General features: G+C 42.1%; 29 protein-coding genes across 42 annotated transcripts; 14 read left to right on the top strand and 15 right to left on the bottom strand.

The window, feature by feature from the left end:
- Nucleotides 1-70,119: 70,119 nt before the first annotated feature.
- On the bottom strand, nt 70,120-77,392 carry LOC136945748 (desmoglein-2-like protein). Its single transcript, XM_067239762.1, is given in 16 exon segments — nt 70,120-70,603; nt 70,605-70,986; nt 70,988-71,316; nt 71,739-72,077; nt 72,200-72,327; nt 72,559-72,792; nt 73,005-73,263; nt 73,266-73,464; nt 73,666-73,940; nt 74,173-74,358; nt 74,480-74,614; nt 74,840-75,003; nt 75,126-75,267; nt 75,462-75,617; nt 76,093-76,215; nt 77,252-77,392. Coding segments are annotated over 16 exon segments (3,516 nt in total). The 5' UTR covers nt 77,306-77,392; the 3' UTR covers nt 70,120-70,192.
- Nucleotides 77,393-108,705: 31,313 nt separating this feature from the next.
- bin2b (bridging integrator 2b) lies at nt 108,706-153,632 on the top strand. Of its 3 annotated transcripts, XM_067236875.1 has the most exons (12): nt 108,706-108,847; nt 109,910-109,990; nt 117,253-117,307; nt 121,367-121,461; nt 126,113-126,208; nt 126,485-126,592; nt 126,720-126,805; nt 127,023-127,098; nt 127,339-127,421; nt 136,026-136,737; nt 152,724-152,810; nt 153,245-153,632. In XM_067236875.1, the coding sequence occupies exons 1-12, from the start codon at nt 108,755-108,757 to the stop codon at nt 153,347-153,349; spliced, it is 1,677 nt and encodes a 558-aa protein (XP_067092976.1). In that variant the 5' UTR covers nt 108,706-108,754; the 3' UTR covers nt 153,350-153,632. The 3 variants fall into 3 exon arrangements, with proteins under 3 accessions (XP_067092976.1, XP_067092984.1, XP_067092991.1); XM_067236883.1 differs by lacking the exon at nt 152,724-152,810; XM_067236890.1 differs by lacking the exons at nt 108,706-108,847; nt 109,910-109,990; nt 117,253-117,307 and adding an exon at nt 118,380-118,486.
- On the top strand, nt 131,554-134,281 carry LOC136949857 (E3 SUMO-protein ligase ZBED1-like). Its single transcript, XM_067244046.1, has 2 exons — nt 131,554-131,958; nt 132,620-134,281. The coding sequence occupies exons 1-2, from the start codon at nt 131,626-131,628 to the stop codon at nt 133,379-133,381; spliced, it is 1,095 nt and encodes a 364-aa protein (XP_067100147.1). The 5' UTR covers nt 131,554-131,625; the 3' UTR covers nt 133,382-134,281.
- Nucleotides 153,633-187,985: 34,353 nt separating the features above from the next.
- LOC136950382 (carbohydrate sulfotransferase 11-like) lies at nt 187,986-214,176 on the top strand. The gene is made up of 4 exons (XM_067244698.1): nt 187,986-188,079; nt 195,472-195,554; nt 197,529-197,546; nt 213,352-214,176. Exons 1-4 carry the CDS (start codon nt 187,986-187,988, stop codon nt 214,174-214,176), a joined length of 1,020 nt encoding a protein of 339 aa, XP_067100799.1.
- A 14,593-nt stretch (nt 214,177-228,769) lies between these two features.
- LOC136945424 (uncharacterized) lies at nt 228,770-234,456 on the top strand. Its single transcript, XM_067239231.1, has 11 exons — nt 228,770-228,944; nt 229,791-229,892; nt 230,902-231,026; nt 231,310-231,711; nt 231,794-231,879; nt 232,236-232,360; nt 232,494-232,553; nt 232,757-232,992; nt 233,110-233,257; nt 233,449-233,558; nt 233,874-234,456. The coding sequence occupies exons 2-11, from the start codon at nt 229,853-229,855 to the stop codon at nt 234,183-234,185; spliced, it is 1,644 nt and encodes a 547-aa protein (XP_067095332.1). The 5' UTR covers nt 228,770-228,944; nt 229,791-229,852; the 3' UTR covers nt 234,186-234,456.
- Nucleotides 234,457-255,613: 21,157 nt separating this feature from the next.
- On the bottom strand, nt 255,614-306,398 carry aldh1l1 (aldehyde dehydrogenase 1 family, member L1). Of its 2 annotated transcripts, none has more exons than XM_067228538.1 (23): nt 306,296-306,398; nt 305,419-305,564; nt 302,597-302,831; nt 302,346-302,511; nt 301,944-302,045; nt 301,767-301,856; nt 301,528-301,665; nt 271,660-271,785; nt 271,341-271,432; nt 270,710-270,857; nt 270,277-270,396; nt 270,049-270,176; nt 269,807-269,957; nt 269,569-269,639; nt 266,691-266,796; nt 266,359-266,446; nt 266,165-266,258; nt 265,811-265,910; nt 264,760-264,858; nt 262,668-262,833; nt 257,286-257,391; nt 256,996-257,195; nt 255,614-255,805 (listed from the first exon to the last, which is right to left on the bottom strand). In XM_067228538.1, the coding sequence occupies exons 2-23, from the start codon at nt 305,552-305,554 to the stop codon at nt 255,750-255,752; spliced, it is 2,718 nt and encodes a 905-aa protein (XP_067084639.1). In that variant the 5' UTR covers nt 305,555-305,564; nt 306,296-306,398; the 3' UTR covers nt 255,614-255,749. The 2 variants fall into 2 exon arrangements, with proteins under 2 accessions (XP_067084639.1, XP_067084696.1); XM_067228595.1 differs by lacking the exon at nt 306,296-306,398 and adding an exon at nt 306,089-306,237.
- Nucleotides 306,399-447,998: 141,600 nt separating this feature from the next.
- Nucleotides 447,999-454,192, bottom strand: LOC136945431 (Krueppel-like factor 15). The gene is made up of 2 exons (XM_067239244.1): nt 452,943-454,192; nt 447,999-449,719 (listed from the first exon to the last, which is right to left on the bottom strand). Exons 1-2 carry the CDS (start codon nt 454,190-454,192, stop codon nt 449,551-449,553), a joined length of 1,419 nt encoding a protein of 472 aa, XP_067095345.1. The 3' UTR covers nt 447,999-449,550.
- Nucleotides 454,193-472,731: 18,539 nt separating this feature from the next.
- Nucleotides 472,732-506,901, top strand: cfap100 (cilia and flagella associated protein 100). Its single transcript, XM_067237969.1, has 14 exons — nt 472,732-472,870; nt 473,374-473,471; nt 473,601-473,802; nt 474,128-474,195; nt 482,928-483,091; nt 483,279-483,359; nt 483,537-483,727; nt 483,896-484,001; nt 490,880-490,922; nt 495,458-495,612; nt 501,691-501,826; nt 505,026-505,228; nt 506,470-506,563; nt 506,740-506,901. The coding sequence occupies exons 2-14, from the start codon at nt 473,469-473,471 to the stop codon at nt 506,851-506,853; spliced, it is 1,560 nt and encodes a 519-aa protein (XP_067094070.1). The 5' UTR covers nt 472,732-472,870; nt 473,374-473,468; the 3' UTR covers nt 506,854-506,901.
- A 393-nt stretch (nt 506,902-507,294) lies between these two features.
- Nucleotides 507,295-535,446, bottom strand: si:dkey-156n14.3 (zinc finger protein ZXDC). The gene is made up of 10 exons (XM_067237929.1): nt 533,472-535,446; nt 533,108-533,260; nt 532,812-532,890; nt 532,517-532,647; nt 532,131-532,301; nt 531,159-531,952; nt 530,910-530,994; nt 529,431-529,603; nt 514,168-514,269; nt 507,295-508,406 (listed from the first exon to the last, which is right to left on the bottom strand). The coding sequence occupies exons 1-10, from the start codon at nt 535,444-535,446 to the stop codon at nt 508,320-508,322; spliced, it is 3,750 nt and encodes a 1,249-aa protein (XP_067094030.1). The 3' UTR covers nt 507,295-508,319.
- Nucleotides 535,447-543,519: 8,073 nt separating this feature from the next.
- Nucleotides 543,520-791,674, bottom strand: LOC136948744 (copine-9-like). Its single transcript, XM_067242751.1, has 21 exons — nt 791,598-791,674; nt 777,902-777,942; nt 752,259-752,305; nt 747,867-747,970; nt 704,759-704,798; nt 704,544-704,546; nt 704,273-704,349; nt 659,572-659,635; nt 630,787-630,890; nt 629,145-629,249; nt 628,173-628,214; nt 624,806-624,881; nt 618,963-619,016; nt 610,759-610,820; nt 610,505-610,551; nt 609,706-609,887; nt 600,440-600,567; nt 582,872-582,974; nt 582,597-582,654; nt 545,165-545,238; nt 543,520-543,690 (listed from the first exon to the last, which is right to left on the bottom strand). Exons 1-21 carry the CDS (start codon nt 791,672-791,674, stop codon nt 543,520-543,522), a joined length of 1,659 nt encoding a protein of 552 aa, XP_067098852.1.
- A 953-nt stretch (nt 791,675-792,627) lies between these two features.
- mtmr14 (myotubularin related protein 14) lies at nt 792,628-828,739 on the bottom strand. Of its 3 annotated transcripts, none has more exons than XM_067237940.1 (19): nt 827,918-828,739; nt 827,395-827,543; nt 826,117-826,225; nt 811,112-811,187; nt 810,869-810,929; nt 809,565-809,687; nt 809,239-809,312; nt 806,882-806,952; nt 806,726-806,800; nt 806,423-806,489; nt 805,361-805,446; nt 805,055-805,131; nt 804,186-804,222; nt 803,845-803,915; nt 803,485-803,543; nt 802,724-802,859; nt 802,305-802,481; nt 799,979-800,155; nt 792,628-795,109 (listed from the first exon to the last, which is right to left on the bottom strand). In XM_067237940.1, the coding sequence occupies exons 1-19, from the start codon at nt 828,050-828,052 to the stop codon at nt 794,929-794,931; spliced, it is 1,941 nt and encodes a 646-aa protein (XP_067094041.1). In that variant the 5' UTR covers nt 828,053-828,739; the 3' UTR covers nt 792,628-794,928. The 3 variants fall into 3 exon arrangements, with proteins under 3 accessions (XP_067094041.1, XP_067094049.1, XP_067094058.1); XM_067237948.1 differs by having other exon boundaries at nt 805,361-805,443; XM_067237957.1 differs by lacking the exon at nt 799,979-800,155.
- Nucleotides 828,740-830,090: 1,351 nt separating this feature from the next.
- On the top strand, nt 830,091-891,574 carry lhfpl4a (LHFPL tetraspan subfamily member 4a). The gene is made up of 3 exons (XM_067237982.1): nt 830,091-830,625; nt 872,504-872,740; nt 891,485-891,574. Exons 1-3 carry the CDS (start codon nt 830,220-830,222, stop codon nt 891,487-891,489), a joined length of 648 nt encoding a protein of 215 aa, XP_067094083.1. The 5' UTR covers nt 830,091-830,219; the 3' UTR covers nt 891,490-891,574.
- Nucleotides 891,575-901,781: 10,207 nt separating this feature from the next.
- On the bottom strand, nt 901,782-930,939 carry setd5 (SET domain containing 5). Of its 8 annotated transcripts, none has more exons than XM_067237305.1 (25): nt 930,528-930,939; nt 917,741-918,011; nt 916,642-916,744; nt 916,017-916,282; nt 915,752-915,816; nt 915,425-915,612; nt 914,739-914,777; nt 914,327-914,629; nt 913,947-914,095; nt 912,416-912,533; nt 911,976-912,085; nt 911,538-911,802; nt 911,322-911,405; nt 910,869-911,093; nt 910,420-910,779; nt 910,014-910,274; nt 909,681-909,798; nt 909,259-909,539; nt 909,061-909,117; nt 908,476-908,959; nt 907,280-907,368; nt 905,486-905,838; nt 904,987-905,114; nt 904,713-904,801; nt 901,782-904,546 (listed from the first exon to the last, which is right to left on the bottom strand). In XM_067237305.1, exons 2-25 carry the CDS (start codon nt 917,809-917,811, stop codon nt 903,923-903,925), a joined length of 4,830 nt encoding a protein of 1,609 aa, XP_067093406.1. In that variant the 5' UTR covers nt 917,812-918,011; nt 930,528-930,939; the 3' UTR covers nt 901,782-903,922. The 8 variants fall into 8 exon arrangements, with proteins under 8 accessions (XP_067093406.1, XP_067093438.1, XP_067093424.1 ...); XM_067237337.1 differs by having other exon boundaries at nt 908,476-908,920; XM_067237323.1 differs by having other exon boundaries at nt 913,947-914,089.
- A 2,645-nt stretch (nt 930,940-933,584) lies between these two features.
- Nucleotides 933,585-938,518, bottom strand: si:dkey-19e4.5 (UBA_like_SF and PTH2 domain-containing protein). Its single transcript, XM_067237291.1, has 7 exons — nt 938,302-938,518; nt 937,199-937,312; nt 936,898-936,969; nt 936,708-936,782; nt 936,470-936,567; nt 935,399-935,513; nt 933,585-935,161 (listed from the first exon to the last, which is right to left on the bottom strand). Exons 2-7 carry the CDS (start codon nt 937,304-937,306, stop codon nt 935,075-935,077), a joined length of 555 nt encoding a protein of 184 aa, XP_067093392.1. The 5' UTR covers nt 937,307-937,312; nt 938,302-938,518; the 3' UTR covers nt 933,585-935,074.
- A 1,797-nt stretch (nt 938,519-940,315) lies between these two features.
- Nucleotides 940,316-1,012,271, bottom strand: plxnb1b (plexin b1b). Its single transcript, XM_067237280.1, has 38 exons — nt 1,012,163-1,012,271; nt 971,144-971,231; nt 969,600-970,767; nt 965,751-965,933; nt 962,309-962,437; nt 962,023-962,123; nt 961,403-961,535; nt 960,363-960,519; nt 958,490-958,598; nt 957,400-957,508; nt 955,786-956,775; nt 955,146-955,280; nt 954,832-954,954; nt 954,469-954,562; nt 953,817-953,983; nt 953,555-953,706; nt 952,939-953,044; nt 952,614-952,750; nt 951,728-951,901; nt 951,398-951,599; nt 950,795-951,037; nt 950,358-950,537; nt 949,580-949,728; nt 949,134-949,234; nt 948,208-948,425; nt 947,768-947,946; nt 947,491-947,557; nt 947,153-947,299; nt 946,847-947,012; nt 946,535-946,638; nt 946,247-946,331; nt 945,916-946,082; nt 944,216-944,376; nt 943,799-943,946; nt 943,610-943,674; nt 943,378-943,453; nt 941,164-941,238; nt 940,316-941,000 (listed from the first exon to the last, which is right to left on the bottom strand). The coding sequence occupies exons 3-38, from the start codon at nt 970,755-970,757 to the stop codon at nt 940,896-940,898; spliced, it is 6,795 nt and encodes a 2,264-aa protein (XP_067093381.1). The 5' UTR covers nt 970,758-970,767; nt 971,144-971,231; nt 1,012,163-1,012,271; the 3' UTR covers nt 940,316-940,895.
- Nucleotides 1,012,272-1,039,979: 27,708 nt separating this feature from the next.
- ube2v1 (ubiquitin-conjugating enzyme E2 variant 1) lies at nt 1,039,980-1,043,016 on the top strand. The gene is made up of 4 exons (XM_067240965.1): nt 1,039,980-1,040,014; nt 1,041,316-1,041,464; nt 1,041,790-1,041,915; nt 1,042,304-1,043,016. Exons 1-4 carry the CDS (start codon nt 1,039,993-1,039,995, stop codon nt 1,042,448-1,042,450), a joined length of 444 nt encoding a protein of 147 aa, XP_067097066.1. The 5' UTR covers nt 1,039,980-1,039,992; the 3' UTR covers nt 1,042,451-1,043,016.
- An 8,676-nt stretch (nt 1,043,017-1,051,692) lies between these two features.
- Nucleotides 1,051,693-1,054,700, top strand: LOC136949704 (transcriptional repressor scratch 2-like). Its single transcript, XM_067244035.1, has 2 exons — nt 1,051,693-1,051,849; nt 1,053,628-1,054,700. The coding sequence occupies exons 1-2, from the start codon at nt 1,051,693-1,051,695 to the stop codon at nt 1,054,467-1,054,469; spliced, it is 999 nt and encodes a 332-aa protein (XP_067100136.1). The 3' UTR covers nt 1,054,470-1,054,700.
- A 4,467-nt stretch (nt 1,054,701-1,059,167) lies between these two features.
- LOC136948370 (transcription factor 15-like) lies at nt 1,059,168-1,060,662 on the top strand. Its single transcript, XM_067242500.1, has 2 exons — nt 1,059,168-1,059,757; nt 1,060,334-1,060,662. Exons 1-2 carry the CDS (start codon nt 1,059,266-1,059,268, stop codon nt 1,060,415-1,060,417), a joined length of 576 nt encoding a protein of 191 aa, XP_067098601.1. The 5' UTR covers nt 1,059,168-1,059,265; the 3' UTR covers nt 1,060,418-1,060,662.
- Nucleotides 1,060,663-1,065,516: 4,854 nt separating this feature from the next.
- csnk2a4 (casein kinase 2, alpha 4 polypeptide) lies at nt 1,065,517-1,076,065 on the top strand. The gene is made up of 13 exons (XM_067233127.1): nt 1,065,517-1,065,619; nt 1,067,066-1,067,366; nt 1,067,526-1,067,637; nt 1,067,759-1,067,860; nt 1,067,962-1,068,012; nt 1,068,324-1,068,383; nt 1,068,612-1,068,695; nt 1,069,009-1,069,119; nt 1,069,818-1,069,919; nt 1,070,095-1,070,195; nt 1,072,220-1,072,368; nt 1,072,533-1,072,622; nt 1,074,622-1,076,065. The coding sequence occupies exons 2-13, from the start codon at nt 1,067,266-1,067,268 to the stop codon at nt 1,074,738-1,074,740; spliced, it is 1,182 nt and encodes a 393-aa protein (XP_067089228.1). The 5' UTR covers nt 1,065,517-1,065,619; nt 1,067,066-1,067,265; the 3' UTR covers nt 1,074,741-1,076,065.
- Nucleotides 1,076,066-1,076,216: 151 nt separating this feature from the next.
- Nucleotides 1,076,217-1,080,910, bottom strand: slc2a10 (solute carrier family 2 member 10). The gene is made up of 6 exons (XM_067233118.1): nt 1,080,844-1,080,910; nt 1,079,870-1,079,928; nt 1,077,841-1,079,094; nt 1,077,404-1,077,526; nt 1,076,620-1,076,755; nt 1,076,217-1,076,507 (listed from the first exon to the last, which is right to left on the bottom strand). Exons 2-6 carry the CDS (start codon nt 1,079,871-1,079,873, stop codon nt 1,076,414-1,076,416), a joined length of 1,611 nt encoding a protein of 536 aa, XP_067089219.1. The 5' UTR covers nt 1,079,874-1,079,928; nt 1,080,844-1,080,910; the 3' UTR covers nt 1,076,217-1,076,413.
- A 1,495-nt stretch (nt 1,080,911-1,082,405) lies between these two features.
- On the top strand, nt 1,082,406-1,083,467 carry tp53rk (TP53 regulating kinase). The gene is made up of 2 exons (XM_067240624.1): nt 1,082,406-1,082,688; nt 1,082,856-1,083,467. Exons 1-2 carry the CDS (start codon nt 1,082,406-1,082,408, stop codon nt 1,083,341-1,083,343), a joined length of 771 nt encoding a protein of 256 aa, XP_067096725.1. The 3' UTR covers nt 1,083,344-1,083,467.
- Nucleotides 1,083,468-1,084,199: 732 nt separating this feature from the next.
- Nucleotides 1,084,200-1,092,240, bottom strand: si:ch73-267c23.10 (serine incorporator 3). The gene is made up of 10 exons (XM_067240612.1): nt 1,091,977-1,092,240; nt 1,090,411-1,090,572; nt 1,088,713-1,088,906; nt 1,088,159-1,088,238; nt 1,087,765-1,087,902; nt 1,087,393-1,087,562; nt 1,087,100-1,087,190; nt 1,086,705-1,086,906; nt 1,085,753-1,085,989; nt 1,084,200-1,085,532 (listed from the first exon to the last, which is right to left on the bottom strand). The coding sequence occupies exons 1-10, from the start codon at nt 1,092,013-1,092,015 to the stop codon at nt 1,085,394-1,085,396; spliced, it is 1,452 nt and encodes a 483-aa protein (XP_067096713.1). The 5' UTR covers nt 1,092,016-1,092,240; the 3' UTR covers nt 1,084,200-1,085,393.
- A 5,287-nt stretch (nt 1,092,241-1,097,527) lies between these two features.
- On the top strand, nt 1,097,528-1,101,144 carry LOC136948893 (CCN family member 2-like). The gene is made up of 5 exons (XM_067243019.1): nt 1,097,528-1,097,584; nt 1,098,788-1,099,004; nt 1,099,374-1,099,622; nt 1,100,074-1,100,351; nt 1,100,695-1,101,144. Exons 1-5 carry the CDS (start codon nt 1,097,528-1,097,530, stop codon nt 1,100,983-1,100,985), a joined length of 1,092 nt encoding a protein of 363 aa, XP_067099120.1. The 3' UTR covers nt 1,100,986-1,101,144.
- A 1,447-nt stretch (nt 1,101,145-1,102,591) lies between these two features.
- On the top strand, nt 1,102,592-1,103,929 carry LOC136947425 (P2Y purinoceptor 1-like). The gene has a single exon (XM_067241506.1). It carries the CDS (start codon nt 1,102,633-1,102,635, stop codon nt 1,103,671-1,103,673), a length of 1,041 nt encoding a protein of 346 aa, XP_067097607.1. The 5' UTR covers nt 1,102,592-1,102,632; the 3' UTR covers nt 1,103,674-1,103,929.
- A 2,125-nt stretch (nt 1,103,930-1,106,054) lies between these two features.
- On the bottom strand, nt 1,106,055-1,107,062 carry LOC136961919 (fibronectin type III domain-containing protein 11-like). Its single transcript, XM_067255459.1, has one exon. The coding sequence runs from the start codon at nt 1,107,060-1,107,062 to the stop codon at nt 1,106,055-1,106,057; it is 1,008 nt and encodes a 335-aa protein (XP_067111560.1).
- Nucleotides 1,107,063-1,109,499: 2,437 nt separating this feature from the next.
- Nucleotides 1,109,500-1,110,507, bottom strand: LOC136946023 (fibronectin type III domain-containing protein 11-like). The gene has a single exon (XM_067240235.1). It carries the CDS (start codon nt 1,110,505-1,110,507, stop codon nt 1,109,500-1,109,502), a length of 1,008 nt encoding a protein of 335 aa, XP_067096336.1.
- A 17,364-nt stretch (nt 1,110,508-1,127,871) lies between these two features.
- LOC136945639 (serine/threonine-protein kinase 35-like) lies at nt 1,127,872-1,136,239 on the bottom strand. Its single transcript, XM_067239592.1, has 3 exons — nt 1,135,619-1,136,239; nt 1,133,685-1,134,440; nt 1,127,872-1,130,393 (listed from the first exon to the last, which is right to left on the bottom strand). The coding sequence occupies exons 1-2, from the start codon at nt 1,136,130-1,136,132 to the stop codon at nt 1,133,716-1,133,718; spliced, it is 1,239 nt and encodes a 412-aa protein (XP_067095693.1). The 5' UTR covers nt 1,136,133-1,136,239; the 3' UTR covers nt 1,127,872-1,130,393; nt 1,133,685-1,133,715.
- Nucleotides 1,136,240-1,138,865: 2,626 nt separating this feature from the next.
- Nucleotides 1,138,866-1,140,049, top strand: LOC136948675 (proenkephalin-B-like). The gene is made up of 2 exons (XM_067242624.1): nt 1,138,866-1,139,000; nt 1,139,209-1,140,049. Exons 1-2 carry the CDS (start codon nt 1,138,866-1,138,868, stop codon nt 1,139,827-1,139,829), a joined length of 756 nt encoding a protein of 251 aa, XP_067098725.1. The 3' UTR covers nt 1,139,830-1,140,049.
- A 105-nt stretch (nt 1,140,050-1,140,154) lies between these two features.
- Nucleotides 1,140,155-1,153,195, bottom strand: helz2a (helicase with zinc finger 2a). 2 transcript variants are annotated; one of them, XM_067239561.1, is made up of 19 exons: nt 1,151,626-1,152,637; nt 1,151,141-1,151,324; nt 1,150,915-1,151,022; nt 1,150,087-1,150,604; nt 1,149,350-1,149,994; nt 1,148,242-1,149,034; nt 1,148,029-1,148,104; nt 1,144,370-1,147,862; nt 1,144,186-1,144,268; nt 1,143,841-1,143,984; nt 1,143,571-1,143,732; nt 1,143,218-1,143,362; nt 1,142,927-1,143,043; nt 1,142,623-1,142,812; nt 1,141,837-1,141,971; nt 1,141,417-1,141,629; nt 1,141,174-1,141,330; nt 1,140,710-1,140,877; nt 1,140,155-1,140,473 (listed from the first exon to the last, which is right to left on the bottom strand). In XM_067239561.1, exons 1-19 carry the CDS (start codon nt 1,152,621-1,152,623, stop codon nt 1,140,328-1,140,330), a joined length of 8,475 nt encoding a protein of 2,824 aa, XP_067095662.1. In that variant the 5' UTR covers nt 1,152,624-1,152,637; the 3' UTR covers nt 1,140,155-1,140,327. The 2 variants fall into 2 exon arrangements, 1 of the variants encoding a protein (XP_067095662.1); XR_010876849.1 differs by lacking the exon at nt 1,141,174-1,141,330 and having other exon boundaries at nt 1,151,626-1,153,195.
- Nucleotides 1,153,196-1,153,433: the final 238 nt, after the last annotated feature.

Here is a 1,153,433-nt window from a genome sequence, read left to right as displayed (position 1 = left end):
GAATACACCACTGAATAGAATATTGATCACACACTATACAAGTAAAGTTACATATACCTAATCTTCATCCTCATCTTTTTCATCAGATTTTACATTTACATTTAGTCATTTAACAGACGCTCTTATCCAGAGCGACTTACAGTAAGTACAGGGACATTCTCCCGAGGCAAGTAGGGCGATGTGCCTTGCCCAAGGACACAACGTCATTTGACACAGCCGGGAATCGAACTGGCAACCTTCAGATTACTAGCCCAATTACCTAACCGCTCAGCCACCTGACTCCCATTTTCTTGAATGACTTAACTTTGGGCTCTGTCAAAGCAACTTTAGTCAGGCCAAGTATAGTCATGTTGGGACCGAGAATCACATACATATGCTACATTTATCCATTATTTAGCAACAGGGTGATTTTAGTTTCATTTAAAGCTTGTAACTAGAAAACCCTCAGACCAGTGAGCAATAAGTCTTATTGCAAGTCACGTATTCTTTAAATACATTATTGGAAAGAATAATTAAGTGCTCTGGGGGTAAAATATTGACTTGACATCTATGAGGTGTTGACATTATACGGTGGGCCGCTAAGGTATTGACTTCTTTCCTCTGGCCATGACCTAGAGATATAAATGCTCCAATTGCCCTTTGGCTGGTTTACGGCTACAGCTTGACACCCATCGATTTGAACTTAGTCAATTCCAACATTGCAGCTTCATTAATTTAGTCCCATATTCACTGGTTAATAATGTTTTTGGGTTGTTGTTGTTGTTTTAGTCATTCCCCACAGCTTTTGTTTTATCAAATGGGCAATGTAAGGAATTGTTTGTTTTATGTTTACAACTTCACATTGTAATGTTTTAAAAGCGCCTAATTGGACTACTTACTCATTTGGCCCTTCTAATCCCCTAGCACAGTAACGCTCTATCACCGCACACAAGGCCTTATGGGATACAATGCCGAGCTAGAGAACCAGCTGTTTGAAATTTGCCCGAGTGTGGTGTATGCTACTTGTTGATGCAGTATAAATAAATATGTTATTCCCAAAAGGAAAGCAGTTCTGTACACACAAGACCGTTAGACTAATTAACTATTTATAGTGGTTTATTTATTTTTAGTTTAATTGAGAAAGACACTCTCAGGCTCACTTGAAGGGTGATTTAGATGGAAAATATTGCTTACACCTTAAAGTAGGACATTATTTTATTACTTAGCTCTAACTCTTAAGGTTAACTAAATGCCCACTGTTGCGATCTAAGGAATGTCTTGGAATAATTAGCAGCCATGGACTTTGAATATAATCTACATGAACACAAACTCCATACAGTGTGATTTGCTTATCATCCATATTTAGTTCATTCATTTTAACAACAGCTGGTTATGCAGGCATGCTACAGTATGTACAACACCATACATTAAGTGGTTTTTCAGACAAGGGCCCAAAACATAATTGACACTTTAACAAAGCTTCAAAGCACTGCACTCCTTTTATCTTTTGTTAAATCTAGCATTTCTAAAGACTTTTATAATAGTCAATATTTTATACTGCATCAATACTAATATCTGCATCACATTATTTGAACATGTACATTCATTCAGTCATGTTACATTTAATTTCAGTTCAGTAACATTTTCAAAATCCCACATCTGATAGTCATCCTTTTGTCCGTTTCAAGAATGACACCTTTTTTATTTTGATCAACAAGACAGACAGTCCAAAGTCTAAGTAACGTGTTCCATGTAATTCCTCAAGAGTGGTGCAATTGCAGCCTCTTGTGGCAGCAGATTAGAATGAATGTAGTCCTCACTAACAAATTTGGTACTATCAGGGCTGGTCTTTCCTACAGGCAGTATAGGGGGTCGCCTAGGGCGGCACTCAGAAGGGGGCGCAAAAAATATGTATTTAGTTTTTTGCTTGGCAGTTTTTTTTTCCGCCCGCTTCTATATCTCCAACCAGGGCCGGGGTGGGGAATCGGAAGAGTTCCCGGTGGGCCGCTTCACTTTTGGGCCGGTGGGCCGCTTCACTTTTGGGCCGGTCGAGGATTTTTTTGTTGTTGACATTTGTCACGTTAGTTTATCTTCTCTTAAAGTAGGCTACACACGTTCTGCATTCTGACACCTCAGCCTCTGCATGGGTTGTACCCGTGCAGAGGCTGCTCGGGAAAATAAAAATAAACCTGCTCGGGAGCAGGTTTATTTTATGTAAACAAGATTTGATTGCGACTATATAAGCAGAGGTGATACAGGAAGTCTGTCACAGACGTCTTGTCCGTTTTTACAACAACAATCTGTTGCGGAAGGTGCAAGAATAATTAGCAGAATTTAACATGAAACCGAATTAATAGTTCATTGCGTGATAGATAGATCCAAGCACAGTGCGATTTGCTAATAGCCTATACTTTTTGAGAGATATAGCCTATGTTTTTTTTGTGAGGGTGTCATTTACATCAGATCAATTTGTTGAAACCACATTATGACATTAAAGATGATAAACAATGTATGAAAATAAAAAAACATAGCCTAACATGGCCTAGCTTACTGTAATAAGCGATAAAACATCTACACTCTACTCTACTCTGCAACAGAGCCAACAGAGCAAGCTGTTGCTCTGTTGGCTCTGTTGCAGAAAAAACGTGGTGCTCTTTTTGGCCATGGTGAGCAGCCATAGACTTATGTGAGCAGCCAATAGCAGCGTTGCTGATCAAGGTTTCTACTATCGATACATACCCCCTTTTAGACCAACGTATAACTCAATCCAGCTACACTAATCATAAACAACAAGTGTGTTCGAAGAACCGAATTAGCCAGATCATGATAAGCAAGATGATGTCATCTTGGATGTGTCATTTGATCTCGGATGTAATAAGCGACGTACGGAGAACGGGCCCCATGTCTTTGTCGTCAAGTGTGTGTGATTGTGCTGTGACCAAATAAGTAGCCGCCACCGCCGGAGAGGGACGGACTCGAGCCAGCCTCCGGCCGCGCAGAGTCAGCCCTGGTCTGCTGCTGTCGGGGTCAAGAAGAACGGCTACAGCGGTCCCCGGGAGAGGAGACAGCCCTCTGTGTTTTTAATAACTTTTGTGGTGGGAATCAACTTCATGTCGGGGTCGGGACGCAGGAATTGTACCTTATATTTATTATCCCTTGTCCTCGCTCGTTGATTCGGTCCTCCTAATAGGCAGCCGCCCCCCCTGCCATTTTATCGTATAGCGGAGCTGTGTTGGGGGTAGGTCGCCCTCCAACGTAGTCTTGATTTGAATGGTTCCCCCTTCTACTCACCAGCGTGCTGTTATAGTTAATGCTCCCTGTTTGATTGTTGTAGTGCCACCTCTTGAACACTAAGAGTGCAGAGTAATATTATATTTCACTAGTTTGTAGTGCGGTTCTGTGGGTGGACCAAACAAGCATGCTGTCAGTGAGGAGGGCCTTCTATGCTAGACTCCAGTTATTAGTACTGTGGGCAATTGGGGAGTACTGCCCTATTGAGAGGGCTGGAGATACTTGTGAAATTTTAATAATAATAAAGTATATTTTTTAGGCCTGTCAAGCAATTAAAATATTTAATCGCATTATTTCATATAGTTAATCGCAAATGCATTCAATTGATTTAATCTGTTAAAAAATTTACCCCAATAAAATATTTCTTTGTGAAATAACATTAAAATGGTGTAGCCTACTTAACTTCAAATAACTGGAGGATAACAAGAGGAAATTGTGAGGGAGTTTTATTCACTCACACATAGGCTGTACAATATTGAACATGCACATTGTTATATATTTAGGAAAAGTAATCTCAAATTTAACATTGTCGAGAGTTGTCTGCCGTATATTACCGGAGCGAACACTGCTGCGGCTGTTGCTGCTAGCTGTGTGCTTTGCTTGCATGTGATATTTTAGGCTGGAAGTACTCCAGTGATAACTAAACTCAGCCTGACAATCAGTACACACAGCCTTGGTTTTGTCAACCGAGCCGTCTGGCAACTTTTTTAAATGGAACTTCCCATTTAAAAGCCCCCTCTCCATCATTCAGCTACTGTCGGCAGTCGAAGTCATGTGACGACAGGTGATTCCCAGGGTCAAAAAGAAACCTGCGTTAACGGCACTATTTTTAAAAATCGCGGTAAAGTGAGATTACGTTAACGTGTTATTATCGCGTTGACTTCGACAGCCCTAATATTTTTGTACATCGGCCTCTACGGGTTTTCTGTGTTGCCTTGTGCCACGATCCAAACCCTGCACGGGTGGTGCCGGGTTCACTGTAACTGTGACATTCTTTTGGGGTAGTCGGCAGGATCAGTTGGCACAGGGTTAACACAGGAGGCTATGGAGGGGTCTAGGGGAGGAGCGTGAGGGACAGGTAGTTCAAGGGGTGCTTTCTGTTCGTCAGGCGTTAGCACTAGTTCCATCACCCCTACCATGGCACCTCAAGCCACCCCAATGACAAGGCCCTGGTTTATGTGCTCTCTGTGGGTCCCCAAGTTTACCGCTGAGGGCAGTGGAATTAACTTTGGGGGGTGGCGGGCACACATGGAGTCCATGATAAGAGCACAAGAATTAATCGAGCAGCAGCAGGTTGACTTTATCATGGGCGCACTAGATGTGAGGGCCAAACGGCAAGCCATGCTTTTTGAAGGGGAGCTAAGGAGTCAACCTCTTTTGCTATAGGCGGCACTACAAGAGAAGCTCGGCAGTTTCACCCCCACAGCTGACATCCGGGCCCGTTTGTTTTACTGTGATCAGCAGCAGGACGAAGGTGTGAAGGACTACCTTCTGCTCAGCCAATAACTTTTTGCTAGGTGGTCCAGGGCTGAACCAGATGGATCTGCAAAATATGAGTCGACACTGCAGGACCAGTTTGTGAAAGGGCTCAGAGAAGGACCATTGAGGGAGGAGCTGCAACGCCATGTGAGACGACAGCCTGCAATGACGTTCTACCAGGTCAGTAGGGACGCTGAGGCTCTGGTGATGGAAATGGGGGAAAATGACTGTCGTGTGCCATACTTGTCCCTCGTGCAGGTGTTGCCTTGACGAGTGTAGACAAAGCTGACCTGGACCGGTGGAAACAAGAGGAGCGAGAAGAACTTCGACAAGAGATGAAAGAACAACTCACCACCTTGGCAGAGACTCTGGTAAAGAAAGTGACGCAGCAGTATATGCAGGCCAATATTAGCCTATGCAGACTTTAACAAGCCCTTTGTTCTGTTCACAGATGCCAGTTTAGCAGGCCTGGGGGCGGTGCTCTCCCAAAAACAAGAGGGTAAAGAAAGGGTTATCGCTTATGCAAGCCGAAGCTTGGCCCCGGCGGAAAGGAATGACCAGAATGACTCTTCTTTCAAACTATAGCTGCTTGCTCTTAAGTGGGCAGTGACTGATAAGTTCAAGGACTACTTGTAGGAGGCAGAGTTTGTGGTATTTACAGACAATAATCCTCTGGTCCACCTTGATACGGCTACATTGGGGGCTGTTGAACAACGGTGGGTGGCTCAGCTGTCACATTTCCACTTTCAAGTGAAGTATCGCCTGGGGCGTTCTAACCAAAATGCTGATCTTCTATCCAGGTTGGACAGAACTGAAGGCCTGGTGTGTGTGAGTCAGGGAAAGATAGCCGCAGCAGCATAGCAGAGCCAGAAGGGGGTACTGGGGTACCAGACTGGAAAAGCCTGCAAAAGGAGGACCCACACTTGCAGGCGCTCGCTAAAGGAGTCCGCCAAGCTAGGATGCCTGATGCCTGTGACCGAAGAGAGGCCCTCTGGAAGAGAGGCGGTGGTGGACAGAGTGGGAGCAACTAGCAATGTGGAGTGGGGTCCTCAGTCGTCGGGTCAGAGACCGGTTTGAAGACGCATGGAGATGGCAGACTCTGGTGCCGCACGGTACTACAAAGAAACTGTGGGAAATCTACCATGTCTCCCTGGGCCATATGGGAGCAAATCGGATCGAGGCAGCACTTCGTCAGGGGTTCTTCTGGCCAGGGTTGGGTAATGATGTGTGCCATTGAGAATCAGAATCAGAATGGGATTTATTCGCCATGAAAGTTTGCAAAGACAAGGAATTTGCTTTGGCAGGAAGGTGCATACAATAAACATATAGGATATAGGACCTAAAATTTAAATATGTGGACTATCTATACTAAGGGTACATAAACTAGCAGTACTAAGTGGAATTAGAATTTAAATAAAATATACAATAAGATAAAATATAAGTTGGCGTAATTTACAATATAAAAATACAAAAGTACAAATATTACAAAAAATACAAATGTACAAGATACAATTTTTTTAATGCAGTGCAAAATGCAGTGTGTTTTAAGCAGGAAGTCATTAGAATCAGAATCAGAATCAGAATCAGAAAGGGATTTATTCGCCATGAAAGTTTGCACAGACAAGGAATTTGCTTTGGCAGGAAGGTGCATACAATAAACATATACCTAAAATTTAAATATGTGGACTAACTATACTAAGGGTACATAAACTAGCAGTACTAAGTGGGATAAATATAAGTTGCCGTAAATTACAATATAAAAATACAAAAATACAAATATTACAAAAAATACAAATGTACAAGATACCATGTTGTGGTGCAGTGCAAAAGCAGTGTGTTTTAAGCAATAAGTCAGTGTGGACCCTTGGCCTTGTTGAAGAGGCCAACAGCGGAAGGGAAGAAACAGTTTTTGTGGCGTGAGGTATTGGTCCTGATGGACCACAGCCTTCTGCCGGAGGGGAGTGACTGAAACAGGGAGTGTCCAGGGTGGGAGGAGTCGGCCACCATCTTCCTCGCTCGCCTCAGGGTCCTCGAGGTGTGCAGGTCCTCGAGGGTAGGCAGATTGCAGCCAATCACCTTCTCAGCAGTGCGGATGATACGCTGCAGCCTGCTCTTGTCCTTGGCAGTGGCAGCAGCGTACCAGATGAGGATGGACTCAATGATGGCTTTGTAGAAGTGCACCATCATTGTCTTTGGCAGGTTGAATTTCTTCAGCTGCCGAAGGAAGTACATCCTTGAGTAGCTGAGTGTCCCAACTGCATACGGAAGAAGCCTGGACCAGCGCTAAGGGCCCCTTTGAATCCAATTGTCTCTAGCTATCCTTTGGAAACCTTGGCAATCGATTACCTGTCCTTGGGTCGACCTGATGATACCTACCCATATTTGCTTGTTATGACTCAAGGGCGTAGGTTTGGTCTCAGCTTTGGTAGGGACACTTTTTTTTATTCAACATCACATAATTCACAATCCAAAAGTGCTGACATAAGGTCAGATTCCCCCAACGTCCTTCAATTTCATTGCTAATGCATGGAAATTCTTAACGAAATGCCATGAGTGAGACCTCACCTGAAGCCCTGATGGTCCAGCTGCTGCTTCCTCAGCCTGCACTATATCTGCACTGGATTTCTGAGTTTCCTGAATGCATTTTAAAATACTGCCTTAATTAACTAAATGACTTAATGACAAGTACATGCAATGCATTTGTTTGTTCAGAAAAAAAAAATATATATATGTATATATATATGTAGTAAAGAATATATTGTGCTTATTAAAGTTCTGTCTTATGATCTGAGAAGTGTGCTCAGGCTTAAACTTGGTGTCTCACACAGGGTGTGGGAAGCAGGCTGTTCTTTGTGTCTCTATCTCTTAATTTTCAGAAATAACCTTGAAACCGGGTGGAGATGGCACCCGAGCAGGTGGGACGCGTAGGCAAGAACAACTCCCTGATGCACGAAAGAACAAGCTCAACCCTCTTTTCATCTTTCTGTTTTTAATTGCACTGTATAAATATATGCTGGGGAGGGACAGATAGCCAGTTGGACTTTGTGAACCAGCCCAAACTCTGTTGCGGGTAGGGAAACTTAGACAACCCCAGAGCTCTGTATTTGTTGATTTCCAACTGCTGCATTAAAGCTGATATTATGGGACCTCTGCGACTCCAGACCACTCTTTCTAGAACACAGATTTGTGTCATTGAATACCATCATTACATATTGGAATAGACACAACAATTAAAGTCCTTCAGTAGGTAATTGGTTCCGGTTTTATGGAGCTGTACTAGGCCTACATCATCTGTACTGGACTTCTGAGCAATGAAATAATGTATTAATGAATTATATTATTATATGATGCATACATTTGGGCATCCCAATTTATAGCACCTTTTTACTACCTACAAGTATAAGTGTGAATGATAACATTCATGGTTAACATTGTCTAAGCATCCCTTAAAAAACAGCAATTTAATGCAATCTTTACAAAAATAGAACCCCTCACCTGAACCCCTGATGCTGATTCATCACCAACCTGCTCTACAACCACTGAAAGACTACAGCTCATTCAAAATTCTGCAGCTAGATTATTAACCAAAACTAAAAGGAGAGAACACATTAGTCCTGTCCTAGCTACTTTACACTGGCTCCCTGTTACCTTCACCTTTTCCTCACATACAAAGCTCTACACGGACAAGGACCTAGCTACATTGCTAACTCCTTTATAAACTACACACCAGCTAGAACACTGCGATCATCAAATGCAGGCCTATTAGAGGTTACCAGAAGCAGTCATAAGAAGATTGGTGATTCGGCCTTTGTCAATTACGCCCCAAAAATATGGAACAAATTACCCATAAATATTAGGGAAGCAAACACTCTAGACATTTTTAAAAGACAGCTTAAAACCTACCTTTTTACCGAAGCATTTAAGTAATTTTATCTCAAAGGGGTTTTCCTACTTTTAAAGTTGTTTTCTCTCTTGAACAGAGATCTTATTGGGATTTTATTTTTGTTTGAATTGTTTATCACTTGTTTTATTGTTTTTATTGATTTTATGTAAAGCACCTTGAGCTACAATTCTTGTATGAAATGTGCTATATAAATAAAGTCTTACTTACTTACTTACATCTGTACTACAGACTGTAGCTTCAGGGTGCTGTTTTTCCTGCACAGTAATTCATCAATTTAATAGACACGAACCATGCTTAGTTGACTGCTGACATTGGTTGAGATTACAGGGATAGACATATTACTATCCAAGGGATCATATAGGCCTATTTATTACCAGTTAATATCACTTTTGAGTTGCTAGCCTGCTGGTACTAGGCTGAACTAGCAAGCTTTATCCTTCTGGCTTCAACAAGACCAGCTGCTGCTAACACACTGGTCGAAAGATTGCAGACGCTAGGGATAGATTTAATACAAGCAAAAGTTACATGCTCTACTACACTAACAACTTTCAAAACATGTTTCCATTGTAGAATGGGTGGCGATGTAAGGCTAGCAGGTGTGCACTGTGTGGGTAGTTTTCCTACTAGCGTTAGCTAACTAACAACGACCTTCTTGATAGCTACTTACTCTCTGGGTGGTGAAAAAAACTTCTGATATCTCTTTTCTTTTTGGGTGACATCTACAAACCACAAAAGGGTCAAAAATATCAATGCTGAGACCAAACGAAATACTAATATGAGGCTTTATTATTTCCTGGCGTATTTAGTATATTACCGTGTGAGACTACTGCCAGCTCTCTTTCTGAAAGTCACGATTCACAAAGTGTTTCTGACTGCCACTTCAGCCAATTAAATGACATCATCTTGTCTCGCAGGCTCGAGGGCGCATTGGTTAACTTGGAAATTTATTTTTCACTTTTCTGGGCGATGAACATAGTATAGATAATAATACGAATGAGTGCTTTCCATTGACATATAATGCACAATATTATTTACACACTTTTATTTATTGTTTGAGAAATGCATAAAGCACATTTTGATAAATCCACCAAAAACTGCAGTTTGGGAACAATTAACCAAATATAGCTGCAAGCAGCGATGCGGGTTCCTCCGCAAGATGGGAAAATATTATAAAAATGTACATTATAGAAGATCAAGAGTTGGAAAACAAGAGAGCAAAACTACTTCCTGTTTGGCCAACAACAATAGGCTGAATGGGGATTTGAACTCATGAGCATAAAGTCAGTCTCTTTATCCTCTCTGCTACACACCAACTGTTGAGATTTTATGAATAGAAAGGGCAGAGTATTAGCTTTGGTCAGCTTTGGGACAAAGGTTAAGAAACGGTTGACATTTCAAGGTAAAATGGCATGAAATTGCGCATGGTACATCAGAATGATTTCCCCTTGAAGCCAATAAGGTTTGAAAAACCATCAGTCAAAATTATATTTGATTTATTGACAAAAAGATATTGAGGCAATGTGGACATTTACATAAATACACCCCTTTCAGACATTTTGTATTGAGTTTCTCATTCCATTTTACCCTATATAAAGACACATATGCCCGTACACAACTTCCATCCATGTTGTTTCCCTCTCTCCCAGCGCAAGTCACACCAAAAAAGAAACGCTGCAGCAGCCGCATGAGGATCAGATGTCGTCGATAAATTGCCTCCCACAATCAAACATATTAACCACAACACTATTTAAAAAATCTCTAGGATAAGACGTAAAGTTAAGAGATTTAAAACCGCAGCCATTGACTTGTTGAGTAGATTTCTTTCCAGAATCTCTCAATCCACAATCAAGAATTGCCTTGTAGGAAACTGGGCTGGATCACAGCCCTCATTAAACTCCTCTTAAATTAATCCTTAGAAAGTAATACGGCCGACTCTGTTCCTATTAAACTACACAACATGCACACTCAGGGTGACCAACAAGATTTTATTAACTAACAAACAATAACATTACAAACATCTAACTGAACAAACACAACAACTGAAATCCCTCGCATGGCTGTTGTAACCTAACTTTTTCCACAAGTCTGGGTTTTTTTACATGCTGCACTGCATGCTGGGTACCCAAGAGCGCTGACGCTGATTATCTAGCTGTGCTCCGACTGCGTGATATGACGAGATGCTAGTGACGCGTTAAGGTCTCGAAGTCTCCTGCATTAACAAGTTCTGCTCGATTAGCAAGCTATTTTTACAAATGTTAGCGATTGAATGGTAATGCAAGCTAGCTAAAAAAAAAAATAGTTAGCTTGGATAAACTGGTTTTCATAGCAACATAAATCAACAAATCAGATCAGTCGAACTTTATTCAGAAAGGGTGGGGATGGGGGGAACATTAAAAGTGTAGGGTACAGTAAAAGTGAAATGGAACGCGTCTTTCTGCCTTGAAGCTGCGTGCGCATCATCATCAAGACCCCATCTGTATGTAAAGATAACATCCAAGCTAACAATTTCGACAAATCTGACAGCAGCTTTGTATACCATATGTACTGTGTTATGGTTGTTTGAGTTAAACAACTTGCTACATGAATTAAATGTCTGTTAAATCGGGCTAGTAATCAGAAGGTCGCTGGTTCGATTCCCGGCCGTGCGAAATGATGTTGTGTCCTTGGGCAAGGCACTTCACCCTACTTGCCTCGGGGGGAATGTCCCTGTACTTACTGTAAGTCGCTCTGGATAAGGGCGTCTGCTAAATGGCTAAATGTAAATGTCAAATCCAACTATAAATGTATAAAAGAGAGAGCTCCAATCAAATCAGATATTTTTTAAACCTAGAGGTTTAAAAGGCTACCTTTGCCTAAACTGACATGCACCAAATCAGAGCACTGAGTTTCAACATCCATTTACACATTTAGTCTCTATTTGTTACTCTACTCTTAAGGCATGTTTAACTTAATGTCTGCACCTCTCTGTCGCCAACTGTCTCTGGAGTGGGGGGTGGGTGCTTCACAGGGTGTCTACAGGTATAAACAAGTTAAATGTAAGACTTTTTAATACCACTTCCAATTGAAATTAAAGACCAAACTTACGATGGAAATACAAATCAAAAGTGGAAATATACAGTAATCTTTCCAAGTAAACACTGATGTCTGTTCAATATGAAAAGAAAATTTTGGCGCGCGCCAAAGCCGTTTTCCCGAGCGCCAATGACAAATCCAGAGCGCCAAAGGCCAAAAAAAGTCTGCCATGAAAGAAAATAAAAGCTGTGTTCATCACGCGGTTCATCAAATGTTCTCAATAGTATGTTTCAAGTAGGCTATAGCCAAACCCTCGTTCTGTTTTGATCAATAGTAATCGAGTTGATAAGCGCGTCTCCTTGTCTGATCAATACGTAACTTAGAGGTGCGCGAATGGACAGAGCGGCCAGTAAACTGTCGCTCCGCTGCTAGGGCCAGCCCGACGTGCACGAATACATTACATTTGCATTTATTCATTTAGCAGATGCTTTTATCCAAAGCGACTTCCAAGAGAGAGCTTTACAAAGTGCATAGGTCACTGATAATAACAGCAAGATAGCCCCAAAAACATTACGGGTAGCCAAAACATGAAGCACATATTGTGAACAACCAAAATAAGTGCCAAAGGGAAGAACCAGAAGAGCATGTAGTTAAACAAGTTACAATTAAACAACATGAATCGCTATAAGTGCAAGTGTACCTGTAGAAAAGCAAGCAACAGTAAATATTTCACAGCGAGTACAACAATATAAATCAATTACCACTAACCAACAAGAGCAACAAGACTCTAAGCAAGAGTCATTGTGTTCCTTGAGGAAACTAACATTGGGTCCAGCAAACCATTCCTAAGTACCGTTGTACTCTCGGTACAAGTGCATCTTGAGCCTTTACTTGAAGGTGGGGAGACAGTCAGTGTCTCTGATGGAGGTGGGGAGTTGGTTCCACCACTGGGGGGCCAGACAGGAGAAGAGCTTGTGTTGGGACCGAGCGCTCTTGAGTGGTGGGACCACCAGGCGGTTGTCTGAAGAAGACTGTAGGTGGCGGGTGGGGGTGTAAGGCTGCAGGAGAGACTTGATGTAGTCGGGTGCAGTCCCGTTCAATGCTTGGAAGGTCAGTACCAGGGTCTTGAATCTGATGCGGGCTGTGATGGGTAGCCAGTGGAGGGAAATGAGGAGCGGGGTAACATGGGAGCGTCTGGGTAGATTGTAGACCAGGCGGGCCGCTGCGTTCTGAATCCTCTGAAGAGGGCGGGTTGCGCATGCTGGGAGACCGGCGAGCAGCGAGTTGCAGTAGTCCAACTTGGAGGACAAGTGCTTGGACTAGCAGCTGGGTGGAGTGCTCAGACAGGTATCTCCTGATCTTCCTGATACACCCGTACACATGCAAATGAAATTTCCACTCAAAATGCTGACAAAAGTTTGATTTACGATTTCCAACGCAGCCTCCATTGGTATTCTTAACCTGGAATGATAATATATAGTGCAGTGTTTCCTCTGGCTACATTTCTGCCGCCACGGTATCAGAAATCATGCGTGTGCGTCCTTGAGAACTGTAAGTTGTATAACTTATGTTGTCAGTTCATTTAAGCCTGTTATTGTATAAGTCTATAGTTCTTGCAAATTTAAATCAAGTTAAGTGGTGATTTTCGTTGTTTGTATTCTTCCCCTGCTAGCTAAATTGTCTGTTGATTCGATAGCGATTGCTGCCCTTGCTCAGGTTTGTATTTTAGGTGCATTATTATGCTGAAGTAGTTTTAATTAATAAAAAGTGGGTTTATTGTTATTATTTGCTACAGAATGCTTAGCCTATCAAGATCAAACGAAGCAGTAATTCTCTTGAGTGTTTTTTTATTCAGATGAATAATCATTGGATTCAGGTCAAACGTCAATCACTTGAACTGGTTTAATCCCTTAAGACACTCAAAATCAGCAGCTTGCAATGCTGGGACATGGAAAGGATTAAACATTTAGACTTTCATCAAGGTAAAACATTTTGGTTTGTCCTTTTTCATCGATGTCCTCAAAAAAGCAGTCTGCAGAGCCAGTAGACACAGTAGTCTGTGGGGTGACTGTCTGTCTCTGGAGGGCCTGCAGGCAGGGCAGGCAGGCAGGGCAGGCCAGCTGGATGAAGCTGTCTTGGGGTCAGGGCTGAAGAGAAGCAGTCCAGCTAGAGAGGAGTAGTCCAGCAAGGGGTCTGTGTTGCTCTCACCATACTCTGTTGCATCCTCTGTTACACTCAGCATCCTCTGTTGTTGCTCTCAGCAGCTCTGTTGCACTCTGTTGAGCAGGCCTCTGCATGACCCTCCAGACCTGTCAAAGTGAAGAAAGGGTTCATGTCAGTAGTAAAAAATGAAGCTTTTTCCATCTACAATTGATATAAACTACAGTTTTGACGGTGAAATGCAGTAGCACTAGTTCAAACTTGAATCCAAATGTGTTGACCTGATGGAGATCCATGCAAAGTCACTCAAAACATGGGTTCGATTCCAGGCTCTGGCAAGAGTATTTTGCTCTAAACTGGTCAATATATACACATCTGACCAAAGACCAGCTCGACCTTTGCCTGTAAACAGTGATTCTGACTGTCAGAGACCTTTAAATAGCCTGACTTACTGAAATTGGCAAAACAAGCCTGGCTAACGTAGGTCGCTTTCTCAGGGCATATGATGAATGAAACAGGCTTGCCTTGAAAAATCAGATATACTGGCTATCTTTAGCAGGCTCTTGTCTACAAAAAGCTGTCCTCCCTGACGTTTTTGGAGTAGAATTGAGTGAAATACAAAATTGTTTACACACTGCCAGTGGGCGAGCCGAGTCTGACTCTGAGGCTAACGTCAAAACAATGTACCCCCGGGACGCAGTCTCACTCCAATTGCAAGTCCACAAATCACAAAAATAATAGGAGCATCTGGCTAAAAACACAACTCCCACATCTCTTGAAGGCTGCCCTACTCAACTTTTTTGGTGTAGACAGAACTGTAAAATGGTGAACTTATGAACATGACACGACCAAAACATGACTGCCGCCTAAGCCTATGGGGTCTCCCTGGCGTCCAAACTCACTCCAATTACAAAGACTTTCACGACCCAAATCAAAATTCTGAGCCGATCAGGTCTGTGCAGAATCGCTTTTTCTCCTAAAGGCTGCCCTCCACTAGCCTAGTCCTAACCAGACCCTCGTACATTTCATTTGTACAGAGGGTCTGGGATCGCTCCATTGACAAGTGTTAACTTTCTTGAAGGCGGGTACTCTGTTGAAGTTAAAAACTATTGGATCTGCCCAGAGCCACTCTGATCTGCCATAACCAATCGCTAGCGTTCGCCTTAGCCAACTCCTTCACCACGGAGCTAGCTGCCGTAGCTGGAAAATCAAACTTTTCCCGAACCCCGTGGGGAGGAGGGCCACAACATCATGACCACCAACAAAACTCAGCAAGGATTGTTCTTGCTCCGGCTTTAATTTCTGGATATTCAGCAGTGTTGCCACAACCGCAGAATAGCTTCGCTCGCATCTTTCTCTGCCGCTATTACTGAACTACAACTCAAACTAGTGCACAACATCAACGTCATGGTTCTCAGCCATTCCTTCTGTTCCCTGATTGGACCAACAAAATAATTGTTTCTGAAAACCGACTGATGCACTGAAATCCCAGACCTAGTACAGAAGCAAAATCCAAATTGAGCGGAAGTACGTAGGAGGGCAGAGCCAGGCTAGCCCTCCACAACCTTTTTGAACAATTTGTCGAGATGCAAAATGATTCACTAAATATAGCTGCAAGCAGCAATGGCGGATTCCTCCTTCAAAATTGCTAAATGTTGTAAAAGTGACATAATAGATAGTTACACTGGGATTAATCAGAAGACTTGAAACTGTAATTTCTGTCAGAATAAAAAAAATAAAAAGTTTACATTTTAGCCTGGATTGGAACCCACCACCCTTCACACATCAGCACTGCATCTCATCCTACTAAGCCATTCGCAGACTTAGACATTTGACTGTTTCTTGTTTTAATTTTTTTCAGGAAATAAGACATTTCTCCAATGGCAAGCATTGTCAGATTTGGTTAAAGTTCAAACAGCTGTAATTTAGTCCTATTTGAATATGGGACAACGGGATGACTGGGTTGCTGCTGTAAAGAATAGCTACCTCGTAGTGCTTTAAAAAGGTTGTTTGGGGTGCCATAACTTGTCATGGAAGGGAATTTCAAATCATGCCTAGCATCAGTGGCGATTTGCCTCTTCAACAAGACCAAGGGACCACACTGACTCTAATGACTTCCTGCTTAAAACACACTGCTTTTTTTACTGCATTACAAAATTGTATCTTGTACATTTGTATTTTTTGTAATATTTGTATTTTTGTATTTTTATATTGTAATTTACGGCAACTTATATTTTATTTTATTGTATATTTAATTCAATTCTAATCCCACTTAGTACTGCTAGTTTATGTACCCTTAGTATAGATAGTCCACATATTTAAATTTTAGGTCCCTATATGTTTATTGTATGCACCTTCCTGCCAAAGCAAATTCCTTGTCTGTGCAAACTTTCATGGCGAATAATTCCCATTATGATTCATATCTGTACAAAATTCCAAGTCAATTTGAACTTTGGTTCAAGAGAAGAGGAATTTTGAAGGTTTTCCCAAATTATCACTGTACAGGAAAATCCATCATGGTGGACCTTATGGGTCCTTGAGGCTTTTTTGTTCCTCATTAAAAATGAGGCACGCACACCAAGTTTCATAAGAATTGGAGCAATGGGGTGGAAATGCCATCACTCTGAAAAGTGGACATTTGGGCGTGGCCTGTTGCACCCCCTATGGTCTGATGTGGGCAAGTCTGTGTTTGGGCTGTATTTCCCAGATAACACACATACGTCTTGCCGACGTCGGCTTAAGATCGAAACGTTGTGTTCTATTCATAACGTCGTATAAGCATCGGCAAATGTTCGGATTTCTTCTCATATCTGTGCTCCATCTCAAACGTCGCAGATACATCGGCTCATCGTCGGCTCATCACTGTCTGTTTCAGGAAGAATGTTCCATGCTCATTCCGTGTTGTATTTCAAGCATATCTAGAGCCAGAGTCAGAGACTCGTGAGTCAGAGGCGTTCACTTTTTAACCCTTGTGTTATCTTCGGGTCATTCTGACCCAGCAGTCATTGTGACCCACCGTTGTATTGCGACAACTTTACCGCATACAAAAACAAAGTGAGGAATTTTCTTTTAATCGTCGGGCTGTCTCAGACCCCCCACATTGCGAAGGTTAAAAGAAAATGCTATTTATTTGTTTTTGTATTGGGTAAAATTGGGTAAACACAACATTGGTTCGTTGTGAACCTTTGGGTCATGTGACCCGAAGGCAGCACAAGGGTTAAACTGTCATTTATCTTCACAAAGAAGGAGCAGTCGTTGTTAGGTAAGTAAATGAAAGTAGAAAAATATCAAAAGGTTTTGCGATAAGTAGCCTATACCTACAACAATGTGTAAAGTTACTGTAATGGGCTAGGTTTGAGTGAACTCTATGCTACAGAGCTAGCGCAAAGGGACCCCAACCGCAGTGGCGAAAATCTGGTATCAACTTTGGGGGGGACAATTATATGACACTTTCTCAAGAGCAATTTCTGAGGGGGACACCAAAATGACTGCTGTAACACAGCCTACATTGTAATATGTTAAATGTATATTGAGGAACCATAATTAATACTCCTGGATCATTTATAGTTAGTAACTGAAGGGTTGTCTCAACTTGTTCAAATGTAGTTATAGTAGTGTTTCTTATCAGTCAAGTATGAATGCAGGTGTACAGTATTTACAACCAGCAATACCAAGAAAGGCCAGTATGTACTGTACACTGTATGGGTGCAGTTTATGTAATTACAATGGGCATGGTGCAGTCTCATCTAAAATAATCTCAATTGAACCATCATAAAGTCGGGGGAAATCACAAAACCATTTCTCTTGAAATGTCAACACTTTGTTGGCAAGAGTCTGTGGTTCTATAAATTGTGGGTGTGGCTAATATGGTTCTGTGCCACCACTGAGGTGACTTGACAGTGCTGTGCCACTGTCTCCTATACTGGTGCTGCTGGCAAAAAGGTTGACCCCCGGTCCTGCCATGGCTGTGACACTATCATCTGAAGTCTCTCCCTGGCTCTTTCCCTTTCACCACCCTCACTGACTCACAGTCTGTCTCCTAGAAAAGAAATAAGATGTTTGCCATCCTCCTAACTACCAGTACCCAATACTACACAATTAATCACAACAACAATACCATTGCCTCAAATTAATCTTGGTTCAGTCACCAGTTTAAGTAGAGAGTGGGGGTATCCATGGCATTGTCCAATTATGTCCCTATTTTACAAGTCTAAAGAAGAGAACCCGTCATATTGCCAAACAAGAGACTCAACAAAATTATTTTAGCACATTTCACATCATTTTTATGAACATTTCATCAACTAGTCTTTGAAATTAGGCCACTAGGGTTCTTTCTTTGCGTTTTGGTGTCCTGAAATGCTCTGATGTCCGTCTTTATTTTTTCTGCAATTTTTCTACCATGCTGGCCGCACACACAATGTACAGGTTATTTACAGTAGGAGATGGGCTTTTATCATTTATTACCATTCTTCTATAATAGGCTTCGATCTACCAGGTAGTAAAGAATATATTGTGCTTATTAAAGTTATGCATTGTGCTTATTAAAGTTATGAACTTAGAAGTGTGCCCAGGCTTAAACATTGGGTCTCACACTGAGTGTGGGAAGCAGGCTGTTCTTTGTGTCTCTATCTCTTCATTTTCAGAAACAACCTTGAAACCGGGTGGAGACGGCACCCGAGCAGGTGGGACGCGTAGGCAAGAACAACTCCCTGATGCACGAGAGAACAAGCTCAACCTTTTTTTGATACTTGTGTTTCAATTGCACTGTATAAATATATGCTGGGGAGGGACAGATAGCCAGTTGGACTTCGTGAACCAGCCCAAACTCTGTTGCGGGTAGGGAAACGTAGACAACCCCAGAGCTCTGTACTTGTTGATTTCCAACTGCTGCATTAAAGCTGATATTATGGGACCTCTGCGACTCCAGACCACTCTTTCTAGAACACAGATTTGTGTCATTGAATACTATCATTACATATTGGAATAGACACATAGATATATGAATCCTTCAAATGGTGACCCCGATGCTGAAAAGAGGGAGTCCAGAGGGTTCCGGCCCGACCGACAGATCGGGAGAAAGACCCATAAACCGGTACGAGGAGGCAGACGTAATCGTCAGAGGCGCCTCAACATAAAAAAAAGGTAAGCAGACACCTGTTAATTCAAAGTACTGCTATTCGGAACTGAGAACCCAATTTAGACGATTACTATGTTTCATCGTACCTAGTCAAACGAACAGTGGTGGGAAATCAACCGTTTTTAAGTTTTGTCTTCGTCAAGGGGAGGTTAGAGTCCTCTCCAAAAGGGTGGTAGTCCCTACACGTTTGTCTTCGTCAAGGGGAGGTTAGAGTCCTCTCCAAAAGGGTGGAAGTCCCTACACGTGTTTTGTCTTGTCAAGGAGAGGTTAGAGTCCTCTTCAAATGGGTGAGAGTCCCTATATGTGTTTTGTCTTGTCAAGGAGAGGTTAGAGTCCTCTTCAAAAGGGTGAGAGTCCTAACACGTGGTTTGTCTTTGTCAAGGAGAGGTTAGAGTCGTCTTCAAAAGGGTGAGAGTCCTAACACGTGGTTTGTCTTTGTCAAGGAGAGGTTAGAGTCCTCTTCAAAAGGGTGAGAGTCCTAACACGTGGTTTGTCTTTGTCAAGGAGAGGTTAGAGTCCTCTTCAAAAAGGGTGAGAGTCCCTGTAGGCCTAGGTGTTTTATGTTTAAAAAAGGAGAGGTTAAAATACACTCCAAGGGTTAGAGTCCCTGAACTTGTTTTGTGTTTAAAAAAGGAGCACTCCAAGGGTTAGAGTCCCTGAATTTGTTGTGTGTGTGTTTATTTTTTCTTTCCTTTGTCCTCTCCGGTACAAAAGGGTCACAGTCCCTGAAAAAGTAATATTTGTGTGGAATCGGGTTGAGTTGAATGGTATTTTAAACAGATCTGTCGTTCTTTATAAATAAATAAATCCACTAGGTGCCCTCCAAGGACCATAATTGCCTTCACTGCAAAGTCTAACAAGTTTTCAAATTGTGAAATCACTCACTTATCAATCTCGTGCTTTTTTCTTGTGCAATCACTCACTTTTATCAATCTCGTGCTTTTTCTTGTGCAATCACTCACTTTTACTAATCTCGTGCTTTTTTCTTTGACCAAGAAGTTACAGAAATCCCGAGGAGAGTTGGAGAAAGGTGAGGGCTAAAAGAGTCCAGTTACGTTGAGATCTTACAAAGGTGATCCCAGAGGGTATACCCCTGGTTTATAAATTGGTTCGAATACAATTGGAAGAGTTATACTAGAGCAAAATTAAGTGAATAGACGGTAAACGCTAAACAGCTGTGTTGGTCAAAGAATGGTTTGAGGAAATGTATGTGAAAAATTATGAGGAAGCAATTGGAAAGTTACATAAAGGATTGGTTTAGAGAGGATCATGGAAGGTTATGAAATAAAACAAGAACGTTTTGTGGATGTGAAGAGATGATTGGTTTAAACACTGATGTTTTGAAGAGGAAACTATGAATATACTTTGAAGGTATATGGGATAACATTTTAAGTAAAAATAGTAAAATCTAGGGTTTTTAAAGAGTTTTGATAAAGGTATTAGATGTAATTTGGTTAAAAATGAGAAAGAGAAAATAACTAAATGTACTTTTATTTGGAGTTTAATTGTAATTTGGTTTTAAGTTTTATTTGAGAGTTTTATCAGAGCCTGGTTTTTCTATTTGTTTCAAATTTATTTTATTTTATTACAATTCTAAAAGCTTGGCTAAAGTTGTATGTATGTGGTGAAGGGGGCCTGTGAGTATGTCCAGGTCTGCCGTGGATACATGGATGTCGAATGTCCACTCTGTGGCGTGATGGTGGGTTTTCCCCTATAACATCATTAGGGTTTTCCCACTGTGTCCAGTGTGTCCTCACCACTTGGCCATAACGCTGCATAGTTTCATCGTTATTGTTGATTTGTATGCCAACATTGTGTAATCAGTAATGGGATATTTTTTAATTTGTGTTTGTTGTCACACCCTAAAAGGGTGTGAAAGGAGGGATTTATTTGAACTTTAAAAATATCCACTTTAAATCCTCGAATGGGTTCTTGATTTCAATATCTGTGTTTAATCATTGGTGTTCGACTATTCGCATCTTATTTGACTCAGTTACTGCTTGATCATGGATCATGGGAGATAAGGTGATGCTGGGACTGTAACTCTTTTCTGCTTCAGGACGAGTCAGACCGGCGGGTCTGACTACCTAACCCCTGTTCTAAGGCCCCATTCCCCTGGAGACCCTGTCCCCCCCCCCTTCTCACTGGATGATCTACCTCTTCCCCTTGGAGACCCTGCCCCATCTGCCCCTATGCCCCATCAGACCTAGGAGTGGTCTGCCCCCCCCCCCCTTCCCCTTGAAGACCCTGCCCCACCTGCCCCAATACATCATCCGATGTTCGGAGAAGCCTGTTGTACATTTATGGACAGGACCATTCAAGGTCATCGAGAGAACCTTGCACGCCCTAAGGGTGCTGGGGAAAGGAAGTACGTGGTACCACTGGAGCATGTGTTGTGCTGCTCCAGAATCCAGTCGTACGTTGCAGGAGTTGGTGGAGAAGGGCCAGGAGGGCCAGTGAACCTTTTGCTATTGCTACGAATGTGAGAGTCTGGAAAAGAGGGTTACGACTAGGTCAAGAGTGATACTGCTTGACCACACTAGAATTGTACTGGACTAAGAAGGTTTCCGCTATTTTACTTAAGATTGTGCTATATCAATATCAACATGATTGTTGCTGTATCCCGTGTATCAGGTCCCTGTGAAACCGAATCATTGTCTCGGCTGTGGAGAACCCAAAGACGGGGTTCCAAATGCCGTTGCTGGGGCTGGCTGACCATGACGAGGAGACGGTAGTTGGTCCGGGCTATGTTGATTGATCTCTGGTGTTTTCAGAGATCAAAAGAGGGATTAAAGAATATATTGTGCTTATTAAAGTTATGAACTTAGAAGTGTGCCCAGGCTTAAACATTGGGTCTCACACTGAGTGTGGGAAGCAGGCTGTTCTTTGTGTCTCTATCTCTTCATTTTCAGAAACAACCTTGAAACCGGGTGGAGACGGCACCCGAGCAGGTGGGACGGGTAGGCAAGAACAACTCCCTGATGCACGAGAGAACAAGCTCAACCCTTTTTTGATACTTGTGTTTCAATTGCACTGTATAAATATATGCTGGGGAGGGACAGATAGCCAGTTGGACTTCGTGAACCAGCCCAAACTCTGTTGCGGGTAGGGAAACGTAGACAACCCCAGAGCTCTGTACTTGTTGATTTCCAACTGCTGCATTAAAGCTGATATTATGGGACCTCTGCGACTCCAGACCACTCTTTCTAGAACACAGATTTGTGTCATTGAATACTATCATTACATATTGGAATAGACACATAGATATATGAATCCTTCAGTAGCTAGACAGTCAGTTAGGAAAGGTGAAACGGATTGCATTGACAGCTGGATTGACAGCTGTATGAGTTCACCCTTAACACAACGCAAACTGCAAGCTTTTGTCATTTTAATATAATTCATGTTTTGGTTTTATATTTGGCTGGCTTCCCAGAATAGCTGAATATGCAGCTAGCGAGCCCCAATTCCGTTTGTGTGGTATTTGCCATCATCTTTGTTATAGCCAGTTTACTCCAGATCGGCACACAGGTGCTTCAAAGTCCCTAGAGACGATTTAGCTTTTGCAACGAGACCATTTAAGATAATTATGAAAATGGTAGAATATAGTATAGTTCTGTTCAGTATCGCTAAGCATGGCAAATGGATTTAGAAGAACTACAATATCCGTGCTGATCTTGGATTAAATTGACGATAGCAAAGTTTCCATCTTTTGACGACGCCAAATGGAATAGTGCTAGCTAATGTTTTCTCTATTGGTTTGTTTGCTAGCTATGCAAATGCAGCTACCTTAGTGTGTGTGAACCCTGCCAACATAGTGAAATCTCTATGGTGCGATTAACTGGATTAATTTCATGTTAGCCACGTGCATTTCAAATGGTAGACACTCAAGTCACCTTGTCAGATATTACAACTACTTACTGGACATCAGCCACCAACGACACAAACAGATACTGTCCGATTTTCACACACGCACCTGCATCACTGCCGAGGGCTGGGGCTGTGGATCAAACCATTGTGGGACCAAGGGCGGGGTTCGAAATATTTTTAAACTTCAAAAAGCGCCATTGTGTCCATAATCAGCAAAGCGCTTTCATTGCATATTATCAATGTTGTCGAAATTACATAGTTATGTTTACAGTGATTTATTGGGGGGGACAAATCATATTTTTCCCAGGATTGGGGGGGTCGTGTCCCCCCTGTCCCACCCGGGATTTCCGCCCATGCCCAACCGGCTAGGCTAGTTCGACACACTGGTCAGACATTTTACAAAAATGTAGCTAATAGAGCAAAATAAACATAGACTACATGTTATGTCAAAGTGTTGTAGTATTGTAATAAGTAACCTAGGCCTACATACACATAGGCTAATACATTCTGGTTTAACAGTGATATGTCAGATTTTCTTTCTTCTAATTTCGGCAGTTAGCTACTGTAACCATGGCAGTCAAGACATTCAGACTGGGCGGCGGAGACCAACGGAAGACGCAGAACTGTAGGCAAAGCTGTATATCTATGTTTCTCTGTTCCGTTGATCTCTCTTTTCTGTGTTGGAGTTCTTTTAAGAGCTTGATGGCATCAACATCCAGTCTGATAATAAAAGATCATTATCTTGAATTGTGTCTCTTCATTATAATACCAACACACAGAAAATCCAGGTTGAATCAAGTAGCTAGCTACTGCTAATAGCCCATTGTATGTTCATTTGCTACGTGACATTTCAGATAGATAGTGAAATATTTGCTGTCAGAGAGATCCGAACTAAATAAATAAATGTAGAGTTAAGAGGAAATAGAACGGCCGGTTGGTACAGTTTTGATTGTCCAGACATCGTCTGGAGATCGGTTTCGATCAATTGCCGACGTCTCGGCGACGTCTTGCCAATGTGCAAACGATGTCCATAGGACGTCGGCCCGACGTATATTGTATACAGGGTTGCCAGGTCTGTGAGACAAAACCAGCCCAATGGCCAATAAAACCAGGCCAAAAACCAGCCCAATATCAGAACTCAAAATATGCCCCTGCCAAACCATATACACTGCTTTTTAAGTCCAACAGCATTGCTATCATTGCCAAATGTATTGTAATATCTACAAAGTAACACCAAATGTTTAGTATGCCAGCATTAAGTTTTCAGGAGATTTTCTCAGGAGACAGAGCATTAGGCACGTGTGCACACGCACAGTGCGTGTGTGTATGTGTGCGTGCCCCATGTCCATGTGTGTATGTGCTGATATGCCAAATATGCCCTCAGCAAAGCCATCCAGCATGCTAAAGGGGTGTACAAGGCTAGAATTGAACAACAGGTCGGGGATAAGAACATCAGTGCTGTCTGGAAGGGCCTACAATCTGCCACGGGCTACAAGAAGAAGCCCACCCCCCCACCTCTAACGACCCAAATCTACCAGACCAGTTCAATGTGTTCTGCACACGAAAAAGCCCAAGATCACCTGCTTGAATGACTACAGACCGGTCGCCCTCACCTCTGTAGTCATGAAGGTATTTGAACGCTTGGGCCTCTCCTATCTCAGAGCATCCACTGACCACCTCATGGACCCCCTCCAATTTGCATACAGACCTAACCGCTCAGTAGACGATGCAATCAACATAGCCCTTCACTACATTCTACAACACCTGGACAATCGGAACACCTTTGCAAGGGTCCTGTTTGTGGATTATAGCTCTGCCTTTAACACCATCATTCCTGACCTCCTCCATAGCAAACTGATCCATCTGAACATCCACCCCCTCACCTGCTTATGGATTACAGATTTTCTCACCGACAGGAGACAGTATGTCAGGCTGGGCCCGCATTTGTCGCAGCCCCGCACAGTTAACACCGGTGCCCCCCAGGGTTGTGTGCTGTCCCCCATGCTGTTCTCCCTGTACACCAACGGCTGCTCCTCTGGTGACCCGTCTGTCAAGACCATCAAGTATGCAGACGACACCACCATGATAGGTCTCATCAGTAACAACAATGAGTCTGCCTACCAGAGGGAGGTCGGCCGTCTAGAGTCCTGGGCCCCGTTCGTCGTAAGGGTTGAAGCTAAATTAATCAATTGTCCCTTTAGCCCGTTAACATTAGCGAGATGAGTGAGAACAGCAAATATCGGTTCGTCAACGGCTGATCCGCATCCAAATCATGTGGTTTCAATCAGGCTAAACTTATCAGGGAAATTGCACGTGCACGTCCTACTTCAAAAGGCAGGAAAGGTCGATCACCAAAACCGTGATTTTCTAACGGTATGATGGCGGAAAAGAAGAAAGAGAGAGTGATAGGCTATTCTCGCCATCCGAGCAAACTATTATAATGAGTCTCTACGAAGACAATAAGCATATTATCATGGCTAAGTCAAACACCGCTGCCAGAGCAAGACAAGCAGCTTGGCAAAAAATTGCCGATAAGCTAAATGCGAAGGTTTTGGGGAAATGTATACCCTCATTAAGTGCCTCATTACCTCAATCAATCAGATCACATTTCTTTAAATGTGCCTGCTGTCAGTAGGCTTAATGGAAATTAATAATCGAATGAGATCTTGCTAGCGAAAATAATGATCTCAACTCTTTCAGAATAAGTAGGCTAGATAAAAACAAGGCCAAATAGTATCTAATTGATACGAATTCTAGACACTTATGAGGATAGATGTAGGCTACTGCGCTTATATCATGTACTACAGGGCTCTTCAATAGGCGGCCCGCAAGCCGAATCCGGCCCCCGAGCAGCTTTGGACTGGCCCCCGGAGTGTGGTCCGGTAACTTCATTCTGTTTGTGACTATGAAAAAATAAAAATTCACTCGTGACCAGGGCCGGACTTACCATTGGGCTTGACCGGGGTCCAGCCCATGGGCCCCGTCCTGTAGGGGGCCCCGCCCGTTTACGTGCAGCGGAGGACTGAGCTAATAGCCAGAAAGCTAAGTTATGCTAGCAAGATTCATAGACAAGAACATTGTGTACGGTTGACAAACCGTAAATATAATTTGGCAATATGTTTGACAAGAAGACTAGCTAGCTAACAAGCCATGTCATTGTCCCCAAATCAATATCAAGGTTTTCACGAACAAGGTATCGGCCATATACTAGTACTAGGCAACAGTACGGCCGCAGCATGTGTAGCGGGTTGAATAGCAAATGGATGTGAGATGATCGCATCAAAGTTGACATATTCTCCAAACAGTAATTATAATTTGACAGTATGTTTAACAACAAGACTAGCCAGCAATCTAGCCATGTAATTGTCCCCAAATCTAATCAAGATTTGTATGTGTTGGCAGCAGCATGTCTGAAGTAGAGCTAGGTTGACTAGCGAGGTGAATCGAATGGGATGTGAGATGAGCGGTTACGTGACACTGACTGACACAGTAAATTCAGAAAAGTAACATTTTCCAAATAGGTTAAAAGAAATATTGAAGTCACTCATTGTTGTAATTACATGTTTGCTTGGTAAAGTTTCTTAAAATTGTAAACGGAGGTTTTGACTGCGTGACTGCGTCCCTGATGTTATTGTTACTTATTTCAGACACTTTGTACAGGCTCATACCAAGGAAAGATGTTCTTTGCTCATACAACGTAGCCCGCTCAATAATTTAGAACGGTGAACAGTTTTGCTGGAACTACTTGGCTGATTGGCTGCAGCCAATCAGAATCGAGTATTCACCCAGACCATGGTATTTTAGATTCGACTTCATGCAGCGCCGGCGTCGTCTGCTTTTTTTTTTATAATTCAGATTAATTAAACATTTTAAATAGACTTCAGCAATTCACATAAATAATGTTATTTTGTTTAGTTGTTTGTTCAGAATCGTGATCTCTAAATACATATAGTAGCTTGTGTATGTATCATTTTGTTCTATTTAAAGTCATGTATAGTTGGTAGGGCCCGAAAATGACCCAAGCCCAGGGGCCCCCACCGCCCTCTTCAATTTTTGTTAGTTAATTGCATTTTCTCCAATTGTCTGTTAATATGGCTTGGTTATTGCTCACCTGGTTTGATTTTTGAATCCTTGGGCCTATGCGGCCTCTTGGGCATATGTTGTTATATGCACTTACAAAATATAATATATTGACTCCTTCAGTATGTTGTTGTAATTTCTTTATTTGTTACCGTGATTACTCATATCCTCCGGCCCCTGACTTTGCCTCAGTTTCAAGAACCGGCCCCAGCTCCAAACTAATTGAAGAGCCCTGATGTACTATATATGTGTATGCATGTAGGCCTATGTGTAAATCCCTCTTTGATTTCATTGACTGGGACATGGCCAGGGAATATGATGAGTTGATTCATCAGCTGGTTAAGCGCCAAGTACACTTTTCTTACAGCAACGCATGCTGCGGCTTTGCCAATGTTTTCTGCATCGCTTATACTGTATAAAAATGTAGCCTATACCTGACGCAAAAAACCTCAAGGCTATGCAGAGTCTGAAGCACAGTTAAAGTTTATTGTCAATTTCTTCACATGTCAAGACATTAAAAAAGGAATCGATATGACGTTTCCCACTCTCCCACAGTGAAACATATAAAAAGCACAGGCACAACAGATAAGACAAGACATTTCCTAAAACATAGCGTTACATATTCACATACAGCAGCATAAGCTCATAATAAAGCTTGCTGCGGCGTGTGATATTTGCAATGTACGGCCCGAGAAGGTCTTGCAAATAAATGAGTCCTTGTCGGCTGAATCGATATCGCTCAAACAAGAACTCATCCGTGTGAAATAAAGGATCTTGGCAATCGCGAAGAACTCTATTGGTATGGAAAGCTAATCAAACTAAAATATAGCTCCTTGGTCAACTGGGTCTCTCAAAAAGGGAGCTGCCATGTTATTTTCCGGGGGTGTGGCAAGCTTATCCAGCTACACTTACGTTAGCCTGCTCTGGAGCAGGTTAGTGCTAATTGATATGTTACTATGGTGATTTATCAAAAGTTGCTTCCACGAACCAAAAAGAGGGGTGTTTTTTATGTTAGCCTGAAAATTAGCTCGCTAAACCGCTTAGCAAGCTACGACGAATACCCCCCTGGTGTGCAGTCAACAACCTAGAGCTCAATGTCAACAAGACAGTGGAGGTGATTGTGGACTTCCGTAAAAAGGTTCCGACACATCCTCCACTTGTCATCAACAACTCATCTGTCACCGTAGTAGGGCATTTCAAGTTCCTAGGCACAACCGTCACAAACACACAAAAATGGGACAATAACATCACTCAATTAGTGAAGAAAGGTCAGCAGCGCCTGTTCTTCCTCCGGCAGCTGAGAGGACTACAGGTCAGCCCCCCCATCATGGTGCAGTTCTACAGGGCTACCATTGAGATTGTGCTTACATCCTCTCACTCGGTCTGGTATGACTCTGCCTCTGCCCTCTCTAAGGCCAGGCTCCAAAGAGTCGTACGGGCAGCAGAGCGCATCATCGGCTGCCCCCTTCCCTCCATCATTTACATTTATTCATTTAGCAGACACTTTTATCCAAAGCGACTTCCAAGAGAGAGCTTTACAAAGTGCATAGGTCACTGATCATAACAACAAGATAGCCACAAAAACATTGCGAGTAGCCAAAACATGAAGCACACATTGTGAACAACCAAAGTAAGTGCCAAAGGGAAGAACCATAAGACCATGTAGTTAAACAAGTTACAATTAAACAACATGAACCGCTATAAGTGCAAGTGTACCTGTGGAAAAAGCAACAATAATAGAAACAATATATCACAGCGAGTACAAAAATTTAAATCAGTTACCACTAACCAAAAGAGCAACAAGTCTCTAAGCAAGAGTCATTGTGATCCTTGAGGAAACTAACATCGGGTCAAGCGAACCATTCCTAAGTACCGTTGTACTCCCGGAACAAGTGCGTCTTGAGCCTTTTCTTGAAGGCCATCAAGAAGGTCCATCAAGGACCTTCACAGCTCCAGATCCCTCAGGAAAGCAATAAAGATCACGGCAGACCCATTACATTACATTTACATTTAGTCATTTAGCAGACGCTCTTATCCAGAGCGACTTACAGTAAGTACAGGGACATTCCCCCGAGGCAAGTAGGGTGAAGTGCCTTGCCCAAGGACACAACGTCAGTTGGGATGACCGGTAATCGAACTGGCAACCTTCGGAATTTCTAGCCCGACTCCCTCACCGCTCAGCCACCTGACCCCTCACATCCTGCCAACTGTCTCTTTAACCGTCTCCCCTCTGGATGGCGATACAGGGCCATCATGACCAAAACATCACGTAACCTCAACAGTTTTCCCCCCAAGCAATAGCCCTCCTAAATAGCTCTGACACATGAACTTTATGGCACTTTATTTAACGTTATTTAACATTACTATTGTTGCACTACCTCCACTCTTTATTTATTTTTGCTCATACTGGTACTATCTGTCCTTGTATTGTTTTTCTGTTTTGTCTTGTTGTTCTATTTGTGATGTTATAGCCTGCATGGAGAATACCAAATTGTATACATGGCGAAATAAAGTTAAATTGAATTGATCTGGAGTCAGTTTGGTAGGATTTGGGAATAAATAAATTATTTCATTTAAAATATAGATTTTTATTTAAAGATATTCATGGAATTTGCATGCAAAATAGGTCTACCCGAACCAGCGGACAAAAAATTCAACCCGCGGCAACACTTCAAATGTAGCCCAATTGCGCGGGAAAACCGCGGACCTGGCAACACTGATTGTAGGCTCTGTGTGCTATCTGGGTTGTGGCATGTTGTAATATTCCAAATTTCAAAACTTTTTACCAATGTGTTCATGAGATAAATTACAATAATAATAATAATACCAACAATTACAATAGGGTTCCTCCTGACAGAGGAATCCTAATTATAAACACAGAGGAAAAAAGCTAGCTACTTTTTGAGTTTGGTTTTCCGTCACTTCAGACTCACGATCTAAAGGTCTAAAAGTGCTCAAACCTTCACCATAATTCAAGAGTAGTGTACTTTCACGAAGCCAATCATTGATTCTAGCTTAAAATGTGTAAAAATAGGTGACATGACTTACCGAACGTGGCTGCCTCCAACTCCGCTATCATGCGATTCCAGTTCAAAACAACAATGGCCGCTGAAAAAGAATTTATATTCGTAACGGCGAGCTGCGATTGGAAGCGAAATGAAACAGGAGATAAAAACCGAGGGTGAGGGCTTGGTCAGGCCACAATTTCCAGAAAGGATGTGTGTGCGTCTAGCCAAGCTTGCGCGGGTGTCAAGTAGGGTAACTATGGGGGGTGATTAGTATGGGGTGCGGAAAGGGACATTCCTAGGCTTACCAGTATGGCGTGCGGAAAGGGACAGTCCTAGGCTTACCAGGAGATATGGGGCGTGATTAGTGCCCTCACACTCCAGAACAACATACAACCGTCGCTACGCCTGACAATCACGGACGCCGCTACGCCAAATGTCTGACAATCACGGACGCCGCTACGCCAAGCGTCTGACAATCACGGACGCCGCTACGCCAAGCGTCTGACAATCACGGACGCCGCTACGCCAAGAGTCTGCAATCACGGACGCCGCTACGCCAAGCGTCTGACATTATGTGGATAGCTAGGAAGATAAGCATCTAGCTAACCATTATGCCATATCGTTATTATCATCTCGTGAGACCGGAAGTGACCATGTGAGGCGATCCTTCGATTCAAGTCCAGTTTTTTTAACATCTGTTGTCAATTTTGTCAATTAAAAGTTGTAACTAACAAAGAAGTTTCACCCATTCGTTTTTACTTTGTAACTATAGTTTTAAGAGCCTTCAGCAAACTGTGCAACTGGCTGGCTAGGCAGGCTAGCTGTCATTGGTTTTTGCCTTTCCTCACATCCCAGTCCCCAATCGAAGTTGTCAGTTTGCCTGTGTTATCGAATATGATAGTTTCGAGAAAAGTACAAATGTGTATCGATATATTCTTCTCAATTACACTAAATTGTTAGTTTACTTGCTGTGCCAACTAGCACTAAACCCCATATTTGTATGTCACTTTGTATAAAAGTGTCTGCTAATATCAATGAATACATTTAGTCATTTAGCAGACGCTCTTATCCAGAGCGACTTACAGTAAGTACAGGGACATTCCCCCGAGGTAAGTAGGGTGAAGTGCCTTGCCCAAGGACACAACGTCAGTTGGCATGACCAGGAATCGAACTGGCAACCTTCGGATTACTAGCCCGATTCCCTCACCGCTCAGCCACCTGACTCCCTACAATGAATACAATGTCTAAGAGTCTTATGACTCATGAATTTTCCATTAAAATAAGACCATCCTATGAATGTACATCTATACCTCCTGGGGACCCAGACCAGATCAAGACCCATCTAACACGGCACACAATACCCAAACCCAAATATTCTAATTCATGTAATTCTTCAATATTGAATCAAACCACTATAACCACTCCTGACTTGTTTCAGTTTTTTGTATTCAAATAATGATGCCTACACATTTAAGTAATTGTAGGCCTATAAATGCTATTATTGTATGTTCTAAAAGTAACAACAAATACATCAACAATAACAATTGTTAATAACAATAATAGTCTGATTTTAACCTTTTTATATTTAGCTGAGACGTCTTTAACCTCTCCCTCAGCCTGTCTGTACTCCCCTCTTGCTTCAAGAGGACCACCATCGTCCCTGTGCCCAAAAACACCAAGGTCACCTGCATGAACGACTATCGCCCGATATCACTGACCTCTGTCATCATGAAGTGCTTCAAGCGGCTAGTCAAAACATTAATTTGCTCATCGCTGTTTCCCACCCTGGACCCTATGCAGTTTGTATACCGGTCCAACAGGTCTACAGACGATGCCATCACCCTGACTATGCACACCGCTCTCTCCCACCTGGACAAAGGAATATGTATGTGAGGATGCTGTTCATTGACTACAGCTCAGCATTCACCATCATCCCCTCCAGACTCGTCTCCAAGCTTGTGGACCTGGGACTAAGCACCACAAGTGGATCTTGCCCTTGCTGACGGGGAGGCCACAGGTGGTGAGAATCGGTGACCGCACCTCATCCACACTGATCACCAACATAGGCACCCCCCAGGGCTGTGTTCTCAGCCCTCTCCTACAACTCACAGTTCCAACCTCCTTGTTAAGTGTGCTGACGACACAACCATTGTGGGCCTCATCTCTGACAGTGACGAGTCAGCCTACAGAGAGGTTGATACCCTGACATCATGGTGCCAGGACAATTACCTCTCTCTCAATGTCAGCAAGATAAGGAGATTATTGTGGACTATAGGAGGCGGCAGGAGGAGGAGCAGTCATCCTCACTAACTTCTATAGATGCACAATAGAGAGCATACTGACTGGTTGCATCACAGTGTGGTATGGGATCTGCACAGACAGGGACCGCAAGGCCCTACATAGTGTGGTCAGGTCTGCTGAGTTCATCATCGGCAGGAAGCTCCCAGCCCTACAGGACACCTACCACACGATGCTTCAGGAAAGCTGGCAGGATTCAAAGAGACTGTTACCACCCATCCTTCAGTCTTTTTACCCTGTTGCCTTCAGGCGGGCATTACTGAAGCATTCGGTCTCGCACACGCAAACTGGAGAATAGTTTATTTTCCCAAGGGCCATCAGGCTTCTGAATGGACACATTCTCACCACTTTCTCACTAACCACTTTACACACTGTCACTTTCAGCTACTGGTTGTACTATCAGCAATATTGCACTAATTGTTACCCCACTTGTCTTTAGGTTAGTATAGGTTTATACGGTTAGTGTAGGTTAATATGTGTATTATTACAGGTTTAGTATACTGTATTGTATATTATTTTGTATATTTAGGAGTTGTTATTGTCTTATCATAGATAAGAAATGAAAGATGTTCAGGGTACTTATATGTTATGTTATGCCAGGTTGCTTTACGTTGTCGTGTCCTAAGAATTTCAGTGCCCAGTCTGACCTTGTGTTGTTCTGTGCATCTGACAATAAATGACTTGAACTGGAACTCAGCTAACAATCAGACTAAAGGGTAGAACAATCCTCCTGTGGACACATAACAACTTAAAATACATGAAATGGTATTACATTTTAAAACCAGCACATACAACTCATATTCACCTCTTCTTTGTCAGGGACACATAAAAAGGCTCTCTCTTGATAGTGACTTAGGACTCCAGCAAATAATATTGTCCAAACATTGAAAGCAGGCACAAGGACAAGTAACTTTAAATGCAAAAACATAGTTTATTATCAAAATAGTAAGATAATCAATACATTACGACAATGTAACAAAATCAATACAGAAACAAACGCTACCTTCAGAGCAAACAATAACAAAGGTATTTTAAATGCAAATAAACATAGCGCACCTAACCTGAGCAATTATAGGAGGCTAATCAAACACAGTGATTGGTTTAGCTTCTCCTTTTGTAAACCCATCCTGCATACTAAAATACCGACGCCGGCTATATGAAGAAACAATTGCCTGACACATACAAATTCAAATGGCCCATCACCCGTACTTGGCTGCAGTAAGCCAAATATGCCTTTGCAAGACAAGAGAATATGTAAACACATTTTGGGCCTCTGCACGACAAAACTCTAGGCTATCAAACCAGCAAATATACATTTTACAACACTGAAAACATTACTAGACACTAAAGATTAAGAATCCTTCAAACGTGATGCATAAAATACGAAATTAATACCAAACATGACATGAAAACTTGCTTCAAACTATATTTACACACAACACAATTTTCTATGGTAATTTCGGAGTCTAATTCAGGTCTGCCAATACAGCCCAACACTAGCTAGCTAAAATAGCCACACTTGATCATGTACTTTCATGTTTTTCTCCCATTGATAGCTAGCTAGCCACATAATAGCATAGCTAACTTACCACATAATGTCAGACGCTTGGCGTAGCGGCGTCCGTCATTGCAGACGCTTGGCGTAGCGGCGTCCATGATTGTCAGACGCTTGGCGTAGCGGCGTCCATCATTGCTGACGCTTGGCGTAGCGGCCTCCATGATTGCAGACGCTTGGCGTAGCGGCCTCCATGATTGTCAGACGGGCTACACGTCACACGCACTAATGTAACGTTTACAAAGATAACGTCGCCATATACGTCGCCGCTATCAAAACCAATGATAAAAAGGCTGAGACGACACGCACATTGTGGGCAAAGCTAGTACGCAGTGTATGTTGTCCGAGTGTGTGAGGGCAACAATAACGCCCCATAAGGAGAAGGATAAGGAGCAGCCTAACGCTGCGTTCACACTGCAGCGTTTTTTAACGCTCTGCATCGCTCGCCTTCCCACAGTACACCACGCTCGGGGGCGTGTTAGACAAGTTAATACAGAGTTGTAGTTCTCTAAGGTCACTGTTGTAGTCATGGCCAAGCGTGCAGATTTGGGTTCATGTATTCACAATATCGATCAAAATACCACTTTTACACAACATTTATGTAAGTGCAAGATTTTACTAGTGCAAGATTACAGTAGAATACATGTTACGCCACCGGTCACTCAACCAGTTGTTTGTAGGCTGGGCTAGCGAGCTAGCAGTGGCACAGAACAGTCACGTAATGTGACGAGACTGAATTTAAAAGTAGGCTATAAAAACACACTAGGAACAATGACGACATCGGCAACCATGCACCATGCATTATTAGTTTAATGTATTCTTTAAATTCAGGCTCGTCACATTAGTAACTTTGTTCTGAACAGAACTGGGTGTGCAGACACATACGAAAAGTTTCTCCTCCATCTTGAAATTGTCAAACCTAGAAATGTTTACCATGACGAACAGTTGCTACGTTACAAGAAACAAGAAACCAATCCGATTGGCCAACGCTAGCGTTTTCACGCTCCTCATTTACATAAAGTTGAGAAAATCCAACTTGCAACGCTCCGCTCGCCTTCCCACAATGCCCTACGCGAGCGTCAATGCCTGGTTTCATTGAAAACTAGAGAGGATACAATTTCTGGGGAAATTGTAGGGTGTGCTTGCTTGCGTCGGTTGCACAGGGGTCTGTATATTTTATATACATGATATACATATATATGACAGGCTGAATCAAAACGAATACATTTGGCAGACCAGTGTTAAAATGGACCTAATCTCTATGACTTAAACGTCCTTTTAAGTTGTCCCTTCTCGTGATATTTTCAGGCATTTAGCCTACTCATATTGCATTCATTCATTAATAAAGAACCCCCTTTGAAGATTATTCTATGACTTTACCGGCAGAAGATAGAATCGCGATTCAAACAGTACCATCTGCTAACTGAAAATATGCCCCCAAAAACGTAAATAAGCTTGACATTTATTTAGTGGAAAATCGCTCATTCATCAGAATCAGAATCAGAATCAGAATCAGAAAGGGATTTATTCGCCATGAAAGTTTGCACAGACAAGGAATTTGCTTTGGCAGGAAGGTGCATACAATAAACATATACCTAAAATTTAAATATGTGGACTAACTATACTAAGGGTACACAAACTAGCAGTACTAAGTGGGATAAATATAAGTTGCCGTAAATTACAATATAAAAATACAAAAATACAAATATTACAAAAAATACAAATGTACAAGATACCATGTTGTGGTGCAGTGCAAAAGCAGTGTGTTTTAAGCAATAAGTCATTTGAGTCAGTGTGGTCCCTTGGCCTTGTTGAAGAGGCCAACAGCGGAAGGGAAGAAACTGTTTTTGTGGCGTGAGGTATTGGTCCTGATAGACCGCAGCCTTCTGCCGGAGGGGAGTGACTGAAACAGGGAGTGTCCAGGGTGGGAGGAGTCGGCCACAATCTTCCTCGCTCGCCTCAGGGTCCTCGAGGTGTGCAGGTCCTCGAGGGTAGGCAGATTGCAGCCAATCACCTTCTCAGCAGTACGGATGATACGCTGCAGTCTGCTCTTGTCCTTGGCAGTGGCAGCAGCGTACCAGACGGTGATGGAGGAGGTGAGGATGGACTCAATGATGGCTGAGTAGAAGTGCACCATCATTGTCTTTGGCAGGTTGAACTTCTTCAGCTGCCGAAGGAAGTACATCCTCTGTTGTGCTTTCTTGATGAGGGAGCTGATGTTCAGTTCCCACTTGAGGTCCTGGGAGAGGATAGTGCCCAGGAAGCGGAAGGACTCCACAGTGTTGACTGGGGAGTCACACAGGGTGATGGGGGTGAGTGGGGCTGTGTTCCTCCTGAAGTCCACAACCATCTCCACTGTCTTAAGAGCATTGAGCTCTAAGTTGTTCTGGCTGCACCAGGTCACCAGGTTGGCCGCTTCCCACCTATAATCAGACTCGTCTCCACCAGAGATGAGCCCAATAAGGGTGGTGTCGTCCGCAAACTTCAGGAGTTTGACGGACGGATGACTGGAGGTGCAACTGTTGGTGTACAGGGAGAAGAGCAGAGGAGAAAGGACGCAGCCCTGAGGTGATCCGGTGCTGATGGACCGGGAGTCAGAGACTTGTGTTCCCAGCTTAACGCACTGCTTCCTGTCAGACAGGAAGTCTGTGATCCACCTGCAGGTGGAATCAGGCACGTTCAGCTGGGAGAGCTTGTCCTGAAGCAGGGCGGGGATGATGGTGTTGAAGGCAGAGCTGAAGTCCACAAACAGGATCCTGGCATAGGATGCTGGGGAGTCCAGGTGCTGTAGGGTGAAGTGGAGGGCCATGTTAACTGCATCGTCCACAGACCTGTTGGCTCTGTAGGCAAACTGCAGGGGGTCCAGTAGAGGGTCAGTGATGGATTTAAGGTGTGCCAGCACCAGGCGCTCGAAAGACTTCATTACCACAGAGGTCAGGGCGACGGGTCTGTAGTCATTATGTCCTGTTGGCCTTGGCTTTTTGGGCACAGGGATGATGGTGGAGGACTTGAGACAGGCTGGCACATGGCATGTCTCAAGGGAGGTGTTAAAGATGTGGGTAAACACCGGAGACAGCTGGTCAGCGCAGTGCTTGAGGGTGGCTGGAGAGACAGAGTCCGGCCCAGCTGCTTTGCGGGGGTTCTGCCTCTTGAAAAGTCTGTTAACTTCACCCTCCTGAATGGAGAGAGTTGTCACTGTAGAGGGGGGGAGGTGGGAGGCCTCCTGGGTGGGAAGGGGTAGTTCAAGACTGTCCAATTGTCTTTCAAATCTGCAGTAGAACTCATTCAGGTCGTTGGCCAGGCGGGAGTCGTTAGTGGAGTGGGGGGCTCTGGGCTTGTAGTTGGTAATTTGCCTGAGCCCTCTCCAGACAGAAGCAGAGTCGTTCATAAAAAGCTCACTGGTAGCGATCATTGTCAGTAACAACGCAAAATGCGATACAGCCCTGTGTGGAGAAGCTGCCCAGGTAAATTCTACTACTACTGTACAGTACCATACTAGACTACTGCTGTGTTCGTCTTGGTAGCGATTGCGTTGGTTGAATTCGATTTAACGTTCCGTTGTACGGTTTAGGCTGAAATTAATTATTTTCATGAACAGATTGGCAACGTTTAGGCTGTGGCAATGAAGTTCAGGTTAGTAGTTAGATAGACTTTTGATTAAGTAAGGGGAGTGCCGAACATGTTCTGTCGCCGTTTGACTTCCTACAGCTGTGTAGATGTTTTTGTAGTGTCTCGCGTAGGCTACAGAATTGCAGTGAGCAACACTGGTTTGAAACCACAGGTAATGATAATTTCACCCACAAATCGTTTACTTGTAATGTAATGTCATAATAAATCCTACAACGAAAATGTATTTGTGAGGAATGTTTATTTTAAAGATTGAAAACAGATGCATCATAGACCACTGTAGTATGTGTTGCCCGGGCAACAGAGGCTAATGTCATGATGCTAATGCTTCAGTGAAATAGTAGACTACCGTTTCCAAAAGTAGATGTGGGCCTACTTCCTTAATAATATCAGCTAATATTGTACATTACATTTCATAATTGTGTTTCACATCACAAAGTAAAATGAGTAAATAGTTATCACCCTGGCCTCTTTGCTTGTGGCGTTCCTGCAGCTGCCTTGCAGTAAAGCTATAGTTAGCCTAGCTATCCCCCAAGTAAAGAGATGTGAAACGAATGTTCTGCTACAGGTAGTCACGCGTGTTTTCGTGACGTTAGTGACGTAGTGACGTCAGTAACGTCAGTGACTGTGGCTAGCAAATTAGCCACCATTAGCTTCACTTTTCACCACAAAAACGCAATTTCTACTTAAACCATGCAACGGAACGTAAATAAAAATACAACCAACGCAATCGCTACCAAGACGAACCTTTTGACACCGCCGTTGTGTATGTAGTCCAAATATTGACTGATCCTTAGGGGGGCGAAAATAAATAATAAATAAATAAATATATATGTGAGAGAACAAAGGTTGCGATCTCGCCGAAGGCTTGAGCACACCCAATGAATTGGAACCGACGCCCCGCGCCGCCCGCTCCGCTGCTGTGTGAACGCAGCTTTACGCCTACTAAGTACGTCTGAGATAAGTACGTCTCCACTAAGCCGTGTGAGACAGACGTCATCGCCAAACGACACACCTATTAAGTAGCTACGTCGCCGAAGTCACTAACTTGTTTTGTCAAACCTTATTGAGTGAAATCAAGTCGTGCATAAGGCTACATGTTTCATATGTTAAAATGTCTTTATTGAGAACTTCACTGACTTGTTTTTTCAAACCTTATTGAGTGAAATCAAGTCATGCATAAGCCTACATGTTTCATATGTTAAAATGTCTTTATTGAGAACTATAGTAGCCAACTGTGCACAGCCTGTAGCATAGAGGATTTTACCTCAGGTGCAGGGAGTGCTTTTGCACCCCCTACTGTTGGGATGAAAACATTACATTTTCAAATTAATGTAAAAAAACGAAGAAATGTTTTTAGAACACGTTAAAGTGATGTCAGAGTTGTATGTTCTATCATGGTTTGTTGTACTCTAATGATTAATTATACATTTTAAGATCTAGTATTAATTTTGAGCATGTTTTTGCACCCAGTTTTAAAACCTAGAATCGCCTGGTTTGCTTGACCCGATGTTAGTTTCCTCAAGGATCACAATGACTCTAGCTTGTTGCTCTTGTGGTTAGTGGTAACTGATTTAAATTGTTGTACTCGCTGTGAAATATTTTGTTTTTATTGTTGCTTGCTTTTCTACAGGCACACTTGCACTTATAGCGGTTCATGTTGTTTAATTGTAACTTGCTTAACTACATGCTCTTATGGTTCTTCCCTTTGGCACTTATTTTGGTTGTTCACAATATGTGCTTCATGTTTTTGCTACTCGCAATGTTTTTGGGGCTATGTGCGATACCTAGTAAGTATCGCACAGCATTTTCAATATGCGACGTGCGGGACAAGGGGTGAAAATGCTGTGCGACACAACGCAAAGCAGGACAGGTGGTCACCTTAAGGCCGCAATATGCTTCTGCGTCTCCGTTTACGGATGGGCGGGCGCACGGATACGCACGGATACGGACGGATAGACTGCGTTTATGGTTCTCCGAAGGCTGTGGGTGCTGAAAACAATTCACCGCCAGAAGAGTAGGTGGCGCAACGTTTTTTTGTAAATCGTCGTGGAGTGTTTATTTACCTAGGTTATCGAGAAGTCGGAGCAAATTTACAAATTAGCCGTTTCATCAATAAAATATGCGAATTATTTGCAACTACACTGCCCATTTCTCGTCACATTTTAATTCAGATGCTGATTTACATGTACTGTTTAGCTGAAATATGAATTGTGAAAACTTACAGCAATGGCGGTCAAAGGATTCTGTTCGTCCTGTTTATCCCGGCAACCCCGCCCCTGACGCAAGCGATTCTTAATACTGACCAATCACAGCCAAGGGGGTCTCCGTAGCTCTCCGTCGCTCGCTCAATTCAGGAGGTGCACGTCGAGCTCTCCGGGGCTCTCCGAGGGCTGACGGAGAGCTCGTAGAGGGCGTTCCTCGGAGAAGAGGGCGTTCCCATGTGTCCGTTTTTCGAAAAACGCAGGAGCATATATAAGCCTTTAGTGTCAAGGGGCAGGATGAGTCTGAGAATTTGGAGGCGCGTGTTGTGGAGCAATTCAATTGAATTCAATCATATATTGACATACCAAGGTGAAATTGTTTATGGTACTTTAGAGTGATGTCATCTTGAACCCTATTAGGTTTTAAAAACCATCAGTCAAAATTATATTTGATTTATTGACAAAAAGATATTGAGACAATGTGAACATTTACATAAATACACCCCTTTCAGCCATTTTGTATTGCATTTCTTATTCCATGTCACCCTATATAAAGACATGTATTCTACAAGTCGATTGGATCTATGGTTCATGAGGAGAAGGGTTTTGAAGGTTGTACCAAATTTGGACAGTACAGCAAACTCTATCATGGCGGACCTTATGGGTTCTTGAGGCTTTTTTGTTCCCCATGAGAAATAATAGCCTGGCTCTGCCCTCCTACGTACTTCCGTTCAATTTGGATTTTGCTTCTGTACTAGGTCTGGGATTTCAATGCATCAGTCGGTTTTCAGAAACACATTTTTTGTAAGTCCAATCAGCAAACAGAGGGAGTGGCTGAGAACGATGACGTTGATGTCGTGCATTAGTTTGAGTTGTAGTTCAGTAATGGCGGCGGAGAAAGATGCGAGTGAAGCTATTCTGCGGTTATGGCAACGCAGCCGAATATCCATAAGTTAAAGCCGGAGCAAGAACAATCCTTGCTGAGTTTTGTTGGTGGTCATATGTTGTGGCCCTCCTCCCCACGGGGTTCAGGAAAAGTGTGATTTTCCAGCTACGGCACCTAGCTCCGTGGTGAAGGAGTTGGCTAAGGCGAACGCTAGCGATTGGTTATGGCAGATCAGAGTGGCTCTGGGCAGATCCAATAGTTTTAAACTTCAACAGAGTACCAGCCTTCAAGGAAGTTAACGCTTGTCAATGGAGCGATCCCAGACCCTCTGTACAAATGAAATGTACAAGGGTATGGTTAGGACCAGGCTAGAGAAATAAGGCATGTATACAAATTTTCAGGCATTTTGGAATAATGGGGCGCTGGGGAAATCACATAGACTTTGGGCGTGGCTTATAGCGCCACCTATGGGCGTACATGGGCCATTAGCGGTTTGGGAGTAGTGAGTAACCTGTTGTATCATTGGGCCAAATTTGAAAAAATCGGGTCGAGGACTTTTTGAGCCATTTAGCGGAGAAGAGGAAAAATAATAAAAGAATACTAACAAAAATAATAGGGAGGAACCTAGTACCCTAATTATGTTATTCACTTATTGTGGCCACTGGCCACTAAATGGCAGAGATATAATCTCAAACAATTTACATAGCTTTTTATTAAAGGAACACTAAAAACACTTCAGCGCGTTCCAAAATGTTGGGGTGACGTCACTGTAAGAATTTCTGGTCACTTACGGAGACTGAGTTAGGAATAACCGAATGCGCTGAGGTGGTTTTAGACATCGGTAAAGTTAGAAAGATATTCACAGATTTGAACTTCCTGGATCAATTACTCTAGTAGGGGGTCAGATGGCTGAGTGGTTAGGGAAGCAGGCTATTAATCAGAAGGTTGCTGGTTTGATTCCCGGTCATGCAAACTGATGTTGTGTCCTTGGGCAAGGCACTTCACCCTACTTGCCTCGGGGGAATGTCCCTGTACTTTCTGTAAATAGCTCTGGATAAGAGCGTCTGCTAAATGACTAAATGTAAATGTCTATAGCGAAATGTTATTAAATCACAAATAGCGCATCTTTCCTACTAGACTGTGGGCCTAGTCCGTTTTTCTCCTTTAGTTTTCGATTTGATAGATCTCCTTCAGGGAACTGGTTAATTTTTTATAACTGTCTAAATATATTGTTGTTGAGCACATAACCGCTTGTTTCCAACGTCAATTGTTGCACATTAAAAAGATAACGTAGATATAATATCGCAAGTTAACAACAAAATGTTAGCCGGAGTAAGAACCAATCAAAGCTCGTGTTGTTACCTTGTCAACCTGAGTTGACCAATCACGTCATTGTTTGAATCGGTGCCCGAAGACCCGGATGTGGCTAGGAGTCGGAAATCGCTTTGGCTCTAAACTCAGCTCTTCTGCCAGACTTTTCCGTCTCCGAAAGGATGTAACTTCTCCGTTGTTCTGGCTACAGTGTATGGCTGCACCACACACATACCTGTCTGAGCACTCCACCCAGCTGCTAGTCCAAGCACTTGTCCTCTCCAAGTTGGACTATTGCAACTCGCTGCTCGCTGGTCTCCCAGCATGTGCAACCCACCCTCTTCAGAGGATTCAGAACGCAGCAGCCCGCCTGGTCTACAATCTACCCAGACGCTCCCATGTTACCCCGCTCCTCATCTCTCTCCACTGGCTACCTATCATGGCCCGTATCAGATTCAAGACCCTGGTATTGACCTTCCGAGCAGTGAACGGGAATGCACCCGTCTACATCAAGTCTCTCCTGCAGCCTTACACCCCCACCCGTCACCTACGGTCTTCTTCAGACAACCGCCTGGTGGTCCCACCGCTCAAGACCGCCCGGTCCCAACACAAGCTCTTCTCCTGTCTGGCCCCCCAGTGGTGGAATCAACTCCCCACCTCCATCAGAGACACTGACTGTCTCTCCACCTTCAAGAAAAGGCTCAAGACGCACTTGTTCCGGGAGTACAACGGTACTTAGGAATGGTTCGCTTGACCCGATGTTAGTTTCCTCAAGGATCACAATGACTCTTGCTTAGAGACTTGTTGTTCTTGTGGTTAGTGGTAACTGATTTAAATTTTTGTACTCGCTGTGATATATTGTTTTTATTATTGTTGCTTGCTTTTTCCACAGGTACACTTGCACTTATAGCGGTTCATGTTGTTTAATTGTAACTTGTTTAACTACATGCTCTTATGGTTCTTCCCTTTGGCACTTACTTTGGTTGTTCACAATGTGTGCTTCATGTTTTGGCTACTCGCGATGTTTTGTGGCTATCTTGTTGTTATGATCAGCGACCTATGCACTGTAAAGCTCTCTCTTGGAAGTCGCTTTGGATAAAAGCGTCTGCTAAATGAATAAATGTAAATGTAACACTATATCATTTTGTAGCTTTACTGTATATGGTTACCTAGCTTGCTACCCTTAGAATGTGGCTGTAACATTAGCTCTGCAGCTAACAGCTGAGTTACTGTCGCTAATGGAAAGGCAGATAGCATCAAGTATGTATGTGAATACACATGCTGTAACGTGGGTGTTGTACACTTCTTTGTTATTTGGATAACCGTTCTGCTGTTGGTGTTATGGCGCGCGCGATATCCGCCTTTCCCTTCATTGAAATGACTGAGTGTGTACCTCTGCAAATCAGGGTTATCAGATTCGAAGGGGCAAATTCGAGGCATCTTACAGCAACGGGGCTACAGCCATTGCGATACATCCATTGTAAACATTAGCGCATGGTGCCGCCCCTCCGCTCCTCATTAGCATTTAAAGCTACAGACACCAAAACAGCGCGTTCTGAGGAAAGCTCCTTGTGGGACTGCTAGTAGTGGTTGTAATTCTGCACCAAGGCTGAATTTCGGGAAAGAGTCTTCTGATACAGTATTAGGGGACCACTAAGGCCTATATAAAAGCATCCAAAAACAGCATGTCATGTCACCTTTAAGTCTCACCCAAACATCAGCAGGTTTTGGCAGGTCCTTATTCCCACAGAAGGAACAGAAGTCATCCTTTGAAACTGATAAAGAATAATAATAATAAAGGTATATAAAGTGTATTACTGTTAAATTTGTAGGAAGTGTTTAACATATTAAATATTCTGAAAGATACCTGATGCTCTGAGAATTTCTTCTGCAATGAGTATTCTTTGATTTTTAAGAGACTGTTTTGATGAGTCAATCTGAAACGACTGTGGCATCTTTGGAAACTCCATCACTGTCATCTTGGCTATCTGTACGGGTGGCAAAACAACACATGCGTTTTGTATGATTTTACATACTAAAACAAAGTGTTAGATCTATCATAAAGACAGAATGTTGTACAGAATCACCTGCATGACAAAGACCCCCCCCCCAACTGGTGACATATTTCTGAAAGGTATGGGTTATCTTGCCAGGCTTCCACTTGATGTTAACCCAGTCCTCCTTTCCAGGATGAAAGGAAATCTATTTTGGTTAACCTTTGCGTCTACTCTATGGCTTTAGCAAATGTGTGTGTTACCTATCTATTTCCATTAATCTATTTGATAGTACCCAAATCTGTGGCCAGCCTTTCTGGAGTCCTCAACTTCATTTGTCCCTTGCAGAGGATCAACCACAAAAATGTGGCTTGAGAGGGCATGAACATACTGTTTGAAAAAGTAACATATCATTAAACCGTTCAATTTTCAAGAAGCCTATGTCTGTCTGCAACAACAGAAAAAATAATTACATAATCAGCTTTATTTAGGTAAAACATCAAAGCCACAATTGCAGGGCACTACACTGAGACGAAAATGGTCGTATTTGTGACCTTTTGACATGCCATTGCGACCGTAATTTTTAATGGGTTGCAAATGTATCACTGATTATTTTTGTGCTTACCTTAGGTTTTAGGCAATATTCTATGATGTATTATGAGCATTAAAAAAAAAAGTAATGTGTATTTTAAGAACACATTTTAAAACGTGCTCTGAGCATTCAACAGATCAAGTTGGCTTCAGCCCCGCGACACCCCCCCCCCCCCCCCCCCCCGCCCCGCAAGGGTGTAGGCTAACGTTGATAAAAATATCAAAATAAATCAACCTCTCGTCAAGACGCACGCAGCAATCGCATATATAAGCTACTCAAATCTGACGTGTTAAAATGAAGCGGACAATTCGCCATGTCAAACGGAGCATATGAGTGAGAATGATACAAACATATGAATTTCACCTGGCACCACTGGTCATGGGTGCCATCACCAGCGTATTAGTATTGCCAAACTTTTTCGCCAGCGCAAATCACAACGTGTAGTCTATTGAAAAGGCAAATGTTTTCGTATCGCTTCAGATTCCTCACTACATAAAATGTGGTTTTCATTTCAGGTTACTTAAAGATCCTGTAAAGTAAATTCCATGTTTTGCTTCTAAGTACATTATATACGTGTGAAATTAGTTCCTGAAAGCATGTGCAAAGCGCTAAGACTTTGTCACACTGAAATGTGGAGTTAAACCGAAAAACAGTTTCTCTTCCGTTTTCAGATCAGGTTTTAATGGGCGGAGCCAAAAAATGCCCTATCTACGTCATTTCGCCCTATCTACGCCAGATCACTGAATGGCTCCTCCTGCTGTACTGTTATTGTAGCTTACATCAGCTAGCTAGCTAGCTTCAGGATGTCTCCCACCACCCGCAACTGCATCTTCCCTAGATGCAAGAACTCCAGCTGCGCTGCAACGCCATTTAAGTTCCCTATTGATAATGAAAGGAAAAATAGGTGGATAGATTTTGTGAAGAGCCACGCTCATGGAAAGCTTTGGATAAACTCCAACAGCCGCCTCTGCACTGACCATTTCACGGCGGACAGTTTTAACATGGACCAGAGACAGACGGGGTTCACCAACACACGGCTTCTCTTGCAGAGCGGAGCCGTACCGAGCATCGCCCCTCCGGCCGTTCATCCTCCGGTCGCACCTGGACCATCCACCGCCGCCAGCAGTTCATCACTCAGTTCTGTGTGCTTGTTATAATTATACTAGATAACTTTTCCAGAGGTATCTCTGCTATGAGTTAGTGCAAACTGCTAAATTGATATTAGGCTACTCGGTGTAGAATGATGGTATTTTGGTGATATGGTAGCTAATGTGTTAGAAGTAGCCTAGTTGGAGAGCTCACTGTCTGCTGTTTCTGGTGTCCATTTTTACTGTTACAGCTCAGGGGAACATTTCATTTATATGCATCTGTATGTTTCACTCATTGAACAAATAAATTCTAATTCTATACTATCTGACATAGCCTCCATTATCTGGGACGGAGGTAGGCAATAGGCAGCGAGGGGCGGAGCTTCAGCTGCGTCAGGCAACACGCCCCCCCAGTCTCAAGCAGAGAAGACTGCTGATTTTTTCACGATTTCAAAGCCTAATTTAACATACTTGTCGGTGTTATTTTTTCATTAGAATTTGGATGGGTAGTTAATAACACATTATTCTGTGGTGTGGCGAACTTAAAACCTGTTTCCAGGTCCACTTTACAGGATCTTTTAGTCTTCTAAATTAAATAAACCTCATAAGGTCTGCGAAAAAGTAGTATTGCCATGGTAATACTGGCAATACTGACTGCGGCGGCAATGGTTAAGGTACCAAGGCGGAGCAATGCCCACTGTGTGTACTGTAAATTCTGTGGGCAGGACTGTCCAAATTTGTAACAGCGTCAAAACAATTCAAACACGAAACATTGAAGCTTCACAATGACAGTATGAAGCACACGTGAAGTGTAGAGACAGGTAGGGCCTACATATCCCGTAACACAGCAGCACTCCCGACTGCATTTCGGCGTTATTTTTCCTTATGAGTTCAGGAGTCTGCCCATCTGTGCCCCAACCATAGCATGTTGAAATCTAAAATAAATTCATTTTTCACTTTATAATGTAGGCCCACTGTATTTTCTAGTACAGTAAATATATCCCAAACAATGTTAAAGAAAACAAGAAGACATGTGGTTTAAAAGATGGCAAGTAATTAAAGGTCCCATTGCATGCTGTTTTTGGATGCTTTTATATAGGACTTAGTGGTCCCCTAATACTGTATCTGAAGTCTCTGAAGTCTCTTTCCCACAATGAGCTTTCCTTAGGACGTGCCATTTCTCTGTAGCTTTAAATGCTATGAGGATGAGAGAGGTGGGGCTAACTGCCATTGCAAGCCATGATGTCTCTTGAGGAAAAAAACAATATCGCGCTCGCACGGTCGTAGCTCATTTTCTCATTGGTGGGCCAAATTCTCTGTGTGGGCAAAGCAGAGAAAGGGGAGGTAACCTTTCCCCTTATGACGACATAAGGGAAGATTTTTAGATTAGAGCATTTGAGCTTTAATTTTCTCAAAGGCAGAGAAAAGTACATTTACGCATTTAGCAGATGCTTTTATCCAAAGCGACTTCCAAGAGAGAGCTTTACAAAAGAGCATAGGTCACTGATCATAACAACGAGATAGCCCCAAACATTGCGAGCAGCCAAAACATGAAGCATACATTGTGAAAAACCAAATAAGTGCCAAAGGGAAGAACCATAAGAGCATGCAGTTAAACAAGTTACAATTAAACAACATGAAACTCAAAAAATACCCATGGCTTGGTTTACATCTATCGAAATTTCTGCCACTGGGGGACCAAAGGCAGGCTAGGGGAACTCATGTTAATGTTAACCCGTTAATAGAGTGACCAGAAGCATGACCCTGAAAAGGAGGACACTTGGGTCCAAAAAGGAGGACTTGTCTTTGGTGAGACAAGTTTAGTCAAAAGATAAATAAGAAAATAAGATGGTACCATTCCCCAAACTATTTCAATTGTAATAGAAATTTAAATATATAATTTGGTCAGCTCAGCAGCGGTTGTTTTATCATCCGCTGTTGTTGTGTTCGGAGCAAAAAATTGTGCCGTTGCGTAGCGCAAGCATGCCACTCTAAAGCATAGATATATATAAAGGCTAGCTGTCTCGTCCGCGTTGCCGGACAACGGAGTCGAACGTCCGCACATGGCGGCCATCTTGCTACAGTCAACTCGCTCACCCATAACATTGTGTTGGTGCTACATGTACTTTTTAAATGACCATAACTTGCTCAATTATCAACAGATTTTTAAACTGTTTGGTTTGTTATCAACGTCAGAGATGTTGTTATGCCACTGCATACTTATGAATAATTATGTTATTTAATTCTATTAAATTAATTAAATAGAAGTATGCAGTATGCGTACTCCTATAGACAAGTTTATGAGCCGTTTCCGCTCTACTTCCTAAACTCCTCCCTTCGATGCAATTCTCTTCCGTTCTGGCGGGCTGGGTTTGTTTTGCTAGCTAGCTCCGTTGTGCCGACAAAGCACTGATATCGCAGTGACAAAGAGGATATACAATTTACAACATGAAGAAAAGTGGTTCGGGAACGACGTGTGCGGTAGTTGGTTGCAAACACTCGAGAAAGCACCTGAACGAGTGGTTAGATAGAGTGCTACGACCACCAGTTTTAAAACCTAGAATCGCCTCTAGCCTGTTACAGTACAGTTATACTACAGTAGTATGCTTATTGTTTGTAGGCTATTCACATTTTGTTGGTGTTCCTTTGTCCTATTGTTGCAGTGGATTTAATAATTATACATTGATATGTGGATATAATAATTCAAACCTTTCAAAGTGCCAATACACACATCTGTAAAAGCCCGGCATGAGGTGTGTAGCCAACCGGTGCTTGTTTAAAGCAGTCATAACCGGGTTCATAGGAAGAATAGATAGATAAGTAGGCACTTCAGGCAGTGACAAGCCACTTAAATAAGGATAACAGTGTACTGCCTGTCTTGTCCTTCTGAAGTTGTTAAATTGAATAGGCTGAACATCACATTTACATTTAGTCATTTAGCAGACGCTCTTATCCAGAGCAATTTACAGTAAGTACAGGGACATTCCCCCGAGGCAAGTAGGGTGAAGTGCCTTGCCCAAGGACACAACATCAGTTGGCATGACCGGGAATCGAACTGGCAACCTTCGGATTACTAGCCCGATTCCCTCACCGCTCAGCCACCTGACTCCCTACATCAACATGTAACATCAATAGCCTAGAAATTCCAAACGAATTAGCTTTCAATGTTATGTATACCTAGGCTACCTGGGGGGTATTCGTCGTAGCTCGCTAAGCAGTTTAGCGAGCTAATTTTCAGGCTAAGATAAAAAACGCCCCTCTTTTTGGTTCGTGGAAGCAACTTTCGATAAATCACCATAGTAACATATCAATTAGCACTAACCTGCTCCAGAGCAGGCTAACGTAAGTGTAGCTGGATAAGCTTGCCACACCCCCGGAAAATAACATGGCAGCTCCCTTTTTGAGAGACCCAGTTGACCAAGGAGCTATATTTTAGTTCGATTAGCTTTCCATACCAATAGAGTTCTTCGCGATTGCCAAGATCCTTTATTTCACACGGATGAGTTCTTGTTTGAGCGATATCGATTCAGCCGACAAGGACTCATTTATTTGCAAGACCTTCTCGGGCCGTACATTGCAAATATCACACGCCGCAGCAAGCTTTATGCTTTATTATGAGGTTATGCTGCTGTATGTGAATATGTAATGCTATGTTTTACGAAATGTCTTGTCTTATCTGTTGTGCCTGTGCTTTTTATATGTTTCACTGTGGGAGAGTGGGAAACGTCAAATCGATTCCTTTATATGTCTTGACGTGAAGAAATTGACAATAAAGCTACTTGAAACTTTAACTGTTCTTCAGACTGCATAGCCTTGAGGTTTTTTGCGTCAGGTAGGCTATAGGCTACATTTTTATACAGTATAGGCGATGCAGAAAACATTGGCAAAGCCGCAGCATGCGTTGCTGTAAGAAAAGTGTACTTGGCGCTTAACCAGCTGATGAATCAATTCATCATATTCCCTGGCCATGTCCAAGTCAATTAAATCAAAGAGGGATTTACACATAGGCCTACATGCACATATATAGTAGGCCTACATGATATAAGCGCAGTATATCCTCATAATTGTCTATGAATTCGTATCAATTAGATACTCTTTGGCCTTGTTTTTATCTAGCCTACTTATTCTGAGAAGAGTTGAGATCATTATTTTCGCTAGCAAGATCTCATTCGATTATTAATTTCCATTAAGCCTATACCAGCAGGCATATTTAAAGAAATGTGATCTGATTGATTGGGGTAATGAGGCACTTAAAATGAGCCTATACATTTCCCCAAAACCTTCGCATTTAGCTTATTGGCAATTTTTTGCCAAGCTGCTTGTCTTGCTCTGGCAGCGGTGGCGGTGTTTGACTTAGCCATGATATTATACGCTTATTGTCTTATAGAGACTCATTATAATAGTTTGCTCGGATGGCGAGAATAGCCTATCACCGCTCTCTCTTTCGTATTTTCCGCCATCATACCGTTAGAAAATCACGGTTTTGGTGATCGACCTTTCCTGCCTTTTGAAGTAGGACGTGCACGTGCAATTTCCCTGATAAGTTTAGCCTGATTGAAATTAACCACATGATTTAGATGCGGATCAGCCGTTGACGAACCGATATTTGCTATTCTCACTCATCTCGCTAATGTTAACGGGCTAAAGGGACAATTGATTAACTTAGCTTCAACCCTTACGACGAACGGGGCCCTGGACCGTGTCCTGGCAATAAATAAAGAACATTATGCTACATGTTTTGCCAGGATAACTGGCAAGACCATTGAATGTTCATGATGTTCCTGTGTGTTTATTCCTTTGACTGGGTACAACAACGCGATCAGTCAACCAACTATGAATTTTTTAATGTCGGGCTACGAATTTATAGAACAACTTCTGTCTGATACGTGTGGCATCCTTTAGCCAAATAATTAGCCTACATTTTGCTGAGAGATTGAAGAGCTAGACAACAAATGTTCTAATGAATCACCGACTAAAGTCATCTTCTGACATTGCCTTTGCTCCATGTTAAAAGCTACAAAATGATGGACTGATGGATTATAGTCAAAGCCACCCTCGGCTTTGTCCTAGCAGCGAAGCGCCGTAGGAGAGGCAAACGAGCCGGTGCTCTGGTGCGACTCCGTCGGCGTGGGGCACGCACAGCGTTACCGGGGATATTTCTCTCCAATGTGCGTTCACTGAGCAACAAACTGGATGAACTTCAGCTACTGGTGTGGAAAAACAGAGACTTTCATTCATCTTCCGTTTTGTGCTTTACGGAGACATGGCTGAGTGAACTGATCCCAGACTCTGCGCTACAGCTAGCAGGTTTCAAACTGCTGAGAGCGGATCGTAACCCTGTGCTCTCTGGCAAAACGAAAGGCGGTGGTATTTGTTTTTACATTAACAGTGGCTGGTGTGAAGATGTGACAGTGATTCTGCAGCACTGTTCTCCTGATCTGGAATCATTTTTTATTAACTGTAGATCTTTTTACTCGCCACGAGAGTTTGCATCATTCATTCTGGTTGGCGTCTACATGCCTCCGCAGGCTAGCGTCAACGAGGCTCAACGTGTGCTCGCCAGCCAGATACTGAGTGTGGAGCATGAAAATCCGGATTCCTTGGTTATTGTGCTAGGCGACTTTAACAAAGGCAATCTCACTCAAGAACTCCCAAAATATAGACAATTCATCAAATGCCCTACCAGAGAAGGAAACACCCTGGATCACTGCTACTCTACAATCAGCAAAGCATACCATGCGGTCCCCCGAGCAGCACTGGGTCACTCTGACCACGCCATGGTCCACCTGATTCCTGCATACAGGCAGAAGCTAAAGCGCTGTAAGCCTGCTGTGAGGACATCAAAACAGTGGACCAGTGAAGCTATGGAGGATCTGCGGGCGTGCTTGGACTGCACTGACTGGGACATGTTCACGACTGCTACCAATAGTCTGGATGAGCTCACAGAGGCTGTGACATCATACATCAGCTTCTGTGAGGACTGCTGTATACCAACACGCACCAGGGTAAGCTACAACAACGACAAACCTTGGTTTACAGCTAAACTCAGAAGGTTGAGGTCAGAGAAAGAGGCCGCGTTCAAGAGTGGGGACAAAGACAGTTTCAAGGAGTCGAAGAACAGGTTTAGCAAGGCGGTGAGGGAGGCTAAACGACTGTACTCAGAGAGGCTAAAACACCAATTCTCTGCAAACGACTCTGCTTCTGTCTGGAGAGGGCTCAGGCAAATTATCGACTACAAGCCCAGAGCCCCCCACTCCACTAACGACTCCCGCCTGGCCAACGACCTGAATGAGTTCTACTGCAGATTTGAAAGACAATTGGACAGTCTTGAACTACCCCTTCCCACCCAGGAGGCCTCCCACCTCCCCCCCTCTACAGTGACGACTCTCTCCATTCAGGAGGGTGAAGTTAACAGACTTTTCAAGAGGCAGAACCCCCGCAAAGCAGCTGGGCCGGACTCTGTCTCTCCAGCCACCCTCAAGCACTGCGCTGACCAGCTGTTTCCGGTGTTTACCCACATCTTTAACACCTCCCTTGAGACATGCCATGTGCCAGCCTGTCTCAAGTCCTCCACCATCATCCCTGTGCCCAAAAAGCCAAGGCCAACAGGACATAATGACTACAGACCCGTCGCCCTGACCTCTGTGGTAATGAAGTCTTTCGAGCGCCTGGTGCTGGCACACCTTAAATCCATCACTGACCCTCTACTGGACCCCCTGCAGTTTGCCTACAGAGCCAACAGGTCTGTGGACGATGCAGTTAACATGGCCCTCCACTTCACCCTACAGCACCTGGACTCCCCAGCATCCTATGCCAGGATCCTGTTTGTGGACTTCAGCTCTGCCTTCAACACCATCATCCCTGCCCTGCTTCAGGACAAGCTCTCCCAGCTGAACGTGCCTGATTCCACCTGCAGGTGGATCACAGACTTCCTGTCTGACAGGAAGCAGTGCGTTAAGCTGGGAACACAAGTCTCTGACTCCCGGTCCATCAGCACCGGATCACCTCAGGGCTGCGTCCTTTCTCCTCTGCTCTTCTCCCTGTACACCAACAGTTGCACCTCCAGTCATCCGTCCGTCAAACTCCTGAAGTTTGCGGACGACACCACCCTTATTGGGCTCATCTCTGGTGGAGACGAGTCTGATTATAGGTGGGAAGCGGCCAACCTGGTGACCTGGTGCAGCCAGAACAACTTAGAGCTCAATGCTCTTAAGACAGTGGAGATGGTTGTGGACTTCAGGAGGAACACAGCCCCACTCACTCCCATCCCCCTGTGTGACTCCCCAGTCAACACTGTGGAGTCCTTCCGCTTCCTGGGCACTATCCTCTCCCAGGACCTCAAGTGGGAACTGAACATCAGCTCCCTCATCAAGAAAGCACAACAGAGGATGTACTTCCTTCGGCAGCTGAAGAAGTTCAACCTGCCAAAGACAATGATGGTGCACTTCTACTCAGCCATCATTGAGTCCATCCTCACCTCCTCCATCACCGTCTGGTACGCTGCTGCCACTGCCAAGGACAAGAGCAGACTGCAGCGTATCATCCGTACTGCTGAGAAGGTGATTGGCTGCAATCTGCCTACCCTCGAGGACCTGCACACCTCGAGGACCCTGAGGCGAGCGAGGAAGATTGTGGCCGACTCCTCCCACCCTGGACACTCCCTGTTTCAGTCACTCCCCTCCGGCAGAAGGCTGCGGTCTATCAGGACCAATACCTCACGCCACAAAAACAGTTTCTTTCCTTCCGCTGTTGGCCTCTTCAACAAGGCCAAGGGACCACACTGACTCAAATGACTTATTGCCTAAAACACTCTGCTTTTGCACTGCACCATAACATGGTATCTTGTACATTTGTATTTTTTGTAATATTTGTATTTTTGTATTTTTATATTGTAATTTACGGCAACTTATATTTATCCCACTTAGTACTGCTAGTTTATGTACCCTTAGTATAGTTAGTCCACATATTTAAATTTTAGGTATATGTTTATTGTATGCACCTTCCTGCCAAGGCAAATTCCTTGTCTGTGCAAACTTTCATGGCGAATAAATCCCTTTCTGATTCTGATTCTGATTCTTGGGGCATTTTCCCTTCAGTTTTGTCTTTAGCAAGTGAAATGCATGCTCAATTGGATTTAGGTCAGGTGATTGACTTGGCCATTGCAGAACATTCCACTTCTTTGCCTTAAAAAACTCTTTGGTTGCTTTCGCAGTATGCTTCGGGTCATTGTCCATCTGCACTGTGAAGCGCCGTCCTATGAGTTCTGAAGCATTTGGCTGAATCTGAGCAGATAATATTGCCCGAAACACTTCAGAATTCATCCTACTGCTTTTGTCAGCAGTCACATCATCGATAAATACAAGGGAACCAGTTCCATTGGCAGCCATACATGCCCACGCCATAACACTACCTCCACCATGCTTCACTGATGAGGTGGTATGCTTTGGATCATGAGCAATTCCTTCCCTTCTCCATAATCTTCTCTTCCCATCATTCTGGTACAAGTTGATCTTGGTCTCATCTGTCCATAGGATGTTGTTCCAGAACTGTACAGGCTCTTTTAGATGTTTTTTGGCAAAGTCTAATCTGGTCTTCCTGTTTTTGAGACTCACCAATGGTTTACATCTTGTGGTGAACCCTCTGTATTTACTCTGGTGAAGTCTTCTCTTAATTGTTGACTTTGACACAGATACGCCTACCTCCTGGCGAGTGTTCTTGATCTGGCCAACTGATGTGAAGGGGTTTTTCTTCACCAGGGAAAGAATTCTTCTGTCATCCACCACAGTTGTTTTCCGTGGTCTTCCGGGTCTTTTGGTGTTGCTGAGCTCACCAGTGCGTTCTTTCTTTTTAAGAATGTATCAAACAGTTGATTTGGCCACACCTAATGTTTTTGCTATCTCTCTGATAGGTTTGTTTTGATTTTTCAGCCTAACAATGGCTTGCTTCACTGATGGTGACAGCTCTTTGGACTTCATATTGAGAGTTGACAGCAACAGATTCCAAACACAAATACCATCCTTGAAATGAACTCTAGACCTTTTATCTGCTCCTTGTCAATGAAATAACGAACTCCCATGAGGGAATAACATACACCTGGCCATGGAACAGCTGAGCAGCCAATTGTCCAATTACTTTTGGTCCCTTAAAAAAGGGGGGGGCACATATCAAATGTGTTGTAATTCCTACACCGTTCACCTGATTTGGATGTAAATACCCTGAAATTAAAGCTGAAAGTCTGCACTTAAAGCACATCTTGATTGTTTCATTTCAAATCCATTGTGGTGGTATACAGAGCCAAAATGATGAAAATTGTGTCAATGTCCAAATATTTATGGACCTAACTGTATATATCTATGCTGTAAAGCCCCTTTCCCCCTACTACTCACGTCTATATCAATGCTTTTTTTGCATCTGAAAGCCTACGCGAGAGGTAAATTGCGATGGTGGGCAGGAAGGGTCAAAAGGAGGACAACAGGGCGAAAAGGAGGACACGCAACAGCGGTCCGGACAAAGGGCTGGAAAACCGGACTGTCCGGACATCTGGTCACCCTACCCGTTAAGGAGTAGCGTTGCACATATGTCATCGTTAGAATGCGGGTCTCACAGCGTAACGTTGCACATGTGCGATTCTGAACATTCCAACCGACTATTTTCCGATAGACAAAAACTATATGACAAACGCTATAGTATGTCTTCAAAATGTACAATTAGGAACCTAACAAGTAACACCAGCAGGTAGTAGCATTGCTACGAGTATTATGCTAGGTTGCTAGGTAACGGAAGCTAACTAAAGCTAGCTAGCTTCCGGTTTGGAAAAATAACTCACTCTGGTGGAAGCGTCGGAAATATTTTTAACTCACGCATCTAACAGTGCGTGTCCACTGCAACCTTGCGCCATGCATCGTTTTTTTTTGTATTAACATCTCTGTACGAATACAGCTATGTATCGTACAGGACTGGGTAAGCAGCCACACAAACAATTAGTTTCTCCTCCACCTTGAAACCTAGAAAGCTAGAAATGTTTACCATGGTTGCTACATTACGAGAAACAGGAAAACACTCCGATTGGCCATCGCTAGCAAAAATCGCTCCTCATTTGCATACAGTTGAGAAAATCTCAACTCGGTCGCGTCGCTACCCACAATGCACCGCGCAAGCGATTCGCCTGGCTCCATTGAAAATAAATGGAAAACATGTTGTCGCTCGCATCGCGTCGCTGCAGTGTGAACGCACTGTAAGGGTTAAATAACCTCCTAAAAGTGACATTTTCATGCCATGGGGCGGCTTACCATAATTAATTTGTGCGACCAAATAATGTTTTGCGCCAGTAACTGAAAAAGTTAGTAGCGCAAGTGCCACCAGTGGAAAAGGTTAGTGTACAGGCAGCCCTGAATTTACAAATGACTTTTGTCAATTACACGGCACTTTTATCAACATTAGACTTAAAACAGGGAGTCAGGTGGCTGAGTGGTTAGGGAATCAGTCTAGTAATCAGAAGGTTGCCGTTTCGATTCCCCACCAGGCCAATGACGTTGTGTCATTTCACTCACTTCACCCTACTTGCCTCGGGGGGAATGTCCCTGTACTTACTGTAAGTCGCTCTGGATAAGAGCGTCTGCTAAATGTAAAACTGTATCGAGAATTGACAGCTTTGATGTCAGTTTGAAGTTCAACAATCTTGGTTATTAAAGAATGAAAAAAACCAAAAATCTTGAAAGAGGATAATTAGGTGCCACAAATGAAATACTGTTGGATGATCACAGTGCTTTGTTTGGACAATACTTGGAAATGATTTCATGAAGATAGGGATGAAGATATTTAAAACTAAAAGAACAATCTTAAAACCAATCCTGAGGTATACTAATAGCATGCTACAGTATTGACAAAGTTTGGCTAAATAAGACACGTCATAATCTTAAATCTGGTACTTTCTGTGAGTTTATTACTAAATGTTACTAAAATGTTTAAAGTACATCACCTTTCATGAAAACATATTAACATACATATATGTATTTACTTGATAAGGTTAATGGCATACTACTTAATGAAGGCAGACAACCCTTTAAATTCACAAACCATGAGCCATACAGTTCATACTGTAAAGGCACATAGCACTACATAAGTTACTGTACTCACCACAAACTTCCAGTGCATATTTCATAATTAACAATCCAATGGCTCCATCATAGTCATCAAATGTGACCTAACAAAATAAAATTGTCATAAAATTGGGACTGGAAGTACTGTATTATTTCTGTACAGAAGCAAAACAAAAGATACAAATAATAAATAATGAAAATGTTAATTACATTTGTCAACCCTTGCCTGGCCATCTGCTCTCTTGTGCCATGTAAAATTAGTCCCATTACATAGTGATTTATGTTGTGTAGTCGGCCAGCAGACTCCTTTGAATTGAGGATCACTTGAATGTAGCACCCAATCACCTTTTGGAGAAATTGTAGGGGAAATTAATCATAACAAAATCTGTAAATGAGGGGCTGATGTTAAGCTATTTTTAATCATGCCCCTGTCAAAATGTCTGAGAATGGATCAATATTGCAAAACCTTTGCTCAAACTTTTTCTGAAGTCACACTCCAGACCTTTTGGCCTGACATTCTTGTTTGATATAATTTTATGCAAAACAAGTTATTTCATTTTCAGATCAACTTTGTAAACAGATACATTAATTTTACATAAACAATGTGGGACAACAACAGTTTGAATGACTGCCTTGCCTATGAGCAGTTCATCAGGCCTTAAACTGAGAAATTCTCTGTGCCGCAGGGTGAAATCAAGCTTCTGTTTAGCATATCTCACAACAGCAACAACAACTTCAGTTAGTTTGCACGTCCAAAGGGCATCAACCTACAAGCATATGAACAAAAAAATTTGATCACATCATACATCATTTGCAAACTCATTAAAATGTAAGTTTTGCAAACTCTAGCTGCACAGTCCTGGTACAGAAAGCTGCCATTGAACAAGCCCACCTCATTTTGTATTCATTCATATTTTTTACCTTATTAAAGTGTATGGATTTTTTATATTTATGTTAATTTACATTTACATTTAGTCATTTTAGCAGACGCTCTTATCCAGAGCGACTTACAGTAAGTACAGGGACATTCCCCCGAGGCAAGTAGGGTGAAGTGCCTTGCCCAAGGACAGAACGTCAGTTGGCATGACCGGGAATCGAACTGGAAACCTTCGGATTACTAGCCCGATTCCCTTACCGCTCAGCCACCTGACTCCCTATTAATAATGTAACTATATGTTTATAACTGAAGGACTCAAACTGGGTCATTGGGTGAATACAGCTGTCTCACTGATTCTTTAACTTATTTAATGTTTCCTTAACAATGTCTTTATTGCATGTAAAGGGGGGGTCAGATGGCTGAGCGGTTAGGGAGTCAGGCTATTAATCCGAAGGTTGTTGGTTCGATTCCCGGCCGTGCAAAATGATGTTACATTTACATTTACATTTACATTTAGTCATTTAGCAGACGCTCTTATCCAGAGCGACTTACAGTAAGTACAGGGACATTCCCCCGAGGCAAGTAGGGTGAAGTGCCTTGCCCAAGGACACAACGTCAGTTGGCATGACCGGGAATCGAACTGGCAACCTTCGGATTACTAGCCCGACTCCCTCACCGCTCAGCCAACTGACTCCCATGTTGTGTCCTTTGGCAAGGCACTTCACCCTACTTGCCTCAGGGAGAATGTCCCTGTACTTACTGTATCGCTCTGGATAAGAGCGTCTGCTAAATGTAAATGTAGAGCGTACATTTTATTTTTGTGATCAGCAAACTATTACCGCTGTTGCAGGCCAGGATCGTTGACTTGTAAGGTCATTGCTGCTGTTCTTCTCATCCGTGCTCCTCTGTAGAGGAGTCAGAGATTGTTTGCGGGTTGACTTAGCTCTCTTTGGAACTGAAACAGATGTAGGAGCAGTGTAAAATTTGGAGCTGGCAGTGTTTGGCTTTGTTCCATCTCTCTTTGCCCAACTCTCATGAGATTGGTTGATGTTTGGTAACATTGGTTTAAAGAGTAACTGGTCGGAGAAGTTATGACACATGATGTGTTCTCTGTATCTCCCCTGTAGAGCCAAACATCTTACTGACAAAGGTCCCTGGCCTCAGTCGTCTCTGCTTTTTCAGAATATAATGTTTGACTATTCAAACCCATCTCTCCACATGGCAGTTTGTGTCCCTTGTTTTACTTATGTCAAAGTTGTCATCTTCTTTGTCAGACTCATACCTTTTCAAATTCCCTAATAGAAGACCCTTTCAAAGGGGGAAAATGCCAAGGTAATTGTCAAAGACATCAACAATGCCTGGGCAGTAGTATGGATTCTCCTTTTCAACTGCACTCAGAGCATCCTTTTTTTCCAGCTCTCCCTTCACCTCCTCCAAGACTTTCTTGAACTCATATGTGAAGGGAGATCTGACAACAATTGTTCTTGTCGTCATCATCTTCCTCCTGAGCTAAGGCGCTGTCTTGTACTTTTTCTATGCCTTCCATGTCGGGAATCTTGCATGTTTTTATTAAGCCTTGCATGGCCTTCAAATTACTCAAGTGTAGCTACACTGGTTCAATTAATTAAGTCCACGCATCATACAGATGTTCCTTGAAGTTTATTTTTATGTTTCTCTCTCTATTCTTCAACTAACACTGTGAAAACTATAAGAAAATAAAAAAGACAAAGTTTGAATTAGTGTAGAAGCTGTTTTACGAAGTTGCAGCTGCGTTCATTAACGTTTGCATCCTCAAAGCGAAGATATCAAGAACCGACACTCCCGTCTTCACCCATGGCTTGACAAACCTCTTCTCCCACGTCTTTTGCTGCTCCAACGGTCGTGCTTCGATCCTCTTTGTCCCGTGCTCGATGTTACTCTGGACTCTCGTCGACGCTAGCAGTAGGCTACGTTTTCACTATAGCTACACCGGTTCAATTAATAAAGTCCACGCATCGTACAGATGTTCCTTTAACATTCCTTGTTTCCCTCTCTCTCCATTCTTCAAATAACACCGTGAAAACTATAAGAAAATAAAAAAGACAACGTTTGAATTATTGATCTACCTGTGTGGGTTTTGGTTTTCAATGTCTAGTTTTTCGGTTCTATGTTCTGTGTTTTGGGCTGTCATTTGATTCTATTGATTTCACCTGTGAATCTTTATCTTGCCTACTAAAGTCGGGCCCTTTGTTTGTTTCATTTGTGAAGTATTGTTTGTGTTAACGACGTACTAAGCCTACAGATAAATAATACCAAGATTGTGTATAGACCTTAGCCTTGTATTTTTGACTCCGACTTTTGCCTAACACTTTGGATACTTTTGCCTTGTGGATTACCGACCTGTTTCCGTCTGACTAAGATTTTTGCCTTGTCCTTGTTGAGAGAAAAGAAAAGAACCATCACCGTGTACCCTGCGTCTGGGTCCTCTTCCCTTTCTGGGATCTCTCTGGGATCGTGACACTACCATTTTAGCTGGGCTAAATGGCGCAGCATAAACATGCACAAACTTAATCACTTTACCAACATTACATCATGGCTCCAATCAAATATAAAACAAATTGATAGCAAATAAAATACTGTGTATGCCTTTCTTGAACCATGTGCAGATTTTAGTTGCGACCTGTGAGTTTCTTCTGCAGCCATTATCTCTTCTCTGACCCACAATGCCCCATTTATGGGAGTCAGGTGGCTGAGCGGTTAGGGAATCAAGCTAGTAATCTGAAGGTTGCCAGTTCGATTCCCGGCCGTGCAAAGTGACGTTGTGTCCTTGGGCAAGGCACTTCACCCTACTTGCCTCGGGGGGAATGTCCCTGTACTTACTGTAAGTCGCTCTGCATAAGAGCGTCTGCTAAATGACAACAACAAAAAACACAAAATGTAACCTTTTGTAGCTTTAATCACATGACTCAACCATAAAAACACACTTTCCAAATAAAGCAGTAACCAAAACATATTTCTAATTTTGTATACCTTAGTATTACAATCCTTTTTTAACTTAAAACAGATGACTTTACATGAAATAATATTCTTAAAATATAGCTGCATGGTTGGGTTCCTCCGCAAAATGGCAAAATATTGATGTACACTGTAGAAGATCGAGAGTTGGACAACAAGAGAGCAAAACTACTTCATGTTTGGCCAACAACAGCCTGAATGGGGATTTGAACTCATGAGCATAAGGTTACAAGATAGTCTCTCTATTCTCTCTGCTACACACCAAGTGTTGAGATTGTATGAATAGAAAGGGCAAAGTATTAGCTTTGGTCAGCTTTGGGACAAAGGTTAAGAAACGGTTGACATTTGAAGGTCAAATTGCATGAAATTGTGCATGGTATTTCAGAATTATGTCATCCTGTTGAACTAAACAGATAATCAAAATTATGCCAGGCCAAAAGACTATGGCTGGATTCCAACATACGACCTTATACTTTACAGATCACCATCCCAGCCCATTGAGCTATTCTCAGTGTTGAATATTGTCATGTTCAGTTACTGTATAAAAAAGTAAGCTGTTTCTCCTGTGGTAAGCGTTGTTAGATTCAGCCAAAGTTGAAACTGCTTGTACATTTACTATAAAAACGGGACAACGGGATGACTGGGTTGCTGCTGTAAAGAATAACTTACTCATAGTTTAAAAAAAAAGTTGTTTGGAGTGCCATAACTTGTCATAGAAGGGAATTTCAAATCATGCCTAACATCAATGGGGATGTGTCCTGGCTTAGGTTACTGAAATGAATTTGTGCAACAGGCAAGGGATCCACCTGAGCAATCAATTTACTTCATTAGAGATAACCATTAGAGTTATCTCTACCATGCGTAGACTACAAGTAGCTAGCTACTGTGGTGAACCTGGCTTGTTTTGCAGTGGTTTACACATTCTCGCTAAACAGATGATCAGAGTGTTGTGATGGGCTCAAATAAACACGCATTGCGATGTTTTACAACCGAAGGATTGATCGGAAGACTAGAAACCGTTTTGTCAGAATAAAAAATAAAAACTATGCCCCTGACTGGTTTGAGGCACCCTAATAACCGGAGGAACCCTAATAAGAATACTAACAAAAACAATAGGTTCCCTCCTACCGGAGGAACCTTAATAACTGAAACCTGTCTCTCCAAGACAGTTACACTCAGGACAGTTTCTGTGTTATGTTTTCCAGTTAAAACCGTGCACAGTGAACGAAAGATTTTGAGTGCTGTTTTAATGTAGTGTAGATGTAGTGTTTTGCAACTTAGCAAATGCAAATGTTGCAAAATCTTTTAAACCTTTGTCTGCTGTTTTTCTCCCAATTGACTGGGTGACAGCTTTGATCATGGGCAGAGCATATGTGTTGCACTGTAAACATTTTGATCTCCTTCCATGTCTTCAGTTTTGAACAAACTGCAAATGCACTGTCCAAGTAGCTCACAATGCTCTCCCTGTTAAAAGACAAAATAACTCTTTGGAGTAGTGCCCAGCTGTAATCAGTTTCAACCTGGTTTACTCTCGGTATAGTGTAGTAGTGTGACAGTTTTTGGAGGAACTGCATGAGCCAGAATGTGATTAGTGGTATGGAGTGGTCATTTGTCAGCATTTCACAGACTGGAAGGGGAGGTGCATTTTGACCACCTCCAGGAAGAGTGAGTGCATAGCAGAGTAGCCTTTTGGTCTGACCTGGAACTTTGGATGCAACATTACCTGTAGCATCTAGGTATAAGGTCAGTGTGGTTCTTTTTCTCAGGTGTTACACAACTAAGCTTATTCCTGTTTCTGTATACATATGAACACCAAAGGGGTCAACTTGAAAGTGCTGTATGTACCCAGGCATCTTGTGAAATTTGGAGTCACATTCCTTCATGATGTTCTGTGTGAGGCACATCTCCATCAAAACATCATAATGGATCCTTTTACTTTTTCTAATCTCTGAACAATAACCTTAAGAACATTTTTTGTTCAGACTGCGTGTTATGTTATCAGAAATCAGTTCAACAACGGGTGTTTTTTAAAGTTTATTATAGAAGAGTGTGCTGACTCCTTTACGTAGAGCTTGTGCAATTCTTCCTCTTCTCGTATTTGATGTTTGTCAGAATTTCTTTTCTGCTTTGTGTGTAATTTTTCCTCTTTGTAGCACAGATATCTTAACCAGGGTTTCTCCCAATGGTTCCCTTTTCCTTTTAAAGAGGTATTTTGCACTGCAGGAAGGGAATGTACAAACTGCACTTATGTTTAAGTAAGGACAATTAGTTTTTCGACTGTGAGGAGTTTTAATGTGCTGGCTCTTGAAAGCAAGGGAACAACAAGGATTTTTTTCCTGAAACTGTTGTACAACACATTGGTCCAAGGTTGCCTTAGTTTAGTTGAACCATGCAGTGGAACAATTTTTTTCCATTTCTTTTGATTCACTGTAATTGTGAACTTCTTAGAAATCACTGGCAACTTTCTTTTTTTTTTTTCCATGTCTTTCCATGTCCAGGTTGTGTTCAACAACGTCTTATGTTGCTTGTCTTCTGCATCATTGTTACATGAGTCTTCATCTGTGACTTCTTCCTTAACTTGGAACTCCACTCTGCAACGTCTTCTGTTGCTTGTCTTCAGCATCATTGTTACATGAGTCTTCATCTGTGACTTCTTCCTTAAATTGAACTCCACTCTGCAACGTATTCTGTTGCTTGTCTTCTGCATCATATAAGTCTTCATCTGTACCTGCTTCCTCTACTTGAATGTTTTGCTTTTCTTCTGCCTTATTCTCTAATGCCGTTTCATTATCTGATTTTTGTTCGATATTGGGAATCGAGATCTAAATCAGCTGGTCTTCTGACCCACTGTCTTCAGAACGTGCCTCTCTAACTTGGCTTTGTTGTTTTGGTTCCTTACTTTCACAATATTATTTATTTATTTTTATTACCAGAGCTTTATTTATCTCTGATGAATTTTCCTGTTTAATGATTAAATCTCTCACTCCATTTCGATTTCTTGTCCATGTGACCCACAGCCAATGATGGTTTTTCTTATCATCTTGTCCAAATATGTTAATAGAATTCAGACCAGATTTCCCAGGAATACCCTGTATCTCGGGTTGTAATGTTAGCACTCTTCATAGTTTTTACCAAAGCTTCAATTCCACCAGCCATTGCCCATAAGCATTTTCTCTGAGCTTTCTTTCCTTTTTTAATTCTCCCCATTGTCTTCACATTGCCTCTAACCTAGGGAAAAGGGGACAGCCCAAGCTAGAACCTTTTGTCCAGATAAAGTGAGTTTTAGTAATAAACTTGGGGAAGTAAAATAAGGTTTCCCAATATGTAGAGATACAAACAGTACTTAAACATCACATTTAACACAACTGAACAACTGAAGATCCGTAAAGACAGCAGTTTATGCCACACACACAGTATATATATCCCATGTTAAATTATGTTTGTTGGCGCAATTTCTGGTTTGATACTAGGGGTGGAAACATTTTTTGATTCGCATTTGAATCGCGATTCAGTCTATTTTTATATATATAACAATGAGTTTACTAAACTGCAAGAAAAACAATGAATTTCAAGGTTTTGATGCATTGAGATTTTTTTCTTCAACACTTAACTGCCTATCACAGTCAAATAGAAACAAGCAACACTAAACAGCAAACTGGAATCAAATGTAAGAATATATTGAATCGAAATGTGATTAAAAATCGTGAATCGAAAAAAAATAGTGAATAGATTTTTAATAGAATTGTGACCTCAAGAATCAATTATAAATCAATAAATAAAAAATGACTAAATGTAATCGAATCGTGAGGTACCAAAAGATTCCCACCCCTATTTGATACTATACTCTACTATACTGAAAATTAAATTCTACCACTACAGAACTGCTAAAAAGGTCGAAAGTTCATGATGTAATTTTGTATTAAATACTTTTTGTATTTTAAGAATTATATTTTGGGCATTTTAGCCCCTTATTTGACAGTTGAATACATGAAAGGGGAGAGAGAGGGGAATGACATCCAGCAAAGCGCTGCAGGTCTGAATTGAACCTGCAGCTGCTGCTTCTGCAGCAAGGACTGAGCCTCTGTACATGGGGGCACAGGCTCAACTGGTTGAGCTACAGGCTCTAGCTCAACCGTTTGAGAGCTACATAGACCCCCCTGTATCAAATACTTTTGACAGAACCCCCCAACACTTATTCTCAATGTAGAAAAGCAATACACTCTCTGAATGCTATATGTCTGTAGTTTGTGCTTATAAAGTTTAATGAGGCTGTGGTTATCCTCAAGGTCACAATAGTTCAATATATACGCGGTAACACTTTAGAATAATGGTCCGTTGTTAACAAGTAGATATGCACGAAGTAATAGGTAGTACTACGTTAACACCGAATTTAATACTATTAACTAATATGGAACCAAGATTAACTAACCAGTAAGTGATAGCTAATTTACTACAAAGGTAGTTCCTTGGTAGGTATTTGATTATTGCTAAATAAATATATCCTCATTGAGAACTACTTGTGAACTATGACCAATTAAGAAAGAATAACCAATTAATTACTAATCACAAAAGTAACATGTCTAAAAAGTGAACAAGGTTTTTTACTCTTAACATGGTCATAACATTTCAGAAGCTTGTGCCTCAAATGGGTTCTTTGTGGAAACCAGTTTATGAATATTATATCCCCTCAGATACGTTAGCTACAGGTTGAGATTGTGACCACTCTTACCAAAGGATGGACGTATGTTCTCTGTTTATTTCAAACTTAAACATGGAATAATACAAATAATGATCATTTGTTCAACATTTTTAATAATTAGGAAGTGATGCTGACACGCTCATGATTGGATTAGTTCACTATTATGAGCTCTTGAGTGTCAGTTCAATATGTCTCAGACTCCAAAGACCTACCTTTATGTTACAGTAGCCACCTGAGGAGGACTTCATTTTAGGATATTAATATAAACATTGTTTTCTTGTCAAAAACAATTTGCATCCTTATTGAAGACATTGGCTGCATTTATGTTGCAATAAGCGCAAAACCACATCTTCCAGATTACAATGTTTGTTAGAATATCACTAGTGCCTCACAGAAATGTATGCCTGTACTGTATGTGTCAAATATAAACTTAAGACTTATTATATTACTTGTGAAAACCAGTATAACTCCTCACTAATTACTCAAGCGTTACCTTGTCATCCTGCAGGAACTACTAGTGATGTGGACCATTATTTTAAAGTGACAAACATGTTAATTCCTCACTAATTACTCAAGCGTAACCTTGTCATCCCGCAGTAACTGTATCTGGACCATTATTTCAAAGTGAAAAACATGTTAACACCTCACTAATAGTCACCCCGCAAGATCTACAACATACAGTGCCGCCGTTCCCATAACGCGCACTACGCGCTGTGCGTAGGGCACCAAGTCCTGAGGGGGCACCAAAAAATTGCCAACTCTAAAATCATCATAGTACTAATAATTATAATGCCGATATTATATCAGTATATAAATATTAGGCACCTTTTAGGCATGTATATCACAAAACAGGCAGAACAAGAGATATATTTAATTGCTCAAAAAAAGTTACGATGGTGCACGCTCGCATTACGTTGGGAACTCCGTAACTAGCATCACATCAAACACAGAATGTGGATTCATTGGCAGGGCAGCTGTGGTGGTGTATACGGGGCCCAGTGGCGGTTCTACGCCCTTCGGCCCCCCCCCCCCCCCCCAGCTAAAACAGCCTGGGGTCAAATTGACACCAAACATAATAGGAGGGTTACATAAACATGCCCTTACACGCTAAATGTCTGTTATTACATGCTATATTAATATAACTTTTAGGGAGGAACACTTTTAGTTATGACGTTAAACTATACTTTGTCACGAAATATAGTTCTAGCAAATAGCAAATGTTCGTCTTTGAAACTACCTACAGATTTGAAAATTCCGTTGGCTAATTACAGGGCCTAACCTAAATAATGAAAATAAATAATAACTTAACTTGTAACAGTTTTGTTGCAAAGCACACTATTATGGTGAAATGTTATCTCGTGTTTGTCGAGTTAAAACCGAAATATTGTTGTTGCATAGCAAGCATCATAGCAAAAAGGCTAACAAACGTAAGAGTTAGCCTATACCCACCAATTAACATGAGCCCTTCATTCATGACATGGATACCGTAATAATCATACAGAGACACATTTGCATACCTTTATCTTTTTCTCGTTTCTCCTCTTCTTCTTTTCTTTTTTTTCGAAATTGGGCACCTGATGGCTTACTTGACCTTTTCCTGTCCATCTTCTTTGGCACTCAACAGTCAACAGATTTCCCATCCCCCCAACACTGTCACTCACGACCAGAAGTCAAGACTAAACCAATTCACCTTGGTGACCACAATCGTTTTGTGTTACATATTTTTATTAGCCATTTCACACAATAAAAAAATAAAAAAATGTGCAGGAACTTTAGGCCTATATTTATAATATTATGAATGAAATGTGCGTTATTTGGTCGAGGTGCAACTGACTTTAGCCCACTAATTTAGAGTATTGCACTATACAGTGGACCCCCCCAGTGGACCCAGTCAGGTGAGCTGTCTGTCCCCCTCCCCTTTTTTCACACAGCTTCTGTGCACGGCACCTTCTCAGCAAGCAGGGGTGCCTGCAGCTGCCTGAAGGGGGCGCCAATTTGCCAATTCCCCACACAGTGAAATGATAGAAAAGAGAAAACCGCTTCGCGGCGCAGAGATTTTTATTTATTTATTTTATGCTCGTGCGCCCCCCACGTGACATGAAAAAATGCCGCCCCGGGCGGCTGTCCGGTCCGCCCGTGCCTAAAACCGCCCCTGCGGGCCCGGTTCTGGTGGGCCGGTCTGGATCAAAGTCCAGGGCCTATTTTTACTCCCAGTCCATCCCTGCCAAGCCCTGATCAACCACCCTCAACCAGCTGTTTAGGGACAGATACACAGCAGAGAACCACCACCTCTGAATAGGTGTTACATTGTGATGCTGCTGTTGTGTTAGGCTATTGGTATTGAGTTATATGTTTGGTAATAAAAAGTTAAACTGGCTCAGGTTTCTTTAGGGGGGGCATCATAAAGGAATTATGCTTAGGGCACCAAAATGGCTAGCAGCGGCACTGACAACATAAAACAACTGCAGTGATTGGGTAACATTTTATATAAATATAATCATTTTATTATATGCACTGGAAGATTTCCATAAAATCGTAAAAGAAAATCCTACATAATGCAAAAATGCACATGGGCATGCAAGAATAAAGCACTTTGTAAAATATGTCTTAATGAAACATTCTTTGTTTGGCACAATGAAAAAATCCCAGGGTATTTACTTTTTTATATTTGCGAACTCAAGTAAAGTAAAAAAGACATTTACCTTTAGTCTTCTGCTGTCGTGTCAGTGTCAACCCCGTGGTTACCAGTGCGTCTTTCAATAATGAATTTTCTTTTTGGGCGCGCAAAGTTGTTGAAGTATGTATTTCCAAGCTACAGGCATTGAAGTATTTTCCGAGAGATGCTTTATTTGCTAGTGGTTGTCATGTTGACTGTAAGCTGTTTAAGGAAAAGTGATAGTACTAGCTAGTACATGTATGTTTGTAACTAGACAGCCTTTTTTTTTACTTTGTAATAACTATGTATTTCCAAATTACAAGTGTTGAAGTATTTTCCTAGCAATGCTTTATTTGCTAGTGGTTTTCATGTTATGTTGAAGTCATGTTGACTAAGTTTTTGAGTAAAAGTACTACCATATATTTGTAACCAGACAGCCTCTTTTTTGAGATTTTCTATGTTATGTTTCAGTCATATCGACTGTAAGTTTTTGAGGAAAAGTACTAGTACTATATTTGTAACCAGACAGCCTCTTTTTTACATTGTGATAATGATTATGTATTTCCAAATGACAAGTGTTGAGGTATATTCCTAGCAATGCTTTGTCTGCTAGTGGTTTTCATGTTATGTTGAAGTCATGTTGACTAAGTTTTTGAGTAAAAGTACTACCATATATTTGTAACCAGACAGCCTCTTTTTTGAGATTTTCTATGTTATGTTTCAGTCATATCGACTGTAAGTTTTTGAGGAAAAGTACTTGTACTATATTTGTAACCAAACAGCCTCTTTTTTTTTTTTCTAACAATGATTATGTATTTCCAAACTACAAGTGTTTAACTTTTTTCCTAGTAATGGTATATTTGCTGTCCATTTCTATTCCTGATTGCAAGTGACAGTAAAAGATGCGCACTTACACTGGTAGGAACACATTTTGAGTAAATGCCTCTCTTGTCTAACGCCGTTAATCTCATTATAGCACACAAGGAGACATTTTCTCAAAGATGAAACATTGCAAATTTATTTGGACCTATTATAGGCTTGCTAATGTGATCCAATTTGAGGCCACGCCCATCAAAACACACAAAGTGAGCACACGCCTTGCTTTTGGATTAAAAAAAGTACATACATCGAAAATACATTAGACATAAAATCTTGAAAGTGAGCATTTGCTTAACAATTGTAGCAATGTTAACAATATTCATGTATATCAGTGCATAGCAGTAGCCCATCCTAAATAGATTCCCCACATAATCTTACTTTTACTCATCCAAAGTAAATATGTATACAAATGTATTCCCCAATTATATTTTTTCATTGTTAAAAAAGCATAAATCATTGACTTTACAAAATAGATCATAGACATATTTACAAAAACTATTGCTCGGTTTTTGACAGTTTAGCTCCAGTTGAATTCCATTCCATGTACAAAATGGGCTACCATTTAAATCATTTTAAGTTGGCATTAATGACATCAGTTACATGAAAATGTGTCACAGTTGAACAACATTAATCTTATGACTTTGCTTTATTAGTGCGTAAACCCAATAACACCCTAACACCTTATATATTTTTCATGTTTGGTGATTAGTGCAAACTGAAATACTGTTGCTTTCCCATGGATAAGGTTCTAATTCAAATCTATATCTATGAAAGGGGTAAACACAAGCTGGGTGAAGCAAGAGAGCTCGGGTAAATAATTCCTTTCAACTTTAGTTTTCAAAAAACATTCAGGACAGGAGTTTTATCTGGGCACTAAAGGTACCACACACACTGACTAACTAACTATGCCATTTTTGTGCAGTACAATAACATCACCTCAACAGTAGTGTTTAACAATTGTTTTACATATTACACATTTATGCTTTAGTGTGTGCATTGCAGAAGACTAAGAGAGCACAATTCTCTCTCTCTCTCTCTCTCTCTCTCTCTCTCTCTCTCTCTCTCTCTCTCTCTCTCTCTCTCTCTCTCTCTCTCTCTCCTCTCTCTCTCTCTCTCTCTCTCTCTCTCTCTCTCTCTCTCTCTCTCTCTCTCTCTCCTCTCTCTCCTCTCTCTCTCTCTCTCTCTCTCTCTCTCTCTCTCTCTCTCTCTCTCTCTCTCTCTCTCTCTCTCTCTCTCTCTCTCTCTCTCTCTCTCTCTCTCTCCTCTCTCTCTCTCTCTCTCTCTCTCTCTCTCTCTCTCTCTCTCTCTCTCTCTCCTCTCTCTCTCTCTCTCTCTCTCTCTCTCTCTCTCTCTCTCTCTCCTCTCTCTCTCTCTCTCTCTCTCTCTCTCTCTCTCTCTCTCTCTCTCTCTCTCTCTCTCTCTCTCTCTGCTCCTGCTCTCTTTTCCTTTATCTTCCTCATCATTGACAATACAGCCAAAACAGACGCCACAAAAAAACAACAACCAGGCGGGTGGATTAGGCAGTGGAGGTGGTTTCCACATTCCGCTCTGTGACTAACACTTCCTTGTGTTGAACCAGCACTGTGTGGCTGCCCAGGGAGCCTGCAGCAGCCATGAGAGCAGAGTCCTCGTCTGACCCCACAGATCCAGCCTGGGAGCTGGAGCCCAGTGAGGAGCCAGTCTGAGCCCTCATCTCAACATGGGGAACTCTGACCTCCAGGCTGTGCTCTTCAGCAGAACCCCCCAGGGCCACGCCCGAGGTGAGGCCGGCAGAACTGGCCCCGCCCTCAGCCACTGCTGAGCTGCTCTCAACCACATGGACATGTTTGGATCTACTCACGCTGCCCTGTGACATGCCTGAACCCGTGGCAAAATGCCCTGGCCTTACCACGGTCTGCCCCACCCTGTGTGAGACCTGACTCCCCCCCTGACAGGGTGTGGCTTCCCCCGGCCACAACACGGCCTCCTCCTATCACAGCCTGGCCTGTGCTGGTGAGCACTTGAGCCCCTCCACTCCCCCCCACCTGCCTCTCCACCAGCACCATGCCCTGCTGGGAGCCGTACGGCCCTGCTACCTGGACTAGTCCCTGTCCCACCCCCACCTGGCCCCCGACCCCTGCTCCCCTCGCATCCACCAGAAGCACCTGAGGCTGGGGCTCGACCACGTACAGGGCCGGGGTGGAGGTGTAGTACATGGTGGGCTGTTGGATGAGGAGGGTCTGGCTGGGGACCAGCATGCTCTCCTGGACGTGGACCCTGGGGAGGCTGGCGGACCCCTGCTCTCTGAGCACCGTCTCCTTGATGAGCGTGGGAGGAGGAGGAGGCCAGTCCGGAGCTGGTGAGGGTGTTGAGGTTGGCAGACGTGTCCAGGGAGGTCTCAATGTGGGCGCCTGAGGAAGGGGTGGGTCTGGGGGGGCAAACGGACACCCCCACAGACTGTTCCGCCTCCAGGCTGGACCCTCGGCAGATCTCGGCCAGGGACCTGAACTTGTAGCCCAGGTCGTTGAGGAAGTCTAGGTCGTTGTCGTGCTCCAGGAGGCTGCAGCAGCCCACCGAGCCCGCCAGTGACCCCTGACCTTCGTAGTCGTAGGTCATCGGGGCGTCTTGCTGTTGTGAATGTTGTGCTGCATGGTTGGCTTTCTGCAAGCAGCAAACAACCCATGAATAAAACGGCTTCAAAAAAGTAACATACTGTAATACTACAATACAGTATTGCAAATCTAGGATTGATAATGTTTCCTGTTCACATACATAGGCCCGAACAAAAGATTGTCTTAACTGCAAGCTTGATTTTGTTTGTTTGACTTAACTTAGAGTTTGTCTTGTTAAGTCAGGGACAATTCATGTCTCTGAGACTATGACTTCCACACCCTATATGTATATTTATTGTGAACCATGGGACCATGTACAGTTTAAAACAAAAATGTCACCATTTGATGCACTTTACCAGATTATAACTTTAAATTAACTCACATCTGTAGTCCCTTGGCAGGTCAAAACTAAAAAACAGCACAATAACACATTTTTATATTTATATATACAGGCTGAGTGTTGATACTCACACTTGAGTAGTACTCCTCCAGGAAGCTGTCAGACAGGGCGATCCCACCATATAACCCTGCATCGTACCACGAGGAGAACTGCTCCCCTCCTGCTATGGTGGCTCCGCCCACACCCATACCCTTGCCGTCCACATGGTTGTGCCCGCTGACCATGTGCTGGTGGAAATCACTCTCACCGTACATGTCTGTCGTGGACATGGAGGTGAAGCCGCCTCCAGCTCCTCCACTCCCCACACCCCCCCCTAGCTCAAGCCTCTGATTATCTCCGTACTTCTTCACGTCCCCGGCATTGATGGAACCATGGTCCACCTCCAGAGGAACCCTGAGCAAGGGGACTTCCTGGGAAGGAAACGCGTGCGTGGGCCAATGAGAGCACGGCGATATGCGGTATCAGCCTATGTGTTGCGTGTTGGTGAAAGTGACACTGTGTTGAGCCAATGGGAACGGAGGGCTCTCTGTACCTTGTCCTCTCCTTGTCCTTCCGTGTGGTATGCGATCAGGTGCTCTTTGGTGTCAAACGGGATGGCCTTGAAGTCTCCCAGGGCCGCCACCCCTCCACACAGGCAAAACAACAAGAAGAGGGGCAGCACTGGAAACACACGCACACATTTACTTTCATATCACTGTCTACATTTTAAACACTTCACCCACAAGCTAACCTTAAAGACAATAAAGTAGCAAAACATGGCTCAAACGAGGGCTATTGTTAATGCGCGTTATCAATAACACTAGAAGAGACTGCATTACGAGACAGAGACTCTCCTTCCGCCCTAGACGTGACTGTTATCAACCTGGAAGAGAGTGCGCAGGCAGGACTCACACAGGAGAAGCAGCAGTCCCAGGAGTAGCATGAGGACACCCAGTGTTCCAAACGTGGTTCTTCTGTCCGTGTACCGCCCCAAACAGGCCGTGTTGGCGGCATCGCAAGTGCACACCACCACGTCGAGCCACTGGACGTCCCCACAGACCTTGCCCTGTTGGTCCGGGATCTCCAGGGCAACCCTGTAGTCCCCAGGCCACAGGGAGGCGTGGTCTCGCAGGATCGCAGTGGTGTCTGAGAAGTCGCGAGGGCAAAACAAATAGATGGACCATAAGATAGTAAGCCAAGACAGTTTGGAAAGTTGAAAATGTTGACTACTTTATTGAGCTACTTTATCGTTATTATTATTATTATAGATCTTTTTTAAATGTTTTTGTATTCTATATATTTTCCATTTTCACAAAAACATTTAGTCAAATATATACTTGATGCAGACTACGACCAACCATTAAGACGCTCCATGGTCCACTTCTCCTTGTTGCCTGCCTGAATCACCCGGAAGTTAAAGGGTGCTCCGTTGGGGAAGGCGTCCCCATCCTCGGCTGTGACGTAAACCATGTTGGTCCCCTGGCACATGGTCTGAGATGTGCTGGTCAGGGTAGGACAGTGGTCGTTGAAGTCCTTCACCTGGATGGCAATTGTCCCTGTGGCCGTTTTTTCGTGTACTTCTGTAAACCGACAAGAATTCATTTGGTTTAGATGTGAAAGTGACAAAGCAGATGAATGATGATGATGAGGGCCTCCATGGGCCTGTCACACTTGCCGTTAGTGATGCAGACTATCTTGGCTGTGTAAGTTCCGTTAACCACAAACTTTGACTCTCGGTCGGGCCATTTGTTTAATCTGATATCTGCTGTCTTCTCATCAATGATCAGCCAGTTGTCTATGTCGTATAGTTTGGCATATCTGACCGAAAGAAAAATCAGAAAATATATCAGTATCTTAGTGTCCTTTCACACACAGCACTACAGTATACAGTTCATATTTAATGTAATCAAATACAGTCTACAGTCACTTTCTGCCATTGTGACATACAGTATATTGACGCCTGCTTGAGATGTACCTGCGGTGCAGTAAATGACATAGGATGTGAGCTTGACGTCTTACCTCACGTTGGTGGCAGTGAGCAGGGTGTCACTGTCAATGGCAGCGTAGGTGGTGATGATCTTGTTGAGGGAGACCGTGGTCTTGTCCTCGGAGATGGTTACCACCTTGATGGCAGGCTGGAAGCGCGGTCCCTCCAGCTGGTTGACCACGTTGATCTTGATGGAGTAGATCTTAGGTCGGGGGTGGGTGCTGATGACAGAGCCAAAGTTGTACTCTGCCTTGTTGGAGACACTCACCCCCAGGTTCAACACCTTCAGCTCCTCATAGTCCAAAGCCTTCATTTTTAAAAGGCACAGAGAAAGATAACGGTCAATTGAAGGTATTTAGTTAAATACATTAAGAATATTAAGCTAAATCTTGCTCTAGATTTGATTGCACGTGTGATTGACGGGACTGATGTAACTTTATTCCATCCAACTTTAACTTTAATTTCTTGCAATTTCTTGTTTTAGACTACATTGTTGCACAGTGTATAATTTACTTAGACAAGCTAAAGCCCAACCGTACCTTAACGATAGTGATAATGCCCTCATTAGTCTTGGAATCAGTGGTGATGTGGAAGTAGCCTGCTTCATTGCCAGACACAATGGTGAATACAGCCAGCCAGTTGTCGGAGTACATCAAGTCCAGATCCACAGCTTTGATCCTCAGCACCTCCATGCTGATGGTGTTTTCCATCACGCTCCCCTCGTACTGCAACACAAACCACGTCACACAAGGTCCAACCCACAGCACATACCGGTTCACTCAGGGTTCATATAAGTAGGTCTGGGCTGAAAGAAGACAGTATTTGTGTTTGTTAGCTGCTCCTTACTCTTTCTTTCTCCAGCGTGGGTATGTTATCATTGATGTCCAGCAACTTAATCACCACTTGTCCTGTTCCAGACAGCCCTCCTGCGGCTCCATTCAAGTCAGTACCCTTCACCGTCAAGGTAAATGTGTCTTGTGTCTGGACAATGAAAACAATATCAACTAAGCCTTCACCCACTGGATTCCATTCAAGTATCAACACTGCTCTAGGTAGAGCACTCAAGTGTCTGAGAGGGAATTTAAATTCAGCTTCATATGACTTAAGATCATCATTTAACCCATGTGGATTGATCTGCATAGCCTCGGTCTCATTGTAATCCCAGTTTGCGTACTGTGATGATTAGTGCTGATCATGACCTCTCACCTCTCTGTCCAGACTGGTCTGGAGGACCAGGATCTCTCCAGTCTTGTGGTTCATGGAGAACATCCTGTCTGAGGAGGACTGCTCCACGATGCTGAAGCTAATCTGAGTGTGCTCAGTGCCAGGTTCATCGCCATCCGTCACGTTCACTTTCATGACAACTTGGCCTGGAATAGACCGGGTAAAGAGATAAGCACCACTACAGGGGTCGTAGTTCAAAAGCACATGGCAGGAAACGTTCACTAATGAGGAGTCTGGAGCACGGGGAAATAAAGTGTGAACCACACACCTACTGCGCTGTGTTCATACACTTCTCCAATCTGCTGCATTGAAAACACAGGTGGGCAGTCGTTCCTGTCCAGGACAACAATATGCAGGTCAATGTCCGTCTCAGCACGTTTTCCATTGCTGTACTTAGCCATTCCAATGAACTGCAAAAGTCAGAACACGCCCGTGTCAGTTTCATCCCCACATACACAGAGACCTTGCGTCTTCACACAGGCCTATCTCGAATATTTAGAGTTTAGAGTGTTCTCTGTGAGAGAAAGAAAAGGGAAATAGAAAGCTGATTTGATCTTGTATGCGTTCGTTTTTAGAAGATACGGGTTGTGTGGGTGAGGATTACATGGTACGAGTCCTTCTTCTCTCTGTCCAGTTTGTCGTGGATTCGGACCGTGCCATTGTTTTGGTCGATGGAGAACAAGCCCACCGGATCCTGATCTACCCCAGGACCCGTCAGGGAGTAGAACACCGGTAACTCATACTGCTTATCTGATTGAATCTAGAACAGAGACACCTATCAGTAATCATATGCAAGTTTGTATACGTCATAGGAACAATAAATGAATAAACATATGGATACATATCAGGGATTCCTGCAGCACTTTGCAGCTAAGGCGGCCGCCTAAGCAACAAACGCTTGCCGCCTTAACTACGTCGTCGTCATCAAAAAAAAAAAAAGAACGCATTAGTCTACATTTGTCTATTGCACTGGTCTGATAGATTTATGCAAGAAAACACTCATCTTCAAAACACTATCAATGAAAGGAGGAATTAGGAAGACAAGGAAGATCTACTATATGGATTTTACTGGATCGGGCTCAACCATCTACTGAAGCAACCAAAGGTTGGTACAAATGTATTCAAACTAAATATAAGCCTATTATTCAGTGTGTCAACATGGGTACAATATGAGCTGCAACAGTGACAATCCCACACCCACCCACAATGATGTTGTTTCATTGTTAAAATCATACCTTAGCAATGAACTTTAGGCCTCGGTAATCCTCATTCTCATATAGTTTACGAGGAGCAATAATCCACTCTCTCTTTTGTCTTCTCAGTTTCTGACTGTCACCATCTGCCACCACCTGTAAAAACTATCAAGAAACTAGTCATTCAGCAGGCTGGGATGCATCATCATCAAAGTGTTTTATTTAAAATGTATATACAAATCTATCTATTTGGAAAAAAGAATCGGTGAATGACGACTCATGCTGCATGTAAAAGACTCCATTAGACTCCTTAGGATGACATAGGTTACACAAAATCTTGATTTGGTGGATGTTTCTTGGATAGTTGGATAATGGTATATAAAAACGTTTGGGATATTTGTAGATACAAACATTATCACCACTATAGTGTACTTTCCATGCCGTATTGCAGTTGTTGTCATTGCATGATAACATTAATTACTCTAGCACTGCCTTAAATTAAGCTATTTACATTTAGTCATTTAGCAGACGCTCTTATCCAGAGCGATTTACAGTAAGTACAGGGACATTCCCCCGAGGCAAGTAAGGTGAAGTGCCTTGCCCTAGGACACAACGTCATTTTGCACGGCCGGGAATCGAAAAGGGCGAATCGAACCAGCAGATTCCCTCACCGCTTAGCCATCTGACCCCATCTGTATACACTCAGAACCTAAGATCTCCGATTAATCTTTTAGGTCCGTCATTTGCTTTGCCATTACAAAGTTCCATATGATTTTAAGGAAATAGACCTAGCCTTGAACCGTTTGTCAGAGGATTACTTTGTTGTTACAAAAGTTCCTACCAGTAGCCTACAGTTTTCAACCGAGTTTCTCAAACACTGAAAAAACGTTTTATTCAACAACTGTGTCATACAACTATCTTTGTATGACTAGTTTAGCTTTTTGGCCATATTGGTAAGGGGTACGCCTTTAGGCAACAAGACATTGGAATGCAGTCAATAAACCCAAACCCAAAGGTCTAATTAAAATCTGCAAACATAGTCTGTGAGTCTTTCATACCGACTAATCCGTTATAATTAGATCCATCAGTGACACCACCCATATAGCGTTCATTAGAAAGGACATTACACCATTGTCCCGTTACACGATAATTAACACCTGCACTTTTCCCGATTCGGACAGAAACCCTTATTCGTACTTACAGTTAGCATGAATGGTAACCATAAAATAACGCTGGATTTTGAAAGTCGGACCATTGTAGCTGGACAAATGTGTAATGTTTCCCTTCCCGAGGTAAATTCCGTATCGTGAGCCTAACTGTTTCTATTCAACTCGGTTATTTCAGACTTTGGCCTCTTCTACCGTGTCGAAACTTTCTCAAATACTAATGAGCCAGAGAATAGGCGGTGCCTTCCTTATACTTCTCACAGCTAGGATGATATCGGGAATGCGAAGCTCTTCATCTCAACATTGGTGCAAATTGAATAGTTTGTGCATGTTCTTTTGACAAATTTGATAACTATTCTTGTGAATTTACAATAGTCTACAATACTCAATAGTCTACTCAACGCAAATGCTCGCAATTTACTTTATGGTAGTATTACCTAAGTTTGCCTGTTTGGTTCAATGTTCTAGGACTTTTTCTTGAGTATCCCTTCTCAATAACTGCATGTTATTGCCTAACTGTCATATAGGCCTACCTTAAAATGTTTACACACACACATGCACACACAATAAACAACGACAAGCTAAATTGTCAAAATTGAAAACTATATTTCGGTTGGCTTTCGTCTTGAGACAAGCAGGTCTGTGATCTGGCACTTATCTGCAAAACTTCACTTAGGGCAGTGAAATTCTTACTGTGTCTCTCCCGAGATGGACATCATTAGCCTAAAATATCTAACTAATGGTGGGGATGCTTTCTTTTCTTTTTTTATTGGGTGCAGGAAAATTTGTTGTAGCTAAAACTGAAATAATTGTGTGTGTGTGTGTGTGTAAGCCCACTCATGTGTGTGTGTGTGTGTGTGTGTGTCTGTTAGAAATACAAAGTAAGACAAACAGAAACATAAGAATTGAAGGGGGAGTGTGTGAGAGAGACGACTGTAAATGATTCACAACTGTTGCCAAGTTACCAGTAACTGTACATTCAAATAAATGGGAGAGTCGTGTGCTTTGATCTAGGCTGATAAGACCATGCTACTTCCACCCCCAATTTAATTATATATATTTTAAATTTCTTCATCGGATGTGTCGTAAATGTAAGTAAGAGAGGTGAGGCTTCATTGGAACTTGTCAGCTGGTGAGAACCAAGAGGAGATTGTCAGGAGAAAATATATTCATTGGTAATACATTACAATGGGCTTAGCAGGACTGCCTTGTCAAAACCCCAAACAAAGTCCATGTTCAAATACATTTGAGTTTCAGTTATGGAGTGCTAAACTCTATGTGACAAAGGAGGGACCATGTGATAGAAGCAACTTCCATTACAATATCCAGATGGTGTCTAATCATTAACTAGGGCTGTATCAAAAGATATGAGCTGTACTGGGTGTGGTCGAAAACACATTCAGCACCTTTAATATAGCCTTCTGTATATTTGTGAAGCTTAAACATATTAGTATGTATTTGAACACACTATTTGAGATCTCAGATGACTGAAATGCATTGGAAATCACCCAAGTTCACCTGGGGAGTTAGGTGTTAGTGTGGGTCCACTAATAGGTCTCTCTTTAGCCAACTGACTTCCTGATACGAACACACCTAGAAGAGGTCACTGCAAATATAGACAGACCTTCTTTAAGAGGGAATAATAAAAAACAGGTAATATCTGACACTGTATGGCAACGTAAATAAGTGGGAATTGATTTATGTCAGCCAATCAAATCAAAAACATCTTTTGACTTTTGACGTCTTTGCATCCTCAAAATTAGAAGCATGTTCTGTAGTCTGAGACACCTTCTCCTAGTATGCTCCTATGAGAGCATACTCGAAACAGTATGTTGTTTTATCAACTCTTACGAAGACATTGATTAAACACTGATGATGTGTGTCCCACTCTCTCGCTATCTGACAGGAAACCACAGCAGTGGGAGCAGGATGAGTGAGTTGTGTGTGTGGGGTGGGCGGGCAGGCGGGTTCAGAGAAGTAGGGTGGGGCATGAGCAGATTTCTTCAGTGCAGATTCTGTCCATGTTGCTCAACCTAAATCACTCACTGGAAGACGTTTTTCATGTTTCAGAAACATGTTTAATCAGTAAGATTTCTTGTGAATGTTGGTGAATTAGCATAAACGAACACTGCCTCAAGGAAAGTGAAAAAGTGTTTTTTCTGTGAAGCCTGAGAGGGGCGGGGTTTATCTGACTGTGTCTCTGCAGGGGTGTTCGCAGACTGTTTTGAATGGCAGTGTTACATTCCTCTAGCTGGAGAAGGTATGTGGCCCATGGATAGGTGTGGTCATAGTAGAACGTGTTGCTCATCTCTCAGTCAAATTCTCAGTATTTTCTCCACTATAGAATTCAACTAATAAGACTTAATAGGGGCACTATTGTAGAATTACAAATTCCCCCTGGACCCAGTCTCACTTAGTAAAGCTTTTACTTCTAGCTCTCATTGTTTATAATGTGAGAATCATGATAATCAGACATGTTATCTGCTTGTAGCTGTATAACTCCCTCAGTGCTGTTGTGGTGTCTATGGAGGCTGTGTAACTCACCAGTCTTATCAGCAGTTCGTGATGATATTGTGAGCTCAGCCTCCCCCACGTCAGCCCTCATCCAACACACATTCCTGTGGGGTTAGTTAAGAGCCCTTTTCAGCTTCACTTACCACAAGCCTTCAACTTCATACCGCATAAGATGGCCAGAGAGGTCAAACCATGACACACCATAACAACAGACCAAAAACTGTTCACATACAGACTGTAAGAAGACCTAAATTACATCAAATACTATTAGTAGGCTACTCTAGATTAAATCTCTCTTGCGTCGTACGCAATCAAGGTGTGGAAGTGAACTAAAAACAATATTGTTGGTGTAAATGCCTTTGAAAGAGAATATATCATTTAAAACTTATAATTTCAATAAACGGGATCCCTCAGATAGGCTACAGAAAATGAATGGTGCACTAGGTAAACTGGAGGGACGAATATGACCGAATCCAGAGATACAATGTTTCCCCCTGGCGGTAAAAGAAGTCCGTTTACACCACAGTCACACGCAAAATCAGTAGCGGTTTTTGGCACGGGCGAAGCAGGCAGCCGCCCGGGGCGGCATGAAGAGAGGGGCGGCAATTTCCCAACCGCGGCACGTCATATGTCCGTGCTGTGGTTGGCGCCCTCTGCTGGCATAAAAAAGGTAGTGCGTTCGTGTCCATTGTCGTGCAGTTTACCTGGTGGTGGTGGGGGGGAGGGGGCGGGGGTAGCCAAATGTGCTAGGACCGTCACTGCACGCAATCCGAAACTGCCGTCCACTTTCTCACCTGTTCTTCGAAACCCACACCCAAGAAGGGTAGAGTTGATCCAGGGACCGGGTGGGGCATTTTAGAGGTGAGTCATCCAGCGCACGTCTGTAGGACTTCATAGCCAATTGAATGCTTAGGTTGTTGCGAGGTGAGGCAAAGCGTTAAAACGTAGAAAGATATTCAGTATCTTGTACTCAAGACTCATACTACAATAATTATTATCATAATTATTATTATTGTAATTATTATATATATACATATATTATAATATATTGTAATTATATATATATTATAATTATAGAGTATGCCTAAGAAACATTGAAAGGACATTTTGACAAACATAAGACAGTCAACTCAGGATGGCAAAATTAGCATGTGTGAAGTATACAGTACAGCCAATTACCAATTACAATTGAAATGTATTGCTATGTTGAGTCCTGCTCCTTCCAACGATCCCTTCAAGTATCAGTACCCCATACTATAGCTGCTGGATATGTCCTTTCTAAAGGTACTACTGTTCCTATACATGTATCCTTCTGATTTACCACGTTTCTGTGCTCGCAACCCATCATCAGTGATAATTACAGAAATGCATCGCAGTTAACAGATTCAATGTCATAGTCTATGATCCACTTATGTCTGTCTTTATTTGACAGTCACCACAATTGTTGTTGTTTCCTTTTGGTTTATTAGTTGACATGGACCGCTGCAAATGATTTCGCGCTCCAAACTCACCCATTGACGTTGCACCAGAGTATAGGTTTAGGGAAAACATGACATGGATTTCAGGACAAGTAGGTTTCAGTATTGGACTGATTTGGAAAATGGACCGGCCGGGATTTGATATTTTCGGAGCTGCAGAAAGACGTAATAGCGGTCACATCGAAATTGCCCGCATAATCATACAGTATGATAAAATATTGGGGAGGACGTGTCCCATAATCATACAGTATGCTAAAATATTGGGGAGGATGTGTCCCATAATCATACAGTATGATAAAATATTAAGGGGGACATGTCCCATAATCATACAGTATGATAAAATATTAGGGGGAACATACGTGTGATAATCAATTCGTGTAAATATATCTTCAACTTAAGTTTTAGTGTTGATAGTATAGTTCTTTGTTATTGTGTTTTTAATAGTGTTTTTTGTGTAGTTGGCTAGTTTAGAGTAATTTAGCGCACTCCTGTGAAGGTGGGCCACCCGAAGGACAGAATTTGAGGTAAATATGTTTTAATACAAACTTTAGCTCTGCTATCTATGTATTTGTATGTTTATCCAACGTGAAATAGCCATATCGAACATACAGTTAGGTCCATAAGTATTTGGACATTGACACAATTTTCATCGTTTTGGCTCTGTATACCACCACAATGGATTTGAAATGAAACAATCAAGATGTGCTTTAAGTGCAGACTTTCAGCTTTAATTTCAGGGTATTTACATCCAAATCAGGTGAACGGTGTAGGAATTATAATACATTTTATATGTGCCCCCCCCCTTTTTAAGGGACCAAAAGTAATTGGACAATTGGCTGCTCAGCTGTTCCATGGCCAGGTGTATGTTATTCCCTCATAAAGGGAGTTCGTTATTTCATTGACAAGGAGCAGATAAAAGGTCTAGAGTTCATTTCAAGTATGGTATTTGTGTTTGGAATCTGTTGCTGTCAACTCTCAATATGAAGTCCAAAGAGCTGTCACCATCAATGAAGCAAGCCATCGTTAGGCTGAAAAATCAAAACAAACCTATCAGAGAGATAGCAAAAACATTAGGTGTGGCCAAATCAACTGTTTGGTACATTCTTAAAAAGAAAGAACGCACTGGTGAGCTCAGCAACACCAAAAGACCCGGAAGACCACGGAAAACAACTGTGGTGGATGACAGAAGAATTCTTTCCCTGGTGAAGAAAAACCCCTTCACAACAGTTGGCCAGATCAAGAACACTCGCCAGGAGGTAGGCGTATCTGTGTCAAAGTCAACAATTAAGAGAAGACTTCACCAGAGTAAATACAGAGGGTTCACCACAAGATGTAAACCATTGGTGAGTCTCAAAAACAGGAAGACCAGATTAGAGTTTGCCAAAAAACATCTAAAAGAGCCTGTACAGTTCTGGAACAACATCCTATGGACAGATGAGACCAAGATCAACTTGTACCAGAATGATGGAAAGAGAAGAGTATGGAGAAGGGAAGGAACTGCTCATGATCCAAAGCATACCACCTCATCAGTGAAGCATGGTGGAGGTAGTGTTATGGCGTGGGCATGTATGGCTGCCAATGGAACTGGTTCCCTTGTATTTATCGATGATGTGACTGCTGACAAAAGCAGTAGGATGAATTCTGAAGTGTTTCGGGCAATATTATCTGCTCAGATTTAGCCAAATGCTTCAGAACTCATAGGACGGCGCTTCACAGTGCAGATGGACAATGACCCGAAGCATACTGCGAAAGCAACCAAAGAGTTTTTTAAGGCAAAGAAGTGGAACGTTCTGCAATGGCCAAGTCAATCACCTGACCTAAATCCAATTGAGCATGCATTTCACTTGCTAAAGACAAAACTGAAGGGAAAATGCCCCAAGAACAAGCAGGAACTGAAGACAGTTGCAGTAGAGGCCTGGCAGAGCATCACCAGGGACGAAACCCAGAGTCTGGTGATGTCTATGGGTTCCAGACTTCAGGCTGTCATTGACTGCAAAGGATTTGCAACCAAGTATTAAAAGTGACAATTAGATTTATGATTATGTTAGTTTGTCCAATTATTTTTGGTCCCTTAAAAAGGGGGGGGGCCACATATAAAATGTGTTGTAATTCCTACACCGTTCACCTGATTTGGATGTAAATACCCTGAAATTGAAGCTGAAAGTCTGCACTTAAAGCACATCTTGATTGTTTCATTTCAAATCCATTGTGGTGGTATACAGAGCCAAAATGATGAAAATTGTGTCAATGTCCAAATACTTATGGACCTAACTGTAAATGTATATTAATTTCTAGCCAATTTGAGTTGGCACTGGTTTTCTAATTCGGCTAAATTGAGACGTCGTACAGTACTGTATCGTCTTAATTTGTACAGTACTGTACTGTAGCTAACAATCTTATCGATAGCACTAGCTAGCTCTAAATCGGATGCCTACACACTAGTGGTGTCGTCTCTTTAAGGATACAGAAAATACAAAACAGCTGAAGCTACTTTTGGACAGGTGAAGGCTACAGCTCTAGCTAGTCAAGTAGCTCTAGAGTAGCAAGCTACTTTTGGACAGTTAGACTAGAGCTACTGTACAATGAACCAAGACGTTTTAAAAGAAAAGTAGCTATCATAATGATAGTTGGCTGTCATTGCCACTTAGCGTCATTGTTGTCCTGGTTACGGACTCAGACGCGCATGATCTCTACTTACTCTTGCTACGTCGGACAAGCTCTAAATCGGATGCCTACACACTAGTGGTGTCGTCTCTTTAAGGATACAGAAAATACAAAACAGCTGAAGCTACTTTTGGACAGGTGAAGGCCACAGCTCTAGCTAGTCAAGTAGCGTTAGCTCTACTGTAGAATAGCAAGCTACTTTTGGACAGTTTGCTCTAGACTATAGCTACAATAAACCAGGGAAGCTTTCCGTTTCACTTTTTACGGTCCTAAAAATAACTCCAGGAGCATATGGATACAATACACTTCCACTTAATGTTCTTTGCATTTGATCTGCTGTCTAACTGTAGCTAATTCATGTTGCAGGTGTTGATTCCGGACGTACTGTACTGGTGGAGGAAGAGGAGGGAGAGGATGAGGAGGGGTTGACACAATTAAATATAAGAAAATTAATTCAGGCTTTTAAAATGCATTTGAATAAAGTGTTTGTTTATACTGTAAATCGTGTTTTTTCTTCTATAAGCATACACATAATAAGTTACAATACAGCCTGTTGTACAAGTTGATTAAAAAAAAATAAAGAAGTTAAATTACATTGTTGAGTTTAAGTGAACACATTCAGTTTAGTTTTGCACTATAGGCTAATATGCATTGTATACTTTGTATACAATACATATCCATTATATGCATAAATGAGACTATAAATTAAGGTTCAGAAATTGATTCTGCATTTGGTATGCGAAAGTTATCAGGACGTCGCAAGGGAACGTCCCCATGACGTCGCAGACAAACGTCCCCTGAACGTCCCCTAAATGTTATGAGGACGTTACATGGACGTCCCGGGGACGTTTGTCTGCGACGTCCCCGGGACCTTCAGGGGACCCTACAAAAAGACGTCATGGGGACGTTCCCCTGCAACGTCCTGATAACATTCGGGGACGTTCAGGGGACGTCCTGGGGACGTCATTTTGTTAGCTGGGATGTCCCATAATCATACAGTAGGCCTATGATCAAATATTGGGGGGGACGTGTTAATATTCATAAACTGGTTTTCACAAAGAACTCATTTGAGGCACAAGCTTCTGAAATGTTATGACCATAAGAGTAAAAAAAAACAATTGTTCACTTTTTAGACATTACTTTTGTGATTAGTAATTCATTGGTTATTCTTTCTTAATTGGTCATAGTTCACAAGTAGTTCTCAATGAGGATATATTTATTTAGTAATAATCAAATACCTACCAAGGAACTACCTTTGTAGTAAATTAGCTATTACTTACTGCTTAGTTAATCTTGGTTCCATATTAGTTAATAGTATTAAATTCGTTGTTAATGTAGTACTACCTATTACTTCCTGCATAGCTACTCGTTAACAACGGACCATTATTTTAAAGTGTTACCATATACACTAAGGCCAAGTAAAAAAAAAATGACTCACTACAATGAAATGGCTACTTTTGAGACAAGGATTATAAGGAATGGTTACAATTTGGCTTAGCAGTCATATCCAGTTTATGCAATTCCACGAGTGTTTAAGGACCTCAGTATAAAGAAATATAAAAAAAAACAATTTCTTGAACAGGTAAATTTTTTTACAAAATAACACACAACTTTTTATATACACAGAGGCTCAGTCCTTGTTGCAAACTTGTCTGACCGAAGGCCATTTGCTGCATGTCATTCCCTCTCTATCTCCCACTTTAATCCATCCTATCAATAAAGGCAATAAAAGCAAGAAGTATGATCAAATATTGGGGAGGATGTGTCCCATAATCATACAGTATGATAAAATATTAAGGGGGACATGTCCCATAATCATACAGTATGATAAAATATTAGGGGGAACATGTCCCATAATCATACAGTAGGCCTATGATCAAATGTTGGGGGGGGACGTGTTAATATTCATAAACTGGTTTTCACAAAGAACTCATTTGAGGCACAAGCTTCTGAAATGTTATGACCATAAGAGTAAAAAAAAACAATTGTTCACTTTTTAGACATTACTTTTGTGATTAGTAATTCATTGGTTATTCTTTCTTAATTGGTCATAGTTCACAAGTAGTTCTCAATGAGGATATATTTATTTAGTAATAATCAAATACCTACCAAGGAACTACCTTTGTAGTAAATTAGCTATTACTTACTGCTTAGTTAATCTTGGTTCCATATTAGTTAATAGTATTAAATTCGATGTTAATGTAGTACTACCTATTACTTCCTGCATAGCTACTCGTTAACAACGGACCATTATTTTAAAGTGTTGCCATATACACTAAGGCCAAGTTAAAAAAAAGTGACTCACTACAATGAAATGGCTACTTTCGAGACAAGGATTATAAGGAGATCAGATGGCTGAGCGGTTAGGGAGTCGGGCTAGTAATCTGAAGGTTGCCAGTTCGATTCCCGGCCGTGTCAAATGACGTTGTGTCCTTGGGCAAGGCACTTCACCCTACTTGCCTCGGGGGAATGTCCCTGTACTTACTGTAAGTCGCTCTGGATAAGAGCGTCTGCTAAATGACTAAATGTAAATGTAAATGTAAGGAATGGTTACAATTTGGCTTAGCAGTCATATCCAGTTTATGCAATTCCACGAGTGTTTAACCCTTGTGTTATCTTCGGGTCATTCTGACCCATCAGTCATTGTGACCCACCGTCATATTGCGACAAATTTACCTCATACAAAAACAAAGTGAAGCATTTTCTTTTAACTGTCGGGCTGTCTCAGACCCCCCACATTGGAATGGTTAAAAGAAAATTATTTTTATTTGTTTTTGTATTGGGTAAAATTGGGTAAACACAACGGTGGTTCGTTATGAACCATTGGGTCATGTGACCCGAAGGCAGCACGAGGGTTAAGGACCTCAGTATACAGAAATATAAAAAAAAAACAATTTCTAGAACAGGTAATTTTTTTTACAAAATAACACACAACTTTTTATATACACAGAGGCTCAGTCCTTGTTGCAAACTTGTCAGACCGAAGGCCATTTGCTGCATGTCATTCCCTCTCTATCTCCCACTTTAATCCATCCTATCAATAAAGGCAATAAAAGCAAAAAAAAATTCTATTTAGAAGGAAAAACCCCACAACGTTCTTAGGGTTAATAACTACAATGAAAAGACAATAAAAAAAGATTACTTACATATAACCATGGAACGGGAGTGGTGGCCAATCGTCAAGTAAATTCAAAGGCAGATGAACGAATATTTAACCCGAAGACTCGGTTGGCAGAGGAACAAATCTTTAACCCGAAGACAAATGAGGTCGGTGGGAGTCCTGGCTTATAGATCTTAAGAACCTTGCTCATGTCAAGATTGATCGCTGATATCTTCCAGCAGATTTTCAAGAAGTTCAGAGATATGAACTCCACCATTTTTCTGACGCAAGTGTTGTAGGATATTGTGTCTGTACCTATCTAAGAGCAATCAGTAAATCAGGACAAATCCACTGCTCACTTGTCATTGCCAAGTAGCACCCACCAAGGTAACTACTGTGCCAAGACTGGAGTTGTCCGCAGCAGTAGTAGCAGTGCGCACAAGTGACATGCTCAAAGGAGAACTAGAGCTGGAAAATTTTCAAGAATTCTTCTGGACAGATTTGCAAGTCGTCTTAGGATACATAAGCAACGAAGCGAGGCGTTTTCATGTCTTCGTAGCAAACCGTATTCAGCGCATCAAGGACAGTACTAAACCAACAGAAGGGATTGCTTCAGAAGACAACCCCGCCGACCACGCATCTTGAGGACTCAAAGCTAAAGAGCTCATTGCCTCCATCATTGTATCATCGTTTATCTACAACTGTGTCAAATGCAGGAAATTCAGACGTCGAACAGAAGAACAAAAAATGGCAAACCTTCCTAGCGAAAGAATGGAGACAACTCCTCTCTTTACATACTGTGGGATGGATTGTTTCGGCCCGTTCTATATTAAGGAAGGAAGAAAAGAACTAAAACGGTATGGACTGCTGTTCACATGCTTGTGCTCTTGTGCAGTACATATAGAGTTACTTGATGATTTATCAACTGATGCATTCCTCAACTCACTTTGTGCTTTCATTGCTCTACGTGGAAACTTCCGTCAACTGCGATCAGACCAAGGCACCAATTTTGTTGGAGCAAGACGTCTTGGAAGCAGTAAAACAAATGGACCAAGAATGCCTGAAACAACTAGGCTGTGAGTTTGTCATGAACCCTCCCTCTGCCAGCCATATGGGTGGAGCCTGGGAAAGGCAAATCCGAACAATCAGAAAAGTGTTAACATCCATCCTGGATCAGTCATCACGAACACTTCACGGTTCATCCTTAAGAACCTACCTATATGAAGTGATGGCAATCGTAAACAGCCGACCTTTGACAGCACACCTAGTAAATGATCCTGCTGGACCTCAGCCACTTACGCCCAACCTTCTCTTGACAATGAAGTAAAGCAGGACCTTTACCTTTGTAGAAGATGACGTAGAGTGCAGTATCTAGCCAACAAATGTTGGCAAAGATGGAAGAAAGAATATTTGTTGAGCCTACAACAAAGACAAAAGTGGCACAAGACAAAAATAAATGCGAAGTCAATGACAGTGATCATACAAGACGATACAACACCCAGAAACGATTGGAAGCTGGCTAAAGTCACTGCCATGTACCCAAGTCAAGATGGATGCATACGAAAAGTGCAGCTGATAATCAGAGACTCAACATTAGATGACCATGGGAAGAGACTGAGTAAACCAGTTCATCTTGTAAAACCAATCCACAAGACTGTCACATTGCTGGAAGCAGATTAGTACAGTTCATAAGTTCATATTGAAAATCACAAGTGATTTGGTGGGAGTTTAGCTGCCGTCAGAGGCAACTCTCATATTTAGATTTATTTATTAGAGAATATTTCAGTTCATAAAATCCATTTAGGTTAAAAAGTCAATAAATAGTTAAATGTTCAGCATAATCTTTTGAATAAATAAGTAATATATTTTCTGTTAATACATGTCAATTCATTTCCTGTTATTTAGCTAAAACCATAGAAAAAGAGGGAACCTATTTTTCTTTCAGCTTGGGAATTACTTAATTGTTGCTGTCAGGATAGTTTTTACTAGTGCACTACAATAAAAAGAGCCACACGAGGTGCTGTGCTAGTAGCATGTCTGTGGGAGTTATAAGCATATACGCATATAAGAAGTGCAAATAAGTTGTCTTTTATTTTAAGAAGAAGAAGAAGAAGTTGTAACCAGAGAATGTCTAATATAGGGAGAACTGCCACTCTCGGGAAACTTCCGGGTTCTGAACTGGTTGCAGTTCCATGTGAGGGCGCTAACGAGCGAGTGCATAGTGAATGGAGGTCTATGGAGCTATACCCCTCAAAATCCACTTTTCTCAGGATATAAGTTTTTGTCTAGTAATTTGAATTCTGAATTCGAAAGGGGAGGCAAAAAAAATACACACTGCTGGTTGTTAGATTTTCTTAAAGTCGCCTTTCTGTTCTAAAAAACCTTTGAAAATGTCATTGACGTCATACACATCATACGACCAGAGCTACTGCTTTACGGCAAGCTCTGGTCACTTCCTTTTTTCTCTCAAGGCATCGACCATAGATATATATGAAGACTAGATGTCTTACGGCGGAGTCTAGAATGTCCGCACATGGCTGCCATCTTGCTACAGTCAACTCGCTCACCCATAACATTGTGTTGGTGCTACATGTACTTTTTAAATGACCATAACTTGCTAAATTTTCAACCGATTTTTTAACGGTTTGGTTTTGGTTTCAACGTCAGAGATGTCGTTATGCCACTGCATACTTATGAATAATTATGTTTTTTTTAAATAGAAGTATGCAGTGGCATAACGACATCTCTGACGTTGATAACAAACCAAACCGTTTCAAAATCGGTTGAAAATTGAGCAAGTTATGGCGGACGTTCGACTCTGTTGTCCGGCAACGCGGACGAGACATCTACCCTTTATATATATCTATGGCATCGACAACACAGCTGACAGGTTAGGCTCTCCCTGTCAACACACATGCTAGAAAGAGTTTTGGCTTGCTAATGTTGTTGCTAATATTGCTAATGCTCTGACATTCTGATTCCGCTTCGGATGCCATCAAGCGGGAGCTCTGGTCGTATCCTTCACTAACCAATCAGCATTCATTAGCAGAATGCTAGCTGTTATGGGCAACAACGACTCACCCTGTAAGAAATCAAAAGGACATAAGTACTCGTTCATTCAAATTTCGACCTATAATCCATGTTGAACATGCAAAAATTACAATCAAATCGGAGATTTCTCAACGACAATCAGGCGAAAGAGACAAAATTAGCCGTTTAACTCCATAGACTCCCATTCATTTTGCACTCGCTCGCGATCACCCCCAGTGGAACTCTGGTGTAACTGCAGCCAAATTCGGTACAATGGGGCTCAATAGGGAGTGGCAAGGCTCTGTCTGTACTCCGACTGCGTGATATGACGAGATGCTGGTGACGCGCCAAGGTCTCGGAGTCTCCTGCATTAACAAATTCTGCCGGATTAGCAAGCTATTTTTACTAATGTTTTGTTAGCGATTGAATGGTAATGCAAGCTAGCTAAAAACAATGTTAGTTTACATTTACATTTACATTTATTCATTTAGCAGACGCTTTTATCCAAAGCGACTTCCAAGAGAGAGCTTTACAAAGTGCATAGGTCACTGATCATAACAACAAGATAGCCAAAAAACATCGCGAGTAGCCAAAATATGAAGCACACATTGTGAACAACCAAAGTAAGTGCCAAAGGGAAGAACCATAAGAGCATGTAGTTAAACAAGTTACAATTAAACAACATGAACAGCTATAAGTGCAAGTGTACCTGTGGAAAAAAAGCAAGCAACAGTAATAAAACAATATATCACAGCGAGAACAAAAATTTAAATCAGTTACCACTAACCACAAGAGCAACAAGTCTCTAAGCAAGAGTCATTGTGATCCTTGAGGAAACTAACATCGGGTCAAGCGAACCGTTCCTAAGTACCGTTGTACTCCCGGAACAAGTGCGTCTTGAGCCTTTTCTTGAAGGTGGAGAGACAGTCAGTGTCTCTGATGGAGGTGGGGAGTTGATTCCACCACTGGGGGGCCAGACAGGAGAAGAGCTTGTGTTGGGACCGGGCGGTCTTGAGCGGTGGGACCACCAGGCGGTTGTCTGAAGAAGACCGTAGGTGACGGGTGGGGGTGTAAGGCTGCAGGAGAGACTTGATGTAGACGGGTGCAGTCCCGTTCACTGCTCGGAAGGTCAGTACCAGGGTCTTGAATCTGATACGGGCCATGATAGGTAGCCAGTGGAGAGAGATGAGGAGCGGGGTAACATGGGAGCGTCTGGGTAGATTGTAGACCAGGCGGGCTGCTGCGTTCTGAATCCTCTGAAGAGGGCGGGTTGCAAATGCTGGGAGACCAGCGAGCAGCGAGTTGCAATAGTCCAACTTGGAGAGGACAAGTGCTTGGACTAGCAGCTGGGTGGAGTGCTCAGACAGGTATCTCCTGATCTTCCGGATGTTGTAGAGGGTGAATCTACACGACCCTGAGACTGCAGCAATTTGGGCCGTGAGGGAGAGCTCGTCGTCCATGGTAACCCCAAGGTTCCTGGCAGAGGATGAAGGGGTCACCGTCGCAGATCCCAGGGTGATTGAGAGATTGTGGGAGATGGAGGGTTTAGCCGGGATGATGAGAAGTTCTGTTTTGGCGAGGTTCTGCTAGAGGTGGTGCTCGGTCATCCAGGCGGAGATGTCTGTGAGGCAGGCCTCAATCCTAGCTGAGATCCCCGGATCGGTCGGGGGGAACGACAGGTACAGCTGCGTGTCGTCAGCGTAGCAGTGGTAGGAGAAGCCATGGGAGGTGATGATTGGTCCAAGTGAGGTGGTGTACAGAGAGAAGAGGAGGGGTCCAAGGACGGAGCCCTGTGGGACACCAGTGGAGAGCTGGCGAGGGCCTGACAGTTTGCCTCCCCAGGAGACCTGGTCAGTGGCGCCTTAATGCACGGGCTTACCTGGGCTTAAGCCCGGGGCCTCGACCAATCAGGGGCCTCTTAATAATAATACAAAATAATAATGATGATAAACGTCCGTATTCGCGGTGTCATTACTCTGCTCTACAGTGGCATCTGGTGGTGTATGTGGAGGGAGGGGAGGCCCCCCCCTCCCCCTTATCTAAACAAAATGTAACAAAATGTAACAAAAACTAGAGAGGGTACAATTTGTAGGGTGTGCTTGCTTGCGTCGGTTGCAGATGGGTCCATTTAATATGAAACAAGCTGAACCCCCTTTGAGACAAGCTATTATAACAACGTTGTCACCGGCAGTATTTTTCAGATGGAATCGCGATTCAAACGGTACCATCTGTTAACTGAAAATATGCCCTCAAACGCGACTTTTTGGTCTCAGTCTAGAGCCCTGCGTGGAGAAGCTGAATTATGCTACGAGCAAGCTAGCATAGCTGCTGTTGCGGGAACGTTAAAAGTGTATTGTACAGTAAAAGTGAAATGGAACGCGTCTTTCTGCCTTGAAGCTGCGTGTGCATCATCATCAAGACCCCATCTATATGTAAGGATAACATCCAAGCTAACAATTTCGCCAAATCTGACTGCAGCTTTGTATGCCATATGTACGGTGTTATGGTTGTGTAACCAGGTTCTAATCAGCCTCCATAAATTACTTGCAAAAATATCTCAAGGTCTGGGATCACTACTTAAATACCTTTAGTAATGTCCTGGTTCGAGGGATAAAGAAAAATAATAAGAATACTAACAAAAACAATAGGTTCCCTCCTACCAGAGGAACCCTAAATACTAACAAAAACAATAGGTTTCCTCCTACCGGAGGAACCCTAATAATAAGAATACTAACAAAAACAATAGGTTTCTTCCTACCGGAGGAACCCTAATCATAAGAATAATAACAAAAACAATAGGTTTCCTCCTACCAGAGGAACCCTAAATATGAGAACATTATTGAGACGTTTTTATACAACGAATACCATAATATGTAGCATGTTAAAAGTGTTTATGTAGTCTTGGCTCTTCCTCTTGTTGTGTTGGTCTGCTCTAAAAGTTATTTCCCAACCTTTAACCTTCGTCATTGTCCTTCTTGCTCTGTCCTTAAACATCTAAAGATTATGTTTTTTCATCTCTTCACTCTATAGCCTTTATTGTACAAACTCTACAAAGGCATTGTCTACTCTCTCTTCAGCCTGTAAAAGGTCACTGACAACAGCATCTGAAGCTAGTTTTCATGATGTTATGTGACTTTCTCCCTCCAATGTCTGGTCAAATGGGTTGATCATACATTTGATTGTTGACATGATGTTTTGAATATCCTTTTATGATTCATGCAGTTCACTGTGTTGGAGTGATGTGGTGCATCTATGCACCGCATCTTTGTTTAGGGAGAATCCTAAATCTCGGTTGGCTGTTTGCTCTATGACTTGATCACAGGCAGTGTTTGCAAAACCATACTCCTGTTGTCTCTGAGCAACAAAATACCCAGATTGTACCTGTAGGTATATGCTAAATGTGTGTCCTCTAGACTGTTCATCTCCAGCCAGTAAGAAGAAAGGCATCTTGCATAGTTTACCTTATCATATGAAAAAAAAAACATCAGACACTCGGACGACTAGAGGGGCATGGTATTCCACATCAGATTATAGGTCTTCTTTGTCCTGCCCGTCCTCTCCTCTGCCCTGCCCGTCCTGTCTGTGCTTTCAATAAGCATGCAATGTATGTAAACTCATTTTCAAATAAAATGTGGTGCACTTAGATTGTAAAAGCAAAATTGATTTTGCAGTAGGTTATTCGTATACACTGACCCCACTGTACATCTTTCCATACAAAATACAGAATTTCATACACACCTGTTTGGAAAACCTTCTCCAGAGCTGCATTTTCACTCCTCTTACGTGCTGTAGCTATATTTGTTGTGTTGGTGAAGTTACTGTAACACCCTTGTGAAATCCAGCATTACCTAGCATATGGTTCTGAGGTGCTGAATTTAAGTTGAATCTTTCCACTGCTTTTTCTGCAAGAATGCTTTGCTTGCTTTCACAATTTTGCAATTGCAATGGACTCTGAACAAACTTGGACCAACTAGCTTCAGTAAATGGGTATATTAAATGTTTTGGTTTGCTACCTACATGCATACAGCATGATTGCAACTACTTGTGGCCTTGAATACACTGCTAGCAATACAATTAATTGTGCACATGCGTGTATTATGCTAATGAGGTTCCAACTTGCTAAGTGTGCAGAAATGTCAATATGTATTGATGAGTGTTACTGATGTGGTATACCTACCTACTAATTATAATTGGGTGTGCTTTGCCTTCGGCAAGGGCACAACCTTTGTTCTCTCACATATATATTATTATTCTTTTTATTCTTTTTGCCCCCCTAAAACTAATTGGCCTACATAGACAACGTAGGTGTCAAAAGTTTCGTCTTGGTAGCGATTGAGTTGCTTCTATTGGAATTTACGTTCCGTTGCATGGTTTGGGCTTCAGTTAAGTTTTTGTGGCGAAAACTGAAGCTAACGGTGGCTAATTTGCTAGCCACAGTCACTGACGTTACTAACGTCACTACGTCACTAACGTCACGAAAACACGCGTGACTACCTTTGGCAGAACATTCGTTTCGCATCTGTTAACTTGGGGGATAGCTAGGCTAACTATAGCTTTACTGCAAGGCAGCTGCAGAAACGCCACAAGCAAAGAGGCCAGGGTGATAAATATTTACTCATTTTACTTTGTGATATGACACACAATTGTGATGTGTAATGTACAATATAAGCTGATATTATTAAGGAAGTACATCTACTTTCGGAAACAGTAGTCTACTATTTCACTGAAATATTAGCATCATGACATTAGCCTGTGTTGCCCGGGCAACACATACTACAGTGGTCTATGATGTATCTGTTTTCAATCGTTAAAATAAACATTCCTCACATATACATTTTCGTTGTAGGATTTATTCTGACATTAGTAAACGATTTGTTGGTGAAATTACCATTACCTGTCGTTTCAAACCAGTGTAGCTCACTGCAACGCTGTAGCTTACGCGAGACACACTACAAAAACATCTAGCTACAGTACACAGCTGTTTAGGAAGTCAAACGGCGACAGAAAATGTTCGGCACTCCCCTTAATTAAATCAAAAGTCTATCTAACTACTAACCTGAACTTCATTGCCACAGCCTAAACGTTGTCAGTCTGTTCATGAAAATAATTAATTTCAGCCTAAACCGTACAACGGAACGTTAAATCCAATTCAACCAACGCAATCGCTACCAAGACGAACACAGCAGTAGTCTACTACTGTACCGTAGTAGTACAATTTACCGGGGCAGCTTCTCCACACAGGGCTATATCGCATTTTGCGTTGTTACTGACAATGATCGCTACCAGTGAGCTTTTTATGAATGAGCGATTTTCCACTAAATAAATGTCAAGTTTATTTACGTTTTGGGGGGCATATTTTCAGTTAGCAGATGGTACTGTTTGAATCGCGATTCCATCTTCTACTGCCGGGTAACGTCGTAGAATAATCTTCAAAGGGGTTGTTTATTCATGAATGAATGCAATATGAGTAGGCTAAATGCCTGAAAATATCATGAGAAGGGAAAAACTTAAAATGACGTTTATGTCATAGAGATTAGGTCAATTTTTACACCGGTCTGCCAAATGTATTCGTTTTGATTCAACGATGAGGCTGCCTCTTGCAGGGGAAATGAGAAGACATTACTAACGTCACTACGTCACTAACGTCACGAAAACACGCGTGACTACCTTTGGCAGAACATTCGTTTCGCATCTGTTAACTTGGGGGATAGCTAGGCTAACTATAGCTTTACTGCAAGGCAGCTGCAGAAACGCCACAAGCAAAGAGGCCAGGGTGATAAATATTTACTCATTTTACTGTGTGATATGACACACAATTGTGATGTGTAATGTACAATATAAGCTGATATTATTAAGGAAGTACATCTACTTTCGGAAACAATACTCTACTATTTCACTGAAATATTAGCATCATGACATTAGCCTGTGTTGCCCGGGCAACACATACTACAGTGGTCTATGATGTATCTGTTTTCAATCGTTAAAATAAACATTCCTCACATATACATTTTCGTTGTAGGATTTATTCTGACATTAGTAAACGATTTGTTGGTGAAATTACCATTACCTGTCGTTTCAAACCAGTGTAGCTCACTGCAACGCTGTAGCTTACGCGAGACACACTACAAAAACATCTAGCTACAGTACTAGTACACAGCTGTTTAGGAAGTCAAACGGCGACAGAAAATGTTCGGCACTCCCCTTACTTAAATCAAAAGTCTATCTAACTACTAACCTGAACTTCATTGCCACAGCCTAAACGTTGTCAATCTGTTCATGAAAATAATTAATTTCAGCCTAAACCGTACAACGGAACGTTAAATCCAATTCAACCAACGCAATCGCTACCAAGACGAACAAAGCAGTAGTCTAGTACTGTACCGTAGTAGTAGTAGTACAATTTACCGGGGCAGCTTCTCCACACACGGCTATATCGCATTTTGCGTTGTTACTGACAATGATCGCTACCAGTGAGCTTTTTATGAATGAGCGATTTTCCACTAAATAAATGTCAAGCTTATTTACGTTTTGGGGGGCATATTTCCAGTTAGCAGATGGTACTTTTTGAATCGCGATTCCATCTTCTACTGCCGGGTAACGTCATAGAATAATCTTCAAAGGGGTTGTTTATTCATGAATGAATGCATTATGAGTAGGCTAAATGCCTGAAAATATCATGAGAAGGGAAAAACTTAAAATGACGTTTAAGTCATAGAGATTAGGTAAATTTTTACACCGGTCTGCCAAATGTATTCGTTTTGATTCAACGATGAGGCTGCCTCTTGCAGGGGAAATGAGAAGACATCTATTTCATTCTACACTTCACTCTATTTTCAGTTGTAAATGAGCAGCAAAAAAATCTATGTAATCTTTATAAATAATAAGTATGCATTTTTATATAAAATATACAGAAATATCAGTTGTAAAAATGTCATTCAAAAACGGACCCCTGTGCAACCGACGCAAGCAAGCACACCCTACAATTTCCCCAGAAATTGTACCCTCTCTAGTTACGTATGTCATTGATTCATGTCATTATTATATGTTTAGGCGACACACACTTAAAACAATACTGTACATTTATTTGAACTATGTTCTGCACATTTCATTATCACTTAACTGTTCATTTGCTATAATGACTTATAGCAGCGCAATAATATAACAAATATGCTTTTTTAAGTGAAATGTTTCTTTAGAGAATACCTGAATTAGCCATTTGTTTGACTTTTTACATTTAGTCATTTAGCAGACGCTCTTATCCAGAGCGACTTACAGTAAGTACAGGGACATTCCCCCAAGGCAAGTAGGGTGAAGTGCCTTGCCCAAGGACACAACGTCATCTGGGAATCGAACTGGCAACCTTCTGATTACAAGCCCGCTTCCCTAACCGCTCTGCCACCTGACTCCCTCTTTTTCCATACATTTGAAGCCCAGTCACCCACTGACAATATACTGTCTCACCAAAATGCACATGTGAATGATTACTTCCTACTTTACTCGCCTTGAATATCGGAGTATACGATTGGTGGATTTTAGGAAGGTGTCATGTATATGAGCTCTTATTGGATGCGGACCATAGTTGTCCGGAAAACATGCTTGTGTCGATAAAGAAACAAAATGTTTGTTCCTTGAAAAATGTGCAAGAACTGGACATGCCAACAATTCTTTTAAGGGTTGTAGAAAAGTTTTAAAGCGATAGAAAAAAATCCAGCTCCTCCATCGCCAGGGATCGTTCAAATGCACGATTTTGAGCTTCGGCCCACCACCCCCAGGCTTAGAAAGGAACGACACCAGCCCTGCGCAGCTGCCACCTAGTGGTCATTACCGCAAAGTGTTTGCCACTGCTGAAAAGTGTTGAAAATTAAAATGACTCAATTAAAGATCCTTTTAAGCAGGGGTTCTTAACCTTTTTGGCCTCGAGGCCCAATTTTTATAGTACAAAGTGGCCCGGGCCCATTAAATATTAACTATGTATAGGTTTAATTGACTTCACTCTTGGTTTGATTTGTATTCAATAATAAACCAAATCCACTTATTGTTTAACAAGCAAAAACCTTGTCAAATAAAATTACATGATAAAATGGGATCATCACAAAGACATTTATTAAACGTTTATGTAAACCTGCTGTATCCATACTGTATCAAGACACCAAACAGGCTGATAATTCATTGACCAAATCAAGCTGTGACAAGAAAAAATGTCAAGGATCAAGTCATGCTTTTTAATAATAATAAAAAGACCAATAGTAGGATTTTACTTTTAATTAATAAAAAAATTAATAATTTATATATAAATCATTCAATCAATAAAAATGGGTTGATAAAATAAATGCATTCAAATAATATAAATCTATACATATAAATAAACTGTAAATGAAATAAAATGCAAATGAAACTATAGCCTTATAATCTGCAAAGCCATTTGAAAATTGCTTCAGCAGTCTCCATTTTTGCATGGCAGAACCAGAAGAATCTTTATATCTGTGACAAATGAACAATGACACAAATAATAACAACAATTATACAACTCCCTTTTTATCTTCACCTCTTAATGAGACACTTGGGCCTGCCTCTGAGACATAATCAGATCCAGTCTGGGTGGAATGGGAGAAAGGCTCACTCTCAGAGTAGCCTCCAGTGTTGCTCTGAGTCTGTTTCGGGCTTTGGTCTTAGCTGTGGCCACAATGGAGAATCCTGATTCACACAGGTATGTAGTTGTGAATGGGATACAGAGTTTCACAGCTCTCAGTGCAAGACATGGGTACTCCTTTGAGACATCAATCCAGAAGGAGCCCAGGTCCAGTTTGCCTCACTGCAGCTTTAAAGTGCTGTCAAGGCCGCAATATGCTTCTGCGTCTCCGTTTACGGATGGGCGGGCGCACGGATACGCACGGATATGGACGGATAGACTGCGTTTATGGTTCTCCGTAGGCTGTGGGTGCTGAAAACAATTCACCGCCAGAAGAGTAGGTGGCGCAACGTTTTTTTTGTAAATCGTCGTGGACTGTTTATTTACCTAGGTTATCGAGAAGTCGGAGCAAATTTACAAATTAGCCGTTTCATCAATAAAATACTTACATTTTCAGCAACTACACTGCCCATTTCTCGTCACATTTTAATTCAGATGCTGATTTACATGTACTGTTTAGCTGAAACATGAATTGTGAAAACTTACAGCAATGGCGGTCAAAGGATTCTGTTCGTCCTGTTTATCCCGGCAACCCCGCCCCTGACGCAAGCAATTCTTAATACTGACCAATCACAGCCAAGGGGGTCTCCGTAGCTCTCCGTCGCTCACGACGGATAGTTAGAAAATTCAGGAGGTGCACGTCGAGCTCTCCGGGGCTCTCCGAGGGCTGACGGAGAGCTCGTAGAGGGCGTTCCTCGGAGAAGAGGGCGTTCCCATGTGTCCGTTTTTCGAAAAACGCAGAAGCATATATCGGCCTTCAGTGGAAACTTCCAGAAGCTGTGTTTCCAGGTGTGAGGGCAGAGCAACATCATTTGTAGTGGAATCCACTGAAAATGGGTCCAAAATCCACATGTTTCCCTCTCTGGGATCCTCAGGAAAGTAGTCACAAAAATTCTCTGCCAGTTGTGAGAGGTGCTGGGAGACTGAGTCACTGATCAGAGTTTTCCAAAATGTCAGACAAAAGTGGAAACATGTCCATCCTCTTTTCCTGGGCCCTCTTGGTCCACAAAGCAAGTTTCCTCTTGAAAGCTTCAACTTTGTCTGCAACACAAAATATGTTGCTGTTTCTTCCTTGAAGTGAGGTGTTCAGTTGGTTCAGTAAGGAAAAAATGTCACAGAGGTAGGCAAGTTTTGTTGTGAACATTGTGTCAGCATAGTAATGTGCAAGATGAGATTTTTTCTCAGTGAGAAAAGAGAACACCTCATTCCTCAGTTCAAACAAACGATTGAGGACCAGTCCTCTTGAGAGCCATCTCACTTCACTGTGATAAAGCAGCTGGACATGATCTGCTTCTATGTCCTCACAAAGCTTAGCAAAACATCTGGAGTTCACAGCATTGTTTTTAATAAAGTTTATGGTTTTTACACTTACATCCATCACCTGGTGGAGATCTGGTGACATCTTTTTTGCTGCAAGGCTTTCACGGTGGAGAAAACAGTGTGTCCATTTAGCTTCTGGTGCACGATCAAGTATCTGTCTAATGACACCATGATGCTTGCCAGTCATTGATGCTGCACCATCACTGCACACCCCGACACAGTTCTGCCAATCCAGGCCGTTCTCAGTGAAGTAGTTATCCATGCAGCGGAAACATTCCTGAGCCGTAGTTCGTGTTGGTAGCTCTCCACAAAACAGTATGTCTTCGTGCAAACTACTGTCCCAGCGATAGCGAACAAAAACTAGCAGCAGTGCCGCATTTGTGACATCTGTGGACTCGTCTAATTGCAAAGAAAAAAAAGGGCTACTTTTTATTCTTTTTGTAAGTTGATGCTGTATGTCTGAGGCCATCTCCGCGATACGGTGACACACAGTGTCGTTTGAGAGTGGGATGGTCAGCAGCTTTTTTGCAGCGGCCTCTCCGATTAGCTCACGGCACATATCAACAGCGGCAGGCAGAACCAACTCCTCCGCTATGGTGAATGCTTTCTTACTCTGTGCCACACGTCTGGCTACGAGGTAGCTGGCTTTCAATGCACATTTAGAGTTGCTTGTCAGTGACACGACAGACCTTTTCTGCATCTGCAGCCCACTTTCCTTCCTCTTAAAATATTCCACAGGCTTTCCCACGAGCATCGGGTGATTGGTCTCTAGATGCCGCTGTAGTTTTGAGGGCTTGAGGGCTTCGTTGGACAACATTAGCCCACACTCCACACACTGGGCTTTTGGCACTGCCTCTGTTCCTCCATTTACGTAACCGTATTTAATGAAGTCGAGATTGTATTTCCGCAAAAACCTTTTTATTTTGGGTGGGGGTGTCGGCAGGACGTTCGTCTTCATTTTTTCTTTTTTAAAACTTCTCCATTTCTTCTCTGTGTATTGGCGCTTATTAAACAACTGATTGCTTTACCGCCTCCACATGGTCGAAAGCTGCACGCAGTCTCGCAGACTCGCGGCCCTTGCGGCCCACAGGTGCAAAACTGAAAGTCTTTTGCGGCCCTCTAGGGGGCACTGGCGGCCCAAGTTATGGTTAAGAATCACTGCTGTAAAGTACATTATATACGTGTGAAATGAGTTCCTGGAAGCATGTGCAAAGCGCGGAAACTTTGTCGCACTGAAATGTGGAGTTAGACCGTAGAACAGTTTCTCTTCCGTTTTCAGATCAAGTTTTAATGGGCGGAGCCAAGAAATTACCTATCTACGTCATTTTGACCCATCTACGTCAGATCACTGAGTGGCTCCTCCTGCTGTACTGTTATTGTAGCCTACATCAGCTAGCTAGCCAGCTTCAGGATGTCTCCCTCCACCCGCAACTAAATCTTTCCTGGATGCAAGAATTTCAGCTGCGCTGCAGCGCTATTTAATTTCCTTATTGATGAGGAAAGGAAAAATAGGTGGATTGATTTTGTGAAGAGCCACGCTAATGGAAAGCTTCAGATAAATTCCAACAGCCGCCTCTGCAGTGACCATTTCACGGCGAATAATTTTAACATAGACCAGAGACAGACAGGGTTCAGGGACACACAGCTTCTCTTGCAGCGTTGAGCCGTACTACCGAGCATCGCCCTCCCGGCCGTTCCTCCTCCGGTCGCACCTGGACCATCCACCGCCGCCAGCAGTTCATCACTCAGTTCTGTGTGCATGGGCGGCGCTAGGGAGGGACTAGCAGGTGATTCAGCACCCCCAAGAAAGACCAAAGCACCCCGATAGCACCCCCAAAAATATTGCTAATTTATTAATAGTATTCAGGCCCGGAGTGGCCATCGGGAGAAAAGGGGAGAATTCCCGGTGGGCCGCTCTGCCCGCTCATAAATTGGGCCAGCAGATCGCCTGCTTTCTCTTTGTTTTTTCACACACCGAATTAAACGAGTTTGTTAAGTTACTGTGTGACTGATAAGTAAGCTAATAGGCTACACTAGGTTTTAATCTAAATAAGCGCATGATCAGACCGTGCATTAAAAAGTGCAATTTTCAGTTGTCGCGCATGCAGCCTTTCTTATTGTTGTGGAGGGAATTAGCCAGATTAAGCTGATGCGAAAAGAATAAAATGGATGGGGAAAAGATGCCAGGAGGAACTGAAAAAGCCAGGTAAAAATGAAAGATCTGTCACTTCATAAAACTATGTTCCTGCAAGGGTGGGAAAAAATATGTTTTCTCAAAAGCACAGAATCTTTCAGGTAAAAATTTGGGTTGTAATTTCCTGAAAATATAGCTCTGACAATCTGAGTCCAACGTAATGTTTATATTACATAAATCTCAAGAAACCATTTTGCACTGAAATTAATGCAAAAAATCTCGTTCCGATTTCACCTCACATCAAAACCTGTAGGTCCTAGGTTCGGGTTAAAACCGAATGTTCAACGTATGGCTTGGCCCCTGGTGGGGATGGGCTGGTTTTGACCATTACATTCCCGGGCTGAAAATGGGTCCCACTCCAGCCCTGATAGTATTTATATATAATATATAGCCTATATATATAATTGCACAGCTCCCCCTGTCAATGATCTAGCACCCCCTCAGCACCTGCATAAACAATTCTCTGGCGCCACCCCTGTCTGTGTGCTTGTTATAATTATACTAGATAACTTTTCCAGAGGTATCTCTGCTATGAGTTAGTGCAAACCGCTAACTTGATATTAAGCTACTCGGTGTAGAATGATGGTATTTTGGTGAAAGGGTAGCTAATGTGCTAGAAGTAGTTGGAGAGCTCACTGTCTGCTGTCTCTGGTGTCCATTTTTACTCCTGTGTTACAGCTCAGGGGAACATTTCATTTATATGATCACCTCCTGTCCCCTTGATCCTATCCCCTCCCCTCTCTTTCAAACCATCTCCCCCTCCATCATAACTTTTCTTCTCCATGTCCTAAACTCCTCTCTTACCTCCGGCACCTTCCCCTCTGCCTTCAAACAGGCTAGAGTTACCCCTCTACTCAAAAAACCCTCCCTTAACCCTGCCGTCCTCCAGAACTACAGACCGGTATCACTGTTACCCTTCTTTTCAAAAACAATTGAACGTGCTGTATCTAACCAACTGTCATCCTTTCTCTCTCAGAACAACCTGCTTGACCCCAACCAATCGAGCTTCAAGACTGGCCACTCCACAGAGACTGCCCTCCTTTCAGTTACCACTGTCCTCCAGTCTGCCAGAGCGGCTTCCAGGTCATCCGTCATCATTCTGCTGGACCTTTCTGCAGCGTTTGATACGGTTAACCACCAGATCCTGCTCTCCAGACTTTCTGAGATGGGCATCACTGGCACTGCACTCCAGTGGATCTCATCCTACCTGTCGGGAAGATCCTACCAGGTCCAGGGGCGTCTTAATAGCACTTGGGGCCCCTGGGCTATGGACTTTTTTTTTCATTTTGAGGCCCCACACACGCTAATCGCTCAATCGCACGAGTTGCTTGTATTGTTATTTACATTCCGTTGCATGGTTTAGGCTGAAATCTTTGTGGCAAAAAGTGCCTTGTGTCAACGAAGGGAACTCAGTGCTAGCCTACGTCACAACGTCAGCACACGTTAGCAACGACGCATGGATACAACGTGCATTGCTGTTGCACAGCAAGTACATTTAAGCAATTCAAGACTTGCATGTACAGTAAGTAATGTCACAATAAACTCAAGCTTGTGTGGTGTGTCCCTGTATTCAATGCCACAGCCTAAACTTTATGTCAAAAGAAACGTTTTTAATTTCTGGCGCATTCAAACAATCCCCTCAGTGAAGTTTGGCTAGCAACAGCAGCTAGGCTAGCTTGCTCGTAGCATAATTCAGCTTCTCCACGCAGGGCTCTAGACTGAGACCAAAAAGTCGCGTTTGAGGGCATATTTTCAGTTAACAGATGGTACCGTTTGAATTGCGATTCCATCTGAAAAATACTGCCGGTGACAACGTTGTTATAATAGCTTGTCTCAAAGGGGGTTCAGCTTGTTTCATATTAAATGGACCCATCTGCAACCGACGCAAGCAAGCACACCCTACAAATTGTACCCTCTCTAGTTTTTGTTACATTTTGTTACGTTTTGTTTAGATAAGGGGGAGGGGGGGGCCTCCCCTCCCTCCACATACACCACCAGATGCCACTGTAGAGCAGAGTAATGACACGGCGAATACGGACGTTTATCATCATTATTATTTTGTATTATTATTAAGAGGCCCCTGATTGGTCGAGGCCCCGGGCTTAAGCCCAGGTAAGCCCGTGCATTAAGGCGCCACTGACCAGGTCTCCTGGGGAGGCAAACTGTCAGGCCCTCGCCAGCTCTCCACTGGTGTCCCACAGGGCTCCGTCCTTGGACCCCTCCTCTTCTCTCTGTACACCACCTCACTTGGACCAATCATCACCTCCCATGGCTTCTCCTACCACTGCTACGCTGACGACACGCAGCTGTACCTGTCGTTCCCCCCGACCGATCCGGGGATCTCAGCTAGGATTGAGGCCTGCCTCACAGACATCTCCGCCTGGATGACCGAGCACCACCTCCAGCAGAACCTCGCCAAAACAGAACTTCTCATCATCCCGGCTAAACCCTCCATCTCCCACGATCTCTCAATCACCCTGGGATCTGCGACGGTGACCCCTTCATCCTCTGCCAGGAACCTTGGGGTTACCATGGACGACGAGCTCTCCCTCACGGCCCAAATTGCTGCAGTCTCACGGTCGTGTAGATTCACCCTCTACAACATCCGGAAGATCAGGAGATACCTGTCTGAGCACTCCACCCAGCTGCTAGTCCAAGCACTTGTCCTCTCCAAGTTGGACTATTGCAACTCGCTGCTCGCTGGTCTCCCAGCATGTGCAACCCGCCCGCCTGGTCTACAATCTACCCAGACGCTCCCATGTTACCCCGCTCCTCATCTCTCTCCACTGGCTACCTATCATGGCCCGTATCAGATTCAAGACCCTGGTACTGACCTTCCGAGCAGTGAACGGGACTGCACCCGTCTACATCAAGTCTCTCCTGCAGCCTTACACCCCCACCCGTCACCTACGGTCTTCTTCAGACAACCGCCTGGTGGTCCCACCGCTCAAGACCGCCCGGTCCCAACACAAGCTCTTCTCCTGTCTGGCCCCCCAGTGGTGGAATCAACTCCCCACCTCCATCAGAGACACTGACTGTCTCTCCACCTTCAAGAAAAGGCTCAAGACGCACTTGTTCCGGGAGTACAACGGTACTTAGGAATGGTTCGCTTGACCCGATGTTAGTTTCCTCAAGGATCACAATGACTCTTGCTTAGAGACTTGTTGCTCTTGTGGTTAGTGGTAACTGATTAAAAAATTTTGTACTCACTGTGATATATTGTTTTTATTATTGTTGCTTGTTTTTTCCACAGGTACACTTGCATTTACAGCGGTTCATGTTGTTTAATTGTAACTTGTTTAACTACATGCTCTTATGGTTCTTCCCTTTGGCACTTACGTACTTTGGTTGTTCACAATGTGTGTTTCATGTTTTGGCTACTCGCAATGTTTTTGTGGCTATCTTGTTGTTATGATCAGTGACCTATGCACTTTGTAAAGCTCCCTCTTGGAAGTCGCTTTGGATAAAAGCGTCTGCTAAATGAATAAATGTAAATGTAAATATGCATCTGTATGTTTCACTCATTGAACAAATAAATTCCAATTCTATACTGTTTTGTTCGGCTTGACGTAGCGTCCATTATCTGGGTCGTAGGTAGGTTGCGAGGGGCGGAGCTTCAGCTCCTTCAGACGACACGCACCCCCCAGTCTCAAGCAGAGAAAAGTGCTGATTTTGTCACGATTTCAAAGCCTAATTTAAAATACTTGTCGGTGTTTTTTTTCATTTGAATTTGGATGGGTAGTTAATAACACATTCTTCTGTGGTGTGGTGAATTTAAAACTCGTTTTCAATTCCACTTTACAGGATGTTTAAGACAAAGTGACATAACCTGAGCTATTTGTGTCTGAATAGGTGCGTTCGACTTTATGCAGCGCCGGCGTCGCCTGCAGCCGCCTGCAGCCCGGCTGACTTGAAGCCAAGCCCCCACCCCTCGCCCCTCGGCTTGAAGCAACGGCCCCGGTGGATGTAGGTGGTATTGCATTTCGTGTTTGACTTCCGACTCTTCCGGTCGTTTTTATTCTATTAACTCCAGTCAACATTTACAAAACTATGTCCCCCAATAATTTTAGTTCGATTCTCGAACCTGGCTCATACTACTAGCTTTTTCATAGAATAATTTTTCCTGATTTTTGCTAAGTTTGAAACCAATCCAAAATGGGTAAACTAGCACCCCATTTATTTGCTTACGTCAATAAAAGTTGCCTGCAAATGTGCTCGCGGATACTAACAGGGCACGAGCACAAAAGTTCACATTGGCCGATAGCCGATTTACCTGGAGCTGAAAGAAATGGCTTGAGTTGCCTGCTCTGTTGTAGCAAGTTTAGCAAATGGTTGTCACACATACATGAAATGTTCTTAATGTAGCTTATTCCCGTTATTTTAAAATCGATTTGATTTTTCGTAAAAACTTTCATGACATGATGACAAATATTATATTATGTTAAGCGTGAGCATAGATTGTTGACATGTCTATCTGGAGCAAAGACGAAGATTAATAGTACTTTAACTGATAACCACAATAGGAAATGATATATATATTTAAATAATATCAGTCTTGCCTTCAGAAGCTTTTGTTAAACACACTCATTATTCTTTTTTTGATCGTGTCAAAGCCAAACTGCTTTTGTGGGACAATGAAGGTCCTCAGTGACTATGTTTCACCCCCACTTTTATCTGATGGAAACATCTTGTATATAGTTCTGTTAATATGCCCCTTTCAAAGGCACGTTCAATAAAGTAGATTATATTTTAGACACACTTCTCAATTTATTACATTATTACCAAGTCTTGTTAGATCACGTTATATCCATTAATAGGCGTTTGGGTTAGGGTTAACCCAAACCAATTGGTTTTGTAGGTTGAACATATAAAACACAAGCCACATTTCTACACTGATGTTAAAGTGAAGGCAGTGTGATTTTCGTGGCATTTCGTTTGAATATAAAGTTGACAGTAAGCTATGGTAAGTCTGCATTATGGAAGATTTCTGTTACAAAAATAACTATTAAGCTTTCTTTGTCTGGCGAGAACAACGACGGAGCTAAGTGTTCATGTTAACAGTTTATTTAATCCGATATAATGCGTTGGAAATCATACTCAAATCACGAAGAAAAACAACATATGTGATGAGTTCCATCTAGAATAGCCCTATATTTAGCCCTATAGCCTATTTCTAAAAAACAAGTGAAAGGAATACTATACAGTGACAGCATACATTTGCGTAAAGTTTGCATCATGTCTCTGATTCTTATTGGACTTGTACCCCATTCTGCCACTGCAATGCCTTAGCTCACACGCTCGCAACCATATAAATCTATGCTCGCGACTGGTTGTCGCAAAGTATGACGTGTACAGCTAGTTGCAAGCGTGCACGAGGTCTCGGAGCTAGGAAAAAAAGAGCCACTGTTTAAAGCTAGACCGGAAGAATCGGAAGTGGAAAGATGGCGCGGTCCAGTTTCGTACTCTCGCTTGCCTCACTGCGCCACTGAGCACTTTTAATAGAAATGAATGGGGACGCCATCTTGGAAGACAAAAGTTACTTCCTCTAGTTATATTAACTCTATGCTTGAAGCAGCCAATGGCATTCTCAGCTTCAATGCATCCATGCTCATGCGGCGCCGGCGGCGAACGCACATACCTAAAATGTGCACATACCTAAAATGGCCATTGGTTTTTCTATTTTGCAACCTACAAAACCAATTGGTTGACAAACGCAAAATAGGGCCGTAATATCGTTTTGTCATTTTAGTAACTCAAACACACATTTAAGTATTACGGCTTGTTTTTGGTTGTTTCAGGGGTTTTTTAAATAATGAAATAACCATATAACACAAATGGTATAACGAGCCATTAATCGATGTTTTGATTATTCCATATCCTTTATGCTGATATCTGCAAAAGATGAAAAATGGGCTCGTAATATCGATTTGTCCATTTCGGATGTCAGAACCAGATGATGGGGAAATGCGTGGTTTCCGTTGTTTTGTTTTGGAATAACGAAATAACCATATAACACAAATGGTATTACGAGCCATTTACTCGTTTGTTTAATTATTCCATATCCTTTATGCTGGTATCTGCATAATATCGGCAAAATAAAGTATTGATTGACAGTTACCCCACCCTCTCAAAGTCTCGTAGCCTTCTAGTGCACCTGGATGTCTCTGCAAAATAACTCCCAGAAGAACCCATTCGTTTTCTAAACATTTATCGGTGACAAAAACGTAACTTTTTGTACTTATTTGTTGTTGTTGTTGCGCAAAGTAAAAGCATGGGATGACGATACAGGTTAGGGCTATGCCTTAAAAAGTAGCCTGTCTACGCTCTTACAAGTTTCAGCAAGTTAGAAATGCGAACGTTTGCTGCTGATCCGATTTCAACTTTCAGTAAGCCTAATGTGTGCATGTGCGCTTGGGCGCGTTGTCCTGCCTGCTTAATGTGTTCTTCTCCGCCCCTAAGCGTTTCAAGGAACATTGTAACATCCGAGCAGTGGTTGTTCTAAGAGGAAGCGCCTGTGAACTAGACAGTCAGAGCCGGAAAGAAGCCACAATGGCAGAGAACAAGATTGGGCCGAATATTGGTGCTGGGGCTGGAATTTTTGCTAAACGGGTACAAAAGTCATTGAATCGAGCTCAGGAAAAGGTAAGCAACTTAAGTGTTACTTATACAGTAATGTATAAACGGTTCATTCTAAACATCTTTCACTTTTGGCTTTGTGTTGAAACAACAAACAAATCTTCCATCCGTTTGCATTTTGAGCTTTAATAAATGTGAGGTTCAGTTTTATAGGAACTTTTCTTTTGACAGACTGCTGAAACATTATTTTAACAACATTTAAGTAATCAATCCCTGTCAAATACAACTGGATAACTAGCCTATATGAACAAGCACATGAAGAGCTGTAGCTACTATTGGGGAAAGTGGGGTGTGAAGGTTGAAGCAGTACTATTTTGGAAGTCCTGTATGTATTGGCCTACTACAGATATCCAAGTTGTCAACAAACTAGTTTAAAAAAAATTACTAGGCCACCTGATAATTCAAACAATATTTTCTTATAAACCACAACCCAGATGTAATGGGCAATTCAAGACTGTCAAAATCAGTTATGTATTTTTCTCTAGCCAGTTATGTCATAGATTTTCTTTCTACCATTCTTGAAATGTTACGAACTTGATTGTGCAGCTGTGTGTGGACACAAAGGCTGCCACTTCCTGCCCCTGTACTGGCTTCCTCACTTTTCTTGTTTGCACACTGTTTCATCTCTGTTGGTTTGTGGTTCTCTGTCATGGGCTGGGTCCTCTTGCCTGTTCTGTATTGCTTGTTTTCCATCACAAATTAGTTGCAGTTTAGTGTGATGGATCAAAAAGATGACAGCAGTTGCACCGTATATGTTAACTGCATTTTGGTGCATTTCCCAAAAATACACTGTGTCAACATTTCACCGTCGGAGATGTGACTGGGTGAAATGTGAAATGAATAACCATGGCCAGACCAGTGATGATTCTGTCTGTTTGGCATAACCATAGAGAGTGGTAGGCAATTTGACAAAACCAAAAAAAGTATGTTTAGAGTACACTAACAGTACTAGTGGTTGTTTGCCCCATTATAAATCTCAGTAGGACACTATAGTCGTTTGTTTTTTGTTTACCTCTCTAGGAGTAGCATTTAATTGGATGCATCCCATTTGTTGTCATCCTGTCACAGGTACTACAAAAACTGGGTAAAACCATGGAGACCAGAGATGAGCAGTTTGAGCAGTGCTCCCTTAATCTTATCAAGCAACAGGTATAGTAGGTCTTGATTAGCTTTGGTAATGTTCTGTTTTCACTATATTCAGTCCTTGAATTGAGGTAAGGCAAAATAGTGATAGAAAAAGCAGCTTTGACGAAAATAAATATCTGATTGGGGGTGTTGAGGTTGAATATTGTTTGATGTATTGCACAGGATCTAAGGATGTGCAGTTCCACAAGTGATGCTGTTTGTGTTGGCAAAAATAAATAGACTTATAAATATGACCGCGTTGCACCAAGGGACACAGCCATGGATCTTGTGAACCACTCAGGTTGCGTATAGTTATTATATGCATTTAGTGCATATAATAATATACGCAAACCGGTCATCCAAACATTCATGCTTGAATGTAGAAATGTGGTAGGTGTATTGCTCGGATGAGCAGTTTGCATTCACAATTTTTTTTTAGTCATTTAGCAGACACTCTTATCCAGAGCGACTTGCAGCAAGTACAGGGACATTCCCCCCGAGGCAAGTAGGGTGAAGTGCCTTGCCCAAGGACACAGTCATTTGGTACCTTCCGGCAACCTTCTGATTAATAGCCCGATTCCCTAACTGGAATGATAAATTCCAAATATGCTTTCATCAGATTTGATTCAACAACATTTCAATTTTCCCGATAATGCAGCAAAGTGCTTTCCTATTCCAATTTATATCATGTTGAGCCCTTGTAGCCTCTTGCACTCAATAAATTACTAGGGGACTTCAAGTAAGTCTGTGAGGGTTCAGGGCTTAGGGTTTGGGGGGGACATTGGGATTCTTATGGGGCATTAGTATCATAATTCTCTGCACAAATGTGTATAAAACTGATACATTCAAGTTAAATATAATCATATTCATAGTTAAATACATTTGACAAATATAACAATATGAGTCCAACGTAATGTTTATATTAGGCTACATAAAGCTCAAACTATTTTACGCTCAAATTAATGCAAATTATTTTTGCTTGCGTGCTCTGCCAGCTTGCATTACTTGTTGAAGTCCCTATCTACACTCACATCAAACCGACACTAGGACCTAGGTTTGGGCGAAGCCACTAATGTTTACAATGTCTGCCTCTGCCCCTGCCTACAAACACAAATAGAATCTCATTCTGTGGGAAACACTGAAGATGCTGATTGGTTCAGGCACAAACAAGTTACTTGGAGCTTGACAAGGAATCTCGTATGGTCATGATCGAAAGGTCTCCACACCCCCGGAATTAAATTAGCAAAAGTAAGTTTGCATAAGGTATTCGGTAATGTTACAGTTGTTGCTGTGTAGAGTACACATTACATTTACATGTAGTCATTTAGCAGACGCTCTTATCCAGACCGACTTGTCCAGAGCGAATCGAACCGGCAACCTTCTGATTAATAGCCCGATTCCTTAACCGCTCAGCCATCTGACCCCATCTGTTGTTTGTACACAAACAACTCACTACAGTTTATCCCTAAAAAACTACGGGGATTGGCTTTCCATAGCTTTGCTAGGCATCATCAATGCGACTTACTTGCTGGACATCAATTCAGTTGCTAGTTAGGGTTCCACCGGTAGGAGGGAACCTATTGTTTTTGTTAGTATTCTTATTGGGTGTGCTTTCGAAGGCTTGAGCACACCCAATCTCTCACCTATTTGTTCTCTCACATATGTATTTTTCTTATTATTATTTTTATTTCTTGTGGCAAAAAGTGCCTTGTGTCAACAAAGGGAACTCAGTGCCAACATAGATATATATAAAGGGTAGATGTCTCGTCCGCGTTGCCGGACAACGGAGTCGAACGTCCGCACATGGACGTCCGTACATGTACTTTTTAAAATGACCATAACTCGAAACGGTTTGGTTTGATATCAACGTCAGAGATGTCGTTATGCCACTGCATACTTCTATTCTATATATTTTTTTTTACATAATTATTCATAAGTATGCAGTGGCATAACGACATCTCTGACGTTGATATCAAACCAAACCGTTTCAAAATCGGTTGAAAATTTAGCAAGTTATGGTCATTTTATAAAGTACATGTAGCATCAACACAATGTTATGGGTGAGCGAGTTGACTGTAGCAAGATGGCCGCCATGTGCGGACGTTCTAGACTCCGCCGTAAGACATCTAGGGTTTCAAAGTCAGCACACGTTAGCAACGACGCATGGATACAACGTGTACAGATGTGCTGTTGCACAGCGAGTATCGTATCGTGCCGTGGTTTACTAGCAGCATCATACATGTACATTTAAGCAAATCAAGACTTGCATGTACAGTAAGTAATGTCACATTAAAGAATGTATTTAAACTCAAGCTTGTGTGGTGCGTCGCTAGCAAACGTCTTTTGAATTCTCCATTATAGATGTCAAGCTTATTTACGTTTTTGGGGGAATATTTTCAGTTAACAGATACAGGTACTGTTTTGAATCGCTATTCCATCTGAAATACTGCCGGTGACAACGTTGTTACAGTAGCTTGTTTCAAAGGGGGTTCTTAATTGGGTGTGCTTTGCCTTCGGCAAGGGCACAACCTTTGTTCTCTCACATATATATTATTGGGTGTGCTCAAGCCTTCGGCGAGAGCACAACCTTTGTTCTCTCACATATATATTATTATTATAATTATTATTATTTTTTTTTCTTTTTGCCCCCCTAAAACTCAGTAAATACTTGGCCTACATAGACAACGTAGGTGTCAAAAGTTTCGTCTTGGTAGCGATTGAGTTGCTTCTATTGGAATTTACGTTCCGTTGCACGGTTTAAGCGTAAGTTAAGTTTTTGTGGCGAAAAGTGAAGCTAACGGTGGCTAATTTGCTAGCCACAGTCACTGACGTTACTAACGTCACTGCGTCACTAACGTCACGAAAACACGCGTGACTACCTTTGCCAGAACATTCGTTTCACATCTGTTAACTTGGGGGATAGCTAGGCTAACTATAGCTTTACTGCAAGGCAGCTGCAGAAACGCCACAAGAAAAGAGGCCAGGGTGATAACTATTTACTCATTTTACTTTGTGATATGACACACAATTGTGATGTGTAATGTACAATATAAGCTGATATTATTAAGGAAGTACATCTACTTTCGGAAACAGTAGTCTACTATTTCACTGAAGTATTAGCATCATGACATTAGCCTGTGTTTCCCGGGCAACACATACTACAGTGGTCTATGATGTAGCGTTATCTGTTTTCAATCGTTAAAATAAACATTCCTCACATATACATTTTCGTTGTAGGATTTATTCTGACATTAGAAAACGATTTGTTGGTGAAATTACCATTACCTGTGGTTTCAAACCAGTGTAGCTCACTGCAACGCTGTAGCCTACTGTACCCGAGACACTAGTGTGAGTAGCTAACAAAAACTCCTCAGCTGTTTAAGTCAAACGGCAACAGAACATGTTCGGCACTCCCCTTACTCAAAAGTCTTTCAGTAGGGAAACTATCTGACTACTAACCTGAACTTCATTGCCACAGCCTAAACTTTGTCAATCTGTTCATGAAAATAATAAATTTCAGCCTAAACCGTACAACGGAACGTTTAATCGAATTCAACCAACGCAATCGCTATCAAGACGAACACAGCAGTAGTCTAGTACTGTACTGTAGTAGTAGAATTTACCGGGGCAGCTTCTCCACACAGGGCTATATCGCATTTTGCGTTGTTACTGACAATGATCGCTACCAGTGAGCTTTTTATGAATGAGCGATTTTCCACTAAATAAATGTCAAGCTTATTTACGTTTTTGGGGGCATATTTTCAGTTAGCAGATGGTACTGTTTGAATCGCGATTCTATCTTCTGCCGGTAAAGTCGTAGAATAATCTTCAAAGGGGGTTCTTTATTAATGAATGAATGCAATATGAGTAGGCTAAATGCCTGAAAATATCACGAGAAGGGACAACTTAAAAGGACGTTTAAGTCATAGAGATTAGGTCCATTTTAACACCGGTCTGCCAAATGTATTCGTTTTGATTCAGCCTGTCAGCTGCCTCTTGCAGGGGAAATGAGAAGACATCATATTTCATTCTACACTTCACTCGTATTTTGAGTTGTAAATGAGCAGCAAAAAAAAGATGCTTTTAAATCTATGTAATCTTTATAAATAATAAGTAGGCCCGATGCATTTTTATATAAAATATACAGACCCCTGTGCAACCGACGCAAGCAAGCACACCCTACAATTTCCCCAGAAATTGTATCCTCTCTAGTTAATTATCCAATATGAGTAGGATATGGTCTGTGTACTTTGCGGCCAATGGATTTTCGTTTTAAAATAAGAAAACCAAAATCGGGAAACGAGCTGTTTCCCGACTACCATTTAGAAATAGGAAAACAACAAAAGGAAAACAACCAATTTTCTGTTTTGATAATAGAAAACGGAAAATGAATAAACGACCCGTTATCTGATTGTCTTTGATGTGCTTAAACATGGGAATTAAAATAGTGTGTGGAAATCTTCTTTCTCAATTTTGCATAGATTTTTGTGTTGTGACCCGGAATTTGCTCCTACGAGCTTGACAGTCACATTCAGGATGTCAGCAGAGGGCACGCTGCCATTTGTATGGAAGCAAATCACAATGTTTTGAATTTTAAAAGGCATTGAATACTTAAAGATCTCGAAAGTAAATTCCGTGTTTTGCTTACATATATAAGTATATTATATACGTGTGAAATGAGTTCCTGAAAGCATGTGCAAAGCGCGAAAACCTTGCTTCAGCTCCTTCAGGCGACATGCCCCCCCAGTCTCGAACAGTAGGTCTTTGAGAACGGGTTTCTCAAGCCAGGTGGCGCATTAGACCAGGAGCTCATCTCCTGTTTCCAAAATGCATCACAAACTGCTTGAGAAAGCTGTTCTACTATGATAATTGTTGATGAAAATAAATTATGTTCAATAAGATGTACTTGTGTTTATTAGATTAGTTAGCTTGGCTGATAGAGCTGTGCTGACGGGCTTGCCTCGGTTGCACTCAAACATCGTAGTTTGACGACGACTCTTCCCCTGCACTACATCAGTGCTTGGCCCGGCATCTTCCGCATTAGCTAAGGGATGCTTTGCGTTTAGGTGGTATTTGAGACTGGAAGAACTCCTACAGTAAACTAATTACGCATAGCACAAGCAAACCAGGCGGCTTCATAGCTGCATCCATGTTAGCACGTCACGTTTGATGTGATAATTTCATACACAAGGCATACACACAGGTTCGAAGACTCATTCTCGCCCCCTACAGTGCAATTCGGCTAGATATACATCCGCGCTAAAATATCAAGGTGAAAGTCATCATTAGCTTGCGTAGTATAGACCCAGCTCCCAACCCAACTTTGAGAATAGATTAACGGCGATATTTTTTTTTATCGCCTATAAGAGTCTCAGCGCGTTAACGCCGATAACGGCCCACCACTATTAATAACACATTATTCTGTGGTGTGGTGAACTTGAAACTCGTTTTTAATTCCACTTTACAGGATCTTTAATATTGAAATTTAAACAACACCGAATTCACAGATGAATATACATTTACATTTATTCATTTAGGAGACGCTTTTATCCAAAGCGACTTCCAAGAGAGAGCTTTACAAAGTGCATAGGTCACTGATAATAACAACAAGATAGCCACAAAAACATTGCGAGTAGTCAAAACATGAAGCACACATTGTGAACAACCAAAGTAAGTGCCAAAGGGAAGAACCATAAGAGCATGTAGTTAAACAAGTTACAATTAAACAACATGAACTGCTGTAAGTGCAAGTGTACCTGTGGAAAAAAAACAAGCAACAATAATAAAACCAATATATCACAGCGAGTACAAAAATTTCAATCAGTTACCACTAACCACAAGAGCAACAAGTCTCTAAGCAAGAGTCATTGTGATCCTTGAGGAAACTAACATCGGGTCAAGCGAACCATTCCTAAGTACCGTTGTCCACCACTGGGGGGCCAGACAGGAGAAGAGCTTGTGTTGGGACCGGGCGGTCTTGAGCGGTGGGACCACCAGGCGGTTGTCTGAAGAAGACCGTAGGTGACGGGTGGGGGTGTAAGGCTGCAGGAGAGACTTGATGTAGACGGGTGCAGTCCCGTTCACTGCTCGGAAGGTCAGTACCAGGGTCTTGAATCTGATACGGGTCATGATAGGTAGCCAGTGGAGAGAGATGAGGAGCGGGGTAACATGGGAGCGTCTGGGTAGATTGTAGACCATGTGGGCCGCTGCGTTCTGAATCCTCTGAAGAGGGCGGGTTGCACATGCTGGGAGACCAGCGAGCAGCGAGTTGCAGTAGTCCAACTTGGAGAGGACAAGTGCTTGGAATAGCAGCTGGATGGAGTGCTCAGACAGGTATCTCCTGATCTTCTGGATGTTGTAGAGGGTGAATCTACACGTCCGGGAATATACATTTCAATGAAAAATAATAATAATCTGACCCAAAAATTCAAGACTCGGAAATTCAGGTTGCTCAAATTCGAGCCCCCCCCAAAAAATTCGAGCTTAAAAATTTAGAGCCTAAAAATGTCTATCTTAACAAATTTGAGCCTTATGGAACAATAGGGTCATTGTAATCAATAGGAAATCATTGTTTAAATATGATTGGTATGAAAAGGACATTGTGTTTGTGAATGATGTTATAGATGTCTGGTAACCTTTTGGAATATAAAGCTTTCTTCGACAAATATAATTTAAACTGTATTTAACAGTGTCAAGTGCGCCATAATTCCAGTGCGGTTAATACTCTTTGTGATTTACAAACACAAAGATCCCATTCTGGTGGGGTGCGGTTTATAGAAAATGCTGCTTATTTTCTGAAAATTACGGTACCCATCTATAATTCCATGAATTTGTGTGTGTGTGTGTCTCCAAATCAACTAACCCACATCTTAATCACCGGCTGCATCATGGAATGCAAATTGTATGCAAATTGCAAATTGTATCTTGTACATTTATATTTTTTGTAATATTTGTATTTTTGTATTTTTATATTGTAATTTACGGCAAGTTATATTTTATTTTATATTTAATTCTATTCTAATCCCACTTAGTACTGCTAGTTTATGTACCCTTAGTATAGATAGTCCACATATTTAAATTTTAGGTCCCTATATGTTTATTGTATGCACCTTCCTGCCAAAGCAAATTCCTTGTCTGTGCAAACTTTCATGGTGAATAAATCCCATTCTGATTCTGATGGGCATTGCGCTAGTCTTTTTAATTGGAAGACTGTAATAAATCTTCGATTTATACCAAAATTTAAACAACTATATATAAACAACTTTGTCTTTCTTTCCTACCAACAGACTGATGGGGGCAGGCTGCTAAAAGATGTACGGGCATATTTCACAGCTGTGAAAGGTAGGACCTGACCTTTATCACTCCAAAGCAGTGGTGGCTACTGACACCAAAAATTGGGGAAGGAAGAAGGAAAACCAACCCACTGCATCATGTTATTTTACAATAACTGGCTACCTATCTCTACTTTCTCATATTCATTCATTCTTTATCATATTACAACACAAATGATGAATATAAAAAAGGGCCAGATGAATGATAAGGAAAGACATATCTAATCACTGCAGGCTCTGGATGGAAATAAATGTATGTGTGTAATGTGTCACTAGAAACCAGTCAGTCCAACAATGGGTGACGTAGCACCCAGTATGTGACAGTGGGAAATTTGAAACGCTAACAACCTCCAATGGAAAAATACAGAAAATATGGAACTACTATAAACAAAGAAAGTGTGTTATGCCTGTAGGAGAGTTCCACTCACTTTACATGTTGGGAGATAAGAATTTTTATCATCCATTACATTTACTTAAAATGGACACACCTAATTACACCTAAAATACATAAAATCAATTTCTGGCAGCGGTGTTCATGGGCTGCGGGGTTATTTTATTGTATCCTTGTTCAGATTGGCCACCCATTATTTTGCTAGAGACCTTGAGTCTCCTGCTAGATGGCAACATCTAAAATTATGAGTTAAGGGGGTGGGTGGGATGTTTGTAGACCTGGGTTGCCTTCTTGGTAATGGACCAAGTATGAGGTTCTGGAGTTGCAGTTGCTTGTCTTGCTGCCCTGGATGACCACCTCAGTCAGCTTGTTTCTGTGACTAACTTGGAGGTTCCCATACCAAAAGAAAGTGTTAAAAGGTGAGAACACTCTCAGTGAGTGACTTGTAGACCATGGTCAGGGTATGTTTGCTGGCATTGCAGCTCCTCAGTTTCCTAGGGAGAGAGAGACGCTGCCTTGCCTTTTTTATGTGGTCTGAAAGGTGAGATTGTCAATGATTGTTCCTAAATATGTAAAGTGACTGACTCACTTTCTGCCCCATCATGGTAACTGGCTTGAAGACAGGCCCTATGCTGCCTGCTCCTATCCTACCTCCCAGACACAGCTGCCTGGTCATAATGACATAAAGGTCAAGAAGTTGCCGTCTAACTAGGGTTGCAAAATTCCGGGAATATTCAAAGTTGGAAACTTTCCACGGGAATTAACGGGAATTAACAGGAATAAACTGGAAGTTTTGGGGTAATTTAACTGCATTTACCTTGTCATAAGCAGACATGCATGCAAACATTTATATACAACTTTTGTGTGGACATACATACATCCTACTCTCACTGCTGTAAAAAGTTAGTCTACTGTATACAAATAAACTTGGTATTAAAATGAACATGGCTTCAGTTTACCAAGTAATCAATATTCTAGGTAATGACAGTGTTGGGAAAGCTCACTTTCTACATGAACTAGTTCAGTTCATAGTTATTTATTTTTTAACTAAGTTCACAGCTCCAAAAATGTCTATGTTGCGAGCTATACTTGAAATCTCTGTCTGCAATACCGCTCTTGGCCTCTACGCAATTCGGCGCTCTCACACTTGCCAGGCATAGGGCTGAAACGTTCAGACACAACACTGATGATAAAGACGTTCAAAAACAATAAAACGTTTTACGTTTAGGTTTATGTTTCTGGCAGACAATGTTCCCAACCAGCTGCATTGAAGGTCCAGCTGAGCTAGGCGTGCATAGTCTTGTTCTCAACTACATTGAAGTTCCCTGTTATGCGTTTGCAAAAAAACTTTGGCACGTTTTTTTTGTGTTCAGAAACAATTGATATTTCGCTAGGAACAGAAACAAAGCCAGCTGTTACTGACAATCGATACTTAGCTTTCTTTACTTGTGCCTATTTTAATTGGATAGCAGGTGTACAGCAATGTTTGTATAGGGTTACAATGATTGGTTGTAACATTCATGAACGTTTTTGCCTCTCCTGCGATGTTTTACTTGTGGCTCTGTAATACTATTTTACTTGATTGACTTGATCAGTCAAAACAGGCCAGTACCTGGAGGACAAGAATATGTGGGAAGAAAATTGAATTGGCTGGTAAAGACATTTAGAGGTATTAATTTGTATAAAATGCAAATTCTAATCGTATTAGTGATTTGTTACACTAGTACATAGTGCCTGTGATAAAATTGGTGGCACAGGCACACAGATTCCTGGAATTATAGATAGATAGTGCAGTTCAAGTCATGCAGCTGGTGATGACATTTCTTGTCAGTGATTTTGGTACCTATATTTCTCAGATCACAATTGAAATTCTTTGTCATGACTGAAGTACTTATTCAACCTCCACATTCTAGTCAAAATTGCCAATGCTGTGGTATCCTACATTCATGCAAATTATTATGTAGCCTTCATTTGTCTGCCTTGTCCTACGTTATAAATTGCTTATGTTATGTTGATCAAAATGTACTATATTGGTTCTCTGTTAAATTGTCTTACCAGTACAAACATTTAGTTAATAAGTCATTACATGCACAATGGTTGTCATAATTGTAGACCTAAATCACCATACAGCGCTTGTACATTTGCAATGTGCTGGCAGTTTTGACATCAGTAAATTTATTTAACAATTCACTGATCTATATATCTGAAAGTATATCCACTTTACAGTGTTTACCACAGAATAAAGTTCTATGTGTGGTGGTAGGCAGGGGCGGAGCCAGATGTTAGTAAACATTAGTGGCTTAGCCCAAACCTAGGTCCTAGTGTCGGTTTGATGTGAGTGTAGTTAGGGACTTCAACAAGTAATGCGAGCTGGCAGAGCGCGCAAGCAAAACATTTTAGCATTAATTTGAGCGCAAAATATTTTTTGAGCTTTATGTAGTCTAATATAAACATTACGTTAGACTCATATTGTTATATTTAACTATATTTACATCAGGGTTGGTTGCTCCTTCCATGCTTGTTTGTTTACCGTTCTTCGTTCTTGTCTTATGATAGTGAGGTTTCAGATGCTGATTCACCTAATGCCAGATTAGTACCTTAACCACCAGTATTTCCTCTGTGCGAGCTAAATGTGCACCTGTATTACAGTGCATCCGGAAAATAGGCCAAAGAGTTACATCTTTGTTTCATCAGACCAGAGATTGTTGTTTCTCATTGTCTGAGAGTCCTTCAGGTGCCTTTTGGCAAACTCCTGGCAGGCTGTCATGTGCCTTTAACTGAGGAGTGGCTTCCTTCTGGCCACTCTATCATACAGGCCTAATTGGTGGAGTGCTGTAGAGATGGTTTTCCTTCTGGAAGGTTCTCCTCTCTTCACAGAGCAATGCTGGGGCTCTGTTAGTGACCATTGGGTTCTTGATCACCTTCCTGACTAAGGCCCTTTTCCTCTGATCACTCAGTTTGGCTGGGCGGCCAACTTTAGGAAGAATCCTGGTGGTTCAAAACATCTTCCATTTATGGATGATGGAGGCCACTGTGCCCATTGGGACCCTTCCATGCTGCATACATTTTTCTGTACCCTTCCCCAGATCTGTGCCTCGATACAATCCTGTCTTGGAGGTCTACAGAAAATTCGTTGGACTTAATGGCTTGGTTTATGCTCTGACATGCACTGTCAACTGTAAGACCGTATATAGACAGGTGTGTGCCATTCCAAATGATGTCCACTTCACTGAATTTACCACAGGTGGACTCCAATTAAGTTGTAGAAATATCAAGGATGATCAGTGGAAACAGGAAGCACCAGAGCTCAATTTTGAGTGTCATGTCAAAGGCTGTGAATACTTACATATACATACATGTTACATGTACATGTGATTTTCTTTTTTTTATATATATAGATTTGCAGAAATTCGCCCAAAATATTTTTTCACCTTATCATTATGGGGTATTTTGTGTAGAATTTTGAGGGAAAAAATGCATTTAATCCATTTGGGAATATGGCTGTAACATAACTTGGAAAAAGTGAAGTGCTGTGAATACTTTCCGGATGCACTGTATACTTGTAGCAAACATTTTCTTGTAGCAACAGTCATCATGTGCCATTCTAAAGCAAAAATAATTCCTTGAAAGACTTTTAAGTCTTTGATTAGCCATTTTCTCCTAATTTCTTTTCCACAGCAATGCACGAATCATCCAAGCGTCTGTCCCAGACGTTAAAGGATGTGTACGAACCAGAGTGGCAAGGAGGAGAAGACCTACCCATCATTATGGATGTAAGCTGTGGATCTCTTCTCCCTTGTTTTCTACTTCACTTGAATGTCTTTCATTCTTATACAGTTTGAAAAGCCAAATGCAAACCAAGACACAGGCATTTGGGGAGAAAGGCATAAATGTAGGGGGAACCTGAAACTTGAATTGTTGTCTTTGAAGTTTTTACAGCCTTATGGTTCATGTCAGTCTCACACAGTAACGTTTGTTTATTTTTTATGTAAAATGTGTTAAACATATTTGTGTGGTGTACTTTTCAACAAACAAATTACTAGGGCTGCAACTAACGATTATTTTAATAATCGATTAATCTGTTGATTCTTTTTTTGATTAACCCTTGTGTTATCTTCGGGTCATTCTGACCCATCAGTCATTGTAACCAGGGTTCTAAATGAACTTTTTTGATCACCAGCCAATTTCTGATTCTGATTTCTGATTGGCTGGTAACTTTAGAAAGTTACCAGCCAATCAGAATTTCCACTAGCCAACTAATTCTTTCTGGTGAAAATAAGAACAATTATGAGTTTCCCTGAATGCATTTGATCATTTTATTAACATTGTTGGCATGAAAAACACAGAAAATGAAGAAAAATGAAGCACAGAAGTATGATGCAAGGGTATGTGAAATCACCAATACGTAAGGACACGATTTATTGTAAATGGCTAAAACGTCCATTCGCGTCATGAGATTGACTCCTGCCCATGCATTTACAGAAACGTCTTGTCCTAAGCAGGCATTAATTAAACTGACCTAATATACTCTTTATTAAGAACAGTGTATTACACTAGACTGTGTCAGTAAGCAACATAATTTTTCTTATGCGTAGACTACATGCGGCAATCCTTACAAAACATGACAACATTTTCATTGTCAAACACAAGCCATTCCCGACCCGTCGGCCATTTGGCATTACATTTTCTTTTCTTCGTTTCTCTAGTGCTATCAATTCCTCATCCCCTGCCTCGTTCCTCTTCTCGCCCCCAGAAGTTTGTCCTAACCACCGCCGCATTAAGTTACCTCCTATGATCCGCTATGCTTCGTTTGACTTCTTCCTTGTGTTTTCTGGTGGACGCTCCGTTCGTTTCCACGGTTTATCGCGCCGGTTTCACTTCAACTGCGCGCAGCCAATGGGCGTATAAAACGTTATCACGTAGCATTACGGCACAGTGTTCATGGGAAACTTAGGAAGTACTGCCAGGGAGATAATGACCGAGAACCATGCCGAGAACAGAGCCTTATGTATCATTCATCTAGTGCCTCATGTATCACTGGCCAAACTGGCTAGTGAGTTTTTATTAACACCCGCCAAAATGAATTTTAACCCGCATTTGGCGGGTGTTAATTTAGAACCCTGATTGTAACCCACCGTCGTATTGCAACAACTTTACCGCATACAAAAACAAAGTGAAGCATTTTCTTTTAACCGTTGGGCTGTCTCAGACCCCCCACATCGCGAAGGTTAAAAGAAAATACTTTTTATTTGTTTTTGTATTGGGTAAAATTGGGTAAACACAACGATGGTTCGTTGTGAACCTTTGGGTCATTTGACCTGAAGGCAGCACAAGGGTTAATCAATGATTCAAATAAAAATTGGGCTCAAGCCTTCGGCGAGCACAACCATTGTTCTCTCCCATATATATTTATTATTATTTTCCCACTGTAGGGGGTTAAATATTGGCCAAACAACCAAAACGAATTCCCCTATGGTTTAAAGGAAGATGGAAAACTGAACGGAGTATTAGCATGAACCAAATAATGCCAATACCAATGTAATTACAGTTACTCGACTCTATGGGTTAAATCAGAGCAAGAATGGTCAAAGTAAGGTCAAAATTACATATGCATTTAATAACATTGCAAATGAATGAAATCAATTACACGGCAAACATGTTACAAAATGAAAGCTTTAAATCTTAACTACATTTACATTTATGCATTTAGCAGACGTTTTATCCAAAGCGACTTCCAAGAGAGAGCTTTACAAAAGTGCATGGGTCACTGATCATAACAACGAGATAGCCCCAAACATTGCGGGCAGCCAAAACATGAAGCATAAATTGTGAAAAAAAAATAAGTGCCAAAGGGAAAAACCATAAGAGCATGCAGTCAAACAAGTTACAAATAAACAACATGAACCTCAAAAAGTGCAAGAGTGAACCTGTAGAAAAGCAATCAACAGTAAAATATTTCACAGCGAGTACAGGAATTTAAATTCGTTACAACTAACCAACAATAGCAACAAGTCTCTCAATACGAGTCATTGTGATCCTGGAAGAAACTAACATCAGGTCCAGCCAAGCATTCCTAAGTACCGTTGTACTACCTACTCTACCATGATCATTGTAAATCAGAGAGAAAGCAAGAGGTGAGCAAGGAGTAGGACAGTAGGACAAGGGAGAGCTGAGGAGAAAGTTTCAGGAGATGAAGAAACAACAGAACAATGCAGTACAATTCCCTTTATACACAAGGACAACCCTTAATACACAAGGACAACTTTCCATCCATCCATCATCTTCCGCTTGTCTGGGGGTCGGGTCGCGGGGGCAGCAACCTAAGCAGGGAGGCCCAGACTTTCCTCTCCCCGGCCACTTCCACCAGCTCTTCCTGGGGGACCCCGAGGCGTTCCCAGGCCAGCCGAGAGACATAGTCCCTCCAGCGTGTCCTGGGTCTTCCCCGGGGCCTCTTCCCAGTGGGACGTGCCCAGAACACCTCACCAGGGAGGCGTCCAGGAGGCATCCTTATCAGATGCCCGAGCCACCTCAACTGGCCCCTCTCGACGCGGAGGAGCAGCGGTTCTACTCTGAGCCCCTCCCGGATGACCGAGCTTCTCACCCTATCTCTAAGGGAGAGCCCGGACACCCTGCGGAGAAAACTCATTTCGGCCGCTTGTATCCGCGATCTCGTTCTTTCGGTCACTACCCACAGTTCGTGACCATAGGTGAGGGTAGGAACGTAGATCGACTGGTAAATAGAGAGCTTCGCCTTTCGACTCAGCTCCTTCTTCACCACAACGGACCGATGCAGAGCCCGCATCACTGCGGACGCCGCACCGATCCGCCTGTCGATCTCGCGCTCCATCCTTCCCTCACTCGTGAACAAGACCCCGAGATACTTGAACTCCTCCGCTTGGGACAAGATCTCCTCCCCGACCCGGAGATTGCACTCCACCTTTTTCCGGTCGATAACCATGGCCTCAGATTTGGAGGTGCTGATTCCCATCCCAGCCGCTTCGCATTCGGTTGCGAACAGCTCCAGTGAGAGCTGGAGGTCACGGCCCGATGAAGCCAACAGGACCACATCATCCGCAAAAAGCAGCGACCCGATCCTGAGGTCCCCAAACCGGACCCCCTCAACGCCCTGGCTGCGCCTAGAAATTCTGTCCATATAAGTTATGAACAGAATCGGTGACAAAGGGCAGCCCTGGCGGAGTCCAACCCTCACCGGGAACAAGTTCGACTTACTACCGGCAATGCGGACCAAACTCTGGCACCGGTCGTACAGGGACCGAACAGCCCCGATCAGGGAGTCCGGTACCCCGTACTCCCGGAGCACCCCCCACATGAGCTCCCGAGGGACACGGTCGAACGCCTTTTCCAAATCCACAAAACATGTGTAGGCTGGTTGGGCGAACTCCCATGCACCCTCCAGAACCCTGCCGAGGGTATAGAGCTGGTCCACAGTTCCACGGCCAGGACGAAAACCACATTGCTCCTCCTGAATCCAAGGTTCGACAATCCGACGGACCCTCCTCTCCAGCACCCCTGAATAGACTTTCCCAGGGAGGCTGAGGAGTGTGATCCCCCTAAAGTTGGAGCACACCCTCCGGTCCCCCTTTTTAAAGAGGGGAACCACCACCCCGGTCTGCCAGTCCAGAGGCACTGTCCCTGATGTCCACGCGATGTTGCAGAGTCGTGCCAACCAAGACAGCCCTACAACATCCAGAGCCTTAAGGAACTCCGGGCGGACCTCATCCACCCCAGGGGCCTTGCCACCGCGGAGCTTTTCAACCACCTCGGCGACCTCAGCCCCAGAGATAGAAGGGCCCCCCCCAATGTCCCCAGACTCTGCCTCCACGTCGGAACGCGTGTTGGTGGGATTAAGGAGGTCTTCAAAGTAGGACAACCAATCAGTCCAAATCCTGAATGGGGTGTGAGAGCCATCAAGTTGAGACCATCCAGAAACTCCCGACTTTAGCATATGAGAGGTGGGGGCAAGTTTGACACCCAGCCTTACACCACCCCTAAGGATCCCTAAATATTTGGACTACGTAGACGACGCAAGTGTCAAAATGTTCGTCTTGGTCCCAATTGCGTTGCTTGTATAGGGATTTACATTCCGTTGCACGGTTTAGGCTGAACCAAGCCCTCAGCATTAGTACCGTAGCTAAAAGTCTAGGAGTTTTTTTTGTTGCTCTGCGCTCAACTCTAAAAAAAGAAATAATACTCACATCTCCGCGACCTATTTAGTGGCTTAATAGTCGCGCAACACAACAAATCGATAATGAAATTCGTTGCCAACTCTTTTAATAAACGAATGTTATCGATTTTATCGATTCGTTGTTGCAGCCCTACAAATTACGTTTGCATCCTAAAAAGTGTCTCTGGTGATATCATGACTAATGCATTCTGGTGATACCTGACCATCATTTTGTTAAGAGTGAAGATCTTCTTTGGAACGACTATGAAGAGAAACTAGCTGACCAGATCGTGCACACCATGGAGAATTATAACAGCCAGTTTCCTGAGGTCAAGGTACATTTACATTTAGTCATTTTAGCAGATGCTCTTATCCAGAGCAACTTACAGTAAGTACAGGGACATTCCCCCTGAGGCAAGTAGGGTGAAGTGCCTTGCCCAAGGACACAGTCATTTGTGCACGGCTGGGTATCGAACCGGCAACCTTCTGATTACTCAATATTATTACATCTGTTGATTACTGTATGTCCCCTGATTGACCACTAAGATAACAATACTTTTCTATAGGAATTATAATTGTTTGCATAGACTTTTTATACCTTTGTCTCTCAGGAGCGCATGGCCAAACGGGGTCGCAAGCTGGTGGATTACGACTCCTCGCGCCACCACTTGGAAGCGCTCCAAAGTGCCAAAAAAAAAGACGATGGGAAAATAGCCAAGGTATTGTAACTCCAGGGTTTTCAGTACTTGCATACATGAATAGGAATTCCTTCTGCTATTTTTTGGTGAAGCTATTTGAAAGTGTCAGTAAATAAAGTTATTTTATATTGCTTTTCTGTGTGATCAGGCAGAGGAGGAGTTCAACAAAGTACAGAGAGTCTTTGAGGAAATCAACAAAGAACTAAGAGAGGAGCTTCCGGTTCTCTATCAGAGGTAAAAGTATGCTGGTTTACAGCTAACGATCATAAAGGCTACTTTCCATCAAGATCCAGGTAACCTTATGTAACATGATGTAGCCCATCATCCCTATCCCATCATCACCTAGAATAAAAAGATGTTATAAAACACACCTGTGCATGGTTTGTATCCATCGAAATAGCAGTGCTATGAATGTAAGTTTATCTAAATATATTTTTGTGTGAAACATTAGCCGGATTGGATGCTACGTGACCGTATTTCAAAACATCTCCAACCTGAGGGACGTCTTCTACAAGGAGATGAGCGTGGTAAGAAAACCACCTTTACAATTTTATGAACATGGATCATCTCAAGAAAAGCAAAATCAAGATATTTGCAGTGCAATGCATATTATTTATGCATTGCATAATCTTTTCATTTACAGATATACATTTGAGTATGTACTGTATTCATATTTAGTTTATAGTGTCTTCTTTTTCAAATCACAAATCACTGCATGAAAACAGCCTATAAGCATAAAAGGTGATGCAGCATGCTTCTCTTTTCAGCTGAACCATGAGCTATACAATGTGATAAAGAAACTTGATTCTCAGCATTCAGGGAAAGCCTTTATCATCAAAGGCCTCAACAGGTAGGTCTGCCAAGTTCACACACCACCTTGTGGGTACTTCATAAACGGTTAGCTGTTAGGGCCGAAGGTTTCTTCTGGTTAACCATCTAAAATCTGCATAAAAGTTTAGAATCTAAATATGAAGTTTAATTGGGTGTGCTTTGCCTTTGGCAAGGGCACAACATTTGTTCTCTCACATATATCTTATTGGGTGTGCTTTGCCTTCAGCAAGGGCACAACCTTTGTTCTCTCACATATATATTATTGGGTGTGCTCAAGCCTTCGGCGAGAGCACAACCTTTGTTCTCTCACATATATATTATATGTTTTTTTTTTTTTTTTGTTTTGCCCCCCTAAAACATAGACAACGTAGGTGTGAAAAGTTTTGTCTTGATAGCGATTGAGTTGCTTCTATTAGAATTTACGTTCCGTTGCATGGTTTAAGCTTAAGTTAAGTTTTTGTGGCGAAAAGTGAAGCTAACGGTGGCTAATTTGCTAGCCATAGTCACTGACGTTACTAACGTCACTGCGTCACTAACGTCACTGCGTCACTAACGTCACGAAAACACGCGTGACTACCTTTGCCAGAACATTCGTTTAGCATCTGTTAACTTGGGGGATAGCTAGGCTAACTATAGCTTTACTGCAAGGCAGCTGCAGAAACGCCACAAGAAAAGAGGCCAGGGTGATAACTATTTACTCATTTTACTTTGTGATATGACACACAATTGTGATGTGTAATGTACAATATAAGCTGATATTATTAAGGAAGTACATCTACTTTCGGAAACAGTAGTCTACTATTTCACTGAAGTATTAGCATCATGACATTAGCCTGTGTTGCCCGGGCAACACATACTACAGTGGTCTATGATGTAGCGTTATCTGTTTTCAATCGTTAAAATAAACATTCCTCACATATACATTTTCGTTGTAGGATTTATTCTGACATTAGAAAACGATTTGTTGGTGAAATTACCATTACCTGTGGTTTCAAACCAGTGTAGCTCACTGCAACGCTGTAGCTTACGCGAGACACACTACTGTACAAAAACATCTACACTAAACAGCTGTTTAGGAAGTCAAACGGCGACAGAACATGTTCGGTACTCCCCTTACTTAAATCAAAAGTCTATCTAACTACTAACCTGAACTTCATTGCCACAGCCTAAACGTTGTCAATCTGTTCATGAAAATAATTAATTTCAGCTTAAACCGTACAACGGAACGTTAAATCCAATTCAACCAACGCAATCGCTACCAAGACGAACACAGCAGTAGTCTAGTACTGTACCGTAGTACTAGTAGTACAATTTACCGGGGCAGCTTCTCCACACAGGGCTATATCGCATTTTGCGTTGTTACTGACAATGATCGCTACCAGTGAGCTTTTTATGAATGAGCGATTTTCCACTGAATAAATGTCAAGCTTATTTACGTTTTGGGGGCATATTTTCAGTTAGCAGATGGTACTGTTTGAATCGCGATTCCATCTTCTACTGCCGGGTAACGTCGTAGAATAATCTCCAAAGGGGGTTCTTTATTAATGAATGAATGCAATGAGTAGGCTAAATGCCTGAAAATATCATGAGAAGGGAAAAACTTAAAATGACGTTTAAATCATAGAGATTAGGTCAATTTTTACACCGGTCTGCCAAATTTATTCGTTTTGTTTCAACGATGAGGCTGCCTCTTGCAGGGGAAATGAGAAGACATCTATTTCATTCTACACTTCACTCGTATTTTCAGTTGTAAATGAGCAGCAAAAAAAATGCTTTTAAATCTATGTCATCTTTATAAATAATAAGTATGCATTTTTATATAAAATATACAGAAATATCAGTTGTAAAAATGTCATTCAAAAACGGACCCCTGTGCAACCGACGCAAGCAAGCACACCCTACAATTTCCCCAGACATTGTACCCTCTCTAGTTATTATTATTTTCCCACCCCTAAGGATCAGTCAATATTTGGACTACATAGACAACAACGGTGTCAAAATGTTCGTCTTGGTCACGATTGCGTTGCTTCTATTGGGATTTACGTTCCGTTGCACGGTTTAGGTTTTAGTTTTTGTGGCGAAAGTGAAGCTAACGGTGGCTAACTTGCTAGCCACAGTCACTAGAGTCACGAAAACACGCGTGACCACCTAAACACGTGTGACTACCTGTAGCGGAACATTAGTTTAGCAGCTCCAGAGAATGTCTAATATATTAAACAGGCTCTGAGCAGCTCGTTAACTTCTGGGAGATATGGCTAGGCTTTACCTAAAACGGCAGACAGCTGCAGAAACACCACAAGCAAAAAAGCTAGGCTGATAACTATTTACTATTTTAATTTGTGATGTGAAATGTAATGTACAATATGAGCGGATATAATTAAGAAGTACATCTACTTTCGGAAACAGTAGTCTACTATTTTACTGATGCGTTAGCTAGCTATCATGACATTAGCCTCTGTTGCCCGGGCGACACATACGACAGCGGTCTGTGATGCAGGGCCGGCCCAAGGCATAAGCGAACTAAGCGGCTGCTTAGGGCCCCCGTGGCCACCAGAGGGCCCCCAAGAGCACATGAAATTACAGTTTGATGTACCGTGTTTCTTCGCTGCACCAAAAATGTACATTGTGTAATAAACGCCGCCCCAGAAATACGGTAGGAGTAGCATGTCCTGAAATACCTAGTAGCAGAATGTGATTTTAATGAACATTCTCTTGTGTTGCACTAGGAGTACACTGTTAGCTAAATACGTTTCAAATATCACATCAACATACCTTACCTGGCAAATTAGTATAGCTAGCTAGAGACTAGCTGTTAAGCTGCATAGAAGGGAAGCTTATGAAAAAATTGCCAGAAAACGGAATAGCAGTCTAGCCTATTTATTGAAAGAACTGGAGAAGCACCTGTGCTCTTTTGTTAGCAAGCTTGTTTACAGGCTACAGTAGGTAGTCTAGGTGTTTTCGCTATCTAGCTGTTCTTGTAGCTAACTTCCTTGCAAATCAGCGTTAATAAAAAGCAGATGAGATAGAGCTAGCTAGTCTAACTAACATTGACATTTGCTCGTTGCTTAATCGGTGATCTAGAAGACCGTACTTTTCAAATATTTAAGAACATTTAATGTAGCGAACTAACACGTTAGCATGCTAGCGCAGCTATCCTAGAATACCGTATTTCTTCGATTAAACGCTGCCCTCAAATAAACGCCGCCCACGAATAAACGGCACAACAAAAATGATGGAAAAAATTATGTGTAATAAATTTAATAGAAGAAATACGGTAATTAAGAAAAAATATATATAATTGGCGATGCCGAGGGGCCCCCAAATAATTTCTGCTTAAGGCCCCATAAAGGCCTGGGCCGGCCCTGCTGTGATGCATCCGTTTTCAATCGTTAAAATAAACATTCCTCACAAATACATTTTTGTTGTAGGATTTATTATGACATTAGATTAAAAGTAAATGATTTTTTGGTGAAATTATCATTACCTGTGGTTTCAAACCAATGTAGCTCACTGCAATGCTGTATGCCAGACAGTCAAGTAAAAAAAGCATCTCGGAAGCCAAACGGCGACAGAACATGTTCGGAACTCCCCTTAGTTTCCATCAGAGCCATGTTCTGTAATAAATGTCAAGCTTATTTACGTTATTTACCAGAGCCATAGGTTTCCACTAATGAAAAACTTGATTTAACTATCTGACTACCAACCTGAACTTCATTGCCACAGCCTAAACTTTGTCAATCTGTTCATAAAAAAACGTAATTTCTGCCTAAACCGTACAACGAAACGTTGAATCGAATTCAAGCAACGCAATCGCTACCAAGACGAACACAACAGTAGTCATTAGTAGTAGCCAAGTACAATTTACCTGTGTCAGCTTCTCTACACAAGGCTATATCGCATTTTGCGTTGTTACTGACAATGATCGCAACCAGTGAGCTTTTTATGAATGAGCAATTTTCCCCTAAATAAATGTCAAGCTTTTTTACGTTTTTGGGGGCATATTTTCAGTTAGCAGATGGTACTGTTTGAATCGCGATTCCATCTGAGATAGCTACTGCCTGTCACAACGTTGTTGTTAGAATAAGCTTCAAAGGGGGTTCTTTATTAATGAATGAATGCAATATGAGTAGGGATGTCACGAGAACCGATACTTACAACACCTTTCGATGCTAAAATAACAAAACACAGACGATGCCCATTTTTTTGAAGCACCGTGAGCGCCGATGCCAGATGTTAGCATCGGTGCTGCGCCTCTTCTGGAACTGATGGGGGCAGTATTCTGGACTGTTCCAGCCGACGTTTACATTCAGAAAACCAAGATGGCAACTGCAGCAGCTGCAGAGATCGCCCCACCTCGACTCGTTGAAAAGAAAGGCACAAAAAGTTGTGTTTGGAAGTATTTTGCGTTTGAGGCAGATGACAGTGGGGTTATAATTAATCCGCAGAAGCCACTTTGTAAAACATGCTACTGTGGTCTTCAGACCAAGGGAGGTAATACTTCCAATTTAGCCAAACACCTGAAAGACCGTCATCCGGATTTGTTCAAAGAATTCAAGGTGAGTTCTGATTCATATTAACAACATCCAAAGAATGTACTTTTAATGTTTTTTTAATCTGTCATACTGAAATACAAGTTACATGATGTTTGAGATGGTGGGCACGTGTGTTATTTAAGCAATAAGGTACGAGAGGCAGTACTTTATAATGGCTTATGTTATGTAGCCTACGTAGTTTAGGTTAGCTATTCTGTTTTAACGTTAGCATAGCCTACAATTGGTTAGATGGAGAGAAATGTATGCAGCCCTGTATCTTGCAAGAATCATGTCAAAACTAGCAAAATTCACTGAATGTCCTAGTTTAATATAGTTACAAATGAATATGCAATTGGTTTAACAAAACACGATGAGCCATTTTTTTTTTACAATGCCATAGACTCATGTATAGCCTAAAAGACGATTTGCGAGTGACAGAATTTCGCCGCGACCACAACGAACATTGATTTATTTTGTATTTAATACGTCCTTTAAGAAGCTTTAGTCTTTAGTGGTAAAGATTTTCAAATGGCTGCATCTACTAATAGGTGTGTGCGTGCGTGGGCTGGAGCCAATGTGCAGGGCAGGCAGGTGCTTGTGCATTATAGGTGCCTGTGCTCTTTCTATTGAATGAATTAATAGTGAATTAACTATATTAACTGAAATGTCAATTTTCCTTTTCCAGTTTCAACCAGAGGATGACGTCCAGGAGACAACTCAGCCAACTCGAAGTCAGCAATCACAGCCAACCATAACCGAGGCTCTAGGGAAGCACAAAAAATATGAGAGAAATTCAAATGAGGCCAGGAGATTGGATAGAAGTGTAGCAGAGTTCATATGTATCGACCAACTCCCTGTCTACATTGTTGAAAAAAACGGATTTCAGCAAATGCTCCATAAATTCAATCCCAGATATCAACTTCCAAGTAGAAATTATTTCATGTACACAGAAATACCAAAAATCTACAGTGAAACAAGGGACCTGATCACACAATATCTCAAAGAAAAGCCATTCTATGCATGCACAACTGACCTGTGGACAAGCAGAGCTGCAGACACGTTCATGTCCATTACCATGCAATACATAACACAGTCATGGGAGTTGCACTCCTGGTGTTTAGTCTGTAGTGGCCTGAACTCAGACCACACAAGTGACAGTTTGAGGGAGGCATTTGACGAAGTAGTTACTGAGGAGTGGAAGTTGGACATTGCAAAACTAGCAGGCATCACAACAGACAATGCATCCAACAACCAAAAGGCTTTTAAAGATGACTACACATGGATCCCTTGTTTTGGCCACAACTTGCACCTGGCCGTTAACAAAGCCATCAACATCGACAGGGTATCTACAGCCCTGTCAAGGCTGCGCAGAACCATATCTGCCTTCACCAGGTCATCAAAGCTGTCGCGACAACTCAAAACAAAACAAAAACAGAACACAATTTGATACACGATGCACCCACCCGTTGGAATTCCTCTTATGATATGGTGGAGAGATTTGTGGAGCAGCAGCAAGCTCTGTGTGCAGTCCTGGCAGAGGACAGAAAAAAATGGCACCTGATGCCAAAAGACAATGACATCACAATCCTAGAAACACTGAAAGAAGTCCTTGAGCCACTGAGTCCTTTTCCAGATGCACTCAGTGGTGAGAAGCACACTACTCTCTCCTCTGTCTTACTGCTGTTATGGAAGATGCTCTCTTGTCTCAGGGATAAGGAGGATGACACTCTACTTACTAGAGAGATGAAGAGCTTAGTAAGGGAAAGCCTCAACCAACGTTATGAGAATAGGGAGGTGCAGCTCCTGCTAAACACTGCCACCTACCTAGATCCAAGATTTAAGGCCAGTTTTGTTGCTCTGGAGGATGACGTGAAGCAAAGTCTCCTGGAGCAAGTGGGGAATACCGATGATGGAGCTGGTACATCTGAAACCACCATGGCAACAGGAGCAGAGGCCTTGAGCCAAAGCAGGCCATCTAAAAAGTCAAAGACTGATTTGAAGCATCTGCTTTCAGCAATTCAAGGAGAGAAGAAGGGCAGTGATGTCACATCATCTCAAGCAGGGCTCTCCACACAAGTTAAATGGTGAGTTCCTGGTATATAGCAAAATGCCAGAACTGAGCGCAGACGAAGATCACCTCATCTGGTGGAAAATGAATGGAGGCCCAATACCTCAACTTGCAGAATTTGCAAGGAGGTATCTCTGCATTGCAGCTTCAAGCTGTGCTTCCGAAAGGGTCTTCAGTGTCTCAGGAATCATTGTCAGTCCAAGACGTTCCCGACTTACCCAAGACAATGTTAACATGTTAGTTTTCCTCAGTAAAAACCTTGAACTAGCCAAGAAAAGTTGTGAAATGCTGTGAAAAATTATGCAATTTTGCCAAAACTCATTTTGTTAGGGAGTCAGGTGGCTGAGCGGTGAGGGAATCGGGCTAGTAATCCGAAGGTTGCCAGTTCGATTCCCGGTCATGCCAACTGATGTTGTGTCCTTGCGCAAGGCACTTCACCCTACTTGCCTCGGGGGAATGTCCCTGTACTTACTGTAAGTCGCTCTGGATAAGAGCGTCTGCTAAATGACTAAATGTAAATGTAAATGTTCATCTTGTTAGCTGAATGGCTTAATTGCACTTTATTATGTTGTGCTATGCTCTATTGCACTTGTTTTGTATGTCTTATGACATTTTGCTATTTTTCAAATATTTTAATAAAGTTCATGTTTCAAGTTCATGGAATCCTTTTTTTTTTACCGTGGTATCGAAATTGGCATCGAGAATCGTGTTATTTTACTGGTATTGGCACCGACTACTGAATTTTTGGTATCGTGTCTGAAGGAAAAACTTAAAAGGACGTTTAAGTCAGAGATTAGGACAATTTTTACACCGGTCTGCCAAATGTATTCGTTTTGATTCAAGTATGAGGCTGATGAAGCCGATCACCATTCCCTCTTGCAGGGGAAATGAGAAGACAACTATTTCATTCTACACTTCACTCTTAATATTTTGCGTTGTAAATCAGCAAACAAATTATGCTTTTAAATCTATGTAATCTTTATAAATAATAAGTATGCATTTTTATATAAAATATAGCCTACAGAAATATCAGTTGTAAAAATGTCATTAAAAAACGGATCCCTCTGCAACAGACGCAAGCAAGCACACCCTACAATTTCCCCAGAAATTGTACCTTCTCTAGTTGGTTATGTAATGTTGGATAGAACGGTGGAACAGTCACTGTATCAACTCACATACTACTGTGCAATTAGCGTCAGTTGCTTAAAAAAAAAAAAAAAGAAAACATGTCGCGCCACAAGTTATTTGCACTCGCACAAATGCTTCTGTAAGGAGTTGGAAAAGATGGGAGGTCGGCAAACTTTTCAATTTTCGCACACAACTTTGTGCGTCGTTTATCAAGTAGGCCTACAAAAACAAAATATTTTGAACAGAAAACGTGGCTGGCTACTACCCACAACGTAGCCCATATGTCACTGCGCCCTTAAAGGTGCAGTGTCCACTTGAACGTGTCCAGTGAATTATGTACATGTTTGCTACACTCCCAAATATATTTTGAGGTTGCACAGATTACATTTCAGGAGCATATGCGACCAAAAGGGACACAATTTTAAGCCTTAAAAAATTGGAAATCAAATATGAGTAAGCCTCTCCATATGGTCATTTTATATAAACTATATATTCATTGAATTTAAAGAAAATGTGCCATATTGTGATATGAATTATTATTGGGATATGAAAGGATCTATATGAAGATATGAGATGTTGGTCATATAGCACCACCCTACTGTGAACTCAAAGCAGCACTTTATCAGTAATACATTTAAAATGGGGAAAATATGAACAATTGCGTGGCAATTCGTTTTAACGTGTGCTCCACTAAATATTCTGCCTGTGCCCTTAGAATCTTCAGTTAGGGGCTACAATGCTCTTAGTAAAAAAGGTTAGTCTGGAGCCCTGTAAGCAGTTTCAAAATGAGTACATGTACAAGCCGTTTAAAATGATGTGGAATGCTTTATGTGAAAAGTGTGTCCCTCAGTCTTTCACTCAGATGTAAATGTGTCTTTGTCTTTTTACTTTTAAGTGGGACTAAATCAAGCAAGAAGATGAAGTCCCTGGTTATCTCTGCCCCCATTCCTTGCAACACAGCCTTCCCAACAGACCACACCTCTCTCCATACCTCCTTGGCTCCCAGTGGCAAAGATTCTGACCCCTTTGCCCATCCACAAAGTATCTTGGAGGAGTTCTCTCAGGAAGTCAATGGCAGCAGCCGGGGAAGGTCTCCTCAACTCACCACAGGCATTTCTGAAATGTCAGACTTGGAGGAGCTGAGCTACATGGGTCCTGGGATGCCCAAACGCCAGTCCATGTGCGACAGTGAGAATTCCACCCCAAGCGATGGCACCAGTGAAGGTCCCAGCCACCCAGAGAGTATGGCACAGGAGGAAGACCAGGTTAATAGCCAATCTGAGGGCTTGGAGCAGGTGTATAGCCAATCTGAGGAGACGTCAGATCCAAAGTTGACTCCATCTAAGTTTATGGAGAGTGATATGCCAGCTTCACAGCCCAAACCAGAGAACGCAAATGTGGCTGAACCTAGGCAGATTGCCAAACTGCCACCCATACCTGCTCCTCCCCTTTACTCAAACATACACTCCCTCCCTCCTGTGGAGGACAGCCAAGTGGGGGAACAGAAGAAGGATGATAAGGGCGATGGGGTTTCTCAGCAACTCCCCTCAGACACCAAAAGCACTGGTCATGACATTTACCTAAATCCACCTGGCTTCATTTACAAGGTAAGGCATCTTTTTTACACAAACATTTAAGGGAATGTTGAAGAGTATAAAAGAATGAGCAATGCATTGATGAGTTATAATTTGTGTCAGCATTGTTTGGTGTGAAAATGGTCTGATAGCCAAAGCAGTGTTATGAGTTGGAAGTAACAGAAGGCAGCTGTCCCTTAATTAACAAAACATAGACTACTATTCAAATTGACCATCAATAGTGCATCATTTTTTAAGGAAGACACTACACGGTGAAAAACATATACAAAATATAAGTCAAGTGATACAGCCTAGTGGGCTAGTTCAAATTAGTATCCTTTACTAAAAAAAACATTTTAGCATGGACGCTGCCCGCATTGTGCCAGCCAATGAAAGTCAACAAACAAGCTAGTGCAACTCCAGAGGAAGCAAACAATCATTGGAGTAAACTGCTTTTGTTGGCAAGTGTAAGCAAGTGTTGGATGTCTGAAAATAACACCAGTGGGGTCGATTTGCCGGACGAAGAAGAATTGGTTAAAAAAGTCTTCCAAACTCTTCTGTCGTTTGGAAATGGTTTGGTTTCAAGTTATCCGACATCGACCAACATACAGTACTCTGTAAGTTGTGTCATTGAATTGTGCAAGCCAAAGGTGGAAACACTAGCAATCTTTTTCAACACCTGAAAGCCATGCATGTGCGCGAATATGAACAATCTACTAGAATGCGTTTAACAAATCCCCTGGGCAGCAGAGCAATTCCCAAAAGGTCCACAAGCCAGAGTCCCACACTCGGCTATCAATCAAAGCATCATTTGTTATTGGTATTCCCTATGACAAGAAGAGCAAGAGGTGGAATGAAATAACGAGTGCAACTAGAGAGGGTACAATTTCTGTGGAAATTGTAGGGTGTGCTTGCTTGCGTCTGTTGCAGGTGGGTCCGTTTATTAACTGTTATTTTTACAACTGATATTTCTGTATATAAAGAAAATTTATATAAAAATGGCTACTTATTATTTATGAAGATTGCATAGATTTAAAAGCATACATTTGTTGCTGCTCATTTACAATTCAAAATACAAAAAGTAAAGTGTACAATGAAACGGTTGTCTTCTCATTTCCCCTGCAAGAGGGAATAGTGATGAGCTTTAGCAGCCTCAGTTGAAAAGTTGGATCAAACGAAGATATTGGACAATCCAGTGTAAAAACGTTCCTAACCTCTATGACTTCAACGTCACCTTACGTGTTTCCCTTGTAGTGATATTTTCAAGCATTTAGCCTACTTATATTGCATTCATTCATTAAGAACCCCTTTTGAAACAAGCTGAACCCCCTTTGAAACAAGCTATTCTAACAACATTGTCTCCGGCAGTATTTCAGATGGAATTGCAATTCAAACAGTACCATGTGCTAACTGAAATGATATGCCCCCAAAAACGTAAATAAGCTTGACATTTATTTAGGGGGAAATGGCTAAAGCGCCGAAAATGAGAACTTTTCTTTTGACAAAGTTTAGGCTGTGGCATTGAAGACAGTGACGCACCACACAAGCTTGAGTTTAAATACATAATGTAATGTGACATTACTTACTGTACATGCAAGTCTTGATTTGCTTAAATCTACATGTGTTGCTAGTACACCACGACACGATACATTTACATTTATTCATTTAGCAGACGCTTTTATCCAAAGCGACTTCCAAGAGAGAGCTTTACAAAGTGCATAGGTCACTGATCATAACAACAAGATAGCCACAAAAACATTGCGAGTAGCCAAAACATGAAGCACACATTGTGAACAACCAAAGTAAGTGCCAAAGGGAAGAACCATAAGAGCATGTAGTTAAACAAGTTACAATTAAACAACATGAACTGCTGTAGGTGCAAGTGTACCTGTGGAAAAAACAAGCAACAATAATAAAAACTATCACAGCGAGTAATTAAAAAAAAAATCAGTTACCACTAACCACAAGAGCAACAAGTCTCTAAGCAAGAGTCATTGTGATCCTTGAGGAAACTAACATCGGGACAAGCGAACCATTCCTAAGTACCGTTGTACTCCCGGAACAAGTGCGTCTTGAGCCTTTTCTTGAAGGTGGAGAGACAGTCAGTGTCTCTGATGGAGGTGGGGAGTTGATTCCACCACTGGGGGGCCAGACAGGAGAAGAGCTTGTGTTGGGACCGGGCGGTCTTGAGCGGTGGGACCACCAGGCGGTTGTCTGAAGAAGACCGTAGGTGACGGGTGGGGGTGTAAGGCTGCAGGGGAGACTTGATGTAGACGGGTGCAGTCCCGTTCACTGCTCGGAAGGTCAGTACCAGGGTCTTGAATCTGATACGGGCCATGATAGGTAGCCAGTGGAGAGAGATGAGGAGCGGGGTAACATGGGAGCGTCTGGGTAGATTGTAGACCAGGCGGGCGGGTTGCACATGCTGGGAGACCAGCGAGCAGCGAGTTGCAATAGTCCAACTTGGAGAGGACAAGTGCTTGGACTAGCAGCTGGGTGGAGTGCTCAGACAGGTATCTCCTGATCTTCCGGATGTTATAGAGGGTGAATCTACACGACCGTGAGACTGCAGCAATGTGGGCCGTGAGGGAGAGCTTGTCGTCCATGGTAACCCCAAGGTTCCTGGCAGAGGATGAAGGGGTCACCGTCGCAGATCCCAGGGTGATTGAGAGATTGTGGGAGATGGAGGGTTTAGCCGGGATGATGAGAAGTTCTGTTTTAGCGAGGTTCAGCTGGAGGTGGTGCTCGGTCATCCAGGCGGAGATGTCTGTGAGGCAGGCCTCAATCCTAGCTGAGATCCCCGGATCGGTCGGGGGGAACGACAGGTACAGCTGCGTGTCGTCAGCGTAGCAGTGGTAGGAGAAGCTATGGGAGGTGATGATTGGTCCAAGTGAGGTGGTGTACAGAGAGAAGAGGAGGGGTCCAAGGACGGAGCCCTGTGGGACACCAGTGGAGAGCTGGCGAGGGCCTGACAGTTTGCCTCCCCAGGAGACCTGGTCAGTGGCGCCTTACAGTTTTTCCCCATTGCTTTGGCTCATTTCACGAAACAGAAATGACATTCTCAAAACAACACGTGCAAACCTCCAAACCACTGGGCACTTGTTCACAACCGATTGGAATTTTTCATTCCTTTAATCAAATTGCAATTGTATTAGCACATCCTTGTAAATGACAAGTGCAATTGCCTACAGTTTGCACAAATTTCAAATGATTTAGCACATCTTTGAAACGGTTAAGTACAATTGCCTTCAGTTAGGCCAATTACCAATTGAATATATCTTGCTGGTATAAACTGACTGTTGCTTCTCAGTCAAGTGGTTATTCTCTGCAAAACATGTTGGCATAATTTCCTTGTGTACATCATCACCTGCACAATAGTTCACTCCACTGTCAAAATCTTTCAGGCACATAATACCATGAAAAACATCATGGTATATACTGTAATATGGATCTCTTGGATCTGCTTACAGTCTTTGTCAGGTGCAACTAGAACTTTACTAAACAAGGAGACACATCCGATCACCAATCACACAGTAAGTTTAGTTAGCTGACAGGAGCTATCCAGGAGTATAAATGCAGCCATCAAATATATAGAGCTTGTCCCAGGCCAGCTCAGGGGCAACATCACCATGTGTGCTGCCATGCTTTCAGAGAAAGGTGTAGTCACCCACATTCCCAGTCTTGGCCCATACAATACCCAGAAGCACCTGGTGTTCTTGGACCGCCTGCACTCCGATCTTATCCCTCTACATAAGAGGGGTTTGGTAGGGCCTCACTTGCATACATTTGTCATTGTGTGGGACAATGTAAGCTTCCACCGTGGCCCACTCATCAGGGTTCACTGCCCATCCAAGAATGCTGATGGTGCTCTTATCACCTTACTCCCCATTCCTCAATCCTATCGAGAAGTTTTTTTTTGCATGGAGGTGGAGGGTCTATGAGCATCGGGCTCAAAACCAGAGGTCCCTGCTCCAGGCAATGGATGCTGCTTGTGATGATGTCACAGCAGATCAGTGTAGGGGATGGTTGCAGCATGCACAACGATTCTTCCCCTGTTGCAGGAGTGAGGACGACAACTAGTGAAACTCCAGCTTTGCTTTACTTTCTTACTGTATGTGTTGTTAGTGTAGGTTATACATAATGTTAGTTTTGATGTTCTTATTGTATGACAGTATATTGTGCTGTACAAGTTTCCTGTTACAGTAACCACGATGTATGGCAATTACAGTAATAATTTCCATAGCAGTGTGAGTGCAATATGTGATGTGAAACCTTGTAGGCTACTCTTGAATTACTGTAATCTTTTTTCTGTTTGATACACATTTACATTTTATATGTATTCATTTAGCAGACGCTTTTATCCAAAGTGACTTCCAAGAGAGAGCTTTACAAAAGTGCATAGGTCAATGATCATAAACAACGAGTTAGCCCAAAAAACATTGTGGGTAGCCAAAACATGAAGCATACATTGTGAAAAGCAAATAAGTGCCAATGGGAAGAAACATAAGAGCATGTAGTTACTAAACAAGTTACAATTACATGTAAGCAACATGAACCTCACAAGTGCAAGAGTGTACCTGTAGGAAAGCAAGCAACAATACGTAATATAATTCACAGCGAGTACAACAAGTTACAGTAAATCAGTTAGAACTAACCAACAAGAGCAACAAGTCCCTCAATAAGTGTCATTGTGTTCCTGGAGGAAACTAACATCAGGTCCAGCAAATCAATCCTAAGTACCTTTGTACTCCCTGTAAGGATGACATATCTCAGCAGGCAGGCCGGAAAGAGTCACGACAATTATAAAAAGGGTTGACTCGGTTTTATTAGCTCGACGTCGGCTCATGCCACCAATCCACAACAGAGTGGCTAGCATGAGTGAAGACTCTCTCTTACAAGAGTGCTTAAATACAGTATCTGGACATGTTCAAACATAGAATGCACAGAATCGGGTGGGGGTGTAAGGCTAGAGGAGGGTGCAGTCCCGTTCACCGCTCGGAAGGTCAGTACCAGGGTCTTGAATCTGATACGGGCCGTGATGGGAAGCCAGTGGAGAGAGATGAGGAGCGGGGTAACATGGGAGCGTCTGGGTAGATTGAAGACACATAGTATTCTGGAAAGAAAACATCTACTACAGTAACTGTAGCACAGTGCACAAGGGATATTTCTAAGGTCCACTGCCATACTGACAAAACATCTAAACATTTTGACCTGCAGTGTTTACACAATGCCAAAGGGACTTTTCATTTTGGGGGCACTGACTATTTGTATGAGAAAAGGATTTAGTTTTGACTGATGAGTGGTCTGTTTTAGGAGAGAGATGACCCTTTGTAGGTGTGCCATGGTGTTTTGCTGAACCATCTAGGTTATTTTGGCAAATGTATTTAAAGCTTTGAGAATGTCCTCTTTTTTCTTGAGAGATGGGCCAAAGCAATCGAGAAGGAACTTTTCATTTTGGGGGCACTGACTATTTATATGAGAAAATGATTTGGTTTTGAAGCATGAGTTAACTGTTTTGGATGAGATATGACCTTTTGAAGGTGATCTATGTAGTTGTGCTGAACCATATAGGCTATATTGCCCAATGCACTTAGAGCTGAGAGAATGTAATTTCTGTTTCAAGAATTGAGCCAAAGCAATGGAGAAAAACTGTAATGCACGGGCTTACCTGGGCTTAAGCCCGGGGCCTCGACCAATCAGGGGCCTCTTAATAATAATACAAAATAATAATGATGATAAACGTCCGTATTCGCGGTGTCATTACTCTGCTCTACAGTGGCATCTGGTGGTGTATGTGGAGGGAAGGGAGGCCCCCCCCTCCCCCTTATCTAAACAAAACGTAACAAAATGTAACAAAAACTAGAGAGGGTACAATTTGTAGGGTGTGCTTGCTTGCGTCGGTTGCAGATGGGTCCATTTAATATGAAACAAGCTGAACCCCCTTTGAGACAAGCTATTATAACAACGTTGTCACCGGCAGTATTTTTCAGATGGAATCGCAATTCAAACGGTACCATCTGTTAACTGAAAATATGCCCTCAAACGCGACTTTTTGGTCTCAGTCTAGAGCCCTGCGTGGAGAAGCTGAATTATGCTACGAGCAAGCTAGCCTAGCTGCTGTTGCTAGCCAAACTTCACTGAGGGGATTGTTTGAATGCGCCAGAAATTAAAAACGTTTCTTTTGACATAAAGTTTAGGCTGTGGCATTGAATACAGGGACACACCACACAAGCTTGAGTTTATTGTGACATTACTTACTGTACATGCAAGTCTTGAATTGCTTAAATGTATAATGCTAGTACACCACGGCACGATACGATACTTGCTGTGCAACAGCAATGCACGTTGTATCCATGCGTCGTTGCTAACGTGTGCTGACGTTGTGACGTAGGCTAGCACTGAGTTCCCTTCGTTGACACAAGGCACTTTTTGCCACAAAGATTTCAGCCTAAACCATGCAACGGAATGTAAATAACAATACAAGCAACTCGTGCGATTGAGCGATTAGCGTGTGGGGGGCCTCAAAATGAAAAAAAAAAGTCCATAGCCCAGGGGCCCCAAGTGCTATTAAGACGCCCCTGGACCTGGTAGGATCTTCCCGACAGGTAGGATGAGATCCACTGGAGTGCAGTGCCAGTGATGCCCATCTCAGAAAGTCTGGAGAGCAGGATCTGGTGGTTAACCGTATCAAACGCTGCAGAAAGGTCCAGCAGAATGATGACGGATGACCTGGAAGCCGCTCTGGCAGACTGGAGGACAGTGGTGACTGAAAGGAGGGCAGTCTCTGTGGAGTGGCCAGTCTTGAAGCTCGATTGGTTGGGGTCAAGCAGGTTGTTCTGAGAGAGAAAGGTTGACAGTTGGTTAGATACAGCACGTTCAATTGTTTTTGAAAAGAAGGGTAACAGTGATACCGGTCTGTAGTTCTGGAGGACGGCAGGGTTAAGGGAGGGTTTTTTGAGTAGAGGGGTAACTCTAGCCTGTTTGAAGGCAGAGGGGAAGGTGCCGGAGGTAAGAGAGGAGTTTAGGACATGGAGAAGAAAAGTTATGATGGAGGGGGAGATGGTTTGAAAGAGAGGGGAGGGGATAGGATCAAGGGGACAGGAGGTGGGGCGATGAGAGAGAATGAGGTCAGAGATCTCTGCCTCAGACAGGGGAGAAAAAGAGTTTAGACATTTAGTTGGGTCAGTCATGGAGGGTGAGAGGGTAGGAAAGGTGGGTTTAGGGAACCGACTGCTAATGTCGGTGACTTTTTTCTCAAAGAAGGAGGAGAAGTCGTCTGCTGTCAGGGTGGAAGGAGGGGGTGGGGGAGGTGGGTTAAGAAGGGTGGAGAAGGTAGAAAAAAGTTTGTGGGGGTTTGAAGCTGAGTTAATTTTGTTCAGAAAGTAGAGGGTTTTAGCACCAGTTATGTGAGAAGAGAAGGATTTGAGGAGGGAGTGATACTTATCAAGGTCCAGACCGCCTTTGGACTTGCGCCATCTCCTCTCAGCTGCCTGAAGGGTGGACCGTTCTTCACGAATAACATCCGTAAGCCACGGGCAGGAGGGAGAAGATCGCGCAGGCCTGGTTGACAGGGGATAGAGAGAGTCAAGTGATGCAGTTAAAGTGGTTAACAAGGTGTCGGTGGCAGTGTTAGTGGGGTGGGACGAGAACTCATCAATGGGGGGGAGGGAGGATGTTACAATAGAGGAGAAATGGGAGGGGGATAGGGAGCGGAGGTTGCGCCGGAAAGTTACAAGGGGAGGGGAGGTAGGAGGAGTTGGAGGGAGAGAGACAGAGAATTGGATAAAGTAGTGATCAGAAATATACAGTTACGTGTCAGGATGAGGTCTAGCTGTTTGCCTGCCTTGTGGGTCGCCGGTGTGCTCAGCAGCGTCAGGTCGAAGGAGGTCAGGAGAGACAAGAAATCGACGGCCTGCGTTCCTTGGAGGTGGATTTTGAAGTCCCCAAGGACTATCAGGGGGGTTCCATCATCCGGGAGGACGCTGATGAGCATGTCCAGCTCCTCCACAAAGTCGGCTAGCGGGCCTGGTGGGCGATAAAGAACAATTAAGCATGCTTTGATAGGATCAGTTAGCATCACATAATGGTGTTCAAATGATTTGGCGGTAACGGAGTGGTGTGGATGTGTATTTAATATGTGGGGATAGAAGCAACCCTGTCCCACCACCCCGCCTGGTTGAGTGGGGTGAGTGAGTGAAGGAGTGGTTGACGGAGAGAGCAGCTGGAGTTGCAGTGTTCTCAGGGCGGATCCATGTCTCTGTCAGCGCAAGGGCAAGAAGAGAAGCATGAGATGCAAACGCTGGGATGAAGTCTGCCTTGTTCACAGCAGACTGGCAGTTCCAGAGCCCTATAGAAAGAGAGAGGGCAGGTGGAGAAGATCTGGATAGGTAGTGAAGGTTAGAAGTTGACCGTATATACTTTGTGATATATCTACGTCTACGAGTAGTGTAATGAACGGGAATGCTGAAGAAACACATGCTAGCTATGAATATGTTCTAGGTGGATTAGAATACAAATAGGGTGATGCTTATCAGAAGAGGTGATCCGCCTCGTCGTCCATCCTCAGTGGACTCCCTGTTTTTGTTCGACGAGTCTTCGTGCACCGAGGCTGCCAGACGAGGCTGCCTCTGCAGTGCTAATCGCCTAAATATGCTAAAGGCGCAGCTGACAATGGCCCTAATTATGTAAACAAAGCCTGGGTCTCACTCGGCGGCAAGTACCCTGAAACTCGATCTCTAGCTAGCTACCTATTGACCAATTTAGCTGCTATACCCTTACCCTCTGTCCTTGAGACAAAGGTTTAGCTAAACACAAATGAATGAAACAAACTCTGGTTACTTACAGTCAGATGGCAGTCACGAAGTACACTCAGTAAGACACTATTCGCTCTGAATCTGATTACAGAAGTCAGGGCTGATTTAACCAAATTCTACAATGGCCCTAATTATGTAAACAAAGCCAGGGTCTCACTCGGCGGCAAGTACCGGCAAGTACGATACAATACTCGCTGTGCAACCGCACATCTATGCACGTTGTATCCATGCATCTTTGCTAACGTGTTCTGATGTTGTGACGTAGGCTAGCACTGAATTCCCTTTGTTGACACAAGGCACTTTTTGCCACCAAAAAAATTATTTTCAAGACTAAACTTTTGACACCGACGTTGTCCATGTAGTCCAAATATTGATGGATCCTTAGGGGGCAAAAATAAGGAAATAAAAATATGTGAGAGAACAATGGTTGTGCTCGCAGAAGAAGTGAGCACACCCAATAATAATAAGAAAAGGTACAAACACTTAAGGTGGCTTCGCATCTTCGCTGCTTGGCCACCAAATATAACATATACATAAGTATTCACAGCCTTTACTCAATACTTTGTTGAAGCACTTTTGGCAGCAATTACAGCCTCAAGTCTTTTTGAGTATGATGCAACAAGTTTGGCACAACGTGGAATACGTCTGTAACATAACAACGTGGAAAAAGTGAAGCATTGTGAATACTTTCCAGACGCACTGTATGTTGGGGAAGATGCAAAAAATATTGTTTTGTTTACCAAACCACAGTGCACTCAGTTTTCTCAGTGCTGTTCCCATTCGCTTGTGAGAATGATTGATGCACTTCAATTTAACAAATTCATGTCAGGGTATGGGTTCAATGCAACCACCTCCCTAAATGCTGCACTATCTCTGCCCTGTCTCTCTCCAGCTGTCAAACTCAAAAAAAATCTCACTTGGCATTTTCATTCAGGGCAGAAGCATGACAGTATGAGGATAGGACCCCATAGTCTATCACTAGTCCCGAAAAGAGAAACTTATTCCATCCTATTATTCTGTACCACAATGCTACTGAGGCTACTGAATAACAAAGTACCATTTTATTCAGTATTTTGTGTTAGTGTCCTGTCCTCTTCACACGCCTTGTATGAACTAGAGAGGGTACAATTTCTGGGGAAATTGTGGGGTGTGCTTGCATTGGTTGCTGTAGGTATGCAGGTAGCAACGCTAGTGCAAAATAACTATTTAGCTGGTCGGCTCCATGACGCCAGGTAAGTAGGGCTTGTGAGACTGTTCACCAAAAGAACGAAGGGGAACTCACTTGTCTAGCAGATTAAGACATGTCTTAAAAGGCAAAAAGTAGCCTCAACTTTCGCTACATACTTTACTTTTAGCTACGGTACTAATGCTGAGGGCTTGCTGATATTGTCTTACAATAACGTCGTATCAGAGACCGTTCTCTGGTCGTATCTATGCATCGTTGCTAACGCGTGCTGATGTTGTGACGTTAGGCTAGCACCGAGTTCCCTTTGGCCACACAAGGCACTTTTTGCCACAAAATGTGAGTAAATGCTGAAGAATATCACTAGAAGGGAAAAACTTAAGGGACGTTTAAGTCATATAGGTTAGGATTTTTTTTTACACAGGATTGCCCAATTTCTTCGTTTAAATGCAACTTTTCAACTATGTGAGGCTGCCATATAGCCTCTATCACATAGACTTATATATTAATAGACACAGCTCGATTTTTCTTCCAAGATGGCGTCCCCATTCATTTCTATAAAAAGTGCTCAGTGGCGCAGTGAGGCAAGTGAGAGTGCGAAATGGACCGCGCCATCTTTCCAGACCGACTCGTCCGGTCCTGCGCAGAAGCTTGTTCCTAGCTCCGAAACTCGTGCATGCTTGCAACTAGCTGTACACGTCATACTTTGTGACAACCAGTCCCGATCTTGTGAGCTGGAGCTAAGGTATTGCAAAAACTGTCAATGTGGTAGGCCTACAAGTCCGATCAAGAAGCAGATACATGTGAACTTTACGAAAATCTGTACTATTAGTATTATACGTGCAGGGCCTATACGTTGTTCTTTTCAAATCAAATTTATTTGTATATCCCTTTTTACACGCAAGCATGTCACAGAGGGCTTCACATACGCCCATAGAACTGCCCCTCAACCAACCTAAACCCTCAAGGAAGACAAGGAAAAACTCCCAGAAAAACTTCTTGTTCAACTTTATAGATGTAGGACAGGACCGGGAGACTCGCAACCAGGTCCAGCGTTGGCTGACCGACGACCAGGCAGGTGCTGACAGCTCAAACCCCCCACACCACAAGGGATGTGTGAGGGGGGGACAGAGAGAGGAGAGCAGGGATTAGAGAATGCCAGGAGCAGCTAACAGTTACAGTTATAATAGAATGAGATCCCCACCGGTCAAGTGTGGACTGGTGCAGCCCCACACATGAAGACAGTGATAGTCCCCCTCGGTTGGAACATGAAATCTGTTCCAGGGGAAAGAACTCTAAAATAAGTTATACTTATAGAATAAAGATGAAAACAACCCGTCCCCCGTTGCCTCCAACTAGTAACAGAAACAATAACAGTAACAATATACAGCAACGGAAACTATAACAGTAACAATATACAGTAACAGATTGACTTTATTTGTAACATCTAGATGTAACATCCAGATGGGGCAATGTGAACATATAAGCTATAATTACAATTTAAAAGTTACATGTGATACACACATAGGAAAACACACACCCCAGATTTACATAGAAGTAAATACACACATACTTACCTTTAACAATCGTAGAATTGACTAAACAATAACATTTTTAACCTAATTCTAAATGTCGAAACAGTATCAGCCTCCTTAATTGAGACAGGTCATTTGTTCCAGAGAAGAGGTGCTCTATATGAGAACGCCCTACCTCCAGCTGTTTTTTTCTTAATTTTGGGAACCACCGGATAGCCGGCATCTTGAGATCTAAGTGTCCTTGCGGAGCAATAGGGTGCAAAGAGACCGGATAGGTACAGTGGTGCCAATCCATGCAGAGATTTGTAGGTTAGTAGTAGAACTTTGAAGTCAGCTCTGGCTTGGATAGGGAGCCAGTGTAAAGAGACAAGAGTATATGTTATGTGATCAAACTTTCTTGTTCTAGTCAATAGTCTAGCAGCAGCATTTTGCACCCGCTGTAAATTTTTTAGGTAGGTAATTGGGAGGCCAGAGAACAACACATTGCAGTAGTCCAATCGGGACGTAAAAAATGCATGTATTTGTTTTTCCGCATCATCCTTTGAGAGGAATTTTGGCAATATTACGTAGATGGAAAAATGCAGTTCTGGTAATTTGCTTAATATGGTACTCAAACGAAAGGTCTGGGTCCATTGTGACTCCTAAATGTTTTACCAGCTGGCTTTGAGAGACTTTGACGCCGTCTAGGTCTAAGGTCAGATTGGATAAATTATTTCTGTATTTGTAGGTACACTTTTTGTTGGTATACTTTTTGCTTCGTGTTTTTAGTTTGACTGCTTAAGTATTGTGTCGGATTAAAGAAACTGTAAACTTAAATATCTGGCACCGTCGTTGTTGATGAGTGTTGCTTACTATTACTATCTTATTGTTAATGCCATCGTTGTGATGTTAAGTGACTTAAAGTTCTAAGAATATAACGACCATAACAATATTGTGGTTATCAGACATGATTTATTCATCTTCGTCTTTGCTACAGATAACATATCAATGTTAACCGATACAAATGCTGCTAATGCTTGCTGGGTACACCTATAATGACGCCGTAACATGCCACGATATTATAACTAATTATATTAGGCTATAATTACGTTTGTCATGCCATAAGCATAATAGCGTTCATTACAAAATGGTTCAATCTGCTTTAAAATAACGGAAATAAACTCTTCAAACAACCATCATGTATTTGTGCAACCATTTGTAAAACTTGTTACAATAAAGGCAGGCAACTGTAGATTATCAAGTACTTTCTCCTTGTTCTCATTCAGCTCAGGTAAATCATCGATTTGCTGATGTTCCCTTTTGTGCTCGTCCCCTGTTCGTATCCGCGAGCACGTTTCCAGACAACTTTTCTTGACGTAAGCAAATAAATGGGGTGCTAGTTTACCCATTTTGGATTGGTTTCAAATTTAGCAAAAATCAGGAAAAATTATTCCATGAAAAAACTAGTAGTATGAGCCAGGTTCGAGAATCGAACAAAAATTATTGGGGGAGATAGTTTTAGATATGTTGACTGGAGTTAATAGAATAAAAACGACCGGACGAGTCTGGTAGCAAATCGGAAATGCAATACCACCTACATCCACCGGGGCCGTTGCCTCAAGCCGAGGGGTGGGTACGTACGTTCGTTTTAGCCTACATCCACAGACTAAATAGAATTAATAGGCTAATGTCGGGCATTGCATTGTACACAGGATATATTTTTCTTTGACCTGGTAAACCATGAATAGGCTACATCTTTCAGGCAGTTTTCGGAAGAAGCAATTTGCACCAACAAGTTAACACATAACTTGAACTATAATCGGGCCAGGTACAGTGCAATGTAGTCAGTACAAAAATACTGGGTGTCAAAACACATCTAGGATAAGTCAAGAAAGCAGGATTCTGGAATTTGATCGAGTGCGAATATTGTTTTCTTATATTTTTCTTCACTGTGGTGAAATAACCGGCACTCAACGCTTCTAATGATTAACACAAAACAATCACACCTCTCTTAAAGCGTGAAAAGGTCTAAAATCTTTGAAGCCGGATATCTGGGCTAGAGCTTTCCAAGTTGATCAACATTCAGATACGCGTATCTTCAACTATTTTCAGTTTTCAATGTATGACACATCATTTGAAATCTTACAATCTGCACTTTAACAGTCTGTAAAAAACGATGAAATTAGTTGGCCGACAACCGCCCTTTTCACCAGAGCGTGTCACATCACCGCAGCAGTCTGGGTTCAAAACTAGCCCAGGCACTTTACTGCATGTCATCCCACCCCTCTCTCTCCTCCTGAGTTTCCTGTCTCCTCTACACTGTCCCTATACAAACTAAAGGCAGAAATGCCTCTAAAAATTGATTTAAAAAAATTATAGCCTACACTCCGATGTTATCCAGTGCCACAAAAGCCAGAGAGTGAGAGGGATGCATTTATTTCCCCCCGACAGCTTCACATTTTCTTGATCTCAAACTTGTCACTCTCTTGTCATGTCTCTGATATGTTTTTAGATAAAGCGCAGGCATCTCCAACACTGCCTTTCTTCTTGAGAGAAGCATATGCCAACCTTAACTCGTGTGGGCTAAGAGCACCATTCACATAAAATGAGACGTTCCTGGTTCTGTGTTGAAGATGTGTAGATGCAGTGTTTCCCATACATTGACTTATTTGTGGCGGGCCGCCACAATAAAAATGTTGACTGCCACAAATTTGGCCGTTGGCCCACTGACAAAGAAATGATCAGTCTATAATTTTAATGGTAGGTTTATTTATAACAGTGAGAGACAGAATAACAACAACAAAATCGAGAAAATGCATGTAAAAATTGTTATAAATTGATTTGCATTTTAATGTGAAATAAGTATTTGACCCCTCTGCACAACATGACTTGGTACTTTGTGGCAAAGCCCTTGTTGGCAGTCACAGAGGTCAGACGTTTCTCTTAGTTGGCGTCCAGGTTTGCACACACCTAGGAGGGATTTAGTCCCACTCCTCTTTGCAGATCTTCTCCAAATCATTAAGGTTTCGAGACTGACTTGAGCCTTCAGCTCCTTCCACAGATTTTCTATGGGATTAAGGTTTGTAGACTGGCTAGGCCACTGCAGGACCTTAATGTGCTTTTTCTTGAGCCACTCCTTTGTTGCCTTGGCCGTGTGTTCATTGTCATGCTGGAATACCCATCCACGCCCCATTTTCCATGCCCTGGCTCAGAGAAGGAGGTTCTCAGCAAAGATTTGACAGTACATGGCCCTTTGCATTGTAGCTTTGATGCGGTGAAGTTGTCCTGTCCCGTTATCAGAAAAACAAACCCAAAGCATAATGTTTCCACCTCCGTGTTTGTCAGTGGGGATGGTGTTCTTGGGGTCATAGGCAGCATTCCTCCTCCTCCAAACACGGCGAGTTGAGTTGATGCCAAATAACTCGATTTTGGTCTCATCTGACCACAACACTTTCTCCTCTGAATCATTCCGATGTTATTGGCTAACTTCACATGTGCTTTCTTGAGCAGGGGGACCTTGCGGGCGCTGCAGGATTTCAATCCTTCACGGTGTAGTGCGTTACCAATTGTTTTCTTGGTGACCATGGTCCCAGCTGCCTTGAGATCATTGACAAGATTGTCTTGTGTAGTTCTGGGCTGATCCCTCACCATTTTCATGATCATTGCAACTCCACGACGGGAGATCTTGCATGGAGCCCCAGATTTAGGGAGATTGACAGTTCTTTTGTTTCTTCCATTTGCAAATATTTGCACCAACTGTTGTAACCTTCTCACCGAGCTGCTTGGCGATGGTCTTGTAGCCCATTCCAGCCTTGTGTAGGTCTACATCCTTGGACAGCTCTTGGTCATGGTGGAGAGTTTGGAATCTGATTGATTGCTTCTGTGGACAGTTGTCTTTTATATAGGTAACAAACTGAGATTAGGAGCACTCCCTTTGAGTGTGCTCCTAATCTCAGCTCGTTACCTGTATAAAAGACACCTGGGAGCCAGAAATCCTTCTGATTGAGAGGGGGTCAAATACTTATTTCATTCATTAAAATGCTAATCAATTCATAATCTTTTTTTAAATTTTCTGGATTTTTTTTGTTGATATTCTGTCTCTCACTTTTCAAATAAACCATTAACATCATAGAATGATAATTTCCTTGTCAGTGGGCAAACGTACAAAATCAGCAGAGAATAAAAACTCACTCACTGTATCTTATGTTAGAATGCCAATTTGTGTGGAATTTGGGAGAAATCTACAGGCTGGAATAGACAAAGTATAGTAAAAACATAATAATAAATGTTTTCTAATAAACACATTATGGAAGCAAAATAGCAGAAAATCTTAAAATTGACCAGTACTGTACATGAAAAAACACTATTTTTGCCTGCCGTGTCTGGCCTAACATCATTATTTACTTTGATTTGATTAATGAAAAGCACTTTGTAAAATGCTATACAAATAAAGTGTACTTAAAGTGAAAAGCAACAAGTTCTATGTAATGTGTGTCTAATTGACAACAGGTATTGGCATTAGAGGATTCTGGAGAAGGACAGTTGCAGTTCAGTAAGGGAGACATCATTCTGGTCCTGGCTGATACAGAGGAAAAGGTTTGCATGCTCAATTGTGTTTACAGACCCTCTGCCTACAGTGTGCCATAGAATACTGCTCATGTCCATTCAAGTTTCTAAACCCTGTGTACACAGTCATCTGGTAAAATGTGTTTTTCAGCTGGTTCATCTGAGAGTTGTTGTAATATAATACCCTATTAAAAGTGACAGTTAAAAACAGACTGACACAGAATAAGTAATTTAGCTAAATATGATACTAAAATGTTTTAAATAAAAATATTGACACTTGCTTGGAGGGAGCAAGCTATGGTGACCCCAATGGAGTTGCAAATATGGAAAACTTTGGATTGATTTCATGTTTATTTATAAAGAATTTAAAAACCTTTTCCCGTTTAGCATAAAAATTTAGCAGATGTCTCGTTGAATGTGACAACTTAACTTTTGCTGTCTTGTTTATCCCTTTACTTCTACAGCAGAAGGGAATGGTGAGGGGAGTGAGAGAGGAGAGCTGGATGCAATACAGGGATCTAGCAGACCACTCGGGTGCCGTCTCCAACAATCTAATCCAACCAATCTAGTCTTGAGTGAATCAACAGAAGCTTCTTGGGGCAATGACTTTGTGTGACACAAACGTTGGCAGTCAACCTTGATGTCAAGGGCTGAGAAGAGAGAAATACCCCTCCAGTGGTATTGGAGTGTGTGGGGGGGGGAGAAAGATGTTACATAGTTTTTTTAAGTTTGAACAAATCTCTGAGACCTTGTGACTTGCAGTATTTGTAAAGGTAAATAAATAAATAAAAAATGCTATACATTGACTCGATTTGAAAACTGAAAAGATTTGATTAATAAAGTTATCCAAATGGAAGAAGCTGGATATTATCACTGGATTATTACCGTATTTTACGGAAAATAAGCCGCGGCTTGTACTTCAATTAAATAGTTTTTTTGTGCTTGTGCGGCTTATATTTCGAAGCGGCTTATAGTCAGTTTTTAGAAGAAAAAAGTGGCTTCTCTCAAGATCTCTACTGACCGTGCAGCTAATTTTATGCTCAACACTTGAATAGGGGCTTATTACTTGAAAGAGGAATTATTTACTATTTTCTCAGTTACACTATAAGGGCTTGGAAATACAGTGACTTGCTAAAGTAGGCAAATGGCTAGTAGAACATAACATTTCATAATAATTTCAGTTAACCAAACAGCTGCAAACCCAGTGAAATGTTATAGGCTAGGCTAGCTAGCAAAATAACGCTAGCATCGCTAACAACATTACTAATTCAACTTTGGTAGTCTAACCGAGCTCTTTATAAGTTTGTTTTAGATATAATTGTATATGATAGTGTGGACAATAAGACACGGACGCGGTCTCTTTTCATAACTTGTATTTTACCACTGCTCTTCTCAGTAGCGGAGATAGCGTGGGTGCATGGGTGCGGCTAGGGATGGGACATATGGCACTGACGCATCGATGCTTGTGTCGCAAAACCAATACGCACAGTTTCGAAAAAGTGGTTTGGAGCTTGTGTCAAATGACGATGCCACGTGATTGATGACGTTCAATGCTTCAGACGTCACAAACTGGTTCAAAGTTGTGGCGCACTTCTAAACCTTAAAAGAGGGAAAGAAACCAGTGCTTGTCGTCTTAATAGGAGGCGAACACTACATTGGCAGAAGCGCAAACAGTCATTAGTAGAGTACATAGTTATTATTAGAAGACGATTAGAGAATTATCATTAGCAGACGAGAAGTAGGTTACATTAGCAGAATAGTATAGTTCATCAGCAGAAGAGAAGTAGGTTATATTAGCAGAAGAGCAGAAAGTAGAAGACGATATGGATGCTACCGGAGGAAGAAAGCGATCAAGAGTATGGGAACATTTTGATATGTTATCCCCCAAATGTGGCTAGGACGGAGGACCCTCTGGACTACTGGGTCACACGCAAGGCCCTTTACCCTCAGTTATTTAAAGTGGCCATGCAGTTTCTGTGCACACCAGCATCCTCAGTGCCTTGTGAGAGGATCTTCTCCAAGGCTGGAGAAATTGTGAGCCAGAGGAGAAGCCGCCTGAAACCCAGTACAGTCGAACAAATCCTGTTCCTGAATAAGAACTTATAAATGTTCTCAAATCAGACTGTTGCACAAACACATTCCCCCGAACCCCGTTATGGTACACTGCCTTTTCATATTGCACAAGCACATCCCCACTGTCCCCACAAGTATTCCCCTGATTCACAATACATATCACAAATGTAAGGAAAGAGACAGCTATATAAGCAGAGTGGTCGTGTAGGCTACTACTCTGTATCAGCGGTCATTTAATACTTCCATACACTTAAGCATTCTACCGCCTTACTGTTTGCTGAACATTACAAAGTGTGGTGTAGACTAGTTGAACATCACAGTAAAACATATTTATTGTATGAAAATTACACAGTTCTCAAATACACATGTATGGTTTTAATGAATGAACACGAATATTAGACCACCACGTAGCCTTACAAAAATGAAGACATTGAATAATTAACAGGCGAAGTACCGTCAGAAACTACTGGTACATCTCATTCAGTTGAGATGGCTGCTATGATTTTAGCTGACCACTAGATGTCACTGTGCTCTCCAATTTCAATGCGCCAATAGTTCGGCTCTTTGGTTCGGCACAATCCGGAAGAAACCACCAAAGCTTCACAAGGCATCGTTTTCCCATCCCTAGGTGCGGCTGCCCCAGGGCCCCGTGCCTGTCAGGGGGCCCCCAAATGCCACTGAGCTTGCGTCACTTGACGAGAAAGGAGCCCTCACTAAGTGACATGACTTATGTGGTTGCTGAATATGGCTACTGACGGCTAAATAATTTGTGAATCCAGCTCTTCTTATCAAACCTAACCGTCACTTAACTCATGGTTACAATGGTAAACCAGCACAATAATAACAATTACCAGGCAACAAAACACTACATTCTAAGCAGACTCATAAAAAAAACTAAATTCATGTAGTTACATTTGTATTTCGAACAAAGGCAAATTTATCAGCAAATTTTAACACAACTCTATCTACCGCCTTGCATCATGGGAATTAACCAGCTAACGACCCACGCTATTGGCTGGTCAATATAGCTTGGCTCATTGGCTGGTCAATTTCCGTTCTATAGAAAAGAACAGAGTATACGAAAATGGAGAGAAAATATAAATCGGGCGCATTAAAAAGAAAAGAACGAGATAGTAAGAAAAGTGTGGTAACGTTGTGTGCTCCTCTCACATCATACTTCTCATCATCATCCAAGTGTCAAAATGAGGGCCTAATACTAATAGGCCTACCGTTAACGTTCCTCAGTCATCGATGGTTACCAACGTTACTGCTAGTGCTGCTAGCCCTACTAGCCTGAAATCGGCTAACAATGAGGCTAACAGCGATCAAGCCCAGAAAAGCTCACCAGAGGGGGACGATTGTCTCCGGCAATTCAAAGTGGAGGACACCTCGTCGGTCGCGGATGCCTCCGCTTCCAGCAGCAGCAGCGCCAGCGCTGAAGGATTCATACATCTATTTGTCTATTCCAATATGTAATGATAGTATTCAATGACACAAATCTGTGGTCTGGAGTCGCAGAGGTCCGATAATATCAGCTTTAATGCAGCAGTTGGAAATCAAGAAGTACAGAGCTCTGGGGTTGTCTACGTTTCCCTACCCGCTGATGAAGAAAATAAAAGTAGTAAGTCCTTGGGTTAATTTTAAGTTAATTGTTAAGTTTGAAAACAGCACAAAAACTTCCAGTGTTTGATGCAAAGTGTTTAATCAGAATCCATTACAAACAGGGTGATTCCTTTCAAACGTGAGCCAAATTCTGCAGAATCAGACTGAGAAATATTCTCCGGCTTGTCCCTATGTGGATTAGGCCGCGAAGTGCATTTATTGGGTGTGCTCAAGCCTTCGGCGAGAGCACAACCTTTGTTCTCTCACATATATAATTATTATTTCTTTTTGCCCCCCTAAAACTCAGTCAATATTTGGCCTACATAGACAACGTAGGTGTCAAAAGTTTCGTCTTGGTAGCGATTGAGTTGCTTCTATTGGAATTTACGTTCCGTTGCATTGTTTAAGCTTAAGTTAAGTTTTTGTGGCGAAAAGTGAAGCTAACGGTGGCTAATTTGCTAGCCACAGTCACTGACGTTACTAACGTCACTGCGTCACTAACGTCACGAAAACAGGCGTGACTACCTTTGCCAGAACATTCGTTTAGCATCTGTTAACTTGGGGGATAGCTAGGCTAACTATAGCTTTACTGCAAGGCAGCTGCAGAAACGCCACAAGAAAAGAGGCCAGGGTGATAACTATTTACTAATTTTACTTTGTGATATGACACACAATTGTGATGTGTAATGTACAATATAAGCTGATATTATTAAGGAAGTACATCTACTTTCGGAAACAGTAGTCTACTATTTCACTGAAGTATTAGCCTGTGTTGCCCGGGCAACACATACTACAGTGGTCTATGATGTAGCGTTATCTGTTTTCAATCGGGAGTACCGAACATGTTCGGTACTCCCCTTACTTAAATCAAAAGTCTATCTAACTACTAACCTTAACTTCATTGCCACAGCCTAAACGTTGTCAATCTGTTCATGAAAATAATTAATTTCAGCTTAAACCGTACAACGGAACGTTAAATCCAATTCAACCAACGCAATCGCTACCAAGACGAACACAGCAGTAGTCTAGTACTGTACCGTAGTACTAGTAGTACAATTTACCGGGGCAGCTTCTCCACACAGGGCTATATCGCATTTTGCGTTGTTACTGACAATGATCGCTACCAGTGAGCTTTTTATGAATGAGCGATTTTCCACTGAATAAATGTCAAGCTTATTTACGTTTTGGGGGCATATTTTCAGTTAGCAGATGGTACTGTTTGAATCGCGATTCCATCTTCTACTGCCGGGTAACGTCGTAGAATAATCTCCAAAGGGGGTTCTTTATTAATGAATGAATGCAATGAGTAGGCTAAATGCCTGAAAATATCATGAGAAGGGAAAAACTTAAAATGACGTTTAAATCATAGAGATTAGGTCAATTTTTACACCGGTCTGCCAAATTTATTCGTTTTGTTTCAACGATGAGGCTGCCTCTTGCAGGGGAAATGAGAAGACATCTATTTCATTCTACACTTCACTCGTATTTTCAGTTGTAAATGAGCAGCAAAAAAAATGCTTTTAAATCTATGTCATCTTTATAAATAATAAGTATGCATTTTTATATAAAATATACAGAAATATCAGTTGTAAAAATTTCATTCAAAAACGGACCCCTGTGCAACCGACGCAAGCAAGCACACCCTACAATTTCCCCAGAAATTGTACCCTCTAGTTCAACTTTGTTTTGACAGTGTGGAAGAGTCATTAACGTGTGTTATGTTAATATAGGTTAAAGGCCATTTCACACGACTCGCATAGGCCTATGTGCTGCAGATAAAATGCATGGGAATTAATGAACGAATACAGACCCAACGGCGTCATTGCACTTACAATTAGAAACCAAGTCTTTTCTCGCGTCTAAGCGCGCAACGCTGTTCAAATGAGCCGATACATAACAGAAAATACTCAGTGTGCCCTACGAAGGAAAGAAATAGCATGTCATGCATTTTCTTCAAGACTTGACGGATTATTTACTTTCAGTTGCATGTCATAGTTAGTCAATTTGAGCTATTTTGTGTATATGTGTGTCAGTGATTTTGAATTATATTATTGTCTCATCTACCAGGCATTCAAAGGGAACAGAGCAGCACTGAAGGCATCATTTCAAGTCAGCCTCCACATTGCCAAGGCAAAGAAGCCCCATTCCATTGGGGAGCAGCTGATAAAACCATGTTTAAAAGATGTGTGTCTCTCTCTCTTGGGTGAGGAAGCAGCGAACAAAGTTGAGTCTGTCCCACTCTCAAATAACACAGTTGCAACTAGAATCAAAGACATGGCAGTGGACATCCAAAAGTCAGTTACAGGGGAAATAATGGAACACAAAATATTTTCACTGCAGCTAGATGAGTCTGTTGATGTTGCTGGGATTCCCCAATTAATGGTCTTTTCCAGATACATCAGTGGTAAGGATATGAAGGAGGAGTTCCTGTTCTGTGACCGGCTGCATACAACAACAAGGGGAGAGGATATTTTCAGAGTGGTGGACACAAATTTGAAAGATCTCAAATTGGAATGGATTAACTGTATTGGAATTTGCACTGATGGTGCCAGGAACATGACTGGGTGCAGGTCTGGTTTTGTGGCTCATGTTAGTAAAGTGGTACCAAATGTGAAGCTGACACATTGTATCATCCACAGGGAAGCTTTGGCCAGCAAAGCATTACAGCGTGACCTAGGAGAGGTTTTTGATGTGGTTGTGAGAATTGTGAATCTAATCAAAAAGCGACCATTACAATCAAGGCTCTTCACAGAGCTATGCAGGGAAATGGGAGCAGAGCATGAGCACCTGCTCTTTCACTGTGAGGTGAGGTGGCTCTCCAGGGGAAGAGTTCTGCAGAGAGTGTGGGAGCTGAGAGAAGAGGTCATGGCCTACCTCAAAAATGAAGACCCTAACCTTGCCAAGCATTTTCAGGAAGTATTGGCTGGCAAGATTTGCATATCTTGTGGACATTTTCAACAAGCTCAACACGCTGAACAAAAGCCTTCAAGGAAATGAGAACAGCATTTTGGAGCTGGAAGATGGAATTCAAGGATTTGCTGCACGCCTGGCTCTGTGGCAATGCCAGCTGGCTGCGGGAGAACTGGCAATGTTTCCGGTCCTCTCTGCCTACCACGAGAACACGGGTGTCCCCCTGAGTGACTCTGTGAAGCAGAACATAGTTGAGCACATGTCTGGCCTACAAAAGAACTTTAAGCAATACTTCCCAGACTCACAGGGATCTCAAAACCTTCAGTGGGTGAAGTATCCCTTCCAAGCTGTGCCATCACTAGAGTTGGGTCTAAGTCAGACAGAGTTAGAAGCATTGGTCACACTGCAGGTCAACAATTGCAGTAAGATGCTATTTGAGACAATCACTCTCTCTCAGTTTTGGATTGCTCATCTCCAGCAGGAAGAGTTCTCTTGCTTGGCTAGCAAAGCTGTAAATGTGTTGATTCAGTTTGGTACCACATACTTATGTGAATCTGGGTTTTCTACTCTAGCATACCTGAAAAACAAATACAGAAACAGACTCAATCCCCAGCATGACCTCAGAATAGCACTTTCACAAACCAAGCCCAGAATAAATCTTCTGGTTGAAAACTTCAACCAGCCACATACTACTCATTAGATTTAATTGTGCCTTAGATGACATATTATACCCCTTCTGGCATGTCAGGCCAATAGTATCATTTTAAAATAAGCCAGTAAAAATGTATCTGAATGTTGCTCATTGTTGGTGTTTAAAGTTGAGGGATGTTGGGAGGGGGAGTTGAGAAAGGGGTGACAAATAGAAAGAGTAGAAAATGTTAATTTAAAAGTGGTACAACATTGTATGTACATATGAGGTGGAGATAATTTTTTTTATTGCACTCAAGACATTTTATTATTGCTGTCATGTGCTTTTATGATTAAATAAATACATTTCATATCCATTTTAAATTCATAGTTGTGTTCTCTATCAGTAGTTAAAAAAATATAGATGTTATGGCAATTTATGTAGTATTTTTATGTTTGGGTCCCAGGGAGACACCATATTTCTCTTTTGGGTCTCGAGCAAAAAACGTTTGGGAACCCCTGCTCTAGAGGCTTCAAGTTACAGGTGCAAAGAGAAATCCCCTATTTTTTTTAGACTTGCTCTGACCTTGATGGCCAGACACACTGGGCGTTTTGTTGTTTACTATGGTGGGAACCTAATCTTGTAGCCTTCTTTCACACCCAGCTCCAATCATCAAAAATAACACTTTTGGGGCTTAATTTTCCTTCTATATCTTAGGGGAAATACTAAACAATCAATGGCTTTGCATCAGGCTTTTCCAGTAGTGTAACATATAAAAGTATAAAAGTTCAAAGGTGATTAAAAGGCATACTTCAATAATATAATCCATACTCATTCTCCATCTTTCATAATTACAGCAGTGTGATATTATTCCACTTCAATCCCCCCTGTGAGACTTAGAAAATCTCACACAACTCATACTGTGAAAACTACCGTAATTATACAACAGAAACAATTATTGGAGTAAATAAATGCTGATAGAATATTCAGTAGTCAAAAACACATTAGACACAAATTCAGTGTGACAGTATAGAATCATAAAAAATTAAAAACAAATCATTGTTAATTTCGACCTTACTCAGGATATTCATCGTGTGCGAAGCTCATCCTAGGTGGCCTGGTGGACTGTCCTTCTTTTCAATACTCGCTTAAGCTTTCAGCTTAATTGCAACACATAGCAGGGGAGTAAAATGATGCGGGTATGGGGTACTAAAACTAGAAACTCCCCGTAGCCAATGACACGCATAACGCGAGCCATCGGGTTTAACTATGCTCATAATGCGACATGAGTATCCGTTCCAGCCTCTACCTAAGTATATGTGACAGACTGAGTCATCGCTAATCGCCATACTGTACCTTCCTGCTCATTCACCATCCACACTGAGGAGCTTCGCACTGAGGTCCTATTACTTATAAAAAATTGGTTCGTTTCATTAACATAACACAATAAGTAATAGACTACTGCATATGTTCTATATATGATTATATGTTGGTTATACTCATCTCCACATGGTTGTCGTCTCCCCTTTAACAGCAAGCGTTCACACATACACAGGGACTGCAGGTCATTAGATGAGCCAGTGAATGACGGGGTCTAGCCCCATTACTGTACTGCAGATGTAAATTGCAATGGATAGAGAACCTTCTACCCATCCCACATAACCCCACATCCATATGACAAGGACCCAACTGTAAAGCATCTCCAAACAGTATGCGAGACAAATAAAACGAGCAATGACAACAATACAACACACTAGAATGTCATTGAAAACAAAGCAATGAGGTGACAGCAAAATAAAATAAGGGTGCACGTACAGGGTGATGATATCTTTCTAGTTAAAACTGTAAGTAGTGTTCCATGCAATACATAATATTGGTGCTGGTTCGTGAAACAGTGTGCCTTATGACATTTACATTTATTCATTTATTTTAGCAGACGCTTTATCCAAAGCTTTATTACTTTATTATTAGATGGTTAAAATATATGTCTGATAATGTCCAGGGTTATGACAGATGAGCAGGTGTCCGATGATGTCCAGGGAGAGGGGCTGGTGTTTGGAGGTGTTCAGGGAAATGGGTTGATGTTTGGTGATGTTCAGGGGAGGGGATTGGATGTGTGAAGATGGTTGGGGAAATGGGTTGATGTTTGTGTCTCCTTCTGGGCCTGCATCCGTGTCTCCCTCTGGTCTCTCAGATGTGGCTCCTGAGAGTTCTCCTTCCTCAGGACCCTTTGTTGCTCCTTCCGTGGTCTGGACTCTGTAATAGTGGAAATTCAAGTGGCACTGTGTAGATCTGAGTAGTCAAGAGATGTGGTTTTAATACAATTTATTTAGATTATACAATTACGTAATATTAAACAAAGCTTTGCTGATCAGTCATTACGAAGGAGGTGCTATAGCCACAGGTCGTTCGCAAGAGTGATGAAGAACAACCCTAAAACCCTGCCTTATATAAACTTTAGATCAAATGGTTCTTCTGATGGTCAATCTATCAATGTAGCAAACTCTGTGATTGGTCAGCACTGCTCAGTGACAGTTTGACTCCATACCAAGTGTCCCACAGTTCTTTGATGCCCCAGCTCCCTCTCTAAAGAAGGAGATGGTTAATGATACACAAACAGGACACAATCTCCTTGGCCAAAAGCTTAGGTCAGCTCGCTCAACTGAGATAACAATCTCCCCCAACCCCCAGACCTAACTAAGACCCTCTGGCTCTTAGTTAGCTATCATAAAACAACACCATAAATACCTTAAGACAATCTAAGTGTCCATTCTACAGAGTAAACCACACCACAGAGCCTCAGTTTCTAACATTCGTCTGTCTATAACAAAGGAACTTACTTTTTACCACTTAAAGAAACATAGATATTGTAACTGTCAAAAACTGCCATAACAACTCCTGGGGGTGGTTGGCCGTGGATTGGTGGCCTGGTACTGCCGGGGACACTGAATGACTGGATCTGGGGGTGGTGGTTGAGAGAGATTGGCCACATCGGGCTTGGGTGTAGTGAGGTTAGTGGACCGAGGTTGGGGAGTGGCAGCTCCTGCACCTGCTGCTGCCAGTTAGCCGCGGTGGCTCTGTAACTATCCTGTCTAGGTCTAAATCTATGGGGTGGATCCGCCACTGCCCTAATCTGGGGTCGCTGGGAACCTGAACTGCGTCTTCCCCTGTTGGGATTATTTCTGCCCTACTCTCTACTGGGGGTGGACTCGCTGGACTTTCTTGTATGGTCATAACTGAGCTATCTATCTGCTGTGGCTCTACTCCTGGTGGTGGGGGATCCTGACTTGTCAGGTGTGGCATGGATGAAGTCGATATCTGCTGGGGGTTTGGGTTGTCTTGGTCGTTCTTCCAATGGGGGTCGTCTGCCGTGTACATCTAGTGACATAACACAAAGTTAGTTGTCGCCCAATCCCTCTTGGCTCAACTCATACAAACTTGATTTACGCTTCAATGTTTGTAATTCTATCATCTCGATGTAAGCCCCTTCCTGTGTTTGGTCGTTGGTTGGACCCTCATACAATGACAGAGTGCTGTCTCCTCCTTCCGGAGCTATTTGTAAAGGAAACTGTCCTATTGTTACCTTTGTCATCTTTTTAATTAGTTGCCCCACCAGCGGCAATATACAGCATGCAGTTACTACTACTATTATCAAAATTATTGCTATGGCCATCGCTATCCCTCTCAGTAATTTAGGCCAAGTCAAATTCATCAACCAGCTCCATAACGCATTTGTTCCCGTTTTCCAATTGTACTGTATTACATGTTCCTGTCTTAGTTCCTTTAGATTCATTAGGGCCTTAGTGAGATTTCCCCCTCCCCAGTATGCATGGGAATGACAGTGCAACACTCCTCTCCTATCAGTTCGCAAACTTTTTGGTCTTCTGCTAACAAAGTTTCTATGATGAACCGGTTTTGCAGGGCCATCAGTGATGTGGCATGTAACTGTTCGTTCACTCCTTCTAGTGCAGTTATGGTGTGATTTATGAATCGATGTTGATTATACCATAAGTAATTTATCCATTGGCTGTTGCGTTCTATGGATTGAGCATTTATTAACTGGCCAACAAGGGGCACTGGGCCTATTATTCGTCCTGTGATTATCCAGTCTTTACTTATGGCCAAATGTTCATCGGGCATACCGTAAGGTACTTGGTCGTAAGTGATGTATACCTTGTCATCTGTTGTCCACTGAGTTTGAGTGTCTCTTTTATCTCTGCTTGGTAAGCTTCTTTGAGGTGCCAACACTGTTACTTTCCCAGTTAACATAGTTGGCACGCAGATACCCACCCATCCCGGTTCTAGTTTTATTTTAAGGTTTGGGTCTCCTTCACATACCCAAAATATATCTCCCAATGGAACTGTTCCCTCTGCATAACTTGGAATGCGATATTGTTCAGCGTTCGTGGACTCTATTTTATAGATTATGTATTCTCCGTCTAATACAAGCTGTTCGCAGTTTATTGTGGCCTTGTCTGTTGTTGCGCACCGTCGGCCGAAAGCTTCCTGCTTGCATCTCACTAATCCCTTGGAGTCAGTTGAGGCATAGTATTTAATCACACCCTCTATTTCGGTTCCCCTTACTATACAAAATGGACGGATAAGAGACTGCGGGATTTTGACCATGGGTGGTGCCATATAGTCGTTTTCTTTTTGGGTTTCATCTATTTTGCGCGGGCAGACCGTCTCATCTATACTCATACTTTGGTATTTACTATTCGCCATGTACATAGTACAGTAAGCAAAACACTCGTCTAGGTCCGTACAGGACCCTAATGCGCTACCTGGAATGGGCCTGATCTGTGGAAGCCTTTTTGAATTATAACATGCCACACAGGTTTCTTGACTTACTTGCTTTGCTGAGTACTCCAGCCAGTCATAGAACATGTTGGATTTTAGTTGTGCCGTTCTTAACGTATAGCCACTATCCCGGCTACGTTTGACTCGACGGGTCACAGAGTATATTTTGAGCAGGCTGATAGCTGTTTGGTTATTCATTACTCGTTTTGCGTTTACATCAATACATTGAGTTTTCAAGCATTTTACAATTATTCTTATTATTCCAATTTTCTTGCACTTTGTATTCCGGGAATAACTGTAGATTATTAGTTTACCGGGGCCGGATGTTATTATCACGTTTCGGTCTGGTGGTATGCTGTATGTTAAGTTGACGTCCTCAGCTAATGGTATATACCCTAGATTTGCCGCTAGCACTCCTACAGCTTATGCACATTTGGCCATCTGCATATCTTCCTTTGGTGTTTTTGATTCATTGGTGGGTAAAACATATTGTAGGGTTGGGTCGTGTTGGGGATGTTTGGTGGGTAAGATATGTTGTGGAGTCAGGTTTTCTTGGAGATGTGTGATGGGTGAAACATGTTGTTGGGTTACGTTTTCTTGGGGATGTGTAGTGGGTGGAACATGTTGAGTTAGATTTGGTTGGTGATATATGGGGGGTGACAGGTGTCGTATTGTCCACATCACGCTGCCTGCCAACACTATGGCTGTCCATATTAGCATTACCCCTAGCCCTGGTCGTATCTTAGCACAGTCTGGGGGGTCCCTAGCCTGTCTAGGGGTGGCCCTAACACTTGGTGCTCTCTCAGCTGTCTGCTGTATCTGGCTTTGATGATTTCTTAATAGCTGGGCAGCTACTGTTAGTGTTTCGGTTGTTTGCGAGTCTCTGCTGGACCAGTCTGTGAGAACGTCTGGGTCCCTGCGGGGAGGAGTGTCCGTCCCCATCCTGGAGTCCCTGCGGGGCGGTGACACCTGCCCCTTCTGTTTCCGGTCGAGCTGCTCCTCTCCTATGTGTCTCATTTTGTTCTGGATCTTCGGCTCTACAGCAGTGATTGAAATGGTACCAAAACTTCTTACCGTCAACTTTTAGGGCCGTTTGAGTTGTTAGACGGACTTTGAAGGGACCTTCCCGTCTGGGCTCGTTCCACTTTCTTTTGAATACCTTTACGTAAACCCAATCTCCAGGCACAACCGTCTGTAGGTTCTCTGGAATCTCTGCTTCCCTCTCCTCCGTGGCACCTTTTACCTGTGAGAACACTTCCTTATGTACTTGTGTTAAGTGTAGTAGGTAGCTTTGCAGCTCCCTTTCCAATTTTTCAAGGGGAGGACCCTCAACGGGTCCTCGTAAATACGGAACTGGAAGTAGCCTTCCAGTTGCAATTTCATGCAGTGTTAGAAATGTTTATCGGTTAGTACTTGAGCGCATTGCCATTAGTGCCAGCGGTAAAGCCTGTACCCAGTTTAACTTACCATCAGCCATGATTTTTTCTAATTTGGCTTTCAAGATACCGTTGGCCCTCTCGACTGTCCCCTGTGACTGAGGATGATAAACACAACCAAAACTTTGTCTAATACCTAACATTTTCAATGCCAATTTAAATGTTTCAGCCACAAAATGCGGTCCATTGTCTGAGCTTATGCTATCCGGGATTCCAAATCTCGGAAAGACCTCTCTACACAGAAATGTTGCAACTGATCGGGAGTCTGGACCTGCAGTTGGTACTGCCTCTACCCATCTACTGAACCGACATATTACTACCAAGATGTATCTCAGCCTTCCTATACGTTGTGTCATGTCTACATAATCTATCATCAGATGTCTAAATGGTCCGTCTGGTGTTGGAATGTGTGAGATGGGAGCAGAAAATGTCTTCCTTACATTGTAATGTGCACATACTTCACATTCGTGTAGCACTCTATCAACTGTGGCAGTTAAGTATGGTGACCACCACACGCTTTGAAGACGTCTTACAATCTCCCCCCTGGCGCAATGGTCAGCACCATGCGCATTCCTTATAGCAAAGCGTAACAATGTACTAGGCAAAACGAAATGTCCATGACTACTCCTCTATAGACCTTTGTGGGCTCCATCTTGAGTGTTCTGCATGGCTCCCCATTTCAACCACATATCTTTTTCCTGCGGACTAACCCGGTCTTGTGCTAACACGAGAGACGATAAGGTGGTGAGTGGGGCAGGGTCATCAGTTACTTGAAGGGGTCCCATTACTGCCCCTGTGCCTGTTGCTGCTTGCCTGGCTGTCTCATCGGCCATGTTGTTTCCTTTGGCAATGAGAGTGTCAGTCTTTTGGTGGGCCGGGCATTTAATAATGGCCAAGGCTGTTGGAGCATGCATGGCGTCTAACAGTTGTGAAATAGACTGTCCATGGCTGATTGCTGTACCATCAGCTCTGCGGAAGCCTCTCTGCTTCCATATGTTGCCATACACATGACACACGCCATATGCATATGCAGAGTCAGTATAAACATTAAGACTCTTACCCTTTGCCAACAGGCATGCTGCTGTAAGAGCTTTGATCTCAGCCAGTTGGGCTGAACAAGGTTGATCGACCTTCACAGATTGGATGGTTTCAAATGTGGCGTCATCTTTGAGCTGCACTACGCCGTAGCCCGCAGCATCTCTAAAGCAAGATCCATCCACAAACAATGTGAGGTCTGCTGCGATTGGTTCGTTGTGCAGGTCTTGGCGTGCACGCATAAAGACGTCAGTGTCGTGGACACAATCGTGTGGTGTCCCATCTACTGGCAACACCATCTTAGTTGCTGTGTTTACTATGTCACACCTTTGTATGGTGAGTTCAGGGGCAGACAGTATCACCTCGTAGCCAGTTCTCCTGGCCTGTGTCAACACAAATCGTGGGCTTGTCAGTAAGGCATGTAGTTGATGGGACGTGTACAGAGTTACTGGGTGTCCCATTGTCAGTGATGAAGCTTTCTTGAATGCAAAGACAGCGGCTGCCAATCCCTGATAGCAGGGTGGCAGTCCTGCCTCTACATTGTCAAGTTTTGTGCTGTAATAGGCCAATGGTTGTTTCCCTATGGGCGTGTCCTGTAACAGTACTGCAGTAGCATATCCAGATCGTTCTGCAACATATAGATGAAATGGTTTAGAGTAATCGGGATTGCCAAGGGCGGGAGCTGATTGCATGTCACTTAAGAGCTAAAAAAGCTCCCTCCGCTTCTTCGGTCCACTGCAATGTAGCAGCATTACTAGTCTGCCCTACAGCCCTAATAAGGGCTCGCAAAGGTGCTGATTTGAGGGCATAATCACAAATCCACGGCCTGCTGTATCCCGCCATTCCCAACAAGGTAAGCATTTGCCCTACCGTCTGAGGTTTTGGTGCCTTGACTATGGCTTCTATCTGTGACAAGGCTATCTGTCTCTTGTCCCTACTAAGCCTCCTGCCCAGATAATCTACTGTCGTCTGACAAAACTGTAACTTGTCTTTACTGACTTTATGACCTCCCTCTGCCAGCTGTGTTAACACCGTGACAGAGTCTCTCTCGCACTGCTCCTTCAAGCTGCTGCAAATTAAAATGTCATCTACATACTGTAATACGGTACTGGCAACATGCAGATTTTGCAGGTCCTGGGTCAACACCCGATTAAACACCGCGGGGCTGTCCAGGAATCCCTGGGGTAAACAAGTATATGTAATTTGCTTACCTTCGTAGGTGAAAGCAAACAGATATTGTGAGTCCTGGTGTAAAGGCACTGAGAAAAATGCGGAGCAGAGATCTATAACTGTATACCATTTTGTGCCTGGTGGGATATTTGTGAGTAATGTATGTGGATCGGGCACGATCGCCTTTGGAACGTTTACAATGGAGTTAATTGCTCGCAGATCATGTACCAAACGATAATCATTAGAATGCGGCTTCTTTATCGGAAAGATGGGTGTATTGCAGGGGCTTTTAGTTTCTATCAGAACTCCTGCGTTCACTAAACCCGTAATGGTGGGTCTAATCCCGTCTATGGCGTGTCGTCGGAGTGGATATTGTCTCTGGTAGGGTAATCTTACTTCCCTTACGTTTATATGTATGGGCTCTGCTGATTTTATAAAACCTACATCTGTCTTATGTTTTGACCATAATGACAGGGGCACCTGTCCTAACAAATCTTCATGTTCTGATAGTAAGCATAGTTTGGTTGGTGTTTGTATGTTCAATATCACTGTCTCTGCTATCCCTACGTTATAATTCTTTGCAAAAATTCTATAAAAACGTGTGTCAGGGGATATGTGTATGTTCTTATTGTTTGTGGGCCTCCATTCTAATACATGTAAAGCTGCTTTAACCATTGGTCCTAATTCTCTAGTCCTATGTCCTTCAGTTGTCATTAGTGTAATGTGAGGGGCAGAATCTTGGATTTGATACCATTCTTGCAAGTCTGGTGGGAGTGTTACAGCTGCGGCGGCTCCCTCAGGGCCCACAAAAATATCCTGGCTGATGATACAGTACTGTTTTTTATTGATCAACTCTATCCAACAGTCAGCATAGTCTGTATGGCTTTGATGTTCGTCATATAGAAGAGTACAGTGAAACGGCATGTGTTGTGGTTTCGGTTTTCCTACTAATACTTGGGCCCATGGTTCCCATGTTTTCCATGTTTGGATCAGCGAAGATTCTTGTGGGACCAATTGTAGCCAGTACACCAGCGGTGGCATCTGGCTGTGGGAGTTTTCTGCTGTTGCATTCATTAGTGGACTTAAAACGTTTTGCAGTTCTTTTTCTACCATCACTGGCATTATCTGGTTTGTTGTGGGATCTTCATGAAACTCCACTCGCAGGCCACTTTGGGTACACGCAATATTGGCTTTTAAAATGCATAAAATGTCTCTTCCTAATAGATTGATGGGAGTGTGTGATGAATACAGAAGAGGCGCTACAATGGTTTTTCCTTCGATTTGCATCGTGAGTAGCTCCGTAAGAGGTATTACTTGTGTTTTCCCAGAAAAGCCAACAGTTCGGATGGATGAACTTGAGAGGGGGAGATTGAAGCAATTTTTTCCAATACATGAGTACGTCGCTCCCGTGTCCACCATGAAGGCATGTTCTCGGCCTTGCACTGTAACTGATATGGTGGGTTCTTCTCGTGGTTGTAATGAGATAACTGGCGTTATCTCAGGCTTTTCTGGGCACCTCTATTGCCAGCCTGCAGCTGGCGCCAAACTCTCTTCTGATGGACAGTCTCTTTTGAAATGTCCTTGTTGTCCGCATCCCCAGCACACCCATGCTTGCTGATTGTCCATCGGATTGGGGTTGGGCTGTGCTTGTCTGTCCTGTTGTGGGGGTGGGCCTCGTCCTCCTCCCCCACGGGGTTTCCCACCACGTTGAGTGGATCCACCCCTACCCTTCCAGTTTGAGGAACTAATGTGTACATGGATCGGCGGCAGGGCAGGAGCTGGGGGGTTGATTGGTGTTGCCTGCACTGGTCTTGGTGGAGCAGGAGGTTGGGGTGGTGACTGGAGCACCACTGGGGCCTGGAATGCAGAAATGTTGTCGGACATTCGTCGTCTTTCAGTATTACGCCATCTATCTTCTCTGGGTAGTGTTTTCTTAGCTCTGCCCATATTATGTTGCGGTGACCTCCGAAACCTACGCTGTCCACTTGATTTCCGGTCACCACCCTTGGCAGGTGTGCACCATAGAAAACTTCTTCTGTTATCTGTTTTCCCGCCATGTGCATTAGCAGAGCCTTTATGTGTCCCAGAGCCAATGTCACCCCTGCTGTGCTCTCTTCTACTGCTGTTATCCATTTGTCCAAATATGGGGGTGGCTCCACAGGCCACGCTGGTGCGGTGGGGCTCTGTTCCTGTATTTCCTCTGTTCCTATCTTTGTAGGATTGGTTACTTTCTCTGTCTTCCCTTTTCCTTCGTCTTGTATATTCCGCACTGTTTTGGCCACCTGTCGATTGTATCCCTCCCTTCTAAACCAATTAAATACTTCTCTTTCCCTAGTCTTCTTGCCCAATCTCTTGTCGCTGTGATCTTCAGATTTATGGTGTTTTATATTGACCTCCATATCCTCACAGCACGCCAAATCAAAGGATCCTTCTTTCGGCCAAAGTGAGTTGCGAGCATGCCATCTTTTCATAAACCGTTGAATTACCTTTTTATCGTCTGGGTGGCGTTTTATTATTAGCTCCATTGGAACTTTCACCAGGCTATCCATAGCCTTCCCACTATACTTCCCGTGAATGATCCCCATGTTAATTTGTTTTGCTCTGTTGACCAAGGACCTGGAAAACCCAAGCTGATCGTCCGTTTCCCTGATTTTTTTTATCTCTACCAAATAGCTCATTAGTTGTCCCAGTTGGTTTACTGAAACCAGGCCTGGGGTACTACACCAGCCTTTCTTGCCTATTATTTCTTGGAGGTCTGGTTATTTTAATCCCACCGTCCTACCTTCACTTAACCCACTGGGAACAACGGTAACACTCAGCGATGGATATGTGGCTGGCCTATCCCGTACTGCTATTTGTTTGGCCTACTGGCACTTTTGGTTGGATAGTGGCTACTGCAGTCTGCTCCAAAACTCTGGGCCAGACTGTAGAATCTACCCAATTATACAATGCTTGTTGCCAGGATGCGCCAGGGAAAAAACTTGGGGCTGGATTTAGTAATTTTGGTGATCTGCCAAATTTTGAGTCTATCAGCTGAAAAGTCTCAGCTTTTCTGAATATGTGTGTGTATTTGTATTAATCAAAATAGAATAGCGGGGAGTAGAGTATTATTGCTCTAATTCAATATATCAATTAAATGTCACATAAATCAATGGATGTCTCCGGTTTCTGAAATGCTCAAGAATAGTATTTTGTTTTAGTTTATGAACAATACTTTGCACAAAACTTTGCCTCTGATGCCTCTGCTCCAGCTCGTTAACAACCGCCTCTAGTTCTCTTATCTACTGCAGATAATGAAACAGTGAAAGCGACTAGAGGCAAAAACACAGAGAGAGCAAGAAATGTGTGTGTGAGTGAGTGGGAGAGAGTGTGTGTGTGTGTGGGAGAGTGAGTGAGTGTTGTGTGTGTGTGTGTGTAGTTGGGTGGTGTGTGAGTGTGTGGGGGGTGTGAGAGGGAGGAATGTGTGTGTGTGGAGGAGAGCGAGAGTAGTGAGGGTGTGTGTGTGTGTGTGTGAGGGTGTGTGTGTGGGAGTGAGTGTGGGTGTAGGGTGTGGGGGTAGATGTGTGGTGTGTGAATGTGTGTGTGTGGAGGAGAGGTGAGAGAGCGTGAGTAGGGTGTGTAAAAGTGAGCGAGAGAGAGAGACTACTCCAGTCTTAGGACAGAGCTGGGCGTAGTATTGAGAGTGGGTAGATGGTGTGAATGTGTGTGTGTGTGTGGGAGAGAGTGTGTGAGTGTAAGTGAAGGGTGTGGGTGTAGATGTGTGGTATGTGAGTGTGTGTGGGGGGTGTGTGTGAGAGGGAGGAGATGGTGTGAATGTCTGTGTGTGTGTGTGTAAATGAGAGGTAATATGAATCAGGAGAAGAGAGAGAGAGAGAGAGAGAGAGAGAGAGAGAGAGAGAGAGAGAGAGAGAGTGTAGGGGGAGGAGTGGGTACTAAGGAATTAGGAGACAGGAGTGAGAAGAGGAGAGAGGAGGTATGGGTGGAGAGAGGGGGGGTCTCAACTCAGCTAGGGGGAGCAAGATGGGCGTGGCCACTTGCTTGGTGGTAAGAGCGAGTGGGAGAGAGAGAAGGAGAGGGAGACCGGAGGGGTCCGCGAGTAGAGATAAAAAATTACGCAGATGGGAGCTGAACGCCGAAGGTCAGACAACCTCCCCACACAATTATTTCTGTTTTCAAATGTTCCAGTGAACCACCTCTTATATGTCCCCCCACTTGGACCTCTCAGACTCATGAAACACTGAAACAGAGCTTTCCGTCGGCTCTCACTCAACAATTCACCAGTCGTTTATCTATAACTTTGCAGTTTTCTGTCTGGGGCAGAGTAGTGGTTCTCTACCAACTTTTTCAGACCTCTTTCTCGACCACACTCCGTCTCCCAGCCCGAGTGTCGCCCTCCGCACGCCGCACGGACCAAACTTCACAGATACACCGAGTAAAGATTTTTGAATTCTATATATGCTCCACAACTCGGGACACAAGAAATTATAAAACTTTGGTCTTGAGTTTTCTGTAGGCTCGCACAAACCCGCTCCCCTGTCCTTTATCTATAATTTTATGATTTTTCTGTGATTTTAGCTTCTTTCCCTGACAACCCCACTTTATTTCTAGATTTTTTTTTTTTTTTCCGGTTCTTAGTGGTTCATTTTTCTGTCAAGCCTTACGGACTCACAGAAATTCCCAGATTTAGAGGCTTGTCCCACCCCCTTTTTTTTATCACCTGCTGCCCAAACGACAAAACGATTGCGTCCGTTTTTGCCGGTCACGTCTGCCACGGTTAGGTAGAGGCGCAAAGTTCCAGGAAAGGTACGCAAATCTGTCTCTCGTCCAGTCCAACAGGCAATTTTAGAGCCTTTTTCCCCCAGATGCCCAATTGGAAGGTAAGCAGCGCTCGTCCCTACCGGTCACATCCACCCCACTTTGGGTAGGCGTGAAGATCCAGGGGAGATACGCTGACCCACCCTCCGATCAGTCCAGCAAATAAATCTCAATCTATTTGTCTTTCCTTACTCTGTCAACAGCCTATGTAGACTACATGTGGTGTAGACCTCCCTTACGCCTGTTGCTCTTTGTTTACAGTAACATACAATTTATATATTTATATGATTTTGTCTAATATCTTTTTATATATATATATTTTTGTATTTCACATGAGGTCATGCCGGGAAATATCAAACTGAGGCTTTAACGTATCGACCGAGCTTTAACGAGGTTGATACGCCGACACCGAAGTAAGATATGGATAGTAAAACTCAGACTGATTGCTTTCGCTCATTTTGAAATTTTCGTCGGAGGGCATTACGGATCCTTATTGAGCTGTGAGTACGTCACCATGCAGATGGCATGACTGCGCATTAGCCAATCGGAACGCTCGTACTGTCGTTGCCTTTAAATAATAGCCAGTAACGTCTTGTAGTACATGCAATACCGTTTTTTCCACCACACGAGTGGTACCATTTCTTAATTGAATTTACAGAACAATTACTATACCGTGATATATACCGTAACCGTGATATAAAATTACTCATACCGTGATAGAAGATTTTGGCCATATCGCCCACCCCTACTGTCTATCACTCTCTATCTAAGGCCTGTAGCTGCCAGGAGTTCCTCTGTAGGATGATAATTCGTTTGGCAGCAAGTGCATAACTTCAGATGGCCTAAGGTCAGATGGCTGAGTGGTTAGGGAATCGGGCTATTAATCAGAAGGTTGTCGGTTCGACTCCCGGCTGTGCTAAATTATGTTGTGTCCTTGGGCAAGACACCTCACCCTACTTGCCTCGGAGGGAATGTCCCTGTACTTGCTGTAAGTCGCTCTGGATAAGAGCGTCTGCTAAATGACTAAATGTAATGTAAATGTAACTTGAAGCCTGGCAAGATGGATTCATGCACAAGCTAACTCAAATTAAGCCCCCACTAAAAATAATTTAAATAAAACACAATTGCATGCATCTGAGCTTACCTGCTTTGAACGTCCCTCTTTTTAAACAGGAAATTGCAGCCTGAAAATATATAAACAGAGGAATAACAAATAAGATGATTTGCCTGATGTTTTTGGGTCATTACAACAAATGTTCATGATGCATAAGCCTATGACCCTTACATAAGACAACCTTTACGTTAAATTCTTTTTCTTTTTCCCCGGTACTGAATTTTGGGAAGACCTTTTTGAGGAGAAGAGATGAGGGAAGGAGTAGAAAGTGGGTAACAGAGAGAGGGTTGGTGAAGGAGGTAAAGAGAGCGAGGGACTGGGGAAAGGAGGTGCGGAGAAAGAATGGGAGGGAAGAGCAGGAGAAGAGAAAGAGTGGGAGGGAAGAGGAGGTGAAGAGAGAGAGGGAGTCATAGGATGTGAAGAGAGAGAGGGAGTAGGAAGAGTAGATGAAGAGAGAGAGTTTGAGAGAAGAGGAGGTGAAGAGAGAGGGAGTCATAGGAGGTGAGGAGAGAGAGTTGGGGGGAAGAGGAGGTGAAGAGAGAGAGTTCGAGGGAAGAGGAGGTGAAGAGAGAGAGGGAATAGGAAGAGTAGATGAAGAGAGAGAGGGAGTAGGAAGAGTAGATGAAGAGAGCGAGGGAGTAGGAAGAGTAGATGAAGAGAGAGAGGGAGTCATAGGAGGTGTGTGGGGGACCGGCACAAGTTTAAGGGTGAAGGTTTGATCCTGAGTGGAGGCAGGGGATGTTGCTTCTGGTGTTTCTTCACCAGCTGTGGCAAGAAGGCTATTGTGGTCTGAGAGATAAAGACAAATAAGTAAATGTAGACGTAACATTATTTGAATTTATGTATAACAGCCCCACAAATGAGGTTAATTTAAACAGAAATAGGGTCTAATCTGGGAATATTTACTCATCAACAATATTCTATTAGTATATTCTATGTTACTAAAAGTATTTAGAAACTAAATGTAAATGAAAGTTATAAAAAAAGCATGTCCCAATGCAAAATATGTGTTCTTACATTTAAGATAGTATTCATAAAGGGTGGTCATTTTTTTTAATGATCTCCCTCACAGGCCCCTCTGGTATGAAGCCTATGCCTGCAATGACCTCTGCTGTAAACCCCCCTCCTCTCTTCTCTTTCCCCATGAAGAGCAGGGGCTTTAAGTCCAGTTCATGCAGCTTATTGACCTAAAAAACAGACATTAACAAGTTATCAGGCTTTGTCCTCTGTATCAGCTCTCTTGCCATCTGATCAAATACTTTTGAAATGGTATTATACTTCTTCCTTCTTTTCTTCGTATCTACTATACTTCTTTTCAAATTAACAAAGCTAGGGGTCCTGACAGGAAGACTATAAGATTTGATGCTATTTGTTGATTAAATGATATGGCCTGATGCCAATGAAAACTGGCATTTATATCAAGTTCTGACCAGTATAGTATGGATCTGAATGGAACAGTAACCTAAGACCTCTACATTCTCACTCACAGATATGCGGGCTGAATCTATCACTCTGCCTGCGTTGCGGTGCTTCTTTACATTCTCCCCCCAGTCCAAACATGCAAACTCTCCTCCTTGGACTTAACCCTCTCTTTTGTTGAGAGGCTTGCAAAACATGAAAGGCATGTTTTGCGGTTGGCTGTGTTTATGACCTGGCAGTAAGGGCAAGGCCTGCTTTTGGGTTTGGTCATTTTCTGCAAACATAAACACATTGACATGTTATAAGCATTACAAGTAGGAATATGAGTAACACACATTAAATAATTCTTAATCTTACATTTCATTCCTATGGCTTATGGGTATTGTAGTAAAGCATAAACTTCGGCACAATGGAAAGCAGTAATATATATATTTGTCTCACAAACACCGAGAGGCAGGTAGCAAGCAGAGCGGGTAGGCAGGCAGATGGAGAGTTGGGGTGAGTGGGATGTTTCTTTGGGACACAAGAAAGTGCAATATTAGAACACTTTGAATACAAATAGTAGATAATAGACTTGGAAGTACAAGGAGGCCAGGAACGTAGCTACCAGGTTGTAAAAACAACGATCTGGCGGTGAGTGGAGGGCAAACCAGGGTATGTCACCGCAAGTTATTGGGAAACTGGACCGCAGGTGTGGATCTTGTGCAGGTAGGATGGACTGGATCACTGGAGCCTGGAGATGCACACAAACACAGACAAACAGAAAGACAGAAACAGAAAGACAGGCAGAGCCTGTGGAGGGCGTAATACAGGTGACAGAGATAGGTGGACACAGGTATACACAGGTACGTCCTGATAAATTATGAAATAGGCTACTGTTAGGCAAGGATATGGTGAGGTAATAAGGATATTCCAGAAAATGCGTGACTTGAGCTGCAAGTAAGAAAAGATAAAAAATACAATACAATAAATGTCATACCTAGCAAGCTATGAGATGTAAAAAGGACCACGCCAGCAAAGATAAACATTGGTCTGAGTCCAATGAATGTGCACCGGTTCATGACCTTGCATGACATAACGTTAGGCTAGCTAGCACAGTGTATTAGCCTATTTTTGCAGTTTACAAAGTCAATTAATTTATATTGGTGATGCAAAGCACCGGGCAATGTACGTCAAACATAATAACATTAAACCAACCTAAAAAAACATGCTCTTTTGAAAAACTGTCAAAGAGGAGGGCCGCATGTAAAAATGAAAATAACCTTTTTATGTCGCCTCTTTACTTCGATGTTGGTCCAAACTTCTCATATGCTCTCTCTCTTTCGCTCCGTGTGGCCGAAAATCAAGATGTTCCACTTAGCGCTCCCCCTAGAGGCCTGGACAACTTTCGTTGTGAAAACTGAATGCAGCGTTTTTGGTTTGCGTGCTTTCGTTATTGCAACGCGTTTATGTATTTGCAGCGTTTTTGGTTTGCGTGCTTTCGTTTTTGCAATGCGTTTACTTATTTGCAGCGTTTTTGGTTTGCGTGCTTTCGTTTTTGCAATGCGTTTATGTATTTGGTTGTGTTGTGTGTATTTGCAGCGCATTTGCTGAATGCTGCGCATGTGTTGTCAAATTCATGAAATTGTTTTCTTAATTTGCTTGTGCTTTGTCTATTTGCATGTGTTTTCTTAATTTGCAGCGCGTTTGCACATGTCGGCCACCGTAGGTATTCGCTTACAAAGGGTATGGTAAGAGCCTGGTAACACCATGGAAACAAACACTTCCTTTTACAGTCCAGTTTCATATTACTTACTGAGTAAATAGCCATGTTTTACCTGGTATCGCCTTGGAACGTATATTACAAGTTCTTACTAAGGGTAACGTTGACAAAGTGGTATTCGCTTACAAAGGGTATGGTAAGAGCCTGGTAACACCATGGAAACAAACACGGCTTCCTTTTACAGTCCAGTTTCAGATTGCTTACTGAGTAAATAGCCATGTTTACCTGGTATCGCCTTGGAACATATAGTACAAGTTCTTACTAAGGGTAACGTTGACAAAGTGGTATTCGCTTACAAAGGGTATGGTAAGAGCCTGGTAACACCATAGAAACAAACACGGCTTCCTTTTACAGTCCAGTTTCAGATTGCTTACTGAGTAAATAGCCATGTTTTACCTGGTATCGCCTTGGAACGTATATTACAAGTTCTTACTAAGGGTAACGTTGACAAAGTGGTATTCGCTTACAAAGGGTATGGTAAGAGCCTGGTAACACCATGGAAACAAACACGGCTTCCTTTTACAGTCCAGTTTCAGATTACTTACTGAGTAAATAGTCCAAACATGCGCAAGAACATACCCAGTAGCCAAGAAGATTTACCGTGACAGTAAATGTGGTATCGTGATCATCTGGTTCATATAGATACTATTGCAATACCACCCCACTCCAGCAGGAGGCACAGTTAACCCTAAAGGTCAAGACCTTGACAGTAGATCAAGCAGTCCCAACCTGAGTGATGTCTGTCATCTACAATCTCTGTGAGTTCTTATATTAAAGACGGAACATGATCATCTGGATTGAATCCTCATTTAATGGACACTACGTTATCACATATTGGCGACGAGGATACTGGATGGTAAAAAAAAGGGCCTGATTGAAGTCGGATGCGTCGGGATGACCGCAGGTGGCAGATGGTAGGAACGTGCAAAGTGCTATTGGACTGGAGGTGACGAGCAAAACGGAAAGATGACTACGATGATGATAGGCACCCTGTCAACTTTTGATGCAAAAGAGCAGACTTGGGAAGAGTACTGCGAGGTTCTTGATCAGTTTTTTGAAGCTAATGGGATCGATGATGGAGAGAAACAGAGGGCTATCCTAATCAGCATGGTCGGTCCAGCAACGTACAAGCTCATGAGAAACCTGGTGAGTCCAGATAAGCCATCTGCGAAAACATTCGATCAGTTAAAACAAGTAATGAAAGAGCACTTCCTAAACCAAGCGAGATGGTGCAGAGATATGTGTTTGACTCGCGTTCACGTCAGCCTACGGAATCTGTGAGTGCATCTGTAGCGGAGCTCAGACGACTAGCTCATGACTGTAACTTTGGCACTACACTGGAGCAAAGGTTAAGAGATCGTCTTGTGTGCGGTATGAATGACGACCGGATTCAAAGACGTCTGCTCTCCGAAATAGACCTGACGTTTGAAAAAGCATTTAAGATAGCAGTAGCTGCAGAAACTGCAAGTAAAAATGCCCAAGACCTACAAAAGGCCGTAGCATGTAACAGCATGAAAACGGAGGGAAATGAGACAAGAGGAGAATGGAGAAACAAAGAGAGAGATTGTTATCGTTGTCACGGAAGACACAGTGCAGCCGAATGTAGATTTAAAGATGCCAAGTGTCATTTCTGCGGGAGAGTAGGGCACATCGCTAAGGCTTGTAGGAATAAAAGTAAGGATGATGCCCGTCCCAGTGAAACCAAAGCACACAGAGCAGAGCGGCGCGCACGCTTTCAACCCCGTCCACACAGGTCACACAACGTGTGTGAGAGACAAAATGATGATGATAGCTCTGATGACGAAGAAGCATTCATACTGGCATGCCTGAATACAGAAACTTCCATGCAGAGAATTAAACCATTCGAAGTCAACGTGGAAGTGAATAAAAAGAAAGTACACTTCGAAATAGACACAGGATGCAGTGTGAGCATTATGAATGAAAATAAATTCAATGAGATGTGGAAAGAAAAGAAACGCCCCAAATTAAAGGAAAGCAAAATGTCTCTGAAGTCATACACGGGAGAAAAAATCAAAGTAGTGGGAGTTTCTGAAGTAAAAGTAAACTATGCTCAGCAAATTAAGACATTACCCCTAGTGGTGGTGAAGGGCACTGGACCTAGCTTGTTAGGTAGAGACTGGCTGGAGGCTTTAAAGCTCAAGTGGGATGAAATTAAACATGTAAAACAGATGCACATGAGCTACAGGAAGTACTGTCAAAGCATGAGGATGTTTTCAAAAAAAGAACTAGGCATGTTAAAAGGCATGAAGGCAACAATCCGTGTGTCTGCGAATGCCCGTCCAAAGTTCTATAGGCCCCGCTCAGTTCCGTATGCCATGAGGGCGAAAGTAGAAGAGGAGATAGATAGGCTCCTGAAAGAGGACATCATAACACCTGTCAAGTACACTGAGTGGGCGGCGCCAATTGTTCCGGTGTTGAAGCCGGAGGGCTCCATTAGAATATGTGGCGATTACAAACTAACAGTAAACAGCGCCTCCTCACTAGAGCAATACCCTATTCCTCGTGTAGAAGACCTGTTCAATATACTGGCAAGAGGGACACGGTTCTCCAAACTTGATTTAAGCCACGCCTATCAGCAGATCGTGATGGATGATGACTCCAAGAAATACCTAACGATAAACACACACAGAGGCCTTTTCACCTACAATAGGCTCCCGTTCGGAGTTTCATCTGCTCAAGCCATATTTCAGAGAACAATGGAGAGTTTGTTGCAAGGCCTGCCCGGAGTAGTTGTTTACCTTGACGACATTTTACTGACTGGAAGAGACACTGTAGAGCATTTGAGCACGCTGGAGGAGGTACTCAGGCGACTGGAAGAGGCAGGACTGCGACTGCGCAGAAGCAAGTGTGCATTCTTGCAAGACCAGGTTGAGTACTTGGGTCACAAGATTGATGCTGAAGGCCTGCACCCAGTGCTGAGCAAGGTAACAGCCATCGAGGAAGCTCCACCTCCAACCACAGTGACTGAGCTGAAAGCATATCTTGGCCTTTTAAACTACTATAATAAGTTCCTTCCTAATCTCACCACACGTCTAGCACCATTATACAGATTGTTAAGAAAAGACATTCAGTGGACTTGGAAGAAAGAACAAGAAGATGCGTTTTGTTTGTCTAAACAGCTGCTGAAATCAGCAAAAGTCCTGGCTCACTATTCAGCAGACAAAGAACTTGTGCTGGCATGCGACGCCTCACCGTACGGAGTCGGCGCCGTGCTGTCGCACATCATGGAAGACGGAAGTGAAAAACCCATAGGCTTCATGTCACGCACACTGACACCAGCTGAACAGCGTTACTCACAGCTCGACAAGGAGGGGTTAGCCATCATATTCGGAATCAAGCGATTTCACAAGTATATCTATGGACGAAGATTCACGATCAGCACTGATCACAAGCCATTGATCTCGCTTTTCCATGAAAAGAAGCCGGTGCCACAGATGGGGTCACCAAGAGTGCAACGGTGGGCAATACTTCTGAGAGCGTACGAGTATAATATGGTGTACAAGCCAGGCAAAGACCACGCAAACGCAGACGCATTGAGCAGGCTACCACTGCCACACATTGAAGAGGAGGATGACACAGGACAGGTCCTCATGCTGGATGTGGTGGAAGACCCACCAATCACAACAGCCCAAGTGAAGCAGTGGACTGCGAAAGATGAAATATTATCACAAGTGCTGTTGTGGTGTTTGAATGGCTGGCCAAAGGAGGTGGCTTCGTTGTTTAAGGCCTACAGCCAGAGAAGGCTTGAACTCAGTGTCAGAGATGGATGTGTGCTCTGGGGAGCGAGAGTGGTTGTTCCAAAGAAGGGGAGGGCCACCCTTTTAAAACATCTACACTACACACACCCAGGCATCTCCAGGATGAAGGGCTTGGCACGTTCATACGTGTGGTGGCCAGGTATGGATGCTGACATAGAAAGAGAAGTACAGTCCTGCCACACATGCCAGGAAAACAGAAAGGCTCCAGCTGCAGCTCCTCTCCATCCCTGGGAGTGGCCAGAGACACCCTGGAGTAGATTGCATGTTGATTATGCCGGCCCTCACTTAGGCAGGATGTTTCTTATCGTGATCGATGCGCACTCAAAATGGCTTGAGGTGTATCCAACAAGTAATGCAACAAGCCTAGTCACCATTGAAAAACTCAGACAGTGCTTTAGCACACATGGCCTGCCTCAGACAATAGTATCGGACAATGGCACATGCTTCACAAGCCAAGAGTTTGAATCATTCCTGAAACAGAATGGTATACAGCACATAACATCTGCACCCTTTCACCCGGCATCAAATGGCCTAGCCGAAAGAGCCGTGCAAACGTTCAAACAAGGAATTAAGAAAGCAAAAGGAGATACTTTGGAAACAAAAATAGCAAGATTTCTGTTCAATTACAGAATAACACCCCAAAGTACGACTGGCTTGTCTCCAGCTGAAATGCTGATGTCTAGGAGACTGCGGTCCACACTGGATCTTCTGCTGCCCGATGTGAAGTCAAAGATTCAAAAGAAACAACTCAAACATGACTTACACAGCAAATGGAGAAGCTTCTCTCCTGGTGACGACGTGTACATCCGAAACTATGGTCACGGACCAAGGTGGGTCCCAGCCGTCATTGAGATGAACACAGGGCCTGTCTCCTACACAGTGCAGACAGGAGATGGACGCGTCATGAGACGTCACGTGGACCAGATCCGTAAACGTCACGCGTCGATGACAGACACATCCATGCCGGACATGACACTGGAGCCCATGAGTCTTCAGGTTCCAGAGAACGCAGCGGAGGCTTTGACCAGAGACTCGGCTGTTCCAGCGTCAGTGAGAGGAGAAGGGAGTGAGCCCACTGAAACAGCCCAGGTTCACCCTCCAGCTGATCCGCCAGAGACGAGTGCAGACTCACCACCGGTGCTGCGACGCTCTGAGCGCACAAAAAAGACTCCAACTCATCTGAGAGACTTTGTGAACTAGTAGTGAGCTCCCTCAAGCAAAAGCAAGAATGCGCTCTGGGACTCACTGGAAGGATGGTAGTTCACCCACCTTCCTAGTTATTGTTTTCTAAAAAAACAAAAAACTAAACAATGCACAACACCTGTAAACATTGCCATTGATGTATGGGCTAATTATACTTTTCAATTAAGAGTTACATCGGAACACTATTTTAAGATAGTCAATAGTGTTATGATTTTATGTAGATTATTTGATAGTTAAAGCATACAGGATGGTTAGTCAGACTGTTACTGTCTATAGTATATAGTGAGCAGTTAAGGTCACAGTTAACGTTGAAGCTCACCAGAGTAGTTTACTCTTAAGGGGGGAGGAATGTGGTATCGTGATCATCTGGTTCATATAGATACTATTGCAATACCACCCCACTCCAGCAGGAGGCACAGTTAACCCTAAAGGTCAGGACCTTGACAGTAGATCAAGCAGTCCCAACCTGAGTGATGTCTGTCATCTACAATCTCTGTGAGTTCTTATATTAAAGACGGAACATGATCATCTGGATTGAATCCTCATTTAATGGACACTACGTTATCACAGTAGAGGAAAACTCTTCCCGCGGAGGTAGGTAGCTATACCAGCCAAGTAAATGAGGCCATCATCAATAAATGTATCTGAAAAGGTATTTTATTGTAAAGTACTATCTTATCTTCTCATTAGACGTTGACTGTTACCGACATAAACCTTACGTAACTGCAGGGTAATAGTAGAGTATTTTGTTCGTAATTCTGCTGGAGCTTGGCCGTCTTTACCTACTTAGTAGCAGCGGTATTTACTCAATAACACATTATAATTTACCATATATATCTCCCGTTGTTACCAACTTACTACCAGCGGTATTTAAATAGTAATATTTATAAGTTTCCAGGTAAATACTAAGTTTTGTCCTCTGTCTTTACCTAATTAGGACCAGTGAAAATTACCCAGTAATGACCAGCACGTTAGTATTTAGTTAATTGGTAAATGCTTCGAATGATCTATTTACCACCTTGGTACCAATCGGTAATACCCAATAATACAGAAAATATACCCAGTAATGACCAGTATGTTAGTATTTAGTTAATGGGTAAATACTTCGAATTATCTAGGTATTTACCACCTTGGTACCAATCGGTAATACCCAATAAAACACATAACATACCCTTTACTTTCTATGTAAATACCTAGTACTTAAGGGACTGTAAAAGGAAGGGTTACCGAGGCGTGAACCGCAGGAGCAGGGCGGGTCCTGGCAACACAGTGTGAATGAGATCCATACGTTAGCGTTGTCGGTGAAAGCATGGAGCGCAAATTCATGAAGCCTGGGGATGATGTCCTACCCATAGATAAATGACTCAAAAATAAATGGCGCTGGGCGTGGATAGAAGAAGGTAGAGACGGCGAGCCTCTTGGCAGTTGGTGCAAGAAACTGAGAGAGCCTGGTGCTTGTTTCTGCATGTTTTGCTCGAGGAAGCTACTATATGCCAGCAGCGGTAAGAAAGTGCTTGCTCGTCATGTCATAGAGCCGCCGCTGCCCGTGCACTCAAACTTACCACGACGTTGCCGGGAGCAACTGTTACAGCTGACACACCGTTGTCTATGACTGACCGTGTCTGCGACTTAGAAATACGTTTGTGCACATTTATAGCGGAACATGACTTGTCATTCACAATTTCTTAGCCACTGGGCCCTGTGTAGAAAACTAGCAGAAGACAAAAAAGCGTTTCCCTCCAACCCCCCCTCCCCCTCCCTCAAAAAAGTTCAGGCTCAGGATTTTTTTTCACTTTAACCCCTGTGCATGGGCTTAGGTGTTGACAAGTTACAGAGAAACACAAAGAAAATACTGATTTACAAAGACAATTTATTGCACTATAAGTCTGTAAAGTGAGGGATGGGTGAGGGCACAGTACTTTCACCACATTCCCCCCAAGTCTCCTCACTTCTTGGTCTGTACCTCATCTGTACCTGTGCATGTGAGGGCGATGCATACAATGGTTGGCTCGGGTGACTCTGGTGGGATGGCTGGGATGTCTGATCCCATGGCCTCATTAGACCAGGGCCCTGCATCTGCGCCTGCCGGTGCTCTTGGTCCAGGTCATCAACATCCTGGAGACTTTCTAACAGGGCAATTTTTGCCCAGCCACTTAATTTTTTCAACAATGGCACCATACTGAGGGCAAAATGTAACATCTCATCCTCTTCCTGTGGCACATGATGAAACATTGGTTGTGGAGGCTCCTGGACCATAGCCAGCAGCCTATCCTCCAATGACACTGCAGCTGCTGAGGCCCTCTTGCGCGCGGCAGGTCTGTTGTAGGGCTGCTTGATTATGGAAAATAAATGATAATCACGATTATTTTAATCAACATTGAAATTGAAATGTTGATTAAAAATGAAAATGTTGATCTGATTGGGACTGTTGGTCGTTTTCATCCCACACATCCTCTCCATGGCTCAGGTCCCATGCCTCCCAATCTTCAACATCAACCTGGTCTAGGCTGCTTCTAGAGCTAAACAATAAATTAAATGCACAATCATTTATAGTCTAGGTAAATGTATGCTGATTCTTGAAATGAGAAAAACATTTCAGTTCTTTAGAACTTGTGCCATATGTAAAATAGTGTGCTGGGTATCAGTGAGCCATCACTGCCTTTCAGTGTTTGCACTGTACCTCCTGGGTTGAAGGTGGGGAACAAGGAAAGAAAGGGCTTGGGAGTATTTCCACTCCTTTTGGGGTCCTGCTGCCGTACAGTCCGTGGTTGAACTTTTTTTTTTATTCCGTACCCTGGCAGCAACCTTTCAAGGCCAAAGAATAACTTTAATTACAGGCTATCAAGGGCAAGAATGACTGTGGAGTGCGTTTGTCATTCTTGCTGCCAGATGGAGGGTGTTCCACACGAGGATATGCATGTTGCCGTGTCATGTGGACATGATAGTCATGGCAGCATGTGTGCTCCACAACTATTTACTCAACCCTAGGGACAGAGAGCTGATAGAGAGTCAAAGGGACGGAGAAAGTAGTCTACAGTGTCAGACACATGAGGGGCAATAGAGGACCGAGGGAAGCCCTTCACACTCGGGAGTTGCTCTGTGAATTCTTTAACTCCCCAGAAGGAAGTGTAAATAGTGTACATAATGTGTAAATAATTTTGTTTAATAAGTTTGGATGAAATGCTGAACATTGTACATATATTTTTGCTAAATATATTATTTATTTACTTGTGGCTCAATCACATTTCATGTTTAGGAAATACTGTGTTTTTGTTATATTTGTATTTAGGAGATGTGTTTTTGTTATAGTAGTTCGATATATGAATGTTGTCAGGACTTAAGAAATGAGACTTTGCCAGCATGCTGTCTACCAACCAAATGTAAAATAACCATTGTGTGCTAGTCTTTTGTTTGTACTACAAACAGAGGTTAAAGTACTGAACTCAGAATTATCTAATTTGATAGAGGAATGGAAATTCATATTTTGTTTGAAAAACTGAGGATATTATAACTTATGTATTTAGCTTTATTTTTGATACTATATATGTATTATATTTCAAGAATGGCATTGGAACACAAAAGAAAACTGTTATATTGTTCATATTGGCAAATAAATCCTGAATATTCTGAGCGGAGTGAAATGGATAAGAAGCACCTGTCGTCTGGTCTCAATTCTTTTCCTGTTTTTCAGGATATTCTTATATATCTATGGGTCCTCTACCTGGGACGTGTAACACAAGCACACCTCACAATTTCCCCAGAAATTGTACCTTCTTTAGTTGTAGTTAACCTTATCCCTTAAATACAAGGTGTTGCGTGAGAGTGATAAATGGCTGAAATGCCAAGTGCGTGAGACTTGAGAGCCCTGCGTAAGACCTAACTTCATTACGCTTGTAACAAACTGTCCACCATGTGTTTACCCTGATAAAAACCATCCGATCAATTTTTATAAAATTTAACATTTTAAAATAAAAAACTCTGATGATGGTGATGGCTGTTCAACCAACATATTAGTCAGTTGTTTCTAAACATTAGACGTATATTATCCTGTTAACAATCATGTCAGAATCTCTGTAAGTGCTACTGTTTTTGAGTTGTAGAAGCTTGAACACATGAAAATATAATATATTTCCGCCTGAATTTTGTTTTGCATACAGATGCCTGGAGATGACAATAAGTGGGAGATAGCTGGTAAATATAATGGGACCACAACATGAAACCTTACCTAGTCCAAGTCCAAGTCGATAATTATAGTACCACAAAAAATGAATATTTTACAAGTTTTTCTAATGTGATCCAAAGACTGGTACCCGAAAGAAGGAACGAATCGTTCACCCCCCGACCGTGTCTTCGGATCAATGTTTCGTTCTTCTGCCAACCGAGTCTTTGGATCAATGATTTGTTCACCTCCCGACTGTGTCTTCGGGTCAATGTGTCGTTCTTCTGTCAACCGAGTCTTCGGATCAATGATTTGTTCATCTGCCGACCGTGTGTTCGGGTACCAGTCTTTGGATAATTTTTCCCGTGACCTGCATAGGCTCAGAAGAGGAAACAGAAAAGATTTGTTTACCTCATTCACATTCGTGTGACTGCTAGTATTAGTAGTATAGTAAGACGTGAATCACAAGTGATAAGTACAGGTTTTGTTATTTTTTACTTTTATTTTAAATCTCAGCCACAAGAAAATGAACAAATCACTCTCTGAGACTACTCGTTACTCCCGAGTCATACAAATGATTCGTTCAAAATTAACGTTCACAAACGACACATCACTGCTGCCAGTGTGTTCCTGGCGTTAGTTGGCCACCCGAGGGAGCTGTAGCCTTAGATTACTTACTTACTGTAAATCGCTCTGGATAAGAGCGTCTGCTAAATGACTAAATGTAGATTGTAATGCTGTCTGGTAGCTCAATCGAAGTATTTCAAAACATTCAGATATTTATTTCTAAGGGCTGTCTGAAGGAGCAGGTGACATTTTTTTAAGCACTTATACTTCTATTTCAATTAGGGTTTTTAAATGTGCTACCTTATTGTGCAAGTTTTTTTTAAGTAGCCTAAACAGTTAACTGCTAAACAAACATGGAAAAAGACATCCGAAGGGCATATTGGCTATGCTTCGGATCTCCATACTATGTGGTTTCGTCTCGTTTTGACAAAAAAACTTCGGTTCGCGCATGTTAAGTTGTGTCTGAAACTGATATATTTAGCAGTCCTGTGTCTATTTCGGGAGATACCTGTTACTTCTTGCCGACAGCGGGACATACACGGGTGCATATCAAAATGACAAATGTTTTCCAATAACAACCACACATTTCATGCTATAAGGAGACAGTATCTGAAGCCTACATGAGTGATGTCTTTGATTCCCCGAGCCCTACGGCCAACTAACGGTGTCGAACTGTGCTTTTTCGCATGAAAGGATTTTGTCGGCTTTGACATTCATGTCCCAAAGATTTAGGATGAGAAAACCTAAAGTTAAGCGAATGTTTCTCGCCATGTGCCTGAGTTGTTTCATAATGGTCATAATCTATTTTCAAAGCAACCTGAAACCAGGTAAGTTTGAGAAATACAATTTAAAATTGGCTAATTTGCTACTCATATAGCTTGACGTTAAGTTAACTTAACGTTGTGTGCGTACGCCACTTCCCACGCAAAGGTTGTGATTTATACTTAACTTGACGGGAGAATGTGCGGTCCTCTACGCAAACTCTGACCCATGCTTATGCACATTTTGGAGACAGTGGGAATGGGCGACACAGATGGTGAGGTGGTGTACTGTAGAAAGACTGCAGAAAGTAAATGTGGGAAGAACGATTACTTGTAATATTGATATATTTTGTTTTCCTCACACACATTTTTTTCACTCCATATCATCATTATCATGAAGATTAAATACAGCAGTGTTATTTGTGCTTGTACTGAGTGATAATTGTTCCATAAACACTTTGTAAATTCCAACTTACATCTTAAATCAAAATTCAGCGCCATCTCACCATCACATTGTCCACTATGGGAGTACAAGAGGAGGAGATGGCCCGACAGCATGGAATAGTACAGGATAACATCACATATCCTACCTTTAGATAACTGCAGAACACAGTGTATAACTAAATATATTTCTTTAATACTATGCATATATCATCATGTCAAAAACTGGAAATACAGCGGTTTAAGGGGCGATTGATTGCAAAACCGATTTTACCTTGTCATAGTTGAAAAATGACAGTTTGGTGTGTAAAATAGACATACAGTGAACCTCAAAGTCCATTGAAACCTCTTTCCTATCAAAATTTCACTTTTTGAAACTGCAACTTGCAAATGCTAGCTTTTGAAACAGTGCAAGTTGTGACGTCACAACTTGCAGCATCAACTTTGTCACGCCCCAAAATTTACATTTACCCGCCCTCTGGTTTTCTGGTCCAGGAACAAAAACGGAGGCCGCGTAGATCTCCGACACTTTAGCTAGCTGCGCGCTGGTCTGTACTTCCACAGGAATTACAAATAGGAAAGTTAATAAGTTTTCAAGATATTGAAAATGGAGCGCCGTAAATGCAGTGTGTACCGGGAATCCTGACACTTTTCATAATCTTCCAAAGGAACCAGACACTCGATGGGCATGGCTGATGTTTTTCTATGAGAAGATCCCTGTTAAGTTCGACACTCATTTATTTATTTGATCTAACCATTTCACCAAAGACAGTTTTGAATGAAAACCTTGGACAATTTAAAGAAGGATTTGCTAAGCCGCTGTTGCTGAAAAGAAGTGCTGTTCCAACCGTATGCTCATCACAAACGCAAGCTGTAAATAACTAACAGTAGCATATTAGCAATGCTAACGTCTCGCATATGTAGAATGCTAAATATCGGAACGCACCTCTTTTACAGCTTCATAGCAAATCCTGCTTTACACTGTCCCAGGTTTTCAAAACCGTCCTTGGTGAAATGGTTCGTGCAAATGTGTCGAGGGTCGAACTGCACAGGGATCTTCTACACTAGACAAACATCAGCCATGCCCGTCTAGTCAATGTTAGGGTTAGCTCCTCTGCTTTTTATTAACGCTGATTTGCAAGGAATGCAAGAACAGCTAGATAGCAAAAACACCTAGACTGTAGGCATGTAAAGTAGTTTAGCTTGCTAACGCAAGAGCATAGGTAGAATGTGTGATGATTTAGCCTAGTTTATTGGGGCTTATTTATATGGGGCTAACGTTATTTCATGTTCCTGACTCTGTTTCATTCAAATAAATAACCTGTGTTGTTATGTAAATCTACAATTCAAGATGCATGTTTGTCCAGATCGATTTTTCAGCAAGATAGCTAGAGCTAACTGAAGCTGAGTTGAATCATGATAGTTTGTTTGCTAAGCTGTAGTGCTAACGTTACCCACCTAAGGCGATCTTGTTTTCTTCGACAACAGAAGTGGAAACAACTAACGTAATCATTTCAAATGATATCTAGTCAATCTGTTGAAAACAGTGTTGTGTAGACACAATAGATGTATTTGTTTGTTTTTATTTCAAGTCTCCACCTTTGTTGTTTCAGTGAGTGCTGTTGGCCGTGTTGCATCTTTGCTCCGCAGTTTCACTCGTTGTAAACCAACCAATCAGCGCGCATTTCATCTATATATTCATGAGCATACCATAAAAGGAGAAAACCTAGCGTTATTTTCCCGGGAAAATTTCACTGGATGTATCAGGGGGCATAGAACAGCACCCGAGCCATTTTCAGCCCAACCAATGTTACATACCCTATTCGGAGACCTTAAGGAACAGTGTGAAATACACCCAAAAAAACGTCAATCACCCCTTTAAGCTCCTGCGCAATCGCTACACTCTACGTCCTCGTTATCTATCCAAACTTTGATACTGTTCATAACAAAACTGGCATTAAGAATAATGTGGTTTTTCGGGCCTCCACCTCGCCTACAAGTATTTCAATGTCAGTGTCTGAGAAGTTGCGCCTTTTCGTTCTTTTCCCACCTGTCGCCATGATTCACCGTAACGTAAGAACAATCGCATGCCAGGGTCAATAATATACTGGATCAGCATTCATGAGGTGCTTTGCATTGTCTATTTATGGTAAAGAAATGGGCGTGTTCAGGGCAGGATAAGATGCTGAATCACGTACGCACACTTGTGGGTAATCTGTGATTTATAAAGGGAACATTGCTTACAGGTGTGCGTACGAACGGTTTTATAAATCAGATTTTTGGGGGGAGTACGCCATTTTAGGCTTTTGGACGTACGTACACTTTTAGTATGAATTCTATTCACAGTTTTATAAACGAGACCCCTGGTGATTCTCTTGTTCGCAAACAATTCGTTCTTACATTCGTTCAGTGAGTCCTCCCTGCAGCCGAAGTTCGTGTGTGGAATACCAACTACACTAAAACATTATTCTTTATCAGAAATAAGAGAAGATTTTAAAAGTAATTGAGTTACAAAATGGACCAATGCCTTGAAAAGTGAGTGTGAAAATCTTTTTTATTGCCCAACCAACCAGAAAGAAGCAGTAAGGTAAGTCAATAGTATGGATACATTTACATTTGATTTGACAGTCGACTATGTTTGCTATGTAGGCTGTTCCAGGCGGGAATATAATGTTAGACATTTCACAATATTTTTTAATTAACCAAAGGGACCAGTTTTCCCTACTTATGATGCGGATAGCTGGTCAGATTACACTGTCTTCAGATCTTCTTGCATAGAGAAATGGTAAGTTTGGAAAATGAACTTTCCTTCGTAAATCTATCATTGATTTCCGTGTCATACAGTGTTTATTGGGTGTGCTTTGCCTTCGGCATGGGCACAACCTTTGTTCTCTCACATATATATTCTTATTCTTTCTTTTCCCACCCCTAAGCCTCAGTCAATATTTAGACTACATAGACAGCGTAGGTGTCAAAAGTTTTGTCTTGGTAGCGATTGAGTTGCTTGTATTTTTATTTACGTTCCATTGCATGGTTTAAGTTTAAATTACGTTTTTGTGGAAAAAAGTGCCTTATGTCAACGAAGGGTACTCAGTGCTAGCCTACGTCACAATGTTGGCACACGTTAGCAACGACGCATTAGATACGACGTGCATAGAGACAGTTGCACAGAAAGTATCGTGCCGTGGTGTACTACAGCTATTTAAATTTTAAGTATATGTTTATTGTATGCACCTTCCTGCCAAAGCAAATTCCTTGTCTGTGCAAACTTTCATGGCGAATAAATCCCATTCTGATTCTGATTAAGCAATTCAAGACTTCCATGTACAGTAAGTAATGTCACATTAAAGAATGTATTTAAACTCAAGCTTGTGTGGTGCGTCGCTGTCTTCAATGCCACAGCCTAAACTTTATGTAAAAAGAAAGTTTTTAATTTCCATCGCATTCAAACAATCCCCTCAGTGTAGTTTGGCTAGCAACAGCAGCTAAGCTACAGTAACTTGCTCGTAGCACAATTCAGCTTCTCCAGGCAGGGCTCTAGACTGAGACCCAAAAGTCGCTTTTGGCTTTGTTATTGACAATGATCGCTTCCAGCAAACCTTTTTTGAATTAGCCATTCCCCCTAAATAAATATCAAGCTTATTTAAGTGTTTGGGGGCATATTTTCAGTCAGCAGATGGTACTAGTACTGTTTGAATCGCGATTCCATCTGAAAAATACTGCCGGTGACAACGTGGTTAGAATAGCTTGTTTCAAAGGGGGTTCAGCTTGTTTATTAAATGGACTTGTTTATTAAATCGACGCAAGCAAGCACACCCTACAATTTCCCCAGAAATTGTATCCTCTCTAGTTTTATTTAAACTTCTGTTGTATAGGCCTTAAATTTTTCAGCAAAATGTAGTTTACTATAAAGGACGTCATACACGTTGCGCGTAGACTGCAGTTGGTAGGCTATTATACGTAAGACAGTATCAACCAAGTTCCCTCACTGATTCGTTGTCGTTCGCTAACGAGATCCAGTGATTCTCTTGTAGGCCGCAAGGTGAACCACGAAAAGTCTTTTAGAAAATGATTCCCGCTCCACAGTCTGGCATCTACACAATCTTTAGCTCATAAAAAAGAACGAGTCGTACTAAGCTACCAAAAAAAAGTTTGTCGCTGAAATTCCAGTCGATTATCGTTGCGTCTATGTTTTATGCAAAACTAGTTTCTTCAGAACGTAATAGGATTTTGGTGGCACGGTTCGACACGTGATCGTTCTACACCCATAAGGTAGCTGCTTTTTGTCAACATGGATGGATATGTTTGGCAAATAGAGGATGGGACCTAGTTTTGCATAAAACATAGACGCATCGACAATCGACTGGAATTTCAGCGATGAACTTTTTTTGGTAGCTTAGCAGGACTCGTTCTTTTTTATGAGCTAAAGATTGTGTAGATGCCAGACTGTGGAGCGGGTTGAAACGATAACAGGGTTCACCTTACAGCCTATTGTTCTCGTTTGCAAACGAGAATGACTGAACAAATCACTGAACATTTACATTTACATTTAGTCATTTTAGCAGACGCTCTTATCCAGAGCGACTTACAGTAAGTACAGGGACATTCTCCCCGAGGCAAGTAGGGTGAAGTGCCTTGCCCAAGGACACAACGTCATTAGGCACAGCCGGGAATCGAACCGGCGACCTTCTGATTACTAGCCCAATTCTCTAACCGCTCAGCCAACGATTCCCCTGAACGGATCACTGAACAATTTTCTCATTCTGGTTCGCGAAAGACATCCGGTGATTCTCTCGTTCGTTCTCTCGTTCGCAAACGAGATTCACTGAACAAGTCACTCAACGATTCTCTCGTTCCGGTTCGGGAACGACATCCGCTGATTGTGTCGTTTGCGAAGAAAAGTGAACTGAACCGAACAAACCTGAAGAACGGACGGAAACAGTTCTAAACTTTCTTTTAGCTCCTTCAATTTGCCAAAAGCACAACTTAGGCAGAGACTCAAACACACCTTTTTTTGGTGAGAATTCAGTTCATTTCATTCCCTTTAAAGACTTTTTCTAAAAGAATGAATCTTTTGCGAAATGACCTATCACTACTAAAAATATAAGTCTGCTTTCCAAGTCAAAGCCAGTTTAGGCTCCCAGCATAGTTTTTCGACCCATTGTCACAATATGAATGTCTTGGTTAAATATGTCTAGTTAAAAGTAAAAACAAGTATAACATAGAGCTTTGTAGTGTGGTGTAGGCTACTTTGTGTTTCTCTGAAAACAGGGATGCAGGTTAAAGAAAGATTGTCAGTGGTACTTTTCCAGCATTGTCTCTCTTTTTCTGTCCATTCCTGTCCCACCTACCCGTCTCCCATTTCCCTTCGTGATGCAGATCAGAATGGAGGGAACATTTTAAATATTGGCCTGAATAGTTGTGGACAGGGTGAGAGTCTGCAGTCGGCAATGGATTACTTACTGTTACTGTGCAACACCTCTGCCTCTCTGGGTCAGAGGTGATATACAATGGCGTCTTTTAGAAATGCCTGCTTAACATAAAGACCATGTAGGCTTGAGCATGTGTGCGTGCGTGCATTTATATATATAATATAATGTCAGGAATCTCTGTGTGTTTCTGTCTTTTTTAGAATGGGATTTTAGGGCAGCTAGTTTCCCATGTTTCGCATTTTTTAAGTAGATGGTTTATTTCAGTATAGGAAGGAAGGTTATTAGCTCGTAGCTATGTTAGAGACTGTTTAAACTTGTTATACATAATGATAACCGTAAAACATACCTGTCAACATTTGAGTCCCAAAATCCGGGATACCTCAGAACGGGGGGGGGGGGGGGGGGGTTGGAGGATATCAACAGCGCAACTGGGTTGTAGGTTGCCAGGTTGAGGTCACAAATGGGTAAAACAATTTATGATATGTATTGTGTGAGTAGGATGCATTTCATACAAGATATGGCAACTGGACAACCTTGGAATAATATATTGATGTGATTATTCCTATAACGAGGTTTGGGGGCCATACAAATTACGCGAGTTTCACGGGAGAAATAACAAAACGGGAGGGGGGCAGGAGACGGGTGTGAAATACGGGCTCCCGGGGAAAACGGGAGTGTTGACAGGTATGCCGTAAAATAATGAATGAATTTCTAGGTGTGCTTCTCAGGAGAAAATCCTAATATGTAACTGAGATGAGTAGCTTAAAATAATAACAACGACTAGCCGACTTATCATCCAGTGCAATAGGCTACAGAACATAAGGTTGTTAAAAAAGACACACACACACAATAATATTAACAACAATAAACTAAAATGTAAACGACCGTCCAAACAAGTGAATGCTTCTGAAGAACTAGGCATTGTCAGTTCTAATTGTGATACATTACTGTAAATTACAGTAGGCTATTTCTCAGCGTGAGAAATGTGAGAAATACAAGGTGTTGCGTGAGAGTGTGTGAACTGGTTGAAATGCGTGAGACTTGAGAGCCCTAATTGAGAGCCATTAGCTGCTCTGAAAACAGCAAAAGCTAGAATACATTGTATACCTTAAAGCCTGTATGTGATTGCAAGTTAACTAACAGCAACATGAAATGTACCTAATTCTGAAAGAAAGTAGGTAAACTATAAGCTAACACACGCGATGATACAAATCACATACAGCTTAACCTAGCAACAGGAGAAAACATCATCGTTTTGCATGGAAGGGGGAACAGGGGAACTGAATACTCCAAACACAGGCCACATGTAGCAGGGCACGGGAGTGACACGCAGGTCCGCTTTTCTTGAAGACACAGTAGCCTACAGCTTTTATCGCTGCTTTTTCTTAATGCCAGTATTGTATCATTCCTAAAAACAGTACCCTTGGTACGGTACCAGTAGCAGTATACCATGCAACACTAGTTGTTACACTACCTTGTAAATTATATTTTATTCAACAGTATAAGCCTTGAATTGTATGTTTAGTGGTCGCAAATCACAGGAAGTACGTATGTTATTTCTAAGTATGCACTTTTGTTTGCTCAGCCTCTGTGCAGGTCAATGGGAGGAGCAGCAGACAGGGCAAGTCTAGGAGAAGTCCACTGCAGACTCACTACGACAGTGACCAGGTGAGTCTATCTTTCTGTCGTGTATCCATCTACACTGAGGGGATCTTAGTTGGAGAAATACCTTCAATAATGCAGTCATGACCTTTACAAAAATGATAATGACCTTTAATGTGAGTTGAATGTGTTGGTTGAAGACCGTTAGATCAAATTATAGTACTTGATATAGAAAGTAGACTTGATGCACAATAAATGCTTAATTCATCAATTTCAGCTGGTAAGTAGTAACTAGAGAGGGTACAATTTCTGGGAAATTGTAGGGTGTGCTTGCTTGCGTCGGTTGCAGATGTTTCAGTTTATTAACTGTAATTTTTACAACTGATATTTCTGTATATAAAAATGCGTACTTATTATTTAAGAAGATTGCATAGATTTAAAACATACATTTGTTGCTGCTCATTTATAATTCAAAATACAAAAAGTGAAGTGTAGAATGAAACGGTTGTCTTCTAATTTCCCCTGCAAGAGGGAATAGTGTAATAGTGATAAGCTATAGCAGCCTCAGTTGAAAAGTTGGATCAAACGAAGATATTGGGCAATCCAGTGTAAAAACGGTTCTAACCTTAAGTTAGTCACAAGTTTTTCCCTTCTAGTGATAGCTTACTCATATTGCATTAATTCATTAAGAACCCCCTTTGAAACAAGCTGAACCCCCTTGAAACAAGCTGTCACCGGCAGGATTTCAGATGGAGTCGCGATTCAAACAGTATCATCTGCTAACTGAAAATATGCCCCCAAAAAACGTAAATAAGCTTGACATTTATTTAGGGGGAAATGGCTAATTCAAAAGAAGTTTGCCGGAAGCGATCATTGTCAGTAACAATGCCAAATGCGACCATTTGATCTCAGTCTAGAGCCCTGCACAATGGAGAAGCTGACCCCGGTAAATTGTGCTACGAGCAAGCTAGCCTAGCTGCTGTTGCTACTGTAGCTAAACTTCACTGGGGATTGTTTGAATGCGCCGGAAATGAAAAACGCTTCTTTTGACATAAAGTATAGGCTGTGTCATTGAAGACAACGACGCACCACACAAGCTTGAGTTTAAATACATTATTTAATGTGACATTACTTACTGTACATGCAAGTCTTGAATTGCTTAAATGTAAGATGCTGCTGCGCGTTGTATACATGCGTCATTGCTAATGTGTGCTGACGTTGTGACGTAGCTAGCACTGAGTTCCCTTTGTTGACACAAGGCACTTTTTGCCACAAAAACTTAATTTCAGCCTAAACCGTGCAACGGGACGTAAATAAAAATACAAGCAACTCAATCGCTACCAAGACGAAGCTTTTGACACCGACGTTGTCTATGTAGTCCAAATATTGACGGATCCTTAGGGGGGCAAAAATAAATAATAATACTAAATATAGCTGAAAGCAACAATGGCGGATTCCTCCAAACATTGCAAACCATTAAAAAATGTATATTCTTCACAAATTGTCACTGTATAGAAAAATCCATGCTGCAGACTTACCAATGGGATACCAAATCTGAAATGCAATACCATCAAGATCCACAAGGGCCTTTGCTTCAAGCCAAGGAATGAGTGGAGGCTTGGTCAGCCCACAATCTCCTGAAATGTTGTGTGTGCGTCTTGCCAAACTCGCGCGTGTGTCAAAGGCCTCTGGCCTTGTGTGTGTGTGAGAATTTGGAGCATGCGCGGTGAGGAGCAGAGGGAGAGAGTATTTGCGGAAAAAGCCCTAGCAATTAGCCAAGCATGCATGTTTCAAATATTCACAAAAAATCTTCTTTTCATCTTAGTCAACTTTTTATCAGATTTGTGTACTAAACATTCTCAAGAGTCTTCATATGAACTTGTGATTAAATCAGAGTATCACTTTTTGACCAGCGGATGTGTAAAGCATTATTTTATTATATAAAACGTGTTTCCTCCTACTGGAGGAACCCTAATAATAAGAATAAGAATACTAACAAAAACAATAGGTTCCCTCCTACCGGAGGAACCCTGAATATAGCTGCAAGCAGCGATGCAGGTTCCTCCGCAAAATGGCAAAATATTATAAAATCTACAATGTAGAAGGTCAAGAGTTGGACAACAAGAGAGCAAAACAACTTCATGTTTGGCCAACAACAATAGGCTGAATGGGGATTTGAACTCATGAGCATAAGGTTACAAGTCAGTCTCTCTAGCCTCTCTCCTACACACCAACTGTTGAGATTTTACGAATAGAAATGGCAGAGTATTACCTTTGGGACAAAGGTTAAGAAACGGTTGTGATGAAGAAAGTGTTTTGTCCGTCTCTTCATAAACGGAGTGACTAAGTTCAGTTGAGTTCTGGATTTTAATAAGTATTATCAATCTGCAGATTGGGAGAGAAAACCAGACCTCTGACAATAAATGACAACACAACACCAGGCTTAGGTCTCAATCATGTCTCTCTCAGCTCTGAAAGCCGGAGGACCATCTTTTATAGGGCACAGGAATGTAAACATAGATAGTGACAGTCAGGCAGTAATGACGTTACAACAGTCTCAGAGGAAGAGATTCACAGCTCCCAACACATGACCACTCAGACTAGAGAGATCATAGTTCGCGCCCTCCTTGTAGTCATGACAAAGGACGTTTACCCAGTACTTTCTCCTGATCACGAACATCTATTAACCCTGACACATAGACACAATCTACTGTTATTAATAGCAAGCTTACATGAGAACATACTAACTAGTATCCAATGACTAGTTCTATTGATTAGTGAATAATGTAAGCACACCGGAAATCGCTTCTCTTCTTCCACAGTTGACATTTCAATGTCAAATTGCATAAAATTGCACATGGTACTACTTCAGAATGATGTCATCTCGAAGCCAATAAGGTTTGAAAAACCATCAGTCAAAATGATATTTGATTTATTGACAGAAAGATATTGAGGCAATGTGGACATTTACGTAAATACACCCCTTTCAGCCATTTTGTATTGCATTTCTTATGCCATTTCACCCTATATAAAGACACATCTGCCCACACACAACTTCCATCCATGCTGTTTCCCTCTCTCCCAGCGCATGTCATGCCAAGGCGGAAATGCTGCGGCGGCCACATGAGGTTAAGAGTTAGTCCAAAAACATGCCTCCCACAATTGACACATTTTAACCACAGTACTCTTTTCAAACTTTCCCCAAGATGGCTGAAAAACCACAGATATTGTAACTCTTCTTGAATTCATCTCTTTCCAGAATCTCAGTCAATGCACAATTAACAATAGTCATGTGGGCAACTGGGCTAGGGCAGAGCTCATGTTCAGCTCCTTGCGAGAATAGCCTATGGCAGTACAGCAGCCGACTCTTGTCCCATTAAAATACACAACATGCACAATCAGGGTGACCAACAAGATTATATTAACTGATAAACAATAACATTACAAACATCTAACTGAACAAACACAACAACTGAAATCCCTTGCACGGCTGTTATTTCCCACAAGTCTTTGCCTATTTGACATACCGCACTGCATGCTGGGTACCCAAGGGGCGCTGACGCTGATTATCTAGCTGTGCTCCGACTGTGTGATTTGAGTATTAGCTTTGGTCAGCTTTGGGACAAAGGTTAAGAAACGGTTGACATTTCAAGGTGAAATTGTGCATGGTATATCAGAATGATGGTATCCTGTTTAAATAAACAGATAATCAAAATGATGACAGGCCAAAAGACTGTGGCTGGATTTGAACCTGTGACCTTGCTCCTTGCAGTGCACTGTCTTAGCCTACTGAGCTATTCTCAGTGTTGAGATCAAGGGAGCAAGGGGTCTGTCTTGATCTCAGCATCCTCTGTAGCATCCTCTGTTGTTGCTCTCAGCATGCTCTGTTGTTGCTCTCAGCATGCTCTGTTGCACTCTGTTGAGCAGGCCTCTGCATGACCTGTAAAAGTGAAGAAAAGGTCCATGTCAGTGGTGAAAAATGAAGCTTTTTCCATCTACACTTGATACAGACTTCAGTTTTGACTGTGAAATGCAGTGGCACTACTTGAACTTGAATCCAAATGTGTTGGAGACCCATGCAATGTCACTCAAAACACTGGTTCGATTCCAGGCTCTAGCAAGAGTATTTAGCTCTAAACTGGTCAATATACACATCTGACCAAAGACCAGCTCGACCTTTGCCTGTAAACAGTGATTCTGACTGTCAGAGACCTTAAAATAGCTTGACCTAGTGAAATTGGCAAAACTAGCCTAGCTAACGTAGGTCGTTTTCTCAGGGCATATGACGAATGAAACAGGCTCGCCTTGAAACATCCGAGATACTGGCTATCTTTAGCAGACTCTTGTCTACAAAAAACAGTCCTCCCTGATGTTTTTGGAGTAGAATTGAGTGAAATACTAAATTGTTTACACACTGCCAGTGGGCGAGCCGAGACTGACTCTGAGGCAAACGTCAAAACAATGTACCCCCGGGACGCAGTCTCACTCCACTTGTTTTCCATAAATCACAAAAATAATCGGAGCATCTGGCTAAAAGCACAATTCCCACATCTCCTAAAGGCTGCCCTCCTCGACTTGGTGGTTGGTGTAGAATTGACCGAACTGTAAAACGGTGAACTTATGAACATGACGCGACCAAAACATGGCTGCCGCCTAAATCTATGCAGTCTCCCTGGCGCACAGGCTTATTACAAAGACTTTCACGACCCAAATCAAAATTCTGAGCCGACAGGTCTGTGTGTCGCTTTTTCTCCTAAAGGCTGCCCCCTCCTAGCCTGGCTCTGCCTTCCTACGTACTTCCGCTCAATTTTGATTTTGCTTCTGTACTAGGTCTGGCCATGAGGTAAGTAAGTCAGATGTCTCCGGTTAATTTTCTACCGGCCAATCAGCGAACAGAGGGAGTGGCTGTCGTGCGCTAGTTTGTGTTGTAGTTCCGTAATGGCGGCGGAGAAAAATGCGAGCGAAGCCATTCGGTTTTGCTGAGTTTTGCTGAGGCGAACGCTAGCGATTGGTTATGGCAGATCAGAGTGGCTCTGGGCAGATTCAATAGTTTTAAACTTCAACAGAGTACCCGCCTACAAGGAAGTCCACGCTTGTCAATGGAGCGAGGCCAGACTCTCTGTACAAATGAAATGTACGAGAGTCTGGTTATGACCAGGCTAGCCCCCTCCACCTCCTTGGTATAGAATTCGCCGAGATTCAAAATGATTCACTAATTATAAACAGAGGGAAAAAGATAGCTACTTTTCGAGTTCGGTTTTCCGTCACTTCAAGCTCACGATCTAAAAGGTCTAAGAGTGCTCAAACCTTCACCATCATTCAAGAGTAGTGTACTTTCACAAACCCAATCATTCACCAAATGTTCTTAAGAACAAATTTGCTTTTAAACCCCACTTACGCATTTTTCACGAAGATTCTGGCATTCACCAATGTTTTCTTATTTGGGATTTGTTCTTGGGTAAGAACAGAATGTACGCACACCCAAGAACACTCTTACGCACAATTGAGAGCTGACATGTTTGCGCAAAATAAGTAGTTATACCGTTTTCGTCCGTTCTAATTTAAAATGGAATATTTTGTCTCCTTTATAATATTGCAACTATTATTTTACACATAATTAAATGTTTGTTTGTTTTAATAAATACACACTACACTTACACTTCTGCTCATTTGTAAAGCACTTTGAATTCCCCTGGTGTATGAATTGTGCTAGGCCTATTTAACCCTCGTGCTGCATTTGGGTCACATGACCCAAAGGTTCATAACGAACCATCGTTGTGTTTACCCAATTTTACCCAATACAAAAACTAATTAAAATAATTTTCTTTTAACCTTTGCAATGTGGGGGTCTGAGACAGCCTAGCTGTTAAAAGAAAATGCTTCCCTTTGTCTTTGTATGCGGTAAATCTGTCGCAATACGACGGTGGGTCACAATGACTGATGGGTCAGAATGACCCGAAGATAACACAAGGGTTAAATTAACTAGCCTTGCTTTGCCTTCAATTCACATCAATTATGGTAACGGGGAACCTTGCCATCCAATAATAAGTGACTTATCACGATATTTATAGGCCCAAAGTAGTCTTATTCCGCAAACACACGGTTTTATTTACTGCTTTGTATCCACAGCTGACGCTATTAAATATGATGTGTTGTTTGTCGCTAACTTCTTGCAGCTGTACCTCCACTTCAGAATTATAAAAGTTTTTCTGTCTTTTGTTGAGGCCTCCACCGTCTTTACCACGTCGTTTTGACATGCACACGGCCCTGCCATATCATGCCCTTTTATGGGAATTAACAGGGCGTTTACCTATGCTAAATAGGAGCAACGGGGCATGAGCTTTCAACTTACGAAATATTGGGATTCATCATTCTAAGAACACACCTGCGAACAATTCAGCTGTTTAAGAACATGTCATGAATCACACGTAGATTTTTCTTAGGAACTTTATTAAGAACAAATTTAAGAAATAACTTAATAATAATAATAATATTGGTGAATGAGGCCCATTGATTCTATCTTAAAATGTGTAAAAATAGGACTTACCGAACGTGGCTGCCTCCATCACGGCTATCAGGCGACTCCAGTTGAAAACAACAATGGCCGCCGAAAAATAATTTATATTCGTAATGGCGAGCTGCGATTGGAAGCAAAATGAAACAGGAGCTAAAAACCGAGGGTGGGGGCTTGGTCAGCACACAATTTCCAGAAAGCGTGTGTGCGTGTGCGCGCGCGTGTCTCGCCAAGCTCGCTCGTGTGTCAAGGGGCAGGATGAGTGTGCGCACGCTGTGGAGCCATTCAATTGAATTCAATCATATATTGACATATCAAGGTGAAATTGCGTATGGTATTGTGTTGAAGAAGCCACTCAATATAACAAACATGTTTAGGATCACTAAATACTTTCGTTTTTTTGTTTTTATTTGTTTTTGTATACCTAAGCTTCCAGTTGAGTTGTGGGCGCATCATGCGTGATTTGATTTGTAACTTGAACTATAATCAGGCCAGGTACAGTGCAATGTAGTCAGTACAAAAATACTGGGTGTTAAAACACATATCTAGGATAAGTCAAGAAATCAGGATCCTGGAATTTGAATATTGTTTTGTTTTTCTTTTCTTCACTGCGGTGAAATAACCGGCGCTCGACATTCTAATGAACACAAAACAATCACACCTCTCTTTAGGCGTGAAAAGGTCTAAAATCTTCGAAGCCGAATATCTGGGCCCCGTTCGTCGTAAGGGTTGAAGCTAAGTTAATCAATTGTCCCTTTAGCCCGTTAACATTAGCGAGATGAGTGAGAACAGCAAATATCGGTTTGTCAACGGCTGATCCGCATCCAAATCATGTGGTTAATTTCAATCAGGCTAAACTTATCGGGGAAATTGCACGTGCACGTCCTACTTCAAAAGGCTGGAAAGGTCGATCACCAAAACCGTGATTTTCTAACGGTATGATGGCGGAAAAGACGAAAGAGAGAGCGGTGATAGGCTATTCTCGCCATCCGAGCAAACTATTATAATGAGTCTGTCTCTACGAAGACAATAAGCATATTATCATGGCTAAGTCAAACACCGCCGCTGCCAGAGCAAGACAAGCAGCTTGGCAAAAAATTGCCGATAAGCTATAAATGCCAAAGTTTTGGGGAAATGTATAGGCTCATCTTAAGTGCCTCATTACCCCAATCAGATCACATTTCTTTAAATGTGCCTGCTGGCAGTAGGCTTAATGGAAATTAATAATCGAATGAGATCTTGCAAGCGAAAATAATGATCTCAACTCTTTCAGAATAAGTAGGCTAGATAAAACAAGGCCAAAGAGTATCTAATTGATACGAATTCATAGACACTTATGAGGATATATGTAGGCTACTGAGCTTATATCATGTACTATATATGTGTATATGCATGTAGGCCTATGTGTAAATCCCTCTTTGATTTCATTGACTGGGACATGGCCAGGGAATATGATGAATTGAATCATCAGCTGGTTAAGCGCCAAATACACTTTTCTTACAGCAACGCATGCTGCGGCTTTGCCAATGTTTTCTGCATCGCCTATACTGTATAAATATTTTGCCTATACCTGACGCAAAAAACCTCAAGGCTATGCAGAATCTGAAGCACAGTTAAAGTTTATTGTCAATTTCTTCACATGTCAAGACATAAAAAGGAATCGATATGACGTTTCCCACTCTCCCACAGTGAAAAATATAAAAAGCACAGGCACAACAGATAAGACAAGACATTTCCTAAAACATAGCGTTACATATTCACATACAGCAGCATAAGCTCATAATAAAGCAAAAAGCTTGCTGCGGCGTGTGATATTTGCAATGTACGGCCTGAGAAGGTCTTGCAAATAAATGAGTCCTTGTCCGCTGAATCGATATCGCTCAAACAAGAACTCATCCGTGTGAAATAAAGGATCTTGGCAATCGCGAAGAACTCTATTGGTATGGAAAGCTAATCGAACTAAAATATAGCTCCTTGGTCAACTGGGTCTCTCAAAAAGGGAGCTGCCATGTTATTTTCTGGGGGTGTGGCAAGCTTATCCAGCTACACTTACGTTAGCCTGCTCTGGAGCAGGTTAGTGCTAATTGATATGTCACTATGGTGATTTATCGAAAGTTGCTTCCACAAACCAAAAAGAGGGGCGTTTTTTATCTTACCCTGAAAATTAGCTCGCTAAACCGCTTAGCAAGCTACGACGAATACCCCCCTGGGCTAGAGGTATCCAGGTTTATCAACATTCACATATGCGTATCTTCAACTATTTTCAGATTTTAATGTATGAAATCATTTGAAAGCTTACAATCTGCACTTTCACAATGAAAATTATGTTGGCCGACAACCGGCCCTTTTCACCAGAGCGTGTCACATATATCAGACATACAAATGAACATTTTTTTTAATTCTATACATATATATATATAACAGAACATATATTTGGGTGTGCAACCTTTGTTCTCTCACATATATTATTGGGTGTGCTCACGCCTTCGGCGAGCACAACCATTGTTCTCTCACATATATATTATTATTATTATTGTTTATTTTCGCCCCCCTAAGGATCAGTCAATATTTGGACTACATAGACAACGCCTGTGTCAAAATGTTCGTTTTGGTCTCGATGCTTGTATTTTTATTTAGGTTCCGTTGCATGGTTTAGGAGGTTACAACGTTTTTGTGGCAAAAAGTGCCTTTAGTCAACGAAGGGTACTCAGTGCTATCTACGTCACCACGTCAGCACACGTTAGCAACGACGCATGGATTGATGTGCTGTTGCACAGCGAGTATCGTATTGTGCCGTGGTGTACTACTACTAGCAGCATCATACATGGGGCATATTTTCAGTTAGCAGATGGTACTGAATTGCGATTCCATCTGAAATACTGCCGGTGACAACGTTGTTACAATAGCTTGTTTCAAAGGGGGATCTTGAGTAGGCTAAATGCTTGAAAATATCACTAGATTGGAAAAAACTTAAGGGGACGGACCCACCTGCAACCGACGCAAGCGAGCACACCATACAATTTCCCCAGAAATTGTACCCTCTCTAGTTATTATTGGGTGTGCTTTGCCTTCGGCAAGGGCACAACCTTTGTTCTCTCACATATATATTATTATTTTTATTTTTTTTGTTTTGCCCCCCTAAAACTCAGTCAATATTTGGCCTACATAGACAACGTAGGTGTCAAAAGTTTCGTCTTGGTAGCGATTGAGTTGCTTCTATTGGAATTTACGTTCCGTTGCATGGTTTAGGCTTAAGTTAGGTTTTTGTGGCGAAAAGTGAAGCTAACGGTGGCTAATTTGCTAGCCACAGTCACTGACGTTACTAACGTCACGAAAACACGCGTGACTACCTTTGGCAGAACATTCGTTTTGCATCTGTTAACTTGGGGGATAGCTAGGCTAACTATAGCTTTACTGCAAGGCAGCTGCAGAAACGCCACAAGAAAAGAGGCCAGGGTGATAACTATTTACTCATTTTACTTTGTTATATGACACACAATTGTGATGTGTAATGTACAATATAAGCTGATATTATTAAGGAAGTACATCTACTTTCGGAAACAGTAGTCTACTATTTCACTGAAGTATTAGCATCATGACATTAGCCTGTGTTGCCCGGGCAACACATACTACAGTGGTCTATGATGTAGCGTTATCTGTTTTCAATCGTTAAAATAAACATTCCTCACATATACATTTTCGTTGTAGGATTTATTCTGACATTAGAAAACGATTTGTTGGTGAAATTACCATTACCTGTGGTTTCAAACCAGTGTAGCTCACTGCAACGCTGTAGCTTACGCGAGACACACTACAAAAACATCTACACTACACAGCTGTTTAGGAAGTCAAACGGCGACAGAACATGTTCGGCACTCCCCTTACTTAAATCAAAAGTCTATCTAACTACTAACCTGAACTTCATTGCCACAGCCTAAACTTTGTCAATCTGTTCATGAAAATACTTATTTTCAGCCTAAACCGTACAACGGAACGTTAAATCCAATTCAACCAACGCAATCACTACCAAGACGAACACAGCAGTAGTCTAGTACTGTACTGTAGTAGTACAATTTACCGGGCCAGCTTCTCCACACAGGGCTATGTCGCTAGGGTGTTGTTACTGACAATGATCGCTACCAGTGAGCTTTTTATGAATGAGGGATTTTCCCCTTAATAAATGTCAAGCTTATTTACGTTTTTGGGGGCATATTTTCAGTTAGCAGATGGTACTGTTTGAATCGCGATTCCATCTTCTACTGCCGGTAACGTCGTAGAATAATCTTCAAAGGGGGTTCTTTATTCATGAATGAATGCAATATGAGTAGACTAAATGCCGAGAAGGGAAAAACTTTACTCAAACTTTACACATCAACTTGATGTGTTGAATTGTTAAAATACACATTACTGTTTTAACAAATGCTCATAATAAATCATAGCATATTGCCTAAAACCTAAGGTAAGCACAAAAATAATCAGTGATACATTTGCGACCCATTAAAAATTACGGTCACAATGGCATTTCAAAAGTTCGCAAATTGTTTGTTTGTTTATTAGCATTTATACAATGATTAAAACAATATAAAGATACAAAAGAAGAGAAAAAAACATGCAGATGGGGCCAGAAACCTATGTGGTTTTTCGTGGGCCCCACCCCAACAACTTAATAGTCAATATTATACATTAATCAAACTAAACAACATTTTCCAAGATAAACCAAAAAAATAAGTCGAAATTTTACCATAAATTATCTATATGAATTATAAGATAATTTCACGTGAAACAAAATGAAAACAAAGAGAATCGTTTACATTTTAACAGAAAATACATAATGAGAAAATACATAATGAAACTCATTTTATATCATTGAACATAATAAATACGTGATCGATACTAAATATATTTAACAAATTGCAAAAGAAATGAGTCGAAATGATGCATAGAAGTGTTTACATGTATATCAGGTTGTCAAATATCAAAGAAATGCAAATGCGACCATTTCGGTCGCAGTGTAGTGCCCTGGGTTAGACTGCAGTTGGTCTATAAATGTGTAGGCCGACATTTACATTTATTCATTTAGCATATGCTTTTATCCAAAGTGACTTCCAAGAGAGAGCTTTACAAAAAGTGCATAGGTCAATGATCATAAACAACGAGATAGCTCCAGACATTGCGGGTAGCCAAAACATGAAGCATACATTGTGAAAAAGCAAATAAGTACCAGAAGAGCATGTAGTTAAACAAATTACAATTAAACAACATGATCCTTGAAAGTGCTACAGTGTACCTGGAGGAAAGCAAGCAACAATAATATAATTCACAGCGAGCACAAATGGTTAAATCAGTTACAACTAACCAACAAGAGCAACAAGTCCCTCAATAATTGACATTGTGTTCCTGGAGGAAATAAGCTAACATCTGATCCAACAAATCTTTAGCCTTTTCTTGAAGGTGGAGAGACAGTTACTATCTCTGATGAAGGTGGGGAGATGATTCCACCATTGGGGGGCCAGACAGGGAGAAGAGCTTGGGTTGGGAGCGGGCACTCTTGAGAGGTGGGGCCACCAGACGGTTGTCAGAAGAAGATCGTAGGTGGGGGTGTAAGGCTGGATGAGTGGTCATCAAAATTGTGATCATGTAAGAATTTTAACGCTGACTCATCGCATTCTTGTCCACAGTCAAAAGTATAAACACACAGGGACATCATAAACATACAATGGTCTAATTAGATCCAGTTATCCTGGCAAAACATGTTGTGTTCTTCATTTATTGTCAGGACACGGTCCAAGTATTGCAAAAAATAGAGCCAAGTGTAGTTAGTTTGGAAATTCTAGGCTATAGGCTTACTTGATGTTACATGTTGATGCTTAGCCTATTCAATTCAACAACTTTTGGAATGACAAAAGTCAAGGTTGCCCTTTGTCCCCACTACTATTTACGTTAGCAATTGAACCATTAGCCATGGCCGTAAGAACACATACGGGAATATCAGGCATCACAATTGGTGAGATAGGAACATCGTATTTCTTTATATGCGGATGACATCATATTTTTCCTGACCAATTTGAAAGACAGTATTCCTAATTTAATGAGATTAATTGAACATTTTGGGGAGTTCTCTGGTTACAAAATCAATGATTCCAATTCAACATTAAAGGTCCCATGACATGAAATGTTCACTTTAGGAAGTTATTTAACATTAATATGAGTTCCCCTAGCCTGCCTTTGGTCCCCCAGTGGCTAGAAATTTCGATAGGTGTAAACCAAGCCCTGGGTATTCTTCTCCGCCTTTGAGAAAATGAAAGCTGAAACGCTCGGTTTTGAAAATGCTGGTTTTATGACGTCATAAGAGCAAAGGTTACCTCCCCTTTCTCTGCTTTACTCGCACAGAGAATTTGGCCCACCAATGAGAAAATGAACTACGACTGTGCGAGCGCGATATTGTTTTTTCTCGAGACATCATGGCAACACTTGCAAACGACCGAAGCATGGCAGTTAGCCCCGCCTCTTTCTTACTCATAGCATTTAAAGCTACAGACACAAACAACACATCCTGAGGAAAGCTCATTGTGGGACTGCTCGTAGTGGCTGTAATTCTGCACCAAGGCTGAATTTCTGGAAAGAAACTTCAGATACAGTATATATACAAGGCCTATATAAAAGCATCAAAAAACAGCATGTCATGGGATCTTTAATGTTTCTAAATAAGGAAGAAAGGTACTTGGGTGTAAAAATCACTCCTGAACTCAGTGACATAATCCCAGCAAATTATGACCCCCTGGTAGACAGAATAAGGCCGAATCCCAATTCTCTGTCTTACCCCTACCCCTTAGTTTACCCCTAGACCTTGTCCCTATAAACTGAGGGGGGGTAATGGCTAGGGGTGAAAACATACCCCTATGAAATGAGACACCACTTGGTTACGTATATCAATGTCTCCAAAGCATTTACATTTAGTCATTTAGTAGACGCTCTTATCCAGAGCGACTTACAGTAAGTACAGGGACATTCCCCCCGAGGCAAATAGGGTGAAGTGCCTTGCCCAAGGACACAACGTCAGTTGGCATGACCGGGAATCGAACTGGCAACCTTCGGATTGCTAGCCCGATTCCCTCACCGCTCAGCCACCTGACTCCCTAGTAGTGTTATGCACTAGTTATGCACTAGTGTTATGCACTGATGTCAAATTAAATTCGCTGCTAATGGAGTTAAAACTGTAGACATGCATGGAGTCCATTCAAGGCTAGTCAGAGAAATGCGGGACTGTTGTGCTAATCAGCAATGTAACTTTGTCGTCGTCATCTGCCGCTTATCCGGGGGTCGGGTCGCAGGGGCACCAACCTAAGCAGGGAGGCCCAGACTTCCCTCTCCCCGGCCACTTCCTGGGGGACCCCGAAGCGTTCCCAGGCCAGCCGAGAGACATAGTCCCTCCAGCGTGTCCTGGGTGTTCTTCATTCAATGTAACGTTAGCGTAGCAAACTAGCGATTTTTTAAAACTTTTTAATTAAGAACATGGTTGCAAATATATATGTACAGGACTGTGTCGAGCACAAAACAAGACTGTCGTAATTTTTTAAGAAATTATTTAAGACAAAATAATTACATTTATGGGACTCTGGATGATCTGTCGCCATTGTTGCTGGTTGTGCAGTATCACATACCCCTTGGTTTCAAGTAAGCTCCCGAAAACACTTGGTTTCAAGGGGTATGTACCCCTACCCCTTAGCCCTACCCCTCGATCAAAACGAGTATTGGGATAGCCCTTACTCTCACGTGAACGCGCAAAACTAAGGGGTAAGACAGAGAATTGGGATTCGGCCTAACTGAAGCATTGAATCAATGGTCCAATTTGCCCATATCTGTGGTCAGTCGAATAAATATAATAAAAATGACTATTCTACCCAAATTCCTATATTATTTTCAAGCACTCCCACTGCCGCTACCAAACATGTTTTACAACAACCTCAACAAATTATTCGGACAATTCATTTGGAATGGCAGGAAAGCTAGACTTCGCCTTAAGCTACTATATCTGCCATATGAAAGGGTGGGGGCTCCACCTTCCCAATCTCAGATGGTACTATATGGCTGCCCAACTGACCTCAGCAACATATTATTTCTGTATGACAACGCTCCCAGCCTGGGTGGGCATTGAGCAAGAGTCCATTCCAGATCAACCATTAAGTATGTATCTATACTTTTTGAATATTAAGTCATTGAAGAAACATACAACAAATCATTTTCTTAAAAATACAATATCAGTCTGGTATGCTGCACACAAGCATATCCGAATCAGAATGGGTTTTTATTCGCCATGAAAGTTTGCACAGACAAGGAATTAACTTTGGCCGAAAGATACCGACCAAGGCAGCCATTATTGGCGCCCCCTTGAAGATTTCAGCAGAAACATGAGGAGAGGAGAGAAAGTTAACCCCCAGACTATGCTCCTATAGGAGTACAGTGTGGGAACAGGAAAAAAACACCTCAGCACATACATTGTACAACATTACAGAACTCATGACATGCAAAGGGGGTGGGAAGCCAGCGCAAACAAGCAGCATCTGGACCTGCGGCCGTAAAAGGCGCTGGTCACAGACCCGCCTGCCACGCTGGGGGAACAAAGCAGGCGAAGGTGTTGGATGGGGGTGGGGGGTGATGGCATATCTGTAGTAGGTGAAAGTTAGTGTATGATTAGGCCTGGGCTGACGCCTTCGCCTAGGCCACAATCAGTCAGATTCACAGTTCGCAGATTGTATTGCCATGGAGACATCCTTGGTCGTGACCCAGACAGAGACCGCAATCCACAGGTGTCTGTGGGAGGGGGGAAGGGAAGAGACTACAAGAGAGTCTCACTGCAGCGCTCTCCAGGGGAGTTGTTGTTCCAGCAACGGCCTTGACCAAGGCCTGTGCTGGTTACGGGGCCGAAAGCAGATAAGATTGGGGTTGTTGTTTGGTCGAGTAGCCACATTCAATTTCTACGTCTACACAATATGGTCTCCAAATCGGTCCACTCTCCTTTGCAGAGCCACTAACTTCTCCATGATGTTATCCATATTGCATTGTAAAGTCACAGTCTGAGCGCCAACAGCTCTGCCCATCGCATCAATCATGTCGGGCAGCCTTAGGGGGCTTTTGACAGCTGTAGCCGTTTCATCAATTTTCCGATATACCAGGGCAGCGCCCAATACAATCAGCAGACAGCCTGTAATCATGGTTCCGAATTGGTGATAGATGTCTTCCACCTCCTCCACGGAAAGCATCGCTAGGCACACGACACGCCACTTCTCCCACGCGTCCATTGAGTAGCCAGCTGCGAACGTCCCGTCAGGACAGTTAGGTTCCCCTGAACATATAGGGGATATGCCTGTATTATCCCAATTTACTCCTATTTGGGGTAATGAACAGTTTACACCTGGTACAAAAGATGGAGGATTTAAGTCTTGGAATACAAAAGGTATCTGTAAACTGATGGAGAGTTGTACTTTTTTTATCAACTATGTCAGAGATATAACATTCCTAAGAAACACTTCTTTAAATATTTACAGCTAAAAAGTTATGTCATCAAAGTATGACCAGATAACGTGTATCCCTCCTTTATTCAATCCTTTATCCCCTGAAAAAATTCTCAGGGGTCAATTTTTCTGATAATGATTAAGGTGACCCATTCAATGGGTACATTAAGTAAGACAATATTAAATATAGCTTCAAGCAGAAATGGGGTGGCCAAACAGGTCAGATGACCCAGAAGAAACTTTAGACATTCTCAGAAGAGGGTTACAAGTACACGCAGCAAGTTTGGTGTGAATCCATCAAAGATTTGCTGAGATACGACACAACTTTCAGTTTGGCGGCTCTGCCACCGATTTCGATTGGCTGTACCGGACAAACGGTTTCGAAAATCTAAAATCATTTTGATAGTTTGTGTGAGGATTGCTTTGGCTATATACAGCTAGACTAAAGGTAGCTAGCGACTGCGTTGTACCAGGCTTAGCTTGCAGTGGCTTACAGTCTCGCTAAACAGATAATCAGTGACATGACAGGCTCGTTGGCTTTGGCTGGATTCGAACCTCTTACGTTGCCCTTGCCAGGACACCAACTTATCCTAGTGAGCTATTCTCAGTGCTGGGAACCACTGTTTTCAGTTACTGTGTAAAAATATAAGCTGTTTTTCCTGTGGCAAGCAGTTTTAGCCTTTAAAGTTTAAACAGCTGTAATTCAGTCTTATTTTAACAAGTCAAGGTGATTGTGGTCTGAAGATAATCTGTGCCAAATTTGGTGAATATTGGATACATTTTGTAGGGAAAAAAACGTTTATTAATTTGGCTGGAATCACAAGCTGTAACCATCTGGTCAAGAATGCTGGTCCGTTTGGGTGACCGAAAAAAAAAAGTTGCAATCCCACTCAGATCGGAAAAGAAGATTTTCACTTTTTTGATGCAAGAAGTAGCTTGCTGCATGATCAAATTCAGCTGATGGTAATTCAGATGGTAATTCAGATTCCGAGATGAGAAGAAACTCAAAAGCATTCCTGCTTGAGTTTTATTTTTTACTTTATGGATGTACCTCAGCACAAGCACCGTCTGTGTAGAAACATCCGTGGTCTCGTCAGCTTGGATGGCTACATAGTTCGCAGACTTCACCTCCTCCACAATGTTCCCTCACGATCACTAGCATAGTGGCTCGTTTGGAACTGTCTTTGATGTGCCTTGAAAACTAACCATTTTTAAGATGCTCATCAAACACCTCATCTAATTGTGCCATAAAGTTGACCAGTCCAAGAAAAATACCAGGGTTGGTGGAGCCCTCAGTTTCATATTTGCCTCACAAAGCTAACTCAAACATCCGCAAAACTTCACACACTGGATTAGCCGGTTGAGGATGTGGCGGTTCTTGCTCACCTCATCGTTGTGGCGACGGACAGCCAGCCTTTATCCCTCATCCAGTTGAGTGGCAATGTTCACTCTCCCCAAAGCAGACAATCTCAAACAGCTATCCATGTGGGTCTTTGACAGCTCATGCTTCTTGATCTTTTCTGAGAGATGATGCATGTCTGTTACACCAGTCGCTGTCCCAGCAGTGCTGTACATTGTCAGTTTTACTAATTACCAATAATTACTCCATTCTTGGACAGATTATGGCTATTATACTGTAGATCATCTACTAGACATAGAAAACCTAGGATTACATAAATCTTTTGGCTCCCCCTCAGTTTTTTATGTGCTAGACACAAAAATGGAAAGAATATATTGTGGTTGACTGTTTAGTTTGTTTAATCATGTCCTGTTGTCACTCTTTTCCCTCCATCCACCTCCGTCTCCTCACCCATTGTTGGAGAAGTTGGTTGTGCAGGTGACCCACCAGGGCCGTCGGGAGCTCATGGAGGAGGCATGTCGCTTGTACACCCGCAAGCACCATGTGCTCATCCCAGGGGATCTCAAGCACGTCATCGTGGATGACCAAAACGGCCTCCTCTACTGCTACGTGCCCAAGGTGGCTTGCACAAACTGGAAGCGCATCCTAATGGTTCTGACGGGGGCTGTTGGCCCCCGTGACCCACTCGCCATTCCTGCCAACGAAGCCCACGTGTCCGGCAACCTGCGCACGCTGTCAGAGTACTCGACCTCCCAGATCAACCAACGCCTAAGTTCTTACCTGAAGTTTGTCTTTGTGCGCGAACCTTTCGAGAGGCTTGTCTCAGCCTACCGCAACAAGTTTACGCAGAGCTACAACACAGCCTTCCACAAGCGCTATGGTACGAAGATTGTTCGTAGACACCGGATGGACCCCCAGCCGGAAGCCCTGGAAAGGGGCAACAATGTCTCTTTTGAGGAGTTTGTGTACTACCTGGTGGACCCAGCTACACAGCGCGAAGAGCCCTTTAATGAGCACTGGGAGCGTGTGCACTCGCTCTGCCACCCTTGCTTGATCCACTACAACGTGGTGGGGAAGTACGAAACACTGGAGCAGGACTCCCGCTATGTGCTTCAGTTGGCTGGGGTGGACAGCCAGGTCAACTTTCCGTCCTCAGCCAAGAGCACCAGGACTACGGAAGACATGGCCGCCCAGTTCTTCCACAACATCAGCCCTTTTTACCAGAAGAAGCTGTACAACCTTTACCGCATGGATTTCCTTCTCTTCAACTATTCCATGCCAGAGTACTTGAAGTTTCGATGAAGTGAATGTGCTTGCTTGGACATTCTTTGTTGGTAAGGTTCACAAAAATGCAGTCAGAAACTAAACTATATGTTGTATGAAGAGGATATTTTATGACAATGGAAATCGGTTTTATGACAATAAGTAACTTATGTTATTAACTTTTAACAGCTGGTATGGCATGTGTCTGACAATATTATGTAGGCCATATTACCCAAGATAGAATCTCAAAAGCATGATTATACATTGTTTGAGGCATTTGTCTCAGTCCTTTTACCTAATTAGATAGATTTTTCATCAAGATACAGTATGTCATTACAACATGGAGAATACATGTTTGACAAAGATAATTAAGCCAATAGAGTTGGAACTATTGCCTTCACCACAAGTCAAAGATGCAGTGCACCAACAACGTTTCTGAATGTGAAATTATCAAATTGTGTGCCCACCACTGAACACAATATTTTGAGTTTGGGCTGTCAAGAGATTTACATTATCAACATTATTTACAACAAGAGTATGTGCACAATGAAAGTGTTTATCACATAGGGACAATGTCTGTTTGATTACAGAGCCTCTGATTGGGTGCCTCAAAGGCATATAGAATGTCATCTACTTGGAAATGTGATTGTTATTGTCTTCTTGACAGAAGTGTAAAAAAAAAAACATTGTAAAAAAACAGGAACAATCTGGCATCTGGGACGCCAGACTAAACCCATTAAATTAGAGTAAAAAAAAAAAATCATTAACATAAATTAACCGTAAAATAATTTTCCTGTACCAAATTTACAAGATATATCTGTAATATTACATTACAGGCTGTTCTTTGCCGGTAAATATGACTTTTATTAATTGAACTTCTCTGTAAAAAAAACTGCATTTTCAATAAATAAAAATATTAAATAAAGCCAAAACAATATATAACGATTTAACATTTTCTTTCAAAACAAGTCGTGTGCAGCATCCAGATACTACAGATATTACCGGCGGTAGCTGTGCGAATTGGAGAGGAATATTGCTCGCCACACGTTAAGCTTACAAGAAAGGTTTAATCGCCATCTAACTGGAACACATTCACACTCAGGGTGAACACTTAATGTATCCAAACTACAGACCATCACATTACACATATCAAAACAGAACTAACACAACAACAAAACTCCAAACAGTGCTTATCTAACTAGGCTTAAACCTTTAACTCTGTAGCTTTTCAGATTGCCGCAGGGCATTCTGGGTAACAGGAGCGTTGCCGCTACACAACTATCTAATCAACTTTCCTTTGTCCTACTCTGGAGTCTTTACATTTATTCATTTAGCAGCCGCTTTTATTCCAAGCGACTTCCAAGAGAGCTTTACTAAAAGTGCATTGGTCAATGATCATAAACAACGAGATAGCCCCAAAAAGGCTTTTGCAGGCTTTTGTAGTCTTTGATATTGACTGGTGCATGCTGGGATTTCATGACGACAACTACCCGAGCTCAGTTCACAATTCAAGGTTCCTATGTCTAAACCAAAAATTGTTATTTGTCCGTGGGATGAAAGTAAATATCTGCAAAATAACTGTTAAATTAGCTAGTTTTGATAAAGTGAAACTAGAGAGGGTACAATTTATGGGGAAATTGTAGGGTGTGCTCGCTTGCATCGGTTGCAGGTGGGTCTGTCCCCTTAAGTTTTTTCCCCATCTAGTGATATTTTCAAGCATTTAGCCTACTCAAGAACCCCCTTTGAAACAAGCGAACCCCCTTTGAAACAAGCTACTGAAACAACGTTGTCACCGGCAGTATTTCAGATGGAATCGCGATTCAAACAGTACCATCTGCTAACTGAAAATATGCCCCCAACAACGTAAATAAGCTTTACATCTATTTAGGGAGAAATGGCTAATTCAAAAGAAGTTTGCTACGAGCAAGCTAGTTGCGGTGGCTAGCCAAACTTCACTGAGTGAGGGGATTGTTTGAAAGCGCCGGAAATGAGAACGTTTGTTTTGACATAAAGTTTAGGCTGTGGCACTGAAGCCAGCGACGCACCACACAAGCTTGATTTCAAACTTTACATACATTCTTTAATGTGACATTACTTACAGTACATGCAAGTCTTGATTTGCTTAAATGTACATGTATGATGCTGCTAGTAGTAGTACACCACGGCACAATACGATACTCGCTGTGCAACAGCACATCAATCCATGCGTCGTTGCTAACGTGTGCTGACGTGGTGACGTAGATAGCACTGAGTACCCTTCGTTGACTAAAGGCACTTTTTGCCACAAAAACTTTGTAACCTCCTAAACCATGCAACGGAACCTAAATAAAAATACAAGCATCGAGACCAAGACGAACATTTTGACACAGGCGTTGTCTATGTAGTCCAAATATTGACTGATCCTTAGGGGGGCGAAAATAAACAATAATAATAATAATAATATATATGTGAGAGAACAATGGTTGTGCTCGCCGAAGGCGTGAGCACACCCAATAATATATGTGAGAGAACAAAGGTTGCACACCCAAATATATGTTCTGTTATATATATATATGTATAGAATTAAAAAAAATGTTCATTTGTATGTCTGATATATGTGACACGCTCTGGTGAAAAGGGCCGGTTGTCGGCCAACATAATTTTCATTGTGAAAGTGCAGATTGTAAGCTTTCAAATGATTTCATACATTAAAATCTGAAAATAGTTGAAGATACGCATATGTGAATGTTGATAAACCTGGATACCTCTAGCCCAGGGGGGTATTCGTCGTAGCTTGCTAAGCGGTTTAGCGAGCTAATTTTCAGGGTAAGATAAAAAACGCCCCTCTTTTTGGTTTGTGGAAGCAACTTTCGATAAATCACCATAGTGACATATCAATTAGCACTAACCTGCTCCAGAGCAGGCTAACGTAAGTGTAGCTGGATAAGCTTGCCACACCCCCAGAAAATAACATGGCAGCTCCCTTTTTGAGAGACCCAGTTGACCAAGGAGCTATATTTTAGTTCGATTAGCTTTCCATACCAATAGAGTTCTTCGCGATTGCCAAGATCCTTTATTTCACACGGATGAGTTCTTGTTTGAGCGATATCGATTCAGCCGACAAGGACTCATTTATTTGCAAGACCTTCTCAGGCCGTACATTGCAAATATCACACGCCGCAGCAAGCTTTTTGCTTTATTATGAGCTTATGCTGCTGTATGTGAATATGTAACGCTATGTTTTAGGAAATGTCTTGTCTTATCTGTTGTGCCTGTGCTTTTTATATTTTTCACTGTGGGAGAGTGGGAAACGTCATATCGATTCCTTTTTATGTCTTGACATGTGAAGAAATTGACAATAAACTTTAACTGTGCTTCAGATTCTGCATAGCCTTGAGGTTTTTTGCGTCAGGTATAGGCAAAATATTTATACAGTATAGGCGATGCAGAAAACATTGGCAAAGCCGCAGCATGCGTTGCTGTAAGAAAAGTGTATTTGGCGCTTAACCAGCTGATGATTCAATTCATCATATTCCCTGGCCATGTCCCAGTCAATGAAATCAAAGAGGGATTTACACATAGGCCTACATGCATATACACATATATAGTACATGATATAAGCTCAGTAGCCTACATATATCCTCATAAGTGTCTATGAATTCGTATCAATTAGATACTCTTTGGCCTTGTTTTATCTAGCCTACTTATTCTGAAAGAGTTGAGATCATTATTTTCGCTTGCAAGATCTCATTCGATTATTAATTTCCATTAAGCCTACTGCCAGCAGGCACATTTAAAGAAATGTGATCTGATTGGGGTAATGAGGCACTTAAGATGAGCCTATACATTTCCCCAAAACTTTGGCATTTATAGCTTATCGGCAATTTTTTGCCAAGCTGCTTGTCTTGCTCTGGCAGCGGCGGTGTTTGACTTAGCCATGATAATATGCTTATTGTCTTCGTAGAGACAGACTCATTATAATAGTTTGCTCGGATGGCGAGAATAGCCTATCACCGCTCTCTCTTTCGTCTTTTCCGCCATCATACCGTTAGAAAATCACGGTTTTGGTGATCGACCTTTCCAGCCTTTTGAAGTAGGACGTGCACGTGCAATTTCCCCGATAAGTTTAGCCTGATTGAAATTAACCACATGATTTGGATGCGGATCAGCCGTTGACAAACCGATATTTGCTGTTCTCACTCATCTCGCTAATGTTAACGGGCTAAAGGGACAATTGATTAACTTAGCTTCAACCCTTACGACGAACGGGGCCCAGATATTCGGCTTCGAAGATTTTAGACCTTTTCACGCCTAAAGAGAGGTGTGATTGTTTTGTGTTCATTAGAATGTCGAGCGCCGGTTATTTCACCGCAGTGAAGAAAAGAAAAACAAAACAATATTCAAATTCCAGGATCCTGATTTCTTGACTTATCCTAGATATGTGTTTTAACACCCAGTATTTTTGTACTGACTACATTGCACTGTACCTGGCCTGATTATAGTTCAAGTTACAAATCAAATCACGCATGATGCGCCCACAACTCAACTGGAAGCTTAGGTATACAAAAACAAATAAAAACAAAAAAACGAAAGTATTTAGTGATCCTAAACATGTTTGTTATATTGAGTGGCTTCTTCAACACAATACCATACGCAATTTCACCTTGATATGTCAATATATGATTGAATTCAATTGAATGGCTCCACAGCGTGCGCACACTCATCCTGCCCCTTGACACACGAGCGAGCTTGGCGAGACACGCGCGCGCACACGCACACACGCTTTCTGGAAATTGTGTGCTGACCAAGCCCCCACCCTCGGTTTTTAGCTCCTGTTTCATTTTGCTTCCAATCGCAGCTCGCCATTACGAATATAAATTATTTTTCGGCGGCCATTGTTGTTTTCAACTGGAGTCGCCTGATAGCCGTGATGGAGGCAGCCACGTTCGGTAAGTCCTATTTTTACACATTTTAAGATAGAATCAATGGGCCTCATTCACCAATATCTTCCTAAGTTATTTCTTAAATTTGTTCTTAATAAAGTTCCTAAGAGAAATCTACGTGTGATTCATGACATGTTCTTAAACAGCTGAATTGTTCGCAGGTGTGTTCTTAGAATGATGAATCCCAATATTTCGTAAGTTGAAAGCTCATGCCCCGTTGCTCCTATTTAGCATAGGTAAACGCCCTGTTAATTCCCATAAAAGGGCATGATATGGCAGGGCCGTGTGCATGTCAAAACGACGTGGTAAAGACGGTGGAGGCCTCAACAAAAGACAGAAAAACTTTTATAATTCTGAAGTGGAGGTACAGCTGCAAGAAGTTAGCGACAAACAACACATCATATTTAATAGCGTCAGCTGTGGATACAAAGCAGTAAATAAAACCGTGTGTGTGCGGAATAAGACTACTTTGGGCCTATAAATATCGTGATAAGTCACTTATTATTGGATGGCAAGGTTCCCCGTTACCATAATTGATGTGAATTGAAGGCAAAGCAAGGCTAGTTAATTTAACCCTTGTGTTATCTTCGGGTCATTCTGACCCATCAGTCATTGTGACTTCCGCCATTACGGAACTACAACACAAACTAGCGCACGACAGCCACTCCCTCTGTTCGCTGATTGGCCGGTAGAAAATTAACCGGAGACATCTGACTTACTTACCTCATGGCCAGACCTAGTACAGAAGCAAAATCAAAATTGAGCGGAAGTACGTAGGAAGGCAGAGCCAGGCTAGGAGGGGGCAGCCTTTAGGAGAAAAAGCGACACACAGACCTGTCGGCTCAGAATTTTGATTTGGGTCGTGAAAGTCTTTGTAATAAGCCTGTGCGCCAGGGAGACTGCATAGATTTAGGCGGCAGCCATGTTTTGGTCGCGTCATGTTCATAAGTTCACCGTTTTACAGTTCGGTCAATTCTACACCAACCACCAAGTCGAGGAGGGCAGCCTTTAGGAGATGTGGGAATTGTGCTTTTAGCCAGATGCTCCGATTATTTTTGTGATTTATGGAAAACAAGTGGAGTGAGACTGCGTCCCGGGGGTACATTGTTTTGACGTTTGCCTCAGAGTCAGTCTCGGCTCGCCCACTGGCAGTGTGTAAACAATTTAGTATTTCACTCAATTCTACTCCAAAAACATCAGGGAGGACTGTTTTTTGTAGACAAGAGTCTGCTAAAGATAGCCAGTATCTCGGATGTTTCAAGGCGAGCCTGTTTCATTCGTCATATGCCCTGAGAAAACGACCTACGTTAGCTAGGCTAGTTTTGCCAATTTCACTAGGTCAAGCTATTTTAAGGTCTCTGACAGTCAGAATCACTGTTTACAGGCAAAGGTCGAGCTGGTCTTTGGTCAGATGTGTATATTGACCAGTTTAGAGCTAAATACTCTTGCTAGAGCCTGGAATCGAACCAGTGTTTTGAGTGACATTGCATGGGTCTCCAACACATTTGGATTCAAGTTCAAGTAGTGCCACTGCATTTCACAGTCAAAACTGAAGTCTGTATCAAGTGTAGATGGAAAAAGCTTCATTTTTCACCACTGACATGGACCTTTTCTTCACTTTTACAGGTCATGCAGAGGCCTGCTCAACAGAGTGCAACAGAGCATGCTGAGAGCAACAACAGAGCATGCTGAGAGCAACAACAGAGGATGCTACAGAGGATGCTGAGATCAACACAGACCCCTTGCTCCCTTGATCTCAACACTGAGAATAGCGGCACCCGGGGCACATTCGACTGGCTATCGCGACCAATCAGCTACCTCGGTTCTAGGTTCGAGGGCCAATCGGATTCTCACCCCGTCCAATTGCGTCAGGCCGATTGAGCCAATCGGAACACGTACATCTCCAATTACGTCACACCGATAGCAACGGCGTCCACGACCCCAGAGACCCCCGCCGAAGATGTGAGATGAGTGACAGTAAGTCGCGTCAGTTCATTCATTGCAGGATACGCTATATCCAGTTGTTAGAAGTACCGCACCGCAAAGGTAAATACATACATAGCTAATAAAAAAAATCATCCGTTTGACATTTCAATACATGTTATCGTTCATCGGGTCAATGACAAGTCATATCACGAATATTAGAGTTTGTCATTTCAGAGTTTGTCATGTACAGTAGCTAAAGTAGATTTCCTCAGGTACTGTAGTATTGGCTGTCATTTACTTTTTTTAAGGGATTACTAATAGGTTACTGTAGCGACAGATGTTATTCGGACTAGCAAACGCAATATTTAACCTGTTATATATTATAGATGTCACTGGGGACAAAACGAAATAAAGAGAACTTTTTCACTTGTGGTAATAAAGTGACCCAGAAAAGGTTTAAAAAAAATATTCCTCTGGAAATAGTAGCTAAATATTTGATATGTTAAAAAGCTACCTATAACAATAAATAAATGTTATTGTACTAGTGTGAAAAATCGCTCCTTTTACCTTTTAGATGTCGAGTTCAAAAAGCCACAAAAGTATGGGGGATGGGGAATGGATGTCCCGTTTGAGGAGGTTTGCCAGCTCTGGGGTTTGGCCTGCTGATGCAGGCAACAGGCCAGCCCCAAGACAGAAGAGGTGGTATGACCTCTTTCAAAAGGTATGTAAAATGACCAAAAGATCACTGAAAAAAAAATGGATGTATTCTGATGGCCTATAAAAGATTACTGAATTGCCAGAAATACCAGTCACAGTATGGGACCTTGATAAGGATAATGAACAGCAACTTCAGTGTCAATGTCATGTTTAGTCACCAATAGAAGATGATATGTCAAAATGGTCCATTTCTATTGGGTTGTTTTCTTAAAAAAAATTGTTTGTTTTATTTGGAACAGATTGAGAAGTGCCCGTTGCAGTTACGTGGCCAAAGAATGCTGTTTGGTGGGACACAGCAGTGTACTTGTGGCTTTCATAACCCAAAGGTAATGTGAATGAGACTTCTTGACACCAAAACACTAAAAGAATCACTTTGTGATGTGCTCAGTAATGTGATGTCTGACATGGATCTCTCTGTCCCTAATCCAGCCAACCACTGGACAAACTGTGGCAGAGACCTCTACCTGTGCTGCCCCTCCCCCACTGAGAACGACCTCAGCCTCTGCCTCTGCCTCAGCCCATGTCCCAGCACGGCCCACACTGACTTTGTCCATGGTGACTATTTCAATATTATTATTGTCATACAAGCTTTCAAATATGGACAACCACTGATTACATATGATGATGGCAAAATGGAAGAGCATTTCAGGTTTACAATGTAATCCTTTGATAAATGTCTCTAATTGTCACCACAGTTTTCTAAACCACGATTTGGAGGCTCACATGGCGCTGTTGCAAAGCCCAATGTGAATGTGGTTAGGAAAGCAAAGGTAAATATGATTATATGTAAATATATATTTATAGGTTAATATGAGCAAACCTAAATCTTAAGAGCTTGATTTGATTTCATTGAGCTCTACTTTTTACAAATGCTTCCCCCGCTCCTTCTCCCAGTCTCTGTCCAGTCCACCCACCATGACAGGAGACACCCAGGCCACTGCCAGCTCACCTACGGCCACTGTGAGGACCACCCCACCAGGCTTTGGTTCCCCTACGGCCACTGTGAGGACCACCCCACCAGGCTTTGGTTCCCCTAAGGCCTCTGTGAGGACCACCCCACCAGGCTTTGGTTCCCCTATGGCCTCTGTGAGGACCACCCCACCAGGCTTTGGTTCCCCTAAGGCCTCTGTGAGGACCACCCCACCAGGCTTTGGTTCCCCTAAGGCCTCTGTGAGGACCACCCCACCAGGCTTTGGTTCCCCTATGGCCTCTGTGAGGCCTAGAACACCATCAAGCCCTGCCATGGCTTTTGTGAGGACCGAATCACCGTTCTCAAAGCCCCCATCCACCCCCTACAAAGCCTCCGTGAGGACATCTTCCCGCTCCAGCCCTGCGACGACCTCTGTGAGGCCCAGCACAGCTTCCAGCCTCAGCACTGTCTCTGAGACCAGCACCAGCCCTACAACGGCTGCTGTAAGTGTTGTGTTCTTTGAACTGTTTTTTGTTTCATAGGATGAGGATGTTCTCATATGATTGGGCTATTCTGTTTTTGTAAATATATTTCTCTTGTTTTGTAACAGGATGTGCATGATGAGGATGAGCTTGCTGCCCCTGGCCCTGCTCCTGGCCCTGCTCCTGGTCCCACTCCTGACTTCTGGCTTCCTGTCAGAATGAAGGAGACAATCCCGGTTCAGGACCAGCGGTGGATTGCGTCCACCCTGTTTCAGTCTGGCAAGCTGCGTTTGAACTTGAAGCTCTGGTATGAGCCACCAGCCTCTGCCCTGATTTACCACCAGGCTCCAACACCGGACCGTTTTTTTGCCCACAGGCTCTTGGTATGGATGCCCTATCACTTGTGGAAAGTGAGGGTATTCTGCCAAACCTGTGGGAAGCAGCTGACGGGGTATGGTGTGCACAAGAGGGTGCGGAAGGTCCTGGACGTGGACCGGTACTACCTGATGGTGACGGAGACACTCAGGTGCACTGTGTGTCGCCTGACCCATCTGGCAACCAGTCAGGCTGTCCTGGACCAGCTGGACCTGCCTCACAGGAGGAAGTTCAGGATGATCCTGACACGCTTGTGAGTTAAAAATCTACAATCATTTTCTAATAATGCCTGCTGCAGGTCCTTACATAATTGAACAAGTTCTTGAAACTAATCGGTCTTTTCTTCAAGGTATGCTTGTGACATACGGGTCATCCGCATGTTGCGGGAACGGACCCTCGGCAACAGCCCGGCGTGCTTGGTGAAACAGCTGCGGGAGAACCATGGGGAGGAGTGGTTGGACCGCCTGGCCGACTACTTGGGGGAGTGTGCGGCCTTTGTTGACCAGCCCAGCCTCTTCCCAGTCACCTGCCAGGAGCCTCCACAGCCACTCGATGTCCCAACCAGCCGGTGGGTGCTGTCGGTGTACGGGAGGGACATCATCAGCCGTATGGACCATATAAAGGCGTCCATCACGTCAACCTTTGGGTCCATTTTAAAAATGGACTCCACCAAGAAGGTAATAAGATGAAGAAAATCCATTGTGGCAATTATGCCACAATGAAAACATGAATCCTCAATGATTTGTATTCTTATAAGCACACATACACACATATCCATGCCCTTGATTAAGACTGTAGTAATACATACATAAACTTCTGTGTTTAGTTAATAGATTTTCTTTTGAAAGCTCTCATGAAGTTTTTTGTGTACATTTTGTCATTTCAGATGACAAAGAAGCTGGCTGGTGCAGCAAAGCACTGCAAAAACTCAAAATCTTACCAAGCGTATTTTGCTCATTTCTTGTCAAAATGTATCATCACACTTAATATAAGACACAATCGCCTAAAGAGTAAGATTTCATTTAGTTATAAAGAACTTGTTTTTAGACAATGCATCTTGAATATCTTGTTAAGTGAAATAGTCTTGAAAATATCTTGTTTGAAGTCATATCTCATATGAAACAAGCTTTTTTGACATGTCATACCATTTTGAAGCATGCTGTGTTGGAAAACGTTAGTCTTCTTGTTTCAAGACAAAGACTTCAAGACATCAATTTATTGAAAACTGCTGACACATTGCATTATGACTCTTATAATACATTTAATACAGTGTGACTATTTCTTCCATTTATATAAAACAATGACCATGTGACATGGTAAACATATAACAAATACTGCTGACAGAAAGCCTGCTACATCAAAGCCAAATCTATTTTTAAGTCAATCTAAGCTTGATCTGGACCACCCAATTTTCCCCCTATTTAGCTGATAGAAATATTAATTATTATAAAACTCAAAACCTAGAATGATGACTAGTGATGTCTGTGAGGTCATACTTCACTGGAATGTACTTTCTGTTGTTGACATTTACATAGTAGTATGGAGTATAATCAACAAGATTTTCAATATCCATGAAAATATTGGCTTGAGCTAGGTGAGGAATTTCCACCTCATAAGCCAAATAATAATCATTCCACCCAACTGTAGTGAGAGGCTGGCATTCAAAGCAATACACTGATGCATTTACAATATAGATGTTTTTCACAAGTGCAAACTCTGGAGTATCATTGATGACATTAGAACAAACCAAAGATTTTCCACATGTATGCTTATTTCCATGTTGTATAATCCACTGTACAGAAATGATATGTTCAACTTGCGCTATTCCCAAAAAGTCTTTAACCTTAGCTTTTACATAGTCAAATGTTTTTACTTCAGAGGCTGGGCCCATGTCAAATTCAGCTGAGAAAATTGGATGTTTCTCATGCACATTCTGACTACATTCATAAAGTTGGTTGTGCTTCACAAGAGATTTACAAATATTCTTAAAACTACTTTTCAAAGCCCACTGCTTAAAAAAGCAATGCTTTGACTCAAAGCGCATACACATATGCCTCACTGCAGGACCAAGTGCCTTAATCTGAGAAGGCAGATGCAGCAGATAATGCTGTTTAGGTATAATATTTGCATCTGGAAACAGTTGCTTGAAATTATTTAAATGTTGTTCAATTAAAAGCTTCAGTTTTGAAAGAGTTGAGAGAGCAATAATAGATGAAAACAAAATTTTGATGATCTCTAACAACTTACGTAGCATTTGTGTGTAATCATTTTCTCCAATTTTGTCAATGAGAAATGGAAGGATCTTTAACAAAACCAGCATCTGCCCAGCAGACTGTTTCAATTTATTGTCATTTGATGACAGTGTATTGATAGATATGGGGCAAGGCTTGTCCCTTACATCCACAGAAGAATAAGGAAAACCAGTAATTGCACTGTTGAATGTGTCCAAGTCAATATGCCCTGAAAGCACAAGATGCTTTAAAACACATTTGATTTCATAAGGGGCTACACCTTCAAGAATAACATGCATGATGTCTTGTGGGGTTTGATTGATTATATCAAAGTGAGGAAATTCTGTTAATTTGCTTCTCCTGTTTATACCATATGTCGTCTTAAGATTGTCTTTTAGAAAGTCAGTACTCGCCTTTTCAATGTCATTACATTGTCTGTTATAACTTGCAATTGTTCTTTTAACAAACAAATCTTCATTAAATTGTTCCTGCATGTCCTCAAAGTTGCATTCACAGTGCCTGCATTTACTGTAGGCAAACCCTACTCCTACCTTAAATCCAGCCACTTCATGCTGTGCTAGAGTGTCTCCGCACACAGACATAAGCGCCCCATAAATGGTCTTCGCACCATTTGCAGTGGAAACCTGAACACCATCACACAGCTCAGTTAAGTTGCGGTTTATCCTCTGAAATATCTCATCAATACCACAATGGGATATATCTTTTGATTTTACCATGGCAAGCAGACGAATAGCAGCAAGTCTTGATCTGTATTTGGGGTTGATGTTACCTAATGTGTAATAAATCAATAATAATTTGTTTTTCTTTGCCCGAGATCCAAGAGGATTGCATAGCTCAATTTCATCTGTGTATAAAATCAACTGCAATGCTGTGGGAAATTTCAAAAACAGTGGGTGTGACTTAAAAATGTCTCCATCAATGAAATCATGAAAAAAACCATCTTTGCATGGCTGTGGCCCCTCATCAATCATTGCAAAAATTCTAGGATGTGATAGGAGCTGCTCCAAACTCTTTACCAACGGTACATAATGAAAATAGTGGTCCTTAATCGTAAGAACTCTGGAGTCTCCACTTTTAACATAAGATACTGTTTGTTTTGCGACAACAATCTCTGGTTCAACAGGTTGTAACAGCTCTCTGATGGTCTTATCCTGCAAATGGGTGGAAGCAATCTGACTGAAAGGGTCAACAAACTGGTCAAATACCCCCATTGCATCACTCTTTAGTTGATCCATGTCCCCAGAATGTCTTTCAATTATGTTGCTCATTTTCAGTTTTAGATGCTCCAATAATACCGCCTGATATTGCTGGACTTCACTCACCAACTGGTTAACAGTTCTCTGGGGAGAAGGAAAAAAAATATTATAAACCTCATACAAAAAATGTCAACATGGAAACTCACAAACACACTAAGATAAACACTTCTGTTAGTGAAATGCAATGATCAAAATAAGTTATTTCCACCAAAACTATAATACATTTAAAAAATCATACTGCCCTCTGCAACTTTAAGACTTTAAGACTAAGTATACCTGTTTAATGCGTTTTGACCAATGGGATTTAGTGGATGGGCAGATTGTGTATGCAAAGTGTGTCTGTCAGATGTGATAAATCACAAGTGGTCACTCAAGATGCATGAGAAACATTCCCCCCCCAAATTATATTCAGTTGGATGTTTGACCTAAAAGCCATCTACTTGAGATCACATCAGCCAGGATACAATTACTTAAGTTTAATTTTAGGTGTATTTTATTTATGTAGCACCTTTTAAAACACTCGAATGAGCCTTCTGACCTGACTGCTAGCAGAAAACTTTATCTGGATTACTTAATAGGCGGTCAGTAATTTTAAAAAGAAACCGAGGACTGTTTATTTGCAGTGATGATATTATTGAAAAAAGTAGTATGGGCATCTTTTAAGTCGCTGTTTTTATGTTCGCTAGAAACAGTGAAATACAGTTGGAAAATTAATGGCATATTACCTGTGTCAGGCGATGGGTTTCTCTGGCTTGAAGCATAAATGCAGTTGCGTGTTTAGAAACATCAACATTCATGCGCCCCTCCTCAGCTTCTTGAAATCCACACTGAAACAGATTAACAGCAAACATATTATAACAGGGAAAATTTTGTCATTGATAGCACCACTAAAGAAACTTCCCAAAGTTTTGCATGTCTGCGCCAAACATTTCAGCGACGATTGTTTCCACAACTCGGGGCAATATAAGCTGGCCTTGCTGACCGTCTGATATTGAAGACTGGATCATTACCAACTCCCATTGGTACAGCAACAAACCTCGGACAAGTAAGTCAACTAACGCTATATAATTGTGTTGCTTTACTGTATATGGTTACCTAGCTTGTTACCCTTAGAATGTGGCTGTAACATTAGCAACTAACAGCTGAGTTACTGTTGCTAATGTAAAAGTAGATAGCATCAAGTGTGTATGGAAGTTTATTAGACTCTTTATTCAAATGGAAATGGAAGTGTTGTACACTTCTTTGTTATCTGGATAACCGTTCTTCTGTTGGTGTTATGGCGCACGCGATATCCGCCTTTCCCCTCATTGAAATGACTTAGTGTGCATCTTTGCAAACCAGGGTGGTCAGATGAGAATGGGCAAATTCGACGCATCTTACAGCAACGGGCCTACGAGCCATTGCGATACATTGTACCCATTAGCGCATAGTTGCTGCCTCTATCCTCCTCATTAGCATTTAAAGCTACAGACACAGAAACAGCGTTGCTCATAGTTGCTGTAATTATGCACCAAGGCTGAATTTCAGGAAAGATACTTCAGATACAGTATTAGGGAACCACAGGCCAATATAAAAACATCCACAAAACAACATGCACAAAACAACCTTTACTGCGATTTGCTACTATTGCTAGTCTGAAAATATCTTGATTTATCATTTACTCAGAAATGTAACTTGTAACTAGGATTAGGCTACTTTACTTGCTTTGAATCTCTTAGTAATAAGTATATACATAGTTAGTACTTTTTTTAACCTTACATTTGCAACATTACATTTCATTTACCTTGAGTCATTTTACCAAGCCACCCTTGAACACATCATATTGTGACCCTATGGCACCAAGTTCCCTGAGCTGACTGGCTTTTTTACCCTGCTGATTTCGAGGTGTAGCTATTTCAACAGTGGATCACAATTTCTTTTTTACCAAACAGGAGGACTGGAAATATCTCTGCCCTCTGCTTGTGCAGGTGAGTTGATTAACTAGTGGAATTGCAGTTACATATTACTTCCAATTCTGGTTTTATCTTCTTTTAAAATTACGACTGCAGCCCATTGGCAACTTAGACAACACATTTAGTGCACAACTTACTCTTTGATTGACGACGTTCAGGCCCTCGTCAGTCATTGAAAAATGCATTGGTATGGCCTCATCCACTGGGCTGGCATTGGTAAGTTCGTTGGTGGTCCTTTCACCTGCTCCTCTCAAATCGTGGTCAGTTGATTCTTCTTCCGCGGCCGGTTCAACTTGGACAAGATGATGCGCGTGCGTCCGCTTTACGTGGTAGTAGAAGGAGTTATACACTCGGTACTCACTTGGACAGCCATCAATTCCGCACACCACGCGAAAATCAGGGCTGCGACTATGCATTGTATTAATATGACTCAAAAGCTGTTTCAGAGTCAATGATACAAATACATAACATAGGAAACAACGCCAAATCATACTGGAAGCAGTGATGTTACAGGCAGAGTATATAAGATATAAGTTGCTGAGTCAAATGAGCCGGCTCACAAAAAAGAGCCGGAATGCCCACTAACTGCTGTAATTGTTATTTTTTTTTAACTCAGCATCACTATAGTTACACCCGCCAATAACTCTGATATCCCCGGTGCGCATGCTCCAACAGACAATTTGCAAAAACCCACCGTGCTTACTACGTCCTTCATACGGTCATCTAGAAGTGAATGATTTAACTCCGCGTTTTATCGCAAGTTAAAAACGGTATATCCGGTGTTAATTTATTGTGCTTCACATCATATATCATTCAAATGTTGTCAATATTTTAATGTAAATTTGGTGTGTAACGTTTCAGTTAAACGGATACGGCTGGACCACAGGCAAGCTAACGTCAACGGACCGAGCTAGCTAGCTAGCATGGAGGAATTGGATGATGTGGCAGTGTCGATTTTGAAGGGTAATGTAACGTTATGAAACTAGAAAGTGGGAATGCTGAAAGGTAAATTATATATTTTTTAATTGCTGAAAATACCCAAAAGCTGAAATAAATTTCAAAAATTTGAGTCACACTAAAGAGTGTGGAAGCTGAACTGCATGTCTGTGTGGTTGCTATGGCGCAGCTGTGGCCGTTATCGTTAACGAGCTGGGCAGAGAGAATAACATTCATTTACCTAGCACCACATCTCAAACAAGTTAACCTAGACGCAAAACTATACGTCCAATCCAAACAGTAAGGATATTTTCCGAGACCCAGGACTTTGCCGAAACCATATATATCGTTTATACGTCTGTGCGGTCAAAAATAAGACTACAGGCAGTTTGAAAACGTGTTCTTCTGCTTTCCTGGTGCGTGTCGGTTTGGTTGCCACGGTAATGGTGCAGCTGTGATTGCTGTCGAACTGGGCAGAGAGAATAACATTCATTTACCTAGCACCACATCTCAAATAAGTTAACCGAGACGCAAAACTATACGTCCAATCCAAAAAATAAGGATATAAATCTCAGAAACGGCTTGAACAAGTCATGAACCATAATCAGTGATATTTAAAAAAGTTGGATAGATATCAAAAAGCTGAACGTTATAAAAATAGTTAAGGGTTTTGTCAACATTTTAAAGTTAACTAGTTATCAGTTAACCATATGCCAAATACCATGGCCTAGCAGCTCTAGCATCTCTTACACTTGTATTTTAGAAGTTCTCTTAATTTTATGTGTGAATATTTTGTTTTAGAATGACAATTCCATCAAATGGTTTTGAATATTTTATGTCTTAATTAGTTTTGAAACCAATTGGGTTAAGTTAACTAAAATTGGGAAAATAAATTCAGTAAGCTGAAGATTTTGTTCAGTTCAATGATTTTAGGTTGAATAATTAGTTTAAATTCTTGTTTGAGGTTTTCAAAAAAACATCTAAGTGAATTGGACAGCACTGTTTCATCTTGCTGTGTCTTCCAATGTTTTTACAGCTGCAAACATCAGTGATGAAATGATGGGCACCTTGTCCCGTGAAGACTTGCGTGATCTTTTCCCAGGGCCTGAGAATTTCTTAAGGAGAAAAGCTGTGTGGCGGGTCTGCCATGTTGAGGTACCGGTAAGTGACATGGCTGTCTGTTAAGTTTATTCTTTTGTTGTTTCTTTTGCACTAATTATTTTTTATGTTGCAATACCATTAGGCAGTCACCAAATCGACCTTTATTGATTTATTATGCTAATAAAACTGGCCTGCTGGAACCGATAATATAATTATAATATAATAATGGCCTAAAATTGAATCGATTGCTTACTTATACTTGTGCGGAGCCGTCAATGCAGCATTGCAGTTTATGTCAACACAGATTAAAGTAAATAAAGTATTTTTATCTTTTATTTTACAGGAGTCTGGCCAAGAAGACTCTAAGTCATTGGGTTTCTCCAGTAAAGAGTCACCCATGCCACAGACATCCACTCCAATGAATTTCACTGCTGAGTACACAACTCCAGGAAAGATTATTAAGATATCTTTTCCAGAGTATGTATTATACAGTGATTCCGAGCTTGAGCATGTCCGACAACATTACTTCGAGTTATCAAAGACAGGTGAAGAATACAACTGCCAAATGTCAAAGGACCTCAGATGCCGGCTCATCCGTAACACTATTACCAGTATGATTGCCATCTTGAGGGCAAAAGAAGATGGAGAATCACAATACCCATCACAGCCAGAAATGACAGCAATGGCGAAGAGAATCGTACTTTACTATCCCATGCTCCAAGACAAATGCATGAAGAATACATGGGTGAGTGAATTGCATCCAGTTGATGAGGGAAGTATTTCATGTTCAACATTTGTGGTAATTTAAATTGTTATGTTTTGTACAGGTCACTGTTTACACACAGCTCAACAAAAGACTGCGAAATGTAAAATCACCACAAAAAAAGACTCCAGATGGCAGACATTCGAAGAGGTAATGTTATAACAAATTGTTATATCCATCACAACTAATGTTTTAATTATTTTCCATATTAAGCACTCAGTTTTTTGGTCAATAAAATGTCAGGACAACATTGAACAGTTCTCACAGCCCAGGCTGACATCCAATTTCTTTTTTCACAATCTAATAGACGGCCTTTTGTACAGCCCTATTTCTGATACCGTGGCGGGCCGCCACGACAAAATCAACATAGCGGAAACACTGAACACTAAAAGCTAGAAAATATTAACATTTGAGAAGCTGAAATCCATTATTGTCATGTGTACACTATTCTAAATGAGCAATCCTGTCAATGTACTAGGTGATTGATTACCAACTAATCTTTGCAGCTCTATAAAGAGGCGTCTTGAGCTGCCAAGTGACACAGATGAAGTTCAATCAAGTGACTCAACACTTATTCTGGATCTGTCCATTGAGGGGAGCAGCAGCCCAGACTTGGCTAGTGAAGTGACGGGTGAGTTTCAACTTAGCATTCTGCCCTTGTGAGAAATGTTATATTTCAAATGAACTTATACACTCACATTATTGATTGTAATGATCTTTTAATTGCATTATTTTAACAGAAGAATGTCTGTTATGTGTTTCAGGAAATAGAGGACCCCAAAGCCTACCTGAAGAAGAGCCCTCTCCTGGGCCCAGTTCTGATTGTGAGTTTGTCCAACTGCCTCAAGGCTGTGTGTATGTGAGATAAGGGTGTTTGCATCTTTTAAGGGGTGAACATGTGTACCTACATTCATCTTATAGTAGTTGATTTCACGACTATCAATATTAGGGCAAGTAGTTCTTGTTCACATGTGCAAGGTAAAATGCTCAAAACTTTTGACTGGTACTGTATATTTGTGTCTTACAGCTAACAAGCCTGCAGGTTTGGAAAGTCCAGACACCTACAGTCCAGCAACCTTGGCCAAGCACTACAAGACCCTACAATCTTTGTACAAAAGAAAGAATCCAAACCACCGGGATGTGTCTCATGTCCTGGATTTGGAACTTGTAGGCAGAGCTTTCATTGACTCTGATTCTTTTCACGAGGAAGACAGACACAAGAAAATTCTCGAAGCATATCCTTGTTTTAAGGACATAGGACATGTAAGTCATAATTGGCTATGCATGATAAAAAAACATCACACACAATGTTAGATATATAAATGTCCTCCTAAGTGATGCATTTAAATGTCTGTATTCGTTATATTGAATATTCCAAAGGTGATGGAGGAGCTTCAACGCATTTTGGACAAGGAAAATGACAACTTCATTGGTGAACTGAAGGGAAGATGGCATGAATTTTGCCAGAAAGTGCAGTTTTTTGGTGTATGGAAAAAGATGCTGAAACCCCCAATGGGAATGGACAAAGGTAAGCAATATTGTTCTGGTGTTATTGGTGATTAGGGTTTAGTGTGGACCTTTCAGACCTTTTTCTGAAAAGTACCTGTGCTATGTCTTGTCGTCTTTTTTTTCTTCTTTTTGGACCATTCTATGTATTACATATCTTTCATCAGATTTGACCATTGACAGTAATGGCTGTGAATATACATTCCTATACAGCTGAACAGGCTCTTGAGATCCTACATGTGCTGCCATCATTGTTCCCCTCCACCTCTGCTCCCCCAAAGAGGCTAAAAGATGCGAGCGAAGCCCTGATGCATGTCCTTGAGGTGAGCTGTGTAAAATGTTGCAGGATTATTTTGACTGCAGTACTTAAAAATATAATTGAAGGTGCTCTCATGGCTCCCAATGTAGTTTTTTTTTTTTTTTTTTCTTACTGTATGTTTTAAGTGTTCAAAGACACCAAAAGCTAGATATATGTGAACACAAAATGCATTAGAGATGGTTAAAACTTGTGTCAAAAAAATAATGTGTAGGCTATGTAAACAAACCTCTTACCTCTCTGGCTGAGGTTCCAAAATACTACTTTGAAATAAAAAAATTAGGGATGATCCTAAAAAAACGATGTCTTTGCTTTGTTAAAGGAAAAAGAAGACCCTGATGTCTACTTGAAGAAGCGCCCTCTCTCCTGTCCAGTCCTGATTGTGGGTCCATCCAACTACCTCCTAGCGGTAGGAGATGTGCCAATAACTACATTTCCAAAGGACAAGGTTACTGAGGGTGCTTTATACCTTATGGCCTACTATTATACCCTCCACCTTACATACCCAAAATGTGTAGCTACTGTGCTTTCAGTCATACAGACAGAGGTCCTCTTGGACAAAATCCATGACAGAGATCTCACACCATCTTACAAGAAGAGCATGGCTGAGTGGAAATCTTTTACTGGCCAATAAAAGGAGTGGTCAAATGTACATGTTAGGGTTCAAACAAAACCTGTACCTAAATGTTATAATAATAACAACCATTTTGCCTTGTATGCTTTTTATTTGGATTTTGATTTTGCAGGTATATTTTGTGTTTAGAGGAACACATTGGTAAGATGTTTAGTTGTATCATTATCACACACATTTGCTATTTTTTCCATAAACATTGTGAGCAAAACGAATTCCTGCATTTTGTTGAGACATTTTGCTGTCTAAATAAATCTGTTGGTTGGATGCAAAACTATTTTTTGTTTTTTCTGTATTTTAAGCAGTAGGTGAATGTCTTAAATCTAGTACAGTATTACAGTAGAAGCGCTTACGATAAATAAGTAAATATGCTTGAAATTAGAATTTTATTATGGCACAAAAAGCTCTATACTAGTCAGGAAGTCTCAAAATGCTTGCACTAGAACTTAGCTTTTGGGGGGAAAATAGTATTTTTGAGCATCATATGCTTATTATGAGACACAAATCTTAACAATACTAGCAATATATATCCAAGAGTAAGTTTTTCAAGCTAATTTAAATAGTATTTTTGAGCATCATAAGCTTGTTATGAGACACAAAACTTCACAATACTAGCAAAATATGTCCAAGAATGAGTTTTTCAAGCTAATTTAAATACTATTTTTGAGCATCATGAGCTTGTTATGAGACACAAAACTTCACAATACTAGCAAAATATATCTAAGAATTAGTTTTTCAAGCTAATTTTAAGCGGTCTCTTATATTGAAAATATTGTCTTATTTCAAGAATCTTATCAAGCTAATTTTGACTTGTTCCATTGGCAGATTTTTTTTACTTACTACAAGCCAAAAATATCTTGTTTTAATTTTTTTTAAACTTATTTTTGGAATGGCATTTTTTGCAGTGAGGGGACTGCATTCTGGGTGACCTCGGTGGGGAACGAGATCGGCCAGGTCCTCGTCAGTGTCCTGACTGCCCAGGAGGGACCGGGGCTGGACCCGATGGTCTCTGGTCTCATTGAGAGGTACACCCAGGCAGGTGCAGCTCCCCCGGTCCTGCTCTATGTGGACTGTGGCTGCTGCTCGGAGGAGGGGGAGACCAAGCTTCAGGCCAGGTTTGGTGGGTGGCCAGACCTGAAGATAAGGCTGGACATCTGGCATTTTATGCGGCGGCTGGCCGTGGGATGCACCACCGATGCCCATGCCCTGTACCCCCTCTTTATGAGCCGCCTGTCTGTGTGCCTATTTGAGTGGGATGCAGCGGACGTAGCCCTACTGCGCAGGGTGAAGAGGGAGCAGCTCAGAAGGGAGGGTGTGCCCCTCATCACCAACGACATGGTGGACAAGGCCATCACCAAGGCTGAGCTGTCCCAGTTCTGCAGGCGGAGGACACGTGGAGTGGACGCCACGGTCCTCCGCATTGAGCAGCTGCTGCAGGAGCTGATGGGGGAGAAGGGGAGAGACCTGCTGGGAGTTCCGCTGCTGGACCAGGCAAAGATGGAGCACATCTGGCGCACCCAGAAGAGGCACGTGAAGTGCATCCAGGATGTGCCAGGTGTACTCCTGTACACGGAGACAGGCAGCTCCACCAGGGAGGGGATCCAGCTGACCACGTACAGGTGTGCAAGAGGCTCCACCTCCTTGGAGTCCTTCCACTGCCACCTGAACAGGTTTATTCCAGGTTGGTGTAGATTTCATCATCTTATCAATATTCTTACCAATGACATTTTATTCAAATAGCCTTGTTCATCATTGTTCACGTTCTCTCTTTTTTTTTTTGGAACGAGTGCAAACCTGCTCAACTTCCAGCTGTACCTCCTGGAAGGCCTGAACAGGTGGAACCAAAACCGGGCAGCGGCCTCCATCACCACCAAGCGCATGGCGCTGTTGACGTACGCGGGGGACGTGCTGGAGTCCGTCAACAGCAACAGCCTGAAGGTTTTTGGAAGGAAGTATGTCCCCTCCTTCATCCCACCGAGAAAGTACACCGGTAAGTCTCGGCAAATATGAATACAAATAATTATGTTGTTAAGAGCTCAGTATTTATGCATTATGGTAAGTTCCATATCTGTTTTTTAATACTAATTAGCATTGCATTGTTGTTCATGTTCAGGAGAGTTGCTTGGGGTGAACTACCTGCTTAGGCAGACAGGGCAGCCCTTGCAGGACATGGACCCCGACTCTGAGGAGACAGACCAGCTGCTGGAGGACCACGCCACAGAGGAGGAACAGGCGGATGAAGGGTTTGAGGATGAAGGACAGGACCTCACTATCGGTAGTGTTTCGGAAGACTTCCCCTCTTCCGCCCTGCCTTCTACCACCCTGCCTGTGGTCCCCACCCTGCCACTCACCTCCTCCACCCTGCCTTCCACCACCCTGCCAGTGGTCCCCACCCTGCCACTCACCTCCTCCGCCCTGCCTTCCACCACCCTGCCTGTGGTCCCCACCCTGCCACTCACCTCCTCCACCCTGCCTTCCACCACCCTGCCTGTGGTCCCCACCCTGCCACTCACCTCCTCCACCCTGCCTTCCACCACCCTGCCAGTGGTCCCCACCCTGCCACTCACCTCCTCCGCCCTGCCTTCCACCACCCTGCCTGTGGTCCCCACCCTGCCACTCACCTCCTCCACCCTGCCTTCCACCACCCTGCCTGTGGTCCCCACCCTGCCACTCACCTCCTCCACCCTGCCTTCCATCACCTTGACTGTAACCACCTCTATCCTACCTGTCACCCCCACCACTCTGCCTGTCACCCCCATGCCTGTAGCTACCACCCTGCCTCCCCCCATAACCCAGCCCTGTGTCCCAGGTGCCTCCTCTCAGGTGCCTGAAGAACAGCTGGTATGTTAACTTTTTACTAGTAACTAACTGTCATTCATAGAAACTAACAAGTTCAGTAGATAGGAAAGTGTCTGAATACAAGCGCAATTGATTATTAGAAACAACACACAGTAATTGACAGCAAACAAATAAAACACACAGCAGCAGCAGTCAATATAACAAACCTTTGCCATAAGGTGTTCAGCACTAAATGTCAAATTGTTGAATGTTTCAGGCTGTGGACGAGCATGGCATTCCAGGCATGGATCGAGTGGATAGACTGGCAGAGTGCTTAGTGGAGCTGAGGCATCAGACCAACATGACCCTCCATAACCAGCAGGTCAGCAAGACATGCATTGTACAACAGATATTTGTTTATGTATTTATAATATATAAATATATATAATATATGTTTTCTTTCCTTCTTAGGTCAGCAACATTGTGGGGCTGTGGCAAGACCTGCTGGATTATGACAAGCAGAGGGTGGTGTTTGCTGCGCGGCACCTGGATAGGCTCATCAAGGGGCGGTTCCGCCACAAAAAAAAGGTGGAGTTCACGCCAGGTGTGGAGAGTGTGGAGAGGTGTGTCCTGGGGTCCACTGGTTCGCCTGCTCAGTGGCCAGACTGCTGCCGCCTTGTGGAGGCCATCTTCGTCCGGCTCTCCGACATCCACAAGAGTCCCAGGAAGCAGGGGAAGAACTGCATGTCCAGGTGGACTCTGATCCTGCAGGACTACCGCAAGGTCCGGCAGCTCATCCTGGGCAATGGGGCCATCATGCAGGGCACCACCCTGCAGCTGGTGGAGGTGAACCAGTCGACCCTCTCCCAGTGGTACAACCGCAGGGTGAAGAAGCAGGATCTGGCTGTGTTGCAGCAGGGCATAAACTTGCCAGGTCCTCTGTCTGTGGCTGACGAGCCTCTCCTGCCTGCCAACGTCCGCCCTGCTGTTGTTCCACCTCAACCCCAGGGAGCAGCCCACACCTACCACCTGCCGCAGAGCACAGCAGGGCAGGCAAAAACCAAGAGGCGGGCAACATGTGCAGCCCCAGCACCACCTCCAGCGGTCCGACCCAGGCTGACAGCCCAGAGGCAGCTCTTCCCTGGTCCTTCAGCTGCCCTTGGAGGCCCCACTCCCATCCCTATCATGCCCCGCCCTACCCCCATTGCCCCTCGCCCTACCCATATCGCCCCTCGCCCTGCTGCCCACCCTACTGTGCTGTTTGTCTCCCGAGCCCCTGGTATAAGGCCACCCTCTGCCCCCTCTCCATTGATGGTCCCCCAAGCCCTGCGTTTTGTCCCACCCTCTTCCTGCACCACCCACCTTCCCCAGCTTCGTCCTGCTCCTGGTCCAGCTCCCCATGCCTACCAGAGGAGAGTGGAGGCCAACAAATGCTGGAGGTGTGGCCAGAACAGAACGGCAGAGACTGGCCACAGCCAGTATAAGGGGACTGTTTACTGCCCCTCTGCAGAGACTCTTTCCAGAGAGCAGTGGCTGGAGGAGCAAAAAAAAAAATGATTCTTTGGGCCTTTGTATATAGTTTTCATTGTTTAGATATAGTTAATGCTTAGATTTCCCCTGTGTATATAGTTTTCATTGTGTAAATATTGTAATTTAGCATATCATTTGCCTGTATATATATAGTTTTAATTGAAGTTGTTGTTCATATTTCTATTTTTACACTTGTGGATAAATGTTTCTATTTATCAACTATCTGTTGGTCAGTCCGTTGTTATTTCCCAATCACTACTCTTTCTAACCAAATACGGCAAGTCTACAAGAAGTAAGAGCAGCAAAAAGTGATTAACTTTACGCTTGCTTGCGCACATTGTTTAAAAATATTTAATATATGGATCATGCAAGTGTTGAAATGGTAAGTGCAGAAACCAAAAAGACAGAGCTTCAGATAAGAGCACACAAGCTCAGAAGCCACACAGTTTGAGCAATAGATAGATGGATGGATAGAGAGATAGATCTAACTAAAACGAACTAAAAACAGTACTCCTGTGCGGAGTGAATAAAAATAAAGGCGAATAGTGTAGTTAACTACGTAAAATATAAATAATGCACTCTAGTGGATACAAATGTTTTTCAAATTACACTAAATTAGGATAACATAATGTTTTGATAACATACACACTTGGAAACTCAAGTGGTTGTTTATTAGAAATAGTCAAAGGTGCCGTAGGTGGGACGCGAACCGCGGACCTTTGGTTCCATTCTACATCTTCCCCAAACGATGTAAAATTCGTCATTTCGGGTGTATTTTCGAATTATCTTAAAATGTAACGGGTTAAAAATGTTTAAACTATGAATGGGGACTTTTGAGTTTCCCCTTTTCTTTCTTTTTCCTCTTTTTTCTCCCTCTTTTCTCCCTCTTTTCTCCCTTTTTCTTCCCCCTCCCTTCTCCCCCTTCTTCCCCCCTCAAACAGGCGATTGTTCCCCAGCTTTAGCGGAGTAGGCTAAGACAGTGCACTGCAAGGAGCAAGGTCACAGGTTCAAATCCAGCCACAGTCTTTTGGCCTGTCATCATTTTGATTATCTGTTTATTTAAACAGGATACCATCATTCTGATATACCATGCACAATTTCACCTTGAAATGTCAACCGTTTCTTAACCTTTGTCCCAAAGCTGACCAAAGCTAATACTCAAATCACACAGTCGGAGCACAGCTAGATAATCAGCGTCAGCGCCCCTTGGGTACCCAGCATGCAGTGCGGTATGTCAAATAGGCAAAGACTTGTGGGAAATAACAGCCGTGCAAGGGATTTCAGTTGTTGTGTTTGTTCAGTTAGATGTTTGTAATGTTATTGTTTATCAGTTAATATAATCTTGTTGGTCACCCTGATTGTGCATGTTGTGTATTTTAATGGGACAAGAGTCGGCTGCTGTACTGCCATAGGCTATTCTCGCAAGGAGCTGAACATGAGCTCTGCCCTAGCCCAGTTGCCCACATGACTATTGTGCATTGACTGAGATTCTGGAAAGAGATGAATTCAAGAAGAGTTACAATATCTGTGGTTTTTCAGCCATCTTGGGGAAAGTTTGAAAAGAGTACTGTGGTTAAAATGTGTCAATTCTGGGAGGCATGTTTTTGGACTAACTCTTAACCTCATGTGGCCGCCGCAGCATTTCCGCCTTGGCATGACATGCGCTGGGAGAGAGGGAAACAGCATGGATGGAAGTTGTGTGTGGGCAGATGTGTCTTTATATAGGGTGAAATGGCATAAGAAATGCAATACAAAATGGCTGAAAGGGGTGTATTTACGTAAATGTCCACATTGCCTCAATATCTTTCTGTCAATAAATCAAATATCATTTTGACTGATGGTTTTTCAAACCTTATTGGCTTCGAGATGACATCATTCTGAAGTAGTACCATGTGCAATTTTATGCAATTTGACATTGAAATGTCAACTGTGGAAGAAGAGAAGCGATTTCCGGTGTGCTTACATTATTCACTAATCAATAGAACTAGTCATTGGATACTAGTTAGTATGTTCTCATGTAAGCTTGCTATTAATAACAGTAGATTGTGTCTATGTGTCAGGGTTAATAGATGTTCGTGATCAGGAGAAAGTACTGGGTAAACGTCCTTTGTCATGACTACAAGGAGGGCGCGAACTATGATCTCTCTAGTCTGAGTGGTCATGTGTTGGGAGCTGTGAATCTCTTCCTCTGAGACTGTTGTAACGTCATTACTGCCTGACTGTCACTATCTATGTTTACATTCCTGTGCCCTATAAAAGATGGTCCTCCGGCTTTCAGAGCTGAGAGAGACATGATTGAGACCTAAGCCTGGTGTTGTGTTGTCATTTATTGTCAGAGGTCTGGTTCTCTCCCAATCTGCAGATTGATAATACTTATTAAAATCCAGAACTCAACTGAACTTAGTTACTCCGTTTATGAAGAGACGGACAAAACACTTTCTTCATCACAACCGTTTCTTAACCTTTGTCCCAAAGGTAATACTCTGCCATTTCTATTCGTAAAATCTCAACAGTTGGTGTGTAGGAGAGAGGCTAGAGAGACTGACTTGTAACCTTATGCTCATGAGTTCAAATCCCCATTCAGCCTATTGTTGTTGGCCAAACATGAAGTTGTTTTGCTCTCTTGTCCTCTTGACCGTCTACATTGTAGATTTTATAATATTTTGCCATTTTGCGGAGGAACCTGCATCGCTGCTTGCAGCTATATTTAGGGTTCCTCCGGTAGGAGGGAACCTATTGTTTTTGTTAGTATTCTTATTCTTATTATTAGGGTTCCTCCGGTAGGAGGGAACCTATTGCTTTTGTTAGTATTCTTATTCTTATTATTAGGGTTCCTCAGGTAGGAGGGGAACCTATTGCTTTTGTTAGTATTCTTCTTCTTATTATTTTTCTTCTCCTTGCGCCCCAATATCTCAAGAATTCCCTGGTCATACATTTTCTAATTTGGCACATTGATACTACATCGAAGTGGGTACCCCCACACCAAATATGGGCCACATCGGACCATAGGGGGCGCCACAGGCCACGCCCAAAAGTCAAATTTTCAAAGTGATGGCATTTCCACCCCATTGCTCCAATTCTTCTGACACTTGGTGTGCATGCCTCATTTTCAATGAGGAACAAAAAAGCCTCAAGGACCCATAAGGTCCGCCTTGACGGATTTTCCTGTACAGTGATAATTTTGGAAAACCTTAAAAATTCCTCTTCTCTTCAACCAAAGCTCTAATTGACTTGACATTTTGTACAGATATGTATCATTGACATATTTAAAAACCTTACTTAAGACAATTGAATCAAATACAAAATGGCTGAAAGGGGTGTATTCATGTAAATGTCCACATATCAATATGTTTGTGTCACTAAATCAAATGTATTTTTGAATGATGGTTTTTCAAACATAATAGGCTTTAAGGTAACACCCCCTGAAGTACCATGCAAAGTTTCACATTGATATGTCAAAATATGAATGAATTACAGCTGTTTGAACTTGGACCAAATCTGACAATGCTCGCCATTGGAGAAACTGCTTTTTTTATTATCCAGTTACTGAACTTTGTGTAATCCATGTCTGGGAATGGCTCAATTGGCTGAGATGTTGTGCTGGTAAGCAAAGGTTTGTAGGTTCAAAACCAGTCAGACACATCGTTTTAATTTTTTATTCTGACAAAACGGTTTCTAGTCTTCCGATCAATCCTCCGGTTGTAAAACATAGCAATGCGTGTGTATTTGAGCCCATCACAATACTCCGATCATCTGTTTAGCGAGACTGTGTAAACCACTGCAAAACAATCAATTTACTTCATTAGAGATAACCATTAGAGTTATCTCTACGTTGCGTAGACTACAAGTAGCTAGCTACTGTGGTGAACCTGGATAACCTAAGCAGGGAGGCCCAGACTTTCCTCTCCCCGGCCACTTCCACCAGCTCTTCCTGGGGGACCCCGAGGCGTTCCCAGGCCAGCCGAGAGACATAGTCCCTCCAGCGTGTCCTGGGTCTTCCCCGGGGTCTCTTCCCAGTGGGACGTGCCCAGAACACCTCACCAGGGAGGCGTCCAGGAGGCATCCTTATCAGATGCCTGAGCCACCTCAACTGGCCCCTCTCGACGCGGAGGAGCAGCGGTTCTACTCTGAGCCCCTCCCGGATGACCGAGCTTCTCACCCTATCTCTAAGGGAGAGCCCGGACACCCTGCGGAGAAAACTCATTTCGGCTGCTTGTATTTGCGATCTCGTTCTTTCGGTCACTACCCACAGTTCGTGACCATAGGTGAGGGTAGGAACGTAGATCGACTGGTAAATAGAGAGCTTCGCCTTTCGACTCAGCTCCTTCACCACGACGGACCGATGCAGAGCCCGCATCACTGTGGACGCCGCACCGATCCGCCTGTCGATCTCGCGCTCCATCCTTCCCTCACTCGTGAACAAGACCCCGAGATACTTGAACTCCTTCGCTTGGGACAAGATCTCCTCCCCGACCCGGAGATTGCACTCCACCTTTTTCCGGTCGATAACCATGGCCTCAGATTTGGAGGTGCTGATTCCCATCCCAGCCGCTTCGCATTCGGTTGCGAACCGCTCCAGTGAGAGCTGGAGGTCACGGCCCGATGAAGCCAACAGGACCACATCATCCGCAAAAAGCAGCGACCCGATCCTGAGGTCACCAAACCGGACCCCCTCAACGCCCTGGCTGCGCCTAGAAATTCTGTCCATATAAGTTATGAACAGAATCGGTGACAAAGGGCAGCCCTGGCGGAGTCCAACCCTCACCGGGAACAAGTTCGACTTACTACCGGCAATGCGGACCAAACTCTGGCACCGGTCGTACAGGGACCGAACAGCCCCGATCAGGGAGTCCGGTACCCCGTACTCCCGGAGCACCCCCCACATGAGCCCCCGAGGGACACGGTCGAACGCCTTTTCCAAATCCACAAAACATGTGTAGACTGGTTGGGCGAACTCCCATGCACCCTCCAGAACCCTGCCGAGGGTATAGAGCTGGTCCACAGTTCCACGGCCAGGACGAAAACCACATTGCTCCTCCTGAATCCGAGGTTCGACAATCCGACGGACCCTCCTCTCCAGCACCCCTGAATAGACTTTCCCAGGGAGGCTGAGGAGTGTGATCCCCCTGAAGTTGGAGCAACCTTCCGGTCCCCCTTTTTAAAGAGGGGAACCACCACCCCGGTTTGCCAGTCCAGAGGCACTGTCCCCGATGTCCACGCGATGTTGCAGAGTCGTGTCAACCAAGACAGCCCTACAACATCCAGAGCCTTAAGGAACTCCGGGCGGACCTCATCCACCCCAGGGGCCTTGCCACCGCGGAGCTTTTCAACCACCTCGGCGACCTCAGCCCCAGAGATAGAAGGGCCCCCCCCAATGTCCCCAGACTCTGCCTCCACGTCGGAACGCGTGTTGGTGGGATTAAGGAGGTCTTCAAAGTATTCCTTCCACCGATCCAGGACGTCCCCCATCGAGGTCAGCAGTGCACCATCCCCACCATATACAGCGTTGACAGTGCACTGCTTCCCCCTCCTGAGTCGCCGGATGGTGGTCCAGAACCTTTTCGAAGCCGTTCGGAAGTCATTCTCCATGGCCTCGCCGAACTCCTTCCACGCCCGGGTTTTTGCCTCCGCGACCGCCAAAGCCGCATTCCGCTTGGCCTGCCGGTACACATCAGCTGCCTCTGGAGTCCTACCATCCAACAAAGTCCGATAGGCCTCCTTCTTCAGCTTGACGGCTTCCCTCACCTCCGGCGTCTACCACCGGGTCCGAGGGTTGCCGCCGCGACATGCACCGACCGCCTTGCGTCCGCAGCTCCGGTCAGCCGCCTCAACAATGGAGGCCCGGAACATGGCCCATTCGGACTCAATGTCCCCGGCCTCCCCCGAGACATGATCGAAGCTCTCCCGGAGGTGGGAGTTGAAGCTCCTTCTGACAGGGGATTCTGCCAGCCGTTCCCAGCAGACCCTCACATTACGTTTGGGCCTGCCAGGCCTGACCGGCGTCTTCCCCCACCATCGTAGCCAACTCACCACCGGGTGGTGATCAGTTGACAGCTCCGCCCCTCTCCTCGCCCGAGTGTCCAAGACATTCTGCCTCAGATCCGACGACACGACTACAAAGTCTATCATCGAACTGAGACCTCGGGTGTCCTGGTGCCAAGTGCACATATGGACACCCTTATGCTTGAACATGGTGTTCGTTATGGACAAGACCGTGTCTAGCACAGAAGTCCAACAACAAAACACCGCTCAGGTTCAGATTGGGGGGGCCGTTCCTCCCAATCACGCCCCTCCAGGTCTCACTGTCATTGCCCACATGAGCATTGAAGACCCCCAGGATGACGAGGGAATCTCCGGGAGGAGCGCTTTCCAGCACCCCTCCCAGAGACTCCAAAAAGGGTGGGTACTCTGCACTGCCATTTGGTGCATAAGCACAAACAACAGTGAGGACCCGTCCCCCCACCCGAAGGCGGAGGGAGGCTACCCTCTCGTCCACCGGGGTGAACCCCAACGTACAGGCGCCGAACCGAGGAGAAACAAGTATTCCCACCCCAGCTCGACGCCTCTCACCGAGGGCAACTCCAGAGTGGAAGAGAGTCCAGCCCCTCTCAAGGAGACTGGTTCCGGAGCCGATGCTGTGCGTCGAGGCGAAGCCGACTATATCTAGCCGGAATCTCTCTACCTCGCGCACCAGCTCCGGCTCCTTTCCCGCCAGCGAGGTGATGTTCCACGTCCCTAGAGCTAGCTTCTGCCGATCCTCGGCAAAATAATACAAAAACTCTAAAAACTTTCCTAAGAAACGTATTCTCTACCAGGTTTATCAATTATTTGATGTGTTCCCACTCTTACCCTGTTGTCAATATAAACATGTTACAACTGATGTGGCCCCGTTTCAGTAGCAGTGGGTTATAATCCAGGTGATATGTGAGAATGATATTCACTTTTTCACAACCACATGAAACTTGGTACACTTAAACAGTTTGGGGCCATGAACATTTTCAGATATGGAACCATCGCAAAAACACCTTGTGGCAGCCATTTTACTTTCCACCATAACCAAATTATGTATTTTGCATCATATCTCCTGAACCCAACACGATAACACAGAAAAGGTGATTTCTACCCCTACACTAGGGACATAGACCTTTAAAAAAAATCACCATGAGACTTGGTCCCTCCAAAGTGGCACAACCAACCCCCTGGCTCATGGACTATTAAGCTGAGGTAAACAGGAGGGTTAAAACAGTGCAATTCGCCTGTTCTTGTGTTTGCTTGCAAACACTTTGATAAAATCATCCATGTTGAGTGCCCTCGCTCTTCTTGACTCAATACTTAGCAAACCTAAATGGCTTAGTCTGTTTTCTAGCATGGTTGTCCTCAAATGAGTTTTAATGAGCTTTAGAGCTGAAAAACTCTGCTTACATGCAGCACTGCTGACTGGGAGGGCTAGAGCTATTTTGCATAGCCTGAAGAGCTCAACAAACACCTCTTGGTATGGTTCCAAAAACACTGTTAAATCTAGGATGTTTCCCAACTGTGCCGCCCCACTCTCAGCTTTCCTTGGCAAAGTTCTTCTAGCCTGGTGAAGCTCATGAGTAAGATCTTCCTTATCACACCCATATATTTTTCATATATAAGTCAAAGACCTGGTCATCCTGGAGGAATGTACTGCTTTTAGGATTTAAGGCCTGTATACCTCTCATTACTGAACAGTTAATTTTTGAGAACCTTCTTTCCATTTCAGAAACTAAGGTGTCAAGGATGGGGTAGAGTAGTCCCTGCCTGATTGTATCTTTGTCTGCATTACCCTTGCGCAGGCCTATAGTACATGTCACATACGACCCACCAAGTTTGGTGCTGACTTTATGTGCTCTTTTCTTCTCAACATTCCCAACAGCTATGTTGCACTGTTTGGCTGTCTCTACTATGTCATGCCACAGTTTATCACTAAATGTCTCAGTCCTATATCTTGAAAAGTATCAAGAAGTGACTCCACCATGTCTGCTGCCATAGCTAAATCAACTGAGGGTGACTGCAACAGGTCAGAAAGCAGCTTTGTGTCACCGAAAACTTTTCGGAAGGTTGCAAGGAGGCCTATGAATGTGTGGTCAATCTGTGCAAGCAGACCTCTAGCATCAATGGACCTGTCTCTGTGATTTTCTGCACTTATATTTTGAAGAACACACAACACAGCTGGTAATCTATCCATCAAATTCCTGCAAGCTACTGCTCTACATGCCCATCTTGTGTCACTTAATTTTTGTAACTCTCTAGGTGTGCCACCATACATCTCTTTCTGGACAGTAAGCCATTTCTGGTGCACATAAGATCCTGACATGTATACATAGATCTTTTCAAGCAGCGAAAAGAAACAATCTGCCTCTGGAACTGACTTTACAGTGTCAACCAAGACCAGGTTTAGACAGTGCGCATTACAGTGGACATAAAACGCAGTTTTAGCCTCTGTCTTAATTCTGGCTGCCACACCCGAATGTTTACCACTCATTACTGAGGCGCCGTCATAACCTTGTCCAACAAGGTTTGATTTATACTGAAGGCCATAGCTTTCTAAGCACTTGATGATCATGTCACTAAGCCCCTTAGCATCTAGATGTTGTGCATGCTGGAATTCAAGGAAGCTTTCATGAACAGCCCCATTGTAATAATATCGAAGTACTAATGACAGCTGCTCCTTTTTTGCAGATCTTTGGTTTCATCAGCGATGATGGAGAATACCTCACTCTCTCACAGGCGAGCGAGGAAGATTGTGGCCGACTCCTCCCATCCTGGACACTCCCTGTTTCAGTCACTCCTCTCCGGCAGAAGGCTGCGGTCCATCAGGACCAATACCTCACGCCACAAAAACAGTTCCTTCACTTCCGCTGTTGGCCTCTTCAACAAGGCCAAGGGACCACACTGACTCTAATGACTTCCTGCTTAAAACACACTGCTTTTTGCACTGCATTACAAAATTGTATCTTGTACATTTGTATTTTTTGTAATATTTGTATTTCTGTATTTTTATATTGTAATTTACGGCAACTTATATTTTATTGTATATTTAATTCAATTCTAATCCCACTTAGTACTGCTAGTTTATGTACCCTTAGTATAGATAGTCCACATATTTAAATTTTAGGTCCCTATATGTTTATTGTATGCACCTTCCTGCCAAAGCAAATTCCTTGTCTGTGCAAACTTTCATGGCGAATAAATCCCATTCTGATTTCACTTCTTTCATAATGGAATCCTGCACCATACTGGCTAAGCACTGCAGAATTTCATTTTGTATGGTATTGCTTGTGTATTTTGCATTGCCTTTTGCTTTCATTTTTTTGGCTACCATGGGATTGTGTTTAGCAATCATTTCAAGAATTTCTAAGAAATTCCCTTTGTTGTCAGATTGCTCAGACTCACAGTGCCCTCTTTGTGCCATATTTTGTGTGGCTGTCAAAAGCAGTACATCTGCAACAGTTTTAATGTAACTACGATTCTCTTCAACCTTCTTTTTGTAGTCTTTGTTGATCATGTTTAATACAGAAGCATCTGTAAGTGCAGCCCTCTTGTGTTCACTCCAAGCTAACATGGCAGTAATGTGAGAATCTGATTTTTCATGCACCTTAAAGCCAGCATCTTTATACATTGCTTTTTTCCAATGTGAAAAGCCGGATTCTGAGGTGAAAACGGATTCTGACGTGCTAGGCAAAGAGAACTGTCTGCATGCATAGCAGTAAGCGCAGTCTTTCATTAGTGAGTACTCAAGCCATGAAAACGTGTTGTACCAAAATGGATTGAACGACCTCCTCTTCTCCCCTTGCATGGTTTTTGGATACATCTTTAACCGGGGTTGAATGGGTCCTGCTGCTCTTGACTGTGAAATATCTGTAAGTGACAAATGTATGGGAATCAGAACCTTTAAGTGTCATTTAAGTCACTGATTTGACTTAAATTAATTGTTAAGACATACCAATAGGTCCGGGCCGGCTAAAAGGGGCTGCCACACCACTATCCCCTTGTGGATGGCCTGCAGGAACCTCTGGATTGTCAGCACTGGACACACCTGAAGCAATACAGAGATTGTATTAGTTTAATTATATTTCAAATTGCCACATTTAGCTTTTAAACACCAGTATTATTGATATCCTGATCCAAATAAAAGCAGATACGGTAAGGTATTTTTTTTTTTTTTTAAAGGTAAAGCATACATACCCTGCTGCATATGTGACGGTAAGGGGCCTTCATCACAGGAATCTTCGCCTGACTCTGCAATAACACATAGGTTTTCATTAGAATGATAATGTGCCTACAATATTAAGTATATTATACTTCATATGAAAAATGAATTGTTAAGACATACCAGTAGGTCCGAGGCTGCCACACCACTATCCCCCCGTGCATGGCCTGCAGGAACCTCTGGATTGTCAGCACTGGACACACCTGAAGCAATACAGAGATTGTATCGTTCATTTATATGTCAAATTGTCACATTTAGGCTTTTCACACCAGTATTGTTAAAAAATGTGTCTACACGCTTGTTAAAAAATGTGTCTACATGCTTCATGACAGTATATGCCACTGTAGTATAAGTGAAATATCCCAGTTCGAATCAATGCAAATAATGTTTTAAAGAAGGTAAATTCATACATACCCTGATGTGATGTTGAGGGTCTTTCATCTTTCCCATCCACATGTGACTCTATAATAATACATAAGCTGTGATTATAATGATAATACAATCAGCCTTTCCTAAGTAAACTAAGTGGTATGTTACAGTCAAACCAAATGAGTAAGTTCAAACATGAGAACAAACTTGAACCATCAGGATTTCACATACCTATGTGTACAGCTGAAGCCTGTTTCAGGACAAGCTGGCTCTCATCCTCTGACTGACTGCTCTGCCCCTGCTCTGGCTCTATTTTGGATTTCTTTCTTTTGAAGAAATCCTTTATATTCTGACTTCTTTTCATACTGTAATAGTCCCATAATGCACGACATTCTTATATGTTGTACAATAGATAATTGTGCATACACACGAATGTAATTGATGTCACAGGGGTCTAACATAACAATGTTACACAGTACAGAATAGCTAAATGTTAGCTTTAGCATCGTTGACAGTCAAAACAGTGTTTGCTAATGAGATGAGATGATGACAGCCTTGTGCCAATTACAATAAAAAGAAATAAAACAAGACAGGGTAAATGTTTAGCTTATTACCGTTACAGCTTTTAACTACAGGCACAGTAAGTGTAGTAAAATGTAGGCTACTCACATCTTTCACGACGACGCTCCAGAGACGTGTTGCTTCCATAGACTGAGTTTGTTTCACCTGTAGGTTTGCCGCTCAAACTTCTTCTTCTTCACGCCTTTTTTTTTGAAGGCTACATACTACTTTAGCGCATCTCTGCCTCTCAGGTTTGAGAAGGAATTGCAACTCTAAACAAGAGGGCAGTTTACATTCAGTTCCGTGGCCCGCCTCTGACTGGGCATATAGCCAATCATATTTTAAGATATTGGGGTGGCACTTGGAGTGGCCAATCAGATTTCAGGGGTGGCCCGTGCCACCCTAGGCCACTCCCTGAACACGCCAGTGCTACAGTCTAACTCGCAACGTGTATGACGTCCTTTATAGTAAACTACATTTTGCTGAAAAATTGAAGGCCTATACAACAAAAGTTTAAATAAAACTAGAGAGGATACAATTTCTGGGGAAATTATAGGGTGTGCTTGCTTGCGTCGGTTGCAGATGGGTCCATTTAATAAACAAGCTGAACGCCCTTTGAAACAAGCTATTCTAACCACGTTGTCACCGGCAGTATTTTTCAGATGGAATCGCGATTCAAAAAGTACTAGTACCATCTGCTGACTGAAAATATGCCCCCAAACACGTAAATAAGCTTGATATTTATTTAGGGGGAATGGCTAATTCAAAAAAAGTTTGCTGGAAGCAATCATTGTCAGTAACAAAGCCAAAAGCGACTTTTTGGTCTCGGTCTAGAGCCCTGCCTGGAGAAGCTGAATTGTGCTACGAGCAAGCTACACTGAGGGGATTGTTTGAATGCCACGGAAATTAAAAACGTTATTTTGAAATAAAGTTTATGCTGTGGCATTGAAGACAGCGACGCATCACACAAGCTTGAGTTTAAATACATTATTTAATGTGACATTACTTAGTGTACATGCAAGTCTTGAATTGCTTAAATGTATAATGCTGCTAGTACACCACGGCACGATACTTGCTGTGCAACAGTCTCTATGCACGTGTATCTAATGCGTCGTTGCTAACATGTGCCGACGTTGTGACGTAGGTTAGCACTGAGTACCCTTCGTTGACATAAGGCACTTTTTTGCCACAAAAACGTAATTTCTACTTGCACCGTGCAACGGAACGTAAATAAAAATACAAGCAACTTAATCGCTACCAAGACGAAACTTTTGATACCTAGGTTGTCTATGTAGTCCAAATATTGACAAAGGCATAGGGGTGGGAAAATAAACAATAATAAATAAAGAAATCTATATGATAGAGAACAAAGGTTGTGCTCTTGCCGAAGGCAAACACACCCAATAAATATAGCTGCAAGCAGCAATGGCGGATTCCTCCTAACATTGCGAACCATTAAAAAATGTATATTCTTCACAAATTGTCACTGTATAGAAAAATCCATGCTGCAGACTTACCAATGGGATACCAAATCTAAAATGCAATACCATCAAGATCCACAAGGGCCTTTGCTTCAAGCCAAGGAATGAGTGGGGGCTTGGTCAGCCCACAATCTCTTGAAATGACGCAATGTGCGTGCGTCTTGCCAAGCTCGCGCGTGTGTCAAGGGAAAGGCTGAGTGTGTGAGAATGTGGAGCGCGCACGCTGAGAAGCAAGGGGAGACATTACATTGGAAATATCCCTACATTGGAAATATCCCTAGCAATTAGCCAAGCATACATTTTTTAAATATTCACAAATAAATCAATTTTTCATCTTACATTCAACTTTTTCTCAAATTTGTGTACTAAACATTCTCAAGAGGCTTCATATGAACTTGTGATTGAATCAGAGTATCACTTTTTGACCGGCGGATGTGTAAAGCAGGACCGGAGTGGGGCCACTTCTCAACCCGGAAGTTTCAGGCCCAAGACCGGCCCTTTTTTTGTATACCAAACAGGGCTGGATGCAGCCTGCTTTGTCTGAGGGTGCAGTAAACTTTTCTGGGGGGTATCATGATTACAGAAAGGGATCGTATAATTTTTTATATTGATACCATTTTTGAGACTGCTTAACGATCCGAGTGTTCAGGCACGGAGCCAGACGTTGTAAACATTAGGAGCTTTGCCCCAACCTAGGTCGCATGGGTTTGATGTATGCTGTAACTTTCTAGTTGGTGCCGAAAATGGCTGCCTAGGTAGGCTCTCCTGCCAAAGTAAATTCCTTGTCTGTGCAAACTTTCATGGCGAATAAAAACCAATTCTGATTCTGATTCTGATGAATGTAAAACAGCTCTAGTTTTTTGTAATACTCCATCTAAGACTCAGAAATTAATGTTCTTCACAATCTATAATGGCATTGTCCAAAGACTTACAATTTGAGTGAATGTGGTTGAGCTTCATTTTTCTGTATAAAATACAATTTAATCAATCCTTCCATTAAATCTATTTTATTGCTGCAAAGCCTAAGCATTTTCAATAATGCAAAAGCCTGCCAGAGGCTGCCAAAGGCCTTACATGCCAGAGGGGCTTACAGATAGAACTTGACAAAGAAGATGTTGCTCTAATAAAAAAAATAAAAAAAGGTTAATCAGGTACTGCTTAAATCAGGGCTCAACGTAAAAAAATTATTGCCACTAGCCCCAGTGGGTTTGAAACTTACTGGCCCCAAGACCATTTTTACTGGCCCCCCTCCAAAAGTTGTAATTTATCATTGTTACAACAAAACCAAAGACTTATAAGATATGTTATTCTGTAAACTTGTTTAACCATTTATTAAACACATCCTGGATATTTATTTATTAAATAATAAAAACGTGCTCTCTCCCCTGCTGACAGCCATCTCTGCACAACTCTGTCTGGCTGAAACTGTGAAACCTCTGGTCCCTCCAATGCTAATATATAAAAGCTTCCATAGCATTTCATCAGTACAATACTGAGTACCCAAGTCGACACCATTCTTCTGCTGCAGTTCAATAGCCCGGGGGAACGAGGCGAATGGCTGGTCCGTCTTAATGACGTGATATGCCGTTGTTATAAGTCGTGCAGTAATCTTTTTTTCAATCAATAATTTGCAGTGGCCCGATCGGGACAGTGAGTTGCTAGTTAAACCATCGTTATTGTCGAGCCCTGCTTAAATGCATCAAAATCTTGGAATTTTGTATCCCCAAAGTCCATGTTTGTCTTAAAAATGGCATATGAGTGCAACAGAGGTAGCTTTACAGTATTCGCACAAGTGTTTGCCATTGGGAATGGTGAGTTGGTTTAAAACTCTATGCGTGGCTGTGGTACAATTCCAGCAGGTGGAAGTGATGACAGCCCTGTCGAAAACATAAATTGTATTGCATTATTCACATGTCCACATAGTCTGACAAATACATCTCAAGTAGAAACATAAATTTAATGGTTAAAGGTATGAAACCAGGAAGATTACATCAGAATTGATTACTGTCAAAATCCCTGACATACCTTCGCAATCAAGCAGATAGTCTGCCCAGAAGTGCCCAGAGCCGCAAACTTATCCCTGTTGTAATCAATGCTGCGTTGTAAGTTCACAGTCTGAGCTCTGCCCACCGCATCAACTCATGTGGCGACCCAGACATTCAAGAGTATCTTGAACTCTTAATTGAACAAAATATATATATATATCTCTAATATATATCACATATATTACTATTATATATGATATACATGTATACTATTGAGATGAATGGGTCCTCTAATGCAAAGAGCATGGTGTTGTGCATGTAGTCAAGGCTCATATGCCTGACTAAAACTGAGTTTTCAGGTTTATATCCTGCTCAGTTCTGTTGTGTTCGACAGGTGTTTCACAGAAAACATTTAAAGTCCGGCTATTCCTTTCAGTGTAATATACAGCTCTGAGGTGGTCTCCCAATGTTCTTGTCTAACTAGTGTATTTTGTTCCATTAAGAGTTCAAGATACTCTTGAATGTCTGGGTCGCCACATGAGTTGATGGTCTGCACTGACTCAGGAAACATTATTAATTGACTTTCTTCAACCGCAAATCCACAGTCCCTTGAAGCAAACCTGTGGTACACAGTGAAAATGGAAAGGAATACATAACTTTTACTGTTCTGTTTAAGGCTAGATTGGTACACTTACCCAGCATAGTTACATTTACATAATATATATCCTCACAGTAAAGGAATTTTAATTAATATAGATTACCTGTGAGGTAAAAGGTAGAGTTAATTTGGTATTCCTCCAGGACATGATGCAAGTCGGGAGCGCCGAATCCTGTGCTTGTTCCAGAGATCAGCACACTCATCAAGGTCTTTTTGCAGAACAGTGGTGAAGCAGAATCTGAGTAGACACTGGTGTTCGTGGCTGCCATTAAAGTGTCCTGCATCTGCCAGGTCCCCAAACATCTGCATCCAAAACTGAGCTCTTGTAAAACAAAAGCAGAAGTATGCTAGTGTGTATCAGGATGACCACAGATCAGCTGCACCTTAATTAGGAATTATTTTACTGTGAGAGAAGGATATACAGTTCTAGCCATAAAGAACGTTTATATTGATAATCTAAATGACTGGTTAATTTAAATTTAGCAAATACCTTTTAAATGCTAGTTTAACTTCTAAGCCATCGTAAATTATAGGCTATATGATATAAAGATGGCATGGGAGATTTTGTAGTCAATAGCAGAATTGCACATTAGCCTACCTTGAATTTATCAATATGGACCACCAGGACTCAATACGTTGATTGCTCATCGAAGACCCATACATATGGCTTGCTGAGCCTGCATAATGGTCTGTATGATGATGGCGAAGAGTACATTGTATGGCTGCCATCTTCCCGTTTTCTGTACCGCAATCAGTTCGTAATCTCATGGGGACCACACCAAGACCTTTCACACAGTTGAGGAAGTTGTGTGCAATAACAGATGGATTGTTGTTCGTTGGTCCACACAGAAGCCACATAATTAGTCTAGAAAAGCCGTCGATGCAGCTAGATAAAGCCAAATCGAAGGGTTTAAGCTTGTCATAGCCATCGACATGCCATACGTAGTTTGGGCCCATGGAGTGATATATGCTCCTACAAAATCGACGGCGTGCCCTACATTCAGTCCCCCGTGGATTCAGTTCTTTCAGCAACCTCATCACATCAGAACGTTTAACACACAACTTATAGTTTTGTACAAGTACTTGCCACATGCTTCTATATCAAAACAACTGTCCTGGTAGACGAGTAGTTTTTTCGTCTGAAAAGTCTTGCTTCCTCTAATTTTGTTTTTAACGTGCGCATACTTACTGTAATGTTGTTAAACGTTAACAACATATCTAATATTACATCATATGAATTTCCCTGATTAAAATAAAGGGTAATTGCTGCAATTAGCTCTACGCGACTCTCTGAATTACTCATTTTTCTTCTCTTCAAAACGATACATTTCTTATTTCCTGTTAGTTACTGTGCATCAGCGTTGTACCTACCCTTTCCGTTCAGAGTTAATGTAATGTGTTTTTGAGTTAATGTAATGTCGTCTCCCATTTGGGGGAGCGTGTTTTTGTTTGGGGGGAGGTGAACAAGTCATCCTATTTGGGGGGAGTTGACTCGTATTTGGGGGGAGTGTTTTCATTTGGGGGATGTACTCATATTAGGGGGTGTGGTTTGCACTTCAGGGCCATCGTACTTTCCTGGTTTATCAGCATCCAGATAGGCTATTTGTATCTTCTTCAACTATTTTCAGATTTCAATGTATGACACACATTTGAAAGCTTACAATCTGCACTTTCACAATCGGTAAAAAACTGAGAAATGAGTTGGCCGACAACCGTCCCTTTCCACCAGAGCGTGTCACATATTCCTTGGAAAAAGGAATACACAAATAAAATTCATTGACGAAAACGAAGGACATGAAGGCATTGTATACAATTCAATTCACTTAATACATCTCTAGAGGAATCCAGATAGTGTTGTTTATTCGTTTTTAGAGACCAGTGACAAAACATACAGGTTCAGCATATGTAGATCTACAGTTGGTTGTTCTGCCAATTTATAACAACATGATATCAATATCTCTCATTCCAAACTTAATATTCAATGGTCACAACCTTGGTTTTCAGGTATTCGTTCAGAGCCTCCTCTCCTGTTAAAACACATGCAGAATAAGGGCATTCATTACACACAGTTTAGGCTAACAAAGGTAATGGCTGTTTAGTAGCATATGAATATAGTAGCATTAACACTAGAAGTGCCAAGCCAGTTTTCCCTACTTATAGTGTGGATAGGTGGTCAAATCACCATCCAGTCTTCAGACAAGAACGCTTTTACTGACAATTAATGTTAGCTATGGCACTTCTTGGCCAAGGCAAGGTCAGAAAATGAACTTGCCTTCGTCAAACTGTTATTCATGTCTGTGTTGATGGTATTTCATTAGAACGTTTGTTTCTAGCCCATCAATCATTCAGAAAAATGTAATTATTATAAAGGATGTCACACACATTGCAGGTTAGACTGCAGTTGATCTATAAATGCGTAGCCTGACATTATCAAAATGTATTTTTGGCTGACAATTATTAAATTTTTGACATCATAAACGGGGGGTCAGATGGCTGAGCGGTTAGGGAGTCGGGCTAGTAATCAGAAGGTTGTCGGTTCGATTCCTGGCCGTGCAAAATGACGTTGTGTCCTTGGGCAAGGCACTTCACCCTACTTGCCTCGGGGGAATGTCCCTGTACTTTCTGTAAGTCGCTCTGGATAAGAGCGTCTGCTAAATGACTAAATGTAATAAACATTCAATGATCTGACAGATCCAGTTATCCTGGCAAGACATCTATTGTTCTTCATTTATTGTCAGGGCACATTGCAAATAATTTGAGGCAAGTGTAAGTAGTCTGACGTATCTAGGAAAAGTCAAGAAAGCATGATCCTGTATATTTAATTCTCTTCAGTGTGCTCAAATGACAAGCGCTTCTAGTGTTAAGAGTCATACATTAGCTGTTTGCCGTATACAGGGCTCTCAATTCTCACACATTCGCATTTCAACCATTTCTCAAACTCTCACACAACACCTTGTATTTCTCAGGCATTTCAATCATTTCTCACTCTGAGAAGGGATAACTTGTCCTGCTATATACAATTAATGGCGCAGGCATACTGAGGGAAGATTTCTGCCGAGTTGATAGTTGTCTCAAGTTATACAGAGTTAAATGCCACCTACCAGCCAATCAAAAACATCAATGTTGACAGGTATGGTAATCTCACTCCAAACTTTTGATAAAACTTGAGCACCCTGTTTATCGGTGTAAACATACTAAAACCTATCCCTTGTCTTACCAAGGTCTTTGCCAAAACCAGACTGCTTGAAGCCTCCAAATGGTGCGGCCACATCCGTCTTGTTGTACGTGTTGACAAAGACTGTACCGGCGTTCAGCCTCTCGCTTACGTACAGGGCTTTGCTGATGTCACGTGTGAACACGCCCGATGCCAGACCATACTCTGTGGCATTTGCCCTCCTCAAGACATCGTCCAGGTCGCTGGGAGAGATGGAAAAAGAATGAAGGCAAATTAACCAGAAGGAAGAATTAGGGATTTGTTGGGGACTGCAATTAATGTGTCATACTGACCCACTCTTGAACTTGGAGAGGATCATGATTGGGCCAAATGATTCCTCTTTTGCAATAAACATGTAGTCTTGTACATCTGTAAATATCGTGGGTTCAAAGAAGAAACCTAATAAAGAGATAAAGGTGAGTAAACAAAGCTGAAGAAAATATTGCCCAGAGCAGGGTTTCATACCTGAATTTTCTTTCAATCGGTTCATTCAGAGCAGAATAGGTATTTCAATGTTTCCAGTTTACGTTCCAACTTAAAATTATAATTCCTGGCCCGGTTGGAACCTAATGAAATACCGGTTAATAACGTTCCATGTTGAGCTGTGTTATATGACAGTAGGGTGAATATTGGTTAAGTGAGACATTTTCACAAATATGACTTTATACGTCACCTTTTGCCATGAACACAATGTCATATAATCGATCATAATACATTTCTAAAAAGCTCTCCCTTAAACTATTCATAAGGAAAAAAACAAGAAAGATCAGACACAGGAAGAGTGACCCTTCTTTGAACCTCTGCTGACCAAACCCCAAATTCTTTCATGTGATATTGGTAAAGTGTATACTGCTAAAGTGGGACACTTAATTTCTTTATAATAAATACAACTCTGAGGCTGGTACTTTAATGCACATATTTGTATTCTTTAATTTGCTTATTCAACCATCTCTTGCTCTCTGCCCTTTTCTTCTCTCTCTCTTTCCTCATCTTCCTCCCTGCCTGTTTAATCATTCCCCATTCCTCATAACCCATAGATGCATACCATTACCACCCAAGGATGTACTCTGTAATGAATTTTGATCATTTAAGTATACACATGAAGACATGGATGATCAAGTTTAAGTGTCCCACTTTACCAATATTCACCTTATGTATATTTTGGAAACTATAAAATGTATTTTGATATATATTTTACTCTATGGGCTATAGTCCCTTGCCAAAGGCAAGCACACCCAAATATATATGGGGTCAGATGGCTGAGCGGTTAGGGAATTGGGCTATTACTCAAAAGGTTGCCGGTTCGATTCCTGGCAGTGCTTAATGATGTTGAGTCCTTGGGCAAGGCACCCTACTTGCCTCTGGGGAATGTCCCTGTACTTACTGTAAGTCGCTCTGGATAAGAGCGTCTGCTAAATGACTAAATGTATACGAGATAGAATATAGGTTGTGTCTTGCTAAAGGCAAACACCAAAATATGGTGTTTCCTAAACTTGTAGCCTAATTCGCAAGCAGCACTGTAGCAATGGTAAACAGGCTCTCAGATTCAATGTCACTGATTCTGTTCTGGACTGCTTCCAACAACATGATTTTCGAAGTTTTTACACTATGGTCGGTCTCTGCTGTTTTCTCAAGAAGATGAGTTAAAGCTCTGATGGATGGTATAACATCTGCAGCTGATGCAGTTGATGAGCTGATCTGTTGCGTAAGCTCTTCAAATGGGGCGAGTAGAGAAATAATATTTTCTACCAATTTCCACTGGTTGCCCTTGAACATAGAAGTCGATGACATGGAGACTATTACCACCCATCCTTCAGTCTCGTTAACGCAGCATTCGGTCGCGCACACGCAGACTGGACAACAGTTTCTATCCAAGGGCCATCAGGCTTCTGAATGGACATTGATTCACTTCATACTAGTCACTTTACACACTGTCACTTTCAGCTACTGGTTGCACTATCAGTAACATTGCACTACTGTACTTCACTGTACTTCGCCATCAGGCTCCTGAATGGACATTGACATGGTCATTGATTCACTTCTTACTAGTTACTTACACACTGTCACTTTCAGCTACTGGTTGCACTATCAGTAATATTGCACTATTGTACTTCAGTGTGTTAAGTGTGTTCACTTAGTTTAGAATAGGTTAATAGGGTTAGCAATAGGTTATTATGTGTATTTAGGGTTTAGTATATTGTATTATCTATATTTATCTGTATATTTAGGAGGTTTACTTATTTAAGCTTAGCATAGATGTAATTCATGTTCTGTGTACTTATATGTTATGTTATGCCAGGTGCTTGCGTTGTCTTGTCTTAAGAATTTCAGTGCCCAGACAATAAAAGACTTGAACTTGAACTACTGTTCCACCTGGTAGGTAGATCATGCTGTAGCCTCTTGATAGGCTTGCCAAGTTGTTTTTAAATACTTTGTAGTGCAGAGTAGGCAAGCTGGGAGTGTTTGAAATGACCAATAATCCGACTCCCAGAGGCTATAATATCAGCGATGCTGTGTTGTGATAAAACTCCATTGGCCACGGCAGGCTGTGTAGATCCGCATCCCTCATGGCCTTAACCAAGTTCTTGGCATTATCCCTTAGATTAACGTGCACTTTTTCCTTTGGGATTATCCATGCCAGAAACATGTTGCTGAATGCGGCAGCAAGAGCCTCTGCTGTGTGTGACCCTGAAAACTCTTGAGAATGAAGAACGACTTTTTGGAGTTTGAAGTTTTGATAAATAAATAATTTGTTCCTTTATCATGCTCCTTTGATAGTCAAGACAATCTGTGAATGAACCTTACATAATACATACCCATTATAGCATTGTCCATTTTCATGTCCATTTTCATGTAAAAAGCTTTTACATCAATATTTGAAACAAGGGCGATCATGTCAGCAGTGTGGAAATACTTCAAAGTTTCAGATAAGAGCATTAAAATTGCAATTTCAGTGTTGGTTCAGCAGAAATTTCAAGAGGCGGTACGGTGTCAATTAAAATGTCTTACATTAATACAATTATACAAAACACTTAAAATAGGTTGATAAAAGAAAAAGTAATTTTCGGTTTCAGTTTTTGGCCAAGTGCATCCAAAATGTTCTGTTACCTAGTACATAGCATAATATTGACCTTTTGCAGAAGGCTAAAAAAGACCACACCACATTTCACTTGAATCATGTAATAGCCCTGCCACCGTTAAGTTTAAGTCCAAATATGGGATTTGCGTTCAGAAGAAGACCGAACCAAATTTATGGCAAGCAGAATTTTAATGTGTTGTACTGAATAAAATAACTAAAAAAGAACGTTATTAACCGGTTACAATTATTTCAAATAAACGTTTCTGTGAGAGAATTTATGACAAATATGAAGATTTGTTTTTGTTCGTATTATCAGATTGTTTCTGGTTGTCATTTTTGTTCGTTGAACTGTTTCAAAGCCTTGGCCAATAGACATTAAAACCCTCCTGTAAATGCAGACTCATTTACACATTTGCAAGGAAAACACAATGAAATACCTGTAGGGGAGAATTAAACCAACCTTTATCACATTTAAACATACATACCGTAATTTCCAGAATATAAGCCGCTACTTTTTTCCCACGCTTTGAACCCCGCGGCTTATACAATGACGCGGCTAATTTATGGATTTTTCCTGCTTTCACAAGCTTCATGCCGGCAAAAAACATAATGTGACATAAATCGAGCACGCTCAAACTTCCCATCATTCTGATTACGGTAGTCATTTTGTCACCCTCATTATGGCAAAGACACAGATAAATGCATATAATGCAGCTTTTAAGTTGAAGGCGATCGATCTGGCTGTTGGAAAAAGAAATAGAGCTGCTGCACGGGAACTTGGCCTCAATGAGATATGGGAGTCAGGTGGCTGAGCGGTGAGGGAATTGGGCTAGTAATCCGAAGGTTGCCAGTTCGATTCCCGGTCATGCCAACTGACGTTGTGTCCTTGGGCAAGGCACTTCACCCTACTTGCCTCGGGGGAATGTCCCTGTACTTACTGTAAGTCGCACTGGATAAGAGCGTCTGCTAAATGACTAAATGTAAATGTAATGAGTCGATGATAAGACGTTGGAAACAGCAGCGCGAGGAACTGAATCAATGCAAAAAGACAACCTAAGCTTTCAGAGGGAAGAAAGCAGATGGCCCGAACTAGAATATGAGCTCGAAGACACAGAGAGCAGACGGCCGAGGTGTTTCAACTGTGCAGATCCGACTGAAAGCCAAAACAATCGCCACCGCAATGAAGTTTGAGGATTTTAGAGGTGGACCATCGTGGTGTCTAAGATTTATGAGACGTAAAGGCCTGTCCATCAGGGTACGGACGAGTCTGTGTCAGCAGCTCCCTCCCGACTACAAGGAAAAAGTTTAAAACTTCCGCAAATTCACTGATGCAAAGATAGCGGGGGCATTCCATCGGCCCGCACAACATCATAAATATGGATGAGGTTCCTCTGACGTTTGACCTGCCTCTCACTCGGACTGTCAACAGGAAAGGCGAATCATCCGTCACGCTGAAAACAACTGGGCATGAAAAAACGCACTTCATCTGTGTTCTGAGCTGCACGGCATCGGGAGAAAAGCTTCCACCGATATTGATTTTTAAACGCATGACGATGCCAAAAGAAAAATTCCCGAGAGGAATTGTTGTGAAAGTCAACAAGAAAGGATGGATGACGGAAGGCCTAATGCATGAATGGCATACGGAGTGTTACAGCAAGCGACTGGGAGGATTCTTTCACAAGAACAAGGCATTGCTCATGTTGGACAGCATTAGGGCCCACATAACAGATTCTGTGAAAGAAGCCATCAAGAGGACAAACTCAATTCCAGCTGTGATTCCTGGGGGCACAGCAAAGTATTTGCAGCCACTCGACATCAGTGTAAATTTAAGGTGGCGCTCCGTGTTCAGTGGGAGGCTTGGATGACAAGTGGGGAGAAATCCTTCACTAAAACGGGCCTCATGCGAAGAGCAACTTATGGTCAAGTCTGCCAGTGGGTCCTGACAGCGTGGAGCATTGTCAAAAAATCCACTATCATCAACGGGTTTCGAAAGGCTGGACTGCTTCGTGTTGAAGAGGGAGCGGGGAATTTGCCTCCGGATGAACGTGACGAGAGCGACAATGAAAACGATCCAACATCGGATGAAGCAATTCTGAGGCTATTCAACTCCGACACCGAAGGAGATGATTTCAGTGGTTTCAGTGCACAGGAGGAGGAAGATAGTGACCAATGACTTTCTTGGTAGGCTACTGTTTACTGCAATTTCAAAATGTTTTGTGCCGTGTTTCGTTAAATCCTATTTATTTTTGTTTCAAGCCGTGTTTCGTTAAAGCCTGTGTAAAGTTCATTTGTTTCAATGTACCGGTAGGCACCTGCGGCTTATAGACACGTGCGGCTTATTTCTGTACAAAAATAATAATAAAAAAATTCAGTGGGTGCGGCTTATATCCAGGTACGCTTAATAGTCCAGAAATTACGGTACTCATTTTGGACCCAAAACTGGATACTGATCAAGAAACCCAATTATTTATATATTTTTCCTAAACAGGAAGACATCTCTTCTCTGTCAGAGATGAACAGAGATAGAAAGACAAAGACAGAAGTCTGTTTTTGACATTGATACAAAATGTTATTGACAGAAAAAATCTGCAGATACCTTGGCGTCTGACCTGTTTCCCACCACATACTAGGGTGGCCCCCTCCTTGACACCTGCACGGCAGTATTCTACCAGTTTATCCATGTGGGCTTTATGGTTTTGGGGTCCATGGTCTGTGGAACGGTCCAAAGGATCACCAATCTTCATCTTCTCAACCTCCTCAACCTGGCCAAACCAATATTACACAGCGAAAAACATTTAAATACAAGCTGAAGCACGACATAACTCTACAGTGAGGGAAAAAAAAGATTTGATCCCCTACTGATTTTGTACGTTTGCCCACTGACAAAGAAATGATCAATTTTAATGGTAGGTTTATTTGAACAGTCAGAGACAGAATAACAGCAAAAGAATCGAGAAAAACGCATGTCAAAATTGTTATAAATTGATTTGCATTTTAATGAGTGAAATACGTATTTGACCCCCTCTTAATCAGAAAGATTTCTGGCTCCCAGGTGTCTTTTATACAGGTACCGAGCTGAGATTAGGAGTACACGCTTAAAACCCTGTAAGACCCGATTTAAAATTTCAACCTTTAGCTTTCCAAAAAACAGATTTGCAAATAAGATTATTTTTTGAACTACTACATTTACATAACCAATGGGTCCTATTGTCTTGCCTTGCAATGCTATTGGATAAATTTGGTCTTTCAAAATAAATAAATGAGCAATTAAAGAGCTAAAGGTGACATTGTAATTTTACAACAAGGGGTCTTACAGGGTTAAAGGGAGTTCTCCTAATCTCATTTTGTTACCTGTATAAAAGACACCTGTCCACAGAAGCAATCAATCAATCAGATTCCAAACTCTCCACCATGGCCAAGACCAAAGATCTGTCCAAGGATGTCAGGGACAAGATTGTAGACCTACACAAGGCTGGAATGGGCTACAAGACCATCGCCAAGCAGCTTGGTGAGAAGGTGATGCGATGACAGTTGGTGCGATTATTCGCAAATGGAAGAAACACAAAAGAACTGTCAATCTCCCTCGGTCTGGGGTTTCATGCTAGATCTCACCTCGTGGAGTTTCAATGATCATAACAACAGTTAGGAATCAGCCCAGAACTACAAGGGAGGATCTTGTCAATGATCTCAAGGCAGCTGGGACCATGGTCACCAAGAAAACAACTGATAACACACTACGCCGTGAAGGACTGAAATCCTGCAGTGCCCGCAAGGTCCCCCTGCTCAAGAAAGCACATGTACAGGTTTGCCAATGAACATCTGAATGATTCAGAGGAGAACTGGGTGAATGAGTGTTGTGGTCAGATGAGATCAAAATCGAGGTCTTTGGCATCAACTCAACTCGCTGTGTTTGGAGGAGGAGGAATGCTGCCTATGACCCCAAGCATACCATCCCCACCGTCAAACACGGAGGTGTAAACATTAAGCTTCGGGGGTGTTTTCTGCTAAAGGGACAGGACAACTTCCCCGTAATAAAGGGACGATGGACGGGGCCATGTACCGTCAAATCTTGGGTGAGAACCTCCTTCTCTCAGCCAGGGCATTGAAAATGGGTCGTGGATGACAATGACCCAAAACACACGGCCAAGGCAACAAAGAAGTGGCTCAAGAAGAAGCACATTAAGGTCATGGAGTAGCCTAGCCAGTCTCCAGACCTTAATCCCATAGAAAATCTTTGGAGGGAGCTGAAGGTTCGGGTTGCCAAACGTCAGCCTCGAAACCTTAATAACTTGGAGATTATCTGCAAAGAGGAGTGGGACAAAATCCCTCCTGAGATGTGTGCAAACCTGGGGGCCAACTAAAAGAAACATCTGACCTCTGTGATTGCCAACAAGGTGTTTGCCACCAAGTACTAAGTAATGTTTTGCAGAGGGGTCAAATACTTATTTCACTCATTAAAATGTAAATCAATTTTATAACAATTTTGATATGTTCTAGATTTTGTTGTTGTTATTCTGTCTCTCACAGTTCAAATAAACCTACCATTAAATGTATAGACAGATCATTTCTTTGTCAGTGGGCAAACAAAAAAATCCCTCACAGTATATTTACAAATGTAGGCTGGTAGAGACTGTCGACTGTGTTGTTTTCTAAATCAGTGTTTCACCAATAGAAAATCAGGTACTTGCCACTCTCTTCAAATAGTGGTCGTGGATGGTGTCTTCCACAAACAGCCTACCGGCCGCAATGCAGTTTTCACCCTTGTTAAAGAACACAGAGCTCATGCCCTGAAGCACGTACACACTGGTCAATGTACAGTCCAGCACTGGTTGATGCAATGAAATGTAGGGTTTGCTGTAGGGCTGAACGATTTTGGAAAATATTCTAATTGCGATTATTTTGACTAATATTGCAATTGCGATATAATATGCAATTATTATATGATTTATTATTAATAAATATAGATGTATACTACTGATCTCCAGTCAGCAACATAACACACAAAGTTCAGAAAAATTAAGGAAAACATACCGCCTGTATGTCTTCGAAAATATTTTGGTAAATCAAAGCTAAACGTAGGCTGATAACATGTGCGTTGCACTTTCTTAACTAAAGCTAGCTAGCTACCGTTTTGGAAAAAAACTTGCACTGTGGGGACTGTCGGAAATATTCAGAACTCGTGCATCTAAAGGTTAAATCCAGACATCCCAGGTCTCCTGGAAGTTCCGGGATTCTCCCGCATTTCAATAGCAGCTCCCTGACGCCCGCAAATGCTAGACAATCTCCCGGAAATCGAGGATTTTGTATTTAGAGCGAGCGAGAGACTGTCCAACGGTCATTTCTGGTAGAGAAAGGTGCATTTGTGGTGGGGGTTTGTGGTGTTTTTTTAGGGCTGAATTAGGTTGGTGGTGTTGCCCCGTGAGGTAGCAACGTTAGCCATGCAGGTTTCGCACAATACTTGACACTGCGCAGCATCTGTTTTTAAAGGCAAAATTGGCAGTGTCTGTAGTGTCAGGTTCTGTCGAGCCTGAGGCCGTCGTACAGGTCAAGGTAAAGTGTAACGTGCAAAGTTGATCCTTCGTCTGCAAACTGCGTTACTCTCGTGTGTCACATGACCAAAGTAAAATCGCAGCCTTTGCGATTACAAAATCTTGTTTTGTCACATCGAAATATTATCGCAAATGCAATTAATTGTTCAGCCCTAGTTTGCTGTAAATATTATTCTGGATTTGCACTGACCATGCGTACTGCTTTGTCCATATCACAGTCACTAAAGATGATAAGAGGCGATTTACCCCCCAGCTCCAACGATACTTTTTTCACATTGCTAACTGCACAGCTGTGGGAAGGAGAAGGGTATTTAAGTTTAGGTTAAGTGAATAGAATTACTACCATAACTGTTCCAGTTGGTTTTTGCCATTCTGCAAAAAAAACTGTGCAAATTGGCTCAGTGGTGGTACTTCTGTTTTCTTAACCTGAACGTTCACACCTCTGATTAAAAAGAATACATACACAAAGACAAAATTGGATGCACATTCACTTATTGGGGTCAAGGTAAATCTACACCAGTCACCAAGCTGAGAGACTGTTTACCTCTTCATGATATGTTTGCCAATTTCCGTAGAGCCAGTGAAGGCCAGCTTGCGTACATCAGGGTGGTCCGACAGACGCTGGCCAACCAGAGCACCTAATGTACACGTGGACCATAACTATCTTCTAGTTTACTTGGATAAATGTAGCACCATAGATATAAGAGGTTTTCAGTGAAATAGTGTGTGTGTCTATACCGGATCCAGGAAGTATGTTGATAACCCCCTTTGGGAATCCCACTCTGGATGCCAACTCTGCAAACTTCACAGCTGTCAAAGGTGTCACCTAGTGGCAGATATTAAAATACATTCATACACAGGATCTTCATTATAAAAGACAGAAACTCAATTAAAGGACAAGCTGTCGGCACTGGTGTAAATCTAACAAATGTTATGTAAAGCAGTCGTTGCTACATGACTTCACTGGTTTACCCCATTGTTGTAGTCTAGAATGCACCACTACCCTTTACCCTCCACAATGTATGCTTTCGGAATCTTTCCACACTGTAATGGTTTATAGATGCAGTAACCTGAGCTGGTTTCAGGACTACAGTGTTGCCAGCTGCCAGACAAGCAGCAGTCTTCCAGGCTAGCATCATCAGAGGGTAGTTCCAGGGGATCACTATACCACAAACTCTGAGAAAAAAATGTATTATGAAGATATATATGGACAACTGTGAAAAAGAGATATAACCACTTAGGTTCCCTTTAGGGATATGTTTAGGATGCATGTTTCTGAAACTTGCAGTGAATGTTAAAATGAATGCATGAAAGTGAATGGCTTATATTTGTGCATTGCTATTGGGTCGTGTGAATGCACATTGTTTACCATACATTGATTTATTTGTGGTGGCCCACATCTGTGATTGACAACTGACAAGGGAACTTCCCTCAGAGAAGGAACGTTTAGACCCGATCCCAATGCCAATCACAGATTCACAGACTTTGAGGCGCATTCTCACTAAGGGCCCTATCTTGCACCCAGCGCAATTGACTTTGTCAACGACGCAAGTATCATTCCTAGTTTGAACTCGACGCAAAGCGGAGTTTTCCCTCCACAGACGCACGTCGGTAAATTAGGGAATGAATTTGCGCTCCCGGGGGCGGTTCAGCGAAAAAAGTAGGCGTGTTCTGGCGCAAACGTTCCCTGGTGCTATTTTGCAGTTTCAGAAAAACAATTCCGCCACTGACCAGGAAAAACGTAGTCTAAAGTCAATGGCGCGTTATTCAGATGCTATTTTAAGGGCGCAAGCTTGGCCCGTGTGCACTGCTGGCGAGGCCAGGGTCTTCTTTCTGCAAAGCTACGTTACATTGTTTTGATTTATGGCGTGTTACATTTCTTCAATGATTATAAAAAGATTTTCATGAGAAATCTGTATGTATGTGAACTTGATTTGTAACAATTGTGGCAATTTCCTCCCATGCCTGTTTAACCGAAGCTAATTTGGGTGGGTTTCTTCTCCCATCTCCATCAGAATCAGAATTCGGTTTATTCGCCATGTAGCCTATGTTACACAAACACGGAATTTATTGTGGCAGGAAGGTGCAAACAATAAACATACATGGGTCTTAAATTAAGTTAAAAAAGTACAATAGTTAAACTAATTCTAAGAACTAAACAATTAAAAAATATAACAATTAAAAAAATTAAATATATATAAAACTAAGAATAAGAAATTGAATGAGCAGCATGAGCGGGCAATTTAGTGCAATGAGAAAACTGCTCTGCCTTTCCCATACAATGTCACTTCTCTATCTATCTATTACGGCCCTGACTAGAACGTCGGTCTCCTCGGCTGTGAACCGCTCCTGGCGTGCGCCTGGCAAATCCGCCGTTATTAGCAATCCGGAACAAGCGCTGCTCTTAAAGGGAATGTGACATGACGCTCTGATTGGTTTATTGCACGTTACGCCCAAACCACACCCATTTGTAATGTAGCTACTTCAGACCAACCTATTTTAGATTTGCACCAGGCGCAAAGTCATTTATCCCGCCGGCAAAATAGCAACCGCGCCAGAGTCCCGCCCACAAAGTTACTTGCGCTTTGCGTTTTGATACTTGTGTTTCAGATCGTTAAAATAGGGCCCTAAGTCTGTAAGGGCTTAGGGCTGTCCCACTGTCAAATCGCCAAGTGTGCGAGGGCTCTTTCGCAGAGATTTTGAGCCCTTTAGGCACCCTTTTCATAAGTCTGCATTTTTGCAGACTATGGCTAAGTGATTTTCCCACAATTCACAGCGTTGTGATGTGAAACACGAGGGTTACCAGGGGAAGCCCGGTAGCGAGAGAAAAGTCCCGGCAAACCCGCCTCATAAAACAAGAAAGAAGAATAGTAAACAAACAAGCATGGAAGGAGCTAAATATTTGATTCATCAACATTACTATTTTACCGATAATGCAGAAAAGTGCTGTCCTATTCCAATTTATAGCATTTTGAGCCCTTGCAGCCTCTTGCACGCAATCAATTACTAGGTGACGTCAAGTAAGTCTGTGAAGGTTCAGGGCTTAGGGTTTAGTTCTCTGCACAAATGTTCAAGTTCAATATTCAAGTTAAATATAATAATATTCATAGTTAAATACATTTGGCAAATATAAAAATATGAGTTAATGTAATGAGTAATGTTTAGGTTTCATGGGAAAAATTAATGCTAAAAAGTGACACTGCATGCTTAGTGCGCTCGCATTACTTGATGAAGGCCCTATGTACAATCACATCAAACTAGAGCCCGACCGATATATCGGCGGGCTGTTTTTTTTTTACTTTTTTTTTTTTCAAAGGACTTTAAGTTTCATATCTTAAGTTTGTATTTTTATACATTTTATGTATCAGAACTTTAATATATTTTAATGTTCCTCTGTTCTGATGTGAAAATAAAACAAACAAGTTTATTTTTAAATTGCATTATCATATTATTTTAGTGAGGAAATAATAACAGGAGTCAGATGGCTGAGTGGTTAAGGAATCGGGCTATTAATCAGAAGGTTGCCGGTTCAATTCCTGGCAGTGTCAAATGACGTTGTGTCCTTTGGCAAGCCACTTCACCCTACTTGCCTCTGGGAATGTCCCTGTAATTACTGTAAGTCGCTCCGGATAAGAACGTCTGCTAAAAATGACTAAATGCAAACTACAACTAACTAATGTTAGGGAAATCAGTTTGTTTTGTTACGCATTTCTGGATAAAAAAAATATATATATTATATCGGCCTATATCGGAATATCGGATTTTTTTATCACCAAATATTTGTATCGGTATCGGCCTTAAAAATCCTTTATCGGTCAGGCTCTACATCAAACCGATATTAGGACCCATGTTTGGGCTAAGTCTGGCTCCGCCCCTGCCTACCACCACAAATAGAATCTAATTCTGTTGGAAACACTGATGCACAAGTGTGTCTGTTGTGTTTCTCACCCTATTGGTTCTTTCTTGGTGAAGGTGAGGTTATGATTGGGCCGAGCCTGGTTGATGGGGATGGTGGAGCCCTGTAAGAGGAAGACAATGTGATTAATACTACTGGTACCACCTCCATTACCCATTCAGCAAATGACAACTTAACACGAGTCAAATCTAAGTATTATCCTCTGATTGTAAGGGAATCTAAACTCAACACATGATTATTCAAAGATTTTACCCTCCTCTCCCGTCTTACCTGAATCTTGTCACACCAGCCGGCAAAGTAGCGAAAGGACTGGATGGACATGCCCACATGGGTCTTGACGGCCAGGGTGTAGACGGCCCCGGAGTCCAAGGACTCAATAGTTGCCAACTCCCCCTGATGCTGCTCCATGAGGTCAGCCAGCCTGGAGGTCAGTAGGGTCAATGGTTCAAAACATATACAAACTAAATAGAATGCACTTAAATGGGTAAATAAATAACTGTAAAATTACTCACTTATACATGAGTCTGCCTCTGTCTCTAGAGTTCATCTTGCCCCATTCACCCTTCTCAAAGGCCCCCTTAGCCGCAGCTACAGCTTTGTCCACATCACTGACTTGAGCGAGAGATACGTCACATATGGCCTACAAGTTAGAGAAACCGAAATGATATCAGAGAATAAGTGTAAATTATGGCAACACTACTTCTTTCTCTTACTTTTGTTTCCTCCCTCTCTTTCCCTACCATTCCATCTGTGGGATTGATAGTCTCGTAGGTCTTCCCTCCCTCTGCATCCACAAACTGTCCATTGATGAAGAGCTGATGAGGCATCTGAATGGTCATATTGTTGATGTTCTTCTCCACCTTGGGTGCAGTGGAGACCCACACACATATATTAAATAACTGTAATCCAGAATCGTTTTTGGTTCAGTGTCTTTTTAAGCTTTTTGGACTATAAGTTTGAAATGTTGTGTATCAACCAATGTGTTCCTACTGTGGTTTGATGTCATTCTCATAATGATGGGAAAAACTATTTTGCAAACCAAATGCTGCAACGCATGACGGTATGTGATAATGCCGACATGATAACTTGTAATATTGCTGGTGATAATGCTAGCAGAATGATGCAATTGTAATTGATGATAATGCTGACATGATAATGTTCAGTACCACTCACATAGTCCACAACCAGCTCCTCCTTGCTATCCTCTCCTCTGAGCTTCCTCACACACATCTGGACAAAGTCCTGGAAGGTGGTGGCCATGTAAACGTCCTCATTCTGCAACAGGCAGCTACTGGCCCTCAGCTTCACCTCCTCCACCAGCCTGCAGATGGAGAGTCAGAGAAGGACAAATGTTCTATATTCTCAATGTTATGCTGTTATGGCAGTCTTAGTGTGAAGGCAAAAACAGCTCTGTTAAAAATAGTTAATGCCAGTCTTAAGATTTAATGTGTCCAGCAGAATCACCCTACCGACCAGGTAGTGAGGAAAGCTCGTGGGGGGGGGGGGGGGGGGGGGTATTGTATTGTTTTGTACGGTATTATGTATGCCATAAATTGTTTTGTCTGTATGCTGGTCTTGTTGCAGAATCAACTGGGACATAAATACATGAAATTAAATAACATTGATTGGGGTTTATATTGGGGTACCTCACATGTATAACCATATGGTTCTGGAGGAGACTTGGAGGAGAGATAGAAGTGATGAGTGAAAAGCAAATAGGATTGGACAGTGGTTGGGAGAGTTGAAAGAGAAGGAGCTAGATGAGATGAGGTAGAAGGGGTCAGTAGAAAAGTGTTTACAGTACCTGACCACATCCATGGAGGCAGCACCTGACTTGAAGAAGTCAGTGGAATCTTCAATCTGGACCACGTTAGTTAGAATGCTCTTCCACACATCCTTTCGGAATACAATAATCATTAATCCCATTAATGTAATCTAAAAGTTATTTAAACTCTTTATCAAAAGCAAGCAAAGGGTATACATCTTCATTGGAGCTGCCTAACCTTGGTAGTCTTTGCTAGACATAACCACCACAAAGACAATGATGTGGGGGGTACTGATGATTTAATCTTTTTGATCTACCCCAGGGTGAAAAGAAGAGATGAGCTAGTTAGCAGGCTCACCCGCATCTGACCAGCGAAGGCCTTCTCCTCCTCAGTGAGCTGCACAGCAGCACTGTCTCCGGATTTGAAATACTGCGATGCCGCTATCATCTTCCCATCCTCAAACTGTAAATTTTTTACCAGCAACTACACACAGGTAAGATAAACACACACAAACACAACACATTAAATATTGCTGTTTCTTATATACTAGTGTAATAATTGGACCAATACGCTGTTCTTATTGGTCCAGAAGACGTTCTCTCGGTCAATAAACTGCAAATGTTTACTCCTCGACAGGTCTGCAAACGCCTTTGTAAACCGAGATTTGTTAAAACGTTTGTTAACCGAGACCGTAGGTCGAGGTTTACAAACAAATCGTTTGAGGCTACAAAGCGTTTGCTGACCTGAATTCGTATTGTTGTAGTATATAAGAAACCAAATGTTTACTCCTCGACAGGTCAGCAAACGCTTTGTCACCTCGATTTGTTAAAACGATTTGTCAAATCTCACAAAGGTTTACAAAGGCGTTTGCAGACCTGTCGAGGAGTAAACATTTGCAGTTTATTGACCCATGATGACTAGTGACAGGTATGGAGGTTGAGGTGTCCCTCATCCCCTACTAGCAGCAACACTGTAATATTGCAACTCTGTGGATGGTGCCGAACCAAGCTTTCGTACTCTAAATTGGATGTACTGCTAACATCATTTCATATGTTGCAAAGGACCAATGCTAAGAGTGTAGGCGAAAACAAGCAAACTGCTGCCATTGCTCTTTTTGAATTAAATATTTTATTAAAAACTAAAAATCTATTGGAAATGTTCTTAAAATTGTATATGTACTATACACTCTGCAATACATTTTCATTTATTCATTTAGCAGACGCTTTTATCCAAAGCGACTTCCAAGAGAGAGCTTTACAAAGTGCATAGGTCACTGATCATAACAACAAGATAGCCACAAAACATCGCGAGTAGCCAAAACATGAAGCACACATTGTGAACAACCAAAGTAAGTGCCAAAGGGAAGAACCATAAGAGCATGTAGTTAAACAAGTTACAATTAAACAACATGAACCGCTATAAGTGCAAGTGTACCTGTGGAAAAAGCAAGCAACAATAATAAAAACAATATATCACAGCGAGTACAAAAATTTAAATCAGTTACCACTAACCACAAGAGCAACAAGTCTCTAAGCAAGAGTCATTGTGATCCTTGAGGAAACTAACATCGGGTCAAGCGAACCATTCCTAAGTACCGTTGTACTCCCGGAACAAGTGCGTCTTGAGCCTTTTCTTGAAGGTGGAGAGACAGTCAGTGTCTCTGATGGAGGTGGGGAGTTGATTCCACCACTGGGGGGCCAGACAGGAGAAGAGCTTGTGTTGGGACCGGGCGGTCTTGAGCGGTGGGACCAGCAGGCGGTTGTCTGAAGAAGACCGTAGGTGACGGGTGGGGGTGTAAGGCTGCAGGAGAGACTTGATGTAGACGGGTGCAGTCCCATTCACTGCTCGGAAGGTCAGTACCAGGGTCTTGAATCTGATACGGGCCATGATAGGTAGCCAGTGGAGAGAGATGAGGAGCGGGGTAACATGGGAGCGTCTGGGTAGATTGTAGACCAGGCGGGCGGGTTGCACATGCTGGGAGACCAGCGAGCAGCGAGTTGCAATAGTCCAACTTGGAGAGGACAAGTGCTTGGACTAGCAGCTGGGTGGAGTGCTCAGACAGGTATCTCCTTATCTTCCGGATGTTGTAGAGGGTGAATCTACACGACCGGGAGACCGCAGCAATGTGGGCCGTGAGGGAGAGCTCGTCGTCCATGGTAACCCCAAGGTTCCTGGCAGAGGATGAAGGGGTCACCGTCTCAGAGCCCAGGGTGATTGAGAGATCGTGGGAGATGGAGGGTTTAGCCGGGATGATGAGAAGTTCTGTTTTGGCAAGATGTCTGTGAGGCAGGCCTCAATCCTAGCTGAGATCCCCGGATCGGTCGGCGGGAACGACAGGTACAGCTACGTGTCGTCAGCGTAGCAGTGGTAGGAGAAGCCATGGGAGGTGATGATAGCAGCCTTCTTAACAGCAACCTTGCATTCACAGCACAATTTTTGTTGAGGTGCATCCAACTACTGTGAAAGGAAAGAGTTTGCCAGCATCAAGCTGTTTGTGGAAAAAAATCTTTCTTCTCTTTTCTTTGGCATCGTTCATGGTCCCCTTGTTCTCCTGTGATGCCTTCTTTGTATGTAAATAAACACATGGTTAACGACACCCTGGGGGTATTCCATCAACGTCGCTAACGAAAGCCGCGCTTACATGAAAAAGCCTCGCTTAGATAAACGTCAACTTAGACTTAAGCCTCAAGCTGTTCCACTAATGTTCCGTTCCACTAACAAGCAAAGCTAATTGAAGCTAGACTTGAGGTCCGCGCGCACACGGAGTACCAAAGCAGCCCAGATCAGGTGATCGTCGAAAATAAGGGTTATGTCACAAAAAGCAGAGCGTAAAGCAGCAGAACTGTGTTATTTTCAGCAGCGTAACTGGATTTTCTGAGTTATCCTGAAAAAGTGCAATACTGCCGCAATTAACAGGGCAAGGGAGACGATCTGGCAAAACATTGTTGACCGTTTAAATTCGTAAATTGTAGGCTTACCAAATCTACTTAAAAATATAGCTGCAAGCAGAAATTGGGGTGGCCAAGCAGGTCAGATGACCCAGAAGAAACTTTTGACATCCTCAGAAGAGGATTCCGAGTACACGCAGCAAGTTTGGCGTGAATCCATCAAAGATTTGCTGAAATATGACACAACTTTCTATTTGGCGGCTCTGCTGCCGATTTCGATTGGCTGTACCGGACGGTTTCGAAAATCTAAAATCATTTTGATAGTTTGTGTGAGGATTCAAATCAAATCAAATCAAATTTATTTGTACAGCCCTTTTTACACGCAAGCATGTCACAGAGGGCTTCACATACGCCCATAGAACTGCCCCTCAACCAACCTAAACCCTCAAGGAAGACAAGGAAAAACTCCCAAAAAACTCTCAACAGGAGAAAAAAAATTGAAGAAACCTTGGGAGGAGCAATTCAGAGAGGGATCCCCTCCTCCAGAGACGGTTGGTGAGAGAGAGGAGCAGAACACAGGCTAAACATAGTCATACAGTGTCGATGGTCTAATTGTCGATGGACTAATTAGCTGGTCGGCTCCATGACGCCGGATAAGTAGGGCGCGTGAGACTGTTCACCAAAAGAATGAAGGGGAACCAAGTAGCCTCAACTTTTATCTACGGTACTAATGCTTTTATCTACGGTACTAATGCTGAGGGCTCACTGATATCGCTGTCTGTACGTGTGATGACGTTGTGTCAGAAAAGTTAAAGATGTAACTCTTCATCCTGTATAAGAGAGTGATACTGTGTTCAGTATTCCTGGTGTGCAAAGAGAGGCCTACCTCCAAATCTGAACTCTGGGTAAACATACAATACCCTTATCTTGGAGCTGAGGACTAAGAAGAGGGGGGTTTGTTTGTTTGTTTAACCCTTTGATACACAACATGGGTCTAAAGTGACCCGGGAGAGTTAACATTTTCTATATCTTCGCAAAAAAAATATTTAATCATTCAGTATTCCAGGTATTCCTCAATTAACTTGTTTTTGGTCATCACAAGTCCTTATTTAAATTTTTTCTTTCTTACTTTTGGAATAAAAATAATTTTTGTAACACTACCCCTCTAATGCAAAACATGGGTCTAAAATGACCCGCATTCATTTCCTATGATATTTCATGTATGGCTGAGTGTGTCTTTGCCATATCTTTAGAAATCATCTAATTTCATAATTTAATATTCCAAGTATTCATTAAATATCTAGTTTTTTATTGCCACAAATACTTATTTTCCTTCTTTTTTTCTTAATTTATAAACAACCATTGTTTTTGTGTTACTACCTTCAGTTTACAGACATGGGTCAAAAATGACCCATATGTATTCCTATGGAGTTTTATAGGAATTTTTGATATTAGTTAATTTTTGCAACTTGGAACATATTTACTGTGGATAACTATTCACCTGTCACACATTTCACAACTCAACACAGCTGCTTTTAGGCTGGGAGATGTTCACAAGTGACATTATTGATGAGGTCCTGAAATGCAACAACTTTGAGACGAAGAGCTGCAACAGCAAAAGGGAAAGAGTGGAGAAGTATCAAACAGGAATTCATGGCCTCTATCAGTTTGACCCTCCTTGCAGGGGAGGACAAGAGCCTAGATGTGGCTTTTTTGGATCCAATTGCAAAATCCAATGTATAGCCACCATGGGGCTAAAGAGATATGATATCACCAGCTTGACTTTTGATGACAAGAGGCCTGGCTAATTGCAGAAGACGGTTCATTCCCAGTAACTTTGTCACCAGAGATGAGCAGTGTGTGCCATACATGCCCAGCAAGCCAGCAAAATGTGGAATTAAAATATTCTGGATGTGCGATGTGAGGGTCCCATATGTGGTAGACTGAGTGTTCTACCCTTCCAGTGTCCCTCTGACTGGAAAGCTTATTGACAAAAACCTGAACATTGTGGGGACTCTTCACCAGAACAAGCCGAACATACGAGTCACAAAGACATCCAAATGAAGGGAGATGCCAAGTTCCACATTTTTTCATGGTCATGTTGCCATTTAATTTGGATTCAATGGCAACATGACTGGTGAGCTATGTGCTGAAGAAGGGAAAGGCTGTTGTCCTTCTGAGCACCATGCATGATGGCAAAGCAGTGGATGACAACCATTTTGTGATCCAGTACTGTAACAAAATAAAATCAGGAGTGGACACAATGGATCAGATAGTTTGCACCTACTCATGTAAGTGGAGAACACGGAGTTGTCTGGCACAATGTGCTGGATGTTGCTACCCTCAATGCCTACACTAACTTTTACAACAACACCATGATTAAATGGGTGGTGTGACCAAGCAGCAGTTCATCAAGGAGCTAGACAAGGACCTTGTCATGCCACATAAGAGGCGCATGAAGGCCAAGTCACAGCTCCAAAAGTATATTAAAGAGGTGATGGAAAGATGTGGAGTAAAAACTAAATGCAACTACCACCCAGCCACAAGAAGAGCTCTTATCATCAAACTTTATGAAGCTGAGGATATCCTCAAATCTCTTTAGCCCCATGGTGGCTTTATACATTGGATTTTGCAATTGGATCCAAAAACTCTCCCGCAAGGCCACATTTAGGCTCTTGTCCTCCCCTGCAAGGAGGATCAAACTGATAGAGGCCATGAATTCCTGTTTGATGCTTCTACACTCTTTCCCTTTTGTTGCTGCAGCTCTTCATCTCTAAGTTGTTGCATTTCAGAACCTCCTCAATGATGCTGTCACTGATGAACATCTCCCAACCTAAAAGCAGCAGGGTTGAGCTGTGAAATGTGTAGCAGGTGAATAACTATTCACAGTAAATATGTTCCAAATTGCAAATATCCAAAGTCTCTATCAAATTCCATAGTGAATCCATATGGGTCATTTTAGACCCATGTCTATAAAATAGATGTAGTACCACAAAATGTTTTTTGCTAAGAATGTAAGAAAGACAACAATTAAAATATTGATTTGTGATTCTCAAAAACAAAATAAAGGAATAATTGGATTATTAAATAATGAAATGAATTGATTTTTAAATATATAGCAAAGAAACACTCAGCCATACATGAAATCAGAATCAGAATCAGAATCAGAAAGGGATTTATTCGCCATGAAAGTTTGCACAGACAAGGAATTTGCTTTGGCAAATTTCATAGGAAATGAATGCGGGTCAATGTCATAGGAAATGAATGCGGGTCATTTTAGACCCATGTTGTGCATTAAAGGGGGTAAGCATAGCTTGTGTATCAAAGGGTTAAAGGCCATATGGCAGGTTAAACACTACTGTTGATTAATGGGTACATGAAGCACTCGAGATATGTATATCATTTAAAATATCTTCAAATGGTGTCTCCAAATGGTGTTAAAGACCAGTTTTTGGTGTTAGCATTAGCATATTATTAGCGCAATTCGGCGATGACGTGACGTTGGGGAGTCATGGAGGAGAGTAGCCTCAGCCTAGTACTAGAACTATGGCGACTGACAGGGATGAAGAAGAGGTGGCAAAAAACACTAATGTGTATGATGGCCCGCAGCTGTATAATTTTGAACCAAGTAGACATGAGAGGGCAAATGAGGAATTGCCAAGACCTTATGGCTGTCAAAGCCAATTAAATGGATGGTCCGAGGAGAATGAGTGGAGAGTTGGTGAAGTGTCCTGGTGAGCTGCTATCGTTTAGCAACGCAGCAACGAGCTCTGGAGCTAGTCTCCGAACAGCAGTGCACATATACAAAACATTTTTACTGTCAATGAATAGCACCGAGTGAAAGTCAACGTTTTCTTGATATCTAGTGACAGTGATCATTCAGGGCCTGACATTAACTTTTTGAGGCACTTGTCCTTTGGACAAGTAGCCCTACATTTACGTTTCACTTTTCCATGCACAAAAGTCATGTCCGGGTAAAGATTGTGCCTTTGACCAACAAAGATGAGCTGTAATATTATACAAATGATAATAATTGTTATTTTTTTTATTTGTTATATTAAACAATTACACAATTTCTGCAGAATGAAAACACTTTCTTTTATGTAGGCTACTGTATTGCAGCTTCGTCCCAATATCTCTACAGACCGTGCAGCTAATTTAATGCTCAACACTTGAACGGGGCTTATTACTTAAAAGAGGACTTATTTACTGTGTCTTCTCAGTTACACGATCAGGGCTTGGAAATACTGTGACTTGCTAAAGAAAAAAATCCTTGTGTCCCGGACAATCATGTTGTTAGCTGTAGTTCAGTTAAGTAAACTAGTACTACCAGCAAACTTATCTTAACTCCTCAAAAGAAGTTTGGAAACGTTATTTTGGTCGATTATTCCTCCCCTTCAATAATACCAATTGGTATTGTATTTTATATCGTTGTAAAGCCTGATTATTCACCTTTACAACGAGGTACAACGTTTCCGAACTTTTTTTGAGGAATTTAGATCTAGAAATATAAGACATCATGCTAGCGATGGGCTAGCTATGGGCTAACTTGCCAGTCCCATCTGTAAAATCCCCCCAAGATCATCCCTAATTAACTATTTTCCCCGACGTAAACACATTTCGATTAGATGTCCCACGTTTAGATGGTACTAGCAGAGCCCATATAAGACATTCTCTGGTACTAGCCTAGTGTTTATTTCTAATCGATTTCAATGGTCTCAAAGCGGGCTTTGGTCTGTTGTCTCCCCAACGTGACGTCATGCAATGCATTGTGGGGGAAAGAAGAATCATTGCAAAAATTAGCTACTTTTTCATATTATATTCCGTTTTGTGACACCCAACAACATCAAATACAATGGATAACAGTTTAAATGTGTATTACCAACAACCAAATAGCGCAAATTCGTTGGAAAAATAAAGAGCTAGAAGGAAGACTGAGGTCTGGTGACCATTAGCTTGTCATCTAGTGGGGGTAGGGTTGTTGTAAATGTCCATTGCAAGGGACGCACTCACACATGCGCGCCAGGTCTATGCAAGGGAGCCAATGAAGGAAGAGCCATGGGACATTTGCATGCCTTTGTTTTAACCAACCGACTGTCAAGAGCGGTTCTGTTTAAATAGGTAGCTAGCACAACATGCTAGCGGACAAACTTTATAGCACCATGTCCAAGCTCCAGATGGGGCTTGGACAGTGGCAGAGTCTGGCCATTTGAAGGGCAGGGGCGTAAAAATTACAAGGGCTGCTACTGCACGACATGGGGTCTCATCAGTGTAACACCCCAAGTGTTGTCACAGCCTCACTTTGGGAAAGCATTCCCTAGTGGGCACATTGGGTCTCATTCACCAAATGTTCTTAAAAACTAATTTGTTCTTAAATCCCACTTAAGCAGTTTTCACAAAGATTCTGGCATTCACCAATGTTTTCTTATTTGGGATTTGTTTTTAGGTAAGAACAGAATTTACGCACACCCAAGAGCACTCTTACACACAATTGAGAGCTGACATGTTTGCGCAAAATAAGTACCTGCAAACAATTCTGCTGTTTAGGAACACGTCATGAATCACACGTGGACTTTTCTTAGGAACTTTCTTAAGAACAAATGTAAGAAATAACTTAGGAAGATATTGGTGAATGAGGCCCATTGTAGGGGAGACTGTTGGGCACAGCATCTAAGCCGTTCCATCCGCATTCTCCCTGGAGAAGGCTCCGGCGAAGGGGAAGCGTGTTTCCAGTGCTGCTGTTGTGCTGCCAAATGGGGGGCATACCCGAGGAGTGAAATTTGCAGGTACGGACGTGAATCACGTTCATATTTTCTCGGTGCACTGACCTGTTGGACAGGCGTCTGATCGATTGCGGGGAGTAGGTTTGGACATGTTGTGCAAATGCAAATGTGAACGCCTTCTCAGGTTAATAGTAGTCAACAATAATCGGGGCATTACGAGAAACTTTGCTTCACAAGCCAGAGTTCGCTAGATGGCCTACTTTAGCCTAGTAGTGTTACTGTTTTTATACTATCTGCCCTGATTGTCACTGCTTGACTGAGCCAAACAGAAGTGCTTGCTGATTCGCGCTGTTGTTTAATTGGTTGTTAGCATCGTGGAGCAGACAGCTCTGTAATCTAATTGCTCGCATTTGATGACATTTCATTCAATTCTGAAGCAGCGGTATTGATGAATATAGCGGAAATACTGGAGCACATCAGCCTAGTGCCATGTGTCTAAAGTAACAATGGAGACTTTAAACGTTATCGGTTAATAGCTTACACTTAACTAGGGATGCGTTGATAAGATTTTAACGATTCCGACTCCTTCAATTCCTGCTTATTGATTCGATTCCTTATCGATTCTCTTATCGATGTTCCCCTCTACAGCCAACTAGGTCTGTGCGTTCTGCACCCCCCCACACACACACACTCGTTCTAAACGAATTTCTCAAACTGGCTTTGACTGGCCCTGAAATGAGCTAATACCTACCACCTCTAGGCCTCTTCAGGCCTCTGTTTTCAAAACAAAATCTAGTCGGAGATAGAAACTTTCAGTTTCCTTGTGTTCAAGCTTCTATTACTCAACACCAGTAGGACTTACAGGGGTCCTAACAACAGGGAAAATAACTTCAGTGTCACCTTTCAAAAGAGACCATTTACATGCATGTACTCCAAATGGTTCAACAACAGCTTTCAATGTACTTTGGGTATGTTGTTTAGGCGTTTTCAGGCACATTTAACAGGACTATTAAAAGGTTAAACAATTAAAATGCTAAGTTTAATAATGGATTAAAAATCGATATGCTCAGTTTAATAATGCGACACGCGAACGTTTGCTGATAACACACGGCACCCCGATAACGTGAAATGATCAATAAGATTAATACTAATGGGAGACGAATGCCGGAGCTAAAATGTATGCGTCAAACGACGGGACAGAAGATAACTAGATCGACTACACACAATAAAGGCAAATTGCTTCACACAGTAACAAGTGGTTGTGATCACTTTTGAGCAGTTTAGCTCTACCTTAGATAGAGATGAAGCGCGAACGTTAGCTGCGCTGCTGCATGCATCGAACACATGACATTCCAGTAACTTCATTCCATGCTGTGTGTTCAAATGCTTCTTCATATTTGTAGTATTTCCTCCCTTCGACGAAATAGACTTTTTACACGCGTTACAAGTGGCGTTGTTGTCATTTTGTCATGTGAAATACAACCAAACTTTAGAATGCTTCTTTCTAGTTGCCATGTTTGCGGCATGCGCAAACTTTTATAGTTTATTCAGACATTCGCGTGTCCCATTATTAAACTGAGCATATCGATTTTTAATCCATTATTAAACTTAGCATTTTAATTGTTTAACGGCACAGAGAATCGTTAACAGAATCGTTAAGGAATTTTGCTAACGATTTCAAGGAATCGATTCACTGGGAACCGGTTCTAAACAAGAACCGGTTCTCGATACCCATCCCTACAGTTAACCGGATAATTTCTGAACGGCAACAAATCGATTAATGATAATTCATGAACATCCCTAGCGGGAATGTGTCCTGTGGAGGAATGAAATCTATGATGCTAATCTTTGCTGCTATGTTCTATGTCTGTTAGCCTACATTAAAGACAACCAATACTTCAGCTATACCAAAATGTGTAATGACAATGCTGAACATTTAACAATCAATGCTTCAGGTGAAATAAGTAGGCTAATGATAATGATAATGATGAATATGTATATATATATATATATATATATATATATATATATATATATATATATATGTCCACAAATGATTGTGCACCACAATGTGACTGTCAGAGAGCGCCGTTCTCAAGAAATGTGTCCTTTCGTGGGAAGAGGAATGCAATAAGTCAGCATACTTTCACATTAAAATCCTATGACTCTGCCTGGCTTCAATAATCTTATACATACTGTGGTGCGTTCTCTATGAGCCCTCTGCCCGTAAACATGTCTGTGCTGTGTGCTTTCATGGTGCATGGTTTAGAGTCCCGAAAGCTGCAACCATTGTCCATAAAAGGATTGGTGGCAAGTGTCCAGTTGTACGTTCGGTGTGCGGATCCTTCATCATGCAGCCTTTCCGGGAAGCCCGTCTATCCGTCTTGTCATGAGTGGTGCACGGAAGCAGCGGGCTGAAAGCAGATAAACGTCTCTCTATCACTCTCCCTTAGTGCACAACTACTGTAGTGTCCGCTCCGAGACAGGGGTGCTTCGTGCTATGTCGGCACCCTGCTCGATAGTGTTTCTCACGGGTTTCTGCGGTGCGGTGAATATGGCTACATGCCCCTCTAGATGCGCTACTTTCAATCCGTTATGCGATCTCACCATGCATGTCCGATTTCATAATGGGAAGTGGGATGTTCACTGTTATACGGAGTAGGGCCTACTACAAAACTGATGTGACATGTAAAGGCACCCCCATTGTGATTGTCCAAACTAACTACCTTTGTCCCCTCTCCCTCATGCGCCAGTACCTGCTATACCGCCCCCGGGCGACACCTGATGAGCCTGTTTACCAGTCACGCAGCCGGCAAGGCCACGACCAGATCGTGGCTCACGCAACGCCACAGAGTTCTGTGTGAACGCTGTGACCTGTCCCCGGAGCTGTATACGGCGCATTCCTTCCAGATCGGGCTGGCCACCTCTGCTTCTGGTGTCCGTGTCCGCGCTGGACATCGTGGAAGCGCTTGAGAACAGAGAATGTGACTGTCGGGCAATGTTGCACAGCTGGTACAATAGAGGCTTGCATTGGATAATGCTCAGTGACTGTCTCTACTCTAGGCATAGTGCTCGAGGTGAGCAAGCGCTCAAGCATAGCGGGTCTGAGACCTCCGGCGACCAATGTGGTCCGCATGTATCCCGGATCCATGTAAATCCATGGATAACACAACGCTCATTCAAAATCGGTAAAGCTTAGGGGCACTGTTTGCCCTGGGCTACACTTGCTAAGGTTAAGCTTGGCTCATCCTTGGGGTTGCCGATGGGCACTAGAGGGCGGGTCTCTAGAGGTATATTATCTGCCTTTTATGGATGAGAAGGCAACTAATGTGGTCCGCATGTTTCCTGAGGCTGGGTGGCTTCGTACATTGCAATGCTAGTATGTCTCTTCGGATCTCCAAGTAGCCGTGGTGATCCGCAGACGGGCTCTGATGCGCTAAGTAGCCATCAGAATCCACAGTGTCTACATGGGGATATCCGTTAAGATGCCTTGGACTTCCAGGGAACAGCGGATGCTCCGCTGACACATTTGTCTCACATCCTCATGTAACATCCTGTGGTGGAAATTTTGAATATAGTTACAATGTATGTGTTTTATATATATGTAATGTAATGAATTGGGGCTTTGTAGGACGCAAGCTTTGTAGAATGTATGTAGCAGTTGGTCTTAAGGTATTTATGGTGTTGTTTTATGATGCCTAACTAAAAAGCCAGAGGCACGGAGGTTGGGGGATTCTTGAGTTCCCGTGGCCTAAAGGGAGAAGTGTAGATGGATCAGTTGATCTAGCAGCTCTGACCTTTTGGCCAAGGAGATTGTGTCCTGTGTCCTGTTTGTGTTTCATTAAGGGTATCTTTACTATCCTCATTTAGAGAAGGAGCTTGGACATCAAAGAACTGTGGGACACTTGATGTGGAGTCAAACTGTCACTGAGTAGTGCTGGCCAATCACAGAGACTGCTATATTGATTGATTGAACATCTTGAAGATCCTATTTATATAAGGCAGGGCTTTATGGTTGTTCTCCATCACTCTACCGAACGACCTGTAGCACGTCCTTCAGTCATGACTGATCACAGAGTACTCTGTTCATTTTTAAGTTGTACAAACTAAATAAATGGTATTGTAACTACATCTTTTGACTATTCAGATCTACACAGTGCCACTTGAATTCTGCCATTACATTTTGGTGGCCAGTACGGGTATCCTCGATCGGTCTACGGCGTTCAGCAGGCAGCTCCCCTCGGCGAATTAATCCTCCGGCTAAAAGCCACCTTTTTTCCATGCGTGAGACCAGGGGTCTCCGGCAGGGCCGGGGGGGGCGCCCGTTGGACGTCTTGTGGCTGACGCGGGATCCTAAAAATCCGGTGAGTTATTCTTTTTGGTCACTGTGTGATATTGAATTGTCTAAATGTGTGTTGTTTAGGCTATTGCCAATAATTCGGTTAAGTTAGTAATGGGGTAAGGCCGGAGGAAAACGTATCCTTTACATTGAAGTAGTAAAAAAGCATGCAAGGTTGCGTTGACGAACGCATAAAGGGTAATAATTCGCACGTGATAAGAAAAGAGTAAGAGAAGAGTAAAAAGTAACCAGCTGAGTTTTACGAAAAAAAAGAAGTTAGGAAGTACAGAACGCAGGCGGCCCGTCTGGTCTACAATCGACCCAGACGCTCCCATGTTACGCCGCTCCTCATCTCTCTCCACTGGCTACCTATCATGGCCCGTATCAGATTCAAGACCCTGGTATTGACCTTCCGAGCAGTGAATGGGACTGCACCCGTCTACATCAAGTCTCTCCTGCAGCTTTACACCCCCACCCGTCACCTACGGTCTTCTTCAGACAACCGCCTGGTGGTCCCACCGCTCAAGACCGCCCGGTCCCAACACAAGCTCTTCTCCTGTCTGGCCCCCCAGTGTTGGAATCAACTCCCCACCTCCATCAGAGACACTGACTGTCTCTCCACCTTCAAGAAAAGGCTCAAGACGCACTTGTTCCGGGAGTACAACGGTACTTAGGAATGGTTTGCTTGACCCGATGTTAGTTCCCTCAAGGATCACAATGACTCTTGCTCAGAGACTTGTTGCTCTTGTGGTTAGTGGTAACTGATTTAAAATTGTTTGTACTCGCTGTGATATATTGTTTTTTATTATTGTTGCTTGTCTTTTTTTTCCCACAGGTACACTTCCACTTATAGCAGTTCATGTTGTTTAATTGTAACTTGTTTAACTACATGCTCTTATGGTTCTTCCCTTTGGCACTTACTTTGGTTGTTCACAATGTGTGCTTCATGTTTTGGCTGCTCGCAATGTTTTGTGGCTATCTCGTTGTTATGATCAGTGACCTATGCACTTTGTAAAGCTCTCTCTTGGAAGTCGCTTTGGATAAAAGCGTCTGCTAAATGAATAAATGTAAATGTAATGTAAATGTATAGGCCTGTGAAATTTCAAAGTAAAGGTTTGAGTTTGTAACGCGCGTGTTCATGTTTTTTTTAATATGTTTTTTGAGGTTAAAAGAAGTGAGAGTAACTTAATGGTGTCAAATTAACAGCTATATACAAATTACAAACATCAACATTTTAATAATTTTTCTTTTGTTTGATTATTTGTAATTTACGAAAATATTTAGTAGGGGTATATTTTCATTGAAAAGTTGTGAAGTTGGAATTTAAGGGTTTTAGAAAAGAAAAGCGGTAATTGTGTCTTTATTTTCCTTTGTTGGTTATTGTTCAATTGTTCCGTTATTGTTCAATGTGGTCAAATATGGATTGTAATTCGAAAATTAATAGGGCTAACGATGGTCTGGAGGCAGAATTAACCTGTCCAAACATCGATTACATGAAACAAAAGTATGGTAACGATAGCTTATTGCAAATGCAAATATGGATTGATAAATGTGGATTTTCGAGTGTGGGGTCGTTTTGTTTTAAGGACCTTATTGATTGGGAAATAAGCTTGTGTAGAGAGAAATTGATACATGATTTGAAAAAAAAAAGAGAAAAAAAGAGATTTTAGCCTGATTGGAGGCCTTTTTCTGATTGGATGGAGGCAGGTAGAGTTAGAGATAAAGAAATACTAGGACAGAATAGTGTGGGGAATTTTTCATCTATTTCCCCACAGATTCACGATTGAGATTTTCTGGCTGTTCCGCAAACAAACTTCGCCGTCCTATTCATCCGCAGCCTGGAGGGGTTTTGCGGCAGGATGCGCAGGGGCATGAGGTTTTGTTGGGAAAGCGAGAACAGACTAGTAGTAGTAGTTTATTTGAACATGTAAAAAAATTAAATAAATACAAATATATATACAGACATGCATACATATAAAACTTAAAATTAAAATGACAACTTAATAAGGTCATGTACTTCTCAGCATAATCTTCAAAAATTAATATAAGTTATTCAAATTAGAAACGAACGTGAATTCAGACATTTGCCATTTCTCTACGACTCAGGTGTCTTCTGACAGACGGTTATATCTAGGATAAGTCAAGAAAGCAGGATCCTGGAATTTGTTTATAGATTTGCTTTGGATTCCTGCAAAGATTGTGGCTTGTGCTTTGACTTGCACTTTTGCCTATACTTATTATTTTGTGTTTCAAAAGAAGGAGAGGTTAAAGTCCTCCGGTACAAAAGGGTTTGAGTCCCTGAACGAGTTTTTGTGTTTGGAATAAAGAATATTATAGGCTTGGTTGGTATTGCTTCTGTCTCAAGGGACAGCACTGAGTTACGGTTGATCAAAGCTAATGCAGAGCTGTTGAAAAACATGTAGGCCAACACGATTTTCTAGGAATGATCAATCCAAAATGCGTGGTTTAATTGTGGGAATTTGGGTCATTATGGACGTGAATGTCCGGAGATGTGTCATCACTGTTGAAAGTTTTCTGGAAACTGGGGGCGAGCCTTCGCAAACTAGAGTGGTTCGTGACCGGAAGTTGAATGAGTTCCGAACTGGTGACATATATTGTTTACAAACATACACAGATGAAACACTTGGAGAGAACTTATGTTATATTCTCTTCAGATTCTTATGGATGTTTATCGGTTATGACATTGTTGGTAGAGGAGAGACGATTGACTTGTTATATTGTTTTACAACTTTGTGTTAACCATTATATATTTGATGTTAGACTTTACATCGGTCTGATTACCGCCAGAAGGCATTTGTTTTTGAAGACGAAGACAGTCTGTTTTGAAAATGCTAATGTTAATTCTTTGGCTGAATTCTCCACTTGAAAAGAGGCGCATGCGCTTGAGCCTAGCGGAAGTTGAAGCTCATTCTGCGTGCAGTGGCCCACACCCGTCATGAGTGCAAAAAAAAAAAAAACTCACTCTTTTGAAAGAGAATTTGACGTTGAAAAGAGAAATGTATTGGTTGGAAAACAGATGTATGTTTCTCTTTTTTTATTTAGGAAATTATGTACAGACCGATTTTCCATATTATGAGTTTGATTCGATATTGAATAATGCGCTGTTAAATTTCGTTTTTTGGGTCAGATAATTGGTAAAGGCCAGTTTTGTCAACAAAAGCGATATTCATTTGAAGAATTACAATCCCGAGTTTACAGAAACTTATAGAAAGTTTTTGTGCTTTCAAACGGAAATGTCAGTTTATGTTGTTTAAGGAATATTTTTTTGTTTACGTATTGAATTTATCTGGAAATGTTTCGATTTTGTGTTATGAGAACGGGGTTACAGTAATATCTACATTTGATTTCAACACGTGCGTAGTGATATCCATTGACATGGAATCAATCGAAGGTTTTTATTTTCATAGCTGGGTGTTTTGTGAGAGTTCACAGATGTTACTGTTGTTTAAGGAAATATATGTAAAGGGTTAAGAAGACGTGATTAGAAAGGTTGTTTTACACACTTTGATGTGTCAAGAAGGGAACAATGAATATTCTTTGAAGAGGTATATGGGCTAAATATTTTAGGTCAAAATAGTGAACTCTTGGGTTTTTAATAGAGTTTTGATACGGTATTAGATGCAATTTGGTAAAGAATGGAAAAGATAAGATAACTACAATATACTTTAATTTGGGTGTTTTAGCAGGGCCTGGTACAATGTTTGGGATAAACTGTTAGGCTGTTATGAGTTTGTTTTTATTATGCTATTGGTTCATAAAGAGGGTTATTATAACCTTTGATTTTGAAATAATTTGGGAAGACTCATTACGTCTGATAAATTGTGGTTGTGATGGTTGAAGCTAAGTAGCTTGTTCTGGACTGCAGCCAAAGCAAGTTATGAAGTTCTACCTATCTAACCTATATATAAATATAGATGGGGTATAAGTTTAGCTAATGGCTACATTAAGAACATTTTATGGTCCATGTTTCATTTTGGAATCATACAGATTAAATTCTGGTTTGGGGTAGTGATGCTAGTGTTCCTCATGTCTTGGAAAAAGAGAGATTTGATTTGGTGAATTTAAATACAGAAAATAAAAGATAATCTAAAATATGAAGGTATTCATTTGAACTGTTCCTAAAGGTTTTTTGAAGAAAAGGTAATAAGAGACTAAAAGTTGAGGTTATTCGTAATTTGGTTGTTTTCTAAAATAGTTTTATTCTCTACAAATTGGTTCAAAAGTTGGTTGCTTCAGTGTAAGCTTGTTAATCCATAAAAGGGAAAAGAGGTAAAATATTTACTGATAGTTAAATACATCATTGGTGTTATATATGATTTTGGGAAAGAAGGAAACATGGGAAGTTTCTTAGTTTCATCTGGGAAACAACTTGCTCTATGCAAATGTGGGGCTCATTCTAACAATGATGATTATTTCACAGGGAAATGCTTGTGTTGACACTGGCTGGAGCAGTTTCTAGATTACCTGCATGCATTGATGAACTAACTAGAATACGTTTTTGATGTTGAAATATGTTTACAGGAAGTGATGAGATGGTGTTGCCATGTCCGGAAAAGCCTAACTTGACAAATATGGGTTTACAGGACTCCTTTGAGGAAAATTGTTGTGTGACTGATACAATATTTTTTACAGATTCTTGAAGGGAAGCGCATGCTTCTTAGAGCGGAAGAGATGGCATTTAGGAATTTATGACTGACTGATCCAAACAGGAAGTGACTTTTATGGTTTTATGACTTGAGCTTTAGTACTTTGTGGTAGGACTGTGAGGGTTTGATATGATACTGCTGAGTTGAAAATATTGGACTGTATTTAACCCAGAGTGAGAATTTTGTTTTTTGTTTGAGTATATTTGACAAGAATTACAGAATACAGTGGGAGAGATGGAGAAAGGAATGGTGGAATGGAGATTCGAACTTGGACTAAACCACAAGAAAATGCGTTTTGGAAAAAGGAAGGATATGAGGTTGTATGGTCTGCATAAAACATTTATCTTGAGATTTTGCTCAGTTAACACATGGAAAGATCATGCCTCTAAAGTTAGTGTGATATCAAGTATGTATTAATTGGGTGTGCTCAAGCCTTCGGCGAGAGCACAACCTTTGTTCTCTCACATATATATTATTATTTTTTTTTTTTGTTTTTTTGCCCCCCTAAAACTCACTAAATACTTGGCCTACATAGACAACGTAGGTGTCAAAAGTTTCGTCTTGGTAGCGATTGAGTTGCTTCTATTGGAATTTACGTTCCGTTGCATGGTTTAAGCGTAAGTTAAGTTTTTGTGGCGAAAAGTGAAGCTAACGGTGGCTAATTTGCTAGCCACAGTCACTGACGTTACTAACGTCACTGCGTCACTAACGTCACGAAAACACGCGTGACTACCTTTGCCAGAACATTCATTTCACATCTGTTAACTTGGGGGATAGCTAGGCTAACTATAGCTTTACTTCAAGGCAGCTGCAGAAACGCCACAAGAAAAGAGGCCAGGGTGATAACTATTTACTCATTTTACTTTGTGATATGACACACAATTGTGATGTGTAATGTACAATATAAGCTGATATTATTAAGGAAGTACATCTACTTTCGGAAACAGTAGTCTACTATTTCACTGAAGTATTAGCATCATGACATTAGCCTGTGTTTCCCGGGCAACACATACTACAGTGGTCTATGATGTAGCGTTATCTGTTTTCAATCGTTAAAATAAACATTCCTCACATATACATTTTCGTTGTAGGATTTATTCTGACATTAGAAAACGATTTGTTGGTGAAATTACCATTACCTGTGGTTTCAAACCAGTGTAGCTCACTGCAACGCTGTAGCTTACGCGAGACACACTACAAAAACATCTAGCTACAGTACACAGCTGTTTAGGAAGTCAAACGGAGACAGAAAATGTTCGGCACTCCCCTTACTTAAATCAAAAGTCTATCTAACTACTAACCTGAACTTCATTGCCACAGCCTAAACGTTGTCAATCTGTTCATGAAAATAATTAATTTCAGCCTAAACCGTACAATGGAACGTTAAATCCAATTCAACCAACGCAATCGCTACCAAGACGAACACAGCAGTAGTCTAGTACTGTACCGTAGTAGTACAATTTACCGGGGCAGCTTCTCAACACAGGGCTATATCGCATTTTGCGTTGTTACTGACAATGATCGCTACCAGTGAGCTTTTTATGAATGAGCAATTTTCCACTAAATAAATGTCAAGCTTATTTACGTTTTGGGGGGCATATTTTCAGTTAGCAGATGGTACCGTTTGAATTGCGATTCCATCTTCTACTGCCGGGTAACGTCGTAGAATAATCTTCAAAGGGGTTGTTTATTCATGAATGAATGCAATATGAGTAGGCTAAATGCCTGAAAATATCATGAGAAGAGAAAAACTTAAAATGACGTTTAAATCATAGAGATTAGGTCAATTTTTACACCGGTCTGCAATAATGTCACGAAAACACGCGTGACTACCTTTGGCAGAACATTCGTTTCGCATCTGTTAACTTGGGGGATAGCTAGGCTAACTATAGCTTTACTGCAAGGCAGCTGCAGAAACGCCACAAGCAAAGAGGCCAGGGTGATAAATATTTACTCATTTTACTTTGTGATATGACACACAATTGTGATGTGTAATGTACAATATAAGCTGATATTATTAAGGAAGTACATCTACTTTCGGAAACAGTAGTCTACTATTTCACTGACATATTAGCATCATGACATTAGCCTGTGTTGCCCGGGCAACACATACTACAGTGGTCTATGATGTATCTGTTTTCAATCGTTAAAATAAACATTCCTCACATATACATTTTCGTTGTAGGATTTATTCTGACATTAGTAAACGATTTGTTGGTGAAATTACCATTACCTGTGGTTTCAAACCAGTGTAGCTCACTGCAACGCTGTAGCCTACTGTACCCGAGACACTAGTGTGAGTAGCTAACAACAACTCCTCAGCTGTTTAAGTCAAACGGCAACAGAACATGTTCGGCACTCCCCTTACTCAAAAGTCTTTCAGTAGGGAAACTATCTGACTACTAACCTGAACTTCATTGCCACAGCCTAAACTTTGTCAATCTGTTCATGAAAATAATTAATTTCAGCCTAAACCGTACAACGGAACGTTTAATCGAATTCAACCAACGCAATCGCTATCAAGACGAACACAGCAGTAGTCTAGTACTGTACTGTAGTAGTAGAATTTACCGGGGCAGCTTCTCCACACAGGGCTATATCGCATTTTGAGTTGTTACTGACAATGATCGCTACCAGTGAGCTTTTTATGAATGAGCTATTTTCCACTAAATAAATGTCAAGCTTATTTACGTTTTTGGGGGCATATTTTCAGTTAGCAGATGGTACTGTTTGAATCGCGATTCTATCTTCTGCCGGTAAAGTCGTAGAATAATCTTAAAAGGGGGTTCTTTATTAATGAATGAATGCAATATGAGTAGTCTAAATGCCTGAAAATATCACGAGAAGGGACAACTTAAAAGGACGTTTAAGTCATAGAGATTAGGTCCATTTGTACACCGGTCTGCCAAATGTATTCGTTTTGATTCAGCCTGTCAGCTGCCTCTTGCAGGGGAAATGAGAAGACATCATATTTCATTCTACACTTCACTCATATTTTGAGTTGTAAATGAGCAGCAAAAAAAATATGCTTTTAAATCTATGTAATCTTTATAAATAATAAGTAGGCCCGATGCATTTTTATATAAAATATACAGACCCCTGTGCAACCGACGCAAGCAAGCACACCCTACAATTTCCCCAGAAATTGTACCCTCTCTAGTTTTAACATACAAGAGGATTTGTAATGGATGCATAGTCATTTTGTCAGACTCATGTGGGACAAGTAATATGGGAAAAGGAATTTAAACACGATAAGCTTCACAGTTAAGGTTAGAGAAACCATTTGAGTATCGATAGATGGATTTTGGAGAGTTAAATTTTGGAGAAGTGATACTGTTTAATGATTGTTGATGGTTGTTAGATGGGAAGAAGTTTTAGACTTCTCAGGCAGATTTGGGCTCAGTGGTCAAGCTTTTGTTAATTCAGATTATTCTTCGATGGGATTTGTCTTTGAGGATATGTAATGATAATGGGTCACACTTATTGAGGGAAGTTATTTTGGTGTTGATAGGAGTCAACATTGTGTTAATTGCTTCGGTTGAATGAGAGAACAGAACCTTGAAGACTAAGTCAGACGACAAGAAGTTACCTTTAACTGACCTCTGTGAGAATGTCTTTTTTATCGCTATGCAACCTTTTGTAGTCTACTTTTGTGTGAGATTCACAGGCAGGTGAAGGAGATATGGTGATGGATTTGAAATGGAAAATCCTGGACGGATCCGGGGTGAAAGGGGTCATTCCAAATTCTCTGGACTACAAATTCAGCGGTGATAATCGAGGGGAGAGCATCGTGTGTCCATGCAGGTCTGTGCAAACGTGCACCTGGTCTGGCAACGGGAGGATAGGACACGCGTTCTGCGTAGAACCAAGGAAATTTCCGAGCTGTACGCAAAGTGCAGTGTCGTTGAAAGTTGCCGTGAGCAATTTGATCGTCGTTTGCAATTGGTTCAATTAGGCTATCCTGCCTGAAAGAAGATGATCTACAGCCAACTGAATGGCAACTATGGATGCACGACCATGGCATTCGTTTTGACAACCTGGACTTTGTGGTACAAAGGGAACAATGGGTTTTGTCTTGGGAATTACTATTCTTATTCTGTTTCCACTTTTGTATTTTTGAAAAAAGTATGAATAATTCTAATAATACTATGACGACAGATGTAATGACTTCAATTGTTTCACCAGTAACGATGTTGAAAAGAGATAAGAGGGATGTTACGGGTGACACAGGGTCAGAAATAAAGTTTAATTCTTGGTATAATCAGAATCAGAATTCGGTTTATTCGCCATGTATGTTATACAAACATGGAATTTACTGTGGCAGGGAGGTGCAAAACACCAAACATATACAGATCTTAAATTAAGTAAAAGTACAAAAGTTTAACTATTCTAAGAACTAAACAATCTAAGAATACAACAATTTAAATATAAAATATATATAAAAATAAGAATAATGAGCAGCGTGAATGGTCAACATCGGATACTGAGATAAAGTGGCTTTTGCATACTGAATTGCCATTAGATGGACTTATAATAGTTAAATAAGTGAATGAATGTCAATGGGAGTCCTTGACCTTGTTGAAGAGGCCAGTAGCAGATGGAAAGAAACTGTTCTTATGGCGTGAGGTTTTGGTCCTGATGGACCGCAGCCTTCTGCCAGAGGGGAGTAGCTGGAACAGGGAGTGACCAGGGTGGGAGGGGTCGGCCACAATCTTCCTCGCACGCCTCAGGGTCCTCGAGGTGTGCAGGTCCTCGAGGGTAGGCAGATTGCAGACGATCACCTTCTCAGCAGTGCGGATGATACGCTGCAGTCTGCTCTTGTCCTTGGCAGTGGCAGCAGCGTACCAGACGGTGATGGAAAAGGTGAGGATGGACTCAATGATGGCTGTGTATAAGTGCACCATCATTGTCTTTGGCAGGTTGAATTTCTTCAGCTGCCGTAGGAAGTACATCCTCTGTTGTGCTTTTTTGGTGAGGGAGCTAATGTTCAGTTCCCACTTGAGGTCCTGGGAGAGGATGGTGCCCAGGAAGCGGAAGGACTCCACAGTGTTGACTGGGGAGTCGCACAGGGTGATGGGGGTGAGTGGGGCTGTATTCTTCCTGAAGTCCACAACCATCTCCACTGTCTTAAGAGCATTGAGCTCCAAGTTGTTCTGGCTACACCAGGTCACCAGGTTGTCAGCTTCCCACCTATAGTCAGACTCATCCCCGTCAGAGATGAGCCCAATGAGGGTGGTGTCGTCCGCAAACTTCAGAAGTTTGACAGACGGATGACTGATGTTAGCTACATATTCAGTAAAACACATTTTAGGCGAAGAACACCCACCATGTGTGTATTGCCAACCACTTAAGGATGTTCCATTGATTATGCCAGCACCATTTAATTCAACTAGCTGTTATGACTTTAATTACGATCGATTTATTATACCCAAAACAGGTGACACTGGGCTTATAGTGGGTATTTGTCTTTGTTCAGGAATTGTCTGTCCCACTAACTGTTATCATTACCAGAGTTCTAGTGTCTGGTGTCGAATTGCTTCCAGTTTAGGGTGTGCAGCTGTGCGTCCTATGCTTACTGGACCGATTGAGAACGAGGGGACGGAAGAAGTTCTGATTGATTTTGTTACAGTTCCAGGACAGAAGTTTGAATGTTTCGAGAAAAGTGATACTAATGATAGAACGGTGTTTGTAGGGAATTCTGGTGAAGGAAAAGTAAGAGCTGGAATTTGTGGACATACTTGGGTAGTAAATTCAGGCTGTGCGGCAATGCAGTTTAGAGATGTTAATGGTACACTACATCCTTGTCAACGTGTTGGGGCCAATGCGTGTGTGGATATTGAGGGAAAACATCATTCTCCACCACCTTCTGGTGCATTGTTATATCCAGGACGTGATATAGCAGATGTATTTTGGTATTGTGGGGACAGAATTAGATCACGTTTAACAGAAGGATGGGTGGGAGTCTGTGCTAAGGTTATGTTGGTTAGTAAAACATTGATTAAGCCTTTAGGTAATGTGACGGTTGGTTCAGGCAGACAGAGACGAGCTGCTCCTGTTGGATCTTTTGATAGTGTAATTTACATAGATGACATTGGAGTACCAAGAGGTGTGCCTACTGAGTTTAAAGATAGAAATTAGGTAGCTGCGGGATTTGAGTCATTCTTTTGTTTACATTGTACAGCTAACAAAAATGTGGATTGGATTCATTATATACTATAATCAGCAACGTTTTATTAATTACACGGTTGATGCGATTTCTGGGTTATCAGAGCAATTGGCTAAGACTTCAGAGATGGCATGGCAAAACATAATTGCTCTAGACATGTTGTTTGCTGAAAGAGGGGGTGTTTGTGTACTTTTAAGGATGTTTGTTGCACATATATTCCCAATAATACAGCAAATGATGGGTCTGTCACTAGAGCATTATCAAAAATGCGTACTTTGGCTAAGCAATTGTCAGAAAAGTCTGGTTTTGATGATTCGAAAGGGGTCTGGTCATGGATTGACGGATCTTGGGAAATGTTTGGCAAATGGAAAGCAGTTCTTTTGTCTGTATTGTGTGGGGTAGGTGTCATTTTGTTGATACTGTTATTTTTGGGTTGTTGTTTATTTCCCTGTGTAAGGAAGATGGTAGAAGTGACAATGGCTAAATCTTTTGCAGTTCAGATGGTGAACTATAGTCCTTTAGAGGATTCAGATTGGGTTCTGCCATTTCAGGAAGAAGAGGTTAATGTGAACAATGTCCATTTCTAATGTTCTTTTGGAGGATATTTTGATTAAAGGGGTTACATTTTTTTTTTTTTCTTCACTGTGGCTGTTTTATTGAGTTGTATTGAGTTTGTTGCATGCTTATGTTAATGTTTGAATCTTATTTTTCTTAATGGACTGTTTGGATTTTATGTTGTTTAAAAAAAAAAAAGAGAAAGATTGTGGTGGAAATTTAGAATATAGTTACAATGTATGTGTTTTATATAAACCCCTTCAAAAAAAGTTCGGAAACGTTATTTCGGTCGATTATTCCTCCCCTTCAATAATACCAATTGGTATTGTATTTTATATCGTTGGAAAGCCTGATTAGTCACCTCTACAACTTGTAAGGATTGTGCATTCGTGGAATGAGCAACACAGCTAACCGTGTGGGTAGCGGCCCAAAACAATGTGCCAAAATCCCCTGCAATATTCTTCTGTTGGTATTCACTCTCGTTTTGAGCTTCAAGTGGGATCAGCTTGGGCATGCTGTATGTGCCAACGCAAACATGTTGGCTGACTTGCGACAAATCCTGGTTGAGGAATGGGATGCCATCCAACAGCAGTGTGTGACCAGGCTGGTGACCAGCATGAGGAGCAGGTGCCAAGCTGTTGTGGCTGCTATGGATTTCCACACACTACTGAGGTGTAAAATTAATAAAGTGTAAAAATGGCCAATATGTGTTGTTTTTACCTTATTACTGTGGGAGTGTGCAATTATCCAATCCAACAAGCAACTCAAAACGAGAGTGAATACCAACAGAAGAATATTGCAGGGGATTTTGGCACATTGTTTTGGGCCGCTACCCACACGGTTAGCTGTGTTGCTCATTCCACGAATGCACGATCCTTACAAGTTGTAAAGGTGACTAATCAGGCTTTCCAACGATATAAAATACAATACCAATTGGTATTATTGAAGGGGAGAAATACTCGACCGAAATAACGTTTCCGAACTTTTTTTGAGGAGTTTATATGTAATGTAATGAATTGGGTCTTTGTAGGATGCAAGCTTTGTAGAATGGATGTAGCAGTTGGTCTTATGGTATTTATGGTGTTGTTTTATAATGCCTAACTAAGAAGCCAGAGGCATGGAGGTTTGGGGATTCTTGAGTTCCCGTGGCCTAAAGGGAGAAGTGTAGATGGATCAGTTGATCTAGCAGCTCTGACCTTTTGGCCAAGGAGATTGTGTCCTGTTTGTTTCATTAAGGGTATCTTTACTATCCTCATTTAGAAAAGGAGCTGGGACATCAAAAACTGTGGGACACTTGATGTGGAGTCAAACTGTCACTGAGTAGTGCTGGCCAATCACAGAGACTGCTATATTGATTGATTGAACATCTTGAAGATCCTATGTTCTAAGTTTATATATCTTGTGCACGTACACAGGCGCCTTTGCGTACATCCTTGGGGTCCCTGACGGGCGCTAGAGGGCGGGTCTCTAAAGGTAGCATAAATCTGTCCTGTATGGATGAGAAGGCTACCGGATCATTATTGCTAGAATGTCTTGTGGGAGCTCCGTTGCCAATGCGAATGCATGCTGCACGCTCTATGGCAATCTGGGAGTACCTCAGGAGAGACCCGGATACCGGCCAGGAACTCCATGGTGTGGGCGCGGCTGCCTGTGTGCTGTCACACATTTTGTTTTCTTCCCACTAGATAACATATCCCCGTGTCCAGCATTGTGCTGCCTTTGTGTACATCCTGGGCTCATTTGCCCGCGTCGGATGAGAAGGGTACCGGAGAGATGGTCAGTGTAGGGGGGCGGTTGTGGGCGCACGTCTTGTCGTGCACTGGGCCTGGACGGGACGTGCACGTGGGACGGCTCCGCGAACCGCACATCAGATGGTATGCGACATGAAGGATATGCACACATAGCCGTAGTCATCGTTAATGATAGCATGACCTGGGCATCCAGAAAACACCTTGTTTTTTGTCACTGGTAAATAGTGGGATGTAATGTGGTCCTCCTGTGGCTCAGGAGGAGCGACGCTCCGATCTACACATAGTATAGACTGGCGGAGTGTCGGTGTTTGGGGTATTTAACTTGTTGCTCCGTGCCTCACGTCATGCATGCTGCAGCGAAGGCAGGGAGCGCTTCCCCATGTACATCCATTCCGCCAAAGCAAAACCATTTGTCATGTGTATGAATAAATGGTGAAATCAATCACGTGAGTGTCTTGACTTAACATGTATTTATTGAAGTGTTGTTATTTTAACAAACAGCAACAGTACAACAATTGACATTACATAACATAAAAGGGCACTAAGTATCAAGGTATACCCTTCTTATTTCCTGGCATAGTTGCCTTTGCTAAACCTTTCTAAGTCACCAACCCTCTTCAATAATGTCCCTCATGCAGAGATGCAGACAGACTGAACAGTGGTCAAGGCTTGGCTACAGTGAGTTTGCTTCCTTGTGTGTGATTCCAGCAGACTACATAGTCTAGGCCTACCTACATAGACTGCAGTCTACTACCCTCCTTTCTACGATTATAGTCTATTACTTTCTACTAAGGACGGTAGGCTACTATTAATGGCCATCCTTATGAGTTGCTAACGTTTTTTTCTATTTAAGAATGACAATAAAATCTATCTAGATAAACTATGCTGGGCCTGCTGAACCTATACTTCTTCCACAGATACTAGTCAGGGAAGCATTACTTCTGTCTCTGAAGAACGGATACGCCATAATTGACAAAACTTGCACTGCTTAGTTTAGGCCTTATTTTATGTCAATTAACCAATGTTTTTTAAAACAGTGAAAGTTACATTATTTCTTAACTTGATCATTTAAATTAATACATTCTTTGGAGATGAAGTAAACACGTAAATTAATTCATGCAAAAAAGTCTGGATTTATGGGACGCAAAGGACGGAACAAAAGTGCTTTGCGGGTCGGAATTCACTCGACGGAACTGTCTTTTGAAATTATTTGCAACACATCTTAATTTAGCTCGACTTTTAGCCTGCAGGTTAGTTCCGAGGTATACGTTACCTTGGTTACTTAGCTAGAACTAGAATAAGCCACCTTAATGGAACGAAACTCTCGCTGAAGTAAGCGAGTCTTGTCGAAATAAGCCTGTTTTTTCCTTAATCGACATTGGGTATAACCCTTCACGGTACATGGCCCCATCCATCGTCTCTTTGATGCGTGGAAGTTGTCCTGTCCCCTTAGCAGGAAAAACACCCCCAAAGCATAATGTTTCCACCTCTGTGTTTGACGGTGGGGATGGTGTTCTTGGGGTCATAGGCAGCATTCCTCCTCCTCCAAACACAATGAGTTCAGTTTATGCCAAAGAGCTTGATTTTGGTCTCATCTGACCACAACACTTTCACCCAGTTCTCCTCTGAATCATTCAGATGTTCAATGGCAAACTTCAGACGGGCCTGTACATGTGCTTTCTTGAGCAGGGGGACCTTGCGGGCACTGCAGGATTTCAGTCCTTCTCGGCGTAGTGTGTTATCAATTGTTTTCTTGGTGACCATGGTCCCAGCTGCCTTGAGATCATTGACAAGATCCTCACGTGTAGTTCTGGGCTGATTCCTAACCGTTCTCATGATCATTGAAACTCCACGAGGTGAAATCTAGCATGGAGCCCCAAACCGAGGGAAATTGACAGTTCTTTTGTGTTTCTTCCATTTGCGAATAATCGCACCAACTGTTGTCACCTTCTCACCAAGCTGCTTGCCGATGGTCTTGTAGCCCATTTCAGCCTTGTGTAGGTCTACAATCTTGTCCCTGAAACCCTTGGACAGCTCTTTGGTCTTGGCCATGGTGGAGAGTTTGGAATCTGATTTCTTCTGTGGACAGGTGTCTTTTATACAGGTAACAAACAGATTAGGAGAACTCCCTTTAAGAGTGTGCTCCGAATCTCAACTCGGTACCTGTATAAAAGACACCTGTCCACAGAAGAAATCAATCAGATTCCAACGAATATATATTCGAATAGTGGTTAACAATAGAAATTCGAATGTGAAAATTAATATTCGAATGTAAAAATAAAATTTAAAACAAAACAAAAAAAACACAACCGCGGCAGCAGCGGCGCGTCTGTCTGCTTTAAGGGTCAAGGCTTATATATGCTTCTGCGTTTTTCGAAAAAAGGACACATGGGAACGCCCTCTTCTCCGAGGAACGCCCTCTACGAGCTCTCCGTCAGCCCTCGGAGAGCCCCGGAGAGTTCGACGTGCACCTCCTGAATTTTCTAACTATCCGTCGTGAGCGACGGAGAGCTACGGAGACCCCCTTGGCTGTGATTGGTCAGTATTAAGAATCGCTTGCGTCAGGGGCGGGGGCTGGGTTGCCGGGATAAACAGGACGAACAGAATCCTTTGACCGCCATTGCTGTAAGTTTTCACAATTCATATTTCAGCTAAACAATACATGTAAATCAGCATCTGAATTAAAATGTGACGAGAAATGGGCAGTGTAGTTGCTGAAAATGTGCGTATTTTATTGATGAAACGGCTAATTTGTAAATTTGCTCCGACTTCTCGATAACCTAGGTAAATAAACACTCCACGACGATTTACAAAAAAACGTTGCGCCACCTACTCTTCTGGCGGTGAATTGTTTTCAGCACACAGCCTACGGAGAACCATAAACGCAGTCTATCCGTCCGTATCCATGCGCCCGCCCATCCGTAAACGGAGACGCAGAAGCATATTGCGGCCTTCAGCGTCACTGCTGGAAGTTGACTTGCGTGGAAGATGGTAGAAAGTGCAGAACCCAGCTTGACCGCAGCAGAGAAAGTGATTGTAACCCCCAAAAATCTAAAGAGTGATGTCTGGAAATATTTCGGATTTTGGTCAGTTGATGGTAAACTTGTTGAGCCTACAGCTAAAGTAGTGTGTAAGCTATGTAAGCTAGAGTTAGCTTACCATTGAACAACTAGCAACTTGAGGCTACATCTCCATGTTTACCACAGCACAGCTCGCTCGGAGCGTTCAATGTCGGTTCTATACTGTAAAACTTCAATTAATGTTAATAATATTTGTTTCAATCACTGAATGAAGCCTGCCATATTTGGGACGAGAATCGCGACCTTAAATTGCTTGCACAAAACTCTTGATCAGAACTCAGCATTTGTTTATTGTTGTCGTTCATTTTACACCGCTGTGCGCAGAGAGCGCGACGGTGCGGGAGAGAAAGAAAGAGTGCGTGTGTGCGAGCGAGAGGCCAAGGTCTACGGTCTTGCATGGCCATTAGTTAATTTACTTTTTGTGTAGGTAATATGTTGTTAAATATGTTTAATATAAAATTGAAATTAGGCCTACCTACAGTATACTAGTTGTATCTCGTTGTATTAATTTGTCCTGTTATTGATGTGCCTAATGGCCAACCAGAAATTCGAATATATGTGTTTTTTTAAAGGGAATATTCTAACGTAATTTTGGAGCGATTTTGACAGCCCTGCTGTGCACTAGTGTAACAACAATGTAATACCTATTATTCCATGATTTTTGAAAAAGACAATATGGCCAAACTGGATGAGTTCAGAAGGCTTGGTTTATCCAATAAATGAGTGACATTAACAAATCAAAAATGTACGTTTGATTTTAATTAGATTTGCCTTTGCATCAATATACAAGTCCAAATTGTGACTGGTAGTCCATACAATTCTATTACAAACTTGGTTAAAAGTTTATATTGTTTTATATGTATCCATATACAGTATGATTAAGGTAAGACAATGTAGAGTATTTCTCTGTCTATACTGAGTAAATGTTTCAACCTCTGTCAATTGTCTCATGCCACCCTTTTTGCAAATTTGTATTCCAACACAGAATCTCAGAGAGGTTAACCTCCAACCTTCTGCCTATATTTCCGGAGTGTTCTCACACTTTCATCAGCTTACCGCATTGCCATTGTTTCCAAACAGCACCAACCCCGTCTTGGTGACCATCCCGGGTTTGTTGGCGCCGGGGATGTCCAGTGGTTGTCCATTAGCTCCTGTGTCATTGTCAACTAGGGTTGAGCCATAGAAGGTCACTTTCTTCAGGGAAAAAACAAAGTTCCTCAAATATTGGGTAAAATCCTTTTAAGACTTGAAAACAATGTAAAGGCGGAGCCTGTGTGGGATTATCAGTATATTACCTGTCCGTCAACTTCTGCCCAGGCACCAGGGACTTTGTCATTTCCCCTGATCCAGTTGTGAATGGCCTCTGCTGGCTGATTCCAGTCAATCTACATGAAAACCATGGACATGGCAAATCAGAAACAGCAGTGATAACTTGCTGTTATTACCCAAGCCCCCATCTGATTGAACACTACCTTTGCATTATCTTTCTTTTGGATGCCCTCGTATGTAGCCCCTTCTTCTGGTTGAGTAATCTTTGGGGCTTTTCCATCTGCAATCAACCTCACAGCCTCTACCTAGAAACAAGCAAGCCAAACCTATTAGGTGATTGGGACTTTACATATTATTATACATCAATATCCTTTTACCAGTGAGGGTGAATGGTCCATTTACTGTGATTTCATTTTCATGCACTGGGTTTTGGTTTTACCTGACTGAAGATTTGCACTGCTTTAACCCAGGCCACATATTTAGTTTTTTAACACTACAAGATGTAACAGTACTTTTTTGTGTCAATAACAGCCAACTGAAAACCATTAAACTTGAGGCAGATGGCTTGTTGTTTATTATTTGCCATAACTTGTTATATGACTTACTGTGCCCTTAACTCCCTCTGGGAAGAGGAATCTCTTGTAGATGGTGTTTACAGTGTCGTCAGGTTCGACATCACACTCCTTCTGTAAAAGGATTGGTCCAGTGTCAAGTCCATCATCCGCCCAGAACAGAGTGAAACCGCCTTTTTTGTCGCCATGAATCAAGGTCCTGTGTAGCCACACCCCCAAAATTAGTGAACGTCAGTGCAAATGACCATATGCCAACTCACATTCCTCCCCTTGTAGAGCCTCACCAATTTATGGCAGAGGCCCCCCTGTGTCGGGGCAGCAGGGAGGGGTGGTAGATGATGGAGCCATGTTGGGGGTGGTTGATCACCTCCATGGGGATGAACTGGGAGCAGAAGGGCAGGACATTGAGCTCGGCGCCAGTGGCCTTGTACTGGTCCACCACCTCTGGGATGGCCTTACCCTTCAGACGCCAGCGGGAGAACTTGAAGACTGGCACATTGTCCTTCTTAGCCTCTGTTGCTGCACAGTGATAGCAATGTCAGTAAGCCTATCCGAGGCAGAAGCTTACATCTTACAGCTTATGTAGCATGATGAGGCTGTGTGTATTTAAGGATTCCATGGATTATTATGGGCTACCTGTTCCCTGTTCTGTTTTTTTGCTTTCAGACAGTGAAAGTTATTTGATAGCAGGTAATGACACAACATCAAATTATATGCTTTATTTATGCCTATTTTCCTCTTTTTTGATTTTGACCATCAACATGCATAATATGAATTTAGAGGATTACATTGGAATACAAATGGCAGTAGTGCATCTTATCAGTACATTGAGCAGCTCATTTGACATACTGTATTTCTTCGATTAAACGCCACCCCCGAATAAATGCCGCACCAAAAATGAACATTGTGTAATAAACGCCGCCCTTGATTAAACGCTGCACCAAAAAAAAATCTGAAAACGGTTATTTAATTGGTTAAATTAAAACACAATGTAGAACACTTGTACTTGAACACCTGTGAGACAGTTAAAGTACTACCCACGACACGAAACGAAGTTCACTATATTTCGGAGCAGGTAATAGTCTGTCTAATAGCTAATGTAATATTGCAAATATTTTTGTCCTATTTCCCCTAAAGCAATAAGGTTAGGCTACTTAAGGACCTTCCACTCATAAAGTATGATCTAAATGGCATAAATGCTGCCAATTAATAATTAATGTAACAACTTATTGTAAATGGTCAGTAGCCTAGCCTATCGATTAAGGTAGGCCATTCTAAAGCACTTGTACACTGTCTGCTTAATTTGATCTTGACATATAGGCTAAGCATTCTGTAGCAAATAATAACAATAAACCCACTATCTTAATGCAGTGTAACTACTTCAGCATAATAATGCACCTAAAATACAAACGTGAGGGCGTTCAGCAATTGCTATCGAATCAACAGCCACGTGCAATTTAGCTAGCAGCATGGGCGTTGTTAGAAATAAAACTACTGGGGCACAGGCCCCTATTCATATCCCTTTTTTTCTTCCAAGCGTGCTGCGCACAATGCAACTCCCCTTGCCTAACCCACTATACAACAGTTCAGGGACGCAAGTTTGATATCAGCTTTGGCAGGGACATCAATAGTTAATGCAAGCGCACACATTTTCTTTGCATTCATTTGAGCGCAAATACAGTTTTGAGCTTCATGTAATATTGTTTTTATGTTTTAGTCAAAGTAAGATGATCGGTAGGCCTATAATTTAGAAACTTTCTTTAGTTTTGTAATGTTTTCTTAGCCTACCTCAATTCCGACTCCGACACCTGGGGCCTCATGTATAAACGTTGCGTACGCACAAAAAGCTTGCGCACGCTGGTTTTCACGCACACTTTGTGATGTATAAAGATTTACTTGACATGAGAATGTGCGGGCCGTCACGGAAAGTTTTGAGCAGACGTGAGAATGTGCACACCGTCCGCAAGTCTTGTCTGGCTCTGTAACGTGGCGAATTCTAACTGAAAAGTGCCGAAACTCACCAAACATTACAAAATAAAGTTTCCAATACTATGTTTATGAAGTTGACTATTCAAAAAACATAAAAATAAAAGTTTGATCATTAATGTGGATGATCACATCAAAATGCCAAAACCCAAAACGGGAAATGCTATATAGCCTTCTGTTTAATCCGCCACTACTTAATAACTTCTGTTAAACTTGAGGGTGTCAAACGAACGACAAAATCAGTCAGGAAATGCATGTCACGCTAACCCTATAGCTGCCATGCTGTTACGATGCGCCACCACTCGTTTCTTAATTTAAAGTTTTACATTGGACCATTTCTTCTTAATTTCTTTTTTTATGCACTTTACATTTAGCTAAATCTCAAAGTGCTACAGGTTAAAAACAAGAAAGGGTGCAAATAGTGACAGTTTTCCACTCCGCCGACTTTCTTTTGTCCCTAATACCTGATGACAGGCCGACAAACAGGACACATTTTCTCGCCTCCACCTCTGTTGTCAGAACCTCGAGCTCACAGTCACCGTATTTCTTCGAATAAACGCTGCGGCGTTTATTAAATAACGTTCATTTTTGGTGCAGCGTTTATTTGAGGGCGGCGTTTATTCGAAGAAATACGGTAATTCAGACAAAGAAATGACCTCAGGAGCGCATTTATAGTCCATCTGCATATTCATTTATGGGAGGAGGCAAGGCGGGGTCAGTGGCTCGTTCACGTGTGGTCAATCTCACGTTGATTGTGTTTTATAAAGGAAAGGTGGGCAGGACCTGGCGTACGACCAGTTTTATACATGTGAATATTTCTGTGCGTAGGTACTTTTCGAGTTTTGGCCGTACGCCATCTTCTGGTATGAAAGCTGCGCAATCCTTTATAAATCAGGCCCCTGGACTTCTGCACACACAGATTAGTCCAAAGGGCACTCCATATTTTGACAACTGAACAGCCATGCACATACATTGGCTTAAGGTAGGTTCTACAGAACACATATGTAATTTCATGCAGAGGGTGTCCTATTGTACTCCAATAGTAGTTTTCTAAGTGGGCAAGTTGTGTCTACAATTAACTCATTATCAAACCTAAATTAAGTGCAGTTGACATTCTCACCTAGAGGGTCAGCTTTGCCATCCTTGTCAGGTATAGTGAAAACTCCAACAATGATGTGTCCCTCCTTCCTCAGCTCCTTGTACACCTCTTGTCCAAAAAGACTCTGACCAATCACAGCTATCTTCATTTTGGACATTCACAAGGTCCTGATAAACACAAATTACCACAGGACAAATAAATATTTAAAATATATATTGTAAAATAAATAACAATAATAGATAACTGCCAACTATACCCTGGTAAATCTAGCACCTGGGCTTACCAGAGGCAAATGTCAAAAATATTTTGAAATCAGTTACATATTTTGGAATTAATATCCAATACTTGAGTACTGTACAAGTACTGTAATTAAATTAAACTGAAACTGTATTGGCTCACAAAGACACTGATAGGAACATTTTGCACTGATACCATTTTTCAAGCAAGTATATTTCTCTGTAGTCAAGCTTTACCAGTAGTGGCTAATCTACCGAGAAGCTTACCAGCCCCTATAGTCAAACTCAAAGCCTGCTATGTGCAATAATTGTGTTTTTCTGTCACACACATTTGTTGCAAACTTTAAATAATGATTTTAAAAAATGCATGGAAGAATTTCTTTATCTTTTTGAAGTATGCACAATTCTTTTAAAACTAAAACCAGCAGACACCGTTTTATGACAGTCATACCTACCGTTCACTGTTCACGTAGGCCTACATAGTTAACTAACAAGCTAAATTATGCAAGTATGAAATACGGATTGGGCATTCGCACAGAACTTTGTTAATAAACTTCTGTAATAGACTACTTTGTACAGACAATAACGTCCTAATGATCTCGCTGCACCAAGTTATCGATAAAACAAACATATCGCGGATCATTTATAAGAATTTACGTTACCCCGTATGCTGATAAAATTCCCCTGCTGACGCAAAGAGAGCAAATTAATGGAAATCGTGGCTTTTTATTTCGCCCAACTGTCGGAAAAGGCTGTTACACGCGAGAGCAACTGTTATGCAACAGTACAGAAAGTTAATATGATAGGACGGTTCAAGCGCGCAAGGGGAGGGCATAGATATACTACCAATCTGTCACACCAAATGGTGCTTCTGTAAAGGAAAACCCACACACAAAAAAATAAAAAAATTCTATAAACTTTACATTAGAATGTTAATTTGACAAAAATATTCTACTGTAAAAGGTGTGTATGACTTGCAAACACCCTTCAAGTTTAACTTTTAAACCAGTCTTTTATGGTAGCTTGTATCTTAACAATTGTATTAATAGTAGCCCATTTTCTAAAACTGGCTTCACTGACTTTTTGGGAGAAACCCCCCAGACATACATAATATATGATAATAACCCACAGTTTCTAATTAAATTAACGCAGTTCATGATTAATAGACTTTCTTGAATCTATCTCTTGGTCTCTATCAAGGTTGTTATATAGAAATGAAGAAAAGCAACATGGCCAATAGTTACACCCATGTCATAGTTGACTCCCCAATTCGCAATAAAGATAAAACAATAAAGATATATTTTGAGACTAAGGAAGGTTTTTTATCTCTGCTCCTACAGAAATACTGCTTACACCTCTCTTATCTGACTGTATATTTAAGGTTTATTTTATTTGTACAGGTAGGCCTAGTATTTAACTAGTTAGCTGTCTCTAGTTATTTTCTTTTTAGGTCTACTGCAGTATATTGATAAATTGCTGACTGGAGCCTTAGCACAAACATTTCACTATTAAGGGTCTTACCTATCATTGTGTACATTTCCGCGGGAACTAGGGGTGCTGAGGGTGCTGCAGCACCCCCTGCTGACAGCATGAGAATTTAAAATGATATGACTTGAAAATCCACCACCGTGGCATCGCGGGCAACATTAAGCCCCCCCAGCACCCCCCTGATAAAATATGTTTCTGCCGCGAAGATTTTGTATGTTTGATAAATAAACACAGACTTGGACAATTCATCCTAAAACAGTAATATGTTTTTCCCCTTGTGAGCACAATGGTCCCAATTATGCGTTCTTCAGATTGCTTACTCCCATGAGAGTGGCCAATTCATATTAACAATTTTCCCAATCGTGGCTAGAATCCCTCTTGATCTCACACAGATGCACATAGACCTACACACACACACACACACACACACACACACACATTTCGCAACATGTTCGAGTGGTCAAAGATCTCTCGTTCATTTCAAAGCTATAGCAAAGAACAAAGTGCAAAGAACAACCCCTACACAGTATGGCCTACACTTTACTTGGTGTGTCTGCATGCCAAACTGCAAAATGCTCCCCCTTGTTATAACGTAGCCCAACTGTTGGCCAGTCTCTAAACTATGCTTTCGTAGCATAAGTTGTTTGAAGCAATATTTGTGTAGTGATGTAGCCCTGCTTGTTATTCAAAAGCCCAAACAATACCCAAACTGACAGGAATTTCTCTTACGTCAAGCGGTAAACATTTGGGTTTTCTATACAGAAATGTCAGTGCTTATCTGCACCTCACCAACCTGGTCCTGTGTTTGTATATCTATCTTACCTTTCAGATGCTGAAATTGAATTCTGAACTTTGATCCAGCCGGGAAGCAGCCAGATCAGGATGGTTTAGTGTAGTTTCTCTTAAGGTTTTAACTGACATTCACTTAATCTGTACTTGGTGTAAAAACAAACAAACATGTATGTTAGAAAAATTGCATATAAAACATCAAAAACATTTTTTTGAATTGTGGTCAATTGGACAACACGATTGATTAATAAATATTTCATGAAATTCATTAATTGTTCCAACTTTTACAATATACTGTACATATTTAAATATATAGTATTACGGTGCATGGTTACAAAGTTAACAAGCATGTAAGCATGTTGCAACACTGCAGAGATGGTGTTTATTTTTGGCTCAGTGCATTAGCGTTGAAAGGGGAGCATTGCTCATTGATACTGCACCACTCCTCATTGACACAAAGTGTATTTCCACAGCCGTGGTGTTGTAAGAGCAGAACACGATCTTCTTAGTTCTTGGTGCTGGCGTCACTATCTCAGTGAATGTGACTTTAAATCCTGACCAGTTTGTACTGGCTTGTAGTAATGTTAATGTCAATGAATGATTTAGGATTAACTAACCAGCACTGCACTGAGATATGTGTGAGACAAAGTGTGTTTGTGTATGTTCGTGCACATGAGCATATGGTCAGCCAGCATATTGATTTTCTAACCAGCACATGTGGAGATATGGAAAAGTGCAGCTGAGATGTTTAACAGGTGTTCAGAATAGTTAAACCTTGTCTTGTATGTGATGCCCAAGTGCAGCAACACTAACTTGACACTCACCCATGCTTTAATCAAGCAATTGCAAAGCCATCTTGATTGTAATCTTGAAATTGAACAGAGGTCTCGATTGTAGTGGCTGCATAGATAGTGCATGGATAATCTATGCACTCTCTCTATGACTATTAATATAATATGGTTTATTTGTGGAATAAAACTAAAATCCTACTATGTATTATTTGTTTGTTGATATCTAATCATATGTATGATACTGTTAATATACATTTGAATGTTTCTGTGGTGCCCAACAAGTCAAAGAAAGTACATTTGTTAACAATGAATAATATAAAAAGAAAAATTAATAACTCCCAAACAGACTCGGTCATTTGTAATGATCTTTAAAAAGGATAGAAAGAAGCATACATATGGAAGTTTCTTATATACTAGTGTAATAATTGGACCAATACGCTGTTCCTATTGGTCCAGAAGACGTTCTCAAAAGTTAATAATACCGTTTATATACCTCCCGAATGTTCGCAGAGGTAAATAAACGGTTTTATGGACCTAGCAACAAGCGGTTGCCTTGGAAATGTAGCCATTGAGGAAACAGACACAACACAATGTGATACACAAAATTACTATTTTATTGAAGTAACGACAGGCATGTGTCTTACTAACTAGGCTTAGCTCTACTAACCGAGAGTGACAGCGGTCGATACGTTAAAACCTCAGTTTGATATTTCCCGGCATGACCGAACGGTCGAGGTTATTAAGTTGTTTATTATATGGCATTTTTAGCTCTTTTCATTTAAAACATGTCGTTTTGTTCAGCTCTACTCAAGTCTTCTCACGGTGTGTTTCAGGTGTTAGCACCTAGCAACCAATCTGAAATCTGAGCAACCAAACCTAGCAATCTGCCTAGCGCTTGTCGTTTATCTCTCTGTTCACACTTTTCTGCTCTTTTAGAAAGTTAAGAATTTCCTCATCGCTGTTGATGTCTTCATTGTCATCTGGATAGTAAAACTCCTCGATATCGCTCATTTTGAAGATGACATCAGCCGAGGGCAATAAGAATACGTATCAGACCGCAGAGGAGGTCAATACGCGCATAGATATATATAAAGACTATGAATACGCGGCTGGCATGACTACCCATTAGCCAATCAGAACGCTCGTACTGTTGTTGCAATTGAACCAATATGCTGTTCTTATTGGTCCAGAAGACGTTCTCAAAAGAGTTGTTGATAAGTTGCCTTGGAGATTTAGTGACGTCACCAGTAAGTGCCGCTTATTGCTCTGACAAGATGGCGTCTGCTCCAGATTCGCCGTGTTTGATTTGGGATCTTCCCACGTATTGTTGTAGTATATAAGAAACCAAATGTTTACTCTTCGACAGGTCAGCAAACGCTTTGTCGCCTCAATTTGATAAAACGTTTGTTAACCGAGACCGTAGGTCGAGGTTTACAAACAAATCTCTGCTTTCAAAGGCGTTTGCAGACCTGTCAAGGAGTAGCTTTTGCAGTTTATTACAGCCATTTTTTGAAAATAAAATAGAGCTTTGGGTAACCAACTTTTATACCAATTCTACTGTATTGCTTCTTAATGGAAATAAAATACAATTTTATTACCCAGGTAAATAAATTAACAGCTATTTCTTCTAAAAAACAAAAACACAAAATCTATAGGCCTATAGTCTTTCTATAAATGCTTAATAAGGCATATAGTTCACACTTTAGATTAGGTCACACAAAAGCCTTAACTAACAGTTAGTAAATGCTTTATAACTTGCATTACTAATCAGAAGTTGCATCATTAGTAAGTCTTTATAAAATAGTTGTTAAGATATCTGCTAAGTATTAGTGTACATAATGTATTTGACTTGGCGTACATTAATTAAAGACATAAGTAAATATGTTGTTAGTTATTTACTCATGCTTTGTAAAGGTAATGTAAATGGTTAGTTCACCATTTGCTAATGCTTTCTATACCAGCTCCATGTACCACTAACACCTTTCAAACTACTGGTTTGCAACTATATTAACAAGCTGTCTATAAAGTATGATAATGCAGTTATCCAACACCTTATGAATTGTATTAGAAAGGGGATTTATTCGCCATGAAAGTTTGCACAGACAAGGAATTTGCTTTGGCAGGAAGGTGCATACAATAAACATATACCTAAAATTTAAATATGTGGACTAACTATACTAAGGGTACATAAACTAGCAGTACTAAGTGGGATAAATATAAGTTGCCGTAAATTACAATATAAAAATACAAAAATACAAATATTACAAAAAATACAAATGTACAAGATACCATGTTATGGTGCAGTGCAAAAGCAGAGTGTTTTAGGCAATAAGTCATTTGAGTCAGTGTGGTCCCTTGGCCTTGTTGAAGAGGCCAACAGCGGAAGGGAAGAAACTGTTTTTGTGGCGTGAGGTATTGGTCCTGATAGACCGCAGCCTTCTGCCGGAGGGGAGTGACTGAAACAGGGAGTGTCCAGGGTGGGAGGAGTCGGCCACAATCTTCCTCGCTCGCCTCAGGGTCCTCGAGGTGTGCAGGTCCTCGAGGGTAGGCAGATTGCAGCCAATCACCTTCTCAGCAGTACGGATGATACGCTGCAGTCTGCTCTTGTCCTTGGCAGTGGCAGCAGCGTACCAGACGGTGATGGAGGAGGTGAGGATGGACTCAATGATGGCTGAGTAGAAGTGCACCATCATTGTCTTTGGCAGGTTGAACTTCTTCAGCTGCCGAAGGAAGTACATCCTCTGTTGTGCTTTCTTGATGAGGGAGCTGATGTTCAGTTCCCACTTGAGGTCCTGGGAGAGGATAGTGCCCAGGAAGCGGAAGGACTCCACAGTGTTGACTGGGGAGTCACACAGGGTGATGGGGGTGAGTGGGGCTGTGTTCCTCCTGAAGTCCACAACCATCTCCACTGTCTTAAGAGCATTGAGCTCTAAGTTGTTCTGGCTGCACCAGGTCACCAGGTTGGCCGCTTCCCACCTATAATCAGACTCGTCTCCACCAGAGATGAGCCCAATAAGGGTGGTGTCGTCCGCAAACTTCAGGAGTTTGACGGACGGATGACTGGAGGTGCAACTGTTGGTGTACAGGGAGAAGAGCAGAGGAGAAAGGACGCAGCCCTGAGGTGATCCGGTGCTGATGGACCGGGAGTCAGAGACTTGTGTTCCCAGCTTAACGCACTGCTTCCTGTCAGACAGGAAGTCTGTGATCCACCTGCAGGTGGAATCAGGCACGTTCAGCTGGGAGAGCTTGTCCTGAAGCAGGGCAGGGATGATGGTGTTGAAGGCAGAGCTGAAGTCCACAAACAGGATCCTGGCATAGGATGCTGGGGAGTCCAGGTGCTGTAGGGTGAAGTGGAGGGCCATGTTAACTGCATCGTCCACAGACCTGTTGGCTCTGTAGGCAAACTGCAGGGGGTCCAGTAGAGGGTCAGTGATGGATTTAAGGTGTGCCAGCACCAGGCGCTTGAAAGACTTCATTACCACAGAGGTCAGGGCGACGGGTCTGTAGTCATTATGTCCTGTTGGCCTTGGCTTTTTGGGCACAGGGATGATGGTGGAGGACTTGAGACAGGCTGGCACATGGCATGTCTCAAGGGAGGTGTTAAAGATGTGGGTAAACACCGGGTGGGTAAACAACATATTATGAATAAAATCCATAATATTTAACTGTTTCTTATATACTAGTGTAATAATTGGACCAATACGCTGTTCCTATTGTTCCAGAAGACGTTCTCAAAAGTTAATAATACCGTTTATATACCTCCCGAATGTTCGCAGAGGTAAATAAACGGTTTTATGGACCTAGCAACAAGCGGTTGCCTTGGAGATGTAGCCATTGACCTTAACTTAGCATCAGCTCGGCAACAAAGTAGCCTAAGTTGACAAAAAAATACTAAAACAACCAAATATGGTTTCTGCACAGGTCCGCAAACGCCCCGCAATCGCTTCGCGTTTAAAAAAAGTATCTGAAGCAGACAGAAGACGAATTGATGTTGATATGTTGCCTTGGGGGTGTAGTGACGTCACTAGTGCAAGTGCAGCTGATTGCTCTGACAACATGGCGTCTGCTCCAGATTCGACCTGTTTGATTTGTGATCTTCCCACGTATTGTTGTAGTATATAAGAAACCAAATGTTTACTCCTCGACAGGTCAGCAAACGCTTTGTCGCCTCGATTTGTTAAAACGATTTGTTTGTAAACCTCGACCTGCGGTCTCGGTTAACAAACGTTTTAACAAATCTCGGTTTACAAAGGCGTATGCAGACCTGTCCAGGAGTAAACATTTGCTGTGTATATCACACATGAAAACCATTTTAATGGACTTTTGGTGTGCACAGCCTCACATGTCTAGCCTGGCATCGCCTAAAATAATTGCCTCATAATAACTATTAGGGCCATTATATGTACATTTGCGAGAAAACCCTCCGGAGATTTTTTTAGACCGGCCCATAAAGAACTGACAGCGGCCCATTGGTAAAAATTTTTGGTCGGGCCGGCCCATAGAGAACTGACAGCGGCCCATTGGTTAATTTTCTTTATTGGCACTGGCCTGACCCAATCAAATCCAGGAACCCCCTTCCCCTGAATCATAATATCGACTCCCGCAGGCCTTGAGACACGAGCTGTTGGCTAATGCGTAAGCTGGTTTAGCATCGTTAAAGTTTAGCATCGCTAAAATGGAGAAACGACCACCAAAGCTCAAGGGAGGCGCAGGGAAAGTTATGGGAGAAAAAGATTTTTAAAAATCTACAGGTGAATGCCACAAAATTTGCCAAAATTTCAAACATGTTTTGGGGGGGCTTTAGCTGCTTCAACATCAGCATTACCTGTGGAGGAAGGAGGAGAGTGATCTTGGTCTCATCTGTCCATAGGATGTTGTTACAGAACTGTACAGGCTCTTTTAGATGTTTTTTTGGCAAACTCGAATCTGGTCTTCCTGTTTTTGAGACTCACCAATGGTTTACATCTTGTGGTGAACCCTCTGTATTTACTCTGGTGAAGTCTTCTCTTAATTGTTGACTTTGACACAGATACGCCTACCTCCTGGAGTGTTCTTGATCTGGCCAACTGTTGTGAAGGGGTTTTTCTTCACCAGGGAAAGAATTCTTCTGTCATCCACCACAGTTGTTTTCCGTGGTCTTCCGGGTCTTTTGGTGTTGCTGAGCTCACCAGTGCGTTCTTTCTTTTTAAGAATGTACCAAACAGTTGATTTGGCCACACCTAATGTTTTTGCTATCTCTCTGATAGGTTTGTTTTGATTTTTCAGCCTAACGATGGCTTGCTTCACTGATGGTGACAGCTCTTTGGACTTCATATTGAGAGTTGACAGCAACAGATTCCAAACACAAATACCATACTTGAAATGAACTCTAGACCTTTTATCTGCTCCTTGTCAATGAAATAACGAACTCCCTTTATGAGGGAATAACATACACCTGGCCATGGAACAGCTGAGCAGCCAATTGTCCAATTACTTTTGGTCCCTTAAAAAAGGGGGGGCCACATATAAAATGTATTGTAATTCCTACACCTTTCACCTGATTTGGATGTAAATACCCTGAAATTAAAGCTGAAAGTCTGCACTTAAAGCACATCTTGATTGTTTCATTTCAAATCCATTGTGGTGGTATACAGAGCCAAAATGATGAAAATCGTGTCAATGTCCAAATACTTATGGACCTAACTGTATTTATACAGTGCAATTGAAACACAAGTATCAAAAAAGGGTTGAGCTTGTTCTCTCGTGCATCAGGGAGTTGTTCTTGCCTACGCGTCCCACCTGCTCGGGTGCCGTCTCCACCCGGTTTCAAGGTTGTTTCTGAAAATGAAGAGATAGAGACACAAAGAACAGCCTGCTTCCCACACCCAGTGTGAGACCCAATGTTTAAGCCTGAGCACACTTCTAAGTTCATAACTTTAATAAGCACAATGCATAACTTTAATAAGCACAATATATTCTTTAATCCCTCTTTTGATCTCTGAAAACACCAGAGATCAATCAACATAGCCCGGACCAACCACCGCCTCCTCGTCCTGGTCAGCCAGCCCCAGCAATGGCATTTGGAACCCCTTCGTCGGGTTCTCCTCAGCCGAGACAATGATCCTGTTACACAGGGACCTGATACATGGGATACAGCAACAATCATGTTGATATTGATATAGCACACTCTTAAGTAAAATAGCGGAAACCTTCTAAGTCCAGTACAATTCTAGTGTGGTCAAGCAGTATCACTCTTGACCTAGTCGTAACCCTCTTTTCCGGACTCTCACATTCGTAGCAATAGCAAAAGGTTCACTGGCCCTTCTCCACCAACTCCTGCAACGTACGACTGGATTCTGGAGCAGCACAACACATGCTCCAGTGGTACCACGTACTTCCTTTCCCCAGCACCCTTAGGGCGTGCAAGGTTCTCTCGATGACCTTGAATGGTCCTGTCCATAAATGTACAACAGGCTTTCCCGAACATCTGATGATGTATTGGGGCAGGTGGGACAGGGTCTTCAAGGGGAAGGGGTAGATCATCCAGTGAGAAAGGGGGGGGACATGGTCTCCAGGGGAATGGGGCCTTAGAACAGGGGTTAGGTAGTCAGACCCGCCGGTCTGACTCGTCCTGAAGCAGAAAAGAGTTACAGTCCCAGCATCACCTTATCTCCCATGATCAAGCAGTAACTGAGTGAAATGAGATGCGAACAGTCGAACACCAATGATTAAACACAGATATTGAAATCAAGAACCCATTTAAGGATTTAAAGTGGATATTTTCAAATAAATCCCTCCTTTCACACCCTTTTAGGGTGTGACAACAAACACAAATTTAAAAATATCCCATTACTGATTACACAATGTTGGCATACAAATCAACAATAATGATGAGACTATGCAGCGTTATGGCCAAGTGGTGAGGACACACTGGACACAGTGGGAAAACCCTAATGATGTTATAGGGGAAAACCCACCGTCACTCCACAGAGTGGACATTCGACATCCATGTATCCACGGCAGACCTGGACATGCTCACAGGCCCCCTTTACCACATACAACTTTAGCCAAGCTTTTAGAATTGTAATAAAATAAAATAAATTCGAAACAAATAGAAAAACCAGAAATAAGACAGGATATTTTAAAGTTTTCATAAGATCCCTCCTTTCATTGATAACTTTAATCAATACCCAATCTCCTCGTTTGACTCCTCCACTCTTTGGTTTACTGCTTCACCTGGAACAGAATTTAGCAGAAGACATCTCTTTTCTCGTGAGCATTAGGTTTAAGTTGTGGAATTATGATCTTCCATAATTCAATTCAAATGTTGTTAATGCATCTGGTACAGGACTGGGAAAGATTTCAATCCACTGTAAACATGTCTATAATTACCAGGCAGTATTGACGCTTCAGTTTTCTTATTGTTGAGCAAACACATGTAACAGCATCTAATAAGACCATACATCATCATTTGATATTCAACTCCTATTAGTCATGCCTAGAAATGACAATCTGTTTCTTTGTTCCCTTCTTTAGAAAATCAACTATTAGTCTAATTTCTTTCACTCCAAAAAACCTTTTCTGTCTTTTAAAACAGTTAAGTTTAAGACCAATATTGTTTTAGATTCTCTATTTTACCAAATCACAGCTCTTTTTATCAAAGATATGATCAAAGCAATTTTCATTATGCCAAACCAGAATCCGTATGCTTCTTAAATGAAATATAAACCAAATAATGTTCTTAATGTAGCTATTAACCAAACATTTTTCCCAACTATATTTTCTATAAAGGTCAGATAGGTAGAACTTCATAACTCGCTTTGGTGCAGTTCAAAACGAGCCAATTAGCTCACACCATCATAACCACAATTTATCAGACTTGATGAGTCTTCCCAAATTATTTCCGAACTGAATGTTATAATAACCCTCTTCATAATACAACATTATCACAGCCTAACTGTTTATCCCAAACAGTATGCCAGGCTCTGATAAAACTCTCAAATAAAACTTAAAACCAAATTACAATTAAACTCCAAATAAAAGTACATTTAGTTATTTTCTCTTTCTCATTTTTAACCAAATTATATCTAATACCTTTATCAAAACTCTTAAAAAACAGAGATTTTACTATTTTGACTTAAAATGTTATCCCATATACCTTCAAAGTATATTCATAGTTTCCTCTTCAAAACATCAGTGTTTAAACCAATCATCTCTTCACATCCACAAAACTTTCTTGTTTTATTTCATAACCTTCCATGATCCTCTCTAAACCAATCCTTTATGTAACTTTCCAATTGCTTCCTCATAATTTTTCACATACATTTCCTCAAATCATTCTTTGACCAACACAGCTGTTTAGCGTTTACCGTCTATTCACTTAATTTTGCTCTAGTATAACTCTTCCAATTGTATTAGAACCAATTTATAAACCAGGGGTATACCCTCTGGGATAACCTTTGTAAGATCTCAACGTAACGGGACTCTTTTAGCCCCCACCTTTCTCCAACTCTCCTCGGGATTTCTGTAACTTCTTGGTCAAAGAAAAAAGCACGAGATTGATAAAAGTGAGTGATTTCACAATTTGAAAACTTGTTAGACTTTGCACTGAAGGCAATTATGGTCCTTGGAGGGCACCTAGTGGATTTATTTATTTATAAAGAACGACAGATCTGTTTAAAATACCGTTCAACTCAACCCGATTCCACACAAATATTACTTTTTCAGGGACTGTAACCCTCTTGTACCGGAGAGGACAAAGAAAAGACACACCACACTCCTCTCTATTTTTATTAAACTCAATCTGACTCCACACAAATAGACAGTGTTCAGGGACTCTAACCCTTGGAGAGGACTCTAACCTCCCCTTGGACAAAGACAACGAGTTCAGGGACTCTAACCCTTGGAGAGGACTCTAACCTCCCCTTGGACAAAGACAACGAGTTCAGGGACTAACCCTTGGAGAGGACTCTAACCTCCCCTTGGACAAAGACAACGAGTTCAGGGACTCTAACCTCCCCTTGGACAAAGACAACGAGTTTAGGGACTCTAACCCTTGGAGAGGACTCTAACCTCCCCTTGGACAAAGACAACGAGTTCAGGGACTAACCCTTGGAGAGGACTCTAACCTCCCCTTGGACAAAGACAACGAGTTCAGGGACTCTAACCTCCCCTTGGACAAAGACAACGAGTTTAGGGACTCTAACCCTTGGAGAGGACTCTAACCTCCCCTTGGACAAAGACAACGAGTTCAGGGACTAACCCTTGGAGAGGACTCTAACCTCCCCTTGGACAAAGACAACGAGTTCAGGGACTCTAACCTCCCCTTGGACAAAGACAACGAGTTTAGGGACTCTAACCCTTGGAGAGGACTCTAACCTCCCCTTGGACAAAGACAAAACACAAAAACGGTTGATTTCCCACCACTGTTGGTTTGACTAGGTACGATGAAACATAGTAATCGTCTAAATTTGGTTCTCAGTTCCGAATAGCAGTACTTTGAATTAACAGGTGTCTGCTTACCTTTTTTTATGTTGAGGCGCCTCTGACGATTACGTCTGCCTCCTCGTACCGGTGTATGGGTCTCTCTCCCGATCTGTCGGTCGGGCCGGAACCCTCTGGACTCCCTCTTTTCAGCGTTGGGGTCACCATTTGAAGGATTTAAATTCTATGTGTCTATTCCAATATGTAATGATGGTATTCAATGACACAAATCTGTGTTCTAGAAAGAGTGGTCTGGAGTCGCAGAGGTCCCATAATATCAGCTTTAATGCAGCAGTTGGAAATCAACAAGTACAGAGCTCTGGGGTTGTCTACGTTTCCCTACCCGCAACAGATTTTGGGCTGGTTCACGAAGTCCAACTGGCTATCTGTCCCTCCCCAGCATATATTTATACAGTGCAATTGAAACACAAGTATCAAAAAAGGGTTGAGCTTGTTCTCTCGTGCATCAGGGAGTTGTTCTTGCCTACGCGTCCCACCTGCTCGGGTGCCGTCTCCACCCGGTTTCAAGGCTGTTTCTGAAAATGAAGAGATAGAGACACAAAGAACAGCCTGCTTCCCACACCCAGTGTGAGACCCAATGTTTAAGCCTGAGCACACTTCTAAGTTCATAACTTTAATAAGCACAATGCATAACTTTAATAAGCACAATATATTCTTTAAGAGGTGGCTGTCTCAGAGAGGCTGAAACATAGGCTACTGACAGAGTCAGGGAAGAAGCAGAGGAGGAGGAGAGTAACCATGACAGGGCCATGGGAGCGAGTGAGGAAAAGATGGAAGAAAGAGTAGTTGACGACGTGGTAAGGAGTAGGCAAATTAACAGGGACTACCAGGGAGGCTGTGTGTGTGTTTCTGTATTGTATTTAGCAGACACTTTTGTCCAAAGCCACAAAATATGAATCTTACAATAATTTAAATTAACAGTAAACTGTTTTAAAAGTTGCTAAGCCAATATTAAGCAAAAAAGTAATAATCACAATACAATATCAATATGTATATATTTTTAAATACCATATACAAATCATAACTCTAAGAATTAATTAATTATTTTTCGTTAGGTCCAGTTCGGGTTCACACAGTCCTGTGTAAAAAACAATGACACGTGGTCATACAGGTCGTTTTTTCTATTGGACAGAACATTTGTGAGGGAAAATCATATCCTGTCAATCACATTGTCATGAATGGAGCACCAGCAGCGTATTGCGAATGTGATATTATCTTTGTTATATTTGGTGTTGCACGACCACCTTTTTTGGGTTACTCGTTGGTCTTGTACCCAAGATTATATCCACATCATCAAACCATGGGAACTTATTTTTTCCGTCCCTCGAGCTACCACTTTTCCGTAGAACATCACGCACTTTATGGCTGTCTACGTTTTTTAACTTTCAACCAACATTGGTCCACTGTGCACTCAATTACCCTTTCTTTCAGTTTATCACTGAATAATTTGAATGCCTCGCTCTATTTATGTTTCCACAAGCATCTCTGCAATATGATCATCAGCCATATTTGCAGTAGAGCCTTCGCTTCATCATTACCCACATTTTCCCTCGATTCATTTAGCTACTAATGAGTGGCGCGGCTGTCTCTGCCAAATGTCAACATCCTTTTTCAACCCGCAATACACTACATTTTGGTTTGCTTTAGGCATGCACGATATATCAGCGACTATTAGTATCGGCCGATAAATGTTTATCTTTAGTGTTATTGTTATCAGTCCGATAAGAAAATGTGGTGGATAAATTAAAACCGATAACTTATGGCTTATTTCCGCCTGTTGAACCACTTATTTTTTTGGTAAAATTTAAGAAATCTGATCATTTAGTAAAACAAAGATCTAGATGTTTTATGCAGTTAAGGTTTTAATAAAGGCAGTTGTCCACTGTATTTGTTTGCCTTTTGTTTTTATAATCAGACTCAGGCTTTGCATTTATCGGCATATTGACCTTAAAACATAACATTTTAATTGTTGTTTTTGAAGATGGTCCTTGCTGTCCTCAAGCAGAAAGCAGGGGGAGATGTTATCCTCACAGAGTACAACGATAAAACCTCCCTGTCAAGTGAAACAAGACGACTTCTTGTCAACATACTTGTTGGACACATGGTTGAGATGCATGGGTATGTTTTTTTTTATTTTTATATAGGAACCAATGTGGCTCTAAAGTAAAATTCCTAAACTTAAAAAACGGATTAATGTTAAACATCATCTTACAAATTAACAAAGCTGTACATAATTTGCTATATCACGAATCTAATGGAATGTTTCAAATTGTTTTAAGGTACTGGTATGTGTGGCATATATGACTGGATACGTCTAATTTCTAATGGCGTGTGGGTTTTTCTTTGTAACCGTTTAAGGAGAATCCCCACAAAGAAGCAGAAAGAGCAATATGCTCTTGGAATTGTAACACTTTTCCCATCGTTCAAAGATCCTTTTTCAAAGAAGGGCTATGCAAGTACTTAACTAACATGTTTTACTGTATTTATGAAAAGTACAGTCTTTCCAGAGCCAAAGAGCATTTTACACATTTCCAGTTGTCTCCAACAACCAATAAGGTCTCCTACTGACTACCATCTTGCCTGGGTTCAGTGTCATGCCAGTAGTCCTTTTTACAACACTTGATGGCTCTATTTAGTATATCTGCTGCTGTGCAACACCAAAACATTTAATACCTCAATGATTGTGTCCTGCAAATGTTCGCTTTTATTTATGTAGGAGCACTTCTACGATCCTGATGGCGGAACTGGCTACATTGCATGGCGCCTTAAAACTGTGCAGAAGAGTATATCCCAGCATATGCCAGCATCCCCAAGGGGGAGAGAACTGGCTTTGGACCTTCCTTAAATAAATGTACCTATCCCGAAGAGCTTGATGAAGATGCTGTAGGGAGGCCATTGCCTTTCTTACCCATTCTTCAGATGAAGCACAGATCTTCGAAAAAATGAAAGAAACTTTTCAGAATAGACATTCACTTATCCATGACCCAAACAAGACCGCTGATATACTACAGATCTTTCCAAGGTTTTTAAACACCAAAGGACTGGTAAGATGAGTGTTTTTCCCCTGCTATGTTTCAAATTAGCAATGACTGAAATGTGCAATCTGAGTATTCAGGACTGTCTTTTTACATGTTGGGATGACCTTGTTAAGCTAGTTGAGGGAGTTGGGTATTGTGGTGAGGGATTTTTAGTGTTCTAAGAAAGTTTGTCTTGTAGGTTAACCAGGACTTCAAACTGCTCTTTGATGCCGAGACTGCTTCAAAACTGCTGGAAAGGTGGGACACAACTTTCAAGCAGAAGATCATCAGCGAAGCCATGTCCCTCACTTCAACTCCTGCATTGTGTTCCCTTCTTCGGTCGGCAAAAAATGAAAAACAGACAGTCAAGCTTACTCCAGTAAGAAATTCAAGTTTAAGTGTAGAACTATGTACTTGTATGTTCTGTAGTAACTATAAGGAACATGCCTAGTGTTGTTCTTCTGTGTGCAATGCATGGTTTTGCAACAAGTGTTAAACATATGTCAAGTTGGAATGTGTCAATGGGGGCCCTCTCTAAAATGCATGCACAGGTCCTAACATTGAAGTTGGAAAAGGTCTGGATGTAATTCTTAATGTATTAATCATCATTTCAGACTGGGACAGTGATATGGCTACGCTGCTTTTGCTGATTCATCTTCTTCCACCCCAATCTGGAGTGAAGAGGGCTCTGAAGATAAGTGCAGTGGATGCAGCCAGCAGGATTATTGTGCATCACAAGGTATCAATTATGTGCTATAGCCTCTCCTATGGTTTAATTAGAATGCAATGTTTTTTTGCCTTCAATATGAGTGCCCTGGACTTTATTAAGTCAAACCTGACACAATATATTTATAAAAAATAAATAAAAAATCTTTTGTTTCTCCATTGATCACTTCACGTTAATTATCGGAGGGCGTGTGTTATCAGCAAACATTCGTGTTGTCGTGTTAACCCAATAGTAGCTAAACTGAGTGACACTGTCATTTATATGATTTGACCTTGGCTGAAAATGGAAGATTCTATAGCTAAGCTAGCGTATAGCTTAGCTATAGAATCTTCCATTTTCAGCCAAGTGTAGAAGAAGAGCAATGACAAAATGTAAATGTGTATGTATACATACTGTATATGGTGTGTAGCATTATAGAAAATTATATAAAAGAAAATGTATGTAAATTAGCCCGTTTGTGCTCTTTCCCCCACCCCCTTGCCCAATAAGAATCAATAAGAGAATCGAATCGATAAGCAGGAATTGATGGAATCAGAATTGTTAAAATCTTATCAATACTCATCCCTAGGTACAACGCAGTCGCTATAGCTACCTGGAGCCGAGTGCACCAGCTGGGCGTACGCCTGGGTGTAACGCTACGTCCGACGTAGAACTGAAAGTTACGACTAACTTAAAGTTACGACTAGTGCACCAGTTAGACTTAAGCCCTTTATGTGCTGCACCTGGGTGTACATTTTACGCCTAGTGGGGAGCAGGCGTAAGTTGGAAAATCGGACTAATATCCATGGTAATTATAATGTACAACAGTTTGATCGCACATGCAGCGCGTCTTGTTTATAGGCAACATATGGAAAGGACATTAAGGCGAGAAAAAGTTGTCCGTGATCGCACAAATCCACTGTTAATTTTATTGGTGATCGATTTCCAAGCTGATTCTTTCTGTTTGTTTGTGTTGATATTATTAAATTTCCCAGTGAGCACGCTTCTATTCTGAGTAAACAACTCTAGAACTCTATGTGAGCTCCCGGCGCCGGGCGGGGTCGGGGTGACGGAGCAAGACAGGGCCGCAGGACCCGTCAATGGTACGGGGGGCGGAAACCTGGGAGGGGAGGAGAAGGTCAGCCAGGTCCACATAGTTACCCAGCAGGATGGCGGCCCGGAGGGCAGAAGACACGGGGGAAGGCCGGGAGGCAGAGGGGGCGGCGGGGCGGACCGGGGGAGGCGCCGTGGCCAGCGTGAAGGGAGGGGCGGGCAGGGGACCGGCAGGAAGGGCAGCAGCCAGGGCGGGGGGGGCGGCCGGAGCGGAGCCATCTGCAGAGGAAAGAACAGAACACACAGTCAGGGGAGCAGGGCCCGGAGCAGGCGCGGCCAGGACGGGGCACGCAGGGGCAGGCACGGGGCAGCCATGGAGGCGAGGAACGCCGCAAACAGCCCAGGAAGGTCGGCGAGGGCGGGAGCCGGAGCTGGGGCAGAGGAGGCGGGGAGGGGGAAGAGGGACGCGGGCAAGGCAGGAAGACGCCGGCCGCGACCCCACGCCCAGCAGCGGGAGAGGACCGGTGCGGGGAGGCGGGCGAGGCAGGGAGCTGCGGGGCTCGGACCGGCGCCCGGCAGCTGGAGAGGGGCGGAGCAGGGAGGCGGGCGAGGCAGGAGGCAGGGGGCCGCGGCCCAGTGCCCAGCAGCAGGAGAGGGGCAGAGCGGGGAGGCGCGCCGGCCCACGGATTCCCCGAAACAGAGGGCGAACAGCCTGGCCTTCGGATCGGACCGGCCGAAACGCAGCCCCCGAGCCCGGAGGAGGCGCTGCGGGCCGGCGACGGTCCAATCGGAGGGCAGCGCCGGGAGGCCCGGGGAGAGGGACCGCGGGGCAAGGGACCGCGGGGCGGGCGGAGCCAGGCGCTGCGGAGCAGGAGACGAGGAGCGGCGCTAAGAGCCGGCGGAGGAGGAGAAGCGGGGCCCCCCGTGGTCGCAAGAGGCAAGGCTGAGGAGAGGGCGAGGAGGAGAAACCAGGGCCGGTGCAGGCAGCCACCGAGACCGGGAGGGACACCTGGAGCGATCCCGGCAGGAAGGCCGGGGGGGCGGAGACCGCGGGAGGCGGTCGGGCCGACGCCCGGGACCAGCAGGAGAAGCCGCGGGAACCGGGGAAGCCGAGGAGGTCGAAACAGCGCCGCACGAAGAGCGACCGGAGGCCTCGGGGACGCGGCCAGAATGCCGAGGGCGGGACCGGCGCTCCAGCCGGGAGGGAAATTCTTCGTCGGACGGGTGGAGGTCCAGGACGTCCATGAGCGCCGCAAAACGAGGGCGGGAGGCGAACAGCCTGAGCCGGGAGAAAGGGCGAGCTGGACCGCAGCGGAGCAGCAGAGGCGGCGGCAACGAAGCAGGTGGCAGAGTCGGCAGTCGGCAGGCAGAACAGCAGCGGGGTGCACGAAAAGTCGAATGACAAAAACATGCTAGCACAAGGATCAGAGCAATGGAAGACACTTTATACAAGCCTCGTAATTGATACGGGGAGTTTGGTCGCATTCTTCCGTGCTTTCGCTAGGCTGATGCGTATGAAGTTGATTGGAGTTGGTCCGCATTCTTCCGTGCTTTTGCGATTTGCTTGATTGGAGTAGAGGAGGAGTCTTGGTGTGCTATCTTCCTCCCGAACGTTAGTTAGTTAATCTAACTCCCTTAATGTAGTTATCGTAATAACAATGTATATGATATCCCATCATAATTACATATTATCATCATTAGTATTAGCAGCCTACCTGTGAATGTGAAGAACCTTCACGCTCCAGACGGTGTTCCATTCATCTGTCAAATGCACACGATTGCTACATATAAACAAACAACTTTCAAAGTTTGCGGTTGGCTGTTGGTAACATTGTGCAGATGAAGAAGCGGCTTGGAAGGTAAAGCCCTGTTTACACGGAGGAAAAACGCATATATTTTCATGCGGTTTGGCGGTTTGGTTTTATCACGGAAAACGATCATTTCTAAAAACTCCGGCCAAAGTGGAGATTTCTAAAAACTCTGTTTTTGTGTTTGCGTGTGCACTAGGTTAAACAGAGTTTTAGGTTCTCAAACGTAGCTAACAGTATGCGACAAAAAATGCATCACGTCATGTGAGCGTCCTATGTTTACAGTTAGTTTGCTTACTGGGCCCCGTTCGTCGTAAGGGTTGAAGCTAAGTTAATCAATTGTCCCTTTAGCCCGTTAACATTAGCGAGATGAGTGAGAACAGCAAATATCGGTTCGTCAACGGTTGATCCGCATCCAAATCATGTGGTTAATTTCAATCAGGCTAAACTTATCAGGGAATTTGCACGTGCACGTCCTACTTCAAAAGGCAGGAAAGGTCGATCACCAAAACCGTGATTTTTTAACGGTATGATGGCGGAAAAGACGAAAGAGAGAGCGGTGATAGGCTATTGTTGCCATCCGAGCAAACTATTATAATGAGTCTCTAAGAAGACAATAAGCATATTATCATGGCTAAGTCAAACACCGCCACCGCTGCCAGAGCAAAACAAGCAGCTTGGGAAACAATTGCCGATAAGCTAAATGCGAAAGTTTTGGGGAAATGTATAGGCTCATCTTAAGTGCCTCATTACCCCAATCAATCAGATCACATTTCTTTAATTGTGCCTGCTGGTATAGGCTTAATGGAAATTAATAATCGAATGAGATCTTGCTAGCGAAAATAATGATCTCAACTCTTTCAGAATAAGTAGGCTAAATAAAAACAAGGCCAAGGAGTATCTAATTGATACGAATTCATAGACAATTATGAGGATATATGTAAGCTACTGCGCTTATATCATGTACTATATATGTGTATATGCATGTAGGCATATGTGTAAATCCCTCTTTGATGTCATTGACTGGGACATGGCCAGGGAATATGATGAATTGATTCATCAGCTGGTTAAGCGCCAAGTACACTTTTCTTACAGCAACGCATGCTGCGCCTTTGCCAATGTTTTCTGCATCGCCTATACTGTATAAAAATGTAGCCTATAGCCTACCTGACGCAAAAAACCTCAAGGCTATGCAGTCTGAAGCACAGTTAAAGTTTCAAGTAGCTTTATTGTCAATTCTTCACATGTCAAGACATAAAAAGGAATCGATATGACGTTTCCCACTCTCCCACAGTGAAACATATAAAAAGCACAGGCACAACAGATAAGACAAGACATTTCGTAAAACATAGCGTTACATATTCACATACAGCAGCATAAGCTCATAATAAAGCATAAAGCTTGCTGCGGCGTGTGATATATTTGCAATGTACGGCCCGAGAAGGTCTTGCAAATAAATGAGTCCTTGTCGGCTGAATTGATATCGCTCAAACAAGAACTCATCCGTGTGAAATAAAGGATCTTGGCAATCGCGAAGAACTCTATTGGTATGGAAAGCTAATCGAACTAAAATATAGCTCCTTGGTCAACTGGGTCTCTCAAAAAGGGAGCTGCCATGTTATTTTCCGGGGGTGTGGCAAGCTTATCCAGCTACACTTACGTTAGCCTGCTCTGGAGCAGGTTAGTGCTAATTGATATGTTACTATGGTGATTTATCGAAAGTTGCTTCCACGAACCAAAAAGAGGGGCGTTTTTTATCTTAGCCTGAAAATTAGCTCGCTAAACCGCTTAGCGAGCTACGACGAATACCACCCAGATCATGGATGCTGTTACGGTAGTGCTCATTTATGCATTAATGCAAACCCTTTTGGTCTGTTTGTATTTACAAACACAACTGATATTTACATCGACGAGCAGAGGCGAAGATTTTGAGAATTGTGGTGGTTAGCATGGCTTTATCCTTCTCGTTACACTGCCGCCTACAGGTTTGGCATAGTTATGATGGCGCTCGGGGGCGTATTTATGCGGGTTCATGTGAACAGAAACATTTTTGAAAACGATCTTGTGTGTACAACGTTATTTTTTAAAACGGACTGTCAGAAATATTTGTTTCTGTAAATACCCGGCTATGTGTAAACGTGGCCTCAGATAGTATAATTTGGCTATTTTCTTTTTGCAATATTTGTTAATAAGTAGCCCTACATCTTTCTCTGTCATTTTGCTTTTGAGTCTAGTCAACACAGTAGGCTTGTTCAATTGTTTTGGACACTAGAGTTAGCCAAATTGTAACACATTGTCGTTAACGAAATGTAACACAATAGTAGCCACCTAGTTAAGTTTTAGTTAGCCTAATATTTCTTTCCAGTAGACCTGTTTTTACCAGTTGATTAAACGTAATGTTAACTTTCATGAGCTACGAGTAGACTAGCCTAGTTATTTGAGGAAAATAACGACTTTATTACAACCACCGCTTTGACGTCAATGGCATGAGTTGATGCGCGTGTAGGCCTACATAACATGCTAGATACTTTTACATCCAAAGGATGTACCAAAAGTTTAATTTAAATAGCCTTTATCGTTCTAAATATCGTTCTATATGATTTTCAATGTTCTAATAGTATGTTGCCCTAATACATGTTTCTCCCTAAGAAAATATGAAGTACATGCTCATACAGTGGATAGAGGATCCCCCCACCTGGGATGTGCTCCCTGTAAATAAAATCACCAATGGGCACTGCACCATCGGAAACATCTGCGATGTGTCATATGAACAAGAGAGTAGTCCAGCAAAAATGTTGAACATAGGTGAGTCCAGTTAATTCATATACAGCACACTCATGTCCTGCTGTCAATCAGCTGGCCCAACTCATACTTGTGTTATAAGATGCACAAAAATTGACATTACAATTATAATAATATGTTATACAGATGTTTTAGACTTAATCAATGAGTTGAGCTAAGACACATTAGTTAGCCTGCAATTTCACTCTACAAGTAGTTAAAGATTGTTTCACAAATTTACGTGATTTTCTTTTGTGTGTGCCACTCATACTGCAGGAACTAGGTCAGTAATGATGCATAAACTAGAATTATTAGAGAGGTCTGCCAGAGCCACTAGGGAGGATGAGCCTGAGAATGAACTTGGCAGAGGAATGCGTGAGAAACATGCTAAAATGTACACAGACAGTGAAAGTGCTGAAGACAATGCGGTCTGTAATACCACTGTTGGTGGTGGTGGTATTAGTGGTGGTGATCATAACGATAACATATATAGTAACTAGAGAGGGTACAATTTCTGTGGAAATTGTAGGGTGTGCTTGCTTGCGTCGGTTGCAGAGGGGTCAGTTTTTTAATGTCATTTTTACAACTGATATTTCTGTATATTTTATATAAAAATGCATACTTATTATTTATAAAGATAACATAGTTTGTTTTAAAAGCATAATTTTTGTGCTGCTCATTTACAACTCAAAATACTAAGAGTGAAGTGTAGAATGAAATGAAATCGTTGTCTTCTCATTTCCCCTGCAAGAGGGAATGATGATCAGCATAGTTGAATCAAAACGAATAGATTTGGCAGACTGGTGTAAAAATTGACCTAATAACTTAAACGTCCTTTTAAGTTTTTCCCTTCTGGTGATATTTTCAAGCATTTAGCCTACTCATATTACATTCATTCATTAATAAAGAACCCCCTTTGAAGATTATTCTAACAACGACGTTACCGGCAGTAGCTATCTCAGAAGGAATCGCGATTCAAACAGTACCATCTGCTAACTGAATATATGCCCCCCAAAACGTAAACAAGCTTGACATTTATTTAGTGGAAAATCGCTCATTCATAAAAAGCTCACTGGTAGCGATCATTGTCAGTAACAACGCAAACTGCGATACAGCCCTGTGTGAAGAACTGCCCCGGTAAATTGTACTACTAGCTAGCTACGAGACTACAGTACTGCTGTGTTCGTCTTGGTAGCGATTGCGTTGGTTGAATTCGATTTAACCTTACGTTATACGGTTTAGGCTGAAATTAATTATTTTCACGAACAGATTGACAAAGTTTAGGCTGTGGCAATGAAGTTCAGGTTATCTTTGTTCCCTTCTTTAGAAAATCAACTGTTAGTCTAATTTCTTTCACTCCAAAAAACCTTTTCTGTCTTTTAAAACAGTTTTAAGACCAATATTGTTTTAGATTCTCTATTTTACCAAATCACACCTCTTTTTATGAAAGATATGATAAAAGCAATTTTCATTATGCCAAACCAGAATCCGTATGCTTCTTAAATGAAATAGAGACCAAATAATGTTCTTAATGTAGCTATTAACCAAACATTTTTCCCAACTATATTTTCTATAACGGTCAGATTGGTAGAACTTCATAACTCGTTTTGCTGCAGTTCAAAACGAGCCAATTAGCTCAAACCATCATAACCACAATTTATTAGACTTGATGAGTCTTCCCAAATTATTTTCAGAACTGAATGTTATAATAACCCTCTTCATGCACTAATACCATTTATTAATACAACATTATCACAGCCTAACTGTTTATCCCAAACAGTATGCCAGGCTCTGATAAAACTCTCAAATAAAACATCTCGGCATCTAATACCTCTGGGATCACCTTTGTAAGATCTCAAGGTCTCTTTTAGCCCCCACCTTTCTCCATCTCTCCTCGGGATTTCTGTAACTTCTTGGTCAAAGAAAAAAAACACACCACACTCCTCTCTATTTTTATTCAACACAAAACAAGTTCAGGGACTCTAACCCTTTTAGGACTTTAGAGGACACTTAACCTCAGGGACTCTAACCCTTTTTAGGAGGACACTTAACCTCAGAGACTCTAACCCTTTACACAAAACAAGTTCAGGGACTCTAACCCTTGGAGTGGATTTTACCCTCTCATTTTTTATAAACACAAAACACATAGGCCTACAGGGACTTTCACCCTTTTTGAAGAGGACTGTAACCTCTCCTTGACAAAGACAAACCACGTGTTAGGACTCTCACCCTTTTGAAGAGGACTCTAACCTCTCCTTGACAAAGACAAAACACGTATAGGGACTCTCACCCTTTTGAAGAGGACTCTAACCTCTCCTTGACAAAGACAAAACACGTGTAGGGACTTCCACCCTTTTGAAGAGGACTCTAACCTCCCCTTGACAAAGACAAACGTGTAGGGACTTCCATCCTTTTGGAGAGGACTCTAACCTCCCCTTGACAAAGACAAAACACAAAAACGGTTGATTTCCCACCACTGTTGGTTTGATTAGGTACGATGAAACATAGTAATCGTCTGAATTTGGTTCTCAGTTCCGAATAGCAGTACTTTGAATTAACAGGTGTCTGCTTACCTTTTTTTATGTTGAGGCGCCTCTGACGATTACGTCTGCCTCCTCGTACCGGTGTATGGGTCTTTCTCCCGATCTGTCGGTCGGGCCGGAACCCTCTGGACTCCCTCTTTTCAGCGTTGGGGTCACCATTTGAAGGATTTAAATTCTATGTGTCTATTCCAATATGTAATGATGGTATTCAATGACACAAATCTGTGTTCTAGAAAGAGTGGTCTGGAGTCGCAGAGGTCCCATAATATCAGCTTTAATGCAGCAGTTGGAAATCAACAAGTACAGAGCTCTGGGGTTGTCTACGTTTCCCTACCCGCAACAGATTTTGGGCTGGTTCACGAAGTCCAACTGGCTATCTGTCCCTCCCCAGCATATATTTATACAGTGCAATTAAAACAGAAAGATGAAAAGACGGTTGAGCTTGTTCTCTCGTGCATCAGGGAGTTGTTCTTGCCTACGCGTCCCACCTGCTCGGGTGCTGTCTCCACCCGGCTTCAAGGTTGTTTCTGAGCACACTTCTCAGATCATAAGACAGAACTTTAATAAGCACAATGCATAACTTTACTAAGCACAATATATTCTTTAGCAGTCAGATAGTTTCACCTATTGAAAGACTTTTGAGTAAGGGGAGTGCCGAACATGTTCTGTCGCCGTTTGACTTCCTAAACAGCTGTGGAGATGTTTTTGTTAGCTACTCACTAGTGTCTCGGGTAGGCTACAGCGTTGCAGTGAGCTACACTGGTTTGAAACCACAGGTAATGGTAATTTCACCAACAAATCGTTTACTAATGTCATAATAAATCCTACAACGAAAATGTATTTGTGAGGAATGTTTATTTTAACTATTGAAAACAGATACGTCATAGACCACTGTAGTATGTGTTGCCCGGGCAACACAGGCTAATGTCATGATGCTAATACTTCAGTGAAATAGTAGACTACTGTTTCCGAAAGTAGATGTACTTCCTTAATAATATCAGCTTATATTGTACATTACACATCACAATTGTGTGTCATATCACAAAGTAAAATGAGTAAATAGTTATCACCCTGGCCTCTTTGCTTGTGGCGTTTCTGCAGCTGCCTTGCAGTAAAGCAGTTAGCTTAGCTATCTCCCAGAAGTTAACGAGCTGCTAAACTAATGTTCTGCTAGAGGTAGTCACGTGAGTTTTCGTGACGTTAGTGACGTTAGTAACGTCAGTGACTGTGGCTAGCAAATTAGCCACCGTTAGCTTCACTTTTCGCCACAAAAACTTAACTTGATCCTAAACCATGCAATGGAACGTAAATCCCAATAGAAGCAACTCAATCGCTACCAAGACGAAACTTTTGACACCTAGGTTGTCTATGTAGGCCAAATATTGACTGAGTTTTAGGGGGGCAAAAAGAAATAAAAATAATATAACTAATATGTTTTGCTTATTCCATGTGTAACTCTGTGTTGTAAATGAGAACTTGATCTCAACTAGCCTACCAGGCTAAATAAAGGTGAAATAAATACAATACAAATAAATGTAACTTGTGGCCAAAATTATTACTAATGTGTTTATTGATTAACTTAATACTACTGTAAAACTAATATCAGCCTAATTAAAGTAATCTTTGTCTCCAGTTTCAGTTTCCTGGGTGTCCCCATATCTGAGGACCTCGCCTTATCCCGCAACACCTCCTCTTCCTGAGGACCTCTGGTCCTGTCATGCAACGCCACAACTCCAACTCAGCCCAGCTACAGTTCCACGTCTGCCATCATTGCCTTTCCCTCGTCAGCTATCACCATTGTCTCCACAACTTTCAATAAATTATACACTTTTGACTGTCTACCAGTGTACTGATTGTAGCCTAACAATTTAGGTTAGTTGGGGTTGGTATGAACAGAAATAATGCTTCTACAAATCCTGATAGTGCTCGATATTGGTTATTGGGATAATAATTACCTGATGTGTCTGGTTGGATTTCCTCTTCCATGAAGTGGCTGTAGGGATAGAGTATCAATTCTAATATTGAGAACAAAAAAGTACCAGCAAAGATATTACATACTAAAAACTGTAGCAATCTGTTAATATTGATGAGGCACTTTTTATTGAACCCAGAGTAGACTGAGAGTGCACAAACAATGAAAATGTGTCACAACTACATTGTGGACTAGGAGTATAATTGCTCAGAAAAATACATTGTATACTTCCCGACAATAACTCTTCTGACAGGCCTCCCTCGCCGTTGTATCAGTCCAGACAAATATGGCATCCTCCAACTCTTGCATGCCTACTTGAGTCAGTAAGAAACTATCCAAATTGAATGTGAAAATGTGTCCAGACTGGTACTGTGATTTAAAGTGTTCTGAACATAAAAAGGCAAGCAATTGCACTTATAGCCTATAATCAGCGCCTCGTTTTAACGTTAAAATGAAAGAATTGCCGGTTTAGTGCATAGCAGTCATTCATTACATTAATGGCTAACCTGACTAACCTAGTTTATCGTAAGCTTTCACATCTTACCATAAAAAAGCTACCATGATCTTCTGTCCATCTCGTAATAGCCTCGTTTTGGTTTAAAATTGTACGACGCACGTGAATAAAGCGAATGTTGTATGTGACCATAAAATAACGTTACCCCTAATGTCATACACAGAACGTCCCCATGTGACTATCCGGGAACTATACGGGGACATTCTTTTAAAGTCCCAAATGTCATATTTGTAATGTTGCGGTGTGACCACGAAACAACGAAAATGGATCGTCTCCATGAATTCATATAGGACACTTTCAAAAAAGTACTTTTAGAACCAAATAACGTTTTAAAAACGTCCCCAATGTTCTGTAAAGGTTCAGGACATTCGTCACATTTAGATAACTTTTAGGGAACGTTATGCAAAGTCACAATAACATCCCCTCCTACGTGGGTAGCCTACTACACTGCTAGTCTTCTGTGATGCTCGCTGGGGCGCACGGCTATTTGCCCATACACTTTTAAATGTGTAGGCCTATGTGGACAATTATTATAATTAGACCATAATAGCCTAAGTTTTGAACAAAAAGTTTTAGTAAGGCTATAACAAAACAGGCATTGTGCATCTGATTTCTGGATGTGCCAGCTGCATCTGTGGGTGTCATAGGCACACCCTGGCACATTGGTCACTAGGCGGCGTGTATGGTGTTCAGTTAGAGCTTGCTAGCTAACCATTGCAAAGGTGGCTAGGTTTTAGCCATGACGAGGCTCACTGAATTGCAGAGTAAACAAACCACACAGAACTTACAGGCTGGTCCAACAAAATTGTATCCCATATACAGTGGCGACTGGTCATTAGGGGCAGGTGGGGCACTGGGAACTTTAGAGTTGCTCGTTGGAGGAAGACCCAGATAGCACACATACGTCTTGCCGACGTCGGCCCGATGTGTAGAAGATACGTCGGCAAGATGTAGTATGGAGATCGTTGGCATTTGATCAAAACTGACTTCCAGACGATGTGTGGATGATTAATCTAAGCTGCACCACCCGGCCGCACTACAGATATATCCTGTTAACTACTACATTTATTTATTTAGTTTGGATCTCTCAGACGCAAATATTTCACTATCCATAACCGATCTGAAATTTCACTTGGCAAATAGGCTGAACATTGACTTTGATAGGAATTTAAGGAGACAATGAAAAACAATATGCTTGACCACCCAAAATAGCAGTAGCTAGCTACTTAATTCAACCTGGATTTTCTGTGTGGGTATGTGGGTTAGGGAGTCGGACTCGTAATCTGAAGGTTACCGGGTCGATTCCCGGCTGTGCCAACTGACGTTGTGTCCTTGGGCAAGGCACTTCACCCTACTTGCCTCGGGGGGAATGTCCCTGTACTTACTGTATGTCGCTCTGGATAAGAGCGTCTGCTAAATGACTAAATGTAAATGTAAAATGTATTATAATGAAGAGACACAATTCCAGTTAATGATTTTATATCAGCCATCAAACTCTTAAAAAAATTCAGAACACAGAAAAGAGAGAACAACGGAACAGCGAAACATAAATATATACAGCTTTGCCAGTTCTGCGTCTTCCATCGGTTTCCGCCACTCTCCGACTCTGTCGCGACTCCCTTGGTTACAGTAACTGCCAATTTTGGCAGAGGAGAAGAAACAGGTTTTACAAGTTTCATAAGCACCTACCTCATTGGGCTCCATCCTCTCATAGAGCAACTCTTAGTTTTTGTTCTGAGGTAAAGTTCGGTCGTTCTGAAATCATCAACTTTTCCCTGTCAAAGCAAGCTGTTTCACCTTTGGCCTAGTTCAGACAAAATCTGTAAAGTCTGAATTTCAGCAATCTGAATTTCAATAATCTGAATTCCCAAGGGAACGTCCCCATGACGTCCATGTAACGTCCTCATAACATTTAGGGGACGTTCAGGGGACATCCCCAGATTTGGTAGCAGAGGTAATGCTGGGGACTTTCACATACCAAATGCAGGATCAAAGTCTCAACCTTAATTTATAGTCACATTTATGCATTTAATGGATATTTTTTGTATACAAAGTATATAATGCATATAACCTAGTAAAATGTAGCCTATAGTGCAAAACTAAACTGAATGTGTTCACTTAAACTCAACAATTTAATTTAACTTCTTTATTTAAAATAAATCAACTTCAAGTATAACAGGCTGCTGCCAAGTATTGTGTATTGTAACTTATTATGTATATGCTTAAAGAAGAAAAAACACGATTTAAAGTATAAACAAACACTTTATTGAAATGTATTTTAAAAGCCTGAATTAATTTTGTTATATTTTGATTGTGTCAACCCCTTCTCGTCCAAATCCGCCGTTATAATAGCAATCTGCCATGGAACAAGCGCTGCTCTTAAAGGGAATGTGAGATGACGCTCTGATTGGTTTATTGCACGTTACGCCAAAACCACACCCATTAGTTATGTAGCTACTTCAGACCAACTCATTTTAGATTTGCACAAGGCGCAAAGTCATTTATCCCGCTGGTATTATAGCAACAGCGCCGGAGTCCCGCCCACATAGTTACTTGCGCTTTGAGTTTTGATACTTGCGTTTCAGATCGTTAAAATAGGGCCCTAAATTCTTAACCAGTGTTACAAATAAGAACATTACTTTTTTAATGGAGGAAAAAAGCAGGCCTAATGCAAATAACAATAAAAGACCGTGTGGGTCTCCATGGGTATAGGACAGATAAGGGGAAGTTGGTGTGGCGTTAATATCTAGAAAGCTGTAGAAGTAGCTCCCTAAGAACTTATTACTTTTTAGTCCCTTTCAATGGTGTTAGGAAGTGGAATGACATACATTTTGTCCTTGGACTTAACCATTACACATCTATGTTTGAATGATTGAGGATGCACAGCAAATACATTGTTGGTGTGAGACACTTCCATTTATAAATGTGGAGGATATATTTAGCTGTACATCTCTACAAACCTTTACTCCGTTCTTGGCAAGCTCTCGTGGCAAACTAAAACACAGAAGCCATTTGTGGTGGATGCGGAAGAGGTCCCATCATCAGATGTAAAAGCCCCCAGGGTCATAATTTCACATAAAGTTCCATCACTTAACTGTACAACTGAATTATTTCTCTTTTTAAGAGTAGTGTTGTTATATGAATGATAAAAAAAACACTGCTACAAATGAAACAGTCATAAAATAAACCTGAATGAACTGTCACTCCTGTGAAATGTTCAATAGCCATCCTCTGCAACACAGATGTGCTACCTTTCTTCGGGCAGCCAAAACCTCTGACATTATTTTGAAACTCCCTTGACTTCTTTCTTAAGCCAGAGCTACTTTGTAGTTTGTCAAATAATTCCCTTATGCTGTCATTAGCATTTGCCATCGTAGTCCCTGCTTTTATTGAGAGACCCCTTCACCTAAGGAATCTCTTTACTATTTGAGTTGGCACGTGTTGTTCCATTGAAAAACTTAAGCAAAGTCCCATTAAATGATTCAAATGGAAATGTGGATGTGGCCCACAGTGGTCCCCAATTGCGCACACTTGCTGCCAAGTGCATTAACAAATGCACATTGAAAGAAGCATTAGCTGCACCATATAGTTTCTCAAAGTTCAGCACAAACTTTCGCAGAGCTTGTTCTGCCACATCCACATGGCTCACTTTGATGGAATCCTGAAGAAGAGTGTGCATTGCAAAAACTAGTAAAAATAGATTATTCCAGTACTTCTTTTTCAAAATGCCATTCAAAACAGGCAATGCATAAAACAACAAAAATGACCTCCAATCAGATGCTTTCCAGAATGTTCTGTCCTTCACTGATCTTGGTGTCCTTGTGACCTCCACAGGTGGATAAATTCCTGGTCTATGTCACTGACCTTGGAACCCAGGTACCAGTCTTCACTATGGTGCTTACTGTCTAGCCACAGAGATGTAACCTGTTTAGTGACACCCAGGCAGACACTGTGCTGTTACTCTGGAACAAATCCAGTGATCATGTTGAAGCTCTTAAATTCCATCAAAGGGGATGGGCCTTTAACTCCCATTACTGAATTAGCAGGTGTTGCCAGCATAGCTTGCTGAAAATGATCTGTCTCCATCCTTAATGGTGGTTCTGGGGTTTCCCAGACATATGGGCCACCGTCTGTGTGGAGGCAGAAGTCACACCCGTATTTGCCATTGAACTGTTTTGTGTTTCTAAGGAGGGGGCGGGCAACTGAATCTGAGGAGCAGAGGAGTAAATGAACTTTGCTTGTATGCTCTATGTTTTCAGAGTCCCTCCATTTCATTCCATCCTCTTCCAGTTCTTTGAGCTGTGACACAAAAGCAGTTAAAAAAGTAATCATATTTGGCTTGCTGTGACCAAACCATAAGCATGGTATGCATATGTTGCCTTTACGATCTTTTGGTGACAGCTCTATTATTTGACACTGAATTGGCCATATCTGAATGTTATACTAGTATGATCACACCTGTGTGATCATACTCCTCAAAGGGCTAATGCGTGACTTTGACCCCTTGGGAGTAGATACAGCTATTGTTTCACCACACCACATGTATCCCCTCCTCTTTCGAGACAGGAGTCCATCCTGTTGATTTGTCTAGCAAACCCCCTGTTATGGAAGTTCTTACTTATAACAGGCCACACTCTCTCCACACACTCTATCCCCATCCTAATATTGCCAAACCAACTCCTCAATAGACATCTTCCCTGTTCTGGATTGATCCTGTTACTGAGTGTAATTCTTCACTGCGTAGGCCTCAGTCCACCATCTTAGGCCCCAAAATCTCTGACCCCATGTACACTTCTACGGTTGCCACTTTCCCAATAATCAATTTCCCACCACACCATCATCTGCTTCACTTTCATGTTGTCTCTCCTCAAAACGTCTCTCTTTTCCTGATGTCACATCTTGTCTCCATGTCACCACCTCTCCCTGTTCATTTTCATCACTATCTTGCTCCACTTCTGGGTAAGTATCTGGATTACTATGATCTGAGAGACGAATCTGAGAGAAATTAATTTTCTATTCTACATGAGCATTATTTTTTCTTGAACATACCTTTTTTTAAACTTTTCTTCTGTAAGATGTTGTAAGAATTGCTGATGTAAAGAGAAATTTCTTGTAGATTTTTTAATTCTGTTTCTGCAAATACAGTACAAACAAAATTAATTAATAAAGTTGAAAATACAGTGCTAGCTAAGCTCTAGCTAAGTCCTTTTATATGGATATATATCTATATAAAGTCTCTGGCACTAGTGATGTTTCATGATTAACCTTGTTGACTTACAGAGGGCTTGAGCAAAAGTTTTAGGAATCCTATGTAAATAGGGTTCTGTCTGGGCAAGAAGTTATATGATATTATCAAAACAAATGGAGATTGATAATATTGAGTGAAATGATCTCTTACAAAATCATATCCATCATAGGCCTATAGCTGTGGCCTTATAATACCCCAAAGAAAAGAGGTGAGTTTTTATGTAGAGGGAATATAACTTGATATACTATTTTTTTGTGTAACTTTATAGGGTCTGTCAGTATGAAAGTAATTAGCTACTGCTGCCATGTTAATAAGACGTTTATAGTTATAAACAAGATATATTTAAATGTTCATGTTTACAACATTCAAACTAATAACGTAATAAAAAGTAAAATGTTAATATAATATTTATCCAATTGTGAAACATTTCACGTTATAACCATTGACTGTATAAATAATGTGATACTGATGCCTTTTGTATTTTTCTGGTAAAACTATTCACATTAGCCCACTGCATTTCACCAATTATGTTTTGGTTTACCTGTTTCTGTTGAAGTTTTCTGTACTTTGTTGTTCTTGGCATCTCAGATTGAGTCTCATCGGAATTCAAATGTCCCTTAAGTTTTCGTTTTGATGTCATGATTATTTTGAATCACAGACTGTATAAAACAGTCTGTTGTATGTCAGAGCTGTAGACGGTACTCGTTCATTGCATCCTAGCTTACTCATGTGGATGCAGGTTAGCAGGACACAATGCCGTTCCAATTAGCCAATTATTACTTATTTAATAAAACACAAAGTGGAAAGTACATCGGTCATTCTTGGTCATTCCGACCAATTCAGTCAAGTGACATCCCAGCCTGACCTTGAAGACGATAGCTGGATTGAAATAAAATGTCCCACGAGAAAAGAACCAGAGAAGACAGTGGCTGCTAAAGTCCTGCTATTTGGAGGAAAGTTTGGAGTTTACCAATTAACATTACTTCCCCATTTTTTTGTTGTTGAGCTATTAGCTAACGTTAACTGTGTAATTGTGTCATTTTATAGGAAGGTGTCGGTGAAACCTTTTTTACAGAATATTTTATATCAGATTGTCAATAGTATGACTCGGGAGTAACGAGTAGTCTCAGAGAGCGATTCGTTCATTTTCTCGTGGCCGAGAAAAAAAAAAAAAGTTAAAATAACAAAACCTATAATTATCACTTGTGAACTAATATCATTCACGTCTTACTAAACCTAGTCTCGTGAAAGTGAATGAGGTAAACAAATATTTTCTGTTTCCTCTTATGAGCCTATGCAGGACACGTGAAAAATTATCCAAAGACTCGTACCCGAAGACCCAGTCAAAATGAACAAATCAATTCAGTTTCCTCTAGCTACCAGTACTGAGCCTATGCAGGTCATGTGAAAAATGATCCAAAGACTCATACCCGGCAGATGAACAAATCATTGATCCAAAGACTCGGTTGGCAAAAGAACGAAACATTGATCCGAAGACTCGGTTGGCAGAAGAACGAAACATTGATTCGAAGACACGGTTGGGAGGTGAACGATTCTTTCATCTGAATATATGAAATTATTAGATGTTTACTGTAATACTGAAGCATCACTGTGTAAGCCACATGTTACTGTTGTTGCTGCTGAAGGGGGAGTTAGTTTGGACTACTTTATATAAAGTTGTATACACATTTGGGCAGGCAAAGCAAACCAAGATTAAAGAGGCAGCCAGGGACCAGGTATTACAAATCCTAAAGACTGCCCTGTCTCAGAAGAGGGCCCTAGCCACACAAGATCACCACACCAGTTCTGAGGATGAATCTCCACAACGTTTTCATAGTGTAAGGCATGCTTTTTCCCTGAGCAGCTGGCTACATTGTTTACAACAGCAAAAACAGTGGTGTGTTTTCAACACTACAAAGAGCTTAATAAACATGTCTTGGTTTGGAAATAATTGGACAGAATCTACATTTTACTCATTATTAGTTATTAGGGTAGTTTGTCCCCCTTAATTATTTAAACCAGTCAACCACAGTTTATAATAGTTCAACATCATAGACAACATCAACTTGTATGGCTTTACCCCTAAAATGACATGTGTAGAAGCAGGTAATCTAAACTTTCTCATGAGCACTAGAATGCTGCACTAGAAGCACTTGACGTCCCAAATAAATCATTAAATGCTAAAACGAGGGATCTGAATTTGGTTCTTCAGCTATCCCTAGACTCTGTTGCCCCACTCAAACCAAGGAAAAGAAAAGACAAGAAACTGGCTCCATGGTATTCAGAGGAAACCTGCACTCTCAAGAGGTCCACTAGAAAACTGGAACATAAGTGGCGTACCTCTAAATTGGAGGTTTCCGCCTGGCCTGGAAGGACAGCCAAATGGAGTACAAGCAAGTCCTCATCAGGTCCAGATCAAAATATTTCTCTAAGTTGATTAGTAAGAACAAACACAACACTAAGTTCCTATTTGATACTGTTGCAAAACTCACTAAGAAAAGTACACTCTGTGTTAGTTCAGATCTCTCTCCCAATGATTTCTTAGACTTCTTTGACCAAAAAATCTATGCAATAAGGGACAAACTACAGACTAGTCCTGGAGGAGTGGCCATCAACACTGAACTTTCCTCTATACCAAGCATGCTGCATGTTGAGGCTCTCACTCACTTTAACCCTATTTCTATGGAAGCGTTCATCGAGCTGATAGACTCCTCGAAACCCACTAGCTGCCTTCTCGATCCCCTCCCTGCCAAACTCTGTAGGGAACTTCTCCCTATTATTGGACCACCCATGCTTAGTATTATTAATCAATCTATTGTAACTGGCCCTCTGACACGGGCTCTATCTCTGTCCTGGTTCTTCTAGACCAGGGGTCGGCAACCCAAAATGTTGAAAGAGCCATATTGGACCAAAAAACAAATCTGTCTGGTGCGCAACAAATTAAAAGCCTTATATGAGCCTTATATAAGCCTTATAATGAAGGAAACACATGCTGTAAGTGTCTATAGACCAATTATTTGTTTGTAAACATTCGGGATGCGCGCGCAATGTGGCTGCAGAAAACCGGGAAAGGATAGCCTTTATGATGGCTAGAGAAGTACACGGATTATACACAGTTCGATTTAAAAAGACCAAAAAGGTCGAGAAGGACAGCCTTTAAGAGAAAAGTCAATTCCCCATTGATCTGTCACATCAGAATTTTGATTTGGTTTACGAAAGTCTTGAAATTTGAGTGAGACTGTCGCCCGGTAGACCGCATCTTGCGGCACCTATGTCTTCACGTCACAAAGTTCATAATTTTACAGTTTTACAGTAAATTATACACCTTAAAAGTCAAGCAGGGCAGCTTTAAAGAGATATGGGAATTCTGCTTTTAGCCAGCTGGTCCGATTATTTTTGTGATTTGTGTAAAACTGGCAATCTGAGTGAGACTGCGTCACCGTTACACTGTTTTGACGTCGTTAGCCTCAGTCAGACTCGGGTCGCTCACTGGCAGTGTGCACAATGTTGTATTTCCCTCCATTCCCCACTATAAACGTCAGGGAGGACTGCCTTTTGTAGATTCAAGCCTGCTGAAGATAGCCAGCATCTCGGATTTCTTTAACCAAGCCTGTTTCATTCATCATTTGCCTAAGAAAGCGACCTTCGTTAGCCAGGCTAGTTTTGCCCGAGCCAGCCTAGTTTTGCCCGTTCACTCCATTCTACAGTAAAAACGTCAGGGAGGACTGCCTTTTGTAGATACGAGCCTGATGAAGATAGCCAACATCTCGGATTTCTTTAACCGAGCCTGTTTCATTCGTCATTTGCCTGAGAAAGTGACCTCCGTTAGCCAGGCTAGTTTTGCCCTATCACTTGGTCAGGCTATTTATAGGTATCGGCGGTCAAGCGACTTTTGTGCATGGACAAATGAAACGTAAATGTATTTGTCCAAAGGACAAGTGCCTCAAATAGTTAATGTCAAGCTCTGAAATCCAGTGGCCAGAGATATATGATGACCTGATCCAAGTGTATACCTGGGAGAAGTCCGTCCTTTGCAGCCTACATGCGCAGTTGAGCATGCGTGACGTAGGGTGATAATTGGTCTATATTAGATATTACTATCAAAACTAGAGAGGGTACAATTTCTGGGGAAATTGTAGGGTGTGCTTGCTTGCGTCGGTTGCACAGGGGTCCGTTTTTGAATTACATTTTTACAACTGATATTTCTGTATATTTTATATAAAAATGCATACTTATTATTTATAATGATTACATATATTTAAAAGCATTTTTTTTTGCTGCTCATTTACAACTGAAAATACGAGTGAAGTGTAGAATGAAATAGATGTCTTCTCATTTCCCCTGCAAGAGGCAGCCTCATCGTTGAATCAAAACGAATAAATTTGGCAGACCGGTGTACAAATTGACCTAATCTCTATGACTTAAACGTCATTTTAAGTATTTCCCGTCTCATGATAGTTTCAGGCATTTAGCCTACTCATTGCATTCATTCATTAATAAAGAACCCCTTTGAAGATTATTCTACGACGTTACCCGGCAATAGAAGATGGAATCGCGATTCAAACAGTACCATCTGCTAACTGAAAATATGCCCCCAAAAACGTAAATAAGCTTGACATTTATTTAGTGGAAAATCGCTCATTCATAAAAAGCTCACTGGTAGTGATCATTGTCAGTAACAACGCAAAATGCGATATAGCCCTGTGTGGAGAAGCTGCCTCGGTAAATTGTACTACTACGGTACAGTACTAGACTACTGCTGTGTTCGTCTTGTTAGCGATTGCGTTGGTTGAATTGGATTTAACGTTCCGTTGTACGGTTTAAGATGAAATTAATTATTTTCATGAACAGATTGACAACGTTTAGGCTGTGGCAATGAAGTTCAGGTTAGTAGTTAAATAGACTTTTGATTTAAGTAAGGGGAGTGCCGAACATGTTCTGTCGCCGTTTGACTTCTTAAACAGCTGTGTAGTGTACATGTTTTTGTAGTGTCTCGCGTAAGCTACAGCGTTGCAGTGAGCTACACTGGTTTGAAACCACAGGTAATGGTAATTTCACCAACAAATCGTTTACTAATGTCAGAATAAATCCTACAACGAAAATGTATATGTGAGGAATGTTTATTTTAACGATTGAAAACAGATAACGCTACATCATAGACCACTGTAGTATGTGTTGCCCGGGCAACACAGGCTAATGTCATGATGCTAATACTTCAGTGAAATAGTAGACTACTGTTTCCGAAAGTAGATGTACTTCCTTAATAATATCAGCTTATACTGTACATTACACATCACAATTGTGTGTCATATCACAAAGTAAAATGAGTAAATAGTTATCACCCTGGCCTCTTTTCTTGTGGCGTTTCTGCAGCTGCCTTGCAGTAAAACTATAGTTAGCCTAGCTATCCCCCAAGTTAACAGATGCGAAACGAATGTTCTGCCAAAGGTAGTCACGCGTGTTTTCGTGACGTTAATGACGCAGTGACGTTAGTAACGTCAGTGACTGTGGCTAGCAAATTAGCCACCGTTAGCTTCACTTTTCGCCACAAAAACTTAACTTAAGCCTAAACCATGCAACGGAACGTAAATTCCAATAGAAGCAACTCAATCGCTACCAAGACGAAACTTTTGACACCTACGTTGTCTATGTAGGCCAAATATTGACTGAGTTTTAGGGGGGCAAAAATAAAAATAATAATAATATATATGTGAGAGAACAAAGGTTGTGCTCTCGCCGAAGGCTTGAGCACACCCAATGATAAGTAGGCTACAAATACATAATGAGCATTCATGCAATCGCACTTTTTCTCTCACTCCCAACTGGGTACTCGGCTGCAAATGTAGCATGCCTTCCCTGGAAATGTCTTTCCACGTTACTCTTTTTGTTATTTGACAACTTCTCATTACAAAGCAAACATGCAGGCAATCCTTCCGCATTGGCAATGAAAGCAAATGATTCGGTCCAAAAACTGTTGAATCCTTATGGAGCTAAATCAGGGCCAAATGTTTTGTTAATTCGAAAAAAAAATCTTTAGTCGAAAAACTAAAGCTTGACATTGAAAATGTACGTTTTGGTCGAAAACTTGAAAAATAAAACCATGTATTCAAAGAAAAAATAACTATACAAATTTTTTTTTCAGGTTGAATAATATTTCGAGGACATTTTGGAATAATTTTGAATAAGTTATTAATTTTCAATTTTCACTTTCATATTTTCACATAGTTTCACATTTCATGTTTTCCGATTAAAAACTTTTTTTTTTATGGCTTGATTTTTTTTTTTTTTTTTTTCAGTTTTTTTTTTGAGTTTCAGGTTTTTATTTTTTCAGTTTCAGTTTTTTATTTTTTTTCAATTTCAGACTTTTGGCCCCGATTTTGCGTAGGGGGCGTGGATTCAACTCAGAGGCGGTAATTATGAGTGACAGCCTAACAAAGAGGCAGAAGAGTCGGCTAATGCTAACTTTAGTGCTAGCGATGCTTAATTTCCAGCTTTGTCCAGCTGTCCACCTATTTTCCCCTTTATGTGTTAATGACAAAAAAATGCCACTGCGGGGATAATGTCCCAAAATATCTATTCAAAAAGGCTAATATCTTTCACATGTCTTAACTGTGCGCTGGCGCCAGCCTGTTGCCTTGGCGGTGCGGACGCCATGCCAACAGCCGAGTCTTCTGCCTCTTTGTTAGGCAGTCACTCATAATTACCGCCTCTGAGTTGAAGCCACGCCCCCTACGCAAAATCGGGGCCAAAAGTCAAAAAAAAAGAAAGAAAAAAAAAGAAACTGAAACAGAAAAAAAAACTGAAACTCGAAAAATTTGAAGCCGTAAAAAATAAGTTTTGAATCTGAAAACATGAAATGTGAAACTATGTGAAAATACGAAAGTGAAAATTGAAAATTAATAACTTATTCAAAAGTATTCCAAAATGTCATCGAAATATTATTCAACCTGAAAAAAAAATTGGTACACTTATTTTTTCTTTGAATACATGGTTTTCTTTTTCAAGTTTTCGACCAAAACTTACATTTTCAATGTCAAGCTTTAGTTTTTCGACTAACGATTTTTTTTCTTCGAATTAACAAAACATTTGGCCCTGATTTAGCCCCATAAATCCTCTGTTCTCCTCAGCTATCTTTCTCTTTTTCCCTTTGGGTTCCATGGCCCATGACACACCCGCCGGTTTGTTTGCAACAGCCACCTGTCTGGCACGACGCCGAGCTGAAAGAAACGTGTGTCGCAGGCTATGACGTAAATCTTCGTTGACAGAAATGTTGAAATAAAATATTTATTATACACATACACATTTTGCTGTAAAAATGTGTCTAATAAATATTTTTTCAACATTTCTGTTTTAATAATTAAAACAAAAAATATGTTCACACCATCTTTTTCCATTTTCATATTTTTGAAAAAGCTCCAGGAAGCCACTAGGGCGGCACTAAAGAGACGCATGCGGCTCTAGAGCCGCGGGTTGCCGACCCCTGTTCTAGACCTAAGTGCAGCTTTTGACACTGTGGATCATGAGATTCTCCTGGAACGTATGGAGAACTAATTTGGGATTTCTGGTACGTCGCTTAAGTGGTTTAGATCTATCTGATAGATCACAATATGTCCACTATGATGGCCGCAGGGTTCAGTTCTAGGCCCTCTGTTATTTTCACTGTACATGTTGCCTTTAGGAAACATAATTAGAAGCTCTGGGGTAAATTTTCACTGTTATGCAGATGATACTCAGCTATATATGTCTATAAAGTCTGGAGTATTTCCACATGCTATGGAAAAATGTGTTTCTCGGTTAAGAACTTGGATGACTGCAAATTTCCTTCTTAATTCGGATAAAACCGAGGTTCAAATTTTCGGTCCTAAAAAATACAGAAATAATTTATCCAATTTGACCTTAGACCTAGACGGCGTCAAAGTCTCTCAAAGCCAGCTGGTAAAAAATTTTGGAGTCACAATATTAATATTAAGCAAATTACCAGAACTGAATTTTTCCATCTACGTAATATTGCCAAAATACGAAAATTCCTCTCAAAGGATGATGCGGAAAAACGAATACATGCATTTGTTTCGTCCCGATTGGACTACTGCAATGTGTTGTTCTCTGGCCTCCCAATTACCGACCTAAAACATTTACAGCGGGTGCAAAATGCTGCTTCTAGACTATTGACTAGAACAAGAAAGTTTGATCACATAACATCTACTCTTGTCTCTTTACACTGGCTCCCTATCCAAGCCAGAGCTGACTTCAAAGTTCTACTACTAACCTACAAATCTCTGCATGGATTGGCACCACTGTACCTCTCCGGTCTCCTTGCACCCTATTGCCCCGCAAGGACACTTAGATCTCAAGATGCCGGCTATCTGGTGGTTCCCAAAATTAAGAAAAAAACAGCTGGAGGTAGGGCGTTCTCATATAGAGCACCTCTTCTCTGGAACAAATTACCTGTCTCAATTAAGGAGGCTGATACTGTTTCGACATTTAAAATTAGGTTAAAAACGTTATTGTTTAGTCAATTGTTAAAGGTAAGTATGTGTGTATTTTAGTGGTGGACAAACTGCTTGAGAAAGCTGTTCTACTATGATAATTGGTGATGAAAATAAATTATGTTCAATAAAATGTACTTGTGTTTATTAACTGTTTATTAGATTAGTTAGCTTGGCTGATAGAGCTGTGCTGACGGGCTTGCCTCGGTTTCACTCAAACATCGTAGTTTGACGACCACTCTTCCCCTGCGCTACATCAGTGCTTGGCCCGGCATCTTCCGCATTAGCTAAGGGATGCTTTGCGTTTAGGTGGTATTTGAGACTGGAAGAACTCCTACAGTAAACTAATTCCGCATAGCACAAGGTGCAAACAGCCTTAGTCTTGTCGAGGTTTCCATTAGGAAGCTTCTTAAAAATACATTTTCCCTGAAGCAAACCAGGCGGCTTCATAGCTGCATCCATGTTAGCACATCACGTTTGATGTGATAATTTCATACACAAGGCATACACACAGGTTCGAAGACTCGTTCCCGCCCCCTACAGTGCAATTCGGCTAGGTATACATCCTCGCTAAAATATCAAGGTGAAAGTCATCATTAGCTTGCGTAGTATAGACCCAGTTCCCAAGCCAACTTTGAGAATAGATTAACGGCGATATTTTTTTTTTATCGCCGATAAGAGTCGCAACGCGTTAACGTGCGTTAACGCCCACCACTAGTGTATTTACTTCTATGTAAATCTGGGGTGTGTGTTTGCCTATGTGTGTATCACATGTAACTTTTAAATTGTAATTATAGCTTATATGTTCACATTGCCCCATCTGGATGTTACATCTAGATGTTACAAATAAAGTAAATCTGTTACTGTATATTGTTACTGTTATAGTTTCCGTTGCTGTATATTGTTACTATTATTGTTTTATGTTACTAGTTGGAGGCAACGGGGGATGGGTTGTTTTCATCCTTATTCTATAAGTATAACTTATTTTAGAGTTCTTTCCCCTGGAACAGATTTCATGTTCCAACCGAGGGGGGATGTCGCTGTCTTGGTGTGTGGGGCTGCATCAAATACCCCTTTTTTGCTCTGTTAAATTGCTGCACCAGTCCACACTTGACCGGTGGGGATCTCATTCTATTAGGACTGTAACCATTAGCTGCTCCTGGCATTCTCTAATCCCTGCTCTCCTCTCTCTGCCCCCCCCCCCCCCCCCCCAAAACACACACACACACATCCCTTGTGGTGTGGGGGGTTTGAGCTGTCAGCACCTGCCTGGTCGTCGGTCGGCCAACGCTGGACCTGGTCGCGAGTCTCCCGGTCCTGTCCTACATCTATAAAGTTGAACAATGGATTTTGGTGTTTCAAAACCCATTGACACTGTATGACTATGTTTAGCCTGTGTTCTGCTCCTCTCTCTCACCAACCGTCTCTGGAGGAGGGGATCCCTCTCTGAATTGCTCCTCCCAAGGTTTCTTCCATTTTTTTCTCCTGTTGGGAGTTCTTCTGGGAGTTTTTTCTTGTCTTCCTTGAGGGTTTAGGTTGGTTGAGGGGCAGTTCTATGGGCGTATGTGAAGCCCTCTGTGACATGCTTGCGTGTAAAAAGGGCTATACAAATACATTTGATTTGAACATCAATGGGTTCTTAATAGAATAAAATATTCTATTACAACATAATTCAAAACAGTCCTCTTTTCTGCATGTATAACAGAAATATTTCCAACATGACCTGGAGTTACATGTAGTCTACTTACAAAGCTTCTGTAAGAAGAATTTAAGCAGCAGCAAGTTTTTGTAGCAGCAGTACAAACCACCAGTAATTGGTAAATATATGTTTTGCCATGTACTGGTAGCAATATTTGCATGCCATACTGATACAATTCCTCACTGCAAGACAGTCTAATGTAGTCAAAATATAAGAAAAAGTTGACCTTACCTTGACCTTGTCTGTTCTGCAGATGCTGTTCTTCAGGAGTTTCCACAGACAAGTGCCTCTGATGTGCGAGTGGCCATCAGACGCAAGTGTATCAATGAGCAGTTCAGCCAAAAAAAGGAACGTTATATGTAGTAAATGTTTCCTAGTGGTGCAATGAACAGGAATGTTGTTCTTTCATTGTGTTCCTCACTGTTCTAAGGAATGAGAAATTTCATTTTGTGTTAAATGTGTTCAGTTTTATTGTGAAAATTGTTATAAAGTAAAATGTTAGTAAACTTTTAATATATTTAAGGATATAGTACAATTCATTGTTAGTATATTTGCAATGTACTATTGAAAATGTGAATACATTTGAAATAAAAAAGTAGTTTTTTTTCACCTAGAAAGTGCATTCAGCATTGGGAAGTCCCTTCATTAATTCAGCCTTCAGTGTACTGGTAGCCTAATACATTTGCTGTAGTGTATAGTAGAATAAAGTATGTAATGTACAAAGTAGCATAGCAGAGTAATAATCAAGTATATTGATAATTAGCTGAAAAGTACTATCTTATTAATTGAAATAAGCCAAAAGTATAAATAAGCATACTATTACCACAATAATAATATATTAATAGTATAATGCTTATATATTTGTAAGACAATCTTACAAATTTTAAATGTACTTCTAACACATGGAAGGTATACGTGATGTTCGCTAATCAAACATGTATATTACTACATACACAGCCATATACTTAAAGTGTACAAGGTATACTTGAAGTTGTTCCACTTTAGCACATAAAAGTACACTTAATACACTTCAAATTGTGCTTTTCTACAATTTAATTCCAACAAAAATATATTTAGTACAAAATTAGTTGTTCCAAAATATCACACTTCAAATTAACTAATCATTCAATAACTTGAAGTATACTGATGATTAATCAGTCTTCAAGTATACTCAAGTATGCTAAGATTTAGTATACTTAGCATATTTATTTTTTACCTGGGTCACCACATCATAAATTAATAAATGATTAAAGGGTCTCTCCCCCTTTCTCCCCTTCCATAAATCTCTTTAAGCTCTTCCATAAATCATTAGTCCCGATTTTTCATAGGATTCTTCTGACACCATCTTCAATATTGTTGCCTCCAAGAAGGCTCAGGTATGAATCTAAAGAAATAAATAAAAAATCAAATCAAAACCATTTAATTTCAAACAACATAATTGACACACATTTAACAGGTTGTATATATTAATGTTCTGTTAAAGAATGTGTCACAGAAATGTGACCCAGATGTTTTAAAATTATTTGAAATGTTTAACAAAACAGTCTAGGATATGTGGTATTGGAAAATGAGTTTTGTTCCACATGCTAAGGAAAGTTGATTATTAAATGAGAGAATAGAGCAAAAGTTACACATAAATTGGAATTTTAAAGATAAGTATAAGTATTCAAGTGTTTTTATATGAGAATGGAGTGTCATAAACAGATGTACGTCAACACTAGAACATTAGTATTTGGGACTCCTGCCCATAGATATATATAAAGACTAGGGGCCCTATTTTAACGATCTGAAACGCAAGTATCAAAACGCAAAGCGCAAGTAACTTTGTGGGCGGGACTCCGGCTCGGTTGCTATTTTGCCGGCGGGATAAATGACTTTGCGCCTGGCGCAAATCTAAAATGGGTAGGTCCGAAGTAGCTACATTACTAATGGGTGTGGTTTGGGCGTAATGTGCAATAAACCAATCAGAGCGTCATCTCACATTCCCTTTAAGAGCAGCGCTTGTTCCATGGCGGATTGCTATTATAACGGCGGATTTGCCAGGCGCACGCCAGGAGCGGTTCACAGCCGAGGAGACCGACGTTCTAGTCAGGGCCGTAACAGATAGAGAAGTGACATTGTATGGGAAAGGCAGAGCAGTTTTCTCATTGCACTAAATTGCCCGCTCATGCTGCTCATTCAAATTCTTATTCTTATTTTTATATAGCCTACCCTATATTTTTTTTAATTGTTTAGTTATTGGAATTAGTTTAACTATTGTACTTTTTAACTTAATTTAAGACCCGTATATGTTTATTGTTTGCACCTTCCTGCCACAGTAAATTCCGTGTTTGTGTAACATAGGCTACATGGCGAATAAACCGAATTCTGATTCTGATGGAGATGGGAGAAGAAACCCACCCAAATTAGCTTCGGTTAAACCGGCGTGGGAGAAAATTGCCACAATTGTTACAAATCATGTTCACATACATAGAGATTTCTCATGAAAATCTTTTTAGAATCATTGAAGAAATGTACCACGCCATAAATCAAAACAATGTAACGTAGCTTCGCAGAAAGAAGACCCTGGCCTCGCCAGCAGTGCGCACGGACCAAGTTTGCGCCCTTAACCCTTGTGTTATCTTCGGGTCATTCTGACCCATCAGTCATTGTGACCCACCGTCACAAATTTACCTCATACAAAAACAAAGTGAAGCATTTTCTTTTAACCGTATGGCTGTCTCAGAACCCCCACATTGCGAAGGTTAAAATATATATATATATTTTTTTTTTTGTATTGGGTAAAATTGGGTAAACACAATGATGGTTCGTTATGAACCTTTGGGTCATGTGACCCGAAGGCAGCACGAGGGTTAAAATAGCATCTGAATAATGCGCCATTGACTTTAGACCACGTTTTTCCTGGTCAGTGGCGGAATTGTTTTTCGGAAACTGCAAAATAGCACCAGGGAACGTTTGCGCCGGAACACACCTCCTTTTTCGCTGAACCGCCCACGGGAGCGCAAGGTCATTTCGACGTCCGTCTGTGGAGGGAAAAGTCCGCTTTGCGTCGAGTGCAAACTAGGAATGATACTTGCGTCGTTGACAAAGTCAATTGCGCTGGGTGCAAGATCGGGCCCCAGATGTCTTACGGCGGAGTCTAGAACGTCCGCACATGGCGGCCATCTTGCTACAGTCAACTCGCTCACCCATAACATTGTGTTGATGCTACATGTACTTTTTAAATGACCATAACTTGCTCAATTTTCAACAATTTTTTTTTCAACCGGACGAGACATCTACCCTTTATATATATCTATGCTCCTGCCCATCCAATATGTAATACCAGAGCACGACAGACAGCGTGCAGCAGAGTTCCATTGTAGGTCTGATGCACATTTGCACACACATAAATCTGACCCCTCTGGACATGGCACCCATTCATAGCCTTCCTCTGGAAGCACTTTACACAAACGAAGAGGAAGGAGAGGAAAGAGGGGACACCATTTGTTGTCAATTTAGCTGCGGATGGATGAAAGCAACCCCGGTGGATTTATGGCACCTCAGCTTAGGCAGACATGTGCCTGTGGAATGTGTGTATCATATGGACGGGAATGGTGAACAGAGTTTTGCAGGGAGTGTAGCATTTCATGTATCGTCTGGAGTTCTACATTAAGTTTTAGATCATATTGTGTGATAATAGTAGTGGGCCATTTTTTACATAAAAAGTCACAGCAGAAGTCAACTTTGCATTGGATTTAGTGCTAAAAGGTCTATGATTTGTTCATTTGAGATAATTAATTCCTAATTTGGGCAGTGAATGGCAGTCAACAGAATGACCAGGTCAAGTTAGACTGAAATACGTCTTTGTCCAATAAAACTGTCACAAGTACTGATTTGCAAAACTATCCCCTGCAAGATCACCTCACTCACCTGAGACCGCAACGTTTGTCTAACTAGGAAAATTCTCAGAGGACAACATTATGCATTTCTGAACCTTTTAGTCAGAGCCTTATATCATATCCCATTTTCCAGTTGACTGCCCCTTTTCTACTTTCCCCTCTGAAGGGGTAGTGGTTGAAATCTTTCCAGACATCCCAAGTCTCCCAAAAGATTTTGTATTTCGAGCGAGCGAGAGACTGTCTAATGGTCATTTCTGGTAAAGATAGGTGCATGTCGCGCGTCCTGATTACGTCAAGGGGGGACGGGGACGTGCAGGTTGAGGGGGTACATCATGCGTCCGGATTGGGTCCCGGGGGGAGGGGGGGGAGATGAGCTACCTCCCGGAAATGAGTCTCTGTAGGTTGGGATGTCTGTCTTTCCCTATGTAATAGGACAATTTCAAGATCCTGATATGTCATCATTTGTCCATCGGCCATCATATGCCATCAAAGGGATTAAAAGTAACATGGAAATATGTAAAAATGAGGGACTATCATGCACAAATCAGCATTAAAACCATGTTGTATGGTTAGCTAGCTACATACATCAGCATAGCGATTTTGCTTATTAAAGAAAATATCTATTATACATTGAAATGACATTAAACTAAGGTTATGCAATGGTTATCATAAACAAATATTAATTAACAAAGAAAATACATATTTGTGGTTTTCTTTTGCAGATGATGTTCAAGATATTCTGGGAGATTTCTCATAACCCTCGGTTTTAAGTGTGCCTCCTTTTGGAAGGCCATTCAGCCCTACCACTTCGCACTACCGCTGTATCCCAACAAGAATCGGGACATCCACTGCTACACGTGAACATGCAAAACGGAGGGGTAGAGTAAGAGGTGTGTTGGGATTGGGTTATCCCCCTTCCCTCAGTGCTGAGAATTGTATTTCTGGATTGAAAAATGCACATATAGTGGTCAAACCACAAGCCTTTTCATTCAATAGCCCCATTGCAGGAGTTTTTTTCCACGTATGCAAGTGTTCATGAAATCCACAGAAATTACTTTTTTTCCTCCTTTCTCCACCCAGACAGATTTTTGGGATGATTGATATGTTTGACAGTTGAAGTGTTTATTTTCGGATAAACATGTTTGGCCATTTAGAGACAGATGCGATTATAGCAATGTCACGTCCCACCACCCCACCTACCATTTTATAAAAGGTAGGAAAGTGTGAAAATAAATGTGTTTGACCTTGACTGCTTAAGATAAACTTGCAGTTATCCTTTTTGCTTTGGAAACCTTAGTCTTGCCTAGACAAACAATACTTTTCTGACCTAATTTATCATAGTGGAGCCATTTCAATGAGTAGCAGTTACATTTGGACCTCCAACTTTTGGAAGTTGCATAACATAACTTGATTGTGTTTTAGCTGTGTGGGTAAGCTTGTGTTTCAAGTTACTAAATTTGAGAAAATTACATTCTTGATGCATTTCTGTCTTTATTTAATGTGGCTGCCGCTCATTTCGAAATATACCTCAGGCTGAACTGGAGCCTGGGTTTCTGTTCATTTCAATCAGGCCCATAATCACACCGGTGGCATGGAAGAATAATAATTAAATAAACATTCTGGCTAGTGAAAAGGATGCCGGAATGCAAGAAACTTTTAACATTCTCTTGTCATCTTTCTGTGGTTTCTCCTTCTCTTGCTTTCTTTCACAAACGGTCTCTGCTCCATTTCTGTCTCAGTGTCCTTCTCACTGTCTCTTTCACCAAGTCACTCTGTCTAACACTCACAAACACATATGCAAGCACACACACATCTGGAATGAATGAGCACATGCTGTTCCACATGTGTTAGTGCTTAAAGCTCTGACGCTCCCTGTTCATGTGTCAATGATGCCCCTGCAACCTACCTCTGCCAGTCCAGAGACCCGTACTTTCCCATAATTACTCACAGTCCCAGCAAGTAAACGTTAGAAAACATTGTTGGTGCCATGACAACACACCCACAGGGAGACATGGGAAATGTAGTCATAATCTTCCAGCATTCTGACCAACAATGCCGATACATTCCGCATATGCGAATTTGGAAGAATTTTAGGAACCTTAAAAAAATATATATGATCAACTTCATCCTGTGGCACTTAGGCATCAACATGATTGCACTGGATGACTTTGTGAGGAATAAGCCTTCTTCTGCAGACTAAATAGAAACTGCCAGAGCCACATAAGCTCCCAGTAATTGTTTGGCAAGTGCACCAACCGCACATGCACTAGAAATCTGGTTGACATGCATGTGCTGTAATACGTTGCGATATATAATGGGAAAACCGTTCCTCCTTTTCATTACAGATATTGCTACTGGCATTCACATCAATTATCAGTAAACAAGTTCATTCATTAACATGAAGAAAATTCACTGCTTCTCAACTGACAAAAAATGAATTTGCAAACAAACATTTGTCCAATTATGGCATAACATAACAAACCCTCTGTTTATATCATGAAAAGGTGTCTGTGCTTGGAAAAGAGTAAGAGTTTGTGTTGCATGTTGTTGAATGTCTGTGCTGAGGGAGTGTATGTGTGTGTGAATACATGCCTATGTGCATGTCTACTGTGGCGTGCAAGTATGTGTGAATCGTGTTTACCTTTCCATATTTCTTTTTACAAAATTGTTGATCCTCAAGGTGAGCCCAACATAATTATTACATCAGATTTCTTTGATGTCTGCCCGTTTGTAAAAAAGTCTGACGTTTGTAAATGCTCTGTCATTGGACATTGCAGTGGACAATACGGTAGTTATTTTATCGCCACTTGAAAAATATGTCTGGCTACTGTGCATAAGGTTTGAAACATCTGTTCTCTAATTGGTCTGAGGGATAGTCAGGAGACCAAAACCGACGAAAAGTTTTACCCCTCTTAACTTTAGATTATTTCTTCTCCATTTAACAATAAAGCATGCAAGAGAATAAGCTGATGCATCTGTCACTAAGCAAGAGTTCTGTTAAGAGACTGTTAAGTTCTTTAGTCCATGCTTTTGGGGCACTACACTTTACCCAACATTCAAAGTGATGTTCAACCTTGTATGTGGATCAATAATTCATCTACAGTTTTGTTTTTTTTGAATCTGTGATTCATCTATAGTTTTTGGTTTGAATCAGTGATTCATCGTTTTGTTCAACATTTTCTTCAGGTATCCTCAGTTACAGTGCAGTTTCAGATAAAAATGCAAAGCAATGGCTTTCTGTTTGTGTAGACTAGGATCTTCTGGGTTTGAAATAAATCTGCCATAGTGGAGGAGAAGTACAAGCAAATACAAAAGCCAAGATTACATAACAGAGATGTTGAAAAACAATGCTACAAACCAAGATGCCAGTGGATTACATATTACACAATCTGTCTTTCATTTAAGAATCTTAGTGGACCTTTTGTCGGACAGACATTTCTCTTTTGTCTTTTACTGTGGCAACTCTCCTCACCGGCAAAACATATCTTGCCCTCACAAAGTTAAATTAGTTTGACCTGATTCCAATGAATCCTGTCACGAAGCCCAACTAGTCACATTGAAGCTGTCAAAGAGAGGAAGATGGTTCACATCTTGGTCAAAGTTATATAAAGTGTGATTATTATGTATACGTTGTTAAAACGGAGTACAGTTGAAGCAAGGCTCAATTATTGTGGAAATAGAAGGGTTTAAAAGAAAGTTCCTGGCTGAAGTTGTCTTTGAAGCTGCAGGTATGTGATATAAAACTAGAAGAGGGAATAAATATATATAAATGATGGTTCCAGCTGCCACTGGTTTGGTAAAGACAGACTAGACCGATCAGAGGTGAATGTGTAGATTGAAAGTGATCCCCAAAAATACCCCAAAGATGAATGATTTGTGTATATCTAACCTTACCTGTATCTTCTCCCCACATGTTTTTACCCTATATAACTGAAAATAATTTGCTTTTAGGTTGTAGTACCATGAATTAGAGGACTTTTTATCTTCCTAATCTCAATGGGAAACAAAATGCCTTGTAAACAACAATGTTTTCTCATGCTCAGTGGTTTGAAACACAAGTTCACTTCTGTGCCACCACTTCCATTTCCACTTGGCACCCTCTCCCATTCTTGTCGTCCTCGCTTATGTAGTCCTCTGTCTAATTTGAATGTGTCTGTTAATTCAGGCTCAGCTTTCCTCAAGATATCTAAATCTTTTGTTAAATTACCATTGTTTTTACAGTTGCTGTAGAACCCCCCCACATATGTGCAAAGATGTACACGGTGTGCCCTATTTAGAAGAATGATTTAGACAGGATTGATCTGTTTGGGTGCATGTTAAGGTTTAGAAGGGTATGCTTGTGTAAACTGTGTTTGAATGTGTGTCTGTGTGCCTCTGTTTAATGGTAAATTACCATAGAGATAAATATCCAGACCTGCACTGAACTGGAGTATGCCACAAATACCATCCCACTAAAATCCCTAACATCTTTCTGGAAAGCATCCTAAATGTTAATCATAACACCGAAAAAGTATAACTTGAATAAAGCACTGGTAATGTTTTTCTTTTTTCTATCCCTTATTTAACACTGAAACCACAGCACGTCTGCAGTGTCCAGCTGGAGACTAAGTCAAAACAAATTTCCCCTCAATAACAGATTGAGAGGGGAAAGCCTCCCTCCCAGAGGCACACATTCTTCAAAACACCAAGTTTACCTCAGACAGTACGCATAATGACTGCTCTTTCTGGACCACATTTCAATTGTTCTTCCTTTTAAGTGTCATGAAAAACATTGACTTAAGCATTCATTTCCCAAAACATTTAAACAAGTAGCACATTTAAAAGTGCAACAAAAGCCAAGTCACAGTGAAAGCCAGCCAATATAAAACAGCTTTTTGTTAGCATAGCTGTATCTTTCTCAAAACGTCTCCATTATTACGATTATTGTCAAATTAATTAATTTTCATATTAACCCAACTCTACAAAGGCAGTGGATTAGCATTCTTTGGTCTCCACTTTTATGTGATCTAGGCTGTTAGGTTAGAAGTGCTAGATTAGCTTGCTTTTCCTTTTCACTAACCTATGATAACATCCAGTGAATGTACCAGGGGGGTGTTCCATCAACGTCGATTAAGGAAAAGCGAGACTTATTTCGCCAAGTCTCACTTACTTTAGCGAGAGTTCCGTTCCATTAAGGTGGCTTATTTTAGTTCTAGCTACGTAACCAAGGTAACTTATACTTCGGAACTAGCCTGTTCCGTGTCAGGCTAAAAGTCAAGCTAAATTAAAATGTGTTGCAAATAATTTCAAACAGGCGGAAACAGAATCTCAAAAGACAGTTCCGTCGAGTAAATTCCTGCGCGCAAATCACGTTAGTCCGTGTTCGGAAACGTAAATTCAGACTTTTTGAAGTGCAGACATTAATGATTTAGCTACATGTTTACTTCATCTAAAAAAAAATATTAATTTAAATAAACAAGTTAAGAAATAATGTCACTTTTGTTTTCAAAAGCCATTGGTTAATTGACATAAAATAAGGTCTTAGAAACTAAGCAGAGCGTCTAGACTAGTTACAATCAACTATGGCGTATCCGTTCTTTGACAACCCTGTGGTGGATGAAGGTGCTCAGATTATACAAAGAGCGTTTATCCCACCAGCCCCAAGGGTCTTCAGAGACAGAAGTAATGGTTCCCTGACCAGTATCTGTGGAAGAAGTATAGGTTCAGCAGGCCCAGCATAGTTTATCTAGATAAATGTAATTGTCATTCTTAAAAAAAACAAAAACATAAATATATATATATGAAATAACACTTTAGCAACTCTTAAGGATGGCAATGAACACATAAGAGCAGCCTACCATCCTTTGTAAAAAGTAATAGAAAGGAGAGTAGACTATAATAGTAGAAAGGAGGGTAGTAGACTGCAGTCTATGAAGGTAGGCCTAGACTATGTAGTCTGCTGGAATCACACACAAGGAAGCAAACTGAAGGATTCAAAATCTATGTGTCTATTCCAATATGTAATGATGGTATTCTATGACACAAATCTGTGTTCTAGAAAGAGTGGTCTGGAGTCGCAGAGGTCCGATAATATCAGCTTTAATGCAGCAGTTGGAAATCAACAAGTACAGAGCTCTGGGGCTGTCTACGTTTCCCTACCCGCAACAGAGTTTGGGCTGGTTCACGAAGTCCAACTGGCTATCTTTCCCTGCCCCAGCATATAATATACAGTGCAATTAAAACAGAAAGATGAAAAGAGGGTTGAGCTTGTTCTCTCGTGCATCAGGGAGTTGTTCTTGCCTCCGCGTCCCACCTGCTCGGGTGCCATCTCCACCCAGATTCAAGGTTGTTTCTGAAAATGAAAAGATAGAGACACAAAGAACAGCCTGCTTCCCACACTCAGTGTGAGACCCAATGATTAAGCCTGAGCACACTTCTAAGTTTCATAACTTTAATAAGCACAATGCATAACTTTAATAAGCACAATACATAACTTTAAGACATGCCTCCTTCATAAATCCTGTTGTTATATTCACTCGTGCACAGTGCCCGTGATGCATTCAGTGATTAAAATGCCACACATGTAAATAACTGGGATCATAGTTAGTGCCGTGCCAGATATGCAGCTGGTGATTACAGTTCTAGAATATGTGTTGTAATGTATTATACATTCTTTAATCCCTCTTTTGATCTCTGAAAACACCAGAGATCAATCAACATAGCCCGGACCAACCACCGCCTCCTCGTCCTGGTCAGCCAGCCCCAGCAACGGCATTTGGAACCCCTTCGTCGGGTTATCCTCAGCCGAGACAATGATCCTGTTACACAGGGACCTGATACATGGGATACAGCAACAGTCATGTTGATATTGATATAGCACACTCTTAAGTAAAATAGCGGAAACCTTCTTAGTCCAGTACAATTCTAGTGTGGTCAAGCAGTATCACTCTTGGCATAGTCGTAACCCTCTTTTCCGGACTCTCACATTCGTAGCAATAGCAAAAGGTTCACTGGCCCTTCTCCACCAACTCCTGCAACGTACAACTGGATTCTGGAGCAGCACAACACATGCTCCACTGGTACCACGTACTTCCTTTCCCCAGCACCCTTAGGGCGTGCAAGGTTCTCTCGATGACCTTGAATGGTCCTGTCCATAAATGTACAACAGGCTTTCCCGAACATCTGATGATGTATTGGGGCAGGTGGGACAGGGTCTTCAAGGGGAAGGGGTAGATCATCCAGTGAGAAAGGGGGGGGACATGGTCTCCAGGGGAATGGGGCCTTAGAACAGGGGTTAGGTAGTCAGACCCGCCGGTCTGACTCGTCCTGAAGCAGAAAAGAGTTACAGTCCCAGCATCACCTTATCTCCCATGATCAAGCAGTAACTGAGTCAAATGAGATGCGAACAGTAAGGTGTGACAACAAACCCAAATGTAAAAAATATCCCATTACCGATTACACAATGTTGACATACAAATCAACAATAATGATGAGACTATGCAGCGTTATGGCCAAGTGGTGTGGACACACTGGACACAGTGGGAAAACCCTAATGATGATATAGGGGAAAACCCACCGTCACTCCACAGAGTGGACATTCGACATCCATGTCTCCACGGCAGACCTGGACATACTCACAGGCCCCCTTCACCACATACATACAACTTCAGCCAAGCTTTTGAGGCACTAAGAATATTTTTACTAGCCGTTGCATAAACCCAAACACAGCTCTGGAACTGGCTAATATTCTACCCGCTGCACTAGAAGTCCTCGACGTCCCAAATAAATCATTAAATACTAAAACGAGGGATCTGAATTTGGTTCTTCAGCTATCCCTAGACTCTGTTGCCCCTCTCAAACCAAGGAAAAGAAAGGACAAGAAACTGGCTCCATGGTATTCAGAGGAAACCCACACTCTTAAGAGGTCCACTAGAAAACTAGAACATAAGTGGCGTACCACTAAATTGGAGGTTTTCCGCCTGGCCTGGAAGGACAGCCTAATGGAGTACAAGCATGTCCTCATCAGGTCCAGATCGGATTATTTCTCTAGGTTGATTAGTAAGAACAAACACAACACTAAGTTCCTATTTGCTACTGTTGCAAGTCTCACTAAGAAAAGTACACTCTGTGTTAGTTCAGATTTCTCTCCCAATGATTTTTTAGATTTCTTTGACCAAAAAATCTATGCAATAAGGGACAAACTACAGACTAGTCCTGGAGGAGTGGCCATCAACACTGAACTTTCCCCTATACCAAGCATGCTGCATGTTGAGGCTCTCACTCACTTTAACCCTATTTCTATGGAAGCGTTCATCAAGCTGATAGACTCCTCGAAACCCACTAGCTGCCTTCTCGATCCCCTCCCTGCTAAACTCTGTAGGGAACTTCTCCCTATTATTGGACCACCCATGCTTAGTATTATTAATGAATCTATTGTAATTGGCCAAGTCCCCATCGATTTCAAACAAGCTATTATTAAGCCCCTTCTAAAAAAAACAAACCTGGATCAGGTTGTCTTAGCAACTACAGGCCAATTTCAAATTTGCCATTTCTCTCCAAAATTTTAGAGAAGGCTGTGGCACAACAGCTCACTGAGCACCTCTCCTCAAATCAGCTTTATGAACCTCTCCAGTCTGGATTTCGTCTCCACCACAGCACTGAAACTGCATTAGCCAGGGTAGTTAATGATCTACTGTTAGCTTCTGACGCGGGTTCTATCTCTGTCCTGGTTCTTTTAGACCTAAGTGCAGCTTTTGACACGGTGAATCATGAGATTCTCTTGGAACGTATGGAGAACCATGTTGGGATTTCTGGTACGTCACTTCAGTGGTTTAGATCGTATCTATCTGATAGATCACAATATGTCCACTATGATGGCTGCTCATCCAGGAGCTCCACTGTAAAATACGGAGTACCACAGGGTTCAGTTCTAGGCCCTCTGTTATTCTCTCTCTATATGCTGCCTTTAGGAAACATAATTAGAAGCTCTGGGGTAAATTTTCACTGTTATGCAGATGATACTCAGCTATATATGTCTATAAAGTCTGGAGAATTTCCACATGCTATGGAAAAATGTGTTTCTAGGTTGAGAGCTTGGATGACTGCAAATTTCCTTCTTCTAAATTCGGATAAAACCGAGGTTCAAATTTTCGGTCCTAAAAAATATAGAAATAATTTTCCCAATCTGACCTTAGACCTAGACGGCGTCAAAGTCTCTCAAAGCCAGCTAGTAAAAAATTTAGGAGTCACAATGGACCCAGACCTTTCGTTTGAGTACCATATTAAGCAAATTACCAGAACTGCATTTTTCCATCTACGTAATATTGCCAAAATACGAAAATTTCTCTCAAAGGATGATGCCGAAAAACTAATACATGCATTTGTTACGTCCCGATTGGACTATTGCAATGTGTTGTTCTCTGGCCTCCCAATTACCCACCTAAAGAATTTACAGCGGGTGCAAAATGCTGCTGCTAGACTATTGACCAGATCAAGAAAGTTTGATCACATAACATCTACTCTTATCTCTCTACACTGGCTCCCTATCCAAGCCAGAGCTGACTTCAAAGTTCTACTACTAACATACAAATCTCTGCATGGATTGGCACCACTGTACCTCTCCGGTCTCCTTGCACCCTATTGCCCCGCAAGGACACTTAGACCTCAAGATGCCAGCTATCTGGTGGTTCCCAAAGTTAAGAAAAAGACAGCTGGAGGTAGGGCGTTCTCATATAGAGCACCTCTTCTCTGGAACAAATTACCCGTCTCAATTAAGGAGTCTGATACTGTTTCGACATTTAAAATTAGGTTAAAAACGTTATTGTTTAGTCAATTCTACGACTGTTAAAGGTAAGTATGTTACTAGTTGGAGGCAATGGGGGACGGGTTGCTTCCATCCTTATTCTATAAGTATAACTTATTTTAGAGTTCTCTTCCCCTGGAACAGATTTCATGTTCCAAATGGGGGGGGCTGCCGCTGTCTTGGTGTGTGGGGTTGCATCAAATTCCCTTTTTTTGCTCTGTTAAATTGCTGCACCAGTCCACACTTGACCGGTGGGGATCTCATTCTATTATGACTGTAACTGTTATCTGCTCCTGGCATCCTCTAATCCCTGCTCTCCTCTCTCTGTCCCCCCCCACACACATCCCTTGTGGTGTGGGGGGTTTGAGTTGTCAGCACCTGCCTGGTCGTCGGTCAGCCAACGCTGGACCTGGTCGCGAGTCTCCCGGTCCTGTCCTACATCTATAAAGTTGAACAATGGATTTTGGTGTTTTAAAAACCCACCGACACTGTATGACTATGTTTAGCCTGTGTTCTGCTCCTCTCTCTCACCAACCGTCTCTGGAGGAGGGGATCCCTCTCTGAATTGCTCCTCCCAAGGTTTCTTCCATTTTTCTCCTGTTGAGAGTTTTTTGGGAGTTTTTCCTTGTCTTCCTTGAGGGTTTAGGTTGGTTGAGGGGCAGTTCTATGGGCATATGTGAAGCCCTCTGTGACATGCTTGCGTGTAAAAAGGGCTATACAAATAAATTTGATTTGATTTGACTTTTAGAATTGTAATAAAATAAACTAAATTCGAAACAAATAGAAAAACCAGAAATTAGACAGGAAGTTTTCATAAGATCCCTCCTTTCATTGATAACTTTAATCAATACCCAATCTCCTCGTTTGACTCCTCCACTCTTTGGTTTACTGCTTCACCTGGAACAGAATTTAGCAGAAGACATCTCTTTTCTAGTTAGCATTTTTTTTATAAAATTGGTTAACCATTTGATTCGCCTCTTCATCATGCTTTGTGAAAGGTTTAAGTTGTGGTATTACATATGATCTCCAATAAATCAATTCAAATGGTGTTATGCATCTGGTATAGGACTGGGAAAGACTTCAATTCACATAGTAAACATACTGTATCTATAATTACCAGGCAGTATTGACCCTTCAGTTTTCTTATTGTTGAGCAAACACATGTAACAGCATCTAATAAGACCATACATCATCATTTGATAGTCAACTCCTATTAGTCATGCCTAGAAATGACAATCTGTTTCTTTGTTCCATTCTTTAGAAAATCAACTGTTAGTCTAATTTCTTTCACTCCAAAAAACCTTTTCTGTCTTTTAAAACAGTTAAGTTTAAGACCAATATTGTTTTAGATTCTCTATTTTACCAAATCACAGCTCTTTTTATCAAAGATATGATCAAAGCAATTTTCATTATGCCAAACCAGAATCCGTATGCTTCTTAAATGAAATATAAACCAAATCATGTTCTTAATGTAGCTATTAACCAAACATTTTTCCCAACTATATTTTCTATAAAGGTCAGATAGGTAGAACTTCATAACTCGCTTTGGTGCAGTTCAAAACGAGCCAATTAGCTCACACCATCATAACCACAATTTATCAGACTTGATGAGTCTTCCCAAAACTTAAAACGAAATTACAATTAAACTCCAAATAAAAGTACATTTAGTTATTTTCTCTTTCTCATTTTTAACCAAATTATATCTAATACCTTTATCAAAACTCTTAAAAACCCTAGATTTTACTATTTTGACTTAAAATGTTATCCCATATACCTTCAAAGTATATTCATAGTTTCCTCTTCAAAACATCAGTGTTTAAACCAATCATCTCTTCACATCCACAAAACATTCTTGTTTTATTTCATAACCTTCCATGATCCTCTCTAAACCAATCCTTTATGTAACTTTCCAATTGCTTCCTCATAATTTTTCACATACATTTCCTCAAACCATTCTTTGACCAACACAGCTGTTTAGCGTTTACCGTCTATTCACTTAATTTTGCTCTAGTATAACTCTTCCAATTGTATTAGAACCTATTTATAAACCAGGGGTATACCCTCTGGGATAACCTTTGTAAGATCTCAACGTAACTGACTCTTTTAGCCCCCACCTTTCTCCAACTCTCCTCGGGATTTCTTTAACTTCTTGGTCAATGGAAAAAACACACCACACTCCTCTCTATTTTTATTAAACTCAATCTGACTCCACACAAATAGACAGTGTTCAGGGATTCTAACCCTTGGAGAGGACTCTAACCTCCCTCTGGACAAAGACAACGAGTTTAGGGACTCTAACCCCTGGAGAGGACTCTAACCTCCCCTTGGACAAAGACAACGAGTTTAGGGACTCTAACCCCTGGAGAGGACTCTAACCTCCCCTTGGACAAAGACAACGAGTTTAGGGACTCTAACCCCTGGAGAGGACTCTAACCTCCCCTTGGACAAAGACAACGAGTTTAGGGACTCTAACCCCTGGAGAGGACTCTAACCTCCCCTGGGACAAAGACAACGAGTTTAGGGACTCTAACCCCTGGAGAGGACTCTAACCTCCCCTTGGACAAGACAACGAGTTTAGGGACTCTAACCCCTGGAGAGGACTCTAACCTCCCCTTGGACAAGACAACGAGTTTAGGGACTCTAACCCCTGGAGAGGACTCTAACCTCCCCTTGGACAAAGACAACGAGTTTAGGGACTCTAACCCCTGGAGAGGACTCTAACCTCCCCTTGGACAAAGACAACGAGTTTAGGGACTCTAACCCCTGGAGAGGACTCTAACCTCCCCTTGGACAAAGACAACGAGTTTAGGGACTCTAACCCCTGGAGAGGACTCTAACCTCCCCTTGGACAAGACAACGAATTTAGGGACTCTAACCCCTGGAGAGGACTCTAACCTCCCCTTGGACAAGACAACGAGTTTAGGGACTCTAACCCCTGGAGAGGATTCTAACCTCCCCTTGGACAAAGACAACGAGTTTAGGGACTCTAACCCCTGGAGAGGACTCTAACCTCCCCTTGGACAAGGACAACGAGTTTAGGGACTCTAACCCCTGGAGAGGACTCTAACCTCCCCTTGGACAAGGACAACGAGTTTAGGGACTCTAACCCCTGGAGAGGACTCTAACCTCCCCTTGGACAAGGACAAAACACAAAAACGGTTGATTTCCCACCACTGTTGGTTTGACTAGGTACGATGAAACATAGTAATCGTCTAAATTTGGTTCTCAGTTCCGAATAGCAGTACTTTGAATTAACAGGTGTCTGCTTACCTTTTTTTTTATGTTGAGGCGCCTCTGACGATTACGTCTGCCTCCTCGTACCGGTGTATGGGTCTCTCTCCCGATCTGTCGGTCGGGCCGGAACCCTCTGGACTCCCTCTTTTCAGCGTCGGGGTCAGCATTTGAAGGATTCAAAATCTATGTGTCTATTCCAATATGTAATGATGGTATTCTATGACACAAATCTGTGTTCTAGAAAGAGTGGTCTGGAGTCGCAGAGGTCCGATAATATCAGCTTTAATGCAGCAGTTGGAAATCAACAAGTACAGAGCTCTGGGGCTGTCTACGTTTCCCTACCCGCAACAGAGTTTGGGCTGGTTCACGAAGTCCAACTGGCTATCTTTCCCTGCCCCAGCATATAATATACAGTGCAATTAAAACAGAAAGATGAAAAGAGGGTTGAGCTTGTTCTCTCGTGCATCAGGGAGTTGTTCTTGCCTCCGCGTCCCACCTGCTCGGGTGCCATCTCCACCCAGATTCAAGGTTGTTTCTGAAAATGAAAAGATAGAGACACAAAGAACAGCCTGCTTCCCACACTCAGTGTGAGACCCAATGATTAAGCCTGAGCACACTTCTAAGTTTCATAACTTTAATAAGCACAATGCATAACTTTAATAAGCACAATACATAACTTTAAGACATGCCTCCTTCATAAATCCTGTTGTTATATTCACTCGTGCACAGTGCCCGTGATGCATTGAGTGATTAAAATGCCACACATATAAATAACTGGGATCATAGTTAGTGCCGTGCCTGATATGCGTAGGGAGTCAGGTGGCTGAGCGGTGAGGGAATCGGGCTAGTAATCCGAAAGTTGCCAGTTTGATTCCCGGTCAAGGCAACTGATGTTGTGTCCTTGGGCAAGGCACTTCACCCTACTTGTCTCGGGGGAATGTCCCTGTACTTACTGTAAGTCGCTCTGGATAAGAGCGTCTGCTAAATGTAAATATGCAGCTGGTGATTACAGTTCTAGAATATGTGTTGTAATGTGTTATACATTCTTTAAAACTCACTGTATCCAAGCCTTGACACTGTCTGTCTGCATCTGTCTATGTCTTTGCATGTGGAACATTCTTGAACGGGCAACTATGCCAGGAAATATGAACGGTATACCTTGCTCCAAAGCAGTACCTGAATATTATCATCAGTTTTTCAGGTAATCTTGAAACACAAAGAATCAAGGAGGACTTTTTATTCAATTGTATAAAGTATTTTCATTGTTTAAAGTAGCCTATATGTTGACAAGCCTGTATATTACCTCTCCTCTGGCTTCCCCAATATTATAGGTGCAATATACTGTCCGCATGGGTGTATCCAGGCCCATTGGAAGACTCAGGGGGTGACTGCCTGGTGCCCCCATGGTTGAAAGCGTTTCTAAAATGCCCAGAGTGGCAAAAATTAGACCAAGTGCCCTACTGCAATAAATGACAGTGTGCCCTCTATAAATGTAAAAATAGTTCCTTTATAGTATAGAAAATGTGATGCAGTACCCTATAAGGTGCCCTTACAATGGCCTAAATTGGACTGTTCCCATGCCCTTACTTCCAATGGAAAAAGGTGCTGTTATGAAGTGCCCTTTATGCTGCCCCTACATGACAGTGTCCCAAATGTTGCCCTTTTCAAAGAAGACAATTAGATTCTGTGCCCAACAGTCTCCCCTAATGTTCCCAGTAGGGCATGCTTTCCCAAAGTGAGGCTGTGACAACACTTGGCACAGCCACAGTCTGTCACTGTCCAAGCCCCCTCTGGATCTGTGGAGGCAGACTATGTTAATTGGAAATAATCGTAATATAATAATGATAGTCATGCTGAGCAATTTTAAATGACTGTTCTGCCAAACAAAGTGTGCAGTTTGGGTCACCTTCTGATCTAAAAAGTCAGTGCTGGATCTGTGCAATACTAGTCATTTCAGTGAATCCCCATTTAAGTCATGGTTATCTTTCCCTTTTATCTTAAAGCTCAGCATTTAGCCTATCAGTTAATAAATGTGCGTGGCAAAGTTATTTTGAAGTAATTTTTGATTTTGTTCAAGATGTGAAGACAAAAACATTATTAGCCCACATCAAGTGCAATTAACCATGGCCTTCTTCAGTGTTTTTAATTTTATCCTACAATTTTCAATTGCTGCCACGTTCTTTTTTGGGCTATTATTCTCAATCTCCTGTTGAGAATATCGACCATAGGCTAGCCTGTCAGAACGGTTTCAGACAGCTCATCAAATTACGCTAATTATCAGTAGGCCTAAATGCATATATATATATATATGTTAAGTAGATTTGGTAGGTCTACAATTTACGCATTTTAACGGTCGTAATGGTTTGACAAGTTGTCTCCCTTGCCATGTTAATTGCTGCAACATTGCCCTTTTTGGGAACAAAAAAAATCAAAACATCAATTTACGCTGCTGAAACAACACACCTCTGCTGCTTTACGCTATACTTTTTGCGACATAACTCCTCTTTTCGACGATCGCCTGATCTGGGCTGCACAGTCTAAGCTTACTGAGGTCTAGCTTGAATTAGCGTTGCCTGTTAGTGGAACGGAACGTTAGTGGAACGGCTTGATGTTTAAGTCTAAATTGACGTTTACCCAAGTGAGACTTATTCGTGTAAGCGCGACTTGCGTTAGCGACGTTGATGGCACACCCCCCTGGAACCTTGGAAAGGAAACAAACATGTTTGTGTTATGTCAAAACAAACTCTGGTAAACTGCTGCTTGGGGTTGACAAGACTATGGTGATAAGCAGATGAGGGACCAAGAAGATCTACAGTAGCAAGTTTGAAATTCAAAGTACTGTGTGTTGTAAAAGACAGTAAAATGTGGTGAAATGTTATGCAACGATTTAGGAAATACATGGCAAAAAGGACACTTTTAATATGGCCTCATCATCTTCACAATAATTTACCTAAGACCCCTAAGTTCTTAACTTAGTTTCAACAAGTTAGGTGGCATGCCCTGGGTGTTGTCTCCAGGCAGCTAGGAAGACCCCTGCACAACTTTTTTTGGTTCGACCTCCCTCCACCCAGCGCTTATTTCATTAGGTGTTACATAATCTTTTTGCTCTTTAATCCAGATAGTTCTTGTGCTTTAGTGCCTGGATGGTAACTGTGAATAACAATTTTTGCTGAACATGTGACAGTGAACCCGTACACTTGTTGTGAGTGTGTGTGTATTTATGTTTGTGGCACTCAATCACTGTTGAGCAAAAACAGTGATTGAGAAACACACCCACATTGTGGGAGCATAAAAAGTATTCAACTTGACAAATAATTCCTCTCAAAGACTGTCCTCATCTTCTCCAAAACAACTGAATAATGTATAATTATGTTCTCAAATCTAGGTTCTACAATCAATCAATCTACGTGATTGATTTCACCATTTATTCATACACATGACAAATGGTTTTACATTGGCGGAATGGATGTACATGGGGAAGCGCTCCCTGCCTTCACTGCAGCATGCATGACATGAGGCAGGGAGCAACGAGTTAAATCCCCCACGGGGAGTACAGACAGACAACATGGGGGAGAAGGGGATGGCGGTGGGTGGCAGCAGCGCAGAACACAAAGGTAAACGAGGACGCGTGTGCGTGCATGTGACAACTTTATAGCGCCGCCTATCAAGCTAAGCCTATGGGCTAAGAACACGGCGATAGGTGATATAACGCGCGCTGCCCGAGTGCCATGCCTGAACCTGCTTCGCTCATTTTGAAGAAGCCTTTATGGAGCCGGCAGTTATGACTGGAATGTTGGTGACCTGTTTTTGTGGCCATGATATAAATATATTTATCAGTAGTCATAAGTTATTTACAAACCATTGTTTTGACCGACAGAAACATTTGGGATAGGATCTAACATTGTCGACAACTGCAGCACAACACTTAGTTGAAGAGAAATTACTGTAAATACTGTGTAATTTTCACACAGAAATTCTTAATCCTCCGGAATACATGGTAGCCTACTCACTATGACTCTTGGAAGATCTGGCTCCCACAAAGGCATACATTGTATTTTTACAGTTACAAAAATGGGGCTGGTTTTCGTTATGTTTACACTGGCCATAGGCTATATTACATGTCTGGAGCAGATTCCGTTCTTGTTTTGTTTCAATTTTGTCGACAGACAGATCACGTTTTTATGATAAATAATGGCAGGTGTTCTTTGAAGACTAGTCTTCCATAGACCGTGAACAAAAGGAACACACTTGTTGGAAATCTTTGGTATGGAGACATTTCTACTGCATGAAATAAGAGAATTGTGTAGTCTATTGTGTCCACGTTTATCTGGAAATGCTGTTTTTTTTTATGCCAGTACCCTTACAACTCTACTTTGATAGTTAGGGAGATTAGATTTAAACCCTTAGCTGAAGCTAAAATAACCCTTTAGCTTAGTGTGAGGATAGTGACAAGCATATTCCCTGAATACTGCTAATCTAATAAACAGGTCCTTTGTCTATGTGGGGCTGCTGTGACAACAATCTCTGTCAGAGGAAACACATTGTTCCCACTGTACTGCAGTCAATGCCCCGCTAACCGATAACGTAAGAGTTTACCTACCTTTGTTTTGCTTTAAGCAATAAAGACCTGGGGCCGGTTGCACAAAACACCTTCAGTTTCTTCCTTAATTATGGCACATCTCTGAGACCAGAGAAGCCGGCACAGAATCCCTTAAAGGGTTTCCTTAGCTAAGGTGAAACGTTAAGGGATTTACTACATTGAACGTGATTTCACAGCAGTAAAATTTGACCGTTTACACGGAGACCGCGTTGTTCAGTTGTATCGCTAGTGCATCACCTTATAGACCTACGAAAAGGCAAGAAAACCAAATTGGTCAGAGTAGGAAAATATTGCGCTTCTACAGGAATACAAAAAAAGAAAGCACATACTAAAACGTAAATTTGATCCACAAATAACTGCAAACGAATGTAGCTGACGAAATTGCATCAAAAATAAACTCAATAAGTTTGGTGAAGCGGTCAATTCAAGAAATAAAAAATATAGCTATATAACTTGACTTATGTCCAAAAAAGATAACCAATTTCAGGAGGGAGTCCAATAAAACTGGTGATATCAACTTTACTTGTAGGTCTTGTTGCTCTACAGTAACGTTTAAGTGAGAGCTAGCTTACTTAGGTAGATAAAAATAACAGTTACACTGCATTTACCGGCGTGAGTCTAGGCTAGCTACTTTATTTACAGCGGGAGCCGACGCACAAATAGCCTTCAGTTTAGACTGCAGCACAGTAGCCTAACAGAGTGCTATAGGTGTGGGATGGGTTAATTCATCTCCATAAACTCGGCCATGTTGCAGTAAAGAATAAGTCAGAGGTACCTTAAGTTTTCTTCCTTACTTTGGTTGCTAAGGTCTTTCGTGCAACGCTTTAACGAACTTAAAGGGAATCCTTAAGTATACGACCAAGATAAGGAGAAAACCTTAAATACTTAATGGAACATTTAAGGAAACCTTAAGGAAAAGACTTAAGGGTGCTTTGTGCAACCAATTATATTTTAAGGAAACCTTAACTCTGACTTTAAGGAAAATCTTAAAGATCCTGTAAAGTAAATTCCATGTTTTGCTTCTGAGTACATTATATACATGTGAAATGAGTTCCTGAAAGCATGTGCAAAGCGCTAAGACTTTGTCACACTGAAATGTGGAGTTAAACCAAAGAACAGTTTCTCTTCCGTTTTCAGATCAGGTTTTAATGGGCGGAGCCAAAAAATGCCCTATCTATGTCATTTCGCCCTATCTACGCCAGATAACTGAATGGCTCCTCCTGCTGTACTGTTATTGTAGCCTACATCAGCTAGCTAGCTAGCTTCAGGATGTCTCCCACCACCCACAACTGCATCTTCCCTGGATGCAAGAAATCCAGCTGCGCTGCAACGGCATTTAAGTTCCCTATTGATAATGAAAGGAAAAATAGGTGGATAGATTTTGTGAAGAGCCACGCTCATGGAAAGCTTCGGATAAACTCCAACAGCCGCCTCTGCACTGACCATTTCACGGCGGACAGTTTTAACATGGACCAGAGACAGACGGGGTTCACCAACACACGGCTTCTCTTGCAACGCGGAGCCGTACCGAGCATCGCCCCTCCGGCCGTTCATCCTCTGGTCGCACCTGGACCATCCACCGCCGCCAGCAGTTCATCACTCAGTTCTGTGTGCTTGTTATAATTATACTAGATAACTTTTCCAGAGGTATCTCTGCTATGAGTCTGCTGTCTCTGGTGTCCATTTTTACTGTTACAGCTCAGGGGAACATTTCATTTATATGCATCTGTATGTTTCACTCATTGAACAAATAAATTCTAATTCTATACGATTTTGTTCGGCTTGACATAGCGTCCATTATCTGGGTCGGAGGTAGGCACTAGGCAGCGAGGGGCGGAGCTTCAGATCCTTCAGGCGACACGCCCCCCCAGTCTCGAGCAGAGAAGACTGCTGATTTTTTCACGATTTCAAAGCCTAATTTAACATACTTGTCGGTGTTATTTTTTCATTCGAATTTGGATGGGTAGTTAATAACACATTATTCTGTGGTGTGGCGAACTTAAAACTAGTTTCCAGGTCCACTTTACAGGATCTTTAACTTAAGGTATTTTGTACAACCAGCCTGTGGTTTCCTTTTTGTTCCGTCATGTCCCGGGGCTGGACAACCCTTGTTCGTTTTTTGTTTGTCTGTTTTCTGTCAGTTGATCCCTTAGGTTCTCCGTTGGAAGCTTATTCCCCTAGCCTGGTCCTAACCAGATCCTTGTACATTTCATTTGTACAGAGGGTCTGGGATCGCTCCATTGACAAGCGTTAACTTCCTTGAAGGCGGGTACTCTGTTGAAGTTTAAAACTATTGGATCTGCCCAGAGCCAGTCTGATCTGCCATAACCAATCGCTAGCGTTCGCCTTAGGCAACTCCTTCACCACTACTGTAACGGAGCTAGCTGCCGTAACTAAAAAATCTAACTTTTCCAGAACCCCGTGGGGAGGAGGGCCACAACATCATAGCCACCAACAAAACTTAGCAAAGACTGTTCTTGCTCCGGCTTTAACTTTTGGATATTCGGCAGCGTTGCCACAACGGACCGAATAGCTTCGCTCGCATCTTTCTCCGCCGCCATTACTGAACTACAACTCAAACTAGCGCATGACATCAAGGTCATCGTTCTCAGCCACTCCCTCTGTTCGCTGATTGGCCCTACAAAAAATTGATTTGAGAAAACCGACTTAGGTGCCGACCTAGTACAGAAGCAAAATCAAAATTGAACGGAAGTACGTAGGAGGGCAGAGCCAGGCTACATTCCCCCCGTTAACCACTCACACCTGTGGCTTATCTTCAATCAACCCAACAGTTTATCATCACTGGTTCTACATCCACTCTAAGCCAGTTCAACATCGCTATTAGTCTACGTTAGTCGGCCTGTCTGATTATCCTAGTCAGTCTATTCATCGAATTCTGTCAGTAACTTGGTTTCTCTGTCTGTTTTCTTTAGACTCGGTTCATACCTCTGCCAGCTCCAGTCCTGTCAGTCCAGCATTCCCTCGGATTCTCCGCCACCATCTGCCCTGCCTTTTCTCCGACTTACCATAAACCTGTGGTCTGAGTTTTGCATTTGGGTCTATCTGCCAGCCAGCCATCGTGACATGTTCATTCTGTAGCTTGTTAACTTGTGGAACACAATTGTACTTTATTACCAGGCGTGGACACCCGACAGTAACTAAGTACATTTACATATTTGTGTACTTCTGTATATTACATACTATATTACTATGTTATCATATTTACAAAACCTGAAAAACTGACACGGAAACACTGCCAACACTTACTGTACACTGCTGAACTTCCTCATACAGTACATTCTTCAAATGCATGCTGTCTTAACCCTTGTGTTATCTTCGGGTCATTCTGACCCATCAGTCATTGTGACCCACCGTTGTATTGCGACAAATTTACCTCATACAAAAACAAAGTGAAGCATTTTCTTTTAACTGTCGGGCTGTCTCAGACCCCCCACATTGGATTGGTTAAAAGAAAATTATTTTTATTTGTTTTTGTATTGGGTAAAATTGGGTAAACACAACGATGGTTCGTTATGAACCTTTGGGTCATGTGACCCGAAGGCAGCACGAGGGTTAATATGTACCCAGTAGTGATGTGTCGTTCGTGAACAATTCGTTCATTTTGAACGAATCCTTACAAGGACTCGGGAGTAACGAGTCCTCTCAAAGAGTGATTCGTTCATTTTCTCGAGGCCGCGCATCGGGACTGTTGCATAGGCTCGTCCAAGTAAACAGAAATGATTTGTTCATTTCCCGACTCGGTCTTCGGGTACAAGTCTTTGGATCATTTTTCACGTGACCTGCATAGGCTCTGTAGTGGTCGCTAGAGGAAACGCTAGAGGGAACGATTCGTTCATTTGCCGACGGTCTTTCTACGACTCTTTGGATCATTTTTCACGTGACCTGCATAGGCTCTGTAGTGGTAGCTAGAGGAAACGAACGATTTCCCGACTTGGTCTTTCTACGAGTCTTTGGATCATTTTTCACGTGACCCGCATAGGCTCTGTACTGGTAGCTAGAGGAAACGAACGATTCGTTCATTTCCCGGCTCGGTCTTTCTACGAGTCTTTGGATCATTTTTCACGTGACCAGCATAGGCTCTGTACTGGAGGAAACAAACGATTCGTTCATTTCCCGACTTGGTCTTTCTACGAGCCTTTGGATCCTTTTTTCACGTGACCCGCATTGTATTTTTTAGTAGAGGAAACAGTTTCCTCATTCCCTTTCGCATGGCTGCTGTTTTAGTAAGACATGAATGATATTCGCTCAAGTCATCATACTGACTGGTTTTGTTATTTTCACTTTACATTTACACTTACAGTTTAGTGCAGTGTAATTGTTTGCCGTGATAATTAAATGCTAGTGTGATAATAATTTCTTTTAAAATAGTATCTGCTGGTGCACGTCATGCACTAACCCCTACATGAGAATATGATACGTGTTTGCAGTGGACGGATAGCCCCCCCCCCCCCCCCCCCCCCGTTGAAATGAACGAATGACTCGAAAAAAGATTCGTTCGTTAGTTCAACCGAATCAGTAAAATGATCCGAACTTCCCATCACTAGTACCCAGCATATCTCACAGGACAATGAGAGTGAGCTGCCACACACTCATTTATATAATATTTTGTAAGATTGTCACAGTCATGCAACCTCAATCTCATACCGCGAGAACAAGGATTCCAATCCATTCCCAAACACATAAAAGTGCCACATACCACTTTCCCAGTCAGTTTCATCCCTTTTTCTAGAACTATCCCGGCATTTCTGCAAATAACAGCGAGTACTAGTGTAATATAGTGCATACTCTAATAATGGATTCAGATTTCATGTAAGGTTTCAGTGTAATTATCGCTCGTCAGCGCTGAATAATGAACTTTTTGGGGAGGAGTGTAAAAATCAGAAATTACTGCCTGTTGGAAGTTTACAGAGCAATAAAACATCACATGGCTTCACTGATATACAGTGTTTAAAATACATGACTGTTTCAAAGCAGTTTCATTAAGAATTCTTGAAAAGGAAGTCCAATACCCCTAATAGGGGTATTTACCCCAGTAACCATTTAAAACAACACAAAATGAAAAGCATTACGCAGATAAACCAACCATTTCATGGCGCATGCCTTCCAGTATCTATATATATATTTTTGTTTAAAACCTTTCTGGATTAAAGAGAAAACAACAGTAATGGTGTTACATGTATAGCAGCCATTTACATAGTGTTAATAGTGCTGGCCGTGGAACACACACAGCTAATGTATGGATTTACAGGCATTCCTTCACGCACTTTGGAGAAGAAGCCCCTGCTTGTTCCCTGATGCCCCACCCCCTCCGCTGTTACATAACCCTGCGCTCAATTATAACACAGGGCTTTGAAGCTGGTTTCCCAGCACCCACGTGGTGCACCCGTTATTTGTCTATGCCATGGAGAGTGGAAAGAAGAAGGAGAGAATGGCACAGGGCGGAAGAGAAGGTGTTGGTGTGTGTGTGTGTTTGAGGGAAGGCAGGGGTTGCTCTCTAAGGCCCCTTACTGTGAGGATATCTAGTTTCCCCTTGACAAGCCCACTCCCTCCTCCCTTTTCCTACCCCTTCCTTATCCAGTCTGTAAGGACCTGGAATTCCTGTCAGGCATTCCCTAGGAGATTGTATGTAGGACAGAAGTAATCTACTGTAAATGTCCTTGTGAGGGTAGGGGGTAAGGAGAGTGCACAACAACACAATAGCAAACATTTCAACCAGCTTCTGGTGTGAAAGTTGACTAGCACACTATGGGCCATGTACGTTATTCGCAAACGTAGCGTTATTAGCGCCATGGCCAACACTGTGATACTTAAGTTTACGTCGTATTTACGAAACCTGTAGGTCACCGGGTAATCAGCGCCTTTCTCCGCCCACTATACAGAATCAGAATCAGAATTTGGTTTATTCGCCATGTATGTTATACAAACACGGAATTTACTGTGGCAGGGAGGTGCAAAACACTAAACATATACAGATCTTAAATTAAGTAAAAGTACAAAAGTTTAACTATTTCTAAGAACTAAACAATCTAAGAATACAACAATTTATATATAAAATAAAATATATATAAAAATAAGAATAATGAGCAGCGTGAATGGTCAACATCGGATCAATCGGATACTGAGATAAAGTGGCTTATGCATACTGAATTGCCATTAGATGGACTTATAATAGTTAAATAAGTGAATGAATGTCAATGGGAGTCCTTGGCCTTGTTGAAGAGGCCAATAGCAGATGGAAAGAAACTGTTCTTATGGCGTGAGGTTTTGGTCCTGATGGACCGCAGCCTTCTGCCAGAGGGGAGTAGCTGGAACAGGGAGTGACCAGGGTGGGAGGGGTCGGCCACAATCTTCCTCGCACGCCTCAGGGTCCTCGAGGTGGGCAAGTCCTCGAGGGTAGGTAGATTGCAGCCGATCACCTTCTCAGCAGTGCGGATGATACGCTGCAGCCTGCTCTTGTCCTTGGCAGTGGCAGCAGCGTACCAGACGGTGATGGAAGAGGTGAGGATGGACTCAATGATGGCTGTGTAGAAGTGCACCATCATTGTCTTTGGCAGGTTGAATTTCTTCAGCTGCCGTAATCAAATCAAATCAAATTTATTTGTATAGCCCTTTTTACACGCAAGCATGTCACAGAGGGCTTCACATATGCCCATAGAACTGCCCCTCAACCAACCTAAACCCTCAAAGAAGACAAGGAAAAACTCCCAAAAAACTCTCAACAGGAGAAAAATGGAAGAAACCTTGGGAGGAGCAATTCAGAGAGGGATCCCCTCCTCCAGAGACGGTTGGTGAGAGAGAGGAGCAGAACACAGGCTAAACATAGTCATACAGTGTCGGTGGGTTTTTAAAACACCAAAATCCATTGTTCAACTTTATAGATGTAGGACAGGACCGGGAGACTCGCGACCAGGTCCAGCGTTGGCTGACCAACGACCAGGCAGGTACTGACAACTCAAACCCCCCACACCACAAGGGATGTATGTGGGGGGGGGACAGAGAGAGGAGAGCAGGGATTAGAGGATGCCAGGAGCAGATAACAGTTACAGTCATAATAGAATGAGATCCCCACCGGTCAAGTGTGGACTGGTGCAGCAATTTAACAGAGCAAAAAAGGGGAATTTGATGCAACCCCACACACCAAGACAGCGACAGCCCCCCCCCATTTGGAACATGAAATCTGTTCCAGGGGAAGAGAACTCTAAAATAAGTTATACTTATAGAATAAGGATGGAAGCAACCCGTCCCCCATTGCCTCCAACTAGTAACATACTTACCTTTAACAGTCGTAGAATTGACTAAACAATAACGTTTTTAACCTAATTTTAAATGTCGAAACAGTATCAGACTCCTTAATTGAGACGGGTAATTTGTTCCAGAGAAGAGGTGCTCTATATGAGAACGCCCTACCTCCAGCTGTCTTTTTCTTAACTTTGGGAACCACCAGATAGCCGGCATTTTGAGATCTAAGTGTCTTTGCGGGGCAATAGGGTGCAAGGAGACCGGAGAGGTACAGTGGTGCCAATCCATGCAGAGATTTGTATGTTAGTAGTAGAACTTTGAAGTCAGCTCTGGCTTGGATAGGGAGCCAGTGTAGAGAGATAAGAGTAGATGTTATGTGATCAAACTTTCTTGATCTGGTCAATAGTCTAGCAGCAGCATTTTGCACCCGCTGTAAATTTTTTAGGTGGGTAATTGGGAGGCCAGAGAACAACACATTGCAATAGTCCAATCGGGACGTAACAAATGCATGTATTAGTTTTTCGGCATCATCCTTTGAGAGAAATTTTCGTATTTTGGCAATATTACGTAGATGGAAAAATGCAGTTCTGGTAATTTGCTTAATATGGTACTCAAACGAAAGGTCTGAGTCCATTGTGACTCCTAAATTTTTTACTAGCTGGCTTTGAGAGACTTTGACGCCGTCTAGGTCTAAGGTCAGATTGGGAAAATTATTTCTATATTTTTGCCGTAGGAAGTACATCCTCTGTTGTGCTTTTTTGGTGAGGGAGCTAATGTTCAGTTCCCACTTGAGGTCCTGGGAGAGGATGGTGCCCAGGAAGCGGAAGGACTCCACAGTGTTGACTGGGGAGTCGCACAGGGTGATGGGGGTGAGTGGGGCTGTATTCTTCCTGAAGTCCACAACCATCTCTACTGTCTTAAGAGCATTGAGCTCCAAGTTGTTCTGGCTACACCAGGTCACCAGGCTGTCAGCTTCCCACCTATAGTCAGACTCATCCCCGTCAGAGATGAGCCCAATGAGGGTGGTGTCGTCCGCAAACTTCAGAAGTTTGACAGACGGATGACTGGAGGTGCAGCTGTTGGTGTACAGGGAGAAGAGCAGAGGGGAAAGGACGCAGCCCTGAGGAGATCCGGTGCTGATGGACCGGGAGTCAGAGACTTGTGTTCCCAGCTTAACGCACTGCTTCCTGTCAGACAGGAAGTCTGTGATCCACCTGCAGGTGGAGTCGGGCACATTCAGCTGGGAGAGCTTGTCCTGAAGCAGGGCAGGGATGATGGTGTTGAAGGCAGAGCTGAAGTCCACAAACAGGATCCTGGCATAGGATGCTGGGGAGTCCAGGTGCTGTAGGGTGAAGTGGCCCGGGTGCTGTTCTATGCCCGCTGATGCTTCCTGTGAATTTGTCCTGGGAAAAAATGCTAGGTTTTCTCCTTTTATGGTATGCTCATGAATATATAGATGAGCAGCGCGCTGATTGGTTGGTTTACAATGAGTGAAGCTGCGGAGCAAAAACGCAACACGGCCAACAGCACTTACTGAAACATCGAAGGTGGAGACTTGAAATAAAAACATACAAATAAATCTATTGTGTCTACACAACACTGTTTACAACAGATTGACTAGATAACATTTGAAATGATTACGTTAGTTGTTTCAACTTCTGTTGTGAAATGCTCGCAATACCGTACATTGAGAGCATTTAAACGCGCAATTGAATGGGCCTCCTTCTCTCTTTCTATCATCAGCCACCAAAGTCAAAACAGCGATGACTGTTTGAAATGATCCTGATGCCAATATTTGTAATGTAGCGAGGAGTTGAACAACTGCTGGAATGGAATGTGAACGCTGAGTCGAAGATTCAATGTAATCTTTGATTTCTTCCAGTAACTGTAATATTACATGGCTGCTTAATCTGTAACGCGTAATGATTTCGTGTTCACTCAACTCAAAATGTGATCCTTGTGGCAAAAATCCTTTGGCAATCCTTCGTTTTGCTCGGGTTACAGCTGCCATTTCACCAGGAGGCATATGCGCATCCTGGTTTACGCCTTTTTTTAACAGGCGGAGAATTTTCACCGCAAAATAGAGGTGCGCTTTCACAGACGTTTTTTGTACATACCGCGTAATACATAATTAGGCGCACTTTACGCATCCCCTCCCATCTCTTTATGGGAAACAACCACTTTCCCCTTGACCCTCCTGTGAATGCATATGCATGACACGGAAAAGCGCAATTTGCCATTTTCCGCGACAGGCAGTCTGCGCTTTTACCTCAGTGTGGCATGTTTGTACATACCTCGCCATGCTTTTACGCGCAAATTGCGAAACAAATACGCCTGACGTGGGCGCAAAAGCATTAGTACATGAGGCCCTTAGTGTGCTGTATCAGGTGATCAAGGAACTCAGGCCAGGTGTCTTCATTCATCCATCCCGTTCTGGTTGAGGCACCTTTGGCTCCTGGAGGTGCTCCTATCATTACATTTACATTTATTCATTTAGCAGACGCTTTTATCCAAAGCGAATTCCAAGAGAGAGCTTTACAAAAGTGCATAGGTCACTGGTAGCATGTAGTTAAACAAGTTACAATTAAACAACATGAACCTCAAAAAGTGCAAGAGTGTACCTGTAGAAAAGCAAGCAACAGTAAAATCACAGCGAGTACAAGAATTCTAAATCAGTTACAACTAACCAACAAGAGCAACAAGTCTCTCAATAAGAGTCATTGTGATCCTGGAGGAAACTAACATCAGGTCCAGAAAATCATTCCTAAGTACCGTTGTACTCCCGGAACAAGTGCGTCTTAAGCCTTTTCTTGAAGCTGGGGAGACAGTCAGTGTCTCTGATGGAGGTGGGGAGTTGATTCCACCATTGGGGGGCCAGACAGGAGAAGAGCTTGTGTTGGGACCGGGCGCTCTTGAGTGGTGGGACCACCAGACGGTTGTCAGAAGAAGACCGTAGGTGGCGGGTGGGGGTGTAAGGCTGGAGGAGAGACTTGATGTAGTCGGGTGCAGTCCCGTTCACCGCTCGGAAGGTCTGTAGCAGAGTCTTGAATCTGATACGGGCTGTGATGGGTAGCCAGTAAAGGGAGATGAAGAGCAGGGTAACATGGGAGCGTCTGGGTAGGTTGAAGACCAGGCGGGCTGCTGCGTTCTGAATCCTCTGGAGAGGGCGGTTTGCGCATGCTGGGAGACCGGCGAGCAGCAAGTTGCAGTAGTCCAACTTTGAGAGGACAAGTGCTTGGACTAGCAGCTGGGTGGAACGCTCAGACAGGTATTTCCTGATCTTCCGGATGTTGTAGAGGGTGAATCTACACGACCAGGAGACTGCAGCAATGTGGGCCGTGAGAGCTTGTCATCCATGGTAACCCCGAGGTTTCTGGCAGAGGATGAAGGGGTCACCGTCACAGATCCCAGGGTGATTGAGAGATTGTGGGAGATGGAGGGTTTGGCCGGGATGATGAGAAGTTCTGTTTTGGTGAGGTTCAGCTGGAGGTGGTGCTTGGTCATCCAGGCGGAGATGTCTGTGAGGCAGGCCTCGATCCTAACTGAGATCCCCGGATCAGTCGGGGGGAACGACAGGTACAGCTGCGTATCGTCAGCGTAGCAGTGGTAGGAGAAGCCATGGGAGGTGATGATTGGTCCAAGTGAGGTGGTGTACAGGGAGAAGAGGAGGGTGCCAAGGACGGAGCCCTTTGGGACACCAGTGGAGAGCTGGTGGGGGCCTGACACTTTGCCTCCCCAGGAGACCTGGTAGGATCTTCCCGACAGGTAGGATGAGATCCACTGAAGTGCAGTGCCAGTGATGCCCATCTCAGAAAGTCTGGCGAGCACGATCTGATGGTTAACCGTATCAAATGCTGCAGAAAGGTCCAGCAGAATGATGACGGATGACCTCGAAGCCGCTCTGGCAGACTGTAGGGAGTGGTGATTGAGAGGAGGGCAGTTTCTGTGGAGTGGCCAGTCTTGAAGCCCGATTGGTTGGGGTCAAGCAGGTTGGTCTGAGAGAAAGTTTGACAGTTGGTTAGATACAGTGTGTTCAATTGTTGAACGTTCTCTTGTTGAATCATGAAGTCGTCCTTAAAGGGGTGATTGACTGGGTTTTTGGGGTATTTCACACGGTTCCTAAAGGTCTCCGTATAGGGTATGTAACATTGGTTGGGCTGAAAATGGCCCGGGTGCTGTTCTATACCCGCTGATGCTTCCTGTGAATTTGTCCCGGGAAAAAACGCTAGGTTTTCTCCTTTTATGGTATGCTCATGAATATATAGATGAGCTGCGCGCTGATTGGTTGATTTACAATGAGTGAAGCTGCGGAGCAAAAACGCAACACGGCCAACAGCACTTAATGAAACATCGAAGGTGGAGACTTGAAATAAAAACATACAAATAAATCTATTGTGTCTACACAACATTGTTTACAACAGATTGACTAGATAACATTTGAAATGATTACGTTAGTTGTTTCAACTTCTGTTGTCAAAGCAAACAGGATGGACTTAGGTGGGTAACGTTAGCACTACAGCTTAGCAAACAAACTATCGTGATTCAACTCAGCTTCAGTTAGCTCTAGCTATCTTGCTGAAAAATAGATCTGGACAAACATGCATCTTGAATTGTAGATTTACATGACAACACAGGTTATTTATTTGAATGAAACACAGTCAGGAACATGAAATAACGTTAGCCCCATTGCCAATAAACTAAATCATCACACATTCTACCGATGCTAGATACAGGCAGGATACGTTAGCATTGCTAATAACTGTTAGCGACAACATCATACTACAGCTTGCGGTTGTGATGAACATAAGGTCGGAACAGCAGCTCTTTTTAGCAACAGCTTCATAGCAAATCCTGCTTTACATTGTCCCAGGTTTTCAAAACTGTCCTCTGTGAAATGGTTGAGCAAATGTGTAATTGAGGGTCGAACGGCACAGGGATCTTCTCATACTAGACAAACATCACAGCCCGTCGAGTGTTTTGTTTCTTAGGAAGACTCTGAAAAGTGTCAGCATTCCCTGTACAGCCTGGAATGCTGCATATACCACCGTAGTCCATTTTCAATATGCTAGAAAAACGTTCTTCTTTGTAATTCTGTGGAAGTACACAGAGCAGCGCGCAGCAAATTTTGGGCCGTGACCAAGGTACAGACCAGAGCCAAAAAAGGTAGAGCCACCGAACTGACGTCAGTTCAGTGGATTTTTCAAAACCTACCGTTTTACAGCTACATGTTTTAATTGTGAGATTTGCATAGGAAAGAGGTGTCAATGGACTTTGAGGTTCACTGTATGTCCATTTTACCCACTGAACTGTCGTTATTCAACTGTGACAAGGTAAATTCGGTTCTGCAATCAATGACCCCTTTAAACATAACTCTGGGGAAGACAAACATGGGAGGTATGGCATTCTCAGCATCATTCACTGCACACACCACAGTCACCAGTTCTTCTCTCTCAGCCGATGTGATAGAACCAACTTGCTTTTTTCCTTTCTCTGTCACAACCTGAATCAAATAGAAAGTTTAGAATCAATGGCATGTGCAATCAGTAGGCTACGATTGGTCTAAAGGTACATTGTATTTTGTTTCAGTCCATTCAAATGCCAGTTCACGGAACTTAACTGGAGCAAGGCCATGGAACTGGTCAGCTAGTTGTTTCAAGTTTTTGGCAAGCTCCTCCTCCATCTCATCTGTGAATATTCTTTATGCCTCAGCTACTCACTTTACCCCATAGCATTTGTCTCACTTTACCCCACAGTCACTATTTTAGAAAAAACATCTCTTAGCAATTCAGGCTAATCTTCAGCTAGCATCAATTACATGGTTTTATATGTTGGAAGTTCATCGACATGTATGATAGTTTTTCTACCTGAATCAATTTGTTTTGACACAACAGTTGATTAAGTTCACAGCAAGAAAATTTACTTTTACATGCAAAAAACACATTTTTGTGAAAAAACATACTTACCACAGCACCAGCACCAACTTCTCCTTCATGGCAAGGGGGGAACGGGAGGGGCTTGAAAACATAATGGTCACATTACCACAAATGTGTTCAGTTGTCTAGATATAGGGGGTGTCTCACATTACCCGATGTCTCACTTACCCCGCTCTCCCCTAGGCTATTATGGTGACATTTGTTTGCCTTTATAGTCTTTTACTGTTATATGTCAACAAGATCTCGAATGTAATAAGCGACGTACGGAGAACGGGCCCTTGGACAGCATTACGGTACCGCACAATGTGGCGTTTGCCCATTTTAACAAACAATTTAAAAAAACTTGTAATACAGTTTTGTTTATCTTGATGTAAGTAATCAACTCAGTAATTTTCATGGTGATATCTAAAGGTAAATATTTTACCCTATTCACGTGAGAAAATGAACGAATAGGCGTATGAATAGGTTATACTTGGGTCTTTTTCTAAACTTTCCCCCAAAGGGATTCTTGGGGGAAAAGTCTTTAATAGGGTCTTTATTAAGCGATCATGATTGTTTTTAATGTTATGGTGCATGAATCAACTAATCGTAAATTTAGGTCGTTTTCAATTCAGTTTTTGTTTTCCAGACTACCAATACCATGTTTTGTCCCTTCTGTGGCCACGATCTAGCAACAGTTATAGTCTTTTGCGGCTCGTGTGGGAAAAAATGTCAGTTTTTGGCTGACGCTGAAGATGACGGTGAGTTAGTTTATCTGCATGTCTATTGCTACTTTTAAAGTGCAGAAATGAGCAACATGATTATAATAAATACTAAAATGGTCAGATTTATAAGTGTCCTTTATTATGTTGATTTTTAAAACATCTTTGTTCTCAACTCTTAATAATAACTGAATTCCCCACATATAGGCTCATAAAGTCAAATTATTTAGATTTTCTTCCCTCTGTGTTGATCAGGACCATCATCGGACAACCTCTCTGAAGAGGATCTAATTCTTAAGTACTTCAGAGATGGCCATAATTAGGGTTCCTCTGGTAGGAGGAAACCCTATTGTATTCGTTAGTTTTCTTAGGGTTCCTCCGGTAGGAGGGAACCTATTGTATTCGTTAGTTTTATTATTATTAGGATTCCTCCGTCAGGAGGAACCCTATTGTAATTGTTGGTATTATTATTATTCTTGTAATTTATCTCATGAACACATTGGTAAAAAGTTTAGAAATTTGGCATATTGATACAACATGCCACAAATACCGCCCAAACACAGACGGATTTTCCTGTACAGTGATAATTTGGGAAAACCTTCAAAATTCCTCTTCTCTTGAACCAAAGCTCCAATTGACTTTAAATTTTGTACAGATATGTATCATTGACGTATTTAAAAACGTTACTTAAGGCAATTGAATCAAATACAAAATGGCTGAAAGAGGTGTATTTATGTAAATGTACACATTGCCTCAATTTCTTTGTGTCAATAAATCAAATATAATTTTGACTGATGGTTTTTCAAACCTAATAGGGTTCAAGATGACATCACTCTGAAGTATCATAAACAATTTCACCTTGGTATGTCAAAATATGATTGAATTAGAGCTGTTTCAACCTTGGCTGAATCTAACAACGCTTACCACAGGAGAAACAGCTTACTTTTTCATACAGTAACTGAACATGACAATATTCAACACTGAGAATAGCTCAATGGGCGGGGACGGTGACCTGCAAAGTATAAGGTCGTAGGTTTAAATCCAGCCACAGTGTTTGAGCCTGTCTTAAATTTGAATATCTGTTTAGTAGTGGTGGGCCGTTATCGGGCGATAAAATATCGCCGTTAATCTATTTTCAAAGTTGGGTTGGGAACTGGGTTTATACTACGCAAGCTATGATAACTTTCACCTTGATATTTTAGCGCGGATGTATACCTAGCCGAATTGCACTGTAGGGGGCGAGAACGAGTCTTCGAACCTGTGTGTATGCCTTGTGTATGAAATTATCACATTTAGTCATTTAGTCATTTATCAAATTATCACATCAAACGTGACGTGCTAGCATGGATGCAGCTATGAAGCCGCCTGGTTTGCTTCAGGGAAAATGTATTTTAACCCTTGTGTTATCTTCGGGTCATTCTGACCCATCAGTCATTGTGACCCACCGTCGTATTGCGACAGATTTACCGCATACAAAGACAAAGTGAAGGATTTTCTTTTAACAGCTAGGCTGTCTAAGACCCCCCACATTGCAAAGGTTAAAAGAAAATTATTTTAATTTGTTTTTGTATTGGGTAAAATTGGGTAAACACAACGATGGTTCGTTATGAACCTTTGGGTCATGTGACCCGAAGGCAGCACGAGGGTTAAGAAGCTTCCCAATGGAAACCTCGACAAGACTAAGGTTGTTTGCACCTTGTGCTATGCGGAATTAGTTTACTGTAGGAGTTCTTCCAGTCTCAAATACCACCTAAACGCAAAGCATCCCTTAGCTAATGCGGAAGATGCCGGGCCAAGCACTGATGTAGCGCAGGGGAAGAGTCGTCGTCAAACTACGATGTTTGAGTGCAACCGAGGCAAGCCCGTCAGCACAGCTCTATCAGCCAAGCTAACTAATCTAATAAACAGTTAATAAACACAAGTACATCTTATTGAACATAATTTATTTTCATCACCAATTATCATAGTAGAACAGCTTTCTCAAGCAGTTTGTGATGCATTTTGGAAACAGGAGATGAGCTCCTGGTCTAATGCGCCACCTGGCTTGAGAAACCCGTTCTCAAAGACTTACTTTTAGTCATTATTTGGGTAGCACACATATTCTGAATGTCTTCGGCGGAATTCAAATGAGCCATTTTAATCTAGATTAATCTAGATTAACGCCAAGATTAAAGTGAGATTAATCTAGATTAAAAAATAATAATCTATGCCCACCACTACTGTTAAGTTAAACAGGATGACATCGTTCTGAAGTACCATGCGCAATTTCACCTTGATATGTCAAAAGATCATTGAATTACAGATGTTTAAACTTTGGCCGAATCGAACAATCCATGCTACAGGAGAAACGGCTTCCTTTTTTTGTACAGTAACTGACCATGTATTGTCATCCTTGAGGGTAGCTCAATGGGTTGCAACGGTGTTCTACAAAGTGCAAGGTCACAGGTTAGAATCCAGGCACAGTCTATTGGCCTGTCATAATTTTGATTACTTGTTTAGTTAAACAAGCAGACATCATTCTGAAATACCATGCGCAATTTCATGTCACCTTGAAATGTCAACCGTTTCTTAACCTTTGTCCCAAAGCTGACCAAAAACTAATACTCATGTCATGCAGTCGGAGCACAGCTAGATAATCAGCGTCAGCACCCTTGGGTACCCAGCATGCAGTGCGGCATGTCAAAAAACGCAAAGACTTGTGGTAGTTTGGTTACAACAGCCGTGCGAGGGATTTCAATTGTTGTGTTCGTTCAGTTAGTTGTTTGTAATGTTATTGTTGGTTAGTTAATATAATCTTGTTGGTCACCCTGATTGTGCATGTTGTGTAGTTTAATGGGACCAGAGAGTCGGCTGCTCTACTGTCACAGGCTATTCTCGCAAGGCTAGAGAGACTTGTAACCTTATGCTCATAAATTCAAATCCCTGTTCAGCCTATTGTTGTTGGCCAAACATGAAGTAGTTTTGCTCTCTTGTTGTCGATCTTCTACTGTGTACATGTTTATAATATTTTGCCATTTTGCAGAGGAACCTGCATCGCTGCTTGCAGCTATATTTACAATGTCATTTTGGATTTCTTGGAAACTAATGAGCCTTCGCTCCCTGAAAAAAAAGAGAAAAGATTATCCTTGTACAGACAAAATAATTACTCGGCATTGGCCATTGTCCAAGCAATAATTGAAGAGCTGAATGGCCCTGGACAGCATTACGGGTACCGCACAATGTGGCAGACATTGCGTCAGAAGTATGGTCTCACCGTGAGAAGGCAAGACATCATGCTTATGCTTGCTGAGGTTGATCCATCAGGCATTGAACAACGCTCAACACGCAGCAATAATTGAAGAGCTGAATGGCCCTGGGGCCCGTTCTTCGTACGTCGCTAACTCAGTTAGCTGGATTTGATTGTTGACGATTTGTCATTATCTTGGATTGTTCGGTTCTTCGAAACTCATCCTGGACTTGCTGTCATAGCAACAGGTCCGTAAGCTTAAACCTGCTCGGGAGCAGGTTTATTTTATGTAAACACATTTAGATTGAGGCTTTACAAGCAGAGGTGATACAAGAAGTCTGTCACAGACATGTCTGTTTTTACTACAGGAACCTGTTGCAGAAGGTGCAAGAATAATTAGCAGAATTTAACATGAAACCAAATTAATTGCTCATTGCGTGATAGCTAGGCTCCTTAAGCACAGCGCGATATGCTAGCCTATACTTTTTGAGAGGATAGCCTATCGTTTTTTTGTGAGGGTGTCATTTACATAATACATTTGTTGAAACCACATCATATGACATTAAAGATGATAAATGAAAAAAAAAAAAAACAGGCCTAGTTTACTGTAATAAGCGATAAAACGCGTGGTCACTCCTTTACATTTAATTTGGTCTGCTACTTTTTGCCAGCCCTCTTTCTTGGATTTTGCAGACTTTGAGGTGTTCCCTGGAGTTCTGATTAAATCTTCAAATTCAGAGTAACCTTCGAGCAAGCTGTTGCTCTGTTGGCTCTGTTACGGAAAAAACAGGGCGCTCATTTTGGCCATGGTGAGAAGCCATAGACTTATGTGAGCAGCCAATAGCAGCGTTGCTGATCAAGGTTTCTACTATCGATACATACCCCCTTTTAGACCAACGCATAACTCAATCCAGCTATACTAATTATAAACAACATGGGTGTTCGAAGAACCGAATTAGCCAGATCATGATTAGCAAGATGAAGTCGTCTTGGATGTGTCATTTGATCTCGAATGTAATAAGCGACGTACGGAGAACGGGCCCTTGGACAGCATTACGGGTACCGCACAATGTGGCGTTTGCCCATGTTAACAAACTATTTAAAAAAACTTGTAATACATTGTGTTTGTCTTGATGTAAATAATCAACTCAGTAATTTTCATAGTGATATCTAAAGGTAAAATAGTTTACCCTATTCACGTGAGAAAATGAACGAATAGGCGTTATATAGGTTATATTTGGGTCTTTTCCCCCAAAGGGCTTTTTTTCCTTACTCAGGACATATTGAGGATACAAAATCAGTTGAGTTTGCTTCTATTGCAATCTGTCCTACCTTTTTTCATAAAATGACTGGACTATAAGAGAGGGCGTGCATTTTGTAAAATGTAAGATTATAATTAAAATATAATAAAACCAACTTACATTGGTGATTTAAATTGTGTTCTTGGTTGGGATGATTTCACATTGACCGGCTGTCAACAAGTTTGTTTTTATTTTGGTGGGAACCCAACTAATTCCACTTTGCACTGCCCCTAGTGGTCTGGAGCACTTCCGTTGTGAGCAATTTGAAATGCAGCGTTTCTGCAAATGTTGTTGTGTTTTGGGCTAATGCTGCGGTGTTCTTGGCTAATGCTGTTGTGTTCTCGGCTGAAGTTGTTGTGGTGTGAACCAATGCTGTTGTGTTGTCACTTAATGTTGTGGTGTTGTATTGTTTTTTGAAATGCAGCGTTTTTATAAATGTTTCGTTTTTGTTAATGTCATTGTGTTATGTGCTAATGTTGTTGTGTTTTCAACTTTTGTTTTCTCCACTAATGTTGTTGTGTTGTGCACCCATGGGCCACCATAGTATCTAGGCCTAGGTTACCTATTACAATACAACGCTTTGACATAACATGTACATGTTTATTTTTCTCTATAGAGTATAGGCTAAAAAAAAAAATCTTTTCTGACCAGTGTGTCGAGAGCTAGCCGGTGTTATCGCCCAACTGGTTTTCCTGACTAACTGGTTTCCCAGCTGTGCGTTCACCCATCAGTCTGCCTCTATCACCGGATTCGTCGCAAATTCACAAACATATTACTGCCGATTTTCAAGTCGGATCTCATATTTGCTGCGGCGAATATGAAAGTATACGTGCGCACTACATTACATCCATTAACGACAAAATAAATGGAGACAAAATAAAACATTTGCAGGCTCGCATGAAGTGGGATTCAATCGCACTAGAGCAAAAACACGTATTCCACCAAAGTACACTGAAAACTATTCTAGCACATGGACAATTTGCTAAATCAGTTACGTATTTATTAACTACCTTGGCTTTCAGGCAACATCTTGTTTTGTCTTCTTCTGAAAAATTTTTGGGGTTGTTTCGAGGCAATAGCCGTATTTACCACGACATCACATCTCCTTCTGACACCACATATTAAAAATTAATACTAAGAACGTCGCTCCTAACCCAGACAATACGATCAAAATATGCGTAACCCTTTGAAACACAACATGGGTCTATTAGTTTTCCTATACGATTTTGTGAATGGCTGAGTGTTTCTTTGCTATATCTTTTGAAATCAATTCATTTCATAATTTAATATTCTGATCAAATGTAGTGAGCACTACATTACATCCATTCACGCCATAATAAATGGAAGCTAAGAAAAGATTCTCAAGGTCGCATGAAGTGGGATGCGATCCCACAAGCAAAAACACATCCATCCTTGTAGTTCATTGCCTTACAACACAAGCTACTCAAACTAATGGAAAATTGACTCACTGAATCACTCCAGTATTTATTAACTACCTTGGCCTTCAGGCAAAATTTTGCTTTGGATTCTTCTGAAACAACTGGTTACCGTAGACACTACCTGAATGTAGGCTACTAATCACGTATTTGGGGTTGTTTTGAGGCAAAAGCCGTATTTACCATGACATCACAGCTTCTTTTGACACCACATATTAAAAATTAATACTAAGAACATCGCTGCTAACCCAGACAATACGATTAAAATACGCTTAAATGCGAACACTGCGGAGTAGTGTCGCATTCATTTGTGAATAGCATCCAGATAACTTTGTGAGGTTTCTATAATACATACATTTGTATTTTGTTTCTAACAAACACACAACACTCATGTATTGCCATCATATTTTCTTTACTATGTGAAGCACTACACATGTTGTATGAAGTACAACAATTATCACATCTCCTTTGAATATCCATTTTTACAAGCAGTGTCACAGAGGGCTTCACATAGAAAGGACCAATGTCCACCAGCAGTGTGTCATGCATCTTTTAAATGTCATTTCACAAGTTCAGTAACACACCAGCGATTTAATAATTATAATTTATTGAAGCAGGGCTGGTAGCAGAGCCAAGCCCAAATCAGTGGAGGAGGCTGGTAGCAGAGCTGAGCCTGATGCGGTTGGAGGAGGCTGGTAGTAGAGCCAAGACTGATGCGGTTTGGTGGAGGCTGGTAGCAGAGCAGAGCCTGATTCAGTTTGGTGGAGGCTTGTACATTTAGTCATTTAGCAGATGCTCTTATCCTGGTAGCAGAGCCAGGCCTGGGGTCCTGAAAGGACAATAGTGTGATTACTGAGATTCACGGGAATGAATGATGTGAGGGGTGCATGCATAGTTACCAGGCATTGAACTCTGGGTGTGGCGGAGAGTCCTGGTGGGTCACAGCCGAGCTAGCCTGGCTCTGCCCTCCTACATACTTCCGCTCATTTTTAATTTTGCTTCTGTACTAGGTCTGGGATTTCAGTGTATTAGTCGGTTTTCAGGAAAAATAAATGTAGGTCCAATCAGCGAACACTTTATTTATTTCTGAACTTTGGCTTGCATTTCCACATGCTCGGCAAAGCTCTGACAAGTCCTCTAGATATACCGTATTTCTTTGATTAAACCCTGCAGCATTTATTACACAATGTTAATTTTTGGTGCAGCGTTTATTCAAGGGCGGCGTTTTAATTAGTAAGAGAGATTTAGTGAATTGTAGCTGCAGTGCGGCCATAAACAAACAAATACCGGTATTCTAGGCTAGCTGCGCTAGCATGCTAACATGTCTTTAGACAAGCTTGCTAGTTTGCTACATTAAATGTTCTTAGCTAGTTTGAACAGTACGGCTTTTAAATCACCGATAAAGCAACAAGCATTTGTCAATGTTAGCTAGACTAGCTAGCTCTATCTCATCTGCTTTTTATTAACGCTGATTTGCAAGGAATGCAAGAACAGCTAGATAGCGAAAACACCTACCTACTGTAGCCATGTAAACTAGTTTAGCTTGTTAACGCAAGAGCGCCTCTCTCCAGTTCTTTCAATAAATAATCTAGACAGGCGTTAGCAATAGGCTAAACTGCTTTTCGTTTTCTGGTTATTTTTTCGTAAGCTTCCCTTCTATTGCCGACTAGGCCAAGTAAGGTATGTTGATGTGATATTTGAAACGTATTTAGCTAGCAGTGGGCCCCTAGTGCAACACAAGAGAATGTTCATGAAAATGGCATGATGCTACTACCGTATTTCTTCCGCATTTATTACACAATGTTCATTTTTGGTGCGGCTTTTTTCTAGGGCGGCGTTTATTACACAACGTTCATTTTTGGTGCCGTGTTTATTTGAGGGCGGCGTTTAATCGAAGAAATACGGTAACACACGTCTTCTTTGATAATTTATCAATGATACCTTAATGCATATGTTGGTTTTTTTGGACAATAAATTCAAACCTGATTCAGTGATCAGTCTACAAGCTATTTCTCTCCTAAACCGCGTCCTCATCAGTCGGGAAATCCAGGCCCCCACCAGACAAAATGAGCTCTGCAAACTACACAAGACAAGTACAATCAATAACATTCAATAGCTGTATTCAACAAAGGGTCAGATGTACTCATACCTTGACGACAAATGCTCCACAGGATGTTGAGTCTTCCTGACACGGATGGCTTATTGTATCACAAGTCCATCGTGAGATGTGGACGTTTTTGCGTCTCATGAAAGGTCTATAGAACAGCAAAATTGTTGCTACTTAACCTTTTATGATATTACCACTAGTTTGTCATATTCCTGCATTTGTTGATTTGGTCAGGGGTTTCACCTAAGGGGTCCATGTAAATAACCCTTTTCTCCTTTGGATAGATGACCTTTACAAGACGTGAAGTCATGTTAGAGGATGATTATAAACTTTTAAATCAAGCACACCCATTTGAACCACCCATGGTTCTATACTTTGCTCCTTGGTAGTGCATGTACATTCTCACCACAAGAGTCCAGGGATGTTTGCCACAGACTGGTCCTATCAGTACATCATTGGCCATTGTGTCGAGCTGAATATGAACACTCATAATCAATGAATACTTGTGTATTGTAATGATGCATCGGCAGATTTTGAAAATACACACCTTAGTTAATCCCCTGTATGATCCTTGCCACCTCGCAGTCATTTGAAATGAGTCAACAAGATAAGCCTTGCTTTCTGTTGGATCTCACTTCCCAATGACGGTATGAATGTGCATTCAAAACCTTCAGTGGAAATTGTGTAGAGTTAAATGTTTGCCATCAAATATATCCAAGCATGTAAATGAAAAGGCTTTAAGCATGCATTTACCTCACTCTCTACCTCCTTTTCGGGGGACAGATTCTGCAGGTCTGCGGCAAATATTTTGTATGGCACAATTTTTCTCCACAGCACACCTTGCCGTTGACCTGACCAGATGTCAGCTATTACTGAAAATTACAAGACAGAGTTGTTTACAAAAGCCTCAATTGTAATTGAATGCAGCATCAATTTCCGAAAAATCCTAAGTGCTACGGTGGCACATGACACTCCTGCATGTATTCAGTATGTTGTCGCTAGAAATAAATTGCATCTATACTTACATTCCTCTGGAGTGACTGACATTGAGGTGGGGGATTGGGGAACCGTAGAGCAGCTTAAGGGGCTAGGCTGTGGTTCTGGAGGAGGAGTGGCAGTGGTGGTACTTTGGTGGTACTTTATCCCCCACCATAAAGCTGTCATCTTCCCCCTTTGACAGCTTCCTCTTCCGCACCCTCTCGTCCCTCAATGATGTTTGCCTCCAACCTAGGGCATAGACATAAAGAGTAGACGCCGCATTGGCTGCTGGGCGCGAGAAATGCGGCCGCCATCTTGGACAGGGCAAGTTCCTAGTTGCGTAGCATCAGAATAAACAAGATGCCAGTACTGTGCAGCATATTCCTGCTCAAATCGGTGGACAAACGCAAACAGGGCTCGGGGGATTACGTTTCACAAGTAAGATTTAACATTACCATACTATTGGTTGTATTTTGTGACAAGAATAACATGAGAATAATATGTATGACCTTTGCAGCAAAGCAAACCGCGTGAAATTCAGTTCGGTATGATTAATTAACCCCTTCAGGCCTGAATTGTGTTCCAAGGTTGTGAAAAATATAATAATGACTTTTTCCCATCCTTAATGCAACCAGAAATGAGACTCAATATAAAAACTTTTTTTATCAGAACTCTTTAATTATAATTTTGTTTGTCCATTTTAATGGACATCGGGTCCAAACAGTTGTAAAATAACAACCATCATATGACCAATCATATGACAACATCATACATGTTTTTAGTCTTACAATTGTCACTGACATCATATGGAACATGAAAAGTTAAAATGATTGTTTTTGTAAGGTCCAAACAGTTGTAAAATATAAAATCATTTTTTTGTGTGTTGTTATTTTACAATTTACAAACAAAAAAACGATTGAGAATTGAATTTAGTCATTTAGCAGACGCTCTTATCCAGAGCAACTTACAGTAAGTACAGGGACATTCCCCCGAGGCAAGTAGGGTGAAGTGCCTTGCCCAAGGACACATCGTTATTTGCACGGCTGGGAATCAAACTGGCAACCTTCTGATTACTAGCCCGATTCCATAACCGCGCAACCACCTGACTCCCTAAAGTGACAGAATCTCACAATTCTCACTTTAGCCTCATTTTCTGTGGGCATCTTTGAAGCAGTTGTGTGACACAAAGCAGAAGTGCACCTTGCACCATGCGTTTTTCCGGAACAGCCTGGCAATTTGTACCTTGTTGCTTCTTTTTTTTCATCTTAATTTGGCATGTGGTCCAGCATGTCGGTCTGCACCTCTTGAATGGGCTCTTCTCTTTTTTGCTGGCTCATCATGAGGAGTTGGACTTGTACATGGACTGGGTGTGTTGGAACTGCTCGGCCTCCCTCATTTTCTCAATGCGTGGGGCTTCCCCACGCGCACAAGAGCTTCTGCCACATTCATTTTGAAGTCAAGGAGATCCATGATTTGCTGTGGCCGAGTGCCCTGGCGTTCTTTATCTCTGCGATACTCAAGCCAGCTGTTCACTACAGCAACATCAAAGGCATCAGTAATCATGTAAGGGATTGTAAAGGATTCAATCCTGTAAAGGCTGATAAGTTGATCAAGCTTGTCCAACCCTCCCATGGCTTTACAAGAGGGTCATCCTCAAGTAACAGGTTTCTATCTGCCTCCTCTGGCTCATAATCCTCTCTGTCTTCCTCATCCTGACCTTCCACTGCCTCAATCTCAACTTCTTCTCCTACCAATGGTACCTCTGCCTCATCCCTGTCTTCCCCTAAAATCATCCACAAAACATTATCTGTCTGTATCTGTCTAAATAGGCTTTTTGGCAACACTTTAGTTTAGGGCCCTTACATAAATACTTCATAACACATTCAAAAACCATACATAACATGTTGGTACGCAATATATGAACATTTATGGAGTGCTTATGTCAACCATTGCAGATTGACATAGGAACAGTATGGTGACATAGCACACCCTGAGTATGTAAGGGCCCTAAACTGTTTGTATTCCTATTATATATATTTTTTTAATCTTATATGTGATACTGAGACTATTTTGCAATATGACATTTCTTCCTCACTGACTTTCTACACTCATTAGAAACTGCAAGTGGCAGCTCGGATCTAAGATGGATTCGAGAGACCGCAGATATAGTGCAACTAGTTTGGTTAAACGTTTTAGATCAACACTTGTATTATTGTTTTTGTTGATTTTATGTAAAGCACTTTGAGCTGCAATTCTTGTATGAAAAGTGCTATATAAATAAAGTCTTACTTACTTACTTACCAACTCTTGAAAATCTATCAGCATCTCCAACTTCCTCATCGCTTCCCATAAAGTCAACATCAGAGATATTTCCATTGTTGATCAGTTCAAGGACTTCAAGGGCTGTATATTTTGCAAATGGAATATTTTCAACTTATTATCAACTCATTCTCTTGTTCTGATGTACTGTTTTTATAGTAATAAGGTCATTCATCAATACTGGAGAATTGAGTTCAATAACATGGTTTCCGACCCACTGTCCATTCTAATGGACAGCAGTATTTGAAAAAATCCTGTGTAAAAACTTGCACTGAAACATGTGATATTACAACTTAATTCATACATTACATCTTTCAATATTATATCAAATCTATGAAATATTGGCACAGATATCTTTAAATGTAGAAAAAAACTGTTGAAAATGATCCTTACTTCGGCATGTGGGGTTAGGTCCTGCCATGCCTCTCTTCAGTGTGGTGGATTTTTTTCAAATGACAACAAGCAGAGCTATACTGCCGTTTGATTGGTTGTTAAACATCCAATTAAATGAACTTGAGGTGTCAGGTGGTGATAAATGTTACAAAAAGTTGTAATGGACAAAGGGTCTGAAGGGGTTAAATGCGCTGACAGCTCATTGTCCCAGCCAAACAGATTACACTGAGTGGAGCGGTTGCCCGTTCCAAGATGGCGGGCCCCACGGCTCGTCAGCGCCAGTAGGCAGTAGCGGTCGATGCGGCGTCTACTCTTTATTATGTCTATGCCCTAAGGTAAACATCTTCCAGGTTAGATATCCGGCTGCAAAGATCCTCATTTTCCACGAGTGCATTTAAGTCCTCATCACTCATCTGTAACATTGGTGTAGAAAAATTCAACCAAGCACACATTATAGCAGATTGTCAGAAATATTAATCTATCAAGTATTGCACAGTCAGTCGGTGAAGAAGTTAAGAAAGCTTTATTACTTGCGGCCAGCCCACAGAGACAAAAACATCACACGCCATGGTGTAACAAAGTTTGTCCGGTAGCCTGTTGCACTAGCTACCTATTTAAACAGAATCGCTCTTCACAGATATTGGTTCATACAACTGTCACATGGCTCTCCTTTCATTGGCTCCCTTGCATAGATCCCTTGCTTGAGTGTGTGCATATGTGTGCGCTCTCTGGCCCCTCTAAGCTTGACCATATGATTAACATCTTTTATGGCCTTTCCAGTAAGATAGTGGTCAGCCCAGGTCACCTTGTTTACGTAAGCCTAGTGTTACCCAGAGTTCAGATTTGGGGGTAGGCCTCTCTTTGCACACAAAGAATGCTGAACACAGTATCATTCTTATACAGGATAAAAGGTTACATCTTCAATGTTCCTGAAACAGATACATAGATATGGTTGCCAAATCAGCTCCTACTACAGAGAAATGCCATCCTACCTGCCACTTGTCTGGAATTTGAGATGGATAACGGGCCTCTCTTCCATACATCTCAAAATATGGTGAATATTTAGTGGTCATTTGTTTCTTTGTCCGTAGTCCGAACACTGTCGGTTTGATGTACTTGTCCCAGTCGTTTTGGTGGTCCTGCCCTTTCAAAGCCCTGACATTGGTAAACATACAGTAATTCCTTACAATAATACATACAATATGAGATGATGTAGGCTATATAGGGGAAATAAATAGTAGTAGATTTACCCCTAAATGGTGCCATTGAGCTTTTCAACCAAACCATGTGTTTGTGGGTGGTATGGTGCACACAAACTTCTGGTAATACCAAGCTTTTCACAAGTCCAAGTTGATCTAGAGTATGCATTGGACATGAAAAACAAATCTTTCTGTAACACCATCTTGTTTTCCCCCCAGTGTTGCTGTGTACAAAAGTAGAATGTCATATCTCAGAATTCAACTTTGCCCTGGCAAGTGAGGATTTGTTTTGGTGCACCATACTTTTAAAATAAATCCATGATGCAATCCGTGACTTCCTCTGTACATGTATTGGTTTCCAGTGTTGGAGCACTTCAGTTTCCCAACCAGGTCCACAGGTGTAACATTTACAGTTTTACAACCTGATCCTGGGCCTCCCTGCCTGTCATGTGATGTCATGCATGATATTGTTCCGTTCACTATATAAACAATATGCGCATGTACGCGCCCGCACCATTTTGATTGCACTTAAGAGATGCTACACGTGCTGAATAAAGAGCCATTCATTGTTGAAACACAGTGACTATTGAGTCCTGTTATTCGTCTCGGCGACGAACGCCACATGGTGTCAGAAGAAAAGTGTGTGAAGACGTGATTTTGTTGGTACTGAAGTGTGCATCGCCATGGCTTTGGCCAAGTTTTCCCCGCCCGAGCAGTTCGACTTTCACAAGCCCGAAGCGTGGCCAGACTGGAAGCAAAGGTTTGCCAGAGACCGAATTGCATCATTGCTCGCGGAGGATGACGAAGTAGTACAGGTAAATGCCTTGATATATTCAATGGGAGCAGAGGCTGAGCACATATTCAAGTCATTCACGTTCACAGCAGTAGGTGATAGCGACAAATACAATGTAGTAATGGCCAAGTTTGATGAACATTTTATCCCGAAGCGCAACGTTATCTATGAACGTGCCAAGTTCCATTCACGAGTCCAACTTCCCGGGGAAAGCGTGGAAGCATTCGTCAGGCAGCTTTATGAGTTAGCTGAAAACTGTGATTTTGGAGCACAGAAAGATGAACAGATGCGTGATCGCATAGTGATTGGAATTCGTGATAAACAAGTGTCACAAAAACTTCAAATTAAAAGTGATCTCACATTGCACAGCAATTGAAATGGCGAGACACTGCAAGTTAATAAAATCTCAGAATACTGAAGGAGAGAAACATGCACAACACGTGGACAACATAAAGTCAGTTAGAAAGAAAGAATACGAAAGAACTGGCTACTCAGGAAAGACATGTATAAAGAATAGAAAAGGAACATGCACAAGATGTGGCCGTAATCATGACGATGGCGAAGAATGTCCTGCTAAAGGGAAAAAGTGTCTAAAGTGTAACAAAGTAGGACACTACGCTGCCGTGTGCCATTCAAAAGCATCTGTACATGAAATAACTGAGGCTAATGTGGAAGAATGCATGTTCTTAGGTTCAGTGCAACAGGAGCAAAGCATGATGAATTCATTGTTAGCTGAGGATGAGCCACCGTGGCGCACTACTCTGACTGTAGCACACACACCAGTCTCGTTCAAGATTGACTCCGGCGAGGATGCATCAGTGATGTCTGAAACCACATATAAAACATTAAAGGAAAAGCCTAAACTCGGAGAGGTGAAAAACACACTGCAAAGTCCAGGCGGCGTTGTGGCCACAAAGCGGCAGTTTTTAGCCAAAATTAAAGCCCATGTCAATGGACAGCTACGAAACTGCTGTTTCCGTGTAGTGGTTGTGAAAACCAATGGAGAAAACCTCCTTAGCCGAACTGTGGTTACTAAGCTAGGCTTAATTAAGCGCTTGGATGAAGTCAGCTCATTCAGTGGTGTGGGCACACTCAAAGGGGATCCGGTGAAAATCACCTTAAAAGATGATGTACAGCCGTACAGTGTAGCCGTGCCAAGACGAGTTCCTATTCCCTTACTCTCCAAAGTAGAGGAGGAACTGAAAAGAATGGAGTCAATGGGCATAATAGAGAAAATAACTGAACCAACTGAATGGTGTGCTCCTATGGTGCCAGTGATTAAAAAGAATGGAAAAATAAGAATCTGTGTAGACTTAAAAAGACTCAATGAGAATGTGAAACGAGAGAAGTTCATCTTACCTACGTTGGACGATATACTTCCCAAGTTAGCCAAGAGTACAGTGTTCTCCAGCCTGGATGCCGAGAGTGGATTTTGGCAAATCCCTCTAAAAGAAGACAGTGCATACTGCTTTAAAAGGTTACCCTTTGGCATCACTTCAGCGCCCGAAATCTTCCAACGAAAGATGTCTGAGCTACTGCAGGGACACGACGGGACAGTTGTCTACATGGACGACATTTTGGTGTTTGGTGAAACGCAAGAAATTCACGACCAGAGACTCAAGCGGGTCATGGAGACCATAAAGGCCTCAGGTTAATTAAGGAGAAATGTCGGTTCAACAAGCCAGAATTGGACTTCCTAGGGCAAGTGGTGACCAAAGACGGCATTGCCCCGAGCCCAGAGAGGGTCAAGGCCATTGTGGCAATGGATCCGCCCCAAAACATCAGTGAATTGAGATGGCTGCTGGGGATGGTGAACTACATCGGACGATATTTGTCGAACCTGTCCACCGTACTCCAACCGCTCAACGAGCTGCTCAAGTCTGAGCGTGACTGGTGCTGGGGACCGCAACAAAAACAAGCATTCACAGAAGTGAAGCAGTTAATCTCGTCAGCCCCGGTCCTAGAGTTCTTTGACCCAGCAAAGCCGACGGTCGTCAGTGCTGATGCCAGCAGCTATGGGCTCAGTGGAGTCCTCATGCAGAGCCATGATGGAAGACTGAAGCCAGTGGCCTTCTGTTCACGCACCCTGACTGATGCTGAAAAGAGGTACGCTCAGATCGAAAAGGAGTGCCTCGCAGGAGTGTGGGCATCAGAACGTTTCTATCAGTACCTGTGCGGCCTTGAGAAATACAAGTTGCTTACAGACCACAGGCCTTTAGTAACCCTAATCAATTCAAAAGACCTTGACACCACACCTCTACGTTGTCAGCGCGTACTCATCAGGTTAATGAAGTTTAATCCAGTTTCCGAATATGTTCCTGGAAAACAACTAGTAGTAGCAGAGGCCCTGTCCAGACAACCTGTGGCAGACACTCCACCAGGTGACCTGGAAGCAGAGGTGCGAGCATACGTCGACTCAGTTGAGGATGACCTTAGGGTAAGAAAGCCTGTCATCAATCAGATAAAAGACGAGACCAGGACAGATGGCGAACTCCAGTGTGTCCTCAGGTACGTCCACAAGGGGTGGCCGGAACATCTTAAGAGTGTAGCGTTACAGGCAAGTGCCTACTTCAAAGAGCGTGGCTCACTTAGTGAAGCCAATGGACTGCTGCGCCGTGGTAAACAGATTGTGATCCCTGAAAGCATGAGAGACAAAGTACTCCAGAAGATACACCAAGGCCATCTAGGCCTTACCAAGTGCAGAGAACGTTACAGAGGTGCTGTGTGGTGGCCAGGCATAGCCAGTGACGTGAAACAGCTTGTGTTGTCATGTAAACACTGCTGTATCCACAGACCAAGCCAGAACAAAGAACCGCTGCTCACGACACCACTGCCAGACCTACCTTGGCAGAAGCTAGCTGCTGACTTGTGTGAGCATAAGGGTCGTCAGTACTTAATCGTAATTGACTACTTTTCAAGATGGCTCGAGATCTTGGAACTGCCAAAGACAAACTCAGAAACAGTCATACAAAAACTGAAAAGCATCTTCGTACGTTACGGAACACCAGAAGAGTTAATGACCGATAACGGACCACAATTCACAGCTGAACAGTTCAGATGCTTTGCAGCAGAGTATGATTTCCAACATGTGACTTCAAGTCCTCATTTTCCACAATCCAACGGCATGGCCAAACGTGCTGTAAAGACGGCAAAATGGATCTTGAAACAGGATGACCCCCACCTGGCACTTTTGAGTTACCGTTCAACTCCAACAGAACCAACAAGAGAGAGCCCTGCCAGGCTGTTGATGGGTCGTGAGATCCGCACAACACTCCCAGTCCTGAAAGAGAACCTGCGGCCAGTGTGGCCTGACCTGGAAACCATCAAGAAAAATGATGCAAAAGCAAAGAAGTGCTATGTAAGGTACTACAACCGCAGGTACTCCACCAAACCTCTTCCGTCACTTAGCATCGGTGATAAAGTGAGGCTGAAGATTGATGGAGAAAAGGCCTGGACAACCACCGCGACTGTGAAGCGCCAGGAGGCTACGCCACGCTCCTTCACTATGGAGACAGAGCAAGGCAACACCCCAAGGAGAAACCGGCGCCACATCCAGCTGGTGAGTCGAGAGCCGTCCTTACCTCCAAAGACGGATTCTCCTCAGCAACAGGACCTAGAGGGGCCAGCGGAACCGGACTTTGGCGACACCCAGAGCATTCCCACTGAACCCCCCAGTACCCCTAAGTCCTCGGGTCAAGTTGTCACCAGGTTTGGTAGGACTGTAAAGCCAAACCCGAGGTATGTGAGCTAGTGAGTGGAAGGGCATACAGGGCAGAATAACCCCTGTCCCATCTCAAGGGATTGTGGTAGTCTACCCACACCCTTAGTTAGAGATGTTCAGAGAAAATAAAATGAAAAAATATATATTGTTTGCTGTGTTAAGGAGATTTTTGTTTAAGTGGTAACTATTAACAGGGTGCTAATACGTAGTGGGTTTATGTTTATGTAATGCATACTTGAAAAGAGGGGGGAGATTTCATGTGATGTCATGCGTGATATTGTTACGTTCACTATATAAACGATATGCGCATGTACGCGCCGGCACCATTTTGATTGCACTTAAGAGATGCTACACATGTGCTGAATAAAGAGCCATTAATTGTTGAAACACAGTGACTATTGAGTCCTGTTATTCGTCTCGGCGACGAACGCCACACTGCCCTGCATGTTTTAGATGCTTCACTGCTCCAAGACACATTCAAAAACTAATTTAAACATGTTAAAATGAATGAAATGATTCACCTCTATGGGTTTGTACTGGGGTTTCTCCTTGATAGAGGTCCTCTTTTTCTGACACATCACATTGGGCAATCTAACAAAGTAAAACAATTGAGAACACATATGAAATATATAGGCTACATATTTTTATGGGCTCCACAGACATATGGATGAATGATCCACTTACCCATTTTGTGATGTCTGCCTTCATCCCAGGCCAGTAATACCGTAAATGGATTGCATGCATCGTGTTGTCTACTCCACAGTGAGCCCCAATGGCACTGGCATGAAACTCCACAAAGAGATCATTGGCTTCCTGTGGAGTGAGAACAACCGTTGCAAGGCGAGGCTGCTGGTCATCTTGCTTCCTGTGGCACTGGTAATAGAGTTCACCATCTATAGGGACACATTGCCATAAACATAATACATTTAAAAAAAATTATAATGCAATGGATAAAGTGCTGTTGTGTGGTTTGCCTTACCGATTAATTGCTAACTCTGCTCTTTTCTAAATGTATCTTTCACTTTAGGTGAAGTTGGGAGGATAGATGATGCTCAACTTCAGTGAAACGATTTCTTGGACTTTTTGAGGATCCATACTTGCTCTTTGTTTAACTTGTTGTAATACTACGAAAACCATCAACCGACTCTGTTGCTCCTGAGAAAAGAACCTTTCACCTGCCCCCTTTATACTCGCTCAGTTGTGCTGTACAGATGTGTGCAATTACATTAATTGATTGATCGACTAGTGGCATGATATAGAAACGTGGGCACAGACATTATCTTACTTTTGACAATCATGGCAAGGTAACCCTAACAGATAACCAGCTGTTTTGGATGAACCCCAAACCAGGTGCTGATGTTAGGGGTAAGTGATATTCAAAGGAGATGTGATAATTGTTTATAGTACTTCATACAACATGTGTAGTGCTTCACATAGTAAAGAAAATATGATGGCAATACATGAGTGTTGTGTGTTTGTTAGAAACAAAATACAAATGTATGTATTATAGAAACCTCACAAAGTTACCTGGATACTATTCACAAATGAATGCGACACTAAGTAGCCTACTGTGTTGTGGGTAGAATAATACCACATGTATATGGTGTCAATGGTGCTACTTATCTTTCAAAGGGAAATTATTCATGGGAAACCATTTCATTAATCCATACTGTTTAAAAGCAGTTACAGTTTATTCATAGATTTGTAGTTCACTTGTTGGTATTGTAGCTAATGCTGTCAATCCATAACTTTTAATCATTCACACCGGCTCTTAGACACAGTGATCATGGCAATGGAAGTAAAAGTGTTCACCAATAGAAACATTAATCCACCAAAAGCTGAAAAATTCTGAAAAAAAAAACACTCCATCTCCGGCATACACAGAGGAGCATAGCTATTACGATCATATACAGCAATGGGTGTATGGGGGTGATATATAGATATGTGAATTGGACAATTGTCATTGTTTAGGTACATGACATTTCTCAGTTGAACGTTTGAAATAAACAAAAGTGTTACTTGAGGATTATCCACCTTTATAATCATCTACACTCAGGGTTTATTTGCAAATTACAATTGATTTGAAATTACATTTTGCCTGACCTGACAGAGAAAATAAATTCCACATAATGGCCATCAAAACATCTTAAGCTCATGTAACGGGGGTGTAAGAGACATGGTCTTGCTCCGCTAGGGCCATCGTTCGCTGCCATTGGGAGTCGAACTTGTCACCTCTGGACTGCCAAGCGCAACCACTACCAACTATGCCAAAGAAAAGCTAGCTCTTTGTTGACGCAGGTGGTCTCTTACATACCTGAGGAGTGATTCACACCGGTTACACTCAGGTAAGAAAATGTATCTTTAGTTTTTCACAGAAAGCAGACAGTTGGAGCTATGGTTGCTGGTTTTGTTTTAGTCGTGTAAGTCTTCTTGAGGTAAGACCACATTGAATGTATGCAACTGAAAAATCATCCAAGACCCTTTTTAACTTATGTAACTCATGTCACTTGGTTACTCGTTATTGGGTGTGCTTTGCCTTCGGCAAGGGCACAACCTTTGTTCTCTCACATATATATATATATTTTTATTTATTTATTATTATTTCTTTTTGCCCCCCTAAAACTCAGTCAATATTTGGCCTACATAGACAACCTAGGTGTCAAAAGTTTCGTCTTGGTAGCGATTGAGTTGCTTATATTGGGATTTACGTTCCGTTGCATGGTTTAGGCTCAAGTTAAGTTTTTGTGGCGAAAAGTGAAGCTAACGGTGGCTAATTTGCTAGCCACAGTCACTGGCGTTACTAACGTCACTACGTCACTAACGTCACGAAAACACGCGTGACTACCTTTGGCATAACATTCGTTTCGCATCTTTTTAACTTGGGGGATAGCTAGGCTAACTATAGCTTTACTGCAAGGCAGCTGCAGAAACGCCACAAGCAAAGAGGCCAGGGTGATAACTATTTCCTCATTTTACTTTGTGATATGACACACAATTGTGATGTGTAATGTACAATATAAGCTGATATTATTAAGGAAGTACATCTACTTTCGGAAACAGTAGTCTACTATTTCACTGAAGTATTAGCATCATGACATTAGCCTGTGTTGCCCGGGCAACACATACTACAGTGGTCTATGATGTATCTGTTTTCAATCGTTAAAATAAACATTCCTCACATATACATTTTCGTTGTAGGATTTATTATGACATTAGATTACAAGTAAACGATTTGTGGGGGAAATTATCATTACCTGTGGTTTCAATCCAGTGTATCACTGCAACGCTGTAGCCTACGCGAGACACTACAAAAACATCTACACAGCTGTTTAGGAAGTCAAACGGCGACAGAACATGTTCGGCACTCCCCTTACTTAAATTAAAAGTCTATCTAACTACTAACCTGAACTTCATTGCCACAGCCTAAACTTTGTCAATCTGTTCATGAAAATAATTAATTTCAGCCTAAACCGTACAACGGAACGTTAAATCCAATTCAACCAACGCAATCGCTACCGAGACGAACACAGCAGTAGTCTAGTACTGTACCGTAGTAGTACAATTTACCGGGGCAGCTTCTCCACACAGGGTTATATCGCATTTTGCGTTTTTACTGACAATGATCGCTACCAGCGAGCTTTTTATGAATGAGCGATTTTCCACTAAATAAATGTCAAGCTTATTTACGTTTTGGGGGGGATATTTTCAGTTAGCAGATGGTACTGTTTGAATCGCGATTCCATCTTCTACTGCCAGTAACGTCGTAGAATAAAGGGGGTTCTTTATTAATGAATGAATGCAATGATTAGGCTAAATGCATGAAAATATCACGAGAAGGGAAAAACTTAAAAGGACGTTTAAGTCATAGAGATTAGGTCAATTTTTACACCGGTCTGCCAAATTTATTCGTTTTGATTCAACGATGAGGCTGCCTCTTGCAGGGGAAATGAGAAGACATCTATTTAATTCTACACTTCACTCGTATTTCCAGTTGTAAATGAGCAGCAAAAAAAAAAATGCTTTTAAATCTATGTAATCTTTATAAATAATAAGTGTGCATTTTTATATAAAATACAGAAATATCAGTTGTAAAAATGTCATTAAAAAACGGACCCCTGTGCAACCAACGCAAGCAAGCACACCCTACAATTTACCCAGAAATTGTACCCTCTCTAGTTGTTATTGCTGTCTTTGCAAACCAACACATGAGGTAGGTGAGTATGATCACAACCACATGCTGTGATAGTGGCCTATATAGATCAAATAGGATAGGCCTGAATTCAGCTGAGAAAGCATACTATTCATCCAATGTTTATGAGCAGGTTGTTTTGGGGTTAACCCACCCCCATCCCTACAGTTGAAGTCGGAGGTTTACATATGCCTAGGTTGGAGTCATTAACACTCGTTTTTCAACCGCTCAACACATTTCTCGTTAACAAACTATAGTTTGGCAAGTCAGTTAGTGATCTACTTTGTGCATGACACAAGTCATTTCTCCAGCAATTGTTTACAGACAAATTATTTAACTTATAATTTACTGTATCACAATTTAAGTGGATTCTGATCAGTTTACATACACTAAGTTGACTGCGTCTAAACGGTTTAGAAAATTCCAGAAAATGATGTCATTGCTTTAGAAGCTTCTGATAGGCTAGTTGACATAATTTGAGTCAATTGGATGTGTACCTGTGGATGTTTATAAAGGCCTACCTTCAAACTCAGAGCCTCTTTAATTGACATCATGGGAAAATAAAAATAAATCAACTAAGACCTTAGACAAGAAATTTTAGACCTCCACAAGTTTGGTTCATCTTTAGGAGCAATTTCCAAATGCCTGAAAGTACCACTTTCAGGCACTTTCATCTGTACAAAGCCTTCGCAAGTATAAACACCATGGGACCACGCAGCCGCCATACCGCTCAGGAAGCCTGTAGTTCTGTAGCCTAGAGATGAATGTGCAGAAATTTGGTGCAAAAAGTGCAGATAAATCCCAGAACAACAACCAAGGGTACAAAAGTATATATATATATCCACAGTAAAACAAGTCCTATATCGTCATAACCTGAAAGGCTGCTCAGCAAGGAAGAATTCACTGCTCCAAAACCGCCATATAAAAAGCCAGACTACGATTTGCAACTGCACATGGGGACAAAGATGGTACTTTTTGGAGAAATGGCATCTGATCTGATTAAACAAAACATTTAACTGTTCGGCCATAATGACCAGTTTGAAGGAAAAAGGAGGAGGGTTGCAAGATGAAGAACACCATCCCAACCGTGAACCACGGGGGTGGCAGCATCATGTTGTGGGGGTGCTTTGCTGCAGAAGGGACTGTTGCACTTCACAAAATAGATGGTATTATGAGGAAGGAAAATTATGTGGATATATTGAAGCAACATCTCAAGACATCAGTCTTAAAGTTAAAGTTTGGTCGCAAATGGGTTTTCCAAATGGACAATTAGCCCAAGCATACTTCCAAAGTTGTGGCAAAATGGCTTAAAGACAACAAAGTCAAGGTAGTGGAGTGGCCATCACAAAGCCCTGGCCTCAATCATATAGAAAATCTATGGGCAGAACTGAAAATGCGTGTGGGAGCAAGAAATCCAACAAACCTGACTCAGTTACACCACCTCTGTCAATAGGAATGGGCCAACATTCACCCAACCTATTTTGTGAAGCTTGTGGAAGGCTACCCGAAATGTTTGACCCAAGGTAAACAGTTTTAATGCAATGCTAGCAAATACTAATTGAGTGTATGTAAACTTCTGACCCACTGGGAATGTGATGAAAAAAATTAAAGCTGAAAAGAATAATTCCTTCTACTATTATTCTAATATTTCACATTCTGAAAAGGATAATCCTAACTGTCAGGGAATCTTTACTAGGATTAAATGTCAGGAATTGTGAAATTTGTTTAAATGTATTTGGCAAAATTGTATGTAAACTTCCGACTTCAACTGTACCTCATCATATTCATAGCATAACAGGCCAGCAGGACCCAGGTCAGGATGCTCACCAGATGAACAGCAGGGTGACGAAATACAGCTGGTGGAGTACTCTGTGTGTGATTAGAAAGTGTGTGTTAGAGATGAAGGGAAATATCTAAACATTGATTTGCCCCTGAAATGGGTTCAATATCAATGAAAAGTGGATGGGAGAGCATTGCAATTTTGCTACGGAGCACTGAGAGACTGTCCAAGCTCAGATTCAGGTCATATTTAACTCAGTCAGACTGGAAAATGGGTCACAAAAATAATTGGATTCAGTTAAAGACTATTCTACTTTGAAAAAGTGATGTGATTCATAGTCATTGACAGTGGCCTACCCCTTTCTTGTTGCTCCAGTTTTTACAAGATAACCAACACACCAGTGTTGCCTCACTGTCGTCAATGGCTGTTTTCTTCAGTTTGTTTATGTCATTGCCATTGATAAAGAGGTAGACCTGGGGTCCTAAAAAGACCTTTTGGACCACCGTTTGCCTGTGCAAATATTGACCAAATTTGAAAGCCACTAACGTATCAGCTGCGAAAAGGTCACTAACCTTGGGTTCGTCTAGGAGAAAGTCTTCATACCTTAGGAGTCGTTATATTTTGGGGGGAAGGAGTTGCATAATGTATAGTTAGCACACAGTAGGTTCAGAGCCAAGGCTATGTTCCTCTGATACCACAAAGCACTTGTTTCACACTTGTTACTGATAGCCCATGTTCTTTGCTGGCTCTGTGCAAAACAATCTACTAATCAGTTCGCTTTTTTATTTGGTTTTACAAGCAATGTCACAGAGGGCTTCACATACGCCCAGTGTTGCCAGGTCCGCGGTTTTCCCACATTTGGTGTTACTTTGTAGATATTACAATACATTTGGCAATGATAGCAATGCTGTTGGACTTTAAAAGCAGTGTATATGGTTTGGCAGGGGCATATTTTGAGTTCTGATATTGGGCTGGTTTTATTGGCCATTGGGCTGGTTTTGTCACACAGACCTGGCAACCCTGCATACGCCCATCGATCTTCCCCTCAACAACCTAAACCCTTAAGGGTTTTTTCCCGCTATGTCTGCTAGATTTGCGGCTTAGGCGGGGGGAGAAAAAAGCCATAGGAAGGCCACATTAGCCTTTTCAATGCAGGAACAACCCTGTATTTGATGTAGCCCTAGACACCAAGACAGTGCCAGCCCCCCAAGATTGGAACATGAAATCTGTTCCAGAGAAGATTAACTCTAAATTAGAATGCCCTGTCCCCCTTCGTCTCCAACTAGCAACAGAAGTAACAAACAAATTCAGATTTGCTTTATTTGTAATTTAAAGTTATATGATACAGAGACACAGTCATAAACACACACACACACTTCAGGGGGATATTCCAGAAAGCGGGTTTAGTGAGAAAACTGAGTTGGGTAATCCTGAGATGAGGCAAAGTCTGGGTTTTCCATTGCAGAAAGAGAGGTAACGCAAACTGTGGGTCAGTGTCCATAGGAACTGACTGAATCTAATCTGCTCTCTAGCAGGTTTTCCATAACAAACTCTGCATTTTCCCCTATCACCCAACTATCCCCTCCCACTTTCTGAGTCTTATACATTTACATTTATGCATTTGGCAGACGCTTTTATCCAAAGCGACTTCCACAAGAGATCTTTACAAAAGTGCATAGGTCACTGATCATAACAAGATAGCCCCAACATTGCGAGCAGCCAAAACATGAAGCATACATTGTGAAAAACCAAATAAGTGCCAAAGGAAAGAACCATAAGAGCATGCAGTTAAACAAGTCACAATTAAACAACATGAAACTCAAAAAGTGCAAGAGTGTACCTGTAGAAAAACAATCAACAGTAAAATATTTCACAGCGAGTACAACAATTTAAAGATCCTGTAAAGCAAATTCCATGATTTGCTTCTCAGTACACTATATATGTGTGAAATGAGTTCCTGAAAGCATGTGCAAAGCGCGAAAACGTTGTCGCACTGAAATGTGGAGTTAGACCGTAGAACAGTTTCTCTTCCTCTCATGTTTTTATGGGCGGAGCAAAAAAATTACCTATCTACGTCATTTTGACCCATCTACGTCAGATCACTGAATGGCTCCTCCTGCTGTACTGTTATTGTAGCCTACATGAGCTAGCTAGCTAGCTTCAGGATGTCTCCCTCCACCCGCAACTGCATCTTCCCTGGATGCAAGAACTTCAGCTGCGCTGCAGCGCTATTTAATTTCCCTATTGATGAGGAAAGGAAAAATAGGTGGATTGATTTTGTGAAGAGCCACAGAATGGAAAGCTTCGGATAAACTCCAACAGCCGCCTCTGCAGTGGATAAGAGAGTCTGCTAAATGACTAAATGCAGTGACCATTTCATAGCGGATAATTTGAACATGGACCAGAGACAGACAGGGTTCAGGGACACACGGCTTCTCTTGCAGCGCGGAGCCGTACTGAGCATCGCCCTCCCGGCCGTTCCTCCTCCGGTCGGACCTGGACCATCCACCGCCGCCAGCACTTCATCACTCAGTTCTGTGTGCTTGTTATAATTATACTAGATAACTTTTCCAGAGGTATCTCTGCTATGAGTTAGTGCAAACCGCTAACTTGATATTAGGCTACTCGGTGTAGAATGATGGTATTTTGGTGAAATGGTAGCTAATGTGTTAGAAGTAGCCTAGTTGGAGAGCTCACTGTCTGCTGTCTCTGGTGTCCATTTTTACTGTTACAGCTAAGGGGAACATTTCATTTATATGCATCTGTATGTTTCACTCATTGAACAAATAAATTCAAATTCTATACTGTTTTGTTCGGCTTGACATAGCGCCATTATCTGGATCGTAGGTAGGCAGCGAGGGGCGGAGCTTCAGCTCCTTCAGGCGACACGCCCCCCCAGTCTCAAGCAGAGAAGAGTGCTGATTTTGTCACAATTTCAAATCCTTGTCAGTGTTTTTTTTCATTCGAATTTGGATCAGGTCCAGCCAAGAATTCCTAAGTGCCGTTGTACTCCCGGAACAAGTGCATCTTGAGCCTTTTCTTGAAGGTGGGGAGACAGTCAGTGTCCCTAATGGAGGTGGGGAGTTGATTCCACCATTGGGGGGCCAGACAGGAGAAGAGCTTGTGTTGGGACCGGGCGCTCTTGAACGGTGGGACCACCAAACGGTTGTCAGAAGAAGACCGTAGGTGGCAGGTGGGGGTGTAAGGCTGGAGGAGAGACTTGATGTAGTCGGGCGCAGTCCCGTTCACCGCTCGGAAGGTCAGTACCAGAGTCTTGAATCTGATACGGGCTGTGATGGGAGATGAGGAGCGGAGTAACATGGGAGCGTCTGGGTAGATTGAAGACCAGACGGGCCGCTGCATCCTGAATCCTCTGGAGAGGGGGCGGGTTGCGCATGCTGGGAGACCGGCGAGCAGCGAGTTGCAGTAGTCCAACTTTGAGAGGACAAGTGCTTGGACTATCAGCTGGGTGGAATGCTCAGACAGGTATCTTCTGATCTTCCGGATGTTGTAGAGAGTGAATCTACACGACCGGGAGACCGCAGCAATGTGGGCTGTGAGGGAGAGCTCGTCATCCATGGTCACCCCGAGGTTCCTGGCAGAGGATGAAGGGGTCACCGTCGCAGATCCCAGAGTGATTGAGAGATCGTGGAAGATGGAGTGTTTGGCCGGGATGATGAGGAGTTCTGTTTTGGCGAGGTTCAACTGGAGGTGGTGCTCGGTCATCCAGGCGGAGATGTCTGTGAGGCAGGCCTCGATCCTAGCTGAGATCACCGGATCAGTCGGGGGGAACGACAGGTACAGCTGCCTGTCGTCAGCGTAGCAGTGGTAGGAGAAGACATGGGAGATGATAGGTCAAAGCGAGGTGGTGTACAGGGAGAAGAGGAAGGGTCCAAGGACGGAGCCCTGTGGGACACCAGTGGAGAGCTGGCGTGTGCCTGACACTTTGCCTCCCCAGGAGACCTGGTAGGATCTTCCCGACAGGTAGGATGAGATCCACTGAAGTGCAGTGCCAGTAATGCCCATTTCTGAAAGTATGGCGAGCAGGTTTTGGTTAACCGTATCAAACGCTGCAGAAAGGTCCAGCAGAATGATGATGGAGGGGCAGTGGTGACTGACAGGAGGGCAGTTTCTGTGGAGTGCCCAGTCTTGAAGCCCGATTGGTTGGGGTCAAGCAGGTTGTTCTGAGAGAGAGAGTTGACAGTTGGTTAGATACAGCGCGTTCAATTGTTTTAGAAAAGAAGGGTAGCAGTGATACCGGTCTGTAGTTCTGTAGGACGGCTGGGTTAAGGAAGGGTTTTTTGAGTAGAAGGCTAACTCTAGCCTGTTTGAAGGCAGAGGGGAAAGTGCCGGAAGTAAGAGAAGAGTTAAGGACATGGAGAAGAAAAGTTATGATGGAGGGAGAGATGGTTTGAAAGAGAGGGGAGGGGACTGGATCAAGGGGACAGGAGGTGGGGCGATGAGAGAGAATGAGGTCAGAGATCTCTGCCTCGGACGGGGGAGAGAAAGAGTTTAGACATTTAGTAGGGCCAGTGTTAAGATAATTTCTCAAGTAATGCACAGAGACGTCGGATTCAAAGAAATTACAATAGTTTAATGCTTGCCAGCAAGGAGACAAAGTCTGATCGCAATACAAAGTTTGTCTGCTAGCATGTTGTGCTAGCTACCTATTTAAACAGACCTTCTTCATTGGCTCCTTGCATAGACTTGGCGTGCGTGTGCGTGCGTGTTTACGTGTGTGTGTGTTTACGACATCAACCCTGATTGAAACACAACAGGATCTCCTGGTGTCGTAAAAGCTCCTTCACATAAGTGTGACACAAATGGTCAACAGACTTTGTGTCTCCACCTTAGACCTTGTCACACAGTATCTCCTTAGAACAACCAAAACCCCCAACATCCTCTAGTCCTAACAAATGTTCACCCTTCCCCCAGGGTGATAAGAAAGCATAGAGTTTAGTTTGGGGGGCTCTGTTATCTGCTGTCAAGGAATGCTAAGCATCTGTATTGCTCAGTATAAAACATCACATTCTTAAGTTCTCCGACAGTCAGTCATAGAGGGTGAGTGGATAGGAAAGGTGGGTTCAGGGAATCGACTGCTAATGTCAGCAACTTTTTTCTCAAAGAAGGAGGAGAAGTCGTTTCCTGTCAGGGTGGAGGGGGGGGGGGGGAGTGGGTTAAGAAGGATGGAGAAGATAGAGAAAAGTTTGTGAGTGTTTGAGGCAGAGTTAATTTTGTTCAGGAAGTAGTGGGTTTTAGCATCAGTTAAGCGAGCAGAGAAGGATTTAAGGAGGGAGTGATGACACGGGCAGGAGGGAGAAGATCAGCTCACTGAAGAACGAAATAAGGACGTGAAAAAATGAAGATAGCGTGGCTCATTGGCTGGTCAATTCCCATGATGCAAGGCGGTAAATAATGTAACCATGAATTTCGTTTTGTTATGTGTCTGCTTAGAATGTAGTGTTTTGTTGCGTGGTAATTGTCATTGTTGTGCCGGTTTACCATTGTAACCATAAGTTAAATGAGTGTTACGTTTCATAAGAGGAACTGGATTATTTCATCTTTAGTGTAAACCTCAAATACACTATAAGTGTACTTTAAAGTGTACTGAATGACCTAAAAAGTGGGCCAATTCAGTTTACTTAGTACAAAAATAGTATATAATATAGCTGCAAGCAGCAATGGGGTTGCCAAGCAGGTCAGATGACCCAGAAGAAACTTTCGACATCCTCAGAAGAGTGTTCCGAGTACACGCAGCAAGTTTGGCGTGAATCCATCAAAGATTTGCTGAGATAAGACACAACTTTCTGTTTGGCGGCTTTGCTGCCGATTTCGATTGGCTGCACCGGACAAACGGTTTCGAAAATCTAAAATCATTTTGATAGTTTGTGTGAGGATTGCATTGACTATAGCTTGTAGCTTGACTACAGGTAACTAGCGACTGTGGTGTACCTGGCTTCCTTTGCAGTGGCTTACAGTCTCGCTAAACAGAGAATCAGAGACATGACAAGCTCATCGGCTTTGGCTGGATTCAAACCTCTGACGTTGCCGTTGCCAGGACACCAACTTATCCTAGTGAGCGATTCTCAGTGCTGCAAATCACAGTTCAATTACTGGGCAAAAATATAAGCAGTTTTTCCTGTGGCAAGCGGTTGTCCGATTTGGCCCAAGTTTAAACAGCTGTAATTCAGTCCTATTTTGACATGTCAAGGTGATTGTGGTCTGAAGATAATCTGTCCCAAATTTGGTGAATATTTGATACATTTTGTAGGAGGAGTGAACAAAAACGTTTTATTAATTCATTCAAAATGGCGACATCAATTCGGCTGGTATCACAAGTTAACGTGTCAGACACGGGATCGCCCCCTAGAGGTTAGAGGACACATATCTACAAAGCACAATAAATCTGACTCTTCTTGAGTATAGATCCCCTGAGAATTAAACATGGTCATTACCATTATACTGTTAGACAGCTACTGTGGCATACCTGGCTTCACTAAACAGATAAACCAGTATCATGACATGCTTGATGACTGTGGCTGGGTTCGAACCTATGACCTTGCACTTCAGAGGAACCCGTCTTATCCCAGTGAGCTATTCTCACTGCAGGGAAATGCAGTGTTCAGTTACTGTATAAAAAAAAGTAAGCAGTTTCTTCTGTGGGAAGCGTTGTCAGATTTGACCCAAGTATTAAAAGCTGTAATTCAGTCCTATTTTGACATGTCAAGGTGATTGTGGTCTGAAAATGATTTGATTACATGTCCATGAAAATAGGAGCAACGGCGAACGAGGAGTTTCTTTTTAATGAAAATTCCAAATGGCCGACGCCCAAAATGGCAGACACGGGACAGTGTGATATATTTCGACTTAGTATGCCACTTAGAATCAGAAGAGACCAATCTTGTGATTTAGGACAAATCTGTTCAGAAGTTATGATGCAAGAAATCCAATGCACTGGCTAGATGTAGCATCACTATATCGACAAAGCACAATAAATCTGACTGAGTATAAATCCCCTTAGAATTAAACATTATCGTTCGCCTTAGCCAACTCCTTCACCACGGAGCTATCTGCCGTAGCTGGAAAATCTAACTTTTCCCGAACCCCGTGGGGAGGAGGGCCACAACATCATGACCACCAACAAAACTCAGCAAGGATTGTTCTTGTAGCGTTAGACATTTCTGCAGCAGTCTATCGTTTTCACAGTCACCAATGTGGTTAGCTAGTACCTACTAGTAGTTAATATTCACAGGAGAAAAGAGTACAGACTACCATCTCTCTTTGGTCTAGGAACTCACACTGACCGTTTATTTTGTGCATGCTCTCAACAGCATCCTAGTGCACGCAGGTACACACGTTCCAATCTGACGTCACTGCATAGACTATTTAACATGGCTTTGCTATATTATCAAATATGCTCAACACTCCCACTCAAAGACATGTGTATAGCTTTCTATAGTGGTAGATAAAAACCAAAAATACATAACTCAAAATAAAACATTTGGCATACTGGCAGTGTTCTAAAGACTTCAAAACATTTACATCTGACAGTTCACATTACTCTCCGAACAAATACCCCTTGAAACTCTCAAACTTAGCCTTTGTCACTGGCTTGGTAAGTACATCAGCTACCATGTTTGCAGTAGGACAGTATTCTATAGATATTTTCCCTTCCGTGTGTGCAGACCGTACAAAGTGATACTTTATATCTATGTGTTTGTAGTTGTACAAGGTACATATTCTCTTGAGTAGTGGCTGCTAGTGCCATATACTCAGCTTCGCAGGTGGATAATGCCACCGTTGGCTGTTTCCTACTCTTCCACGATATAACTGGACCATTCTCAGTTAAGCTGAAACAGTATCCACTTGTGCTCCTCCTATCATCCCTATCGGCTGCCCAATCAGCATCACTATACCCCTCCAGCTGTAGTAGGCTTTCTTCACATTTCTGGTAGTGTAGTTTTTGATCTATAGTACCCTTTAAGTACCTCAGTGTGTGTTTTGCTGTGGCCCAATGCTGTTGTTTTGGTTCTGCTAGATATTGAGATAGTTTACTGACAACCCAGGTTGCTCCGGCTTTAACTTATGGATATTCGGCAGCGTTGCCACAACCGTAGAATAGCTTCGCTCGCATCTTTCTCCGCCGCCATTACTGACCTACAACTCAAACTAGTGCACGACATCAACGTCATCATTCTCAGCCACTCCCTCTGTTCACTGATTGGACCTACAAAAAAATTGTTTCTGAAAACCGACTGATGCACTAAAATCCAAGACCTAGTACAGAAGCAAAATCCAAATTGAGCGGAAGTACGTAGGAGGGCAGAGCCAGGCTAATACCATGTAACATTTTAAAAACCAGACACACTTCAGTGAATTTAATGAGGTTCTCCCAACTCAAGATATGGTGTTTGATGAGGATATTGCAGTGATGGTGACTTTTTGATCAAGTGTTTTTAGAACTTGTTTATGGAGAATATAGATAGATGTTAAAGATCCCATGACATGCTGTTTTTGGATGCTTTTATATAGGCCTCAGTGGTCCCCTAATACTGTATCTGAAGTCTCTTTCCCGAAATTCAGCCTTGGTGCAGAATTACAGCAACTACGAGCCGTCCCACAATGAGCTTTCCTCAGGACGTGCCGTTTCTGTAGCTTTAAATGCTATGAGGAATAAAGAGGCGGGGCTAACTGCCATGCTTCGGTCGTTTGCAAGCCATGATGTCTCGAGGAAAAACCAATATCGCGCTCGCACGGTCGTAGCTCATTTTCTCATTGGTGGGACAAATTCTCTGTGCGGGCAAAGCAGAGAAAGGGGAGGTAACCTTCCTCCTTATGACGACATAAGGAGAGGATTTTCAAAACCGAGCGTTTCAGCTTTCATTTTCTCAAAGGCTGAGAAGAATACCCAGGGCTTGGTTTACACTTATCGACATTTCCAGCCACTGGGGGACCAAAGGCAGGCTAGGGGAACTCATTAATGTTAAATAACTTCCTAAAGTGAACATTTCATGTCATGGGACCTTTAATGTTGTGCTGCTGGCTTGTGCCCAGCTGGTTAAGCAGTAGGTGATATTTACTTTGTATCATGTCAAATATAACTAGAGAGGGTACAATTTCTGGGGAAATTGTGGGGTGTGCTTGCGTCGGTTGCAGAGGGGCCAGTTTTTTACTGACATTTTTACAACTGTTCACTTGACCCGATGTTAGTTTCCTCAAGGATCACAATGACTCTTGCTTAGAGACTTGTTGCTCTTGTGGTTAGTGGTAACTGATTAAAATTTTTGTTCTCGCTGTGATATATTGTTTTATTACTGTTGCTTGCTTTTTTCCACAGGTACACTTGCACTTATAGCTGTTCATGTTGTTTAATTGTAACTTGTTTAACTACATGCTCTTATGGTTCTTCCCTTTGGCACTTACTTTGGTTGTTCACAATGTGTGCTTCATGTTTTGGCTACTCGCGATGTTTTTTGGCTATCTTGTTGTTATGATCAGTGACCTATGCACTTTGTAAAGCTCTCTCTTGGAAGTCGCTTTGGATAAAAGCGTCTGCTAAATGAATAAATGTAAATGTAACTGATATTTCTGTATATTTTATATAAAAATGCATACTTATTATTTATGAAGATTACATATATTTAAAGCATACATTTGTTGCTGCTCATTTACAACTCAAAATACTAAGAGTGAAGTGTAGAAAGAAACAGTTGTCTTCTCATTTTCCCTGCAAGAGTGAATGGTGATCGGTTATATCAGCCTCCTAGTTAAATCAAAACGAATAAATTGGGCAGTCCGGTGTAAAATTTTCGTAATCTCTATGACTTAAACGTTCCCTCAGTTTTTTCCTTCTCGTGATATTTTCAGGCATTTAGCCTACTATTGCATTCATTCATTAATAAAGAACCCCCTTTGAAGCTTATTCTAACAATGTTGTCACTGGCAGTAGTCTATCTCAGAAGGAATCACGATTCAAACAGTACCATCTGCTAACTGAAAATATGCCCCCAAAAATGTAAATAAGCTTGACATTTATTTAGGGGGAAATCGCTCAAAAAAGGTTCACTGGTAGCTATCATTGTTAGTAACAACGCAAAATGCGACCATTTGGTGTCAATTTAGAGCCCTGCGTGGAGAAGCTGACCCCGGTAAAACTTTTCACCTATTGAAAGACTTTTGATTTAAGTAAGGGGTGTGCCGAACATGTTCTGTCGCCGTTTGGCTTCCTAAACAGCTGTGGAGTTGCTTTTCTAGTGTCTCGCGTACAGCGTGGCAGTGAGCTACACTGGAACACTTGAAACCACAGGTAATGATAATTTCACCCACAAATCGTTTACTCGTAATCTAATGTCATAATAAATCCTACAACGAAAATGTATTTGTGAGGAATGTTTATTTTAACGATTGAAAACAGATGCATCATAGACCGCTGTAGTATGTGTTGCCCGGGCAACAGAGGCTAATGTCATGATGCTAATGCTTCAGTGAAATAGTAGACTACTGTTTCCGAAAGTAGATGTACTTCCTTAATAATATCAGCTGATATTGTACATTACACATCACAATTGTGTGTCATGTCACAAAGTAAAATGAGCAAATAGTTATCACCCAGGCCTCTTTGCTTGTGGCGTTTCTGCAGCTGCCTTGCAGTAAAGAAGTTAGCCTAGCTATCTCCCAGAAGTTAACGAGCTGCTAATGTTCTGCTAGAGATAGTCACGCGAGTTTTCGTGATGTTAGTAGCATCAGTGACTGTGGCTAGCAAGTTAGCCACCGTTAGCTTCACTTTTCGCCACAAAAACTTAATTTCTACTTAAACCGTGCAACGGAACGTAAATAAAAATACAAGCAACTCAATCGCTACCAAGACGAAATGTTGACACCTAGGTTGTCTATGTAGTCCAAATATTGACTGAGGCTTAGGGGGGCAAAAATAAAGAATAATAATATATATGTGCGAGAACAAAGGTTGTGCCCTTGCCGAAGGCAAAGCACACCCAATTATTAGGATTCCTCCGTCAGGAGGAACCCTATTGTAATTAGGTTCCTCCGGTAGGAGGGAACCTATTGTTATTATTGGTATTCTTATTATTATTTTTCTTCTCCTTGTGCCCCAATATCTCAAAAAGTCCCTGGTCATAAATTTTCTAATTTGGCACATTGATACTACATCCAACTGGGTACCCCCACACCAAATATGGACCACATCGGACCATAGGGGGCGCCACAGGCCACGCCCATAAGTCAGATTTTCAAAGTGATGGCATTTCCACCTTATTGCTCCAATTCTTCAGAAACTTGGTGTGCATGCCTCATTTTTCATGAGGAACAAAAAAGCCTCAAGGACCCATAAGGTCCGCCATGATGGATTTTCCTGTACTGTGATAATTTGGGAAAGCCTTCAAAATTCCTCTTCTCTATTCTCTTGAACCCAAGGTGAAATTGACTTGAAATTTGGTACAGATATGTATCATTGACGTATTTAAAAACGTTACTTAAGGCAATTGAATCAAGTACAAAATGGCTGAAATGGGTGTATTTATGTAAATGTCCACATTGCCTCAATATGTTTGTGTCACTAAATCAAATGTATTTTTGAAGGATGGTTCAAACCTAATAAGCTTTAAGGTGACATGTCTCTGAAGTACCATGCAAAGTTTCACCTTGATATGTAAAAATATGACTGAATTACAGCTGTTTGAACTTGGACCAAATCTGACAATGCTCGCCATTGGAGAAACAGCTTTTTTTAATTATCCAGTTATTGAACTTTGTGTATTCCATGCCTGGGAATGGCTCAATTGGCTGAGATGTTGTGCTGGTAATCAAGGTTCAATACCAGTCAGAGGCATAGTTTTTAATTTTTTATTCTGACCAAACGGTTTCTAGTCTCCCGATAAATCCTCCTGTTGTAAAACATAGCAATGCGTGTTTATTTGAGCCCATCACAACACTCTGATCATCTGTTTAGCGAGACTGTGTAAACCACTGCAAAACAAGCCAGGTTCACCACAGTAGCTAGATACTTGTAGTCTATGCATGGTAGAGATAACTCTAATGGTTATCTCTAATGACGTAAATTGATTGTTCAGGTGGATCCCTTGCCTGTTGCACAAATTCATTTCAGTAACCCGGAAGTCAGGTGGCTGAGCGGTTAGGGAGTTGGGCTAGTAATCTGAAGGTTACCGGTTCGATTCCAGGCTCTGCAAAATGACGGTGTGTCCTTGGGCAAGGCACTTCACCCTACTTGCCTCAGGGGGAATGTCCCTGTACTTACTGTAAATCGCTCTGGATTAGAGCGTCTGCTAAATGTAAATGTTAAATGTAACCTAAGCCAGGACACATTCCCACTGATGCTAGGCATGATTTAAAATTCCCTTCCATGACAAGTTATGGCACTCCAAACAACCTGTTTAAAAAACCATGAGAAAGTTATTCTTTACAGCAGCAACCCAGTCATCGCCGTTGTCCCGTTTTTATAGGAAATGTACAAGCAGTTTCAACTTAGGCTGAATCTAACAACGCTTACCACAGGAGAAACAGCTTACTTTTTTATACAGTAGCTGAACATGACAATATTCAACACTGAGAATAGCTCAATGGGCTGGGGTGGTGACCTGTAAATTATCAGGTTGTAGGTTGGAATCCAGCCATAGTCTTTGGCCTGTCATAATTTTGATTATTTGTTTAGTTCAACAGGATGACATCTTTCTGAAGTACCACAAACAATTTCACCTTGGTATGTCAAAATATGATTGAATTAAAGCTGTTTCAACGTTGGCTGAATCTAACAACGCTTAACACAGGAGAAACACCTTTCTTTTTTATACAGTAACTGAACATGACAATATTCAACACTGAGAATAGCTCAATGGGCTGGCATGGTGACCTGTAAAGTATAAGGTGGTTGGTTGGAATCCAGCCATTATCTTTTGGCCTGTCATAATTTTGATCTGTTTAGTTAAACAGGATGACATCATTCTGAAATACCATGCACAATTTCATGCAATTTCACCTTGAAATGTCAACCATTTCTTAACCTTTGTCCCAAAGCTGACCAAAGCTAATAGTCTGCCCTTTCTATTCATACAATCTCAACAGTTGGTGTGTAGCAGAGAGAATAGAGGGACTGACTTTTGTAACCTTATGCTCATGAGTTCAAATCCCCATTCAGCCTGTTGTTGGCCAAACATTAAGTAGTTTTGCTCCCTTGTTGTCCAACTCTCGATCTTCTACAATGTACATGTTTATAATATTTTGCCATTTTGCGGAGGAACCCGCATCGCTGCTTGCAGCTATATTTGTTGGTATTATTATTGTAATTTATCTCATGAACACATTAGTAAAAAGTTTTGAAATTTGACATATTGATACAACATGCCACAAATACCGCCCAAACACAGACTGGCCCACATCAGACCATAGGGGGCGCCACAGGCCACGCCCAAATGTTCACTTTTCAGAGTGATGGCATTTCCACCCCATTGCTCCAATTCTTATGAAACTTGGTGTGCATGCCTCATTTTTCATGAGGAACAAAAAAGCTTGAAGGACCCACAAGGTCCACCTTGATGGATTTTCCTGTACATTGATAATTTGGGAAAACCTTCAAAATTCCTCTTCTCTTGAACCAAAGGTGAAATTGACTTGAAATTTCGTACAGATATGTATCATTGATGTATTTAAAAACGTTACTTAAGACAGTTGAGTCAAATACAAAATGGCTGAAAGGGATGTATTTATGTAAATGTCCACATTGCCTCAATATGTTTGTGTCACTTAATCAAATGTCATTTTGAATGATGGTTTTTCAAACCTTATATGCTTTAAGGTGACACCCCCCTGAAGTACCCTGCAAAGTTTCACCTTGATATGTGACAATATGACTGAATTACAGCTGTTCGAGCTTGGACCAAATCTGACAATGCTTGCCTTATTTTATTATCCAGTTACTGAACATGGCAAAGTCCAGGGGTCTCATTTATAAAGCTTGCGTACGCACAAAACGGGGCTGAAAATGTGCGTACGCCACTTTCCACGCAAAGGTTGTGATTTATAAAAAACAAACTTGATGGGAGAATGTGCGGTCCTCCACGCAAACTCTGACCCACCCATAGGCCTACGCACATTTTGGAAACAGTTGGAATTGGCGACGCAGATGACCGTACTGTAGTCAGACTGCAGAAAGTAAATGTGGGAAGAACGATTACTCGTAATATTTATATATTTTGTTTTCCTCACACACGTTTTTTTCACTCGATTTCATCATTATCATGAAGATTTAATCCAGCAGTATTATTTTAGCTTGTACTGAGTGATAATTGTTCCATAAACACCTTGTCCAATCAACTCAAATTTTAAATCAAAATTCAGTGCTGTCTATTTACATTTACATTACATTTATTCATTTAGCAGACGCTTTTATCCAAAGCGACTTCCAAGAGAGAGCTTTACAAAGTGCATAGGTCACTGATCATAACAACAAGATAGCCAAAAAACATCGCGAGTAGCCAAAACATGAAGCACACATTGTGAACAACCAAAGCAAGTGCCAAAGGGAAGAACCATAAGAGCATTTAGTTAAACAAGTTACAATTAAACAACATGAACCGCTATAAGTGCAAGTGTACCTGTGGAAAAAAGCAAGCAACAGTAATAAAAACAATATATCACAGCGAGAAATTTTTTTTTAATCAGTTACCACTAACCACAAGAGCAACAAGTCTCTAAGCAAGAGTCATTGTGATCCTTGAGGAAACTAACATCGGGTCATGTTGTCCACGGATAGTGGACAACATAGTGTCCACTATCCGATAGTGGACACTATGTTGTCCACTATCGGAGTGCAGGAGGGGGAAATGCCCGACTGCATGGAAAGCAGATAACATCACATATCCTACCTTTAAATAACTGCAGAATACAGTGTATAACGGGAGTCAGGTGGCTGAGCGATTAGGGAAGCGGGCTAGTAATCCGAAGGTTGCCAGTTCGATTGTACTTACTGTAAGTCGCTCTGGATAAGAGCGTCTGCCAAATGACTAAATGTAAATGTAATGTATAACTAAATATATTTATTTATTTAATTTATATTTAATACTGTGCATATATCATCATATGTCAAAAACTGAAAATACAGTCGTTAAACTCCTGCACAATCGCTACACTCCACGTCATTGTTATCAGTCCAGACTTTAATAGTTTACTGTTCATAACAAAACGTATCACTGGCACAATTGACGCCACTCGCACAGTTTTTTTTAATTGGTGATCTACCGGCCACCAAATTTTCCGTGTTTTCGGGCTCCTCCAATAGGCTAACAGTGTCTGAGAAGTTGTCATGCGCTATGATTCACCGTAAAGAACAATCGCATGCCAGGGTCATGATGAGATACTAGATTAGCATTCATGAGGTGCTTTGCATTGAATATTTATGGTTAAAAATGGGCGTGTTCAGGGTGGGGTACAATGCTGATTCACGTACGCACACTTGTGGGTAATCTGTGATTTATAAAGGGAACATTGCGTACAGGTGTGCGTACGCACGGTTTTATAAATCAGAATTTTTTTGTGCGTACGCCATTTTAGGCTTTTGGGCGTACGTACACTTTTAGTAAGAATCCTACACACAGTTTTATAATTGAGATCTGAGATCTGGGAATGGCTCATTTGGATGAGATGTTGTGCTGGTAAATGTAGGGTTGTAGGTTCAAAGGCAATTATTATTATTTTTGGACAGAACGGTTTCTAGTCTTCCGGTCAATCCTCCGGTTGTAAAACATAGCAATGAGTGTTTATTTGAGCCCATAACAACACTCCGATCATCTGTTTAGCGAGACTGTGTAAACCACTGCATAACAAGACAGGTTTACCACAGTAGCTAGCTACTTGGAGTCTATGCATGGTAGTGTCAGATTCACAACCGAGTTAGCTTTAATGAAGTATATTGATTGTTCAGGTGGATCCCTTGCCTGTTGCACAAAAAAGCATTTGGTCAATTCTGAGGGCACATCCACGGCGTGTAACATTAGCGATGAAGGCCCAAGGGCTGAGAATGTTGCTAAAAGAAATTACAGATTGTGATGGGAAACGGTAACGTTAACTTAGGTATTCATCAGGGAATTAAAGCACATCAAATCGCAGTCTTAAAATCGTCTCCCGGCGTACAACTAAGCGAATTACATTTTGTTCGAGATCGCTTGGCTGAACCAGGAAAGGATATCCCATGTCTACCAAAGCTATCAGGCTCAGAAAGTGGGAGGGGATAGGTAGAAACGCAGAGTTTGGCATGGAAAACCTGCTAGCGAGCAGGTTAGTTTCACGGAGTAAGTTACCATGGAAACTTCCCAAAAGGTTTCGTTACCTCTCTTTCTGGAACGTGGAACTCGGAGTATGCCTCTTTTCAAGGTTAAACAACTCAAAGTTTTCACTAAACCCGCTACCTGGAATACCCCCCTGGACAGGTGGTCTCAACAGTTGAAGAGGAAAGTGAACCGAGGAAGACTCTGAAATTATCATTAAAAGTTATGTTCATGTAGATATAGTTCTAAACCGTTTTTATGTCATGTTTGATATGATTTTGTTTCTTATTTTATGTATTACATTCTAGTAATACTTGTAATGTTGTATATTTACAGGGTTTACATAGTTTGTGCATGCAGTAGTCTAAAATGTGTTTACATATTCCCTTGTCTTGCAAAGGCATCATACTTGGTCTACTGTAGCCTTGAGTAAACCGGTGATGGTCGAATTTGAATTTGTATGCGTTTGACAACCTTTCTTTCATATGGCCGGTGTCCCTATTTTTGTATGAAGGTTTGGGTGTATATATGGAGCATACCTGTCAACACTCCCATTTTCCCCTGGAGTTTCCCATATTTCACACCCATCTCCCGCCCCCCTCCCGTTTTGTTTTTTCTCCCGTGAAACTCCCGTAATTTGTATGGCCCAAACCTCGTTATATGAATAATCACATCAATATATTATTCCAAGGTTGTCAAGTTGCCAGATCTTGTATGAAATGTATCCTACTACATATCATACAATTTTCAACCCATTTGTGACCTCAACCTGGCAACCTACAACCCAGTTGCACTGTTCATATCTGCGCAGGTAGACGGGAGAATTTGAATAGCAGAAGGGGGAATTTGAAACAAGAATCCGTGGTAGAAATGGCATTAAAAGTCTCAGGTGGTACTACGGCAATAAAAATGAAACATGGCTGCAAATTGAACAATATATGGATGGAGGAATTTAATTTCTTATCTCCAAGCCGCATCGACAATTCCCACGCCTTTTGCAAAGTGTGTCACACTGATTTTAGAATCACACACGATGGGAAGATGATGTAACGCAGCACAATAAATCACAATGGCTTCCCTGACAAAAGGGCACACCGGCGATTTCGAGCTTTATAACTAAGGGACGGACAGAGGCAGACACCGTATTACAGAGTGTGTGTTACTGTCAGGGTGTGAGGAGGAGTAGGACCCAAATGCAAGGGAGTACACAGCCATACTGAAAACAAATGGTTTATTTCCGAAAAAAGCCAGGGACACAGATAGGGTACTCACACAGACAGGAGTAGTAATGACAAGACAAAGACTGGACACAAAACAGAAACCTAAATACACAGAACCAAACGACACACAGGTGGACACAATGACGCTAACGAGAACGAGACACAGGTGAAGACAATGACAGGGAAACACTAGGGCAGGGCAAAAAACTGAAACCGGGGGGGGCACGGCTGTGGCCGTGACAGTACCCCCCTCTCAAGGGACGTCACCGGACGTCCCACAAGGCCGGAGCAGGTCCGGAGGTCGGCCCGGAGGCAGGGCAGAGGGCTGGGGCAGGTCCGGGGGTCGACCCGGAGGCAGGGCAGAAGGCCGGCGGCCCGGAGGCCGGAGCAGGTCCAGGAAACCACCCGGGGGCAGGACGGGCACAGGGGACGGGCTCAAGGGACAGGGGGCGCCTGGGAGCGCGGACGAGGGGGCGCCTGGGAGCGCGGACGAGGGGGCGCCTGGGAGCGCGGACGAGGGGGCGCCTGGGAGCGCGGACGAGGGGGCGCCTGGGAGCGCGGACGAGGGGGCAGGCTGCGGCCAGGAGTCCTCGGGCGGAGGAGGCGGGGGCCAGGAGTCCTCGGGCGGAGGAGGCGGCGGCCAGGAGTCCTCGGGCGGAGGAGGCGGCGGCCAGCAGTCCTCGGGCGGAGGAGGCGGCGGCCAGCAGTCCTCGGGCGGAGGAGGCGGCGGCCGGGGCACAGGGCAGGAACGAGGCAGGGGCACAGGGCAGGAACGAGACAGGGGCACAGGGCAGGAACGAGGCAGGGGCACAGGGCAGGAACGAGGCTGGGGCACAGGGCAGGAACGAGGCTGGGGCACAGGGCAGGAACGAGGCCGGGTACCGGCGGCAGGCGGCCGAGACTCCCCGGCAGGCACAGCCTCGGTGCTCTGGGTGCTGGGCGGCACAACCTTTTTCGTCCGGGCGAAGGGCGGCACAACCTCAGGATGAGGCAGGGGCACAGGGCAGGATCGAGGCTGGGGCCCAGGGCAGGACCGAGGCTGGAGTCGGGGTAGGAACCAGGACTCGGGGTGGGCCCTCCGCTGCAGGCTTCGGGGTCCACCACGGGCAAGTCGGGTCCCTAGGAAAGGGTTCAGGGAACTCTCTGCTGGGTCCATTTGTGGTCTTGTCATTCTGTCAGGGTGTGAGGAGGGGTAGGACCCAAATGCAAGGGAGTACACAGCCATACTGAAAACAAAGGGTTTATTTCCGAAAAAAGCCAGGGACACAGATAGGGTACTCACACAGACAGGAGTAGTAATGACAAGACAAAGACTGGACACAAAACAGAAACCTAAATACACAGAACCAAACGACACACAGGTGGACACAATGACGCTAACGAGAACGAGACACAGGTGAAGACAATGACAGGGAAACACTAGGGCAGGGCAAAAAACTGAACGGGGGGGCACGGCTGTGGCCGTGACAGTTACGTATCTATGTGTATTTAGCTGATAATCCTGTTATAGCGTCAGCGCCCTTGAATATCCAAGAAAAGGCTCAAGACGCACTTGTTCCGGGAGTACAACAGTACTTAGGAATGGTTCGCTTGACCCGATGTTATTTCCCTCAAGGATCACAATGACTCTTGCTCAGAGACTTGTTGTTCTTGTGGTTAGTGGTAACTGATTTAAAATTGTTTGTACTCGCTGTGATATATTGTTTTTTATTATTGTTGTTTTTTTTTTGTTTTGTTTTTCACAGGTACACTTGCACTTATAGCAGTTCATGTTGTTTAATTGTAACTTGTTTAACTACATGCTCTTATGGTTCTTCCCTTTGGCACTTACTTTGGTTGTTCACAATGTGTGCTTCATGTTTTGGCTACTCGCAATGTTTTGTGGCTATCTCGTTGTTATGATCAGTGACCTATGCACTTTGTAAAGCTCTCTCTTGGAAGTCGCTTTGGATAAAAGCGTCTGCTAAATGAATAAATGTAATGTAAATGTAATACCCAGCATGCAGTGCGGCATGCCAAAAAAGGGAAAGAGTTGTGGAAAATAGTTCGATTAGAAAAGCCATGCGGGGGATTTCAGTTGTTGTGCTCGTTCAGTTAAATGTGTGTAATGTTATTGTTTGTTAGTTAAGATAATCCTGTTGGTCACTCTGATTGTGCATGTTGTGTAGTTTAACGGCTCGAGTCTAACCATAGGTTTACAATTTATGTCCTCTGTGTTTCCACCAGTTACGTTCACAAGCAGCTGGAAATGTGCCCTGTCCTAGATCAGTTGTCCTCATGACTCTTGTCAATTGTGCCTTGACTGAGATTTTAGAAATAGGTTAAAATGGAAGAGTTGCTAAATCCACAGGTTCTTGCCAAATTGGGGAACTTTGAAAACAGTGCCGCGTGTGAAAATGTGTTGGTATTGGGTGGCAGGTTTAGGGTTATGGGCATTTTCTAAACCTCATGCGGCCGCAGATTTGTGCCTTGGGGTGACTTGCGCTGGGTGAGACGGAAATAGCACAGATGGGTTAAGTGTGTGGGCAGAGCGAGCAGTAATAATTCATAACCTACACACACTTCCTTTAGTAATGTGTGTCCTCACTTTCATAAAGTAATTGTTGCTCTGTGTCTCTGTTCGGTGGTGATAGGAAGCGGCATGATTAAATAATTTGTTGTTATGAACCAAGGCAACGTGAGGATACCAGAAACAAGGAAAATATTAATCCACCAGTTACTTTTACATTTTAACTATGGAGGCATCTATTGGATACATGTTTTAACTCCTTCGTTGTACACTCAAATATTGGGCTAGTTTTCTGGTATTTTGGGCTGGTTTTGAGCACTCGTTGGGCTGAACATTTTTGCCGGACCTGGCAACCCTGAACTCGGGTGTGATGTCATTCTCAGTCCCGAGTCAATGCTTTTAAAGAATGGATCTCTGCATGATGGGCCTGACCAGAGCACAGGTGGCCTTACAGAACACGGTTCAAAATTGTCACTTTCAAAAGGATGGCATTTTGACCCCATCAGGCCAAGATGTCTGAAAGTTGGTATGCATGCCTTATTGCTCATGGGGAATAAAACAATCTCAAGAACCATAATGTTATTTCTCTGCCCATAATCTTTACCATAAATATTATGCGGAACGGAACCTAATGCAACGGAACAGAATCTGAAAGGATCTCCGTTACATTTCCTTCCCCCTCTCCCCACGAAGCACAGTACCTTAACACGGGACAAGCAGTCCACCACCAGGTTGGACTTCCCCGGACGGTACTTAACAGTAAAGTTGTATGGCTTTAAGGCAAGGTACCACCCAGCGATCTGCATATTAGCGTCTTTCATTTTGTGGAGCCACTGGAGGGCCCGATGATCCATCTCCAAGACAAACTGGCGTCCCAACAGGTAGTATCTCAGGGAATCAATGGCCCACTTCATGGCCAAGCACTCCTTTTCAATAGTAGAGTACCGTGTCTCCCGATCCAGCAGCTTTCAACTGAGGAACACAACAGGTTTCATCTCCCCTTCCACTTCCTGGAGCAACACCGCCCAAATGCCCACTCCTGAGGCATCCGTCTGAAGTGTGAAGGGCTGATCAAAGTCTGGACTATGAAGAATGGTCAGTGCAGTGCTAAGTGCTTGCTTCAGGTCCCTGAAGGCAAAGTCACATTCTTCATTCCACCACACTTTGGTTGGTGCCGAGGCTTTAGTTAAGTCTGTCAGGACCGCTGCTCGCTCTGACAGACGAGGGATGAATTTGCGATACCATACAACTAACCCTAGGAAGGATTTCTTCGTAGTTGGGATGGGGTAGGAGGTAACCGCTTCCACCTTGCCCACTTGTGGTCGGATGACTCGCTTCCAATGATGTACCCAAGGTACTCCACTTCTTTCTGCGCAGACACACTTACGAGGATTGATCGTCAACCCAGCAGCCTTGATGTGATGGAGGACCTGTTTCAGGTGGGACAGATGTACTTCCCAGGTTTGGCTGAAGATCGCAACATCGTAAAGGTAAGCGGCTGAGAATATAGAGATCTCTCTAAGCACCTGGTCCATGAGCCTCTGGAATGTTGCTGGGGTGCTGTGGAGACCAAAAGGCATGACCCGAAACTGGAACAAACCGTCAGGTGTTACAAAAGCCGTCAGCTGCTTGGCCTCCGGTGCCAAAGCCACCTGCCAATACCCTTTGCTCAAGTCCAATGTACTGATAAACTTGGATTTCCCGACCCTCTCCAACAACTCGTAGATCCTGGGCATTGGGTAGGAATCAAATTTTTATATGGAATTCAGATACCTGAAGTTGATACAGAATCTCAAGGAGCCGTCCTTCTTTGGCACCAAGACAACTGTACTCACTGTTCGACACTTCAATGATCCCCAATTCCAACATCAACTGAATCTCTTTCTACAGAGCTGGCACTAACCGCTCAGGAATGAGGTAACTCCTCTTTCGGCCGGGTGCGGCCTCTTTGAGGTCGATGTTATGTCGTACCAGATGGGTGAACCCAGGTCTCTCTTGAAACAACTCTTGGTCGAGGAGGGCTTTCATTCCCTCCTGTTGGGGATGTGTGAGATAACTCACATCCACTGGACTGGGTTCTGTGGTCGTACCACGTCTTCTGGCTCTTTTGCAGGGTTTCCAGGACAGCCATCTTCTCTAACCACTCCCTCATCTTCACCACGTAAGACGCAATGTTCTCCTCGGATGCCTTTGGCTCTTCCCGGTAGTCCCTCAGAAGGTTGAGGGGCCCCCGCACCTGGCGTCCATACAGCAGTTCAAACGTTGAGAAACCGGTGGAAGCTTGTGGCACCTCCCTATAGGCGAAGAGAAGGTATGGCAGCCACTGGTCCCAGTCGGAACCCGTCTGAGAAACAGACTTGCGCAGCATGTTCTTTAGGGTTTGATTGTACCGCTCCACAAGCCCGTGTTTGGGGATGATAAGAGGTGGTTCTAATGCTCTTGACTCAGAGAAGCTGATACACCTGCTGCAGTAACTTGGATAGGAAGTTTGTTCCACAGTCAGTGAGAACCTCCCTAGCTATCCCTATCCTACGGAACAACTGCAATAGACAATTTGCCACCTGTCTAGCTTTGACTGACCTCAGGGGAAACATTTCTGGGTAGCAGGTGGCATAGTCACAAATTACTACATTTTACATTTACATTTAGTCATTTAGTAGACGCTCTTATCCAGAGTGACTTACAGTAAGTACAGGGACATTCCCCCGAGGCAAGTAGGGTGAAGTGCCTTGCCCAAGGACACAACGTCATTTTGCACAGCCGGGAATCGAACCAGTAACCTTCAGATTACTAGCCCAACTCCCTTACCGCTCAGTCACCTGACTCCCTCCCCCCGCTACTAGAATGTAGCGGTTACCCGAGGCACTCTACATCCATACCTATTCTCTCAAACGGTATTTCAATGACTGGCAATGGTTGTAAGCAAGCTTTAGCGACTCCCCTCCCGGTGGTAACCTGACGTGTCACAGGAGTTGCAAAACTGGGAAAGTTGGACATCACAGGAGTTGCAAAACTGGGAAAGTTGGACATACATGCCTGGCCATGCAAAACGGCTACTAACCCTGCACAAAGTTTTATAGAATGCCATGTGCTCTGCTCAAGGAATGGCCTAGTTCCATGACGGCTTCCTGGAGTGACTGGGGTAGGACGAAAGCTTCCATCTTTCCCTGACGCTTGTACAGGATACCCTTCTTGAGGAGGTACGTAACGTCCTCCATACAGCCTACACTGGCCTGTTGGAGCCCATCAATCTCTGACACGTTCTCAAACCACTGTTTAACCCTTGTGTTATCTTCGGGTCATTCTGACCCATCAGTCATTGTGACCCACCGTCGTATTACGAAAATTTTACCGCATACAAAAACAAAGTGAAGCATTTTATTTTAACCGTTGGGCTGTCGCAGACCCCCCACATTGCGAAGGTTAAAAGAAAATTATTTTTATTTGTTTTTGTATTGGGTAAAATTGGGTAAACACAACGATGGTTCGTTATGAACCTTTGGGTCATGTGACCCGAAGGCAGCACAAGGGTTAAGTGTAGGATCCTGTCTCTGCAGTTGACCTACATCAGGGGGATGTCGATGTATAAGGGAGGGCTGGGTTTGGATAGCTCTATTCTTTCCCTAGGGGCACCCAAAAACCCTTCGCTTATGGGCCTTTGACATCTGTAGCCTCTCTGGAGCTGCTTCTAGTTCTGCCTCATAAAACGAGAGTTCCCTCAGGGTCTGTTCAGCACTCTGAGCTCTACTGACCACATTACATGACCTTAACTGGGTCCCTGAGCCTTCCCTCAACTCAACCCCCAGGAATTCTGAATTGAGATTTAGCAAGAAAGGCTGACTCGTGACCTGCCCTTTGATTGGGTGGCTGTGGGTACTGTACAAAATCCAACAAGGTGGTAACATCAAGTCCTGAAATGACAGTATGGGAGCTTCGGCCACTGAAAGGAGGAACGTCTGCCCCCCTACAGTCAAATAGACCTCAGCAGTGGGGTAAGTCTTTTAGTCTCCATGGATACAGACGATTTTAGCTTTATCATCAGTCCACCGTTCCCTTGGAACTAAACTGGACTGCACAACCATCTGAAAACTCACCTATGTAGCCCTTCTGACTGTCTGCAAAAATTATGCGACCCCCCCTCCCCCCGGCTGACTGAAACACTTAAGCAAGGCTGGCAGCTTCTTCAGCCGTCTTTGGATCACGCTCCCGAATCCAAACCACCATCTCTGAATTCACCATTTTAAAGGTGACATGACATGCTGTTTTTGGATGCTTTTATATAGGCCTTAGTGGTCCCCTAATACTGTATCAGAAGTCTCTTTCCCGAAATTCAGCCTTGGTGCAGAATTACAGCCACTACTAGCAGTCCCACGAGGAGCTTTCCTCAGAACGCGCTGTTTTGGTGTCTGTAGCTTTAAATGCTAATGAGGAGCGGAGGGGCGGCACCATGCGCTAATGTTTACAATGGATGTATCGCAATGGCTGTAACCCCGTTGCTGTAAGATGCCTCGAATTTTCCCATTCTCATCTGATAACCCTGGTTTGCAGAGGTACACACTCAGTCATTTCAATGAGGGGAAAGGCGGATATCGCGCGCGCCATAACACCAACAGCAGAACGGTTATCCAAATAACAAAGAAGTGTACAACACTCACGTTACAGCATGTGTATTCACACACATACTTGATGCTATCTACCTTTCCATTAGCGACAGTAACTCAGCTGTTAGCTGCAGAGCTAATGTTCCAGCCACATTCTAAGGGTAGCAAGCTAGGTAACCATATACAGTAAAGCTACAAAATGATATAGCGTTAGTTAACTTACTTGTCTGAGGTTAGTAGCTGGACGAAGGAGAGTTAGTAATGATCCAGAATTTAATTTCAGCAAGGCCAGTTTTGTATTAGCTCAAGTTGAGGAAACAGTCGTGGCTGAAGTGTTTGGCGCAGACGTACAAAACAAATGCACCTACAACAGAAGTTGTGTAGGCGCAATTCCAGAGAAAATAAAATTAAGACACTGGGTCTTCAGAGGCTCAGATGAAGGAACTCTAAAAAGATTTTTGTTTGCCTTTATACATTCAAACTGAGCAAATGTAATGCTTTGTTCGTTTGCAAGGCATGATGTCTCTCGAGGATAAAAACACTTGCACGGTCGTAGCTCAGTTTCTTATGGGCGGGCCAGATTCTCTGGGCGGGCAAAGCTGAGAGGGGAGGTAACCTTCCTCCTTGTGACGTCACAAGGAGGAGATTTTCAAACGGAGCAATTGAGCCTTCATTTTCTCAAAGGCGGAGAAGAAAACCCAGGGTTTGGTTTACACCTATCGAAAATTCTAGTCACTGGGGGGGGGGGACCAAAGGCAGGCTAGGGGAACTCATATTAATGTTAAATAACCTCCTAAAGTGAATTTTTCATGTCATGTCACCTTTAACTTTGGCTTTTGCCTTAGCCCTAGTGCTAGCCAGCACCCTAAAATTAGCTCTGGCCACAGGTACACAGTAAACTATCGCCGGTGGCTCTAATCTAATGTTACAAGTAGTGATGGGTCGTTCGCGAATGAGCCGGTAAGTGAACGTCGGGAGCTGGCTCGCATATCTGAAGAGACAAACTCTATTTTTTATAGATTAATATAGCCTATAAAAATTTAATGATTATTAAATAATTTTAAAATAATTGACTAATTCAAAGAACAACAAAAAAATACTTTCAGGCCTAAAGGCGCACACGATCATCCTCACATTCTGTTCCTGTCGATCATACACACGGTGTCAATCAATTATACTGCATGAGGGAGGGCCGAGCCAACTCACACACACTCAGTTAGACAAGTAGTGGAAACTCGGAGGAGAGCCATAACAAATCAATGCATTTTTAAAGACATTGTGGTTAAGGTAGAGTATGATTTCATTTAAGAATTTAATTCAAAACATTTTCACACCCAGGGCCGTTGCTAGGAATTCTGGGCCCCCTGAAAGAATATTGGTGTGGGCCCGACCCTTCATCGCCAAAGATCAATTTTACATCACTTTTTTTCTTAGACTATATGTATTATAATTTTTTCTTTATTTTTCTATGTTCTATGTTGTTGATGCAATGCACCCATTTTGTTTATTTTTTTCAATTAACCACTCAACAAAGAGTCACTGGGTATTATTATGTAAAAATCAAGCTTCTGGTGCAACACACCCAAACTCACATTATCAATGCCATAGCTCTAGAGAAACAGCTTCACTTTATTATTGTATGAGGATGGCAAGCTGTAAGATTAGCCCCTGCTTAAGACTTATGTCAACAGGCTACCATAGCAGTTAAATAATGTATAATACATTACAGTACAATTCTAGAACTTAACATTGACAGCTCCACCATCACCCCCTCCACCCAGGTCCGTAACCTTGGTATCATCTTAAATCCCACCCTCTCTTTCTTACCCCACACCAATCACATCACCAAAACCGCCTTCTTCCACCTCAAGAACATTGCACGCCTCCGGCTATCTCTGTCCTTTGCCACCACCCAAACTCTAATTCATGCCCTCATAACCTCCAGACTGGACTACTGCAACAGCATCCTATATGGCTCTCCAAACACTATCCTCAATAAACTCCAATATTTCCAGAACTCTGCCGCTCGTCTGCTCACCGCCACCCGCCGCTATGAACACATCACCCCGGTCCTCCGAAACCTCCACTGGCTCCCGGTCAAAAACAAGATTAACTTCAAAATACTACTCACCACCTTCAAAGCCCTAAATAACTACCCGTTGCCTAAGGTCCGCCGGCGCAAACAGTCTTAAAACCATCAGGACTAAGCACCGGACCTGGGGTGACTGGGCCTTCTCTGCTGCTGCACCCTCCCTCTGGAATGACCTCCCTCTCCCTATCCGTCTGGCTCCCAATATAGCAATCCCTCAAAACTCACCTTTTCAACCTCGCCTTCACCTGAACATCCCCTGCTCCCACCCCTCCACTATTAGACTTACGTTAGTTTTTCTTTATAATGTTCTGTTTGTCTGTTTTGTTCAATCCTTTGTCTTTATATTTTACTATTGTCTTGTTTTGCTTGTCCTCACACTTGTAAAGCGACTTTGGGTATTTACAAAAACTTTTTGGGGCATCTTAATCACCGAATGCATCACAGGCACAATGTTCGTACGACTTTATGAAGGATGCATGTCTTAAAGTTATGTATTGTAGATTTCCGGGGTTTTCTAACAAGAGAAGTACTTCTAAACATCAGGACTACAACTCCTGTGGATTTGTTTCCCACTTTTCTGCTTCCAGCGGCAGATTTAGTGGGAATTCTAGCCAGTGCCGCGCTAGGCTTTGAGCGTTAGTTCGGCTTCGCAGATGTGGAATCCGAACAGTGCTTCCAAGTTTTTTCCTCTCCAACGTACGTTCACTGTGCAATAAAATGGACGAACTTCAGCTACTGATGGTGAAAAACAGAGACTTTCTTTCATCTTCGGTTTTGTGCTTCACGGAGACATGGCTGTGCGATTTGATCCCGGACACTGCATTACATCTGGCAGGCTTTCAACTCGTGAGAGCTGACCGGGACATTGCACTCTCCGGCAAAACCAAAGGCGGTGGTATTTGTTTCTACATCAACAGTGGCTGGTGTGTAGATGTGACAGTGATTCTGCAACATTGTTCTCCGGATCTGGAGTCATTTTTTATAAACTGTAAACCTTTTTACTCGCCACGAGAATTTGCGTCACTCATTTTGGTCGGCGTTTACATGGCACCGGGTCCACAGGTTAAAGAGGCCCAACGCATGCTCGAAGAACAGGTTTAGCAAGGCGGTGAGAGTGGCTAAACGACTGTACTCAGAGAGACTGAAGCGTCAGTTCTCTGCTAACGACTCTGCTTCTGTCTGGAGAGGGCTCAGGCAGATCACCAACTACAAGCCCAGAGCCCCCCACTCCACTAACGACTCCTGCCTGGCCAACGACCTGAATGAGTTCTACTGTAGATTTGAAAGACAATTGGACACTCCTGATCGACCCCTTCCCACCCACGGGGCCTCCTCCCTCACCCCCTCTACAGTGACAACTGTCTCCATTCAGGAGGGTGAAGTTAACAGACTTTTCAAGAGGCAGAACCCCCGCAAAGCAGCTGGGCCGGACTCTGTCTCTCCTGCCACCCTCAAGCACTGCGCTGACCAGCTGTCTCCGGTGTTCACCTACATCTTTAACACCTCCCTGGAGACATGCCATGTGCCAGCCTGTCTCAAGTCCTCCACCATCATCCCTGTGCCCAAAAAGCCAAGGCCAACAAGCCGTCGCCCTGACCTCTGTGGTAATGAAGTCTTTTGAACGCCTTGTGCTGGCACACCTCAAAGCCATCACAGACCCTTTCCTGGACCCACTGCAGTTTGCCTACAGAGCCAACAGATCTGTGGATGACGCCGTTAACATGGCCCTCCACTTCACCCTACAGCACCTGGACTCCCCAGCATCCTATGGCAGGATCCTGTTTGTGGACTTCAGCTCTGCCTTCAACACCATCATCCCTGCCCTGCTTCAGGACAAGCTCTCCCAGCTGAACGTGCCCGACTCCACCTGCAGGTGGATCACAGACTTCCTGTCTGACAGGAAGCAGTGCGTTAAGCTGGGAACACAAGTCTCTGACTCCCGGTCCATCAGCACCGGATCTCCTCAGGGCTGCGTCCTTTCCCCTCTGCTCTTCTCCCTGTACACCAACAGCTGCACCTCCAGTCATCCGTCTGTCAAACTTCTGAAGTTTGCGGACGACACCACCCTCATTGGGCTCATCTCTGACGGGGATGAGTCTGACTATAGGTGGGAAGCTGACAACCTGGTGACCTGGTGTAGCCAGAACAACTTGGAACTCAATGCTCTTAAGACAGTGGAGATGCTTGTGGACTTCAGGAAGAATACAGCCCCACTCACCCCCATCACCCTGTGCGACTCCCCAGTCAACACTGTGGAGTCCTTCCGCTTCCTGGGCACCATCCTCTCCCAGGACCTCAAGTGGGAACTGAACATTAGCTCCCTCACCAAAAAAGCACAACAGAGGATGTACTTCCTACGGCAGCTGAAGAAATTTAACCTGCCAAAGACAATGATGGTGCACTTCTACACAGGCATCATTGAGTCCGTTCTCACCTCTTCCATCACCGCCTGGTACGCTGCTGCCACTGCCAAGGACAAGAGCAGACTGCAGCGTATCATCCGCACTGCTGAGAAGGTGATCGGCTGCAATCTGCCTACCCTCAAGGACCTGCACACCTCGAGGACCCTGAGGCGTGCAAGGAAGATTGTGGCCGACCCCTCCCACCCTGGTCACTCCCTGTTTCAGCTACTCCCCTCCGGCAGAAGGCTGCGGTCCATCAGGACTAAAACCTCACGCCATAAGAACAGTTTCTTTCCATCTGCTACTGGCCTCTTCAACAAGGCCAAGGACTCCCATTGACATTCATTCACTTATTTAACTATTATTACATTGTACATTTAGTCATTTAGCAGACGCTCTTATCCAGAACTTTAATAATATATAATATATATATATAATATAAGTCCATCTAATGGCATCTAATGGCAATTCAGTATGCATAAGCCACTTTATCAGTATCCGATTGCATTGTTGACCATTCACGCTGCTCATTATTCGTATTTTTATATATATTTTATTTTATATTTAAATTGTTGTATTCTTAGATTGTTTAGTTCTTAGAAATAGTTAAACTTTTATACTTTTACTTAATTTAAGATCTGTATATGTTTAGCACCTCCCTGCCACAGTAAATTCCGTGTTTGTATAACATACATGGCGAATAAACCGAATTCTGATTGTGCTTATTTACATTTACATTTAGTCATTTAGCAGACGCTCTTATCCAGAGCGACTTACAGTAATTACAGGGACATTCCCCCGAGGCAAGTAGGGAGAAGTGCCTTGCCCAAGGACACAACGTCATTTGGCACGGCCGGGACTCGAACCAGCGACCTTCTGATTACTAGCCCGATTCTTTAACCGCTCAGCCACCTGACTCTAAGTTATGTCTTATGAAACTTAGAAGTGTGCTCAGGCTTAAACATTGTGTCTCACACAGGGTGTGGTAAGCAGGCTGTACTTTGTGTCTTAATCTCTCCATTTCAGAAGCAACCTTGAAACCGGGCTGAGACGGCACCCAATGAGGTGGGATGCGTCGACAAGAACAACTCCCTGATGCACGAGAGAACAAGCTCAACCCTCTTTTCATCTTTCTGTTTTAATTGCACTGTATAATATATGCTAGGGAGGGAAAAATAGGCAGTTTTACTTCGTGAACCAACCTAAACTCTGTTGCGGGTAGGAAAACGTAGACAACCACAGAGCTCTGTACTTAGAACACAGACTTGTGTCATTGAATACCATCATTACATATTGGAATAGACACAACGAATTTCAGTCCTTCAAATGGTGACCCTGACGCTGAAAAGAGGGAGTCGAGTGGGTTCCGGCCCGACCGACAGATCGGGAGAGAGACCCATACACCGGTACGAGGAGGCAGACGTAATCGTCAGGCGCGCCTCAATATAAAAAAGGTAAGCAGACACCTGTTAAAAAAGTACTGCTATTCGGAACTGAGAACCAAATTTAGACGATTACTATGTTTCATCGCACCTAGTCAAACAGTGGTGGGAAATCAACTATTTTTATGTTTCAAAAGGGTTACAGTCCCTGAGGTTGTGTCCTCAAAAAGGTTACAGTCCCTGAGGTTAAGTGTCCTCAAAAGGGTTACAGTCCCTGAGGTTGAGTGTCCTCAAAAAGGTTACAGTCCCTGAGGTTAAGTGTCCTCAAAAGGGTTAGTGGCCCTGAGGTTGTGTCCTCAAAAGGGTTAGCGTCCCTGAGGTTAAGTGTCCTCAAAAGAGTTAGAGTCCCTAAACAAGTAATATTTGTGTGGAGTCAGATTGTGTTGAATAAAAATAGAGAGGAGTGTGGTGTGTTTTTTTTCTTTGACCAAGAAATCCCGAGGAGAGATGGAGAAAGGTGGGGGTTAAAAGAGTCCCGTTACTTGAGATCTTACAAAGGTGATCCCAGAGGGGGTATAGTTCTGCATAATTATGTGAGTATTAATGCCGAGAGATGTGTTCATTTAGATGAATTCCAAGTTTGGTGTTTAACAAATGCGTGATCAACATTTGTTATAATTCCTAGCCAAAGAGGGAGGTTTTTTGAAGCCTTTCCGAACACAACTTGAATTTATAGGCGGAAAATCTATGATATGTGATGGTATTCAGTAAAAATGCAGAAATTGAACCCCTGGCTTATAAATTGGTTCTAATACAATTGGAAGAGTTATACTAGAGCAAAATTAAGTGAATATATGGTAAACGCTAACCAGCTGTGTTGGTCAAAGAATGGTTTGAGGAAAATTATGAGGAAGCAATTGGAAAGTTACATAAAAGATTGGTTTAGAGAGGATCATGGAAGGTTATAAAATGAAACAAGAACGTTTTGTGGATGTGAAAAGATGATTGGTTTAAACACGTTTTGAAGAGGAAACTATGAATATACTTTGAAGGTATATGGGATTACATTTTAAGTCAAAATAATCAAATCTAGGGATTTTAAGAGTTTTGATAAAGGTATTAGATGTAATTTGGTTAAATATGAGAAAGAGAAAATAACTAAATGTATTTTTATTTGGAGTTTAATTGTAATTTGGTTTTAAGTTTTATTTGAGAGTTTTATCAGAGCCTGGCATACTGTTTGGGATAAACAGTTAGGCTGTGATAATGTTGTATTAATAAATGTTATTAGTGCATGAAGAGGGTTATTATAACATTCAGTTCTGAAATAATTTGGGAAGACTCATCAAGTCTGATAAATTGTGGTTATGATGGTTTGAGCTAATTGGCTCGTTTTGAACTGCAGCAAAACGAGTTATGAAGTTCTACCTATCTGACCTTTATAGAAAATATAGTTGGGAAAAATGTTTGGTTAATAGCTACATTAAGAACATTATTTGGTCTATATTTCATTTAAGAAGCATACGGATTCTGGTTTGGCATAATGAAAATTGCTTTTATCATATCTTTGATAAAAAGAGGTGTGATTTGGTCAAATAGTCACAAGAGGACCTTATGTTACTAAGGAATCTGTTTAGTTATGTGCTGATTTGAGCCATGGGATGAATCCAGTGGCGGAACTAGAGTTTTATACATGGGGTGGCCAAGGGGTGGCCATGGCTACTTCAGGGGGTCCATAGTCACAGAGGGCCTCATGTACGTACATTCACAAACGTAGCGTTATTAGCGCCATGGCCAACCCGCAGATTGCGCACTCTGTGATACTTCAGCTTACGTCGTATTTACGAAACCTGCAGGTCATCAGGTAATCAGCGCCTTTCTCCGCCCACTATACCGTACATTGCGAGCATTTAAACGCGCAATTGAATGGGCCTCCTTCTTTCTATCATGGATCAGCCACCAAAGTCAAACAGCAATGACTGTTTGAAGTTATCCTGATTCCAATATTTGTAATGTAGCGAAGAGTTTAACAACTGCTGGAATGGAATGGAATGTGAACGCTGAGTCGGAGATTCGATGTAATCTTTGATTTCTTCCAGTAACTGTAATATTGCATGGCTGCTTAATCTGTAACGCGTAATGATTTCGTGTTCACTCAACTCAAAAAGTGTGATCCTTGTGGCCAAAATTATTTTGCCTATGTCTTCGTCTTGCTTGGGTTACGGCTGCCATTTCACTAGGAGGCATATGCGCATCCTGGTTTACGCCTGCTTTTAACAGGCGGAGAATTTTCACCGCAAAATAGAGTTGCGCTTTCACAATCGGGTTTTGTACATACCGCGGAATACATAATTAGGCGCACTTTACGCATCCCCTCCCATCTCTTTATGGGAAACTCCCACTTTCGCATTGACCCTCCCGTGAATGCATATGCATGACACGGAAAAGCGCAATTTGCCATTTTCAGTTCCCGCGACAGGCAGTCTGCGCTTTTATCTCAGTGCGCCATGTTTGTACATACCTCGCCATGCTTTTACGTGCAAATTGCGAAACAAATACGGCTGAAGTGGGCGCAAAAGCGTTAGTACATGAGGCCCAGAGTCTTGGGTCACTGTTTTCATTAATATATATACAGTATAATCTGGGTCTATAAGTGCTGGAACATCCAAATATCCAAAAACATAAGCAGCATCGTGTATAAAGCGCTTATACTGGAATATAAGACGCACTTTGAAAGCAAACAACGTTACCGTTGCGCCGGTTAACGTTGAGCAGAGCACTGGTCACGATTGATTACTTGCCATCTAACTAGACAACATTCCCAATCAGGGTGAACACTCAAATTATCTAAAGACCATAGCATTACACATTTCAAAACAGAACGAACACAACTATAGAACTCCAAACAATGCTCATTGCTAATGCCCTTAACTTAGTAGCTTTTCACCTTGCCGCAGGGCATTCTGGGTACCAAGAGCAATGCACGAGTATAGGCGATCGACAGCATTGTGTAACACACTTCGGTTGTGGATAGTATGTCCAGAAATAAAGCCAAGTCATTCATTTAGTGGCAGAATCCATTGTTATGTCTACAAAATTATTTTAGATATAGTATAAGTTTAGCTAACTTGCAAATCCTGAGGATAGCCTACTGTTGCAGACCTTTCTATGTGACAACGGACAAGGCTGTGTTGTCCCTCGGGAGTTGCCGTAGGCTTGATGCTGAGAGGGCTGTTCGAATAACGATGTTAAGAAGAGCAGTGGTAAAATACAAGTTATGAAAAGAGACCGCGTCCGTGTCTTATTGTCCACACGATCATATACAATTAGATCTAAAACACACTTACAAAGAGCTCGGTTACACTACCAAAGTTGAATTAGTAATGTTGTTTTGCGATGCTAGCGTTATTTTGCTAGAGCTAGCTAGCCTATAACATTTCACTGGGTCTTGCAGATGTTTGATTAACTGAAATTATTATGAAATGTTATGTTCTACTAGCCATTTGCTTACTTTAGCAAGTCACTGTATTTCCAAGCCCTGATAGTGTAACTGAGACAACACAGTAGCCTAAATAATTCCTCTTTCAAGTAATAAGCCCCCGTTCAAGTGTTGAGCATTAAATTAGCTGCACGGTCTGTAGAGATCTTGAGACGAAGCCACTTATTTGTTCTAAAACCGGATTATAAACTGCTTTGAAATATAAGCCGCACAAGAAAACTGTAAAATCGGAGTACAAGCCTACTGACTGTCTCAGTTTGTCTGTTATTGGAGTCGAAGTTCTAACATTAACTTACACAGCTACTGTAGGCTAATCAACATTCGTAAAAAAAAAAAATCAGGAAACCTAAACCCAATGCAAACCTTAAAACGTACTTCAAATATTATGCCTTTTTCAATCGCGAAAAGAGCTTGTGGAGCTGTGGAAATATTCTCTATTCTGCTGTCTTTTCTTCTTATTCTTCTGTATCTCGCAACAAACGTCTCTTCGATTTGAAATGCACCGCAAGGCAGCAAAATAAATGCTTCTTTCAACAAGAGGTCAAATGAGATGTCAATCAGCATCAAATTTCCAGTAGCAAATTATATTTTGGGGTGGCACCTGGGGTGGCCAATCAGATGTCAGGGGTGTCCAGTGCCACCCCGGACACCCCTGTGGGATGGAGATAACGAAAGAGTGTTTATAGCATATGGATTTAGTTTTAGTGAACACTCATGGAAGAATGGAAAATTGTGTCCTACTGCTACTGGATTTTTTTGACAGCGTATTATAACGTTTGGCGAATTATAACCTTACTGATCTGTTCTGTGGATGATATTTAGTGGATAATTTTGTAATGTCAGCCTTGTCAGGCGATTATTTTACACTGCTGACCCCACGTAACGTTAAACGTTAGTGTCATTTGTTTAACGCAGTAATGTTAGGAGCTGGCTAAGTGCTAGCTCCTAACATTAGTCACTCCAACATCGTGACGTTGGACGAGGCGAGCTATGCTATTTCTCGTGAACCACGCGCCTGTGCAGCTAGTTTAACACTCTCACCTTTCTTGGAAAAAAAAAATTGCTGATATTCTGGGCTCCTGATGTGCTCCTGGCCTTTCTTTTCTTCCTCTCCTCTAATTTTTGGCGTCCCAATTTATGTTTTTGTTTTGGTGTGCCCCGGTAAAGTTAATGAATAATTGCGACGGGGCACAGGTTGAAATTATTAAATGTGGGTTGTTTTATTCCAGACTGAGTAATTGTGCAGCATTAATTGTGCCACATCCGATGTCTACGGAGATGGCTTTAAACATTCAACAAATTAGTTTCTATGGCAGCATAGACAACGGTAGCAGCCTCCTACAGGAAACACACACAAATATAACATTTATATTCAGCATACAACACAGCTGCTTCCTTTCAATCACAAATATAAATGATAAATCTCTCTTCACAATTAACACAGTCCTGTTCGGATTAATGCATCCTGAGCACTATTCACATTGTAATTTAAACATTCACCATAATGAACAAACATGCAAAAGTAATGAAACAAGTTACTCTTGCTGCTCCACATCACAGATACCAATTTACACAAAGCACTTGTTGAACCCATTGTGTTCAGTAGAAAACCTGCCTTAACATTTCACAACCATAAAAGTTACCTGAACATTAATCCTTTTAAATTAACAAATCTCCTTTTATGACAAATGAAAGTAAATTACTTATGATGATGTTCCACTGTTACTCGTAACTCGACAATACACACGGAGGGCCTATCAAGCACGTTCTCTCCCCTCTTAATTCAACAAAAATAAATATACTTTAACATCATAACACATATCATGTTGCACAAACAGGAGTTTAATACTTTTGCACAAACAGGAGTTTAATCCTTTTAGTTATTTATCTTTTCACAAGACTTACGCTCTTCGCGAAACAGTGATGATTAGCTCTCCACGAGGAGAAGTACCTCCACTCTAATCTGAGCTATCCTCTGATACCCAGAGTCATCCGTGTCACCAACCTGATATACACAGCTTTGTATGTCGTTACTGGGAAGAACGGTAACTTGCAGGCCTGTCTCTTAAAGGGCCAGCGTGACATTGGATCGCTATATGTAAGCCTTTGATAGGCGGTGTTACTATTTGAATCTTGCCCCACTTTCCACCTGGTTACATTGGCATTATCAGTTCTCTATTGATAACCAGCTGGCTGCTGCTGCAGTTCGTGAGCAATAACTTTACGCGCACATTTTTAAAAGAGGAGCGAACCATGGACCAAACCATGGGTGTTATTGCTCGGAAAAGATCAACTTTTTCAATTTCAAATTGCTCATTTTTTTTTCAATTTTGCGGCTTTGTTTTAACTCTGATGCATTAGTATGAGTATTAGTTAGGCCTATGCATAATAATTTAGACATAGAAAGGGAAGCCTAAATAATAGGCTACTGGGGTTTTTGTGGGCCCCCCCCTGGGCTGTGGGCCCCTAGAATTGTCATCACCTTTCATCCCTAAACGACAACCCTGTTCACACCCATCATAGTCAAATTCATAGTTAAACATTTATATTTTAAAGAGCCGTTCGCGAGTCAAAAGAGCTGGCTCTTTGCAGTGAGCAGAGCCAAACAAGCCGGCTCACGAAAAAGAGCCGGAATGCCCATCACTAGTTACAAGTGATGGAGTCACCAATCACGAACATCTGAGGAGTGCCATTCCCCCAAGGAGACGAAGTGCCCGGTCAACCGGATGAACCAAAAAGAGGAGAGAAGGGATTTCTAACCTCAATATGACGCTCAACCGAAAGGTTAATGGTCAGGCACCACGCCCCCAAGGACAGCAACAAACCCACTGTGCTGCGAAGGTGAAACCGATGGGGCACGTTTTGTATCTTCCCTCACATCAAAACTCCCTGTTAGTGAAATAAGTAATGTGATGGAAAGTTTTTGAGCCAATGGCAAACGGCACTGTAATAGGGGACACATTTGCAAACTCCTACTTCGTAAGTGAATACCATTTGCATTTTTGCTATAAAACACATTGGCAAGTAAAATACATTGGCAAGTTTAATATTTTCTTTTAAGAGACTAATTATACATTTTAAAAGGTTTACACAAAATTATTGATGATGTTTTATATAAATCGGCTGGAAGTTGTACGTTGACGGACATTTGACAGTATAGAAATATGGAACCCAAAATTATACAAAAGGTGCACAAAATCTGATCAAGAATGTCAAAAAATAGATTTGTAGCACACACACATATACATGCACACACATTCACCCTTGAGAAATGCGCTGCTTGGGGACAGCTTGTGGCACATCAAAGTTTCACAATGTGCTAAAATCAGTGTGCAGTTGACAACGTGTTGTGCAATTATTATTGTCTCTTTCACCACCACTTTGGCAAGATCAGCCCTATTGCATAACAATGAATTTCTGATTCCCCCGACCCAATCAGAAAGGAATATCACAACCCCTTGACCATGACCGACAAGATGTGGGTGACCTGACATCATGAGTTGCTTTCAACAGTAATAAAGCATCTGCAGTTTTAACCATTCCCTGAAGTGGTCGCTTCCTCACTTGAAGGTTGCAAAAACAAGAAAAAAGAATATATTGAATACTGGGCAAAGATCACTGTGCTTGAGGTCTACAATAAAATCTCACAGTATTGAAAGAATGCTTATGAAATGATCAGTCTTTGCAAACTTATAGCAACCTTTTTTTTCAAACAGATTGCTGGCAACATCACATTAGTCATATTCAATCTCCTCTTTCTGCTCTTGTGAGGCAACAGTTGAACATGGCCTTAACTAAAGAGTTTAAATTGATTTTGTATCCTGTCCAATGCTTACATGGCCTTCAAAAGGGACCAGTGGGCAGTGAGTGTGTGGCATCTCTCTGTCTCTTCTATTCTGTCTGTTGCTGACGTCACTACACATGCCACCTTATCTCTTTCTTTTGCCCCCCTCAAACCTATCTCTCTCTCTACACTGCACAGATAGTTGTGGAAACTAACTATTTTGCAATTGTGTGTATGACACATCTAATCTGTACGTCTGGTGAATCTATTTCCATCTCAAGTTTATTTCACACCATTTTGTGAAATAAACCAAAATCCTGAATCATCATTCTTTTCCTTTCAAGAACCCAATAACAGATAAGTCATTTACCAATTTATTGCAAGCTTGACACTGGTCCAAAATATCTTTACAGTACATGTTAAATTTAAAGTATACAGCCTTCACCTTAATGGTTTGCTGGATTGACTATAACCGCCAATGTTTAATGCTTGTCAAACTTTTGTTCTGACTAACCTGATGTTGCCATGGCCACTGCCGCCAGTATTGCCAGTATTGCCATGGAAATACTAGTTCTCAATCAAGTATTTTTCAATCAATTTTTACTTGATTTTGAATTCGCTACATTGGCTCCTACACATTGTGCCATTTGAGTGCATGTGCACGACTACCGTGGCAGTAAATAGGTAGTTCAGGGGCATCGCTAGCCCCTTTTTACAGTAAAAAAATTTGCAATCATTTTGATCGATAATCAAGGGGAGGAAAATGCAGTCTCCCAATCAACGCTTGTAAAATCAATGCTGTTTAACGAAAACACAAACTGATGCATGCCCGCAGAATTCTAGGTCCGCGCATCCTTCTGTGCTTGCCACTGCAGCGGCACACAGGTTCCAACCTTCAGCCACTATAACAGAAATAAATATTGTTTGTGAGATGGCCATTATTTTTTGTCTGCTCTATACACAATTCAGAATATTCACAGGTTTTAGACAGTTAAATGAATGGCATTTTAACTCTAGTGTCTAAAACAGAATAATGGGTAGGGCATTAGTTAATATTTGATATTATGACCCTTTGTCCACCTTAGCACTTACCTTATCAGCAGTCTTTGGCTGTTTCAGCATGGGAAACAATACCTGGGTTACATAATAAAACACAGCCAATTATTTATTTCACTAACATATTACTTATTTCACTAACAGGAACTTTTGATGTGAGGGAAGATACAAAACGTGCCCCATCGGTTTCACCTTCTCAGCACGGTGGGTTTGTTGCTGTCCTTGGGGGCGTGGTGCCTGACCATTAACCTTTCGGTTGAGCGTCATCCCAAGTGCATCAAGAAGTTCAAATATTTATTTGAGCTCCACAGATTTCAAATATTAAGAGGCGCATCCTTCAATCCTTCGCCATAACTTTAAAGCATAATTTGAGTATATTGTCACGAACCCGGCTCGGGGGTTGAGACAAAACAAAAGGGAACGCATGCGCGAGGACTAACGCTGTGGTAATTTATTAAAGAATATTAATCTAACATAATCAACAGTGAGGTAGGTAACAAAAGATCAAAAGGTTGCCACAACTCAAAACAAAAGTGTGCTGCGGACAAACGGAGGGGTTGTCTCTCTCTCCTGACATCCTCTTAAAGGGGAGGAAACCACCGGGCCCAGGTGTAGCCACTTGACGGCTGAGGAGGCCGTCACACGCCCCAACAGGTTTTTTTTTCCAAATTAAGTAGATGTCTTAATCAGGTACTGTAGAGATACATGTAACTCTTTACTCGTAGATTTAATTCACAGATGATTGTGTGTGGGGAGTAGGTTACCTTTTATCAGAGGAAAAAAAGACAAGGTGGACAGGATTTGGTGGTAGAGCTGTCCATTGTTTCATAATTTCCTCACAAACAGGACATGGGTACATCTGGTTAGGAAGGGTCTGGGCAATTCTAGGAATTGGTAACCACTTACTGGTACCCACTTTGATGGTTACACACATACACATATGTTTGTTTTTTTAGAAGATATAAGATTTTACAAGTAACAAAATCCATAGATTTTGACACCTTCCATTCTCCATACTGCAAACAATGAATTATTCTGCAAATTCTCCTTGGCAGGGCTCACATGTTAGACAATGCTCTATTTCTCATCAACAACTGGCCTTGGGGTTGTCTGGGTGCCTAAAATTGACTGAGAACCTTGATAAGATGCAATGTATCTCCTGCTGTTTATTTCACCAGATGTGTTGGACTTTACACAATGCAAACTAGTGTCTCAGAAATGTGGGAGGTAGGTGGGTAGGTGGGCGGACGGGTATATTGATTTCCCTTTTTTCTTCACCCTCTAAACCCCCACATTAAGTGAAGTGGTACAGTCCAGACAAGATAGCATCCAAAGAATGTAGAACACAACATGAACCAGGAGAATAAGGAGGGGAAGTGCAGAGGGGCAGTGCAACCCAGACCACAGAAAACATACACGTTCCATGTCAAACCCCCTAAATCCCTCACCCCCCTTTCCTCTTTACATTCCCCCTCTCCTGTACATGACAACATTTTGACTGTCTCCTTATGTTGAGTGAGTCAGCAACTTTTGCACATGGAACATTAACTGCAACGACAGCCTGCCTGTCTGCCTAGTATATGTCAAACACTGTGTTGGCCGGTGATCAAAATGGATATCATGTAAACTGAGTGGTTATAAATCTAAAGTGGCGTCCATATGGTTGCTGTGCATTCAGTGGAGGCATTGGCAGGTACTGGATGTTCAGAATGAGGAAAAGTATTTTACCTCTGTTCTTTTGCATGCATGTTCATTTAGGGATTTGGGAAACTGGGAAGGTTGTCAGGGATGTACGTGATGTAAGGGAATCCACCCCAGACTGACTGTTATGATAAAGTGATACAGTGATAAAACCAGTTTGAGTCATTTTCATGAATCGCTTCATTGTATATGTGATTATCAAGATGGTGATATAATATCCATAGTGGGGTTTCATGGTGGGGTAAACCAAGAGTCAGGTGGCTGAGCGGTTAGGGAATCGGGCTAGTAATCTGAAGGTTGCCAGTTCGATTCCCGGCTGTGCCAAATGACGTTGTGTCCTTGGGCAAGGCACTTCACCCTACTTGCCACGGGGGAATGTCCCTGTACTTACTGTAAGTCGCTCTGGATAAGTGTAAAACTCACAACAAGGGTTACATCAGGCAAACCAGGCCTACAACAAATTCATATGTGTTTGTACTTATTTCACTGTTTTGCTGGGGAGTTTATTTTGTGTCCTGTTTATTGATCTTGGCTTGTTTTTGACCATAGTCAAACGTGAGAACGATTCATGATCATACAGCATAGAGAAAATATATACACATTCACATGCTTTGCTTTCTTTTTATTTGTAAATGCATCTTGGGTAGAACAAAGAAAAAATATAGAATATATTCATATGTACTGAAACTTTATGTACATTTTTAGGGTTTACACTAGAAATATTCACAAAGACAGACTAAGATAGTTTATCAGAAGTCTTGTGTGTTTTCTTGTGTATGCAGCCATGTACACGTCCTCATATTTACATACATTCATAGGATGCGATAAAACACCTGTGTTTAAACAAGCATTCAAAATTCAAAAATTGAATGAAAGGAATGATGTACAATATTGTGTACCCCCTGTATTTCAAACATACATAAGATATTCATGGACGGCCATCCGCACAACCTTTGTTACACACATAGCACACACATTCAAGAGCTAACAGAAACAACTATGACAACTATGAATCGCCAGAAGGTAGTTCTTCCGGGCGTTCAGCACCACGGTGTGTAGTGTCCGCATACAGGGCCCCATGCTGCCATAGCAAGTTGAAGGCAAAAACTTGAGGGTAATTCCAGTAACAGATTGAACAACTGAGGCAGATTTTGTGTTGACAACCAACTAAATTAGCTAATTGAGACATTCATCTCAATGGCTATGTATGCTGAGCTCTATAGTGTATAATTCCTCCTTAATCTTTTTCCTGATTTAGACACTGGTTACCCGACAAATAAATATTCTTGATAAACATCCTATTATGTGACCACTGGTTGCTCCATCAAAAGGATACTGTGGTAAGTTAAGGCCAAACTTGAGTTGTAAGACTACTTGAGCTACCAATTCAAAAAAGACCAACATAAACATGTTATTCACTTGAATAAAAAGCTGGAAAAAACAAAAGTAATAATCTAAAGCTGACTGGAAGGCTTGTTTACATATAAAAAATTAACAATCATTTACTGTGCGTGTTACTTTTTTGTTGCATTTTTGATATTCTTATTGCTTTGAACTTTCCCTTGCCTTGTATCATAACTGGAGCAGGTTCTTGAAAAGAATCCCACTATCTTATAGAGACATTCTCTTATTTGTGTAATCAGTAGTTCATGTCCATAAATGACTTAAGTTCATTGCTTCACCTTTTCGCCACCCAAATGCATGGCACAATAAGACGAAACAAACACAAGGACAAAGTTTCCAGAGAAACTTCAACCTGACTTCCTAAATATTGCATAACATAAGTAATGTCCAAGACATTGGCGTTTTTTTTAAGATAAAAAGGCAGTCTGTTATCTAGGTAAAATAAAAACACAAGGCCATTACTGAAGCGATATACATTTTAGCTACAATGAAAGTTGATTTGATCTTATCTTACACTGAAACAAAAGATAAAGGACTGCGAAAACATTTACAGAGAATACAACATGTCACCAAGTTTTCTGAAATTCTGATGACAGAGAAGATGGTAACCAAGTTTTGATTTGCACAATAAATTACCATGACCCCAATCACACTTTCTTTTCAAAAGACACACATTTGAAGTCACAAACACCTCCACACACATCCATATACTCTTTCTCTGCTTCCTTGGCCAATGTCTGTTTGACAGTGATCAGAGAGGAGTCAGTTTGCAGTGCGCACCGTCCGGGTGCTTCGTGGAAAGCGGTGGACCTTAATATGTTTTGACAGGTGGTCACTACGAGCAAACTTTTTCTCACATACAGGGCACTGGTAGGGCTTGACCCCGGAGTGGGACCGCCGGTGTCGCGACAGCTCATCTGAACGCGAGAATCTGAAATAGACAGAAAGATAATAGGAATACAGGTTAATTCTATTTGACTGTAATATATTATGTTTTATAATTACATTACAATTACATAATACACTTTGTTGGACAAAAGTCTGTGGAGAAATTTGGAAATGATTGAACTCAGGCATAATGACTTGCACAAATGCTGAGGACAACTAACCTAAATATTTCTCCAGAGAATAAACTAGTTGTTTTCATAATGGTAAGCTTTAGTCTGTACAGAACGCCCTCTCCAGATTTCTACATCTCTATTGATTTTGTTTTGCATTCAATGCTAGCAGCAGCTCCTATATTTTCAATGTATACACAATGAATTGATACAATTATTTCACCAATATTCACAGTCATGTGACTCATTAGCAAACTTCCCTGCACCAACCTTTGTGTTTCAAAGCTCAATAGACCAGTAATGCAGGAGAACTTAAAGTAAACATTATGGACTTGAGTTAATACAAGTTGAAAACAGCACAGACAAGGTCTTGGGAAAGCTACACTTGGCCACAATGCTAAAGACTCTCTGAAGCCTCTCATAATCTTGCTCTATCTCCCAGATGTTAACTAGGTACAGCCTAACCTGAAAGGATGGTAATTTGATTCAATCTTCACCCTTAATTGAGTTACGAAATACAGTGGATAAAACAAACCAAATATCAAGAGATTTTAATTGTCCCTTCAGAAGCCTTGGCCTGTCACTAAATGCTTGATAGGGCACATAGACTGTGACACAATCAGATCACAAAGTAAAAAAATTAAACATTCTTTAAGCTTCTAAAGGATTTGAACTCAGCATGCCTATTCTAACTACACTTAATTCTGTGACATACGTGAAATATGTGGCGGATTTTCAGTTTGTGCGTCTGTTTGTTCTGTGTTGTAAGTGAGAGGTTCTGAAAGTGAACAATGAGACATGACCGAGATGAACAGTGAGAAAATGGTTTTGACTGTCTGCAGCATGACAATACCTGTCAATGTGCAGTAACTTACTAAGCATCAATCCTCTGGTCAGCCTATATTCATCTTTCTCGATCTCTCTTAACTCTACTTCTCTCTCTTATTTAATCTTCTCTCTCTTGCTTTCTTTCTCTCTTCTTTCCATGCAGACTGCCAGCCGTGACATTCCTACCACACGGCCATGGCAACTATTCAACACTTGGCCTTTGTCCGTCTCACTTCCTCAGTGGTGCTCACGCACACTGATTGTTTGCTAAACTGAAACAGGCCCCTTACTATTCTGCATGTCTGTTGCTCATGGTTCTATTTGGTTATTACCTCTCATTTCACCTTGTGCTCTGACTATCTAAACAAACACATCTCACACCTTTTATCACTACTTTCCCACTTCACCCTCTTTCAAGCAGGTACACAGACACCAGCTTCAACTCCAGCTACATCCTACCTTTTGTGTTTAGATGAGAACCCTTTGAGACACATAGCTTGGCACCCACTATCCAGATTTCTCCATCTCATGTACTGAAAAACATTTGTGCTGCATTACAATCAAATGTTCCACTGGCTGATAACCAGGTTGGTGCAAGAAGTATTATAAATATGGATTGATATGGTGGCTGAATCTGTCTGCTATGCCTAAAAATGTAAACGATTAAACATGAACAGGCTCACTGAAGACTCTTTTCTAGTATGCCTCCATGCATGTACACATTTATTGTACATCCAACTTGAAGAAAAACAGTTTTATGCCATGTGTGTATACACAATCCATGCCCTAGCATGCTCCTGCCTCTGTGAATTGTGTACAGGGTTTAAAGATAACATGGCCCCTAGCACCACGAGACAAAGGTTACAGTCTTTCACCCAATACTGTCACTCTCACCGCCTGACTCTGCGGCCTCAGGAAATCCGCAAGCTAAACCAAGGGCCAAGAATCACACACACACACATATCCTTAAGCCACCTCCTCTTAATCAAACTGCTATGAAGACATCGAAAGTCGAGATCTTGTACCAATACACTTGGCTCAGTTTCACACACACATCACTGCTGCAGCCACTGTACAGCTGTCTAGTCACAACAGGAGGCGCCCAAGTTGCACCCATGTAACCTCTACTGACATTCTCGTCCTAGTTTTAGTTTACCCTGCAGAAAGATGACACCCCCGCCATTCTCACATATCCCAGATACGGCACTCTCTCGCCCGATTCCTGACAAAAAGTGTGAATCTACAAGCAGAACACACTTGCAATTTGCAAATCAAGCTTTGAACTTGGATGACCAAGAAACAGTCTTAATGATTTGATTCGGAAACTCATCTTCGTTCATATTTTCAGACTTTAGTTGGAAGAATGGGAAGATGGTGATTGAAAAAAGAAATAGCTTGTTCTTGGTTAGCACAAAGGTATAACATTGTAAATTATATACCATCTATAAGGTTCCCCTCAAGCCATTGCTACTTGCTAATGAGTTACATGTGTATTAGCTACACAATTAGCACTTTGAATAACAAAGTTGTTGTTTAGTTTTTAGTTATGTTCCGTGGCACATCTAGTGATGGTATCCCCTACTGTATCTGTGTTTTGATATCAATGGTTGCAAGTAGGGGGCGCCTTCTCAGTGATGTTATTCTAAACAAATCTCCACAAAGTCCCCACTAAGTCCCCCCGTAAGATACAACTCACAGTGGCTAATTGATTACCCCGTACAAGATAGGTCAATGTGAGGGCCAGTCACAATCAGCAAGAGGCTTTGTTTGTTGAGGAACACAATGCTGGGAATGCTAAATGGATTCCTGTACATATATAATTACCACCGCTTCCGATGGAGAGACAGTAATAAAATTGGGGTTAAGCCACTCCCATATGTCTGAATTTACCTTCAGGAAGGAAGTTCTATCAAATCTAATATAATCTTTTACATGCGTCCTTATGAGAGATGTGTTGTGTCTTGATCTACTGAAACAAAAAGATAGAAAACCTCTAACCCACAAAGCCATCTGTGGTATAACACCATGGTAATTATGAGCAATTAACTACTTTCTATAACTCAAAATAGTCTTGGGGCTATTGGTGTGTGAATAGCTACTGCATTGATGTATGAATGACTGAGGCAAAAATACATCCCAAGTATGAGTCATCTATAGCATAATCTCCATTTTTGTGAAGAGCCTTATTATTGGCATCACAATAACGATGAACATCATCCTTTTTCTTATTGCCATAAACATCAATCTTCAGCTTCATCGGACACTCACCTCCATCCACACCCAGACCAGGTGCAAGCAAAAGGCTTCTCCCCGGTATGTCTTCTAAGGTGAGCCTTGAGGTGGCTGCTCTTGGTGTACATCTTGGTGCAGCCTGGGAAAGTACATTTGTGCATTTTGATAAGGTCTGCCATTAGATTCTTCTGAAACTTCTGACCCCCGACCAAGATCCCCCCTCCCTGACTCCCCGCCAAGGCATCCCCATTCCCCAGGGGCTTGGCCGCTATGGGGACTGGTGCAATGCGCACAAACTTGGAGGAGACATTGAGGTTGGTGGAGGGAAGGAGCTGGGGGACCAGTGCAAAGGTCTGGCCCTGGATGTTGACCAGCAGCTGGGCTATTTTGATATCCGAGGCCAAGGTTGATTGTGGGGGCTGGGATATAGGCAGTGGAGTTGGTGTCGCTGTTGGTTCCTGTTTGATCTGAATGGGCTGGATCTGGACGATGACCGGCATCCCACTACTGTCATCATTGGCATCACCATCTGTGGAGACACTCTTGTTGGCTGAGCCCCTCTTGGGGCCTTTGTTCAGGCCTGTGTCAGGTTCCTGTGCAGGAGTTTTGGCCTGTATACCTTTGGTCATTTCCTTGGTGGTTGCGGTGTCAGCAGCATTTGAAGTGGGCACAGTTTGGTCTGAATGCTTGGACTCTGCTTCCAGCCTTTTCCCTGGGGAAGCATTCCTACAGACTTCTAAGCCCCCCCCCAGACCCACCACCTCCTCCAACGCCTGTCCCTCCTGGGCCTCCTGCTTCATTGACACCACCTCCATATTCTCCTCTAAGAACTCTTCAATCTCCTCCAGGGTTGGCTGGAAGGACCTTCCAGGTGGCTCTTCCATGTCCACAGAAGACCAAACCGGGAAGTCCAAATTCTCCTCCTTCACTGGCTCCGGATTTGTTGGCGCATCCCTCCGACAGTCCCACAAGAAATTGGATAGTGGCATGGGGACCACTGCTCCACCACCTGCAGCCCCCAGAGAGGTTTGGGAGAGCAGGTAGTCCAGGATGCTGTCCTGGCTCTCTGTGCTGGAGCTGCTACCATAGCTGGAGCTGAGGACCTGGGACTCTGGGCTAGAACAGGACCGGGGGCTGGATGACTCGCTGAGGTCATCCTCAGAGAAGGGCGAGGACATCACCTGGTAGGTGCTTGAGTCTGTCACCATGTCCGATAGGTGGTATGCGGGCGGGGAGCCACAGTATATCAGAAAAGACTCCTCACTCACTACAAAGTTATCTACCATCCCTTGTCGAGGAATAAATGTTGTCTCCCCCTTGTGTTGAGAAAGTTGTGCTCACACAGAATTGGTATTGCGGTTTATCCTTGTATCACTGGGAAAGGAGACTAAATAAACCCACCAAGGGGTCCCCAGCAAGGTTGTTCCTCTTACCAAAGAGAGATACCAAAACAGCTGTTGTTCTCCCTCGCTGTAAAAACAAAACAATGGGTTGTGTTGAAAAAATAGATATTAATCAAAGGTTTCCAGCATGGATTTGTCTTCAGATGGTTATAGTTGGGGAAAGAAAGCGACAGAAAGAAAAAATATATATTAGTACAGATTTAAAAGGACTTGGTATTGGCTACCTGAAAACATACAACAACAGAATTATGCTGCATTTTGTTTTAAAACTCACATGCAGTTACTGGGAGAATGGATTAAGTGGTACATAAAGAGCAAATGTCAGTGATACTTATTTCTTTACTTTTATTCCAGAGCGTCAACCCAGAAATGATATATTCTACGCCCTTTAAACTATAAAAAGGAATCAAATTGCACTATAAATATAGTTTAGTATGAGTTTATATTAGGGGTGTAACGATACACTCAGCTCACGATACAATACGTATCACATTACTGGGTGTAGGATACAATACGTATCACGATATTTTGAACAACATTTTAAATTAAATTAACATATTATATTACCAAAACATTAAACATTTTCAATAATTTTCTTTGTTGTACATACAATTTAGTTAACTCAGTTCAAGCAATTTCTGTGAATGCAATGAATGCACGCATGACGCAGGTGCAGAGTAGGTCGCGTGCTGGTAGCTCAACCAAAAGGATCAAACGGACGTCATATTGTAAAAATATTGCCATAACTCTACGATACATATTGTAAAATGTTTGTATTGCGATATATTGTTCCACGATATATTGGTAAACCACTAGTTTATATGATTAATTGAAAATCATTCAATAATAAAACACTTGTGTAAAAGTGCAATTATCAAACAAATAACTAATATCAACACTTGAGTCTAGCCTATATAAGCTTACAGATGTTTTTACCTTTTATTTGTAAATAAAAGGTTGAAATTGAAATTCTATTTCGGTGAAATTCGCTCGGTAAGAGGTTATTTTCTGAGAAACACAGAGCAAGGTTGTTTGACCGTCCCCTTTTTGGTGCCTCTGGCTGAATGACCGAAAGTAACCTGCCAAAAGAACTGTCAACATTATTAACATAAAACACCGTGTGGGGCAGGCATGAGCAATGAGCGCTCCTCTTAGTACATAGGCCTACATCACCTGCGTGCTCTTTACATTCACTAAATTCATTGCAATTAAACTGAAGTGGAAAGACACGCGATTACCACATGCAAGTAGTTCATTCATACGTTCTGCGTCAGCGTATATTTTTCAAGTGTTTATCACAATTTTATTGTTTTCAATAATTGACCACATAATTTTACTTGTGCATACAATGCATATTAAGAAAATGGTATGTGGGGATTACATACGTAATTATCTAATTACATTATATAAACTACATGATTAGGCTATCAGACTGTTATTATGGTTATGTGAAATATTAACGTCAATCAATTGCAAATCCATGCCTGGCTATTAACCCGCAATTGTGCAGTAAAATGCCTTACACTTGCACGTTTGCTATGAAACGAATAACTCATTGTTGAACACAGGATTCAGTTTTACTGGAGCAAGCAAGGCTAAAGGTCTGGCCATCCCCTCAGCAATAGGACGCCTCGTACGCGCTGGTCCTCTGCTACAACGTAAACATGTTTTCGTCCAGCGCAGCAGCGTGCTGCAGCATATGGTCTCCTACAAGAGAGCACGCCCAATACCTAATGCAGCACTCATTACCATTGAAAAATACAGAAACTTACCTTATTCAATTACGCATTTAGAACCCAACTGTAATCCAATGTGTTTACTTTTCATTTGCGTTCGATAGGAAATGTACTAGTACATGGTTTGCCCTTGAGACTGGCCATGCCGCGCTGTTCAGACTGACGAGCAGCAAAGCAGTGGAGTTGTACTATATTACCATCACATGACTGCTGGTGTGAGTGAAAATAAGAGGTTGGAACTGAAGGCTCGTCCTTCTTCTGTAATGGGATTGGTCAGCAGCACACGGAGGCTGGTCCTTGAGTACGTCGATCAGGATCTGTGTGGTTCTCCATGTGGGATGTTTAGTTAAGGAAGAAAGCCGTTCCAAGTTTCCTCCCTCGTCTTTCTTTTCTCTTATCCGTCTTTTCGGGAAAGATGTTGACACTAATCCAATAATAGCCACTACCATATTGTGGATCCATGCGGGTCACATGTTTTCAATGCCAAGTAAATATCAACATTGAGAAAATGGGTGTGCAACATTCATGTTAAGAAAATCAATCCAATGGAAGAGGCTTAAACTGAGATGCATTTCTATGTTTTTTTCTTTTTTCTGCAACCCCTCCTGCCTTATCAACAAGTTTCAGAGATATTCCAAGTTTCATTGCCTTGTACATGTTAGTTACAGTTTTATTACATTTCTGTTGAAGGTAGACCCACTATAACAGTACATGTACAGTATGTCACCAAATTGATTTAAGAATAAACATCTTTGAGTCAAACAAATAACAATTCACAACAAAGAAACATCCATTCTTAATGTTGAATGTGGCTCTGAATCCATCTTATTTTCCAAACAGACATCCCAAAAGCACTCTTAAGAAAAGGAACTGCAGGTCAACGACAAAAAAAAAAAAGATCACAACACTGTCTCTCCACAAACATACCCCCATCACCACAAGAGGATCCCCCCCCCCCCCCCCCCAGCTAGCCTCGCATACAGGAATAGTATGGCAGGAAGTAAAATAGCATAAGGAGTGCTCTTAAACATACTCTACATTGTTTACCCAGCCACACCAGGCGCCTGAGAAGCACATGATCGGGGGAAAAGAACGAGGGAGTTATTCTGGGTGAAACAAAACTGCTGAAATTAAACTTCTCTGTGTAATTAGTTAAGAGGTGGCAGAGTTTTTCAACACCACATTTACAACACACCAGTGAAAATCGAAACCTTATATACTTAGCTTTTCTCTCACTGTTGATTAAAATGAAATATTGGATATGCATAAACAATGCACTACCTTCCAGTTTATATATATTTAAAAAGTCACATATGTTTGTATATTTTATGCAGTATATTCAAGAACAGTCATCGTCAATCACATGCTACTGGGCACCCACAGTCTCTTTAGGTCTGTAGACTTCCTACATGTACTTTATTACCAATGCGCTCAGGAATTACATAAAAAAATTAGTAAGGTACATTAATCTCTCGGCCTTTCTCTCACTTTCCCCAACTTTCTCCCTTTTCTATTTCTTTAACCTTCACTCCTTCCTCCAGTCCCGCTCCACAGGAGTATGCCTTACACTAAGTATCTAACCTGGCTGCTCTCTCCTCACATGGCCCATTGAGAATCCATTATAGTTCATTCAAGTTAATGCCATGTTGTACATCATGCATAATGTGTGTTGAGGCCAAACAGCAGGATTGGCTGGTCACCGACTGCTCTGACCCCCACATCTATTCCACAGATCAAACATCTGGGAGAATTGTAGTGATTTCTTGCCCGTAGGGTCAACTCAGCTCACAGATTAAAATGGTCTATGGGGATATGAGCGTGGGGGCAAGCACTGTGGCAAGACGAGGATTAATTGCTGGCCTTTGGCCTACTTCCATCTGTCCATCTCTTTTTTTCCACTGTCTTGCTTGCTCAAGGGATTCAGGTAAGCTCACATTCAGAGCTATGTACAGCATTGTTACATCAAAGACACTCTCAGTTCTTTGATAAATCACAGATGCGATCATGTGTGATTTCCTACACTAGTGCACAGTGCCCGTGATACAGCTGTGTATAAGATGTTGATGAGACACGCAAACACAGATTCCTGGACAGTGGCGGTTCTACACGGGGGCCTACAGGGGTCAGTGCCCCTGAAAAAATTTCCCTGATTCCCCCTGTGGCCCCCTCTGACTCAACTGTCCACAGTAGCACTGCACTGGCTTCCATAAATAGAAATGACACATTGTTGTACCCTTTTATTTGGGCAAAATACTGTTTTTGTTATATGTGATTGGTTCAGGCAGGAGGACTCAGTATAGTATTTAATTGATACTTTATTTCACACGGTACAACACATGATTGTAACACTGATTTGGCATTATGGTTCTGCTTGCATCGGCTCCCTGCCGCACCCAACGGAGACACCGTCTCGACCTCCGAGCAGAGAGCATTGACGCATTCCCCCTACGAAAGGAACACAGAACCAAGGGTGGAGGCCGGGGAGGCGGAGGCAGCAGATTAAATAGAGCATCCTGTGTCGCACTAAGCAATGTAGAGTGCAGCGATATCCTGATGAAATAGCCCGCCCTGCTAAGAGGGTGTGCCCCTACAGCGCTGCTAGTGAGGCGCTGCTCGTGAGGCGCTGCTCGTGAGGCGCTGCTCGTGAGGCGCTGCTCGTGAGGCGCTGCTCGTGAGGCGCTGCTCGTGAGGCGCTGCTCGTGAGGCGCTGCGTGTGAGGCGCTGCGTGTGAGGCGCTGCGTGTGAGGCGCTATGTCTCGTGTCCCCTGAATGAACCAGCTCCGCTTGATTCAGGCAGGAGGACTCAGTATATTATTTACTTGATACTTTATTTCACACGGTACAACTCGATATTGCCGAGACAGGTCCAGGCGATCAGGCTAAATGCCAGGACCCTGTACGGGCTAACAGGTCCACGATCAATCATCTCTCAAATATTACTGGTAGCCATATTTATATTATATTTAGTCATTTAGCAGACGCTCTTATCCAGAGCGACTTACAGTAAGTACAGGGACATTCCCCCGAGGCAAGTAGGGTGAAGTGCCTTGCCCAAGGACACAACGTCAGTTGGCACGGCCGGGAATCGAACTGGCAACCTTCGGATTACTAGCCCGATTCCCTCACCGCTCAGCCACCTGACTCCCTATGCCATGCCACCAAGACTACAGGGAACTCCGACTGATCACGGCCCACATATAGGCCGACCCCTGCCGGATTCCTTGCTAGACCTAGCAACACGTCGGGCTCCCGAGAGCACATTGCAGTTAGCACACACTATAAGTGACACTGAGCAGACATTTTACCCAGCCATAAATCGCTCACATACATTCATTCGTTCATGTAGCAAACGCTTTTATCCAAAGCGACTTCCAAGAGAGCGCTTTTAGTGCTAGGTCAATAACCAGAACAACGAGACAGCCCCAAAACAAAACTTACCTGGTTTCTCTGGTCCTTGTGTTGCTTGTTTTAAGATCACTGTCTGGCTCCTCTGTGTTCACACACACAGACACACACAAACACACACACACACACACACACTCGCACAGGCATTCTCTTTTTACTCTTTTTGTCCTGCACTACACATTTTGTACTTTGTAACAATAGCTGTTATATCTAAATTGTTTTTGTTGTTTTCTAATGGGGGCAAAAGAAAATCATGTTTTTTTATTATTTAAATGCAAACATATCAAGATATATATCGAATATCGTACCTTTTTTTATATCAAGTTATAATTTTTTTAAATATATCACCCAGCCCTAATTTATATAGGCTATTGTTCCTACAATTAACATTATTCACCTGTGACCATGCACCCTCCTGTAACTGGTGTTCCAGCAAATCTATTTCAAGATCAGCCTTTATTCTTCTGCCCTAAGTAGGCCTACACCATCTCTTGGTCAATTGTTTGCCACTTGCTTCATGAGATGCAGTTTGTCCTTTACTGATAACTGGGAATACATGAGATTACATTAAATTCCAGTTCCACATGCAGAATTCACTTGCCAGAATTAAAGGTGACATGACATGAAAACTTCACTTTAGGAGGTTATTTAACATTAATATGAGTTCCCCTAGCCTGCCTTTGGTCCCCCAGTGGCTAGAATGTTCGATAGGTGTAAACCAAGCCCTGGGTGTTCTTCTCCGCCTTTGAGAAAATGAAGGCTGAATTGCTCTGTTTGAAAATCTCCTCCTTGTGACGTCACAAGGAGGAAGGTTACCTCCCCTCTCTCTGCTTTGCCCGCCCAGAAAATCTGGCCCGCCCATAAGAAACTGAGCTACGACCGTGCAAGTGTTTTTATCCTCGAGAGACATCATGGCTTGCAAACGAACGAAGCATTACATTTGCTCAGTTTGGATGTACAAAGGAAAACAAAAATATTTTTACAGTTCCTTCATCCGAGCCTCTGGACCCAGTGTCTTAATTTTATTTTCTCTGGAAATGCGCCTACACAACTTCTGTTGTAGGCGCATTTGTTTTGTATGTCTGCGCCAAACACTTCAGCCACGACTGTTTCTTCAATTTGAGCTAATACAAAACTGGCCTTGCTGAAATTAAATTCTGGATCAGTACTAACTCTCCTTCGTCCAGCTACTAACCTCGGACAAGTAAGTTAACTAACGCTATATCATTTTGTAGCTTTACTGTATATGGTTACCTAGCTTGCTACCCTTAGAATGTGGCTGTAACATTAGCTCTGCAGCTAACAGCTGAGTTACTGTCGCTATGGAAAATGGAAAGGTAGATAGCATCAAGTATGTGTGTGAATACACATGTTGTAACGTGAGTGTTGTACACTTCTTTGTTATTTGGATAACCGTTCTGCTGTTGGTGTTATGACGCGCGCGATATCCGCCTTTCCCCTCATTGAAATGACTGTGTGTACCTCTGCAAACCAGGGTTATCAGATGAGAATGGGCAAATTCGAGGCATCTTACAGCAACGGGGCTACAGACATTGCGATACATCCATTGTAAACATTAGCGCATGGTGCCGCCCCTCCGCTCCTCATTAGCATTTAAAGCTACAGACACCAAAACAGCGCGTTCTGAGGAAAGCTCCTTGTGGGACTGCTAGTAATGGCTGTAATTCTGCACCAAGGCTGAATTTCGGGAAAGAGACTTCTGATACAGTATTAGGGGACCACTAGGGCCTATATAAAAGCATCCAAAAACAGCATGTCATGTCACCTTTAAATCTTAGGTCATTGGCTGTGATAAGCAAAACGACACGTTATAGTATGTCTCAAGCAGATGTTTCCCAAGGACTGATAATGGATTGCATCGTATGAATTACAGTCATATAGTGTCAAATTACAAAGTGAATAAATTGATTTAAAAAAAAAGTGAATAGAAAATAAAAGGTTTGATTCAAAATGATTGAATGTGGTCTGCACTTCGCCGACTACTGCGTTGTGTTCCGGTGTTATGTCCCCAAGCCCCCACTCCTCGGCTTGAAGCAACGGCCCCGGTGGATGTACACTATCATTCAAAAGTTTGGGGTCACCCAGACAATTTCGGATTTTCCATGAAAACTCACACTTTTATTTATTAAATAACTTTCAAAATGAATAGAAAATATAGTCAAGACATTTACAAGGTTAATTATTATTTTTAGAAATAATTATTTATAATTATTATTTTTGAAATATACATTTTGTTCTTTAAACTTTGTTTTTGTCAAATATTGCTCCATTTGCAGCAATTACAACATTGCAGACCTTTGGCATTATAATTCTAATCCCTCTAATCATCCATTAGTCTTCTAAGGCAATTAGAAACACAATGTACCATTCGAACACATACAGTAATAGTTGCTGGAAATGGGCCTCTATACACCTATGTAGATATTTCATTAAAAACCAGACGTTTCCACCTAAAATAGTAATTTACCACATTAACAATGTATAGTGTATTTCTGATTAATTTAACGTTATCTTCATTGAAAAAAACAGTGCTTTTCTTTGAAAAATAAGGACATTTTTAAGTGACCCCAAACTTTTGAACGGTAGTGTAGGTGGTATTGCATTTCTTGTTAGACTTCCGGCTCTTCCGGTCGTTTTTATTAACTCCAGTCAACATTTACAAAACTATCTCCCCCAATAATTTGTTGCCTGATGCCGAGCAGGGGGTAGGGGTAGGAGGCTGGGCCCAGCGCTGGATGCAGAGCAGGAGGGTGGGCCCAGCGCCTGATGCCGAGCAGGGGGTAGGGGTTACTAGTACCCCTACTGGGTACTGGCTGGTAGGCAGGAAGCACACTCAGGGTACCAGGGGTTGTGGACCTGAAAGGCAGGCTGATAAATAGCTGTTCTGCTTTGAGATTTGAGGATGGTCTGGTCATAATAAACACTGATAAACATTGTATATGTCTAAGCATGTAGCTAATACAGATAGATGTTCCTACATGTAACTGAATGCAAAAAAGTGACTAACAACGTTAGCATCAACCCAATAACTAACAACGTTAGCTAGCATCAAGGAGAACTCTGACGGCCTTATCAGTCATTAATTAAAAACTCGCAGACAAATTGCTTTGCAAACAACTTCTGACTTCAAAAGCGACCAAATTCTAGTAATAAAATACACATATTTTGACAAAGCTTGCTACTTAAAGTACCTGTTTTGTTTGATGCCGGCTCCTGCATTTCAGATAAATAGCGATTTGCGCGGTTGTATATTTCTAAATGCCATGGAAACGCTCAAACCAATGAAAATCGATTTAAAGAGCCGAAGTTACACAAACTCTCTTCATTTGGGAACGTCATTTCCTGATAAAGAGCCGAAGTTACACAAACTCTCTTCATTCGAGTACGTCATTTCCTGATTTTCTATCCGGTGGTGTCCCAAGAACCGGGACCACGTTATTCCTCGCTTCAGGGGCCTGAGGAGAGAGGGGCCTGAGGAGGGACCCTTCTCGCGCCACTGAGCACTTTTCATAGAAATGAATGGGGACGCCATCTTGGAAGACAAAAGTTGCTTCCTCTAGTAATATTAACACTTACAGTTAGGTCCATAAGTATTTGGACATTGACACAATTTTCATCATTTTGGCTCTGTATACCACCACAATGGATTTGAAATGAAACAATCAAGATGTGCTTTAAGTGCAGACTTTCAGCTGTAATTTCAGGGTATTTACATCCAAATCAGGTGAACGGTGTAGGAATTACAATACATTTTATATGTGGCCCCCCCCTTTTTAAGGGACCAAAAGTAATTGGACAATTGGCTGCTCAGCTGTTCCATGGCCAGGTGTATGTTATTCCCTCATAAAGGGAGTTCGTTATTTCATTGACAAGGAGCAGATAAAAGGTCTAGAGTTCATTTTAAGTATGGTATTTGTGTTTGGAATCTGTTGCTGTCAACTCTCAATATGAAGTCCAAAGAGCTGTCACCATCAGTGAAGCAAGCCATCGTTAGGCTGAAAAATCAAAACAAACCTATCAGAGAGATAGCAAAAACATTAGGTGTGGCCAAATCAACTGTTTGGTACATTCTTAAAAAGAAAGAATGCACTGGTGAGCTCAGCAACACCAAAAGACCCGGAAGACCATGGAAAACAACTGTGGTGGATGACAGAAGAATTCTTTCCCTGGTGAAGAAAAACCCCTTCACAACAGTTGGCCAGATCAAGAACACTCTCCAGGAGGTAGGCGTATCTGTGTCAAAGTCAACAATTAAGAGAAGACTTCACCAGAGTAAATACAGAGGGTTCACCACAAGATGTAAACCATTGGTGAGTCTCAAAAACAGGAAGACCAGATTAGAGTTTGCCAAAAAACATCTAAAAGAGCCTGTACAGTTCTGGAACAACATCCTATGGACAGATGAGACCAAGATCAACTTGTACCAGAATGATGGGAAGAGAAGAGTATGGAGAAGGGAAGGAACTGCTCATGATCCAAAGCATACCACCTCATCAGTGAAGCATGGTGGAGGTAGTGTTATGGCGTGGGCATGTATGGCTGCCAATGGAACTGGTTCCCTTGTATTTATCGATGATGTGACTGCTGACAAAAGCAGTAGGATGAATTCTGAAGTGTTTCGGGCAATATTATCTGCTCAGATTCAGCCAAGTGCTTCAGAACTCATAGGACGGCGCTTCACAGTGCAGATGGACAATGACCCGAAGCATACTGCGAAAGCAACCAAAGAGTTTTTTAAGGCAAAGAAGTGGAATGTTCTGCAATGGCCAAGTCAATCACCTGACCTAAATCCAATTGAGCATGCATTTCACTTGCTAAAGACAAAACTGAAGGGAAAATGCCCCAAGAACAAGCAGGAACTGAAGACAGTTGCAGTAGAGGCCTGGCAGAGCATCACCAGGGACGAAACCCAGCGTCTGGTGATGTCTATGGGTTCCAGACTTCAGGCTGTCATTGACTGCAAAGGATTTGCAACCAAGTATTAAAAGTGACAATTAGGTATATGATTATGTTAGTTTGTCCAATTATTTTTGGTCCCTTAAAAATGGGGGGGCCACATATAAAATGTGTTGTAATTCCTACACCGTTCACCTTATTTGGATGTAAATACCCTGAAATTAAAGCTGAAAGTCTGCACTTAAAGCACATCTTGATTGTTTCATTTCAAATCCATTGTGGTGGTATACAGAGCCAAAATGCTGAAAATTGTGTCAATGTCCAAATACTTATGGACCTAACTGTATGTATGTCCCTACTGGTTTCCAAACTAACTGGTTTCCCAGCTGTGTGTGCACCTATCAGTCTGCCTCTATCACCAGATTCGTCACAAATTCACAAACATATTACTGGCGATTTTCAAGTTGGATCTCATATTTGCTGTGGCGAATATGAAAGTATAGGCTACGTACTACATTACCATTCATGACAAAATAAATGTTGACAACATAAAACATTTGCAGGCTCATGAATTCAAAAGATATAGCCTAGCGAAGAAACACTCATACACGAAATCGCATAGGAAACGAATAGACCCATGTTGTGTTTCAAAGGGTTATGCGTATTTCTATTGTATTGTCTGGGTTAGCAGCGACGTTCTTAGTATGAATTTTTTATATGTGGTGTCAGAAGGAGCTGTGATGTCGTAGAAAATACGGCTACAGCCTCGAAACAACCCCAAATACGTGATTAGTAGCCTACATTCAGGTAGTGTCTATGGGAACCAGTTGTTTTAGAAGAAGCCAAAACAAGATGTTACCTGAAGGCCAACGTATAAATACGTAACGATTTGGCCGATTTTTTATGAGCTATAATAGCTCGCAATGTAAAGCAATGGGCTTTGGTGTAATACGTGTTTTTGCTCTAGTGCAATCGAATCCCACTTCATGCGAGCCTGCAAATGTTTTATTTTGTCTCCATTTATTTTGACGTGAATGGATGTAATGTAGTGCGCACGTAGCCTATACTTTCATACTTTCATATTCGCCGCAGCAAATAAGCGATCCGACTTGAAAATCGCCAGTAATATGTTTGTGAATTTGTGACGAATCAGGTGATAGAGGAAGACTGATATGTGAACGCACAGCTGGGGAACCAGTTACCAGGTGCTTGTCCACTGCAGCGACGCGATGCGAGCGACGCTTTCCATTCATTTTCAATGGAGCCAGGCGAATCGCTTGCGTGGTGCATTGTGGGTAGCGACGCGACGCGATTCAAGCGATTCGAGTTGAGATTTTCGCTAGCGATGGCCAATCGGATTGTTTTCCTGTTTCTCGTAATGTAGCAACCATGGTAAACATTTCTAGCTCTCAGTTTCAGAATGGAGGAGAAAATATATGCTTGTGTAGCTGCTTACCCGGTGTTGTACGACACATCTCTGTATTCGTACAGAGATGTTAATAAAAAAACGATGCATGGCGCAAGGTTGCCGAAGTTGTTGGTGCTTGTACTTTCAAATTCAGTCTAGTCACATTACGTAACTTCGTTCTGTGGTAACTACAGTAGCTAGCTAGCCCGGCTGGAACTCCCTATCGTATCGACAGATTAGCAGACTTTGAGTAATATAATAAAACGTTTTTTACACATGTCAACGTTTATGTCTATTAAACAGTTTTGTATTTTGTATACAAGTTGTATTTTGATCGATGTTGAGAGTATGTAAACCCAAGTCTGCACACTTGGCAGCGACACAATTCGCGTCGCTGCAGTGGACACGCACTGTAACGGTGCGTTACAGTGCGTGTCTAACGGCACTGTAACGCTACACGGCTAATCTGTCGATACGATAGGGAGTTCCAGCCGGGCTAGCTAGCTACTGTAGTTACCACAGAACGAAGTTACGTAATGTGACTAGACTGAATTTGAAAGTACAAGCACCAACAACTTCGGCAACCTTGCGACATGCATCGTTTTTTATTAACATCTATGTACGAATACAGCTATGTATCGTACAACACCGGGTAAGCAGCCACACAAACGATTAGTTTCTCCTCCACCTTGAAACCTAGAAAGCTAGAAATGTTCACCATGGTTGCTACGTTACGAGAAACAAGAAAACACTCCGATTGGCCATCGCTAGCGAAAATCGCTCCTCATTTGCATAAAGTTGAGAAAATCTCAACTCGGTCGCGTCGCTACCCACAATGCACCACGCAAGCGATTCGCCTTGCTCCATTGAAAATGAATGGAAAACATGTTGTCGCTCGCATCGCGTCGCTGTGCATTAGTCTGCACACTTGGCCATGACAACTACAACTGTGACTTTAGAGAACTACAATTCTACATTAATCTGTTTGATACGCCCCCGCGCGTGGTGAACTGTGGGAAGGCGAGCGATGGCAAATGATTCGCGTCGCTGCAGTGTAAACGCACTGTTAGCGTGGAAACCAGTTGGGCGACAACACCGGCCTCATTATAGGCCGTAAGGTGAACCCTGTTATCATTTCATCCCGCTCCACAGTCTGGCATCTACACAATCTTTAGCTCATAAAAAAGAATGAGTTGTGCTAAGCTACCCAAAAAAATGTTGTCGCTGAAATTCCAGTCGATTATCGATGCGTCTATGTTTTATGCAGAACCAGTTTCTTCAGAGCGTAATAGGATTTTGGTGGCACGGTTCGACACGTGATCGTTCTACACCAATAAGGTAGCTGCTTTTTGTCAACATGGATGGATATGGTTGGCAAATAGAGGATGGGACCTTGCACGTCACCTGGATGACCAGAAATTCGCCCCCTGACAGTGTTTTGCATGTGATACACTGCGGCTGCAAAAGTGCCTGTGAGACAGGCAGATGTTCCTGTTTTCAGAATCAGAATGGGTTTTGTTCGCCATGAAAGTTTGCACAGACAAGCAATTTTCTTTTTCAAACATATAGGAATCTTAAATTTAAATACGAGGACTAACTATTTCTAAGGGTACATAACTAGCAATAACTAAGTGGAATTAGAAATAAGTAAAATGTACAATAAAATTAAATATAAGTTATTACAATATAAAAATACTAAAAATACAAAAAATACAAATATTACAAAAAATACAAATGGTGCGATATGCAATTATGTGATGCAGTGTAAAAAGCAATGTGTTTAAAGGACATTTAGTCAGAAAAGTCATAAAAGTCAGTGTGAACCCTTGGCCTTGTTGAAGAGGCCAACAGCGGAAGGGAAGAAACTGTTTTTGTGTCGTGAGGTATTGGTCCTGATGGACCGCAGCCTTCTGCCGGAGGGGAGTGACTGAAACAGGGAGTGTCCAGGGTGGAAGGAGTCGGCCACAATCTTCCTCGCTCGCCTCAGGGTCCTCGAGGTGTGCAGGTCCTCAAGGGTAGGCAGATTGCAGCCAATCACCTTCTCAGCAGTGCGGATGATACGCTGCAGTCTGCTCTTGTTCTTGGCAGTGGCAGCAGTGTACCAGATGGTGATGGAAGAGGTGAGGATGGACTCAATGATGGATGTGTAGAAGTGCACCATCATTGTCTTTGGCAGGTTGAATTTCTTCAGCTGGCGTAGGAAGTACATCCTCTGTTGTGCTTTCTTGGTGAGGGAGCTGATGTTCAGTTCCCACTTGAGGTCCTGGAAGAGGATAGTGCCCAGGAAGCGGAAGGACTCCACAGTGTTGACTGGGGAGTCACACAGGGTGATGGGGGTGAGTGGGGCTGTATTCTTCCTGAAGTCCACAACCATCTCCACTCAGCAGGTCCTCCACATCCTCAGCTAAGTCTAAAATGTCTCTCACCAACTCCCTAGAAAAGTTCATGAAGATCCTCCATCGTTTCTATCCAGGCACTCTACTTCAGACCAACGCAATGGATTAGACTAGATTCGCGCTAGCCCCACCCACTGACTTTGATGGGCGAGTTTGACAGATAACACAATTAATGAAGCACTGCAACACAACACGTTGTAAAATTTAAATGCAACAAGTTGTGAAATGTAAATGCAATCGACTGGGGGCGCTGTTTAGCGTTTGTAAATGGACCATGAAATACTTAAATAGTGAAATAATTATATATGTATTTTACATAAAATGTATTGGTATTTTAATGAATTCATGACACATTTAAGAACACATTTATGTATATAATTCCTATTTTAATTAATTAATGACACATTTAAGTAATTATTTACAGTTTTTCCCCATTGCTTTGGCTCATTTCACGAAACAGAAATGACATTCTCAAAACAACACGTGCAAACCTCCAAACCACTGGGCAGTTGTTCACAAACGATTGGAATTTTTCATTCCTTTAATCAAATTGCAATTGTATTAGCACATCCTCGTAAATGACAAGTGCAATTGCCTACAGTTTGCACACATTTCAAATGATTTAGCACATCTTTGAAATGGTTAAGTACAATTGCCTTCAGTTAGGCCAATTACCAATTGAATATATCTTGCTGGTCTAAACTGACTGTTGCTTCTCAGTCAAGTGGTTATTCGCTGCAAAACATATTGGCATAATTTCCTTGTGTACATCATCACCTGCACAATAGTTCACTCCACTGTCAAAATCTTTCAGGCACATAATACCATGAAAAACATCATGGTATATACTGTAATATGGATCTCTTGGATCAACTGGTTACAGTCATTGTCAGGTGCAACTAGAACTTTACTAAACAAGGGGACACATCCGATCACCAATCACACAGTAAGTTTAGTTAGCTGACAGGAGCTATCCAGGAGTATAAATGCTTCCATCAAATATATAGAGCTTGTCCCAGGCCAGCTCGGGGGCAACATCACCATGTGTGCTGCCATTTCAGAGAATGGTGTAGTCACCCACATTCCCAGTCTTGGCCCATACAATACCCAGAAGCACCTGGTGTTCTTGGACCACCTGCACTCCGATCTTATCCCTCTACATGAGAGCGGTTTGGTAGGGCCTCACTTGCTTACATTTGTCATTGTGTGGGACAATGTAAGCTTCCACCGTGGCCCACTCATCAAGGTTCACTGCCCATCCAAGAATGCTTATGGTGCTCATCACCTTACTCCCCATTCCTCAATCCTATCGAGGAGTTTTTTTCTGCATGTAGGTGGAGGGTCTATGAGCATTGGGCTCAAAACCAGAGGTCCCTGCTCCAGGCAATGGATGCTGCTTGTGATCATGTCACAGCAGATCAGTGTAGGGGATGGTTGCGGCATGCACAATGATTCTTCTCCTGTTGCATCGCAAGGGAGAACATCAGATGTGATGTCGATGAAATCTGTGGCCAGACAGACAGGAGCGTGAGGATGAGCAGGAAAGTGAGGACGACAACTAGTGAAACTCCAGCTTTGCTTTACTTTCTTACTGTATGTGTTGGTAGTGTAGGTTATACATAATGTTATGTTATGTTATGTTTTGATGTGCTTATTGTATGACATTATATTGTGCTGTACACATTTCATGTTACAGTAACCACAATGTATGGCAATTACAGTAACAATTTCCAAAGCAGTGTGAGTGCAGTATGTGATGTGAAACCTTGTAGGCTACTTTGAATTACTGTCATGTTTTTTCTGTTAGATACACATTTACATTTTAAATTTATTCATTTAGCAGACGCTTTTATCCAAAGCGACTTCCAAGAGAGAACTTTACAAAAGTGCATAAGGTCAATGATCATAAACAATGAGGTAGCCCCAAAAACATTGTGGGTAGCCAAAACATGAAGCATACATTGTGAAAAGCAAATAAGTGCCAATGGGAAGAAACATAGTTCTTGAAGGTGGAGGTGGGGAGGTGATTCCACCATTGGGCGGCCAGACAGGAGAAGAGCTTGGGTTGGGAGCGGGCACTCTTGAGAGGTGGGACCACCAGACGGTTGTCAGAAGAAGACCGTAGGTGGTGGGTGGGGGTGTAAGGCTGGAGGAGAGACTTGATGTTGTCGGGTGCAGTCCCATTCACCACTCGGAAGGTCAGTACCAGGGTCTTGAATCTGATACGGGCCGTGATGGGAAGCCAGTGGAGGGAGATGAGGAGCGGGGTAACATGGGAGCGTCTGGGTAGATTGAAGACACATAGTATTCTGGAAAGAAAACATCTACTACAGTAACTGTAACACAGTGCACATGAGGGATATTTTTAAGGTCCACTGCCATACTGACAAAACATCTAATCATTTTGACCTGCAGTGTTTACACAATGCCAAAGGGACTTTTCATTTTGGGGTCACTGACTATTTGTATGAGAAAAGGATTTAGTTTTGACTGATGAGTTGTCTGTTTTAGGAGAAAGATGACCCTTTGCAGGTGTGCCATGGTGTTTTGCTGAACCATCTAGGTTATTTTGGCAAATGTATTTAAAGCTTTGAGAATGTCCACTTTTTTCTCGAGAGATGGGCAAAATCAATCGAGAAGGAACTTTTCATTTTGGGGGCACTGACTATTTATATGAGAAAATGATTTGGTTTTGAAGCATGAGTTAACTGTTTTGGGTGAGATATGACCTTTTGAAGGTGATCTATGTATTTGTGCTGAACCATATAGGCTATTTTGTCAAATGCACTTAGAGCTTTGAGAATGTCATTTCTGTTTCAAGAATTGAGCCAAAGCAATGGAGAAAAACTGTAATGGTCTATTTATTTAATTCATTTTGGCACTTTTAGTCGTCCATAGTAGAGAAGCATCGTGATTTGCCATTTATTAAACTTGAAGGGAACTTTGCTAGCTTTGGTTGACAGGTTGGTTCATCAACTGCAGACAAATCCGTCGGTGGGCCTAGAGCAGGTTCACCCCCGCCCGCAGTATCAAGAAAAGTAGACGGTGGGATTAGCAAGCATTAGTGATGGGAAGTTCGGATCATTTTACTGATTCGGTTGAACATTCGGATGAACAAATCTTTTTTCGAGTCATTCGTTTCTGAACGAATGACTCGAAAAAAGATTTGTTCATTTTACTGAACGAGATTCAAAGAAGATTCAAGTGTTGATGATGTCACATCAACACCAGTTAACTTTTACATTTTTACTTAGGCCTATAATGCACTTACCAACAATCACAAATCACAACAATCACAAAGACGGTGCAGCCTGCGGTCTTCCACTCAGAGTGGCAGGTTTATGTGGGGGAAAAGCGTTCCGTTAGTTGTGGCGCGTCTGGTCTGAGCAGCTCCCGCGGATCCGGCCCACACCCGCCGGGCGGACTCGATTCAGTTGTGGCGCGTCTGGTCTGCGCAGCTGCCCCGGATCGGCGCCGCAACCGCCGGACGGAATGTTACAGCCAGAATTGCTATAGAGGTCTGGTGCAAATTTGGTGCAGATCTGCATAGTGAGTGCGACTGCTGCGCGAATCTGCTGATTCGAAAACGGATCTGGCACAAAAACGTTTCCTTGCCACTAACGCCCCTTTCCACACACACCACTGTACTCTTTACTTCCTGGTAAACTGGCCCTCACTTTACACCCGTCGTAATATTCACTGGCTTACCCTCATTTACAAGAGCCTTCTGCACCGGACACCCTCCTACCTGTCTCACCTGCTGCATCCTCTTCCTGTCACGCACAACACCCGGTCCTCCCTCCATATCCAGTTAAAAATTCCCAAACTTAAATCCACCCTCGGTCTTGCATCATTTCAGTCCGCTGCCGCCTCTGACTGGAATGCTCTGCAAAAACACCACAAACTGGACAAATTCATTCCCATTCCTGCCTTTAATAAACCATTTCACCCATTCTCACCTTTTAACCGCAGTATCTTGTTGTCTACTCATACCCATGGTTTGTCTTTTGTCTGTTGCCAACTGCCTAGTTTTGTCCTCCTGTTGTACTGATGTTGCCTGCTTTGTTTTCTCCTGCCTGTATCCTTTGTTCATACCTGCCAGTGTCAGTCTGTGTCCTGATTGTGGTTGTTGTAAATAATGTCTTGCTTTGTGCTTTAAAAAAATGTTATCCCCCCCAACTCCCTGTTATTAAAGCCCTGCTTTGTTTAACCTGCTTGTTTTTGTTGTTGTTGCTTAGTTTTTTTCTGTATGTCTGTACTGCTGTGGTTGTGTGCCGTTGTACTTTTTAACCTGATTTTTTTCGCTTAGCCCCCTTTCCCTCAAAAAGCTTGTGCTTTTTTCAGGCCATCATTGTAAATAAGAATTTGTTCTTAATGATCTTAACGATTCGTCCATCAACTAATTGTTTTTCTCTGCAAAATAAAACTGCATCAGCACGTTGTTTTTTTAACTGAACATAACCTACAATATAACGTGCACATTATAATTGGTCGGCTTTTTGTGGACAAAATGCGACGTTTATACTTTAGCGCCATCCATTGGAAAAATAAAGAGCACTCTTAACAATGACGTTACTATAGCAACACAGTTCAAACACATAGCACAATCGCGTTCCAAAGCTTCTCCAAAGGGTATTTTATCAAAGTCTTTTATTAGTGTTTCAGCAGAAGACACTGCCAGGGACAAATCATATTGAAGGTATGGAAAGATACTATGCCAATTTTATTCCACCTCCATTTTAAATTGGTCTAACATTTAAATGAACTACGTAGGCGATGCTGTTACTTTTACTTGTTCACAAGACTAGCATGATGCATAGCCTATCAAAGTAGTCCCTGGCATGTGGTGTGGACTACCTTTCTGTACCAATTAAACGGTTTAACAGTTAAACAGCAACATCAATAACTTAAAATTTGCCATACAATCAATGCTAACCTGTAATCTTCTGTCTCTAAAGATGTTATCACCAGCATTTTCAGCTCCATGTAAGTCAAATGTGTTCAGCATCATGTACTTGCAATCAAACAGTTGGCTTTGTCATAGTAGGCTATAGGGCCTACTATAATTTCTACATTTAGTTCCGAGTTTTATATGTTCTGCTCCACAAGGATACCAGTTATTTTGTCAGGTTCTGGGGTGATCTGATAGATTTGAGATATACAAAATAACAATAATAACTTTTGTTTGCCTGTTGTCTACAGCCAGGGATGCCAAAAAGCCAAGGGAGAACCCATTCAAGCCGCCAAAAGACAATGATATATTTGAGCTCCGGAGCAGGGAGAAAGAGCGTAGAAAAATGGTGCTTGTGGTTGATTTACAAATCACAAATTCGATTTGACTTTGCATTTGCCAATGTTATAGTTCACTTAAGAATCTAGGTCATTGGATTTGGGGATGGTTAAAGGTGAGTCTATGATTTTTTTTCAAGGAGCTGCAGAGGCAGCTGGGCCTGAAAGTTCATGAGAAGGTGACTTATGCTGGTCGGGTGAAGGTCAAGCAGGCAAACCTGAGGAGGATCCTGTGGGATGGCCAGGAGGAAGTGGAGGAGAAGACTAGATCTGAGCTTCAGGGAAAAGAGAGCAGAGCCCACCTCCAGATCCTCCCAGCCGTGAGGATGGCCATGATTAAAGGTAGAGATGTTTCTTATGATGCATGCACAGACTCTGGAGAGACACACACAAACAGTCCAAATAATTTTGTTTGGTTGTTTGGAATAATGCATGTGTGAATAATGCCTGACATCGCTGATATAGCTGCCCACTGCTCCTGGCTGCCTAACTTAAATGTGGAAAAAAAAGAGGACAACTTACTTGGGGGCCCTTTGCATGCGTGTGTGTTATCAGCTGCTTCCTGCAAGCATGTGTGTGTGCCATACTGCAAGATTGAACTGGTTTTAACATTTCTAAAATGTCAAAAGATGTCATTCATTAACAATCTGTGCTATTTCCCTCTTAGACCGTAATATCGACAAAGAGAGCATCAGCGAGTTTATTATCAAGAAGCGAGAGATGTTTCTTCTGGAGGTAAGAAAGCAAAACGATACAAGACGTATGGACAGGCTGTGTAGGATTTCTTGAGAGTACACAAACAAAGGCCAGTGTTAAAGGGAATCAGGTGGCTGAGCGGTGAGGGAATCGGGCTAGTAATCCGAAGGTTGCCAGTTCGATTCCCGGTCATGCCAACTGACGTTGTGTCCTTGGGCAAGGCACTTCACCCTACTTGCCTCGGGGGAATGTCCCTGTACTTACTGTAAGTCGCTCTGGATAAGAGCGTCTACTAAATGTAAATGTAAAGATGTAGACAAAAAATACGAATCTTTTTAAAGACTGAAAAAGTATTTCCTGTATTTGCTTCACCTCAATATGGTAAAAAGAAGAAGAAGAGTGTAGCAGCCACAGGGGTGACGCATACAAACAGCACCAAAGTGCATTTAATTATCAAAATAAATCATTAACAAACAAAACCAAATATTCCAGGGAGCCTTTCTCTACTGAGGACCGGGGACAACAGCAACTTGATTGCTCTCCGTCTCATCAGGCTGGGATTCCGTGGTCACTGTAAACACAGTAGAACATGTGTTACCACAAAAAAAAAATACAATTGGGCTCTCACTCCCGGGCTCTGCTCTCTAATTTCCTGTTCAGCACAGCTTTTATTGCTGATCGCACAACAATTAGCCAATGGGCCGCAGCTGTGAGCGGCACCTCTGTCAGCCTTGCTGTGTTAGAGTGTGCTTTATAAATAAAATGTACTTACTTATTTACTTACTGTGTTTCTTCATAGCTCATTTGGAAGCAGGAAACAGCAATATCGGCTCCAGATCACCTGACCTCAGATTTAAGAATATTAACTTATTTGCATTATTTGAGGTCTGACAACACAGAATCATGTTTGCAATTTTGACCAGTTGTCATTTTCTGCAAAAAATGCTCTAAATGACAATAAAAAATTTGAATTGGGATAACTGTTGTCAGTAGTTATAATAATAAATAATAAAACAAATTCATTTTACCCAAATTAAACAGCAATAGTAAAACCAGAGAACCGGAACTCAACATTTTGCAGTGCTAAAATCCAGAGCTGTGTATATATACATATATTTATCATTAAACTTAACATTATTATCAGTTTGTGAAAAATGACAATGTATGAATATAATGGTAATGGTGTGCCTGAAAAATCACACTGTTAGAGATTCAATCCACCAGGGTAATGTAGAACATCCTTAACACATGTAACTGTATATAACAAAATGTTACAAGCATAGCACCATGCCACATTTATTTACTACATAGCCTATGTAGAAGAAAATGTCCATCTCCACTAGAACTGTGTTACAATCAGTTAGGGTACTGGATTTATAAGTATTATACAATCAGCTAATAAGAGAGAGAGTTAACATACACCTAGACAAGATTCTGTTATACACAGAATAGTTGTAGCAAAGTGTCTCTTGGGGCATGAAGGTCTGGGGACAAATTTATAGTAAATAGAGGGGAAAAGGTGACATACAGCCAACAGATGTTTGTTATACACTCAGGCGGATACTACATCATAGAACAGACAGCCACAGTATTTTAGGAAAGCTTACCATATCAGTACTCCTAAAAGCTAGATCTGAAAGGTCAGGTGTAAGGGTTCTCTTGACCCAGGCACCCAGTGTCTATATGCTGCTCCGCCTATAAAATGTATATATTTTTGTCCTGACAACTGGTTGCAACTGTCACTGAAATTGTTGGAATATATATTTATTTTTAATAGATACACAATATTGATTACAGTAAGAACATATTGTGTTTTAAGATAGGATACATGAACAAATAATAAGGCAATAGTTGATCTACTGAATATAAATACATAAGGAGATCCTTGAATTCTCCCACACCTATAGCTTCTTCACATCAACACTGATCAGTTAGAATTGTTATTGCTGCTGCTTGCTCTGTGTCTTTATTGTGTTTGCTTCCCTCAGCATTTTCCAAGTGTTTCTCATAGCTCTAAACTCCTATTGTCTCTATGAGTCTCTGATTCATCAAAACAATCACAGTAATGTCAGCTTTTATAGTCATCTTGAATACATCAGTAACAAACATAGACTTCATCAAAGTAGACTACTTGACTGATCGTTTTTCTCTTGCCAAACTGACATTAAAGCAATCAGAGAGCAAAATAGTAATTTCTGAATTAAAGGTCCCATGACATGAAATGTTCACTTTAGGAGGTTATTTAACATTAATATGAGTTTCCCTAGCCTGCCTTTGGTCCCCCAGTGGCTAGAAAGTTCGATAGGTGTAAACCAAGCCCTGGGTATTCTTCTCCTTCTTTGAGAAAATGAAAGCTGAAATGCTCGGTTTTGAAAATCCTCTCCTTATGTCGTCATAAGGAGGAATGTTACCTCCCCTTTCCCTGCTTTGCCCGCACAGAGAATTTGGCCCACCAATGAGAAAATGAGCTACAACCGTGCGTGCGCGATATTGGTTTTTCCTCGAGATATCATGGCTAGCAAACCATAGACATAATAAAGATTAGACGCTGCATCGACCGCTACTGCCACTGACGATCTGTGGGGCCGCCATCTTGGAACGGGAAACCGCTCCACTCAGTGTAATCTGTTGGCCGGGGCAATGAGCTGTCAGCGCATTTAATTAATAATACCGAACTGAATACCAAACAGATTTTTACGCGGTTTGCTTTGCTGCAAAAGCATTCATACATGTAGCTATGATACAGGACATGGTTATTCTTTTCACAAAATACAACCAATTATGGTAATGTTAAATCTTACTTGTGAAAAGTAATCCCCCAAGCCCTGTTTGCGATTGTCCCCCAATTTGAGCAGGAATATTGCTGCATAGTGCTGGCATCTTGTTTATTCTGATGCTACACAACTAGGAATTTGCCCTGTCCAAGATGGCAGCCGCATTTCTCGCGCCCAGCAGCCAATGCGGCGTCTACTCTTTATTATGTCTATGTTGCAAACGACCGAAGCATGGCAGTTAGCCCCTCTTTCTTCCTCATAGCATTTAAAGCTACAGACACAGAAACAGCACGTCCTGAGGAAAGCTCATTGTGGGACTGCTCGTAGTGGCTGTAATTTTGCACCAAGGCTGAATTTTGGGAAAGAGACTTCAGATACAGTATTAGGGGACCACTAAGGCCTATATAAAAGCATCCAAAAACAGCATGTCATGGGATCTTTAACAGTGGGACAGTAGATAATGAAGGGACACCACAATAGTGAAGTTATCTTAGCTTGCTACACCATAGTGAGGTGTGGTAGCTAGTAGGGATGCGTATTGATAAGATTTTAACGATTCCGACTCCTTATCAATTCCTGCTTATCGATTCGATTCCTTATCGATTCGATTCCTTATCGATTCGATTCCTTATCGATTCTCCCCTCTACAGCCAACTAGGTTTGTGCGTCCTGCACCCCCCCACACACACACACTCGTTCTAAACGTATTTCTCAAACTGGCTTTGACTGGCTCTGAAATGAGCTAATACCTACCACCTCTAGGCCTCTTCAGGCCTCTGTTTTCAAAACAAAATCTAGTCGGAGATAGAAACTTTCAGTTTCCTTGTGTTCAAGCTTCTATTACCCAACACCAGTAGGACTTACAGGGGTCCTAACAACAGGGGAAATAACTTCAGTGTTACCTTTCAAAAGAGACCATTTACATGCATGTACTCCAAATGGTTCAACAACAGCTTTCAATGTACTTTGGGTATGTTGTTTAGGCGTTTCCAGGCACATTTAACAGGACTATTAAAAGGTTAAACAATTAAAATGCTAAGTTTAATAATGGATTAAAAATCGATATGCTCAGTTTAATAATGGGACACGCGAACGTTTGCTGATAACACACGCCGCCCCGATAACGTGAAATGATCAATAAGATCAATACTAATGGGAGACGAATGCCGGAGCTAAAATGTATGCTTCAAACAACGGGACAGAAGATAACTAGATCGACTACACACAATAAAGGCAAATTGCTTCACACAGTAACAAGTGGTTGTGATCACTTTTGAGCAGTTTAGCTCTACCTTAGATAGTTAGAGATGAAGCGCGAACGTTAGCTGCGCTGCTGCATGCATCGAACACATGACGTTCCAGTAACTTCATTCCATGCTGTGTGTTCAAATGCTTCTTCATATTTGTAGTATTTCCTCCCTTCGACGAAATAGATACACGTTACAAGTGGCGTTGTTGTCATTTTGTCGTGTGAAATACAACCAAACTTTAGAACGCTTCTTCCTAGTTGCCATGTTTGCTGCCGTCTGTCTGAATCAGGCCCTTAAAGATTACCCCCGCAGCCTCCGCACCGCGGGGGGGCCTCGCAGGGATGGGGGCCCGTTTTCTTTTTTTTTATCCAATTTGAATTACATGGGATGTCTTATTGTCTTGTCTGTGTTTCCAGAGTTGATATAAAAATAAAGGAAAGTTTAATTGTGCTTTCTTTGTTAGCTAGGTAAGTGACATGACGAAGTAGGTCAGATGGTCACACAGACCGGCGAGCCCGCTGCAAATAGGTAGCTAACTGTAGCGTAGCGTAGGAAAAATGAAACGCATATTTAAAAGCGGTGCCCAAAAGCGGCATTCAAAACAGAAAATTTCTGAATTAAATGCCAAACTTCCCAAAATTACAAATTTATTTATTTTTCGACCAGCCGGTGAAGGATGCACTCATCTGCCAGAAGAGACAGGTATTGTACTGTTTGCTATAGCTAACATTACCACGTAGCTAACGTTAGCCTATACTTTGACAGCTGTACTGCTCTGTCTGTGTTGTGCTTCCTAGCGCTAACAGAGCCTCCTTTCCAAGAGCCAGGAAAATTAGCCTTGCTCCTTTATTGACTTCCTATCAAGCTGACAACATTGAAATGGAGTGAAACTACAAAAAAAAGAGAAAGTAGAAAAAGTGCTTAATTATAAAATATATTAGCCTACATAACTGACATATTAGCAAACCTGATAACGTATGGGGGTCAGATGGCTGAGCGGTTAGGGAGTCGGGCTATTAATCAGAAGGTTGTTGGTTCGATCCCCGGCCGTGCCAAATGACGTTGTGTCCTTGGGCAAGGCACTTCACCCTACTTGCCTCTGGAGAATGTCCCTGTACTTACTGTAAGTCGCTCTGGATAAGAGCGTCTGCTAAAATGACTAAATGTAAAACGTATGCGACAGTTGTATCGTGCAGTTGCGATTGCGTTTGACTATTTAAACATACAAAAAACATAATCAAAGTTACAATGAGTCATTGTATTTCAGTTATATACATATTATGATCGTGTAAAACGTACAGTCATTGCTTTCTACAAGATTCACACGACAAAAAATTACTCCATTTATGATTTAGCGAACACGCTAATAATAAAACACAACTCCATACTATCAAGTGTGCCTGATGTAGCCACGGCCATCAAATTATTTCTGACAATACCCGTGACTGTCGCAAGCGCTGAAAGGTCATTTTCCAAGCTGAAACTGATCAAAACATATCTCAGAAGCTCCATGTCACAAGAGAGGCTGTCAGGTCTGGCCATCCTTAGCATAGAAAATGAATGTGCGCGCAGTTTAGATGTAAAGAGTGTGGTACAAGACTTTGCACACAGATTTGCTAAAAGACGCGCACATGTGTAGGCTATTCACCTGCAAACCGTTAGAGCGTTTTTTTCTTATTGAATAAATTTCCCTCACAAGACAAACTTGAGTTTTGATATCTTGCATTTATTACACGGCTCTTCAGAATGTTCCAAAAAGTTCAGTTGATCGCGTCGGGGTCCTGTTCATCCCGTCGGTATTTGTATTACATTATCCGTTACATATGTGGTGGTGGGGGGGGGGGGGGCTCTCAGACTTATTCTGCGGGGGGGCCTCACGGGCCTGGTCTGAATAAACAATAAAAGTTTGCGCATGCGCAACGGCACAGAGAATCGTTAACAGAGTTAAGGAATTTTGCTTATTATTAAGCAAAATTATTAACTATTCCAAGGAATCGATTCACTGGTTCTCGATACCCATCCCTAGTAGCTAGCTAAAATAGCCACACTATATGATAGCATCCTTTCATTAGTTTCCTATTGTTAGCTAACCAGCTAGTACCAGTAGCCACCTGGGCTGGACTTGGACAAAACTGTTTACTGTTAATTTTAACTATTGTAAGATTCATATTTTGTCGCTTTGGACAAAAGTGTCTGCTAAATACAATAACCCCTTTATTGTATCTTACATAGTGTGCTTTTCGTCCCCGCTGAGGCACTAATCACCCCCCATAAGAGGGAGACAGTTTAAAGTGGTCAGCCACAACCTGGCCGTGAGGAGGCTTGGACCTTTGTCACTGGTGCTGGGGGGACTGGATAAGCTTAGTCTCTCTGGGGACGCTACAAGAGATATACATGTTTGACTATAATAATTAGCCCCACAGTACACACATCACCCACTAGCCATTTTGTCTGTTGTTTTTACACCTCACTTGTTGCTTAAACTTGCGGGAGAGCTGGATTCGCCAGATCACGAACACTCGAGAATTTATCTTGCCAAGCTCTCAAGTTTTTTGTTTGTGTATAAACAGCAGTGGTTGGGACCAATCAGCATCCTATGAGGAACTACTGGCAGCTAATAGTGTGGTTTAAGTTCTCCTGTGGTAGAAAGATGGTTCATCCATTCATCTGCCAAGTATGTTTTGCAAGTGCCTGCCCCTTTCCAAACAGTTTCCAAGGAAAAATCCCAACCCAGATGGATATGTTACAGTTACAGTAAACCCCTTCTCCACCCGTGCAGGGTTTGGATCTCAGCACAAAGTAACACAGAAGACCTGGGGTCTCATTTATAAAGCTTGCGTACGCACAAAACGGGGCTGAAAATGTGCGTACGCCACCATCCACGCAAAGGTTGTGATTTATAAAAAACAAACTTGACGGGGGAATGTGCGGTCCTCCACGCAAACTCTGACCCTCCCGTAGGCCTACGCACATTTTGGAAACAGTTGGAATTGGCGACGCAGATGACCGTACTGTAGTCAGACTGCAGAAAGTGAATGTGGGAAGAACATTACTCGTAATATTTCTATATTTTGTTTTCCTCACACACTTTTTTCACTCGATTTCATCATTTTCATGAAGATTTAATCCAGCAGTATTATTTTAGCTTGTACTGAGTGATAATTGTTCCATAAACACCTTGTACAATCAACTCAAATTTTAAAGCAAAATTCAGCGCTGTCTCACCATCATATTGTCCACCACCGGAGTGCAGGAGGGGGAAATGCCAGACTGCATGGAATTCAGATAACATCACATATCCTACCTTTAAATAACTGCAGAATACAGTGTATAACTAAATATATTAATTTAATACTGTGCATATATAATCATATGTCAAAAACTGGAAATACAGTCGTTAAGCTCCCGTGCAATCGCTACACTCCACGTCATCAGTCCAGACTTTAATAGATTACTGTTCATAACAAAACGCTTTTGTTTTCAAATTGTATCCCGACTCGCGGTATCACTGGCACAGTTGACGCCACTCGCACAGTTTTTGTAATTGGTGATCTAACGGCCACCACATTTTCGGAGTTTTCGGGCTTCACCAATAGGCTAACAGTGTCTGAGAAGTTGTCATGCGCTATGATTCACTGTACAGAACAATCGCATGCCAGGGTCATGATGAGATACTAGATTAGCATTCATGAGGTGCTTTGCATTGACTATTTATGGTTAAAAATGGGCGTGTTCAGGGCAGGGTACAATGCTGATTCACGTACGCACACTTGTGGGTAATCTGTGATTTATAAAGGGAACATTGCGTACAGGTGTGCGTACGCACGGTTTTATAAATCTGAATTTTTGTGAGCGTACGCCATTTTAGGCTTTTGGGCGTACGTACACTTTTAATAAGAATCCTACGCACAGTTTTATAAATGAGACCCCTGGAGAGGTCAATGTACGAAAATATACTTTATTGATAAAATTGTCTTCAGTTTTCCCCACAGGGCAGGCCTCACCAATCACCCTACATTACTAATATCCAGAGTCTAGTGTGGAGGGCCCCCTCACTGACAGAGCTTGTTCGTTCATCACCCCCACTAGACTGTTAAAAGGAACACACTACAGATTAAGAAGAGGCACTACAACTGTAGTGATCTCCTAGTGGAGAAAAAAAGCACCAAAAAAACCAAACACGCTGGTCTTGGGACCGCCACCGAGGGCGACAGGAAAAAAGGCACAACAAAGGTATTTTAGGGTTATGTAGTACAGCACAGATTGCACAACATAAAATGGGTTCCTTACTGAAAGGGAGACAGCCTCTGCAGCCCAGGCTGTCTCCCTTTCAGTAAGGAACATAATGCTCCAGTCTACCATCGGCTTATTGATGAGCCCTCTTTGGTAGTCTTGTTGATAGTTTCGTTGCTCCTGTATATTGGATGAGTTACAAAGGGGAAAGAAAACGCAAAACAAAAGGGAAAGGGAGACCGAAATGCCAGGTGTCAACTCCTCAAACCTCCCTCCTTCTTACTCTCCTTTTTCAGCAGCGTTCCCCCGCACCCATCCCACTCTGTGACAGATATTTGTAACAAACCATCTGGCAAGTCAGGTTACTTGTTGCTGGCCTTGACTCTTGCCTCTTCTTTTCTGTCTCTCTGTCTTTTCTTTTTTTTTTTTTCGTATTCATTCCTCTAGTCTCCCTAACTCAATATTTTCCTCTCATCTCTTCACTTCTACTTTCCACATCCTCACTGCCTCCCAGTACTCTCTGGCAGTGAAGTACGGGGAGATTGCACAGCTGGAGAGGGTGGCGGCTGAGGAGGAGAGGAAGCTGATGCAAGCTGAGACGCTCCTTGAGAACGACGCTGTCATGTTTGACGAGTTCCTTAAAGAGAATGACAAGAACTCTGTGGAAGCCATCAAAATGTAAACGCACATGGCAGAATGTCAACTGTAGATATTCCCAGAACACTTAATTACATCAATTACAGCAATTTCCATAGATATAGAAACAACCTGAAAATTATTCCATGACAAAGTAATCAACAGAAATTTGAAATACCCTCTATTAATTGATGATTCTCTTTATGAATGAATTTCGGCATTCTAATAGAGCTGAGCAAGAGACTAAGGCCAAACTGGAGAGGATTGCTGAGATCAAGAGAATTACTACTAAAATGGTGGCCATTAAGAGGTAAGTAACATGAGTGGTAGCCATGATGACTCCATGCATAACATCCATGGCCTCAAAATACTGAACATTTTCAGTATTTTCCTGAATGTCTATGTAGTTATCTAGTTTTGTAAATGTATGAGGATGTGTCCAAAAATACATATGTGTAATATGTGTGTGTGTATGATGATCTTGCAGTGACATTTCCAAATTTGAAGACATTCTGAAGGAGTACACTCTTTATAAGGACTTCCTCTTTAAGCTCTCACCTCCAGAATGGCAAGAGACCCAGAGGACCAAGGCCAAGTCTACCAAGATCCAGTCCACCACCAAGAGCAAGGACAAGGAGAAAGCAAACGAGAAGGAGAAAGAGAAGAAGACTGGCCGTAGTATGTCCTTTATCTCTGTCTTAAATTATTTTGTTTTGAGTTGGGATGTGTAAGTTTCACTGTCTCCAGTGTGGTCTGCATGTTGTGTATTCCATAATAATCAAGCCCTCTCTCCCTATCCATTTCCCTCTCTCTTAAATGTAATCTGTCTCACACGTACACTTCCAGACATTGTGAGCAAGGGGTCGTTCACCAGCAGAGACCTTTCCCAGCTGAAAGACCCTAAGGCTTCCTCCAGACAGAACAGGAAGTCTACAAGTCCCAGTGACAAAGTGTGAGAACTTCTGTACTTTTATGAAGGGAACATATGTTTGAGTTACAGTCAGAGGTGGCACCATGGGTCTGAAACTGGTGGGGAGAAAATTGTAAGTGAGGCAAAAAGGTTTGCTAGCTAGTTAACTAGTCTCCTCTATGCCTGAACATAATCTATTACTGTCAGCTGCAACAAAAGGTCAGTTAAAACGTAATAAGGCAAGGCGTTGTAAAAACAAACAAACATAATATTCGTAAATCTACTGTTGTACAGTTGGTTCGAGCCGCTGTGAATTCTTTGCCGACCAGAGGATAGCCCGTAAGTAGAAGGGGGAGCCTGCAGCCCTGGAGCACTGACCGTTTTACGTAGTGATGGGTCGTTCGCGAACGATCCGGCTCTAAGAGCCGGCTCTTGAAGGTGAACGTCGGGAGCTGGCTCGCATATCTGAAGAGCCGACTCTATTTTTAATAGATTAATACAGCCTATAAAAACTAAATGATTAGGAAATAATGAATTTGAATTGTATTTAAAATAATTGACTAATTCAAAGAACAACAAAAAAATAATTGTAGGCTTAAAGGCGCACACGATCATCCTCACATTCTGTTCCTGTCAATCCTGCATGAGGGAGGGCCGAGCCAACTCACACACAGTCAGAGAGTAGTCAAAACTCGGAGGAGAGCCATGACAAATCAATGCATTTTTAAAGATATGTGGTTACGATCGAGTATGATTTAATTTAATAATTTAATTCAAATAGTTTTCACACCCATCATAGTCAAATTCATAGTTAAAACATGTATTTTTTAAAGAGCCGTTCGGGAGCCAAAAGAGCCGGCTCTTTTTGGTGAGCTGAGCCATACGAGCCGGCTCACGAAAAAGAGCCGGAATGCCCATCACTAGTTTTACGGCCCTGCCCTGACAGTTTTACGCTACTGCTGTTCCTGATGCGTCCTATAAGGGGAGGCTGTACAGTTACGTATGGGCGTACGTAGGTTTGAGCCAGCATAGCAGACTGACCAGAGATTAGGAGGGACACGACGAGTATGTTAAATAATCTGCAAAAGTTACGGTGCTTGTCCACTGCAGCGACGCGATGCGAGCGACGCGATGCGAGCGACGCGATGTTTTCCATTCATTTTCAATGGAGCCAGACGAATCGCTTGCGTGGTGCATTGTGGGTAGCGACGCGACGCGATTCGAGTTGAGATTTTCTCAATTTGGTGCAAATGAGGAGCGATTTTCGCTAGTGATGGCCAATCGGATTGTTTTCCTGTTTCTCGTAACGTAGCAACCATGGTAAACATTTCTAGCTCTCAGTTTCAGAATGGAGGAGAAAATAATTGCTTGTGTAGCTGCTTACCCGGTGTTGTACGACACATCTCTGTATTCGTACAGAGATGTTGATAAAAAAACGATGCATGGCGCAAGGTTGCCGAAGTTGTTGGTGCTTGTACTTTCAAATTCAGTCTAGTCACATTACGTAACTTCGTTCTGTGTTAACTACAGTTAGCTAGCCCGGCTGGAACTCCCTATCGTATCGACAGATTAGCAGACTTTGAGTAATATAATAAAACGTTTTTTACACATGTCAACGTTTATATCTATTAAACAGTTTTGTATTTTGTATACAAGTTGTATTTTGATCGATGTTGCGAGTATGTAAACCCAAGTCTGCACACTTGGCCATGACAACTACAACAGTGACTTTAGAGAACTACATTTTACATTAATCTGTTTGAAACGCCCCCGAGCGTGGTGAACTGTGGGAAGGCGAGCGATGGCAAGCGATTCGCGTCGCTGCAGTGGACACGCACCGTTATTGTTCTCTGTTGGGTTATTCGGAGAAGCAATTACAGGTCGATGTCAATTCATTTTAACATGTCAATAGATGGTATCTAGCAGGAACTCATTGTGGACCGGCTAGTTCTCGATGCTGATGAGGAATTTTACGAAACCTTTTGCGCTTCTTAATTTTTAGTTTCCCCCCATTAATAACTAAAGGTTATTAACTGTTTAGAAGAGAGGGACAACGTAGCTCTCTGACAAGGGCATTAAAGATCCTGTAAAGTGGAATTAAAAACGAGTTGCAAGTTCACCACACCACGGAACAATGTGTTATTAACTACCCATCCAAATTCGAATGAAAAAACCCCCGACAAGTATCTGTGTCTGTGTCTGGTCCATGTTAAAACTGTCCGCCGTGAAATGATCAGTGGCGCAGAGGCGGCTGTTAGAGTTTATACGAAGCTTTCCATGAGCGTGGCTCTATCACCTACAACATCTATCCACCTATTTTTCCTTTCATTATCAACAGGGAACTTAAATGGCGTTGCAGCGCAGCTGGAATTCTTGCATCCAGGGAAGAGGCAGTTGCGGGTGGTGGGAGACATCCAGAAGCTAGCTAGCTAGCTGATGTAAGCTACAACTAGAGAGGGTACAATTTCTGGGGAAATTGTAGGGTGTGCTTGCTTGCGTCTGTTGCACAGGGGTCCGTTTTTTAATGACATTTTTACAACTGATATTTCTGTATATTTTATATAAAAATGCATACTTATTATGTATAAAGATTACATAGATTTAAAAGCATATTTTGTTTGCTGTTCATTTACAACTCAAAATACGAGTGAAGTGTAGAATGAAATAGATGTCTTCTCATTTACCCTGCAAGAGGCAACCTCATAGTTGAATCAAAACGAATTAATTTGGCAGACCGGTGTAAAAATTTACCTGAGCTCTATGACCTAAACGTCCTTTTAAGTTTTTCCCTTCTTGTGATATTTTCATGCATTTAGCCTACTCATATTGCATTCATTCATTAATAAAGAACCCCCTTTGAAGATTATTCTATGACGTTACCGGCAGAAGAAGATGGAATCGCAATTCAAACAGTACCATCTGCTAACTGAAAATATATGCCCACCACAAAAACATAAATAAGATTGACATTTAATTTGTGTAAAATCGCTCATTCATAAAAAGCTCACTGGTAGCGATCATTATCAGTAACAACGCAAAATGCGATATAGCCCTGTGTGTAGAAGCTGCCCTGGTAAATTGTACTACTACGGTACAGTACTAGACTACTGCTGTGTTCGTCTTGGTAGCGATTGCGTTGGTTGAATTGGATTTAACGTTCCGTTGTACGGTTTAGGCTGAAATTAATTATTTTCATGAACAGATTAACAAAGTTTAGGCTGTGGCAATGAAGTTCAGGTTAGTAGTTAGATAGACTTTGATTTAAGTAAGGGGAGTGCCGAACATGTTCTGTCGCCGTTTGACTTCCTAAACAGCTGTGTAGATGTTTTTGTAGTGTGTCTCACGCAGGCTACAGCGTTGCAGTGAGCAACACTGGTTTGAAACCACAGGTAATGATAATTTCACCAACAAATCGTTTACTTGTAATGTAATGTCATAATAAATCCGACAACGAAAATGTATTTGTGAGGAATGTTTATTTTAACGATTGAAAACAGATGCATCATAGACCACTGTAGTATGTGTTGCCCGGGCAACAGAGGCTAATGTCATGCTAATGCTTCAGTGAAATAGTAGACTACCGTTTCCGAAAGTAGATGTGGGCCTACTTCCTTAATAATATCAGCTAATATTGTACATTACATTTCACAATTGTGTTTCACATCACAAAGTAAAATTTGTAAATAGTTAACACCCTGGCCTCTTTGCTTGTGGCGTTTCTGCAGCTGCCTTGCAGTAAAATATAGTTAGCCTAGCTATTCCCCAAGTTAACAGATGCGAAACGAATGTTCTGCTACAGGTAGTCACGCGTGTTTTCGTGACGTAGTGACGTTAGTAACGTCAGTGACTGTGGCTAGCAAGTTAGCCACCGTTAGCTTCACTTTTCACCACAAAAACTTGACTTGAGCCTAAACCATGCAACGGAACGTAAATCCCAATAGAAGCAACTCAATCGCTACCAAGACGAAACTTTTGACACCTAGGTTGTCTATGTAGGCCAAATATGGACTGAGTTTTAGGGGGGCAAAAAAAATAATAAAAAAAATAATAATAATATATATGTGAGAGAACAAAGGTTGTGCCTTTGCCGAAGGCAAAGCACACCCAACTAGAGAGGGTACAATTTCTGGGGAAATTGTAGGGTGTGCTTGCTTGCGTCGGTTGCACAGGGGTCCGTTTTTGAATGAAATTTTTACAACTGATTTCTGTATATTTTATATGAAAATGCATACTTATTATTTATAAAGATTAAATAGATTTAAAGGAATTTTTTTTTGCTGCTCATTTACAACTGAAAATACGAGTGAAGTGTAGAATGAAATAGATGTCTTCTAATTTCCCCTGCAAGAGGCAGCCTCATCGTTGAATCAAAACGAATAAATTTGGCAGACCGGTGTAAAAATGGACCTAATCTCTATGACTTAAACGTCATTTTAAGTTTTTCCCTTCTCGTGATATTTTCAGGCATGTAGCCTACTCATTGCATTCATTCATTAATAAAGAACCCCCTTTGAAGATTATTCTACGACGTTACCCGGCAGTAGAAGATGGAATCGCGATTCAGACAGTCCCATCTGCTAACTGAAAATATGCTCCCTAAAACGTAAATAAGTTTGACATTTATTTAGTGGAAAATCGCTCATTCATAAAAAGCTCACTGGTAGCGATCATTGTCAGTAACAACGCAAAATGCGATATAGCCCTGTGTGGAGAAGCTGCCCCGGTAAATTGTACTACTACGGTACAGTACTAGTAGACTACTGCTGTGTTCGTCTTGGTAGCGATTGCGTTGGTTGAATTGGATTTAACGTTCCGTTGTACGGTTTAGGCTGAAATTAATTATTTTCATGAACAGATTGGCAACGTTTAGGCTGTGGCAATGAAGTTCAGGTTAGTAGTTAGATAGACTTTTGATTAAGTAAGGGGAGTGCCGAACATGTTCTGTCGCCGTTTGACTTCCTACAGCTGTGTAGATGTTTTTGTAGTGTCTCGCGTAGGCTACAGCATTGCAGTGAGCAACACTGGTTTGAAACCACAGGTAATGATAATTTCACCCACAAATCGTTTACTTGTAATATAATGTCATAATAAATCCTACAACGAAAATGTATTTGTGAGGAATGTTTATTTTAAAGATTGAAAACGGATGCATCATAGACCACTGTAGTATGTGTTGCCCGGGCAACAGAGGCTAATGTCATGATGCTAATGCTTCAGTGAAATAGTAGACTACCGTTTCCAAAAGTAGATGTGGGCCTACTTCCTTAATAATATCAGCTAATATTGTACATTACATTTCATAATTGTGTTTCACATCACAAAGTAAAATGAGTAAATAGTTATCACCCTGGCCTCTTTGCTTGTGGCGTTCCTGCAGCTGCCTTGCAGTAAAGCTATAGTTAGCCTAGCTATCCCCCAAGTTAACAGATGTGAAACGAATGTTCTGCTACAGGTAGTCACGCGTGTTTTCGTGACGTTAGTGACGTAGTGACGTTAGTAACGTCAGTGACTGTGGCTAGCAAATTAGCCACCGTTAGCTTCACTTTTCACCACAAAAACGCAATTTCTACTTAAACCATGCAACGGAACGTAAATAAAAATACAACCAACGCAATCGCTACCAAGACGAACCTTTTGACACCGCCGTTGTGTATGTAGTCCAAATATTGACTGATCCTTAGGGGGGCGAAAATAAATAATAAATAAATAAATATATATGTGAGAGAACAAAGGTTGGGCTCTCGCCGAAGGCTTGAGCACACCCAATAACAGTACAGCAGGAGGAGCCATTCAGTGATCTGACGTAGATGGGGCTAAATGACGTAGATAGGGCATTTTTTGGCTCCGCCCATTAAAACCTGATCTGAAAACTGAAGAGAAACTGTTCTTCGGTCTAACTCCACATTTCAGTGCGACAAAGTTTTAGCGCTTTGCACATGCTTTCAGGAACTCATTTCACACATATACAGTATAATGTACTTAGAAGCAAAACATGGAATTTACTTTACAGGATCTTTAAGCTGGACCAAATTAGGTAAAAGGCCATTGCTGATATGCAATTCTACAAAGTTAATTTATTAAATCGGGGAGTCAGTTTATTAAATTGGGAGTCAGTTGGCTGAGCGGTGAGGGAGTCGGGCTAGTAATCCGAAGGTTGCGAGTTCGATTCCCGGTCATGCCAACTGACGTTGTGTCCTTGGGCAAGGCACTTCACCCTACTTGCCTCGGCGGAATGTCCCTGTACTTACTGTAAGTCGCTCTGGATAAGAGCGTCTGCTAAATGACTAAATGTAAATGTAAATGTAAATCACATAGATAAACTGCGATGAAAGTTGCAAACAGAAGCCTATTTTTTGGCTCTGTTTAAGCTTCTTGGAGAAGGTTGTAGTCTATAAAATGAACTATTGACGTTATTAGTAATAGTGTGTATGTTATGAAAGTAAAAAAATATGAATCCTTAATATTATTTCACCGTATATACTCCTACCCTATAGGAAGAATCAGAAACAGCAGGGGCATAAAACTGTCAGGGCAAGGCCGTAAAACTTTCAGGGCAGTATAACTGTCAGTGATCTAGGGCTGCAGGCACCCCATATAGTGTAAACATAAGCAACACAGCCACTTTGTTTGTTCTCCACGGGATCTCAGGGCAGAGATTCTATAGGCAACAAAACAATGCACGCTGTGTATGATAAACAAGTAAAGCCACCACTCTCAAGCAGTATGGTTTGTCGCTTAGCCAATCAGACTATAATAATTATTCTGATGCAAATGTTCTGTACGGTTAAGCCTATGAAATGTCATATTTTTGGGGGGTCTTCATGCTGTGTGGCAGTTGCCCCTTGGCCACACCTTCCCGGTGGCCCTGGTTACAATATCCATAGAATTTTTAAGTTCTCTACTTGTTGTGTCCATTTCAGCAGCACTGTGTCAGAACAAGACTCAGAAGGCTCTGCGTACGAGGTCAGTTTTACACATTTTCAAAGTTTACATTTCTCTGCATGAGGGTCAGGGTTAGTAAGATTCCATGGAGTCAGATTTTATTCATTGGTGATGTGAATTTTTACTGACTCACTGTCAGACGAGTTAAACCACAAACCGAAAGTACACATTTTTAAGAAAATATATTTTGAAATTGAAATTCAGTCTCAATGAAAATATAGTTTGGTAGGCATGGTTTTGTTTGGCTAATATCAAATCCCTAAGTAAATGTGACATTTCATTAAAGACTAATAATCAGAAAACTAACCCACCAAAAAAATAGGATACTGTATTCAGAAAATGATTTTATAACAGCCATGCTCTCCTACTCTTGTCACGGCTGTACTGAGGACCCAAACACACGACACACAAGGTTTAGGACGTGCGCAGACTTTTATTGAGAGAAGGATGGGGAGGAAGGTTGAGGGTAACTGGTGGATGGTGGAGCGGGGTACCGGTAGGACTGGAGGACTGGAAGCGGTGATCTGGTGGTGGAACAAGAACAAAGGTCAGCACAAAAACAGGCATAGACTGGTCCAAAACACGGAAAGCCAGGAATACAGACGTGGGGGTCGGTGATTCAACAAACTGGCGAGTAGTGGGTGACAATCCGGGGTTTAAGAGCTGTGGTGGTGATGAGGGAATGAGCCGCAGGTGAGGTGAGTACCGGGAGGGAGTGAAGAAGCGGAATGGATGACTGGACCTGGAAGAAACGGACTAACACCCGGTCTGGCCTAGGCCGGGGACATGACAGCGCCCCCCCCCTCTACGGGCGCCACCAGGCGACCGACCGGGAGAAGCCAGGTGGGCCCGATGGAAGGCTCGAACCATCTGCGGGTCCAGGATGCGAGAGCGTGGGACCCACGAGCGCTCCTCGGGACCATAGCCCTCCCAGTCCACAAGATATTGAAAGTCGCGACCCCGGCGGCGTACATCCAGCAGCTGCCGGACCGTATACGAGGGATGGCCATCGATCATGCGAGGAGGAGGCGGGACCGGTGCCTGTGGGCGCAAGGGACTAGAGGACACAGGCTTGACCTGGGAGGTATGGAACACCGGGTGCACCCGGAGGGAGGCGGGAAGTCGGAGACGAACAGCACAGTGGTTTACCAGCCTCTCCACCACAAAAGGTCCCACAAAGCGCGGTGCAAGCTTCCTAGAGTTCACCTTGAGGGGCAAGTCCTTCGCCCGAAGCCATACCCTCTGCCCCGGGGTATAGGTAGGAGCAGGGGTGCGATGCCGATCAGCCTGCTTCTTGGACCGAGCCGCCGTATGGAGCAGGGCGGAGCGGGTGCGCTCCCAAACTCGGCGGCAGCTGCGGATATGTGCTTGGACAGAGGGAACTGCCACTTCCTCCTCCTGGGCAGGGAATAGTGGAGGTTGATAGCCCAGAGAACAGTGGAAGGGGGAGAGGCCAGAGGAGGCATTGAGCAACGTGTTGTGGGCGTATTCCACCCAGGCGAGATGTGAGCTCCAGGAAGATGGGTTAGCAGTCGTGACGCAGCGTAGAGCTGCCTCCACCTCCTGGTTCACCCTCTCTGTCTGGACGGGACATGCCTTGGTGGCAGGTAAGGTGAGTAGAGTGCGCCCATTGAAGGACCGGGGTCCGGACTGCATCGGGAACAAAAAGGCGGTTGGGTGGACCAGTGCCAGGGTCGGGTTGATGCACTTGAGCTTGAGTGACTGCCGACTCGATCTCCCACGTAACCCCCGCTACAAGACAGGAGGGAGGCAGTATAGGTTCCGTAGCAGCCTCTCCTTCATGGGGGCCATGTAGGCGAGATAAGGCATCTGGCTTGGTATTCCGGGAACCGGGACGGTAGGTCAGATGGAAGTGGAACCTTCCAAAGAACAAGGCCCACCGGGCCTGGCGGGAGTTTAGGCGCTTGGCCGTCTGGAGATAGGCAAGGTTCTTGTGATCAGTCCAGACAATGAATGGCTGGTCAGCCCCCTCCAGCCAGTGGCGCCACTCCTCTAACGCCAACTTCACGGCAAGCAGTTCCTTGTTGCCCACATCATAGTTCCTCTCAGGAGGTGTCAGCCTTCGTGAGAAAAAGGCACAAGGATGTACCTTCTGGTCGGTCGGTAAACGCTGGGAGAGCACCGCTCCCACTCCCGTGTCAGAGGCATCCACCTCCACAATGAATTGGAGAGCGGGGTCCGGCTGGGTTAGAATAGGAGCGGAGATGAACCGGGACTTCAGCTCCCAAAAAGCGGCCTCTGCCTCCGGGGTCCAGGTGAACGGAGCGGCCGTGGAGGTGAGGGAAGTGAGTGGTGCAGCTACACGGCTGTAGTTCCGGATGAACCTCCTATAAAAGTTGGCGAATCCGAGAAAACGCTGAAGTTGCTTGCGGTTGTTGGGCGCTGGCCACTCGGCCACAGAAGCCACCTTGGCGGGGTCCATCTCCATCCGCCCCTTGGCGATGATGTGGTCCAGGAAGGAGACAGAGGTGACGTGGAACTCGCATTTCTCAAGCTTGACGTAGAGCCGGTTCTTCAAGAGGCGTTGGAGAACCTGACGCACATGCTGGACGTGTTCGGTGAGGGTGCGTGAGAAGACCAGTATGTCGTCGAGGTAGACGAACACAAAACGGTTGAGCATGTCCCGGAGAACATCGTTGACTAAAGCTTGAAACACTTCTGGACAGTCCGAAGGGAACTACGAGGTACTCAAAGTGTCTGAGTGGCGTGCTGAAGGCTGTCTTCCACTCGTTCCCCTCTCGGATGCGCACAAGATGGTAAGCGTTCCTCAGGTCCAGCTTCGTGAAGACGGTGGCTCCATGGAGGGGAACGAATGCCGAACTCAGAAGGGGCAGAGGGTACCGGTTTCGGGAGACAACGGCGTTCAGCCCCCGGTAGTCAATACACGGTTGCAGTGTTCCGTCCTTCTTCCCCACAAAGAAAAAACCTGCTCCCAGCAGGGACGAGGATGGACGGATGATGCCTGCAGCCAGAGAGTCCCGAATGTAAGTCTCCATTGCATCAGTTTCAGCCCGGGAGATTTAATATAGGCGACTACTGGGGAGTGGTGCGCCAGGGAGAAGGTCAACGGTAAGGTCATAAGGGCGGTGGGGGGGCAGGGAGAGAGCGCTTTGTTTGCAGAAGACCGGGGCCAGACCGTGGTACTGCAGGGGTATAGCCGACAGATCTGGTGGGGTAACGACTGGCGGTGGTGGCTTGAATGAATCGGGAGGACGTGCGGATCCGAGGCACTGCTGGTAGCAGTGCGTGCACCAGGATGTGACCTCTCCCGCTACCCAGTCAAAGAGGGGATTGTGGAGCCGCAAACACGGGTGGCCTAAAACTAGGGGTGACAGGCGGCAGTCCATGATGAGCAGCTGGATGGACTCGTGATGGTTGCCAGAGAGGAGAAGCCGAAGCGGAGCGGTCCGACGCTCAATGACTGCGATACGTCCACCGCTTAGCCCCCTGGCGACTACTGGAGGGATGACAGGCTCGCTGTCCACCCCAAGCTGTCTGGCCAACTCCCAGTCGATGAAGTTACCCTCCGCTCCCGAATCGATGAGGGCCTGGAGGGGTAGCACGGAGGTGCCCCATGTGAGGGTGGCATCAATCAGGGGTCGAGATCCAGAGGACGTGTCGGCTCGGCCCGTCAGTAGTGCCCTCTCTACCGGCGGGGGCGCCCGTTTCCCGGGCAGGTGGGGCAGGTGGAAAGGACGTGACCAGGTTGGCCGCAGTACAGACACAATCCAGAAGACATATGGCGTGCTCGCTCCTCCCGAGTCAACCCGGCACGTCCAAGTTGCATGGGCTCTGGCTCATTACTGCCCGACTGAGCATGGGAAGAACCCGGGGCCTGAGGTGAGTCTGAGCGGCCTGGTCTCTGAGGAGAAGCAGGGCTTGGCCGTCGGGAGAGAGCCCACAGGTTCAACGGGAGGTTCCGGGTCGGCAATCTGAGCCTGTATGTTCCCCAGAGCAGCTAAGATTACGAGAGGGCTTCCTCATGGCGGGCAAGGTCTGCACCCTGGTGTCCGAGGGCTAGACGTATAGCCTCGGCGTCGGATGGGTCCATGGTGGCCAGTTTGTACTGTCACGGCTGTACTGAGGACCCAAACACACGACACACAAGGTTTAGGACGTGCGCAGACTTTTATTGAGAGAAGGATGGGGAGGATGGTTGAGGGTAACTGGTGGATGGTGGAGCGGGGTACCGGTAGGACTGGAAGCGGTGATCTGGTGGTGGAACAAGAACAAAGGTCAGCACAAAAACAGGCATAGACTGGTCCAAAACACGGAAAGCCAGGAATACAGACGTGGGGGTCGGTGATTCAACAAACTGGCGAATAGTGGGTGACAATCCGGGGTTTAAGAGCTGTGGTGGTGATGAGGGAATGAGCCGCAGGTGAGGTGAGTACCGGGAGGGAGTGCAGAAGCGGAATGGATGACTGGACCTGGAAGAAACGGACTAACACCCGGTCTGGCCTAGGCCGGGGACATGACAACTCTCTCTGTATATAACATTGGTTTTCCACACTGTGTTTTGTCACTCCCTACAGGCGCAGCCTGAGCTTTACTACACAGACCCCCAGCAACTCCTGGACTTGCTGACTGAGCTGGAGGAGCAGAACCTGTCTCTGATCCAGAATTCCCGCGAGACCGAGGAGGCCCTGGAGGATATTCGCTACACCATGGACTTGACCCAGAAGAAGATGTAAGACCAGGGGTCAAGGGTCTGGGTTTGGAGGTGGAATTATACGTAGGAATTAGTCCAGGGGCTTTTTTTAAAAACTTGTTCTTACCCCCAGTTAGCTGTTAACCCCCATCCCTTTTGTGTCAGGTAGAGTTCAAAAAGTCAGAGGCAGTTGTATGCAAGTCAAGGTTTTATTCAGAAAAACCGAAAAGGGCAAACACGAAACCATAAACACCTCGGCGACTCAGCCGGGAAAAAACCCAAAGCGCCTGTAACAGACGGGGAAAACAACAAAAAACTAAACAGAACTTCTAAGCACTGGGGGTAGCCGAACGTAACTTCCACACGAGACACAAGACGTGTCGCAACATGCGACGATCTGACAGGGACCTGCACACAGAAGGAAGTCAGGGGAGTCAGGTGGCTGAGTGGTGAGGGAATCGGGCTAGTAATCCGAAGGTTGCCAGTTCGATTCCCGGTCATGCAAACTGACGTTGTGTCCTTGGGCAAGGCACTTCACCCTACTTGCCTCGGGGGAATGTCCCTGTACTTACTGTAAGTCGCTCTGGATAAGAGCGTCTGCTAAATGACTAAATGTAAATGTAATGTAAAGAAGGAACATTAAATAGACAGGGTAATCAGTGGGGTAACACAAGACAGGTGGTGATAATGACCGAAGACAAACGAGCTGACATTGAATCTGACAGACAAACACAGACACACCCACAAGGGGAGGGGAACAGAAAGACAGTCATGACATTTTGTTGTGAACATTACGTTGGAGTGTCTTTAGGTGTGTTCAACTTCATGCAGCGCCGACAGCAGCTGGATGACTTGAAGCAGTAAATGCTGGTTAGACTTTATGTCCGACTTGATAATGCGGTATGCCATCAAAGTACCGTGAGATCGATTCGAGAACTGAGCGATTCGAGAACTGAGCATATTTTCACAAGAGCAACTGCAAGTGTTCTAATGACGACACAGCTATTTCATGATTGCCCAGCGACAACTTTGACGCGTGTTTTGTATTTATTCTGACACCTTCAGTTTTGCCAATGCTCAAATCTGGACCAAACAGTACAATTGAATTAAATATTTGCCTTTATTGACAGACTGCAATAGCTTACTATTGTTGAAGAAAGTGTTTTAGTCCACCTCTTCATTAACAGAAAGACTAAGTTTAGTTGAGTTCTGGTTGTATTATCATTCTGCAGATTGAAGAGTTTAACAGCCCAATACATAAAATGAGAAATTTCAGTGCACTGGTTCATGCAAGTTCTAATGCGAAAACAATTAAATTGCAGTTCTTCAGCGCAGCAAACCACGAGAAGCAGGAATGTCCGACTTTACAGAGCCGTTTTTAAGTCCTCCCCGACTGCAAGCGGCAACTCACGCCGGTCGTTTCATGCAGCCGCAGCCGCTGTCGAACACAGCTTCTGTTAAGGAGGGAGAGAAAGGCCTGAACAATGTATACCGTGTTTGGTGGTGGGAAAGGGTGGGTGTGCACCGCGACACAACGAGTGAAACAATGTGGCAATTGTGTCAACAATAGCACCACTTGGGGAACAAGGGAACTATGTACTGTGCCAAAGAAACTAAACTGCCTAACCAAATCTATATAATTTAAGTGCATGGGGTGGCACCCATTCATAACCTTAACAAAAGGAATGCTACAGTTCGCAGTTCCTGCGTTCCGGCCACGGCACAGGGAACTTATCCCTCACTATAAAAAAACTAAAATAAACAATCCAATACCCCTCCCTGAGTCACCACCTTATCGCGGTGGAGGGGTTTGCGTGTCCTAATGATCCTGGAGGCTATGTTGTCAGGGGCTTTATGCCCCTGGTAGGGTCACCCAACAGGTTCCAGGTGAAAGACCAGACAAAGCGTGGCTCAAAAAACTCACCATGAAGAAAAACAACAATGGTTCCCAGCTGCCCTTGCCCGGATGCGGGTCACCGGGGCCCCACCCTGGAGCCAGGCCCGGGGGTGGGGCTCGATGGCGAGCGCCTGGTGGCCGGGCCTTTTCCCATGGGGCCCGGCCACCAGGCACTCAGCCCGAAGAAGCAACGTGGGACCCCCTTCCAGCGGGCTCACCACCTACAGGAGGGGTCATGGGGGTCGGGTTCAGTGTGAGACGGGCGGCGGCCGAAGGCGGGTGCCTTGGCAGTCCGATCTTCGGCTGCAGAAGCTAGCTCTAGGGACGTGGAATGTCACCTCGCGAGGTAGAGAGATTCCGGCTAGATATAGTCGGCCTCGCCTCGACGCACAGCATAGGCTGCAGAACCAGTCTCCTTGAGAGGGGCTGGATTTTCTTTGACTCTGGAGTTGCCCTTGGTGAGAGGCGTCAGGCTGGGGTGGGAATACTTGTTTCCCCTCGGTTCGGCGCCTGTACATTGGGGTTCACCCCGGTGGACGAGAGGGTAGCCTCCCTCCGCCTTCGGGTGGGGGGACGGGTCCTCACTGTTGTTTGTGCTTACACACCAAACGGCAGCTCAGAGTACCCACCCTTTTTGGAGTCTCTGGGGGGGGTGCTGGAAAGCGCTCCTCCCGGAGATTCCCTCGTCCTCCTGGGGGACTTCAATGCTCATGTGGGCAATGACAGTGAGACCTGGAGGGGCGTGATTGGGAGGAACAGTCCAATAACGGTGTTATTGGACTTCTGTGCTAGACACGGCTTGTCCATAACGAACACCATGTTCAAGCATAAGGGTGTCCATATGTGCACCTGGCACCAGGACACCCGAGGTCTCAGTTTGATGATCGACTTTGTAGTCGTGTCGTCGGACTTGGGGCCGAATGTCTTGGACACTCGGGTGAGGAGAGGGGCGGAGCTGTCAACTGATCACCACCTGGTGCTGAGTTGGCTACGATGGTGGGGGAGGACGCCAGTCAGGCCTGGCAGGCCCAAACGTAATGTGAGGGTCTGATGGGAACGGCCGGCAGAACCCCCTGTCAGAAGGAGCTTCAACTCCCACCTCCGGGAGAGCTTCGATCATGTCTCGGGGGGGGGCCGGGGACATTGAGTCCGAATGGGCCATGTTCCGGGCCTCCATTGTTGAAGCGGCTGACAGGAGGTGCGGCTTACAGGAGCTGCGGCCGCAAGGCGGTCGGTGCATGTCGCGGTGGTAACCCTCGCACCCGGTGGTGGACTCCGGAGGTGAGGGATGCCGTCAAGCTGAAGAAGGAGGCCTATCGGACTTTATTGGCTGGTAGGACTCCAGAGGCAGCTGATGTGTATCGGCAGGCCAAGCGGAACGTGGCTTTGGCAGTCGCGGAGGCAAAAACCCGGGCATGGGAGGAGTTCGGCGAGGCCATGGAGAATGACTTCCGAACGGCTTCGAAAAGGTTCTGGACCACCATCCGGCGACTCAGGAGGGGGAAGCAGGGCACTGTCAACACTGTATATGGTGGGGATGGTGCGCTGCTGACCTCGACGGGGGACGTCCTGGATCAGTGGAAGGAATACTTCGAAGACCTCCTTAATTCCACCAACACTCTTTCTGACATGGAGGCAGAGTCTGGGGACATCGGGGGGGGCCCTTCTATCTCTGGGGCTGAGGTCGTCGAGGTGGTTGAAAAGCTCCGTGGTGGCAGGGCCCCTGGGGTGGATGAGGTCCGACCGGAGTTCCTTAAGGCTCTGGATGTTGTAGGGCTGTCTTGGTTGACACGACTCTGCAACATCGTGTGGACATCGGAGACAGTGCCTCTGGACTGGCAGACCGGGGTGGTGGTTCCCCTCTTTAAAAAGGGGGACCAGAGGGTGTGCTCCAACTTTAGGGGGATCACACTCCTCAGCCTCTCTGGGAAAGTCTATTGAGGGGTCCTGGAGAGGAGGGTCCATCGGATTGTCGAACCTCGGATTCAGGAGGAGCAATGTGGTTTTCGTCCTGGCCGTGGAACAGTGGACCAGCTCTATACCTTCGGCAGAGTCCTGGAGGGTACATGGGAGTTCGCCCAACCAGTATACACATGTTTTGTGGATTTAGAAAAGGCGTTCGACCGTGTCCCTCGGGGGCTCATGTGGGGGGTGCTCCGAGAGTACGGGGTACCGGATTCCCTGTTCGGGGCTGTCCGGTCCCTGTACGACCGGTGCCAGAGTTTGGTCCGCATTGCCGGTAGTAAGTCGAACTTGTTCCCGGTGAGGGTTGGACTCCGCCAGGGCTGCCCTTTGTCACCGATTCTGTTCATAACTTATATGGACAGAATTTCTAGGCGCAGCCAGGGCATTGAGGGGGTCCGGTTTGGTGACCTCAGGATTGGGTCGCTGCTTTTTGCAGATGATGTGGTCCTGTTGGCTTCATCGGGCCGCGACCTTCAGCTCTTACTGGAGCGGTTCGTAACCGAATGTGAAGCGGCTGGGATGCACCTCCAAATCTGAGGCCATGGTTGTCGACCGGAAAAGGGTGGAGTGCAATCTCCGGGTCGGGGAGGAGATCTTGTCCCAAGCGGAGGAGTTCAAGTATCTCTGGGTCTTGTTCACGAGTGAGGGAAGAATGGAGCGCAAGATCGACAGGCGGATCGGTGCGGCGTCCGCAGTGATGCGTGCTCTGCATCGGTCCGTCGTGGTGAAGAAGGAGCTGAGTCGAAAGGCGAAGCTCTCTATTTACCAGTGGATCTACGTTCCTACCCTCACCTATGGTCACGAACTGTGGGTAGTGACCGAAAGAACGAGATTGCGAATACAAGTGGCCGAAATGATCTTTCTCCGCAGGGTGTCCGGGCTCTCCCTTAGAGATAGGGTGAAAAGCTCGGTCATCCGGGAGGGGCTCAGAGTTGAACCGCTGCTCCTCCGCGTCGAGAGGAGCCAGCTGAGGTGGCTCGGGCATCTGATCAGGATGCCTCCTGGACCCCTCACTGGTGAGGTGTTCTGGGCACGTCCCACTGGGAAGAGGCCCCGGGGAAGACCCAGGACACGCTGGAGGGACTATGTCTCTCGGCTGGCCTGGGAATGCCTTGGGGTCCCCGAGGAAGAGCTGGTGGAAGTGGCCGAGTGGGAGTGCGAAATTTGGGCCTCCCTGCTTAGGTTGCTGCCCCCGCGACCCGACCCCCGGACAAGCGGCAGATAACAAACGGATGAACAATCCAATAACCAGTCTTCTGTTGCCTCAATTACAACCTGACGTCGATCACGGCAGACATGTCTCCCAGGCCGGCTCTACACAGCGATGGCTAGTTCAAAACCCAATCTTTCAGACACAACAGACTTTTAGAGTTAGGCCAACACCACACATCACATTGGAGGCTGGAACACACAGCCCCTGCAAGCACAATGTAGGGTGGGTTGCTGCGGTCTGAAGTCCACATTGTTGATTAACCTCCTCCTCGCAGTCCTCAGTAGTTTCCCCTCATCGATTCTGTTAATTGGCAAGTGTAAAGGCAAAAAACACAAAACAAAAGGGAAGGGAGGCCGAAACATAGGTCACAAACTCCATAAAGACATTCAAAAAGGATGTGTTTAGACGTCAATTTCTATCGTAATGTGTTGTCTTTACGCAAAGTTTCAGGTTTTGTTTCAACCTAAACAAAAGGCATAAGGATAAGGTCGCAACCTGATTGGACAGCTTTTAAACCTATCACTGAAAATTTTGAAGACTTCAGCATTTTTATGCGTTTTTTAGATTATACTTGAAATATGGTTGTTGGACGATTCAGACCAAATGTTAATAAGGAGATTTACCTCCTCGTTGGTCCACATGAGCCCTCTCCTCTTTTTGTTAAAGCTCTAATGGGTTGCATCTTGTGACGACATCCTATTATTGGTCCGTTTAGACGTCTTTGGTCTGTGTTGCATTCACATATCCAAGCCAAGCTTGTTAGGTGCGCACCAGGGTTCGTATGACAACGTTCACACTTGTTTACATGAACCGCACTTAAGCAATCGCACCAGAATTTTAATTAAACCAAACTTGACAAGTGTGAACACAACCTTAAACATCCCAAAGTCCTTTTCATCCTTCTTTCTCATTCTTTTCTCCCTTTCTCTTACAAATGTGTACAATTTCCTCCCACACCTCCACCCAATCCATTTCCATTTCCCTCAACCCACATTCTCTTCTTGTCCCCTAACTTTTTCAACTTGATTTCTCTCTTCCTCAGGCTGCATGAGACAGAGCAGCTGACTAAGCAGATAGATATCATGAACCACACCATCCAGAGGGAGAGAGAAAGGGCCACCGAGTTGGAGTTGAGGTCCCGTCTTTTCAACTATGGCAACTACAAGTCTGACGACCAGGTAAGATCCAAAGGATTCTTGGAGGAATCTACACTGCCAGCTTCAAACCATTCCATTTCTAACTAGAGAGGGTACAATTTCTGGGAAATTGTAGGGTGTGCTTGCTTGCGTTGGTTGCACAGGGGTCCGTTTTTGAATGACATTTTTACAACTGATATTTCTGTATATTTTATATAAAAATGCATACTTATTATTTATAAAGATTACATAGATTTTAAAGCATTTTTTTTTGCTGCTCATTTACAACTGAAAATACGAGTGAAGTCTAGAATGAAATAGATGTCTTCTCATTTCCCCTGCAAGAGGCAGCCTCATCGTTGAATCAAAACGAATACATTTGGCAGACCGGTGTAAAAATTGACCTAATCTCTATGACTTAAACGTCATTTTAAGTTTTTCCCTTCTCATGATATTTTCAGGCATTTAGCCTACTCATTGCATTCATTCATTAATAAAGAACCCCCTTTGAAGATTATTCTACGACGTTACCCGGTAGTAGAAGATGGAATCGCGATTCAAACAGTACCATCTGCTAACTGAAAATATGCCCCCCAAAACGTAAATAAGCTTGACATTTATTTAGTGGAAAATCGCAAAATCGTAAATTGTACAATTTACCGGGGCAGCTTCTCCACACAGGGCTATATCGCATTTTGCATTGTTACTGACAATGATCGCTACCAGTGAGCTTTTTATGAATGAGCGATTTTCCACTAAATAAATGTCAAGCTTATTTACGTTTTGGGGGGCATATTTTCAGTTAGCAGATGGTACTAGACTACTGCTGTGTTCGTCCTGGTAGCGATTGCGTTGGTTGAATTGGATTTAACGTTCCGTTGTACGGTTTAAGCTGAAATTAATTATTTTCATGAACAGATTGACAACGTTTAGGCTGTGGCAATGAAGTTCAGGTTAGTAGTTAGATAGACTTTTGATTTAAGTAAGGGGAGTGCCGAACATGTTCTGTCGCCATTTGACTTCCTAAACAGCTGTGTACTGTAGATGTTTTTGTAGTGTGTCTCGCGTAAGCTACAGCGTTGCAGTGAGCTACACTGGTTTGAAACCACAGATAATGGTAATTTCACCAACAAATCGTTTTTTAATGTCAGAATAAATCCTACAACGAAAATGTATATGTGAGGAATGTTTATTTTAACGATTGAAAACAGATAACGCTACATCATACACCACTGTAGTATGTGTTGCCCGGGCAACACAGGCTAATGTCATGATGCTAATACTTCAGTGAAGTAGTAGACTACTGTTTCCGAAAGTAGATGTACTTCCTTAATAATATCAGCTTATATTGTACATTACACATCACAATTGTGTGTCATATCACAAAGTAAAATGAGTAAATAGTTATCACCCTGGCCTCTTTTCTTGTGGCGTTTCTGCAGCTGCCTTGCAGTAAAGCTATAGTTAGCCTAGCTATCCCCCAAGTTAACAGATGCGAAACGAATGTTCTGCCAAAGGTAGTCACGCTTGTTTTTGTGACGTTAGTGACGCAGTGACGTTAGTAACGTCAGTGACTGTGGCTAGCAAATTAGCCACCATTAGCTTCACTTTTCGCCACAAAAACTTAACTTAAGCCTAAACCATGCAACGGAACGTAAATTCCAATAGAAGCAACTCAATCGCTACCAAGACGAAACTTTTGACACCTACGTTGTCTATGTAGGCCAAATATTGACTGAGTTTTAGGGGGGCAAAAAAAATAAAAAATAATAATATATAGGTGAGAGAACAAAGGTTGTGCCCTTGCCGAAGGCAAAGCACACCCAATTAGCCTTCCATGTGTATACAGTGCAATTAGAAATTGTTTCAATCCTGTTAACTCTTACTGTAACAACACATGAAAAATTCACATGAAATGTAGTATTTGAGTTTTTATAATAATATAATTTTAAAGACATTCTACAGACAGTTTTTTCTTTGTCATAATTGTGTAGAAAGAAAATATGAATTCATTCTCTTTAAGTAAGGAGTACGTATTACTTAAGGAGTAAGTATAAAATTATCTATAATTATTATAGATAATTCAATTCCTGCACTAATGCTTAGGTAGGTGGTACGTGTCAAAGTAACATCCACATAAATGGAAGGACCCAAGGTTTCCCAGCAGAACATTGCCCAAAGCATCATACTGCCTCCTCCAGCTTGCCTTCTTTCCATAGGGGGGTCAGATGGCTGAGCGGTTAGGGAGTCGGGCTAGCAATCTGAAGGTTGCCAGTTCGATTCCCGGTCGTGCCAAATGACGTTGTGTCCTTGGGCAAGGCACTTCACCCTACTTGCCTCGGGGAGAATGTCCCTGTACTTACTGTAAGTTGCTCTGGATAAGAGCGTCTGCTAAATGATTAAATGTAAATGTAATAGTGCATCCTGGTGCCATGTGTTCCCCAGGTAAATGACGACCCGGCCTTCCATGTGATGTAAAAGAAATGTGATTCATCAGACAAGGCCACCTTCTTTCATTTCTCCGTGTTCCTGGTCTGATGCTCACCTGCCCATTGTAGGCGCTTTCGGCAATGGACAGGAGTCAGCATGGGCACCCTGACTGCTACGCAGCATCATACGCAATAGTCTACGATGCACTGTGTGCACCTTTCTATCAGAACAGCATGAACCTTTTTCAGCAGTTTGAGCTATAGTAGCTCGTTTGTTGGATTAGACCACATGGGCCAGCCTTCCCTTCCCACGTGCATCATTTAGTCTAGCCATGACCCTGTCGCCGGTTCACCACTTTTCCTTCCTAGGACTACTTTTGGTACTGACCACTGCAGACCAGGAACACTCCACAAGAGCTGCAGTTTTGGAAATGCACTGACCCTGTCGTCTAGCATCACAATTTCGCACTTGTCAAAGTCGCTCAAATCCTTCCGCAACTTTGAGGATAACATTTTCACTTTTATGCCTAATGTATCCCAGAAATTGACAGGTGCCATGATAACAAGATAATCAGTGTTATTCACTTCACCTGTCATTGGTAATGTTATAGCTGATTCATAATGTACCATTGTTGATGCTTTTATATAGGCCTATATTGTTTATTTTCTTCTATTTGTTTTATGTTGCTCTATATTCAGGCACACATTGAATTTTTTTGTTGTTGAAGGGAACGTAACTTTTTATTTGAACTTTTGAAATGATTGAATCATTTATTGATGTTTGTCTCATGACCCATCTCTTTACTCTGCAGGAGGGATTGCTGGACACCCTGGGCAGAAAGGTGGAAGAGGTGTACCGAAGCTGCGTGGGCGACAGCGAGGGCAACCTGAGCACGCTGCAGATGCTGACGGCCATTGAGGGCCGACTGGGCGAACTGCTGGAGAATGCTGAGATGATCCCCAGAGACCGGCTGCTGCTGGCCGAGCGGGCGAAGGATAAGGAGAGGAGGCTCAGGTACTGGAGCCCTTCCTGCTTATTTGTTCATAGTAGCCGGTTGAAGGACTTGAGCCCCATTACATTTTACTATCTGGGATTTAAGGGTTTAGTACATTTCGGGGGAGTAGAGAGACAGATCCTGTTTATTTCCATAGCAGGTAATCAAAGGACTCAAGACCTATCACTATCTGGAATAGGGCTGAACGATTTTGAGAAAAAAGATAATTGCGATTAATTTGACTAATATTGCAATTGCGATTTAATATGTGATTATTATATGATTTATTATAAATAAATATAGATATATACTACTGATCTCCAGTCAGCAACATAACACACAGTTCAGAAAAATTAAGGAAAACATACCGCCTGTACCTCTTCAAAAATATTTTGGTAAATCAAAGCTAAACATAGGCGTTGCACTTTCTTAACTAAAGCTAGCTAGCTATCTACTGTTTCGGAAAAATAACTTGCGCTGTGGGGACCGCCGGAAATATTTAGAACTCACGCATCTAAAGGTTAAATCTTAAAAGAAAAAGAAACACTGTTCTGATCCAGACTACTAGTAGCCTAACAGAAAGAATATGGCACTGACAGCCATAGTGATCCTACTGTATGTGTATCACCGAGGGGCATCATATCTTTCGAGATGAACACTGTTACTGCTTGAGTAATTTCGTACGTGAATACGAGCTTTGAAACATTTCGATCAGTGATCCTGTCGGCTGTTATTTGGCCAGTTTGACACACTGGTGTTCGGCATTTTAACTATGCATCGTACATGGCTTTGTGGTGTTTTTTTAGGGCCGAATTAGGTTGGTGGCGTTGCCCCGTGAGGTAGCAACGTTAGCCAGGCAATACTTGACATGGCGCAGCATCTTTTTTAAAGGCAAAATTGGCAAAGTGTGTCAGGTTCTGTCGAGCCTGAGGCCATGTACAGGTCAAGGTAAAGTGTAGCGTGCAAAGTTGATCCTTCGTCTGCAAACTGCGTTACTCTCGCGTGTCACGTGACCAAAGTAAAATCGCAGCCTTTGTGATTACAAAATCGCGTTTTGTCTCATCGCGATCTAAATCGCAAATGCAATTAATCGTTCAGCCCTAATCTGGAACTTGAGCATCAGTGTATTTCTTGTGGTTGGTAGAGTTTGTGCAGTTAGATGGATAGAATGTGTAGTACAGTAAATGATGAGTGAGGTTATTGTTCCAGTTTGGCATTGTTAACTAAATGGATCCATCTTTCCTTCCCGCTGGCTCTCCAGGTTGCGTGATGAGAAGATTCGTGAGCAGAAGCAACACCAGGAGGAGAGGTTGAAGAGGGCTCTGGAGAGAGCCCAGGCCGACATAAAAAAGGCGGTGAGATAATACATCTTTTCAGGCCATCTATCAGGCCATTTAATGTTACAAACTAGCCTACTTATAATTGTATCTTTTTATGTAAAACAATTAATGTATTATATGAAATAGATTAAGCAGCCTGAATTTTATAATCAGTCAAGTGATTTTGAGAAAACAATGTTGTTTTCTTTAAGACCGGAAAGAAACTGATGACTAGATCGCAGCCCCCTATCAACAAGCCAAAAAAAAGACAAGAGAACCCGTTAACTGACAAGGAGATGGAGGAGCACCTATACTTCTTCACTTAAGGGCACATACCCTATCACAACACAACCCTTTGCTGATACTGACCAGACTTATTTAACCCATTGTTATTTGTTTCTGATGTATTTGGGTTATAAGGATACAAAATAAACTGACATCCCTTGCCACGGTGACATTGTATGATGTTCGGGAAATGTTTTGAAGTTGTACTTATGTCACTTGGCAGTTTTATTATTACTGGACCTTCATAGCACATGCGCTTGTCATACATTTACTTAACCAGACATTCCTGAAACCTCAAGAGAAAACAATAATTTACCAAGGACTTTCTGGTGTGATACCATATTTTATTTTATTAACCACTATTAGTCAGAAAATGTACGTTGGTAGAAAATCTGCTGAAATAAATACATTTCATAAATTATACAATGATAAATGATAAGATACAAACCTACATACGTTTTCATTATATGGTCGTTTGTGATATCAAATGTTTAGGCTGATGCTACATAAAACGTCTTCATCTAAATCACCCCAATAGAATGATCATAAAGAGTTAAAAATAGTTTTTTTCAAATACTATTGCAAAAAACAATGATTGACCAAAACTTTTGTAACTAAATCCACATGACTTCCTCTATCTTCACATGAGATCCTCCATTTTCCCGATACATTTTTAAAAACGGTTTTTGTATTTGTTTTTAATCAATGAAGTAAACATTTATCCATCCGTCTATGTAAATTTAAGATCATTAAAAAGCTTTGGACAAATATTTATTTCAATCCTTTATTTTAAACTTTTCTGTCACTGCTATTTTGTAAACAAAGCGAATAAATAGGGAATGTCTCAGGTAATACAGTCCTGACTCACATGTAACTACTACAAATCCAAACAAGGCAGCGATGCATGTTATCAACATAAAACGCTACTGTCTAGCTCATCGTAAGACATAAAATACTTTGGACACAAAAAAAGTAAAACAAAATTCCTAGTCGACACAAAGCAGTTTGTCAACAGTTGTGGCAAGGGGTACGGCATAGCGTGTCCATAAGGCATTGTAGATGCTCAGACAGGGTGCCAAGCACAGTGGCTTTGTGGCACCAGTTGAAAAGAAATCTAAAGATGTGGGTGTCTGGGTTTTTGCAATGCAAAGTTTTTGTCCCTCTTAATAAAAAGGGAGAGTGCTTTTCAGTCATGATTGCGTTACATATTTCACACCAAAAAAAAAAAAGTGGAATGTTTCTCTCAGTTCATCCCAAGGTGCAATTGGCTCTGGGCTTCAAGGTCATCGCAACCCCAGATTTGAAAAGGAAATAGTATTCTGAAGCATTGAAGATGCAGCAAGGCTTAAGAAACCTTGTGGTTAGAGATGATCCAACATCCCAACACTTGTTAGTAGGAGCTCTATCCTGTGTGGGTTGAGCAGAGGGAATGTCTCAGGTTCAGGTCCTGTCATGCTTCCTCCCTGTTTAGTGACTTCTGACCCTTTGGTGTTGGGCATGCAGTTCGTCACTCCAAGTCCTGCAGGTTAATGGTACTTCCTGTGAACTGGGAGTTATCAGAGCCGTTGTCATCCTCGGTCATGGCCGGGGGCTCCTGTGTGAAGACAAAAGACAAAGTTGATTTTTTGATGGACAAACCGACCAGATTAAACTTTATTGTCAAACTGACAATAACTTATGAAAACCCTTTCAGCACTTTCTAAGTTTACTACAGTCCTGGTCAAAATTATTGGCGCCCCTGAATTTTAAGTACAGAATTCAGAATATCATAAGAAATAAATGCCAATGAACCAATTTTGTATAATCAGAATATTTTAATAAGATGTCCCAAGGTTACTGAACAAATGCAAAAATAAATAACAAACACTTCCAAAATTGTGAAATAATACAAACTAGGGGTGCACGATATATCGACTCAATATCGTTTTTTGCGATATCACGTTGTGCAATATCAATATCGAAAATGTCCCGAAAAGTATGCAATATTTTGTTTATTTTGTGGAGGGATACGCCGGGGGCTGTGTATTGTGATCAATTTAGAGCCCGCATATTTCATTGGCCAGTTTCCCTGTCATACATGCACACTTCGACAGCGTGAGTGAAGAGGGAGATAGAGACAGCGAAATAAAGAAGCGAGAAGTGAAAGGACAGAAAGAGAAAGTGCGAACTGCGAGTCGAGTGAAAGGAAAGAAGAGACAAAAGTAAGAATATGAGTGTGGCTCAGGGAGACAACAAAAAGGAGATTGAAAAGGAAACGTTAGTAGCCAAAAATAATGCCTCCTCACCAGCGTAAAAGTAATTAGGCTTTTAGCCAATGTTGCTCAGGCTAATGCACTATGTAAAAAGTGCCGTATGGTGGTAGGCTACAGCACGTAAGAGGCAATACAACCTTTTTTTTTGCACCTCAAAAACCACCACAAGACACTGTACGATGAGTGCACAGTAATATCCCATAAAAATCTGCCATAGTTAATACGCCAGAGCTAGAGAGGCAGTTAGAACCGAAACTGTACTGTACTGTAGCTAGTGGTACGTGCCAGTGGAGCGAGTGGTACTTGACAGTGGCTAGTGGTACATGCCAGTGGAGCGAGTGGTACGTGACAGTAGCTAGTGGTACATGCCAGTGGAGCGAGTGGTACGTGACAGTAGCTAGTGGTACATGCCAGTGCCTCCACTGGCACGTGACAGTGGCTAGTGGTACATGCCAGTGCCTCCACTGGTACGTGCCAGTGCCTCCACTGGTACGTGACAGTGCCTCCACTGGTACGTGACATTAGCTAGTGGTACATGCCAGTGCCTTTACTGGCACCTAGTGGTACGTGCCAGTGGAGCTAGTGGTACGTGACAGTGCCTCCGCTGGTACATGACAGTTACTGTTGATAGTGGTATGCAAGTGTGTCGTGGCAGTTGCATTGGGTGTCTTGAAGCTTTTGTTTACTGTCATGTAGCCTAACTGCCCCGCGGCCATTTTAGAATAGAATTGTTTAAGTATGTGTGGCGGCCTGCGGAAACCCGTGGATGTCGCGGCCGCTCATTGTTGGCTATAAGCCATAAAAGATCGAAAATCGTTTTCTGTCAAAATTGAGATTTTTGATGTTTTGTATCGTTAACACCCTAAACTTCATTGTAATGTACAAAAAGTATATGATTACTTATGAAAAACTATTAATTTCAACGGTTTTTGGACATGTCAGCTAGCAAGATTGTCAAGCCATGTCAAATCAAATGCTTAGTTTGCCTGCTCTTTTGAGTGCTGCAGCAGCCCATAACAACTGATCAATGAAATAACTTGCTGAGAAGTTATTAATGTAGCCTATACTTAAACTGACATTTACATTCACAACGTCATTACGAACAAAAGGATTTTCTCCCATATCACTTTTTGACACAGGTCGACTTTAAAATGATGTAACTTCAGTTGTGATAAAGATATCTGAGTGATTTAAACAGATTTGTATCCAGGAGAGTTTGTAGTTTCCAATATGTATAGGGTGTCATTAATTGACAAGGTTCTTCATTGTTACTAATTCATTACGTGTGTACAAGTCTGCTTTACATTACAGTCACACCATTACACTACATGCAATATAATGTTTAGATCGACTACTTTGTATGGTGAGCTTGTAGTGAGACATCAAAAGTATGGTTTGGAGTCTGTTAGCACAAACATTTTAACTTATTTTTTTAAATAAAAGTTTATAGCCTGTTCTCCTATTCTAAAATGGCCGCGGGGCAGTTAAACGACAGTAAACAAAAGCTGCAAGACACCCAATGCAACTGCCACAACACACTTGCATACCACTATCAACAGAACAGTAACTGTCATGTACCAGTGGAGGCGCTGTCACGTACCACTAGCTACTGTCATGTACCAGCGGAGGCACTGGCATGTACCACTAGTTACTGTCACGTACCACTAGCTCCACTGGCATGTACCACTAGGTGCCAGTAGAGGCACTGGCATGTACCACTAGCTACTGTCACGTACCATTGGAGGCACTGGCACATACCACTAGCCACTGTCACGTGCCAGTGGAGGCACTGGCATGTACCACTAGCTACTGTCACGTACCACTCGCTACAGTGCAGTACTGGTTCTAACCGCTACTGCAGAGCTAGCAAAGCAAACATCGCTAGCGAGTGCTTTTGCTAGTGGTACTAACTACGACAAGAGCTCCAAGAGACATAACGAAATCACCAATGCTGTAACACAGCCTACTATTTGGCCAAAGACATGATGTCCATTTATACAGTCGATAAAGAATGCTTCCATAAGCTTCTGAGTGAACTGGAGATACCAAATCCCATCCCGATACTTTACTGTGGCGAATATGGAAAGGAAATCCATTTGTTCATAATCACGTTGTGAATGTAAATGTCAGTTTAACTACCAGCCTACAGGGCTCCAGACTAACTTTTTTTTACTAGGAGCACAGTAGCCCCTGACTGAACATTTTAGGAATGCAAGCAGAACATTTTGGGGCACACCTTATATGAACCTGCAATGCAATTATTAATGTAACTAGAGAGGGTAGAATTCTGTGGCAATTTTAGACCCTTTTTAGGGGTGCTCAAGCACCTAAATTTCATCTCTGCAAAATATTGTTTATTATCATTTGATGCTGGTAGTTCATGAAAGGACATCCTTAGTTTTTTCATTCATTCAATATTTTGCATTATAATACATAAATGTATTAATTGTTATCCAGTGAAATTAGGGATTTATATTAGCAAGGGGGTTTAGCACTTTTGCAAGGCACTGTATTCATGTCACATTCTCATTGGGGGCTGAGCACCCCTAAAGGTCTGATCCTAGAATTGCCCCTGGTACAATTTCTGGGGAAATTGTGGGGTGTGCTTGCGTCGGTTGCAGATGGGTCTGTTTTTTTCCTGACATTTTTACAACTGATATACAGCGACGCACCACATAAGCTTGAGTTTAATTACATAATTTAATGTGACATTACGTATTGTACAAGCACGTCTTAGCTAAATGACTTAAATGTATGATGCGCTTTTCGATCAGTCCTCCGACACCACTACACAATATTTGCCGAGTATAACAGCGCAACCACAGGCAGGGATACAGTAGCAATGCTAGTACTAAATACGTATTTAGCTGCTCAGCTCCATGACGCCGGGTAAGAAGGGCTCGTGAAACTGCTCACCAAAAGAACGAAGGGGAACCCACTTGTCTGGCAGACATGTTCGTAGGAACCTAGTGAAAAATATCCTAAACTTTCCAAGACATTTAGCTAGGTTTATAGGTACCTAGTGAAAAATAGCCTCAACTTTCCTAGACTTTTAGCTACGGTACTAATGCTGAGGGCTCGCTGATATCGCCAGAGAATGTCTAATATAGGGAGAACTGCCACTCTCGGGAAACTTCTGGGTTCTGAACTTACACTCTAGTTCCATATGAGGGCACTAACGAGCGAGTGCAGAATGAATGGAGGTCTATGGAGCAATACCCCTCAAAATCCACTCTTCTCAGGATATAATTTTTTGTCTAGTAATTTGAATTCTGAATTCGAAGGGAGGCCAAAAAAATACACACTGCTGGGTGTTTGATTTTTTTAAAGTCGCCTTCCTGTTCTAAAAAGCCTTTTAAAATGTCAATGACGTCATACACATTGTACGACCAGAGATACTACTTTACGGCAAGCTCTGGTCACTTCCTTTTTTTCTCGAGGCATCGACAACACAGCTGACAGGTTAGGCTCAGGTCTTTCAAAACCTACCGTTTTACAGCTAAATCTTTTTATTGTGAGATTCGCATAGGATAGAGGTGTCAATGGACTTTGGGGTTCACTGTATGTCCATTTTACCCACTGAACTGTCATTATTCAACTGTGACATGGTAAATTCGGTTCTCATACAATGACCCCTTTAAGATATTCTGAATTCTGTACTTAAAATTCAGGGGTGCCCATAATTTCATAATCAGATGTTGTTTGTTGGACGTCTCAGGTAAAATGGCCCTGCTAGAATCTGTGTAACCTTTGTTCTTTAAATTTTTCCGTTTCAAAACCAAATCTAAAAAACAAACTTGTTTTTCAACAGTTGTGGCAAGGTGTACAGGAAAAAGAACAGAAATCTCTAGTTCTGTATCGGTTTTTCGTTACAGTTTGGTTTCCCCCATGAACGCAATGCGGAAGTGGAAATTTGTCCACTAGATTCACCAAAGTCCTATCCCATTCAAGACTAGTTATGGCCACACTAGAGACTTATGCAGACTTAATCTGAAAAATTTTTGAGAGTGGGAAAACACACACAGAAATTAGTAGTGCTTTACAGCAGTTAGGTGCCTCGCAATGCTCCATAATTAGAGTTAGGCGGTTTTGCAATGGAGCACAACCTTCGCAGGAGACATCACGTGACTGACTTGGCATGTCAGGTTGGACACACAGAATGTAATGAAGTCATCTTGCATGTCAATTGCCTCTTGATCAACCAGGTGCACCAAGACGCCCTTCAGAGGATAGTTAACCCGCTCCACTCTTAGAATCAGAATTCAATTTATTCGCCATGTATGTTACACAAACACGGAATATACTGTGGCAGGAAGGTGCAAAGTAGTGATTTCTGTTGTTCTGGTTTTAAAACAGAAAAAACAAGTTTGTTTTTCCCGATTTGGTTTTACAGGAGTACAACGGTACTTAGGAATGGTTTGCTGGACCCCATGTTAGTTTCCTCAAGGATCTCAATGACTCTTGCTTAGAGTCTTGCTGCTCTTGTTGGTTAGTGGTAACTGATTAAAATAGTTGTACTCGCTGTGAGATATTTTTTTACTGTCGCTTGCTTTTCTACAGGTACACTTGCACTTATAGCAATTCATGTTGTTTAATTGTAACTTGTTTAACTACATGCTCTTGTGGTTCTTCCCTTTGGCACTTATTTTGGTTGTTCACAATATGTGCTTCATGTTTTGGCTACCCGCAATGGTTTTGGGGCTATCTTGTTATTATCAGTGACCTATGCACTTTGTAAAGCTCTCTCTTGGAAGTCGCTTTGGATAAAAGCGTCTGCTAAATGAATAAATGTAATGTAAATGTTTTGAAACTGAAAAATGAAAGAATGAAGGGTACATGGATTTGCTACTCTGCAAGACTGATCTCAGTGTTTCCCCTACCATTATATTAGGGGGGCACCCCGCCCCTAATATAATATAAAGTGCTTTTCTCATCAATAATTCAAATGCAAGTCTTTTTTTGGGGGGGGGGGGGGGGTATAGCTTTTCTTGACTTCCCAAACAACATTTGGGTATCAAACAGCCGTCATTACTGCAGACTGGCTGCCTTTGTAAGAGGAAACCTAAACATTAAAATGTGTGAGAACTAGGAGGACAGTTTCACCTGGAGGATGTTGACAGGCAGGTCGACAGTGAGCTGGGAATGGGAGCTGGAGGCTTGAGAGCTCAACTGGAAGGGCAGGTCCCCATCACTGGCAGTGTCATCCTGTGTCGCAAGCACACACAACACAGATTAGAACAAGTTAATAAATGCACAGTGCCCTTCCATGATGCTGTACCTCTTTGCTCAAAATGCAGATTCATTGATTGAGCATTCTGCTGCAAACATCAACCAATCAAAATTACCGACTTGCAACTAAGCCCTACTACTTTTAAACGTTTTGATATAGGTGTGAATCCCTGGTTGAAATATCCAGTAATATCCCAAATCTACTTTGGGTATCTGTATGCTTAGTTAAAATCATCAGTTAAAAGGACATTTGCGTTATTGTCAAATGTGGACATTGAATTCAGCCATGTTGTCTTATATTCATTTTTGCGAAATATTGCTTTGAAAGACATGTATCCTACAAATCTACAACAAATGTAGGTTTTCTATACACATGATGCCAGAAATCTGATGCGCTGTCTAGATGAAGCGGCATCTTACTTACAAAGCACAAGTTAAAAAAGAGCCAGACCTAGTTCTCTGGCTCTTCAGGTGTAGTAATCACCCTTTACAAAGACATAATCTTACAAATCAGTTTCGTATTTCAAGTCAATCGGAGCTACGGTTCATGAGAAGTCTTTTTTGTCGTTTTTGACAAATCTTTATTGTACAGAAAAATCCTATATTGCGGCCGTTATAGGTTCTTGAGGTTTTTTTGTTCCTCATGAGAAATAAGGCATATACACTAAATATCATAATTTTGGGACCTTCGGGCTGCCAATGGCATCACTTTGAAATTTGACTTATTGGGGCGTGGCCTGTAGCGCCACCCATTGTCTCACGTGGCCCATGTTTGGTATGGTAGTTACTAATGCTCTGCAGTTTCAACAAGCCAAATGTCACAACTTTTTACAGTACTGGTCTAGGGGCTGCCATTGACTCCCACGGAACCAGAATAATAATACCACCAATAACAATAAAAATAGGAATACTAATAAAAACAATAGGCTCCTCCTACCAGAGGAATCATAATAACTAGACAGGGTACAATTTCTGGGGAAATTGTGAGGTGTGCTTGCATCCTTTTCAGATGGGTCCATATTTTTTACTTAAATTGGACAACGTTATTGTTATAATTTGAATAAGTATGCATACTTATTTATGAAGATTGCATAGATTTAAAAGCTTACATTTGTTGCTGCTCATTTAAACATCAAAATAATAAGAATGAAGTGTAGAATGAAACAGGGTTCTCTTATTTCCTGAGATTCTTCTCCAACCCTACAAGAGGGAATGGTGATAGTCTATGTGGCAGCCTCACATAGTTGAAACAGTTGCATGAAAACAAAGAAATAAAGTTTTTCTTCCAGTGATATTTTTAAGCATAAATATTGCATTCATTCATTAATAAAGAACCCACTTTAATACAAGCTGATTCTAACAACGTTATAACTGTCAGCATCTCAGCTGGAATCCCTTTTCCAACATTACCATCTGCAAACTGAAAATATGCCTCCAAAAACGTAAATACGCTTGAATTTTTTTGGGGGGGCAACTGGTTAATATAACAAGTTTACTGGAAGCAATCCTTGACAGTGACAATATCTTGGTCTGCATCCATGGTCTGAAGACTCTGCACTCATATGACTGGCTATACGCGCTGACTAAATGTAAATAGAGAAAAGCGCATTCAACTTTGTCAGCTTCTCTAATTCTCCCTCTACATCAGCCTTGTGTGTCCTTTGAGCACCTCCCCCCACCTGTCACTGAAGGTCAGTCACTAGTGATGGGAAGTTCGGATCATTTTACTGATTCAGTTCTTTGAATCTCGTTCAGTAAAATGAACAAATCTTTTTTCGAGTCATTCGTTCATTTCAACAGGGGGGTGGGGGGGGTGGGGGTATCCGTCCACTGCAAACACGTATCATATTCTCATGTAGGTTAGTGCATGACATGTGCACCAGCAGATACTATTTTAAAAGAAAATGTTTGCATTAAAATAATGTATCATGACAGTTTGTATGATTTGGTCATTTATTATCACACTAGCATTTAATTATCACGGTAAACAATTACACTGCACTAAACTGTGTGTAAATGTAAATGTGAAAATAACAAAACCAGTCAGTATGATGACTTGAGCGAATATCATTCACGTCTTACTAAAACAGCGGCCACGCGAAAGGGAATGAGGAAACCGTTTCCTCTACAAAAAAATACAATGCGGGTCACGTGAAAAAAGGATCCAAAGACTCGTAGAAAGACCGAGTCGGGAAATGAACGAATCGTTCGTTTCCTCTAGCTACCAGTACAGAGCCTATGCAGGTCATGTGAAAAATGATCCAAAGACTCGTAGAAAGACCGAGTCGGGAAATGAACAAATCGTTCCCTCTAGCGTTTCCTCTAGCTCAGTGGTTCTCAACCGGGGGTACGCGTACCCCTGGGGGTACGTGAAGGCAGTCCAGGGGGTACGTGAGATTTTTTAAAGATGTATAAAAAATGTGCATCCATTCAAAAATCCTTTAAAAATAGTTATTATACAGCTCTTCAGAATGTTCCAAAAAGTTCTGTTGATTTGTATGGGTCATATGTGGGTTAAATGTCTACGTTCTCAGGTCTGTAATTTCTGCCAGTGACCCCTTAACCAGTGTGCTTTGAGCTTAAGTTGTCATACGTATCTAGCAGTTTTCAGAAATAAATCGGTGATTGGACAGCAAAAATATTAAGGCGGGAACCATGGGAATTTTAATTCCCATATTTGAATGGTCCGGCAGAAATGAAGTCGTGGTTGAAGCGTAGCAGCAATGCTGCTGAAAACACGAAGGGAGTCGCGCCAAAGAAAGCCAAACTAGAGCCAGAAAAATTCTGGCAGTATTCAGAAGAATATGTTTTAATGGGACTTACGTCAACAAGTTGCCATCCACCCAAAGCTTTGTGTTTCTTCTGTGGGGAGAGATTAGCCAACAGCAGCATGAAGCCAGCACATCTTCAGCGGCATCTCAACACAAAACATGCAGGTCATGTTGGTAAGACACCTGAGTTTTTTAAGAGGAAGCTTTTTGAGTTCAGGTAATCTCAAGACACGATACGGAAAGCCTCCACGTCCACGACATCAGCCAAAGCCCTGGAGGCCTCATTTGCGGTGTCTTTGCTGATAGCTAAAGCCAAGAAACCTTTCACTATAGCCGAAGACCTGCTCTTCCCGCCGCCAGTGTACTAGCTGAGACCATGCTGGACACAACCGCAGCGGAGAAATTAAAGACTGTGCCTTTGTCAAATGACTCTGTGTGCCGCAGAATAGATCAAATGGGAACAGACATTGTCGAGCAAGTTGTGGGAAAACTTAGCGACTCTTTTTCTCTTCAGCTGGATGAATCCACAGATTTGAGCAAGTTGAGCATTCCAGGGAATGCTCAAAATACTCAACCGGCTGTTGGAATTACGATCTGAAGTACACACATTTCTGATTGAGCACAGATCTCCCCATGCCACCTTGTTCCAGGACACAGACTGGCTTGCAAAGATGTGCTACCTGGCAGATATATTCAGCAAACTGAACGAACTGAATATGTCTCTGCAGGGAAAAGACACCAGCATTTTAAAACTGTATGACAAGGTGGGTGGCTTCCTGAAGAAAGCAGAGCTGTGGAGAAGAGCCTCTGAACAGGGGGATTCACCTGCTTTCCTCAGGTGGATGATTTCCTCTCTAGTGGGAATGTGGACAGAGCTTGAGTCAAGTTGCTCATCGTGGGACATTTGACTAACTTGATTGACAATTTCCATTCCTACTTTCCTGACATGGAGGAGAAATCTAAACAGCTGGATTGGGTGAGAAACCCATTTTACTTGTCAGAAACAAACGGAAGCAATCTACCTTGTCACTAATCAGGAAACACTCCTGGAAGTGTCATCTGACCGTGGCCTCCAGATGAAGTTTGCCACATCCACACTCACACAGTTTTGGGTGTGTGTGAAGCAGGAGCACCCTGACCTGGGACAGAAAGCTTTGGAGCAGCTACTACCCTTTGCCTCCACGTATTTATGTGAGGCCTCCTTCTCTGCAATGACTGTGATAAAAACAAAGCTGAGAAACAGACTGTGCCTGGAGAAAAGCTTGATCACAGCAGTTGCCTCCCTGCCACCAAGACTGACAAAGCTTCTCAGTGAAGCACAAGCAAGTTTCTCACTAAAACTCAGTTCAATACAACAATGTTCAGTGTTGACAGTTTAATAAATCAGACAATGATAGTGTAACAGAGTTAAAAATGCACTTTGCTAATTTGTAATTCCAATTTGTATTTGTGAATGTATGGTCACCGTAATTTTTATCATTTCCTTCACGTGTAAGTGAGCCTAACTGCACTCGGTCTCTTCTGTGCCTGCTAAGCTTCCGTAGGAACCAAATAAATCTGAAAACCCACCCATTGTGCCTGTTCATGCCCTGAATACATCCGTTACAATGGCATTGAATGGTGTATGACATTATTTTCAACCACAAATGCTCTGCGCTGGTTAGGGGGTACTTGGTTGAAAAATGGGGTACATCACTGAAAAAAGGTTGAGAACCACTGCTCTAACTACCACTACAGAGCCTATGCAGGTCACGTGAAAAATGATCCAAAGACTCGTAGAAAGACCGAGTCGGGAAATGAACGAATCGTTCCCTCTAGCGTTTCCTCTAGCTACCACTACAGAGCCTATGCAGGTCACGTGAAAGATGATCCAAAGACTCGTACCCGAAGACCGAGTCGGGAAATGAACGAAACATTTCTGTTTACTTGGACGAGCCTATGCAACAGTCCCGATGCGCGGCCACTGAACGAAATGAACGAATAACTCTTTGAGAGGACTCGTTACTCCCGAGTCCTTGTAAGGATTCGTGTTCACGAACGACACATCACTATCAGTCACTGCTGCTGTCAACCTAGCCAACCTTTACTGAGGGGATTGTTTGAATGTGCTGGACTTGAAAAAGGTTTATTTTTCTGTGGTATATTTACCACATATTCGTAGATATAGGCCTATGTTTCAACTATATGGAAACGGATTATGAGGTCGATCGTATTAAATGAACGAAAACAAGGCACAATTTTCCCCTCATGTGTACACATAGTTTTTAGTGCAGACCGGAGAGAAATGCCTGTGGCAATCTAACTAGCTAGATAGAGCAACCAGTGTCGCGTATAGCGTTACAGTGAGCTACATGTACAGGTATATCATGATTATTTCACCAGCGAATCATTGACTTGTAATCTACAGTACAGTCATAATAAATCCTAAATCCTTTATTTGTGAGGCATGTTTATTATTTTAACAATTGAAAACAGACTGCTGTCGTATGTGTTGTCCAACAGAGGCTAATGTCATGATGCTAACGCCTCACTGAAATAGCAGACTCCCGTTTCCGAAAGCAGATGTACTAACTAGAAAGGTACATTTTCTGAAGAAAATGTGTGTTTGCTGAAAGCAGTTGAAACGATTGTTTTGATGGCTTGAATAGTGAAGAGGGTTTTACAAACATTTAAAAAGAGGTATGTGCTTTAAAAACAAAATGGTGAGAAAAAGTGTTAAAAGTATATCTGTCATTGTTATGCATTGCGATATTTTTTTACTGTTGAAAATGGAGAAAAAACAGTGATGAAAAGAGTATCTTATTGACTTACATACATTTTTAAGCGTTAAAAGTAGTGGTGGGCATAGATTATTTTTTTAAATCTAGATTAATCTCACTGTAATCTTGGCGTTAATCTAGATTAAAATGGCTCATTTGAATTCCACTGAAGGCATTCAGAATATGTGTGCTACCCAAATAATGACTAAAAGTAAGTCTTTGAGAACGGGTTTCTCAAGCGAGGTGGCGCATTAGACCAGGGGCTCATCTCCTGTTTCCAAAATGAGAAAGCTGTTCTATATAATTGGTGATGAAAATAAATTATGTTCAATAAGATGTACTTGTGTTTATTAACTGTTTATTAGATTAGTTAGGTTGGCTGATAGAGCTGTGCTGACGGGCTGGCCTCGGTTGCACTCAAACAGTAGTTTGACAACGACTCTTCCCCTGCGCTACATCAGTGCTTGGCCTGGCATCTTCCGCATTAGCTAAAGGATGCTTTGCGTTTAGGTGGTATTTGAGACTGGAAGAACTCCCTACAGTAAACTAGTTCCGCATAGCACAAGGTGCAAACAACCTTAGTCTTGTTGAGGTTTCCATTGGGAAGCTTCTTAAAAATACATTTTCCCTGAAGCAAACCAGGCGGCTTCATAGCTGCATCCATGTTAGCACGTTACGTTTGATGTGATAATTTCATACACAAGGCATACACACAGGTTCAAAGAATTAAATTCAATCTCGTCACATTATGTGACTTTGCTGTGCAACTGGAAAAGCTAGGTACTCTAACTCAGAATGCTGCTGCAAAAAAAGCAGAACTATTGTGGGTGGTAAATAAGATCATGCTACATCTAGCCAGCGGATCATTTCTTGCAAGTGTGTCAAAGTGGTATTTTTACAGACTGTATTAACACCGTAGGCGTGAATAATGCATGCATCGTCATTAAAGAGAGGATGCAATGGGAGATTTCCTACAGTAAGCTAGATACTGCTTCAAATTGAAAACGGAGACGATCTTTTGATTAAAGACAAGTTCCTTAACCTCTTGTCAATATCGCCGATAAAAAGTAAATACTGTTACAAAGCATTTGTTTGTAGGTAACGAACGATAGACGTAGCTAGTTTCGCCGTTCTATGGCAGCTACAGTACTGTATGATGACAGTCGTAGCTAGCGTTGTAAGCACTCGTCACTAGAATGGCCATAACTTTAAAACAAAAGATAATATTTCAAATCTGTCTGCTGTTCTACATTGCCCACACAATTATGTATGTATATATATCAACTCATGGCCTTTATTTTGTATTGAAAGTGCTCGAAAATTAGCTTGTCTAATGTATGGTGGACTGAGAAAACATATTTGTCAAAGCAGAGCGAGCGGATGTCGTGGGAGAATTCCTACTGTGTTAGATTTACTGCTTCAAATTGAAAACGGAGAATATATTTAGAGTAAAGACAAGTTTCTTAACGTCTGTGTTCAATATCATCAACTAAAAGTAAAAACTTTTCAGTTACGAAGCTTTTGTTCGTAGTAACGCCAGCTGCAGTAAACCTTTCGTGACCCCGGTTTGGCTGTTTGTGACAGTCGGATATGACAGTGTTGAGCCTCGATTTTTGCAGATTTCTGTGAAACTTTCTTAAAGAAAAATAATCTAGCTAGATTATGTACACTTTAAATTCAATGTACATACCTTGTTTGGCCAATTTGGTCGATTGTGGAAAAAAGTAGAACCGTTTTTAGTTATGGAGAGCCATCGCGCTAGCTTGGAATTGCGTTATCCCACTCATAACTTCAGTGGTCATAACCTTTAAACAAAATAGTCTATCTTAAATCTGTCTGCTGTTCTGAATTCATGACAAAAGTACGCACATTTCATACGCTCTAACTTATCCTCTATCTTGTAGTGAAAGTAGTTAAAAATTAGGTTTTCTAAAAAAAAAGTAATGCAGACAGAGAAGATTTTTGTCAGAATGGCAATAAAAAAAAAAAACTAGAGAGGGTACAATTTCTGGGGAAATTGTAGGGTGTGCTTGCTTGCGTCGGTTGCACAGGGGTCCGTTTTTGAATGACATTTTTACAACTGATATTTCTGTATATTTTATATAAAAATGCATACTTATTATTTATAAAGATTACATACATTTAAAAGCATTTTTTTTTGCTGCTCATTTACAACTGAAAATACGAGTGAAGTGTAGAATGAAATAGATGTCTTCTCATTTCACCTGCAAGAGGCAGCCTCATCGTTGAATCAAAACGGATAAATTTGTCAGAATAAAATTGACCTAATCTCTATGACTTAAACGTCCTTTTAAGTTTTTCCCTTCTCATGATATTTTCAGGAATTTAGCCTACTCATATTGCATTCATTCATGAATAAAGAACCCCCTTTGAAGATTATTGTACGACTTTACCGGCAGTAGAAGATGGAATCGCGATTCAAACAGTACCATCTGCTAACTGAAAATATGCCCCCAAAAATGTAAATAAGCTTGACATTTATTTAGTGGAAAATCGCTTTCATAAAAAGCTCACTGGTCGCGATCATTGTCAGTAACAACGGCAAGTGCGATATAGCCCTGTGTGGAGAAGCTGCCCCGGTAAATTGTACTACTACGGTACAGTACTAGACTACTGCTGTGTTCGTCTTGGTAGCGATTGCATTGGTTGAATTTGATTTAACGTTCCGTTGTACGGTTTAGGCTGAAATTAATTATTTTCATGAACAGATTGACAAAGTTTAGGCTGTGGCAATGAAGTTAAGGTTAGTAGTTAGATAGATTTTTGATTTAAGTAAGGGGAGTGCCGAACATGTTCTGTCGCCGTTTGACTTCCTACAGCTGTGTAGATGTTTTTGTAGTGTCTCGCGTAGGCTACAGCGTTTCAGTGAGCAACACTGGTTTGAAACCACAGGTAATGATAATTTCACCCACAAATCGTTTACTTGTAATGTAATGTCATAATAAATCCTACAACAAAAATGTATTTGTGAGGAATGTTTATTTTAACGATTGAAAACAGATGCATCATAGACCACTGTAGTATGTGTTGCCCGGGCAACAGAGGCTAATGTCACGATGCTAATACTTCAGTGACATAGTAGACTACTGTTTCCGAAAGTATATGTACTTCCTTAATAAAATCAGCTTATAGTGTACATTACACGTCACAATTGTGTGTCATATCACAAAGTAAAATTAGTAAATAGTTATCACCCTGGCCTCTTTGCTTGTGGCGTTTCTGCAGCTGCCTTGCAGTAAAGCTATAGTTAGCCTAGCTATCCCCCAAGTTAACAGATGCGAAACGAATGTTCTGCCAAAGGTAGTCACGCGTGTTTTCGTGACGTCAGTGACGTAAGTAGCGTCTTTGACTGTGGCTAGCAAGTTAGCCACCGTTAGCTTCACTTTTCGCCACAAAAAATTAATTTCCACTTAAACCATGCATCGGAACGTATATCCCAATAGAAGCAACTCAATCGCTACCAAGACGAAACCTTTGACACCTAGGTTGTCTATGTAGGCCAAATATTGACTGAGTTTTAGGGGGGCAAAAAGAATAATAAAAATAACTAGAAAGGCATTTCCTGCTGAAAATGCGTTGGAATGCTGAAAGATGCAATTATTTTTCTTAAATTGCAGAAAATACAGAAATGAGAAAATACCCGCAAGCTGAAATGAATGTCAAGAAATGTGTGAGTCACACAAAAGAGGCAGTGTGGAAACTGAACTGCATCATCTAACAACGCTAAGAGCTGAAATACAATGCGGGAGAAGCTGAAAGCTGAACTGTTAAACAGAAGAAGAAGTAGGCCTAGGCTAGCTAGTCATAAAAAGAATATTATAGTCTTAACAGCTGAAATTATAGTTGGGATAGTAATAGCTGTGACTCCCTCCCAAGCACAGTCAGACAGCAAATGGTTTCCTTTACGGGTTTTTAATGAAGTCTTCTTCTCCACATCAAACCATGAAAACTATGTAATACACGGTATCAAAACACACTAGAAAAGGCTGTTCCTGCGAAACAGCAGTGAGAATGCCGAAAACCTGAATGGGGATAGCTGACCATGCTAAAAAAGCTGAAAATAGTGAAAATCTTGTAGAAAGTTATAAGCTGAAGCTTCAAAACGCCTAAAAGGTATTTTTGAAAGGGGCAGGAGCTGGACGAAGGCATAAAACTACAGAAAAGAGAAGAACAATGCAAAAAGAGAAATAATTCAGAAGAATTTGAAAATTTAGTAGAAAGTCATTTGCTCAGGTTTCAAATTGGTCTGAAATGTATTTTAGAGAGGACCTGGAGCTAACTGATTAAAATGCTGCTGCAAAAAAAGTTGAACTATTGTGGGTAGTGAATAAGATCATGCTACATCTAACCAGCGGATCATCTTGCAAGTGTGTCAAAGTGGTATTTTTACACTGTATTAACACCGTAGGCGTGAATAATGCATGCATAGTGATTGTCGTCCATCTGTAGCCGAAGCTAAGCTAGAGAGAGGATGCAATGGGAGACTTTCTACAGTAAGCCATATCTACTGCATCAAATTGAAAACGGAGACCATCTTTTGATTAAAGACAAGTTCCTTAACCTCTGTTGTCAATATCGGCAATAAAAAGTAAATACTCTTCAGTTACGAAGCATTTGTTTGTAGCTAGGTAACGAATATTATGTCTGGAAAAACGAAGCTAGCTATGTGACCTGGTTTCGCCGTATGATGACAGTCGTAGTGTCACTAGAATGGCCATAACAAAAGATCATATTTCAAATCTGTCTGCTGTTCTACATTGCCCACACAATTCAACTCTAACATGGCTTGTATCGAAAGTGCTCGAAAATTAGCTCGTCTAATGTATGGTGGACTGAGAACATATTTGTTAGTCAAAGCAGAGCGAGCGGATGTCGTTGGAGAGCTCCTACAGTGTTAGATTTACTGCTTCAAATTGAAAACGGAGAAGATATTTAGAGTAAAGACAATTTACTTAACATCTGTGTTCAATATCGTCAATTAAAAGTAAAAACTTTCCAGTTACGAAGCGTTTGTTCGTAGGATTAACGCCAGCTGCAGCAAACACATGCCCCAGCCCCTGTTTTTGGCTGTTCGTGACGGTCAGCTATGACATGTCTTGAGCCTCTATTTTTGCAGATTTCTGTGAAACTTGCTAAAATAAAAACGATCTAGCTAGATTATGTACACTTTAAGCTCAATGTACATACCTTGTTTGGCCAATTTGGTCGATTGTGGAGAAAAAAAGTCAAACCGTTTTTAGTTATGGAGAGCCATCGCGCTAGCTCGATTATACGAGAGAATAACAGAAATGTAGCTAGAATCCACACCTCACACAAGTTAACCGAGACGCAAAACTGTACGTCCAATCCAAAAAATACGGATATTTTCCGAGACCCAAGACTCTGCCTAAACCAGAGATATTCTATATATGTCTGTGCAGTCAGAAATACGACTCTACCTGCAGTTTCGAAAACGTGCTCCTTTTGCTTTCCTGGTGCGTGTTTGTTTGGTTGCCACGTGATGGCGCAGCTGTGATGGCTAACGAGCTAGGCAGAGAGAAAAACGAACATTTACCTAGCATCCACACCTCAAACAAGTTGACCTAGACGCAAAACTATACGTCCAATCCAAAAAATAAGGATATTTTCCGAGACCCAGGACTCTGCCGAAACCAAAGATGTCCTTTATATTTCTGTGCGGTCAGAAATACGACTCTACCGGCAGTTTCAAAATCTTGTTCTTTTTGCTTTCTCTGACGATTTTGTCACCAGATTTGCATTGGTCTCTATGGGGCGAGAGTTGGACTTTGTCTCGCTTTCGTGGGGCTCTGAACAAATGTGTACGTCTGTTGGATTCAACAGACAACTGTCTACGACCAGCACAAAATTAGCTATCTATTGATCCAAAAACGAAGTATGAAGAGCGAAAATTGTGGCAATGCTGGCAAACTAGAAATATTTTTTCAACGACATCCGAAACTGCCCTCCACTCTAAGCGTTTCAGTCTGCACTCTAGGGTTTCACGTAAACACCCATGTAAATCTCAGAAACGGCTTGAAAAAGTCATGAAACATAATCAGTGATATTGAAAAAAGTTGAATAGATATCAAAAAGCTGAATTATTTAAAAATAGTTTAGGGTTTTGTCAACATTTTAAAGTTTAAATGGTGGCTCTAGCTGAAAGATTGAGGAAGAAGAAGGATTTGGAAGTTGAAGAAGTTTGAGAGGATTTGAAAGAAAACTCCATTGGAAACCCATGTTAAAAATATTATGAATATTGATTTATATTAATTCAAGCATAAGAGGTACAAAGCTGAAAAGTCACAGCAGGAATGGCCTGAAACTGCTGAATTGTTTGATAGGTGAACGGTTTTAATAGCTGAAGATTTGAAGGCGCTGAAACGTGCCACGGAAGAAATAGAATAAGAAGAATATGAAGAAGTTGAATAAAGATTCAAAGAACAATACTTGGAATGCTGAAGCAGCATTCCAACAATAATATATATGTGAGAGAACAAAGGTTGTGCCCTTGCCGAAGGCAAAGCACACCCAAATAATAAGTATGCAGAATAACAATAGTGTTTTTGCTTGCAGCAAACACACTAATAAGTATGCAGAATAACAAGTGTTTTTGCTTGCAGCAAACACACTAATAATATCGGCGTATATCATATTGTATATTACATTTCACATTTGTGTTTTTTATCACAATGTTAAATGAGCAAATGGTTACTACCCTGGCCTTTGCCTGTGGCGTTTCTGCAGCTGTCTTGCATTTTTAGGTTGCTAGCTATTTCCCAGAAGTTAACAAGCACACGGGTTTGTCACATCATGACGTTAGTGTCTGTGGCTAGCTAGTTAGCCACCAGCTTCACTTTTTGCCACAAACCTAAACCGTGCAATGGAACGTAAAATCCAATACAAGCAACGCAATCATGACCAAGACGAACATTTTGACACTGACGTTATCTATGTAGTGCAAAAATTGAGGGAGTTAGGGTGGGAAAATAAATAATGAAAAATATATATTAGAGAGAATATAGGTGTGCCTTGTTCCAAGTTCACCCAATAATAATAAGAAAAGGTATAAACACAATAGGTGGCTTCTCTGCTTGGCCCCCAAAAACTAGAGGGTACAATTTCTCGGGAAATTGTGAGGTGTGCTTGTGGCTGCACGTGCTGACCATCTCCTGCTGTTTACTGATATCAACAATTCAGTGTGTTTTTTACTTCGGTTTTATAAGAAAGGAAAAAGATTGTTGAAACTAGTCCCTTTTAATTTGTATCCGTTTACTAGGATTATAATTTCAGGAGAGCAAGCAATATCATCCATTAGTTGACTTGCATTTGAAATTGAATATATGTATCAACTTCAATATATGAATGTTTTCTGTTGGTGAAAAGCTAGCTCAGACGCATCTTTTTAAATCACTCTGATCTATTGTAATGTGTTATAAACCTAACAGATTTCCCTTACTTGACTGTACAGAATCAATTTAAATTCTAGCTGAGCAACAGCGCAAAGACAGGGACAACAAAGCTGACTAAGAAAAGTAAGAAAAGTATTTAACTGCGGTGCTTTGGTTGACTCGGTGCTTTGGACTAGGGATGCACCGAATCCAGGATTCGGTTTCGTCCGAATATTGGGCTTTTTGACGGGGTTCGGTTTCGGCCGAACCTTAGAATTTGTATCCACCAAACCGAACCCTATGCTTGCACTACGCTGGTCGACATAATGACCCGCCATTGATTACGGGAAGGTATTTACATTGGTTCAATGCAGTAGGCTGAGAAAGTGAAAATGGAACTTGTGAGCAGAAAAAGTGTTGTTTGGCAGTACTTTCAGTCAAAAGAAGGCGATTCAAGTCGAGCTTCATGTTCAATTTGCAATGCCGATTTGTCTCGTGATGGCAAGGACCCGAAACAATACACAACATCTCCCCTGTTAAATTATTGATTGGATCTTGAGATAGGCATATGATAATTGTCTCTCTGGATAAGAGCGTCTGCTAAATGACTAAATGTAAATTGTCAAAATAGTTTTTCCCACTTGTTTTTCCAGGCATAATGTTGCCTATTCTTCTTTTTACAGTTAAAATAAAATGAAAAATACACTTCTGTGGACGTTGTTTACTTCATTAATGTGTTTACTGTGTTCAAGGACTGAGGATGGGAGTAGGATTCGGTATTCGGATTCGGCAGAATCTTAACCAGTGGATTCGGTATACGGCCGAACCCCAAAAATCTGGATTTGGTGCATCTCTACTTTGGATGAGTTGGTGCTTTGGACGACTCGGTGCTTTGGAATAACACTTTTGGAAACAGCTAGTAGCAGACATAACATGCCGTGGTAACAGCTAACTAACTTGTAATACAGTACCTCCCAGAATACATTGTCTATGTAGTGCAACAATTCATGTGTAACGGTGAGAAAATAGTAATAAATAAATAATATATATGAGACAGAATATAGGTTGTGCCTTGCCAAAGACAAGCTCACCCAATAAGAAGAAGAAAAGGTAGAAACACAATAGGGGGCTTCGCAGCTTTGTTGCTTGACCCCAATAAGAAAAGGTAGAAACACAAATGGTGGCCCCCAATGAGAAACATGATCAAATTAGATAAAGTTCAAAGTGAAAACTGCCTATAATCCAAAGCGGTAAAGGTCTGAGCTCTAGATTGTGTGAATAGGACTAAGGTCCCATCAGAAATAAAGTGTACCAGAAGGAGAACTGAGTTCTCTTTCAAATGAACTGAAAATGTGCAAATCACAAAAAGAACCAAGTCCCTTTTCTGTTGCTCCATTTTAAGAGGACTGAGGTGGTTGTTCGTTTGAAAAGTACTAGCATAAGAGGACCCATTAGCGTCTGGCTAGCTCTCTGTTTGTCAGGAATTTTACGTAAATGTTGATATAATACAAATAAAAAGCGTTGTCATAGCATTGTACTTCAGTATAGATACACACCTATATCAAAACATTATGGCTTAAAAATCTAAATTGTAATTTAGCGGAAGATTGTATTTAGACAGTTAGCTAAGGGGGACCCATTATCGGCCGTCCAACCACTTTCAATTGAGAAATGTCAAGTTTGACGCTGCGCAAGACCAGGGTTTTTCCTGCAGAGAATTAAGAGGCGTAATAAAATATGCTTCAATGTGATAATTGGCATTTTCTTTCATCATAATTATTAGCTTAATAATTACTACTTGTAAAAAGTGTTAGCTTGAGCCAGTTGAAGCATGGTACACATGCACGTGTGCATATGATCAGGATGTTACCACCTCTGCCTCATTTTGAGCCAGGAAAACCTGAAGACATACTACACATATGGTTTGAGTGTGTGTTTCTATATTATAATATCAAAGAAAGAGGCTGTAATCATATGCAGATAAGGGTGCATACATATTGGTGAGTTACCTTCTTGTTACTGCAGTAAATCTCCTTTAACAAATTAACGGAAGAAACGGTCTTGGCCGATAATGGGGTCTGGAATGTTGGAGAGTTTGAATGGCCGATAATGGGTCGATAAACACTCTTATTTACTAGTTACCTTTTCTTATGTAGTCAGTCAGTTGAAATGTTGTTTAAAGCGAGGAAACTATTTACCTGCAGGAGCTGGATCTGGACATACTGGGTCCCTGTGACAGGGTCGCAGAGCGTCAGCCCCCCATTGGCTACTGTGGCACCGTTGCTATAACGGGCGTTGCAGGGAGCAAATGATGACGAGGCACATCCAGCCTTCCCACCTTTACCCTTCCTCTGGCCCAGTCCGGGACTTCCTGTCAGGAACATTCCCCCCCAAAGAATTCTAATAGTAGTCATTTAATTACCATTATCTCGTTCAAAAGACTTGTGTATTATTGTGCATACTTTCTAAATGTGTGTTCTTACCAGTGTTGGGGGAAGTTAATCAAAAAAGTAATAGATTAGTTATTACTTATTATTGTTGAGTAACAGTAGTGTGATTAAGTTCAGTATTACTTTCTGTACAAAGTAATATTATTACTTATTATATTACTTTTAATAGTAGCGAGTTTGACTTCGTAAAAAAATTGCAAGAACATAGGCTACAGACACAAAATATTCCTATATGTTTCTTTAAAAAAGAACGTTTATTTCAAACAATCTTAAACATCAAAAAGGCTTATAAATAAAAAAATAGATATATATTTGTGTGAAGAAATTATACTTTGTTAGCAGCCACTTGTGGAAACGGGTCGCCATCTCTCAAGGTTTAAAGTGGATTTTTCGCTAGCTTCCTGCTTCATTTCTCTGTGGACACTTTCGAGGTGTTTTTTTAAGTTTGAAGTGCTGCTTTTGGCAGTAGATATTTTGTTGGGGCGCAGTTTGCAGTTCACTTCAATGTTTTTTCCTATATCTTCAATGAAAGCGAAATAGTGTGAATATTTCCACCCCGGAAAGGTAACACGTTCTGCGGCCATGATTGCTGTTGTGTTTTCCTGCAGCGTGAATCAAAGGCAAACAGTAGGCCACTGCACCCAGGAAGTGTCGTCTAGGCAACAATCTGTATTTATAAGGCTATTCCTTTGTTGAATTAATGCAGTAACTTGGATAATTTACGCAAGTTACTTAACCCTTGTGTTATCTTCGGGTCATTCTGACCCATCAGTCATTGTGACCCACCGTCGTATTGCGACAACTTTACCGCATACAAAAACAAAGTGAATCATTTTCTTTTAACCGTTGGGCTGTCTCAGACCCCCCACATTTCGATGGTTAAAAGAAAATTATTTTTATTTGTTTTTGTATTGGGTAAAATTGGGTAAACACAACGATGGTTCATTATGAACCTTTGGGTCATGTGACCCGAAGGCAGCACAAAGGTTAAATAAGTAACTGTAATAATATTACTCAATGTCAAAAACTAACATTATATTACTTCGTTACTCACTTAAGTAATAATATTATGTACACAAATTAATAATATTATGTACACAGCTGGTTATTACCCCCAACACTGGTTCTTACACATTATTATAATTGTCTCTATTATTATTATTACTATTATTTTTTTTGATTGATTGAATGTATGACTGTGTCTGACGAACGCTGTGTTTGTGTTACCTGAGCAGGCAGCAGGACCTCTTTGCTTTCTCTTCTTGGCTAGTTGAATAGCTCTGTAGTCTGTTCGCGCTGAACCCCCACTCTCCTACAAGATACAAACACAAAACGTACTTTAAGGTTGTTCAATACACCGCACACTCAAGACACTTGCTGTACAAATGTGGAACTTCCATTTCTCAGGTCATCAACTCTGTTAATCAGCACTGTACAATCCCTAATCAGGTGTTCGTCAGCTCATATGGCTCTTACCAGGAAGGAGCTTGGTGAAATGGCACTGAACTCCGGGTCCTTCTGGGGGCTGAAGGTGGCACTGTGTCCTGGGAAGACGTACTGGGTCAGCTCCTTGGCCCTCCCCTCCTGGGGTCCCAGTACCTCCACACACCCCAGCAGAGGCCCCATGCCTGCTCGACCACTCCCAAGACCTGCCTCCAGCACCTTGGAGGGCAGGGCCAGGAGCTCGGCCACAGGGGGCCCTCCCGGGGAGGGGGACCCGTCGGGCTCAGTACTTGAGGAGCCAGAAATGTGTGTGTGTGAGAGGGCATGATCCACAGTGGCAGGACCCTGTAAGGTCAGGGCAGTAAGAGTCCCCAGTGCCTCTGTGGTGACAGTCTGGACATCGTCCAGGTGAAGGGTGGCTTGAGGGGGGAGGACACTGCCGACAGCCCCTTCCAGCCCATGTTGGACTCCCATGTCGGTGCCGGCTGTCAGTATGAGCGGGTCCACAGATTTCGTAAGTGTGGCGTTGGTACCTAGCGTAGAGCTCACTGAGGACGGGTCAATAGTAAGGATCCCCGAGCTGACAAGGGAAAGGTCCATAGCAAATGAACCTGTTCCACCCGTGCCTCCCACGGTTAGTCCAATTCCAACACCGGCAGCAGTCGCTCCAGGACCCCCGGGCACCCCAGAGAATAGGGAGCTGAGGTCCAGATTGGCCAGCTGGTCAACCCCAACAATGCCTGGCCCTGCTGCTGTAGTGGTTGTGGTGCTGATGAGCTCGCTGCTGGGGGTCAGGGTCGGCGTGGTTTCCAGCTGGTTCAGCACATCTATAATAGGAGGACAGGAAGATTTTTGTCAGAGTCAGACTCTATGCTGTGTTCAACAAGGAACACCAGCTCTGTAATTGTCAGACAGAAATACATTGTAGCAATGAAAAGGATTATGTAGGAATCCCAAGGAACATAAATGCAAAACACACTTAGGTGTCAGGGTTTGTGTGCGTACCAGGGCTGAGGTGGTGGTGTTTCACCATGTGGCTCTTTAGACTGCTGCGGGTAGAGAAATGCTTGTCGCAGCTGGCCACAGGGCAGCGAGCCCTCAGGCTGCCTGCATCCTGCTTGTGCTTCTTGGAGTGAATGTATAGACTGCTCCGGGCTGAGAACTTGGCATTGCAGCCTGGGAATGCACAAACATGCAGGAAAAACACACACACACACATTCACAGATGCTAGTTAAGCCTCTGATGCAGTTTTATAAAGTAACAAATATAGTGAAATCAATTACACTCACATTCTGCTGTGCCCAAAATGTATTTTTACATGGAGTCACCACAATAAACTACGGAAGGCATAACAGGACACATAATGGGCAGTGAAAGACCTTGCCCCCACCTTCAAAGTGGCACTCGAAGGGTTTGGTACCCAGGTGGGTGATGCTATGGCCTTTCAGGTGCTCTGCCCGGGTGAAGGACTTGCCGCAGCCGTCCTCGGGGCAGGTAAAGCGGCGGTCATCGTCGTGCTTCCTGTAACATCAATGACAGGAGGGTCACAGGAGTTTGCTCGGTTGGAACTCCAACATTACAATTTCCTACGACAAAAATTACAAACAAGTAAAAACACTGAATAACAGGGAATGTAGAGACAGTGAAAAAGTTCACAAAAATGTGTGTTTTAGGGTCAAACTTACCTTTTGTGTCTTAGTAACTTTGACATGCTGGTGAAAGTCCAGCCACAATTGTCTGAGTCACAGACAAACGGCCTCTCCCCTGGGACCAGATAATGTTCACAGTGAGTTGAAATATTGTTTAAAATGACAGAATCTACACAAATGACCATACAATTTAAACACAAAGTGATTATAGGCTTTATACAGCACAATACCCCTATTAATAACTCATATAATCACATTTCAATGAATGGTATTCCTTAGTAGCTGATTCATTACTAAAGACAATTGTGTTTATTCTTGTGGACAGTTTCTACCTGTGTGGCTTCTCATGTGGACCTTGAGTCGGCAAGCCTTGTCGTAGCACTTGTCACAGCCTGGGAAGGTGCAGATGAACTGGCCCGTCTCACGGAAGTGTGTCCGGTTGTGGGAGAAAAGTGCGCTGAAGGTGATAAAGGTCTTTTCGCAGCCTAGAGGACAAGGGAGTGGAGGAAGAAGTTGGCAAGAGGGTTAGAAGGTATACACACCTTAGCTAAATCAAAAATGTGTTTCCTAGTTTATTTGCATGCCTTTCAAATGAAGATCACAAATAGACCTCTTTACAGAAAACATTTGAAGGGGGGGGGGGGGGGGGGGGGAGTTGAAAATCATTTTGAAATAGTGACAATTCCACAGTCTCACCTGGGAATTCACACTTGTACGGTCTCTGGGGTTCGAAGTGGACTCTCAGGTGATTGGTGAGCCGCGTGGAGCTGCGAAACCTCTCATTGCAGATCTCGCACACAAAGGCATTCTCTTGGTCGTGGGTCTTGACGTGCGCCCTCAGGTTGTAGACCGTGGTGAAGTGGCGGCCACAGCCCTCAAACTCACATTTATGTGGCCGGACCTTGTTGTGTGACTGGAGGTGGCGCTTGAGCTTGTATGAGGTAGTGAACGCCCAGCCACAGTCCTCAAAGGAGCACTTGAAGGGACGCTGATCCTCCGTGTGGTTCAGCAGGTGGACTTTGAGCTTTTGACGAGTGTCAAAAGTGATAGGGCAGCCCTGCTGTGGGCAGTGGAGTGCCACTAGGGCACCTTTCTTGGATAGTCCCATTGAATTGAGGGGATGGAAGTCAACATTGCACTCGGTGGATGCCTCTTTGGTAGATTGGGACAAAATGTCCCCCTCAATTATGGCACAAAGAGCTGCCCCCTCTTGCTTGATGACAGGGCATGAGTCCAAAGACGCACTCAACTCTGACAACGAACAGTCGTCAGCGAGGGCTAGTTCAGAGTCACTCATGGACAGGCCTGCTCTGGGCTCCTCGTTGTGGCCTGAAGAGGTTATGGCCACATTGCTGATCTTACCAATAGATTTGGTCCCACTGTCATAGTTGAGAAGCACAATATCCTCGTGGTCTTTCATGCCCAGGTGCTCCTTCAAGCTGACCATCCCGTCATCCCTGTGGCTGTAACCCTCTGGAGGCGCAGCCAGAGTCAGAATCCCATTCTCAATGGTCACTATGATGCTTTGGTTATTTATCATTATGGTTCCAGAAAAGGTCTCATTGGCAGACGCACTGGTGGCGGCCACATCCACGTTTGCAGACTCGGTGAGACTGGTAAGGTCAGAAATTATGCCAGAAGTGTCCGTGCTGTCGTTCATTTCAACAGTCTCAACAGTGTCCGCAGTTTCTGAAACCAAGGCACTGTTATTTATAGGGTGAGAGGCTAGTTCACTGGCTATCTCCCCATCCATGTTCTCAATGCAAACTGAGCCACGGACGTTAGGATGGTCATACTCGTTTGTCTGAACAATGTTTTCCTCCATTTCATAATGAACAGACTGTTTGGCATGTGATATAGCTGCCTCGCCCTCACCAACCGAGATTGAGTTCACCAAATTAAACTGAGGGACAGATTTACGGACAGAAGTCCGGACTGCCTCCATCAAACTGGAAGGGCTTTCAATATTGGAATTGTCTGCCTCCTTACCTTTTATTGCATCACCCTCTTTAGATAGAGCACCGGGACGATCTTTATTTGCGTCACTATTGTTGCTGTCTTCTTTGACAATGTTGAAAACAACATAGAATTCCTCCGTGTTTTTGTAAACTGCATTGTTGCTCTCCTGGGCCACTTGCTCCTTTGCCAAAGAATGTTGCTGGGAGGCGTCGTCTTCATGCTGCTGCCGTAAAGCCGAAGGTTGCAGAAACTGTTGAGGCGAATGTTCCTCTTCCCCCTCAAAGAAAGGCAACGCCATTTGTAATATGTTATTCCCACTTTCGACTTCATATTTATAACCTGTCCTAAAAAAATCGTGTGTGGGTAGTTGAACCTTAAACTCCCTTTCTTTCAAAGTATTCGCGTTACGGAGTCCAACGTTCGTAGTTTGCGTTTGCAGCAGCGGACAGTTTTTACCGTTCTGCCTGTGAGTGGGAAAGTACAAGCCACTGCCATTTTCTGCCTGTAGGCGAAATGGTGATGTCCTAGGCCTATTGTTGTTGTTGTCATTTTGCAGTTCGTGCGATTGAAAATGCTCATCTGTTTCGTTCTCGTTCGAAACGGAGCGAGAAAGTGCTTCTGTCGTTGTTCTACTAGAAGACGAACCTGTTCTACGTGGGGCGCCATGTTGATAGTGAATGTTCTGGCCATCTGAAAGCCCCTGGATTTCCATCTTGGTATCCCTGTAGCAGCAATGCATAAAAGGCCCGCCCTAGTCAAAGGCAAGGAAATCCGGGTAAGCCACCGCGGAGTTTACTGTGAACTGCGGGCTAGTCGTGTAATGGATCAGTTAGGACCGTAAAAAAAAAAAAAAACATCCATATTTCAGAGCACAACTTTTTAAGAAGGCCATTAGAATATATATATATATTTTTTTTTTTTTAAACAAATAAATGATAAATGAATAAATGATCAAATAAATTAGCAAGCTCAACACTTGCTGCACGTATTTACAAATAAATTATATATACATACTGTATGCAAAACATCTCTGTTTAACTAAGGTTGCTTACTCCAATAATGCCAGAAATCTCTCTCTCTGTCTGTCAGCGTGTGCATGTATTTTTTAGAATGGGATTTTAGCCTCTCGAGAACCGGGCACTCTTACACTCTTGCAGGGGCGGTTTTAGGCACGGGCGGACCGGGCAGCCGCCCGGGGCGGCATTTTTTCATGTCACGTGGGGGGCGCACGAGCATAAAATAAATAAATAAAAATCTCTGCGCCGCTAAGCGGTTTTCTCTTTTCTATCATTTCACTGTGTGGGCAATTGGCAAATTGGCGCCCCCTTCAGGCAGCTGCAGGCACCCCTGCTTGCTGAGAAGGTGCCGTGTACAGAAGCTGTGTGAAAAAAGGGGAGAGGGACAGACAGCTCATCTGACTGGGTCTCCCAAATGGAACAGACAATTCATAATATTATAAATATAGGCCTAAAGTTCCTGCACATTTTTTTTTTTTTTAATTGTGTGAAATGGCGAATTTAAATTGAATTTGCAGGCGCCCCCTGCTAAAAGCCACCCCGCTGGCATGGCCAAGTTCAATTATGTATATATTTATACATTCTGATGTTTGAGTTATCACTGTTGAAATAGAGGTTTAAAAACCACTGTATTGAAAATGTAATACATGAAATAATCGGTCTTACCACAACAGCCTTTTGATTTCAATGGGGGGGGGGGGGGGGGGGGGGTGGACCTTTTTTACTGGGGCCCCACATGTCTTTTTACATGTGCCCCAGTATAAATCTGCTGTGCCCCAGTAAAATCTCAAGTTTGAGTTTTCACAATTTACTTTACCAGTGCACAGTGCTCGGGATGTCGGTGATTAAGATGCAGTGATGGACAGCAGTGTCTCTACTTGTAGCGACGCTACTAGCTTAACTACATTTGTCAGTAGCTTGGCAGTAACGTCGCTATTTACAAAACCAAGTAACTTTTCAGTAGTTAAGCTCTTTTATTGATCAAGTAGCGCAGTAGCGTCCTCGAAAGCTAATTTCTCCTGGACATTTCTGATGTTCATACATAAGGTTGGTGGATTATTGTGTTGACAAAGCACTGAAAAAGCATCTCACATATCCCGTTCTGCAGTTAACGTTACAACCGATTTCACGAGAGCCGAGTACAGCGAGGGCTGTCATCTTCTCATCTCCACTCACACAGCGCCTGCGCGGCCAGTCTGACTAGATAACAGCAATTGTGTATTAGCATTGTGGATTAGGCTATTGTTCAATAAATACATCTAAACATATTTTAGCCTTTATCTAACTGACAATTGTGTTGATCACTAAAATTGCATTGACTATGTATGTTATGTGTTATGTTATGCTATGTATGTTATGTGACTAGTTATGTTATGCTATGTAGTTTTTTTAACTGAAAGTAGCTACTAATGTATCAAGCTACTTTTGACAGATTTTTGTAACTTAGCTTGCTACATTTTTATGAGTGGTAGCTTCTGTGTAGTGAAGCTGAATTTATTGTAGAGTAGCTAGTAGCTTAGCTCACTACACATATCAAGTAGCTTGCCCATCACTGTTAAGATGTCAGTGAAACACACAAATAGGGGGGGGGGGGGGGTCAGATGGCTGAGCAGTTAGGGAATCAGGGTATTAATCAGAAGGTTGCTGGTTCGATTCCCGGCCATGCCATTACTTGTGTCCTTGGGCAAGGCACTTCACCCTACTTGCCTCGGGGGAATGTCCCTGTACTTACTGTAAGTAAGTCGCTCTGGATAAGAGCGTCTGCTAAATGACTAAATGTAAATACAGATTACTTGAACTATAGATGGTGCATAGTGCCCGTGATAAAAATTGGTGGCACACACATACACAGATTCCTGGAATTATAGATGGGGCACAGTGCCCGTGATGACTTTGGTACCTATATTTCTCAGATCACAATTTAAATTGTCTTTCATCTCTGAAGTACTTGTTAAACCTCCACAGCATCTATTATAGTCACTTATGCACATCATAAAAGCAATTTCTCATGATTTTAAACAAATTGCCAATGCTCTGGTACATTCATGTAAATGATTATGTAGCCTTCAATAAATTGCCTTCAGACATTTCCTACATTATAAATTGCTTATGTTATGCCTTATCTATTATTCCAGGAATCTGTGTGTGTGCCACCAACTGCATCACAGGCATTGTGCACTAATTGAACCATAATAACTGACATGTGCCTTCACCTTTGCAAATGGCTCTGAAATAGTAGACTGACATTAGGCCTACTTCAAATTTAATGCCATTGCATGTTTCATAGTTTCACTTTATTGAACCACAATATCATTCTCTGTCACCCCTGGCAAAGTTTTCTGTGCTGCATCTACGCGTACTGTTATACTTTTTGGGTTAGAGTTCCAAAACTGTCGAAGCATTATTACGGCCTTATTTTGCGTTTGTCGATATGGATTGGGGAAAATAAATAATTAAATGTCAGGTACACGGTCCCAACATGGTTGTAATATTTTTGATGACCACTAAGTGGCGAAATAGGTTCATTGATCAGCAATTGAAGTTGAACACTAGGTTAATCTAAAATCAGTACACTGAATAAATCAGGTTACTGAAAAACAAAAGAGGCATACTCTAATTAAATATATAAAAGATATAGGCCTATAAAATATGTCAACATATCTAATTTGTGGCTAAGACTCAAAGTTGAACAAAGTGGACTAAAATGTATGCAGCATTAAAATGACTGACTCCAAGGGTGGATTTGCAATGAAAACATGGACATCTAGATAACAGCTGCCATTCATTCAGAAATTATCTTAGTTATTCTAATATCTTTATTTTATTTCCAAACTAGAGCTATAAACCACCATCATACAAGTCTTGACCACTACATTGTTGACAAAAAAATAACATACACATTTACATTATCATATAGAAACAGAGAGTAGGAAGACTGTTTACATAATATTCTTACATTGACTCAAATGTACAGAAGCAAAACAGGTAAGCAAAATTTATAATAAGTATACTTGAAGAAAAAACGGTTGTGACCAGTATACTGGTGGAGTGCGTCAATTGTACTTAAATGAGGGCACAAACAAATACCGTACACATTAAATAAAAAGTCTGATATGCATTCTGCAAAGATTTTAACATGTGAAGTGATTTCAACCTTTCTTTTATAATACTAACACGCATGCACTTGTTAAAACACTATGTTACACATCTATATATTTACTATTAATATATCATATAATCTTTATCTCTTACATTGGCAGTTCCTTCAAGTAAACTGGTTGTAAACTAAATTCAGTGAACAATTTAGGCGCTTAAAATAACAACGCAGCAAGGTCAGATGTCAGAAAAATTATAACTACAACCAGCAGCAGTGTACAAGCCAAATAAGCATGCAAAAACAATAGAAATAACTTGCATTTAGTCATATAAAAATAGAATCCTCCCCTGACACATACATTGGGATTAAGACAAGAGATAAGGCCACATATCAGTATCCTTTCCAATGCCAAAAGACACACTACTGTATTGTCCTGTCCATTTCATACTTAAGCTCATACTGTATAATTGACAGTGTTTACAATGTTTTTTGGACATGTAAGGCTTTTCCCGATAACATTACCAACCAGACCAAAGACCCAAAGTGTGTCTTGTAAAAAGTATTTATGGACCATTGTCTTTCCAATTCCGGATTTCCTGTACACTTTATTGTTGATATCAGATGCAAGCCATGACATTAGTAGGTGAATGCAGTGCACAAAGGAAACAATGACAACTGTTGAATTAAAAGTAGAGTAATGTAACCGAAATGGCTTGGTAGTTTTTGGTATCCACCTCATACAATTTGCTGAAGGTCATTGAAATTGAGTTGCTTTACTGCAAGGGATTAGGGGCATGAGTGGAGAAGAGAAGCAGACAGATGACAGACAGAGAATGATCAAACCTGTCACACATAGAACTTTCTTTCCATCCAGTCCTCGTGGTATTATTCTTTACTGTACATCCAAAACTAAAAAGGCTTAATAAAACCAACAACTCCTGAGATTAAAAAATAAATAAAAATGAAGGCCAAAGACTGCATCACATGCCTCATTTACAAGCTCAAAGATTATGTCACCCTATGAGGCATATCGGGTATATCTCAAATACCACAACATTTGCAAGTAAAATGGAACATTCAAACTTTCTCAAAACAGCTTGAGTGGCAGATGAGAGCAACTTTTGCCGATGCATGCCATTAGTCTTTCTTTCTCTGCACTTTCTGCAGAACTATTGACGGGATGTGAAGGTGACTGGGCACATGCTTTGCTACATTGAAGCACTTTTGGCCTGTGAAGCGTGCAGTGCTTGGCCTTTCTCATTCTAAACAGACACACAATCCAGAGGCTTTGAAAGACAGCAGTTGGGACAACATTGACTGAACACATCATAAATGATTCATAAAAAGTGCAGAATAGGGTTTTGAAAGTTATCAATCGGAGGGAAGAAAAAAGTAATTCTTTCATAAAAAAATTACAACTGAAGACGGTAGGATTTTATCTTCAGTGTTATAGTCAGGAAGTCATCAAATTGCAAAGACGATAAAGAAAATAGAGGCGAGAGCCGGGAATATTTTTCAGCCGTGTTTCATCTCAAGACAATTTCATGGCCCTTCATTTCTGGAAACATTGGCTTTCAGGGGGCGCCTGCAAAAGCCACCCCGCTGGCATGGCCAAGTTCAATTATGTATATATTTATACATTCTGATGTTTGAGTTATCACTGTTGAAATAGAGGTTTCAAAGACCACTGTATTGAAAATGTAATACATGAAATTTCATCATCTTTACTGTATTTATATATACATTTTCATGTGCTTACAGTGGCTGTGCAAATATCCGACTTGATACAGTGCCATATCAACAATGTGTTTGCAATCGAGCATCGCCCCAGTCAAAAGGAATGAAAGAATGGTATTGTTCACAACAGTCCAGGGATACCCACAATGTTCCTCTATGTAGCTCTTATCCAACCCATTCAAAGGCTTCAATGATGCTTCTCACCACAAAAAACACTCAAATTAAAACACATGCTGATATGAGTATCAGCAGTTGAGACACTAGTGCACCATTGTTAGTCAGATAAAAGGTGCAACCTGTTGTTTTTGGTCTCTCATAATGTTCAACTGTATCTTCTGAGGTGAAGAGAAAGAAGGCAAGGAGAACTAGAGAGGGTACAATTTCTGGGGAATTTGTAGGGTGTGCTTGCTTGCGTCGGTTGCAGGTGGGTCCATCCCTTTAAGTGTTTCCCTTCTAGTGATATGTTCAAGCATTTAGCCTAGCTCATATTGCATAATTCATTAAGAACCCCCTTTGAAACAAGCTATTGTAACAACATTGTCACCGGAAGTATTTCATATGGAATTGCGATTCAAACAGTACCATCTGCTAACTGAAAATATGCCCCCAAAAACGTAAATAAGCTTGACAGTTATTTAGGGGAAATGGCAAATTCAACAGAAGTTCGCTATGAACAAGCTAGCTGCCTATTGCTAGCCAAACGTCAGTGAGGGGATTGTTTTAAAGCGCCAGAAATTTGAATGTTTCTTTTGACATAAAGTTTAGGCTGTGGCATTGAAGTCAGCGATGCACCACACAAGCTTGAGTTTAAATACATTATTTAATGTGACATTACTTGCTGTACATGCAAGTCTTGATTTGCTTAAATGTACATGTGCTGCTAGTACACCACGGCACGATACTCGCTGTGCAACAGCACATCTATGCACATTGTATCCATGCGTCGCTGCTAACGTGTGCTGACGTTGTGACGTAGGCTAGCACTGAGTTAGCCTGGTCCTAACCAGACTCTCGTACATTTCATTTGTACAGAGAGTCTGGGCTCGCTCCATTGACAAGCATTAACTTCCTTGAAGGCGGGTACTCTGTTGAAGTTTAAAACTATTGGATCTGCCCAGAGCCACTCTGGATCTGCCATAACCAATCGCTAGCGTTCGCCTTAGCCAACTCCTTCACAACTAACAGAGCTATCTGGAAAATCAAACGAACCTCGTGGGGATCAAAGATTGTTCTTGTTCCGGCTTTAACTTCTGGATATTCGGCAGCGTTGCCACAACGGACCGAATGGCTTCGCTCGCATCTTTCTCCGCCACCATTACGGAACTACAACACAAACTAGCACACAACATCAACGTCATCGTTCTCAGCCACTCCCTCTGTTCGCTGATTGGACAAGTAGAAAGTTAACCGGTGATATCAGACTCGTAAGTCTGATATCACTTCCGCTCAATTTTGATTTTGCTTCTGTACGGCGTCTGGGCTTGAAGTACGTAGGAGGGCAGAGCCAAAACTTTCCGTCTGAACGTAAATAAAAATACAAGCAACTCAATCTCTACCAAGACGAAACTTTTGACATCGACGTTGTCTATGTAGTCCAATTATTGACGGATCCTTGGGGGGGCAAAAATAATAATAATAAAGAAGAAGATATATGTGAGAAAACAATCAGGGAAGTAGTGGGGGCTAAACGCACGTAAACGCCATTTACGCACCTCCCGAAATTCGGAAATAGCGTTTATCCACCTCTAAATTGCATAAATTGCGTTTATCCACCTTTAAATAGCGTTTATGCGCGTTTACGCACATCTAAGTTCCCTGCGCCTCGTATTCTGCCGTTGGAATAATCCGAAATAAATTTGGTGTAATTTTAAAACACCAAAGACTAAATTTCATATTGTTTAACATATAAACGCTGTAGTCTGAATCATTTCATCTGCGCTGTAGGGTCTGTGACCCTCCAATCAATGCGTTGCGGCTGCGATAGCGACACCAATCAGGATCCATGACGTATGTACACACACGTTGTGGATTAGTTTACCTGTTCGGAATGGATTAATTAGCCATGGATATCAGGCGATTTTTGAAGAGACCATCGAGTGCTCCCACTCCCACAGATGCCCGCAAAAGGCCTCAAGTACAGAGTGATCAATTCACGTTTGTAAACGTTGTTTTGGTTTGCACAACATCGCATTAAGACAGGGACAAACGGCTAGCCTACTATTATTAACGTTCTTTTAATTACGATGATGCAGATACAAGCCAACCTTACCGGTTCCATCCAAATAGGCCTAATGAAACGTAAAAATGAATAAATAAACAGGGTTGTCAAGCCTCTGTGAAGGGGCTGAAATGCTCGGGGGGGGGGGGGGGGGGGGGGGCGGGGGCTTGACGACCCTGTAAATAAATGAATAATAAAATTCATAGTTTACCCACTTCTATTTTTACCACTACACCACTGAGAACAATGGTTGTGCTCGCCAAAGGCGTGAGCACACCCAAAAATGGAAAGGAGAGGTTAGTGAATTTGAACCATTCAGATAGAGGCATCCGTTACATCATAGACAGCTCGCTGTGTGTGCCAGAAAGGAAGGCGCTCAGTCAGCCAGCAGTGGAGAGAAGCAAGTCAGGAAGGGAAAATGAATGAATGTCATCATGGACTGAAAATCTGTCAGTGTCGCATTGTAGATTTGTCATTCTCTCAGAAACACCATGGCAATCCACCCAAAAATAAGAAAGAAAAGATTTGAGATTATATATATATATATATTGTTTTTGTCTCCATTACTTTACATCTACATTACCCTACATCTTCAAGCAAGACATCTTGCCCCACACCCACCCTAAAACACATTCCCTCGATGTTCAATGCTGTCACCAAGTTCTTTCCCTCACTCCCAACCTCTTTCTCTCTACCCTCAGATGGATATGTTGGGCACTAGTGGGTGGTGGAGCAGGGTGGCGGAAGGGCAGGTCGAGGCTCAATTCTCCGACTCTTCATAAAGGAGAGAAGCTGCTCCGGGACTTCAGCTAGGACATCCTTGGCGAGCCTTGCCATGCTCAAAACCTGGTTCCCCGACCTGTCAATGTAGTCTCTAAATGGCACGAACTGGAAAGGAGAGGAGCAATGTATTGTAGAAAATTATGCAAAACTTAAGTACTTTAAAAAGTTCAACAAAACTGTAAAAGTATATAATGAAGAACATGGTAAAGGTATACAGTAAAAACTATTATTAGCATAGTGAACAAAACTTTTAAAGTATTTTTTACAAAATGTTTTGTCAATTGGTTGCGTGTGTTTGGGTGTGTTGTCATTAGCATTAATCTAAGTGTAAACGCAAGGACCTCTGTGTGTGTTTGTGACTCGATTATTTAAAGAATTGGGCTTTGCATGAAGTGAAATTCTCCAGCTGTATTGCTTAGGACTGATATGGAATTGTTGCCTGTATATAAACTTAATGTGGTTTAAATGTGATTTGATTTGTAAGGCTTTTATGTTCATGGTTAAGAAACAGGTTTGACCAGCTGTTGCTGTATACAGGAAAGGGGGATTGTTTGTTGTAGAGTAGATGACTAGCTGTTTAATTACTTCTGAGGTTGCTGTTCTCTGCAAAGTGACAGGTGACCCTGAGATAGATGCCCCATTGAGTTGTATGATGAGATTTTCTACTAAGGGGGGACTATTGTTTAAACTCTGATTGTATGGTTTTAGGTGTGCTTTGATCCAGGAATTTATTTTGAAGAAGACAGTGACCATTGAGGGTGGACCAATGTTTAGAACTGTGTACTATAAAATGGTGTGTTGAAGGATGTTCTTGGGAGTTCAGGGCCATCAGCCGAGTAGTGCTGGTGTCCGCTGGATTCTCCGGTTCCAATCTAGAATGCTAGATGGAGCTGTACGTAATTGTCTTTGTGTTATGCCAGATGGAGCTGTATGAAGATCAGAACTTCTGAGACACTGTTTGGGTGTGCGCTACTTCTGATCCCATCTGATTCATGGCCAGGTGGTTTTTGTGCTATTGTCTGATGTTTGTGTGTCAAAGATGGTTATGTTGGCGTAATGGTTGGGCTGTTTAATAAATATCAGTATGTTAAATAATTCAATTCATTTTCACTATTGATTCTCCCAAAAATTTCCACCACAGGACTCAGCAACATGCAGCGTGTGAAGATGTTTGGATGAGCGGTTCATGAGACATAATTATAAACGCGTATGCTGCCATGTTGAGCCACACTAAGCGATGGAGCCATGGATATCACGAGAATGGGCACTGCACTGGCATTCCCCGCCAATGGGTGTTACCATCGTAAAATATATAAAAAGATGTGTTGGTGACAGGTGCGTGGGGGAAAATAAGTTTTAAAAAGATGGCAACTCTACACACCCCTAGTCCTACAATTGTAACAGGTTTGTATGATAATGATGTCATGTCAATGTCAAACAGTTGTTTATTTATGTTTATTTATTTTTATTGCAAAACAGTGTACCGGGCGTAACACAGTGACTAACAAACTTGAACAGACAGCTTTTAACTATATTGTGGGAGTAAAATGTGCTTAGAGGATGAAGAAGAGGGTTTTACCTGGACGATATCACGCTCTGCAAAACGCCCCCTTGAGGACACTCTCACCTCGTCCCCATCGAGTTCCTCCATGGCTATGGAGCAAAGAGTTTGAAAGGATTCAAACCAAAATATCCCACCCCCTCCCATAAAAGCCACTTCTCCAAAACACATGAACACGCTTCCTGACTTCTATCGGGAGGTAGGTAGACAGACAAGTAGCCAATCAATGCATTTGGTACGAATGCTGTCCAATCATTAGTTCCGGTCCGACCTGATAGGTTGTGTTTATTACAGTCCTGCAACGCCCACAGATGTCAGTTTGATTTAATTTGACTGTCAAATCTTTAGATGTATTGGTTGCAATCAGGATGTGAAGTTTCATTCAGCAAATATGGAGTCAAAAAAGGAGTCAGATGGCTGAGCGGTTAGGGAATCGGGCTATTAATCAGAAGGTTGCCGGTTCGATACCCGGGGGTGTTCCATCAACGTCGCTAACGCAAGTCGCGCTAACACGAATAAGTCTCACTTGGGTAAACGTCAACTTAGACTTAAGCCTCAAGCCGTTCCACTAACGTTCCGTTCCACTAACAGGCAACGCTAATTCAAGCTAGACCTCAATAAGCTTAGACTGTGCAGCCCAGATCAGGCAATCGTCGAAAAGAGGAGTTATGTCGCAAACAGTATAGCGTAAAGCAGCAGAGGTGTGTTGTTTCAGCAGCGTAAATTGATTTTTTGAGTTTTTTTGTTCCCAAAAAGGGCAATGTTGCCGCAATTAACATGGCAAGGGAGACAACTTGTCAAACCATTACGACCGTTAAAATGCGTAAATTGTAGACCTACCAAATCTACTTAACATATATATATATATATGCATTTAGGCCTACTGATAATTAGCGTAATTTGATGAGCTGTCTGAAACCGTTCTGGCAGGCTAGCCTATGGTCGATATTCTCAACAGGAGATTGAGAATAATAGCCCAAAAAAGAACGTGGCAGCAATTGAAAATTGTAGGATAAAATTCAAAACACTGAAGAAGGCCATGGTTAATTGCACTTGATGTGGGCTAATAATGTTTTTGTCTTCACATCTTGAACAAAATCAAAAATTACTTCAAAATAACCTTGCCACACACATTTATTAACTGATAGGCTAAATGCTGAGCTTTAAGATAAAAGGGAAAGATAACCATGACTTAAATGGGGATTCACTGAAATGATTAGTATTGCACAGATCCAGCACTGACTTTTTAGATCAGAAGGTGACCCAAACTGCACACTTTGTTTGGCAGAACAGTCATTTAAAATTGCTCAGCATGACTATCATTATTATATTACGAGTATTTCCAATTAACATAGTCTGCCTCCACAGATCCAGAGGGGGCTTGGACAGTGACAGACTGTGGCTGTGCCAAGTGTTGTCACAGCCTCACTTTGGGAAAGCATGCCCTACTGGGAACATTAGGGGAGACTGTTGGGCACAGAATCTAATTGTCTTCTTTGAAAGGGCAACATTTGGGACACTGTCATGTTGGGGCAGCATAAAGGGCACTTCATAACAGCACCTTTTTCCATTGGAAGTAAGGGCATGGGAACAGTAAAGGAACTCTTTTTACATTTATTGAGGGCACACTGTCATTTATTGCATGGGGCATCCTGTGCACTCAAGCATATTTCACAATGTGAATGGCAGACAGTAGGGCACTTGGTCTAATTTTTGCCACTCTGGGCATTTTAGAAACGCTTTCAACCATGGGGGCACCAAGCAGTCACCCCCTGAGTCTTCCAATGGGCCAGGATACACCCATGGGGACAGTATTTTGCATCTATAATATTGGGGAAGCCAGAGGAGAGGTAATATACAGGCTTGTCAACATATAGGCTACTTTAAACAATGAAAATACTTTATACAATTGAATAAAAAGTCCTTCTTGATCCTTTGTGTTTCAAGATTACCTGAAAAACTGATGATAATATTCAGGTACTGCTTTGGAGCAAGGTATACCCTTCATATTTCCTGGCATAGTTGCCCGTTCAAGAATGTCCCACATGCAAAGACATAGACAGATGCAGACAGACTGAACAGTGTCATGGGTTTGCTTCCTTGTGTGTGATTCCAGCAGACTACATAGTCTAGGCCTACCTACATAGACTGCAGTCTGCTACCCTCCTTTCTACTATTATAGTCTACTCTCCTTTCTATTACTTTTTACAAAGGATGGTAGGCTGCTCTTATGTGTTCATTGCCATCCTTAAGAGTTGCTAAAGTGTTATTTCATATATATATATTTATGTATTTTTTTTTTTTAAGAATGACAATTACATTTATCTAGATAAACTATGCTGGGCCTGCTGAACCTATACTTCTTACACAGATACTGGTCAGGGAACCATTACTTCTGTCTCTGAAGACCCTTGGGGCTGGTGGGATAAACGCTCTTTGTATAATCTGAGCACCTTCATCCACCACAGGGTTGTCAAAGAACGGATACGCGATAATTGATTGTAACTTGTCTAGACGCTCTGCTTAGTTTCTAAGTCCTTATTTTATGTCAATTAACCAATGGCTTTTGAAAACAAAAGTGACATTATTTCTTAACTTGTTTATTTAAATTAATATATTTTTTGATAGATTAAGTAAACATGTAGCTAAATCATTAATGTCTGCACTTCAAAAAGTCTGAATTTACGTTTCCGAACACGGACTAAAGTGGTTTGCGCTCAGGAATTTACTCGACGGAACTGTCTTTTGAGATTCTGTTTCCGCCTGTTTGAAATTATTTGCAACACATTTTAGTTTAGCTTGACTTTTCCGAAGTATAAGTTACCTTGGTTATGTAGCTAGAACAAAAATAAGCCACCTTAATGGAACGGAACTCTCGCTAAAGTAAGTGAGACTTGGCGAGATAAGTCTAGCTTTTCCTTAATCGACGTTGATGGAACACCCCCCTGGCCATGCTAAATGACATTGTGTCCTTGGGCAAGGCACTTCACCCTACTTGCCCTCGGGGGAATGTCCCTGCACTTACTGTAAGTCGCTCTGGATAACAGCGTCTACTAAATGTACATGAAATATGACAAAAAGTGATTCTCAACAACGTTGCCTTTAAACAAAAGCAGTAATCCACAACAATAATAATAACCCACAGCATGAACAGAAACAAAACATTCGTCAAAACAACCAAAAGTAATTCACAACTCTAGAAATGTTTCTAATAGAAAAAAACAAAACGCAAAATTTTGGTTGGCCCCACCAAATCTCACTCCCAAGATTTTTGGAAAAGTTGGCAGCCCTGTAAAACTACCTGCACATTGCATGTCCACAAAACTCAACACCAACAACAACATTAGAATCACCAGCGCACATCATGGACATGGGCACTATCCCTACCACTTTAGCCTCCTTGGTCGGTTTCCTAAGGCATGGATATAGCGACAGGAACAATGTTCATACGAAGTGTGAACAATGAACAACGTACGAACAATGTTCTCCTCGGTCAGTTGTCGTGTCTTATTTATGAGAATACGATACAGACAATACAAGATATTTTGCAGCATTGCAAACGTTAATATAAACAAAGCAAACCCCCCTTAAAAAGACAATTCCAGACAGGCACCCTATACTACGTATCCAGGAGATACTTGATGGACTTGGCGGCAACATGTGGTTTAGTGTGCTTGACCAAGGCAAAGCGTACCATCAAGGTGAAATCGGCGAAGACTCAAGGACATACACAGCCTTTACAACGCCTTGGGGGCTGTACGAGTGGAACAGTATTCCATTCGGTCTCACTAACGCGCCCTCAGCTTTTCAGCACAGTATGGAGGAGAGCCTGGAAGGACTTAGAGCCAAAATATGCACTCTGCATATTTAGATGATGTCTTAGTGTACAGTTGGTCATTTGAACAACATATTGAGGATTTCAGATCTGTCCTCAACCGTCAACAAGCTTGGGGAATAAAACTGCGACCCGATAAATGTGACTTGTGACAAAAACGAAAACTTTAAGGGTTCTTAGGGTATTATAGAAATTATGTTCAGGATTTTTCAAGACATGCAAAGTGTTTGTATGAATTGTTGTCAGCTGACCACTCAGGCTCACAACCACAAGTACCGTCAGGCAAGGCAGGACAACTCGCACCCACTCAGTAAATCACCTGGACTGACACTCACCAAAAATCTCTAAACTATCTGGTAGACGTTTTAACCAATCCACCAGTCATAGCTGTCAAGTTCTATCTCCAACAATGCTGGTCCACTTGGCAAGACCCAGGTAGAGACACAGAGAGACGCAAGGCTCAACTTGGCTTTAGTGCTTTTTATTGGACTTTTACTCCAGCAGAATAAGCAGAATAAGCAGGTTGAAAACCTTAACCCTTGTGTTATTTTCGGGTCATTCTGACCCATCAGTCATTGTGACCCACCGTCGTATTGCGACAACTTTACCACATACAAAAACAAAGTGAGGAATTTTCTTTTAACTGTTGGGCTGTCTCAGACCCCCCACATTGCAACGGTTAAAATAAAATGCCATTTATTTGTTTTTGTATTGCACCATCCTTCCTCTTTTTGACTACTGTGATATAATTTATAAAATGGCATCAAAGACCACCCTCAGAAAACTGGACACACTCCACCATTCAGCAATCCGTTTTGCCACAGGTGTCCCCTTCACCACCCACCACTGTGATCTTCACAGTCTGGTGGACTGGCCCTCCCTTCACACCAGGCGGCTGCAACATTGGCTGCTCGTGGTCTACAAATCCATTCTGGGAATGACCCCTCGCTACTTATCAAATCTTCTGCACATCTCTGACAGTAATCGGCACCTAAGATCAAGTGACTTCATTAGGCTCAGCATTCCGAAAGTCCGTACAGTGTTTGGTCATAACGCGTTTCATTTTGCCGCTGCAAATGACTGGCACTCACTTCAAAACACACTCAAACTAACAGCTCTTACCTCTCTTAACATGTTCAAACTAAAGATGAAAGGAATCATAGTTGACTGCTGTACCTGCTGATCGGCCCTTGGTTCTCTCGCTCGCTCTCGCTTTCTCTCGCTTTGCTCTCTCTCGCTCTCGGTCTCTCTTGCTCTCTCTCGCTCTCATTTTTATAAAGAAAACCCAGTAATCAGCTTTTTATTTGTATTTATTTATGTGTATTATTTATTTTATTGTTTATTTTGGTGTATAGTGTTTATTCATGTGTGTTTTTGCCTTTTCCTCATGTGTTTGTCATAGTGTTTTGTATCTGTGTTGGTTGTGTCACTTGTGTGGACGGTGCTTCTGCCTCCTGGACAGGTCATCATTGTAAATGAGAATTGGTTCTCAATTGATTTTACCTGGATAAATAAAGGTCAAATAAAATAAATAAAATACTGCGTGATATGACGCGCTGCTAGTGACGCGCTGCTAATGAGGCGCTATGTCTCGCGTCCCCCTGCATGAACCAGCTCCGCTTGATTCAAGCTAAGCTACTCACCAGTGGCGTCTCAGTGGTCTTCCATGCATTGTTTGTGCATGGGAGCTACGCACCTGTTTATGAAGCCCAATCATGCCCAATCAATGCAGCGGAAGCCACCAGTGCAATCTACCTAGTGCGCCCTCTGGTGTAATGACTATCCATATAGAAGCCAATAATAGAAAATGATAAAAATAAGAGAGGTGAGGCAAGAGGTTAGGGTTGCCTCTTTCTGACAAAACAATAGCTTACCCCAGATTTGAGGATCCATTCATATTGCACATAGATGCATCTGAGGAAGGACTTGGTGCTGTTTTGTACCAGAGACAGGAAGGTAAACTCAGAGTGATTGGGTACGGCTCATGGACACTGACACCAGCAGAGAAAAACTATAGGCTGTATTCAGGGAAACTTGTCCCAGGTTTTCAAAACTGTCCTCGGTGAAATGGTTCGAGCAAATGTGGAATTGAGGGTCGAACTGCACAGGGATCTTCTCATTGACAAACATCACAGCCCGTTGAGTGTTTGGTTCCTTAGGAAGACTCTGAAAAGTGTCAGCATTCCCTGTACAGCCTGGAACACTGCATTTATCACCGTAGTCCATTTTCAATATGCTAGAAAAACGTTCTTCTTTGTAATTCTGTGGAAGTACACACAGCAGCGCACAGCAAATCTTGGGCCGTGATCAAGAGCCAAAAAAGGTGGCGCCACCGAACTGACGTCAGTTCAGTGGCTTTTTCAAAACCTACCGTTTCACAGCTACATTTTTTTATTGTGAGATTTGCATAGGAAAAAGTTGTCAATGAACTTTGAGGTTCACTGTATTACCATTTTACCCACTGAACTGTCGTTATTCAACTGTGACAAGGTAAATTCGGTTCTACAATCAATGACCCCTGTAACTCCATCTCCAGCTGGGCCAACAGTGCCCTCAGAATGACCTGAAGCAGAGACAACGGGTCGAACCTGGGCAAAGTGAAGGGAGTATAAGGATCCCCTTCCTCTTTGTCCTCAGGCGTTGCAGAGGGTGGTCCACCTGTCGTCCCCCCCCCCCTGAAGCCCCTACTTCCTCCTCCGTTATGTACATCACTCCCCTGTCCACTAAACCATCCCTTACCTTTTGTAAAAGCTCAGCTCTAAGGGCTTGTTTAGAAACAATGATCTGGAAGTGTTCAGCTATCACCTGTAACTCTGCCTCCCGAAACCCCACCAATTCTTTAATAGCGGGTGCCTCTAGGAAACGGGACAAGGCTGAAGCCGCCATACACAACACGGCACTACGCCCACAAACACAATCTGAAACTGAAATCCTGCAACGCACACTCAAACAACCACACTTCAAGCGCCCAGAGTGACGGATCCAAATATCCCGGACGAGCCCCCATCTGTTATGCACTCCCCTTTTGACGGAGGAGACCAAATGCGCCACCACACGTGGGCACTCTATAATGTGGTTGAGGTGGTAAGGTTGTGCGGGAGACCAAGCAGACAAACAAGGTGGTACCGTTCAAAACTAGGTTTATTTCTGAGCGGAACCAAAGCAATGAAATTAATGATTCAAAAGATCCCTATGCTTTCTAACCTGCAGTAACCGTTAGGCTCACTACCTAAAATAAGTACAGGGGGTGGTCTTCCCAGGTCTTACCTAGTGTGTTTAGACAGAGGTTAGCTACGGGTCATGTAAGCCCCAGGGCCTCTAGCCTAAACACTCCCAGGGTGCTTTCCCCTTTTCCCTGGGACGAATGAGGAAACAAATAGTAAACAAAAAGGCCAAACAGTTAAACGAACAATGTAACGAAACAACAACAGACCGAAGACACACTACACAAAGACTGACATACCCACATGGACCAAAACGAACGATACGGACCAAAACAAAAAGGGTATGAGCCTGTTCGAAAATGTATGTGTCAAAATGTGTCTGCTAATAAGAAAAGTGTGCTGAAGTGTGTGCATCAAAATACATGTAACGTCTCCTCTCAACACACTCCCTTTACCAAAGAAAAAAGGCCTATTTAACCACAGTAGAAACTAATGCGATTGGATGATTGGTGACGGATGATTAGTGGATGCAGGTGGGAGCTGGTGATTAGACTGGAACAAAGTGATCAGCCCGAGTGTTCTGAGGATACTCAAGAGCTGACAATGGACACTCACGAGCTCCGAGCAGATGCTGAGGAGTTTAGAATGGACACTTTACAGAATCAGGACACAACCAACAGAGACTGTTCCCTCTCCAGACCAACCCAGTGGTGTTGTAGATACACAACTGTCCGACACTGTGTTGAGGAGGTCTCAGAGAGATTGACGCCCGAGAGAGACACTAACTTATGATGCAGTTGGTCAGCCTGTCCAGAGAGTTGTTGGGCTTACTGCCAGTCCGCTGTATGTAAGCGCAGTATCTCCACTATATGGACATGGACAGTATGGAATACCTTGGATAGCTCCAAAGATGCCTTTCTATCCAACTCTGCCTGTGAGTTATTACTGAACTTGAATTGAAATCTTTTCTTATGCACTCGTTTACTTTTCTATATACGATATAAAATACAATACCAATTGGTATTATTGAAGGGGAGGAATAATCGTTTCCGAACTTTTTTTGAAGGGTTACCCTTCAAAAAAAGTTCGGAAACGTTATTTTTCGTCGATTATTCCTCCCCTTCAATAATACCAATTGGTATTGTATTTTATATCGTTGGAAAGCCTGATTAGTCCCCTTTACAACGAGGTACAACTTGTAAGGAGTTTGCATTTGTGGAATGAGCAACACAGCTAACCCTGTGGGTAGCGGCCCCCAAAAATGTGCCAAAATCCCCTGCAATATTCTTCTGTTGGTTTGGGGAAGTGGGCCATTTAATGAATTTAAAATGTTTTTGTTTTTTTTATGGGCAATGCAACCATATTCGTAACCTGTACACACAATCCTCTTATCAAAACAATATTTAGATTTCAAAGCATCACTAATATATGTATTATTACATTTACTGTCAAATAAAGTAAAATCATTAATAAAAACATTTGGTAAAGTTGGTAAGGGTCTTATTCTTACATATAACAATGTGCTTTGAACTAACTGTAATAATGGTATCGGTATTGCTTTACAGATCTTGTTGTAGTCTCTTTAAGTACAGTTTAAATTATATTTGTCTAAGAAAGCTTTATATTCCAAAAGGTTACCAGACATCTATAACATCATTCACAAACACAATGCCCCTTTCATACCAATCATATTTAAACAATGATTTACTATTGATTACAATGAACCTATTGTTCCATAAGGCTCAAATGTTTTAAGATACATTTTTAGGCTCGAAGTTGATAGACTCGAAATTTTTAAGCTCAAATCTTTGGGGGGGCTCGAATCTGAGCAACCTGAATTTCCGAGTCTTGAATTTTTGGGGCTGATATTTTTTTTCATTGAAATATATATTCATATGTGAATTTGGTGTTGTTTAAATGTCAATATTAAGTATTCAATGCCTTTTTAAAATTCAAAACATTATGTCACTGATTTGCTTCCATACAAATGGCTGCGCGCCATCTGCTGACATCCTGAATATGTGGACCAGAGTGACTGTCAAGCTCGTGGGAGCAACTTCCAGGTCACAACACAAAAATCTATTCAAATCTATTCAAATCTCGTCCGCTGGCGCGGACGAGATTTAAAATAAGGTGCACAGCACAGGTCACATTGTTAAAAAAATGCTTTCCCATGTGTGGCAGTTGAAAAGGACACAGTGCTCTGTAGTGATGGGAAGTTTGGATCATTTTACTGATTCGGTTCTTTGAATCTCGTTCAGTAAAATGAACAAATCTTTTTTCGAGTCAGTTGTTCATTTCAACGGGGGGGGGGCTATCCGTCCACTGCAAACACGTATCATATTCTCATGTAGGTTAGTGCATGACATGTGCACCAGCAGATACTATTTTAAAAGAAATTCCTGCATTAAAATAATGTATCATGACAGTTTGTATGATTTGGTCATTTATTATCACACTAGCATTTAATTATCACGGTAAACAATTACACTGCACTAAACTGTAAATGTAAAGTGAAAATAACAAAACCAGCCAGTATGATGACTTGAGCGAATATCATTAACGTCTTACTAAAACAGCGGCCACGCGAAAGGGAATGAGGAAACTGTTTCCTCTACTAAAAAATACAATGCGGGTCACGTGAAAAAAGGATCCAAAGACTCGTAGAAAGACCGAGTCGGGAAATGAACGAATCGTTTGTTTCCTCCAGTACAGAGCCTATGCAGGTCACGTGAAAAATGATCCAAAGACTTATAGAAAGACCGAGTCGGGAAATGAACGAATCGTTCGTTTCCTCTAGCTACCAGTACAGAGCCTATGCAGGTCACGTGAAAAATGATCCAAAGACTCGTAGAAAGACCGAGTCGGGAAATTAACTAGTCGTTTGTTTCCTCTAGCTACCACTACAGAGCCTATGCAGGTCACATGAAAAATGATCCAAAGACTCGTAGAAAGACCGAGTCGGGAAATGAACGAATCGTTCCCTCTAGCGTTTCCTCTAGCTACCACTACAGAGCCTATGCAGGTCACGTGAAAAATGATCCAAAGACTCGTACCCAAAGACAGAGTCGGGAAATTAACGAATCATTTCTGTTTACTTGGACGAGCCTATGCAACAGTCCCGATGCGCGGCCACGAGAAAATGAACAAATCACTCTTTGAGAGGACTCGTTATTCCTGAGTCCTTGTAAGGATTCGTTCAAAATGAACGAATCGTTCACGAACGACACATCACTAGTGCTCTGAATGTTGTTGTATATTGCTTGCTGGAGGTAATAAAGAGCTCAACTTTTCTACACCCAAGTGTCTTGGAGTGGTGTAACACAAGTAGCAATTATCCATCGGACTATTAACTGCTGTGTCCACCGTAGTCTTCACATACTTGATCGACGTAAATGATTTTTGCTTGTTTGGGATCCGACTGGCCAGCGTATTTGAAAAAGTTAAGCAAACTTTGTAGTCTTTTTGTCATTTTTTCCCTGAGGGAATGAGGCTAACAGCTAGCCTACTCAACCAGCACAAGCGCAAGTGTCACTTGAAGTGCCTCCCCTCTGTCTTACCCTGAAAATTCACCTCAAAATGCATCAAAAATGCAAACACAAGATTTTTGTGGAACTTTTCTTTTTTTCTTCATTTAGGCAAATCATTTTTCAGTGACATAGGAGGTGCCGGAGTTCAGTAATGGTGGCGGAGAAAGATGCGAGCGAAGCTATTCGGTGCGTTGTGGCAACGCTGATGAATATCCAAAAGTTAAAGCCGGAGCAAGAACAATCTTTGCTAAGTTTTGTTGGTGGCCATGATGTTGTGGCGCTCCTCCCCACGGGGTTCGAAAAAGTTTGATTTTCCAGCTACGGCAGCTAGCTCCATTACACTAGTGGTGAAGGAGTTGGCTAAGGCAAACGCTAGTGATTGGTTATGACAGAACAGAGTACCCGCCTTCAAGGAAGTTAACGCTTGTCAATGGAGCGATCCCAGACCCTCTGTACAAATGAAATGTACAAGGGTCTGGTTAGGACCAGGCTTGCTTTTTCAGCAAACACCGTGAAAATGAATGCCTTATTTAAGTAACAGTTTTTTGTTAAGTTTTACCCGCTGATAAAGGCCTCCACTGAAAATCAGTCAAATGTATTTATTAACATGCATTCAGCACACACACTTAATCTTCATAGCCAAAGCTCAAAAGGTTATGCCATTTGGAGCAGGTCTGTGTTAACTGGCTGTCTTCTCTTTCCACAAACATCTGTAAAGAAAAACAAATATTAAGGTTTTAGGGCTGTCCCTTTTGTTGAAAACTGTTTCCTAAAAAGATATGTACAACATATTTTAAAATCTACACACAATGCCTTGCGAGTAAATGCATTAAAATGTGGACTGTGGACCGCGACATACAGACGCTAGCCTATTTACCAACTTGTTAGCTCCTTAACACAGAAGTCAATGGAGCAGCGTTAGCTCGCATTAGCGCGAACCCGGCTTTATTTGACTTTGCCGAGCTCTTCTTTCAACTTTGTGCTGATTTACAAAATGTGTTAACTTAATATAATGATTGCCTTTCATCTAGTCTTAGGACGCATCAACACAGACCAAGATTATACTTACATTTAGAGACAATAGTAATGCCAACTTCTCCTTTTTTCGGTAAAATGTTTGCTCCATTTCCTGTTTCCTATCTGTGATCCAGGGGGCGGGACGGATTTGGACATCCCAATCTGCCGGTATCAGGATCACTCTGATCCAATCCGGCAAAGTTTTGAAATACCGGGATAGATCAGGTTGATCCGTGGCTGACGACAGGGGGATTTGGTTATCCGGATCATTCTGATCTGGATTACAAGTTTTGAAATACTGGCCCCTGGGGCCAGAAGTGAACTGATCGGATTACGGCTTTTGGATTGGATCAAATCTTGAAAATGGGTTGTTCAAAAACAAAAAAGGAGTCTGAAATTGGATTAGATCACGTAATCCAATCCTCCAATCCAACCCCGAAGACTAACTTTGAAAGTTCTTTAATTTTGTTAACTATTGGACATTTAGCCTTTTTCTGATTTTGAAACACATGTTCAAAATATTCACATTGTATTTGTGAAGAATGTATATTTTCAATTGTTTGTGGGTCAGATGGCTCTGACAGTTTGGATTGTTCTATTTTTGACTTTTTCTGTGTCTTCAAATCAAAACACTTAAAAGTGACCCCATGCTGGCTATTGAACCTGTTCTTTACTTGGCTAGCCTACTACATTGGCCTACATTGTTATACGTAGTCCCATTTACAACACTGGGAATCCGAATTTGGTAATCTTGAAAAATGTGTATCTGGATCAGGGTGATCCAATCCAATGTTGCTGTGAAAAACCAGTACAAATGTAAAATGGATTATCTGATCCTGGTTAGCAAAACATGGGATTTCAAAATCCAGATAATTCTGATCCAGATCTGATGTTATCTCGCTTTCCAATTCATTAACAGACATAACATTTCAACATACAAAAAATGCTAACTTGACATTTTTTGGGGGGAGGGTCGTTGCATACACAACTTGTCCGTGTAGAGCTAATTGAGATCCAGTGTTTCAGAATCTGAAGAAGGCAGTGTATAATAGGCAGTGGATAATATCATACTGGTTGAGAATTGTCTATCTACTAGAACTAGCCTGACAGACGATTTCAAATAGGTTTTGTTCCCTTTACATCTACGGACTAAATAGGCTGTTCGGACATTGCATTGTGCACAGGATTTCGTATGAATACGATGTATATATCCTCAAAAAAAGTTTGGAAAGTTTTTCGGTCGATTATTCCTCCCCTTCAAAAATACCAATTGGTATTGTATTTTATATCGCTGGAAAGCCTGATTAGTCACCTTTACAACGAGGTACAACTTGTAAGGATCGTGCATTCGTGGAATGAGCAACACAGCTAACCGTGTGGGTAGCGGTCCAATTTTTTTTGTTGCCAAAATCCCCTGCAATATTCTTCTGTTGGTATTCAGTCTCGTTTCAAGTTGCTTGGTGGATTGGATGATTGCACTCTCCCACAGTAATAAGGAAAAAACAACACATATTGGCAATTTTTACACGTTATTCATTTTACACTGTTAGGGACCTCAGTAGCGTGTGGAAGATCCTCATGCTGGTCACAAGCCTGGTCACACACTGCTGTGGGATGGCATCCCATTCCTCAACCAGGATTTGTCACAAGTCAGCCAACATGTTTTCATTGGTCACTCTGGCATGTACAGCACACCCAAGCTGATCCCACTTGAAGCTCAAAAAGAGAGTGAATACCAACAGAAGAATATTGCAGAGGATTTTGGCAAATTTGTTTGGGCCGCTACCCACACGGTTAGCTGTGTTGCTCATTCCACGAATGCACCATCCTTACAAGTTGTACCTCGTTGTAAAGGTGACTAATAAAGCTTTCCAATGATATAAAATACAATACCAATTGGTATTATTGAAGGGGAGGAATACTCGACCGAAATAACGTTTCTGAACTTTTTTTGAGGAGTTTATATGTAATGTAATGAATTGGGGCTTTGTAGGATGCAAGCTTTGTAGAATGGATGTAGCAGTTGGTCTTAAGGTATTTATAGTGTTGTTTTATGATGCCTAACTAAGAAGCCAGAGGCATGGAGGTTGGGGGATTCTTGAGTTCCCGTGGCCTAAAGGGAGAAGTGTAGATGGATCAGTTGATCTAGCAGCTCTGACCTTTTGGCCAAGGAGATTGTGTCCTGTGTCCTGTTTGTGTTTCATTAAGGGTATCTTTACTATCCTCATTTAGAGAAGGAGCTTGGACATCAAAGAACTGTGGGACACTTGATGTGGAGTCAAACTGTCACTGAGTAGTGCTGGCCAATCACAGAGACTGCTATATTGATTGATTGAACATCTTGAAGATCCTATTTATATAAGGCAGGGCTTTATGGTTGTTCTCCATCACTCTACCGAACGACCTGTAGCACGTCCTTCGGTCATGACTGATCACAGAGTACTCTGTTCATTTTTAAGTTGTACAAACTAAATAAATGGTATTGTAACTACATCTTTTGACTATTCAGATCTACACAGTGCCACTTGAATTCTGCCATTAAATTTTGGTGGCCAGTACGGGTATCCTCGATCGGTCTACGGCGTTCAGCAGGCAGCTCCCCTCGGCGAATTAATCCTCCGGCTAAAAGCCACCTTTTTTCCATGCGTGAGACCAGGGGTCTCCGGCAGGGCCAGGGGGGGCGCCCGTTGGACGCCTTGTGGCTGACGCGGGATCCTAAAAATCCGGTGAGTTATTCTTTTTGGTCACTGTGTGATATTGAATTGTCTAAATGTGTGTTGTTTAGGCTATTGCCAATAATTCGGTTAAGTTAGTAATGGGGTAAGGCCGGAGGAAAACGTATCCTTTACGTTGAAGTCGTAAAAAAGCATGCAAGGTTGCGTTGACGAACGCATAAAGGGTAATAATTCGCACGTGATAAGAAAAGAGTAAGAGAAGAGTAAAAAGTAACCAGCTGAGTTTAAGAAAAAAAAAGAAGTTAGGAAGTACAGAACGCAGGCGGCCCGTCTGGTCTACAATCTACCCAGACGCTCCCATGTTACCCCGCTCCTCATCTCTCTCCACTGGATACCTATCATGGCCCGTATCAGATTCAAGACCCTGGTATTGACCTTCCGAGCAGTGAACGGGACTGCACCCGTCTACATCAAGTCTCTACTGCAGCTTTACACCCCCACCCGTCACCTACGGTCTTCTTCAGACAACCGCCTGGTGGTCCCTCCGCTCAAGACCGCCCGGTCCCAACACAAGCTCTTCTCCTGTCTGGCCCCCCAGTGGTGGAATAAAGTCCCCACCTCCATCAGAGACACTGACTGTCTCTCCACCTTCAAGAAAAGGCTCAAGACGCACTTGTTCCGGGAGTACAACGGTACTTAGGAATGGTTCGCTTGACCCGATGTTAGTTCCCTCAAGGATCACAATGACTCTTGCTCAGAGACTTGTTGCTCTTGTGGTTAGTGGTAACTGATTTAAAATTGTTTGTACTCGCTGTGATATATTGTTTTTTATTATTGTTGCTTGTCTTTTTTTTTTCCACAGGTACACTATAGCAGTTCATGTTGTTTAATTGTAACTTGTTTAACTACATGCTCTTATGGTGTGGTCAAATATGGATTGTAATTCGAAAATTAATAGGGCTAACGATGGTCTGGAGGCAGAATTAACCTGTCCAAACATCGATTACATGAAACAAAAGTATGGTAACGATAGTTTATTGCAAATGCAAATATGGATTGATAAATGTGGATTTTCGAGTGTGGGGTCGTTTTGTTTTAAGGACCTTATTGATTGGGAAATAAGCTTGTGTAGAGAGAAATTGATACACGATTTGAAAAAAAAAGATTTTAGCCTGATTGGAGGGCTTTTTCTGATTGGATGGAGGCAGGTAGAGTTAGAGATAAAGAAATACTAGGACAGAATAGTGTGGGGAATTTTTTGTCTATTTCCCCACAGATTCACGATTGAGATTTTCTGGCTGTTCCGCAAACAAACTTCGCCGTCCTATTCATCCGCAGCCTGGAGGGGTTTTGCGGCAGAATGCGCAGGGGCATGAGGTTTTGTTGGGAAAGCGAGAACAGACTAGTAGTAGTAGTTTATTTGAACATGTAAAAAAATAAAAATATATATATATATACAGACATGCATACATATAAAAATTAAAATTAAAATGACAGCTTAATAAGGTCATGTACTTCTCAGCATAATCTTCCAAAATTAATATAAGTAATTCAAATTACAAACGAACGTGAAGTCAGACATTTGCCATTTCTCTACGACTCAGGTGTCTTCTGACAGACGGTTATATCTAGGATAAGTCAAGAAAGCAGGATCCTGGAATTTGTTTATAGATTTGCTTTGGATTCCTGCAAAGATTGCGGCTTGTGCTTTGACTTGCACTTTTGCCTATACTTATTATTTTGTGTTTCAAAAGAAGGAGAGGTTAAAGTCCTCCGGTACAAAAGGGTTTGAGTCCCTGAACGAGTTTTTGTGTTTGGAATAAAGAATGTTATAGGCTTGGTTGGTATTGCTTCTGTCTCAAGGGAGAGCACTGAGTTACGGTTGATCAAAGCCAATGCAGAGCTGTTGAAAAACATGTAGACCAACATGATTTTCTAGGAATGATCAATCCAAAATGCGTGCTTTAATTGTGGGAATTTGGGTCATTATGGACGTGAATGTCCGGAGATGTGTCATCACTGTTGAAAGTTGGGGGCGAGCCTTCGCAAACTAGAGTGGTTCGGGACCGGAAGTTGAATGAGTTCCGAACTGGTGACGTATATTGTTTACACACATACACAGATGAAACACTTGGAGAGAACTTATGTTATATTCTCTTCAGATTCTTATGGATGTTTATCGGTTATGACATTGTTGGTAGAGGAGAGACGATTGACTTGTTATATTGTTTTACAACTTTGTGTTAACCATTATATATTTGATGTTAGACTTTACATCGGTCTGATTACCGCCAGAAGGCATTTGTTTTTGAAGACGAAGACAGTCTGTTTTGAAAATGCTAATGTTAATTCTTTGGCTGAATTCTCCACTTGAAAAGAGGCGCATGCGCTTGAGCCTAGCGGAAGTTGAAGCTCATTCTGCGTGCAGTGGCCCACACCCGTCATGAGTGGAAAAAAAAAAAAACTCACTCTTTTTAAAGAGAATTTGACGTTGAAAAGAGAAATGTATTGGTTGGAAAACAGATGTATGTTTCAGTTTTTTTTGTCAAACTTAAAAAATATTGTGAGTTGCCATACTCATTATTTTGAAAATTATGTACAGACCGATTTTCTATATTATGAGCTTGATTCGATATTGAATAATGCGCTGTTAAATTTCGTTTTTTGGGTCAGATAATTGGTAAAGGCCAGTTTTGTCAACAAAAGCAATATTAATTTGAAGAATTACAATCCCGAGTTTACAGAAACTTATAGAAAGTTTTTGTGCTGAACGGAAATGTCAGTTTATGTTGTTTAAGGAATATTTTTTTGTTTACGTATTGAATTTATCTGGAAATGTTTCGATTTTGTGTTATGAGAACGGGGTTACAGTAATATCTACATTTGATTTCAACACGTGCGTAGTGATATCCATTGACATGGAATCAATCGAAGGTTTTTATTTTCATAGCTGGGTGTTTTGTGGGAGTTCACAGATGTTACTGTTGTTTAAGGAAATATATGTAAAGGGTTAAGAAGACGTGATTAGAAAGGTTGTTTTACACACTTTGATGTGTCAAGAAGGGAACAATGAATATTCTTTGAAGAGGTATATGGGCTAAATATTTTATGTCAAAATAGTGGACTCTTGGGTTTTTAATAGAGTTTTGATACGGTATTAGATGCAATTTGGTAAAGAATGGAAAAGATAAGATAACTACAATATACTTTAATTTGGGTGTTTTATCAGGGCCTGGTACAATGTTTGGGATAAACTGTTATAGGCTGTTATGAGTTTGTTTTTATTATGCTATTGGTTCATAAAGAGGGTTATTATAACCTTTGATTTTGAAATAATTTGGGAAGACTCATTACGTCTGATAGATTGTGGTTGTGATGGTTGAAGCTAAGTAGCTTGTTCTGGACTGCAGCCAAAGCAAGTTATGAAGTTCTACCTATCTAACCTATATATAAATATAGATGGGGTATAAGTTTAGCTAATGGCTACATTAAGAACATTTTATGGTCTATGTTTCATTTTGGAATCATACAGATTAAATTCTGGTTTGGGGTAGTGATGCTAGTGTTCCTCATGTCTTGGAAAAAGAGAGATTTGATTTGGTGAATTTAAATACAGAAAATAAAAGATAATCTAAAATATGAAGGTTTTCATTTGAACTGTTCCTAAAGGTTTTTTGAAGAAAAGGTAATAAGAGACTAAAAGTTGAGGTTATTCGTAATTTGGTTGTTTTCTAAAATAGTTTTATTCTCTACAAATTGGTTCAAAAGTTGGTTGCTTCAGTGTAAACTTGTTAATCCATAAAAGGGAAAAGAGGTAAACTATTTACTGATAGTTAAATACATCATTGGTGTTATATATGATTTTGGGAAAGAAGGAAACATGGGAAGTTTCTTAGTTTCATCTGGGAAACAACTTGCTCTATGCAAATGTGGGGCTCATTCTAACAATGATGATTATTTCACAGGGAAATGCTAGTGTTGACACTGGCTGGAGCAGTTTCTAGATTACCTGCATGCATTGATGAACTAACTAGAATACGTTTTTGATGTTGAAATATGTTTACAGGAAGTGATGAGATGGTGTTGCCATGTCCGGATAAGCCTAACTTGACAAATGTGGGTTTACAGGACTCTTTTGAGGAAAATTGTTGTGTGACTTTGATACAATATTTTTTACAGATTCTTGAAGGGAAGCGCATGCTTCTAAGAGAGGAAGAGATGGCATTTAGGAATTTATGACTGACTGATCCAAACAGGAAGTGACTTTTATGGTTTTATGACTTGAGCTTCAGTACTTTGTGGGGGACTGTGAGGGTTTCAACTCAGCAGTATCATAATACTGCTGAGTTGAAAATATTGGACTGTATTTAACCCAGAGTGAGAATTTTGTTTTTTGTTTGAGTATATTTGACAAGAATTACAGAATACAGCGGGAGAGATGGAGAAAGGAATGGTGGAATGGAGATTCGAACTTGGACTAAACCACAAGAAAATGTGTTTTGGAAAAAGGAAGGATATGAGAATAAAAATGGAGGTTGTATGGTCTGCATAAAACATTTATCTTGAGATTTTGCTCAGTTAACACATGGAAAGATCATGCCTCTAAAGTTAGTGTGATATCAAGTATGTATTAATTTTAACATACAAGAGGATTTGTAATGGATGCATAGTCATTTTGTCAGACTCATATGTGGGACAAGTAATATGGGAAAAGGAATTTAAACACGATAAGCTTCACAGTTAATGTTAGAGAAACCATTTGAGTATCGATAGATGGATTTTGGAGAGTTACATTTTGGAGAATTGATACTGTTTAATGATTGTTGATGGTTGTTAGATGGGAAGAAGTTTTAGACTTCTCAGGCAGATTTGGGCTCAGTGGTCAAGCTTTTGTTAATTCAGATTATTCTTCGATGGGATTTTTCTTTGAGGATATGTAATGATAATGGGTCACACTTATTGAGGGAAGTTATTTTGGTGTTGATAGGAGTCAACATTGTGTTAATTGCTTCGGTTGAATGAGAGAACAGAACCTTGAAGACTAAGTCAGACGACAAGAAGTCAGTTACCTTTAACTGACCTCTGTGAGAATGTCTTTTTTATCGCTATGCAACCTTTTGTAGTCTACTTTTGTGTGAGATTCACAGGTAGGTGAAGGAGATATGGTGATGGATTTGAAATGGAAAATCCTGGACGGATCCGGGGTGAAAGGGGTCATTCCAAATTCTCTTGACTACAAATTCAGCGGTGATAATTGAGGGGAGAGCATCGTGTGTCCATGCAGGTCTGTGCAAACGTGCACCTGGTCTGGCAACGGGAGGAGAGGACACGCTTTCTGCGTAGAACCAAGGAAATTTCCGAGCTGTACGCAAAGTGCAGTGTCGTTGAAAGTTGCCGTGAGCAATTTGATCGTCGTTTGCAATTGGTTCAATTAGGCTATCCTGCCTGAAAGAAGATGATCTACAGCCAACTGAATGGCAACTATGGATGCACGACCATGGCATTCGTTTTGACAACCTGGACTTTGTGGTACAAAGGGAACAATGGGTTTTGTCTTGGGAATTACTATTCTTATTCTGTTTCCACTTTTGTATTTTTGAAAAAAGTATGAATAATTCTAATAATATTATGACGACAGATGTAATGACTTCAATTGTTTCACCAGTCACAATGTTGAAAAGAGATAAGAGGGATGTTACGGGTGACACAGGGTCAGAAATAAAGTTTAATTCTTGGTATAATCAGAATCAGAATTCGGTTTATTCGCCATGTATGTTATACAAACACGGAATTTACTGTGGCAGGGAGGTGCAAAACACTAAACATATACAGATCTTAAATTAAGTAAAAGTACAAAAGTTTAACTATTCTAAGAACTAAACAATCTAAGAATACAACAATTTAAATATAAATTAAATATATATAAGAATAATGAGCAGCGTGAATGGTCAACATAGTGCAATCGGATACTGAGATAAAGTGGCTTTTGCATACTGAATTGCCATTAGATGGACTTATAATAGTTAAATAAGTGAATGAATGTCAATGGGAGTCCTTGGCCTTGTTGAAGAGGCCAGTAGCAGATGGAAAGAAACTGTTCTTATGGTGTGAGGTTTTGGTCCTGATGGACTCGCAGCCTTCTGCCAGAGGGGAGTAGCTGGAACAGGGAGTGACCAGGGTGGGAGGGATCGGCCACAATCTTCCTCGCACGCCTCAGGATCCTCGAGGTGTGCAGGTCCTCGAGGGTAGGCAGATTGCAGCCGATCACCTTCTCAGCAGTGCGGATGATACGCTGCAGTCTGCTCTTGTCCTTGGCAGTGGCAGCAGCGTACCAGACGGTGATGGAAAAGGTGAGGATGGACTCAATGATGGCTGTGTATAAGTGCACCATCATTGTCTTTGGCAGGTTGAATTTCTTCAGCTGCCGTAGGAAGTACATCCTCTGTTGTGCTTTTTTGGTGAGGGAGCCATCAGTTCCCACTTGAGGTCCTGGGAGAGGATGGTTCCCAGGAAGCGGAAGGACTCCACAGTGTTGACTGGGGAGTCGCACAGGGTGATGGGGGTGAGTGGGGCTGTATTCTTCCTGAAGTCCACAACCATCTCCACTGTCTTAAGAGCATTGAGCTCCAAGTTGTTCTGGCTACACCAGGTCACCAGGTTGTCAGCTTCCCACCTATAGTCAGACTCATCCCCGTCAGAGATGAGCCCAATGAGGGTGGTGTCGTCCGCAAACTTCAGAAGTTTGACAGATGGATGACTGATGTTAGCTACATATTCAGTAAAACACATTTTAGGCGAACACCCACCATGTGTGTATTGCCAACCACTTAAGGATGTTCCATTAATTATGCCAGCACCATTTAATTCAACTAGCTGTTATGATTTTAATTACGATTATAAAAACAAGATGGGTTGATAGTGGGTATTTGTCTTTTTTCAGGAATTGTCTGTCCCACTAACTGTTATCATCACCAGAGTTCTAGTGTCTGGTGTCGAATTGCTTCCAGTTTAAGGTGTGCAGCTGTGCGTCCTATGCTTACTGGACCGATTGAGAACGAGGGGACGGAAGAAATTCTGATTGATTTTGTTACAGTTCCAGGACAGAAGTTTGAATGTTTCGAGAAAAGTGATACTAATGATAGAACGGTGTTTGTAGGGAATTTTGGTGAAGGAAAAGTAAGAGCTGGAATTTGTGGACATACTTGGGTAGTAAATTCAGGCTGTGCGGCAATTTAGAGATGTTAATGGTACACTACATCCTTGTCAACGTGTTGGGGCCAATGCGTGTGTGGATATTGAGGGAAAACATCATTCTCCACCACCTTCTGGTGCATTGTTATATCCAGGACGTGATATAGCAGATGTATTTTGGTATTGTGGGGACAGAATTAGATCACGTTTAACAGAAGGATGGGTGGGAGTCTGTGCTAAGGTTATGTTGGTTAGTAAAACATTGATTAAGCCTTTAGGTAATGTGACGGTTGGTTGAGGCAGACAGACGAGCTGCTCCTGTTGGATCTTTTGATAGTGTAATTTACATACAGTTAGGTCCATAAGTATTTGGACATTGACACAATTTTCATCATTTTGGCTCTGTATACCACCACAATGGATTTGAAATGAAACAATCAAGATGTGCTTTTAGTGCAGACTTTCAGCTTTAATTTCAGGGTATTTACATCCAAATCAGGTGAACGGTGTAGGAATTACAATACATTTTATATGTGGCCCCCCCCTTTTTAAGGGACCAAAAGTAATTGGACAATTGGCTGCTCAGCTGTTCCATGGCCAGGTGTATGTTATTCCCTCATAAAGGGAGATCGTTATTTCATTGACAAGGAGCAGATAAAAGGTCTAGAGTTCATTTCAAGTATGGTATTTGTGTTTGGAATCTCTTGCTGTCAACTCTCAATATGAAGTCCAAAGAGCTGTCACCATCAGTGAAGCAAGCCATCGTTAGGCTGAAAAATCAAAACAAACCTATCAGAGAGATAGCAAAAACATTAGGTGTGGCCAAATCAACTGTTTGGTACATTCTTAAAAAGAAAGAACGCACTGGTGAGCTCAGCAACACCAAAAGACCCGGAAGACCACGGAAAACAACTGTGGTGGATGACAGAAGAATTCTTTCCCTGGTGAAGAAAAACCCCTTCACAACAGTTGGCCAGATCAAGAACACTCTCCAGGAGGTAGGCGTATCTGTGTCAAAGTCAACAATTAAGAGAAGACTTCACCAGAGTAAATACAGAGGGTTCACCACAAGATGTAAACCATTGGTGAGTCTCAAAAACAGGAAGACCAGATTAGAGTTTGCCAAAAAACATCTAACAGAGCCTGTACAGTTCTGGAACAACATCCTATGGACAGATGAGACCAAGATCAACTTGTACCAGAATGATGGGAAGAGAAGAGTATGGAGAAGGGAAGGAACTGCTCATGATCCAAAGCATACCACCTCATCAGTGAAGCATGGTGGAGGTAGTGTTATGGCGTGGGCATGTATGGCTGCCAATGGAACTGGTTCCCTTGTATTTATCGATGATGTGACTGCTGACAAAATCAGTAGGATGAATTCGGAAGTGTTTCGGGCAATATTATCTGCTCAGATTCAGCCAAATGCTTCAGAACTCATAGGACGGCGCTTCACAGTGCAGATGGACAATGACCCGAAGCATACTGCGAAAGCAACCAAAGAGTTTTTTAAGGCAAAGAAGTGGAATGTTCTGCAATGGCCAAGTCAATCACCTGACCTAAATCCAATTGAGCATGCATTTCACTTGCTAAAGACAAAACTGAAGGGAAAATGCCCCAAGAACAAGCAGGAACTGAAGACAATTTTAGTAGAGGCCTGGCAGAGCATCACCAGGGACGAAACCCAGCGTCTGGTGATGTCTATGGGTTCCAGACTTCAGGCTGTCATTTACTGCAAAGGATTTGCAACCAAGTATTAAAAGTGACAATTAGATTTATGATTATGTTAGTTTGTCCAATTATTTTTGGTCCCTTAAAAAGGGGGGGGCCACATATAAAATGTGTTGTAATTCCTACACCGTTCACCTGATTTGGATGTAAATACCCTGAAATTAAAGCTGAAAGTCTGCACTTAAAGCATATCTTGATTGTTTCATTTCAAATCCATTGTGGTGGTATACAGAGCCAAAATGATGAAAATTGTGTCAATGTCCAAATACTTATGGACCTAACTGTAGATCAGAATCAGAAAGGGATTTATTCGCCATGAAAGTTTGCACAGACAAGGAATTTGCTTTGGCAGGAAGGTGCATACAATAAACATATACCTAAAATTTAAATATGTGGACTAACTATACTAAGGGTACATAAACTAGCAGTACTAAGTGGGATAAATATAAGTTGCCGTAAATTACAATATAAAAATAAAAAAATACAAATATTACAAAAAATACAAATGTACAAGATATTGTGGTGCAGTGCAAAAGCAGAGTGTTTTAAGCAATAAGTCATTTGAGTCAGTGTGGTCCCTTGGCCTTGTTGAAGAGGCCAACAGCGGAAGGGAAGAAACTGTTTTTGTGGCGTGAGGTATTGGTCCTGATAGACCGCAGCCTTCTGCCGGAGGGGAGTGACTGAAACAGGGAGTGTCCAGGGTGGGAGGAGTCGGCCACAATCTTCCTCGCTCGCCTCAGGGTCCTCGAGGTGTGCAGGTCCTCGAGGGTAGGCAGATTGCAGCCAATCACCTTCTCAGCAGTACGGATGATATGCTGCAGTCTGCTCTTGTCCTTGGCAGTGGCAGCAGCGTACCAGACGGTGATGGAGGAGGTGAGGATGGACTCAATGATGGCTGAGTAGAAGTGCACCATCATTGTCTTTGGCAGGTTGAACTTCTTCAGCTGCCGAAGGAAGTACATCCTCTGTTGTGCTTTCTTGATGAGGGAGCTGATGTTCAGTTCCCACTTGAGGTCCTGGGAGAGGATAGTGCCCAGGAAGCGGAAGAACTCCACAGTGTTGACTGGGGAGTCACACAGGGTGATGGGGGTGAGTGGGGCTGTGTTCCTCCTGAAGTCCACAACCATCTCCACAGTCTTAAGAGCATTGAGCTCTAAGTTGTTCTGGCTGCACCAGGTCACCAGGTTGGCCGCTTCCCACCTATAATCAGACTCGTCTCCACCAGAGATGAGCCCAATAAGGGTGGTGTCGTCCGCAAACTTCAGGAGTTTGACGGACGGATGACTGGAGGTGCAACTGTTGGTGTACAGGGAGAAGAGCAGAGGAGAAAGGACGCAGCCCTGAGGTGATCCGGTGCTGATGGACCGGGAGTCAGAGACTTGTGTTCCCAGCTTAACGCACTGCTAGATGACATTGGAGTACCAAGAGGTGTGCCTACTGAGTTTAAAGATAGAAATCAGGTAGCTGCGGGATTTGAGTCATTCTTTTGTTTACATTGTACAGCTAACAAAAATGTGGATTGGATTCATTATATATACTATAATCAGCAACGTTTTATTAATTACACGGTTGATGCGATTTCTGGGTTATCAGAGCAATTGGCTAAGACTTCAGAGATGGCATGGCAAAACAGAATTGCTCTAGACATGTTGTTTGCTGAAAGAGGGGGTGTTTGTGTACTTTTTAAGGATGTTTGTTGCACATATATTCCCAATAATACAGCAAATGATGGGTCTGTCACTAGAGCATTATCAAAAATGCGTACTTTGGCTAAGCAATTGTCAGAAAAGTCTGGTTTTGATGATTCGAAAGGGGTCTGGTCATGGATTGACGGATCTTGGGAAATGTTTGGTAAATGGAAAGCAGTTCTTTTGTCTGTATTGTGTGGGGTAGGTGTCATTTTGTTGATACTGTTATTTTTGGGTTGTTGTTTATTTCCCTGTGTAAGGAAGATGGTAGAAGTGACAATGGCTAAATATTTTGCGGTTCAGATGGTGAACTATAGTCCTTTAGAGGATTCAGATTGGGTTCCGCCATTTCAGGAAGAAGAGGTTAATGTGAACAATGTCCATTTCTAATGTTCTTTTGGAGGATATTTTGATTAAAGGGGTTAAAAAAAAAATCAGTGTGGCTGTTTTATTGAGTTGTATTGAGTTTGTTGCATGCTTATGTTAATGTTTGAATCTTATTTTTCTTAATGGACTGTTTGGATTTATGTTGTTTAAAAAAAAAAAAGAGAAAGATTGTGGTGGAAATTTAGAATATAGTTACATTGTATGTGTTTTATATAAACCCCTTCAAAAAAAGTTCGGAAACGTTATTTCGGTCGATTATTCCTCCCCTTCAATAATACCAATTGGTATTGTATTTTATATCGTTGGAAAGCCTGATTAGTCACCTCTACAACTTGTAAGGATCGTGCATTCGTGGAATGAGCAACACAGCTAACCGTGTGGGTAGCGGCCCAAAACAATGTGCCAAAATCCCCTAAAAATATTCTTCTGCTGGTATTCACTCTCGTTTTGAGTTGCTTGGTGGATTGGATAATTGCACTCTCCCACAGTAATAAGGTAAAAACAACACATATTGGCCATTTTTACACTTTATTAATTTTACACCTCAGTAGTGTGTGGAAATCCATAGCAGCCACAACAGCTTGGCACCTCCTCCTCATGCTGGTCACCAGTCTGGTCACACACTGCTGTTGGATGGCATCCCATTCCTCAACCAGGATTTGTCGCAAGTCAGCCAACATGTTTGTGTTGGTCACTCTGGCATGTACAGCACGCCCAAGCTGATCCCACTTGAAGCTCAAAACGAGAGTGAATACCAACAGAAGAATATTGCATTGGGGATTTTGGCACATTATTTCGGGCCACTACCCACACGGTTAGCTGCTCATTCCACGAATGCACGATCCTTACAAGTTGTACCTCGTTGTAAAGGTGACTAATTAGGCTTTCCAATGATATAAAATACAATACCAATTAGTATTATTGAAGGGGAGGAATAATCGATCGAAATAACGTTTCTGAACTTTTTTTGAGGAGTTTATATATTAATATATATATACACTCACCGGCCACTTTATTAGGTACGCCTGTACCTATTTTACACAAAAAGCTTCAGCAAATCACATGGCAGCAACTCAATGCATTTAGGCATGTAGACGTGGTCAAGACAACTTGCTGAAGTTCAAACTGAGCATCAGAATGAGGAAGAAAGGGGATTTAAGTGACTTTGAACGTGGGATGGTTGGTGCCAGACGGGCTGGTCTGGGTATTTCAGGAACTGCTGATCTACTGGGATTTTCACACACAACCATCTGTAGCGTTTACAGATAATGGTCCAAAAAAGAGAAAATATCCAGTGAACGGCAGTTGTGTGGACGAAAAATGCCTTGTTGATGTCAGAGGTCAGAGAAGAATGGGCAGACTGGTTTGAGATGATAGAAAGGCAACAGTAACTCAAATAACCAACTCGATACAACCAATGTATGCAGAATACCATCTCTGAACACACAACACGTCAAACCTTGAAGCAGATGGGCTACAGGAGCAGGAGACCACACAGGGTGCCACTCCTGTCAGCTAAGAACAGGAAACTGAGGCTACAATTCACACAAACTCACCAAAACTGGCCAATAGGAGATTGGAAAAACGTTGCCTGGTCTGATGAGTCTCGATTTCAGCTGCGACATTCAGATGGTAGGGTTAGAATTTGGCGTAAACAACATGGATCCATCCTGTATTGTATCAACGGTTTAGGCTGGTGGTGGTGTGTAATGGTGTGGGGGATATTTTCTTGGCCCATGTTGGACGCCTCAGTACTAATTGATTGTTTAAACGCAACAGCCTACCTGAGTATTGTTGCTGACTATGTCCATCCCTTTATGACCACAGTGTACCCATCTTCTGATGGCTACTTTCAGCAGCATAATGCTGAACCATGTCACAAAGCTCAAATCATCTAAAACTGGTTTCTTATACATGACAATGAGTTCACTGTAATTAACTCTAATGTTCGATCGCGTAGTGAATCAATGGATTTACATTACATTTACATTTAGTCATTTAGCAGACGCTCTTATCCAGAGCGACTCACAGTAAGTACAGGGACATTCCCCCCGAGGCAAGTATGGTGAAGTGCCTTGCCCAAGGACACAACGTCATTTTGGCACGACTGGGAATCAAACTGGCAACCTTCAGATTACTAGCCCGACTCCCTCACCGCTCAGCCATCTGACTCCCACTGGATTTGGTCTCAACAGTTCCTTTCAACGTTGTCTACGCAAATCCAGTTACCCAACATTTCAAGCATTCCATTCTGATGCAGCTCAATAATAAATTCAATTAAGCTTATTATGTTCACGCACTCTTTGTACAGAATATGGACATTCATCGCAGCCAGATCTAAGAAGTTGTTAGTTTATACCTCTCGATATTTCAGAAATGCTATTGTAAGCTATTTCATGTTCTGTTTTTTTCTGTTATTATGTTAGGCAGCGTATAGAAAAGGGGGAATTTTTTTTGAAGGAGGAAGTGGGCAAAGAGCGTGGAGACAATAAAGTGTGGCCGGGCAAATCGAGGAGTCACGGAGCCCTGTAGTCTGTCCGTGTCTCTAAATTATAAATTATAAACCTTCAACAATGATTGGGAACACTATTGTGAATCCAATAATCATAACAGTCCCCGCCAATGCAGTCATCTCCTTTTTATTAGGCCTACCTTATTATATTCATAAATGGTTTAGCCTACCATTAGCAACGTCCTGGAATTTGGTCATATCATAGGGTGTGCTCCAATTATCGAGGTCACACAGCTCAGCCTCCCCGGGAAAAGTTAATTCCAGGGTGCTGGAAAGGAGGCTCAGACTGATCGTCGAACCACAGATTCAGGAGAAGCAATGCAGACTCTGTCTTACCCGTGGGACAGTGTACCAGGTCTTTACTCTCACAGAGTTATTGTGGGGGTCATGGAAGTTTGACCATCCAGTCTTCGGGCCCTATTTTAACGATCTGAAACGCAAGTATCAAAACCCAAAGCGGAAGTAACTTTGTGGGCGGGACTCCGCCGCTGTTGCTATTATACCGGCGGGATAAATGACTTTGCTCCTGGCGCAAATCTAAAATGGGTTGGTCTGAAGTAGCTACATTACTAATGGGTGTGGTTTGGGCGTAACGTGCAATAAACCAATCAGACAGCTCACATTCCCTTTAAGAGCAGGCGCGCTTGTTCCATGGCGGATTGCTATCATAACGGCGGATTTGCCAGGCGCACACCAGGAGCGGTTCACAGCCGAGGAGACCGACGTTCTCGCCAGGGCCGTAAAAGATAGAGAAGTGACATCGTATGGGAAAGGCAGAGCAGTTTTCTCAGTTGCCCACTCATGCTGCTCATTCAAATTCTTAGTCCTATTTTTATATGTATATTTTTTTTATTATTGTTATATTTTTTTATTGTTTAGTTCATAGAATTTGTTCAACCATTGTACTTTTTTTAAATTTCATTTTTAATAAATCGCAGGAAGAAGACCCTGGCCTCGCCAGCAGTGCGCACAAGCCAACATGCGCCCTTAAAATAGCATCTGAATAATGCGCCATTGACTTTAAACTATGTTTTTCCTGGTCTTAGGCGGAATTGTTTTTCTGAACCTGCAAAATAGCACCAGGGAACGTTTGCGCCGGAACACACCTCCTTTTTTCGCTGAACCGCCCCCGGGAGCACAAGGTTGTTCCCTAATTTACCGACGTGTGTCTGTGGAGGGAAAAGTCCGCTTTGCATCGAGTGCAAACTAGGAATGATACTTGCGTTGGGTGCATGATGGGTCCCTACATGTTTTGTTAACTTGGAGAAAGCGTACGACCATGTCCCCTTAGGAATCTTGTGGGGAGTATGGTACCAGAGTCGTTTTTAAGAGCCATCCGGTCCCTGTATAACCAAAGTGTTCCCCTTGTTTTCGATCCTGTTTGTGATATTCATGTCACCAGAAAGCCAAAGGTTAAGCCATTTTGCCAGTACATAACATATGTCCCATCTAGCACCATGGCGTGCCATACAACCCTTGTCTCGCCACACGACATACTATTGATGGTAGATACTGCTCGAGGTGAGACGCTACATATAGTATGTTTATAGTCTCCACATAACCTTATAGTACCATCTGGTTTAAGGATAGAAAAAACTGTTGCAGCGCACTCAAAATGCTCCAACCTCACTCTTGTATCAAGCTAGGACGTGAGCCTACCAGCACTATGAGGGGTAAAGTTAAATTATTCTAGTGGTAATGTACATCCACATTGGCTTCCTCTTTAACTCAATGGGAGTTTCTCCAAGATTTGGAGCCCTGTGACTTTTCCATATCTCCCAGAATGTGGATTCTTTTTTAATTAATGTGGCACTACATGTCATCCTGTCTGTCTTGCAGCATTCATGACAGGGTATTTCCATAATTGCAATCCAATTCTTATATCCCCAACATGTTCTACTCCAGATACAATAGGATTCATGTGCATTCATCAAACTAAAATCTTTGCAATCTTTTGCATTGTTTTCAAGATTCAAGATTAAAAAAGATTTATTGTCCAATATGTTGCCATGTTAGAACATTCTTTTGATTGAAGGCAGAGTGTGTGTGATGTGTCAGTAGCATGAGTTTTGTATATGTATTGCATTGGGAATGAAGGATTTGTTGTATAATGACTTTTTAGCCAGAGGCACTCTGAACCTTCTTCCTGATATTAATAGCTCAAAGCTTTGGTGGAGGGGGTGGGAGGCATCCTGGATGATGAAGTTGGATTTTCTTTCCACTGCTTATATGACCAATGGTAAATGCGACCATTTGTTCTCAGTCTAGAGCCACTTGCATGGAGAAGCTGACCCTGGTAAATTGTGCTACGAGCAAGCTAGCCTAGCTGCTGTTGCTACCCAAACTTCATGAGGGGATTGTTTGAATGCGCCGGAAATTAAAAACGTTTCTTCTGACAAAGTTTAGGTTGTGGCATTGAAGACAGCGACCCACCACACAAGCTTGAGTTTAAATACATTATTTAATGTGACATTACTTACTGTACATGCAAGTCTTAAATGTATGATGCCGCTAGTATACCACGGCACGATACGATACTTGCTGTGTGACAGTCTTAAGGCCGAAATATGCTTCTGCGTCTCCGTTTACGGATGGGTGGGCGCACGGATACGCACGGATACGGACGGATAGACTTCGTTTATGGTTCTCCGTAGGCTGTGGGTGCTGAAAACAATTCACCGCCAGAAGAGTAGGTGGCGCAACGGTTTTTTGTAAGTCGTCGTGGAGTGTTTATTTATCTAGGTTATCGAGAAGTCGGAGCAAATTTACAAATTAGCCTTTTCATCAATAAAATACGCACATTTTCAGCAACTACACTGCCCATTTCTTGTCACATTTTAATTCAGATAATGATTTACATGTACTGTTTAGCTGAAATATGAATTGTAAAAACTTACAACAATGGCGGTTAAAGGATTCTGTTCTTCCTGTTTATCACGGCAACCCCGCCTCTGACGCAAGCGGTTCTTAATACTGACCAATCACAGCCAAGGGGGTCTCCGTAGCTCTCCTTCGCTCTCCGAAATTACGACGGATAGTTCGAAAATTCAAGAGGTGCACTTAGAGCTCTCCGGGGCTCTCCGAGGGCTGACGGAGCGCTCGTAGAGGGCGTTCCACGGAGACGAGGGCGTTCCCATGTGTCAGTTTTTCGAAAAACGCAGAAGCATATATCGGCCTTTACTTGCACATCTATGCACGTCGTATCTATGCGTCGTTGCTAACGTGCAGTGCCGCCGCTCCCATAACGCGCACTACGCGCTGTGCGTAGGGCACCAAGTCCTGAGAGGGCACCAATAAATTGCCAACTCAAAAATCATCATAGTACTAATAATTATAATACCGATATTATATCAGTATATAAATATTAGGCACCTTTTCGGCATGTATATCACAAAACAGGCAGAACAAGAGATATATTTAATTGCTCAAAAAAAGTTACGATGGTGCCCCCCCCCAAAAAAAACAAACGAACAAATACACACTCAACTTCCCAAGCTCGCCGTGGGTGCCCTTTCCTATCTCAGTGGCCTGACGAACTTTGACAGTAGGCTAGGTCAACTTAAAAATCGAACTCGAAAATGGCATCAAAAAGACAACAGGAGTCACGGGCAGAAATAAGAAAGAGAAAGAAACTGCGAAATGATGCCCGTGCATCACTTTCAGGTAAGTCTATGTTTAATCATTGTTAAATACGGGAAATGTGCTGCTAATTTAATAGTTAGCCTATGCATACACCTCGAACTAGCTGACGTTATTGCTAATGTTAGCACACTCAAATATGTTAGGTGCAAGCTAAATTGAGATTTTACAGTTAAACATTATCTATGCATTTACAATTAACTGACGCCAGCTAGCTGTTACTTTACTTTACATTCTATGATGCTTTTATATTGGATTTATCAAATAGTTTTTAAATGAGTAAGGCTGTGTTCACACTTGACTTATTTTTTTAGAAAAAAGCGCTGCCTTCAGCGCCTTTGGAGCGCCTTTTGAGCGCCTACCTTCTGCCTTTTCAGAAAAGCGCTGGGTGACGTCAAGCGCCTTTCTGACGAGAATTTTTGGAACCTGAACGGGAATCATACATTCTAGCGATACATTATTATCCGTTATTTTCCGTTGGTTACTTATCGACAGCTAGCTACTATGGCCAATAAAATGCAATTACTTGCTTTAGCTTTGGCGTTTGAGGAGCCATAGCCTCGTAACTAAGGTAGAAGGTTACTAGGGAAGGTACACTCGTACTTACTCTCCTCGTCCTGAGTGGTCAGCTGTCAAAAAGGCGCTTGACGTCACCCAGCGCTTTTCTGAAAACTTGAGAAAATTTAACTCAAAAAGGCGTCGGGCTCAGCGCTTTTTAAGTTTTTCCTTTTCCCATAGGGTTGCATGTAAAAAGGCGCTGTAGGCAGCGCTTAAAAAAGAAAAAAAAGAAGTCAAGTGTGAACACGGCCTAATAAAGGTGGAGAGCTCCTTTGCTGCATGCTTTCAGTTTTAAATGTTTATAATTTGGAAAACCAGGCTAAGAAACGTAAGGGTGGGGCTGAAGCATTAAGAGACTAAAATACATCACCTTCACTAGACAAGGTTTTACCAATTGAAAAACGTCTGTTTATTTTACATGAAGCTCAAAAAACTATTTTGCGCTCAAATAAAGGCCAAAATGTTTCGCTCACGCGTGTTGCACGCTCGCATTACGTTGGGAACTCCGTAACTAGCATCACATCAAACACAGAATGTGGATGCATTGGCAGGGCAGCTGTGGTGGCGTATACGGGGGCCGGTTCTGGATCAAAGTCCAGGGCCTATTTTTACTCCCAGTCCGTCCCTGCCAAGCCCTGATCAACCACCCTCAACCAGCTGTTTAGGGACAGATACACAGCAGAGAACCACCACCTCTGAATAGGTGTTACATTGTGATGATGCTGTTGTGTTAGGCTATTGGTATTGAGTTATATGTTTGGTGATAAAAAGTTAAACTGGCAAAAACAATCAGTTTTTTTAGGGGGGGCATCATAAAGGAATTATGCTTAGGGCACCAAAATGGCTACCAGCGGCACTGCTAACGTGTGCTGATGTTGTGGCGTTAGGTGAGGACTGAGTTCTCTTTGTGCACACAAGGCACTTTTTGCCACAAAAACTTTGAAAGCTCCTAAACCCGACGTTGTCTATGTACTCCAAATATTGAGGGATCCTTAGGGGTGCGAAAATAATAAATAATATATATGTGAGAGGACAATGGTTGTGCTCGCCGAAGGCTTGAGCACACCCAATTAAATATATTATCTGGCCTTCAATCACGAGTTGCTCAATTAGAGGAGTGCCCAGCGTCTTGTTACCATGGAGACTTTCAGGTCACCTTTTGGTATAGCTTCAGAATGCTTGGAACCTCAACTTTGATGTTCCAAGAAAAGTAACAGGTACCAGATTTGCACAATGGAAAACCATTCAAGCCTGTACCATTCAATGAAAAGGTGCCATAAATGAAAGACTTTTCTCCCAGTTTGGTTCGACTGCTGGTTGGTTCAATGCTCAGTAATATAGATTTAATCTTGTCGGGGTCCACAATATCATTAGCAATATATAATTGTTGCATCATGATTGAGCCTTGGATCAAACACTGGTAATGCTTCAATTCTTCCAACCATCCAATGTGCTCCTTTCATCAATACTCTCTTTCTGCTGGAACAAACAATTCCCTCCCTACACCCAGCACCACATTTGCCTTGTTATTCTCCTTGCCAATTGGTTATACACTCCCAAATAGCCTGTGAGCTTTGGAAAAAATATTTTCAACTTAAATTTCTTGCTGCACACTATACACAGTGTTACTCAGTCAGCCAGAAACTGTCTCTTTAAATTACACAGGTACTGTATGACGCACCATTTACATTTACATTTAGCAGATGCTCTTATCCAGAGCGACTTACGTTAAGTACAGGGACATTCTTCCCGAGGCAAGTAGGGTGAAGTGCCTTGCCCAAGGACACAACGTCATTTTGCACAGCCGGGGAATCGAACTGGCAACCTTCAGATTACTAGCCCGCTTCCCTAACCGCTCAGCCACCTGACTCCGTGCACCAGGAGCTTAGAGCTCCCTCTTGGTTACTGTGGAGGAAAATGTTGTTTATTATATATTATGTAATTCGCTATTTAACAGAACTCTCACTAATCAATAGAACTAGTCATTTGATAGTATGTTCTCATGTGAGTTTGCTATTTATAAGAGTAGATTGTGTCTATTTGTCAAGTTGAATAGATGTTCAGGGTCAGGAGACAGTACTGGGTAAACGTCCCTTGTGATGAATACAGGGAGAGCTCCACGTATGATCTCTCTCTGCCATGAGAATGGTCATGGGCTAGGAGCTGTGAATCTCTTTCTCTGTGACTGTTGAAACACCATTACTGCCTGACTGTCACTATCTATGTTTATTTTCTTGTGCCCTATAAAAGATGGTCCTCCGGCCTTCAGAGCTGAGACAGACATGATTGAGACCTACAGTAAGCCTAGTGTTGTGTTGTCAGAGGTCTGGTTTTCTCTCCAAATCCACAAACGGATAATACATGGCAAAAAAGACGAGACAGACAAAACACTTTCTTCATCATTACCTAGTCTATTAAGTGTCCACATACTTTTGGCCATACCGTGTACCTATGTACTGTATGTAAATAAGACTCATTGATTACTTTCAGAAAACATTATAGGATGTATATAAAACCTTCTCGCTGACTTTCTAGCTATGATTCCGAGCATGATACATTTGGTGTCTTCTACCTGTAGCAGGAAGACATGAACCATAAGCCAGTTCTAGTGGGGTATAGCTCTCTGCTATGGTGGGCACACTGTGGACCTCAGACAGCTAGAGGGGTTCAAAGGCTTGATGGACATTTACATTTACTAGGCATTCTATGGATAACCTCTATTTTTACCACTGTATACTGTGGGTTTCTTTTCTATATTCAGTATTATTTATAGTTTTCATCCTCCAGCTGTAATAATGAAATGTCACCAGAAGAGGTCTGTTCTTAACCACTGATCAGTTAACAATAATTAAAGATTACAACTAATGATTACTTTATAGCTTTTATACAGTTTGGAATGCTCTGTGTATAATAAACAAAGTTTGAACTACACCCTGCTATATTACCTCATGCGAACATGGAACGTCAGGGCCATTTCTAGGAGCCCTACCTAAAGCCTAAACAAAAGCATCTAGCATGCGGCGTCCTTTTTCTGTGCTTGCAAAGGCTATGTTGATTGTCATCCCCCTGACGTTTCTTTTGAGTAAAAAGACCCTTATTGTGATATTATTTAACTGCCCTGATTCCTGTATTCTTTGTCCAGTCCTCTGACATGCTCAACTTGCGTTTATCAGACAACTGCACCTTACAGATCTATAATAATTACGTTGATTTTGTCTTGAACTTGTACTTTGCAATTCACTTCATTGACTTGGTACTTTCACAGCAATTGGGTACTATCTAATACTTCTTCACACCCCAGGGATTAATAAAGTGATACTCTACAGTAGGGGTGGAACGGTACATGTAGTCGTACCGAACCGTACGGTAAGGGCGTCACGGTTCGGTGCATGAAATTACACGTATGAGAATACACGGTATAAAAATAAATAAACCTTGCGTGCAAATTAATTAATGTAATGCGGAACTACGGTTAGATACTCGTGTACTTTAGGGACATCTAATCTGTAGCTCTGAAGCTCTGATTGGCGCCGCCGTGAGTCAGAGATAGGCTAGTTAGCAGCACTAAGGACGAGTATGGCGAGAGGTGGCGACCCACGAGAGATAGAGGACCCACCGGCATTTTTAAGATTGCAAGTTTGGGAAAACTTCGGTTTCCCAGTCAGTTACAGTAGTACAGGCCAGAGAGTGGTGGATAAGACAAGCACTGTGTGTTGGCGTTGTCCAGCAGTTGTGGGCAGTGACGTGCAGTCTGGGTAGGCAAGGTAGGCACCATAGATATGTATAAAGACTAGATGTCTTACGGCGGAGTCTAGAATGTCCGCACATGGCAGCCATCTTGCTACAGTCAACTCGCTCACCCATAACATTGTGTTGATGCTACATGTACTTTTTAAATGACCATAATTTTCTGCCACAATTTTCAACCGATTTTGAAACGGTTCGTTTGTTATCAACGTCAGAGATGTCGTTATGCCACTGCATACTTATGAATAATTATGTTTTTTTTTTTTTATAGAATAGAAGTATGCAGTGGCTTAACGACATCTCTAACGTTGATAACAAACCAAACCGTTTCAAAATCAGTTGAAAATTGAGCAAGTTATGGTCATTTAAAAAGTACATGTAGCATCAACACAATGTTTTGGGTGAGCGAGTTGACTGTAGCAAGATGGCCGCCATGTGCGGACGTTCGACTCCGTTGTCCGGCAACGCGGACGAGACATCTACCCTTTATATATATCTATGGTAGGCACTGCTTACCCTGCCAAAATTCAAACGTAAACATTTTTAAGAAATCATTTTATTTAATAAACTTGTATTTGTATTTTTACTGTTTATTCTTGTGATTTATTTTACATTTTTTACATTTTAGTCATTTAGCAGACGCTCTTATCCAGAGCGACTTACAGTAAGTACAGGGACATTCCCCCCGAGGCAAGTAGGGTGAAGTGCCTTGCCCAAGGACACAACATCAGTTGGCATGACCAGGAATCGAACTGGCAACCTTCGTATTACTAGCCCGATTCCCTCACCGCTCAGCCACCTGACTCCCCATTTAAATATGCAATATGTGTGTTATTCCAATTGTTTAGACGGTACGATGACGAATGTAGCAGTTACGCATAATCAAATACAATTTTTTTTTTAATAAGCAGTAGTGCTTTTACTGTCCGTTCACTGCGGACGACAAGCGAAAAACTCACTTGCGCACTTCGATCCTGTATTCTTCAACATATACAAAAGTTTGGACACATTTTCCCATTCAAGTGCCTAGCCTCTTACTGACATCACCGCACGTCACTGGTTGTGGGGTATGTGAGTGGAAATACGACATGCTAACGCATATAACGCATCTGGCGTGTGCTAGCTAAATGACTAAAAATATCCGACGCCATCACCCAGGTGTGCCAATCACTGGAACGTGACCAAAAAAACCTATTCAACTTCTCCTCCCTAAAGTGCTTAACCAGCCATTAGATACACATACAAATAGGGCCAAAAAAATTACTGACGCAATTGGAATTTACATGTCATCTTCAATTCACTCGTAGAGGAACCTGGTTTGTTTTGCTTTTCCCTCCGTTGTACCGAACTCGTACCGAACCGTGATGTCTGAACCGCGGTATGAACCGAACCGTAACTTCAGTGTACCGTTCCACCCCTACTCTACAGTCTTTTACTCACCTGTCTCTATCTTTTTTTCCCTCCCCCGTATTTGAGAGAAGGCCAAGAGCCCAGACTCAATTATGGGGTGAATCAATTGACAGGGAGTGGGATTAGAGCAGGCTGTTGTCTATCTGGGAATCCCTATTGGGCTAAACTGGGATTGACAGTGTGTGTTTTGTCTTTAATAGATTAACAGTTTACTATTATGGCTCAAGAACAAAACAAGAGGATTTGGAATCTTTGAAGAATTTTCTGGGGGGTTGTTTGTTAATGGTTTGACCTGCAGGGAAAGTACATGCTTCACATGCACGCACAGGGACACATTCATACACATGCTGATGCACACACACCTACCATCAAACTCTGCGGGGCCCACTCCCACTATGATGATAGACATGGGTAGCGCAGCCGCCTGAGGAGAAAACACAAAAGATACAGTTTGAGATGTTTTGCACTTACACACACACACAACCCCTCTTTCCCACATAACCAACACACCAAACTCAAGTCAACCTGCACATCGTAAAGACATATATCAAAACGGAAATGTCAAAATAATGTGAGTGGCGATTGTCGTCAGTAGTGCTGAGTGGTGATTTCCAATGGATACAGTGTTGTTGTGTGCATACATTGACGACGGCCTCCTTGGTTTGCGTCATGTCTGAGATGACTCCATCTGTGATCATCAGCAGAACAAAGTACTGTGACCCGTCCGTCACGTCCTCTGCACACCTGCACACAGCAACAGGACAAAGTCTGTGATTAAGTGTGTGTTAGTTTGTGTGTGCCATTGGGTGGGGTCAACGTGACTGTGTCAGTTTGTATGTACTTGATACTGTCACAGCATACACACTCACTGTGTGTGATTCTGTCAGTGTTTGTGTGATTGTGTCAGTTTTTGTGCGATTGTGTCAGTGTGAGTCTGTCAAAGTGTGTGTGTGCGTGATCAAGGTACATTGGCATGTTCAAAGGAAACAAGGTTTTGTCAGCTTTCTTTAGGGTTAGCCTCAACCCTAACCTATACGTTACACTTCAAAAGCCTTTAAGAGTCATTACACTAAAACAAAAATCGAACAAAAGCTGAACAATGCAACAAAAAAAAAGTGTTTGTGTGGGCCAGGCTTCTCTATGACATTATGTACTATTTATGTATGTGTGTGTGTTTATGTATCTGACATGTAACAATGGACACAGTAGGGCAGAGAGAGACCCGCTGGATCGTTGTCTGATTGGCTCACTTCCCTGAGGGAAGTAAGCCAAAGTCTGCGTTTTTCGAAAAACGGACACATGGGAACGCCCTCTTCTCCGAGGAACGCCCTCTACGAGCTCTCCGTCAGCCCTCGGAGAGCCCCGGAGAGCTCGACGTGCACCTCCTGAATTTTCTAACTATCCGTCGTGAGCGACGGAGAGCTACGGAGACCCCCTTGGCTGTGATTGGTCAGTATTAAGAATCGCTTGCGTCAGGGGCGGTGGCGGGGTTGCCGGGATAAACAGGACGAACAGAATCCTTTGACCGCCATTGCTGTAAGTTTTCACAATTCATATTTCAGCTAAACAGTACATGTAAATCAGCATCTGAATTAAAATGTGACGAGAAATGGGCAGTGTAGTTGCTAAAAATGTGCGTATTTTATTGATGAAACGGCTAATTTGTAAATTTGCTCCGACTTCTCGATAACCTAGGTAAATAAACACTATGACGATTTACAAAAAACCGTTGCGCCACCTAGTCTTCTGGCGGTGAATTGTTTTCAGCACCCACAGCCTTTGGAGTAATATAAATTCAACCAATCCGTCCGACTCCGTCCGTCCGTAACGGAGTCGGAGAAGTATAATTCGGCCTTCGCACCGTTACACACTGTCTACTTCTGTTTCTCCTTTTTCAGTTTCTCTGTCTGTGTGTCTTACTCTCCATATCTACCTCTTTATTCTGCATCCCCCTCACTCCTTTTTCACACCTCATCTCTTCCAGAATAAATGTATTTCATTTCTCATCCCCCCTTCGGCCTGTCTGTCTTGCTTTCTGTCAATCACTCTCTCCATTTTGGGTTCGTTCTCCGCATGTCTATTCCGCTCTCTCTCTCTGTTTCCTCTCCCTTAAATAACCATATATCCCTCTATAAAATGCATGTGCACACACAGGCTTCTGTTACTGAGAGAAGTGAATGGTGGAGAGAAGTAGTACACAGGCATTGAGTGAGAGACAATACGGTGTATAACATCCTGTCCTACATAACAAGCTGTGAGAGACTAGTTCAAAAACATACTGCCCCTGCGTCGATCTACTAGTGCAGTACCCATGGGATTTCAGACTGTGGCTGGTTGCTATCTGACATCTGACCCCATAGCCTACTCACCGGTGGTCCGACAATATCTGCCACCTTCCTCCAAGCAGCATTCCACTGAAGGCTATCCGTGTAGGCAGGGAGACTCGGATCATATCAAAACGGGAAATCCCGAAACGGCTATTATAAGTTTCTTTCATCGCCATTGATAATAAAAGCGAGTTGTAAACAGAAGGGTCAACTTCATGGTGCCACCTACATCCTATACTTTTATTGGTGCCTGCATCTTCACGCTGTGTACATTTGCATATAGTTAGATTTTCTCAACTTTTGCGACCGTACCGCAAGTTGGCTCTGCACTGCGAGCAATCTCAGCATGCTTTGCACAGCGGATCGCTCGCGTCCCATAGAAAGTGAATAGAGGCGGAATTTGCCATTCGGCGATCCGTGTGTAGTGGAGCTTCACCGCAATGCTCGACAGATGTGTCCGATGTGAATAAGGGTTACACTACCTAAAACTGCAAGAAACCTGCAGAAACGCCTCAGGCAAGGGCCAGGGTGATAACATGTAGCTAGCTATGTTTCCAGGCTGTGATATCAACACCCTGTCCCCCACACAGTGGTAGTCTATTTTGCGCAGGTATCCAATTTACATACTGGTCCGGGTGGCAGGTCCAGGGCCGGATTAAGACATTTTGAGGCCTGGGCCGGTTTTTCAAAAGGTTCAATCCGGATAAAATTGATCCGGATTTAGTAATCCTTTTTTTTTGCGATCCGTGATCACGTAATCGATCTTACTTTTGAGCCAGTTTTTCAAAGCAACATCGGATTGGATCAATCTGATCCGGATAGGAACTTTTCAGGATCACCAAATCTGGATAACCAGTGCTCAAACAAGATAGGAAATCACAATGTAGAACTATGGATATGTAAAGAGCAACAAGTAGAATAGCCAGTGTGGGGTCAATATAAGTTTATTTTGATTTGAAATGAAAACACACACATTAAAAAAAAACTAAAAACAAGAAAAAACCCATTCTCTTCCACCAGTCCGCTCATCTGAGACCTACAACACAAACACTGTACATTGAGGATATTTATAACAAGTTTCAAATATACAGTTAGGTCCATAAGTATTTGGACATTGACACAATTTTCATCATTTTGGCTCTGTATACCACCACAATAGATTTGAAATGAAACAATCAAGATGTGCTTTAAGTGCAGACTTTCAGCTTTAATTTCAGGGTATTTACATCCAAATCAGGTGAACGGTGTAGGAATTACAACACATTTTATATGTGGCCCCCCCCTTTTTAAGGGACCAAAAATAATTGGACAAACTAACATAATCATAAATCTAATTGTCACTTAATACTTGGTTGCAAATCCTTTGCAGTCAATGACAGCCTGAAGTCTGGAACCCATAGACATCACCGTCTTCAGTTCCTGCTTGTTCTTGGGGCATTTTCCCTTCAGTTTTGTCTTTAGCAAGTGAAATGCATGCTCAATTGGATTTAGGTCAGGTGATTGACTTGGCCATTGCAGAACATTCCACTTCTTTGCCTTAAAAACCTCTTTGGTTGCTTTCGCAGTATGCTTCGGTTCATTGTCCATCTGCACTGTGAAGGCCGTCCTATGAGTTCTGAAGCATTTGGCTGAATCTGAGCAGATAATATTGCCCGAAACACTTCAGAATTCATCCTACTGCTTTTGTCAGCAGTCACATCATCGATAAATACAAGGGAACCAGTTCCATTGGCAGCCATACATGCCCACGCCATAACACTACCTCCACCATGCTTCACTGATGAGGTGGTATGCTTTGGATCATGAGCAGTTCCTTCCCTTCTCCATACTCTTCTCTTCCCATCATTCTGGTACAAGTTGATCTTGGTCTCATCTGTCCATAGGATGTTGTTCCAGAACTGTACACGCTCTTTTAGATGTTTTTTGGCAAGCTCTAATCTGGTCTTCCTGTTTTTGAGACTCACCAATGGTTTACATCTTGTGGTGAACCCTCTGTATTTACTCTGGTGAAGTCTTCTCTTAATTGTTGACTTTGACACAGATACGCCTACCTCCTGGAGAGTGTTCTTGATCTGGCCAACTGTTGTGAAGGGGTTTTTCTTCACCAGGGAAAGAATTCTTCTGTCATCCACCACAGTTGTTTTCCGTGGTCTTCCGGGTCTTTTGGTGTTGCTGAGCTCACCAGTGCGTTCTTTCTTTTTAAGAATGTACCAAACAGTTGATTTGGCCACACCTAATGTTTTTGCTATCTCTCTGATAGGTTTGTTTTGATTTTTCAGCCTAACGATGGCTTGCTTCACTGATGGTGACAGCTCTTTGGACTTCATATTGAGAGTTGACAGCAAGAGATTCCAAACACAAATACCATACTTGAAATGAACTCTAGACCTTTTATCTGCTCCTTGTCAATGAAATAACGAACTCCCTTTATGAGGGAATAACATACACCTGGCCATGGAACAGCTGAGCAGCCAATTGTCCAATTACTTTTGGTCCCTTAAAAAGGGGGGGGGGGGCACATATAAAATGTATTGTAATTCCTACACCGTTCACCTGATTTGGATGTAAATACCCTGAAATTAAAGCTGAACGTCTGCACTTAAAGCACGTCTTGATTGTTTCATTTCAAATCCATTGTGGTGGTATACAGAGCCAAAATGATGAAAATTGTGTCAATGTCCAAATACTTATGGACCTAACTGTAGATGTATTGAATTAAAGAAAAAGACTTAATGTCAAATACTCCACAATAATTTCAGACTTCCTCATCTGATGTGGAGAGACCAGCTTGTCTGAGCGTAGCCTTTAGCAGGCGGATCTCAAGTCTGGCCTTCGTTTGCTGCAGTTTGGTCAGAGTCAGTTGTTCCTCTGCCAGACGAAGCTGTGCTTCTGCCCTTTCAGTCTCTTTTTGCAGAAGTGCCTTGTAATCATCATCTTTGTTTGATGAAGGGCGCTTCAAGCCTTTCCTCTGAGATCCTGTGGCAACTAACACTGGCTCAACCAATGAGGATCCAGCTTCTTCCTCAGGAACAGAGCTGAGATCCAATATAAATACGCTCTCTGGATCAGCCTCAAGAGGAACTGGCAGATTCTCCTCCTCCTCAATCCAAGGCTCGCCATCCCCTACAACACCTTGAATACCATGGAGAGCTTGCGACTTCTGACCTCCAATGATGTTGAGGACCACATCTGTGTAATCTCCCCTCTTAAATGGCTTGTTGCCTGTTTGTGGGTTTTTGGCTTCAGCATGGTCCTTTGTTGCCCTGGCCATAAGATTCTTCCACCGCAATTTGATTTGGTCTGTGGTCCTCCTCTGGCCAGACCCTATGGCATTCACATTTTCTGTGATTAAAATCCAAACATAATTTTTCTTTTTGTTGGTATCCTTAGCAGAATTAAAACTTCCCACTATTGTTCCATAATGGCACCGAACACCCTCTAGTAGTGCATTGGTTTCAGCAGCAGTGAAGTTACAGCTTCTTGAGTCCATGGTTCCGTTGCTTTACTATAGTGAACATTGTTCATCAATTATAGGCCTTGGGTCCAATTTCCTCAATTGAATACAAGCCAAAACCAATCAGTTGTAATAGGTGTGTTTGAAAAGACAAACTACACAGCCATATAAATCAGCCTTTCTCAGAGGATTCACAGAGAGACAGTGAAATGGCAGGTGTTGTCCACCGCCACCACCACTTTGCCAGGAGAGGATACCGTCAAAGGGTGTATTTTGAACGTACCAAGCCACTGGAGCAATACACCACTGAGGAGCTGTATGTCCGGTTTCGCTTTGGGAAGGCTGATATAGAGTACCTTGTGAACCTTCTCAGGCCAAAACTTCAACACAGAACCCAAAGGAGTCACGGTCTGTCTGTGGAAGACCAGATCCTCATTGCTCTCCGATTTTATGCATGTGGGACTTTCTATCAAGTTGTTGGTGACTATATGGGTGGTAAAATCAGCTGTGTGTGATGTGGTGAGAGATGTGTCAATCGCACTGGCCAGCCTGGTCAATGAATTTGTTTCTTTTCCAAAGGACAACCAGATTGCCCAGGCCAAGCGCAGCTTTTTTCTTTTGGGGAATATGCCCAATACTATTGGAGCAATAGACTGCACACATGTGCATATATACAAGTACCTCATGAGAATGAATGGGAGTTTATAAACAGAAAGGGGAGGCACAGCATCAATGTCCAACTTGTGTGTGATTCTGACCTCATCATCACCAACTGCGTTGTCAAGTGGCCTGGGTCTGTCCATGATGCACGCATCCTGAGGGAGAGCGCTCTATATAGAGACCTCCAAACCAACCGACCGGATGGCATAATATTAGGAGACAGTGCCTACCCACTCCTACCATGGCTGATGACTCCTTTTCTAACAGCAAATACACCAGCGCAGGCACGCTTCAACACTGCTCATTGCAGAGCAAGAAGTGCAATTGAGCGTTTAAATGGAGTTCTTAAGAGGCGCTTTGCATGCCTTAACTACCTGAGAGCGGAACCACAGAAAGCATGCAACATAACCCTTGCCTGTATTGTCCTGCACAACATCACTACTAAGCGCAATGTCCCTCTCTGTGCTGACAATGATGCACCTGAGCCCCTGATGCACCTGAGACCAGCTATGCTGGTCGAAATATTTACTATTGTGTTAACATTTTAAATGCGTTAAGAACACGTTTATCTCTAAGACGAGTTTGTTCAGAATCAGCTACGTAGCAGGTCGACTGACTGATTTCCTTCTCATACATTCCCGTAGCGTCACAGTGCATTTCCCTGTTGAAGCCCAGCTTCAATGGACTTCAATGGGGCTGCTTTGAACAGATTTTTTCAGTGCTTCGAAACTATACTGTCTCGCCCACTGACGCTCAGTGTCTCTGGGGGTACATGGAGGAGTGGGCTGGCCTGGACGCTGGGCTTCTGCTTGATGATTGGAGGGTCTGTCGAAAGACTCCATCTCCTTTTGATTTACAGCAATTTTGTACTATAAAAAGTCGCCAAAACTATTCAAGCTCAGGCCCATCGCGGATTTTGGCCCCACTCTTGTGCTGTCTTTGACCGGACATTTTCGCACAATATTTTTGTTTTCACTCTGAATTTTTCTAATGTTATGCGCGGTGCCATTGACTCACTCAACACCGGGCAACCTGAGGCCCCCTGGTGGCGAGGCCCAGGGCTGCAGCCCCTAAAGCCCATTGTCTTAATCCGGCCCTGAGCATACTAGCGTACACATGTACTAGGTCGCCGCCATCACTCCCATTGGGAACCAATGATGAAAAGGCAACAACACGGACATTGTGGGCAAAGCTTGTCTACATTATATGCTTTGCACACAATACTTGCACATATTTTAAGGTACAAGGCTGAATTGCCTGAGTCAGTCCCTTTTGTAAGATATTGGTATAGCTACAAAGGGCCTATAGAACAATGAAATTGCTTGCAGCCAACAGGAAGAAAAATAAGGCAAAGAAAACTGGGGGGGCCCTCCTCCACAGGACTTCACTCCTGCTGAGGAGCTGGCCCTCTCCAGCTAGCAGGGTCGCCCCATGATGGAAGGAGTGGAAGGGGACATTTCTTCAGACCCTGGTGGCAGCAGCTCGGAAACCCAAGCATATGTATGTTTCAAGTTATCTATGTGACCATGTTCATTCAACAATTATTTATGAATATTGTAGGAGTGAAATGTATTACTGTTCTCTGCAGTGACAGGAAATACAGTGGTGTTGCTGCCACCACCCACTGTTGTCCCACTGTGCCATACAGAGGTAACAGTGAAACTAATAGTCATACGCCAGTATGTATGCCATATGTGGTTGCTGAATAATGATCAAATATGCCATTTACTTTCTCAAGTGGAGGTCCTAGATGACCAGGAAACTGTGTGCCTGCTCAGAGAGCATTTTGGGGGTACACTTTTGAGTTTTATTTACCACTTGCAACACAGATGGTGAGAGTGTGTGAACGTGTGGCTGTGATTCAAGTGTCTGTAATGACTTGCTAATGGTGGTGGTCTGAACATGAGACACAAGCCCTTACAGTGCTCATTTCAAGAGAAAAAAAAAATAGAGTATAAGAGGCTCGATATAGAGTATAAGAGGCTCGATATAGAGTATAAGAGGCTTTTAATTAAAAAAACAAGGCTGGCTTTTCTGTGTTCCTAGGGAAGGGAGAACACATAAGGATGTATTTGTTCAACTTTTTTCTACATTTTGGTCTTTTTATACCTTTTTGTGGCTTTTTTGTTGTGCATTTTGAGTCTTTTGTGGGGGTTTTCACCATTTCTTTCTTTCAATGTCCTATTTATTCTTTTTGAAAAATGCTATAAAAGTGAATGAAACATCCAAATTACATTTACATTTAGTCATTTAGCAGACGCTCTTATCCAGAGCGACTTACAGTAAGTACAGGGACATTCCCCCGAGGCAAGTAGGGTGAAGTGCCTTGCCCAAGGACACAACGTCAGTTTGCATGACCGGGAATCGAACTGGCAACCTTCGGATTACTAGCCTGATTCCCTCACCGCTCAGCCACCTGACTCCTGAAATTCAATGAAAGTAGTGAAATGATCATTTATTTAACTTGTGAAGAGCATTGTATGGTACCATACACATTGTTATTTTTGGTTTGAAATGTTTTGGTTGAAAGAAACACACATTTCTGATACGGAAATGATTAGAAAAAGGCGCAAAGCAACCCAAGGACAACAGAATGGGTTATGGGGAGACACCCCAGTGAATAGGGATAACATATCAACATGAAACCTCCCAAGCTGATAACTAATATTAGGTCAAATATTGTTTTCATTACTAGTTTCCTGTAAATGTATGTTTAAATGAGAAAATGATGCATTAAGTTGTAAAATATGATATAATGTGCACACATTTCCAGAACGGAAATCAGAACATTGCATGAAGACAGAATGAAAATCCTTGTTTCATTTTGTCAACATATTAGAGTCCAAAGTTTTTACAAAGGGCACTTTGGATATCTCTTCTTCATCACTCCATTAATCAGAATATGGTGGCAACAGCCATTGAAGAAAATCCTTTGCAAATTGCGCGGCAGACCGTGTTCTTGCTCAGATTCTCCGCATCACCTACACTATAAAAGTCGGTAGCAAAATAACGAAACAGTATATATATAGTCTGTGGGACTGTGAGCGCACGGCTTTGATGTGTCGCATTGGCAACATACGGCTCAAGAGGCTGGCAAAGATACGTAATTCCCTCTGCTGAGAATCTATATATTTCATAAAGATAGCTACTCATGAGGGAATGCCAAAGGGATTTGTCGGTCTCTAAATGTTCTGGCTCTTCTGAGCACACCTGTCACTATCCACGTACCAAGCTCCACAGGATCTTCTATGAACGGTGACGGCATTATCCTCAAGAATGAGTTAGTGGGCGGGGCTTTTATACCGGTTGATCTCTGATCTCCAACTTAACCTGCTCCCGACCAGGTTAGCCGTTCAGCATGTGTTACCATGGCGATCTACCCCGGTAACAAGTGATCCACCGTTGTAGTACAGAAAACCCTGGGTTGAACCTGAAGTTACCTCGCTAACGCCAAATCTTGATTCGTAGTATAGGCCCCGGGTTAGGCGTTCAGCATGTATTACCATGGCGATCTACCCCGGTAACAAGTGATCCACCGTCATGATACAGAAAACCCTGGGTTGAACCTGAAGTTTCGCTAACGCCAAATCTTGATTCGTAGTACAGGCCCCTGGTTTCCGTAAGCATGCGAGCTGTGCGTTCACCTAACAGCAGCAGCTGTCATCGGCCTCTATCACAGATTTGTCACAAATTCACAAGCATTATTGGCGATTTTCAAGTCGCATGTCATATTTTCTGCTTTACGCTTTACATTTGCAAGCTCGCATGAAGTGGGATTCGATCGCACTAGAGCAAAAACACAAATATGATTGTTGGTCCGTTACTATACAATGCAAGCAACTCAAGCTCATGGAGCAAGTTTTCAGTTACGTATTTATTAACTACCTTGGCATTCAGGCAGCATTTTGTTTTGGGTTCATCGAAAACAACTGGTTACCGTGGACACACCAGACAATACCCGAATGTAGGCTAATGACGTATTTGGGGTTGTCTCGAGGCAATGGTCGTATTTACCATTATAACACAGCCCCTATGACACCACATATTACAAATTAATACTTAGATCATTGCTGTTAACCCAGACAATACAATCAAAATACACTTAACCCTTTGATTATTTAAGACGAAAGTAATCAATGTCAATGTTCTGTAAATGGTAAAAATGGTAAATGGACTGCATTTCTATAGCGCATTTTTCTACCTTAGCGGCACTCAAAGCGCTTCACATTTTACCTTTCATTCACACTCACACTCAGCAGAGCTGCTGTGCAAGACGCTGGCCTGCCCATCGGGAGCAACATGGGGTTCAGAGTATTGCTCAAGGATACTTCGGTATTGCTCAAGGATACTTCGGCACATGGCCTGGGAGGAATCGGGGATCGAACCGCCAACCTTGCGATTAACAGACCACCCTCGATAAGAGCATCTGCTAAATGACTAAATGTACCCCCTGAGCCACAGCCACCTCAGTCTGTAGTCTCAGTCTCAGTCACTTATCCGCCCAAGTACCTCTACAAAATCTTCAATGTGTGCCAAAATGATATCCCCTGACAAGCCATGCTGATCAATTTGATCTACTAAGGCCAGCATGCCATCTCTAACACTACTTATGTCTTCCGTCATCTCTCAAATCTAGGTGTCCCTATCTGCCTTTGATGTTGTGCAGCTACTTTGGTCTGAAGATAACCACGCCCCTCTCACTTGCATGTAGGATTGGAAATAAATACAGCACAGAAATAAATGTGGTGTTTGGAAATATGTGGCGTTAGGAAATAAAAGTCTCAATAAATAAATAAATGTGGCATTAGCAGGGTTCGACATAAGCGATGGCCAGTTAAAAAATATGTCGGGCAAGTAGATTGGTCAGTCGCTGGCCTGTCGCTGACTTCAAACTGTGTATACTCATCCTGATGTTGTGATTGATTGACAACATATCAACTATCACGTCGTATGTATGCCCTGCATCAAAATAATTCTTAAAAATAGTGAAAGTATCTTCGGGAGTACTCATGTTTTCAAAATAGGCGCTTTTCTGTGTTTTTAACCTCTCCTTCCTGTTAAAAGACAGTCCGTCTGTCCAATCAGGAGGGTCTGTCCTCTGCTAGATAGGCCCTACTTTTTCCGGTCAAGTTATTTGTTAAGTTTCAAGTTATTTGCTGTTTTGTTTTCCTATTTGCCGTTGTGCTTTATGATTTGTGTTTTCATATTTGCTGTTTTGTTTTCCTATTTGCTGTCGTGTTTACCTGTTTGCCGAATATGGTCGATTGAATGTTGACAAACTTTGCACAAAAGAGTAAAGAGCTGAGACAAGCTTGAGCATATACATTAAGCTTTTGGGACGTTGGTCAACTGTCAAACAAGAATCGTCCAGCCAGTAGACCGACATACCGCCGACTGGTGGTATGGAGGCTTTACAGCTACTGAGGCACATATTGTCGCACACGCACACAGGTTGTGGATTTGTACCACAGCAGAAGTGTAGCAAAAGTCACGTGTAAAAACCCCGGCAAGTGAGAGGCCAGACTTTGTAACTACATATTTGGACATTGTTTTACACATACACAAATCTCAGTGCGCATTTGTGGATCGCGGATCGTACACATTTGTGGATCGTGCTGTGCATTTGTGGATCGTGCTGTACATTTGTGGATTGTGCTGTGCATTTGTGGATCGTGCTGTGCATTTGTGGATCGTGGTGTGCATTTGTGAATACTTTTGCTACAATAATAGCCCCATAGTGGTGGTCCTTGGGAGGTGGATCCGTGCGTCATGCCTCCTGTCTGTGCGTCATGGATGAGCCAGAGTTAGGCTCACACAAACAATTGCATTTTTCCATGCCAATCTTGTAGTTGCACAGCGAGTGTATATTTCATATGTGGTAAATAATCTGTGCTGCGTGCAATATTAACCATATACAGAGGGTGACATGCATTTCCTGTGTGATCCTGAGTTATTTTGTCGTTCGTTTGACACACTCAAGTTTAACAGAAGTTATTAAGAGGTGGCGGATTAAACAGTTAATAGCATTTCCCGTTTGGGTTTTGTCATTTTGATGTGAATCATCCACATCAATGATCAAACTTTTATTAGCGTTATTTATTAGGAGGTAATTATGTTTTTTAAATCGTCAATGTCATAGACGTATGACAGTAACTGTAGTGGAAACTTTATTTAGTAATATTTGGTGAGTTTCGGCACTTTTCAGTTAGAATTCGCCACATTACAGAGCCAGACAAGACTTTGCGGACGGCCGCACATTCTCACTTCAAGTTAATTTTTATACTATTGTTATATTATTTTCACGCTGTGTGTGTGTGAAAACCAGCGTACGCAAGCTTTTTGTGCGTACACAATGTTTATACATGAGGCCCCTGGTCACCAGGTTGTCAGCTTCCCACATGTAATCAGACTCATCCCCGCCAGAGATGAGCCCAATGAGGGTGGTGTCGTCCGCAAACTTCAGGATCTTGACGGACGGATGACTGGAGGTGCAGCTGTTGGTGTACAGGGAGAAGAGTAGAGGAGAAAGGACGCAGCCCTGAGGTGATCCGGTGCTGTTGAGCCGAGTCAGATGTGTGTTCCCAGCTACACGCACTGCTTCCTGTCAGACAGGAAGTCTGTGATCCACCTGCAGGTGGAGTCTGACACGTTCAGCTGGTAGAGTTTTCCTGTAGCAGAGCCGGGATGATGGTGTTGAAGGCAGAGCTGAAGTCCACAAACGGGATCCTGGTGTAGGATGCAGGTGAGTCCAGGTGCTGGAGGGTGAAATGGAGGGCCATGTTTATTGCGTTGTCTACAGACCTGTTGGCTCTGTAGGCAAACGGCAGGGGGTCCAGGAGAGGGTCCGTGATGGCTTTGAGGTGTGCCAGCCCCAGGCCCTCAAAAGACTTCATTACCACAAAGGTCAGGGCGAAGGGTCTGTAGTCATTAAGTCCTGTTGTCCTTGGCTTTTTGGGCACAAGGATGGTGGAGGGCTTGAGACCGGCTGGCAGATGGCATGTCTCCAGGGAGGTGTTGAAGATGTTGGTGAACACTAGAGACCGCTGGTCAACACAGTGCTTGAAGGTGACAGGAGAGACAGAGTCTGGCCCAGCTGCTTTGCGGGGGTTATGAGTCTTGAACAGTCTGTTAACTTATCTTTCCTGAATGGAGAGAGTAGTCTCTATGGTAATGAGGGGGGGGGGGGCTCTAGGGTGGGTAGGTGTGGGTCAGGACAGTCAAATTGTCTTTCAAATCACAGACAGGTCGTTGGCCAGGCGAGAGTCGTTAATGGTGGTGGTGGGGGGGGGGGGGGAGTCTGGGCTTGTAGTTGGTAATATGCCTGAGCCCTCTCCAGACAGAAGCAGAGTCGTAAGCCGAGAACTGGTGTTTTAGTCTCTCTCATCGCCTTGCTAAACCTGTTCTTCGATTCTTTGAATCTGTCTCTATCCCCAATCCTAAACACTTCCTCTTTCTCCAACCTCAACCGTCTGAGTTTAGCTGTGAAACAGTGTTTGTCATTAGATTTATTATGAATTTATTTATTTAGGATTTATTATGACATTATATAAGTAAAAGTTTCGTTGGTTAAATTCATTATATACCTATAGTTTTAAACCAGTGTAGCTCACTGTAACGCTGTACGCGACAGGGGTAAGAAAAGCGTAATTCCACTGCTGTTTAAGAAGCCAAATGGCGACAGGACATTTTCGGCACTCCCATTACTTAACCCTTGTGCTGCCTTCGGGTCACATGACCCAAAGGTTCATAACGAACCATCGTTGTGTTTACCGAATTTTACCCAATACAAAAACAAATAAAAATAATTTTCTTTTAACCTTTGCAATGTGGGGGGTCTGAGAAAGCCCAACGGTTAAAATAAAATGCTTCACTTTGTTTTTGTATGCAGTAAAGTTGTCGCAATATGACGGTGGGTCACAATGACGCAATGAAGATAATACAAGGGTTAAATCAAAACAGAGCCATAGAGAGAAACTCCCAATCTCAATCTCCACTCTGAACCCTCACAGACTTTCTTGACGTCACATGGCAAGTGATTGAGTGCAAGAGGCTGCACAGGCTCAAAATACTATGAATAAGAATGGGCGGAAACACGTTACACACTATTATTGTGGGTTTGGGACCCACAATAATATCATTTTTAGGTTTACTGCTTTCTCCGCCATCACTGAGCTTTGTGTTTAAACTTACTTCTAAACCTTTTTTCAAAACGTGAACTTCAGGGTTAGTTGCTACTTCCATGCTTGTTTGTTTACCATTCTTCTTCTTTCTTATCTTATAAGGCGGGTTTGCCAGGATTTTTCTCTCGCTTCCGGGTTTCCCCTGGTAACCCTCATGTTTCTCGTCACAACGCTGTGAATTGTGGGCAATTCCCTTAGCCAAAGTTTGCAAAAATGCAGACTTAAGGAAAGGGTGCATAAAGGGCTTGAAATATCTGCCAAAGAGCCCTTGCACACTTGCCGATTTGACAGTGGGACAGCCCCCACACCCTTACTGAGTTAGTGAGAACGCGCCTCTAAGTCTGTGAGTCTGGAGATTGAGATTGGGGGAAAGAGTTGCGTCAACTGAGTATCAGGAAGCTAGGTGGTCACGTGGTTCATATGTCACGAAAAAGTTCCAAACAAAGACGAGTGGGAGATTTAAATGAATGGAAAGACTCACCGAAGCGATTGCGGAGCTCCACATTTACATTTATGCATTTAGCAGACACTTTTATCCAAAGTGACTTCCAAGAGAGAGTTTCACAAAAGTGCATAGGTCACTGATCATAACAACGAGATAGCCCCAAACATTGCGGGTAGCCAAACATGAAGCATACATTGTGAAAACCAAATAAGTCCCAAAGGGAAGAATAATAAGAGCATGTAGTTAGACAAGTTACAATTAAACAGCAATAACCTCAAAAGTGCAACCTGGGAAATTGTGCATTTTTAAGTTACTTGTTCTCCTTGAACGTATCTATCACACTACGGCAGTGAAAACCTTGATCTAGTTGGGTCAATGCGGCTATACTGGTTATAAACATAGATCGGATGGCTGAGCGGTTAGGGAGTCGGGCTATTAATCAGAAGGTTGTTTGTTTGATTCCCAGCTGTGCCAAATGACGTTGTGTCCTTGGGCAGGGCTCTTCACCCTACTTGCCTCGGGGAGAATGTCCCTGTACTTACTGTAAGTCGCTCTGGATAAGAGTGTCTGCTAAATGACTAAATTTAAATGTAGTCTTTTGAAGTAGGTTTTAACTTAAGGCCCCCACCCGTCACCCACAGTCTTCTTCAGACAACCGCCTGGTGGTCCCACCGCTCAAGACCGCCCCGTCCCAACACAAGCTCTTCTCCTGTCTGGCCCCCCAGTGGTGGAATCAACTCCCCACCTCCATCAGAGACATTGACTGTCTCTCCACCTTCAAGAAAAGGCTCAAGACGCACTTGTTCCGGGAGTACAACGGTACTTAGGAATGGTTCGCTTGACACAATGTTAGTTTCCTGAAGGATCACAATGACTCTTGCTTAGAGACTTGTTGCTCTTGTGGTTAGTGGTAACTGATTTACATTTTTGTACTCGCTGTGATATATTGTTTTTATTATTGTTGCTTGTTTTTTCCACAGGTACACTTGCACTTATAGCGGTTCATGTTGTTTAATTGTAACTTGTTTAACTACATGCTCTTATGGTTCTTCCCTTTGGCACTTACTTTGGTTGTTCACAATGTGTGCTTCATGTTTTGGCTACTCGCAATGTTTTGTTCTTGTTGTTGTGATCAGTGACCTATGCACTTTGTAAAGCTCTCTCTCGGAAGTCGCTTTGGATAAAAGCGTCTGCTAAATGAATAAATGTAAATGTAATGTAAATGTAAGGCCTCTGAGTCACTTACAGTGGACCTCCACGCTCCGAAGGAAATACCGGAGCCTCTGAGTGGTCGGTTTACATACTAGGTCGATGGTTAAATTCGTATTATAGTAGAGATAAACAACTGATTAGTGAGTATGCATACTTTAAGGTTGGTGCTCTGATCAAGCAGACAATTTTTACCTACGTCATAGTTTCATGTCATTAACTGTTTAGCGCTCAAGGTTACAGGTCACGCACTTGTGCACATTTCTCAAATTGGAGTCAGATATTAACGAGTCAATTATCTCCCTGAACATCTAACAGAATTGTTTTCCAAGCCGGGGACAAAAACAAAGCGTCTCCGGCCTTACAATTACCACCTAAAATTGTTAACCAAGTGCTGTGTTTCAAGTGTGTTCTGCAACAGGACAAGGAGTTAAGTAGCAGGAATATTCTAACCCAGGGCACGTCTGCATGTCAATAGACAATGGTTCTTCCAAGTGATCCTCTGAGCAATACCCATGATGATTAGAATCTGAATGCTGACCTGTCTGCAATCAAGTTCCTTTCTCCTATGGGTGCAGGTTATCACACGATGAACCCTGCAGCTTTCGCTTACACTTTGTGTACAGAGGGAGGATGTAGGGCTGGGTGTCACCCTTCCCCCACCTCTCATATGCTAAAATCTGGAGTTGTTGGACGGAGTCTCTACTTGATGGCTGTGAAAATAGCTAACATTTTCCAGTTGGGACCTTTGAGTCATTGGAGCTTATGTCCGACAAGTGCCCCTGTTTTAGAACTACATTTTGAGCGTTGACAAACTGCTCTATCTAGATAGTTAGCTTGCCATGAGCATTTCTCTCCCATCTGCACTAACAAAATATGGACAGAGGAGGGAACATTTTGCCTTGTTTTCGCTCATTTAATCAGATCGACCTCATCTGTTCCCAGATAGTGGAAACATATCTACGAATGTGTGATCTCACATATACATAAATACAAATTAATCTGGATCATTCAAACAATCCCCTCAGTGAAGGTTGGCTAGCAAGTGAGAGCAGCAGTGACTGACCTTAAGTGACAGGTGGGGGTAGGGTGCACAAAGGGCACATATATTTATGGTATCTTACTTCCAACTATTGTTTTGACAACTCAGTCATTTGGAGCAGATACACATCTAAAAACATGGAGGGCTACAGTAGGCCCAAGGACCAGGATTGAGAGAGGCTGATATAGAGGGAGTATAAGAGAAGCTGACAAAGTTGGATGCAGTTTTCCCTACTTACAACGTGGATAGCCAGTCACATGACCCCAAGACTTAAGACAGGGACGTTGTTACTGACAATGATTGCTTCCAGTAAACTTGTTATATTTGCCATATCCTGCTTCAGGTTATTAATGCAAGCGTAGGGTTGTTTGTGTGACTCGTGCAGTAGAATCACTATATAAAGCCAATTTTGCAGTTACACCCAAAACATTAGAGCTGGGAAAAGCAATATACAACACAGAGTGGAAAGAAGAACACCTTAGCTGACCTATCTGCCAGAGAGCAAAGAGAAAGAAAGGGGAAACAGAAAAAAAAGATAAATTGAGGTAGAGAGTGATTGAGAGGTGGTAGATGGTGGTAGATTAGATAAGTTTTACACAGGTTTGGTTCATACATAGTGTGAAAAATAAATCCAACCAATTCAAAGTTTGAAGTCAGTAAAGTTTGACCAAAGTATTTCAAAGCTGAGCTGACCTAGGGTTGGAACACTGTGAGAGAGTAAGGTGTGTGTGTGTCACATACGCATTTATTTATCTCACATTTCACCATGTGACAATATTTGAGTGTATGAATCTATTCTGCACATTATTTATGACTGTGTATGTTTGTGTGCACACATGGGCATGTTTATGTGTGTGTTCATGCGTGTTGCTGTGTGTGTTAAATCTCGCACCGTGCCACTTGGTTGATAACAGGAGCAAAGTTGGTTGGTCCATACAGCTGAACAGTTCGGAGACTCTGGAAATACGACTCCAGCACGCCCTCGATCCCCACACAGTTAGGGTTCTCTACGTTGAAGTTCTACAGCAAGAAACAGAGAAGCAGACATCATACTTTAGTTATCATCAGCTAAACTTGTACAATCTTTACAGTGTTGGGAAAATCTGACAGATTACCAGCATTTATTTGGCAACCAGAACCAAACACAAAGTGCTACATTCATTTTTGTATACAAAACAATTCTGACAAAATCATACGTGATCAATGTGAAACAGCAGAAAATATGATAGGGAGTGCGGTGAATGGTCAGTGCCATTGATGTCCAATGTCTTTGAATGTCCTGAACATGTCAGACTTGACTCGGTTCTATCAATAGCTGTGCATTCTCCAACATAAAAGCTTGTCTGCCCCAAACTTCAAACTGACAATCTTGATGAAACTGTTCTCCTCCGCTCCTCTTGCTGTTGACTGTTGTCAAGCACTTCAAAAGCATCTTAGACTTTAAAAAGTCACTACGTCTAGCCTTTTTTTGTTGTTGTAATTTTCCTAAATATATACAGCTAGGAATCATACCAGTATACTACAATCAAAAGATTGATTTAAACCTGGGGTACATGAGGGAGAAGAAGAACTTCTGTGTACTGCAAGGACTTTAAAGAGTTGATGTTTAACCATGAGGGTACTGACCTTGGTTCAAAGCTTCTGACTAGCTTTTATTCCGTGCTACATAACTTTATTAGATCTTGACCTAACCAGTTACAGTATTTGGGCCTTTTAACTTACACTTACACTTCAACTGTTTTGAACTTAGCACATGTTGGATGACAGTTAGCAGTTAAGGAGACTTGGTGTCACCTAACTTCTAGGGTTCACCTTGAGAATCGAGATTGTCACCAATGTTGTGCTTGTTTTATATAAATAAATTTAAAACACTTCTTAAACTTTCTAGTCTTCTAAAATAATTATTTCAATTTTCCCCTAAATGAACACAGACTATGTGTTCCCTTCTATGTTTTGTTGTTTTTATCTCCATCTCAACATGATACTTAGCTTAGGTCCTTTATCATCTGTCTGATTTCAGCTTTGGTTCTCACTTTTCATCAAACAGATGAGGGAATGTCCTTATTTTTTCCCCTCTGTTGTTGCTTTGTGACTCACTTTTTCTTCCACCCTTCCTCTGCATTGTCAAAAACAATTCACACAGCTACTTGTGGCGGTCTCTAGCTTGTGTGCTTACACAACGGCTTGCATGTCGTTTTATGACTTATTTAGAAGCTGCCAGGTTTTTTGGGGCCTTCTACTTTGTGTAATATGGTTGGGAGGTCATGCTGGTGGCTGCAGTGTTAAGAGTGCCCTGACCTGTGGTGACAGGGCATTTTCAGTTGCTGCACCCTCTCTCTGGAACACCCTCCCATACCACATTCGACAGGCAAGCACCCTGCCATCAATCAAACAAGCCCTCAAAGCTCACCTTTTCAAGTTCCATTTACCAGTTACCTCCTTCCCTTCCTTCCATTTTATGATTCCTCTGGTTTTTAACTACCTACTTGTCTTTTTGTAACTATTACTATTTTACCTTGTGTACTGACACCATAGGGCATCTATGAGTATTTTAAAAAGTGTAATACAAGTTTAATTTTATTATTAATAATAATAAAACACTGACCTTTCATCCCAGTAATGTATTTGTCTTGCAATGGCTAGTGTCAGAGTAGGCAAAATTACAGTATATTTATAAACTTTATAATAATAATAACAACAAATATAGCTGCAGGCGGCAATGGCGGGTTCCTCCTCAACATTGCAAACTTTTCCAAAATTGACATGACACAGACATGTATTTCATACATGTACACACTATTTCAAGACAATTGGATCAATGGCTGATTTTAAGTTTTTTTTTTTTATTCTTCACAAATGGTCACTGTAGAGAAAAATCCATGCTGCCGACATTATGGGATCTTGAGACTGACTCATGGGACTCATGTTCCCCATAAGCAATAAGGCATGCATACCAACTTTCAGACATCTTGGCCTGATGGGGTCAAAATGCCATCCTTTTGAAAGTGACAACTTTGAAGCGTGTTCTGTAGGGGTGGGGGAAAAAATCGATTCACATTTGAACCCTCATTTCAGTCTGGGGTGGGGGAAAAAATCGATTCACATTTGAACCCTCATTTCAGTCTGCCAGTGATTCAGATCGATTCACAAATGTATGTAAAAAAATCTAATTATGTTTTTTTAAATTATATTTGTTTTTTTGTGTGTGCTTATTTCCAAAAAATCTCACGTTTCATTGGTACAACAAATTATTTAATCATGCCGCTTCCTATCACCACCGAACAGAGACACAGAGCAACAATTACTTTATGAAAGTGAGGAGACACATTACACAGGTTTAGAAGTAGCCCAAAAACCTGCCACCCGCTAACAATACATTTTCACCCACAGCACTGTTTTCAAAGTTCCCCGATTTGGCAAGATAACTGCGGATATTGCAATTCTTCCTGAGTTGATCTCATTCTAGAATCTCAGTCAATGCACAATTGACAAGAGTCATGAGGACAACTGGGGTAGGACAGAGCTTGTGTTCAGCTGCCTGTGAATGTACCTGGTGAAAGTACAGCATTCTCTAAATTCAAGCCCACGATTAGACTCTCTGGTGCCATTAAACCACACAACATGCACAATCAGGGTGACCAACAGGATTATCTTAACTAACAAATAATAACATTACACACATTTAACTAAACAAACACAACAACTGAAATCCCCCGCACCGGTTTTCTAACCAAACAATTTTCCACATTTTTTTTCCTTTTTTGGCATGCCGCTACAATATGATTATCTAGCTGACAATTAATATGTAAAGATAACATCCAAGATAGCAATCTCGCCAAATCTGACTGCAGTTTTGTACACCATATGTACTATGTTATGGTTGTTTGAGTTAAAGAACTTGCTAAATGAATTAAATGTCTGTTAAATGTCAAATCCAACAATAAATGTATAAAAGAGTGTTCCAATCAAATCATATTTTCTTTTTTTTACCTAGAGGTTTAAAAGGCTACCTCTGTCTAAACTGACATGCACCAACTCAGAGCACTGAGTTTCAACATCAATTTACACATTTTGTCTCTATTATTTACTCTAGTCTTAATGCATGACTATGTTTAACTTATGTCTGCACCTCTCTGTCACCAACTGTCTCTGGAGTGAGAGGTGGGGGCTTGGTCAGGGCAGCCTTTCCAGAAGGCTTGGGATGTGTGTGCGTCGCCCCAAGCTCGCATGTGTGTCAGGGGCCTGCATGTATCAGTGAGAATTTGGCAGTCATATGAAGGGGCCCTAGCAATTAGTCAAGAATACATATTTCAAATATTCACAATAAATCTACTGTTCATCTTACGTTCAACTATTTCTCAGATTTGCGTGCTAAACATTGTCAAGAGTATTCATATGAACTTGTTATTTAATTGGAGTATCGGTTTATGACTGGAGGATGTGTAAAGCAATATTTTAGCTTATGGTATTCACCACTTCTCTGTTACCAACTGTCTCTGGGGGGGACATCCCTCACCAAATTTCTCTGGTCAGGCCCATGCTTTCTAGTCTAATGCTTAGTTTCATTGTGCCAAAGAAGATAAAATGACCAATCTGTGTTTGGTTGGTTAAACTTTATAGTTCTGAAGAAGAAGACCTTCTGTTTCTTTTAACAGTAGCATTAGCTGTGGCCAAATTAGCCACAGAATGGCTACTAGGCCAGAATGGCTACTAGGCCACCAGCCTTTGCTTCAAGCCAAGGAGTGAGAGTGGGGGCTTTATATCCAACAAATTACACCCCTAAACTCTTAAAACAGATCTATTGGCCTACTACAATTGTAAATATCCTATGGCTTCTTTTTCAATTGGGCCTTGATACAATGCCATCTAATATTTTTTCTGCCCATTCTGCAAAATTTTGGGGGACTTTCCTCACCAGGACATTTTGCCCAGTTCCTCTAGTCTGCAACATGTGTTTTCAAACACCAGTTACAATCAACCATTGGTTATAGCCCTTCACCATTGCATGGTGCCATTCATTCTTCACAGATCACACCCATCAAGTCAAAGTGAATAGTAACTGGTCCAACTCCATGTCCAAGCCCACGGTATCTGTGGAGGAATACAATCCTCACAGTCATCAAATTATGAACAAACAACAAGAAAAATTGTATGTGGACAAAGCCGCCCTCCTAATTCACTCTTATTTCTATAGCTATTGTGGTCTCAAACTAGCATAACTACATGTGTCCTACACATCCCAATTTTTCGGTCAATTGGAGTCATGGTTCATACAAAGATATTTGTTTTTTAGTTTTTCAAAATGTTCACAGTACATGGCAGACTGTATGGGTCACCAACGGCTATTCTGTTTCCCATGAGAAATAAGGCATATTTCCCTTTAATTCAATAATTTTGGAGATATGAAGTTGCCTTTGCAAATGGTAACATGTTGTAGTGTTTACCTCGTGTGGGGAACAGATCAAGTCCCTAGGTCAATGTGGCACTTATTTATGGACACATGAAATATGTGCCACAGGTGCAAATTCACCATTATGTTAATAAGTTGGCCATTTTGTAATATATTCCTTATTGCTTCACACCCTATAGAATGACATATGTCCTACAAATCAGGTTCGTATTTCAAGTCAATCGGAGCTACGGTTCATGAGGAGAAGATTTGTGTAGTTTTGGACAAATCTTTATTGTACCGAAGAAATCCAATATGGCAGCCGTTATAGGTTCTTGAGTCCTCATGTTCCTCATGAGCAGTAAGGCATATGTACTCAATTTTGGGACTCATGGCCTGCAAATGACAAATTGACATATTGGGGCGTGGGCCTGTAGCGCTACCTATTATCTCACGTGGACCATGTTTGGTATGGTAGTTACTAACGCTATGCAGTTTCAACATGCCAAATGTCTCAACTTTTTACATTACTGGTCCCTGACTCCCATTGCACCAACATAATAATAATACCACCAATAACAATAGGTTTTCTCCTACTGGAGGAACCCTAATAACACATTAACCCGTTAAGGACTAGTGTCGCACATGTGATCATTCGAATGCGGGTTTCACAGCATAACGTCGCATATGCGATTTCGAACATTCTCACTGAATATTTTCCGATGGCCAAAAACTATGCCACAAACGCTTTAGTATGGCTTCAAAATCAGGGTATCCGTGGGGTCTTAAAATGTATTTGTCACGGCCACAGCCGTGCCCCCCCCGGTTTCAGTTTTTTGTCCTGCCCTAGTGTTTCCCTGTCATTGTCTTCACCTGTCTCGTTAGCGTCATTGTGTCGTTTGGTTCTTTGTATTTAGGTTTCTGTTTTGTGTCCAGTCTTTGTCTTGTCCTTACCATACCTGTCCATGTGAGTACCCTGTCTGTTTCCGTTTTTTAGAAATAAAACCCTTGTTTCGACCATGCCTCGCATCTCTCGTGCGTTTGGGTCCTACCCCACCTCACACCCTGACAGAAGGACAAGACCAAGAAAGGACCCAGCAGAGAGTTCACCCAACCCTTTCCTAGGGACCCGCCTGGCCTTTGGTGGACCCCAAAGCCTGCAGTGGAGGGCCCACCCCAAGTCCTGGTTCCTACCCCGGCTCCAGCCCCAGCCTGAACCCCGACTCCAGCCTCGGTCCTGCCCTGGGCCCCTGCCTCGATCCTGCCCTGTGCCCCTGCCTCATCCTGAGGTTGTGCTGCCCTGCGCCCAGACGAACATGGTTGCGCCGCCCAGCACCCAGACCACCGAGGCTGTTCCTGCCGGGGAGTCTCGGCCGCCTGCCGCCGGTACCCAGCCCCGTTCCTGCCCTGTACTCCAGCCTCGGTCCTGCCCTGGGCCCCTGCCTCGATCCTGCCTTGTGCCCCTGCCTCATTCTGAGGTTGTGCCGCCCTGCGCCCGGACGAACAAGGTTGCGCCGCCCAGCACCCAGACCACCGAGGCTGTTCCTCGTTCTTGCCCTGTGCCCCCGCCTCGTTCCTGCCCTGTGCCCCAGCCTCGTTCCTGCCCTGTGCCCCAGCCTCGGTCCTGCCCTGTGCCCCAGCCTCGGTCCTGCCCTGTACCCCAGCCTCGTTCTTGCCCTGTGCCCCAGCCTCGTTCCTGCCCTGTGCCCCGGCCACCGCCTCCTCCGCGAGAGGACGTCTGGCCACCTTCTCCGCCCGAGGACTGCTGGCTGCAGCCTCCTCCGCCCGAGGACTCCTGGCCGCAGCCTGCCACCGCGTCCGCGCTCCCAGGCGCCCCCTCGTCCGCGCTCCTGTCCCCTGTGCCTGTCCCCTGTGCCCGTCCCCTGTGCCCGTCCTGCCCCCGGGTGGTTCCCTGGACCTGCTCCGGCCTCCGGGCCGCCGGCCTTCTGCCCTGTCTCCGGGTCGACCACCGGACCTGCCCCGACCCTCTGCCCAGCCTCCAGGCCGGCCCCCGGATTGAGTTTATACAATGGCTGAAGCCTGTCACTGAAAACAACCGTGAGGCTTACTGTACATATTGTAAAAAGAAGATTAGCGTAGCCTCGATGGCAGTGGCGGTCCTAGCACATTTGGGTCCCTGGGCAAGGGGTAAGGTTTACACTTTACTTTAGGTCTTCAAAAAGTCTTAAAAAGGTATTGAAATTTACTTCAGGATTCCTGCATATACCCTGAAAATGTACTAACAAGAAGGCTAACAAGTAACACTAGCATGGTAGTAGCATGTAGCAGTATTATGTTAGCTAACTTAGCCCAGACGCTAACTAAAGATAGCTAGCTACCGTTTCGGAAAAATAACTTATGCTTTGGAGAGGAATTAGTTAATTCTCGGGCAATAGAAAACATACATTACGCACTTACTTACTTTCGTTTTCGAAGTGTGTTACACAACCGTATGCTGTAAGATCGCCTATACTCATGCATTGCTTGGTATCATTGTTCCTGTATCAAGTGCGGCATATATTCCAGTAAGATTTATACTCAGATTTACAAACACAAGGCTCCCATTCTGGTGGGGTGCGGTTTATAGAAAATGCGTCTTCCTGAAAGCATGTGCAAAGCGCGAAAACTTTGTCGCACTGAAATGTGGAGTTAGACCGTAGAATGGACCAGAGACAGACGGGGTTCACAGACACACTGCTTCTCTTGCAGCGCGGAGCCGTACCGAGCATCGCCCTCCCGGCCGTTCATCCTCCGGTCGCACCTGGACCATCCACCGCCGCCAGCAGTTCATCACTCAGTTCTGTGTGCTTGTTATAATTATACTAGATAACTTTTCCAGAGGTATCTCTGCTATGAGTTAGTGCAAACCGCTAACTTGATATTAGGCTACTCGGTGTGGAATGATGGTATTTTGGTGAAATGGTAGCTAATGTTCTAGAAGTAGTTGGAGAGCTCACTGTCTGCTGTCTCTGGTGTCCATTTTTACTCCTGTGTTACAACTCAGGGGAACAAGCTTCCTTTATATGCATCTGTATGTTTCACTCATTGAAAAATAAGTTCAAATTCTATACTGTTTTGTTCAGCTTGACGTAGCATCCATTATCTGTGTCGTAGGTACTTGAGAGAGGCGGCGCCTTCCAGTGAGGGGGCAGAGCTTCAGCTCCTTCAGGCGACACACCCACCCAGTCTCAAGCAGAGAAGACTGCTGATTTTCTCACGATTTCAAAGCCTAATTTAACATACTTGTCGGTGTTTGTTTTTTTTTCGAATTTGGATGGGTAGTTAACAACACATTCTTCTGTGGTGGGGTGAACTTAAAAGTTGTTTTCAATTCCACTTTACAGGATCTTTAAGCACTTGTTTTTTATAGTTGTATGGGCACCGTCCATTAGCCTGGCTCTGCCCTCCTACGTACTTCCGCTCAATTTTGATTTTGCTTCTGTACTAGGTCTGGGATTTTGGTGTATTAGTCGGTTTTCAGAAACAACATTTTTGTAGGTCCAATCAGCGAACAGAGGGAGTGGCTGAGAACGATGACGTTGATGTTGTTCGCTAGTTTGAGTTGTAGTTCAGTAATGGCGGTGGAGTCGCTGCCGAATATCCAAAAGTTAAAGGCCGGAGCAAGAACAATCTTTGTTGAAGTTTTGTTGGTGGCCATGATGTTGTGGCCCTCCTCCCCACGGGGTTCGGGAAAAGTTTGATTTTCCAGCTATGGCAGCTATCTCCGTTACAGTAGTGGTGAAGGAGTTGGCTAAGGCGAACGCTAGTGATTGGTTATGGCAGATCAGAGTGGCTCTGGGCAGATCCTTCAAGGAAGTTAACACTTGTCAATGGAGCGATCCCAGACCCTCTGTACAAATGAAATGTACGAGGGTCTGGTTAGGACCAAGCTAACCGTCCATGTCCAGTTTAAAGACTGCAGTCCATATCCAGTTATGTGAGCACGGTTCATGTCTAGTTATATGAGTGTAGTCCATGTCTAGTTATGTAAGTGCAGTCCACTTTTAGTTAAATGAGCGCAGGCCATGTCTAGTTATTTGAGCGCAGGTTTAGTTTAGGTTTAGTTTGAGCGGAGGCCATGTTTAGTTGGCAGGACCTTCAGCTCTCCATATCAGAGCTTCAAAATAGAACTGGGCTCAATTTCAGCAGCCCGTGAGGTCTTGCGTCTGACAGATGGGTTTATTTCAGATTCTGGCAATGATTTTGGAAGATTATTGCCTTATCTGTCAGATTGTGTACAGATAAACAAGTTCTGGATAGCCAATAACCTTCAATAATATTTGTTGACAAAGTTGACCCCCAAAAACACATGTCTGGGGGGGAATACATATACTAGAAAAAATTACATTGACATCAACTTGCTTGTTACTTTTGGAATGGAAGTACATTCCTCCTCCATCTCTTTCTGTCAGTTTTGCTCTCCACCCCCTCTCCTGGCTCCTCACCACTTTGTCATCCTCCTTAGCCCCCCCCACACCTTTTTTCTCACCCTCTCTTCCTCTCACCCTTCCCCATCTACCTCTCTTTTTCTCTCTCTCTCTCTGAATCACTGTCTTTCTTTCTGAATCTCTTTCTCCTGCCTCTATATTGCTTTGTCTCCCCTCCCTTTCCATCTCTCTCTGACCCTTCCCATCCCCCCCTCTCCTCAACTCCCTCACCATCTCTTCTCTCTCCCCTCCATTTCGATCTACCTGTCTCCTTTCCCCATCTCATTCCATTACTACCAATCCACCTACCTATCCACATCCCTCCCTTCCTCCCTCCTTTACCAGTGGGAATGCGTGAGAGATCTTGCCATCCGGGGGCAGCTTGGCTCCAAATCCGTAGGCAGGGAACATCTTGTCACTGTCGTAGTCCTGGATGATCTCCCCGACAGCCTTCAGGGCCATGGCGTAGGCGTTCATCTGGTACGGGCTCATATAGTGGAGGGAAGTGGGCTGGGAAGGGTTACCTGCGAAATAGTTATTTCCCCGGAGCAATGGAAGGGAACAGGGGATATATAAGAAGTTAATTTTACTCCATGGACTGTGTAGGGTTCCCGTTCTCTAGAGGGGTGGATGACATAGTGGATCTGTCAGTCCAGCAGACACCAGGGAGTACTAATGCGTGAGTTCAATTACAATTTGGTCACTGGAAATCAGGCGACTTAGATAATGTACTTAATAAAATGCTTAAGAACAGGGTACGAATTACGGGGGGTTTGAACCCTCTAATTAAGACTTGGACCCCCCCAAAAGAGGTAAAAACAACAGGTCGGGGGGGTCAATACACGCCCTGGAGAAAAAGTTGACCCCCTGATCGTCATTGTATAATTCGCACTCTGCTTAGGAATATCAATTAAACCCAACCACATTTTACACACTTGTCATGTTAAACATGAGTATTCTCACAATCACATAATTATGAGGGGGTGCTGGGGAATATCAATTAGGCAAAAAAAGATTTGTCAAAAAAAAATCCTAAACTTTAATAACAATAAAAAGTGAAATAGCAAAATGATATAAAATACATTTTTCTAGATGACATTTTAGGGGACCAAGAGTCATGGGTCATTTTGAACATACTTACCATTAGAGGCAGTGAAGTCTATCGCCACTGTGAAGTTGAGCTGTGTCCTAGTAGAAACAACAACAAATATATGTTTTTTACAACTTTTAAAATGAATAAGATATATTATGAGGACAAAGCAACTGAAGCCACTCATGATTAGCGGAGCAATATTTCCATTGGCTTATCAATGCTATAAAAAAGGTGTCAACATCGAAGAGGCCTTGACATTAATATATTGTATGTGGACGGGGGTTGGGGGTTGTAGGGCTCACCCTCCCCGGATGAAGTCCACAAACGTGTATTCCGAGTCCACTTTGAACGACAGGAGAGTCACCTTTAAAGAAAAGATAGAGAGAGAGAAGAGAAAGAGGGAAAATGAGAGCATGTGTAACAGATAAAACTAGAGAGGGTACAATTTCTGGGGAAATTGTAGGGTGTGCTTGCTTGCGTCTGTTGCAGGTGGTTCCGTTTATTAACTGTAATTTTTACAATTGATATTTCTGTATATTTTATATAAAAATGCGTACTTATTATTTATGAAGCTTGCATAGATTTAAAAGCGGAGTCAGGAGTCAGGTGGCTGAGCGGTGAGGGAATCGGGCTAGTAATCCGAAGGTTGCCAGTTCGATTCCCGGTCATGCAAACTGACGTTGTGTCCTTGGGCAAGGCACTTCACCCTACTTGCCTTGGGGGAATTACTTACTGTAAGTCGCTCTGGATAAGAGCGTCTGCTAAATGACTAAATGTAAATGTAAAAGCATACATTTGTTGCTGCTCATTTACAATTCAAAATACAAAAAGTAAAGTGTAGAATGAAACGGTTGTCTTCTCATTTCCCCTTCAAGAGGGAATAGAGATAGCTAAGCTATAGCATCCTCAGTTGAAAAGTTGGATCAAATGAAGATATTGGGCAATCCGGTGTAAATTGTCCTAACCTCTATGACTTAAAAGTCACCTTAAGTTTTTCCCTTGTAGTGATATTTTCAAGCATTTAGCCTACTCATATTGCATTCATTCATTAAGAACCCCATTTGAAACAAGCTGAACTAACAACGTTGTCACCGGCAGTATTTCAGATGGAATTGCGATTCAAACAGTACAGTACCATCTGCTAACTGAAAATATGCCCCCAAAAACTTAAATAAGCTTGACATTTATTTAGGGGGGAAATGGCTAATTGAAAAGAAGTTTGCTGGAAGCGATCATTGTCAGTAACAATGCCAAATGCCATTTGGTCTCAGTCTAGTAGCCTGGCTCTGCCCTCCTACGTACTTCCGCTCAATTTGGATTTTGCTTCTGTACTAGGTCTGGGATTTTAGTGCATCAGTCGGTTTTCAGAAACAATTTTTTTGCAGGTCCAATCAGCGAACAGGGAGTGGCTGAGAACGATGATGTTGATGTTGTGCACTAGTTTGAGTTGTAGTTCAGTAATGGCGGCGGAGAAAGATGCGAGCGAAGCTATTAAAGAATATATTGTGCTTATTAAAGTTATGCATTGTGCTTATTAAAGTTATGAACTTAGAAGTGTGCTCAGGCTTAAACATTGGGTCTCACACTGAGTGTGGGAAGCAGGCTGTTCTTTGTGTCTCTATCTCTTCATTTTCAGAAACAACCTTGAAACTGGGTGGAGATGGCACCCGAGCAGGTGGGACGCGTAGGCAAGAACAACTCCCTGATGCACGAGAGAACAAGCTCAACCCTTTTTTGATACTTGTGTTTTCAATTGCATTGTATATGATATGCTGGGGGAGGGAAAGATAGCCAGTTGGACTTCGTGAACCAGCCCAAACTCTGTTGCGGGTAGGGAAACGTAGACAACCCCAGAGCTCTGTACTTGTTGATTTCCAACTGCTGCATTAAAGCTGATATTATGGGACCAGACCACTCTTTCTAGAACACAGATTTGTGTCATTGAATACTATCATTACATATTGGAATAGACACAGATATATGAATCCTTCACTATTCTGTGGTTGTGGCAACGCTGCCAAATATCCATAATTTAAAGCCGGAGCAAGAACAATCCTTGCTGAGTTTTGTTGGTGGTCATGGTGTTGTGGCCCTCCTCCCAAAGGGGTTCGGGAAAAGTTTGATTTCCAGCTACGGCAGCTAGTTCCATGGTGAAGGAGTTGGCTAAGGCGAACGCTAGCGATTGGTTATGGCAGATCAGAGTGGCTCTGGGCAGATCCAATAGTTTTAAACTTCAACAGAGTACCCGCCTTCAAGGAAGTTAACGCTTGTCAATGGAGCGATCCCAGACCCTCTGTACAAATGAAATGTACGAGGGTCTGGTTAGGACCAGGCTACCTAAACCATGCAACGGAACGAAAATCAAATAGAAGCAACACAATCGAGACCAAGACGAACCTTGTCTATGTAGTCCAAATATTGAGGGATCCTTAGAAATAATAAGCGAATAATAGCGAAAATAATAATAAAATATAGCTGCAAGCAGCGATGCGGGCTCCTCCGTAAAATATAAAAATGTACATTGTAGAAGATCGAGAGTTTGACAACAAGAGAGCAAAACTACTTCATGTTTGGCCAACAACAATAGGCTGAATGGGGATGTGAACTCATGACCATAAGGTTACAAGTCAGTATCTCTATCCTCTCTGCTACACACCAACTATTGAGATCTTATAGAAAGGGCAGAGTATTAGCTTTGGGACAAAGGTTAAGAAACGGTTGACATTTCAAGGTGAAATTTAATGAAATTGCACATGCTACTTCAGAATGTCATCATCTTGAAGCCAATAAGGTTTGAAAAACCATCAGTCAAAATGTTATTTGATTTATTGACACAAAGATATTGAGGCAATGTGGACATTTACATAAATACACCCCTTTCAGACATTTTGTATTGCATTTCTTATTCCATTTCACCTTTATATAAAGACACATCTGCCCGCACACTATCCCCACTCTCTGGTCCTATTAAACTACACAACATGCACAATCAGGGTGTCCAACAAGATTATATTAACTAACAAACCATAACATTAACATATAACTGAACGAACACAACAAGCAGTTTGCAGACATACAACACAGATGAGACTCAGGAAAGTGAATTATAGATAATGGTAGTGGCAGGGTGTTGCACTTTTCTGCTTCTCTTTTTTGTCACTCCTATGAAACATTTCTGGAGCGCCACTGCTTTTGCCTGTTAGTGCTTGCAATGCTGGGAAGAAAACTATATGACAACAATAGTGTTTAATGTAACTGGCCTTTCCAACAGTACAACTGGCCCCAGCTTGGCCCCCATGGTCTAGAACATCCCCTAGTTGCAAATCAAGACCTTTTCATAAGGCCCAGTGGCGGACTTATGCTGTCTGAGGCAGTTAAATGTCAGCACTCATGGAATGCCTCTTGTCCGATAAAAGTAAACCTACTTTGTTGTATGTGGACAAAGCCGCCCTCTTAAGTGCATTCCCTCTTATTTCCATTGCTATTGTAGTCTCAAACTAGCATAACTACATATATGTGGCCTACACACAAAATTATGACAGGCCCAAAGACTGGCTGGCTAGATGTGAACCTGAGACCTTACTTTGTAGGACACCAAAAGCTCATGAATCCCATGGAAACAAAAGTAAATGTGTGAGATGTACTGTGGAGCACAAATCATCCAAGAAGCAGTACTTCTCTTGGGTGTTTTTTCAGAAGAATAATCATTGGATTCACGTCAAAAGTCTATCACTTGAACTGCTTTCATCACTTAAGACACTTAAAAGTCAGCAGCTTGGCATGCTAGGACATGGAAAGTCTTTTTGATGAAAGACTTTCATCAAAGTAGAAAATGTTGGTTTGTCCTTTTTCATCAATCTCCTCAAAAAAGCAGTCTGCAGAGCTACTGTGTCTGTGGGGTGACTGTCTGTCTCTGGAGGGTTGGCAGGCAGGGCCTGCAGGCAAGGCAGGCCAGCTGGATGAAGGTGTCCTGGGGTCAGGGCTGAAGAGAAGCTGTCCAGCTAGAGAGGGGTAGTCCAGCATGGGGTCTGTGTTGCTCTCAGCATCCTCTGTTGTTGCTCTCAGCATCCTCTGTTGTACTCTGTTGAGCAGGCCTCTGCATGACCCTCCAGACCTGTAAAGTGACTAATGAAGTCCATGTCAGTTGTGAAAATTAAGCTTTTCAGAATCAGAATCAGAAAGGGATTTATTCGCCATGAAAGTTTGCACAGACAAGGAATTTGCTTTGGCAGGAAGGTGCATACAATAAACATATACCTAAAATTTAAATATGTGGACTAACTATACTAAGGGTACATAAACTAGCAGTACTAAGTGGGATAAATATAAGTTGCCGTAAATTACAATATAAAAATACAAATATTACAAAAAATACAAATGTACAAGTTCCATGTTGTGGTGCAGTGCAAAAGCAGAGTGTTTTAAGCAATAAGTCATTTGAGTCAGTGTGGTCCCTTGGCCTTGTTGAAGAGGCCAACAGCGGAAGGGAAGAAACTGTTTTTGTGGCGTGAGGTATTGGTCCTGATAGACCGCAGCCTTCTGCCGGAGGGGAGTGACTGAAACAGGGAGTGTCCAGGGTGGGAGGAGTCGGCCACAATCTTCCTCGCTCGCCTCAGGGTCCTCGAGGTGTGCAGGTCCTCGAGGGTAGGCAGATTGATACAGACATCTACACTTGATACAGACTTCAGTTTTGACTGTGAAATGCAGTGGCAATACTTGAACTTGAATCCAAATGTGTTGACCTAATGGAGACCCATGCAAAGTCACTCAAAACACAGGTTCAATTCCAGGCTCTGGCAAGAGTATTTAGCTCTAAACTGGTCAATATACACATCTGACCAAAGACCAGCTCGACCTTTGCCTGTAAACAGTGATTCTGAGTGTCAGAGACCTTTAAATAGTCTGACTGAGTGAAACGGGCCAAACTAGCCTGGCTATGACGAATAAAACAGGCTTGCTTTGAAAAATCCTAGATACTGGCTATCTTCAGCAAGCCTGTGTCTACAAATAGCAGTCCTCCCTGACGTTTTTGGAGTAGAATTGAGTGAAATACAAAATTGTTTACACACTGCCAGTGAGTGACCGAAGTCTGATTCTAAGGCTAACGTCAAAACAATGCACTCTCACTCAAATTGCAAGTTTTCCACAAATCACAAAAATGATCGGACCATCTGGCTAAAAGCACAATTCCCACATCTCTTGAAGGCTGCCCTGCTCAACTTTTTTGGTGTAGAATTGACTGAACTGGAAAATGGTGAACTTATGTCATGAACATGATGCAACCAAGATATGGCTGCTATGACTATGCGCAGTGCCGGTCCTAGCACATTCGGCGCCCTAGGCGAGATGTATCAACAACCCCCCCCCCCCCCCCCGCCCCCCCCGGGGCCGCAAATCGAGGTGCCACCCCACCCTCCCCCGGGCCGCAACCCAACACAATTGGTACAATTGGTAAAAATAGGTGAAAATACTTACCGAACGTGGCTGCCTCCAACACGGCCATCAGGCGATTCCAGTTGAAAACAATAATGGCCACCGAAAAATAATTTATATTCGTAACGGCGAGCTGCGATTGGAAGCTAAATGAAACAGGAGCTAAAAACCAAGGAGTGAGGGTGGGAGCTTGGTCAGCCCATAGATATACCGTATTTCTTCGAATAAACGCCGCCCTAGAATAAACGCCGCCCTCGAATAAACGCTGCACCAAAAATGAAAATGAAGAAATCTGAAAACGGTTATTTAATTGGTTAAATTCAACCCCAGTATTTATTACACATGTACATAACTTTCTGCACAGCTTTCTGTTTGAAAGCTAACGTGTATGAACGTTTAGGCATGCTGCTTCAGATTTTTACACAATGTAGAACACTTGTATTTGAGACAGTTGCATTACGAACGCACACCTAATTGATTGCCAATGAGAAAGGGAGTTGCCGCACTCATAGACAAACAAAGAATAGACAAGGAGGTCAGCGGTAGTAGCCTAAATGAAACCTGTGTTTTTAGCTGCATGATTCATTTGTCACAATGCCAGCAACAAAGTTGTGTATGGCTGCACTGCAGCTACAATTCACGAAATCTCTCTTACTAATTAAACGCCGCCCTCGAATAAATGCCGCCCTCGAATAAACGCTGCACCAAAAATTAACGTTATTTAATAAACACCGCAGCGTTTATTCGAAGAAATACGGTATATAAAGGCTAGATATCTTACGGCAGAGTCTAGAACGTCCGCACATTGCGGCCATCTTGCTACAGTTAACTCGCTCACCCATAACATTGTGTTGGTGCTACATGTACTTTTTAAAGGACCATAACTTGCTCAATTTTCAACCGTTTTTTTTACGGTTTGGTTTTTTATCAACGTCAGAGATGTCGTTAAGCCACTGCATACTTATATTCTTTTATTTTATTTTATAACATAATTATTCATAAGTATGCACGAGACATTGCAATTTCCAGAAAGGATGCATGTGCGTGTCAGGTAGTGTGACCACCTGTCCTGCTTATTGTATCGCACAGCATTTCCAATATGCGACGTGCGGGACAAGGGTGAAAATTCTGTGCGGCACAACGCAAAGCGGGAAAGGTGGTCACCCTAGTGTCAAGGGGCAGGATAAGTCTGTGAGAATTTGGAGCACGCACGCTGTGGAGCAATTACATTTAATTGGGTGTGCTCAAGCCTTCGGCGAGAGCCCAACCTTTGTTCTCTCACATAAACCCCTCAAAAAAAGTTCTGAAACATTATTTCGGTCGATTATTCCTCCCCTTCAATAATACCAATTGGTATTGTATTTTATATCGTTGGAAAGCCTGATTAGTCACCTTTACAACAAGGTACAACTTGTACAACTTAACAGAGTTACGTGGACCAGGATAATTGTTTGGCTATCAATTTTTACATTTAGCATGCAATATATACTTTTGCATAAGTAGCCTACTATTTGCTACATGCTTCCATAGCAAACAAATGTCCTGGTGCACGTAACTCTGTCAGGCTATTGCATTTTGTACTTCTGTTGATAAATTTCTTGTTAGTTACTGCATCCATTCAGCGACAAAGTGTTGTACCTACCCTTTCCGTTTTGAGATAATGTAATGTGTTTTTGAGTTAATGTAATGTTGTTTCCCATTTGGGGGAGCGTGTCTTTGTATTGGGGGGAGGTGAGCAAGTCATCCTATTTGGGCGGAGTTGACTCGTATTTAGGGGGAGTGTTTTCATTTGGGGGATGCACTCATGTTAGTGGGTGTGATTTGCACTTCAGTGCCACCGTACTAAATGCCTGAAAATATCACGAGAAGGGAAAAACTGACGTTTAAGTCATAGAATTTTTACACCGGTCTGCCAAATGTATTCGTTTTGATTTAACTATGAGGCTGCTATATAGCCGATCACCTTTCCCTCTTGCAGGGGAAATGAGAAGACAACTATTTCATTCTACACTTCACTCTTAGTATTTTGAGTTGTAAATGAGCGGCACAAAAAATATGCTTTTAAATCTATGTAATCTTTATAAATAATAAGTATGCATTTTTTTTATAAAATATACAGAAATATCAGTTGTAAAAATGTCATAAAAAAATTGACCCCTCTGCAACCGCAACCGACACAAGCAAGCAAACCCTACAATTTCCCCAGAAATTGTACCCTCTCTAGTTCAATCATATTGTGACATATCAAGGTGAAATTGCGTATGGTACTTCAGAATGATGTCACCTTGAAGCCAATAAAGTTTGAAAAATCAGTCAAAATTATATTTGATTTATTAAAGAAATTGTGGCAATGTGGACATTTACATCAATACACTTATTTCAGCCATTTTGCATTGCATTCCTTATTTAATTTGATCATATAGAAAGACCTGTATTCTACAAATATGTAACAAATTTCAAGTCGATTGGATCTATGGTTCATGAGGACAATGGTTTTGAAGGTTGTACCACCAAAATCTAGCTGTACCTTATGGGTTCTTGCGGCTTTTTTGTTCCCCATGAGAAATAAGGCATGTATACCAATTTTCAGGCATTTTGGAGTAATGGGGCAGCGGAAATCACATAGACTTTGGGCGTGGCTTTTAGCGCCACCTATGGGCGTACATGGGCCATTAGCGGTCTGGGAGTATTGAGTGACCTGTTGTATCATTGGGCCAAATTTAAAAAAATCGGGGTCAAGGACTTTTTGATTTATTGAGCCATTTCACGGAGAAGAGGAAAAATTATAATAAGAATACTAACAAAAACAATAGGTTTCCTCCTACCGGAGGAACCCTAATAATATACAGTACCAGTCAAAAGTTTGGACACGGGAAAATGTGTCCAAACTTTTGACTGGTACTGTATATGTGAGAGAACAATGGTTGTGCTCGCCGAAGGCTTGAGCACACCCAATAAAGACAAGAGTGAAAGAGGCAAGACCAAAGCCATACATTTACTGCATATGACATGACAAACCGCCATGAATCACATCAGTAAAATCGATGGAAAAATGGTTCAATGTGGTACTCACTGTCCCCGAATTGATGTATTTCTTCTTCTTGCCTCTCTTTTTTGGATTCAAAACCTTGACAACAAGAGGGAATTGAGAATATCTTAGCAGTGGTGCATTGGAGGAAAAATCAGCTTTGCAGCATAATTTCCTGTTGGTAGATGCTGATGCGGAATGTAATTAACAAATGTATTGCTTTGCAACATAAAGGATTAGTCTTGAAAGATAGGGACATTACTTGCACAGTGCATTTGAATATGAATCTGACCTCTTCATTTTTTACACATTTTGTTCAGTTTTTTTTTCTTCAGTCTATACACAATACCCCTCATGACAAACTGAAAACAGGCATACAGATATAAGACAAAAACACAGACATTCTATTTACATACATTTGTGGAGGCAAGATTCTTCCTCCAGCTTCCTGAGCAAACACAAAGGGCCCTATTTTAACGATCTGAAACGCAAGTAACAAACGCAAAACGCAAGTAACTTTGTGGGTGGGACTACGGCGCTTTTGCTATTATACCGGCGGGATAAATGACTCTTGCGTCCGACGCAAATCTAAAATGGGTTGGTCTGAAGTAGCTACATTACTCATAGGTGTGGTTTGGGCGTAACGTGCAATAAACCAATCAAAGCGTCATCTCACATTCCCTTTAAGAGCAGGCGCGCTTATGGTGGATTGCTATTATAATGGCGGATTTGCCAGGCGCATGCCAGGAGCGGTTCACAGCCTTGGAGACCGACGTTCTCATCAGGGCCGTAAAAGATAGGGAAGTGACATTGTAATGTAATGGGAGAAGAAACCCACCCAAATTAGCTTCGGTTAAACAGGCGTGGGTGAAATTAAATTTACATGTATTCATTTAGCAGACACTTTTATCCAAAGCGACTTCCAAGAGAGAGCTTTACAAAAAGTGCATAGGTCAATGATCATAAACAATGAGATAGCCACAAAAAACATTGCGGGAAGCCAAAACACATGGAGCAACAACACGAGAAACTTTCTCGTGCTCACGAGAAACTTGTCATCGTCTGGGGCCTCATGTATAAAGGATTGCGCAGCTTTCATACCAGAAGATAGCGTACGGCCATGTATAAAACCGGTCGTACGCCAGGTCCTGCGCACCTTTCCTTTATAAACCACAATCAATGTGAGATTGACCGCACATGAACGAGCCACTGACCCAGCCTTGCCTCCTCCCATAAATGAATATGCAGATGGACTATAAATGCGCTCCTGAGGTCATTTCTTTGTCTGAATTACCGTATTTCTTCGAATAAACGCCGCCCTCGAATAAACGCTGCACCAAAAATGAACGTTATTTAATAAACGCCGCACTGTATTTGAAGAAATACGGTGACTGTGAGATCGAGGTTCTGACAACAGAGGTGGAGGCGAGAAAATGTGTCCTGTTTGTCAGGCTGTCATCAGGTATTAGCGACAAAAGAAAGTCGGCGGAGTGGAAAACTGTCACTATTTGCAGCCTTTTTATTTTTTAACCTGTAGCACTTTGAGATTTAGCTAAATGTAAAGTGCATTACAAATAAAATCATTATTATTATTATAGGGTGTGGGTTCAGAGAACCGGACTATGGCAGAAATTAAGAAGAAATAAACAGAAGGCTATACAGCATTTCCCGTTTTGGGTTTTGGCATTTTGATGTTATCATCCACATTAATGATCAAACTTTTATTTTTATGTTTTTTGAATAGTCAACGTCATAAACGTATTAGTGGAAACTTTATTTTGTAATGTTTGGTGAGTTTTGGCACTTTTCAGTTAGAATTCGCCACGTTACAGAGCCAGACAAGACTTTGCGGACAGTCCGCACATTCTTAAAGCCGAATTATACTTCTCCGACTCCGTTACGGACAGACGGACGGACGTAGTCGGACGGATTGGTTGAATTTATAGTACTCAAGGCTGTGGGTGCTGAAAACAATTCACCGCCAGAAGAGTAGGTGGCGGAACGGTTTTTTGTAAGTCGTCATCGAGTGTTTATTTACCTAGGTTATGGAGAAGTCGGAGCAAATGTACAAATTAGCCGTTTCATCAATAAAATACGCACATTTTCAGCAACTACACTGCCCATTTCTCGTCACATTTTAATTCAGATGCTGATTTACATGTACTGTTTAGTTGAAATATGAATTGTAAAAACTTACAGCAATGGCGGTCAAAGGATTCTGTTCATCCTGTTTATCACGGCAACCCCGCCCCTGACGCAAGCGGTTCTTAATACGGACCAATCACAGCCAAGGGGTATCCGTAAAATGACGGACGGACAGACGGATAGTCAGGAAAATCAGGAGGTGCACGTAGAGCTCTCCGAGGGGCTCGGAGAGGGCACGGAGAGGGAATTCCTCGTTGGAGAGGGCATTCCCTGTGTCCGTATCCGTAAAAACGGAGAAGTATAAATTGGCCTTCACGTCTGCTTAAAACTTTCCGTGACGGCCCGCACATTCTCACGTCAAGTAAATCTTTATACATCACAAAGTGTGCGTGAAAACCAGCGTACGCAAGCTTTTTGTGCGTACGCAACGTTTATACAAGAGGCCCCTGGTGTCGTCTGTTTTGGCTCAAGGGATACACCTGTCTTGACCAGGAGTCTCATTTATAAACGTGGCGTACGCACAAAACATTTATAAGAAACAAACTGGACGGGAGAATGTGCGGCCCCCCACACTTACGCACATTTTGGAGACAGTGGGAATTGGCGACACAGATGACCGTACTGTAGTCAGACTGCAGAAAGTAAACGTGGGAAGAACGATTACTCATAATATTTATATGTTTTGTTTTCATCACACACGTTTTTTCACTCCATATCATCATTATCATTACATTTTACATTTAGTCATTTAGCAGACGCTCTTATCCAGAGCAACTTATAGTAAGTACAGGGACATTCCCCCCGAAGCAAGTAGGGTGAAGTGCCTTGATGAAGATTAAATCCTGCAGTGTTATTTGCGCTTGTACTGAGTGATAATTGTTCCACAAACACCTTGTAAAATCCAACTCAAATCTTAACTCAAAATTCAGCGCTGTCTCAACATCATGTCCACTATGGGTGCAGGAGGAGAAGATGCCCTGACTGCATGGAATACAGGATAACATCATATATCCTACCTATAGATAACTGCAGAACACAGTGTAACCAAATATATTTCTTTAATAATGTGCATATATCATCATATGTCAAAAACTGGAAATACAGTTAGCTTCGGCGCAATCGCTACACTCTACGTCCTCGTTATCAGTCCAAACGTTAATACTGTTCATAACAAAACACTTTTGTTTTCAAATTGTATCTCAACTCGGGGTATCACTGGCACAGTTGATGGCAGCAGCAATATGCTGCAACTCGCACAGTTTTTATTGGTGATCCACCGGCCACCAAAAAATGTGGTTTTCGAGCCTCCACCTCGCCTCCATATGTGTCTGAGAAGATACTTTCTTGTGCGTACAAGAACGTTTTTTTTTTTTTTTTCATGTCCCTTTAGGGGCAAAATTGCCACATTTTGTTACAAATCAAGTTCACGTACATAGATTTCTTCTTAAAATCTTTTTAATCATTGACATGAAAAAAAATTTACACAGCCATACAATAAATCAAAACAATGTAACGCAGCTTCGCAGGAAGAAGACCCTGGCCTCGCCAGCAGTGCGCCCTTAAAATAGCATCTGAATAACGCCTGGTCTGTAGCGGATTCCCTATATAATATATATATATATATATATATATATATATATATATATTAGGGTGTAAATATAGACAATTTAAAATTAATTCATCTTTGTCAGCTAATGTATGTAAATGAATAACAAATAAATGTAATCCCATTTAAATCTATAACACAAATAAGCGCAGCTAGTTCAGGCAGGGCAATCGGGCAGCGCGCGTCATCCTTTTGTCGGGGACGTAAGGCGTCTAAAGGCCGATATATGCTTCTGCGTTTTTCGAAAAACTGACACATGGGAACGCCCTCGTCTCTGTGGAACGCCCTCTACGAGCTCTCCGTCAGCCCTCGGAGAGCCCCGGAGAGCTCGACGTGCACCTCCTGAATTTTCTAACTATCCGTCGTCATTTTGGAGAGCGACGGAGAGCTACGGAGACCCCCTTGGCTGTGATTGGTCAGTATTAAGAACCGCTTGCGTCATGGGCGGGGTTGCCGTAGTTCAGGCAGGGCAATCGGGCAGCGCGCGTCATCCTTTTGTCGGGGACGTAAGGCGTCTAAAGGCCGATATATGCTTCTGCGTTTTTCGTAAAAATGGACACATGGGAACGCCCTTGTCTCCGTGGAACGCCCTCTACGAGCTCTCCGTCAGCCCTCGGAGAGCCCCGGAGAGCTCGACGTGCACCTCCTGAATTTTCTAACTACCCGTAGTAATTTCGGAGAGCGACGGAGAGCTACGGAGACCCCCTTGGCTGTGATTGGTCAGTATTAAGAACCGCTTGCTTCAGGGGCAGGGTTGCCGTGATAAACAGGACGAACAGAATCCTTTGACCGCCATTGCTGTACGTTTTTACAATTCATATTTCAGCTAAACAGTACATGTAAATCAGCATCTGAATAAAATTGGGACGAGAAATGGGCAGTGTAGTTGCTGAAAATGTGCGTATTTTATTGATGAAACGGCTGATTTGTAAATTTGCTCCGACTTCTCGATAACCTAGGTAAATAAACACTCCACGACGACTTACAAAAAAACGGTGCGCCACCTACTCTTCTGGCGGTGAATTGTTTTCAGCACCCACAGCCTTCGGAGTACTATAAATTCAACCAATCCGTCCGACTCCGTCCGTCCGTCTGTCCGTAACGGAGTCGGAGAAGTATAATTCGGCCTTAAGTGATGTTTGCTCTCTCTCATTTGAAACAACCCTTAAATACTGTTTGATAGCTGTTGATTAGTTATTTTGTACATAATTTGTGCAGTTTTGAACTCAACAATATCTCTGAATTTTAGTGGTTTTAATTTTAATTTTATAAACAGTGGAGTAGTTGGTGCTCTATAAGTGGTTTTATTTACAATTATTAAGGCTGTCTTTTGAAGGATGAATATAGGTTCAGTGTTGGTTTTGTAAGTGTTTCCCCATACTTACAAACAGTAAGTAATGTATGGTAACCGCTAACTTGATATTAGGCTACTTGGTGTAGAATGATGGTATTTTGGTGAAATGGTAGCTAATGTGCTAGAAGTAGTTGGAGAGCTCACTGCTGTCTCTGGTGTCCATTTTTACTCCTGTATTACAGCTCAGGGGAACATTTCATTTATATGCATCTGTATGTTTCACTCATTGAAGAAATAAATTCAAATTCTATACTGTTTTGTTCGGCTTGACGTAGCGTCCATTATCTGGGTCGTAGATAGGCAGCAAGAGGCGGAGCTTCAGCTCCTTCAGGCGACACCCCCCCCCCATTTTCTCACGATTTCAAAGCCTAGTTTAACATACTTGTCTGTTTTTTTTTCCATTTGAATTTGGATGGGTAATTAATAACACATTCTTCTGTGGTGTGGTGAACTTAAAACTAGTTTTCAATTCCACTTTACAGGATCTTCAAATTATATAATGCATGTGTTTTATATTTAACAGAATGTGTACATAGGAATACATGCATGCACATTATCTAAATCTTGACCTGTCTTCTTAAAGAACACATTGGCGATAAAGGCACCAATCTGAATATGGTGTGTAATAAAAAAAACGGAGGCAGTTGCCAATTTATGAAGCCATTGCTTGAATAGTCCCAGCTATTCAACTGCAATGAACACATACACATAATATTATGGGTCTTACTAAATAAAGCCTAGTGTCTTAAGATGTTTAACCTGCTTCCTTCTATCTCCATTTACCTCATAGACGTTGAACTGGCTCTGGCCTTTGGACAGCTCTCTGTAGCTTGTGGTGAACTCTCCGATAAAGTCGTGACTGTGGACGAGAGAGGAGTGAGGATTTACATAACAGTCCTGCTCCTCCTTTGATGTGGAACATATAGAGCTGTGCTACGTGTTTACAGTTGAGTTGAGTCATCAAACGTGGATGTTTAAGTTGCAGGGAGGCATATGGATCAGGCTATAGTTCTGTCACTGCTCAAATACATACAGAATGTTTCCTCAATCACCAGGTTCGTATTTTGGTCCAGTCCAGTGCTCCTCTTCAAAGGCTATCTAAAATAATGACTTGTACCAGTATCAATAGCAACCTACAGATTTTAGCCTCTTCTACAGTATGTATGATACAGGGTTCCCGCGGCGTCTTAAGTCTTAAGAACTTTAAATTTAAGGCCTTAAAATGTCTTAAAAACAGCCAGATGTTCATCCGAGGTCTTAAATTTCATTTAGTCAGGGCCCCGTTCGTCGTAAGGGTTGAAACTAAGTTAATCAATTGTCCCTTTAGCCCGTTAACATTAGCGAGATGAGTGAGAACAGCAAATATCGGTTTGTCAACGGCTGATCCGCATCCAAATCATGTGGTTAATTTCAATCAGGCTAAACTTATCAGGAAAATTGCACGTGCACGTCCTACTTCGAAAGGCAGGAAAGGTCGATCACCAAAACCGTGATTTTCTAACGGTATGATGGCGGAAAAGACCAAAGAGAGAGCGGTGGTAGGCTATTCTCGCCATCCGAGCAAACTATTATAATGAGTCTCTAGACAATAAGCATATTATCATGGCTAAGTCAAACACCGCCACCGCTGCCAGAGCAAGACAAGCAGCTTGGGAAAGAATTGCCGATAAGCTAAATGCGAAAGTTGGGAAATGTATAGGCTCATTTTAAGTGCCTCATTACCCCAATTAATCAGATCACATTTCTTTAATTGTGCCTGCTGGTATAGGCTTAATGGAAATCGAATGAGATCTTGCTAGCGAAAATAATGATCTCAACTCTTTCAGAATAAGTAGGCTAGATAAAAACAAGGCCAAAGAGTATCTAATTGATACAAATTCATAGACAATTATGAGGATATATGTAGGCTACTGCGCTTATATCATGTACTATATATGTGTATATATGCATGTAGGCATATGTGTAAATCCCTCTTTACATTTACATTTAGTCATTTAGCAGACGCTCTTATCCAGAGCGACTTACAGTAAGTACAGGGACATTCCCCCCGAAGCAAGTAGGGTGAAGTGCCTTGCCCAAGGACACAACGTCAATTGACACGGCCGGGAATCGAACTGGCAACCTTCAGATTACTAGCCCGACTCCCTCACCGCTCAGCCATCTGACTCCCTCTTTGATTACAGCAACGCATGCTGCGGCTTTGCCAATGTTTTCTGCATCGCCTATACTGTATAAAAATGTAGCCTATAGCCTACCTGACGCAAAAAAACCTCAAGGCTATGCAGTCTGAAGCACAGTTAAAGTTTCAAGTAGCTTTATTGTCAATTTTTTCACGTCAAGACATAAAAACGAATCAATATGACGTTTCCCACTCTCCCACAGTGAAACATATAAAAAGCACAGGCACAACAAATAAGACAAGACATTTCGTAAAACATAGCGTTACATATTCACATACAGCAGCATAAGCTCATAATAAAGCATAAAGCTTGCTGCAGCGTGTGATATTTGCAATGTACGGCCCGAGAAGGTCTTGCAAATAAATGAGTCCATGTCGGCTGAATCGATATCGCTCAAACAAGAACTCATCCGTGTGAAATAAAGGATCTAATTGGCAATCACGAAGAACTCTATTGGTATGGAAAGCTAATCGAACTAAAATATAGCTCCTTGGTCAACTGGGTCTCTCAAAAAGGGAGTTGCCATGTTATTTTATGGGGGTGTGGCAAGCTTATCCAGCTACACTTACGTTAGCCTGCTCTGGAGCAGGTTAGTGCTAATTGATATGTTACTATGGTGATTTATCGAAAGTTGCTTCCACGAACCAAAAAGAGGGGCGTTTTTTATCTTAGCCTGAAAATTAGCTCGCTAAACCGCTTAGCGAGCTACGACGAATACCCCCAAGGTCTCGTTCATTTCCAGAAACGCTGGCCGCAGAAAGTTATTACAAAGTCGCTAAAAAGTATTGAGTCATGGCCTACAAAGCGGAGCTCTTTGCTACAAACAAAACCATCAGAACGCTGCCCTCAGAACGTTGGTTCAGTGTGTTGTAGTTCTTTCTGGGGGATATTGGTGTTGGTACGTACGCGGTGATAAAACTACAAATCCCATGATATATGCAATACCTTCCCGCGAAATACGTCCGCGTCTCCTCAGAGTTTGTTAAAGTTTGGCTACGTGTGGAAAATGGGAAAATGTACTTTCAACGAGACATGGCCAGATCGCAGCGATTTCCGCTGTTGGTTACAAGCGGTACCCAGCTCCAGGTACGAGGCTCGCTGCAAACTTTGGCAAAAAAATATTCAATTAGGTTACTAATGTGATTGCTTTATCTGTAAATTACAATAATGCTTTTTCAATGAATATTTTTTTGGTAGTGCGTCGTGTAGGTCTTAAATTTCAATCTTTATGGTCTTATAATGTCTTAAAAAGGTCTTCAATTTGACTTACTGAAACCTGCAAGAACCCTGATGATATTAACTCTATCTAATAGAGATATATATTCCATTAAATATAAAGTTTAAAAGAAAGGCAAAAGGGGCACCATATTAGACGTTTTAAAAACATGTGCCAGCTATAGTTCTCTGGATAGGGGCTTTGTATGACCTTTCAATTACTAATACATTTGGCCCCTTTCTGGAGAAAACCAGGAAGTGCCAAGTCTCACAGCTGTCATCCTCCATCCTAATATCACCACTCAAAGCCCTACATGACAACATTGCCACCAAGGTATTTGATCTTTGATGGGGTCCTCATGGGAATATGGTGTAGGTGCGGTTGGCTGTAGGGGTGTGGATAGGGGGGGTTGAGGTCTGTAGATGGAGAGGAATGAGGAAGAAATAGGATGGTGAAATGGGGGGAGGGAGAGAAAATGGGGGAAATTAGAAAGATGAGGGGGGTGAGAGAGAGGGAAAGAGATGAAAATGAAGTGTAGAAAACAACCCTCAAACCCTCATATTAGACAGATAAATTGCAGTGTAATTTATCTGTCTGTGCCCTACGAAGGAGAATTTCAAATAAGTAGTAAGAAATCAGGGATGGAAGGAGAGTGACATTTGAGAGAGATTTGGAGTGTCTGTGCTGTAGGCTGTCTTGAGACAGGAAGATATATGAATAGTGGGAAAAGGGAGGAGGGGAGACAGCAAACTACCTTCCATCTCTGTCCCAATCATACACGTCCACCTTCACAGTCCTGAAGAAAGGGAGGGAGAGAAAGGAGAGAAAATAAGCGAGAAGAGTGTGTGTGTGTATGTATGTTTCACACGCAAGAGGGAAAGAGGGAGAAACAGAAGTGGAAACTGTAAGAAAAGGAGATTGGAAGAGAAAGAAAGGGGAGGAAAAAGAGGATAAAGATGCAAAGGAGAGGGAGAAAAACATTACTTGAGTAAATGGTGTTTGTTTGGAAGTATTCTGCCTATCAAAATGATAATGTGAGTGTGATTCCTTGAATGATTAAAAGGAGAAAACGATTAATTTGCTTACAAAATAATCAAAAAAGCTGAGCCCACTGGCATTGAAACTCCTAAGCAACATCAATGTGTGTGTACGTGTTGGTGTGTTGTGTGAGTGTATTTGTTTTTGTATATGTACTGTATGTGTGTGTATAGGAGTGTGTGTGCCTGTATTCCAGCAAACAGTGCACAGACTCCATGTTGATCCCAATAACACCAGTGCTGTCCTGTAAAATGGCACGGCCGACTGCTGGCATTATTTTGACCACTACGGAGCATTACAGCAATCCTATATTCCTCCTCCAGCCACCGCGGTAGCCCTGTTAGCACCTCTTGGGGGTTGGGGGAACCTGCTAAATGTTTTATGTATTTTGATATATAGTACATTTGACATGAATATTAATACGTAATAACTTAATATGTATTTTTTTTCTATTACTAATATAATATATTACTAAATAAATATATTTGAGACATTTCACAATAAGTTTACTAGTCACATATAATGTACTGTAGGCACCTACAAAGGGGGACAAACTCCATAGTAATCCTAATCCAAGAGAGTTCCCAGAACAGTACACATGCGAAGGAAGTTTACCAAGGGAATAGATTATCCCCAGGTCATAAATCTTGCCTTAATATATGATTTTTTTGTCAGAAATGACACCTACCTGTCATAGTCTCCATTACAGAGGGCTCGCACAGGGATTGTGAAGGACTGCCACACAGGGTTCAGAGTGTTCTTTATCACCTCTGTCTTGTGGCAGATGGTGAACCTGGATCACAGAGTGCACAGAAAGTGGGATTGGAGATGATGGACACTGTTGTGGGCCATTACAATGTTAATTATCTCATGGTCAACCTGGGGTAACATTTTAAATAATGTGGGGATGTTAAGTGGAGAAACGGTGATTGATTAGCCAGTAGGGTGAAGTGTCATAGGGGCAGGGCTTAAGGTATTCCGGCACCGTACCGGATGTCCGGCGTGCGGCCATGAGAAAAAAGAAAATGAGAACTTGCATGCGGTTTAATATTTCAGAGTCAATTGATTTCACCTACCAATCATATGAGGGGAACGCAGCTATAACTAACGTTACAAGCCTATCAGAAGCAGAACAGGGCGGGTCCTGGCAACACAGTGTGAATGAGATCCATACATCACGTTAGCTTTGTCCGTGAAAGCATGGAGCTCAAGTAATTAAAAGAACGTTAATAATAGTAGGCTAGCCTTTTGTCCCTGTTTTAATGCGATGTTGTGCAAACCAAAACAACGTTTACAAACGTGAATTGATCAATCTGTACTTGAGGCCTTTTGCGGGCATCTGTGGGAGTGGGAGCACTCGCACACACGATGGTCTTCAAAAATTGCCTGATATCCATGGCTAATTAATCCATTCTGAACAGGTAAACTAATCCACAACGAGTGTGTACATTTACATTTACATTTAGCAGACGCTCTTATCCAGAGCGACTTACAGTAAGTACAGGGACATTCCCCCAAGGCAAGTAGGGTGAAGTGCCTTGCCCAAGGACACAACGTCAGTTGGCATGACCGGGAATCGAACTGGCAACCTTCGGATTACTAGCCCGATTCCCTCACCGCTCAGCCACCTGACTCCCTACATACTTCGTGGATCCTGATTGGTGTCGCCGCCACAGCCGCAACGCATTGATTGGATGAAATGATTCAGACTACAGCGTTTATATGTTAAACAATATAAAATTTAGTCTTAGGTGTTTTAAAATTACACCAAATTTATTTCGGATTATTCAAACGGCAGAATACGAGGCGCAGGGAACTTAGATGTGCGTAAACGCGCATAAACGCTATTTAGAGGTGGATAAATGCAATTTCTGCAATTTAGAGGTGGATAAACGCTATTTCCCAATTTCGGGAGGTGCGTAAACGGTGTTTACGTGCGTTTAGCCCCCACTACATCCTTGGGTGCCAGGTAGCTTTGTTGGGCTAGTACAGTCACTAACCTTGGGTTCATATGCTACACTAGGAGTGTCATTCTACCCCCATTGGTGGGACATTGTTTCCTAACTTTAGTTGATGCAAATCCTTTTATGAACAGTATTTAGTGTGACCTTTAAAAAAAAAAAGCGTAGTCTATTTTTGCTATAAATCCTGTGTGTTGTTCTGATTTATTGGGGATCACATGGAGGGGGCCTGGTGTTTATAGAGGAGAAGGGTGCTGGTAAGTCAGAGACTATACCTCTCCTCATTTGACACAATCACACGCATACTGTGCACACATTCTCACTTTCTCTCTCACTCACATACTCGTATGCACGAGTGCGCACACTCACGTTCCATCCTCGTTACTGCGGTAAAAGACCAAGAAGGGATCTGATTTTCCGAAGAAGTCCTTTTTGTCCAGCTTGTTGGCACACAGCTGCATGGTGGCAATGTCCTGAGAGGGGGACAATTTCTCAATATCAGACACAAAATTTGATTGTAAAAAAGTTGATTGTCAAAGAAGAAGAAAATAGTAGCTATTACTATTTTGGAGTGAATTCAAGACTAGCTGGAAATATCATTTATTCTAATAATAACAAATATATATTCTGCTTTGTTCTATTGTAATTTAAAGTCAACCTTAAAATCTACTAGCAAACCTTGATAATGAATGGCAGAATACAATGTTTACAAGCGTAACCATATGATAATATCATGAAACATTTGTGTTGGTGAATATCTGCCAAGGAGGAAAGTGGCAAAGAAAACCCACGACTCCCTGTCTTGCATGCAGTATGTTCCTTGCTCAGCTTGTATGTCCACACTCCACTCATCGACTTAGTTCTGAATTTACATTTTCAACATAGTCAACACCCAGCCCCAAACTATGGGAGGACCAAACATGCCATAATTAATGAATAAATGTATCAATAAATATATTTCTAAATCAAAATTGTGTTAAAAGCTAATTATAATCAATAATAAATATTTAGTATCTATTTATTTGTGCAAAAGGATAGTTTATGATTTGATTATGGTCATGTAGAGCACAATTGAAATTATGTCATCTTTGAAGAATTTGTTCAACCACCACAACATCGATTCTAGTCACTTATGGACATAGCAATTTCTCATTATTTTTTAACAAATTGCCAATACTCTGGTACATTCATTCAAATGATTATGTAGCCTTCATTTGTCTGCTGTTTCCTATGTTATCAATTGCTTATGTTGATCCAAATGTATTATATTGGTTCTCTGTTAAATTGTCTTACCACCACAAACAACTAGACATTTAGTTCATAACAGAAGTCATGACAGGCACAATGGCTGAGCCATAATTGAAGGCCCAATTCACCAAACAGAACAACTACATTTACAGGGACCCAAAAAACGTATTTGTGAATTGCCAATTGGATTGTTTCCAGCAAGTGATGATGCCTAAAGCAATGACAATCAAATCTCTGTTGTCTTTCTAGGCTAAACTGTTGTAACTTTGGGTAGTCTACAACCAGGCCCAAACATAATACGCATAATTTCTTTTGTGGTGAAAATCTTCAGTCGCTCCAACATAAGAACAGGTAGGCTAGCGGAATTCCATAGATTTCCGCAGAGACTGAAAATCTGCGGGAATCTGCGGAATTCCGCTAGCCTACCTGTTCTTATGTCGGAGCGACTGAAGATGTTCCACAACATTTTGACACTGAATATTGTCATACACGTAATACGTGTATAACGTATAGACGTAATACACCCCCACCCGCCACCTACGGTCTTCTTCTGACAACCGTCTGGTGGTCCCACCGCTCAAGAGCGCCGGGTCCCAACATTTACATTTAGTCATTTAGCAGACGCTCTTATCCAGAGAGACTTACAGTAAGTACAGGGACATTTTCCCAGAGGCAAGTAGGGTGAAGTGCCTTGCCCAAGGACACAACGTCATTTTGCACAGCTGGGAATCGATCCGGCAACCTTTTGATTGATAGCCCAATTCCCTAACCACTCAGCCATCTGACCCCCCCCAACACAAGCTCTTCTCCTGTCTGGCCCCCCAATGGTGGAATCAACTCCCCACCTCCATCAGAGACACTGCTGACTGTCTCCCCACCTTCAAGAAAAGGCTTAAGACGCACTTGTTCCAGGAGTACAACGGTACTTAGGAATGATTTGCTGGACCTGGTGTTCGTTTCCTCCAGGATCACAATGACTCTGATTGAGAGACTTGTTGCTCTTGTTGGTTAGTTGTAACTGATTTAAAATTCTTGCTCGCTGTGAAATATTTTACTGTTGCTTGCTTTTCTACAGGTACACTTTTGCACTTTTTGAGGTTCATGTTGTTTGGTTGTGGCTTGTTTAATACATGCTCTTATAGTTCTTCCATTTGGCACTTATTTGGTTTTTCGCGATGTATGCTTCATGTTTAGGCTACATCTCGTTGTTATGATCAGTGACCTATGCACTTTTGTAAAGCTCTCTCTTGGAAGTCGCTTTGGATAAAAGCGTCTGCTAAATGAATAAATGTAAATCTTATGTAAATATGAGTTGAGAAGTTAATTTAAATTTGTCCTCAGACCAATGCGTTCTATTTGAAAATCCGTGGGTTTTTGTCGGAATTCTGCGCCCGCGTATTAGGTTTGGGCCTGCTTATAACCTTTCAGCTATGCCTACTGAAATAAACCATCCACTTTAAATAATGTCTTTTTCTAGTTAGTTAGCCAGTATTTCATTTGTAAAATTGTCTTGGATTATCTGTATCACACAGACAAGATATAATATTGTTCCAGTCTTATGCCTGTTTTCGGCTTACTATATGCATAACTCGCGAGAGCTAGCTTAGTGAAGCTCAATCAACTCAATATGGCTGAGAGTCAAGAGCAAAAAGAGCAAAACTGGCAGTGAATTATCCAAACATCGTCAAATATGGCACTGCACTCCCTTGGATTATAAAAAGGACACCTACAAAATATGAACTTTGCACAGTGCCCGGTTCTCGAGATAATTGTGGGAAATGCAGACAGAGATTCCTGGCATTATTAGAGAGATGAGCTAAGCTGTCAATTAATTAAAGTAATTTAGCGTTTTCGCAACATACCCACCTCTTTTTTTTGACGTAGCGTCTGCGTTGGGCTGTACGTAGGCCTAAGTGTTACGGCCTTACCTAGGGCCTTGCAGTTTGTGTTGTCTGTCCGCGATTGGCCTGGATCGTCATGCCCACTCCAGCTTCCACCCAATCGTATGTCCGTCTGCCCGCTGCCTTCATAAGCTGGAACTGTCCTCTGTTCGGGAGCCAGCCGACTGTGTTCCGAGTTTTTTGCAACTTAGTTATTGGCGGGTCAGTGTTTGTGTCGGCACATTAGTGCGTCTCATACTTTGATACATTACGCGAGATTGTCTTTATCCGTTTATGTTTGTTCTACTTTGTTCGTGTTTTATAGGTTATGTTTGCTTTAAATGCTCACAGGGGAGAGGGGACTGGTAAGCCGCTCATGGGCATACACTACCATCACCTTACTCCCTGTTACTACACTAGGCAAGGATTATTTGGGTTAGGCAGGGTATTTAGAACTTTTTTTGTTTTATTTTATTTGGCACTGATCATGGTTCCCTTGTTCTTCTGTGACATTGTTTTTGTTAATAAACACCTGGCTATTGACACCCCGTCTTGTTGATGTTCATTGTGGCTACAGTTGTTAGACCCTCAATTCCCCCTAGACATCAAGCATACATTTTAGCCGTGCAAGTTCAGAGAGATCCGTAACAATAATCGTAGGTTGTGATCATGTGGGCACTTGCGTAGCTATCACGTTTATGACATGCACATGTGATTTTAGATTAGGTGTGTTCGACTTCATGCAGCACCGACACCGGCCAGCTGCAGCCGACTGACTTGAAACAGTGAATTCTGGTTAGACTTTTTGTCCGACTTGAGACAGCGCCGAGGCTAGGTCACTGTGATGTATCCATCAAAGTACCGTGAAATCGATCTGAGAACAGCCGGCTGTGTAGCAGAGCACATTTTCTCAAGAGCAACTGCACGGGTTCTAATGACGACAGCTATTTCATGATTGGCCAGACTCACACATGACAACTTTGACGCGTGTTTTGTATTTATTCTGACACCTTCAGTTTTGCCAATGCTCAAATCTGGACCAAACAGTTAAATATTTGTTGAAGAAAGGGTTTTAGTCTGCCTCTTCACTAACGGAAAGACTAAGTTTAATTGAGTTCTGGTTGTATTACATTTATGCATTTAGCAGACGCTTTTATCCAAAGCGACTTCCATGAGAGAGCTATTATTAATCTGCAGATTGGAGAAAGAGTTTAACATATCTCAATACAAAAATTTCAGTGCACTGGTTCATGCAAGTTCTAATGCGAAAACAATTAAATTCGCAACCATGCAGTTTGTCAGCGATAAAGTAAGCAAACAGCGCTTGATTGGCCATGACTGACGTCAACACAGCAAATCATGAGAAGCAGGAATGTCTGACTTTAAGGAGGCGTTTTTAACTCCTCCCTGACTGCAAGCGGAAACTCTAGACGGTCGTTTCATGCAGCTCTTGCAATAATCGTTATCTGGTTTCCCCTCAGAAATGAATTAAGTGGTAGCACCCAATTTTAAACGTTCGAAATGGCCGTGTTAAGCCTGTGTTTTAGAGTTCAATCTTGCTCTGTTTTTAGAGAAAAGGGTTATAAAGAATTGCAGTAATAAAAAAATCACACTAAAAACCGAGGCAAACCACAGTAAGTTTAGTTACTGCGCTCTGTATTTGTTTCCCCATACATCGGATACAATCAAAACCGAAACAAAACGCAAAAAAGCAGTTAATGTGTTCTGTTTGCCCCCTACATTGGATGCAATTATGGTCTACATATAATTCTGCCAACCCTTACTTTGGGCTCACTGATCACCACTTTCTACATTATCTCACATCTTTTCACTTAACCATTCAGCCAAACATGAACGAAACAAACTAAACCAATTGCAAAATAACTGCACTAAACCTCCAGTTTAACACTAACACATTTGCTGGGGATGCACAATATATCGGCGGCCATATCGGTATCGGCCAATAAATGTTTATTTTTAGTGTTATTGGTCCGATAAGAACATTTGGTCGACAAATTAAAGATGATAAATTATGGATTATTTCCGCCCGTTGAACCACTTATTTTTTGGTAAAATGGTATCAATCATTTTGGTAAAATAAAGATCTAGATGTTTCATGCAGTTAAGGTTTTAATAAAAGCAGATGTCCACTGTATTTGTTTGCCTTTTGTTTTTGTAATCAGACTCAGGGCTTTGTATTTATCGGCATGTATCGGCATCGGCCAACATTTACATATCGGTGCATCCCAACGTTAGCTACACGCATTGGCTAGCTAACGTTAGCTAATGACTAGTGTATTGGCTACCCCTCACACAGGAAAACAAATTATTCTTTGGTTAACTCATTAGCCCTGAAGGCTGTATCCTTTTTATCTTCTTGATCATTCAAATAACATCTTTGTTTCCTTCCTCATCATACAGTAAATCAAATTGTTTTGTCACTAGCTAGAAAGCGAATAGTAACACTAGCTAGCATTCAAGTCAGAACGGCTAAATCTCACTGGAAACTTTCCTGCACTCATAACTGCAAGATAACAATAATCCAAATTGCATTTGAGTTTTCTTGATTTGGACCTCTTTTTCTGTACATCATGCACTAATCCAATTGTAATAAAAACCAAACGTTTCACGCACACCTGGCGAGACAGAGTGCACTTGCAGCCCAAGTTGCTGATGAGCCTGATCTCGCAAAAATTATACGTGGGGATTGATTTAATTATACTGAATTACTCATACTTTTCAAATTTCAGAAAATCAAGAAATCCATAAACAAAACATAAACAAAGTTGTTAAAATAGTAGACATGTTTTTGTTATACTGAAAACAAAGCAAGCTGGATAAAACATCAAAAACATTGACGTTACTGCACTTAGCTTCTGCATTACCTGTATAGCTATATAAGGAAATCCAAAGGCAGAGTGTATGATAGAATGTATTTCTGTCTGCAGGCAGGCTGGCCGAAACTAGCCTAGGGTCGGCGTGCCTCATTGTACATTCAAAAGTTCAACGTCCGTGTGGATTGGTCGGTGCTCGACCTCGATCTGGTCAGCAGGGTGTTCACTGGGCACGTGCCGATGTGTTGTTCCGTGTGCGATTCGTTAGCCCACACAGTGAATCTGTGCCCGAGGACTGCATTCGCACCGCCGATCAAGGCAGAGCGGTCGGCCTACGGTGCCTCCGCCTCGGGCGGTCAAGCCGGTCGAAGGAAGGTACGGCCCTCCTCCGGTGCAAGCACCTCGCTGTGCATGTCAGTTTACTAATTGTAGGTTTCTGCATGCTTGCAGTTATTGCAGGGACGCTCATCCCCGATCTGTGTGCCCTCGTCGGGCCCGCCCGGCTCCGAAGGGGAAATGATTAAACATCCGTCAACCCCAGTAAACGTATCGAGACTTTCTGCCGCGTTGGGGAGTCATCCCAATCCCAGTCTTATTTACTAGATGGTTTGGTGCACGGGTTTCTTTCTGGTCTTTATTATCTACCTGACGTGAGTCATGAGTGCCCCAATTTGCAAACGGCGATCAAAGAGCCGGCGGTCGTCGAAGCGCTCCTCGAGAAGGAAGTGGCTAAAGGGTCTATGATCGGACCTTTCCTCGCGCCCCCTTTTGCCCCGTACCGACCCCATAGGCGTCGCAAACCGCAAGTATTCTGGCAAGAAACGCCTCATAATTGACCTGTCTGCCCCTCACGACGGCGTCGTGCCCAGCATTAATAGTTTGATTCCCAGGGAGCCGTTTTCGCTGTACTATGCTAGCGTCGATAATGCAATCAGCATGATAAAAACTGCAGGCAGGGGCGCGTGGCTGGGGAAAGCCGACATCACCGACACGTTTAAGGTCATGCCTCTTCACCCCTCTCAGTGGCATTTATTCTGCGTTAGGTGGGGCAGCAAGCTGTACTCTGTCAGGTTGGCGTTCGGCTGCCGCAGCAGCCCGCGTATTTTTGACTCGCTGTCGGAGGTGCTGTGCTGGATCCTGGTGAATGTCCACAGGCTGCCGTTCGTTTTGCACCTGCTGGAAGATTTTTTGGTGGTGGATTTTCTGTTGTCTCCACCCGCCCGGTGTATCTCGGTGTTGAGGGACACGTTTGGGCACCTGGGCGTTCCACTGTCCGCGGAGAAAACCGTAGGCCCGTTTACCTCCTTGGAATTCCTCGGTATCAACCTAGATAGTGTTTCCATGCAGGTGTCGTTACCCGCGGAAAAACTGGAGCGCGTTCGAAGCGTCCTGAAGGCCGCTTCGGGCGCCGCTTCAATGGCTAAACGTGAGCTGCTTTCGTTGCTGGGACATCTGAATTTTGCGATGCACATCATACCCCAGGGCCGCGCGTTCGTGTCCCGTCTCTTGGACTTGGATAAAAGCGTGCCTCATCTCATCGGATTTGCGTTTTTGGAGCGTGCTGTGCGAGCATTGGAACGGTATCAGTTTTTTCTATCACGATTCCGTGGAGTCGTCCGCCACTCTCGATTTCTACACCGACGCGGCTCCCTCAGTTGGGTTCGGGGGGTTTCACGGTAACGAGTGGTTCTCCGGAGCATGGCCCGCAGAGATAGTCTATCTCTGCGGGCCATGCTCCTAGTCTAGTCACAAATTATATCCAATTGTGATTGCTTGTCTATTGTGGGGGCATTTATGGTGTAGGAAGAAAATAACCGTGTTTTGTGACAACGAAGCTGGCGTGTCCGCCATTCCCCCTGACGGTACTAGACTAGGCCCGGGTGCGCTGCACATGTATGTTGTATCGGCTGGTGAATACATGAGGAAGGGTATCGCCCCATCCACATTAAAATCCTACGTCAGGGCATGGATTCAATTCTCTGGTTTCTGCGCTGCATTCGGCGTGAGCCCTATGCCTGTGAACATGTCTGTGTTGTGTGCCTTCATAGTTCATTGCTTCAAATCACGGAAGCTGCATCCCTCCTACATTAAAGCACTGGTGTCAGGCATTCAATTTCATGTACGTTGTTCGGAGCCCTCAGCATGCAGCCTGCTCGGGAACCCAAGTATCCGCCTGCTGATGAACTGGCTGAGGAAGCAGCGTCCGGAGACCAAAGATAAACGCCTACCAATCACCTTACCCCTCTTGCACACGCTGGTGTCCAATCTGAGACAAGGGTGCTTCGGGCCCTACGTCGACACTCTCCTTGAGTTAGTATTTTTCACGGCCTTCTATGGGTTTCTGCGGTGTGGGGAATTCACCACAAGGTGTGCCACTTTCAATCCATGTTGTGACCTAACCATGTCTGATGTTTCTGTGGCAAGCGACATGTTTACAGTTGTCCTTAAACATTCTAAGACTGATGTTGCATGCAGAGGTACCCCAATCGTGATTGCTCGGACTAATTGTGCTTTTTGTCCACTCTCCATGTCGCGGTATCTGCTATGTCGCCCACGGGCGACGCCATCCGAGCCCTTGTACGTCACCGACGAAGGCAAGGCCATGACGAGATCCTGGTTTGCGCAACGACTCTGCATACTGTGTGCTCGCTGTGGGCTGTCCCCGGAGCTATACACAACACACTGCTTCCGGATCGGGGCAGCCACCTGGGCATCATCCAAAGTGCCTACAGCCACTCTGAAAATGATGGGGCGTTGGTCTTCATCGGCATACGAGCGCTATGTACGCCCCAATGCCTTGGACGTCATCGGAGCCCAGAGGTCTATGAGTTTTGTATGAATGGAGCTTGCGGCCATGTGATCAAGTGTAACTACTGCATTAATAAACAAACGGCATTACAGATGGTGGCTGGGTCGGCTTGTTAACCCACAGCAGTAGAATATCTCTTTAGATCTCGGTTCGGGCGTGGTGATCTGCAGACGTGCTCTGATCTGGTAGCTATCAATCAGAAGCCATAGTGTCTGAATCGAGATATCTCTTGAGATACTCTGGACTCCAGGGAACGGCGGGTGCTCTGCCGACACATTTGTTTTCATTCTCACATAGGGACACTGATGATGGTACCCCAAAGATGCACGCCTCGCGTACATCTTTGGGGTTGCCGACGGCGCTAGAGGAATGGGTCTCTAGAGACAGCTGTAACTCTGCCCTGTATGGATGAGAGGTTACCGGATCACAATCATGGTAGAATGTCTCCGTAGATCTTGGTTCGGCACTGGTGATCCGCAGACGTGCTCTGACTCGGTAGCAATCGATCAGAATCCAGCGTCCGAGTCAAGATATATGCGGAGATACCCTGGAAACCGGCCAGGGAACAGCCGGTGCTCTGCTGACACTAGTCATTCTCACTAGATAAACATATCTTCGTGTTCCGGCGTACGTGCTGCCTTTGTGTACATCCTGATGGGTTCGCCGACGGGCGCAAAGAGGGGCAGCTCTCTAGAGGTAGCTATCTGCCCGATGTCAGATGAGAAGGGTACAGGGGAGATGGTCGGTGTATTTGGCTTGTCGCCGGTTCACCTTCTGTCCAGCACCGGGTATGGACGGGATGTGCGCGTGGGACGGCTCGGTAAACCGCACATCAGATGGTATGTAACACAACGGATATGCACACATAGTCTTAGTCATCGCTAATGCTAGCATGACCCCTGCATCCAGAAAACGCTTGTTTTCGCCACTAGTACGTACGTAGTGGGATGTCAGGGGGGCCTCCTGTGGCTCAGGAGCAGCGGCGCTCCGCTTTACACATAGTCTGCATGGCGGAGTGGTGGCGTGTGTTTGGGGGATTATATCTCTATTGCTCCCTGCCTCATATGTCAAGTATGGATGTGTTGCATCGAGGAGGTAGGGAGCGCTTCCCTTGGATCATCCACTCCGCCAAAGTTAAATCTACATGTCCATGTCATGTAACAATAAATGCTCAAATCTAATACGTGATTGTCTTGACTGAAATAAGCGCAGCTAGTTCAGGCAGGGCAATCGGGCAGCGCGCGTCAGTCATCGGGGACGTAAGGCGTCTTACTCCACCTTCCTTTCCTCCGCCACTACCACACCTATGTTAGCAGCGCATATCCATTGGGCCACGTCCGATAAAGCGTCTTTAAAAGACGTGCGGATACGCACACACTCACCCCGGTTGTTGTATGATCAGTGCTGCTGCCACCATCCCCTTTCTCCCCCGTGCGGTCTGTCTGTTCGGTCCCTCCGGGGGATTATATATCTATTGCTCCCTGCCTCATATGTCAAGTATGGATGTGTTGCATCGAGGAGGCAGGGAGCGCTTCCCTTGGATCATCCACTCCGCCAAAGTTAAATCTACATGTCCATGTCATGTAACAATAAATGCTCAAATCTAATACGTGATTGTCTTGACTGAACTGCGGTTAGCCTTTGCAGGGCAGTGTATCTACATTTATTTTCCCAGACCTATTTATTTTTTCAAGATTCTACTTGTAGAGAAATCAATAATTTGGTTAAGAAATTGTTAATTTATGTTGGAGGAATAAACACCACCATCTTTAAAAAAAACTGTATTGTATTGGCTGGGAAGAAGTCTGAAGAAGGATTCGAACTGCTGGATTATGTGGATATAAATCATGATCATCATCATTTCAAAATCAATTGGATCATTATTCCTCACAATATGTAGCTGTGTCGGAGAAATTTAGAATGTAAGGTTATATTCTGAAAATACTGGTGCTAGCATTCCTTTGTCAGTAGAGAGCCCTCTCCCCACATGACCTATAGATGACACTAGGCTTACGTAAACAAACTGACCTAGGTTGACCATTATCATACTAGAGGTGCAATAAACCTTATCTGTGTTGAGTGAATCATATGGTCAAGCCTAGGGTCGGAGAACTCTGTAATTTTCCACGTGCACGCGCACTCTGTCTCTGGGATCGATCATATTGACAGCTGATATGCAGGGGAGGAGACTTCTCACCAATAAATGGTCTTACCTGAAGACTTGTGAACCAGACAAACTTTGTAGCACAATGGCGTGTGATGTTTTTGTCTCCTTGTGGGCCGGCCGCAAGCAATAAAGCTTTCTTAAACTTGTTCACCGACTGACTGTGCAATGCTTGATAGATTAATATTTCTGACAAGCTGCCAACAGAGTTGTGCATAATTTAAGTTAATTTAATAATTTGATTTAAATATAAGAAAGTATAATTTTGGAATAAAATATTGTTGTTGTTAATTTGCATAAACATAGAAATGTTTATTGAAGACCTATGTAATATTACATAGCGGAACAATGTTCTTGTGCTGCTGGGGGTCGGGTGTTTATTGTTTTCACACTTTTATATAACTGCAGAGAAAGGTTCAGTGAAGAGAAAATGTTGAGTTTGAGTTTAAGAAGATAAAGAAGAATTTGTTATTTTGAAGTTTTCTTTCTACCCAATTTGAGTTAACGCGGCCAATGAGGTATGCAAGGTAATCTTTATGTTTTAACAGTTTATAGCCTACAATATATATTTTTTATGTTTGTGACATCTGTTTAACGCTGATGCTAATGCTCTGTATTGTACTGTACTCATTGTATGGTTCTGTATTTTATATAGTTCTCATGGCATATTTGACGGCAACAAGTGCGAAATAAATGTCTGTATACCAAGAACGCCTTGTGTTCGTGAAGTAACTGGAGGGTAGTTACACAATATATTTAAGAAAGTGGGTGGTCTGGATTTTCTTTTAATTAATGTCATTTTTCGCCTAGCAAGTTACCCATAGAATTATAGATCAAGTTACCCATAGAATTATAGATATAGAAGCACTCCTGGCTTAGAAATTTAGCTTTGTGCGTAATTTCTCTCCTCACAAAATGAACATTTTGAATCATGAGTTGATTACAATTAAAGGCACATGTTTTTTTTTGTTGGGAAATGCTTGAATTATGGGCTAAATTACTTTAGTGACTTGATTGATTCAACATTTTATTGGGTGTGCTCATGCCTTCGGCGAGCACAACCATTGTTCTCTCATATATATATTTATTATTATTTATTTTTGCCCCCCTAAGGATCCGTCAATATTTGGACTACATAGACAACGTCGGTGTCAAAAGTTTCGTCTTGGTAGCGATTGTGTTGCATGTATTTCTATTTACGTTCTGTTGCACGGTTTAGGTTTGAATTAAGTTTTTGTGGCAAAAAGTGCCACAGGCACAGGTTTGCAGGGCTCTAGACTGAGATCAAATGGTCGCATCTGGCATTGTTACTGACAATGATCGCTTCCAGGAAACTTCTATTGAATTAGCCATTTCCCTCTAAATAAATGTCAAGCTTATTTACGTTTTTTGGGGGGCATATTTTCAGTTAGCAGATGGTACCGTTTCAATTGCGATTCCATCTACTTCTGCCGGTGACAATTTTCCTATGTTACTTAGAATATCTTGTTTCAAAGGGGGTTCAGCTTGTTTCAAAGGGGGTTCTTAATGAATGAATGCAATATGAGTGACGTCCAGAGCGACTTACAGTAAGTACAGGGATCTACACTTCACTTTTTGTATTTTGAATTGTACATGAGCAGCAACAAATGTAGGCTATGCTTTTAAATCTATGCAATCTTCATAAATAATAAGTAGGTATTTTTATATAAAATATACAGAAATATCAGTTGTAAAAATAGCAGTTAATAAACGGACCCATCTGCAACCGATGCAAGCAGGCACACCCTTCAATTTCCCCAGAAATTGTATCCGCTGGTTATTCTTACAGTTCTTTTATGTCCAACCATAAAAAGACTTAATGCAGCACTGGTGGCACCGACAGCCGGCTGCAGTTAGCTGGATTTGAGTATTGGCGAAAATGAGAATAAATACAAAACACGCGTCAAAGTTGTCGTGTGTGAGTCTGGCCAATCATGAAATAGCTGTGTCGTCATTAGAACCCTTGCAGTTGCTCTTGAGAAAATGCGCTCGGCTACGCAGCCGTCAGTTCTCGAATCGATCTCACGGTACTTTGATGGATACATCACAGTGACCTAGCCTCGGCGCCGTCTCAAGTCAGACAAAAAGTCTAACCAGAATTCACTGCTTCAAGTCAGCCAACTGCAGCCGGCTGTCGGTGCCGCCGGTGCTGCATGAAGTAAAAGGCAGAGAAGACACGGACATAGTGTGCAAAGATTGTATACATTGTATGCTTTTTGGCTGCACGAGGGAACTAGTGACCCCCCCTAATCATCTCGTAACATCGTACCTGCAATGCTTGGTGAACGCTCTGGCGGTGCGATAATAGAACAGTGTTTCCTCTAGGATTTTTTTTTTTGCAGTGGGGTCTAATATTGCACATATTTTTGTCTTATTTCCCCTAAAGAAATAAAGTTAGGCTACTTAATGACACCTTACAGTCATAAAGTACTATTGCTACTCGCTGGTCTCCCAGCATGTGCAACCCGCCCTCTTCAGAGGATTCAGAACGCAGCGGCCCGCCTGGTCTACAATCTACCCAGACGCTCCCATGTTACCCCGCTCCTCATCTCTCTCCACTGGCTACCTATCATGGCCCGTATCAGATTCAAGACCCTGGTACTGACCTTCCGAGCAGTGAACGGGACAGCACACGTCTACAACAAGTCTCTCCTGCAGCATTACACCCCCACCCGTCACCTACGGTCTTCTTCAGACAACCGCCTGGTGGTCCCACCGCTCAAGACCGCCCGGTCCCAACACAAGCTCTTCTCCTGTCTGGCCTCCCAGTGGTGGAATCAACTCCGCACCTCCATCAGAGACACTGACTGTCTCTCCACCTTCAAGAAAAGGCTCAAGACACACTTGTTCCGGGAGTACAACAGTACTTAGGAATGGTTCGCTTGACCCGATGTTAGTTTCCTCAAGGATCACAATGACTCTTGCTTAGAGACTTGTTGCTCTTGTGGTTAGTGGTAACTGATTTAAATTTTTGTACTCGCTGTGATATATTGTTTTTATTATTGTTGCTTGTTTTTTCCACAGGTACACTTGCACTTATAGCGGTTCATGTTGTTTAATTGTAACTTGTTTAACTACATGCTCTTATGGTTCTTCCCTTTGGCACTTACTTTGGTTGTTCACAATGTGTGCTTCATGTTTTGGCTACTCGCAATGTTTTTGTGGCTATCTTGTTGTTATGATCAGTGACCTATGAACTTTGTAAAGCTCTCTCTTGGAAGTCGCTTTGGATAAAAGCGTCTGCTAAATGAATAAATGTAAATGTAAATAAAGTATGTTCTAAATGGCATAAATGCTGCCAATTAATAATTTACGTAACTTATTGTAAATGGTCAGTAGCCTAGCCTATCGATTAAGGGGCCACTCGGAAGCATGTACGCTGTCTGCTTCATTTGATCTTGATAGGCTAAGCATTCTGAAGCTAATAATAACAATATACCCACTATTTATTAATTAAAACTACTTCAGCATAATAATGCACCTAAAATACAAACGTGAGCAAGGGCAGCAATCGCTATCGAATCGACATGTGCAATTTCGCTAGCAGGGGAAGAATAGCCTACAAACAACGAAAATCACCAGTTAACTTAATTTAAATGAGCAAGAACTATAGACCAATACAATAACAGCCTTAAATTAACTGACAACATAAGTTATACGACTTAGCTCTACAGTTCTAAAGGACGCACACACGCAATCTCAACTGCGCTGTGAAGCGCGTGTCCGTGAAATCCTCCGATACGCTTTCTAACAATCACTGCTGATAGGCGGCCTAAAATTTAGTACAACCCTATTTCTGATACTGTGGCGGCAGAAATTTAGCCGTGGCTAAATAGCACAGATACCAATCTCATTGGTACTTTGTGTTGAACACACGCATCTCAGATCGTTCCCCGTCCTCGCAATCTTGCAAGACCGTTCTCGCGAGACGCTTGGCAAGAATGTTCTTCTAAAGAACACAATACGTTCTTAGCGTTTTTTGGATTGATAAACAGCCATTTTCTTTCTTACCTTATAAGGCGAGTTTGCCGAGACTTTTCTCTAAATTCCGGGCTTCCCCTTGTAACTCTTGTGTTTCACTCACTACGCTGTGAACTCCCTTAGCCAAAGTATGGAAAAATTTGGATTTAAGAAAAGGGTGCATAAAGGCCTCAAAATGTCGGAGAAAGAGCCCTTGTGCACTTGACGATTTGACAGTGGGACAGCCCTAAACCCTTACAGATTTAGCGAGAACGCGCCTCTAAATCAGTGAGTCTTTGAGGGTGGACATTGGGATTGGGCCAATCCGTTCGTAAACTCCGGATTGATTCTCCTGCCGTCCTCTCTGAGGGAAAAAACACTGGTAGCCTACAGTAGGGTTTACAGTAGCCTATGTAGACACAATTGTAGGAGTGGTGGTAGAATTTTGAAATGTATAAACTACAATGCTCTAATCCTCAACATTCCATCCATTAATTTCTATGGGACATATTTTGCCATTAAAACTTGAATATAAAGAAAACCGTGCAATGGAACCTTCAACAAGATAAGAGCAACTCAACTGGGAATGAGACATACACCTTTCATGTCTTACGTAGTTAAACTGTGGGAGTGGTTATAATAATAAATATATAATATATGTTATAATATATATATATGTGAGATTCAGCCTTTTCTTGCTGATAGTGAGCATACTAATGAGCCACTTAAAATAATGCTTCCGGTTTACCTTTTGATAACAAAGATATTTCAAATGTGTCAAAATGTCAGCATTTTGGATTAATAGAGTTTGGATTCCTAATGTTTCACTGGCTATATAAAATAATTTAACAGGAAAACACACTAAATCCAATTTAGTGGATACAATTGAATGGAAAACGTTTTTTTTTGTTGCAATTTGCTGTATACACTAAAAAAGAAAAAAATGACTGTTTTTGTTTTAGAATATGTAGCGGGGTTTGCTTGTTGAAGAATAGAAATACTTAATTTATAATCAAGTATTTAGTAGGCGGTGCGCCACCCTGATATGGGTTTTATAGTTTAATATATAATAGTCAGTAATCTGAAGGAATTAATTTGTTCTAAGAGTAAAGCCAATCGTAACATTAGTGAACACGCATACGTCACAATATCTTTTACAATTAATGTATTAAAGTAAGGTAAATATGGATAGTATGAACCAGTTAGATTATGAATTTGATATGAGAGATTGGTTTCAGGTTTGAACAGAATGAAATGGTCTAACTTAAAGAAAGACATAAATTGTACAGTCAATGATTACATCCTTACAAATCATAAACATAGCTCATGCCAATGCCATGTCAGGGAGGAAAGAGTGTTAGCCATAGTTACGTTTGATCAGGGTTGATCAAAGAGGTTGAGGGTGGTTCGTGTCCGAGGCCCATTTTTGAAAAATGAAAAGTCAAAGCGCCGCTACGCCACAGGGATCATGAGACTGAGTCTGCGTGATCTCAGTCAGGTCGCAACTAGAATTGCATTTTGAGTACTTCTTGTACTTGTAGAATCGTTCAGGTAGTGTTGCCCGGACACTAATCTTGTTGAATACCAGGAGAAGCTTGGCAACGTCCTTTGGAACGCCAATCCTGATGGCTTTCACACCATAGTTGGTTTCGCTGGAGTCAGAGATCGGTTGTCATCTCGAGAGTTTTATACAGTTCCGAGTTAGGAAGAGGACTTGTCTGAAGTCAGAAGTTGATTTGGGTGAAGCTGGGTTCTCAACTCCCCCTCTTTCCTTCACACCTACCAAAGGTGTGAACTGGTCTCTGGCTGGTTCATAAGCAGGGCCGGGCCGACCCAATAAACAAACTAAACATTTGTTAAGGGCCCCGCGATTGGTTCGGCCCCCCCAAAAAAAAAACATTTGTAAAAAAAAAAAAAAAAAAAAAAGATACGATTATTGCTGTTCATAAGATTGTTCTGGACATCTTGGTACAAAATATTGTTGAATGATTGTTTTATTATGTTAGCATTTTAGATGTGTAGATACCAAGGATGACTTGGTTAACTTTCAGGAAGAAGGAGTAGTTACTAGAATCAGCATTGCAGTCAACACAACATCAAAACAAATTAACAAACATTACACAATTATCCCTCTCATAATTATCCACCTTCTACTCTTGTGGTAAAGATGAAGTCTTGAAGAACTTTCCTTAAACGTTCTGGGCAAAGTATGTTCTTTGTTCAAATTACCGCCACAAACGGAGGGCACAAACCAGGGACTGGTTACGTGTCGTCTCAAGCAGGCCCTTTGAAGCTTGCAAGCTAGCAGGAGGGCCTCAAATGCAGAGGAGGAGGCTCCCCACCCAACTCTATGGTTCCTTTGCATCGGCATTTGGTGGGTAATCAGCATACTTAGGGTGTCAAGAGGGCTGATTAGGTTTGTCTGATGTGGTCAGTAGGGCTGTCCCCACTCAGTCGACTTGCCGATTTTCTGGTCGATATCCTCTTGGTCGACTAAGATTTTTTTAGTCGAGCTGCCGTATGGCAGTGTGATATCTGATTCCCGCTTGTGTCACCATTTCTGAATTAAAGAAATGTTCTACAGAAATTGTAGATTATATTATTTAAGACAAATAAAGCAACTCAAAAAAATATATAATTTAAAAGAAAAGGTGTTACTGTTTTCCCTTTCGTTAATCTGCGCTTTGTTTAGGTTTTTTGCACACGGCACGACTCGAGCACAATTGGCTGCCGAACTGCATAGTTGTTTTCCGTGGTCTTCCGGGTCTTTTGGAGTTGCTGAGCTCACCAGTGCGTTCTTTATTTTTAAGAATGTACCAAACAGTTGATTTGGCCACACCTAATGTTTTTGCTATCTCTCTGATAGGTTTGTTTTGATTTTTCAGCCTAACGATGGCTTGCTTCACTGATGGTGACAGCTCTTTGGACTTCATATTGAGAGTTGACAGCAACAGATTCCAAACACAAATACCATACTTGAAATGAACTCTAGACCTTTTATCTGCTCCTTGTCAATGAAATAACGAACTCCCTTTATGAGGGAATAACATACACCTGGCCATGGAACAACTGAGCAGCCAGTTGTCCAATTACTTTTGGTCCCTTAAAAAGGGGGGGGCCACATATAAAATGTGTTGTAATTCCTACACCGTTCACCTGATTTGGATGTAAATACCCTGAAATTAAAGCTGAAAGTCTGCACTTAAAGCACATCTTGATTGTTTCATTTCAAATCCATTGTGGTGGTATACAGAGCAAAAATGATGAAAATTGTGTCAATGTCCAAATACATAACTGTAAATAAAAAAGAAATTGAGGTCTATGAAATGTTGCTCAAGAAACACTGTCAGCCAAACTAAGTGGGCAATTAACTGCTTCACCAACTGGTGCGAAGAGATGGGGAAAACCGTAGACCTGAAGACCATAACCAGGGAAGAAATGAATGACATACTGCAGGATTTCTACGGCACTGTGCGCAATGGAAAGGGTGACCACTATGGGATCAGCAGTTACGTCTGCCTGCGTTCGGGACTGAACAGACACATAAATGATCCACCATTGAGTCGGTGCTGGTGTTTAATGAAGGACAGCGCATTCACGTCCGCAAACAATGTTTTTGTTGGCGTTGTAAAAACCTGTAGATGACAGGGACACGACAAAACAAAACATCATGGATCCATACCAGCCTGCGATCTAACCACAATAAAGGCCTCACTGGATCCAACCACACCAGAGGGTCTAGTTAGAAAAGTTTGGTTCGATATCCAACTGCACTTTGGAAGCCGAGGGAAGGAGGGTAACCGCCAGCTAACCACAGGGTCGTTCGCTGTTTTTGCTGATGAGAATGGACAGAAGTATGCCAGCATGACATTCAATGAGGAGACAAAGAATCACAAAGATCCACAGGAGCGCAAGAAGGACAGTCGGCGTGGCTACATGTATTCTTTTCCAGGAAACCTCCGCTGTCCTGTCGCCTCCTTGGAAAAGTATCTGTCACTCGTACCCCCCAACGCACCTGCATTCTACCTGCACCCAAAGAAGAGCGCTGACTCTTCGGATGACATTTGGTAGGTATTGGCTTTAGTAGGCTACTCTTTACGCGCTTTAGCCAACCCTAATACGCATTAATAACAATGATTTGTTATTAATGCGTACTAGCAATTTTTCTCTGCCGCAGGTACAGAATGGAGCCAATGGCCGTAAATTATCTTTCAACGATGTTGCCCAGGATATGCAAGGCGGCAGGCACAACCAGTGCTTAAGTTGTAAAGTGGGAGGTCCCGGAACGCAGAGGGGGGGTGGATCCGGCGACTCAAAACGGGGGTTGGAGGTAACGAAACCCCCCCAAAATTGCACTGCCTACAGGCATGCAAACAGGTCAGGGGTAAGGTGAGAACGATGCGGCGAATACCCGACCCTCTAGGGCAGGGGTTCCCAAACATTTCAGCCCACGACCCCTAAAATAATGGTGCCAGTGATCGCGACCCCTGCATGCTAACGCATGCACATTCTGTGTCTGATGTGATGCTAGTTCGGGAGTTCGATAGTCAATGCGTAGGCCAAATCTTTTGGCCTTTATTTGAACGCAAAATAGTTTTTGAGCTTTGTGTAAAATAAACAGCCGTTTTTCAATTGGTAAAACCTTGGGCCCGTTCTCCGTACGTCGCTAACTCACTTAGCTGGATTTGATTGTTGACGATTTGTCATTATCTTGGATTGTTCAGGGGGGTATTCGTCGTAGCTCGCTAAGCGGTTTAGCGAGCTAATTTTCAGGCTAAGATAAAAAACGCCCCTCTTTTTGGTTCGTGGAAGCAACTTTCGATAAATCATCATAGTAACATATCAATTAGCACTAACCTTCTCCAGAGCAGGCTAACGTAAGTGTAGCTGGATAAGCTTGCCACACCCCCAGAAAATAACATGGCAGCTCCCTTTTTGAGAGACCCAGTTGACCAAGGAGCTATATTTTAGTTCGATTAGCTTTCCATACCAATAGAGTTCTTCGCGATTGCCAAGATCCTTTATTTCACACGGATGAGTTCTTGTTTGAGCGATATCGATTCAGCCGACATGGACTCATTTATTTGAAAGACCTTCTTGGGCCGTACATTGCAAATATCACACGCCGCAGCAAGCTTTATGCTTTATTATGAGCTTATGCTGCTGTATGTGAATATGTAACGCTATGTTTTACGAAATGTCTTGTCTTATCTGTTGTGCCTGTGCTTTTTATATGTTTCACTGTGGGAGAGTGGGAAACGTCATATCGATTCCTTTTTATGTCTTGACATGTGAAGAAATTGACAATAAAGCTAGGCTACTTGAAACTTTAACTGTGCTTCAGACTGCATAGCCTTGAGGTTTTTTGCGTCAGGTAGGCTATAGGCTACATTTTTATACAGTATAGGCGATGCAGAAAACATTGGCAAAGCCGCAGCATGCGTTGCTGTAAGAAAAGTGTACTTGGCGCTTAACCAGCTGATGAATCAATTCATCATATTCCCTGGCCATGTCCCAGTCAATGACATCAAAGAGGGATTTACACATATGCCTACATGCATATACACATATATAGTACATGATATAAGCGCAGTAGCCTACTTATATCCTCATAATTGTCTATGAATTCGTATCAATTAGATACTCTTTGGCCTTGTTTGTATCTAGCCTACTTATTCTGAAAGAGTTGAGATAATTTTTTTCGCTAGCAAGATCTCATTCGATTATTAATTTACATTAAGCCTATACCAGCAGGCACAATTAAAGAAATGTGATCTGATTGATTGGGGTAATGAGGCGCTTAAGATGAGCCTATACATTTCCCCAAAACCTTCGCATTTAGCTTATCGGCAGCTGCTTGTCTTGCTCTGGCAGCGGTGGCGGTGTTTGACTTAGCCATGATAATATGCTTATTGTCTAGAGACTCATTATAATAGTTTGCTCGGATGGCGAGAATAGCCTATCACCGCTCTCTCTTTCGTCTTTTCCGCCATCATACCGTTAGAAAATCACGGTTTTGGTGATCGACCTTTCCTGCCTTTTGAAGTAGGACGTGCACGTGCAATTTCCCTGATAAGTTTAGCCTGATTGAAATTAACCACATGATTTGGATGCGGATCAGCCGTTGACGAACCGATATTTGCTGTTCTCACTCATCTCGCTAATGTTAACGGGCTAAAGGGACAATTGATTAACTTAGCTTCAACCCTTATGACGAACGGGGCCCAGTTCTTCGAAGCTCATCCTGGACTTGCTGTCATAGCAGCAGATCCGTAAGCTTAAACCTGCTGACCAGGTTTATTTTATGTAAACACGATTTGATTGTGGCTTTACAAGCAGAGGTGATACAGGAAGTCTGTCACAGACATGTCTTGTCCGTTTTTACTACAGGAACCTGTTGCAGAAGGTTCAAGAACAATTAAAAGAATTTAACATGAAATCGAATTAATTGCTCATTGCATGATAGATAGGCTCCTTAAGCACAGCGCGATATGCTAGCCTATACTTTTTGAGAGGATAGCCTATCGTTTTTTTGTGAGTGTCATTTACATAATACATTTGTTGAAACCACATCATATGACATTAAAGATGATAAATGAAAATATGAAAGTATTAAAAAAAATGTGAGCAGCCAATAGCAGCGTTGCTGATCAAGGTTTCTACTATCAATACATACCCCCTTTTAGACCAACGCAAAACTCAATCCAGCTATACTAATTATAAACAACATGGGTGTTCGAAGAACCGAATTAGCCAGATCATGATTAGCAAGATGAAGTCGTCTTGGACGTGTCATATGATCTCGGATGTAATAAACGACGTACGGAGAACGGGCCGATTGTCTAGTGAAGGTGTCTTTTTGTCTAAATTTTTCAGCCCCACCCTTACGTTTCTTAGCCTGGTTTTCCATCGTTATTCTTCTCCCGGTACTCCCGATGGCCAGTTCGCTACTGCGGGGCTGTGCCGCGGTGGTGGTTTATTTTAAATTCTTGTGCTGTCAGGGGGTGCTGTAGCACCCTCAGCACCCCTAGTTCCCGCGGCCATGGGTATTCCCTCTCCACTGAAATCCAAAACTCAGCCAGTGTCTTGGCTGAGAACGCTGCCTTTAAAGGTGACATGACAACTTCACTTTAGGAGGTTATTTAACATTAATATGAGTTCCCCTAGACTGCCTTTGGTCCCCCAGTGGCTAGAATTTTCGATCGGTGTAAATAAAGCCCTGGGTGTTCTTCTCCGCCTTTCAGAAAATGAAAGCTCAATTGCTTTGTTTGAAAATCTCCTCTTTGTGACGTAACAAAGAGGAAGGTTACCTCCCCTCTCTCTGCTTTGCCCGCCCAGAGAATCTGGCCCGCCCATAACAAACTGAGCTACGACCGTGCAAGTGTTTTTATCCTCGAGAGACATGGCTTGCAAACGAACGAAGCATTACATTTGCTCAGTTTGGATGTACAAAGGAAAACAAATCTTTTTACAGTTCATTCATCCGAGCCTCTGAAGACCCAGTATCTTAATTTTATTTTCTCTGGAAATGCGCCTACACAACTTCTGTTGTAGGCGCATTTGTTTTGTATGTCTGCGCCAAACACTTCAGCCACGACTGTTTCCTCAACTTGAGCTAATACAAAACTGGCCTTGCTGAAATTAAATTCTGGATCAGTACTAACTCTCCTTCGTCCAGCTACTAACCTCGGACAAGTAAGTTAACTAACGCTATATCATTTTGTAGCTTTACTGTATATGGTTACCTAGCTTGCTACCCTTAGAATGTGGCTGTAACATTAGCTCTGCAGCTAACAGCTGAGTTACTGTCGCTAATGTAAAGGTAGATAGCATTAAGTATGTGTGTGAATACACATGCTGTAACGTGAGTGTTGTACACTTCTTTGTTATTTGGATAACCGTTCTGCTGTTGGTGTTATGGCGCGCGCGATATCCGCCTTTCCCCTCATTGAAATGACTGAGTGTGTACCTCTGCAAACCAGGGTTATCAGATGAGACTGGGAAAATTCGAGGCATCTTCAGCAACGGGGCTACAGACATTGCGATACATCCATTGTAAACATTAGCGCATGGTGCTGCCCCTCCGCTCCTCATTAGCATTTAAAGCTACAGACACCAAAACAGCGCGTTCTGAGGAAAGCTCCTTGTGGGACTGCTAGTAGTGGCTGTAATTCTGCACCAAGGCTGAATTTCGGGAAAGAGACTTACAGTATTAGGGAACCACTAAGGCCTATATAAAAGCATCCAAAAACAGCATGTCATGTCTCCTTTAACGTTCCGTCGCTTGACAGTTAAACAAATGCGTCCTCCTGGTCGGATGTGAGATGGTTTGCCGTACTTACAGTGAATGGAAAATCAAAAGGCTGATGGCTTTTTTATTTGCATACATTAATTGAACTACTATTTTTAACTTGTTAACATTTTGGCTAAAATGTGCTATTTCTAATTGTTTTAAAATGTTCCTTGATTTCTGGAAATCATCTCACGACCTCCCCTCGCTGTCTCACGACTCCCACTTTGGGAACCACTGCTCCCTAGAACATTTCTCAAATGTTAAAGTTAAACGCATCAATGTAGTGCACATTGAGAGCAACATTATGTCACGGCCACAGCCGTGCCCCCCCCCCCCCCCCCCCCCCCGGTTTCAGTTTTTTGTCCTGCCCTAGTGTTTCCCTGTCATTGTCTTCACCTGTCTCGTTAGCGTCATTGTGTCCACCTGTGTCGTTTGGTTCTGTGTATTTAGGTTTCTGTTTTGTGTCCAGTCTTTGTCTTGTCCTTACCATACCTGTCCATGTGAGTACCCTATCTGTTCCCGTTTTTGAGAAATAAAACCCTTGTTTCGAGCATGCCTCGCATCTCTCGTGCGTTTGGGTCCTACCCCACCTCACACCCTGACACATTAAAAGGCTAGATCAATGTATAAAACTTCTCCCCACTCTGCCCCTGATTGGCTGTGAGGTTTAGGCATTAGGAGTGACGATTGGTTCCAGAGCCAGTTGTAAAGTAGCAAAGCATGGGTAAAATGCAAGCCCCCACCCCTCGCCCCTCGGCTTGAAGCAACGGCCCCGGTGGATGTAGGTGGTATTGCATTTCTTGTTAGACTTCCGGCCGTTTTTATTCTATTTAACTCCAGTCAACATTTACAAAACTATCTCCCCCAATAATTTTTGTTCGATTCTCGAACCTGGCTTATACTACTAGCTTTTTCATAGAATAATTTTTCCTGATTTTTGTTAAATTTGAAACCAATCCGAAATGGGTAAACTAGCACCCCATTTATTTGCTTACTTCAATAAAAGTTGCTTGCAAATGTGCTCGCGGATACTAACAGGGCACGAGCACATTGGCCGATAGCCGATTTACCTGGAGCTGAATGAGCCATATTGAATGAGCACAGGGAGAAATGGCTTGAGTTGCCTGCCCTGTTGTAGCAAGTTAAGCAAATGGTTGTCACACATACATGAAATGTTGTTAATATAGTTTATTCCCGTTATTTTAAAACGTTTATGACATGATGGCAAATATTATATTATGTTAAGCGTGAGCATAGATTGTTGACGTCTATCTCGAGCAAAGACGAAGATTAATACTTTAACTGATAACCACAATAAGAAATGATATAAATATGATTAGTCTTGCCTTCAGAAGCTTTTGTTAAACACATCCATTATTCTTTTAATCGTGTCATCAAGCCAGACTGCTTTTGTGGAACAATGAAGGTCCTCAGTGACTGTTTCACCCCCACTTATATCTGATGGAAACGTCTTGTATATAGGCCTAGTTCTGTTAATATGCCCCTTTTTAAAGGCAAATGTTAAATAAAGTATGTTTTAGACACACTTCTCAAGCTTTTAGTTATTACATTATTTCCAAGTCTTATTAGATCACGTTATATCCATTAATAGGCGTTTGGTTTTGTAGGTTGAACATATAAAACACAGGCCACATTTCTACACTGATATGTAAATTGAAGGCAGTGTGAATTTCGTGGCATTTTGTTTGAATATACAGTTGACAGTAAGCTATGGTAAGTCTGCATTATGGAAGATTTCTGTTACCAAAATAACTATTAAGCTTTCTTTGCCTGGCGAGAACAACGACGGAGCTAGGTGTTCATGTTAACAGTTTATTTAATCCGATACAATGCGTTGGAAATCATACTCAAATCACAAGAAAAAAAAGCAACATATTTGATGAGTTCCTATAGCCTATTTCTAAAAACCAAGTGAAAGGAATACTATACAGTGACAGCATACATTTCCATAAAGTTTGCATCATGTCTCTGATTCTTATCGGATTTGTACCCCATTCTGCCACTGCAATGCCTTAGCTCACACGCTCGCAACCATATAAATCTATGCTCGCGACTGGTTGTCGCAAAGTATGACGTGTACAGCTAGTTGCAAGCGTGCATGAGGTCTCGGAGCTAGGGAAAAAAAGAGCTACTGTTTAAAGCTAGACCGGAAGAGTTGGAAGTGGAATGATGGCGCGGTCCAGTTTCGCCCTCTCGCTTGCCTCACTGCGCACTTTTCATAGAAATGAATGGGGACGCCATCTTGGAAGACAAAAGTTGCTTCCTCTAGTAATATTAACTCTATGGTAAAATGCTGTGTTGGCCAAGGCCACGACCCCCAATGTTTACAGTAAACAGGGCAATGTTTATTTTAATTTCAGAACATGCACTGCATGGGTGAGAACTGTAAAAAAATAAATACACACTGCAACAATCGTTTTTAGAAGCAGCAATTATCCAAACGAAACGAGGCTAACAGCTAGCCTACTCAACCAGAACAAGCGCAATTGTCACTTAAAAGTGCCTCCCCCTCTGTCTTACCCTGAAAATTCACCTAAAATCGAAAACCCAGTCAATCACCCCTTTAAGATGGACATTCCACATTATTAAGCAGGCCACAGGTTTCAAGCAATATGGGAAAGAAAAAGGATCTCTCTGCTGCCGAAAAGTGTAAAATAGTGCAATGCCTTGGACAAGGTATGAAAACATTAGATATTTCACAAAAACGTAAGCGTGATCATCGTACTGAAGATTTAGATTTGTGGCTGATTCAGAGCACAGACAGGTTTGTGCAGATAAAGCCATAAGGAGGAAGGTTTCTGCTAGATTATTAAGATGAATTTGGATTAAGAGAGCAGCGGCTAAAATGCCATTACAAAGCAGCAAACAGGTATTTGAAGCTGCTGGTGCCTCTGGAGTATGGGCATAAAAAGGAGAGAAACTCATGATGTGGCCACCATCCTCCCCTGACCTCAACCCTATTGAGAACCTTTGGAGCATCCTCAAGCAAAAGATCTATGAGGGCTTGAGGCAGTTTGCATCAAAACAGCAGCTCTGTGTGGCTATTCTGACTGCAAAGAAATTCAAGCAGAAACTCTCCAAAAACTCACAAGTTCAATGGATGCAAGAATTGTGAAGGTGATATCAAAGAAGGGGTCCTATGTTAACATGTAACTTGCCCTATTAAAATGTTTTTGATTGAAATAGCTTTTGATTTCAGTAAATATGACCTCCTAATACTGCAAATTCAACAAATGACACTTTTCAGTTCTTTACAACCTAAACTATTTGAAACTCTGTTGTGCATAATAATTTGGAACAGTGCATTTTGAGTTATTTTTGAAAAAAATACTGTTATCATTTGGAGGTTTGTTCAATAAAATTATATTTAGGAAAATCAGAGAAAGATATAATTTGCATAATAATTTGGAATGCGGTTTACAATGCCCTGTTCTCAAGATATTTGTGGTGGCTCCAAGTTTGTGTATTTATCAACCTATTCATTTTTAAAGGACAACATCACACATGACATTGCACTTCTTTCGGTCCTGAGCTAAACACCTGCTGACTTGTACGTTTATACAATAACCGGTTCTTGAGGTAAACAAGCCACAAACAAACACAATCACATAGAGATTCCTGGAATTATAGTTACAGTTACAGGATAATGTAATGCCTGTGATGCAGCTGGTAATTAACCCATGTGCTGCCTTCGGGTCACAATGACCCGAAGGTTCACAAAGACCCATCGTTGTGCTGCGACAACTTTACCCAATACAAAAACAAATAAAAAGCATTTTCTTTTAACCTTTGCGCTGTGGGTGGTGTGAGACAGCCCGACGGTTAAAATAAACTTTATTTTTGTATGAGGTAAAGTTGTCGCAACAAGTGGGGAGGTCACAATGACTGAAGGGTCACAATGACCCGAAGATAACACAAGTGTTAAGATGTTGTTTAGTTGATTTGGTGTTAATTTAATTGGAGTATGAGCTCTTTAGCATGAAAGAGGCAATTTTGCTGTAGAGTTTTTGCATAATAGTGTAGTTCCCATGACGCAACTGAACATTGTTTGTACTCGCTGTGATATATTGTTTTTTATTATTGTTGCTTGTCTTTTCTTTTTTCTTTTTTTACAGGTACACTTGCACTTATAGCAGTTCATGTTGTTTAATTGTAACTTGTTTAACTACATGCTCTTATGGTTCTTCCCTTTGGCACTTACTTTGGTTGTTCACAATGTGTGTTTCATGTTTTGGCTACTCGCAATGTTTTGTGGCTATCTCGTTGTTTGATCAGTGACCTATGCACTTTGTAAAGCTCTCTCTTGGAAGTCGCTTTGGATAAAAGCGTCTGCTAAATTAATAAATGTAAATGTAATGATCAATTTGTTTGTTGACCAGGAGCACCGCCTATTGGTCAGACAATATCCTTTGAGACTGGAAAGAACATGGCGTGTAATTTGATAGTCCTTAAAGTTTTTTGCAAACGTGAACAGGACATCCAAACAACAAATCCCTTTGCTCTGTCTTCCCCTCTTTATCTCTCCCTGCAGCGCTACATGGCATTGCACATCTTTGGGTCCTGACAAGACACCTGCCAACTTGCAACTTCATACAATGCCAGGTTTCATGAAATAATTGAGATACAAACAGACACACATCACAGAGATTCCTGTAATTGTAGTTAGATGTTGCCAGAACTGCATACATTCGACACTCAACCAAAAGCTGTAGAATGGTTCACGGTAAAAGTAAACTAATAATAAAAACCAAAGGCTTTGATATTGTCGATCGTATGCAGGTAGAACTGAAGGGAAAATTATGCAGTTTTTGCAATGCCTATAAAGCTATAAAACATATAAACTATATGTTCCTCTTGGCTAGAAGACACGTGCTATACAGAATACATATTTAGAAAATATATTTTGGGCATTTTCCATGCTTAATTTGATCGTCTTCAAGTGAAGTGTGACAGGAAAGGCAGGGAGAGATAGAGAAGGGAAGACATACAGCAAAGGGATTGTGAGTTAACAGTGAGTTAAATCTCTTACTGATTTATTTAGAGTCATTTTTATGAGAGACAGAGAGACGAAGAAAGAAAGTGAGAAAGAGGTAGACAGTTACAAAACAAAATGTAAGAGAAGGAGAAAGAGGATGCCATAAAGTGAGAGAAAGAGGTAGAGTGTATAGAGAGTATTCAAGTTTGGTGTATGTTCTATAATCCCACCAATCCATCTTCAGAATCTCTTAACTCATTTATTGTCATCCTTCCATTGGGACACTCCTCATTATTTAAATTAGACCCAGAAATTCAGAAACAGAAAGATTCTAGAGGGAGTGACGTGTGTGTGCATGTGTACAGTATGTGTGTGTGTGTGTGTGTGTGTGCGTGCAAGTGTGTGTATGGCACAGCTCATTTTCCTTTAATTGGACTCTAATTATTTACTTGACAAGCAGGAAAAGAGGAATAAAGAAAGAGGAGATAGATTAATAGCATCGCAGTGGAAAACTGTCAATGTCTAATGCCACCCTCATTACTCAAGCCAACATCTATCTATTAATATATATCAAAGAACACTAACTTTTTGGTAACTTCTGACTTTCAGTTACAATGTCCAGTAAATGAAAATATTTGTAAAAATCTACATCAGAAAAACAGCACTGAAGTGACGAAACAAATGTAATTTAGCATGGGCACGGTGATAAAAGAGGAATGAAAAGCAGAGAAAAGAAGGGAGAGGTGTAACCTAAACGGTAACATTTGGTAAAGGTGAAAAGTGTGACTATCTGGTAGCCAGTTTCAAGTCTTTGATTCTTTGACCTCTGTCGTCAGTAAGGAAGGGAGAGACAGACGGGAAGGAAATAGCGATGGTGTGTATGAAAGTGTGTTTGTGTGTTTTTCCCTGTGAAGAAAACCAAATTGTAGGTCCTCTGAATAATACTGACCCTGCAGTTGCTGAGTTCTTCGGCCGTCAAGATAATGGTGCCACATTTCTTCCCTGGAATCCCACTGGAGGGAAGGAGAGAGAGGGAGACAGGGACAGAAAGAGAGAGAGATAAAAATATATTTCTGGGGGGTGGTCACTGGTAAAAGTACATTTGCCTAAAAAAATGTGTGCTTATTTAGAGAGAGAAACAAGATACAGAATCCTTGATTAATCAATCACTTAGCCTGGGGAAAAATGGATACTTCTTGAGAGAGAGAGTGAGAGAGAGCAAGAAAGAGAGACCTGGTACTTACACAATTCACATACCAAATACACAAATATATTGTGACACAGTATTACTAGAAATGGTTGGCAGCACAGTCTACCTGTCACACAGATAAGACGCAGTTAAAAACTATTTACAACTTACACACACACTTTGTCTGGGCCTTTGTCATCGGCGGTCTGGCCTAGTTTAAGGAACCTTGGGGTGATAAATCCCTATCTTTTGAAAGTCATATCAAATCGCTTACCAAATCTTGTTTTTTCCATTTACGCAACATTAGTAAATTGAGGGCTGTAGTCTCTCTCAGTCAGAACTGGAGATGCTTATTCATGCCTTCATTTCCTCTCGTATTGACTATTGCAACTCTCCCTTCTCCTCACTCAACAAATCTGTTCTTCACCGTCTGCAATCCATTCAAAATGCTGCTGCTAGGCTACTTACAAGGTCAAACAGGCGAACTCATATCACTCCTCTACTCTGCTCCCTTTACTGGCTTCCTGTTATTTACAGGATCCAATTCAAAATTCACACCATAACCTGTAGGGCTTTACATGGTCAGGCTCCTGCTTATCTTGCCAATATAATTCACCTACACACCCCCTTCCGGTCTCTTAGATCTATTAACCAAAATCTGCTATCCACGCCACGCACTCGTCTGATGACATGTGGGGATAGCGCTTTTGCCGCTATGGCACCCAGACTCTGGAATGCTTTACCAACCAGCATTAGGTTTGCTGAGAATGTTGAGAGTTTTAAGGGACAAGTGAAGACTCACTTGTTCAGGTTAGCTTTTGAGTAATCTCTGTCTTTGGTCTATTGATAATTTGTATCTGTTTTTATTTATTTTATTTTTTATTATTAAACTTTTATGTTATATTTACATTGTGATGTCATATGATGTACATTGTAAAGCACTTTGTGACCCTGTCTGTGAAAAGCGCTGTATAAATACATTTTACTTACACACACCCTACCCCCCAAATATGTTTTCAACATCAGAATATTTCCTTCCTTCGTTATTAAGGAGAATCACTAATGTTGATATGAGTTTCCGGGCAGCCCAGGCTCACTGTGATGAGTTTAAATGTCCAATTGAGACCTGGCCCTGACATTCATACAAATATTGGATGGAAGGAATGATGAAAGGAATCCAATTGGGCACCTTGTACAAGCAAGGAGCTAACTCTCACAGAGGGCCCAATTCAGACAACACCCCCTAGACGCTGCCACTAAAAAACACAGTTTTTATGGCTCAATTTGTTTGTGTGAAAAATGGTTTTGCATCACAGGATGTGCGGCCAAATTGCAGCACAGAGGGGTAAGTTGAGATTAGTAGGGGGAAGAGGAAATGAATAAGAGATGGATGTAATAAATAAAGCGTGAGAGGCATTATATGGTGCTGGTTGGAGTGTGTTTGTGTGTCCTTCCCACACACTTTCCAATGCCTGATGTGGTTCCCCTCTCCCACATACAGGTTACACAAGCTCAGACAGGCAAACAGGCAGGCACACACACACAGTTATAAGTTACATAAGCAAACTGTACAGGAAAGTGTGATTACACTATGTGCACTTATAAAGAGTGTACTCATACATATAGTATACATGTTAAACACAGATCCATAGTTTCTGTACTACACTGCCCTACAAAGGCAAAATACCATAACTCACCAGAGTGTAGAACAGAGAAAAATGAGAAAGTTTTTTTAGTTGTTCAGCCAAATTTATTATAGGTAAGACACTGGGAATCTGGCAATTAATGTTTTAGTATTGAAATTTATCTACATAAAAAAATATTGAGCTCAAACTTGACTTTTTACCCCTATTTTGAAGTTACTGTACTCTTCCTTTGCATTGTCATTGGCAGCAAAAGCTATGATGAGCCTTTTGCACTTTGCAACAACTTATCTTTGCGAAAGTGGATTTTCCTCACTCACCTACCTGAAAAACAAATACAGGTCAATGCTGCAGCCTGAGGCTGATATGACCCTCTGCCTGACAACCTCCATCCGTCCAAGGTTAGATAAGTTGTGTGGAACACATCAGGGTCAGACATATCACAAATCCGGGAGTATGTGTCCCATCCACAGATGGCTTGAAGATTCACTGTCCCTTCTATATGTATGTTTAAAATAAAAACATAAATCTGTTAATTATTTTAATAAGTTGTTATTAATTGTTAGCTCAGTGTTGTATGCCAGATGTATGTTTCTAAATGGCAGTGGCACGGCCACCCTGTACCTTGCACATGTTAAAAATAAAAATTTTAATGAATATAATCAGAATCAGAAGGTTGCCAGTTCGATTCCCGGCCGTACACAAATGATGTTGTGTCCTTGGGCAAGACACTTCACATTACTTGCCTCGGGGAGAATGTCCCTGTACTTACTGTAAGTCGCTCTGGATAAAACTAAATCTTATGCAATTTATATAGTAGGGGGTACCTGCTCCATCTCGCCATCAGTTTGGGGGACCTTGGCCTGAAAAACGTTGAAGACCCCTGATGTAAGGACAAGGAAGGAGGTAATTCAAAGTATTATACAACACTAAGGGGTCATCCCAGGGTCCCACCTACCTGGTACTTGTGATGAAGTGGCAACCAGGTGGAGGTTCCCCAACATGCAGATGTATAAATACATAAATCCATCTACACTGCAGTTTCAGCACAATGACTCACCACTCTTTACACAGGGATGAATAGTGTGAACCTATGTGAGTCTTCCTTCGTGTGGGTTTGTTTGGCTGGGATTGTATAATAGACACGTGTGGGAGTGCAGTTGTGTATTTTATGAATCTGTGTGAATTTGTTAGTGTATAAAGACAGTGAAGGTCATGGTCTGGGCATATGTTTTCTGCCATGCAAAGGCAAAAGACTAACTTCAATTTGGTCGAAAATGAGTTTGTCATTTTTGTTTGCTTTATCATGTGGCCAAATATCTTGAACTCATTTTGTTGTTTTTTGGAGAAAATAGGAGGTTGTCTTTACTGTAACTCTCAAAAGCCCAAGAGAAGCCAAGTCCCGTAACATCAGTTACTGTTCTTTGCCTTTGTTCTGCTGCACTCTACTTTAAAATGGGTTACGGTACTCTGCAGTGTTGCCTTTGTCGCTAGATTAAGGGACTTTTCACCTTACCTAGCGACAAAACGAATCTCATCTAGCGACTAGCAACGAATCTGGCAAATCTTTCTGCTACTTCCGTGTTGGATGGCCTTCCCTTTCTTGTAACTTGATAACAAATCCACTGCAAACAAAGTCCTCTGAGAAGCGCTCCCCCTAGAGGCCTGGAGCACTTCCGTTGTGTAATCTGGATGCAGCGTTTTTCTGTTTTCATTTGTTTTCGGGGTTTGCATGCTTTCCTTTTTACAGCGTGTTTATGTATTGTGTATTTGCAGCTCGTCCGTTACTGTTTACAACGTTAGCTTGGCTACTTGTTTGGCGTTGCCTTTTCAGCGTGAGATATACAATGTGTGGCGTGAGAGCGTGAGAAATGATTGAAATGCGTGTGTCACACGCCGAAACCGTGACAGTTGGCAGCTCTGGTATTGATTTTCGTAAAGTTCACATGTATCTACTTCTTGATCGGACTTGTACCACATTCTGACAGCTCACAAACTCACGACTGGTTGTCTCAAAGTATGACATGTACTGCTAGTTGCAAGCATGCACGAGTTTCGGAGCTAGGAACAAGCTTCTGCACAAGACCGGACCAGTAAGTCTGGAAAGATGGCGCGGTCCATTTCGCGCTCTCGCTTGCCTCACTGCGCCACTGAGCACTTTTCATAGAAATGAATGGGGACGCCATCTTGGAAGAAAAATATAGCTGTGTCTATTAATGTCTATGCTTGAGACACGAGCTGTTGGCTAATGCGTATGCTGGTTTATTATCATTAAACTTTAGCATCGCTAAAATGGAGAAACGACCACCAAAGCGCAAGGGAGGCGCAGGGAAGTTAAGGGAGAAAAAGATACAAAATCTACAGGTGAATGCCACAAAATGTGCGAATATTTGGGACATGTTTGGGGGGGCTTTAGCTGCTTCAACATCAGCATTACCTGTAGTGTAGAGGAAGGAGGAGAGGTGGCTGTCTCAGAGAGGCCGAAACATAGGCTACTGACATAGTCAGGGAAGAAGCCGAGGAGGAGGAGAGTGACCATGACAGGGCCATGGGAGCGAGTGAGGAAAGGGTGGAAGAAAGAGTAGTTGATAATGTGGTAAGGAGTAGGCAAATTAACAGGGACTCAGGAAGGGAGGGAGGCTGTATGTGTGTTTCTGTATTGTATTTAGCAGACACTTTTGTCCAAAGCCACAAAATGACAATAATTTAAATTAACAGTAAACAGTTTTAAAAGTTGCTGAGCCAATATTAAGCAAAATAGTAATAATCACAATACAATATCAATATGTATATATTTTTTTATACCATATACAAATCATAACTCTAAGAATTAATTAATTATTTAAGTGTAAGTTCAACACAAGTCTTGAGACCCTTCTTGAAGGATACAAAACTATCACATGAACGCAGAACACTAGGCAACTCATATTATAGAATGCAGGCATTTTTAAGGACTGTCTGCAGGGAATGTGTCTGACCAGTCAAGGTGGGTGTGGGCCGCCTGGGAAAAAAATGCCAGGGCCGATTTTTTGTCCCAGTCCAGCCCTGCGTTTAGCCCCCACTACATCCCTGCCTACAAGTGCGCAAGAATTGCGCGTGTTACGGGAGGCGAGAGCACAGCAGAATCTCCCAGCTCATCCACTGATGGAAACATGGAAAATATTCCCTCCCCGACGCGCTCCCTCCATCTTCTGATTTTTTGGAGAAAGCCTTCCATTCTGTCATACAGTTGATTGGCATGTGTATTGCGACCTTGCATGGAACTGTTAAGTTTGTTCAGCTCAGCGAAAATGTCAGCAATATATGAAAGTTTGGTGAACCAGAAATTGTCACTGAAAAGTGTAGCCAGCTCTGTGCGCTTTTGGAGAAGTAAAAACAGATTCTGATTAAGCAGCATCACTGCTTTGCGTAATTCCAACACACGTGACAACACTGTTCCACGTGAAAGCCATCGAACCTCAGAATGGTACAGTCCCCCAATGTGTTCTTCTCCCTCAGCAGCACAGAGATTAGAGAAGAGAGGCGTTTGCAAAGCACTCTTCTTGACTATATTGACAACTTTCACGACCGAGTCCATGACATCTGACAATTCTGTGCTCATGTCTTTGGCAACAAGTGCCTCCCTGTGGAGAATGCAGTGCGTGGACCTGAAAAGCTCAAGAAGAAAAGATGTCTGGAGGAAGGTGCATCAAAATATTAAAAAATCTCTGATTTATTTGGGAAACCACCGACTGGTGACAGTGATACGACGGTAAGTTGTGGCGTTGACTTGGCCAAGAGCCAGTATCATTTTATTCCATGTGTCCATCCAGGCAAATTGGTGGATCCAAATGTTATTGAAACATATAATAACATAAAACATATATTATGTAATTTCTTTGTAATCATCCAAAATAATGTTAATTGTATGGGTATTTTTCCAAGTAGGCCACTGACTGGTCGATACGTGCGATGCATTGAGTGGGATGCGTGCCGTGGGCCGGTCTGACAGTAACTACCGGGCCACTTTTTCCCCCCAGTCCGCCCCTGGAGGCAAGTAACCCCCCCTGACCCCCCATTAACGACTTTATTGTTTAAACGTCATCCGTTGGATCGTGTCAGTCAGCTGTTATTGTAAAGAAGATACCTTTGTAAAAAATAAAAATAAACTAATAACAAATACCAAGTGTATGGACATAGTTAAGAGCGAAAATTTATCGTTTTGCAACTTGACCAAAAAACTCCCTCCAAGGTCAACAGACATTGATGAGAAAATCAGCCAAAGTTGGTGAGCTAGCTTTGAAATGCTCTTATCAAGTTGCTCTTCGGATTGCCCAGAAGAAACAGCCATACACATACCGTCGTATCACTGTCACCAGTCGGTGGTTTCCCAAAAAAATCAGAGATTTTTAAATATTTTGATGCACCTTCCTTTCTTTTTCTCCCTGAGCTTTTCAGGTCCACCTTTACGTTTTGGTGCCGATGACATGCTCTCACTTTCAAAAACAACTTTGTCTGCTAGCGAGTGACGCAAATGTTGAGTAGGCAAGGCAAGGCAGCTTTATATATTATACGTTATACGTGTTCAAGCTGTGTAATATGGAAAATAGTTGGAGGTGCCGGCAATGTCAGAGGGAGGGCCGGTTGGTGATGGAAGTGGGCCGGTATTTTTGACCACCCCAACCCCGTCGGCCCACCGGGGATTCCCCCGGTATCCCCGATGCCCCGTCCGCCCCTGCTTGCCTCGGGGAGAATGTCCCTGTACTTACTGTAAGTCGCTCTGGATAAGAGCATCTGCTAAATGACTAAATGTAAATGTAATGACGGAGGAGTCTGGCGTATGGGGTTGTGTTGATAACGGAGACGTTATAGTGAGATTAACAGGTCAACAAACCAATCACGCCGCTAGCAAGTTGTTACCCTTGTGGGTAGTAGTATGCTAACATTAGATAGGTGGCTCAGACACCTCGCAAATCCTCTTAGACTTATTTTTCAGTTATAATAATGTTGTTTTTATATTGTACAGTGTCTATTTCAAGGTAACTTTTTAAAAATCTAAGCAAAAAAAAGTCAAACAAACAACTTTTAGGTACAAATACGAGCATCTACGGAGTTTGGTCCGCCATCCTTTATTTTTGAGCTTTGCGCTCTTTGGACGTGAGCATAAATGTGATCTGATTGGCTAGTGCCTGTGCTGTCGTATTTGCATGAAAGGTGCTGTGAGTGAACCGGTGCCCAGCTTGAGAGAGCTCTGAAGACTGACGTCTTCTGCCTCAACTTATCCGTTCGCTACAATATGTTGGATTCATGTTAACGTGTACTTAAAGACAATAAATACAATTCTGGTTCTGAAGACATTGAAGTTAGTGGAAAAAAATTGTTGATTTTTTTTTAACAATTAAAGAAATATAAAAATAATTCCTATCAACCAAATATTTTGCGACCCCCCTTCTGCGGATCCCCTAGGGGATCATAGATTATAGTAATGGTTGGTCCCATTACTACGAATATCATTCTGAGACAATGCAGAAAGTCCTTTTCAATGCAGCCAATGCAGCCCAGTTCGATGGTTCGATAGAAAGTTTACTTTCTTTTCTTTGAGCAACCTGTCACACTTCAAAAAGAACAGCCTGGTTTAAAAAATGTGATTGAATTAATGTAAAAGAACAGGGACACTGTCTATACTATACAAAATAGGGGAGAATATTTTAAGATCATTGCTTCGCGCACCTTAGGTTTCCAGGCAGCTAACTCCACATCAGAGAGTTTTCCGAGTTAACTTGGCATATCAGTCTCAACTAGCAGGATTTCGGGAGGCTCTAATGGAGTAACAGGCAATCATCCACAAGGAGATCCATTCATTGTGTTGTTCCACCACTGTTTAGGTGGAGTTCGTCAACTGCTATGACTCATAAAACTGCATGCAAGTAATAGATTACTTTAATATTGAATACAATGGAGGGATAACACTTCTTTTGTAAACTGAGCAACTACTTGTATCAGTGACAGTGGTATAGTATCTTCACTAAGGTTGGGTATCGTTTTTGTTTTTTACAATACCGGTGCCAAATCCATACTTTTAAAACAGTTCCAGTACCCAAACAGTGCCTGTACCGATACTTCAAAAAAAGAAAGAAAAAAAGATAATATTTCAGCTCAAGCATTTAAGTGGCACCAAAATGAGGCACCAAAATCTGCGTTTTCATTCGGCCCAGTACATACCTGTCATATAGGTACCTGTACCATATATTAGCACCGGGTTTGAGAACTACTATCAGAGACGTTTCAATAAAACGTTAGATAGGCATTTCAGGCCGCCAATGGTAAGAAATGATTCTTTAACCTTTAGATGTGTGAGTTCTAAATATTTTCGACGCTTCCACCAGAGTTTGTTTTCCAAAACGGAAGCTAGCTATCTTTAGTTAGCTTCCGTTACCTAGCAACCTAGCATAATACTCGTAGCAATGCTACTACCTGCTAGTGTTACTTGTTAGCCTCTAATTGTAAATTTTGAAGCCATACTATAGCGTTTGTCATAGTTTTTGCCTATCGGAAAATAGTCGGTTGGAATTTTCAGAATCGCATATGTGCGCCGTTACTCTGTGAGACCCGCATTCGAACAAAAACAGTCACGGACAGCCACTGCTTTTTGGAATGCCAATAAAGACCTCTTTCCTGCTCTCGCACAAGCAGCACGAGTCTTCCTCTCCGCACCTTACAAGTGTAGATAGCAAGTGACTTTTCAGCACAGCAGGACATATTTTAGATGAGAAGAGGAACAGGTTGACTGTTAAAAATGCTGATATGCTTATATTTATCAAGGCAAATCTTCCAGTGATGCTGCTTAATCAGAAGTAAGGTTTGAATACTCGAGTATGCCCCCTCTCCGAGTGAGTGTGTGCGTGCGTGAAGTGAGAGAGTGAGTAAAGGATGTGAGAGTGAGTGAGTGAGACACTATACAGATAGATATACATGTTTTGTTTTTTTTGTTTAATTGCTGACTTGAAACATATTGGATATTTGGCTATAGCCTGTTTATGTTGCAGTTAAGTTTGTATTATTTTTCCACAGGAAAGCTACTGTATAAGCTCCAAGTTCTCTTGAGAGCCTCTAGAGAGTGGAATGTTGCACATGTGATTCTATTGTTGTGATTTTTATTTAAAGATTTATATTTTTATTATTATTTTAATATTTACTATTATTTACACATTTTATAGTAAGCGAGAGAGCTTCTACACTGGAATGTTGCACGTTCCCTGCAATAGAACTGATGGTTGTCAATTCATGATACTCTCTCGTCTCGTAATTTAAATACTTAAAATACAATACCAATGTTGTTAAGAATAATTAATTTCATAAATAATGCTACACAATAAATAGAATGCTTCCATCGACTCGGTGATCGGTATTATCGGATTTCAGTGATCGGCACCAAAAAACCTGATCGGAGCATCTCTAGGGTCTCAGGTGGCTGAGCGGTGAGGGAATTGGGCTAGTAATCCGAAGGTTGCCAGTTCGATTCCCGGTCATGCCAACTGATGTTGTGTCCTTGGGCAAGGCACTTCACCCTACTTGCCTCGGGGGGAATGTCCCTGTACTTACTGTAAGTCGCTCTGGATGAGAGCGTCTGCTAAATGACTAAATGTAAATGTAAATCTCTACCTGGTACGTCTCATTCCAAAATGGCAGGCAATAATATGGAGTCGTCGTCGTCCCCCCAAATCTCATGGACATCCTTCCAAGAAGAGTGGAGGCTGTTATAGCCATATAAGGGGGTCATGAAAAATATTTATTTATAAAATACAAAACCAGCTGCCACAATTATTAGCACCCCTATGAAGTATTTTTATCATTTAAATGATCAGTGTTTAGGAACTTTCAAGCAGTAATCTATGAGTTCCTCCTCCACAGGGGTATAAATATGAGGTGACACAGAAGTAATATTCATACATCAACAAGGGAAAGATAAGAGAACCCACACATCAAATGAGGGAAAAGTGTGTTTAGCTTAATAAGTCAATGAATGGTTGCTACTCACCTGAGAATGCACATGACTACCATTATGGCAATACTTAAAAAGTTCAAATCAACTGGAACTGTTACAAACTTACCTGGAAGAGGTCCGATGTTTATTCCGCCCCCCATTCACATGGGTTACTATGCATGGGTTCCCGCAACAGTGAAATTTGTTCCTTTTGAGTCCATGCTTCTACCTTTAGTATGGTGTACCTTGAGTTTATAGGCCTTGGCCTTGATTGTTTTAATGGAATACAAGCATAAGCTCATCAGCAAATTGATGTTTAATGGGTGTGTGTTTGAAAGGACCAATTACACAGCCATCTTATTCAGCATTGACATGGCAGGTACTGTCCATCGCCACTTTTGAGTAGAGGATACCATCAAAGGGTGTACGTTTAACGTCCAAAACCACTGGACCAATACATAACTGAGGAACTTTATGCTCGTTCTTGCTTTGGGAATGCTGATATTAAGTACATTGCAGACCTTGTCAGGCCAAAACGTCAACGCAGAACCCAAAGGAGTCACAGTCTGTCTGTGGAAGAACAGGTCCTCATTGCTCTGCGCTTCTATGCACTGGGACTTGCTATGCGCTTCTGGGACTTTCTACCAAGTTGTTGGTGACAATATCGGAGTGCACAAATCAACTGTTAGTGATGTGGTAAAAGCTGTTTCTACTGCATTGGCCAACCTGGTCAATCAATGTGTTTCATTTCCAAGAGATGCCCAGATTGGCCAGAACAAACGTACGTTTTTTCTTTTGGGAAACATGCCAAATACTATTGGGGTTATCGACTGCACTCATGTGCATACCAGCACCTCATGAGATGGAGTGGGAGTACGTCAACCGAAAAGGGAGGCACAGCATCAACATTCAACATTCATCAAAATGTGTTTTAAAATAAGATACCAAATACCTTGACTTTAAGTGTATCAATATAAACTACAAAATACAGCAACCACGCAATGTATCAAAATAAAATACTGCATTTTTGTATTTTAAAATACTTTTACAAGGGAGCATGAAATCAAACAAACCTTCCATCTATCGGCCTATTTGATCTATCCCTTCAGCAGTACACTGACTCAGTTGATTAAGTAGACAATGTTTGATAGCAACAGCCTAAATCTGACATATGCAACCGTTAACAGATCAATTATTCACATGTAGGGCTGTTTTGGCAGCCCCTTTGTCATTAGTCACCCAGACACTCGTCTGGGACAGTCGTTGATTTGCATGAATGCTAAAATGACAATCACACCTTAATGACCAGCTCTGGAAATGTGGTCTCAACAGTTGAAGAGGAAGGTGGACCGAGGAAGACTCTGAAATTATCATTAAAAGTTGTGTTCTTGTAAATATAGTTCTAAACAGCTTTTAATGTCATGTTTGATATGATTTTGTTTCTTATTTTATGTATTACATTCTAGTAATAATTCTAATACTGTAACATGTACATTTACAGGGTTTACAGACTTTGTGCTTGCAGCAGACCAACGTGTTAACCTATTCTCTTGTCTTGCAAGGGCACCACTTGGTCTACTGCAGCCTTGATTAATGATCCAATTTGAATTTGTATGCGTTAGACAACTTTTCAGTCATATGACCGGTGTCCCCATTTTAGTCAGGTTTGGGTGTATATAGGACGAAGTTTTTACCACTCACTTTGAGTTCTGTTTACGATACAGCTCAGGTGCGCTAGGCGCCTAGTCTTCATTGTGAATACCTTTGTTAACCATTGCTCTGAAGGTATGTTTTGTATTTGATGATATTTCATTATCATTGTATTGATTATCTTAATATTTAGATAATAAACTATTATTGTGCATTTTAAGTTACTTGTTCTCCTTGAAACGTATCTATCATGCTACGGCGGTGAAAACTTTGATCTAGTCTGGTTGATGCGGCTAATACTGATTATAAACATAGACTTTTGAAGTAGGTTTTAACCTAAGGCCTCTGAGTTACTTACAGTGGATCTCCACGCTCCGAAGGAATGTACCGGAGCCTCTGAGTGATTGGTTTTGATGAAGAAAGTGTTTGTCCGTCTCTTCATAAACGGAGTGACTAAGTTCAGTTGAGTTCTGGATTTTAATACGTATTTATCAATCTGCAGATTGGGAGAGAAAACCAGTCTTCTGACCATAAATGACAACACAACACCAAGCTTAGGTCTCAACCAGGTCTCTCTCAGCTCCGAAAGCCGGAGGACCATCTTTTATAGGGCACAGGAATGTAAACATAGATAGTGACAGTCAGGCAGTAATGAATTACAACAGTCTCAGAGGAAGAGATTCACAGCTCCCAACACATGACCACTCAGACTAGAGAGATCATAGTTGGCGCTCTCCTTGTAGTCATGACAAAGGACGTTTACCCAGTACTTTCTCCTGATCACGAACATCTATTAACCCTGACACATAGACACAATCTACTGTTATTAATAGCAAGCTTACATGATAAATGTACTAACTAGTATCCAATGACTAGTTCTATTGATTAGTGATTAATGTCAGCACACAGGAAATCCCAATTTCTTCCACAGTTTACATACTAGGTCGGTGATTAAATCCATATTATAGTAGAGATAACATGACTGATTAGTGAACGCGCATACTTTATGGTCGATGCCCTGATCAAGCAGACGGTTTTTTACTTACGCCAGAGTTTCATGTAATTAACTGTTTAGCGCTCAAGGTTACAGGTAACGCACTTGTGCACATTTCTAAAATTGGAGTCAGATATTAACGAGTCAATTATCTCCCTGAACATCTAACCAGAATTGAATTGGGTTTCCCAAGCCAGGGACAAACACCAAGCGTCTCCAGCCTTACGATCCTCTTACCTAAACACATATCCTTGTGATCACCCAGATGAAGGTTAGTTTTAAAGTTGCCAACAGTTTAATGTTTAACAGTTTGCTAATGACTCATAAGTGTACCCTAATTTAGTTCCTTGGTGTTTGGTAATGAAGGGCCTACTTTGCATCAGTGAAAAACAAGTAATTCATAAGACAATTGATGGCACCGTTATTCATAACAACTCGTTTCTAAGTAATTAATAATTTGACTGTTAATCATAAATATTATACTAAATTATGTGTTTAGGCAGTCATTCATGCAATGGTATGCAAAATCATGATCCTACTAAACATTTAAATTAGGGTACAATCATTTAGGAATCAATCATTTATTTACAATCATTGGATAGCTATTTGGAAGTCGAAAACAGACAGAGATTTGAGCACTGTTAACAATTATTCAACAATCAATATATTTTGATTTTAAATGTAGCCAGAAATGTAATTAGAAAGTAGCAACAGAACTTGTCAAGGAGTTTGTGTGGTTAAGACTATTTAACAGAGAACATATATTACATTTTGATCAACAGGACATAATTAATTGCTAATGTAGGAAATAAGCAATTATTGTACCAAAGCATCGGCAATTCCGGCAAAATAATGAAAAATTATGATTTTATGATGTGTCAAGATAGTGTGGAGATTGAACAAGTAATTTTGAGAATTTCAATTGTGATCTGAGAAATATAGGTACCAAAGCCACTGAGAAAAACTGTTTTCACAGGCTGCATCACAGGTACTGTGCCCTATCTATAATTCCAGACATCTGTATGTGTGTGCATCACCGACTTCATCACGGGAACTGTGCACAATCTATCTATAGTTACATAAATCTGTGTGTGTGTCTCACTGATATCTTAATCACAGACTGCATGACTGGCACTGTGCATTAGTTTTTACGATGTCGTCATTTAGACTTGTCACAAAGTATCTTACTGTATTTTTTAAATACAAAACACTAAATTATTTTGATACGAAATATGAAGCTATTTCCATCAAACCTATCAAATAAAAATTCCTAAATATTATTTTGTATTTTAAGTACATATTTTAAATACATGTATCATAAATACTGCCCATCCCTGCATACAGAGAAAAAAGGCTATATCATCAACAAAAAACTGTGAAGAAGAAACTTTACTGAATGTGAAATGGATATCTTAACCCTTGTGTTATCTTCGGGTCATTCTGACCCATCAGTCATTGTGACCCACCGTCGTATTGGACAACTTTACCGCATACAAAAACAAAGTGAAGCATTTTCTTTTAACATTGCAAAGAAGAAAAGAAGAACATTATTTTTATTTGCTTTTGTATTGGGTAAAATTGGGTAAACACAATGATGGTTGTTATGAACCTTTGGGTCATGTGACCCGAAGGCAGCACAAGGGTTAATTGGCAAAATAGGAGGCGCATCAGGTTTGGTGGCCTTGGGCTAGCAGTTATTTTAACGTTTATAAAAATAAAAATGTCAAAATCAAAAAATGAATTAATCAACCCAGGGTGCCTTTATCGTAACATGGGTGCAGTTGATAGCACTGATTAGCTACATTTGGGAAACCTGTTTCGCTGCAAATTGCGCTTTAACGTTGGCCTGGTCAACCACAGTGTAAGGGAATGATGTACATTGGGGACAGCCGGATCCCACACCTCGGGCATCACACGACTGAGGGTGGATTGGCTTATCCCAGACCAGTCTGCCAGCTCCCAGTTGCAGATAATTTTTACATTAAATTTGCTTGACGATTGTTGTGTTGCATTCCAACACAAGGCCCAGCTCACTCACTACAGAGAATCAAAAGAATGGCTCTCGGATAACACGATCCCTGAACTCCTGCTCGCCTTAATCTCCTGTTTTTCGCAATGAAATGAAACTAAACGCTTAACATACTGGAGTTTGTTGTAAGGAAAATAGGTAAAATGGTTTCGTTATTTAGAAGCGAATTTGCTTTTACAACCGATATGGCCAGGTTAGTGCTGACTGCTGATCATCGAATCAGCAATTTTCTTTAATGGATGAAATAGTGGATAGCTAACAGAACAACAAAGTGGATGCTTTCAGTATAGATCGGTGAATTTTAAATTCACGTGTTTACTGATGTCAAAACTGCCTGCACACAAACTCAAAAAATTAGGCCTACAATTATGAGGCTATTATTGGCTCAAGCATTGTGCCTGTCATGACTTCTGTTATGATCAAAATGTCTAGATAACAGAGAACCAATATAATACTTTTGGATCAACATAGGCAATTGACAAGGTAAGAAACAGCAGACAAATGAAGGCTACATAATCAGTTGCATGAATGTACCAGAGCATTGGCAATTTGTTTAAAATAATGAGAAATTGCTTTTATGATGTTGCCACATCTATGAACTCTGGTGCTCCACTGAATGAGCAGTTGCCATGGTGACATGTGATTGGTACTGTAATAATAGCCCATTCTGAGTAGTTCCATCGAGACCGAAGCTCCCTCTGTGACAATGAGGGGATGGGGACTATATATAGAACAACTAGCAGGCTACAGTATACAATATAATGTGAGCTACACTTCCATATAACTTATATTCAAGTATGTGTTAATGTTGGTGTTGATACAATTTATTGTCTGAAATGTTAATGGATTATTGAAGCTTGTGTGGAGGCTTTGTTTGCTGTTAGTGTTAGTATGTTCATGAGGTTAATATTGAGCTTTAATAAATAATCATGCTAAGTGGTTGTTTGAATATTTATAAATGGCCCATGTCAAGTTTCCTTATCAAATCAAATATCGCCTTTGTACAAGCAATTTCACAGAGTGCTTCACAGATGCTCATAGACCGGCGCCTATAACCCTCTAAACCCTCGAGTAAGACAAGAAGAAACTTCCAGGAAAACCGAGATCTTTTTTTTTTAACGTTTAGTCTAAGTGAAATGTTTCAACTTCAACTGAGCAAGAGAGATGTTCTCAGACTTAACTTATTATTTCAGATAAAACCCATCTTTTATTTTCTTAAAGATTGATAAGTTCTGGAGACTGCAGACGCCAAGGGCAGTGAGTGAGTGTGAGTGAGTCAGACCTCACTAAATGGATTTCTCTCTGTTGGTGAACTCCAGGGGCCTCATGTATAAACGTTGTGTACGCACGAAAAGCTTGCGTACGCTGGGTTTCACGCACACGGTGTGATGTATAAAAATTAACTTGACATGAGAATGTGCGGGCCGTCACGGAAACTTTTGAGCAGACATGAGAATGTGCGGACCGTCCACAAAGTCTTGTCTGGCTCTGTAACGTGGCGAATTCTAACTGAAAAGTGCCGAAACTCACCAAACATTACAAAATAAAGTTTCCACTACAGTTACTGTCATACGTCTATGACGTTGACTTTTCAAAAAACATAAAAATAAAAGTTTGATCATTAATGTGGATGATCACATCAAAATGCCAAAACCCAAACGGGAAATGCTATATACTGTTTAATCTGCCACCACTTAATGGATTGGCACCACTATACCTCTCTGGTCTTCTTGCACCCTATCACCCTGTAAGGACACTTAGATCTCAAGATGCCGGCTATCTGGTGGTTCCCAAAATTAATTAAAAAACTGCTGGAGGCAGGGCGTTCTCATATAGAGCACCTCTTCTCTGGAACAAATTATATGTCTCAATTAAGGAGGCTGATACTGTTTCGACATTCAAAATTAGGTTAAAAACGTTGTCCTATGACTGCTAAAGTATGTGTGTATGTACTCTCAATGTAAACCTGAAGTGTGTGTTTGTCTGTATATGTATCACATGTAACTTTTAAATTGCAAATAATGCTACTATATGTTCATGTCGCCCCATTTAGATTTAACAAATAAAGTAATCAGAATCAGAATGGGTTTTATTCGCCATGAAAGTTTGCACATACAAGGAATTTGCTTTGGTAGGAAGGTGCATATATTAAACATATAGGAATCTTAAATTTAAATATGAGTAAACTTAGTAAAGTTACTGTGTATTGTTACTGTTATTGTTTCTGTTACTAGTTGGTGACGACAGGGGACGGGGCATTCTCATTCGTATAACTTATTTTATAGTTATTTCCACTGGAACAGATTTCATGTTCCAACCGAGGGGGGCTGGCGCTATCTTAGTGTCTAGGGCTGCATCAAATACCCTTTTTTTGCTCTGCTAAATTGCTGCACTAGTCCACACTTGACTGGTGGGGATCTCCTTCTATTATGACTGTAACTGTGAGCTGCTCCTGGCATTCTCTAATCCCTGCTCTCCTCTCTGCCCCCCCTCCACACATCCCCTGTGGTGTGGGGGCTTTGAGCTGTCAGCACCTGCCTGGTCGTGGGTCGGAAAATGCTGGACCTGGTCGCCAGTGGACGTCGATCTGTGACAGTCTGCCAAAGCTGGATCTAGTCGCCAACCGGCGACCCCCCCCCCCCCCCAGCCTGTGATGCTTCACCGATCACAGTCCCTAGCCCTGTGGCTACCACTGTTTATACTGACATCTGCCAACTGATCGAGGTTGAACAATGGATTTTGGTGTTTCGACACCCATTGACACTTCCTTGCTGTATGACTATGTTAAGCCTGTGTTCTGCTCCTCTCTTTCACCAACCGTCTCTGGAGGAGGGGATCTCTCATTGAATTGCTCCTCCCAAGGTTTCTTCTATTTTTTCTCCTCTAGTGAGTTTTTCTGGGAGTTTTTCCTTGTCTTCCTTGAGGTGTTAGCTTGGTTGAGGGGCAGTTCTATTGGCGTTTGTGAAGCCCTCTGTGACATGCTTGCGTGTAAAAAGGGCTATACAAATACATTTTTATTTGATTTGATTAATAACTTCTGTTAAACTTGAGGGTGTGAAACGAACGACAAAATCATTCAGGAAATGCATGTCACGCTAACCCTATAGCTGCCATGCTGTTACGATGCGCCACCACTCGTGTATTAATTTCGAGTTTTACATCGGACCATTTCTTCTTAATTTCTGCCATGGTCCGGTTCTCCGAACCCACATTATTTACGGCCTTATAATAATAATAATAACTAGAGAGGATACAATTTCTGGAGGAAATTGTAGGGTGTGCTTGCTTGCGTCGGTTGCACAGGGGTCTGTATATTTTATATAAAAATGCATCGGGCCTACTTATTATTTATAAAGATTACATAGATTTAAAAGCATCTTTTTTTTGCTGCTCATTTACAACTCAAAATACGAGTGAAGTGTAGAATGAAATATGATGTCTTCTCATTTCCCCTGCAAGAGGCAGCTGACAGGCTGAATCAAAACAAATACATTTGGCAGACCGGTGTTAAAATGGACCTAATCTCTATGACTTAAACGTCCTTTTAAGTTGTCCCTTCTCGTGATATTTTCAGGCATTTAGCCTACTCATATTGCATTCATTCATTAATAAAGAACCCCCTTTGAAGATTATTCTACGACTTTACCGGCAGAAGATAGAATCGCGATTCAAACAGTACCATCTGCTAACTGAAAATATGCCCCCAAAAACGTAAATAAGCTTGACATTTATTTAGTGGAAAATCACTCATTCTTAAAAAGCTCACTTGTAGCGATCATTGTCAGTAACAACGCAAAATGCGATATAGCCCTGTGTGGAGAAGCTGCCCCGGTAAATTCTACTACTACAGTACAGTACTAGACTACTGCTGTGTTCGTCTTGGTAGCGATTGCGTTGGTTGAATTCGATTTAACATTCCGTTGTACGGTTTAGGCTGAAATTAATTATTTTCATGAACAGATTGACAAAGTTTAGGCTGTGGCAATGAAGTTCAGGTTAGTAGTCAGATTGTTTCAACTATTGAAAGACTTGAGTAAGGGGAGTGCCGAACATGTTCTGTCGCCGTTTGACTTGAACAGCTGAGGAGTTTTTGTTAGCTACTCGCACTAGTGTCTCGGGGAGGCTACAGCGTTGCAGTGAGCTACACTGGTTTGAAACCACAGGTAATGGTAATTTCACCAACAAATCGTTTACTAATGTCAGAATAAATCATACAACGAAAATGTATATGTGAGGAATTTTTATTTTAACGATTGAAAACAGATACATCATAGACCACTGTAGTATGTGTTGCCCGGGCAACACAGGCTAATGTCATGATGCTAATACTTCAGTGAAATAGTAGACTACTGTTTCCGAAAGTAGATGTACTTCCTTAATAATATCAGCTTATATTGTACATTACACATCACAATTGTCTGTCATATCACAAAGTAAAATGAGTAAATATTTATCACCCTGGCCTCTTTGCTTGTGGCGTTTCTGCAGCTGCCTTGCAGTAAAGCTATAGTTAGCCTAGCTATCCCCCAAGTTAACAGATGCTAAACGAATGTTCTGCCAAAGGTAGTCACGCGTGTTTTCGTGACGTTAGTGACGTAGTGACGTTAGTAACGTCAGTGACTGTGGCTAGCAAATTAGCCACCGTTAGCTTCACTTTTCGCCACAAAAACTTAACTTAAGCCCAAACCATGCAACAGAACGTAAATTCCAATAGAAGCAACTCAATCGCTACCAAGACGAAACTGTTGACACCTACGTTGTCTATGTAGGCCAAATATTGAGTTTTAGGGGGGCAAAAAGAATAAAAATAATAATAATATATATGTGAGAGAACAAAGGTTGTGCCCTTGCCGAAGGCAAAGCACACCCAATAATTGTATTTGTAATGCACTTTATATTTAGCCTGGTCCTAACCAGACTCTCGTACATTTCATTTGTACAGAGAATCTGGGATCGCTCCATTGACAAGCGTTAAATTCCTTGAAGGCGGGTACTCTGTTCAAGTTTAAAACTATTGGATCTGCCCAGAGCCACTCTGGATCTGCCATAACCAATCACTAGTGTTCGCTTTAGCCAACTACTTCACCACTACATTTAGTCACTAACGGAGCTAGCTGGAAAATCAAACTTTTCCCGAACGCCGTGGGGAGGAGAGCCACAACATCATGGCCACCAACAAAACTCTGTGAAGATTGTTCTTGCTCCAGCTTTAACTTTTGGATATTCGGCAGCGTTGCCACAACGCACCGAATGGCTTCGCTCGCATCTTTCTCCGCCGCCATTACTGAACTACAACTCACTAGCGCACAACATCAACGTCATCGTTCTCAGCCACTCCCTCTGTTCGCTGATTGGACCGGTAAAAAGTTTACCGGAGACATCTGACTAATATACCGAAAGCCCAGATGCAGTACAGAAGGAAAATTAAAATTGAGCGGAAGTACATAGGAGGGCAGAGACAGATTACTTTATATTTAGCTAAATCTCAAATTGCTACAGGTTAAAAACAAGAAAGGGCGCAAATAGTGACAGTTTTCCACTCCGCCGAATTTCTTTTGTTGCTAATACCTGATGACAGGCCGCCAAACAGGCCACATTTTCTCGCCTCCACCTCGAACCCCCAACCTCGATCTCACAGTCTGTAAAATGTTTCTTTTTTGCGTGTTTAGCCATTTTAATTCAGACAAAGAAATTACCTCAGGAGCACATTTATAGGCCTTCTGCATATTCATTGATGGGAGGAGGCAAGGCGGGGTCAGTGGCTCGTTCACATGCAGTCAATCTCACGTTGATAGTGATTTATAAAGGAATGGTGCCCAGGACTTGGCGTACGACCGGTTTTATGCATGTGAATATTTCTGTGCGTAGGTACTTTTCAAGTGTTGGCCGTACGCCATCTTCTGGTATGAAAGCTGCACAATCTTTTATACATCAGGCCCCAGAACTTCATAAAACTCAGTAATGCTCCTTCCCTGTGTCTTTGACCTGGAGTGATCAAATGTTGCCACTCAGAGTAATCTCAGTGTGTCTCATATCCAGTGAACTGACAGGAAACTCATATTGGTGGTAAGATTGAGTACCAAGTACCGCTGCAAAAAAAATCAGTTTTACCTGCATCACCCGTGCTATGGCTGTCTACCTTCAGCCCCCTTGAGATGAAATATCTGTCATGGGAGAAGAGATGGGAAGTAAAGTTATGTGAAAGCTTGTGTGTCTGACATTATGTAGATGTTTGAGAGTTCAAACATGTATGTGCTTGTTTGAGAGTGTATGTGCTTGTTTGAGTGTGTGTATTGTGTGTGTACTGTATGTGTAAGCATGCATGTATGCCCATGGGGGTTTGAATCCACCTGCAATAGTGTGTGTGTGTGGCAATTTTCCAAAATAGGCACTACTGTGGGGCCGTCACCCACTGATAGGAATGACAAGACGACAGGGTGAGTGACAGCAGGGGCAGCTCATTCAATTACCTAGGCCTCTGATGAAAAGCTTTTATGTTCACAGGAGAAAGAGGGATTGACGGGGAAAGAGGGAGATATGAAAAGAGAGAGAAAGGAAAGATGAACACAGACAAAAAAGATAGGAATGGATTAGAAAATGTGTGAACCACTGTATCTAAGCTCTGACTTGTCTCTACTTTCACTCTAATTAGAGCCCATAGCTGACAGATTTGTCTACACTTCTCCCTCCTTCCCTCTATCACTCCTGACCTCCTTTGCTCTATCCCTTCTTCCTTTCCTCCACCCCCCATCCCTCCTTCCTCCCCACAACAGCAATCAGGTAAGAGGAGCTCACAACAGCAGACATATCTGTGTGTGCATTTGTGCATTAATGTGGAATGGATTTTTCCTGCTTCGAGGCTAAGTGCTGGAGCTGGCCTGGGCCTCCATCATTCCGGACTAGCAAAGGAGAAAGGTGACAGGCTTTAAGTTCTAGTCTGGCTGGCCAGATCTTAATGTTCTAAGCAGCTGAAATAGAGTTAATCTGAATCAGCCATAAACAAACTCACAACCTGAACTGGTAATCTCTGCAGACGCCTGGGTTTGTAATGGAGGTAACTGTCAGCCATAATGGAATACTTTGGGATGTACATCACACATGAGACTGTAGCATAACTAATAAACGAGCTAGGAAGCTGGCTAAAAACGTATTTGTGTCACTTGTGGAGGAGACAATGCTGCACATTTCGAAGAATCTAAGAAGACTAGCGCACCAGTGCCCATGATGCAGTCACTGATTAAGAGGACGGTGAGACACACACAGATTTTTGGAACTATAGATAGTCCACAGTGCCCACGATTAAGTCTGTGACACACACACAGCCTACAATTGTCTGCTATTTCCTATAGTTTCAACTGCTTCCGTAGTATCAACTGCTTGTTTCATGTTGATCAAAATGTATTATATTTGTTCTCTGCTAAATTGTCTTACCCCTACAAACACATAGTTCCTTACATAAGTCATTACATGCACAATGGTTGAGCCAGTTGTCATAATTGTAGGCCTAATTCACCATACAGTGCTGTATGTACAGTTCTGCCTAAGGGGCGTTTGGTATGTTTACATTAAAATGTGTATTTTTTCCTTTGTGCTTTGCAGTGCTGTAAAATAGTCCTGTATTTTCTGTATCACATTCATTTAAATGAGACACCGACATCCGACCGAGGAAGCTACATTTGTAAGAAAATTATTCCTGTCGTATGCCCGTTTGGGGCTCGCTATATCCATGCCTCAAGGAACCGTCTGAGGAAGCTAAAGTGGTGGGAACAGTGTTTTTAACCTATGCCTGTTGCGGCTCATTTTGACACCGACAACCGACCGAGGAACAAGCCTGAATCATCAAGTTACAGACCGCATGCACTGCCCATGATGCAGCTGACAATTATGATTTATCAAAGTTGATTCGGTGGCACACAAATACACATACATATTCCTGGATTTATAGATCAGGCACCGTGCTCGTGATGATGTAGATGACACAGATTTCTGGAATTATAGATAGATGCAGTGACCATGATGCAGCTGGTGATATTTCTTCTGTGGTTTTGGTACCTATATTTCTCAGATCACAATTGAAATTATCTGTCATCTCTGAAGTACTTGTTTAACCTCAACATCTATTCTAGTCAAATTGCCCCTTACGAAAAAGAAGTATACTTCAAGTTTAATTTGTAAGTATACTTAAGTATAAAAAGTATACTATTATCATGGCACTTAAAGTATACTAGCAGTGTAATTATTTATATAAAAATGTTGTACTAAGTCAACTGAATTGGCCCACTTTTTAGGTTATTTAGTACACTTTAAAGTACACTTATGTTTTTGAGGTTTACTTTTGAATACTGTAAAGTAGCCTGTGTAGATCACTTGCAGTTCATGAAGTATTTACATTTACATTTATTCATTTAGCAGACGCTTTTATCCAAAGCGACTTCCAAGAGAGAGCTTTACAAAGTGCATAGGTCACTGATCATAACAACAAGATAGCCAAAAAACATCGCGAGTAGCCAAAACATGAAGCACACATTGTGAACAACCAAAGTAAGTGCCAAAGGGAAGAACCATAAGAGCATGTAGTTAAACAAGTCACAACCAAACAACATGAACAGCTATAAGTGCAAGTGTACCTGTGGGAAAAAGCAAGCAACAGTAATAAAACAATATATCACAGCGAGAACCAAAAATTTAAATCAGTTACCACTAACCACAAGAGCAACAAGTCTCTAAGCAAGAGTCAAGTATACTTCCTAAAGTGCTTCAAAGTATACCTTGCAATACTCTAAAGTAACCTGTGTAGTGCACTTTCAGTTCATGAAGTATACTTCCTAAAGTACCTCAAAGTATACTTTGGAATACTTTCAAAAACACTTTCAATTAATGTAAGTACTTCAAGAAGTAAACTTAATAAATGTCCATTTACTATGATTTACTAATATATTTAAATGTTTAGGGATCCTCAAACGCTGCAGATCTTGCATCACTTCAGAATCAGAATGGGATTTATTCGCCATGAAAGTTTGCACAGACAAGGAATTTGCTTTGGCAGGAAGGTGCATACAATAAACATATAGGGACCTAAAATTTAAATATGTGGACTATCTATACTAAGGGTACATAAACTAGCAGTACTAAGTGGAATTAGAATTAAATAAAATATACAATAGAATAAAATATAAGTTGCCGTAAATTACAATATAAAAATACAAATATTACACAAAATACAAATGTACAAGATTCAATTTTGTAATGCAGTGAAAAAAGCAGTGTGTTTTAAGCAGGAAGTCATTAGAGTCAGTGTGGTCCCTTGGCCTTGTTGAAGAGGCCAACAGCGGAAGGGAAGAAACTGTTTTTGTGGCGTGTGGTATTGGTCCTGATGGACCGCAGCCTTCTGCCGGAGGGGAGTGACTGAACAGGGAGTGTCCAGGGTGGGAGGAGTCGGCCACAATCTTCCTCGCTTGCCTCAGGGTCCTCGAGGTGTGCAGGTCCTCGAGGGTAGGCAGATTGCAGCCAATCGCCTTCTCAGCAGTGCGGATGATACGCTGCAGCCTGCTCTTGTCCTTGGCAGTGGCAGCAGCGTACCAGACGGTGATGGAGGAGGTGAGGATGGACTCAATGATGGCTGAGTAGAAGTGCACCATCATTGTCTTTGGCAGGTTGAACTTCTTCAGCTGCCGAAGGAAGTACATCCTCTGTTGTGCTTTCTTGATGAGGGAGCTGATGTTCAGTTCCCACTTGAGGTCCTGGGAGAGGATAGTGCCCAGGAAGCGGAAGGACTCCACAGTGTTGACTGGCGAGTCACACAGGGTGATGGGAGTCAGGTGGCTGAGTGGTGAGGGAATCGGGCTAGTAATCCGAAGGTTGCCAGTTCGATTCCCGGTCATTCCAACTGACGTTGTGTCCTTGGGCAAGGCACTTCACCCTACTTGCCTCGGGGGAATGTCCCTGTACTTACTGTAAGTCGCTCTGGATAAGAGCGTCTGCTAAATGACTAAATGTAAATGTAATGTAATGTGATGGGGGTGAGTGGGGCTGTGTTCTTCCTGAAGTCCACAACCATCTCCACTGTCTTAAGAGCATTGAGCTCTAAGTTGTTCTGGCTGCACCAGGTTGGCCGCTTCCCACCTATAACAGGGAGTCAGGTGGCTGAGCGGTTAGGGAAGCGGGCTAGTAATCAGAAGGTTGCCAGTTCGATTCCCGGCTGTGCCAAATGACGTTGTGTCCTTGGGCAAGGCACTTCACCCTACTGGCCTCGGGGGGTATGTCCCTGTACTTACTGTAAGTCGCTCTGGATAAGAGCGTCTGCTAAATGACTTAATGTAAATGTAAATAATCAGACTCGTCTCCACCAGAGATGAGCCCAATAAGGGTGGTGTCGTCCGCAAACTTCAGGAGTTTGACGGACGGATGACTGGAGGTGCAGCTGTTGGTGTACAGGGAGAAGAGCAGAGGAGAAAGGACGCAGCCCTGAGGTGATCCGGTGTTGATGGACCGGGAGTCAGAGACTTGTGTTCCCAGTTTAACGCACTGCTTCCTGTCAGACAGGAAGTCTGTGATCCACCTGCAGGTGGAATCAGGCACGTTCAGCTGGGAGAGCTTGTCCTGAAGCAGGGCGGGGATGATGGTATTGAAGGCAGAGCTGAAGTCCACAAACAGGATCCTGGCATAGCATGCTGGGGAGTCCAGGTGCTGTAGGGTGAAGTGGAGGGCCATGTTAACTGCATCGCCCACAGACCTGTTGGCTCTGTAGGCAAACTGCAGGGGGTCCAGTAGAGGGTCTGTGATGGATTTAAGGTGTGCCAGCACCAGGCGCTCGAAAGACTTCATTACCACAGAGGTCAGAGCGACGGGTCTGTAGTCATTATTTCCTGTTGGCCTTGGCTTTTTGGGCACAGGGATGATGGTGGAGGACTTGAGACAGGCTGGCACATGGCATGTCTCAAGGGAGGTGTTAAAGATGTAGGTAAACACCGGAGACAGCTGGTCAGCGCAGTGGTTGAGGGTGGCTGGAAAGACAGAGTCCGGCCCAGCTGCTTTACGGGGATTCTGCCTCTTGAAAATTCTGTTAACTTCACCCTCCTGAATGTAGAGGGGGGAGGTGGGAGGCCTCCTGGGTTGGAAGGGGTAGTTCAGGACTGTCCAATTGTCTTTCAAATCTGCAGTATAACTCATTCAGGTCGTTGGCCAGGCTCTGGGCTTGTAGTTGGTAATCTGCCTGAGTCCTCTCCAGACAGAAGCAGAGTCGTTTGCAGAGAATTGGTGTTTTAGTCTCTCTGAGTACAGTCGTTTAGCCTCCCTCACTGCCTTGCTAAACCTGTTCTTCGAATCCTTGAAACCCCACTCCTAAACGCGGCCTCTTTCGCTGACCTAAATCTTCTGAGTTTAGCTGTAAACCAGGGTTTGTCGTTGTTGAAGTTCACCCTGGTGTGTGTTGGAATACAGCAGTCCTCACAGAAGCTGATGTATGATGTCACAGCCTCTGTGAGCTCATCCAGACTATTGGTAGCAGTCGTGAACATGTCCCAGTCAGTGCAGTCCAAGCACGCCCGCAGATCCTCCATAGCTTCACTGGTCCACTGTTTTGATGCCCTCACAGCAGGCTTACAGCGCTTTAGCTTCTGCCTGTATGCAGGAATCTGGTGGACCATGGCGTGGTCAGAGTGACCCAGTGCTGCTCGGGGGACCGCATGGTATGCTTTGCTGATTGTAGAGTAGCAGTGATCCAAGGTGTTTCCTTCTCTGGTAGGGCATTTGATGAATTGTCTATATTTTGGGAGTTCTTGAGTGAGATTGCCTTTGTTAAAGTCGCCTAGCACAATAACCAAGGAATCTGCATTTTCATGCTCCACACTCAGTATCTGGCTGGCGAGCACACGTTGAGCCTCGTTGACGCTAGCCTGCGGAGGCATGTAGACGCCAAATCTTGTCAGAACACTGAATGGACAGACAAAACAAGGCAAAAAAGAGCGCACCTAACGACCGAGGCAGCCTTCATCGGCGCCACTTGACGAGAACGGGGGCCTTCGCCAAGTGTCACTGCAGCTTATTAGCTTAAAGAAGCTAATTACTGTGTATGCACTCATGTCGTAAAAATCCAGCTCTTCTAATCAAACGTAACAGTCATTTAACTCATGGTTACAATGGTAAACCAGCACAACAATGACAATTACCACGCAACAAAACACTACATTCTAAGCAGACACATTTAAAAAACGAAATTCATGAAGTTACATTTGTATTTTGAACAAACGGCAAACTTATCAGCAAATGTTACTACTATTTACCGCCTTGCGTCATGGGAATTAACCAGCCAATGAGCCACGCTATCTTCATTTTTTCACGTCGTTATTTCATTCTTCAGTCAGTTTGACAGTATAACCTTCAAATGCATAATGCAACCTTTCTGTCTGCTTCTTTCTCAAGTAGCTTTTTCGTTTTTTCCATTAATAATCCAATTGATAATTATTAGTATAAGAGTATAGGGCTTCGAAATGTTTTGGCAGTAATTAAGGTTACAGCTTCAGTACCAAAAAAGATTCAATGTGCAATGCATAAAATATTTTCCTAGACATGAATAATTAGAATATACAAGATGGATCTAAAAAATGTAACCTGTAATGTACTTTAAAAGTATTTTGACAGTTTTTGCTGTATAATAATATAAAACGTACATCCTAATCCAGAAGAAATGTATACCATCTTCTGTTTCTAAGCATACTTCTTAAAAGTATATCAAAGATGAACTATTTTCTAAGCATACTTCTTAAAAGTATATCAAAAGTGAACTATTTTCTAAGCATACTTCATAAAAGTATATCAAAAGTGAACTAAAAGTGTAATATCCATATTTATATTTATTTATACATATATTATACTTATATTATACTTTAATATACTTATTTTTTTGTAAGGGGCCAATGCTGTGGTAGCATGCATATGATGTAGCCTTGTACGTTATAAATTGCTTATGTTATGTTGATCAAAATTAGTGATGGAAGTTCGGATCATTTTACTGACTCGGTTCTTTGAATCTAGTTCAGTAAAATGAACGAATCTTTTTTCGAGTCATTTGTTTATTTCAAGGGGGGGGTGGGGGTGGGGGGGGTTGTTGCTCCACATTTTATAGCCAATTCCCTGGCCTAAATACGTCCACTTCAAACATTTATCACATTCTCATGTAGGCCTATATGTTAATGCATGTAATCCAGCAGATGCTATTTTAAAAGGAATTCCTGCATTCAAATAATGCATCATGACAGTTTGTATTTTTTGAAATGGTCATTTCATTTAATTATCACGGCAAACAATTACACTGCACTGAACTGTAAGTAAAGTACAAAAATTTCTAAATAACAAAACCTGTAATTATTACTTGTGAACGAATGTCATTCACGTCTTACTAAACCTAGTCACACAAAAGTGAACGAGGTAAACAAATCCTTTCTGTTTCCTCTTCTGAGCCTATGCAGGTCACGTGAAAAATTATCAAAGACCCGTACCCGAAGACCCAGTCAAAATGAACAAATCATTTCTGTTTCTTCTAGCTACCAGTACTGAGCCTATGCAGGTCACGTGAAAAATGATCCAAAGACTCGTACCCGGCAGATGAACGAATCGTTCACCTCCCGACCGTGTCTTCGGATCAATGATTCGTTCCTCTGCCAACTGAGTCCTTGGATCAATAGGCGCTGTCGACATGAACTGACTTCATGCAGCGCTGCAGCCGGCTGACTTGAAACAGTGAATTCTGGTTAGACTTTTTGTCCGACTTGAGACGGCGCCGAGGCTAGGTCACTGTGACGTAGCCATCAAAGTACAGTGAGATCGATTTGAGAACTGCCGGCTGTGTAGCCGAGCGCATTTTCTCAAGAGCAACTGCACGGGTTCTAATGACGACACAGCTATTTCATGATTGGCCAGACTCACACACGACAACTTTGACGCGTGTTTTGTAATTATTCTGACACCTTCAGTTTCGCCAACGCTCAAATCCGGACCAAACTGTTTAATTGAATTAAAAATGTGTTAAAGAAAGGGTTTTAGTCCGCCTCTTCTCTAACGGAAAGATAAGTTTAATTATAAATAAAGTAAAGTAAGCAAACAGCGCTTGATCAGCCATGACTGACGTCAACGCAGCAATCCACGAGAAGCTGGAATGTCCGACTTCCCAGAGCCGTTTTCAACTCCTCCCCGACTGCAAGCGGCTACTCTCACCGGTCGTTTCATGCAACCGCAGTCCATGTCGAACGCACCTAATGTTTCGTTCCTCTGCCGGGTACGAGTCTTTGGATAATTTTTCACGGGACCTGCATTGGTTTAGTAGAGTTATCTCTCCCGATGCGCGGCCACGAGAAAATGAACGAATCTCTCATTGAGAGGACTCGTTATTCCCGAGTCCTTGTAAGGATTCATTCAAAATGAACGAATCGTTCACGAACGACACATCACTATTCATAACAGAAGTCGTTATACACAATGGTTGAGCCAGTTGTCATAATTGTACATTTGCAATGTGCTGGCAGTTTTGATGTCAGTAAACACATAAATGTAGCCTATGTAACAATTCACTAATCTATATATATGAAAGTATATCCACTTTATGTTTTTGTTCTGTTCGCTAGTCAGCCCTTCAAATTCAATCAATTTCCTGGCACATTTGCTATGTAATGCAATGCAGATGTGCACACCGCCCCCTACCGAACAAGATGGGTAGCTCGGTCAGCAGGGAGCTGAAGAAGAGTGGCTACTGACGTCACTCTGCTGCGCCGCTCAGAATGCTTTTTCGTTCATTTTGCATTTCTGGAAATGCATTTTCAAATTTGAGTCCAAAAATGCAGCCACATTCTTAAAATGAAAAAGCATTTCTGGAAATGCATTTTAATTTTCTAATTTGAGTCCAATAATGCAGCCACATTCTTAAAATGAAAAAGCATTTCTGGAAATTCATTTTAATTTTCAAATTTTACATTTCAAATTGAATTTTGGTATCTATTTGCTGGGGCATGTTTTGAAAATTAAATCTCAAATGTCTATTTCTTTTTCATTTTAATTAAGTGAAAGATTGAGCACTCTTGAAGAAGAAAATTAAAATGCAAATAGGATGATTGATTACTAATTTCATTTATGAGTCAAACAATGCAGCCACATTCTTAAAATGAATAAGCATTTCTGGAAATGCATTTTAAAAACGCCTTTGTAAACCGATATTTGTGAAAACGTTTGTTAACCGAGACCGTAGGTCGAGGTTTACAAACAAAGCGTTTGCTGACCTGTCGAGGAGTAAACATTTGGTTTCTTATATACTACAACAATACGTGGGAAGATCCCAAATCAAACACGTCGAATCTGGAGCAGACGCCATGTTGTCAGAGCAATCAGCTGCACTTGGACTGGTGACGTCACTACATCTTCAAGGCAACATATCAACAACATCAATTTGTCTTCTGTCTGCTTCAGATACTTATTTAAAACGGGAAACGATTGCGGGGCGTTTGCGGACCTGTGCAAAAACCATATTTTTTTTAAATTGTTTTTATTTAGGCAATTTAGGCTACTGCCGAGCAGATGCCACGTTGTTAAGGTCAATGGCTACATCTCCAAGGCAACTGCTTGTTGCTAGGTCCGTAAAAACTTTTATTTACCTCTGCGAACTTTCAGGAGGTATATAAACGGATTTATTAACTTTTGAGAACGTCTTCTGGACCAATAGGAACAGCGTATTGGTCCAATTATTACACTAGTATATAAGAAACACTGTAAAATATTATGGATTTTATTCATAATACAATTCATAAGGTGTTTGATAACTGCATTATCATACTTTATAGACAGCTTGTTAATATAGTTGCAAACCAGTAGTTTAAAAGGTGTTATTGGTACATGGAGCTGGTATAGAAAGCATTAGCAAATGGTGAACAAACCATTAACATTACCTTTACAAAGCATAAGTAAATAACTAACAACATATTTACTTATGTCTTTAATTAATGTACGCCAAGTCGAATACATTATGTACACTAATACTTAGCAGATATCTTAACAACTATTTTATAAAGACTTACTAATGATGCAACCTCTGATTAGTAACGCAAGTTATAAAGCATTTACTAACTGTTAGTTAAGGCTTTTGCGTGACCTAATCTAAAGTGTGACCTACGGTCTCTGTTAACAAACGTTTTAACAAATCTCGGTTTACAAAGGCGTTTGCAGACCTGTCGAGGAGTAAACATTTGCTGTTTATGAATGATCAACATAGTGTTTAATAATAAGCTTATTAACTATTTAATAATGTATTGTTAATGTTTCAAAATGTTTTACAAAGGATTAACTATTAGTTAACACTTTGTAAATGCCAAAAAGCGTTGACTTATTATAAAGTGTTACCCATAATATACCATGAAAAAACTCCATGAAGTAAACAACTCGTTTGCTTATTACTATTATGGTTTTGTTTTAATTGTAAATTGTAGGTATATATCTTGCAAGTAATTGGTTGTGTTATTTCCCAGCCAATCACTCCTTTCTCTCTCTGTCTGTCTAGTCATGCCAGGTTGTTGAGGTAGAGGTCGAGAAGACAGTCAGGGAAGAACAGGCTATAGACTACTTTGCCCGTCCCGATCCTGCTATCCTGCAAATATTTTTAAAATACCATCCCAAACAAGACAAAAATAACCCTGTTGTCAAGAAGGCCTTCATTAATAGAGAAGGCAAACCCCGGAAGTGGCTGACGTACTGTAGTGAGCGTAATTCTTTATTTCGTTTTTTGTGCCTGGCTTTTGGCAAGATAACCGACCCCAGCATTTTTCTGAGTGGAATGTCAGACTGGAGGCATGTGCACCAAAGAATTGAAGAGCACGAGCAAAGCGTGACTCATAGAAATTGTGCCGAAGCATTTCTTTTAAACTGCTCTAATGCTGATATAAACAACCTGCTTGGGGGCAAATATCTGGCAGTGCACCGTGACCAGGTAAGGAAGAGATGGCAGGTTTTGGAACGGGTAGTGGAGGTTGTCAAAGTTTTAGGTAAGAGAGGCCTGAGTTACAGACACGTGGACAATGAGGCTGCATACAACTTTGATATTGATAGTATAGACCATGGCATTTTTTTGGAGCTAGTAATATTGCTTGGAAAGTACGATGTGTGCTTGAAAGAACATCTCAATAATGTTATTGCAAAAAGCAAACATTCAGGGTCAAGAGGCAGAGGTTCATTTGTTACATTACTGTCCAAAACAACCATCAACTCTGTCATTGATGCAATCCGGACCTTAAGGCCGTGTTCACACTTTACTTCTTTTTTTAGAAAAAAGTGCTGCCTTCAGCGCCTTTTGAGCACTTTCAGCACGAGAATTCTGTAACCTGAACGGGAATCATACATTCTAGCGATACATTATTATCTGTTATTTTCCGTTGGTTACTTATTGACAGCTAGCTACTATATGGCAAATAAGCTTTGGCGTTTGAGGAGCCATAGCCTTGTAACTAAGGTAGAAGGTTACTAGGGAAGGTACACGCGTACCTACTCTCCTCGTCCTGATTGGTCAGCTATCAGAAAGGCGCTTGACGTCACCCAGCACTTTTCTGAAAAGTTGAGAAAATTGAACTCAAAAAGGCGTCGGGCGCTGCGCTTTTTTTGAAGTTTTTAAAAGGTGGCCGCTGTTTAAAAAGGCGTCCGCCTTTTTTCTTTTCCCATTGGATTGCATGTAAAGAAGCGCTGAAGGCAGCGCTTTTTTCTAAAAGAAGAAGTCAAGTGTGAACACGGCCTTATTCAAGAAAACATCTCCACTGAGATCCAGAAAGCAGGAATGTTTTCCCTTGCAGCTGGACACAACTCAGGATGTAGCAGGGCAAGATCAATGTTCAGTGATTTTAAGATATATAACTGATGTGGTCCATGAGAGGCTGGTCGCCGTGGTCCGGTGCAGTGCATCCACTGGACAGTCCTTTGTGAAGTTGCTTACAGAGGTCCTTGAGCATTTGAAATTGGACATAAGCCTGTACATAGGAAATTCCGCGGATGGGGCTTCAAACATGCAGGGACAGTACAGAGGCTTCTCTGCATTGCTCACATTACAGTTCCGCAACCATGTGCATGTGTGGTGCTATGCACATATCCTCAACCTTATGTTGGCTGAGACCACTCAGATAGTGACTGAGAGCGGGTCACTGTTTGATCTCCTCAATGACACCGCAGTGTTCATCAGGGAGTCATATCAAAGGGTGAGCCTGTGGGAGAGGGAGAGTCATGACAAGAGGCACAGGCGCATTGCTCCAATTGGAGAGACACGGTGGTGGTCGAAGCACAATGCCTTGAAGAAAGTATTTGGAGCATTTGGCAAACCCCAAGACTTTCTGTACATTGAGGTGGTGTCCACACTCTCAGCCATACAGGAACAGAAGACAACAAAAGGACATGTATTTGCACCAAAGCCAGAGGATACAAAGAGGGCTTAGTCAGGTATGAGACAATTCTTACAGCTCAGCTATTCCTCAGAATATTTGAGCTTATATCTCCACTGTCAAAGTACCTGCAAACTGGAGGGGTAGACATCCTATCTCCTCATAGGATGGTCATCACTACTCAAGATGCCCTAAAACAAATCTCAAGAGACTTCCAGGTTCTGAAAGATGCGGCTGACAATTTTGTCAAATGGGCAAATGCAAAAATAGAAGAGCAAGATGAGGGCACAGATATTGAAGTGGAGGCTGCACTGCCCCAGAAAAGAGTCAAAAAGAAGAAATCCATGTCAGGAGAGATGGCTCAGGATGAGCCCATGGCTGATGCAGAGAGAGCCTATGAGGTTGGGGTACATAATCAGATTCTTGATACAGCTAGTGAGACCATCCAACGAAGATTTCTGACCCATGGGACTCTTTTTGCTGATCTGTCATTTCTGCATCCCAAAAACGTTCACCTTATCCGAACCAGTGCTCTCCCTAAATCAGCATTTGAAGACCTCAGCAACTGTTGACAACCTGCAGATGGAGCTGAAAAGCTTAGCAGGCCAATGGGGTAGGCTGAAACTATCACCATTGGATGAATATGCAACCAGAACAGTGGATGATGGTGCAGATGGAATGGAGGAGGACATGGAAATTGTGCTGCTTTCAGATTCTCCACAGATTCAACCTGCTCACAGATGCATATCACCTGCTTGGACTTGCATACAAGTTTTTGTTGACACTGTCAATAACCCAGGTGGCCTGCGAACGATAATTTTCAACACTGACATACATAAAAAGCAGACTGAGGAGTTGCCTGACTTGCAACAAACTTGAAGCCTTCATGTTGATGGCAACGGAAAAGGACATAGTACTTGTGGCTTTGGATACAGACACTGTCATTGACAGAGTTGCAGAAAAGAGTGAGATAATGAAGAAACTACTGTTGTTGTAAAGTGAGATTATTTATGTTATCAATGTTATCAAATTATTTGTGGTGTAATTAATCTATTAGATAGCCTGACGTTGTCATACTCATAATTCTAGTCAGAATATGAGTCTGATACCGCTCCGTTGGGCTGTGAGTATGGGGCGTGTTTCAACCAAACCTGGGTAAAAAATGCCTCTTCGCTCAATTGGATAGACAACCAATCATAGCAACATAGTATGTTAACTTTTACCGAATCCCGTAGGAAGGATGGCAAAAACATATTTTCCATCGACAAATGCCTTGATTGCGTTTCTCTGTTCCTCTTTTATTTAATTTTAAATATAAATTAATGCGCTGTCGATGTCTTTTAAAACAGACTCAATGGCAGAATCTACACATCTCAGCTCTCCAGCAGCAGCCATGTTTATTGAAAACGAATTCAACCCAAGCGTTCTTTGGTGACGTGGTTGATTACGTTACTGTTGATCATCTGTCCATCATCATATAAAGCCTGCCCTGACAATTTGATTGACAGACAGAAAGTAATGTGATCATGACTAATTATTCCTCTGTTGTTCTTTCTAGTGGGATTAATAATCCAGTGTTGTTCTGAGGGCCATGCAGCTTTCCACTGTTACTTGCACTTGAGTATGTTGCACTTATGTACATTGTGTACTGTATGGCCTCCAAAGTGGACTCCAAGAGTACTTCTCTTGTATTGATGCTCTTTTCCAGGGCATATACTACTCACAGCTTTATTGTAGTTTTGGGAAGGGTTGTGGTTATTGTATTTAGCACTTTTGTCCAAAGCGACAAAATATGAATCTTACAATAGTTAAAATTAACAGTAAACAGTTTTTAAAAGTTGCTAAGCCAATATTAAGCAAAATAGTAATAATAACAAAATGGCAATACAATATCAAGTATCAATAATAATAAAAAATACCATAAATATACAAATCATAACTCTAAGAATTAATTAATTATTTAAGTATAAGATCAACAGATAAGTCTTGAGACCCCTCTTGAAGGATCCAAAACTATCACTTGAATGCAGAACACTAGGCAACTCAAATCATAGAATGCGCGCATATTTTAAGAGGACTGTCTGCAGGGAATGTGTCTGACCAATCACGGTGGGTGTGGGCCGCCTGGGCCAAAAATGCCAGGGCCGATTTTTTGTCCCAGTCCAGCCCTGAACTAATAGCTTAACAGTCACAATTATTGCCAGAATGTGTGGTGGTTCATGTGTTTACTGTATGCTTTGCGCCATGTCAGGCTAATTACATAATGGAACCGCATTAATAAAAATAGATTATCCGGATATTCGAAAATCATTTCGGATACTATTCGAATATTGAAATCAGTTCAAATCCCCATCCCTAGTTGGGACCCACCAGTTGAGAAACATGGGGCCTACACATTATTTCAAATGCAAGTCAACTAATGGATGATATTGCTTGCTCTCCAGAAATTATATATAATTCTAGTAACCAGATAACATTTAAAAGGGACTAGTTTCAACAATCTTAATAAATTTTCTTTCTTCTAAAACTGAAGTAAAAACACACTGAATTGTTGATATCAGTAAACAGCAGGAGACTGGGCAGCTGGGGCAGCCGCAAGCACTCCCTCACAATGTTCCCATAATTTCCCCAGAAATTGTACCCGCTTTAGTTTTACTAGTTTTGCTAGGCCACGCACAAGCATAATACTGTATATGCTACATTATTCCGTATGCTTATTTTTACATCTTTGTATACTTTTTGTGTATTTTGTAATCTTTTTTTATGCTGTAAACATAATTATTTTTAAATAGACTACTTTTTTTTCTTCTTTTGATGCTACTGCATAGATGTTGCTAGCCAAGTCACAAGAACTCACTGTTCTGATGACGCTATCCTATTCGGTGCATGTGACTAATAACCTACACATTGTGTGTGAAAAGATGTGACTAGGCTAACTTTGCAGAAATTTAAGACAACCTAAATTCATAAGGTTGAGATGGAAGTTCGCTAACATAGAGATTCCAAATCCGAATGGTATTTTCATGCAGACAAATATTATTTAGATTATAACTTGGAACATTGACTGCAATGATTGAATGCATATTGAATAAGAAGTGTTACACTACCCCCTTGTCTACCTATCCACTGTTTTTAGGAGATTTCCATTCCCATCATAATGAAAAGACTGAAGTATTTTCTCTCGTTTAAGCCGGGGGTTCCCCAAAGCTCCGTAATTTATACAGGTGGAAAATTAAAGAACATGTGGATGTTATTGATTGCTTATAAACCCTATGCCTGTATCAAAGCACTGTTGGAACAGATTGTGAGAAAAGGACATAGACCAGTATAACCCTTAAAAGTGTAGCGGCAAAATGTTGCTGCCACTTTAGTCTATCACAGCTGTCATATTAGTCACGCTCTGAATATTTTATATTTTTCCTTTCATGCATTTCAGTAGATGCCATGAACTAGCATTAAACGTTTAGGGTGTGTCGAGAGGACATGTATGGAGGAGGAGCGGCTTATTAGAGCAGTGCTGCTCCTCCTTTGAACATGCCTCTTATCAGAGATAACATAACAACAGAGTGCAATCATCCAATCTACCAAGCAACTCAAAACGAGAGTGAATACCAACAGAAAAATATTGCAGGGGATTTTGGCACATTATTTCGGGCCTCTACCCACACGGTTAGCTGTGTTGCTCATTCCACGAATGCACAATCCTTACAAGTTGTACCTCGTTGTAAAGGTGACTAATCAGGCTTTCCAACGATATAAAATACAATACCAATTGATATTATTAAAGGGCAGGAATAATCGACTGAAATAACGTTTCCGAACTTTTTTTGAGGAGTTTATATCTTAGAAGACAGCAATACAACAAAGACAAATGAGCAACCCCCTCCTCCCACTTCTAAGTCTCAGTCAGTAAATAAATTATGCTGCTAACCTGCAGGGTAAATGGCACTAAAAATAGTCTTTATCGATAAAACCCTCACAATGGTAACCCCAAGACCTCTTGTAACTGAGGCATTGCCAAGTCCAGGAGACTACTAGTGTAAATGGACAATATTCTACAATCCTCTCCGTCTTCTCCTGGCATAACATGAACAGGGAGATGTTGGGTGGCATACTAATGACATCCCTGGCTAATTTTCTATTTGGAGAAAGATCAAACACCAAACAGTAAAAATTCAGTGCAAAAATCATGCAAGACCTAAGTCGCTTTTGTCTCCCATTCATTCTCCCATGCAAGGCCTCTAATACGAGAATATATAGGAGGGTGATATTTAAATGACTATTCTATTCAGCCGCCTCATTCATCAACACCCAATCATTTTTATGCTGTGATTGGAAAGATGCGAAGGTTTCATGAATCACGTGAACCATGTTGGAAGATGATTTCTACACTCAAATCTGCACTGGTTTCTACGTTAGATTGGCTAGTGCACTGCCTATTGTGCAGCCGTTGATTAGGTGACACTGCCACCAACACCCTGTTATCCATATTAACTGCATCACTTGACACTCTCTGTCCCCTGTCAACCAGGCCTGCACGATCTTCTCCCTCCTGCCCGTGGCTCACGGATGTTATTCGTGAAGAACGGTCCATTCTTCGGGCAGCTGAGAGGAGATGGCGCAAGTCCAAAGATGGTCTGGACCTTGATAAGTATCACTCCCTCCTTAATTCCTTCTCTGCTCACATAACTGGTGCTAAAACCCACTACTTCCTGAACAAAATTAACTCTGCCTCAAACCCTCCACCCTTTTTAACCCACCTCCCCCCCCCCCCCCCCATCTACGGCCCTATAATAATACTTTTATTTGTAATGCACTTTATATTTAGCTAAATCTCCAAGTGCTACAGGTTAAAAACAAGAAAGGGCGCAAATAGTGACAGTTTTACACTCCGCCGACTTTTTTTTGTAGCCTGATGACAGGCCGCAAAACAGGACACATTTTCTCGCCTCCACCTCTGTTGTTAGAACCTCGATCTCAGTCTGTGAAATTGTTCTTTTTAGCGTGTTGTGTTCACAGCTTTGAAAACAGCAACAGGACTTGAGGAATAAACTTTAGCCCAGTAGTTCTCAACCCTGGGGCCAGTTGTTCATAAGTGATCTGATCGGATTTTGGCTATTGGTTTAAAAAATGGGTTGTTAAAAAAAAAAAAGGATTCTACTTTTTAGTAGGACTGGGATACCTTTGCTAAAATAAAACAATATCATTCTGATCCCAGCAGAAGGGTGGATTCAGGGTGGATTTCAGGAACAAAATTTTATAAAACTTGAAATTGGTCAAATATAACTATATTTGTAGCATGTAGTACATACACATTTATGTATATGAAAGAGCAGAAGTACAGATTAATCTGGCAGAGGAACAAATCACTCTTCCCCAACTTCAGCAAACCAAAGCCAGACTTCAGATTTGCCTCCTAAAAGGAGAACTTCAAAAAGGGGGGTCAGATGGCTGAGCGGTTAGGGAATCGGGCTATTAATCAGATGGTTGCCGGTTTGATTCCCAGCCGTGCAAAATTACGTTGTGTTCTTGGGCAAGGCACTTCACCTTACTTGCCTCGGGGGGAATGTCCCTGTACTTACTGTAAGTCGCTCTGGATAAGAGCGTCTGCTAAATGACTGAATGTAAATGTAATAAGGTGGTATCTGCGCAACCAAAGACAAACTCTGAAAGTTCTTTAATTTTGTGAACTATTGGACATTTAACCTTTCAGATTTTGAAACATATGTTCAAAATATTCACACTGTATTTGTGAAGAATGTATATTTGTTTGTTTTTATTTGTTTGTGGGTCAAATGATGGCTCTGACAGTTTGGATTGTTTTATTTTGACTATTTTTCAAAGCCAGGCTTATTTCGACAAGTCTTGCTTACTTCAGTGAGATTTCCGTTCCGTTCCATTAAGGTGGCTTATTCTAGTTCTAGCTAAGTAACCAAGGTAACTTATACTTCTGCTCCGTGTCCGACTAAAAGTCGAGCTAAATTAAGATGTGTTGCAAATAATTTAAAACAGGCGGAAACAGAATCTCAAAAGACAGTTCCATCGAGTTAATTTCAGCGTGCAAAGTCTGTCCGTGTTCGGAAAGTGCAGACTTTTCTTTCTCACAATATGCCCAGCATGAATTAATTTACGTGTTTACTTCATCAACAAAGAATGTATTAATTTAAATAAACAAGTTCATAAATAATGTCACTTTAAGGAAGCAAACTAACTGTAGCCAAGCCTTGACCACTGTTCAGTCTGTCTGCATCTCTGTGTGTCTTTACATGTGGGACATACTTGTACAGGGTTGGTGACTCAGAAAGGTTTAGCAAATGCAACTATGCCAGGAAATAAGAAGGGTATACCTTGCCCCAAAGCGGTACCTGAATATTTTCATCAGTTTTCCAGGTCATCTTGAAACACAAAGAATCAAGGAGACTTTTTATTCAATTGCATAAAGTCTTTTCATTGTTTAAAATAGCCTATATGTTGACAAGCCTCTGTTTTACTTCAACCTCTCCTTCTGGCTTCCACAATGTTATAGGTGCAATTAATATATTGTCCCCATGTGTGTACCCAGGCCCATACACTTGTCAGGCAGAATAGTAATAATTGGATTTGGATTAAATGTGCACATGTAATATAATAGTTATATATTCTTAGACATGCCGAGCAATTTTAAATGAATGATCTACCAAGCAAAGTGTGCTACAGTTTGGGTCACCTGATCTGGAAGTCTGTGCTGAATCTGTGCAATAATATTTATTTCAGTGAATCCCCATTTTAGACATGGTCATCTTTCCCTTTTATTTTAAAGCTCAGGCCGTGCATAATGACGTTGTGTCCTTGGGCAAGGCACGTCAACCTACTTGCCTTGGGGAGAATGTCCCTGTACTTACTGTAAGTCGCTCTGAATAAGAGTGTATGCTAAATGACTAAATGTAAATGTAAGCCTATCAGTTAAGAAATGTGTGTGGCAAAGTTATTTTGAAGTAATTTATAAATGTTGTTCAAGATGTGAACACAAAAACATTATTAGCCCACATCAAGTCCAAACCATGGCCTTCTGCAGTCTTTGGAATTCATATATAACCTACATCCAAATACAATTTTCAATTGCTGCCACGTTCTTCTTTTGGCCATTATTCTCAACCTCCTGTTGAGAATATCGGCCAATGATTACTGTCAGAACCGTTTCAGACAGCTCATCAAATTACGCTAATTATCAGTAGGCCTAAATGCATTAGTTATGTTAAGTAGATTTGGTAAGCCTACAATTTACTCATTTAAACAGTCAACTAGGGCTGTCCCCACTCAGTCGACTAGTCGATTTTCTGCTCGATGTGCTCTTGGTCGACTAAGATTTTTTTAGTCGAGCTGCCGCATGTCAGTGTGAGATCTGATTCCCGCTTGTGTCATCATTGCTGAATTAACAAAATGTTCTACAGAAATTGTAGATTATATTATTTAAGACAAATAAAGCAACTCTAAAAATTTAAAAGAAAAGTTGTTACTGTTTTCCCTTTCGTTAATCTGCGCTTTGTTTTGTTTTGGTATTTTGCACACGGCACGAGCACAATTGGCTGCCGAACCACAAACTCTGCCATAGCCTACTTTGTCGGTGTTATTAGTCAAAATGGCAAAGAAATCTGTGATATGGCAGCATTTCATTAAAGTACATTTACATTCACAAAGTACCAGGTGACTCGAAAAACGTTGAATGCAAACTCTGCCAACAACGGTTTATTTTTCATAGTTCGATGTCGAATATGATGTAGCCTACCACCTGAAAACGTAAGTGGGCCTAGCCCTACTTCGCTCATGCTAACGCGCTGGGTTGAAAAATGAATATGCCTATTATAAGAATCCAAATCGAATGACATTATCTTCTCCGGCCAAGAAAAACAAAATCTTTCTCTGTCGCACCGTTCCCCACTCAGCTTCTACGTAAGTTCGCATGCTGCAAGTTTTCAGGCAGTGATAAGCGCGCTCTGATGATTTGCATGTTAAACAAACAATATTTGTAATTTGTAGTACATTGTAAGAGATACTAAATACTATCGGCATTCGGTTACAACAGGAGTGGTGATACGAGTCTTATTATTAGTAGGCTATTAGCGGCTGAATCTGCAATGTCCAGCAGCCATTGAGTCAGATCGTGAAAATGTTTGCACGCTTTTTTTTGTGTGGAAAAAAAAAGCGTTTCAAATTTCGATTAGTCGATTTTCAGACGTTTTAGTCGAGTCTTGTTCGACCCAAGAAAATCTTAGTCGGGGACAGCCCTACAGTCAACAATGTTTTGCCAGATCGTCTCCCTCGCCCTGTTAATTGCGGCAATATTGAAATTTTTGTGGATGACTCAAGAAATCCAGCTACTTAAAATAACACCGCTCTGCTGGTTTACGCTCTGCTGGTTTACGCTCTGCTTTTTGCGACATAACTCTTATTTTCGACGATCGTCTGGTCTGGGCTGCTTCTGTTCTCCGTGTGCAAGCACAATCTAAGCTTATTTAGGTCTAGCTTGAGATAGCGTTGCTTGCATGTTTTAGATGTTTCTCAGCTCCAACACACCTGATTCAACTGAATGTGTGATTACCAGGCTTCTTATGAGCTTCATAACGACATAAGGTACATCCATCCGTCGGTATGCGTGAGTGTGAGTATGAATGGGTGAATGAGAGGCAAAATTGTAAAGCGCTTTGGGTGCCGGTAAGGTATAAAAATGCGCTATATAAATGCCGTCCATTTTTACCATTTACCATTAAAGGTCCGTTTGGACAAATCTCTTTGTCCAGAGTTTCTCTGGAGTAAGGAGAGGCTGAGGAAGATTGGCCGATTAGCTGATCCTTCCCCGCCTTAAAGGTCCCATGACATGACATTTTCACTTTAGGAGGATATACTCTGAGTTATAATATGAGTTCCCCTAGCCTGCCTTTGGTCCCCCAGTGGCTAGAAATTTCGATGGGTGTAAGCCAAGCCCTGGGTATTCTTCTCCACTTTTGAGAAAATGAAAGCTCAAACGCTCGGTTTTGAAAATGTTCCTATTATGATGTCATAATAGGGAAGGTTACCTCCCCTTTCTCTGCTTTCCCTGCACAGAAAATTTGGCCCACCAATGAGAAAATGAGCTACGACTGTGCAAGCGCTATATTGGTTTTTCCTCGAGACATCATGGCTCGCAAACAACCGAAGAATGACAGTTAGCCCCGCCTCTTTCTTCCTCATAGCATTTAAAGCTACAGACACAGAAACGGCACGTCCTGAGGAAAGCTCATTGTGGGACTGCTGGTAGTGGCTGTAATTCTGCACCAAGGCTGAATTTCGGGAACGAGACTTCAGATACAGTATTTGGGGACCACTAAGGCCTATATAAAAGCATCCAAAAACAGCATGTCATGGGATTTTTTTTAAAATAATAAAACTCCTTTGGATTTCTTATCTACAGTATGAGGCAGCAATAAGAAACAGGAGAAAGACATCTCTTGGTTATGGTGTCTTAAAAGGAAAGAGGACAACAAATTTAGAGGCAAAATGTAATTTCATATCCACCGTCTCTGTATATGTAGGTCAGAAGCAACTAAGATGCCAAGAAACATTGTGTGTGTGTGTGTTTGAATTGTTGTCTGTATCTGAGGCTCTAATCTCCCAGGGCCCACCATAAATCAAACCAATTTTCACACCCCTTCCATCTACCCCAAAAAATAAGATTATATTTGCTGCCAAAACATAATACTGTTAACCTTTGGCCCTTCAAGCTCACCTGAGATACACAAAAAGATACATACCCTAATAAACTTAACATATTCGTGCACACTGATAGGTCTGACATTTGTGCTTCTGGCACTGGGCATATAAACTTTAATCTGAAGATAGTGATTGTAGAGTGGGTTGCTGAGAGCAGGAAGAACTTAAGGTCAGCAGGTGGTTGATTTCTTGCTCACAAAAAAAACGAATAGAATGTTGAGCGGGGTTGGCGTTGCTGAACATTGTTGACTTATGACGCCAGCCATGGGTTTCCCTGGTAATTCCCGGGTCTTGGAAAGCCAATAGGGCTAATTTCTCTTCCCACCCCCATGCCTTGCCATCCCTACCCAACACCTAGAAACAAATAGTCATGCTGATGGATGAAAAAACTGTTTAGTCAAATGGACTTTCATGATAGAGAGAAAAACACTGAAATGCTGTGCTCCTAGTTGCCATAGAAACCTACCTGTCACAAAAAGGAGTGATGGTTGTATATATTTATTTATTTTTAAGACTGTGTGTGTAAATGCATGTGACGTGCATGTTCGTTTGTCCGTGTGTCTTGGTGTGTGAGAGATTTGATACCAAAATATTATATTTTTGTGGTCCTCAGACATTTTAAAATGGCAAACATCTGCCATGTGTATGTAGATGTACTATATGTGTGTCCCACAGCATGTGTGGTGAAGCCTTTCTTCCTTACTCCAGCAACTCCAATCAATAACGCTTCACTGTCCTGAGTGCACTCACTCTCATACTCTCACACTCCATCACTTGGTCATGTCCTTACTTGGTACAACCTCGCTTTTTTTACATCCCCCAATATGAATAACATTGGCTAAATAAGATAACAGCATAGGCTGATATGATTTACATTTACATTTAGTCATTTAGCAGACGCTCTTATCCAGAGCGACTTAGAGTAAGTACAGGGACATTTCCCCCGAGGTAAGTATGGTGAAGTGCCTTGCCCAAGGACACAACGTCATTTTGCACGGCCAGGAATCGAACCAGCAACCTTCTGATTACTATTCCCTAACCGCTCAGCCACCTGACCGATTTAATGATATCATTTATAGATTGTTGATGAGTGAGTATGTTATCTAAAGCACTGTTAGAAGACATTCCTTGTCTCTTGGTGACATTGTTGGACTAGCATTACCTTCGCTCCTGATAAGACTCAATTTTCTCAAACAGTGTATTTAAGATATTATGCATAACAGTATTGAAACTCAGTACCCAAAATGGTACTTAGATAAAACGAAATAGTAACAAACCCAACATATGTAAAATGCCTCCTGTCAAGTTTCAATTGTTTAACTCGTACAACTTAAGTTTTTTTCTCTTCAGTGTTACAAAGCTTTTGAAATGTCTAATTAGACATCTCAATGACAATAGTAGTTTAGTATAGTTGATTGGTATTATATAATGTACAACCTCCCACGTCTAGATACCAGACATGTTATCTGTTATATATCTGTTACATATTTTGTTTTGTTTTTTACTTGGTGAGACAGAGAGAACAATTTTGCCTGTCAAATGCAAAAAATGATGAAGTGATCGAGTGTTCTGTGTCAAGGCCAGGCAGTCAATAGATACATTTTATTTCAGTTGGTATGCATCAAGCATTATGATATCCTAATCCTGAATCGTATTGTCATCTACTATTACATCTCCTAAATGCAACTAGTCAACAGTTCCCTTTTGTAGAATGTTTAAAGACCAGTTCCTTTAGTACTTCCCTTCCACACAGTTTTGTGTATGATAATGCATTACATTGCATCCCAAATGTATTGTACAACACTGTATTGTGTAATATTGTATTGTATAACACTGTATTATGATGTACTATATTGTTCTGCATCACAATGTCGTGTTCATAATGTCTTGTGTGGCATTACAATTTTACATTTTACACAAGGAGTACATCCGACTGATTGGTTGAGAGCAATCATTGTATAAGGACCACAGCATTAACTATGAGAGTAATAGTTCATACCCTACAGTATAGCTTCAAAATAAAATTGCATCCTACTATATTACATTTCTGGCTGGACTTACGACAGTGTCCTCTCCAGCCGGCTGCCCACAGAGCCAATGATCTCCCCCAGAGTGCAGAACATCTGACCCAGGAAGTCCTGGAGACAGAACACAGATGATACATTAGCTACACAGGGGTTCCATACACGTCACTGGGTACAATAGTTCCAAGGGCAGTTTATGGTAGTATATTATGTAATAAGAATCTGAAGAATAAATGAAGAGTATAATTTGTTCAGTAAATGTCTGACTGCAGATAACCATTTTTAAACATTAGTTTGTTGTGACCAACCTTCTGCTCATCCAGTCAGGTTGGCCAAAAGTAGAGAGAAATACAAATGTTAAACAGAAAGCTGTAATGACACCACCAAAAAAAAGAAAATATTACTCAACAGAACTGTCCTTGTGATAGGAAATATATGTAGATGTTTGGATTTAGGATTTTAATTGAACCACACAAACAGGAGTGACAGAAAAGACAGTTACACTTTACAAGGTACAGCTTACGTGTTTGGAAATGTTAGAACTTCTGGTGTCCACATTGTACCTGTGTGAGAGAAAAAGGTTTTGATTCAGATGTACTTCTCTACTTTTTTTCTTTCAAATAATTGCACTTGCTCAGACAACCACTACAAATTCCAGACATATAAACACAGAATAATAAAACAGCAAATTTGGACATACTATATTCAGTTGCAATCAAAAATATTCAACCCCCTCACCTCCAGACATTATAGTGATGTGGATGAAAGAATGACAATAAATGATTTTTTTTTTTAATCATTAAACAACAAATATGTATTGATACATATGGGTTATTTTGAGAACAGAAGTTGACTTAACCTTGAAGTTCAAATGAAAGATTTTACTCTTAACACATGTGCATGTGCAGTATTATTCATCCCCCAGCTTCAGTACTTTGTGGGGTATCCTTTAGCTTGTGCTGACAAGTTTCTTACATCTCTCTCATCATCTTTGCCCATTCTTCACGTGCAAAAGCCTCTAGCTGAGTGATGTTTGATGGCTTATGTGCTTTAACTGCCTTCTTTAAACCCAACCAGAATCCAGGAGGGCTGGCAAAAATTAGCAGACAAATTAAATGTAGTGACCAAGTTAGATGTTTTTTCGCTTATTACAGTAGGCTAGGCCTATTTGTCTTTGTATTTTCTTATTTTCATAATTACTTTGTTTATCATCTAATGTCGTATAATTTAATGTGGTTCCAACGATGTAAATGACACCCTCACGAGAAAACCGATATACTCAAAAAGTATAATAGCCTGTCTCGCTGTGCTAATTGGATCTGTCTATCACGCAATGTGCGATTAATATTAAATTCTGCAAATTATTTTTGCACTTTCTGCAACAGGTTGTCGTAAAAACGGACAAGACATGGCTGTGACAGACTTCCTGTATCACCTCTGCTTGTAAAGCCGCAATCAAATCTTGTTTACATAAAATAAGCCTGCTCCCGAGCAGGTTTAAGCTACGGACCTGTTGCTATGACAGCAAGTCCAGGATGAGCTTTGAAGAACCGAACAATCCAAGATCATGACAAATCGTCAACAATCAAATCCAGCTAACTGAGTAAGCGACGTATGGAGAAAGGGCCCCTGGAAAATCCAATGACCACCAAGGATTCATTTGTCAACAGAAGGCATCACGTTCCTTTTTAAAATGGCCTGGAATTTCTGGGAATCCATGATGCCAGGTACACGATCAAGATTGCCAGTTCCTACCGCAGGAAAAAAAAACACATCATCAATGACCTACCTCCATGCTTGACCGTGGGGATGGTATTCTACTGGTCATGAGCCTGGCCTTTCACACGCCAGACATACAGCTGGTCCATATCAGAGCATATGAGCGGAGTCGAGCGGTAAAAATCTCCACTCCTCGCTCACACTTGTTCACCCCTCCGCTCCCCCGCTCAAGGCCACACCAGGCCGCTCCGCTCATTATCGCTCAGCGCTCAACGCAGATTGCATCCCGCTCCACTCAAATCGCCCTCCCACTCGCTCCAAAAAAGGAAAAAAATCTGCATGTATTTAACTTTTAGCTTAAACCGCAGCCCAAAAACATTTTTCAAATAGAAATGATTTATTTCAAATGACAAATTAGCCCTTCGTAAAAAGGAATATAAAACAAAAAGTGTAGACAAAACGAATTTGTGTTTGAATATTTACTTTTTTACAAATTACCATATTTTGCTAACCTTTTGCTTTCTTCCCAGTGTGTTCACGTAGCACACTTTCGTGTTTGAGAGAGGTGTCTTTTTAGATTCCAAAATGAATATTTACAGACTGAAACAATGTCACCACATTCTTCAGTTACCTTAACTGGGAGATAACTGTCCTGACACTGAGGACTGAGTCCTTAATTTGTTATTCCTTATTCTGTTTTGTACAGTTTTATATATCATATTTTATATTTTTCATTACGATTGTTTTTATGGTTAATCAGTGTTTTCATTTGTGGAAGAATGAATGAATGAAGTTTCTTCAGAGCGTAATAGGATTTTGGTGGCACGGTTCGACACGTGATCGTTCTACACCCCCCCCCCCCCAGGTTAATGTAATAGCCTAGTTTAATAACTAATGTAATATTGCACATATTTTCGTACTATTTCCCCTAAAGCAATAATACCATAATACCTTTACATTTAGCAGACGCTCTTATCCAGAGCGACTTACAGTAAGTACAGGGACATGCCCCCCGAGGCAAGTAGGGTGAAGGACACAAAGGACACAAAGTAAAAAGTAGAAAAGTATTGAGATCCCAAATTCATAGGGTTAAATTCTAACTCTTGTATAGACTAGTTATTTAGAAACTTCCCAATGGTACAGGGAACAATTGGCCTCTCCCTATTGGATTTTCATCAGCATTTAAGTCAATTACATTGGTTTTAGAACCTAGTAATACAATTAAATGTCTCACCAGGTATATGTAAAGGTGCTGAATTGTGTGCTCTATATGTGCATAATGTATGTAGGAATAAAAAAAAAAGTTGCTTTCACATTCTTTATTATTTACTCTTTATTTATCCGCCTATCATCTCATACTAATTAGCATTGCCCGGGGTGTGCTGTCCACTAAAAGACTTGGCAATATCCTATTCTAGCATCTTCTCCCATTTTCTCCCTTTCTACTCTTCCATCTTTTTCTTCCATCTCTTTTTCTGTTCAGTCCTCCTGTTCCTTTTTTCAAGCTCTGTGATCTACAGGTGGGAGTTCTACATGGCTTGAAGAGCATCTAGGACATAGAGAAGTGTAGCAGGACTGACACCTGGGTGAAAGACAGACAGATGGACTGCCTCACGACCTCCTGCCTCAAATATATCCGAAAAATGCAGAGATCTGAGACCATAGGAATAAAAGTAATTCACCTTTCATTCACTTAATATAAAAATAATTGCTCATCAAACCAAATCACTCACAAAGTTTTAATTTAATGTTACTTGCAATGCTTTGAATGCTTCCTGACATTGTTATTGCCTTGCCGACTTTAATTAGTGTTCCAAAGAATTTGACTTCTTGAGAACAAAAAACATGGGATAAAAAGGAAATACCCAGCAATAGCAGAGACACACTCCCTTTAAAGGACTGTGCAAGGCTTGCAGGTGATCCACCATCTATGGCTTTAGACCTTTCAACACCCTGCAGAGCTTGAAAAGCTCATACACACTCCCACACACTTTCATTACATATCTTTTCCCCCATTCCTCTACAAGTCTTTAATCATTTGTCTCCTTCATCCTTCCCTCATGCAATCAATGGAATCCCCCTCCTCCAATCATTTGAATCTCTTTGCACAAATCCCTATATAAAATGTAACACGAAGGAGACTTGGGTTTGGATGGTATCAAATGAAATTACCACCCGTAGGATAAGCTTGGCAACTTTAGGGAAATTAGATTTTTTCACACAGAGGAAGCAATATACCTGCCCCAAACTCTAATGACCTTCATTTACATTGGAATGTGACAGTGGAACTTTGTCCAGCCTTTGTAATCGAGATAAAGGGGTTGCATTAAAAACTTTCAGTAACCCTGAGCTAAGCTGTCACTATGCAAGTAATAGTGCTAGGGTTTTGGCTTATTTTCAGTGCACTTGCAGTAACTGTATGAAAGCCTTAATTACATTTATTTTCAATAACGACAAAGCTACAACTCTCTGAATTGGGATGGCTGTGAGCTTTTGCATTTCATGATGATAACTTTTTGTACACAGATGTATACCTAATATTTGATTGGACATCAGACTGAAGAAGTTTGGCATGGACTCAGTCATCCTCATTAACTTCTAGCTGCACAGACAGAGACCGCAAGGCCCTACGTAGTGTGGTCCGGTCTGCTGAGTTCATCATCGGCAGGAAGCTCCATGCCCTACAGGACACTTACTTACTGACTTAAATAGTTTCTAGCAGTTACGACTGATTTCTAAGGTTAAATCTGCATTGTCCAGTGTTTCCTCTATGTTGATTTTGCTAAATTTCTGCCGCCACTGTATCAGAAATCGGGCTGTACAAAATTTTAGGCCGTCTATCAGCAGTGAATGTTAGAGTGCATGTCGGAGAATAGCACGGACACACGCTTCATACCGCAGTTGAGATTGCGTGTGTGCGTATAACTTATGTTGTCAATTGTATTAGTCTATAGTTCTTGCAAATTTAAATTAAGTTAACTGGTGATTTTCGTTGTTTGTATTCTTCCCCTGCTAGCTAAATTGCACATGTCTGATGATTCGATAGCGATTGCTGCCCTTGCTCACGTTTGTATTTTACGTGCATTATTATGCTGAAGTAGTTTTCATTAATAAATAAATAGACCTTAGGTCTAGGCTGTGGAATCAGCTTCCCCTTTCTATTAGGCAGGCTCCTTCATTGTCTGTTTTTAAATCCAGGCTTAAGACCCACTTATATGTACTGGTGTTTCCCACTTCCTCTTGAGTTGTGATGTTACTTGTTTTGCTGTTGTTGACAGTTTTTTATTTTGATTCTACTATGTATTTTATTGTGTTTTTTAAATGTATTGGTATTATTATTTTTGTGCTTTTGTTCGGCACCTCGATCAGCCTTGCTGTGTTAACCCTTGTGCTGCCTTCGAGTCACATGACCCAAAGGTTCATAACGAACCATCGTTGTGTTTACCCAATTTTACCCAATACAAAAACAAATAAAAATAATTTTCTTTTAACCTTCGCAATGTGGGGGGTCTGACACAGCCCAACGGTTAAAAGAAAATGCTTCACTTTGTTTTTGTATGCGGTAAAGTTGTCGCAATACGACGGTGGGTCACAATGACTGATGGGTCAGAACGACCCGAAGATAACACAAGGGTTAAGAGTGTGCTTTATAAATAAATAAAATGTACTTACTTTACTTACACTTACCACACACGATGCCTCAGGAAAGCTGGCAGGATTCTAAGAGACTGTTACCACCCATCCTTCAGTCTTTTTACCCCGTTGCCTTCTGGCAGGCGATACTGAAGCATTGGGTCTCGCACACGCTGACCATACCTGTCAACATTTGAGTACCAAAATCCGGGATTCCTCAGAACGGGGGAGGGGGGAGGGGGGGGTCAGACACATAACATCGCCGGTGTGCCCTTTTGTGCATCTGCAGCGTGACTGTGCCGTTATGATTTATTGTGCTGCGTTACATCATTTTTCCCACCGTGTGCGATACTAAAATAAGTGTAACACACTTTGCAAAAGGTGTGGGAATTGTCGATGCGGCTTGGAGATGAGAAATTTAATTCCTCCGTCCATATATTGTTACATTTGCAGCCAAATTTTTTTTTTTCGCCGTAGCACCACCTGAGACTTTTAATGCCATTTCTACCATTGATTCTTGATTCAAATTCCCCCGTCTCCTATTCGAATTCTCCCGTCTATCTGCGCAGATATCAACAGCGCAACTGGGTTGTAGGTTGCCAGGTTGAGGTCACAAATGGGTTGAAAATTGTATGATATGTATTATCTGAGTAGGATGCGTTTCATACAAGATCTGGCATCTGGACAACCTTGGAATAATATATTAATGTGATTATTCATATAATGATGTTTGGGCCATACAAATTATAGGAGTTTCATGGGAGAAACAACAAAACGGGAGGGGGGCGGGAGACGTGTGTGAAATACGGGAGTGACAGGTATGACGCAGACTGGACTACAGTTTCTTTCCATCAGGCTTCTGAATGGACATTTATATGGACATTGATACACTGTCAACACTCACACTAGTCACTTTACACACTGTCACTTCAGCTACTGGTTGCACTTTCAGATTCTGGTTGCACAATCAGCAATATTGCACTAATTGTACCCTACTTGACTCTAGGTAAGTATAGGTTATAATGTTAGTATAGGATATTATGTGTATTATAGGTTTAGTATACTGTAACGTATATTATTTGAATATTTAGGAGGTTTATTATATTATATTTTAGCTTATCATAGGGGTAACCTATGTTCTGAGTACTTATATGTCATGTTATGCCAGGTTACTTTGCGTTGTCTTGTCCAAAGAATTTCAGTGCCCAGTCTGACGCTGTGTTGTTCTGTGCATTTGACAATAGACTTGAACTTGAACCACTTCTCCAAGATCCAATACTGATGCTCATTGTAGGGCCTTTAGGCGGTGGACAGGGGACATCATAGGCACTCCGACAGTGTGACATGCAGCCCAATACACAGCAGGGTGCAATACAATGTGTTGTGACACATTCCCCCTAGCGGTGTCATGGATCGCAAAACTCATTGGGTGTGCTCAAGCCTTCGGCGAGAGCACAACCTTTGTTCTCTCACATATATATTTATTATTGTTTATTTTCGCCCCCCCAAAACTCAGTCAATATTTGGCCTACATAGACAATCTAGGTGTCAAAAGTTTCGTCTTGGTAGCGATTGAGTTGCTTCTATTGGGATTTACGTTCCGTTGCATGGTTTAGGCTCAAGTTAAGTTTTTGTGGCGAAAAGTGAAGCTAACGGTGGCTAATTTGCTAGCCACAGTCACTGACGTTACTAACGTCACGAAAACACGCATGACTACCTGTAGCAGAACAGTCGTTTCGCATCTGTTAACTTGGGGGATAGCTAGGCTAACTATAGCTTTACTGCAAGGCAGCTGCAGAAACGCCACAGGTAAAGAGGCCAGGGTGATAACTATTTACTCATTTTACTTTGTGATGTGAAACACAATTGTGAAATGTAATGTACAATATTAGCTGATATTATTAAGGAAGTAGGCCCACATCTACTTTCGGAAACGGTAGTCTACTATTTCACTGAAGCATTAGCATCATGACATTAGCCTCTGTTTTCCCGGGCAACACATACTACAGTGGTCTATGATGCATCTGTTTTCAATCGTTAAAATATACATTCCTCACAAATACATTTTCGTTGTAGGATTTATTATGACATTACATTACAAGTAAACGATTTGTTGGTGACATTATCATTACCTGTGGTTTCAAACCAGTGTTGCTCACTGCAATGCTGTAGCCTACGCGAGACACACTACAAAAACATCTACACAGCTGTTTAGGACAGGCGACAGAACATGTTCGGCACTCCCCTTACTTAAATCAAGTCTTTCAATAGGTGAAACTATCTGACTACTAACCTGAACTTCATTGCCACAGCCTAAACGTTGTCAATCTGTTCAAGAAAATAATTAATAAAAATGTATAATTAATTTCAGCCTAAACCGTACAACGGAACGTTAGATCGAATTCAACCAACGCAATCGCTACTGTACCAAGACAAACACAGCAGTAGTCTAGTACTGTACTTGAATTTACCGGGGCAGCTTCTCCACACAGGGCTATATCGCATTTTGCGTTGTTACTGACAATGATCGCTACCAGTGAGCTTTTTTATGAATGAGTGATTTTCCACTAAATAAATGTCAAGCTTATTTACGTTTTTGGGGGCATATTTTCAGTTAGCAGATGGTACTGTTTGAATGGCGATTCCATCTTCTACTGCCGGTAACGTCGTAGAATAATCTTCAAAGGGGGTTCTTTATTCATGAATGAATGCAATATGAGTAGGCTACATGCCTGCAATATCACGAGAAGGGAAAACTTAAAAGGACGTTTAAGTCATAGAGATTAGGCCAATTTTTACACCGGTCTGCCAAATGTATTCGTTGATTCAGCTATGAGGCTGCCTCTTGCAGGGGAAATGAGAAGACATCATATTTCATTCTACACTTCACTCGTATTTTGAGTTGTAAATAATCAATCAGAAAACAAAAGAATACGCTCACACGTCGAATTGATAGGCTCCCAATTTGATAGGAGCTCTGAAAAAGAGCAGTTCTGAGCATCAAAAAAAGATGCTTTTAAATCTATGTAATCTTTATAAATTATAAGTAGGCCCTATGCATTTTTATATAAAATATACCAAATATCAGTTGTAAAAATGTCATTTAAAAACGGACCCTTGTGCAACTGACGCAAGCAAGCAAGCACACCCTACAATTTCCCCAGAAATTGTACCCTCTCTAGTTATTATTATTATTCATAATAATCATGTGACTTAACCCTTGTGTTATCTTCGGGTCATTCTGACCCATCAGTCATTGTGACCCACCGTCGTATTGCGACAAATTTACCTCATACAAAAACAAAGTGAAGCATTTTATTTTAACTGTCGGGCTGTCTCAGACCCCCCACATTGGAATGGTTAAAAGAAAATTATTTTTATTTGTTTTTGTATTGGGTAAAATTGGGTAAACACAACGATGGTTCGTTATGAACCTTTGGGTCATGTGACCCGAAAGCAGCACAAGGGTTAAATGATGCTCCTCTGCTAGCCATGACTGTCACTGCACTTTTTTCTTATATGTTTTTTTGCAACGCAAGCATCGCAGATTGATTTGTTGGGATTCACTATGCCCTGGGCCCCGTTCGTCGTAAGGGTTGAAGCTAAGTTAATCAATTGTCCCTTTAGCCCGTTAACATTAGCGAGATGAGTGAGAACAGCAAATATCGGTTCGTCAACGGCTGATCCGCATCCAAATCATGTGGTTAATTTCAATCAGGCTAAACTTATCAGGGAAATTGCACGTGCACGTCCTACTTCAAAAGGCAGGAAAGGTCACCAAAACCGGGATTTTCTAACGGTATGATGGCGGAAAAGACGAAAGAGAGAGCGGTGATAGGCTATTCTTGCCATCCGAGCAAACTATTATTATGAGTCTCTAAGAAGACAATAAGCATATTATCATGGCTAAGTCAAACACTGCCACCACTGCTAGAGCAAGACAAGCAGCTTGGCAAAAAATTGACGATAAGCTAAATGCGAAAGTTTTGGGGAAATGTATATGCTCATCTTAAGTGCCTCATTACCCCAATCCATCAGATCACATTTCTTTAAATGTGCCTGCTGGTATAGGCTTAATGGAAATTAATAATTGAATGAGATCTTGCTAGCGAAAATAATGATCTCAACTCTTTCAGAATAAGTAGGCTAGACAAAAACAAGGCCAAAGAGTATCTAATTGATACGAATTCATAGACAATTATGAGGATATATGTAGGCTCCTGCGCTTATATCATGTACTATATATGTGTATGCATGTAGGCCTATGTGTAAATCCCTCTTTGATTTCATTGACTGGGACATGGCCAGGGAATATGATGAATTGATTCATCAGCTGGTTAAGCGCCAAGTACACTTTTCTTACAGCAACGCATGCTGCGGCTTTGCCAATGTTTTCTGCATCGCCTATACTGTATAAAAATGTAGCTAGCCTATAGCCTACCTGACGCAAAAAACCTCAAGGCTATGCAGTCTGAAGCACAGTTAAAGTTTCAAGTAGTTTTATTGTCAATTTCTTCACATGTCAAGACATGAAAAGGAATCGATATGACGTTTCCCACCCTCCCACAGTGAAACATAAAAAGCACAGGCACAACAGATAAGACATTTCGTAAAACATAGCGTTACATATTCACATACAGCAGCATAAGCTCATAATAAAGCATAAAGCTTGCTGCGGCGTGTGATATTTGCAATGTACGGCCCGAGAAGGTCTTGCAAATAAATGAGTCCTTGTCGGCTGAATCGATATCGCTCAAACAAGAACTCATCCGTGTGAAATAAAGGATCTTGGCAATGGCGAAGAACTCTATTGGTATGGAAAGCTAATCTAACTAAAATATAGCTCCTTGGTCAACTGGGTCTCTCAAAAAGGGAGCTGCCATGTTATTTTCCGGGGGTGTGGCAAGCTTATCCAGCTACACTTACGTTAGCCTGCTCTGGAGCAGGTTAGTGCTAATTGATATGTTGCTATGGTGATTTATCGAAAGTTGCTTCCACGAACCAAAAAGAGGGGCGTTTTTTTAATCTTAGCCTGAAAATTAGCTCGCTAAACCGCTTAGCGAGCTACGACGAATACCCCCCTGTTCACTACACAATTATTTTTGTTGTTGCGACTAGGGCGCTCTGTCGGTCCACAAAAACAACATGCACTTATGGTCTACTGTAAGTGGTTGCAGCTAATTTGCGCTTGTTAGCTGAGCTTGCCTTTGGCAACACAACCTACTGTTCTCTCTCATATATAGCTCCATTTATTATTATTATTTATTTTCCCACCCCTAAGGCTCTGTAAATGTTTGCACTACATAGACAACGTCAGTGTCCAAATGTTCGTCTTGGTCCCGATTGCGTTGCTTGTATTGGGGTTTACGTTCCGTTGCACGGTTTAGGAGAATACAACGTTTTTGTGGCAAAAAGGGCCTTGTATGTTACCTAGTTTGCTAGCCACTTCAGTACTAGCCTAATGTCACAACGTCAGCACACGTTAGCAACAACCCATAGATAAGACATGCTAGTAAGACAGACAGCGATATCAGCGAGCCCTCAGCATTAGTACCTTAGTTAAAAGTCTACGAAAGTTGAGGCTATTTTTCGCTAGGTACCTACGAACAATGTCTTAATCTGTTAGACAAGTGGGTTCCCCTTCATCTTTTGGTGAGCAGTCTCACAAGCCCTACTTACCCGGCGTCATGGAGCCGACCAGGTAAATAGTTATTTGGCACTAGCGTTGCTACCTGCATATACCTAGCTCTACAGCTGGCAGCTGTGCTCCGTTTTGCTCCTAGATTCAGACCTAGCCCTGGTAAATTGTACAGCTAGCTAACTAGTCGAAGGGCGTACACAAATACAGGGTGTTTATATTCACAGCCTAGAAACATACCCATCTGCAACCAACGCAAGCACACCCCACAATTCCCCCAGAAATGTTACCCTCTAGTTCCCCTTACTATCATTAAAGTATTTGGTGACTCGCGCCATAGTAAACCTTCTGTCGGTTCAGACCAGACAGGATAGCCTTTTTTGCCTGTCAATTGTTCCACCACCTACCGTCAAGAGACTCCAGATGGTGAAGCATCATGACAAGAACAAACCTTCTCTTGACAGTGCACATTCTCAATGAGTAGTAGTCCATAACATTTCTAATTCTTATTTACAGTTAGTAGGTTCATAATTATCTGGACAGTGACACAATTTTTGGCTTTGTACACCACCACAATGGACTTTACATGAAAGAACCGAGATGCCGTCAAAGTGCAGACTTTTAGCTTTAATTAAATGGGTTAAGTATTGGGAATTTTAAACTATTTTAAAACAGTCCCCTCATTTCAGGGGCTCAAATGTAATTGGACAAATTAACATACTTAAAGGTTCATATTTTATACTTTGTCGAGAATCCGATGCAGGTCCAATCAACTTTGCTGAATTTGGCTGAATTTGTGCAGACAATATATCCTTATACACTTTAGAATTCATCTGGCTGCTTCTGTTTTCTGTCACATAATCAATAATCACTGGTGTCCCAGTGCCATTGGAAGCCATGCATGCCCATGCCATGACACTGCCTCCACCGTGTTTTACAGATGATGCTTCGGATCATGAGCTGTTCCAAGCCTTCTCCATAAATCTTTCTTCCCATCATTCTGGTACAGAGAGATCTTAGTTTAATATGTCCAAAGAATGCTGTTCCAGAACTGGGCTGGCTTTTTTCAGTGTAATCTGGCCTTTCATTGGACTTTTGAATGGTTTGCACCTTGTGGTGAACCCTCTGTATTTGTTCTCATTAAGTATTTTCTTTACGGTAGACTTGCATAATGATATCAGAATCAGAATGGGATTTATTCGCCATGAAAGTTTGCATAGACAAGGAATTTGCTTTGGCAGGAAAGTGCATACAATAAACATATAGGGACCTAAAATTTAAATATGTGGACTATCTATACTAAGGGTACATAAACTAGCAGTACTAAGTGGGATTAGAATATCATTAAATATACAATAAAATAAAATATAAGTTGCCGTAAATTACAATATAAAATTACAAAAATACAAATATTACAAAAAATACAAATGTACAAGATACAATTTTGTAATGCAGTGCAAAAAGCAGTGTGTTTTAAGCAAGAAGTCATTAGAGTCAGTGTGGTCCCTTGGCCTTGTTGAAGAGGCCAACAGCGGAAGGGAAGAAACTGTTTTTGTGGCGTGAGGTATTGGTCCTGATGGACCGCAGCCTTCTGCCGGAGGGGAGTGACTGAAACAGGGAGTGTCCAGGGTGGGAGGAGTCGGCCACAATCTTCCTCGCTTGCCTCAGGGTCCTCGAGGTGTGCAGGTCCTCGAGGGTAGGCAGATTGCAGCCAATCACCTTCTCAGCAGTGCGGATGATACGCTGCAGTCTGCTCTTGTCCTTGGCAGTGGCAGCAGCGTACCAGACGGTGATGGAGGAGGTGAGGATGGACTCAATGATGGCTGAGTAGAAGTGCACCATCATTGTCTTTGGCAGGTTGAACTTCTTCAGCTGCCGAAGGAAGTACATCCTCTGTTGTGCTTTCTTGATGAGGGAGCTGATGTTCAGTTCCCACTTGAGGTCCTGGGAGAGGATAGTGCCCAGGAAGCGGAAGGACTCCACAGTGTTGACTGGGGAGTCACACAGGGTGATGGGGGTGAGTGGGGCTGTGTTCCTCCTGAAGTCCACAACCACCTCCACTGTCTTAAGAGCATTGAGCTCTAAGTTGTTCTGGCTGCACCAGGTCACCAGGTTGGCCGCTTCCCACCTATAATCAGACTCGTCTCCACCAGAGATGAGCCCAATAAGGGTGGTGTCGTCCGCAAACTTCAGGAGTTTGACGGACGGATGACTGGAGGTGCAACTGTTGGTGTACAGGGAGAGCAGAGGAGAAAGGACGCAGACCTGAGGTGATCCGGTGCTGATGGACCGGGAGTCAGAGACTTGTGTTCCCAGCTTAACGCACTGCTTCCTGACAGACAGGAAGTCTGTGATCCACCTGCAGGTGGAATCAGGCACGTTCAGCTGGGAGAGCTTGTCCTGAAGCAGGGCGGGGATGATGGTATGATATGCCTCCCTCCTGGAGAGTGTTCTTCACTTGGCTGGATGTTGTGAAGGGGTTTTTATTCACAATGGAAATGATCCTAAGATCATCCACCACTGTTGTCTTACTTTCTTACTTTGGATAAGTATAGTACAACCCCAATTCAAAAAAAGTTGGGACGTTGTGTGAAATAAAATAAAAAACTGAATACAATGATTTACGAATCTCATGAACCCATTATGTTATTCACAATAGAACATAAAACATGTAAAATGTTTAAACTGATGAAATGTACCATTTTAAGGAAAAAATAAGGTAATTTTGAATTAGATGGCAGCAACACGCCTGAAAAAAGTTGGGACAAGGCCATGTTCACCACTGTGTAGCATCCCATCCTCTTTTAACAACAGTCTGTATCTGTCTGGGAACTGAGGAGACCAGTTGCTGGAGTTGCGGGAGAGGAATGTTGTCCCTTTTGTGTCTGATACAGGATTATTGCTGCTTAAACGGTCCTGGGTTTTTGTAATATTTTTCATTTCATGATCCACCAAATGTTTTAAACTGGTGAAAGGTCTGGACTGCAGGCAGGCCAGTTCAGCACCCTGACTTTTCTATAACGAAGCCATGCGGTTGTAACAGATGCAGGATGTGGTTTAACATTGTCTTCCTAAAATATGCAAGGCCTTCCCTGAAAAAGATGTCGCATGGATGCAAGCAAATGTTGCTCTAAAACCTGTATATACCTTTCAGCACTGATGTTGCCTTTCCAGATGTGCAAGCTGACCATTCTATAGGCACTAAAGCACCCCCATACATTACATTTACATTTATATTTAGTCATTTAGCAGACGCTCTTATCCAGAGCGACTTAGGGAGTCAGGCTAGTAATCTGAAGGTTACCGGTTTGATTCCCGGCTGTACCAAATGACGTTGTGTCCTTGGGCAAGGCACTTCACCCTACTTGCCTCGGGGGGAATGTCCCTGTACTTACTGTAAGTCGCTCTGGATAAGAGCGTCTGCTAAATGACTAAATGTAAATGTACAGTAAGTACAGGGACACCCCCCCAAGGGTTAAATGATGCTCCTCTGCTAGCCATGACTGTCACTGCACTTTTTTCTTATATGTTTTTTTGCAACGCAAGCATCGCAGATTGATTTGTTGGGATTCACTATGCCCTGGGCCCCGTTCGTCGTAAGGGTTGAAGCTAAGTTAATCAATTGTCCCTTTAGCCCGTTAACATTAGCGAGATGAGTGAGAACAGCAAATATCGGTTCGTCAACGGCTGATCCGCATCCAAATCATGTGGTTAATTTCAATCAGGCTAAACTTATCAGGGAAATTGCACGTGCACGTCCTACTTCAAAAGGCAGGAAAGGTCACCAAAACCGGGATTTTCTAACGGTATGATGGCGGAAAAGACGAAAGAGAGAGCGGTGATAGGCTATTCTTGCCATCCGAGCAAACTATTATTATGAGTCTCTAAGAAGACAATAAGCATATTATCATGGCTAAGTCAAACACTGCCACCACTGCTAGAGCAAGACAAGCAGCTTGGCAAAAAATTGACGATAAGCTAAATGCGAAAGTTTTGGGGAAATGTATATGCTCATCTTAAGTGCCTCATTACCCCAATCCATCAGATCACATTTCTTTAAATGTGCCTGCTGGTATAGGCTTAATGGAAATTAATAATTGAATGAGATCTTGCTAGCGAAAATAATGATCTCAACTCTTTCAGAATAAGTAGGCTAGACAAAAACAAGGCCAAAGAGTATCTAATTGATACGAATTCATAGACAATTATGAGGATATATGTAGGCTCCTGCGCTTATATCATGTACTATATATGTGTATGCATGTAGGCCTATGTGTAAATCCCTCTTTGATTTCATTGACTGGGACATGGCCAGGGAATATGATGAATTGATTCATCAGCTGGTTAAGCGCCAAGTACACTTTTCTTACAGCAACGCATGCTGCGGCTTTGCCAATGTTTTCTGCATCGCCTATACTGTATAAAAATGTAGCTAGCCTATAGCCTACCTGACGCAAAAAACCTCAAGGCTATGCAGTCTGAAGCACAGTTAAAGTTTCAAGTAGTTTTATTGTCAATTTCTTCACATGTCAAGACATGAAAAGGAATCGATATGACGTTTCCCACCCTCCCACAGTGAAACATAAAAAGCACAGGCACAACAGATAAGACATTTCGTAAAACATAGCGTTACATATTCACATACAGCAGCATAAGCTCATAATAAAGCATAAAGCTTGCTGCGGCGTGTGATATTTGCAATGTACGGCCCGAGAAGGTCTTGCAAATAAATGAGTCCTTGTCGGCTGAATCGATATCGCTCAAACAAGAACTCATCCGTGTGAAATAAAGGATCTTGGCAATGGCGAAGAACTCTATTGGTATGGAAAGCTAATCTAACTAAAATATAGCTCCTTGGTCAACTGGGTCTCTCAAAAAGGGAGCTGCCATGTTATTTTCCGGGGGTGTGGCAAGCTTATCCAGCTACACTTACGTTAGCCTGCTCTGGAGCAGGTTAGTGCTAATTGATATGTTGCTATGGTGATTTATCGAAAGTTGCTTCCACGAACCAAAAAGAGGGGCGTTTTTTTAATCTTAGCCTGAAAATTAGCTCGCTAAACCGCTTAGCGAGCTACGACGAATACCCCCCTGTTCACTACACAATTATTTTTGTTGTTGCGACTAGGGCGCTCTGTCGGTCCACAAAAACAACATGCACTTATGGTCTACTGTAAGTGGTTGCAGCTAATTTGCGCTTGTTAGCTGAGCTTGCCTTTGGCAACACAACCTACTGTTCTCTCTCATATATAGCTCCATTTATTATTATTATTTATTTTCCCACCCCTAAGGCTCTGTAAATGTTTGCACTACATAGACAACGTCAGTGTCCAAATGTTCGTCTTGGTCCCGATTGCGTTGCTTGTATTGGGGTTTACGTTCCGTTGCACGGTTTAGGAGAATACAACGTTTTTGTGGCAAAAAGGGCCTTGTATGTTACCTAGTTTGCTAGCCACTTCAGTACTAGCCTAATGTCACAACGTCAGCACACGTTAGCAACAACCCATAGATAAGACATGCTAGTAAGACAGACAGCGATATCAGCGAGCCCTCAGCATTAGTACCTTAGTTAAAAGTCTACGAAAGTTGAGGCTATTTTTCGCTAGGTACCTACGAACAATGTCTTAATCTGTTAGACAAGTGGGTTCCCCTTCATCTTTTGGTGAGCAGTCTCACAAGCCCTACTTACCCGGCGTCATGGAGCCGACCAGGTAAATAGTTATTTGGCACTAGCGTTGCTACCTGCATATACCTAGCTCTACAGCTGGCAGCTGTGCTCCGTTTTGCTCCTAGATTCAGACCTAGCCCTGGTAAATTGTACAGCTAGCTAACTAGTCGAAGGGCGTACACAAATACAGGGTGTTTATATTCACAGCCTAGAAACATACCCATCTGCAACCAACGCAAGCACACCCCACAATTCCCCCAGAAATGTTACCCTCTAGTTCCCCTTACTATCATTAAAGTATTTGGTGACTCGCGCCATAGTAAACCTTCTGTCGGTTCAGACCAGACAGGATAGCCTTTTTTGCCTGTCAATTGTTCCACCACCTACCGTCAAGAGACTCCAGATGGTGAAGCATCATGACAAGAACAAACCTTCTCTTGACAGTGCACATTCTCAATGAGTAGTAGTCCATAACATTTCTAATTCTTATTTACAGTTAGTAGGTTCATAATTATCTGGACAGTGACACAATTTTTGGCTTTGTACACCACCACAATGGACTTTACATGAAAGAACCGAGATGCCGTCAAAGTGCAGACTTTTAGCTTTAATTAAATGGGTTAAGTATTGGGAATTTTAAACTATTTTAAAACAGTCCCCTCATTTCAGGGGCTCAAATGTAATTGGACAAATTAACATACTTAAAGGTTCATATTTTATACTTTGTCGAGAATCCGATGCAGGTCCAATCAACTTTGCTGAATTTGGCTGAATTTGTGCAGACAATATATCCTTATACACTTTAGAATTCATCTGGCTGCTTCTGTTTTCTGTCACATAATCAATAATCACTGGTGTCCCAGTGCCATTGGAAGCCATGCATGCCCATGCCATGACACTGCCTCCACCGTGTTTTACAGATGATGCTTCGGATCATGAGCTGTTCCAAGCCTTCTCCATAAATCTTTCTTCCCATCATTCTGGTACAGAGAGATCTTAGTTTAATATGTCCAAAGAATGCTGTTCCAGAACTGGGCTGGCTTTTTTCAGTGTAATCTGGCCTTTCATTGGACTTTTGAATGGTTTGCACCTTGTGGTGAACCCTCTGTATTTGTTCTCATTAAGTATTTTCTTTACGGTAGACTTGCATAATGATATCAGAATCAGAATGGGATTTATTCGCCATGAAAGTTTGCATAGACAAGGAATTTGCTTTGGCAGGAAAGTGCATACAATAAACATATAGGGACCTAAAATTTAAATATGTGGACTATCTATACTAAGGGTACATAAACTAGCAGTACTAAGTGGGATTAGAATATCATTAAATATACAATAAAATAAAATATAAGTTGCCGTAAATTACAATATAAAATTACAAAAATACAAATATTACAAAAAATACAAATGTACAAGATACAATTTTGTAATGCAGTGCAAAAAGCAGTGTGTTTTAAGCAAGAAGTCATTAGAGTCAGTGTGGTCCCTTGGCCTTGTTGAAGAGGCCAACAGCGGAAGGGAAGAAACTGTTTTTGTGGCGTGAGGTATTGGTCCTGATGGACCGCAGCCTTCTGCCGGAGGGGAGTGACTGAAACAGGGAGTGTCCAGGGTGGGAGGAGTCGGCCACAATCTTCCTCGCTTGCCTCAGGGTCCTCGAGGTGTGCAGGTCCTCGAGGGTAGGCAGATTGCAGCCAATCACCTTCTCAGCAGTGCGGATGATACGCTGCAGTCTGCTCTTGTCCTTGGCAGTGGCAGCAGCGTACCAGACGGTGATGGAGGAGGTGAGGATGGACTCAATGATGGCTGAGTAGAAGTGCACCATCATTGTCTTTGGCAGGTTGAACTTCTTCAGCTGCCGAAGGAAGTACATCCTCTGTTGTGCTTTCTTGATGAGGGAGCTGATGTTCAGTTCCCACTTGAGGTCCTGGGAGAGGATAGTGCCCAGGAAGCGGAAGGACTCCACAGTGTTGACTGGGGAGTCACACAGGGTGATGGGGGTGAGTGGGGCTGTGTTCCTCCTGAAGTCCACAACCACCTCCACTGTCTTAAGAGCATTGAGCTCTAAGTTGTTCTGGCTGCACCAGGTCACCAGGTTGGCCGCTTCCCACCTATAATCAGACTCGTCTCCACCAGAGATGAGCCCAATAAGGGTGGTGTCGTCCGCAAACTTCAGGAGTTTGACGGACGGATGACTGGAGGTGCAACTGTTGGTGTACAGGGAGAGCAGAGGAGAAAGGACGCAGACCTGAGGTGATCCGGTGCTGATGGACCGGGAGTCAGAGACTTGTGTTCCCAGCTTAACGCACTGCTTCCTGACAGACAGGAAGTCTGTGATCCACCTGCAGGTGGAATCAGGCACGTTCAGCTGGGAGAGCTTGTCCTGAAGCAGGGCGGGGATGATGGTATGATATGCCTCCCTCCTGGAGAGTGTTCTTCACTTGGCTGGATGTTGTGAAGGGGTTTTTATTCACAATGGAAATGATCCTAAGATCATCCACCACTGTTGTCTTACTTTCTTACTTTGGATAAGTATAGTACAACCCCAATTCAAAAAAAGTTGGGACGTTGTGTGAAATAAAATAAAAAACTGAATACAATGATTTACGAATCTCATGAACCCATTATGTTATTCACAATAGAACATAAAACATGTAAAATGTTTAAACTGATGAAATGTACCATTTTAAGGAAAAAATAAGGTAATTTTGAATTAGATGGCAGCAACACGCCTGAAAAAAGTTGGGACAAGGCCATGTTCACCACTGTGTAGCATCCCATCCTCTTTTAACAACAGTCTGTATCTGTCTGGGAACTGAGGAGACCAGTTGCTGGAGTTGCGGGAGAGGAATGTTGTCCCTTTTGTGTCTGATACAGGATTATTGCTGCTTAAACGGTCCTGGGTTTTTGTAATATTTTTCATTTCATGATCCACCAAATGTTTTAAACTGGTGAAAGGTCTGGACTGCAGGCAGGCCAGTTCAGCACCCTGACTTTTCTATAACGAAGCCATGCGGTTGTAACAGATGCAGGATGTGGTTTAACATTGTCTTCCTAAAATATGCAAGGCCTTCCCTGAAAAAGATGTCGCATGGATGCAAGCAAATGTTGCTCTAAAACCTGTATATACCTTTCAGCACTGATGTTGCCTTTCCAGATGTGCAAGCTGACCATTCTATAGGCACTAAAGCACCCCCATACATTACATTTACATTTATATTTAGTCATTTAGCAGACGCTCTTATCCAGAGCGACTTAGGGAGTCAGGCTAGTAATCTGAAGGTTACCGGTTTGATTCCCGGCTGTACCAAATGACGTTGTGTCCTTGGGCAAGGCACTTCACCCTACTTGCCTCGGGGGGAATGTCCCTGTACTTACTGTAAGTCGCTCTGGATAAGAGCGTCTGCTAAATGACTAAATGTAAATGTACAGTAAGTACAGGGACATTCCCCCGAGGCAAGTAGGGTGAAGTGCCTTGCCCAAGGACACAACGTCATTATGCACGGCCGGGAATCGAACCGGCGACCTTCAGATTACTAGCCTGACTCCCTAAGTCGCTCTGGATAAGAGCGTCTGCTAAATGACTAAATATAAATGTAAATGTAATGTATGGGGGTGCTTTAGTGCCTATAGAATGGTCAGCTTGCACATCTGGAAAGGCAACATCAGTGCTGAAAGGTATATACAGGTTTTAGAGCAACATTTGCTTGCATCCATGCGACATCTTTTTCAGGGAAGGCCTTGCATATTTTAGGAAGACAATGTTAAACCACATCCTGCATCTGTTACAACCGCATGGCTTCGTTATAGAAAAGTCAGGGTGCTGAACTGGCCTGCCTGCAGTCCAGACCTTTCACCAGTTTAAAACATTTGGTGGATCATGAAATGAAAAATATTACAAAAACCCAGGACCGTTTAAGCAGCAATAATCCTGTATCAGACACAAAAGGGACAACATTCCTCTCCCGCAACTCCAGCAACTGGTCTCCTCAGTTCCCAGACAGATACAGACTGTTGTTAAAAGAGGATGGGATGCTACACAGTGGTGAACATGGCCTTGTCCCAACTTTTTTCAGGCGTGTTGCTGCCATCTAATTCAAAATTACCTTATTTTTTCCTTAAAATGGTACATTTCATCAGTTTAAACATTTGCCTCGGGGGGAATGTCCCTGTACTTACTGTAAGTCGCTCTGGATAAGAGCGTCTGCTAAATGACTAAATGTAAATGTACAGTAAGTACAGGGACATTCCCCCGAGGCAAGTAGGGTGAAGTGCCTTGCCCAAGGACACAACGTCATTATGCACGGCCGGGAATCGAACCGGCGACCTTCTGATTACTAGCCCGATTCTCTAATACCAGACCCATACCATCAGAAATGCAGGCTTTTGAACTGAGCGCTGATAACAAGCCGGTTGGTCCCTCCTCTTTAGTCCGGAGGACGCAGCGTCCAAGGTTTCCAAAAATAATTTCTAATTTAAATTTGTCTGACCACACAACAGTTTTCCCACTTTGCCTCAGTCCATATTAAATTAGCTTTAGCCCAGAGAAGATGGCAGTGATTCTGGATCATGTTCATGTGTGGGGGTTCTTCTTTGCATGATAGAGCTTTAACCTGCATTTGTGGATGGCACAGCAAACTGTGTTTACAGACCATGAGTTCTGGAAGTGTTTCTGAGCCCATGCAATGACTTCCATTACAGAATCATGCCTGTTTTTTATGCAGTGCCGCCTGAGTGCCTGCAGATCACAGGCATGCAGAATTTATTTCCCCCCTTGTCCCTTACACATAGATTTCTCCAGATTCTGAGAATAATTATATTATGTACTGTAGATGATGATATATTCAAAGTCTGCAATTTTACGTTGAGGAACATTATTCTGAAATGGTTCCACAATACGTAGATGCAGATTTTTGCAGATTGGTGAACCTCTGCTCATCTTTACTTCTGAGAGACTGCCTCTCTAAGATACTCTTTTTATACCCAATCATGTTACTGACCTGTTTGAAATTAACCTAGTTAGTTGCAAAATATTCCTCCAGCTGTTTATTTTTAGTAATACTTACTTTTTCCAGCCTTTTATCGCCCCCGTACCAACTTTTTTGAGACGTGTTGCTGCCATCAAATTCAAAGTTACCTTATTTTTTCCCTAAAATTGTACATTTCATCAGTTTAAACATTTGACATGTTTTATATGTTCTATTGTGAATAACATTATTGGTTTATGAGATTTGTAAATCATTGTATTCTATTTTTTTTTTTATTTCACACCGTCCCAACTTTTTGGGAATTGGGGTTGTATGTCAAATAGGTTGGGAATTATTATTATAAGTTTAGATAGCCTGCAGAGACTGCAGTATGTTCAAAACAGTGCTGCAAGGATCCTGATGAGAGGGCGAAAATACGACCACATCACACCCATTCTCCATTCACTTTATTGGCTTCCCGTTTCTGCCAGGATTGAATTCAAGGTCTCCCTTCTCACCCATCAGTGCATCCATGGACATGCTCCCCCTTACCGAAAAGAACTACTCACCCCTACAACTACAGCACGATCCCTCCACTCAAAAAATTCAAACAGCCTCCAACACCCCAAGACTAAGCTCAGCACCATGGGTGACAGGGCTTTCTGTTCTGCCGCTCCTCGGATCTGGAATGCCCTCCCCGACCATCTGAGGGGACCTCAAACTACTGAGACTTTAAAAAAATGACTAAAAACATTTATTTTGAGCAGATCTTATGAGTTTTAATGATCTAATTGTATTTTTTACCTTGATGTTTTACCTTGTTTTATAAATCTTAACTGTAGCACTTTGAGATTTGTTTTCAAATGAAAAGTGCGTTAGAAATAAAATATATTATTGTGTGTTTATTGTATTGAGTGGGGTGTCAGATGGCTGTTTAGGGAATCGGGCTACCAATCAGAAGGTTGCTGGTTTGATTCTGGCCGTGCGAAAATGAAGTTGTGTCCCTGGGCAAGGCACTTCACCCTACTTCCCTCGGGGGAATGTCCCTGTACTTACTGTAAGTCGCTCTGGATAAGAGTGTCTGCTAAATGTAAATGTATTATCATTATATGATTAATTTGAGGTTTAGATAGGCCACTAGGGATTGTGAAAAGGAGCAGAATCAAATAATTAAAATGTACTTTTTTGTGTACATGTAAAAGCACAAACTCACCCACTACAGACCAAATGGTATAAATAAAGTAAACTGAGTTGAATAGCAATGATCTTTAAACTTTCCATTTCTCCTGCATCCAAAACATTCTTGACGAGAACTGATTGTTTGCTTCCCCTCTAGCCTACCTTGACCTTAACATGTGCTCTTGTTTGGAGAGGATCAATATTCGCTTCACCTGTGAGTGGCCATAATGTTTTGACTCATCAGTGTATACTGTACACATAATATTTTATCCCTATGGGATTACCTTTTAAGGACAGTGTTCTGTCTAGCTCTTACCCTCTTTCTGACCTCCAGCAGAGTCAAATAGCTTTTTTCTGTTGTTTTTGAGCGTTAGAGAAATTCATATGACACCGTCCTGAATTTTCCTTTTCAATTTTGTCACTTCATGTGACCTAGATTAGCTATTTTTAAGTAATTTGAACACACCGAGTGGCGTGTGATATGCTCCCCTGCACCCATATCTCTTTTGAAAAAAATCTGAAATAGCAGAGAGATATAATTATCCTGATTAGGTAATTGGGTAGAAGTATTGCAAAAACAGACCCATGCAGATGAAATACTTTATGCTGTCTATCTTCAACCACTGGTCTAGAGTTGAGCACAGCTCTCAAAGCATTAATGCAGGCTCTGACTGTAACAGCAGTGTGAAGATACCTGTTTTAAAGTTACTGTATTTCTCTCTAGCCCTAATAAAATTGAATACTGACAAGATAAAAAATAGAACAGATCTCTGAGTACATTTCCTGTAGCCAGATGAAACATATGTGCAAATAACCAGTTGAATCCAGTTTCTTCAGTGAAGAGCACACATTTTATTTAACTTCCCTGTGTAATGAAGATTTATCATCTGTCATCAGAAACACTATTGTGAATCATACTTTTTGCTAATGTTATGTTTCTTTAAGCCCTTTGCATACCAAATGTACCACTTGCTACCTCTTTTTGATTGAGGGTGCTAAAAATAATATCAGAAGGGGGTGGAGGTTTGAATAATTAAATCTTCCTCACTAGGGATCCACCTTTTATTGGAATCCACACTTGTGACTTGATATCAGAGAAATAACAACACCCCTCCCTAGAATTTGGTAAAATACTGTTTGTATATGGGTCCACACTTAAAACCACACTGGATACTTGGTACAATCCATATCTGGTCCACATTAGAAACAGACAGAGCACTGAGTTGATTTGCATTCTTCCTCCTTCTCCATTTCTATTGCGTTTCTAAGTGATGACAGCCTTGTCCTCACATCAGCATTATCATAAATTTACAGTGATGCATGGGTATGATACACTGATAGCCTGCTTTCTCGTCAACATGTTGTATTGATTTAGGATTAGGAAAAGGTCAGCTTGCGCTGCACTTGTATGGTTACCAACCACACCAAGCGATCATTGCTTGTCGTTTGTCTACCATTGAGACATGTACAATCAAGAAACCAAGTAATGCAAAATTATGGACACATATGTATCTAGACAATTTCTTACATTTTATATACAGTAAGCGTTAGGAAGAGATTTGGTGGTAAAACAAAAAGTAATTGATGTGATGCATATGAATTTGAATTGGAGGTGATAAAAATGCATATGAATTTAAAAGACAATGTAAATAGTCAGGTGGCTGAGCGGTGAGGGAGTCGGGCTAGTAATCCGAAGGTTGCCAGTTCGATTCCCGGTCATGCCAACTAACGCTGTGACCTTGGGCAAGACACTTCACCCTGCTTGCCTCGGGGGAATGTCCCTGTACTTACTGTAAGTCGCTCTGGATAAGAGCGTCTGCTAAATGACTAAATGTAAATGTAAATACTTTGCCATACTTAACCATTGTGTTATCTTCGGGTCATTCTGACCCATCAGTCATTGTGACCCACCGTCGTATTGCGACAGATTTACCGCATACAAAGACAAAGTGAAGCATTTTCTTTAACAGCTAGGCTGTCTCAGACCCCCCACATTGCAAAGGTTAAAATAAAATTATTTTTATTTGTTTTTGTATTGGGTAAAATTGGGTAAACACAACGATGGTTCGTTATGAACCTTTGGGTCATGTGACCCGAAGGCAGCACGAGGGTTAAGACGTGGTCTTAAAAGAAGAACATTTTAGGTTTTGCAAACCCCCCCCCCCCCCCCCCCCCCCCCCAAATGGCCCTGACCAATCCTAAGCAACCGGTCACTACTTGAAAAAGGTCTGTCAAGCTTTCGGTAGTTAACGTGCAAAATGGCCTATGGAACCTACAAATCTGATGGAAAGTACCCTGAGTAGTGCTTGGACCAAACTTCCATCTGCTCCCACGTTGCTATTATACGGTAGCTGTATGTAGCTGGCTAATCTCTTGTCATTATCTAGCTAACCTAATGCTATGTTAGATGTGAAATAACATTCGCAAAACTGGTTTCAAAAATTATGGTTAGATTACTAATTACTAGTATGATTAATTACCTTTATAGTAGCTAGCAATTACTATTACCAGCAAACAAATGTTGCCAACCATAACGCTTAGCTAGATAGCTAGCCATAATGTCAACTATATGTTGGGTTGAATTTAAAGTGGGTCTCAGTTATGGAGGCCTCAATGTTTGTAGATTATAAGATTGAGCATGACGTCCCAACAAGCACTACAAATGTATTTAGCTTTAACCTTTTAATGAGAAGTGTCACAAATGTGATTGTTCAAATGTGGGTCCCACAGCGTAACATCATAAATGTGACTTGAAAATTCAAATTTAATATTTTCCCATAGACAAAAACTACACAACAAATGCTTTAGTATGGCTTCAAAATGTACTTATTAGAAGGCTAGCATTGGTAGTAGCATTGCTACGAATACAATGCTAGGTAATTTAGCCCAGCAGCTAACTAAGCTATCTAGCTATTGTTTCAACAAAAAAACTGTGGGGACCTTCGTAAATATTTGGAACTCACTCATTAAAAGGTTAATCATTGAATAAATTCAACCATGATCTTCTACTGTAGAAGTCACTGTTAAGATCTGTGTGATTTTCAGGGCTCTCAAGTTTTGAAGACAGGCAAGAGTGACATTTCCCCTCCCCCAGCCCCCCCTCAAAATTAATTAATTAATGAATTGCTTTTTACCTGACATCTTTGAAAGGCAGCAATGATTAATGCATCCATGGCCAGGATATAATGATAAAGTATGACATGATTTTAAAAGTGACATCGACTATGCAAAACACTTAAAAATGTATTTAGTGCTAATAAAATTATTAAGCCTATTTTGAAAAATATGTTTATAATGTGACAATATGTCAGTCATCGTGTGATATGAAAATATGAATAGGCCTAGACTCAGGGGAGATTCTAGGATCAGACCTTTAGGGGTGCTCAGCCCCCAATGACAATGTGACATGAATACAGTGCCTTGCAAAAGTACAAAACCCCCTTGCTAATAACAGGCATGCAAACAGGTCAAGGGTGAAAAAGGATACATTTACATTTAGCAGACGCTCTTATCCAGAGCGACTTACAGTAAGTACAGGGGCATTCCCCCCGAGGCAAGTAGGGTGACGTGCCTTGCCCAAGGACACAACGTCATTTGGCAGAGCCGGGGATCGAACCAGGAACCTTCTGATTACTAGCCCGCTTCCCTAACCGCTCAGCCACTTGACTCTACATACGATACGGCGAACCCCCGACCCTGTAGGGGGGTCCGGGGGCATGCTCCCCCGGAAATGTATTAAATTTTAAAGTTAAACGCATGACTTTGGTGCACTTCGAGAGCAAAATTAAGAGGCTAGATCTATGTAGAATTTGTGCTCTTGTAAACAATGTCATGTTCTTTTAACCATAAAGACATTTTTTGTATAGCATTGGTTCCAGAGCCAGTTGTAAAGTTGGGAAGCACGGGTAAAATGCTGTGTTGAGTTTGCATGCCTTTAAATCCCTAATTTCACTGGATAACAATTCATACATTTAGGCCTATGTATTATTATGCAAAATATTGAAAGAATGAAAAAACTAAAGATGTCCCTTTCTTCATTAACTTTTTAATTATTATTATTTTTAGGGGTTCTGAGATTAAATTTAGGGCTGCTTGAGCAATAGTGCTATTTTCTGATTAGCTATTGTGTAGACCTTTTCTTTTTTTTGATTGGGTGATAAGTGGCAGGCTCGACTAAGAACTCCAGGGGAGACGCGCTTGATTCCTGCCGGTTCCATAGTGAGAGAGGCGCGGCCAGAGAAATTTCGGTTGGGCGCTGCAGCATATTAAATATAAAAAGTTTTTCCGCGTGAGAAATACGATGTGTGGCGGGAGTGCGTGACAAAAGACCGAAATGAGTGACTGTCACGCTCAATGCGTGACACTTGAGAGCCCTGTATTTTGCTTCAATTGATGTCCCCATCCTTGTTGATTTGAAAATTCAGAATATATCCCCCCAGTGCATATTGCAATCCCTTTTGCCTCAATCTGGAGGATATTGCAGAGGTATTACTCCAATTACTACACTGATGGTAGTATGCTGTATATGGCAGTTTACATTAGTACCCACTATACAAAGCAGTGCAGATTGATGGGCTTGCAACAGTAAATAAGGTGGGCGGGGCTTTTGCGAAAGGTCAATTGAAAAAAGGGGTAAAAATGTGGTGTAAATTGAATAATGAAGTGATACATTTTTTATTGATTTTACTAGTGCAGTGCCCGTGCCCGTGATGTAGCCGATGATTAAGATGTCTCTTAGTTGATTTGGTGACAGGCAGACACATGCAGAGATTCCGGGAACTATAGTCCAGTCCCGATTATGCGGCAGTCAGCACTACTCATCTGGCTGTTTCTGTGCTGTAACAGCAATCCAAAAAATGTACTTCTACAGTAAAGGCCGAATTATACTACTCCGACTCTGTTACGGACAGACAGACGGACGGATTCGTTGAATTTATAGTACTCCGAGGGCTGTGGGTGCTGAAAACAATTCACCGCCATCAGAGTAGGTGGCGCAACGTTTTTTTGTAAGTCGTCGTCGAGTGTTTATTTACCTAGTTTATCGAGAAGTCGGAGCAAATTTACAAATTTGCTGTTTCATCAATAAAATACGCACATTTTCAGCAACTACACTGCCCATTTCTCGTCACATTTTAATTCAGATGTTGATTTACATGTACTGTTTAGCTGAAATATGAATTGTAAAAACTTACAGCAATGTCAAAGGATTCTGTTCGTCCTGTTTATCACGGCAACCCCGCCCCTGACGCAAGCGGTTCTTAATACGGACCAATCACAGCCAAGGGGTATCCGTAAAATGACGGACGGGCAGACGGATAGTCAGGAAAATCAGGAGGTGCACGTAGAGCTCTCCGAGGGGTTCGGAGAGGGCGTTCCATGTCGGAGAGGGCGTTCCCTGTGTCCGTGTCCGTGAAAACGTAGTAGTATAAATCGGCCTTAAGTGACAGTAGGCTATGGCTATTTTATTTTATTGCCAATTGAAATGTTGTCCAGTAAGTAGTAAGCATCCTCATTTGACAGTGCCAAGCAATGGAAATCAAATCCCTGTAGACTATATTTGGCTAAACCATAGTGTTTTTAAAGCCAACGTAGATACAACTGTAACATTACAGAATTAAGACGGCCACCAGAGCTGATCATGGTGGTCATTCTAGTCAATGCTCGTGTTTCCCGCGGCGCATTTAAGAAGTAGCTCCTCTCTGCTTTGCTAAAGATAGGTTGCTTGTCTATTTTTGACGGACGCTGTGTCCAGAGTTCACAGTGAAATGTAGATAAATAATAATTGAGGATTAATTTATTTTTTACGACTACAGCTACAAAGCTTTTATCTATGTTGTTCATAACTTTTAAGTGTATTAACTTTATCTATAGACTACAGCAAAGCAAAGTAGGACATAGCAATGAAAACAATCAACACAATTAAACTGACAAATTAAATAACCATTTAGCCAACTTAGGAAGTTGTACCAACTTGAGAATAGCATAGGCTACAAAATTGAAAGGAATTCAACGTTGGGGAGGAAAATTGGTTAATCATTTTTTGTTGATTTCACAAACTCAACAATACAGCTGCCTTGCAGCGCTCCGCTTCTGAAATGCTACCGGTGTGAGTTGACGCCACGTGGACAGAACAAAACTTTGTCGGAGCCGTAACACGCCACACACAGTGTAAACCGGCTTTAGGCTCAGTTTTGCCAATTTGCTACTTTGTGACAAGATTTTGCGACTTTTCACCTTCCCTAGTGACAAAAGGTTGTTGTGGGGCTCTGCTACTATTGATTTACACTTCTACGGGTTTTTGGATTGGTTTATCCTTCAAATAGCCAATCATTGAAGCTCAAAATGTATCCATCGCCTGGCACCCTTTATAACAGTCTCCTGCGGAGGCCAATTTTTCTCCCGTCAAGCTCCCTAACCTGTTGTCAGATGATAGTGCCGGCGCTGAGTCCAGTTTCTCAGAAGAGGATGGCAGATGCTGGTTCCTCTGCCTCCCCGATCTCAGTGAGGACAGATCTCCTGGAGATCATACTCCAGGTGTTACGTGGACTTGTGGGATGCGCCTTTCTCCACCCATGCGCTCATACTCCCGTTCACTAGATCCGAGGAGTATGCCACACTTAGCTCCCAGGGCATTCCTCCATTGGAGCCAGCCTTAGCTGCCTACCTAGTGCCAGGGTCTAGCGCCTGGTCTTCCTCTGTGAAGGCAATTCTGTCCAACTCGTGTGATCGCCTAACTGGTGGACAAGGAGTGTTTGCTCAACGTCCAGAGTGCGTCCAGAGAGCGCCCCGCTCACCGCGGCTATCACCAAGCGACACCACCAAGCGACACCACCGACTTCCAGTAGTGGGATCTGTGCTGACAGACAAGCATTGCTGCTCCGTTGTTGTCACAGATTAAAGCAGGTTAACATTGAGCACATGTGACAGACAGGAAAGTGTCTGGAGATGCCGTGGCCTCATTTGGCCAGAGTGTGTGGGCAGTTCCTGGATGACAAAGGTATTGATGCCATTGAATAACCCTCACTTTCCCCAGAACTGAATCCAAATGAGAACCTCTGCGATGTTATGTATCAGTGCATCCAAAGTCGTCAAGTAGCGCCACTAAATGTCCAGGAGCTCACTGATGCCCAGATCCAGGTTTGGGAGGAGATCCCCCAGGACACCATCTGCCGTCTCATCAGGAGCATGCCCAGACGTTGTCAGGGGTGCATACAGGACATACACACTACTCAGTCACACTAACCCGTTAAGGAGTAGCGTTGCACATATGTGACCGTTAAAAAGCGGGCCCCACAGCGTAGTGTCGCATATGTGTGATTCTGAACATTCCAACCAACTATTTTCCGATAGACAAAAACTATATGACAAACGCTATAGTATGGCTTCAAAATGTACATTTAGGAGGCTAAAAAGTAACACTAGCAGATAGTAGCATTGCTACGAGTATTATGCTAGGTTGCTAGGTAACGGAAGCTAACTAAAGCTAGCCAGCTTCCGTTTTGGAAAAATAACTCACTCTGGTGGAAGTGTCGGAAATATTTTGAACTCACGCATCTAAAGGTTAATACCTTGCTGTGATGAAATTCACACAAGTTGGAACAGCCTGTAATTTAAATTGTTTATTTAGATTTTTTGTTTGACTCCAGCCCACAAATGGTTGTTGATTTTGGTTTCCATTGACCGTTATGTAATTTTGTTCTCAACTAATTACACAATGTACAGTAAATATTTTGATCTTTAATATATTTCATACATTCCAAAGCTAGCAAGCAAACTATTATTGATGTTCACTTGGATAGTTAATAACATGAAACCACAACCATATATATTTGTGGTTTAAAATGTTAACTAGATACATTAAGTTATTGTTAATAGAATATATATAGTCACTGTTACAAATGTATTTCAATTTTTTTTTTATATACAAAAAACATGTATTTTCTAGCGCCAGTATTTAGTCATTGGGTGTGCTCAAGCCTTCGGCGAGCACAACCATTGTTCTCTCACATATATATTATTTATTATTATTTTCACACCCCTAAGGATGCCTCAATATTTGGATTATATTTACATTTAGTCATTTAGCAGACACTCTTATCCAGAGCGACTTACAGTAAGTACAGGGACATTTCCCCCGAGGCAAGTAGGGTGAAGTGCCTTGCCCAAGGACACAACGTCATTCTGCACGGCCGGGAATCGAACTGGCAACCTTCAGATTACGAGCCCGATTCCCTAACCGCTCAGCCACCTGACTCCCATATCTGACTCCCTATATAGAAAACATCGGTGTCAAAATGTTCTTCTTGGTCTCGATTGCGTTGCTTCTAATGGAATTTTCGTTCCGTTGCACGGTTTAGGAGATTTCAAAGTTTTTGTGGCAAAAAGTGCCTTGTGTTTACAAAGGGAACTCAGTCCTCGCCTAACGTCACAACATCAGCACACGTTAGCAACGACGCATAGATACGACGTGCATAGATGTGCTCGTAAAGGCCGATATATGCTTTTGCGTTTTTCGAAAAACGGACACATGGGAACGCCCTCTACGAGCTCTCCGTCAGCCCTCGGAGAGCCCCGGAGAGCTCGACGTGCACCTCCTGAATTTTCTAACTATCCGTCGTAATTTTGGAGAGCGACGGAGAGCTACGGAGACCCCCTTGGCTGTGATTGGTCAGTATTAAAAACCGCTTGCGTCAGGGGCGGGGTTGCCGTGATAAACAGGACGAACAGAATCCTTTGACCGCCATTGCTTTAAGTTTTCACAATTCATATTTCAGCTAAACAGTACATGTAAATCAGCATCTGAATTAAAATTTGACGAGAAATGGGCAGTGTAGTTGCTGAAAATGTGCGAATGTTATTGATGAAATGGCTAATTTGTAAATTTGCTCCGACTTCTCGATAACCTAGGTAAATAAACACTCCACGCCGACTTACAAAAAACCATTGCACCACCTACTCTTCTGGCGGTGAATTGTTTTCAGCACCCACAGCCTACGGAGAACCATAAACGAAGTCTATCCGTGCGTATCCGTGCGCCTGCCTATCCGTAAACGGAGACGCAGAAGCATATTTCGGCCTAAGACTGTCGCACAGCAAGTATCGTATTGTGCTGTGGTGTACTAGCAGCATCATACATTTAAGCAATTCAAGACTTGCATGTACAGTAAGTAATGCTAACGCGTCGTTAGCAAAAAAACGCATTAGCAAAAACGCATTAGCAACAATGCATAGATACGCCGTTCTAGTTAAGGCCGAATTATACTTCTCTGACTCCGTTACGGACAGACGGACGGACAGAGTCGGACGGATTGATTGAATTTATAGTACTCCGAAGGCTGTGGGTGCTGAGTAGGTGGCGCTGCACTGCGATGCTAGCTAGGTTATCGAAAAGTCGGAGCAAATTTACAAATGAGCCGTTTCATCAATAAAATAAGCACATTTTCAGCAACTACACTGCCCATTTCTCGTCACATTTTAATTCAGATGCTGATTTACATGTACTGTTTAGCTGAAATATGAATTGTAAAAACTTACAGCAATGGCGGTCAAAGGACTTCTGTTAGTCCTGTTTATCACGGCCATCACGGCAACCCCGCCCCTGACGCAAGCGGTTCTTAATACGGACCAATCACAGCCAAGGGGTATCCGTAAAATGACGGACGGACAGACGGATAGTCAGGAAAATCAGGAGGTGCACGTAGAGCTCTCCGAGGGGCTCGGAGAGGGCACGGAGAGGGAATTCCTCGTCGGAGAGGGTGTTCCCTGTGTCCGTATTCGTAAAAACGGACAAGTATAAATCGGCCTTTAGACAGTCACAGCGATATCAGCAAGTCCTCAGCATTAGTACCGTAGCTAAAAGTCGAGGAAAGTTGAGGCAACATGTCTTCATCTGCTAGACAAGTGGGTTCCCCTTCGTTATTTTGGTGAGCAGTCTCACGAGCCCTACTTACCCGGCGTCATGGAGCCGACCAGGTAAATAGTTATTTAGCAATAGCGTTCCTACCTGCATATAGGCTACCTACAGCTGGCAGCTGTGCTCCGACTAAATTCAGACCTAGCCCCGGTAAATTGTAGAGCTAGCTAACTACTACACCTCTGCTGTGTGGGAATCGCAGGAGCTGGCCAGTCGAAGAGCGTACAAAAATACAAGAGCACACCCCACAATTTCCCCAGAAATTGTACCCTCTCTAGTTTATATTGATACATTTATTTAAGGGGTAATTTGTAACAAGATACATTTTGGTGGCCCATCTCTGCCTGTCCCCAGAGGAGCCAGGATGGCGTCAGCCATCCTTGATGGTGGGCACATGCCCTTTTCAGAGAAGGCTTCGGTTCCCGGTATGACACAAAAGTCGTCTCCATCTGTGTCAAGAAATCCTGGCACGCAGCAATTTGACTTTATTGGGATGTTGCTTGAGTTGACCACATCTAGAAATGCCAGCACAAAGAGACTTGATGTGTTGGTGTTGGTGTTACTTCAGCCCGAAATGCCAATCAAACACTACGCCCATCAGGGTTACGCATGAGTTTAGATACAAACGATAAAGACACAAAACTCAAGTGCTTTTTTGGATGTTCAGTTTAATGCCACAATGGGTAGAGGAGATAACTTGACTGGCTGGCCCATTAGCTTTCTGTATGTTGTCTTTACCGGCCTCAAACCATTGGCACATGGTACAGTGGAGTCGTGGTGGGTGTTTTGATTCCTTTCAGGAACTCAAATCTTTGGATTCCATTCACACAAGAGTCGTTCACGGATTCGCGAATGATTTCCAGTGATTCTTTTGTTCAATAACTATTTGTTCTAACATTGGATTCATTCATTGATTCGCAATCAATGTCTGGTGATTCTCTCGCAAATGAATTGGTGAACTGAACAAACCTGAATAATTGACGGAAACCATTCTGAACTGCTTCCTACATTCTTTTATTTCCTTCAATTTGCCAAAAACATAAGCTTAGACGGAGACTCAAACAAACCAATATTCTTGGGGGAGGATTCATTTCGTTCACTTTAAAGATTTGTTCAAAAATAACATTGTTTGCGAATGACCCATCTCTACAGAGAGATGGAGACTGTCTGGCTAGCCAGCTTTCGTGAGTTTTAACTGCTATTGACAAGGACTAAAGATGATGCTGTCTGGCTTCCCAACACTGGTTTCACATCACTGGACATATGGAGTTGATGTCACTTACCTAAGTCTCTGCAACCTCTATAAGTAGCTGATGATAGCCCTTTACTGTCTCCACTAGTGGTATAGCACAGCACATACTATTACGACAGGTTTTTGACAGGTTTTCATAAAGCACTTACTGTATAGAGCATTTTACTGTTTTGTTGGTCATTATTTATCATTATTTATGCAAAGAATAGGTTTGGGTATGTCACTGAGGCGTAACTACACTAATTAAGGAAGTTATTAACAATGCTGCAGCAATGTTGCTGTAACGAATACTCAGCGGAGACTGGGGTAGATGATATAAGCGCAGAGCGCACACTTTTATTACAAGCACAAAACGGAGCAGGCAGAAGGCAAAAATTATGCTTGGCAGAGTTCGGTACACGGTGAGGCAGGATGACAGGGCAAAGGTACCAGACGACAGGCTAGAAGAGGCATCCAGGGCAAAAACGGTCCAGGGCTGGTCAAAAACAAACATGTGCTAGTACTCAGGTGACTGTGATCTAAGAGTAGAGTTGTGTTCATGAGAGGCGGGTTGTGTGTGTGTTTGAGAAGGAACTGCAGGTAGAGGGCATGAACGAGCTGGAGGATGATTTAACAGTTGCATTTTATAGTAACAGTTACAATACTAAGTCCTGTGAGCATACTGTGAGTATTTAGAGTTTTAACATTTTGACATAAGACATGCATTTATTTATCTTTCTTCAACACGCATTGGCAAGTGACTGCAGGTTGAACTTTGGATGTTTGTGTGCCAGAGAAAGAACAGGCTGTATTAAATAATTCAACACTAACGATTTATTTACTGGAGATTAAGACTCCTCCCTCCACCCATGGTGGCAGTCCTGAGGGAGGGGGTTCACAGAATCTGAACGGGTGTGCCACCTGTATGAGTTTATGTGCTTCTATTGTTGAGCATGTGTCTGTGTCTTTGAGAGGGAATGTCTCCTTTACTTCCTGTACTGTTTCCAACCACTCCAATTTCCCAAACGATTATAGGCCAGAAACCCCTTTTAACACACACAAACACACATTCCTAAACTATTATTGACACAGAAATCACTCCTTTTAACACACATAGGCTACACACCCCTCAATTTATGGGTAGACAGATGAGTCCATTTTCCATCTATTCCTGTATAACATGCCAGATAGGGAGGTTCCTATCAGCTCCTGGTAAAGGGGATCATTGGTGGGCCTTCACTCTGAATACTAAGGATATCCTTCCCGATTGGCCATTTGTTCTCTCACTATTATCACAAATATACTTCACATTGCATCAGAACAATTAATAAAAACACATAAGTACCGTATTTTTCGGACTATGAGTCGCTCCGGAGTATAAGTCGCATCAGTCAAAAAAACAGATATAAGTCGCATTTATTTAGAAGAACAACAGGCTGAATAGGTGTCTGGTATGGTAACTTAACACATTAACAGTTATTCAGCTACAAAATAGCATAAAGATAGGGTCATCAAGTTTTATCAGTGAGATTCCCCCCCACCACCCCCTCCCCCGAGACGAGCTTTCACGTGTGTTCACGTCTATTGTTGCTTACCTAGTAACGAACGTATGGTCACCAAGAACCTTCAGTCATGCGGTGCGACCATTAATGAATACATCATTAAAGGGACAACTTGGCTGTCGTTGCCTTCTCAGCGTGAGAAATGGTAGGTGTGGCGTGAGAGCGTGTGAACGAGCTGAAATGCGTGCGTCTCACCGTCAATACGTGAGGCTTGAGAACCCTGAATAAAGAACATACCTGGGAGGCTGAATAGGCTAAATTAACATTAACAACAAGCTAGCGAGTCCAACAAGCAAGTTACCGGTAAGCTAGTTCACCAAGCTCCCGATCTCATTACACATCACTGAATCCGTTGAACTCATTGGTTCATGTCAGTCAGTATGAATTAACATTTAAAAATGTTAAATTATATATATTTTGATATTTAAGTCACATCTGACTATAAGTTGCAGGACCATCCAAACTATGAAAAAAAAGTGTGACTTATAGTCCGGAAAATACGGTAGCCTACAAGTGCATCTAAAAAAATATATATATTGTAGAAAAGTTCCTTTTTCCCCATAATTGAATTCAAAGAGTCACACCATATATTCTATAATCATTACATATAAAGTGGCATGTTTCAAGCCTTTTTTGTTTTAATCTAGTTGATTACATTTTACAGCTCATGGAAATCAAAAATCCAGTATCTTAAAATATTAGAATAAAAAAATCTGAAATGTCAACCTGAGAAGAGCTAATTAACTCAAAAAAGATTTCCTGAGCCTTCAAACTCTCATTCTGGTCCAGTACACCAAACCACAATTATAGGGAAGACTGCTGACTTGACAGCTTTTCAGAAGACACTCATTGACACCCTCCATGAGGAGGGTAAGCCACAGAAGGTCATTGCTTAAAGGGCTGGCTGTTTGCAAAGTGCTGCAAAGTGCCAAGGACAAGAGCAGACTGCAGCGTATCATCCGTACTGCTGAGAAGGTGATTGGCTGCAATCTGCCTACCCTCGAGGACCTGCACACCTCGAGGACCCTGAGGCGAGCGAGGAAGATTGTGGCCGACTCCTCCCACCCTGGACACTCCCTGTTTCAGTCACTCCCCTCCGGCAGAAGGCTGCGGTCCATCAGGACCAATACCTCACGCCACAAAAACAGTTTCTTCCCTTCCGCTGTTGGCCTCTTCAACAAGGCCAAGGGACCACACTGACTCTAATGACTTCTTGCTTAAAACACACTGCTTTTTGCACTGCATTACAACATGGTATCTTGTACATTTGTATTTTTTGTAATATTTGTATTTTTGTATTTTTATATTGTAATTTACGGCAACTTATATTTTATTTTATTGTATATTTAATTCTATTCTAATCCCACTTAGTACTGCTAGTTTATGTACCCTTAGTATAGTTAGTCCACATATTAAAATTTTAGGTATATGTTTATTGTATGCACCTTCCTGCCAAAGCAAATTCCTTGTCTGTGCAAACTTTCATGGCGAATAAATCCCATTCTGATTCTGATTCTGAAAAAAAGCATATTCATGGAGAGTTGACTGGAAGGGGAAAGTGTGGTAGGAAAAGGTACAGAGAACTTACAAGGAGTGGACTGAGGCTGGAGTCGGGGCATAAAGAGCCACCACACACAGCTGTGTCCAGAAATAAGCTACAAGTGTCACATTCCTCGTGTCAAGCCACTCCTGAACCAGAGACAACTTCAGAAATATCTTAACTGGGCAAAGGAGAAAAAGAACTGGACTGTTGCTCAGTGGTCCAAAGTCCTCTTTTCTGATGAAAGTCAATTATGCATTTCATTTGGAAATCAAGATCCAAGAGTCTGGAGGAAGAGTGGAGAGGCACAGAATCCAAGTTGCTTGAAGTCCAGGGTGACGTTTAGACAGTCGGGCGATATGGCCTAAAATCCATATTGCGATATACATTGCAGCATATTGCGATAACGATATATATCACGATATATAAATTATAATAGAACCATTTCAGTACAGGTTACATAGACCCTAAGGAAAGCCAAACTGCTAAATGTATTTTTTTTTAAAGAAAGAAACGTATACAGTTTTGAGAAAATGTATTGTGCAAAAATGCATTATGTTGTAATTATACAACATAATGTTGCAGAGAAAAACTGGTGTCTTTTTAGTTAAGGAACAGACACTGTACTGAAAATACTTTCAGTAGTAGGCAAAGAAAATGATTTTGTGTAATGCACAGATACTTTAAATAAAAACATATTTCAAACAAAGTTTCTTACCTGCAGCCTAATGTAACGCATTTGGTTTTTAACATTTTGTTCTCGTAATGAAATTAAAACTGGTGTCTTGTTAATAAAGGAACGGATACTATGAATTAGGGAAATACTTCCAGTATTAGGCATGGCTATTTAACAATTCTTCTAAGTGTAGTGCACAGATACTTAATACTTAAAAACATAATAAAGTGCAAAATTAAATTTACATTTAGTCATTTAGCAGACGCTCTTATCCAGAGCGACTTACAGTAAGTACAGGGACATTCCCCCGAGGCAAGTAGGGTGAAGTGCCTTGCCCAAGGACACAACGTCAGTTGGCATGACCGGGAATCGAACTGGCAACCTTCGGATTACTAGTCCGACTCCCTCACCGCTCAGCCACCTGACTCCATAAATAATAATAATAATATTTTTGGGGAATAAAGAAAATACTTCCAGTAAAAGGCACATATGTCAACTAAAGAAAATGTTTCAAGAATAAAAGTTTCTTTACAGTAGTGCCATGCCATAGACAGTAAAAATAGCAAAACAGTGCAGAAGGAACCAAATGTAGTTTTAGTTATTTTCTTAAAGGACACACAAGATGCAAAGAACAGGAAAAACTGGTGTCTTCTCAATTAAAAAGCAACACAACAACAAATCTTAAATTGGGCACTCACTGAGATTGTGTTTACACCATTTGTCATTTGTTAGGCCCTAAAGATTATTTGCCAGGAACATAAGCTTGTCCACAGTCTCTGGCTTAAACAGAGACCGGACGCATGTAACAATGTTGCCACCAATGCTAAATGCCCTTTCTGAAGGAGCACTTGTGGCCGGGATACAGAGATATTTCTGGGCCAGTCTTGCCACCCTTGGAAAATTAGCTTGGTACAGAGGCCACCAGTCCAGTGGGTCAGTCTCTCCATCAACCTGCATTGTCTGCAGGTAACTTTTTAGCTCCACTTCGATGGCCTCTCTGTCAGCGAGAGCAGCTGTGCCATCGGAGGCCTTTTTGAAAAAGCTTCCAAGGCTCCGTTTCACCCTCTTGGATTGCCTCTCGACAGCTACTTCAGCAGCTTCAGCACCATCAGCTGCAGCTTCTGTGCTTGTGTGTGGCTCTGTGACCGTTGCAGCTTGCACCTCCAACAGTGACAGAATTTCTGCTACCGCTCTGGTCTTGATGAACTCCTGGTGGTCATCAGCTATATATTTACCTTTGAACCGTGGGTCGACCAAGGAGGCCATATCCAGCAGGTCAACCGTTTCTGGGTATGAGTATTTCTCGTTTAAGTACTCCAGGATGACTTTTTCATGTCTGTGGTCAGCTCTGTGTCATCATCAGATGCAGCAAGAACAGTGTTGTTGAAAAGATGGAGAACGGGTTTGATGTACGACAAACTGACATACTCTTCTCCAGACAGCGCGTCTGTGAATTCCAGCAGTGAGCCGAGGGTCTTGCTTATAGATTCCAAGACATCTGTATCTTGCCAAGTGGGTACCAGGTGTCTGGTTTTCTTGTTTGCTTTCAGTACCTGTGATAGGGCCTTCTCTTGTTTAAGCACCCTCTGGATCATCAACTGGCGTGACCCCCACCTTGTTGGTGTTTCTGTGATGAGCCGATGAAAGGGAAGATGGTGCTCTGCCTGGGCTTTCTTCAACTCTTTTCTTCTTTTCCAAGAGTGTGAAAAGGCACTCACAATCTTCTTGCATAAGGCAAAAGCACGGTCGATTCGGGGGTCTTTCACACTTTTTTCTTTTGACAAATTTGTAAGATATCATTAGTTCATTTCATCTCTGTCTCTCTCTGTCTCTGTCTCTGTCTCTCTCTCTCTCTCTCCCCACACACACACACAACTACCGTACATTTTGGAAAATAAGCCCGGCTTGTACCCCGATTTTACAGTGTTCTTGTGTGGCTCATATTTGAAAGCGGTTTATAGTCCGGTTTTAGAACAAAAAAGTGGCTTTGTCTCAAGATCTCTACAGACCGTGCAGCTAATTTAATTCTCATCACTTGAACGGGGGCTTTTTACTTGAAAGAGGAATGATTCGTAATGAAAGTGAAAGTGCAGCTTATATTCCAGTGCGGTTTATACTCCGATTTACAAACGCAAAGTGCTCATTCTGGGGGAGTGCGGTTTATACACAATGCGGCTTATTTTCCAAAATGTACGGTACTGAAATGCTTGATTAGGATTGAATGAACATCACTTAACACAAATGCAACAACATTAAAATAGCATTGGCTATACAACTGAACAGAGGCAAATTCTATATCTCTAAACGCAAATGCAATATTACTATACAGTAATATTGGCAAATATTACAGTGTAATGTTAACATTTTATTATATTATGCAACCGATGGCAAGGTGCAGCTTGTGCCCGAAGCATTGCAGCCTGGTCCAATCATTCAGAGACGCTGCCTTGACCACGTTCGTTCCATTATCAGTAGTGATGCACACTTGGCGTTCTTCTTTTAAACCCCAGGACTCAAGCGATTCCTTGAGTCCTTGTGCTATCTCCTCAGCCAAATGTTCAGCAGGGAAGTATGACGTCTGCAAACACCGGCTGCCAAGATTCCAATAGTCCGTTATATAGTGAATGGTCAGGCTGATGAATGGGCTCCATGGTACGGCTCGACCACAGGTCCGTTGTCGTGGCAAAGTATTTCAAGTCACACAGCTCTTTTTGAACCTTTTTGCGGAGCTCGGCATATAATTTTGGCATCTCCGTTTCTGTGAAGTACTTGCGGCTTGGCACTTCGTAACGTTGATCAATAGCGTTGTTCAACTTTAAAGCAGCGCCTCTCTACAGTTTGAAAAGGGACCATGTCCTTACACAAGTAAAAATGTATGGACCTTGTAATTTCAGATTACTAGCCCGATTCCCTAACCGCTCAGACACCTGACTCCCAAACACAACTTTACAAAGTATATTTTGCTGCTGTTTGTCGGACGTCTTAAATCAGAACCAAGTCCAAATAATGGACGTTGCACCGGTCTTTTTAACCAGCTCCTCCGTTTCGCTTACATCCATGTTTGCTCAAGATGACAATGATGCGCATCATTTAAATTTTGCGGGTAGTTTGCGTCATCAACATGCATTATCGCGATAGTGCAATAGAATTAAAATCTCTATCGTAGGCCAATTTTGTATCGTTTGTATTGCATATCGTTTATATCGGCCATTCCTATCAGTGATGATTTGGGGTGCAATATCATCTGCTTGTGTTGGTCCACTGTGTTTTATCAAGTCCAAAGTCAATGTAGCCATCTACCAGGAGACTTTAGAGCACTTCATGCTTCCATCTGCTGGCAAGCTTTATGCAGCAAGACTTGTCACCTGCCCACAGTGCCAAAACGTCTGGTTTTCTGCCAATGGTATTACTGTGCTTGATTGGCCAGCCAACTCGCCTGACCTGAACCCCATAGAGAATCTATGAATCTAGGGCAGGGGTGGCTCGCGAGCCGCATGCGGCTCTTTGCCTGCTCCTGTGAGGCTCTGGGGGAATAAAAGGAATACAAACAATATATACTGTATATATATATATATATGTACCCTTTCGCATTTCGTATCACATCATTGTTTAAGATTTAAACAAACCACACAGAGCTGTCGCAGGGGGGAAGCCCTGTGCGAACTTAACATGCAAGGCCCTGCTTATTGACATACACGTGATGCACGCGCAAGAATCACTTTCAATCCGCACGGAGACTGTCCATAATTCCGACAGCTATTATCCTGCACGCACGCGGAGCCACACCATTTCTGCAAGACGTGCTGACAAATTTATCCAGCGATCCTCGAATCGACTTGTGAAATTCTTGCTTCTTTTTAGTTTTATTCCTTTTCTCAGCAACCGACTCATGTTTGCAAAATCAGGAGTCAGGTGGCTGAGCGGTGAGGGAATCGGGCTAGTAATCCGAAGGTTGCCAGTTCGATTCCCGGTCATGCCAACTGACGTTGTGTCCTACTTCACCCTACTTGCCTCGGGGGAATGTCCCTGTACTTACTGTAAGTCGCTCTGGATAAGAGCGTCTGCTAAATGACTAAATGTAAATGTAAAATCGGTCTTGCTCTCTTGTAGGTGACGTTTGTTTCTCCTGGCCGTCTCCTTCCTCCTCGCACTCTCACAGGGCGTGCACTGAAGCCCTGTGGTGTAACGTGAATCATGAACGAAAAAATATATGAGATTTTTTGACAAACGGGAATTTCATTTTAGAGCACATCGAGTCAAGAACAGGAATAAAAAAATATTGAAAGTAGAAAAAAAATAAAACTGTGATTGCAAACCAGGCAGGCGCGAGGCCCCCAGTGGCGCAAGGCCCTGTGCGGTCGTATAAAAACTGTTATGCTTTGTATTATGACTGTCATTAGATCTGTAAGCCGCTGTTTTAGTGCAGGCGTGCATGTGTGGCTCTTTGCTATGGTGCGTTTTTTGGGGGGCTTTTTATGCTGGACTGGTTAGCCACCCCTGATCTAGGGTCTCAATGCAAGGCCTCAGTGCAAGATGGTATTGTCAAGAGGAAAATGACATACACCAGACCCAACAATACAGACAAGCTGAAGGCTACTATCAAAGTAACTTGGGCTTCCATAACACCTCAGCAGTGTCACAGGCTGATTGCTTCCATGCCACGCCGCATTGATGCAGTAATTTGTGCAAAAGGAGCCACGACCAAGTAGAGTGCATAAATCAACATACTTTTCAGAAGGTTGACATTTATGTATTTAACATTTGTATTCAAATATTTTTAGATACTGGATTTTTGATTTCCATGAGCTGAAAGACGCAATCATCAAGATTAAAACACAAAAGGCTTGAAACATGCCACTTTTTGGTGTAATGATTCTAGAATATTTTAAGGTGTCACTTTTTTAATTAAATTACAGGAAAACATGAACCTTTCCATGATAGAATTTTCTGGGGGAATGCACTTGTATATTGTATCTTCACCCCATAGCCGTTTCTTATTTTTCCTTCTCTTGACAACATCAGAAAACAACTCTCGCCCCTGACAATATCTCTTTTCACCTTCTGTTACATCATCATCTGGCGTAACTGATGCTTCCCGTCCATGTGAAAACCCTGACTGCATACGTGATCACTCTTAGACTTGCTCTTATTTATTGCACTGTGTTTCTACAGTGTCTGTGTGTGTGGGAGGGGAGGGCGGGCCGGCGGGCCCTGGTTGATGTGAGGTATCTAATGTCCTGTTTGGGCCCCAAACCTTCACCTGGAGCCACATAAAGGCTCTCCTCCACACCCCTGCCGAATGCATTGATCCCTACCCCATTCTGTGAAGGACTGTGATTGACCGGTTTAGCTGAGACATTGCCTGAATGTAACATTGCCGCTGTCAGATTTACAGTTATTTCACTCTTATTGTCTACACTTTATAAAAGTCAATCCGAACAAATAATCCAGCTCACATACCTGATGACGCTCTGGATAAGAGCGTCTGCTAAATGACTAAAAATTATGAGCAGGTTGCATGACAATTTTTTGTTGTTCCCAATAAATGTTCCAGTTGTGTTTGACCTGGTAACCAGGGTACCAGACCTGGTTTACAGGACAAAATATTATTCTTTAGCTGGAAAACTGAACTTGATAGTAATTGCAAAATGTTTCAAAGAAAAATTATTTGACATACCCGCATTTACTGGAAGGATTAAAGACAATATTTTCTTGTATTTCTGCATATTCCACTAACCAGGTATGATTTAATTGGTTCCATTTAACATGGTAGGTATGAGTTAATGGTCAACCTGAAGGAATGTGAGGTGTTAAGGTTAGGATTGGATTTATGGTTTTCCCTCACCCAAGGTGTAGGAAAGAGAGGGATGACGGACACAAAAAAGGTGAGAGCAGCCATGTCAGCACTTACACATCAAAGCGAAGGTTCTGCTTCTCCTCGAAGAAGAAGTCCAGAACAAACTTTCTCACAAAGTCCGGGTTGAGAGTGTTGTCGATTACTTCAGTTCTGCCAAACTTCAGGAAAGAAAAAGACAAGGAAGACATTGAGTAAAAAGAGAAAGTAGGACGGAGAGTGTAGGTTAAATGTACATGTCATGAGCCATATTTCAATGGGGATTTGGAAGATTGTGTGGTACAGCAACCTTGTCAATACACTGTTTAACAAAGGGTTTGAAAGGGAACTTTTTTTTCTACAGGTTAAATCTTCAACAGCTTCAATCAATAAGGATTATACTAATTTCAAAGGCTTTTAAGGTGTCTGAATTTGTCGTCTATAGGTTAAAGGCAGCACTAAAGCTAACCTTTGCACACTACAAACCAAAAGACAGAGAACAAGGCTCTACATCAAGGCTGAACCTTTTCTGCCAATGCTATAGGGTTAGGGTTAAAATTAAAATACAACCTCCAATCAATGCGCTAATAGCCCCCGTCGGCTCTGCGCCTCGCATTCACATCTTGCTCACTGGGAGGAATGATGAGCTATTGATCCACATTTCGTCACAACCCCCCGCCAAGCGGCATTGCCCTCAATGCTTCCAAATCTTCTCTGGTTCAAATGATATACTTAAAAAGGGATCTCATGAAGAGGAGGGTATAAAGCTCTAACAAGCATTTATCCCCGTTGTAGGAATGTGACCTGGTTTGGTGGAGACTGTAGTTATTCTAACATGTGTGTGTGTGTGTGTGTGTGGGGGGGGGGGGGGGGGGGGGGGGGGGGGCGTTAATAGCTTATTAACATTGTATGGTATCAATGTTTTCATAGGTCAGTTGTGGCAGCAGATAGTCAAAAACTATAGAAACATTTTTTATATACACACCCATAATTTAAAATCTGGAATCCCCACCATTTAAAAGTTTAGCAGGCTTGTTATCTTCCAGTTCTCTCTTAATAAATCCCAAGACTTCAACCAGATGTGGAAGACTGCCGCCTATTCAATGCTGTGCAATAACACAGATGGGTAAACTATGAAACAACCCCTAATGTACACACACAAACAAGAGCAGGCTGACTTACAGACACACATGCTTGCGTACATGCACACATAAACACAAAGCACACACAAAGCACAAAACCCCCACTTGGATGGAGCATTGGGTGGGGGTGGGGGGGGGCAAACAGAGGTGTAGCAGAAGGTAGCTGCCATGGATGGAAACGTACAGGCTCCCTCTGAGAGCTCCGACAACGATGAAAGGTGCCAAAATGTATAGCAGAAGCAGCGGCTCTGCAAGTCATCCATAAGAGAGTGCGATGCTACATCAAATTATGCTTCTTCCCAGTAGCCTCATGCATCTGTGTATATGTGCATGCAGATCCCTTGACATGCCTTGATGAATACGACAGCAGGGGGTGGGCAAGATTGTGTGTGTTGGGAGATGATACGAAGGAGGAAGTGGAGGGAAAGAGGCAGCAGTAGCTGGATGGCTGGGGTGTGAGGATGCAGGGGTGAAAAAAAGATTCCTTTACTGACTTGAGGTTGAGTCACTCACTGTTTGATCCCTCACTTTTCAATAGTGCCTGCTGCAGCTTTGCGGGCCACCAGGCCCCGCAGTCTAGTAGATATAGTATGCAGCTATACTATGTGCTGTTCATTAACGAGCATCCTCGTGCCTCCTTTGGGAATATATTGCAGGGCCAGTGTGCGTGGGTGCACAAACTCAGTTTGACCCTAAGCAGGGTGGCTTTATAAGACGACGCAACATAGAGTGTGTGTTGATTAGGAAGACTTTCACAAGAGTGTGTATGGAAAATATGCAAGTCTCTAAACTGCAAAAGGGTCCAAAAGAGGATTCCAGATGGAAAGGCTTGTTTGATTTTTAGGACTGCAGGTGACGTTACAATCCTTGAGACCCACTTTGATTGTTATAGAATGTGTGTGTATGTGTGTTTGAAATGTTTAGTTACATCTACTTCCAACTCATCTACCCTGCAGGCCCCACCGACCACCCAACAAACACCTCTGCCCCCACCTACAGCCCACATAGTTTCTTTTCAAATAACACCACAGACACACTCAGTTTTTTGTAAGTCGAGAAATGTGAGACAGCGTTGTCTAAGCTTGTCTTGATGCCAGCGCTAAGCACGGTGGTGACCGGCAAAATGAGCTTGGTGGGTCCTCAGGGGAAGTCATAGACATCCAGGTAACAAGAGCAACTTTTATCCCTCTCAATATGACATGTCCCATCTTCATAATGAACTATCTGCAAGAGGCCAAGAAGAATCCTAATCGAAATGGGCGATGGGGATCTGGGATCAGTTACAAAATGAAGGGGCAGTGATGGTTTGTCAGTTATCGCACTGGTTGGAGGGGGAATGGAGAGGGATCCTCATATTGGGAAATGTTGGGGGGAAAGTAGGTAGGTGGAGTTGCTGTCTCCCGCTCCCGCTTGGGTTTGGCATTCAGGTTCTCTGGATCTGTACACTTATGAATACTTCAATCTGAGGAAAGAGACAGGAGGGGTATCTGTGCGCTTGCATGTGCGGAGACACAAACAGAAGACACTTGGTTTTCTCCACCATTAATTAAATGCAACAAAAAATACTTCTAAACAGTCTTAGTGATAAGGTAACTATAATATTTTATTTATTTTGATTAAAATATAATGTAATTTCTGCTAATTGCATCCAAACAAGCCTGGCAACGAAGTTCTTCAATCCAGCATCCCACACTGCCTTGCCACCATCCAGTTTTGGAGGGATACTGCTTACTATCAGCAAGCTTTAGCTAGATGCTGAGCAGCTGAATGGAAAACGTTAGCATATGGGGCAGTCGAGGCACCTCTTAATCCCGGCAACCCAAGCAGAAGGAGAAAGCCGCTTTTCAAGCAAGTCCAGTTTAATAAAAAGCAGAGAATCTAGCATTTTCACCAAAGTCTCTCATTGAAGCTCATACCACTGATAAGTGACATTGTTTAACCATTGGCTCCTCAGTGAGGTAGGTGTGGGAGGGATGTGTGACTCTTTAAAAGAGTCAAAGATAAAGCTTTGATCTTAATATAGGGCTGGTGTTTAGCTCTTGATTCATGGGTGTATATCGGCCACCATGTACTGTGTATATACAGTATATGTGTTGTTATATGTGTATTTGTGTTGCTTGAGGGTATTGTGTCCATATGTGTGATTTCCTACAGAGGTAACTACTAGGGCAGCTTTGTTAGCACAGACGCAAAACAGATATTAGAGAAAGAGATAGGCAAAAAGAAAAGATAGAGATCATCTGTGTGTGTGTGTTTGTCTGTGTGTGTGGGTGTGTTTGTCCATCCGGTGCAAATAAAAAGTCTAGAAATGCTTGTTTCTAGTATATAACATTTCATTTACATTAATGGATAAACTATGTTTAATTGAAAAAGTCATTAGTTTAACACCAGCAAAAGAAATAGCCTCTCACTACATTATGGTTTGGCTTGGCTAGTAGGTAAACTCAATTTACCTTGTGATGACTTTACCAATTTAATGACTTCTTGCAGCTTGTTTAATCATATATCTTCTCACCACTTACTTGGTAAGGACTACTGATATTTTCACTGAATTGTACTATATATCGTCAATTCAGATTGTATATTTAATTAGTGTTTTGTATATGGGGAGTCAGGTGGCTGAGCGGTGAGGGAGTCGGGCTGGTAATCAGAAGGCTGCCAGTTCGATTCCCGGTCATGCCAACTGACGTTGTGTCCTTGGGCAAGGCACTTCACCCCACTTGCCTCGGGGGGAATGTCCCTGTACTTACTGTAAGTCGCTCTGGATAAGAGCGTCTGCTAAATGACTAAATGTAAATGTAAATGTATATTTTGATGTCACTGTACCTCGGCTAATGTAACTGTGTAAAAACATACTATTCCACTCGAAACTCTTCATCATGATATTATACAAGGTAAGGGTGGGAATCTTTTGGTGCCTCACGATTTGATTCGAATCGATTCTTGGGCTCACGATTTGATAAAAAAAAAAAAAAAGCTTTACATACATTTGTGAATCGATCTGAATCGCTAGCAGACTGAATCACGATTCACATGTGAATCGATTCCCCCCCCACCCCTAATACATAATAATAATGTAAATATGATGCTGCTAATGTGTTGATACAGTATTTGTGGACAGAACTTTAACCATTACATTGTATAGAGTAAAAATAGAATACATAATGTATTGGTTATGTATAACCTATACAGTTGTATTAAGTAATTCATACTGCAAAAGAGGCTTGTAGACACTGGCTAAGAACATGGCCTGTCTGAACAAAGTTGTACATATCGTTGTCCATGAGCACTATTTAGAGTAAGAAATAAAATAGTGTGATTTACTCACCTCTCTCCATTCCTTTGTCCCAATGCCTTGTACATAGAGCACCACGACTGTGAGAAAATACAGAAATGGGAAATATTGTTATACTGTATCAGAATCAGAAGAACCCCTCCAATAGGTCTTTGTGTTGTCACAAGACTAGAAAGGATTTCTATTTCAATCCATACTTATCTCTATACCGCTCTCTTCATATCTATTTGCCTAAATCTCTCTAACCGTCCATTTATTTTGTTATTTTAATTTTATTAAAGAATTAATAAAATTCTTAATTTTTGTAATGTCTATAACTATGCATCTTTTTATCCATATATCTCTACTTCTCTATGCATCTATCTTGCAAGTAAAATATGAAGTGGACGAACTGCTTTTTCCCCAGAGTCCGGAGTTTACGAACAGTTAGGCCCGATCAAAAGTCCAGACTCACAGACTTTGAGGCGCGTTCTTGCTAAGTCTGTAAGGGCTTAGGGCTGTCCCACTGTCAAATCATCAATGTGCGTGAGGGCTCTTTCTCAGCCATTTTGAGCCCTTTATGCACCCTTTTCGTACGTCTGCGAACATAGACCATTTTATGGCCCACAATTCACAGCTTTGTGACGTGAAACACGAGGGTTGCCAGGGGAAGTCCGGTAGCGAGAGAAAAGTCCCGCCTCATAAAACAGGACAGAAGAACACTAAACAAAAAAGCATGGAAGGAGCAACTAACCCTGACGTAAACATAGTTAGAAATAAAAGTTATAACATGTACATTTAAACACAAAGCTTGTGTTTAAATGTACAGAACTGTGTGTAGTTTGTCCTTTGATGATAAATTCCAAATATGAACAGATGTGATCTAATAACATTACTATTTTTACAATAATGCAGCGAAGTGCTGTCCCATTCCAAAATAACATTTTGAGCCCTTGCAACCTCTTGCACTCAATCACTTACTAGGTGACGTCAAGTTAGTCCGTGAGGGTTCAGGGCTTAGGGTTTAAGGGGGACATTGGGATTGTCATAATGTCATAATTTTCTGCACAAATTTGTCCCAAACATTACAATATATTCAAGTTAAATATAATGATATTCATAGTTAAATACATTCTACAATCCAATGTAATGTTTAGATTACATACTGATCAAATGAAATAATCAAATTCTGTGGAAAACACTGCATGGTCTTTGTAGAATAGTATGTTTAGGCAAAAAAATATTTTCTAGTTCTAGATAACTATGAGTTCAACAAGGTAGTAAAGAAAAAAGCATGAAATACATGAAAATTTGATATCATCTGTAGGTGTATATGAGTGTTGCATAAACCACAAGTCTTAGAATCATTCAAATGCTCAACAACAAGTTAGAACACAAAGAAGTGCATTCTCAGGACATAAGCTTCCGAATCAGACACGTATTACACATCCTTTCCAAGCCCTTTCAGCACCAAGGACAACTCCATCATGCAGCGAGCACAGTTTCAGCGACACACCACAACCCCCATTTGAGCACAACAGAGAGCTTCTCTAACAGTCCCACTAACAAATCGGCAAGTGTGCGAGGACTCTTTAGCAGACATTTTGGGCCCTTTATGCACCCTTTGTGTAAGTCCGCATTTTTGCAGACTTTGACTAAGGAAATTGCCCACAATTCACAGCATTGTGACGTGAAACACCAGGGTTACCAGGGCAAGCCCGGAAGCGAGAGAAAACCCGCCTTATAAGGTAAGAAAGAAGAAGAATGGTAAACAAACAAGCATGGAAGGACCAACTAACCCTGAAGTTCAAATGTTTTAAAAAGTTTACATGTCAACACAAAGCTCACTGATGGCGGAGAAAGTAGTAAACGTAATAATGATAAGACCCAAACCCACAATAATAATGTGTAACATGTTTCAGCGTTGAAAAGGTCACAAGATAATGCCGCAAAGTGCTTTCCCATTCCTATTCATAGTATTTTGAGCCCTCTTGCACTAAATCACTTGCCATATGACTTCAAGAAAGTCTGTGTGGGTTTAGGATGGATATTGAATTTGGGGTATAGTCTGGGGCACGGCCGTGGGCGTGACACTACTGCTTTGTGGCTGTCCTTTCTGTCAAAGTCTGACAGAATGAAAAACATTTAGAACTTAATCATTTTCGTAATGATATTCAGAAAAAAGTACTCTCCACATAAGGATTTTTCAGTCCTTAACTATGTCAAGTCTGAAGTCCATCGATTGCAATGCGAAAATGAGTAAAATATTGGATAAAACTAATCAGGCACCGAGATAGATGAATGAGAAAAGAATGAATGAAAGAAAGACAGGAAGGAGGGAGGGAATTAAGAAAAGGCTGCATTCAGGGACAGCAAAGGGAAGCCTCTATGTCATGAGTGAGATTGTAGCCTTCTGGAGCCTGTCCTGAGGCCTGTTTCATAAAGGCCACTCAAAAATGCTGGACTTAAAATCTCAAACCTGACTTGAATTAACCTAACAAGTCAGTCGGAGCTAAAGCGGTTCCATAAAGGCACATTCTAGTTCATGCAAGTCGACTAATTCAAGTCAGATTTAAGAAGTCAAGATAATTGCGTGTGCACCCTATTCTTAAGCAGCCCGAGAGGTAGAGCATGGATCATATCGATCCACCATGGCAAAAAGCAATGCACACGGCCATGTGACTTCTTCCAGAAAGAACGTTCCATTTAAGCCGTGTACTATGACAGCTCCCTCATCCACCACTTTATCAAAATAAAATGACACGCCATGATTGACGTGAACGATAGGCTACCTAGGTCGAGGTCCTTTTTTATAGACCTTTACTTTGTTGATTAAAAAAACAGACACCATGTAAACACATCTAAATTGACTTTTTTGACATTGTTTTAAATAAATAGCCTACTATTAATCAATACATTATCCAGTAGCCTAACTTTTTAACATGGTTTTTGTGTCAGGAGAATGGAGGATAGATGTGTGGATTTAGGTTTGTTTTGCAATTGTAAGCTACTGTTAACAATTATGTAGCTATGATAATTATACTGGGATCAATTAGATTTAGGCCTATGCCTAAACATTTGAAATCACAAACTACCATATAGCCATATGTTTAACGTAGGCTATGGTTTGTGTCATTCTGAAATCTTTGTTCATCATTGTTTAATTCATTAGGCAAAATGTTGTAGCCTATGTATTTAAGTTGATTTTCTATAAATGTAGCCTACATATTGAACTGATGAGAATGAGAAAATGAGAATGTACGTGGTAAATCATCGTTTTCCCGTTGGGTCAGTGTTACAGCAATGTCTGGTTAAGCAACAACACGGGCTAAGCCTGACAGTTAGCCTGCCCCGGACCAGGCTAGTTTCGCAGCATAAGTTGCCATAGTAACTGAGTTCGAACTATGTTGAGCTGGCTTTATGGAACCGAATAAACTAGAAATGAGTCTGATTAACTGACATAAGCCTGGCTTATTCGGTAAACTCGCTTTATGGAACAGGCCTCTGGTGAAAGGATAGAGAGAAATGGAGTGAGTGTGTATGTGTATTCTTGTCTGCATACACACAATAGGCACACAACTTGTAAGAACACATATACTCACTTACCCCATCTCTTTACATTCTTTCATTCTTATCCATGTGTTTGTGTATGGGTCATAGATTAGATGCTGAGAGTTTTAAGAGTGTGCGAGGTACATCTAATAGGCTTGTGACAGGAGTATGACAGAAAATCCAGTCTACAGAACCCAGAACCCTTACAGATCCCTCAGGAGGTGGTGTTCCAACCCATCACAGCATAAATCTAAGATGAGCATGTCCAAAAGAATGAGGGCACTGCCTCAATCTCCTAGCTCCTAGGGGGGAGAAAATGTCTCTTTCAATGAGCCCTTACAAGGAAATGAGGGCAAATATGGATATCTTTTAGTTTCTAAGGAGGCCACTCCGCACTAAGGACACACACTTAGAAGGGAATACATGCACGACCCGTACTGTCCCTCTCCGTAGATAACCACATAAACCAGTCATCCATTATGACGTACCTCAAGGACCCAAGCACATTTTCAACATGTGCTAAACATGCTTTTTAGTGAATGACTGTGCAGAATTAAAAGAGGGGTGGAGATTTTATGGTGAGCAAAAAGTACCATAGCTTGGTGTACTGGGTGGCAAATTTGATTTTGCTCTGCTACTTAGCACGACCGTCACTGTGACTTCCACTATACGTATCAACAAGGATCAACCACATACACTGTATGGCAGAAAGTGTGTGGACATCCCTCTAATTATTAAGTTTGGGTGTTTCAGCCATACACAAGCGGAGCTGGTTCATGCTGGAGACGCGAGACATAGCGCGTCACTAGCAACTCATCATATCACTCAGTCGGGGCACACCTTCTTAGCAGGGCGGGCTATTTAATCAGGATATCGCTGCACTCCGCATTGCTTAGTGAGACACAGGATGCTCTGTTTAATCTGCTGCCTCCGCCTCCCTGGCCTCCACCCTCGGTTCTGTGTTCCTTTCGTAAGGGTTAGGGTTAGCCCCCCCCCCCACCCATAAATGCTGCCAATTAATAATTGACGTAACTTATTGTTAATGGTCAGTAGCCTAGCCTATCGATTAAGGGGCCACTTGGAAGCATGTACGCTGTCTGCTTCATTTGATCTTGATAGGCTAAGCATTCTGTAGCTAATAATAACAATATACCCAATGTGCGTTGTCATGAGTGAAGGAGAACAAGAGAGGGCTGAGCACAGAGCCCTGGGGGGTGCCTGTGTTTGTGATCAGTGTGAATGAGGTGCGGTCACCGATTCTCACCACCTGTGGCCTCCCCATCAGGAAGTAGAAGATCCACCTGCATAAGGAGGTGCTTAGTCCCAGGTCCACAAGCTTGGAGACCAGTCTGGAGGGTATGATGGTGTTGAATGCTGACCTGTAGTCAATGAACAGCATCCTCACATACGTATTCCCTTTGTCCAGGTGGAAGAGAGCAGTGTGCATGGTCAGGGCGATGGCATCGTCTGTAGACCTGTTGGACGAGTATGCAAACTGCATAGGGTGTGTGGAGCAGATGAATGATTTGACTAGCTGCTCAAAGCACTTCAGGATGACAGAGGTCAGTGCTATTGGGCGATAGTCGTTCATGCAGGTGACCTTGGTGTTCTTGAGCACAGGTCCCAAACCAATCCGGGTCAGGGATTACACTCCTAAAAAGAGGGCAACGGACAATGTTGAAGCCCACCTTCATGCTTTAGAGAAGTGGCCCAGGGAACAATGGCAGGGCTCAACATTAACGTGGGTTTGAAACTTACTGGCCCCAAGACAATTTTTACTGGCCCCCCCTCCAAAAGTTGTAATTTATCATTGTTACAACAAAACCAAAGACTTATAAATGATGTTATTCTGTTAACATGTTTAACCATTTATTAAACACATCCTGGATATAAAAAGAACAAAAATGAAATCAAATTTCTAGTGATAAAAAATAAAAAGGTAATAGTCAGCAAAACAATTGGCTTTTAACCTCAAACATGACGTGCTCTCTTCCCTGCTGACAGCCATCTCTGCACAACTCTGTCTGGCTGAAACTGAAACCTCTGGTCCCTCAATGCTAATATAGGAAGCTTCCATAGCATTTCATCAGTTTGATGGCCCTACCCTTGGCTTGATCTTGCGACCTGCTACCAAGGACTGGTGGGCGTGGCTTAGGTAGCTCGTCAGGGCTGGCTAACTGGATGCACCTGGGCCGGTGTGTCTGAGGGCTTCAAGATACCTGCTCCAGGAGTCTATGGTGATCGCGACCTGAGCTGACCACCAGCTTGAGAAGGCTTTGACTATGTCTTTTACATGGTTGTCAATTAAATACTGTTAACCGTTCTAGTGGTGCCTACGTCTGTTCATTACATCCTTGACCCAGATGTAACATGGGAGCTCGTCCGAGATCGTCGTTTGTTGAACAGTCATGTTTGTCTGTTTGGTCGCAGTGAGTTGGGTGTGCGTGTCTCCTGGTCGTGCAAGGAGGAGCAGTTGTTGGAGCTGTAAATCCCACATTTGTAAGTAAAGCAGTGGGTTCTCAATAGGGGGGTCCACTGGTTTATTGTCTTTAGCTGTTTTGTTGTTTTTGCGTGGTTCCGCGTGGTTAGAGCATTTGTCTTTGGGGCACATCCATGACTTGAGAGGGTTGCCAATTGCTGGTTGCGTAATTGGGTCAGTGGGCTATGGTGCGTAATTACCCGCCGCCGGTAACACGCGCGAAGTAACCTGAGGCGTCAGGTGGCTGAGTGGTGAGGGAAGCGGGCTAGTAATCTGAAGGTTGCCAGTTCAATTCCCGGCCGTGCCAAATGACGTTGTGTCCTTGGGCAAGGCACTTCACCCTACTTGCCTCGGGGGGAATGTCCCTGTACTTACTGTAAGTCGCTCTGGATAAGAGCGTCTGCTAAATGACTAAATGTAACCTGCCACCTACCAGCCAATCAGAAACACCACCAGCCGGCCGCCCATCCAAAGCAATAGTAGGGGAAACACGGCGAATGTTAAAGTCCCTGTAAAGTGATGATAAAATTGCATTGTTTTCTGAGTTTGTCTCACCAAAATTTGTTCATAACCACCCAGACAAATTTGAATGATTGAAAAAATCATCAAGTTATCAAAATCGTGAGGGTGCTGAAACCACAACCATTTGCTGGAAAGTTGTGCCTCTCTCAACTGTCAAATACAGCTACAACTAAAATTGATGCTCCACCTAGCAGGATTGGATTTACACAGCCGTATAAGTTTGAGCCTCCAGAGTGAAGACCAATTAGATAGTACCCAATTGCTGTGAAAATACCAAGTCAATGAAGTGAATCGGCAAGTACAAGTTCAAGACAAAATCTACGTATTTATCATAGATCTATAAGGTAAAGGTGTCTGATCCACTCAAGTTGAGCATCTCCGAAGACTGGACAATGAATACAGGAATGAAGGGCAGTTAAATAGTATCACAATATATTTAGATTTATTTAAATTGGAATCCAATTCAGAGGACATTGACCGGCTACCCAAAAATCCTTCTTGGTCTGCAACAGAATGGTATTTTTAAGACTCCCTTTCCCTAAATTCTCACATCCAAGGAATATGCATTTGCGTCAAGGCGTAACTAGCTAGCAAACTGTAGGCTGTAATGACAGCAACTCGGGATTGAGCTGGCGAACCGCTGATCCTAATGCACTCTTGTTATTAGAGTGTTAGGGGAGGAGCCATGCTCAGTGCCTCCATTGCATCATCGAGGCATCAAACTGATACCTTGGTTATGTGGACAGGATATGTGGCCAATATCCTAGTCCATTGTTAGAATTGATGGATATGTGAATTGCAATTGATATAAAAAGACACACAGCTATTTCTTGTTACATTAAGAGGATACTTTATTTAATCTTTAAAAAATAATACAAATGTACATCAATCATAAGTCCCCTAGTTGTTGTCATTATTCACATCTTAGGGCTCTGTGGTTGAACCTAGGATGAATACTTTTAGTTAACCCTTGTGTTATCTTCTGGTCATTGTGAACCATCAGTCATTGTGACCCACCGTCGTATTGCAACAACTTTACCGCATACAAAAACAAAGTGAAGCACTTTCTTTTTACCGTCGGGCTGTCTCAGACCCCCCACATCGCGAAGGTTAAAAGAAAATGCTTTTTTTGTTTTTGTATCGGGTAAACAACGATGGTTTGTTGTGAACCTTCAGGTCATGTGACCCGAAGGCAGCACAAGGGTTAAGACATTCTCCTCAAGTGTTACACAAGCGTTGGCTGGAGTGGTGTACATAATGCCGCCATTGGACTCTGGAGTGATGAATCACGCTTCCCTGTCTGGCAGTCTGATAGACGAATCTGGGTGCGGTAGATGCCAGGAGAACGCTACATACTGGACAGTGACATGGTCATTGGCTGTTTCTTAGGGTTAGGGCTAGGCCCCTCACTTCCAGTGAAGGTTAATCTTAATGCTACAGGAATACAAATACATTTTAGAGAATTGGGTGCTTCCAACTTTGTGGCAACAGTTTGGGGAAAGCCATTTTCTGTTCCAGCATGACTCTTCCCCTGTGCACAAAGAGCGGTCCATAAAGTCTATATTGGACTTGGAGTTTGGTGTGGAGGAAATTGAGTGGCCTGCACAGAGCTCTGACCTCAATCTCACTGAACACCTTTGGGATTAATTTAAATGGCGATTGCGAGCCAGGCCTTCCCACAGACAGACTCCGAAATCATCATGTGGACAGCCTTACCAGATGAGTGGCAACTGTTTCAAAGCTGGGCCACTCTATATTAATGCTCATGGTTTTGGAATGGGGTGTCCAACAAGCTCATATAAGTGAGGTGTCCACATACCTTTGGGACATATGGTGTATGTCAGTTACATTTAAAAGATGCTTATATGTCATTTTGCCAACACCAGAGCTCCAGTCACCTGACTGAGCAGCTCATGATGTTCTGTGAAAGATAGTCATATCAGTTTATTGGCTCCATTGGGCACAGTGGAAAGCACAGATGTGTAGGGGTTTATTGAAGGGTAAGGGGGAGGATGGAGGGGTTTGTGAGAAAAATGAAAGGTCATGGTAACCCCATGACCACCGAGGGTCTGCCTTTACACTCCCTGGGCCTGGTTTTGAAGTTCTGGACCCCTTGGTTCTGATCGTTATCTTCCCTCCTCATCTCTTAACCACCTACTGTACCCCCGGTCCCAGGGATTGAGGCATTGAGAAGGAAGGGGCTCAAGTCAATAATCCTTCAGACCAATAGATATCAGTAAAGGATCCCAACTGTGTGTGTTTGTGTGTGTGTGTATTCCTGTGCCTCTGTGGGTGTACACCAGGGCCAGAAACATGAAACAACTCCCACGCTTCTGGCGTGACACGCGCTTTAGCATTCAGCTTCATGCTATCATGCTGGCCAAACAACTGTCATGCCAAAACACTGCGACAGCAACAAGAGATGAACAGGCAAACATGTGACGTGCTGGTAAAAAGGTCTGCATGTTGGCAATCTTTAAATCGTCCTAGGACGTTTTTTTTACCACTTCTACGAAATTGTTGAATACTTCACTCAGTATAATAAACATTATAAGGATTGCTGAACACTCACAATTTATCAGAAAAGTAGGCTTGTTAAGGCATGTTTTCTAGATGAGTTTTGGGGGCGGGAAGGGGGTTGAGTTTTATTAGCATCTTTGCTTTTGTTGGCTATTGGCTAATAAAACCAGGGGTCCCCAACTACGGGGATACTTTTTTTTTAAATAAAAATGTACACTGATTAATATGCATAAGTAAGTAAATGTTTTGATTTCAATAACAATGAATATGAAAAAAGGTCATTATGATAGTAATAATGCTCTTTTAATAGGCTATTTATCCCTTGATATGTATGGTGAATAACCAAATAATAAACTAATCTCATAATCTATGATAGATTAGCATAGATTATGCTAATATATCATAGAATCTAACTCCACAACCTCAGATATTGATCCTATACCCACAACATTCTTTAAGCGAGTGTCTCAGGTCCGGTGCTAGAGATTATAAACACATCCCTTTGAACTGGCGTCTTCCCAGATGCCTTCAAAACATCTGTTGTAAAGCCCCTATTGAAGAAATCCAAATTGGATAACAGTCTACTTGCAAATTACAGACCAATATCAAACCTTCCATTTATTAGTAAAGTACTGGAAAAGATAGTATTAGTCCAATTTAATTATTTTCTTGAAGAAAATAACATCCTGGAAGTATCAGTCAGGTTTCAGGAAATATCACAGTACTGAAACTGCTCTCACACAAATAATTAGCGACCTCAGACTAAACTCTGATGCAAATAAAGTCTCTATCCTTATCCTGTTAGATCTCAGTGGAGCATTTGATACCATTGATCACGACATCCTAATCAATAGACTGGAAAAGCTTATTGGGTTCACAGATAGTGTATTGAACTGGAAGGAAGTTTTATCTTAGTTTAACCCTTGTGCTGCCTTCGGGTCACATGACCCAAAGGTTCATAACGAACCATCGTTGTGTTTACCCAATTTTACCCAATACAAAAACAAATAAAAATAATTTTCTTTTAACCTTTGCAATGTGGGGGGTCTGAGACAGCCCAACGGTTAAAAGAAAATGCTTCACTTTGTTTTTGTATGCAGTAAATTTGTCGCAATACGACGGTGGGTCACAATGACTGATGGGTCAGAATGACCCGAAGATAACACAAGGGTTAAGAGACCATAGGTCTAAGATACATGAGAACGGCTACGGGGTTGCTCAAGGAAGCTGCTTAGGTCCATTACTTTTTTGTCTTTATATGTTACCACTCGGCGACATAATCAGAGAACATAACATAGATTTCCATAGCTATGCGGATGACACACAAGTGTCACATACAGTGCCTTGCAAAAGTGAGGGAGTCAGGTGGCTGAGCGGTGAGGGAATCGGGCTAGTAATCCGAAGGTGGCCAGTTCGATTCCCGGTCATGCCAACTGACGTTGTGTCCTTGGGCAAGGCACTTCACCCTACTTGCCTCAGGGGAATGTCCCTGTACTTACTGTAAGTCGCTCTGGATAAGAGCGTCTGCTAAATGACTAAATGTAAATGTAAAAGTATTGACCCCCCTTAGCATTTTTCCTATTTTGTTGCCTTTCAACCTGGAATTTAAATAGATTTTTTGGGGGTTTGTATCATTTGATTTACACAACATGCACTTTGAAGATGCAAAATATTTTTTATTGTGAAACAAACAAGAAATAAGACAAAAAAAACAACTTGAGCGTGTATAACTATTCACCCCCATACCCCCAAAGTCAATACTTTTGTAGAGCCACCTTTTGCAGCAATTACAGCTGCAAGTCTCTTGGTATGTATCTATAAGCTTGGCACATCTAGCCACTGGGATGTTTGCCCATTCTTCAAGGCAAAACTGCTCCAGCTCCTTCAAGTTGGATGGGTTCTGCTTGTGTACAGCAATGTTTAAGTCATACCACAGATTCTCAATTGGATTGAGGTCTGGGCTTTGACTAGGCCATTCCAAGACATTTAAATGTTTCCCCTTAAACCACTCGAGTGTTGCTTTAGCAGTATGCTTAGGGTCATTGTCCTGCTGGAAAGTGAACCTCCGTCCCAGTCTCAAATCTCTGGAAGACTGAAACAGGTTTCCCTGAAGAAATTCCCTGTATTTAGCGCCATCCATAATTCCTTCAATTTTGACCAGTTTCCCAGTCCCTGCCGATGAAAAACATCCCCACAGCATGATGCTGCCACCACCATGCTTCACTGTGTGGATGGTGTTCTTGGGGTGATGAGCGGTGATGAGCGGTGTTGGGTTTGCGCCAGACATAGCGTTTTCCTTGATGGCCAAAAAGCTCCATTCCAGCCCTCTCTTGCCAGGTTTGTTGTGGTGCCATATTCTTTCAATTTTTTAATAATGGCTTTAATGGTGGTCCGTGGGAAGTTCAAAGTTTTGGATATTTTTTTATAACCCAACCCTGATCTGTACTTCTCCACAACTTTGTCCCTGACCTGTTTGGAGAGATCCTTGGTCTTTATGGTGCCCCTTGCTTAGTGGCACACCTTGCTTAGTGGTGTTACAGACTCTGGGGCCTTTCAGAACAGGTGTATATATACTGAGATCATGTGACACTTAGATTGCACACAGGTGGACTTTATTTAACTAATAATGTGACTTCTGAAGGTAATTGGTTGCACCAGATCTTATTTAGAGGCTTAATAGCAAAGGGGGTGAATACATATGCCCGCACCACTTATGTTATTTATTTTTTAGAATTTTTTGAAACAAGTTATTGTTTTCATTTCACTTCACCAATTTGAACTATTTTGTGTATGTCCATTACATGAAATCCAAATAAAAATCCATTTTAATTCCAGGTTGTAAGACAACAAAATAGGAAAAACACCATGGGGGGTCAATACTTTTGCAAGGAACTGTATATCCACTGAACCCAACGATGCAACGGCCATCAATTCCATTACCAACTGCCTGTCGGCAATAAACAAATGGATGAATGATAACTTTCTTAAATTAAATGAAGACAAAACTGAAGTCCTACTATTTGGTCCCAAATCCAAAAGAGATGCTTACTAAGAATCTAGGATGTTTAACCCCCTGGATTAAACCAGAGGTGACAAGTCTCGGTGTAATTCTGGACTCGGATTTGAATTTCAACTCTCACATTAATAAAGTGACCAAAACAGCTTTCTTTCACCTGAGGAATATAGCAAAGGTACGACCATTCATAAACCAAAATGATGCAGAGAAGTAAATTCATGCTTTTATATCCAGCCAGCTGGACTACTGTAACGCACTTTTCACTGGTGTTCCCAAGAAAACCACTGAAAGACTACAGCTCATTCAAAATTCTGCAGCCAGATTATTAACCAAAACTAAAAGGAGAAAACACATTAGTCCTGTCCTAGCTACTTTACACTGGCTCCCTGTTACCTTCAGAATTGACTTTAAGGTCCTTTTCCTCACATACAAAGCTCTACATGGACAAGGACCTAGCTACATTGCTAACTCTCTTATAAACTACACACCAGCTAGAACACTGCAATCATCAAATGCAGGCCTTTTAGAGGTCACCAGAAGCAGTCACAAGAAGATTGGTGATGCAGCCTTTGTCAATTACACCCCAAAACTATGGAACAAATTACCCATAAATATTAGGGAAGCAAACACGCTAGACATTTTTTAAAGAAAGCTTAAAACATACCTTTTTACCAAAGCATTTAACACATTTTATCTCAGAAGGGTTTTCCTACTTTTATTAGTTATATTATTGTTGGCTATTTTAATTATTACTTATCACTTGTATTATTGTTTTTATTGATTCTATGTAAAGCACCTTGAGCTGCAATTCTTCTATGAAATGTGCTATATAAATAGTCTTATAATGAATACATTTAAAATCATAAAATCTCCACAATAATACTGGTAGTCACTCCGGCAGTCCGGCCCATGTAATTTTCTGTTACAGACCGACCCGGCCCCACATTAAAGAAAGAAATTATCTGGCCCTCGCAGAAAAAAAGTTTAGGGACCCCTGAGTAAGACAATAGCCAACTAGCTAATAGCTATTGTCTCAAAAGTGCTGCGAGCGCTAAAATAAACTTGACGGAACTGTCTTTTGAGATTCTGTTTCCGCCTGTTTGCAACACAACCTATATTCTCTCTCATTATTATTAATCATTATTTTCCCACCGCTAAAATGCAGAACATTTTTGCACTACATAGACAGTCAGTGTCAAAATGTTTGTCTTGGTCTCGATAGCGTTAATTGTATCCGGCCGTTTTGATTAATGATCTGATGTCTGAATGCAGCCTGGACCTGATTGGACTCACCGAAGCCTGGTTAAAACCTGACGTATATTCCCCCCTGAATGAAGCATCGCCTCCGGATTTCACGTACTCACACATTACTCGTGTCTCAAAGAAAGGTGGTGGTGTTGCTATGATATATGAAGCTAGCTTCAACCTCTGTGAACACCTTTTAAAACATTTTAAATAATTTGCATGAAACCACCAACTACTTTAAAGAGGAGTAATGCTGCTACTCCTGCCCCCCCTCCCTCATTTTGTATAGTCACTCTATACCGGCCCCCTGGCCCATACTCCCTCTTCCTAGAGGGAGTATGGGCCAGGGGTATGTGATCTTGTGACATATACTGATATCATCTTAATTATGGGTGATTTTAACATTCACGTGGATGAACCAAAAGATCATTTAAGTAAGGCCTTTACTGCTCTAATGGATTCCACAGGTCTCACACAGGTGGTTTCCAAACCTATATATCTTCACTCGCATACATTAGATTTAGTTCTCACACGGGGAATTGAGATTACTGACGCCATTGTCCACCCCCACAATCCTATATTATCAGACCATTGCCTGGTTACCTTCAAAATGGACCTCTGCCAGAGCCTTAGAGGCAGTCAGAAAATTTCTACTAGCCGTTACATATCCCCAAACACAGCTATAGAACTGGCTAGTATTCAGGTCCAGATCTGAATACTTCTCTAAGTTGATTAGTAAGAACCAGCAAAACACTAAGTTCCTATTTGATACCGTTGCAAAACTCACTAAGAAAGGTACACGCGGTGTTAGTACAGATCTCTCTTCCAATGATTTCCTAGAATTCTTTGACCAAAGAATCTATGCAATAAGGGACAAACTACAGGCTAGCCCTGGAGGAATAGCCATGAACACTGAATTTTCCTCTATACCAAGCATGCTGCATGTTGAGGCTCTCACTCACTTTAACCCTATTTCTATGGAAGCGTTCATAAAGCTGATAGATTTATCGAAAGCCACCAGTTGCCTTCTCGATCCCCTCCCTGCCAAACTTCGTAAGGAACTTCTCACTATTCTTGGACCACTCATGCTTAGTATTATTAATGAATCTATCGTAACTGGCCAAGTCCCTCACGATTTTAAACAAGCTATTATTAAGCCCCTTCTTAAAAAAACAAACCTGGATTCAGGTTGTCTTGGCAACTACAGGCCAATTTCACATTTTCCATTTCTCTCAAAATCTTTAGAAAAAGCTGTGGTACAACAGCTCACTGAGCACCTCTCCAGTCTGGATTTCGTCTTCACTACAGCACTGAAACTGCATTAGCCAAGGTAGTCAATGATCTACTATTAGCCTCTGACACGGGCTCTATCTCTGTCCTGGTTCTCCTAGACCTAAGTGCAGCTTTTGACACGGTGGATCATGAGATTCTCCTGGACCGTATGGAGAACTATGTTGGGATTTCTGGTACTTCACTTCAGTGGTTTAGATCGTATCTATCTGACAGATCACAATTTGTCCACTATGATGGCTGCTCATCCAGGAGTTCCACTGTAAAATACCACAGGGTTTAGTTCTAGGCCCTCTGTTATTTTCGCTTTATATTCTGCCTTTAGGAAACATAACTAGAAGCTCTGGGATACATTTTCACTGTTACGCAGATGATAGTCAGCTATATATGTCTATAAAGCCTGGAGAATTATTACACGCTATGGAAAAATGTGTTTTTGGGATAAGAACTTGGATGACAGCAAATTTCCTTATTTTCAAGTCGGATAAAACAGAGGTGCAAATTTTCGGTCCTAAAATATACCGAAATAATTTATCAAATCTGACCTTAGACTTAGACAGCATCCAAGTCTCTCAAAGCCAGCTGGTAAAAAATCTAGGAGTCACATTGGACCCTGACCTTTCGTTTGAGTACAATATTTAAGCAAATTACCAGAACTGCATTTTACCATCTACATAACATATCACCAAAATATGAAAATTCCTCTCAAAGGATGATGCTGAAAAATTAATACATGCATTTGTTACATCCCGACTGGAATAAGCGCAGCTAGTTCAGGCAGGGCAATCGGGCAGCGCGAGTCAGTCATCGGGGACGTAAGGCGTCTTACTCCACCCTTCCTTTCCTCCGCCCACTACCACACCCATGTTAGCAGCGCATATCCATTGGGCCACGTCCGATAAGGCGTCTTTAAAAGACGCGCGGATACGCACACACTCACCCCGGTAGTTGTATGATCAGTGCTGCTGCCACCCTCCACCATCCCCTTCTCCCCCATGCTGTCTGTATGTTCTTTCCACCAGGGGGATTATATCTCTATTGCTCCCTGCCTCATATGTCATGTATGGAGGTGTTGCATCGAGGAGGCAGGGAGTGCTTCCCTTAGATCATCCACTCCGCCAAGTTAAATCTACATGTTCATGTAACAATAAATGCTCAAATCTAATACGTGATTGTCTTGACTGAACTACTGCAATGTGTTGTTCTCTGGCCTCCCAATTACCTACTTAAAAAATTTACAGCGGGTGCAAAATGCTGCTAATAGATTATTGAATAGAACCAGAAAGTTTGATCACATAACATCTACTCTCGTCTCTTTAGACTGGCTCCCTATCCAAGCCAGAGCTTATTTCAAAGTTCTATTACTAACCTACAAACCTCTGCATGGATTGGCACCACTTTACCTCTCTGGTCTCCTTGCACCCTATCACCCCATAAGAACACTTAGATCTCAAGATGCCAGCTATCTGGTGGTCCCCAAAATGAATAAAAAAAACAGCTGGAGGCAGGGCGTTCTCATATAGAGCACCTCTTCTCTGGAACAAATTACCTGTCTCAATTAAGGAGGCTGATACTGTTTCGACATTCAAAATTAGGTTAAAAGCATTCTTGTTTAGTCAATTCTATGACTACTAAGCGTCCTATGACTGCTAAAGTATGTGTGTATGTACTTTCTATGTAAACCTGAAGTGTGTGTCTGTCTGTATATGTATCACTGATAACGTTTAATTACAATTAAAGCTTCTATATGTTCATGTTGCCCCATCTAGATTTTACAAATATACTAAACCTGTTACTGTATATTGTTACTGTTATAGTTTCTGTTATTAGTTGGAGACGACGGGGGACGGGTCTTTCTCATCCTTATTCGTATAAGTATAACTTATTTTAGAGTTATTTCCCCTGGAACAGATTTCATGTTCCAACTGAGGGGGGCTGGCGCTGTCTTAGTGTCTATGGCTGCATGAAATTCCCTTTTTTGCTCTGCTAAATTGCTGCAATAGTCCACACTTGACTGGTGGGGATCTCATTCTAATATGACTGTAACTGTTAGCTGCTCCTGGCATTCTCTAATCCCTGCTTTCCTTTTCCTTCTCTGTCTCCCCTCCACACATCCCCTGTGGTGTGGGGGGTTTGAGCTGTCAGCACCTGCCTTGTCGTCGGTCTGCCAACGCTGGACCTGGTCGCCAACCGGAAATCAGTCTCCATGACGGGCAACAGCGAGTTTCCCGGTCCCTTCCCACATCTACCAAGTTAAACAATGGATTTTGGTGTTTCAAAACCCATTGACATTTCCCTGCTATATGACTATGTCAAGCCTGTGTTCTGCTCCTCTCTTTCACCAACCGTCTCTGGAGGAGGGGATCCCTCACTGAATTGCTCCTCCCAAGGTTTCTTCCATTTTTTCTCCTCTAGTGAGTTTTTCTGGGAGTTTTTCCTTGTCTTCCTTGAGGGTTTAGGTTGGTTGAGGGGCAGTTCTATGGGCGTATGTGAAGCCCTCTGTGACATGCTTGCGTGTAAAAAAGGGCTATACAAATACATTTTGATTTGTATCTGCGTACCATAATTTTTGGACTATAAGGCGCACATGAATATAAGTCGCAGCAGCTAAATTGAATGATGTGTACATATATAAGCCGCAATGGACTATAAGCCGCAGGTGTTTTAATGTTTAAAGATCCCATGACATGCTGTTTTTGGATGCTTTTATATAGGCCTTAGTGGTCCCCTAATACTGTATCAGAAGTCTCTTTCCCGAAATTCAGCCTAGGTGCAGAATTACAGCCACTACTAGCAGTCCCACAAGGAGCTTTCCTCAGAACGCGCTGTTTTGGTGTCTGTAGCTTTAAATGCTAATGAGGAGCGGAGGGGCGGCACCATGCGCTAATGTTTACAATGGATGTATCGCAATGGCTGTAGCCCCGTTGCTGTAAGATACCTCGAATTTGCCCATTCTCATCTGATAACCCTGGTTTGCAGAGGTACACACTCAGTCATTTCAATAAGGGGAAAGGCAGATATCGCGCGCGTCATAACACCAACAGCAGAACGGTTATCCAAATAACAAAGAAGTGTACAACACTCACGTTACAGCATGTGTATTCACACACATACTTGATGCTATCTACCTTTCCATTAGCGACAGTAACTCAGCTGTTAGCTTCAGAGCTAATGTTACAGCTACATTCTAAGGGTAGCAAGCTAGGTAACCATATACAGTAAAGCTACAAAATTATATAGCGTTAGTTAACTTACTTGTCCGAGGTTAGTAGCTGGACGAAGGAGAGTTAGTACTGATCCAGAATTTAATTTCAGCAAGGCCAGTTTTGTATTAGCTCAAATTGAAGAAACAGTCGTGGCTGAAGTGTTTGGCGCAGACATACAAAACACATTTCCAGAGAAAATAAAATTAAGACACTGGGTCCAGAGGCTCGGATGAAGGAACTGTAAAGATTTTTGTTTTCCTTTGTACATCCAAACTGAGTAAATGTAATGCTTCGTTCGTTTGCAAGCCATGATGTCTCTCGAGGATAAAAACACTTGCACGGTCGTAGCTCAGTTTCTTATGGGCGGGCCAGATTTTCTGGGCGGGCAAAGCAGAGAGAGGGGAGGTAACCTCCCTCCTTGTGACGTCACAAGGAGGAGATTTTCAAACAGAGCAATTGAGCCTTCATTTTCTCAAAGGCGGAGAAGAACACCCAGGGCTTGGTTTACACATATCAAAAATTCTAGCCACTGGGGGACCAAAGGCATGCTAGGGGAACTCACATTAATGTTAAATAACCTCCTAAAGTGAAGTTTTCATGTCATGTCACCTTTAATTACCATATGTAAGGGTTTGTGCACAGAGGGGATTGTCGGGAAAGAGATGGCTGCTTGAGGAAGCTCCCATTTATTAACATTTCAACAAACAAGTTGCATATTTGCATAACGTATACAAGTGTTACCAGTGTGCAAACTACGGGGGGGTCCGGGGGGGCTCGACCCCCCCCCTCCCCCCCCCGATTAACCCACGAGCCCCCCTGAAAGCCTCAAAAGCAAAATTTGAAGGCGGTCTCAATTCTTTTCTAAATAAATAAATATTGTCACTAATGGTCACTAAAATGTTTTTAAGCTCATCATGTTCAGTATTCAGAAATCAAAACATTTATTCACCATTTTTTTGGCCAAGCGGAGCCAGCCAGTCCTGTGCGCCAAACAGAAACGTTGAGAAGTCAATGGCTAGCAAGCGAAAGTTAACCAGAGTGTATCATTCACATACTTTGGGTTCACATCCAAAAAGGTGGCACTCAGAGATGAAGAGGCACCAAATGACAATGCTGTTGCAGCTAGCACAGTGGGCCCACTCACTACCAGAACAGAGGATCATCTCCCACCCAGTGATTCCCCAGAAGAAATGAGGCCGAGTGCTCCGAAGACGCAGCAGGTGCTGAGGTAACGTTAGCTGCTACTGCTGCTAGCACAAGTGACTTGCCGGCTGGTTGGTCAACGAAGCAGGTGGGCACATGGAAAGACCGCAACTGTCTCCGATAGGCTATACCTGGCATTTATTCAGTTAATTGCTCTTGTAAGTGTGCCAGATTGGTGTCAATCATTGTCATGTCTGCATTGTAATGCACAAGTTTGCCTCCTTGTTATAAAACCTTTGAATCACAAATTACCATATAGCCATATGTTTAATGTAGGTTTGTATCATTCTGAAATCATTGTTCATCATTGTTTAATGCATTAGGCTAAATGGTGTAGCCTATGTATTTAAGTTAATTTTCTATAAATGTAGCCTACATATTGAACTGAGGGAGAATGAGAAAATCAATGTCTGTGGTAAATCATCATTTTCCCGTTGGGTCAGAGTTACAGGAACGTCTGGTTAAGCAACAACACGGGCTAAGCCTGACAGTTAAGCTTAATTTATACTTAGGTCGCGGACACTTTTGAAATGGTCGCAGACGAAAAAAAAAGTGTCGCTCAGGCAGCTGCATTTATACTTCGGCAAACAGTCACCTGTGCTCAAGGTTCACGTGACGTAAACAAAATCATTTTACTGTTACATTCATAGCTATGGTTACATTGTTAACGCTTTGTAGCCTAGGTGATCAGTCGGAGAAACTGACCATTTAGACCATTAGAAATTTCTCCTGGTAGGCGACACTTCTAAGCGACTGTTAAAAGTGTCGACCGAGACGTCATTTCTGTCGGCGACCTTTTCAAAAGTGTCTGCGACCTAAGTATAAATTGGGCTTTAGCCTGCCCCCAGGGCCAGATTAACAATTTTCTGTGCCCTGGGCAACAAGGCTTAAGGGCCCCTCCCCCCTGTGTCTGATGTGATGCTAGTTACGGATGTCCAAAATGAATGCGAGCGGATTTTTGGGGCCTTTATTTGAGCACAAAATAGTTTTTTGAGCTTTATGTAAAATAAACATTTTACAAGCCGTTTTTCAATTGGTAAAATCTTGGCAGACAGTAGGTAAGAAAGTAACAGCTAGCTGGCGCAGTTACTTGTAAAATGCATAGATAATGTTTAACAGTAAAATCTCAATCTAGCTTGCACCTAACTAAGTTAACATATTTGAGTGTGCTAACATTAGCAATAACGTCAGCAAGTTTGAGGTGTATGCATAGGCTAACCATTAAATTAGCAGCACATTTCCCGTATTTAACAATGATTAAACATGGACTTACCTGAAAGTGATGCACGGGCACCATCTCAGTCTCTTTCTTTCTTTTTTCCTTCTCCTGACTCCTGTTATCGTTTGAAGCCCATCTTAGAAAAGTTGACCTAGCCTACTGTCAAAGTTTGTCAGCCCACTGAGGGAAGGGCACCCACAGCGAGCTTGGGAAGTTGAGTGTGTAGCCTATTTGTTTTGTTTTGGGGGGGGGGCACCATTGTAACTTTTTGTGAACATTTAAATAGGCTACATCTCTTGTTCTGCCTGTTTTGTAATATACGTGTCTAATATTTCTATACTAAAATAATATTGGTATTATAAGTATTATAACTATTTTGATTTTTCAGTTGGCTATTTTTTGGTGCCCCCTCAGGAGTTGGTGCGTGTGAGCGTAGTGAGCGTTATGGGAGCGGCGGCACTGGCTACTACTAGACTACACAAACACTGTTTTTGACGTGATTTTAACATTTTGATCGAACGAGTTGTAATAAAGTACTCACATTAAGGAAAGTTAGGACTGCGTTCATAGCGTGATGTAACATTTTAGTTGACATTGTCCAGGGCCCCTTAGATGTCATGTGCCCCTGGGCAAGTGCCCAGTTGCCCTAATGGTTAATCCGGCCCTGCCTGCCCCGGACCAGGCTAGTTTCGAAGCATAAGTTGCCATAGTAACTGAGTTCGAACTACGTTGAGCTGGCTTTATGGAACCAAATGAACTAGAAATGAGTCAGACTAACTGACCTATTCTGTAAACCTAGCCTGGCTTATTCAGTAAACTTGCTTTATGGAACAGGTCTCTGGGCCTCTTAGTCTGGTCCATTGATGGCCACCTTTGCAACACATCCAAGCTGGTAGTGATGTTTCTGATTGGCTGGTTTTTAACTCTATACTCTGTATAACTGGAGGCAGGTATCAACTCAGCAACAATCTGCACCGTGTCAATTAATTGTATATAGTGGGACAAGTTATCCCTTCTCAGTGTGAGAAATGGTTGAAATGCATGCGAATGCTCCTTTTTAACTGCCTGTAATTACAAGATGATGTCCGCACTTGCTGTTTCACTTGCCTTCATGACCATCTTACTCACAAAACCGCCTTGTAAAGAAATCAGTAATATAACTCGACGAGCCATATCTGCGAAGCTTAAACTTGAAAAAACAAACTTTAGCTATCTAGCTCATCAGCATTGCTAACTAAACTAAGCTGTAAAACAAAGCTGTAATCACTGATGGGATGTAGTGTTAATGGTCCAGGCAGGCGGGCGGGCCCAGAAACGCTGCCTCCCAACGCCTACATTAAAATTTATTAAATCCCTTATAGCCAGGGATGGATTAACCAACGGGCCTACCGGGCCCAGGCCCAGGGGCCCATGAGCTCAGGGGGCCCCTAACCCAGAGCCTCTGCGTGACGTCGCTGTTATTAACTTGATATGTATTGTATTGATATGATATGACACAATGCGCCATAGCCGGTATATGCTAGGCTTAAGTCATGAATGTCTTTAACAGGGCCCCAAAAGTCCTACTGATTAAACAAAAAAATAGCCTAAACATTCACTTTGAAGATGTCACAAGAAAGAAACCATCATGATACCTTTCAAGTGAGTGTTTATCCCCTCAGTTTATCTATAGGACTTTAGAGGGGCTGAGTACTCCATGCAATATGGGCCCTTCAACTTTGTAGGGAGAAGTTCAAAAAGCAAGTGCAAAACAATAGCATTAGAGCTGTGTCTAAGCACCCCCAACACACACTATTTATTGAAGATATAATATTGTTAAGCCTATGATGGTCATTTTTCAAGAAAGAGAGAGGGTTGTGTGGGCTACAAATGTACACTAGGGTTACAACTATCAAATATTTTTGGAATATAAACGTAGTTTATTTTGTACTTTTGCGTTTTAAAAAAACAATATCAATATTATTCCTGATTTATTTTTTTGCGGGGAGGGGGCCCTTGACACATCCAGGCCCGGGGGCCCGTGGTTTCTTAATACGTCCAAGCTTATAGCCACGATCTCTTGTTGCATCATTCTGACTTCGCCAACTGAATTGGGCAGTCACTCACGCACTATCGCTCATCACAGGAGGTGGTTTGAGAATATTTACGTTCAAAGATTTCCAAGATGGCCAATACACTGACCTTTCGATTGACACCTCGTTTGACCCAATAGGAGCTTCCATGCCCTGGCAATAGCCTTCTAAAGCCAACCAGGTCCGTGCGTCTTGCCTGCAAAAATTGTTATGGATATCCAAGAGCTGGGCCCTGTGTTGGAATGCACAACAAAAGTCAAGCAAATCAACTGTAAAAGTTCTCTGCAACTGGGACTTTTCAGCGGGAGCTGGCAGACAGGTCAGAAATAAGCCAATCCACTCCAAGATCTTCATTTCACATTCAGTTAATTTTTTTCACCTTTGTTTTTTTTGTTGCCTCAGCCATTTCCCATTAACCCTAGCTGTGTGAGTTTGAAATATTTCCAACGGTCCCCACAGCGTAAGTTATTTTTCCGTAACAGTAGCTAGCTAGCTTTAGTTAGCTTCAGGGTTAAGTTACCTAGCATAATACTCGTAGCAATCCTACTACCATGTTAGTGTTACTTGCTAGCCTTCTAATTAGTTCAGATAAAGCCATACTAAAGCGTTTGTCGCATAGTTTTTGTCTAATATAGTTTGAAAATAATCAATTGGAATGTTCAAATCACATATTTATGATGTTATGCTGTGGGACCCACATTCGAACGATCACATATTTGTGACGCTACTCATTCACGGGTTAAAAATCATTCATTGTTCACAATCGGTTAATTGAAAAGTTGACGGGGTGTGGACAACAACCTTGTTCACGTGTGCACAATCACAAGTTAAGTGGAATCTATGAAGATAAACGTGTGATATCGGTCGCGGTTTCTCCGTATGCATACTTTTATGGATTAATTTACACAGAGGATATATTTGGCCCCAGGTGTCTTGCTTTAGGACCCAAGGTTGTGCCCTGTGTGTGGTTGTTTGGATAAGCAGTTTGCGTTTGCTACTTTTAAGGATAAACAGGCCTATAAAAATACAAAGATGGTGCTGCCATTTTGAATATTCTCTCCGGTCTCAAATTATATTTTCTGAGCAGTAGGGAAGCGATTGGTCAACAAACAAATTGGTCCAACTTTCATTACCTTTACATCCCTACTTTGTTACATAAGTCACATTTCCACCAAAATTACCCGGACCAATTAATCCCAGGAACTTTTTTCAAGCAACCTTTTGATTCCTCCAGACCTTTGTTGTCTGTGTTTTCATCGTGATCTGAAGTACCATGAAGATTATGGAAATAGTCCGGTGACGTATGACTGTGCACGACTGCTCCTTCCAGTCCAGGGGGGCCAGTAAAGTAGAAGATTATACAAAGTGAATAAAGCAGTTTCTGATTCTGAAAACATTGATAATGTCATACAAAGCGACAGACATTTGTGCAACGCTGCAACAACAACAAAGCATGGAGGAAATTCAAGCTGTGCTGCTGTTGATTGTAATCATGTATTTCTGAATACATTAGTATACAGAAAACGCTGTAAAAGACATGACGCGATGAATCGCAAGCTGTATCAGTCTGTTACAGCATAACAGATCAAGTCTGTGAAAAAAATAGTGGTTAACATAAAATGCTGCGAGCACTAAACTAATCAGCATGTTCAGCTCCCAAGTCCAACCTCCCCAAAAAAAAAGAAAGAAGAAGGAAAAAGTACCACCTCCAGAGAAGGGTCTTTGCGATGGCTAAATATTTTAGCCGGAACTTAATTTTGACCCTGATTCCTGTGTTGGAAACACACAGAGTACCTCCAAAAGTCCCTTTTCTGCGGTGGAAAAGCGTCTTTAGTATTATTATCATAGCAGAACTAGAAACTAGTCACGGTCTGAAATACAAACATAGGGCACTAGTTCAATTTAATTGACTTAAAAAATAAATTTAGACATTTTGAAATGACAGAATGAATGACCAAATGACAGGAATGACCAAACTGGATGATGTCCCGGAGCCAGAAATAAACACTGATTTATTATGACCTTATTAGTATCATATCACATTGATTGTACAGAACTAATGCAACAGTAACAGGGGATTTATCTATTTCAATGTCTGATTAAGTAGTTTACCAAGAGTGAATCAATGCCAGTGTTGGCTTAATTAGGCACCTATTGAAGAGACAGGCGTATTGAGGTATAATCATGGTGAGATTAAGACAAATGCATCTGTGAACTGCTCACACATACGCGTGCGCACACACACACATAAGCACGCAGAGGCGTGACACACATGCACCAGTATCAGCATGAACTCTCCCTCTCAAGTCATCATGAGATCTCTGCAGGACCGAGACAGGTACCAATGAAAATCGATCATCCGTCCATCTCATTTATGAACAATTTTATTTATCAACCAATAAATAACTGAACAAAAGCCAATATCTGGCAGCATGCACCCTTTTTATAGCTGAACTAATGGCACAGCAGCCATTGAGAACGCCACACATATCCATAGATCCATACAAAAGTCCTGTGAAGGAGGCTTCTGACATTTGTTCTTGGTAGCATTGTTAACGTGTGGGGGTTAAAGGTCAGTGTGAATATTTCTTTTTGCTACAGTATTTCATGTTCTTCAAGTGCAATTTTGGAGTCTAAATCCAACTGTCCACAATGCACACACACTATTAAACATCAGACAAAAACAAACTGCACACCCACAAGCACTCTCATAAAACATTTATATGCACACAAAGACACACATCAAACAAAGAGAAGATCATTGACAGAACACACAAACACACCAGGCAAAAGCCAAATTCATGAAGACAGTCACAGTCGCTTATGCACTCACACACAGGCAAACACACATCTCTAATGCTCTCTCATCCTCTTTCCATCCTCACTAAATGAAAGGAACTAAAAGCGATCCTCTTAATTAACTCTTTCGTTATCCAGCAGCATTCTCAAAGGTCATTCTGTGAGAATGGCACAATTTGTCTTTCCTTACAGGGCAGATAAGGAGTCTTCAGTTAATGCAACCAAAGACCAAACACACACAACATGCTGGTAACTATAAATATGCCGCTCAGAGTGGAGGAGTCATTAAGTCAATCAGGTTGAGAAAATTAGCTGGCCCGACTAAGAGAGAGGACCTCATTTGGGGGCAGACATAGTAAACCTTAAGGAGTGGATTCATTATGTTCAATTATGAGTGGTTTCCTTTTCTGTACAGATTCTGGAAATTGTAAAAATCGTATCGCTTTGGTGAGCAAGTTGAGGGTTGGTGCTGTTGGTGCGATATATTTTTAAAATAAATTAGTAATGGTGGTTGGTGGTTATTATTGTAAATGGAACTGTTTCTCTCACATATGTAAGTACAAAAAACACCTACCAGGATCTGACTTGGAAAAAGTGTCCATGTCCAAAAGATTCCTGTAAAAATAACAATATTAACAATTAGTCACAGAGTTGGGGTGAAACAAAGAGGTTCATATTGACATATTAGACGAGTACATGAATGACCTGAAATGTATATCACACACATACAACACAAAATTGGATGGCGGACATATAAGTCTGTAAGTCTTTTGTGTGTCAGGCTGGTAGCTGTTCTCCACAGGCAACCAGACAGGTTTGTCTTGCAGGTCTAGCGAGCACACGTTTCCTTTCTGTAAAATAATTGGACTGAAATAGGTACAAGCTTCTGGAATAGATACAAGTGGGTACAATCTTCTGAAATAGATAGGCCTGAAAGTGGGTACAAGTTTCTGGAAAAGATTTAAGCACTTTCGGCAGAATAGTGTCTATGAGACCAAATACAATACCCATCATTTCCACTTGAAGTAATGTCTTTCCACATTCCAATTTATTTTCCAGTCAATCTCAACTCTTTCTTGAGTAAATGTTTAGAGTAAATTAAGTTCTGTATTTGTATAGTCAAATATGTCCTCTTCCTGTTGAGTACAAAATGAGTATTCCATTGATTACATCAGTGTTGTTGTACAGATTGGCTCAGCAGATGTCAATCCATCATGTTGTTTAAGGATGTTTAGTCACTTGCATAAATCCATGTTTGGACCACTTGGGAACATGTATCAAATCTTCACTCTCTGTGACTGACATTCTCTTGTTTTGTAATGCCCCCGCCCCCACCTTTGTGCTAACCTACTAGTTGTGATTTGATATCAAGCATCAAGGCCACTCCAATATCCAACCTTACTACATGCAGAACAGGTGGTAACATGAGCTAACACAGCCTTCACATGTAACCCTATAAAACAGGCAGAGAGTTCAACACGACAAAGCTGGAAGAAACATTGTCATCAAATTAAATAATTAAGCTGATGACACCACCAACACTCAACAAACCAGAGTGAAAAAATAACTAAGTTGTCCAATTGTCCAAGAGAGATGTAACTTTATACAATGTAAGGATAATGAATCAATAACAACCCCATTAGTCTAGCTATTAATTAGGCAATAATCTACAGATGAATGTTTGGCCACACAACAACCATAATTGTTTTCATCAAGACATCAACCAAAAAGAAAACCTCTTGATTGTAAATACAATTTAAGGACTCTTTTCCAATTATGGTGCTAATGGCACCCCAACAGTGTAAGAGACATAGGAGGACATTTTGCTTACAAGACATAACAAGCTTACAAGACATAAACTCTGATATTTCTAGTCTGCTCAGCTCATAGAACCAACCCTGGCTTTCCTTTGGCTGAGCTATGAGCCAGAAAGCTAACATTATGCTAGCAAGATTCAAGCAAGATTCAGGGGGGGTCAAATGGCTGAGCGGTTAGGGAATCGGGCTATTAATCAGAAGGTTGCCGGTTCAATTCCAGGCTGTGAAAAATTACAATGTGTCCTTGGGCAAGGCACTTCACCCTACTTGCCTCAGGGGGAATGTCCCTGTACTTACTGTAAGTCGCTCTGGATAAGAGCGTCTGCTAAATGACTAAACGTAAGATTCAAAAGCAATAACATTGTGTACGGCTGACAAACCGTACAGAATTTGACAGAATGTTTGACAAGAAGACTAGCTAGCTAACCAGCTATGTCATTGTCCCCAAATCAATATCAAGATTTTTTACGAACAAATTAGAGCTAGGCTCGTCTATTGGCTACAGAGCCGGGCCAAGGCATAAGCGAACTAAGCGGCTGCTTAGGGCCCCCGTGGCCACCAGAGGGCCCCCAAGAGCATATTAAGTTACATCTTAATTTAAAAAAATTATATATATTATGTTAATGGTAATTATACAGATTCGGAGGGGCCCCCAAATCAATTCTGCTTAAGGCCCCATAAAGGCTTGGGCCAGCCCTGATTGGCTATATGTCCTGTTGGCCACAGCCCGGAGTAGCGGATTGAATAGCGAACGAGATGTGAGATGGTCACATCAAATTTGACATATTCTCCACACAGTAAATATAATTTGACAGTATGTTTAACAACAAGACTAGCAACAAGACTAATATCAAGATTTTAATGAACAAAATGATTAGCCATGTGTACTGTCTTGTTGGCCACAGCCTGGCTGAAGCAGATAGACTGGCGAGGTGAATAGTGAATGGGATTGAGATGTGACACTGACAAAATTCAGAAAATGTATATTCTCCAAATAGGTTATAAGAAATGTTGAAGTCAGTCTTTGTTGTAATTAGATGTTAGCTTGTTACAGTGTTTCAATAAATTATAAACTGTGTTTAACCCTTGTGTTCTCTTCGGGTCGTTCTGACCCATCAGTCATTGTGACCCACCGTCGTATTGCGACAACTTTACTGCATACAAAAACAAAGTGAAGCATTTTCTTTTAACCGTCGGGCTGTCTCAGACCCCCCACATTGCGAAGGTTAAAAGAAAATTATTTTTATTTGTTTTTGTATTGGGTAAAATTGGGTAAACACAACGATGGTTCGTTATGAACCTTTGGGTCATGTGACCCGAAGGCAGCACAAGGGTTAAAGGACTGTGTCCCTGTTTCTATGGTTACTTATTTTAGACACAGGCTTATACTATGTAGCCAGCGCATTAATTAAGAATGGTGAACAAACAGTTTTACAAAAATAATGGACACCCCTGCAGCCAATCAGAATCGAGTATTCACCCAGGCCATGGTATAATAGAAGTGAACGTGTAGTTTATTTAAGGTTAGCATGTCGTTCAGATAGAGGGCTGTATGCTAGCTGATGTTAGAGCGAACTTGTGTTGTGCGCGTTGGTGCAGTTTTTCTCAATCGTTTTGGCAAATTTTTGGAACAGTCTTAACATTCTCTAAACTACAATTGTCACAACTGTTTAATGGGACATCACAACTCTATTGCATGTCTGCAAAAGGTAGTTTCTCACCCAAAACATTTATTTCATGCTTCAAAACCTACTTATTGCATCAGTGAATTGGCCAATGCCACCAAAATGAAAAGTTATTTTGTAATCGTGTGAGCGGGGGGGTGGTCGCCTCGCCTCCCTCCCCCCAAGCTGTGTAGACAGAAATGGCATGCCGTCGTGTAAATAACATAAATAATATAAGGCCATCTAGTTTGTTTAATAAAGAGCAAGCTATATACCTGTTTTACTGGGAAAAGTCAATACTGTACAATACTGTTGTACACAGAAACATTTATGTATTTTGTATGTATAGTACATTTGTTCAATGTGTTACATGCAAACAGAACATTCACATTTGCATGCACATTCTTACACGTATGTAAAATCAAATAGAGTGAACAAACAATTGGCACAAAATGACATCCATGCAAAAAAAGAGAAAGAAATGTGTTGATTGGTAAATATTGCCATTCCTATTTCATTACTATGTCACCTGGCAGGTAACTTGCCAATTTAGCAGACATCACAAACAGTCCATGTCAGAATTTTTGAAGTTGTGAGGAGTATGAAAGTCACTGAGAATCAACTCATCAGTTTTGATCAGCATCCATGTGCATGTAGTTATAGTGCCCAATTGTACTTATTATTTTACATTTAGTCATTTAGCAGACGCTCTTATCCAGAGCGACATACAGTAAGTACAGGGACATTCCCCTGAGGCAAGTAAGGTGAAGTGCCTTGCCCAAGGACACAACGTCATTTTGCACGGCCAGTAATCGAACCAGCGATCTTCTGATTACTAGCCCAATTCTCTAACCGCTCAGCCACCTGACTCCTTTTGCACATGTGCCAAAACACATTCAAATTCCTTAAATTAATAATACATTCTAATCTGCTGTGCGAACCATAAAGTCATTGTGAATTTGTTTAAAAAAAGATTATTCTCATTCGAGACTTGAGCCAAAGCGATTGAGAAAAACTTTAACATAACAAAATTCACTGATCTATAAAGTATCCACTTAAGATTGTCTTGCTAGTTGTTGTTAGTAAACTGGCTTTAGTTCCATATCTTCTATTTTTAATTGTAGGTCGGTAAATATGCCTTCGGTAATGCCGTAAATTGAGTGTAAATTCTAGATTTTACAATGTGAACATGTCTCTAACATCAGCAAGCTAGCTCGCTGATGTTAGAGCGAACTTGTTTAGTGTGCGGTATGTTAAAATAGCAAAATTCCATGATCTGTAAAGTATCCACTTTAAATGAACTTGCTGTTAGTAAACTTGCCAGATTTTCATCCATGGAGCTGGCACAATGAATATGGCTTCAGCTATGGAGCTGGCTCTTAGATAAGAAAACTTCTAAAACAATGTTGTCAATAGACATAGTACTATAAGTATTTTCTGATGTAAAATATGGCTATGGTTTTGATGACAGTCATCGACTGGATCACGGGCACTGTGCACTAGCTCATTGTAATCCCCAATACCCTACTGAGGGTGGGTGAGAGGGTACTCTATATATTTAGAAAAAATAAGGAGGAAACTATGATAGATGATAGTTTTTATTGTCATTCAACAGTACAGCTAAGTGCACATAAGAACGAAATGTTGTTCTACTGGCTCCTAAGTAGTGCTCTAACTAAAAAAACTAACAAACAATACTCCTGTGCGGAGTGAATAAAAATATGCCATATAAATATAAATATTGCACATACCGTATTTTTCGGAAATAAAGCAGCGGCTTGTACCCCGATTTTACAGTTTTCTTGTGGTTGTAGGCTACGGTTTATATTTCGAAGCGGCTTATAGCCTGGTTTTAGAACAAAAAAGTGGCTTTGTCCCAAGATCTCTACAGACCGTGCAGCTAATTTAATGCTCAACACTTAAACGGGGGCTTATTACTTGACAGAGGAATTATTTCTACTGTGTCACGTAATGCTTACGTCAGCATAATGCCTACGGCAACTCCCGAGGGACAAAACACCCTTGTCCGTTGAACATAGAAAGGTCTTCTACAGTAGGCTATCCTCAGGATTTGCAAGGTAGCTAAACTTATACTATATCTAAAATAATTTTGTAGACATAAATGGATTTTGCCACTAAATGAGTGACTTGGCTTTATTTCTGGACATACTATCCACAACCGAAGTGTGTTACACAATGCTGTAAGATCGCCTATACTCGTGCATTGCTTGGTATTGTAGCGACAATGCCAGAGAATGTCTAATATAGGGAGAACGGCCATTCTCGGGAAACTTCCGGGTTCTGAACTGGTTACAGTTCCATGTGAGGGCGCTAACGAGCAAGTGCAGAATGAATGGAGGTCTATGGAGCTATACCCCTCAAAATCCACTTTTCTCGGGATATAATCTTTTCTTCAGTAATTTGAATTCTGAAAAGGGGAGGCAAAAAAAATACACACTGCTGGCTGTTAGATTTCTTTAAAGTCGCCTTTCTGTTCTAAAAAGCCTTTGAAAATGTCATTGACATCATACACATGGTACGACCAGAGCTACTGCTTTACGGCAAGCTCTGGTCACTTCCTTTTTTCTCTCAAGGCATCGACAACACAGCTGACAGGTTAGGCTCTCCCTGTCAATACAATACACATACAATATGCTAGAAAGAGTTTTGGCTTGCTAATGTTGTTGCTAATGTTGCTAATGCTCTGACATTCTGATTCCGCTTCGGATGCCATCAAGCGGGAGCTCTGGTCGTAGTCAGTCCTTCACTAACCAATCAGCATTCATTAGCAGAATGCTAGCGTGTTATGGGCAACAACGATTCACCCTGTAAGAAATCAAAAGGACATAAGTACTCGTTCATTCAACTTTCGACCTATAATCCATGTTGAACATGCAAAAACTACAATCAAATCGGAGATTTCTCAACGACAATCAGGCGAAAGAGACAAATTTAGCCATTTAGCTCCATAGACTCCCATTCAACATGCACTCACTCGCGATCACCCCCAGTGGAACTCTGGTGGAACTGCAACCAAATTCGGTACAATGGGGCTTAATAGGGCAAGGCTCTCCTTAAACAGGTTCTGACAATGCTCTTGGTACCCAGAATGCCCCGCGGCAAGCTGAAAAGCTACGAAGTTAAGGGCATTAGCTTAGTTAGATAAGCATTGTTTGGAGTTCTATTGTTGTGTTCGTTCTGTTCTGATGCTATGGTCTGTAGTTTAGATCATTTGAGTGTTCACCTTGATTGGGAATGTTGCCTAGTTAGATGGCTATCCAAGCTGTCCAATGGAAAATGCTTCTGGGGAAAAGAACAGTCGTGAGCATTGTTCCACTCAACGCTAGCCAGCGCTACGGTATCGTTGTTCCCGTTTAAAGTGCGGCCTATATTCCAGTGCCGCCTGTACTCCGATTTACAAACACGAAGCTCCCATTCTGGTGGGGTGCGGCTTATAGAAAATGTGGCTTATTTTTCAAAAAATACGGTAATATATATGGGTATTGCACATATTAAAAAGACAGCATATAAATACAAAAATCCCTTGCAAACAGCGGCATATAAGACCAATCCACATGAAGCTCACTGTAACGCATTTAGATGTAGTGATTAGGGATGGGGATCGATACCCGGTTGTGTAAGGACCCGGTTCCAAATTTCTCAAAACCCGAAGATCAATAAGGTCCGAGCTTATCGATACCGCTATCGAGACTAGGCTAAGTCATGTCATTTAAATCAAATCACTGGTGCACAAACATACATCGATTGTCTAATAAAATAACTAAATTCAATTGAATGGCCTGCCAACCGCCTAACTAAAAGAAGAATTTACAATCTACAATGACAACTGCGGGTTCGCTTCATTTCTAATTTTGTTGCTAGTTACGATGGCTGAACGTACTAAGCAGTCAAAGGCTTGGCTACATTTGAATAAAGCCAAAGATAAGGACGAAGCAACGTTGTGCATCAGCTAAAGATAAAATGCAGTACATTCGACTGTCTTCGAGAAGCAAAGGTGCCAACTCCAGCTGCCGTTGCAGGACAATCCTCCTCCTCCACCCAAGGCATGGAGAGCGCAGTCAGCGCACCCCAACTTTGTAGCAAGTATCCATCGTTGACAATAATAAGCCTCAATAATAAGAGCCAGGGCTCTGCAGTGCAACTATTTCACTCGCGTATGCCCCTAAAACTTGAGGCGTGCGCGAACCGGAATTTTTTTTTACGAGCTCAGTCAGTGTGTGAGTAAAGACTAGCCTCCTCCACCCCACTGCTGATCATTCAAAACATAGTCACCGGGAGCATGGCTCTGTGGGCTGCTTAAGCAGCTCGTTAAACATTAACAGAGACAGAACAAAATAGGGATGAGATAAGGAAGGTTTGGGTTTGGTTAGCTGGTCATTTAGCTATATCAGGTGCCTTTTGTTGAAACATGTCAACAATAAAGTCTTGAACAATGACGGCTTGTCAATGTCCCTTTCTGTCAACCAACCAATCACAGTCATTTACACTAGTTACTCATCCAGGTTGTGGATAGTACATCTGTAGTGGACAATTGTAGACTTGGCCAGAGCCAGGATCCATTGTTCCAATATGTGCTCCTTTTAGCCAGCCTCCTCCTGAGAGCCAACACGTTCCCCTTGTTGTATTTTATATCTGTTTTACTTAAGTTATTGTTGTTCAGTAGTCTTGTTTACATAAAGTGTGGCGTGGGTTGTGTGGGTGCTGCTATATGTTTAACATTTGCCAAATTCATTCATTTAGATGGTGGTTAGCTCAAGCTCACCCCAGAAAAGTATCGATAGTGGTATCGATAAAGACTCGGATCGTTAAGCAGTCTCGAAAATGGTATCGATAGCGATAAAAATTTACGATCCCCTTCCCTAGTAGTGATTAGGGGTTATTTAGAATTCAGAAATCTGATAGCTTGTGGAAAGAAGCTGTTGCAGAATCTGGCTGTTCAGGCCTGAATGCTGCGGAACCTCTTGCCAGAGGGCAGCAGTGAAACAGTTCTTGATGTCGATGGGTGGGATCTTTGGTTATATTTTGGGCCCGAATTAGACAGCGTTTGTGTGCGAGGTCCTGGATGGAAGGCAGTGAAGACCCGATTATCTTTTCCGCTGTCCTCACCACTCTCTGTATTGACTTCCAATTGGAGGCATTGCAATCCCCAAACCAAACGAAGATACAGCTAGTCATGATGCTCTCTATGGTGCTACTGTAGGAAGTGGTGAGGATGGGAGGTGGAAGATGTGCCTTCCTCATTCGGCATAAAAAAAATTAAGATGCTGCTGTGCTCTCTTCACAAGGGAGGCAGTGTTAAGGGACCATGTCAGGCTGTCTGTAATCTGTACCCCCAGAAACTTGGTACTACTGACTGATTCCACCGGAGTATTGCTGATGAGAAGTGGCATGTGGCTGTGCTGGTTTCTCCTGAAGTCAAAAAATAATCTCCTTAGTTTTTTCGACATTCAGGATCAGATTGTTTATATTGCACCAGTCCACAAGCTGTCTCACCTCCTCTCTATAGGCCTGTTCGTTGTCATCTTTGATGAGGCCCACCACTGTTGTGTCGTCTGCATACTTCACAATATGGTTTTTACTGAACCTGGCATGACATTCGTGGGTCATCAAGGTGAACAGTAAAGGACTCAGGACACAGCCCTGTGGGGAGCCAGTGCTCAGAGATATGACGCTGGAGTAATTATTTCCAACCCTCACCGACTGACTTCTTTCAGTTAGGAAGTCCAGTAGCCAGTTACACAGAGGGGTACCAATGCCCAAGAGTCCCAGTTTGCTTACAGAATGTTGGGGGAAGCAGTGTTTCCTCTAGGATTTTTTTTGGCAGTGGGGGCAGGTCTGTCCGAACTCCCCCCCGCCCCCAACCCTATATTTTGGAGCAGGTTAATGTAATAGTCTAATAGGTAATGTAATATTGCACATATTTTCGTCCTACAGTTAGGTCCATAAGTATTTGGACATTGACACAATTTTCATCATTTTGGCTCTGTATACCACCACAATGGATTTGAAATGAAACAATCAAGATGTGCTTTAAGTGCAGACTTTCAGCTTTAATTTCAGGGTATTTACATCCAAATCAGGTGAACGGTGTAGGAATTACAACACATTTTATATGTGGCCCCCCCCTTTTTAAGGGACCAAAAATAATTGGACAAACTAACATAATCATAAATCTAATTGTCACTTTTAATACTTGGTTGCAAATCCTTTGCAGTCAATGACAGCCTGAAGTCTGGAACCCATAAACATCACCAGACGCTGGGTTTTGTCCCTGGTGATGCTCTGCCAGGCCTCTACTGCAACTGTCTTCAGTTCCTGCTTGTTCTTGGGGCTTTTTCCCTTCAGTTTTGTCTTTAGCAAGTGAAATGCATGCTCAATTGGATTTAGGTCAGGTGATTGACTTGGCCACTGCAGAACATTCCACTTCTTTGCCTTAAAAAACTCTTTGGTTGCTTTCGCAGTATGCTTCGGGTCATTGTCCATCTGCACTGTGAAGCGCCGTCCTATGAGTTCTGAAGCATTTGGCTGAATCTGAGCAGATAATATTGCCCGAAACACTTCAGAATTAATCCTACTGCTTTTGTCAGCAATCATCGATAAATACAAGGGAACCAGTTCCATTGGCAGCCATACATGCCCACGCCATAACACTACCTCCACCATGCTTCACTGATGAGGTGGTATGCCCTTGGATCATGAGCAGTTCCTTCCCTTCTCCATACTCTTCTCTTCCCATCATTCTGGTACAAGTTGATCTTGGTCTCATCTGTCCATAGGATGTTGTTCCAGAACTGTACAGGCTCTTTTAGATGTTTTTTGGCAAACTCTAACCTGGTCTTCCTGTTTTTGAGACTCACCAATGGTTTACATCTTGTGGTGAACCCTCTGTATTTACTCTGGTGAAGTCTTCTCTTAATTGTTGACTTTGACACAGATACGCCTACCTCCTGGAGAGTGTTCTTGATCTGGCCAACTGTTGTGAAGGGGTTTTTCTTCACCAGGGAAAGAATTCTTCTGTCATCCATCACAGTTGTTTTCCGTGGTCTTCCGGGTCTTTTGGTGTTGCTGAGCTCACCAGTGCGTTCTTTCTTTTTAAGACTGTACCAAAAAGTTGATTTGGCCACACCTAATGTTTTTGCTATCTCTCTGATAGGTTTGTTTTGATTTTTCAGCCTAACGATGGCTTGCTTCACTGATGGTGACAGCTCTTTGGACTTAATATTGAGAGTTGACAGCAACAGATTCCAAACACAAATACCATACTTGAAATGAACTCTAGACCTTTTATCTGCTCCTTGTCAATGAAATATCGAACTCCCTTTATGAGGGAATAACATACACCTGGCCATGGAACAGCTGAGCAGCCAATTGTCCAATTACGTTTGGTCCCTTAAAAAGGGGGGGGCCCATATAAAATGTATTGTAATTCCTACACCGTTCACCTGATTTGATGTTAATACCCTGAAATTAAAGCTGAAAGTCTGCACTTAAAGCACATCTTGATTGTTTCATTTCAAATCCATTGTGGTGGTATACAGAGCCAAAATGATGAAAATTGTGTCAATGTCCAAATACTTATGGACCTAACTGTATTTACCCTAAAGCAATAAAGTTAGGCTACTTAAAGACACCTTACACTCATAAAGTATGTTCTAAATGGCATATATGCTGCCAATTAATCATTGACGTAACAACTTATTGTAAATGGTCAGTAGCCTAGCCTAGCGATTTAAGGTAGGCCACTCGGAAGCATGTACACTGTCTGCTTCATTTGATCTTGATAGGCTAAGCATTTTGTAGCAAATAATAACAATAAATCCACTATTTATTAATTAAAACGACTTCAGCATAATAATGCACCTAAAATACAAACGTAAACAAGGGCAGCAATCGCTATCGAATCAACAGACGTGCAATTTAGCTAGCAGGGGAAGAATACAAACAACGAAAATCACCAGTTAACTTAATTTAAATTTGCAAGAACTATAGACTAATACAAAAACAGGCTTAAATGAACTGACAACATAAGTTATACGACTTACAGTTCTCAAGGACGCACACACACAATCTCATCTGCAGTGTGAAGCGCGTGTCCGTGCTATTCTCCGACATGCACTCTAACAATCACTGCTGATAGATGGCCTACAATTTTGTACAGCCCTATTTCTGATACCGTGGCGGCAGAAATGTAGACAAAATCAACATAGAGGAAACACTGGGATGATCGTGTTGAACGCTGAGCTTAAGTCCACAAACAGCATCCGCACGTAAGTGTTCTTCTCCTCCAGATTTGCCAAGCTCAGATGAAATACAGAGGACATGGCATCCTCTGTAGAGTGTTTGGGGCAGTACGCAAACTGGAACGGATCAAGCATGGGGGGGATTTTTGAGATGATGTGGTCCTTTACCAGCCTCTCGAAGCACTTCATCATTATTGGCATGAGTGCTACTGGACGGTAAGACTTGTAATAACGCGTTTTTTGGGCACTGGTATTAGGGTAGCAGACTTGAAAGATGATATTTAAACATTAAATACTTTAATTTAGCTTTACATTAAAATCATACAAACGGCTCTGGCTCTCCCTCTTCCAGCTCCTCAGCTCTCTTAATACCTTGATATGTTTCTCTAACTTTTTTATTTACTGGGGCAAAAAAGGCTGCAATGTCCCTTCCTCGTTTCATGATGACTACTAGAAGAAGAAAAACGTGTAAAAAAAATAATATATATGTATATTTTTTTATTCAGTCAGCTCAGGGGGGGGCCACAGGGGGGGCCAGGGACATTTTTACAGGGGCACTGGCCCCTGTAGGCCCCCGTGTAGAAACGCTTCTGCTGTGAGGACAGGAGCCAACTGATTAGCGCATACCTTTAGTACCTTGCCTGGGATGTTGTCAGGCAAGGTAATTAACCCTTGTGTTATCTTCGGGTCATTCTGACCCATCAGTCATTGTGACCCACCATCGTATTGCAACAACTTTACCGCATACAAAAACAAAGTGAAGCATTTTCTTTTAACCGTTGGGCTGTCAGACCCCCCACATTGCGAAGGTTAAAATAATTATTTTTATTTGTTTTTGTATTGGGTAAAATTGGGTAAACACAACGATGGTTCGTTATTAACCTTTGGGTCATGTGACCCGAAGGCAGCACACTGGTTAAGGTTCAACAGAATCAGGTCTTTATTGCAGCTTTAAGTAGCACAACCAGGTTGGGTTGCACTGTGCACTACAGAACCTACCCAGTTGACTAAAAGACACAAAAATGTTGAAGCAAATGTTCACTTTTACAATGCCCTTAATTGATGCAGTCCCTGTGCGTGATAACTTAAATGTCATACATACACCAAACTCCAATTTTAGCAGCAGAGCCAACCCTAGGATAACATTCAAAAATCTATGCACACATCTGTCAAAGGTCTGGAGTTAATGGTGCATCAAGAGCTGTCAAACAAACACGTATCTCTCAAGTGATGAAAGACATTTTTGATGATCTGGGGAAATGTTATGACCCCACACAGGTCAGAACAACAGACAGGCTGACATCCATTACAAATCAATTCCTGCCAGTGGTTTAGGCCATATCGATTGGGTCAGGAATTTGTGACTGGCTACCTGTATGCCAAATGACATAACATTGATGTTCCTATTTGTTATGATTATTCATGTACTTTGCTTAGTTTCTGTCAGACACATCATGTTGGTGTCTGGTCACTTGGTCTCTCTGGATGCACCAACTCTATAATATCCACAGCGGATGCCTTGTGGAGTGACGGCTTTCTGAATTCACCCAACCCAATTCTTTCAGTGTCACGGACAGGAGACAACCCAATAAACCCCAACTGTTAGACCAACCCTCGCGGGACAGAGGGTCAAAAGTGCTTATCAACAACATTTTCATATTTTTCTACCCAATACAATACGCTAGCGTGATACGCTAACATTAGAGAGATGTCAGCTCAGGAAATATAGTTCTTATAGTGTGTTCTATTTTGTTCTGCTATTGGATTATAATGAATCTGCATTTTTGGGGGAAATAGCTATTCCAATCATTTAAATATCGGCATTTACAGGGTATGCATATTTAAGTCCATGGTTATTTCAAGGTGAACAAGCAGTCTTTTTACATTATCATTCTTGATCTGTTGGTAAATATTAATATATCTCATTCTGGGGTAGCCTCAAAATTACATTAAAATTGTACCAAATATCCCCATCCTTATACACCTGAAAAGCCTCCACTCCACTCCACTCTCTCAAACGCCCCCTCACATTTAGAGATGACACGTATTTATCCAACATAAAGTCTTGCTGTGGATTATTGACGGCGTATTCATATCCAGCAGCATGCACATCCATGTGATCTGGTGAGTTGCTCGACCTGGGGCTCTCGAAGGCACTCAGAATAAATAACGCTAGCTACTGCGCCCCCACAGTTATACACCCACCGTAAATGCAAATGCTTTCCAAAAGTCTGTGATTCTTTCAAATAAGTAAAGAGGTGTTTAAATAAGATGTAAGATAGTTGACATGAGGCTAGTTAAATTTGGCAAGATTTGACCATGCTCAAGAACAGGACAATCAGAGAAGGGAAACGTTTTGATCTAATTCTGTTAGGAAATCTTTGTCAATATTGTCGACATTCTTATGCAATTTCATTCCATATTAGTATCAGGAAACTGCTGTTGAACATGTCATTCCACATTTTCATTTTATCATACCTTATTCGACTGAATTAAAAACATACTGAATGCTATAAGTATTTTCTTACCTGCATGAGACGGTAACTTCAATCTTCGTCGCAGGTACAGTGGAGTTGAGTGGGTCGAATTCTCCAATAGACGCCATATTCTGGTTTAAAATGGGTTATCAAATTCAGAAGTTATTTATGTATGTCTAGCCGCTCTCGAGCGATATATTACGAACCGTTAAAGGGTTCACTAAGAAAAAGACAAAAGCTCAAAGTGACGACTGATGACATTCGTCTTCACGAGGTTGAGCGCAACGCGCATACCTGTAGGTAAACCACGTGACAGCGCTCGAGACATTCATTGCAAGGAGGTGTGGCGGTGGATTTCATTCATCGCGGAGAGCGCGCGTACGCGTCACTGTCACTGGAAAGCAATAGGTCCTTGAATCTTCGTATTTCCCACTGTTCATCGGTAGGTGGAGGCAGAGACTGTCAGAAGTTGCTGGCAATATCCTTCCATAGTCGTAGACCAGGCTACATGGCGAGTTTAATATGGGCTACCAAAGACGCATATACGGAACAGCAGCTATTTTCATAATGTGCAGGTCTAGAGGGCTTATACTTTACTTAAAGGCAGGGTAGGCAATGTTGTTAAGAACTTTTTGTCATATTTGCCAAAAGTAACTCAACGTCTTGATAGCAACCAATATAGCTAAAGGTTTGACGGTAATATGAAATAATTCTGACATCTGTGAGCGTTGCAAGACTGTAATAAACACGACCAATCATTAAAGGGAACCCTGACTATTGATTGGACGGCTACCTGTCCGTCTACCTACCCACCTGCGCACACTCTGCCCCTGCACTCAATGCGCGTTACTGTAGTTTTGAAGGGAGGGGGTGGGATATTTTGGTTTGAATTGTTTCAAACAGAAGCCAAAATAGCTAGCTTCGCAAAACTTGCCTACCCTGACTAACGCAGAGCAAACAAATAACCCACTGTTGTAACAGAGCTAGTGACTGACTAACTACTTACAGGATTGCTTACAGGAACTGCTTCCGGATTAACTGTAGTGTACAGAATATAAACAAAACACAAACAACCTACACGGGTATTTAAACTTTTTTAATTCAGAATTAGCGACCTTCAGCTCAATTAATCTTTCCCAATGTCGATCTCTGGCGACAATTAAGAGAGCAATTTAAAACAAGATAAAATTACTTGAAAATGAATTGACTGTACAAAGAAAAACGTTCTCTATACTCAGAAAATAAGGACGATGAGTGCAACGCAGAATTTAAAATTAAAAGGAAAGAAGACAATCCTTCAATACAATTCCACAAGCTAAAGTTGGAGAGATGCATGCAGACACTGTAATACATGGAAATGAAGTGCTTCAAGTTACAATGTACAGTATAGGCTACTACAGAAGTATTGTAACATGGTGAATGATTTGTGATCGTTATTGACATTTTCTGCAAAACCATGGCATGTCAAGTGATGTCTTCAACAGTGATTAGGCAGTGAACAGGGGTCTCTGGTATGTAATGTGATGACGCCAGAGCAGAAAATAAATCTTACCTAATTTTCAATTACTTCAACAATTACTTGAACAACATATTGGAAAGAAATCCATGTCATTATTTTTGGAACACAAAAGGAGTATTCACCTTCTTGCATTACCTTAAAGCAAATATGTAAACATGAGTCCAAACCAACCAAAAGAGATTCTCTGATTCCCTCCCTTCAACAAGTTATCTAAAAGTAATGGCCTCCAAAAAGAAAATCTTGAGAGATAACCCCTGGCATTGCTTTATCTACTCTGCTTGGGCAACATAAATAATAGCCTAAAAAAGGTGCCTGTAGCTAATTGTGGATCACTCGAGAACCAGATATCACTCAATTTCCAAAGCCTTACAATTGTGTGAACACATTTTAAAATAAGCGTCCGGCAGGTTAACATGTTGCACTCCTCTGGTAGAGCCCTTCTATCCAATATGACTGATGTTTTTGATTGACAAAAATGATGTCCCTCAACATCCTTAAAACAGCATACATAATTAGTTACCTTGAAATCATAGCACAACTAATGTAATCAAACAAAGCAGAAACAATGACTGTTCTAGCAGTCTGGTGACTGATAGAGGGTGGAAGAGCCATTGACCTTGGAGCTTAACTGGTAACAGATTTTTTTTCCATTAAATTCAAGCTTTCAAACTGTACAAGATACAGATGTTTGAAAACAATGTTAAATTAAGAATCACATCCACACTTATGATAAAAGGCACAACGAAAGGTCCTGAGGTATAGCAGTCATCAAAACCATTTGGCCCTCAAGCGAACGTAAAATACCAAGTGCTGCTCAAATCTTGCACTGACAAATTTGATAAACCGCTGATTAACGACTACTAAAAATACACTGGTATGCCCCTTGCAGTCTCAATGCCCTTCAACTCTGAAAGGCCAGCTTCTGGTCACAAAGAGCAACTTGTGAGAGACAGTGGGGTGGAGAGAACTGCTTAACTGGCAAAATTCTAAGGTGGGTTTGTACTTTACTAGCTTGATCAGCAAGGAAGAGCTATGAAAATATTAAACAAAAGATTATGTACAATGGACTAGACCAATGCCTTTTTGTGCTTCAGTTTTGAAGATTGATAAAGAAAAAGGGGGTTGAGGTGACTGGATGTGAAATATGCATGTGAATATGAATCAGCTGATCCAACCATCAAATCATGGGTTTTGGAAAGGGCACCATATATTCATCTATTCAAATATTTTATGAAAAAATTAAAATGTAACGGTAGATACTCCAGCTTGGTTCAGCATTGAATAGCAGCTTGTCAGTCTATTCATTCACTAAAAAAGGAGAAGTACATGCTTTTCTGAGGAAGATCGTCAAGATGAATCCCAGAGCATTCTTTCTTTTCTTTCAATAGGAAGAAATGAAAGAATTGTCTGTCATTTCAAAGACAATGAATTATTGGTTTGAACTAGGTAAATTGGTGTGTAATTAAGGTCAAATGTTGTTCTACAACATGAGCAACTGAGATGGCCAAATAAGCCTGCAGTTCCCTTTTGATACTGTGGCCAACCACTCCCTGAATTTGACAAACATGCAACACACAAAAAAGAACAGTAAAGAGGAAGTTCAAATGGCACAGATAAGATTTTAAAAATCCAGGACACTAACATTTGCTAAAAGAAAAGAACCAAAAATGAATATTAAATATGTCTCAGCCCCTGGGTCGAGTAAATTAATTTTGGCACTTCTTTTATTGAACTCTTCTGATGTCCGACCATGAAGCACCCCACCCTTCCTCACAGGGTGGGATTATGTGATGAAGAGTGTGAGTAGATTAAAGATGTCAACGGCCAATGAGGATATGGGGATGGGAGGGAGGAGAGAGGTCATCAGACGATGTTGTTGGTACCGCGGAGACCCACGCCTCGGGCAAACTGCTCAAGAAGGCCTGAGATGGCACCAGAGGGGCTGGAAACCGAGGATTTGAGCCCCACGGTGGAGCTGTAGGCAGCCAGGAAGACCTCCCTCACCGCCTCCAAACGGGCCTGCCGCTCTGGGGGGGGCAGGCACCTGGGGGATACAGAGGGGAATGAGAAGAGAGAAAAGGGATAGTTTTTAGGGAAGAGGAGATTAACAGAGGGAAAAGGAGTGGGGGTTGGAGGGAATTTAACCAAGAGGACAGAGTCAGAGTAGAAAGAGAAAGTCGAGAAACAAGAAGTAGAATAACAAAAAAAACTGAGTCGCTTCAGTTATTGTCACCAAGTGCTGAAAAATTAACCCTTGTGTTATCTTCGGGTCATTCTGACCCATCAGTCATTGTGACCCACCATCGTATTGCGACAACTTTACCGCATACAAAAACAAAGTGAAGCATTTTTTTTTTACCGTTCGGCTGTCTCAGACCCCCCACATTGCGACGGTTAAAAGAAAATTATTTTTATTTGTTTTTGTATTGGGTAAAATTGGGTAAACATAACGATGGTTCGTTATGAACCTTTGGGTCATGTGACCCGAAGGCAGCACAAGGGTTAAACGTTAAAGGTCTCATTTGAGGTCTCATTGTGGGACTGCTCGTAGTGGCTGTAATACTGCACCAAGGCTGAATTTCGGGAAAGAGACTTCAGATACAGTATTAGGGGACCACTAAGGCCTATATAAAAGCATCCAAAATCAGCATGTCATGGGATCTTTAAAGGCAGCATCTCTCTGAACCCTGCTTCACTCATTCTCTTCCATCCTATTCATTCTCCCACCCTTCATCCGTTCCCCTCAAAGAAGGATGGGTATGCAAGATGTTATTTACTTATGCTGGCTGCGAGTGTTGTTCTCAGGACACACTCAATTTAGTAGCCAGACCAAGCAGAAATTGAATTATGTCCCACTGTGGGGATAGAGAAAGGGGGGGAGGTGTTGGATAACGCAGATCACTTTCTCATTCTGCCTCATACCTTCCACTCTTCCAACTGTTTATCCCCCCCACACCACCACCACCTCCCCACCCCAAGTCCCCTTCTAGGTTTCAGAGAATTATGCAAAAAATGCAATACTGCTTTGACTGGGGCACCACTAACAAATGGTAGTTGGGTAGAATGAGTTCTTCTAAATTGAGTTCTGGGGAGCAAAAAGCAGGTCCCTGCTCTGAGGGTAGCACAATTACAAAATACAGGAACTTTGAGGGTGGGGCTTCAGTGCTGAACATTTGAAATTGGTTGAATACTCGTAGCAGCGTCCAAGTATTTCAACCAATATTTCAACTAATTTCTAAAAATCCTGCAGATGCTTTAACCCTCGTGCTGCCTTCGGGTCACATGACCCAAAGGTTCATAACGAACCATTGTTGTGTTTACCCAATTTTACCCAATACAAAAACAAATAAAAATAATTTTCTTTTAACCATTCCAATGTGGGGGGTCTGACAGCCAAACGGTTAAAAGAAAATGCTTCACTTTGTTTTTGTATGAGGTAAATTTGTCGCAATAAGACGGTGGGTCACAATGACTGATGGGTCAGAATGACCCGAAGATAACACAAGGGTTAAGTAGGGTTCTTGTTTAGTACCGGTTCCCAGTGAATCGATTCCTTGGAATCGTTAGCAGACGATTAACGATTCTGTTAACGATTCTCTGTGCCGTTGCGCATGCCCAAATTTTTATAGTTTATTCAGACAGACTGCAGCAAACATGGCAACTAGGAAGAAGCGTTCTAAAGTTTGGTTGTATTTCACACGACAAAATGACAACAACGCCACTTGTAATGCGTGTAAAAAGTATATTTCGTCGAAGGGAGTAAATACTACAAATATGAAGAAGCATTTGAACACACAGCATGGAATAAAGTTACTGGAACGTCATGTGTTCGATGCATGCAGCAGTGCAGCTAACGTTCGCGCTCCATCTCTAACTATCTAAGGTAGAGCTAAACTGCTCAAAAGTGATCACAACCACTTGCAACTGTGTGAAGCAATTTGCCTTTATTGTGTGTAGTCGATCTAGTTATCTTCTGTCCCGTCGTTTGAAGCATACATTTTAGCTCCGGCATTCGTCTCCCATTAGTATTGATCTTATTGATCATTTCACGTTATCGGGGCGGCGTGTGTTATCAGCAAACGTTCGCGTGTCCCATTATTAAACTGAGCATTTTAATTGTTTAATCTTTTAATAGTCCTGTTAAATGTGCCTGAAAACGCATAAACAACATACCCAAAGTACATTGAAAGCTGTTGTTGAACCATTGAGTACATGCATGTAAATGGTCTTGTTTGAAAGGTGACACTGAAGTTATTTCCCCTGTTGTTAGGACCCCTGTAAGTCCTACTGGTGTTGAGTAATAGAAGCTTGAACACAAGGAAACTGAAAGTTTCTATCTCCGACTAGATTTTGTTTAGAAAACAGAGGCCTGAAGAGGCCTAGAGGTGGTAGGTATTAGCTCATTTCAGAGCCAGTCAAAGCCAGTTTGAGAAATTCGTTTAGAACGAGTGTGTGTGTGGGGGGCAGCAGGACGCACAGACCTAGTTGGCTGTAGAGGGGAGAATCGAAAAGGAATCGAATCGATAAGCAGGAATTGATAAGGAGTCGGAATCGTTAAAATCTTATCAGTACGCATCCCTAGCTTTAAGCCTATCATTTCAGGCATTATGTTTAGCATTTTGGGAGTTTTGAATATGCTTACCTACTACTGCTCATGTCTTTTACAGCATTGACTCAATGACCCAGTTTTCAAAGCAGTGCATCATATTCAAGAGCAGCACAACTTGAATCTTTTCCATTTCAGCTGTCATTTTCTTTTTTTGCATTCAGTTTTTTGTCCAAAAGAGGAAAAAAAGGCAAAAATGCCCCTCAGGGCTCAACGCACAGATTTCACTCCCATTCATTCTAGCCATTATCACGGCACAAACTAGCAAAGGGTAATCATGTCAGCGATGTGGATACCTCAAAGTTTCTGATAAGGACAGAAAATTTACAATCTTCAGTGTTTGTTCAGCAGAAATTTCAAGAAGGGGTACGGTGCCGAACCACTTTTCCACAACAAGTTTGAAACACCACATGAAAACACGACATCCAATTCAATACGCGGAATACAGCAAAACAACAACTGGATGAACCCACAACAAATGAATAATCATCCTAGACATAAGCCTACTTAGCCTACTTCAGTAGTTTGTTGACGGCCCCTAAATATTATTTTATTTTAATATTTGTATTGGCTAAGTACCTGGTTGTACAGGCCGATGTGTCACGTTGCTAAACCTCTAAAGTTGCTAAATCTCGTAATTAAAAGCGGAATTGTTGTTTTGTTTTTTTCCACTTGTTCGGCCGAACACAACAGTGCATTTTCTGGCTCATTTTTGTCCAAGGGGTCTATATATATATTTTCAATATTAAACAATCCTAGGCAAAATACGATTTGTCCTCCTCAAAATACATTACGTTACATTACAGCACTACTTTTGGTGTGTCCCCCTCCAAAATTACACTTGAGAAAATGTATTAATTAATTAAAAGTAATTGTCCCCCCCCCAAAGTATATATGACATTTTCGCCCCTGCTGTATAATAAAAAGTCACTACACTAACAACATGTGTTTGAGTGTAACTTTTGCCATCTTCTTGCTCTACCTAAAAAAGACTTGTACAGAAAATATGATTTGCTGGAGGCCATTCAGTAGTAATTAGGTTATGTTTTTACTAGAACTGTAAAAAATAACGCATTAACTTATGATTAAATTACAGGATTCATTTGTTAAAGAAAACCCTGCATATAACGTCATATACCCACAATTCCACCCAATCTGCACTAGTCCCCGCTCTAATGCAGTCAGACGGCAGCTGCTATCCAAACAAACAAAACATGGATAATTCTGATGAACTTCTGGATGGGAAGCTCGTGTTCCAAAAAAACAAAGATGGAACATTCAATAAAACCAAAGTGATATGCACACTCTGCGGGAAGACGTTATCGTTTCACCGAAGCAATACTAGCCTAACGTGCCACCTCAACGTGAAGCATGCGTTGGTCGGCGAGGGGAGTTCAAGTGGAATGCGCCAAACCACCCTCACTGAACAGCGTAGGCCCCTCACTAAGTCTGCCTGTGACAAGTTGACTAGCACAGTTGCTAAATGGATTGCAAAAAGCTGTAGACTGATTAATATTGTTGAGGACGAGGAGTTCACCGAAATTTTGCGAGTGGCAATGGGGGGACTCGAGCATCAAAGCACAATATACACATATACCAAAAAAAAACGGTAATATGTATTTAATCAGGATTAATCCACAGAAACCTGTGATTAATAAAATAATTTCACAGCCCTAGTTTTTACATTATATTTTGATGACTTTACATTAAAAGGGTACAGCTCACATCACATACCAGTTGAAAATTTCATAAAATATCTCACAGTTAAAAAGTACCCCAGAGTCTGAAATACAAACATTTTGTTCTGAAAACCAACATACAGATAAGGTTTCCAAAAGCCAGGAATTTTCAAACCACAAACTTTCCTTGTGAATTTCCATGAATTAACAGGAACGAATGGGGAAATTTGGACACATTTTATTTTCCTTCAAATGTCAAATGCAGAATTAAATAATAAGCAATAATTTGATTAACCTAAACAAGTCTACAGAACACAGTGCTTCTGTAACTCTGAAACCTGAAGCAAACACGGCAGACAATATACGTTCTTCAAACCTTTCTGCGCAACTAAGAGACAATTTTCCTAGAGAACTGAGTTTAACTCAGGAAATTAGGTCACAACTGTATTCCGGTGTTCCCCTGTGATAATTAAACACACCACATACACATCCATCTTTTCCTCATTTATACAAAGATTTCTGGGTGACACAGACACACACAGGCCATCCCGACAGGAGGCATTGACCTCACCAGTGAAGGGAAAGTGGGAAGCAGGGAAGGGAAATAAACCAGGAGTGGAGGACTCACATTCGTCCATTGGGCCCCTCATCCTGGAAGCTGAAGGGAAGGGGTGAGTCGGCGGCGGCGGCGGAGGGCAGCAGGTACGGGGCATGGTCGTGGATGCTGCCACAGCCCGAGACAATCTGCCAGCTGCCATACTCTGTGGAGAGGGAGGAGCCTGAGCGGGCATACTCCGCCGCCAGCCTGGGGAGAGGGTGAGAGAGATGGAGGGAGGGAGGGAGGGGCGAAGATGGAATGAGAAGTGAGGATGGAGGGAGAGTGGGACACGGAGAGAGAAGATGGAGAGAGGGAAGGAGAGAGAGAAAAAGACGTAAAGTACAGAGAAGTAAAAAGGAGAGACAGAGTGCAGAATAGCAATTAGAAATTAATAAACAAAAATAGATTGAAATGAATAGACAAAAGAGAGAGAGCAAGACATAAATGGAGACGAGAGATGGATTAATGATTGCAGCAACACAAGGACAAATAAAGGAGAGCAAAAGCAGTGAGAAGACGGATGGAGTCCAGATAATGAGAGAGGATTCCACAGAACAGGATTGAAAAAGAGAAGGGAGGGAGACCGGAGACAAAATAAATGGAGGAGAGAACCAAGCGGTCAAAGGGCAAGGGGTCAAAAGCATTTGAGCAAGACCCAAGCTAAGGTGAGGTCAGTGGGAGGGGCTTTCCATGGCTTTGCCTCAAGAATCCTTATCCTAATCAAGCAGACCAATCACAGTCCAAAGTCCAAAGCACCAGCTTCCATAGCTGTCGCGTATCACATGATATATGGAAACGAGCCAATCATTTTTGGTGTTGCGATATATTGCAACTGATCATTTTTATATAAAGAAATAATCATTATATTCATTTTTACATAAAAACGAATGTCGCCAACATTTTAGTCGATCCCGCTGCGTCATCTTGTCTGCTTTCTGTGTCAAAAGCATAGGCGGGGCTAGCGTCTCCAAACACACACACACACACACACACACACACACACACACACACAGAGCGGACACCAACAGGTGAAGAGAAAGCGTGAACCCACTGTGATATAAGGTGTTCTGTTTCGTGACCGCAATCTTCAGCTCCGGTGTGGGAACATTTTGGCTTTAAGCCGAAAGAGATGAGAGCCAATTAACGTGAACGAGCCGGTATGTTGATTTTGTTTAAAAACGGTGGCAACGAAAAGAGGCAACACAACTAACCTAAAACCTCACCTAAAACATAACCATCCCACCCAGTTTTTCAACCTGGGAACAACAACTGCAGCTGGAGCTGGAAAGGCGTCTTCCATACAGTTATCTGTTACAGATGCCTTTTCCCAACAGTGCAAATATTTACATTTAGTCATTTTTTAGTCATTTAGCAGACGCAAATATAAACATAAATATAATATAAACGTGACAGCGCAAAATGGCGCACACTCACGGATAGCGTAACTTGCTATATAGCCAAAGAGATGCAGCCAGTAAACACGGTCGAAAAACCAGCAGTTACAAATATGCTGCTTTTGACAAACAATTCGAATTGCCAAAGAAAACGTACATCTCCCAAACTGCCATTCCATCCTTGTACAATAAAGTAAAAGACGACATTCTGAAGGAGATAAAAGACATCTCCTTTTACTCTGCCACTACAGATATGTGGTCAAGCTTAAATATGAGCTTTGACTTTGACTGGACTCTGCAGTCAAAGTGTTTAGAGACCAGATACATACCCCAGCCCTGTCATTATGTAATCAGTGGCATAAAATGGTCTGAAAATTACAATAATATCATTTATCGCAATTAATTTTGGTGCAATATATCGCACAACAAAAAGTAGTTATCGTGTGTGTGCCATTTCTATGACTTGCAAGACATCTCCAACTTGCATCTACATTGAGGAAAGATAAAGACCAGGTAGACATTCTTTCCTCAATATGACACACTCATGCAGGAGCAATAAACTCTTCACAATCCAAATTGCATCCTTCATTACACAACACAGGCAGACTCTATATATATATATATATATATTTATCACTACCCCCACATACGCCTTATTTACATTCAACCACTTCAGCCCAGATACAATGCACAGCTCTGGTCTGAGCAGGCATTTGCAAGCTTTATGAAAATAACCGACTTGGGCACTCCAACCTCCTGTGGAACTTGCTAATGCACACACTACCTCTAAGAGAACAAAAAACAGGTTTTATAGATATCAGTGCAAGTGCTGATGCTCTCTTACAGAACAGCAGACACACACAAAATTGATAAGAGGATGGAAAAAAAACTAATAAAAGAATAGGAAAAGGGACAGAGCAAGACATGATTATTCTGTCTCTTCCAGCCAATTAAGTGATCACCTCTTCCCTGGCACGGCCAATGGGCTGCTGCCGGTGCGTGTGAAACCCTGCTCTGATTGGTTGGAGGAGGAGGAGCTGGAGGACTTGCCCTCGCTGAGTGGATGGCTCAGGCGCTCGTCAAGGAGCAGGGGCCTGTTCCACATCACTGTTTGGGGGGACGAGGTAGGACCTTTCCTCCTGGGAAAGCAACAATTCTTTTAACTTTTTGATGTAAACTAATAAAACAAGCTTCCAATATGCATCTCACCATTACTACATGCCTAACTTATAACAAAAATAAATAAAACAACACACACGTCTGTAAAGATTCTCAATTTAAGGGTTTCTTCATTTCATGAGTGTCTAAAATACAGTTCCTGAATTCTGATTATCAGTCTAACAGAGATTTTGTCTACTGTGGTGAATGGGAGTGATCTCACCAGCTGGAGGCCAGTGGTTGGCTGGACAACAGGTCCATGCTGTCATTGGTGAGGCTGGAGGCTCCACCCCCTGCATCTTCCGTGATCAGAGAGAAGTCACTGCTCAGACTGGTCACACTGCCCCTGTCCCGGGACTCTACACCAATCACAGAAGGAATAAGGGTTGGCGGGCATCACCAACGCCCCAATCATAAAAGGGGTTTTGGCCACTTTCATCTCTTTTTGAATGAGAATCAATATGGCACAGACCAGGACAAGGGGGTCTCAAAGATATCTCAATACTCAAGTAGCTTCCTTTCCTTTTCTTGTGTTCTTGATAAGCATTTTGTTCTCTTCGTTTCAGATAGCCATTGCATTTCAGCTATTATGTAGATGACTACTAGATGACTATATTCTAGTAACAGGGGCTTTTTAAACCCACTGAGTGGCAGATGCATGATGCTAACTTAACTGTAACTTCTGGTGGCGCCCCAGATATTTTTCCCAACACATACTCTTAAGTAGAAAGGAAAAAAAGTGAGGCCCTGCTCATGGACTTGTATTTACTTAAACTTAACTTAAAGTTAGCATTACGTTTAGTACATAAGTTTGCATTCTCGTTACTCGATAACATAAGCTCTACAAATACAAGTCACCTTAATTAGACAAGCAAGTGGTTCAAAAGTAGCTTATAATGTCTCTGTCCAGCAGGAAGGTACAATCCCATAATGAAAGTGTGACTGTGTGCAGGGGATGCACCACAAGGGGGTAGAAGAACTTACTCAACTGGCATAGGTCATCCACTGTGAAATCAGTGTCTTTGAACTGGGAGTTTTTTCTTCTGTTGTGAAATAACACACAGAGAACACACAGACAGAGTGACCGAGTGAGTGTGTGTGTGTGTGTGTAAGAGAGTGAGACAAAGAAAGGAGGTGGAGGCGAGCAATAGACAAGAAATGAGAGGGGGGGGGTCAAAGAACACAGAAAGCATAAACAAACACTTTTTTCAATTGCGAAAATAAAAATCTGTATTACAATTTCAAAAGAATGTCTTGGGATCATGATATGGTGAGTGTACAGCCCAACTTGTTTTCAAAAGGGCCTCTATTTTATAGTTAACAAAAGTCTACAATAATGCTTACCTTTGTTTCTTAACAGCAGAGAACTTCTCTGAGACAATGTGCTTCAGAAAATTGAAGCAAAAAAAAAAAATCTGTCGGGAGGGGACGGGGGTCAGTCAAAGGTAAATCTGACAATTAGAGAAACACAATACTACCCCATAGTTTCTAAGCCTTGGCCAATAACTTATTACAATGTACCATTACAACATTCTATTCATGAACTTGTAGACTTAGTTGAGACAGCGTCATATGGAAAACTTGCAATAAACACAATGAAACATGAAAATTATGGATTAATGAAATGTCGAATGGCTAAAGATATCACATCCTTATTTAGTTATTTTAGCAGCTTTTGTTCTCACCTCCTCTCCTTTAGTGAGGCGATCAGGCAGCATATGACTGAAGGAGGAACATGCACAGAAAACAAATGAATTAGGGCAAGGCGCTATTGCTTACAATGTAAACATATTATGATGATGTGTCTTTTATACCATCTAACAATATCACACAGAATTATGTGACCTTGAGTTTAAACTTTTAATTAAAGTTTTCAATATCAAAGCATTGTACAGAGTTACACAAGATGTACCTGGCATAATAACTTCAAACAGACCATGGAACAACTAATTATCCATCTCCCTCAGACTTCCACTCAGAACAAACCTTGATCAATTGCACCTCAACAGATAAACCATACTGTCCAAGGGAGTTCTACACCAGTGTTTCTCAATTAATAGCCCGATTCCCTAACCGCTCAGCCATCTGACCCCAAAATATGTAATATTTTTGTACATTTTATTTAGAATCTTTTTTCTTTTTTTTACCAGGGCCCCAGGCATTCTGGGGCCCTCGGCTGCCTACTTTGCCTAATTGTAGCGCCGCCTCCGGTCACAGACGTGTGCTTCGGCTCAGTCAAAAAATCTAACTTTTATTTGTATACGTTTCCGAACTACCGATGGTACGCTTTTCTTTTGAAAGGTGCTCAAGTCCCCCCCCCCCCCCCCCCCCCGCCGTAATGGTATTTATAAAGGAGGTAATACAAGCAAAAGACTGAAAAAAAGAAAGACAGAAAAAGGGGATGGGACATCTAGCCGAGTAACCAGATGGCTTGGGTGGGGCATGCTGTTCAAACTTGTCCCTTAAGAAAGTATCTTGGAGTCATGTGCTGTAAGTAATATGGTGTTATGAGGCGCTGGTGAGATGGAGGGAGCAGAGGGGTGGGGGAGAGTACCCAAAGAGGAACCAGTCATAGGCAATGGTCAGGTACAGGATTTCGGCAGGTTCTAGACTGGAGTGGATAGCTCCGTCCTAGGAAGAAAAAAAAAACATGAAAGGAGTACCGTAATCAAACGCAGGAAAATCATTGCCCCGGACACATCAAATAATATTGTTACCTCCTCCCATCGGCCTGTCTTGAAAGGTGCTGCATATTTATACTGCTAAATTTAATATTCCTTTCTAAGTGACAGACTTATGTGGAGTGAGATTCAGTGGAAGGAGGTAGAGGAGAAGACATAGTGGGGAGGCAAACACTTACAGCCCACAGTGAAAGCCTCAGGAGGGACACAAAGAGGGGAGTCCGATCCCAACCAGATATACAGTGCACCAGGAGGCCGCTCTCTTCTGGAAGGAGAGAACAGTTTTTTAAGCCAAGAGGTTAATGGGTCCACCTTTTTCCATTGGTATTGCTAAAATGCAAACAAACCCATTATTTTAAATAACACAGAGTCTTTAAGTGGTTCTAAACAAAACTACCCGGGATGACTTGGTACAGGTTTCTATGAATGGAAACTCATTTTAAAATTCAAAATATGTTTTACTTCCCCTTAAGATGCATAATTACAAATTACTAAATAATTTATATGATTAAAAGTTACTCTCATATTGCAATGACCTTTCAATCAGCAGACCTTGGAACTAAGTTAAAATAAGAAAATACATAATATTCAAAAAGAGACAGCTAATCCAGTTTGCCCAAAGACATGCTAAGTAGATTTCCCTTCCCAGCTAGCAGGGGTTAAAGGCCGAATTATACTTCTCCGACTCCGTTACGGACAGACGGACGGACGGATTGGTTCAATTTATAGTACTCCGAAGGCTGTGGGTGCTGAAAACAATTCACCGCCAGAAGAGTAGGTGGCGCAACGTTTTTTTGTAAGTCGTCGTTGAGTGTTTATTTACCTAGGTTATCGAGAAGTCGGAGCAAATGTACAAATTAGCCGTTTTTTCAGCAACATTTTCAGCAACTACACTGCCCATTTCTCGTCACATTTTAATTCAGATGCTGATTTACATGTACTTAGCTGAAATATGAATTGTAAAAACTTACACCAATGGCAGTCAAAGGATTCTGTTCGTCCTGTTTATCACGGCAACCCCGCCCCCGCCGCAAGCGGTTCTTAATACGGACCAATCACAGCCAAGGGGTATCCGTAAAATGACGGACGGACAGGAAAGTCAGGAGGTGCACGTAGAGCTCTCCGAGGGGCTCGGAGAGGGCACGGAGAGGGAATTCCTCGTCGGAGAGGGCGTTCCCTGTGTCCGTATCCGTAAAAACTGAGAAGTATAAATCGGCCTTAAGTGTTGAATGACCACTTACCATCATTGTTGATGATGTGAAGCAACAGCTTCAGGTAGTTCTGGGTCTGCTGCACCAGGTCCCAAGACTGGACAAAGAGAAAACAACTTCAACATACAATATATCAAAACGATGATTTGACCAAAGGCTAGATGTTTCCATTTGAAGGTGCTTGGTGGAAATGCAAATTGTCAAACATGTTAAAAGGTAAACTTAATATTTGTAATTTAATTTGAGTGCATTTCCGTGACTGACCTACAGGTGTCAATGTGAGACTGATAATACTAGCAGTCCACGTTACACTGGTGAGTAAATGCGAGGTACCTGATATTCACTCCAGTCAATGTTCAAGTTCTTGGTAAAGCACGTGGGGATTGTCAAAGGCGCATCTACAAAGTCCTGTCAAGACAGAACCCAAGAGTTATATTTAAAGTTAAGAATAGCATAAACAAGAAGTTCAACTTTTTTTTCTTAGCGAACCTGATTCCAATTGAACACCAGTCCCTCAGCAGTGTAGTCTCTGTCTTTGTAGTCCTTGAAAAACTCACATCCTGGAAGCATGGGACATAAGAGTCAACAACCCCACATATACTGGTGAATGAGTGTTTCCCCCACCATTGTTTGAGGGGTGGCGCACCGCCCCAAAACAACCTCTTGCCCCCCTTAAAAGAATTGACAAAAAAAAAAAACATAAATAGGCTATATATTGTACAAAAAACAAAAAGACAGACCCGTGAAAAAAAGCTGTTTTCACACACAGGCAATTTGCTTCTTGCTCGTCGCCTCAAAAGTTCAATTAATTTGCAACGTTGTTCGTGCAACGTTGCCCTTGTTATTTTCACCTGATCACCTGTCGCTGAGTACACTAGGACTGCTGATCCCCTGGAATATGGAGGCTTTTAAAAGGGCCAACACTTAATATATAAATACATAAAAAAATATATAATTGAATGCTTAAATACATGAACTAGTATATCATTATACAATACAATGCTTAAATAAATGACTAATTATATAATTTTATGCCTAATTGACAAATGTATAAATTACAATAAATATATAAATGTTACATACATATATGTATTAATTTGTTCACATTATTTATACTTTCATTTATCCATAGTGTAACTTGCTGCAGCAAAATAAATCTGACAACTTCATCCATCCAAAGTCAGTGGGCGGGTTAAATCCTCTGATTGGTCAATCATAGTTGCTATACTATCTCTGCGAGGCAGTGGCGATTTCTTTAAGACTGCAAGGGAAGCTCGGCTTCCCCTAAAATGTCAAAGAATTAATGGTAAAATATTTACTATTGTGTTAACATTTTAAATGCATTAGAACACGTTCATCTCGAAGACGAGTTTGTTCAGAATCAGCTACATATAGTAGCAGGTCGACTGACTCGATTTCCTTCTCATACTTTCCCGTAGCGTCACAGTGCATTTCCCTGTTGAAGCCCAGCGTCCATGGACTTCAATGGGGCTGCAGTTTTTTTCAGTGCTTCAAAACTATACGGTCATAGGATAAATGCTGCGATTATGTCTCGCCCACGGACGCCCAGCGTCTCTGGGGGTGAATGGAGGAGTGGGCTGGCCTGGATGCCGAGCTTCTGCCTGATGATTGGAGGGTCTGTCGAAAGACTGCATCTCCTTTTGATTGACAGCGATTTTGTACGATAAAAAACGGAATCGCCAAAGCTATTCGAGCTCAGTCCCATCGCAGATTTTGCAAGTGTAGTTGAAAGACAAACTGCAGCAACCTATTTCTTGGTATTTGCTAGGCGAAATTGCTAGCCAATTTTCATCATACATTTCATACAATTATACACCTTGTTACAGTTTAACCTAATTTCCACATTTCCTTCAAGTTTAATATTGGTTCGTTCATTCATACAGTAGGCTAGGCTACTGTCGTAGGGGTGAACTAGCCAGTTAAATAGCAAAATAAATGGAAAATGTATATGATATAGGCCGAAAATTAGCTTCCCTATTTGAAAGACCAGCAGCCGCCATTGCTGAGAGGATAGTGAATAGAGTCTCATAAATGTCTGTGTCAGTCAGGGCTATCATTCTTATTCTTTCAGAGACCCCCTCAATTTGATCTAAGAAAGCATGGGAATTGAAATGTGTCTCAGTCTGTTCAGCTAAATTCAAGGAAGTATATGCTAATCCCAGCTCCACACAGAGCCGTTTAATTAAATTTTTTTTTTTTTGCTAATTTAGCCTAGTCTTAGCAACGGCCCTGTGTGTATATGTACATGTAACATTTATATATTAAATGTCTCACGTATATTTATTTATGGTGTCAATTAAGCATTAAATTAAGTATTTATTCATTCATGCATTAAATTATTTATATATTTTGTTTTGACCCTTAAAAACCTCCATACTGTCAGTGAATTTGCCTATTCGCTCCTCGCAAGCGGCTCTGTGTGGTGCTGGGAAGAGCATTTAATTCCTTGTTGTGCTAGCTGTGTTATGCTAGCTAGTTTCATTTCGACTGGCAACATACTGAAATTGATTGTCCACAAATGCCCTAATAAACACAGAATAGGGTTCGCTTCTCTTGCTCGGCAGCCTGTTTGCCTGGCTTGCGTTGCCAGCTATCTCCCGCTGCCTTGCAGGGCCTGTCACATGACTTCCATTAAAAATTAAAGTAAAATTTAAGTCTACCACCCCCCCTGAAAGAAATCCTAGGGGAAACACTTACAAATGTACAAAACAATATCATGCATTACCTGTGAAGCAATCATATTTCTGTAACTGTAATACAGTATACTATGGTACATGACAGTAGTGTGATGAGGCAGATACCGGGTGGGGCTTAGAATTTTTTACCTGGGTAAGGCACAGAAAGAAGGGTGAAGTCTGCATAGCGTTGGGCTTTGTCTACCTTCTCGGAGGAGGTGACACTGGAGAGATAAAGGGAGAGAAAGCAAGTTGGACTGTGACTGTTTTAAACACTGAATCACACACCACAGGACCACTGGCTTTATTTTGCGCTCTAACACGGAGAGGCACATATTACACCACCCTTCCTCCACCTTGCATGGAAAGGTCCAAAAGCCCCACGACACATTTAGAGACTCTGGTCTCATATATGGTTAGAAAATGGTTAATCACCAGGCATTCAAAGCCTGATGGTTCCTTTCTTCCATACTTACTTTAGGCCAAACTTGACCTTCTTGTTCTCCACCATAAGGTCACAGATGTAGCGCACGGACAGGTAACGTAGCAGCTTGATGTCCAGGCCTCGCACCTTGTCAAAGAGCTGCACCTCCCCATTCCTAGAGGGGAAAGAGAGAGTGATGGATAGAGAGAACACAAGAGCAAAGCGATGGTGCAAAAGAGTGAAACGGGAGAGAGAAGTAGCACAAAATAGGCAGATTGGCAAAATGAGATGAAAAGAAAGAGACAGATATAAAGGAGATTGACGTGGATGGGAGAGCAAAGAAGAGAGGGGTATTAATGGATAAAAAAAAAAAGAGTTTCAGAAATGTTCTGTCTTTCACTGTAATTGCATGCTGATGTCAAGAGTAATAATAATAATAATAATAATAATAGGGATGCACCGAATCCAGGATTCGGTTTCGGCCGAATATTGGGCTTTTTGACGAGGTTCGGTTTCGGGCAAACATTATAATTGTTTTCCACGAACCCATTCAATGAAGGACCATTCAATGCAGTGGGCTGAGAGAAAGTGAAAATGGAACTCGTGAGCAGAAAAAGTGTTATTTGGCAGTACTTTCAGTCGAAAGAAGGCGATTCAAGTCGAGCTATATGTTTAATTTGCAATGCCGAATTGTCTCGTGGTGACAAGGACCCTAAATAATACACAACATCTCCGCTGTTAAAACATTTGCGTATGAAAAATCCGAAAGAAATTCAAGAAATCTAAAAGGCTAATATTTTGGATATTGATTGGATCTTGAGATAGGCATATGATAATTGTCAAAATAGTTTTTCCCACTTGTCTTCCTGGCATGATGTTGCCTATTCTTTTTTGGGTGGATGGAGTAGGATTGGGTATTCGGTTTCGGATTCGGCAGAATCTTAACCAGTGGATTCGGTATTCGGCCGAACCCCAAAAATCTGGATTCGGTGCATCCCTAAATAATAATAAGACTTTATTTATATAGCACATTTCATACAAGAATTGCAGCTCAAGGTGCTTTACATAAAATCCATAAAAACAATAATACAAATAATAAAAGTAATAAAGCCCTTCTGAAAACAAGCCGCAGTCTTTGCGGTATCTCAAGCCACAGTCTTTGCGGTTTCCCAACTGGATAAAAATGTAACTCAACAAAACACAGGCTGCAATCTTTGTGGTATCTCGAGCCACAGTCTTTGCGGTATCCCAATATAAATAAAAATGTAACTCAACAAAACACAAGCCGCAGTCTTTGCGGGAATCCAAAACAGAGTAACACTTCCTTCTCATGGTAACAGTCTGAAAGACATTCACCTCACTGCACTATCGTCCTCTAAAACTTCCTCGGACTCTGCCCACGTGTCATCGGTCCCACCTGTATAGAGAGAAGACAGACAGATAGAGAGATAGAGAGAGAGCGAGAGTGAGAGCAAGCGTGCGAGAGAAAGAAGGTAAACATTTTGCACTAGGCCCAAGGAAGCTTTTAAATCATGTGATTTCTATTGAAAAGAAATGGGGGGCAATTGTATACCGCACTTTAGAATCGAGACAAAGTACCTGAGAAAATGTAGTTGTAGCCTGTACGCCCGTACAGCTCTCCCCATCCAGCCAAAGTTGACGACCGACAAATATGCTGAAACAACAGAACCACAACAACATGGTTTGCTGTGATCCAGTGAATGAACCGCAACAGTGCACAGGTTTTGTTAAGTGCAAAAAAATCATGAGCATGTGGTACAAGATTCTTCTATTCTGCTTTTTTACTCTGAGTAAACACAGGTAGCCTTTAAACAAAAGAATAAAACATACAGAGAGATTAGAATGGAATAGGGAAGCATGGTCATCCTGAAGATTACATAAAACATGTATTGAACTTCTGCCCCAGAATGAGAAACTCTTTGTGGCAAACTGTCATGCTTCACATTTTCTCAAACAGTAACCAGTTTTCAAGTACAACATTGTTCATTTTGTACACACTCTTGCCATAGTAAATGGAATTAGAGATGCAGGACATTTTATCATGCTTCTGAGGAGAAGAGATTCAATGTCCATGGAATTTCCCAATTTTGGGGTATTAACAGGAATTCACAAAAAATGTCTGAATTCATACAGACTTTTTTCTTTTCTTTACACCATTATGTAAAAAATAATTTGTTTAACTACAGGGCTTTTACATTTTAAAATTATGAAAATACATTATGCTCCACCAGGGATGAAGTGATTAACCGATTTAAGGTTAACCAGGCTCAGCTACACCTAGTGTTTCTGTTCTCACTCTCAAACAAGGGACATTATGGTACAGCATTTTTCTATGAACAACGGTTTCACAGTGAGGAAAATTAAACAAGCATTGCCGGAGTTTGCAAACAGTTCCAGAGAATTCAGGTTCCGTTTCCCCTTCAACGCGCTTGCGCAAACTCATGACGTTTTCTCCTGTTGCTAGATTGAGCTGATAGTACTATCACGCAATGATAAATCACATACTTTCATCAGCATAAGGTACATTTCTTGTTTGTTATTTAATTTGCAAATACAGGCTTTAAAGTACAGAATGTATTGTTTTCAGAGGTTTCATTGCTTAATCGTCAGATGTACATGCTAATTCTACCTTTAGCCCTATTTTCAGTCTCTGTGTAACAGGTAATGCGTCTAGTGTAGCCTTTACTAATGTATCCCAATTTTAACAGAAAATGACTAGTTCTTCAGGAGCATTCTCTAGTTTGGACAGTCGTTTATATTTTAGTTTATTGTTTTAATATTATTATTGTGTGTGCCGCTTTTAACACAACCTTAAAGATCCTGTAAAGTAAATTCCATGTTTTGCTTCTAAGTACATTATATATGTGTGAAATGAGTTCCTGAAAGCATGTGCAAAGCGCTAAAACTTTGTCACACTGAAATGTGGAGTTAAACCGAAGAACAGTTTCTCTTCCGTTTTCAGATCAGGTTTTAATGGGCGGAGCCAAAAAATGCCCTATCTACGTCATTTCGCCCTATCTACGTCAGATCACTGAATGGCTCCTCCTGCTGTACTGTTATTGTAGCCTACATCAGCTAGCTAGCTAGCTTCTGGATGTCTCCCACCACCCGCAACTGCATCTTCCCTGGATGCAAGAACTCCAGCTGCGCTGCAATGCCATTTAAGTTCCCTATTGATAATGAAAGGAAAAATAGGTGGATAGATTTTGTGAAGAGCCACGCTCATGGAAAGCTTCGGATAAACTCCAACAGCCGCCTCTGCACTGACCATTTCACAGCGGACAGTTTTAACATGGACCAGAGACAGACGGGGTTCACCAACACACGGCTTCTCTTGCAGCGCGGAGCCGTACCGAGCATCGCCCCTCCAGCCGTTCAGCCTCCGGTCGCACCTGGACCATCCACCGCCGCCAGCAGTTCATCACTCAGTTCTGTGTGCTTGTTATAATTATACTAGATAACTTTTCCAGAGGTATCTCTGCTATGAGTTAGTGCAAACCGCTAAATTGATATTAGGCTACTCGGTGTAGAATGATGGTATATTGGTGAAATGGTAGCTAATGTGTTAGAAGTAGCCTAGTTGGAGAACTCACTGTCTGCTGTCTCTACTGTAAATGTTTACTCCTGTGTTACAGCTCACGGGAACATTTCATTTATATGCATCTGTATGTTTCACTCATTGAACAAATAAATGGTAATTCTATACGGTTTTGTTCGGCTTGACATAGCGTCCATTATCTGGGTCGGAGGTAGGCACTAGGCAGCGAGGGGCGGAGCTTCAGCTCCTTCAGGCGACACGCCCCCGCAGTCTCGAGCAGAGAAGACTGCTGATTTTTTCGCGATTTCACAGCCTAATTTAACATACTTGTCGGTGTTATTTTTTCATTCGAATTTGGATGGGTAGTTAATAACACATTATTCTGTGGTGTGGCGAACTTAAAAATTGTTTCCAGGTCCACTTTACAGGATCTTTAAGTTGTATTGCAGGCACAAAAACTATATTGCACTGTACGATAAGTAGTTTGTGTTATTATTTTAGGCTACTCATTTCAGTTAGGCACAAGGATTTACCTGAGAAGCACACCTAGAATAGCAGTTCCATTAACGCTAAAAGTGTCATTTTGATGTAGTGAAGAATATTTTTATCTTTGCACTCTTACAATACCCAACAACTTAGAGCTCAATGCTCTTAAGACAGTGGAGATGGTTGTGGACTTCAGGAGGAACACAGCCCCACTCACCCCCATCACCCTGTGTGACTCCCCAGTCAACACTGTGGAGTCCTTCCACTTCCTGGGCACTATCCTCTCCCAGGACCTCAAGTGGGAACTGAACATCAGCTCCCTCATCAAGAAAGCACAACAGAGGATGTACTTCCTTCGGCAGCTGAAGAAATTCAACCTGCCAAAGACAATGATGGTGCACTTCTACACAGCCATCATTGAGTCCATCCTCCTCCATCACCGTCTGGTACGCTGCTGCCACTGCCAAGGACAAGAGCAGGCTGCAGCGTATCATCCGCACTGCTGAGAAGGTGATTGGCTGCAATCTGCCTACCCTTGAGGACCTGCACACCTCGAGGACCCTGAGGCGAGCGAGGAAGATTGTGGCCGACTCCTCCCACCCTGGACACTCCCTGTTTCAGTCACTCCCCTCCGGCAGAAGGCTGCGGTCCATCAGGACCAATACCTCTCGCCACAAAAACAGTTTCTTCCCTTCCGCTGTTGGCCTCTTCAACAAGGCCAAGGGTCCACACTGACTCTGATGACTTCCTGCTTAAAACACACTGTATTTTGCACTGCATTACAAAATTGTATCTTGTACATTTGTATTTTTTGTCATATTTGTATTTTTGTATTTTTATATTGTAAATTACGGCAACTTACATTTGATCTTATTGTATATTTTATTTAATTCTAATTCCACTTAGTAATGCTAGTTTATGTACACTTAGTATAGATAGTCCACATATTAACATTTTAGGTTCCTATATGTTTATTGTATGCACCTTCCTGCCAAAGCAAATTCCTTGTCTATGCAAACTTTCATAGCGAATAAATCCTATTCTGATTCTGATTCTTCTTGAAGCTACGATCTCTGCTTACTCTCCCGTTTATCCTGCTCTCAAATGTTTGCTCCCAGAACAATAAATTGGACTGTGGCTTGTGTGTTTATATCAACACGAAATGGTGTAAAAACTCTATGCTAGTTTCTAATTACCTTATTTTTCGACTACAAGTCGCTCCAGAGTATAAGTCGCATCAGTCAAAAAATGCATCATGAAGAGGAAAAAAATTGTCGCACTGGACTATAAATCCAAGAATCTACGAAATTTATTTCACAAAATCCAAGACCAAGAACAGACATTTAATCTCGAAAGGCAAGTTATTCAACTACACAATAGCACACAGGCTGAATAGGTGTCCGGTATGTTAACGTGGGGGTCGTTAACATACCGGACACCTATTCCATCTGACCCAAGGGGGTCAGATTCCCGGCCGTGCAAAATAACGTTGTGTCCTTGGGCAAGGCACTTCACCCTACTTGCCTCGGGGAGAATGTCCCTGTACTTACTGTAACTCGCTCTGGATAAGAGCGTCTGCTAAATGACTAAATGTAAATGTAACGTAACACATTAACAGTTATTCAGCTACACAATAGCATAAAGAACAAACCTGGGAGGCTGAATAGGTTGAATTAGCATTACAAGCTAGAGAGTCCAACAAGCAAGTCACCGGTAAGCTAGTTCACCAAGCTCTCGATCTCATTCCACATCACTGAATCCGTTGAACTCATTGGTTCATGTCAGTCAGTATGAATTAACATTTAAAAACATGTTAAATTACATATATTTTAGTGGTGGTCATAGATTTTTTTTGTAATCTAGATTAATCTCACTGTAATCTTGGCGTTAATATAGATTAATATAGATTAAAATGGCTCATTTGAATTCCGCCAAAGGCATTCAGAATATGTGTGCTACCCAAATAATGACTAAAAGTAAGTCTTTGAGAACGGGTTTCTCAAGCCAGGTGGCGCATTAGACCAGGAGCTCATCCCTTGTTTCCAAAATGCATCACAAACGGCTTGAGATGAAAATAATAAATTATGTTCAATAAGATGTACTTGTGTTTATTAACTGTTTATTAAATTAGTTAACTTGGCTGATAGAGCTGTGCTGACGGGCTTGCCTTGGTTGCACTCAAACATCGTAGTTTGACGACGACACTTCCCCTGCGCTACATCAGTGCTTGGCCTGGCATCTTCCGCATTAGCTAAGGAATGCTTTGCGTTTAGGTGGTATTTGAGACTGGAAGAACTCCTACAGTAAACTAATTCCGCATAGCACAAGGTGCAAACAACCTTAGTCTTGTCGAGGTTTCCATTGGGAAGCTTCTTAAAAATACATTTTCCCTGAAGCAAACCAGGCGGCTTCATAGCTGCATCCATGTTAGCACGTCACGTTTGATGTGATAATTTCATACACAAGGCATACACACAGCTTCGAAGACTTGTTCTCGCCCCCTACAGTGCAATTCGGCTAGGTATACATCCGCGCTAAAATATCAAGGTGAAAGTCATCATAGCTTGCGTAGTATAGACCCAGCTCCCAACCCAACTTTGAGAATAGATTAACGGCGATATTATTTTTATCGCCCGATAACGGCCCACCACTAATATATTTTGAAATACAAGTCGCACCTGACTATATGTCGCAGGACCAGCCAAACTATGAAAAAGAGTGTGACATAGTCAAATACATAAATACGGTAGTAGTGGTCGGGGAAAAAATCAATTCACTCGCGATTCAGTCTTCTAGCGATTCACATCGATTCACAAATTTAAAAAATCTATTTTATTTTTATTAAATTTTTATTCTTGTACATAAAAAAAAAATTACGAACTAGTTATTCTATTTGTCTCAGGGCTCCCTTGCTTATGATAACAGAAGACAGTCATATGTTGAATGGTTGCAGTCAGATTAAATTCTATTGCATTTGTTTTATAACAATAAGTTAAGATAAACTGCAGGAAGGAGTTCCTCTTACCCTCCCCAGGTTCGATCCGACCTCTCCTGCCAGCCCTGCGAGTACCCCGGTTCATAGAGCACGTCTCGCGCTGCGCTTGGCCCGTTTGCAGGCAGAGCAACAGGAAGAGAGCACGCTAGAAAGGTTGAGTTACAGGCCTTAAAATATGATACATACGTAACATGAGTTCGAACTGGAGAGTCAGAGGATAAAGGCTGACCACGCTGTACGCATTAGACAGAGCTGGAGGCGTGGCACCTCCGCCTGGCGGTGAGCAGGGCCACTTCGAAGTGAGCAAGAACATTGCTCTTGTTCCACCGTTTGAAATGGCCTAAGGAGGTTTGGCCCCTCTTACTGCAATGTCGGCTGTCGGGGAAAGCTCAGGAAGTAGTGGCTTCGCTCTCCCTGGTGCCTGAAGCGTACAGGCAGCGCTTCAGGAATCATAAGAAAGTGCCGACGAGGACTTATGTTGAATTTGCCAGGGATAAGGAGACCTTGTTTGACAAGTGGTGCGCTGCTAGCAAGGCCCACACATTGGCAGAAGTCAGGGAGTTACTCCTCTTAGAGGATTTTAAGAACCACTTGCCTGACCGTATTGTAGTGCATCTAGGGAGTCAGGTGGCTGAGCGGTTAGGGAAGCGGGCTAGTAATCTGAAGGTTGCCAGTTAGATTCCCGGCTGTGCCAAATGACGTTGTGTCCTTGGGCAAGGCACTTCACCCTACTTGCCTCGGGGAGAATGTCCCTGTACTTACTGTAAGTCGCTCTGGATAAGAGCGTCTGCTAAATGACTAAATGTAAATGTAATCTCAACGAGAAAAAGGTGGAGTCCTTATCCCAGGCAGCTGTTCTAGCCGATGAGTATGCGTTGACGCATAAAACACTTTTCTGCGTCCTGTTTTGAGGGAAAACCTCACCGACCCGTGGTACTCGTCCGCTGCTTAGCGAGGCAGGCCTGAGACCTGAACAGAGGGAGTGTTATTATTGTCACAGTCTGGCCACCTTGGCATAACTAAAACATACAACAGCATTCTACAGCACTTCTTTTGGCCAGGGCTAAAGTCGGATGTTGTGCAGTTTTGTAAGCCACGTCGTGTGTGTCAGGTAATGGGTAAAGCAAACCAAGTCATTCCCCGCGCTCCTCTGTGTCCGGTTCCAGTGATAGGGGAACCGTTTGAGCGGGTTATCATTGATTGTGTAGGCCCGCTACCTAAAACCAGATCAGGAAACCAGTTTCTCCTAACGATTATGTGTTGCGCTACTCGTTACCCAAAAGCAATACCGTTGCGTACCATCACTGCTAAGGCAATGACGAAGGCACTCAAAGTTCTTTACCACTTTTGGCCTTCCAAAAGTCCTCCAATCGGACCAGGGTAGTAACTTTATGTCCAAGCTCTTTAGACACGTCTTACGGAACCTGTCTATCCAACATCAGGTCTCCAGTCCGTACCACCCGGAAAGCCAAGGGGCGCTGGAACGGTGGCACCAGACGCTCAAGGCCATGCTACGCAAGTATTGCAGGGACACCCAGGCTGACTAGGACGAGGGGGTGCCGTTCGTGTTATTCGCCGTAAGGGAGACGGTGCAGGAGTCACTGGGTTTCAGCCCTGCTGACTTAGTTTTTGGTCACACCCCACGGGGTCCGTTACAAGTAATGAAGGAGAATATCCTTTCAGCAGACACACCTACCGGTGTTCCGAGAAATGTGTTTGAGTATGTTCATCACATGCATAACTGGCTCCATGACGCGTGTGCCATAGCACAGGGGTCTCTCTCAGCTGCCCAGAAACGCATGAAGCAGCGCTATGACAAATCGGCAGTGAGCCGCGGTTTCAAAGCAGATGACCAGGTTCTAGTGCTGTTGCCAGTTCAGGGCTCGTCACACTGGACCTCTAACCGTTGATAGGAAAGTCAGTGAAACCAACTACGTAGTTAGGACTCCAGAGCAGAGGCATACGACTCAGCTGTGCCTCATTAACATGTTGAAGCCATATCATGTACGTAAACCTTCTCTATGTCCAGGTGCACTAAGCCAGCCCACCAAGTCCAGTGTGGCCACGGTGGTACTGTGCTCCTCCGACCTGGAGGAACAAGATGAGGACGGGTTACAGCTTCGCAATTCACTCCCGCAGTGTGAGAGGTTGAGTAATTCAGTTATGCTTACACAGGTGGATTCTCTCACCGAGCACTTAGATGACGGTCAATGACCTTGTGGCCCTAATCAAATGCTTCCCAAGTGTGTTCAATGATGTCCCCAGTGTGACAACCGTCTTGGAGCATGATGTGAATGTTGCAGGTGCTGCCCCGATACGCCAACACCCCTATCGGGCTAACGCTGCGAAGAGGGAGGTGATGAGAAAGGAGGTAGCTTACCTCCTGGAAAACGGCAAAGCAAAAACCAGCAGCAGTGCCTGGAGTTCGCTGTGTATCCTCGTACCTAAACCAGACGGTACTTCTAGGTTTTGTACAGACTACCGGCGTGTGAATTCTGTAACTGTGCCTGACTCTTTTCCTATGCCAAGGATCGATGACTGTGTGGACACCATTGGGTCTGTGGCCTTTGTGAGTAAGCTAGATTTGTTGAAGGGATACTGGCAGGTCCCTCTTACGTCTTGTGCCTCGGAGATATCTGCCTTTGTGACGCCTGACAGTTTTACACAGTATACTGTCATGCCGTTTGGAATGCGCAATGCGCCAGCTACTTTCCAAAGGCTCGTTAACATTGTGTTCGCAGGGGTTAAAAACTGTACCGCGTACTTGGATGACGTAGTCAACGTGCACCTGTTTTAGCCGCCCTCGACTTTAGTAAACCCTTCAAGCTGGAGGTGGATGCCAGTGCTGTGGGCGTGGGGGCTGCCCTGTTGCAGGACGACGTCGAGGGGGTGAATAGGCCCGTCAGCTTCTTCTCCCGTAAGTTCAACCCCTGTCAGTCAAGGCTATTGAGCAGGAAACCCTAGCTTTGTTGTGGGCACTACAGCACTTTGAGGTTTACGTGGGTTGCAGCTCTCAGCCAGTACAGGTCTTTACTGACCACAACCCACTCGTGTTCTTAAATCGGATGTACAATCAGAAGCGCCGGCTTATGCGGTGGGCCCTAGTGGCACAGGAGTACAACCTCGATATTCAGCACCTTAAGGGATCTGTGAATGTGGTTGCAGATGCTTTGTCCCGAGCGTAAAGCTGGGGTTCGTTATTTTTTATTGTACACTACTGTGTGTGATGGTTATCGCGAATCGCAAACCGTAGTGCTTTGCTCGTTTTATGGTGGGCGTGTTACATCCCCCAGGTTACTGTTACTGTTTGTTCTGCTTGTTACTGTTTTATGTTTTGTATTCCACCTAAGTCACCAAGCAGGAACCATTCGGGTCGGAGAGGAAGCCTTGTTTCCAGCCTGTGTCTCCGATTTGGTGCTCATCAGGCTCCACCCTGTCATCAGCACGCTACCAGCTGAGGCTGGTTTGGGACGAAATAAAAAGCTGTCAATGTTCAGTTCGCGCTCTCTCTGATTTGGTGGGTGGAACATGTCAGGACAGTCCTGTTTTTGTGCCACTAACTGTTTCTCTGTTACCTCCCGTAGGACGATTCTGTTAGACACGTTAGGCGAGGTCTGGGCGGACCATCCTCTGTGTTTTGGCCAGGGCGCCTTGATCGTGTGCCAGCTTAAGGTGGGTAGACGGTCAGGAGTGTATTATTTTATGTTCTTTGATTTGGTTCTGTCCAGCATTGACCGGGTAAATAAAACCCTTTGATTTCACTTCGCCTCTGTGTCCCACGACTCTATGCCCTTTTCATTGTCCACTGGTTGTCGCTGAGCAGCGGGCGGTCTATCCCCACCCTCCGGGGTGGTGTACGTAACAGTAATGTACAAAAAGTATATGATTACTTATGAAAGTAAGGACATGTCAGCTAGCAAGATTTTCAAGCCATGTCATATCAAATGCTCAGTTTGCCTGCTCTTTTGAGTGCTGCAGTAGCCCCAAACAACTGATCAATGAAGTCAGGCTGTTAAATTTAAAAATAACTTGCTGAGAAGTTATTAATGTAGCCTATACTTAAACTGACATTTACATTCACAATGTGATTACGAACAAAATGATTTCCTTTCCATATTCGAAACAGAATTAGAATGTAATCTTTGCAGTTTTCTCCCTTATCCCTTTTTGAGCCTCAAGAACCTATAACGGCCGCCATATTGGATTTTTCTGTACGATAAAGATTAAGGAAACAAGTTTTTTTGCTTTTCCTCCTACAATATTTGTCCAATCTTCCCCAGAATTGGCACGTATCATCGTAGAAGCAACCCTCATTGGATTTATCAAAGGAATTTTGATTTTCAAAACCGTTTGTCGGGTACAGCCAATCAAAATCGGCAGCAAAGCAACCAAACAGGAAGTTGGGTCATATCTCATCAAATCTTAGAGATATCAACAACAAACTTGGTATGTCACGAGTAAGACACTACAACATGTTACCATGTGCAAAGACAACTTAATATCTCAAAAAATGATTGATATGAAGGAAATCTAATTTATCGCTAACGTTAAAATAATGCTTTAAACATCCGCCGGTCAAAAACTGATACTCTGATTCAATCTTGAATTCATATGAAGACTCTTGAGAATGTTTAGTACCCAAATCTGAGAAAAGGTTGAATGTAAGATGAAAAATAGATTTATTGTGAATATTTGAAATATACATGCTTGGCTAATTGCTAGGGCTTCTTCCAAATGAGCTGTCTCCCTCTGCTCCCCAGCACGCGCGCTCTATATTCTCACACACACATACTGGCCCCTGACACACTCGCGAGCTTAGAGAGACGCACACACATTTAAGGGTTTCTGTAATATGTGTGCTGACCAAGCACCCACCTTTACTCATACCCCTTTTCCTCCGACGCGTTTTGGGTGCTGGTTCGGAGCCGGTGCTTAATTTCGACCCAGTTCTTTCTCTTTCGACAGCCTGAGAGTCGGCTCCGAACCAGGGAAAGTGGTTCGCAACTAGCACCACTTCGGAGCTAGGCTAGTCTTGGAACCAAGTAAGAACCAGGGGCAGGGGCGGGGTTACCGTGACCAACAAGACAACAGAATCCTTTGACCGCCATTGCTGTACGCTTTTACAATTCATATTTCAGCTAAACGGTATGTGTAAATAAGCATCTGAATTAAAATGTGACGAGAAGTGGGCAGTGTATTTGCTGAAAATGTGCTTATTTTATTGATGAAACGGCTCATTTGTAAATTTGTTCCGACTTTTCAATAACCTAGCTAGCATCGCAGTGCATTGCAGACACTAGTTGCTGCATTTTATCATAATCCTATCAAAATGAGTGAAATGACAAACACAAATGTTATGAGCTATTGAGCCTATATTTAACACTAATGTAATACACAAGCACTATACAGCAAAAGTTTATAAAATGTTGCGCTGATAATGCCAGTGTTGTCATACTGCTGCGAGTCCAGGGTATTGCGCAATAGCCAAGAAAACAGGCATCTCAACCTCGCGTTCTTAGCGTTCTTCGGATTGATAAACAGCCTTTAGACAGGCTCTGCTTTGTGTTTTGCGCTGCTGCGTTAGCGTTGCTGGGAAAGATGAGACGTATACTGTGACGTAATGACGTGGCTCTGTGGTGGCTCTCTAGCCCGTGGAAAAGCAAACCGGTTCTTAGAAGGCTCGCAAATTGAACCAGCTCCGAACCGGCTCTAGCACCAGCTCCGAACTAGCTCCCGGTTCACTTTGGTGGAATTGGGGTATCATTGGCCTAGTAGCCATTCTGGACTAGTAACCATTCTGTGGCTAGTTTGGTCACAGCTAATTCAGCTGTTAGAAGAAACAGAAGGTCTTCTTCTTCAGAACTATAAAGTTGAATCAACCAAACACAGCTTGGTCATTTTATCTTCTTCTTTGGCACAATTAAACTAAGGACTCGACTTTTAAGAAAGCATGACCAAAGCAATTTGGTGAGGGAGGGGTTCCTCCATAGACAGTTGGTGACAGAGAATTTCAGACAATGACTTAAACATAGTCTTGCATTAAGAGTATTTCATTTCATTTATTTCATTTCATTTATTCATTTAGCAGACGCTCTTATCCAGAGCGACTTACAGTAAGTACAGGGACATTCCCCCGAGGCAAGTAGGGTGAAGTGCCTTGCCCAAGGACACAACGTCATGTGGCATGGCCGGGAATCGAACCAGCGACCTTCTGGTTACTAACCCGATTCTCTAACCGCTCAGCCGCCTGACTCCCTAGAGAGAGTAGAGTAAAAAATAAAAATAAATGTGCTAATGGTTGTTGAAACTCATTGCTCTGAGTTGGTGCATGTCAGTTTAGGCAGAAGTCCATGAGTGGTGACAAACAGCATGAGTCTGCCACTGTGCCTAATGAAAAGGCTCGTCTTGATTTTCAATGCAGCTAGGGGAGGTTCTAGGCCATGGGGTGCCAAGCTGGGGCCAGTTGTACTGTTAGAAAGGGCAGTTACATTAAACATTACTGTTGTCATATAGTTCTTCCCAGCATTGCAGGCACTAACAGGCAAAAGCAGTGGTGCCCAGAAATGTTTCAGAGGAGTGGCGAAAAAGAGAAGCAAAACTCTCCTGACTCATCTGTGTTGTATATCTGTAACTGCTATAGTATGGCCCTACATGAAAGTTTCAAAGTCAAAGTGTAGTAGTGCAGAATAGATAGGTAGCTAGGCTAGCGTCACTTACGCCTAGCTTACATTTTTTTATGTTTTCTTTCTAAATGCCGGTAAAAGTTTGATGTAGGCCTAGTGCCAGCCGTCTCAGTGAGTGTCTCTTTGCAGAATTTACACAAACTGTGTGTTTTCTTTTGAACGTTATTGTAAACTCTTTGGGGTTCAGGTAACCACATCTAATTATAGCTGATTTTGTCAACATCTTCAGACAGCCACGGTTTCGCCAATCTTCCACATTCACTTTTGGAGTGCGTAATTTCAAATTGGAAATGAGTTAAGTTATTGGTTGCATTTGGAGCGTGACATTTTACATCCAATAACAGTAATGATATTAACAAATAAATTAAACAATGCACAGGCAATTTAGTGATATTCCCACAGTTGTGGTCTTGACCGGTCTTGAAATAAAATCCAGAGTCCTCTTTGTCGATTCAGAGACAAGACAGAGACCTTCAAAATATCTCGAGACCAAGACTGGTCTTGAGTACTACAACACTGGTAATAAAGCTGTTAAAGATGCTTATTGGATTATCTATACCAAACACCATGTTCGAATATAAGGATGCTCATAAGTGTACATGGTACCAGAGCACCCTAGGGAGAAGGGCGATGATCGATTTTGTAATTGTGTCGTCGGATCTGAGTCTGTATGTTTTCGACACTTGGGTGAAGAGAGAGGCTGAGCTGTCAACCGATGACCATCTGGTGGTGAGTTGGGTCAGGGGGTGGGGGAAGACTCTGGACAAACCTGGTAATCCCAAGCGAGTAGTGCGGGTGAACTGGGAACGTTTGGAGGAGGCCCCTGTCCATGAGATCTTCAACTCACACCTCCGGCAGTTTCTCAGGCATCCCTGCAGAGGTTGGGGCCATTGAACCGGAGAGGGCAATGTTCAGAGCTTCCATTGCTGAAGCCGCGGTGGAGAGCTGCAGCCTCAAGGTCTTAGGTGCCTCAAGGGGTGGTAAGTTAACCCTTGAACACTGTGGTGGACACTGGTGGTCAGGGAAGCTATCCAACTGAAGAAAAAGGCCTTCCGGGATACGTTGTCCCGGATGTCTCCGAAGGCAGTTGCAAGGTACCGACATGCCTGAAGGGCTGCAGCCTCTGCTATGAGAGAGGCAAAGCCGTGGGTGTGGGAGAAGTTCGGAGAAGATATGGAGAAGGACTTTCGGTCTGCACCAAGGTACTTCTGGAAAACCGTCCGCCACCTCAGGGGGGGGAAGCGGGGAACCATCCAAGCTGTGTACAGCAAATATGGGACGCTGTTGACCTCAACTGAGCAGGTTATTGGGCGGTGGAAGGAACACTTTGAAGAACTCCTAAATCCCACCATGCCCTCTATGATAGAGGCGGAGCCGGAGGCTGATGGGGGATCAGATTCATGGTTCTCAGCAGGAAACCGATGGAGTGCTTTCTCCGGGTTGGGAATGAGTTCTTACCCCAAGTGAAGTTCAAGTACCTTGGGGTCTTGTTCGCGATTGAGGGGAAAATGGAGTGGGAGGTTGGCCCGAGAATCAGGGCAGCGGAGGCGGTATTGCATTCGCTCTATTGCACCGTTGTCATGAAAACAGAGCTGAGCCGGAAGGCAAAGCTCTCGATCTACCGGTCAATTTTCGTTCCTACCCTCACCTATGGTCATAAAGGTTGGGTCATGACCGAAAGAACTAAGTTGCGAGTACAAGCGGCCGAAATGGTTTTCCTCAGGAATAGTGTTGCACGGTATACTGGTACTGGTATCGTACCAAGGTACTGGCTTTTTAGGAACGGTACAATACTGGCATTAAGGAAAAACTGTACTTTTATGCGCCGAAACAGGCAGTTGAATCACAGCGATAAAAGCTGTTGGCTACTGTGTCTTCAAGAAAAGCAGACCTGGGTGTGATGTCACACCCATGCTCTGCTACATGCGGCCGGTGTTTGGAGAATTCAGTTCCACTGTTCCCCCTTCCGCACAACAGTGCGCAAAACAATGATGCTTTCTCCTGTTGCTAGGTCGAGCTGTATGTGATTTGTATCATCGCGTGTGTAAGCAATCACATACAGGCTTTAAGGTAGCCTATATCATGTATTTTGTCAGAGGTTTTATTGCTCAATCGTGAGTCAGAATTCTAGCTTTCGCCATTTTTCACGCTGAGAAGTAAGGAATAACTTGTCCCGCTATGTACAATTAATGGCGCAGGCATATGGAGGTACGTTTTCGGTCGAGTTGATAGCTGTCTGTGAATTAACTGCCACCTACCAGCCAATCAGAAACACCATCAGCACCCCGCCGCAGCCCCCCCCTCAGTTACGCACTAGGATTTACTCCTGAGAAGCGCACCTAGAAAAGTTGTTTTATTCATTATTTTACGATTCATTATGTATAACAGGTTTAATCTTTACCACAGTCTCTAACATAGAGCACTGGGAAAACAGGGGTTCAACAATCGGGGGAACAGGTGTTCAACAATCCGGGGAACCATTTTATTTATGCTTACATTTCTATACACATTGTAAAAAGTTCCAATTGAAAATAAAAGTCTAAGTCATTGTCAAATTACTAAATTTCAATTAAATCATTCTTATTTCAGTATTGAGTACCGCGATACTACACTTGGTATCAGTATTGAAGTCCACATTTTGGTATTGTGACAACACAAGTCAGGAGGAGGGGCCAGTAGGCGGTCCCTGCCCACCCCCCATAGGCGGCGCCACAGTGAGCACATAAAATAAGTTGACAAATATTAGAGCATAAACACTCAAGTTGAAATCATTGAGACATTTTGGACCGTGTGAAGAAGTGAATGCTCCTTCTTTCCCCAGAAACTAAATAACCCTAACCTGAGGTGGTGTCTGGGTGTTGGTTGATTTGAGCGGCCTCACCTTGCCGTTGTAGAGGATAACTGGACAGACGAAGCGGCCCCTGCAGCGAGCCATCTTACTGCGATTCACTAGGTCCTGCAGCTTGCTTATCTGGACCGTGCTCTCAAACCTGGACCACACAGGACACAAGGTTTAGTAAGAATACAGTTTTACTTTGTAGTGTACAATACTATTCTGTAATATGACTATGCAGTGCACTGACATACCACTGGGAAATATAGCTGATTTATGTATATTATTATTTTCATTATGACAAATATGTTCTCTATAATCATTGCTCCATCGTGAGTTACTAAGGGGGCAGGATCATATCAGTGTGGCTTAATTTGTCTTGTCATCTAACCTAGATTCAAAGGTCTGCACATTACATTCGAATGACTGATGCCATTTTAATGGTATCTGATCGTATGATGTAGGCCCTTTTTGTAGCATCTAAACCTTGGCCAAGCCTAAAACCAAAACCAAATCTGTTTATCCAACAACAAAAAGGCTTAAATATACCATATTTGAGGACATAAGATATATTTTGAGGACATATGTTCACACAGGGGGAAACGAGGTGCGTGGAACATGTGCGTAAATTAGGCAATTTTTATTTACGCCTGCCAGCGTGACAATGAGTCATAAACTCATGTCAAATTCACTCAATGTTTTTCTGCACAGAGAACACACAGTAGATGCAGAAGATATACTATGAAAAAACACCTAAAAAAGAACAAAGTAAGGCCCAAACAAAGTTTGCAACCTGTAAATGCATTTACTGTCAAGCATTCCACTTTTATGTTAAAACTCTAATCCATGTCCACGTGTGAACACCTTCAATTGTTGAACAACTACAGGAACATGAGTGTTCGTGGATAACCTAAGTTTGCTATATGTTTACACTATCATGTATATGAAAATATTTAGGGCTGGTCTCCTAAGCTTAGAAGTTTACATCAAGGCCAACAGAAGGAAAAACTAAAAAACTGTGCTAGATTATTAGTGTTTCAAGTCAAGACAGGTTTCCTGTGAAATTCTTGCCCATAGGTCAAAAGTCCTTACACTCAAATTAAATCCTAAAATGAGATAGTACTATGACACATTTAAGTTCACTGTACAATGGAGCGGTCCTCATATGATGATCACTGACAATTTAAGCCTTCCATGTCAGAGACAAATAAGGCCTGCCTTCAAGTTCATTGAAACAAATGTGGGCTATATGCTGTTTAAAATAAACAGTACTTTAATTAGTTACCAAGTGTACTGAACTTTGTAACTGCAATAAACTCAGGGTACCTGTCTTTATTGGGCTCTGTGCATTCGTACTCCAGGAAGACTATCTGCCTGGGGTAATGTCCACACACTTCTCCATTGGTGTTGTGGATGACACTGTACTTGTAGTCTCGACCAAACAGCTCCAAGCAACGTTTCTCTATCAATTCCACCTGTGCAGAAAATAAACCAACATGTTTTCTTATAGTGTGTCTATAAATTAAGATGCACAAACCCACTTCAAATAAAAACAAGAAAACCTATGTGTAGCTCCATTAAAATTGCACATACAGAACTGAATAGTTAGATAATTTGAAGTTAATTTATGATTGAGGTGCTTGGTTATTATGGCGGTTAATGCGTGGACGTTAGAGGTTAGTGTTTAAGGAGTGACTAGTGTAGTGGGACAGCCACATGGGAGGGGGGGGGGATAGCCTGGATGTTGTTGTTTACTTGGGGCGCGCATAAATGCAAGTGACGTTTAAGGAGGCGATGGCAAACATAGATAGAGCTATAATTTATGTCTGTCGGAGATAAAGTAACTTACCCGCGGGTTTACTTCTTTCGCTCTGTACTGCATCTTCGAAAACAAATCTATCAAATCCGCTATTTCTTCGCTCTTTCTGCCAGACAGCCCGGAGGCCATAAGGCTCTCTGACACGGAGGGGGATGTAGCCATCATCGCGCTGCGACCCACGATGGGTTGTATCCGAACTTGCCCTCCTTCAAACACCGCAGAACCTTGTCCTTGGGAACGGGAAGACCGACCAGGCCATCCCTTCCCAGCCAGTTTCTTCCTGACTGCCCGCTTGAGGGGGCCGGAGCCGGGTATTCTCCCCGAATTCAGGGCAAAGCCGGCGTGATACACTCTACACACTGTGATGTTAACTCGCCCCCGAGTTGACCAACCCTTTTAGCTGGTTAGTACAAACGAGTAATAGTACTAGTAGTTTGCCAGCTTGCTAGCTAGTTAGCTTATAGTGCTAAATGTACGTGATCGGTATAGATTTCAAACACAAAATATCAATATATTATCAGAAACATTGCTAAAATAGTCATTCAGTTGTATACCTGGTAATCCTGTGTAACATTGCGTTTTCGTTTTGTACGGCTCCGCTTGTCAATAGAGGTGTTCACCAAAACCAAAATAGGAACTACGGGCACCAGACTCAGGATTTCTCGAGGACTCCTGGCCTTATCACGTGTCCTCAATGTCACGTCTTCATCTCCCCTCTGTTTCCTATGTAATAACAAAAAGGACGGAGGTAAGAAAGTGAACAATTTCGTAGCTGTAGGTCGTCGAATCAGTGTATGTTGTCATCCAAATCACACGACAGTCTACTGTTGCAATCCCTGAACTGTCTCAAGGAACAAGTGGTAAACAGGAAGTTGACACTAACACGTGACTACCCTCGCCCCCTTATGTCCACAAACCGGTTCCAAAAATGACGTAATGCGGGCAATTAGTAAACTCACAATTATCATTGATGTGCCACTTTTCAGAAAGCCTATTTTTCAATTAAACCTTCAAAATGTATTTTATCCAACTTTTAAAATAAAATAGATAAACAGATCGTAATATATTTTCGGAACATCAGAACATGGAGAACAAGCAAACGGATACCGCCATTTCAGTAACGGCGGTCCGTCGTTCAGATTTTGGTGCTCTGATATTTGCGTGCAGCACTAGCCTACTTCACTTACGCCCCTTCATCCGCTATATCTGACCTATTAGTCACTGTGCAACTGTTCCACGGAACTACTGTAGTGTGGATGGTGTGTGGCCTGTCCAGCATCAATAGCCTACTGAGCAACCACCTCATACGGTAGCCTATACTATGTCATATAATAAATGATTAAGTGGTAAAGTCCAGGTAAAGTCATAACATAATGATACATTCACAAATCATTAACCAGTGTTTCCTCTATGTCTATATACGAGTTGGAATCCTGCATTACAGTCAAAATAACCTTTTTGAGGAATTGATGACTACCATGCCGTTTGCAAAACTTTTTATTTCACTCGAACAACAGGCCCCCCTTTCTAAGACAATGAATCCTGTGGGACAGAAATGTGAAAGATGCTCTACGCCTATATATAGGCAGATTATTTCAAATTTCTGCAATACTCAAAACGTGTGCGCGCTATCATCAACAGCCCTTTACAACCCCGAAAACGTGTGCACGCGAAGGAGACAGGAGGGAAAGGGAGAGCGAGGAAAGACTAGCCTACATCAAAAACCACAGCCATGGTCTTGGTATGTACAATGATATAAGGCTAAAAGTAGGCTATCCTTTGTTTTCATTCTTCAAAGGAGACTTTCTCTTTTTGTTTTGGGTAGATTGGATGCTCTCGTTTTCATTAGACCTCCAGTTCGTTGGTGGAAAATTCATCATCGGGTCTCATCAGCTCATCCTTTCTCTCCTTTGAAGCGCTTGGTGTAATAAATTCAATACAGCTACATTATTAACACTCAGACGGTGGTGAAAAAATGCGCCTCATCCCGTCGTTTCTTGACCACTGTTTTTGGCGGTGCGAGCTTGGTCGACTCTGCTGAGTCTTTACGCACTGAGAGGGGAGGATTTTTCTTTTTTTTTCTCTCGCTATTGAATCACGCTCAGTTCTCCTTAAATTGGAATTAAGACTGAAATACAGAATCTGAACCTTTGATTGATAATTGCAAGGGGACTGTTTGTGGCATATGTGTACAATTTGCGAACGTAGGACCTTTTTTAATCTATAGACTACGGGGTCCTCAAACAAAAAGCGTTGTTGAGGGACTGCTTAAGATAGGGACAGATAGAGACACCGGGAATAGGCTACCAGATAACGCCAAAGGTGTGGAAAAATGTTGCCCTCACAAGAAGCCTCCAAAATTTACCATGACAACTACATGCGGAACTCGCGAGCCATTGGTGTTCTATGGGCTATCTTCACCATATGTTTGGCGATTATAAATGTGGTGGTTTTCACTCAGCCCTATTGGATTGGGGACAGTATGAATACTCCTCACGCCGGCTACTTTGGCTTGTTCCATTATTGCGTGGGCTACGGGAACTCCAACCGGGAGCTCGCCTGCCAGGGAACCTTTGCCGAGTTCAGCTCCATTCCCTCTGGTGCATTTAAAGCGGCCTCGTTCTTTGTGCTGCTGTCCATGGTGCTCATCTTGAGCTGCATCGGCTGTTTTGCGCTCTTCTTCTTCTGCAACACCGCCACTGTCTACAAGACCTGCGCTTGGATGCAGCTGCTATGCGGTAAGAGATCTTGTTGTTGTTCTTGAGTTGCCATGCACCTCCACAAGGACGGCACAACTGGCATAACTGATTCATTCTGCCCACTAACATGAAGGTCCATTGAGTATTTATAAGTGTTTACATGTACATTTACATTTATTCATTTAGCAGACGCTTTTATCCAAAGCGACTTCCAAGAGAGAGGTACGTGTGTGGGGGTGAATGTTTGTTGGGTGTGTGCCATAGTGTCCTGTGTTGGATATGCATCTTTTACTACTGAGCCCACTAGACATTACGATGAAACCAATTGAGTGTAGGTAATTGTTCAGGATTTTGTTAATTATCTTCGTTCAGCAATAGGCCTAATGCATTAAAGATCATGGTTTCTATTTTTGTGCCAACTGCTAGTTGGTTTTTCTGTATGATTTCATTCATTTTCAGTGCTTTTTCATTACTAACTATTTAAGCCCATCTATTTGCCGCACATGATACACAAAAACAATTTACGTGAAATTGTTCACTCGCAAATGGCATTTGTCATTAAGATGAAGACCTTTACTCGATTTTCTTTGCAGGACATTCGTATGAAAAGTTTGTTTATTTTCTCCAGTACTAGGCCTAACCAGCCTGACCACTTTTTTTCAGTAACGAGTAATCTAACGCGTTACTATTTCCAAATCAGTAATCAGATTAAAGTTACTTGTCCAAGTCACTGCGCGTTACTATTTTGTCATTAATAGTAAAATATATATATTTGATTTCTTCTTGCGTCTCTGGGAGTGAAGTCATGTAGCCTATGCAAAGTCACGTTTTCAGCATGAGGGTCACGTCACGTGTAGGCTATATACATAGACCTACCACTCCCTTCCAGTGACTCTGAGTCGCCACTTTCATCAAGCACCTTTGCTCCGGTGCCATCTCGATTTGATTATATGTGACAAATAAGAAAGACAAATAAGATTCATAAACTATTACATGAACAAATGCAACGAACCGCAACTAAATCCATGTTTTTTCGAAAAGTAATGGTTCGCAAATGATCTCAGATTTAGGCTACTGTAGCTACTCGGGGCGTTTTTTATTTTATTTTTTCTCCCCCAAGTAGGCTAGGCCTACGATTTGAGTCGTTTTTCCAAGTGCGTTCTTAGGTCAACATTTCAAAAGAAACTCTTGTCTATAAATCAACATTACACTTGTGTGTTGCCTCTCATCGGCAAAGTTACAGTGGAGATGTTTGGAGACAATTGAAGTAGGCACAGCGACACAAACAACAATGGAGAGAGACGCGCATTTTCGAGTTGGAAATACAATCACTATTTTGAGTATTTGTCAGCTAAAGATGGGAATATCAAGGTTCGTTGTACACATTCATTGTTGTTGTCTACATCACTGTTAAAAATGCACTTCTGATAAAGTGAGTGTCGGCAAAACCGGTTGTTATTTTTATGTTGAGGCGGCGGTGGTGTTGTATGTAACTAACTAGCTGCTGAATGTAACTAATAAAATAACTTGTAATCTAATTTAGTTACTTTTAAAATCAAGTAATCTGTAAAGTAACTAAGTTACTTTTTAAGGAGTAATCAGTAATCATATTACTTTTGTTCTTTGCTCTCCTGCCTACATTACACTGTTGTATCTAAGCTTTTGTGACAGAAACAAAGGATGGCTTTCACTTGATGTGGTTCATCATTTAAACAGTGGAATCCCCCTTGTCATTCAGAGCGTGCGCACAACAGGCGAGAGAACATATTGCCACAGCACAGGCAGCCTACCTGTCTCACACAGGCTCAATCAATATAAGAACTCCGTGGAGTAAATGTCTAGGTATGAAAACCAACAAATCCACTAGACGAGGCACATGCTAAATGTGTTTAAGCTACAGTGTTTCCCCTACCATTATATTAGGGGGGCGCCCCCCCCCCGCCCCCCCCCCGCCCCCCCCCCGCCCCGCCCCCCCCCCCGCCCCGCCCCCCCTGGAAGGTCAAGTTAATAATAATAAAAAAAATATATATATTTATATAGCGCCCGATCACAAAATAAGTCATTTAAGGCCTTATCTTTCCTATAAAACAGGTCTATAGCTTTCTCTTTTATTAAACAAACTAAATGGCCTTATGTTATTTATCTTATTTACACTACGATGTGTCATTTAGTCATTTAGCAGACGCTCTTATCCAAAGCGACTTACAGTAGGTACAGGGACATTCCCCCTGAGGCAAGTAGGGTGAAGTGCCTTGCCCAAGGACACAACGTCATGGCACGGTCGGGAATCGAACTGGCAACCTTCAGATTACTAGCCCGATTCCCTAACCGCTCAGCCACCTGACTCCAAGCTGCAAGTTTGGATTCTTTTTGGAATTTACATCAGCTATCGTAGAACAATATCAGAATGTTAAGCTAAACATATATTTTTTTAAAGATAGGCTTTTATATCCTGATCAACCAAGAGCAAATGCATTGTTTAGGCAGAAAGATGTGCTTAACATGAGGAACTGAAGTGACATCTAACACTCTTTCCATTCTCTAACCCCCCATTTTCTCTGTTTTACCACAATCCCCTTTATTCCCTGTTTTCAATGTGATGTTTCGCATGATGCTAAGCGTATCTTTAGGTCTAGAAACAGGTGTGAAACTGCTGATGCATTTGCTGTGCATTAGCTTCACGCCCCCACCAGCCTCCTACTGATAGCATACAAGCTCAGTGGAATGTTGTCGCATTCGTTCACGGCTTTCTGCACATTCTTTACACAGTCTCTCTCTCATTAAAATAAGTTTCTCACTAAAATGTGACCCAAAACAACTAGTGCCATCACATACACTTGTTTTTCTCCACTGAACATGCCTTTATTCTTAATCATTTGTAGCTTATCTGCCTATTGCACATTTTTTCTAATGCACCAATCTTGTCATTTGTTTTTAGACTGTTTATTCTGTCATGTGCTCAGTTGCAAATTCGGTGATCTCTAAAAAATAGACGTCATTGGTGGCTTGCTGGGTCAGTGCAAAATAGTGCATTGCAGACAAGTTCCCTGGAATATTAACTGTTGGATTCAAAAATGCCAAAAATCCCTCAGACGAGCAGTCTTTTACCCAATACCAATTTTCTCCAGTATTTGGGGAATGAGGACTTGTGAGCATTTACTCTGGCAGGTCAACAGAAGTGACTAATTGCGGTTCCAAGGAGAAAGTGTCAGCGAGATTTCTAATTGCCCTGTTTAAATATATTTTTCCTCTCAAAACAAGCCCATTGATTAGTTACAGAATGCGACATTGACGATGAAGAAAAATTTGTTTGGCATCACATTTCATTTCACCGTATTTAGGGTGGCTGTAAGAAAATGTCTGACTTGATTTTGAGTGAACCACTGCAAAAGTCAGGCAACAAGACAGCTGTACCTCTGCTTATGTAATGTAGGCCTCATGTACTCATTTAGCAAATTTTTATCTTATAGTGACATACAGGGGATTAGAATCTGTGACCTGTAGAGCTGAAGTTTAAATGCTCTATATTTCGAGCTTTATGCATGGGGGCATCATCAAGACGAAACAGGAAAATGCCTTCTAGAATGACATTTTGTGTGTTAGCATTGATATTTCCACCAGCAGAACTAAGGGCTATAGCCCAAAACCAGGAACAGTCCCTATTAGGAATTGGCTTGATACGTCTGGCCATATATACACAGACAGACATATATCTATATCCTTTATGATGATAAAGTATCCCCTTTGTCATTCTCTCCGATAGTCCTGGAGCTTTTTTGGCCAAGTGAACAAAGGTCTCTGCTTCAAACGGAGAACAGCCTCAGGGAGCCAAGGGTTGAATAGGACAGGGCAGAAAGGACAGCTCTGGGTGTGCCCATGGTTCATATTACATCAGACAAAGAATAGAGGGGCTACAACCACAGTAGAACACACTCTCATCAACAGTTGCACTTAACTGTGTTAGCCCTGTTTTAGCCTCAACTTGAATGGATGAGTAAGGTTTAGCCTTGTCTTAAGGCATTGTTACAGCATCTTATGGGTCAAATACTTAAAGACATGAAATGATCTGATCCAGAACTTCTAACACGTCTTACTTGCACTGAAAGAGAGCAGTTTCAGCAGACTATCCAGTATTTTTCTACATACGCAAGTTTCTGTGGACAGCAATGGTGTCCTTCTGTGAACACACAGATCTAGGCCCCATCTTCTAGGTTGCTATATGCAATCTGATTAGATGATTCCTGGAGCCATGGCTGTCACCCTTGTCATTGTTGCTGCTTTTGTGTGTTCCTTTGGGTGGAGTGAGGGCACTCTGGCCATTGACGCAGACAGAGCTTTCATCTTATCTGCAGATAGAGACTAAATGAAGGGTATGTATGTGTGAATCAGGGTGCTGTCAAGCATCTGCGGTGAAACTACTCATGCACTCATCTGGGCAGAACCTGAAAATAAGATCCTGGTGGAAAGTTACTTAGCTTTAAGGTATTGTTTGATGAGTCATTTATTTATTCTTTCTTTCTGTGTGACTTTTTCTTTCAAACTAACAGTTAGCTGTACCCGAGTGCTGCTCCCAAATTAATATTATCCAAGCTTCTGAGAAATCATTGTATTTGACAGCAGAGCAACACAAATGGTCAATAAATCTGCCTCTCTCCCATCTTACTCCTTTTCCAAATCAATATAAAAGTTTTAAAATTGTTTATTTGGTTTTCTCAGTATCCTTTTAAGAAGAGATCCTTTTAACATTGTGAAGCACCATGTTGATAACAACAAAATAATGGATGAATGAATGATGGATTCAAGGTCTTTGCTTCCTCATGCCATGCCAATAAAGAATTCCTTCAAACCCTGCACATCTGGTTTAGTTAATTGTTCTTCATACATAGCACCATGATCTCTGAAATCTTAACACAGGACTGAAATTGACATCTGTACATTCACTATCTCTGAAACAAACAGTAGCCTTTCTTCAAAAGCTAGAGAGTTTTAGAAAATTCACTTCTCATTATCTGCTCCCTCTGGAGCCAGCCCTAGGAGGGGAACCATAGTTTAATTATGTTCTCATGGCTAGTGTGTGGGGTTAAAAGACAGAAAGTGAGTGTGTGTATGTGCAATATTCCCATTCTTGAACGTAATTTCAAGTAGGTCCGGAGAGCATGTGAACAAGGTCAGGAAAGACTAAAATGCCATGAAAGATTGAGATAAAGAACAATAAAGGTAGAATAATTAAACTGTAGAAAGATTGGCTGAAAAAGGACACTATCCATGCTGCTGTGTGTGAGTGTATCCTTCCAACTCATGTCTGTGGGGACCCTTGCTAATGCAGAGCTAATCTTCAATCAGAAGGGGAGCATGCCTGGGGTTTCACATTCAGGCGGCCCACTCCGCCAATTCATAATCTGCAGCTCTTCCCTCAGAGGTTAAGCTTCCACCAATTATTCAACACACCATGCAGACCACATTATCGCCGGCAAATCAACCCCAACTCAGCTCTCATTCACTTACTCACACACTCGCTTGCACATTCACTCACTTGCTCATTCTACACCTCACAGGGTAAGGTAGAGGGTGGGAGAGGAGTAAGGTAAAGGGTAGGACAGAGGGGAGGGTAAGGGTTCAGGAGAGAAGGTTATGGGGAGATGGATGAAAGTAGAATAAATATGTGATGAGGAGAAAGGAAGAAAGAAAGAAAGAAAGAAAGAGAGAATGGGAGAGGGGTGAGGAGTGAGATGGATTGAATGAGATGTAACAGAGGGAGGAGAAGGCAAAGCAGCCCAAATAATGGAATTTAGTCTTTGAATTGATTTGCTGTGTTTCTGATGCAAGGAGGTGTAAATGGTTTGATGTCAGATAAAGTACATTAACAATGCTTTTGACTGATTGAGTAAGGATTCCCAAGAATTAAGTACAAGTGCAATAAGGGATGGCAATGGATCGGATTTGGTCATGTATAGTTTAAGAACTGTTTGGTAGGGGGTTAGCTCGACTCAACCCTCGGAAGTGTGGGACTGTGTGTTTTATTGTACACCAAAGAGATGCTAATTGTATGCGCTTGTATAAAGGTACACAGTGTGCGTGTGTGTGCATGTCGAGTCAGGACGAGAGAAACCATCTGATAGGTTTGGATCCAGGCCTAATGCCCGGAGATTACAGTTTAACCAGATCTGTGATTCAAATGCCATGCTGAGGCCTCTCCCTACCCTCCACAGGCCAGCCCGCCAGCCAGCCAGGTACCAGCCCGGTTTGGGACAAAAGAGGGACATCTGCTGCACACCGGTGCCCAGCACCTAAAACCCTTGCCTAAGGAGAAACAGTGGAAAAGGGAAGGGAGAGAAGTGAGACAGAGAGAGAAAAGAGGAAGAGTGATTGAGAGAGGAAGAGGAAAGAGAAAAATGGGGAAAAGAGCGGGGGGAAAGATAGGGAAGGAGACAGGGTTGAGATGAGGGATTGGATCGAAATCAAGATGTAAGAGAATCAATGGTAGGAGACAGAGAGGAGGAAAGTAAATTTGATATTATTAGACTTTACGAAGTTTGCCATCTGATGAAGCCGTAGGATGCATTGAGTAATGCTGAAAAAAGAAAACCATCCAAAATGGACCTCTTGGGTAGCAAAACCAGCCCAACTCATTTCCATGGCAATTACATTAAACTCAGACTGGGAATTAAAAACATCCCTCCAATTTTTCCTATTACGGAAAACACTTCACTAACAACCCTGAAAGGCGAGGCAACACATGCACAAACACGCATGCATTCACACACTCAAATGGAGGTTCTCTTTCTTCCTCCTATCCCTGTCTCCATCAATTAGAGAGGGGGAGAGCGAGAGAGAATGAGAGAGAGAGACACACACAGAGCCTTCAGGGAACTATATAGTTATTTGTGTCTAATTAGCATGCATCTGAAAAAATGCAAAGAACACCCATCTTTCAGGATTCTTTTTCTTTCACATTCTCTCTTGCTATTCTCTCTTCTTCTTCCAACATTATTCTGCTTTTGGCCACAAACTTCTAAGCATAACTTGGCCTAGTTAGAGTTAAAGGGAGTGGGCTTTGGCTTGGGATGACTTCTGTTGAAATAGGAATTTAGGGGGAAATTGGTATTGATTTGAACACAGATTTATGTTCATTGATGAGCATGTGTAAAATCTATATGGACTCAGCATGATAATTTATGTACATTTGGGGAACCATAAAGTTTTCTGACCAGCTAAATGTGGGAGGACTCCAGATCCATAGTTGTTTAGGTCTCTGACATGCAGTGGGAAATATACTTCTTTATTCCAGCTGCAGACAATTTTGAACAATTTTATGACAGTATTTTCTCAGAGTTGGAAATGGTTTCTGTACATGTCAATTTGTGTTCACGCGGCTGTGTGTGTATCGAGATGAGTGCTTACATATTGATCAACAGACTCCTTCCCTTACAGAATGTTGGCATGCCTTTGTATTGTCAGCTGGTGTTCCTAAGGGGCCAATAGAACTTGAGAGACTCAAACATGTAAGCGAAAATCTATCGTTAACATCAATTGGCATAGGGGTGTGATTTTTCAAATCCCAAATGTCAGTCAGAGAATTAACTTTTTCAAATAAAATCAATATTACATTTATTTGTATTGATTTGAGTTACAGTATTAGTAGGGGTGGGTCCCCACTGGTTAAGTGTCATCTAGTGCAACGGTTCAGCCGCAAAACTGAGTGAAATAAAACGTTTTAACATAGTCTTAAACACAGAGATAGTGTCAGCCTCCCTGATTGAAACAAGACTTATGTTCCATAGGAGAGGCGCTCTTCATGAAAAAGCCCAGCCCTTTTCTTCCCCATTGTTTTCTTCTTGTTCATGTTGGTAACCCCCAGCTAGCTGGTGTCTTGTGATTGTAGGTCTGAGAAATACAGCAGTGTTAATCCATGAAGTGATTTGTACATTAGGAGTAAGACTTTTAAATTGGTTCTGGCTTGTATTGGAAGCAAGCATAGTAGTAATCTTGCTGCAGTTGAGCCAGAAACAGAATATTACAATGGTCCATTTGGGATGTAACAAATGCATGTATTTGTTTTTCAGCATCATCCTACAAGAGAAATCTTCTTATTTTAGAAATGTTACTTAAATGGAAAAATGCATTTTGGGTAATGCTTATGGCTTAGGTAATGCCTTCATTCATATGAGACGTCTGCATCTATTAAGATGTTATTGTGATTTTTTTGTTTTGTTTTTGTAATCATGCACCTCAGTTTTGAGAAGGAATAAATTGTCTGTCCATGTCCTTATTGTAGAGATTCATTTCATGTGGTAGTTTGCCAGGCTTTAGGCAAATATAGCTGGATGTTGTCTAGATAGCAGTGAAAGTTACTTGAATTATGTTTGCATGTAGAGAGCAAAGGGCTTTGGACAGAACATAGTGTGATCCGAATTTAACAGTGGAGTGCACTTGTGACTGAACATTACAGTGGACAAATTGTGACCTGTAAGATAGATATGATAGAAACCATTGGAATGATGAGCCGGAGATCCCTAGATTATTATGAATACACTTGAGGACAATTTATTAATCATCAACAGTGTCAAATGCTGCACTCCAGTAGGACAACCAAGACAGAGATGGAGTCTCTGTCTACTTTGGCGAGTTCTGTTCACAATCTGTAAAAAAACTGAGAAATGACCCCTTTTGACTGGACCGTGTCACAAATGTATCAAACTCTGTGTAAATTAATCCGTAAAAGTATGCATATGGAGAAAAAACGGAAAACTCTGTAGGCCTACGCAATGTTTTTCTCAGATGTATGAACACTCCGTACGCGACCGATATCACACGTTTGATGTCCTCCAAAAGTGGTATAGTGCAGCGATTGCATAGTCACATTTGGCGTAACAAATTTGTGGCCCAAATTCTTCTTTCTGGCTAAATAGACTAAAACAAGATAATTGGCATAATTTTTTAATAGCCTATACAATTTACTCCCATTGTAGATCAAGTAAAACTGTTATTTGTTATGCATGCAATTTCTCTCCGCCTTTCGGTCACTGTGTCGCCATATCACATCTTCAACTCATGTCTCAAAAACACTTCATGTGTGTTTTCATAAATCTGAAACTCTGTGTAGAAACACCCGTACACATGTTTCTGCGCCCATTTATATGCGTACGTGCCTTCATACATTTGGCCCCTGGTGTCTGCGGATGGAAAAAGAGACTGGAACACTCTGAATCATGATGATGTCTGGCAACCAATGATGGCTGCTTGTGAAGTTACAAATGTAGACAATGTAATTGGGTTTTAATTGCCTCTCATTTGTGGGTGATGTTTTTCTATTTGTTTTTCCTTCTTCAAATCAAATCAAATGTGATAAAGCAGGCAAGGAGTCGACGTCTTGGGATGAAAGTGCACGAGTACTTTACTTGCTCATAAACATGTTACAGAACAAAGGTCAAACGCCAAACGTCCATTGATAACAAAACAAAGAATAAGATACCACAACAAAGTAATATTCCGGTGATGCAGATCGGCGCTCAGACGCTGTGCGACCTGTGACATTAAATTTGCACAGCCCTGTCACAGAGGGCTTCACTTATGGCCATAGAACTGCACCTAAACCAACCTAAACTCTCAAGAAAGACAAGAAAAATCTCCCAGGAAAACTCAAAAATTTAAGAAACATTGGGAAAAGCAATTCAGTGAGGAATCCCCTCCTCCAGAGACTGCCGGTGACACAGAGAGGTGCAGACTATAGACTTAACACAGTTATCCATCAAGAGTAGAGAAAAAACAATTGCCAATGGTTGATGAAACACATTAGCCTGGTCCTACCAGACTCTCGTACATTTCATTTGTACAGAGAGTTTGGGACATTTGACAATCCTTAACTTCCTTGAAGGCGGGTACTCTGTTGAAGTTTAAAACTATTGGATCTGCCATAACCAATTGCTAGCGTTTGCCTTAGCCCACTCCTTCACCAATAACGGAGCTAGCTGGAAAATCTAACTTTTCCCGAATCCTGTGGGGAGGAGGGCCACAACATCATGGCCACCAACAAAACTCATCAAGGATTGTTGTTGCTCTGGCTTTAACTTCTGGATATTTGGCAGCGTTGCCACAACGGACCGAAAATCTTCGCTCGCATCTTTCTCCGCCGCCATTACTGAACTAAAACTCCAACTAGCGCGCAACATCAACGTCATCGTTCTCAGCCACTCCCTCTGTTCGCTGATTGGACCTACAAAAATGATGTTTCCAAAAACCGACTAATACACCGAAATCCCAGACCTAGTACAGAAGCAAAATGAAAATTGAGCGGAAGTACGTAGGAGGGCAGAGCCAGGCTAGAAACACATATCCAGAGTTCCGAATCAGTGCTCAGTAATGCAGCATTGGAACAAGATCAAGGAGAGCTTGGTGGTTACCCCAGTCATCCTTTTGAGCCCCTCCTCCAGTGTCTGCACAGCCTGCACAGCTAAGCCATTTGAGGCTGGGTGAAATGGAATTCTGCGGACATGACAAATTCCATTTCTCTGCATGAATTCTTGAAACAAGTCACAAGTAAAGGTTGTTGCGTTGTCAGAAACAAATGAGCCTGACAGACCATGGGTTGCAAATAGTCTTTCAGAGGTTGTTGTTGCTATTTTTCACAGATGTGGTGGTATGGGTGGTGGTTTCTGGTTGTTCTGTTACACAGAACAGGCTTTCACTTTGTTGTGACTTATGCCCTGATCCATGTTAGGCCATTGGATGTAAGATCTGGCTGAAATTGTCCGGGAAACCCCTTAGTGAGCCTCATGAATCTCATCCAAGACTTGTGGACGGCTGAAACAACAACTATGGACCCCCAGAGAATGCAGCCATCCTGACCCTCAGTTCAATGTTTACGGTCACACCTCATGATAGTAGGCCCACCCTGCACTAGGTATCTTTTCACTCTGTCTATTTTTGCTGCTTGATCTGATTAGCAGATACAGTTTCACAGCAAAGGCTAAGACTAGATCTTCCTTGTTTAACTGAAAAGAGTCTTGACCTTATCAGCACTCATCAGCATGCATGAAGCAAAACCACTGGGCTTCTCTGACCCACCCTCCATCTGATGTGACCCGATACCACACGACCGAGGCGTCAAAGGACAGGAAGATTTCTTTATTGTGGTCAAAATAAACCACCAGCTGTGAATATTGCAGCAGTGCTTTCAATTCCTTGAAAGCTTTTGACACAGACATAGTTGTGCCATAGTTTTTCCAGTGTGTTCTCCATGTGTTTTCCCTGCCCCTAGTCTGTTGGGTGCAGTTCGAGTGTCCAGTCCTTGTCTTGTCTCTCTCCCCTGGTTCCTTACACACCTGTATCTTGTTCAAATCACTCAGCTGTAAATTATTTTTAGTTCCTTTTCATTCTGCCTGTGTTTTCCTGCATTTGGATCCACCTGCTCTGCCACATGAGACAATTATCAGGTTTGAGGTTTTGTAGCTTCCTAGATTGTCCTTACTTCAACCTCCATAGGACACAGACACTCTGTGTTTGCAAAATCAGTGTGACTTCCCCCAGAAACCAACCAACTGTATGCCATACTCATTAATAGGGATGCACCAAATCCAGATTTTTGGGGTTCGGCCGAATACCGAATCCACTGGTTAAGATTTGGCCGAATCGGAAACCGAACACCGAATCCTACTCCCATTCTCAGTCCATTAACACAGTAAACACATTAAAGAAGTAAACAACGTCATCAGCAGTGTATTTTGTTTTTTATTTTAATTTTTTACTGTAAACAGTATGGCAACATTATGCCAGGAAGACAAGTGGGAAAAACTATTTTGACAATTACCATATGCCTATGTTTACCCTATCTCAAGATCCAACCAATATCCAAAATATTAGCCTTTTAGATTTCTTGAATTTCTTTCGGATGTTTCATATGCAAATGTTTTAAAAGCAGAGATGTTGTGTATTGTTTAGGGTCCTTGCCACCACGAGACAAATCGGCATTGCAAATTGAACATATAGCTCGACTTGAATCGCCTTCTTTTGACTGAAAGTACTGCCAAACTACACTTTTTATGCTCACAAGTTCCATTTTCACTTTCTCTCAGCCCACTGCATTGAACGGTCCACCTACGTAAACACCTTCCCGTAATCAACGGCGGCGTCATCATGTCGACCAGCGTAGCGCGCGTAGTGCAAGCGTAGGGTTCGGGTTCGGTGGAAAAAAATTCTAACAGTGCGTTCACACTGCAGCGGAGCGTGTGGCGCGGGGCGTCGGCTTCCAATTCATTTTCAATGAAACCAGGCGTTGACGCTCGCGTAGGGCATTGTGGGAAGGCGAGCGGAACGGAGCGTTGCAAGTTGGATTTTCTCAACTTTATGTAAATGAAGAGCGTGAAAACGCTAGCGTTGGCCTTTCGGATTGGTTTCTTGTTTCTTGTAACGTAGCAACCGTTGGTCATGATAAACATTTCTAGGTTTCACAATTTCAAGGAGGAGAAACTTTTTGTATGTGTCTGCACACCCAGTTCTGTTCAGAACAAAGTTACTAATGTGACGAGCCTGAATTTAAAGATTACATTAAACTAATAATGCATAGTGCATGGTTGCCGATGTCGTCAGTGTTCCTAGTGTGTTTTTATAGCCTACTTTTAAATTCAGTCTTGTCACATTACGTGACTGTTCTGTGCCACTGCTAGCTCGCTAGCCCAGCCTACAAACGACTGGTTGAGTGACCGGTAGCAAACATGTATTCTACTGTAATCTTGCACTAGTAAAAATTCTGTATTTTTACATAAATGTTGTGTAAAAGTGGTATTTTGATCGATATTGTGAGTACATGAACCCAAATCTGCACGCTTGGCCATGACTACAACAGTGACCTTAGAGAACTACAACTCTGTATTAACTTGTCTAACACGCCCCCGAGCGTGGGGCACTGTGGGAAGGCAAGGGGTGCAGAGCGTTAAACTTACTGATTAGTCTATGGCATGCACCGAATCCAGGATTCGGTGCATGCCATAGACTAATCAGTCAAGGAACATGTTCTCCAACACAGTCCCTGACTCACAATGTTCAGCTAGTTGAGCCAATTCAGCCACAAAGATAGCAACAGACTGACCTGCTTTCCAAAAATGGCAGTTAAACATTCTACGAAGGCATCGGATTGTTGGGTCTGAACAAAGTCCCCAAAAGAAAGTTCCCCTGGCTTCCAGAGGAGTAACCAAATTCCTCATGAACTTGTAGATTTTAACTCCACACACACTCAAAAGATTAGGGTGCTGTTTAGTTTAATCGGAAATTCAATTTACAGATAAAAGGTTATTCAGCCTTTCCACATGTTCCTTCCAGTCTTCGAATTCCTCCAAAAACTAATCGAGTCTCAAAACATTGCCATTGTTTTGTCAACTATTTTGACAAACAAACCTTTTATTTGTGTATTTCAATTGCTGCAGAATCACATCGTCGGTATTTAAAACGCAAACAAGCTAACTAGCCAACTCACTATCTCGCAAGGTAGTGCATTGTCCAGCACCTGCTAATCAAGTTTAATTCTCGTCACCAAAAAGGAGTGACCATACATGTTTTCATAAATCTATTTATGAAAATGTCTAAAATATAGAACTTTGTGGAAACAGCACAAATCCAGGAGGAGGGAAACACCAAACCACACAAATGAACAAGGCACCTGGAATTCTCCCATGCTGGGTGATGATATCAAACAATAACAACCTTATGCATATTAATCGTACAGCTGCGCACTATAACAAGGATGAGACAGATTGGCTATACAAAATGAGGGGAGGAGAGCAGAAACAGCTTTGACGGAATTTGAGGTTTTATGCAAATGATCTCAAATGTGTTAAAGGTGTTCACATACTTCACAATTAGGCTGAATCTGGAGTAATAGATCATAGCAAAACCACCTTTCTAAGAGGCACAAGGAGTGTGCGAGTTGACAAATTTAATGCACTCATCTTTTGAACAAGGTGACATGCAATTGCTGTATTACCCGTAGTAATCTCTTGTATCAGCCTAACATTGTTGGTGCCGACATTAATTATCATCAACATGTGTACCATCATGTGCCTTTGCTTTAGCCTTTGTCCTAGACCAGCAGCACTAAACAGCACCCTGAGATTAGCTGTTATGTTTAAGTTGATTTGCCATTTGTACCAAGTGCAGGTAAAGGTGCATTGGAATTAATTGGTCCTGCTTGTCTTGACAATCCCTAAACCTTTAATAATCATCATGACCATTATACGACCCATTGAAAACGAAATACAACTTCCATACACCAAATAACTGCACCCTTATTGTAATGAGGGTGTTTTCTGAGTTGAAGTAACCCGAAGGCCCATCTTCTTATACTGGTTTGCCATGACGTCATTGCATGCAGCATCCATGGCCTGGAAATATTCCTCCATCAAAAAGATGAATTTGTGATGTTTTTTTGTCAGCATCCAGCTCCAAGAACAAGAATTACTGATTATGTAGAATTTAGTTGGAATTTTTCACAAAAGGCATCTTGAAACTGAATATGCCTGAACATACTTAGTCCTCAGTTGCTTCATTCTGTCTGCATTTCTTTCAAAAGGCACGTGGCATAGCTGTTTTAGAGACACCTGGTGCCTTTTCAGCATGCGTGCAATAGTTTGAAAACTTATGGCTTCCACATATATAACATGTTCCACTTGAACATGTTGTTATTGTCCAAGATGTGCTGCCAAATGTCTGTAAGAAGAAAATCATTTCTGGCCCAAACCAAATTGACCACAGCCCATTCTTGTTGGTCAGTCAGAATTATGCCTCTATTTCCCTATTTGGCCTAGTTTCTGTTCTGCAGGGGAAAATACAGTTAGAACACATTTACGTAGTCACATCACCTTCTCTGTGGTACACATTGGCATAGTCATTTGACAATTGAGAGTAGCCTTATGTTTAGTGCATTATGAAGACTTACCAGTTCTCATTGTGGAAAGTTCTGATGATGTTTGCCACGGTTGATCTTCAGAGGTTAGGTTGAGTAATTGTAGCTGCCTCAGTCATTGTCATGCCATGATTTATGACATGGTCTACAATTATTGCTCGGATTTCATCGGTACTCTTTGCTGTTGCTGCCGCTGTCTTGGTCCTTGGTGTTGTCCTCTACCACTTAGCCCAACACCTCTCAAACCTCTGGTGAGGCCTTAGCTCTCCTCTATGACAAGGCCAACGATCACCTCTCAGAAGGGCTGCTTGTCCCCTGCCTCCTCCCAAATTCCTTTGACCACCACGTCTTCCTTGTCTTCCTTCTCCCACTGCTTGACCTCTATTGGTCATCTGAATCAACCTAACAAGTCAGTCGGGGCTAAAGCGGTTCCATAAAGGCCAATTCTAGTTCACGCAATCCGACTAATTCAAGTCAGATCCAAGAAGTCAAGATAATTGTGGGCGCACCCTATTCCTAAGCAGCCCAAGAGGTAGAACATGGATCATATAAATTCACCATGGCAAAACGCAATGTTCACGATCACGTGACTTCTTGCCAAAAGAACGTTCTCTTTAAGCCGCGTACTATGAAAACTCATCCACCACTTCATCAAAATAAATGGCACGCCATGATTGACATGAACAATAGGCTACGTAGGTCAAGAAAAAGGCATCACGCCAGAAAGTGTAAAGGAAGTTTTCCGACGACACTGTATTTCTAGATTGATACGATTTGCCGGATTGATACAAATGATTTATTCGAATATTACAGTATCTTACAGTACTCTGTGACCAGTCCTATACCGGAGGACCCTACCAGAGAGTCGTTTGACAGAGTGTTGGGGTTTACCATTCACACAATTTATTTTATAAACTTATAACATATGGTCATTTCTACACACCTTCAATTAATGTAGCTGTCCCAGGTCTCTTCTGTGATTGTCTCACTCCCTAAAAGAATACAATGTATCAATATAAATGTCACATTCTTCTAACACAATGCAGTGACAGTTGAAACAACAGAGCCTCAGGACCTGGGGGGTATACCAGGTAGCGGGTTTAACAAACTGTGAGCCTAACCCTGAACTCTGAGTTCATCTACTTTAAAATGGGAAACTCTGATTTGAATTTGTTAAGTCAACTCGGAGTACGTCCACTCTGAGTTAAGCGCGTGCATAAGAACTATTAAAAGCCAACATCAGTGGAGCTCCGATACTAGGATCCACCATGGCACCCGGCAACAAAAAACGTTGTCCTACTTCACCAAACTTCAGATATAAGTTTTATTACGTGTTTATGTTAAATCTGAGCACATATTCCGGAAAAAGCAACATGGCCTTAGCAGCGTAGAGACAATTGGCGTGGGAGACGATTGCTGCCGAGTCAATGCATAGGCTACATTTTAATGCAGTAGCCAGTCCATACATTGAACATTTAACTCCACTGCGTTAATATTACAGGTGAAAAAGTGGTGGACTTAATAAAATAGCATGTTCAATGTTATATTAAATATAAAAACATACTGCGAACAGGTAAGGCATATTTTGCTTAGGCCTATAAGCTTGTGATTGTAGCCTCTACGTCACCTTGGTTTTAATCATATTCGACATGATACAAAGTAAACATCAGTTGGTGCCTATTCAACTTGTAGTAGCAGTTACCCCCAACAGAAGGCTTTTCATCACAGGATGATGATGATAAAGATGACGAAGAGACCTTGACTGCTGCCACAGAAATGGTTGCAGAAAAGCCTATGTATGGTAGTTACTGGTAGTTCTCTCCCCATTTACTTTTATTTACAGCCTTGTGTGGAATTGTCAGTCACACTGACATTATGAGAATAATGAATAGAAAAACATTTTGCACATTCTGATCCTGTTGAACAGAGCATGGATGCTGTATATAGTGAGATGTTCATTTAATGGCAGGTGAATTCTGCATGTGGAACTGTGGAATTTAATGTAATCATGTATTCCCAGTTACAAGTAAATTAGTTGTACAAACTGCATCTCATGAAGAAAGTGCCAAAAACTGATCAAGAGATGGTGTAGGCTTACTTTGGGCAGAAGAATAAAGGCTAATCTTGAAATAGATTTGCTGGAACACCAGTTTACATTTAGTCATTTTACATTTAGCAGACGCTCCTATCCAGAGCGACTTACAGTAAGTACAGGGACATTCCCCCGAGGCAAGTAGGGTGAAGTGCCTTGCCCAAGGACACAACGTCAGTTGGCATGACCGGGAATCGAACTGGCAACCTTCGGATTACTAGCCCGACTCCCTCACCACTCAGCCAACTGACTCCGTTACAGCTGGGTTGCATGGTCACAGGTGATGTTAATTGTAGGAACAATAGCCTATATTAATACTCATAGTTGAATTTCTATTTGCTGAATTTCTATTTTGATCAAGAGATGGCGTACTGAGGGCAGAAAAATAAAGGCTGATCTTGTAAGGCTAAGTGTCAACCTGCCCCCACCTCTCATATGATAAAATCTGGAGTTACTGGATAGAGTCTCAACTTGACTCTCACACCTCATTGTGTAACTTACTGTAGCATTGCTAGTCATGTTGATAAGTAAGGGTCAAGATTGTGGTGTGATTGTAGTTGTTTTTGGGTATAAAAGGAATTGTGAAGCATTGTTCTGTGGTTTCTTGATCTCTTGAGACCTTCTCCTCAGCTCTGGCTTACATTTACATTTAGTAGACGCTCTTATCCAAAGCGGCTTACAGTAAGTACAGGGACATTCCCCCCAAGGCAAGTAGGGTGAAGTGCCTTGCCCCAAGGACACAATGTAATTTTCACAGCCGGGAATCGAACCGGCAACCTTCTGACTACTAGCCCGATTCCCTAACCGCTCACCCATCTGACGCCTCCGTCATTGACGGCTTGTCTTGCTCCTCCTTCCTCACCTCTTACTTTCTTTCTATCTCTGGTTTACAATAATCATGGTAGAGTAGGTAAGAGTTAACCTATGATTAAATTATTATTTTATTTAACCTTACTTTGACCATTTTTGCTCTGATTCAACCCAGAGTCAAATAACTGTAATTCCATTGGTATTGGCACTATTTGGTTAATATTAATACACTGTTCAGTTTCCCATCTTCCTTCAAACCATAGGATTAGTTTTGATTGTTTGGCCAATATTGACCCCCTACAGTCTTGAAATAGATTTGCTGGAACACCAGTTACAAGACGGTACGTGGTCACAGGCGAATCATGTAAATTGTAGGAACAATAGCCGATAAAAATACAAATTGTTGTATTTGTATTTGTAGGCAATGGACGAAGACCAAATACAATTTCAATGATTTGTCTTTATTTCAGTGCCAAAAAGCATTTGGTCGGTTCTGAGTGCACGTCCACGGTGTGTAATATTAGAGTAAGGGCTGAGAATGTTGCCAAAATTAATTACAGAGTGTGACGAGAAACGGTAACGTTAACTTCATTTGGGAATTAAAGCACATCGAATCGCAGTCTTACAATCCTCTCCTGGCGTATAACTAAGCAAATTAAATTTTGTTCTAGATCGGTCGGCTGAACCAGGAAAGGACATCCCATGTTTGCCAACTTTATCAAGCTCAGAAAGTGGGAAGGGATAGGTAGAAACGCAGAGTTTGTCATGGAAAACTTGCTAGCGAGCAGGTTAGGTTCACAGAGTAAGTTACCATGGACACTGACCAAAGGTTTTCGTTAGCTCTCTTTCTGGAACGGAAAACCAGGAGTATGCCTCTTTTCAGGGTTAACCAACTCAAAGTTTTCACAAAACCCGCTACCTGGAATACCCCCCTGGTGTCTCTCCTGCATTTCTCTCTAGGTCAGGGAGTCATAAAACTCCAGGAGGCATCTACCCCAAATGGTCAACTGTCCCTTTTGGAAGGGTCAGCTATCTCAATTAAACCAATCTACTACAAACAAACCCCCAAGTCATCAGCAGCACCTTACAATCCTTTGAACTCAACTTAATTATCTCCCCTCCTGTAAAAGCAACATCTCCATTGTATAGATAGAAGGCCATAAAGATGTTCCACCCATCCTCCAGGGTAAACTGTCGCACAGAGCTTTCAGCACCTCAAAACCTTACTTAAACTAGTCACTGGCTGTCCATTATTAATGAACAAAGGAACTTTAAAGTTTTACCACTATTAAAACATATTCATCCAAAAATGTCCACAACAAAAGTGGTGAATCATCGTTTTCCAGTTGGGTCAGTGTTACAGGAATGTCTGGTTAAGAGCAACAACACGTGCTAAGCCTGAAAGTTAGCCTGCCCCAGACCAGGTTAGTTTTGCAGCATAAGTTGCCATAGTAACTGAGTTCGAACTACGTTGAGCTGGCTTTATGGAACCGAATGAACTGGAAATGAGTCAGAATAACTGACATAAGCCTGCTTATTTGGTAAACTCGCTTTATGGAACAGGGCCCTGGGCTGAACCTGTCCCTGGTTGTGCTGTTTTCTTAGGTCATACAAGGTTAGTTTTTCACAATTGTTAACACACAAAAAGCAAACATTTGGCACAACTTTCACAACCTTCACTTCATTGTACCAAACTCCCTTATCTGCATTAGACTCTGGCTTTCCTTGTTTACACACTGATGTCAATTACACATAACCTTGTTGTCAAAACACTACACACAATGTTCAGTTGTTGCACACACTTCTCAAGTAAAATCTCGAAGCATCAACCTACAACACACAACTATTCAAATCTCTAAACACTCAGGTCTGGTGAGTAATTTGCAATCAGGACTGCAGCATTAAAAGGGCCTTGGTCCTCTGTTTTGTTTGGTGAACAATGGAGAAGGTAGAACATATTGACAACCAGAGAAGGAGAGGGGTAAGAGTGAGAGGAGGAGGAGGAAGAGGAGGACAAGAAGGAGGGGACCAGGGGGAGGAGGAGTAGGAGGAGAGAGAGAAGGAAGAGGACAAAGGTGAAGAGGAGGACAAGGATGAGGAGGACAAGGAGGAGGAAGAGGAGGAGAAGGACAAGGAAAAGAAGAAGGAGGAGGAGAAAGAAGGAGAACGGTCCTCTCTAATGAGATTCGGGCCACTGTGGTAGACCATGTGCTCAACCATGGTTTGAGCATGAGGGAGCCTGGCCAGAGGGTCGAACCAAATCTCAGCCGCTTCACAGTTGCTGCCATCATTAGAATCTTCAGGATGGAGAAAAGTATGAAATCTATTAGCCTTGTGTACTGTAATACTGCATATCAATAGAATACAGTGTGCTCACAGTATTTGTATTTTGCAGGACTGAAAGAGAACCACACCGTGGAGGAAGAACACACACTTTCACAGCCGAACAGGAGACTGAAATTGTAAATATGGTTTGTGAGAACAACGCTATCACACTCCGACAAATACAAACTAGGATCCTGGCTGACCATGCTACATTCGGGAACATCCAGACCGTCAGCCTGTTCTCTGTGTGTACCGATATAAAACTTTTTTTGCTGCATATTTGTGTGCTATTTTATGTTTGACTATGAAAAAGTAGGCCTACACTGAGACATTTTACAAAAGGAGAAATGGCTCATTCTTCAGAGCCATTGTCATTCATATGTGAGTCAGGAGTCAGGTGGCTGAGTGGTTAGGGAATTGGGCTAGTAATTAGAAGGTTACCAGTTCGATTCCCGGCCATGCCAAATGAAGTTCTGTCCTTGGGCAAGGCACTTTACCCTACTTGCCTCGTGGGGAATGTCCCTGTACTTACTGTAAGTCACTCTGGATAAGAGCGTCTGCTAAAATGACTAAATGTAAAATATGTTGTGTTCCATTTCTATAATTGTGTTTTAAATTTTGCACTACAGTGTGCTGTGAATGCTTGGTAGTGTGCAGCAAATGCTTAGTTGTGTGTACCGTTATAAATGGTATGTATGTATCATTTGAAAATATGTGTGTACCAAATGAGAACACAAGTTAATTTGTGAACAGGTAAGAGATTTGATGGCAAAGAGTCATCTTGAAAAGAAAGTGTCAGGTTTAGCATGTCAGGTTTTGAGAAAGACGTTATTGTTTTGAGAGACGTGTGTTAACAATTGTGAAAAACTGTAAAGCCCGAGTGAGCTCCCTGGTTACCACAGTTGTTGTAGGTGAATATGACTCATTTCACTATATACTCATAACACAATGTGAAATAAATTATCAGTGACGAGTTGGCAGTATTCAAGCAATTGGATAAAGTGTTTAGAGTTTTATGACATCAAGGTTCTGAAATTAGTGTCAAAGAGGTTGTTAAAAAACTTTATAGCATGGTCTGGGTGAATACTCTGATACTCTATTCTGATTGGCTGCAGGGGTGTCCATTATCAGGTGATATACGGACACCTACTACGTAATTTGCAGCAAAACTGTCTTTTCACCGTTCTAAATTATTCCGCTGGCTACATAGTATATGAGCCTGTACAAAGTGTCTGAAATAAGTAACCATAACAACAGGGACGGAGTCAAAGCCTCCATTTACAATTTTGAAAGACTTTAACAAGCTAACTTGCATTTACAACAATGAGTGACTTCAATATTTATTTTAACCTATTTCAAAAATGTTACTTTTCTGAATGTATTGTGTCAGTGTCACGCAACCGCTCATCTCACATCCCATTCGCTATTCACCTCGCTAGTCAATCTACTTCAGACAGGCATTATTTTCTTCTTAAAAATCTTAATTTTATTTGGGGACAATGACATCTGGCTAGTCTTGTTGTTAAACATTTACATTTAGCAAACGCTCTTATCCAGAGCAACTTACAGTAAGTACAGGGACATTCCCCCCGAGGCAAGTAGGGTGAAGTGCCTTGCCCAAGGACACGACGTCATTTGAACTGGCAACCTTCAGATTACTAGCCCGACTCCCTCACCGCTCAGCCATCTGACATACTGTCAAATTATAATTACTGTTTGGAGAAAATGTCAACTTTGATGCGGTCATCTCACATCCATTTGCTATTCAACTCCCTCCACAGGCTGCGGCCGTATTGTAGTACTAGCTAGTATATGGCCGATACTTTGTTCGTGAAAACTTTTATATTGATTTTGGGACAGTGACATGGCTGGTTAGCTAGCAAATCTTCTTGTCAAACATACTGTAAAATTATATTTAGCGTTTGTCAACCGTACACAATGTTATTGCCTTTGAATCTTGCTAGCATAACGTTAGCTTTCGGGCTAATAGCTCAGCCAAAGTGTTGGTTCTATGAGCTGAGCGGACTATAAATATCAGAGTTGGCTAACGCAAAAAAACGTTAAATTTCTATTGCAAAATGCCTGAAAACATAAATTAATGTTTGTAAAAAAAAGTCGTTGGCAAGAGACCATGGTATAAACGGGATAATGCCCGACGAAGCAACCGTCGGAACCCGAGGACGGTGCGCGTCGGACAGTTCACGCCTCCGCATCATCCATTATCAGGTTTTATTTGATGGCAACGACAGTACGAGCGTTCTGATTGGCTAATGGGTAGTCATGCCAGCCGCGTATTGACCTCATCGCCGGTCCGCTGTCTGATACGGATTATTATTGGCCTCCTCTGACGTCATCTTCAAAATGAGCGATATCGAGGAGTCAGCTGAGTTTTACTATCCAGACGATACTGAAGACATCAACAGCGACGAAGAAATTGTTAACTTTCTAAAAGAGTCGTTATTTGTGTTGGAATTAAAGCCATTTTAGCAGAATCGTGTTGTCCACTTTCTATCAAAAGTAATTGGTTGCTAGGCAACACCTGAAACACACCGTGAGAAGACTTGAGAGCTAGCTACAATTAGCCTACCATTTATTTTCATTTACAAAATGAAAAGAGCTAAAAATGCCATATAATAAACAACTTAGTAACCTCGGCTTTGCCGTATCAAGCCTCACTGGATATTTCCCGGCATGACCTCACTCTCGGTTAGTAAGTAGTTGATATTGTACACCTCGTCGGGCATTATCCCTTACGTAAATAGATTCCAAGCTGACTGAACTAATCGTTACCAACTGTTCTGAAACCATGAACTCTTGAGTTTGGTGGTTTGAAGCTCCATTACGTTTCAAGATCACAAATTTGTGATTGACTAAAGCTTAAATAGTTAAAGTGGCCCTGAAGTGCAAAACACACCCACTAATACAAGTACATCCCCCAAATGAAAACACTACCCCCAAATACGAGTCAACTCCCCCCAAATAGGATGACTTGCTCACCTCCCCCCGAATACAAAGACACGCTCCCCCAAATGGGAAACGACATTACATTAACTCAAAACGGAAAGGGTAGGTACAACACTTTCGTCGCTGATTGGTTGATTAGCTTCATCGTCTAGATGTCTTCTTTGGACTAAGAATTCTTTTGCGTTTTTTGTTAAGATGATTTCCACATCAAAAAGTATACAACGATGGTCTGAGAGGGGTAGATATATTGAAATATTATTGTTGTTTAGTCCAGTTGTTATTACTACATTTAGTGTGTTTCCATGCCAGTGTGTTGGATCTGTTATGTGTTGAGTTAGATCAAAACTGTCAAGGAGATTTAAAAGCTCAATAGTTATTGGGTCTGCTTTTTTATTTACTTGGATATTTAAGTCTCCGTTTAGAACTACTTTGTCATATCTGGTGACACATAGTGATAATAGTTCCGAGAATTATTGTATGAATAGGTCTTGTATTGATTCGGTTTTGAGCTCTATAGCAAGATATTCAATTGATGTAAATTCACCTTGCTCAGTGATTTTGAACAACAGGTTAGATGAGAAAATAGCTGCGACTCCTCGACCTCTTTTTGATTTTCTAGAAACTTGGTGAAAGCTGTAATCAGGCGGACACGCTTCTATCAATGTTGCTGTTACCGTGTCATTGTTTAGCCAGGTTTCTGTTAGACAGATGCAATCTAAGTTGTTTTCTTTGACCAGATTGTTAACTAGAAAGGTTTTTTTATTTAGTGATCTGACATTTTGAAGGGCCAAGTATACTCAATCACATTTGTATTATACATACAAATTGAGCCTTTGTCTCTTGACACCATGCCATCCTGGTAGTGGTTGGAGCATGTGTGAGAGAGTAGGCATGTGTTTAACATAACATCTGGTCAAAGCAGCAGACAGAACTGGCCCAGCCCATGTTTGTTCTGGATGTAATCTATTTTCACTAGGCATTTTAGACTCACTTGTCATCATAAACCAATACGGCATTGATCAGTCTGTTTGGGTTGTGTGTGGGGTTATACACATGTCTTTGTTATACAGGGATGTGTGTTTGTGGATGGGGTTATGAGTATTTATAAGAGCCTCAAGTCTTTCTTCTCCTTTGTTCTCTTTCACACTATCCCACTCTGTCACGTATGTAGCAGAGCAAGTGTGGACGCAAATGCAAGAAGGCAAGCAGACGGAATCAAAGGAAAAAATAAATAACATCTATTAATTATCCAAGAAACAGGAACATGGACCCTCACGTAGGGTAAGACAACCAAAACAGACAGACGATCAGACTAACGGTACGTGTCCACTACAGCGTTTTTTTTAACGCTCTGCACCGCTTGCCTTCCCACAGTACACCACGCTCGGGGGCGTGTTAGAAAAGTTAATACAGAGTTGTAGTTCTCTAAGGTCACTGTTGTAGTCATGGCCAAGCGTGCAGACTTGGGTTCATGTACTCACAATATCGATCAAAATACCACTTTGACACAACATTTGTGTAAAAATATAGAATTTTTACTAGTGTAAGATTACAGTAGAATACATGTTACGCCACCGGTCACTCAACCAGTCGTTTGTAGGTTGGGCTAGCAAGCTAGCAGTGGCACAGAACAGTCACGTAATGTGACGAGACTGAATTTAAAAGTATAAAAACACAATAGGGACACTGACAACGTCGGCAACCCTGCTCCATGCATTATTAGTTTAATGTAATCTTTAAATTCAGGCTCGTCACATTACGTAACTTTGGTCTGAACAGAACTGGGTGTGCAGACACATATGATAAGTTTCTCAATCTTGAAATTGTAAAACCTAGAAATGTTTACCATGACTAACAGTTGCTACGTTACAAGAAACAAGAAAGCAATCCGATTGGCCAACGCTAGCGTTTTCACGCTCCTCATTTACATAAAGTTGAGAAAATCCAACTTGCAATGCTCCGCTCCGCTCGCCTTCCCACAATGCCCTACGCGAGCGGCAACGCCTGGTTTCATTGAAAATGAATTGGAAGCCGACGCCCCGCGCTGCCCGCTCCGCTGTAGTGGACACGTACCGTAAGGACTTCCCCGGGAGCAAACGCATATGGGAGGTGATGACAGCTGACATCAGGTTAGTGATTAATGATAAGTCACAGGTGTGTAAGGAGTTAGGACCCAAAGGAGAGAGACCGACACACCAACAAAGACACACACCCAGGGAGACTTACAGGGAACACTAGGGGCAGTGAGAACACACAGAGAACCCCCAAAGAAACACTAAAAAAACACTGGGATGTAGAAAACTGTTATTGTGCCCTGCCCCTCAACTTGGCCCCCATGCCGGTTGCTTGTTCTTCCTGTATCCAAACCCAACACTAATGCAGATTCTCCTCAGCTACAGCATCCCTCATCCCATGTCCTCATCCCCTCTCATCACTGTTTTCTCCCCCTCTTTCTTTCTAACCTTGTCTATTTCTGTATCCCTTTATTTTTCCATCATCCTTCATTTTGTCATTCCCATTTGACCCTTTACTCTTCCATCCTGCTCTCTTTCACAAACACTCATAAATGGGGGCTGGATTGTATGTGTGTGATATAGGGAGAGATCAAGTATTTGAGTGTTTATTTTTTACAGAAGAGTGTGTGTCTAAGTGTTTATGTAAGAAATATAGAGGGAAACGTGTGTATGTGCATGCTCGAGAGAGTGAGCATGCTTATTCATGTTGAAGTCATGCTATGCTGATAGTTGTAAGAGCCCTGCTCAGGGATAATTGGCTGCATCGACCAATCTTGTGTCACTGCTGCACTCATTTTAGAAGTGATGCAAGAACCCACTCACTTGCGTACACACACACAACCTGGCCAGTGCACCTGGCCACTTTCTGAACTGTTCTCTCTGAATCTCCTCCACCTGGCAGGTCTGACACCCATTTGGCCAACTAAAAAGTGTCTGACTTGTCAGCTACACGAGGAAGACATTGAGTAAACCACCTTATATCTTGTCAGGTTAGGTTCTGTGGCTACCAAGAAAATACAATGCATATGCCAGTTAATGACGTGCATTGTAATGCTAATTGAAATAATAAAAATGACTGGAGAGCAGAAGTAATGGTTTTAATCAATCAAGAATGTAAGAGAAACAGATACTGTTAAGATGAGTAGTGGGTTACAGAGCTCATGTGAGAGATCCTGACAGTAACTTTGGTTTGGGACAAAAACTACAGTTGATCATATGATGTTACATTTAGCAGACGCTCTTATCCAGAGCGACTTACTGTAGGTACAGGGACATTCCCCCACGTCGATTTGCACGGCCAAGAATCGAACCGGCAACCTTCTGATTAATAGCCCGATTCCCTAACCGCTCAGCCATCTGACCCAGATAACTCTCCTTATTCTGATCACAATCCATATCTTACATTAAAGATCCCATGACATGCTATTTTTGGATGCTTTTATATAGGCCTTAGTGGTCCCTTAATACTGTATCTGAAGTTTATTTCCTGAAATTCAGCCTTCGTGCAGAATTACAGCCACTACGAGCAGTCCCACAATGAGCTTGCCTCAGGACGTGCTGTTTCTGTGTCTGTAGCTTTAAATGCTATGAGGAAGAAAGAGGCGGGGCTAACTGCCATGCTTTGGTCCAATATTGCGCTTGCACGGTCGTAGCTCATTTTCTCATTGGTGGGCCAAATTTTCTGTGCGGGCAAAGCAGAGAAAGGGGAGGTAACCTTTGCTCTTATGACGTCATAAAACCAGCATTTTCAAAACCGAGCGTTTCAGCTTTAATTTTATCAAAGGCGGAGAAGAATACCCAGGGCTTGGTTTACACCTATCCAAATTTCTAGACACTGGAGGACCAAAGGCAGGCTAGGGGAACTCATATTGGCCGCATTTCCCAGATTCGTTACGCACCTGATTCAAATGAATGGTCATTACACACCTGATTCAAATGAATGGTCATTACACACCTGATTCAAATGAATGGTCGTTATCAGACCATTCCTGTGAACGACCATTCATTTGAATCAGGTGTGTTGCAGCAGGGAAACATCTAAAACATGCAGGACAGAGAGGCCCAAGGACCAGGATTAGGAACCCCTGCTCTAGAACATTGTCTTTGGCACATGATTCAGTTCATAAAGTAGACCTGGAAGTGCTTGGCTGTGGATGTACAGCTTGCTCTGGTGATAGCTGGGGGCTGTCTGGAGGGGTGACAAGGTGTTGGAGGGCTTCTTTTCTGTTCTTGGTCCTATGGTAAGTCTCCCTCCACTTTCTGCGACATCTGCGCTTTTCTCTCTGACTAAGGTCATTGATCAGTTTCTTCCTGTCTGACTCGAGGTTCTCCCTGTATTTTTTGCATTCCTTGTCTAAATATTTCTGTCTCCTCTCTGGGTCTGCATCACGTCGGGCGCGATAGAGTCGCTGCTTTTCTGCAGCACTTAGTGGTGGATTGGCTCCCTGTAAGCATGGTATTCACATTGTAAAACTGATATGTGTACAACTTAAGTAACTGTAAAACGTAAAAATCAAGTAAATTGTATTGCATAAACTAATATTCACACTAATAAATCAATACACCAGAGGATGCTACTCACTCCTGTAACAGGACTGAGTTTTTAGCATAGAATTAGCATATACATGAAATATAGCCACATGGCATACATGCTAATAGCATGAGGATACTGAGCAAATTCTAGTGATTAACCTAAAATGTATATAATTAAAATAAACAAATAACATCTAACAAATAATTTAGGTAACAGGACAGTACGTTGAGATTGACCTTCTCAGACATAGCTGCAATATCATCAAATTTACAGAAAATAAAATTAGAGCACTTTTGGTCTTCCCATTGCCTTCAGAAGATTCAGATGATTCAACTTCCTGTTGAAAATGGGTCTTGTGGAATGTTCCAAGTTTTTGTTGGGAAAAATGTTTTAGGGTAACAGGACTGAGTGAAAACCCAGGGACACGACTAAAATGTGTATTTTATATAAGATATTATGGGTTTCTAATGAAAAAAAACTTTTTAAAGCATAGGATTGGATATAAAGTCACACAACAATGCAAAACAACTAAGATTTCTGAAGGTTTTTAATCATATTTCATGATAGAGATAGAGAGGGGGAACATGCAACAAATGCATTTTTTTGTGTTCTATGTCGTTTTTAATAATGTTTTTAATTATACATTTAAAATTTGCATTTAGCTTAATGTGCAGGGGGATATTCGTTGTAGCTTGCTAAGCGGTTTAGCGAGCTAATTTTCAGGCTAAGATAAAATAAAACGCCCCTCTTTTTGGTTCGTGGAAGCAACTTTCGATAAATCACCATAGTAACATATCAATTAGCACTAACCTGCTCCAGAGCAGGCTAACGTAAGTGTAGCTGGATAAGCTTGCCACACCCCCAGAAAATAACATGGCAGCTCCCTTTTTGAGAGACCCAGTTGACCAAGGAGCTATATTTTAGTTCGATTACCTTTCCATACCAATAGAGTTCTTCGCGATTGCCAAGATCCTTTATTTCACACGGATGAGTTCTTGTTTGAGCGATATCGATTCAGCGGACAAGGACTCATTTATTTGCAAGACCTTCTCGGGCCGTACATTGCAAATATCACACGCCGCAGCAAGCTTTATGCTTTATTATGAGCTTATGCTGCTGTATGTGAATATGTAACGCTATGTTTTAGGAAATGTCTTGTCTTATAAAAAGCACAGGCACAACAGATATGTTTCACTGTGGGAGAGTGGGAAACGTCATATCAGAGTCATAATGGGATTTATTCGCCATGAAAGTTTGCACAGACAAGGAATTTGTTTTGGCAGGAAGGTGCATACAATAAACATATACCTAAAATTTAAATATGTGGACTATCTATACTAAGGGTATATAAACTAGCAGTACTAAGTGGGATTAGAATAGAATTAAATATACAATAAAATAAAATAAAAGTTGCCGTAAATTACAATATAAAAATACAAAAATACAAATATTACAAAAAATACAAATGTACAAGATACCATTATTGTAATGCAGTGCAAAAAGCAGTGTGTTTTAAGCAAGAAGTCATTAGAGTCAGTGTGGTCCCTTGGCCTTGTTGAAGAGGCCAACAGCGGAAGGGAAGAAACTGTTTTTGTGGCGTGAGGTATTGGTCCTGATGGACCGCAGCCTTCTGCCGGAGGGGAGTGACTGAAACAGGGAGTGTCCAGGGTGGGAGGAGTCGGCCACAATCTTCCTCGCTCGCCTCAGGGTCCTCGAGGTGTGCAGGTCCTCGAGGGTAGGCAGATTGCAGCCAATCACCTTCTCAGCAGTGCGGATGATACGCTGCAGTCTGCTCTTGTCCTTGGCAGTGGCAGCAGCGTACCAGACGGTGATGGAGGAGGTGAGGATGGACTCAATGATGGCTGAGTAGAAGTGCACCATCATTGTCTTTGGCAGGTTGAACTTCTTCAGCTGCCGAAGGAAGTACATCCTCTGTTGTGCTGTCTTGATGAGGGAGCTGATGTTCAGTTCCCACTTGAGGTCCTGGGAGAGGATAGTGCCCAGGAAGCGGAAGGACTCCACAGTGTTGACTGGGGAGTCACACAGGGTGATGGGGGTGACTGGGGATGTGTTCCTCCTGAAGTCCACAACCATCTACACTATCTTAAGAGCATTGAGCTCTAAGTTGTTCTGGCTGCACCAGGTCACCAGGTTGGCCGCTTCCCACCTATAATCAGACTCGTCTTCACCAGAGATGAGCCCAATAAGGGTGGTGTCGTCCGCAAACTTCAGGAGTTTGACGGACGGATGACTGGAGGTGCAACTGTTGGTGTACAGGGAGAAGAACAGAGGAGAAAGAACGCGGACCAACCCCTGAGGTGATCCGGTGCTGATGGACCGGGAGTCAGAGACTTGTGTTCCCAGCTTAACGCACTGCTTCCTGTCAGACAGGAAGTCTGTGATCCACCTGCAGGTGGAATCAGGCACGTTCAGCTGGGAGAGCTTGTCCTGAAGCAGGGCGGGGATGATGGTATTGAAGGCAGAGCTGAAGTCCACAAACAGGATCCTGGCATAGGATGCTGGGGAGTCCAGGTGCTGTAGGGTGAAGTGGAGGGCCATGTTAACTGCATCGTCCACAGACCTGTTGGCTCTGTAGGCAAACTGCAGGGGGTCCAGTAGAGGGTCAGTGATGGATTTAAGGTGTGCCAGCACCAGGCGCTCGAAAGACTTCATTACCACAGAGGTCAGGGCGACGGGTCTGTAGTCATTATGTCCTGTTGGCCTTGGCTTTTTGGGCACAGGGATGATGGTGGAGGACTTGAGACAGGCTGGCACATGGCATGTCTCAAGGGAGGTGTTAAAGATGTAGGTAAACACCGGAGACAGCTGGTCAGCGCAGTGCTTGAGGGTGGCTGGAGAGACAGTCCGGCCCAGCTGCTTTGCGGGGATTCTGCCTCTTGAAAAGTCTGTTAACTTCACCCTCCTGAATGGAGAGAGTCGTCACTGTAGAGGGGGGGAGGTGGGAGGCCTCCTGGGTGGGAAGGGGTAGTTCAGGACTGTCCAATTGTCTTTCAAATCTGCAGTAGAACTCATTCAGGTCGTTGGCCAGGCAGGAGTCGTTAGTGGAGTGGGGGGCTCTGGGCTTGTAGTTGGTAATCTGTCTGAGCCCTCTTTGTCGTTGTTGTAGCTTACCCTGGTGCGTGTTGGTATACAGCAGTCCTCACAGAAGCTGATGTATGATGTCACAGCCTCTGTGAGCTCATCCAGACTATTGGTAGCAGTCGTGAACATGTCCCAGTCAGTGCAGTCCAAGCACGCCCGCAGATCCTCCATAGCTTCACTGGTCCACTGTTTTGATGTCCTCACAGCAGGCTTACAGCGCTTTAACTTCTGCCTGTATGCAGGAATCAGGTGGACCATGGCGTGGTCAGAGTGACCCAGTGCTGCTCGGGGGACCGCATGGTATGCTTTGCTGATTGTAGAGTAGCAGTGATCCAAGGTGTTTCCTTCTCTGGTAGGGCATTTGATGAATTGTCTATATCGATTCCTTTTTATGTCTTGACGTGAAGAAATTGACAATAAACTTTAACTGTGCTTCAGACTCTGCATAGCCTTGAGGTTTTTTGCGTCTGGTATAGGCAAAATTTGTATACAGTATAGGCGATGCAGAAAACATTGGCAAAGCCGCAGCATGCGTTGCTGTAAGAAAAGTGTACTTGGCGCTTAGCCAGCTGATGAATCAATTCATCATATTCCCTGGCCATGTCCCAGTCAATGAAATCAAAGAGGGATTTACACATAGGCCTACATGCATATACACATATATAGTACATGATATAAGCTCAGTAGCCTACATATATCCTCATAAGTGTCTATGAATTCGTATCAATTAGATACTCTTTGGCCTTGTTTTTATTTAGCCTACTTATTCTGAAAGAGTTGAGATCATTATTTTCGCTTGCAAGATCTCATTCGATTATTAATTTCCATTAAGCCTACTGCCAGCAGGCACATTTAAAGAAATGTGATCTGATTGGGGTAATGAGGCACTTAAGATGAGCCTATACATTTCCCCAAAACTTTCGCATTTATAGCTTATCTGCAATTTTTTGCCAAGCTGCTTGTCTTGCTCTGGCAGAGGCGGTGTTTGACTTAGCCATGATAATATTCTTATTGTCTTCGTAGAGACAGACTCATTATAATAGTTTGCTCGGATGTCGAGAATAGCCTATCACCGCTCTCTCTTTCGTCTTTTCCGCCATCGTACCGTTAGAAAATCCCGGTTTTGGTGATCGACCTTTCCTGCCTTTTGAAGTAGGACGTGCACGTGCAATTTCCCCGATAAGTTTAGCCTGATTGAAATTAACCACATGATTTGGATGCGGATCAGCCGTTGACAAACCGATATTTGCTGTTCTCACTCATCTCGCTAATGTTAACGGGCTAAAGGGACAATTGATTAACTTAGCTTCAACCCTTACGACGAACGGGGCCCAGGACACTTAGCTTAATAATAAAATGTATTTTAGAGTTAATTTCATGCATTTTTATACATATAATGTCCTGGGGACAGAAATGTCACCCATTCGGTGGAATGGCCCTCATAGATTTTCCTGGACATGAATAATTAGAATATGCAAGATGAATCTAAAAAAATGTACCTGTAACTCTAAAGTATTTTGACTGTTTTTGCTGTATAATAATAGAAAACGTACATTTCTTCTGAAGAAATGTATACCATTTTCTGTTTATAAGCATACTTCTTAAAAGTATATCAAAAGAGAACTATTTTCAAAGCATACTTAAAAGTATATCAAAAGTGAACTATTTTCAAAGTATACTTCTTAAAAGTATATCAAAAGTGAAGTAAAAGTGTACTATCCATATTTTAGTATACGTATAGTATACTTTAATAAACTTCTTTTTTGTAAGGGTTCTCTCAAGATCTCTTGACCGTGCAGCTAATTTTATGCTGAACACTTGAACGGGGGCTTAGGCTACTTGAAAGAGGAATTATTTACTGTTTTCTCAGTTACACTATCAGGGCTTGGAAATACAGTGACTTGCTAAAGTAGGCAAATGGCTAGTAGAACAGCAACCTGAATTTCCGAGTCTTGAATTTTTAGTTCTGATTTTTTTTGTTCATTGAAATGTATATTCATATGTGAATTCGGTGTTGTTTAAATTTCAATATTAAGTCAGGGCTCTAGAGTGCGACCAATTTGGTCGCATATGCGACCAAAATTTGTACGGGTGCGACAAAAATTTTTACTAGGTCGCACCGGTGAACCTAACCTCCTCGCATCCGCTGCCTCTCCAGGAACGAAGCGTTTGTTTCTTCTTTGACGGAACTCGCACTCATGGTTGGATCATATCGTGGTCTAAACTAATCAGAGACAGAGATGGGGCGGGTCTTTGCCTCTGATTGGCTGTGGTCCAGATATTCCTGTAGGCCTACACTGCTCCGTGCTGTGTGATTGAAATTACGACCTGAGCACCAGAGAATCAGTTATGGCAGACCTGGGCATTGTACGGCCCGCAGGGCCACAACCGGCCCACAGGTTGTTCCAATCCGGCCTGCGTGAGGTAAATCTAAAATTAAAAATAAATAAATGTGTTAAGCGGTTGTAAATATGTAGTCCTGAAAGACTAGTTATCAGGCAATTTACATATGTGCGCTTGCGCAACCTCACCGACAGGAGAGTTAGGTGGTTAGCCCTCAAAAATGAAAAACGAAAGGTTGATACAGAATGTAGAGTTTTTAACAAGACATGGACTTCTAAGTATCTGTTTACTGAGGTCAAAGTCAAAGCTGTGTTATTAGTTTTGGAGAACAGGTCGCTGTTTTGAAGGATTACAATTTGAATCGGCACTAAGGGACTCAAGAAAAAAACTAACGCGGACATAATAAGAACTTGACTGATTCAGTGGGCGCGGGCTGATGGTTTGCTAGTTAAATTGCACACTCGGATCATCACCTGTTAGCTGTCCTTCGCATATCCACCTCAGACATTCAGCCAGATTTCGATGCACTTGTTCAAGCCCACTGGATTCCTCTCACATAACAAATTGAACTGCAAAAAAGTATTGCTTTTTGTATAAAGTTGATCAATTGCATATCTTTAACATACTGCTAAACAACTTTTCAGTGTTGGTGAAGATTAACTAGTTACAAATAAAATGAAACACTGATGTAATGATTATTTTAGTTTTTACTGTTACTTCGATAGTCTTTTCCTAGTTGACCAACATGTAAAATATTTATATAAATATTTACAGAATATCCTTATTCTTCTGATAACCAGTAGCAGCTAATCAAAATATATACTTTACTGCTTTTTACAATGGGGAAAAATGAATAGTGAGCAAAATTAAGTTCAAGTTATCGTTGATGCGGCCCTCCAACACATTTCAGGTTTCTCATGTGGCACATTGTCAAAATTAATTGCCCACCCCTGAGTTACGGAGCTGGGCCATGGAGCTAACCCATGGAGCTAGGATGTTGATGCTAGGGAGAGTGTGGCAAGCTGGTTTAGCCAAGGCCAAAGGGCAAGAAAGCCAAATTACAGGTGTTGGCCATCTGAAGGGAATGCGACTGCTATAAGACTTTGAGCCATGAAATGTTAGGTCTCAGTTCAGGGAAGCACTTTTAAACAGTAGCACTTTCTATTTTAAAATGTTTTATTTTGCTTGCAATGTTTTAGTTTGGCAGCTCAGTGAAGAACTTAAAATATTTTTATATACAGTTTAATTGTGCGTCAAATAAAACCAATATTTACCTACACCTTATTCTTGTTTAAGGTCATTTACATAATATATATGAATGTATATGGAGCGCGATAAAAAGGTGACCTTGAAATTGTGGCGACGCAAGGAAAAATTTGGGTGCACCTAAATTTTGTGCTGGTGCACCTAAATAAAAAAGTTAGGCGCACCAGTGCGTTAGACATGGTCTGCGGCTGCATGAAACGACCGGCGAGAGTAGCCGCTTGCAGTCGGGGAGGAGTTGATAACGGCTCTGTAAAGTCGGACATTCCAGCTTCTCGTGGTTTGCTGCGTTGATGTCAGTCATGGCCGATCAAGCGCTGTTTGCTTACTTTACTTTATTTATAATTAAACTTAGTCTTTCCGTTAGTGAAGAGGCGGACTAAAACCCTTTCTTCAACACATTTTTAATTCAATTAAACTGTTTCGTCCGGATTTGAGCGTTGGCGAAACTGAAGGTGTCAGAATAATTACAAAACACGCGTCAAAGTTGTCGTGCGTGAGTCTGGCCAATCATGAAATAGCTGTGTCGTCATTAGAACCCTTGCAGTTGCTCTTGAGAAAATGCGCTCGGCTAGACAGCCGGCAGTTCTCGAATCGATCTCACGGTACTTTGATGGCTACGTCACAGTGACCTAGCCTCGGCGCCGACTCAAGTCGGACAAAAAGTCTAACCAGAATTCACTGTTTCAAGTCAGCTGCCTGCAGTCGGCTGCAGCGCTGCATGAAGTCAGTTCATGTCGAACGCACCTATTCTCTGCTTTCAGCATCAAGCCTACGGCAACTCCCGAGGGACAAAACACCCTTGTCCGTTGTCACATATAAAGGTCTGCTACAGTAGGCTATCCTCTGGATTTGCAAGTTAGCTAAACTTATAATATATCTAAATAATTTTGTAGACATAACAATGGATTCTGCCACTAAATGAGTGACTTGGATTTATTTCTGGACATACTATCCACAACCGAAGTGTGTTACACAATGCTGTAAGATCGCCTATATTCGTGCATTGCTCTTGGTACCCAGAATGCCCTGCGGCAAGCTGAAAAGCTACTAAGTTAAGGGCATTAGCTTAGTTAAATAACCATTGTTTGGAGTTCTATTGTTGTGTTCGTTCTGTTTTGATATGTGTAATGCTATGATCTATAGTTTAGATCATTTGAGTGTTCATCCTGATTGGGAATGTTGGCTAGTTAGATCGCTATCCAAGCTGTCCGCAGTTATACATTTATTCATTTTCATTTAGCAGACGCTTTAGTTATAGCATGATCGTGCAAGTGATCATTTGTCAGCATTGGGCCACGCAACGGCAGGGCTCTCAAGTTTTGAAGACAGGCCAGAGTAACAATTCCCCTTTCCCAGCCCCCCCTCAAAATTAATTCATTAATTGCATTTTACCTGAAATCTTTGAAAGGCAGCAATGATTAATGCATCCATGGCCAGGATATAATGATAAAGTATGACATGATTTTAAAAGTGTAAAAACATCGACTATGCAAAACACTTAAATGTATTTAGTGCTAATAAACTTATTAAGCCTATTTTGAAAAATATGTTTATAATGTGACAATATGTCAGTCATCGTGTGATAATGAAAATATGACTAGGCCTAGACTCAGGGGCGTTTCTAGGATCAGACCTTTAGGGGTGCTAAGCCCCCAATGACAATGTGACATGAATACAGTGCCTTGCAAAAGTGCAAAACCCCCTTGCTAATAACAGGCATGCAAACAGGTCAAGGATGAAAAAGGTGAGAAGGATACGGCGAACCCCCCAACCTCTAGGGGGGTCCGGGGGCAAGGTCCCCCGGAAGAAAATTTATTAAATTTTAAAGTTAAACGCATGAATCTGGTGCACTTCGAGAGCAAAATTAAGAGGCTAGATCTATGTAGAATCTGTGCTCTTGTAAACAATGTCATGTTTGCCTTTGTGTTTCGGTAGTGACATGAAAACTGGGGACATTATTTTTTGAGTATATTTTTTTAATTAAAAGATTTGACCCACAATAAATCTAAATCTTCCAACTTCTGTTTCAACTTAATTATAAAGATCTTTGGAATTGCACCATTGAAATATATATATATTGAAAAAATGTATTTACAGAAATTGACATTTAGATTTAGGGTTTGGGTCAGCTACTTCCCAATAGAATGTACCCTATAAATGATGATTTTGTATATATTAAGCTTATCACTATCTCATTTAATAGTCTATTTAATGCTTTTAAATAGACCATAACATATTCTTAGTTAATATCTATGTCTGAATACTTAATTGTTTTGTTAAATCGTTTTTCTTGTAGTGGGACCGCACTTTGAACTAATTCGGTAGAATGCCCCAGATACGTTTCTCATAAATAATTGTTAAATTAAATACTGATGAAGAAACCGTTATTTTCAATGAAAACCACTGCACTGGCTCAGCGCAGCTGGGAAAGTGTGATGTGTTGTCCAATCACGTGCGTTATTTAAATCACTTCACAAAACTCAGACAATCAAAGCGAAAGTTTACAATGCATGTTAGGAAAGAGACAGCGAGAGAAGCAAAAGCTGAAGCGAGAGAACTTGTAGAATGGCGTGCGCAAAAGTCAGAAAAGTCGATACAGGTCTTAAAAGCCACACCTTGTATTTACATTTGCATTTTGTCATTTAGTAGACGCTCTTATCCAGAGCGACTTACAGTAAGTACAGGGACATTCCCCCCAAGTCAAGTAGGGTTAAGACAGAATCGAACTGGCAACCTTCGGATTAATAGCCCGATTCCCTAAACGCTCACCCATCTGACTGTATTTCTCACGTTGAGAAGTAAGGAATAACTTGTCCCGCTATATAACATGGACGAGGCGCAGGCATACGGAGCGATGTTTTCTGTCGAGCTAGCTATTTTAGCTTCAGTTTGACACATTCAAACCAAAATATCCCACCCCCTCCCTTCAAAGCCACTCCCACAAAACTATAGTAACGCATTGAGTGCAGGGGCAGATTGCGCACAGGTAGGTAGACAGGCAGACAGATAGCCTGTCCAATCATTAGTCAGGGTACGGCTGAATGATTGGTTGTGTTTATTACAGTCCTGCGAGTTGCGACGCCCACAGATGTCGGATTAATTTCATATTACCGTCAAACCTTTATATGTATTGGTTGCTATCAAGATGTGAAGTTTATTTAGGTAAATATGACAAAAAGTGCTTCTTAACAACATTGCCTACCCTGCCTTTAAATGCCACCTACCAAAACATATGGAGCCCCTGAAGGGAAAAATAGGACACTTTCTCATCCGGACGAGAAACTATCACGTCCGCACGTGAAACTATCTCGTCCGGACGAGAAACTATCACGTCCGAACATGAAACTATCTCATTGATGAGGAAATAATTTGAAAATAACTGGTTATTTGCACAAAATATATTAGATAGTTTCAGGTTTACTTGCCATTTACTTGTTTACTTTATATTTACAGTTATGGCTACATCGGAATTAGCTGGGCCTGCTCCTCTACATAACTCTTTATAATATATAAGTGTTGTCCACTTGCAAATTGTGATGTGTGTGTATGAATAAAAGAATGGCAGCGTGTTTAACAAGTCCCGTTTACCAAAACAGTTAGGCCTAAATGTAATATATATTTAAGTGAAACGATAGTCTTTGCTCTGCTTTACTAGGGCCTATATTATCGCCTAGTGTTAGGCCTATAACATTTATATAAATAGGCTACAAGTCAAAAATAAAACAGTAGCAGACATGTAAACGATGAAAGTGTCTTGAATGAAGGCAATGAAGCTATAGGTAATGCTATCCACACACCGGAAACTGTAACGCGTACGGACGAGAAACCTTTCTCGTTCGGAAGAGAAAGTTTCATGTTCGGACAAGAAAAGTTTCCCGTTCGGACGTGATAGTTTCCCATTCGGACATTATAGTTTCTTTTTTTGTTTGTTACCATAGCCAATTCTCATGAATTAATTGTTCAGAATGGGTTCATTGAGAAGTTTGACAAATTATGGGCGTTTCAACAACCATGTAAGGTCAGATATGGAAGTTGACTGAGTGTGGACAACGAGCTCGTTCACATGCGCACAATCACAAGTTAAGTGGAATCTATGAAGACAAACGTGTGTATCGGTTAGGGTTCATAAATCTGAGAAAAACTTTGCTTACTGAGTTTTCCAATATTCTCCGTACGCATACTTATGGATTAATTTATACAGTTTGACCCCTGGTGTTAACCTACTTAATTGACAGGAACAGAGTGATGAAGTTAGAGCTGGTACTTCAAGGATCAATTGGATCCAGTATATAACAATAACTTTTATTTTTATTATGTCAGAGTCAAGGATCGTCTTGATTTACTGGAAACCACAGTGCAACAATTACATCTCAATGACCTAAAGACAGTGGAGCAATAACATCTCAGTAAGAGTGGCTAGCTAACTAAGGCATGGTCAACAAAAGATAAAACTGCAGTACAATAATAACATTGAAATTATAATAGCAAATTGCACAGTGCAGTAAAAACGACATATAAGTGCAAGACTGATAGTTGAAGGAACAAGAGGCAGAGACAGTGTGATATAGTAGAGAGACAGAGAGTGGAGTCTACTGTTCTTTATTAGTCAATAGAGAAAATAGGTCAATAGTGGACCCCATCTGTGAGGCCCAGCCTATCCTTTGTGGCCTGTGTGGAACAGATGAAACTTAGGCTGGGCCTCACAGAGGGACCAGGGAACACACACACACACCAAACACATCTGTGCACACCGTAAATGTGCCCAAACAAAGACATGCACCGATGTAGACACACATGCACAAATGCATGTGCACACACACTGGAGCTATAAGTACAAGTGCATTTCAATCTAGATTATGTTCAAAATGGCTATTTCCAAACTCCTGAACTGTAGCCAACAGCACAATGTAATACAACAGTGACAAGCATATCATACCTCTCCTACCCTGTCAATTCTAGTCCATAAAAATGCATAAGCATGGCTTTGCATGTGAACCTCAAGCTGTATTTTTTACCCTTGAAAAAAAGTTGCCTATCCAGTGTTTAATGACTCAACATTGCTGACTGATTTCAAAGGTAGGGATTATGTCTACATTTCTGTGGCTTGGAGGAAGGAATTTCAATGTCAAAGTTTTTGTGAGGGAGAGAAATTGCTTTTACAAATGTTTTTGTAAATGGCTGTTGGTATGTGTGCAGATAGCATGCTTGAATGACTGTGTGTACATTGTGACGCCACGAGAGGCTACACAGCCCTCAGCGGGACAGCTCAAAATAGTGCGAGGACACCGGGGTCGAACAAAACAAGGGTTTATTGAAGATCCTCAGAATTAACAAAAAAACTTCAAAATCTTACACAGGATTCCAAAAACGGCGCCTCTTCTAGGCGCAGGACTACTTCCCTTCACCAAACCCCACTCTGCCCACCTAACTGTGGCTCTCCCTCTTTAACCCAACCCTTTAGGTCATCAGGGATTGATCAGTTTCAGGTGTGTGGGAATGCCCCGTTTTTAGGGAGGGATGGAGCTCCCGGCTCCCCCAGCAGAGGGAGCCACAGCTGCTCAGGGCTGCAGCCACCTCCGGGGAATGTAGCACCCCTCCAGGACCCAGCTTCTCGTGATGTCACAACATGTTTACATGCCTGTGAGTGTACATGTGTCCATATGCAATCCCCACATTTGTGTTGTCTAGTGCTGAGCTTAACAGCTTCCACTTCCTGTTTCATGATGAAAATGTGAAAATCTCCTACCTGAATGTGGATTGTGGATCAGATCAAATACCAAAAATTGTGGAAACCAAAATGTTATTTACTTATTTCTACCTTCTTTGTTGTGCTTCCCCTCACAGTTTTTCTTAGCTATTCCTTTTCCATGCCAGTAATCTCCTCACTCAGTCTCTTTTGAGGCTCTCTTTCATTCTGGCATGCTCATTCCATGGCGCCATGCTCTTACCATTCCTCCTTTTCTCCCTCCCTCCCTCTCACCTCCCCAACCCTTCATCATTATCAATAATTAATAAAGCCTCACACCCTTGTGTGTGCATGTGTGTGTGAAAGATCAAAGTGTCCTCTACCTTCTTACAGTTCTTCATCAGTAGTTCAGGGCCTGTCATTGACAGAAAACCACCTGTCCCCTGGATTATTGAAGAAGAGATGGAGGAAGGGAGGATGTATTTACCCCTCTTCGTTGCTCACTTTCATAGTGTACAGCAACAATGCTTCTGTCAGGACACTCATTTCTCGTATTGTTTTGAAGCTTGTATAGTATGTATATGGAAGACGTGTATCACTGTTGAAGTGACATGCTATATTATAGCAGAGCCTTTCTACATGTGAGCTTTGCATGTGGTGCAAAATTACATAAATACAAATTAGTTTCTTTACAACAAAATATCTGCGACGTTGTAATGAATATAACAAATTTGCTGTGAACTCTGAACAGGTGGTCAAAAAACAAGCAAACTACATATTGATTTCACAGTCAACGTGCAGTGTCCTATATAAGGTGTGGAATCCATAGCCTCAAAAGCATGGAAACAACCTAAAAATGTTGCATCTGTGGTTCACATTGAGGTTCACACAGTCTTCTTTTCACATACAATCACGTAGACACACAAATCACACACAGCGTATTGGAATCTATTTATTGACCCTGCTTGGTGCTAGGAAGCTCCAAACACACACTGGTAATAGTTGTGTATGTGTGTGTGCACATGTGTGGTCTTCTAACCTTATTATGGGTGACTATTGTTCGGCATGAGTTAAAAGCAAGAGATGTTTCAGGGAATGTTTCAAGCGAAGGTATTTTGCCTGGGCTCAAATGCAGCGTCAGTGTTCTGGCTAGGCCCCACTGGTCCTGGGTGAGATTGAAGATGATTGTCAGCAGAAACGCACTGTTCCCCCTCACCTTCTCTTTTCCTCCTCTTACTACTGTTTTGTTTCATAGCATGTGTCCTCTCTTTTCTTGTCTCTGTCTTTGGTCTCTCTCTGTCCTTATCTGGTTCAGTGGAGGGTAGCAGATTTGCCTCTGCTCAAGAATAAGGGCAGAGAGAAGGGGGATATGCTGGCAATGCAGTTCCAATGTACTTGCATGGCAGTGTGAAATGAAAAAATAATGTACTTTCTTTCCTGTCTTCCCTCCTTTTTTTCTGCGTTTGTCTTTTTCATCTCTCTCCTCGACGGCCCTCTTTGTGTTCTGACAATCATTTTTCCCATTGAACCCCCATCCCTCCATCTCCACATCCATACAACCCTACCTTTATCCTACACCTTATATCCTATGCCCTTATCCAAAACCGGTACTACACCTCCCTTTTACACTCTCTCCTACCACAATATCTTATTGTATAATATTCTTCTCTTCCGCCCATCTCCTCCCTTTCGATTCCACTTGTCATCCTATCTTCTACTTCCACCATGTCCTCCACCTCCTGTCATCCTGCTTCTCCACTTCTACCCCATACCCCCTCTTCCACTTCTACCATGTCATCCCCCTCTTCTACCTCTACCCCAACCCCTCCTTGTTATCCCCTTCTTCCACCTCTACCATGTCACCCTCAACTCACTCTCCTTCCCACAGCTGTGTGTCTGGTCCTAGGCTGCATGATCTTCCCGGATGGCTGGGACGCCGAGGTTATCCGTGATATGTGCGGCGAGGAGACGGGAAAGTACACGCTAGGCAACTGCTCTGTGCGCTGGGCCTACATCCTGGCCATCATCGGTATCCTTGATGCCCTCATTCTCTCCTTTCTTGCCTTTGTGCTGGGCAACCGGCAGAATGACTTCCTGCTGGAGGATCTCAAAGCCGACAATAAAGGTGAGGCTCTAGCTTGGGCAGGCTTGGGTAATATTAGCAGTTGATCCAAGTGAAGTGAAGTATAAGTTTAATGTGTTTATAGACAGGCATATAATGTTCTTTTTTAGCCATTAAATGTTTTTGTACATTTCAATGCCATTTTAAGATTTGTTGTTAGGTTTTACTTCTTTACTCAATACCTCCATATGGTATTACTAACGAGCAAGCTAATAATCTGGCCTGGAAAAGCTATGATGTACTTTAAGTCATTGGAAACAAATGGAGAGAACCTGAGACTTTTTCTTCTCAAGTCAGGTGTCACAGGGTAGTATTCCTCATGTAACTTGCACAGCCGGGACCAATATTCCTGCTTGTTAAAGTTCAAAATGGTGATGGTGCTTGGGGTGGAGTCGGAAGTTCTGTGGTACAAGCTTCAGGGGACACGTTCATAAATATTTGATCTTTCATTTCAGTCGTTCTCTAGAACGGATTATGTTGTTGAGCCTATTTCATCATCCAGGTTTTCAATCATCCATCCATGACACTCTTTGTAAATTCTGTGTGTGTGTGTGGGGACGACAACATTGAAACATTGTTAAATAGAAAATACAAAGTATACAGTGAGGGAATTTTGGGGGGGATCCCCTGCTAATAGAGCTCCGGACATCACGTGACTTTCCTGCCAAAATGGCAACGTAAACAGTAAAGTAGTGGCTCAAATGAACGGCGCCAGCACGGATTTCATTTACATTTAGTCATTAAGCAGACGCTCTTATCCAGAGCGACTTACAGTAAGTACAGGGACATTCTCCTCGAGGCAAGTAGGGTGAAGTGCCTTGCCCAAGGACACAACGTCATTTTGCACGGCCGGGAATCAAACCAGCACCTTCTGATTACTAGCCCGATTCCCTAACCGCTCAGCCACCTGACTCCCCAGCGTTAGCAACGTTCGTCAACGGTTATCTACTAACGTTGGCTAACGTACATTATATCAGTGCACTTTTCATCACAAAAAATGCCATTATATATTTATTACAGATAAGTCATTCCAAGAGACTGAATGATCCTCAGTTGAAGCAATGGGTGGTTGTCAGGAATTATAGGGTTCTTCTCTCTGGATCTTAGGAATCCTATAAAATGCTCTCCCTTTATCTTTTCCCCGATGGTTCAGGCATCCCAGCGCACAGCAGCTATCCACCATGTTGAATCAACGTTTATTGAAATAGGCAGAAAATTAAACAATGTATAATATGTATGTAAGTATATATGTAAGTACACTCTGGCGCTCCACTTGGCTCTCCACTTTCCTGCCAAAATGGTGATGACCGGTGCATGCTGGGATTGCGTGACGTCAACTCCCGGAGCTCTATTGGGGTGTGCCTGCCTTCGGTGATCACAAACCATTGTTCTCTCTCATATTTTTATTATTATTACTTCTTTTCCCACCCCTAAGGATCCCTCAATATTTGGACTACATATACAACGTCGGTGTCAAAAGGTTCGTCTTGGTAGCGATTGCATTGCTTGTATTTTTTTTTTTTTTTACGTTCCGTTGCACAGTTTAAGTTGAAATTATGTTTTCGTGGCGAAAAGTGAAGCTAACGGTGGCTAACTTGCTAACCACAGTCACTGACGGTACTAACGTCACGAAAACACGCGTGACTACCTGTAGCAGAACATTAGTTTACTAGTTTAGGAGCTTGTTAACTTCTGGGAGATAGCTAGGCTAAGTATAGCTTTACTGCAAGGCAACTGCAGAAACGCCACAAGCAAAGAGGCCAGGGTGATAACTATTTACTAATTTTACTTTCTGATATGAAACACAATTGTGAAGTGTAATGTACAAAATGAGCTGATATTATTAAGGAAGTACATCTACTTTCGGAAACACTACTGTAGTCTATTATTTCACTGAAGCATTAGCATCATGACATTAGCCTCTGTTGCCCGGGCAACACATACTACAGCGGTCTATGATGCATCTATTTTCAATCGTTAAAATAAACATTCCTTATAAATAAATTTTCGTTGTAGAATTTATTATGACATTAGATTACAAGTAAACGATTTGTTGGTGAAATTATCATTACCTGTGGTTTCAAACCAGTGTATCTCATGCTGAACGCGAGACACACTAGAAAGAAAAACAACTCCACAGCTGTTTACAGTAGGAATTCCAAACGGCGACAGAACATGTTCGGAATTCCCCTTACTTAAATCAAAAGTCTTTCAATAGGTGAAACTATCTGACTACTAACCTGCACTTAATTGCCACAGCCTAAACGTTGTCAATCTGTTCATGAAAAAAATTATCAGCCTAAACCGTAGCTACAACGGAACGTTAAATCGAATTCAAGCAACGCAATCGCTACCAAGACGAACACAGCAGTAGTCTAGTAGTACAATTACCGGGGTCAGCTTCTCCACGCAGGGCCCTAAACTGGCACCAAATGGTCGCATTTTGCGTTGTTACTGACAATGATCGCTACCAGTGAACTTTTTTTGAATGAGCAATTTTCCCCTAAATAAATGTCAAGCTTATTTACGTTGTTGGGGTCATATTTTCAGTTAGGGGATGGTACTGTTTGAATCGCGATTCTGAGATAGACTACTGTTGTTAGAATAAGATTCAAAGGGGGTTCTTTATTAACGAATAAGTGCAATAGTAAGCTAAATGCCTGAAAATATCACGAGAGGGAAAAAACTTAAGGGACGTTTAAGTCATAAAGATTAGGAAAATTTTTACACCGGACTGCCCAATTTATTCGTTTTGATTCAACTATGAGATCACCATTCCCTCTTGCAGGGGAAATGAGAAGACAACTGTTTCTTTCTACACTTCACTCTTAGTATTTTGAGTAGTAAATGAGCAGCAACAAATGTATGCTTTAAATATATGCAATCTTTATAAATAATAAGTATGCATTTTTATATAAAATATACAGAAATTTCAGTTGTAAAAATGTCAGTAAAAAACTGACCCCTCTGCAACCGACGTAAGGACACCCCACAATTTCCCCAGAAATTGTACCCTCTCTAGTTACAATTGCAACTCCATGAGGTGAGATCTTGCATGGAGCCCCAGACCGAGGGAGATTGAAAGTTCTTTTGTGTTTCTTCCATTTGCGAATAATCGCACCAACTGTTACCAAGCTGCTTGGCGATGGTCTTGTAGCCTATTCCAGCCTTGTGTAAGTCTACAATCTTGTCCCTGACATCTTTGGACAGCTCTTTGGTCTTGGCCATGGTGGAGAGTTTGGAATCTGATTGATTGATTGCTTCTGTGGACAGGTGTCTTTTATACAGGCAGGGCCGGCCCAAGGCATAAGCGAACTAAGCGGGTGCTTAGGGCCCCCGTGACCACCAGAGGGCCCCCAAGAACACATAAAATTATAGTTTAATGTACCGTGTTTCTTCAATTAAACGCTGCTCTCGTTTAAACGCTGCACCAAAAATGAACATTGTGTAATAAACCCCGCCCCAGAAATACGGTAGGAGTAGCATGTCCTGAAATACCTAGTAGCAGCATGTCATTTTAATGAACATTTTCTTGTGTTGCACTAGGGGTCCACTGTTGGCTAAATACGTTTCAAATATCACATCAACATACCTTACTTAGCAAATTACTCTAGCTAGCTAGAGACTAGCTGTTAGTCAGCATTAGAAGGGAAGCTTACGAAAAAATAGCCAGAAAATGAATAGCAGTCTAGCCTATTGCTAAAGCCTGTCTGGATTATCTATTGAAAGAACTGGAGAAGCAGGTGCTCTTGCGTTAGCAAGCTAAACTAGTTTACAGGCTACAGTAGGTAGTCTAGGTGTTTTCGCTATCTAGCTGTTCTTGCATTACTTGCAAATCAGCCTTAATAAAAAGCAGATGAGATAGAGCTATCTAGTCTAACATTGACATTTGCTCGTTGCTTAATCTGTGATTTAGAAGACGGTACTGTTCAAACTGTCTAAGAACATTTAATGTAGCGAACTAACACGTTAGCATGTTCGTGCAGCTAGCCTAGAATACCGTATTTCTTCGATTAAACGTCGCCCTCAAATAAACGGTGCACCAAAAATGAACAATGTGTAATAAGTTGAAGTTTAATAGAAGAAATACAGTAATTAAGAAAAAATTATAACAAGTGGCGACGCTGAGGGGCCCCCAAATAAATTCAGCTTAAGGCCCCATAAAGGCTTGGGCCGGCCCTGATACATGTAACAAACAGAGATTAGGAGCACTCCCTTTAACGGTGCGTGTCCACTACAGTAAAAAAAGAAAAAAAGTATTCAGGGTGAAATATTAAATGTTACAATATGCCACCGGGCACTCTGGGTAACCAGTTGTGTAACGCCGGCGGGGCTAGCTAGCTAGCAGTGCAAAGTTACGTTATGTTATGCGACTGAAATTAAGAGTACAAAAACCCACAGAGAAGTATCAAACAGGGCTGGGTATGCAGCCACACAGACAGTTTGTCCTTCATCTTGAAACTGTGAAAGCTAGAAATGTTTTCCATGACCAACGGTTGCAACGTTACAAGAAACCAAGCGGATTGGCCATCGCTCGTGAAAATTGCTCCTCATTTACATAAAGTTGAGAAAATCTCAACTCGAATCGCTTGGATCGTGTTGCGTCGCTACCCACAATGCACCACGCAAGCGATTTGCCTGGCTCCATTGAAAATGAATGGAAAGCATTGCGTCGCTCGCATCGCGCAAGAGTGTGCTCTTAATCTCAGCTCGTTACCTGTATAAAAAACACCTGGGAGCCAGAAATCTTTGTGATTCAGATGGGGTCGAATACTTATTTCACTCATTAAAATGCAAATCAATTTATAAAAATGTTGACATGCATTTTTGTTGTTGTTATTCTGTCTCTCACTGTTCAAATAAACCTACCATTACAATTATAGACTGATCATTTCTTTGTCAGTGGGCAAACATACAAAATCAGCAGGGGATCAAATATCTGTTTCCCTCACTGTCTAATCAGGTTTAGCTGATGTTGTGATCAACAACGGTGGACAGTGTGCATGTGTGTGTGTATTGTGTTGCCTTAATAAATAAATAATTTCCTTCATAGCTCTTGAATTCCATGGTTACGTGTTAGATTCCAGCAGGATAAGATTGTGTTGGCATGTCCAGTTCTTGCACATTTTTCAAGGAACAAACATTTTGTTTCTTTATCGACACAGGCATGTTTTCAGGACAACTATGGTCCGCATCCAATAAGAGCTCATATACATGACACCTTCATAAAATCCACCAATCGTATACCCCGATATTCAAGGAGCGTAAAGTAGGAAGTAAACATTCACATCTGTATTTTGGTGAGCCGGTATATTGTCAGTGGGTGACAGGGCTTCAAATGTATGGAAAAAAGTAAAACAAATGGGTAATTCAGGTATTCTCTAAAGAAAAATGGCAAAATTCCACTTAAACAACCATATTTGTTATATTATTGCGCTGCTATTAGTCATCAGAGCAAGTTAACAGTTAAGTGATAATGAAATGTGCAGAACATTGTTCAAATAAATGTACAGTATTGTTTTAAGTGTGTGTCACCTAAACATATAATAATGACATGAATCAATGACATACGTAATTATAATTAGCCAAGAGTAGGTATACCACATCAGTAACACTTATCAATACATATATACATATTGACTCTGCACACTTGGCAAGTTGAAAAACTAACCTCATTAGCATAATACATGCATGTGCACAATTAATTGTATCGCTAGCAGTGTATTCAAGGCCACAAGTAGTTGCAATCGTGCTGTATGCATGTAGGTAGCAAACCAAAAGATGTAATAAACCCATTTACTGAAGCTAGTTGGCTCAAGTTTGTTCAGAGTCCATTGCAATTGCAAAATGTTGACAGGAAGCAAAGCATTCTTGCAGAAAAAGCAGTGGAAAGATTCAACTTAAACTCAGCACCTCAGAACCATATGCTAGGTAAAGTTGGATTTCACAAGGGTGCTACAGTAACTTCACCAACACAACAAATATAGCTAAAGCACATAAGAGGAGTGAAAATGCAGCTCTGGAGAAGGTTTTCCAAACAAAAGGGTGTGTATGAAATTATGTATTTTGTATGGCAAGATGTACAGTGGGGTCAGTGTATACAAATTAACCTACTGCAAAAGTAATTTTGCTGTTACAATCTAAGTGCACCACATTTTATTAGAAAATGTGTTGACATACATTGCATGCTTATTGAAAGCACAGACAGGACGGGCAGGGCAGAGGAGAGGACGGGCAGGACAAAGAAGACCTAGTCGTCCGAGTGTCTGCTCCCATGTTTTTTTTTCATACGATAAGGTAAACTATTCAAGATGCCTTTCTTCTTACTGGCTGGAGATGAACAGTCTAAAGGACAAACATTTTGCATATACCTACAGGTACAATCTGGGGATTTTGTTGCTCAGACACAACAGGAGTATGGTTTTGCAAACACTGCCTGTGATCAAGTCATAGAGCAAACAGCCAACAGACTCCAAAACAAAAGTTGGACTGACTGTATTCTCCCTAAACAAAGATGCAGTGCATAGATGCACCACATCACTCCAACACAGTGAACTTCATGAATCATGAAAAGATAAAAAGGATATTCAAAACATCATGTCAACAATCAAATGTATGATCAACCCATTTGACCAGACATTGGAGGGAGAAAGTCAGATAACATCATGAAAACTAGCTCGTCAGTGACATTTTTGAGGCTGAAGAGAGAGGAGACAATGCCTTTGTAGAGTTTGTACAATAAAGGCTATAGAGTGAAGAGATTAATTTAAAAACATAATCTTTAGATGTTTAAGGACAGAGCAAGAAAGACAATGATGAAGGTTAAAGGTCGGGAAATAACTTTTAGAGCAGACCGAGACCTATCGCTCGTTTGATTATGTTGACACAGCTCAGTCTCCCATCTTCAGCCAGCTCAGTCTACTATCTCCAGTCAGCTCAGGGTCCCATCACCAGCCAGCTCAGTCTACCACCTCAAGTCAGCTCAGGGTCCCTTCACCAGCCAGCTCAGTCTACTATCTCCAGCCAGGTTTTTGGGGATCACTTGCCAGGGCTACCCCATTCAGGGTCAGCCAGTGTCGATTTTAAGTCTCCACTAAACACAACAAGGGGAAGAGCCAAGACTACATAAACACTTTCAACATGCTACATATTATGGTATTCGTTGTATATAAACGTCTCAATAATGTTCTCATATTTCTTTTTGTTTTTTGGCTATCCTGAGCATAGCCAGCTAAATCTCTAGTGTCAGTGAGTGCCCAACAGTTTTAATCGCCGCCACTGATTTAAAAAATTAAGAAAATAAGGTAAATTAAAGACAGACAGTGACACGGAAAGCAAGTATTTAACTAGAGAGGGTACAATTTCTGTGGAAATTGTAGGGTGTGCTTGCTTGCGTCGGTTGCACAGGGGTCCGTTTTTGAATGACATTTCTACAACTGATATTTCTGTATATTTTATATAAAAATGCATACTTATTATTCATAAAGATTACATAGATTTAAAAGCATTTTTTTTTGCTGCTCATTTACAACTGAAAATATGAGTGAAGTGTAGAATGAAATATATGTCTTCTCATTTCCCCTGCAAGAGGCAGCCTCATCATTGAATCAAAAGAATAAATTTGGAAGACCGGTGTAAAAATTGACCTAATCTCTATGATTTAAACGTCATTTTAAGTTTTTCCCTTCTCATGATATTTTCAGGCATTTAGCCTACTCATTGCATTCATTCATTAATAAAGAACCCCCTTTGAAGATTATTCTATGACGTTACCGGGCAGTAGAAGATGGAATCGCGATTCAAACAGTCCCATCTGCTAACTGAAAATATGCCCCCCAAAACGTAAATAAGCTTGACATTTATTTAGTGGAAAATCGCTCACTCATAAAAAGCTCAGTGGTAGCGATCATTGTCAGTAACAACGCAAAATGCGATATAGCCCTGTGTGGAGAAGCTGCCCCGGTAAATTGTACTACTACGGTACAGTACTAGACTACTGCTGTGTTCGTCTTGGTAGCGATTGCGTTGGTTGAATTGGATTTAACGTTCCATTGTACGGTTTAAGCTGAAATTAATTATTTTCATGAACAGATTGACAACGTTTAGGCTGTGGCAATGAAGTTCAGGTTAGTAGTTAGATAGACTTTTGATTTAAGTAAGGGGAGTATGTTCTGTCGCCGTTTGACTTCCTAAACAGCTGTTTAGTGTAGATGTTTTTGTACAGTGTGTCTCGCGTAAGCTACAGCGTTGCAGTGAGCTACACTGGTTTGAAACCACAGGTAATGGTAATTTCACCAACAAATCGTTTTCTAATGTCAGAATAAATCCTACAACGAAAATGTATATGTGAGGAATGTTTATTTTAACGATTGAAAACAGATAACGCTACATCATAGACCACTGTAGTATGTGTTGCCCGGGCAACACAGGCTAATGTCATGATGCTAATACTTCAGTGAAATAGTAGACTACTGTTTCCGAAAGTAGATGTACTTCCTTAATAATATCAGCTTATATTGTACATTACACATCACAATTGTGTGTCATATCACAAAGTAAAATGAGTAAATAGTTATCACCCTGGCCTCTTTTCTTGTGGCGTTTCTGCAGCTGCCTTGCAGTAAAGCTATAGTTAGCCTAGCTATCCCCCAAGTTAGCAGATGCGAAAAGAATGTTCTGCCAAAGGTAGTCACGCGTGTTTTCGTGACGTTAGTGACGTAGTGACGTTAGTAACGTCAGTGACTGTGGCTAGCAAATTAGCCACCGTTAGCTTCACTTTTCGCCACAAAAACTTAACTTCAGCCTAAACCATGCAACGGAACGTAAATTCCAATAGAAGCAACTCAATCGCTACCAAGACGAAACTTTTGACACCTACTTTGTCTATGTAGGCCAAATATTGACTGAGTTTTAGGGGGGCAAAAAGAATAATAATAACTAGAGAGGGTACAATTTCTGGGGAAATTGTAGGGTGTGCTTGCTTGCGTCGGTTGCACAGGGGTCCGTTTTTGAATGACATTTTTACAACTGATTTATGTATATTTTATATGAAAATGCATACTTATTATTTATAAAGATTAAATAGAATTAAAGGCATTTTTTTTTGCTGCTCATTTACAACTGAAAATACGAGTGAAGTGTAGAATGAAATAGATGTCTTCTCATTTCCCCTGCAAGAGGCAGCCTCATCGTTGAATCAAAACGAATACATTTGGCAGACCGGTGTAAAAATGGACCTAATCTCTATGACTTAAACGTCATTTTAAGTTTTTCCCTTCTCGTGATATTTTCAGGCATGTAGCCTACTCATTGCATTCATTCATTAATAAAGAACCCCCTTTGAAGATTATTCTACAACGTTACCCGGCAGTAGAAGATGGAATTGCGATTCAGACAGTCCCATCTGCTAACTGAAAATATGCCCCCCAAAACGTAAATAAGCTTGACATTTATTTAGTGGAAAATCGCTCATTCATAAAAAGCTCACTGGTAGCGATCATTGTCAGTAACAACGCAAAATGCGATATAGCCCTGTGTGGAGAAGCTGCCCCGGTAAATTGTACTACTACGGTACAGTACTAGTAGACTACTGCTGTGTTCGTCTTGGTAGCGATTGCGTTGGTTGAATTGGATTTAACGTTCCGTTGTACGGTTTAGGCTGAAATTAATTATTTTCATGAACAGATTGGCAACGTTTAGGCTGTGGCAATGAAGTTCAGGTTAGTAGTTAGATAGACTTTTGATTAAGTAAGGGGAGTGCCGAACATGTTCTGTCGCCGTTTGACTTCCTACAGCTGTGTAGATGTTTTTGTAGTGTCTCGCGTAGGCTACAGCATTGCAGTGAGCAACACTGGTTTGAAACCACAGGTAATGATAATTTCACCCACAAATCGTTTACTTGTAATGTAATGTCATAATAAATCCTACAACGAAAATGTATTTGTGAGGAATGTTTATTTTAATGATTGAAAACAGATGCATCATAGACCACTGTAGTATGTGTTGCCCGGGCAACAGAGGCTAATGTCATGATGCTAATGCTTCAGTGAAATAGTAGACTACCGTTTCCAAAAGTAGATGTGGGCCTACTTCCTTAATAATATCAGCTAATATTGTACATTACATTTCATAATTGTGTTTCACATCACAAAGTAAAATGAGTAAATAGTATTCACCCTGGTCTCTTTGCTTGTGGCGTTCCTGCAGCTGCCTTGCAGTAAAGCTATAGTTAGCCTAGCTATCCCCCAAGTTAACATATGTGAAACGAATGTTCTGCTACAGGTAGTCACGCGTGTTTTCGTGACGTTAGTGACGTAGTGACGTTAGTAACGTCAGTGACTGTGGCTAGCAAATTAGCCACCGTTAGCTTCACTTTTCACCACAAAAACGCAATTTCTACTTAAACCATGCAACGGAACGTAAATAAAAATACAACCAACGCAATCGCTACCAAGACGAACCTTTTGACACCGCCGTTGTGTATGTAGTCCAAATATTGACTGATCCTTAGGGGGGCGAAAATAAATTATAAATAAATATATATGTGAGAGAACAAAGGTTGTGCTCTCGCCGAAGGCTTGAGCACACCCAATAATATATATGTGAGAGAACAAAGGTTGTGCCCTTGCCGAAGGCAAAGCACACCCAATAATAATAATATATATGTGAGAGAACAAAGGTTGTGCTCTCGCCGAAGGCTTGAGCACACCCAATTAAAGCTCAACCGAGCTACCATTGTGGTGCCGAGACTTGTAGGCTTTCTAGGCTAGCTAATTGACGCATAGTCACTTAGGTTGTTTTTACTATCAGCTGATCCTGTTACGAACCATTCGATTAGCTGACAAGATGATACACTAGTTCTGGTTGGTTGGAGAGTTTACGTCGTTGAGACGATTGCCTGATAAAGTTTCTAACTTTGAACTAAGCTACAGAAAACATTTGCAAGAATTGGATGTGCCAACAAACGAAAATGTTTTAAGAAAAAAACTACGTTGTTTGTGCACTAGACTATAGCCTTGCTTGTGTCCAGTGGATCGTGAGGGCAACACCCTCTAATTTTCAGAGCATCCCATTCCACTCTCTCAGATAGATATATTCAGTCATTCAATTCAATCTTTTGGGAAAACACTTGTATTTAACTTCCTGCAATACAAACTCATTTTGAGTGCCAACATAGGCATGTTTGAAATCTTTGGATGTATGTGTAATGTATGTCAGGTTTCTTCATACGTTTTTAATCAACAACAGTGCTGTGTAAGGAAGGTAACTCAAAGTGATTCTCGTTCTGTCTTTACAGATTTCGCGGTGTCCAGGGTAAGTTCCATCCTCTGTTCTGCTGTGGTTTCTGTGCTGTTGTTTATTTTTGTGGCCGTGAGGTATACGTCTTGTATAGCAGTTGTGTGCTAGCCTGTGGATGGTGTTTAAAGCCAACCTTTTTTGTTCAGGTGTACCTCAAGGTTAACAACTACAAGCTCCAACACCTACCATGTTAAACTTGCGTTAGATAATTCAACCTGGTCTGATATACAACCACTCAGGCTTCCCTGCCCATCCTTGTGAGTTGATGCGTTTTGTCACATGAGCCGGCCCTCGCTAAGTGATATTCCACAGTGATTCCAGTCTTTGTCATCTCTACCTTGAGGAGACAGGGGGATGAGGGAGGTGGGACAAGGAAAAGACAGAAAAGGGAGAAGAGGAGGGATGGTTTAGTGGAAAACAAGAGGTGGTAGCATGTTGTATTAAAAGTCCCAGGGCAAAATTGTTCTCCCAAAGGAAGAGGCATACTGCGAATGGAGAGGAGACGTCAATTTGAGAAAGGCTTATTGTGGGGGCCTATGTCGGCCTCATCCACACCCCAGGACCCCCAGGCTAATATGTGTACTCCAGTTTACATATGAAACAAAGAGAAGATGAGGAGGGAAGGGAAATGCTAGCCTAATTACCAGCAGAGCCTGTGTGGAAATCTAAATTCCATATCCTCTCGAATCAACAAATACGAGACGAGTTGTGCATGTAAAATAATTCATGAAGATTGTTAAAAGCAGTGATAACGCTGGAAAAGCAAGGAAAAAGTGTACGCCTTTCTTGTTTTTACCATATATAAGAGCTGTGGTAACTTTAAATGTGCTAGAACTAGAGAGTTTTAAGTCGGGCTATTAATCAGAAGGTTGTTGGTTCGATTCCCGGCCGTGCAAATGGTCCTTGGGCAAGGCACTTCACCCTACTTGCCTCGGGGAGAATGTCCCTGTACTTACTGTAAATCGCTCTGGATAAGAGTGTCTGCTAAATTACTAAATGTAAATGTACTTTGAATATTTAATGCTGAGGTATTTTAGGAACGGTTTCAGCATTTTTTGCATCCCCTCACTTGGAAGTGGAGGGCTGGTTGTTATTGTTCTACAAATTAGTAACTCAAAATGGAAGGGGTGAGGTGAGAGAGGAGTGAAATTAGCTCGGTATGTTTATCAGATGCATCCTATGCCATGAATCCTGACAGAATGCTAAAGTATAGGTATACAAACTGACCGAATGGACCTGTCCAACCTATACATACACACATATTGGTATTAAATGTATGCTATTAGATGTACATAATGCAGGGGTAGAAGGGAAGAAACGTATGCGGGGGGAGAGCATTTCATGGCAGGCCTCGTTTTCCATTTGATGTAAATGCAATGCACCCCCTGCTAACACTGACTAGGAAAGTGTCACATGCCTGAAACTTACTGTGGCTACTCATATTAGTCCCCTCAGTGTACAGTAAGAATCATTTGATGCTGGGATATACAGAACAGACAATAGAGGGGTTGCATTTCATGGCAGGCTTGTTGTATTCCTTATTCCAGAATCTGTTTGTACAGACTGGGATCAATTTTCGGCTGGAAATGTTGGATTTATTTTTATATGTAAGCCTCTGCATTTGCAGTTGTCTCAAATGCAATGCTGACACAAATTAATGAGAACTTACCTCAAGTTAGTTTATTCTTCGACACGACGCTCCCAAATTGTAGATGGGGAAAACAACGTGTCATCGTTCCTTTTAGACCATGTGATGATTCTAAAACTGTTACAGATTTGTAAATAGCCTATTTGGAACTCAACATATGTTTATTACATAAGAAAGTATATAATTTAAACAAATGTAGGCTGTGTAGGCTCATCATTCTTGCTTTATGCTTTATTATAACGATGCACTTGTTGGCAAAGTTATTTTATTGTGAATAACAGACACTGAAGATATTTAATAAAATTAAATAATTTTGCAATGCAGTTGCAGTCCCAGGTTACTCGCTGGCAGGTATTTTGATTTTGGGAAACAGTACAAATTAGTTGACAGGACGACCACTGTTCCGTTGTAGTTATATGCATTTACATTTAGTCATTTAGCAGACGCTCTTATCCAGAGCGACTTACAGTAAGTACAGGGACATTCCTCCAAGTAGGGTGAAGTTCCTTGCCCAAGGACACACCATCATTTTGCACGGCCGGGGAATCGAACTAGCAACCTTCTGATTACTAGCCCGATTCCCTAACCGCTCAGTCACCTGACTCCCATGCATAACCAATACAATCTAGTGTATAATAAATACATGTGACTCCTTTTTGTGTTATTTTCTTCGTTACTAATGTTTATTGAGGTAAATCTTCACAAATTACTTATTCGTGTCAAGGCAGTTCTGTATATACCAGAATCAAATGATTCTTACTGTACACTGAAGGGACTAGTATGAGTAACCACATTAAGTTTCAGGCATGTGACCCTTTCCTAGTCAGAGTTAGAAGGGGTGCATTTTGTGGCAAGAAGGAATACAACAAGCCTGCCATGAAATGCACCCCCTCTATTGTCTGTTCTGTATATCCCAGCATCAAATGATTCTCACTGTACAATGAGGGGACTAGTATGAGTAACCACAGTAAGTTTCAGGCATGTGACACTTTCATAGTCAGTTAGCAGGGGGTGCATTTTGTGGCAAGAAAGAATACAACAAGCCTGCCACGAAATACACCCCCTCGATTGTCTGTTCTGTATATCCCAGTATCAAATGATTCTTACTGTATACTGAGGGGACTAGTATGAGTAACCACAGTACGTTTCAGGCATGTGACATTTTCCTAATCAGAGTTAGCAGGGGGTGCATTGCATTTACAGTGGAAAACAAGGCCTGCCATGAAATGCTATCCCCCCGCATACGTTTCTTCCCTTCTACCCCAGCATTATGTATATTTAATAGCAGAAATTTAAAACCAATACATGTGTATGTATAGGTTGGACAGGTCTGAAAACAGAATAGTCCATAGTAGGTGGGGGATTATTAGGGTTCCTCCGGTAGGAAGAAACCTATTGTTTTTGTTAGTATTATTATTATTTTTCCTCTTCTCCATGAAATGGCTCAATAGCTCAAAAAGTCAGGCCACTCACTACTCCCATACCGCTAATGACTCACGTACACCCATAAGTGGTGCTATAAGCCACGCCCAAAGTCTACTTCAGAGAGTCAGGTGGCCGAGCGTTTAGGGAATTGGGCTAGTAATCAGAAGGTTGCTGGTTCGATTCCCGGCCGTGCAAAATGACCTTGTGTCCTTGGGCAAGGCACTTCACCCTACTTGCCTCGGGGGGAATGTCCCTGTACTTACTGTAAGTCTCTCTGGATAAGAGCGTCTGCTAAATGACTAATGGTAAATGTACTTGATTTCCCCAGCGCCCCATTACTCCAAATTGACTTCACCCTATCTCTAAGGGAGAGCCCGGACACCCTGCAGAGAAAACTCATTTTGGCCGCTTGTATTTGAGATCTCGTTCTTTCGGTCACTACCCACAGTTCGTGACCTTAGGTGAGGGTAGGAACGTAGATCAACTGGTAAATAGAGAGCTTCGCCTTTTGACTCAGCTCCTTCTTCACCACAACGGACCGATGCAGAGCCCACATCACTGCGGACGCCGCACCGATCCGCCTGTTGATCTCGCGCTACATTCTTCCCTCACTCGTGAACAAGACCCTGAGATACTTGAACTCCTCCGCCCGGGTCAAGATCTCCTCCCCGACCCGGAGATTGCACTCCACCCTTTTCCGGTCGATAACCATGGCCTCAGATTTGGAGGTGCTGATTCCCATCCCAGCCGCTTCGCATTCGGTTGCGAACCGCTCCAGTGAGAGCTGAAGGTCACAGCCCGATGAAGCCATCAGGACCACATCATCCGCAAAAAGCAGCGACCTGATCCTGAGGTCACCAAATCGGACCCCCAAGATACTTGAACTCCTCCGCTTGGGTCAAGATCTCCTCCCCATTTAATATTAAATTTTATCCTATATTGGCAAGATGAAAATCGTCAATTTGACTTGGACATCTAATACATGAGAAATTGCACAATTTATTAGATTTTGTTTTGGTAACGTATGGACTACATTTATCAACATTTGGATATTTCGTGATGTATAAACGGAAAAAGGCATCATGTGTAAATTGTGGCCTACTCTGATCTGTAAACCAAACTGACTGGCTAGTCAAACCGTGATTACACCCAAGATTTGCAGAACACGAGCAAAACACTGCTTTGGAGAACTGACAGGATAGCAGCTAGCGCACATGTTTGCATGCATTATGTACCATAGAAAACAACAAGGGCAAAATAAATGCAAACGCTGCTCTATGTGATTGACGCCTGGGTAGGCGCCGCACCAAAACAGCACTCACCTAGAAAAATCCAGCTGGCATTACTCATGGTCCTGCCTGGTTCTCGAGATCTTGGGAAACTCGATACCCTAAAATCCTGTGATAAAAACACACAGACACACAAACACACACAGATTCCTGGCATTATTAGATAGATTTAAACAATAGCTTTTGTAGGGCTGTATTGGCATTGATATCTGAAGGATACAGCCCCTTTGTCACTGGTCACTCAGACACTCGTCTGGGACAGTCGTTGATTTGCACAAAAGGGACTGTAATGGTAAAATGACAATCACACTTTAATGACACAGCTCTGGAGAGGTGGCCTCAACAGTTGAAGAGGAAGTTGAACCGAGGAAGACTCTGAAATTATCATTAAAAGTTGTGTTCATGCAAACATAGTTCTAAACAGCTTTTAATGTCATGTTTGATATGATTTTGTTTCTTATTTTATGTATTACATTCTAGTAATATTTGTAAAACACATGTATATTTACAGGGTTTACAGAGTTTGTGCATGCAGTAGCCCAACATGTGTTTACATATTCCCTTGTCTTGCAAATCAGAATCAGAATTCGGTTTATTCGCCATGTATGTTATACAAACACGGAATTTACTGTGGCAGGGAGGTGCAAAACACTAAACATATACAGATCTTAAATTAAGTAAAAGTACAAAAGTTTAACTATTTCTAAGAACTAAACAATCTAAGAATACAACAATTTAAATATAAAATAAAATATATATAAAAATAAGAATAATGAGCAGCGTGAATGGTCAACAGTGCAGTCGGATACTGAGATAAAGTGGCTTATGCATACTGAATTGCCATTAAATGGACTTATAGTTAAATAAGTGAAAGGCATCACACTTGGCCTACTGCGGCCTTGATTAATGAGTGATGGTCCAATTTGAATTTGTATGCGTTAGACAACCTTTCTTTCATATGGCCGGTGTCCCCATTTTTTGTATGCATGTTTGGGTGTATATAGGAAGAAGGTTTACCAATCACTTTGAGTTGTGTTTACTATACGAGCTCCGGTGCGTTAGGTGCCTAGTTTCATTGTGAATACCTTCGTTAACAATTGCTCTGAAGGTATGTTCTGTATTTGATTATTTTTCATTATTATTGTATTGATTCTCTTACTATTTAGATAATAAACTATCATTGTGCATTTACAGTTACTGGTACTCCTTGTATGTATCTATCACACTACGGCGGTGAAAACCTTGATCTAGTTTGGGTTGATGCGGCTAATACTGTTTTATAGACATACACTTTCGAAGTAGGTTTTAACTTAAGGCCTCTGAGTCACTGGCAGTGGACTTTCCATGCTCCGAAGGTAATACCGTAGCCACTGGGGGTCAGTTTACATACTGTGGTGATGGTTAAGTCCATATCCATATTAGAGATAAACGGCTGATTAGTGAGTATGCATACTTTAAGGTCGGTGCTCTGATCAAGCAGACGATTTTTACCTACGTCCGAGTTCCATGTCATTAACTGTTTAGCGCTCGAGGTTATATACAGGTAACGTACTTGCACATTTCTAAATTGGAGTCAGATATTAATTAGTCAAGCTCCCTGAACATCTAACCGAATTGTTTCACAGCCGGGGACAAACACAAACGTCTCCGGCCTTACAGTTTAGAGGTAAAATCGTTAAACTACCCCAGCCGGGTCTAACTTAAGCACACTTCGAAATTGCTCCAGAAATTATACCCCTCTAGTTGACTTGTTACTTTAATGTTGATTTTTGCCTTCTGTTACGAGAAAGCTGAAAAGCTTAGCCTACTTGAAAAATGTATTCTTTTTTTGGTGAGCACACTATTGTGCAATATGCTGATACTATGATACTATGATATGACATTATTTGCCCTTAGGGGACCACCTAATAAACCTTAGTCTAATAGTTGTATAGAAAGAAATACTATCAGAATTATTGTGATTAATTTAACCAATAGCACCATAAAATACATTCTGAACATTGCTTCATGCTCCCTTTTCATATTATGTATTTCAAATATAGCCTAATAAAACTTAACAGTCTCATAAATAAAAGAAGAAAAAATTATTCAACATACTGAAATTTATTTTCCAGGGATTGGCACGAAATGTCAGAGAAAATATAACCTTTAAAGGCTATTACAATTGTATGTTTTTCTTTCTGTTTGTTTTTAGATGCTTTCATATTCCACTTATTTCTAGCTGGCAGTGACTCATATGTCATAGCCCTTTACACCATGTTCCCCATGCATATCCTCTCACAGCATATCATCTGTTGGACCAATAGAATGTGGGAAAAGATTACATTGATATGTTGATAATAACAACTGTAAAATAAGATCAAGATAATTTTATCTGTATCTAGCAATCACTTTTCCCCATCATAAGCATTAGAAAAGATTCCCAGACCTGGGTTACAAATGTAAATGTTGTGGGGGTGTCCCAGAGCTTGCATTTCAAAGAGCTTGAGGCATTTTGTTGTAACTCACGGTTGTCACCTAGGCCCATATCACTGCTCCACTGGTTTCAAGTGCAGCCATGCATTTAACAGTATATTTAAATAGTAATTGACCGGAATTCCATACTGCACCATTTGATAAATGGACACCATACACATTCCAATTCCAAATTGTGAGCTACCTCTGTGACATTGCTTGTAAAAAAAGGCTGTAGCCTACAAATACTATTTTATTCATGTTCAATTCCTGTCTTTTTTCTATTACTAGTATTTATTCTGACCACAACTTAAGTTCAAAGTGTTCCAGCAGGCTTTCAATCTTGTTATTGAATGTAAACCATTCAATTATATATAAATATTTGATCTTGCAAAACAACTAGACAATTTGATGACTTGTCTGAAATATTATATTTGTTTTCCAGGAACAGTCAAGACAAACAAACATTGCAATTCATGGAATGAATTCCAAAATCCAGAATGTCAACCCCTGAACCTTTTGTGTCATCCCTCTTTATTGTTATTAGATACACCCTGATTCTTCTTTCCTCTTTTCTTAAGTTCTCCACTCTCAAAGTTAATTCTTACATTATTCTCTGTTATTGTTTGACAGATTGAAATTCGGGACTCCAAGGATTCGCGGTTCAGAGTCCAACGTTTCCATTGAGCATCCACCTCCTCCTTAATCTCCAGCCTCGCTTTTTCCTTCTCCTCCTGCTCCATTCCCCCTTCCTTCGACCCCCCCAAACCTCCGCCCAACCCCTCCCTCCTACCCCCCCTCCCTCCTACCCCCCCTCCCCTCCCTTTCTGCTTTTCAGGTTGATTCCCTTGATCTCAGTCTGGAGTGCAATTACTGCACCCAGCTGTTTGTAATATAGAACTGAAAATGAATTATATTCAAGAGAAACTATTTGTCCGCTTGAAGAAACATACATTTAAGAGGAAATACATGTTTAGCTTTACAAAACTCTGGGATTTTTTAAAAAGTATACACAGTATTAGGATCACAATGTTCTTGTAAAGCAAAGTTAAGAATTTAGCTTATAATGCTTGTATTTTGATTCAGAGTGGGAAGATACATTTTTTGCTTTTAAAGGAAACATCACAAAGTGCATATGTACAAGCACACAGGTGCTATTTCTGAGATACATAATAAAAGAAAAAACTAAACAACATTTTAAAACAAAGGACTTTTGTACAGGTACAAAGTAATTTTGAAGTTTGTCTTTTTCAAGATTTTCAACATCCGTCTTTGTACATGAGATCATGTACAAAGAACTATTGTAATATAGAACTGAAAATGAATCATATTCAAGAGAAACTATTTGTCCGCTTGAAGAAACATACATTTAAGAGGAAATACATGTTTAGCTTTACAAAACTCTGGGATTTTTTAAAAAGTATACACAGTATTAGGATCACAATGTTCTTGTAAAGCAAAGTTAAGAATTTAGCTTATAATGCTTGTATTTTTATTCAGAGTGGGAAGATACATTTTTTGCTTTTAAAGGAAACATCACGAAGTGCATATGTACAAGCACACAGGTGCTACTTCTGAGATACATAATAAAAGAAAAAACTAAACAACATTTTAAAACAAAGGACTTTTGTACAGGTACAAAGTAGTTTTGAAGTTTTGACTTTTTCAAGATGTTCAACATCCATCTTTGTACATGAGATCAGATTCCAATAAATAAATGAGGGATATGTGTAAATAAGATGTTTCTATGGGAACAGGGTAAAACACTAGCATTAAAGCCCCAAATATAATATCCAATATCCTAAAACACATTGGAGTTACCACCACCCCTACACACACTCACACAGAAACACAACCACACACACAGTCTGTCATATTCTGGACAGATACATGGAATATAAGGACAAATTAGTTTGTATGTGTTAAAACAACATTCTCAGCTCCAGCAACATATAAAAGGGGTGTAGAAAGTAAGGACTGAGCTGACTCAACCAGGTATTAGGACTGAAAAGTGACCCTGGTCTAAGATCCATCATTTAATTTGAGATACTTTTTGTCTCTACTCAAGGTGTGTTCCTTTCTTTACTTACGGTTTTGGCCCACTGGGTTTTGTTTGTGCATCCCTAGCACAAGGGAAGGCCCTGCATGCTGCATTTATCTCAGGCTTGCAAAGATAAGGCTTGCTCAATGCTCCATGCCCTCCAGACACAGCGAGTGGAGTGTTGCTTAGTCCAAAAGGCAGCACTATGCACTGAACAGACCTGTCGAACACAATTCCAAAGGCCAGGGTGTGAAGCTGAGCGCCCATGAGTTCCTCCTGAGAATATTGACCGCACTTAAGCATTGTCAGAAACTGTGCTGTTCCACTCCAGTTCTATAACATCAACACCCAACCACATCTCAAGGTTCAAAGTGAACAGGTAATAGTTGTAAATTAAAAATTGTAAATTTAAAATAAGTATTATTGCAGGATTCTCCCCTTGAGACATCTGTAACTGGCTGTGTAGTGAGTTCAGTTGCACAGTAATCTAGACAAAATACTTTTAGTATATTTAGCAGACGCTCTTATCCAGAGCGACTTACAGTAAGTACAAGGACATTCCCCCAAGGCAAGTAGGGTGAAGTGCCTTGCCCAAGGACACAGCCATTTGTCACAGCCTGGAATCGAACCGGCAACCTTCTGATTAATAGCCCTATTCCCTAACCGCTCAGCCATCTGACATTATATGAATATAATGTACTTAATATCACTTGGTTTAACTTTTTTACCATGTCTGGTGCTTTTTTTCTGGTTTCACTAGGCATTTTTACAAATACTGCCAACGAAATAGTGTGTTGTTTATTATTTTATTGATGTATTTATTTTTGACATTTGGTGGCTTTATATCTCCATCTCATTGTTAACATCCATGCCAGGTGCCTGAGAGAGCTCCAGATGTTAAATTTTCTCTCATTTATGCAGTAATGAAATTGGACAACATGACTTTTAAATTAGACTGACAGTTTAGTATCCCTCTAGAAGATTCATACAGCTCTGGAAAACAATTAGAGACCACTGCACCTTTTTCTTTCATTTTCAGGAACAGAAGGGTAAAATTTGCAGTGGCCTCTTAAATTTTACCCTTCTGTTCCTCACTCACAATGTGATTCACAGAATTGTCCTTCTCAACTCTTTTAAAAATGAAAGAAAAAGGTGCAGTGGTCTCTCAATTTTTTCCAGAGCTATATATCAGGACATGTTCAAGTGGAGTTTATGACATGGGCACAATTTAAATTTGCAGATGGTCACTTTAAGTTACTTCCTACCACACCATAACTTTACTTCAATCACCCCCAATAATGTTTGTTTCCTGTTTCCTGTTAGTCTGCAGAAAAGCAAATTATAGAAACTTAATGTAATTAAACCATTTATTGATTTAAATATGTAATTCTATGTGCATTATACGTTCAATGGTTTTATTTATTATTTATTTTACCCTTTTTGTTATAGCTGTAATGTTCCTTTCTATTGTAATGAGATGCTGTTATGCCTCTCACTGTTATGAAAACAGAATGTTTATGCAATATTGTCACAGAAGAGTCCCTCATGGCATATATTGTCACACACCAGTTTGACATTGTTGGTGTTGTTGTGTCAGAGAAAATAAAGGAAATAAACGAATCGAATATCATGTTCGATAACAAAACTGTTATTTGACTTACATTATAGCATTCCATTGTTTAAATGCTATTACATGGTATTCTAGTGATGTTTTCTGTTTCATAGTTGTAGAGCGCACAGTGTTTTGCACAAAGTAGATTTGAAAGAAGTAAGAGGGTTGTTGTTACAGGTTTGCCAGTTTTTATGCCTAAACTGTTGTCAACGTGTAAACAATTTTAACTTTAAACAAGTTTTAACAACAATTACAGCATTTCTAAACCAAAAGAGGAGCCACCGTGGATAAATCATAACACCATCATTATTTGGGGATATGGGAAGTTGATGCAAGTTCCCTCGGCGAACGGCTGTGACCTCCCCATGCTACTGTCTTTATAGGGTTTATTTAGGCTGAAACAACACCCCTCATTCCCCCTTAAGTTATGGTAGCTGACAGCCCATGGAATTCCCCAAATTAGATTAGCAAAGGGAGAGAGAGCGAGGGAAGCAGGATTGACATTAAAAGAGAAGAAGAGAGTGATGGACCTCATCTGTTTAAGAACCAATGGCCATGATAAAGGGGCGCTGAACTGTAAATGATGACAAGTATAGGTTTGAATTTGTGGATATTTAAAAATTCTTACACAAAAGCACAACACATAAAAAGAGAAGAGGGGTCCAGAAACTCTGCAAAACACATTAATGTGAAACCCAATTTTGTGGAAACATCTCCTGGCACATAACAAAAATCTCTCCACCCCACTGGATTGGTTAGTGTGCACTGGCCCCCACTATTTATAGTACCTTGACAGTTCTCAATAAATTTTGGCCCGCTGAGTTGTAGCAAGCCTAGCTGTGGTCTGCACAGCGGCACCAAACAAAAAAAACTGATGGGTGCGCCTCCAGTGCACCTGCAAGCTAGTTAACAGAATGGCACAAAAAGCAAAGTTGACCTTGAAGGCAGACAATTTAAAGAGAGGTGGGAGACAGGGGAGACTCAAAGATAATAACAACAGGAGTCCAACGTATTAGCCTATGTTACATGAAAAAAAACAGTATTTGCGCTCAAGTTATAAAAGTATTTTTGCTCGCATTTACTATTGATGTCCCTACCAAAGCTGATATCAAATTTGTGTCACTGAACTGTATGTATAAATTATGAGTAGGGGCCTGTGCCCCAGTTCAGCTTTATGATTCTCAATTCCAAGTGTAGCCCTTAGCTAAATCGAACTGGCAACCTTCAGATTACTAGCCCACTTCCCTAACCGCTCAGCCACCTGACTCCCCTACAATTGGTGGTCTTTTGTTTATACATTTGACTACTCCTTCCTGATACTGCTGTGTTATTACATAACTTCAATTATAGTTCATCCTGTGCCACAGAATTTAACATCTACATTTAACAAATGGAGGATGGTATTCTTTGCAAATCTACAGAGGAATGGAGTGAACCAGGCACAGTAATACTATGCAGACAGGGACTGGGGGCGGACAGAGAGAGACTGATGAAAGAAAGAGAAAGAAAAAAAGAAAGAAGGAAAGAGAAGGAAAGAAAAGAAAAAGAAGCAGAGTAAGAGAGGCCAGGAAATGAATGGAATAACAATGAAGTTGAACCAAAATACTTATGCTAAAGGGAAAGACCAAGAAAAGCCGTCTCCTGTCTGCTCGCATGGGCTGGACCAATGGGACAGCAGGATAGGATAGGGTTTTGGGCATGGGGTCCGGCAGTGACAACATTGCAAGCCATTCCAGCAAACTGTAAGAGGGGTCAACCAGAGAGGTGCCAAAGGGCACAGAGGAGGGCCTGTGGAGGGCACCGTTGGCTTTCACTTTAGTGCCCACCGCCGTCAAGGAGACAGGCCAAGGTATCCTGCTAGACTGGTGTTTATGCCACTCATGCTGAATGGAAGCAGGAGCCAAGTTTGCTTAACCACAGTGTGGCACTGTATGAATGGCATGGGTGCAAAGCTACATTCTAGGTTTATTGGATGGAAATCTGCAACATTGACTACATCAAGGTTGTCACTCATGTTAGTGTAACAGGGGTAGTCGCATCAACCGTCAGAGTTGCTTCATCCCAATCTTTCCCCCCACTAGTACTCAAACTTAAAAGCCCTCTGACTTACAAGCACAACTACTAACCTGCTACATGCAATGCAATGTAGTATTTTACATTGGTTGTATGGTCATTTGTGACAGGTGCCAAATTCCTGCTTTATTGAATGCAAAGATACAAAGCACCAATCAAAACTGATACATTTACATGAACTTGATACATGAACTCACTCAAACATTGAGCTATAGGTGTAGGTGGTGCACCTGTGTGGTCTTATCGACCGCTTTCTGACCACTTCAACGGAGGAGACGTCATCAGGAAATACCCATGTTTATTTTGAAGGCATAGTTTCAATAATCAAGTCTGCTCAAAGAGGGAGCCAGACGTAGTTCCGACATCACCTGTAATTCATCATTTAGTTGAGTCATCCAGGCTTTGACGCACACAATGAGGCTGGAAGTGGACTGCAGTGGGCCCAAGCTCACCAACTGAGTTGTGGTGAACAGTTGGGAGTGGACCACAGGGGGAGTGTGTGTATGTGTTTATGTGCATGCAGCCTGTGGGAGTGTGTGGTCCATGTGTATGTGTGTACTGTGCCTGTGTGGCCAACATCGATGTGTGAGTGTGTGTTGTGCCTGTGTGGCCTTTGTCAATGTGTGTGTGAGCTGCCCATGTGTACTCGGCGGTAGTGAAATAGTCATATTAAATGTGGTCATATTTGTCAGGTGAATAGATAGACAGTTGTATATTCTTCATCTGTGGCCAGGCTTGGTTGGTGTGGAATGCAGAATGGGATAAAAGAGGGGGGGAAAAAAGGGAATGACGTGCACAGTTTAGGTGGGATGGGTCGAGCGTTTGAGATGAGTGTGTTTACACTCCACCCTCGGAATGGCAGCTTTGAAACCTCAGCTCTAAGTCATGTAATTCTGAAACTCAGCCAGTGAGGCCCTGCCTCAATGTGTGTGGAGCTTTGGCAGTCGGCTTGGAAAATGTCACCCCTTACCTAAAATGCGCAAATGTGCTCATACACACGCAATAGGGGAAACCGCAACTGGCTCCCACGGGTCACAAAATGTATCTGTGCATGAAAAGTGTTTATACAAATCCGCATATTTCCTGTGCCCTTTCCTAAAACACACATGCACAACCCACACCCAAACATATGTCATATTCTTGTTTTCTGCCTTGTTATGACGTTTTAGCTTCATGGATCAAAATAATTTGATTCTCAATCAAGAACTCTGTCGCAATCAAAAGATAATGAACACAGACATACACACCCACAATGCACACCAGACAATTTCCACACTATAAAATAAATCACGATCCTTATCGATGTAAATAGAATTGCTGCAATATTGTCTTGAGATGAATGAGTCCAATATGAATCTACCAACAGCCACAGCTAGCTAGTTGTTCTTAAATACTTTATTTAATCTAAATAAAGTTGTCAGAAAAGTTGAAGATGTAACCTTTTATTCTGTATAACATGATACTGTGTTTAGCCTTGTGTGTAGAGAGAGGCCACCCCCAAATGAACTATAGGCAAGGGACCAGGCTTAGGTAAACAGGAAGATCCTTATCTTATCTAAGCATGTCATTGTCATGTCATTTAGTTAGCCTAAGCAGGGCCACTTCAAGACTCACACACACACACACACACGCAAGATCTATGCAAAGGAGTCAATGAAAGAAGAGCCATGTGACAGTTGCATGCCTGTGTATGAACCAATGACTGTGGAGAGCGGTTTCGTTTAAATGGTTAGCTAGCACAACATGCTAACAGACAAACTTTGTACCACCATGGCGTTTGGCCTTTTGTCTCCTTGCGAGCCGGCCGCAAGTAATAAACTTCTTCACCGACTGACTGTGCAATTCTTGATAAAGATTAATATTTCTAACAAAAGTATTTCTAAATTTACATTTAGAAGGAGGGTATAAGGTTGATATAATTAAGCAAATATATAATATGGCTCTGCCAGGGTGATGGCATTGAGTGGGTTTTGCTGATTTAAAAAGACATCTAACACACATCTTAAGCCCATTGGTGAACAAGCCAATACTTAAGATCCTGGATTGGGATTCGGTTTCTTTTAAGAGTTGATGGACCCACATTGTTGGTGTTAGTTAGTCCATTTGATTGGCTCCTAGTATTCCACTGTTTGCAAAAACATTAGTCCCAAATTTTCATGACAGCTATGTCAGAAAAATGTTTAGGAGTCAGAAACTCATTGTTTAATATGCCTCTCTATAAAAGACTTGAACAGTAGAACCAAAAAATTGTTGAGTCATGGTAATTCGGGTAGGAGTTTCCCATTGCAAGTGTGATAGTTATTCCGAACTCAGTCATATACTTCCATTGCTGTCTATCGCCATGTAAGACTCCAGGGTATTGTAGATTAGGTTTGCTTGAGTGTGTATGCAAGTGTGTATGTGAATGTGCGTTTGTGTGAAGAAGCCACCCAGCATGCGAACTGTGCCTACCCACTACCGGACACTGAACGCACCCACAGGGTAAAACGCCGGCATGGGACTCAAATGTGGCCCGCATTCCATGGCCTACTGTAGCGTTACCATTCTGGAAACTGTGCTTTGCTCACATAAACCCAAATGACTCAGAAGAAATATTGAAACATTTAATGGAACTTTTTCCCTGCTCTGAGCCCCAGATGGACCAAACGTTTTTGGACCTGTGTGAAAAAAAAACCAAAATAAAAATAGAGAAGGTTGTGCCAAGGAGTGGGAGGACTTCACTTGGCACAGACAAATAAGCCACAGAAAAAAGAGAACAAACTGAAAAAGAATTTTTGAAGCAAGCACAGAAATGTCTGTTTAGTCCGTTTCCTTAGTCCTTTCACTCACTCTCTCTTCGCTCTCGCTCTCTGTTTCTCTCTCTCTCTCTATTGTACCTTGGCTGTCAGAGCAGGTGTTGGGCAGTGTATAAAAGCCATCTGGAGTAAGGGTACGTAGAGTAGTGAGAATAAAGACTTCTACACACTGACAGGACTCGGACGAACCATCTGGTCTTCCTCCCCCATTGACTGCTGAAGAACCTGTTCCTACACCAGCCCGGGCACCAACGCTCGCTCTAGAACATACGTCTTCACCCACTCGCCACGGTTAGCGTCTGCCGTAAGGAGCTAGCAGAGTGTGAAGCCCGCTTCTAGTCTTAAGGAATTTTTGCTAAGTCTTTTTTTTCTGGTATAAAGTATTGGACAGAATGGTATATATGAGATGTACGTGCAGACAAGGGATGTCAGTGTGTTTCTGGGCTGTCTGTCTGTCCCTCAGTTTCCTGTGGAGCAGTCAGGTGACTCGGGCAGCCATCTACAGACAATCAGGTACAGTAAGATCTCTTGTTTGACCTCCAGATTAGGGTTAGTTTAAATTAATCAATGTTATTTATATTCCAGTTTATAAAATCAGATGGACAAGCTTTTTGTGCTGGTTTCATGAGTGTCAGTTTTCATCTGATTCTGAATAGACATAACAGATTGGCTTGATTTCATGTTGCAATCTTGAACATAAGTATATTACTTTTATTAGCCATATACATTATTTTGGATAAAACAAGTCTGAAGTGCATAGACAAAGATGCTTAAATTTCTTCCCGTTTTTAGGTGTTTTATGCACCTAGGTGTATTCTTACACACAATATAGTGTTTTTGTTTGGGTGTCTCTCACTTTGCATTCCACTGTCCTAAATTCACCTGTTTAGTTTAAGATCTCCCTCTAGTGGTCCCCCAAAATAATAGCGGCAAATTATATGTGGGGGTGTTGAAGGTTATGACATAACTTTGAATTTAATCAAGAACATTCCAAAATAGAAATAAATTAATAACTAACAAGTAGCAAAAGTATAAATAAGCAATCAAATCTAAAGGTTCAATTAGATGTCAGACATACAATTGTATTTAATCTTATTGACTGTGTTTTCTTTGCCCACAGGTATATGCATGTACAAAGAGGTTCAGTTCCAGCCTGGTCAAACATTCTACAGAGGGTGTGACAAGTGCTTCTGCCATGAAACTGGCTACACCTGCCTTTCGTAAGTATCATTATACTAAACATAACACGCACCAGGGCCCACTCAATTCACTTGCAATATATAGTGTTGGTAAAATGTCCTAATTTAAATGTATTAAATGAATTAAATAAAACACATTTTACTTTTCTGGCTGCTTTCTAAGCCCAATGAAGCCTACCTCATGGCCAAGAAAGTGCAAGAGGATTCCAACAGCGTGTGGCTACCGTGTTGTCTATAAGGAGTATCCAGAGTTGGAGTGTCGAGCCTACAGTTGGATTTGGTGATGGGAATGACACTGCAGCAACCCGCTCTCTGAAATAACACTAATCTTGCAGTGGATGTCAAAGGAGCTTGTCCTAAATTGTTTTGTTTTTTTAATCTAAATAGCTTTTGTATGGAAGACCAACATGATAACAAATCAATGTAACACATTTTGTTAAGCGTGCCACAGTATTATGCAATATTTGTCACTTATCACAACATTACCAATTTGTATATCCCATGGCCTATTTAATCATAGTTTGATGGTGGCTTTTAACATATTATCAAATGTTAATTGAAGATGTATTCCTTTTTGAGTACTTTGGTTCTCAATGTATTTGGAGAAGACCACTGTAGAACATTCTCAACCCTTGGTAAGTTTCCTATCCATGTTTCCTCACCTGAGATGTGCACTCTGACAGTTCACTATCCAAATGAAGCAACTGAACATTTAGCTACACGTGGATTTCATAGTAATGTTTTGGCCTTTTGATTCATAAATGATGTCAATACCATTTCACCTCAACGAAGCAATAAAAGAAAGCCTGGTCGCTTTTAACATCACAGTGCAATGTAACAGTACACTGTGGCTTTTGTCCTATGGTAATTCTCTAAAAGGAGTTCAGCCTTTGTGACACAGGCGGGTGGTATAACAGAATGCTAGTTTTCCAGAGTTGGAAGATGGAGACCAACATTCCATCTCACCCACTTACATGCAGCTTTCAAAAAATCTTGTGTAAGTCTGTACAGCTATGGAGACGCATGCTACAACTATTGTGCTTCAATTTACTTTGTATTTTTTATATTTTCTTAATAAAGTATTTGAAATGAAACAACAGTGGTAGTGTGAACCTGATTGAACTGAAATCTGTTTAAAACAACAAAACAGCGATAAGTAGGTCTACATGCAGTGATTTGTCCACAAATGAAATCTCAAAACTACAGTTTTCAAAATACATTGCCATCATGAGTATTTTATTATCAAAATGGATTACATCTGTTCTGAGTTTTAATCTTTTGGGGGGGAGAGGGGAGGGGGGGGGGGGGAGTCCAAATTGTTTCTACTATGCTCTGTAAAAAAACCCGAACAGAATCAACAAAGAAAATTAAATGTCATAAAAAATAAATAAAATAAAAAACATATGCAACATCTAGTTTTGCATGGACTCCAAGGATGAGCAAAACCAGACCCTCTGAACAGATTTGAACATTAGATCCCAACCACCAGTCAGTTGGTCAATCAGACCCAAAAAAGAAATATCATGCGGCAAATGAAGTTTACTATATTTCTTCTTACATGTTTATAACACATCTTTTTTTTTATACAAGTACTTTTGGTTGTACATATGGTTGTTTTTGTTGAGCCAAGTTTTATTTGTTTAATTAAGGTGCTGGTAAATTTGGGTCATAAATTCCTCTTGAAGTCCTCTGTCAAACATTCATGTAACAAGTGAGTACCCTTATGTCGATGGTTGGTTGAAGCGGGTTGGCAGGGGGCCAGACAAGTGTCCCGTTGGCTAAAAACAGTGAGTGCTTCTGTCCCCAGCCTTTCTGCTCCCCCTTTGTTGTTTCCTGGGATGACATAGACATACACTCCTCACTGCCAAATGGTAGGGTCCAAAATTTATTTGTAAATTAGGTCCACTTTTCCATGTTTCATCGCCAGGAGAATCTCCATCTCCCAGTGCATACACAATGTCATTTACGTTGTCTAAAAGTTCCACTGCAGTGGTCATGGCACATGACTGTAATTATTCTTTCTTGCTTCATGATGACCCTTATAAAAAATGAAGGTACAGCATTCTGTGAAAAGGGAAAGTTCTCAAAGCAGCACTTGGATAAAAAGAAAACAAACAAGGAGAACACAGCAGCTTTTTCTTTTTTATATATACTGTCCAAACCATCCTGCCAGTCTCCCCCCTCTCCTGTACTCTTAGTTGGCATACGGAATGCAAGGATTGGTCAGAAGAAGAGAAAAATATATATCTTCTCAATACATTTTCCAATAAATTTTATCCTAAGGATTCAAATAGAAGACCCATCAAGAGTAAGGACAATTAAATCATATTCTGCTTCTTAGCGCCATTTTCCCCTGCATTCCAGCACAATAATAGGTTTGTACTTTTACAATGATGACACTGGGGGAGAAAAAAATAATCTAAATCTCACGTAAAGTTAATTCTAAATGCTCATTAAGAGTGTAACTGGATTTCAAATAAAATCATATATATTTCTTTTTTCAAAACATGACTGTCTGCAGCACCATGAATTACAAGACCTGTACGTCTCAAGTACAATATAGGAAATCTACTATGAAGTAGTACTAGGCAAAATGAAGACAGAAAAAAGGAGGGCGAGTTTGTGTAAAAAGAAAAAGGGAAAAATAAGAAATTGAGAGAAAAAAGTTAAATACAGGTAAAGAATCTTCTATAATTGGCTACATTTGAAAGGTAGCTGGAAATCATATGGAATGAACTAATTATGGAACTCTTGGACTCCCGAGCCCTAAGATGCATCTTTATAACGGATGATAAACACATAAGCTCTAGCTCGTATTTGTTTCCCCTTTCCAACTGAAACAACTTATACTGCAGGACAGACCTGGCTGTTTGCCAAATCAAAACAACTTTGAGACACAAATCAGCTTGAGAATTTGTCAAACCAGGTACCAAAACAACAGGTACACTTCTTTTTTTCCTTAAACTTTATACAGATACTTAGTCAACATTACTTGTTGCCTGTTTACAGTCCGTACAGAGCAGGAAAACCAAGGGCAATTTCAAATTACACATGATTTCTTTAATAATAATTAAAAAAAAACTTTTACATTGCTTTATCCATTGATTCACTGTTGTCAAATGTCAAAGTCCTTGATTTTTTTTATGTGCAGAATGCAGTAATTCCTTTTTGGAGAAAAAAAAAAAAGAACAGAGAAAAAAAGAAAAAATAATAAATCCATACCAGAAGTTCTTTAGCTCCCATTAGGTCTGTACATTTCCCCTGCCAAACTCTTTCATACTTGGTCCTCCACAGGTTTTATTGAGGAGGTACAGGACTTCTCGCACACATTCACACAAGCACAGATACACACTAAAAGCTTCCTGACTGTGTCCTTACTCCCGACCCCTGTATAGGAGGGTGCTGAAACTGACTGAGGGCCGGCCCGCGCTGCGGGTAGTGTTGGCCTCCAGAGGCTTGGAGGATTCTGGATCCCACCTGCAACCCCGCCTGTCCAGGGCTGCCTGGCTTCAGGCTCCGTGGTGCCTGCTGCTGCTGGTTCAGTCTAGAGGCATGGGTCGCTTGGACCCCCACAGAAGCAGCCGCACCCGAGTCAGTTTTAGGGATCCCATGAGCCCTGGAACCAGGGGTAGGAGACAGCCCACTGCTCAAGAGGCTGGCTTTCAGGTGGCTCCCGCTGTATCTATTGGACACATCCATGTTGCTGCTGCTGCTTTGCTGATGGAGAGCACCCCCTGGTGTCCTGGAGGTCCCACATTGGGCTGAGTCTGCAGAGGTGGTCTGGTTGGGGTAGGAGGAAGGGGGGTTGTGGGGCTGCTGGGAGGGGTCAATGTGGGAGGACAGGCGGGAGTAGAAGCCCTGTCCAGAAGGAGGTGCAGCCGAGGGACTGTAGGAGCCACGGAATGGAGATGATGCCGTGCTGGTCTGCAGGAGCACCGGACTGTCCGTCTGATGATGGCTTTCCGACGAGGAGGGCTGCAACCCGATAAAACAGGTACAAATTAAAATAGGACACTAACCGATTTATATCCTTGGGGACATTTGGCTGAACACTGTATGGTCTTATATACACAATATACAAAATGATTTTATACGTCCACAACGGTATCTGATATATCTGAGACTTGCAGGTGACACTTGCCTGATGTGTGTAGACAGATGGGCTGTATCTATGTGGACTCTTCATAGGAGAGGCCCTGCCCATGGTCTGTAGCTCATACCTATCTGCATCTGGAATTTTGAAAGGAAGAAGTTTTTTTTTTTTTTTTACTAACAGGGGACCAGGAGCCAGAGCTAAACATGTATAGTTTTGTAGTTGTTTTGTAAAATGGCTATTCAATGATGCTCCAATCATCACAAAAGTCTGACACTCTCAGTGTCGTTGGGTTGGTGTGACAGTCGTGACCAAGCCGTACCAGGGTCCTTGTCTGCGTCTGCGCCGCCTAGTCTCTTGGCTGTGCGCTCCATCTTGAGCCCCCCTCGAAGGACTCGCTCCAGAACCCCGTGGCTCTCTCTCAGGCGCTCCACACTGGTGGGCACCATCCTGTGGTCAGAGGAAGGCAGCCCCACATGGTTACACTTGGTCAAGTAGAGGGAAAAGGCACTATAATCCCAAACTTCAGAAAATGAAAACCTTAAAATAAAAATGAATAGTACACAAGGTCCCCTGTTTTTTCAGACAGAGCCGCATTTACAATGTAAGGACCCGGTGCACCAAAAAAAAAAAAAATCCTGAGTATAATCTGGGTGGGGTGGAGTTACCAACCTAGCAAAACAGCATGCGATACAAATACAAATATTCCCAACTTCACTCCCATTCTATACATTTCATAGCTAATTATGTTATATTGCCAAGATGGGAATGAGGACGCAAAACAGTTGCATGCATATAGGAAAAAACAGGGGTGTGTTTACCAGTGGCTGTTGCCCTGATGCTGTTGGCCTGAGGCCTGGGAGGAGTTCTGATGGTGATCCGGTGGGGGGCTGACCTCTTCGATCTGGGCGATGGAAGAGGAGGGGTGGGCGGGGGAGGAGAAGGAGCTGTGTGGGGAGGAGGAGGAGGAGGTCGGGGGCTGCAGGTGTGGGTGGTGGTGTTGGGAGTGGTGGTGGTGGTGGTGGGGGGGGCGGGAGATCATCCCTGGGGACTCGGCCCTGCCAGGGCCCATGGAGCCGGGCCGGGTGGGGGTACCCAGGTTGCTGCCACCCCCGCCTGGCTCCGAGTCCCGGCCACTCCCCTGCTTCCTCTTGCGATACTCCAGCAGAGACACCTGGGGGGAAATGAGCTCTGTCGTCATTTTTTGTTTCCGGTAGGTGCGTTTAAACGATGAGGTCATGAAAAACTAAAAACCTGCCACAAAAAGGTTGCATCGTCAGCTGTCGTATGGTATGGCGAAATGTGTGGACAACATGCATACAAATCAGGCATTTCTACTCACCTCGAAAGCACGTTCAATTAGTCTATCTAATATCTGACCAGACTTCAAAAGACCCTACATCTAACGTAAAGAAGATCTCACTTTGTCTTTCAATGATATGCAGGATCTAAACATGGATGGACAATTACTTCATGGAGGACAAAAATGCAATGCAACAACAAAATTGAAATAAACAGAAAGAAGGAAGTACAATGAGAAGCAATCCAAAGTAGCTCTCTCATATCAAGAGAAAACTAAACAGGGTTAATTATGCACATGAATCATCTTCATGGTCAATCATATTGCGGCGCGGTCATACTGGCATATGAGAAAGCGCACACACAGCATTATTACCTTTCAGTTCTTGTTAGTAACTCATTAAATGTTGGAAAGAAAACACTACAAGCAACCTTTCATTATCATCACCATTATCATCCCCATTAGCAATAAATGAAGCATCACAACATAACAGCAACCATTAAAAAGAGACAGAAAAACAAAATGGTAACAAAATGGCCAACTTCAAAAGTTAAAATTCACACCCACATATATATGCTCAGGTCAAACTGAGAGAGAAACTGAGAGAAAGAGCAGACCAGCGGAAATGTCATCATGGCACAGGCAGGCTTGAGGAAGGGCGCGGGGAGAAAAGGAGAAAATGAGGAATCAATGGAGGGCAGGCTGACGAGGGGGTGGATGAGTAGTTGAAGCAACAGAACGAGTAGCAGATGCCAGCTGGCATCTGAGAAAACTGGTTGTGGTAAACTTGGCTTCCTCCAACCATTTGTTGCTGAGCATTGAGGCCATGGGATAAGCTGCAAATTTTGGAGGTGAAGGGTTATCTAATTCAATCTAACGGATGGCCTGTATTTGTATGCCTCTGGATAACCTAGAGGCAAAAGGAAGATTTGGGATGAGCATAGGGTGGTGGGGGAGGCAGGGGATGGATGGACTCTGAGACAAACCCAGGTAGGCTGAACCCCGCATGAGCCTCAACGAGGTTGCTTGCAGTGCGTCCTAGCTGCGTTCAAACCAGAGGGTCAGACAACTCGTGATGACGCGTTTGCGTTTGAATGCTGCATTTAGGACGGAATGACATCAAATGGCCCATGGTTGAGTGAATACATTTGAACATGTGGGATTTGGTTTCTGGGGGGAAGGGGTAGGAAGAGTTGGTTGTATGTATGCAGATGCACAAAAAAAATATAAAAAACTAACAAAACCAAAAAACAACCAACAATACTGACATGCACACTTCTAAGACTGGTAGTCATAACGGGAAAAAAATATTCACCATATTTTGTACTGGCTTGTATTCACTTCTTACTGCTAAAGCCTGGTAATCTGGCTTGTCTGTCAGCAGACTAATGGTGTGCAGGCTGGCTCTCTGCATTGGGAAAAACAGTGGAAGAAAGATTTGGCAAAGGTTTCAAGGAGCAAGGGGGTGGGGAGCAGGGGGAGTGAGGAAAGGGAGGAGATTGGAAATTTGGGACAGGGACGGGGGTGAAATCTAACAGAAGAACACGAAATCGTTGGGGCCAGAGCTAAAGGAGGGGAAGAGACAGAATCCACACAGAAGCGATAAAAAGGGTTCAGTAAAAATCGGTTCAGTTGTCACTCACACACAAGCATTTTCTCTTGCTCCAAACTTTTAGTTTGATTGATTATTATCTGCCCATTTTGTTCAGTTTTGTCAACACGACAGTGACTTAAGTAAGGCAAATTGCCATATCTAACACTAAGTCGGCGAGAAGTTGTTGTTGAAAAAGTATCATGTGTATAGAGCATTAGCCTTTCAATGAAGCACTCATCATCCTCTCACCTACAAGTTTAGCAATTGCTATGTTACATGATGCCTTCTACCATACCGCTGTGCATGTTCTTAAAGATCCCATGACATGCTGTTTTTGGATGCTTTTATATAGGCCTTAGTGGTCCCCTAATACTGTATCTGAAGTTTATTTCCCAAAATTCAGCCTTGGTGCAGAATTACAGCCACTACGAGCAGTCCCACAATGAGCTTTCCTCAGGACGTGCAGTTTCTGTGTCTGTAGCTTTAAATGCTATGAGGAAGAAAGAGACGGGGCTAACTGCCATGCTTTGGTCGTTTGCAAGCCATGACGTCTCGAGGAAAAACCAATATCGCGCTTGCACGGTCGTAGCAAATTTTCTCATTGGTGGGCCAAATTTTCTGTGCGGGAAAAGCAGAGAAAGGGGAGGTAACCTTCCCTATTATGACGTCATAATAGGAACATTTTCAAAACCGAGCGTTTCAGCTTTCATTTTCTCAAAGGCGGAGAAATTTCTAGCCACTGGGGGACCAAAGGCAGGCTAGGGGAACTCATATTAATGTTAAATAACCTCCTAAACTGAACATTTCATGTCATGGGACCTTTAAACATTACAAACATTTACAAAAAGTAATCTCCTAGAACTTGATTGGCAGTGGCACTCTGACAGTACTGATTACAACAACCCACAATGGTCGACTTGCCTTCTTTTTCTGCGGTGGATTGCTGGTGTGGGGCGGTGTGTCGCTGTCCGGGTACCCTCCTCCGTAATTCGGCTCGCCATAGGGCGACATGGAGCCAAGCCCCGCCTCCACTTGGAGGCCTTGCCCACCCACGGTGCCGTAGAACGACTCGGCGGGGGAGAAGCTGCCTTCCGACTGGGATAGGCGTCTGTCGGTGGTGGGGTTGCCCAGGTTGGCGTTGAGGGGTGAGCAGGTATAGATCAGGTTGAACTCTGTCCTGAAAGCCTGCTCTCGGCTCGGCCCAGCGTCTGGGGGCGTGGCCTGTGTGGGGGTGTGAGAGCCCTCTTCTACAGAGGCGGGCCCCTGCGACTCAGGGGGCGCGGCCCCCGCCAAGAGGGAGAAGTCATCGGGGCCAAGGGGCACGGGGCTCTCCATGCAGGAGGAGAGAGAGAGGTCCGGGAACTGGGGGCGGCCCAAATCAAAGTCTGTCCTTAGGCATGGCTGCAGGAAGGAAGGAGAGAACAAAATAGAAGGGAACAAATATTGTTAGCAAAACTCTAATCGAGGACTCAAGAACGAGAGAGAGAGAAAGGGGGACCTACCTCTGGAGAGATGGACTCTGGCCTATGTAGAGGAGAGGCCTCTGGGGACGATATGTTCTGGAGAGTGGAGCAGCAAGACAAATAAAGTACGGTCAGAGACAGGGTAAACACACTTCAAACTGCCGTGTCACCACATGACTCCAGCAAACAGCCTACTACACGTTCTTCTGTGAGTGAGGTGTGTTTGTGTGTCCTTACCTCAAACTGCAGTGGGGTGTTGCAGCGGCTGGTGGGCAGTGAAGGCAGGGGGGAGCAGGCCAGGCTGTTGGGCCGATGCACCCCCTCCTCCTCATCCCCAGGGTAGTGGTGGTGGTGAGGGTGCATGCCCAGGAGCAGGGCGGCGCATGATGCGCTCAGCAGCGGGTCCGAAGGCGGGGGCGGCGTGACCGGTGACAGAGGCGGCAGGAGGTGCTCGATGGGTGTGGCCGAAGCCTCTGAGGCGTACTTTGCCCTCCGTTTCTTGATGGGCGCCGCCAGTTCTGCACGGGAGAGAGATGCGAGACAGTTCCCCCACAATGATGATTCCAAAAGGTTAGATTGTTTGGAACGACAACACGCCGCGAGAGAAACGAGAAAGTCAACAACAGAATGTACACTACGTGTATATGATATGGAAGTACCGGTGAAGGGAGGGTTAGGAGTGGAGCTGCTGCTGTTGCTCTGGTGGGAGGAGGTGGACTCTGTGCCGTCCTCCAAGCTGGCCGAGCAGCTCTCATCCTGGGCCTGCTGGATCCACCTCTGAGGGGGCACAATGGGGCGGGTTCAGAGAAAACCAACAAAGACACCACTCACCAAAACATACAGCAACTAGACTGGCTTCAGTTGGACTGAACCACACACTAAATTCCCTGATGCTCTGCCTGAACGTCCTTGGCTATCAAAGCCTTCATACACAAACACAAACGCACACCGAACTGCATTCCTACATCCTCCGCTCCCAACATACACAGTACCTTCTTGTAGCAGCCGTAGGTGCCGTCCAGTTTGAGGGGCCGTGGGCGGTGGCGCTCCGGGTTGAAGGGTGAGCCAAAGCGGACGTAGTGTTTGGGTGCCGTGCAGATGAGCGGCGGCTGGGACAGCCCGGGCAGCATGTTGAGGGTGGTGGCCAGCACCGTGGGGTCGCTGGTGATGCGCAGAGGGCGCTCCGCCACCCCAGGAGCCTCCTGGGACGCCTTGTCGGGGACCTTGTCGTTGAGCCACTCAGTCACCAAGTACTAGCAGGGTAGGGAAAGGAGGCCACCATTATAGATGGGAAGTTTACCTTCCAGTATTCAAGACTAAGAGTGTCATATATACTATTTGCAACAGCTTTGACTGTTTGACAAAAGGTTAACCCAACACCTACACCTTCCAACTCACCTTCTTGGTCTTGGGGTAGCGCAGGTTGCCCTTGTTCAGAGTGGAGCTGAGGTCTCCGTCCAGAGTGTGTCCAGCTGTCGCACCGGCGTCCCCTGGGCCAGGCTCTGCCCCGACTGGGCCCTGAGGCCCCTCCTCGGCCGCTCCGCCCCCCTGCTCGGCCGCGGCCTGCTGCTGGGCGAGGGCCTGCCTCTGGCGGCGGGCACGCTGCGACGAGCTGGAGCGGTAGCGCGAGATGCGGCTCTTGGGGCGGGGCTTGGTGGAGCGGGAGGGTGGTGGCTTCGAGGGAGCAGGGAGATTGGGAGCGCCGGCAGAGGAGGTTGGCGTTGAAGCTGGGGTCTTGTCAAGCTCAACTGTCGGTTCCTGAGGAGAGTTTTAGTTACACTTTTAGTAAAGCATAAACTCTAACTAAACTAAGAAGAAAGAAATATATGACAACAATCCCAACTCACAGAGACATAGGTGGTGCGGCGCGTGCTGACCCCCATCCCCGTGCTGTGAGGGGCAGGGTTGCCCCCCGAGGGGTTCACTGCCCCCTCCTCAGATGGAGAGCCCTCCTGCTTCGCTTCTTCGGATCCTCCTCCTGTGGAGGCACCACCCTGGGTCGTCCTCCGCTTCCTCTTGTCGAGGTTCTCGAACACGTGCATGATGGCCTCCGCCTTGCGCTCCTCGCGGGTCTGCCGAGACAAGGGATGGACAAATAACGATTTAGCATTTTCCCAACAGATCACATTTTTACTAACAATTTCAAGAGAAATTAAGTAACAAATATGCATTAAATGATTAAATAGATATACTCAAAGATATGAGATTTGCACCATATGGGTATTTTGAATACATGATAAATGTAATATTTAATTCAGTCCTTTAGAATATATTGTGTTTAAATATAGTGTGGTACGTACTCGTCGGCTGGACATAAGTAGGCCGTTTTCGTCCAGCTCTCCTTCCAGCCCTTCTTCCTGTTTCACCCCGTATACAAGTCCCTCCTGAACACCAACAGACAGGAACAAAGAAAACGAAAGATCAAATGTTGACAATTAAAATATCCACCTCTAACTGTTCCATAAGGCTGACCCGGTTATGTGTGTACGACAGCCATGCTAGTAACACACACACACCTCTGGATCGCTCCCTCCTCGCACATCCTGAGCCTCTCCGGTCTCCTCCGGGGGCAGGTTGCTGTCGTCAGATGTGGCCCCGGGCCCCACGCCGCCCTCCATCTCTTTCCTCCGCGCCTTCCGCCGCCGAGTCTCCGCCCCCGCCAGGGAGGACGGAGGGGGCAGGGCAGGGGGGAACAGAAGGTTCTCACGGGGGCTCAGGTTGTGCTTCTGCACGGGGCAGTTTTGGTTGCCCTTTTGGCAGGCGCAGTCCACCTTGTAGTTACTGTAAGTTGGGAAGAAGAGGGGAGGTTGTGTTTGGCACATCCACAAAACTAACTTTTAATACTTAAGTATTATGTATATGTATTTTACATATCCACAATACATTATGTAATATGTATAATGAGTATACACATTTAATTAAGTGGGGGCCAAAAAAAAATCTTAGTGACTAACCAGCTGTTGAACTCGTAGTCAAAGCCAATAGTGACCTCCGCGTCTTTGGTGATCTGAGTAACAGCATAGATACACAAGTGGATCATGCCCTCTGCGATCATGTGACGCACCTACAGGACCAAAATCAGACAGAGATTAGTTTATGGTGATTCCCAAACCATTCATGTAGGTAAAAGAACACTGGAACTAAACTCTTTCTATCATTTACATTTACATTTAGTCATTTAGCAGACGCTCTTATCCAGAGCGACTTACAGTAAGTACAGGGACATTCCCCCCGAGGCAAGTAGGGTGAAGTGCCTTGCCCAAGGACACAACGTCAGTTGGCATGACCGGGAATCGAACTGGCAACCTTCGGATTACTAGCCCGATTCCCTCACCGCTCAGCCACCTGACTCCCTCTATCAATAATATTATTTGTCAGTTCCAAGATGGCTGACCTCTGCATTGGGTGTACAGGACCTCCTGATGAAGCGAGCGTCGTTTCCAAATGTCCGTGCATCAACGCACATCTCTACCTCGTTGAACTTGGAGTAGAAGAGAATGAAAGGGTAAGGCCTATGAGAAAGACAAAGAAGGGTTGGTTACAATCATAGTGGCATCTACCTGAGCATTACTGAATTAAAATAATTAAATGCTGACTCGACTCAGGTCTCTCACAGGCATATTAGACATACAATTCTCATGGTTACCAAACTATCCAGATTCAATTCAGTCAATTTACGGTTCTTCATTTGTTACTTTTTAGTCGTAACTTTCAGGAATTTTTTACTTTTGGGATATTGTGGTTTTGAGATAACCAGTTGAAAAAACAGATATTCTTCTCAACTTTTTTGTCATTGATTTACTCTACTATTTATTCTGTACAGTCTATTGTAACTTGTAACTCAACATAGAGTCCAGATCGAAGAGAGCAAAACTGGCAGCAAATTATTTTTGGGAAATGTCGAAATGCTCATCCAAAAAACACCACTGCACTCCGTTGGACAATAAAAAGGACACCTGCGAAATAAGAGCTTTGTAAAGTGCCTGGTTCTTGAAATAATCATGGGAAACTCGCTGCCCTAAAATCCCATTCAAAATACAGACATACGGATACACATGCACACAAAGATTCCTGGCATTATTAGAGGGATTATTACATTTACATTTAGTCATTTAGCAGACGCTTTTATCCAGAGCGACTTACAGTAAGTACAGGGACATTCCCCCAAGGCAAGTAGGGTGAAGTGCCTTGCCCAAGGACACAACGTCATTTGACACGGCCGGGAATCGAACGGGCAACCTTCGGATTACTACCCCGATTCCCTCACCGCTCAGCCACCTGACTCCCTTTGACTCCCACCTGATTTTCCCAGTTCAAATGCACACACTGTAACACTCGTGTGTGTGTGTATGTAATTTAGTTTGTAAAGAGCTTCATATTATATTAAAATCACATTTAGGAATGGTCTCAATAACTATTGAGTCAATATGAATCATTCGGTCAATTTGAATAGGTTTTGGATACGTTTTCGGGACTAAATCTTACAGGACACTTTGATGACCCCTTACAAAATCTTTTAACTTATAGGTCTTTCGTCTGAGCAGTCTGAAACTTTGCACAGTCCCTGTTGTCATTTAGTGGGAAAAATGAGCATGTCATCAAAAGTCTACGATCTCTCTCTATTGGATTTAAAGAATTTGACTGAAAATGTGTGTGCCAAAATGTAACACATTTGAAGTTGTTCCTTCTTTTGACAAATATTTTGTGCTTAACTTCTACTACTGCTGTTAACATTCACAAAATATATTTTTTCCGTTCAACCTGTATCAACTATATGCATGTACTCACTTCAGCACCTGAGTTGATGACATTTTTGTCAGAAATTCCCATTTAGGCATCCCTGTTGCATAAAGTGAAATAAAAATATTTGCCCAAGAGATCAGAGGCTCTGGAGTTGCAGTTGTGGCAACTAAGTAGCATCTTACTTTTTAAAGAAGTGTCCGTTGACCTCAAATTGCTGTTTGAGCATGACCTTGCCCCGGTACTCGATAATGAGTGTGTCTGGCTGCAAGTCCTTGGAGGCCCGCAAAATCTTCCTGTGTTTCTGCACGCGTGTCACCCGCCCCAGCTGTAACTTGTATGAAGACGTGTAAACAGGTTATTATCTCAAACTCAAAATGGGGAACTTGTCATTGTAAACAATGTCATTGAATTGTAATATTGATTTGACCAAAGTTGTCCCACAACTCTTACAAAACCTTTAGAACAATTTCAAGGTTTAGAAAAAGAAAAAAAGTTGTAAGTGAAAAATTTACAATCCTACCATCCCAAACATAGACAAAACACACAAACAATACACACACACCTGCATCTGAGAGCCCAACACAGTGTTGTTACATGCCAGCTCTGTACGATTGATGGTGTCCATCATGTCCGCCGATGCTCTGACCTGCCCCTGTGGCGACCGCGTCACAGACTCGTTCTCTGCTCCAGCGGTGGCGTTTGTGACCGTGGTGTTGGCGGCGCGGTGCAGCTGGAGCAGAGTCTGGACATCGGCGCTGTACTGGTTGGCCAGGGCCTCCTCGTACTGGTCTGTCCACTGGCGGATCTTAGACTCCCAGCCCTCGGCCGTGTTCTCGTCAACCTGGCTGGCCTCTGTCGTAGAGTTCTTGGGGGGGAGTGAAATGCAGGTTTACTATTTGCCGACAGAAAAGCTTTGACATTAAAAAGTGTGACGGTGATTTGTAATCACATTTCTGTCAGAACTACTACCCTACCTTCATCCTCATGGACTTCCTTGAACCCTCCCTAAAGGCCTGTGGAAGAAAAGAAAAAAAAGAGTATGTAAAAAACAAACAAAAAAAACCACATCAAATTCAAATGTTAGCTACAGAGTGAATATCATTCTCCTAAAAATCTCTCAAATCTTAAATGTTCTAATAATTTTAACTGACAAGCAACGTTCTAGGCCGACAAGCTAAGGGTGCATATTTTAGCATGCTAAGCCTTTTTCCTTTGGCCACTGGCGGTATGCTTAGCACTTTCTGTATGGAATGCTGTTAGCACTCTTGGCTGTTTTCACCACCGCAGCATTTAGCACACTGGGTGGTTTTCAACTAGCTCCACATTAAGGCCCAGTTAGTGCCGTCATTCCTGCCGTATCTGGCACCATTTGCCCAACCCAGTGTTAAGCACACTTGGAAATGTCTCCAGGAAGTGCACTACGCATGTAGCAAAGTCTTACCACCTACCTAGAAGTGCATTAGGCTTGGTTTGTTTAGCTCTTGTAGGTCACTTAGTGATAGCTTAGATGCCAGCACAGCATTATAGCAATGCGTCTTTTTTTACATTTGGACTCTTTGGACCATCTTTACAGTCGCTTTGAAGCTGTTAGCAGAACCTGGCTAACTACCCCATATTTCTTTAGCGCCCCCTAGAGCTCCACCCGCCTAGCGACCCCTACCTTCACCTTCTTGCCCTTGGGTGCTCCCCTAGCCTTCTCTGTACTCTTCTTCCTCTTCTTGGACTTGTTCCTCTTGACGCGGTTGACAGTGAGGGTGATGCTGGTGGGTGTGTGCTGGGTGGCTGTGTAGGACACCGTGGCGGGGGAAACCTCCTCGTCACCACTCTCTGTGGCACTGCTCTCACCCACTGGAGGGGGGAAAAACAACAGGAAACGGAAAAGATCCTCAGCTTCAGCTTAACTACAGCGCTACATCATCTTGAATTCTGAATGTGTCCTCTGATTCACACTTGGGTTCTGCCGTTTGATGCTCATCTGTGATCGTACCTGATACATTTTCAGGTTTCCTGCGCTGGCCCTCAACACCTTTCCATCTGTCCAAACCCCTGAAACTATCAAGACAAGGCTACACGTCAGCTAACAGCATAATAACTGGCTGCTAAAATACACTTAACACAATATTGTCAGATACACAAAACACACTTTTAATACAAAATAGTCATTACATTTATTGCGTATTACATCAAATCTCTTGCATGTGGACACTAATAAACAAAAAGACAAACAAGTTCCAAAATGGCCACATGTTCACCTGCAGCTCTCGCACTTGATGAGGAAGCCATCCTGTGTCAGGCTGCAGTGGCACCAGCTTGCCACGCCGCCATCCTCCTCCGAGGAACTGTCGCTGTCGGCCGAGTTCTCCTCGTCGTGGTTGGGGTGGTAGCGCGTGCCGCGGGCCACACCGTTGAGCTCCACCCGGGGGATGATGGTTTGAGAGAGCGGGGAGGCGGGTGGGGTGGGGGGAGGGGGCGCGCCATAGTTGTGATCCTGACAACACACAACGGAAGACTGTTGCATCTTCAAACAACGGGTGTTCAGGCAACAAAAAGAAAAAAGGGAAACGGAAAATGGAGACGAGTGAAAATGAGGACAAAAAAAGGTACCGTGAAACAACACAGCTGTTAACTGGAATAACGGAAGGCGTGTCGTGATTCGTCATTACAAATTTGTGTCTAATATTTCACGTCATTCCCTTGCTTCTGTTGGTTCACTACATGAAGCTTGGAATGGTATTGGCAACTACATGGATAAATGCACATATTTACGGTCGACAAAACGTATTAATCAAAAGTATTTCAAAATGAAAACCTACTGAATGTATGAGTGATACTGAGGTACAACAGAAAGTGCAGTAGAAGAAGAGGTTGTGTACTCACAGCATATGGTAGTCCCCGATACCCATGACTTTGTGCACTCCCACAACTATGATTGGAGTAGGTTTTCTCGTTCACGGCAGGGCTTGCTTCCACGGACTCAGGGCTGAGTCACAAGAGAGACAGAAATTTTGTGAGAAGCACAAAAAAAAGACATGCCAACTGTTAGAAGTAGTCCTAAGGCTGACGTGCAGACAAGCTGACCTAAATGTGAACAGAAAATGAGACCCAGAATCCAAATGAACAGTAGGTGGCATCATAGACCAAACTAGGAGCACAGAAGAAGCAGGGGAGCATTAGAGGGTTGCAATTCAGGAAAGGGAATGTTAGCCGCCATGATGTTATGCAACTCGTGCTGCCCTTTTTGCTGAGGTTTTGACAAATTATGACCTATAGCTAACAAACTCAGTCCTGCATAAAGCGAGATGAGTTGAAATGTCGGACACAATGTTGGGTCTGAGGTCTAGATATAATAAATGTCAGCATGTCTTATTTTTCTCACATGAATTGCCCCCACCCCTACCCAGAGAACTTGATTTCTAAGAAATATGGCAGACGCGGAAGGAAGGATAGGAGGTGGTGGGGGGAGGGGACCCAAAGTAGCAGCATTCCTCAGAGCCCCAGTCATGTCGTCAGGCTAAGGTTACCTATGGTACAATTGATAGACCTTTGTTACCCTGTGCTGCGTTGTTCAGCCATTACAGAACTCTAAAGGAATGCTCTTTGCTTCCTAGTCTTGAGGTTTGCACTATTCTGTATACTATGGGACAGATTAGGACTTTAAGTTCGAGAACATAAACCCTTGTTATTCATTAGCCTGTTTCAGGGAGGATCAATGGAAAGATATTCAGACAGTGCTGAAACTTTGGCCTACACTCAAATGGGGAATGGTTTCTTAACAGATTCCCTCCTTGCCTGCCCCACCATCACGCAATATTCCTGGACTCATTGGGTCTTGCTTGTGGCCTCAGTCAACTGTCTGGGGATGTGCAGATAATAAAAAGTCGACTACTAACTAAATAAGACGAACCGCAGGTCAAATTGATAAAACACGACCCCAATCACCCGACTGTAAAGCCATGTTTGATGGAACGCTACTCACTCTGATCCAGCAGCCATATCTGAGTAAGACGTTTCTGGTGTGGTGACTCCCAGTGCGATTACTATGCTCATGACGTCCAGCCACAGCAGAGCATGGAAGGGGGGGGGGGGAGAAGGGAAGGGAAAAAAGGGTAGGAGAGGAAAGGGGGAGGGAAGGGAGGGGAGGGGAATGGGGGGTGTGGACGATCACGGGGTCCGAACTGCAGCGACTGACCACTCCAGGGGTGGGGCGCCGCAGAGCCGCAGGCGACGGCTCACGGACATGAGGAGACCTGTTGAGGTTAGGCAGGCGTCAGTTGAGTGGGCTAGTGCGTACACACACACACTTTAACATTTCATGCAGAGAAATAGCAATGAAACCACCACCGGGTGTACTGCAGTCTTCAGCTTTTTTTTGCTGCCAGAAACATCTTTAGTGCCACACGACAGTACAGTATAGCTTTGGCAAAATGAGACTGACACTAGAAGCAAGATATGGCTAGATATCAAGTGTTATCAAGTAAGCAATGTCCTCATGCAACACAGATATTTTCACTTTCAATGGCTCAGCTTGTTCCAAAATAAAATGGCTGCGCTCCTTTTACAAAGCTCTCCATTTGGCTTGTGTTTAAAGATTACAAATATGAATTAGACCATGTGAGAAGCCTAATATGTGTACCGGCTGACAGGAAACAAAGAGATTGTGAGCGTCCTTGTTTCTGTTGAATGACACTTGCCCAGAAAAGATAAGCCATTGACCAGTGGAACCACACGGTCCAAGAGGACAGTTTCAAAAGGGAGCCGATCAGATTCCCATTCAACAAACCAAATGTGCTGAGTCACGTCGCTATGGATTCTGTATTGAGTATTAATGCAACTGGAGTTTTCGCCTGCCCCACCTACAGTGGCAGCCTCGCTATGGGCCTGTTGCGACAACACTGTCTCATACCCCATACAAAGGTTTCCATTCGCTGGATAGAGGGGGCTATTCAGAGAGGGGAAAAACAACAGAGACAGAACCCTGTGCCACTAGCTGTACACCCCCTCCCCGACAGGACGGGCTTATCTGTCCTCGGGCAGGCTGCAGTACCAAGGAGAACCAGTGGGGGCCGTTTCCCTCACTAGACGGCATATGAGAGCAAAAGAACGAGAGAGAGCACGTCAGAGAGAGAGGGTGAGAGAGAGAGTGAGACACAGACACATAACGACAGAGAGGGAGCGGGTGAGTCATACAGCATCAGGCTCGGCCGTCATGTCATGTGATCGCAGATACTGCTGGGACACTGACCCACACTCATCCTCTGTGTTCTTTCTCTCTCTCTTTCGCCGTCTCTCCTGCCCGCCCAGTCAGCCGTTTGACAACGGCCAGGCAGGCCGGATGGTCCGCCTGCTGAAGAGGAACCTGGTTTTCCGAACACCGTCATTTACACGCTCCTGAAATACTGAGGTCATCTCAGGGCCATGCACAGTGACTGTGAACACAGACCCACATGTGCACACACAGGGCTACGTCTAGATACCACCGGACAATGCAGGGTGTGGTTTTCACACATACAAGCAAACAAACAGGAAATTATCCAACCAAAACAAAACATCTACAGAGAAAACGAACAATAAGTATGTCCTGTAGCTAGACTACGTCAAACAAAGTTTGAAGATGTAGATGAAACTATAGTAACTATTGGCAAAAAAAAGCTCTGAGATGCATGCCATTTAAAAAGCTGTCTCCTAGCTACAGTGGCTGGCTTGCGTTCACAGTCGATGGTTACTACCACCAAGGCAACAACAAGGGTGGCTAGCGACTAATAATGTCAAGGTCAGTTGACCCTGGGCATTGTTGCACTGAATAGAATTGGTGTATTGGTGTAGACCACAGGCAAATAAGAATCAGAACAGGACCAGGTTTAGGGAATAGGTGTGGCTCACAACCTGTTTTTATATTTCTATAATGGCCCTTTGTTGTTCTTGAAATGGGCCCATTAAAATGACCCAATGGCCATAAAAACAATATTAAAAGGTGGGTTATTTAGGACATCAAGATCTGCTACTCTTATTTTCCTTTTTTTACCCCGAGTCCCCATTTTAGCCTTTCCATTCTTGTAATATAAGAATATCCAGACTTAGGTCTAAGCATTCGCTGCTGTACAGTGTTCAACACCCCACCCCCCAGAAATGTTGCCTCACAGTCCAATTTTGGAACAGACAAGTTCTGATTATGTAACAGACGGCAAGGTCACAAACGGGCAACAACTGTGTGACTGAACGCTAGTGCTAAAAAGAAAAAAAGGAAACTTCGAGCTCATGGGTGCACACTATCACAGATTAAAGTGCTTAGTCAAGCAACTTGACTTGTTAATGGCTCTGCTACTGTACCAGTGATCCATTTTAGTGACTAAAATAGCTAGTTGCTACAAAGCCACAAAGGGAGTTCACTCCTGGGCCTCTTCCAAAACAACCAGACAGTGAACTGGGAGGTTGATTCCATAAGTAGAAGCAAAGCTTTTCTTTACCTTTCCCTCCCTCCCTAGTTTGCTCCCAGGCCATGAATACTGGGCTCAAATTACCAGCAGACTCAACAAAGTCTGTTCACTTCCCTAGAACAGGGGCCATTTTGGAGAGGAGTCTGAGAGGGACACAAAATGAACAGCAGAGAGGATCCCCTCCCTCCCTCCCTCTCATCCCTTCTTATACCCCTCTCCAATTCCTTCCTTTCCTCCCCCCTCCCTTTTCCTTTCTCTCTTAGACAGGGCTGAGCTCTGCTAGACACGGTTGTACCATCGTGTCATAAATTATTTGATCCCTTTTTAATATTTAAATGATTCACATGCTCTGGTGTCCCTGGAGTGACAGTGTTTGTGTGTCATCACCATGGGAAAGAGGAGATGGCCGTGTGTGTAAACACATACACGGCGCACCAACAGCAGACTACCAAGAAAACAGTATACTGTACACAGCTCTGAAAAATAAAATACCAAAGAAAATAACTAATAAACCAATAATTATAACTATAGCCCCTATAAAACAAAATAACTTGGATAGTTAAGAACCCCAGTAAAAAAATAACTGGGACGAAATTGTATATTGAACTGACACAAAATGGAGGGGGCATTTATTTATTTTTAACCATTGAACATTGGTGATGTGTCACTGAGTAGCTTCCCCTACCTGCCTTTGGTCCCTTCCCCCACCACACACAGCCTATTCAAATACCCTAGAAATACACAAACACCCACTCGCTTTACTATTTGAGCGGTCTGGAGAGTCCATTGTAATACACTGTCGAGCAAACCTGCCTCTAAGCAACACCAATGTGTCAGTTTAGACTCCTCGCCGTCTGTGGAGATTACACTCGCTCCCTCACTCACAACCCCCACACAAATCCTCAGGGAGTCCGGCCTACGTGACGTTCTATCTGGGACGTGGACGCGCTGTTCCCTGCCACGTGTTGGTTACATGAACAGAAATTAAGTCCTATCAAGGAGAGACACAACAAGGTAATAACAGATGCAAAGGTAACAAGATGAAGAACACTGACAGAGGGTGCGATGTAAGCCCAGTTTCTTGTGGAAGCCTCTGGAAAAATATATGAATAGCTGGATTAGGTATTCTTTACACCTCTCTCTCTTTCTCTCCCATACATACATACATACATACATACATACATACATACATACATACATACATACATACATACATACATACATACATACATACATACATACATACATACATACATACATACATACATGATGTTAGGGACCTATTAATCATGTGCGTACAGACTGAGATAAGCACTTCATTTGCTCTGCAGGGGATATGCATAAAACATCAGCGCACCGACTAATCTGGTCCCAGTTGTACCTGATGCTTACAAAATACCATTAGCCTGACTAAAATACAACATGCTTATCAAGAGAGGCTACAATGGCTACTTGATTGCTATATATGATGATATATACTGTATGCATACAGACACATTTATTAATTCTGTGTTAGGGGTGACAGTGAGAGGAGTGCAGAGGTTTTGGGGTAGCACAGCTCTCAAAACCTTCCTCTTTACTTTCCTTCAAATAAAATGTTTCCCTAAAGTAACGACACAATCGAAATTGCATTGACCACAGTGGCCTTCTGCACACAAGAAACAGTTTTTCTACACACCACAACCAACCCCATGTCCCCTAAACCCAATTACAAAGCAGAATAGCAGTCTAGATCAGATATGGCGACAGGACAGCCTGCCAACAGGAAGTAAACATCTGATAGAGTAACGTTGAGGATGATTCTAATGGTGCTACGTGAACAAGGGACCAGGCGAATCCTTATACGGTCAATTGTTCTCAGCCCATCTTTTTCTCTCAAGTGGCCCTCCTATCATACTGTTTACCTCTAACCAGCTGGCTCAACACATTAACGCATGGCATTGTTGAAGTAGAATGTTAAATTAAAATCGTTTGACATGTTGCCCACCCATACTAGGTTGACTTCTGAAGAGAAAAGGGATGTAAAGATACACTGAGGTCACAATTCGATGCAATTCACGTGTTTATTATTATATATATATTTTTTTTTTTTTACTAAATGACATCGATGACAAATTGACTAAAATGGGTTAATTTATTTCTCAGATAACTAACAAAGATTATATATATATACAGTCAGGAAAAAAAAAGTATTTGAACACCCTGCTATTTTGCAAGTTCTTCCACTTACAAATCATGGAGGGGTCTGAAATTGTCATCGTAGGTGCTTGTCCACTGTGAGAGACATAATCTAAAAAGTAAATCCAGAAATCACAATGTATGATTTTTTTAACTATTTATTTGTATGATACAGCTGCAAATAAGTATTTTAACACCTGTCTATCAGCTAGAATTCTGACCCTCAAAGACCTGTTAGTCTGCCTTTAAAATGTCCACCTCCACTACATTTATTATCCTAAATTAGATGCACCTGTTTGAGGTCTTTAGCTGCATAAAGCCACCTGTCCACACCATACAATCAGTAAGAATCCAACTACTAACATGGCCAAGACCAAAGAGCTGTCCAAAGACACTAGAGACAAAATTGTACACCTCCACAAGGCTGGAAAGGGCTACGGGGAAATTGCCAAGCAGCTTGGTGAGAAAAGGTCCACTGTTGGAGCAATCATTAGAAAATGGAAGAAGCTAAACATGACTGTCAATCTCCCTCGGACTGGGGCTCCATGCAAGATCTCACCTCGTGGGGTTTCAATGATCCTAAGGAAGGTGAGAAATCAGCCCAGAACTACACGGGAGGAGCTGGTCAATGACCTGAAAAGAGCTGGGAACACAGTTTCCAATGTTACTGTTGGTAATACACTGAGACGTCATGGTTTGAAATCATGCATGGCACGGAAGGTTCCCCTGCTTAAACCAGCACATGTCCAGGCACGTCTTAAGTTTGCCAATGACCATTTGGATGATCCAGAGGAGTCATGGGAGAAAGTCATGTGGTCAGATGAGACCAAAATAGAACTTTGGGCTCATAATTCCACTAAACGTGTTTGGAGGAAGAAGAATGATGAGTACCATCCCAAGAACACCATCCCTACTGTGAAGCATGGGGGTGGTAGCATCATGCTTTGGGGGTGTTTTTCTGCACATGGGACAGGGCGACTGCACTGTATTAAGGAGAGGATGACCGGGGCCATGTATTGCGAGATTTTGGGGAACAACCTCCTTCCCTCAGTTAGAGCATTAAAGATGGGTCGAGGCTGGGTCTTCCAACATGACAATGACCCGAAGCACACAGCCAGGATAACCAAGGAGTGGCTCCGTAAGAAGCATATCAAGGTTCTGGCGTGGCCTAACCAGTCTCCAGACCTAAACCCAATAGAGAATCTTTGGAGGGAGCTCAAACTCCGTGTTTCTCAGCGACAGGCCGGAAACCTGACTGATCTAGAGAAGATCTGTGTGGAGGAGTGGGCCAAAATCCCTCCTGCAGTGTGTGCAAACCTGGTAAAAAACTACAGGAAACGTTTGACCTCTGTAATTGCAAACAAAGGCTACTGTACCAAATATTAACATTGACTTTCTCAGGTGTTCAAATACTTATTTGCAGCTGTATCATACAAATAAATAGTAAAAAAAAAATCATACATTGTGATTTCTGGATTTTTTTTTTTTAGATTATGTCTTTCACAGTGGACATGCACCTACGATGACAATTTCAGACCCCTCCATGATTTCTAAGTGGGAGAACTTGCAAAATAGCAGGGTGTTCAAATACTTATTTTCCTGACTGTATATATATTTATAAAAGATATTTTTTAATATATATCAAACTCAAAGATCCCTTTTTATTTCAGAGGTAGGGAATAAAACATGCAAAACTATGTATTTTTCATTTTCTTTGTAAAAGTGAAGCAGAAAATGTATCCTTTGTCTTCAACTAAAGTTTTAAACAAATCTCAAGTCTGATAGATGAGTAAAACAAGGAAAGTATCTTCAACAAAACAAACTAAGACTTTGCCTGTGTTCTTATCTTGGAATTTGCCTTGTTAATCTCAAAATCTTAACCTGCGGTAGAGCATTCACAAAATAAATGCAAGCAGCAACATAGTAGCTAGTGCCTACTTAGCTGTCACCACCCTTTTGTCTAGCTAGCTTACGTTCCTTCGAACTTGGTCAACACCCACACAGAGCGTACCACCACAGCTTTGCAGAGCATGGAATAAAAGTGCCTTGTAGCTGCATATATGAATGCCAGGTTAGCGCATACCTTGTTGCATGTACTGATGGCTAAAGGGGAAGTCAAAAGTAGATAGGGTACTCTGTTGTTTACAATTTTCGATTTTAATCAGCACATTTTAACCATCTCATTACATTCATAGAAGAGAAGTCAATCGACATGGCCTCGATGGCAAAAAGGGAGATATCACCATGTTGTGATGTATGTGCGTGTGCAGGAGGGTGCAACCGTCCATTACCACAACAATGTCCAGCTGTCTGAATGGACCCTGACCAGACCAGGGGATGAGGGGGACACAATGGAGAACAAAGGGAGCGCGGGTGCCATAAGGGGGGGGAGACAAGAGGGTGAGAGTGGATGACAGAAGGTCTGGTGTGACACAAAATCAATCATCTGTTTTTGGGGCAAACAAACCGGGGTCTGTCTACATAAGACTGGCTACGCAGCAAGTGAATTTGACAACGACATAGCTGCATGTTTGGGGTTGGCCAAACGTGGTTTTCCCTCGCTATCACTTTCCACTAGTCAAAATCCAGACACTAGAGCAGTCTTTGAATAAATTACAAGGGGAAAAAATACTTAACTGATCTGTAGCTGGAAACGTAATACAACGATTTGACATACAAAGTCAATGTGGTCGATGATGATGTGGCTAGGCTATGTTGAACGTGCAGATGGACAGTTTAAAAAAAATCTGGATCGGTTGCCAATTGGGTGGTGAGGGTGGAATTTCTCCCTAAGAAGTCTGGGAGACCACTAAATTATTAAAAAGCATGTCCTGTTAAGATTAGCATTGTGTGTTAGCATAACATCATATGCTTAATATTTGTCCATTGGATTTTACTTTATTCTGATTCATTACTGTATTACCTTTATCTTTCACCTGTCTCTCTACTGCTAAATGTCCCCAAGTGAGGATCAATAAAAGTATTTTCTATCCATCTACCATGAAAAAGACACAATCTCCTCTGTCACCTCCCCACGTGACTATTGGCTGTGACAAACACATTTGCATTCCATTTCCTCCTGTGGCCAAAGCTCTTATCCAGCGAGACAGACGAGTCAACCCCTCGCTCCACCTCATACTAAACCTCAAGAACATTTACACAGTAATGCTGAGCTAATGTGACACGGACAACACTAGAAGCCATTTTGATTAGCCATGGAGTTCATAGGTTGTTTTTTTACTTTAAAGAGTAAAATAATATATAAATAAATTATTTATAAGTGCATCCGACACTGTTTTTTGACTAATTTCACTGAAGTGAAAAAACTGTCAGCTGCACTTTTAATTACTTTTTCTACAAACACTCTTTTGTTTCAAGCACAGCCCTGGAGCACTGCATAAGAAGTTAGGTGTTGAGCATTTCAACTTTGATGGGAAAGCCCTCCCTGATGGGGTTGTTCCTTATTTGCTCAGTGACAACACCCTCTGAGCAAACACACATACATTCAGAAAAACTGTGGCTGTGTGGTTTTGCAATGTTTTTGCATGGTGCAAGCCAATCTGTCAGTATTTTAAGCCAGGTTATTTCTTTATTGGCCTGGTACATAATTCAGAGGTAGAGCAGGGGTGGGAATGATAGTAGGGGCTAGGGTGTAGGGTTGGTGGGGGGGTCAATGTGCTGAAACTTAAAATGGCCGCATGGGGTTCAAAAGGAGAGAAACAAAGATATTGCTAGAAATTTTCTTCTGCCACGCGCTACAGCTCGTCTCATGTGGCATTTGTAAGCAAGAACTGTACAGTGGTGGTGTGGGTCAGAGAGACAGCGCCTGTGTGAGTGTAAGAGAAAGGAAACTGAAGAACGGAGCATAAGGGTGCAAAAGCAAAGACAACAGAGGAAGGAGGACATGAGGAGAGAAGGGAGGGAGTGAAGAGACAAGCAAAGAAATAGAGCTACAGAGAGCGAGGCACACAAGAGGGATGGTTACGTAGTTTGCCTGCTCCTCCCCCTCCCCTCCCACTCTTGTTTTTTTCCCAGCCTCCTCCTCCATTATTCTGCCAAGAAGCCTTGCTCCTCGCCACACAACAGAAATTACCCAGCAGAGCCCACTGCAACACGGCTCCCACAGTGCTGAGGACGTGCTGAGGAATAAGCGTGCCCCATTGGACCAGCTACAGAGCTCCTGGGCCAATCAGAGGGCACCAGGGAGACAGGCGTCACAACGACTTGTTTTTAACCCCATTGTGCAAGACGGGCCAGCAACACAACACAGAGCAGCTGCTAGAGGGAAGAGAGAGAGAGACAGAAAGAAAATAGAATATAGAAAGAGAGAGAGGAAGAAGGCTGGGGAAGGAATGTGATAAGTCACACACAAAACACACCTCCCTCACACAAACGTTAGGATGTTAGGTATGCAACTTTTATTGGCATAAAAAATAAGCATACAAGCTTTTCCAAATCCACAATGAACATAATAATAATCTAACACAGAAGACAAAATATGAAGAAGATGAACAAAGAACTGAGTTAGTTAGGCTCTGATATCGTGACCATTGTCTATGAGGCAATGGTTGCCTAGCAGAAGCCAAAGAAAAATCGCCTACACTGCTATGAAGCAAGGTCAAAACTACAAATGGTCTTGAGACATTTTACAACAAACAGGGTTCTTTCATTTGAATTTAAAGATCCACAACTGAATTTGATCCTCATGTTCTTCAACCCAAAAAACACTGACTCGGTGCTCAAAAAAGAAGAACACACATTGCATTTACATGTCAATAGCCACACCTGCCCTCCGTGTAATGTCACAGGGTGTCATCAGCATTCAAATGGGGGTCTAAAAAAAGCAAACGTTTTTCTCCTCTTCCTATTCCCCACAGCAACATCCCCCTCTTTCTCTCTCTCCCTCTCTCCCCAAGAATGGTCTGCACTGAGATGGAATCCTGTCTTCCTCTGCTGGAAATGGGCCAGCATCCTGCTTCTCCCCCTCTCACACACACACACACACACACACACACAACAGACATCCAAAATGAACTGAGGTAGTTCAGATGTTGTACATGCATATAACAGTTCATCGAACAAGACGGAACATGTGCTTTGAACTTCCCTTTCAAATGATTGGTCTTCCATGAATTTAAACATGTGTTACTCAACAGTTAATGACCACTTGCTTTTTTGAGCTGGCCTATCCTTCAACGTGAGTCAGGGCAGACTAACCTTGTACGTCTGCACATTCCTTTAGATCTTCAAAAGTTACAGAGGCCCAACGTTTGGGGGGGAATTCCACAGCCACCAGAGACACAAGCACACACATACACACAAAGCCAAGGGAAATCCAAGCAGAGGTTATTCAACAGTGCAGTAGAACCTCAAAGACACAGCTTTCACAAGAGAAAGAAAAAGGCATTTTTCACTCATTCTCATTTGGCCCTCCTAATGAAGTTACGCAGTTTTTACGTGTCACATGGCCAAATAAAGTAGGCTGATAATGGGAAATCATTTGAAATTTTATCCAGAAAAAGAAAGAAAGATGTGAGGCATTTTGAGAACGAGGAACTAGTCAGTTTGCCCATTTGAAGAAATTTTGGAGCGGCAGATTGGCTTATAAAAGAAAGCTTTTGTTTGCCCCTGTCCCAACTTGTCCATGCTTTTCTTAGGGGGGCTGTGTGCTTGTCTTTGTCTCTCAGGGAGCACACCGTTTGTTCGAGATAACAAGTGGGGTCAGTACAGGGGGAGTTTGGAGATCTCATGTTTCCAATGACTTGAAGTGGCCAGCAAGGCTAGTAGCAGGGGCTATTAAAAGACATGAAAAACTATTCTGAGAATGTGAATGCCCCCTAACACAACAGGACTCATGCAGGCAATAGACGGGCCTCAAGATCTACCCAAAAAATAAAGCGATACTTCGAAAAAATGATCAGCTACTGTAGATGTTGAGGTGGTAGAGGCAACATTTCCCTGAATGGGTTTTGAGTTAGTGTTCTTGATTTTACAGCCCTGGAAAAAATATTACGACGACAAATGCATCCACAAAACTCTTTGGTGAACTTTATATCTATCCTAAACATATTCAAGTTCAAACCCCTAGACTGATTTACATCCAACTTCGGGAACTACCAGGAAATCATTTCGTAAGAACCCGTCATACAGCACATCGGACACTAAATGTTCCTTTTGACACGGTCGTCATACATCCGGTATCACACTGGCCTACCCAGTCGAAACTGACGGAGAAAAACAAGGTTTTCTTCCCTGTTGCACACTTTTCTGTTTTGGCGGAGAAGGCATAATGTAAACGGCATATGCAATGTAGCCCATGACGTGTATGTGGTGTGTGGTGTTGTCGTAAAGTAGGGTTGTCGCTATGTCACAAAAAAATCATAGTTGATTGCCATTCATATCAAATAAACGTTTAAATGCCCCTAATCTAAACCATTAAACTCATCTTAACAATACAAGCACCAAGGGAAGTAATGCAAAGCACAAGACGTACATTTAATTTAACCGAATATATGATTGAACCACGGAAATCACAATAGCAAATTCCCCTCATTCGTATGTTTGTGCTGCATTGTGTCCCACGTAGCCTACACTGGGTAGCGCCAGTCACGCAATGTTGTTCTACCCAGTTTGCAGCACAGCAGCCATTCCATTATCGCTCCATGATTCTCACTCATGTCCTCGCCTCCTTCGGCTCACTTGTTGTTCAAATGAAAATGGAGTCTAAAAGAGAAACGCGAGCTCCCCTCTAAAATATCACCCATTCTCCTGGCCGTCACAGAGCTTGGGGGATGGGGGAGGTGGAGAAGACGGTGAAAAGCAAGTCACCACTCGCGAGTTATGGCTTTTTGGGGTCCAAGTCTCCAAACCGGGTCTTTAATGTGGCCAATATCAAACAACTGCAAGCCCGAACATTGTGAAGGCCAATATAAGCTTGATAAGGCAAAAACGTACTTACTTAGCTTATTTGCTAACTTTAAAACAAGTATAGCTTTACCCACATCACGTTGATGTCACATACATTGCCAAACTGATAGCATAAGTTATATTTTCCATGTAGTTAGGCACGGATTACGAAAATCACTGATATCATGTGAGGGCACAATAAACTGGAAACTGGCCAAAAAGTTAGCTAGCTAGAATGACGTTAGTCTTGCTAGCTCTGTCATACCCAACAATACAATTTCTGACTTTCCTAATTGTCTTTTGATGTTAAGACGCAACTTAACATTAATGTCAACAACTACTAGACAACTTAGCTACTTATCAAACTTGTCAGATAAGCAACACAATAACAAAGCAAAATAGGCGTATTGTTGGTTGGCTAAAACTTGTCTTGCTAGCTAGAGGGTTAGCTAGCTAACTTAACCCACAGCTCAGACATTTTGATATGCAGATAGCCAACTAGTTCCTGAGTCAGATTTGTTTAAAACCAAAAAAACTGAGTCTACAGTTCATAAAATATTGCAATATAATTTTGATACTTGAATAGTAAAAAACTTAAAGGACAAGCCAAATGGACCTTAAGAAACAGTATATAAACGATAAACACTCAAATAAGTCAAAATAACACTTGGCTTGCCAGGTAGACTAGACTACTATTGGAGCCAGCTGGTTAGATGGATCAGATGTATGTCGCTAGCTAGCTTGCTAGAGGCTAACTAAGAAAATGTGTCTGGGTTGTTTGAGACACTGAATGTTGTCTATGAAATGCATTGTACTCAGTTGCCCATCTCAGAGAAAGTCATGTACACTGTTAAATTAGCTATTGTTTCAAGTATTTGTGAACATATTGTATGGCTAGCTAATTGTTTAGCAGGAAAAACTGCTGTGGTTGTGTTGGTCAGCTAGCATTCTTCTATGCATTGCACGAGGACCTGACCTAAACCATGGAATATCATTCTACAGACAGACAGCACAGTGACTGCAGCATATGAACATTTTTATGTTAGCTAGCTAAACTTGAACTGTGAAAGACTGAATACAGACGTCTGTCTATGTGGGCGCAAAAAGTAGTCTTCAAGACCATCTGGTGAGCAAAAACAGCCTACAGTATTTTCTATGATGCTGAGATACTTACAGAAGGTAAGCCAAAGTATCAAATAATAACTAAAGCAGTAAACAAGCATGCTTTGAGATTAAACCACTTACCTAGAGAGACATTCCAATCCAGTACGAATACAATAAATAACTGTGTTGTATGTAGATCTTCGAGTATTCCAACATCAAATCGACTCAGACCACAAGGCCTGTACCTCGGCCTCGGCGTCTCCTGTATCCTTTGCCCTCAAAAGTAGCTCCCTCTTCTGGGGTAGAAAACAAACTTCTCACTGTCCCCACGTAAAGGTTTAAAGTTTAATTCCGTGTACTGTTTGGACACAGCACTTCCATCGAGTGTCTATGTTAAAATCCCAGTGGTTTAATCCATTTATTATGGTGTTATGAATATTTACAATCGATATTTATAAAAGGGTATATGCTGCTCTATGTGGTATAGGGCTCTGATTCTGTCTCGGGTCCTTACATTCGCTGAGGCACCCATCCCCCTCCTCACCGGCATCGACCGCGGGTCCCAGCGAAACTGACACACAACCACGCCACGGGGTTTCCTAGGCGACCATGCAGGGGCTCACTGCTTTGGGAGGGCTTCCCAGAGAAGCCCTGCCTCTTGTATATAATTGGTCAACGATGTGTCCATCGATATGGAAAATTGGCATAAAACAAAACCATTGGACAATTCGGGCGCCGAGTTTCGTTGCTCGACGACGCACAGGAGGCGTATCCTTTTTTGAGGAGGGGTTATGGACCAGTTCAATCTTGCAATGTGTACTGGTGGCACACAGGATTGAGAGCAAGTGAATGAAAGTTGGATTCGGGGAGCATTCTATACAGAAAAAAACGGATCTGTGTTTTCACAATTGAGGGACATTTAAATCATTAAATGCAAAAGCCGTGGAATGTATTTCTTTCTATAGTGGGATTATATTGTTTAAATACTTTTTTGACTTGGTTGGGTATGATCATCTCAAAGGGAAAAACCTTCGTTACGTATACCGATACAGAGTAGCCAACCTTTAGCTACACAGGGTCTCCGGTGCGCTATACCAGGGAATATGTAAGAGCCCCACCTAAGTCAAATGAATGGAGTACGAGGTGTCGCTCTTGTAAAATCTGGCATGGGATTGGACAGGGAAATTACCCAGTTTACGGACTGCATTCTATTACTGCTGGTCCCTCCTCCTCCATTCTCAAATATGTCCAGATACTTCTGGAGATAGCGAGGGACAACACTCTTCCTTAATAATGCCATGGACTACATATAGCCTACCATCAAAAATGGCTGTAGTGTGTATTTTTGAAGATCAGAATTGGTAGAACAGCCGAATACATGTGATCATATTTGAAACGATCAAAAATATGTGCATTAATGAAACGGCGGAAAGCTTATTTCCACAAAATTATTTAATGCCTGACGAATACTGTAAAATTGAATAGCATAACCACTAGGCTATATTTAGATGCTTGATCTGTAGGCCTACGTCGTTGAAAAGAAGAACTTCAAAATGTCTGATATATCGGATAGGAATGAGATTTCATGCGATTGGTTCATTGGTGTCATGTCATGGGACGAAGGAAACGAATTGGGATTGGCTCAAATGACAAATGGCAACGTCATTGTTGCAGTGGTCCGAAAAACTGAATTTAATTACCTACAGATAAAAAATAAGATGTATAACCATGTATATTAAAACACGGGGTGATATGCAAGGCAATTAGATGGTTTATCCATTGCTTTATTTGGACAATAGGTAGACATTATAGAAATATGGAAGCTATAAAAATAAAGAGGCTACACGTTTAGGTTAAAATAAAAATTAATGTGAACATAGCCTACTGTAGATGTTGCCTACAAATTAGATGTTGGCTCAAATGTGAACATAGCCTACTGTAGATGTTGCCTACAAATTAGATGTTGGCTCAATGTGCTTGATACTTTTTGGGCTTAACACTAGAACCAATCAATTAGTGAATTAGGATTCAGTTTTACACAATGTAAATCAATACTGCCTTGTCTTCTCTTGTTTAGCCACTCCCCCGGCCGGAACTCAGAAAGGAGTGACACCCAGCGCGTTTAAACGTTTTGGAAAGCAAAATGTTTCGAATTTGTAACATTGTAAAACTTTTTGTAAACTGAATGCTTGATATTTAATATTACACGCAATTAAAGAAAGCAACATTTAGCATTTATATTTGAGTGGCATGAACAAAACAAAGAATTTTGCATTACAGTATAGCATGTTAAGTTAATGTTGCACTATTTGTGGGCTAGGATATCCTGGATTTGTTTATTGAAACATGTACTCTTGAATACGCTTCTCATGTTTCCCATATACTTTTATTTTATTTGAGTCATATACCGTACACTTGGTGGTTGCACACATATGGTTCTGATAGTATTATAATATGAAACATAAGTTACCTAGTTCTCCTTTAAAATAAATTCAATAATAACTTGAAAAGGAAGTGGCATTCAATTCTAAGAATTCATTCCCCAATTTGCCTTCATTTTGATAGATTATTTTTTTTGCTAACCCTTGATACGTAAACTGAGGAGACATGGGCTTGCATCTCCAAAAATAAATGTCTATGCCTTGAGATTTTATTGATGACTATAGTGAACAAAACACTGTTAACAATATGTTGTTTCCTGCATCAGCTCTCAGGCCAGGTATTAACCATATTAAGTTGTAGTAGAATGTATCCAGTCCTCCCATATTATCTCTGCTTAGCTGTTCTGAGGAAATTTACCCCATGCTTCTTCAGCCAGAACTAGTGAAGCATGTGACTTCATTTTTTTTTTCTGGAGAAGTATTTCCAAGTTTCCCAGCAACCATGCCAGACCAAGGCAGCCTTCCACAATACCTCTATTGTCAGTGCAGTGAACTAGCTACATTGCAAGTTATGTCACATGGGCCAGCTAACCAAGCAAGCAGCTACTCGCTTGAAATTCCATCTGCCCACCCCCACTGCTGGTTTGATACGTGGCATGCAGATCTATTCCAATTCATGAAATTACATCATGATACAAGTTTATAATCAAATATATGTCTGCTGTATACAAAATGTCACATCTTAACTAACTGTTCTCTAACATTGAAATGACATATTGCTTTAATATACCTAAAACAATAACAAAAGTCTGTGTCATTTAGTTGACCTGGAGGCATTTTATTTGTCTCCTCAATCTTTAAACAAATGAGTGGTAACACAGGGAGGTATCAAAGTGCTAAAACGTTACAGAGATTAATGTGGCCATTGATTTTCAAATGGTCATTTAAAGAAAAAATAAAACTTTCAATTAACTGTAACATGCACATTTTCCTTCAAATCATTCTGCAAAAATAATATTTTGCCACGAGAACACCTTGACTTGTCAACAGCTTAGAATGGCAACCCAACATCCAAATACAATTCCTTTGTCTAAACCAAAGAACAAGGAGAGTTAAGACACAATAGACATTTAAACTTTTAAGATTCTTTGTAAATGTTTAAGACCATAAGTGTGTGAACAACTGAATAATTTCACATTCATTGCAAATTCCATATTCTTCATTCATTTTAAAATTGTAACATTTTGATTTATTAACTCACCTAAGGCAAGTATACTAAAGACTGATCATGAACTAGAAGACCACATTTTAGTTTAACATTTTACTTGTGTAAATTGTTATACACAAGAATTAGCAGGAGTACATATGCTGGGTCACTGTAAGTATCAACACAAAATAAATTCTCATCCACAGTCTGTCACTCCCTCTCAAATGCTATCATGAAATACAAGTCAGTGTTATTTCAATGTAAATCCCAAATCTAGGAATTGTACCTTTCTGATAATGCGTCAACATTTTCCTTTTGCAAAAAGAAAATCAACAATGTAAGAAATTCCATCGGAAACAGTGCAGAATCATAAGAATGGCACACCAGATTATATATGGCCTTAATGGACATATTTAAACATAAAGATGGCCATTTGACTATGTAGTGTTTTAGTTTCTATAGGATAAGGGTCTTTGGGAGATAATGTTGCATACAAACACCATTTAATTTACACATAGAAAAAAATAACATTGAGTAGAGCACTCTTTGAGCAGTAACTTTTACAGGGAGATCCTAAATCTAGCAGGATTTCATAATGATTGAATATCTATCCCCTTAAATTACGATAACAACAGTAATGTACAATCACCAAAACACGCCAAATCATACCTTTAGCTGGGGAAAAATTACTATGGACGTCATGTTTTTTTTATATACCACATATACACTTTGATATGATAATCATATATAGTAACGGACTCTCCCTTTAACTAGTGGAATTTTCTCTTATCACCAAGATGTATGTCAACATGAATAGTAGTCCTGCCTTCAACAATGTAGTCTGCTCAAGGGACCAGTTCTCTTGACTCCCATCTGCTCCCCACAAATCTCCAGTCAGTGGCTTGGACAGGGAACGGAAGGGGAAAAAATGGCTGAGTGTTATTCTTTTGTTGTGGTTGGGTCATGTCTTTTTTTTCTCTTTTTTTGTTTTCCTTTTTTAACAGGTTGTTGTTACGCTCTTTCATGCCTCTTGCTGTGAAGGAATGCCTCCCTCTGCTGGTTGCCCCCAGCGGCATCACACAACTTTGCTGTTTAGTCCCTCAGAGCAGCTTTAGACTTCCAGTGACGTTGTTCACCATCTCCTCCTCCCCCATGATGGCCAGGACAGTACGGGAACCAGCCTCCACCTGCCAAAGGCCGGAGGTACGCAGGATTTAAGCGATTTAATGTTTGGTAGTTAACCACTGTGGTAGCATTAGAAAAGTACTCATATGGATCCAGTGACTGAACTATTTGATGTATCAGGATATATAATAATCATCTTTATTTACTTGGACGATTGTTGTTTATCATAAGGAACGAAAAGACAAATTAAGTTTGGGATAAAAGTGGCAATAGGGGTTAGGTAGATGCCATTGTCTTACCTGTGTGAGGCCAGCATCCTGGACCAGATAGGTGGGAAGGCTGAGGCTCATGGCCAGGGCCTGCAGCTCCAGGAGGTGAGCCATGTTGGTCCCCTGCACTACCACCTTCTTAGCCCTTCACAGACAGGCACATATGAGAAAACCACATAAAATAGATTAAATGCCGCCCTCAAATAAAAGCCGCCCTCGATTAAACGCTGAACCAAAAAAATCAGAAAACGGTTATTTAATTGGTTAAATTCAAACACAGTATTTATTACACAAGTAAATCACAAGTGTATTATGATTCCCTCGATGCCCTGGCAGACACAAGTGGCTTTCTTGCTACAGGTTTGAAGCTTGTTCTCCAAATCCACCGTGAAAACTTAACCCACAGTATAACGAGAAAATAAAGACCACATTAGCTTAATATGAACATACAAGGACATGCACAGCATGTAAATAACGTTCGCCAAAGTAAAATACAGACACAACAACATACATTGTTGGCTGCATGCTGTTCAGAGGGAATAGAGGTTTCCTTAGATCGCTAACATGCGATAACAACCTTAAACTTTTATCGGAGCATTAAATTGTCCGTGCTTCGCTTGCTGTTAGCTTGTCGACTCTCACGAGCGTTCCAAAAGGCCTTCAAAGCTAAAATGTAAAAGTTAAAGTGTAACAACGTTTCATGCTGCTTCAGATTTCCACACAATGTAGACATGCGCGGCTTAAATTTTATACTAGGCTTTGTGTTTAAGCCTCGTCTATTGTTTGTTTGTCTATGGCCACTGCAGCTGCAATTCTCTAAATCTCTCTTACTAATTAAACACCGCCCTCAAATAAACGCTGCACCAAAAATGATAATTTTGTAATAAACGAAGAAATACGGTACATGAAGTGCATACGCTACTGCCAACCTGTTGAAATGTATTCTGTCTGATGAAATTACAAAATTGTGGTCATTCCTTCAACTTTGAATGTTATTTGAATCAATCAACAACATTTGTATTTCCCTCTGATGTAACACCAGTTTAAATGGCACAAGAGAAGACCGCGCCAGACTCAAATGGATCCAGAGCGGGTTCTTACCCTCCGTGGTCCCATTTCCAGGCCATCTCCCGCCAGCTGTTCTTTTCCTGCAGTGCCTGGTAAAGTCCCACAGCGGCATGGCCCACCTGCGCTGCCACCTTAGGGATACAGCGTACACTCTTAGCCCTCACAGAGACAGAGACCACTCTTTACAAACCACCATTGTCAATTCTTTAGTCACATTATTTCTAAACCAAGAAGACGTTCAACAAAATGTTCCAACAATTTCTCAAAAGACCTTTCCGACACCCATGGCGAGTTCCATGTTCACCACAAACACCATCTTGAACATGAGGTCATCGTCTCCCTCCTCCTAGAACGAATAGATAAAAGAAGCAGGAAGTTGTTAATCGCAGGTCCAAGGCACAGAACAGCAGAGCTAATGTACCACGGTGTACCTGTGTGGACTAAGGCTATCTTATGGGCACCTCATTCTCCAGCTTGTTGAAGTAGTACATGGCAGCCTCTTCAGCAGATACATTTCGGGTGTGCAAGAGGGCCTGGGGACAGGAACAAACAACCTCTTTACTCCATTAGTTGTTGTTTTTTTGAGTGAGAGAATCAACAAGTAAAAGTTATGAACTGAAAAATATAATCGACATGAATTTAAGTGATTCAGTCAGGATGTGACATTTCATCTCCATTTCGCTCTAGGTAAGAGGCCCTTTGTTAGGACAGCCCAAGGAGGGCATGGGATAGCACCCTGTGAAGCTTTTTGACTTGCTTTACCTGCTTGGCAGCCTCCTCTGGGATGTCCAGCTCTCTCAGCTGCTGCAGGTACACAGGGTTGACCTCCTGCGAGCCAGAATCTGGGCCTGTCTGCTCAGAGGGCTCCATTGTTAGCTGAGGCAGCAAAAAAATGAAAAGTAAGAGTTGACTTGGAAATTGTTATTTGATATAAGCTTACTCTGAGACACAAAATTGTTGTAAAACTGGTTTTCGAATGAGCATGTCCAGAAAGCTAGTGGTAACTTGGTAGCTGAGATTCCACGGCAAGTGGTGTACACAGGTTGTTAGATCAACTGAGACACAATCATGACACTTTGTGTATCTAGATCGAGCAAAGACTATGTATTTCGTATTCTAGGCAAGGGTAGGCTTAAGCTTCGCTACTATCGCCGCCAAGCTTGCTAGCTATTCAACTAGGTAATTCGTTTTTCTAAAGATTACGTTTAATGGCAACTCATGCTAACTTGCAAACGTACTGCAGGTACTGCAGCAAGTCTGACAGGGATATTATTGACCATTATTCATGTGGGTATAACATCAGCCCCATGTCATGGTTACGCAATGCTAAGATTATATGACATTAATTTGAATCTTTATTTAGTATTTCGGTCGCAAGTCACGGAAGGCAAACGCTCTACAAAGCTGTCAGCCTTGGTAGAAATCAACTTCCTCTGATTGCCCCGACCGTGTAGACTCCAGCTTACTAGCTAGCATAGCTAGCCTAGTGTTACCCGTGCAATAGCTACCGTTCTGTAGCTAGCTTGTTACTTAACTTGATAGTGTAGCAATAGTTAGACGCTTAGTTGGTTACTGATCTTAGCAGCTAAAGCTAGGTCCAAGAAATGCTAGATAGCCTAGCCATTTAACAATGACTAAAACCTAGCTAGTCTAGCTAGGCTGCTACGTCTAGTACGTGCATTGCTAATACTTGGTGATGCAGCCCAATTAGTTATATGCATTAAAGGACTTGTAAGCAAATGCATATCCCAATTCAGAAAACAAACATAGTATGAAATGGAAGATGCATTAATTCAAGACTTGAGCTAGCTGGCTAGGGCTAGCATTATAGCAATACACCACCGCCGGGTAGCTGCCACTCCTACCTGGGCGTCGCAGCTAGCTTGTTAGCGTTAATTAGTGGGCTGAGAAAGCTTGCTTGAAAACCAGTATCTCCTTCTTCCTGAATCACTGCGTCAAAAACAGGTTGTTGTTTGTGGATAGATGACATTCATTTAAATGGAGCGGTGGTGAATTTCTCTCTTTACACCATTTTGTGTACCGAATTGCTGCTCCAAAGTAAGTCGGAAGCCATCAAATGTAAAGTCCTCTGACATCCTGTTCTTACTTTAAATAGGTTGTAAGGGGAAAATAAAATGAAAGATGCGTTCCACTTTCAATTCAGCAACATGTTACTCATCATGTCAATAAATAATCATTAAAAAAAGCAGATAAAAACAATTTTGAATACTTTATTTCTTCACCATCTGTAAGAATTTGCACATTATCTTATTAAACAGGTTAAGTTGCTACAAGTTACATTATTAAATCACTATGTACAAATGATATTAACAAACAAAATAAGAAACATCCTTAAAATTGCTCCTTGCAGAGCCTGCTCTACATAGCAGAACTTTATACACCCTAACAATAATTACATTTTTCCCTCAAATGACCCCCGTGTCCATCATACTCAGGTTTTATAGTCATCTACATTAAAAGCATAGGACAGTACAAATCATCCATTCAGATGAGCCATATTAGTTGCGTATGGTAAGTAGTGTGATAGCATTACTCTATGACTTGCTTACAATGTGTAATTTATGGGCATGGGTGTATATATACAGCAGAATAGAACTTAAGGGACCATGTTGAACAAATACATCCATCACACACTCTTGCCAAGGAGTTGTTTGGAAAACAACTTGTTTGGAGTACAGAAATAAGACACAGTTCACTGATAATTCTTCCTTAGGCCTTACAGTTTTTGGTCGCTATTCGTTGGAACACGTCGAGTGCATCCAGTGGTCTAAATTCTCCATTTTGTAAAGTCAGATAAGTAACACACACAACCTCAGATTGACTGGGCAAACATTTACCAGCTTCATATAAATATTACCAGAATTTGAGTTGATAAAATTATAAACACTTGTTGAATCTTAGACAAATGGCTGTATATCATATAAAACACAAAAACAGCAGTGTGCTTTATGGATAATTATAACAACATACCTGTCAAAAAGAAGTGTGTTTTAACATCCCCAGGTCATAGCATCCTTGAGTGTTTTGTATATAAAGAAGCAGTTCTATAAACATAGAAATTGTTTCCATCTAGTGTTCAATAAGAAAACTGCAACACAGATCCAGGCAGTTAAACCATACAAATTAAAACACTACAACAAAGCAAAGTGAGACATGACTCGTATTTTTCCTTGATGAAAATGTAAAAGAATGTGAAAAATATATAATGCAGAAAGGTGTACAGAGCTATGCCATAAATGTAATGGGGCATATACCTCTATGGTTCAATTCTAAAAAGCAATCCCATGTTGAGATTCTAGTGTCTTTCCAGTGATTGTTAGACTAGAAGTGTCAAAATATCAGCATACAACACCAACAAAACATCCACAAAAACATAATTAACTTGGTTTTCTGTACTTTCTAAAAGACAGCCTCTTGCTTGGAGTACCTTTCAGCATTCTGCTGAAACTTGAAAACATTCTTGACCACATTGTTCTCTTCCCTATAGTTTTGTGACATAATGAACAACACGGGAAAAACTGATGGACTTCATCAAATGGTTACCGCCACAACTATTCCACCTTTCAGCACTGCCCGAATCAATTGTGAAAAGATATAAAAATGATGATTGAGAGCTGTGTGTGCGCATCAGTCTTTCAACACTCCCAACTCATGCTATGCAATTCCACCATTTAAACGGATATGTGCTAGCAGTACCTGTTGGTCAGGATATGTGTATAAATAAAAATGTGAGCATTTAAATAACATAAATCTATAAGAGAAAAGTATTGTGATGTATTATGGTAAACTGAGGTAAAGCAAGGTGATACAGCATCTAAGCCCCTATGCTTTTCATAGTAAATGTATTTTCTTGTAACATGGCAGAATGTTTAGAAACTAGCCTTAGAGTTTAGTTTGAACTCTGACACTGAACCCTTTGCACACCTGGGTCAAGAAGAGGTAGATGTCACAGAAGGGCAGACGTCCAGCGGTGGGTAATAAAAAGTGACAAACAAAATCCTTGCCCTGTGTGTGTGTTTATTCACAACAGCGGTCACGTCCACCGCACAGGAACCTGTGGAGTTTGGAGCTCCATGGTCAACTCTTAGAATTTTTTTTTGTGTGTTCCATTCACTTCCAAATCCATTGCACTCCAAAGTCAGTCAAGGCTTGCGGAACACCCAGTTCACCCCATGATCCTTGGAGTGGTAAAGGGGGGTAACTCAGTCCATTGCCACCTCCTTGGACCCCTTCTCCCACAAAAGAGTAAGTTACTTTTTGTCCATCAGTCTATCCTTCTCCATTTATTTGTCCATCAATTCCTCTTCTCCCTGCTCCCTCTTTTCTCCTCATTAGACCCATCCCTAGAGTGTAAACCTACAGTGTGTGCTCACTGTCTAACTTATTTGGGTCTAACCCCCTCCCCCCTCCTCCGCCGAGCAACTCTGGCGCTCCTCTGTCACAAGTCGGTGACCTTGTTCTCCACAGCGGCGGCTATCTGCTGGAGCCGGTAGCCCAGCTGCATCTTCTGGGCAGTGGTGTCCTCCTCTAATGCTGTGATGATCTGGGATGGAGAGATGGGGAGGGAGAGAGAGAGAAGGAAGGAAGGATGAAAGCAAGAACAAAAGATAAGATGGAAGGAAAGGAAAAAAAAAAGAAGAGTAAACTTGTTATATATCCTGCCAGCAGTGACAGGGAAGAACACAGATGCAAGTCAGAAGACTCACCTGGTCATAGTACTTGTTGATGTACTTATACAGCTCGTGCAGGGCGACAAGGTAATTTAACTCGCCTGAGTAATTCTGGGGGGGAAAAATTTAAGAAAAAAAGATTTGCGCACATATACAGTTAGGTCCATAAGTATTTGGACATTGACACAATTTTGATCATTTTGGCTCTGTATACCACCACAATGGATTTGAAATGAAACAATCAAGATGTGCTTTAAGTGCAGACTTTCAGCTTTAATTTCAGGGTATTTACATCCAAATCAGGTGAACGGTGTAGGAATTACAATACATTTTATATGTGGCCCCCCCCTTTTTAAGGGACCAAAAGTAATTGGACAATTGGCTGCTCAGCTGTTCCATAGCCAGCTGTATGTTATTCTCTCATAAAGGGAGTTCGTTATTTCATTGTCAAGGAGCAGATAAAAGGTCTAGAGTTCATTTCAAGTATGGTATTTGTCTTTGGAATCTGTTGCTTTCAACTCTCAATATGAAGTCCAAAGAGCTGTCACCATCAGTGAAGCAAGCCATCGTTAGGCTGAAAAATCAAAACAAACCTATCAGAGAGATATCAAAAACATTAGGTGTGGCCAAATCAACTGTTTGGTACATTCTTAAAAAGAAAGAACGCACTGGTGAGCTCAGCAACACCAAAAGACCCGGAAGACCACGGAAAACAACTGTAGTGGATGAAAAACCCCTTCACAACAGTTGGCCAGATCAAGAACACTCTCCAGGAGGTAGGCATATCTGTGTCAAAGTCAACAATTAAGAGAAGACTTCACCAGAGTAAATACAGAGGGTTCACCACAAGATGTAAACCATTGGTGAGTCTCAAAAACAGGAAGACCAGATTAAAGTTTGCCAAAAAACATCTAAAAGAGCCTGTACAGTTCTGGAACAACATCCTATGGACAGATGAGACCAAGATCAACTTGTACCAGAATGATGGGAAGAGAAGAGTATGGAGAAGGGAAGGAACTGCTCATGATCCAAAGCATACCACCTCATCAGTGAAGCATGGTGGAGGTAGTGTTATGGCGTGGGCATGTATGGCTGCCAATGGAACTGGTTCCCTTGTATTTATCGATGATGTGACTGCTGACAAAAGCAGTAGGATGAATTCTGAAGTGTTTCGGGCAATATTATCTGCTCAGATTCAGCCAAATGCTTCAGACCTCATAGGACGGCGCTTCACAGTGCAGATGGACAATGACCCGAAGCATACTGCGAAAGCAACCAAAGAGTTTTTTAAGGCAAAGAAGTGGAATGTTCCGCAATGGCCAAGTCAATCACCTGACCTAAATCCAATTGAGCATGCATTTCACTTGCTAAAGACAAAACTGAAGGGAAAATGCCCCAAGAACAAGCAGGAACTGAAGACAGTTGCAGTAGAGGCCTGGCAGAGCATCACCAGGGACGAAACCCAGCGTCTGGTGATGTCTATGGGTTCCAGACTTCAGGCTGTCATTGACTGCAAAGGATTTGCAACCAAGTATTAAAAGTGACAATTAGATTTATGATTATGTTAGTTTGTCCAATTATTTTTGGTCCCTTAAAAAGGGGGGGGCCACATATAAAATGTGTTGTAATTCCTACACCGTTCACCTGATTTGGATGTAAATACCCTGAAATTAAAGCTGAAAGTCTGCACTTAAAGCACATCTTGATTGTTTCATTTCAAATCCATTGTGGTGGTATACAGAGCCAAAATGATGAAAAATGTGTCAATGTACTTATGGACCTAACTGTACATACAGTCTGTTTTACATATCTTAAAACCTTCAAATCTACCTCATGCAACAAGTGATTACTAAAGTTAGACCTGAGACACTTCACCTTTCACAGTTCTCTGACCTTTATGATCAACATTGTGCCGTTTCTCCTTGCGGATTAACCCTTGTGCTGCCTTCGGGTCACATGACCCAAAGGTTCATAACGAACCATCGTTGTGTTTACCCAATTTTACCCAATACAAAAACAAATAAAAATCATTTTCTTTTAACCTTCGCAATGTGGAGGGTCTGAGACAGCCCGACGGTTAAAAGAAAATGCTTCACTTTGTTTTTGTATGCGGTAAAGTTGTCGCAATATGACGGTGGGTCACAATGACTGATGGGTCAGAATGACCCGAAGAGAACACAAGGGTTAAGAAAGTTTGTTTTTGTCTTTCCATATATTATTATCTGTGTAAGGCCAGTGTGCTCCACCTACCCTGGACAGTTCTGCTAGGGCAGAGTTCATCTCCTGGTCGCTGGCTGATATCGTTTGCCTGATGTCAGCGTAGTATCTACAGAATGTGAACACATGTGCACACACATCAGTCAGCCAGATGGTTATGTTTAAAATATACCTTTAAAACTGTAGTCCTTTATTCTATTGCTGACTCACAAGATGGTTGGAATTAAATGCAAAATTAAAATAACAGATTAACAGACTCAGTCACCTTTCCACCATCTGCTTATAGCGGGGAATGTCTCTGGCATACAGCAGTTTGTTAATGGGAGAGTCCTAAAGGTGTTAAATGAGTGAGAAAGCAGAGGTAAAGAAAGTGAAAAACAATGTGAGCAGAAAAAAGCAAGGAAGAACAAATTTTTACAAAAAACTAAAATCCCCCCCCCCTCCACTTCCTCACCCTCCCCAGCTTGTGCTCAGCGAGGGTGCAGGAGTCCATGAAGGTCTGGGAGATGACGGAGAGCACAGCGTCAACGTGGTCAGATGCCTGGACATCGAAGATGAACTGGGGGTTCTTCACTATGTTGATCCAGAACCTCAGAGGAAGACTGGAGGGGGGGTAGAGAGAGGAAGAGAGAGAGGGAGAGAGGAGAAAGGAGAGGGAGAAAAGAAGGGAATGACAAAATGAACGAGAGGGGGAGGGGTATAAAGATGAAGGGATAGAGATTGTCATATGATCGGGGAGGGATGGAGAGAAAGTGAGTGAGGGATAGAGAGAGACAAAAAAGAAACTGTGAGATAATAGTAAAACAAATATGAGAGGAATAAGGCAAGAACTTGTACATGTATGAGTAAATGTTTGAGTGTGTGCGCACACCTGTTGGTCTTCCAGATGTGGATCGTCTCGGGGTCGGATATGCCGTGGTGGCCTGCCTGGTCGTCCAGCAGGTCGAAAAAGTACTTGACCGCCAGGGGTACGGGCCGACTGGTGCTCAGGATCACTGTGAACAGGTCGTCCACAAACTTCTGGAGAGTTCCCTGGAGAGAGAAAGAGAGACAAGTATGGAAAGGGAGGGAGAGGAAGTGGGAGGGGGTGAAAGAGCAGGAGGGGGAGAGAGACAGAAGGAAAGAATAGAGAAAAGTGTGAAGTTGGGTATTGTGGTGCAATACAGATGGTCTACCTTTAATAACTACAGCTGTCGGAAGTAGATTCAAGGTTGTAAGGTATCTATCATGGGACTGAGTGTGTATGTACATGTGACATGCATGTACATACACACGACATATTGTCCCTACCCTTAAGGAGATCAGGCCAAAGGGGTAGTTTTTCTACATTTAGTCATTTAGCAGACAATCTTATCCAGAGCGACTTACAGTCAGTAGAGGGACATTCCCCCCGAGGCAAGTACAGTGAAGTGACTTACCCAAGGACACAAAGTAATTTTGCTCGAACCGGCAACCTTCTGATTAATAGCCCGATTCCCTAACCGCTCAGCCATCTGACCCTTCTCTAAGATGGCATGTAGTTCACCATGTTTTTATTTTATTTAGATTTTTTTTATTTAACCTTTATTTAACCAGGCAGAATCATTTAAAAACAAATTCTTATTTATAAAGATGGCCTGGCAAAAAGCAAAAGCTTTTTGAGGGAGAGGGGAAGGGGGCTATGGAATAAAAATCTGGTTAAAAGCATAACGGCACACAACCACAGCAGTACAACATACAGAAGAAAAACATGTTCAGTTTACAAGCAATGCAATTACTGGGCCTGCAGTTTCTCATCAGTCTAACCCAGGTCGTATAACTCTTGGTTAGTTTCTAAATTAATAAATCTTAACCATATATAAGCATTGTGACAAATCTGGTAGAAATTGAGCACAACAGCAAAAACAGCTAGGCTCAGTTTAACTATGATGCATGATTTATTAAAAAAAGTGATGGAATAACAACGTTTTTAATACCAGCCGTGCTTAAGACGGCTAAATCTATAGAAAATGTTCAGCAGTCCTCTTAGTTCCTTTCCAAACATTTGAACTACTCATAATTACCAACAAACAGGTGTTGGCAATAAATGGATGTAGCCTACCCATCCATATGGACATAACAACTTGACAATTAAGACTGCGAACTGTAAGGTTTGTAGCTGGAAGTTTGTGCACTGAAGCTATGTTGCATTGACTAATGTGGGCCCAAATCCATCAAAACACTCATCACAAATTAACAATAAGATACATTTATAATAACAATCCTATCAAAGATGTGTATGATGTCTGTGTGTGTGGTGTGTATGGTCTGTGTGTGTATGCGTGGTGTGTGTATGATGTCTGTGTGTGTGGTGTGTATGGTCTGTGTGTGTATGCGTGGTATGTGTGTAGGATGTCTGTGTGTGTGGTGTGTATGGTCTGTGTGTGTATGCGTGGTGTGTGTGGTGTGTATGGTCTGTGTGTGTATGCGTGGTATGTGTGTATGATGTATGTGTGTGTGGTGTGTGTGTGTGTGTGTGTATGCGTGGTGTGCTGTGTGTGAATGCGTGGTGTGTGTATAGGATGTCTGTGTGGTGTGTGCATGCTTCCCTACCTTCATGGAGAGCAACCGTGTGAGGTAGATCTCTGGTATGGCCTTGGCCCTCTCCCTCTCCCTCAGGCTTCCCCGGCGGTGCTTGGGCAGCTCGGGCTCCTCGCTGGCCTTCACCAGGTGCCACAGCCTCACGCCGCCCTCGTCCGCATCCTCCAGCATGGGCGTCTCTGTGGGGGTGGAGAGATACAGCACGGATGAGGGGGTTGGGGGATTCAGAGGTTGGCGTGTGTGTGTGTTGGGGGGAGGGCGTTTAAATGCAATTCTTATGTCAGTTCGATCCCCCTGTATTATTTTGACTTCCGTTATTGTCGTTAGGAGAGAGAGGATTTACTTTCTCCGGCCACGTAGTCGTGGCTGTCATGGTGGATGTGTTTGGTGTGGCGCGGGACCAACGCAACCGTGGCGCCGTCTGGAACCTGAGGAACAACAACAGTTCCATACCCTTTAGGAACTCTTTAATCAAAACTCTGCGAACTGTAGAATAAAACACATCTAAATAATGTAATAAAAGTCAAATAATAAAGTGCAAAAAATAATACATGTAGGACTCATAAGGTAAAAACTTTTCTGTTTCGAATGCAAATCTTTATGCTATTTTGTAATGGCTTCAAAAACCTACCTTGTAGTGCTGGAGTGTGTTGAGCCGTTTCCAGTTGCCCTGGACAACTGATGTTAGGTCCTCATCCGAAAGGATCAGGTGACCTGCTACTCCAGACCTCCACTCTGAAACGTTACAACACACACACACACACACACAGCGTCAGATACGACATGTGTGCTAAAAGTGCATCTCTATTTACATCCACTGTACATACACAATATACACACATAAATACATACATAGGTGTATTAGTGAGCGTTTGAGTGTGAATTTAAGGATTTGCGAGCTAACACGACACGTGTCTGTGGGTGTGTGCGCGCGAGTCCTCACCCAGGTCCAGAGAGTCTGTGTGGGGCCGGTGGGAGAACGAGGTGCCCTTGTACACCTGCTCCAGCAGCTTCTCCTTCACCTGGGTGATGGTGTCACAGTCCAGCACCTTGGAGGGCAGGGGCTGGGTCTCGTTTACCCCCCCGCCCTGCATCAGCACGTTCAGAGTCTGGAGTGTGGGGAAGGGCGATTAGGACCGGAGAGAGATACATAGGACGTGTCAATATAAATTAACCTGTACTCCACGTGTAAATCAGTCTTCGATGGTCCGTTTTAGGCGATTGTGTGTGTGTGCGCGCGTCTCCTCACCAGGGTGCGGTACTCCACGTCCTCTCGGAGCAGGCGGTTGTCGTTGAGGGTATACTTGGCTTTCCCCGTCACCGCGTCAACAGGACCCTTGTCCACCTGGTGCTTGATGGCTCTGAACAGCATATACAAAGACTCCCCTGCAGAGTCCTGGGTGAGGAGACAAGAAACAACGTTAGAAGCTAGCATAGCGGGGTCAAGGTCAGTGAAATATAAATAAATGTCAGTTGTCCCTACAACCAGGCTAGCTGTGGCTGAGGCTAGCATATTTGTAGTGAACTTTTTTGTAAGTGTATCAAGATGAGCGGCCGTGTCTGAATGAGTTTTTCAAAAGCACACACCCTGAGGAAGGCATAGAGACAGATGGACATCCAGTTGGTCAGCAACTTTTCCACAACCGTCTCTGTTCTGTGAGGACAAAACAAAAACAAAAATCTAAGTTCAACCCCAGCAACGGAGCAATGACATTCACTGAACCATACTTTTTGTACAGATTCTATTTAAAACATACTTTTTGGCCTATGCTCATCTCTCTCGGTCATTCTCTCTTTTGTTGGTCAAACAGGCATAGACATCACACCACACCACACACCCCCATCCTCTTCCTGTCGGTCGTACCTGCGCAGCATCAGTTTGGGGTTCTTGGCCACGTACTGCTCCACCAGGTCGTTGAGCAGCGTTTTTAGGATATCAGTGAAGTACTCCAGTTTGCCGTGCAGTGCCACCGTGAGGAGGGAGGCCACGTAGGCTCGGTCCCGCGGGGAGAAAGTCCTCTGGCTCTCCAAGGTGTGGATAAACTGACAGAGGGAACAAAGAGGAGGGCCGGAGAGGAGAGATTGTTAGCTTCTGGTGGTTGGCTAAAATGCCGTTCTTCTTGGTGGATGAACCAGTGTGTGTGTGTGTGTGGGTGTGTGTCTGTGTGTGTGTGTGTGTGTGTGTGCCACACCACCACTACCATTGCCATGTTCTCTTTACTTTCTTTCTGTACGTCTGTTCGGAACAACAGAGGGTCTCTGGACTAGGTGGAACCTGACAGAGTTCCCGCCCCGTCCCCCTACCTTGGTGAGGAACAGCTTGCTGTTGAGCAGGTTAGACAGCTGCAGCAGGCCCTGCTCGACCGTCTGCCTGCGACACTCCTGCACATCCAGCCCTCGCCGCAGCGGGGACTCCCGGTGGCCCGGGAAGAAGATGCGCTCGGCGTACGCCCGGTAGTCCAGGAAGGGGATGCCCGAGCCCACCAGGTCACTGGACATGTCCATCATCTCTGTCATCAGATCTGAAGGCCGGGGTCAGAGGCGTGGTCTTAAAATAATGTTTTTTGTTTTGTTTGTTTTTTCCAATGGTGTGGACCACATGTGTAGCTTCGTAGTTTAGGAAAACCAATGTGTAGACAACTAAATAATCTATCCTTTCGTCTCTAGAATAGAAATAATAATAATAATAATTTTGTACAAATCTGGCAGACACTTTTATCCAAAGCGATGTACAGTGGGGGATTTGAACCTGGGACCTCTTAATCTGCAGTTGAATGCTCTCCCACTGAGCTGTACCAATACCCGAATGTTGAAGTTGAAACAAAATGCTAGTGGGCTGTATCAGGAACATTGAAAACAGTGACTGTTTACATTGGAAGGCGAGTTTCTAAAATTAGACTCGGAAGCAGGCTGGAACCTGGGAGACATCCAGTACTTTATGTAATGAGATCATTTTGTGAAGTCTGTCCGAAAACAAAACGGATCCGTCCGCATGAGACGGATAAATAAACACCAAGGGGCTTCTCAAGCCTCTACTTTTCTACTTCCTCAACATTTCCATCCCTGTTTTTCTTTCGTTCTTCTTCATCGTATTGGAGTCCTTTGCCTATTCCTTAAGGATATTTTTTGTCCTTTTCATATTTTCATCTCCCCACATCTTTCCCTCACTCTCCTTCTAACCCCCTTCCATTTTTGTCCCTAGGGTCAAGTCCTCCACGATATGCCCTCACCGGTGAACTCCTTCTTGCAGCGGTCTCTCACACTGGTCTCTAAGTTCTCAAGCTGGATCTGCACCTTCTTATAGTCCCTCAGGGCCTGCTTACTCTTCCTCCTGAGAGAGAGAGAGAGAGAGAGAGAGAGAGAGAGAGAGAGAGAGAGAGAGAGAGAGAGAGAGAGAGAGAGAGAGAGAGAGAGAGAGAGAGAGAGAGAGAGAGAGAGAGAGAGAGAGAGAGAGAGAGAGAGAGAGAGAGAGAGAGAGAGAGAGAGAGAGAGAGAGAGAGAGAGAGAGAGAGAGAGAGAGAGAGAGAGAGAGCGAAAGAGAGAGAGAGAGAGCGAGCGAGCGAAAGAGAGAAAAGAGTATGGAAAAACAAAGTAAATAGAATGTTATCTTTCAGTATAGAAACGCCTGAGACACATGTACAGATATATATTATCAACACACAGAAAAAACCTTCACCTGTATATGAGCACGATGATGAGGACAATGAGGGCGACTATAGAGGCCCCTACCCCCACCCCCACCTGGGCCTCCAGGGGGAACGTTGCAAGGCTGAGGGTGTCATACTGAACCCTCCCTAGTGAGAAGTTCAGGTTCCCCATCTGGACCTGCGACACACACACACGCATACACATGGGTCAGCTTGTGGATAAAACATTTCTGGTTACAGGTTGTGATGAAAATAAGCAACTCTGTTCACAGAGCAAGATAGCTACTTTAACGATATAGCCTACAGCAATCTGCTTTCGAGTAACCCCTTAAAGGCAGGGTAGGCAATGTTGTTGAGAAGCACTTTTTGTCATATTTGCCGAAGGTAACTATACGTCTTGATAGCAACCAATATATCTAAAGGTTTGACAGTACTATGAAATCATTCCGACATCTGTGGGCGTCACAATACTGTAATAAACACAACCAATCATTAAGGGACTAAGGCATTAATCCTGACTATTGATTGGACATGCTACCTGTCTGTCTACCTACCTACCTGTGCACACTCTGCACCTCCACTCAATGCTCATTACTGTAGTTTTGTGGGAGTGTCTTTGAAGGGAGGAGGTAGGATATTTTGGTTTGAATCGTGTACAACTTGCCTACCCTGCCTTTAAGAGTTATTTAAACTGGATATAATCATAGTATATGACACACGCAATGTTGTTTTTCGGTTTTGTGTATTTTTCTTTGCACAGTGTCACCACTGTGGCCCTGTGAGTGTAATGACGTAGAGTTGACTCACTGTGAATTCGGGCAGTGTGTCACCGCCCTCGCGTTTCCTCCCTGTTCCTCCGGGGGCGGGCTGCAGGGGCGGGGGCTCGCAGTAGAGGTGGTTCCTGGTCAGGGTCTTCACCGCGCACACCCCCTCGCCTACCAGCACCACCACCTCATCCTTAGAGATTGCCAGGTCCAGGTTCTCACCCTGGGGTGGGGTGGACAAGGAGAAGGAAAGAGAAAAAAAGGAGGGAGGAGAGGGAGAGAAAGAGTGAGAGAGACAGAAGTAAGAAGAGAAGGCCATGATGAGGGAGAGAGCATACGTGAGGAAGCTTCCATCCCTCATTTCTACCAGCTACAACGCAATTAGCAGACCACTGCAAAAACTCCCTTTCTCTAACTGAACTCCAAACAATCCACAAAGAGCTCATCGCCACTTAGCCGCAGAGTTCCCCTAGTACCGACCTCCAGCTGAATAAAGCTGCCAGGGTTGTAGCGGTAGGGCTGGAGAGGGTCGTGCTGGTTGAGGGGGTGCAGGACAGGGTCGGGTTCGTACAGGAAGCCCTGGGGGCTGACGGCACCGAATGGGAAGCGCAGGTTGTCCAGGAGAAAGTCCACAGCCACCTGGGAGCCCCAGACCGAGGCCACGACGGCTGGGCTGCGACACAGGACTAGGGAGGAGGAGTTGACCTCGCAGCGCTCCACGTACTGGAGGGAGAGGAGGGCAGACAGAGGAGAGGAAGGAAGGTAGGGAAGGAAGGACATGGAAAGGAAGGGAAGGAGAGAGAGGAGAGGAGGGACGAGAGAGATAAAGAAGGAGGGAAGGGGGCAAAGAGGAAGAGAAGAAGGAAAGCAGGGCCAAGGGAGGGACAGATGGAGGGGAAAGGATGAGAGAGGGAGTGAAGGGGGAGAGAAAAAGAGAGGGAGGAGAGAGGACAAAGATGAAAAATACAAAGATAAATCTTTTGGATGATTCTTTTCTGTACAGGTGAGGTATAAATTTAGGGGGAATTGACATTTTTGCAATTCTTTGCTCCAAACTACCCAAAAGCATAGAAACACACCAACCTGCTTGAGTAAGCAAGCAGGATCCCCAGGGCAGTCAACCTCAGGCACCATCCTACGACGCCTGCCCCCCACCTTCTCCTGCTCCCCTCCTCCACTCCTCCTCCTCCTGGTCAGGGACTGGTAGGGAGAGACGGTCACCACCATCCTGGGATCCTGGACCACATCCAGATTGTGGCCCGACACGAAGATCAGACGACCGCCACTGAACACACACAATATTTTTTTTAGTACCTTTGAAGACCACAGAACCATCCAAGGATTTTGTTTATCAGACTTAAGTTGCGAAATGGACAAAAGCTATTGCCGACACACACACACACACACACTCACCCAAGGAAGCTCTTTGCAGGAGCGGCGTTGGTGATGTTGGGGTCAGGGGTGTAGCGGTAGGGCATGTCATGGAGGTGACGGTGACTGTTGCTGTAGTGAAGCGTCACACGATGCTCGCTTGTCCTGTTGCTGCTGCCTGTAACACACACCACACTGGACTCCTGCACTGAGGATCTGGTAGAGAGGCGGTAGGAGAGGGAGAACCAAGACACAACCAAAAGACAGAGAGATACTGAGTATCGTTTTGATCATATTTCGTTCTTAGAATAGAGGTTCTTGCACTTATGCCGTCCATTTCAACCCAAAATATTTCTCAAATATTCATCAACAGGATATAGCTGTACGTTAGATGTGCATTTGTTCATTTAGAAGAGACTTAAATCCAAAGGAACATATCAAACATGCATATAGTGAAGTGGAGTGGTAAATGGACTGCATTTATATAGCGCTTTTCTACCTTAGCGGCACTCAAAGCGCTTTACAATGTTTGCCTCTCATTCACCCATTCATACTCACACTCACACATACCGATGGCAGCGAGCTACCATGCAAGGCGCCGGCCTGCCCATCGGGAGCAACTTGGGGTTCAGAGTCTTGCTCAAGGATACTTCGGCACATGACCAAAGAAGAGTCGGGGATCGAACCGCCAACCTTGCGATTAACAGACAACCCTCTCTACCCCCTGAGCCACAGCCGCCCCAGGTGGTTCCCTAGTTAATACCAAAGAACCATCTGCGCTGTTCGAGACACGGTGCGACCACATCTCAGATCCGTTGCATAATTTCACAGAAGCAGCTGTATCAAACTGACTGAATAAACAGGTATACCATATGCAGTCATTGGTGTGTTTGATGTGTGTGTTGTGTAGTGACATGAGTCCACTCACATGGAACAGGGCACCCCTCCCACAGTGACGGTGAGGTCAGCGGGCCGACCAGTCAGTAGGTTCCTCCCCGTGATGGTCAGGGACGTGCCCCCTGCCTTGGGACCCCTCTGTGGGGTCACTTCCATCAAGAAGGGATCCTGGAGAGTGAGGGGTTAGGAGGAGGGTGCTGTTCAGATATTGATGATTGTTATTTTCATCGCCAGTAACGTCATTCCAATGAATACCTTTGGGTTGGTTTTCAGATGTATTGATGATTCATAGTGAATACATGGTTTTGTGCATCGCTTTGCATGTGCATTCGCTGTACGTGTGTGTGCGTGCTTACCTGGTAGCTGAATCTCTGGCTGGAGAGGCCAAATTCTCCCCCACTCACTTCTACAGACACCTGGCCAATCTTCTCTCCTCCACTGGCTTTGGTCCGACACACAATCCTATGGTAGCACACATACAAAGTTATTATTCAATAATGGTCCAAGTCAAAACACACACAAGGCTGTAAGTCCTGCATGGTTCATGGACGCAAATACCCTCAAATGAAGTCTGACTATCTGCACTTGAAACTCAAATCAATACACTCCTGTTTACAGTGTGAAGTACATTTGCTCCTGTAACAGACAAGGACATGCACTCACACCCACTGTCTCTTTTACGCACGCACGCACACACACACCAGAGTGTGTGGCCTGCTGTCTGCCGCTACAAGTGCTGTTTGTGTCATTTGTCACAAAACTTGTTGATTCTGTACTGGTTTATAGTCGGCAAACACTCAATGTGTGATATACTTGTGTATGTCAGATTGACATTCACAAGTATACGTAGGAGCACACACACAGATGAACACCGGACAAATCCAAACACGTTACGCGCTCCCCCCGCACACACACCTCCCCCATCCCCCCCACGTATCCCCCCCACCCATCCACCCCTCTTCTGGACAGTACCTGGAGGAGATCTCGTAGAGCTGGGGGATGACTGTGCAGGCCACTCCAGCCACAGTAACTGATTCCAGGATGTCGTCGGCCTTCTGCCCCAGGTTAGACCCGGAGATGGTAACCACTGTTCCCCCCTCCACCAGGCCTGACAGGGGCTCGATCTACACCAGAGCAACAACTGGTTACACATTATTTTGAGAGACAAACTTCAGGTCATCCAAATATGATGAAGATAATTGGATTTAAAGAAAGATGATAATGATATACTCACAGAGTGGATGACGGGGGCGGGGCAGGTCTGCTCTATGGGCTCGCTGCAGGAGTCTCCGTACAGGCAGCTAGCCTGAGCCCCCCCGCACCACACACATCCATACACGGCATCGGCAGTGTGGCAGCGGCTGCAGTCAGACCTCCCCACCGAGCAGTTGTACAAGGTGACTGTGGTACAAACAGAAAGACAGAGAGAGAGGGACGAGAGAGAGAGAGAAAGGGAGAGAGAAAGAAAGAGAATAGTTGGTGTGTGTGGGAGTGAGAAAGAGAGGACGCGAGAACGAGAGTAGTTAGGGGTGTGGGTCTCTGTGTGTCTGCTACTATGAAAGCAATTACAACAGTGACTTCAGGTGTGTATAATGACAGGCACGAGGAGGTGGGGTAAGCACGGAGGTGATTGTCATACTTCCTTTGTTTGACCTTTTTGTGCAACACAAAGCTACCAGCCACCATTACTGCTTACCAGTTTACCAAAATTCCCTCCACCCCTCTTGACAGGATAATCTGTCAATATCGGATCCGTCTACACAAATTGGTAACTCTAGCCAACGATGTACTTTGACCTTTCTACTGTGTTTAGTGGATTGGCGGATGGGTTCAGTTCATTCGGTAAACAGGTACACCATGTTTTGCGGTCCAGTTCTAGAATGTACCGTAGAGGTCGGGGGCGCTGTCCACGTGGAAGGTGTCCCTCCTCTTCACATACACCATGGCGTTGTACTCGTCCACCACAGCTGAGTATGAGTACTGTAGGAGGGGGACATAGCTACGGTCAACGCACAAACGAGATTCATAGCAGTGTGGAAACATTTCAGCTTCATCGGTAACAAACTTGTCTTGAAACATTTGTTAGGAATCTGCAAATATTCTTCAATGCCAGCTCCACGTTGGTTTTAAGTGAACCATTATGTACAAAACGATTCCACTGCAAAGCTAGGAAAAAACTTGAATGTGTGTTTCAGTTAAGAAATGCTTCATATATGGGAGGATAAGAGCCAGAGGGCAGTGGGACTGACCTGGTGCAACTGACAAGTGATGTCAAACAGGGACGGACTCAGGTCATCCATCTCCACATAAGCGTCTACCACCACAGTGCGCCCTTCAATGACCAACACACACTCGTAGTCCAAGTCTCTGTCCTGCACACACACACAAACACCAATTCATCAATTCAGAACTTGACTATGAATAAAAGGGGAGGGATAGCGTCTCCGGGTGACTGCATGCACCTGTGTGTGGGGTTTAAATTGTGTTCCGGTTGTCTCGATAAATTGTTTGTGTGTCTGTGTGTGTGTTTGTTATGCGTGCAGTGCGCGTTTGCGTTGGGTACCTGGTACAGATGGAGGTTGCGAGCCAGCAGGGTTATCTTCTTCTCTACTTTGACAGGCAGAAGAGCAGAGCCCTGGACCTTCTCTACACATGGACAAGCTGACGAGCCCCAGCTCACATAGGAGCCCTCGTCTCCCTACACACACACGCACGTTACTTATGCACGCAAGTCTTCGGCACACTCACTCCCACATTCACGTTCACACACACTCCACAATCATACACATGTATCTGAATTGCACTCCTGCCACATATCCTTGCTAACATTATTATCCATTTTATTTTTGTTAACATAATGATCTGCTCTGGGTTGAAGTTGGTGCTTTGTGTTTTTTATCATACTGTTAATATGATATGCTGTACTATCCTGTTAAAATGAACAAATAAAACAAATTAAAATGGTTGTAAACATTCACAAAAAAACAACTGCTCCAGTTTGGCAGGAGGTAGTCGCTTTTTTGGGTAGATTTCTAGAAAATCAAACAACAACAACATGAACAAAGTTAGCAACAGCAGGGGAATAAGGGAAAAGATCAGGGATAGTGGTGTCAGTGCTGTGGGATTCTAGAGAAGAGTCGTCCAGTCAAGAGCTGGGAGCGCGAGAAAGGCTGCCAAAGCCCCTTTAGCAGCCTGGAACTCACCGGAAGAAATGTGTCGGCCATGTCGTACTGGTAGTCTAGCTCAGAATCAGCGTCCATGAGACGCGGAAACGCCTGGGAGGTGTGGTCGACCTCCCCGTCGCCCGACAACACGGTGGCAGCAGAAAAGGAGGCTGTGTCGTTTTCCGCTACGGTGACTTCAGAGTCCTCATCTGCATCCTCCCCGGGCCAAAATAGGACTTCTGGGTCAGAGCCCCTGCTTGTGTCCTGGGTGGGTGGCTGGGGGTCTTGTGGAGGTTGAGTAAAGTCCAGGTGGAAGGTAGGCTCCGAGTCAGATGGCTCACCCAGCGGGAAGGGGGACGGAAGGGAGTAGCCGGATGACGAGGCCTGGGTGGTCTCGCTGGGGAGTTCCCCAAGGCTCTGTGCTTGGTCCATTTCTGGTACACTGCTAGGGGGGGAATCGGTGACCACCTCCAACGGAGGTAACTCTGGAGGACTTACCAGTGGGGTCAGTTCGTACAAATCGTCATCATCGGCTGCTAACGTGACATTGGTCAAGTCCGCCTCCGTGGCAACATCCACATTGCCTGGTGTTACCATGAGGCCTTCGGTTTCCATTTCGGTTTGCTCATACGCAAGGAATATCACTGTGGATGTCGTCTCCTCCTTGTTCTTCTCAGTTGTGGCGATCTCAACTAATGACGTCGTAGCTTCGGTTGGAGGGGGCAGAGTAGTGGGAGCCTTGGTCACTATGGTTGTGGTCAAGGGCGAAGTTGCAGGCTCTGGGATGGTGGTTGTGGGTAATGTAGTAGACAGTGGTGTTGTTGAAGGCTCTTGAGTTGTAGCTACAGTCATAGTGGCTTCTGTTGTAGTTGTACTAGCTATGGTTGTTGTAGCTATGGTGGCTGTGGTTGTAATGGTTGGGAGTATTGTTGGGGGGGTTGTTGATGTTGGTGCTACAGTTGTGGTAGGGACAGTTGTTGCTATGGTAACAGTTTTGACTGTGGGAGGGGCCGAGGTGGGGAGTTTAAACTGGTGGGAGAGGGGGCAGAGGGGAGGAAGACATGAGGGTGAGCGAAACAAAACCAAACCATAGAACAAACTTTAACACAACCAAACCATAGAACAAACTTTAACACAACCAAACATGTCAGAGAAAAATGTATACAAAATAAATGATGTGAAACACGTATCCTGATGGTGTCAGTATCGTGTTACCATCGACGACAAACCACTCAACGCAAAGAAAATGAACATGATTGTTAGTCAAATCTTTGATCTGAATTTGTAGAATGATATGCAGTGAAAACATTAGTATTGTTGACTTCACCAACAGAAATGGGCTCTCACTGAAAAAAAATTGTCAATCAAAGTAGCCTTCCCTTTCTAGGCCATAATTGCCCTACATAATCACTTCATAGAAAGCAACTCCTTCAGCATTACTACTAAAATCAAATGTGTATACTGGACTGACACTTGTCTCCCAAAGTAATGCATGTGGCCATAACAAATATAAAGACACAGGATCGCTGGTATTGAGGGTTCCAGGGAAATCCTACAAAACACACTGGGACTGGCTCAACCACGGGTGCTGTAGAGTTTTATACAGGGGCTGCAGTGGCTGTCGCGATCACTCGCAGGGGTGTTTTGACTTACGTGTTCATTGTAAATGATGACTCCCTCCTCGCAGGTGGGCTTGTGGGTGCAGGAGTGTTGATGAACACACCAATTACAGCCCCAGCGACTTAACACACAGCCACGGCAACTAGAGGGTGGACGAGCACAGGTGTTTACAGAAAAGTTGATTGCAGGAAGAGAGGGCAGAGAGAGAAATACATTGTGTGAGCTATAAGAGTTTGGAACCAGTGAAGCAAAGAGTGGAAGATAATTTTGAATGAAAAGAAATCAAATGTAGGGAGAGAGGGGAGGAGGGGGAGAAAGGGAAAGCAAGCCACAGAATAATCAAATTGCATCCAATCTGCACATCGTGGTAAGAAAGGTCCCTTGTCTAATTACATTTAGCGTCAGTTCTTTTTTTGAGCATTCTGGAACATGTAACGGGGAGAGGAGAGAGAGAGAAAGCAAGGCAGAGAATTGGATAGAGATACACAGAAAGAGCAAGGGTAGAGAAAATACAAGAGAGAGAGAGCTGGAGACAAGATTAAAAAGTCATTGATTGAACATATGTGGCAACACTACCAATCAGCTGGGGGCAAGACGCAGCAAATGTTCGTGGCCAATAAATATAAGTGACCTGGTGAAGAGCTTTTCTTGGACAACGTAAAAACACACAAAGCGCATGCTCTAAAGACCGTTCCGAAAATCTCCAAGAATATAAAGTTTCTGGCTGGCTTTGGGCTTTCCGCTCTTACTGAAATATGTCTCTTCTTCTGGTGTATTTAATGTAACCAAGCTAGTATGAACAGAGGTAGGCATGTGATGAGTCAGTCAGGTGCCTGCAGCTAATACAGCCACCACTTCACTGTTAGTCAATGCAAAGGCTTCAGTTTAGCCTTCCCCTGGAGAGAATCACAGATATGTAGTGGCTGAATGAAGTGTAAGGATGCAGAGTTTAAATAGTGAGAGAGATAGAAGCAAAAGTGAAAGAAGCCGGAAATTGGAGAGAAGAAAAGGCCGACAGGGAATTTTTGTTGTTGCGTGAGCGACAACAAAAACAAAAAAGGAAAAGTTACTGAGAGGAAGAGAGACAAAAAATAAAATAAAAATTGGTGTGTGTTTAACTCACGGCATGCTTCCAGACAGCTGCTTGACAGAGGTGCAGTCGTAGAAAGTGAACTCGTTGGCCGTGACGACCACGTCGTTGAAGCGCAGTGACAAGGTGACCGTGACAAAATCTGTCAGAAAAAAAAGAATTACAACAATAAATCCCCCTCACTAACATCACGTTTCATGACTTACACCACCTCTGAAAACATTTTGTTTGATTAACCCTCTTCTTAGTATTGGGGATAGGGTACGGGGGGGGGTGTAAGGAAAACGGTGTGTCTTGGCTGAGTTGGTCTTCGTGCAGAAGAACACCAACGTGTTCTTCAAAACACAGCACAGAGAGAGAGAATGCGAGGGAAAGAGAGTACTTGGGATGGCCGCCCGTCCGAGCCATAATAAAATCCATTTGCAGCACCCTCTGAACGAGCCAGACATAAACAGTTCTCGAGTTCTGCCCTGACCCTACCATGTGCCCAGCCGACACACACACAGTTATAAGAGCTCACACACACACACCCCCCCCACCCGCACTCTTATTTACATTTTGTTCACTCTCCCTCTCTCTCACATTAATCACGATGGAACTGATAAACATTCATGTTCCCATGAATTATGATCATCTGACTTACTATTACATCATGGACAATTAAATAATAACATGAAAAGAGCATTTAAGAACCTCCCTGCCATTCTTCCACATTGGAGAAAGAAGTTACACTGGACTACTGACTAAGAGCTGAAGCTAGTTTTTTTTTTTTTTTTTTTTTTTAAGACCCGCTAGGGTGTTCCACAAGGATCTTTGCTCAGTCCTGAGGTTAAATTTGTTGCAGAAAATTTAATTATGGTTCATTTCCCAGACACCAGATTATCACATCTAATCCTAATCTTTAAAATTGTTATCCCAATCTCTGCCGGGCCAAACATCTCCGAGCCAAGGCTAAATCCTGGGAATGAAAACCGTAATTCACTTTAAGTTCAAAACAGCGGTTCTACAAGTTATACAACACACACTTCACCTCCCCACTCAGCACCATATACGGTCTGAGCAGTCCTGTTTTGTTCAAGGTAAGCCTGGAGGGGCTCTCTCTCTAATGCCTATGGGATCTCCTGCTAGACTCTGTGTGTGTCTATTCTTCATTAAAGCCTTTCCCTGAGGGGGGGGCCTTACCCTGCGCCTGAGAACCAAAACCTTCCTCTCTCTTTTACCCTCTACCTCGCTCTCTCCAGGAATGCTTTCATTGGAAACAAGGGGATGGGGGTGCTTAAGGAGGATAGGTGTGTAAGAAGGCAGGAGAGAAAAGTGTGTGTGCATACAAGAGTGTGTGTGTGTTCGGGAGGTGGGGGGGGGGGGGGGGTAGAAACAAACCCAAGTGTATAATGCTTGTGTCTTCAGATGTGTTTTATGACTATAATAACCCTTAGAAATCACAAGAGACCCCCCCAAAAAAAAAAAAAAACCTTACGGTCCATGCACGCAATGCAATCATTGGACATAAGAGTAAAAAAGAAATGACACAAAAAAACCACAAAAGATGATCAATGAATTGTGTAAATGGAATGACCAGTTGGCTGCCGCTCAATAGAGATTACTCCCAGCTGTGCAAAACGGTTTCAAAACAGGATTGAAAAGGATTGGTCTTGAACACGCATCTGCTTGACCAGAAAGCACGCAAACAAGTGTCAGACTGGCCTGTTTGTTGCCCACAAACGCACATACACACACACTTAATTCTTCTTCAACCAAACACACTCTTCCCAAATGGCATCCACCATCTTTGAATTGTTCCCCCTTTTCTCTATCCTACTCATTCTTCCCCTCCCCCACCAGACTCTCTCACCCACTCATATACACATACACAAAATAAAAGAAGGCCCCGTCTCTTGGCTCTCACCTTGCCCCGGTGATACAGCTGGGGCCCTGTGGGGATCGGGGGAGAGGCAGACAACACCGGAGCCTGTGATGGTGGCGGGGCTGGAGCTGCTGTGGAAGTAGCAGGAGTAGGACTCTCCCTCCTCCAGCACAGGCAGCCCCGGGACAGACAGAGAGATCTGGGAGAGGAGGAGAGGGGGAGAGGGTAGGAAGGGGAGAGGGGGATGGAAAGAGGTGGGGGGATTGGAAGGAGAGGGCCATGAGTCAAGAGTTGAAAAAGGGATGAGAAACTCAGATAAAACGAAGGAGAACAGCGTAGAAAGCATGTTATATAAACAAACAAATGAAATCAAGACCAAGGATGTTGTGCAAGAACGGAATAGAGCACCTCTAAGTCTTCTTCAATCTAGATCTAACTGGTTTTAAGTGGATAAGTGCACAGATTCAGAATCATCCAGATTCAAGCTGAGGGGTGCTCTCCAAGGTTATTATTGGAAACTAAAACAAAACGTAAAAATAGTTTTTTGGTAAAAAAAACAAACCAAAAAAACGCAGAAACAAAGCTAAAACTATTTTGCACTCTTTCCAGATAAAATACACAATGATGGAATGTTTTTCCGTTCAGTTTTTTATGCGGCCAACTGTAAATATTACAGATAGTCAAACTTAAACAGATTTAATATCAAAATTAAAGAGTCAAAGCTATAATACATAAAGGCTTTTCTGTGTCAAAGTTCTGTTTTTTTTTCTAGGCCCCAAAGGTAAATGGCTTGTATCCGCTATCTCTCTAAAACTGATATTGTTAGTTTCGTTCAGACAGGGGCACACATGACTGATATCAGAAATGATCTCCTTGCCTTCCCTTCCCACCGCTCCCTTGTAGAGGAATGCAGAGGTTGTGGGAGATATGCATGTTCAAAACATGAGGGCCATTAACACAAAACACGCAGGAAACATTCATGCAAAATGTACATGCTGTGCCTCTGCAAATCTGAACACAAAAACACACACACCAGCCCGAGGCACGCACACACACACACACACACACACACTTGTACTTACGCTTCTCTTCTCCTCCCGGCTGATGTTGGCGGGGTTGAGAGACTGGATGATCAGGCATTGCTGCTCCATGTCGAAACTCCACAGCCACTGGCCAGTCTGGGCCCCACGTCCACACTCCCCCTGCTGGACACACCTGCCATAACACAGAGAGAGTGGAACACAGAGAGAGGGTCACACTTGCAGCACTAATACAATTATACTGGGTGTTTACGGATAGACAATTCTAAATATGTTACTTTATCAACGCCTTATGGGTTATTTTATCACTGGTATCAATGTGGTGGTTGATGTGGGAATCAGGGAGGAGGGAGATTAGAGAAAGAGGAGAGTGGAAAGAGTTAAAGGATAGAAAAGGTGATTGGGACACGGCAGGAGAAGGGAGAAAAAATGAAACTGGAATGAGTGGAGAGAGGGGACATAAAACTACTCTAGTTTTTAAGCTCAATAAAGTGCTGAATGTAGTTAGCTACTAGGCAGCACTAAAACAACAGACTTATAAGGCCACCACTTTAGAACATTTAGGGCTCCATGAGCACTGGACATGAGAAATGTGTCAATTTCTTAGGTTCTGCTGGCAGGACACAGCAAATTAGCTTCTGAGCAGCTAGCCATTAGCTCACCTTCCCTCCAGGACACACCAGCCACAGTAGGGATCATGAGCAGAGAGACACGACTGGCAGTCTAGATGTTGCCGACACTCTGCCACGGGCCTCTTTTGCAACTGTGATAATAATAATAAGAAAAAAAAATATATAATATATATATATATAACAATAAAAAAACAGATAACATTATGTTAATGAGAAAGCACATATAAAACCTAGGAATACAGGACTGGTCCATTAAACTGGAACTACACTGCCCATGTGAAAAAATACAGCGAATATGGTGTGAGCTGGTGTGTACCATGGTGGACGTCATGATAAAGAGGTTCTCCTCGGCCTGGTCCAGCAGCAAGTCCGAGCTGATGGGAGCGTTGGGCTGGATGGAAACAACGTCATACACCTCCACCTCACCCTCGGGACCCAGGAACACCTGAGGACACCGAATCACACATGTAGTCATGGGAACACACACCACCATTCAGGATTTTGAAGTAATCCCCAGTAAATCGTTAGTATTATGATAATGATGCATCTACACAACAGGCATCAATAACGCAAAGCTCAGAAAAGAGACACCGTCGTGTCGTGATGACATGTAAGACACACTAATCAAAGAGAAACATTTAGTTTAAAATAGTGACATACACATTAGATCTTAGATATGTCATACAAATATGACATGTATCAAACAACGATCTCCTTTTTACTTTACTCCAAATGAGACTGCACAGCCGAGAACTGAGCGTGGCTCAGGTATGAGACCTCTCTGCTGTTCCAGCAGGGGCAGAGTCGCTGCAATGTGGTTCAGAGCTTGAACTAGTGGTCTGTTGACATCCCATTAACTCCAACTAATGCCATTACTGGACATCCCCCTCCCCCTTACATGAACAGTTACGCTCAGAGATATCATCCTACTGGGAACATCTATTACTGGCTAGGTATGTGTGTGTATGAGACAGTGAGAGAGTCAGTTTGCGTTTAGCAAAACCGTGTGTGTCTGAGCACTTGTGCGTGAATCTTCCATTTGAATTCACAAAAGTGTGTATCTATGTCAGTGTGGCAATGCCTGTGTTGTTTGTTTGCTACAGTATGTGTGTAGGCCCCAAAAAAGGCCAGACAGATGAGACTAGAGCAAGTGCCAGATATGGTCCAAGAATTTAACATGATGAGATAATCCGATCCTATTGGAGGGGGGGGGGGGGGGGGGGTCAGCTGTGCAGCGCCACTCTTTGATCCCAGGGCTCATCAAAGGCCCTGACTGTCCAGACGTCAATGACGGGCAATACTAGCCCACACTGCTGTTCCTTTGCTTTGCCAAATCTGTCAACCCAACCAAACAAAAGATGAAACAAGCGTTTAATGAGATTCCCCCTCTCTTCAAAGGGGAGAATGCTCAGGCAGGGAAGACCTCAGGTCCCACTTTTTTTCCAATTAATGCCAAATAAAACCACTGCTCATTTGTTGGGGAAATAGAAACACTGTCAGGCAACAGACAAATTGTTGGGAGTCCAGGCTGTGCAAATACACAAACAATACACATGTGTACACACACACAGGGAATTTGAGGATGGGTGGGAAAGAAAGAGATGAAGATGGTAAAGAGAGATGTCTACTGCATACTTCTGCCACACAGTAACCAACTCTTCTGACACGCACCCATCTGACGTCCTCAAGACAAACATTAAGACAGGAATCCAAACTGGGAAACAGTGCATTCTTATACACTCATATAAATTGATGAGGGTAGCGCCAGAAATCACTGTGGCTTAAATGTCTTGAATACCAACAGAATCGAATTTAGCATGCTTGCTATTCCTAATGAGTACATGTAACAGATTATGCTAGGTTGGATTTCTCCCTTGCCGTGGGTAAGGGAAAATGAATTAGTCTATAGGGTGAGCATTGTAAAAACATACAATGCTTGTAACCAAAGCCAAGTGCTGTTATGTTCCAATCAAAATATTTAATAGAACATTTACATATATTATTTTGGATTATGCAACTTTACCCAGTAAGGTGACCCAAGCAGCAAATTAACCTCCTCGCATTGTTCCAGTAATACAACCACTAATTGTGGTTTTGTCCAACAACATGTCTATTATTCCGATGCGGCTAGATAGCTGTCAATCAGTCGCAAGGCGTGTTCACATTTAGCGGTGCAGCTAAAGCCACCTCTAGTCTTTTGGTGGGGGGCTGCAATTCAAGGAAAGTGACAATAGTGACAATAGTGACAAGGGCCATTGTTCAAAAGCAGGGTTGTGACATTGACACAGTGGATGAGCTGCTAATTCTATGACTCATGGTTTGTTCTCATAGGCTTGAATGGAACTTTCTGTTCTTAGCTCCATGCTGACTGCCTGTACATAGTTCTGTGGGAAGTGGTCAGACAGTGAATAAAAATACCGTTAATGGGTGTCGTTGTGCTGCGTCTGTTTTGGCTACAGGCGCAAGAAGCCGTTGAGAAAAATGACACAAAGCGCTAACTGTTAGTGCTTACCAGTACTGCTCAGTGTCGTTTGTGAGAGTATTCGCTACTGGTGTGACTTACTACTTGGGGATGGCCATGTTATATGTCTTTATGTTGCTATGCTTGGTCGAACGTATTCTTTATTCCTTGTCATCAAATGTTTCTTGACCATCTTATGTTAAATAAATGGTTAGTATAAGTGTAATAAATGTGACATTCAGTTAACCCCATGGTGTGTTTGTATTTACGCCTTCCTTTTCACCCCTCTCTCAACTCTTTCCATTCCCTCATCTATACCTCCCTACCGACCATCTTTATCTCACTCGTCATAAAATGTTTCCCCCCTCGCTGACTGTGGCATTGGCCCTTGTGTGTACCCTGAGAGGAGCGGTTCCACGTGACCCCGCGATGACCTCTCCCCATGTTCACCGCACCTCAGAAATCATACAGACAGACGGTCCATCTCTTTCTGCTAGTCTCATGTGGCTACGCGGGACACTTCCAACCTGGCAACCCTGAACCCTGTGTCATTGTGGGGGCGGCCAACCAGCTGATGCACATCAACAGAACTCTAGTCGATGAGTGATGAACTTGCTTTACATCGTGGAAGACAATGTTCAGAACCCTGCATGGTTTTATAAGCCCAACAATGGTGCCAGACCGTACCACTTCTCTGATAGCAGGGCCCTGGCTATGGGATATTCTTCCCCTCACTGTTCATTGGTTTTTCGGCCCCCTCCCCCCCCCCCCACACACACACACACACACACTTTTTTAACCACTCTGCCGACTCATCACGATATAGGGGAAAATAAATAAATAAAGTCAGGAAAAGAACACAAGGAAGAAAGAGAGAGCCCATGCATAATGTCAGCAGTATTTTCTGGCCCAACTAGGGGAAAGCAAATACACAGAGTCACTGGAGACACATGGCCTAGCCTTGTTCTGGCTCTTATTTCTGGAGCGCTGAGTTTGGCCAGTGTTGCCTTGCTAGGATGCTATTTCGGACGTCCGCTTCTTGGCAAGGGAACTGAGAACTGAGAGGGGGGTCTTAAGGTGCGTTGAGAAAGAATGTCTGCTCTGGCTGTTTCCAACCCTCTCACTTTTAGTCCAGTTACCCAAGATGTTGAACGCTTTTTCGTGCATTCAAAATGTAGAGAAAGAGAGACTTTTGCTCTGGAATAACCTGGCAAAAGTCGCATAGGATTGTCCATTTGAAATGCAGGTTGCATTTAAGAACCTGTCTCTGATTTCCTAGTGTTGAGATAGTTCTTACCTTGTGCAGGTTTCCCTTGGAGTCCCCCAGAAAGGCGATGGTATGTCTTGCCCTCACGCTGACCTCGACAGCGGTGAGACGGGCAGATGGGCTGTCTAATATGGACTCTGCCTCCACAGGCATCCGGCTGGCCATTGGACTGGGAGTGTGGTCAGAACCACAGGGGTAGGCATCCAAAGTGTTCTATTTCACAGAAAGTATGAGAAATGCGTATCAGTCAATGATGCACACGTTCAACCATTTTTTTAATAATTCAGTCGTCATAAAGCATTTAAACACCTGTAACACAACATTTTCTGCAGCCAGATTGTACACATACCTGTGGATGGCTTGGTGTCACCCTGCCCCCCACCTCTCATGTGTTCAAATCTGGAGTTGCTAAACAGAGTCTCTACTTGATGGGTCTCACACCTCATTGTGTAATTTATTGTCGCATTGCTAGTCATATGTTGATAAGTAAGGGTCAAGATGTGGTCTGATTGGTTGTTCTACAGATAATAGTTGAGTATAAAGGGAATTGTGAAGCATTGTTTGCCTTGTAATTCATGTAATGCATTTGCAATGTTAATAAATATCTATGTCAGTTAACTTACTTTGCCCCTTGCTATGATTTAACCCATAGACTCAAATAACTAATCCCAGCATATATGGTTATATATGTATAACCAGCATGTATGTTAATACACTGTTCAGTTAACCCCTCTTCCTTTAAACGAAGGGGAATAGTTTGGGTTGTTTGGACTACATTAAACCCCCTACGCCTGTATTGCTCCCTTATAGATAACCATGAAGCTTATACGCTAGTTTACCCCATAATACTTATATGACAGCCTTTAAGAGAGTTGTTGGTTTGAAACCCCATAAAGCAGAACACATAGGTGAAATAGTTTTCAAAAACTGCTGCCGGAAATCCTTATTATTGAGTCATGCATGACAAGACAGGTGGAAAAAAGTTGACGCTGTGTTTTAAACAAGATCTTAACAGAGATTTATAGTTCAACAGCTGGAGGTGAGAGGGGAAACTTTTGCAAGAATCTGGCAACCTGTTCCCCAGCTCCCTTTAAAGCTTACAGAGAACTTGCTTTCACAACCATAATTTAACGACAACAACATTAAGTAACATTAGAAAGAACAGGCAATAAACAGATGATCCAAAACTTCTGATAACTACTTGTTTTGATTGCTGTTATGTAGTGCTCGTTTATTATTAAAATAACTCATGGCCACGTCTACAAAAAAGAGACTTCAGTGTAATTACTACAGAACTCCCTCATTTGAATACCCTGCTATCTTTTTCCATTTTAAGCAAGATTGTTAGAAAGTTAGACTTTTTAAATATTGTAAGTACTGCAGTGACCATTTAAAAACGACAAAGTACTAACATATGAATAAGTATTGATGAGGTTTAATTCAAGGCAACCAACATTGCAACCCATAGATTATTACAGTGAACTACGTGGAACAGACTCGATTCCAACTAATAATAGGTTCAGGCTGCATTATGGCCAACACAAATAGCCCATACATGACGTCTGGTCTAGCAGCGTGACCTGCAAGGCTACAGGATCATGTATCTCTATTGACAGACCGGAATCAATAATTACACTAGATATTTTCTTTGGCAAGACACAAATGGCAACAAGCCCGGTATAATATAACCTTTTCATAGAAAGATATGCTGTTGAAAGTGTTAAGGCAGGGCCGGACAGTTAATGAAACCATGTTGCTAAACTGGATGTCTTTCCAGTTAGATTTGTGTCTTGACGTTAACAAGAAAATCTTAAGGGCTGACTGGAGATCAGCAGAGGGCTAGTTTCCTTGTTGGATGCAGTTGTGTGAAAAACAGTGGTAATCTGGGCCAGATGGAATATGTAGACAAAGAGAAGACCGGAGAGACTCCACAGATTTAGGTCCTCTCTTTATTTCCTAATAATACAATGTATTCATTTAGCAGACGCTTTTCTCCAAAGGGACTTACAGGGAGAATTTGAACCTGCAACTTCTTGACCTGCAGTCAAATACTCTACCTTTGAGCTCTCTTTTATCCCTTAATGTACTCTCTTCTCTCGCTTTTATCTTCTATCTGTCTTCACTGTTACCCATCTTTCTATATTTTCTTCCCATCTCTTGCTGTAGTCTTGCTCTTCAACTCTCCCTCTCTACGGTCCTCTCTACGTAACCTTATTGGTCCCGCTTCAACTTGTCCTCCTCTTCCCATCTCTCTATCCCTCCGTAACCCCCCCCCCGCCCACTCTTCCACCAGTCTGTCTGGATCTCCTTGTCTTCATGGTGACTTCATCCGTCCTTGTCACTCCTTGTTATACATCGCCCTCTCGCTAAGTGGGGGCTAATGCTGCCCATCGATTGCCCCCCCCCCTCCACAATTCTATTAAATTACACACACACACCCCACCACCACCAGTCTGAGGGGAAAATAGCAGGCCAAGTTCAGGGGTCGTCGCTTGTTCGGAGTCCTCTACGATGCATCATTCAAATCCACTGTGAATCTGTGCGCCCACTGCCTAACCCAGCTGCCCACACACATGACAATGCATGTCAAAATAAATACAAAAAATAGATATACACAAAGCTGTGCTGCCCACATCAAATAGACACGTACCTATGTAGACACGCACAAGAAAGCAAACTACAAATTGGGATTTCCGAAGATAGTGGCATAATAGATCTTGTTCAATCCCCCTCACAAAAGAGGATTACATTTGTCTGTTCTAAAAGATTAAATAACATTTCATTTTCAGACAGAGGTCACTTTGCTGTGACTGGGCTGACCCTGAAAAGCTCGGACACATCCTTGACACGTACTTTGCAGACACAGCATTTTAGTGAAACACTAAGCATCAAACCAGCTAAAGACCTACTGACATAGTAAGAAAACAACGCCAACATGGTAAATACCATAAAATCTTCTTATAGACTGCAATTATACGTATGTCCTTTGAAGAACTGTGATAAGAAAGGTCAGCAAATGGACATTGCTTTGGAAGAGTAGGCTAAATGAAAATAAATACAATGTACTGAAAGTACAATTTCATAATAGCCTGGCATCACCAGAATAATTCATATTAGTCTGGAACCTCTCAGTTCAATTTCCAAGGGGGATTTACATTTAGTCATTTAGCAGACACTCTTATCCAGAGCGACTTACAGTAAGTACAGGGACATTCCCCCCGGAGACAAGTAGGGTGACGTGCCTTGTCCAAGGACACAACATCAGGCCGGGAATCGAACTGGCAACCTTAAGATTACTAGCCCGATTCCCTAACCGCTCAGACATCTGACTCATCTGATTTTCAACAGGCGCAGACTAAAATGCCTCTGGACACAATTTGATTGAATTGCATAGATTTACATTTTACATTTAGTCATTTAGCAGACGCTCTTATCCAGAGCGATTTACAGTAAGTACAGGGACAGTCCCCTGAGGCAAGTAGGGTGAAGTGCCTTGCCCAAGGACACAACGTCAGTTGGCATGACCGGGAATTGAACTGGCAACCTTCGGATTACTAGCCCGATTCCCTCACCGCTCAGCCACCTGACTCCCCCAATCCCCCAATCAGAACAAACCAAAATCCTGTTTGCCAATGAAAATGCCTCAACTGTGCTTCAGACATCGTATCAAATCTGTTTGAATGGAAGGGAGGCAAAACCAATCTGCCAGAGCAAATAAAGCATGAGCTTGCAGATTCAACTGGTTCCCAGATGTTGTTACTAACAATTACAAAAGTTAGCTTCAGAGTAAGTCAGTAATTTTAAGTAATGTTTAAAGAAAACACACCAATTATACAATGCAATGCAAAAATAACACACTCTCCTAGATGATCTACTCACCGAAGGCAGGTTGGCACAGTTGGACTTGACGTCGTACTCTATGTAGGCGGCCTCATTCCCCTCTTCCGTCCTGCCCACCTGGGTGTAGCAAAGGTCCCTGGTGGAGTTGATGCGCTGGTCCAACTCGTCCAGGTAGAACATGCAAAGGGCCGAGTCCTCGCTGGGCCGTGTCGACGATGCCATGCGGGTGGAGAACACGCCCAGGAGGACCTCGGGACCTCTGGACACCACGTCGTTCTTGGGTAAACCGAGGCGCACGGCCTGGAGGAGGTTATAGCTTTTCCCGCCGGCCGAGCGGCACGCCAGGGGGACTTCTACGTAGGAGTAGTACGCCTGGTCGTCCAGACACACGCGGGACACGTAGGTGCGGTACTCGCGCGACTGCGACTTGAGGTCGCGGCGGTAGAAGAGGAAGTAAACGTGCTGGCGGTGGGCGAAAGAGGCCACGAAATGGTGGTCGTACTCCGACAGGCGTCCCGCCACGGCCAGCTTGGCCGTCTCCTCGTAGGAGAACACGGGTTCCTGGGCGAGGTTCCGTGTGGAGATAGGAGGGTGGCTGGTGGTGTAGCCCCGCCCCACGAACAGGACAGGTTGGCGGTCGGGGCGTGAGCGGACTATGAGTCCCACAGTGCTCACATTGGGGTGGTTGGCCGCCACGTACTGGGTATCCACCGGCCTCTCAGCCGAGAAGAGCACCTCATCCACAGAGGCTAGACTACGCTTCTGGCAAATTCCTTGGTTGACGCTCCCACACGTGATCAACTCCATGGAGAAGGGGTCCACCAACAGGAGCTTGTTATGGTTGCTGGTGCGTCGTGCCTGGGGACAGTTGCCCACGGTGACGGGGGGCAGGCACTCTCGACTGTCCGTTACGGGCCCCGTGTTGTCTTGTAGCTCAGGCGCCAGGAAGCGGTCCAGCTGGAAGAGGCGGTCCCTCGCCCCGATATAGACTCGGCCCACGGAAGGGTCTGGGTGGAGCGCCAGGTGCTCAAACAGTGTGTCGTTGCGGGAGAAGGATGGATAGGGGTCGAAGTGAGAGGGGTCAGAGGCCAAAGAGAGGCCACTGGGAAAGGGACAGCCTAGGACTAGCAGCAGCAGCGGAGGTAGCAGCGATCGGACTGCTGGGGCTAAAAGACGACATACCATCCCTGGAGGCATGGCAACCAATCTAGGAACCAGACAGATGGCCACTTACCATTAATTTACAAACAGTTCCAAGTATGTACTTGATACCTGCATTGACATATGTCCATGCAGGTAGCAAAAAATATTTTGCTTCACTTTGTCTCCATCTCCAAACATTATACAGCCTAATAAGCTTCACAAGGAATCTGATATTGCATCTGCATTACAAAAGCTATAGCCAATCAAAGTTTCCCTGACTCTGGTCAGAAAGAGCAGGGCATTTGCATTGAAATCCCAATATGAATATTAATAATATAATTTGTATTAATATTTTAAAATAATTTTTTATGACAACTACTAAAGTGTGAGCGGAACCACTTTAGCATGTGTTGTGGAACTGTACTAAATCATAAGCTCACCATTTGTTTCAGACAATGTGTTACAGAGGCATGTCACCTCTTCAACTCCTCAGCAGCTTGACTAAGAAGACATCTCTAGAGAGCAGACCTGAAAGACAACAAAAAAAACAGTAACAGTTATGAGTTTTTCTGTGAACAAAATGTGTGAGCGTATGATGTATGATATATTATATCATATATTTTGACATGCAACCAGATAAGATTTAAAAAAATATATATATATATATAGAGAGAGAGAGAGAGAAAAATTCTATATATTCTATCCCAGGGACATGCTGTGTGACATGTAGCCAGCGTTGGCATAGTTCATTTGAGGTAAGGTGAGGCTGACTCATTCAAATTCCTGTCAGACCTGCTTTTGGGGCAACAGCATTCGTTTCTCTGGACAGAGAAGCCCTTCTACAAAAGCCATGTCAAGTATAGTTAGAGTCTTAAGTACCCCCCCCCCCCCCCCCCACACACACACACTGCTGAACAATCCCTCCCCATTGCTAAGCTACGATGTTAGCGTAGATTCACACTGGAACAGGAGTAATCAGGAGTGATATAAAAAGAGAGTGAGAGAAAGACAGTCACAGTCATCTCATTCTGTTCTTCCACTTGTAACAAATTCCATCCCTCTCTGTCTTCACAGCTCAAACTCAAAGTGATTTGAAGTGCACAGTGTAACAAAGTCATTCTGAGCTGAGCAGTGAAATTCTTAGGGGATGCCTGGAGGCTATACCTTCTCTACACTTCTGTTCCTGTTTTCTCTCTCGCTCCCCCCCTTTCTACCATTTATCCCCCCTCCCTTTCTTCTCCCTCTCCAGTAACTGGCACGGAAGTAGAATTTTTTTCCTGCCAGTACAGACGGGTCTTCGTGTGTCTGCGCCGAGAGAAAGGAAGGGAGAGCGCCAGAGGGGAAGAAAAGTCTGAGACACAGACTGAAAGAGACACCATTCACCAGGCTCCACAGACCCATCCTTACCACAGGCACGAACACACACACATCTTCCCTGGCACACTGGATCATTCACTCTTTTGTGCGAGAGGCTATGTCCCACCTGGGAAAGAGGGGTTGAGGTTGGCACATGGCCAGATCTGGAGTGAAATAAAACCCTATTTAATGCAGCACAATAATAGTTACCAGCATTATCTCTTTACACCCTTAATCTCACACTTCTTTTTAAATGCTTGTTTGATCGACAGTTTACTTGTGCATACAGTTAGGTCCATAAGTATTTGGACATTGACACAATTTTCATCATTTTGGCTCTGTATACCACCACAATGGATTTGAAATGAAACAATCAAGATGTTCTTTAAGTGCAGACTTTCAGCTTTAATTTCAGGGTATTTACATCCAAATCAGGTGAACGGTGTAGGAATTACAACACATTTTATATGTGCCCCCCCTTTTTTAAGGGGGGGGGCACATATAAAAAAAAGTGGCAAAAATAATTGGACAAACTAACAATCATAAATCTAATTGTCACTTTTAATACTTGGTTGCAAATCCTTTGCAGTCAATGACAGCCTGAAGTCTGGAACCCATAGACATCACCAGACGCTGGATTTCGTTCTTCTGTCATCCATCACAGTTGTTTTCTGTGGTCTTCCGGGTCTTTTGGTGTTGCTGAGCTCACCAGTGCGTTCTTTCTTTTTAAGAATGTACCAAACAGTTGATTTGGCCACACCTAATGTTTTTGCTATCTCTCTGTTAGGTTTGTTTTGATTTTTCAGCCTAACGATGGCTTGCTTCACTGATGGTGACAGCTCTTTGGACTTCATATTGAGAGTTGACAGCAACAGATTCCAAAGACAAATACCATACTTGAAATGAACTCTAGACCTTTTATCTGCTCCTTGTCAATGAAATAACGAACTCCCTTTATGAGGGAATAACATACACCTGGCTATGGAACAGCTGAGCAGCCAATTGTCCAATTACTTTTGGTCCCTTAAAAAGGGGGGGTGCCACATATAAAATGTATTGTAATTCCTACACCGTTCACCTGATTTGGATGTAAATACCCTGAAATTAAAGCTGAAAGTCTGCACTTAAAGCACATCTTGATTGTTTAATTTCAAATCCATTGTGGTGGTATACAGAGCCAAAATGATGAAAATGGTGTCAATGTCCAAATACTTATGGACCTAACTGTAGCTACATAACTATACGCTACTTCAGCTCTGTTTTTATTTTATTAACTGAACTAGAGAAAGTTGCTCTTTGATTGATGCTTGCGCCAGAGTTATCGCAACATCAAATCAAAACATGTAGTAGAGACTCTGGACGATAAGGCCAGTCAAACAAAAACAAGAACTGAATGACAGATTTGGGCATTTAATACGAAGTAGAAAAAATATACACAGGCAAAATTTTCGGAATATGAGTTATGGAAGCCCATGTCAAGGTCTGAACTTGCCCCCCACTTGCAAAGGCTGTGAGTCATGAGAAAGCCAGGCCATGGAGGAGTCCAGTGGAGCAGTGTTTGGAATGACAGGCATGTTCAACTCCTGAGAAGTGCTACAAAAAAAAAATGACTTCGCCTTGTTTGCCAGAATTTCTGTGGGTATGTATAATACCGTTTCGGGTATTACTGACGAATTTGGCGTGGCGGTGGCCATTTAAATTTAAAATTTTAAATTATTGTTAAAAGCTCCCTGGTTCTCTGTCCAAAATCAACAGTCCATTGGTTTCCGGTTTGGAGGCGCTGTATTTTTCTCTGTAACCTACCACTGGTATAAACCTGGCCGATCTGTTTGATTTGGAAACAAATTATTCTCTCAGGCAATAATCCAATAACGCTCAACTTCATTCAAAGTTTGGCAGACATTCGAGAAGAGACGAATGGACTTCTGATTCGATTCTCCGACTCAAATCGCATTTTCGCGGCAGGAGGAAGTTTCTTGTCGCTTTAGCGGGGCTAAGGTATCACTTTGAAAGGGAAGAAGGGAGAGGTGTGAGGAACTAATTGGATTCCGTGCATTTAATGTGTTTCTCCTCTCTGAGTAATGGACTTTTCAGTTCTGCTCTAGCGCCAGAGATGGGTCCATGGATACAGGAGTTCATGCACTGGATTCCTGTGGCCTGCTGTTTAGGCACAGGATGGGTCAGCTGAATGAGCAGGTTGACACAACCAAGCTACAGTTCAAGGCCAGCAGCCTAAATCAGTATAGATCTAATTGTAAAAGCTGGGCTTCAGCCTATACAAGCCAACAACAAACCCGCAACAACAACAACAACAAGCTCCTATTGGTGGACCCCTTGTTCATGTCTGCTGCAAAACATGGGGACAGTAGGGATTTAAAGATGGGCAAAGACGATATACTGTACGACAGATTCAGACAAGGGTCATCTGAGGTGTTCGAGCCAGGCCAAAGACTGGGCAGACTGACTGCACAGACCACAAAGGGACATTCCTGTGAGGCACATTTTATTTCAACATTGTCTGCTTCATTGAGTCTACATGTTGGCATTATCCAGACAGAGAGAGACAGAAAGAGAGAGAGACAGACAGAAAGAGAGAGAGACAGACAGACAGAGAGACAGACAGACAGACAGAGAGAGACAGACAGAAAGAGAGAGAGACAGACAGAAAGAGAGAGAGACAGAGACAGAGAGAGAGACAGAGAGAGAGAGAGAGAGAGAGAGAGAGAGAGAGAGAGAGAGAGAGAGAGAGAGAGAGGAATAGAAATCACCACTAACAAGTGCTTGCAAGCATCAGTGCTTCCTGAGAACTGATGGAATGTGACTAAAGATAATAAGCTACAAACCGAGAGAGTGAGAGAGTGAGAGAGAGAGGAAGCAAGAGAGCATGATATAGAAGGGGAAAGAAAAAAGAGGAGGTGGCCATTAATTACAGTGCCTACCCACAAAGCCCTATTCAACGCCCACTCATTCACAGAATGTGGGAGACAGAACAATGGTGGTTTGTAATTAGTGACAAACGACTGGGTGCATAAAACACACAAACACACACACAGAGCAGGTCTTATGGAAGTCCCCCCCCAGCATCCCCTGACTAAGACATGCATCAAAAAAGGACTGAATGAAATGCCAACTGTTTGCATCGCAAGTCAAGTCAAGTTTAGGAAGTGCTTAAACATGCAGACATCAGTGTGAGTGTGACCATGTGCTAAAGTGTTTGAGGGTGACATGAATGTGTTTTAAAGGGCCCATTTCTGGGTGCTTCTTTTAAAATGGTAAATCTCAGCAGGCCTGTTGAAAGAACCCAGTACGGTTTGGCAATTTAGTCACATTATACTACGATATACTACTGCATACTAATCATGAATCATAGTATGCAGTAGTATATCATTTTATTTGATTTATACACTTTCAATACTATTAAAACTGTCACCATATACAAAGCAAGTTTCCTACAATGTACACTGGAATCCTCTTCCAAAATGAGACAAAAAAGACATACATCATTACAAAGGTTACATAATTTCAGCACTGTATTTGCTGCAACCGACCAAGATTTCAGTTGGTTATTTTATATCATCATATGTCCTCTACCAGACCCATTTCTGTCAGAGGCAGTCATTGGGCAGTTTAGAATTAGAGTCCAACATTAATTTCCATATACTGTCAAAATGGCCACCTGGACTGGGCGAAGTTCTCTTTCACAGCAAGTCATGTCAGTCCTTGCTGTGACCCGAGTGGTTTTGATTTGGATCAAACTTATTTATTTGGTTTTATTTTCGACATTGCCCTGGCTCATAGCTGAATGCTTTGCCTGCATGTCAGCTTGATAGCAAGTTAGCCAGCCTTGCTAGCTGACGAGGTTATTTATAGATACCCCCAACAATGGTCGACTGACTACAGGACCACATTCCTCTTCGGCTGATGAAGTTGAGTGGGATGCAGAGCAGAGGGGTGCAATTATCTCCTGCCCTTTCCAGAAAGTTCTTCTCTTTCTTACAAAAAAGACATGGGGGAAAAAAAATAAACAACATTTACTCAGGGTTGAAGGAGATTCGTAATTAGTTCCTTTTAGGGAGAAGTTGTTCTCGCAACTTTTCTGGACATGTTCCACTGGGTCTGGGGCTGAGACACTGGCCACTGGGGAGGAAGTTCCCAAGGCAGTTAAACTTTATGGTCCTTAAGATGAGGCGGTCATCGCTAAGGGAGGCCAAGGGAGGGGAAGGATATCCGGGTGACTCCTCGGTTGGGTCAAGGGGGAACCCTGCTCATTCCAGGGGACAGTTGGAGGTGTGGAACTAATTGACTTGATTGACTGTAATATGATAAGGATTAAAACTAACTTTTAAATCACTACACTAAGAGAGACTTTTCCGCTGAGGGCAAACGGCCAGTCTGAGAGGCTACCATATACTAATACGAACAGCTGCCAGGAAGCCATTAACTGGAACACTCAAGTATATACTGTAATTCAAATGGAAACAGGTGTATTTTGCTACAACTCACATTATGAACAGTCTACTTGAACACATAAGAATAAGAAATTTAACCTCAGAGGAGAGACAACCGCATTTTCACTCAAATAAAACGCTTACCTTTTCTAAGCAACATTCGTAAGTTTAGACCATAAACTATGTGAAAACACATTCCTGGGCAAGACCAGCCAGCTGTCTCCATCCAAAACAACAAGGTTAGATGGTTTTACAATATGCCACTGCACCGTCAGCCCATAATACTCAGACCCTCTGTATTATTTATCTATGCAACCATGTCATGTTTTGTCACAGTCCTGAGCTCTAATAGGGGGGCAATGTGGGTGAAGGCAGGGGAAGGTGTGTTGATGACAACGTAGGGAAGTAACCAAAAAGAATGTAAAATCTGACAGTGCAGGTGAGGAGAGTGTGTGCGTGATAGGTAGCCCACGAGTGCTAGAAAGACAGAGAGGCAGAGAAAGAGAGAGTGAGACTGAGAAAGTGCGACAGACGGGAGTAAATGACAAAGGAAGCTTGTTTTCACAGGTCACCATGATTTATTTCCTCGACCACATTTACGACTACTTGACGCTGCATACACTCATATTCCCACCGTACGTTACCTAGCGGTCAACTCTTCCAGGATGCTGCACCCCCAGTAGGTGGCACTGTAGCTTGTCTGCCACACAGGTCCTCCACGGAGCTCCAGGGAGACTCAGAGGGTCTAGTCTAGTGAATGTCTCTGCTGTTCGCCTGCTTCCTGGGCAAGGTGGCAGTTAAACCAAATTATGCAAACACAACCTATGACATTGGTTTGCTTTGTCTTGCTAGCATCAGGTCTGCTGCTCTGGTTATAGACATGGGGGAACCAACTGAGGTTGGTCTGTGTAGGTAGGTGGATACTGCCCGCTTCCACAATAAACTGTGTGTCAAGCGGCCATCTTTTAGCCCCCGCCTATGTTCTGGATGGACACTCTGTACCAGAAGAAGGCTTGGTGTGCCTACTCCCTTCAGTTAAATTAAGGGAGGATTGTTACCCATGAGTCAGCAACACACACACACACACACGGGCGTCTGGTGGGCCTCTTAGACCAAGGCACGGATTCAGTACAAATCACACCCACACAAACATGGTCAGGACATTCCAGGAGTTTACAGGAAGCTAATTAGTCAGCCACAAACAAAAGAACCCAAACCCTATCGAATATGTAGACACACTGACATTCGCAGGTGTACAAACATAATAAGACTGTCAAAAATGGCCGACGCCTGGACACAAGCAATAAGAAGGCAATGAGAAGGCCGTCGCAAGCCATCAACAGACAAACACTTCCAACTGATACCACGCTGACAAAGACTATGTTTACAACCCAGGAGACAGCCTACAACGATCTTGTCTTCACATAGGGCATTTCATCTAGTATATGTGCTGTCTTCATGCAGAGAATAAACCTCTGTTCTCAACATGCAAAGGTGTCATAATACAGATGTCACTAACGGTTAGTATTCATGCATACTCAGTTAAAATTCTAGGTTTCCACAAAAAGAGAGGGATCTATAAAAGAAAAAGTGGTCTGATGCTGTACATTCAGACGCGTGTGTGTGTGTGTGTTTTTGTGGAACTATGCGTTCAGAGGGAAATTACAGCCAGTGTTTTTATACACTGATTATGGCTTGAAGAAGTATGCCCACATTTTTTGGAAAGAATGCATAACCTTTGCTGACATTGGCTGCAGGGTGGAAATAGTGAGCAGTGGCCATTTTCTTTATGGTCAGTTTCATTATTCACGTCATGGCATAAAAGCAGAAATGTAACCAACTATAGCACTGAGCTGCTGAAACTCCATCAGCATTTGGTGGAAGCTAACGGCTAGCAATAACATTAGCCTGGCCCTAAATACAACCATGCTAATAAAAACTGACCACCTTTAGACTCTAGACTTTAATGACAATTCCAGTGAAATATGATGGGTTTGTGGAAACCCTGCTATATGGCGTTTCAACGAAAGAGAATAACAAATTCCTGTTTCCTAATTCAGAATGTCAGCTACTATTCACACAATGTACTGTAAATCACCCACAGCTTTATTTATGCTTATGTAGTCCGCAAGTAAAATAAATTCAAATTGTAATGTAATTATCTTTCCTCAAGAGGAGTTGGTCTTTCATGTTGAAAGACTCAAATTATGTACTTTCAGGACACACACACACGTTCTTCTTCAAAGGCATCCTATATTCACACACGCACACTCTATATCCCTATACATACAGCAAGTTATACAGAGCCCAATGGACAACCTGACTCAAAGACCATATCTACTATTAGCACGTACCTTTATGGTATATGTGTCAGATCTTCACTGTGTCAAACTACCCTCTGATACTCACAGTTAAGATGGAACAAACCTGGGAGGCTACAACATATGCACCAGTCAAGGTTCAGACAACACCTTTCGAATATATTTTATATTGGAGATTCTTCTAAATTGCCACCCTTTTTGCCTTGATGATAGCCTTGTACCAACTTCGTGTAATAGTAAAATGTAAATGAAAAACCTTGAACCTGTGTACAAATCTTTTGCTGGTACTGAATATGCAACAATCCCTTGGAGACTGAGTCCTACAGCTTGTTAACGGTTAACCTCCCAGTGTTGTCTAAATGTCCCCAAAGGAACCAGCCAATGAGAGCATCGGTTCCAGAGAGTGAAGGAGGCCGGCTACAAGGCTTCTAGAAACATCTAGAGATAAAGGTTTGTGTTGTTGGCATGTTGAATGTTGTGACATTTAAAATACCCGTCATCTCTACATGGTGGGATTTATATCTGTCCTAGAAAACAACACCTCAAAGCAACAACAAAGGAACAAATACTACAGATAAAAGGGAAGGCAGGGTGGAAGGACAGATGCAATGTCTGTAATATATAGTGAAATGAAGATGGCAAAGAGAAGAGTGGTATTTGCAGACAGAAAAGTGGGAATGAGATAAAAACACAGGTGGCTACCGAGAGAGAGAGAGGTAGATTTTTATAAACAGCGACAGTGTCAAATGACAGAGACAGAAAGATAGAGAAAAAGCGAGATAGGCCAAGGCAAAGACTGAAAAGACAGAGAGAATGACAGACACAGACGGGGTAGCGTCAGCTGGGGAGAATAGGAGAGGGGGCGGCTCTGGGAAGAAACACAAATATTTTCCCTCATCGGCATCAGGCCTGACACAGCAAGGAAAACAAGCGTCTATTTATAACTGCTGAGACAGGAGCAACACGTGGGAACGGCCAGACAGATGGACAGATGACGGAGCGAGGGATGGGGAGGAGCAGGAGCAGGGGAAACACTTCATAGAGAGAAAGAGGGGAGGGAGTGTTTGGACATACAAAGCAGTTATCAAACACAAACACGCAAACAGACAGTCAGTTACCTCAACAGACTTGTAAAAAAAAGTTCCAGCTTATACCCATTTCAGACAGTACCGAAATGAATAAATGTAAATGTAAAAATGAATAAATGTACCATACACCAGACTCCCTCAGGCAACACAACATAGCAAGGTTCATGCTCAAGGTGAACCAAGTCAAGCTTAAGGACACACACACACACACACACACACACACAAGTACAAACACAGGCACACCAAACAAGGACAGACAAATATGCGCCCACAAACACAAATGTACACACACAGAAACACAAGCGCACATGCACAAACACACTTTAATAAAATCCTATCCATCTATCCTTGCATGAAACCAAACAATGTACCCAAACACGAAAACACACTCTCAAACACAAACACTCCATCGGCACACACTCAAGCACACTATGCCTTCAGTGACACTGCTTCCTGGCGCAGACGGTGCCTCATGGTTTGGAGAGGCAGGAAAACGAAACCTGGAACTCTCATGGAACAACAAATCAAACATGGAGACGATGACAACGTTCAGGACGGGACATTGCAGCTGCACCCTTGAAAACACTCAGCTCACAAATCCGGCTTCATATTCACTCCCTGGTGCTTTCATGCTGAAGTCTGTAGCATTTACATTTAACATTAGCATTAAACAATTGGCCACTGGTAAACATTCCCATTTCCCGTTTCCACTCGGCTTTGCAATGGTAAGGGGTGTGCGTGACCTCAAAAGTATTGTAGTTAACAGAATATGCCTGCACCTTAAAACAGTGTGACTGTGAATGGATTTGGGTGGAACAAAGTTGGGGGGCAGGGGGGTTAGCAGCGGACCAAAGCTAAATGATGACACAGCATCACCGTTGTGAAACATTGAACAACGGGTCCATAGATTAATTTCCGATTAACCACTTCCTCCACCCCTTAACAGAGTGTATGGTTTTATATATACAGACCAGGGGTGAACCAAATGTATATGTTACTTTTAAGATGCGTGTTTAAAGTTGTTTTCTCTCTTGAACAGAGATCTTATTGGGATTTTTATTTTTGTTTGAATTGTTCATCACTTGTATTATTGTTTTTATTGATTTTATGTAAAGCACCTTGAGCTACAATTCTTGTATGAAATGTGCTATATAAATAAAGTCTTACTTACTTACTAAAAAGCCTTCAATAGTCTTTGCAGTGCTATAGTGGTCTTTCACAGGAAGCAGAAGACATTGACTCTAGGAATCAATGTCAATCTAAGCAGTCTGTCTATCTGATCGCTCATGATACATATCTAATAACATAGAACATAGTGACAACTGACTATAAACTGGCAGCTGAATGTCACCAAGGTACTTATATATATATATATATACACAGTACTGTGCATAAGTCTTGGGCACCCAAGATTTTTTACACAAATAATGTCTTATACTGTATTTCTTCAATTAAATGCTACAGCTTTTCTTGAATTACATGTTTCAATGAGGGCGGTGTGTACACAAGGGCAGCTTTTATTATTATTATTTAATTTGTAATTAAGAACAACACAGGAATTTCACAAAGCAGTTTATTAATTAGTAGGCGACATCTCTGGTGTCTCGTCGGTGAGGAGGCAGATGAGGATACTAATAGCGATGCAGAAAGTTTTTTACCGTACCCATTTGTAGTACAAATAAATTAGAATTATAGTAAATCAAAATTTAATGTTGCTGCATTTTTTCGTTTAAGTGTATCAGATTTGAATGCAACTTTTAATCAAAGGAATATATGTAATATAATTATTTTAGTTTAAAAGTGCAATTTTGCAAAAGTTGTTGTTAAATTGCATTATTTCTTGAAGCATTTTTCCTTAACCTTTTTTTATTTTTTATTGTGCCTAAGACTTTTGCACAGTACTGTATATATATATAAATTTATATACACAGTATTTCTTCGAATAAACGCAGCGGCGTTTATTAAATAACGTTCATTTTTGGTGCAGCGTTTATTCGAGGGCGGCGTTTAATGTAGCTGCAGTGCAGCAATAGGCAACTTCGTTGCTGGCATTGTGACAAATGAATCAATCATGCAACTAAAAACGCAGGTTTCATTTACTACCGCTGACCTCCTTGTCTATTCTTTGTTTGTCTATGAGTGCAGCAACTCCCTTTCTCATTGGCTATCAATTAGGTGTGTGTTGGTAGTAGCCTACAACTGTCTCAAATACAAGTGTTCTACATTGTGAACAAATCTGTATTCAAATCAATATTGTACATTGTGTTGTGTAACATGTGTAAATTGTATTATATACACATTTTGGGTAATTGTTATACTGCTATGTTGTTTGGAACTGCACCCAAGACTTTCTCCCACTGTTGCACTTGTGCATATGGTTGAGTGAAATTAAAAGGGATTTGATGTTATTAAGCAGTGTTTATATAATATTATTTATATAATAACTAATGAGTGAGTGAATGAGTGAGTGAGTGAGTGAGAGAGAGAGAGAGAGAGAGAGAGAGAGAGAGAGAGAGAGAGAGAGTGTGTGTGTTTAGGCAAGTCTACTGAACTCGTAACTTATGGTAAGGCTGACTAAACACAAAACACCAAACACACCCACACCTTTCTGTCGTAGCCTGGGTAATAACGAGTGATTCAAAGATAGGGAGAGCAGGAGAGAGAGACAGAGAGAGAGAGAGAGAGAGAGAGAGACAGAGGGTAAAATGTTAGTATGACCACGGTGCTGTCTGGGCGCTGCTGAATGATGTGTGTGTAAAACATAGCCCATGTACAAAGCACCCCTTTGTATTCCTGTGTACCCGATGCTGTGTTTCCATAACGTCGCCTCCATAAAACACTGGGTGTGGGTCCCTAACAGCGCGGGCTGACAGACCTTCCAGGGGTGAAAATGATGCCGTAAAAAACAGCGAGGGGAGCACCATAATGGGAGCTGGAGTCGTTTTAACTGCAGCACCACAGCAGAGGGTTTAGAGAGGCACTGAGGCGTCTGGAGGGCGTCTCAATACTCTCTTTGGCCCGAGGTAGACTACAGAGGAGTATTGGGACTTTAGCAGTGTCGGTGTTGGTAGAGAGTCGCCTCCGTAACAACTAAAACCTACAGCAAGTCGCATGCGACTTATAGGTGCATTCCATGGGTTCTAGAACACCCACTGAATTCTAGATGGTTGACTAAATACTAGAACACTCACTGGATGTTCACTTAGAGTGTGTGCCTGTCTATGGATATCTTAGGGTCTCACTCACACACACACAGGATAATTGTTGACCCTAGCACATCCCTATTTCTTTCCTCCAGCACTCTCTTCTCTAGTGTCTGTGAAATGCCTTGGATTCTTGGAACTAACTGGCATCAGGGTCTGCTATCAGGGTTTGCTGTCCGGGTGTGGACAAAATAAATCATTGTCTTATTGAACTCTATAAAAAACGCCAACCAGGAGCTTGTCCTTGACTGTACTGGCAACAAAGGCCCTACCAATGGATCACAGAACAACGTTTAAGAGAGAAAAAGGAGCCTAAAAGGTTAATGCATTCTCTTTTTCCTTCCCGTTTCCATTTCCTTGTTCTCTTACATAGCTTTGATAGCAGGTGGGCCATGGATGCAGTTAAATCTGACATAAGGGGCAGGCTCACATTACCCCGCACACACCCATGCACAAACGCATGAAGCATTTTCAAAAAGTACAAATTGTATACGACATAGTGCATTGTAATTCTAGAGGAAACATCATTGGAATTGCATTCCCAAAACAACAGTGCTGTACTAGACCACCTTGAAGGCTCTCCTTCTACACCATGCATTACTACCCTGTAGTTACAAGCATCGCACACACACACACAAGTTAACCAACTAGCCAACCGACCCATATCACAGCACCGAGAAAACCTCAGGCAGATTTGCATAACTGTGCCTGCCTGGGAAGTATGGAGGGAAGACTGGAGGAGTGTGAAAATAAACACAAAGGGAAAAGATAAGGGCTTTGGCACATTCCTGGGGTAAACTTGCATAATGTTGTTGACATCCCAGTTGAGTGTAAGCTTGGCGAGTCCCTCAAGATGACTTTGGATCGGCCACACGGCCACGTCTGTTTTACGATGTGGGGGTGAGAATGGTCCATGAACTGTTGAAGGACGATGGCTGTAGTTTTGGTTATTAGTTTGAAAGGGAGGGAGGTGGTAGGGAGGCAGAAGAGGAGATACGCCTCCTTTTTGGGTGCCTGTCCTTCACACCACCTGTCTGCTGTCCTCGTCTCTCTCTCTCCCTTTCTCGCTCTACCTCCATCATTCTCTTTATCTCTCCCTCCCCTCCCCCCTCTTGCACCCTCACAGCCTGAATCTTTTCTTCTGTCTTTCTCTTCCGGCTTCTTTTTCCTCTTTCGTTTTTACATCTCAACAGGACCACACTCCTTCACTCCTTTCTTCTCTGCCTGAATCGTTTTCCTCTTCTTTTTCCCCTGTATTTCATTCCACTATTCATCAGTCTCTTTTCAGATATTCCCTGCCTATTTTTACACCACCCTCCCTCCCCAACTCTACTCTCCTCCCTCTCATCCAATCTACCACCACCCCAAAAAGAAGCCACAATGTTCCTCCCATGTGTGTCTGCCCTATTCTTCCCAACCATAAACACAGCCTGCTCTTAAAACGCTTGACATTTCGACTTGAACCACCCCCCCACCCCCCCCCCCACCCCCACCGAGCACATTCAACACACCCTGCAGAGGTCCTACCACCAACCAAGTCCTAAAGGCAAACATGTACAATTTAGTGTTTAAATCCCCCTACTTTCAATTAAAAGAGACAACCTCACTGAAGAACTGGAAAAGGTCTCGTCTCCTGGACAGAGATTAATTGATAGCCGAGCAGATTCCACGCGATTCTTTGGAAGCACAGGTGTTTACTGCAAAGACGGAAAATGTATCACCAAGGGCCTCTTTTGGAATGCATTGGTCTTTACCCGACCATCATTGCCATTACTGTGTGTTACATGATCATGCTGTTTAGTTTTGCTTGTTATTACAGGAACTTGGGAGGTCAGATAGCTGAGCGGTGAGGGAGTCGGGCTAGTAATCTGAAGGTTGCCAGTTCGATTCCCGGTCATGCCAACTGACGTTGTGTCCTTGGGCAAGGCACTTCACCCTACTTGCCTCGGGGGAATGTCCCTGTACTTACTGTAAGTCGCTCTGGATAAGAGCGTCTGCTAAATGACTAAATGTAAATGTAACTTGAAGGCCTGTTACATCACACGTTTATACCCATGTTCTATGATGGCCATTGAAGTGATCCTTTCAGCCTAAACTATATCTGAGGGGCTGTGTGAAGGTATGGAGATTGTGGTTGTGTTACATACCACCGCACTCATTATTTTTAGCCCGAGGAGTATCTTTTTTTTGGCTAGGTGGGGCACTTATGATGTTTAAAAGTGACGGGCCAAACATACTAGAGCTTATACATGAGTGTGTGCGAGTTTTGAAGGAGTGGTGGACAGTGTTTGGGAAAGGGAGGGCTTTGAAGGCGATACCCCACCCATATGAGCAAGTGATAACAGAGAAGGGAAAGAGTGTGTGTGTGTGTCCGCGTGCTTGTGTGTACACACAAGGCACGGTAGCACTCCACAGTCAAGTCTCACACCTCCACTACAACAGTCTCATTCATCACTGTGTCCCAGATAGGACAAGGGTCACCAGCCCTCACACACACACACACACAAACACACCTCATTATGCAGGAACACAACAGACAACAACATAAACCCTAACAGTTGCCCAGCGTAGTAAACATCTTAACAAGGTCTGTCTGACCTGACCTTGAGTCAAACATAAACTACAAAAACGACTGTTTTACGCTCCTACAGTTTATTCTTTCAATGGTCTGGGTCCTGATTTTGGTCAGCTAGTTATTTGAAGACAATAGCTACTATGATTTGTTATGAATTGAATATATGGTTTGGTTAAGAATGACTGTCCAATGTGATCAATACAGATATGTACGCAGCTGTCTAGACACTGATGAACACGGCATCTCACAAGTCTTAGACACGCAGATACACGTACACATTCAGACAAAAAGAAACCACACCCACACACAGACAGACAGAAACACACACACAATGAAGTACAAAAAAAGCATGCAAATGTTGGTCTGGCGTTCACAGACGTGCACACACACACACACCTACATAAACAAAGCCAACGGAAGTTCAAGCCACTCCAACCTCTTCACTCTGACAGAGTAAATCCATACCCTGCCCAGTCATCAAGCTTAACCTGAGGGGATATCCACTCCAGTCATAAAGCTTAGTCGCAGGCAAATCATATCATGGGGAATCCTCTGCCCCAGCCCTGCACACCCCTTCATATGCCTACTAATGGTCCGGTCCACCCATCTACCCACCCAAGGGGGCAGCCAAACCAATCAGGAGCAGACTGGGACAAGATGATGGGTACTTTTTGGGGTTACATTAACCGACAAAATCTTGTGGTTTCACCCTCCAGATCTCCTAATAGGGTGGTGGTGGTGGTTTTTCTAATCCCTTCTGTTCCCAGACCAGGGGATGGACAGCTCCATTTAAAACACAATAGACATCCAGCCAGCTTCCCCATCACCCTCCTGCTGATTGCAAATAGTACTGGAGGACTAAGGCTTGTGTGTGTGTGTGTGTGTGTGTGTGACGAGTGGGAGTGGGGGTTGGTGGGAGGATAGATAGTTACAGGAAGGGTGATGGTGGAGGAGGTGAAGGGGTCAGCACACTAACTCACACAGTCGATGTGTACAGTACATGTGCCTACGCACTGCCAACACACTTGTATATAGATTCCCAAGCAAGTACATATGTAAACCTAGCCCAAACCATGAGCGCACACACACACAGGCAGTGTATTGACCTCAGAAACACCATGACCACAGCAGCCCCCGTAGAGGCCCAGATGAGCTCTCTCCTGTTAACGCTGGTAGGCCAATCAATAAATGAGATTGACCTACCCTCTCTTGCGCGCGCACACACACTCTCTCTCTCTCTCACATACACGCACACACACACACTGTCAACCCCTCCACACAGATCATTTATTCTACACCTTTACATAAACACAAAAAATCTGTGAATTCACAGGGCATACTAAAACCTACAAACACATGTGCGCGCGCACACACACACACAGCACTGTCACCGCCCACCACGGCATCACTTATTCAACGCCTACACACACAAAACACAAGAAAACTGTGAACTCATGGTGCACACACTAAACTTACTAACACACACACACACACACACACAACTGTGTAAATACCATGGAGTAACTGTGTGGAAAACGATACTCGACTAAGCAGGAACAATAGACCGTATGTTGCTGAGCGTACACGCCAAGTATTAGCGTGCAATGGTATACTGGTTTATCTGTTTGGCTTGTGGACAGGGTGGGATGAGCATAATGCTATCAGCACCAATGAGTATCCACAACAAGTGAACTCAGTTAATCAAGTGAATCAGCTGTTGTTTTGCTCTCGGTAAGAGCTGGTTTCTTTGTCAATGTGGATGGAGAAGCTGAGGGCTCTGCCTTTGAAACCAGGAGGATGTGTGTCTGTTCACCTTCAAATCCTGTCTGTCTGGGGGGGGGCAGTCTATTTCCACAGCCCTGTCACAGTCTCAATGTCTCATCTTGGGTAAACCTGACAGGAAGCCAATTCATATGAATTGACTCTCACCACCCTCCAAGCTAGCTAGATAGTGTCAATAGCCCATGTAGCTAGGTGGATGCTACTGTGGGAGCATGCATATAAATCATTTTGACATGAAAATATCTGTACTCATACATGATCATCCCTAGGGAGTACCAATTTAGTTACCCTCTTAACGGGGTATTTTCTTATCTCATGGAACAAATAGTGTGTGGTGGTAAATGTTGATTGATGAATCTGCGTTGAAGATTTCAGTTTTAATTTGTATGAGGAATGCTAAGACTTCATTTAGGGTTTCTGGCACTAACTAATAAGGGTTCCGAGGAGGATAAAGAGGCCATTTTGCTTCAAAGTGCTGAAGCAGACGCTTGGATCTTTAGGCTTTGAAAGAGTCAGGTACCAGATGCAGAAGCTGGCAGAGGACCACAGACACCAGTTATTTTGCATGCGCAAACACACACATAATTTTGCACCCTATATACACACACACACACACACACCAACCATGGCTGCCAACTGTGCCTCCAATTCCCAAAAGTCTTCATTAATTTCTCTTTAGCTTGGTCCAGCCTCATCAGGAAGCCTTGTTCTCCAGCGCTTAAGAGGAAATCAAAGACGCTCAAAGTAAAAGAGCATCTACTGCTTTGTTTGCGCCAAGAACAATGGAGCCCGCCGCGATGGCCATATTTAAAAATAAAAAGGCTGCCATCCACTTAGCCCTGTTAGGAGTTTCAAAAATACCGGACCCGGCACTCAACCACAATGTAGCCGTTGTGGGAACTAATGTAAGCTACTATATGGACCACAGTGGGCCATATAGTAATGAGTCATACTCTGATTGGAGGAGAATCCTTTCATGGTACAGAGCAGGGCTGAACAGTGGGGGCTGGTTCCAATTATTTGTCAGCTTGCATTGAGCTGGCATAAGAGAGACTAGTGTGAGTGAGGATGCAGGGTGTGTCATGTCATGTCAGCCACCTGGGGATAGTTGTCCATTACTGATCAGGCCCCATGTGTGTTTAACTGGTCCACTGGGCATTGTTGAGGGGAAGTCTCACCCTCTGGCTCCAAAACCTGCCCATTGTCTCCTTAAATCTACTTCTCTTTTCTCTCTCACAGGGGCCTTCTTTCTTCTCTACCTCCGTCTGTCTTCGACGTTGTCTTTTTTCATCTTCTTTTGTTTATTATTTATCCGCATCCATCTGTGGATCTTTAGGTCTATCTTTGGGTCGCCATTTTGGAGAGGCGAGATGGACAGAGCGGGGGATGGAGAAGAAACAAAAGCACAAACAATCCTGATGTTTCCATAATTTCCAACCCTGTCACACTACATAGGAACTACTTAATGTCCAAACTTGTTTTTTCTGTCCACATTTATCTTTGAATCTCTCACATTTAACACATTTTGGACTTAACCTATTCCACTTAAAATTCTAAAATCAAACCCGCCAACAAATAAACAAATACAAAAAGACCAAACCACACTGGGGCAGAACACAAGTTGGTATTCTCCCACATTTGAATAACAAAACACACCACAGCCCATGGCCCAGTTGACAAAGAAAGCAACTAATTAGCACAAATATCATAACAAATGCACTGTGTCTGTGCTTCAAGGAATTTTCTAGGCCATGCATGTTGGTCACAGCAGTGTAACCTTAGATGCTATTAGCTATCCATCAACAGCCTTTGATTGACAATTTCAATTTCTATAGGGGGTATGTATTCTTGTATTATTGACCGACAATGGCAAGGCTTCATCGTAGATTATCCACATGCACAAGAGGATGGCCGCCATTTTAAGCTCTCCCTTCAACCATTTTCTTTCAAGTCAGCTAATTACAACCTATGAACCTGTGAAGGAAAAGATGACCCAGTTTTTTTTTCCACCATTCACAGGTCTTCTCATTTGATAGCTCAGGATATTAATTTCCTTAACATCTAAGAGGGCTGAACCACCCTGCAAAAGCCTTACCCCTTCCCTGTCAATCATTTCTAAAAAGTTATGTACTTAAGGAAATAGGGTATTAGATTGAAAATAATATGCATAACTAGACAACTAGCAAATGTCACAGACGGTCATGCCGTGATTATGATTCTGGACAGTTTGTAAGGCGGGCAAGCCAGGGATGGATGGATGGAGGTGACTTTGGAAAATGGAGATGAGGATGACCAAGGAGGGAAATTCTGCTTTGTCTCTTTCTACTGTCTCTCTGTTCAGTCTCTCTCGTTCCGTGTCTCTCGCTCCCCGTCTCTCTCTCTCTCTTTGTCTCTCTCTCTCTCTCAATGTCCCTCTCTCAATGTCCTCAATGTCCCTCTCTCAATGTCCTCAATGTCCCTCTCTCAATGTCCCTCTCTCAATGTCCCTCTCTCTTTCACCGGTTCTCTCTAAGGCTAAATGACATGATTTGATTACTTCTGTCTGCTTGTTATGACTACTGCTCCCTCACTCCAAGTAAAGTCACCTTGCTGCACGAAGAAAGAGTGTGCAGATAAGCTAGCCGATTGCAGAGTGCGATTACATTGCAACTTTATTAGGTCTTTTGGTACAAGTATGGTCATGCAGAAACTGCCTTGCTAAAGGCCAGGGAGGATAATGGGGAGAAAACACAGGAAAATGCCTGAGGGCTCGTTTCTTAGGTCGAGGGCTTGGCTGTAGTGAGACAAACTGTAATATGAGTGTGCGTGTGTGTGTGTGTGAGATCTCATTTTGTGTCTCATCTGAACAGTGCAGACCTTCCAGACATATGGTTGCTCACATATTACAGTCCCTTTGGGAAATGTTTTTTTTATGATGAGAGGACACTTTCTGAAATAACCACATCCTTTTGTGCACTTTAAATCGTGAGGCGAGACAGAGACCTTGTAAACATCTACCTTGTAGGTTGTTTGTGACACCATGAAATGACAACATCTCTTTTACAGGACACCCAACAATACCTCAGTGTTGATCTTGTTTTTCCTTAAACCAACAGAATAACAAAAGGCAGCTCTAGTGTATGTGTCATAAATAGCGTGTTCTACATGACTATGGCAGTCTGCAGCTTGAGTCAAGTGAATGTCTGGAAAACAGCAGCGCTGTCGTCAGACAGGGCGAGGGGTCATCTTGTCAGAACCCTGTGAAGACGTCAGCACGGTACAGGCAAGAACCCGCTTTTGTTCTCAAACCTTGTTGATGCAGTGAGTTCAGACAGAGAACACCTTATGGTCACATGAAACGTTTCAACCCAGCCATACTTATATGACCACAATTGAACCTCATCATTCACACAGCATGTCCAGACACTGCGAGAGTAGAGGCTCCACCCTGTCACACACACACACCTGAAAATATCCCAAATCTTTACTGGGAGTGTGTAGGCAGAGTTCCCTCTAGAAACGCTGTGTCTAGTTTTCATCTAGTGCTGTGTAGTGCTGGAGTGATGGTACAGTCAACTTGAATGATGGCACTGAGTTACAGAGAACATAACTTGGTGACACCTGGGACTTTGGCAGACCTGGCAGGAATAAACATGGAATAACCTACACAGTCTCAAAGTCTCCTCTCTCATCCTTGAAGTCATCAAACAGCCACTACCTTCACTTCAACAGGGCTGGTCTGTGGAAGCAGACAGGTTTGTTCTAAGTAGGTTCACTCCACAGTCCCCCTGACTGAAGGGTTTCTTATCAGACCCCCTGATGTTAGTTAAGACGTCTGATACGATTAGAGGCAGTCTAATCTACAGTTGCCTCGGGCCGGCCTTAGTCCTATACCAAACATCCATCAGGATGGCGCACAGTTGAAATGTCTCTATGGGCAGGAGTGATGGGGAGGGTGAATGTGTGCATTTGAGGTGTGTGCATATTTGTGCACACGTGCGCGTGTGTAATAGCTCAAAGCTGACATTAAATTGGCAAACCTTTTTTGTCAAACAAACTGTGGTCCCTTTAGACTTCAAGGTCCAGGGTCTATCCTTGGACCAGATTGTGAACAATTGATCTGATTATGAATCTTAACCCGGAACTCATTTACACATATGACCATATTAAATAAATGTGCCTGGCTACAACTTCACATGGGATGCCTTAATGTCCGAGTCCTCCACTTATTCCACGACATCATTCAAAGCAGAGGACAACGGTTTCAAGACACAATCCTATCTTCTCCTTCTTATGTACTTAAATGCTGTAATCTATCTTATAGTATGTGCATGGTGGCAGATCATTCCTGCAATACTGAGCTCTCTTCCCGTAATTAGTCCATGTGACAGGTTTTAAAACCATCATGGCACGGTATGGTTGACTTCAGTATGGCACGGTGTCTGAGACAGGTGGGCCATGTTCTGTGGTCTGCTGAGGGTTACGTTTTTGAGCGTACCAAAACACACACACGCACAAACACTTCCCCTGCTGGGTTTCCTGTCTGCCCCTTGCTGATATTTTCCCTGTAATCTAATACTCGGCTACTCATCTCCGGTCTGGTTTGATAGAGGTGTGTGTGTGAGTGAGTGTACATACACGCAGATATACATGTAGATACATGCAAATTCACAGGATTCACAAAACAAGGGTCAATGTTTCCCCAAACATATTTTTCTCTGTGCTGACAAAGTCATAATGTTCAAGACAGATCACATAAGAGAAGCAGAGAGACAGAGTCTCAGACAGAGATTTTCTAGATAATGAGAAAGATCAAAAGAGCTCTAGAACAAGACAGAGGTCCAGAGAAAGAGAGATAGTGAGAGAGAGACAGATCAAGACAGAGATTGTGACAGAGATCGAGAGAAAGAGACAGGCAGAGAGAGACTAGGATTGCACGATATACATAGGACAGATAATTGGCAGAATATCGGCAAATTTATATTATGTATCATTCCGATTCATAAAATATTGACAATGCACGTTTGAATTTTCCCCCATTATAACAACAGTTTCTCCGGTTCCTAAAGTCCCCAAAACTCGAGGCTGATACCGACATGTTCGTATGGGTCCCCTGATTGGCCCCAAAGCTAATACACACTCTGACCAGATACAGCGCAACCAAGGGGTGGAACCTAGGGTTAGGGTTACTTCTTTTTTGATATACATACAAAAACGAGGAATTATCTATTCTCTCATAAGTATAGGCCATGAGAAGCAGGCAATTATCGGTTATCAGTATTGGCTTAAATCCATATTGTGCATCCCTAACGGAGACAAAGACAGAGACACAGAGACACAGAGAGAGAGAGAGAGAGAGACACAGAGAGAGAGAGAGAGAGAGACACAGAGAGAGAGAGAGAGAGAGACAGAGAGAGAGAGAGAGAGAGAGACACAGAGAGAGAGAGAGAGAGAGACAGAGAGAGAGAGAGAGAGAGAGACACAGAGAGAGAGAGAGAGAGAGAGACACAGAGAGAGAGAGAGAGAGACACAGAGAGAGAGACAGAGAGAGCGAGAGAGCGAGAGAGCGAGAGAGCGAGAGAGAGAGAGAGAGAGAGAGAGATCAAAGAGAGAGAAACTGTATTTTCTGAGTGGGTATGTGTGTGTGATGACCAGCTGGGTAAACACACTGAGGCCAGGCACTGTTATTGTGTTGGGCCCTGGATGAGCTACTGGACGTTGGGGGGGGAGGCAAATCTCAGCCAAAACACCACTCCCTCAATCGAATCGCTGTGTGCGTGTGTTCACGCACATGTGTACATGCACACAATCATAACAACCCCCCTCAAAGTGAGGTTACAGTGAGAACGCAGACAATAACAACCCACTCTAGAGGCCCATGCCTTGAGGCCGCCGGCTTGTGTGAGTGAAGGGATGTTTAAACAGTGACCAAATCACAGGCTTGGCTGAGTGCTAGAGCCATAATTATTGTGCTTAGAGCTGCTGGAGCTAATGTGGACAACCTGGTGACTAAGGGATATGAGAAACAGTACTGTAAACCTCAAGCGTACAACAAAAAGGTTAAAGGTAAGAAGACAGCAGAATGCTGTCATGTGACACCTGCTAATATAAGGATTCTAAATGATCTGCTGAAACGGGAACCTGAGGACGTTAGCCAAATGTTTCTCTATACGTGTGAATGTTTAGTGTAGTGTGACAGCAGGAGTTGAATCCCGGAGTTGGGAGGCCTGGCAAAAACATGGAGAACCGGAACACGGTCATTCCCTGTGACATAATAGTGGTTTACGGTGTAATTGAGACGCTTGTTTCGCCACATGGTCTGTGAGGAAAGGTTAAAGGAGGTGCAAAACAGCTTGGAACACCCGTCCGGGTTCAACTACAACAGCTTCCTCCCTCTTTTTCCCCAACTCTCCCTGCTCCACCCCAACTCTCCCTCCCCCCTTTAACCTTCCTGACCTGGGAGAAAATACCCAGATCCAACTGTGATTTTTCAGTGTGATCAAACCACTGGGATTTGAGGGAGCATTGGAAGATGGGAACCCTTGCAAAAACTGGCAACACAACAGAAGAAATCGGAAAGGGGGGGGGGGTACGTTTCTAGTTTATGTAACCAAGGTCAGCAGGAGAGAAAAATAATAATAACCCCCCCCCTTCCCTCCCCAATAAAAAGAGCAATGGGCAGCAAAGGAGTAAGAGAAGAGGGTTGACCAAGGACCAAAGGAAAGGAAATATGAAAACAGACTGATAAAAGCTACTGTAGAAGGAGGGAGGGATTTTTAGTGGGTTAAGCTCCCTCGGCTTCTGTTTGTGTGTGTGCGTGTGTGTGTGTGCGTGTGTGTGTGTGTGTTGGAAGGGGTGGGGGGTAATTGGGACCAGATGTTGACACTTTAAATAGTTGCTGAATGCGCTGGGATGTGGTTGTGAGTGTGTGGGATCTTGTCACCAGAGGTGAAGGAACCCAAAACCCAGACGGTGAACTTTTGCATCATTCAGATGAATTGAAGGACGTGTCTTGAAGGATTACACTGATGTTCCCTGCTTTGTCTAGTAATACAGCACAAAATGTAAATAATCTTTTGAAATCATAATGCGTCCGAGATCTGGACTCGGCACTGCTAGTTCAAGATATCAAGGAATCTTATGAAGAAGTAGTGTAACACCCCCCCCCCACACACACACACACACACACACACACACACACACACACACCCACACACACACACACACACAAACACAGAACCGACAATAGGTGGTCTTTCCAGCTATGTTGATTCCGTGCCATTCCCACCAATTTAAAAACGTGTTTCCAATTGTCTAGTCTTACCTTTAAAATTCCTTGTTTGATTGTTCTATCCTTGACATTTCAAACTTGACAATCCAAACGTAAAATTCTAACTTGCTGGACCCCCATATGAAGCAAGTGAAACCTAAAGATAGAAGAAATATGATTAATAATCATGACCTTGGAGTGCATTCAGCAGCCCTATAATGGTCTAGGTTGATATATGATAAGGTGTTACAAACAGTAAAACAATTAAGCTTTCTACACATACAACTATTTCATGCTAAAGATTTATTTCTGAACTGGTCATAAGCCTTTTCAAATACTTAATACATACTACATCTTCATTCATGCTAGCCAGGTGAGGCCACCATGCACTGGCCGAGAACAAGGCACCTTTTGTCTGAGGCAACAATGGAAGCCTTGCTGAACATGGTGGAGCAAAGCCGGTTACAAAAGTCACCTAAAAAAGGCTACCACAGAGTAAAGAGGTTTGGCAGAACACAAAGCACTTTCATGAAGTCCAACCGTAGAAGAATTTCCCAGGCTTTACATTGAAGTTCATAAAAGAAACAACTGCATTCAGATTATAACATGTCAAAGATGTGCAGCTACAATGCAGTGCAATAAGATGCTTTGAACACGTTTCATTATGACTGGGTACTACAGATAAGATGTTTTTGGACCTTCGGATGTTCAATTAGATAAAACAACATAGGAACTCGAGCTAAAAACTGCAAATTCAAATAAAGCAATCATCAAATGATCAGACACACCATTGTGTCCGGACTATACCGAAACCGCATTGCCAACAAGACTACACATCAATAGTTAATTCACCACCAAGGCTCACAAGGCTTATGATATGCCAGCATTTGGTTTGTATCAACTTAATCTTTGTACACCTAGCAACATTTTGGTAAACAAAAAATGGTACCCAATGGCATTAACATTATTCATCTGCCTAATATCCTTTTGGTCATCTTTTTGTCAAAACCATACCATGCAGGACTTCAAAATGATGGAGAACAAAACGGTCATGGTCATGGCCAGGAATGTTGCTTATACACAAGGGCCAAAGCTTGGGCCAATCCCCAGAAAACTCCCTACAGGTTGTGAAAGGAGAAAGTAGTAACTTATACATCTTTGCCCTGAGGTTTCAACAAGCATCTGATGTCTTAGCCCAATCGCCAAGGCAACCGGTTTTACCAGCTCAGGAAACCTTTCAGGGTTCCGTCAGCTGATCCTCCTTCGTCAATCCGGGATCAGAAAGGATCCCTACTCCTGGATCTGTTTGGTCTTGCATTGTGACTACTCAGGCCCAAGCAGAAAGAGTGGCTCAGTCATAGAATGGGCTCATTAATCTGTGACCTAGCCTGAGACCGCTAGGCCCAAGTTGACGTCAGTTAAAAGGAGGGGGTGGGGGGGGACTGCCCATCTTGAATACTTTCGGGTGATGTTGATACTTTTAGTGTTGGAAATGTGAAGCATCTTCACCAGACATCTTGTTTGGTTGACCCTTATTGGACTTCCTCTTTGAGGATTATGACCCATTTTGAGCACAATGGATAATCAGTTCAGGTAAACATCCCCAAGACGAGCGTATCATAGAGGTAAGAACATCTAGCGAGGGCAATTTATCTAGGATCTACATTGTGAAAGTGTGCTGTGTAGCTTTGCTCAGCTAACTGTGACAGGGAGGAAGTGGTCTGCTTACAAGGCTTGGCTAAATAGTGACCGGGAGGACAGAACAACCGAAGCACCCTTGTACGCTGGCACTCGCACAACATAAAAGGGGACGACTTACTGTAATTTAGGCAGACTGTAAATCATTGTAACATCCGGGGATCCGGATGTTTTGTGAGTAAAGTTCCCATTGTGGCCCTGAAGTGGAAATGTGCTTGTTTCAACTAGACTTCCCATTGTTGGGGACTGTACGGTGACTCAACTAGTGACATAGCGTGTTCGCTCAACCCTACCAAAATTGGTGGGCTGCCGGACCAAACAGAGGGATGATTGTCCCCGAACACACGCTCTGGGGGGTGGGTTACATCACACTCATTGTGCTGAGAGTCCTCTCCAACACACCACATCAACAAGTGTTTTTTTAACCAGGTCAAAATGGGGAAAACTCAACATTAAGCAGGTCAGATGGACAGAGAAAACAGAGGAGTGAACAAGACCTTATCAGACAATACCATCTCCTCCTGCAAAGGAGGAACAAATGTCAAAGCCATTTGGACACTCAGGAAAAAATTATAATTGTGGGACTTTAAAATAAGGCAGTTTCTTACATTTGGTAAAAGACTTGAATAAGAATATTAACACATCAACAGTAGACTAATCTGCCTGCAAAGCATAAAACCCAAATGTAAGCTCCCACGAGCACACACATACACACTTCCACTCTACCAGCTTAACCATTCTTGCATTTGGAAGAGCTTTGGAACACACACACATAACCGAAATACATCAAAAAGAACCAGCACTTAAACTAGGGAAATGACACGTGACGTCATCAAAACCAATGGAGCCACAGCTCTTTAAACGACCACGGAGAGTGTTCCTTTATGCAGAGTCAGTCTACAATTAAATACACAAAAAGGCAGCGATCTTTTCCTCTTGAGTGGAGAATAAATTGGTGCCCAAATATGACTGAACCCTGTCCAAAAGGCTGTGCCCTCTCCGGCCTCTTGGCACATGGCTAACGCCAACCTAATTGCTTCCTTCCGGGGCTAACAATATTTGAAAGGCCACAGACTCCAAGAAGGTTATGCCAATGCCAGGCATGTCAAAAAAAACATAAGGAGGCATTGCGGCTTTCCTTTCTTTATAACCGTTTGGTAAGTTGTATTGTGGGTCAGTCAAGGAGGGCAGGCGATTATTAGAGATTAACCACATCCCCTGTTTATCATATATGAGCCGTTACCTTCAAACAGACCTTATGGAGTGCCATCCCTTCAAACCAACCGGGCTCGTCGATCATTTGTGCCTACCAGTACTGCACTGCTGAACAAACTGTAAAACAAAAAGAACTGAGCCTCTGTCTGTGAAGATGCCGCACCTTATAATATGTAAAGCACTTTGGTGATATGATGTCTATAGGCCTGTGATTACGTTGAGGTGCTTTATTGGCGGTGTTGTAATTTTTTTGTTGATATCGTGGTTTTCAGTTTGTTTGTTTGGCTGACGATTGCTGTACGGCTGCGGCACATAATTAATTTCCGGTGAGACTAATAAATATATATTGACGGGCAATTAGTCCTAGTTTGACATAAAAATATAGGAACGCTCGCTGCTTCAGAATGTGAAGCAGCGGGATTACGAGATAGAGGATGAATTCATGTAGTGCAGCTCATTCATTATGTTGAGTTGTGTTATAAGCTGGAATGGTATGAAATGGTAAGTGCTGTGCTCGACTACTTCATTAGGCTTCTAGCAGTATATTTGCAATGGCACGCACACAGAATAAGCCTCTAAATTTAATCTGACAGCAACACAATCTGCTTCTCATATTAGCATGTTTCCCTTTTTCAAATCTGCAAGTGGAAAATACATTTGAGTTGGTGTGCAGTAGCCCCCCCCAAAACACACACATACTGACTGGGTTATCAGCTGGGTCTCATCTGCCTACAATCATTACCAATGCTTTTTTTAACTCCCAGGGCTAGGGGTCATCATTCTCCTCTCCCCCACCCCCCCTCCCCCCTCCCCCCCCCTCCCTCGTCTGTTAGTCTGGCTTCTCCCTGCAGCATCTGTCCAACTGCCTTTCATCTCCATAGCAGATCACAAAGATAATGATTAGGGGAGTGTTCACAGTAAGTCTAACACAGGGCTTGCCTGGGTGATTTTATGAGACCCCGAACCTACAGGACAGCAGAAGCAGTCATGGTCAAGTCTGGCAACAAAAAAAACATCTCACTTAAGGGGTATCCCTATGTGCCTTTTGGAGAGTTGAAGTTGGATTTCATTAATGGCTTGAAATGATGGTCGATATGGAAACAGGAGCAGACCAACGGGGTCTGGATGTGTCCGGGGGGAGGGGGGGGCCTGAGCGAGGCTATACTCCTGGTTCTGGTAAATGTGGGGTCCCCTCTTTAATGAACGAGTCTTGTATGGCCTTGAATCTAAAGCTAATATCTACGCCCCATGTTAAACACTGAAAGGCTGGGAAACTCAAAAGGCTCAAAAGTTAAGGTTTATTGTAACATTAAAACACCATACAGAATATTTTATACTGCATCACCTACGAGGGGAGAGGGACATCATCTGAGATATGAAAGAGAAACCTGGAATGGAAAAAGCTTCCCTCCAACACCCATTTATTCCAATGCTAACCAAGACAATGGAACAAACATGCAGGCCAGCCAAAGATCTGTGATTGGAGGAAGTTTAATGAGGGAAAAAAACTTCCCACAATTTTCCACCCGATTTAAAAACCATAACCAGGCAGAGTGAAGGACTCCCAGTTCAGCTGAGTTTGACCTTCTTGGAAGACGGTTTCTGTAGCCAACCGACACTGCAGATGTTAGAGCAACTTACTATAGGAATCAATTCTTACTGGAAATCCACAGGTCGTTCTGTTTGACCATGAACTGCTATTGCTTATAACAGTGTGTTTTGATGAGTACAGCGTGTGAAACCTAAATACGACCACAGCTTGACAACTGACATCTATCTGGGACATGGTTGAGGGACAGTCATGGCAATCAATTAGTGGAGTGGTCAATAAAAAGTAGACTGACCGACTGAACTCAGTGTGTGTGTGTGTGTGTGTGTGTGCATTGGCGGGGTTCAGAGTCAGTGAACCAGAGGATTGTCCAGTGACGTCACAGTGAAACATTGTGCACAGACCACACCACAGTGCGTGCGTGTGCGTGTGTGTGTGTGTGTGAGAATGTTCTACCATTTGTAGGGGCGAGTCAAGAGCAAATACCGCTGGTACATGAGCATAATGGCCCTGAGGCACAAATAGTTTCAGTTTGTGTCTTTTGCTTTTGATAGATATATATATACACACACTGAACAAAATTATAAACGCAACACTTTTGTTTTCGCCCCCATTTGTCATGAGCTGAACTCAAAGATCTAAGACTTTGTCTATGTACACAAAAGGCTTATTTCTCTCAAATATTGTTCACAAATCTGGCTATAAAAAGCCACTCTAAAATGTGCAGTTTTACTGGGTTAAGGTGAGAATTTCTGTACAAACTGTCAGAAACCGTCTCAGGGAAGCATGCTCGTCATCCTCATCGACCTCATCAGGTCCGGTTCTCGACCTGTTAGCTCAAGGGTTAGCCTAACGCAGACCCTAACCGACTGGTTTTCGGACCCCCCCCATACAGTTAAACTGCACATTTTAGAGTAGCCTTTATTGTGGCCAGCCTAAGGCAGACCTGTGCAATAATCATGCTGTCTAATCAGCATCTTGATATGCCACAACTGTGAGGTGAATGGATCAGATTTGTGAACAATATTTGAGCGATATAGGCTTTTTGTGTACATAGGAAAAGTCTTGGATCTACGTAAACACCTTCCCGTAATCAACGGTGGCATCATTACGTCGACCAGCGTAGCGCGCGTAGTGCAAGCGTAGGGTTCGGTGGAAAATAATTCTAAAGTTCGGCCAAAACCGAACCCCATCAAAAAGCCCAATATTCGTCCGAATCCAAAACCTGGATTCGGTGCATCCCTAGTGTATATGTGAAGCATTGATGCAGCCATTGACAAATAATCCTTTAAGAGGCTGGTAAACAATGAACATTTGAAACTAGGGGTGTTCCGATCAGGATTTTTGGGGCCGATCACCAATCGCTAGAAGCAGTATCAGCCAATACAAGTACCAATCTTTTTTTTTTGTTGAAATTCTTACAGCCCCTTAGTATGTTAGACCTTGTACCGTTAGTAGTTTGTATAGTTAGACTTGTACACCACTATTCAAGATTTATGATCCTTATATGTTGAATGTATGCACCTTCCTGCCAAAGTAAATTCCTTGTCAGTCCTTTCATGGCGATTAAACCCCATTCTGATTATGATTAGGTGTCTATTTGAAGCCTTCTATTTATCATGTAGCATTATCTATTTGACTATTCTTAACAACAATGTATATTAAGTATAACAAAGAATAGATGATCAAATATTATGAATTAACAACAGCTGTTTATTTAGTGGCAGGAAACGTGTAACATATTCCACTCTCTTTCTTAGAGACGCTTTTTAGAGACGCAACATAAACCATCGCAGCCTATGCTGGGTTATTGATAACCACTTATAAACAAATGTAACTATCCTGCCGAATAATAAATAACAAAAACAGAATAAACAGGTCTTTATACATCCTTTATACACACACTTTAGACTATAAAATCTGCAACAAAAAAGGCCATAGTCAAAATATAGTTTCACATTTTTTTCTCTAGGTAGGAGATAAAGAGCCATGGGCAATAAAGTGCACAGCAAAAAAAAAGAAGAAAAGAAATGTGGCTCTTTTGATCTCCCTTTATAGTGAGTACCGATCTGAGTATTTAAAATGATTATCAGCCGGTAATGATCGGCGACCGATCGATCGGAGCACCCTTATTTGAAACCTAACTGCTGCATTAAAAAAAATCTTAGCAGCTTTTTTTGCAGCAACTCTATGACAAAGTCAGAATGTGCATGGGGTGTTTTGACCGGAAATAATCACAGGATGTAATAGGATGCCTTTTAGGGACTGACGCTAACACTGCAGCGCAAGCTAGCTTCCAAACACAAAAGGCGTACTATATATGTGTTCATCCTTTGTGTATGCATATCAAAGCTGCGCTTTTACTCATAATTATTAGAATAACAGATTATGAAAGCCAACATGAAAAACGGATATAAAACGGAAAAATAGTGACCAATGCATTTTACATTTGAATTGTGCTCTTCACATGAGACGGTGCGTTTGAATGCAGTCACTTTTCAACATTGTGAGTTTGTAGATGAGGTTCTGGACAGTGGATATTGTAGAACTTACCACAACTAAACTAAGTTCTCACCACATAGAACTTTTCTTTTTAACTATATATTGGTTTCCCCCACGACACAGTATTCTTACAATTTCTACATAATGTCTGTTTGGACAATTGTTGCCTGTTATTCTGGTCCATCCTTGTGGGCTTCATGTCATTTAAGGCTAAACATTATTAGATTAGATTACACTCAACGTTATTGTCATTGTGCAGAGTACAGGTACAAACAAGTGACATGCAGTTAGCATCTAACCAGAAATGCAAAAGAATAACATTTATGTGCAGCAGTGCCAATATCAGTACCACAAAATGGTGGCTCTATAAATTACACTATGCACAGAGACATAGTATGACAGTGGAGATAGTATGGGCAGTGTTTACAGTAGAAGTGTATGTACACAGTATGTGATATTTATGCAATGCATGTTCAAAGTATGTGCATTATATTGTATATATTATATTATCCATGCAATAGTATATCATGCATTGTTCACAGGAAAATGTGTTCCCTTAATGCAGTCTTTTTTATAGTAGGACTACAGGTTGATGCACACGTTCTGGTGCATCCTTATGGAACCCATGTATCAGGACATTGTGTAGGCATTAGCAATCCCCCCCCCCCCCCAAAGCTGTAAACCTAAGGAAAACACTGGGCTACAGCAATAGTTGCATTCTCTAATCCCTGATTGGCTAAGGGAGATGACAAACCATCCTCCAAGACCACTAAATGGATTTGAAATGGATTCTGTACACATCCAGTCAGTGGTACAATTTACCATGACATGCCACTGTTGAAGCAGCCTTTTTCATGGGCAGCAAGAATGAGGGCAGAGGGGGGGGACCACTTTAATTGTATGTCTGCCCTCCAAGCTCCATGCGCGTGTGTGCATGACAATCGTGTGTTTTTATTTTCAACCCACTGCTTGACATACTTGGGGTTAACCCCAAGACAGTCCCTACTCTGTCAGAATGTGCTCAGGCCTAACGGTCAGTGTGTGTATGCCTGAACAGTATGCAGAAACAAGGCATGGAAGAATAGATCTGGCCTCTTTCTGTGTTCTGTCTGTCTTAAAATGTAGCTGGACAATGTAGTACTATGCATATAGTGGCTCTGGATAAGAGCGTCTGCTAAATGACTAAATGTAATATAAGGACACAAAGTCTATAAGAGCAGTGTCTGGTACACAGCTGAATTTCACACAGACACATTCAACTGCACAATGTTTATCGCATCAGCTTGGAAGAATGACAGCTAACAGGTGGGGCACAGATAAGTCAAAGCATGCCTAGCCAACTACCAATATTTACCAAAGTTTTTGTAGATATACATGTTTATATTTAACAATATAAACATTTTGCATAGACAGGAGAAAAATTTAATTCATTCTGTATTTCAAACCGTATGGTTGGCAAAAAAAAATATTTGGGAAAGGTGCAGATATTCATTGCATGTATTTGCATGTGTAAAACAAGCACAGGTTGAAATTGTTCAACGCAAGCTGTTATTCCACACAACTGTGTGGGTGGTTTAGCATGTGTGTGAGTGTAACATGTTCGTTTTATGTGCAAGTGTGCGTATCAAAACAGTCAGCAAGTGATGAAAGTAAGGTCTGCTACCAGAATTTCTTCAAGCTGGATCTCATTAGGACATCTGTGCTAAACACATCCGATTCTGATCCCACATGTGCAGGCTTGTGTGTGTGTGTGTGTGTATATATATATGACTACTTGAAAGTAAACTGATGTTCTGTCTTTGAATAAATGAACTATTTACCATTTGTTCATGGTACAAACCATCACTGATGTGGGCCAGGTTATACTAAATAACAGAAAACTACTGCAATTACTGAAATTACTGCGATGCTTGCTTGATTGCAGGAAGCCAAACATACCACAACATGAATTACTGCTCATTGATGTACACTGTGTAATAAAGTATGTTCCAAATGTGTCTGTTATTGTACAGAACCACAACTGATAAGACAAAGGGAGAATGGTGGGTCACGTCAATAGTTTTCCTATGGAAGGTGAACAACCCCACCTCCCTCCACCCCACTCTTCTTCCAGTTCAGCTAGTCCACCTGAAATAACGCAGCATGTTTCTCACCCTAGCCCCCCAACATGTCCTAACGGGGAAGGGGGGGGCGTGACAGGTTCTAAGTTTGTTTGTTTCACTTCACAGCCTCCTCGCTAAAGTGCGTTCCTGCTGTGCACAGCATGGGCCAGTAGACAACTGTATTGTGTCCTCTGCTTCAAATTCAAACCATTTCAATGCTGAATAGGAAAAAAAAAAAATGAATGAATGAAATGAAACCAGCATGGGTCCGGCAAACGTTTCAAATTTGGAGGAAATTTTACAGGAGAGGTTGGTGGAGGGGGCAAGCAGAGAGGCGGAGATCAACAGACACCTGCACGTCCCGGGATGGCCTGGCTGGTTGGGGTTGAAGGAATGTTAATGGCCGTCAGCTTGGAGATAGCTGCCGTAGTGTGTGTGGGTGTAGGGGGGGGGGGGGGGGGGGGGCTGCCAATGGAACAGAGGCAGAGATGTGGAGGAGGAGCAGGAGGTAAGAAGACAGACCACCTGGCAACGAAGCTTCTCTGAGCTCCCCTCTCCATCAGTGGTGTCTCACAGGTTAGCACACCCGCCTCGGGGATATTCTATGCTAATGCACCACTGCGCACATAGAGAGCACACCAGAGGAATGAAAACTAGAGGAGGAGAGAGAGATTGGGGAGTGGGGAAGTGGTCTGAACATGCTCAGAACATGAGGCAGGCAAACGGTCCGGTTTGGGGATAGCAAGCGTCATTAAGTAGTGTGCACAATTATAAGGCTGATACACTCAACAAAAACATTTTCGTATTTTAGCGCTCTGCTTTATAAGACAATTGTCCTGTGGGGAGTGGACCACTGGCATGACATGTTACATCATTTTAAGTGGAGGTCTAAACAGTTTGGTGTGACCTACCGTGGGAGTTACACCACTCCACAGTTCAACAGAGGGAGTGTTGTCATGTGTACACTAATAAGAAGGGTAAAAATAGGAACAGCCAGCCAGCGGTAACAGAATGTGTCTACTAGCTCCTGCCATTGGTGGAGTGATGTGAGGTGGTGTGTGTGTGTCTGTGTGTGGAGGGGGGCATCACCCCCAAACCACACCACGCCCCATCCCCAGTACTTCCAGAACTCTTAGTCATGTAGCAACAGAGGGCTAGTTCATTACTACCCCAAACTCCCAGATTAAAGCTACTTTGGCTTTGGGAAGCGGGTGGAAAAGCTTATTCTTCTAATAACATGAACATAAAGAGAGTTATTTTGAAGCTGGCTGTAATATGGCACATTCAAGCGCCTATGGTGCACTGGAAGCAGAGCATGCAACAGCAAACATATGCTCACACCAACTGAAATCCCAGATCGAATAAACACACACGGGGTGTGTGCGTGTTTACAATTAAAGAAACACGCAGATACGGATGTTGTAGTAAGAGGATTTTATCCTACTGTATATGTAGGCAGAGCAGGATTAGTGTGATCAGTCACTGAACTACCCAGATTCGAAGCAACAAAGGTCTAAATACCGTGATTATAAGTCTAAATAATGCAGTTTTTCATGAAATACTCTGGTTGACAAATAGAATTTGACTTCAGAAACAGAAGATTTCTTTCTTTCTTCTGTGGGTACACAAATTGGTTCAACTTAGCGACAAGTGGCAAAAGGTTGCCAATTGACACCGTGCAGTTGGCAGGGGGGAGGGGTGTGGGGTCAGTAACATAGCTTTGGGAAGATGACATATGACATCCTAACCTCTGGGAGGTGTGAACTAACAGGAAGTGACACGATGAGAGGGCAGCCAATGCAGGCCTGTAAAGGAAACAACCCTTTCCCCATCCTGGCACACATCCACACACACACACACACACACACGCACGCACGCACACACGCACAAAGGGAGGCAATCTTTAGACAAGTCTGTTTCAGCAGACGTGAACTTATTTTCCTCAGAGCGCCAAACTTCTTAACGTCCCTTCCAACATTTGTCTGTTGCTCCCCATAGCAACCCCCCGCCTTTCCCAGGACAGGGAACATTACTGGGGGGTTGGGGGGTTTAAGGTGGGGGAGGTTGGGGCAGGGGCTAAGGGAGACCATCCCAGCTTTGGCAGCCACCTTGAGAAAAAAGGGTGTTTCTGGGGAAACGGAGCTCCCCCCCACCCCCCACCACCACCACCCCTTTCTAAAGACTCCATGGTTCCTGCTTAGCAACGGTTGGCTCTGTCGGCATCCCGAAAAGGCTGCTTTTCCCACTGGTGATGTGGCTGCCAAAACCACACACACTCAACAACTAACGTTCAACAAACTCCCACAACTAATGTGACAATGACAGATGCCCCTCATATCGGCCCACACCCTCTCAAATGAAATCAGCCTCCAAGTGACCAGTGAAGAATATTACTATTGTAGGGCTACTGATATCTCCTAGCTAGCCTGATTCCAGGGACACCATCTCAACAGCTTGTCTGCGTATTGATAAGATTTTAACGATTCCGACTCCTTATCAATTCCTGCTTATCGATTCGATTCCTTATCGATGTTCCCCTCTACAGCCATAGGTCTGTGCGTCCTGCACCCCCCCCACACACACGTACGTGTGTGTGTGTGTGTGTGTGTGTGTGTAAAAGCTACTGTAAATGCATTTAGGGGGGGGGGGGGGCTGCAAGCACATGAGGCCAGCCAGCTTTGTTCTAAAAAGGATTTGCCACAGGTGACCTGACCTATTGATTCCCAAAGCTCCACCTACTAGAAAGCAGAGAGGCAGGTAGAGGAGGTTGGAGTGGAAGGGAATTGTCCACAGCCAGCAATGAATAACTATAAAACAACAACAAACAAAAACATGGAAAGTGCTAATAGTCAGACACTTCAAATAGGTTGAAAACTTCCAAGCCCCTCAACTTTCCCCCCCCCCACACTTTCTGCCCTAATTTTGCACATGCAGGTTCCAGATGGCGAACACTCCCTCTCAGCCACACCCACTCACCTGTCCCACAGCGGAGAAGTGCTAACCGCAAGTCAACACCAGCTGTACTCCACCAGACAGGCAGACAGGCAGGCAGGCAGAAATGTGGACAGGTAGAGGTACACAGGTAGGCGGATGGAAATACAGACAATACATCTCCCACCGTTCCCTTCCCACCATACCCCTCCCCCCTCTTGTCCTCCACCCTCATGTTCTCTCCTCTCTGACACCACCCTCCCCCCTCCCACTCTGCCTTCCCCTCCCCCCAACCCCCTCCCTCTGCATGGGTCCCTCCCCATTTGTCGCCTGGCCCTTTCAACCTCAACTGACAACAAAAGACACAAAGCAGATAGTGGTGCTTTCCCTCTCTGCTACCCTGCTGAGGGAGAGAGAGAGAGAGAGAGACACGCACACAGAGAGACAGACTTTCAGATGAGTATTAAAGATTGCAAAGGCCCAGCTCACCCCAGACACACACACACAAGACCCATTACCGACGACACACAAACTTTTACAACATGCCAAAACAATCTAGCACATCCATATTAAGTAGGCATGAGATAAGGGAAACCCTAAACTTTATGAAGTGTAATGCAAGGGGTGTGCCTTGGTATAACAGCAGTACACAATAACATATGCACACACAATATTTCATTTTCAGAGCAGTGTGTATGTGTGTGTGGCCAGCTATCCCCCCCCCCCCCCCATCACCTGCCCCTAGGTCGGGGCCCATCTTCTCCTATTCAACCTGGCTTTGACAAAGACCCTCTCAGCCATGTCATTTTATCTCGGTCTTTCTGTCCGTCCTTTTCTCTCTGGGCCCTTCAGCTTGCAGGTGAAAACCAGACATATAGACAGAGCAGAGGTTTGGGTCAGGGAGAGATAGACAGAGCAGAGGTTTGGGTCAGGGAGAGATAGAGAGAAGTGTGTGTGTGTGTGGGGGGGTGGGCTTGAAAAGATACACAGTGAAACTACTTTTGGATAAGCCAAAAAATTACATGGAAAGACAGAGGAGTTAGAGGAAGCAGGAGAGAGCTAGTGGGATGGACCACCCCCCACCCACACAAAAGTGATGTATATAGGAGAGGGTATAACTCAGTAGTTTGAGCATTTTACTGCAGATCAAGGGATAGCAGGTTCAAATGCTCCCTGCTGTACATCGCTTTGTCTGTCAACTGTTATGTTAATTCCACCTTCAGCTAGGCCTAACACCCAGGAACCACTTTGGGCTATGATGCTATGCTCCAGTTACATCGGAAGTAAGAACTCTAAACGCACCCGAGTAAATCCAAGTTGATCGCGTTCCAGAAAGTCAGAAAACTAGATGGCTGCCCCCAGGAAAACTTGCCCTTGCTTGTTGTCAACACTAGCCGAAATAGCCATTGTTAATCAATACCCGTTGATAAAATGCATTACAGCATATTTCGCGAATACTAACACCTCAGCAACATGTCCACCGACAGCAGTAAGACAGTACTGTGTGTACAACAATTTGAATGAGACTCAAATATACAGAATTGCTCAAATATACAGTATACACTACAGCTTCCATACTGTCGATACAAGGTGCTGCCATCTTGGATTACAAAGTCGGAGGTAGTGGCATTCCTCCGACTTTCACAGTTGGAATTCCGACTTGAGAGGGCGTTCCAGTTGAAACTTGCGACTTGGAACTCGGAGTACCACTGGATAACACAATTCCAACATCAGTCCACAGGACATTATGCATACACCTAATCAAATAGGTTAAAGCAATGTGATAGACATTTTACCACATACAAGATCTTGCAATATGTCAACCTACAGACATGATCTGCAGTAGTGTGATGCAGACATCGAAACATACAAGTTCTTCATTTGCATCCTCTTTGGGCACTTAAGGGGCTGCTTCAAAGGAATTCCAATACTGCACTGTGTCTACTTAACACTGCATGGAGCTGGATCTAATGCCTCATTTGAATAGTGAACAGGCTTTCACTCCTAATTGAACCCTATGAGGGTGTTATCAGTAGGCATGTTACTGGGGAAAAAAGACAAGTCAGCCATTTTTCTACCAAAATTCTGGGCTCATTTGAATCAAGGACACATCTAAACTCGGCCTGTTGGATAATGGTGTGCCTGCAGACTCTAGGGGGTTCATATTCCATCTTGAGAGGCAATGCTCGACAAACACACAATAGAATATCCATACATCGGTGTGCACAGAGCCAGGTAAGCTCCAAGCCCAATGACCAGGAGTTATCATATGAATAACAGACCCTTAGGGTTCTGTGCCACATCTTTTAGGAGTAGGATCCAAAAAACCCTGTTCCATTCAGAAATTGCTGTTTTAAAGAGATACCTCACAAACAATGAAAACCCTTTAACCTTTGCTAAAAGCTCTGTAACAAATCATAACTACTCGGTTTACAATGCATTTATGCTTGATAGAAGTCTAGCTGGTACCGCATCTCTGCATTCTCTACAAGAACATTTTCCCTAATCTTAAATTGAATACTGTGGACAATCACTATTGACTTTTAACCAACTTTATTAATGAACACCAAATTACATTTAGTCATTTAGCAGACGCTCTTATCCAGAGCGACTTACAGTAAGTACAGGGACATTCCCCCGAGGCAAGTAGGGTGAAGTGCCTTGCCCAAGGACACAACGTCATTTGGCACGGCCGGAATCTAACCAGCGACCTTCTGATTACTAGCCCGATTCTCTAACCGCTCAGCCACCTGACTCCAAATTACTTCTTCTTTAAGAAACAGTTATGAGAGGGGAGATGTTTCTTTTGATTTTAGACGGCGCTTCCGCCTATACCACATAGCACTTTTCTGGAACACGGCAGTCCAGACACCGAGAGGCATGAGACACTGTTAATCAACACAACGCCCAATGATCTACTGCCGTCGCCTACCCTTGGTAGTTTATCAAACCTTCCGCCCCGCTCCGTCCTTGACATCTCGCCACCTGTTAATTACCGTACTGTGGGGATAAACGGCACAGCAGATGCCAAACAAGATGATTCACACCGGCAGACCACGTCCACCCCGGCTCACTGCCCTACATGACTGGTTTATTGATGGACAGGGACTAGTGTTGAGGACATTTGGCGGGAGAGAGGAAACTGATGAATGCATTTGATGCCACACTGTCCGACAAGGAGAACATGCACAGACAAGCCCCTCCCCCCTCCCGCCCCTACTCCTCTAGACCTTTGACCTTGACTGTTACAGTGTTTAAGGTGTCACCCGGCACCATTTATTGGAGAACAAGACTGCACTAGCAGCTGGTCTCTGGAATACTCTTTTTTACAAACTGTCTTAGTCTGTAAAGATCAAATGTTTGTTTATTTCCATCTTGATTAATATCATGCGTAAATCACCACATTTGTTCGCTCATAGCTATTATTTCTACAATGATCCACAGGGATTGAGGAAAGGTTGTTAATCATATGTTGTTATCTGAAAACTGCACATTTTACACATAGGTCATTACAGGTCAAAGGTCAAAACAGAGCACACATAATGCTAACATTCATTCATTAGGTCATGGGGTAATTTTACCAGTCATGATTCCTCTGCTTTTTTGGTGTTTGACTTTGTCCAGGTGGAGAGTGCAAAACCATGCCACCCTCTATATTTTTTCCTACAAGACCGACACATATATGCATTTCACCCTAAGTGACTGCTTTCTTTGTAACTTTTACGGACTCTTTAAACGTCTGTTCTAATTAGCCACATTTATAATCCTACATTGACTTCAATCATGCAGACTTCAGGCAACATTGAGTTTGGTCATTCTTGGGACTATTTATGCATGACCAATATTCAGTGTCAGTTTTCTTTTTAGGAAGAAAATACAAATAATTGGATTTTCCCTCCCCCAAACACCAGAGGAAGTTCAGTCATTCATAAAACTGTACCCTTACCATCTACAGCTCACCATGCTAGTTGTCAAGTTTTTTGGGCAGTATTCCAAATGTTGACTTTGTGCCCATGAACCTAATAATTTCAAATTATATTTGCAGTATTTTCAGACAAAACCGAGGGTTTCTCAATACACTGCTCTCATTTGCTGGTTAAGTTGTGCAACATCAAACAAATGTGTCACTCAAATAGGAAAATATGTCAGATGAAGACAAACCGTATAAAAAGGGAAAGACAATGTTGCTGCCAGTTGCAAAAATAATAAAGATGTATTGAACAAGCTGATGTCGAGGAATGGCCTAGTTATTTCACTGGAGCGCCAAATACAAGCCTGTCTAGTGGAAAATCAACATGGGGGGAGGGGGGGGTCCATGATTCCTGAGCTTATGCTAAGCTGTCATTTCAGTTATAAGGCTACAGTATGAGCTTGAGAAGAACAGATGGCTACAGTTTGAGGAATGACACTACACTGTGAAGAAGGGCTGCAATTGCAAAAGGTCTCTTGCTCTCAATGATTATCGTTCTGTCTAATGAGGATGTCATTGAACAATCCACGATGAGCACTTTCAGACATAAAATAAATGGAACTAAATCATACTGAACTTGAACCTACATTCTTAACCTTCTTTGGTAAGCAAATATTTCATTTCCACACACAAGGCGGCACATTTCTTTCAAATAACTGTTCCTTTGCATGGATTTAAATGGTTAAACTAGAATACAGGAACTTCTACCTATGATGCTGTTCTCTGTGCCAGTTTACAGTCATCTATTATATATATATATATATATATATATATATATATATATAATCTATTATATTATAACATCTATTATATAGTGTAGCCACAATGACTCATGCAGAACTCTTGATCCCAGGTGCTGCAACAACTACCAATGAAAATACACGTGAAACTCTTGGAGGCACGACGCATACAGGGCATAATCCAAATGAACTGTTAAAACAGAACAGTCAGTCCTAATCCAATGACCGGTTCATTGAACTACTGCTCGGGAGAAAATGAGTTCTTAAAATCACTAAAAAAGAACATGTAACTTCTGGATAGCCTTCCATTATATCGAATAACTATTTCATGAAAACGTGTGTGATTTAGAATGATTGTCTGCTCAAACAATTCTTTTAAATTCCCTAGCTAACTGAGTTTACAGAGTAGCCCTATATTTATCCCGAAAAATGCAACATGTAACACTTTTCGACTGGTCAAACATTGTCACGAGTTAGAGGCAGTCTCAAAACGGCGACAGTTTAAACATTGTAGGACTGTTGTAAGTATGTCTGACTTCGATTTACAGGCTTGTCTAAATAGCAACGATAAAAACGGCATCATGATGGTAAAAAGTAGGCTACTCGTAAAACTTTCCTTCACAAGTAGGCTAAAGCATTCAAAATACTACGTTCCGTAACAGATAAGTGAGTTGCTGTAGTCGTCAGGTGCTATGAAGTTATCCAGGGTCCAAAAGCCCACTCCACTCACCTTTTTCGGTATTACAGGACTAGCTGTTTTGTTCACTTCATTTGATAAGAGGCAAGGCAATTCTTGAATGCCTAATACTTTGTGGGTGAGGAATCTTATCCAATGTGTCTGCAACGGGTTCTTATAAATCCAGGCAAATCACAGCGCTTCCCAGAGGTTACAACAACACAAATTCCACAGTCGTTCGGAATTGAGTCAAATACCTTATTTTCAGTTGTGCTCAGATGGTTTCACGCGCGTAGCCTACTTCTACAATCTTCTGTAAAAACTGCCTGCAGACAGAGTCGCGCGCGGACGCTTGAACCGTTTTTTTTTCTTTTTTTCAAGTGCTTTGCTTTCCACGATTACCACATGCACCCGGCGAATAGTAGCGAGAATGACTTGATTTTGGACGATATATCACTTTAGAGTAGCAGCGCCAGCCCTCCAAACACGTAAAAAGGGGCTTGGCTAAATTGGCTAAAAGGGATCTACTACAATGTCCCGGTGACTGGCGGACCCCTTCTGGCCAACTTCATACTTGCGTATCTTGCGGGTGTTTAGTGACCGTATTTTTCAAATTATCAGGATATAAAGACAAATAAATTAGAATGTGACTGTCAATGTATTGCGAGTGAGTGGCGCGTTTCTTTGTAATGTAGGCTATAAGCGGTCCTAGTCTTGACTGAGGGCGTTGAGATATTCAGTTTAAATTACATCATAAGCCCTCATTCAGTGACAGTATTGTACTCAGTATAATACATTCAATCAATCTCCACACATACTCAGTAACAGTCACTTCATTTAAATTATGTGTGCTTTTGAAAAAAATGTTTGGTGATATTATGTACCTTCTTGATTTTAGGAGTTCACACAAAACTCCAACCTTTGGAGACACACTATCTGCAGCATATCAGTAAACATGTATTTAGAACGATGATTCAATATAAGGTAGTGTTGAGTCTCCCCTCTTTTGGAAAAAAGAACCATTTGTCTCCCAACGTAAATCTTGCTGAAGTACATCTAAAACAGAATAGAAACATGCTAGCTAGGAGGTGACCGCAAATAAGAAAGGGAGGGAGGTGAAGAGAAACAACTTGATTAAACAGATAACCAAAAATAACAAAGCTGAGCAGAGGAGAAAAGATGGAAATGTGTGCATGTGTGGGAGGGGGTCTACTATAGCTTCTGTGTGTGTCTCCCTAAGTGCGTGTGTGTGTGTCAGTAGTATTCATGGCAGTGTGACAGAAAGGTGCAGTGGAAGGAGAGAGCAGAGCGTGTGTGTGTGTGTGTGTGAATGAACGTGCCTGTCTGTCATGGTGGGGCTCGGGGAGTGGGGGGGTGCAACACACTGCATTCATACCGCTGAAACACTGAGCCATTCATCCAAACTCTCCAAGACCCCTCCCTTGAATACCAACTCTGCCTTTCAGAGGGGAGAGAAGGCTGTGCAGACTGGGATGAGAGAGGGGACACAGAGTGGGACTGTGAGGGAGGAGTGGAGTTATTGGTCATAAGAGGGCCAAAGATCAGAGGGCCACTCTCCCTCCTTCCGTACTGACGAGCTTCAGAGGGGTTCTTGGATAAGCTCCCCAGTCCACAGGTTCACACTGTGACGTGTGGGAACAAACCATAGCAAGATAGCAATGCTTGAAAAACAAGTGCAACCTTCAAAAACAAAAATCTACTGACAATTTCCTAAGTACTGGTAAAAGTAGAGAACAGTAAATGTTTCTTGAAAAAATGCTATATGTCTACAAATATTTGTATACTTCCACTGTTGAAGGTTGTAAAAAATAATTTACACCCATTTTATTTCCCATTGAAGTTCAAAACAGTAATGGTTGGTTTTAAAACAATCTTCTATCCTGTTTGCAAGATGCAGTATACAGTATACTGTAAATACAGAACTACTGTTATGAATGGTGGACCGAGTGCATCTGTCTGCATAGAGGTTATGAAGACACAATACACCAAATCAAATGTGTTTGATGCACTAAATCCTTTCTCCATAATCTCGATTTGTTGAGTCAGGTTTACAGAATATTTGATGAATGTTCCTTCATCATATTATTTGGGGGCAGGGGAGCCATGACTCTGATGGATTCACTTTTCATTTGTTTCATTTGATTGACGTCTGTGTTGGGGATAATCTTCACTATTCTCATAAAAGAATAACATGTGATTAGTACAATGCAAACCTGAGCGAAATAGAAGGCCTCACCTTTGAGTAGTAAATTGTTTCCAGGTATGTTCCAAATGTTTTTCTCAATTTGATGTATTTCTCTAAGCTCAGGTGACTGCTCTCAAAACAGTTAACACAGTGATCTGAACACTTTGTAATAGTCCTAAACCGATTGTAAATGTATTTTCATACAAATTGCAAATCACATAACACTGTCCACAAAATTCTCAAATCTTTTCACAGTATTTCATACAGCTAACCAAAACTTTCATATATCAGGAAAAAAACAACTGCAGATCTTTTTTATTGGTCACAAACATTTGTGTATCATTTTCCATACACAACAAACAAAACTCTGTAATTTGTTAAATTCTCAGTTGCACATGGTATGTTTTCAATTTGCCCCAAATGTATATCTGATGAATTAGTAAATACACACAACACAAGAAACGCACATGTCCTAATTGTTTACACAATGGTCTTATAGTAATTACAACAACTGTAAAAGGGGAAAAGAAAACAACAAAGATGAAGAATGAGAAGGGGGAAAAGAGTCATAAGAGTGAGCGGTGGTGGACAGGGTAGAGGGAGGGGAACAGATGAAGAGGTAGAAAGATATGATGGGAGAGGAGTAGGGGGTATAAGAAGAAGAGATGGGGCAAGAATAGTTGAGGATGTAGGAAAAGGAGAAAAGGGAAGAGTAGAGGAAAATGGGTAGATTGGAGGGCAATGGTATGGTGGCAAGAGCAAGAGAAGAATATTCAAGAAGACCTGGACAGAGAGGAAGGGGAGAGGTGTAAGAGGAGAGAGGACAGGTATTGTATTGTAAGAATAGGGTATGGTAGTGTTTCAAATGAAATGAGAGCCACCTTTATTGACCATGTCATTCAAGGACAGTTCATTGAGTCAATGATTGTAGTACATTTGTTTATTTATTTACAGTACTTAAGTATTTATTTATGTAATTATTAATTATTTTTTTGGGGGGAGGGAAACTCATTGTTATATAACTAAACTCCTGATTACAGAGCATGTATTTTCATTAATTAATATGTTTATCTACAGCTGAATTTGTTATCAAATCAACAGAAAACACTTGTAGTTTTGATGTTAGTATTTATTTTTTAATAAATGTAATACTAGAATAAATTGCAGTGCTTAATTATGCAGAATTGTTTTGTGTTTGGTCATTGTCGAGGTCACATAGAAGAAAAACAATATGTCTCATCATAGGCAGGGAGTGGACGTATTTGTCAAAAATCTGTTGAATTGGCAACATGCTTCTTTGCATGCTGATCAGAATCAGAATCAGCTTTATTTGCCAAGTAAGTTTGCACAAACAACAAATTTACTATGCCAAGAAGGTACATATAAACATATAAGAGTTTTAAATATAAAATGTAGAAAATATAAAATGTAGAAAATGTACAACAGTATCTAAATAATTCTAACCACTACTATACTGCGCTGACCAGCTGTCTCCGGTGTTTACCAACATATTTAACACCTCCCTGGAGACATGCCATGTGCCAACCTGTCTCAAGTCTTCCACCATCATCCCTGTGCCCAAAAAGCCAAGGCCAACAGGACATAATGACTACAGACCCGTCGCTCTGACCTCTGTGGTAATGAAGTCTTTTGAGCGCCTTGTGCTGGCTCACCTCAAATCCATCACAGACCCTTTCCTGGACCCACTGCAGTTTGCCTACAGAGCCAACAGGTCTGTGGATGATGCCGTTAACATGGCACTCCACTTCACCCTACAGCACCTGGACTCCCCAGCATCCTACGCCAGGATCCTGTTTGTGGATTTCAGCTCTGCCTTCAATACCATCATCCCCGCCCTGCTTCAGGACAAGCTCTCCCAGCTGAACGTGCCTGACTCCACCTGCAGGTGGATCACAGACTTCCTATCTGACAGGAAGCGGTGCGTTAAGCTGGGAACACAAGTCTCTGACTCCTGGTCCATCAGCACCGGATCTCCTCAGGGCTGCGTCCTTTCTCCTCTGCTCTTCTCCCTGTACACCAACAGCTGCACCTCCAGTCATCCGTCTGTCCAACTTTTTAAGTTTGCGAACAACACTACCCTCATTGGGCTCATCTCTAACGGGGACGAGTCTGATTACAGGTGGGAAGCTGACAACCTGTTGACCTGGTGTAGCCAGAACAACTTAGAGCTCAATGCTCTTAAGACAGTGGAGATAGTTGTGGACTTCAGGAAGAATACAGCCCCACTCACCCCCATCACCCTGTGCGACTCCCCAGTCAACACTGTGGAGTCCCTCCGCTTCCTGGGCACCATCCTCTCCCAGGACCTCAAGTGGGAACTGAACATCAGCTCCCTCACCAAAAAAGCACAACAGAGGATGTACTTCCTACGGCAGCTGAAGAAATTCAACCTGCCAAAGACAATGATGGTGCACTTCTACACAGCCATCATTGAGTCCATCCTCACCTCTTCCATCACCATCTGGTAAGCTGCTGCCACTGCCAAGGACAAGAGTAGACTGCAGCGTATCATCCGCACTGCTGAGAAGGTGATCGGCTGCAATCTGCCTACCCTCGAGGACCTGCACACCTCGAGGACCCTGAGGCGAGCGAGGAAGATTGTGGCCGACACCTCCCACCCTGGACACTCCCTGTTTCAGCTACTCCCCTCCGGCAGAAGGCTGCGGTCCATCAGGACCAAAACCTCACGCCATAAGAACAGTTTCTTTCCATCTGCTACTGGCCTCTTCAACAAGGCCAAGGACTCCCACTGACATTCATTCATTTATTTAACTACTATAAATCCATCTAATGTCAAGTACACTATGCATAAGCCACCTTATCTCAGTATCTGATTGCGATGTCGACCACTCATGCTGCTCATTCTTATTCTTATTTCTATATATATTTTATCAGATCTTATATCATGGTATAATTTTTGTATTGTAAAAAAGGTTTGTATAGACTACTCATGGAGATTTTATTGCGTTTGGACATGTGTTGGTAATAATCTGAAATTCAAATAATCCACTGAAATATAGATTTTCACAATATGTGGCTTTGACAAACACAGACAATCACCCTCCTTTTCAAATCTCAGTTTTGCAGGGACAATTGTGTAGTGGATAGAGGAGGCTAGCTCTCAGTCGAGTTAGATATATGATATGGAATCAATGTTTATGACCTTGTCTTTGTCAGTAGTTAAGAAGTCAATGGTACAAAATGTGCATGGACTAACAGAGAGTGACTAATAACATAGACAGAGGACGTAGACAGACAAACATAAGGAAGGACACTTTCTGACAGGCAGATAGACTGACAGACAAATGGAACATACAGGTAATCCAACAGGTAACAGACAGCATGGCATAAAGGAATCACAACCTGTCTTCTGTTTCCTAAAAATAGAATGGTGACTGGTTTAGCAAGTGCAACACCAAAACACACTGACAGAGGTCCCTATTTATCTATATATCGTGACTCATTCAAGACACAGTCATAAGCCAAGAAGAAGGTAGAATAGTCGAAGACCACTGACTGCCACGCTACACACCCTGAGCAACAACAAGCTGATTATTTGATCTTAAATTCCATCGGGACCCACGCCAGTAGACAGAGGTCTTCCTGTTGTATCCCACTCAGTCCGAGGAATAAAGCATTATCTTGCGATACTGTGCCGTGTGTACATTGTATCATGGGTTAGAGTCCAACACTTGTGGGTTTTCAGTCTATATCACTATATAATGGAGTATGAAACAATTTATACTTTTCTTGAAGAAGAAAGTACATACATTTAATATGACACCTGATCTTTGATACAGAGCTGTTATGAGAGACACATTTGAAACTGCAAACACAGACCACACACACTGATAAATCTTAGACAGGAAGTTCACAGAGTTTGTGTAAACTTTATCTCTGTGCCACTTAGATAGTGTTTCTGTATTTTTGTTACAGTACAACTGTAATAAATCTCTTGGAAGTCACTTTGGATAAAAGCATCTGCTAAATGAATAAATGTAAATAAATACTGTGCCAGTACTGTTTAAAAAGTGTGGGGCAGATCATTTGACAATAGAGGTATGCCGATTGCTGGTGATAGAGACAGTCCACTGCACTGTTAGAGTGTGCGTGTATCTGTTTTGAAACAGTTTACTTCTGCTTTTGTTGTTAGGAAATATGAGGACATGTTCAGATCTCTTCCTATAGGTCAAGAAAACATCATGGCAAGAATCCTCTTTGCAGTAATATCATGTAAGTAAAACACCTAACATTAGTCATGTTGTCAGTCATTCTATATGTCATGTTCAAGTTCAAGTTCAAGTCTTTTATTGTCAGATGCACAGAACAAAACTGGGCACTGAAATTCTTAGGACAAGACAACGCAAAGCTACCTGGCAAAACATAACATATAAGTACACAGAAAACAGATTACATCTATGATAAGCTCAAATAAACATTAAATATAAATATTAAATCTCCTAATATACAAATAATATACATTTACATTTAGCAGACGCTCTTATCCAGAGCGACTTACAGTAAGTACAGGGACATTCCCCCTGAGGCAAGTAGGGTGAAGTGCCTTGCCCAAGGACACAACGTTGTTTTGCACGGCCGGGAATCGAACCAACAACCTTCTGATTAATAGCCCGACTCCCTAACTGCTCAGCCACCTGACCCCCTATGATATACAATATTCAATACAGTATACTAAACCTCTAATACACTTAATAAGCTATACTAACCTTATAAACCTATACTAACCTAAGTCAAGTGAGGTACAATAGTGCAATATTGCTGATAGTGCAACCAGTAGCTGAAAGTGACAGTGTGTAAAGTGACTAGTGAGAAGTGTATCAGTGTCCATATCAATGTCCATTCAGAAGCCTGATGGCCCTTGGAAAGAAACTGTTGTCCAGTCTGTGTGTGCGAGACCGAATGCTTCGGTATCGCCTGCCAGAAGGCAACAGGGTAAAAAGACTGAAGGATGGGTGGTTATAGTCTCTTAGAATCCTGCCAGATTTCTTGAGGCATCGTGTGTGGTAGGTGTCCTGTAGGGCTGGGATCTTCCTGCCGATGATGAACTCAGAAGATTGGACCACACTACGTAGGGCCTTGCGGTCCCTGTCTGTGCAGCTCCCATACCACACTGTGATGCCACCGGTCAGTATGCTCTCTATAGTGCATCTGTAAAGGTTAGTGAGGATGACTGAGTCCATGCCAAACTTCTTCAGTCAGTGAGCAGACAAGGTGAGATCATTGCTGATGTTCACCCCGAGGAACCTGAAGCAGCTGACCTTCTCCACTTCGGATCCGTTGATGTGTAGAGGTGCATGCTCCTCCTCCTGCCGCCTCCTATAGTCCACAATCAACTCACTTTTTTAAAGAAAAACATTTCTGTGGTTGGGGTGAGTCTCAAGTGTTTAATAAGTGGGTGAAATATGTAATGACGTTCTGTGTTCTAAATAAAGAATCTATGAAATAATCTATAATCTTATGTCACAGCACTATATTTTTTCTTTTGACCAGGAAAAGACACTTCAAGATAAATGCATGACTCGACAATATTGTGAAAGTTATCTGGTGTTGGCATACTTTTAATTAATACAATACACCATTACTATCAATTTGTCTTTACAGTATATATTCTGATAGCATAATAATAAAGTAATTCACATGCAATTTTCTGAACTGTGCAGGGAATTAAGGACTGAGCGGATCTGACTGATTTCAGTTTTTTCTTTACATAAAATCTGAAAGACTTTGTATATTTTTACATTTATAAAGTATTTTTCAGAAGCTTTACTCAAGGGTCAATGCAATCTGCTCTTGTTTTTTGCAGGTTTTACAGTGCATTGCATAGGGGGAAATTGCCACTAGAATACATCTTATAACTAATGCTGTCAGTTAAACGTATTATAAAATATTATAATAGGGAATCAGGCTTTTATTTTATTTTTCAGCAAGATAGCTGAAAAAAAATAAAAAAAATAACCTGACAAAGATCTGGACAAACATGCAACGTGAATTGTAGATTTACATGACAACACAGGTTATTTATTGGAATGATACACAGTCAGGAAAATTAAGTGACGTTAGCCCCTTTGCCAATAAACTAAATCATCACACATTCTACATATGCTAGATACAGGATACGTTAGCATTGCTTATAACTGTTAGCGACAAAATCATACAGCTTGCAGTTGTGAATACAGTCGGAACAGCACCTCTTTTCAGCCACAGCGGCTTAGCAAATGTTGCTTTATATGGTCCAAGGTTTTCAAAACTGTCTTTGGTGAAATGGTTTGAGCAAATGAATAATTGAGTGTTGAACTTCACAGGGATCTTCTCATAGACTACTAGCCTACTACTAGACTTACATAGACATCAGCCATGCCCGTCGAGTGTTTGGTTCCTTGGGAAGACTATGAAAAGTGTCAGCATTCCCTGTACAGCCCGGAACACTGCATTTACAACCATGGTCCATTTTCAATATCCTTGAAAAACTTCCAAACTTTCTTCTTTGTAATTCCCGTGGAAGTACACAGAGCAACACACAGCAAATTTTGGGGTGTCCCTCCGTGGCTCACGGATGTTATTCGTGAAGAACGGTCCATCCTTCGGGCAGCTGAGAGGAGATGGCGCAAGTCCAAAGATGGTCTAGACCTTGATAAGTATCACTCCCTCCTTAAATCCTTCTCTGCCCGCATAACTGATGCTAAAACCCACTACTTCCTGAACAAAATTAACTCTGCCTCAAACCCTCACAAACTTTTCTCTACCTTCTCCACCCTTCTTAACCCCCCCCCCCCCTCCACCCTGACAGCAGACGACTTCTCCTTCTTTGAGAAAAAGGTTGCTGACATTAGCAGTCGGTTCCCTGAACCCACCTTTCCTACCCACTCACCCTCTATGATGGACCCAACTAAATGTCTAAACTCTTTCTCTCCCCTGTCCGAGGCAGAGATCTCTGACCTAATTCTCTCTCATCGCCCCACCTCCTGTCCCCTTCATCCAGTCCCCTCCCCTCTCTTTCAAACCATCTCTGCCTCCATCATAACTTTTCTTCTCCATGTCCTTAACTCTTCTCTTACTTCCGTCTCTTTCCCCTCTGCCTTCAAACAGGCCAGAGTTAGCCCTCTATATACTAAAAAAAACGTCCCTTAACCCAGCCGTCCTCCAGAACTACAGACCAGTATCACTGCTACCTTTTCAAAAACAATTGAACGCGCTGTATCTAACCAACTGTCAAACTTTCTCTCTCAGAACAACCTGCTCAACCCCAACCAATCAGGCTTCAAGACCACTCCACAGAAACTGCCCTCCTCTCAGTCACTACTGCCCTCCAGTCTGCCAGAGCGGCTTCGAGGTCATCCGTCATCATTCTGCTGGACCTTTCTGCAGCATTTGATACAGTTAACCATCAAATCCTGCTCGCCAGACTTTCTGAGGTGGTCATCACTGGCACTGCACTTCAGTGGATCTCATCCTACATGTCGGGAAGATCCTACCAGGTCTCCTGGGGAGGCAAAGTGTCAGGCCCCCGCCAGCTCTCCACTGGTGTCCCACAGGGCTCCGTCCTTGGACCCCTCCTCTTCTCCCTGTACACCACCTCGCTTGGACCAATCATCACCTCCCATGGCTTCTCCTACCACTGCTACGCTGACGACATGCAGCTGTACCTGTTGTTCCCCCCGACTGATCCGGGGATCTCAACTAGGATCGAGGCCTGCCTCACAGACATCTCCGCCTGGATGACCAAACATCACCTCCAGCTGAACCTCGCCAAAACAGAACTCCTCATCATCCCGGCCAAACCCTCCATCTCCCACGATCTCTCCATCACCCTGGGATCCGCGACGGTGACCCCTTCATCCTCTGCCAGGAACCTCAGGGTGACCCTGGATGACAAGCTCTCCCTCACAGCCCACATTACTGCGGTCTCCCGGTCGTGAAGATTTACCCTCTACAACATCAGGAAGATCAGGAGATACTTGTCTGAGCATTCCACCCAGCTGCTAGTCCAAGCACTTGTCCTCTCAAAGTTGGACTACTGCAACTCACTGCTCGCCGGTCTCCCAGCATGCGCAACCCGCCCTCTCCAGAGGATTCAGAACGCGGCAGCCGGCCTGGTCTTCAATCTACCCAGACGCTCCCATGTTACCCCACTCCTCATCTCCCTCCACTGGCTTCCCATCACGGCCCGTATCAGATTCAAGACCCTGGTACTGACCTTCCGAGCGGTGAATGGGACTGCACCCGACTAAATCAAGTCTATGCTCCAGACTTACACCCCTACCCGCCACCTACGGTCTTCTTCTGACAACCGTCTGGTGGTCCCACCACTCAAGAGCGCCCGGTCCAACGGTCAGCTCCTTTCTTAACCCGTGTGTCCAAAACGGATAATCCGTGACTAGCACAGAAATCCAACAAAAAACATCCATTCAGGTTCAGATCGTGGAGGCCGTTCCTCCCAATCACACCTCTCTAGATGTCCCTGTCATTTCCCAAGTGCGAGTTGAAGTCTCCCAGCAGCACTATGGAGTCCCCTATTGGGGCCCTATACAGGACTCCATTCAGGGTCTCCAAGTAGGCTGAATACTCCAAGCTGCTGTTTGGTGCGTATGCACAGACAACAGTCCCCCCCACAACCCGTAGGCATAGGGAGGTGACCCTGTCATCCACCAGGGTAAACTCCAACATAGCGGCGCTCAGCCAGGGGCTTGTGAGTATCCCCACACCCGCCCGTCGCCTCACACCCTGGTCAATTCCAGAGAAGAATAGAGTCCATCCCCTATCAAGGAGTAAGGATCCAGAGCCACGACTGTGCGTAGAGGTAAGCCCCACCAGATCCAACTGGTAGCGCTCCACCTCCCGCACCAGTTCCGGCTCCTTACCCCCCAGCGAGGTGACATTCCACGTCCCCAGAGCCAGCCTCTGCCGGTCTGGTTCGTCGAGGCCCCTGGCCTTCACTGCCACCCAAGTAGCAGCACACCCGACTCCCACGGTTTCTCCCATGGGTGGTGGGCCCAAAGGATGTAGAGGGGGGTGCCACGTTGCTTCTTCGGGCTGTGCCCAACCGGGCTCCGTGGCCAACCTGGCCACCAAGTGCTCGCCATCGAGCCCTTCTGTGTCATCTGCCATCTGACAGCGTGAAATACGCAAAATGTTGTTGAACACAATGTCAATTTTGAAGGAATCAATAGTGTTAGCCTTTCTACCGTTGCTCATGACCTCCAACGAAACAGGGTACGCATGAAGTGTACAGAGTAAATTGCATTCTATTGCAGTGGAAGTAAATCAGGAGTGCATACAGTATAAATACTCTATTGCTTTCTGTATCATTTAGTAAACTACTGACATATTTATCTGTTTGTAAAGACTGAATTGGATTTCTAGGAAAAGGCGCATGAAAAAAAAAATTGTAGATGAAGCAGGGTTCAACATTGACTCTTGATAACGTTGCCTGTTATGTGGACTAAGTTCTCTGGCCAGACCAGTACAAAAAAACATGATGCTGAGGCAGAATGAATCTCTCACTGACTATGATTTTGCAATGGTAAAATGATTTAGTGTATTGTAACTATTAGAGTTTTCTTTGTTATTTGGGCTTTGTGTATGCAAGTGCTGAATATACAAACATTAAGTATTGCGTTACTCACAGTACTTACAATAAACATTACATTACATTACATTTATTCATTTAGCAGACGCTTTTATCCAAAGCGACTTCCAAGAGAGAGCTTTACAAAGTGCATAGGTCACTGATAATAACAACAAGATAGCCACAAAAACATTGCGAGTAGCCAAAACATGAAGCACACATTGTGAACAACCAAAGTTATTGGCCGGGTTTCCCAGATTCGTTAAGAAGCTCTTAAAGCTAAGAGCTTCTTAAGAACGCTCTTAGAACGCTCCTAAGAAGCTCTTAGCGTTAAGAGCTTCTTAACGAATCTGGGAAACCCGGCCATTATGCTTTTGACTATAATGTTTGATTTTGGGTCAAAAGTCAAGGGTTTGGCCAAAACAGTCTAAGTATGAAGATGTGTGTTTAGAGTTTGGAGAAAACAGTACACATTCAAGAAATGTGCAATCGAGAAAAACTGTAATTTAGAGCCTTCTTACTGGGCTTACTGTACACGTGTTGAATATACATACATCCAATGCATTATTTCTTGCTGCAACTACAGTATACAGTAGCCTATATTGATTGTACTAAACTGTGATTACTGAATAGTGCTATACTTTTTTATAGAAAAATGCGTTTACTACAACAAAAAAGGCTTTATGTGATCTGAAAGAATTGAGAAAGTTAAATGGTTTTAAGGCGAGTGTTTGATTTTGCCAGAATAGTCAGGGGTTATGTGAGTGTAGTACGATTTGTTTTTGCGTTTAATGTTTTGAGAAAATGGGTGAACGTTTCAAGAAAGCGTGAAAACTGTAATCCACTGAATTATCCACTAGATGGGGTATGTGTATTGCAAAAGAAAACTCGCGACTGTGGACCTTGCATCTTGTGAAGCCAATGAGGAGGAAGAGACAGACCAAATGGAGGATTGCTCACATGGAATTAATTAAAAAAATTTAATCATAAAAGAAAATCACTGATTAATACAGGCTAGCAGTGATGGGCATTCTAGCTGCAGTCCTTCTCAGGTATTGGGGCTTAAGTAGGACAACTAAGTATAATTCAGAACTTGAGAGGTTGTGCTTGCTTGCGTCGGTTGCACAGGCAGGGGCGTCTTAATAGCACTTGAGGCCCCTGGGCTATGGCCTTTTTTTTTGAGGCCCCCCACACGCTAAACGCACAATCGCACGAGTTGCTTGTATTGTTATTTACATTCCGTTGCACGGTTTAGGCTGAAATTCAGTTTTTGTGGTAAAAAGTGCCTTGTGTCAACGAAGGGAACTCAGTGCTAGCCTACGTCACAACGTCAGCACTCGTTAGCAACGACGCATGGATACAACGTGCATTGCTGTTGCACAGCAAGTATTGTATCGTGCCGTGGTGTACTAGCAGCATTATACATTTAAGCAATTCAAGACTTGCATGTACAGTAAGTAATGTCACAATAAATTATGTATTTAAACTCAAGCTTGTGTGGTGCGTCGCTGTATTCAATGCCACAGACTAAACTTTGTCAAAAGTAACGTTAATTTCTGGCGCATTCAAACAATCCCCTCAGTGAAGTTTGGCTAGCAACAGCAGCTAGGCTAGCTTGCTCGTAGCACAATTCAGCTTCTCCACGCAGGGCTCTAGACTGAGACCAAAAAGTCGCGTTTGAGGGCATATTTTCAGTTAGCAGATGGTACCGTTTGAATCGCGATTCCATCTGAAAAATACTGCCGGTGACACCGAGGTGAAGTTAGTTTCAGATTCGACATTCGTCTCACATTCAGAAGACGCTACTTTGCAGCGTCGAGTTAGGGACCGGGTGAAAATTAGTCATACAATTTTGAAAAATGATGACTTTTATAATGATTTTATGACTATAAAACCTCAAACAAACAGCAAAGTATTCCAACAATGTCTGGTATACTTCCACAGCCTTTTAATTTTTCAATAATGTTTTTAAAAGAATGATAGAAAATCGCTAATCTCTGAAAATAGCATGAAATCTTCACTAATCTCAATATCTTTTTCACATTTGTGTCAATAAATCTCAAATATACACCAGATTATTCTAATAATGTCTGGCCTACTTCCACACCCTTTACTTTTTCAATAAAACTTTTTTTTAAATGATAGAAAATCGCTAATCTCTGAAAATAGCATGAAATCCTTGCTAATCTCAATACCTTTTCCAGACTTGTGTCTAAAAATCTCAAATATACACCAGATTATTCTAATAATATCTGGCCTACTTCCACACCCTTTACTTTTTCAATAATGTTTTTCAAAAAATGATAGAAAATCGCTAATCTCTGAAAATAGCATGAAATCCTTGCTAATCTCAATATCTTTTTCAAACTTGTGTCTAAAAATCTCAAATACACACCAGATTATTCTAATAATGTCTGGCCTACTTCCACACCTTTTACTTTTCCAATAAAGTTTTGAATAAAATTCCAATTAATCGCTAATCTATGAAAATAGCATGAAATCCTCGCTAATCTCAATATCTTTTTCAAACTTGTTTCAAAAAATCTCAAATACACACCAGATTATTCTAATAATGTCTGGCCTACTTCCACAACCTTTACTTGTCCAATAAAGTTTTGAATAAAATTCCAATTAATCGCTAATCTCTGAAAATAGCATGAAATCCTCGCTAATCTCAATATCTTTTTCAAACCTGTTTCAAAAAATCTCAAATACACACCAGATTATTCTAATAATGTCTGGCCTACTTCCACACCCTTTAATTTTTCAATAATGTTTTTAAAAAATGATATAAAATCGCTAATCTCTGAAAATAGCATGAAATCCTTACTAATCTCAATATCTTTTTCAAATTTGTGTCAAAAAATCTCAAATATATACCAGATTATTTTAATAATGTCTGGCCTACTTCCACACCCTTTACTTTTCCAATAACGTTTTGAATAAAATTCCAATTAATCGCTAATCTCTGAAAATAGCATGAAATCCTCGCTAATCTCAATATCTTTTTCAAACTTGTTTCAAAAAATCTCAAATATACACCGGATTATTCTAATAATGTCTGGCCTACTTCCACATCCTTTACTTTTTCAATTATGTTTTCAAAAGAATGATAGAAAATCGCTCATCTCTGAAAATAGCATGAAATCTTCACTAATCTCAATAACTTTTCCAGATTTGTGTCTAACAATCTCAAATATACACCAGAGTATTCTAATAATGTCTGGCCTACTTCCACACCCTTTACTTTTCCAATAAAGTTTTGAATAAAATTCCAATTAATCGCTAATCTATGAAAATAGCATGAAATCCTCGCTAATCTCAATATCTTTTTCGAACTTGTTTCAAAAAATCTCAAATACACCAGATTATTCTAATAATGTCTGGCCTACTTACATTTACATTTAGTCATTTAGCTGACACTCTTATCCAGAGCGACTTACAGTAAGTACAGGGACATTCCCCCGAGGCAAGTAGGGTGAAGTGCCTTGCCCAAGGACACAACCTCAGTTGGCTTGACCGGGAATCGAATTGGCAACCTTCGGATTACTAGCCCGATTCCCTCACCGCTCAGCCACCTGACTCCCTACATTCTAATAATGTCTGGCTTACTTCCACACCCTTTACTTTTCCAATAAAGTGTTGAATAAAATTCCAATTAATCGCTAATCTATGAAAATAGCATGAAATCCTCACTAATCTCAATATCTTTTTCAAATTTGTGGCAAAAAATCTCAAATATACACCAGATTATTCTAATAATGTCTGGCCTACTTCCACACCCTTTACTTTTTCAATTATGTTTTTAAAAAATGATAGAAAATCGCTAATCTCTGAAAATAGCATGAAATCCACCCTAAACATCATAACTCAAGTCTTTATTACTGTGGTATTAGTCATTTATTAAAACAAAGACATTATTTTTAGTGCAGGACATTTTCAGACTCTCCGTCTGTTGCAGGCAAGGCATTTCCAGTCTGTTTCTTTTCTTGCAGCGTTGAACTCTCTGTGGGTCATGTCCAAGCACTCTGCATGATACCACCTCATGCATTCAGAGCATGCATTCTATATAATGTCAAGTAGAAGAGTATTAATGAGAGTAGCAATTGTTGTTCATTCAGACGTCAAAGGATTATTCCAAACACTATTCACTGTATAAAAACTGTGTTTAAGACATAGCAAAACTGTTCATTACTATGGGATTAACATCATACAATTTCAAAAGACTAGTTATACTTTCTCATTACAAGCTATGCAAGGGACTATGCAATTTGTAATACTGTAGTCTGACCTTCATGCCAGAGGGAGATATGTTGCCATTATCACTGTATGTTTAGCCTGGTCTTTATTGTTTTTAAAGTATGTAGAGACTCTCCAATCATCTGGTTGCTTTGTAGTTACACATTTCTAGACTAAACTGATAGTCATGCAGTTCCAGTGGAGACATGCATTTAGTCATTTAGCAGACGCTCTTATCCAGAGCGACTTACAGTGAGTACAGGGACATTCCCCCGAGGCAAGTAGGGTGAAGTGCCTTGCCCAAGGACACAACGTCATTTGGCACAGCCGGGAATCGAACCAGCAACATTCTGATTACTAGCCCGATTCCCTAACCGCTCAGCCACTTGACTCCCTTGACAATTTCTTCCACACTCTTCTTTCATTGGCTCCCTTGCATAGACCTGGCGCGCGTGTGTGTGTTTGCGTCATCAACCCTAGTTGAATCTCTGGTTCAGGTGTCGTAAAAACTCAACGATATAGGTGTCAAGCAAATGGTCACCAGAGTTTGCGTCTCTATCTAGCCCTTGTCAAACAGTATCTCTTTAAAACAAACAAACAAACCCCCCCTTAGTCCTCAGCCCCAAGATAAGGGACTTGTGTGTGTACCCAGAGTTCAGATTTGGGGGTAGGCCTCTCTTTGCACACAAGGAATGCTGAACACAGTATCATTTTATACAGAATAAAAAAGTTACATCTTCAATTTTTCTGACAGGCAGACACTCCATGTGATGGGGTGTGTCGAGGGGTTACATCAGAGTAATCTTACACATACACCTCTCTCTCTGTCTCTCTCTCTCTCAGTATTGCCTGGATTCAAAATATTCCTTACATATAAAGTGTTTTACCTAAGACTGCTGAGACTGTCAATGGAACCGTTGTGGTGGATGTGATCCTGTCTTGTATGAAATGATTACTCGTCTTCTATATAATTAGCGAGGATTTCATGCTATTTTCATAGATTAGCGATTAATTGGAATTTTATTATTTTATTATTGAAAAAGTAAAGGCTGTGGAAGTAGGCCAGGCATTATTAGAATAATCTGGTGTATATTTGAGATTTTTTGAAACAAGTTTGAAAAAGATATTGAGATTAGCGAGGATTTCATGCTATTTTCAGAGATTAGCGTTTTTCTATCATTCTTTTAAAAACATTATTGAAAAAGTAAAGGGTGTGGAAGTAGGCCAGACATTATTAGAATAATCTGGTGTATATTTTAGATTTTTTGAAACATTTTGAAAAATATATTGAGATTAGCGAGGATTTCATGCTATTTTCATAGATTAACGATTAATTGGAATTTTATTAAAAACTTTATTGAAAAAATAAAGGGTGTGGAAGTAGGCCAGACATTATTAGAATAATCTGGTGACAGTTTGGTTTAAATATCCATAAAAATATTATAAAAGTAATCATTTTTCAAAATTGCATGGGTAATTTTCACCCGGTCCCTAACTCGACGCTGCAAAGTAGCGTTTTCCGAATGTGAGACGAATGTCGAATGTCGAATATGAAACTAACTTCACCTCGCTGCCGGTGACAACGTTGTTAGAATAGCTTGTCTCAAAGGGGGTTCAGCTTGTTTCATATTAAATGGACCCATCTGCAACCGACGCAAGCAAGCACACCCTACAAATTGTACCCTCCCTAGTTTTTGTTACATTTTGTTTATATAAGGGGGAGGGGGGGGCCTCCCTCCCCTGCCTCCACATACAACACCAGATGCCACAGTAGAGCAGAGTAATGACATCGCGAATACGGACGTTTATCATTATTATTTTGTATTATTATTAAGAGGCCCCTGATTGGTCGAGGCCCCGGGTTTAAACCCAGGTAAACCCGTGCATTAAGGCGCCACTGTGCACAGGGTTCCGTTTTTGAATTTTTACAACTGATATTTCTGTATATTTTATATAAAAATGCATACTTATTATTTATAAAGATTACATAAATTTAAAAGGTATATTTTTTTTGCTGCTCATTTACAACTCAAAATACGAGTGAAGTGTAGAATGAAATAGATGTCTTCTCATTTCCCCTGCAAGAGGCAGCCTCATAGCTGAATCAAAACGAATAAATTTGGCAGACCGGTATAAAAATTGACATAATCTCTATGATTTAAACGTATTTTTAAGTTTTTCCCTTCTCGTGATATTTTCAGGCATTTAGCCTACTCATTGCATTCATTCATTAATAAAGAACCCCCTTTGAAGATTATTCTACGTTACCGGCAGTAGAAGATGGAATCGCGATTCAAACAGTACCATCTGCTAACTGAAAATATGCCCCCAAAAACGTAAATAAGCTTGACATTTATTTAGTGGAAAATCGCTCATTCATAAAAAACTCACTGGTAGCGATCATTGTCAGTAACAACGCAAAATGCGATATAGCCCTGTGTGGAGAAGCTGCCCCGGTAAATTCTACTACTACAGTACAGTACTAGACTACTGCTGTGTTCGTCTTGGTAGCGATTGCGTTGGTTGAATTGGATTTAACGTTCCGTTGTACGGTTTAGGCTGAAATTAATTATTTTCATGAACAGATTGACAAGGTTTAGGCTGTGGCAATGGAGTTCGGGTTAGTAGTCACTAGTCAGATAGTTTCACCTGTTGAAAGACTTTTGATTTAAGTAAGGGTAGTGCCGAACATGTTTTGTCGCCGTTTGACTTAAACAGCTGTGGAGATGTTTTTGTTAGCTACTAAAGAATATATTGTGCTTATTAAAGTTATGAACTTAGAAGTGTGCTCAGGCTTAAACATTGGGTCTCACACTGAGTTTTGGAAGCAGGCTGTTCTTTGTGTCTCTATCTCTTCATTTTCAGAAACAACCTTGAAACTGGGTGGAGATGGCACCCGAGCAGGTGGGACGCGCGTAGGCAAGAACAACTCCCTGACGCACGAGAGAACAAGCTGAACCCTTTTTTGATACTTGTGTTTCAATTGCACTGTATAAATATATGCTGGGGAGGGACAGATAGCCAGTTGGACTTCGTGAACCAGGCCAAACTCTGTTGCGGGTAGGGAAACGTAGACAACCCCAGAGCTCTGTACTTGTTGATTTCCAACTGCTGCATTAAAGCTGATATTATCGGACCTCTGCGACTCCAGACCACTCTTTCTAGAACACAGATTTGTGTCATTGAATACTATCATTACATATTGGAATAGACACAGAATTTGAATCCTTCAACTGGTGACCCCGACGCTGAAAAGAGGGAGTCCAGAGGGTTCCGGCCCGACCGACGGATCGGGGGAGAGACCCATACACCGGTGCGAGGAGACAGACCTAATCGTCAGAGGCCTCAACATAAAAAAAGGTAAGCAGACACCTGTTAATTCAAAGTACTGCTATTCTGAACTGAGAACCAAATTTAGACGATTACTATGTTTCATCGTACCTAATCAAAGCAACAGTGGTGGGAAATCAACCGTGTTTAAATTTTGTCGTTGTCCAGAGGGAGGTTAGAGTCCTCTCCAAGGGTTAGGGTCCCTGAACACGTTGTCTTTGTCCAGAGGGAGGTTAGAGTCCTCTCCAAGGGTTAGAGTCCCTGAACACGTTGTCTTTGTCCAGAGGGAGGTTAGAGTCCTCTCCAAGGGTTAGAGTCCCTGAACACGTTGTCTTTGTCCAGAGGGAGGTTAGAGTCCTCTCCAAGGGTTAGAGTCCCTGAACACGTTGTCTTTGTCCAGAGGGAGGTTAGAGTCCTCTCCAAGGGTTAGAGTCCCTGAACACGTGGTCTTTGTCAAAAGGGAGGTTAGAGTCCTCTCCAAGGGTCAGAGTCCCTGAACACATTGTCTTTGTCAAGAGGGAGGTTAGAGTCCTCTCCAAGGGTTAGAGTCCCTGAACACTGTCTATTTGTGTGAAGTCAGATTGAGTTGAATAAAAATAGAGAGGTGTGTGGTGTGGTTTTTTTCTTTGACCAAGAAGTTACAGAAATCCCGAGGAGAGTTGGAGAAAGGTGGGGGCTAAAAGAGTCCCGTTACTTGAGATCTTACAAAGGTGATCCCAGAGGGTATAGTTCTGCATAATTATGTGAGTATTAATGCTGATAGATGTGTTCGTTTAGATGAATCCCAAGTTTGGTGGTTAACAAATGCGTGATCAACATTTGTTATAATTCCTAGCCAAACAGGGAGGTTTTTTTAAGCCTTTCCGACCAGAACTTGTATTTATAGGCGGAAAATCTGTGATGTGTGATGGTATTCGTTAAAAATGCAGAAATTTAACCCCTGGTTTATAGGGGTTAAAGGGAGTCAGGTGGCTGAGCGGTTAGAGAATCGGGCTAGTAATCAGAAGGTCGCTGGTTCGATTCCCGGCCATGCCACATGACGTTGTGTCCTTGGGCAAGGCACTTCACCCTACTTGCCTCGGGGGAATGTCCCTGTACTTACTGTAAGTCGCTCTGGATAAGAGCATCTACTAAATGTAATGTAAATGTAATGTATACATTGGTTCTAATACAATTGGAAGAGTAATACTAGAGCAAAATTAAGTGAATAGACGGTAAACGCTAACCAGCTATGTTGGTCAAAGAATGGTTTGAGGAAATGTATGTGAAGAATTATGAGGAAGCAATTGGAAAGTTACATAAAAGATTGGTTTAGAGAGGATCATGGAAGGTTATGAAATGAAACATGAGAACGTTTTGTGGATGTGAAGAGATGATTGGTTTAAACACTGATGTTTTGAAGAGGAAACTATGAATATACTTTGAGGGTATATGGGATAACATTTTAAGTCAAAATAGTAAAATCTAGGGTTTTTAAGAGTTTTGATAAAGGTATTAGATGTAATTTGGTTAAAAATGAGAAAGAGAAAATAACTAAATTTACTTTTATTTGGAGTTTAATTGTAATTTGGTTTTAAGTTTTATTTGAGAGTTTTATCAGAGCCTGGCATACTGTTTTGGATAAACAGTTAGGCTGTGATAATGTTGTATTAATAAATGGTATTATGAAGAGGGTTATTATAACATTCAGTTCTACATTTACATTTACGTTTACATTTATTCATTTAGCAGACGCTTTTATCCAAAGCGACTTCCAAGAGAAAGCTTTACAAAGTGCATAGGTCACTGATCATAACAACGAGATAGCCACAAAACATTGCGAGTAGCCAAAACATGAAGCACACATTGTGAACAACCAAAGTAAGTGCCAAAGGGAAGAACCATAAGAGCATGTAGTTAAACAAGTTACAATTAAACAACATGAACTGCTATAAGTGCAAGTGTACCTGTGGAAAAAAAAAGACAAGCAACAATAATAAAAAACAATATATCACAGCGAGTACAAACAATTTTAAATCAGTTACCACTAACCACAAGAGCAACAAGTCTCTGAGCAAGAGTCATTGTGATCCTTGAGGAAACTAACATCGGGTCAAGCGAACCATTCCTAAGTACCGTTGTACTCCCGGAACAAGTGCGTCTTGAGCCTTTTCTTGAAGGTGGAGAGTCAGTCAGTGTCTCTGATGGAGGTGGGGAGTTGATTCCACCACTGGGGGGCCAGACAGGAGAAGAGCTTGTGTTGGGACCGGGCGGTCTTGAGCGGTGGGACCACCAGGCGGTTGTCTGAAGAAGACCGTAGGTGACGGGTGGGGGTGTAAGGCTGCAGGAGAGACTTGATGTAGACGGGTGCAGTCCCGGGTGCAGTTCTGAAATAATTTGGGAAGACTCGTCAAGTCTGATAAATTGTGGTTATGATGGTTTGAGCTAATTGGCTCGTTTTGAACTGCAGCAAAACGAGTTATGAAGTTCTACCTATCTGACCTTTATAGAAAATATAGTAGGGAAAAATGTTTGGTTAATAGCTACATTAAGAACATTATTTGGTCTATATTTCATTTAAGAAGCATACGGATTCTGGTTTGGCACAATGAAAATTGCTTTTATCATATCTTTGATAAAAAGAGGTGTGATTTGGTAAAATAGAGAATCTAAAACAATATTGGTCTTAAACTTAACTGTTTTAAAAGACAGAAAAGATTTTTTTGGAGTGAAAGAAATTAGACTAACAGTTGATTTTCTAAAGAAGGGAACAAAGAAACAGATTTAGAATAGTCATTTCTAGGCATGACTAATAGGAGTTGAATATCAAATGATGATGTATTGTCTTATTAGATGCTGTTCCATGTGTTTGCTCAACAATAAGAAAACTGAAAGGTCAATACTGCCTGGTAATTATAGATATGTTTACAGTGGATTGAAGTCTTTCCCAGTCCTGTACCAGATGCATTAACAACATTTGAATTGAATTATGGAAGATCATAATTCCACAACTTAAACCTAATGCTCACGAGAAAAGAGATGTCTTCTGCTAAATTCTGTTCCAGGTGAAGCAGTAAACCAAAGAGTGGAGGAGTCAAACGAGGAGATTGGGTATTGATTAAAATTATCAATGAGAGGAGGGATCTTATGAGAACTTTAAAATATCCTGTCTAATTTCTGGTTTTTCTATTTGTTTCAAATTTATTTTATTTTATTACAATTCTAAAAGCTTGGCTGAAGTTGTATGTATGTGGTGAAGGGGGCCTGTGAGCATGTCCAGGTCTGCCGTGGATACATGGATGTCGAATGTCCACTCTGGAGTGACGGTGGGTTTTCCCCTATAACATCATTAGGGTTTTCCCACTGTGTCCAGTGTGTCCTCACCACTTGGCCATAACGCTGCATAGTCTCATCATTATTGTTGATTTGTATGTCAAAATTGTGTAATCGGTAATGGGATTTTTTTATTTATTTGGGTTTGTTGTCACACCCTATAAGGGTGTGAAAGGAGGGATTTATTTGAATTTATCCACTTTAAATCCTCAAATTGGTTCCTGATTACATTATCTGTGTTTAATCATTGGTGTTCGACTGTTCGCATCTCATTTGACTCAGTTACTGCTTGATCATGGGAGATAAGGTGATGTTGGGACTGTAACTCTTTTCTGCTTCAGGACGAGTCAGACCGGCGGGTCTGACTACCTTTGGATATACAACCCCTGTTCTAAGGCCCCATTCTCCTGGAGACCCTGTCCCCCCCCTTTCTCACTGGATGATCTACCCCTTCCCCTTGGAGACCCTGCCCCATCTGCCCCTATGCCTCATCAGACCTATGAGTGGTCTGCCCCCCCCTTTCCCCTTGAAGACCCTGTCCCACCTGCCCCAATACATCATCAGATGTTCGGGGAAGCCTGTTGTACATTTATGGATAGGACCATTCAAGGTTATCGAGAGAACCTCGCACGCCCTAAGGGTGCTGAGGAAAGGAAGTACGTGGTACCACTGGAGAATGTGTTGTGCTGCTCCAGAATCCAGTCATACGTTGCAGGAGTTGGTGGAGAAGGGCCAGGAGGGCCAGTGAACCGTTTGCTATTGCTACGAATGTGAGAGTCCGGAAAAGAGGGTTACGACTAGGTCAAGAGTGATACTGCTTGACCACACTAGAATAGTACTGGACTAAGAAGGTTTCCGCTATTTTACTTAAGAGTGGGCTATATCAATATCAACATGATTGTTGCTCTATCCCGTGTATCAGGTCCCTGTGCAACCAGATCATTGTCTCAGCTGTGGGGTACCCAAAGACGGGGTTCCAAATGCCATTGCTGGGGCTGACTGACCAGGACGAGGAGGCGGTGGTTGGTCCGGGCTATGTTGATTGATCTCTGGTGTTTTCAGAGATCAAAGGATGGATTAAAGAATATATTGTGCTTAGTAAAGTTATGTATTGTGCTTATTAAAGTTATGTCTTATGAACTTAGAAGTGTGCTCAGGCTTAAACATTGGGTCTCACACTGAGTGTGGGAAGAAGGCTGTTCTTTGTGTCTCTATCTCTTCATTTTCAGAAACAACCTTGAAACTGGGTGGAGATGGCACCCGAGCAGGTGGGACGCGTAGGCAAGAACAACTCCCTGACGCACGAGAGAACAAGCTGAACCCTTTTTGATACTTGTGTTTCAATTGCACTGTATAAATATATGCTGGGGAGGGACAGATAGCCAGTTGGACTTCGTGAACCAGCCCAAACTCTGTTGCGGGTAGGGAAACGTAGACAACCCCAGAGCTCTGTACTTGTTGATTTCCAACTGCTGCATTAAAGCTGATATTATGGGACCTCTGCGACTCCAGAACACTCTTTCTAGAACACAGACTTGTGTCATTGAATACCATCATTACATATTGGAATAGACACATAGATTCTGAATCCTTCAAACCGTACTTGGGCAATGAAAGATGACGTCAAACGAGTTCGCAAGAACACAAGAACGGAAAAAAACGTGGATTGATAAACAGCCATTCTCTTTTAGTACCGTTTTAAAGCGGAAAGTATCTATACCGGAATGCATTTCCAGAAATGCATTTTCATTTTCAAGAACGTGGCTGCAAAATCGTGACCACAATTCAAATTCAAATGCATTTCCAGAAATGCATTTTCATTTTAAGAACGTGTCTGTAAAATCGTGACCACAATTCAAATGCATTTGCAGAAATGCAAAATGAACGAAAAAGCATTCTGAGCGGCGCAGCAGAGTGACGTCAGTAGCCGCTCTTCTTCAGTTCCCTGCTGACCGAGCTATCCATATTGTTCGGTAGGGGGCGGTGTGCACATCTGCATTGCATTACATTGCAACTAATCTAACCAGGAGTTAGATTAGTTTCATAATTCACAAACAAACGTAACACGATTCACAAATGTATTTCATGATTCACAAATAAATGTAACGCGATTCACAAATTTATTTCGTGATTCACAAATGTAACGCGATTCACAAATAAATGACCCCATTACATTTGTTTGTAACCTGACAAACACGAGTTAGAAATTGGAGATCACGAGTTAGAAATCGGAGAACACGAGTTACAAATCCCTGCATTTGTGTGTGTGGATTTTTGGAACTTTCCTGACGCGCTTAGATTCACAAATGCATTTTTTCTAAAATATATTCCCTGCAGCCTATCAGATGTCTCTTCCAATTACAGCTAGCTTGCTAAACGTTAGCCTAGGAAACACTTAAAATTACTAAACATGGATCCTGCCATTCTCAAGAATATTCGGTTAATCGGTTTAATAAAATTAACAAGCAATATTTCACCTACATGCTACCAGACGACATTGCTCGTGATCTGAAGGAGACATTTTGTCCGTTATTATGGCAGTTTGTTGAAGTCCACATAGACACGTTAATGTGATTGGCTAAAATTTGAAGAGACGATCTGATAGGCTGCAGAGAATAACTTTTTGAAAAAAATGCATTTGTGAATCTAAGCGCGTAGTGATGGGAAGTTCGGATCATTTTACTGATTCGGTTCTTTGAATCTCGTTCAGTAAAATGAACGAATCTTTTTTCGAGTCATTCGTTCATTTCAACGGGGGGGGGGGGCTATCCGTCCACTGCAAACACGTATCATATTCTCATGTAGGTTAGTGCATGACATGTGCACCAGCAGATACTATTTTAAAAGAAATTCCTGCATTAAAATAATGTATCATGACAGTTTGTATGATTTGGTCATTTATTATCACACTAGCATTTAATTATCACGGCAAACAATTACACTGCACTAAACTGTAAGTGTGAATGTAAAGTGAAAATAACAAAACCAGTCAGTATGATGACTTGAGCGAATATCATTCACGTCTTACTAAAACAGCAGCCACGCGAAAGGGAATGAGGAAACTGTTTCCTCTACTAAAAAATACAATGTGGGTCACGTGAAAAAAGGGTCCAAAGACTCGTAGATAGACCGAGTCGGGAAATGAACGAATCGTTTGTTTCCTCCAGTACAGAGCCTATTCAGGTCACGTGAAAAATGATCCAAAGACTCGTAGAAAGACAGAGTCGGGAAATGAACGAATCGTTCGTTTCCTCTAGCTACCAGTACAGAGCCTATACAGGTCACGTGAAAAATGATCCAAAGACTCGTAGAAAGACCGAGTCGGGAAATTATGGAAGCAAATCGTTACCAAAATTCAAATTCAAATGCATTTCCAGAAATTCATTTGCATTTTAAGAATGTGGCAGCATTATTTGACTCATAAATGAAATTAGTAATCAATCATCCTATTTGCATTTTAATTTTCTTCTTCAAGAGTGCTCAATCTTTCACTTAATTAAAATGAAAAAGAAATAGACATTTGAGATTTAATTTTCAAAAAACATGCCCCAGCAAACAGATACCAAAATTCAATTTGAAATGTAAAATTTGAAAATTAAAATGCATCTCCAGAAATGCATTTTCATTTTAAGAACGTGGCTGCAAAATCGTGACCACAATTCAAATTCAAATGCATTTCCAGAAATGCATTTTCATTTTAAGAACGTGGCTGCAAAATCGTGACCACAATTCAAATTCAAATGCATTTGCAGAAATGCAAAATGAACGAAAAAGCATTCTGAGCGGCGCAGCAGAGTGACGTCAGTAGCCGCTCTTCTTCAGCTCCCTGCTGACCGAGCTATCCATATTGTTCGGTAGGGGGCGAACCTTTCAAATTTTACATTTCAAATTGAATTTTGGTATCTATTTGCTGGGGCATGTTTTGAAAATTAAATCTCAAATGTCTATTTCTTTTTCATTTTAATTAAGTGAAAGATTGAGCACTCTTGAAGAAGAAAATTAAAATGCAAATAGGATGATTGATTACTAATTTCATTTATGAGTCAAATGGCTGGAGTCAGGTGGCTGAGCGGTGAGGGAATCGGGCTAGTAATCCGAAGGTTGCCAGTTTGATTCCCGGTCATGCCAACTGACGTTGTGTCCTTGGGCAAGGCACTTCACCCTGCTTGCCTCGGGGGAATGTCCCTGTACTTACTGTAAGTCGCTCTGGATAAGAGCGTCTGCTAAATGACTAAATGTAAATGTCAAATAATGCAGCCACATTCTTAAAATGCAAATGCATTTGCATTTGAATTTTGGTAACGATTTGCTTCCATAGGAAATGAACGAAACGTTCCCTCTAGCGTTTCCTCTAGCTACCACTACAGAGCCTATGCAGGTCACGTGAAAAATGATCCAAAGACTCGTACCCGAAGACCGAGTCGGGAAATGAACGAATCATTTCTGTTTACTTGGACGAGCCTATGCAACAGTCGCGATGCGCGGCCACGAGAAAATGAACGAATCACTCTTTGAGAGGATTCGTTACTGCCGAGTCCTTGTAAGGATTCGTTCAAAATGAACGAATCGTTCACGAACGACACATCACTATAAGCGCGTCAGGAAAGTTCCAAAAATCCACACACACAAATGCAGGGATTTGTAACTCGTGTTCTCCGATTTGTAACTCGTGTTCTCCGATTTGTAACTCGCGTTCGTCAGGTTGCAAACAAATGTAATGGGGTCATTTATTATGAATTATGAAACTAATCTAACTCCATATACCACACATGCACTTTAATACAGTTGTCCATCGATCATGGCATATTACAATATATTGGAGTGCTCATTGCTTTTTCCCCTGTATGTGTATTTTTGTTCGTTTTAAAGCGAGTAGCAAAGGTGTTTGCGGAATTGTAATTGAATACAAGTGTCCATTTTCTTACTTGCCAATAATGCCCCTAGCTGTGACAAATATATCGTGACTTTGCGTAAGGTCTTACTTTAATGCAACTCACTGTTATTGATTTAATTAGTTGTATGCTGTCCGCCAGTGCACCCTAAACATGTTATATAACATGATTTCATGTTTTTATGAATGAAGATATCAGAGTAGTAGCCTACAGCGAAAGTACGAAAGTCTATATTTTCTAGCACCTTCAATTCACGTACGTACAGCAACGTGCGCGTTCCCGCGTATCAGAGACAAAGATGGCGGCCGCCGCCGGATCAGGTAAACCGAATTCATAGTCGCACATATATGATATTGAGGTCAGTTTTTAGCAGTATATCCTTTCATTAAAATGCATAGAAATGTAATGCATCATGTCACACTTACATATTATAGTTTATATATTTCGACTTGTGCGAAATTATTCATACGACGGCAGTTCTAGCTAGCTAGCAAACCGTTAGCCATACTGGCTGTAATGTTACTCTACCGGGTAGCTATTTATTGCAGCAGTAGACTCGCCCTCCTCGCAGCCTGGTGCACATGCTGAAACATTAGCCAGAACGCTAGCCAACGAGTTCGATTAATATCTCATAAGTTTTTGCTCGTTGGATATTATTTGGTTAATAATGTGGCGCCTATTACTTAGACAAGCAAACCAAGTCACAAGAGTTTGCGAGGCTAGTTTGCGTGATTAGCTGCGAGCTTCTCAGCATGCTAGCTGGTTGTGGTGCAGCTAGCCTTTTCTAGTGCAGAGTCATGTCTCTCTGCAGAGCTAGCTTGCTAGCTAACTACGCCAAACAAAACGGGAACTCCGTGGCACTTCTTCAGATTTGAAATAACAGTAATCTCAAAGTCGCAGTGCTTGTGGCAACTGCTGTATAGTCAAATATGAGAAATATGCTAGCAAAATAAAATTGCCGTGGCCTTACTGGCAAACAATAATAAGCCGTTTTCCAGCAAACTGGCTAATACTTTCTTTCAGCCCAAGCTAAAGTAACGCCCATAACTATAGGCTAAAGCCACCTAGTAAGTCGCCAGCTAACTAGAATGTCGTGTGTGAACACCAAAAAACAGAGTACAATAGTACAATCATTTACGTAACATGGCTACGTTCTCAATTTACTTTAACAAGTAATGTTAGCTAACAGGATTGTTGAGACCTCCCTTACATAAACTCGAAGAAAAATACGTTTAGCTGGGTTGTGTAGATATTTAGCTAAAGCTAATCTAGATTTAATTCATTTTTATAAAGTTTGTGACCACCTCTGAGTTCACTTATTGAACACCTCACATTGTGCCATGAAATCTCATAGTGGAGTCTACACACAACATAAGAGCACTATGCTTTTAGTTTCAAATTTAAAACCAAGCACAAAATGAACCACCACGTCAGTAAACTAGATTATAAAGAGGTGTATGTAACAGTTGACTAAGTAGAGTTGTCAATCGAAAAAATGACTTAATAACTTAATCCAACCGAACATTAAATATCATGGAACATCTTCAGATTACTGCTGGTGAACCTAGTTGAGGATAATGCTGTCCCACCCTCTTCTGCTGTGAAACCTCTTCCTAAACAGGCGTCAAAGTTCCCCGTAACTTTCGGTTGCTGGAGGAGCTGGAAGAGGGCCAGAAAGGTGTAGGAGATGGGACTGTGAGCTGGGGACTTGAGGATGATGACGACATGACACTGACCCGCTGGACTGGCATGATTATTGGGCCGCCCAGGGTGAGAGAGCATACTAGACCACTGACACATCATTAAATCCCTGGATTAAGAGAGATATTATTACAATTCTAAATGTGCTGTCTTAATTGTCTTTCAGCCTAGTTTTACATTGCACTTCACCATTTTCACTAGCTCCCCTCCTTTGCCTCGCAGTCCATCCCTTGATTCTTCCCTCCACCATGTGTCTGTGTTTTGTAATCCCCTCCCCAGTATTCAAGATTCTTACAATATGGTTAATAATACAAGGTATCAAAATAATAAGGCAAAATTGTCCTGCCTTAAAATATTGCTGCTATTCAATGTCCCCCCCACCCCCCCATTCCAGACAATCTATGAGAACAGGATGTACAGTCTTAAGGTAGAATGTGGACCCAGGTATCCTGAGACTGCCCCTTTCGTCCGCTTCGTGACCAAGATCAATTTAAATGGCGTGCACAACTCCAATGGTGTCGTAAGTTCCTTATGCCATTACTTCTTATTCTCCGGGCAGGGTGGTGGGATCACTTCAATGTGTGGCAGTTCATATTTTCTCAACTCTGCCTGTTGCTGTTAAAGCTTCACTGGTGTACAAGCTGCACGTAATGTAGGCTGTGGAGAGGAGTAGAAAAGGGTGTGTGTATTTAGTATGTGCCTAATCCTAACCCTGAACCAGCCTCCGTTGGTCGTTCGCGTTAGTGGTCTTAGACTAACTCCTAGACTTCAGTGTGTCACAGGCGCACACATGAGCTCAGTTGTCACAGTGTTGGGGGATATATCTATTGTATATTTTTGGGACCATGATCTTAAATGCACGTGTACCCATGCCTCCTCGGGGTAAGAGTGTACATACCTCCCACCAGGTGGACACGCGGGCGGTGGCAGCTCTAGCCAAGTGGCAGAACTCGTACAGTATCCGTGTGGTGCTGCAGGAGCTCAGACGGCTCATGATGTGCAAAGAGAACATGAAGCTGCCCCAGCCGCCCGAAGGCCAGGTCTACAGCAACTGAGCCTCCCCCAGCGGCCTGCCTGTTCAACTCTGTTCTTCACTGTCCCTCCCTCCATCCATCCACATGCACACATGCGCGCGCACACACAGAAATGCAGAGTACACTTGCTCAACGCTTCCTTTCAACTAGACCGACACACCACACAATTTATGTACATGGATTGAAAGCTTCCTCTGAAATACATATATGTATATCTATATGTATATATATACAGATACACATAAACACCGCAGCAGGTTGCCTCTATTATTTCCAAGACTCTTGAAAAAAAAAATACACCATTCTCACATAACCTCTCTTTGCCAGGCCCCCCTCCCACATAGTCTTTCTTAAACCATGCTCACTTTCTCTCTGGAGCGTTTCATTGAACAGAGAGATGGATGCTCGGGTGAACACCACCTCTCACCCCTCACCGCCCCAACCCTCAACACTCACCGTGCAGATCAGACATTATGATACAACTACAAACAAATACTGTACATCTTACTAATCTTGTTTTTTTATTATCTTTGTGTTCTACATCCAGATTGTAAAATAACATAAATGATCTTATTGAGTGTACCTATCTTATGTGTGTGCTGGATTCTTCAACAAAAGGTGGCTGCATTTGACTCTGTAATGCATGTGTCGTAATGGGTGGGATTCAAGACAACTTGCTGCTTTGGAAAATTCTTGTTTGGCCCCTATTGTAAGACAGACTTAAGAAATGTGCTCTTCGTCTTGTCACTGAAACTTAAGTGTGTAACCAAAATCAACCTAGTCATTGTGGGCCAGAAGTGTCTTGTCACTGAAATGTTAACAAATTGAGGAGAAAAAACAGTCCCTAAAACGCTGCTTTAGCTTTACACACCCTGGGGGGGGAAACAAAAAAGAGGGGGAGTTGAGTGGGTCCATTTCTTTTTACAAAGTTGCAGAGGTCTCAGACAAGTCACCCGTTTTCCATCCCGTTTATGTGAATAACCGGGGTCTTTACTCAAGCACATGTACGGTACATCAGGTTAATTAACCAACATATATTCAACAGCAACACGTGTATCAGCAGGGCAGTCCCTCTATGTGCTCCACACCTGTTTTCTCTAACTTGTCCTCTGTGCCATATAGTTCATAGCAATTTATAATGATTTAATGAAGATTTAGTATAGGTGATAGGTGGGGAAAAAGTAATAAAATGTTCTCTTAAATAAGTACATGGGATTTCAGATTCTGAGCTTCAGTGCTTGGCCTCTTATCGGATTCACCACAGTCATGTTTCCTGAGAGTGGTGTGAGGAGTATATGGGAGGATTCTCCATTTGAGATTGACTTGTGAACTCTGTTTCAGCCTCCTCAGTGAAAGCCCATGGAATGAAATGTATGGCTATAGATGTTTTATTTTATAACGGGTGTGAATCTAGTCTGGGTGACCTGTGCATGGTTTTATTTGAATTAAACATTACTTTTGCATGTGTTGGTGTCCTGATTGTTGAGACCTGTTTGTTCTCTACCAGAAAACTCCCATCAGTCTTGCCAGCATCCAGTTGGCCTACACGTGGACACCATAAGTGTACCACATGTACAATAAATATAACTTTTGTATCCTGTTTTGTTAGAAAAACAAATCAATTTCTGAGGTCAACAGCCAGAATTCACCCATTCTACTATGAACCTGAGGCCACGACACATTTTGTACTAATATACAAAATGAAGAAATCATGCAAGAGAAACCGGCCCCTTTCCAAGAGAATTAGACATACATCGACAGAGTTGACTTGTTTATTAACCACGCTATCAGGCAAGCAGGAAGTAAAGTCTACTCAGCATTCAGTATTTGTTCTTGTCCACCTTGCTGGATTGACAGCAACCTGCAGCCCATCTCTGGGATGCTTTGCAGTGCTCCCCGTTCGACAGCTGTTGCTTGTCTGGATGGTGTGACGGTCCACCACTGCGAGGATGGAGACTGGCGTCAAAGGGCAGGCTGGTGGAAGGGACAAAGAAAGGCACGTGACAAGGGACTGAGGAGAAAGCAAAACAAATTTATCACAATGAGAGACAGCTGGGTGTGCCAGACTGCTCTCAGCTCATCATACAGGAGTCCTCTGTGACCCCAAAGAAAGAGTGACAGAGATGAACCACAGAGCCTATATATGAACAGTCATTCAGTACGATAGATATACAAAGTAATTGATTACATTTCTCCATGCACCTGGCACTATACTTTATCTGATTCTTTTTCCCTCTGAATATTGGAGTCACATTAAGTTACTAAGCAAATACTTATTTTCAGTTTTAGCAGAAATACACCCAAAATGTATTCGGATGGATTGCACTTCTCTTCCCTAACAGTTCTTTTTTGTTGTTTTACATATTTCTCTTGTCGCCTGAACAACCTCTTACCTACCACTGTTCTCAAATGTCAAATAAACCACTTTTAGGGAAGTACATCTATGCAACCACAATAATAACCTTTTATGTTAACTTTTTTGTGTTGCATTTCTGTGTCGGTGTGTGTACCATGTGTGTTTTGCAAGGGCAAAACTAAATAGACAAAATTCAATCAGCCTAATTGTATTTGATTGGATGGACAAGCACTCCATCATGCCTACTGTATCCCTGGTGAAAGGGATGGCAACATACAGACAATTCATCAGTCACCATAACTGCATGTGTATGAACAACATTCCGACCATCCCTAGACCTACCTGTCTAGCAGGGATGTGGGTGTGTTTGAGAGGGGGGTAGGGGGTAGAATATTTATAAAGCACAGGATCACACGTGTTTACCAGATAAGATAGCAGAAACGACAACAATCAGGAAGATTGCATTAACACAAACTTTAAAAGTTTTAGTCCACTCAAACTGGTGTTTTTTTTTATTTATGCTGATGCTATCCTTGATCTACTTTTAAAATAAAAACATGAATGCAAGAATTTACAAAATATACACATCCATTTTTACAAGAAATGTCACAGAGGGCTTCACATACGCCATAGAACTGCCCCTCTGCCGACTTAAACCTTCAGTGATGGCACACATTGCAGTTTTATCTTGATTGCTACAGTGCTTATTTTCGTAAAGTTCTTAAACCCCTTATATCAAAAGTCATAGATTTGTTTAATTTCAGTTTTCCTTTTTCTTAAGTAAGTTGATGTACTGTATGGATTTTATAGTGAACTATCTTCCTTTATACACTTGATATGTTCGTTATTCACAGGGCTGCACAGACTGGCTGATTATCATATGAAATATCTCTAGTTGCACGGCATCTCGATAATTAACTCATTTCCACGACGTACTCCATTTGTTGTATTCAGATGTAAAACACAGGCAGAGTGTAGACCTGTTGTGGGAGGTGTCAGATGGTCGTTGACACACACTCCCCACACCATTCTACCAAGCGACCTTGTGTGTGTATGGAGGCTGCACAGATCAGTCTGGAGAGCCCCATCTGCTCAGAGGGTCAATACCACTCACACACACTCTGACACACACTTTTTTTTGTGTGTGTGAGAGTGTGAGGGACCCACAGTTAGAGTGCCAATTAGCTAAATGGACAGATTTGGGCTTTGTGAATGATTATCATTTTGTTCTAGTGAGAGCATACCCTTAAAATCTCTGATTCAAATACTTTTTTGATAAGTTAAATAAGTCACACTTATCACAGCTATTTTTCAGTCTCTCATGGTTAATTATACAAGGCATTGTTACAGTATGGTATGTAAACTTGTGGAAAAGTGTGCTTCTTTACTCTACTCGAGCCATGAAAAAAAGTGTTTACAGGGTATTTTATATACCAGATATTTCATAGAGGTCATGCTAAGTTAGCCAAAGTAACTCGTTGAACAAGCCAAATAAACCAATTGGGAGATGGAAAGTCATTTCAGACACAGTCAACAGGGGCTTGTAACCCCCCCAACCCCATGTCAGAGCTCTTCCAAACTTCTGGTTCCATGGCCTTGGTCCTGGTGTAGTGTAGCCCCAGTCTGGTCATGGTCCGGTCTAGCCCTTGTGCATGACTAGGAGGTGACGGAATGTAGCCCTCTCACTCATTCTCAGACCCCCAACACACACCCATACTCGGCACACACAACCCTTTACGCTCCCCTCACACACATTATGAAAGCCCAGCAGATGGCCCAGAGACAAAGAGTGTAGGGTGTGAGAGACCCCCCCCCCCCACCAACACACACACTCTCACTTATAAGCACGCAGTCTATGGTCTTAGTCGTGCAGCTGGCCCCTATCACACTCTCTCCCTCCAGCCTGCTTTTTTGTGAAGCCACGTGCCTCTCAATTAAGCTGAATTTACGATACTTTCCACCCCACCCCCTTCCTCATCCACTCTACACAGATACGGCCATCACTCTCTTACACTATTTCATTTGGTGAAATGAGCTGTTTTTATGCGAACATTAGACCAAACGATATGCAATGTCCTTTTCATAGAGACCTCCCCATCCTTTCCGCTTCCATTTGGGTCCTATTGCAGGTCATTTCCCCTTTTGACAGCGTAGTAGAACCAGACCAGCGTTGAAGGGCTATTTGGCGGAGAGCCATTTAGTGTAAGTGCTCTCAAGGCCACCGAATGACACTTGTAGAGACAATGTCACCCCTGGTGACACCATCAGTTGATTGTGTATTGAATGGGGGATAGAGAAGTGATATATGCACCTCAGGGCCAAAAATATGCAGCATTATCATCAGAGAAAGAAGTCGGAGCCAATCTTTCCCTGGGAAAGTTAATTTACTCACTGGTGCAGCATCGAAGGCCTTTTGTCAGAACCAGGTGCCAAGGACATCGAGGCAGTGGACTTTCAGCAGATAAACATGGTTATTTCAGTAATGGAAGAGTGACAATGGTACATAGTCATTTTTAATGGAGGCCCATGACGTGACGTAATGTATGGTAATGTAATGGACACTTTCTTTTATCAAAAATGTTTAGAACACACACTCAGTATTCATCAGTCTGTATTGCGCAGTGTTGTTTGAAAGTATTTCCAAAATATATGTAATTTCTTTGTGTGATTATTCAATTTATTCAATGGAGAATACTTCCAAAACCTTTCCATTTTAGAATGTTGCACCAAAATCCATTGCTCCTTGGCCCCTCATGAAAATCAATGTAGCTGTACCATGCATCTGTTTCTACTATTGTCACTTTTCCTGGCTCCATCTACCATACGGCATGTTTTTGCTAGCCCTCCTATCATCCTAATCATGCACCGGGTCTCCCCTCCTGCCCTTTCCTCAGAAAGCGCTTCCATTTCCAGCAGCATCTGCAGCTCGGGAGTGTTCCCCGGAGACCACGCCACGCACCGTCGAACCGGCAAGCTCGGAAGCCATGAGGCGAGTGTGACAGCGTTGATTGATGAGTCCCAAAATAGAACAGAGAGAGACAGAGTCCTTTTTATCAGGACTGAGGGCTGACTAGATTGAAATGTAGTTGTACATCCTCCTCCTGTGCATCAACGTGGCCCCACCCATCCACAACAGCAATCACCGCCCTGACTGGCTCCCTGTTACTCACCACCCCTGATGGGGTCTCAAAGATCCACGTCTCTTTGGTCAACCATTACTCTGATACTCCTGGATCTCCAGGACAAGATGGGAATACATGGTTGACCTTCCCCTGGAAGTGTAAACTGCCACTTCCCACTGAAGGTGAGATGAGGTTTTGCAATGTGTGTGTATGCTGCAGTACTGTGTGTGTCAAATCTCTGTAGATCTTCCATGATTTGGTCTCAAAGCTTGACTGCAAAATGTAGCCAAAAGCTGGGATAAGAAATCTGAGGAGGAAGGTGTGGCCAAAAATAAAAATCCTTTAAAGAATTTTGCAGGGGCAAAGAAACTTGCAGGGGCAAGTGCCCTCTCTCCAGCTATTCACACATGTCCTACAAGAGGGTGAACAGGAAATATGGGAATTTCTCTTTCTATATTGAATTCAATAGAGCCACTAACTGCTGATTAAAAGGAAAAGACAATCAGTGTCATTCATTGGCTTGCAGCTGCCTCGTTGTCAGGTACCCAAAGAGAAAAGGAATTTAGTCAGGCGCTGAAAAGATGTCTTAGTGAAAAGGACCTACGTTTGTTTTTCCGAGGGCCCTCCACTGATGACTGGATGTGATTAGCACAAATTATCTCACTCATCGCTGTTAAAACAGACCTCAAAAGCCCCCTCTCTGGGCTCTATGCCCTTCTCACCATACAGTTGGTAGAATAGAGACTAAATTATGTTTTTGGCTGGAATCACAATCTCCACACTCTCACCGTAATTGTGAAATCTGAATTTGAATCACCTATGAAAACAAGTACTGACATGACAAGAATATATATAGGCGTATATACATTTTGTAAGTAAATCTATGACAAAGAAGTTAACACTCCTTAGTTTAATTGATTGAAAGAGAACCTAAGTGAACAAACGTTAAATATTGATGCTTTTTCCTTCATTTTTTGGTAAATTCTTTAAATAATAATCACCTAGTCAATACTAAACTCAACTCTACATGTTATGTTCTTGAACTTTCCTATGTGCTTATGTTAAGTAATCAGTAGATAAGCTGTTGCTTTATAATATGCTCATATTCTATCTTATTTTATCATTCATTCCTACATATACGTGTTCTTGCTGTTCCCTTTATTTACATTTACATTTAGTCATTTAGCAGACGCTCTTATCCAGAGCGACTTACAGTAAGTACAGGGACATTCCCCCCGAGGCAAGTAGGGTGAAGTGCCTTGCCACAACGTCATTTTGCACGGCCGGGAATCGAACTGGCAACCTTCAGATTACTAGCCCGACTCCCTCACCGCCCAACCACCTGACTCCCACAGGCAGTGGGAGTCAGGTGTACTGACTCCTTTATTGTGTACTGATGACAGTTATGCATAGATCAGTTAGACCAGGCCTAAAAAGACATCCGGTAGTTTGAAAGAAAGTGTTCTGTGGGCTGTTTGGAGACTGCCCCAGGGGTCTAGGGCACAAGCAGACCTCACTATAGCGTTCCAGGAAACGTAAGAGTCCTGATATGGTCAGGACTAAGATACTGTGGTTGTTGTCTCTATGATTCAGGGCCGTAGACATAATATATATTGGGGGGGGGGGCACATCCCCCCCCCCCCCCAATAAATATTCAAATCTGGTCAAAATGTCCCCCCCAATATATTGATATAACAATATAAATAAAATATAAATGTGCTACGCTACGACAGGCAACCACGCACGCTGTCCCCTAATAAAAATAATAATCCCATGTGTAAATTAATAAAAAAAATACAGTTTTCAGGGGGTGACCCTCAGACTCCCTAGCAGATTTCGTCCCCCCCAATGTTGACTCCATGGCTACAGCCTTGCTATGATTATACAACAAACAATACTGCCTGATTGTATATTAAACACCTGTTGGCTGTATGTCATCTTTGTTTTTCTCTATTCACTCTCAATTCTGTCCTCTGATCTTTATGCCTCCAGGTGACGTTGCTACTACCACCGTAATACTAGGGGTTGGGTGGTGCTAATGGGTCACAGACTTCTGGGAGTTATGGCATGCAAAGGATGTGCAATAAATGAATGCATGTGAATATGCTCAAATTAAGCACTTTAACCGTCACTGTTTCATTCAAAATGTGTTGTACTGTAAAGCCAAAACAACAAAAATGTATGTCACTGTTCAAATACTTACTTGAAAGCTGGTGTGGTGTATGTGACATGTCAAATTCTAAGAATTAATAAAATGGGGTTTGTGTGGATGTTTGGATTTGTTTTGTTTTTCTTTGTTTTTTTTTGCCAATAATAAATACACGACACACAATATTAAGTAATCAAAGTAATATCTAAAGAGGATATTTAATGGGACACATTCAATTGGTGAAGTTAGTTTTGCTTGTGACCAAAAGGTATTTCTCCATGAATACTGGATGGCAGTCAGTCTGTGATGCCATATTGTGAAGCTTCCAGGCAAACTGTACACGCCTTGTGGAGCCATCTGGATGTGAGAACCGTCCAGGCTTTGTTAAAGCTGTGTGTGTGTATGTGGCCCCTGCAGAGATTGACCCTGTCTCCCCCATTGACTCTTAGGGGTCACCTCGCCACAGTGTACGGGCTAGAAGTCACACAGCTATTGTGATTTGAGGAGGCTGAGCTGGCATGACGGTGAACAGAAACTTAGAAGAGGTGTGTAAAAATTCCATAAAATTGGAAATGAAAGAAATATTACAGTAGACATAGTCCTATACTACAGTATACAGCAAATAACCAGTGCCATGTAATATTATAGGACTTTTCAGAATGGCCAGATGTCTACATCATTTAAATAGAAAGAAAGGCAAATCTTTATTAATTATATAAAATCAAAATTACTTTGGTTTCGTGTGAAATGGCTGTGTGTAAAAAGAACTTACCTAGATATTTGTCATACTTGCTTGTCCATATACATGGCTTTGCAGTGAAATCTATATCCCTATCTTACACAGTTCAAATTCAATTCTGTGAACATGAGGCATTGCCGATGCAATTTTCAGAGAACGTAGAAGAGAGGGAGAGAGAGAGGGAGAGTCAGAGCTTTTCAGGGCAGCATAAACTGTATTAGCGACTTCATTTCAAGACAATGGGGGGACAAGATGCTGTCTGTAGTGTCACCCACGTGCTCCCACCATGCTATTGTCTGCTCTCCTTTCTTTGCTAGGGAAAGGGATGAAGGGGTGAAAGCGAGGAGGGGGAAGGGGCAAGTTTGGCTGCAGTGGGAGTGTGTATGAGAAAGGGAGTGTGTGTGTGTGTGTATAAGCCTGTGTGCACCCTCACGCATGTGGTTGTGTGTGTGTGGGGATGCACAGACGGCTCGTGGTAATTTGATGTGTGTCCCTGGGGATGTTTGATGGATTAATGCTAAGAAGCTCCCTTTTCCAAAGCACCACCTGATCTTTGGGGGCTCGTGCCCCATATAAAAGGCTGCGTTAGTGCTGAGCTCAGCTAGTAGTCATCTCTCTCCTCTCTGTATCTCTCCCTCTGTACGTAATTTCTCTCTCCTCTCACCAGCCTGTCCCTTTCCAACCTTTTCTCTTCTCTGGGCAAAGAGGATATTCAGGCCAAAAAGAGTTGTCTTTTTTTTTTTTTTTTTTTAAGAGGAACATTTCCAGAGCATCAGTATTTGCGTCATCAGCCTCCATTTTGGTTTCTTAGACTTTACCTTTTTTCTTCAAGTGTTTTTGTATTTTTTTTCCCCGTAATATTTCCATGTGGCTCTAGCGCTTTTGACTGTTGTGACAATGCCACGTTCCTTTTTGGTTAAACAACTGAAAGTCCATGACTTCACTACCTCCGGTCATCATCATCCTCACCACCATCACTCGGCTGGATCTTATTCTGTGACACGTGCCATCACCGAGTCTGCAACCAACTTGGCGGTCCGTTTAAGTGAAAATGGTGAGTGAGTCTATGGAACAACAAAACATGTTTTCATCTGCTGGAATGCCATGTGCTCTTAGTTTTTTCTGTCAATTAGATGTATTTTCATTAGTCAAGTTGAGGTTATTTTATGTGTGAGATTTGTTGTTGGTGTTCATTTGTACCGCACTTAAAGAAAAGAAAATGCTGAAACAAAACTAAATAACAGATCAACATATTTATTCCTGTTGCACCCCCCGATGTGAGGGCTGTGATGTTGTTTGCTTCCTAATTCCCCACAACACCCTACTCCCTTAATGCACACACACACACACGCACACATACACAGACACTATGCCTCCAGACTTTTGTTGTCTCATTTCAGCAACGCTAAATAGTATTCAGGTCATGCCAGAACAATCAGCTTAATACTAGACCACATCACACAGTAGGCTTTGGGGGAGCTTTAAGACTATTGTGTACATGCATAATGAACGTACGTGGATGCAAGCATCGGCGCCTGGCCGTAGCCTTTATGAATTCTGCAACCTCAGTAGAAAGCAGATCCCCACATGGGACCCATTTGTCCTTCGTTGGTGTCGTTGCCCTTGAGTCTTTCTCTTATCATCCACCAACCCCCCTGTGCTTCATCCCTCCATCCCTTCATCCTTCCATCCCTCCAGCCCCCGCTCTATCTGATCTTACAGGACGTTACACATCCACAGGGGTTAGGATTGCGGCAACCCAATCTGTCTCTGGTATAGAGAGAAGTAGGCTCTGTGAAGGAAGTGCATCGATTGGACATATAGAATGTCAGACGTTTGAGAATAAGCTTCTTTTGTTCATTGTATGCAATTAGAGAGTACTGTAAACTTCACATATACATTACTTCTACAAGTGCATTTCAATGAAGGTCTATGGAAATGTTTTGTTTTTTTGTGTGGAATGTCACTGAGCATCACCGAAGCTTGGGCTCACCAGATCATTTGTCCCCCCAGATTTAGGATGCCAGCTGTCTAGTTCCCTTTGTGTTGCAGGGGGGAGTGCAGTATACTGCGCACTGCTGTCAAGATCAGACTATGAACCCCCACCCACCACCCCACTCCTTCATCCCCCAACACACACACACATGCACACACCCTAAGTCCTTCCTTCCCCATTTTGCCCAAATAACACTCCACCTGTCACTCAATATCCCCATTACCGTCCTCCCAGCACTTTCAAAACACCCCAGATGGGGCAATGATCTGATTAAAATGATTTAGCGGTTTAGGGATTTCTCTACTCAGACATTCTGTGTGTCTGCTGCTACAATCACAGATTTAGATACGCTGGCGTGGGCCAATGACAGGTGGATCAGTGGCCTGTTGAGGCGAGCCAAGTGTTTTTTGCATTCTCAATGTGTGGCAAATTTTATTTTGTCATTGTGCATTGGACTTCTGTATCTGCCTGCACTTTCCATTCAGATATTTATGATAGCACTTGTTTGAGCCTGATGACTTATTGATCCGCTGTAAAATGTGAGCACTGAAGGGTCATTAATATTTCATTCACAGAGCTTGCTGAACCAAGCACTTGCAAACGGTTTCCTGTATGCAATTTCCTATTGATCTGCAAAGCCTCGGGATACAGTCAATGGTCTTTCACTAGTTTAGCTGACAATCTGAATAAAGAACCAATGAGTCATACATACATGTGTCTATACAAAATATTCTAATTCTTCAAAATGATAAAAAAAAAATCTTTACTTTTAGAGTTATGAAGTGTTTACCAAAATCTCTTCGTGAATATATTTTCACGTCTGTCTCTTTATGCAGGATACATCCAGGATTACCTCATTCCCTCGGTGTGCCAGAACACAAAGGAGGCAGGGTTGCCGAGAGGGGTCCCCAACGTCCTCTCCTCAGGACCCCTGTACTCCCCGAGGAATGCAGGCGGGGGGAGCGGGGGGGAGGAGTTCTCCGACCACGACATGGAGCATCCCGACAGCCCCCGCTCCAGCGCTGCCGAGTCGGAAAGCAGCAGCTGTCTGGAGTCCGAGAGCTCCGAGGGCTTCTCCCCCGCCTTTCTCATCTCCGATGGCCGCTCCCGGAGAGCGACCAGTCAGAGGTGCCCCCGCAAGGGAAGCAACCCTGACAGCAGCGACGAGGTGACCTCTACAGAGTCAACACCAACCAAGGGCAAGTCAAAGGGGCCAGGACGTTACACGTGCGGCGAGTGCGGCAAAACCTATGCCACCTCCTCCAACCTGAGTCGCCACAAGCAGACGCACCGCAGTCTGGACAGCCAGCAGGCCAGGAAGTGCCCCACCTGCCATAAGGCGTACGTATCCATGCCTGCACTCGCCATGCACATGCTCACTCACGACTTGCGCCACGAGTGTAACGTATGCGGCAAGGCATTCAGCCGACCCTGGCTCCTTCAGGGTCACATGAGGTCACACACGGGGGAGAAGCCCTTTGCCTGCGCCCACTGTGGCAAAGCCTTCGCTGACCGATCCAACCTGCGCGCCCACATGCAGACACACTCGGCCTTCAAGCACTACACCTGCAAGCGGTGTGACAAGAGCTTCGCGCTGAAGTCTTACCTGAACAAGCACTATGAGTCAGCCTGTTTCAAAGGGTCTGGGGACGAGGATGACTGCAGCTCCGAAGACTGAGCAAGTCACATCCACAACAACAACAACAACATTTTGGAACTTTGTCCCATCCAAGTTAAGAGACATTCAGTTAGCACTTCAGAAAATAAATTTAATATCAAGAGGTGATTCAAATAACTGAAATCTCTCTTGCACGTCTTCCTGCTCCCGCCTTTAATCAAAGCAATAACGCCACTTACGTTTCCTCTTACAACTGGAAGATAATATTAATAACTGATAATAACTGATAAATGACTCAAAGCGCAAAGGTGGATGTTTGGACTCAATTTCTAAATGATGGACTGTTTATTTGGCTGCAATATTTCCAGTAATATTATGTTAACCAGAGAGCTCTTAATGACCATCAATTTCTTTATTATTATGTATTTGTGTATTTATTCATTTATTTATGTAGTATTGACTATTTATTGATCAGATGATATGATTAATTATTTATTGATCAGATGTTATGATTATTTATTTCTTAATGAATTGTGCAATTGTGCACTGTGCATCTATTTATTTAATTTATTAATTGAACTTCTAATTAATAAAACTCTGTATTATATTTCAACAAAAAAGTCCATGCTGTAAATGGTCTCAACCATGTTAGTTATTGATATATAAATCTATGCACTATAAAGGAGAAAGGTCTTTTAAACCTACGTTTGAACCTATGGACACAATATCCGCACACAAAATGTGGTTATACTTCCAATGTGAAAAGTATTATTATTGTGTAATATTATCTTTATGGGCTACTGTAACTGACTCTATGTAGCCATAAAACATTGAATGTTTAATTAACTTCAATTAATCTTTTAAAATTTACATTGCTACAAGGTCCTCACTAAATATAATATCAACATCAGCCAGCCATTTAATGGCTGGAAACGTTATCAGGATTGGGTCTTAATCAGGATATCATTTTTCTAGAAATCCACATTCTTTCAGAATCTTCCAAACAGAAAACATCTGACAGTAAAACATCTGACATTTCAGTGTCTAAAATAAATTGAGCATATACTTCCCAAAACATTTTTGGGAGACTCCTTGAAGGATGTAGAATGTCATGATCTCTCTCATGTTTCAATATGGTCATCCTGTTCTGAACTGTAGTATCTCTGCTGCCCAGCAGAGGGTGAAATCACATTCACTGAACATAAGGTATAGTAAGTACATCAAAACAAAGTATCTACTGTGCATTGGCCAAATAACAAAACAAGTCACTCTACTTGAAATTATGTCTACTCTGGAAGAAGAACCCATCACTGGGTTACATGAATTTATTTTGTGTCAATGTACACAAATTAAGCATACATTTCTTGCATGTTACCAACCACAAATACTAACAAGAAAGGTGAGTGACATCTCACACACAAGAAAGTGGAAACTCACTCACGTAGCATTCAGAGTGCATTGTACAGGTTTCCTCTTTGTGTGTTTAGACACCCCAGCTTAACCTGTGGTCCAGAGAACCGCCTGGCCTTCTTTTGGGTCAAAGACTTCTCCTGGCTCCGTTTTATCCCCCTCACAGCACCATGCTAGAGGGCTGGGGACAGGATATGTACTGGGTCAGGTGTCATGAGAACCAAGCTGCCCTACCCCGACTGGTCCAAATGGGCCTAACCCCCCCCCCCCTCCCCGGCTCCTCTTAGAACCCTGGTCCCCAGAGAAGAATCAGCTATGCAGTCCAATGTGCTGTCAAGACTATTTGGAGACACAATACTGCTCATGAAAACACACACAATTGCATGTATACTCAATCATATGCATTTCTGTGTAAGAATGCACACAAACACTATCCCACTAACAGCTTTACCCTACTGTACGTGTAGCTACACGGTTAAGGTAGGGGCGCCAGCCTCTCTCTTGTCTTTGGTCTATAAAGGAGGAAGACAAACACAGACCTCCAGCCATCCCCCATATCCAGAGCAGGTAGGGTCACTGGAAGGCTAGAGTGGATGGCCTTTTTAATAGTCTCCTTTATCAAATATCTGTCTTTAGAAGTTGGAACAGGAGAGAGGAGCTCTTATGGCTGTCTTGTCGATATGTCTGGCCTGATAAACTCACTGACCGGAGAAAAGACAAGGGGCCCGCGGTCCCCAGCGACCCAGGAGGAAGTCGTCTAACATGGACCAGAAGAAAAGACGGCCCGCAGTTGACGTCGCGTGTGAGGAGACTTCCTGTTACAAGGAGGTTTGACAGTCGGGTTGTATGGTAAGGAGCGCAGACTCTAAGAAGTGGGGAGGGTGGGATGGGGGGGTGGTCGCTGTAGTGACAACAAGTTAGTTTATCTGCCCTGGGGTCCAAAGGGACGTCACCTGCTTTTGGATATCCGTCCCAAAATATATATTATTTTTTCCTGGACAATATCGTTTTTAGCGCAAGATAAATAATTCCACTATAAAACTACACTGTAAAATGTCATTCTCCTGGGTTCTGTACACAGTGAATCGTGCTGATGTCATAACTTACCCATGGTAACATATGTTTTTTGTGAAAAAATACAAAGTAAATCTCAAATCCCTTACTGAAAACCCATTTTGTCTTGTGCGTGGGATATCGTTTTTGTCTGCTGGTCAGGATGGCCATTTGTTTGTTTTACTGGCAGGGAATCCCCACCTGTCCTGATTCTTCAAGATGGCAACTGCTGTGCAAGAAGATCTGTATCTTGAGGTGAGAGGGAAAGAGGGAAAGAGAAGGAGACAGACAGAGAGAGAGACTGAAGGCAGGAGCCAGGAGGGGGGCAGGGAGGGGGGTTGAGGGGTTATTATCTAAAGGGAACGTTTTGGGGTCACATGAAAGCCTATACTGTTGCTCCTGTCCTCTCAATTCTCTCAAGGAGGATGAATGAAACATAAAGATCCCTTTTGGATGTATCTAGTCACGCTGCCTTCACCCACCACTCTAAAAGAAAACAAATGTTTTCTTTTAAGGATCTAAATGATCAAAACCATGCCCATTTGAAGATGTGTCCGTCAAAATAAGGTCATAAGCCATCTTACACGTGTTAAGCATATTATGCAAATGAAATGTACAGTATATTCCCTTTTTCATATTTAATTTCATGTTTACCTCAAACGACTCGCTTTAGCTACTGTCAACATTAAATTGATTACAAATACAGTAGTCTTTTAAAATGATACATCCTATTGTTGGAATACTTGTAAGTTAAGGTGAACTTCAAAAACAAACTTAACAGGAAACTAAAGAAGTGCATCTTTCATGTATGCCAAGATTTGAGTACAGGTTGGAAAAGGCTAATGTTTTCTAAATGAACATGGTCATAGGGCATGACATAAGCCGGTTTTAAACTACAAGCACTCTAAGTGATGAGATAACGACCAAGTCAGCCACAATATTGTGTTAGCTCTAGCAGACTAGTGCTGTGGAGACATGCTGAGCAAAGACTCTGTGGTCAGACATGTTGATTTACCTACTCCATCAAGAACAGCTGGACGTACGGACGGGGGAGTAAGTCAGTCAGTCCAGAGAAGCTGCTCTGAGCTCCAGATTGCTCCAGTTACCTCATGCTCTATGGAAATCCAAGGATTTAATAGGCTTCAAATTGTCTGTAATATTTTTCCGTCCTCTCAACACAATTTTTTTGTGTTGGTTTGATTAATTTTGATATCCCCCATCTCTTTATTTAGCTGTAACAATTCATTTCCAACATCGCACCTCACCCACCACACACACTTCATTAACCCCTAATCACCTCAACAGGTTTTAAATGACATTCCTTAGAGGGGGTCAAAGAATGTACACTTCCAAACTGTGAGATGGAGAAGAGAAAGTGTGTGTATGTGTGTAGGGGTCGTGTTGCTGCTCGGGGCAAGAGCAGTAAAAATCTACAGTGTCCTGGTTTATGAGTGGAACTGGGTCTTCTGCAGGTCACTGTTGTTGGTGCAGCTGAGCCCAAACCAGAGGCCTGTCAAGAGGTTGTGTTTGTGAAAACAGGCCCCTTTGATGACACTCTCTACTGTTCAATCTGGAAGCCATTTGCTTTTCCACAGCGAAAGTCTAATGGGGTCTTGGTCAGCTCCAGCCAGCATCTGCTTAGTGTTTATTTACCCACACCGCACTTAACCCATTAGACAAACTTAGTGGGGCACACTGTTGAGCCACTGGTAGATCAGCCTCTGACGATGGACAGTGAGTGCTTATTGTGCTGTTTAATTGCATGTGTCATGAACTATTTCTAATGGAGCACTTTGTACCATCTTGCCAATGTCTACTGTGCAAAGTTTAATCACACACATTCTCTCTCACTTTCAACAAACACTGCAATACTTTCCAACTGGCTCCTTTTTCAAAGCTTTTTTGACTATGGGTGACATTGATCAAACATTATATTAAATAATGTGTATTTACGTAATAATGAGATATTCTTAAAGAATGTTATTTTGAAAGAATGTTATTTTTATAACATAAAACATATAAGAGACCACATGGAATGGCTGTAAACCAACACCTTGTCTAGTTGTATAGGGTTGTACAATCTACAGTTTTTTGGGATAGAGGTCCCAAACAACACTATTGGCTCACAGCATGACTTGTAGAACCCCTCCCCTTGTGTTGCGGAGCTACGGCAGTCTAAGCTATAAGAGCACACTGACCATCCGGCGGACCATCCTATGGGGACATCTTTCATCTTTATTTTTTAAAAGTGGAATTCTTTCCCGTTTCAATTGCAAACGGCATAGTTGTCAGTCTACATAAATTCATTCTGGTGATAGGCAAACTATTTTGCTGTTAAAGCGAGAATATTTGAGATAGTATTACTGGCTTCGGTTTTAATAATTTTGTTTATCATGGCTTTTACAATGTTGAGGCCAATATCAACTCACCCGTTTTCCTACCCACCTCCTGACCTCAACATGATGTCCGACGACGACGAAAACAGGAGCGAAAGTGACGGTAGCTCGGATCAGAGCTACGGATGCTGTGCCAGCTCAGGGAAATACCGAAAGATTTCTCGCGTCGTTGGGGTTGGTGGGGTGGTTGTTGTCAAACAACGAAACGCAGCAAACGCCAGGGAACGAGACCGTACACAGAGTGTCAACACCGCCTTCACTGCACTCAGAACACTAATACCCACCGAGCCGATGGACAGAAAGCTTTCCAAAATTGAAACTCTCCGACTGGCCTCCAGCTATATCTCGCATCTGGCCAACGTTCTCGTGCTTGGGGATGGGCGCGAGGATGGGCAGCCTTGTCTGAGCGCAGTGTACCGCGCGCGTGATGGAGAGGCCAAGCAACCGAAAACGATATGCACATTTTGCTTGAGCAGTCAGCGAAAAGGGGTATGTAATGGTGTCAAATGTGAAATATGTGTACATTTGACACAGATGTGTAAATGTAAAAACACTTTATACTTTACAAAGGCGCATGGTGACGACGTGTGTCGGTGCCTTTTGATTAAGTCTATACTTGCGAGGCTAGGCTATATATACCGCTAATACTTAGGGTTAGGGTCAAATTAAAACTTTTCACATTTGTTTTAACATTTTCAAATTGAAATCCCAACTAATAAATTTACTTGAATCCCTGGCCAAGCTGTGTTCCGGGAATTAACTTAAGGATGTTGGATGTGATCCATCCATGTTGGGATTTCCCTGTTGGGACATTAGTTATAAATATCATTTTGCATGCAAAACTATCCTTTAAAGGCAGTAACAAGGTCTGACATGCAATTACTCATGTGCAAGTGCAGTAAACTATTTAAAGTCTCTTTACTGACCTTGAGGCAAATATCAGAGAATTCAAACTTGGGAATTCCGTTTTGATCCAAGAAGTTGTTTCAGACTATTGGTGGTTAAAGTAATGTGTTGAGCAATGGTAAATGCAAGTCCTTGTTTTAACATACATTTTGTTCATAGGTGAAAGATGGAAGAGACTGTGCCAAAATTAATGGCCACCTGAAATTGCATGGAGCCAGTACACTGCGGATGAATCGGCGTTAAAACCCAAATCGTCTGCCTCTGAGGAATGTTGAACCCAAGCCCAGGCCAGACATCATGGGAGAAAAACGATTACTCACCAATGTAAAGGACAGAGTATCAATCTATGGAAAAAGGCTTTGCCACAAAGACCATTTTCAGGAATATCTGTGAGAGAAAAGACTGTTCCACCCAAACAACTGGCTCTACAATCATTCACAGGGGCATCTGGCAAAAATAGAAAGAAAATATGTTGATTGAACACTGTTCGAGAGACAGCTTTTTATGTTGTCTTTTTAACACATTTTGTATACTTTGAAATTAAATATATTTTTGACATAGTTGTATTTGTCGCTACTCTGAGATGTATCCTACTTGTCTGGCCATTTTGTGTTGTGTGGTCATGTTTTCATAGAAACATCCATTTTAGCAATTTCATCAGCCAATCGCCTCTTAACACAGGTTTACTTTCTCTATGTGAGATAAGCCCAAAAAAACATTGGCCCCAAAGACCTGACGGACACCACCCTCCATTAAGTGGCTTGTGGGAAATTCCAATATACTTTTACCTTTTGCTTTTGACCCATGCCAAGCAATCTCAAAAGAGGAAGCAATCAGTCTTGTCTAGGGCCTTTCCCTGTACTTATACTTGACCCATGCGTAAATGGCTAACTGGAAGCCTGTATGTGTGGTGTAGGAATGGGCAAATACCAGCGTGTGAGGAAGACATGAATCACACTGAATCATCATAATATCTGTACAAAGGTCACGCAAAAACAGGAAAGGCAACACAGGAGTATATACATTTCTGAGAATGATCATTCTCCACATAAATAATTGGAAATGGGGAAGACTATCCAGATCGTATACGGTCTTAATTCAAAGGTGGGTTAAAAGTGTGTAATAAATGGAATATATGGCCATAAACCTCAAATTTACATAAAATTTTGCCCACTGCACTTGACACATTATCTGAGTGTCTATGAAGTGTGTAGGGCTACTAGGGCGTACAAGACAAAGGGTCTGTAGTTCTTTGACACTGCTGAGTCCAAGTGAATCTCAAGGGTGTTTAATGCACATGTGTTGTTGGTTAGTCACAGCCAATATCACCTAGCAGCCTGTGTCGAGCTAAACACAGCTGCTGATAAATTAATGGTGTAAATCATAAGGAAGTCTCCGGTGGAGAGGTACGATACGAGGTCAAAGTTGGTGTGAGTAAGTGTGTTGATTCATGCCTGTGTCTTCCCTTGTTGGTTGTGAAGTGTGAATTTGTGTGTGGTTGTGTTTGGGAGTCGATTGGTTGCTTTTAAACTTTAAGAATAGATGACTTTCTGATGATCCCAAATTTACAGACAACTAACCTAAGCACTATGTCATTTTTTGTTTTTTTATACTGTGAGTCTGTTTGTTTATACCGATCCAAGCAGTAATATGATTTTTTGTTATATGAAGAATAAGGAATCTTTATGTAAGACACAAACATAAACGCGCTTATGACGTGTGGAACTGACAATTCGTAGAAAAGGTCTAGAAAAATCACGTATCTGCAACCTCCTTGGCCGGTCCAAATAACTACACTCTTGCATAAAACTCTCCTGACAACCCTCCCGCCTCTCCACCTGCTGTCAGAGCCAGGCTAATTAGAAGCTGCTGCGTGAGCTTATCCTGCTACCCCTGTCAAATGGCTCCCAGAGGCCCCCAGGGCAGGAAGATGTCACAGAAGGAAGGAAGAAGCTGAGCGGCCGGCCCCGTAGAGGCCCTCCCTGTGGGGCCCGGCTCCTGGGTCAGCGCCAGTCTTGACATCAGCTGCATGGGACCCAGATGTCCAGCTTCTAATTTTAATTCCTGGGTGGGAATGGGTGGTATTCCCCATTCTATGTTTTAGGTCTGTACGTCAAAAGGTAAAGGATACATGGCTGATAGAGTTACTGGTGAAAATGCTAAGAGTGTTGCTGTGCAATATAGTTGAAGTATGGGGGCATATACAACATTACTATTGTTATGTGTTTGTTTGACTTTAATGAAACAAGAGTATGGCAACACAAGGCATTTGCATGAAATGATATCATTCTCATCATTTGTGGTTCAGAACTAGTTTCTGCACACAATAAAATAAACATTAAGACTAAAATTACGTTGTCAAAGTCCTCACCAGAACTTTCTAAATCTCCCCATCTGGTAGTCATTTTCAGGAGATACCATGGGACAGATAGGAGGAAGGGGTACGATTGTGATACAGTTCTTGTCCACCAACACCATCATGCTCTGACCAAAACAAACCCTTATGGTACTGTATCTCAAACACTTGACAGAATTGTCTTCCTACTGCTCAACCTAGACCTTCCTGTCCAACTTTTGTGTCAGGGGAGATCAACGGCATCAGACACGCACGGAGGCCCCCCTCTCCCGCTTTCATGAGACAACAAGTTGGATACGCTGCTTCCGACTTTTTATGATTCTTTTCCACTCATGGGTGTGGAGTGGGAGTGTGGGGAGCAACCCAATCCTAGACAGCCAAGCAACCCTAACCAGAGCCAGACAGAGGGAGGGGGACAGTATTGTGTGTGTGTGTGCTTGCCAGGAGAAATACTGAATTTTGTATGTAAGTCAGGACCAGCTAACTCAGTTACCTTGCACTGCTGTGGCATGTCCATGCTTCAAAAGCATCACTAGCTTCACTAACTTCACTACTCGTCTACTTATAAAGCTCTCTATCAGGCCGATCCGGGCATCTGACTAGTTCTCTGATTCTTACATAACATAAAGAAAACACTAGGGGGTGGGGGGCACCCTAGGTCAACTCATAGGCATACGCCCCTGTGTGTATGTGTGTGTGTACCAAACAGCATCGCTGTTGATACACTTTCCACCCGATGGACACTTTGGGAGCTATTGTTTCCCTACAGTGTGCAGGAGGAAGTGTAGGAAATCCCTGAGACATTAACACAGACAATATCAGTCTACCGGGGCTGGGCCCTGATTACTGTGTGTCGCTGGCTCCTGCTCCTGCTTCTGGGCCTCAGACACAGGGAGGGGTACTTCACACTGCGGCCAAAAGGCGACTTATTCTGAGATTTCTTGTTGTTTTCTAAATTCTGAAACAATATGAGCGCACAACTATCTTCTTGGAATGAAAGAGACTGCTACATCACAGTAATTGCTGCTCTGTGTATTCACAATTACATGAGCACAGATTCATTTGGGTTATGGGGAGCTGTCAAAGCTAGCAGTGACAGATCAGCCTGTGTAGTTGAGAATTTCTTTCAAATGTGCAAGCTGGTTATATCTCAATGTGTGCATTGTGTGCATGTCCTGACACTCCTCAAGTATTTAAGTATAAGTATTTTGTGCCAGTTTCCTTGTGTTCTAACTAAGGTCTTTGTTGAGTGAACTGTGTGTAAGAAAGACACAAGGAGCAATTATTGAAAGGATATCCTCAATCAAGGATCCTATGGAGCACAATACATAGCCTCACAGACAGAAAATTTAACCCTAACAACCTCTGGAACAATGTTTGACTGAGTGCTGTCCATGTTTAAAAAACATGATGTGATTACTGTGACAAAGTGTGGTTACGCTAGTTAAATTACAACCAATCATTTTTATAGCCTTTTAAGTCCGGTAATATTGTCAGCTTCATTGAAAAAATACATAATATGCAGTTTATATTTATATCAAGTCGATCATAAATTTCTTCAGGGTGTATCATTGTGGGTGATCATGTTGATTATGTTGGTATCTTGTACATTTGTATTTTTTTTTATATTTGTATTTTTATATTGTAATTTACGGCAACTTATATTTTATTGTATATTTAATTCTATTCTAATCCCACTTAGTACTGCTAGTTTATGTACCCTTAGTATAGTTAGTCCACATATTTAAATTTTAGGTATATGTTTATTGTATGCACCTTCCTGCCAAAGCAAATTCCTTGTCTGTGCAAACTTTCATGGCGAATAAATCCCTTTCTGATTCTGATTCTAATATTAGGGGTGAGCGGATCGATCTAAAGTATCGATAGTATTGATACCAACATTGGTATCAGTATTGATCGATACTCGCGTGAAAAGATCGATACTTAAGTTTAAATTTCTCTTCTCTACATTCAGTAGGCTACACAACTCCCTTTACATCATAGTGATTGTGCAAACACCGCTCCTCTTACTTCGTTCAAGTTCACTTTGCCCCTCCCCCAGCTCCCCCGCTATGCTGTGAGTTGTTTTCAAAGTAAAAAGTATCGGTATCGGCAATACTGGCCCTGTATTTACTTGGTATCGGATCGATACCAAATTTTGCAGTATCACCCACCCGCATTGATTATACGTTTACATGATAATTTATTCATTTAGTATACGCTTTTATCCAAAGAGACTTCCAAGAGAGAGCTTTACAAAAGTGCATAGGTCACTGATCATAACAACGAGATAGCACCAAAACATTGCGGGTAGCCAAACATAAAGCATACATTGTGAAAAGCAAATAAGTGCCAATGGGAAGAACCATAAGAGCATGTAGGCCTAGTTAAACAATTTACAAATTAAACAACATGAACCTCAAAAGTGCAAGTCTACCTGCAGAAAAAAGCACGTTGTGCCAGTTTCACCATCTCTTAAGTAGATGCCGTGTAAAATTTCACCCCCTTGTGGTATAAAAGTATGGGGCAAATTAGTCCTCGTGCTTGAATCATTGTTATTTTTTTTAAATCGCATTTCGTTCATGTTGGCTGTCGGCCGGTTGTTGAATACAGTACAGTATTAGTCAAATTTCATATACAGACAACAAGTCAAAATAAATGCCGAAACATTTCACTTCCTTTCTCTGGTAATATTTACTTCCTGTAATTACGATGATGGTAGATCCCATAGGCGGGCGGTACAGCTCACGACCAACTTGTCAAAGTTCATTATTGTCGACCATATCAAGATATATATGAAATAGTCCAAATCCTACAATCGATTGGTTTAAAGCAAAAATAATTCAGTTAAAACTAGTTCAAGATATTTTTCTAAAAAAATATAGTTTAAATGATTTTTCGGCTGATTAGAGGTACCTCGACCGTATACGGTCCAGTAAGTAGTTTATGTGGCGGTATTGTCAGCCATATTGTCTCTGAGACAGCAGAAATCACACTCAAGAGACGAGTACACAGCAGAGGGAAAGGAAGGAACTTTGTTAAAAGTCAGATTTGTTGATAAGATTTGGGATCACGACTTACTCCACAAGGTAGGTGTGGATTTGGGCATTGGGTCCGTTGTCAAATGTATGTATTCATAAAAATGTTGGAGTTGGTGTGAACAAGTGTAGCCTAGCTTTCTATATTTCAGATCGCTCGTTTAGTGAGGGTTGGCGTGCTAGCTAGCGTTAGTACAAAGCTAGCTAGCTGGTTTATGTGTTAGCTAGCTCAGACTGCTACAGTAGCCTACTAGTGAGACTCGTTCTTTAGCTACCCATTGCTACTATCTTAGCTTTAGCTAGCTCGTAGTGTGCCTCACGTTCATTAAACTAAGCATAGCCACTCGTAGTTTAGTGTAGCTAACAAACTATCATGTATTAGCATTACCATTAGCCTAAGATAGCGCTTGAAAATGTATCTTGAGTAGCAGCACCAGGGATCTGTAAACCGCCTGTGAATTGGAACTTTATTAATCTATCTAGATAGCTATCCTAGGTAGCTAGTCTAATTTGTGGTGGGCTAGCTACAGTAGCGGACGTTAATGGGCATCGGTCCGGCCAGCTAGATTATTTCTGTAGCTACAGTACACTAATCACTTCTGTATATTTTCCAAATTAGTAAATGTACTGTCCTTCCTTGATTGAAATAGTTTCATACATTACAGCAGATATGTAGGACCGGCTTCTGTTGTTAAATCTAGGAACATATGCCTATGATGGTTGACTCGACAATAGGCAATCAGAGTTTGTTGTACAGGGGAAGCAAGTCTTTAACGATGATTAGCTGTATTATGACTAGCTAGAGAATATAAATCAGCCACAAAGCAAGCCTGTAAGGTAGCAGTTAAACCTACTATAAGATGGAGAACGGTATCTAACGATTAGACTTCCATGTCTAGTCACTAGTCACCTAACTTGCTGGTGTCTGCTGGATTTTCTACCACCTTTCAGTGCATTGTACATATGCAATGTCAACACCCAAGTTGTAGGTATGTAGCTAACGTTGTCAGCTCATGGTACGTTTTCACAACCATTACTGGTATGGCGTTGGCTACGAGGGCATGACGCTGTTGTGTTGGTTTCTTAAAAAATGTTTTGTACATTTTGTTATATGTTTCTATATTTAGCCTGATGGGTTACTATCTATGACATTGAGAGAATTGATTCAGCCCTTCGTACGAGATCAATAATCACATTGCTGATCTCCATCCAGCTTCAGTAATTGTGTGTCAATACTTCATGGGTGGTGAAAGATACTATTTGTTGAATTTCAAATGTAGAGCTGTTGAACTTGTTTTAGCCTCGCAAGATTGTCAGTCTAAACTGCAAGCATAGGTGACAATATATCGCTGACTGCTGTGAAACCCGTCTTTGGAAATCTTTGAATACTTTGAGTTAGCCTCACCATCTGGGGGAGAAATTGAATACTAATTAGATTATAGATGCTGGATGAGTGCCTCATATCTAACTCATGCCTGTTTTCCCTCCCTGTTTTAGCTGTCCCAAGGCACCTCCAGTGGCCCCTTGCCCACAGCCGAGGCCCCCCTTAAACCCCTTGCCCTGTCAGGAAGAGATCTTACCCCCCCTCCTTCCCCTCCCTCCCTACCTCCCTCCCTCCCTCCCTTCCTCCTTCCTCATCCATCCTTTGCTGGTGTGGTAACAGCCTCCCCTTCCTCACCTCTGCCAAGCTGTGGGACATGTCAGGACCCGTGCCTAGCCGGGCCCGCGTGTACACAGAGGTCAACACACACCGCCCCAGGGAGTACTGGGACTACGAGTCTCATGTGGTGGAATGGGGGTGCGTAGAACACACATATGGCTGACATGATAACCAGAGGCTTTCGTGATATATTCAAACCAAAAGTCTAACGTTTCTACCTTTTGTCATCAAAGTTTTGTTGGAGGTTTTGTTTAGTCTTTAGTTGGGGGGGGCTAATGTTTTATTTCCTGTTTGCAGAAACCAAGACGACTTCCAGTTGGTGAGAAAACTGGGACGTGGGAAGTACAGTGAGGTCTTTGAAGCCATCAACATCACAAACAACGAGAAGGTGGTGGTGAAAATACTGAAGGTGGGGCCATGCAGGCGGCACTTCACACACACACACAGCCCGTACTGTGGGTGTGTGTGTGTTTATTAGACAAATACCCCAGAGTAAAATGTATCCTAATGGTGTTTATCCCCCGGTACAGCCTGTGAAGAAAAAGAAGATCAAGCGTGAAATCAAGATACTGGAGAACCTGAGAGGAGGGCCCAACATTATCTCCCTCATAGATATCGTTAAAGACCCAGTGGTGTGTAGAAACCAGGCTCCATACAATTGCTCCATAGTGAAAAATAAAAATGTCTATTCAGATGGCCTGAAATAACATGTACCCCCCCGTCCTTTTTCCAGTCCCGTACACCTGCCTTGGTCTTTGAACATGTCAACAATACTGACTTTAAGGTAAGGTCACACATCTTTTTTGTAAGTTCCCCAAGGAGATCTTCCGACATGGTGTCGCTGTATTCATATGAGAAACCTCCTTTCTTGACATGCTTTTTTCCTCCCCTGTATGTGTGGAAGGAGATACACGTCCAGCGTTGCGTCTCTTTCTTTCAGTTCATCACGGGCACATTGTGATGATGCCACAAAGTGTTGATTATATTCTTTACTGACAGAAGATACTGTACCCAAAGAAAGTGTGCAGTTAGCTTAATTCCGCCACACAGACAACCATGTAATAAACGTATACACTTTTGTGTTTGCACTGCCAGCAATTGTACCAGACTCTAACGGACTACGACATTCGATTCTACATGTACGAAATCCTCAAGGTGGGTGCCATACCGTTCATCCCTGTGGACTTCTTGAAAGAATCCTTGTTGGATTTGGGCTGAAGGGTAGGGCCTGTGATTTCCCTACCAAAGTGTGAGTGTGCACGTGGACACACAGCTGGGTAGAAAACAACCTCTGTTTTTTGTCGCCTCTGGCCATTATTGGTTTACCATGGAGAAAACACAGCCTAATCGCTGACTGATAGTGTTTTGGCTCTTGCTCTGTAGGCCCTCGATTACTGCCACAGCATGGGGATTATGCACAGGGACGTGAAACCGCACAACGTGATGATTGATCACGAACACCGCAAGGTGAGTGTTGACACGCAATGGGGTGGATGCCTGCGTCTGTTTTCCCAAACACTTTCCCAGGACACCACCAATAAAGGGCCTTGTTTAATAAATGCATTTAACTTGACTGTAAGTGGAACATATTGTACTTCTTGTGGACAGAAGGATAATTGCTGTTTGATTACGGTAGTGTCGTTGGTCAGGTGGTTTTCAATTTCAAGATATGCTATACATTGTCTTTATCCTTCAGTGCATACCTTCACTTGAATAACACTATGGGCCAAAACAATAATCATATTTTTAAATTATATACAGCAATATTCTCTGTTCTCAGCTGCGCCTTATTGACTGGGGTCTGGCTGAGTTTTACCATCCAGGACAGGAGTACAATGTCAGGGTGGCATCCCGCTACTTCAAAGGACCCGAGCTGCTAGTCGACTACCAGGTGCGTTGTCTGGTGGAACTCTTCTAGTACTCATCTAGTTTATGCGACTATCGTCTTGTCTTAAATATTGTTTTCCCTTGCCGGTGCCTGGTATTAAGTAACTCATTATTACTGCCAGAAGGTGGTGGTAATGGACCTCAAAGCTGGTTGCTGTCGCTGATATTGGGTGTTGCTGTAAACGGTAGAAACACACACAGCCAAAGACTCTTACAGCTCTCAGATAGTTCTGTGAGGATCTCCTTCAAAATAATAATGAATATAAGGTGCAGTGCAAGCTCTCCAGGTAATGCAAGCATATTAGTCTGCCAACATGTGCAGTAATTTGTGAGCGATCACCCAGAAGAAGGACCATCCATAGATCAACAATCACTGACTAGCTTTGTCACCAGACGAAGGAAGAAGATTCTGTTTTGGATTCTGCCTAATGTAGATGAGCATTGCATCAAATCAACCAACAAGACAGTTGTGAAAAGCCTGAATCGGTCTCCAAAGAACCATGGAATAGTACCGAATACACAGTTCAAATATCGAATTGTGTTTTTGCTTGAAGGGCATATCCCTAGTGTATTTGTCGTTGAAAAGTTGGGTTGAGTTATTCCTGTACAGATATGATGCTGGACTCCCATCAATAATCATCGTACATTGTTCTCATAGCCAGCACATGAACCCCCTGTCTCTCTGTTTCTTCTGTCCTCCAGATGTATGACTACAGTCTGGATATGTGGAGTCTGGGCTGCATGCTGGCCAGCATGATTTTCAGGAAAGAGCCTTTTTTCCACGGCCATGATAACTATGACCAGGTAATCTCACACACACACACACTGTCTTTTTCACTGTCTCTTGCTCCTTGTTTCTGTCTCTCTCTCACCTTGTCTGTCTTTTCTTTCTCTGCTGTGGTGTTTCTGGTCTGAATGGTAACAATACCTACAGATGAAGTGACCCATTCGTTGACCCCCACCCGTTATCTTTCCCTAGTTGGTGAGGATAGCCAAGGTGCTGGGGACTGAAGACCTGTATGACTACATTGACAAGTACAACATTGAGCTGGAACCCCGCTTCAATGACATCCTGGGAAGGTATGCGCTTGCTGTTTTAATGTTTTCTTTCTACACATGCAGTCTCTGTTTTAAAATGGTGTTAACATCAAATGGAATTTAAAACAAGAAAATTCCATGTTATAGGTGGTGTTAAAACTATTTTCATGGCTTTAAAGGGGTGATTGACTGTTTTTTTGGGGTATTTCACACTGTTCCTTAAGGTCTCCGAATAGGGTATGTAACATTGGTTGGGCTGAAAATGGCCCGGGTGCTGTTATATGCCCCTTGATACATCCTCTGAAATTTTCCCGGGAAAAAACGCTAGGTTTTCTCATTTTATGGTATTCTCATGAATATATAGATGAGCTGCGCGCTGATTGGTTGGTTTACAACGAGTGAAGCTGTGGAGCAAAGACGCAACACGGCCAACAGCACTCACTGAAACAACGAAGGTGGAGACTTGAAACAAAAACGTACAAATAAATCTATTGTGTCTACACAACACTGTTTTCAACAGATTGACTAGATATCATTTGAAATGATCACGTTAGTTGTTTCCAATTCTGTTGTCGAAGCAAACTGGATTGACTTAGGTGGGTAGAACATTACAGCTTAGCAACCAAACTATATCGTGATTCAACTCAGCTTCAATTAGCTAGATAAAAAATAACCTGCCAAAGATCTGGACAAACGTGCATCGTGAATTGTAGATTTACATGTACGGGTTATTTATTCAAATGAAACACAGTCAGGAACATGAAATAACGCGTTAGCCCCATTTCCAATAAACTAAATCATCACACATTAGCTTGTTAACGCAAGAGCATAGGTAAACTAGTTTACATGCCTACTCTAGGCGTTTTCGCTATCTAGCTGTTCTTGCATTCCTTGCAAATCAGCGTTAATAAAAAGCAGATGAGCTAGAGTCTAGTTAACATTGACTCGACGGGCATGGTAGATGTTTGTCTATAACGTAGCTCTAGCGTAGAAGATCCCTGTGCAAGCAAACAGGATTGACTTGACTTGATGGGTAACGTTAGCACTAGCTACAGATTACCAAACAAACTATCGTGATTCAACTCAGTTTCAGTTAGCTCTAGCTATCTTGCTGAAAAATAGATATGGACAAACATGCATCTTGAATTGTAGATTTACATGACAACACAGGTTATTTATTTGAATGAAACACAGTCAGGAACAAGAAATAATGTTAGCCCCATTGCCAATAAACTAAATCATCACACATTCTACCAATGCTAGATACAGGCAGGATACGTTAGCATTGCTAGTAACTGTTAGCGACAACATCATACAGCTTGCGGTTGTGATCCAACCTAAGGTCGGAACAGCACCTCTTTTCAGCAACAGCTTCATAGCAAATCCTGCTTTACATTGTCCCAGGTTTTTGAAAGTGTCCTCGGTGACTTGGTCCGAGCAAGTTAATACTTTAGGGTCGTACTTAATAGGGATATTCCCATAGATAAACATCAGCCATGCCTGTCTAGTGTCTTGTTCTTTGGGAAGATAGTGAAAAGTGTCAGGATTCCCGGTACAGCCTGGAACACTGCATTTACGGCGCTCCATTTTCAATATCTTGAAAACTTATGAACTTTCTTATTCGTAATTCCTGTGGAAGTACCGAGCAGCGTGCAGTTAGCTAAAAAAGTGTTGGAGATCTACGCGACCTCCGTTTATGTTCCTGGACCAGAAAACCTGAGGGCGGGTAAATGTAAATTTTGGGGCGTGACAAAGTTGATGCTGCAAGTTGTGACGTCACAACTTGAACTGTTTCAAAAGCTAGTGTTTGCAAGTTGCAGTTTCAAAGAGTGAAATTTTGATAGGAAAGAGGTTTCAATGGACTTTGAGATTCACTGTATGTCTATTTTACACACCAAACTGTCATTTTTCAACTATGACAAGGTAAAATCGGTTTTGCAATCAATAGCCCCTTTAACGTGACTTTTTTGGGCTCAAGGTTTCCTGGTATGAGGTAACCTCAACCCTAGTATAACCCTAGCCCCAACTGTTTTGGTTAGCCTGTCTCTGACTCATTCTCCCCGCAGGCACTCTCGTAAGCGGTGGGAGAGGTTTGTCCACAGCGAGAACCAGCACCTGGTGAGCCCCGAGGCGCTGGACTTCCTGGACAAACTGCTGCGCTACGACCACCAGGCCCGTCTGACAGCCCGCGAGGCCATGGAGCACACCTACTTCTGTGAGTAGGGAGCGCTCCCACTTATCCCTCTAGGACACGGATGGTTCAGTTTGTAGGACCAGAAACCGTGGAACCCTTTCCCGATACACTACAACACAAGGGATTTGCAGTTGTTTTAGGCTGTCATTTTTTTAAAATGACAGCCTTGTTTTTTGCCCACACAGATCCTATTGTGAAAGACCAGTCTCGAATGGCGGGTTCAGCTAACCTGCCCAGTGGGAATACAGCTGTGAGCACAGCCGGCATGATCACTGGTGAGTACACACGCACAGGAAAGAATCACCGTGTTGTTAGGAATGGGATGAAATCAAATCTAGCAGCTGACGTGTGGATTGAATTAAACCTGTTTGCTCGACTGAGATCTCTGAATCAGTGAATATCCACGTCTCATAGTGAAAATAAGCATTTAAACTAGGGCGGTCAAAGTTAACGCGTTAACGTAATCTCACTTAAACGCAATTAAAAAAAATAGTGACGTTAACACAGGTTTCTTTTTGACCCCGGGAATCGACAGCTTGGTTGACAAAACCAAGGCTGTGTGTACTGATTGTCAGGCTGACTTTAGTTATCACCGTAGTACTGAAATATAGCAAAATATCACATGCAAACAAAGCACTCAGCTAGCAGCAACAGCGTTCGCTTGGGTAATATACGGCAGACAACACTCGACAATTTGAGATTACATTTCCTAAATATATTACAATGTGTTAGGGGTGTAACGGTACATGTATTCGTACCGAACCGTACGGTAAGGGCGTACGGGTTCGGTGCATGAAATTACACGGAGAATACACGCTATAAAAATAAATAAAACTTGCGTGCAAATTAATTAATGTAATGCAGAACTACTGTTAGATACCCGTGTTCTTTAGGGACATCTAATCTGTAGCTCTGAAGCTCTGATTGGCGCCGCCGTGAGATAGGCTAGCTAGCAGCACTAAAGACAAATATGTCGAGTGGTGGCGACCCACGAGAGATAGAGGTCCCACCGGCCTTTTTGAGATTGCAAGTTTGGGAAAACTTCGGTTTCCCATTCAGTTACAGTAGTACAGGCGAGATAGTGGTGGATAAAACAAGCACTGTTTGTCGGCGTTGTTCAGCAGTTGTGGGCAGTGACGTGCAGTCTGGGTAGGCAAGGTAGGCACTGCCTACCCTGCCAAAATTCAAACGTAAACATTTTTATTAAATCATTTTATTTAATAAACTTGTATTTGTATTTTTACTGTTTATTCTTGTGATTTGTATATGCAATATGTGTGTTATTCCAATTATTTAGACGTTACGATGACGCATAATCAAATATATATATTTTTTTTGAATAAGCAGTGCTTTTACTGTCTGTTCACTGCAGACGACAAGCGAAAAACTCACTTGCGCACTTCAATCCTGTATTCTTCAACATGTACAGTACCAGTCAAAAGTTTGGACACATTTTCCCATTCAAGTGTCTAGCCTCTTACTGACACCACTGCACGTCACTGGTTGTGGGGTATGTGAGTGGAAATACGACATGCTAACGCATATAACGCATCTGGCATGTGCTAAATGACAAATATCCGACGCCATCACCCAGGTGTGCCAATCACTGGAACGAGACAAAAAAAAACTCTTAACCAGCCATTAGATACACATACAAATAGGGCAAAAGAAATACTGAAGCAATCGGAATTTACATGTCATCTTCAATGCGCCGTATTCACTCGTAGAGGAACCTGGTTTGTTTTGCTCCGTTGTACCGAACTCGTACCGAACTGTGATGTCTGAACCGCGGTATGAACCGAAACGTGACTTCAGTGTACCGTTCCACCCCTACAATGTGTTGTATGTTCAATATTGTACAGCCTGTGTAAGTGAATAAAACACACACAAAACAATTCAATTAATTGAAGTTCAAGTACACCCTTTTAATGTTATTTCACAAAAATATTGTATTGGGGTAAAATTTGAACAGATTAAATCAATTGAATAAATTTGCGATTAACCATATGAAATAATGCGATTAATCGCAATTAAATGTTTTACTCGCTTAACAGCCCTAATTTAAACATATTAACCTTATATTAAACAATAATTTTTGGCCTTATTGAATTCTTCAACTGTTTCTAAACCCAGCTGTTTACCTCAGACTTTCTTCCTATTTGATAGGATCTAACATGTAATGTATGTAATGCGCATATAACAAACAGCCACTGCCTTCATCCAAGTGCTACCAGAAAGAGGATGTATCACTCCATAGTGTTGTCCTCTACCCAGGAATCTCTGCCCTGCCGGCGTCTACTGCCCTGGGTGCGCTGACTGGCTCACCTGTCCTCTCTGCTGCCACCACTGCCATGAGCACCCCCATGCCCGCCGCTGCTAGTGTACCCCAGTAATGGATGGCTCCTCCTACTTCCTGGGGGGAGGGGGGAACCGACGGGTGCCATTCTGCCAGTCCAAGTCACCTGAACGTATTCACCGTCTGACTGTTCCTCTTCTCTGTACCCAGAATGAACGTGTTCAACCTGACATTTGAAATGAATGTTCTGTCTGTGTAGTGAAAACAAACAGGTATTCCTTTCATTTTGACAACATGATAGTAGCAAGCTAACTAATGTGTGTGTGTATGTGTGCATATGTTCACTGTCTAAAAATTAGTGATGGACATTTGTCTGTACAATATATTCCAAATACACTGGTTACACAGAACAGTTAGCAGAAAGCAAAAGGAAGGGGGTGAGTAGGACCAAACGGAGCACATTGTGACATTTGCTAATTGACAAAAGCTAAATACTTGGCAAGAACACCTGTAAACAAGTCTAAAACTGTAACCACCTCACAAAGCTTTCTTATGTGGTACACAGAAGGGTTTTGGTGCTGTTCCCTGCTCCAGGTGAGTACTCTGAAGCCTCCTCACTGCATATTCTAAAGGACACTTTTTGCCTGAATAATTTTGACTTGCCTTTCTCTTAGACTATATACCAGGCCTTTGATATGTTTCCCCTCATTTTTTTTTTTTGTACTGAAATGCTGTAGAGTGCTGAAAGAGGTTTAGTTTCGTGTTGAAATGGTCCTGATGATGCATTGTCCTTTTGATTACAAATGTATCCATTCAGGGTTATTTCTTTTTTCCTTCATACTTGCTGCTTTCCAGTTTCTTGAATTACTTCAAGTCATAACCAAAGCTTACTCAATCTTGTAAAGAGGAGACTTACCAAACATACAAAGTTCTGTGAGGGGAGAAAGAGTTACTCTTGAAAATGCATAATGTGAGCTGAATACTGATTTGTGGAGAAAAAAAATAGGTGGTGTAAAATATAAACAGATTATAATTGCACCGGAGTTGAGTTGATTGAAATGTTTCTGTACTTGCGTTTGAGGAAAGTAAGATGTTTTTCCCTTTTTTGTATTTAGTTTGTTTCAGGAGGTAGGGCTTGTGCTTGATCGCCTATGCTTAGATGTGGAAAAAAGTGTTAGTGAAGGGTTGAATTTTCCCAGTGTTTTAGTGCCAGAGATGGAAGGCTTGTGAGTGAAGACTGCTGTACATATGCATCTTTTTTCCATTGGAAATTTCTCAACATGCAATGAGTACAATACATCCAAAACCAACTCGATTATAAAGTATGAGTCCTTACATCACTGTATATATTTTTATGTCCCCATGTAGAAGACTAGTATTTGAAAAGTTGTGTAAATAAACATGTTTTATTTATCAAATGTCTCAAAACTGTGTTCCAGACTTATTGTGTATTCTGAAATTGGGTGTTCCAATGTTAACCCTCAACTAATTATTAGGAATATAATATTATAGTATCCTACAAATTCAGATTGAAAGTAATTTGCAACATGACTTTAAAAAAAAGTTTCTTTATTAATGACAAACTAATTGTACTTTTACAAACTGAAATATTGACTCACCAAATAAATATAGAACACCAGTGCAACAAATTCACAATGGTTAACAATGGTTTCCTGGCAGAGTAACCTGACAAAATTGGCAATCATGCCTGGTTTCAGATAAAATAGTATTTCATGATGATCATGGGCTTTGTATAATCCACTTACTGAATTAGGTTGCTGAGCTAACTACCTGCACTCTTTGGTAATCTGGGGAAGTGACTCTCCAACTAATGATGCTGCAGCACTTGGCCCTCTTCTGCACCCTGCGAAAAACAAGTAAGAGATCCCGCTGAGCTCACAGTTTGAAAGATCAACTTTGATCAAAACCTATTTTAAGTTGGTTACCAACTTGTTACATTGGTTACCACCTGTTACCTTTTCAGACGGAGCTCCTTGTCTATCTCCTCCAAAGACTTCCCCTTGGTTTCTGGTAGCAGGAAGTAGAAGAACACCACAGCTGCCACTCCAATCAGTCCGTAGAGAAGGAACGTTCCAGACAGACCAATCACATCTGTGAACAAACACTTGACTTTACATCTTGATAACCTTCCGTTTGTTTTCCTCTAATTGTTCAATCGGTTTGAAGACCATAAAAATGGTTAACCCGATTAGAGCCTTGGAAAAAAAAATATCCCAAGATCATTGAGACATTGCTAATGATACAAATGTTAAGATATTTTAACTTTTCCCTAAAAATTAAATTTTTCACAGTTTATTCAATAAACTGTTGTACAGTTAATAACTTTTTGGCTTTTACTACTAAAAGCCAACTTCTACTTTAAACTTATGCTGTGCAAGATACAATGTTACTAAAACATAAAATAGGCTACAAAACGTTTCAATTAAAAACATGGTTGCAAATATATGTGTACAGGACTGTGTATAGCACAAAACAAGACTGTCGTAATTTTTAAATCAATTATGTAAGGCGAAAATATTACATTTATCGGACTCTGGATGCCATTGTTGCCGGTCGCGCAGGATTCACGTACCCCTAGGTTTCAAGTAAGCTCCCGTTTTCACTTGGTTTTAAGGGGTGTATACCCTTTTGTCTTAGCCCTACCCCTAGCTCAAAGAGTTTTGTGACACCACTTGCTCTCACGTGAACGCACAAAACTTAAGGGTAAGGGGTAGTATTGGGATTCGGCCTTAGACTTACCAATGACATTCAAGAAAGAGAAAGTAACCAGTAGGTTGGCAGCCCAGTTGAAACAGTTGGTGAATGCAAACGCCCTCCCTCTAACACCAGAAGGGAATATTTCACTCAGAATGAGCCACGTCACTGTTCAATGCAAGCAAAATGTAGGATTATTATTATAGGAGGTATATTAAGGGCCAGAGAAAGTGAGTGAAGACAGATTTGTAAAATAATTTCAAGTTATACTATCAATTTCAGAAATGTTATCCAAGAGCATTCCAAATTTATTTTGATAAATGCACACCAAGGTGCATGTGCAAGAAATCATCAAAACTGTCAACATAGGCAGGAGTTAACATGCATTCTTATCTGTCTTTTTTGGGGAGTTTAAGATTTTTTAGAATTATTGGGAAAAATGTTTATAAAGATATGTTTTCCTGAACTAGAAAGATACTTACTTGGTCCAAATCCAACTGAATAGGCAATAACCACTGCCATTAGGCAGATTAAGACAATCCAGTTAACCCATCCATCATGAACATCTTGAGATGGTTCTGGAATCGAAGAGCTTGGGAAAATGTCACGCAAGTCATAGTTAACCTCCCTGGTATTTGTCGTATTCAGGTGTCTAAGAGAACTACCAATGGAAATGTCCAACACTGGCTGATTATCAGTGCTGTTGATGTCCCCAGTGCTACAGAGTCTCTTTGCGCTCAGCACAGAACGTCCGCTCAAAAGTCCGATGGTCATTAAGCACACCGCCATCACTGCACACCCGCCGATAAGGAGAGGCCTTCGGCCCACCCTGTCAGCAAACACCATGGACACTAACGTGGCGATGACCTTCACCACCCCCAGCCCCACAGACGCCAGAATGGCCGAGGAGTCACTCTGGAACCCTACCGAATGAAAGATAGTGGAGGCGTAGAGAAGGACGTTGGGCTGACCTGTGAACTGCTGGAAGAGGACCAAGCCCAGCCCAATAATAGTCCTGCTCCTCATATTGTCCTTACGCTGAAAAAGGCCTAGTGTACTGTATTTTGTGGCATGATCAAGTCTGTTGGACATGATGTCCATTTCCCTTTCTTCAGGATTTTCAATAGATTTAATAAGGCTTCTTTCACTGTGCCTTCCTGCTCTTCGGCTCACAGAGGCTCTTGCACTGCACGGAAGAAACCCAAGGGAGACTAACTGACCCAGAGTGGGTGGGATGGCTAAACCAAACATATATTTCCACCCTTCCTTGGTGTCAGCCAGGATATAATTCATTCCATAAGCTGCCAGGATGCCCACAGTGATGCCAGCTTCGTAAAGGGTCACCAGCAAGCCCCTGTGTTTGGGGGAAACCATCTCTGACACAAAGATACAGCAGGACATGGAGGAGATGCACATGGCGAAGCCAACGGTCATCCGGCCGACCACCAATGCTAGGAAGGAGCTGCAGAGCAGGACCAGGCTTCCACCCAGGATCAGGACGTTGCTGAAGAGAATCGAGTTCTTGCGTCCATGGCGGTCAATAAGACAACCACCCACCAGGGAGGCCAGCAAGGCACCCACCAGGAGGGCACTGACCACAGCCTCCTGTTGGAAGCAGGTGAGCCTGAACTCTGTCTGGAGCTGAAGCAGAGCCCCTGAGATAATACCCAGTTCATAGCCAAACACTAGGCCACCCAGTATGGATACTACACTGGAGAGGACCAGGATAGAACAACCTAGAGAGAAAATTAGTGTGTGAGTAGCAGTTTTGTTGTAAAGCCATTGCCAACTTTCAAGAAATAATGGTTCATAAAATTAAAGAACATAATGTTTTACATAGAGGGGCTTAATTGTTATTAATAATTTTACATTCAAAATTAAGATACGTGTGTGCTTTAATCAAATCAATTATACTGTTCAAAACCATCATCTATATCAGTAAAGGGAAGCATGTTTTCACTGAAATCTAACAGCAGAACAGTGTATCTCAGATCCAGGTGTGTGTGTCTTTCTTGTGCAAAATATGTTACCAGATATGTAAATCAATCTGGAATAATTCCATGCCTGTCATTGACACAAGCTAAGGAAGCTCTGTCATTCTCTGGTCAAGGTTTTATGCGTCTAGGACTGGACTCGAACTAGAACTGAATTTTGCTCTTTGCGAGAAACGATTTGCAAAGTTGTAATACAATGGCCCAGCGAGCTAGGAATACAAAATTGCGAGCTTGTAACTTCACATTTGACAATATTTTTGTGGTAACAATACATTTGAATATTTTCTCTTATTGACAAACTTGAATATTTCATTTTCACAGATTTTCCAGACAGACAACAACATGGTTGATGATGATAAGCAGAATGCAGTCGTTATCTTTCATTCTAAATATTCACAGTTGAGTGCTGATCTTTATCAACATAGGGCCTAATAAAAATATTAACTTAATTAAAACAATTTAGTACTTACATAGAATTAGGCTACTTTTAAACAAAATCGTTATATAGGCTACTTACCCATTATTCATTTCCCTTTCCACACATCTGCACCTTGCGATTGAAATTTCACGTAGGCTCTGCAAATGGTTTCCAAAATGTAATCAACCATAAAAAATAAGAAAAAAAAGTAACATGAATCTAATTTGAGAGTTACAAAATAAGAAGCGTTTGCGCCTTGCACAGGTGTCCTGTGGCTCGCGACAGAAGGGAGCACACAAGAGCCAATCCAGCTCTGTAGTCATGACAACCCCCTTGTTGTTGCACATAATTTTATTGAAGGGCACTTTGCCTCAACAACGTGTCCTGTTTAATTGATTCAATCATTTCTCAACTTGAATGTGATAAAGGGTTAAGACGTTCACATGGTTAAGAGCATGTCACATAGGCAGGTCATATGCTATCCAATGCATAGAGGAGAGGATAACATCGGGGAATTTAACGCGTAGGCCTACTGCATCAATTCTTACTAGGCTCCACTGTGGCCGGGGCCTACATATTGTGCGGAGTCAACTTGAATTAGCTTATATTGCCATAGGAGTATGCTAACCTACGTAGGCAGACTGAAAATGCTTGTGTCTGTAGGCCTACAATGCACTTTAACAAATAGGCTCTAAGCCCAAGCCTGCCTATTGTTAGCCTAACAATTGTAGCCTGTTGCACCCTGAATACCAGAAACATCCATCAATATCCCTTACACATTAACGATGTGTCCAGCCTACATCGAGAGATGACAACCATTTAAACGATTCCATCTTCATTTTAGAGTAGAAATTGTTACACAACCCAATAGGCTACAAACATAATTCAAAGTTGCATGCATGACACTTTTACAAACAGTCGATAAGCTTTTATTTTGTACGAAAAATAAAAAGTACGGTATCAGCCGTTAACATTTTATTGCTTTGTAGCCTAGTTAGTATTCCGTTAAACGACTGATAGTATATAGTGCGACTAGCTATGCACGCTTGCACAACTGAGGTCAATTAACTTACCACAATGAACATTTTGGAATGTTAAAGAAATGTCGGGGCACAAGATGCATCTTCCCATCGAGAAGTTCAAGCTACGTGGCAAAACAGGAGTCTCAAATTGCAGAACACTTCTTAGACGCTGCTTTTCCAAGTTTGACGCCAGGGGCCGACAACTTTCCCAACAACATGCCAAACTTTCCAAACACGTGGACCATTTAAAAATAATTCCTCTGACTGTTTTCATTCACGTGGTCTGTCTATGGTTTTCAGGAGAATGAGAAAATTGTAAACTTCTATATTATGTGGAGTCAGTCAATCGAGACAGTTATGGAGCGAGAGTCCCTGCGAAATGCCATTAACAATACTAGAATGTGACACTGTCCAGTAGTATTTTGCTAAATGAGAGACAACATGCTTTTCTGCTGTGAAGTGCTCTCCACAATGACATTAATCAAAAGAAATCTGACAACATAAATACACTTACCCATTCACAACAAAAAAGAGATATATTTCTACATGTACAATATAGGCCTACACACCACTGAGTGACCAAAGCATTAATCCACAACAGAACAACAATAACCCATAGTGCAGCATTAACAAAAATGTAGCATTTTAAGTCATTCACAATGGAAGAGCTCCCGACCACTAGGATCAGTGCCTAGCCCTAGTGGGTTTGGTTCTAAGTAAAATTGGCTATACTAGTGCACAGTAGTGATGGGGAGTTCGGATCATTTTACTGACTCGGTTCTTTGAATCTCGTTCAGTAAAATTAGTTGGCTCAAGATTTTATAGCCAATTCCCTGGCCTGAATACGTCCACTGCAAACATTTATCATTCTCTTGTATGCATGTAAACCAGCAGATACTATTTCAAAAGAAAAATTCCTGCATTCAAATAATGCATCATGACAGTTTGTATGAATTGAAATGGACATTTATTATCACACTAACATTTAATTATCAATTAAATTATCAATTAACAATTACACTGTTCGCCGACATGGACTGACTTCATGCAGCGCTGCAGCCGGCTGCAGGCGGCTGACTTGAAACAGTGAATTCTGGTTAGACTTTTTGTCCGACTTGAGACGGCGCCGGGGCTAGGTCACAGTGACGTAGCCATCAAAGTACCGTGAGATCGATTCGAGAACTGCCGGCTGTGTAGCCGAGCGCATTTTCTCAAGAGCAACAGCAGGGGTTCTAATGACGACACAGCTATTTCATTATTGGCCAGACTCACATACGACAACTTTGACACGTGTTTTGTAATTATTCTGACACCTCAGTTTCGCCAACGCTCAAATCCAGACCAAACTGTTTAATTGAATAAAACATTTGTTGAAGAAAGGGTTTTAGTCCGCATCTCTACTAACGGAAAGACTAAGTTGAATTATAAATAAAGTAAAGTAAGCAAACAGCGCTTGATCGGCCACGGACCCATCTGCAACCGCAAGCAAGCACACCCTACAATTTCCCCAGAAATGGTACCTTCTCTAGTTATGTATTTATTGTTTAGATTTTGGGGGTTTGATGCTGAACGTAGGTTTCCAGGTGCACACTCCCGAACAGTAGGTGGCGGTAATGCACCTCAATATCTGCCATTATAAAGGGAAAGAACAAGAATCCCAGAAAGGAATTAAAAACAGAAGCATGGCACTTCAAATGAGCATGGAATTGCCTCAGAAAGGAGAATTGGTGAAGCAAGGAGCCGAAGCTCGTATATACCGGAGAACATTTTTGGGCAAACCGACTATTGTGAAAGAAAGGTTCCCGAAATTGTACAGGCATCCTATTTTAGACGAAAAGCTCACACACCGCAGAACTGTTCAAGAGGTACGCTCAATACTCCGTTGCAGAAAAGCAGGTATGTAGCTGACAAAACGTCCTTGTAATGAAGCAATACTTTATGCTCTGACATTGACTTCGCCAGAAACTAATATTTTCTTTCCATACCAGAAGTGAATCAGCCTTAAAATGTGTTAGGCGTGCGCTCAAATACTAGTTAAACCAGCCGATTTTGTCTCACTTCAGGCATATTGGCACCAGTGGTTTACTTCGTGGACTATGCCTCCCACTGCATCTTCCTTGAGGACATAGTGGGTTCCATCACCGTCAGAGACCACATTGCTGCCATCCACCTTGCCCGGGAAAACCGGGAAGCACATCTGGGCCAACTTGCCCAGAAGATGGGTCAGATCCTGGCAAGGATGCATGACGAGGACGTAGTCCACGGAGATCTTACTACATCCAATATGCTACTGAAGTCCAGTGCAGAGAGCGGGGAAATTGATCTGGTTCTTATCGACTTTGGATTGAGCTACATCTCTGCCTTACCTGAGGATAAAGGAGTAGACATGTATGTGCTGGAGAAAGCCTTTCTGAGCACCCACCCCAACACAGAAGCCATGTTTGAGAAGCTGCTGAAGAGCTATGCAGCCTCATCCAAGAAATCCTTAGCAGTCATTAAAAAGCTTGACGAAGTTAGGTTGAGAGGGAGGAAGAGGTCAATGGTTGGTTGAAATTAACTAAATTGATTAAAAAACACTTGCTTGACAGAGTGAGATGTGGTTGAAAATGTAATGTGAAAAAAGTAACCACTGCTGTCTGCAAATACCTTTTTGTAATAAATTATTTGGTTCTGTTGATCAGAATCAGATTTAGCTGTGTTTCCAAATGGGTAACCTAATGACACAACATGGTAAGAAAAAATAGTGCTGATTATTTCATTCAGCTTGTTGATTTAATTTATTCATCGACAAATTTACACAATTAAGTTCCAATGATTTTACGGTGATATAATCCACTTATGCCGCTAAAAAGTGAACTTTGTGTGTGAAAACTGTCGAATGATCTCAAACCATTAGTTTTATTTGACATTTACAAAGTGTATTTAGTTTTTGTGTATGAGACATTAGTTATGTATGTTTAGAATTTGTAGCAAAGCTTTTATCAAGGTTAGTTTATTGTGGTTGGTGAAATCTAGGCTTTATGGGCACAGCTGAGCACTCTTTACATGGCTCTCGGGCAATAGGTGCAACAGGGCAGATCACGCATGGGTGATGGGAAGGTCATGTTTTTATTGCTTGCATGCTCTCATCATAGCCTACAGGGTGCTTTCTATTACATTTCTTCCAGTAGATTCCAACTGCTACAGATAAAAACAATACCGTTATAAAAAACTCAAGATCTACAACGGAATCGATTCAAATTTGAGTATTAATACAGCATGTGGTGTAGGAACATCCTTTTTTTTCTTATTGTGTACACCTTTTTTGACATTTTTTATGCTTGTGTTCCTTGGAGGTAGACCTTTATAGCTTTGCTATAGGCCAGACACTATCACAGCTAGATTGTGGAATCATAATTTAGATGGCATTGAACTGTTGCAAAACTTGTTCTTTATTTCTTCACACATCCTGAACAGTTCAACGGATTGAAGCACTGTTGACACCCACATCACAATTACAGTATTTAATGGCTTAATAGGTTGTTTTGGTCTCAAATTGATAAAAATAATAATAATACGTAAACTGTAAGCCATGTCATGCTTAAATTATGTCCTACAACATACCTGTTTTATCATAAATTTGACAATTAAGAAATTTTATAATACTTCAAAGTGCTAATATCAAGTAGTATTTTATTATTTATTTTATTGTGCATTTAAGTGTCAAGCTAACAAAATGTTTTTGACTTGACGACTGTTAATCGGTTTAGCAATTTTAGAAAGTCATAGCCCGCAGTTGTATTATAAGAAAGTAAAATATGATTCTGTTCCTTCAGTAAGCAGGACATTAGTCTTCCGATCCACTCATAAACATTAAATAACATTTAGGACAAGAGTACACAAATGTTTTGCAGAAGCACACACATTTTAAGTGAAGTGTATATCCATTCAAAAACTTTTGAAAACTCTAATTGCTGTACCCATATATAGCTTTGTTCAAAGATTCATAAACATATGTAAGGCAATGTAGGCTTAGCAGCACACTATGGTCATAACCACAATCCAAAGAAAAAAAAAAATCACTCAATTACAAAGCTAATAGCAACAATTAAGTAAGCGTAATACAAAAAAAACTTAAATACGTGCTATTTCCAGAAAACAAACGCTATTAAATGAACACTTTTAGGCCTGCACAGTGTAAACTACATGGTCCAATACAACACCACATATCAAGCAGTGATTGTGACGTGCAAGTTGGTTAAGTGCTATTTAGCATAGCATCCAATCCACTGTAATTGGTCCCCCTATGTATGGCAATTCAAATCAATCTCTCCTTGTTGGGTCTACATTTCCCATAATGCATCTAACAAACATTTGGTATCAAGTTCAGGCTTTATGGCACTTTTAATACACAGAACAAATGATTTAGTGGTGTTGTCCAAATCTAAGTGTGCATCAGTCTAATGGAATTAACCCTCCTAAAAGTGAAGGCTAACTTAATTGAAAACATATTTATAGATTATATGGTGTAGTGTACTGTATGTTTTGACAGAAATCACATAATACATGACAAAAGTTTGCCTGAAAAGGGAGAAAAAAGGAAGAGAGAAGCTGGAGCGTGTTCAACTGAAATCCCGATTTGTGAGAATCATGGGGACGACCAGGGTCCACACATAGAGGGACAAACACACCCAGCTGGAGGTGATCTTCACCCACACGGCTGGCCATTTGCTGGTCATGGCGTTGTAGTCTGCGTCAGGGCTAATAAAAACAATCAACAATTTGTAATCCTCCCTGTGTATAGTGACGTACAGACTTCCCCATGTAATAGAGTAGAGTAGCTTATTATACTTTTAGCAGTGCTGTCTACAATTTCTTGACATGAACTGAGGAAAGCATTTCCGTAAAAAGAATTGTTCTACTCTCATATGTAATCTCATATTATGAGCAATGTTTGTTGCAGTTGGAGACGTCTACTGACCTGTACCAGTTGGTAAGAGTCATCATGATGTAGAGGGAGGCCAGGAAGAGCATGAAGTGGAAGAAAGAGTAGCTGTACTGGACCACGTCTCTCTCGTTGTCCTCCACACGCCTGGGCCCACTGACCACCCCACCCTCTGACTCGTCCGGAGTGCCGGCATTGCTCTCGGCCAGGATGATGGCATCTTTAGAGGCCATGGTCAGCTTATTCACCTGGCTGGTGTTGGAGGAGCGGATACTGCCCAGGAAGAGAAAAAGGACCTTACAGAAGTGCTTGTAAAAACCCCAGGCAATAGTGGTTTTATCTGATCTGACAGTTGTACTGCCTTATAGTTATACTTTAGTTAGGGTTAGTTTACATTTACATTTATGCATTTAGCAGACACTTTTCATCCAAAGCGACTTCCAAGAGAGAGTTTTACAAAAGTGCATAGGTCACTGATCATAACAACGAGATAACCCCAAACATTGCGGGTAGCCAAACATGAAGCATACATTTTGAAACCAAATAAGTCCAAGAGGGAAGAACAATAAGAGCATGTAGTTATAGACAAGTTACAATTAAACAGCAAGAACCTCAAAAGTGCAAGAGTGTACCTGTGGAAAAAGTAAGCAACAATAATATATTTCACAGCAAATACAATAATTGTAAGACAGTTACAACAAACCAACAAGAGCAACAAGTCTCTCAATAAGAGTCATTGTGATCCTGGGGGAAACTAACATCAGGTCCTGGCAATCATTCCTAAGTGCCGTTGTACTCCCGGTTATGGTAGTTATGGTTGAAGTTCTCAAAATAGCATCACACACGGCCTTTTAAGCAACATAATTTGCATCAACCTCAATACACAGCCTCTGCATGCTAGCGGTTACATTTCTCACACATAAGCAGGAGCTTGTGCATTTGTTCAAACCATCCCTCCATTTCTTATGTCACTCCCATGCTATAATACCTTGAGTAGAGGATACAGAGGATGAAGATGGCCAGGCCCACGATGCTCTGGGCATCCCACCACTGCAGGTAGGGCGAGGACGGAGTGGGCACCTCCGTGCCGATGATCACCACTGCCGTCTGGTTCTCGATCTCCAGAGGGGCCAGCGTTGGGACGGCGATCTGCTGGAAGATGCTCAGCAGGCTGGGGTTGCATGCCCGGTCTGAGGGGGGTGGTTCGGACGAGGCCATCATCCATAAGGGAAAATAAAAGGGATAGGTGTGTGGGGGGACATATTCAGTATAATACGTTTAGTTTGTTACTACTACAAGTTCCCTGTTTCAAAAGTTGTATGGTTATTAGAGATGGCTTCATCTCAATAAAATGGGTGTTTTTATTTAAAACAAATCTCTCACCAGGCTCGTTGGTCATAGCAGACCAGGTCAGATACATGGTGTACAAGGTGATGATGGATGACTGAAGTAAACCAGACTTTGGCTGGGACTCCTACACACACAGTTATCATTTAGTTATCAGCAACAGTACTATAACTAAAGGCCTCCAGCTTTCAAGTGTATGAAATTCCATCAACATTGGGATTGTACAGTACATATCATTTTAAGTATATTGATTTAAATCGGTTCACTTATCACTTCAACAAATTGATAAGTAGAAAGGTAATGTAGCTGAATGGTTCAGTGTGCCTGACCTGTACTTTGGGCAGGACAGACACAACAGAAGCCACGATGCAGAGGAGCATGTTGAAGCTGATGAAGAACTTGTTGATGAGACATCCCTCTGGCTGGGTGTAGAAGACGAAGAAGAGGATGATGGCGATGAAGGACAGGATGTAGTTTAGGATTGTCACAGTCAGTAAGGCTAGAATATCCAAGACAGAATCAGATTGGATTAGGTTTCAAAACGTGTCTGTGGAGCCAATCTCAACCAGCAGTAAATTGTCTGACTAAACAGTAGAAAATGCACACTAAAAAATAAATATTGGGATATTGTAAAATAACTACAATAAGACAACAAAAAGATTGTAAGCTAATTCTAAATACATTTTATAATTTCTCCTTACCTGCATACCAGCCTTTGGCATTTCCTTTCTCCATTTTGTCCACCCAGGACTCATTCCAAGAATGGGCAAAGTCTACCAGAAGAACCAACTGGATCAGGATGAAACAAAAAGCCCCGCATGTTCCCACCACGAACCACGCTGCAACCACAGTCACAAGTAGAGCACAGGTTCAACATTCAGGTCAACAATGCATTTCATCACAAGGCAAACAATGCACAAAAATAGTTATAAGTTCAAATATGATTTCATATAATATGGCAACAATGACAAATATTTCTGTAAATGGTGAGACATAACCTTATAAATAATTGAAGCTGCATGCTCAATTACCACAAGTGCGATTGGTCAAATTCTAAACCATTACTGCTTGAAAAAAGGAAGACACAGTTCTTACTGCGGGTGAAAGGCCCCTCTGGGATGTAAAAGGCACCAGTGGTCACTGCCACCATGGCAGCAATCTTGAAGAACCAGAACCTTAGAGAAGGAGGAAGTTCTCTGTCAGTGGGCAAAGTACTTTTTACCATAACATTTAACATTCATGTGTTCTGATTATGGATCAGTAAATGATACATTCAAATAAAGATTAATAAGTAATACAGATTTGCTGTTTGTATGTAAGTAAATTAGTGGGAATTAAATGAAAGATATTACAAAGGTATATTTTTCCAGGTATATAATGTGACATTGGAAAATAGGTTAAGGCCCTTTCAGAAAACTGAATGTGTCGTGATCCAAGTTGCAACCCAGCACACCTCTCTAACATCTGTAATTTCCTGAATTATACCGGAATCTCATCTCAGCAAAATGGTTCCTTTTCATCCATAGTCCATCTTTTGTGTTAACTTCCAGGTACTGAATTTAATTTAAGACTATTGTATTTAACCTTTCTAGAACCTTCCCTTCCACCAGCCTTTATCCGCAGAGGATCTTTTTTACATTCATATTTACCCGTTGTGGATGGCAGCACGGGGGTCCTTGGTGTTCTTAACGTGGATCATGGTCAAAGCAAATGCCAGGAAGCACATGCTCATACCAAAGCACACTCGGTAGACAGCCTTGTAGCCAACAAAGATCTCACAGTTCACGTTGGCATGGACACCCGGGATGGAAGAGCCAGCTCCATCTTCACAGAACCCTGGGATCTGTCACACAAGGAGAAACAACGGAAACACAACAACATGTAGAGGTTGAACAAGTATTTCAGGGATGACAGAGAATTTTAATTGTGATCTGAGAAATATAGGTACTAAAACTGAGAAGAACTGGCATCACAAGCTGCATCATGGGTACTTCACTATATACCTATAATTCCAGGAATGTGTGTGTCACCGCCATCATCGCGGGCACTGTGCCCTATGATTTCAGGAATCTGTCTGTGTGCGCCACCAATTTTAACACGAGCACTATGCATTATCTATAGGAATCTGTATTTGTGTGTTTCACTGACATCTTAATCACCGACGTCATCACTGGCACTGTGCACTAGTACATAAAATTGCAGATAAAAACATATCTTAACATAAAGCACCCAGGGGCTTCATCACAGGGCCCTCTGCTACGAAGTCATTTAAAAATTAAAACCGTAAAAAAAACCTGTAAAATATCTGATGAATGCATGTGTTATAATTTTAAGAATTTATTTTGACAAGTTTGTATTGACGAACAAAGAAAACAGTTTGCCAGTCAAGTCAAAATGTTTCAACACCACAGACAGTGACAGCTGACCCTGCGTGTCCACTACAGCGGAACGGGAGGCGCGTTGGCTTCCAATTCATTTTCAATGAAACCGGGCGTTGACGCTCCCACAATGCCCTACGCGAGCGTCAACGCCCGGTTTCGTTGAAAATGAATTGGACACCGACGAGCCTCCCGTTCCGCTGTCGTGGACACGCAGACTGATTGACAGCGATGGTGCTGAACAGGCCAAGTGTGCTCAATCAGATGATGAGAAGTACGATGTGAGAGGAGCACACGATGCTACACTTCTCTTACTATCTCGTTCTTTTCTTTTTAATGCGCATGATTGATATATTTCAATTATTTTTACTATTCGCTTATAAGTGCTATATCTATGGCGCTGCCACTGTCTAAATGTACTCCCTGGATAAATATTGTCTAATTTTTGTAAAAAACTAAAAAGCTATTTCAGAAAGAAGCAGACAGAAGGGTTGCATATGCATTTGCCGTTTGTTCGAAATACAAATGCAGAAAAACTTTTTTTATGTGTCTGCTTAGAATGTAGCGTTTTGTTGCCAGGTAATTGTTATTATTGTGCTGGTTTACCATTGTAACCATGAGTTAAGTGACTGTTACGTTTAATAAGAAGAGCTGGATTCACAAAATGTGGTAGCGTGAGATCAGTAGCAGCAGTTACTTTCTTTCAGCTAATTATCTGCATTGTGTCGCTTAGAGAGGGCCCCTTTCTCTTAAAGTGACGCAAGATCGGTTGCATTTGGGGGCCCCCTGACTGGCAAAGGGCCCTGGGGCGGCCGCACCCATGCACCCACGCTATCTCCGCTACTGGTCCCACCACTCAATCTTGCTACCAAAGCAAATCTCACAGTACACACATCTCTCATTCAAAGGTGGTCCGTCTTTTTGAACAAACTTCTGTCACACAGAGGGAAGCCATTGATTGGTCCATACCCTTTTCAGCTGTTGATCAACTCCCGGTGACAGCATGATGCAGGCTATAATGGTCCCTAGCAACAGAATGAAGGCATAGATGACTCGCGTCACTGTGGAGTTCTTGCTGTTGGGACAGCATCTGCACATCAGGCATGTTGCACTGCTACAAAGACATGGCACCTAAGGAAAAGAGAGCAGAGAATAAAACAAGCAACGTTGTGAATTGAAGTGTATAGACATTGTACATTGCCACCAGCGGGAAACTATGTAACAATTCCTTCTTCTTTTTTTTTAAGTGTACAATATGAAAGGTTATGCGATTCTCAAACTGTGTCAGTCAGCTCCTCTGAAAACAGAAAAACATTTAATCAGATCCATTATAATTATCCTCTCTTTCTATAGCAGTGTAGTCCGGTCTCCTAGGACCATTTAGACTCAGATGTCATCTAACTTGTTTGATGAGACAACAATACTGTTACATTTATTCTGACACACTCCAAGCTTGCGTTTGCATTGTCCCTTTAAGGCACTCGACTGAGCTTGAAGATTGGTAAACGTTAATACTCCATGTAGACAGGCAAGGTCGGCTTAGTGTAGGCCAGGCCATGGGCACGTGTCAAGACACCTATCCTAGTTAACGCATGATTAAGGAGGCAACCAGTGTGCCAGCCTCTGACCTCCATCCAATCACAGATTGGTCTGGGAGGCAAACAAATCTCAATCGGAGTATGATAACCATATAATGTAATACCTTAATGGTATTTGAGTAAAGTTAGTAGTTTCCATCTGAGTATCTCTGTCGTCCCCATACATGAAGGCTTTGTGGGTTAGTGGACTTGACCGTAGTGGTCGCATGTTCTTACTACAGCGTTTGACATTCTTTTATCAACTGGGGCATACTCAAAATACCACTATCTTATCTGTGGGGCGCACCCACTGGCAACAAGAGGGCAGATTACACTTTGTCCTCTTTTTGTTGCTCTCATTGCATAAATTACTTACAGCATTTTTGTTTTACAAGAACAAGATTCAGCAATATTATGTGCCTTCATTGCTGTGAATTAACAGGCTTAAATATGGCCTTTTGTTTTCGTATTTGGCATGGAAGCAAAATTAATCCAGTTCATCACGTGTAGAGCAGATGACTAGTGTGCTTTGATTAACCCTTTCATATTTAGTGTAGTTATTTGTCTCCACTCTATCCACTGACAGTTATAAACACGTTATCCTATAATAATCATACAAGGCTATAGCTTTAGTTATAAAAACGTATCTTTCTCGATAAAAAGGTACCTACAAACATTGTCTACGTGACACCGTAGCCTACATTAATAACTTCAATTATTATTCAACTACCTCAAATATAGCCTTCACCGTTACAACATGTAGGTTTCCTGCTGTATTTCCTCTGGAAGTAGATGATTGATAATTCACACTAGTGTAGCCTACCATATCTGACCTGTTGCTTGGGGTACTCGCTGTGACATCAGTCTAGTCATCATCAACCACGCAAATTAAATTCAAAATAAGCTTAAGAAGCAGAAAGACCGATAATAAATGGCCTGATGTCGGTATATAACTTACCCAGCTTGCAAAAGAAAAGGCCCCCAGTAAAGCTCCCATGGTCGTCCTGTTTCAGTGCCTGAGCACTATGTAAATCCGTTTTCTTTCTCGAAATGAAACCCGCTAATTTCCTGCCCCTCCAGGTTGGATTTCAAGCGCAAACACAACTGTAACCTATCGTCGATTTTCAAACAAATACATTCTTACATTTTATCATTATCAAGAAGTGGTTAATCTTTGCTATCGGCCACTTAATTTTATAAACTGTCAGTGCGGTAACTTCTGTTCTTCTTCCTCTGTTTGAGACAGTAGACGCTACAGCAATCTACAGTAGTCTACTCTACTGTATTAATTAGGTCTGTTTTTTTCATGCGTCAATCGATGATGTCATTACGTTCAAGCTTGTTTCTAAAGCGCAACACAGAATGCAAAGATTATGAATGAAACGTTGTAGAAAGCAGTTGTTTAATGATGCAATTCGTATATAATCAGAAATCCCGTGTCCATTAATGATTTAAAAGCAAGATTAGATACTTGAAAAGAGCACTTTAAGGATTTTTTCAGATCTACTGTGTTTGTATAACAGTCAAATGCAATATACTGTAGCCTACACATTTTTCAGTTCTATATTTGGATAGGGGATAGGAAATAAGAGACTGGTTTGCTTGTTGCACGTCCAAGTAAAAAAACAGTTGACTTCATCTGAATCCACAAGTAATAGTATAGTAAACAGACACCCCCTTGTGGCCAGTATTATGAGGAACGCCACTGCAGAAAGATGTGGCAGCTTAGTCTTTCTATGCTTTGAGTGTCCTTATTTACAACATTGCTGACCAGTGAATGCCCCATACTCACATGATCCTACATCAAAGAAAAGGAGGAAATAATATTATAAACATATCTAGCATGCCATCCATAAGGCAGCTGGTGGGTAGGTCAGAAGATAGAGTGTCTATTTTGAATATTCTTAAGATATTTATTTATTTGATCCACCCCCTTCCTCTAAAGATCTGATATAACTGGATGTGTAAATTGTTATTCCAGAGACTGACTCACATAAGGAAGAATGCAATGATTAAGTCAGATCTGCAACCTTGCCCACTCACAGTTACATTTACATTTAGTCATTTAGCAGACGCTCTTATCCAGAGCGACTTAAAGTAAGTAGAGGGACAGTCCCCCGAGGCAAGTAGGGTGAAGTGCCTTGCCCAAGGACACAACGTCATTTTGCACGGCGGGGAATCAAACCGGCAACCTTCTGATTACTAGCCCGATTCCCTAACTGCTCAGCCACTTGAGTCCCGGTTGTGCTCTCCCTGTCTTGTCTCCCTGTTGTCCTCCCAATACTCATTCAGTCCTCTAGTTGAAAAGTTGGAGGATGTCTCAACCTTGAACTTGGTTTCTCTGCTGTTGGCACCCTTGACGCTGCCAAGGGTATCACTGCCCGTGGTGTGGGTGGCAAGGGCAGCAGGGGCGGACTGAGGCCCTCTCAGTGGGAGGGCAGAGAAGGCTGAGGTGGTGGTGGAGTAGGAAGGGGCAGTTTGAGGCCTGGCACCCCTCTGACCAAGTCTCTTGGTCATGATGAAGGCAAACGTTCTCTGTTCCTCGCTGAGTTGGCGCCTGCGGGTGAGCTGTTGCTGCTCCAGCCTCTGCAGGGTCTGGACAGACGGTAGATGAGCATGGATGAGAACAAAGGAAATGGCTGTCATAATGTTTTAATGGCTGTCCAGGACATAACAAGTAGTCCTCTTGAACTATCTCAGTACTACTGAGATAGTTCAAGATTGAGATCACAATACTGAGATTATTGAGATAGTACAAGGACCTTTATCTTCTCGTCTTTCATAAGGCACCATACTGAATATAGCCCTTGAGATAAGAGAAATAAAATGAACATTTTGGTAGCCTACAATTGAGAGAAAGTCTACCATAGTATTACATTGTTTATGCAAGGGAGAGCAAGACATTACAAAGTTTGTTAGATAATTAAACATCTTAAGACATTACATGGTGTCTTTTCATCCTTTTTGGCACAGCCTAGCAAGGTCAATTGTAATCCTAGGGCCAAGAGGTCAATTTCTTTCTCTTTTAATCTGGAAGACGGGATGTTTCCGAAGATGTTTTAATTCTGTGAAGAATTGGACAAGGGTATCTACTGTTCTTTAGGCATAAGAACTCCCAAATAAATCAAAGGCGACCTGAGTGACACTATTGAGGCTGTAAATGCGTGACTACGTTTCCCAGTTGCCATGGTTGTCATTTGAGTCCCCACTGGGGGACATGACATTTTCACTGACATTATAGAAATCCCTTCATTCTCAGCCATTGTAATGCCAAGTGTGCATACTTATTCTTTGAGCTGAACAGCTGAAAAAACCCTGCTAGTAAAATTGGTGGGAAATTAGTTCAATTTATAAGTTTTCACAGAAATTTGAGTGCTTAAAGTAACCATGATAAATAAAACAATACATGTGTTGTACAATAAGACAATTAGACAATACATACGATCTATACATGATTCAAATAGATATGTTGCCCCACATCAGATGATTCTCAGTTAGGCAATCAGAACATGCTAAGTCTGGTTTAGCTCTGAAAGAATGTCACAGCCTAGGCAATTATTTACATAGTTGAATCACAACTTCCTTTACTGGCATGGTTAATTACCACGCAATACTTATTTTCAATTTAAAGAGAATAAGTTGACATAGGCCTACATTAAAACACATTTTGATCAATGATTTAAATGAGGATAACAATCAATAAAGGATCACAATGACTCTTGCTTAGAGACTTGTTGCTCTTGTGGTTAGTGGTAACTGATTTAAAAAATTTGTACTCGCTGTGATATGTTGTTTTTATTATTGTTGCTTGTTTTTTCCACAGGTACACTTGCACTTATAGCGGTTCATGTTGTTTAATTGTAACTTGTTTAACTACATGCTCTTATGGTTCTTCCCTTTGGCACTTACTTTGGTTGTTCACAATGTGTGCTTCATGTTTTGGCTACTCGCAATGTTTTTGTGGCTATCTTGTTGTTATGATCAGTGACCTATGCACTTGTAAAGCTCTCTCTTGGAAGTCGCTTTGGATAAAAGCGTCTGCTAAATGAATAAATGTAAATGAATTCTTCTTGAAGTAGCCTATTACAGTAGGCATAAACAGAACACACCAATCCAAACGGTAACGTGGTCAAATAGCCTAGTTTAAAATAATTTGTTATGTGGACTGATAATACATTTTTAGTAGCCTAGCATGTTCATGAAACATTAAAACATATAGGCTAATCCAAACATTTACCTTCAGAAGTTGCTTCTGTTCCTTTATGAAATGATTGTTAACTGTTTTAGAGGCAGTCATCAAATCCGAGGCACACAGTGAGTAAATAGGGTCACTTTGGTATAGAAATGACAGCGAGAACGAATGACTGGAATCCATGCCGCACAAACAATGAATGCAACACAAGTTATCTGACTAATAACCTACATCGAATGCAAGATAACAAGCGAAAGCTGTATCGAAAATGACCAAAAAAGGAAGAGAGGCGGGATACTTTCGTGGCCACATCAGTTATCTTCCCAACACCCCCGGCCACCTAGCCTCAGTAGCCTGGTCCAAAACAGACCCTCGTACATTTAATTTGTACAGAGGGTCTGGGATCGCTCCATTGACAAGCGTTAACTTCCTTGAAGGCGGGTACTCTGATGAAGTTTAAAACTATTGGATCTGCCCAGAGCCACTCTGATCTGCCATAACCAATCGCTAGCGTTCGCCTTAGCCAAGTCCTTCACCACTACTGTAACGGAGCTATAGCTGCCGTAGCTGGAAAATCAAACTTTTCCCGAACCCCGTGGGGAGGAGGGCCACAACACCATGGCCACCAACAAAACTTAGCAAAGATTGTTCTTGCTCCGGCTTTAACTTTTGGATATTCGGCAGCGACTCCGCCGCCATTCCACAACTCAAACTAGCGAACAACATAAACATCATCGTTCTCAGCCACTCCCTCTGTTCGCTGATTGGACCTACAAAAATGTTGTTTGCAAAAACCGACTAATACAGCGAAATCCCAGACCTAATACAGAACAAAATCAAAATTGAGCGTTAGTACGTAGGCGGGCAGAGCCAGGCTACCGGCCCCCTTCTCTAAAAGGCAAATTGAGCCTCTGCTTGATTGTTACGAACCTGCAACCCCTCCTATGTGTAGCCGTAATACACTGTGTGGGAATTAAGTGAATCACACAACAAAACACACGGAACGTAACAATGATGATCAAGGAAACCGATATTAGAAATGACAAAGAAACCAAACAAAAAGAAACAAAAGCCTTTATTTCGGCCTCTCTTGCCGTGGACCGGCAAAATTTGGACAATTGTCTAATTGTATATTATAGAATTACAATAACATACTGTTTTAATACCTTTGTCAATATATTTAGCTTGATTATATATTAGGATTGGGTTTAAACCTGTGAGAGGTTTTCTTGATTTATTGCATTTTCACACCTAACTGAAGGTTGAGATCTGAGACAGGCAGACACCTGTTTGAGATCTGAGGCTATATTATCCTGCTTGGATCTTTATTGACAGTTAAAGGTGGGTTTTTACCACACCACAACGTCAAGTAAGTGAGATTTGTTGTCAAAACAATACCCCTAACTATATAGTCTAAAATCTAAATATCCACTGTACATAATGGTTTCTCTTTACTCCTCAGGTCTGAAAAATGGGTGGAGTCATGGGAGGATAGAGGTGGTCTGTTTTAGCAAACAGATGTGGCCAAGGTGTTGAGTAGTGATTTATAAGTTGTAAACCAACATAAAAGAACTAAGACCCCTCTAGTAACATTCCCCTATGAATAAAATAACGTACATTCATGGATTGGTATCTCATTTTAACATACAGTAAGTGCTGTAGCTCACTGTGCTGAACATGTAGGTACTTGTCACAACCACACTTGCAAAATCTTGCAAGTTTGGTGGACTTTTTATTTAGATCTGTAGGGATAGGGATCTGGGATAAAGAACCGGCCTACTATTCTTTGATTACAACCGACTGCTATAAAAAGCCCAAAACATTTTGATGGTGTCAATAAAGTAATAATACCCCAACACAGGTACAAATCTTAACATGGAGTCATTCCAACAACATCCCAGACCTGCTGCACAACAGATTTGACAGTGGTATACCTCTGTTCACTGCTAACAAACACTGTTCTCATGAAATATCCTTGTGGTTGAACAAACAAACACAAGAGACGGTCAACCACACTTCACAGTAATATGAACCTGTCTAAAAGTGCCAAAAAACTATAAAGACTTGAGAAAAGGCACTATCTGGAGTCCTGAGGGAGGTAGCTAGAGGAAACAGCTGGCAGGAATGTGGAATTAGAAACATTTTTGATTCCATTCCAGTAACTATTTACATTGCAGTCCTTCGTCTGTGACATCAGGAGCTAGACTTTATAAGTGAACGGCCCAAGGCAGACGATTTGTGAACACCAGCATTAATGGCATCGCAGATTTCCTGAGGAGATAGACGTCTAGAGAGAGAAAGAGAACTACAGCTAGAGATGGACAGAAGAGAGATTATGCACATTGGTTCCTTGATGTTGTGCATCATTGCTCAGGTGAGGGCTGAAACCTCTCAATTCCCTAAAGAAAGAAATATATTTTCTCTCACAGTTACTATTTTGATGTAGTTAGATTGATCTGGGTGAGAAACGGTCTGGCATCTAATAGGGTTATGCTTAGCTGTCATGTTTTGTCAAGCAAGTATTGTTGAATAAGACCATAGAGCATGTACTTCATGTTCAAAGCACACAAAGCCTTATGCAAAAAGGTGGAGCTTTTGCTTTTCAGGCAGATACAGCGTGGTGGTCTGAGATCAGAGCCAAGGCCTCTTTCAGTGTTTGCACTTGCCACAGAGATGCTGGGGTTAGACTGTTCTAGTGCTGATCCTGTACAAGGGGTTCCGTATGGCATTGTTACATAACGTGATGATAAATTGTCTTTCATTTCTGGAGGTAAAGGCAACCTATAAACTGCAGGCCACCTGCAGTTTATAGGTTGCCTTATACTATGCAGATAGTATAGTAATGATGTCAAGGAAATAACTGAGACAACAAAAAGGAAGTGACACCTGCAGCCAACGGTTTTTAACGTGTAAATGATTTACCAAGAAGTCTGATGTTTGTATCCTGTACCCCAGAATACACAAGGTTTATAAAGGGTAAAAACTGAATACATTTAGTTTTCAACAAACAATACACAATATTGACAGAGAGAAAACATTCTTTGCAGATGGTTGGCACTGAAAATAAAATATCTAATTTGAATAAATATGTACATAATCAAGTACAGGAATTAAGTGTATTCAAGAAATGTTCTGAGCAACCTGATTTTTGACTGCTTAGTACATTAACTTAAAATATCTGTCTCAATGTCTCAAAGTATAGCCATTGTCAATTTTGTTTCTTTTGTATTTCCATTCTTTCCTTCAGATAGTGTTTGTATACGTGACTACACGCTTGTCTCTACAGTAGCTTGTGTGTAGGGCTCTTGCATACCACATACTCCTTTCTGTTTACCTCATACCTCCACTTCCTGTCATTTCCTGCCTAAGATATTATTATAAAAAACTGTCAACTTGCTTCTGCACTTCTGTGACAAACTTCTGAGAAAGTCTACATAGGCCTCTTTTACTTATACTTCAGTAGATGTATACAGTATGCAGGAAAAAAACCTGTAGAAACAACAGTATAGATAGATAGAAAGAAAGGGACAGTACACAAAACCATTCTTCCTTCTGCTGTGACTGCCCCCCTTCCTAGGTGTGGTGCCAGTTGTGTGGAGGCCCTTGCCTCTGTCCTCAGACTGTACCCCGTTGTCCTACGGGAGTTTCCCTTGTCCTGGATGGGTGCCGCTGCTGCCAGGTGTGTGCCAGACAGGAGGGTGAGGCCTGTACAGAGAGGAATGTGTGTGACAGCCAGAAAGGCCTGCAGTGCGACCACAGCGCCAGCTTCCCTGGAGGTCCAGGGGAGTGTGTCAGTGAGTATGCAAGCCAGCAGTACTCAACTTTACTATAGAAATATTTGAAAGATTTAAAAGTGTACACATGGTAGCCCAAATCCTGATTACACAAATGCAAGTATGCTAATTTAGGTTGTGGCGAAGAGATATTAGTTATCATATCATATCGAGAGTATAATACTATCAAAGACCAAAAGTCTTTGTTTGGGCCAATAACTGACCACAATATGGACTAAATGGTGTTAATTGTCAAATAAATACAGGGAGACGTGTGAGCTGGGCATTGGTGGAGAATAATATTTGACTGTCAAGACTGCACTACACTTTTCATTTGTTTATCTCACCTGCTAACAGTTGGAAGCTCTTCCCTTCTTTCCCTGCGGTCAGGTCAGAATGCACTGGGCTGTGAGGTCAACGGTAGGCGCCTTGAGGAGGGTCAAACATTCCAGCCATCGTGTGCACAGCTGTGTCATTGCTTGGGTGGCGGTGTGACCTGTGTGCCACTGTGCTCCGACGACCTTCAGATGCCTGCAGCCAACTGCCCCACCCCCCAGCTGGTGCGTCTGCCCGGGAAGTGCTGCAAGGAGTGGGTCTGTAACATTCTGGATAACAGCATCTACCCAGAAACACTGGCAGGTATGGTGAGGGGGCGAGAGTTCTGTCTGTCTGTTCGTTTGTCTGCCTGTCTGTCTGTCCCAGTCATCCTAGGCAGACAGAAAGACAGACAGACAGACAGACCGGTGTGCTTACAGTTTTAGGTATCTAGAAGTTTTACCTCAATCTATTTTCACAATTCTTAGTAGGCTCAAAAAGTGGTATGTACTGAATGTGATTTCCCTGAAAAAAACATAAAGTGCACAACACAGGGATTTGAGTAAATTTCTGCTATTTCCATAGTCAAGTTCAATCTAATTATTTTTGCAATATTTACACACCGGCGGCAACCTATGGTGATTTTTTTTTTAAACACTCAAACAACAACTGACAAGAATAGCCACACCCCTTTCATATTTTAGATTGAGTATGATGAGAATTTAGTTATGTGAGATGAAAATATTCTACTAATTTACTGTTTCCTCACAAACAGTAAATTCCTCACTGTCTGCATGCTCCCATGTTCCAGTGGAGAGACCGGTGGAGAGACCAGTAGAGAGGTCATGGCAGGACTTTGGTCCATCTGTGATGGGCCTGAACTCCAACTGCATTGAGCAGATGAGCGACTGGAGCCCGTGCTCCCGCAGCTGTGGCCCAGGTGTCTCTACCCGCACCTCAAACAAAAACTGGGCCTGCCTCCCACTGTCCCAGACCAGACTGTGCCAGGTCAGGCTGTGCCAGGCCACCAACATTGCTCGGAGGCTGTTAGCGGTGAGTGACAGAGGCCCCTCCCTCAACTTTTCTTTACTTTCTCAACAACATCCTCGCTACTCAAACACAGACCTTTGCTCTTTGGTTTTGTTCTTCAGTTTGTTCTAGTTGAGAGAGGCTAGGGTGGTGCTACAGTACCAAGGTTGAGCTACAGCTACAGTTTTCTGTCGTTCCAGTACTGTGGCTATGTTTCGTTTTTTTATTAACAAGAATGATAGATTAAGATTTGATATAATCAGACATACATTGTTAAACAAATGTATTCTGGTGATATGCACAACCTAGCCCCTTAAACGTTAACATCTGATATTGCTCTCTCTAAGGCAAGTGTTGTGTATTCCAGGGGGCAGGTGCTTGTGAGAGCAGCTACAGGTCTCCAGTGCCTGTTCGTTTCGAGCACCTAGGCTGCCAGAGCACACAAACCTACCGCCCCAGGTACTGTGGCCTCTCATGCCCAGACAAACGCTGCTGTATCCCCTACCGCACCAGAACAGCCCAGGTGGCCTTCCGCTGCCCCCGGGGCAAGCTGACGAAGCAGCAGGTCATGATGATTGAGTCCTGCTCCTGCCACCATTACAACTGCCCCCAGCCAGTACTGCTCCCCACCCCCAGGAGAGGCCTGCCCTGGTTCTAGCAAATTAGGGCAGTGGTGGATACCGTTGCATGAGCGATGGGCAGGTCCTGTCAGGTGAGATGATGAACAGTCTTCGAAGGGTATCCTAATTTCATAACTTTTATCGTACAGGTTTGATTGAATTCCAGTCCATGTTTTCCTTGTTCATTAAGTTAAGACACCCATGTTCCAGGATATTATAGAATGTTTGTTGACATCTTATCCTGACATTTTTGTTTCAAATAATATATACAGTACCGGTCAAAAGTTTGGACACCTTTTCCCATGGGAAATATATACACACATACAGTATATGGACTGCTAACTGACAATGACATGTTCCCAACCAAACATGTCTTGTTCTTGTGTGTACCTGTGTAGCCTATCTATGGCTGGAAAATAGGCATACAATTCCATGAATAAGTATAAGCACCATGTCTGAATGTATACATATGCAAATTAAATATAAATATTATTGCTTTTAGTTGTTGCTTGCATTCAAGCTGTATTTTATGCCTATTTTCATCATTTGGAAACCGCAAAATACACTGATTACCTTAACGCAAAATATGAGAATTGACTACCATTTAATGCAGGGGTCCCCAAACTACTAGCCTGGTCCTAACCAGACCCTGCATGGAGCAATCCCAGAGGGTCTGGGATTGCTCCATTGACAAGCGTTAACTTCCTTGAAGGCGGGTATTCTGTTGAAGTTTAAAACTATTGGATCTGCTCAGAGCCACTCTGATCTGCCATAACCAATCGCTAGCGTTCGCCTTAGCCAACTCCTTCACCACTACTGTAACGGAGCTAGCTGCCGTAGCTGGAAAATCAAACTTTTCCCGAACCCCGTGGGGAGGAGGGCCACAACATCATGGCCACCAACAAAACTCAGCAAGGATTGTTCTTGCTCCGGCTTTAACTTATGGATATTCGGCAGCGTTGTCACAACAGACCGAATAGCTTCGCTCGCATCTTTCTCCGCCGCTATTACTGAACTACAACTCAAACTAATGCACGACATCAACGTCATCGTTCTCAGCCACTCCCTCTGTTCGCTGATTGGACCTACAAAAAATGTGTTTCTGAAAAACGACTAATACACCGAAATCCCAGACCTAGTACAGAAGCAAAATCAAAATTGTAGCGGAAGTACGTAGGGGGGCAGAGCCAGGCTACCAAACTACGACCCGCGGCCGAATACGGCCCACTCACGCATTTGATTTTTTATTTTTATTTTTTAATAAATAAAACAAAATCAGTTCACACTGATTAATATGCATAAGTAATTAACAGTTTTGATTTCAATAGCAATTAATATGAAAAAAGGTCATTACGATAGTAATAATGCTCTTTTAATACGCTATATATCACTTGACATGTACGGTTGTATGGTGCATAACAAAATAATAAACTAATCTAGCATAATAAATACATTAAAAATCATAATAAAATCTCCACAATAATGGTAGTCACTCCGGCCCATGTAATTTCCTGTCATGTCACCCTAGGGGCCGGAGTCGTACTCGTAGTAACTTGTAATCCTACCATTCCATGGTATCTGCGTCAGTGTGCATTTCGTTTCAGAATGTAAGCTACCGGGCGTCTTCAACTCAAATTGAAATTAAATAGCTGCTTTGGTGTTTTGACTTGAGAGACAGTGAGAAAATGTCTGATAGCGTCAGTCGCGCTATAAACCGTACAGCATGTGAGAAAATAAACCTTGATTTTACGCACGTTTTTTTGCCTGCGATATTCGTGATCGTTTTTGTTGTCGGGACTGTTGCCAATTTCTGGGGGTTGAAGAGTGTGTTTAAAGGATGGGATAAAATCGGAAATATAAACATATTCATTCTGAACCTCGGGATTGCGGACTTACTCTACTTATTTACGTTACCTTTTTTGGTCGCATATTACGCACAGAACAGCAAATGGACCTTTGGACAAACATTTTGCAAAGTCACCAGGTTTTGCTTTAATCTAAACCTCTACGGCAGTATTGGATTTTTAACCTGCATAAGCATCTACAGATACCTGGGAATTGTGCATCCAATGGAAGTAATGGGAAAAATCAACACCGGCCATTCCATGGCAATAAGCTCGTTGGTATGGGTTTTGGTTGTCATTCAGATACTTCCAGATATGTTCTTTGACAAGACTTCGGCAAATTCCTCAGATGCATGCTACGATACAACGTCTGACCATCTTATCAATGATTATCTGCAATATAGCATTGGATGGACTATTACAGGATTTGTCATACCGTTGCTTATTATTCTGGTTTGCTACGGTCATATAATTATAGTCCTTGTTGTCAAAGCCAACGTCAATACTTTATTGAAACAACGCTGCCTAAAACTTGTAATCTTTATGACAGTTTTATTCTCAGTTTGCTTTATCCCATATCATGTACTCAGAAATCTGAACTTGAAGACACGAATCTTGAAAATGCAGGGCACATGCCACGAAAGCTTCGATGACATCTATGTTGCTCACCAAATCAGCCGTGGACTGGTCTGCTTAAATAGTGCGATAAATCCTTTGATTTACTTGATCGGAAACGACGATTTCGTAATGCGCTTTCACAATGTTAGCAAACGTGCCAGAATGTTCCTTGTTCACTGGACTGGTGCAATCATCTATCGTAAGCCACCTGAAACCGGGGAAGAAAGCGAGACTGTGGCCGCAAGAGAGGAGGAAGTCATATGAACTATGCCAAGCCCTTTTACAATTATGAGAACTTTTTTGAATGGTTTGCTTCTTAAACTTCCTAGCATTGTATGGCCACTAGGCTACAGGCCTAATAAGCACGTTGAATGTATGCCTTTGTCTTTGTTGTAAGACTGCTTGCCAGCATTCTGCAAACTGAAGTTGGAGTTACCTGTTTGTGTCCATGGGGATAAACATTCATGATTTCAGTATAAACAGTCTGTGTTCAGATGATTTAATAAAAAATCTCGCCTAATCAACAGTGTTATGAAAGTGAATACAATACTAAAGGTTCTGTGGTTTCTTCTTCAGTGCCTCTTACCTTCAGGTATGTTGTTTAATAGCTTATCCATATAATTTGATCAGATGGAACCCAACATGTCGACTGAGGGGACAACACTCACACAAATGTGTCAGGACATGACATTAATGTCATACAGTAGTGGTTAATTACAGTTATATGACTGCATGCTGGCTAGCCTCTAATCTTGGGGTATATTCGTTTATCTCTGTGCTCTCTCAAAACAGATGAAAAAGTGCAACTATACTATAGACAACTATAATGTCAAAAAATAAACTGTTCACTGTGTAGTCCTTGGCATACACAGACAAACATTCTGTGATTACTCAGTAAAAAGAGAGAGAGTGAGAAAATGTGAATTGACAATAACAGTTTGTGTTTGCTAGCATAAATAAAGTTACCAACTGCCTTGCCATGCAGCCTCCTTTGCCCATATTAAGTAACCCTTCAAATAGAATGAACTTTGATATTACCATCATCAATATCTAAAACTGAAAAAGTATAGCGTTTAGACAAACATAAAACCTGGTAAATTCAAATATTTCATGATTTGTATGCTTCTAAAATACTCTATGGTATTTCAAGCACGCAATAATATTTCTCTCCTCTTTGCAAGCTTCACATGAGTTTGAGAGAATTTCTGAGGCAGCTGAGAGACATTGGTGCCAAATGCTAACCCACCGTTGGAATGTCTGTTTGTCCGTGGGGAAGTAAAAGATAAGAAAGAAGATTATTAAAATACATAACTGACAGCATATTGATCAGTATTTGGGATTTCTCCTAATTGTCACTGTAACTGTAGCTTGAACAGTTACAGTGACATGACAAGCTGTGGCTGACACCCAACAAGATCCATATTTAAAGTAAGCTGTATTGTCCACGACTTTGAACTGAATGATGCTCTTTCTCTCTAAAGACACTCTCTAAAGCTTATCAAAAACATGTCCGGTTAGTTTAGTCTCTATCAAATACAGAACATTAGCTTATATTTTACAATGCTTCGTTTTGTCATGTTGTTTGGTCTTGCACATTCTCACAATCTTCAAACATCTTCCCATTCCCAAACGTAAAAATGTAAAAAAAGAAAAAAAGTAAAACCATTACTTAAACTGAGAGGATGTTTTTGTGTGTGATGCCTTTTTTATGACTAAATGGTTGCTTCGGGGAAACGTACCAATAGCACTTGCTTCACTGTACATTGAACTATGTAGACGACTACAACAATCCTCTATCCTGGGCCTGCTGTAGCCATGTGGTGGCCAAGTCCCTCAGTACTCTGGACAACAGGATATTGAAGCCCATTGAGATGGAATTATAGCACAATAATCAGTGCTTGTTACAGCTACAAACAGGAACGACTGAGGAAATGGATATGGGTGGACATAGAGTTAGAAGCAGGTCCCTGGACATTTGTCATGAGGTGGAAATTAGATTGACACATTCAAACAAAGCAATGTCCTACAGCTGTCTTGGCATTAAAGAAAGTTATAGCTTGAGGTACATCCTGTTAGTAGAAGTAGCACAAGTGTGACTCACCAAGTACAATGCACAAGGGATTCTTTGAAGCTTTTAAATATATATCTCGCTAGCTGTGGTGTGAACTGAAAATGTAGGGCTAGTTAGACAATTACGATACAAAAAAAGCATAGCATTTGCATGCTCTGATTTGTCTGTGGCCAGAGATGTTGTCATGTCTCCAAATGATCTCCTCTCAACTCTAAAGGCTTTTTCAAAGGGTCCAGTCAGAGTGCAATTGTAAATATTAGTTTTCACAACCTCTTAATACACTCATCTACATTCTATCTGATAAAACCATGTTTTGGATATGTAAGACTATAAGAATGTTTTGTTGATCTGAATCTCAACAACTGCAACTTAAAGTTAGTCATAAATGCACTAAATAAATTAATATTCTTTAACAAACAGTTCAGATTCTGTTTTACAGATTTCTGATTTACAGTGTGAAATTACACTGAGAAATGAAATCACCATGACAAAACCTTGTTTAGTTTATTAGAGAGATATAAAATGTAAAACGTTTTTCTTCTTCTATGAAGCTATGTATCCATGTTCATTCACACTACCAGAGACACAGCCTTCTCTTCTTCTCCCGGCTCCCCATCTGACCCCCGGGGGACATCGCGGCAGTGCGGAGGATGATGGTCTCATTCCAGAAGCCGTACACCAAATAACACGTGTCTGCCCTCTTGACCGTGAATTCGTAGCATCTTCCCGGCAGTAGGTTGTTAATCTGAATGTGATTGCCGGAGCAAGTGACCATCCCAGTCTGGTTGCCTTCATCTGTGTTGATGGGCTGGATGAGCTTGTGGTGGATCTCAAACTGCTCCCCAGGATCCTGCTGATCTGTCCCGGCGATGTACCAGTGTAGCCGGGTGAAGCTGGCTAGAGCTTCTGATCGCGACTTGTCAAACATCACAGGCATCTTGACGTTGAGTGTCAGCCAGAGCTGGGGAACCTTGGTGTTACCCGTTTCAGAGATGAGCCGGTGCTTGGCATGCAGCCGACCAGGCGACAGCGTGGAGTCAAAGTCCACCAGCGCCATGGTAAGCTGCTCCACTCTCTTCCTCAAGGGGGCGTTGTCTTGGCCAAAGGTACTGGGACCGCATTGGTTGGCGATAGCTTCCAAGTCTGCCCTGCCCCGACAGATCTGCTCGTACAGCTCTTCGAGGAGACTCAGCTGGATCTTAACTTGGCTGTTGGCCAATTTCTTCATACGCTGGAACTTCCAGGGATCAATTAGGTGAAGGATGGTGGAATCGGACAGAGCATTCTGCTGCTGTTGGTCAGCCATAGACAGGTCCTGGTGGACATCCATGTAATAAGAGCATTTCCTCAGGACCTCAAGGCGGGCCTTGCAGTCCTCCAGTGTGCAAGGGGTGAGCTTGGTGGAAAGCAGCTGAAGGATGTGGTAGCGCAGGTCCATGAAAGCGCTCCAGGTGTCATCTGTGGCCATTTGGTTTGGGTTGTTCCCTGTCTGGTTGTCGGCATCACCACTGTGTTGTGTCTTCATTGGATGGCACTGCTCACTGTTATCAGTACTAAGAGTGGTCACCTTCATTCTTTTCATGTCTAGTGCAGAAAAATAAAAACATAGGACAAAAATGTTGTCAATTAGAATGATGGACTTCAGTTAGGGTGTGAATGCAGGCCTCTCAACCAGAATTGTTTATACACAAACTACCATATACACACACAGTAGACCCTCACAACAACAACATCCAGAAATACACTTACATACAGTTACACTTGTTTAATCTGTTTGGAGTCCATTCACCAAAATTAAACTAGGTAAGGGCAATTAATGCTTAGACATTATGCTAGCTAAGGGAGAAATAAATTAAATGGCCTCACAACTGCATTTTATCATGCCTCACATAACATTGACATTGCTGGAAGGAGTGTTTGACCAAAGTTCATTGACATCGACTAAATGTAACATCAGTATCAAACAGTGGGTAGAACGTAAGCCTATGTTCCGTGATCTAGCTTGCTATAAAACATTTTGCTATTTTTTATTTTGTATTAGGCCAGGCTATTGCTGCAGCAGCAGGAATATTGATTTTGGAAGTGCTCGGCTACACAGTAGGCCTAGTGCAACAGTACTGTACTGTATTCTTTTATCACCAATAATGAGTAGCTAATTAGGCTATCTTCTTAGAATCGTTAAATATTTAGAGTAGACCTAGCCTACCCTGCATGTAAACGTTGACGTCATACCTGAAACTTCTACTGCATGTCTTTTTCCACCACGAAAAGTTTTAAAAGTAGGTAGACTATTAATAGCTAATACCATTTCTTACTAAACGTATTTTTTTCAGATGTTGTCTGAATTACCATGGTTACAAATTAAATACCACAGGTGCAGCGTCACAGACAAGATGCCACGGTCGCTCGATCGTCCTCAAAATTCCAAAGCAAATTCCTATCCAAAATTCCAATTATAAATGTTTTAAATATTACCAAAGAACGTGCTTCTATACTCTTTGATATTACTATTACTGAAGTGCGTAAATTAGTAACTATGCCTAAATGAGAACGTAGGCTAAATGGCTAAATTGGTCTCTTTCGCCTGATTGTCGTTGAGAAATCTCAGATTTGATTGTAGTTTGTGCATGTTCAACATGGATTATAGGTCGAAAGTTGAATGAACGAGTATTTATGTCCTTTTGATTTCTTACAGGGTGAGTCGTTGTTGCCCATAACACGCTAGCATTCTGCTAATGAATGCTGATTGGTTAGTGAAGGACTGACTACGACCAGAGATCCCGCTTGATGGCATCCGAAGCGGAACCAGAATGTCAGAGCATTAGCAACATTAGCAAGCCAAAACTCTTTCTAGCATGTGTATTTATAGATATATATAAAGGCTAGATGTCTTACGGCGGAGTCTAGAACGTCCGCACATGGCGGCCATCTTGCTACAGCCAACTCGCTCACCCATAACATTGTGTTGGTGCTACATGTACTTTTTAAATAACCATAACTTGCTCAATTTTCAACCGATTTTTAAACGGTTTGGTTTGTTATCAACGTCAGATATGTCGTTATGCCACTGCATACTTCTATTCTATATATTTTTTAAACAAACATAAATATTCATAAGTATGCAATGGCATAACGACATCTCTGACGTTGATAACTAAACCGTTTAAAAATCGGTTGAAAATTGAGCAAGTTATGGTGTGTGTGTATGGTGTGTACATGTGCGGACGTTCGACTCCGTAGGCCGGCAACGCGGACGAGACATCTAGCCTTTATATATAGGCCTATCTATGTGTGTATTGACAGGGAGAGCCCAGAGCCATAGAAAAAGAGTGAAGGAAGTGACCAGAGCATGCCGTAAAGCAGTATCTCTGGTCGTACAGCTCTGGTCGTACATGTCTGACATGTCTATCTCTCTCATTTAGCCCTAGGTAAAGTGTGTGAAGAAAAGTGCCCTGGACAAGCCTGCACCATGCTGTTGTGACTAAAAAATAACTCTGCTTTAAACCCATAATTATATCCTATATTTGCAGTGTGTTTATGTATTTGGTTGAGTTGTGTGTATTTGCAGCGCGTTTGCTGAATGCTGTGCATGTGTTGTCAAATTAATGAAGATGTTTTCTTAATTTGCTTGTTTTGTCTATTTGCATGCGTTTTCTTAAGTTGCAGGGAGTTTGCACATCTCCTCTCAACTCTAAAGGCTTTTTCAAAGGGTCCAGTCAGAGTGCAATTGTAAATATTAGTTTTCACAAACTCTTAATACACTCATCTACATTCTATCTGATACAACCATGTTTTGGATATGTAAGACTGCAACTTAAAGTTAGTCATAAATGCACTAAATAAATAAATATTCTTTAACAAACAGTTCAGATTCTGTTTTACAGATTTCTGATTTACAGTGTGAAATTACACTGAGAAATGAAATCACCATGACAAAACCTTGTTTAGTTTATTAGAGAGATATAAAATGTAAAACGTTTTTCTTCTTCTATGAAGCTATGTATCCATGTTCATTCACACTACCAGAGACACAGCCTTCTCTTCTTCTCCCGGCTCCCCATCTGACCCCCGGGGGACATCGCGGCAGTGCGGAGGATGATGGTCTCATTCCAGAAGCCGTACACCAAATAACACGTGTCTGCCCTCTTGACCGTGAATTCGTAGCATCTTTCCGGCAGTAGGTTGTTAATCTGAATGTGATTGCCGGAGCAAGTGACCATCCCAGTCTGGTTGCCTTCATCTGTGTTGATGGGCTGGTTGAGCTTGTGGTGGATCTCAAACTGCTCCCCAGGATCCTGCTGATCTGTCCCGGCGATGTACCAGTTTAGCCGGGTGAAGCTGGCTAGAGCTTCTGATCGCGACTTGTCAAACATCACAGGCATCTTGACGTTGAGTGTCAGCCAGAGCTGGGGAACCTTGGTGTTACCCGTTTCAGAGATGAGCCGGTGCTTGGCATGCAGCCGACCAGGCGACAGCGTGGAGTCAAAGTCCACCAGCGCCATGGTAAGCTGCTCCACTCTCTTCCTCAAGGGGGCGTTGTCTTGGCCAAAGGTACTGGGACCGCATTGGTTGGCGATAGCTTCCAAGTCTGCCCTGCCCCGACAGATCTGCTCGTACAGCTCTTCGAGGAGACTCAGCTGGATCTTAACTTGGCTGTTGGCCAATTTCTTCATACGCTGGAACTTCCAGGGATCAATTAGGTGAAGGATGGTGGAATCGGACAGAGCATTCTGCTGCTGTTGGTCAGCCATAGACAGGTCCTGGTGGACATCCATGTAATAAGAGCATTTCCTCAGGACCTCAAGGCGGGCCTTGCAGTCCTCCAGTGTGCAAGGGGTGAGCTTGGTGGAAAGCAGCTGAAGGATGTGGAAGCGCAGGTCCATGAAAGCGCTCCAGGTGTCATCTGTGGCCATTTGGTTTGGGTTGTTCCCTGTCTGGTTGTCGGCATCACCACTGTGTTGTGTCTTCATTGGATGGCACTGCTCACTGTTATCAGTACTAAGAGTGGTCACCTTCATTCTTTTCATGTCTAGTGCAGAAAAATAAAAACATAGGACAAAAATGTTGTCAATTAGAATGATGGACTTCAGTTTGGGTGTGAATGCAGGCCTCTCAACCAGAATAGTTTATACACAAACTACCATATACACACACAGTAGATCTCTGGTCGTACGATGTGTATGACGCCTTTTTAAGACAAAAAAGGGACTTCAAAAAAATCTAACACCTAGCAGTGTGTGTTTTTTTTGCCTCCCCTTTTAATTAAACATTCAAATTACTAGACAAAAAATTATATCCTGAGAAAAGTGGATTTTGAGGGTTAGGGTTGGACCTGCATTCATTCTGCACTCGACCGTTAGCGCCCTCATATGGAACTAGAGTGGAACTGCAACCAGTTCAGATGCCGGAAGTTTCCCGAGAGAGGCAGTTCTTTTTATTTATTTTTCGAGAGTGGGAGTTCTGGCTAGTATGTGATGCCGCAACTTTTCGCCATTGATTTTGCGTGGCTAAACCAGTAAGCGGCAGTAGAGGTCTACCTCAAAATCAAGGGTAGGGTTAGGGTTAGGGTTTTTTCAAGCACTGTTTGTAGAATCTAAAACCTTTCTATTTATTTTCAATAATATTCAAGCTGCAATTTCCCCATTATCAAAGTTTAAGAGCGTTTTAATAGGCTAATTTAAAAAGGGTATCCCCGGTTATACCAATTCTAAATACCCTTGCACATTCATGAACATGAGGAAAAATGAAAATTAATCCCAAGTAAATTCAAAACAGATTTATAACCAAGATGCAATTAACAGTATCTTACAGTCCAACACTTGCTTGCATTACAATGCTATGAAAGCAGTCTTGACTTCAGACCAGCCTCCTCAGGGAATTGAATTGTTACAATAATAACACTTAGTAAAGAAAAAAAACAATGGTTAGCCTACATAGCCTAAAGCAGCTAAATTGAGAGCAATGTCTCGTCTGATCTATAATGCATGGCTTTTTAAAATCTCTCTGAGAACCCATGATGCACGTTACCTATTGGTTTGATATTTGCATTCTATTCTATTACAGCCTGTGACATTTATGCAAGGCCGTAGCCATGGAGTCAACATTGGGGGGGGGGACTAATTAATTTTTGTATGATAATTTCGGACAGCATGCGTGGTTTCCTGTCGTAGTGTAGCACATTTATATTTGTATTTATATTTTTATATCAATATATTGTGGGGGACATTTTGACCAGATTTGAATATGGGAGGGGGGGGGATGTCATATTATGATTACGGCCTTGCATTTATGGCCATCGAAGAGGTAGCCTATTTTGAACAATGTCATCCAATAATATTGATGCTATCAAAGAAGACAAGAGAGTTCATGAATAAGGAGATAAGTGTATATATATTCAAAAACGTCCTTATTAATGATGCAAACTCCCTTGAGTTTTTTGACAGCATGACTGACTAAATGTCATAGGCTGTATAACACTTCAAAGGTGAAGTTCTGGACTTAAGAAATACCATCTTCTGTCTGTTTTTGTAGAGATTATTAAGTCTGGGAATACATTTACATTTTTTTCAAAAGGCCGCCTTACTCATGAATGCATAACACTACTTCAGCCCAAACTAATACTGAATATGAAGCAATAATTACAAAGGCAAGATAAACTTTAACTGTCAGTCATAAGTCATGAATAATACAACTCTATGTATGCAGCAAAATGTAAATAACTTCAAAAGTGCTACAGTTGCCTTGGTAAATAACATGAAAAGCATACTATGTTGGATTTCTTTGCACGGCAAGTCTGTCTCGTCTCCACATTTTATCACTAATGCAGTGGCCGTGCCGTGATGCAGCAGGTGATTGAGATGTTAGTTGATTTGGTGAAACACAGACAAACACACACAGATTTCTGGAATTATAGATTGAAATATAGTGCCCATTGCGGTTCTCTATTGCCCATTGCGGTACTATTTTCACAACACATCAGCCTCCACTGTGCTCTCAATGACTCTTGAAGCTTCCTTGAGTGTAGAGTCTGGCAGTACTCAACTCTTGGAAAAGCTCAGCAACATTTTGGTCTTTACTATGGGAGAGGAGAAAACGCTTCAACACCTGTCAGGTCATTTTTGTTTCTCCTGAATGCACAAAGGTTCGATTATCTTAAGTACAGTTTTCTTATGACTCTAAACCCTTGAAAAACTTGAGCAGCAACATGGCAGAAAGTGCTTTTATATAGGCCTGTTTATAGTATTTCTTTCTCACAAATGTGAACTGCTCATCTAAACCACTTCACATACTAGGCTGGATTTGGATCTATCATTATGTAAGGAATATTATCTAATATTATTGTCATCCCTCCCCCACGGGTAGTATGTATTTGTAGAATACATCATTTTTGTATATACTGGATTAGACTGGATTTTACTCCCAAAACAATGTAAACCCCCATCCTAAAACATAAACTCCTGACACATTCACACATTTTTCCATCAGCAGGCAATGTTTAGCATGGTTTAAACCCATTTTCTGAAGACAGTCCTACAGGGTGCCGCTCTCAAGTTAACTCCACTGTCATGGGAAATGCACCAAAATGTTTTATAAAAGAAAAAAAAATCGTAGACACTACCGGTAAAAGCGATTTTGTAGCTGATTTATATTTAATCAATTAGTCAACATTGTAACGTGAAAACAACACATTCTTTAAATGTTGCATGCATATAACATGGTAGCTATGCCAATGTTGCAACATTACTTTATTACTCTTATACTGTTTTGAATGTTCTTAATATAATAAACAATGTTTGATCTATACCCTGCTATATTAGCTCATGAAAACATGACCCTGGGTCATGTCCAGGAGAGAAATATGCCTATCTATGAAATATGTTGCTAAACTGTCATTATGCTGTTTGCTAAAGCTTGCTTATGCCTGCATAGCCATAAGTTAGTTCTTTGTAAGATGCGACTACGAAATGTCGGTCTAGTTCAGGTCCGAGGTCACAATGTTACCAAAGTGTATAATGCAACTTGGTGGGGTCAGATGGCTGAGCGGTTAGGGAATCGGGTTATTAATTAGAAGGTTGCCGGGTTTGATTCCTGTTGTGGCTATGTCAAGGCACTTCACCCTACTTGCCTCGGGGGGAATGTCCCTGTACTTACTGTAAGTTGCTCTGGATAAGAGCGTCTGCTAAATGACTAAATGTAAATTTTGATCGGAGCCCTATCTAAAGACTAAACACAAGCTATCTAGTACCATGAATGCGGCATCTTCTTTCTTTGCTTGCAAAGGCTATGTTGATTGTCACCTCCCTGACGTTTCTAGTGAGATTTAAACCTCCCATATTATGATAATATTTAACTGCCATTCATTCCTGTATTACATTTACATTTAGTCATTTAGCAGACACTCTTATCCAGAGCGACTTACAGTATGTACAGGGACATTCCCCCGAGGCAAGTAGGGTGAAGTGCCTTGCCCAAGGGCACAATGTAATTTTGCACAGCCAGGAATCTAACCTTCTGATTAATAGCCCGATTCCCTAACTGCTCAGCCATCTGACTCCCTTCAAAGGGAAATAATAAATGGGAAGTGTGTGTGTTTCTGTATTCATTGTCCAGTGTTATGAGTTGCTCAGCTTGAGTGTATCAGACACCTGCACCTTACATATGTGTAATAAATACTTGTATTTTGTCTTGGACTTGTATTTGGCAACTGACCATTGACTTTCACAGCAATAGGGTACAAAACAGACTTCTTCCCTGTATATCAATTCAATAATTCTACTAGTAACAGTATCTTATTCATACGAGCCATGTTAGCCCATTTATACCATTCATCATCATAGTGTGTGGGCACGCCCCTGTGATTTGCTGCTAGCTAAATTATTTCAGCCCACAGGCCACTGACTTTTGACCAATGACAGCTGGGGGTGCTACTTTACAAGAGTGGGGACTTGTGAGTGACAGGTGTCTGGCACGCCCTCTTGATTTGTCGCCCATTTGGGCTAAATTCATTCAGCCCAGACAGGCCATTGACCAATGACAGCGGACGTATGACAGTACAGTGGCTAGTGTGCTTTTCTGTTGTTGGTATCTCGGATGTAATGCACACTGCATTTGCTGCTACTTGAACTATTGATGCATATATAATAGCCTACACCCAATATCACCATGTAACGCCAGAGCCTCCTGCAGCTGGTAATTGGCTGCCACGCTCGGCATCCCTGGAATATTAGGACAATCGGCTACACCTGTGTCTTGTTTAGTATTAGTATGTAGGTGTCTGTTTGTGGATTGTCCGGTGCAAAGTCTTGATCTTGTTTTCAAGTTCAGCCCGAGCCTTGTTAAGAATACGTCTACTGTTACTGACCTTAGCTAGTTGTCTTACTCCGTTTTGGATCTCCTGTATGTATTGCCCTGTCTACCGTGTACCGATCTTTGCCTGTCTGACTATTCTAATAAATCTGCGCTCTGCGCTTGGATCCAACCCCGTCTGGTACATCCTACACACCACCAGCCATCACTGAATACCATATTTATTATTAGAAAATAATCATAATAATGAATAATAATTTATATGAGCCTCAACATCATGTTATGTTTAATATAATATAATGAAATACTTATCATGTTATATACAGTGTTGGGGTAGTTACTCAAAAAAAGTAATAGATGACACATTACTAGTTACTTTAAAAAAAAGTAATGCTTTACTTTACTAGATTACTCACTGCTGAAAGTAACTAGTTACACTACTAGTTAGTTAGTTACATTACTTTTGGATTACTCCGTGACATCACCTGAGATGCACTTGCCAAATATCAATATATATGCCCAAATCAACTCATACTTATTATAATGAGGACAGATCTCTCTTTTATGCTTTTTAATACCACAAAGCTGACAAAAACGTTGTGAATATCAACCTAAAAGTTGTCAAGCATAACAAGGCTACAGGCAGTAAGCAAAATGTTTCAAAATAAAATAATGCTTAAAACTTTCAATGGCAACATTTCCTCTACTATGTATGCTGCTACAAGCCTGTTTGGTAACCTGCTGATGTTGAAAGTAAAGTCGTGGCTGCTTGGCTGGTGTCGGCAACAATGGCAACGGCAACCTTTTATCGGCGTCAGTGTCACTCAGGGTCCGGGGCACTTTAGCTAGTCTTGAGTTAGCATGTTGCCGTTGAAGATGCTTTGATAGATTAGTTAGAGGTTGTGTTCGTGGCGGTGGAGAGGTGTTTTAGGCCTGGGCACAATGTACATTGTACAGTTACGTTTTGTCCTTTCGCGCAACTAATTCGAAGTAATGTGCATACCTCCATCCCTAAAAAGACGTCCTAAGCGGCGGCTCTGCCATTCTTGTTTCGCCTCCTGAACTCTGGGGCTAAGTCAACTGACGACTGTTAAGCAAACACACGTAGCCTACTGTAAAGGGAAGTTTGATTTGTTGTTTTTTTCTCCTCCCGATATGCAGATCGCAGTAATGCAAGTAACGCAAGTAGCGCAATACATTTTTGTATTAGTAACTGTAATGCGATACTTAAGTTATCAGACAAATGCTCGTCAAGGGAGGAATAGTAGGATCATTCAACAGTGGGCTGAACCCCCTGTCCATAGACATGCATGGTACTTACAGTTTTCATGATTGCTAAAACCAGTGTTGGGGGTAATGCGTTACAAAGTGTAACGCATTGTGTAACGCGACAGCTTTACCGCATACAAAAACAAAGTGAAGCACTTTCTTTTAACCGTTGGGATGTTTCAGACCCCCCACATTGCAAAGTTTAAAAGAAAATTATTTTTATTTGTTTTTGTATTGGGTAAAATTGGCTAAACACAACGATATTCGTTATGAACCTTTGGGTCATGTGACCCGAAGGCAGCACAAGTAGTGGATACCACATGCACAGAAGCGTGCATTAGATCTGCTGTTTTCATGCGTGGAAATTACTTATAAGGACATTAAAAGTTTGCTTGCAAGTAGTCACCACTATATTATCTAGAAAGACATTAAAAACGAATGTTGAAGTTGTGTTGTCTGTTTTGGCGCAAGGGATACACCCGTCTTGAACAGGGGTCTCATTTATAAACGTGGCTGTCTCAACATCACATTGTCCACTATGGGTGCAGGAGATTAGCCTGGCTCTGCCCTCCTACGTACTTCCGCTCAAATTTATTTTTGCTTCTGTACATAGGTCTGGCCATGAGGTACGTAAGTCAGATTCTTCAGGTTGATTTTCTACCGGTGAATCAGCGAACAGAGGGAGTGGTTGAGAACGATGACGTTGATGTTGTGCGATAGTTGGGTGTGCTTTGCCTTCGGCAAGGGCACAACCTTTGTTCTCTCACATATATATTATTATTTTTATTGTGAGAATGCTGTCAAGCATTCTCACTATTGTTTTCCTGTTTCTCTTTATTATTATTATTATATCAACTTCTTAGTTCTTCCGCCGTTTTTTGGCCTTTAACTAGTTCTGCATACTTTCACCGATTCCTACAATTTATGTATCAAAACGTTCAGCTCCTTCAGGAGATGTTGGCTATGACTTTTGGTATTTCTCACTTTTATACTTTTTAAGGCATTAAGGTTTTTGTGCAAATTATTCTCCCATTAAAAGTAATGGTAAATCCTTTCAAATCATTAAAAAGCTTCCTCCTCTTTCAAACGTAACTACTTCAGCATACTTTCAGCTAGAGACACCATTCAACCTTTAAAATGTTCACAAGACATTCAGCTATTCCCAAATGATTCAGCTTTTTCAAATATTCAGCCAATTTTGAATTATGACAGTTTGAAATACATTAAAATGTTTGCTCCTTCTTGACTTTTATGAATGAGCAGCCAGCAGAGTGGCACTCTGCTGGCTGCTCTTTTTCTGATATTCAACTAAATTGTCAAACAAATTCCTCTAACGTTCATATAGTTTAACGTACAGAAACAAGTTATACCTTAAAATATAGGAAAAATTGTCCTCTTTCAGCCAATGTAACTACTAAAGAGCTCACATTTACAGATTTTCAGCTATGGGCCTTGAAGCGAGAGTAGCCTTTCAAATTCTCTCACTAACTTCAATGGAGAGGTGGGTAAAATCCGTCAGAGAAAGCAGGAAGGAAGACGATTTCGAAACTGCCGGTAGAGACATATTTCTGACCGCACATACATATAAAGGACATCTCTAGTTTCGGCAGAGTCTTGGGTCTCGGAAAATATCCTCATTTTATTGATTGGACGTGTAGTTTTGCGTCTAGGTCAACTTGTTTGAGGTGTGGATGTTAGGTAAATGTTCGTTTTTCTCTCTGCCTAGCTCGTTAGCGATCACAGCTGCTCCATCGCCGTGGCAACCAAACAAACACGCACCAGGAAAGCAAAAGGAACACGTTTTTGAAACTGCAGGTAGAGTCGTATTTTTGACTGCACAGACATATAAAGAATATCTCTGGTTTCGGCAGAGTCTTGGGTCTCGGAAAATATCCTTATATTTTGGATTGGACGTACAGTTTTGCGTCTAGGTTATCTTGTTTGAGGTGTGGATTCTAGCTACATTTCTCTTATTCTCTGCCCTCAGAGCGTTAGCAATCATAGCTGCACCATCACCGTAACGACAGACACGCACCACTCAGTCTCTCACACAGGTGATTGGTAGGTTTACTTGACCATGAGAAACCCGATTACTAGCAATTGTCGGTTTATACCAATAATACGATTACTCCGTTTACATGTGTAATTAGTTATGCGATTACTCAATAAACGCGTCTACATGATTCTTTTTTATTAATCGTTGTATGCTCCATGGCCAAAACTTGCACCATCATCCTTCTGCAACAAAGTGTTGCCGTGTCTTCCTGTATCGGCTCTACTGCTGTATGTTTCATTCCATCAACACATTGAATCCTACTAAGAAAGCCGAGTAAACACACTCAATGGTAGGCTACATCTGCTACTGCTATTACTATCCCAACTATAATTTCAGCTGTTAAAACGATAATATTCTTGTTACGACTAGCTAGCCTACTTCTTCTGTTTAACAGTTCAGCTTTCAGCTTCTCCCGCATTGTAGGCTATTTTAGCTGTTAGCGTTGTTAGATGATGCAGTTCAGATTCCACACTGCCTCTTTTGTGTGACTCACACATTTTTGAAATTCATTTCAGCTTTCAGCTTGCGGGTATTTTCTCATTTCTCACTTTTATACTTTTTAAAATATTAAGGTTTTTGTGCAAATTATTCTCCCTTTAAAAGTAATGGTAAATCCTTTCAAATCATTGTTGGAATGCTGCTCCAGCCCCTTTCAAAAATACCTTTCGGTTGCTTTGAAGCTTCAGCTTATAACTTTCTACTAAATTTTCACTATTTTCAGCTTTTTTAGCATGGTCAGCTATCCCCATTCAGGTTTTCAGCATTCTCACTGCTGTTTCGCAGGAACAGCCTTTTCTAGTTTTTATTTCTTTTTGCCCCCCTAAAACTCAGTCAATATTTGGCCTACATAGACAACGTAGGTGTCAAAAGTTTCGTCTTGGTAGCGATTGAGTTGCTTCTATTGGAATTTACGTTCCGTTGCATGGTTTAGGCTTAAGTTAAGTTTTTGTGGCGAAAAGTGAAGCTAACGGTGGCTAATTTGCTAGCCACAGTCACTGACGTTACTAACGTCACTGCGTCACTAACGTCACGAAAACACGCGTGACTACCTTTGGCAGAACATTCGTTTCGCATCTGTTAACTTGGGGGATAGCTAGGCTAACTATAGCTTTACTGCAAGGCAGCTGCAGAAACGCCACAAGAAAAGAGGCCAAGGTGATAACTATTTACTCATTTTACTTTGTGATATGACACACAATTGTGATGTGTAATGTACAATATAAGTTGATATTATTAAGGAAGTACATCTACTTTCGGAAACAGTAGTCTACTATTTCACTGAAGTATTAGCATCACGACATTAGCCTCTGTTGCCCGGGCAACACATACTACAGTGGTCTATGATGCATCTGTTTTCAATCGTTAAATTAAACATTCCTCACAAAAAAAATTTCGTTGTAGGATTTATTATGACATTAGATTACAAGTAAACGATTTGTGGGTGAAATTATCATTACCTGTGGTTTCAAACTAGTGTAGCTCACTGCAACGTTGTAGCCTATGCGAGACACTACAAAAACATCTACACAGCTGTTTAGGAAGTAAAACGGCGACAGAACATGTTCGGCACTCCCCTTACTTAAATCAAAAGTCTAACTACTAACCTGAACTTCATTGCCACAGCCTAAACTTTGTCAATCTGTTCATGAAAATAATTAATTTCAGCCTAAACCGTACAACGGAACGTTAATTCAAATTCAACCAACGCAATCGCTACAAAGACGAACACAGTAGTGATGGGCATTCCGGCTCTTTTTCGTGAGCCGGCTCGTATGGCTCAGCTCACCAAAAAGAGCCGGCTCTTTTGGCTCCCGAACGGCTCTTAAAAAAATACATGTTTTAACTATAAATTTGACTATGATGGGTGTGAAAACAATTTGAATTAAATTATGAAATGAAATCATACTCGACTGTAACCACATATCTTTAAAAATGCATTGATTTGTCATGGCTCTCCTCCGAGTTTTGACTACTCTCTGACTGTGAGTTGGCTCGGCCCTCCCTCATGCAGGATTGACAGGAACAGAATGTGAGGATGATCGTGTGCGCCTTTAAGCCTACAATCATTTTTTTGTTGTTCTTTGAATTAGTCAATTATTTTAAATACAATTAAAATTAGTTATTTCATAATCATTTAGTTTTTATAGGCTGTATTAATCTATTAAAAATAGAGTCGGCTCTTCAGATATGCGAGCCAGCTCCCGACGTTCACCTTCAAGAGCCGGCTCTTAGAGCCGGATCGTTCACGAACGACCCATCACTAGAACACAGCAGTAGTCTAGTACTGTACCGTAGTAGTACAATTTACCGGGGCTTCTCCACACAGGGCTATATCGCGTTTTGTGTTGTTACTGACAATGATCGCTACCAGTGAGCTTTTATGAATGAGCGATTTTCCACTAAATAAATGTCAAGCTTATTTAATGGGAGTCAGGTGGGAGTCAGGTGGCTGAGCGGTGAGGGAGTCGGACTAGTAATCCGAAGGTTGCCAGTTCGATTCCCGGTCATGCCAACTGACGTGTCCTTGGGCAAGGCACTTCACCCTACTTGCCTCGGGGGAATGTCCCTGTACTTACTGTAAGTCGCTCTGGATAAGAGCGTCTGCTAAATGTAAAACGTAAATTTACGTTTTGGGGGCCATATTTTCAGTTAGCAGATGGTACTGTTTGAATCGCGATTCCATCTTCTACTGCCGGTAACGTCGTAGAATAATATTCAAAGGGGGTTCTTTATTAATGAATGAATGCAATGAGTAGGTTAAATGCCTGAAAATATCACGAGAAAGGAAAAACATAAAAGGACGTTTAAGTCATAGAGATTAGGTCAATTTTTATACCGGTCTGCCAAATGTGTTGTTTTGATTCAACGATGAGGCTGCCTCTTGCAGGGGAAATGAGAAGACATCATATTTAATTCTACACTTCACTCGTATTTTGAGTTGTAAATGAGCAGCAAAAAAAGATGCTTTTAAATCTATGTGATCTTTATAAATAATAAGTAGGCCCTATGCATTTTTATATAAAATATACAGACCCCTGTGCAACCGACGCAAGCAAGCACACCCTACAATTTCCCCAGAAATTGTACCCTCTCTAGTTTGTGTTGTAGTTACGTAATGGCGGCGGAGAAAGATGCGAGCAAAGCCATTCGGTCCGTTGTGGCAAAGCTGCCGAATATCCAACAGCTAAAGCCGGAGCTGAGCTGAGTTTTGTTGGTGGCCATGATGTTGTGGCCCTCCTCCCCACGGGGTTCGGGAAAAGTTTGATTTTCCAGCTACGGCAGCTAGCTCTGTTAAAGTAGTGGAGAATGAATTGGCTAAGGCGAACGCTAGCGATTGGTTATGGCAGATCAGAGTGGCTCTGGGCAGATCCAATAGTTTTAAACTTCAACAGAGTACCCGCCTACAAGGAAGTCAACGCTTGTCAATGGAGCGAGGCCAGACTCTTTGTACAAATGCAATGTACGAGAGTCTGGTTAGGACCAGGCTAGCAGGAGATGCCCTGACTGCATGGAATACAGGATAACATATATATCCTACCTTTAGATAACTTCAGAACACAGTGTATAACTAAATATATTTCTTTAATAATGTGCTTTACATTTATGCATTTAGCAGACGCTTTTATCCAAAGCGACTTCCACGAGAGAGCTTTACAAAAGTGCATAGGTCACTGATCATAACAACGAGATAGCCCCAACATTGCGAGCAGCCAAAACATGAAGCATACATTGTGAAAAACCAAATAAGTGCCAAAGGAAAGAACCATAAGAGCATGCAGTTAAACAAGTCACAATTAAACAACATGAAACTCAAAAAGTGCAAGACTTTACCTGTAGAAAAACAATCAACAGTAAAATATTTCACAGCGAGTACAATAATTTAAATCCGTTACAACTAACCAACAAGAGCAACAAGTCTCTCAATAAGAGTCATTGTGATCCTGGAGGAAACTAACATCAGGAGGAAACTAACATCAGGTCCAGCCAAGCATTCCTAAGTGCCGTTGTACTCCCGGAACAAGTGCGTCTTGAGCCTTTTCTTGAAGGTGGGGATACAGTCAGTGTCCCTGATGGAGGTGGGGAGTTGATTCCACCATTGGGGGGCCAGACAGGAGAAGAGGTGGTCCCACCTCTTGAGCGGTGGGACCACCAGACGGTTGTCAGAAGAAGACCGTAGGTGGCGGGTGGGGGTGTAAGGCTGGAGGAGAGACTTGATGTAGTCAGGTGCAGTCCCGTTCACCGCTCGGAAGGTCAGTACCAGAGTCTTGAATCTGATACGGGCCGTGATGGGAAGCCAGTGGAGGGAGATGAGGAGCGTGGTAACATGGGAGCGTCTGGGTAGATTGAAGACATCTAGTATTCTGGAAAGAAAACATCTACTACAGTAACTGTAGCACAGTGCACATGAGGGATATTTCGAAGGTCCACTGCCATACTGACAAAACATCTAAACATTTTGACCTGCAGTGTTTACACAATGCCAAAGGGACTTTTCATTTTGGGGGCACTGACTATTTGTATGAGAAAAGGTTTAAATTTGGACTGATGAGTTGTCTGTTTTGGGAGAGATATGACCTTTTGCAGGTGTGCCATGGTGTTTTGCTGAACCATCTAGGTTATTTTGGCAACTGTATTTAAAGCTTTGAGAATTTCCTTTTTTGAGAGAGAGATGAGCCACAGCAATCGAGAAGGAACTTTTAATTTTGGGGGCACTGACTATTTATATGAGAAAATGATTTGGTTTTGAAGCATGAGTTAACTGTTTTGGGTGCGATATGACCTTTTGAAGGTGATCTATGTAGTTGTGCTGAACCATATAGGTTATTTTGCTAAATGCACTTAGAGCTTTGAGAATGTAAATTCTGTTTCAAGAATTGAGCCAAAGCAATGGAGAAAAACTGTAATAAAAACACTGGCCAATAGAAATGTTCCATTTTGTTAGAAGGAGATCCAGAAGCTCGCATTTAAATTTGCTGAAGCAAGTAACCTTCCTTCCTTCTCAAAAACAACACAGCAAGCTGGACAGTTTGGGTTTGAGAATTTCTTGTGAAAAGACACCCAGATGTCAGCCAAAGAAAGCCATAAGCCCTGTCAGTTGCAAGGGCAGCATGTGTCAACTCCACTAATGTGGAGAAGTGGTTCAAGGTAGATGAAGATCTTCTGCTGTAACTGGGTATTAAAGATGTTCCAACTGTATTCAAGACCACTTCCTGTCTTCATAGGTGGTTTCAGAGGTCAGAAAATCTTGTTTTGAGGTTACATCCGGAGAGAAACCACCAACCGCCTTGGTGTGCTTCAATCCCTCTGGTCAATATGGACCACTCCTCATCCTTTTTAAAGCAAAACTATAGGAAACTGAGTGACTGCACAATGCTCCCCAAAACACCATTGTTTTCAATTGGATACAAGTGGTTGTATCACAGGTGAACTGCTTTTGGATTGGGGGAAGCTTGTAAGTAAGTCTGCTAAACAAATAGGGAGACTCCGCGGATGTAGCCAGCCATGTTTTCTGCGATAACACCATCCTGGGCTGTATTTGTTTGTCAGCTGTAACTAGATACGCAAGCTATGCAAGTAGCAAAATGACTTAACTTCACTGAGTCAGTCTCCACTGACTCACAGCTTGTATTTATTGTACAGGCGTTGTTATGAACGCACACGTCGTGTGACGTTGTGGAGTCGTGTGACGTCCTAAAATTTCTGACTGTGTCTAACTAGTTAGCTACTGTTAGCTTCACTTTTCGCCACAAAAAACTAAATTATGTCTAAATCGTCAAACAGAACGTTCGCACAGATAGAAGCAACGCAATCATGACCAAGACGAACATTTTGACACTGACATTGTCTATGTGGTGCAAAACTTCTGGGATGAGTTAGGGTGGGAAAATATATATATTAGAGTGAAATTAAACAATTTCTAGAAAGACTATTACATTGCTATTACAATTACTGATTTTCTTGATGGACGTACCGGAAAACCACTTGTCTGGTGTCAGAGGACACAAATATATGTACACATACAAATATCTCTGCTTTCTGCTTCTTCAAATTGGACAAAATCAACTTATTTCTAATTGAGGGGAATAAAATAGTGGTGCATTGCAAACATCGACATAAAAACGTACACATGTAAATGTGTTCCCTTTCAGTTAACAAATCCAAGGGAGATAATGGAGACTAGTGCTTTGAGCTACACAGCTGTATTCCATCTGACAACACTAATTATGCAGGCTATAGACTCCCCCCCTGGGGATGAATGTCCAAGAACCCCCTCCCCATCATTAAAGCCTCAAAACATGTTGCTAATGGGTGGCTAACTTTGTCACATAGCCTCTTTCATGAAAACAAAGGTTGCTAAAATCTAGGAAACAATGCAGGCATGCCTGTGTACATACATAATTAGTCAATGAAGGTGTACTTTCTTACAAAATTTGAACTTTTTGGCTTATGCTTATTAGCAATGAGAAGTGGAGAAGCATATTGCATGTGTCAGTCAGCACAGCACCACTGGCAGTGCATTACATAAATAAGTTTACCCTTCTCAGCTACAGTCCAGACAGGGGCCTAAGCTATGCTAGAGCACATTAAAACCAATTATTTATGAGTGGAAGAAAGTAATCTAAGAAGTGATTTAGAGGCACAGTCAGTAGAAACTATAAAAGGAATATGCCAAAAACTAAGGATTGCTATTAACCATGATAGATGAAACCAAAACCAACAGCCTAGAGTGAGGATAGAGAGCATGCAGTTGAGGTAGGGAGACTTAGCAACAGGAGATTGTATAGACATCATTGTTCTTTGAGTGAGGGGGAGGGGTGTGTCTGTGAAAATTAGAGGGTGAGAGGAGAATGGCTGTGTTGGAAAGGGCGAAGCTGTGGTGTGTGTTTTTGTGCCTGTGTGTCTGAGCAGATATGTGTGTGTGTGTGTCCGTGTGTGTGTGTGTGTGAACCCAATGACCAGGTGGCTGAGCGGAGCTACCCTGGGAATGAAAAAAGGGATTTGGAGTTGGGGTGCGGGTGCGGGAGAGAGAGTTTTTTTTTTAACCCTTTGTAGCCTGATGAGAACCGTCAGTCATCTTTGGGATATTTGCTATGTTTGCTGAATATCTAAAAGGTGTGAGTCAGAGTGATGAGGAAAATGATATCTGAGCTTATCTCATTTTACTCTCTAAAATAATTTGAAAGCCACAGAAGCATATTTCTTGTATCTGTTCTCTCAGGTGTGTTAAAGGCTGATGGCGCAGTTTAAGATGTCATGACAAATCTCAATGGTTATCTCTCACATTGATGATCAGTAAACAATGCTGACTTTCCATGGTCACTGACTAAACTGTTTTATGTTGCATTGACGAAACAAATTATACCTAGTTTTGTACTGTATTTGACTAGTATATTATTTAATCTTCAACAGCTCATGTGTGTCCTGACACAAGTAATACTACGTATTAGGGCTGGGCGGTAGGCTGTGACCTAAAATGTACATCACGGTATCATTTTAAACATGGACGGTAACAGTATATATACCCTCAATATCTTCTACAAATCTGTTTCACAGAGCTCTGTCCATCGGCCTGATCCGTACCTTTGGAAACATGCATGTTCAAGAGCATGCCAAATTGCAGCATTTGATAAAGATAGCAAGTGGGATCATTGGGGTTGATCAGGTCTCGGCAGTACAGCTGTACAAGAACCATCTTTAAAAAAAGGCTGATCATATCCTCAATAATCCTACCCATCCTCTCCACCTGAAATTCCAAAGGAGCAGCAGGTCAAACAGCAGAATCCTGCAACAGAACATATTACCCACAAGGTACAGTAAAGCATTTGTGCCAACAGCAATTACAGTACATCACTAAATGATAGATAGATAGATGTCCAACTACATTACTAGGTTCTGGAATTTTGATTATGCACATTGTATATTTGGATTGTATATATAAGATGTGTATTTTATACTGCTACCATTGCACAGGATAGTTCGTCAATGTGTGTGTGCACATGTTTGTTAGTGTACGTACAGTGTACCTCTATTCTAAACAAGACGTGTATGACCAAGTTTGGACCCCCTTGTGGCCCCCTAAATGTAGTCTGAATAATCATAATGAATAAAAAAAATGATATTTTGCCTGTTAATGCCTGCAATGCAGTGAAGAAAACTATGACAACAATAATGTGTAATGTAACTGGCCCCTCCAACAGTACAACTGGCCCCAGCTTGCCACCCGCACTGATGTCAATTACACATCACCTTGTTGTCAAAACACTACACACAATGTTCAGTTGTTGCACACACTTCTCAAGTAAAATCTCAAAGCATCAACCTACAACACACAAATATTCAAATCTCTACACTTTCAGGTCTGTTGAGCAATTTGCAATCAGGACTGCAGCATACAAGTGCCGTGAGCCTCTGTTTTGTTTGGTGAACAATGGAGAAGTTTGAAGAGATTGACAACCAGAGAAGGAGAGGGGTGAGAGTGAGAGGCGGAAGAGGGGGAGGAGGAGTAGCAGGTAGAGGAGTAGGAGGACAGAGAGAAGGAAGAGGAAGAGGAGGAGGACAAGGATGAAAAGGAGGACAAGGATGAGGAGGAAGAGGAGAAGGACAAGGAGAAGAAGAAGGAGAAAGAAGGCGAACGGTCGTCTCTAATGAGATTCGGGCCACTGTGGTAGTCCATGTGCTCAACCATGGTTTGAGCATGAGGGAGGCTGGCCAGAGGGTCCAACCAAATCTCAGCCGCTTCACAGTTGCTGCCATCATTAGAATCTTCAGGATGGAGAACAAGTACGAAATCGATTTGCCTTGTGTACTGTAATACTGCATATCAATAGAATACAGTGTGCTCACAGTATTTGTTTTTTGCAGGACTGAAAGAGAACCACACCGTGAAGGAAGAACACACACTTTGGCAGTCGAACAGAAGACTGAAATTGTAAATATGGTTCGTGAGAACAACGCTATCACACTCCGACAAATACAAACTAGGATCCTGGCTGACCATGATACATTCAGGAACGTCCAGACCATCAGCCTGTTTTCTGTGTGTACCGAAATAAAACTTTTTTTGCTGCATATTTGTGTGCTATTTTATGTTTGACTATGAAAAAAGTAGGCCTACACAGACATTTTACAAAAGGAGAAATGGCTCATTCTCCAGAGTCATTGTCATTCATATGGTGTGTTCCATTTCTATAATTGTGTTTTCAATTTTGCACTACAGTGTGCTGTGAATGCTTGGTAGTGTGCAGCAAATGCTTAGTTGTGTGTACTGTTATGAATGGTATGTGTGTGTCATTTGAAAATATGGCTGTGTACCAAATGAGAACACAAGTTCCATTTTGTGAACAGGTAAGAGATTTGATGGCAAAGAGTCATCTTGCAAAGGGAGTGTCAGGTTTAGCATTTTGTGTGTGAGGTTTTCAGTTTTGTGTGTGCAGTTTTGAGAAAGCCGTTATTGTTTTGAGAAACGTGTGTTAACAATTGTGAAAAACTGTAAGCAATGTTTATAATGAAGCTTCTGATGTGAGTAACTTTTTACCAGATGCGGGTATCAACAACGTTTGTTAATGTGCTGATGGGCTTTGCAAATGGTTGTGATACGGTGGAATTGTTTTTAAGTTATTGGGATTTTGGGTAGAAGTTCTGACCAAATATGGGCCATGGATGCAGCTACCAGTAAACACAAGGGTTGGTTGATTGCACTTATACTATGACCTAGAATTACTGACGGCAAACGTCCTATAATTCACAACAAAACACAGAATAACTTTTCGTTTTCAACTTTATTTAACTGAACTGGAGCTGAAGCATCTGTAGCTCTTAAACTCTAAAACCAAGCACAGTGAATTCTGCTGAAGTAGTCCCCCAGACAAACCAGTGGGTTTTCTACCCAAAGTCTCTCATTGGATGTGAAGGAAACAGCTAATGAAATGACTTGCTCATTACAGTGTTTCTAATGAAAGACAGTTGCATAGAAAGTGTTGTATAAACCCGATAATGACTTCAAGGATCTTATAGAGGGCTGTCCATTAGTTTGATTTGATTGAAGAAGGGAACCAACACCAAATGTTGGTAACTGAACACCAGCAACGACAAACCAAACAGTCGGTTTAACTGTTTCAGAACATGGGCTGTCTGAGGGCTTCTACACAGGTACCCTGTCATAGACATTTGGACCTTGTGTTTGAACCATAAGGACCTTGTGTCCCTACAGTAGGAGTAGTGAACATTTCTAAAGGTCACACAGACATAATCAGAATCATTGGAAACACTGGAAAAAAAGTATAGAAAATCAAGGGTTATCAAATCAAAAGTTAAAGGTTTAACAGAAGAAGCCTTCCTTTAAAATAAGATGTTTCTGCTTTATCTCGTTTACAAATTGGAGTCATTATTCTCTTTCTCAAGTTCAAAAGATGAATACAGACATGAAGCTGGCTTGTATTAGAAAACGGGTAGAGATTTCTGACTTAAGTACACAAGATTAACAATAAAAAAACAGGTGAATAGTCTTCTATTGAGGCAAAGTTCAGCTGAATATTACACACCCTTGCACATGATCAACCAGAAGACAGAAAAAATAAGAAATAGCCTGGTTTATCTTTAGTTATTTCACAGAATGTCAATACATGTCAAGCAACCATTGACAATTATATTATGCAACAACATGAAATGTCTCACTCATCTGCACTTATAATATCTTGGGAAAAACACTGAACACAAAACTAATTTGCCCATAAAAGAAGCAAAAATCTTTGAAAAAAACAATGGCTCAATAATAGAAAATCATAGCTAATGTGCAGTAATGTACGAGGTAGTAGGACTCTAAGGTTGGTCAAAAGGTATGTTTGAAAACCAAAAGGGAGACAGAAAGACTGTAGTGCAGATAAAATAAATTATGTGATTGTAGACCTTCTGTGGTGGGGATGAACTCCAATGATTAATAAATAGCTGATTAATGTTCAGTTCTGGACATGTTGTACCATAAAAATAGTTCCGATATCATACCAAGTTATACAAACCCTTTCATGGTGGCACATACCCACCCCAGACTGGGTCAAAGTAGCCAAACAGAATCCAAAACAATAGGGGGAAAAAACTACAGGAAGAATTATTTAACTCTGTACATCAGGGACACTGAACTACAGAACATTTTATGATAATCATTTGTAAAGGATGACAGCCTATTAGTGAAAAATATGATTTTCTAAACCATTTTTTTTTTTACCAACTTTAAGCAGTAAGGCTATTTGGGTATTGTGAGAATTATCTTAAAAGATTGCCAATTATATATAAATATCTAATCAACATGCCATGTATACAAGATACTTGCTTTCACTTGTAGACATTCATGGTGTGTCTTATAAAGAAATTAACAATTTGATATACTTAAGGGTACAAATAGGCAAATAAATGATAAGTTATCGGGTTTATAGTGGTTTTATTATATCGATGCATCCCTATACTATCGATGAAGTTTAAAATTTAAGTCTAAATTAAACAATCTTTTTTTGGTGGACATTACTGTAATAATGCAGCTCCAACATTGCAATGGGCATCCACTGGCTAATTGCACATACTTTCCAACATATCCCCCATCTGCAGTCAACAAATAAGGCCAATTCAAAAAATTAAGGTATAAAATTAGAATAAAATTGTTTGGATATTTAAATTTCACTGTAAATGAATTTTCAAGGCACTAGTCTTAACTGGATTTCTCTCTCAAAAGGTTTAGGCTTCTTGTTCCTAGTTAGTTCTGATGGGCTAACAAAGTGCAGTGAGTGCCCATTTCTAACTGTCCACACAAGCAGACAGGAATTCAAACCAGCCACTTAACCATCATTCTAGACTTCCCTTTCAAAGATATAATTGTGTTGGGGGAAACTGGATAGGAACCAGTCAAATATCTAGCAACGATGCGGTAAAGAATATAGTCCCTGTGTGCTACGTCTGTACACTGTGCCAGAGGCTTACCATGTTCTGGCACTGACAGGTGATGAGCCACAAGAAAAACACATTCAGTGTTCAATCCAACAAGGCCAAGCAGCCAATATAACAAAAATGTTACATCAATACAGGTAAAGTACATGTTGTCTTCATTATTATTTCTTGATTTAAAAAAAATCTCAGGCTAAGAAAAGCATTCCCTGTATTCAAATCTTTGAAGATTCACTGTAAACAGAAAAAGAAAAGTCTCCAAAATGCAGTCATGTTAAAAGCTGTCTTCACAGTTATTAAGATTGGCGTTTCACAGTTTTCAGGAGTTGCGAGTACCAGGAAATATGAAATCTGGGGAGAGAAAAGAAAATGCATTACACACTTGAGAACAAATCAGCAAAAAAAAACAAAAGAACAGCAGCAACACACATAATATGTGCCATCGTGTATCAAATAAAATAAGTTAATGTCGTAGCCTCTTTATCCATGCTATAAAACAGGCAATGCTATAACAAAAATAACAGCTCAAATTGGTCAGGCTCAGCCATCAAAACACAGAGGCTCTTGATTCAGCAAAAATAGCTGCTCACAATCAAACACTGGGCTCCTCTCCACACTGGTTCCACCAAGAGACTAGCTTAGCTGGTACCGCTACATTCTCCCCAAGGACAGCTCAACTCTGAACAAGAAGACAGTTTACATAAAACAGGCAGCAAAGCTGATACTGCATTGAGCTTTAGCAGTGTTGTTGTAAAAGCAAAATGCTGTAATAAAAGGGCCAGACAAACATGACTGGCTGAATCAGGTATAACTATCTGAAGTGTTGTTAAAGTGCTGAGTCAATGCAGTGATGCTACATTCTGCTGCAGCCCATTAAACAGCTGCCTTGCCTGTTCCAGTCATCTACGGTCAGCAAGCACTGCAGACGTCCATCTGGTTTGGAGCCAGCTGAGCCAACACACACATACACTGACTACCGCAGCACTGCTAACAACCAGCTGAACAAGCCTACAATGTGTTGGACTTAAAGTGTGGCAGTAATAAATCTTTTTTTTAAATTATTATTTTGTATACATTTTTATTATCATTAGCATATTACCTTTGCACACTAGTTAAACCATGAGAAAATAGTTGTTGGCTGTAATGCAAACTGGCTTTCCATGATACTAGTACCATATAGGGGCAAGGGGTTGTGGGTAAACCAGTGCTAAACTTGGTTTATCACTGGCTAAACTTGCTATGATATTAGGGTCTCCGTGGGGTACCTTGCTTAGCATCATGTGGATTTGGCTGGGTAGGTCAACGTCTGGGCACCTAGAATGCCAAAAAGATATACTCAACAGCTGAGGCCAGACAGATATATGGGCCAGAGAGAGTGCCTGGGGGTCCTGGATGTCAATACACATTGGGCACAACCATGCTCCTGCTTTCGGGTCACATGGCTGTATACTGGGTAACGTTCTGGGCATTTGTTATTTTTAATGCCACCTCAGGTGGGTTTGCGTATCTTTAGCAAGTCTGCCACTAAGCGTCGAAGGTGTGTCAGGAGGAGGTGTGGCGTATGAGAGCAGTGTGTTCCCCAGCAATTCCTTATCCAATATCATTTTACATTGTCATATATTTCCTAAATAAAAATCACAAAGGTTTAAATTGCGTAAATGTTCAGCTGTTTGCAAAGGGAGACTTAACATCATGTCTACTAAATGCAAATGGATCAGCTTTTTTTGGGACAAAAGTCACTCATAGGAGACAGTAATTATCCATTAAAGACCTGGCTCATCACTCCATTCTGTCCCCATGCGACAATCTCGGCCTGAGTTGTCTATTCTACATTACTTGGTGTCTGGATAATGAATCTATACATTATCTACTGTATGCCTTCATTGTGAAGACCATGTGAATGTCTCCACTGCACTGTCCAGATAGGCCTAGCCAGAAATGGTGTCCTGGATGTTCCGTCAACTTATGTAACCGGTTTAACAGGGTATTTGGAGGAAATAATAATCTCATCTCCCTAGTCTTAAGGGCTGACGCGTTGTTAAAGCTATTGCTGACTCATCAGTTGCGCTGTTGCATGTGATGGGTTGGGATCAATTTGTTCCTTGTCACACACAAATCTGTTGATGACACAGCTCATAGGTCACAAATACTACACGACAATCGGTTATTTTCAGTACCTGCTGAGCTATTCAATCAGCTTCTCAAGACAAGAGTTCCTTGTGTACAAATGTTCTATTACATAACTTCTCTGGGTCTATTTAGAACGACTACCGCATTTCTTCGAATAAACGCTGCAGCGTTTATTAAATAACGCTCATTTTTGGTGCAGCGTTTATTCGAGAGTGGCGTTTATTCGAGGGCAACGTTTAATTGGTAAGAGAGATTTTGTGAATTGTAGCTGCAGTGCAGCCATAGACGACTTCGTTGCTGGCATTGTGATAAATTTATCATGCAGCTAAAAACGCAGGTTTCATTTACTACCGCTGACCTCCTTGTCTATTCTTTGTTTTTCTATGAGTGCGGCAACTCCCTTTCTCATTGGCTATCAATTAGGTGTGCGTTGGTAGTACAACTGTCTCAAATACAAGTGTTCTACATTGTGTAGAAATCTGAAGCAGCATGCCTAATTATTCATACACGTTAGCTTAAACAGAAAGCTGTGCAGAAAGTTATGTACATAAATGTGTAATAAATACTGTGGTTGAATTTAACCAATTAAATAACCGTTTTCAGATTTGTTTATTCGAAGAAATACGGTATTTTGAATTCCAGACACACGTACAGCTAGACCATCCACCATAATAGTAACCAAGCAGACTTGCCTATTTAACACATCGCATGTCTTTGAAACCATGAAAGCATACATTAGACTACAGACCACATCAGGGTGGAGTCAACATGGGTGTATACTGTGCGCGCACTTTTGACTCGTACACACACAGTGGCATTATTGGAAAGGTAGAACGATTCATCTCTATGCTAAGCCGATCTGTGCAATGTAGAAACAGCTAGAGCACTGTGTGGTAGACGTGCAGGCAGAGGAGCGAGGGATGGTGAGATGGTGAGAGAGAGGGTGAATGGAAGGGTTGGGTGGACAGACAAGCAACAAGGGATGCGGGGACTACCCTCACAGAGATTTAAAAAAAAAACAACCTCTCTCTTTCGTCTCTTACCCTTCACACAAAAAAACAGGACCAACCCATTTTCCTGTAAGTTTGGCATTGGTGAAACATACCCTTCCAACAATCAACTGACAGTGTGACAAAATGCCGATGACATTCACCAACCACACGTGAATCACCCAAGTGTATAGACAAAGGGAGCCTGTGAACATGCAATCCACCTCTTCTAACTACAGGCATTTGACAGATGATGGTTTCCTCCCCCCGGGGCAGAGGGGTGCTGACAGTTGCATAACAGGTATCCCAGCATGCACGGGGAGGAGCACATAGGCAGCCCTTCACTGGACTGCACTGGCAGAAACTAACAATCCAGAAGTGTACAGTTTGGTGTACCATTATCTACCAACAAGGCTACTGATTTAAGGATTAACAACTAAGAAAATATTACAAAAGAACAGTCAATCCTGTTGTCATACACAACAGGATTGAAAGGAGAAGACAGGAAAGTAAAGACAGTTACCTGTAAAAGGACTTGACGCCAACAGCAGGGGTTAGGCAGCACATGTGACCTTGTCCACTCTGGTCTGTAGCTCAAAGGCGTCTGGCCGGTCCTGAGGGTTGACGGCCAGCATGTCTTGCAACAGCTTTTTAACACCGTCTGACATGGAGGACCTGCGTTTCTGGGGGATGTTCAGTACCATCTTTGGATTCTCTAGTAGTGCCTCGCCCACCGGCACAATGTCCGTGCCCTGTTTGACGTAGGTACCCAGCAGCTCGCGCTTGGACTCAGCATCGATGAAGGTGATCCTTTCCAGCATGGCCCAGATGATGATGCCCAGGGCAAAGATATCTGCCTTGGCCGTGTAGTGACCCTCCCACACCTCGGGCGCCATATAGAAGTCTGAGCCACATGCAGAAGACAGCCAGAACTGATTGACATTTACAACATTTATGTTTTTGTCCTTCCCTCCTTCCTTGTTCTTGCCTGCTCTCCCAAGACCAGCACACACCTTGCTGAGTCCAAAGTCCGCGACTTTGAGCACTGGTGTTCCTGACTTCTCTGATATGAGGATGTTGTCGGGTTTGAGGTCGCGGTGGACAATGTTGTTTTCATGCAGGAACGCCACTGCGCTGGTGAGCTGTAGCATGAAGCTGTTGTTGGTCTGTGGGTCTGGCCGTCGCGATAGGATGAACTGGTTCAGGTCACCGCCTTCACAGAACTCCATGACAAACCAAAGGTAGCAGGGCTCCTCAGGGTGGCTCAACACCCGCTCGCCTGCAATGAATAAACACCAGTCATTGACAAATATGACATACAAAATACATACATCAACACAGTGTCAAATGATCTGAACAGACACTACAATACAATCTGTTACATACAAATTGTCACATATGCTGATCAACACAGATGATAAAGATATCTAAACAATGTTTGTCACACAGCGAATAAATGCTGCCCATATCTGTAAAATACCACAAAAGAAACCTGAGTATAATCTCGGTTTATTTCAGCTGCCTCCATGACCATCACACTACCCAGCTGTTTCCAGGAAAAAGCTGACTAGAAAAACCAGTTTGGGAAGGCTGTAATCTCATATTAATGTCAATGCAATGTATGCATTGGAAATTAAGGTACAAGTAAACTACACAAAAAATACAAATCCCCTGCAAGTCAGGACAAAATCTTGTTTTCAATGACAACCCAAGAACACTGCACAGGACAGTGAATCCGAGGCCTATTCAACAACAGACCGATTGTTGTTCACCCAAGAACCCACTGCAGAACCTAGTCTAGCAAACCTTCAAAGTAGATGACATTGATAAGCAACTTGGAATTTAAAATGGCTAATTAGTGGATGACTCTGGATCAGGCAGTCTGACTGATCCCATCAGGTATACATATTGTATGAATGCCTATATAAATATGCATATTTTCCCTACATCAAAAAACGGAAACTACTCACAACATAGTTCAATCATCACAGATATTTCATTCTGCATGTTTGGGAGAATTGTGGTGTGGATTGAAGTAGGCCTACTTTAATTGTAATTGTATGCAGCTACTCTGATTGCGTTAGTAATTGTGACAGCATGGCAGCCTACATTCTGGCCTTTTGGTAAAATGCTTAAAAATGACCAGCCGATCATTAAAACAGAAGAAACCAAGGGCAATATCAAGGACCAACTGCGACAGACTTACTACTTAAAAACTTTCAGTTACACCAGGCCAATCATTTTCAGTCAACGTTATCTCAAGACTGCCCTGTTGTGATTTGACTTGTTCATTACGTCATCAGAGAACAAAACTAGTGCACCATTCTTCCAATCTCACTGATAAATAATACTAAATGAACTCCGTAAGGAACGTGAACGCCACAAACATTTAAAACGTATTTGCAAGGGGGTTTTAATTGTGGAATTATAACTGAAATGCAGAATAGGCTAGGCTACCTTTCAGTGAGGTCTCAACCAAACGCAAGTACTGCTTGGACCGTTTATTTCCATGACTCATTTTCTGAGCCATGCCGTTTCTTTGTAACACGCATTCTTCCAACTGAACCACATTCTCGTGTCGTTTCTCCAGGCTAGCCAGAGCCCAGAATTCTTGCAGCGCCAGTTCCACATTTTCTGGGGCATCACATCGGAGTTTCTTTACTGCTACTTTGGTCCCAGACCTTCGAGCAACTGCTTCATAAACCACGCCATAACTGCCCCTTCCAATCTCACTTAGCAAGCTATAGCGGGGAGCCATGACCCTGTGCTCCAAGCTTCGACTTTTGAGAAAGCAACTGTCGTCCTCCATTACATATTTTTCTTCTGTATTTCCCACACTCAGAGATCTGAGCACGTCTGTAATTTCCCTTTTCTCCGACGTGTCTTGAGTTCCAGTTCTTTTGCAATCTCGCGCACTCCTTGTGCGTCTCTGCCTGTAATCACCTCTATCCATGACTGTATGCCTATTCATGTTAACGGAGGCACTTGTAAGCCACACATTTGTTCATTTAAGCAAGTAAATTAAAGGGATTCTTCAACCAACCAATCGTAAACGGTGTTTACGGAAATTACTTCTTTCGATTTAAGACCGCCCTCCAATAGCCTACGATTAACGTTTTAGGGATACGAGATCTGCACAGACAAAAAATCTAGAAAGGGGACGATGCAAGACTGTACCATTATATGTAACAGGGTGGAACGATCGGTGAATTGCCTGGTTTTTTTATGGTAATGTAACTAGCTTACGGCAAAAATATATAAAAACCTCGTCATACCCCAGGATAAACCAAACAAGGCTGTTGAATGTAATGGTGTTGAAAAGATTTGTTAACGATAAGTTCACTGTGTATGATTGTAAGATTTGGCACCCTCAGTTGTGCCAGATGGTTTTTCCACTTCAGCATGCTTCTTCACGTGCTGGCGATTCTGTCCCGAATGCACGTGTGGGAACACACGTAGGAGATGTTACCACATCAGTGGTAATACAGTACTTTATCACACACATTGACGTGATGCTTACACACTAAATATGTGCCCTTTTTAAAAATTAAATATTTGTAATTGTAGTCACATAGCAGCGAATACATTTTTATAATACGATTTTGGAACATTAATAGGCTAACAGGTCATTTATTTAACCAAGACTGAGAAGCTATCTATAAATATGTTCAATAAACTTCAATACACAATTTCACAGAAAGGTTATTAATTGTCAAACACAAATCATATTGACTTAGTATAAGGCAAATAGGCCTACAGTCCACTTGCAATCAGTTCAGTACAGGAAGACCAGGACATTCATTAACAAACTATTTTTGACACAGCAGTCCCAAGCCCTCCACTGTGACAAGTGTCTAGTAACAGAAAGTCTTTTAGTGAAAAGAGTCTTATTTTGATGTTTGATTTTAACAGCTTCTAGTCAACACTGTTTATCAGGCTTTAAAGAATAACTTTTTTGTTCAAGAAAATGTAAAGCAATAGGAAAGTTGAGTTTCAGGAAGAACCATGATTATGTTTTCAGATGGAATCAGAGAGTTAAAACTTTTTCTCACAGACAGCTGTGTCAGTCTATCTTCCTTTCACATATTGTGCTGGTATTGTATGCACTAATATACTTTACTTTACATTACAATATAATGTTATTCATAAAGGTGATACTGTGGTAACATTACCATCTCTCATTACCATCGCTTTCTTATGTATTAAAGGCAGGGTAGGCAATGTTGTTGAGAAGCACTTTTTGTCATATTTGCCGAAAGTAACTTCACGTCTTAATAGCAACCAATATATCTAAAGGTTTAACGGTAATATGAAATCATTCCGACATCTGTGGGCGTCGCAATCATAGACGGAAATCCCGGGGGGGACAGGGGGACACGACCACTGGTCGCAATACTGTAATATACACGACCAATCATTAAGTGGTACCCTGACTATTGATTGGACGGGTACATGTCTGTCTACCTACCAACCTGCGCGCACTCTGCCTCTCTACACTGACTCTATAGTGTCAAAAAGAAGCTAAAATAGCTAGCTTCGTGCAACTTGCCTACCCTGCCTTTAAGTGTCACCAAGCTTCTTGTTGTGGTCCCAGTACCATCACCTACTTCTTATGTATTACAGTAATGTCTTAACCCAATCACAATTATTGAGGTTTTATGCCCCCCAGTGTACATAAAAAAGAATTGTATCCAGACTCCACTTAAGGGATATTTTAAAAATGAGTTTTAATATGTTAACAAACTAACAAGGAATGAGTGGCCTTTGCTGCTTCCATTGAATGGCATGGTAATGTCTTAGCAGACATAACATCAATGCTGAAGTGCGTACTGGATGGATCAGACTTCATTAGATGTCAGTCTAGATTTTTAAAAATCCCCATCGATTCATAGAATATCAATTGAAAATGCCGTGAAATCAAATGTGTGAGAAAATATGATTTTTTTTTTTTTTACCATTGGCAGCATTTGGCAGTGGGAGTGTGTATCTGCTGGCTTTATCGCCAGTGTAATAGTGGTGCAAAAGTTAACTCCCATTTGTTTAGTCTGTAATGCTAAATGGCTATTTTAATAGAAAACTAGTGTTACAAAATCCCCATAGCAAGCATACAAACATACAGACACAGTTATTAGCTCAACATTGAATCGGGAACACAAGCTGGAACAAGTGTAGTTAACTAGTTTACCGTAGAAAACATTTGTAGAAATAGTAGAAGTAAAAACTGCACAAAAAGTAAGAACTGCAAATAGTGTGTATATGAAAGAGAGTGTGTGTAAGGGAGCAAAAGAGATTGAGGAGGAATCATGTGAGACCTAAAGAGAGTTCCTATTGGCTGAAAGGACAGACCTCATGCATACCTAATTGATAATGTAGGTTTATAAATTAACTGCAGCACTAACTGTCCCAGTCAAAATCCTTTTTGGGTCGAACAGTCGTTTTAAGAGGAAGGAAGGAAATTGCATAAACTTAAACATACTCACTAGAGAATACCTACAGCACTTAATACATCGGAGAAGGTAAATCGTTTTTAAATACTGTAGCTGTTAAGTGTAATAATTAATTTCTCGTAAGAAATTAATTATTACACTTAACAGCTACAATTAAGTAGTTGACTGTAACTACTTAATTGAATAAAGACATTTATTATATTCAAAGGGTTTTTCTGTTTTCAGGTTTTCAAAGAGAAGAAGAGAGAACATTTACGATGCTGTTCTACCCTGTGCTAGTATTGCTACTGCTTTCCCTCAGTTTGCAACTCTCAACACAGTATGAAGATTGCTCCTCCCAGTGTTTTACTTGTCTTCAAGACGTGTCAGATTCAAATACCCTCAACCAACTGGTAGGATTATTGTGATAACTGTCCACATACTTAAAATTACCTCTCAAAGTAATGTGTAAGTTTAATAACCAGAACATCTTGGTCAAAGATAACACCTTTTTTATGTTTAAATAATCTATTGGGGGTTATTTTAGAGTTATTTTTTTGCATATATAAAATCATAAAAACTGTTAATTGTGGTTTGTTGTATTTTATTTGTTTTCATTAGGTATGTACCTTGGTGTGTGAGGGCAAACTTCGGACACTCTGTGAGCAAAAGAGAAATAAGTGTGCTGAAGCAGTTCAAGCCTATGAGTTGAAAGAATTAGCGAACAACAATGAGAAAGGACCAACACATGCTGAAGATACAGAATCCAAAGGAATATCGATTGGTACAATAGTCAAGCGGTATGGAGGATTCCTTAAGAAAATTTACAAAATTAATTCCGATATTAGGAAAAAAGTTAATGAAAAAGACACAGACATAACTGGAAACACACCAAAGGTATTGGGAAAACGCACTGAGTCCAAGGCAGACACGCCACTGGACAGTGTTCAGTCTGCAGAGAAAAAGGATGTCTACTTAAACAATTCAGTTTTGAATGAAGATGACTGGTTTCAGAGGATTTTGAGCCAATACGCTCCAATACACATTAATGATTCTTCAGCAGAAATACATCTAAGGAGTTTAGAAAAAAGATATGGAGGTTTTTTGCGGAGAACTCTACCAAGAATCAAGTGGCACAATCAGAAGAGGTATGGTGGGTTTCTAAGACGACATTTCAAGATATATGGTGGATCAAATGGACACCTAATACCTTGTCTCTTCAGTCAGCAAGTCACCACCTGAACTTACTTTACTTAATAATCATCACTGCAAGATATCTATTGGGTTTTGCACTTCATGATAAGAGCCCACACTGGTCAAGTATGTCACCATTAACATTTAAATACGTCAGTGTATGTATTTAGTTTCTTTATGTTCAGTACATACATTACTGTGTGTAATATACTTTATTAGTACTTACAGTAAGCCTATTTGTAAATGAAAATTGTCATAATGCAGCATAAAGAAATACATTGTTTTTTTTATTATATTATTTGATCCCTTTTGTGAATAAAAATAGTAAACTAATGTAAAATAGTAAAAGAAAAAATCTTCAACAGTCAAAACATATATATGTACAAACTTTAATAAACTTAAAAAGACAAAAAATGAATGTTGAAATGTTACATTTTTTCACCTCATTTAATAATCTGTAGGTTATATTATTTTCGATATAATATTTATGGATTCATAGATTTGGCATACATTCAACATATTTGTCTATATACATTTGTGAAAACTTTACAAGACTGATGCGCAATACTTGGGTTTGGCTCCGGGATTTTGGACCTGAATGTCCTTGGCGTGATCGACAACACAGCCGTTCTCATGGTAGTGTCTCAGCAAATTCTTCCACAGCCAGCTGCACGACAGAAGTTCTTTATTACCTGTGGAGCGAAAATGTGTGTAATAGTGTAAGCCAGCAATGCATCTACTAAAATATTAATTCTATGTTCTATTTGTGCATTTAGGGTATGTTAGGTATGTTAATGTTGATACCCAGTATGCACTAAGCGCCAAGTATAGTAACAGATAGGGTATAGACAAGGCATTTAAAATTTAAAAACTATAACCATCAGAAGACAAACACTGAACAGCTGAACAGTGATTTATAAAAACATACCGATAATGCACAGTCCTTCTTTAGCTCGAGTGATGGCCACATTGACTTGGTTGGGATCCATGATGAAACCAAGCCTCTTGGTTAGCCACGCTTTAGTTGGGCTTTTGTCAATCTCAGACCCGGGACAAGAGCGTACAGTGGACAAAATCACATAACGCCATTCACTGCCTGAAGTCAAAAACAATGATTACACTTTTAAGAGTGTAATTATTACACTTCATCAACATTTGAATTTATTGGTTTGTTGATTTGGGTAGCAGTGTCATCTCAGTTGACATTAAGGACTATTTATACAATTGAATAAAACCTGTAATAGCAACAGTATAGTAGCATAGTAATTGCTTTGTACTTACATGGCATTGCATCATAGGTTGTCATGGGTTTGGCCAAACATATTGTGACATCATAGGTTAGTACAAACATAATGTGAGCCCTAGGTTACCATTATTTGCAATTAACCTTACCTTGACTTTTAGTAATGGTGCTCACATTAACATTCAAGAGACCATTCTCTGTCAGAGTTTCGTTGATTTTGGACACTTGGGCATTGTATGGTGTAAGAATGGCTATGTCTTTGACCTGCACCCGTGCCTTATTGATGAGTAGTGAAGCAATGTGAACCTGCCAACCAAATATTCATACCACACTATTAGTATTGCATGCATATTAGTTTGTGACACACAGATGGTCTGATAGTTTTGGTTTACCGCTTGCTTAGCTTCCTCTATGTTAGCCATGGAGTTTTCATTCCCCCATTCAGTGGAGACCACTAGGCTGATCTCTGTTCCAGCAACATGCCCAAAAAGGATAGGTGTAAAAATGGCCGACGGCTTGAGCAGGACGCTAGCTCTCCGCTTGGCATTTGTCTTGAGACGTCCATTATAGAACTGCTTTGAGGGGAACTCACATATGCCCTCATGCTGGAAAAGTATACATTTGCAATGACATACACATAAGGCTTCATATTTTCAAATTAAAATCTACAGTATTTGTTAATAAAAAATCAACATACAATATACTGTATCATTGAAACACCACATTAACATTGGACAGACATTTTTCCTGATCCCATAGTATCAATAATAATCATACTAGTAAAAAATATGAGTATATCACTGCATTCTTACCATTCTGTACTGGGTATCAAGCATTAATGCCTTATCCATGTATCGTTCAAACAAAGATTTCCTCATGCCAAGTCTGGCCACCAAATCACAATGGACGGTGGGCTGTAGCTGCTTGTGGTCTCCAAGTAGAACAATCTGGAAGAGATATTGTTTATGATTAACAGAAAAATTACCAGTAAAAACTAAAAGGCTGTTGCAATGGTGTTTTAAGAAAACAGAACTCATATTAGTCATTGGAGATCATTTCGGACACATTTTTTGTTAATTGTGGTTGGTTCGTGAAACCTGATAAATCAAGGTTTAAGATGATTGCTTATCCAAATCAAAATGTTAATAATGATCAGTATCTGAATGTTATTAGTGGGACTTTACATAAAGTTTACATTAACTACCATGGAACAACATTGCAACACTTAAAGTAACAACATTGTAGTGCTGTAGCACCTGGTATGTAGTTACACTACATTACGGTTCATAATAGTTACTAATGTAATACAGAAGTTAGTAAACATATCAAACTTGGTATGGGAGAGGATGGGCTTTCCATGAGTTGAAGTTAACATTGATCTTGTTTTGGCAACACAACCATCGACTGCCCCTCTACAACATTCACTTACCCGTCACACCATTCCTTCATACTGTGCCTACACTTTTGTGATAACATATCCCACTAACAATGAATACCATTCAATTACATACTATCTACAATGTTTGACTATAGTTATTGCTATGTAGTTACATGGTAGTTAATGTAACCTTAATGTAAAAGGTTCCCCTATTAGTTACCTTTTCCGGCTTGTGGGTGACAAGAGGGATAAAAGATTCAGGCTCAGTTGCCATGGCACACTCATCAATGATGATTTGCTCAATGTGCAGCTTAGCGAAGTTGGGATTTGATGCTGCAGTACAAGTGCAAAGGATAACATCATGTAACATCAACTCATGTTTCCGAGCTTTGCTCAAGAGTTTTTGGTAGCTGTAATAAGAATGAGAATATATCAAAGTGTCAGGGCAAGATATTTGAAATAATTTCTATGATGCATCGTATATCAGGCAATTATGTTAGAGATGACTATTAAGATGTCAATACCTTTTAATCTCTTCATCTGAGAGGTTCTCTTCCTTAGAAATTCTTTCATCAAAAGACAGTATTTCACAAGAGAAAGGATTTTCTGGTTTTCGAATAAGATGATGCAATGTGATGGGACTGTAATAAAATACACAAAAGCATGATTAACCACATTGAAGTACATGAAAGTAAATATTTGAGGGTTAAATGACGGGGAATTTGTGTTTATATAGCATTAGTGCATTCATAACCTCCAGTTGTCAGAGTACGTGATTTATTATAAAAGAAAATGTTATAAAAGAAAATTGACACCTTAGTTCTTTGTTGGGTTTCCCCTCCCTTACAGATCTGCGAGACAGCTTCAGGTTGCTGCCTGGATACGGAAACTCTAACATTTCCATCTGATCGCTATAAACACGGAGTGGCTTCAGGACATCCTTCAGTTTTAGAAGTTGACCTGTCACGCAAATTATTTGACAATTGTGAGCTCAGATATTGCAACACATTTGGGTAAATGTTTGTCCATATACAGAGAACTAAATTATATTATTTAACGACCAAACCAATTTACCCATGTATGTGGAATAATGCATGTGTATGTGCTATGTGTAAATCAATTTTCTCATTCTGAATCTGAAAAAGTAAGATTAAAGAAAGTGACTTACCAGCCACAACATCCACAGATTTATTAGATGGCCCGCAATACAGAATGCATCTCCGTGGTGGAGAGCTGTCATCAGTAGTTGTTAATTCATGGGTTGGGGCATATTGGTTTAGCTTGAAAAACCAATAAGCAAGGTGAACTCCAACAATAGTTTTTCCGGTACCTTAAAAGAGAGTATATATTACTATCATTACTGTATATGCTATTACTTTCTTTACATTTAATGACCATAGATTTAGAAATGGTTATTCTACAGTTGACATTGAGTTACCTGGAGGTCCCTGAATAAGAGTAAACTGTTTTTTGAGGGCTTCTCGTATAGCCGTGACTTGACTGAGGTTCAGTTCTGGAAACTTAACAGCAAGCTGCTCTGCAATCTCAAAAGTGACTGGTATCCGGAATGCTGTAACAGATACTATTGGACCCCAAAAAATTTAAAGTAAACTTAAATGGATACAAACACATTACAAACATGCTTTGCTTGGGGTGTTTTTGGGGGTGAAATTATAAGCATGATTATTGAGCACAAATAATTATAGTTGCAAACACTGCTATATACTAGCAACAGTGGCTTTTGAGTTGTGTTCTGTAGAGTGCATTTACAAGGCATAACTACCAGAGTTGGTCTTCTTGCCAAGAGCAATGGCCTTCACAAGGTGATTAGCCTCAGTAAGGTGAGTGACTGCATCCTCCTTGCGGCTACAGGTAACACACAAACCAAAAATGTATTCTACTTCTACTGCATACCTCCATCTACAGTATGTTGGAGAGAAAAACTCTGAACAAGTCAGATAACTCACACATCTGGTAGCAGTTTGGGGATCAATTCCACTGTGAATTTGGAATCCTTCCAGTATATACTATCAGGAATTCTGTCCATGGACATGTGGTTAATCCGGAAGTCGATCTGGATGTAGGTAAGATCTTTGGCTTTCTCCTCATCAGTAACCTTGGTGGTTACTCCATGAGCAACCCATATGAGAGATGGGATATTCATGAGGTCAACATTCTTATGATTCTGAGTACCCTTGTTTCCCAAATTCTGGTCTCTCAAGCGAATACAGAGTAAACATTGTTTCAAATTACACTTGATGGTCCACAGTTCCACCTTGTCAAGTGGCATCTGGAAAGATCCGCAGAGCTTTTTGGCTCCTGGGATTTGCTTCCATGTTAACTGCACGTTGTCTATGACAATGCTGTCATTTTCGGCAACAGCGTTGGAGGCTGATTCCATCTCACACAATGGTTTCCATATTTTCTGATAGTCCATGTATGTGTCATACGTTTGTGAAGATGAATGGAGTGCATATTTGGAAAAACACTGGGTTGGGTTTTTGGTGTGCTCCAAGCAGATCTCGAACTTGTCACAAACAATCAGCATTTGAACAACTGGCACCAACAGTCCCCTCTCAGTGTCTGTTCCCAATTGCACCTCCACAGTCTCACCAGGCTTCAATCTCAACGATAGTTCAACAAAGTGATCTGGATTGAGACTGGTCCTATCTTTAGTCAGACTGTGGTGGGGTATTTCCTGTGAGTCATCGTTGTCAGTTGATCTGATCATTTTGATGCCTTGAAGCATAGCGTCCCAATCTTCATCCTTGAGCGCTAACGTGATACTTTTCCACAGCTTGGTTGGAACTGCCATGACTGATTGACTAACCCGCTGATGTTGCAGTTCTGTGCGGATGTTTTCATTTGTGAAGGAATAAACTCGTCTCATCCATTTCAATAACACAGAGTTGTCTTCCTTGATGTACTCTGGTTGGTCTGCCAACTGCATATCCCTGTACAGTACTGGGACCAAATTTGGCAAAGACTGTCGGTTCAATGGAAATGATAGCTTTAAACTTTTTCCTGCTGGGGAGACATCAATGACAAAGGCAATCATCCTTGCACTTTTTACATTAAGCTGCGATGCAAGACTTAAAGGGTGTGCTTTCCTCTCATACTTTTTCTGTTGGTCAGACAGGTCAGAGAAGCTTAGACATGACTGATCAATTTCATGAGGAGTGTATTCAACAGCTTTCCTGTCCACAACTGAGTGAAGAAGTCTTTGTACAACAATGTCCACATATCGACGAATAGGTGAGGAGGCCCATGTGTAGCTGTCCAGCTGAAGGTCATAATGCCCAATTCGAGACAGGTGAGATGTGTTTGACCGTAGAACATGTGCCTTATGAATGGACTTCCTGAACTCATACACCAAAGGCTGTAGCTGGGGATAAATGTCATCGGTTGCAAGTAGGTCCACAATTCTATGGATATCCACGTCTTTGCAGGCCAAATCCAGACACTTAATGACAGAGGTTAGTACAGAAAAGGTATTTGGGAGGTCTGTGTTTTGTGGCAAGTCTTGAAGAGTTTCATTAATCACAGCCCGATCCATCTTGTGGTTTTGGTCAATGTTGGCAACCCCCACCATACAATGAGTAAAATGAATGGACAATGGAATAATTGAATCAAATTTCGCCTTTAAATTGCGAAGCTGCTCAGTGTTGGGTTTTTCTTGGCATCTGACTGGGGTGCAGCTTGCTGTTTCTGCATTACTGAGCAAATAAACTGTGACAGCATGGTTGTACATGACCATGAGTTCTTCCACCATCTTGTGAGACTGCCTCCTTCCAATGACTACATCTTCATCTGGTGTCTTATAGTACCAGTCATCCTGTTTCCTAGCCTTTCTGTGAACTTCAGAAAATGTATATGCAATGTTGAGGCAGCCCTCCAAAGTATTTAATCCTTGGGTCGAGTTTTGGAGAATGTTTTCAGCTTCTTCATATGACAACTTCTTGTCCGAGCGTATCACTGAGAGGGCAAACCTACTATCTTTGATGGAATTAGTGCTCTTGTCAATTTTAACCATCAATGATATGACATTTCGTTCAAAGTCAGGTAGTAGACTGAAATTGTTGGTGCTCAAACCTTTGGGGAACATGTAGAAAGGCTCTTTCGTAGGGGGATAAAACGTTGTTCCGTTCTGTCTTGCATATTTGTCTATTGAGCAGTCCTTTGCCACAAAGCTTGCAACATCAGCTATGTGAACTCCGATTTCGTAGTGTTTGCCTAAATCTCTCACACTTATGGCATCATCTAGATCCTCAGAGTGTGCAGGGTCAATTGTAAAGGTGATAAATTCACGACAATCCATTCGATTTTCTACATCGGCTTTCAAATCCTTGAATATTTGGGCATCCTTTTCAATAGATGATGGAAGCCCTCGTTGTAATTTATACTCTATATCCAGAACTTCGAGTCCTGCATCTAAGGATGTTACTCTTGGGAGGACTTTCACAACTACTCCTAAGGGGTATCGAAATTGATCTCGCCACTTTAAGACTTGGACAACAAATAGCTTGTTTCTTTTCAATTCTTCATTTATCTTCTCAAACCTCTCCACTTTCAAATGCTGACCTTCAAATGTACGCACTGCAATGTGGTTTGGCTTGTCCTTCCAAAATGGTGTGTAAATCTTAGAGATGCAGTTGTTGATAGGTGTCATCACCTGGGGATCATAGTTATCAACGGTACAGACAAAAGTCTTTGAACCATAGTCTGCATTCACTACACTTAAAACTCTTCCTTCAGGAGGATGGCTTCCATTGTTAAAAATCTCCACATGGACCTGATCTCCGGGGAAAGAATGTGCCAAATTTGTTCTTCCTTTAATATGAATCCGAGAGGAGGGCTCATCTAGAGGTATGGCGTATCCAGAGCCAAACTGTTCCATAATCAAAGTGCAGTGTTTGTAGTTACTTGGATCCCTCTGTAATGACACAGGTTCCAGAGGATAGTTTTCCTGTTTTGTTTCCCCTTCATGTCTGTTAACTTTTTCTACATTGTCCTTTCCCCAAAGGACATCTAACAGACCCTCAGCTGTTACATCTACCCTGACATCTTTATCTTCATCAAGAAGCTCTTTCAGTATTGGGTCTTCAATGTCAGGTATCTCAGATGTGGATGATTCACTGTCGCTGTTGTCCTCTTTATCCTGTTTGCTGAATCGAGAAATCTCTCTGACCTCTTGCTTTAAGAAGTCTTTTGTAAGAAATTGAGGGTGTGCACTTTGTTTGTTGATGCAGTAATGTATGTAGCTTTCCCAAAACCTTGAGCTTTTTCCAAAGTAGCAGAGAGCAGCAGCATCCCCAACGACAACAACCTGGGATTGAGCCCTGGTGATGGTTGTGTTCAATACCCGGGCATCATTCAATAAATCTAGACCAGGTGTGTCAAGGGTACGAAGACTGTCTCCGGTCTGAATGGCTGACATTATTATGACCCTGAACTGTTTGCCTGTCAAGAAGTTTGAATAACATATCAATTTCTTCAACAATAAGGTTCCTTCATAAAAGTATATCACAGTATGTCAAAATTATATCAAAATGTATTGCATGTTTTGGGATCAATTCAAATTCTGTTTTGTGAAAATTGTACACCCAAAGCAAAGTTTTTTCAGTACCTTGAACATTTGCTATATTCTCCACAGTCACTGCATGAAGATGTCTTTTCCGAAGCTGGTTTCTTATCAGCAAAACCTAAGTACATTGTGAACACATTGAACAATAACATCACATGCACATATAAGGCAATATCCTTTTACTTATAACAATCGTTCATAAGATCTGTAGGTCAAATAAAACATTTTTGGATGTGAGAAAAACTGAAAATGTACCTGGTGTCCTTCTGATAGAACACAAATAGAGCTTGGATCCGAAGGTTCCCAGGTGGATGGCCAGTCTCGAAGAAGATCTTCCACTATTTCAACCACCTTTTCCACTTCTTCCACATTAAACCAGGACATTGATGTGGTGTCCAACTCACATTCTCCTCTGACATGATGGAACTTCAGGGAATGGCCACTTGGATGCGATGGAACATTTCCAACAGCTTTGATGACATCACTCTTGCCAACATAGAAGTGAGTGGACACAAATTCCACAATTTCCTTTGTTGAGCGATAGTTTTCATTGAAAATGATTCTGCTTTTAGAGGCTGCGTCACTATGTTGACCTTGATAGTAGTGGAACAGTCGGTTCAGTAGAGTGTGATTGGAGCGTTGGTGAACATCTACCGAGAACAGTTTTGGTCCCATTTGCATGTGATCTCCAGCTAAAACCACACGGGTGTTCGGCCCCGCCAGACCAAGGGGCATCAGGGCCTCGCATTCCAACATCTGGGAAGCTTCGTCAATAAGGATGTGAGTGAAGTAGCCAATCGGGAGCTTCAGATCATGGAGGTGTCTTGCCATTGCCGTGGTTGTTATGACCACTCTATGGGAGGCTAATAATTCTTCATCAGGGAAAGAGAAGGATTGCTTGTCTTCAGAGAGATGGCAATACTGCAAAGTTACTTTGTCAGTGGATTTCACAGATGCTTCTTCAGCCTTTATTCTAAGAGGTTTAACTTCAAAACGGCCAGAGTTGACAGAGCTATGGAAATGTTTTTTCACGTACAAATCTGCAGAACTGGTGAAATAACAGAGTATCAGTTTTTTTTAACTTGCACCCTACATTCTCCTATCTCCAGTCGTGTTGATGTTGAGGTTTAAATACATTTAAGAAATAACATACTAAATATTTTTGTAAGAAATACATTCCTAATAATTGTTTACATTTCATCCAGAAAGTATGCAATCAACTGTCTAAGTGTATCATAATAAACCTTAAATATCACACAGGTTAAATCTGAAATGAGTGTGCTCAGTTTATCTGAAACACATTTCTATGCTTTCAATTGATAAATATCTATCTAATCGGCATCTGTCTAGAAATCTGAATTACCTGTTTGTGTGGGTGCAGATCAGTACCCTGTTGGTAGGTTTCTTAACCAGCTCCTTGGTTGCTGTAGCAAGAGTGAATGTTTTTCCTGTTCCAAACGGTCCATATATGAGAAATGGAACTTCAGTTCCTCTTTCACATGCTTCTCCAACAATAATGTTCATTGCCACTTGCTGCTTTGAATTGAGTCCTAGTCCTTCATATTCTTTTGTGCCCAGTAAGACACTGGTGTTGTTGAGGTCTGGTAACACTCTATCCATGTCTGGAAGAAGATCTACTGCTTTGTGCATTTCACAAAATTTGAGACGGTTAAGCCTAAACTGTATCTCCATTTCACATACATTATTGCTTTGAAGAGAAAGCTCAGAGCAGCATGTATTGGAAAGTTTAAAGTGCATTTTGTTCCCAATGGTGGTGTCTCTGAGGATGATGGCTTCATACACCTTGGTACTTTGTTTGTTGGATTGTATTGGTGCAATGAGTGCTGACTGTACATCATGTTTAAGGACTGCACCCTCTGGTGTATCAGGGGTAAGGGTATAAGGCACTGAAATGGCACCAAATAGTTCACCCTGTGGGGCAATCTTCATCCCAAAAAGAGAATCATCCAAGGTGGTTGACAAAGTAATTTTACCTTGAACACTGAGCCTAGAATACAGGACAAAACAAAGACTTAGTTGTTGCTTTAAAAATGAATTCGGAACTAATAAAATATATTTTGAAAGACATAGTTTCATCACCTTGCCACTATGGAATCCTCTGCATGCTCTTCATTGTACAAGAAATTGTGCATTCTGTCTTTGTAATTGAGGTGATTCATAGGGGTGCTGATATCTTCAGGTGAATTAAACTGTAAACTCATCTGTGGTGGTTTGAACTCTTTTAGCAGCTCTTCCTGTGCATCTGTTTTGTATAGACATGGAATGATCTCCCTATTTCCTCCATGCCAGCGTTCACACTCTTGACAAGGATGGCCGTGGCTCTCTGGTAGCTCCATTAGCTGAGGGTCAGACATTTTTCCCACTCTTACCTTGAGCTTCTGCAGGAGCACTGGTCTCATGTCAAGGTCACACACCAACCATTGTTCATAAAGACCTGGGTTGCTTGACTTGAAGGTCACAGTGATGTCATAGGTCATGGTGTCTGTGTTGTAGAACTGTTGGCCTGAGGCGTATGTGCACAATTCAGGATTTTTATTATCTAAAGAGAAAAAGGCTTCAGGCAATTGCTTCAACAAGGCAACCTCCATAATGGGTCTCTGTAAAAAACAAAACTTTGGTAAATTGGTAAAGTCTCTTTAAAAACAAATTGGAAAATCAAACCAAACAAATATGTAACTATTTAAAGAAGCTTAACCTGCAACTTCTATGAAAGTATTGTACTGAACAGGTAAACTGAGAATGATTATTGTCCCATCTCAAATAATTGTGACAGAAATCCCAATCGACAGATCCCATATTTACTAACCATCTGTTAGTAACATCTTGTTAACATGTTCCAAAGCATGCTCACACATCTAAAGTACATTTGAAGATCTGTATAAAAGCTTAATGGTTTAACTTACTTACCTTGGATTGTATTTTGAACTTCCATTCCAGAGTCTTGTTTTCTGCATGACCAAAGATCACCAAGTCTTTGTCACATTCAACAGTAGTTCCAGGCAATGTTTCTGACATCTACAGAGTAGGTAAATGTAAAATGAAATGGACCAAATGTTACAAATACAAATATAATATACTTCTATATTAAAATGGTATATATGTATATACTGTATTTAAATCAATCTAAACATACAATAAGATCTATGGCCATGCTGCCCCGGTATTCTCTCAGCAGACTGTCCTGGTATGAAAGTACACCCTGATCTTCAGCAGCAGAAACCGTCTTTCGCTTCATCTTGTCTCGCACATGCCATTCTCTGAGTTCCTCCTGTGAGTGTGCGTCCACACAATTGCTTCCAAGCTCACATGTAGAGGCCCTTTAGAAAATCAGTCCAAATAGCCAAAGGGTTTCACATACCAAAACATAAACTTTGAAAACGTGCAATGCTTTACCCAACTGAAGTATTAAAACAACAAAAAGGAGCTCTGTTTGGCTGGGATAATGTAATAACAAGCTACTAAATTCCATTAGTGCCTGTGACAGCTGCACATGCGTATCCTGAAGTGAGGTGCATATCTCCCTGTCCTTCTACATCTCTAATGGGTAAGGCCCCCCTTTTCTATGTCTGAGGAGACAGTATATACCGGTACCCAAAATATACTTTGTCTTTCACATACCTTTCACATAATCTGTAGGTTTGATTTGTTTGTGGTGGATGTCTATGTTTCCATTTTCCCATTCCAACAGAATTCAGCTCTTCCATTCGTGTGCTGTGACTTAAATCGTTACAATGATTCATTAAGTCTCCTCTTGAGTAGAACTGTTTTTCACAGGCATTGCAATTGTACTGCCTTTTCTGGGATGAAGAGACAGGTGTCTTGGGCCCCTGTTGCCTGACAGCAGTAAGCAGCTCTGAGCGGTCAAACCCCTGGCTCTCAGCACTCCACACAATAATCTCCAGCTTGCTATGTGCAAACCAGCAGCATTGTGCTCCATGTACGCATTGCTCTCCCTTCTCAGCATACTTACAGCGCCACCATTTGCTGACACTCTTATTGGGTTTAGGCCTAAGCTCTGTAAATATGTTACCATTATGAAGAACCATTGTTGGCTCCCAACGATGTTTGAGGGGCTGGGTGTAAGAGCATGTTATGGTGCTGCCCTTCAACACAGCCCTCTGCCGTTTGCTGTGGAAACAGGTTTTACAAACTTGTATAAATTTACCAGGGAACTGACTTTGGATTTGTTCTTTGAGTCTCTGGTGGTTGGCATGGATTGTCGGTTCAAGTGGGAATCCTTTTTCTTTTCTTATCAAGCTGATGAGGTCAGAATAACTGAACCCGTTCTGCTTTAGAAAGTTCCACACTACTGCTTCCACTGAGCTTTTGGCAAAAGTGCAGCGCTGACCGTGCAAGTCACACCCATTTCCTTCCTTGTAACCTTTGCACACAAAGTACTCCTTTGGGTTGGGAAATGAAGGGAGATCAGATACACGCAGCCATACATGATATCCCTCCCTCTCCTTGGCAAAGAGCATATCTCTGTGACAGTGATGCTGGTCAAAACTGACGGTTATTTCCTGTTTGCAGCACAAGCCACAGCCGATGTAAAAGTCATGCTTCTGAAGTAAAGTACTGATGAGTGTGGTGTGGACATTGGGTTGGTGTGCAGCCATTGCAATGGATGTTTCTGAAGTAAAGAACAAAAACAAATATATATTCATCAGTGTTTTAGAGTTCACCCTCCAATCCACAAAGATTACCACTGTGATTTCTGAACAGAATGTGAGCTTTTACACAAATATCAAAGTCAGGAACATTAAGGGTGTTTTCACACTTGGTCCCTTTCAGCCTTCCAAATTAACTAAAAGATCAATTAGCCAGCATTTTTTGTGCATATGTGAACACTCAAAAATGACTCAGACCCCTCTGAAACTAACTGTACTCAGACCTCCACTGGAGGTGGTCTGAGTACAGTTCGCTTCAAGTCTGCATTGTGGTTCACTTAACCTGAGAATTGTGAGCACAAAGCATTTCAGGTTTGCTTCGCCCTTTGCCATTGTATTTTATCCCTCTACGCTTGCCGTAGACAGATCACACTATAAACTGGGACGTTTGAAGAAACAAACACGGAGCCATGGCAACTGGTAACGCTAGTAATACTAGTGGACGAGGAGTAGTTTGGTCTGAGGAGGAACCTACTGCACTTCTCCAGATATGCAAGTAAAGGTAGAACACATAAAACGGCAACTGTCTACCACGCACAAAAACTTATAACATGAGAAATGTGATGAAATGAGAAAGTTCAAGTGAAAACGACCCTTAATCCAAAGCAGTAAAGGTCTGAACTCCAGATAGTGTGAACAGAAGAAGGACTGAGGCCCCATCAGAGCTGAAGTGTACCATTCAAATGAACTGACAATGTGAATGCAAAAAGAACTGAGTCCCTTCTCTGTTGGTCCACTTTAAGCGGACTGAGTTTGGTT

Source organism: Osmerus mordax, chromosome 1 (genome assembly GCF_038355195.1).
Source record: "Osmerus mordax isolate fOsmMor3 chromosome 1, fOsmMor3.pri, whole genome shotgun sequence".
Taxonomy (NCBI): Eukaryota; Metazoa; Chordata; class Actinopteri; order Osmeriformes; family Osmeridae; genus Osmerus; species Osmerus mordax.
Note: the sequence above shows the minus strand (reverse complement) of the source record. Positions and strands in the feature narration are given on the sequence as shown.

Bases quoted from the DNA above. Each gene is read 5' to 3' on its own strand.
- bin2b (XM_067236875.1), top strand. From the start codon at position 108,755: ATGGCAGAGAACAAGATTGGGCCGAATATTGGTGCTGGGGCTGGAATT. The intron at 126,806-127,022 runs GTAAAAGTATGC...GTGAAACATTAG, and splicing joins CTTCCGGTTCTCTATCAGAG to CCGGATTGGATGCTACGTGA. The intron at 127,099-127,338 runs GTAAGAAAACCA...TTCTCTTTTCAG, and splicing joins TCTACAAGGAGATGAGCGTG to CTGAACCATGAGCTATACAA.
- LOC136949857 (XM_067244046.1), top strand. From the start codon at position 131,626: ATGCCAGATGTTAGCATCGGTGCTGCGCCTCTTCTGGAACTGATGGGG. The intron at 131,959-132,619 runs GTGAGTTCTGAT...TTCCTTTTCCAG, and splicing joins ATTTGTTCAAAGAATTCAAG to TTTCAACCAGAGGATGACGT.
- LOC136950382 (XM_067244698.1), top strand. From the start codon at position 187,986: ATGAGAAAACCTAAAGTTAAGCGAATGTTTCTCGCCATGTGCCTGAGT. The intron at 188,080-195,471 runs GTAAGTTTGAGA...TTGTTTGCTCAG, and splicing joins TCAAAGCAACCTGAAACCAG to CCTCTGTGCAGGTCAATGGG.
- LOC136945424 (XM_067239231.1), top strand. From the start codon at position 229,853: ATGGAGGAATTGGATGATGTGGCAGTGTCGATTTTGAAGG. The intron at 232,554-232,756 runs GTGAGTTTGTCC...TGTGTCTTACAG, and splicing joins TCCTGGGCCCAGTTCTGATT to CTAACAAGCCTGCAGGTTTG. The intron at 232,993-233,109 runs GTAAGTCATAAT...AATATTCCAAAG, and splicing joins GTTTTAAGGACATAGGACAT to GTGATGGAGGAGCTTCAACG.
- aldh1l1 (XM_067228538.1), bottom strand. From the start codon at position 305,554: ATGTCCAAAATGAAGATAGCTGTGATTGGTCAGAGTCTTTTTGGACAA. The intron at 270,177-270,276 runs GTAGGGAAAGAG...TCTAACTTGTAG, and splicing joins TCAATCCCACAGATGGAATG to GCCATATGTGACGTATCTCT. The intron at 262,834-264,759 runs GCAAGTACCTGA...TGGTTTGGCCAG, and splicing joins ACCACTATTTGAAGAGAGTG to GTTGAGGAGGTTGAGAAGAT.
- LOC136945431 (XM_067239244.1), bottom strand. From the start codon at position 454,192: ATGGTAGATAACTTTGTAGTGAGTGAGGAGTCTTTTCTGATATACTGT. The intron at 449,720-452,942 runs GTGAGTGTCCGA...TGTCTATTTCAG, and splicing joins TGGTCTGGGTGTGGATGGAG to ATTCTCGCGTTCAGATGAGC.
- cfap100 (XM_067237969.1), top strand. The intron at 474,196-482,927 runs GTAAGAAAGCAA...ACTGCCTCCCAG, and splicing joins GAGAGATGTTTCTTCTGGAG to TACTCTCTGGCAGTGAAGTA. The intron at 506,564-506,739 runs GTGAGATAATAC...GTTTTCTTTAAG, and splicing joins AGGCCGACATAAAAAAGGCG to ACCGGAAAGAAACTGATGAC.
- si:dkey-156n14.3 (XM_067237929.1), bottom strand. From the start codon at position 535,446: ATGGAAATCCAGGGGCTTTCAGATGGCCAGAACATTCACTATCAACAT. The intron at 532,648-532,811 runs GTAAGTTTGACC...TTGATGTTACAG, and splicing joins AAGTTACTAAGACACAAAAG to GAAGCACGACGATGACCGCC. The intron at 531,953-532,130 runs GTACGCACACAA...CTCCTATTATAG, and splicing joins ACACCACCACCTCAGCCCTG to ATGTGCTGAACCAGCTGGAA.
- LOC136948744 (XM_067242751.1), bottom strand. From the start codon at position 791,674: ATGGCGTCTATTGGAGAATTCGACCCACTCAACTCCACTGTACCTGCG. The intron at 747,971-752,258 runs GTGAGTAAATCA...TCTTTCCTGAAG, and splicing joins GGACAAAGGAATGGAGAGAG to TTTGGCAGAACTGAAGTAAT. The intron at 582,975-600,439 runs GTGCGAGATTTA...TGCTGTGTGCAG, and splicing joins GTTATCAACCAAGTGGCACG to GTGTGCAGAGGACGTGACGG.
- mtmr14 (XM_067237940.1), bottom strand. From the start codon at position 828,052: ATGATGGCTACATCCCCCTCCGTGTCAGAGAGCCTTATGGCCTCCGGG. The intron at 826,226-827,394 runs GTACCCTGAGTT...TGTGTGGTCCAG, and splicing joins ACAGAGCCCAATAAAGACAG to GTTTGAGAGCACGGTCCAGA. The intron at 802,482-802,723 runs GTGAGATCACTC...TTGCTTTCCCAG, and splicing joins CAACCACTGGCCTCCAGCTG to GAGGAAAGGTCCTACCTCGT.
- lhfpl4a (XM_067237982.1), top strand. From the start codon at position 830,220: ATGTTGCCCTCACAAGAAGCCTCCAAAATTTACCATGACAACTACATG. The intron at 830,626-872,503 runs GTAAGAGATCTT...TCCTTCCCACAG, and splicing joins TTGGATGCAGCTGCTATGCG to CTGTGTGTCTGGTCCTAGGC.
- setd5 (XM_067237305.1), bottom strand. From the start codon at position 917,811: ATGAGCATAGTAATCGCACTGGGAGTCACCACACCAGAAACGTCTTAC. The intron at 916,283-916,641 runs GTGAGTACACAA...CGTTGTTTGAAG, and splicing joins ATCGGGGACTACCATATGCT to ATGCAACAGTCTTCCGTTGT. The intron at 905,839-907,279 runs GTGAATATTTTT...ATTTCCCCCCAG, and splicing joins ACAAGCCAGTACAAAATATG to GTGTCTCTGCTGGAGTATCG.
- si:dkey-19e4.5 (XM_067237291.1), bottom strand. From the start codon at position 937,306: ATGGAGCCCTCTGAGCAGACAGGCCCAGATTCTGGCTCGCAGGAGGTC. The intron at 936,970-937,198 runs GTAAAGCAAGTC...TCCTGTCCCCAG, and splicing joins CAGAGGAGGCTGCCAAGCAG to GCCCTCTTGCACACCCGAAA. The intron at 936,568-936,707 runs GTCTTTTGAGAA...TGTATCCCTAAG, and splicing joins TCGCCATGGGTGTCGGAAAG to GTGGCAGCGCAGGTGGGCCA.
- plxnb1b (XM_067237280.1), bottom strand. From the start codon at position 970,757: ATGCCTCCAGGGATGGTATGTCGTCTTTTAGCCCCAGCAGTCCGATCG. The intron at 941,239-943,377 runs GTAGGTGGAGCA...TTTCCCCCCCAG, and splicing joins CCCTAGCAGAACTGTCCAGG to AATTACTCAGGCGAGTTAAA. The intron at 941,001-941,163 runs GTGAGTCTTCTG...TCTCCATCCCAG, and splicing joins TCAACAAGTACTATGACCAG to ATCATCACAGCATTAGAGGA.
- ube2v1 (XM_067240965.1), top strand. From the start codon at position 1,039,993: ATGGCGGCCGCCGCCGGATCAG. The intron at 1,040,015-1,041,315 runs GTAAACCGAATT...CTTCCTAAACAG, and splicing joins GGCGGCCGCCGCCGGATCAG to GCGTCAAAGTTCCCCGTAAC. The intron at 1,041,465-1,041,789 runs GTGAGAGAGCAT...CCCCCATTCCAG, and splicing joins TGATTATTGGGCCGCCCAGG to ACAATCTATGAGAACAGGAT.
- LOC136949704 (XM_067244035.1), top strand. From the start codon at position 1,051,693: ATGCCACGTTCCTTTTTGGTTAAACAACTGAAAGTCCATGACTTCACT. The intron at 1,051,850-1,053,627 runs GTGAGTGAGTCT...CTCTTTATGCAG, and splicing joins GGTCCGTTTAAGTGAAAATG to GATACATCCAGGATTACCTC.
- LOC136948370 (XM_067242500.1), top strand. From the start codon at position 1,059,266: ATGGCTTTTACAATGTTGAGGCCAATATCAACTCACCCGTTTTCCTAC. The intron at 1,059,758-1,060,333 runs GTATGTAATGGT...TTTTGTTCATAG, and splicing joins TGAGCAGTCAGCGAAAAGGG to GTGAAAGATGGAAGAGACTG.
- csnk2a4 (XM_067233127.1), top strand. From the start codon at position 1,067,266: ATGTCAGGACCCGTGCCTAGCCGGGCCCGCGTGTACACAGAGGTCAAC. The intron at 1,068,384-1,068,611 runs GTGGGTGCCATA...CTTGCTCTGTAG, and splicing joins ACATGTACGAAATCCTCAAG to GCCCTCGATTACTGCCACAG. The intron at 1,072,623-1,074,621 runs GTGAGTACACAC...TCCTCTACCCAG, and splicing joins CACAGCCGGCATGATCACTG to GAATCTCTGCCCTGCCGGCG.
- slc2a10 (XM_067233118.1), bottom strand. The intron at 1,076,756-1,077,403 runs GTAAGTCTAAGG...GTTTGTTCACAG, and splicing joins CTCTTTCTTGAATGTCATTG to ATGTGATTGGTCTGTCTGGA. The intron at 1,076,508-1,076,619 runs GTAACAGGTGGT...TGTTTTTCGCAG, and splicing joins AAGGAGCTCCGTCTGAAAAG to GGTGCAGAAGAGGGCCAAGT.
- tp53rk (XM_067240624.1), top strand. From the start codon at position 1,082,406: ATGCACCTCAATATCTGCCATTATAAAGGGAAAGAACAAGAATCCCAG. The intron at 1,082,689-1,082,855 runs GTATGTAGCTGA...GTCTCACTTCAG, and splicing joins ACTCCGTTGCAGAAAAGCAG to GCATATTGGCACCAGTGGTT.
- si:ch73-267c23.10 (XM_067240612.1), bottom strand. From the start codon at position 1,092,015: ATGGGAGCTTTACTGGGGGCCTTTTCTTTTGCAAGCTGG. The intron at 1,090,573-1,091,976 runs GTAAGTTATATA...TCTTTTCCTTAG, and splicing joins CCTTTTCTTTTGCAAGCTGG to GTGCCATGTCTTTGTAGCAG. The intron at 1,088,907-1,090,410 runs GTATGGACCAAT...CTTGTGTGACAG, and splicing joins TTGATCAACAGCTGAAAAGG to ATCCCAGGGTTCTGTGAAGA.
- LOC136948893 (XM_067243019.1), top strand. From the start codon at position 1,097,528: ATGGACAGAAGAGAGATTATGCACATTGGTTCCTTGATGTTGTGCATC. The intron at 1,099,623-1,100,073 runs GTATGGTGAGGG...CCTCACAAACAG, and splicing joins CTACCCAGAAACACTGGCAG to TAAATTCCTCACTGTCTGCA. The intron at 1,100,352-1,100,694 runs GTGAGTGACAGA...TGTGTATTCCAG, and splicing joins TTGCTCGGAGGCTGTTAGCG to GGGGCAGGTGCTTGTGAGAG.
- LOC136947425 (XM_067241506.1), top strand. From the start codon at position 1,102,633: ATGTCTGATAGCGTCAGTCGCGCTATAAACCGTACAGCATGTGAGAAA.
- LOC136961919 (XM_067255459.1), bottom strand. From the start codon at position 1,107,062: ATGAAAAGAATGAAGGTGACCACTCTTAGTACTGATAACAGTGAGCAG.
- LOC136946023 (XM_067240235.1), bottom strand. From the start codon at position 1,110,507: ATGAAAAGAATGAAGGTGACCACTCTTAGTACTGATAACAGTGAGCAG.
- LOC136945639 (XM_067239592.1), bottom strand. From the start codon at position 1,136,132: ATGAATAGGCATACAGTCATGGATAGAGGTGATTACAGGCAGAGACGC. The intron at 1,134,441-1,135,618 runs GTAGCCTAGCCT...TATTCATTGCAG, and splicing joins GGTTGAGACCTCACTGAAAG to GCGAGCGGGTGTTGAGCCAC.
- LOC136948675 (XM_067242624.1), top strand. From the start codon at position 1,138,866: ATGCTGTTCTACCCTGTGCTAGTATTGCTACTGCTTTCCCTCAGTTTG. The intron at 1,139,001-1,139,208 runs GTAGGATTATTG...TGTTTTCATTAG, and splicing joins CAAATACCCTCAACCAACTG to GTATGTACCTTGGTGTGTGA.
- helz2a (XM_067239561.1), bottom strand. From the start codon at position 1,152,623: ATGGCTGCACACCAACCCAATGTCCACACCACACTCATCAGTACTTTA. The intron at 1,143,985-1,144,185 runs GTAGTTATGCCT...GGGGTCCAATAG, and splicing joins TGGCAAGAAGACCAACTCTG to TATCTGTTACAGCATTCCGG. The intron at 1,140,878-1,141,173 runs GTAAGGTTAATT...TTTTGACTTCAG, and splicing joins CACCATTACTAAAAGTCAAG to GCAGTGAATGGCGTTATGTG.